Source organism: Sabethes cyaneus, chromosome 2 (assembly GCF_943734655.1).
Source record: "Sabethes cyaneus chromosome 2, idSabCyanKW18_F2, whole genome shotgun sequence".
NCBI classification, from domain to species: Eukaryota; Metazoa; Arthropoda; class Insecta; order Diptera; family Culicidae; genus Sabethes; species Sabethes cyaneus.
In genome coordinates this window covers 195923594-197059782 of record NC_071354.1, presented here as the reverse complement: position 1 = coordinate 197059782, position 1136189 = coordinate 195923594, and the positions used below count along the sequence as shown (strand labels likewise).

Genomic DNA, 1136189 nt, shown 5'->3' with positions numbered 1-1136189 from the left:
AAATCCTCATATTGCAGTTACATGACAATTAAACCAAACCATCTAAAGATAACCGCGTGATTTATTATAGTAATTTAGTATTTGAAAATTTACCAAATCAATTATTTTCCACTAAAAACACGCTACAAAAGTGATATTTTGTCGAGCCTCAAGTCAGAAAACCCTAATTTTAGTTTTGCGGTTGTTTCGCGGTTGTCTCCTGTGTGCGTTACCACCGTCACTGCTGGTGAATTTATTATAAGCTCCACAAGAAAGTTTAGAATAGAAGGAAATGATTCTTCAAGCTGTATCCCGGAAGCCCGGAGTTGTCATTTAATTAAACGGTATTTTCACGATAAGTAAATTAGTCACTCCCAATTTAAGCCTTTTTTCAGGTAAGATTTCCAGTGCAGTTTCATGCCCAATTTAAGTTTAATCGCTAGTTCAATTTAAAATAAAATTAAGCAAAGTAAATTGATCCAAGTAAGAGTCCTAGTTAATTTGAATATAAATTAAATTTAAGTTCAATTTCAAGTGAAATTTCAATTTAAGCTCAATTTTAAAGGTATATAACCGACTGAAATTTTTAACTTGAAATTCGAATAAAATTAGACTTGAAATTGTTGTCATATTAAACTTAAAACAGCATTTGAAAGCAGACTTGAAGTTATACCTGGACAAGAAATGAAACTCTAAATTGAAAGTGAAATTAAATTGGGCTGAGAATTGGCTTAAAACAGGATATAAAACTGGACTAAAACTGGACGCGTCTTAGCTTGTTTGTAGAAAATAATTATTTTATTTAGTAAACAGATTTATTACCTTGCTTCATATATGAAGCAATTTGTAATTTCTGTTTTAAATGAAGAAAATAAATTATTTAAAAAATTTTGTCCTTCCCAGCCCGTGTGTTTTATACGCAGCTGTCACTTTTACCTGCCCAACAGATCTCCAAAACATATGCACTCTGCAAACACCCTATTGCCACGCTCGCACACATCTTTTCCCACCAATACTTGTACACTCAACTTAAACTTTTGTCATTTGTATGTCCGCGAGGAAGAGATGCCAGTCTTCTCGATGGAATGTTATTGCTTTCTTGGTTCGGAGCGCTCACACACAGCCAAGCGTGTTGGCCGAACATGAATTCACCAACATGTTCGTACGTATATGGGTGCCTTAAGTCTGGGCATTCCAGTGATCTTTTGTAAATTAATAGTTGAATATTTTTGGTATTATTTAATGAATGCATATAAAAATTATCATTCATTTTTATCAAAACACATCCCGTTATAAACTAAATTAGTTAAAGCGTGAGTTAAAGCCATTTTGAGCCAGTTGATTAGAGGTTTCACATTAAAATTTACTTCGATTAAACGTCTTCTATTACAGTGGACTCCCGTTTGTTTGCACGATTCCTCATGCAAACTAACGGGGTTAGTATTTGATTTGAACAACTGGTAACCCTAAATATGCTGGAACTTGTGTGAACTGGCTGCTCTGCTCTTTGTTATTGTTTTGGTGGTTTGATTCAGTTGGCAGTTGCAAGCAGCGAATATTCATTTTCCGATCGGATTTCTACCATAATCGTTGGAAAAACGCAATGTGAAACAAATTAAACACGCTAGATCAGCACAAGCAAATCATGTTTATGTGCATTGTATGCATAAGCAAATGATGTCATATTGAGTATGACGTTTGAACCATTTTTAATTTGCACGTCGTGCAAACCAACGGGGTTCAAATTAAAAAGTGTTCAGACTAAAAACGGTCAAACGAACGGGGGTCCACGGTAGTAACGGGTGACAAAATTTTGAAATCTTTTCGAGGCCCCTATGCACAACTAGAAATAAAAACCTCTTTCCAGCTCCTAAACATCTAAATCTGCTGATTTTAACAAGCTATCAGACTCGTTAATGGCTGCAGCATGCTTTGGAAGCTGAAATGAAACGAAGACCTTATAACAAGTTAATAATGGGGTGTTCGAATGAAACTTAATAGAGGCTTTTCCGCGCTTTTAAATAGCTAATTTGCGTAATGCTGTCAATTCTATTTTTCAAACGAGAAACGAGTTTTGCTATGCTTTTCCAGTCGCTTAACCAACGTCTCATCAAAAATCTATTTTTAAATATAAACAAATGGAACGCGTCATTTTTATTTTGCCGTGCACATTGTCGAACGCGATATTTTTAATTTTGAATAACTTTAATTCGTATAAGTAAGCTAATTAAAAATGTAAGGTACGGGAGGGTATACATTACCTTTTTTTGCTGCGCTTTCCTAAATAAAAACTTTGCCGCTATATAACAATACTGAAACGAATGTAGCACTCATAAGCTTTAATGTGTTATAACTATTTTCATAAAAATGTAAGTAATTTGCTAAATTTTATTCAATACACATCAAAACCACTTTTTCCACTGGCACGTAATCAGGCTAAAAAAACCAGCAGCAATCGCTTACGCGTATCCGCTCTTGATGATAGTTTGGAAAACACACAATTATGATCATGTTTACTTATTCTGAAATTCGCTGTTCGGTTTAATCAAACGCCTTAGTAGAGATCTGAATGACCCGTATACTATCATTACTCTATACAATTCCTTAGTACGCAGTGGTATTGAATATGCGAGCATAATTTGGCAACCATGCTATGAAGTGCATAAGAAACGAGTCGAACGAATTCAGAAAAAGATTATACGCTGTGCCCTTCGGAATTTAGCATGGTCTGGAGAGATGCCCGATTACAGGTCGTTATGCATGTTGATTGGAACGGAAAGCTTAGAGAGCAGACGACGTACCACAGATGCTCTTTTCTTAAAGGATCTACTCAGCGGCAGGTATAACTCACCGTATCTGTTGAGTCAGATAACCGTGTACGATGGATGTTCTTCGTTGAGGCGGGTTAGGCCTTTCCAATTGACAAATAGAGTCCAAAACTATGCTAGAAACGAACCAGTATACAGAGTGATGTCCATATTTAATAATTATCGAGATATTGTTAATGTTCAAATGACAAAGCAGCAAATTAAGTGTATTTTTAGATTGTTTTATGTAAATTTTATGTCATAATTAATTGGTTTTAGTGATGATAACGGGCGAAGCCTATCAATCAGTTAATTCTAGCAACTAAACAGCTGTGAATATGGTGTCACAGAACAATTCTACTTCTTTTCATCCCGGAAGAACACAAAAATTCCCCCCTGATTTGAAAATATAAATCAATTTTCATTCACTGGGAATTTGCAGCATTTTGCTTTTAATTTCAGCATATGGTGCTTTATTTACACTACTATCAAGATGTCATGCAGTTGCGCTTGACACTGTTCTATCGTGTTGACATAGCTAGTATTTGAGTGACAACCACTTGCTTCTGGTGCTAATGTATATGTACGATTCAATGATACACTAGTGCCAGCAGCAAGCTGTTGTCACTGCAAAACTAGTTATCTTCAATCAGCCGGTATTTAGGCAATTTAGGCCGGTATTTAGGCAATTTAGGCCGACACGTTATCTATCGGTCTCTCCTTTGATCTGTTTTTGAAAAGCATCTAATCCCTGTGCAGGCTATTTCGGCCAGTCGGATTTAAAAAAACACAGACACCACTATAGAAAATGGGTCCAATTTAGCCGCAGCGACTTCATCATTGGTCGCGACTGTAACTCAAATTCAGTAGCGTTTCATTAAGACCAAAATACACGCCGATAATCAGTAAATAGTATTCTATCAACTGGTATAAAAATCTTGTCTCGAATAAAACGTAATTCCTGAATATTGTTCAGGCTACCGCTTAATGGGCTGAAAATACCCTCCCGTACCCTATATGCTGCAAGAGTTTGTTCGGAACTGCTGTCTTGCTCGGAAACAGGGCTGAAGGGATATTTGTGCATTTGACGCGACACAGCAATTCTCAAAGCGAGGAAAATCAGCGACTCTCTTATCCGAGAATAGTTTTGAACGTTTCATTTGCTGCTTCACGTCAGTTAGTTGCCTGCAATTCTTTACATAGCTTCAATAGTCAAGCATTATATTTAGATTAATTTCGTTCAAAAATGATAGGCAAGACAAAGCAGGAGAGATCTGCAGTTATGACAATGTTTGTTTGAGCGTCAACTCAGTATAAGGTAGTGAGGTACAAGACATTTTCCAAACAACTTTAACATACTTATATAGTAGCTTTCAATCATGAAAATGAGTAAAACTATTTATGAAAAATTATCGACCTGCAAAACATTATCGATTTGCAAAAATTTGAATTTTTCAACCTGTAGCTCAGTCAAGCCATTTTAACATAACAATTTTTTGATGTGTGTGTGTATATATTCTATCTATCTCCCACTGTCCGTCAGTGATATTATGAAAAAAAGGTAACTGCAGTGATGGTTAGTCCATGCAATTATCTTAGTTTCGGGTTATAGATGGTGTTAGCTCTACTGACTATCCAAAGAGCCATGAAGAATGACTAAGTACTTGCAGCACATTCCGGAATCAATTTCTAGTCAGCAAGCCCCGCCAGAAGGTAATACTAGAATCATATAGATTTTACTATTACATTCGGACTTTCAACTCGCTTGGTATGATATTACACTCAAAAAAATCAGCACGTCAAGTTGACGTGAAAACATAGGTAATTCTCATCCATCACACTTTTCATGTAACATTCACGTGATTTGTTGGTAACTCGCACTCATACTAACCAGTTTACGTGCGATCCCGGTAAGTTTTATCAATTTTCCCATTAACCAGTACATGAAGTTCACGTAAGTTGCTGTACAGAAGTTTACATGATTTTTCACGTGGATGCGACGTGCCGATTTTTTTGAGTGTACCAAAACAGTCGACCCGTATATGGTAACATGTGAAAAAATTCGACTTGAAACGATCTTACCAAATTGCTGATTGAGTCAATACTCCCAAAACTCGGGGAGAATATTTTGTTGTTTTTAAGCAATAATCTATTACTTTTTTCGTCTTATGACCGTACATTAGACGAAAAGAGTAACAACCTAAAAGTAACAAGAAAAATGACTGCTGCATCTATGTATGCGTTTTTGCAATGAACCACACATTCGCAAATTGTACTATATGTGTTAGTTAGAGATTAGTTTTTGTAGCTGTATTGATGTGATATTCGCTCATTACTCTATTCTTCACTAACTAAATTTAGCGCTAGCGTATGTGTACACTAGCGCCGAAATCAAGCAGTTGTGATTTTAGAAACCTATTCCCAGTTTTCAAACCACTCTTCATGGATCCATTCGCAGATCGACGTCACTTTTGTCCATTTGCATCTTATAGGGTATAATAACCAGAAGAAGACATTTTTGTACTTGAGTTAATTTCTCTTATGAGAGAAAAGTTGATTGTTGGTAGTTAATTGATTACCCGAAATGCCCAAAAAGTTATGTTTACATCTTTAACAATATTGTCATGTCATATTGTTGAGCTGTATTTTTCACATTAATCTTACAAACAGAATCTGTTACAAGAATTCTAACGTATTTACATGGAGAAGATTTGCAAAATGTGACATCTTTTGCATTGTAAATCGTTTAATAGATTTTGCTAAAAATACAATGATAAGTCGCTTAGAACACTATGCACCATATTCGTGCCAATTTTGTTTAAATTGTAGCTTATTGTGCCGGCAAGGTACAGATCAGTTCAAACTTGTGCTCGTTTGTTCCGTATGACAATGTTAAAAATTGGCAAAGCTGCTAAATTCCAAGATTTTAAAGTTTAGGTGTCAAAAAGGTGTCACTTGAGTGCACAATGTGCAACAAATTGTGCAATGAATGTACCGCAATTGTGATTAATGAGCTGAATTATGTAAGACATCGTTCCCTGGAAGGTGCCTAGCACAATGTTCTCAGCGACTTTCCCCTTCTAAAAATATTCGTTTGGTGAAAATATTGACATTTATACATTGATTATCGAACTCGGAAAATAAATAAACTATTAATAAATAAATTTATAAATCAAAGTGTATTTGATGTTAACTTTATCCTGTTTCCAGCCGAATATATACAAAACTAATTAGGCCATTACAAATATTTTATAAAGTTTTTGTCCTTCCGGTGTTCGGCCACTGAAGGGGGGGGGGGGCGAAAAAAAAACAAAGTGAATTTTTTAATCGAGCAAAAAAAACATGGATTTGAAGAATTTTTATTTAAGGTTTAAACGTGAAAACCGAATCTATTCTTGCTTATAATATATACGTTATTATTTTCTATGCAAAAATATACGAAAAAAGTCAAAAACGAAGGAAATTTTTTTTGGACGATTTTCGGAAATTCCATTGTTCGAATTTCCATTTCTGTTTCGTGCTAGAAGCGTTAATTCAACTCGGAGACTCATTTTTCGAGTTTTTCAGACTATAGAGCCCACAGACAATTGATTTTATAAAAAGAAATTTGACTCATATCCTACAAATTATTTTTTTGCCCCCCGATTTTTCAAGCCAATTTTCAAGGGGGGGTGACAAAAACTTTTAATATGATTTGCAATGGCCTTATAAGCTAGAAAAAAATATATGCCTGGGTTCATAATATGAAAAGGGTCCATAACTGGTAGATGAACCCTATAATTGAAACCGATTACATGTTTGTCATGACCAGAGCTGCTAGTTTGTTTAACTTTTGGAAATTAGTATTCATTTGCATATCAATTCATTTTTTTTTCAAAGCGGATGGTTGAAAATAAGCTCTATAGTTTATGTTTTCTAAGCAGAACTATATTCTAGAATTCAATGGCCGGTAAAAATAAAATAGTTTGCTTTGCCTCTTCCGTAAGGCTTACACAATAAAAGCAATGCAAACTGTTTTATTCATATGACTCAATAGAACAATTTCTCGTTTACTCGTTTAACGTTGTACTTTAGCTGGAAAAATATACTGCAATTCAGTAAACAATCATGGTTTTCAAAATATCCGATAATGGATAATTAATTGCTTTTTGCCCAGAAATTCTGGCAGTTTTACTCTTTCGTATTGGAATACGCAAACAAAACTTACCAATACGCCCACACTTTACAGATGCAAACCAGGGAGCTAGCAGGCAGCCATATTTTGTAGCTAACATTGAACATATTGCTAGTCGGCAACAACTTTTCAAAGGACCAATCTGCAAAATGTAAACAAACCGAGTAAGGGTTATTCTCTGCTGGGCTAGCATAGGAAAAAAAACCCAACTCGGTTTATTTACATTTTTCAAATTGGCCCTTTTGAAAAGCTGGTGAAAAAGTGTTTTCAAATGTCGGTCACGTTGCTCTCTGTTATGTCCCATCTGATGCTCCTATCAGTACGAGTAGCACATGGTTGCTTAGATGTTTTGATGATTGCACAAATGGTAATGCTATCATCATCTTTACAATAAAAAAAACAACAGACAGTTCCGGATGATAGTTTTCAGCCGAATAATTTTCGTTCGAATACGGCCCGCGGTTGCTGTAATTTGTTATAGGAAGGAATAGGGCTGCTAGTCCCCCGATGCAAACGGTAACGGTTAGCAAATTCAACTTACAACGCTCATTCACGTTCAGCGTTTTTGTATTGAGTGCTATCCAACAGTCATGCTATGAATGTAAATCAAAGCGCAGGCGCAAACAGCAAACAGTTGGGCTGTATAATGTATACAATGTGCATTAGTATATGTTATTATTCAACCGGCGACGATCGCTATTACTCTTTAAGTAACAAAGTTGTTACTAAAAGAAGAATTTTTCGTTATTCCTTTTAAAGTAATAGTTTCAAGTTTTGGGTGTATAACATTTTCTTACTTATCGCGTCATTTGAGTTTCCATCAGTGCATCTAATAGCCAATAAATAATTAAATTTTCCTTCTTTCCATGTGCATTATTTAAACTTAGTACGGCCAAACTTTTACTGTATAGGTGCTTATTGAACTAAAACGAAACAAATAATTGAATTAAAATAACATATTAAGCTTACCCGATAACAAGTCCGTGTGGCTCAACCGTCTGCCTAAAATCTCAGTTTGGAGATTAGGCAGCTGTGAGCAACGCAGCATCGCACCTCCTAGCTTAGCTACTCAATAGAGTATTACCGGGTATGGTCGCGTGGAGGCGCTAGGTGGGAGCTTGGGCTGTCAAAAGCTATGTTGGACGCTTTCTTGTTTGCCTACCTCCATTTCATACCCGTTTAACATAAGATTTTTTTGTTTTGATGTCATCAAAATACATATATATGTTTGATATACATATATATGCTTGATATAGTGTTTGATGTTGAAGTAAGATTTGAGACACTCTTAACATTCATTTAAAAATAATCGAATTTTCTCAAACTGCAGTTAGTCTCTACAAATGCTGCATGTAGCATGTATACATGAAGAATTGTATTCTTACTTGCATGGATTTTTTTTTTTTTTGTATGCCAGAAGGGCATTGGGTTAAAAGGCCACTGCGACAGTCTTAATGATCGTCTTTTGTGGCAGGCCCCGATTGCTGTACACAGTTTACGGATCGCTCATACCCATTGATGGAGTTGAGCGGAATAGTTGTAATCCTGTGCCCCAATTCGGTACTACATGGTTTATAAAGCCAATGACCGTTTTGGGATTTAGGCTCCATACCTGATATGGAGTAAGAAGGAAACTTCCTAAGAAGTTGTGCCTTGATAATGCAAGAGCTCCGCAATAGCAGAGCAGATGCGCTGAACTTTCAGGTTCAGAGTTACAAAAGCGGCAGGTGTCAGATGATACCTTGCCGATATTCTTTAAATGATAAAGAGCGGGGCTGTGTCCTGTTAGGAGTCCCGTGATCGTGCGTAGTTCACTACGAGTTAAATGGAGTAGTTTTTTAGCTACTGCAGGGTTTGGGTAGATAAACTGTTTAGCTTGTCTACAACCCTGTGTTTGATTCCAACGGGATGCTATTTCTAGCATTTCCCATGTCATCAGTTCGCCTTTCACGGCGGATGTGGAGGTGCCCAGAAACGGTTCAGGACCAATAAATTGCTGAGCTGATCCTTGTCTTGCTAGGTTGTCAGCAAATTCATTGCCCTCGATTCCGCAGTGACCGGGCACCCAAAGTAATAAAACTTTGTTTTGGCGGGAGAGTTCCCTCAATGCTGTGCTGCACTCCCAAACTAATTTGGACACGCATTTGGCGGACTTGAGAGCCAGTAGTGCTGCTTGGCTGTCCGTGAAGATACCGATTTTCGCATGCCTGTACTTTCGTTTCAAGCATATTGTCGCACAGATGTATATGGCATATACTTCTGCTTGAAAAACGGTGGGCCACTTTCCTAATGAGATAGTTTCCCTGATGCCGGGTCCGTAGACTCCGGAGCCTGTGCAGGCCCCCATTTTTGAACCATCTGTAAAAAAACAGATAGTTCCAGATGGAAGATCTGGCCCTCCATTATTCCACATTGAGCGATCTGTTTCAATCACCTCATATGGAACGTCCATATTGAGCCTGGCTTCCATGCAGTCAGAGACTGAAGTTACTAAGGGTGTCAGATTGAATTCCCGAAGTATGCGAAGATGACCGATTTGGTCACCTTCGAGTATGGTTTTACTCCTTTGCAACCGTAGTGCGCCGAGCTCTGCTTCCTTCTTCACATGAAGATGCAAAGGCAGTAAGCATAGCATTGCCTCCATGGCTGCAGTAGGTGTTGTACGCATGGCACTGGTAACTGTAAGACAGGCCAGGCGCTGAACTTTGTTTAGTTTGGCTTGGGTTGTCACCTCATTCACCTTTGGCCACCATACGACTGCAGCATAGGTTATCCTAGGCCGTGCAATAGTAGTATATGACCAGAAGGCTAGTTGAGGTTTCAATCCCCAGGTTTTGCCAAACAGTGACCTGCATGCCCAGATAGCCGAAGTTGCTTTCTTAACAGCATAATCTAGGTGGGCAGCCCAGTTCAGTTTTTTATCGAGAATTATTCCGAGGTGTTTGACTTCATTACTGAAGCCCAGTCTGACACCATTCAGTATAGGCGGAGTAATGGTATGTTTCCTTCGCCTAGTGAATGGTATAACGACTGTTTTGGTGGGATTTACATTAAGTCCCTCTTGTGAGCACCATAACATGGTGGTGTTTAGAGCTCCTTGCAAGCGACTTGACAGTACTGCGTCAAACTTTCCTCTGACGATAAGTACAACGTCGTCGGCGTAAGCAATGGTCTCATAACCAAGCTGTGACAGCTTGTGAAGGAGTGCGTCGGCCACCAGTGACCAGAGCAGGGGGGAGAGAACTCCTCCCTGTGGACATCCTTTGATCACCGAAATCGTGACCGACGTATCTCCCAATGATGCTGTAATTTGTCTGCTCGAGAGCATTGCTTGAATCCAGCTCATTGTAGTGTGGCCGATTCTCTTTTGACAGAGAGCCGTATTAATTGACGCAAAGGACGTGTTATCGAAAGCGCCTTCAATATCAAGAAAAGCACAAAGTGCCGTCTCTTGATATTTGAGCGATTTCTCAATTAACGTCACTAAGCAGTGCAGTGCGGTTTCCGTAGATTTACCGTGTTGGTATGCATGTTGATTTACATGTAACGGAGAGTTTTTTAAAAACTCATTGCGGATATAGTTATCCGTGATTTTCTCCATCAGCTTAAGAAGCGTTGAAGTCAGACTTATCGGTCTGAAAGCCTTAGGCATGGTTTTGTCTTTTTTGCCAGCCTTAGGTATGAACACAACCCTTACTTTCCGCCAATTCTCTGGGATATACCCCAAAGTGAAACTGGCTCGAAAGAGGTTGATGAGCTCGGACATTATAACACCGTCCGTTTTTTTGTAAGAAAATGGGTAGAATACCATCCGGACCTGGACATTTCATTGGTTCAAAAGAGCTGAGTGCCCAATTGATCGAGGCCTCCGTAAACAATCGGCGTGCAAGTAGAACCGAATCATTTGGCACATTGTGTAATGACCCATTCCACTGTTGCCCGCCTATGTTTTGCCCAGATTGCATGGATACATGCTACTATCACTACAAAGAGACTTACGTAGTCAGCGTCACCTATGCTGTCGTGTCTTGTACACAACCCCTCTGATTTTTTCATTCATTTCTAGACTTACTAAAAAATTACGTTATTTCGAAGCACTTTTACTTCCTTATATCGAGGTATTACTGTAATTGAAATTTTAATAATAAAAATAATTTGACTTTTAAATAAAAATTTTCAACTAATTTTCCAATGGTTAGGTACTGAAAACCTCAAGCTGATTTCTTTAGCGACATTGTTGGTAAACACATGCAGCGAAAAACATTATTGCTTGGCAAATGACCGAACAAAAAACTAACAACACTATTACAGCATACATAAATTTAGGCCGGGAGCCCACCTTCTAATTAAATTCAGCTCCAGCAGTGTGACATGTTTCTTCCATTAGCACGGCATTGTCGATGCATGCCGATGCAGACTGTCCATAGAACGGGTCTGACAGTTAAATTCAATTTCGGAGTAGGTCGTTTCAAGAAACAGAAAAAATGATAGTTATTTCATCTCATCCATTGCTTTGCTGCTGCTCATCCGTATCTAACGACGAACATACGATCAACGATCAAAGGCTTGATTGAGACTTCCTCGCCGGGTGCCCAGTCGGGAAACGACCCAATAAAAGTTGTATAAAAACTCCCCGAATAGCCGGCCCCGACTGGAGATGTGATGATGGCAATTTTGCGCCAAATAGCCTCCGGATATGTGCCCAAGAACGCCGGACCCAGAAAATTGAGATTCCTCCTTCCAATTACTTTTGTTTAGTTTTTATTAAGTTTATTTGCAAAATTCCTTAAAATTTAATATGAAACAGTCTACGCCTCCTGTGCACAGGAGGCTTCCATCCCGTCGTGGTAGAATAATGGCGACCCGGTCTTATCAGCAGGGGTTCCGAAATCGTCTGCACACCTATCGGTACGAAGCGTGGCCGATAAGATCAGTGGCCGCACCAGCCAACATGCTCTGGTGATGGGGAACTGTTCGCCATTTCATCGTAATTTGTAGTTGGTTGATGATGATGCAAATGACCTCATGTTGTATGTTATGGTGGCAAGTTTGTTCGAACTGCCAGGCAGCATGAACAAAAAGCAGCAACATTTGCATTTGATTTTACTGTGGCAGCAAATACTCTCTTTTTGGCGATGGGAACATGATCACACCCGAATGTGTTGACTAAGGGGCGATGGACCGTTCGGTACAGTGGGATCATTTCAAGGATAAATTAATTTTACGCGCTGCGTGGAGATTCGTAAAAAATCACTTTGACCCAAAAAGTTGGAATTTTTATCGTAGGTTGTTATCAAACGAGAAAAAGTCGAAGTTTAATTACCGTAAGAAAAATTTTTTAGCGCCAAGTTACCACTGTTACCCAGAACATAACGACCAACGCAACGCATTCGGTTATCTACCGCGCGCGACAAAGCGGCAGCGCTCCGGGTGTAAAGTTGCGAAGACCACTGTCAATCAGACACCCGATCGAGATACCGCGAGGAAGAATCTCGCTCACAGCGTGTTGCCACATCGTTCGCGCCAGCATCCGGCCGACCGACCGACCGACCGACCGGTAGGCGAGTGCGCCGAAAAGCGAAAAGTGCAATGCCGCCAATCAAAACTGCGAGATAAAAATTTGCTTTTGCGCGGCAATGTGCGCGAGAATCGATAATGGCACCGCGCTGTTTAATGATCGCTGCTCGATAAATAACCGCGGGCCGTCAATTTTCGGGAAGCTGCAAAACGTTTGCTTATCACGGCCAACCGGTTCACCGGAATTTATTTGGAAGCCATCCGATCCCGGCGAACTTGCACTTTTTTCACCTGTACCTGGTCCTGTGGAGCGATTTTATTACACGTACGTTCTTGATTTTAACATGCAGTTACGAGTACGGCGATAAGTTTGTTTATGAAGCTCCAAAACTGATAAGTTTATCTATCGAGTAAGTGCAAACAAGTTTCTGTGTCTTGCAGTTATATTTTTACTCTAATTTACATACAGAGTTTATTATTGTTGGTTGGTAATTAAAAATAAATGGCTATATACCTTGTGGAAGCTTTCGATTAGATTTGAGATACACAGAAGAGTTGATATTATCCGGTTTTTATCTTTATCGAACAGCCAGCAAGCAAAATATAAGCCAAACTGCTACCCAAACTTTAGAAACATAAGGATGTTGCCACCCAGGGCAGTCGAGATAATTTCCCACCCGAAAAAAGTTTCAGAAATTTCCCAATCTTCCTGAACAATCTGACGAGTACAACTCGAGGGTCGAAAAAGTTTTTTAAACAATTATAATTTTTATTCATCGGTATTGTATAAACCTTGAACTATAGATGTCTGGTAAAAGGCAATTTCTATAACCTCCGTATAGACATGCGACGTATTTCAGGCTCTGCTCTCGCTGGCGTTGTTGAGTTAGTTTTAGACAAAAAAAAATTAAGAAAATTGCTGTGAAAGACTTTTCAACCTTCCCCTTCATGTCGAGTGGAGGTCAATGGCAGAACAAAAACATTAAACTATTACCCTTCCGGGCGCCCCGTCAAGCTCCGTCACATTGCTAATAACCGATCATTATCCAAACTCGGTGGAAATCTGTGATTCGTAACGCCTTGCTTGCGACCGAGCTAACAACCGCAGGTCAGCTGCTTCCTGACCGGCCCAAATCCAAAAAAAACCCTGCCGCCATCCCAGGACACACCAATTTGCTTTGATGATCGCATATCTCATCGCATCGGTCGATCCGGCTATGTCGTTGCGTTGCGGAGGATGTTTCATTGCCGAAAGCACACGTGTTTCGCTTTCGTGAGAAAATCTTCGAGCAAGGTTCGCTGTCCGCTTTGTTTAAGTTGCATCTTCTGGCTGAATGAAAGTGTTTTTATCCTGCCAGAAGATGGACACGTTTCACTATCAAACGAAAGTAAATTATACCATCAACGGGTGCGCAACCAGATATCACTGGAGGTCATCATGAATGTGCTGCAATTTGAGCATCAGTTCAACAACCCACGGGCAGCAGGGAATTATAAAATGAAGAATCTCCTATCGGTGCAAGCAAAGCTTTCACGTGCTTCTGTATGTAGCATACCGCAAGTGACTCGTGAGCCTTTCTCATTCGGAAAACCGAAAAATAAACACCATCTGCTTATCCCATCATCTGAGCAGAACATTGCCCGGATCTAGAGTCTTTAAATTAATTTTCCTTTCCCCTTTCGCGCTAATGTTGCACCGAAATCATTTTTCCCTGGCCAGCAAGAAGACAGATTTTATCTGCCATGCGTAATCACGATTTTGACATCGGCTACATATATGGCGTCCAAAAAACCAAAAGGCGAATAATGTGGCAGGCGCACTGTCCTGCGAAAAAAGCCGCATGCAACATGATCCTGCATTCCGCAGCCGGCCGGCCGGTTGCTATGCTACTCTGCGTTTTGTAAATGCACTACTTGAGGCACTTTCTCCAATTGTAAGTGAAGTTTTTTTCCTTTCCTCTGAACTTAATATGCGAAGCACGGCTTAGGGCCAAATTAGGATTATTAAGTAAATTCTTCTGATCTTCGGTAATTGTTCAATATATTGCCTAGAACGAAATATTTGATTTTGGATTTTTCATGCTTGTAGTTTTAGCAGGGGACCATAATTTCACTGCAATTACCAGTCAGCTCGACAGCAAGTGATTTCGAGCCGACCCCGGGTTGTAGTGTTTTTTAAGGATCGTTCACATGCTCTTGAATTGCCTCTGAACTACCTCTTTCTAACATACTCCGACAGTTTGACGACTTGACGACGATATTAACAGCCCCTTTCCAGCATACATAGCATAGCATACAGCATACAACCGATGAAATATTAACTACATTCTAGCACTTTCCATAGAATTCTCAAAGGCTACGTTACGCATAGAATACGAACGTCTAACTCTGCTTTTGCTAGCTTTTTAAATCGCAGAATGGCTTACAGCATATCTGACGAAGCGCACCGCATATATCATTATAGTGCGAAGCGCATATATCATTATAGTAAATTATAGTCCGTTTATTTTAAAACATTTTTTACTCCGTCCGGCGTACCCCAAGGTAGTATACTCGTCCCATGCCTCTGCAGTGTTTTTGTTTATTTGTAAATTTGTATAAAAATATCAACAGGTCTTATGACCCTGCTGATACAATTAACTTACAATGTACGTGCTAGTGTCAAGAATCGAGTTTAGAGTCAAGAATCTGAGCATTACCCATGACCTCGCGGCTAACGTTGAATTCGAAGCTGGATTTGAAGTAATTAAAATGGCATTGCAGACTTGTTGCAGACTGGTAACCGTACTAGAACTGCTTTAATGGGTTCGCAGATGCGGTATGCGCAGAAAAGGATCATTACGTACACTCTTAAATGATTCTACCTGTAAATTGGTCGGATTTAGTTAAAGTTAGGTTGAAACTACTCAAAATGCACTTAAAGTGTACAAACTCAGATTTTGAGTAGTTTTTCAACCAAAAAATTGGTAGTAGGAACTTAAAATTGCGTTATTTGTCATAGAGAAATTTTTACCCAAAGTTTGAGTTTGTACACTTTAAGGGCATTTTGAGTAGGTTCAACCTAGCTTTAACTAAATCCGACCTATTTACAGGTAGAATTATTTAAGAGTGTAGAGTACTTAAGATTGGAGTGCACTAATGTAGAGTAGAGAACTTTGAGGCAATTCGCGTTGACGGTATTAAACGATCTCTTGCACATTCATAGAAATGCCCGTATGTACGTGTGGGTGAAAATGTGCCAAAATGTTTCGATCTCTTGCGCTCTTTAAGAAATTCCTATTCCGCTTTACCCCTACAGTAAACTTTTGGAGGTGGCAACAGCTTACGTTCGTCAACGCGAATAGATGTAGTAGAAGATCTTTCTGAAGCAGACCTTGTTGACAATAAATGCTATGTGTTGTTTGAAATCGAGCTTAGAGTCGCGCACTCAAAGTCTTTAGCACAGTTTTCACTGCGTAAAGGTACGTCTGATATCGAGCAGTCCACGACCGATAGTAACAGAAATTCAAGAACGTATGTGGAAGTGAATCGGCCACACCTTGAGGAGAGGAGCGAAAAGATCTGCAAAGACTCGACTGAAATCGGCAAGGACAACGAAGAACAGGTAGACCCAGATGGTCAAGGCGAAGCACAATGGAAAAAATGGAGTTGAAATTTTTCATGAATTCATTATTCTTATATGGATGTAGACTGGGAGAATTCTTTACATCTTAGGTTTGTGTGACAACACATTTTTCATTCAACGGTAGTTTCAAAAAAATGTTTTCAATCGCATTCTGTTCGATATTTGCATACACAGAAAACGTGATTTGGTAATAAAATAGCTATGAATTAGTATCAAATTTTCCAGATTGAGGAAAATCAAGTACACTCTAAACTTTATTTACTTCAAATCTCAAAATAAAGCCTGGTTAAAATAAATTTGGACACCCCTCGTGCGTCACCGGCACGCTCCTTGTTGTAGAAACTGAAGCCATTTGACATAACTTTGTTTACATGTTTATGAAGGACAACTGGTGCAACTGAAGTTTTTGACTGAAGTTTTTGGAGCGTCTTAGTAGAATACGAAACCTAAAAATAAAAAATAAGAAAACTTATCCAATTTAATTCTACTATGTGTATTTTATTCAATGACAGATACGTATTTCGCCTACGACTTGCAGGCTTCCTCAGTGTCTGTTTTCGGTGCAAGTTTCGTCGAAATATTGCACCACAGTACAGAAGCAGTACAGAATGGAACTCAAACGCCGTAAAAAAATCTTGCACAAACACATGAAAAATCCAGAGTGGTCTGGATTAAAGTTGGCGAAAGTGCTAAAAATGCCAAAATCAACAGTGTGTAATGTTCTAAAAGGTTATAAGAAGAACCTAGTGTGGAATGGCGGCAAAGAACTTGTAATAAAACCGGACCAAAATCTGGGGGGAAAGATATTGAAGTGCGTTAAGCTCAATCCGGGCATTTCCATCTGGGCTATTGCTGGAAAGTAAGATGCCAGCTATCAACAAACCACGCGGAATATCCTCGCTCGAGAAGAGTATAGGTCTTACAGTGCCAGTAAACATCCGAATCGGCACTTAAAGCAGAATTTTTTAACGAAGAAGCGCGCTGTGGGTGTTTGTACGAGCAAGTTTCGATGAAATTCAACGAATGTATTTTAATGGACCACGAAACCTACGTAAGAATGGATTTCAAGAAACTTCCCGGTCAAAACATTTCCATTGCAACTGGGCGTGGCGATGTGCCAGGCAAGTATAAGTTTGTGTTCACTGATAAATTCGCAAAGAAGGCCATGATGTGGCAAGGAAATGTAGCTCTACCATTTTCCGGAGTTTCGATAATTGAACAATTGAAAAAGACCCAAGTCCAAAATGTAAACATGTCGAGTGAGAGTTATTTCTTGCTGGACGATCATAAGAAAATGGACCGTCACTCGGTTTGTTTACATTTAAGACTTTGGCCCTTTTCAATAGTTGGTCTTCAATTGTCAAACAACGACTTCGATGTAGCGGGGGGACAGTCAGTAGCACTATTGGAGAAATGCGTTCAAAGTGGAAGAAACCAGCTGATTCAGTCGCATCTTTAACTGATCAGGGTGTGATGATTCTATTAAGAAAAAAGTTCGAGATTTTATCAGAACCCGAGAAATGCAATGGTGTAACATAGAAATACTCAGAGGTGAGAGATACGCGGAAGCAGCCATCTTTGGAGCCAATCGAGCAGCGAGAAGTGTCTAAAGGGAGCCAATCGAACACGCACACTGTTTGCTTAAATGTTTGATTAACAAGTATTGAAATAGTTATGAAATCTACTTAAGCTATTGTCACGCACCTTGAATATTATACTCGGACACAGTGTGTATAAAGCTTTGCAATGCATTTTACACTGGTTAAGTTGAAAGATATATCGCTCTAATTGTGCAAAATTGATGTAAACAAAACAGAAGCGGATCATGTTGAAAAAAATCAAGTCACACTGCATTTGTCGCACAGCATTTTGCTCCGCAGCAAGTGCTGGCAGTTTTTGTACACTGATGCCAAATCGTTGGCTTTAGTCTCCGCGTATCTCTTACTGTGAGTATTTCTAGTGTAACACTGTGAAACCACAGAGAACAGACATTTATGTTCATATAAAATATTATTCAAAAGGTGTGTAAGCTTTTGAATAAAACACTAGCGACATCTCTCTCAGGGTACACCAGTTACTCTACGTCTATGTTGCCAAATTCAATTTATAATCTTACTACGCTCTACATATTCGAATTAATGGCAACTCTAATATCAGCTACTGTAGCAACGGTCTAGGCAACGCCTTGTTGTTTGTTGAATATAAATATTTATTGAACCTGAAGAGCAATGGTAAGAAAAACATTTGAAGATTTATTTATTCCAAGGAGCTTACGGTACGAACATACAGTAAGAAAGGTTCGAAAATATAAATCTAAAGAATATGTAAACCAGAAAACGCAAACTTTATACCTACAGGCAGTTGTGATTAATAAACTACTGGAAGTAAATAAATGCATCTGCAATTTCGGTAGCTGACCCCACCGCGACTGCACCGGTACCGGTAGCTTTAAGAGCTTTCCGGGAAACCTCCTGTTAGGATGAAAAAGTCTTGAATTAGGTCGTTCCTCGCCCGATTTTACTCTTCGATATTAATCCCGTGTTTCAGATTCTTCAGCGATTACAGTTTGCGATAAATTTATTTTGTTTTCCTTCGTTTTAGATTGTTTGATTAGGTAAACAATCTTTTAGTTACCTTAGCAACTTTATACTGCTTTAGTTGAAATGTAATATGTGCTTTGGCAACCAAAGCTCGCCACGTAACGGGAGCATTACCACATACATTCAAAATGGCGGTAGAGCTTTTACACATCCCGCGTAATTAAGATGAATGTCTGTTCTCTGTGGTAAAACTGAATAAAAATACTGCATTCCAGTCATTTCTGGCTTTAGTTTTCAGAAGGTCGCTTAATCAACCCTTTTACATGCATTATGCGACATTTTGAAAACTTAAGCCAGATTTATGGGGTTTTCTGCGACACTCCAGTCCCGAGTTATAGATTGTTCTATGCCTCCCTTATATTTGAGAGTGGCGTGCCGCAAGCGGTTGTTAGTTGTTTTCTAATATTTTAGTAAAAGACGGCAGCTCACCCGAATTCAGGGAAATACTGCTGGCAGGTTTAATTTGCTTTTTTTACTTCATTCTTGCTCTTTTGACCAAAAGTTGAGAGACACTAGCACACTAGCAGCTATCATATCGCCATCCGGGGTGAGATTGTGCCACGGGGGTGAGATTGTGCCAAAAACCAAAAATGTTTATTTGTGAAAATTTATTATATCTATAGAAACTTGTGACCTAAATTTAAAAAGATATTGAACATAACATATTTATTCATAACTTAGAATGGAACACAGATAATACTAGCAAACTATGTAGCCTAAACAGGGTTTCAAAGTTCGCGATCAAAAATACGCGGAAATAACGCTTGTAAAAAATGTCCGGCATAAACCAACTCAAACAAGAAATCGCATCAATTTGCTATCTTGAAGGTATATAAACTAATCATTTGCAATGTATTGAAAGGTTTTTATGCGTTGGATAAGTTTTGATTACGAAAATAATATTTTTCGAAACTTTGTACTTTTCGAGCTTCACGGGGGTGAGATTTTGCCAAGCCATAATGATCGATCTAATTTGTCGATTTCACATACACAACAAAAATACGTCAGTATACACCAGCACACTCACATTCTTTACTATTGATTTATACAATTGATACAATATTTTGACAGATTAGATTGCATTATCCATTTTGGAGCAAACAGCATCATAGGTCTGCTAAATAATTTAAACTAATTTGTACTTTTTCTCTGGAAATTTCAGATACTTTGAATAAACACTCTAATATAAGACGAGTATATTACACCGTGTATAAACTGCCAGTTTTAAGGAGGGGGAAGGGGGGTGGGATAGGCCACATGTTCTGCGGCCGCGGGTTCTCGAACGCAGTAATAGTCACTTTTGTTAAATGATCAAATAGGTATGCCCCTTTAGGATACACCCCTTCATATATCTCCCCCTTGTTAACCATAGAAACGCTACTGCCTATATAAAGGCTGTCCATTGACTACGAACTTATTTTTAGTTATTTCAGACCTCTCCGGGTTATTTTCGTTCATAATTTTTTATGATGCGTTGTTTTTGGCCGACCCCCTGCCCCTAGTAGTCCACTTAGTTCATAGACGGCCCCATGTGAACTACTTTATACTGATATTAATGTGTATTGTTTATAAACATGCTAATGTTCACAGTATAGGTTTTTAGCCTAACTTTATGTTTTTGGCACAATGTCACCCCCTAGAAGGGATCATGCACTTCCAGTAAAATTAGGTTTCATTGTAACTAAACCAGCTCTACGGTAGTTGTTAATTGAACAAGTTAGTACCTATACATTGACAGGTTTGAAATCAACTTAGTTCCTAAATTGTGTGTATACTGAGCTAAAGAACAAAAATACATCCTCTTTTGGCACAATCTCGCCCCGGATGACGGTACCTGCCGAGTTAAAGTTGAACTAATACAAACTGGTGTATGTGTATAATAAAATAAAAATGCACACAAACACGTACGCAATGCATTGCCATACTCGCACACATCTTCAACTTTTGTCAAGAGGGATGCGCTGTTCAGGGGGTGGTGTGGCTGTCAATACATTGACCAATGTGCCACTCATTGGTTTTGGTACCTTTGGCACTAGGACCTACTTAAAGGTTGATTCGTTTAAAAAAAAACATATAATAATTAGAAAGCAGATAAAAACACAGCCTTTCAGTTATAATTTAACTATTATGAGCTGTTATTTTCGATATGCTGGCTGGTTACAAATTGTTGCCATCCATGGTTGTTTAGTCCGCCAAATTTTGACAATTTCACACCCCTGGCGCTGTTGCTTATCTTATACTTGTCATTGGTATGAAGTATTCCACCCCGCACGCTATGTCCGAAGGTATTTATTATTTAACTTACATGCACCTCAGATTTCTCTTCACAGGATGTTAGTATTAATCAAAACAATTAATTTAGAGAAGGTCTTGGGTTTTTAGAAAAATTCAATTTTCAAGGTTATTTCGGGGTCATCCCGTCTCAAGAGATCATATCCGTTGTAATCGACCACCTCCGATTTTAACCCCACATTTGATTTCTCAAAGTTTTGTATGGATTGAACAATCCCCCTTGCAGTGACATACAGTGAAAAATGAGTATTTTCGAAAATCTGAGAAAAATAGAGAAGCGTCACTGTAAGGGGGATTGATCAATCCGTACAAAAGTTTGGGAAAATGAATGTGGGGTCGGAATGAGCAATTATACCAAATTTGGTTGAAATCGGATGTGGTCGAATACAACGAATATGATCACTTGAGAGGGGATGACCCCTAAATAACCTTGAAAATTGCATTTTTCAAAAAACCTAAGATAGAATATTTTAAGACCTTCTCTAAATTAATTGTTTTGATTAATACTAACATCCTGTGAAGAGAAATCTGAGGTGCATGAAAGTTGAATAATCCCAAGTAACAATTTGGGGTTTATTACACTCTTATGATGGCTTTTAAGACCAAAATTGGACCACCATAAGAGTACAATAAAACTCGCATTGTTGCTTGGGATAAGTGCATTCGGACATAGCGTGCCCCGCACACATATAAAGATGTTTTGACACTACCTATGGCTTTCGCTGAGGCTGTTTGCAGTAGGAATAATATCAAGAACATCAAATTCCAAACTCCCGGATCCTCTCTTCCACTCTTTGCTCCCCTCTCACTCCTACATAATCGAGCCTCAGCTAATGTCATTCTTGCAAGTGACGAAACCGCAAATTACTTCATGGGCTCGAAAAAGAGATGCCAGTCTTCTTGATGGAATGTTTTTGGCCTTAGCCATTATCTACATTATTGTTAAAGTGACTATTTTTTGTATTTGTGGCGCTATAGTGCTACAATGTCATTAATGGGGTGACAATCTTATAGCGTCAAAAACATAAGAGATAAAATTGTACTTTCTTCAAAAATATTGTAGATAATAATTAAATCTACAATTGCCCTATACACTACTATTTCAAATTCCGTTAGGCTGAGGCGCTGTAGTCAAAAGAGCAGAGCGAGCCTGATCTCTGGAGTCCGTTGAACTTGACTCAATCTTTTTTCGTCAATATTTTTTTTACGAAGGACTACGTTTTACCGTAGGGTGTCATTCCATAATTTAGAATCTAGTTACCGTCACGAAAATATGAAAGATTTTGAACGCTAATAGCTCTGACAATTATGAATGGATTTTGATGGTTAAGATATCGATCGATTCATAATAGATGTAGTAGTTAAATGGTTTTTATTAAAATTTCCTTTCTCGATCACTTATTTACTTTACTTTATTGGTTACGGTCCGTCTTTGGTCTTGCGCCGAACGAAATGTGGTCCCCCAGTACTGTCGTTTCTGGGCTGCCGTTCTCTAATCTCCTCGAACAGCGACAGCATGTACCAGCATGCTCGACAGCACACATCCATTAGGTACGGGGCCTGCCTAGAATTTTGGCTACTCTTTCGCCGGGCATTCTAGCTACGTGCCCAGCCCACCGCAGCCTGCAACATTGCACTACCTTCATTATCAGCAAATTTGTTTATTTTATACAGCTCGGGGTTCATGCGACTGCACCAAACTCCGTTTTCCATTTTGCCACCAAGTATTGATCGCACAATTTTACGTTCAAAAACCCCAAGCACTCGTCGGTCAGCTTCCTTTAACGTCCATGATTCATGTCCTTACGGGGTCTCCGGGAGGATTTGCATTTTGTAGAGCGCCACTTTTGTGCGAATTTGCAAACTACGGGAATTCAGCTTACTACGCAATCCGTAGAAAACTCGATTCGCGGCTGCAATGCTTCGTTTCACTTCACCCATCAAGTGTCGCATGAATCAGCGGAAAACCATGTTTTAGCATTGTCTGCCACAGCACATTTCGTCTGACTGAATCATACGCCGTCTTAAAGTCCACAAACAGAGTTGTACTCCCGAAACTTGTCTAGTAACTGACGCAGGGTAAACACCTGATCCATCGTGGAGCGACTCTCACGAAAACTAGCCAGGTACTCGCCGGTGGAGGACTTCGCTAACGGTCTCAGTCTCCAGAAAAGGATACGGGAAAGCACCTTACAGGCAGCATTGAGCAATGTAATGCTTCGATAGTTTTACACTCGCGTCTATGCCCTTTTTTGAAAATAGGGCAATAAGGCCACTTCTCCGGCACTTGTTCTTCATCCCAGATCCTGGCAATGATCCGATGGATTGCTTTGTACAGCCGCTCGCTCCCCGTTTTTAAAAGTTTAGCCGGGATACCGTTGTTCGAAGAAATAATTATAATAAACAAGCTCCCAACATATTTAAAAACCAACTTTGCGTGGTCCTATGTTAACATAGGTGGTAGTATCTCAGATGCAGCCTTCAACTTTTTTTTTAAATCAGTGTTTTTTGCATGAACGATGAAATTAACACAAGTGTCTCGTCTGCTTGTCTGTGCTAAATCTGAAACGATTCAAAGTTAAGTTATTATCAATTTCCCACCCTTTCGTATGCGATTATTTATAACCGTCGCGGACGAAACCGTCACCAGGATCGTTGCGGGGGCAAATATCGTTTATTTTGTCAAGTAAATCAATAGCTTACGTGCTTGACAAGCATATATATACTTATAACTTACATACAATGCAGATTCTTTCTGCAACGATTTCAAGCTAACAAAAAAGGGAGCAGCGCGTTTTGTTACCAAAGAAACGGGCAATAATTTCAAATTGTCAAACAAGTCAATAACAACAGAACAACTGAATAAAAACTAACACAAAGCCAATCCCAACTTAGTTGAAAAGATAGTAAAACACAAGTAAATATATTTTTGTGCCATTTTCCCTTTATTTTTGTGTAGATTTACTGTCATTGTTTGCCATTTTGGTGTCCATTTGGTACAGTATCCCCCCGCTAATCCGATACCCAATAATCCGACGACTCAATAATCCGGATCTCGCTAATCCGGAAAATTCCGAATTAAAAAGTATTGTACTTTACTTCTTTCAATCGAACACTATCTTCGTTTGGCGTCTCCGTTAGAGTCAGGATGGTACTTTTCCTAACTAAATGGAAATGGTGCTCCTTCTAACTACGTTTAATTTTGCCATGGCTTCAATATTTTCATCGCTATTCTCAATAGACTGACGTGTTTGCGCTTATTTCGATACTGACTAAGAATTTAAAAATATTTTGTAGATAAAATTGAGCATTACTGGGTATAAAACAAACTTACTGCGTATTTACGACAAATATTTTCAAAAATTTCCGGAGTTGATTACGTATGGACGTAAACAAGACCACATTTCAAACCCACACAGACGTCAGTTTGACTGTCGGATTATCGAGTCGAAATTCGTTCATCCGGCTATAAATTTGTCGGCTTAGCGGGATGATACTGTATTATTTTTGCAGAGGAATGTCGTCGTCGTTGAGCCACCTGTTAGCATTCGCCATTTCAAATAGAATTCTAAATACATCGCTGCAAAGGTCAAAGAATAAGGTATATTTCTGGAAAATCTTGAACTTATTGTTTGAAAAATAATAAAGTTATAGGCATTTACGTGAAGACAAAAAAATGTTGTCAAAGTCGGGTTATGTTGTAAAGGTTGGACCACCGTCGAAAATTCAAGAAATACATATTGAAATTCTATATCGAAACAAGAAAAGAATTAATTCCGTGGAAAACGTCCCATATAAGGGTCATTCCACGCCAAGTGATCGAGAAAAAGTGCAAACTAGTAATCGACCTTCTCGGATTTTTACCAAATTCGGACAAATTTGGAATTTTTGCTTTTTGACCCAAAACGAACAATCTGTCTGAATTTCGTAAAAATCCGAAAAGGTCGATTACAGGGGTCCCAGACACTTGGCGTGAAATGACCCGTAAGTAAAAATATCCTATTTTTAATTACATTTTCGCGAATTTTTGGCGGTCTTGTAAAATCAATATTATTACAATCGTCTTTTCCGTAGTGTACTACTACATTGAAGAAACAACAACAATCTAGGTTTTTATCGTATCAATTTTGCTTTATTTCATCATATTTCACATGACTGATGTTCTCTAGCGAATATTGCGCTGCTGTGCTTATAATTATGGTGGCCCAACCATGGCTACACAAGTTGCCCGAACTTTACAACAAGCGCTTTTGTAGTATTTCGCCTTACCCTACCGAAGAACCTTACAGGACAGGATTTTCAATATTTATATCGATACTTGCATTTCACGAAGAAAAGTTCATTGTGTCTGTAAAGCTTTTTTTTGTAAGATTTAGTCACTGAATTCAGTACACGTGTTTTGAATAGACGATTGAAACTCACAGTATTGTGAAAAGATGGCTGTCACAATAAGAAGTTTTTTAATGCTTGTACATAGATTTCACAATTTACTAAAACTGTAAAATTGTGAAGGCCCTACCATCCATAACAGTGACCCGACGCTAACGACATTACCCTTTCTCTTTGTAATATGGATTATTCCATCTCAAGTCTCTAAAAAAGGAAATTGCAATCGCTACAGCGATTTCTTCAAAAATTATTCATTCCGTCCTCATAGCAAATTTATGCCAAATTTACAACAGTTTTATGCTGATTGATCAATCCTCCTAGTAGGGTATGAAATGGGGAAGGCAACTAGGAAGAAGCGCCCAACATAGCTCTAGCCATCCCAAGCCCCTACCTAGCGCCTCCACGTGGCCATACCTGGAAATACTTCAATTTGTATAATTGAGTAGCCAAGCTAGGAGGTGCGGGGTCGTGCGGTTTTCAGTTCCTAACCTTACAAATGTAGTTTTAGGCAACCATTAAACCACACGACTTTAATTTCAAGTATTATATGATTTATACTAATTTTTTGGTAAACTAATCTATTTTCAGAGAGCGAAATAAGGCGCTATATCCTTGGCCAATTGCAGCCTGGCTTCTGGTCTAAATGCCATTAGTTCATCCCTGAGGGTCCGGAGTATCACTTAACCCTTATTAGCAAAGATACTCCCAACGACTGTAAATAAATCATTATCTATGTATATGGGAAGCGGATGGTACGGGAGGTCCACGCATTCTTCCTTCCCTTGATTTCAAGGAGTTTGATGGAATTAGGTATTTTTTCTAGTTCCACTTGATTCCTTGGAATTCTCTCTGCGGTACATGCTGCGCAGTTGGCCTGGCCGTTGACAAGAAAAATGATTGATTCAAGTAATCGTCATTTTCCAGGATGCCTTCCAGAATTGGCTGCGTTAGTGTGAGATTAGATTAGATTAGATTAGATTGATCAATCCTCCTAGTAGTGACGCCACCGCCTTTTTTTTAATTTTCCAGTTTTTTTCGCGTTTAAATATCTCTTAAATAGTTGGATATGAAGACATGCCAATATACTTTTTCTATGGGTTTTTTGGCGGCGTAATTGAATCTATTTGGTGACGGACTTTTGGGTGACTTTGATTTTTTTTAAATATTATGTTCATTTATAAGACTTTAACTGTGCCCATGTGCAAAGTTTCCCAAAATTAACACCACTTTTATTTTTTATGTGCTGAATTTTCGTATATACATCAATAGAAAGATATCAATCATATAACCAATATGCATTAAAAAATAATTAATTTCAAAGCCAACATGTTAAAATGTTGCTCTGGCAAATATTTACATAATACAACGAAACATCAGCAATGGCAATATTTTTTGCACAAATTTCATTTGCATCAAAGATGAAACTCTTGCAAACGCCGCCAAACTTAGTATAAGGCCAATAAACTTTCTGGCGAAAGAAAAAAAAACGACCAATCCCTGCAGCAATTATGCACTGCCTCACGTAGCATCATTTCGGAAGGCACTTAAATAAGCGCGAATTTCGTCAACTTTTACGACGCGTCCCAGTGGCAGTCGGGTCAACATCTTTGGTCAAACCCTCGTCATGTCGATGTCGGGAATCGGCGTGCTATAATTTGCCCCCACAAAATTGCCACAGCATGCAAAAAAAAATAATAACAAATAAAGCCAGGCTGGTTATACCTACCTATATAGTAATATGTTGATGCGAGAAAAAAAGTGAACGCAATACAAATTATTTATGCACACAAACGCCCAACTATCGTTGCGCGTGGTCCTGCAAAAACCAACATCGCGGTGCAGCATCAGCTGAAATTGCATATAGCGACCGCTGATAATAATCACCCCCTCTTCCTGCCGCCAGCACTGGGGGTTGGGGGCTGTAATTTGACGGAATTCGCGGCACTTGAAGACGCTTCTTGCCCGGGCAACGATGGCTACCCTCTAGGCTGCTCGTTAGACCTTTATTTGTTTTAGCAAACGATATTAGGACTGATGAAAGTCCTCCCAGAGTCGAACAGGTTGACGGCAGAACCGCATGTATTATTACCGGTTCGTAAAAAGTAAATACACGAACGGAACGAAATTGGCACTTGAAGCCCAACAAAATTTGCATTGCAAAGTGTGGTTTGAATCTGGCGCGCACGGTGATTATTGTAATTAGAATTAGTAGAGTAATGGGTTGCGAATTTTTGCCGTCCGACATAGTTATACACTCCTTGCTCGGACAGGACACCGAAAGTGTTTCCCCGTACGAGGTTCACGCATGCTCGCATGCTTTGACATTGAGGTCTTGTTTGACGAGCAAAATTACCACCGTAGATTCAATTACATACAATGGGAGCAAAGAGTTAATGGAAAAGTGTTACACGCAACAAGAACACTTGCGGTGGGTCAGAGTGACGCCGCCGCCGCCGAAGCCGGTTTTTTTGTGTCCTGCTGCATTGTCTTATGTCTTATCTGATGATATTTTTCGACGTATCCCGGCCGTATTATTAAATTAATTTTTACCCTAGACGTCTTAACTGAAAAGAGCTTTGAAATTAACTCAACACGAAAAAAATCATGAACATGAGAGATCCTTCCAAATAGGGTAGATGCTCCAGTAGTTGTGGTAGTACCAGTAGTGGTGGAAACTCGAAATATATCATAATTCTGGCGGATTTCGAGATAATTTCCGTTTTCTATTGTTAAATATATATTTGTTAACAGTTTTATCTAAGATACACAGTTAAAATTCAAGATGTTTGTGCAAAAATTACAAATTCCTTTTCAGCAGTCCAATAGAGTGCAATTGCTAAGAAATTCGTAACAATCCATAGCATTTTAACAAGCCAACGTTGTTATCCACCTGCTGCCATGCTCATTACAAGCGTTGCTAAGGCGGTAAACAACATTCCACTATTATAGGCAAATTTTCCACTATTATAGGAACATTACCACTACTTTAGGAGCACATACTAATGTCAGGAAAAGCAATATTTTAGATATATCAACCAGCAGAATGGTATAATTTTGGTATGTATTTAAAGCCAACACTATGGTGCATCATATTATCAGGTAGTTCAATTGGAAACTGTTAAATTAAGCGTTCAAATTGTCTTTACACACTATCCCCCGACATAATCCCTCCATTACTGGAGCACCTACCCTAATAATATTTAGTTGCATTCGAAATTTCGAAACACATGCTGGTTTAAAACGTTGTGACATGGTGACATGGTGTTTAAAATATAAACTTCTACTCTGTTATCTGTTGTTATTGGGAATGGTTTACTTTATTTATTGTCTTAAGTTTTGTATTTTTTTTAAATAACTTATGTGATTGTTTATTTCACATTAAATTGCATCAATTTAATATTGTCTATGTATTACTTTGAGGAAACTCGTTTGATTACCATTCAAAACCGACCAATAAAAACGTTAATATGTAAAACCGCCCAAAACCGGGCTCTCGACTAACGAGATAATCATTCTTTTTGGCAGGTTAGTCGAACTCATTTGCTTCCTTATCATTTTCCCTCCCAAAATTGCACAAACACGGGAAATTATCCCTTCGACGGGTCGTACACAATAATTTATACTCTCCGGACTAAAATTTAAAAATGCGGAAAATGCGTTTGGACTGATCGTAGTTTAACGGCGCCTTTTAGCCAGCTGCAACAGAGAAACAGGCGCTGACCTCTTGAAATTAGTTTCTTGTGAACAGAACATTAAGGCTTAACCGATTCTTTCACCATTATCAGGTTAAGTACGAGAGCTACCGTTTGGAGGCAACGCTAATTGAACATCTTAACTCTTCAGTCCTTCAAATGGGAAACATCAATTTTCTGGTCCCACAGAGTGGTAGATGGAAAAATAATTAATGATTCAACGATTACGGGATACACCAACGATGAGATGAGATGCAACTTCGCGATGGATGGATGGATGGATGATTCGGCTGATGATGAGGACCGATTCCAGTTCGTGATTGGTACATTATAATCTGATTACATAACCAGCAGCGCGCATCGGCCATTCGTCCTAGCGGCAAGCCGTCCTTGCATGTGAACGCGATATCCTCATTAGCCGCTGCTGCCCAAGCGGATCGCGGATGAGTCCATGGGGGCCGTCCTGTTAAAAAGTGTATAATTTTTGGTTTACCTCTCGTTGAATGCGCATATGCGAACGCGAAATGAGCGCATCATCCGACCGCTGAGCCGCTCGAATAAGGATGCCAACATATAATGCACTGCGCTGCCGCCTGGATTTGGTGCTTTTGTTCCCGTCGACCCGGGAAAGAGATCCATTTAATTTGCAAACAAACTCGGACCGATAATTGAAGGTTTTATTTTAATTTTCCGAACACAGAAACGAAAATTAGTTTTTCGACTCGAAAGAAAGTCAAGTTCGTGAGACGTTCTCCGTTTCGATGGGCTTTTTATATGTTGCACATCTGCAGCACTCCATCGAACAAAAAGTGTTCCTTCGTGGGTTGAATTGTTATTTTCGGCTAAAGTGACCATGTGGCAAACGTGAACATCACGATCTGGAATCTGATCGTGAACCATTGACTACTGTTGTTGTTGTGACTGCTGATGCTGCTGCTGCTGCTGCAGCTCCTGGCTGCTGGCGGCTTATGGTAAACAGCATATAATTATGGCGCAACTCGTGGAAACTGACGTTGGACAATTACACGGTAGCCGATGTGTTCAGAATCAATTGAAATCCAGCGATAGGTCTTTGTTCGTTTGGTTTTGTTCCGATTGCTCAAGTACCAACAAGCTGTTTGGCCAGGTTACAATCGGATGAGATTTGGCACTTATAAATACATCTAGTGCGCCTGAAATTATTTGCAAAATTTAGGAGAGTAGCACAGGGTGCCATAAAGCCCGCCTGATACGTCTTTACTCATCTATTCCATGTCCTTACTCTACTAGCACAGTTGTTATAAACTAGTTGTGGTAACCGATTAATGACTGATTTCAGTCATAAATAGGTTGCAGCAACCGGAAGTGACAAAAGTGTGCTAAGTGTGGCTTTGTCCATGCCAAATGTTCCTAGTCGAATTTTCCCGATTGTTCGTAGTAACTTTGTTTCGGTAGGTTACACTACCGAGTCTCGTGATAGGTTTGACATCTTAGCTTTAGTACCAAGACACCATGTTTCTTAATTTAGCTACCCATTCCGCATCAGACGCTATCGTGAACCGCTCCTAACTTGGAGTACAGGTGCTCACTAAGTTGAGGAAGCGTCAAGCTATCAAAAACCGTTCCTGATATGGGGGATAGTCCTCATTTTGTCACTCAGTATTCACATGACTGCCTGTTTATGACCTTAGTTTCCTGGTACATTGCATTATTCCGCCACTAACCAACTATAATTTTATCAACATTGAAAATAATTCGAACCTACCATTGCCAAATTTGGCTTCTTCTGAATACAGGTTGTTCCGACGGATGCAGATGCAGTGATGACAAAAAGTAAATGGAAGCGGTGAACAATTCATTAAACTGTATTTTGATATTTAGATCCTATCGAAGCCAGCACTAACGTTCACGCGGTCCACTACATAGCGATAGTTAAGATGCGCCCAAAACTTTCCGTTATGAACAACATTCGGTACCGGTCGGCAAAAGCCACAGAAATGAAGCAGCCAAACGTCACCGCAAACTACGCGCACTCACTCGAAGCTGTGCTGGCGGAAGAGGACGAGCTGGATGAAGCCACTCTCGAAGATTGTTGAAACACCACCAAAACAGCCATCAGCAGTGTAGTGGAGAGCTCCATCGGACGTATGGCACGGGATCAGTGGAACGATTTGTTTGACGATGAATGTAGGAGGGTGATGGATTAGGAGAACGCTGCGCGGGAGGTCAAGATGCGCAGTGCACACGTCAGAATGTGGAAAGACACAAACAAAACAAGATGCAGGAAAACCAAACGTTCTCAGGAAACGCGAAAGTTCTTCCAGAAACTGAATGAATCCCGCAAAGCCTTTGTGCCGCGAGCCAAAATGTGTCGGGATAAGAATGGCAGTATTTTGATGGACGATCGTGTGGTGACCGAAAGGCGGAAGCAGCACTTCGGTGAACACCTGAATGGCGTCCTTGTGGAGAACCATGCCGGCGGAGTAACCGATTTCGACGGTGAAACAAATGGGGAAGAGATGACAGCCCCAACGACAGGTGAAGTTAAGAAGACCATCATGTAGTAAACAAATCAAACAATAAATCAGCTAGGAAATATGCCATCGGAGCGGAGCCTATTGAAATGGGACCATGGGGTTATCTGCCGGATCTACAAAAAGGCCGACAAGTTGAACTGTAACAACTATCGAACGATCACCGTTCTCCCAAATAATTTTCCGCCGACTATCACCAATTGCGAACAGATTTGTGAGAACTTATCAAGTCGGCTTCGTCGAAGGACGGCCTACAACGGATCAAATATTTACACAGAGCAGATCCTCCAAAAGGGCCTTGAATATAGAGTTCCCACGCACCATTTGTCCGTTGACCTCAAAGTCGCTTGTGATACCATCGACCGGAAAGAGCTATGAAAATCATAGACGAAAACAGCCTTTCCAGGAAGCTCTTCAAACAGATTTTATCTGCGATGGATGGTACTCAGTCCTGTTTTCGGATGTCGGGTAGACTGTCAAGTTCAATCGAATCACACAGAGGGCTCAGACTAAGTCCCCGTACAAAGTATACCTTGCACAAGACGCTCTTTAGACCGGTTGTCCTCTACGGGCATGAAATCTGAATAATTCTCGAAGAGGATCTGCAAGTGCTTGGAATTTTCAAAAGACGAGTGCTAAAAATGATCTTCAGCGGGGTACAGGAGAACGCAGTATGGAGGCGAAGAACTATGAACTCACACAGCTCTATGATGAACCCAGTATCCAAAAGGTGACTAAAGCTGGACGGATACGACAGGCAAGGCATGTTGCAAGAATCCCGGACAATTATTCTGCAAAGATGATGTTTGCCTCAAATCCGGTAGAAACAAGATGATCAGGAACGCAGCGAGTAACATGGTTAGACCAGGTAGAGCGAGATCTGGCGGAAAGTACACGGTGTTAGAGGAATTGGAGAGCGGTAGAAACCTTGTTCAACAGGCTTTGTCTTAGGACGGCAAGTCACGTAAATAAGTAAGTAAGATCCGCCGGAGTGGTTTTCGTCTAAACATTTTATTATAGTTTGTAAGAATTTGTAAGATAACTATGAGTTCTTGATCTAGTAAACACAGACTTCGAAAAGAATAAAGCATTATTACAACTGTGACCATCGTGAAGTGCAGAAGCTATTGTGAGTTTCATTGAAAATTATCCACCGCGCAACTCAAAAATGAAATGCTCTTTCATAGTTGCCTGGTCGATTTTGATATTATTGGAAGAAATTACACAGAAATCATAAAGTTTTAGTTACTTTTGACGACCCAGTTAGGTGAACAACATGCCTCTTTACAGCATTCTGGCAACAGTTCTAGCGCGGTGTTTGCTTCAAGCGCGGTGTTTCCTTTAGACCGCGTTCAACTTTGGGCAAAGCACCCAATATTTAAGTGTTCTTCTACAGTACACCTCGATTTCTTAATTCATCGTCGGCCCCATACGAGCTAAGTAGTTCATACTGTTAAAGGGTGTCCCACATTGATTTGCATTACGGAAAAAACGCTGTAGAAAATTACCCATTGGGTATTTTCTCTTGAAATTTTTATAGAAGAAGTTTAGAGTGTCTGCTGCGAAGAATAATTAATTGAATGAACTAGAAAACTTCGACATAGACCAAAAATATATCGGGTAATTTAGAGTGGATTGTTTATACTGAATTTTTATCGCTTTCAGTTTTTCGAAAATTGGAAAAAACTGCGTTACCCGAAAAGCAACGTCGCGAATTGATTTTGTGCAAGCACCTGGAAAATCTTCAACTCTCTTACGTCGGAAAACAACTCCGAATCGTGCAATCAACGATGAGTCGTGTGATTAAACGTTATTACGAAACTCTGAGCATCGAACGGAACGAGAAATGTGGTCAGAATGGAAGTTCTATTTGTGATCAGGATCACTAGCGTGTCGTGAAAGCGTTTAAGCGGAATCCCAAGGCTTCGGTCAGGGATGTGGCCAAAAAGTTGACTTTATCCAAGTCTTTTGTTCAGAGAGCCAAGGACCAGGAGAAACTTTACTTACTTACTTATGTGTCCATGTCCGCCGGTCCGGCAGAACAAAGGGATGAAATCAGAGATCTCCACTGCTGACGGTTACCCGCCATGGCTTTTACCTGTCGCCAGGACAGGTTCTCGTCTACAGCCCGGATGTCGTTGGCTAAGCTCCGTCGCCACGAGCCTCTGGGTCTGCCTCTTCTACGCTGTCCTTGTGGATTCCAGTCGAGTGCTGCTCTGCAAACCTCGTTCGCTCCTTTCCTCAAGGTGTGTCCGATCCACTTCCACCTACGTTCACGAATTTCTGTGGCTATCGGCCGTTGATGACACCGACGATGGAGTTCCTCATTGGATATCCAATTATCAGGCCACCAGGCACGAATAATGTATCGCAGGCACCGGTTAATGAATACCTGCAGTTTTTGCGTTGTCTCCGCTGAGACGCACCACGTTTCGCAGGCATACAGCAGTACGGATTTAACGTTTGAATTAAAGATTCGGGTTTTCGTACGTAGAGTGATCTGGTTTAAGCGCCAAATGTTTCGCAGACCTGCAAAGGTACCCTTGGCCTTCCTGATCCGTGTGGCTATATCAGTCTTGGTACCACCATCGGGCGTTGTTTGGCTACCAAGCTATTCAAAGGCGGCTACCTGCTCAACTTGTTGTCCCGCTACTGTGAAGTTGGTGGCATTGTCAGTGTTCACTACCATAGACTTAGTTTTCGCTACATTGACTGTGAGACCTGCTGCTTGGGAGCTCTCGGAGAGGTCAGCTAACTTGCTCTGCATGTCGTTTCGGCGTTGTGCGAGCAAGACAATGTCATCGGCTAGGTCGAGGTCATTTAGCTGCTCCATCGTTAGAGGATTCCAAGGCAATCCTCAATTTGGTCTACTGTCAATTGCTCCAACTAATACCTCATCCATAACGATGAGAAACAGAAGCGGTGATAAAATGCAGCCCTGTCTCGCGCCAGCAGTAACCCTTATGGGGTCGGACAAGACGCCGTCGTGCAAAACCTTGCACGAGAACGCCTCGTACTGAGCCTCGATGAGATGGACTAGCTTATCTGGAACTCCTCTACGCCTAAGTGCGCCCCAGATGTTTTCGTGATTGAGTCGGTCGAACGCCTTTTCGAAGTCAGGGAGAAACTGCATACGTATAAACTGCAGAAGGATCTAAATCGTTACGAACGCCAAAATACGAAAACTGCTCACCCAGATGCTGACGAAGCCTCATTGTCTCATCAGGGATGATTAAGACTTACGTCAAGGCGGACTTCCGGCAGCCTTCGGGGCACAAGTTGAATGTTCCGGAGGAAATAAGGAAGCGGAAAATTTCAAAGTTTGCCAAGAAATACATGATTTGGCAAGCGATCTGCTCATGTGGCAAACGAAGTGCGCCGTTCGTGACTACCGGGATTGTAAACGGGCAGATCTATCTCAAGGAGTGTTTCCGCTGCTAATGTTTTCTCTGACGGTAGATTCTCTTTCGCACTCTGGTTTATTGTATGAAATGCCAGCTGTGGAAGAACTCAGCAAAATGCTGACTGCTGAATTTGGTTCACATCGCATAGCAACAGAGGCATCGCGTATGATAGCGTGTGAAATTCATTATATCTCGGGTACTTTTATATTTCGACGTATCTGACAATGAGAGATTCTCTTCATTTCCCCTCTCATTCGCTTTTTACGGCGTTACTAATGCATTTTAACACATCACCTTTGCACGAATCGGTTGCCGGAGTCAGTAGCTAGCTAAATGTTTTGAAAATTTTATTTTCAATGCTTTAGTTTCGCCGTAAAATGCGGAAGAGAGGAGACACGAAGAGAATCTCTCATTATCAGATCAGTCGAAATCAAAAAGTACCCGAAATATGTGACTTTGACGATAGTCATCAAGGTTGAAATTTCATGTGCTTGAATTCTCATTGAGTTTTTTGCAGCTATTAATTTCTCGACACTGCTACGGAAGCATCCAAAGAAGTTCAAATCTGAGGAAGACATGAAGAAAATGTAGGTTTCCGTACAGAAAAAGTTGCAACCAGATGTTGTACAGTACCTTATGGAGCGAGCATTCGGTTATTGTATTGAAGTTGAATGAAATAAATATGCCAAAAGCTTACTAATGAGTTATATTTTATTATCTGAAAGTTTGAAAAGGATCGGTCATTCAGATAATTTTCTGCAGCGTTTCTTCCTTGGCGCAATTTGATGTGCGACACCCTTTAGCATTAGATAACAACCTTACTAAAATGGTGGATATTTTCGCTTTCTGCATTAAGAATCAAACAAACAACGATGGCGACGACTGTGTTTGTTACTTTACGACCAAGTAATAGAATAATTCTAGAGCAACATGTGAAAAGGGCTTATGTGTAAATGCGAGATTCCGAGGGGCTCCGTAGCCGCTAGGTTACCTGAGTCTGCTTTGAAAAGCGAGTGGTCGTGGGTTCGAATCTTAATAGAATCAGACCATTCGATGTCAAGTGACTTTAGCATGAACTTATTCTCAGGCCCCTTCATTTACCTTTCCTTTATGCTGAATTCTATTTTACCCACTGAAGCCTCTTGACAGTGCAAAAGTTCCTCCTATAGTTAAGTGTACTGGTCAGAGGAAGGAACGAATTCTCACCAGGGACGGCTATAACATGGGATAGTACTGGCAACGAGGAACTAGTAGGTAAAGTAGAGCTAGCTTTGAAGGAAGAATAAACCCCAGCCCAGTACACACAAGCACGTATAAAATTTAATAAGCATATCACTCACTCAATAGCGATTAAGCGTTGTAAGTAAGGGGTTCACTTGCGGCTAGATTAGAGCATTGCAGACTTACCAGGGGACTGCCTAACTGATCGAATATAAGCGGAGCAACTTTATATCAACCCGGACGCTTGGCGGCTCCTGGTGGCTCGGACTGGGGTCGACGACGGGAGGGTGGTTTTTTTCCAGCACTTCACAGGATACTGGTGAAAACCGCGTATTCGAGTGCGATTTTCTGGCATATTAATCTCCCACTTGCACGGACGGGTATTGTGGCACGAATTGGCGGAATTATATTCTATCGGGTTTGAACACGGTCACACGATTTTCTGGGCACTTCTAGGATAATTATGTGGGGGGGAATTTTTCCCGGGCCATGCACACACTTCTCGATCCACCGACGATGGGAACTATAACCACTTTCCACCACCAGGAAACCGCATGTAAAATTCCAAACCGACTCAAGGAGCGGACTTTACGGCACGTTCGATCGCCTTGCTTGCCCGAATACAAAAGCCCCGATCCAGTTGCTGTCCGCTGGCAACTCCCTCTTGCGGGCTTCAGCCGAACTCCCATGCGTTACGCGATCTCTCTGCTCCCGTTCGGTCGGTATAATGGAGCCATTGGTAACCGCGGCGTCTCGAGAGGGAATTTTATTTTAAAAATTAACAGTTCTTTCCTACCTTCTAACATGCAAATACAAAATACAATTTTTACAACTATTTACATTTACTATGGGACGTGGTCACATGTTACAGCGTGTAGGGCGCTATAGCTCTGCATATTAGCGTTGATAGGAGGAAATGCTTATTAACTTAGGGACTATATTGGCTCGTTTCACTGTACCTGATTTTTAATTTCAGGTATAATAAAGACAAATTCGTCATCAAGTTTTCGAGCCACCGTAAATCATGCATGTGCCAAGGGGTCGGTCACTCGGCACAGCTGTTTTTATGTTAGGCAACTTGAAACGAGCCGAACTGTGCCGATGCTGTACCGAAAGTGTCGAACTGCAAGATTTGTTAAATGCGTTATAATCTGATAGATCTGGCAACCGTGTAAGATGATTTTGACAACTGGCAGTGCTCCCATTTTATATGTAAAATTGAACCGGATGTGTGCCACAAGACATCTCTGAAGTGCCGCGGCACAATGTGCTGAGTGTCCGACCCCTTGGCATGTGCATAATATTTTTCGATCTAAATTATGGTGTATTATGTAGTACCATTACCATCATATGCATTTTATAAAATAGGTGTATTTTTGATCTTAATTTTCATAACTAACTGGCTTTACAAGGAAATTTACGACTATCCACGTTAGTTTCACACAACCGGTGCTTACATACTGAGTATCGTTTCGTATGGTAATTTAGCATCGCTTGCTTTCGTGTCTCGCTCGTTGCATTTTTCCGACAGCGGTTGTTTTTGTAGGTTATTTTGAATTCATTTGAGCACACATGGCGCGTTTACAAACCCGAACTTTTAATGAAGCCTGCATTCGAGTCGTGAAATCAGTTACCTAGCAATATCGCGCGTAATTTCTATCATTCGATTATCGAATATCAATAACTTAATAGCTTTTATTCAGCTCGCTAATAAAGTAGTCAGAGTTTTTAAGCAAGTTTTATGATCGTAGGATGCCAAAAGGTATCTTGCATAGTCATGGTTTTTAATATAATTGATAAAGAGATGTTTGTTTCAAGACAGCTTTCGTGAATAGCAACAAATGCCTATCGGTATTTAATAACTAACCGCGCGCGATTTCGAACGAATCGAGTATTTTGATAGCACATAATTTTCGGTGCGCTGAACTAATTTCTCAGGTTTTTTTTTCTTATATCGGTTTTACGGATTTCCACTACTTGTTTCGTAATGACCACGTAACTAAACACGTCCTCAAATCGTACTCGAACTCGAATAACAGTGATTGCACCAGCTGCATCGGTAGATCCAGATCATATCCTTTTCACTAACAAAAACTCCTTCCTGTAATACTTGGGGATGGTGCAGAGAATTCCTCGGTCTCTAGTAGCAGCAAGTGTTAGACTAACATTCCTTTCCCTATCAAATTGACCTGTGGGCGTGGCCAGCTTTGTTATTGGTCATCACAAAGAGTTAGACCACCAGAAAATGTACACTGAGAATCACTTATCTGGTTCTCTCAAGCATCATTCTGATGGTTCTTTGTGCAATTTCAGCTAATCTAAATCAATCGCGGGCAACTCACGAGCGGTAAAACTAAGCTAAGCTACCATATCGATAAAAAAATGAGAGACTTTCTTCGTGTTTCACGGCGATGCAAAATGCACTTGAACGAATTAATTTGCATTTGCATTGCATGTCGTCGTGATAAGCGTAAGAGAGGAGATAAAACAAATTAATTGGCGAACTTCCCTTCAAAATAAATGTAACAAATTTGTAAAATAAGGGAGAATTTATATATCACAACCAGCCAGATCCCAAATAAGTAATTCTCAATGATTTGACTCCAAATTATCAAATATCAACTAGAAGAGGAAAAAAGAGCCATCCTGTGTCGATAAATTGTGTGATCTTAATCGCCAAAGGTGCTGTTTCTAATTATCTTCGTCTGCGGACCGGAGATTGATATTGGCAACGCCCGCGGGCCAGTAGTGGTGGGCCATAAAAACGGCCAGCAAGTCTGAACTTGAAATGGAAAGTCGTGAGAAATCGATAGCTATTATATCTAATTGGTACCGATAACTCTTGCGGACACTGCCATGCCATGCCGTTGCCGGTTGCCACACATTCCAGGAGGAACTGAAACGTATCACCGAATGCAAAATTGTCGTCATCGCGTTCCCTGTGATTTAGATAGCAGTAAGATTTTATTGGAATACCATCGCCGAAAGAGAAAAGGATGCGATGCTGGCCTGGTCGATCGATTTGCACCTGCTTCCGTCAGAGGACAAACGTATTGGTTGTTTGTCTGTTCTGCCATCAGCGCGAAATGCGCGAAACGCTTCCAATTTCCAAACGAACTGCATGCAATAATGTCTATACGTTCTGGAGACGCGTTTGTCGCCTTCAGCGATGACCGTATCTAACTATATAGACACATTAAATTTTATCCAGCTTGATTGGTTTCTTGACCGAAAGTGGCGGTTTCACACTCGAACACTTTTACTTATCACGCTAGCGTGAGATTCTTTCCGAAGGATATAGAGCACTTTTGTTTTCGAAATTATATACCAGTTAGACAAGAGTTACAAACAATTTTGTTTCACTTTTAATTTTTTTATTGATTTTTTCTGTTTCTTGATTGTAGAAACTTCAAGAATTTAGTTTTTCTACTTGATAAGAGCCTTTTATTTTACAAATTTCATAAAAATATGACACGATCAGTGTAATTGACCGCATTGTTCGACTTCAGCATAACCAACGCCATTCGGAAGGGCGTTCGTATGAAGGTAGGCATAATTTTGTCAATCCGACACCATATTTTTCGAGCACCGACCGGTTCCAAAAACCGATAGACGAGTCATTGCCACCGTATCATACTTAATGATTATCAAAATGACAAGCTATTACGACGGCTGCTGAAGTGTCGAAAATGCCCGCCGGATGCGAGAGCGTGAATTTCAGTTTTGTTCCATCGGACAAACCCACAAAATATGGGTAGGTATGGGAATGCAGCATTTTCTGCGATCGCCTTTCGGCACCGAACCCACACTTCACAATCACCTCGGAACCGCTCGTTTCAAATGTCCGTAATCAAACCACTCTAGACGTGAGAAGATTCGCACTTTTGCTTTTTAATCAAATTATTGTTCTGCTGAGCCGTCCTTCGTGTGGCCCGGTTGGTCGGTCGTGTGGCTTTCGGTTCGGCACAAAAAAAAACGTGGGCTAATAATCTTGGAAGCACTGTAGGGCTTCGAACTGGTCCTTAATTATCGGCACATCTTCTCACCTGTTGGTGCATTTATCAGGTGCAAACTTCATAAAGACGTCAATAATCATCCCAAGCTAGTCACTCTTGTTCGAATTTTTGAACACTTAAAAATCTTCTGAGGTTTACTGCAAAACCCAATAATTTCCGTAATGATTTGAATAAACAATGATATGCTACGCACTCGAAGGCGCGGACTTCTAAAGTGTTTTTTTTTTTTACAGTTGTCTGATGAACGGAAGTCTTGGATAAGGAGCACATCATCGAGTAGCAACGTTTTTAAGCAACGTTTCAAATGAAGAAAAAAATATTTACATTTCTGGTTGGTTCCGAAAAGAAGCATTTTACTATATATCTTAACACTTGGCGGTTTATTTTATTTTTGTTTTTTCAATTGGGCTTTGTTGTGCGGTTCTCCAGCAGCTGTGATTATCTCGAACATGTCTGGCAATAACCGAACGCAACGTTGGGAAATCATCTTTATATTCACAGATTGTTCATCTCTAAACTTTACAAGGTGTAAGGCTGGGGATGGGCTGCCGAGATAATAACACGGTCTGGACAGGTTTTGTCTGAGCTGCGAGGATCACGCCAAATTGGCGGAGGTTTGCCGGTGGTGCAAACGACCCTAACGCTGAGCCAACACTGTTAATTAGATAACACGTTAACTATGCTCGGAACAATTTTCGCAAATTTCTGCGGCGAGTCCGCGGTGAAGCTTTATAATGCAATAAACGAACTTAACGAGTATTGAAAATTGGTAAAATGTAAGTATTATGATTAAAGTCGGTGCTAACCACGTACTTGAAAATAATACGTAACAATTTTGTGCGGCCCCAAGATGCGAAGTTTCAAAATTGAAAATAATTGAATTTTAAAGTGAAGCATTTGTACAAAATGTAAAATTAATCTTTATTTCTAAAACAAAATTTTAAACTTTTTTGATCTACCAACTTTTTGAACTTTTGACCTTCGAACTTTTCGACTGGCTACCTTTTGACCTTTTGACTTATGGTTTATCGAGTTTTCAACTTTTCGACTTCACAACATTTTCGGTTTTTCGAGCTTCCAATTCATCGGCTCTTCAACATTCCAACTTATCGACTTTCTAACCTTTCAATTTTACGACTTTTCTAGCTTTCAACTTTTCGACCTTTCGGTTAATCGACTTTTCGACCTTCCAATTTTTTTTAAATTTCCGATTTCAGCATTGCATCTTTACGACTTCTCGATAATTCAACCATTTGATTGACCGACGTTTCAACCTGTTTACTTTCAGACTTAATGACTTTGCGAATTTTCAGTGTAGCGACTTGAGTCTTCCAACTTTTCTTTTTTCCGACTTTACTATGTTTAAACTTTTTGATTTTGCGTCTCTTCGACTCTACAACTTTGCGACTTTTGGGCTTATAGACTTTTAAAATTGTCCACTTTTCGACTTTGGACCTTACGATTTTTCGACCTTCGGATTCATTAACTTTTAGATCTTCCAGCTCTTTGACTTCCCAACTTTTCGGCTTTTCGACCATTCGATTTTTCAACTTTTTATGTCTTCTCGAATTTTCGACCTTTTGACTTATCACCGTTTCAACTTGTCCACTTATCGACTTTTCCACTTTTCGATTTTTCGAATTTTCTATTTTTCGAAATATTTTGACTTTACTAAAGTTTTTGGAGCGTCTTAGTACAATACGAAACCTGTAAATTAAATAAAAAAAACTTATCCAATTTAATTCTACTGTGTATATACATAGTATATACTGTGTATATACATAGTAGAATTAAATTGGATAAGTTTTCTTTTTATTTAATTTCCAGCTTTCGACTTTACTTTTCAACTTTCCGGCTTTACGACTTTTTGACCTATCAGCTTTCGACTGCAACTTTTCGACCTTTCGGCTTTTAGTCTTATCAACTTTTCAATTTTTCCGTTATCGACTTTTGAACCTTTCGACTTTTCGTCTTTGAACTTTCAATTTTTCGAGCTTTCATCCTTTTGACTTTCTTTCATGTCGACTTCAAATTTTTATGGATTTTCGACCTTTCGACTTTGCAACTTTTAGATTTTTTGTATTTCCGATTTCTCGACTTTTCGGCCTTTTGAATTATCGACATTTCAGCTTGTGCGCTTTTCAACTTTGCGACTTTTCGATCTCTCCACTTGTCGTAGTCCGCCCAGTTAGCTCCGGGGAACGATGCTGACCTAATAAGCCAGTCATCGTAGGTTCGAATCTCGACAGGGTGGTGCCGCTATTGAGTCAATAGGATCTTTACACTAGCCCCGTAGTTTTCCTGTACTCTAATAACCGACGGCGATGTCTGTCGATAAAGAAGGGTCAAGTTCTTAAGGACGTTTATACCCTAGCTTGCTTTGCTTTTAATGTCGTCTTTGTTTCTTTTCGACTTCTCTACTTTTCGACCTCTTGACTTGTCCACTTGTCGATTTTAAAGCTTATCTACTAGTCAACTTTTGCACTTGTCGATATTTCTACTTCCCAACATCTTTCGACTTTTCGGCTTTATCGACTATTCAACGTTCAACTTTTCGACTCTCCGGCATTTCGGTTTACCGACCTCATCCTTTGAACTTCTCGTATTTCCGACTTTTCGGTTTTGCAAGCTTTCGATTAATCGACTCTTCGACCTTCCAACTTTTCGACGTTCTTACCTTTCATCTTTTCTACCTTATCAACTTCAGATTATCGACTGTTAGACTTTCCAACGTTTTGAATTTCCCATTTTTCAACTTTGCATCTTTTGGACTCCTCGACATTTCAACCTTTTGACTCTTAAATGCCTTGGACACTTTCATTCTAGTCATTCTAGTTCTTACGTTAGCACGACTACGTAATTGAAGTCAACCTTTTGACTTACCGACTTGTTCACTTTTAGACTTTACGATTTTGATTGCGTCTATTAAACTTCTCGAAATTTGACCCGACACCTTTGGTTTACCAACGTTTCAATGTTTCAACTTGTCCACTTTTTGACTTAACGACTTTTCGACCTTTCAACTTTTAGGCTTATTGACTTTTTAAAATTTTTCGCTTTCATTTGCTTTTCGACTTTTCTACATTAAATCTTTCCAAATAATGGCTTTACTTTTCAGATTTTTGCCTTTGTTATACTACAACAAAGGTTTAAAAATTGGTCGAAAAACACAAAATTGATTCGAGGCCCGGAGGGCCAAGTCACATATACCAATCGATAGGGTTCGACGATTTGAGCAATGTCTGTGTGTGTGCGTGTGTGTGTGTGTGTGTGTGTGTGTGTGTGTGTGTGTGTGTGTGTGTGTGTGTGTGTGTGTGTGTGTGTGTGTGTGTGTGTGTGTGTGTGTGTGTGTGTGTGTGTGTGTGTGTGTGCGTGTGTGTGCGTGTGTGTGTGTGTGTGTGTGTGTGTGTGTGTGTGTGCGTGTGTGTGTGTGTGTGCGTGTGTGTGCGTGTGTGTGTGTGTGTGTGTGTGTGTGTGTGTGTGTGTGTGTGTGTGTGTGCGTGTGCGTGTGTGTGTGTGTGTGTGTGTGTGTGTGTAATGATTTTGCTTGATGATCGACCGACCACCACCATTTGACTTTTAGACATTTAGGCTTTGAGATGTTTTGATGTCCTAATTTTTGGATTTTCGGCCTTTCAAATTTTCGGTTTTCCAACCTGTCGAATTTTCAATTATTCGATTTGTGTGATTTGTGTTTTCGACTTCTTCGACTTATCGACTTTTCAACTTGTACAGTTTTAAATTTTGCGACTTTTCGAGTTTTTGATATCGACTTTTCGGCCTTCCGACTTTTCGAGTTTCTGCCTTTTCGACTTTTTATATTTTAGACTTTGTTTCTTTTCGACTTGTCAGCGCTTTGACATTTGACTTGTCCGCTTTTCGACCTTCAACTTCTCGACTTGGCGACTTTTCCACTTCTCGACTTTAAAGCTAGTTGGCTTTTCGAGTATTTGATCTTTCTACTTTTCGACATCTTTCGACTTTCGACCTTCCAAATTGTCAACATTGTGACTTTTCGAGCTTTCATTTTTTTGACTTTTCGACCTAACGAATTATCGACTTTTTAACCTTTCAACTTTTCAAATTTTTGAATTTACAACCTTTCGCTTTATCAACTTTGTCACTTTATACCTTGTCGACTTGTCAATTTTTCGATTTTTCGATCTTTCTGTTTTTCGACATCTTTCGACTAGTCAATTTGACTTTTCGGCATTCCACCTTTTCGATTTTTTCAGCCTTTCAACTTTTCGACTGCGACTTTTCGACCTTTCCACTTTCAAGCTTGTTTGCTCGATTTTATTGACGTTTTTCGGCGAACTTTGATACTCTTCGGCTTATTGACTTTTTAATTTTTTTTCTTTTCGGCTTTTCAACCCATCAACTTTTCGACTTCGAACCTTTTTAACGTTTCGACCTTGCGAATTATCGACTTTTCGATATTTCATCTTTTCAACATTGCAACTTTTCGTCCTTTTGATTTATCGATTTTTCAACCTTCCAGCATTTCGGATTTCAACCTTTCTACTTTTCGACCTTTCTACTTATCGACCTTTCGAAATCAATCGAAGTCAATGGGTCGACTTTTCCAGTTTACGTCTTTTCAACTTCTCGACCTATCTACATTTTGATTTCTCAATGTTTCAACGTGTCAACCTTTCGACCTTATCTCTTTCAATTTTTCGATCTTTTGATGTATCGGCTTTTCGACTTCCCGACTTTTTGGCTTTTTGGCCTTTCGAATTTTCGAAATTCAGTTTTTCGGGTTTTTGACCGTTCAACTTCTCGATCTTCCGATTCATTACGTTTCAACTTTGTCACTTTTCAACTTTTGTACTTTGCGTCTTTTCGAGCTTTCCATTTTTCGACTTTTCGTCCGTTCTATTTTTCCGCTTGTCGATCTTTCGATTTTACGGCTTTTCGGCTTTTTAACTTTTCGAACTTTTAAGTTTTAGACTTTCCGATGTTTTGATTATTCAAATGTTGGACCGTTAGACTTAACAATCTATCAACTTAAATCGTTATACTACGCGTACTTCAGAAAATAATAAACAAATTAATAAAAATCATTTTGTACTCAGAATATCTACCAGCCGTATCCTAGGGTTTCCGTCACTAGTATTTCCCAACTCCTATGATATTTATGAGGACACGTAAAGTACTTCGCGAGGCTCTGTAGCTGCAAGGTTACCGAGTCTGCTTTGACAAACGAGTGGGCGTGGGTTCGAATCTTAGTAGAATCAAGCCAATCGATGTCAAAGTGACTTTAGCATGGGTTTATTCTCAGGTCCCTCATAACTTTTCCTTCATGCTGTACTCTATATTATCCCGATAAGGCCTATTGACATTGCCAAAATGGAGAGCCTTATAGTTAAATGCACTGGTTAGCTGTGCCAGGGATGGCTATAATTGGGGACAGCGCTAGCATGTGGAACGAGGTGGGTAAAGTAGAGAAAGCATTGAAGGAAGGGTAAAACCCAATTATACACAAGCACGCATAAAATTAATAAGCATTTCGCTCACTCAATAGCAAACACCCGGTCGATATCACAATAGATCAACGATACTGGTCGCAGTGATGAGTCCATACAAGAAAAAAAAGTATTTTCCGGTCTCTTAAGTAAATAGTGAACTGCTGGTAACAAATACAAGTTACTTGTTTTTTTGAACAAAGCATTATTGGAAGAGCCATCTACGAATTTGGCACCTGTTTATGCTATGCAATGCCATCCGATTTCAATAACAAAAATTTAAATTTCGATTAACAGAACAAAATGAAAACTAGCATTATTGTAGAGAAAAATGTTTTGATTCGATGTACTTCACTTTTTTTTCTAGTTTGCTGTTGTTCCGAGACCTAATTTTTCCTTTGCATTTATTTAGTTTGCATAAAAGGTTTTTAAATTCAATTTTCTCCATTACCTCAATATTGTATTATTAAATTTTCCTTTAGTTTTAACCATATTTTATCTTAATTTAATTTTGACTAGCTGTAATTTCTACTTAGTATTGCAATATTGTTATTGTTATTTTTTCAATTTCAATTAAGTTTTCAATTTTCATTCTAGAATGATTTTGTACATTTTATTTTAATGTGTGTACTCTATTCCATTTTGTTACCGTTTGCACATTTTACCCCATATACCACACAGGAATAGCAACGCGAGAGAACGGGTATACTGCTATTCAGCATGATTTGCGTCAATTTAATGTTGCTATAATTAGTCTAAAGTCCCGTCATAGTTGTCATTGGTAGGTTTTTGAATAATTTGTAATAAATGTTATTTGTATATTAGGAGATAGGGTTAAATTAGGCACTAAAATTAATAATCTACGGACTAAGGCTAGGATTAGAATAAGGAATAAAATTGTTAACACACTAAACACAAAATATTGCTGGATCTGGGAAAGCGGAAACACCTGGATGGAATGAGCACTGGAAGGAGGGATGTCAGGGGTGCAAAAGGAGGTTGGAAAAGGGAGGAAGGGGCAGTTAGGTTAGAAACGATAGAAGCCTAAAAAGTAATACCATTCGTTGCTAAACCACTAAAGACTACAGAGAGGAGAAATTCTATAAGTAGTTATTGAAAAAGGAAAGATAGTGTATCGAAGGCAAAAAAGAGATACGAGTGAAGAAAGTTAAAGGAAAAACCGGAAGATAAAAGTTAAGGACGAGTAAAAGTTAAGAGAATCAGGTATTACTGGCTTAAGTGAAGGAAAATTAAAGGCAGAAAATTATAGTTCCGTTTTGTTCCTCCCTCCCCAACCTCCAGGACCCATTATTGCTAATTTGCTCAAAGTCAACCGCGTGGCTGCTAAGCCGCGGTCTATGTCCTCCGAGCGGAACGTACGGCAGCGGTAATAACGCGTAGCTGTAGTTACTAGGCCTGTAAATTGGCCCTCGGACATTGTCAACCGTACTGCAGATCCACCAGACATCATCACCACCCGATTCGACACCGCCAGGCCCAGCACCGTACACGTACACTACACATCCAGTAAGTTAAAATAAAAAGTTTGTTAAAAAGACCGTGTTTGGACTTCACATTGTCCCACAGCCGACCTTGAGCCTCCGGACCTCACGCTCGAGCTAGCCATAAAAAGAGGCCTTCGGAGCCCAGCCCCGGATAGTCCCCAGTGGTTCGACCAGGGACTGGGGTCGATTGTCGTGGTGCTTCCGACACGCGAAGTAACAATTTTCTTTGCTTAGGAAATTAAGGGTATAGAGCATTCGACAATTTGGATTCAGTCAAACGGAAACTTATTGTTAGCTGAATATTTTTTCTGAATTTTACGTCAACAGATCAATCAACATCAATAAGAATAATAATTCGTTTTTGTTATAAACTTTTTTACCAGTTTAAATCCCAATTCTAACTCGACACTTATGTGTATATTGCAAAGTCAAACACAGCTGTTAGATTGCACACTGATTCTGATTTATCCACGGTGTAAATTCGGTAGCATTCATTTCAAATGTAGACTCATGAACATGTCAGCGGAGCTTCTTCGATCCTATATCTAATAACAGTCTTTCAGCGGCGAAGGAAAGACCCAAAACCGGGTCGTGTCCGGACGTCTCGGAATTGCATCCGGTAATTGTCCGGTTCGAACCACTAACCACAAACTTCGCCCAATGCTTAAACGCTGTTGTAGCAATTGATGCGGCAAAGCCACATCTCAAAGGCGAAGAAAATATCACCAAAACGAATGGCAATAGTTTTCTTCGCTTCGCTACTATATTATTATGCAAATACAAACCTGCAACCACTCGTCTTTGGAGTTTGAGTTTTTCTTCTCGCGTAGCTCCGCAACAGGATCAAAAACAGCTACCCTCGATGCCGCTGTAAATTGAGTGAATAAGTTCTTAGTGGTTTTGATATTTTTCAAGTTTGAAACAAGAAAGGAAAAATATCAAAATTGGCTCGATAAATCAAACATTGAAATTTGCTGGACGGTAATCTCTGTATTGTACTTCAAGTTCAAATACAATTCCGTGCGGATGATGCAGAGGAACGACCAATTATCCGATCCTACATATAGCTTTTCATTATAACATTTTCGCTAAATTGACCAGTCGTGTGTGCATAGTTATTTGTTTTAGGCGTTGTTCGTTGTTTCCCCTCCGGGCAGGAAAACAGCAAGACCATTTCAGTAAGCGAAAGAAGTGAAATCCGTCTGTCGGTACGTACGACGGGAGCACGCCGCTCAGTTTATGACCGAAAATGTTATACCCCTATATCTTCGATTTGTGGTAGCCACATAATGCGGCACAGCACGGACACAACTAATTTGCAAGTAAGGAGTAAAGCTTTTTTTGTAAATCCTTGCGATGATGTGGTTTAAATGAAAATACCGGGTTCGTCGTTTGCCCGTTGATGTTCTATGAGGCTCACTTTACTCAGGAAATTTTAATAGAAATTTGTTGGCTTCTTCGATTAACGTACATACATTCAATTTTCACTTATGTTTTGGTAGACCTTTCCTGCCTTCCTCGCTTCGTTCAACGATCATTGCCTCGCGATCATTGCGTTATTATCCGTAATCTTACATGCTCACATTCCCGAGAGTGTTTGTTTTGCCATGAGCAAAAGGCGACGCGCTTACCAAAAACCAAACGAAGTCCAGCAAGTAGGTAGCCCGAGTATGATAAAGTACGAAGTGTGCAAATCTGCTATTTGAATTAATAGGAAGGAAAAATATGTGCAAAAGTATGCAATTAAAATATAAAAAAAAATAATTGAAAGAGAAAATTGTGTTAAAATATTTAAAACGACACTGTTGTATCGCACGAAAGTGTACCAAAATTATGACAAAATACAACAACTTTTTTAGTGAACTGTATTATCCGAACCGAATCATCCCAATGATGCCATACGACTTCACTTGACACATTTTATACTCTTCGCTATAAAATAAAAACAAATTGATATTTTCAACATTTAGTAACATGTTTTTGAAGACAATTGGATACAGTTTAATAAAAAATATCATATTAAGTATTTGAGTGTTGTACTTTCATGCAATAGCATCTCAAAGTTGAAAATTGGACTGATTTTGTAGGGTAATTCTGAGCAGATTCGGGTTAAAAAGCAATACTTCACTATTTTTGAGAGGTTCTGTAGTCGCAAGGTTACCAAGTCTGCTTTGACAAGCGACATGGTTCGAGTCTTATTAGAAGTAGAAGGCCATTCGATGTCAAAGTGACTTTAGCATCGGGTTTATTCGCAGGCTTCTCCTTTCATGCAGAGTTCTAGATTACCCCGATGAAGTCTCCTTGACAGTGCAAAAGTCACTCTTGTGCTTAGTGTACTGGACATAAGAACGTAATGAGGACTCGCCAGAGATGACTGTAATTGAAAATAACAATTGCGTTATGAAGTGGGTAAAGTAAACCAAACTTCCAATACACACAAGCACTCACTGTCTCACGCACTCAGCGCTAACTCAATAACGATTAAGGTAAAACGAAATGCAGTGCAAGATACTAAAACATTCAAACAAACATTCATTCACAAAACAAACACAGCCAACACCTGAGCGATATCATAATAGATCAACTGTGTGCTGGTCGCAGTGATGAGTCCACATTAAGAAAAAAAAACCTTATGTTTCTGAATTCACTGTTAATTACTTGATAAAAACTAAAGAAACTTTTCTTCACTAAACTTTTTATCGACAGGTAGTCATTGATGTTTCTCTTGGGTTTGCAGTTATACTATGTACCTAGCAGAAAAACAGTGGCTTTTCTCTTCTTCGTTCGAATAATTCGAAAAATTGAAAGATTAGAAACTCTCTTAGCAAACGAAAATCTAATGTTTTGTAGAGCATTGTCGGTTCAATGCCGCTTTGTATGCTCTGCTCTCCGTCGTGCACCATGACGAAATCCTTTCCGATCGTTGAGTCGGAAGTCGAGGCCAATCCATCCACTTGGAATCACTCCAGACACTAACGAACCGGCATGACCCCAAGTAACAATTTGGGTTTTATTACACTCTTATGATGGAATTTAAGACCAAAATTGATCTTGAAGACCGCCATAAGAGTACAATAAAACTCACATTGTTGCTTGGGGACGTCATTTTGCTTAGGAAGCTTGAGTCCAAGCTGATTTGCAAGACGAAAATAGTCTAGCAACTTTACGCTCGGTATTTTGTTCGTTCTTTCGTTTTGTTCCAGCTCCACCCCTGAGCGAGAAAGTTGGACATTCGTATTCGTATCCGCCAGAAATAGTCGATGCGGCATTTAAAACTTCCCTCTCTAATCTGGAGAAAGACGAGAGCTTTGAATGGTTCCGACTCCGAGGATATTTTCGGGCGAACCTCAAACGGAGCATATACTCCATCAATTTCGTGGCCAAACTGAGAAGCAGCTGATAGCTACGGGCAAGAAAAAGCTGAAGAACATGCAGACATCCATCTTTTCATCGGCCATAGCTAAAGTTCCGGTTAATTGTCGTATGATCGCCCGGTAGGACGGGGAAGCAATCTGATCGTAGACAGCGTTAAAAGCACAAATACAAGCACTGAATGGGTTACTGTACACATAGTTTGTCACATTGAGTGACAACAAAAGGCCCAGCTAGCATTTTTCTATGTATAAAAAAGCCAAAAATCAGCATTACGTACATATATACATGCTAATAAACCGTATTTGATGCGGCAAAACTGACATATTCGTACTATTTTGGAGGCGTTATAGGAGATGAGGAATAAATATACGCGTTTCAGCTATATAAGTAATTATATACGATAATATCCGATTAAGCCCGGCTCGCTCCGTGCTGCTATACGATTCTGTGCTGAATATCGTATGTGTGTCAGTTACTGTCATTATATACGACAGAAAATCAACTTGGGCGCACTTTATTAAGTACTAACTGACCCGACAAACTTCGTATTGCCACAAATTAACCTGTGTTGTACATAAATCATGAATCTCGGATGATCTTTGTTACAATCTCGAGTTTCATTTTGGCAGTTACGTAACTATGAAAGCATCCCAGGTAACCAATAAGCATCACCAATGCTATTCAAATATAGGCCAATAAGCATTTAAGTCGCCTTAAATGCTACTTAAATGCTATTTTGGCAAATATACAGCTACTTTACTGATAACTGATTCTTATAGTCCTGACAATGCTAATTTACTGCTAATTACCGACACGAAGAATTTGAATACAATTTTGGCTGCCAATTTACAACACCTATGCAGTCAAAAAGATAATATACAACAACGTGCAGTATAAAATGCCAGATATGCTGATTTGCTGCTTATGTTAATGCTTATTAGTAACCAGGAATGAGTAGTTTAGTATACAAATTTGCAATTTTTCCTCACAGTAAAGTAGAAAACAACTCCCCTGTCCCCTCATTGCATAGCCAGAAAGCGGATAGTAATATTCGCCATGATTTTACAACATTACGCCGAATATCATTTTGCGAAAAACCTTAAGCGGAATGTATCATTTCACGGAAAACTTTTTTGTGGAAAGTACCATTTCGCGATCCTCTCCTTACTCGCTGTCGCTCGTTCCAGGAAACCCAGGTAGACCTAGAAAAATAAATAAACCTAGACAGTAGTGATTTCTGCGGGGAGTTGCCTCCCCATAGTGGGCGGCGCTTCCGACGGCGGGCAACACTCGCGGCCATCTCGTCCTGAATGATCTATCTATATCTATCATTTATTTCTCAATACGTTTGGAAGAGGCCCGACATTCGTCACGTATTTTGTAAATGGTCCGTAAATTGCACCGTTCTTGAGTAAGCAAAAAAAAACAAACCGTGTAAAAAAAAAGACTCGAGTGTATAGATAGTTTTTGTGGTCTTGTTATTGATTAATGTTTTATGGAAGAGTCTTGAATTTCTCGAGTTTGATTAGTTTTTTGAGTTTCGCAAAAATTTCTGTTTTATTTGTATGAGAGTCCATATCCCCCTACCACAGGGGTGAGAGGTCTCTAACTATCATAAAATAAATTCAAGACTCAAAAATCTCCTACATGCTAAATTTGGTTCCATTGGCTTGATTAGTACTCAAATTATAAGGAAATTTGTATTTCATTTGTATGGGAGCCCCCCCTCTTAAAAGGGGAAGGGGTCGTAATTCACCATAGAAAAAATTTCTGCCATCTAAAACTCTCACATGCAAAATTTGGTTCCATTTGCTAGATTAGTTCTCGAGATAAGAGGAAATTTGCATTTAATTTGTATGGAAGCCCATCCTCTTAAAGGGGAGATGGGTCATAACTCGCTTTCTAAAGAGGAGAGGAGTCTCAATTCACCATAGAAAAAAACTTGCCTCCAAAACCACTTACATGTCAAATTTGGTTCCATTTGCTTGTTTAGTTCTCGAGTTATGAGGAAATTTGTTTTTCATTTGTATAGGAGCCCCCCTCCTAAAGTGGGGAGGGGTCCTAATTCACCATAGAAAATATTCTTGCCTACAAAAACACCCACATGCTAAATTTGGTTCCATTTGCTTGATTAGTTCTAGAGTTATGAGGAAATTTGTATTTCGTTTGTATGGGAGCCCCCCCCCCCCTAAAAAGGTACGAAGTCCTAATTCATCATGGAAAAAATGTTTGCCTCCAAAAACACTCACATGCTAAATATGATTCCATTTGCTTGATTAGTTCTCGAATTATGATGAAATTTGTATTTCATTTGTGTAGAAGCCCCCCTCCCCTTAAAGTGGGGAGGGGTCCTAATTCACCATAGAAAACATTTTTGCCTCCAAAAACCTCCACATGTCAAATTTGGTTCTATTTGCTTGATTAGTTCTCGAGTTATGAGGAAATTTGTATTTCATTTGTATGGGAGCCCCCTTTCTAAAGTGGGGAGGGGTCCCAATTCATCATAGAAAAAATTTTGGTCTCCAAAAACACACACATGCCAAATTTGGTTCCATTTGCTTGATTAGTTCTCGAGTTATGAGGAAATTTGTATTTCATTTGTACAGGAACCCCCCTCTTAAAGTGGGGGAGGGGTCCTAATTCACCATAGAAAATTTTCTTGCCCTCGAAAACCTTCACATGCCAGATTTGGTTCCATTTGCTTGATTAGTTCTCGAGTTATGAGGAAATTTGGATGGAAGCCCCCCTCTTAAAGGGGAGAGGAGTTATAATTCCCCTTATAAAGAGGGGAGGGGTCTCAATTTACCATAGAATAAATTCTTGACACCGAAAACACCCTCATGCTAAATTTTGTTCTATTTGCTTGATTAGTTCTCGAGTTATGAGGAAATTTGAATTTCATTTGTACAATAGCCCCCCCTCTTAAAGTGGGGAGGGGTCCTAATTCACCATAGAAAATTTTCTTGCCCTTGGAAACCTTCACATGCCAAATTTGGTTACATTTGCTTGATTAGTTCTCGAGTTATGAGGAAATTTGTATGGAAGCCCCCCCTCTTAAAGGGGAGAGGAGTTACAATTCCCCTTCTAAAGAGGGGAGGGATCTCAATTTACCATAGAATAAATTCTTGTCACCGAAAACACCCACATGCCAAATTTTGTTCTATTTGCTTGATTAGTTCTCGAGTTATGCAGAAATTTGTGTTTCATTTGTATGGGAGCCCCCCTTCTTAGTGGGGGGAAGGGTCTCTAACCATCACTAAAACCTTTCCTGGCCCCATGCAAATTTTCACGCCGATTGGTTCAGTAGTTTTCGATTCTATAAGGAACATACGGACAGACAGACAGAAATCCTTTTTTATAGGTATAGATCAGTGATTAAAATTTTCACTCACCTGCAGGATAAACGTTTTTCGCTCACCCATTATTCTCATATGACAACTAGATTCTGTGGTTATCTGTTTACAAAAAGCGAAAGAAAAACATTTTTCCGCTACAGAATGAGAGTTGATAATATCTCATTGCATTTTTCCCTGAAAAACATTTATCCGCTCGTAGTGAACCATGAAAAATATAAATCGCAGGTGGAATTGGCGCGAAACTCTAATGCAATACTAGGTATATAATGAAACCCATGGTAATACCCAAATACATAAGTTGGGTTGTTTTATATGTCTCTCTCTTGTTGGCTGGTTGCTTGGTAAATTCAATAGTAACCTGTTTATTTTCGTCTCTGAAAAACGGCTGATACTGCTTTATCCTCTCACAACAAAGAGAGGATAAACTCGTGTTACAAAAAATTAAAAATAAACAAATCATGATCGCGTGTTTCTAGGGATAAAGAAAAATATGGATAGCCTGCGCTCACGAGCGACAATACATATGTATAAAACATTTTCGTTTCTCTTTTGCAAGGTTATAAGTCGTAGTAGGCAAAATTCATTGAAAATCGCGCATTTGAAACGATAAATTGAATGCCTGGTATAGATTAATATTTTTTGAAACGATGGTTCTGCAATTGATGAAGGGACGGTAGGGGAAAGAAATGAATTTTTTTTTTGGTGAAGGAGGGGAAGAGCGGAAAGGAAGGGGGGGTATTGGTAGCTATGCTTGACAAGTAGTAATTTGGCTCCTACCTTTTGTCCAATGCTGAAAGGTGCCCGCCTTCCTATCCGCTTTTCCCCTCCTTCACCAAAAAATTTTCATTTCTTTCCCCTACCGTCCCTTCATCAATTGTAGAACCATCGTTTCAAAAAATATTAATATATATGTATGACCGCATTTCAAGGTCAAGACTAAAAACTTGAGATTAGTCTAGGTATAGATTAGTAACGATTCCGAGTTTATTAAGAGATATATACGATAATTTTTGTACTTTGATATACGAGTTGGTGTTGGCTGGGGGGCATCATGAGTTCGAAGATTGCGAGCTGGAGTGTTCATATTGATATTTGCAAGTAATGCTGTATAGTCGCTGCGGTTTGTGAAAACGTCGAAGATAGAAACTTAATTTTAGGCATCTGGCGGACAGCGTTTTCAGACCAACAAGCAAACAGTGGGAAGTAAACGGAGGTAACTCTGTGGGATTAGCCCAGGGGAGCTGACGAAGGGCGAATTGTATTAAATGATTTTGGACTCGCACTAGTTTGATGGCGTGCGTGATAAGGTAAGGGGCCCACACTGGTGCTGCATACTCAAGTATACTTCATACTAAGAAGCAATACAGTGACATAAGAGAATAGACATCGGTAATGAATCCTGTATGGCAATGAACGATATCCAAAACAGAAAAAGCCTTGGCACACCTAAGTCACGTATGAAAGTTACCCGCTCAAGTACGACTGAACCAATCTTGTTTGAGAACTCAGTAGTATTCAGGCAACTAGTAAAAGCTATCACCATACATTTCTTGACGTTTACATCCATTCCATTTTCATCACGCCGCATCAAGAGTTGATCAAAGTCGTTTTTCACGGTGGCGCAATCTAGGCAGACGAAATTACCCGGAAGATTTTGAGGTACATGATTAAAATATGCGGGCCCAGTATGCTTCCTTGAGAAATTCCTGAAGTGACGTTGAATTTTGCTGAGGTTTCATGATCAACCTCAATAGAAACTTGTTGAAACTTGAATGTTTACGTTGTACTATGGTATCAGACGAAATTTCTCCGGAATGGACGAGGGCGAATTGGTGCGGAATACGCTTTTGAAGAAGTCAGCAAACAGATTAGCAGCTTCTTTGGCTGAACTCAAAACATATCTTTTGTACTTCACATTACTCTATGTGCGGGTGACCTCTGGGCCCTTATGAAAACCCCAAACTTCAGGTTTGTGGTTTGATTGCAACCTGTCCACGTACGCTGCATAGGACACTGTAAGTAGAGCGTTGTAGTCACTTTCGATGATTCTTAGACGATTACTGGGCTCTCCTTTACGATAAATGCCAACGATATAGTTTGAACGGTGTCTTAGTTCGATACGAAAGATAGCTTGTACTAGCTGCTTGCAATCGTCCATAGAAACCGCACTGCAATGATGATCATCTTTAATGGCCATTAGCACTCCGCCACCTCTCGATAGTTCTCTTGTAGAGTGGCTTCGATCACACATGAAGATACAGTAATCTGAAAATATTTCATTATTTACGATGTCCGCGTGAAGCCAGGTTTCCGCCAGTACCAGATTGTCATAGTATCACGTTATGACTAAACTGCTTGGACCCGGATTGACATTCAGTTGATTTTTGTTCTGCGCTATCAAAGGTCGTTTGGCGGCTCGAGGCCATTCCCCAAACGCCGGCCATCGATTGAGTTTTAAGGCCAGAATCGACGGAACGGGCGTCGTTGTTATTTCGCAGTTCGCAGACTTTCAATTGCATCCGTCAGAGCTGCCATAGGCGAGTTTTCATCAACTTGCCTTGATAAGAATCGAAAATGGCAATTTCTTAATTCTACGCATTTTTCACACATCCAATAGAGGTTGTTCGGTGTGAGATGAAGTAACCCGTCAAAGCCCAGGGCACGTGTAACACTAGAACGCTCCAAGCAACAATGTGAGGTTTATTGTACTTTTATAGCAGTTTTCATGACCAATTTTGGTCTTAAATGCCATTATAAGAGTGTAATAAAACCCAAATGGTTATTTTTAATGCATACGTTATTTTAGACCAGATTCTAGACCTGAACCAGATGTAGGACCTCCATCAGATTGTGAGCCAGATTAGGGACGTCATTTTCATCATCTTTCTTAAACCTTTCTTAACACCAGCTTAAAGATAATATTTTGGACCACATTTTCATTCAGATTTTACATTAGACGGGGGACACATTTTAAACCACATACTGGATAAAGACCAAATTTGAGCCTGAACCAGATTCTGAAGCGCATTTTTATTTGGATCAAATTTTGGACCACATTCTCAAACTGATTTTTGATCAGATTTTTAACCAGTAACCAAATTTTGGATCAGATTTTGAAGCAAATTATGAACCTGGACCATATTTTTAACATGGAACACATTTTTTATCAAACATTAGGCCGCATGAATAAAACATTTTACTTTGCTTTTCCCGTTTAAATCATATGGGAGGATTTGTTCTAACCCTTTTATTCATACGGCCTATTGTTCCAGATCTTGGAACAGTTTTAGAGTAGATTGTGGAACATTTTCCGGACCACATTTTTTCTCAGGTTTTGGATCAGATTCTAGAGCTGGTTCCACAGCATCATAGCATGACATTGTGGCGGCCTTGGCGAAAACCAGATTTGAAGTAACTCAGCTGTATACTTGAATGTAAAAAAAATTGACTATTATCCTACAAAGTAGAATTTCAGCAATTTCATAGTTAATTTTCATCCGATGCCTGTCACATTCAACCGATCGGGACTGTCGTTTTCGCATGCGACCTGCGCTCGTCCTACTGATAAATCTAAACTTTTCATCGTTCTTTTTTGGCTTACGTTATATATTTACTTTATAAATTTTGTCATCACCGTCACCCGTGTCGGTTTGCATCCTTCCGGCGCTGAAAGTTTGCTTGGTCGTGTGCTTTTTTCTGGCGATTCGCACCATCCCGTCTGCATGCGATGATGCCAGCAAACTCATTTATAACCAAATTGAGCAAATTCGATCTTGGCGGGACATCGCTCGGGACCCAATCTATTTGCGCGGCTGATGCAGCAACGCCTTTGTCATGTTCTGGTGCATTCCATTTGGAGGACAAGTTTGGCTACCGCTACTAATGGAAAATGCGTAGCAAATTGGTAAATGTCGTAAAATTTGCCTTACACGCTTGGAAGCCTATAATTTAAAAATGAAATGAAAAATTACTTAGAATTAATCATTCTCCATAATTTATCCGAGCGACTGCAGGTTCGTGGCTTGTTCAAGCAATAAACTTCTTTATTACTAAGATACACACACGATATGTACCTGTAATCACGAGGCTCGACCGAGCAGTGCAATCCTTGGAAGTTTGTTTTTGAGCCAGCTCTACCCTCTAATTAAAGCCAGCACGAATTTTTGCACTTTGAGGGCTATTTTTCGTATGTTGACCATTGGCGTTCGTCAGATTTCGCATGTCAGAATCAATAACGCGCCACACGAACGCCGAACGCTCAGGATCGGATGGCGGCAGGCTGCCAGCGGCAGGGCAAAGAAGAATGACCATGTACTTTTTTTATTGGAGGCTGCTGGCTGCCCGGTGGAAAGATCCTGCCAGCTTCGCAGCAGGAGATTTCGTGTTAAATTCGATACCTGGATGTGCTAAAAGTAACACAGACGCCAGGTCGAGCGGCGCTCGGCCTAAAAATCACAAACAGATTGCATCGCTAGATATGTTGCATGTTTCTCCTTATTGTTGGTTGCATTATTCTCGCAAAATCCCAATGGATGGTTGTCGGCGGCTTCCTTTCCGACGAACAACTCCCCTCAGCTATTCATCACCCGTATCCTGCCATTATCCAGCCGTGGTTGTGCCCGAAATTGTTTGTAAGTTCTTATAATAATCAGCACGATGAGTTCAGCAAACAACGTGCCGGTTTTGTATGTTTTAGGATAAAATTTTGTAAATTGGTTCGCGTGATTGGTTGCATGTTGCGTACGTTTGCTAGTGGTCATTTTGTTTCTTTGAAGTTAGCTGAGTTCAACGAAAAGTTAATGAATCATTCACAAAAAGAAATTCTAATAAATTTATGTTGGATTTTACAGAATGATTAACATTGTGTGAACTTCTCACGTATCACTGCATAGCAAATCATAAATCAACATCATTAGGAGCACCCACTAGCAGGTGGTAAAATCTCTACGGTCTGAGGAAAGAGGCTTTGCTTTTCTCATTTGTAGCATCCCACACTCTGCGAGCTTATGGCACACCGGCTGCCCCCTCTAATGTGCTGCTGAAACATATAATTTAACACGTATTTAAGTGTTTGATTTCTCCGATTTTCATTAGCCCAAGGAGCCCAATTTCGGTCGGTCGGTCGGTCGGTCGGTATTCAATTGTGCACCATGCCCGTTCGCTCGTCAGTGCGTCCGCCTGCGGCTGACCCGAAGCTCTGACCGGACCGGATCCCAGCGAGGCGACCGGTCGGTCAACGGAAACAGTGCTAATTATTTGCCCAAATAATGCTTTGTCTGTTCTGCCAAGTGGCTCTGCCGCCCTGCCTGCTCGGAGTCTGCGCGAGGAGATGAAAAATGAAAACCGAAATGAAACCGAAACAACAGAAAGACTGGGAGGGATATTGCCGAACGGCCGGTCGGTGCACCGTCGGGACCGGTCAGCAGAGGTACTGCACTGGCCGAGGGCATTAATCATAATCCGGCGGCATTAATTTCGATGTCGGCGAGTGTAATTTCTACAAACAAAACATTAATTTCGTCTTTTGTGAAAAATGAAGTGTGGATCTCGTAAACACCTTATATCTACGTAGGTAGTTGGGCTGCCAGAGTTTTGCAGGTGCAATGCCGTCGACTGTCGGGGGCACGTCGAGTCATATTTTCAATCAATATGGCTCGGTAATGCGAACTGGATGTGCGTGGAAGGATCTTCAAAATTGCACCGGATAAGGGGCATGTCTCTAGAATACTCTCTTGCTGCGTACAATGAGGTGATTTTTAATGATTTCAGGTTTTGATAAGACGTTTTCGTTTTTCATTTCGTGGTTGAAATGAGATTATACATTTGCACTGTAAACCAGGCTTGGCACACTCTTTTCGCTTCGATTTGACTCTTTTGATTACTGCACCTCAGCCAAGGAGGATTATAAAAAGTGACGTATGAGGCATTTGTAGAATTAGTTATTGACTACAATATTGCTGAAGTGAGCATTGCTGAGCCTTTCATATTTATGGCGCTATAAGGCTGCTACACCGTTGGTTCTTTTTACTACCAACGGCATCGCAGCCCTACAGCGGCATAAATATTAAAGATAAAATTCACCTTCTTCGGCAATATTGTAGATAATTACTAGCTACATGAATACCCCATACACCACTTTTTGGCATTCTGCTTAGCTGAGGTGCAGTATTTTTACCTTTTTATTGGCACCGTACTGCACAGTTCCGAAAACGAGGCAATTTGCGCCTCGATAACACTAACCAGCTGACTTTTGTCAGGTGGAATATACACACTACCAATTAACAATTTTGTACCACGCACAGTGGCACGAACGCACACTTGCGCTACGGAACGACCGTTTGTTGTTTCGACAATAGAGTTGCAATGATCATTTGCGACAGCAATCAAAACTCCCCCAAAGTTGGTCTTATCGATCGATCGATCCGATTCCGATCACAACGAAATACCCCAAGTAGCACACGTTGTCACAATTTAGTCGCAGAGACTGATATGCGACAAATTTCAATGTAAAATTTGGGTTACAGTAACTGAAAATATAACAGTTGTGTAACCTAAATAGCGCAACTTGTGTAACTAAATATGGTTACATTAACAGTTACTCAATAACCAATATGTAACTATTGTAGTTACACATAAACTAGAAACTGTTTTCAATTGGTGGCAAATTAGTCATTTTGAAACTTTTATTGCCTGGTGAAAATAATGCTGCAGGTTACAATATTGCTTGAATGCAAGAAGATTTATTTCAACCTATGGCTATCAACGTCAAGAAGTAAATGAATATTGAAGAATATGTATTAATTTCGCTTGTTAGCTCAACACAAATTTTAATGCAGTTTCAAATTTATGGTGAAACCTATGATTCTAGCTTTGAAAAATTCACGCGCTCTAATTTAATGTAGCTTTTTATTACTTACTTCTTTAATCAATCCATTTTTTGTAGAACAAATATGTACAATAAAAAAATTTTAATTTCTATTTTCTGATTTTTTAATTTATTCTTAGTCAGCAATCGTTCAAAAATGAATTGAAATTGATCAAAAGTAAGTTTTAAAAGTTTTCGCTATCGCAAAGAAAAATTCATAGCCATTTTCCCTTTAGTTGATCATAAAGGTTACATTTCAGTTACATTCTAATTGCACGTAACCTAAATTTTCTGTCTGGTTACGCTGGTGGTTACGGTAACCAATATTAAAGCTGTTGTAGTCACCTGGTAACTAAAATATTTTTTACATCATCATTTTTAGGTTACATACTAACTTATTTTCATTGCCGGTTTCGTTTCGTTGTAACTTGATCGTTTTGACGTTTGAGAGTAAACAAAATTGATTACTTAATAACAGTTTCTGCGAAGAATTCCCCGGAGAATATTCCGAGTATCAGTTGAATAAGCAAAAGCATTTTATGTGCATTTTGCATCCCGTGTACCAAATGTTTATCTTGAGCAGTAGTAAAATTCTTGAGATGTATTTTTTGCTCGATCCGTCATGTTTACATGGTACAGTTGACAAGTTGCTGCGAAAATGTTACTAGCTAACTTTCGATGACTTCGTAACTGCTCGCTACGCAAAATTAACTGTTTTGCGACAGCCAAGATGATGACAGTTTGATAAAAGGTTTCATTTGTGTCATTTGGTAAATACTTTTTGAACTTTTTGTCACCACAAAACTAAAACGACTGTTTAATTTTATGTGGCCTAACCCCTTACAAGCATCCTAAATGAATTGCTCAACATTTTTTTTTGTTTATAGAATTAATCACAAGATTAATTCTATAAACAAAATACAGATTATGGTTTGCTCAATCCATCGTGTTTACAAGGTAGAGTAAACGAGTTGTTGTGGAAATATTACTAGCTAACTGTTTTGCTTATGTAACGGCTCGTAACTGAAAATTGACTGTTTTGCGACAACCAAGTTTATGACAGTTCGAAAAACCCGATTTAATCCACCTAGTGGTGAAAGGAACCTTTGTTATACGGTCTTATTTGCTATTTGAGACAGATATCGACACGGCTTTGGAGCATAATTCATCTATTGGTTATCGTTACGTAGTGCGTTGGTTTACATAAAAATTTTGAAAATTGAATAAGTTTACAAAATTTGAACAAAGGAATAGGAACACTTTTAAATTTTGATAGATTCTTTTTTCATGAAATTGCTGAGTAAGGAGTAAGTTTCATTAATCTGAGTAAGTGCAAATAAAAGTAAGTTGTAAGAGGAAATCTTATTCTTTAACATATACATTGTCTAGTTAAGGTCTATAAACAGCCTATAAACAGGTTTTTGAACTATGCATTGTTTCCTGTAATGCTATTCTATTTGAATCACATCAGTAGAGTTTTCTTGAATAATTTTCATCAATTTTTATTAACCTTCGGTTACTCACGCTGTTGTATTTTATACAACACGTGTAAGTTTTTCAACGCCATATTGTTGTAAAGTTACAAATCATTGTTTAACTAACGTATATTATTCAACAAACTTATTGTGAGCAAAACGTCATAATTATTCAATGCATTAATAATTTAAATTGTTGGGAAAATGTATGCAGCAAAACTATCAGCAAATGTAAAATGTTTAAAATGTATCCGTCTGCTGGTAGTCGAGTAATTCGAAGTCAATATTAGGGTATTCTTTATAATCAAAGTTCTACAGCTCCTAAACAAGCAAACATACAGGTATACTGTTTTCAGCAAAGTTGTGTATTTTTATTATTTATACAATGTTGTAGTACATAAAAAAGTTATACAACAATTACAAAAAGAGCAAAAATAGAAAAACTGATTTTACAAATTCATATACAATAAATGAGATTTTTCTATCTTCGCTGCAGAGATAGAAGGTTACTGTCTTTAGCAAAATTTCTTGTAATAATATGCTCTATAACTTTGCAGAACACATCAATGTGTTATATTGACACTGAAGAAAAATAATTTTTTTATTTCACTTTTAGGGGGATTAATCAAAATTTAAATTATACCAGACGATAGAGCTTTTAATTTCAAGAAACTATTCTAAAGGTTCGATAAACCTAAAACGAAGTTTTCCCAGTCAAAAGTCTAGTACGCACGTTTTCTTTGGTTTGAGGCTATTGTGCGCGCGAGTAACTGTGTTATAAAAGTTGGCGCGAGTGTACCAGGGTTAATATCTTTTGACCGCTACAACCAATTCTCATGAAATTTTGCATATATATTCGTAGTGTCAAAACCTCTCGTTTGATATTAAAATAATTGAAATTAGGTAAACTATCTTGGTTAAAATCATTATAAATTATTGTTAATTTTGGTGTGGTGTATACGGTTGCTCATAACTTTCAAATTAAACGTCCAATCAAAAAATCATTCAATAGTGATCTATTAGGATATATTATCTTTCAAATGAGACTAATAGCTCATAAATCGGTTTGGCCATCTCTAAGAAACAGGCGATAATTATTACCTTGTCAAAACAGGTTTTTTAAAGCTAACTTTTAAACTACTTGTTTGTTTTCAATAAAAAATTCCTGAACAATTTAGTTTTAATAAGGGCTTTCATTTGATACTAAGATCGTTGAAATCGGTCATGTAGTTCCGGAGAAACCCGTGTCACGTATTTTTCACATTTTTGCTTATAACTTTTAAACGAAACGTCGTATCACGAAACAACTCAATAGTGATCTACTAGACAATAACACCTTTCAAACAAAAGTAATAGCGAACGATTCGGTTCAGCCATCTCTGAGAAACAGGCGATAGAAAAAATCATTACATACATACACACACACACACACACACAGACATTGCTCAAATCGTCGAACCCTATCGATTGGTATATGTGACTTGGCCCTCCGGGCCTCGGATCAATTTCGTGTTTTTCGACCAATTTTTAAACCTTTGTTATAGTATAACAAAGGTAAAAAGGTTTCAATTTGGTCATTTGGTAACTATTTGGTAACTTTTTGAGATTTTTGTCACCACAAAACTAAAATGTAACTATTTTTAATTTTATGTAACCTAGCTCGTTACAAGTGTCCTAAATGTAACTATTGTGTAACCTTTTTTATTTTTTTATTTTTATAATAAGTTACAAGTGCTACTTGGGACATTGCATGATGATCCAAAAATTAGCTGTGAGTTGAGGCGAGCATCCAAACCGGTTTCAGTCAGTACGATAATGACATAGCTGCATTTAAACGTTGTCAAGAATATATCCTCAATTTTCAAAATTATTGTTATACTTGCCTACCATTCCAGCCCAATACCAACTTTACACTAAAATATCAGAAAGGTTATGTACCAGACATGACCGCATAGGCGACGTAGGACTACGAAAGTCTCTTTATGGCGATGGTAGCATGTATCCATGCATGTAATAATACGATTCCTCATGTATACATGCAGCATATATCCTGAAAGTGAACCGTTATAGAAAAGTGAGCGCAGGCTTCCCCAGTGTCTGTTTTCGAACTTTTGGAGTTCGAAAACAGACACTGAGGAAGCCTGCAAGTCGTAGGCGAAATACGTATCTGTCGTGAATAAAATACACATAGTAGAATTAAATTGGATAAGTTTTCTTATTTTTTATTTTTAGGTTCCGTATTCTACTAAGACGCTCCAAAAACTTCACTCAAAATCTGGTTTATCATCTGGCCCAGTTTGAGAATCTGGTCCAAATTTACTTTACTTCACTTTAGTGACAACGGTCTGTTACCGATCCTGCGCCGAACGAATTATGGTCCTCCAGTACCGTCGGTCCTGGGCTGCCGTTCTCCAATCCCCACGAACACCAGCTGAACGTACATCGTCTCCAACAGCACACACCCACCGGAAGCGGGGTCTGCCTCGAAGTCTACGGCCTCTTCCTGGTTCTCTGCTGAAAATAGTTTTGGCTACTCTTTCGCCACGTGTCCAGTCCACCGCAGCCTACCACATTGCACTACCTTCACTATATCAGCTTATTTGTATACTTTGTACAGCTCGTGATTCATGCGCCACACTCCATTTCCCATTTTGCCACCAAGTATAGATAGCAGAATTTTACGCTCAAAAACCCCAAGCACTCGCCGATCAGCTTCCTTTGGCGTCCATGATTCGTATCCGTAAAGGGCCACCAGGAGAATTGATGTTCTGCAGAGCGCCAGTTTTGTGCGAATTTGCAAACTACGGGACTTCAGCTGGCTACGCATTTACGTAACCCGTAGAAAGCCCGAATCGCGGCTGCAACTCGTCGTTTCACTTCACGACATCGTTGTCACATGTCACGAGTGTACCAAGGTATATAAATTCCTCCACTACTTCATATCGTTCCCTATCTAACTCCACCTCGGCACCAACACCACTTGAGCTCCCACGTTCCCTACCAGCAGCCATGTACTTCGTACTTGGCGGTATTAATGGTAAGTCCCAATCTCGCCGCTTCCCTTTTAAAAGGCCTGAAGGCCTCTTCCACTGCTCTACGGTTGATTCCGATGATATCGACGTCATCCACAAAACCAAGAATCATGTGAGATTTTGTGATGATAGTTCCATTCCTTTCCTCGTCTGCCCTTCGTAATGCACCTTCCAAGGCAATGTTGAATAGCCGGTAAGAGAGTGCTTCCCTTTCCCCTTTTAACGCATGATTTGGATCCGTCCAGCGTCGCACGAATCAGCGTAACTAGTTTCGTCGGGAAACCATGTTCTAGCATTATCTGCCACAGCTCATTTCGTTTAACTGAATCGTACGCCGCTTTAAAGTCCACAAACAGATGGACGCAGGGTAAACATCTGATCCGTCGTGGAGCGACCCTTACGAAAACCAGCTTGGTACTCGCCGACGAAGGACTCCGCTAACGGTCTCAGTCTGCAGAATAGGATACGGGAAAGCACCTTGTAGGCAAAATTGAGCAATGTAATTCCTCGATAGTTTTTAGACTCCAGTCAATATCCCTTTTTGAAAATTGGGCAAATGAGGCCATCCAACCAGTCCTCCGGCATTTGTTCTTCCTCCCAGATGCTAACAATGATCCGGTGGATTGGTTCGTACAGCCGCTCGCTCTCCGCTTTTAGAAGTTCAGCCGGGATACCATCCTTTCCAGCAGCCTTACCATTTTTCAGTTCACTTATTGCCTTTTTAACCTCCTCCTGTGTTGGTGGCTCCATAGCTTAACCATCGCTTACAATTCCTATCCTGTCCCTGCTGATCTCCACATTTACCTCTCCATTTAACAGGGTCTGGAAGTGCTCCTTCCACCTGGCTGCTATCGCCATTTTGTCGATGAGCAGGTTGCCAGCACTATCATTGCACATCACAGGCATGGCAAAATTCCTGCATCTCACCGTTTTCTAGAAACTCCGTGTGTTGTTGCTGGCGTATCGCTTCTCTGCGTTGGCGAGCACGTGCTCCTCGTACTCGCGTTTCTTTAGACGATGGATTCTTTTTTCCGCAGCTCTAGTCTCTCTGTATCTCTTTCTGTTTTGACGCTTTGCCGCAGTGAGCATGCGACTCCTGGCCTGGTTCTTTCCATCTGTCTCTCTCTGGTATTCGGCATCAAACCAGCTGTTACGCTGTCTTCCACGCGTCGTGCCTACCACCTCTCTGGCAGCTGTTTTGATGACACCACGGATGTTTCTCCACAGACCATTTATATGTTCTCCTTCTACCTGCTGTTCTGCGATTCGTTGGTCAAGCTTCCTGCTCCACTGCTACACCGTCTGCCGTTAACCGTTCGATGTTGAAACGCAGCGTCCTCTCAGTGCGAGCTTTCGCCGTGTTTGACAGCCTTGCGCGAATCTTACTCACTACGAGATAGTGGTCAGAGTCGATATTTGGTCCCCGAAAAAACCGTACATCGATAACATCCGAAAAGTGCCGACCGTCAATCAAGACATGATCGATCTGACAGCTAGAGTGTCTATTTGGATGCCTCCAGGTGTGTTTCCGAATATTCAAACTTGAAAAGTAGGTGCTACAGATGACCATTCCTCTGGCCGCGGCAAAATTTATGCCTCAGACCGTTATCATCGGTCGACAGATGCAGGCTATGTCTTCCAATAACTGGACGGAAGAATTCCTTCCTTCCGATCTGCGCGTTTGCATCTCCGATGATAATTTTCACGTCGTGTTTTGGGCACTCTCCATAGGTCCTCTCAAGCCTGTCGTAAAACTCGTCAGCATCATCGGATTTATCATTTGTCGGTGCGTATAAGTTGATTAGGCTATAGTTGAAGAATTTGCCCTTAATCCTCAACACCCATATACGGTCGTCTTGGGGCCTCCACCGGATAACTCGTTGCTTTTGTTTTTCCAACACTTCGAAATCGACTCCATGTTCTGCTTTTTTGCCGCCAATGTAGTAGATGTGGTACTTGAAAAAAGTGCCTGCAATAGGGTCTACAGCACGGAACTCCCTTTCTCAGGAATTTGGCCACCGAACCACCGAAAAGCAGCGATCTCCACTCCGAGCTGATGCAGCTCTCGAGCAAGCAAGCCAGCCCGTGCCGGTTCATGGAGAGTTCGGACATTTCAGGTCCCAAGTTTCCAATCGTTATCCCTTAATCGTTTCCTTGTCCTTTGCCGTATCCTATACCGATGGTTCAGTCCTGAATTTCTTTCTTCGTTGTTCGTGGTAATTGAGTTTTCGGTATACTACCTCACCGGGGTCGCGATACCTACATCCCGCTGATAGGTCTGCCATCTTAGGTATAGCCTGCGGGATACAGCATTTCATATTCAGCCGCCCGTTTCGAGACAGACGCTGTGTGAGCCGCCCCTCACCTGGAGAACGGGCGCTCTAGTTCGCACCTCCTAGCTTAGCTGCTCCAGTAAGTACATGAAGCATTTCCGGGTAAGGCCATCGACCGTCATCATTTGACTTAGATCTGCGTGGAGGCGCTAGGTGGGAGCTAGGAGAGAGCCACAGCTATATTCGACGCTCCTTCCAGGTAACTCTCTCCATTTCATGCCCAGTTCATATCTGGTCCAAAATTTGATCCAAAATCTGATTAAAAATGTGCTCCAGAATTTGGTCCAGACTAAAAATCTGATTTTGGTTCAAAATCTGGTTTCACATCTGATCAAAAATGTGGTCCAAATTTAATAAAAATGTGGTCCAAAATCTGGTCCAGAATCTGGTAAAGGTTCAACATGTGGTTCAGATCCAGAATCTGTTTTCTAAATATGGCCAAAATCTAATTGAAAATGTAGTTCCAAATCTGGTTCCGAATCTAGTTGAAATCTGTTCCAAAATTTGTTTCAAAATTTGTTGCAAAATCCGGAACCAAATTTGATATAAAATGTGGTCCGGTCCGGTCCAAGATACGGTCCAGATCGAGGATCTGGTCCAAAACTTGATCAGAAATGAGGTCCAAAGTGTAGCCAAAAATGTGGTCTGGTGGTCAAAATCTGATCCAAGTCTGACAAAAAATAGGATTTAGCCCACAATCTGATGAAGGTCCAGAATGTGGTCCAGACCAGATCCAGAATCTGGGTCCAAATTCTAATCTAACATCTGATTCAAAACCTGGTCGAAAATCTGATCAAAAATGTGGTTTAAAATTTGGTCTAGATCTAGAATCTAGTTCCAATCTGTTCTAAAATCTGAAACAAAGAATGATTAAAAATGCATTTCGCCATCTAGCCCAGGTCCATAAAATAATTCAGGTCCGGAGTCTAGTTCAAAATCGAATCGAAAACCTGGTTGGTGGTTTAAACCTGATCAAAAAACTGTGGCCCAACATCTGCTTCAGGTTCAAAATCGGATGTACAATGTATGTAAAATGTATGTAAAATGTATATATGTATATCTTAGCAGAACAACCGTTTATAGCAACGGGCCTAACTTGACAAGAGGAATTGTACAAACATAACCATTGGTCACGTTTACCAGCTTCTGTATGAAGTAGTAGGGTAGTATTAGTAGTAGGGAAAAGCCACCAACACTTCAAGGACTTGCCAGTGTATATTCTACCTACAGTAGATCCAAATTTGATTATCAAATGAATTTCACACTAATGCTGTTACAGAAGGGCCAAAAAGGAATGGGCGGACCCACACGCAGAAGCACTTGTGCGCATTCCGGGGTTATAAGAGTCGCCTTCCAGCACTAGGATCCTTCCATGTAATAATCAATTTCGCTGTACCAACTTTAACCAACGTGATGATTTATTTGTGAGAATTGCAAACTGCCATATTTGCTTCAGACCTTAAGGATTCAGGCTGGCAATCCACTCCATCATCCAACCATCCACATATATGATATCAATAATAATACTATTAATAATATGATATTAAGATGAAATGTTGTAGGTATATATAGGCAAAAATAGAACAATCTCACGAGCAGTCCTTCGAATGGAATAGTGTTGCGTCCTTTGAGTTCATAAGTGCTTCCAATAATTAGTTTGATTTTTTCTTCTGGTATCCATGTGCAGTATTAAAACTCGTTTTGGCCAAAGTTTTCACTATATAACAGGAGGTGCTTCATAACCTGGAAAATTAAATAAAAAGAAAACTTATCCAATTTCTTCTTCTACTTTTTATTTAATTTTCCAGGTTTCGTATTCTACTAAGATGGTGCTTCATAAGCTAAAACGAAAAAAAATAATCAAAATAACTTATATATTAGACTTACCTATTAGCAAGGCCGTGTGGCTCCGCCGTCTGCTCAAAACCGCTTTGAGATCCGGCAGCCGGGAACTACCCGGCATCGCACCTCCTAGCTCGGCTACTCAATAGAGTATTACCGGGTATGGCCACGTCGAGGCGCTAGGTAGGGGCTTGGGATGGCCAGAGCTATGTTGGACGCTCATCATTTGCCTTTCTCCATTTCATACCCACCCACGTTTACTAGCTTCTGTATGAAGGGCCAAAAAGGAATCGATCGGCAAACAACATTACTTACCAGGAGCATTTAAGAATCTCTTTCCATAAACTACACACGAGTCAATCGTTAAGTAAATGAATGACCCCAATAGGTGGGGAAAAGGGCCGCTCATTATCCACAATGTGTTGTTAGCCGGGCCAAGGTTAGCCTTAGGAAATTGACCACTTCACTCTCCCTAAGCACACTGCTTCAAACAACTACCCTGATGGACCCTCCCATTCATTGATGCTATTGTTTTTGTGTAGCTTAAAGAATTGATTTTTTAAGTTATCTTCTTTAATTACTTCTGTCGTTGCACTTATTAATAGTCTTTGGATTTTAAGTCATAGTTGTCTCTTCTTTATGATATTGTTGTGTTATGATTGTGTATTATTACATCATCATTATGTATTAACCTTAAGATACTTTCTATTTTCATTTTTTTTTTTTGGTATTTGGAGTGGCTTCATTGTGCTTTTCACTTGTAGGAAATCCGAAATATGGATATAAGAAAAAAACTACGAGAAATCAGTTTACCAACACCGAAGGTTATGCCATCAACCTATCAACCTATTTGACCTGCCCGAAATCGCCCGCGAGCGGTTATTTGATACCGATAGACGTTTGTTACTATACGCGAAAGCCGTCCTGAGACAAACGGGTTTATTTTGGCAATTACATCAAAAACCGTAGCTGCGGTTCCTAGCTAACCAGTTTAACGATTTCAGTGCGCGAGATACTTCGTTTATAACGCTTCAATATAAGTCACGGTTTATAAACACGTCATTGTTAAGTGAGCCCAAGCTAATTCAAAATGACTTTTAGAAACAACCGCTGCCGGAAAAATGCAACGAGCGAGGCACAAAAACAAACGATGGGAAATTGCTATACGAAACGACACTCAGTATGTAAGCACCAGTTATGTGAGATTTCTTGTAAAGCCAATAACTACGAAAATAAGATATATAAGGCCCTATTCTCACAGTCACCTCACCTAAATTTTTAAGGTGAGGTGACAATTTGCGATTCTCACAGTCACCTGGATGACTCCGCTCACCTGGGTGACTATACAAATCAAATGGGGCCGGTAAGGTGAGATGAGGGTGACTGTAAGAATAGGGCGCGTGAGAGAACTGAGGTTAGGTGAGGTGACTGTGAGAATAAAGCCCATCTAATATATTTTTTTATAAATTTAATATAATGGTAATGGAACTCATAAGCCGCCATAATTTGTAAATTTACAGCGAAAAATACTATGCACACGAGAGATTTATAATGGCTCCAAAACCATGTGACAACTTAAATTTATTCTTCCTGAAAATAAACATCAGGCATAATGAAACGAGCTAATATATTCCCTAAATTGATATTTATTTCCTCTTGCCAACGCTAATATGCACAGATATAGCGCTCTACACGCTTCAAAATCGGATGTTAAATGTGGTCCAAAATCTCGTCCTTAATCTAGTTAAAATCTGTTCTAAAATTTGGAACAAAATCTGATAAAAATGTGGTCCAGAATTCAGTACAGGTTCAGTCTGGAAGGATTGGAGCGAACACGATCTTAAGAAACGGCGGAGTACTATGGCGGGTATTCGCCAAGAGCGCCATGTCAATGTCACAATGTCACGCTACGGCCACAGACAAACAGACATAACTCTTGGAAGAAAAATCAACAAAAATTATCGTACCTCACATTTAGCCTCAACACTAGCACCCTCTATGATCGACATTCCCAAATATCAAATAGCAACATGGGTATCCCTAGTATAATCAATATATATAGAATGCCAGTGTCGCTGGTGTTTCATGGATATTTTGGTGGCAAACATGTTGCTGGTTCGTGTCTTGGATACGGGAACTACATTGTCAAATTGCCCAATAGACGAAATGTCGACGAAATACCCCAAAACGACCAAATCGGGTGATTTATCCTACGTGATTTACGGAAAAGCAGAAGGATTTTTTATTGGGTTGCCTTTTTAGTTTGACAATCAGATTCCTGTTTCGAATCGATCACTCACACATATGCGCATACAGTGTAAATACGTAATTTTCAAATGTGTGATGTTTACCACGAGCACTGCAGCGACACTGGCATTCTATATATATATTGATTCAACTGTATCCCTTGAAGCAGCAAGTATTTTTATGAGGAATTCCCCTTCTTTCGTCAAAAAGCGCCACTTGGACCAAAACGGAGACATTCCCAACTAAGCCCAAATTTGAAATGACGGTTTAATCGGTTCGAATAATGGACAACGAGTGTTATGTCTGTTTGTCTGTGCTACGGCTCAGCACCAAGGTATTGTTTCTAATACAGATTTCCGTATGATTGGCAACAATAGTTAAGGGTATGTAACCCTACACTGAAACAAGAACCATGGTATCTCGAACCATTTTGCAGAAAACGCTTGCTTTTTGTAAGTACCACGAAAAAGCTATTCAAATTTACCATGATTCTTGTACAAGTAACATGTTCTCAGATAATTTGACCACCTTTCATGGTAATGTCTAATAATTTTGACTAAGATTCTGTTATTTTTGTTATGTATCGGAGTAACGCCGAACGTAACGCATAGTAATTTTGAGCAGAACACTGCTTAAGCTAAACAGAAATCTTTTCTGAAAAATTCACTGGTGTGTCCTCTTAATTTTATCCTCTAATATGGTAACAATTACCATGAACTTTGTTTCAGAGTAGACAAGATGGGTAAGAACTCACGTTTCATGGTAAGCTGAAAAACATTAGATAACACTACGATCAAATAACTAAAATATTTCACGATGCGTTTAAACTAGTAATTTTACAACCAGTGTTGCCAGTGACACTTTTTGTTTAAAAAACTGGCTGCATTAAGGCAGCCGGGTTAAAAATTTCAGAAATGATCTCATTTGGAATTTCAACAACTTCCCTAATGGTTCCGTACAAAGTCGAACTTTGCGCTAAAAGCTGTTAAAATTTTCGATTTCGACGCACTTTTCGCTCATTACTGTAGCCGGCGGGTCAAAAACATTCCAAAACAATGGCTCTTTTTACATTCACGCCATTAGTGAGCCTGGTTAGCCGCAAGGCAGCAGCATCGTCGTCAACGAAATGGCGAACTTCATTTAATAGGTAACGAAAATGGCTCGTCGTCGTTTATGAGTAGTCGCTGCGTTTAAAAATTAAAGAAGGAGATTATCTCCTGTTTGACGATGGAACCAATTTAAATTATCCAACAATAAAAAGGATTATTTTTTTTACTACCGACACTTTTCGCGCTGATCCAATTGTACGGCGCGCCGCGCCGATGTGCGGCCATATTTTCTGTGCCAAGAAAATTGATAAATTTGAACGGAAAAGGTGTGTGGTTTTGGTAATAACTTCGAGTTAATTATAAACTACTTTTGGGAGGGGAATCCAATTTTTCTTGCCAATGCAATGCCAGTGGCGGTACCCCCTTTAGGGGGTTAAAGATTTGGGTTACATTTATGAAAGTTACGCGGTTTGGCGCGGGGAAAATAAATTGGACACTAAAGCGGCTGGGTAAATACAGTGTGGATTTTTAGAAGTACAGCGAAAAAAATAATTCTTCATCACCGTGAAAAGTATTGTAATTTTAAGACCGAGAAATTGGATCATTAATTATATTTTATATTGCGCCAGCGCAGACGAATTCTGCACTTGCTGCAGAATAATGTTTCGGTACACCCATTTTCCGTACCGAAGGGTGGCGGTAATTTTAAACCAACAAACAGAAGTTGTTTGAACTCAGTACGCGGCAACCTCATGGCCTGCGGCCAGGTCATGCCGTTTCTTCGAAAGAAGCTGGCTAAAACTGGTGGTGCCGAGCCGACCTGCCTTCGCAAGGTACGATTATTGATTAATGATGCTGTAAGATAGTTTGTACAAACAAACCATCCGTCGGTCTTTCCTTTCGATCCTTTCGGTTCTTTCGGCTGACTGCTGCGAATTGTAAAGTCTAACGGGGCGCACACCATCTAGCAAGGAAGATACATCCCACATCCGGTGGCAGATACTGGATGGAAAGGTAACCGAGAAACTTGCGGCCCTAATTTTTTTCTTTGATATAGCGTGTTTTCAGGCCAGAAGGTAAAATGATTTTTAATTTTAACATTTTCACGTCTAAAATACGCAATTAAAATAATTTTTAATGAAGTCAGTACAAACATTTTTGAATGAAAATATGCGTACAATCTCTTAGAAATTTTTATAGCATTCTGAGCTTTAGGGCCAAAAGAAATTTAATTTTTTTTTTTATAAAAATAGCAAAACTTTGAGCGTTCTTCAAACAAAACCGGCAAAAGTTATTGAAAATGTCTTTCAAATTTGATCCTTGCGCTCTTTAGCCAGCAAGAAAATTGTATGCCATGCATACTGAATGTCCAGCGCACCGGATATTAAACCAATAATTGATTTACAACATGATCCGAAACCAAACGTCCAACCGGCTATTGTTAAACCATAGCAATTGAAAAATGAATAGCTTCCTTTCAATTTGTTAAGTAGATTCTAGAGGGTCCTCCCGAAGTGTCGCTTTCAACTTTACCAAGAGCACGCTTAGTGTGGATTATTATATTCTACCGTTCGTTACATCCTACTGCAATGCCAAAAAGTTCGACGGGACAAATAATTAAGCGTGAGTCCGCATTCTAGCATTTGTCCTGGACAATGGATCGGCCTCAGAAAAAGAGATCCAATTTTCACTTCCTCTCGCTTTCTTTCTTTGCGACAAATAATAGACGATTTTTTCTCTATTATCTGTTATTTAATGAACCGGACAGCATAAATAATTACCGCAAAACAGTATTAAGAAACACAAGGAAGTGGACACCGCATCTCAAGCGTTCTAGTTGACCGCTCTGTTGGAAAACTTACCATTAGAAGACCGTCCGTTGTATAGGAAGAAGCCCATAGGAATTAAAACGAAGACGGAGATAATAATTCCAACAATTTCCATCCAATAAAAACCCTCCGATCCGGTTAGCCGCCTGAACAATCCCACCTTTAAAAATCAAAATAAACTGCCAAAGTCAAATCTTCCACACTTATGCACCATAAATATTTATATTACTTTCATTTGTTATGGCCGTGGAATAAAACTTGCAACGAATTCCCCCCGTTTAAGATCGCGAAAAAGTACCTTTTTACACCGCAGTAAGGGCTCCACGTCCTCGTCCACGAACCGCGAAATGGGCGCGACGGAATTCGAGCTCAATTATCAGCGCCGAGGCCGTTTTGTTTGCCAAAAAGTTGCAAATGATCTTGCAAAGTTCGCACACGCAAGGTAAATTAGAGGCAAATATTTGAACAACATAAATTTCCTTCGAGCGATTTGTTGTCATCGTCATCGTCGGTCGTCAACGTTTCCATCATTTTTACAGCGAGGACGCAACCGGCGCGGCGCGCGGTTCTGTTTTTCTCACGGACGGAAAAATGCAACGATCAGTCCAAAAGTGACTGCGATCAAACGTAAGCCCGCAGGGTCTTGTTTTACGTGTGTCGATCGACTCATTGTTTCCCACTCATTGGTTCTAATTTGTTAAGTTTAAGGATGAATTTCATCACGAATAAACTAATTCAGAAAATCTAACTGGTAAATCAAAAAAATATGTATTTGGTACTTTCAAACATTTGCCAATCTAATTCCCTAATTATTCAATCCGTACTTTACAATTGTTTCAATTGTAATTGAATTTAGATAAATTTTAATCAAACTCAAATTTATTGTTGTATGAGAAAGACCAAACCGCAGGCTGCTGGGTAATTCGAAACAGGTGTGTTTTGGTTTTTAATATTCTCGATGAGACCTTTTAATTGCTTACTCCTGTCGAAAAATGCATGAAAATATTGAAATCTAAGTCACTGTTGGTCGGGACGTTTTATTACGCAGGTTGATTTAGCAGCATCGCCGCCGGCACTAATGGCCTCAATTTGGCGCATTATCAAACAATAGCCGCTGGCCAGCGAGCTCGCTCGATCCATCTAACAGTGCATTTGCATACCATCATCATCAACCGGAGTGAAAATGTGGTCCCCACCTACCTAATTTTTTTTTGTTACTAAATTCGATTTCAATGAGATACTAACGTTGATCCTCAATGAGAAGGACATGAACAAACTGCACGACACATGCATTTGACGATGAGCATCTCATTAAAATGCGATGTTAACCAGCCGAAACGAGAGCGCATTCTGGCCGGAAGGCTAATTAGACCCGTTTTGGTGATGTCTTTAACACGGCACTGCTGATGTTGGTTTTTGACCAACGCAACGTATTCTGCTAAATTGAGAAGTCAAAAAAATGCTGCACTAAAAAGGTTTATGTGTAGTAAAACGTTTTCAAGTAACAGGACGAGATATGTACCAGCTTTGGAATTCACTGGTTAATTTGATTATTTGAAATAGTAATATGGTAGACAACGACACCTATTCAAATTGAAGATTCAAAAATTGAATAAAACCTAAAGTCAGAAAATGATGTTCGAACGAAACATCGTCTCGTGATATAGTTCAATAAAATATTTATTATACCTCATGACATGGCAGAGATATGCAAAATATGTATTGGGATCATGATTGTAATAGTTAGTAAGAGACGAACTTTGAAAATTGTATATGGGTCATTCATTTGTCATTCCATGCCAAGTGACCGAGAAAAAGTTCAAACGTGTAATCGACCTTCACGGATTTGAACCAAATTTTGCCAGATTGTTCGTTTTCGATCAGAAAGTAAAAATTCAAAATTTGGTACGGATCGAACATTCCCTCGATTAATGGGAGCGCCTCCATTTTTAAGGAAAATACCCGATTTTGTGACAACCTTTTTTTTCTCTTTTGCTTATATCTCCGGAAGTATTAAGTTTAGAAACACATTATTTTCCCATTTTTAAAGGAAATCATCCAAGGAATTCGAAAAAGATATTATTTTTGAGCACCAGTGCTGCCAAATATTTTTAAACTCAATTAGAAACATAAATTTACATTTTTCTCTCAATGAAGACAATTCTATCTCAAAAATTTCAACTTCATCATGTTCCGCCGAATTTTTTACGTAAGAATCACTCATTGCCCCGAGGTATTCTTTGCCGATCCCGAGATACAGCGTTTTAAAGCAAGCAATTGCCCATTTTTAATGTAAAACTAAGAGCAAACAAACTTTTTTTTGAAGCAGTAATTCTCTACGCAATGTAAAAATACTTTGGCATATCGGAAAAGCATTTATACAGTAAATAAAAAGGTTTTTCTTAACAGTGTCGCCAACTTTTCAGTTTCTCCCATGATTAGTTACTTTAATTAAGGGAATATCAGTCTCCTAGCAGCAATAAACGCAATAAACAAGGAAGGTAAGAGCTCATGTCTATTAGCGAGATGAAAAACAGTTTACAAGGCTATGACCAAAATGCTACCGTATGTTTTACGCCTTGTTGCAGCAACATTTCCTCATCTAGTGCTATAAATCAAACGAAAAACTGAAAAGCTGGCAACACTGTTTAGATCAACTTTGCTATATATTGTATAAATGCTTTCCCGTAGTTTTACATTGCGTAGAGAGTCACTGCTTAAAAAAAGTTATTTTGCTTATAGTTTTACATCAAAAATGGGGTTTTGCTGCTACTTTAAAACGCTGTATATCTGGATCGGCAAAGAATACCTCGGGGCGATGAGTGATTCTTATGTAAAAATAACTGCGAAACACGATTAAGTTGAAATTCTTGAGTTAAAATTGTCTTCATTGAGAGAAAAATGTAAATTTAGTTTTCAAATTCAGTTTAAAAATATCTGGTGCTCAAAAATAATATCTTTTCAGAATTCCTTGGGTGACTTCCTTTGAAAATGTGAAAATAGTGTCTTTCTAAACTTAATATTGCCGGAGATATAAGCAAAAGAAAAAAATACATAAAAATGGGGAATTGCTTGCTTTAAAATGCTGTATGTAGTAATAATTCCTTGTTGATTCCGGAACAATCGGGTTATCGAGAAGGTCATTCTTGTGAAACCGCATTGAACTTGGTATTAGCTAGATGGAAAGACTACTTAGAGCGTAAAGACACAATAGTTGCTGTTTTCTTGGATCTGAAACGCGCTTTTGAGACAATTTCAAGGCCCTTATTGTTGAGAACAATCAAGCGCTTTGGAATTACTAGTACTGCATTCAAATGGTTTGAAAGCTATTTATCCAACAGAACTCAAAGGACTGCTTTTAATGATTTTGTATCTAGTCCAGTGGGTAACAATCTTGGTGTACCCCAGGGTAGTGTATTAGGGCCCCTTTTGTTTATTATGTACATTAATGACATGCGACGGGTTTTACGTTTCTGTGCTATCAATCTTTTTGCAGATGATACCGTGTTGTTCATTGCAGCCAAAGATTTAAATGAAGCCGTTTTACACTTGAATGAAGATTTACGTTATCTAAGTAGATGGTTGAAGTATAAGCAATTAAAATTGAATATAACTAAAACTAAATTTATGGTTATCTCACGAAATCGATTTGATGAAAATGTCCCAATTCAGATTGATGACGAGACAATTGAACGCGTTCGGGAGATTAAATACCTTGGAGTGATTATTGATGACAAACTAAAGTTCAATGCTCACATTGACAATGTCATCAAGAAAATTGCCAATGGAATCCCATGCCGATTGAAAAACGAATTAACTATTTGTAGTAAAATACAGCTATACAAATCAATCATCTCTCCTCACTTGGACTTTTGCTCATCCATTTTATTCCTGGCCAATGAAATACAAATACTGAGGCTTCAGCGCTTGCAGAATAAAATAATGCGCTTGATTTTAAAATGTGATAGATTTACTTCCTCGATTTTAATGCTGGACGCTTTGCAATGGTTATCAGTGAAGCAAAGAATTGTTTACTTAACTATGGTGTTTATTTTTAAAGTAGTCAACGGTTTGCTACCTCGATATTTGTGTGATCGAATTGAAAGAGGAAGAGACCTACATAGATACAATACTAGAAACGCGAATGAAGTAAGAACACCAAACTTTTTGACATGTGCTTCACAAAATTCATTGTTTTACAAAGAAATAAATGTCTTCAATTCGATGCCTTTAAATGTGTAACACTTGCGGAGTTTAAGAGATTGTGTATTTCACACGTTAAAACAGTTTTTTAAAACTATTTTTTATTAATTGACGAAAAATGTTATAAACGGACGAAGTTACGAAGAACGAACAAATTTATTTAAATTTGGATAATTGTTTTATATACTTAGTAGGTATTTTATTTATTTAGTTTACTCGAAGATTGTAACTGAAGAAGTTTTTTTTACAAAACGATCTCATTGTGTTCAAAATTTTTAATTGTATTTATATTTTTAATTTTATTTAAACATTAGGTATTTTCACATTAACTACTATGTTCGCCACGATGGTGATTTTTGAGGTCAAATTGAATCAAATGAAAATTTAGTTTCCAAATTGAGTTTAAAAATATTTGGCAGCACTGGTGCTTAAAATATTTTTTTTTATTTCCTTTAAAAATGTGAAAATAGTGTCTTTCTAAACCCAATACTTCCGGAGATATAGGCAAAAGAAAATACGAGGTTTTGAAAAAAAGGGTATTTTTCCTAAAAATGGCGGTGCTCCCATTAATCGAAAGATTGTCCGATCGGCACCAAATTTTCGATTTTTGCTTTCTGACCGAAAACGAACAATCTGGCGAAATTTCGTTCAAATTCGTGAAGGTCGATTACACGGGGCTCGGATACTTCGCGTGGAATGACTGTGGAATATGTCGTATCGTATCTTCGATTTAAGGGATTACGATCGAATCAATCACCTATATGATTATCCTATATTCACAAACCAGCAAACATAACACACAGAAACCTCGTGCCATCGTTAACAAAGACGATTATTCTAAATTTCCACTTGAGAGGTTTAAACACACGTAGGTAGTTGATTTTACGGATTTCAAAAGCAATTTTTATACCCAAAATAAAAGTGATTTTTACGAAAAATATTCATTGTATTTTGATGGTCGGGAAGAATGAACTGAGAACTATTTCACGAACAGATTTATTTTGGCCGTAGAAACTACTTTTGAAATCCACAAAATCAATTATGCGTATTTGAATCTTAAGCTAAGACTCAACACACAACAGCCGCTGTATGAAAATGCCGTTCGGCTTGGCTGTAGCGTTACAGCCTACAGGGCCTTATTCTGCGAGGCCAGTAACGGTTCTAGAACCAGGTCTAGAATTTGGGTCTAAAATCTGATAAAAAAATGTGGCCCAAAACATGGTCCACAATATAGTCCAAATCTGTTCTAAAATCTGGAACAAAATTTGATAAAATAATATGGTCTACGATATAGCCCAGGGGTGACATTGCGCATCTCGTTTCGAGTGATTTTCGTTCGAGACGCCCATTTGTTTAACGTGGTCGAAACGAACCAAAATCACTCGAAACGAGATGCGCAATGTCACCCCAGGTCCAAAATATAGCTCCAGATCCAAACAAACAACAATTTAGCAGCCGAGAGCCGGGGTGGATCTTGCCGTAGCAAGAATTCCTCTCCATTGTACTCGGTCCTGGGCTACTCGTCTCCAACCAGGCTTCAACCTGGTCGAGCCATCTAGCACGTTGGGCCCCTCTATTCCTGGTGCCGGTGGGGTTCTTGGGCATTCTTGCGACGTGGCCGGTCCACTATAGTCTCCCAACTTTCGCCAGGTGTACGATGGGAATCTCTCTATGCAGTGCCGGTAGCTCGTGGTTCATATGCATCTGCCACTCTCCGCTTTCCGTTTGTACTCCGTCACAAATAGTCCGCAACACCGTTCAAATCCGGCTACTGTGTTACCTGACTCATAACGAATATACGTTATATACGGGGGAGGGTCTCGTAACTCACAAACTTTGTGGTTTTTCATTAATTGATCATAAATTCGAATAGAGCATACAAATATCAATTGTATAACATAAGAAATTAAATGTTTACTCCAAAAATAAATGCATGAGAGATTTCAGAATTTCGGAAATAGGAGTGCGTTATGAGTCAGGTATACTGTGTGCACGTATGTCCTCCGTAAGCAAAGTTACTGTCTCAAGTCCGTATAGGACTACCGTGTCGTATCCGAATCCAAAACACATCCTTGGTTCTCGAAAATAGCACACAGAATGACTTCGCTCGTTATTCTCGCGTTCCTCGACCTTACGGGAAACGTTGTCCCACTCAATAGGATTATATACATGGCTGCCAGAAACAATATCGACTCAAAGTTTGGACAGTGCTAACATTTGAAAGTGACATTATTGTTTTATATTTAAGTTCATAACTAAGCTAGCTATGATTACTCTTGATTTGACCATAAACATTTGCTTACATTCAACCATGTCATTGCTATTCACTACATACCGGTCTGATTAGCGTTTTGTACATCGTCAGCTTTGTGCGGCGACGTCTTGCGGAGGGAAAAGAAGGCGCGATTTCCAGCTTGAATGCGTGGTTGGATCTCCTTACTCGTATTATTGCCGGCGGTGACCAGAGATCCCAAGTATACGAACTCATCAACCACTTCCAGTTCATCGCCGTCAATAGTCACTGTCCGTGGGAGGCAAACGTTGCTTATTTAGAAGCCTCTTCCTACCATATATTTGGTTTTCGACGCATTGATTTGTAACCCTATCCTCCTTGCCTCCGTTTTTAGTCCGGCGTAGATTGCCTCCGACGTCCCAAAGTCCAGATCCAGAATTATTTTTTTAAAATCTGCTCCAAAATTTGTTTGCTAGTTTAAAAAGTGATTAAAAATGTTGCCCAAAAACTGGTCAAAAATGTGGTCCAAAATATGGTTTATAGGCTGGCCCAGTTTGAGAATCTGGTCAAAAATTTAGTCCAAAATCTAGACCAAAATTTAATAAAAATTTGGTCCAGATTCTGCTCCAGGCACAAAATCTGGACCTAGTCCCGAACGTGGTTCACAATCTGGTCCCACATCTCACCCAAAGTATGATCAAAAATGTGGTCTAAAATGTTATCCAAAAACTAGTACAAATTTAACAAAAATGCGCACCAAAATCTTGTCCAGAATACGATGGTGGTTCAAAGTCTGCTTCGGGTCCAGAAACTGGTCCAAAATATGGCTAAAATCTAATCGAAAATGTATTCTAAAGCCTGATCTAGAATATAGTTCAAATCTATTCCAAATTTTTTTACAAAATCTGGAACAAACTTTGGTAAACAATATGGTCCGCAATCTAGTCTAGGCCCAAAACACGGACCAGGTCCAGAGTCTGGTTTAAATTCTGATAAAAAATATGGCCCGAAATCTGGTTTATATTCTGTAGGTATCTAGTTCCAGATTAAAAACCCGAATTTGATTCAAAATCTAATCCAAAATCTGGTAAAAAAATTAGGTCCTAAGTCGAGGCAAAGTCCACAATCTGGTCCAAATCTGATAAAAAATTAGTCTCATCAAAAATAAACCAAAGTCTGGTCCAGAATCTGACGCAGCTCCACGATATGTTTCAGGTCTAGAATGTGGTCCACATCCCGAATCTGATCCAAAACCTCATCAAAAATGAGGTCAAAAATGTGATCCAAAATATCCTAAATCTGGTCCAGAATCTGATGCAGGTCAACCCCAGGTCTAGAGCCTGGGTCCAAAATTTGGTCAAAAACCTGTTCGAAAATTGGTTCAAACTAACTGGTCCAAAATCTGTTGAAAAGTGTGGTTCGAATTCGGGGCAAAGTCCACAATTTGGTGCTGGTTCAGAATATGGTCCAAAATTTAATCAAAAATGTGGTCCAAAATGTTATCCAAAATTTGGTTCAAAATTTGGTCCAAAATGTGGTCTAAAATCTGGTCTTGAATCTAATGCAGCTCCAAGATCCTGTTCAGGTCTAGAATGTGATAGGGTAACCAACCTATTTTGGACCCCATCAGCAGCTGTACATAATTTGGACGCTTCCATTTGATTTTGCTGTAAGTGTCCAAATTATGTACAGCTGCTGATGGGGTCCAAAATACGTTGGTTACCCTACAGGTCTAGAATCTGATCAAAAATTAGGTTCAAAATGTGGTCCAAAGTTTGGTCTAAAATCTAAGCTGATCTGATGAAAATGTTGGTCAAAATTTGAATCTAGTAGAATCTAGTCCAAATCAGTTCGAAAATCTGGAACAAAAGTTGATAAAAATTGTGGTCCACGATGCAGTCCGGAATTTGGTTCAAAAGCTGATCCAAAATCTTGTTGGTGGCTTAAAAACTGATCAAAGATTGATCAATTTGGCCCAAAAAATTGGTCTAGTTTTTTAATCTGGTCCAAATTTTGATCCAAAACCTGGCCCGAAATCTAATAAAAAATGTGGTCCAGAAACTAGTGCATTTTCAGCATCTGGTAGGTGGTGCAAAATCTTATCAAAAATAAACAACTTATGAGGAATAACGATTTGATAAACGAGGGAGTCGTTGTCAGGTAACAATAGTTAATTGGAGCTAAATCTATACCTATGAAAATGGATTTCTGTCTGTCTGTATGTCGATATGTTCCTTATAGACTCGGAAACTACTGAACCAATCGGCGTGAAAATTCGCATGCAGGGGTTTTTGAGGCCAGGGAAGGTTCTTATGATAGTTAGAGACCCTTCCACCCGCTAAAAGGGGGGGACTCCCATAAGTTCGTAGTAGACTACCGGTCTGGTTACCGTTTTGTACATCATCAGCTTTGTGTAGCGGCGTATACTACTTAATCGAAGTGCCTTGCGGAAGGAAAGTAGGCCCGACTTCCAGCTTACATGCGTCGTTGAGGCTCCTTACTCGTCTTTTTGTTAGCGGTGACGAAAGATCCTAAGCATACGAACTCATCAACCATATCCAGATTATCATCGTCAATAGTCATTGTCCCTGGGAGGTGAACGCTGTTTTCTCTGGGACCCCCTCCTACCGTATATTTGATCTTTAACACAATGATTTGTACGCCTCTTCCTCCTATCCTCCATTTTTACCGTCTGTCTTACCAAAGTTTCTAGTAATGATGTCGCGGTCATCCGGAATGGCTAGGAGTTGGCTACTTTTGCCGAAGGTCATTCCCGCTTGCCGGGTCACACCTTCGATAACGATGTTTAATAAACTACAGGACCGTCCATTCCCTTGCTGCAGCTCTCGGCGCGATTCGAGAGTACCCCCGAAGCACGCACGTAGCACATCGTTCGCTCCAGGGTAACTTCGATCAGCCGCGTCAGTATATCCAGATCCCTAACTTGTCCCGCCTCAGCAATACCACAAAAACACCTTTGTTTCTTCACTACCGCTGTACCGCTTCTGCGGAATTGAAGGGATGATTAGTGTTTAACAAACACTGTTGAGAAGATTGTGAGAATAGGGTCCTTAATGGCGATATGTGACATTTCAGCAAATATGTTTTGCTCTTTGCAACAAGGTACCGTACCTTCGATGCACAATCGTTGGAACAATCAAGGCGTACTTCGGATTAACAAGCAGAGAATCAACACTGTTTGTTTGGTTCAAAAATAAATATTTTCCATTACTAGATTTGTTTTATTCCTTTTGTCTCGCAATAAAAACTCCACTACATAAAACTTGTTGGTATTTTCCTTAGGTTCTTTCTCGCTCTCGGATATTCTTTCTGTTTTTTCTGTTTTCTCGCGTACAATCCAGAATATAGATAACTTGATGTAGTTTAGGTAAGTATGCACTACTTAAGGGGAGCGCTGGCGTTTTTGATTTCGAACAGCGAAGAAGGATGTTCATATTTTTGTTTTAAACCATTACTGTTACTGTCTGCTGTTTGCTGGTTGCTGACTACAAAAATCGAGAGAAAAATATCCGTTTTTCTTCTACAGAGATCTGCTTGTTTTGGCGCACGGAATATCTATACACTAGAATCGCTATAGGTGCATCGCACTACTTCTTTGCAAACTTCTCCGCGAATAGCGTTAAGGAAATTGAACAGAAGAAAAATGTAGGTATTGTAATGTGTTTTGTTTTCTTTTGTGTTGTTTTTTTATTAAATATATAACAATGCCATTTTCATTCCCTTCACTTTATTTTCTAGCGATGACATGCTGCGTGTTTGATTGATCTACAATTAAACAACTTAACGTATTACTTCCTTTAAGGTCGCGTGGCAGGGTATCGTTCAAAGTGAGAGTTTTTTTTCTGTGTCTGGATACAACTCTTCTACAACTCAATGTTTTCTGCTTCCACCGAAACTGAAAGACTTGCTTTATATACGCGTAGTAAGCGGAAAATTTTGACGGGACATAAAATATGCACAAAAAATATATTTTTTTCTGATTTATGGGTTTCCTTTAACCATCAAAAGGTTGCATCTTTGATTTTTTTTATTATTTAACAAGTAAACTGACACATCTATGAGATATAAGATTAGTACAGGTGCGAACAGGTTTTACAATTTTGTGTACTCCTCGACTTTCGTGCTCAAATAAATAATAGTTTTTTTTTTGTTCATAAGTGGTGAGCAATAAGAGTTGCCACGATGTTTCATAAAAAAATAGTACACATGATGATTCCTAAGGGAACAAAATCACAATCACATTTCTGTTTCGTTTCGTTATTTTGCGGTTTATGGAATTTTCTAACAGTAATTTACTTTTCGCTTCGGATTTAAACAATTCGCAATATTCCGCAGGATCTAAACATGTTGTTTGGTTCGAAATTCTAGCATTTTCCATCCCGGAAGAGCCCTCGAGTTTGAGTCCAATTCTGCATTTGATAAATAGCATGCATCGTGGCACGGTTTCTCGGTTTTCAAACTATCACCGAAAGCAAAATCGTGATAAGAAGAAACTTTACCCGCTGTTTCACAGCCCGGATCGATTACAATATTTCCTATTTTGCTGTTTTATTACCACCCTCCCACAGTACGTTAGTAAAAACCCAAGAGCTCATTCTTTTCCTACATCCAATTAGATAATAGTCCGGTGATTATATTTCGTTTCATGCGAGTGCAATCATGTAAATGTATAAATAATAAAATTTCCTGAAATTTAGATGGACAAAAAACATTAAAAAAGGAAACGAATTACAACGAAAATACTACCACTTTCAAATACCCGCTTTTGTGGAAATAGTTTTTCCCTGCACTCACTACTAGTCTAACTCTCTGTCACTCTCTATCTATCACTCGTCAATTTCGTCCTTTTCTCCTTACTCAATTAATCCCCTGTGCCCACACTTACTTGTTGCTGCCTTGGTCTAGCTAGAATCAAAAGCTAAAACAAACAGAAAAAACTTTCAAAGTTTACTCCAATGGGACATATCAACATTTTACGTTTTTTTTGTATAATTTTTGAAAGTGTTAAATAGATATATAGATATTCGAAATAGATTTTTCTTTGTCTGTTTGCTAAGAATTTTTAGTTCCTTTCTTGTTTTGTGAAGCATAATAATTTCAAGAGCGTCGAAAATTGAAAAACTACCGGCTTTCGTCGTCGTCGATGATATGCGCAGACATATCCGACCCCTTCCGCAAACCCACCACATCGGACCAGCAAGCAATTCTTTCCTCACCGGGAGTAAAGATTGCCAACCTTTTTTTTTTTACAATTTCGTTAATTTTTAGCTTCGGGGTCGAGACGACGAATGTCCGCACATTGTTCCGCGCGATTCCGCTAAACTAAACAACATTCTAACAATTGCTGCTGTTACAACTATGACCACTAAAAATACAATGCTATTTACCACCCCAAACAACCCGCCGTCGTAATTTAGTTGATGGCCTGCTCGGTCATTTGCAAGCAGAGAAATTCCAGCCGAGTGTTGATGTCGCCGATACTGTTAGTCTGGCTTTTGCTAGCAACCAGATCTGCTGCCGCAGCAGCCTTCGGGCCCGACTTTTCTTTAATTCCAACTGATTCCGCCGCTTGACTGGATTTGACCTTCGTCGTGCCTATCGAACTTGAGTAAATCGAGGGTAGAATGAGTGATTGCTGCTGCGCTTGTTGTTGCTGTTGCACTTGCTGTTGCTGTTGCGCTTGGTTTTGAAGTTGCTGAAGAAACTGTTGATGTTGATGTTGGTGCCCTGAAATGTTATTTAACGAATGCCGATGATACATAAAGTTACCATGATTAACGTGTGTTTGCTGCGGAAGTTGCTGCACCTGCTGTGGATGTTGATGTTGCTGCTGCTGCTGCTGCTGCTGCTGTTGAGAACCCTGCACCGGGTGCGGCTGGGAATGATGTTGCTTAATGTTACCGCCGGAAGCGCCCGCAGCACCGGTGACACCACCTCCATTACCACTACCGGTCAAGTTGGAAGCGAAGTTGGGATAGGACGAACTTTTGTTGTAGTTGTTATTATGACCGGTACCGACGTTGGAGGATCCGTGACCTCCTCCGCCGCCACCATAGTACTGATGTGGAATTGCTTGAAGATGACTGTGAGACGAAGACGTGTTTGTCTGCTGTTGCTGCTGTTGAGGTGTTTGGGATTGCTGTTGTTGTTGTTGCTGCTGCTGCTGTTGTTGCTGTTGTTGTTGCTGCTGCTGCATCGGTGAACTGAAGTACTGCAACGAACTCTTGCGATGAGGTGTCTTCTGGTGTTGCGGCTCGTTCGGGTTGTTCGGTTTATGTTTGTTCACCACGCTCCACCTGTACGAAAAAAGATAGTTTAAAACAGTTAATAATTTTTAGTATGGTATAGCTATAGATAGTAAGTATGAGTAGAGTAGCTAGAAAAGATGCTTATTTTAGTACGTTCTACAAGTTTTGTGGAAAAAATATTTTCTTTTGACACATTTAAAAAAAACAAATGTTTGCATCACTCTAACAGGTGGATTCACGATCATACTAATAGTGTAGAAAGATGCGCTATATTTTATGAATAAACTTCTTCAAAGACGCCAACCTTTAAAAATTACGCATTTTTTACGCAAATGCTAATGTTCGCGTTTTTTCGATTCGGCACCACTGTGCATCGAGATTGCTGCGTTTAACAGACTTTTTACGCCAACTCTTTCATCGGACGATGTATGGACAAAACGAACCTGTTCTTGCAATGTGTGTTTGTTTTAACAATGTGTATCATCTGTTTGATTTTAGCTGTGGTATTTAAGTATGGTTTGCGTAATTTGATGTAATGTGAATTTTATCATGTAGAGCAAGTAGTCAGGTGATGTTAATAAATAAATAATAATAAAAACAAAATTTCCTATTTGGCGATACAGTCAACTTTCGTTCGTTGGGCTATCTTTAACTGGGCTACGTTTTAATCGGGCTCCCGTTAATTGGGCTATAGCCCATCTAAAACGAAGTCAAACGTCATTTCTGACAGCGTATTTTTTCTTCCGAGGGGCTCTTGAATATAGTTCATTCAAGTGTTGAAAATAATTTATATAGAAAATATTAAAATTAATTGAATGGAACACAATTGCATCATATCGTTTTCCGATCCCTTATGAACTTGAGCCTCCTATTTTTAGCATCACGGTGAAACAGTTAAAAAAGCCAATATATATTAACATTGTAGCATGAAATTCAGCTATTTACTTGTTAAACAATCTAGAACTAAATTTCAACAATGAAAAGATTAGGTTCCACTTTGATTCTGTATTAATTATAAGCGTATATTTTTATAAACCTTTCTGCGACGATTTCGACAAAAACAATCGACATATCCCTCGGTTTTGACATCTCAGCCCAATTAACGAAAGTCTTTCACTAAACGGGCTAAGAGCTTAGTGCAATTAGCGAAAGTTGACTGTATTCTCTACATCCGCCCCTTATATTACGTGTCGCACTCAACTACTGTGTGAGAGCCGTGGTACGGACTGAGCCGTTATCATCGCGTGAGTCACCTGTAACAGAACCTCATTGGATGTTAAAAAATCGGAAATACCCAACATAAAGATTTATGTCGTACACTGCTGGACAATATATAAATAAGTCACCGAACAGCAGTCTCCCCGGTGCCCCGGTCTTGCGTATAAGATGTGGTAGTGCGACAACTCCTATAGCATATTCTTCCGATGACGTAGTCCCCGTGTCCAGCTTTGTCTAGGCTGGTCCTCAACTGAACTCTCCGCTACTAATTTACTATCAAGACGTGCTATCGGATTTAGACATACCCGTTTAAAGAAAACCTAGCCGGGAGTGAAAATTCCCTCAGATTAGCTATTTGGAAGGGCTACTATCCTTTTTTAAACTTGATCGTAATTACCTGAACAGCAGAAAATCCCACTGAGGGAAGCAAGGGTTAACGCTGCTGCAGATCTTCTAAAAAATCAATGAAAATAGACTCTCCACGTACAATTATTTCAGCGATTTCAAAGCTGCGTATGATACCATGGAACGTGGAAAATCGTGACCGATAACGGCTTCTCCGGAAAGCTGATCAAACCGATTAAGGCTACGCTAAATGGCGCACGCCAACGTCAACGTGATGGTCTCTTCTGCCTGCTGTTCACCATAGCGCTACAGAGTATTATGAGCAATACGCCGGATACGAGCGGATAGCAATACGCCGGCACAATCTTCAGCAAATGTAGTCAATACACCTGCTTTGGTGACATAGATGACATGGATATTGTCGATAGAACAACATCTGTAGCGGTGACTGAACAAACTAAAGCGCGAAGCAGAGAAAATTGTGTTAAAGAAAAAACATCCAAACTCGAAAACGAAAGTACATGCTAACTGGCGGAACCGAGGCCGACCGACGCCGCTTCGATAGTAGTGTAACGATCGACGGCTATGAATTTGAGGTAGAAGACGAATTTGTCTACCTTGGAGATTGGGAAGCAAATATCACAGCCTGCGTTGGAGATTACCGGTGGAAGTCGTGCTTATTATGGGCTTCAGAAGACGCTTATTATATTGGTTGTTCTCCGGAGTAACATGGTTGGACTAGGTGGAGCGAGATCTGGCGGCGAAAAAACTTTGGACACAATTGCTACTCTATTACTGAAGAAATTTATACAAAATTTATGCAATTTTCTAATAGTTTTTTAAAGAGGAATAAATACTAACAGCGAAATTAAACACTTTTAGTCAGACTTGTTATAAGCACTGTTCGGAGTGACACTGTTGCCATCGACTTATACGGGGTATTAGGCAGCTCGTCGCAAATATTTTATGGGATGATAGAGGCCTACCTCCCAGCTGGCTTCGAGGTATAATGCTGACCTAATAAGCCTAATAGACCTATGTTTGTCGGCTGGGAGAGGCTGTTAACGTCAATAGGATCGTAGCAACTGACCCTTCAATTGTCCTGTATTCTAACAGCTGGCTGCGAAGTCTGTCATATAAAACACAGAAGGTCAAGTTTCGATAACGGAATGTTGCACCTAGGCTTTGCTTTGCTTTGATAGAGGACCACATTTGACGAAAAAATCCTTCTACACATATTATAGCCAAATCTGAACCGTTATAGTTACAGTGTGCTATGCGTGATGTATGAATTCGTGCAGTTTTCAAATACTAATTCAACACGATACGTTTAAAATAGAATTGCTACGAGACATAAATAGATAGCCGATTCATACCAAAGAACAAATTGGTAGATAAAAGCAATTCCATAATTTTATCACGTTTGTTTAAGAGATATTTGATAGGTGCCCAACAAACACATATAGCTCGATCCAAAGAAGTTTGCTTCCAGACGCGGTGTCATAATCGTTTAAGAAGCGTTTCGAGAAAAATGCTCCAAAATCCAGAGGGTGTTAGCTATGAGCGGAGCAGAACATTTTAATACGTCTCACATTGCGAAGGGTGCTTGCACAAGTTTGATTACAGCAAGTCGATTATAAAACTCGTTTTATAATTATGCTTCCAGTGGCGGAACGAATACTGATACTAAAGCGAATTGTTGCTTGCATGGTGAGGGTTACTTAGAACGGAGAATTAGAATTAGATTAGAATGGAGTTCAATGTAGTAATGTGTTCAAATCCTCTTATGAGCTTATAGGTGTCCTGATTCTGTGCGGCGCCTAATTCTGTGCACTTTTAGACGGCGGTTTTTTAGCGGACCATGCAGAATATTTTAGAAAAACATGTTTGAACTTATTATACTCTTCGAAGCATTCAAACATTGTTGGAGGAAATGTGCATGTTTTGTTAAGAGATTGTTTACCATTACCAGGTGCACGGAATTAAGAGCCAAAATTAGCCGCGCGGAATAAGGGCACCTAACGGTACTTGAAATAAATGTAAGTCAACCAGCCAACAAATACGAAAAACACCACTTAGAAGGTACTCTCCTAGATTCTGTTACGATGCTGGCTGTCACAGATAGCTCAAGGTTCAGCAGGGAATTATCAAGCGGGCTTCATGGGATCCCACGCCACTAGACTACGGACCAATTTTTCATCATCCGACTGATCTTGCAGAAATATTGGAGATACAACGGGTCCGTGAGTTCCCACGCACCATTTGTTCGTTGACTTCAAAGCCGCATATGATACCATCGACCGAAAAGAGCTATGAAAGTTTTCGTGATTGGAGTTTTCGAAAGACGAGTGCTAAGAACGATCTTCGGTAGTGTACAGGCAAACGGAGTATGGAGGCGGAGGATGAATCATGAACTCGCACAGTTTTATGCCGAACCCATCATTCAAAAGGTGGCTAAAGCTGGACGGATACGATGGGCAAGCATTTTGAAAGAATGCGTTGTCCAGCACAGATGGCGTTCGCTTCAAATTCGATAGGAACAAGCAAGATGGTTAGACCAGGTGAAGCGAGATATGGCGGAGAGTGCGCGATGTCCAAGGAATTGAAGATGCGGTAGCCTATAACCGAGTAAATTGGAGAAACGTTGTTCATCAGGCTTTGTCTTAGGACGGCAAGCACCCTGCATGCTTTTCAACATCACTTTTCAGGGGATGATCTCTAGAGCGGACATCGAAACGAGGGACACGATTTTGAGATTTTAAACGAACATGTAACGAAAAGTGGTTATAATTTGAAGTCATCGCTCAATAGATTCTAGATATTGGTATCAATCGATTGGAATTTTTTCTAAGAATCCATTACGATACAGTAGACTACAAGCTTTTCTAACAAACTTTTAAACAATTGAATGTTAAGTATTGTCTAACTAAAAATTCACGTTCTGTGATTGGTCGGAATAAGTACTACTGATTTGCCGTAGCTAAAGTGACACTCATTCAAATTTTTAACTTGCATTTACATTTTTCCTTTATTTTTATAAAAAAAAGTGACAAAGCCCCTTCGCCCCAACAGGTCGAAGATTCATAACGACGTTCAGACTTATATTATCAAATTAATCAAACTGTGCTTGGGAAGTACGCCAGAAAAGATGATAAAGTCCCATCGTCCTAACAAAATTTCTTAGGACCGCTATAAACCTAAACCAATTTAATGTCAGTGCTATAAACCTAGTCCAATTTGATGTCCCCCGCAGTGGCTGGCGGTTCCGGCAACACTCGCTCCCTGTGGCTGTCTCGCTCTGAATCATCTAGTGTTACTATAGGTAGTTTTTGGTGGTCTTGTTATTGACTAATGTTTTATGGAAGAGTCTACAATTTCTCGAGTTCGATTAGTTTTCGAGTTACGCAAAAATTTCTGTTTTATTTTATGAGCGTCCGATTTGGTTCCATTTGCTTTGTTAGTTCTCGAATTATGAGAAAATTTGTATTTCATTTGTAAGGGAGTCCCCCTCCTATGGAGGGGAGCGGTCCTAATTCATCATAGAAAAAATTCTTGCCTCCAAAAACCCCCACATGCCAAATTTGGTTCCATTTGCTTGATTATGTCTCGCGATATGAGGAAATTTGTATTTCATTTATATGAGAGCCAAATGAAATACAATCATACGCAAAGTGCTATGACAATGGACAAAATTTTCATTAGACCGGTAGTACTTATGGACTTGACGCTGTTCGCGGAGGACATATGTGCCCTTGTCATGTTCGAGCGGAAGGTGCAGTGGACCGTAATTGACGGACAGTACAAACTGAAACCGGAGAGTGACACGGGCGTATGAATCATCCCTGCTACAGGCACTGGTTAGAAAAATTTCCTCCATATATCTGACGAAAGTCGATAAGCTGCGGATGGCCGGGCACGTCGTAAGGATGCCGGAAGACAGTGTTTCGAAAATGGTTCTTTTCGACAACCCTTCTGGCACCAGAAACTGTGGGGTTCTGCGTCTTATGCGAAATGGCTCAACTGGATTGAAAACTTGCTGGCTCTGAGGAGCCTGTGAAATTGGACATCTGCTACTAACTTGCTGATCTCGGAAAACGAAACAACACAAGATCGGAACGAAATGGATGCTGAGCAAAACCTGAATGAGCATTGCTCAACGTTTACAAAACGTGGTAAATGGTGGTTATCTTGTTTGTAATTCGAAACGCGCACAGCAATCGAGCCAAAAAAAAAAAAGCTTTTAATACTACCATCCATACCAAGAAAAGCTAGTAAAATCCATAAAAAACTAACCTGCAGAAAAAATGCATTTTACGTTAGCAGAATCCCCAGTATAATGATTCTTTTTTTTTACTCCAAGTCAGTAGAGAACAAAATCATTAATTTACTTCACTCAAATTCGGGCTGAATAAAAGTGTATATAAATAAATGGTCTGTTTTATTCAGACGGTTTACAATATCATTTACATACAGCACCGAGACATCATTTACAATGATGTTGAAGAGCAATGGTCCGAGTGCGACACCTTCGGGAGCGCCGGAAGGGTAGAGAAATCGGCGAGAGTAAGCAAAGTTCACCTCACCATATGCGTTATGGTAAGTCATATATGACCTGAGTCGGCCTCATAAAACCGTGGTGAGTCTTAAAGATAAATCAAACAACTGCATTGTATTACGCTGTAAACTCCGAGACCAAACTGCGATATTTTTCACGTAGCGAACGGTTGAAACGCAGTCGGCTGGGCGAGATTAACCGAACAGTTTTTGGAAGTACTGAGGAGTGTCGCACAGAACAGAAATGGAAGTCGAACACAATTGATGAGTCTCTGCTAAATACGCTAACAAAGAACACCGCGAAAAGCTCTCCAGCACTTTTACTGGAGCAACGCTAAATAATGCTTCGATTATAATAGCACTTTCGTGGTCAGTTTACACTTCACATGGAATGGGATATCGTCGTCTATGCATATGCGGTATAGTATAGAAAGAGATTGAAGTAGGAGGGATTCATAGTCAAAATGTAGCACGCTCAACATTCATGTACTGTTGAATGACAAAGAAACTTACCTCGGTTTGTTGATGTTTCCGTTAATGTTGGCATTCTTTGCATAGTGAGCCTTCGGAGTGAACTGCATTTTGATTTTGTTGGCCTTATACTTGTACTCTTTAATCTGATTCGCGTGCGAAGCAAAAGCGTCATTATGCAAAGCCCGCTCCAGCACCCAGATAAAGATGTTCAAGTATTCTTCATCCTGAACTCCACAAACCGATCTCACCAGTAGGAAGGATGCAACTAAAAATACACATTTTGTTAAGCTCGAACTTCCACTACCGCAAACGAACGAGCTACTCACTCAAATCCATCAGCTTCATAAACTGCCCGGCAATATCTTCGCTCGGATCAAGCCCGGACGGTCTCATCGGAGTCAGCACGATATTAGTCAGCTCATCGAACACTGTACCCAGCTGACTCTTGGTTGCTCCGCTGGCCAGCAGTTCTTTCTCCATTCGCACCAGCGTTTCGTAACGTTCCTTTAACTTCTGAATGCAAATAACCAACTTGTGGCGGGCCCCCTTGGTGACACCCAGACTCGCCAAATACTCTTCGGTCATCTCCATCATCTGCTCGTAGGTTAAATTGGAAAACAGCCACACATACTTGTGCAGTCGTAAACTTTTCAGCCAATGAGCAATGCTGGACATACCGACGTTCGGCTGACCATACATCTTCACCATTTGATGCTGCTTAAAATCGTCCAGCCGGGTTTCCGAACCGCTTGAAGTCAGCGATGAGCGAGGACTTTCCATGGTCAACGAAAAGCTTCGTGGTTTATTCTGCAGAAGTTGCAAATTGGTCAAGTTTTCTGCCGATAGGCATTCATTGCTCTGTTTTTGCTGATGAAGCTCCCCAACCGAAAGCCCACAAACACTGCTAACCGTAGTAGTTAAACTGTTGGATCGACGGGTTTTCAACAGGCCATTTCCATCTATGTCAAAGTCGTTCACCGCAATCGGAGGAACCCTCAAATAATCATTAATATTAGCATCGAACGAGACACGATTTTTGCAGTTGCCACTGCCAGGAGCAGCCGCTCCTGGTGCAATCGCGGAACCAGCCGCATTTTGCGTTCCGGAAACAGGCCCTTTACTGGAAGCCGATACTGGCCCAGCGGTGGAAGCAGCCACCGCAGCCGCTGCCCGAGCTAAAAAGTTAAACTCTTCCTCATTGTCGTAATCACAATCGTAGTCGAAAATTTCCGTTCCATTTTTGCTGAAGCTTAAATGGTTATCATCACTAGAGTCCAGATCGGCCAGAACCACTGCGCCATGACTGAGGCTTCCGTTTACGTTCAGAGTTAGGGTGGCGCTGTTTCCGTTGAGAGTGTTGCCACTGACGACGCTGCTGCTGCCCAGAAAACCTCCCTGGGGCTGTTGTTGACTAGAAGAAGCGATCAAACTGTGTTGTTTGCTACTACTATTGCTGCCACTGTTGGTACTACTGATATTGTTAATGGTACTGCCCACTACCGGTTTGCTAGCACCGTTACCCGTTGACGCCGAGTGAAAGCCATATGTGACCTGCGAAGACAATATCAGATTAAGTGTGAATGTATTTTTAATTTGAATCAAAGATGTTCTTACCGGCACAAACTCTTTAATCGTGATAGTTTCCATACTTCCAGCAGAGTTAGCAGTACTCTGACTAGCTCCCCCGCCACCGTCCTCTGCTCCGGGAGTTTCCGGTGTCCATTCTAGGTTGACCAACATGTTGGTCGACTTCAGAAGCTGTGAAACAGTACTATCAAGACAGGAACTAGAACTGGAAGTACTGCTGCTGCTAGGCTGATTCAAACTCTGCTGGGACTTAGACAACAGCGACGAAGTAGAAATGCTAACCGACGAAAGTGTCGGCTGCTGCTGGCTGGACAGTTGCTTGCAACCACCAGTACCAGCGCTGGTTTGAAGATGTTGCTGTGACGGCTGAGGTGGCGCCGAATGGTGCCAGGTGCCGGCTGCGAGGAATTGTTGGCTACCGGTTTTGGCAGCCGGATTGTTGGATCCACCAACAAACTGCTGCTGCTGCTGCTGTTGATGTTGGCCATGCGGTGCCGTTGCACCGGCTGCAGCAGCCGAAGCAAGATTAAAGTAGTTACTATTGCTTGAAGCGTTGTTGATGCAACCCTTGTTGCCGCCACTGGTGGCCGTTGCTGCTACCGTTGATGAGGTAAGCGTTGTCGGGACGTATGAGGAAGAAATGTGTTCCTCCAGGTGGCGTAACCAGTAGCTTAGAGATCTGTGGAGTGAAGTAAAATGGTTTTAATAAAACAGACAATTCAATAGAAATTGGTGCAACAACGTTGTATCAGGATGGGTTTTTACCTTCGATCATCATTATTCACCGCAGGGTGAATTAATAAGTAGGACAGTATGTGCTGCACCAGCTCGGTCGGTACCGTCTGCTGGCAGGCATCCTCGACGGCGGCCGGTATGAGCGACATGTACACACCCTTCACGTCATCGTTGCCAGGTTTCAGCAGCGGCAGATAGACCAGCATATCATTCAAGATATTCTTCTTGGCTTCGGCCTGTTTGCTTCTGGGATGTGTCGCTGCTTTGTCCATGTTGTTGCTGTCCAGGGAAGTAGCCGTCGAAGATGGTGGCACTAGGATAGTTTTCGACGGCGCAGAACCACACGATGTGCCCGATGTGGACGAACAGGAGGACGAGGACGTGGACGTCAAATCATAGGCGGAGTTTTTCTTCTCTAAATCCGTGTATCCCGGATCTTTGGCGGTCAAATTATTGTTGGCAATGTTGCTGTTGTTATTGTTGTGATTACTGTTAACGATTGCACCCGTCTCACCGGTACCCGGCGCAGCCACACAGCAGGTGGCCTGGTATCGTTGGACGAGTTTGTTCAAAAAAATTGCATTGTTGGCATTGGTCTCCAGGTGCTGTAGCTTGCTCTGGGAGCTGTAGTTCTGGGCAAGATTGTAGTCGATCGACAACTGCAGGAACTTTAGGTTGGCAAATGGAACGCGCTTCAGCAGCGCGTACAGAACGACCGTCCGCTCGCAGTCGTTCCATTGTTCGAAGAAAGATGTCACCGTGCCTACCTGCTCGCAGAATAGCACTGGATTGTTACCGGAAAATTTCATTTTCGTGGTTCGTGGTTCGCGCGTGTTTGGCAATATATTAGGTCTACTGTTTCTATTTAGTTTATTTTCGTTTCTTATCTCCGGAAGGATTTACACACATACACGTTTTACGTTCACCTAATACTTGCACAGTCCGTTCTAAATGGATATCGATTATTGCAATCGGTTTGTCTTTGATTGAACGGCATTTGTGTGTCGTCGTGGCGTGCTCTAATATTGCATTACATGTTGTTTTTTGGTCAAGCAGCTGCAAAGACAAGAAAGAGAAAATTTATTTTTACAATCTTTTCTAATAATTTTTAAAACCAACGTCTGCAGACGAGTGAAAATACTAAACGACTTCGAAACCGATACGGCGTCAAATGGAAACGTTTCTGTGCAAATTGTGAGAAATGTGTAAATAAAGCATACTAATTTTCAGTTTTCACACCTGCCCGAACTAGCACCGATCAGGTTGAAGGCATTTTCTCGAGATAAGAACGCCACCATACAGTAGGTACTGCTGCATTCGCTTCGAAATATTTGTAGAACAACCAAAATGCTCTAGAGGAAAGCGGTTCAAAATTGCGAAAACAACTCATTAGCACGTAACTTCAACATGCATAACAAATAAACGAAGTTTTAGAAGACTCGTTACGTTTCCTGAATTCGGCGAAGTCGAACACACCGGCAAAATCCAAATCCACCTCAACCAACCAACAAGTAAATCTCTATCCCAGATGTGTAGGACGAATAAAACTGAATCGTCGATGATGATCGACGACGTGACCGATCTGTTATCAACGCCAACTGACCAGAGATCTCTCGCGAAACTGTTTTGATTCGGTGCGAAGGTGAGCGCGGCTGCTGATAATAATACCTACTGGTGATAAGTGCGCTCCCGGTATAGCCGGCGTATAACGCCAATAATTACAATATTAGCAAACCACAAGAGTGCCCCGAGTGGCGATTGAAACACGTGCACCTTCGTCGTGCAGACTAGATTAGACTCAAAGGTATCAGATTCGATTTCGAAATGGACGGTAGTATTTGATTATATTTTTGTAAGCTTGAAAAGCGCTCTAACAAAAGCAATATCTATGGATATATTCCAATATGAATGAGTTAGAACATAAACCAAAAAAAAAATAAAGACAATTCATCTTACCAGTCGAGTCGTACCGTTATAGCTCGGACACAATTATGCATTGACGCAAACGATTTGGAAGAATACTGAAGGAAAAGCGCACTAAACCAGCCTTCCATCCCACTCGATGATGGTATATTGTTGCGTTTTTTTCCACTCAAAGCAAAAACGTCTTTGCTTTTTTTTGGCGAAATTTGCAGCATCCACTTTTCTGTGACATATGGTTTTTCTTGATCTGTTTGGCTCCACTCGATAATGTGGAATTTGCACAAAGCGTTTTCAAAAGTAAGAAACATTTTATTTGTTCTGCAAGCTTACTCTCAAGAAGCTAATAGAAGTCTAACAAGTAAGACACCTTAGTGTAGAGACGTAATCGTTGAACCTAAATCTAGATTTAATGATAACGCCCAATGCTTCAGTGGCATGTGCTGGGAGTAAGCGGCTTTATAGCTATTACAGCGTATTCATTTCGTAAGAGCTCATGAAAGAGCCCAGATGGCTACCTTGGGGCACGCCGGATAGTACGACGGAATTAGGTAAATTAATAACATTAATGCTAGCTAAAACATGACATCAAGACGAAGATTTCTCGCGTAACTTTTCAAAAGGACCTAAGTAACATTGAGACTCTCTTTGGTGTCCTTTTGGTGTTTCAATGCTCATATCGGCCAGCAGAAGGAATACAAACCAGTCATTGAAGAGTTCAGCGTACACCCCCGCTGGCCAATGAAATGGACCTAAAATTTATAGACATTGCCACCTCTAAAACATGGCCGTGCGTAGTACCTTTTCCTAGCATAAACTCCTACACAAGTACACCTGGAGATCACCAAATCAGACCGAATCGCAGATCGACCACGTTTTGAGCGACTGTCGCCACTCCTCATACATAGTTGGTGTCAGTCCCTATCGAAGCGTTAGCTCGGATGACTACCTAGTGATGGTTAAAATGCGCTCAAAAAACCCCCGTGAACAACTTTTGGTACCGACGCCAGCCTCGGTTTAAAACCCCGTGACTGAAGGAACCAGACGCTGCACTGGTGGAAGACGACGAGCTGGACGAAGCCCCTCTCGAGGACTATTGGAACACCATCAAAACAGCCATTAACAGTGTAGCGAAGAGCTCCATCGGGCACGTACCACGGATCCGCGAAACCACAGTTTGAAGATGAATGTAGGAGGCTGTGCTAGCGACCAAGATGCGCAGTGCCACATGTCAGAACGTGAAAAGCCACAAACAGAAGAAGATGCAGCGAACCTAAAGCTTTCGGGAGAAAAAGTCCTGCCTGGAAGAGCAGGAGTATGCGGAGTTAGGGCGGCTGCATCGTTCTCAGAAAACGAGAAAGTTCTACCAGACACTGAACGGAACCAGCGAAGGCTTTGTATCACGAGCCGAAATGTGTCGGACGGACGATCGTGAGGTGACCGAAAGGTGGTGTCTGCACTTCGATGAACACCTGAAATGCGCCCAGGCGGAGAACTTAGCCGCGGGGAAAGCAATTTGAACAGTGTGACAAACGGAGAAGTGCCAGGCCCATAGATCCAGGCGGAAGAAAGCTAAAGAACAAATCGACTCGAAAAGGTGACATTGGAGCGGAGCTCATTTTTTCAGTACCTGGTGTACTGATGATGGTGTTTTGTAGACGAAAACTATAGGCGATTTGATTCGGTGGAACTTCATAACCTCGCATTTAGAGACGCTAATAGTCAAGTTATTCATTTTGCACCAATTTACAAACGTTTCCAAAAGAAGTTTAAGACGATGAAAATTTTCGACGAATCGTCAAGTAGATTTTAAAATCGTCAGTATATATCACTCTGCAGCCTCCTTCATGGGCGGACGTGGTGTCATTAAAGAATAAAATGAACAAAAATGGTCCCAAGTTACTGCCTTACCCTACGCCAGGTTTATTCGTGAACGAGAACGGCATCTTGGAGTCAAGTTTCACTCGCAAGACCCTGTCGCACAAATACGAGCAAAACCATGTGTCAAAGTGCGATGATTTTAAGTCTTGCTCCAGCAAGTCTTGCTTGCTTTTAACTCAGTATATCACGTCTACTTGCACCTTGGGCTTCTTTTCAGTAATGCAATTACTAGTGAAGTCAAGTATTCTTCAGCGCTGCAGATCTCTTGGGTTTTAAATGACGAAGTCATGAAGGGTGGTTTCCGCTTTGGTCTGGGTCGAAGACGAATTCGCGAAAGGATGCTAAAAGCAGTTGATTGAAATCGGATACAAGGGCCATATTCACATCGACCCCATTTAAAATCAGTGCAGTAGAAATCAAACACTCGTTCATCAAGAACCTCATTGTATCGAATGAGGGCTGAACAGCTCGAAGTAACAAGCACTAGAGAATGTAACAGATCAACTTTGATAATAGCTTCAGGTGGTCACACCGCATTGACATTAGCAAACACTAAACCCAAGGCCCGATCACGGGGTTATTCGTGAATGGATTTATCTACTGCATGTCGAATAATACAGAGCTGGTATGATCGATTTGAAGTTTTCCAGAATTCCAACACAGACTGCGTTAATTGTAATCACCAAACAGTAGGTGAAAGTATAATGATCCTAATTTCTCCGATATCGTGAGTGCTATAAGCCTCCACCGCTTAATTTGCTCGAGCCGATGGTGTCGCGGTCATTGCGGTAAACATTATATTCCGTTCCAAGCAAACGTAGTGAAAGGAACCGGTCATTGGGCCAGGTCTCGATGAGAATCAGTACGTCAATTTCAGCATCGCAAACTGAGATGAAGCAGTCGTCGACTGGTGCGAAGTCCTCTAACATTTTGATAGTATAGGCGAATACAGTTGGATATTGGACGAGGTGTCCTCAGTAGCAGTAGGAGCAACTGCAGATGGGGCCAACGTGTCACCGCCGCCATTCAGGCCAGCCACTGCACTAGAGCCATGAAACGATTCAGGAGAATGGGTGAAAAAGCGATGGAAAACCATGGGCCTCCATGGTACCAACATTATTGCTTCCCGGAAACAGGAAGTTAGGTTCTGGCTGATAATGGGTCGTCAGGTAACTGGAACTAGTGAACGGGTCACAAACTGACTTGGTCGTTGAATTATTAAAGCCAACTTTTGACAGGAATAAATTTTTGATTAATCCACCCTAAAGGAGATAAAAATATTATTTTTTTAATTATTCGAAAAAACAAAATATGTTCTTCAGCAAACTTGTAGAAAATAAAATTTAGAGAAATTTTGTCGAAGATACTTTGGCTCTATCTCTTTAAACAAACGGTCTACAGTATGTTTTGTATGATCAACACTTTAAAACTAAAAAAATACACTTTACTCTTTTTGATGATATTTTGAAGGCCCACTATGTTCTAGAAAGTTGCTTATATTTTAAAAACACACCATTTTGCTGAAAGTATCATAATAATATCTTGAAGTTTTATGCAGGTTTTATGACTTTTTTGATGAAAAATAGTGCTTTTTCATACCATAATATCTCAGAAAGTGGTCAATAGTGGTAAAAAAGATGATAAACATATGAAAGGATAACATTTTGCGCTCCACATCCTGGTAAATTCATTAGTATCCCTTAGTTTCTTCGGGGCAAAATCGTAAATTGTCATTTTCAACATCTTATCGATATTTTTTATCATGGCATTGCAAGACTGCTCGATGTATACACATACTATTTATAATAGCTCGTTTTTGAGTGAACTCTAGTGAGAGTAGATGAAAAGGAGAGCTAACAACAGTTCTAGGTCTCTTTTTCATAATGAATAATGAGGGGGGTAATAGGTAGCTGTGCTTAACAAGTTGCCGTTGTAACTCCTACCTTTTGTCCAATGCTGGAAGGTGAATGGGTCGAACCAAGCTACAATCAGAGATTATAACCGGATTTGAACTTACAACAACCGCCAGGGCGTGTGGCTCGCTGGTACCCGTGTACCTTTGAACCATAGAGGCGCTGGACAAAAGGAGACTGCGCAACCCCTCTTATTAATGAAGCGACGTATCTGGTTAGGGTTATTTTTAGACACAAATTGTGCCTCTCTTCCTCCTTGTACTGTAGAAACTACCGACCGAGAAGTTTTAATCTAACTTGTTTTTACTTTCAGGACGACGACACATGCAGGCCTTTACGACTTGCAAGGTACTGCCCGTGGCACTGTTCGTCCCTCAGCGTGTTAGCCGCGATTCTCAGCGTGGGTTTTCGAAGAAAGGCTTCGTTCCTATGAAATTGACCAAACTCGTGTTTTTAGTCTTTGACCTTGAAATTCGGTTTCAATATTTTATTGAAACGATGGTTCTACAATTGATGGAGGGACGCTAGGGGAAAGTAATGAATTTTTTTTTGGGAATGGAGGGGAAAGAGAAGCTACCTATTACCCCTCCCCCTTCCTTTCCACTCTGTCTCCATCAACGGTTCCACTTGGTTCGGGATCACAAACGAAAACAGACGAAAAGAACGCAATAAATAACTCACATGAATTGGATTCAGTGGACAACTCAGTTCCATGAAGTTAGATTTCTGAAGGAATCAAGGAGCGATTTCTTTTGAATTTTAGAACGGTTTAAAAAGGTTTTTTAAGGTTTCTACCCAAGTCCGTTTGAACACTCAAAACATATGACTTGTAAATACCGTCCAAGCGATATAACTCTGCGCCCGATAAACATAACAGTTTCATTTCTTTAGAAAAATTACTTATTTTTATATCCTTTCTGACTTTGCGAATCAGTCAGGTGTGCCGCAGGGTAGTAACCTGTGTCTTCTGCTATTCTCAGTATTGGTAAATGATGCAACGTTGATTCTTGATTGAGTCGGACGACAGATTTTTGCTGACTATTTGTCGTTATCCGGCAAATTGATGAACTGCAGAATTCCCTAAACCCTCCATTCAACTCGATCTTGGGTTACTCGTGCCCATTCCCCAGGCGCCTTTGAAGTCGTAGTTTTTTACTGAAAAAATAAAAACTGCCACCTTTTTTTTGAAGAGGATTTGGCTACTTTGTCCATTAATTTGAACTTTTGTATTATATCCCTGTTTACCGTACGTGCAATGCAAGCCAATTGCCATTTATAGGCAACTAGTCATTTGCTCCAGCACGCTCCCAGTCAAGTATAATATGGTTTATGAAACCGATAACCTTCCCGGGATTGGCAGACCAAATTTCACTAGGAGATAAGCATCTCTTGTCAAAAAATTTAGCTCTGCTCGTGTAAAGCGCACTACAACTGTAAACCAGGTGTTCCGAAGTTTCGCTTTCAAGATTGCAGAAGCGACAGACAGCATTTTCAACACCCATGTTCTTTAAATGATGTCTACTCGGACAGTGCCCTGTTACTAGGCCGGTGTATGTACACAGAGCTCTCTTGTTGAGCTCTACGAGCTTTTTAGTGGTTTTTACGTTTGGATTAATGAATCTTTTTGACTGGTTACAACCTCTGACAACCATCCAATTGGCCGTCATCTTTTGTTCTTCCCAGCGTTTAAGTTCCATTTTGATTGTGCATTTTGATATACCGCAAAAAGGCTCCAGACCGATGAATTCCGAATTGGAGCCCGCTTTTGCTAGCTCGTCTGCCATTTCATTGCCTTCAATGCCACAATGCCCTGGAACCCAGTATAGATGTACTGTATTCATTTGGCATAGCTGCCAAATGAAAGAATGTAATCCCTGACTATTTTCGATGTGCATTTGCAAGCGCTTATCGCTTTCAATGCTGCCTGACTGTCAGAGAAAATGCATATATTTGCATGCTTATATCTTCTTCTCAAGCAAATATTCACGCATTCAATTATTACAAAGATCTCCGCCTGAAACACAGTTGGCCATAGTCTCATAGCCACTGATATTTTTGTTCCAGGGCCATAGATTCCAGCACCAGTTTTTGAACCAATTTTTGAGCCATCCGTGAAAAATATCGACGAACCATAGGAACTCCTCTCTCCCAGTCGGAGCGTGAAGTTTCACACACCTTGTAGGGAGTATCATAGTTATCCTCCGGATTCGTCCAATTTCCGTTCATACTTAACACGGGCCCGATTTTGAAAAGTTTCAGAATATTCATGTGACCAGAAAGATCCGAAATATGCCTGAACCTATTAAGCCTTAGAGCACTTTTTTCCGCTTCTATTTGTACGAATTCATGCAAAGGCAGCAGATTGAGAATTGCATCTAGGGCTTTCGATGGAGTTTCGACTGCCGCCTTAGATCTGGACGACCGATATCGCACGTTGAGTCCCTCTGTGCCGGTGCCTATGGGGTTGTTGTATAGAACCGTTTTCTTTACGACGTGTCCGGTTCACCGTAGTTTACCGACTTTCGCCAAATGTACGTTGGTAATCTCCCCCAAGCAATATCTGTTGCCCTTGATTCATGTACCTTCGCTATTCTTCGCTTTCAGCTCGTACTCCGCCGTGGATTTCCTGTCAAATTTTCACAACGTGTTAAAATCCGTATACATTGAAGCTGGACCTAAAGGAGATCAGGTTTGCCTCTCGCCGATCAGGGTAAGTAGTTTTCGATTGACATTTGTGATGATAAGTCGTATGGAAGTTTCAAGCGAGATGATAAAAACGGAGCCTACCACAATATTTCAAAATAATGGCTGCAGTCGTTCGGTGTCCAAAGGAAGAGGATGATTGTTGAGGAGAAAATGACTTGAGCATTCGGATAAAAGCATGTTCTAACAAATCCTGCAGAGTAGAAATCTGGTTCATGGGATTGCCGAAACGGTCCAGACTCATGGATTTGATGGAGTTCTGAACTTCTGATGAAAAGGAAGTACGGATCAACGATATGGAAATAATCGGCAACATAAAACTTTCCTGGCACCGAATGTTGGGTGCCCTTGCCTTGTACCCACTTATACAACTGAGACGACTGATAATCGCTAGATTGAACGGCTCGACTGCGGCTCGACATGGAGGTCGGGAACCTCCATGATTCCAACTAGAGTAGGTTATGAGATGAAGCCATGGGACTCACATGCAAAACCGGAAACTGGACTGTTGTGCGCTGTTGGGAGGAACTCGACTGCGGTGGAGGGATTGAGGGTTACCATGACGCTTGTCTTGGAGCATCCTGGTATTGTTGGCGTTTCGAAATTTATACTTTGTCCGCGCTAGTCGATGGCATTCCTCAACGAACTGACATTTGGAAAGGGTTGCATTCGTTTTTTATTTTTTCAGAAACATATGCTTCGAAGGATAATGCGGAACACCGCGTACGTTGTGTTATTTTTATAAACTCAAACCATCATGAGTTGATATCTGATATCAACGTGCAATCAATAAATCTTCATTTTTGCAAAAGACACATTTTCACAAAATAGAAAAGTAGATCGTGAAAAGGCATGTATAATCATAACAATATAAATAACTCGTTATGACATTTATTCACTTTTTCTTTTCTTGTAGAGATGCATATGATATTTGAACAGATTTTTGGTGTTTTCTCGTACGGAATTTCTATTTTTAAGTTTAGAAGTGCTTGGCTGGGTTGCTAAATTAGAAACCAATGTTAGGTAAGTTCACGCGATGAATTTTCGAAAAAAAAAAATGTTTCAAAAAAAATATAACTTACTAAGCGTTTACCCGAAAAAGGCGCAACATTAGCAAAACGTGTCATTCGAGCGTATTGCATTCATCGATTCATGGCAACTGTTTCGGAACAAAATAATAAAACTTATGATATCGATAATTAAAGCCGAAAAATAAACACCACACACAACACACAGCCGGAGCTTTCACGAAAACAATTGCAGTCAGGAAGGACGACACTAGGCGGTGGCTGGCTGCTCCCCACCCAACGCGCTTCGTTACCGTTTCTAGGCTTTACCGTAGGTATTCGCGGAAAAGCAAGAAAAAAGGGCCAAGCGAACGAAGAAAAAGGAAAGGAAAAATCAGGTCAATTGGAAAAAGATACGGAAGCGAGCGGTGGCCGATGAAAACGAAAAGACGTGACACGCAGGCAGGTAAGCAGCTAGACACAGACCGAGCAGCAGAGCGCTCTGGCTGGAATCGCGGCTCGGTTCGGCCGGTGCCGTCGTAGGTTCAATACATATGATGGTGAACCGAAACGACGCGATGGGGAACGTGTTTCATAATTAATTTCCCGAAACGAAGTGCGGCTAAAACACTGCTGCACGTGGAGAACCGTTTGTTTTCGGTAAACCGGTAGTCCGCGAGTGAATGAACGATACACACGGCAAGTGAAAACATTGAAAAATAACAATAATGACGCGTACATGAGTGGCATTTCTGTCGTGTGTCCGGTCGCCGTCGTCCCTCGCTCGCCGTTTAGGAGCAGGAGCAGCAGAGCAGCTGAAAACAGTCGTCAGCAGCAGGACGGAACGAGACATTCGTGCCGACCGACGACGTCAATCGATGGCAGAAATAAAACAACAACGCGCCTCTAGCCAGGCGCGGAAAAGTTTGAAAATACAAAATAATTTTCCTACACAACAAAAGGGAACCTTAACTTGTTAGATCTATATAAATGTAAATAAAAGATAATCGCTTGCTGACTTGACGTCTGATACACAAATCTTGTGACGAATGTTGTGTAATACAAGTGTAAAATCGCAATACCGTCGCAGAAAAAAAACAGTATTACGTTAAAAAATTTGAAGTAGATCTGCTTGTGTAAAAAGAAACAAAAATAGATGCGATATATCAGGGAAGGGTACTAAAATAAAACGGAGTTGTTTATTTGAGTTACTGTAACCGTTATTTTCAGCACCATTTTCAGCAAAGGTGCGTTTTACAGCATAACCGAAAACCTAACAAAGCGGCGATAACAGGGTGGCAACTCAATCTGTGATTTCAAATTCCTGGTTTTTTTCCCGGTTTTTCTGGTCGATTTTTAAAAAATTCCTGGTTTTCGAATATAACTCAAAATTAGCATCAAGAATGGAAAAATACAAGTTTTTTGTGTTGAGTATTATGCTGGAAAATTTGTCGGGTTGTCTATTCCCTTTTAATCAATGAGAAAGAGCAAAGATAAAAATTTATATTTGCTACACTGACTAGGATTGAAACCGGCGGTGAGTCTTCTCTAGCAGATTTTTCTCATGAAAATACCTAAGTCGGCTACTTCAGCTGGCAAACATTATGAGAAAAATCTGCGACAAAAGCAAAATCGAGACAAAATCGGACAAGATACTTTTTCTCGTCCGGGTCTGTCTTTTACAGACCTGCGGTTCCAAGTTAGGATGGAAAGCGATCATCTTACGGCATCTTTGAAAGATACGCTTATCAGAGGCCTGCACAGGGCTTTGTATGCTATTCCCCCAAACTCATTCATGCCTACTTATAAGGGGCAAGGATTGAGATTTTGGGTGGTATAGCTTAACTCTTTCCAATTCCACATAACGAGTTAAACGCTTTGCTAAGTCATCCCCTCGGGGGTGCTAAGTTTCCCAACTTAGTTAAAAGCTTTATGCTCTTTTCGAAGACGACCAGTATCCCTTCGGAAGTAGAGATGCTTTACCGGTTTTACCGGTATTACCAGGCTCTTTTCCAATACCGAATTGCCGGTTTTTCCGCGATCAAAAACCGGTATTTTTTGCATGATTAAATAACATCTCAAGAAGCTTAAATCGCTGGTAAAACTTTGAAAGTAAGGTACCCCAGGGCAAGTGGGAATACGGGGTAAGAGGGAACGGACCTCATAACTCTCTTCAACCTCATTTTCTCCAACCAAACCTTTCTAGAAATGAAAGATACAACTCAAACGCATGTAATAAAATTATAGATTATTTATAACAGGCATTCCAAACACCAAAATTTGACTTTAAATTTGAGCGTTATTTTCAACTTGCGTTGTAAGTTTGACGCACCTCTCTATAAATGATATTTTGGCTTTAGGTAAAAGTACGTTTTTCTGACAGTAGGTAAACATAATGAGTGTATTAACAAATTACACCCGAAAGCTAGTTGTTTAATTTGACAAACGGCATTAAAAAAATGGCTCGCAATAAGGTCGGCACTTCAAAGCACCCGGGGCAAGTGGGACCTATTAAAAATAAAGTGTTTTAGCACAAAACTTTTAGTCTTAATATATTTTTTAGATGTACTACCGAACATTTTCAGTTCAATTACATAATATTTATATCAGTAAAGCTTTAGATAATTCTTTAGCCTAAACTGATGATGATAATAATTATCCTTCCAGTTATCCCTAACAGTCCGTTTATTCATGATAATTTTTTTGAGAACAATAAAACCAATTATTTGATGAAAATGTAAAAAAATAACCTTTAAGTTATTCATAAACGAAGAATTTTCAGTACATATCATTATACAATTTTATATTGGGGTCATGCCGTTAGAGTCGGGTCACTGTCAGAGGGTAGGGTCATGGCGATTTTTGCAGTATTTGCAGCCTGTGTCATCTATGTAAAACATTGTAAATCTTATTTCTGTGACACCTAACATTTCATAATACAGAGATACCTCGATATAAGACAATTCCTTGGGCATAAAAAGATAAAAAGTTAGAGTTAAACAATATAAAATAGTTTAAAACAAATAAGTACACAGTCGAGACGGGATCTGTTAAAAACCGAAATAAAACGAAGCGTTAGAACTGCAGAGGTCAAAAAAATTGTTCGATAGCGAATTCGTCGCAGTTGTGATAGGTCCGCACGGAAAATGACAGTTGAGCTGAATATCAACAAGGAATCTCTTCGTCGAATTTTGAAAATTGATCTGGATATGAAAGCATTCGAAAAACGTAAAATCCATGGATTAACGGAAGCAACAAAACAAAAGCGGCAGGAACGATGCAAACTGCTGCTCAGTCGACACGCTGATGGCTATAAGTGACCTTTTCTAATGAGAAGTTGTTTGTTCTTTAAACCCCGCATCATGCTCAAAAAATGATCGGTTGTGGCCGGTTTCGATCATGGACGTTCCAAAGCACAAACGGAATGTACCACGATACCAAAATTCATCAGCGGTCATGGTGTGGGGAGGCATTACAAAGAAAGGGAAACTTCCTCTTGTATTTATTGAAAAGGGTGTGAAAGTTAATGCAAAATACTATCTAGAAATGGTCTTAGAACAAAATTTGATACCCTACGTTCGGGGAATGTATGGTGAAGAATATTACTGCTTTCTTTCAATAGGATGAAGCTCCAGCCTACCCTGCAAATTTTGTAAAGACGTGGTGCAAAGCCAATCCGACGGATTTCATATCAAAAAAGTAGTGGCCTCCAGGTTCTTCTGATTTGAACCTGTTCTTCTGATTCAAATGGGGTATATGCAACAGAAGCTCAAAAATTATAAATGTCATAATTCGGATGCATTTCAGTTAGTTATTAACAAGATATGGGATGATATTCCGATGGAAGTAGTGCGTGTCGCATATAACGGCTTCAAAAAGCGTTTGAAGCGTGTTAGCCAGGCAAAAGGCGATTCAATAAAGTAATAATTGCTTGTGGCGTTCTGTATCTATGGGTAAAAAACTTCTGAAACTAAAATTCGAAATAAAGCCTTTATTTACAAAAATATGACTTTGTTTTGGTTCGAATACACACTGTATATGTTAATTAACACATTAAGTATCTTTCAACTCTACAGAGGAGCTAGCTTCACGTAGTTGCTAAGGAAAGATTAAAGATAAGGAACAAAAAACGACGAACTCTACGCGTAGACTTACGGCCGGGTCTTACGGCCGGGTGTCAATCCAAAACCTGCTTCCGAAATAGGGCTTTCCGACGAAAAGTTAATGACTGCAAAAAGCAAAACCTGGGTGCCAATTCTGTTATCGAAATTTGACCTTCTGTTTTTATACGACAGACTTCGCAACCAGCTGTTAGAATACAGGACAGTGCGGGGTCAGTGCTACGATCCTATTGATTCTAACAGCCTCTCCCAGCCGAGATTCGAACATACGACGACTGGCTTATTACACCAGCGTCTTACCTCGAGACCAACTGGGAGGGCCTGACTGCACATTTCCCTTTAACACCCAACTACTATTTACTGAGTAACTCTTCTGGGAAGAAGTTTATAGGAAGACCGACAGAACAGCTGGACGTCCGATCATTTCCCTTTAATATTTAAGGTTTCTTGGCAAAAATTACCCTAACGTAGTTCTACGCCAACTACGCGGTCATGTCTGAAACGCAACCTTTCTGTTTTTTTTTCATAGTGTTTAAATACAATAAGCATTATATTCTTCCAGCATTACTAGCTCGTAAGGAAAGCACAAACGATAACGTATTCTTGAATAGATTGAGTCTGTCGCGGGATCTCAAAGCAGGTCTGTCCATAAAAAAAACCTTGTATGGGCTACAACAATCTAAATGCCTTTCTTTGGTTAAAACGCGTGTCGTTAGCAAGCGCCACATCGTTGGAATGCCTTAAAAATATCTTTTCTTTGACATCAATAGATGAAATGTAGCCCAGCGGCATTTCCGGGTATAGAAATAAACGCTAGTATAGTGAATTGTCTTACTTTACAGTCTTACAGTAACGCGGTGAATCAAGTCAGTCATTGTAGTGGCAATCATCCACGAAGATTCTGCAACTCCGTCAAGCACAATGCACAGTGCTTGCGCTGCACAGCTAAAAAACGGAAAACATTATCAAAGGAGTGCTATTGTGCTATTAAGAGTTGTACGAATCTGGCTTATTGGAGATCCAGGTTCTAGCAGATGCACCATGGGACATGATATTCGTGGGCGGAGCTGCTGTATCGCGAAATGTAATGACGATCTACAGTTGCACTCTAAGTGCAAAGCAGAATACATGGCACCCTTTTGTACAATCCGACAAGCGCTTTGGTGGAGTTAGCTACAAACCCAGATTTCATTTCATCTAGGGAACTGGGTAAGCCCTCCAGGTGCTTCGGCCTAGACGGATTTGATTTAAAATTCCGTTCGATTCCGCTCAATTCCGCTTTACGAGACACATACTATATGTAAAAATAAATTATGCAATAATACATACTACACATATATCTAACTTAAACTATATTACATTCTACATGCGGAAATAAAACTTAGACGGATACCGAAGTGCTCGTCAAATCACCAACTCATGAGATGGCCAGGTGTATTTAAGGTAATCTAAACTTAAATTATTTTTCTAGATTGCTGCTGTTCTCGTAAGAAACAAGTTTTTTAGATAAAAGTAAATAAATTTCCACAATCGTTTTAGCGATTTTTTTAAATGTACTTTCTCTCTCTCGACCGCTCTTAATCTATGGTGTATAATCTATGTGCATTCTTTATATTTTCTTCGTGATTTCTATGCAACCGGCACACTTTTAGTAAGAATCAGGGTCCGACAACGCTTTCAATTGAAAGCCGTCAGAAATGGATAAAATAATTAAGCACTAAATTCAAATGAGAGAACTCATATATACTTCACAACTAAATTCCACCAACGTCGGTGAACTCGATGTTTTCAGCTAACTTTATTTGCAATATTCTGTAAAATATTTAGTAATAACTATCAGCCTTTAAACCTAATCAAAGGCAAAACATGCTTTAATTAGTAGAGTCAACAATGGAGAATCGTACCTGATTTCCAATGTAAGCTTCAGTTCGAAAAAAAGTCGGATCATGTTTGAACCGATTGTAAGACAAATGCAAAATTTGCATTGCAAATTGCATTGCATTGCAAATTCAATTTCATTCGAAAAGGAACATGGAAATTTTCCAGAGGGATAAACCTTCGCAGTAGCAAGGAAACTAGAAGGAGATGGAATAGGCCGAAAAATTACTGGAGCTCAGTAAGTCTTGATCCGCCATCGACATCCGTTTCCGCTTCATCCGTTATTGCTTGATATTTTAAGTTTCGTAAATCTGTAAACCTAGGAACGCGCGTGCTTTTCCATAAAACATGTAAACTCGAAACGAACATTTGCTTTCAAATTGAATTCCCTGTCATTCCTTGACTTTTCCAAGTTGAAACGATTTTCCCTGACATTTCCTGGTTTTGCAGGTCAACATCATATTTACTGACTGTTGTACTGAACGGAATTTCAGAAGTGAGCCACTACCTCGACTCAACCAACGATTGGTTTATTAGGACCAACGCGATTGATACATTAGTTGGGCCAACTGAGCATTCCGCAATGCTTAGCTGAGCATTTTGACGAACTAGAAATGTATTGTTACATGAATAGACTGATAAGAAAAGCCTTGAGTTATAAACGGCTTTAGAACTTGGCCCTTTTTTATCGACAGACTTTGCAACCAGTTATTAGAATATATGACAGCTACGGGGCTAGTGCATCGATCCCACAGACTCTAGCAGCACCGCCCAGCTAAAATTCCAATATACGACGATTGGCTTGTTAGACCCTTTTTAAGTTCAATCAAGTTCTATACCGACGGGTCAAAAATGGGAGTCAAAACGGGTGCTGGAGTGTACGGCCCCAGAACAAGAATATCTGTAGCTATGGGAGACTGGCCAACAGTCTTCCAGGCAGAGAACACAGCTATAATAGAATGTACAAACGTCTCTCTTAAAACGATTTTCTCTGCATTTTCTCTGACAGTACAGGGGAATGAACTTGCAGACAAACTAGCCAGATGTGGCTCTAACTCTTCATTCACAGGTCCAGGATTACCATATCCATTCTGTGGAATCTCTGACTGTGTGCTGAAGGGTGAGCTGAAATAGTGGAAGAGCCGACCAGTCATGGCCAATTGGATGGCCGTACAATCGCTCAAACAATAAAAAAAAATAACGCCAAGTATCAAGGTTACTCAAAAATTGCTGAGCCTCAATAGGAGAGATCTCAGCACTCTTGGCGGTCTTGTGACGGGACATTGTCCGACTAAATATCATCTTCGGAATCTCGGTTTTGTACAAGATGATATTTGTCGCCTATATGTAATGCCGAGACCGAAAGCTCGGAACACTTGCTCTGCAATTGTGGAGCACTAATAGGACGCAGACTGCAGTATCTCAAAAAGGATCTACTAAAGCCTAGAGATATTGTTCGAGTCGCCGATCAGGGTAACAAGGTTTATAAACCAAGTCATGCCTGACTGGCACCTGCCTCGCTCCAGTTTGCAGCCAATCACTTCCTCAATAAGTGATAGGTAAGCTTGAAGCGTACAGTAAAAGAAATAAACGGGGCATAACACAATGGTTTAAATAGATATAATGACATAAATCAGTAGAAAGGAAACTTTTCTTTGCAGTTTAGTCAAAGACAAAGCCGCAATTAGATTGGAATTTAGCTGACTATGGAACAAAATCATTCAAAACGATTAAACAAAAGTCGATTCTTTGGGAACAATGCTATATTAAGAGGGCAAAGTCGACGTGCAAGCTTTTTTATATTATTCTCTGCTAAACTAAAATCCAGCAACTAATCACTTAATTTCCAAATTTTTAATGTATGTTTTCAAAAATATAAAAAGCCAAAAGAGTAAGTCTAATACGTTAGAGGAAAGTCCGATTTCATTGTCGCTTTTAATTATTTGCTCTCGGCGGTAGCACATGATCTAATTGGGCGTGTCTTTTATTATTTGGAACATAAGATAATATTTTATTTTATAAAATATAATGGTCAATATTTAAATTTCTTTAGAAGCTGTGACTAATAAATGTATACATAGCCGCATCAATTAAAAAAACTTAAAAATGCTAGTCACTGACCAACAAATCAGAAAAGTGTCCGACATTTTAATCTGACAAAAAACGTACAATAGTAAATTGTTTCCTGATTTGAAAAGAAAACAAAAAACCTCGATTCTATGAAATCGAACCCCATTGTTTCGCACAAATCTCCGGAATCGAGTCGAGTCGCCTTCAGCAAGGCACATCGATACCAATGGCAACGCAAACGGGGCGAGCGAAATGCGAAAATACTCGCATAAACGAAATCTGTTGATCAGCCAGGGCAGGGCAGGGCAGCGCAGAGCAGGAAGCTATGGTATAGGAGGGAAAGAGGAACGACGGGCGCTGCTCCCTCGAATCTAGTATGCGTCAAGTATAGGCTAAATCTGCTGCTTTGTTTAAATCAAAAAAAAAAAAACAGTTTAGCACATTTCAGCGAATTTTGTCGTGCGTTAGCAGAACAAAAAAAAATAGAAGAAATATCTCGCAAATTGGTACTAAACATCCTTGAATTGGCTGCTGCCACTCGGGAGAGGTTAGCGGTGCAAAGAAATTTGATCGTCAGCTCCCTACTGTCTGACCGTTAATCGAGCATGGACGACGTCCGACGGACGGGAAATGGGCGGAAAAGCGGAGAAGGCAGGACGGACGCCAGGGGATGATAATTAAGACGGCTCGAAATTCGACTTTCGAGAAAATGGAGTCTCCATTCGCAAACATTCCAACGCACGCTAGGAAAGTGAGACTTTTCGCCCATAACCAAAAAGTTTCTACTTCCATTTCGCTAAATCTTGTTCGGTTAGATCTCAGAAAAGCCCTTCATTGTAGTGCTTGCGATTTCAGAAGTGTCTGGCATGGTATTGAACCCGAGAAGCAGACATTTAAAGCAAAAAAGAAAAGATCAAACGAATGTATGTCAGGGCATTCACATTTTCGGGGGGTTCCGTCCGAATTGCGGACCTTCTTCGCCATACGGTTCAATACGCGGCGGTGCGAGATAAAACAATTGAAGCAACGAAAAAAAAAGAAACTTACCTCGCACACGCAATACTTCCACCTTCGCACAGACGGCTCTCGGGCGAGGAATCCTATTACGCGTAGTTTATTTCAACTTCCGAAAATAGATGATTTTTTCAAGTTCGACCGCGTCCCGACGCCTGGCCGTGCCAACAAAAGCCAGCTAGTGAGCCTGTCCGAGAACTGCGCCGTTTGTTCGTTCGTTCGTTCCGCCGACTGAATCCGGAATAGCGGTCACCTTTGTTTCGTCTGCCGCACTGGAGTCTCCTCGCGAAACGAGACGGAAAAATTACAACGGGAAATGGTCGCAGCGGAACAAATCGAATTTAAATTACGGACATTTCCACCCGAAACCACAAACGCGAGTAGCAAAAATTCCTTTCTTCCGATGGTGGTGGCCTTTTCTTCTGCTCTTCTCTGCACACTACACAGCACACATTTTCTATTTTTTGTCAGCTTTTCTCTTCAGTTTGACAGTTCACACACGTACGCGCGCACAGCACCACCGCACACACCGATAAAAACGCACAGAAATAAAACGAAGAAAAGCTTTTTCAGTCACCTTCCGCCCGAACAAAGATGGTAGGGGAAACACAATACAGGCGCTTCCTATTGTTCCTTCGGGCTTGCGATGACGAACAATAGAATTCACAATGCCATCCACAGGACAATTACAAAAATTGCAAATAATAAAAACGTTTTCACTGCGTGCGTCGATAACTGCTGCGATGGAAGTATGCAGACAACAGCTCACGAATCGACGACGACGACGACGTTTCCTGTAATTTAGCTCTACTCCGACTGCGAAAGGAAAACGTAAAACGAACGGCGACGTTGATGGCAGCTGTCAACGAACAGATAACGGGAGAGAGCGCAGCGCGCACAAAATCTTATAAATCATTTTGCTGTCATTTGATGCAAATACACGCTTAAAAAAATTACTCACGAATGAATAAGATTAAATCACAATGAGCGAGTTTCAACTCTAAAAATTTAATGAGTAAAATCCGACTCACTTTCACGAAAAGTAGAACAGCCCAAAAATATGAGCAATTTGGCAACTTCTCAATTCTGAGTAGTTTAGGCCGATAACAGAGTTATATCGAGGTATTTACACGGGGTAAATTACTTCCTGCATAAATATTTCAATATGTGATAAATATACACTCAACCCCCGTTAATATGAAAAACACGACGTTCAGATCAGGCGAATTCATTTTTAATCTGAATATTTTTGATAACTATTCATTTTTACATACGCGCAAGGTGCGCACCCTATGAAATTGTTGTTTTGATTTGACGAAAACAAACGTTTTGAAAACATGTCGAATAACTCCGAAGTGATTCGCGATAAGGGCGCAACTAACAAAGTGTAAAGGTCCAAACACAATGCATACGGATTTTACTATATACGTTGCGGCAATTTGACAGTTTTTCTATGGGTTTGCTGTCAAATATTCGCAACGTAGTCAAATCCGTATGCATTGTGTCTGGGCCTTAAGCAATGAGGAATATCACTGCACTGAGAAAACTTTTCGTATACTTTCTGTGTCCCACACATAGATTTTTGCAATGTGCCCAGTTAATGAACTTTATATGCCAAACAATTATAATTTATGGGTACGCGAAACTTTTGCACATACTATTCATATGCGTATAATTTTTATGTGTATTTCTAGGCGGATTGTGCTTATATGTGGCACATGATAATCATCTGGATATTCACATGGAAATTTACCATTAGTTATGCGCAGAATATTTTGAGTGTGTGATAATTTGCCTAGTGATGTCCGATTACTTCTCGATTAATCGAACTAATCGATTATCTGTTAAAATAATCGATTAATTTTTAATCGATTGCTTTATGTTCCGATTAGTACACGGAGAAGAAAAATGTAGTTTCAACCATATTTATCGTTGTTTTACGCACAAACAAAAATTTCGTTTTGTTTCAAACTGAAATGTATGATTGAAATGAAAATATTTATTGTTATATCAATGTCAACTTCAAATTTGAAAATACTTTACTTTTAATTCAAAACTGTTATTTTCTTGATTCAAACAGAATCTCATTTCGAAACAACAATATTTTCAGGTTGTTATAAAAATATTTTATTGAGGCTTAAAGCAACAATCATTTTGTTTGAAACAAACTGGAGCTTTTTCGCTCCGTGTAGATAATCGATTGCCTGGTCGATCGATTATACCGGATTTTTGAAAATTTTATTATTTAGCAATTTCTAACAAATTTAATTTATTACAGTGGCTGGCGCTTAGCTACTAAATTAACCACACGCGATTAGCCAGTTAGTTGGTTTCGCTTAGTTGGTTTCGAGGTACGATGCTGATCTAACAAACTGGTCGTCGTATTCGTATGTTCAAATCTCGGCTAGGCGATGCTGCTAGATAGAATTAGTGGAGTTGTTACACTAGCTTCGTAACTGTCCTAATAGCCCTCTAATAATACTGATGTAAAGTCTGTCGATAAATAGGGGTCAAGTCTTAAGGTATCCAGCTGAAAAGAAAACAGTTCAAGAAAAAAACCTGCTATTTACCAACGGGGTGGCACGCTAGAATTTCAGCAAAACGAACATCTATTTTCATTCTGCTTTCACAAAACTGGATAAACTGTTGTCGTATTTTCACTCATTCAACAGAAAAATATAATGTGATGTATAATATATTACAAAACCGCAAGAATGTTCAGCAAATTGTACTAAACTAAATAATCTTTAACTGCCATCATTTGGTACAGCCAGCAACAAGTTTTGTTACACGATTTAACATTGCCTTAGGGTGAACAGGCCATTTTTCGGGTGCCAGTTCCAGCGATGTCGGTTACGCACCAAATATATGCGAAATGACAACCTTGCCATCCCGTTGCTATTTACCGACCAATCTGATGTAGTTCTTTTAACAATACTGTGTTACCTGACTCACTGCGAATATGCGTTGTATTCGCGGGATCGTATTGGTTCGAAAGGTTTCGAAAAATATCGCCCTTGTATCGAAAATATCGTTAATTTTGATCACTAAAAATAACGTACTTAAACGTTATATTTCATGTGCCAGTAGTACGCAATAATTGTATTGTGAAACTGAATTATTATTTATGCAACTTTTTACAAATTAAACGCAATAACAAAAGCACAACTTATAAAAAATCGTTTGTTATCGATATTAACTGCATATGCGTTATAAACGAATAAAACGTATGGTTACGTTTTATTTCAATAATACGCATATTCGCAGTGAGTCAGGTAAAACAGTAGTTGCATAGATATCAATTGAACAACAATGGAGATAGAGCCGAAAGTGTAACTGCAAGTATCCTTATTTTTGGTATCGGGACGTAAAGGTTATAACCAATCGATTATTTCGACTAATCGATTATATAGCGCCGATTAATCGATGTCGATTATTGGCCGCCCAAAAAGAAATCGATTATTAACTAATCGATTACCTGGAAAAATCGGACATCACTAGCGGTCACTTAATGTGGCAAGAGTCCGGAGTGATTCGCGATTGCCTTAAAAGGACTGATAATATCCTTGGCCAGAATCCTTTCTTATGTTTCAATCGTTAGAATTATTTAAAACAAGTTTTTAGTGATGGGCGATAGAAGTGTTTAATCAAAACAAAAGACAATTTGCAGTTTAGCCCCTTGCATTGTTATGAAGTGACAGGCTTATTTGCAAATCGTTTTGTAAACAGGCGATAGTAAAGAGCGAAACTGCGTTGTTTTCAAAACACAGGCGCATTGTAAACAGGCGAAACTAAATAAAAAAATCAAAACAAGGCGAAACAGGGCTGGGCGAGTCTCATTGTCAAAATGCTCATCCCAACAAACATTTTTGTTTAAGAGCAGCCTATTCAACTATTGTATCCAGCTTTCCACGAGCGATAATGGCGGTGATTGAGCACAAGTGGGCACAATCTTTTGACATTCATTGGAGGAGCGTCGAGTTCACCCTGACGGAGTTACTATGGAAACATCCATGATTGTTTCATTTACGCCCTATAGAATCCGACCGAAAATTGTTCAGCTTCAGCTGTTGCTGCTTCCCACGGATAAGGCAACGAAGACATGCAAATTCACCAAGCGAGATGTAGGAGCTGGAGCACTCGTTTCGCAGCCCTGATGGAATATCTGGCTGCTGAAGTTCTGGAATTGGCGGGAAATATGCTGCACGCGACAACAAAACGACCAGAAGCATCCCACGTCACTTGCAGCTGGTCTGTAGTTCCGGCTGGTCCGTTGCAACAAGCCGTGCCTGGTTAGCGGTTATCGGTACTCCAATTTACCGAACAGAGAATTTACGTTAAGTTCGTTAGTGCAAGTTTATTGCAAGCTGGAGTTATGATAATCAAACAATCGGTCCTTTTAAGGGCCACACAACGATTGAAGAGTCTATTATATTTTCTTGCCCAGTTAATACCATAATAACACAGGCAACGAGAAAAAAGTTGAATTTTTCGCCATTGCGGACGACCAACAAATGACGGAAATAAGTTTTCTGGTCACGAGCGACATTTTCTGCCACTTCTAAAACGTCTGAAGCTTGTTAATGTTTTATTATCAGCCGCAGAAAAGTTGCGCAAAATTGTGAACTTTTTGAAAACTCGCGTGTACCGTCTACCGATTAACTGAGGAAAAGCACTATTCAACGTAGAAACATATCACAAAAATTTATTTACTGTTTGGTTTAGTTACTGACTTGGTTTCGTTTTAATAAAATAGATTCAATCAATTGGGTCCTAAAATTTGTGATAAAAAGATGATTTTTTTAGAAGGAACGATAAAGCTTCCCATTATGACTACCAGAGTATAGTTTTTTCTTTTTTAAAAAGATGCAGAGCACTAAAAAATTAAAAAACAAAAATATTGTAATTTATTCTCCCTTGACATTAGAGATCTTCCTTGACATAACGAAAATAACACGTTTCTGGCAACAATGATAACTTTTTCTCACTGGCAACTCTGGTTTGACATTAGAGCAGCTGATCGTTTTGACAGTTACAGCTTCGCAGTTGTCTCTTGTGCTTGTCTGCGTTTTGCTGGTCGTGAGGAAGTGGAACATCAAATTTGTACTAGTTATCGGATAAAAGTTTTAATTCGGGCAATGTATTCCAATCCATCGATTCACGGTGCTAGACTTTGTCCAAATCTAGTTTGCGCTAAGAATGACTAAACGATGTCAAACTGATGGCCAACAGTATAATCTCGGTACAATCGACCCCGCAGAACAGTATGAAAAAAAAACGCCAACCGAAACTGGCACCGTATTCAATCAGATTGGTATGTTCTGCTACTCCGATGTGAATCAGCAGTAGGGCGAACGGCAGACCAAAAATTTCTGTGCGTTTCTAACCAAACACGGTCGCATCTCGATGGCGGGTGTTGCATCCGAAAACTGAAGCCATCCACGCTGTGACCAAGTGCAGTCACTACGCTTATTGCTGATTTTGACAAAGGCCTTAATTAAACTGAGATGACCGGAACCGGAAAATGAGCTGTAAACTCAGAAAATGTAGGTCGCGATTGCCAAGCCATTTCCTGACTGCAACTTTTGACTTTTTGACACACTATCACATGAGCGTGAAGGTAAACAAAAAGTTTTCCGTGACATTTCAAGACATACTATGGTTTCTTTTTATAATTCGTGTTGTCTAGACACCGCTTGACACAACCATGCACAACTATAGTTTGTCTATATAAGGTTGCCCAAATGTTTATTTTTTGTTAAAAATTTCACAAAATTAAAAATCATAGGGGTTGTGTACAAGACACGACCGCATATATAGGTGACGCAGGACTACGTAAGTCTCTTTGTAGTGATAGTAGCATGTATTCATGCTTGTATTGTAATCATTCGATTCTTCATGTATACATGCTATTTGCAACATATATACTTGTTACATGTGTTGTATGTAACATTCATCAAAGTAGTAACATTGCATACGTTCAATTCTCAAAAGATTGTGCATTTGAAAACAATTTAATAAAATCAAGAACACAAACTATTGCTTTCCTGCTACCTTACTGAAATTAAAGATTGTTTTTATTATTCATATTTCCCACGTTGAAGGGATTTTACCAATTCAATCCTATTTTATCAATAGCACATCTTTTCACTACACTTCTAATGAAACGGCAAGCATGCGTATTCATACAGAGTCGTATTATAACCGAACAGTACAGCTGTAGCACATTTTTCGAACACAGATATCAAGTTCGCCTAGGTTTAATCGTCTCGCAGTAAAGAATTTGCGAATAACGAACTTGTGTAATTTTTTCTGGCACACTTCCCTAACACAGACATCAAATTGGACTAGGTTTAATCGCGTACGCGTTCGTAAGAAATCTGTTGGCACGAGGGGGCTTTGTCACTCTCTCTGGCGTACTTCTCAAGCAAGGACATCAAAATGGTCTAGGTTGAACCGCGGTGTTAAGAAATCTTGTTGAAATGGGAAAACTTTGTCATTTGTTTTGGCTTACTTCCCAAGCACAGATATCAAATTGGTATAGGTTTAGATCATCGTAAAGAATCTTCCAACCAATCACGAAGCGAGAATTCTGGTAAAACATAGGTTCATTATTTTCAATTTTTCAATAGTTCAACATCAAGAATCCATACTTTTCTTTATTTGAGTCAATTCTTAGAAGATTTTCCGTTCGATTAGTGTAAGAATATTGAAAATCGATCGGAAAACCGCTGAGCTATTAGCGCGCAAAACCTTTCATTTTTCGTGACGCTCGCATTTTTCGATTTTTTGGAATGACACCCTATCTCAAAACTTGCCGTAAGACGTAGTCCTACGTCAAAAAAAAAGGTTTTTAACGGCAATAGCCTAAAAATATAAAATTAAATATTAAAATATGTGTTCCTAACCCTAACCTCATCGTTTCAAGCTAAAAACGACATAGGGCTTTAGGACCCAATTCATGGATATAACTCCAAAATCGGTTGAGGATTGAAGGTATACAATGTTTCTACTTTGATAAACGTTACGTATGTAGCTTGTATACATGAAGAATCGTATTATTACATACATGGATACATCCTACTATCGCTACAAAGAGACTTACGTGGTCCTACGTCACCTATGCGGTCGTGTCTTGTGCACAACCCCTCTGATTTTTAATTTGCACATCGTCCAAACCAGCAGGGTTCAAATTAAAAAGTGTTCAGGTTAAAAACGGTCAAACGAACGGGGATCCACGATATTTCATCATAAATTTACTGCCTTTTTTAATTATATTTTGTTTTTTCACCGAAAAAAAATACCATAAAAGAACGATAACTTTTACTGTAAAAAAAAATTTTTGTTCGCGAAAAACTAGATTTTTTTTTGTTAAGATATTTAACAACCCGTCATTTCGACGGTAGAATCTCTAAAAACCATGAAAGTTATGGTGGACACAATTTCATAGTTTGGTTATTTTTTCGGACGATAAATTTTATTGTTTTTACTGCATTTTGTATTCTACTGTTACCATAATTTTCATCTTCGTCATATCGTCATAAACTTTTACCGATTCTTCGCGGTCTAACAGAACTTGCTGCTTTCCCCAGCAACCGTCTGTTCGGTTGCTGACGTCACCGTGCATTTTTCGTCATAAATTATTACCAATTGCAAACGCGAAATGTAAGAAATTTGTAAACAGTTTGCAAATTGAGTTCCAGCAGCGAGTTGTCAAATATTTACATATGTCAACTGTTGCGAGTTGTCAATTGCAATAAATTGACATGGAAAATATCTCATGGTGATATTAATAGGGTAACCAACCTATTTTGGACCCCATCAGCAGCTGTACATAATTTGGACACTTGCATTTGATTTTGCTGTAAGTGTCCAAATTATGTACAGCTGCTGAGGGGGTCCAAAATACGTTGGTTACCCTACATAAATAAATATTGCTGATTGCAAGGAAAATTGTACCATCCAAAGTGCGATATCGCTCATAAAAGTGCTATTTTCCGTTTCGGTATCTTTGGTGCCGAAGAGACCAAAACGATTTAAGGGGAAACCGAAAGTGGCTCAAAGATGGCTACCATTCGAAGCATGTATTGTTTTGCACCTTAAAAATGCATCTGTATTGGCAGAGCACGCTTTCGCCACGTAATCAGTGCTTGCAGCGCTGTTATAATTTCCTAAAACTTGTAATTCAATTTATCGATCTGCTATGTATCAATAAACGCTCAGCAAAACATAATTGCTAATGAAAAATCAATTTAACTGAACATATCGATCATTACGTGTTCATAAAAGCGATCAATGTATAATTTGGAATTACGCACATATTTCGTTGAACTAGTGATTTCCGAAAAAGCAGCAACACAGTATCAAACTTTCGTCACATCAATGAGCTTTTAAAGAGCTTTCAACTTTCGCCGCATCGATGAGCTTAGAGTGAGGTAAACAAACAAAACGCAAACGCAGGAATCAAAAACGCAATCCGATGCAAGCGGATTAATTAAACATCCTAGTGATCCTACCAATTATTCAGTTGCTGCTGTTAATTTTGATTGAATCGGAATGCCTTGATAAAGAAAACAAACTCTTTTTCGGGATGTTTGTAGTCAGTGCGGTTGGCAGCGGATCAGCTGTTTATGTTTGCAAGCTCCGCTATTTGACATATATTACCAATACTAATGCAATATTCAAATAAACGTTTATGTTTTTAACGAACACATGAGATGTACAGTACAGTGTTTGTCGCAATAACACAATAACGTTAGCCACTTTCGGTTCCGCCTTAAGGAGACACCGAAAGTGGCTAACGTTATTGTGTTAGAGCGACACACACTGTACTGTACATCTCATGTGTTCGTTAAAAACCTAAACGTTTATTTGAATGTTGCATTAGTATTGGTACTATATGTCAAATGGCAGAGCTTGCGAACAAAAACACAGCTGATCCGCAGCCAACCGCACCGACTACTAAAATCCAGAAATATGGTTTATTTTCTTTATCAAGACATTCCGATTCATCTAAGATTTACTGCAGCAATCCTATTGATCCTATGCATTCAATAGGATGGCTAATTATTCCGTTTGCATTGAAGGCGAGTTCTTTGTTTACATTCTCTAAGCTTATCGATGCGGCAAAAGCAGAAATCTCTTTAAAAGCTCATTGATGTGGCGAAACTTTGAGATCGTGGTGCTGTTTTTTCGAAAAGCGCTAGTACAACGAAATATGTGCGCAACCAAATATCTATTAACCAATTCCAGATTATACGGTTTATGAACACGTAATGATCTATATGATCCGTTGAATTTATTTTCCATTAGCAACTATATTTTGCTGAGCGTTTGTTGATATATACCGGGTCGACAAATGGAATGACAAGATTTAGAAAATCTAACAGCACTGGGAGCACTGATTACGTGCTCTGCCAATACATATGCATTTTTAAGGCACAAAACAATACATGCATCGAACGGTAGCCATTTATCCAGCCATCTTTGAGCCATTTTCGGTTTCCTCTTAATGCAAAATAGCACTATGAGCGATATCGCACTTTGGATGGTACAATTTTCCTTGCAATTGACAATAAATATTACAATAAATATTTTTCCTAGTGCAACGAAATATTTCACTGTTTTCAGTTGCAGATCTTTCAAACTGTTCGTCAAATGACAGCCATCGGTGACGTTTGCGAAAACACAAAACAAAATAAGCGCAGAAGAGGAAAATCGGGAAAATCAGCAAAACAGAGTCAGTAAAAGCAAAAGTAGGCAAAAAGCAAAGCAAATTGTAAAAAAAATCGACTTTGGTAGGTTGGTTGGATACGGATTCGTGCGTGACTGCGATTTGATGGTCATCATCGTCGTCGTCGTCGTCGTTGCAAGTGTCAAAAGAAAAAATTTCTGCTGGAAGCAAAATAATTTTCGATTTCGTTGAACGACGTTTGGTTTGATGGTGTAAAAAACATTTTGTGACTTGTTAGTGCATAAGTGTTTTGCTTCCATCGAGCGATATCGAGATAATTGCGAGGCGATCATCCGAGGTTGACCAAAATTCGATTGCCTGTTAATGGAGAAACCTCTTGTGCGATTTGATAAGTGCTGATTATTTTCTTCGCGTACTGACGGACGTCGATGGTCGGTCGGTCGGGTGTGTTTTTGTTTTGCGACTAGTGTACGGTCGACTATCTGGTGTTATCAAGTGCGGTTTTGCGAAATTTTGTTTCAGAATAATAAGTAATTGGATCACGCATATCGCGTTTATCAGCGCCGTGTTTGCATATTATCGGTTTACCTGTGCAGAAGTTGCATACGCTGTGTTTGGAAAACGAAATCGATCGTCGACATCATAGTAACCGCTGCTGCTAGGAAGAGAAGGGACGCAATCGCAGGCGACAAATTAAATTTTGATTCCTGCTAGTTCTGTTCTCGCTAGCTGTTCTGTTCAAGTGCGTGCAGATAGGATAGACAATCTGAAGCTGTGAAATATCTACTGAATTTTTTCGCTACCATCGACCCATTGCTTTGCAAGTTGAAGGACTAGTATGGCAGACCCAGGAGTGGCCGCCGCTGCACCGCAGGAACCTGCCGGGCCTGCGGGACCAGTTCCGAATGGGAATAATGACGCCGGAGGCGGTGGCCAGGGTGCTGCTCCGCCTCCGCAGCCGCAGCCACAACCTCAACTGCAACCCCGAGTTAGGAATAATGCGCAGGTATGAGCTGCAATGTTGCAGTGTACACCTTGTGAAATTTTGTTTTCATTTGATGACTTGCTTCCTGTATATTTTTAGAATCCACTTATCAACGTGCGAGATCGATTGTTTCATGCTTTGTTCTTCAAAACGGCTATCGCCTATGCTCAGACGGTACCAAAGTAAGTAATACCTCCTGGACGGTTGCTATTGGGTGGAAAAGCCCGGTGAAAAGCCACGTAACAAAAAAAAGTTCGATTTTTTCGGCCTGTTTTATATGCTTTGGTATATAGGCACAACAATCTATCGTAGCACTGTGTTGACTAGGAAAAATCTAGCTTGAAGGGTCATTGACCTTAAATCCACTAATCACTGAACCGTAAAGGTCTCAAACTTTTGCTTACAATTTTCCGTTTCTGTATGAAACATAACTAAAATGATTGTTTGAAACATAACTATAATGAAGAGCGTCTATATTTGAATTTTTTCAATATAATCCTGATTTGAAATGAATTTGAATTGAATTTGACTTTAAAAATAACCTCTAAGTGATAAAGGGAAATACATTTTGAGTCAGGCTTTCGGAAGAACCATTCGTGCGAATCTATTATTGAAGTGGAAGCAATGCATAGAACAAGGCATGATATATCTATAGCCGTGGCAGTTTTTTTGTTAATCTTAAGATAAAATTAGTCGTCATCTGCAAATTTCAAAAGCAGTTTTTTTTGTTTGATACAAAAAATTTTGTTCATGAAAATATATTCGCTGTATTCAGAATGGCAAGAAGAATACAGTGAATACGTATCTTGAAACAGAATTCCGCTTTTGGGCCCAAAAATTGCTTCCGAATTTGGGCTCTCCGACGAAAAGTTAATGACTGCTATCATAGCTTCCCGTTAACCTTCTGTCTGTACAAAAAAATACTTACGTTGTCTGTACATTGGGGTCAATTTGACCCCAAAATTCAAACTGCTATATTTCAGCGAAAAATAGACGGATTTCCGGATTTTCAAATGTTTTAGAAAGGTAATTTAATGTACTAAATGATAAAATTATGAATGGCGACTTGGCGGGGAGGGGACGTTTTACAAGGAGGGGTTTAGTGGAAACAAATCGGAAAAATCGGATTTTTCCAGATTTGTGACGTTTATATCTTGAAATCCTTACCAGCTAGAACGATGCTTTCTTCTACAAAAATATACGCGAACACGAGATCTTCAAAGTTATGTGTGGCATTTTACTGGATTTGCTCGCTAGGTGGCGTTTATCCGGAAAAACCGATCTTTTCTGGTCTCAAATTTTTGGTTTCTGCTCGTTCTTGTTCTTGCTAAAGTTGATTATATAGACAAGATACGAAGTATACATAGTCCGGTGGTAGATAAGACCTTGGTGAACTGTTCAGAATTCATCCACCAGGTGGTGTACGTGTACCATTTTATAAATATTGGTCGCAGTCAAACAAGTAGATGACTTGCAAGTTTCCTGTCTACGGCAAGATTGGTCAGGTCATTCTATGATAGACAGTTTAGCATAGCATTTATCCACCAGGTGGCGCAAGTATGCCTTTTGTTTTAATTTATTTATTGTGTATGAACATATTGTTTCGATAAGAGATCGTCGTCTTCGACATTCATTAGCAAAAATAAACTAGTAACAATTATTCGCAATACTATATAGCCAATACATTACCGATTCAGCCAGGATGTATGTTAAAACGATCCGCAAAAATTGAACATACTACCGGAAGAAAATGAATACATCGTCAGCGTCACCTGGCGACCGAATTTTGTACCAAAATTTCCGGAATAGAGTGGTCTCGACTATTTGAACAATTATACCGTAGACAAAAAATCTTCTATCTAGTCAGTATTCTAAGCTGCGACAAAAACATAAAAACAAATGGAGCACCAGTGCCACCTAGCGATTAAATTCTGAATCACACTATTGGCCATAGATTTTATCTGTCACAAGACCATATTTACTGCAAATCTTGTCTATCTGTCCAATTTTTCCGCGAGCAAGAACTATTTACACGACTGGCATTCATAAATTTAAGACAAAAAAGTTTATTATTCTCGCCTTACCGCCACCTAGCGAGCAAATCCTGTAATATGCCACACGTAACTTTGAAGATCCCATGTACGCGTATATTTTTGTAAAAGGAACCATCGCTCTAGGTGGTAAGGATTTCGTGATATAAACGTCACAAATCTGAAAAAAATCGATTTTTCCGACTTTTCATTACTAAAACCCCTCCTGGTAAAAGGTCCCCCTCGCCAAGTCACCATTCATAATTTTACTATTTAGTTCATTAAATTACCTTTCTAAAACATCTGAAAATTCGGAAATCCGTCAATTTTTCGCTGAGATATACCAATTTGAATTTTGGGGTCAAATTGACCCCAATGTACAGACAACGTAAGTTTTTCAATAAAATTGTCGCAAAACGTAAGTTTTCGAAATTTTTTGATCAAATAACTTCTATTATAAAAGATCTCCGGTAGACACACCTATTCGCGAAAAAAGTAGATTAATTCATTGAAAAATAAAAAAGTTATAGCTTCTCAAAGTGGCCTGGGGTCAAATTGACCCCAGTGTACAGACAAAGGGTTAAACGTGCCTTCGAAACAATTGATCGTACAAAGCTAGTGAAAGTTCTGAAACGTTCTAGTGTTCGCGCACTGTACTGAAGTGGTTTCAAAACTGAACTGAAGTGGTTTCAAAACTGAACTGAAATGGAAAATTGCGTACAAGTAACAAGGAATGTGTGCCACCAGAAGCTTCAATAAACCTTGATGTTCCACAAGGTAGTGTGCTTGTACCGTTGTTGGTCATTTGAACGATGTGAAACGAACTTTGGAGAAGGCAGCAATTAACCTTTTTTTCGGACGATACAGTACTGTTTGTAATCGCTGACCGCTACGATGAGTGTTTCAATTTGATGAACAATGAATTGAGTAGCTTCTCTAAATGGTTGAAGTGGAAAAAACTAAAATTTGCTAAAACAAAATGTATGATCGTTACTACACGGCGGCTGCAGAGTGACGGAGTTAGAACAGTCTGAATTGACGGAGAAGTGGTTCAGCAAGTACTGGTTGTGAAGTATCTGCGAGTGATGATTGATGAAAAATTAAATTTCAATGAGCACATTAATTATACGATCCGTAAGGCTGCTTGATAGTTTGGTGTGCTGAGTAGAATCGATCGTTTCTTGACTACAAATGCAAAGATTCGGATTTATAAGTCATCACATCATCGCCCCCCTTCGAATATTGTGCCACAGTTCTGTTTCTTGTTTCAAATCAACAGATGAAACGAATGCAGATTCTCCAGAACAAAGTTATGCCTTTGTTTATTTATTTGTACATCAACAGGCTCTGTGGCCCAAATGATAATTTAACCTAAAAACTACGCGCTATTGAAAAAAAGCGATTTTTCAGCACGTTACGGATGACGTCAAATTCGAAGCTGGAGTAAAAGCGGTTAAAGTGGCGTTGGAGACCGGTAATCGTGCTGAAGCTGCTGTAGTTAGTCCGTCGATTCGGCACGTGTAAAAAGTGGCTATTGCGCAATGTACGACTACGAACGTGAATATCAAGGTTTTGCAATCCACCCGTGAGGTCAATAAATCGGAGACAATTGTTGCTCTATTTACATCGCGACGAACATGAAGCGTTGTTCGTACAGCGTTGTTCGTAGCTTGGCAGCTGGAAAGGGTTATTCCACGGAAGTCTCCGAAGAGCAAAACGAATGAATCTCCGCTGCACTGACTCGATTCGGCTAACTCCATTTTGATAGTATGGGCTCCAAACTGGAGCACAGTATTCAAGATTGGAGCAGACTAATGCACAATAAAGAGCTTTCAAGCAGTAAACATCGTTGAAGTTCTTGCCAATGCGCATAATGAAGCCAAGGTTTCTGGAGGCTTTGTCCACGATGAACGCGATGTGCTGTTTGAAGTTTAGAGTCGAGCAGTATCCCCAGATCCTTGACGCAGTTTTCACGACGTAATGGCGTATTTGACAGCTTGTAGTCAAAAGCGAACGGGCTCAGCTTTCTGGAAAATGTGATGACTTCACACTTGTTGGGGTTAAGCAGCATGCGGTTGTCGACACACCATTTGTCAAAGGTCGATAGTTCCTCCTGAAGGACAGCGGCGTCGGATAGATTTTCGACTTTTGAGTATAACTTGAGGTCGTCAGCAAACAAGAGTCGCGGACCTTTAAGCAGGTAGTTGACGTCATTGAAGTAGATAAGGAATATTAAAGGACCAAGATGGCTGCCTTGTGGTATTCCAGAATGAGCAGTGAACGATCCAGAGAGACTGCCCTCAATATTCACCTTTAAGTGGCGATCGGATAAGTATGAACGGAACCAACGCAGCAACGGACCACCTACCCAGCCAGCACCAACTCGTATATCAATGTATGAAAATTACCGTAAATATCTCTTAACAAACTCGGATTCGTAAATAAAGCCTAATAAAGTGCGCACAAGTTGATATTCTATCGTTTATAATGCTAGTAGCTGACAAACATACGATTTTCAGCACAAAGTCGTATAGCTGTATGAAGTTTATCGCGCTTAATCGGATCTTATCGTATTGAAATGCCTATATAAGTGTATCGCTCAAGATTATTCCTCAGTGCGTATATCGCCTCCAAAATGGTACGAATAAGCGGCTTTTGTGCGTCGAATACGATTTTTTTGGGTACATATCAGTACGTAACTCTTATTTGCAATCTAATTATACATATGAAAATGCTGACTGGGTATGCCAAGTTTATCCAGTTTAGCAATAGCGATTTGGTGGTTCAATTTGTCGAAAGCTGCGGAAAGTTCAGTGTAAATGACATCTGTTTGCGACCGGGCATCGAAACTATTTATCACGTAGGATGTGAGAGTCAAGAGATTGGTAGTCGTGGAGCGCTTGGGCATAAATCCATGTTGGTTATCAGAGATGTACGGTTTGAAAAATGCAAATACTGGTTCAAACAGGGCGCGCTCAAACAGTTTCGAAATTGAGTTTAGAGCAGAGATTCCTCGATAGTTATCTACCTTTTTCCTATTTCCCTTTTTATGCACAGGGAACATGTAGGCCAATTTCCATGCTGAGGGAAAGACACCTGAGTTAACGGATAAGCTGAAAAGATGGCTCATTGGAGCAGCGATAGCGTGGATGCATTTTTTCAGGAACACAGGTGGTATACACACACAGGTGGAACACACTTCGTCGATGGTGAGGTTGTTCAATGAATGACCCAGGAAAGGAACACACTCGGTCGCTGTGGATATCTCTACAATCGTCAAACTTTCATCAGTAAATACACTGGAGAATTTCATCGAGAACAGTTCAGAAATTTGCTGAGAGTTGCTCGCCGTTTTATCACCCAGGAACATAACCGAGGGTAGACCGTCATCTTTCCGTTGCTCGTTGACATATTTCCAAAAGGATTTAGGGTTACGCTTCAATCTTCGCTCGACATTAATCAGGTAGTTTAGAAAGCAGGAACGACTCAGGCGTTTATATCTTGTATTAATCGACAGATAGTGGTTGCGGAGGGGTAGGGTCCTGTACCTCATAAATTTCTTTAGAGCCGCTTTCCTTTCGGATTTGAGACGTCGCAACATAGTGTTTAGCCAGGGTATCTGGTACTGAGCGGGAGCAGTTATTTTGGGAACGTGACGATCGATAACGTAGTTCAAGATATTGGAGAAGGTTGTGGCAGCAGTGTTTATATCGTCATTATCTAAAACTGTGCTCCGGTTGATGCTGCTTAAAACATTTAGAATATCCCCAAAATCAGCATGGGCGTAGTCGTAGAAGACGGCCGGAGGCGCAATATTTACGTCACGGATAATTTGTTGGCTTGTAGTAATTAGCAGTCCTGGATGATGCAGAACATGCTTGACAAGCGGGGTAGGCGCCATCGTCACTTCCGGGGCCTGACTACGAACACTGGCAAAGCATAGATCGAGGAGGCGCCCATTTTTATTGGGTATATCGTTTACTTGTTGAACGGTTGCAGTACTATAGCAATCGAGCAATTCAATATTGATAGGCGATAGAGTTGACGAACCCATGTCAGCGTACAGGTACCCGTTGCAGCGTTCACGCCACTTAATGCTTGGTAGATTGAAATCGCCCAGAATAATAATGTCATCCGACGCAGATGCCATCGATGCTATTTGGTTAACTGAATTAATATGTGCATTCAGAATGACCGGGTCTCGGATGCGGTCAGGAGGTACATAGATAGCACACAAGAATAGTCTACGGTCTGAAAGTTTGATATTTACCTATACTTGCTCGACCGGTAACCACTCGACGTTTTCGATAACGAAGGTCTGCAACTGGCGGTGGATCGCAATTAAGACTCCGCCTCCCGTAGCTTTGCGGCTGTTGAGCACGCTTCGATCACAGCGAAAGACTTCGTAGTTCGGCCCAAATATCTGCCGAGAGCACGTACGGTTGTCAAGCCAGGTTTCGGTCAGCACAATTATCTCGTACGGACTGTCGGCGCATGCTAGTAGGTAGTCAGGAACACTCGTGTTCATACCACCAACGTTCTGGTAATAAACGTGAACGGGATGGAATTTTAAGAGGCTGGATGGTGATGAACTAGAAGTGGAGAGCGGATCAACAGTGGGGCTGGGATCAGCGATTTTAAACTTGCCTGGAAGGCGATTCTGGAAGCCCCGTTCCCTGCACCCTCCAGCAGGACCGGGACGGCTGCTGGTCGCTGGCTGGAAGGGCTCGACTGCGGCGTGGGGGTCGGGGCCGTCCATAATTCCATCTGCAGTGCGTCCCAGTATCACGTTGAGCGAGGAGACATGCGGATGTCTGAGGTCACGGTCGTTCTGGTGGAATGTCAGTTCAGCAGTTGGAGTGTCGTCATCAACGTGTCGTTCAGTAAGGACCGATGTCGGAACATACAAATGTGTAGTATTGCCGTGAAGAGAATTTTGGAAGCCCCTTTCCCCGCACTCACGCGTAGGACCGGAACGACTGATGAACGCTGGCGGCAATAGCGCGACTACGCTCGGGGGGTCGGGGGCAGCCATAATACTAACAACAGTGCGTCCCAGTGTCATGTTTGGTGAAATAATCGGTCGTTTTGGAGATGGCAGTAGCGTCGGGTTGACAGAAGTCGGTCAGTAGAAACTCGGTGCAGTCAAGTATCGTCGGTGTTACGGGAACTATGGTCCCACTACTGCAGGGGTCAACGATGGAGCTGCAGTCGAAGGAATTTCTAAAGGGACTGGAGTTAGCACCATTGGAGTTACAGATGATGAGCCAGCACCGGAGTTATCGTTGTGTCCAACTAAAGGAGTAGCAGGAGGGTCGAGAGCGGTGGGGGGTAGCCATACCGCTGAATTCGTTCGCGCATCGTCGAATTCCCTAAACACAATTCCCTGTGGTCAAGTATCTGGGTTCAAGGCCGCATTTTTGTACGCTAGGGGAATGCCAACTTTGAACGAAATGAAGTTGAGCGATTGAAGGTCGGCCCCCTTTTTCACCAGTGAAATTACACGAACGGGCTCCTGGTTTAGTAAACCATCTCGAACAAGCCGCTCGACAACCTCAGCGGTCACGGTAGGGTGGAAACGCGAGAGGTACACCCAAAATAGCTTGGGCGGGGTGCCGACCACAAGGTCTTCGGGGTTATCGAGGAGTCTGGTGCCAGTAATCGGTTTATTCGGGGTTTCCGAGTCACCGCGACGCTGTTTAGCAGGACGCTCGCGAGCAGGTATTCGCATCGGGGTTGCCGCATTGACCTTATCGGCGAGTTTGGCAACCTCATTGTTATTCCGCACGATTTCGTTTTTTAGCTCCGAGATTCCGCTCATTTGTCCTGCTACGACGGACGATATTACGTTTCCCAGGGACGAAACGGTACTTTTAAAACGTACGAATTTCATAAGCCTAACGCATTCATCACACATCCAAAACAAATTGTTGTTTGACCGGATGAATTTCATGAAAGGGGCGTTCAAGCCACTTGATCGCAAAAATCCATGCATCTTAAAAGGTCCTCCTTCTTTATCGTTTTCGTGCAACGATCGCAAGCGGTACAATCTGTCATTTTGACAAACAAAAACGAAAATCGTGTTAGGTGTGTACCAGTAGGTATGCCCTTAGTTGCGTGCGCGAGTATCGATATAGCGGGTAACGATACGGTATCGCCCAATTTATCGGCAGCTATGCACAATGTAAACAAACAAATCCAGCAAAACTATGTAGCAACAAATCACAAAAAATCACTCCGATTAAATTCCAGAAGCGTTGTTTCGACAATGAAACGCCGAATAAAGCCTTAAATTACACTTTGCATGAATTATGAACAATAAAACTAACGATAAACATGTATAAAATAGCAAACACTTTGCGAGAAATCAGACACAAAAACAACCGCCGTTTAGTACAGTATTGCCAAAAAGCGTTTGATTCTCTGTTGTGATCGACCAACGCCAAGGCTGTTATGTTTCAGCCAAAAAAGGTGAAGGAGCCTTCTTGATGTACGCAACAAACGCAGCGCTGACATTGCATCTGAACATCATATTGTTATCGCTGAGATAAGTTCGTGAGTCACACGTGTCCAGCGCAGGCTGGGTGCCGTTACGACGCCGCCGATTGCAGAGGTGGAGGTGAAAGGGCTTTTATCGAACAATTTGAATCTCGAGTTTCGGAGTTGCTACCTGGTAGAGCCGTCGAAGAGCAATGGACCGACATCAAGAACGCCTGCATCTCGACCAGTGACGAAACCCTCGACCAAGTGCGCAGCAGGCGGAGGGAGTTGACTTCGGATAAAACTTGGAGGAAGATCGACTAGCGGAAAGAGTCGAAAACCGGTGTTGAGCGAGCGCGGACCACATAGGCTAAGATAACTGCCCGTCTGCGATACACCATGTCGGAGACCAACAAAACCAATAGCGTATGACGTCTTACGCTCATAGTTCATAGTTCGTCGTATGAATCGCGTCAACTTTGAGGCGCCATCACCGGATGAAGTTGAAGCAGCCATCAAAAGTATGAAATCCAATAGAACACCAGGGATAGACTGTATTTCAGGCGAGATGCTTAAAACAGACCCATCTTTGTCATCACAGATGATGCATCAGCTTTTCAGCAATATGTGGGAAACCACAACTTTTCCGGTGAACTGAATGCAGAGCATAAAAAGGGCCAGGGAAACCAAACTGAATGTGGTATTGGGCCTGGTATCACTTTGCTCTGTATTGCATTGATGAAGGAGAAGATCGACGCTACTTTCCGGTGGCAGCAAGTATCATTCCATGCTGGCCGATCATGCTAGACCATAGACCATATTAAAACGCCCCGAAATATATTGAAGCAGATCAACGAATTCCAGGACTCTTTTGCTGGCGTTCGATGATTTCGACTCAGCCATGAAAACACGCAATTAGGCGTACAAGGCTCAGTACGAAGCTTTCTCACGCAAGGTGTCTTGTCCGACCCAATAAGGGTTACTAGTGATGGCTATATAATCAAGGAGGCGACGTAAAATAAGTAGTCTTAGTGACACAACGAAACACATATTATGGGCCTGCAGTTTTGGAAAATGGAGAGAACTGGAATCATCAAACTCTAATAAAAATTACGATTCCTGGAAGCTTGAAGTCGATTTTCTGCTAGTAACAGAAGGCCTGTGGAAGTTTACCTAGCCGAGAATGAACCTGAAGCGGCTTGCTGACGGATCGAATGCTGTGGCGTTCATTGCTGGGTGGAGATGTGGAAGATCAGAAGTACGCGTGCGACCATTGGGCTGTTGCTCAGTCGGAGTCAGCACGGTCTAGCCCCGAACACCAAGACTGCAAAGGACATTGGGGTCAACTTGAAACGGCAGCATGAGAAGAAATTTTTAATTTAACCTTTAATCCAAGGTACGCATTCTGAAGTGAATTTGCGACCTGCAATTCAAGGACGGGCATACGACATCGTAGAGCATCTGATTGAATATGAAGACCTTTTTGAGAAGTTGGCGAATGCTGGGACGAAATTAGATAACGATTTTCAAATGAGCCTGATTTTCAGAAGCCTTCCAAGTTCATTCGATGCATTATCTACCAATCTGAAAAATCGTTCGGAGAATGAACTGACGCTGGTGTTCGTCAAGGACAAGGTAATAAAGTCCAGAAGCGAAAAGAATTTTTTCCAAGAGATTCGTTAGTACCGAAAGCAAATGAAAAGATGAAAGGTACAACTGTGTGGCATCGTTGTCAAAAAGTTGGTCACAAGAAACGTGATTGCATGCTATGGATGTGCCCAAATAAGGAAACTGATTCTAAAAGCCAACAAAACCGGAGGGCTGAACCCAAAAGATCATTTAAAAATCCGGCGAAAGCAACAGTAGCTGCATCCGAAGAAGAGGCCATCGTTTTCAGTGCTCGAGATGGTCCAATTGAACACTGAATTGTGGATTCTGACGTTAGTTCGCATATGTACTCTAATTCGGATTTTTTCGTGTTGATTGAAGAGCCAACCGCTACTACCCCAAGTTTTGTGACGGCTGTAGATTGTAGAAAGGCTCTTATAGAAGGTGTTGGCAGTTGTCAAATCGTGTGCTATCGACAAGACGGTAATACGAAGGAATTCCCAATCAGGAATTTGGATACGAACCTCGTTTCGGTGGCTCAACTCGTATCAAAGGGAGCTAGCGTAATTTTCAACTATAATGCAGTGAATACATTTCTATAAACAGAACCTCGACTTTTGGGCCCGAAAGCTGCTTTCGAAATTGGGCTCTCCGACGAAAAGTTAATGACTGCTAGTTTCCCGTTAAACGTGCCTTCGAAACAATTGATCGTATAGAGCTAGTGCAAGCTCTGAAACGTTCTGGTGTTCGCGCAACTGTACTGAAGTGGTTTCAAAACTATTTGAATTTGGAAAATTGCGTACAAGTAACAAGATACAAGGGATGTGTGCCACAAGGAGCTTCAATAAACCTTGGTGTTCCACAAGGTAGTGTGCTTGTACCGCTGTTGGTCATTTTGTATATGAACGATGTGAAACGAACTTTGGAGAAGGAAGCAATTAACCTTTTTGCGGACGATACAGTACTGTTTGATAATCGCTGTTTCAATTCGATGAACAATGAATTGAACAACTTCTCTAAATGTTTGAAGTGGAAAAAACTAAAATTTGCTAAAACAAAATGTATGATCGTTACTACACGGTGCAGAACAGCCCCAATTAACGGAGAAGCGGTTCAGTAAGTACAGGTTGTGAAGTTGTGTATTGTTAAATGCGGAGACCGGAGTGCTGCGGTTGCTGTACGTAAAAGTGGATTGAATCATTAACGGTTGGCAGAATATTCAACGGCAATGAAAGTAGAGTGCTGCGAAAAAGAATGTGTACACGACTGGCATAGGAAGTTCGGACAGCATGACGTACATGCTGTGCAGTATTTCGTTCAAAGGTAGCTAGCGATTGGAATCAAGATACGTAATTGTGGCAGAAAGATCATATGCGAAACGTGTTTGGCTGGAAAATTTACGCGTTTACAGTTTCCACAGAAAGCAAAACAGAAGTCAAAGGCTGCAATGGGTTCAGTACACAGCGACTTGTGTGGACCGATGAAGCCGGTGTGACCTGGAGGTCGTCGATATTTTCTAACCGTTATTCATGACTACAGTAGATATAGAATGCTGTATTTATTGCGAGAGAAATCAGAAACCTGTGAAGCTATTGAAGATAACGTGCTGAAAATTAAAACAATGTTTGGAAAACCACCAACGAAGCTGAGGTCGGGTTCCTGAAGAGTGAAGGCATCCAGCAGGAGTTTACGGCGGGTTATTTACCTCAACAAAATGGTATCGCTGAACGCGAAAATCGTTCTTTGGTCGAGAAGGCACAATCGTTATCGGGGAGAAGCCATCAATACGGCAATTTTTCTACAGAATATGTTGCCAACCAAAGTGGCCGATTTAACACCGTTCGAGAGCTGGCATGGATATAAACCAGCCGTCGGAATACTGCAAGAACCGAAGTTTCGGAGGTATACGTTTACGTACTTGAGTCTAAATGTACGAAGCTAAACGCTTAGGTAGTAAAAATGTTCGTGGGATACTCTCTGCATCACAAGGCGTGGCAATTCATCGATTTTGAATCCATGTCAAACCAGCGAAGATATTTCAGAACAAGCTGAAGCCATCCAGTACTTCCAGTTGCCGTCAGTAAAAAATTGAGGATACCCAAATAGATCAGAAGAGGCTGAACAGTTAATATATCGCGAAAACATAGAAGAAGATGACGATTCTGAGGATAATCTGGACGAGTCATTATATGAAGATGCTGGCATCCTAGAAGAACGTGACTTCGTGGAGGAGCAACCGGGAATTCAGGAGAAGCATGAACTCGCTGATGTACATAGGAGATGATCTCCTATGCCGGCTGACTAAAGGAACCTCTCCCCATCGTTACAATGCGGCTGGAAATGCTGTTCAAAAAGAACTGAACGCGCCGTCCAGTTACAAAAAGTGATGTCAGGGTCGGAAAAGATAATGTGGAAGAAGTCATTGAAGATGGGATACCATCGCTGCAGTATGACACGCCGTTATCGTCACGGAATATGCGAACTGCCACTCTACCTGGAAAGACAACCAAGATTATTGCACCCATACGGACAGGAAACAATCCATCTGACAACACGAAGCAAGGTCGGGAGGAAATTTCTAGTCAGCTTTCGGGAGCAGCAAGTACCACGAAGTCTAGAAAGGAGAAGAGGCTGCAGTTGGATCCTTGATAAAGAAAGGAAGCTGCAGGAAGAAGAGCAAACCAAGAAGCGCGAGTATCTCCAGAAGAAATATAATCTTCTGCGAGAAATAGCTGACGAATCAACGACAGAAGATGAAGGTGAAGAGGAGGGAGGTGAACAGATGCTCAACCACAAAGAGAATCAGTGTGTGCAGGGGATCCATCCAGCCGGTCCAGCTCAGACTCAGCGTGGGGCTGAGCAACGCTTGTACATCGAGAATGTCCCGTCTCAGCCAGCGGTGCGTCGGGGTCAGCATCTTCGCCCACCGACGACACAGAATAAGTAGTGCACCCAGCCGATTCCAGAATTTGGTAAACTAAGGGTAGGCGAACGCACAAACCTTTCTTCGAAGATCGTCAGAACTAACACAGGTGGCTTTAATCCAGCGCAGCGCTCTACTCCTAGCCAAACAGCTCTAGTGGAAGATGAGGGGAACAACTTGTCACACAGTCAAGTAGCCGCTCGCCAAGCAGTATCGCGTGAAATCCCGTTGTTTAGCGCTACACCCGAAGAGTGGCCATTATTTTACTCGACTTTCGTCACGACCAACATGTTTGGCTACACATAGGAGGAAAATCTGAAGGAAGGAAGAAGAGCCTAAGGGGTAAAGCATACGAGGCGGTTAAATGCAGGTTGATGCTTCCGTCGAACGTGCCAGGAATCATCTCAACTTTGCATATGCTGAACGGTAACGCTAAAGTGATCGTGCACAACTTAATTGCGAAGATTAAGGCTACTCCACCACCGTAACTTGATAGATTGGATACGTTGGTCGATTTTGCCCTGGCTGTTCAAAACCTATGCGCCACAATAGAGGTTTGCCAGCTGGAGGAATACTCATATAATGCTGTGCTTCTACGCGAACTCGTTGACAAGCTACCTACTTCGATCAAGGTTGACTGGGCGAAACACTGACGAACTATTTCGTGTGTTAACCTCATCGCCTTCTCCGGATGGCTGTATGACCTAGCAGAAGCAATCTCCCCGCTTGCTGCACTATCGATTAGTGAACCCAAGACAGGCAAAAATAAGGTAGCATAGCTCAACGCGCACACGGTACAAGCGGATGATAACCAACGTAGTATGGAAAACCATGACGGCAAATTAGCTCCGCCAGATCTAAAGGTAAGATCTTGCCTGGTCTGTAAAAATAGCTGTACCAGAGTGGAACGATGTACGCGATTTGCTGAATTAGGATACAATTCCCGATGGGCGACCGTAAAAGAGCTCGGTCTATGCAAAAAGTGCTTGAAGAAGCACAAGACGTCCTGCAAATCCCAGCAAATGTGTGGGAAAAACGGGTGCAAGTTTAAATATCACCAATTCCTCCACAATTACCATCGCGACAACGGTTCGCTGTAAAATGTATTTAGTGTAAAGCATGCAGCTGTGTTGGATGCCATGGAAGGAGAATGCAATACACATCAGGACCACTAGCAAGACGCTATTCCGTGTCGCTCCCGTAATTCTTTACGGACCGGAGAAGAGTGTAAAAACCTATGCTTTCTTGGATGATGGGTCATCACTTACTTTGATGGACGCCGTTCTCGCAAAGGAGCTGAAGCTGGATGGCAAACAGCAAGAGTCGCCTAGAAAAGAATTCGCGAAAGCTGAGTGTCGAGTTTTCCGGTACAGGAGAGAGTCACAAGAAGTATCGTCTTAAAGAGGTGCAAACAGGCCCTAGTCTCGACCCCTTCTATCAGTCCATCGACATCCACGAATTGACAGCCAAGTATCCGTATTTACGAGGCATCCCGGCTGAATCATACCAGGACATTCAGCCACGCGTTTTAATTGGTATCGATAACGCCAATTAATCATTCCCGTTGAAAGGCCGAGAGGGAGAATTGTGTCAACCGATCACCACAAAAACCCATTTGGGTTGGGTAATTCACGGTGGCAGAGAGCTAAGCGAGGGGTTCCCGGGGTTCATTGGGCATCACAGTTTACCGAAAATAAAGGGTACATCGATCCTACAGAAGGAGAGCGACTGCAGGCCTGTTGAGATGTTCTCGGTTAGTTTTCCTAAAGAGATGACTCCGTCTTACTTGTTCCATCATCGAATTGCTCCACAATCCTCTACAACGAAAGTACTATCTAAGCAGAGCATAATCTGTACGAAGCATCCATGTAATAAGTAGAAGCTGCGTGTTGTATTCTGGAAAATGAGGCTGAATGGTCAACAATGTACATACTACATTGAGCTTCTCAAGATGGCGGTATGGCGAAAAAAGGAACGGTGGGGTGTACTGGTGACACGTTTGAAGATCCGGGTGAAATGGAAAACCGGCATTGTACGATCTACAGCGGTTAAGACGTCTATCGGAGGAGTGTGCAAACTTACAGTGCAGGAGGTACGGCACGAAGTGGAAGTAAGCCGAACTGGTGTACCTGGGGGGGAGTGTGACGACCCCCTGGTCGGCGCGCCTCACCTTTTGTAGTGGCTCAAAATATCTGGCAACTCAGGCGTAGCAAGTTTCATCATCGGCGAAAAAGTAAACAGTTGGCAGGCAAAACAGTGAAAAGTGATTTACACGCGGTGAGATAATTTTTAATTATAACTGCTTAAATCTACTTAGCGACTAAATTACATACTAGTGCTTAAATGCTAGGTTACGTATCCTACGCAATGATTGCAGTATGCAATTTGTACCGAATGCAAGATAGAGGAAGACGCGAGAGATAACCGAAGATTGTAGCTAAGAAAAGAGAGAAGTGATAAGAGGAAGGACCATAGGAAAGAAGAAGTAAATTGGAAACGTAAGTGAAGAAAACTAATCTAAAAATAACCCTATATAAACTATATAAATATTGTATTCGAATATAGGAAGTTTTTATCGTCGCCTTAATACATATACGGTTAAAAACTTGGAACCAGATTTTTCTTCGTTGATTGTACATCAGCAGTATCTTTAATTTCGGTAAATCAGATCTTCTTCATGTATCTTTGTCTTTTTTGACAGCTTGAGAAAAAAATTCCAAAATTTTAGTTGTCACCCGTTATTAAGCACTTCCCAGGGATTCAAGTCAATCAAACCCAAAGATTACGTTTCTCTGAATCAAATAACATATTTTCGGAGACCTTTGTTAAGATTTGGTTTGGAAGAATCGAAACCAAGTAAGATTTTTCTTGATTCTGGTCACACACTTTGCTTACAAGCAAAGTAGCTCGGAAGCTAAATATGTGGCAATAACTGAAAGCTGTAAGGAATTGATCTGCATACAACGGCTGTTTGAAGATTTGGGGATTACAATCAGTGTACCAATCATCTTCAATGAAGACAACCAAACTGCTATCAAGTTACTCTAAGCCAATTCAAGTGGACGTCGCACAAAACACGTTGACACAAGGTTTCATTTTGTTTGTACGTCACTTGAAGTAAGATGGCATAGTCGAACCACGATATCTATGCACCAATTAAATGATCGCTGATATGCTGACAAAACCGCTTCAACGGGTAAAGCGATTCCGAGAAGCTGCAGGAATTCTTCGTCGAGTCGGTATAGTAAAAGCCGAACAGAATGAAAGTTTGCCCCTTTTGTAGTAACAATTCTTACGACAATGGTTTACCGTGCAATTCTCACTCGCAACCGAACAACTTCATCGATGCTAAACACCCGTTTCATCGCCCGAGTTACCCTTGTTCATCTCCGGGACGCTCATCAGATTGCATTTTGGAAGCTCCTGGTTCCTCTAACCCAGTCCTGCCGCTTCCCGCCAATATTCAGCTAAGTCGTCCCGGAACTGTGGCTAGATGTGGATCAGAAGTCTTCCAACTTGCTTCCTCTGGCAAAAATACTCGAGAATCGTGATGTCAATCCAATTCACAGCACTGCGGGCAACGTTTATGTCAGCGTAGACAGCTCCGTCTCGGCCCGGCCTTCTACTGACGCGAGGATAACGCAGCCTAACGACGGCGGCGGGGGCTTCACCAGCTCCGCTAATGGACAGCATTCTTCCGGAATTTCGTCATTATCGAGGAACTTGGGTACTCCGACCCCAAGATGTCCTAGTCTTCTATCAAAACGCCGGTGGAATGAACTCCGATATTGAAGACTACCGACTAGTCGTATGAGATTGCTCCTATGATATCATTGTCATTTGCGAAACGTGGCTTAACTCTCAGACGATTTCCAGGCAAGTCTTTGGATTCGATTACGAAGTTTTCCATTGTGATCGGAACCCTAACAACAGCCGCAAATCCACTGGCGGTGGTGTTCTGATAGCTGTTCGACGTGGATACGAAGCAAGAGCAATTGAGAAGGACTCATGGAACTGCGTAGAACAGGTTTGCACGGCCGTCAAGCTGAGTGATCGCTTCCGCTTTTTGTGCGCCGTATACATCCCACCTGATCGTGTCCGGGACAACGATCTAATCGACGCTCACTGCCGGTCAGTTTACTCAGTTATGAGGGACGCTACGCCGCTCGATGAGATAGTTATTCTGGGCGACTTCAATTTGCCAGATATCTCGTGGAAACCTGCCCATAGCGGTTTCCTCTACCCTGATTTTGAAAACTCTACGATCCATGCCGGTGCAATTAATCTTCTTGACAACTATAGTGCTGCAATGCTTCATCAAGTTAATCATGTCGTCAACGAGAACAACCGTTCGTTAGACCTCTGCTTCGTGAGCTCACAGGACAAGGCCCCATTCGTCTCAGCGGCTCCATGTCTGTTAATCAAGAGAGTTTCGCACCATCCTCCTCTGATCGTCTGCATAGAAGATAAACTCCTTCAGGACCTTAATGAATGTTCAGCTACAACGGGGAAATTGCTGCCACTCCTCAGGATACATGCCGTTTCTTTTCCAAGAAGTTTGCAAGTGTTTTTACCAACGAGGTATTGAGCGCGGACCGTGTTGCCCTAGCAGCCAACAACGTTCCAATATATGGTCAAACGCTGGGTGTCATCGACATCAATGTCGAGATGACTTCGAAGGCTGCGACCATGCTCAAGTTTTCCTTCAATCCTGGACCCAATGGAGTACCTTCCGTATTTCTGAAGAGACACATAGACTGCTTGCTGACACCGTTGCTTCGTTTATTTCAAATGTCCATTTCCAGTGGGATTTTCCGTCATGTTGGAAATTTGCACATATGTTCCCTGTACGCAAAAAAGGAAGTAAACGAGATGTAGACAACTATCGAGGCATCACATCGTTGAGCGCAGTCTCGAAACTATTCGAGCTGGTTGTCAAGGAACCTCTGCTTTCCCACTGTAAGCAATATCTAAGTGTTGATCAATTTGGCTTCACGTTCCAACGTTCTACCACTACTAATCTGCTGTGTCTTACATCTCACATAACGGAGGGTATGGCACAACGAGCTCAAACAGATGTTTTGTATACTGACATCACAATTGCAAAACTACATAGACTGCGTGTTAACGGTAACCTTTTGCAATGGTTTCGCTCGTATCTCACCGATCGACAGCTGGTGGTTGCCGTTGGAGATTGTCGATTCGATAGCTATCCAGCCTCATCGGGTACACCTCAAGGAAGCCATCTAAGGCCTCTGATTTTTCTGCTTTATTTCAACGACGTTAATTTGGTCATTTACGGCCCACGACTCTCGTATGCAGATGATCTTAAAATGTACATCCGGATCCGCCCGACTGAGGCCCAAGGCCTTTGCCACTTGGTGCGACGTGAACTGTATGATAGTGAACCCGGAGAAGTGCTCAGCAATCACATTTTCCCGAAAGAGAGATCCGCTCCTGTTTCGTTATACGCTCGAGGGCACAGTAATTGAACGTGTTTCGCATATTAAAGACTTCTGCGTTATCTTAAATTCGCAGTTAACGTACAAATATCATATCTCGTATGTTGTCGCTAAAGCATCAAGATCCTTAGGCTTTATCTTTAGGATCGCAATTTTCTGACATATATTGCCTCAAATCGCTATACTGTTCGCTGGTGCGGTCAGTTCTGGAATACTGTTCGTCTGTTTCGAATCCTAACTACAACAACAGCGCTGAAAGAATCGAGTCCGTTCAGCGTCGATTTCTTAGATTCGCTTTGCGAAAATTGCCATGGAGAAACCCGTTCCGTCTTCCTAGCTATGAAGGCCGCTGTCAGCTGATCGATCTAGAACCTCTCCGTGTTCGTCGGGCTAGCTCCAGAGCACTGTTTATCGCGGATAGCTTACACGGGACAGATTAACATAAATGTTCAACCAGCGTTGCGGAACAATGCAATGTTGAGATTGCCACCTCGTCGCACTAACTACAGTATGAACGGCGCTATCGCCGGTCTGCAGCGGCATCAAGTATCGTCGTTATTCGACTTTCATCTGCCACGACGGATACTATAGTATACAGGGCAGATTCACTCGCTTTTTTCGGGAGAGGTAAACCTCGAAGAAGATACAGTTATTTTAAGATCTGTTTGTATACCTTTGATAGAATTTTACTCACTTAATTCGACTTGACTATTTTTATGTTAACCTGACAATCATTGGGGCCAAACCGAGCCCGTTGATTAATAATAATAATAATAAGAATGCTGCGTAAACGTATGATACTTTTCTGATTTCAAGTAAGACTCGGGGTAAAAATTTACAAAATGTGTTTGTTGCGTTGTTCAGAAAGTGCTTTTATTCGGTTTAAGAATAAGGCCAGTACGTGTACGGGAAGCTGTGATAGTTATTAGATGAATGTTTCTCAGGCTCATCCCTATTTATCACAGCTATCACAAATATCTCGGAAAAATGAGATTGTAAGCGGGATATCAGACCCACTTTGGATGCCGAAGGAACATTCTACAATGATTACGGGTAATGGTAGAGGTGCTAAGGTAGCAAATGCAAAAGTTAAGTCAATTCTCATACTATATTACATTTATTTCGCAGTAATATTTCTAGTGGTTGGTTTTTCGAGTTTAGCGACGGATTCCCGTTATAAATAAAGCGCACTAGCTCTTTGATTTTGAGGGTTGAGAGGCGGGTGCGACTCTATGGTTTAAAGCTTTTGTCGACTACCGCGAACACCCAGGTCGTGCTGCGCTCAATATACTTTGTAGACTTATCGTAGAAACAAATAATTAGGTAATGACTTGCCTTCAGAAATTACAAGACATAAAAATGGTTGCATATATTTTGGTACATCTTTGTAAATATTAAAAGCGCAAAAATAGCAAAAATGCTAAATACACTCTTTCTTTTTTTTTAGACCCGTCCGTCGCGCCATTGAACTCATATTGCTGCTTAAGGCTTTGGCAGCTTTTTTCATCCTTGTATACATCCACGTGCGTTTCTCACAAACTCCCACGACCTGTTTGGACCACGTTAAGAACGATTGGCCCCGGGATGGAATTTTACGGTACGCCGTGTGCAGTTTATTTTCACTCACATACTCACATAAATACTCACATTTTTTAAACAAATTTTCTCCACACAGTATCGAAATCCTGCGCCACAGTCCGCCGAAGGTTCCGGCGGCCGCGGCCGAGTTGAAAAATAAAAATGCCGACTTGGAAGACTCGGGCGAAGTCAGTATGCTACGAAATACCCACAAGAATGGGATGATCAGTATCGATCCGTCGACCACGTTGCCGCACGAACAGGAACAAAATCAGAACGCAGAGCTGTTGCTGCTGCAGAGTTACGCCAACAGCAGTCCGTGGTTGGCACAGCAGAAACAGCAGCCGCAGGAGCATATGACTTCGAAAGTGTACCAGTCGACTGCGAAAACGGAAACGGTTGCCGGTCCGGTTGATGACGGTGCCATGCGAAAGGTCGAAGTGAATATGCCAATCGAAAGTACTCAGTTTTTGGGAGAGCGCACCCGAATGGATGTGCACGAGCAGGAAGGCTCCGATGAACTGCTGCTGCAGAAGGATTACGGTGACAACGTCGTAATCTACACCAATGAAACTATCATGAAAAATTTGGAAAAAATGAAAGAAGATCCTTTACCGGAAACAGAGCTCAGAACGGAAGTGCCGGAGATGGAGAAGATAAAAAATGCCCGTGAGTTATCATGCTCATTATTTCATAGTAAATTATTTAACTCGTTTTTGTTTCAGTTTGGAGCGAAGAGCAGTACATTGTGGAATACTCGCTCGAGTATGGCTTTCTGCGGCTGTCAGCCGCAACCCGTCAGCGGCTTAACATTCCGGTGCATGTTGTTACTTTGAACCCACAGGAGAACAAGTGTTTCGGCGATTCGTTCAGCCGGTTTATCCTGAAGGAGTTCCTCGGTTACGATGACATTCTGATGGCCTCGGTTAAGGTCCTGGCCGAACAGGAAGACAACAAAGGCTACCTACGGAACGTGGTCACCGGTGAACACTATCGTTTCGTTTCGATGTGGTGGATGTCTCGCGGTTCCTATTTTGCGCCCTTTTTCATTATGATCTTGTTCGTACGTATTTGTGTTTGATACATTTCAGAATGACTGTACTAGCTGGTTTTTCTTTCGTTTTTTGTAGACCATTTCGATTTCAATGCTATTGCGGTACTCTCATCATCAGATCTTCGTTTTCATCGGTAAGTATTACGCGATAGCATCATTCAGAAGATGGAAGTGCATCAAAAACCAAACCGAAATGTGTCATATCGCCCGAAAGCTCAGACGACATACGATACATGGTGAACGAAAAAAACGTGAACATTGTGTCTTATTTCCCCAGCGAGCTTTCGCCGTGCGAAAGAGTGAAGGAAAAAAACTCAATTAACCTTCCTTACATGGTCGGTCATACGTACTTGATGCGGGGCTGCTGCTTGTTGTAGGCCTATGTGAATGGTGCCGTTTTCATAGAATCATTTCGGGATTATCCTGTAGATCATGCATGTCGGTAGTTTGCCCTCACTCTTGTACTGGCTGTTTTGATGCTGTATTTAAAATTTAAACGTCATAAGTTTTTAGGTTAAAGTGATGGGTTTGTTACTTGCTTTTAAATTAAGCTTTCTATAGTTTTTTTCAGATTAAAGACAAAACTGCAGTTGAATAGGATAGTTTCCATTTGGCATCTATATCGATTTGTATGGTTCAAGGGTTAAAACGTTGTGTCTTCATGACGCTACCAAACGGCCCAGTGCTCCCTGTGATTGATTAAGATTATTTGAAATTTAGACAAAAATGCTGAAGAACCATCAAAATGATGTTGAGCACTTTTTTGTTGCCTGTTGTTGTGAGATATTTGCAAAAAAGCCGAATGATCGATATGTAGATATTATTTACCTGCTGATTTCGTTGTTGAACTGTTGATTAAATTGTTGATTCAAGTACGGAGATTCAATATCGGAGATATTGGAATAAAATCCGACTTCGGTGGAATTGATACGCTGATTGAGAAACGGATAGGCGAAGCGTGACTTCGACTTGTATGCATATGTGTATAGCTCCGGGTAGCAGTTGAAGCAAAGCAGAATGCGATCAAGCGGGAAGAAATATGTGTGAGTTTTGTGCCTTATGCTGTGAAAACAGAAAAACCCACGCGTGAGTTTTTTCTGCATAGGATCAAGTTGACATGGTTCACAGTTGATTTTGATTTTTGATGAGTTTTGAGATTTTGAGTTTTTTTAACATCACTGGCCACACTGTTATTTTTCGAAAAACTGGATGTGAGGTGGTAAATCCCAATGGCAATGTAATTGCTACTGGACCTCGTTCGAACGAATTGTACAAGCTTGAACAGAAAAGTTTTATGGTACTTGCGTGTACACCGCGAGCAATGGCGAAGTTGTGTCATCAGCGGATGGGACATCTAAGTTATGCAAGCTTGGCTAAACTAAAAACCAAATTAGCTACCAATGTTAACTGCGAGGATGCGGACTACGGAAATTGTAAAATTTGTGCCATTGGGAAGCAAGCAAGATTACCGTTTACCCACGATGGATCAAGGGCTAATGAAGTGTTGGAGCTTGCTTGTTGGAGTTTTCATAGCAGGGTCGAGAGGCAAAGCGGCAAGAAGCTAAAAGTTCTCAGAACGGACAATGGTTCGGAGTATAAAATGTGCTTTTAAAATTTGAAAGTGAAGTGCAATTGAATTTGAAAGTGCATAGGATTTGAGAGTGAAGTGAAGGCTTGTTGAAAGTGTCAACCGGACGGTTGTGGAACGAGCGAGGTGCATGATGTACGAGGCGAATCTGCCAAACACGTTTTGGGCTGAAGCTGTAGCGGCAGCAGTGTATCTCATCAATGGATCGCCAGCCAAGGGTATCGAAACGACACCAGAAGAAGCGTGGACGAAACGCAAACCGAATCTTTCTTATATTTGAATTTTTGGCACGACTGTAATGGCGCATATACCGAAGCAAAAGCGTCGAAAATGGGATCAAAAGTCTGACGAATGTGTGCTAACTGGTTTCGATGAAAAAACGAAAGCGTACCTCTTGTATAATGTGCAGACTAGTACAGTTTTCAAAAGCCGAGATGTAACTTTTATTGATGAAGGCAGTAATATACGTCCAGTGGTAACAACAGTGAATTCTAAAAATCCAGAATGTAATTATGTTAGGTTAGATTTCACGATTATGGAAGTCGATGATAAAACCTATGATCATCAAGACGCAGCAGCAAATGAAGAAGCAACTTCAGGTGATGAGCATTTCGAGGATGCTGCTGACAACGTAACAGACTCTGCGCTCCCGCCGCGACCAGTTTCAAATCCACCCGAGTCACTGGAGTTGAGGCAAAGTGGCAGGTAGCAGTTGAAGCAAAGCAGAATGCGATCAAGTGGGAAGAAATATGTGTGAGTTTTGTGTTTTATGCTGTGAAAACAGAAAACCCCATGCGTGAATTTTTTCTGCATAGGATCAAGTTGACATGGTTCACAGTTGATTTTGATTTTTGATGAGTTTTGAGATTTTGAGTTTTTTTTAACATCACTGGCCACACTGTTATTTTTCGAAAAACTGGATGTGAGGTGGTAAATCCCAGTGGCAAAGAATTGCTACTGGACCTCGTTTGAACGAATTGTACAAGCTTGAGCAGAAAAGTTCTAGGGCACATGCGTGCACACCGCGTGCAACGGCGAAGTTGTGTCCTCAGCGGATGGGACATCTAAGTTATGCAAGCTTGGCTAAGCTAAAAATCAAATTAGCTACCAATGTTAACTACGAGGATGCGGACTACGGAAATTGTAAAATTTGTGCCATTGGGAAGCAAGCAAGATTACTCACGATGAATCAAAGGTTAATGAAGTGTTGGAGCTTGTCCATTTGGAAATTTGTGGGCCGATGGAAGAAATATCGCTAGGAGCAGCCCGTTATTATTTGTCATTTACCGATGATAAAACTCGTAGGATTTTCGTTTTTCTGCGTACCAAGTCACAGGACACAGGAGGAAGTATTGGAAAAGTTTAAAGTTTTTCATAGCATGGTCGAGAGGCAAAGCGGCAAGCAGCTAAAAGTTCTCAGAACGGACAATGGTTGGAGTATAGAAGGTGCTTTGAAATTTTTTTGAAACGATTGGGTGTTCGTCGTCAGACCTCAACAGAATACACTCCGGAGCAGAATGGGCTTGCTGAAAGTGTCAACCGGACGGTTGTGGAACGAGCGAGGTGCATGCTGTACGAGGTGAATCTGCTAAAAACGTTTTGAGCTGAAGCTGTAGCGGCAGCAGTGTATCTCATCAATAGATCGCCTACCAAGGGTTTCGAAACGACACCAGAAAAGCGTGGACGAAACGCAAACCGAATCTTTCTTACATTAGAATTTTTGGCACGACTGTAATGGCGCATATACCGAAGCAAAAGCGTCGAAAATGAGATCAAAAGTCTGTCGAATGTGTGCTAACTGGTTTCGATGAAGAAACGAAAGCGTACCTCTTGTATAATGTGAAGACTGGTACAGTTTTCAAAAGCCGAGATGTAACTTTTATTGATGAAGGCTGTAATGTACGTCAAGTGGTAACAGCAGTGAATTCTAAAAATCCAGAACGTAATTATGTTAGGTTAGATTTCACGATTATGGAAGTCGATGATAAAACCTATGATCATCAAGATGCAGCAGCAAATGAAGAAGCTACTTCAGGTGATGAGCATTTCGAGGATGCTGCTGACAACGTGACAGACTCTGTGCTCCCGCCGCGACCAGTTTCAAATCCACCCGAGTCACAGGTGTTGAGGCAAAGTGGTAGGGAGCGCTTTCTTGCAGGCAAGTACAAAGATTTTCATGTAGAAACAAAAGAATTGCTGTCTTTGAAATTTACAGATGATAGGAGCCGTCCAACGATTTAGTCTATACCAGTCCGTACCAGCGCACCCGTGTCCCCGTCGTCTTAAAATAAAAAAACCTACTAGCGACGACATGCAAGGAGGGTTGATGCTCTGCGACAGGGGCCGCCTGTCCCAAGGCGAGTGTTTATATAATGTTGGAAAATGGTCCATTTTCAACAGTCACTTCTGGATGATCCAACGACGCACCAAGATGCGGAACGCTAGAAACAGGCCATGAAGGAAAGGAGGAGTACGAAGCTCTTATCGTTAATCAAACTTGGACGCTAGCTGATTTACCAGAAGGACGAAAGGCAATCAAGTGCAAATGGGTATGCCGTACAAAGTTGGATGATACCGGCGACATCAACCGGTACAAAGCGAGGTTAGTCATAAAAGAATATTCGCAAAGGAAGGAGATAGACTATGAAGAAACTTACGCCCCAGTTGTCCGTCATAGTTCCTTGCGATATCTCTTTGCATTGGCAGTACGATGGAATCTGCAGATAGATCAAATTAGCATCCATAGCATCACAACATTTCTTCAGGGTAATCTGTCGGAAGAAATTTACATGGAGCAGCCCCCGTGCTTCATAGACAAGCGGAATGAAGGTAAAGTATGCTCTGTATGGCTTGAAGCAATCTAGCCGAGTCTGTAATACGATTGCACCGTCTAATTCGGACTCGATTGCACCGTATTAGACCCCTGTGTGTACTATAGAATCAACGAAGACAAAGTATTGTTCGTGGCGATGTACGTGAACGATGTCCTCAGTTTTACAAATTGCAAATCCTAGAAGAAGGAAATAAAAGGAAAATTTTGTAAGAAATTCAAGATGAAGGACGTGGGTTCGGCGACACATGCTTTAGGTATTCGGATTACGAAAACAAATGCAAGAATTAGGCTAGACCAGGAGGCGTATATAGAGGCAATGTTGAGCAGATTTAATATGGCTAACTGTAAGACAGTTAATACACCGATGAACGTGAGCGAGAAGTTGACAAAGGAAATGTGTCCATCAACTGATAAGGAGATCGAAGCTATGAAGAGCGTACCGTACCGTGAAGCTGTCGGATGTCTCATGTATTTGTCTGTAAATGTCTTGAGCCGTTTTAATGCAAATCCTGGTGAAAGACACTGGAACGCAGTGAAACATTTGTTACGTTATTTGAGAGTCACATCACAGTATCGTTTAAAGTATTATCGGAACGAAAACTCGACGATTCAAGGTTTTTCCGATGCTGACTGGGCGTCTGATCACGAGGACTGAAAGTCAACTTCTGCGAAAGTCAATTCACTACGCAAGGAGAAGCTATCTCGTGGAGCTGTAAACGGCAGCAAACCGTTACCCTTTCAACTTGTGAAGCCGAATATATGACAATGTCAGCTGCAGTTCAGGAAGCGCTCTGGTGGAAACGATTACATGGATTAATTGAAGGCGAGCAGCAGATTGTGATCCATTGTGACAATCCAAGTCCATAGCTGTAGCTAAGAACGGTGGTTACCATTCTAGAACTAAACACATTCATATTCGTCACCATTTCATTCGTGATGCTTTTGAAAGACATGACATCAGTATAAACTATGTAAATACTAATCAGCAGACAGCCGATGGTCCAACCTCTAACAAAACCATTGCCTATTGCTAAACTTATTCCATGCCGCGAAGCAATGGGAATTCAGAAATCAATGGGTTGAGGAGGACGACTAGAAAATACATCACTTCACTTGTATTTTGACTGTTCAACGAAACGCACTTCTTTTACTCTGCCCATTACATCCGCTTCGGGATTGGGCGGTATTTTACTGTCGTTGAGTGAAGAAAATTCGAACCATTCTAAATATTTGCTATAAACCTACTTACTATGAACTTACTTAAATAAACTCGTGAGAAAAAGGACAGCGGTAATCATACCCTGACATAATAAAGACGTAGTTTTAAGAATTACTGTATGTTATTTCGCTAAATTCTATCGTCTTTTGGGGAGATTTGGCTTACAAATATAAACCATCTCAAGATGAGTTTACCGACAACGCAGATTACGTACAGAATTTCTACTCGATTTGCTTGAAATGACGCGTGAAAAGTTACTCACCAAATACTGAAAAGAATACTGACATCACTGCCGCTATGCGTGACGTGCCCGCCAACATAGTTGGAAATCCAGTGCTGCAAAGCCCACACTCGTGTAGTCTAATTTTCTCACACACGCGTATTCATTCTAACGAACACGCCGGCTAAAGGTTCTCTTTCGGATACTGCAACGAGTTTTTGCGAGCGTGTGTTTAGCTAACAGCTATAGTCGTCGCTCTCATTTTTTGTTGCAGCCACATCTGCTGATACCGATTACTCGCGACGGTTCGCATTCCCACCCGTGAGTAAAATCGAGGGCGAAGATAAAGAAGAAAAGAAAAAGTAATGCAATATTTGTACAAAGTGTATCAAAGTGCACCACCAGCCTCACGGCCAATTGATTCCTCACGAGCTTTTTGACTCGCGAATAAGCTATGCAGGAAGACGATGTGTGGATGTGCGTGCACGAGTGTGTGGGTAGCAGAATGTCTAAGTCTGTCGCCGTTGCTTCCTTTGCGCCTGCGTGTGCGGTGTAAGCGTTGAATGCTATGTTTCTCATACTTTTTCGCGTGTAAGTAGGCATCTTTGACTTCTCGCTTGATTCGTAACATTGGAGATCTTCGCCAGAAATACTTATATTCCTAGTTATTTCCATGAGAACCATTACTCTAGTGATGGCCAAGGGATGATGCCTCTTGGATGTAGGAAAGTTCATTAATGAATGTGGTTATGAGTTCTTAAACGTTTTCCTCGGCAAGTCCTGTTTTCACCATTCGACCGCTGATACATTCCACAGCTCGAACTTTTCGTCAATCGACCATTCGCTGCTAGGTAATCTGTCAGTCATCCTCTGCCTGATGATGTAATGAAATTAAGATTATTCAATCGTGGCACTGGGGCATACTATTCCTTGACCAAACTCGTGTTTTTTAGTCTTTGACCTTGAAATGCGGTCAGGCATTAATATTAATATTGTTGTTGTTGTTGTTATTTTATTTGAGAGGTTTTACACTCGTGCATTCGCCTCTACTAATATTAATATTTTTTGAAACGATGGTTCTGCAATTGATGGAGGGACAGTAGGGGAAAGTAATGAAAATTTTTTGGGAATGGAGGAGAAAGAGTGCAGGACACGGGTATGTGAAGCTCGCAACGTTCCATTGTTTTTTGGATAAAAAGAGACAAACATGCGCTTTTTGGCCGCATCCCGAATCGAGAATTTTGACCGACGCTTTCTCAACATGGCCTTTACCAGGTTTCTTCTGGTTTATGCTGCTACTGAATCGTGTGTGGTTCCTTGAATGACATCACCACCAGGGACTCCATCAAATTATTGATTCCAAGTGTTTCCTGATCCATCTGTGAGACACTGTCGAATTTTCCACGAAGGCGCACATGATTTTTTAGTGGATCTGCCCTTGCCCCGATGCCGTCTCGTTAACCACTTAACAGATTGTGATAAAATTCTGTTAACTTGACCACATACACTCTTGCCAAAACAGGTTGTGTAGATGTAATATAAGGCCTAAACTAGTGCTGCTCAAGGTGCTGCACAAACGGGCGTCATTCCGATGAAGCAATCTAAACTGCATTGCCGCGTGTTTCACTGCTATTACGATGATCTTAATAACAACACAATTATCGAGCCTGGTTTCGATCAGTGCAGTAATGTAGTAGTTACATTTGGTGGTCGTCAGGAACAAGTCGTCAATCTTAGTTCGAAGTCCACGGACGTTTTGGTAGTATATTCCAAGTTCAGTAGTCGGGGTATCGTCAGCAAGGACATCGTTCAGCGGGGACTATAGAGTCACTGTAGGGACAGATCTTCTTGTTATGTAGTACTTGAAGCACAGTATAAATTAGGAATTCGTGTCAGAGAAATCGTACTTCCATAGTACTTGGAACGCTTGGTAAACGGCTGGATAATGTGTAAAATAAAGCCTATAGTGGTTCACAGCTTCTTATCCAGCAACTCCTATCCCTACTAAGGATGGAACTAGTGGAAACTAAGGTCGTATGCTGACAGGGAAGGGGGAATTATCGTCCTCGTATCAGTGGGGGACGCAAAAATGTACTGTTACAATGGTCCTCCGGCAGCACAGGGGGTTGGTGCAGGTCTTACAAGCCATCCGTAAAACATACCAGTACAGGAAGTAAATAATGTAAATAGGGACTGGAAAAATCGGCATAAATTATGGCAACGAAAAGGACTAACGATTGAAAGCTTGAAAGCTAAGTCCTCAATTTTCTGGCAAGTACCCGCATCCTTTCCAATTTATTGAAGGCCCGCAAGTTCGATATTATAGCGCTGCAGGAGGTATGCTGGAAGGGGTCTATGGTACATTTGTATAGAAATGGATACGCCATTTACCAGAGCTGCGGTAGTACTAACGACCTGAGTACAGCTTTTATCGTGAAGGGCGATATGCAAAAGCGCGTGATTGGGTGGTCGCCAATCGTCAGTCGTTGGGCAAGTTGAGAATTAGAGGCCGTTTCTTCAACATTAGCATTATCAATGTGCATAGCCAACACCCAGGAAGTGACGAGGCGGATAAGGATAACGCCCAAGACATGACGTCAAAATCGTCATCGGAGACCTTAAGGCTCAGGTTGGTCAGAAGGAGGAATTCAGATCGGTTACTGGATAGATCAGTGTATACTTGCTTACGAACGAAAACGGCCATCGACTGATTGACTTCGCCGCCTCCAAAAATGTAGCCATACGAAGTACCTACTTCCGGCACAGCCTCCCATATCGCTACACCTGGAGATCACCACAATACTGCCCATGGATGCATAGTTGACGTAAAACCCAAAATGACCGAAATGTACTTTTTCGGTCCTACGCACTCTTAACTATGTTGTTCACATGCCCAATACTCAAACAACATATGTTTGTTCGAAAATATTCGAGAAATTTAGGAAAATTGAGTTACTCTGCTATTGGTTTCACGTAATGCTAATGGTTGACGTAATTTCCCGTATAATCAATCAGCATAGTAACCTATTGGTTTTTGTAGCTTTTCGTCAAGTTATGGGAATTATCGTTCAAAAGAACAGTCTGTTTATTCGCATAAACTGGCGTTCGCATTTTTTAAACACAATAAATGAGGAATGAATCATAAAACCCCATCAGTCCTGTTTTGATTAATAAACTCTTCTAAATTGACAGATTTTATACACAAGTTTATAGCAAAGATTATATGGCTTTAAACGTTTTTCACGATAAAAATGCGTTTTCTTAACAATCATGGTGCTGGTCGTTACGGTGACTATGCATCCATGGACAGAATAGACAGACTCGCGAATCGATCATGTATTGATTGATGGAAGGCACTTTTCGGATATCATTGACGTTAGAGCCTGTTGTGGCGCAAACATCGATTCTAACCCTACCTTTTGATTGTTAAAGTGCGCCAAAGACTTTCCGTTGTTTCCGGAACGACTCAAGTTACCTGAGCGCCCTCAGGTACGCTGAGTACGCGCAATGCCTTCAGACTGCGCTGCCGGGTGAGGAAGAGTTAAACGAAGCTATCCTGCTGGTATAGTGTTACAAAGACTGTAGATTACAGATTTTGAATCAAAACGGAGAGTACCATCACAAATAAATGTAATTCTCCGTTTTGATACAAAATTTGGCGGTTTTTGAGTGCCTAGTCGCCTCTGCAATCTACAGTCTCTGTAGATAGCGTTGAAGCAGCTATCAACGGCGTAGCGGAAGGTGCCATTGGGTTCGCGGAGAAGAGTCGACGTAACGACTGGTTCAAAGAGGAATACCAGAAGATGTTAGAAGAAAAGAATGCAGCGCAGCTGCAGCAGGAAACCCGTCAAAACGTGGAACGATATAGACAGAAACGAAGACAGCAAACCTACTTTTTCCGGGATAAGAAGCGCCGCCAGGAAGAAATGGAGTGCAGAGACATGGAACAGCTGTATCGTTCTCAAGAAACGCGTAAATTCTACAAAAAACTGAACGTATCCCGCAAAGGTTTAGTGCCGCGAGCCGAAACACTGTCGAAATATAGACGGACGGATCTTGTCGTATCTTCACGTTCATACGACATGAACGAAAGGTGGAAGCAGTACTACAACGACCACCTGAATGGTGCGGAGCCGGAATACCAAGACAGCTGAGAGAATGACTACATCAATACGACGGATTATGGTTATGTGCCGACCCCCACAATAGGTGAAGTGGAGACGCCATCAAGCAGCTCAAGAATAACAAGAGCCATGATGGATTGTGTTCGGTGCTGTGTGAGGATTTTGGGTGCATTATCAGGCCCATTTGAAACACGTAGGGGACTTCGACCAAGTGAGAATATTTCCTGTCTTCTGTTCAACATCGTACTAGAAGGTGTTATGAAACGTACGAGTTTTAATATGCGGAGCACGATCTTCAATAAATCTAGCCAATTTATCTGTTTCGCTGACGACGTGGACATTGTCGGAAGGACGCTCCAGGCGGTTACTGAGCAGTATAGCAGTGCAGCTGGCGCAGCTCTTCGGCGAACCGAGTATCTAGAATCTTTACTAAATGCCGGACAACAACTTCAAATGGTTTATGGCCTCGAATCCGGTTGGTACCAGGCGCAGAGGTGCGCAGCGTGCTCGATGGGTAGACCAAATGGAGCATGACCTGGATATTGTGGGACAGTCGAGAAATTGGAATCAGACTGCCATGGGCCTAGTTAGTTGGCGGAACATTATAATGCAGTTCCAATTTTTCAATTCGGTTTAGTAATATTCAATAGAACTTTCGATCTGGAGGAGTTTCGGATGAACAGTATCCTAAGTTTCTGGGCTGAACAGATGAGACTATACATTGCAGCGTGCTCGAATCCGTTAGTTTTTGTAGAGGGGAAAGTCAGCTTTCGAACGAGCGGCCACTTATCCATCTACGATCAACCAGAGAGTAAGGATAAGAATTTTGTGAAGCTCGTGTTCGTTGTGTTATAATTCGCGAATAACTGGGAATTAAATTCCCAAACATGTCCAGATCTGACCAAACCTGACCCTAGACAGCAGCTTTGGCTTTCATTGATCTAGTTATTGAATTCTAGTGTGATTTAAGGTGCCGCATGATGAGTTTTTGTTCATAGACGAAACTGGCCACTTGTCTGGGTGTTCCCGGATGTCCCCGGAACGTGTCCAGATATAACCAACGGGGCGCTAGGTAGTTGATTTGACTTAAATTGATTTAGTTTTTAAATTCTGGCGTAATCTGAGGTGTCGCATGATAAGTCATTGTTCATGTTCGCTACCGGCCATTTCCCACAGCGATAACTTAATCCGGAACATTTTCAGTTGCCCCAATACAGCGTAAAACTCTTAAAATGGTCGCCAATGGGCATATGTTGCATGAAAAATCAATAACGGCTTTGATTAACGTTCGTTTTAGAAGTGTCATTGAAGATTTTTATTTACTTTATATGAGCAATCTGCCCTTTAAAACTTCAAAAGGGCGTCACTCGAGAATTCGTCGATCCATTTTTTTAAAAACTGGCTCAGAGGTGTAGGATGGCAATACAAACCAACTGGCATTGGCCGTTTAAATGGCCTATTTTATTTTTTAATAACGGTATTTTGAACACCGTGCAAGTATGATATAACTAGTATAACTAAACACACTAATACACTAATATTTTACACTTGGCGCAGACACGAATGCAACACCGATGTAAAGTGTCTAAAATTAATAATAAAAAAATTACTTTTAGCATAAGTAAGTGTAACAAATGATAAAACCGAATACAACAGATAAACAAACAATCACTGTTTCACTAGGATTTTTGCATGATGTTCATAACAAATTATTTAGCTTTTTTGACGCGTCTTATTCTCGGCTTGAAATAAGATGAAGCCTCGGAATATGGTACATTGATCGTCGTCACCAAAGCGACAAGACACGTCCTCATAGGCCGGTGGTACCATACGGAGACGCAGCGTTCCAGGCAGGACGAACGATAAGATGCCCAACGGGTCCTCCTCTTCCACACACGTACCTATGTGTTTACCTATATTTTATTCGCCACCGACCGTCCGGAAACCTACCGAAAACATCGACGGGTCCCTACGTGGAAAAGATACCGCCCGGAACTGGGCCGGAATGCTGTGTGAAGCACTTTTGATTTAATCACGGTGATTTTTCCGCTCAGCAGAGCACTTCCAAAGGAACGCATCCGTAACGTGTGGGCTGGCTGCAGTAACCAACCGTCAGGGAAGATTCGGACCGGCGGTAATATAGTTTCCTATCGATATGTCCTTTCTGCTACGGTAGCTGCGGGCTAAGGTAAACAAGATCGAACACACAGCCGTCCCGTGAAGGCAATTCATCACCACGTATAGTTTCTTGGGGCGCCAACAGGACACCCGGTAGGGTGTCACAAACGCGATTGTTTATTTTTGTTATTCGTTTTCCGATATACATACATAAGGATTCGCCTATTATTGCTCACCGGAATGAGTGGTTGGCATGGTGGCATTTAGCTAGTGCTGCTAGCTGCTAGCTAGAAGTACTAGGAAATGTTTATTTCCATGCTGATCTAATGTAAATTTATAAGAAGTCTGTGTAACGTTAAAATCCAAAAACGGATTTCGCAGTATCTTGGCAATAGGATTGGCAAGAATCCTATTAGAAGCCTATTTGTGGGCGTAAAGTCTTTGTTCATTACTCAATTTTACATACAAAAACTTATTTACGGTTTTTAGAAAAGAATTTTTTGTGTTATTTCTAGAAACATAATTTCAAAGTTCAAAAGTGTTCATAGCGAACTCGCTGGTTTTTCTCTCTGTGAACTTAAGCAGCCAGCTAAATCAATTTGTCAGTGATGTGGACAGTTCACAAAAAAGTCATTTCAAGGAACTCGCTCCGCTTTAAAAATAAAACACTAAAATTATCCTTTTCCGTTGCGAACACGAAGATTGAGTGGCTTTGCTTGGAATTTGTAATGATGAGGTTTTTGACTTAGTATGTTTTCCAATCAACAATTCCAACTAATCCAGGGCTGACGTGCCCTGCTCACACAGTTCGACATTTGCTCCAATTTTGTCGTTTGTCGTTTTAAATGTGACCGTCAAATCTGTGCGTACGGAATTCCAAAAATTTTTCACTTTGAAGAATTCCGAAAATTTTTCACTTTCGAAAAGCAAACAATTTTTCAATTTGCTACCCAGGCAACGCGGCGGGGAAGCTGTGCCATGATTTTCCCTCCGGTTGTATTCACCGGCTTCAATACGCAGACAATTTATTGCACTGCCGTTGTTTGTTGCCGTTGTCCTTTCTTCACCTTGTGTAACCTTACACCTATAAATATAACGTTACCGGCTGGAATATACGAAAACATCCCGCACATATCCGACGAGCGGCACGGCTCGGATTCTATCGTTGCTGGTTTGCCCGTACATTTCATCACCTTCACAGCCTGTCACCCCGCAGGATTCCGAGTTCTGACCCTGCCGGCTGCCGGCCGGAGCGTGTGGCATACCTTGTTGTCACGAGATGTATTGTTTGCTATAATAAGCGAAATGAAGAAGATATTTCGCCTGGCACATCGGTTCAGACAGCCGTCGTCATTCTGTCTGGTTCCTCAATGCAGTGTAAGCCAAGTGGCACGCGGCTCATTTCAAAGAAGCCGACAATGTGCGTCTGGACCCTGGCCGGGCGCCATCGTTTCATATGTCACACCAAAGGGCAAACGAAGAGCATTGCTTGCTGTCCGCCCTCAACTGCTCCGACCGTCACCGGCCTGGATAGTCGGCATTATAAACGATGGGGGATATATGTGTTATCATTTATTAGATATGTATTACGATAATAAGCGTAACAAGTGTCGTGTGCTAGAATTGATAAGGTGAACTAGAAACCCGGTGAGGATTATTCCCAATATGCCGTTCGGGTCCAGGCCATGGGGATGGGCTGGGCATCAGTGCGAGAGAGAGGTCTTATGGCAGTTGTCAATATGACACCCACTCGAACAAACTCATGCCGTCCGTCGTTATGGTTGTTGGGTATACTTTTTTTCAGTTCACCGATAATGATGTGAGCAGTGTGACCCTTCGTTGAGCCTGCCATTTCGGGATGAGGGTGTCGAAAAAGAAGCAAATTTTTTCGATGTCGCCCAAACGTCGTACTGTGGGTTTCGTACTAAGTGTACCGGAGCAGTCAGTCAGTGCTTGCATAAGCCCACGTCAAATTTGAACCCCTGTTCGGTTTACAACAGGGCTGTCAGTATTGGGCGCTTTTGGTGGAAACCGGTATTTCGGTATTGGCGTATTTTTACCGGTAAAACACCGGTATTGGCAGATTATTCGGAATCAATAGAAATGTTGAAATTTTTTAGTAAATGTCTTTGTTTTTAAACTTTTGCTTCAGTATTGTTGCTTTGCAAAGTAGTATTATGGCAGAAATAATACGCCTAACGATTTATTTTCTTTGGAAATAATTGAAAAAACTTCCGCTTTCGTCGAAGTATGAGGAACGGCTTCAAGCGCATCAGGAATTTTCCTTTCACTTCTTCAAATTTATAGTAGGGAAAGCCGCTTTTAACTATTTTCAATAATTCCGGTATTGCAGCTTGCAGCATAATGCATAATGCACTGGTCTCTTTCAGTGTGCCCTCTATCCCTGAACCGGAACCCTTTCATAGTGTGGCATCCTGTTATTTATGCTATATCGTAAGGTTTTGTCTGAAGTGTATAAAGGTATGTTTTACACGATACTTGAGAAATAAGCAGGAGCATGTAGCTGGTCGGTTATCAGAGTGTGGTCGACCCAAGGAACAATTTCAGGCTGATCAAACGCTTTTATAGCTGGTTTTATTCAACCTGTGGCTGAACCATGGCTTAGGTTTAGAAATAAAAACCTTTTTTCAGCTCTCATACATCTAAATCTGGTGATATTATCAAGCTTCGGGCTTGTTATTAGCTGCTTTCGAAGCTGCAATAAAGCTTATTAGATGCTTTTGCGCGCTTTTAAATAGCCAATTTGCGCAATGCTGTCAATTCTATTTTTAGAACGAGAAATAGTTTTGCAATGCTTTTCCAGTCGCCAAATCATCGTCTCATCAACCTTTATGCAGCCAAAAAAATCTATTTTTAAATTTAAAAAAATGGAACGCGTTATTTTTTTTTTGCTGTGAACATTTCTCGAAAGCGATATTTTTAATTTCGAATAACTTTATTCGTATAAGTAATAAACTAATTAAAAATGCATGTCTTTTTTCGGGAATTGAACCCGCCAGCTTCTGATCCATAAGCGCTCACCGTATGAGCCGCCCCATTTACATTTGCAGAACAGATAGTGGGAATATCTGTGCACCTGAAGCCTAGCCCGCCTAGCCTGAAGCAGTCGATAATGTCGATAACTGACAAACTTTTGCTATCAGTGAAATTGCGAAATTCTATATGATCTGACAGTATGTGTGCTGTGAACCGAATGAAAACTTGGTAGTGTAGTTTGTAAAGCCACTTTAATTCCCTTAAGCAGCGTTAAAGTACTTTAAAGGCTGTGAGGCTAATGAAAGCTCCCACTCTACACTTTAGCACCTTTAAGCAGCCGTAAACCGGTTTGATGTTTATGACTGTTTAGGAGCGAATTGTTTAGCAGAAAAATCTGCTATTAAGCTTGTTTTTCAGCTATGCGAAGAGAACTGCTTTGAGAATCTTAAAGTTGCTTAAACATCGCTTATTTAAACATCATTTAAGTGCTTACTTTATGCAGCTTTGATCGCCTTAAACCAACCCGTAAACAGTCATTGCTCTTGCAATTCAGCTACCGTTGTTACTTGGCGAGTGTGGCGAGGTCCAAATATGTAAAAGTGGCTACGATCTTCTTGCTTTAAGAGGCGAACCAGCCACAGGCTGAAAACCTCTCAAATATAGAAAAATAATAATAATAATAATATCTTGCATTTAGACCGTTACAAGTTTTACAAGTGGCTGGGAGATAAGATGAAGAGTGTGTGTAAAGATGAGAGGGTCACAACTACGGGAGTAGAACAATATAAGGAAGGCTTTGTTTCTCTTTCATTACTTTCGAGAGACGTACAAGTTGCTGTAGACAAAAGGGCCGCTGACCGAGGAGAGCTAATCAGGGGAAGCGGTAGATATGTCTAAATGAGGAAAAAAGCTTTGTTTTTTGTATTATGAGAATTTGCAAACTGAAACGTAGTGTTGTGAAGACCCCTTCGTGTGGTCCAATTTTCTCACAATTCTTCTAACGAACACACATGCATGAGCATTTCTTTCGGATTTCTTTTCTGATATTCTCATGCAATGCGAAAAGTTTTTGCCATAGTGTATTTAGTTATCACCTCTCAGTTGGCATCGAGGTATGATGCTGGCCCAATAAGCCAGTCGTCATATGTTCGAATCCCGACTGGGAGAGGCTGTTAGAGTCAATAAGATTGTAGCAACTGGCTCTGCAATTATCCTGCACTCTAACAGCTGGCTGCGCAGTCTGTCGTAAAAAAAACAGAAGGTCAAGTTTCGATAACGACATGTAGCACCTAGGCTTTGCTTTGCTTTGATATTTAGTTATCAGCCACGGTCGTTGCTTACGCCTCGTCAGTGCAACCCAGCAGTTGATACCTATCATCGCTCGTAATGGCCCGCACACTTACCCGCGTGTGTAAACGAGGGTGTAAAATGAAGAAGAAAAGAAGTAAAGTAAAATCCGTATCCATACATCCTAGTGTGCCGCTCAAGCTCACGATCTATGGACAGCTCGTGAGCTTTGGATTCGCGGGCGGGATGTGCAGAAAGTGACTATGAGGCTGTACACTCGCGAGTGTGTAGGTAGCAGAATGTATGCACACAGTACCAGCAGTTGTTTGTCGTAGGCTTGCGTCAGTGGAGTAAGCTTTGGATGCTATGCTTTTCACACTCGTTCGCCTGAAATTTTCAACCTTATCGAAAACAGATGTACAAGTGACTGAAAGACAGAAGGATGGTGGCCTCTGATGAACTTATGTCAAGAAACATGTACGCCAAGTTTGATTAAGAACAGTCAAGGCCTTCCGGAGTTATGGCGCAACTCGTTTACTTTTATATACTTAAATCTGTTTAAACCCCACATATTCAAAGTTGATTTATTTGAGATAGACAAAAATCCACTCTCCAATTTTTTGATACCATGCACAAAAAATCACGATCTTTCGAAGACAATCAACCGATTTTAATTCTGCTTGCATCTTTCTAAGATACTAACATTTGAAAACGGCCTATTTTTATCACAAAATTTAATATAAGTGTAGAAGTAAAGTAGATCGCCAGTTTTTTTTTCGCCAAAAGTTGCGTCTTATTGAGCCTCAAAAGTCATCTGATGAAATATTTTTGCGAAAAATGCAAAATAAAAAAGTTATGGAGAAAAATCCCCAAATAGCAGGGTCACCCTAACTTGACTCAGGAAAATCGCCCTAATATGGAAACGGATTAAGATAGAGGGATTCCGTCTTCTGCAGTATTACTCAAAATACTTCAGCCTATGAAATTGCTGAAGTGAATATCGCTCTATCTTGTTTCGTTTTGAAGATAATTTCTGGATCTTGGTTAATTTAAGGGTCACCCTAAAATAGCTCTTGCCAAAAAAGCGTCATCCTAAATCAAGATTTTGTTGCTAACTTGGCTTTCTGGACCATAGTGCAATGCTAGATCTACTTTACCCACCTTGCTCCTCAATGCCAGTACTGTCTCCAATTACAGCCATCCCTGGCGAGGGTGACCAGTACATTTAACTATAAGAGTGAATTTTTGCACTGTCAAGAGTGCCTTTAAGGGGCCATATAGAATTCAGCATGGAGGAAGGGTAATGAGGGGCCTAAGAATAAACCCATGCTAAAGTCACTTGACATCGATTGGCCTGATCCTACTAAGGTTTGAACCCACGACCATTCGCTTATCAAAGCACACTCGGTAACCTTGTGGCTACGGAGCCCCCCAATAACTGTCATACCAAACCCATTCAAATAGTGACGTACTGAAGGACTTCCCCCTACTAAGGCAATTCAAATGAAAACCAAAATAAAACAAAGTCACCTTAAATGCTACTTAATACCGCTGGAGCGATGCAACGAAACTTCACTGGACAATTTCCAGTATTTGGGAGGACGAGAAACTACCTGAGAAGTGATGGAACATCAAGAAACAAAGGGATTGGTTAGACTGCTGTAATTATCACGGTATTACGCTAATCATTGCCTACAAGGATGTTCTTTGAGGTCCATGCTAATTTTTTCACTACAACAAATTCTTCAGAAATGGCTAGATAAACGTATTCACGCATTATATTTCCTTGGATTCAAGGCAGCATATGGTACAGTCGACTGTACAGAGCTATAGAAGATAATGCACGAGAATGATTTTTCGGACTAACTGACGCGGCTAATCAAAGTACCCTGGAGCGAGTAAAGCGTTATGTGCGTGTTTCGGAGGCACTCTCGAGTGGTTTCAAATCGCACAGAGTTGCGGCAAAGGGTTGGACTGTCCTGTATATTATTAAACATAGTTATTAAAGGTGTGCTTCTGCGAATTGGCATGGAAACGCGAGGGACGGTCTTCAGCAAAAGTATCCAACTCCTAGCCTTGGTAGAAGATATATACTTTACTTTAATATTATAAAATTTGAGACAGCATAGGCAATCTACACCGGACTAAAAACGGAAGCTAGAAGAATTGGGCTTCAAATAGTAGGGCGGCTTCAGTTGGCTGGTTACGTCACAAAGATGCCAGACGACTGTGTAGCGAAATATGTTAGTTTCAAGAATCCCACTGGCACCAAGAACAGAGGGGTCCGTCGTGCTAAACAGCTCGTCCAGGGACTCAGTATAATGGAGACAGACTCTTAACCGTTATGTGTGCGACAAAAAAAACACCTTTAGCAGGGCGACAAGGGTACCCGGGTACCCACAATTGATATTGTTATAACATCAACAATTTTAAACCGATTTTGATGAAATAGGTGTCATTTGATTCGTTAATTTATCTAGTTTTGAATCATTCGGCCGTTTGGCCATTAAAAGACATACAGGGCCCGAAAATCCGGAATTCCGATAGAGTGTCCGCTGTGGGATAGAAAACTGATTGTATTGCAGGAAAATCAGTCATGCGAATTTAAAAACTCTAAAAATTCATACAATGAACTATTTCATGTAATGAGATGAATCAGGTTGGCCATTCCGGAGTAGGTTCCTGTGGGGTCATGGGTGGCCAGTCTAGGATTGGAAGTAAAACCTAGCAATATGGGTATCAAAGTTCTTGGAATTAGTTCGGTAGGTGATATTTTTTACATTTCGAAGTATTTTGATTGGTTATTTCGAAAATGGTTTCTACGGGGTCACAGATGATACCGCAGGATTCAAGATAATGCTTAGCATTATCAGATCAGTTCAAAACGTAGAACCATCCGTTATACATTTGGAATCAATTCCGAAATTATTAATAAGTACTAAACTGGCCATATCAGTTCAAAACATCTAAGAGATCCGCTAAACCAATTCTAGTATTGGGTTATGTACCCAACTGGCCATCTATAACCCTACAGGAACCCAATTCTGGAATGGCCAATGCGATCTAAAGTCACCAATTTATATAATAAGATGAAAAAAGGGTCCACAATGTCAAGTTCAAAGCTTATAGATTCGCTGAAAGCTGATATTCTTTCAAAACAAGCGGCTTCCTACGTTTTACCGGACGTTGCTCCGGAATTATCGATTCCCGGGAACTACATATCATTTGATGGCCAAATGCTTTATCTAATCAAAACTAGATAAATGTACGAATCAAATGCCACTGGTTTCATCCAAATCGGTTCAAGATAGCCAAAGTTATGAACATAGCAAATCATGGGTACCCGGGTACCCTTGTCGCCCTCCTACGTAATAAAAAAATTCAAGTGCCTCTCATTGCTAATCCCCTTTATGGATATGCACCAAAAAACCGCAATAACTTAAGATCAACGAGTTTTACAATGTCGCAAAATTTCAATGACGTATGTTTTAAATTGAATGAGTTATAACTATTTTAAAACTGAAAAGGTACCCGGGTACCCTGTTGCACACATAACGGTTAATACAGCATGAGCCACACCACCCAGGCTCTATGCCGGGAGAGAAGGAGGACAAGCAATAGGACACCACACGAACCGTTGCTCTTCAAGAGATGGCGTTTTTCTAGGGGTAGTAAAATCAAAATTTCTCACTTATCTATGTATACCTACCTAAAAAACAATCACTATCAAATTTTATTTGTGGTACAGTTACTCTGTTATGCTTAATTTGCATAACTTTTGCCTAATTTTGATGAAAAGCAAACTTTTCCTATACCTCTCTATAGCATCTTACTATTATTGTTCCGTGAGTCCGGAAAAGTGATTTGGGTACCGTACGATAGCCGGGAGCTGAATATGTTTGCGACATTTCAATTCGAGGAAATCAAATTTCGCAACATGAACGTGATAAATAAAAACAATATTTAACAACTATTTATTCGTTTCGGTGTCAAACGTTATATTGGGATTAGCGATAAACACAAATAAAACTGAGATGCATGAGAGAGAACTGTTGATGCACTGAGTAAATTTATTGTCGCGAAAAATTGGCTGTTTCCAATATGTACAAATGCGTTACAAAGTAACGACATCTGTTGTATTCAACAGGGAAACTCTCACGCGTGGCGCATGTTGAAACACTAGCGTCAACTTCTGTTCATTTTTATCAGAAACGAGAGGCGGAGTCCTATTGTTTTGAGGCGACCCATTGCCAAGCGAGTGGTTATTCTCCCTAACTTTAACAGTTTGTTCGCTGCATCGCTGTTGAGAGACATATCGGAGTCTACGTCGCAGTCTGCGTTCTTATGTCTTCCTCAACCGAATTTCCCTCGCCATCTTCTCAAGATGTTTTCTGTCCAGCTTCTATCCCAGGTCGTTTCCTGCATTCGATGGTGGTCTATTGAGAGAGGTGCTTACCTTCGTTTCGTCATCTAGGACCTTTTCTACCCCAGCTTCTTGATTTTTTTCCTCCTTGGATTTTATCACATGCTGTCTTTCAGTTTTGGAATTTCGTTCTTGCTTTGGAGGAAAGCAGTTTATGACGTTTGACCCTCGCTTCGCTTCAACGACGATTGCTTATAGCTTATTGCTTATTACCCACCGAGGATAGGCTTTTTCCCTTTTCTACTTCTTGATTTCATGGTGTTTCCTTGACTGTTATTAAAAAAGAAAATAAGCTATCAAAACGGTAAATTCCAGTTGGTTTGTACAATCAACACTCTACACCTCGGAGCTAAATTTAAAGAAATTGTTGGACAAATTTTTGAGCTACACCCTTTTTATGTTTTAAAGGGCGGATTACTCATAAAAGTTGCCCGCCCGGTTAGCTTCGTGATACGATGCTGGCCTAACAAGCCATATATAAATAAATAAATAAATAAATAAATCATAGCAGGTGGGATGGGGAGGCCATAACTCCTAAATGCCTGGAAGGTTCTTCACCAAACTTGGCATTCATGTACCTTGACATAAGGGAATCAGCACTGATGGGTTGACAAAAAGAGGGGGGGGGGGGATTCATAACAGGGGGGAGGCCATAACTTCGAAATGCCTGGACGGTTCTTCATCAAACTTGGCACACATGTCCCTTGACTAAAGAGAAGCACTGCGGGGTTAACAAAAAGCAGGGGGAGGTTCCCTAATAGGAAGGGGAGAGGGTCCATAATAGAAGGGGGAGCCATAATTCCGAAACGCCTTGACGGTTCTTTGTCAAACTTGGCACATCTTGGTTCCTTGATATCAGGGAATCAGCACCAGGGGTTGACAAAGAAGGGGGGCAAGTAAGGGGGGAGACCATAACTCCGATGCGCCTTGACCATTCTTTATCAAACTTTGCATACATGTTCCTTGACATAAGGGAATCAAAACTGAAGGAGGACAAAAGGGGGGGGGATTCATAACAGGGCGAGGCTCCGAAATGTTTGCACGGTTCTCCCACGGTGGGACAAAAGAGGGAGTAGATGACCGGATGTTGCTGACAGGAAGGGGGGAGCAATGCCCACATGACTGTAACAATTTATCCGTACAACAGAAAAATTCACAATACGAAACACTAAACTGCAATGCTCGCAGCTGTAGGTTTGTCAAGTGTAATTATGCACCGAATCAAAGTGACCCGTATAAAAAGTGTTCGATCATTAGTGCAAAGTGTTGTTGGCCGACTCTATTTGAGTTACAGGGGCAATCATTCAAACAGTGTGGAGTTGATCTGAGAACACCACGTTTTTCTCATAATCAGCTTTATATGGTACTAGCTGTTACCTGCGCGTCGCCTCACGTCTAATTGAGAGCAAATTGGAGATACGCTATGTAACGCTAAAGCTATGTAACTCTATGAGGTGGAACTATACGTTACTTTTGCTCGTCTTGAATGCAATCTGGTATGATTGATATCTTTGCTTAATGTGGGCGATTATTACCACGAAAATACATATCGCGCCCCACGTTTTGGCTACAGACCAGGCTCTTATATATATATATATATATATATATATATATATATATATATATATATATATATATATATATATATATATATATATATATATATATATATATATATATATATATATATATATATATATATATATATATATATATATATATATATATATATATATATATATATATATATATATATATATATAGATAGAAGATAGATGTTTCAGATTCCAGGATAAGATGCAATACTAAACTAATAAATAAATAAAGCTATGTACAAAAAAGTACAATAACAGAACTATTCATTTCCTATGGGTGGGGTGGCCGTTATTAAAAGCGGAAGTTGCAAATAGGAAAAATGTCTTTGTTTCTCTTTCTTTATAAGATTTCATAGGGATTTTCGTAAAAATAACAGATGTGCAAGTAGTCGGTTAGACAAAAGAGGGTAAGCTGACAAATGGGAAGGAACTTCCAAAAGAGGAACAATATTTTAATATTTTTGCATTATAAGCATTTCGATTACAATAACTGATGTACAAGTGGCTGTGAGACAAAGGCGCCCAGAGTAAGAATGGGCACTCAGCTAGTAAATAAATAAATTTTCTTGTACTCAAATAACCGGTTGCGAAGTCTGTCGATTAAGAAGGGTCAAGTTCTTAGCAGGACGTTTATACCCATGGCTTTGCTTGTTTTACTCATAAAAATTAAATAAAAATCTTCTAGGACCCTTCCTAAACCAACGTAAATCGTAGTGGGTATTAATTTCTCTGTAGCATATGATGACCATTTTATTGGGCGATGTGCGATATTTTATCGATACCGGAGGTATCGATATTTTCATTCGATATATCGAGTATCCGGCATCGATATTTTACCATTCGATATTATCGGATATCGATACCTTTTCATCCGATATTATAGGTATCGAAAGCTACAAAAAGGCCAGCTCTTCACGCATAACTTTTTGCCAAATTATCGAACTCTCGTTTTCCAGTTCTCAAGCTTCCAAACAGGCATGTTTAAAAGCTGAACCATACTGCATGCCGCATTTGAAAAATGCTACAAAGTTTATTTGAGTATGTACGCTACTGCCGTGAAATGAAACTACAAATGAATGAACTAACTAAATGAACTACACGCTCAAAAAAGCCACCGCAACCCGTTTCGATGTTGTCTTTCAGACGCCAGTTTTTAACACTTCGGTAACACTTGGGATTGCGTGTGCTAGTTTCGTGAAAGTTCCTCGGATATATGCTGGATGTGTATCTTTTTGCTAGCGTTAGGTTTTCGTATTCCCTTATCTATTTCATTTACTCACACGGCCAACTGAAATAAATATGAAGCGTCTCCATGTGCGTTTTTGAAAACTTGAGAATACTCTTCTACTGTGGATGCCGATATCAATGGACTGTTAGGCTAATTGTTTTTCACCGAACATTGTATCGCTGCAAGCGCACATTGATTTGCAAGAATTATTTATACTGTGAACTACGTATGATAGCTTGCTTTAAACCGATCCTGCTCCTGATCAATTATTTATTCTCTGCCTAAAAATGCGTTTCTCATAACCCAGCCATGCCTTGTGCCACTCAAAATATTTCAGAAAATCGAAAAACTGTTTTATTACTTAACATCAGTTTAGTAGATGTTTCCGGATAAATAGGGCTTTAGCAAAATTAGCTGAAAGAGGAGAGCTGTCAACTTGGACTCCAGGACCAAACATTTCGACTTCACTCAAATTGTATGCAGATGACAGTCTTGCCAGCGCGGTGGCCGGTATCAGTTCTCAAGTAGCACACGTTGTCACAATTGAGTCGCAGCGGCTGATATGCGACAAATTTAAATGTAAAACTTCGGTTACAGTAACCTAAAATATAACAGTTGTGTAACCGAAATAGCGCAACTTATGTAACTAAATATGGTTACATTAACAGTTACTCAATAACCAATATGTAACATGTATAGTTACAAAATGGTTACTATTGAAGTTACACATAAACTGTAAATTGACTTTCAATTGATGGCAAATTAGTTAACTTGAAACTTTTATTGCATAGAGAAAACAATGCAGCAGGTTTATTATTTCAATCTATGGCTGTCAACGTCAAGCAGTAAATTTAACTGTTGAATATAGAAGAGTGTATAAATTTCGCTTGTTATTTAAACACAAATTTTAATGCAATTTCAAATTTATGGTGAAATGCATGATTCTAGCTTTGAAAAAATTACGCGCTCTTATTTAATCTAGCTTTTCGTTACTTACTTCTTTGAAAAATTGATTTTTTGTAAAACAAATATGTACAAATATAAAAATTTTAATTTTAATTTTCTGATTTTTAAATTTATTTTTAGCAATAATGAATTAGTGGAGCATTCACCTAGAAATCATTAAAAACAAATTGTTTTCGCTATCACTTAGTAAAATTCATAGCCATTTTGCCTTTGGTTTTAACTACTACACCATCGTCCTTGAAGTTTTGTATCGTTTTCGGCATATTGCATGAAATGATTTTAAGCAGACACTGTTCATAGATATCGGGAAAAGGTGTTTTTAGTGATTCTTGTGAAAAGAAAGTGTTAAATTAATATCAAAGAATAGTTTCACTTTGAATAAAACAGTTTACCAGCAGTGTTAATCATAGAAGGTTACAATTCAGTTACATTCTAGTTGCACGTAATCTTAGCCTTCGACCTGGTTACGCTATCGGTTACGGTAACCAATATTAAATCTGTTGTGGTCACTTATTTCTTATGTCGTCATTTTTAAGTTACACTGTAACCTATTTTCATTGCCGATTTCGTTTCGATGTAACTTGATCGTTTTGACGTTTGAGAATAATCAAAATTTGTTCATTTAATATCAATGTCTGTGCGGAGAAGATTCCAAGTACCATCAATTAAGTAAATAAACGCATTTACAAGAGCATTTTACAACCCGTGTACCAATTGTTTATCTTTACCATAAGTAAAATTCTTGAGATCTAGTTTTTGCTTAATCCGTTGTGTTTACAAGGAACAGTGAACAAGTTGTTGCGAAAATGTTACTAGCCGACTATTTTTGACTTCGTAACTACTCGTAACGGAAAATTAACTGTTTTGTGACCAGCAAGTTGATGACAAACTTGGAAAAAGGTTTCATTTCTGTCACTTGATAACTAATTGGTAACTCGTAACTGAAATGTGACTGTTTTGCGACGACCAAGTTGTTGACAGTTCGAAAAAAAGGTTTCAATTTGGTCATTTGGTAACTACCTGGTAACTTTTTGAGATTTTTGTCACTAGAAAACTAAAAAGTAACTATTTTTAATTTTATGTAACCTAACTCGTTACAAGTATCCTAAATGTAACTGCTGTGGAACCTTTTTGTATTTTTTTATTTTTATGATTAGTTACAAGTGCTACTTGGGTTACTCGGAAATGTGGTAACCGGGTGCATTGAAAAGTGGTGCTAAAAGTATTACAAATTCTACACCACTGATAAATTGCTAGCCACACGTCGTGTTTGTTTGCATGTATGAAAAAGAGATGAATTTGGTTGCGTCGTTTTAGGAAATGGTAACGACCGTATAAGCTACGTTCGGTGTTTTGCCAATGTCTGATTCTAATTTTGAATTTTATTTTATTTCTTGAGATGTGGATTTTCTTTAACATGGACCCCCCCTTGAAAAACGCAATGTGAGAAGGTAATCTTATGTGAATCTAAATTACATCAAACACTTTTCTGATTATTCGCTATGACGGCACGGCGCGACGTCTTTTCCACTTACAGAACTACCCGTAGCTGAATGCGTGATAATTATTTCCGACATATACCTGTTTTTTGCACTCTTTAACAAATCGCTATTCTGCTTCACGCAAACTCGAAACTAATGTAGGTGTCTCCACTGCGGCGCCGTCATAGCGAATAGGTGTTAATGTAACCATTTATGCTGCTTCTGTTGAAATATAACAAACTATGCAGCAAATCACTGGGTTTTTTAAAACAAAATCTTGCCAGGATATTTCGTTGCATTTTGGACCAATCTATTGAAAAATTGTTTGAAACTGATCAGTTCTAGTCCTGGTGCTTCTAGTTAAAAAGCGTCCGCCTGACCAATGAATCTGCTGCGAAGATTGTCGAGTGTTCCACTCGACTGCGTTCCGCACACGGTATTTTGGAAGTGCGGAGATGCCGGCGACATAAACGAGGCAGGTGGTCGCATCGCAAGCCCGTGCCGTGACGGACCGTATCTGAAAACTTTCTGAATATTTCGGGTTTCGATATCGGTGAATATCGAAGTATCGATATTTTGGTTGCGATATACTCATTACTCAGTATCGGATCGGTCCGATATATTGCGATACCAGATATCGATATTTTGGCTTTCGATTCCCATCCCTTGGGACCCCGGCTTAGGTGACCCCAGGGGAAATGGCCACTCTGCGACCTGAACCAAAACACATTATTTGAAACCTCAAATCACACTGAAATTCACAAGCTTAGTTTAATCTCTCGGGTTACGTTAGTAGTATCAGGACATGTTGGAGGGATAACGCCCTAATTTGGCTTTTCGATGTTGTAGGAGTTTAGGTGGTAGGAGGTTAGGTCAGTGCGGTAGCGCACGCTTATATTGGTGATTTATTAATGAAGTGGATTCTTGACCGAAAGAAAACAATCCGTTAGAAGGTGCGTGTTTTGAACTTTATGCTGTAATATCATGGGTACCGCAAGGTTATCATTTGGGATCACTTATGTTCATCCTACTAATGAATGAACTACTCACTGCATTTAAATATTGTTAACTTGTTTATTGTGTTGTATTGGTACTTGTTTAAGAATGAACTTGACCGGAACGAACTTTTTCTTTTCAAAAGTAAATGAAATTGATGGCGATGATTTTTTTCCAACAAGTTGGTCCAACATGCCACAATGCGGCTGTTACAATGAAAAGTTCGGTGAGTCTATAACATCTCGGAGTGAACCTCTCAGTTGGCCGCCAAGATCATGCGATCTTCCACCGTTAAAGTGGTTTTTATGAAGGTATGTTCAATCTAAAGTTTGTTAAGCAAAAACCAGCTTCTATTTCTATTATGGATCCCTGAAGAATGCCAAAATGCTACAATGAGTCGATAAAAATTGGCCTGGTAGAATGCATCAGTGCAAAACTGCAGGGGCAAGAATGTGAGCGACATCTTATTTTGTTCTTTTAATTCGAATGGCATAAAATTTTCTATTTTTTTGAAACGATGATTCTACAATTGATGAAGAACGGTAAGGGAAAGTAATGAAGAAGGATTTTTTTTTCGGGAATGAAGGGGAAGGGTGGAAAGGAAGGGGGGGGGAGTTAATAGGTAGCTATGCTTAACAAGTTGTCGTTGTGACTGCTATCTTTTGTCCAATGCTGGAAGGTGCATAGGTCGAACCAAGCTGTAATCAGAGATTATAACCGGATTTGAACCCACAACACCTGCCAGGGCGTGTCGTTCACTGGTACACGTGTACCTTTGAACCACAGAGGCGCTGGACAAAAGAAGTCTGCACAACCCCCCTTATTAACCATAGCGACATGGGTTGGTCTATTTTTAGACACAAATTGTACCTCTTCCTCCACCTACTGTAGAAACCATCGACCGAGAAGTTTAAATCTATCGTGTTTTTACTTTCAGGACGACGACACTGTGCAGGCCCTTACGACTTGCAAGGTACTGCGTGTGACGCTGTTCGTCCGAAAGCGTGTTAGTCCGCGTTTCTCTCCGAAGAACCGCGCTGAGAAACGCGGACTAATACGCTTTCGGACGAACAGCGTCACACGCAGTACCTTGCAAGTCGTAAGGGCCTGCACAGTGTCGTCGTCCTGAAAGTAAAAACACGATAGATTTAAACTTCTCGGTCGATGGTTTCTACAGTAGGTGGAGGAAGAGGCACAATTTGTGTCTAAAAATAGACCAACCCATGTTGCTATGGTTAATAAGGGGGGTTGTGCAGACTTCTTTTGTCCAGCGCCTCTGTGGTTCAAAGTACCAGTGAGCGAAACGCCCTGGCAGGTGTTGTGGGTTCAAATCCGGTTATAATCTCTGATTACAGTTTGGTTCGACCCATGCACCTTCCAGCATTGGACAAAAGATAGGAGTCACAACGACAACTTGTTATTGTTAAGGATAGCTACCTATTACCTCCCCCCATTCCTTTCCACCCTTCCCCTTCATTCCCGAAAAAAAATCCTTCTTCATTACTTTCCCTTACAAAAAAATATTAATATTTGCCTGACCGCATTTCAAGGTCATGACTAAAGTCACGAGTTTGGTCAATAAAATTTTCTATCAAATAAATCCGTTGAGCACGAAAATTGGTCAAATTTTCTGTGTTTTACTTTCAGTTATTTTAGAATGCATCGTTCTTATTGGTAAACCCTTTACAACCTATAGTTTTCTATTAATTGTGCTTTTTACTCGACTCAATTAATTCTAGAAATCTAAATCCAAACTCTTTGAGGTTTGATTTAGTTTAGATTTATAGCGTTTATTGAATTAGCTAACTTTAGGGTGTAGTAAAGAATTTAAATTTAGTCAATTTTCTATTATCATTTATGTAACATTGGAGTTGAATATATGCCTCCCAAATGGAATAGCTTTGTTTTAATCAGCGATCTGAAGGTAGATAGACAAGTACAGGCGGCCGAACACGATTAATCTCTTAAAACCTAGAACTAGAACTAATAAAAAATTCACACTAGCCAGCACTGCATACGATAGAATAGCTCACCGACTTATAGAGCCGAATTTTTAGCAGTATCATCTACCGAGGGACAGTTTAGTTACGCCCTTTTCGAATACAGAAAAAAGGACAACATAAAACACACCTGGAACGGACGACGACGGGTTCTCACTGCACATACTTCTTTTGCAACTTCTGACAATCAACTTGTACCAACTTTTCAACACGTCAATTTAGCGCAGAAGAGCGTCCCGAAGCTCCCAAGGGAAACGGAAGATCTACAGACACGCCATCCTCCTCCCTGGGCCGGATTCCATTCCTTAGCGTTCTTACCATTCTTACCATCAAACCAGCCAACCTAATTACACACATTCATGCCACACGGCTATCATGTTTCACTTTCAATTCACTTTGGCCACATTTTCATGGTAACATATTGATACGAATCCTTTTATCTAGCTATTCCCGTTGCGCCGCTTTAGCTGAGGGACCAACATCCTGAAATGTGTCTAGAGCCTTGGCCTTCTTCCCCGCCCGTAGACGGAATGTAAACGATAGCCTGCTCTCATAGGTGTGTTCCGGTGAAGGAAAAAAAAACTTTTATTCTAACACAATCCATATACGCTTCCAACGATATATGCAGTATGTGCTACTCGGGCTGGACAGGCTAAAGAGAATGTCCTGTTGTATTGAGGAATAAAAAAACCTTTTGTGTGGCCAATACGTTCTTTCGTGCGACGAAGGAAAACAGATCATTGCCTATAGCAACATAACCTTTTCATCAAACTTTAGCCAGTTTTGGACGCATGGCGGTGTAAGTCCACCCTCCCTGTTGTCCCCCACTGTCCAATGTTGCGTTGGGTGTTGGCATTTCGGAAGAGGTGTTGTAATTGTGCCACACACAATATGGGCCACCACCACCGGCACCGGGATGATATAGAGGGAGATTTCCATTATGTGTGGACCAATTCTTTTGTGAGCCATGTCATTGTCGTGAATAGATACCATGGTAACACGATTGATTGAATATCCATTTCAGAGGTGCAGCCTGTTTTTGCCTTCCGAAAAATTTGGCTTGACATTGATTGGTCGCACGCCTGCGGGCTGTCAAGTTTTTTTCCCCATGGTAACGAATTCATCCAAAAGAATATAACATCATTTACTCTAATCTTTTATTCCGTATCAATTTGATGCTATTATTTTCCAACGATAAAATTTTCGATTGCAGCCATTACTCAGCATTAGTACTAGTCATTCGCCCTAATGTACAACGACAATTACAATAATTCCTAAATGTCTTCCTCATTACAGTGGAATTGCTTCAGATGTTGGAATTCAACATTCCGGTCCGTTTCCCAGCGGCGCCACTGCTGACCGTCATACTGGCGCTAGTCGGTAAGTACTCTAGTTCTATTACCGGGGCATGTGGGTATATTGTATGTAAACTTAATTTCCGTCGCCACAAGCCTCGTGAAGCCACACAAGGCAGCATAAAGTACCACTCTCCTCCATCACTGAACGGAAGAAGGAGAAGGGAGAGCACACGCGATTAGTGACAGAAACATTCGAGCAATGGGGGGAGAGAATGAGTGGCGGCTTTCACGCAAGCAGCATTTTATCACCTGAATTATGGGACTCGTTAATTCGCCGGACGATTTGTTAACTACATGCACATTGTCCTGTGCTGGCTGTTCAGACTTTCGTTTTTTGTTTGCTAGGCTGCTGGGAAAAAACGTTCTCCCCTGCCAGAGCGCAAGGTGAGTGACGATAATTAACTGGTTGGCGTGTGTCCTGCTTAATGTTGAAGCTCGACGTGTGTGTAAAGTTTATGACTATTCGATAATGGTAACATGCACTCGACATCACATTTACCGATATCGATATCTCTTCGAAGTGCTTTCTGATCTTTGTTTTGTTTTCGGTCGCTTAAGATTTAAGCAAACGTGTTTTCTGTATTACGATTCTTTATGAAAATGTGAAAGTTGAGTTTTCTGACAATTTCACGCAACCTATGCCAGTGTGTCTTATTTGACCTGCTCTTGGTCACGCTAGTTAATTAGTTTCCATTATAGTGAAGCCGATTTTCGCTGTATTTAGTTGATACAAATAACACAATACGACCGGCCCGTAAATGGGTGTGTTATAGAGATGTTATAAAAGCATCGCATTCGGCATGGTTTCTACTCCACCGAACGATGTTTTTCGGCTTGCACGTGTGATTTATTAGTGTAGATTTGTTTGTATGCGTGAGCCTCGCAGGATAATGGAGAATATTAATTGCGACGTTTATTGAGTGACATTAATGTTGATTATATGTTTGTTGATTTATTTGCTCGGCTGGCAGCGGGGCTATCTTGTTAATCGACGTGGATCATTGAGGTCATATTTCACCAGAAAAAATAGGCACTGAAAACGTTAGGTGAAATCTTTTATTATACAATATATGTTCAAGATGGCGGAAATAAACTGATACCTGACGGATTTATCACTGGTTAGAAAGAATCACCAGTTTCTTGTTTTACCACGGGTGAATCGAATAAGATTTCGGTCAAGCAACCTTGAATCCATAAAACATCATTGTTTGAAAAAAAACAGCTTCCGGGTATCATTAAATGCACACTCAAATTTATTTCCAAGCTTGGAAGGGCTCAAACTCGAGTGCTTTGCACGATAACTTGCTCGAAAAGTTTTGTCATGTTCTGTTAGTCTACATTATGTTTATTCGTGTCATTGGATAATTTAGGTATAAATGAACACTCAAAAATTATTGAATTATTAGTACATACAAGTATTAGTACATTGTCAAGTGTAAGAATTCGTTGACGGTAAATGCGTGATAGCTCATCTAAATTAAAAAGATCAGCAAAGCAGTTAAATTGTCTGGTCATGGAAGCGATGGAAGAGCTGGCAGCGTATTGCGTGCGTATATTTAATATTGCGAATAGGAGTCATTCTATAGCATCATATTCACCAGTTAGAAGCTTGCAAACAAATAAAAATTGCGAAATCTCTACATCGATTTAGCGTGCGTAAACCCAACAGACGACACAGTCTTCGTTCGGCGTTAAATATTGCCGAACTCTCCAGGGAAAATGACGAAACACATAGCGAACAAATTTTCGCTGAACGTCTTCTAGTATAGTGGACCAGATAGACTCGTACGGATTCTAACCGATGCAAACTCCAGTGTCGAACGTACAATAGAACAATAGGGAACTTTGAAGCAAAGTGGGCCATTGAATTCACCAGCGATCTTAAATATGAACCCAAAACTACGATTGGACTTGTCAATGATAGCAGAAATGTGGAACTTAATGGCGAGTTTCTCGTTAAATATTACTCCAAGAATCTTCAGACCTGTTCCACCCTATTCAGTTTTGCTCCGGAAATTTCGTAATCATACTCTATTGCGCTTCTAGTGCGATGAAAGTTGATGACACAACATTTCAACAAGTCCAGAAGCTTCTGTAATATTCTGCAGTCCCTGATTCGTCTGACTGCAAGATAGATTTTCAAATCGCTAGCGAAGAAAAACTTTCACCTTCAGTAACGCTGCATCGTTTTTGTAGATACAGAATAGCAGTGGTCCCAAATTGCTACCCTGTGGTACACCAGAACTATTTGAAACCGCGGCAGACCGGCAGTTACCAAGTTGTACGAATAGTTGCCTATCCGTGAGGTATGTTTCCAACCATCCATCTTGTGGTACACCCAAGTTTCTCCACATTGCTCAAAAGAATAGTATGATTAACGTTATAAACAGTATGAAACTGTATCAACTATGAATATTTTGTTCTGTCAAGACCTTTTAAACGAAAGTTCTTATGAACGCGAATCGCGAGTGTCAATGGTTGTAAGGATAGTAATTTTATCGGTAACTTGGTGGAGTTAAAGTAAAGAAATGCAACATTAAATGAACTGGAAAACTACTATTTATATAGTCTAAATCTAAAAGTTGATTGACTGGGCCGGTGGAACTTCAACCCACAATTGTCAGTCGAGTATGTTTCCAATTACATACAACATTCGTTTCTATATAACGACATTTACTGCTTTCAGCAAAAGAGAAAAGTTGGATAAACTTCAACTCTATACAATTCGAAATCAAAATTTAAAAGTGCTCTGATTCTAATTTTTTTACAGAATCTTTTTTGCCCATTTGTTTCGTTTGACACTTATGGTGCCCTTTTCTGAGTTTGGGCTACCGTAAACATCGTCATGAGGAGGCTCTGTTGCGGCAGGGTTATTGAGTCTCCTTTCACAAGCAACCAAGCAAGTGGTCGTAGGTTCGACACATCGTAAATTCTGGCCACTCGATGTCAAGTGAGTTTAGCATGGGTGTCTCCTCAGGGCCCTTATTACCCTTCCCTCGTGCTGAATTTTATATAATCCCGATGAAACCTGCTTAACAGTGCAAAAGTCACTCATATAGCTTATAGCTGTACTGGTCAGTCGCGTCCAGGACGGTTATGATTGAAGATAGTACTGGTATGAGGCATAAGCTGGGTAAGATACAGCAAAAGGGGGGCTCCGTAGCCGCAAGGTTACCGAGTCTGCTTTGACAAGCGAGTGATCGTCGGTTCGAATCTTAGTAGAATCAAGCCATTCGCTGTTAAGTGACTTTAGCATGGGTTTATTCTCAGGCCCCTCTCCTCATTTACCCTTCCTTCATGCTGAATTCTAAATTTACCCACTAAAGCCTCTTGACAGTGCAAAAGTCCCTCCTATAGTTAAGTGTACAGAGGAACGAAGGATTCCTCGCCAGGCACGGCTATAATATGGGATGGTGCTGGCAGCGAGAAATAAGTGGGTAAAGTAGATCAAGCTTTGAAGGAGGGATAAACCCTAATTCACAAAGGCACGCTTAAAATTTAATAAGCATATCGCTCATTTAATAGCAATTATAGCAAAAAGAAATGCAGTGCAGGTCATACAGCAAACACCCGGGCGATATCACAATAGATCAACCATACTGGTCGCAGAGGTGAGTCCACACAGAAAAAAAAGATACAGCAAAAGAAGAAAGGGCTAGAGAACGAGAGGGAGAAAGGGCGATACTGAGAGATATCGAGGGAGATATAGAGAAAGAAAGAGAGAGACAGAGACAGAGTAAGAAACAAAGGATGAGACAGCACACATCTTAGCAAACATTTTAGCACACATCTAGTGTGCAGTGCTTGTTCGTTCACTTTGACTCAATGTTGATTCATTTGACAGACTGAGAAATCGAGCAAAATTTGACAAAATGATATATGGGACATTTGTAGAACCAGTTATTATCTACAATTTTGCTGAATAAAGTTTTACTGTGTCTTTTGTATTTACGGTGCTACAATGCTGGTACCTTATTAGTGACTAAATGAATGCTCAGTTAGTTACTAATGACGTACTAGCAGTGTAGCAGCGTAACTACAACAGATATAGCAAGACTTCATTCGGCAAAATTGAAGATGATAACTAGTTATATAAATGTTCGATACACAACTTTGTCAAATTTTGCTCGGCTTAGACGGTACTGTCAAATGAATCAAAATTGAGTCAAAGTGAACGAACAAGCCTTGCTAGTGTGCTTCCTTCACGCATAGCACACTAGATCACCGCGTGCGAGGGACACGGTTAGATGCATATGGAAAACAATACCACAATTACGAAACTGACTTATCAGGTCTCTCTGGGATGTGTTTCTGAAAACGATCGCAGTACTAAAATTTATTCTCCGGAAGGACCCGCGGAAATTCACTTTTGTTATGGCTTCGTTAATTGTGTGGCAACGACAGACCAGCAGGTGTATCCTAGTAGATGATCTGATCGTCGGCTACCTAATGCAAGTAGGTGAACACAAATCCAGAAGTGTTCGTTCTGTTACACAATAATTTTAATTCAGGGACGTCTACGACAACGCACCGTCACTTTCGAGAAGGAACGTTGTTTTCAACGAGGCTTCGAGCGAAGCCTCCGCCTCATCAGCAAGTGGCGTCAGCGTTTGACCATAAAATTTTGTGGTTCATGGGAAATGATCTCAATACAAGCACAAGGCAAATTCCGGCAGAGCTCCATGTCGCCCATGGAGCGTGCTGAACCGGTTAAAAATGCATTCTTTCCACACTACAGGTTCAAGATCTGCTTCCTGCGGCTTGAGTTTTGCAACATGATGCAAGTAAAAATGAAGACGAACTCTTAATTTATGACAAACATTGTTGTTGCTGTTGTTGTTTTTCATACGTATCAGACTGTGTTCGTCGCATGCGGCAATCTAGTGTGCTATGTGTGATGTATGAATTCGTGCAGTTTTCAGATACTAATTCAACACCTAACACAATACGTTTAAAATTGAACTGCAACGAAACTGAAAAAGATGAGCGTTTTATGTTAAAGAACGAATTTCAGAACGGTACCAGAGCTTTAAATTGCTAGTAAAAGCAATCAGGTTTGTCAAACTTTTTTAGGAGAAATTCGATAAAAATGCCTTGAGATACCGTTCTGATTCAAACTTAGAACAGTCTCAAACTTCGAACACTTCATCGCTAATATGATAAAATATTATGCTTATTGTACACCACCGTGTTCGTTAGAATGTCCTCTATCCGGTGAGGTATGACATTGAACTGTAGGACTCCTTGTAAGAAATCAGTAGGCGCTGGAAAAAAGTGAGAACTCAGATTTTAACTTCGTTCGCATACTCTTAGCGTTTGCTGCAAAAGTATCTGTAAAAGTATTTTTTCGTTTGCATTATTTTACCAATTTTAGAACATTTACCTTCCCACTTCGCGATTATTAGGTAAGTGCAAGATATATACGTTCTAAAACATAGTTAAAATACAATATTTCATGCATTATTTCAAAGATATTAGATAAATAAAAAGTGTTCGAAGTTTGAATCACGTTTTGAGGTGTGATTCAAACTTCGAACACCCACGAATAATATCCGGTTTTTCTGGATTTTCCTTCGGGAAAATAAATTATCTGCATTGTAAAGCTGTACAAAGTTAACTTGCTTTAGATGTGGTACATAGAGTTTGAAAATATTAGCAATTGATTGCAGAAGTACGGATTGAAACTAATTATAGTGTGAAAAATTTAAATCATACTGTTAGGTGGATTTAAAAAGACAGTGTTTAGAAAAAGGATTAAATTTCACTTGTTTAAGTTGAATGACACTAAAAACATTAATACTTTTCAAAGTAATACAAGTGTTCGATGTCTGAGACTGAAATATTCGAGCTTTGAATGTCGACCATGAAAGTGTTCGAAGTTTGAATCAAAACCGAACAGCAGTGTTTTAGTGTTTTTCAATGTAAATTAACATTTTATCCTCATTTTTAAAATTTTAACACGAAAATAAATAAATTGTCATGCTATTAAACCACTTATGGGAGTAGAATAAAGATGTTTTCGAACATTTTTCTTTGAAGAAAGTTTCAGCATAGCTTAAGTGTTCGAAGTTTGAATCAGAACGGTATATTTATTGCAAAGCTTTTTACTTCTAAAAAGTTACTAAATATCATGAAGTAGGAGGTTCAAGACCAATTTTTAGTATAAAATTTTCTTAGCTTTCGAATGAAAGTAACAGAATTGAGATAGCTAGCATAGTTTTTGTACCAGAGCTAATTTGAGGCAAATAGAATGAAAAATAAAAGTGTTTAATAACTCTGTAAACATATGGTCAAATGCGTAAAAGCATTTTTTTCGCCAAATGTGGACCTCTATCACCCCCTGAAATATCTGCACTAAGCTACCTAACACTCTGTATATGGAAGATAATTAACTAGTATTTAGGGGTAAATTTATAAACAAACGAAAGGGACACCCATGGGAAATCTTCCTTCACTTTTCTATATGAACTATGTGTTAATATAGAAAACAAATTGAATGAAAGAGAGGCTTCGATATATGGACAATATTGCCGCATTTTTATTGAAGAAAATTGAGCAATTTTTAGAAATTAATGACTACATTCACAAAGACATTAGTATTACGTACGAAGTAGAAAAGAACGCTATACACTGACAGTTGGCTGCAAAGTCCGCCGAATAATAAATCAGAAGGTCAAATTAAAAAAAAACGTTATGTAAAGCTAGGATTTTTTTTCAGAGAGCAGAAAGGTAGATTCGTGCTATCTGACGCTGTTGTGCAAATAAAATTTCAAAATTAAAGTTTATAGGAAACCCACGAATACTAAACCAGCGGGGTAAGTCGTTGACAGTGCGACAGTAGAAACAGTCCACGGGAATAGTTTGGCCATAAAGAACCACAAACACCACAAACAAAAAAATGCTTAAATTCAATTAAAAATATCTCGATATGCACTAGTCGTCTCGCACTTCCTGCCCATTGGGCAACAGTGAGATAAAATGTCATCTTCAAGTTTGCGGTTGCAACTAATTTAGATTATTACTAGCATAGGTAAACTGCCCGTAGTTGCGCGCCGTGATTGGCCGAACCAGTAGGATCGCAAAAAGAATCAATTGAATGGTAACTAATTTAGATTAAAGGGTGTCCCACATGAAAGTAACGCTCAAAAAGTTTTGTACAACATCTGGCTGCAGCTTCTTCTGCACGAAAACCCACTTTTTCTTCATGTCTTTCTCAGATTTGACCTCCTTGGGATGCTTCCGTAGTGCCTGCTTTATAATAGGCCAGTATTTTCCATTGGGTCATAGTTCCGAAGCGTGGGGGTGGGAGTTTATGTCCTTGGATACGAAAGTAACTCCGTTGGCTTCGTACCACTTCAGGACATCCTTTGAATTGTGACACGAAGCTAGATCCGGCCAGAAGATCGTAGGGCCCGGGCCGAGGGCGCCCTCGTGTTGCTTCGACAGAGGAAGCAGACGCTTCTTCAGGCACTCCTTGAGCTAGATCTGTCCGTTTACAGTCCTGGTAGTCACGAACGGCGCACTCTGTTTGCCACATGGGCAGATCGCTTGCCAAATCATATATTTTCCTTCAGAACATCAAACTTGTGCTGGGTGGTGAAGAACAGTAGCCTTGGAAGTTGCCAGAAGTCCGCCTTGACGTAAGTCTTATCATCCATGATGAGATATTTTAGAATTTTCCAGGTGCTTGCGCAAAATAAATTCGCGACGTTGCTTTTCGGGTGACGCCATTTTGTCTAATTTGCGAAAAACTGATCGCGATAAAAATACAGTGTAAATAATACAGTTCAATACAGTACCCAGTTTAATTCATTTAACACAAACTTGTGCATCTAATGACAAATATTTTCTGTTTTAAGAAAGCATGTCAGTTAGCGTTCGTCAATCTCACCTTTCCGTAACATGTAGTCGTACGTCAGAAATATTGATTGTTTTTTATGGAAGTTTTTCTGTGGATTTTTTTTTTGTATTTTGCTTTATCGACATTCGCCAATAAATCAAGTTCCTCAAGGCAGCAATATGGGACCTTTGCTTTCTTTCTATACATTTTCCAACGATAGTGCTATGCTGCAGAGTGCCGTTAGATACGAGTTATGGACACTAAACTAACGTTCAATTTCTACGGTGAATTCATTATATAAACAATACATACCGACAGCTGGGCTTTATCTTTTGTAAGATAAACGAGCGAAACTTGAAGATTCTAAGTCGTTTTTTTAGTAACATTGATTGTTTTTCCAATAACTTTACCTGGAAACTGTGGACTATAAAAATTTTGTGCGTTGAACCAGGCAATGTCATTTCAACTTCTAGTTGTAGCTGTCAGGCAAGCTACCGGTGTTCACTGTGAAAGCAGCTTCGCTTCATGGTGGGACAACGGTGCAGGGATGATTCCTCCTCAGAATAAAAAAAAAAGAGAAGAGAAAAATTCACACTTTACTCAGTCGCGATTTATGTTGCTCCGTTTTGTTTGAACTTTTCTCTTTTTTTACTGATCGCGATTGCTCAGCAAGCTGCTCATTGTTCTTCTCATTGAGGAATAAACTGAGCAACAAAGTGTTAATACACTTTTTGGCTGCCCATGATATGGCACAAAAAAAACTGTTTAGACTTGTCGTAGCGGCAATAGTGCAAACAATTTTGCATATGACGAGGGTGGATAGATATGGCAACAATGTAATTCCCGCGCCGTTGCTTGCTGCAGTACGAGCGATTTCGAAAGTTTCTCATTTATAGCACAATGAGAATGTAAAGTTTTTTATATTTCTCTTTATTTTTGGTTTGTTTCTCATTGCGTGGGTGTATTTCTCATTTGTGGCAGCAGTTCTGCTCATTGTGTTGAATGTAAAAACTTGCACATTTTGCACAATGAGTGAGGAAATGGCAAGCCTGCAACGGTGAATGACAAATACAATTTTCGCAGCTTTTAATTGTAATTTTTCTCACGGTCTGTTCTATTGCAGTCAACCTGTTTTATATATGTATGCAATTGAGGTCCGTTCTTGTGAAGTGATGTGCATGATCGTATCGAAAATTTATGGAGAATTTGACAACTTTTTCAAATGCTTACAGTCTCCCTTTTTAGAAATTAGTGCGAATAAATTTTTTAAATGAGTTGAGCCAAGAATTTTATTCCTATGACTTGCTGCCGTAAGTTTTAATTACTGGTAAAAAATGGGAAACTAGGATGATAGTATTTTAATAACGAAAAATAAAATTCAATGTACTTTTTATAGGTTTGTTTATTTGGTAAACTTATTTTAAGGTTTGTTAGTATTTTTGTTTTTCATTGCTTCCCCTTATGCAATTAATTTTTCAGGTAGTTCTTAGTCGACTACTTCTTTGATCTACTAGTCCATACATCATATTCTACGATCCTGCTACTGAAAATAAGCAAACGGGCAAATCATGGGTTTGCAACATGAAATCGGTTTTAGTAGCACCTCACATAAATCTTATTTCCGATGTGATGCAAAACGGTGGGTGCGTCAATACGGCAACTACCGGCAATGATAGAATCCGCGTGTATGCGTGCGTCCAGGGTCGGTGCTGCGCTAGATGGTGGTGCGGTACAGTTCTAGTCCACTATTTGCCGGCACGTTCGACCGTCAGTCAAGCGTTGCACTGCGCTAAAACCTCCGAAATGAAGCGGAATGGATGTTCCTGCAACTTGTTTGTTTAGTGAAACTGCGAAAACCGAATTATGCTGCCCACTAGTGCTGCCGGGGATTCGCAGAAGGGCTCATCGGAACGTGCGTCAACAAACCGCAGGAAATGAAAGTGATATTTAATTCCTGGTAATTTTGGCCAGCATGTTCGTGCCACCATCGCTTCGTGGCCGTAACTCACTCGACGGTCTATTGAAAGAGCAGCTCCAGCTCCTGTCAGTATTGTTGAGTTAACAATCGGTTTTAAATTTCGTTGTTTTTGTAGCTGTAGCAAATCATTGTGGCTCAATAATAGTATCTTTTTCAGAAGTTAAAGTTTACTTCACTTCTATTATTGGCTTCACTAACTGTAGCGGCACCGCCCAGTCAAGATTCGAGCAAACGATGACTGGCTTGTTGAGCCAGTATCGTACCTCGGAGCAAACTGGGCGGGCGTTTTAATCACCGTTTTGATCACCTTGGACTGTATAATCGTTGGTCACCTGTTAATTGTAATCGATGGAGTCACTATTTTTAACCATAAGAGAACTGAACTACTGAGTAACAGATTCAGTCCACAAAATGAAAACTTGTTCGATAAGTTTAATTATTAAACTTACTACTTACAAATTTTTGGAATCACCTCTTTTCATCGCTTATCACTCATAAACAAGGCGCCTCCATCGGTTATAATAAAAAAGGTGACTCATGGTTGTTTTTAACTACCACAACTGGACAGTTCATAATTTCCAAGCAAAGCTGTGAGAAATTAAAATTCCGAATAAGCGTCAACATTTTAAAGAATCATAGTCATTAATTTTTCCTAAAATTTCTTGTAGCCTCATTGTCCAGTGCTTCCTACAGCATCGAAACTGTAATGCAAACTTCGAAACTATAATGCAAACTTCGGAACTATCTCTTGCTTTCGCCAAAATACGAATGGTAATTAAGCTACCATCTATTATTATTATTCGCTTCACCTTACTGACGGGTAGCACCCTCTCGCTCACCGACCCGAAACTGGTCGGTGACTAAATTAACGCGGTCAACTGCCGCTGGTCACATCGGTATGTTCTACAATGATGTGGAAAACAACAACAACAACAACAACGACGACGACGACGACAACGACGCTGGAACCGATATTGGACACCGGAACAGTGCCAACTGATTGGCCAACTAACCGCCTCGGTGTTCTCTCCAACCGACCGACCGACCGACCAACCGGGATCGGTGTCGCTCGCTGGTCCCTGTCCACCAGATGTAATTATCAGGGGAGCGAATCAAATTATAATTTCGCCCCTTGATTTCCAGGGAACCTCTGCGATTGGGATATTTCGGCACAGCAGCGCTGCTGTTTCGCTTCGCTCGCTTCGAGCAACGACAGACGACGTCTAGCTGGCTCTGTTTGGCGGTGGAAGAAAACTTGTTTGTGCGAGTGAATATTGAATTATTAGAAAACAGATTGGATTTCCCATCAAAAGATCTATCGGGTGGGGCTCTGGGTTGATGAGGGTGGTGGCTTCGAATGCTAATTAGTTTGCAGAAATTCGGAAATAGTTTCACAACCTAATTAGATTTACAGCTGGCACCACCGTAGTATCCAGAGTCCTTTCGAATTGACACTTTGTTGGGGCCGCCGCCGTTTTGCAGTAGAATAGAATAAAAAAATGGTGCTTGCAGAACGTGGAACGAACGATTGGGTCATGAAGCCACCCATGAAGCTTTTGTGCGATGGCACTTTTATACACGAGTTCTTCTCGGTTGACCGCAACAATCCTTGAATTCTCGATATCCATAGTCGCAAGTACGCTTCATCATGGAGTATTTAATCGTGCCGCACTTGGCTTAATGGTACTGTCACTGTGTTTCGCGAGCGCCGCTCTATTTACCAATAGGGATGTCCTGATGGTTTTGTGTTGTAATAGTTTTTTACATTTTAGTATTTTTACCCAGGTCATTTCGCACTAACCGTGTGCAAACCGACTACATGGTTCGCCTTCTCAGATTTGAACCAAATTTGGACCGAAATCGATTATTTGTTGGTTTCTTAGTGGCAGTGTTTACTGTTAAACATTTGTTTTCATTTCGTTTTCAAATTTTTATTTGGCTCCTAATGAGTAATATTTTATTTAAAAAATTGTAACACATACGTGTTTCTCAGACATTTTTACATAAAAATCACTTATCATTAGAAAGTTTTCTGCACCGATTAAGGCATGCAACGTTTCGAAAAAATTCTGTAAACTTACGTCTTTCGACGTGCACATAAATGGGCATTTTTTTAAATAATCATACAAAAATGGACAGACGAGTCCTAAATTTCACGTTTTGTCGTAATCCCAGTAGAGGAGAAAAGATATCAATCACTGGGAATTTACTTCTTCCAAACTCGCTGTTTACAGCCCAATAGTATCAGGCCAGCAGCCTCCTTTAGTTGATGTTTCTCGAAACATTTCTTATAAAGCTTACAGCATGCATTAGATTTCTAGATTTAAATCGCGCGCTTTCAAGCCTTAATGCATATAGATATTTAAATCAAACCATAGTTGCCCTGGCGAAAATGTGCATTTGCAAACAATTTAACAAAATTACTGCTGTTCTGTTATCTTAAGGGCCAAACAGCATGCTGTGTTAGTGCATCCGTCAGTGTAATTATGACAGTTTCCTCATGAATCAACCGTTGCAGACATTTTACCAATTCGATCCCATTTTATCAGTATCACATCGTTGCCACAATACAATACATTCTCTTTTCCCTGCTCTTCCAATGAAATGGTAATACCCGCATACATATAGAATCATATTACAACCAAACACTACAGTAGGGCACTTCTCTATCACAGATATCAAATTGGCTTAGGTTTAATCGTCGTACGAAAAACATTTTCTACCAGTTGGGAAGGGAGGGTTTCCTCATTTTTTCTAGCGCGTTAATCGTCGTCGTCGTAAAATCGCCTGTTGTTTGTCACTTTTTCTGGCGTACTTCCCAAGCAGAGACATCAAGTTGATCTAGGTTTAATCGTCGTATATAATCTTTGTCTTGTTGAAACGGGGAGAATTTGTTACTTTTTTTCTAAAAACACGTTAAAACTTTGATGACGTCCTTTTCAATCAATCTCGAAGCGAAGATGTCCAGTTGGATAATGCTTTATTATGTTCAATTTTTCAATAGTGTAACTTCAGGAATGAATATTTTCTTTTATTTGGATCGACGCGTTTTCCGATTTTCCGATCGATTGGTGCAAAAGTATTGAAAATCAATTAGGTTACAACTATGTTATCAGCGTTCAAAACCTGACAACTTTTCGAGATACATTTTTTGGAATACTAGAAACCTTCCAGAAATACGTGGTTCAAAGTCAAAAAAATTGAAAACTTTTCTAGAAGTAGCTTCGCAGTTGCTACGACTTTTCTGTGAAGTTTTCCTTCGCCCTGGAAAATTTTGGGCTGTCCTTTATCCAAATGCCGCCCAGTTAGCTTCGAGATACGATGCTGGTCTAACAAGCCAGTTGTCGTATGTTCGAATCAGTAGATAGAGTCAGTAGGATTTTTGCACTAGCCCCGTAATTGTCCTGTACTCTAACAGCCGGTCGTGAAGTCTGTCGATAAAGAAGGGTCAAGCCGTAGAAAGTTGCTTAAGCTCAAGGCTTTGCTTTTTATCCAAATAATTTTTTTCCTGGATTGCTGCGAAAATTTGCGATTTTTTCATAAAAAAACTTTGTCTTCCGCAGCTTGGTCCAAAAGTTATAAAAATTTTAAAATGAGCCTTGTTCGAGAAAATCGATAAATTGCCCTTGAATTTTTCTGGGAAAAGAGGCCAACTCGATTTTTTAAATAATGTTTTCATTCATAAATGCATTAACTATAACAATATTCACAGCTTCACGTATTTTTGGAACGCTTCGGTGTGAGAATTATCCGATTTCTAGAAAAAGTGTTCAAAGAGAGGTCCTTTTTAGTGATGTCCGGTAATCGCAAGATTAATCGATTAGAGCATGAAAAAATCGAATACTAATGGCACGAGTAATTCATTAACCGAATAGTTCAAAGGTGATACAATGAATGCGAATCCTCATTAATCGTTCATAATCGTCCGATTAACCGAATTATTAAACGAAATATTCGAATATTTATAATCGAATACTACTGCACGAATACTGAATTAATCGATTAGTGCATACAGCGCTAACCGATTAATCGGTAATCGAATAACTGAAAATTTCGGACATCACTAGTCCTTTTTATCCTTAAACCATGAAAACAGAAAAAAATATTCCTAATGTTTTGCAACAGGAATTCTTTAAAAAACATTGTTCTACCCATTTTACTTAAGGGGACATAAACGACTCAAAATTTTGAAAAAAACGTTATTTTTTTATTTCAGATTTTTGTTTTGCAGTCTTTTCCGCTTATTTTGATACTAAATTTGTAATAATCCGACCACGGGAAGTGACCGAAAAACGATCATACACATAAGCATTCCAGTGCGGTGTGGAACAACTTCGGCGCAATAAAACGCCGCTCCTGGAAAACCACGATTTTCAAACTTTATGTACCTTTTTCTCAGACTCTACACAACGTATTGGAACAAACTTTTTTTGTTTTGTTGGTAGGAGCTTGGCAAAGACTTTTATAACTTTTGAGGTTTGTAAACGAAACACAGCCAGAGAAAAAAGAAGACAAAATTTTATTTTTTCAGGCATCTATTTTTCTTCTTTCTCGTTTTTCTCAAGCTGTGTTTTGTTTACGAAACTCAAAAGTTAGAAAAGTCCCCTTAAACACTAACACCCTCTGTTATGCATCTGCGGAAGTAATTTATGTTTATTGGGTTTTATTCTGTGGGGTTTTTACATTTGTACAGTTTTATACGCAACACTCGAGCGCTGCAGCAGCTTTGTAGCGAAATATGCGTTTTTGAAAAGTTAGTAATTTTTGCAAAAACGATACAAATAACTCAAGTGTCTTGTCTGTTTGTCTGTGCGACAATTAAGAAGGGGATACCCGAAGTGCCAGATAACAGTTTTATTTTCTGAAAAAGACTAGTATTCAATATTTGAGAAACATGGGAGCACTTCGAAATTTTGAAAGCGCGTTTTTTTCATGGAATTGCTGTAGGGTAAGACGGGGTAAGACGCACCCCCGCTAAGTAAATAAATTGCTAGCATAAAACGTGTGCGAAAATTCACTTTTTCTTGTTCCACACATGAGTAATCATTCATTTATCTACCATTAAAAAATATATAAAGAAACAATTAGTCTATTTTTCCGTGATTTTTCATCAATTTTTGAAACGTCTAAAATTTACTCGTTCACAACCAGTCTGGGTACCCGAAAAAAAACAATAACACGAAGATAAAAATTATTGTGACAGTAGGATACAAAATAGGGGAGAGTAGTCAACAGTGAGACAACAGGAACAGTGAGTCAACGGGAATAGCTACGTCATAGAACATTCAAGATGCATGATATTTTCATGCAAAGTCAACTTTGTGAACCTACATTACATAATGTAGTTTGAGAAAAATTTGTTGATTTTTTAACATATTTTTCAACAAAAATTAGTTTTGGGGGGGTCAAAGTAAATTTTGTTGCGATCATTTTCAAGTGATTTTCAATAACAAAATACATATTAAATTAAAATTAAAATTACTGCTTGGCATCACATACTAATAAGAGTAAATATTTGAAAAAATATGACAATCGAATTGTTTGCTAACTCCGCTAGTTCACCATTTTTTTTATAAAACATTCCTATTGGCAACGGTGAGACACAGAGTCGTGGGTAACACTGAGAGCTTTTGCCATGCAAATTTTTTTGAATTTTTTTTGCGTTCACTTGCAAATCAATCCATAGGAATTGACTGTAAATGAATTCTGAAGTGTAAGTTAAAAGTCAGATGTCCAGGATTTGTCCTTTATATGAGCATAAATGTATGTGTGAAAATAATCGGAATTATCAATCATACCCATAATAATGTATGCTTTATAGACACAATAAACAACACGACACGATAAACATGTTCTTTAACACCCAAAAATATGGTTTAAATCGATTTCTAATTGGTGTCTCAGTATGCAATACTAGTTGTCTCACTCTTCCTACCTATTGGTTAACAGTGAGATAAAAATACATCTCCACGTTTGTGGTTGTAATTAATTTAGCTTATAACCAAAACGACTGAAACTTTTTTTCAGATAACTAGACGGATACACATTTCAAATAGATTGAAGCTATCATCAAAAAAAATTTAAAATTTTTGGAAAAAAGTGTCTCACTGTAGACGTCTCTCTCCTACAGTAAAAACAATAACATTTATTGTCAGAAAAGATAACCAAACTTTCATGGTTTTGAGAGATTCTACCATTAAAATGGCGGGTTGTTTAGTATCTTAACAAAAAAAATCTATTTTTTGCGAACAAAAATTTTCATTTACAATAAGAATTATCATCCCTTCATGTTAATTTTTTTAAGGCGAAAAAACAAAATATAATTAAGAAGGCTGTAAATTTGTGATGAAAAATAGCCAAATCTATTGCGTAAAATAAGAAACAAAAATATGAATAAAATTTGATTTTCAGACACTTTTACAATAAATTTACCATAAGTTTCATTTTCTACAATAAAAACTGTCGGAGATCCATTGTCTCTAATACAAAATTTAATGTAATTTTTTTCGGGTAAGAAGGACCATCAAGTGGGTAAGACGGATCATGACGAAGTAAGACGGATTGTGGCAGGTTTGAAGGTTTCTTTGAGTTATAAACATAATTCCAATAATATTATCTAAGTTAGAACAAGTTTTTAAAGGGTTTTCATACTTCTAAGAAAAGGGATAGTTTAATTTAGACACATGCTAAGAGAAGAAATAATTTTACCAATAGTTTAATTTTGAAAACAAGAGAAGACGTTATTTTGTTGCACTGTTTTTTACTCTTTTTTTATATTATTTTTGTTGATTTCTCAGCAGGACTATTGCTCTTTGTAATACCCTTCACTATAGGTAGCGGTTGAAAGCAGGAAGGTAACACATTAAATGAGATTTAGATCTCATTAGATCCCGATTTCCATCAATTGTGTTATTCGAATGACACTTGTTGGCTTCTTTTGACGTGGGAGGCTCTGAGTCAGACAGCAAGTCGTAGACGAAATGCGTATCTGTCAGAAAAAGAAAGTAACTAGTCGAATTTAACATGAAAAAAGTTGATCTTTTCAGTCATTATTTTTAGAATCTGGTTGGGCACTCAACAAAGGAACTTTCGGCAATTATGAACACTACGACATATGACACTTTTACTCCGCGAAAAATGGCCCGTCTTACACCTAGTTAACAATTTACATTATTTTTTCTTTTTTCTCACAAGCCGTGCTATTTTATATACCTTTTCTGGGACATGCAGAACAAGAATTGCCCAATTAAAGCCAGTGGTAAGGACAAATGACAAAATGCATAGGTTTTTTTTACTGAAAACCCTTAAATTTGTTGCTGCTGAAACTAGATCACATGAAGACACACCGAACGAAAAATTTGTTTCAATTCTAGTTTTAGCGTTGGTTACGAACGTGTGCCACAGGTAGTGTCGAAAGTAATAAGATAAATTAATAAACAAAACATACTGGCGCATTTGTAAAAGATTTAAGGATTTCTTGACGAAATCGATGTGGTCTCTTTTACTCCGCCGGGCCTTCTTACCCCTTGTTCCCCTATATATGCTAGAGCGAGTCAAATAGAGTCACTTAAAATGGCACATCCTTACATTTTCAGTTATATTGGCCTAAAACAGTTGAGTGTGAGTGGTTTTTCTCGAATGGGTGTGCATGCTACACCATCCCCCTTTGGAAGAATAATGCCACGAAGTGTAATTGTGAAATCCTTTGCTTTTACTTGTGTACCATTGTATGTCAGGAATACCAGAATAAAAAAATTTCCACGAAAACTTAAAAGTTAATTTTCTCGGTAATCCAGGAACAATGTTACCTGAAGAAAGTTTTTCACAGAATTTTCGACGGCGATAGCTAACTCCACAGAAAAGTGAAAAAACTGTTCTACTCAGAACGAAAAAATTAATCTTACATTCGACGTAAACTGAAATCCGGTTAATCTGGTTAATTTTTTCCATTAAATAAAACGTAAATAGCCTAAACTGTTTTTAAAGATATATTTTTACATCAAGCCAAACGTAATAATTTGAAAAACAGGTCGAACTCGATTATCTGGGTGCATTTTTTTTCAAATGGGTTTTTTGGAATGTGTTTACGTTGAAAACGTGTTTACGATTGAAAAAAACATTTCTGATTTTACCCGGATAATCGAGTCCGATCTGCAACGAGTAATTTTATATGATTTGCTATGTTATATTTATGTGCATGTCGGAAGACGTAAAATTACTATTGTTTTTCAAAGTGTTTCAAAGTCTCATGAAAAATTTTCAAAATATTTTTTTCTTGTACCCTGATTTTTAATCATGAAATGGTGAAAATTATATCCTTATCTGTGTTACAGTGAAATAAGTCATTTGAAGTTAGACCATATTGTTGTCGAATATACTATCCACTAAAGTCCTAGTTTTTATTGTGTCAATATTTGATACATTACAATTTAATTATTTTTCTGCCTGCATTAATTGGGCCCCAAATGTTCACCACCCTAATGTTGTACACCGACATAGTTCTGCACCTAAATGGAGCAACAGCAGCAGCAGCAGCAGTGCTTATGTTGCCGTTGACGATGATGAAGCTGGCTGGCTGATGGTTGATGGCCAACACTAGCCGAGCCAATTTGATGGCACCGGCCGCAGCAGGCAGTGCAGCAGCAGCGTTTCGACGTTTGGTCGGTTGCTTGTCAGGATTCTTCTCTTACCCGTCGTTTTGCGCCAATATTGACTGTGGATGCGGGAAACGTGTTTCGAACCCGGTTCTGGTTACAGTATCCATATAAATGACAATGAAAGTGTGTTTCCTCTTTTCAACCGTACCTCGTGCCTCCAGTGAAGCCTCGTGGATGAAGATAGACAGAGTGAGAGTATCGAATAGGATGGGAGCGTCATGTGACTGTGTCCTCCATAGATCGAAAAAATGATTCGGTGTACCGCGCTCAATAGGGTAAGTGAAACGGATAGTTTCACGGGTGCCGCCGTCGCATCATCGCCGTGGTCAATTGGAATATGCAGCAGCATCGATATGCGACGCGCAATCGACACGTTCTGATGTGACATATTGTGAATATGAACCCCATTCTGTGGTCATAACTGAATATTCGGTTCGGGTGCAGAAGTGCTAGCGCCCCGCAGAGCTGATGTAGAGGTAGACTAGAGTGACCTCACAAATATGTCATCATAGGTTCGAGTTTCACAACAGTCGGATTGGGCATGAAATTTGCGCCGACCACAGCAAAAGGTTAAGTTCGAATGGATGTCCTTTGGACCGAGGTGTCGGTTTATGCCTTGCAATGAGACAGACCAACGAAACGATGACTGCAGTCCGGCCCATTCCAGTACACGCAATGCACGGACCAGCTCGAGGTACGTGTATATCTGTGTACATTAATTACAACGCTCGATATTGATTGATAGATGAGTTTTATTCAAATTTATTATCCATCATCCATTTCGAATGAAATATATTTAATTTATATGCAGTCGATGTTCTGCTAGTCCGTTTTGGAGGGTTTGAGGATCAGCGGCATTGGATCAAACATGATTAAGTATGTTATGTATCAGCAAAGGCACAGGCCACCTGCCACTTGTTGATTACTGAAGGCTGCATTTTCACTATCGCAAACCGGTGAGTATGACAATTTTGTCACATCGTGAATTAACCATGCGTATTCAACTTCTGATTGGGAATGCAATCCAAATCAATGCCTTCTCTTTCAGCTTTCGTATTATTTGTGACTGGATCAAATGTTGGAAACTTAGTGAATAAATTATGGTTAAAGCAGGAGAACATTTGAGGAAAATTAAAAACAAAATGGATCCTTCTTCCATGAAAACCATAATGATAATCTGATTTCAGTCGAAAGCTACATTTGCCGAAAACACTAGCTGGTTCATTGCATTCATGACTCGTAGGGATCCTCCCGAAAAGCTAGTCGCATTAACAGCCTCACGCTCCTGTGGGCTTCTGGCCAATAATGCTGCATCGCAATGTTCGGGCTGCATGCAGGGAGAGGTTTAATGGGGAATTCGAAATCGGAGGCTTTTAATGTGTAGCATTTGGCCCCAGTGAATGTGGAACTGAATGCAGGCTGGCAGGAGAAGGTATTCGGTCTGGTGGCTTTAGGGGGCTCTGTGTTTCGCCCAACGTTGTTGTATTTCGTTCACTTCTATCAAACTGGTAATTCTGGTGCTCCATTTTCGGTCATAATGGGAATAATCTTTAAATCGGATTCCGATGTCAGCGAAAGAGGCTCATACATATGATGCGCAACGTCGTTCTTCATTCGAAAGACTTCAGCAGCAGCAGCAGCAGCGGCAGGATTGGCAATTACGGAATGATGGCACGCTTTCTGGCGTATAATTCATGTTCAGTTTATTGTTAATGCCATTCGTAATTGTGTAGGCTAAAGCTTACATTTCATTGTAAATGTATTAATTTGCAAATGTGAAAAAAACGGCTTTCGTTTCGATATGTACTGTAATCGCAACACTGATACTTTGGTCCTTGAAGTTTTGTGCAATATACAGGAAACTGGTACCGAGTTGTACAAACTAATTTTGAAACCAATACAACTTTTGCATCCTGGCTTGTGTGAAGTAAAAATGTCATCACTGTAACTTTTTGATTGCCATTTTTCCTTGATTGCATATTGACTTGACTTGCGGGCTGATGTGTGGGTAATGACAGCTGGGAAAGCATACAAAGAGTAAATTGTGCCAGCAACAGCAGCAAAGTTGTTATGAAAAATTTAATTTTTTTTTCTGATTCATATGATCAGAGTGGATTGGATTTTTATTTTTTTGCGTGACCTACCACAGTAAAGTGGAAATGGAAGTGATGTGGAACCTTCGATTCGAAAATTGCTTACTATGCAATGCATTTTGAACTGCCATCTAGTGGTGGAAGAAATAGGTTTTAGATAAAAGTTAATATAGAAATACTTTGATATAAATAAATGACGTGCATTTTTGTTAGCGAAAAAATATATTTTTTAAGATACTTAACAACCCGTCATTCTTATGGTAGAAACTCTTAAAACCATAAGAGTTATGGTTGGCTACAATAGGTTTGATGGTTTGGTTATCTTTTCTGAAGATAAATTTTTATGTTTCTACTGTATTTTGTGTCCTACACTGAAACGAAAACCATGGTGTCTTGTACCATTTTTCTGAAACTGCTTGGTTTTGAAAGTGTCAAAAGTGAAATCATTTCGGTCAAGATTTACTGGTGCGTCCTTTTATATTTACCCTCTAATATAGTATGCCCTACCATAAAATTTTTTTCTGTGTACTGTTACAATAATTGTTATCTTCGTGTGTTGGTTATTTTTTTCCAAGCATCGTTCTGGAACCAAAAACCGCAAGATTTTTAAACCATCGGTTTTTGTACTGAATTCGTTGGTTCTGATACTAAGTTACCTGGATTGCTAGATACTAAACCGGTTTTTTGTAACAGGAATTCTAGAATAATTGATTAAATAATTGAAGATTAAAAGTTTTTCAACAATTGCTTTATTAGCATATCGTTTTAGCATTTTTTTTTGTTAGGAGAGAGGGTGACTCAAACTACTTTGTCCATTGAATTGAACTTTTGTAGTATCGTTTCAGCATAGTTGTTAAAGAAAAGTCTTCACTAAAACCCCTTAATACATTTACGGCTTATAAATTTCCAGTCTGAATCATTTCCAATAATGCAGTTGTCGATCTTTACATCCCCTTTGTAAACGCTTTCTGCATTCGCGTTTGTTTGAAGTTGATATATCGTTTTTCAATGAAGTATTTTCTTTTATAGGAGGCACCCGACTCACAGGCTCTTCCTTAAATATTATCAATTTTTTGACGTTGACCTTTGGAGACTGTAGTCTCAGTCACGTTCTCAGTTGACCTCGTACGGTACTGGTTTAACAAACCAGTGGCCATATTTACAACTCTAGACAGGCTGAAAGTTTGTAAGAGTTAACAGGGTCGTTGCATCAACCCTGCAATTGTCCTGTACTCTGGCACCTAGCTACGATGCCTGTCGAAAAAAAACAGAAGGCCACATTCCGAATGTGGAATGTAGCACAAAGGTATTGCATTGTTTTGCTTTTTGTTTACGTCTAACCAGAAGTTAACAGGTATAAAGTCAAAATCATAAAGTGGAAAAGTATAGGTTTTGAACACTTTTAACAGGTGGAAGCAGTACTTCGATGGACGCCTCATTGGCGAAGTTGCAAAAGGAAGTAGAATAGAAGTAAACCTAGGATGATTACTATCTTTAAAAGTATTTTCCGAACTTTTACCAACAAAATAAAAAAAAGGTTTGTTCTAATACGTTGAATATTTTCCGAGAAAAAGGCTTAAGAATTTTAAAAAGCACGTTGTTATACGTAGAGGGAGAGTTTATCGACTGTAAATTATTATGCTTTGACGGTTTTTCGGCTGTCAGTCAAGTGGATGTAGCAAACGATTGTTTTGTATTTACTTATCCGACGTTTCGGTGATTTATTTCACCTTTTTCTAAGGATTAAAAGCTTAATCGTTTTTTGTCATATCTTTGTGTCGTATTCCTATTGTGCAACCTAATAACATGGCGTCTACTTTGTATCAAATTCAATAAAATACATACAAAGTAGACGCTATGTTATTAGGTTGCACAATAGGAATACGACACAAAGACATGACAAAAAACGATTAAGCTTTTAATCCTTAGAAAAAGGTGAAATAAATCACCGAAACGTTGGATAAGTAAAAGCAAAACAATCGTTTGCTACATCCACTTGACTGAAATCCGAAAAACCGTCAAAGCTTGTTATTATATTTTATTCCGTCGAGGTTGTTCCAGGCCGCAGTGGCGTGCATGATCGTTTTTCATGTACATACTTCACGTGGTAGGATCAGGATCATCGTGTCGGTAATCATCTGTATCGTTTGTATTCCGATCGCTTCGATATGAACGAATATAAGTGAAATATTCTGGTTCGTTCATTATGTAATTAAATATATGGTTCGGTACAACCATGGATTACTTGAACGATTCGGTACGATCATTTATAAGTAAAATGATTCGATACTATCATTGTCAAATCGTTATTAAATAGAGTATATGATTCAGTATGGCCATTTATAAGTGAAATGATTCGACACTATCATTGTTAAATGAACTGTATGGTTTGGTACGACTATTTTGACGTAGGACTACGTCTTACGGCAAGGTTTGGGATAGAGTGTCATTGCAAAAAAATCAAAAAATGCGAGCGTTTCGATTGTCGGGGTCCATTTATGCCATTTCAGTTTACTTTAATAGTCATTCTTTCCCACTCGTCAAGTTCCGTAGCACTTGACGAGACTCCACAAAATGGTTCTGGTCCTATAAATCTTGTCGCTGATCCTTTTCGTGCCAGTGAATCAGCTTTTTTATTTCCTTCAATTCCTTAGCGACCCGGAACCTAGTAAAGATTGACCTGGTTTTTATGAGTTAGCTGTCGCAGTAAAAGAATACATTCCGACACCAGTTTGTAGTTGCACATTGTGGCCTTTAGCGCCTTGAGTGCTGCCTGACTGTTAGAGAAAATGCAAATATCTGCGTGTTGGTAATTTCTCTTCAGACATTCGCAGACGCATTCTAATATGGCGTACACTTATTCTGGCTGAAAGACAGTCAATCAGTTTCCCATGGGAACATATTGATCTACTCCAGGAACGGTCTGGCATCACCATAGATTTGTTCATTTTTGAGCCATCAATGTAAAAGCGTATTGCACCATCCCGAACTTCGGGACCGTCTTGTTCCTGAGTCTTGCGTTTTGGTATCTGTTATTTCATATGGGATTTCGAAGTAAGTTCTTTTATCCATACGATCTTCGTTATTTATCATGAGTTCGTTAATGCAGAAAATCTCCAGTATTCTAGCATGTTTCACCATATTGTTTCGTTGCAGATTTCTACAATGATGTAGCCTTAGAGCACATTTTCTGCTTCCAATTGCACCATTAAAGAATGAAATATGTCGTTTGGTACTTCTTCTTCTTCTTCTTCTTCTTCAGCAGCATAGAGCCGGGGTGGCTCGTGCTGTTTCAAGCACTCGTCTCCATTCAACTCGGTCTTGGGCCACTCGTCGCCAATTTCCTAGTCGTCTCAGAAGTCGCAAATCGCTTTCAACCTGGTAGAGCCATCGTGCACGTTGGGCCCCCCTGTTCCTGGTGCCGGTGGGGTTGTTGAAGAGGACTATTTTCGTCGCACTGTCGTCCGCCATCCTTACCGTAGCCTGCTAACTTTCGCTAGATGTAAAATGGGAGTCTCCCCAAGCAGTGCCTGTAGCTCGTGATTCATATGCCTCCGCCACTCTCCGCTTTCAGTTTGTACTCCACCAAATATCGTCCGCAACCCTTTCCGCTCAAACACGGCAAGGGCGCGTATGTCCTCCGTAAGCAGCGTCACGGCTTCAAGTCCAAAAAGAACTACCGGTCTAATAATGGTTTTGTACATTGTTAGCTTCGTGCGGCGGCGTATGCTTCCTGATCGTAGCAAAGGGCGAACGAAGGGCAAAGTAGGACCGATTTCCCGCTTGGATGCGCCGCTGGATCTCCTTACTAGTGTTGTTGTCCGCGGTCACCAGCGATCCCAAATACACGAACTCCTCTACCACTTCTAGTTCGTCGCCGTCAACGGTTACCGTCCGTGGGAGGCGCGCGTGTTTCCTTTGAGCCTCTTCCTTTCATGTATTTGGTCTTCGACGCATTTATTTTTAGCCCAATTCTCCTAGACTCCGCTTTCAGTCTGGCGTAGATTGCCTCCGCCGTCGCAAAGTTCCTGGCAATGATATCGAAGTCATCTGCAAAGCCTAGAAGTTGGCTACTCTTGGTAAAAATCGTGCCTCTCGTTTCGATGCCCGCTCGTCGGATCACCCCCTCAAGAGCGATGTTGAACAGCATGCAGGATAGATCGTCACCTTGTCTCAACCCTCGTCGCGTCTCGAAGAGACTCGAGAGTGTCCCGGAGATGCGTACGAAACACATCCCTCGATCCAATGTAGCTCTGATCAGTCGCGTCAGTTTGTCTGGAAAACCGTATTCGTGCATTATCTGCCATAGCTTGTCTCGATCGACTGTATCGTATGCTGCTTTGAAATCAATAAAGATGTGATGCGTGGGCACGTTGTACTCCCGACATTTCTGCAAGATTTGTCGGATAGTAAAAATTTGGTCCGTAGTTGCGCAAGCCCCCATGAAACCCGCCTGATAATTCCCTACAAAACCTTGTGCTATCGGTGACAGCCGGCGTAACAGGATCTGGGAGAGTACCTTGTAGGCGGCGTTTACCAGCGTAGTACCACGATAGTTGCAGCAGTCTAGCCGATCACCCTTTTTGTAGATGGGACAAACCACTCCATCCATCCATTCCTCCGGTAGCTTTTCCTCCTCCCAAATCCTCGAAATAACCCAGTGTAGAGCCTTTGCTAGCGTTTCTCCGCCATGTTTATAAAGCTCTGCCGGTAGGCGGTCCTTCCCAGCGGCTTTATTGGTCTTCAGCAGCCTGCTTTCTCGTTTGACTTCTTGGAGATCAGGTGCTAGGACATTACTATCTTCCATGGGCGCTCCTAGGTTAATTTCCGTTCCGCCTCCTTCTGCGACTTCGCCATTGAGGTGTTCATCGAAGAACTGCTTCCACCTGTCGACCACCTCGCGCTCGTTTGTAATTAGATTCCCTCCCTCGTCCCTACACATGTCAGGTATCGGTGTGTAACCCTTCCGAGTTTGGTTTACCTTCTCATAAAACTTGCGCGTGTCATTAGCTCGGAATAGTTGCTCTAATTCTTCACGATCTCTGTCCTCCTTTTGGCGCTTTTTTCTCCTCAGGATCGTGGTCAACTGGTTCCTAGCTCGTCGGTACTTGGCCAGGTTCTCTCTAGTGGCAATACTTAGATAATTTTTCCAAGCATTTTTTTCTCCTCCACCACTTGTTGGCATTCCCCATCAAACCAATCGTTTTGTGTACTCCTAGGCTCAATACCTAGTGCCGCCGCCGTAGCGGCCTCTCCGATGGCCGAGCGCATTCTGCCCCAACCGTCTTCGAGGTTTGAAGCACCTAACTTCTCGGAAGAAGACAGTGCCTCATTCAGTACTCGCGCGTAGTTCTCGGCAGCTAATGGGTTATCTTCAGCCGATGTTCAGCCGAGGAGGGCGGCTTTGACGTGTCCGGTATACGGTGGACAGCTTTGAGCGCACATGTACTGCTACTAGGTAATGGTCAGAATCAATATCCGCACCCCGACGGGAGCGTACGTTCGTGATGTTAGAGAAAAACCGGCCCTCTATGAGAACGTGGTCAATTTGGTCGTTCGGTACTACCATACATAATTAAATCGGTTCGGTACGACCATTTATTTATTTATTTATTTATTTATTTATTTTATTTGATACATTCATCTGACAATGTCTTAATGAAGGTCACACAAACTCTTACAAAGCATCAATTCTTGACAATTTTTGAACAAAAATTCGAGTAGGCTCTCCAAATTCGTACAGTTCTTCAACCCGAGTGAATATCCGGATGCATGACGTCACTGGTTCGTGGTACCCAAACGTGATTCGGTGAAATTCCGTGTGCAATAAGGCCGTAGTTCGCAGAGATCTTTGAGATGCTCGGAAATTCACTTTTGAAAGCAGCGTCGGCGAATCAATGTCGTTGTTCAAAATTTTTGCTACGAACGTTGCCTGCTGAACTTTTCTGCGCCGTTCTAGTGTGTCCAAACCGAGCAGAAGACAACGTTCACGATAAGGAGGGAGATTCTCTGGGTCTCTCCAAGGCAACTCTCTGAGGGCAATACGGATAAATCGTCTTTGGATGCGTTCGATTCTTAGAATCCAGGTGAGCTGATGTGGTTGCCAAATCACGCAGGCGTTTTCAAGCAAAGGACGAACTAGTGCACAGTATAAAGATTTCAAGCAGTGAGGGTCCCTAAAATCTCTTCCGATTTTGGAGATAAATCCTAGCTGTCGGGAATTGTAAGTGAATTAATTCGGTGCGATCGTTATTGAATGAAGTGTAATTTTCGGTACGACCACAGTTAAACGAAAAAATAAGGATCGGTAAGACTATAGACGAATATAATCATGATCATTATTCAAGAGCTAATCAGAATATAATCTACAATTATAAAATTTAAAATTTGGTTCAGTATATATAAAACTACAATAAAGCGTAATGAATCCAACCAACTTCTTGAAAAATATAGCTCTTAAGTTGATAAGCATTTCCGAGTGAGAGTTATTTTTTGGTGCAAAAGTTGGTTGATTGGGTGAGAGTGAGTAGTAATAACTGTCAGTGCTTTATGAACCAATCATAGCAGTGTATACATATATTTAGAGTGTATTCAAATGTCAACACAGCTTGCGAATTTGCTTCGAATTTTCATTCGTTTAAAAGTCGTAATCATGGACGCAAAAAGGGAACTTTTAATAAATCTGTTATTGAAAAATTTTCGACCGTGCGATATATTAAAGAAGCTGTAGCCACTCGGAATAAACGAAAGATTCATGTTTCGTACCATTGAGCGATAGCAGTAAACCGGTTCTTTGAAAATACTCCCTAAAGCTGACCGTAAACGCACTGTAAGGACATCGGAAGCCATCAAACGAGTAAGAGAGCGAATTCGATGAAAATCAGATCAGTCAGGACGTAAGATGGTCAAGGAACTGGAAATTTCGCAGTCATCCATGAGGAATATTTTGAAAGATGATCTTCGATTGATTCTATACAAAACACAACGGATGCACGGTTTGACTGAAAAACAGAAGGTTGCAATAGTCGAAAGATGTCGGCAGCATTCTGTTTTTAGAGGAAAAATGTTCATGCTACAGGATCATCACAACCTACAAAATGTTCGGATATATGCAGCACATCTTTCTGATATTTCTTTGAATATTCCTCGGCTGTTCAAAGCTTCCAGAATGGTGACGATATGGAGATGTTTTTCCAAAAATTTTAAGGTTGCTCTGCTGTTAATTAAACCTGGTGTTAAAATCAGCACTAAATATTTCATCAAAAATGTTTTAAACAACCATTTTCTTTCCATCGGCAAATAGCACTACAAGAATGCACCATTCTGCTTTCAACAAGATTCTGCACCGTCTCACCAAACGAAAGCTAGAGAGTCTTGGTGTGAATACAATTTTTTGGATTTTATTTCTTTGAAAGAGTAACCTAACTTGTCGCCTAATTTGAAGTCTCTTGACTTCTTCACATGAGGTTTTCTGCTAGGCAAACTAGAGAGCACTAGAGGATTGCCTGTCGACACTATCAAGCAACGTTTGGAGAAGATTTGGAATGAAATGCCTCAGAATATCGTAACCGCCGGCTGTTACGCTTTTCTATTGCAGCTGGTTACTATTGCAGCTGGTAATTAAAGCAAAGGAAAAAAAGATTTGAATTGGACTAATTTAAAACAAATGTTATGAAATGGACCAACTTATGACAAATGTTATACTTTAAACGAAATGCCCTTAGAATCAAAATTTATGCAGGCGTCGTATTTTTGTGACCATTTATTTTACTGCCTATTCTACATACTTACTCTACTTTTACCATTTATTTTGCTGACTACTTATATTATTACTCACCCAAGCGCCTTCATTGAAACTCATTACTATGATTGATATTTTTACAACAAGTATGATTTAATTTAATTTTTAATTTGTTTATTAATATTTATCGTGAAAAAAAAAACATCTTACAGATATAAAACGTACATATGTAGCCAATGATGTTTATACAACTTTGCAAAAAATTTCAGGACAAATTTGCTACTGAGAACATGGAAATCGATTGAGTAGTTTCGAAGTACATCATTATTAGAAACTGTTCGATATGTTCAGTGCACTGTAGGATATGTTTTCAAGGTAACTTTCTGTCGAAAAAGATGGGATAATGAATATTGTTAAGCTCTAAGCCCTTTAACTGATAGTGATGCTTCTTGGTAAGCTCCAATACCTTCCAAATGACACCAGCAGGAAGATGGAAAAATTTTGCGTTTGCTCGGACGCATAGACACGTGCAGATGCACATAAGAAGAAACTCGAAGGATTTGAGCCCAGATTCGAGCAAGATTTATAATGAATATGCATCATTATAGCCACACCAAAGAAGAACGAAATTCAAAAGCATCAACCAGAACATACGAGATCAATTAGGAGAGATTAATAAACTAGGAACATTACGTAGAATAAGATTAGCAAGGAACACGATAATGAACCTCGCTCACAGATCCGTCCAATATAAATACTTCGAAACCACAGTCGGCAAGAAGTTGTGAGCTTGTGCTGACTTTAACAGCAGGCAAAGCTGGCCCAATTACAAGATAATGGGAAATCAAAGAGTCGGAAAATCGGCAATACTAGACACGTTCATCGTACGTACGTACATACATTTCCCAAAGTAGCAGAGGCAAAAGCATAAAGTTACACATCAAACTGTTTAAATGAGCATGAAAGTTGATGGCTGCTGATGCCATCAAGTTTATGGGGTACGTCCCAAATACCGGCAGGATTAGTGATGTCACGCTGCTCGGTGTAGTCCCCGAGGAGCGTACGTATACGTACGTACACTTTGAGTTAGATAGATTCATCTGGATGCTCTGAATAAGGGAATCTAAAGTACTCTCGCTTCTGGCTCTGCCCACCATGGCGGGTGGAAGAAATTTGCATCCTGTGTGCTGATGTGTTTCACTCACCATGGCAGCAGACAGTCGGCAACTAAATGCAGCTGTCAGAGTGTGTGTACCGAATATCGACCGAAGTGGCTCAGGAGACGAGCGCACAGGAATGGCCAACAGCAAGTCCTTGTACCCTAAATTCGATTGCTCTGACACGCAGACTAAAGTTCGCTTTATTCACGCCTTCTGTCGACAGTATCATGCGAGCGTTTTCAACTCTCGATGCTCGAGAAACGAATCGAAAATATAAAACCAATTAAAAGTTATAATAGTAATCCCTCTTATCGGGCAACTTTTACATGATGCACCTCTTTATACGTTCGACAAACATTGCGAAAGATAAAACATCCGGAAAACGAGGGCGTGGGACTGCCACCGTGGTGAATGGGATGCCTCTTCCGTGCAACAGTTGCGACCAACATTCGTGATCTTCCTAGCGGGGTAACGACGTGGGGATTCTACCGGGTTCCGGTAGGTGTATGTTACTGTTTGGTTATGTTGTGCGGTTTGTTTCGCAACAGGTAGTGCCGCGGCGCTCGATTGTACGATTCCGAGCACAACACAGCAGTGTGTCGTGGCGCGCGGGTGGGGTTGGTGGCCATAGAGCTGCACACTATGCTCAACTACTGCACTGTGTCTAGTGGCGGCGTATGTGCTACATTAACCTTTATTTGTAGAATTTATAATCCAATTAGTGTTGATTTCAAAAATATTCCAACCTTTCGGCGCACTCGAAAGCCCTGCCCGGGGAGATTCGGATCCAGGCATTCGGTCGGTATGCACATTCCAACAGCAACAGTGTGGGCAAATACACGACACAGCCGATGTATACCGGGGATGCTTTTTCCGCCGCCACAGCTAGAAGAACAGTGCACGTGTTTTTCGGTGAAATCGCTTCATCTAGGATTCGTCGACGGTGTTCGAGTTTCGGGTAGCTTTGAAGAAATCAGAAAAGTTGAGCAATAACACCAGAATTTGCTCTTGGCAACACGAAATTATCTCAGCAATATGATTCGGTTGACCTATTTCCAATTCCTTGTGTTCGAAAATTCACCACAAAATCCAGACTTCCGAATTCCGTGCCGCTATCTGCTGCAAAGCACGGATTTAACGCTACTAATGTGTACCGATCACCAAGTGGCACGATTGAGGTAGTTGTTGCTACTGTTATTATTACACGAATTGTGGTTTTGTTCTAAACGCGCAACGCTCAGTAGGAATTATCCAAAGTCCCCTTTCCGGAAACGTTCCGTGAGCTACGCACGCTTGCACGCACGCACGCACGCACGTACACAAGAAACCGCACACAGGCCTCCATTCACGTTGCTCACACAGTAAGAGCACCGCCCGGTAGGTAGCAAAGATTTAAGCTTTAGCAAATTTACAAGCTTCGGCTGATGGCTGACGTACCGATCTGGTTCACTCTCTCAGTTCACCTGTCAAACCGCCCCCTAAATCAATTCATTCTCCTGGCAACGACCGGATGCGGAAAACGTGTTGCATAACTTTCTATGGATTTTGGAGCCTGGATTTAATCGGCTAAACACCGAATAACAACAACAGCAACATGTTGGTAAATTGGCAAGCATAAGCTCGTACATACTAAGGTAGCCGGGGAATATGTAGTTTGTAAACAATTTATAACGATTTGTTCTATCGTATGGAGTGGGGGATCTATTTGAACAGCTTTTAAAGAGTTTGGAAATGCTCGAATGAGAAATTATTATCGGACATTTTACCTACCTAGTTGTTTTATCTTAATTAATTACAAGGGAATTGAAATAGACGACTGAACATTCAAAATACAGGAAAAAACACAAACAAATCAATATGTTGAGATTAAAACAGCTTTGTATGTGTACAAATGTTGTATGATGTTTCTCAGCGCTCTCCACCCTGCCTCACCAGTATCGGTGACAACATCGTCCAATAATTCTTTTTTACCGTCATTTGATCGATACCACGCTTTGCCGCCTCCACCGTCGTCGTCGTTGTTGTTGTTGTTGTTGTTGTTGTTGTTGTTTGCAACGAACAGTCGTCGATGAAGCAAATATCCCGGATGGACGACCATCTGGAAACGGAAATCCTTATTTGAAGCATTCTCCGGGACATACTGTTTGCGCGCGTGTGAGTGTGTGTGTGTTTGATGTGCCCGATTGCATACGCGCCCGCCACTGACTGACTGGTTGCGGCTGAATATGCAGGAAGCGTGTTCACAAATCTTTTGCACTGTTGTCCCGAAGCATTTTCAGGACAAAATAAAATACACTATCTTCGGTGAGTTCAAAGAGTACGCCCGTGAAACTGTACCGCTCAAAAAGTATCGTTTGTATGGGATGATGGAACACCCGGGGAAAAGGGGATATAAAATATCAGTATTTCATAAGTTGGAAAATACGGTGTTACCCCGGTTACCAAGCCTCGCCATCGAACGATCAATAATAAAATCGAGTTTATGCTATGGGTTGTGAATGCCACGGATAGAGAACGGCTTAGAAAAGCGGAAGAAATTTTTATTTCTTCAATTCATCATACAGCAAATTGCACTTCGGCGACAAATACATAACAATCTGTTTATATCTGAAAATCCTTCTGCAGAAAAGCTGTTTTGCTTGAAAAAATATCAGTGAAATCCTGGTCGGTTGGTGTTGCTTGCTTGCTTAGAAACGTCGCAATTATCTGATTTCCGGAATAAAAATCAAATTCTGCGATCTCAAATAAAAGCTATTTGAAAGAGATTTGAATTTCACTAAATACATGCCTTAGTATTTTGAAAGAATTTCATTTCTTGCAACTACAATGAATTTTTATACTTATGCTTATTTTATTGACTTACAACGGACCAGCAGCACCTTTGCAGGAAGACGGATGGTAAGATCAAGGCTAATATCACCCAAAATCCCAATATTTCAACATGTGATGTTGCCTAGAAGGTCGGCGTTTGAAATTTTCGTCACAAAAGGAGCCATTAATAGTAAATTTACCAGACAGAGTGCCTCCAAAAAGGTGCAATCCATTTCCTTCGCAAAGAGTTAAACTATACAATTAATTGAACGAATTTCCACTTTTAATTATTGTGGGGATCTCAAATGGCTTTATTTGATCTAAACAAAATGATTGATTTGAGCAATGTTGCGAATGAGAAGTTAACCATGCTTGCTCACACGCGAAATAGTATGGGAAAAATAGCATTCAACACTTACGCCGCACACCTAGTTGTAAAAGAAACAGCCGCCGGTACTGTGTGAGATATTTTGTTACCCACACACTCGCGCACGCTCATCCTCACATCGTCTTCCTGCAAGGCTTATTCCCGAGGCAAAAAAAAACCCATTCCCCACGAGTGCCCGTGAGGCTGGTGGCGCACTGGGATACAAATTTTGCATTACTTTTTCTTCTTCTTCATCTTTGCCCTCGATTCTACTCACGGGCGGGAGCACGAGTTCTCGCGTGTAATCGGCATCAGCAGATCGGGCTTCAACGACGAACGACGAGCGACAACTGTAGCTGTTAGCCAAACACGTACGCGCAAAAACTCGTTGCACTGCATGATGAAATAAAAGGGGTAGCTTTAAAGGATTTCTCATGCCGGCGTGTTCATTAGAATGAGTACGCGTGTGTGAGAAAATTAGACCACACGAGTGCGGGCTTCGCAACACTGGATTTGAGACAATTTTAAAATACCGAATTTTTTCACGCTTTTTGCAGTAACTCTGGTGTTCCCCAGGGAAGTAATTTAGGGTTGTTCTCATTTTCGCCTTTCGTCCCGCCGGTATTCACAGCTATTGACGCAAACTCACCATTTTTAGGATGAACAGAAAGCAGTCGTTTGTTGTTAAAATCCGTAATAAGCTTTCTGATCCGTAGAGAAACATTTTTTGTGGTGTTCCATAAAATGAATGGACACAACACCTATTGTTCAGTACCATGTCATACTTTGTTTCAACTTTTTGATGAAGTCAAACAGAATAATTTTTGTATAATGGCAATTTTTCAAATAGACAAAGGAAATGGTGGAAGAAAGTAATAAATCATAGGTGTTCAATAGTATTCCCAGGACAGAACAAGACGTGAAAGAGGAAACTGTGAACCGAAGATCACGTTCTAAATATGGAATGTAGCACCTAATGCTTCTATTTCTTAGAACCTTTCAGATCAATAGCTTGTGTTGGTTTTTGTATCAACAGGCGATGAAGATTTCTGCCAGAACAAGTTGTGATAGTGGTCAAAGCCAAAGCCAAAGCCTAGGTGCATTTCGTTATCGAAACTTGACCTTCTGTTTTTTTATACGACAGACTTCGCAGCCAGCTGTTAGAGTACAGGACAATTGCAGGGACAGTTGCAACGATCCTATTGACTCTAACAGTGGTACAGATTCGAAACATATGACAGCAAATTATATTTTTTTCCTTCTTTCTATCTCTAAGATCGAGATTGGTATAACAATCAGACACTCCTAGGGTAATATATCTTACAATCTTTTGATGAGTATTTTTCTATAGCCGTTGAAATACAAGAAGCGCGTCGAAAAGTGGGTGCATAGTACAATAGCTCCCGAATTGGAAATTTAAAAACTCACCAGAACTTATCAAAAGAGCGCACACATACACAATTAGCTTGATGAATTTACACTTTTTGGTTATTGCAGCCTTCAGCAACTGGTTCTCCCAGTTGGCTCCGTGGTATGACGCTGGCCTAATAAACCAGTCGTCGTATGTTCGAATCTCGACTGGGAGAGGCTGTTACAGTCAATAGTATCGTAGCAACTGGCCCTGCAATTGTCCTGCACTCTAACAGCTGGCTGCGAAGTCTGTCGTTTAAAAACAGAAGGTCAAGTTTCGATAACGGAATGTTGCACCAAGCCTTTGCTTGGTTATTGCAGCGGTCACAAGTGGCTTCATTTTTTAAAAATGAAAAAAGAATATGTGGTTTTTTGGTTTTGAGACATTTTTGAAATACCGATTTTTTTAATTTTTATTGCAATATATGTTGATGTAACCCCAGGGAAGTAACTTAGGGCCGTTTCTGTTTTCGCCTTTCTTTAACGAAACGATTTTTCTACCATTTGGCACTACATCTTCGATTTTTTCAGTTTTATGTTGTTTGATAGTAATCTTTGATTGGGGATTTTAATTTTCGAATCGGTTTGTACCAAGAACATTTAAGCAAAAATGTCTTTCATTCGGTAAAAACCACAGGAAACGGTGCATTGCGTGTCGTAATTATTTACCATACCATCGGATTTCACACAAAAATAACCTTCTTCCGAATGGAGAAGTTCGATTTATTCTACAGCTATCCGTAATTATTGATATTTACTTCTTTTTAAATCTAGAAAACTACGATAAAATGCCTTCAGTGTGATGAAAATACTAAAAACGGACGCGTGCTGTAAACAAACATCAGACCATCAAAATCCCGTGCTTTGGGATATAGATGTAGTTTGCTTTACACACGCAAATACATCATCTAGGGCAGCGTTTCCTGAATGGGGGCTCGCTGGAGAACCGCCAGGTGTTTGCCAAAAATTTATCTCATAGTAGAATGGTATAAGGAATTCTGCCAGGGGGTTCACGAATCAAAAAAGGTTGGAAACTATTGCGCTATGGGCAAAAACGAGAGAAAAAACGGACCCAATTAAGATACGGCCTGCAGGCTTATAAAATATAGGTGATCTTATGTAAAATTTTCCGGAAAATCGCGTGGTACCCACCCCTTTCCTGTTTGTCATCGGGAAGTGCCCCATTTTGCACTTTTTCCCCTATTTTTAACATTTTTCACCCTTTATTGGATGATTCCAAGCAAGGTTTTGACTAATCAAACCGCAAAAATCTACTAATGTTGTGTAAAAAAGTCTGCAGAATCGAATAGGGTTTAACTCATTTATTTTGGAGCACATTAATTTTTTAATTGAATTCCCGTTTGGTATGGTCGGTTTGATAACGGGAGCTCAGCAAAAAAAAAAATGTGCTTTAAACTAAATGAGAAATAAGCCCTATTCGATTCTGCGGACTTTTTTACACAAAATTATTAGGTTTTTAAGTTTTCTCAAAGCCTTGCTTGGAACAGTCCGATAAGGATAACATATTAAAAATAGGGGAAAATGAGCAAAATGGGGCATTTCCCGATGATAAACAGGAATGGGGTGGGCACCACGCGATTCTCCGGAAAATTTTACATAAGATCACCTACATTTTATAAGCCTGCAGGCCGTATCTTAATTGGGTCCGTTTTTTCTCTCATTTTTGCTCATAGTGCACTGATCTGGAGGATGAACAGGCAGCTCAGTTTTATCTTTGAAATCACCTAGAAGTTTTCTGACCTACAGAGAATTTTATTCCAAAATTGATGCAACGTACTGCTTTGCTTCTATCACATTGATCGAGTAGATAACAATTTATTTTCTCGGCGGTATAAACAATTAGCAGTCATACAAATAATATCGTCGCATGGGGAAGAATGTGATGCGCATACGGGAGTGATAGAATCGGAAGAATAAGGTATTAGACCACCTAATCTAGCGGGTGGCGGTAGTTTAGTTAGTAAAACACTCGGGTACTAACCGACAGAACGTGGGTGCGAACCCAACCTGCCATTACCCCGATATATTTTTGGACTATATCGAAATTTTTTAGTTCATGCAATTTATCATTTTTCGCATCAGATACTTTCTCCCTTTCCAAAATAAAGGAACATAATCAATTGCAATGATAGTACTCTTAGAGTAGAGCAAGGCTTGAATTATAAATCGCCTAATTTCGCGAATCTCTCATTCTGATAAAAGGTAACAAAATTGTAACTTTGTCCCTCGCTATCCATTTTTTTCTGCTTTTTCCTTGCTCTACTATGAATACCCTATTGATATTTACTTGCTGAGTACTCGATCTTACTCGGAACCCCTTGTCTCCCAACCCTTTCTCTTCATTTGATCATCCCGCTCATTTTGTCTTTTGTTTTCGGAAACCCCTAAAAAGAAAGAGAAACCAAACATTGGTTTTTTGAACATCCTCTCTTGTCATCGGTCACTTCCATATCATATTCAGACCTTCGTGTCTCTCAGCCACTTGTATATCTGTTGCCGATTCGCAAATTTACATAATGCAATACAAACTAAGCCCTTTTTCCTCTTTTGACCTCCCCCACTTGTAAGGCATTTTCCTTTTCCTTTTTGTCAATTTCCCTGTGGTGATTCCTTTACGTCAAGAAACATGTATGCCAAGTTCGATGAAGAACCGTCTAAGATTTCCGGTGTTATGGCGGTACATTCATACAAACATTTTTTTTTGTATGCCAGAAGAGCATTGGGTTAAAAGGCCACTGCGACAGCCTTAATGATCGTCTTTTGTGGCAGTTCATACAAACATACAGTCACTTTTATATATTCAGAATTTGTCATTCCCTCTTGCATGAGGCCAGCCCCCGCTCGTCTAGTGGTTTTCGAGATCAACTTCATAAAACCGATAGTAAAAATTTGATTTCTACCAGATCTTTCTGATAACCGCTATAAAACTGCATTCCGACCAGGTGGTCCAGTCTTCAGAAGGTTTTTATAACCTCTTCAAGAATCTGGTTATAAGCTCAAGTAGTCTTGTATATTCAGTTAGTCAACCGCAATTTCTAGCAAAATTATTTTAGTTGCTTCCTGAGACATAAAAAACAATTGATAATAATTTTCTTTATGGAACAGACTTTACTTTGTTAAATTTTTGTTTGCGAGCTTAAACAAAGGTAAACAAATCCTAGAATATGGCAAAAAAGCCTAGCATAATAAAATAATTTTGGCGTTGAACTCTAAAATTCTTCATATTCTATAATCTATATATATAAGAGCCTTGTTTGTAGCCAAAACGAGGGGCGCCATATATTTACGTGGTAACACTCGCCCACAAGCAAAGACTCAAATCACTCTTCAAGACGAGCATAAGTCGTATTTGCACCTCATTGAGTTACATAGAGTTAGCGTTACATAGTATACCTAGCGTTATCTAATTGCTAACAACTAGACGCGAGGCGACGCACGCGGCACGCGGGTTATAGCTACTTACTTACTTAATCAGCTCCAGGCCGTGGTTTCCTCTGCTGTACGAAGAAGTCGTCTCCATTCTACTCGGTCCATGGCCGCAATTCGCCAGCCACGTAGTCTACGTAGGGTCCGCAGATCGCCTTCCACTTGATCGATCCATCTTGCTCGCTGCGCGCCCCGTCGTCTCGTTCCAGTCGGATCGTTATTGAGAACTTTTTTAACCGGGCAATCGTCCGACATCCTCACGACATGCCCAGCCCACCGCAGGCGACCGATTTTTCCGGTGGCAGCGATGGGTGGTTCCCTAAGCAGCTAATGCAAATCATGGTTCATTCGCCTCCTCCACGTTCCGTCTTCCATCTGCACTCCGCCGTAGATGGTGCGCAACACCTTCCGTTCGAAAACACTAAGGGCGCGTTGGTCCTCCACGAGCATAGTCCATGTCTCATGGCCGTAAAGGACTACCGGTCTAATCAGCGTCTTGTAGATTGTTAACTTCGTGCGGTGGCGAATTTTGTTCGATCGTAGCGTCCTACGGAGTTCAAAGTAGGCACGATTTCCTGCCATAATGCGTCTTTGTATTTCTCTGCTGGTGTCGTTGTCTGCGGTAACCAGTGAGCCCAGATACACGAACTCTTCTACCACCTCGATTTCATCACCGTCTAAATGAATCCGGGGAGGGAGGTCTGCATTCACTTCTTTAGAACCTCTTCCTTTCATGTATTTTGTTTTCGATACATTAATGACAAGTCCTATCCGTTTGGCTTCAGCTTTCAGTCCGATGTACGTTTCCGCCATCCTCTCAAAGGTACGTGTAATGATGTCAACGTCGTCAGCGAAACCAAGAAGCTGGACGGACTTCGTGAATATCGTGCCACTCGTGTCTATACCCGCTCTTCTTATCACACCCTCCAAAGCGATGTTAAACAGCAAACATGAAAGCCCATCACCTTGCCGTAACCCTCTTCGAGATCCAAAGGGACTCGAGACTGCCCCTGATACTCGAACAACACACATTACTCGATCCATCGTCGCCTTGACCAATCGCGTTAATTTATCCGGAAATCCGTAGTAGTGCATAATCTGCCATAGCTGATCTCGATCGATCGTGTCGTACGCCGATTTGAAGTCGATGAATAAATGATGCGTGGGCACGTTGTATTCGCGACATTTCTGCAACACTTGCCGAAGCGCGAAAATCTGGTCCGTGGTGGCACGGGCACCCATGAATCCCGCTTGATATTGCCCCACGAACTCCTTTGCAAATGGTGATAGTCGACGACATAAAAGTTGGGAGAGTACCTTGTAGGCGGCGTTCAACAGTGTGATTGCGCGGTAATTGCAACAATCCAACTTGTCGCCCTTTTTGTAGATCGGACACACGATGCCTTCCGTCCACTCCTCCGGTAGTAGCTCATCCTCCCAAATCTTGACAATGACCCAGTGCAGCGCTCTAGCCAGTGCGTCACCACCGTATTTCAGCAGCTCGCCGGGTAGCTGATCAGCCCCAGCCGCTTTATTGTTCTTCAGCCGACCGATCTCTTCTGCTACCTCCTGGAGGTCAGGGGCTGGTATTCTGTCGTCTTCTGCACGTGCTCCAAGATCTATTGCCATATCGTCACCTCCATGTTCAGCTACATCGCTGTTAAGGTGCTCGTCATAATACTGCTTCCACCTCTCGGTCACCTCACGTTCATTCGTGAGAAGATTACCGTCTGAGTCTCGACACATATCGGCCTGCGGCACATGGCCTTTGCGCGAGCGGTTTAACTTCTCGTAGAACCTCTGTTTATCGTTTGCACGGTACAGTTCTTCCATCGCCTCGCGATCCCGATCTTCCTGTTGGCGCTTTTTCCTCCGGAAGACCGAGTTTTGCCTGTTCCGTGCTTGTTTATATCGATCCACATTCGCCCTCGTACGGTGTTGCAGCATCCTCGCACGTGCTGCATTCTTCTCCTGCACTAATTGCTCGCATTCGCCGTCGAACCAATCGTTTCTTCGGTTCGGATTCATTGTACCTAGTGCCGCTAGTGCAGTGCTACCGATGGCGGTCTTAATGCCTTTCCAACCATCTTCAAGAGTTGCTGCGCCAAGTTGCTCTTCCGTTGGTAGCGCTGCTTCCAGCTGTCGCGCGTATTCCTGGGCAACTCCGGTGACTCCGCGGGTTATAGCTAGTAGTAGCAATAAATCTGATTGGTCAGGGTGTTATTGTTTTAATAGTTCTATAAAACTAACAGGTTTGCTGCGGTTTGATCAGCAGTCATTATACGATCAATTTTGATTGGTGCGCCATATTGTATTGCTACGCCTACGTATGGTAAGTTTTCAAGAGATGTGACGCCATCTAGTTTTATAGTTTTACAATAAATTTGGTTTATTAACAGTTTTGTTGGGGTTTTATAGCTAGCTGTAAGTAGTTTTTGACTTGAGTCATCTTGGTATTGCGTAATACCATGATAAAGGCAGTGCTTATTACTAATACTAAATTTCAAATAAAATTAAACGGTTTTAGAACTGTTAGAACTTGGAAAATTACTGTTGTAATGCAAGTCGATGACAGCACCGAATATAAATCTTAAATTAATTTAAGTTCTCCTATTGGTGCAGCACCCGTAAGGCAGTTATGTGATTATGTTGAAAATCCAACACTATCTGTTTAATTCAGATGAACCATTATGTATTAAAATTTAACAAATTGTTATCCCTAGCTCAGTGAGACGGATAGAGCACTGAGAAACTATTGAAAGCACGAAATGTAGAACATTACCACCTGCCGAAAAGTAAAACTCATAAAATTAAACTAAAGAACGGCAGAGGATATTTTTTTTGAAAATTTACCGCATTTTCGCAAAGCATAGAAACTACTATCTCCTTTCTGACCTGAAAAATATTGGATTCCTATGAGACCTGCCATTATCCGCATCCGATATGATCCCCAGGAAGACACACAATTTTTTTTCTCGGAAAATCCGATTGAAGCAGTTTTCTTAGGCCGCAGCTTAGTGCGGTAAGACCGTGTAGGAGAACGATGTCGCCCGACCGAAGGGAAAACATTAAATCTTGCTCCCATATCTTTGGAAATATTTTCCCGAAACATACGGTTTGCGAAACAATTCCGTAATCGGTTTTGTCGATTTCACCTCTGCGTCCTTTATTGTATGCCGCCTCACTTCCCCCGTTGCCACATCCGTTGAGTCTTTTTTATTGTGTTGAATTGGTCAGCATAAATATAGGGATTGTGGAGGATTACACTCAAGTGACTACCACTGACTGACCAGATACGCCATCGATTGCAGGTTAGCATCGAAATATGGCAAAGTTGACTAGAATGAAGCAACTTGCTAGATTCACATCATCTCGCTTTAAAAGTTTGACACATTTAATTACAATTTCTAATGAAGCTTGACTTGTAAGCTCAATCCAACACCATCGACAGTTAAGAGGTTTCTTTTAATCACTTGAAACCAACAGTTATCACGATTCTGTCCCCTCCCCGGTATCAAAAATGGGTCACGCCTGACATTAACTTCCCTTCTAATCGTGTCTACGCAAGTGATTTCGATTATCAAGTTCTCGTATGCTGGACGGACGATTTTCCCTCGGAGAACCAACAAAAAAAACTGTCCCTAACGGAACAGTCATTAATGAGTTTCAATTTTCCGCCCCTTCAATTTTTATCTACATCGAAATGATGCCTGCTTCATCCCACCCCAAACGGGTATGTGTGCGAGTGTGTCTGTGTATGGTATGACTTTGAGCTTCATAATAATCGTCAAAGGCAACATCGAGCCGAGTTTCGGTGAGCACAGAAATCGTTACGGTTCGGAGAAAACTAAACCAAAATGAAATCGGATCAAGATTTATTAATCGCAATCAGCTGGCTGAACAAACAACACCCTCCTCACTGACGTCACTCCCCGACTTCCCGAATCCTTTAACGAACATGATTAGTTACTGCTGCTAGCCCGACACTACCCGTTTGCATTAGGGTGTCTGTACATGCTCATTTATTGCTCAATAGATGTGTGTTGATGATAATTGATAGATAAGTTTGCGGCAGATTTTTTGTTATCATCAAAAAATTAATTTTCATGACACAGCAATTACTTTTGCAGTAGTTTATTAAAGGAAACAATCAAACAACGAGTTCAAACTATACGGAAATACGGCAACAATATGATCCCTTGGGAGCAGGAGTGTGCCCCGTACCACCACTTTTTACGCTCTAGTCCCTGCCAAATCATCCGACAAACAACTTGGTTACACTGCGTGAAAAACAACATACTCATTCGGCTCTGCTGAAACAATATATGACACTTGTATGATGTCATTGAGGAACAATTTGATATAATAAATTACATTTGGAGTTTGATTTCTCATCCATTCCGCCGCAAGCTCGTCGTATGCTGTCGTGGTGAAATAGACGGTATGCGAAAATATCTGCCCCTCTACTTCTCCGTATCCCCGACTGTCCAGTCCGACAGCCATCTCTTGTTTCCCTCCATGCATCGGAGACACTCAAAACCAAACCGAACAGAGCAAGCAGAAGGTTCCCGTTCCACGGATTGAATTTTCCCGGCGTGAACTCACTGTCGTCTCCCATATCATGACTAAACACGTCCAATTTATCTTGCGGTACATGATGTGCGGCATCATCAGCGTTGCCGTTCATGCTTTTCCGACGAATATCCTGGATGGTGGATAGTAGGTACGTACGTACGTACAATGGAATACGACCGTCCAACAGGCCAACCATGCACCCACTATACGTAAGTGTCCAGCTGAAGAGATGCGGATCCGGTTTCAGGGAACAGGGTTTGTCAATCAATACGATTGTATTTCCGATGGCTTCATTGGCACCCGATTCGTGAGGGGAGATTTTACCCAAATATTTTTTCTGATGCTTCCCGAAGAACATAGCTAAGAATGTTTTCTAAGTAATATTTTTCCGTTCTATGCACTTTGAAATTTATGTAGTTGGTAATCCCTATGCCAGAGGAATGAATAGTCGAATGCCAATATTTGGATGCGGACATTATGGTCATATTGCGGACGGAAAGTTAGTCACACCAACCAGCGCAGCGGACAGAATGTATCGATTTGAGCAATTCAACATCCAGCGAGTCCTGCGGTGCGGACGCTCCCCACATATCGCACTTACATTCATTTTCGTTCAATTACACACTGTCAGTAAAACGAGCACTTTGCAGCCACTGCCGGGGACTGTCTTTACCGAGCTTACATAGATGATGATCGTAAATCTTTGGAAATTGTTGCCACGAAAGTGATCCACACGCACGTGATGGATGTGGGGTGTGCGTGTGGGTGTGTACAAGCATACATAGCATCCAATGGGCTCTTCTTTCCAGGCTCTTCCGAATGACGCTGACTAATTTTTGCCGTTCCGTACAAATTTGACACTCGAATCCAGCAGCAGATCCGTCGTAAAAAGGGAAAATCCGCACTGTCATGTCATCGTCGCGTGTTAGCATCGCCGACGAGCGAGACGTGTCACTAACTCAATCTCGGGCGATTATTGGCAGGATTTAGTGGAGCCGGATTTTTGGAGGAATTTAAACTGATGGAAAAGCGAGTGGAACATTCATCACTGTTTTAGCTGGTAGCAGTAGGGGGTGCCGAAATGAAAAAAAAATTGGTTTCTTGGCACGTATTGCAAGTCTGCGCCAGTCGTTAGTTTTCGGGACGTAAGTTAGAAGCGAAAAAAAAAACCTATCGTGAAATTTTTATCAATAAAAAAATCAGAATTAACAAACAAGAAAAAATATTTTTTGATTTCTTCGCATTTTTCATTCTTGTCGGACAAAGGCAAACACTATTCCAACTTTAGAAAGGTTATGTAAAAAAGTGTCAATTTTCTAGAAAAAAAGAAGCCTTCTTTGGCCAACCTAATGAAAATACGAAAAAGGCCAAAAATTTTGATATGTTTTCAATTTCACAAACAACATTGCCAGTATCATAGAAAATCGGTTCTGTCGTTCCAAAGTTATTAATTTTTAGAAAAAGGTTTGAAGGCAACTTCGGGCAGTCAATCTCACGCATCTCTGCGCAATAGAGTGCTTTGAAACGATACGGGTTATTAAGATCTCGTTCAATTTGGCGATAAATCCCAGTTGGCGCGAGTTGCTTTTCAAATTAGACACATTCCAGCGTTACGGGACATTATCCCTACTATGCGCATCGGTTCCTGTTTCATTAAATTCCTGGCATTCTATTGGAAAATAAAGTACTCTTATAACAACTATTTTACAAGGTATTTGCCAAAAATTTGGTGAAACAGGAGCCGATTCTCAGGGTAACAATGGGTGCTAATTGTGTCCCGTAACGCTGGAATGTGCCATTATCATTACACGATGCCAATCAAACGCCATTTGCGGGTCTAGTGTCACACCAAGATCATGAACGCAATCGACCCTTTTTAATATCTGACCATCATCGAATTGAGTTAAATACGATCGGCGATTCAATAAGGTGGAATGTCACATTTAAGAATACTGATAGACAAATAGTTCGATTTACACCAATTCACAAATGCGTCCAAAAGTGTCTGAAGACGACGACAATCCTCGATGCAACGAATCGTCAAGTAATTTTTTAGACCATGACCGGTCTGCAACCAATTTCCAGAGCAGAGGAAGCATCTTTGAACAATAAAATAAATAAAAGTGAATCCAAGTTACTGCCTTGAGGTTGAGGTACATCAGGTTTATTTGCAAACCACAAAGATAACTTAGACCCGAGCTTCACTTGTATGAAATGAAATTGGTTTTATATTATAGTAGTTGACCCGACAAACGTCGTATTGCCACAAATTAAACTGTGTTGTACATAAATCGTGAATTTCGGATGACCTTTGTCACAATCTCGAGTTTTGCAAGTTTCTGGGGAGTTCATGGGTGTTTTAATATACACATTTTTCTCACAGTAAAATAGAACGCAACTCCCTCCATTGCTTAGCCTGATAAAATAAAGCGGATAGCATTTACCATACCATTTTGCGGAACACCAATTTTCGGTTAACCATAACGCGGAATATAGAGTTTCGCAGAATGCCATTTCGCGAAAAACTACGCGGGATGTACCATTTCACGTAAAATCTTTTCGTAGAAAGTACCATTTCGCAGGGGTGACAGAACTGAAGGAAAGTAATAGAGGTCAGTAGATCTAGGAAAATAAATAAACCTAGATAGAGGTGTTCTCTACGGTGGGCTGCCCACCAAAATTCCTGCATCCGAAACCCCGCACATACCAAATTTGGTTCCATTTGCTTGATTAGTTCTGGAGTTATGAGGAAATTTGTATTGCATTTGTATGGGAGCCCCCCTCCTAAAAAGGTAAGGGGTCCTAATTCATCATAGAAAAAATTCTTGCTTCCAAAAACACCCACATGCCAAATATGATTCCATTTGATTGATTAGTTCTCGAGTTATGAGGAAATTTATATTTCATTTGTATGGAAGCCCCCCCCCTCTTAAAGGGGAGAGGAGTCATAATTCCCCTTCTAAAGAGGGAAGATGTCTCAATTTACCATAGAAAAAATTCTTGTCACCAAAAACACCCATATGCCAAATTTGGTTCCATTTGCCTGATTAGTTCTCGAGTTATGCAGAAATTTGTGTTTCATTTGTATGGGAGCCCCCCCCCTCTTAGGGGGGGGATGGGTCTCTAACCATCATAAGAACCTTCCCTGGCCCTAAAAATCTCTATATGCAAATTTTCACGCCGATTGGTTCAGTAGTAGTCGATTCTATAAGGAACATCCCGTCAGACAGACAGACAGACAGAAATCCATTTTTATATATAAGATAAAATAAATTGGATATGAATTGGACTTGAATTTAGACAAGGAATTACATTTTAAATTAGACTTGAAATTAGTCTTAAAATCAATGTTCAAATTTGACATTAAATTGAATCTAAAATTGTGATTAAACTAGACCTCGTTCGTTCGCCTGCAGGAATAGAACTCTATACTTTTTTTGTTCCTTTATGTGATGTCTGTACTTGAGATCTGCGTTTGAAAAAGTAAGTAAATCTCCTCGTCGCAACAGATCGAAAGATTTTTACGCACAACGATTAAACCTATACTAATTTGATGTCTGTGTTGGGGAAGCAAGCCAGAAAAAGTGACAAAATCCGATCGAAGATTCTTTACGACGATTAAACCTAGAACAATTTGATGTCTGTACTTGGGAACTACACCAGAAAAGTGAAAAAACATGCTTGTCCCAACAGGTCGAAGATTAGGCCTGCAATAGAACTTGACATTGGACATCAAATTAGACTTGAATCTGGACTAGTTTGAACTTGAAATTTTAGTTCAAGTCGGACATGGACATGAAATTAAACACACAGTTTTACTTGAAATTACAATTGATATGTTCTGTCTTATTCTCTCACACGTTTTATCTTTTTTCTGTTTTATTTTTCTTTCTTTTCTCCGGTACCGTCTTTCCATTTTTCATTCCCTGTTTTTTCCTTTTGTATACCCTTTTCTTGAGTTTTGCTCTCATTTTTCTTCCGTTTTCCTTCTGTCTCATTTCCTTTGTTTCTGTCCCGTGTTTCCTATTCAGTTTCATTGTTCAGTTTTTTCTTACGATTCTCATTTTTCTTATTTTCAATCCTGCTTTCTCGTTTTTTGTTGTGTTCTCTCCCATTTTTCGTCTTTTTCTCTTTATTCTCCTTTCCTTCTCGTTTTTCGTGTTCGTTTGTACAGTTTTTGATTTTTTGATACCCCATTTTTTCGTCGTTTCTGTTACATTTATTTTGTTTTTGGTTTCCTTTTTTCCATATCCTCTCCAATTTTTTCTTTTTTTTATACTCCGATTTTCGTCTTTCCCTTCCATTTTATTGTTTTCTTTAGTTCTTTTTTCCTTTTGTTTCTTTTCTTCCTTTTCTGTCCCATTTGCCCGTTTTCCTCGTTTCCTGTATCGGGTTTCTTTTGCTCTATTCTTTTTTTCCTTGAGGTTTCTCTTGTTTTCTTGTCTCGCTTTCTCTCTATTTCTCCTCGTTTTAATCTTTTCCATTTTTTTTTTCATTTTACTTCCCATTCTGTCACGTTTTTTTTCATGCCATTTTTACGCTGTCTCCTCTTTCTCTGTTCCTTTGTCACTATTCTTTTCCGTCCAGTTTTTTGCCCGTTTCCTGAGTTCTGGTCCGTTCTTTGTTTTTTTTTTCATTCGTTTTTCATCTCCAGTTCATTCCAGTCTCGTTTCTGTCTCTTTCTGTCCCAGTCTTTTTTTTTTCGATTGAGATTTTCGTTCGCTATTTGTTGATATTCTGAAAGTAAGACGTCATAGAAAAGTGAGAAGTCATCCTTTTATTTTGCCAGATTGCATTCATATTCTGCAGGAACTTGTTCGAAATTCTTGTCTTGCACGGAAACCAGTGTTGCGAGGCCCGCACGCTCGTGCGGTCTAATTTTCTTACCCACGCGTACTCATTCTAACGAATACGCCGGTATAAGTATCCCTTTAAAACTCGCGCCCTTTTTGTGAGTGTGTGTTTAGCTAACAGCTACAGTCATTGCTCGTCGTTGTAGCCCGATCTGCTGATACCGATTACTCACGACAGCTTAGATTCCCGCCCGTGAGTGGAATCGAGGGCGAAGATAAAGATGAAGAAGAAAAAGTAATGCAAAATTTGTATCCCAGTGCGCCACTAGCCTCACGGGCAACTGATTCCTCACGAGTTTTTTGACTCGGGAATAAGCTACGCAGAGAAACGATGTGAGGATATGCGTACGCGAGTGTGTGGGTAGCAGAATGTCTGCACACATCACCAGCGGCTGTTTCTTTTACAACTGCGTGTGCGGCGTAAACGTTGAATGCTATGTTTCTCATACTCTTTCGCGTGCAAGTAGGCATGGTTGACTTCTTGCTCGATTCGCAATACTGGCGGAACAGGGCTGAAAGGATATTTGTGCATGTGACGTGATGCAGCAATTTTCAAAGTGAGCAAAATCAGCGACTGTCTTATCCGAGAATAGGTTTTGAACGTTTTATTTGCTGCTTTGCGTCAGTTAGTTGCCTGCAATTCTCTACATAGTTTCAATTGTAATTCTGTCTAATTTGCAAATGACTGCAAAGTAGAGTGTCGAAAGGAACTAGTGAGATGCAGAGGACGTTAGCTAATTGGTATTTTAGCTTGCTGTCCACATGTTAGTTGCAAGATAATTATACTTCAAATCAAGTTGCAAGCAAGCTGTTTAAGTAAACTAACTTCGCCAATTGTTTACCAGTTTCAAGCCAGCTACTTAAAGTTAACTAGTGCTACAAGTCATGCATAAATTGTCAAAATGCGAAATCATCGCCAATCCTTAGGGAATGCATAATTGTGATCTGATGCTTTAACTTGAAAATGTACACAATGAGAATTACACTTTTAATACCTCGAAACAGCGGACCCCACGTTCGCCAAGGGGCCCGACAGTTTATAAAAATTTGGAATTTTTAGCTAAACTTGAGATCTATATTATGAGATAGTTTCTGAATTTGCAATGGAACAACTAACAATTGGCACAGTTATGTAAAGAAGAAGAACTGGGCTTTCAAATAGAGTACAAATTTCTGGATTTGGTCGCCATGTTGGATTTTATAAAAAAAAACGCGGCTTTCGCCATGAGCCTGCCAACCGATTTTCATTTTAAGACCAATACTATAAGAAACATGTAAGAAACAGTTAACTGTAGCAAGATTCAAAGTTTTCATATAATTATTGTGATATTGCCAAAATTGGCTATGAAGTAAACTACAAACGACATGATTTTCCCCATTTTCGCCATGATCCTCCAACCGATTTTCGTTTGTGACTAATTTGAGCAATCATAAAACTAGTATCGTTATTTTTGAAGTGACGATAAAGAGAACATTGGAGCATTACATAAATGTAGGAAAATTATATTATCAATTTGAGAATGCATTGAGATTGAACAGACAAATAATTTCAATCTGGTCCTCTGATTTGTGTTAATTCAACCCATAATCAATTTTTGGAACTGGCAATTATCGCCAAATCCCTTTCAGTTTGAGCTTTTTACATGTTTGGTAAATCAACTGACGTGGGTTTCTACAGAATTATTCTAATTCATGATCATAATCCGAATTACTGTTCTTATAATCTCCAATTATTAATTTCAAAAATAAGCAACTAATTTTGCATTGTAAGAGCACGTCAGTTCCAGTCTCAAAGTGCATAATGCAATCCCCTTCGAACGAAGTTCGCATGCACACTTAAAGACTTTTGCTGTGTATCGAGTCAAGCTTCCGCAATCCAACAGAAGAACATCGGTTAAACCGTTCAAAATGTCACCATAGAATCTTCGCCCCTCGCACCCGCTTCCCTCCCCGTCGAAACCAAACTGAACAAACCTGCCAACAAAGCTATGAATAATAAATTTCCCGAGCAGTTGTGTTCACTTTTCATCACATGGCATGAATTTCCAATCCCCGGGATTATGCACATCATCATATTCATTGAAAATCAATTCTTTCAAGCTCTTCTGTGTCTGGGTTTGTACGCTCCACCGCATGGCCGCCCCGCCCGCCAACAATGCGGCTCGCCCACACAACGCAACGCCCGAACGAGCAGTGATTGCCGCTTCGAATCCGTTCCGGAATCGGAAGTTTCCCGAAAGGGTACAACCTTATTCATAAACTGCTTCGAAAAGATCTCCCCCGTGGCCCCATTTCTTCGGCAAACTTCCTTCCGACAGCACACATGGACGTTTCGGAAGAACGAAGGAGGTTAAGCATAGTGTTTTTCCGGCCCTCGTCTCCGCATGTATCGAAAACGGGAAGATGGCACCAGAGCTGACGTCTGCCTTGGCTAAACCGGGCGCGCGAGAACTGGTAGCCTGGCTGGGAAGAGTGAAAAGCCGCATATAAAGACAGGTTTGATTCAATTGTTTTACACATGCTGGCTGCGAAAATTGATCAAACGAATTAAATTTGCATAATCTTCAAACGAAATTCCTTCGCGTCAACTTTCGGAACGTTTTACTGCCGGAAGGACTCGTTGGCTTCGTTTGGCACCAGCAGCCGCAGCACATATTAGGCGGAAGGGGTGGCAGGGAGTTGCAAGTATCATTTGTGGTTTTCAGTGGCCCTCAAGATTCGGCATATTACCTACCAAGGCGTTGTTGAGTGCGTGTGGTAAATGGAGTGCAGAGTCTTCCGCTCCGCGCTCCTTTTTGGGCGTCGTTTAGCTCGGTTCGTCGGTTGGATCGAAAGGAGCCTGTGGGTATGGGTAGAAAACAATCCAACTTGGTGGTGTTTATTGTCGCTCAAATTAGATCGGAGAGTTGAAACTTGTTCGACTTTTGTGATTTTGCTAGAGTTGTGGTAGATGATATTGATGCCAGAATATTTATTACTGGGTATATATCAAAGTATTTTCAAGAACGGATCAGGTGATGGTACTTCCTTATTCCTTCCAAATTCCTTAAAAACTGTAAATAGAGAAACATCATTGTTTATTGTTTAAAAACGTTTAAATATTCACCTACAACAATCTTTGTTTTAAGGCAGATCCACCGGAAAATGATTTTGATATAATTTTTTTTTCTTTTTGTAATCAACACTATTCTTCGAACTAACTGACATGCATAACAATTAATTATCAGTTTGAAATAACTTTTTATTTTCCACCTCGAGAGAAACTGCTGAATACGCTAGAATCAACACTGGTCTGGTCTTATTGTGAATATTTTTCTTCTCTCAGTCGGATCTTCGCTCGGTTGCTCTAAAGCAAAGCCTGCGGACCATATTCAGCAGCTCTTATTCAAATGTGGAAGGCAAAAAGCTGCAACTATTTGGCCCACTATGGTCCATTCTTTGCCGTTCAGAACATTCTTTCTGTTTCATTGCATTTCAAGAATTTTCAATATGGATGGTCTTCATTTTCAATGTGAACATCATCTAGCAGTCGAAACCGGGCGGACGTTCCGCTCCACGTTCGAATCGCGAATTCGGTCAACAATGATGGGCGGCGGCAGCAGGATTCTTTCGTACCGTACACTACCCTTTACGATTAAGTCACTATCATTACACCCAACAGAAGGGGCAGCCAACAGCGCAGTATGAAGAACAGATGGGGCCCTTGCTAGTCGTGCAACTTGTTAATACACTTTCCCGGGCTGGAAAGCAAACGTCGTATTACACATTTTCAGTCATATTTTGAATGTCGTGCATTCCTTGTGTGGTGGAGTCCTTTCAAAGCTAGAAGGGTTACCCGATCTGTACGGACGGTATGGTACGGTACGTAGAACGACGACGACGACGACCGTTTGGTTCAATGATGATGGCGATGATGGTGACGGAGCTGATGAATATATAGAAGGTTAGTGGAGTAAGGATGGGATAGGCCATGTGAGACCACTTCTTCTTCGGTGGGGATTCCCCGGACCGACAGGCGGCACTCACCGAAACAAGCATGGCCACGTGCACGGCGATTGCATGGTTGCTGCCTGCCCGACTTGCTTTCGGCCATGTCTGAAAGGATATTGATATAACGAAACATTCATCTTCTATCCTATTTCACATATTATAACGTCCGACGACTCGTTTTACATATAAATTATGACGGGGCGACCTGTATCGTATCGTCCGGCGCGACGACGACGACGACATCGACGACGACGGACGGTACGGCAAGCGGCAGTTGGCTGAAAAGTCAACGATGAAAATTTAGACATCCTTCGGTTGCTTACACAAGGGTGTGAACGTTGATACATTTATTCTGCTTTTCGGTTTTCGAAGATGGCACCGGTAGGTACCTACCTGCAGTTTCGAGTTGATTCTCGCTGCATGCTGATGCTGCTGGTGGGTTCTTTCCGATCTATTTTTTGCAGTGTTTCTTGGTTTTACTTCAGACATTGCATTGGGCGAAGTGTTGTTTCCGCTGTCGTTGTGGAATGCAGAGGAAAGTCGTAAAAAATCATCATTTTAAAGTAATGGATTTTGATCAACATATGATAGGACATGCTAGAGAGAAATTCCGTAAATAATATAGGGATAATATGTGTACAGCGCGTAAAGATTTATTACTTTTGAGAATGAAAAGTGGTACTATTGCGCGCTTTTAATAGTTGCTAGTAATCGACTGCTAATAATCACCATTAAAATCAGTGCTCGTTAGTTGATTGAAGCTCTGTTAATTGAATACATTCTTAAGGACAATTTTCAACTTCTGTTATTCATTCCTCAAACGCTACTGTCAGTTAAAAGTAATAAAATCGGATTGGGGCAAGATTTCTATACGACTGGCTGTGTGCAATCTGCCTTGGCGTAATCCTAATAATCTTCCTCCGTGTCCCGATCGCTGTTGTTTGCTGAGACTAGAAACTAGAGACATTGAAACGTCGGAGTAAAACACTAAACAGGCACTATTGGTGGCAAAACTGCTAAACGGCGAGGTTACCTCTCCGAAATCATTGTCGATATTGAATTTTTGTGCGTCGCGAAGAACTCTGCCTCTAGCTTTGCTGCTAACCCTTGCATCGTGTGTTAGGACATTTAGCCGCGTTGACTTATTGACAATACTTTGAGTTTGACGAACTTTCCATTTCCAATCATTTTAAGCAAATGGTGATAGGATTCAATTATTATAAAGTAAGTTCTTAAAAAAATCATGTTAACAATGGCACGAAAATGATGCAAAAATTATACAAACAATGATATGAATATAACCCAAAAAATATATAAAAATGAAACAAAAGATAAAAATGTGATGAAAAAGTAATATAAAAAGATACAATAATAATATAAAAGGCTCAAAATAATAAAAGTACTCTACAAAAAGGATTCAAAAATACTAACAAAAAAAAAATCATACGAAAATGACACAAAAAAGATATGAAAATGACACAAAAAGATATGAAAATGACACAGAAAAGATATGAAAATGACACAAAAAAGATATAAAAATGCTAAAAAAATACTATATAAGTAATATATTAGCATAATTAAAATATTAAAAAATAATGCATTAATAAAAATCTAATGGCACTGAAACGATGCAAGAAATATGCATTAAATAAGATGAAAATGACACAAAAAATATACAAAGATGACACAAAAATAATATGAAAAGACAAAAATATAATGATACAAAAGCAACGCAAAAAAGATCAACCTCATGTTTTGTTGTCTTGGTCTTTCCCAGCTAGCACCAACTCGTATACCTATCAATGTACGAAAACTATCGTAAATATCTCCCAACAAACTCGAAATCGTAACTAAAGCTGGATAAAGTGGGATCAAGTTGATTTTCTGTCGTATATAATGATAATGACTGACATACATACGATTTTCAGCACAAAATCGTTGAGTAGTACGGAGCTACTCGCGCTTAAGCGGATAGTATCGTATATAAATACTTATATAGTCGTAACGCTCAAAATTATTCGTAATCACGTATATCGCCTCCAAAATAGTACGGATATGCCAATTTTGCGCATGGAATACGATTTATTTAGCATGTATATCTGTACGTAATTCTGATTTTTACCTTTTTTATATTTATACATATGAAAATGCTAGCTGGGTTATAATGAGGTCAGGCATGGATTAATGCTGTATAGCGGTAGTCTTTCCAATAGACGAAGCAAACAATAGAAGTAAGTCATGAAACAAAGTTTTTGATAGTATCTCCAGGGTGAGACAAGACGTGAAGGAGACGTGATCTAATTTTCCGCTCTTTCCCCTTCACGTCTTGTCTCGCTTTGGAGTGGTATTATCAACAACTTTGTTTCATTACTTTCTACCATTTCTTTGATCTGTTGAAAAAACTACCATTATGAAAAAACGGATAGAGATACAAAAACATCAGCTGCAATATTCCAAAAAAGATTTAAACGATATGAAAAGGCCCAAAATGACAAAAAACTGGTGAAATTTGAACGGTATAGTACAAAAAATGATACTGAAATTATGCAGAAGTGATAGAAAAATTAAGCAAAAGAGTTATAAACATAAGCACATAGAAACAATGTACATAACTAACAGAAAAAAACTACAGGGTATACCCCTTTAAGCCTGAGCCCACACAATTGTGTAGGTGAGACATGACTACTTTTACATATATGGCACCAATCTCTTATGTAAACATCGTAACTCGTAGGAAAAATAGAAAATAGCTGAAAAGAAGTTTTCTTTTGTGCTTGGATTAATTATTGTATAGTCTTCAAAATGTTGTGCAAACAGCAAACAGTTTTATCTGTCGTATTTTTTTATTGGATCCGTTCGGCGTTATTGTATACCTACTTTTACCTTTACGTTCCCGCCGGGACTTCAAAAATTAATGTACTTGCCGTTACACTTTTGGCTTTATCTTTGCTATTTTTTGATCGATTTGTATACAACTTGTCTTCAAAGAACCACCTTAGATTGGCCTTCAATGAAAAAATATATTACCAATTTTTGGATCCATTTTACCGGAGATATTCCAGATCGCAGTGGGATTATTTTTTCACGTCATAAGTAACAGATGAAATAAAACGAAATCAGCTGCTGCCATCTCATTTTGGGTCAGTAAGAATGAATACATTATACTGTAGAGCACTTGTTCATGCTCCACACTACGAAACTTCCGTTTTGAGTACTACCGGAACCTAAAACTGGTCCTTTATAAATTGTAAAATGATAAAAAAGTGTGGTAAATGGTTTATTCAACTACGGGATTTTCTAAGATAAATTGTTGGATCAACGTTTGGATGTTTTTTGAGCCAATCTGGGCATTCCGGTATATCTGTTGTATTAAGGTTAGTAAAAACTTAACTTGCAGAAAGTTGCGTGTATTTCCATAGCTAGCATAGCTTCCACGTCCAAAAAGGGTAAAAAATGTTAAAAATAGGGGGAAATGAGCAAAATGGGGTATTTCCCGATAACAAACAGAAAAGCGGTGGGCACCATGCGATTCTCCGGAAAATTTTACATAAGATCACCTACATTTTATCAGTCTGCAGGCTATATCTTAAATGCGTCCGTTTTTTCGGCTCGTTTTTGCCCATAGTGCAATGGTATAAGATAAGGCCGAACCTACACAATTGTGTAGGTTGCTAAATTTAGCAAATATTTATTGCAATGTGTAGAATACATTGGTTTTGTCATCTCGAGAGATAAAAAAAATTTATGTTGATCCAAAAACTAAAAATATTGTAACTAAAGCCATCCGTGCTTAAAGGGATACAGCCCTAAAGTTAGTACGAAAGGGTGGCGTAGGACTATATCGCTCGTTTTAACCGGCTTCTGGCCTTTAAAAGGGCCATAATATTAGAGCTAAAGCACGCTAATCGCAAATATGACGTGCCATTCGAATGTCCTTCTCTTTTGACTTGAATGGCAACAGGCACGTAAGTTAGCGTCGTCGATTCACTGTGTCTTGCTCCGAGAAGATTTTACTAGTTTACTTCCACAGCTTACTGCTTGTTACATAGCAGAAAATATGGTACATACGCAAAATTTTTTGTTTTAGTTGTAAGAGAGTCCTGATCCTCCTACCACATGAGTGAGGGGTCTCAACCCATCATAAAATAAATTCATACCTCCAAAAACCCCCACATGCCAAATTTGGTTTGATTTGCTTGATTAGTTCTGGAGTTATGACGAAATTTGTATTTCATTTGCATGGAAGCCCCCCCCTCTTAGAAGACGAAGGGGTCTGAGTACTCCATAGAAAAAAATTGTGTCTTTTAAACCCCCCTCATGCCAAAAGTGGTTCCATTTGCTTGATTACTTCTAGTGTTATGAGGAAATTTGTATTTCGCTTGTATGGAAGCCCCCCCTCTTAGAAGGGGAAGGGGTCTCAGTACACCATAGAAAAACTCCAAAAATCCCCTTATGCCGAATTTGGTTCTTTTTGCTTGATTAGTGTTCTCGAGTTATGAGGAATTTCTATTTCATTTGTATGGGAACCCCCCATCTTAGAAGGGAAAGGGGTCTCAGTACACCATAGAAAAAAGATTATGCCTTCTGAAACCCTCACATGCCAAATTTGGTTCCATTTGCTTGATTAGTTATTGAGTTTTGAGGAAATTTGAGCTTCATTTGTTTAGGAGCACCCCCTCTTACGTCCTCCATAAAATTGCTCTCTTACCCCCTCCATGTCTATTTCTTTTTATCTATCCAACGTCATATAAATTGTTTAGGTTCGTTCAGTAGTTTAGTAGTTATTAGCATTTGAAATCTTTCATTCAAACGTTACACTTCTACTTTCGTTTTCACAAAGTGCTACCCAGTCCCAGTATAGTAAACAAAGACGTAGTCCTACGTCAAAAAATTAAGAAATTGAAAACATCAAACAAAAATAATGTAAAAAGACGCAAAAATGATAAAAACGATACCATAATTACACCAAAATGATACAAAGATGATCCGAAAATTATGTTAAATTATACAAATTATATGCGAAAAATAATACAAAAAAAACCGTACAAATAGGATGCAACTACGACACAAAAATTATGCAAAGTGTCAGTAAGTAATTCGATTTTTTGCCTGAAAACTTAATCTTTCAAATCAAAAGTGCGTTTCTTTAATTAATGATTTAAAAAATGATCCTAATTTTATGACAAATATGACACAGAAACGCTACCGCAATGATACAAGCGTGACAAATAATCAAGATAACGTAAACAATATCAGAAAAGTGTCACAAAAACAATAGAAAAATAATGCAAAAATGATTTCAGTGATGCAAAAAATGTTTCTACAAAAATACCGCGTTGTAAGACAATTTATCACGTACAAAAGTTGTCTTATATGGAAATAGTCTTATATCGATTTGTGATTTTTTCAAAAAAAAAATCGCAATAGCTATCGCCAATTTCGCCTTCTGTTATGTTTAGTGATGTCCGAAATTTTCAATTATTCGATTACCGATTAATCGGTAAGCGTAGTCTGCACTAATCGATTGATTCAACTACTCGTGCCAGTGGTGTTCGATTAAAACTATTGGAATATTTCTTTGATTAATTCGATTAATCGAACGATTAACGAGCATTATTCGGGGATTATTCGCACTCATTGAACTAGTCGATTAGTTCAACTGCTCGTGCTGGCAGTATTCGATTAAAATTATTCGAATATTTCTTGTGTTATTCGATTAGTTAAATTAATCGAACGATTAACGGACATCACTAGTTACGTTTACGTTTATAGATCTATTTATTATTGTGTGAGTCATTAGTTTTTTACAATTTTTAGGATTATCTTCAAATAATGAATATTTTTTGCCGCCGCTTTTGGAATCTGGTGTGGCAACTATACAAAAGAAATTTGTTTTGAATTGAGATAAAACCTGTCTGGTATCTTGTAAAACGATGCAAATGATAGAAAATGTTTCAATGACAATATATAAAACTGATATATAAAACAAACAAATATATACAAACCTATACCTATAAAAATGGATTTCTGTCTGTCTTTCTGTCTATCTTCCTGTCTGTCCGTATGTTCCTTATAGAATCGAAAACTACTGAACTGATCGGCGTGAAAATTTGCATGTAGGGGTTTTTGGTGCCGGAGAAGGTTCTTATGATGGTAAGAGACCCGTCGACCACTAAGAGGGGGGCTGCCATACAAATGAAACACAAATTTCTGCATAACTCGATAACTAATCAAGCAAATGGAACCAAATTTGGCATGTGGGGGATTTTAAAGGCATGAATTTATTTTATGATGGTTTGAGACTCCTCACCTCTGTGGTAGTGGGGGCGGACTCTCAGACAAATGAAACAGAAATTTTTGCGTAACTCGAAAACTAATCGAATTCGAGAAATTTTAGACTCTTTCATAAAACATTAGTCAATAACAAGACCACCAGAAACTACCCATAGTGTTGTCAGCGACCTGCCGTCGGAAGCGCTGGCCACTGCGCGGGGTAGCACCCAGGATTTATGCACAGCACAGTTTCATTTTTGGCAATATGAAGTTTGTCGGGTCAGCTAGTATACAATTATATAAAAAACCATATATAGCACAAAAAGGATACAAAAAGACACAAAAATCATGAAACTGATACAATAATTACGCAAACATGAAAAGAAGATGATACGAAAATATTGTGAAAATATACAAATATGATACAAAAATAAAACTGAAAGGCACAAGATGTTAAGTGAAATTAATGATAAAAAGAGTGCGATAATACAGATCATGTGTAATAAACTGCAATCAAACAGAATATATTGAGTAAAAAAGCAAATAGCCGAGAAGAGAAAACAATATAATGATAGAGTGTAGTGAAAATTACGAGATGAAATTCAGAATAGTAATTTTAAAAAATAGTCAAATATCTCAAGCAACAATTTGTTTTGCATTGCACTCTTATGACGACCAAAACTGGCAATAAAAACCATTATAAGTGTGTAATAAAACTTGCATTGTTACTTAGGATATAAAAGCAGCAGTAAATGGAGAGAGTAAGTAGCGAAAGAAATCACCGAGCAAAAATACTGAAAAAGGAAACAAAAATCACAAAGCAAACCAATATGACACTAGATGAGGCTACGGGAGTTTAAAATATAACTCCTTATTTGGAAGCAACTTCGTATCCGATACGAGTGGTGTAAAACCGATACGGTGTAAAGTGTCGTTAACAAAATAACAACAATTGTGCAAGTAGGATACTAAAACGACTCAAAAACGATACAAAAATTATGCAATAATGATAGCGAAATAAACAATCGTTAAAAAAAAAGTACAATACTTCAAATATTCCACTGCAATTATGAAAAATATCACAAAAATTAAATATAATAAAATAACGCAGATCTGATGCAAAAATAATACAAAAAGCGATAAAATGGACAAACAAATGATAAAAGTAAGATACAAACATAACAAAATAATACAATATGGCAAAAATCAGTTCACAGACTTCGCAGCTAATGGTTAAAGTACAGGACGATTGCGGTGCTATTGCTATTAACTCTAATAGTCTCTCTCAGTCGAGATTCGAACATACGACGACTGGCTTGTTACACCAGTGCGAAAAATAAGAGAGAATAAAAGAAATACAAAAAGATACAATTTCCCTATTCCCATCCCAAGTCAATCGAATAATGACACAAAAATAATATTAAACAGATACGAAAATGATGAAAAATGGATGTAGAAATAAGGCAAAATGACACAGAAACGAAAAAAACTACCCAAAAATAGCATTTCTGCGACCTTTAATACAAAAGGAATATAAAAATGTCATCAAAAGCACCACACACAATGACACAAATAACAAACATTATAAAATGGTTGCAAAAATGATTTTCAAATAATATAAAAATTACTCCAAAAGGGGAACAAAATAGCACAACTGAATATAAAAGAAATACCGAAAATTTCTAGTAGGCTCAACAGTACAAGCCTAATTTTACACATTTAGATTGGAATAAAACCGACAGTATACTCGAGTAAAACTGAGTATTTCTTAAGACAAACTAAGATAAACTTAAAATTGTAAACGAAGCAAACATAATTTGAATGAGATTGCGATAAAAACATTATTAAATAATAAGAAGATTATAATAAATATTAAGAAGAATTTGAAAAGTCAAGAAAATTTGAGCTACAATTCTAACATAGTAATCTTGCACTAAATACTCAACTGACCTAAGAAACCAAAATCAATTTCACTCTCCGAAATAAAAACCTGACGTTTTGATTGCTACGCGAAATTCTGCTATTACTTGCTGTGAGAGTTTTACGCCAAACTATGAGAATAAACATTCATTAAAAGGATTGTTTATTCGTTCAAACTGGCGCAAGTGTTTTTTTGCTAAAAAAAACTAAAATAATAATAATTACCAAACCTTTCCGGTCCATTTCTTGTCAAAAATCTTTCTTGAAATGACAGATTATTTAATTAAAAATGTTAACAGGTACGGTTATTTAGCTAAAATCAATTTAAACGCGTTTTTTCAACATCGGTGATGAGGGTTGTTACGTCAACTATGAGACCATGGGCAGTGCCTGCCACTTTTGGTGCTGATAGTCTTAAAAATTAAAAGGTGAATGTTCAAATTTCTATTTCTATTAGCGTAACGTACATCGCGTCTCCATCGTGCATAAGTAAATGTATACGCATGGTTATCGGTAATCAATTGGCATAAAAAAATCAATTGGCAAATCAAATTCAAATTCACGAATTGCAAGCAGACAGAAAGGATATTCGGCTTTCGTTTTCTGATCAGAAAAAAAAGGCAAACAAAAAGTGATATCACAATTTAAATCCTTTCCTTCTAGCTTGCTCGCTCTCTACCGAGTAGAATTGCTGAATTAAATAATTCAAACAAACATTGCTAAAAAATGACCAGTGGTCAACACTTCAATCGTATCACGCGCTCAGGTAGCACCCTGCTGAGCGTGTTAATATGATTATCATTTTCTCACCGACTGATTGATGATGACTGGGCGAATGAGGGCTCTTGCGTCGCTGCAAGCAGAAGGGGAGGAAACAGCGGATGGCACGGAACACTTTTTATTCCACCACCAGCGGAAACGAACCGTACATGCACGGATATTGAATTTAATTAAACAAATTAATCATATACACATATTGTTGACGTCTTTTTTTTTGCTGCGCAATATTGTTTATCACCAAGCGGTTTTTTTTCTGCTGGTGTTTTGATTCCTCCCATGCTGCTTCATTGCTGTGGAACTGGAAATGGGTATCATCGGCTTGCAGCTATTCTCTCGATGGATGGATGGATGGATGGACACCGCGGAAAAATTTAATTTCTATATTGATACTGATGACCATCGTGACGCTTGTCTAGCTATCGATGGTGGGTTGTACCTACCATGTTGGCGTGGATAAAAAAACGCGATAAATATACTGCTTCGCATTTGTTTTCCACGGTTCCTATAGTCGGGTTGGAGTTGGAGTCATAGTTTCTATCCAGATTTTAGGAATCTGACAGACAACTGATGACATCGAGTTATCAGCGAAACAATTCAATTAATTTGCTAGTTGTGTGATGCACATCGCTGTTAATTTTGATTATATCAATCTGAACTATGCATTTTTTGCTCCAGTGTGGCAATGTATTCAAATCAATTAAGAGCTTCTTTAACTGCCAAAACAGTTTCGATCCATTACTAGTATTGTTTGGCTGCAATCCTAAAATATTTTTTACTGTTTACATGTTCTTCAGAGTCTTAGCTAGAGTTATTGAGCGTTGGTGAGGGAACAAAAAAAAAGTTCGGGGTCATAACTTTTGAACATCTTTGCCATTGTTGCGAAACGACAAAATCTCGCACAATAAAATTATGATGCTGCTGCTCTTAGCAGAGGATACATTTCCGATGATAACGACAAGTGTTTCGAGTTCCAACGAACTCCCACCAGCACGAGTTTTTTTTTCGACTACGGTTTGCGGTTTAGTACAGCAGAAAAAAATTGTTCTCTAACATTACTCAAATTTCCAACCCACATGCCCCGACTAACGACAGCGAACCCTAAAAAGCACCCCAGTAAAGCTTCTAAAAATGTAAACGGATCGATCCGGTTCGCTTTGGGGCAACCGATCGGAAAAACTGTTCGGAGTAAAATGGAAATAAATTAATTCATTTAATAATCAAGCGAAGCAGAATAAACAAGAAATTAACCCCATACTGGGTTCGCATCGAAATGAGTAAACATATTCGGGTGGTAACCGTCGGCGGCGGCTGCGGCGATGCTGGCGGCCAGCAAAGTCGAGGTGTCGAGGTTTTTCTGCACCGAACCGGTGCGGTGATGCCGTTATTTGCACACTGGCAGGCAGAACGCAGTGCTGCGCTAGTGTCCTGGGTGGATGGCAGGGGCTTTGCTAGCTTAGGTTCGATAGCATGGGCAGAAGATGGACAGCAGCGTCGGCACAAGTGCTGTACAATCGATATGCCGCCCGGTTCAGCGACGACAACGACGACGACGACGAAATCCAGCTACTACGCCACGGCACAATGAATTGTCATCCGGGCTCCGGAGATAATCGCCAGCGCTTGTGTCATTGGTTCCGAGACAGTTCGAGTTTTGGATTAGAAACAGCTGAACGCCGCAGGTCGAACCCCGGTGTACGAGGGATAAATGACGAATGTGACGTTGAGGAATGATAACGATGATTGAAATAGATGCATCGGTAAGACATTTTGAAGCCTGCTGTGAATTAGTTGCAACGTAGCCGAAAAAGTGACAACTTTTGATCCTGATTGCAAAGAATTTGAGCCCCTCGTATGATGTTTATCATTACCAGGAATTGAAGTTATTGTCCTTGAGCTTCCATTTTTTAAAACTGTGGTTATCGTCGCCGTTGTCTGCAGCATAGAACCGGGTTGGTCAATTTCCCAGTCGTTTCAGAAGTCGTAAATCAATTTCGACCTGGTGCCGGTGCGGTTGTTGACGAGAACTATTTGCGTCACACTGTCGTCCTGCATCCTTAGGACGTGTCCGCACCACAGTAGCCTACTGACTTTCGCCAGACGCACGATGGGAATCTCTCTGAATCTCTGATTCAAGTGCCTCCGCCGCTCTCCGCTTTCAGTTTGTAATCCGCCAATTATCCACCGGTCGCAGCACCTTCCGCTCCAACACAGCAAGGGAACGTATGTCCTCGGTGGGCAGCATCACAGCTTCAATTCCATAAAAAACTACCGGCTTGATAAGAATTTTGTACATTGTCAGCTTCGTATGGCGATGTATGTTTCTTGGTCGTAGTGTTTTGCGAAGCGCAAAGTAGGCCTGATTTTCCATTTGAATGCTCCACTGGGTCTCCTTATTAGTGTTGTTGTCTGCAGGCACCAGCGATCCCAAATACACGAATTCACCTACCACTTCTAGTTCGTCGCCGTTAATGGTTACCGTCCGTGGAAGGCATGCGTTTGTTTCCTTTGAGTCTCTTCCGTATTTGGTCTTCGACGCATTTATTTTTAGCCCAATTCTCCTAGACTCCGCATTCAATCTGGCGATTGCTTCCGCCGTCACAAAGTTCCTGGCTATGACATCAAAGTCATCTGCAAAGTCTAGGAGTTGACTCTCCTCGTCGAAAATTGTGCCTCTCATTTCGATGCTCGCTTGTCGGATCACCCCTCAAGAGCAATGTTGAACAGCATGCAGGATATAAGCTGTCACCTTATCTCAACCGTCGCCATGTCAGAAAAGGGACTCGAGAGCGTCCCCTAAACACGCACGAAATACACCATTCAATCCAATGTAGCTCTGATCAGTCCGGTCAGTTTATCCGGAAAACCGTGTTCGTGCATTATCTGCCATAGCTGGTCTCGATCGACTGTATCGTATGCTGCTTTGAAATGATTAAATTTCCTACACAACCTTGTACTATCCATGACAGCCGGCAAACAGCATGTGGGAGAGTTCCTTGTAGGTGGCGTTGACCAGCGTTATGTCAACTACAGTCTACAAGTGATGATTTGTTTTAAAAAATCCACACGTTTCAAACTGATTTCATAATTTTGACAACATTATCTAAAAAAGCCTTGTCGCGGTCCCACAAGGAACACCGGAATAACTCCAGAACCATGTGCCATATGGCCACGAACTGTAGGGATTACGAAAATAGAAAAGATTTTCGCAAGGGTTCTCAAATTTGGTGACAAAATATTGAAAGTTATTAAAGTTACGACCATTTAAGGGATGATAAAGATCTTTTGCATGCAATGAGTTAAAAGGCCACTACGACAGTCTTAATGATCATCTTTTGTGACAGGTTCTGATTGCTGTACCCAGTTTACGGCTCATACCCATTGATGGAGTTGAGCCGGTTTGAACCAAACTATGATGGGAGCAAATTATAACCGGATTCGAACCAAAATTCTGTATTCACAAGGCTTGTATCCAAATTCAGATTTGGATTGAATTTGAATTAGACGTGGATTGGATTTGAATTGAATTGGTTTTGGATTAAGTTTTTATTGGACTTGGATTGAAGTTGGATTGGATTTTGATTAGATTTGGGTTGAAATTGGATTCGTTTCGGATTGGATTTGCATGCGGTTTAGATTTGGTTTCAAGGGTTTGGATTAGTTTGGTTCGAATTTTTATTGGTTATAATCGGCTTTGGGTTGGATTTGGATTGAAATTGGATTGGATTTCGGATGGATTAGACTAAATTTATATTGGATTCTGATTGATTTTGAATAAGATTGAAATCGGATTTTGATTGATTTTGGTTTGGTTTTGGATTTGTTTTGGATTAGATTCGTGTCGGATGTTCATTGATTTCGGATTGGATTTGGACGGGATTTAGATTTGTTTTCATGAATTTTTTTCGATTTTTTTGGATCAGATTATTTGGCTTTGGACTCGATTGTGGTTGGAGTTGGATTGGTTTTGAGTCGGATTTGGATTACATTTGAATTGGATCTGGATTGTAATTGGCTTGGAGTGCATTTAAATTGGATCTGTAAAAAAACGTCTTTTTACGACTAGACCCTTATTTATCGAAAGACTTTACAGTCGGCTATTAGAGTACAGGACAGGTACGGGGCTGGTGCACCAATCCTACTGACTACTTTTAGCTGCACCGCTTTGGATCCGGATTGGATTTGTATTTGTTTCGAATTGGTTTTGGATTAGTTTTGTATGCGGCTTAGATTTGATTTCAAGGATTTGGATTAGTTTAGGATCGAATTTCGATTGGATATAATCTGCTTTAGGTTGGATTGGGATCGAAATTGGATATGATTTGGGATGGATTAGACGAAATTTAGATTGTATTCTGATTGAGTTTGGATTGGATTGGATTGAAATCGGATTTTGATTGATTTTGGATTGGTTTTGGATTAAATTCAAATCCAATTTGGATTGATTTCGGATTGGATTTGGATGGGATATAGTTTTGTGTTACAGATTTTTTTTGAGTTGGAATTGAATCGGATCGGATTAATTGGCTTTGGACTCGATTGTGGTTGGATTTGGATTGGTTTTGAATCGGACTTGGATCTGGATCTGGATTGAATTTGGCTTGGAGTGGATTTAAGTTGGATCCGTATTTGTTTCGAATTGGTTCTGGATTAGATTTCTATGCGGCTTTGATTTGATTTTGATTCAAGGATTTAAATTAGTTTTGGATCAAATTTTGATTGAAATTGATGGGATTTGAGTTGGATTTCGGGTTGGATTTTGGGTTGGATTTGAATTGGATTTGGATTTGATTTGAATTTAATTTGGATTGAATTTGGATCGGATTTTAGTTGGATTTGGACTGGATTTCGATTTGTTCCGGAACGGATTCGGGTTGCATTTACAAGCAGTTTAATATTGATTTGATTGGATTTGGTTTGATTTGGTTGAACGGGTGACAACTAAAATTTTGAAATTTTTTCACGGCCCTTATGCTCAACAACAAACGAGCTCAGAGAGAAATGAGAGTAGATATATTTTTTGTTTTGTTTATGCTTGCCCAGTTTTGCTAAAAATGGCGCCGGAACAAGAAGCATTTTGGGAACGCATTGTACACTTCTACGAAGTGCAACAGAAGTCTCGGCAAAAAGTATACGGTACAACGTTTAAAAAGCAAAAGCGGCTTCAACTCTTTACCATTTCCTAAGATGCCTAACAACTATTCGTAAGCAAGGTAGTGGTAGACCAGCCAAAATTATGGACGCAGAAGGACATCGTTCTCTTTCTCGTTTCTTCAACAACAAGCTCTCTGGTTTGGCTATTAATTAAGATGCACCAAACGAATGTTTGAAGAAAATTTTGATCCCGTTTCTACAAAAATATCATGCAGATGGACAATACGTGTTATGGCCAGATAGAATATCAACGAATTACGCTAAATAAACACAATCGTTCCTGAATACCCATTCGATCCCATTTTTATCCAAAAACCACGACCCAAAAAATCTGTCTCAGTGCACCCAATTTGTATTATTTTGAATTGGTTTTGGATTGGATTTGCATGCTGTTTTGATTTGATTTCAAGGGTTGAGATTAGTTTTGGTTCGAATTTGGTTGGAATTGATCGGATTTGGGTTGGATTTGAATTGGATTTGGACAGAATTTGGATTGGATTTGAACTGGATATGAATTGGATTTGGATTAGATTTGAATCGGATTCGGATCAGATTTTAACTAGATTTAGACTGGATTTCGCTTGGATTTCGATTCGTCTCGAATTGGATTCGGGTTACATTTCCAAGTGGTTTAATGTTCATTTCAATTTAATTTTGATCGAATTTGGTTTGAACTGGATTGGATTTAAGCTGGATTTAGATTGGATGCGGATTGGGTTTGGATTAGATTTAAATTAGATTTGCATTGGATTTTAATTAGATTTTTGGTTTGAATTAGTTTGATTTGGTTTGGATCCGGACTAGAATTAAATTGGATTCGGATTAAGTTTGGTTTAGATAGTTATCGAGTTTTCATTGAATTTGGATTGGATTCACGTTGAATTTGTATTGGATTTGGCATGGGTTCAATTTGATTTTAACGATTTGAATTGGTTTTGGATGGGATTTGGAACGGAGTCTGATTTGGTTTTGGTTGGGATTGGATCAGATCGGGTTAAGTGGATTCGGACTCGGTTTTGACTTGATTTGGATTGAAGTCGATCGGATTTGTGTTGGATTTAGATTGGATTTGAATCGTATTTGGATTAGATTGATTTTGGACTGGATTTAATTTGGCTTGCATTTGGATCATATTTCGATTGGATTTGAATTGGTTTCAGACTGGATTATGCTTGGTTTTGGATTGGATTAGATTTCAATAGGATTTTGATTGAATTTTGATCGGTTTTGGATTAAAATTGGATTGGGTTTGAAATGGATTCGGACCGGATTTTGATTGGATTTGGACTGGATTTGGATTCGATTCAAATCAGATTCGGATTAGATTTCAATTGGATTTGGATTGAATTTTAATTGCGTTGGATTTAGATTGAATTTGAATTCTATTGGATTTGGATTGTTTTTAGATTGAATTTTATTCCAATTTTGATTAGATTCTAACTGGGTTTAGATTTGATTCCAGTTTTGAATTACATTTGCATGCGTTTTAGATTTAATTTCATGGATTTGCATTGGTTTCGATTGGATTTCGCTCAAATTTCGATTGAATTCAACTCAGATTGGACTTAGATTGGATTTGGTTTGGGTTTGGATTCTAATTGAATCGGACTTGGATTGGATGTGGACCGACTTTGTTTTTGGTTTGGATTGGATTATTATTTGATTTGGTTCGGACTCAGATTGGATATTAAATTGTATTCGGATTAAATTTGGAATAAGTTCGAATTGGTTTCGGACAGGATTTGCAAGCGCTTTGTTTGTTTGCAAGATTTTTTTCGAAGGATTGAATTTGATTTGATTTTAAGGATTTGGACCGAACTTGGATTGGTTCTATATCGGATTTTGATTAAATTTGTACTTTATTTGTACTTTAAATATGACACATTACAGAAAGCTAATTTTAGAGAACGAATCTTTACATCCATATACACTGTTTCGAGTAGTCTGATGCCGGGTTTGCCATAAAAGACGATGATTCCGGGTTCCTTATCAAGATTCATATAATCAAACGGTAAAATTCTAGTGCCATGATGAACTTATTAACAATTGGAACAATCGCCACTATTGCGATCGGCCCCCGTGCCGCACAAGCCGAAGACAGCAGATAGCTGATGTAAATAAATAGACGTTCAATTTAAGGATACAGTCGGCTCACGACGCCCCCTGACGGTAGAGCATAGGCGCAGCGGGGAGGCAATAGCGACGACGACGACGACGACCCGATACCAAGGACATAGATCCGCATCGCACTCGCACTGATGATGGTCGAACTAACAATCGATCCACCACCGCACCGCACCGGGAGTTGAGTGCGGGGAAGGGGAAGAAACGGCAGAGACACAATCCTCTTGGAAACAGAACGGACACGTTCACGCAGCACCGAGAGAGCACAGTGGGTAACAATTTTAAGCCGTAACTAAAACAGTGTGTCCTTTTCGTTTTCCCGCAAATTCATCCGACCTCCCGACCTGACAGGAGGAAATTGGCCCCTTCTAGCTTCCGAGCGAGCGTCGCTTGGTGCCAGCAGCGCGCGCCTCATGTCCAATGCGAGAAAAATCCCATTCGAAAAGGGTCTGGATTTGAAGGAACGGAATTTCGCTTCCTTTCGACAGCTTCGGCCGAAAGTATCATGTACCTCGGTTTGAGATAACGGAAGCGGCAAGCGGATGGGCACTGCACTGTGTATTTATGTATGTACGTCGTCAAGCGGTCGTCGGTGGCATCCTTATTGGCAACGGACGAACAACGGCGAAGGGGGCCGGCGACGCCGTGGCGCACAGGAGAACCTTCGTGGAAGAGCAAATATGTATGTCGGATATCCACTTTGACGAAAACATAAATTATTTCCCGCTGGGTGGCTGACATCGTCTCAAATTAGTCTGATGAATAAAAATGGACTGTTCGTGTACGTTGGAGATTATTTTTTTTATACGATTACGGTATTGGATGTCTTTGGTAAAAGTTTATCTAGGTCGCATCCATATGGTACGTGCGCTGGAGCTGATTTTTCAATGTTTGCCTTCTTAAAGCTTCTTTTAATGTGAATTTCATTACATTAAGTTATTTCTATAGCTCACTTACGGTCCAATTTTCGTGCAAGGCTTCCAACAGTTTGGGGTGTTCCATTTATTCGCTCTCAATCATTGCGAAAATAAATCTAAAAATTTGTTTTTTTTTTCTTCTCGTTTCAGGTATGGAAGCTATTATGTCAGAGTTCTTCAACGATACCACAACCGCCTTCTACATCATTCTGGTGGTGTGGTTCGCCGATCAATACGACGCCGTGTGCTGCCACACGTCTGTCACGAAACGTCACTGGTTAAGGTAAGTGGAAATGTTGTTTTTCTCCGGTGTCGCTCCGGTTTGCTGTTGTTGCCTCCGAGCGCGGGAGGTGGGGTGGGCACCTAATTCGTTTTAAAAGAGCTTTATTTTTCCGCTCCCTTATCTGCCCGGTCCCGTTTAACCGGGTCTATTTTTCATTCGAGCTTCCGAGAATTCAAAAGATCCGCGTTCGTTTTGATTGGAGGACTCGGTTGGTGGATGCGGGGGAAATATGTTTTTCCTACGCAGATGACCGACGACCTGCACAGGTGCTCTTTGGCTGCCTATTTTTCGCTGTCCGCATTCTTCGTCGTACGCGTTTTTTTCTTCTAGCAAGCAAACGTTCAATTCATATCTGTCATAATATTTTTCTCTGTTGCGTTTTTATCTTATCAAAACAGCTACGTTGTTCGCCGGCCAAACTGTACTTGGTGGAGTTAAAAGTCAAATCGAGAAGCTAGCAAAGTTCTCAACCGTTTCCGTCTTTCATTCTGATCTGGTTGGGTAACTGAAATCTTGAAACTCATCTTAATCAGATTTATCTGGCAATGGAAGTTAAATGGAGCACTTTATGTCAACAGGAAAAAATCTAAGGGTTTGATAGCGTTTTTTCGTAAAACCTTTTAAGCTTCAGCATATTGATGAATATGAGAAATTTACCATCGTAAATTTAAGATAAAACATTTGTCTGGCTTTATCTAGAGGGATCATGACACAATAGAAATTGGCTTTTCAAGTGGATTTTGACATCCTCACTAAGATGCCCAGTCACTTATACAGTTCAACGTTCCTTCCTGATTGAACGACTTGGCTGGGGAACTTTTTTTTAGTTTGTAGGCAAATATGCAATTTTGCAACACCAAAATATTTAATATTTTTCGTTCGTTGGTAACTGGACGGTTTCTGCTGAATTCATTTAAGCTGGCAGAGTTCATAATAGAAATATCTTCGAAAACTTATTTTAATAATTTCGCGTTCTACTGATCATAAGCGCTCTTGGATAAGGCTTTGAAAACTCTGTTCAGTAAGTAGATTGCTAGGTAATCCTAGAAATATGCAAGCTGGCATTCACAACAAATCGTCGTCCTATTGGCATATTAGCTTTTTGACAGTATAGCTGTTGACTTTGTTAACTGAATTGACTTTTAAAATTCTGTTTGTATTTTAGTCAGCAGCAAATCAGCATTGTCTGCACTTTGAGCGGTTTTAGGAAGTTAAGAATTTGAGACGAAAACAAGTCTAAAGAAAAATCCAAATAACACGTTAATAAACGACAATTTGACTGCATTATTACTGAAAACGATTTTGAAAATCAAGCTTGTTTTGACGCTGTCCAATCCTGTTCCGTTCCGTCCGAACGAGTTCTATCTTACCGGCAACCTTATTCCCCATTTGTGGAGTTAACGCTTCTAAAACGACACAGACACGGAAATTCGGACAATGGGAAAAAAGCCCTAGCCCTAGCCCTAGCCGTAGCCCTAGCCCTAGCCCTAGCCCTAGCCCTAGCCCTAGCCCTAGCCCTAGCCCTAGCCCTAGCCCTAGCCCTAGCCCTAGCCCTAGCCCTAGCCCTAGCCCTAGCCCTAGCCCTAGCCCTAGCCCTAGCCCTAGCCCTAGCCCTAGCCCTAGCCCTAGCCCTAGCCCTAGCCCTAGCCCTAGCCCTAGCCCTAGCCCTAGCCCTAGCCCTAGCCCTAGCCCTAGCCCTAGCCCTAGCCCTAGCCCTAGCCCTAGCCCTAGCCCTAGCCCTAGCCCTAGCCCTAGCCCTAGCCCTAGCCCTAGCCCTAGCCCTAGCCCTAGCCCTAGCCCTAGCCCTAGCCCTAGCCCTAGCCCTAGCCCTAGCCCTAGCCCTAGCCCTAGCCCTAGCCCTAGCCCTAGCCCTAGCCCTAGCCCTAGCCCTAGCCCTAGCCCTAGCCCTAGCCCTAGCCCTAGCCCTAGCCCTAGCCCTAGCCCTAGCCCTAGCCCTAGCCCTAGCCCTAGCCCTAGCCCTAGCCCTAGCCCTAGCCCTAGCCCTAGCCCTAGCCCTAGCCCTAGCCCTAGCCCTAGCCCTAGCCCTAGCCCTAGCCCTAGCCCTAGCCCTAGCCCTAGCCCTAGCCCTAGCCCTAGCCCTAGCCCTAGCCCTAGCCCTAGCCCTAGCCCTAGCCCTAGCCCTAGCCCTAGCCCTAGCCCTAGCCCTAGCCCTAGCCCTAGCACTAACCCTGACCCTAACCCTAACCTAGGGTTGGTCGCTTACATTTTAATAACTCTTTACTTTTAGGACATCAAATTGTGACTAGGTTTATCGCGGTCCTAAGAAATCTTGTTGGAATGAGAAGACTTTTCAGTTTTTCTCGTTTTCTTCCCAAGCACAGATATCAAATTAGTTTAAGTCTGAACGTCGTAAAGAATCTTCGACCTATTGGGACGAGGCGGTTTTGTCACTTTTTTTTCTAAAAATAAAACAATCGATAAACAGATGTTGTGTGTAACTGTCGTCCCTGCCTGTGAAGCAAGGCGATCACGAAGAAAATGTATAGGGATATTTGACTTTGAAATTTGTCGTTAATTTTCACTCATTGAAAGGAATATTATAGTAGAAACCACATAATTGCTACTAATAATCTGTTCTGTTAATCGGTATCCAAACCATAAAAATCCATTCATTATTGGCAAAGCTGTTACCGTTCAACATCTTTCATATTTTCGTGGTAGTAGCTGGAATCTAAATAATGGAATAACACCCTGTGGTAAGAAGTCAAAAATTTGTTGGAATTGGAATTTTCGTGATAAAATTTTGCTTATTGACAGAAAATCGCAAGTTTAGTTTTCAAATTTAATTAAAACTGTTTTTTTAGAATTCCTTTGAAAATGAAGAAAATAATTTGAAATATAAGAGGGGATAGTGGAAGATTTACCCGATCCGACCATGGAAGCAATCTCTTTGCGTGCCTATTCAACCTCCTATGGACGGCCCCGCTTCTTGATATCTACCCGAGCAGGAGCAAAGAGCAAAATAATATAAAAACAATATAAAACTGTGTTATAATGCTATATTTTGTTATTGAATAGATGTGGAGTTGTGGAGTACATTGATAACACATTTTGTTATTGTGTAGATATTTAGAATAGTGATTGTAAAATGAGTTTAATAACTGATTTTGTTATCATATCTTATTTTAACCTTAAAATGACATTCGAAATATTTCATAAATTTTTTTTAATGATTGAAGAAATTTTTGGATTATAAATATTTTAAAAAATGATTTTTTAATATCTCATATGCTACTACATTTGTTATTCAATGCCTTATTAATACTAAAATATGTTATTCTAAACTCTGAATACGGTCATGTTATTCCTTTGTTATTCAAAGTAGTAGAACACAAGTAGTTATTCTTTTGGCCTTGAAGGAGCAAATTTTTTTTGTTATTTTAACAACTATGTCAGCCAAAACGAGACCAAATTTTGATATGAATTATTCGATTTCCAATAACGCATTTTGATATTTGATTTTGCTTTTCGCTCCTGCTCGGGTACGCTATAAGGGCTCAAAACAACAGAAGCCGTATTAAGAATGGAACGATTCACACAGATTCCGCCTCTAATAAAATTTAAAATAAAAACACACACAGATTCTGGTTTGTTTTTGATATTATACTGAAATGGAAGTATTGGAAGATGAATTTAGAATCCGTTTCAACTGCAAAGTCTTGGCACACATTGGCACATATAACACGTTGAAAAAAGAGAGCCTTCGATTCTATATGAGCGGAGTTTTGCTTCTACGCGTGCTGGCAGAGCATTTGGAGACGCTTATAGAAGAATTGTTCGTACGACACCAATCAGCAAATCGCTTAACAAAATTTTGTAGCTGCTCTATGTGAGGACTGACATGGATCGAACAATAAGAAATATTTTCAAATCATCAGTTGGGACGCACGTTATTAAAATATATGAGGATAAGTAATGGTCCCAAATTGCTTCCCTGTGGAACACCAGGTTTAATACCAAACTAACTAATTAACACGAAAAATTGGTCATTCATTTTCTCATCCGTATTTTTTGTCAAGAACGATAAACAATTGATTTCATTCAATTAGTCACCAAGTGGTTCGAATTTGCCTCAAATTGAATTGATTGCATGGAAAGCAATCCGCACGAAATTAACCAGTCAAGTCAGATTTCATTGCATCGATTTTGAATTTCCCAGTTATCCCCCAGATGATACGCTTGAATAGATTTATTCAGCTCGACATTGATTGAACATTCTTTGCTCAAACAATCTTTTGTCAATAGTGATTCGATTATATTTTATATTTCCCACCCAAGCAGCATGTGGTCCAAAAACCAGGACGAGTTCCATTCGTGTAGGAAGCATTCGGTGATTGCTTTGCTTGAACTTTGAGTGTAAAGAGGCACATGTTTTCTGCTAACTAGGTCAGTTATATTGAGGAACATACTATTTTAATAATGTTATTTGCCAGTCGGTATCGAAGAAATTGAATAACGAGTAAGATTATACGGATATTTTATTTTAGGAAAAACAGTAGAAGTAATTAACAGAAGCATTTATCAATAGTAGCAGTAAAGCTGATTCAATAATTAAAATAAATAGATAGCAAGATGATACGACAAATTGAAAACAACGATGGAAATATCGTTTAGAGTAAGGATGTTTACAATAAATTTAACAGAACACTCGTTTTTCCAACGGAAAACTACTCGACTATCGTGCAAACGATGAAAAAATTCAAAAGTACCATTAAATATCATCATCATAATTTTTGTAAACATTTATCTAACTGGTAAGGCTTGCATTTCCTCTTTCCCCTTGAGTAGTATCATTTCCGCAAATATTGAATCATGCCGACCCACTTACAGACTTCCTCGTCGCAGTCGATACATTTTTACAACCCCCTCCCTTCGTATGGTTTGTACATTTTTTCCGCACCTTTGGGGATCGCCTAGCGTTTACGTAAGAAAATTGTTATTTTATTTCCATTATCATGCTTCTCAATTGCCAATTTTTGTAGTTGAAAATTTCGTTCTTTTCTCTCCCTCCTTCATTTGCGTTCATCATCAATGCACACTCCCTTAGGCACATCTTACACCACTGCTTACCCACAGCGGACTGTGTCGGTGGTGCGGCGAAGGTGACTGGATCAAACCGAATACAGCATGGAAAAGGAATTTTCCTAACTTACTTAGCCGGCAATAATAGCAAGGGTTCATAATTTATAAGGCTAGCTTTTTTTTCGACAGTTCTCCGTTCTTCGCAGTGACACTCCCGGAACGAGAGGACGACCGTGCCCAATATTTGCTCAGATCGATTCGTCGTCCGTCTCTCGAGCGCAGTTTTCGGTGTTCAACTAGGGTTAACAGCAGTAGGAGGCTTTCGTTTTATATGTTAGGCTGTTCGTACTTGCCAGTTCAAACCTCAATCATGTGGGTGAAACTAGCCGTGCCGAAATATGACGCGGATGCGTTTATGTGAAAATTTGGTTCATTGCGTTGGTAAACAATGATGGGTTTCGTATGATGTAACGTAACGCAATGATGTGTTACTCTTTTTTCTGTGTCACACAATGATGCCACCTGCATTAGGGTATGCCTTTGCGGATAATCATTTTTAACTAGGTTAATTAGCGACTTCTTTTTCACACCTGTTGAAGGAAAGCCACCTTGTAATTGAGCGAAGTCGTCACTGAATATTGATTTTATTCGACGAAGAAAATTTTCCATCACGTTTCCATCACAAAGAGGGAGTGAGCCAAAAGTGAATGTGCTAATGATGGAAGTTTGTAACCGAAAACAGCGGTCCAAGAACTTGTTCCTCGGAAAAACGATGCAAGAACTCGATGTTCAGGATTAACTTTCGCAGTTTATTCGCTCACACACTACATCTACTCGGATGTGATACTGCATGCGGAAGCATGTTCCCCGGCATGTGTAGCGGAAGGTTTTCAAGTTGAATGTTGGAAATTCGTAATAACGATTTCTCCCCCATAATGGACATTCTGGTGGGGAACATATTCTGCTTGTGCGGAGTCACTAGCGCGGATGGAAGAAGGCATACGAAACTCCAAATCCCATCTATCACTCATTGAAATTTGATTGCTTCTTCAAACAATCGATTTCTTGCACTCTCGCTACCGCCGCCGTTTTTCGCCAGTTAGGAATGCTATACCGTGGAAAACGGTTGAGTTCTATCTGTATCGGATTTAACTCTCAGCGATGTGCTTTCCTTTTTTTTTGGTCTTCGTTTTGCTGCTTGCACTCTATCTCTGTACTGTACTGTACTGTACTGTACCATACAAACAGATTAAATCTTTGAAATAACGCCGCTTCCTATGAAATCGATTGTTCTTCAGGTTGAAGAGTGCAATATATTCCCCCGGTAGAAGAGATTGAATAGCTCCAAGGGTCGGGCCGGGCCGGAAAAACGAACTGTATTACATCGTATATTGTGCAGAACTTGAACTTGACACAACTTACAGTCATAATTTTGCTTCTAATATACTTTATTAATTAACATATTGCCCTCCACTGGTGACATGCACGGTAATGTGTTAACAAAAAATGTTCAGGTTTGTGTATAATTGCGTCTATAGCATTTCTTTTTCTTTTTTCATTTTCAATTCTAATGCTAACCTTCTTTCATAGCAGCACAATGACGAATGCAGAGTATAAATCAGCTGCTAATCTCGCGTCCAATTAGACGTACATTTCGTCATTCATCAAAATGTATCTTTTCAGGACTTTTCCAGGAGAAGGTCTTTGATCTTTTCGTCGAGGAAATTTGCTGGGATGAAATCCTTTAGGTGCTCGTTGTTTCTTGTTGGTTCTGATGTTATGGCTTTTCTTGATATTTTGCACAGTTCCGATGCTTAAGTTTTGATTTCCTAAGTTTCTCCATACTTCTTAACGATTTTAAACTCTGCAGACGTTGATCTTTTTGCGATCTTCGCTAATTCGCGCAACGATAGCTTTTCGGAGCACCATTTGCTTAGAATTAATCTGTGTATCGACATTGTTATTCGAACCATGCTCTTGAAATTTACACTTGTTTTGACATATATCAGTTGTTTTACAAAAATCAGCATTTTATATACCTGGGAAAAATAACCCTAACACGAAGATGAAAAATATTGAAGCAGTAAGATACAAAAGATACAGTAAAAACATTAATATTTTTTGTCAGAAAAGATAACCATACCATCAAACTTATTATAGTCTACCATAACTTTCAAGGCTGTGAGAGGTTCTACCATAAAAATTGGGGGGTTGTTAAGTATCTTAACAATAAAAAAAATCTATTTTTTCGCGAACAAAAGTTTTTATTTACGGCAAATGTTATAGTCCTGTTATGGTAATTTTTTTAAACGAGAAAGCAAAACATAATTAGAAAAGACAGTAAATTGTGATGAAAAATAGCCAATTCTATTCCACAAAATAGGAAACAAAAATATGAATAAAATTTAAATTTAACACTACAATAAATATACCATAAATTTCAATATTAACAACAAAAACTGTTGTAAGCGCATAGTTTCTACTACAAAATTGAATGTAAATTTTTTTTCGGGTACACACTGAAATGGTTTTCATAGCTTTTCGTTTAAAATTAGCCTTGAACCATTGAAAAACTAGTGTCTACTTTATTAAATGAACGTTCTTTATACCGATTGGCAACTTATTCTCACGGCAACACAATGCCAAATGCAGAGTTATATTTTAAAGCTTCGTAGCACACGGTCCGGCTACTGATGTTCGTTGTGACTGTGAGTGAGTGTGTGAGTGTAAGTGACTGACGACTTGTTATTTCAATCTCTTTTTGCGTCAGTGAAATGTCAAAAGTGAAGTATAGCCTCTTGTTATATTACAATGGCACATAGGGTAACCAACTTATTTTGCACCTCATCTGTAGTAGTACATAATTTAGACACTTACAGCAAAATCGAATGGAAATGTCCAAATTATGACAGCTATTAAAGGGTTCTAAAATAGGTTGGTTGCTCTACAGAATATCGATAGCATTATAGCATTGATTGGAGTCCGTATCCCATTCGATCCCGCATTTTTTACCTCGTTCATCCGACCTCATGTTCATTCGGTTGGTCTCGTGTTTCTTTAGCCTAGCGTCTCGCTTCCATTCAGTCTCATGTCTATTTAATTTCCCATCTGTGCAGTTGACTTCATGTATTGGACGTGGTTACGTCGATTCAGCTTCGGATCTATTTTCCGAATCCATTGGGCCTTGCGGCCATTTGACGTTCAGTTCTTTGGGCTGTAAGACCTATCGTTAATTCTGTCCCACGTTCTTTCGACGTCACTTTCATTTCATCGAGCGTCCATTCGACCTAACGATCAATCGACCACATATCCATCTGGCCTCATGTCTATCGGGTCTCCCGCCCATAGGGATTCGCGTGCATTCAGTCTCGCATCAAAAACAATAAATAATCACAGAATGACGGATCTACTTTTACTTATCATAAAAATTCCGGTCGATTTCGTTGAAAACTCTGGATTTCCCGGGTGCAGTTTGACTTAAAATCAAGCAGTCTGTATACGCGCAACGATAGAATTGGAAGAATAAAACAAAATTAGGTATTAGACCACCTAATGGTACAGACGGCAGTAGTTTAGTGAGTAAAACATTCGGGTATCAACCAAGAGAGCGTGCTGCTACAACCCGATATATTTTTGGTCAATATGGAGATTTTCCAGTTTATCCAATTAATCATTTTTCGCATCAGACACTTCCTTCCTTTCCAAAAAAACTGAAGTCAAGGTTGAAATTGGACTTGAAATTAGACTTGGAAATGGATTTGAAGTTAGACGTAAACTTGACTTAAAATAAGAATTGAAATTGGATCAGAAATTGGGTAGAAATCGGATATAAACTGAATTTAAATTGAACTTGAAATCAGTGCTGAAATTAGACTTAAAATTTTATTAGAAATTGATCTTAAATTGGACTGAAAATCAGTGTTGAAATAGGACTAGTTATTGGGAAATTGTTAAATTGGACCTAAATTTTAACTTTTGATTGAACTTGAAATTAAATTTGAAGTTGGACTTTGAAACGGGCTTAAATTGGACTTGACGCTAAACTTGAAAATATATTTGAAACTGGACTTGAAGTCTTACTTGTAATTGGATGGAAACTGGAACTGGTTTTACATAATGGCTTGTAGCAAAAATAGCGGCCAGTTACATTAAAAACTGCGAGCTTACACACTAAAATTTTTTTACCGAACTCTGAGCAGCCGAACGTTCGGTAAAATTCAATGGTGCCAATCGACGTTTACGGATCATTAGTAATGTTTGGCATCATAAAAAAATTTTACCGAACGTTCTGCTGCTCAGAGTTCGGTAAAATTTACGATAATTTACCGAACTCGGTACTTTTTTTAAGTGTGTTCGAGTTACACGAGTTATTTTGTTGTACGTTAAATTTTACAGAGAAGATGGGACACGTACCCCAGTGGACTCCAAACTTGGCATGGGCCCCAGTGCCCACGTGTACTCGGCATCACGGCCATTCGACCTCGCTTCCATTCGACCTCACGTCCCTTCAGGCTCGCGTGTGTTTTGTTTCGCATCCATATTTCGTAATCTTTTTGTTCATTCAACTTCACGTCCATTTGGCCGTGCTTTGGCATGTCTATTTGATCTTGCTCTCATTTGTTTAGCCCCAATATCCATTTGGCCTCCCGTCTATTTGGTCTCACCTCTATTTGGCCTCACGGACATTTCCTCTCATGTCCACTTGGTTTCATTCGGCCTCCTTTCCATTTGGTCTAGCGTCCATTTAGCATCACGTCCTTTCGACCTCGCGTTCATTTGGCTTTGCGTCCATTGGGTCTTACGTCCTCTAGTTCTCACGCCATTGGGTCTTGCAGTCATTAGACCTCGCGTCCATTCGACCATTCGGCTCATTGCCGGTTTTATATCCGTCCAGTTCCAAGTCCATTTGCCCTCACGTATGTATATCCGGCATCGCATCAATATGACCTAGTCTTCATTCGACCTCATGTCCATTTTACATAACGTCCGTTTGACCTCGCGTCCATACAATGTCGAGCCTGATCGCCCATTCTTTTGACCTCATCCATTCGACTTCACATCAATTTGACCTCAAATCCATCTGGCTTCGTGTCCATTTAGCCGTGCGTCATTGAGCCTCGCGGCCATTCGAAGTCGCGTCGTTTAGGCCTCGTGTCTATTCAGCTCTGCGTTCATTCGCGGTCTCACCTCCATTAAGCCAAATGCTCATTTCACCTCGTGTCCATTCGGTCTCACGCGCATTCACCCTCATTTCCATTTGGTCTAGCGTCCATTCTACCTCACGGCCATTTAACCTTGCGGTTATTTGACTTCTCGTCCATTGTATCTGACATTCATTGGATTATATCCGTTCAATTCCAAGTCCATTCGGTCTAACGTCTGGCATTGTTTGGCATTGCGTCCATTCGACTTTACGTCCAGTCGACATCGCGTTCGTTTGGCTGGTTTCTATTCAGTTTATCGGATATTTGATTTCTCACCCATACTTCGTAATTGTCTTTCTGCCTTATCTTTGCATTCGACATAACGTCCATTCGGCCACGTATCTATTTTGCCTTGCGTCATTGGGCATCGTAGCCATTCGATGACGCGTCCCTTGGCCCTCATGTCTATTTAACGCTGCGTTCATTTGCGGTCTTACATTCACTCAACCCGATGTCCATTTGGCCTTGTGTCCAATTGACTTCCCGTCTATTTCGCCTTCCATCTATTTGGCTTTGGCGTCCATTTGACCTAGAAGCTCATTTGTGGTTTCACACCAATATCCATCTGACCCCTTGTTAACCCCTTGGCCTCTCCTTTATTTACCCTCCCGGGCATTTGGTCTCGTGTTCAACTGGTTTCATGTTCATTCGGCCTCACTTTCATTTGGTCTAGTGTTCATTGAACCTCACGTCCATTTGATCTCGCGTTCATTTGATTTCGCGACCAATGGGTGCGTCCGTCTCGTGATTGGGCCTTTCAGTAGTTAGACGTCGCGTTCATTCGGCCTTGTATTCATGGGCTGTTCCATATCCGTTTCAAGTCCATTTGGCTTCACGTATATCTGGCATCGCGTCCATATGGCCTACCTTCCATTCGAATTCATGTCCATTCGACATGACGTCCGTTTGACCTTTCGTTCATACAGTCTCGTGCCTTATCGTCCATTCTTTCGGCTTCATCCATGCAACCATTCGACTTCATCTATTTGACCTCAAGTCCATTCGACCCCACGTCCATTCGGCTTCGTGTCCCTCTGGCCGTAGGTCATTGGACGTCACGGTCATTCGAAGTCGCGTCCCTTCTGCTTCGTGTCCATCCAGCGCTGTAATCATTTGCGGTCTCACATACATTCAGCCCCATGCCTATTTCGCCTCGCGTCCATTCGGTCTCATGGCCATACACCGTTTATTCATGCCATTCGATATCCCTTGGGCCTCGTGTCCATTCAACGCTGCGTTCATTCGTGATCTTACATTCATTCCAAGCCATGTCCATTTGGTTTCGTGTCCAATTGGCTTCCTGTCCATTTGGCCTCCCATCTGTTTACAAGACGCTGATTAGACCGGTAGTCCTTTACGGCCATGAGACGTGAACTATGCTCGTGGAGGACCAACGCGCCCTTAGTGTTTTCGAACGGAAGGTGTTGCGCACCATCTACGGCGGAGTGCAGATGGAAGACGGAACGTGGAGGAGGCGAACGAACCATGAATTGCATCAGTTGCTTAGGGAACCACCCATCGCTCACACCGCAAAAATCGGTCGCCTGCGATGGGCTGGGCATGTCGTGAGGATGTCGGACGACAGCCCGGTTAAAAAGTTTTCATTAACGACTGGAACGAGACGGCGGGGCGCACAGCGAGCAAGATGGATCGATCAAGTGGAAGGCGACCTGCGGACCCTACGTAGACTACATGGCTGGCGTATTACAGCCATGGACCATGAAGACGACTTCTTCGCACAGCAGAGGAAACCACGGCCTGAAGCTGATTAAGTAAGTAAGTAAGTTATTCGGGATCACACCTTTGCCTTCACGTGTGCATTCAGTCACACTTCCATTTGGTATAGAGTCCATTCCACCTAGTGTCCATTGCACCTTACGTTCATTCGACTTGATGTTCATTCGACTTTGCATTCATTCGTCTTCGTGTTCATTGCATCGCGTGGTCAATCAACGACAGTCTCCTTGGGCCACTTTGTTTCGCATCTATTCGGCATAACATCTATGGTTTTACGTGCATTTAGTCCAACTTCCATTTGACCTAGCGTCCATTTGACCTCACGTCCATTTGGTTTCGTATCTATTCGGTCTGGTGTCTGTTCAGCTTCGCATCTATTTTGTTTCGCATCCGCACGGTTTCGCGTCTATTCCGTTCATTGGGCCTTATCCATTTGACCTTGAATCAAATGTCATAAGATTGACTTTGGTCACTTTACGAATTTACAATTTAATTCCAGAGTAATTGAAATTTTAGTAGACTTTCTCTGAGGTAATCAACCCTATTATATTTTGAAAAAATTAGAGATGTACAAGCGGTCCAGTTAATAGAGTATCAGTTCAACGATCATCTGACTGCATCTTGCAAGTTTGTTCTGCGACAACAATGAAATCGGAGGTTTGCAAATATTTGCAAACCGTTAACTGGTGCGACTAAATAAATGAAACGTCCAAAAGTCATTTTGAGATGAAAGCGGTAGCAGGCATCTTACTGTGTTGCATTGAACTATTCAGGTTAATGCGGCAATACACAAATTTGAATTTACTTCACCTATATTTTCGCACGAGATATCAATTTTGATTATGTTCTGACAGAATATCGATGCAAATTGTTGAACTTGAACATGAAGGATGATTGCACATTTCATCCTCAAGACATAAAATTCATTTAAGTTGACATGAGAGAAATAATTCGTGACCTATTCACCTGTTGTGGCAAGGAAACCTTATCCCAAATGAACATAAAAAGCACCATCATGGAGCAGCGATGGTAAATGTTGGCCAATGAAAGTATGAATTACGAAAATTATTCTATCATTAATTGATACGATTTCCACCAAAGCGAATCGCATATCTAAGGAATCAACTACTCAACAGCAGAAAACATTTTCATTATCAAAATTTTACTTTCTGCCGATTGGAAAACACGGAAATTCACCGAATAGCGGAGCTATGTTCTTTGTCGTAGGCAACAAAAGCAGTGATATTACCCTCCGATCGGTCGGCAGGCGAAATGGTTCCATTTTATATTTATCCGTTCCGGGGAACGGGAATTCCAGCAAACCTCCACCACCCTCTACCCCGACCCGGTCGGTCGTGAGTAGAAAAATATGTCAGGCATAAAAAATTCCTTTCATCGTTTTGGAGCATAATGTGATATTATAATCGAAACGGAATAATATGCAATAATTACAACAATAATAAACCGTGCCGTGTGTTGCCAGCTATATAAGAAGCTTTTTACAAGCTCATAAAAGTCCGATAGGGTAAAATAGATTTTTCTAGTTTTATCGTACTCGTTTCTGTTTCCAATAAAAATTCTGAACTACCATTATTGACAATGAGGCAATTTTCCGGCAGTCAACAAATGACGCTTTTACACTACTGAGGGTGGGGTTGTCACAGGACACATACAACTGGCAACGAGTCACCATTAACGACAAAATCCTTCCCGCTACTCGTGCAACAAGTGTCACGGTGACTCTTTGCCAGAAAGCGATCGTTTCATAATACGTGCTTGTTAGGAAAAGCATGATGACGGTTGGCCCATTGCGACTATTGTTCGGTGAAAACTCGCGTAGCAGATCCCTCATGCCATCCTTCTGCCCAACTCAGTTCTCATTGAGTCCTACTAGGAAAGCGTCAAGGGAATTCTACCAATATAGCTATTCAACCATAATGACTTTATTGAAAACGATTACTTATTCATCAAAATTGTTACCATTGCTCAATCAGAACAGGGAAACGGAACATGTCGATTGGCTTCCGTCGCACTCCGCCGCCCGCACGAACCTCCTGCTTGCTTTTCCTGTATTTCAGACATCGCCCGTGTGACTAGAGCAAGGCACATTCTCAAGGGGTTTCCCTTGGTAACGGGTCCGAAATTTCCGCTTTCAAACCAGAAGAAAACCGTTCGAAGCAATCATGCTTTTCGGTCGACCACCGAGTCGCCACTGCCGTACAGCAGCCATTGCTATGTCATCAAACGTTGATTGAAAAAGGTGATTCTGATATAATTTTACGACGGTAAGCAATCAATTAAGGGATGCCCAAAGGTATTCATTCTCGGAATTGGAATTTCAACGCTATTCCGGCCTGTGGCTGTGGCCTGACGGTACAACAGCATAGGTTACATGGTTGCGAACGTATATAATCGGCCTAGGTGTAATCCCTTAATCCATACTCATTAAACACAGGATACCACATTGATTGCATACCAATTTGTTGACTGTGGCTTGTACCCACCGGTGGTAGCGTTCGCAACTGAACTGAATCGGATTTTGCTGCTACGCCGCCCGTCCGTCCGTCCATCCGAAAAGGGAATCTTGGTTGAGGCACTCACCAGGAGGGCCAGCAGGCAAAGAAAACAATCTTTCAGTACACATCTCATTTAGTAACGTAATAAAAGTAAATAGCCATTCATTTGATCAGAACGTTGCAAGAGTTGGTCCACAATTTTGTTTACAAATGGAATGTTTCAAAAGGAATGTCATCTCATTGATCCCAACATCAATCCAATGGAGTAGAAAAAATACAGAATGTTTTGTCACCCGATTTACTTATGTGGAATATTTTCATTTGAGTCATTCAAAAAATTTATTCACTTCACAGAAAGTACTATAGAACGTAAGCTTTAAACAGAACGTATTGATTCAAAGATAATCCTCTGCTACCAAATTTATTGTTGTTTAATTAAATCCTTATAGTTTTTGTCAAGTGTCATAACAACAAAACAAGAATTTTTTTTGCATAATTTTTATACGTTTTCTACAAAATGATTTAGTGTATATTTTTCGACTACAAAGTTATTAATTCTTAATATTATAAAATAATACTGTTTTTCCACCACATAATACGAATGCAGTCGTATTGAACAAAAGTCTGAGAATATTCATCCCCAATTCGAACTATTAGCATCAGTACTACCTTTGCGTCTTGCGTTGCTCAAAAATTCACTTATTTTCTATAGCATGTATGTAATGTTTTAAAATTTTACGATTTCAACTATTTAGTGAAATATAAAGTTACTCTCTTTTATAGTTTTTTAAGCTACGAACTGATATCTACTCAGATTTAATCAGTACTAATTTTTTGGACATTCCAAGTTTAATAAAAATGACTCATTATGGTTTTTTTTATCATTTTTATTAGGAGAAGGAAAACCCCTAGGAGTGCAGCTGCTTAGCCTCTTCTCCCACAGGCACAAAACCTTCCTTTATTTTCAGTCATTTACAATGGATTGCACTTCCAGTGAGTGAGAACTCTTTTAAGGAAGTGCATAATTATCACATTTAACAAAAAAACAAAAAAACAATTGCTTAATAGCATAAGTACCAGGGGTCATCCTCTCAAGTGATCATATCCGTTGTAATCGACCACCTCCGATTTCAACCAAATTTAGTATAATTGCTCATTCCGACCCCACATTCAATGTCCCAAAGTTTTGCACGGGTTGATCAATCCCTCTTGCAGTGACATGCAGTGAAAAATGAGTTTTTCGAAAATTTGAAAAAAATGGAGAAGTGTCACTGCTAGGGGGATTAATCAATCCATACAAAACTTTGGGAAATTGAATTTGAGGTCTGAATGAGCAATTATACTAAATTTGGTTGAAATCGGAGGAGGTCGATTACAACGGATATGATCACTTGAGGAGGGATGACCCCTATATAACCTTGAAAATTGAGTTTCTTAAAAAACCCAAGATAGAATATTTTAAAACCTTCTTTAAACTAATTGTTTGACCAATACTAACATCCTGTGAAGAGAAATCTGAGGTATATGTAAGTTGAATAATAAGTACCTTCGAACATAGCGTGCCGTGCGGTCATCCTTTCTTTTGCCAGATTGTATTCATATAGGTACTGAAAGAATTTGTTCGGTTGTCTTGCACGGAAGGGATATCTGTGAACGTGACGTGACGCAGCAATTCTCAAATCAAGGAAAATCAGCGACTGTCTTATCCGAGAATTGTTTTGAACGTTTCATTTGTTGCTGTTAGCTGTTGCTTACAATTCTTAACATAGTTTCAATACTAATAGCCAAGTGTTACATTTAGATTAATTTCTTTCGAAAATGATGCACAAGACGAGCCAGGAGGGATCTGTAGTGATGCCAATGTTCATTTGACTGTCAATTCAGTATTAGGCAGTAAGGTAAAAACCCGAATTAATCCACCTAGCGGCGTGACCTAGCCTTTCTACTGCCACAATAATCATTATTTAATTTCTCAGGAACTTAATTGTAGATGTATAGATGTTATATTAGACTATATTTTAAAATATCCGTTCCGTATTCCTCAAAATCCTTATTTGCCAGTAAAATTCACAACGTATTGTGTAGAATAATTATATTTTCTTTCCTTGAGTGCGTAAATACATGTAAGCGTCATTTACGTTACTTGATGAACACCTTATTTAGTTTTATAATATTTATAGAAAAATAATGTAAACACAAAAGATAATTTTTACAGACTTGAATGAATATGTATAGAAAATTAGAAATTAACCCTCTAACGGGTCTACAGACGGCCTTAACATTCGGGCTTCTGAGCCACATACGAAACTTGTTTTGAATTGATAATATGAAGTATTTGTTCATAGCAGATTTTTTGATATTTTGATATTAATACCATGCATTCAAAAGTTAGCATCTTTGAAAAACAAGAGTTCAGAAAAATTATTATTATATTTCGCTTTTGAAGAAAAAGGATATCTACAACAAAATGATTGATCTCAAAATTTTACTATTGGTTTGCTTGGCTTCAATTTTGCAATATATCTGAATTAGAAAAAAATTACTGAATAGAGCATTAGATATGAAAACGAGAAATGGAACTATTTCTTAGCTAGCGCTCCTTCAGATAATTATTTTTGCATGAAAATCAAAACTTAAGCTTCTTTTGAATTTACTTTCATGAAAAGATAGTCATTAGCTTGATCGCATCGTTTTTACAATGTTAGAGGGTTAGGAAAACAAGATGAGGTCGAAAAATAGTGTCAAAGCTGCGCCATAAACATGCTTGAGAATGGGAAATACGATCGATATGATTCCCAGTGCTTGTCTTTTTTTGATTTATTTATTAAAACATGATACATGACATAAGACATCTGTCCTTTAAAATATCACTAACGAAAACAAATCTTACAAAATTTCTACCGTGCATCGTTTACTTCCTATTTTTCATATAACATTTCTAAGCTCTAGTATCTATTGATTGAAAAGAGCATCTATTGATGCGCAGAATTTGTTTGGAATTTGTACAAATTTATTTGGAAAAATCAATTCACTAGTATTTTTGATTCTATACACCACTATACCTACATGCTTAAATAAACTGCTTTTCTTCGCTTTTTGCTTTTCTTGTACAATTGTGAGTAACAGCAAGTGAAGAAAATGACAATTGAAATCTGAAATCAAAGAAAAGAAAAAACTTTTCGAATGAATCCCGCTATTTAATATTTATTTGCAACAGATACGTAGTTCACCTACGACGTGCAGGCTTCATCAGTGTCTTATTTCAAAGCGTATACGTATCTGTCGTGAATAAATATTAAATAGTGGAATTTAGTCGGTAAAAGTTTTTTCTTTTCTTTAATTTCAGAGTTCGTATTCCATTAAGAGGCTTCAAAAACTTCAGACAATTGACATATTTCTCACTTTTCTTGAATTTCATTGCAAATTTTAAAATTGCAAATTGTCATCACATACATACATACACACATACATACATACATACATACATACATACATACATACATACATACATACATACATACATACATACATACATACATACATACATACATACATACATACATACATACATACATACATACATACATACATACATACATACATACATACATACATACATACATACATACATACATACATACATACATACATACATACATACATACATACATACATACATACATACATACATACATACATACATACATACATACATACATACATACATACATACATACATACATACATACATACATACATACATACATACATACATACATACATACATACATACATACATACATACATACATACATACATACATACATACATACATACATACATACATACATACATACATACATACATACATACATACATACATACATACATACATACATACATACATACATACATACATACATACATACATACATACATACATACATACATACATACATACATACATACATACATACATACATACACACATACATCACACACATCTCATACATTGAATACAATCAACATTTGATTGATATGTTTTGATTTCACACGTTTTAACGGTTTAATATACGGGGCTTAAATGTTAAAGTTTGAATAACTTTTGAATGAAGCGTCCGATTTTAAATAACTCGGTTTCGTTTGATAGATCTCAGCAGTAATTTTCAAATAATCATAAAATGTGTGATGTTTTTCATTGAATTAATGCTTATATGTTACATAAATATGTTTTAAATACTATTTTTTCACATTTCTTTATGTAACTTTCAAACTACAAGTCCAATCGTCATGAAATTTGGAAGTTAAGGGTTTGCAAGGCTCCTCTTTCATATGCAATCAATTTTGTTCAAATCGGTTAAGAGACCTATGAGATAATGAAGTCCCATATTTTTCGTATTTTTATACATAACTTTTGAACTAAAAGTCCGATCAGTATGAAATTCAATAGCGACCAATGGGACACCTAGACCTTTCATTTGACACTAAGAACATTAAAATCGGTCCAGCCATCTCCGAGAAAAGTGAGTGAGATTAAAAGCGTCACATACACACACACACACACACATACACACACACACACACACACATACATACACACACACAGAAAATGCTCAGTTTTCGAAACTGAGTCGAATGGTATATAACATTCGGCCCGCAGGACCTTCTTTCCATTTCCGGTTTCCCAAGTGATTTCTATACCTTTATACTATATATTTATATAGTAGAAAGGCAAAATCATTAAACTTGAATTATCGAAACATGTCCCCTCAGATTTATATCATTTTTATTAAAGATAGCTTAAAACATGTTCTAAAATGTCTTTCGATTTTTTTTTTAAATCTGATAAATTTTTCAAAAATATCCAAATTTTCCTTTTTTTGTAAAACCAGAACAAAATCAAATGCTACGCATTATCATGTTATGTCATTTTAACTTTTTTTAGGCCCAGCCGTTCTCAAGTTTATTTATTTATTTATTTATTTATTTATTTATTTATTTATTTGGGATAATTCATCTGACCTTGAATCTGTCTACATGAATAAAACTTAAGTTAAATAAAATCCAAACTACGCAGCTTGTGCGCAAACAAGTGCGTTGGTTCACCGAAATTAAACAGTTCCTCCACCTTCGAAAAAGTTCTGATGCATTCAGTAATTGGCTCATTGTAACCGAATGCAGTTCGGTGAAACTGCGTTTGCAATAATCCCGTTGAGCGTAGTGGTCGTTGTGATGCCCGGAAATTGAGCATGGTCAATAGCGTTGGAGAGTCAACTTCGCCGTTGATAATTTTGGCTACAAATAATGCCTGTTGTATTTTGCGTCTACGTTCTAGTGTGTCAAGTTCCAGTAAACGGCATCTGTCTGCATAAGGGGGCAAGTTATCTGGGTGGTTCCATGGAAGATGTCGTAAAGCAAGTCGGATAAATCTCCTTTGCACGCGTTCAATCCGTATGTTCCAGGTTAGCTGTTTAGGGAACCACACCAAACTACAATTCTCCAACAACGGGCGAACTAGGGCGCAATACAGTGATTTTAGACAATGCGGATCCTCAAAATTTCGTCCAATCTTAAAAATGAATCCAAGCTGCCGAGATGCTTTAGAGATAATTAGTTCACGATGTAAGTTGAACGTCAATTTTGGGTCCAGTAAGACGCCAAGATCACTAACTTGGTCCACTTTGCGCAACTCAATACCATCAGTAGTGTAGCTGAAGCAAATCGGGTTTTTAATGCGGTAAAAACTCATCACCTCGCATTTAGCAGTGCTCACAATGAGCCAGTTCAGTTTGCACCATTCACCAAACACGTCGAGCAACTCTTGCAGGCGGTGGCAGTCGTCAATATTTTGTATTGGAGCAAACAATTTCAGGTCGTCAGTGTACATTAATTTGCAACCAGTACCAAGCGATAACGTGACGTCGTTAAAGAACAACAAGAAAGGCAAAGGTCCCATGTTGCTACCTTGGGGCACTCCAGACTTATTAGTAAACACCGATGAAATACTGGAGCCGAGTTTTACACGCAACACTCTACCGCTGAGATATGAGTACAGCCATTTGACCATTTGTTGAGAAGCTCCAAGCCGAGATAGTTTTCGTAGTAGTATTGTATGGTCAATTCGATCAAATGCCGCTTTTAAATCTGTATAAATAACATCAACTTGTTTCTTGTCTTCCATTTGCGAAATACACATTGATGTAAATTCTAACAGATTAGTACAGACAGACCGACCAGGCATGAAACCGTGCTGAGCCGTTGAGATATAGTTCTTAGTACAGGACAGTATCACACCACTTACAATTATTTCAAATAATTTAGATGCCGCCGAGAGACTGGTGATTCCACGGTAATTCCTCACATTATGACGATCGCCAGATTTAAATACCGGGAACATAAACGACTGTTTCCAAATATCAGGAAATACGCCTTGCTCGAATGACTTATTGAAAACTGAACATAACGGATAAGCCAACACTGCTATGCAACGACTCAAAACTACCGCTGGAATGCCATCAGGCCCCGCAGAATAGGAGCGCTTTAGTTTTTTGGCGGCTGCTATCACCATATCAGTAGTAATGGTAAACAAACTCAAATCTACCAAATCGGCCGGAACACGCGCAGCAGCAATTTCAGCGATACTATCCGAGGCAGTTTCATCAGCAAATACGGAAGCGAAAAATTCTGCGAACATCTCGCAAGAGTCAGCAATTGAGTTTACTTCAATACCGTCATAGCACACATTTTTAGGGATAGAAGAGCTTTTTCTCTTGGAGTTAACGAAATGCCAGAATCTTTTCGGTTGCTTTCGAAGATCGCATTGCACATGCAGTACATACGATTTGTACAACAAAGCGTTCAGATGGCGGTAGTTATCACTAGCACGCTTAAAATTGTGTCGAGTCAGATTAGTTCTCCAACGGCGATGTGCACGTTGAGCGCTGTTACGTTTCCGCTTTAGTTTTCGAAGACGAGGTGTGCACCATGCGGGGGTGGCTGGCCGCTTCACAAACGACAGATTTGAACTCAACCACTGAGAAGTTATGCCACTGTTTATATTTTATGAAGTTTTTGTCCTTCCGACGTGAGGCAACTGAAGGGGGAGGGGGGGCAATGTGATTTTTTTAATCAAGTAAAACAATTTTACGTACTATCGGCCAGGCTGCTATTACTCAAACTATTTTCCCGAAGAAAGTAATATTTTACCATGATATATAAAGTATACGAATATACGCTAGAGCCGACGGATGAGAAAATTCTGAGTTGAATTAACGCTTCTAGCACGAATTCGAACAATGGAATTTCCGAAAACCATTCAAAAAAAATTTCCCTCGTTTTTGTCTTTTTTCGTATACCGTGAACGTACCATATTCTGCGCAGTTAAGACATTTTTATGATTCTTCTGCTATTATAAGTATTCTAGACTTAAATTAATAACGTTGATAGCAGCAACGTGTAGTGCTACGGTCTATAGTATCTGGTAAAAAACATGGGAATCAAAAGTCGACCAACAATTGCGTATATTTTTTGTTTTGTAAACTTATCCACTGTGCCTAATTCTGCGCACTCTCTTGCCCATGTTCCTAATTCTGCGCATGTTTGTTCCTAATTCTGCGCACCTAAAAAGTAACTATAAACACTCATACCATGTCTTTATACGCTAAAAGCATGTCAAAAATCCGGTATTAGCCATTACCATAAATAAATCCATGATTTGGAGTTCTTGTGCTGTCCAGGTGGCACAGCAATATTGTTATCATTTTGATTGGCTTACTTTAAAAATTTTATTGTCGATAACATGAAGGGTGAGTTGATTCGGGTTTTCTGCATACTGAATATTACATTTTAGACAAATATGAAAAATTGTGTTTTCATGTAGAAACCACTTCGCCACTGCCTGACAGCTCCTTGAAGTTGGACATTCAAAAAAAAATCAGAAAGCATAGTTCCATAAATTGGCGCTCGTACGGACCCCGAGTCGCAACACAGGATTCCAATCAATGCAAGTTAAAGGTTCTACTTGAATTTTCATGCCTTTATACCTCAGCCATTTGGGTGAGGTATTCTTTCGCGATTTCTTCGAAGGATGCATTACTGCGCAGAATTTGGAACATGAATAAAAAACCTGTGCCTAAATCTGCGCACTACTGCGTCGCATTTTTCCAACGAAACCAAGGCATGCAATCACTCTTTTTGTCTAAAACATGACTAAAACTAATTATTCTTTCTAACTATGCTGGGTAATTTGATCATTGCAAGGAATTTCGATCATAAATTTGTTATTTTCTAGAATGACAGTTTTAGCGTTGGCGCTAACGACGTTATTTTCTGACGTATGAAATACTTTCAGTTTCAGTTTAATTTATTTCGCTGTCAAATATTATGGCCCTTTTGTGAATAATGGCGTGGTATTCAACAGGCATTTATAAAAAAATAACACAATGGTCATAGTTATGCACAATGTTGAAATATACATATATTAAGAAAAATGCGCAGAATTAGGAGCTGCGCAGAATTAGGAGCGGTTACGGTATTTTTGCATAGAAAATAATAACGTATATATTATAAGCAAGAATAGATTCGGTTTTCATGTTTAAACCTTAAATAAAAATTCTTAAAATCCATGTTTTTTTTTGCTCGATTAAAAAATTCGCCCCCCCCCCCCCCCCTTCAGTGGCCGAACACCGGAAGGACAAAAACTTTATAAAATATGTATTTGTAATAGCCTAATTCAAGAATGTGCTAGGTGCAATAGTGATATTTCTCTTCCTGGGGTGCGTAAACATTTCTTAGCGTCACCCAGTTAATTTATTTTATCAACACCTTTATTAATTTTAAATATATTCGTATGGTTAGGAAAATATATCACATAGATGATCATTTTTTCAGTCCTCTATGAATATATGTAAAATATCAGTAACTACGGAAACAATATGAAATTGAATGAGATAAATAATTGTTTGTCAAGTGCAAGTCTTTGTTGATTGCAAGAACGCAAAATTTGTTTGAAATTTGTATGGGAAAACTAGTTCTTGCTATTTTAATTCTACGAGTAACTATTTCTATAAACCAGCTACAGATCAAACCGATTTTGGCACGTTTCACGGATTATTTTTGACACGACCGTATTCGAAAATCAGTTTTATTCTTTTTTAAAAACAAAACTGACATCTCAGAATATTTCTTCGAGGCAATTCTGAAGGCTTAGCGGACAATTCCCGGTTCGGTTTGGTGAATTCTGCGCGAAGTTACAAGCACACGTACATACACCACAAATACACACATACTCATATACATACATGCAAGCACACATACATACATCAATACATAAAATCGACACTTGATAGATGTTTTGGTTATCCTCGTTTTGACGGTTTTATATACGTTCCTAAGTATTCAAGTTTAAATATAGTTTATTTTCGTTTGATAGGTTTAAACAGAACAGTTTTCAAATAACGTTTGCTTATATACTTATATAAAATTCAATAGTGATCTTTCATTTGTCACCAAGATCATCCAAATCTGTCTATCGACTCTGAGAAAAGTGAGTGCAAAACGTTCTTAAGTACACACATACGTACACTCGCGCATACGTACACTCACACATACATACATACACACTATTTTCCTAGGTTTCCAAAAATAAAATACGGAAACAGTTTGCTTTTACATTTTATCCGTTATCTGCAGCCAACTAAACTAAGCTATTAATCATCGCCTCGGTGAAAAATTTTTGTTCGCTTCTTCATGAAGATCGAAGCATTCGAAGAAGAGTGAAGAATATCATGTACGCTTCGCACCGCAAACGGACCGAAGGCGAAGAATAGAAAGCGCAAAGATAAAACACAAATGTTCGGCCTATGTATTATTCTCTCGCAAGTCACATCGCTGCAAGCTTTGTAGTGTTATTATTATCTTCATTCTGGAGCAGTGAGGCGTTATTGAATCTTCGAATGCGTTCCTGCTTGAAGACTAAAAATAGGCGTTATGAAGCGATTATCAGCAAGCCTGGCTAGCACTCCTTCAGATAATTATTTTTGCATTAAAATCAAAACTTAAGCTTCTTTTGAATGTACTTTCATGAAAAGATAGTCATTAGCTTGATCGCATCGTTTTTACAATGTTAGAGGGTTAGGAAAACAAGATGAGGTCGAAAAATAGTGCAAAAGCTGCGCCATAAACATGCTTGAGAATGGGAAATACGATCGATATGATTCCCAGTGCTTGTCTTTTTTTGATTTATTTATTAAAACATGATACATGACATAAGACATCTGTCCTTTAAAATATCACTAACGAAAACAAATCTTACAAAATTTCTACCGTGCAACGTTTACTTCCTATTTTTCATTTCAAGCTCTAGTATCTATTGATTGAAAAGAGCATCTATTGATGGGCAGAATTTGTTTGGAATTTGTACAAATTTATTTGGAAAAATCAACTCACTAGTATTTTTGATTCTATACACCACTATACCTACATGCTTAAATAAACTGCTTTTCTTCGCTTTTTGCTTTTCTTGTACAATTCTGAGTAACAGCAAGTGAAGAAAATGACAATTGAAATCTGAAATCAGAGAAAAGAAAAAACTTTTCGATTGAATCCCACTATTTAATATTTATTTGCAACAGATACGTAGTTCACCTACGACGTGCAGGCTTCATCAGTGTCTTATTTCAAAGCGTATACGTATCTGTCGCGAATAAATATTAAATAGTGGAATTTAGTCGGTAAAAGTTTTTTCTTTTCTTTAATTTCAGAGTTCGTATTCCACTAAGAGGCTTCAAAAACTTCAGACAATTGACATGTTTCTCACTTTTCTTGAATTTCATTGCAAATTTTAAAATTGCAAATTGTCATCACATACATACATACATACATACATACATACATACATACATACATACATACATACATACATACATACATACATACATACATACATACATACATACATACATACATACATACATTCATACATACATACACACATACATCACACACATCTCATACATTGAATACAATCAACATTTGATTGATATGTTTTGATTTCACACGTTTTAACGGTTTAATATACGGTGCTTAAGTGTTAAAGTTTGAATAACTTTTGAATGAAGCGTCCGACTTTAAATAACTCGGTTTCGTTTGATAGATCTCAGCAGTAATTTTCAAATAATCATAAAATGTGTGATGTTTTTCATTGAATTAATGCTTATATGTTACATAAATATGTTTTAAATACTATTTTTTCACATTTCTTTATGTAACTTTCAAACTACAAGTCCAATCGTCATGAAATTTGGAAGTTAAGGGTTTGCAAGGCTCCTCTTTCATATGCAATCAATTTTGTTCAAATCGGTTAAGAGACCTATGAGATAATGAAGTCCCATATTTTTCGTATTTTTATACATAACTTTTGAACTAAAAGTCCGATCAGTATGAAATTCAATAGCGACCAATGGGACACCTAGACCTTTCATTTGACACTAAGAACATTAAAATCGGTCCAGCCATCTCCGAGAAAAGTGAGTGAGATTAAAAGCGTCACATACACACACACACACATACACACACACACACACATACATACACACACACAGAAAATGCTCAGTTTTCGAAACTGAGTCGAATGGTATATAACATTCGGCCCGCAGGACCTTCTTTCCATTTCCGGTTTTCCAAGTGATTTCTATACCTGCTTTATACTATATATTTATATAGTAGAAAGGCAAAAACATTAACTTCTTTTAGATGTTTCAGGACTACTTTTGTACTTCTTTTAGACTTCTTTTTAGATGTCATTTAGTCAACTTTTATATTTCTGGTCGGTTTTAGGTTTCTATTGATCTTCGTGAAACTTTCTGTGGGCTTTTTTTGGTTTTCTTTTAAACTTCTTCTAGACTGCTTGACTTATTAGGCTGGTCTATTACCTATTAAAACTACTTAAAAAACTATTAAAACTATTTAAACTACTTCTAGATCTCATTTAATGTTTTAGATTTCTTTAGTCGTTTTTGGTTTAGTTTTGGATTTCTTTTAGACTTTTTTTTTAGTTACTTTTAGATTTCTTTTAATTTTTTTTCTGATTATTGCTAGGCTTCTTTCAAACTCCTGTCGACTCTTTTTGAAACTTCTTTTAGATCTAATTTAGTGTTTGAGGTTCAATTAGTCGTTTTTGGATTCCTTTCGGACTTCTTTCAGACTTCTTTCACATGTTTTCAAAGCTTAGCTTCTTTAGTGTTCTTTTAGACTTCTTTTAAACTTTGTTAGGGTTCTTTCAGATTTCTTGTAGACTTTATTGGACTTTGCAAGGCTTCTTTTAGACTTCTCTTAGCCTTCTTTTAAACTTCTCTTAATTTTCTTTTGGCCATACTTAGGCTTCTTTTATCGTATTTTAATTCTAATTTGATTATGTCATTTTTGGTTTTCTTTTGAACTTCTTTTAGGTTTTTTTGGCATCTTTTAGACTTCTTTTAGGTTTCTTTTAAACTTTTTTTAAAACAATTGCTAGGTTCCTCCCAGTTGACCTCGTGATATGATCAGCATCAGGTATCAGCATCTTTGGCTCGAGCAGCACGTTCCTCACAATCATGTCATGTGATATGATGCTGGCTTAATAAGCCAGTATGTTCGAATCAATCTCAGCTGGGAGAAGCTGTTAGAGTCAATAGGATCGTAGCAACTGGCGCTGCAATTGTCCTGTACTCTTACAGCTGGCTGCGTAGTCGGTCGCATAAAAACAGAATGTCAAGTTTCGATAACAGAATGTAGTACCTATGATTTGCTTTTTTTCCTACGCTCCTTTTAGATCTCCTATGGATTTCATTGGACTTGTTTAGGTTTCTTTTAGACTTCTTGTATCTTTCTTTTAGATCTTATTCAAAATGGTTATAGACTTCTTTTAATCGTTTTCGGATTTTTTTTACTTGTTTTAGATTTCTTTTAGGCTATTTTAGATTTCTTTTAATCTTTTTTTTGACTATTGTTAGGCTTCTTTTAGGTTTGCTGTACTTTACTGGATTATTGTTAGACATGACTTAGTGTCATTTCGTAGACTTCTATGCGTTTTTGGATTACTTTTGTACTTCTCTTAGACTTCCTTAGATTTCTTTTGGACTTCTTTTAGACTACTTTTAAACTTGTTTCAAACTTATTTTCTGAAATTTTTGAGACATGTTTTAGTCTTATTATTATTAGCCTTATTAGACTTTTCTTTGGTAGACTTTTTCTAGAATTCTTTCCAGCAGTCTTTTTTAGCTATTTGGTGGAATTCTTTCTACCTTGTCTAAACTTCTGTAGATTTCTTTGAAACTTCTCTTAGATTTCTTTCAAAATTTTTTGTAGCCATTCGACTTTCTACAGTTTATTATTTCAGAATTTTAATTTTTATTTTACTTTTGGGTGTTTCGTCTATGATTTTTGGTCATTTTTTTCATTTTTGCAATTCACGACCTTTCTAGTTTTTCGAATTGTTTGAATCTTTGTACGTTTTGATTGTCCAATTTTTACCTAGTTTCATAGTTTTGATTCTCGTCATTTTGGACTTTTAAATCTGTGTTCTCGAATCACACAACTATATTGACTAGCTGTTAGAAAATTGAAGCTTTTCAAGTCATCTTTTAAATTTATGTACTACTAGCTGATTGTCCGATCTCACTCGGGCCCCTTTGTGACTCAGTCACTTGTATAGCTGTTTCTGTAACGAACCTTTTTTTTCATTTAAATATGTCTACTCTCTCTGTCGGTTCCTCTCACGTTGTCCCCCAACCAGTTGTAAATCTGTCTTCTTCTCGATAATCCCTATAAATCGACACAGAGCCTTTTTTACGTTTTTGAACCTCCCTCTTTTCAATGGCCACCCTGTTCCCCCGTTCAGAAATAAAACAACTTGTACTACTGCTATCGTTCCAAATGCAAGAGAAACGCACCCCTTAACCCATTCGAACCTTTCTCTCCCTTTGTAAGAGACCGTCTCCCTCTTTTGTCAACCCCCCGGTGCTGATTCTTTTATGCCGAAAACATGTCTTTGACGAACGACGTTTGACGAAGAACAGTCCAGAAGTTCCAGAGTCAGTTTCACAACTGCAATCGGTTTAGATGCAAGAGAACCCCACCCCCTTTTACTTATTTATATAGTTCCCACCCTTATTAGTGATTCCCTTCTTTTGTCAAAATCCCAGTGTTGATTCCCTAATGTCCATGTGTATCAAGATTGATGAAGAATCGTCCAGGCATTTCCCAGATACGGCGTCCTCCCTGTTATGAACCCCCTCCTTTTGTCAACCCGCCAAGTCAAGTTCTGATTCTGAAGTGTTTCGGAGCTATGGCGCGCCCTCCCTGTTATGAATCCCCCCCCCTCTTGTTAAATAATATCTAACCCCTCCTAAAATAACAAATAATATCTAACCTAGCTAACTTATCTATACCTCTAAAAAAGGATTTCTGTCTGTCTGTCTGTCCGTATGTTCCTTATAGAATCGAAAACTACTGAACCGATCGGCGCACTATGGGGCAGAACCCGAAAAAGCTCGGACAAAACCTCAAAATTTTTATTTGAGATATTCTGTCAAACTTAATATTCTACGTATAGTAGACATATAATCTATAAGAAATATGCATAAATTGTTTTAATAAGTGTTTTTTCAATAGGCATTAAAGAAGGTGAAACACAGTGTAAAAAAAATTTGGAAAATGAAGAAATAAATATCGTTTAATCTTTCAGTATCTAGCTACCATGCTGCTTAAAATTCTATACTGTTAAAAGACAACTCACATTAAAGGAATTATAAACTTATAGTTTAGGTGATATTAAGACAGATTTTTTACTAGTAGGTTTTGTTCTGACGAACTGTTTTAGAACAAAAAATTTGTTATTTTTGTCAATTTTCAATAGTGTGTAGAAAAAGATTTCCACAGATTTCCGCTCTGAGACTACCATCAAATCAACATTCAAGGTGTTAACTAGTAATAAGCAAAAAATTAGCTGCTGCTAGTTGCGATGTTCGGAGATATTCAAGTTTTGCGAATGCATATTTTTCGACACTTTCGGCTACAAATTAGTAAATGCGCGCGCCAGTGAGAAGTTCATTCCTGCTGTACGTTGAATAGTCATGCTTGTGTATGTAAGACACAACATTATTATCGTTATGAGATACACTGAAGTCGCTTTTTACACGGTTTTTTTACGCGACTATTTTTACGCGGCTTTCGGAATTTACGCGGTTTTTTACGCGGTTTTTGGTATTTACGCGATTTTTTTTACACGGTTTTCGGAATTTACGCGGTTTTTAGAATTTACGCGGTTTTTGGAATTTACGCGGTTTCCGGAATTTACGCGGTTTTTTATGCGGTTTCGATTTACGCGGGACGTATCCTTCGCGTAAAAAGCGACTTGAGTGTACATTGGAGTCGATAAGGGGAATTTAGGACATTGTAAAGGCGATCACTTAGCTTTATTTCAAGTCAAATTGACAGTAGAATATGTTCGGATAGACTTTCAACTCGATTGAACAAGCGTCCATTTTGTTTATAGGACGTCGTGCGACTACCAATTTTGACTGCACACTGAAAAAAAGGTGTTTGGGTATTTAAAATATTTATAACTTGATTCCCGTAAGTCCTACAATTTTGGTATGTTCAGTAACTTTACGTAACTTTACAGGACAAACAACTTTTCTGAAGACACAGTATTTCTAAAGTCATTATTTAAAAAGTTAGACTTCAACGCCATCTATAGGAATAAAAATACAACTACTTAAAATTTACAAAAAAATGTGAAATTTTATAATAAACAATGTTGCTGAAGGCAATAAAGCTCTACGAAGCATATGAAAGAAGTTATGAGGTTTTATCCGAGCGCCGGCTCAATCTGCCCCACTGTGCGGCGTGAAAATTTGCATGTAGAGGTTTTTGGGGCTAGGGAAGGTTCTCTCGATGGTAAAAGACCCCTCCCCCCTAAGAGGAGGGCTTCCATACAAATCTATGCCTATAAGAATGGATTTCTGTTTGCTCTATGTTCCTTATAGAATCAAAAACTATTGAACCGATCGGAGTGAAAATTTGCATGTAGGGGTTTTTGATGCCAGGGAAGGTTCTTATGATGGTTAGAGAACCCTCCCCCCACCTAGAAGGGGGGCTCCCATACAAATCTATTCCCATTAAAAAGTGATTTCTGTCTGTCTGCCCGAATGTTCCTTATAGAATCGAAAACTACTGAATCGATCGGCGTAAAAATTTGCATATAGGGGTTTTTGGGGCCAGGGAAGGTTCTTATGATGATTAGAGACCCCTCCCCCCACTAAGAGGGGCAGCTCCCATACAAATGAAACATAAATTTCTGCATAACGCGAGAACTAATCAAGCAAATGGAACAAAATTTTACAGGTGGGTGTTTTTGGAGACAAGAATTTTTTCTATGGTGAATTAAGACCCCTCCCCACTTTAGGAGGGGGGGGGGGCTTCCATACAAATGAAATACAAATTTCCTCATAACTCCACAACTAATCAAGCAAATGGAACCAAATTTAGCATGTGGGTGTTTTTGTAGGCAATTTTTTTTCTATGGTGAATTGAGACCCCTCCTCTCTTTAGGAGGGGAATAATGACCTCTCTCCCTTTTAAGAGGGGGGGCTCCCATACAAATGAAATACAAATTTTCTCATAACTGGAAAACTAATCAAGCAAATGGAACCAAATTTGACATGTGGGTGTTTTTTGAGACAAGAATTTTTTCTATGGTGAATTGAAACCTCTCCCCACTTTAGGAGGGTGGGGGGTGCTCCAATACAAATGAAATACAAATTTCCTCATAACTCGAGAACCAATCAAACAAATGGAACAAAATTTGACATGTGGGGGGTTTTGGAGGCAGGAATTTTTTTAATGATGGTTTGAGACCCCGCACCCCTATGGTAGGGGGATAAGGCCTCTCATACAAATAAAACAGAATTTTTTGCGTAACTCAAAAACTAAAGGAAAATTTGTATATTAAAACACCCAAGAACTCCTCAGAAACTTGCAAAACTCGAGATTGTGACAAAGGTCATCCGAGATTTATGTATAACATAGTTTAATTTGTGGTAATACGAAGTTTGTCGGGTCAGTTAGTGATCTATAATGCGACCTAATCGTCGCAACAGAAGGTTGCAACGATTTTTGTTGGAAATTTGTAATAATTTTGTTCGACATAGATTCTAGGGTTTCCAGTAAGTCTGCGTAATTCTAATGTACTAAACCAAGGAGGATGCTTCAAAATCATTTTCAAAATTTTATTCTGAATCCTCTGAAGACTTTTCTTCCTTGTAATACAACAACTTGACCAAATCAAAACGGCATATAACATTGCCGGTCTAATAATTTGTTTGTAAATCAATAGTTTATTTGTCAGACAGAGTATAGAATTTTTGTTTATGAGAGGATGTAAACATCTCATATATTTTTGTTCTAAGACCATTTCTAGATAATATTTTGCATTAACTTTCACATCCTTGTCAATAAATACAAGAGGAAAGAGTTTCCCTTTCTTTGAAATGCCTCCTCATACCATGACTGCTGATGAGTTTTGGTATCGTGGCACATTCCGTTTGTGCTTTAGAACGTCGATGATCGAAACCGACCACAACCAATCATGTTTAGCATGATGCTGGGTTTAAAGAACAAATAACTTCTCATCAGAAAAGGTCACTTCGAAATCACCGTGCCGACGGAGCAGCAATTTGCCGTTTTTGTTTTGTTGCTTCCGATAATTCATGGTTTTTACATTTTTGGAATGCTTTCACATCCAGATCCATTTTCAAAATACGACAAAGAGATTTCCTGTTGATATTCAACTGAACTGCCATTTTCCGTGCGGACCGGTCGCAACTGCGACAAATTCGCTCTCGAGCAACCTCTGCATTTCTAACGCTTTGTTTTTTTCCGGATTTTTTTAAGGTTTTCAACAGATCGCGTCTCGACAAATCTTTTTACTATATAGTATGCAAAACCTTTTTTTACGCCGAGATAATTGAGGTCACGAAAAATAGTGCTGCATGCAGCACCGTTTCGGAACTTATTTATTATCAACGACCGTAACTTGAACATTGGTACGTGTACACCGAACGAGACACAATACGAAAATGAAACTGAAGTAAGATCTAAGTCATGATGACACACGCACATGATATTAGTTTGATTGTATTAATTGTATATGCCGTTGCAAGCATAAAATGATTTTTGTTCGAATATATACGTGTCACACTGTAGTTTAAGATGTAATCAATTTTGTGACATCATGACAACTTAGAAAACAGAATAAAAAATACAGAATATGTTTTAGTGCATTAAAATCAAATCCACTTAGCACGATTTAGCTAATTCCGTAATAACTCTAGCAATCTGTTCTATAGTCTGTCACTTCTGTGAATTGACTTCACAAAGCAATCTCAGGCTGTAAGCGCTGCTTCAAAACAAAAGTTATTTTATTTTATGTTCCTGGATCACAGAACACAAAAAATGAAACATTTTCCTCCTCTGTTTCCGTTTCCATACCATGGCACCATCACCACTACAACACATCACACAAAATCAACAGCCGCTGGAAACATGATAAAATGCACAAGAAGCGCGTAATTTAAGTTGTTCAAATGTTTCCCATCGCTTAGGTTTGTCTGCCTATCATCTTCATCGCCATCATCATCACCTGGTGTGCCAGCTTTGTCTCTTATCGCCCTTACCGCCCCGAAACGAAGGTGCCTTCCTAGTTACTTCTACCTACCTAGCTAGCAATCGTTTGTTTGAAGTTGTTTATGGAATTTTTCTTTTCGTTGAGCGCCGTGCCCCTGCCCTGCCCTGTCGTTTGCCCGTGCTATACAGATGGGATATTAAATTTCAAAATATTTGCCGAAGAGATTAGAAGTTAATTATAGTGTACAACATTACCGGGTATGATCCTCGGGATTTCGGTGAGGCTCATCCGCCCCATTCCCAGCAGCAGCAGCAGCAGCAGTGGGATGGCTGGAGGAAGGAGGATGGGAATTCGACAGGAATATTTGCTCGATATTTGGAAAAGCGTAACGATATTGCTCACTTCACGCTCTACGTGAGCGATGAAGCCACGTCATACTGTTTTAATAATATAGCAAATATTTCAGCTTCCGTTTTTTGCGCTTTGGGTAGGTTCCGGAGCTCTCGGTGTGAATTAAACCAACAAATGATAAAATTGAGAGCTTGTGATATAAAAACCAATGAATTTATTATTTCAGATCAGAGATAGATTTGTTATTACAAATTAAAATCTTATTCTGTAGTTTCTTTCTGTATGTGTAAAAGTACTCATGATTGACATCATTTTCTGTAGGCCCCAATACTGTACTGGCATTTATTCGGTCTTGGAATACATACATCACCGATCGATGGTCTGAACGCTCCCCTTCGGAATGCAAAGAAAACAGTTCCTAGAGACGCATTATTCACACATCAGTGTTCCCATAATAAAGTTCTTATTTCTATAACGACCGGCACCGAACGGAAAGGTCTCATCTATTTTTGATAAGACAACTTCTACACGTCCAGCTCGAGACAGACGTAGGAAAGCCGGCGCAAAGAAGGAAAACCAATTTAACCTACATCGTCCTTAACCTGTCAATACTCTCGCCCTAATGGCCAACCGAACCGCACACCGGTACGATGCGTGCAAGTCGCGAAACTCCCTCCTGTCGGAACTGGATATAAGCATATACTTACCTGTATGGGGCTAAGCGCTGAACCGATAAAAGGTTGGATCATCCGAAAATATGCGATAAAGTGTCGGTAAGTTGTGTTGCCGAACTCCACCAACCCGCCCGCCGTGCGTCGACAAGTGCGAATAAATAGGGTTGGCTTTGTCTGTGGCAGCAGCAGCGTAGGTTAGCATATTACAGAACCCCTTTCTTATGAGGTCAAAAATTTATTATTTTCACTTCTGACAGGTTTCAGACTTGATCCATCACGGCGGGATGTCCTCTTCACTGTCAAAATATGTATGTCAGTATGGAACTGTAAAATTTCTCATAGAATTTTTTATATACGAGCAAAGGGAACAAACTTTTTCAGTAATATTTTCAATAGACATTTTTCAAGTCTTCCACTCCTTACAAATTAACAATCGATTCTAGTTTGAAAAAAGAAACATATAGAAAAGCTGAAATTGTTACATGAATTGTTTGAATGCAATAAACTATCTGCTTCAAAAATTCCGTCAATAGAAACAACATTTTTTCTCCTTCCTGGTTAAACATTTTATGATACAATTTCAGTAGAAAAAGGATACTTGCATATGTAAATAAATTCAAATCTTAGAAACCAAGCCGAGCATTCCCGGGCTGACAGTTCCCGGGGTGGTGCATCAGCACGTCCCGATTACGTATTCCGGAAGAGATTTTAGATTTTCAACGCTGCATAATCTGATACCACGATACACAGTCATCGTCGTCGGTACTGTGTTCGGTTCGGTCGGAATGGTGCCACACGTCCGCTAGTGTAAAAAGATTTTCCCAGAAAAAGAACTGTATCCTCTCGCTGTCCGACGCTTCCAGCATCCGCAACCCGACAGAGAATGACGTGAACCAGTACTCATCTGCTTTAGAATATCAGTAGTAGTCAGGACTCCTTTGGCAAAGATGTTCAGTTGGTGAAATTTCCACTCAGGACGATTCACTCTGCCAGGAATACTTCCTGGACTAAGCATTAAAAACTTACGACTGCATAAGCTAATGCTCACCCGTCAAACGATAATGCTTTAAATCATATTGTACTGTCATACAGTAACAGTCATGAGTACAGATTTCCTCCGCATGGTGGTTCTACAGTGCAGCGCCGTAATTTCAATTCGAAAAGGACTCCGAAAACCAGTCGTGCTTCCCCACCATCGGGCTTACATGCATGCAACAGGTTTATAAATGTATGAATGTGAAGCTATTTGGCCTCAGCCGTTTCGGTGCTTTCCCGGTGGTCGGTCGGTAAGTGTGGGCGACGTACGGAAAGGTTTTCCGAAAGTGTCGTCCATCCGTTCGACGGTGGATGCTGCACCACAACCATACTGGAGAAACGGGCATCTTATTCACTCGTGCCACCAGCATTCGCTTGCTGTTTGCCATTCAGCTTCGGTATGCCATATTTTGAAAGATGAAATCTGCATGGCAATGTGTAGAATGAGATTTCGTCAGTGCACACTGGCCGTGTCCAAAAGCGGGACAGCTCTCGGCAACTTGTTGCTCGGTTGGATAACGTGCTAGTCTAGCCTGGCGAAATGTACTGTCATTGTTGCAGCAACGGAGAACACGATACTGCTTCAACCGTGGCGCAGTTCAGTTGAGGAAGCTAACTTCCACCCGCAGGAAAAGGGCACCTGAGTTCCAGCTGCTTTTTCCAGTGCAATGCGACAACCAGTTGACTTTAGGTGTTGTCTGACGCGGGTGCTGACATGGCTCCGGGCTGGCAGCAAAGAGTCAAATCACCCGAAGCGAAATCCGATGACAACGACGACAGTCAGCCCTTGTTAGAACGAGAAGTTGGTACATTTAGTGCGAGGGAATTGCTTGGATGAAGTTGGACGAAAGCGACGTTTTCTGCGGCAGACGACAGTGCGCCAGGAACGGGGATGCTAAATTTTATGGAGAGCTATTTGCGCTGTTCTTTGACCGTTTCGTGAGCTTTGATATGAAAAATTTATTATACATTTGCGAGATTTTTTTATGATGATAATTCAATAGTGTGACTTTTCGCTGCTGGCTGGCTGCTACGCAGAAGAATGCAACACGATACATGCACACTGTGCACATGTAATGGCATGGAAAATGCAATACACGAAGGATATGAAACTTTCTCGTCCGTGGAAATTTAAATGGGATTCGTTTCAACGGGAATGTTCCCGATACCATGATGCGGAATGCGGGTATCAAAACCATGTAAATAGAAAGTTCTGTTTTTTTGCTTTATGCAGAAGGAGAAAGAGTTTCCCCAAGGTGCTGTAATTTCAAACTCCCAAACCCAAACTTTATGGAACCCAATTGATGACTTCTTCATCTGTAGTCTTCAGTAGAACTTTGAGTAGGTGAAGAACGGTACTTGACTTTTCGAAAGACATCTTGTGTTCTGCTAAAATAAGCTACAACTGGAATTTTACTGATATTACACCCGCTTCCCATAGAACCCCAAAATGGGGACTTCATGGAACAGACTTCATTTATATATGTATACATTTTTTTACGACTCTGTACTTAGGTTGGTCTCCAACATGCTGCACAGCGCATTGAAACAACAAATGCAAATGCCAAGTAACCGCCATGTACAAATGATTTGCTCTTTCAATCCTTTCAACAACATGAAGTGTTTATCGTTCTTATCCAAACCCGTATATAATCATCACAAGGAATGTTTAAATTTTTTCTCACGAGAAGTCTGATTATAACTTTTATCATTTTAATATCGACTTATACAGGTCATTACTTCATATGAGGGAATGAATGTGTTTTTTGTAAAGAACGAACATTGAAAGAACTTATATGAAAAATTATATGTAAACTGTTACAAAAGTACGATGTTCTATGCCAGGGACCGAAACGGTTACATTTTTTCTGTACATTTGCCAGTATGCAGTGCCATGTCATAATCTCAGCCAATACCATCGCTTCGTTTTGTTTCTGTATCGAGAGAGCCTAACTCTTGATGTGTTGAAACTAGCTGGAATCCTGGAATACGTACATGATAATAAGCAAACATTCTTATTTCACTGTGACCAGTCGAAAAAAATGTCACAGTATAGAAGTCACAGGCATTCGCCGCTTTTTGTTTACAGTTCTAGCTGGCATAGTATGGACAAGCAATAGAGAATAAGGTGTAATTATTGATACGTTTTTCACCTGAAATTTATGTAATGAAAATTATTGAATTTTTGCACGGTTTTGTAGTTGATCACTACTTTAAAGATCTTGTAAGAATAGAGTTCGTTTTCAATTTTGGGAACGTTCTTCTTTGATTCCGCATTATTTGGGGAAATGCTGTAGGCATACGAAAGAAGCAGCAAACGAGAATACCAAAAACCACTACACCTTTTGTCATGCATGGTGCTAGAATGTTGAAGGGAGTCTCTGCCGCTCCGAAGTGTGTGTGACACGACGAGCAAGCGATGTTATCGTTATTCTGGTATTTCTCCTCGGTGCTTGTGTACTAGAAATCTGCCGCATGACTGGTCGCAAGAAATAATGTCAAATGTCTTCAGATTTTGATCACCAACCAGTACATTTTACGTCCCTGTTGTAGGCAATTATAAAAGCACTTAAAATACGTTTTGACGTAGGACTACGTCTTACGGCAAGGCATGGGATAGGGTGTCGTACCAAAAAATGCGAGCGTCACGAAAATATGAAAGATTTTGAACTCTAATAGCTCTGCCAATTATGAAAGGATTTTCATGGTTTACATACCGATCGACTCATAATAGATGTAGGCATTACGTGGTTTCTATTAAAACTTTCTTTTTCAATTACTAATTAGTGAAAATTAACGAAAAGTTTCAAGGTCAAATAACCCCATACATTTTCTTCGTGATCACCTTGCTTCACAGGCAGGGACGACAGTAAAATACACCATCTGTTTACTGTGATTTATATTACTTTATTTTTAGAAAAAAAGCTAGAGATGGGAAAACTATCATTAACTACTGATAGTTATCATCAAGAAAGAATATCACTAATTATCAGTATGGTTTCGCTGTTATTGATATTTACTGATACAGTTACGTCGTCCCGTTAGAAAAATCGGTTAGATTAAACTTATTGGTCGGTAGTTGTGCACAATAGATGAGGATGACACAATATATCGTCGTCATCGTCAGCAGCCTAGAGCCGAGACGGCTCGTACTGTTTCCCAGTCGTTCCCTGTTTCTGCCGGTGAGGTTGTTCAAGACAGCTGTTTTCGTCGCACTTGCCTCTCGCCGGGTGTACGATGGGAATCTCTTCAAACAATGCCTGTAGCTCGTGATTCCTATGTCTGCGCCACTCTCCGCTTTCAGATTGTACTCCGCATAATATCGTCGGCAGTATTTTCCGTTCGAACACGGTAAGGGCGCGTATATGCTCCGTGAGCAGCCTCACGACTTCAAGTCCATAAAGAACCAGTGGCCTAATAAGAGCTTTGTACATTATCAGCTTCATAGGCGGCGTATGCTTCTTGATCGTAGCGATTTACAAAGGGTAAAGCAAGCCCGATTTCCCGCTATTCAAGCATTCAGCGCCGCTGGATCTCCTTACTAGTGTTGTTATCCGCGCACACCAGCGGTTCCAAATACACGAACTTATCGTAGTCAACGGTTACCATTCGTGAGAGGCACGCCTTTGTTTCCTTTCATGTATTCTTTCTTTCATGTATGTGATCTTCGACGCATTTATTTTTAACACGATCCTCCTAGACTAAGAGTGGTGTAGATTGCCTCCGCCCTTGCATATCATAGTCATCTTGAACCGTGTTCGTGCATTATGTGTCATAGTTGGTCTTGATCGACTGTATCGTATGCTGCTTTGAAATCAAAATGTGATGCGTGGGCACGTTGTACTCCCATAATTTCTGCCGAGTGGCAAAAATCTGGTCTGTAGTTCCGCGAGCCACCCTGAAACCGTCTTGGTAAATTTCAAAGTAAACTTGCAATGAATAACGCAGTAATAATATTACAATAACCTTATTTTTTGCTTTAATGCCGCGATGGGTAAAATTACTGATATTTACTGATAGTTATCAGTAACGTACTGGAAACTACTGATAGCTATCAGTAACGATTTTTAATGATAGTTCCCATCCCTAAAAAAAACAACAAAACTCCCTCGTCCCTACAGGTCATAGATTTTTTACGACGTTCAGATATATATTAATTTGTTATCTGTGCTTGGGAATTACGCCAGAAAAGATGATAAAGTCCTCTTGTCCTAACAAGATTTTTTAGGACCGCGTCAAACATAGTCCAATTTGATGTCCTGAAAGTGAACAATCATAAGAAAGTAAGCGACCACCCTATCTTTCGCCCGATTGTATCCACATACTGCAAGAATTCATTCAAATGTCTTATATGAAAAGGGGTTGATGGAATATTCATGTATGTGACGTGATCCAGTAATTTTCAAAGTGAGGAAGAATTTTTGTTATTGTATTATCACTGAGTCGGCTAAGACCATCGCACAGTGGAACGGATTCAAAAAAATGCGGCTTTTGCGTAGAAACTACTAAGCTTGCTGCATTTGTGTCTTCACCAAAGTTTTATGGTTTTTGAAGTACTTTTCTGTTGTACCAAAAAAATTTACATTAAAGGGGTTGGTTAATAAATAATCAATTTAACTTTTTTTTAAATCGAAAATAAACAATGCCTCCGCTTTTGATATTTTTTGGCATTTGTACCAGCGTATTTCGATTTCAAGCCAAAAAATCATGCGAAATTGGGAATTTTATTTGCAATTTTCTCACTTGTTCCACCATGATCCACCGTGACATACATATGAAATGAAACATAATATAATACATAGATAGGTTGCGCATACCTGCGCCCTTTTAAGCACCTTAAAAATTGTTTGAAAACTAGACAAAAGCTGAAATAGCTCTAAAAGCCAAAAGGGTAGAGCTGCACTTCTTTCAGCAAAAAGATGTATTTTTATAGTATGTTAAAGCTTTGTGGAACATCAAAACTGCGTAGAAATGAAAATAACCAAAAAAAAAAATAGAAAAACTGGCATTAAGACTTAAGAGGACACATTAGTTTGTAGCACTATATCATCTTTCCCTTAAGAGATACAAGTTTTCTTTCTTCGACAAAAACTCCTTAAATAACATTTTGTACAACTTTTTCTGAGGCATTGTTTATTTTTGGCTTTAAATAAAAAAGTTAAATTGATTATTTATTGACTCACCCCTCTAATGCAAATGTTTTTAGTACAACAGAAAAATACTTCAAAAATCAAGAAACTTTGGTGAAGACACAAATACAGAAAATTTGGTAGTTTCTACGCAAAAGCTAATGTCCGCCTTTTTTTGAATCCGTCCCACTGGGCATTGTTGGTCCATCTTGCCAGAGGAAGAATTAGTAAACAATCTGTGCAACTAAATATTGAAGATAAATAAATAAAAAATTAACAACAATGAATGGTGCTATATATCAACTATTTTCAAGGAAATTGACGAATGTGAACTAGTGGTAAATAATAACTCAGATTAATTATTTATTTTTCCGTTCAACCGTAAGTTGTGCGTCCAATGACAAATATTTTACAATTCGAGCAAGGTTCTTAAGCCAGTGAACATTACCCAGTGAACAGTGAACATTACGTTAACAGAGTTTACTAATGCTACTTCGCACCAAAATTTACAAAATGCGAAACGGATAAAACTGATGTGCAGAGCACTGGCATTCAGGAAATTTAAACTGATCTTCTTGTATTCTTGTCAAAATGTATAGGAATGTTTCAGAACATTTATTATATACAATACAGCAAATTAAACATTTGAGTGATAAATATTTGCAAGGTCAAACTTTATCGAATTGCACATGCATTGGTAGTCCTACGTGAGCCCCTCGTTCGTGCCCCTAGGCACAGACCTTTTTGCAGCAGACCGCAAATCTTTAGGACCCTTGCATCCTAAGATATCGCATATTCAAGCTTTATTTTTTCATACCTTCACGGGACAATAGAGTAGAATGGGGCAAGTGGAGACATGAAATCAGTGCTTCTTCTCGAAGTTTATGCCAAGTACTATTAACATGTATAGCCCAAGTCACAATTTGGGATTTATTACACTCTTATGATGGCATTTAAGACCAAAATTGGTCTTGAAGACCACCATAAGAGTACAATAAAACTCACATTGTTACTTGGGAGGTGCCGTTTGTCTCCATCGACTCTAATTAGAGTACGGCAAGATAATGTGTTATGTGGGTCATTGGCTCATTACAAGTAAACTAACCACCTTTTTTGTTAGTAGATGAAGACATAGGGTACGGGATGATATTTCCAGCCCGTTAAGCGGTAGCCTAATGAATATTCAGGAATTACGTTGAAACTATATTTATTCGAGACAAGATTTTTATACTAGTTGATAGAATAATGTTTACTGAATATCGGCGTGTATTTTAGTCTTAAAAACGCTACTGAATTTGAGTTATAGTCGCGAAAAATGATGAAGTCGCTGCGGTTAAATTGAGCCCATTTTCTATAGTGGTGTCTGTGTTTTTTTTTAAATCCGACCGGCCGAAATAGCCAGCACAGGGATTAAATGCTTTTCAAAAACAGATTAAAAGAGAGACCGATGGATAACTTGTCGCTATTGCCTACATCGCTAATGGCTAGTGAATGAAAATTGATTTATATTCTCATATCAGAGGGGAATTTTTGTGTTCTTCCGTGATAAAAAGAAGTAGAATTGTTCTGTGATAGCATATTCACAGCTGTTTAGTTTCTAGAATAAGTAAACGTGATCATAATTGTGTGTTTTCCAAACCCTCATCAAGAGCGAATACGCGTAAGCGATTGCTTCTGGTTTTTCAGCCTGGTTACGTGCTAGTGGGAAAATAGTGGTTTTGATGTTTATTGAATAAAATTTAGCAAATTACTTACATTTTTATGAAAATCGTTATAGCACATTAAAGCCTCTGAGTGCTACATTCGTTTCAGCTTTCAGTATTGTTATATAGCGGCAAAGTTTTTATTTGGGAAAGTAGCCAAAACAGGTAATATATGCCGAAATTAGTAGCGTGATGGGAATATCCTCGCGTGCCCTAGTTTCTTTGGCAAAGCTGTAGAAAATACAAACGCAATCAACTTTGTTTAAGAAATGACACATCAATCTCTATCAGGTGTACAGCTATAGCGAATTATAGCTGAATTATAGTTAGCTGCATTTTATAAGGACACGTTCTAAGCAATTGAGGAAGCACTTAAAACACACGTTCTCGCATAGGACAGTAAGTCTCTAGAAGCTTTCCTCGCTTAGTTATCGCCTAGTTTTCTGCATGGAGTACGAAAAAAGACGAAATGTTTTCGTTTATGTTTCTAAGCACATTTTAACAGTTTTTAATATGATTTCTGTAGTGCGAATAAACTTCAAAATCCTTATTATATGTCCCTACATTATAGTCAAGCGAATAAGATTGTCCTTTATAGCCAAGTAGCTGGTTATACTGGAGTGATCGAAACTAGATGTGAGATTATCTAATATAGGGTGTCGTGTACTGATAGTTTAATTGTCGAAACACTTGGGCGCAAACCGAGAGAGTGTGGGTTAGAGACCCACTCAGTACTTGTACTATGCAATATATTTTTGGCCCCACATCGAAGTTTCGCAATATCATCCAGGCTACCATTCTTCCTCATTAAACGCTGCTCCACCTTTAGTAAAAGATCAAAAGTTGACAAAAATATGACAGAATAATGAATATAACATGTAAATACAGTAAAAGGCGATAAAAAAAACATCAAAACGGCAATGAAAACAAAAAACACGACAAAAAACGTTTTTAAAACGTAACAAAACAAACAAAAAGAAGAAGAATCTGTAGAAAAATGACAAAAGCATGACGAAAAGATAATAAACTGACAATATTTTTGTTGTATCGAAAAGCTTGCAAAAAGACACCAACCCAAACCGACGAAACTACGACAAAAAATGATGAAAAGACGAGAAAATAACAACGAAAAAACGCTAAAACGGCAAAAAGTAGCCGAGAAAAAGACACAAAACAGCGATATGCAAAATACAAATGAAAAGCTGACAAAAGAAACATTAAAAGACGATACAAATTCGACAGATGGCAAAAAGATAACGAAAAGGTGTCGCAAGGATAACCAGTAGATAAGAAAGGACCACAAAAGAACGACTGAAGACAGCAAATAAACAACAAAAAGACGGTGAAAAGGCGACGAAGCGGCAGCGAAAATATGATGGACAGATGACGAGAAAGTTGTGATCAAATACGATAAAAATACGAAGAAAAGATGCCGTAAAAATACCAACGAAGCGGCAAAAATGCCAAAAAGGCTTTAAAAGACACGAAAGTACATAATAGATAAAGAATAAGCGACGTAGACGTTAAAATGGCGATACAACAGCAGTAAGAAGTGCCGAAAAACACCTCAAATGTCGACCAAAAAACGCAATCAAGAATGACCAAAAACTAGAGATGGTCGGGTAACAGTTAATTTACCCGTACCTGTACCCGTACCCGACGGGTTTGGGTATCGAAAAATTTAAAACAGAAAGACGATAGCAATTAGTCATATATCGGTTGTCACGACTAGTTTGTAACAACTTTGCTAGCAGGAAAAGCTCAGACGATGCAACTGTACCCTGACTGATTTATTAGTGATAAATTACTTTCAAGATATGAATTTTATAGAAATATTTTGTTAGAATCCGTTTCGTTTATGCAATGGAACGTGATTGTGTGTCTAGCAAAAGTAATCCGTATTGGCCTCTACCAAAAATATGATAAAATAAAATTTGAATCACTCTAAAGGACATGAAAACTCATGATTTTATGATAAGCACGAATAATAGGTTCAATTGTTTAGGAAGTATAGAACATAACAGGAAATACTGATGCTGTTTTGTCACAAAAAGGTTACATAAAACAGATGAATGTGGATTACTCATGGATGCTCCTTTCGTTTGTTTGTTGATGTTGCTCCAAAGCGTAACATAGTTTTTATTGGTACAAAGTTGAGGTTACAAATATAACGTGATTTTCATGTGATGTAAAGCAAAGGAAAATTTTAAATCAATACTAAATAGAGTCAGTTTACCCGAAACATCTTAATAAAAGTACCTCTGAAGATTAAATGATGCAACAAAAATTTGCTTCAATCCACCTGGTATCATAACAATCTAATGCTAAAAATTCAAGAAATTTCCATTCGAATAGGCTGAAATTATATGAACCAACTATTGAGCGACATCTGGTTCAATCACGCACTTGTTCCGGCAAAAGTCTGCCCGTTGCGACAGGAGAAACAGTTGAAAATGCGCACCAGAAAATCCAGATTACTCTTCGCCATTTGTCCCGTCAACCATGGAAAGAAAACAGAACCAAGCTGACGTGATTGAAGACTGTTTACACTGTAGCTTGTTATTTTCCGAAGGGGCATGTATATTGTACATTCACAATCACACAAACACACATACACCTACACAGCGAGCGTGTGGCCATGACACGGAGATGACTGAACTGGGATTGTGCTTTTAGCTAAATAGCAACACACAGCATCATACGGCCTGTGCCTGCCTGCCTGCCTGCCCGGCTGCCTTTCTCTTCGGGGCATTATTGGTTTGGGAAATTGTTTCCACGAATAAACAGTGAAATGATGGACAAATCAAATTTCGCACCCAATCAAGTGCGAGTTCATTAACGACGCAACCGACCGAGGAAAGGGTGATCTTGAAGGGTTTCCCTATTATGTTGATGGGAAAAACATCGGCGACACACGTGTGCGGAATATTGCCTTTTAGATGGAAATATTTTGTTCCGAGCTTGCCAAAAACAACAAATAATTATCGTTACAGTGTATCACATAGAGAAGAAATAGAAGAAAAAATTCAGAAATAACAAGAAATCAAATACGAATCTTTATAAGGCACAAAAAATCTTCCATTCATTCAATTCATAATCGTAATCATACTCGGAAAAAATCGACCGTTTGTATACAGGACCAGATTCCAATTATCCAATGCACTCTCGGCAAACTTAAGCAAAAAAGCGTGTACACTCCATTTCGTGCCTTTTGAGAGTCCATCAGCACGATCCGGTTAGTTTTTGACCGAGGTAGGAATGCCATCTCAATAACGAAAAAAAAAAATACTCACATCGCCTCGCACAAAAATCATCACCAGAGCCTATACAGCCGGCAAATGTACAGCCAAAGTGACCCACTCCATTAACACCGTCCGGAAAGTTGATTGGGTCTCCTCCGGTTCGCGCCGGAGCATGCTTGCATGCTCAAGCATGCCTGCCAACACTAACAATAAAAATTCGTTTGTTTTCATCCGCTCGGTTCACCATACCATATATATGTATGTTTGCTAACAATAGCGAATCGGACCGAATGCCGACTGAATTGGAACAATGTTACTACCTACTATTCGCAACGCCGGACTCGGGTCGATTTCGTCCAGGCGAGTGTCCTGCAGGATTGCGTTGTTGATCCATTTCCCCACCCACGACTGGACTCAGTCTTTTCGACAGTTGCACACCGTTTAGGGTGATTCATTTTCAACTGGGATAAATTGTTTTGAGAAAATTAGCTGTCATGAAAATTGACTGAAATTTTAAGTTGTGACCCAAATATTCGTTTTTAACTGTTACAGAAACACTTGGGTAGGTACAAGTGGTTACAAGAACGGGTAAAAACGCCACAGCAAAAACTGTTGAAACTTATGTCTTACTTAGGCTTACTAGGTTGACACAGAATTGATGAATTGTCATGAATCATCCTACTGGTGTATTTCCTTCGGAGGAAAACAAAAAAAAAACACGAGATATAGTGATGGAGAGATGAGTATCCCCAATAGGAAGGATCAAATTGGAAGTTCATCTTCGTCTTTCCTGGGTCACCTATCAAAACGAAGCGTACGTAAACTACCATTGTTTACCGCTTATGTTGGTAAGTTCCGCATGCTTACAGACGAATGATGGTAATGCATACACATATTTTTGCCATTCTTGCGAAAGGCTTTTCGCATCTTCGCATTCACTTTACCAGATTCGCGCACTAGCTGGAACTGCAAACTTCGGAATTATCTTTGCCTTTTTTGTTTCGTGTCCGTTTGTAAATACGACGGGTAGGAAATGCTTATGAAAGAGCTCTTTGCTTTTTTTACGATGACAAAGATCTATCGAGAGGACGAACCGCGTGAGCCGCTTTTGGTCTTAGTTTTGACATATCCTTGTACTGGCCAATTGTACATATTGTACTGGCAATCTTCATCCTATAAAATGGCGAAGTTATTAAAGACAAGCTTATCACCACCAATTATACCAAGATTATTTCAGTTCCTTTCTTCATTTCCCTTCTTTCGGTTATTCACTTATTATTATTACCTTCGAAATACGTTAGAAATATTTTATTTTGCGTTATTTGACAAATGGGTTTATATGAGAACAGCAAACATTAAAATAAATTGCTATTACGTAAACGACTGTCGAATGTTTCACAGTTAACATTAAAATTAAACAATCCGCAATTGTGTACTTTAACAGCTAGTTGCAAAGTCTGTCGTATAAAAAAACAGAAGATCGATTTTCGATAACGGAATGTAGCACCTAAGCTTTGCTAAGCTTACAAAGTAAATTTACAGATCATCAGTGTACACGATTCTGCATTCTGAAGGAATTATCATGCAAACATCGCTCTAATACAATTAGAATAGAAAGGGTCCAACGTTGCTACCCTGAGAAGTGCCGGGGCACTCTGCATGTCGCAAGATTCAGTACTCTTCAGTTTAAAGAGCAGCGGAAGCACCAGCATCTAGAGGTTAATGTTTGGCTAGCAGTTTAGTGTGATCAACGCGATCGAACGCTGCTTTGATGTCGGTATGCACCGCGCTAACTTGTACTCCCCCTTTAATATATTGCAGTGAGCTCCACCAGAACTTACAAACGACCGCTATAAAACTGCCTTCCGACCATGTGGCCTATTCTTCAAAAGGTTTTTATAACCTCTTGAAGAGCCAGGTCATAAGCTCAAGTAATTTTATTTCACTCTGCTGAAAGTTGTAATAAAATCACCACCATCATCCAAAACTGGACACACCATCATCCAAACTTGGCACACATATTCCTTGAAATAAGGGAATCACCCATGAGGGGTTAACAAAAGGGGGGAGTCCCAAACAGGGAGGGATAGCTCATAATGCACCAAACTTGGCACTCATGTTCCTTGACATAAACCCCCTCCCCCACCCGTGCTGATTGACAAAAGGGGGTGGGGGGTCCTTAATAGGGGGAGACCATAACTCTGAAACGCTTGGACGGTTCTTCATCAATCATGACTTACGCGTTTCTTGGCAAAAGGGAATAAGCAGTGAAGGGTAGACAAAAGGTTGGGAGGTCCAAATAAGCAAAAGTGGTTGTGTTTCTCTTGCATGGAGACATAGAGATTTCTTTTAAAAATCACTTGTGTACATCATAAAGGTTAAAATAGTAATGAATGACGACCAGCCCCCAGATTATTGTATTAAATACCATTATGCTTAGTTTGACATGTTTCAATAATCTTACTTTAACTCGCTTGTGGCATTTAAAAGGGTCATTGATTACAAATAACATTAAAGCCAAAGCACGTTCATCGCAAATTTGACGTGCCAGGCGAATGTCCTTTTCTTTTGACATGAATGGCAACAGGCACGTAAGTTAGCGGCGTCGATTCACTGTCTTTTGCTCCGAGAAGGTTTTACTAGTTTACTTTTACAGCTTACCGCTTGTTACATATAGGAGAAAATATTGCACATACGCAAAAATTTCGGTTTTACTTGTATGAGAGTCCTTGTCCTCCTACCACAGGGGTGAGGGGTCTCGAACCATCATAAAATAATTTCATGCATCCAAAATCCCCCACATGACATGCCAAATTTGGTTCCCTTTGCTTGATTAGTTCTAGAGTTTTGAGGAAATATGTGTTTCATTTGTATAGGAGCCCCCCTCCGCTTACACCCTCCATAAAATTGCTCTCTTACCCCTTTAATAAAATTGCTGGTTATTTTGTCTATCTAACGACATATAAATTGTTCAGTTTCGTTCAGTAGTTTAGTAGTTAGGCTTATACAAATTTGAAAAAAAGTTTATGTCACCCCCCCCATCAAAAATTTTCGAAATGTGAAGGGGAAAAAAAATAAAGAGTTATATTATTATGTTGCATTCTTTATTGAAAAGCAGATTTTTTACAGTTCAACGAGTTTACATCTATAAATTATCCAATATGTGCAAAGTTAAAGCAATTATCCCGTTATTATTGATCAACTTTCTTTCACCAACTAACCTTTATGGTTCCTATTGCAAGTCACAGGCGACTATTTTGGCGTTCGTTTGCTCGTTCCATTTTAATTCAACGAATTAGATTGAGCCAAAAATCAATCAAACATATATATGAGTGAAATTCTGTACCGCTGTTGACGGAGAAATTCCGAATTGCAATTGGCGTCATAGGTACTAGATAAGATAGAAACACGACGAATTGAGGAGCTCCAAATTGGTCGTTTTATTCGGTAAAGTGTCCAAGTACGTACCCTAATTTTGCATGGTAGGACCGTAAAACACAGAGATACAGTTCTTTGCCATGAATTGGATGCATGCAGGAAGGATGTGACTGAAGTGTTCGAAACTTGAAATTTACGAAACAGTTTGCATCCTTAATAAGCAAAGGTGAACACGTTATTGTTGGAGAACAAGCATCAACAAAGGAATGAATGGCCTGATATTCATGACTAAAAGGTTGACCAAGAAATAAGCGGTTTCAAACGTGAATAGTTTCAGAGATTTGTTTTCTTAAAACATGTCGGTAGCACAGTATATGCGTTTCAAGTAAAAAAGTGGTAGGGACCTAAACTGCCATTTTCACCTCTGGTTCATCTCTACCAGGATCCTTACTTTATGTGCTTGGGTCGAAAAATATCGAAGTTTGGTTCGGTTTGAACTAAAATTTAAGTACTGTACAAAATATCTGTATTAAATTGTTAATAATATGGAAAAATATACGCTGGTTTCTTCTCTTTTGTTTAGTTATTGAAGGTTTGATGTTATTATTTTTTTCTTGCCCCCCCCTTGAACAATATTTTGAGACCAGGACATAAACTTTTTTTCAAATTTGCATAAGCCTTATTAGCATTTGAAATCATTCATTCAAACGTTACACTTCTATTTTCGTTTTCACAAAGTGCTACCCAGTCCTAGTATAGTAAACAAAGACATAGTCCTACGTCAAAAACCTTTGTTTCGTTTTTGTTATTGGGATTTCCATAGGGCAAACTGATGCATAATTAGCTGTGTGACAGAAGGAGGAGCAGGAAGGTTGACAAAAGGTCTCGCTTTATAGGGATTACCGAAAAGAAGATAGATTTACAAGTGGCTAGGGGACAACAGGAGGGAAGTTGACAAAAGAGTAGTCACATTCAAATGAAGGAAAAGAGTTTCAGGTTGTGTTTTTATCGACTGGATTTAATTTCAACTATTAATATTTGGCATGGCAGTCTTCAGAGAAATTTATCAAGACTGAGAATTGATGTTTTCTCGACGTTTCGACACTTTGTTGGTGTCTTTTTCAAGGGGTAATATCATTTACGTCTTTTGTTCTGTTTTGTGGAGTGTATATATAACGGTCGTTGAGGGTAGTATTTGGCACATGTCTTTGAATATTAAAAAAAATTAAAAAGTGTTTCCTGCTTTGTAACTGTACTGCGGACACTAAGCTTTACTATACACTATATCAAGTTTTATTTCTTGCATTATGAGAATTTTCCTTACAATAACAGCTTCAGGTGGTTGGATCACGTCGCACTGATCGACTGCATTACATTAGCAAACACTGTATCCAAGACCCAGTCACCCAGGTTATTCGTTAACGTGAATTTAATCGCTGCATATCAATGCAATGCACTCTATATGCCTCTAGCAGTGTATTTATGTAGAATCAATATAATGATCAACACACTTTGAGGTTGTAGAAAACACATAAAGAATGTTGATAAACCCAAGATAGATGTTCGATTATCTTTATTTATTTAAATCTAAGTTGTTCACAGTAATTAATGACTGCTGATTCGAAAGCATTGTATCAATAAGCGACGATTGTAAGTACACCTCTTCGTCCTTGCTTTGTGAGTATTGATGAGGTCACGGTCATTGAGGTAAGCATTATATATCATTCTAAAAAACTACGGTGAATGCGTGAATGGAATCGGTTATCCAGCCAGGTCTCGGTGAGAATCAGCGCGTCACTTTTCGCCAACTAAGATAATGATGATCTTGAATTTAGTATGAAGTCCTCTAACATTCTGGTGGTATAAACAAATACAATCAGTTTCTGATTCTACGCCGCACCGTCAATAACTGCTAAAGGAGCAAACAAGGCCGCCGTCGTGTTTCAGGACGCTATAACCATTGAACAAGTCTGGGAAAAAATGGTACCCGCCAGCATCGTATTTGCCTTGGATGAAGCGATTAAAAAGGTCGATAACACGCCTCAAAGTTTTCTGGATTTCGTTGCCACGAAATTGTTTGTAAAGAGTCTCCAGCTGGAAATTTAGGCTGGCTACGTAATCTGCAGAAAGCCCGATTCGCGGTCGCATCATTTTTCTCCGCAGCTTACATCGTTGTTACATGTCACGAGCGTACCAAGGTATAAGAATTCCTTCATATATTCACTATTTCATATCGTTCCACTCACACGACCGCTGCCGACAATCATCTATTCCGTTTTGCGAGTATCAATAATAAGCCACAATCTCGACGCTTTCGATTTGAAAAGCCTGAAGACCTTTTCCGTTACTCTGCGGTTTAATTTCAATGGTATTGACGTTATCCGCTATTTTGCTCTTCGTATTGCACCTACCAAGACAATGTTGAATAGCCACAAAAGCGGCTGAGGTTTCATCCACTATTCTGACCTGATACATGATGTTGACCCAACCAGCGTCACACGAGTTAGCTTCGTCGGAAAACCATATTTTAGCATTTTCTGGCGTAGCTCATTTCGTTTGACTGAATCGTACGCCGTCTTAAAGACAACAAACATATGATGACTCCCTAGAAACTGATGCAGGATTATCTTATCATCGATTTAGTTAGTCTACTTAACAGTTGGTTCCGAGGTATGACGCTGGCCTAATAAGCCAGTCGTCGTATGTTCGAATCTCGACTGGGAGAGGCTGTAAGAGTCAATAGGATCGTAGCAACTGGCCCTGCAATTGTTCTGCACTCTAACAGCTGCCTGCGAAGTCTGTTGTATAAAAACAGAAGGTCAAGTTTCGATAACGGAATGTAGCATCTAGGCTTTGCTTTGCTTTGCTACTTAATAGAATATTGGAGAGCACCTTGCAAGCAGAATCGAACAATATTATGCCTCGAGAATTATTACACTCGAGTCGATCTCCTTTCTTGAAAATAGGGTAAATGAGGCCATCCAACGACTAACCTCTTTGTTTGACAGTTTGGAATAAGCATTGATAATTAAATTTGCCTTACCGATAATGATGATTACTCAACACAAGCAGTGTGAGTACGGTTTTACAACTGTGAGTGTGCCCTTGTACTCATTCCAGTTTGGCCAGCCGATGGGTCAAGTGGTTCCCGATACCATTTTAATACGAAATTATCGGACGACGACGGGCAGACACAAGTAAAAGGTTCGCTTGTGTCGGAAGCCGTCTGACCGACAACTCTTTCCGGGATGGACATCTCCGCCTTCTTTGCCTACGCTCAAGACAAAGGCACGGTTTGGTTACCACGAAGATGTTTGGTTTGGATGAACGGGCTCAAGGACGCTTAATTGGGCCTGTTGCCGCCTCACATATCTAAAGGAGCTGACGACCAAATGATTTGTTCGGGAAGCCAAGTTAAAGCAAATTGTTGATGGAAACTCATAGTCACCATCATCAAAAGGCTCTTTCCAGAGCAACCAATTTTTTTCAAAAAAAGTTAGTAAGACATTTGTGCAACGTGATTGGACGTTTATTTCGAAAGTCATGAAAAATTTCTATAAACAAACAAAAGGACAACCAATGTGTAAACCCAATGTGTACGCTATTGAACTGTAAACTACGTTTCTCGCCATCGCATCATTTCATATAGTTTTGAATCAGACCAAAAAAATGAACTTAAAATTATTATTAATATCTGAATATTTTACTGTAATAACTTCATGATTGTAGGATACTTATACATATTGGACTATAACTGTAAGGGTAGCTGATTATTTAAAAGCTGTGTGTATTGGGCTATTCGTGAAAACAACACAAGAAGTTTTGAATCCATCCGTCCTCATTCATTGCTTGCGATAAGTGACTACCGGCAGCATTTATTATAATTTACGATGCCTACCGTTAAAATCTTGTTTCAATGTTTCTTTTCCTGTAACTGCTTCACATTGTACTGCTTTCTGTTGTAGACAACCCATGACCCATTAAATTTAGTACACCAATAATAAGAATGCTACTGCTAATAATGACACTAACTGTTTGTAGCTGGGACGGATCCAGCCTAGTTTTCACGCGCCCACACCACACCCCACGGCCAATGTTTATGGTCGAGCGCGCGTATTGGCAAACCCACTCCTACTTTTCTTGCTACACACCGCAAGGATCCATTGCTAAAGTGGAAAGTCATTTCGAAGACCGGAAAACAAACAGAGCACTATTAATTCGCCTACACTACTGGGTTGGGTGTGTCCTGTGAAACGGTGAAACTTTGTTGGTCCGCTTGTAACGGTCGAACTGCACTAGGAAATAAAGAAATTAAAATTGATCATATTTTACGCGAGCTGTTGAATTCATATGCCAGCGCTCGGTAACCATCCCTCCGTCGACGAGAGCGACCGAAGCGTGGCAGATAACACACAATAGTGTGTCTGTAAATAGCACCTGGAGGACGCCCATCGACACGGTGCCAGAGTCGCTCGGCTCAAAGAAAGGAGCCACACCGGTCGGTCGGTTCCTTTTGTTTCCCGTTCCGCGTCATTCGCACGGGTATACCTACGTGCTGCAAGCTATCCACTTAAATGCCAAAACTAAAGCCAGCAGATTAGAAGAACCATCACCAAACGGGTCCCGCCCAGACCACCTGTTGAACCGAACGGTGGCGCTGAACGAAACGAAACCGTTTCCATTTACGGAGCAGTATTTGCAGCCTCTATTAGAGCGAGCGCCACATTAAAACCTCACCCACAAACCAGCAATAATTGTGCTCCCGGGTTAGGCTCCGTACGCCAATAACGGCTCGAATCAGCACACAAATGTTAACGGTTAAGTCATATTTGCACTATGAGGCGTTTCCACTAAATTTCATCTGACGGAGACGCATGGTCATTGCTAACCTGATGATTGAGTTGTGAAAGTTTGTTATATGAAATATGGTCACCAATCACAGTATGTATATAACAAAGACGGGTACTACTTTAAATATGTTAAAAATGAACCATTTTAAACTTCTGAGTGTACTCACTGCCTGTTTTGGGTTTCATTTCACTTGACAGCACTACTATACATAATATTATTTTAAAGCTAATAAATTGTATTTAACGACGTATGTTTTTAGACGAATTGTCTCTTTTCTGAGCATAAAAATACAGAGGGAACATAGTAACCACGTTAACGTTCTAATTTTTTAGGTTATTTCTATACTTTTCGAACAGTGTTACCACCGTTGGAGTGTCAACTTTTATGGGCCAACTTTTATTAACCAACCATTTCGAGCTCCTACTCGAACTATGTACCTATTGAACCTCTAAATGACTCCCACATATTTTCATCCGTTGAGCATCATAGCAAAACTAAACGGAATCAGCTACAGCTATCGAACAATTCAATTAAAATTTAAATACGAAACGATAAAGGCTGGCAAAATTATATCCCATTTATATCGGTTTTACGGGCGAGTACAAAACTTAATTGCGGTGGTATCTGTTGATCGTATCCCTAGTCGGGTTCTTTTCTACACCTTCGGGAGAGCGGGAAATCAACTATGAAGTGCCACTATAATGGTAGGGTTTGCTTGCGCTAAATCTGATGTTCTGAACTGTCCCTGGAATGGCGTCGGTTAGGAGATAAATCGCTGAAGTGGTTTCTCACTTCGACAGGATGGCTTTATATTGATGGGTGAATCAGCAAAGAGTGAGCAATGAGGAAAAGTGTCCGTTGCTTTTGCAGATAAATGTCAAGTATCAAAAAATTGACCAATACAGCTCTTCTACTGTAGTGACGTGAACAAATTCTAAGAAGGGTTTTCCACTGTTGTGAACTTATTACAGCAGCTGTCACGCCATTAGCAACATTAACAATTTAAACACATTCTTAGAGTTTCTCTGTTATTCCTTCTTGCCCAGTGTTCCAGTAATTATGAGATCGGAATTTTTTATGCCTTCAGTTCTTTTTTTCTTTGTTTTCTACAACTTTACTTTTTCAAACAAAAAGTTTACTCAAAAGTTTTACCCACAATGTAGCAGGAAGTCAATGATAAAGCAAGCACGGTCTATACATAGCGGCAAACAAAAACTAACTTTAAATCGTTAAATACAGCTTACATTTTCGAACTGCTAAGTGAAAAGTAAACGCGAAACGGCCTTCCACCCGAAGCGGAGGAAGGCCCAACAACACCGAATTAAGATTTTTTTCATGTCGTCTTGTCTTCGCTGCTACTTGGTTTCCCTTCGTGCAAAGTTTAAGGAAAACGCATTGCCGGCAGGATCCATCCGGGCATAAATACAAACGTTATCTAAATCATTCTAGCCCAGAAACATCTAGGAAGAGTCCATTCATGCATGTACACAAGTCCTGGACGGGCAAGCGGTATCGAGCTATAAATTCAAATTTGTCTTATTTATTGGCGGCGAACGGCGAAGATATTGAACGACCATCACCACCGGACCGGTGTGGTTTTCCTTCGATCTTCGGGACATACAAATCCTGTCGATTTGAATCCATCCATTGTTACTGCTCCTGCTGCCGGTCACCGTGGCACAGCCACCGGAAAACGATAAATTCCAACGCAAGAGGTGATAAAGTGATATTGTGTTTTGTCCACACTGCGAAGTAATTGGTGCAATTTGTAGTCTCCGCTTGAGTTATGTATTTTACCCGCTACTCCGGCGGTATTATTTTCCCGCTTCTTAATTAAAATGATTAACGGTGGTTATTTTGTACGTCTCCGTTTTTTTGCAGATTTTTCTACCTGTACCACTTCTCGTTCTATGCCTATCACTATCGATTTAACGGACAGTACAGCAGCCTTTCGCTGTTCACATCGTGGTTATTTATACAGGTAAGTGTACAATTACTGTTGTTTCAATCAAAAAGTTGCAAGAACCAAAGTGTCTCAGAATTTAATGAAATACACCAATCGATTTTTAAAAGATGTATTTAATGTAATGTTACGCGATATCTCTTAAAAATTCATTTTTCAATTGCTCGGTTATACAAACTAACAAAAGGTTTCAAAGAAAAACTGCTCCATGCATTTACTGTGTATTCGCATTGCTCTCCAGAAAGAGACGGCAATTAGACATATTTCTTGATTTCTGTAATTTTAATTATTTACATCTAAGAAAATAATGTTACAGAAATTTCCCGTCCCAACAGCTCATTGCTGTTTTGGTTTCTTTTGAACTTAGACCAATATGAAGTCCTGTAAGTAAACTATCCGGGGAAAACGCGCAACGATCTAGTTACTTACTAAGTACTAGCTTCCCAATTAGCAAATTTTAGCTACTTAAAGGGTGTCCCACATCAAATTGCACCACGGAAGAAACGCTGTAGAATATTTCCCATTGGGTATTTTCTCTTGAAAATTTGGATACAAGTAGTTCAGAGTGTATTAGCGTCACCTAAAAAGTATCGTCGCGAATTTGTTTAGCGCAAACACCTGGAAAATTCTCAACTATCTCATCATAGATGGTGAGACTTACGTAAAGACGGACTTCCGGCAGCTTCCGAGGCAACTGTACTTCACCGCCCAACACAAATTTGATATTCCAGAGGAAGTAAGGATGCAGAAAGTTTCAAAGTTTGCCAAGAAATACATGATTTGGCAAGCGATCTATCTGGTCATGTGGCAAACGGAGCGCGCCGTTCGTGACTACCGGAACTGTAAACGGACAGATCTACTGAATAGTGGCACGAAGCTAGATCTGACCAGAATCGTAGATCCCTTGTATTGCTTCAACAGAGGAAGCAGATGCTTCTGTAGACACTCCTTGCAGTAGATCTGCCCGATTACAGTCCCGGTAGTCACGAACAGCGCACTCTGTTTGCCACATGAGCAGATCGCTTGCCAAATCAAGTATTTCTTGGCAAACTTTGAGAGTTTCTGCATCCTTACTTCCTCCGGAACATCAAACTTGTGCTGGGCGGTAAGGAACAGTAGCTCCTGTAGCTGCCAGAAGTCCGCCTTGATGTTAGTCTCATCATCCATGATGAGAGAGTTGAGGATTTTCCAGGTGCTTGCGCAAAATAAATTCGCACGTTGCTTTTCGTGTGACGCCATTCTTCCCAATTTTCGAAAAACTGACCGCGACAGAAATACAGTGTAAACAATACACTCTAAACTACTTCTACCCAAATTTACAAGAGAAAATACCCATTGTGGGTCTACAGCGTTTCTTCCGTGATGCAATTTTATGTGGGGCACCCTTTAGTGCATATGGAAAGTTAGTACGCTATCCAGGATGACAGCAAGATCATGAATATAATGGACGCGATGTTACCCATTTCCCGCTATCTTGTAGCTAAAAGCTATAGGCTTATTTTTGCGGGAAAAAGAGATTGCGAAGCTCTTTGAGATGCTGACGGTAATCATGCCCAGTACCAATCATCAAATTTGTCCACTAGACGTTGCAGTTCAATGCAGTCGGAATCCATTTTGATTACCTTAAAGATTTTTACATAGCCGGCATGAAATGACCTACAACCAGGTTGATAGCTCATTTATAAAAAAAGGAAAATGGCAATGGTCCAAGGTTGCTTCCCTGTGGTACGCCGGAGATGTTACAGCACGAGGCGGAAAACTCGGATCCGATCTTCACACTCAGTCTACGATGTGTAAGATACGATTGTAGTCATTCAATGTTAGAATTACTCACATCTGTTTTCTCCGAAAATTCTCATAATGAAGGAGAAACAATGCTTTATTTTGACCTTTCCCCTTTTTAACCTTTCATCACTCAGCTGCTTGTACAACTGCTTTTGCCAATCTTTCTTTGTTGATTTGCTTATATCAAGGAACCGTCCAAGTGTTCCGAAAATATGGCGGAACATACACACATACTCGGGTTAGCTTTTATATATTTAGATTGGAAATAAGATATAAGCTTGTGGGGCCACAAATTCTAATAAACTTATAAAACTGACAAAATACAGATGCGTAGTCCTACGTTACTCTCCCATACATCCCATGTAGGCGTATCTTTATAAGTTTTTTTTATTTATAGGGTATTGTCGTTATGGTCGGGCCACTGTTATGGTCGGGCCATCACGATTTTACAGTTTTAGTAACTCATGATATCTATGATACAATCATTGTAAAACTTCTGACTGTGATAGCTAACTTTCCACAATATTGTGAGGTTCTATCGTGTATTCAAAACACCCGTACTGAATTCAGTGACTAAATCTTCCAAAAAAAGTTTTCCACGAGCAATGAACTTTTCTTCAAGAAATGATTCATGAAATGCAATTATCGAGATAAATTTTGAAAATGTATGAAGTGTGTTGTGCTGCACATGAAGACTATAGAAAAATCCCCTCCAGTAAGGTGTTTGAGAAGGCTAAGGTGAAATACTAGAAAAACGCTATTTGTACAAGTCGGGCCACTTGGGTAGTCATGGTTGGGCCACCATAATTTTATGCGCAGAAGCGGAATAATCGCTAGCGAATGTCAGTCACGTAAAATGTGATGAAATAAAGCAAAATTAATACGATAAAAACCTAGATTTTTGTTGTTTTTTCATGGTAGTTGTACATTTCGGAAAAGGCGATCGTAGCAATATTGATTTTACAAGATCGCCAGAATTTCCCAAAAATGCAATTAAAAATAGGGTATTTGTACCTATATGAGCCGTTGTTCACGGAATTCATTTTTTTCATGTCTCTATATAGAATTTCAATACGTATGTCTTAGATTTTCTGCGGTGGCCCAAGCTGTACAGCATGGCCCGGCTGTGACAGCATTTTTTGTCTTCATGTAAATGCCTATAACTTTTTTATTTTTCAAGCAATCAGTTCAAAGCTTTCCAGAAATATACCTTATTCTTAGACCTTTGTAACGATGTATTTAGATTTCCAAAATTCCTTATTAAACGAAAGTTATGGGCGAATTCCAAAACGTGGCCCAACCACGACGTCACTCCCCTATTTAAAATGCTCAATTTTTCAACATAGCACAACCCTTTTTTTGTTTCCAAACGGCTGGGCTGAAATTTAACAAAAATTGTCCGCTGATAATATTCGGCAGGGCAGTCTTCAGATCAAATGATCAAGACGAAGATTTGTCGTGGTTCCGACGTTTCGACACCTTACTGGTGTCTTTTCCATGGGGTAATATCGGCAATAAAGCTTAGTATAAAAAAGGCTTTGTGTCTATTTCTTTTTATGGAACTTTCTCTTGTTTTATTTACTCTATAGGCTTACCCCTTTCTTGGTGTAGAATAAATGTTTGATGTGAAAATTTAAATTTGGGTAAACTGAAAATGTAACAAAAAATAAAAGTTAAATTAAACCCGACGACCTTAGAAATATATCATGTAAACTATAATAAATTTTGACAGGTCACAGTATTTTCTATTGCAACGTTTTCACAGCACTGTAATATCAGAGTAGAACTAAATTATTTTGTGCAAAAAAACGTAGGTATGTATGTATGGGGGTAGGGGGGGGGGAATGCTCCGTCAGTTCAAGGTCCTGCCAGTGTATGTGGGTAGACTTATAATAGATCCAAATTTGATAGTCAAATGAATTTCTCACTAAAGCAATTATAAAAGGACCAAAAGGGATTGGGCGGACCCACAAGCAGAGACACTTGTGCGCATTCCGGGATTATAGGAATTTCCTTCCAGCATTAGGATCCTTCCAAGTAACAATCAATTTCGCTGCACCAGCTTTAACCCACGTGATGGTTTGTTTGTTCGAAGAGTGCAACATAAATATTGTTTCAGACTTTTAGGCAGGAGTTTCCTCCTAGTGATTCCGGCTGACTCCTCACTCCATCCTCCAGTCTTATAATAATAATATCCAGTCATATAATGAATTTATCACATGATATATAATGAAATGAAATTAATATTGATAAAAATAGAACGAGTTCACCAGCAGTCCTTTGCATCAGATATAGTTGCATCATAATGATGCCATCATTTGAGTTTCCATCAGTCCTACATGTACAACAACCCAACAATATCCATGTACATTATTAGCAAGTTTTACGGTCAATGTTTCCATTGTATAGTAGGTTTTTGAAGAGCTAGAACGAACCAAACAATTAGAATATATGTTGGGGCTTACCTATCAACGGGGCCGGGTGGATCAGCCGTTTGGCCAAAACTACAATTTTGATATCAGGCAGCTGGGATTCACGCAGCATCGCACCTCCTAGCTTTGCTACTCAATCTTAAGGAAAGAGCATTACCGGGTATGACCACGTGGAGGTGCTAGATAGGAACTTGGGATGGTTAGAGCTATCTTGGACGCATCTTCACTGCCTTCCCCTTTTCATACCCATTTCGTACGAAAAAACGTAGGTGTGTATTTTTAATTTAACCTTCGGATCGGTAGTTTCGGACATGGTTTTTCTTTCTATGTAGAAGCATTTCATAGACAAAAATGTTATCTCAGAAATCTGTCCTGTCAGTTTGAACGTAATTTTCTCTTGCACAATCTTAGCTTAACTTCTTGTGCATAATGTAGCACTGAGAGTAGCTCAAGCATCCCAATTCCTGACTATAGAGGGGTTCAAACCTTTATCAGATCATGCTTCTTACCCGAGAAATACTATACACATGTTGTGTTTTCGTTCCCTGGATAATTCTCATGTTTGTTTAAAATTTTTGTTTCATTTGTATGAGAGCCCCCTCCGTTCAGACGGGCGAGGGGTCTCGAACCACCATAGAAACAACATGCCACGCCAAATATGATTTCATTTGCTTGATTAGATCTTGAGTTATGCAGAAATTTGTGTTTCATTCGTATGGGGGCTACCATAGGGGGGAGGGGGTTGAACCGTTATAAGAACCTTTGGGCTGGTACCGAATGGCCGAAACACAAATGGCCGAATCACGAATGGCCGAAATCCAAATGGCCTAATTTCAATAACAGTCACAGAAGGCCGAATCACGAATGGCCGAATCACGAAAGGCCGAATCACGAAAGGCCGAATCATGAATGGCCGAATCACGAAAGGCCGAAATTTTTCGGAATGCCTAAATAACTACTCAATAAAAAACCATGAATTGGTAAGTAGTTAACAAATAACTTTAATCAAACAAAAAACAAACTACTACTATTAAACAATCAAAACATGCTTTACGAACGCCTTTGTTTAGCGCTTAATAAAAGCGCAACTGCGTCAACAAAACGTGTTTTAGTCCGCGTATATTTTATTGTTTTATTATATTTTGTGGGAAATAAAAAAAAGCATAAGAAACATTCCGCTTCTGCTTGTTTTTATTGAATAGTATCCCATCAGTGGAAAGCATCGGTTTTCCTCTGCGACAACACAATTTTAACGACTGGTGCACTTTCTTCGTTGTTGAAACCAGCAACCAGGGCTTGAAAAGGGATCGCAAGTTGAATGTGACTGCCGTGAATGCGAACTTTCCGCATTCAAACTCTTCTTTTTGAACGCTCATTTGATTGTTTTTTGGATCCAGTCAATCTGCCGCTTGCGCTGCTGCCGTCTTACAATTCATGCGGCATCTCAGCAAAAGCAAACAGTCGATCTTCCGTTTTGCTTTGCGCTTTGAGAATATAAACTGCAAACTGACTGGAAGCATACGGTGACGTATTTTTTCGTTTCTCTTTTTGTCTCCAAATCGGCTGCTCACAGTAATAGTTTGTCACCCGGACGTCGGTCCGACGCAAGCAAAATATTCGTTTGTATTGGACGGAGTCCGACCGACTTCTTCCATGCACATGTAGTGGTTGTTTTTTTGTAGTATTGAATCATACGATTGTGCGGTTGCTTTTCGTTAGCGTGGTGATTGCCAGTCATTTGACTGTTTTGCAGCCATTCGCTGCTCCAAACGGTAAAGGCAACTTGATCGAAATGAAAATGTCAAAAAGCTTTAGAACGCGTTCGTACTGCTGCCTGCAATCAGCGTTTGACTGAGCAAACTGCCAGTTGTGTTATGCATAGCGTTCGTATTCCACCTCTAAACGGATGGTGTGAACTTGAATGCGCGTTGGTGTGACTGCGGTAGAAAAAAAGGATCAGTCGAAGCCCTGCCAGCAACATCGGATGAATCGCCAGATGCACTCATTTTTCACAGGACAACTACCAACTACCGTGCGGAAATCAAACCATGTTCAACAACAATGGACAAAGCTGTTGACTTTGCTATGTGCGGTCAACAAAGATGGAGACGGCGGGATATTGAATGAAATATTTCGGCCGATTTAGTAATAGGGTAATAAACTTGTAGTTTACTGCATTTACTTCTTTATAAAAATCCATGATAGTAAGAATAAGATTACAATTATAATATAAGCATATATCTACGAAAGAGAATTTTTATACTGGTTTTTACCTCATATTTCTTGATTATAAATACATCTTCACCTTATAAGGTGAGAGACGTATTTACCGTGTTAGTAGCAAATGTTTTCTAGATGATTCAGGGCGAGACGGCCGTAGGCCGCGAGTGTGCGCCGGTGACCCGCCGTCGGAAGCACCGGCCACTGCGGGGGGCAGCCCTAAACCACTACTATTTAGGTGCATGCATTTTCCTAGGTTTACTGTCTATTAGGGATTATCCCTTAGTTAAGTCCGAACGAGCGGCAGCGAGTAAGGACAGCATGTACCCAACATTTGCGCAGGTTGAAGGCTATGAATATTTTCGGTCGAATTCCAATTGACGAAGGGACGGTAGAAGAAAGTAATGAAATTTTAGAGTGAAGGAAAAGGAACGGAAAGATAAGAGAGTGATGGGGGGAGTGGAGGGGGGCTATGCTATGTAGCTATGTTTAACAAGTAGTCGTTGTGACTCCTACCGTTTGCCAATGCTGGAAGGTGCATGGGTCCAACCACTATAATCTGACATTATAACCGGATTCGTGGGTTCGAACACCCGCCAGGGCATGTGGTTCGCTGGTACTAATGTACCTTTGAACCCTAGAGGCGCTGGACAAAAGAGACTGCACAACCCCTTTATTTGGCGCGCGACGTATCTTCAAACTCCACCACCAGGTGGGTTTTGTTATTTATAGACACTCTTGTGATTTTTGTGAATAATTTGAATTGCCAGATCGATAACCGATATACAAATGGTTGAGAGACGAGAGGCGGATATAAAAAGTACGGGGATGGGGAGCCCATTGAAAAGGGGGAGGCTCGAATAAGCAAAAGAGACTTATTTACCTTTTATTTACTCTTTTACGCGGTCATCACGTAAACTATTTTGGAAAAGGAGAGTGTCTGATGCGAAGAATGATTGGAAGGATGAAGAATTGGATGAAAATATATTGGATTTTCAAGGGTAGGTGGGGCTGTTGAGCCATGCTGTTTCCGTTGGTACTTGAATGTTTTACACATTAAACTACTGCCGCTCGTTTTATTAGGAAGTTAAGCAATTTAGTGAGAAAACATTCGGAAACCAACCGAAAAAGCGTGGGTGTGAGCCCCACCTGCCATTATGAGAGAGCATGAGACTAAACAAATCGCAAAGCTAAGCTAAAATACATACTTCAATAACACGTTTATCTGATTCTTGTCGATTTTTTTTATTCCACATTCTAATATGAAGAAAAACAGCAAAGCCTTGGGCTTAAACGTCTTGACCCTTCTTTAACGACAGACTTCACAGCCGGCTATTAGAGTACAGGACGGTTACGGGGCTAGTGCAACAATCCTACTGACTCTATTTAGCAGCACCGCCTAGCCGAGATTCGAACTTACGACGACTGGATTGTTAGAGCAGCATCATACCTCGAAACCAACTAAGCGGTTGCACTCTGAAATGAAATTACGTAGGTTGAATTGAGCTGAAACTTGGTTAAAACTACTCAAAATGCCCTTAAAGTATACAAACTCAGATTCTGAGTAGTTTTTTTCAACCAAAAAATTGGTAGTAAAAACACAAAACTGCGTTATTTGTCATAGCGAATAACTCAACTATTGGTAGCAAGTAGCCAAAATTAATTAAATTTTCTACTCAAACGCAGTTTTAGCTTACTACTACTCTAAACTACTTACAGGTAAACTCATTTAAGAGTGTAGTTAAGAACATTTCAATCTCTGCAAAAAGGGAAATTCAAATCGTTTACTTAACATACCTCACAAACGTTATGTGTATGAAAATCTACTTTAAGGCATTACCATTTGAGCTGAAATCTTTATTTTAATTAAAAGATAAGTCTACGCAATTTATTTTTGATGTTATTATAGAAACTCACACCGAAAAAAAAGAAAAAAGGATTAGTTGTAAATTTTGAGCTAATCAGTTTTGTTACTATTTTCCAACAATTGTGTCGAATGGACTTGTGCGGTTTCTCAAAGAAACGATTCATTTACCATATCAGTTCATGTGAACAGGCGTCATTTTTCGCAGCCGAAGGTTTCTCTTTGATTTAGTTTGTTTTGATCTTTAAGGTTTTAATTTTACATTCTACATTTTTTTTCCTGTAACACGTAGTTCTACATCTTTGTCGCCGAAAAAAACTCCAATTCAAACAATTTCCGTTGGAAATTTGCAATCTTCGAGCGGTATTTTAGTACTTTATTCTTAAAAACTTACTACCAATAATATATACCAAGAGTTGGTTCGAAGAGTGCGTGAGTATTCGATGTTTACTGTTCCAGAGCTTGAGTAAAATAAAACCAATGAAGTTTAATTGAGAAATTCTTCTTTAATCATGTTTGATACGATAAAGCCGCTTCTTACGCCGACTGTTTATATTCACGTAGAATTTCGGATTTTTAGTGGTTTTTCTACGCGATTTTCGGAGTTTGGGCGACTAAGCACTACGCGTGTATTTTTTAGCAATGTTTTGGAATACACACGGTTTTTAAACGTGACGTTTGGAATTTACGCGTTTTTTCAACGCTTATTCACGCGCTTTTTTTCACGGGAATTTTGGCATTAAAGTGGTTTTACGTGGTTCTGGTTAGCGCGTAACGTATCCTTTAGTGGGACTTTAGTGAATTCTACTAAACGGACACAGAAATAATTTTTGAAATTAGAAATAAGCGTGAAGGAAACTTATTTTATGTTTTGTTTGAAAGCAATTTATATTAACAAACCATGAGAGTGCCCATGGAAAACTTCGTTTTTTTCTTTTGTTTGTGAACTATTCATAGCAACAAATCCATTACATCGCTGCAACTGTGGATGTTATTTGTATTTTAAATTAAAGGGTTGTCGGTATTTATTTTATATTATCTGAATTTCTATAGATGTCGCTATGTACAGATCCAGGTGGGCAGTAAAATGATAATGTTTCGTTTTGAATGAAACCCATATTGATACTTATGATGTGTATCTTTGGGACAGTAGTCTATTTATTGTTACCGGACTGTAAATTCCAACTTAATCATCTGTTGGTGATTATTTTTACCAGTTTGGTCATTTTGGGTATGTCAGCTAAACAAAAGTCATACCTATTTGACGAAAAAGAGAGTTTCCTTTATTCAAAATTTACAAATAACAAATTGCAACGTTACTTTGTGTCTCACCATGAATCAAAATCGGCACAAAACGTTCCTTCAAATCCTATGTCTCTTGCACCCATACAAAGAATGTTGTTCTCGGCAACCGTGTTAATTATTTAAAAGCCTATCCAAAGTCGGGTAGCTAACGGAAACAATTCAACGAATCGCTTAAACCCATTAAACCTCTCATTCCAACCGCCGCGCCGTTGTTGGTTGCCACTGGTAACTGACGAGGCGAGTTGGTCCGCCGAATGATGGTCCCTAATTAATCCGAGTGCTTCTTCGCCTGCGAGCGTTATTCTTGCGATGCGAAGCGAAAAAAAAAGTTAGTCCGAACTCTGGCCAAAAACCGAAAGCGATCAAAGTGCAATCAAATATTAAACTTGAAAAAGTTTCTACGCCTACCGGGAGCGGACTACGGTGATGGTGGTGGTGGTGCTAAACCTGCCGGTGATGTTCAAACCTACCACTTTTCCGTTTCTTTGGCACTTTGATCCAGTTCGGTTCAGAACTGATTTTCGGTTCTAGTTGGTGGGCTTTTCACACCCTCTATATCAGAAACTGAATGTAATTTGAAATTCCTACAAGTTTTCATGTCTAACTTTTAAAAGTCTTGCAATGCGGTCGACTTACGGGAAATATGAAAGCATTTCTCCAATGGTTTTTAAAATATTAATTTACACTTACCTCACACAATTCCCTTAATAATTCTTACAAATTTGCTATTCTGATACTTTTTACGTAGTCTTGCCTGGTGCGCCAAGGCGACCGCTTCCGAAGTTATTTTAAGCCTGGAAGTGACTGACAGCGTACATTCCCGGAGTCTTCAGTACCTCGCTTATGATGTCCATCAGTGGACAAGTGAAAAATTTCCTCTCTAATCCAATTAGCCTTTGAGAGAGAAAAAAAAAGTCTAGCACAGAAAGGATGAAAAACAATATCTTCCTCTTGGCACTCTTCGAAGAAGAACCATTCCCGCGCGCGAATCAGCGACCAGGTGAGACTCGGGCAGCGCAGCAGCAGCTGCGGGGCGCGGTTGCTGGGAATTCCAACGAGTTGAATGGATGAGTAAAGTTTCATCATTAATCAAACAATAAACGAATAAAATGGGAGTGGAAGTTCGTCAATATTCTTTCCGGGTGGCTCCGCCGCTGCTGTGCAGAATATTCCCAGCGGTAGGAAAAATATGCGGAATTATGGACCTTCTGCGCTTGTGGCAGTTTCAAGACGATGCAACGACTAGACGAACGCCAGTCGGTGGGTGTAATCGGTGTGGATAATACTATTTATAAATTATATAGCAACGCTTTCCAATTATAAAACAATACATCATCAGGTGCTAACAAGGTAAAAGTATGTGCCTGTTGATTCTAGGAGAAACACTTATAGCCGCGTGCAGACGGTTCTTACCTTTTTTGTAATATCATAACCGTGATCTACACAAAATGTTAAGCAGAACGCTCTTGAACATTTTCGGATTAAAAATATTGGAATTAAAAGGGATTGGACTAAAAAAAGTTAGGTACAACGAATGCTAGTCAGGGGGTAACCATCAATCATTCGCAGAGTCGAAGTTTTGAATTTCAAATTTTCAGACAAAAAAAAAGCAGGAAATCGAAAACACTGATTTGTATTCTTGCACGTAAGGACCTGACAAATAATACTTTAGAATTCAATGCGCACACAGCGGATTCGATTGGAATGTGACACTCTAGACTCTACTCATCTGGCATTCCACCTTATAATTTGTAAAATATTCAACGTGAACTTTTCTGCGACGGAAAAAAGTCATCTTCGATGAAAGTGTAGATTATGTATCAGGCAAAGCACGCAACTCGTCTCTGCCTACCATTACGTATGCACATCAGAACGCAAATTCATTATTTTCCCATTAACAAATTACCTCATATTTCCATCAGTCTTCTTTTCACGTTGCACCACACGAAATCACATCTCATTCGAGCGGCCTATAGCTCTGCTACAAGCCCAAAAGCGTATTGCAAAAAAAAAGAATATAACTCCGATGGCACAAGAAATCCGTCCGAAGAGAACACATTCCAATGCAAATGACAGCTCTTTGATGGGAAATATTTTACGTAACCAAAAAAAAAAGATCACTCCCCGGTGGGTTTCAGTTCCACTCGCCGCATAATAGGAAACCAGAGCACTCCATTCCTAGACTGCAGAAGTAAAGTTTTTCCTACCGCTCGCGCCGCGGCTCACACAGTTTGGCCTGTTGTGCGGAACTTCTGTATGGGATTTCTGTTCACGTAATCGTCACCGCCACCGCCCAATGTTCAATGGTGGCAAAGTTGTTGCGGTTCGCAATCCATCCATCCATCCATCCATCCATCCATCCATCCATCCATCCATCCATCCATCCTCCCCGCACCAAACGAAATCACTGCCAGAAGCCGGCAAATATAATGAGAAAACGAAACGGCTCCTTGAAACTATACGTACACATAATAATCAATGGGCGCATAGCGGTGGTTTCCGGTGCAAAACTGAAGGAAGGGTTGTAACCTCATGCACACCTTTCGGGGCGGGTGGCAATTTCGCCTTCCGGTGTACGTCACGTTGCTGAAACTCATCTGCCATAATACTCCCTTCGGTGGTGCATACAAACACAACCAGCTCTGCCACATCGATGATGCAATATACTGACGTAGCTATTTGAGGCTAATTTTAAATTGTATGGTACACTGCCATTTTGGGCCTAAGGGATGCATCATACCGTCAACAGAGGTTAGTTTGCGTAACGCAAAATTAAATGAAAATTCATGAAAATTTCGGAGTACCCGTTCGTGAGTATGCTGTAGTGTCTATTTATCCTAAATCTACGGAATGTGTGATCTGGTTAAACGATTTGGAGCACTTCCAACCATCGACAGGAAACCCGGAATTGATTGAAAAACAAAGCCAGCTTACCATAAAATTTATACGAAAGTGTTGTTTCGTTACAAATGGAGCCCAAACTTGTGATGCGCCGAAAGTGCCAGGAATTTCGCAATCCTATGACCGGAAAGCAAAGAAAAGAGCCGCACTATGGGAAGTCTCAGGGTACAAGTTGTACAGACCTCAACGCGGAGCAAAATCTGGAGGCTAATAAACGCTCAACGAAGCATTGCAACAATTTACTCACGAAATACGATTGCATCGTTTTGGACATTAAAATGATATATAAGGCCGTTTTCTGACAAATTCCTGGCCAAGAATTTACAGTCATTGTAAAATTATCAAGAGTGCCTTTCCAGAGCCGTGTGAGGTTGATTACTTTGTCTATTCAAACTATTCAGGTGGTACAACGACAATGGCGTTAATGTGGTTCCCAAGAAGTTGAATCCCGGAATACTCTACAGTTAGATCAATCAAGGAATGCTTGTCAATTGTGAAGGGCAAACTAAAGAAAATCGTTGGATCTGCAAGCAATGAGATGCGACAATATGGGACAAAGTTCGAGCGTTGGGCTTTGGTCCAACGGCATTAAGCATAAAATCTCGTGATATATTCCCGATGCTCCAATTAGTGGTGCACAGGACTCGGGTCAGATTTCTGTCCACTTCTTTTATTTACTTATTGATGCTGGATCACCACGAGTCTAATTTGTAATTTGAAAGCCCCTCACCTTAGACTATAGTCATCAGAGTCGGGTGCGCGATGTTCGGCATACGGACATTAGGCATAATGGACATTAGGCATATTGGATATAGGCGTAATGGACGGTAAGCATAATGGAAGATAAGCATAATTGACTTACCTACGTCACTTACCTATGAATACGTACTTGAGTCAATCATCGCGGGGTCACAATACAATGAGCACCGGGGTCGCCCTTTTAACATAAATTTATTTGGTTTGATCGTTAAATCATTAAAGGGTGTCCCACATCAAATTGCGCCACGGAAGAAACGCTGTAGAAAATTACCTAATTGATCGATCCATTTCAAACTTTCAGATCGTAAAATATAATCCATTAATAAGCTTTTTGCAAATTTATTTCATTCAATTTCAATATCATACCCGTATTCTCGCACTTTACGCTTAATTCCACGCATAAAGTTCTGTACAACATCTGTCTGCAGCTTCTTCTGCACGGAAACCCACTTTTTCTTCATGTCCTTCTTAGATTTGTCCTGCTTGGGATGTTTCAGTAGTGCCTGCTTCATAATAGCCCAGTATTTTTCGATGGTCCTTAGTTCCGGTGCGTTGGTGGATGGGGGCGGGGTGTTCATGTCTTTGCTGGGTACGAAAATAACCCTGTTGGCTTCGTACTACTCCAGGACCAGGGATGCCACATATAATTCTGTGTTTTTTGTTGGAAAAATCTGACAATCTGTATGGCGAGATAAAATATCTGTGCAAAAATCTGTCCAATGGAAAACAATGAGAGTGAAAGAGATAGAGAGTCATTTTGCTGACTATTTCCGTCTCTTTCACTCTCATGTAAAAGCTCAAAAATCTGTTTAATCTGTGTAATTTGGCGAAAATCTGTATTCTATCCATACAGATTCTGTACAGGCGATTTCTGTCAAATATCTGTTAAACACAGAATAATGTGTGTATGTGGCAACCCTGTCCAGGACATGCTTTGAATAGTGGCACGAAGCTAGATCCGGCCAGAAGATCGTAGGGCCCTTATTTCCTCTGGAACATCTAACTTGTGCTGGGCGGTGAATACCAGTAGCCCCGGAAGCTGCCGGAAGTCCGCCTTGACGTAAGTCTTGTTATCCATGAATGACACAATAAAGCTTCGTCAGCATAGTATAGTTTCTGGGTTCGTGACTTTCTCACCTTATTCTCCCGTTCGTCACGATTTGGAGCCTTCTGCACTTGGTAGTGATGCCATTTTCTCCAATTCTTGAAAAACTGACAGCGATAAAAATACAACGTAAACAATACACTGTAAACTACCTCTACCCAAATTTTCAAATGAAAATACCCAATGGGTAATATTCTACAGTGTTTCTTCCGTGGTGCAATTTGATTAGGGACACCCTTTCTGATTTGAGATTGAGAGTTAGACATGTCTGTTTTTCTGTCTCAAGCTGGCCGAAAGAATTTACTAGGGTGAAATACGTCACGCAGAAAAAACAGTTTTTATTTCAGCGAAGAGAATCAAAAACTCTCAATTTGACGCAATACTGCTTAGCATAACACCGTTTGCCATAATAAAATCGACATAAACATCCCTAGTAGCACTTATCATCTTATCATCATCTTATCAAGTTACTGTAACCCATTTATCACCAATTTTAGTCATAAATAAGTTGCAGAAACAAAATGTGACTGAAATGTGCTACTAGGGGACCATTTGGCTGATTTTTTTTAGCATAACGGCCTTTTGGTACATTTCCTTGAAAAATATTCTATTCTATGGTACATTTCCGTGAAAAATATTCATAGATGATTCAGAGCGAGACGAATGCCAAATGGCCGAATTTCAACAACTACCCTCAAAAGGCCGAAATTTTATTTGGTCGAATCACGAAAGGTCGAACCTATTTATGCCTAACATCCATTACGCCCAACGTCCGTATGCTTAATGGGGTACACTCATCAGAGTCGGTGTTTGGGCCCCGAAAAGACCGTACGTCGTTGTTATCCGAAAAGTGTCGACCGTCAATCAAGACGCAATCCATCTGACAGCTAGAGTCTCCATTTGGATGCCTTCAGGTGTATTTCCAAATATGCAGACGTGGAATTTAGGTGCTACAGATAGTCATTCATCTGGGCGCGGCAAAATTTGTGAGCCTTAGACTATTACCACTAGTCGACTAATAAAGGCTATGTCCTCCAATGGCCGGACAGAAGACTTCCTTCCTAACAATCTGCGTATTTCCATCTCCGAAGATGATTTTCACATCATATTTTGGACACTGTACATAGGCCCTCTCGAGCCTATTGTAGCATCATCGGATTTATCATTTGCTGGTGTGTATACGTTTATTAGGCTATTGTTAAAGACTCCTTAATTACCTTAATTCTCAACACATATATGCAGTCATCTACGTACGAACCTTCACTTGCTAAATAGCGGTAATCTCCATTCCAAATAAATATAACTCTCGAGCAAGTAAGCCACTTTATGGAGAGTTCGGATATTCCCGGTTTCAATCGTTATCCAGTAATCGTTTCTTCGTCCTTTGCCATATCCTATATCGATTGCTCTGTTCTGTATTTTAATTTTTATTGTTCGAGGTCTGTGAGAGTTTCGATATACCACTTTACCGGGATCGCGATACTTACATCTTGGTGCCTGTCATCTTAGGAATAGCTTGCGGGATACAGCATTTCATATTCAGCCGTTCACTCCGAGACAGACGCAGTTTGAACCGCCCTCACTTGGGAAACAGGCGCTCAAGTTCACAACCCCTAGCTCGGCTGCTCCAGTAGTTGTGTCCATGTGATAAATGCCTCACCATTGCACAGTGGTCCAAAAGGGCGAAAAGCGGAACTTTTGTCTTTTGCTTTCATTTTATCATTTATGGTTTTTAGCACTTTTGTTCATATGAATATCCTCCTTAATCTAAAACTGTCAAAAATTCATCATCGCTTACTGTAATGAAAATAAAAAAATAACTTTTTTATGTTAGGAAATATAGCCATAGTTTCTTCGGCAAAGTTGTAAATATTGTAAAAACAAGCAACTTTGCAGAAGAAATAAAATTTCTATCTTTATCGAGTGCTGAACTATAGGGCATATTCTTTAAAACTTCTTTAAAAATTGGTTTTTCATACTTAGCTTTTGTTAGTTCCATTTTACAAGTATACAATGTTCTAGGCAATTATCGAAGCTCTCAAAATACATGTTTTTGTAGAAGACCACAAATCTCTTCGACATTCATAAATCCGCTTGCTCCATTTTACCCCTGGGGCTCGTGAAGCTATGGAAATTTAAAGCTTGAGTATGCGATAATTCAGCAAGTAAATGTCCAAGAGATTTGCGGACTTCTGCAAAAACTTGTATTTTGAGAGCTTCGATAATTGGCTAGAACATTGTATTTTTGTAAAATGCAACTTACAAAAGCTAAGCATGAAAAACCAATTTTTAAAGAAGTTTTGAAGAATATGCCCTATAGTTCAGCACTCGATAAAGATAGAAATTTTATTTCTTCAGCAAAGTTGCTTGTTTTTATAATATTTATAGCTTTGCCGAAGAAACTATGTCTATATTTCCTAACACAAAAAAGTTATTTTTTTATTTTCATTATAGTAAGCGATGACTAACTTTAGACAGTTTTAGATTAAGGGGGATATTCATACCAGGGATACCAGACTTGCAGATATGTCTGCGAATTCCAGATTTTTGGAATCGTCTTTATAAATTTGCGGATATTTGCAGTTTTTATGACTTTCACAGACTTCCTAAAAAAGTGTGCAGATTTTCGCAGATTATTTTTAAACCAGAATATTCGAGCATTTTTTTTTAGAAAATATGGCATCTCTGATTCATACGAACAAAAGTGCTGAAGACCATAAATGATAAAATGAAAACAAGAGACACTAGGAAAAAAGTTCCACTTTTCGCCCTTTTGGACTACAGTGCATTGATGCCATCGATGGTCATAATTTGACTTATTTCTGTGATGAGTTGCTAGGTAAGGGTTTGAGAAAACCAGAGATACACTGAGAAAACTTTTCGTATAGCTTCTATGTGTTTCACACATAGATATTTGCCATGTGCCCAGTAAATGAACTTTATGTGCCAAACAGTTACCATTTATGTGTTTTTAAAATTTATCTTTAAAATTTGCCATACTATTCATATGCATATAATTTTCATGTGTACTTCTGGGCGGATTGCGTTTATATGTGGCACATAATAATCATAAGGATTTTCATATGGAAATTTTCCATTGGTTATGTGCGGATTATTTTGAGTGTATATTTGACGCTGTTTCCAGATGACTCTCCCTATATCATACCCATAGATTTCGCCACTACTGAAATAAAGAAAATTTTTCATTTTAAGTGCGCGCTTTTAAAAAATTGCTATATTATGTCATGCGATTTCCTTGCCGTTTTCGGTACATTTGCAAAGAAAATGGGGTGTTTTACTACCACCAACAACATTTTGATGATGATGATGAAGTTGGACATCGGCATCGTCCTGATGATAGGCTTAGAATGCCTGAAACCGGTCGACGCGTAGGTAAAAATAATTTTTTTAATATTGTTTTTATCCTTAAATGTTGTAAGAGTGATACGTGTTTGTGTCTTGTCCACCCATTTTATTATTATTTTGATTATTATCAGTATAGCTGTAGACTGATGAAAAATAAATTGGGTTTTTCCTCTCGTTTGTATAATTTAGTTGAAATTCTCTTTCTTATGATAATCTCCAAGATTTCACAACTTCCCGAATACTGACGACATGACTGTCGTCGATCTATCTGACTTTTGTGAAGCCATTTTTATGGTTTGATGGTTGCAACTCAGAAAATGGGATAAAACATGTTCGAATGTAACGGACGGTGGTGGTAATAGTCACTACACTTGCTGGTGCGACGTCGGCAACAAGACTGCCGGTTTCTACCGCACTGACCGAGTAGATAACAGTCTATCTTCTCGACGGCAGAAGCAACGAGCAATCTTTCAAAAAAAAATATCGTCGTCGAGGCAAGAAATGTGTAGTGCATGTGTTGAATGATAGAATTAGGAGAATAAAACAAAATTGGATATTAGTCTCCCTAATATAAGGCTGCGGCAGTAGTTTAGTTAGTAAAACATGCGGCCGGCAACGGAAAGAGTGTGGGTGCGAGTCCCACCTGCCATTTTCCAGTCCACCCAAATAATCGTTCTTCGCATCAGACACCTCGTCACTTTCATAAAAATAGTTTACGTCATGACCGCGTACAGAGCCATGTACAAGTAAAAAAGAAGTTTAGTTAGCTTTGATTGCTTAGGAAGAATACAACATTATTTTCATGTCATTTGTTTTTCCCATTTTTACGTTATACTGCCTGTACATCGGTCAAAATCGTGAAAAAATTTTTACTCATTCAAAGTTTTCATCCCAAAAGCTGCTTACGTCAACGTGTTTATAACACAACCCTTCTGTTTTTTTGTAGTAAATTGGCTTGTTTCAAATTTGAAATTTCGTTTCATCTTAGTGAAACAACAACGACAAGAACGTAGCGCATGATTTAAAGTATCCCTTATTTACGGCATCACATCATCATAATCATATTTCGCTACATATGATAGGACTGGCGAAAGAGTTGCGAGAAAGCTGAGTAAACACACAAGCTATTAATGACTATTGGAACGAAATCAACATATACATCTGGAAGCATGCTTATACATACCCGTTTGCGGAAGCATCGTCAGCCATTCAGACTCGAGCGCAGTCACGTGAACATTGGATAAAATTCCGTACACGTGGTAATATAATTGAACCACGTGACATTTTTCCCCGCTGCTCCGAAGGTGATGTTACATTGCCGAAGAATGTTTTTTTCTGGGGAGGGAGGGAGAACAGAGAGGAGATGTGGTGGCCCCCAGCATAATACAGCAACTTCCTCTGCTGATGACGACAGGTACCTATCCACAAAGCCAGCAGCAACAGAACACAGTGCGTGTGTAATATGTATCGACACTCAAAACAACTTGTAACAGCAGCAACAACAACAACAACAACAAGACAACGGTTTCATGTACAATTCTATGTACCACCTATTAGGGGGGTTGGGAAATTAGATGCCTCAAAGGGGATTAAAAAACCCGATTAATTTTAGCTGGAGGAAATGGCTACTAACTCTGTGATGTCTCATAAAAAGGAAACTGCGTTTGAAATCGATATGTGAAGAAATTTATTTTTCTGTTGATTGTGGCTGTGATTTAACGATTAACTTTAAAGGGGAAATGCTTTGTTAAAAATAAATCTCTACATTGGATTAACGATTTCTAGCTTATAAGAACGGTTGGTGTGATATATATATTTTTTGATAGTTTGTTTATCAATGCAACTATTACTAGTTGTCTTAGTGTAAAAAAATATACTTTTCTAGGTCATTATGGGCGGGCGTTATGATAATTCAAAAAATTGATAATGAAAGTTCCGAAAATCTCGGAAGTGGAAAAGAAATTCTACTTTTAACCCGTTCTATCTTTCCTCTTTTGTCTCTTTTTCCATTCCAAAGCACTCGATGATCTATTTCTTTCACCATTACGAGCTGCCGGTCATAATTCAGCAGGCTCAGCTGCAGCAAATTTTGCTGCAAACTCGCGACGGTCAAGTACCTCCAGCAAATCTACCCCAGGCGGCCAGACAGCAGCAGCAACAACAGGCGCAACGAGACCGCAATGGAGCTCAACCGCAACAACAACAGCAACAACAACAACAGCAGCAGCAACAACAGCAACAACAACAGCAAGCTCATCACCGCGCGGCAACGGTTCTGGATGGTTTCATCAATGCCATGCGATTCCAGCGCCGGCCTAACGACAATAACAACAACAATCGTAACATCCTGATCAGTATTCCGCGTTACTACGGATTGTTTACCATGAACGGGAATAACAATGAAAACAACAATGCAGCTCCCGCCTTCGGCGAAGGAGGCGTTAATGCGACGGTACGGAACATAGCTCACAGCTTGGTGCAAAGCTTGCGGAACAACGTAGCCGCCGGTATGGAGCTGTTGGGCAACATGAACATCAACAACAATATGATTTTCGCCCAAAGACCTTGGTTTGGATTTGGTGTACCAGTTCAGTTCCGTCGAAACCCGAACGGTCATGCGATCGGAATACGTGTAATCGGTAGATTCCAATTTGGTACCGGCCAGAATACGAATTCAGTCGCATCTGGGACGGACTCCGCAAACGTAGCTGGCAGATCTGGAACTCCCTCAATGACGGCCGAGAACATTGCAACGGACTCCGCGGTGGATCCGCGAACTAATTATCAACGTAACTATGAAGCGAATAATTTCATTTTCCCGGAAGCAGTACTTACTAACCATACGCAGCAACAGCAGCAGTCGTCGGAACAACTGCAGCCTCGACTGGAAATAACAACGGCCACCATACCGGCCGTTGTTGAGGGTGGTGATACCGAGAAGATCTACAGCATTGAAGCTCTGGCCCAGGAAAGCAGTGACTCTAGCAGGCCTGAGCGAAACCTCGCTCGCACTTCAGAACCCAGCACGAGCAGCGTTCCGGAGTCAGCGCAGCGCAGTAGTACGAATAGTATAACGGTGCCGTCCGGTACGGTCACCACGGAACGGGGCAACAGCAAACCCCCGACGGAAGCAAGAACAGCAGATTTCAACGGTGAAGAATCTTAAACGAATTTTATTCTGGTATTTTTTTTTTTCGCAAGTCACGATGTCTACACCCGCTTATCTGCGGACTTATTTTTACTGAACTACAACAAGATAGGATCTAGCAGTTTTTTCATGGAACTGGCGATGTGCTTTAGTGTAGAAGTCCGAGCAACAACATGTATTGTGTGAAGTGAAGTAGTAGGACGAAGCGTATTTCTCTGTAAATAGCTGAAAATCATGAAGTCAGTTTTGGCAGTTGTAAAATTTTAGGTTGATCGCCGGCGATTCCGTTCGGACTGTAGAGATGAAGAGCAAAACAAAAACATTAAAATTAAATTAATGATTATTAAAGTCAGTATCGTTGGTTCACTTGTTTTTTGAAAATGATAAAATGAAGAAATGTCGTTGATTTTTGTCCGAAACACTGCCAAAAGATGTCACTAGAGTGAACCGTAATTACGAATGATATTTGTTATGTTTTATGTGAACCTATTTTTAGCGTGAGGTAAATTTACTTACTTGTTTTGTTTCTTAAGCTCTTATTATCAGTTGTTTCAGTGCTATGGTTAGTCTAGTTTTATTTTACTTTATTTTTATATTTATGTTATTCAGATATAATACGACATCATATCTTATAAATTATTATTGACTGAAGTTTTTGGAGTAGAATACGAAATCTGGAATTGAATAAAAAGAAAACTTATCCAATTTAATTCTACTATGTATATTTATTTTTGACACATACGTCTTGCGTCGTCTACGGCGACTTGCAGGCTTCCTCAGTTCCTCCTCAGTTCGAAAACAGACACTGAGGAAGTCTACAAGTCGTAGGCGAAATACGTATCTGTCAAGAATAAATATACATAGTAGAATTAAATTGCATAAGTTTTCTATTTATTTAATTCCAGGTTATAAATCATGTTTACATTTTTATTGTACTGTGGATTTTAGATGCATTTTTCAGTCATTCTAAGCTTAGGTAATTAGTGATCCTTTTTCTTTGAAAACATTTGAAATCCATTTTTAGTCATTTTAGGCTTAATTTGGGGTTTTAGCAGCAGTGTTTTCAGACTATGGTACCTTGATATGACCCCGGCAATGAGTAATTACCGAGTACGAGTCTGACAAGAACTATCGAGATGTTGTGTTTGGAGAGCGTGCGTCGTATTTGATCAAAGTTGATGAATCGTTGCTCGAGTTATTAAACTGTTCGAAATATCACATTGGCGATTAGAAGAAACTGGAGCACAATTGGAACAGGTATGAATTCAGTTTTTAATTAAAACGATGATTTCGAGGAGAAAGAGTCATATTTACATTTACATCAAACACTTTAGGAATACGAGATACTGACGTTTGCCTCCCACGGACAGTGACTATTGACGGCGATGAACTGGAAGTGGTTGATGAGTTCGTATATTTGGGATCTCTGGTCACCGCCGACAATAATACGACGCATTCACGCTGGAAATCGAGCCTACTTTTCCCTTCACAAGACGTTTCGATCAAGGAGCATACGCCGCCGCACAACGGTAACGATGTACAAAACGCTAATCAGACCGGTAGTCCTCTACGGACTTGAGACAGTAACTTTACTTACGGAAGACATACGTGCACTTGCCGTTTTCGAACGAAAGGTGTTGCGGACTATTTTTGGCCGAGTACAGACGGAAAGCGGAGAATGGCGGAGACGTATGAATCACGAGCTACAGGCACTGCTTGGAGAGATTTCCATTGTACACCTGGCGAAAGTTGGGAGACTACGGTGGGCCGGCCACGTCACAAGGATGCCGGACGACTGTGTAGTGAAATCCGTTCTCTTCAAGAACCCCACCGGCACCAGGAATAGAGTTCAATTGAAGCGATTGAGTCGAGCACGGCGAAAATCAGCCATAATACGACCAGAGGCCCAAAAAAGCCATTCAACAGCATGACAATGCTCTGTCTCATGTTGTCAAACCCGTTAAAGCCTACTTGGAAAACACTCAAATGGGAAGTACTACCACGCCCTGCATAATTCTTAGCTTTTCCGTCGTCCGATTATTACTTGTTCCGTTCGATGGCATGGAAAATGGTCTGGCCGATCAGCAGTCCCGGTCCGGGATCACGAGAAAAAGTCGTAGTGATGGGTAATATTTTGAACAATAAAGTTGCATTTTGCACCTTCCTCCCTGGAACCGACGTGAAGGATGTCTCAAAAACAAGAATCGATTCATAGGCAGTCGCTAGTGCAGATTAACCAACGTTATCGATTAGGTTATTTTGTGCGATTGAATAGATTCAAAAGAATTTTGCAAAACGACAACGTGAACATTGACTTACCGTCAAATGGGGTAACATGCAACAATTCTCAACTATGATTGCAAGTAAAAACTTATCTGTAGTACATTTGAAGATATTTAATTAATATAAAGTTATTTGGTCTAGGATAGAACAATTTCACATATTGAGAAAGAATATGCGATCAATATTGGCTGTTGTAGAATTTAGTAACTAATTTGTTACTATTAACCCCTCAAACGGGGTAACTTGCAACAAGCAATATTTTTTGGGCATTGAACGAATTTAATGATTTGTATAAGTTTCTTTTGACTTGAATATGCAAATGATAATTCGACTTGCGATTTTGAATACTTTTGCTATGAATATACGCATAAATGTCCTATGTCACGTTGGTGAAAATAATTTATGAGCTCCGTAACAGAAATTACGAATGAAACTTTTCATATTATCATGCATGCATGCATCATGTCATGCAGTTGATATTCCTTGTCTGGATCCGATAGAGCTGTCTTCTTTAAAAACCATTCACATATTACGTAACGCACTTAGGGGAGCGGGAGTTGTGTAACAATGCATTCACGTCGTATATCCACTATGCAAAATCATGCCACGGATTGGAGCAGGGGAGTTAAAAATCATCACTATCTTGGTTACGTTATATATGAATGATCATTACATTACGACTGATCGTAATTAGACACTGTCATATTGCTGGTGAGTATATTTTCTTTTTGGGCTCTTCTATGGCCATTTTCAGTATATCCAGAGAAAAACTGGCATATTTCCGCCTTACCGAAAGTATCTTACACTCTTCAGGTGTGCTTTAGTATTGTTTGATGCAAAATTAAATGATAACTTGCCTCGTGAAGTTAACAGAATACAGCTTTTTATATCTACCAGCTGTTGCAAGTTACCCCGTTTCAGTACTTGTTTTACGAATAATGTGGTAACAAGCAGGATAAACAGAACTAGTCATCATAAATCAATTATTTTGTTTCTTTATTATTCATTTTACTAGAAAAAATGTATGTTAGGCTTCTTTTATTTGAAGTGCTTGTGGGCGACACAAACGTTTTACAGACGAAAAATTGACGATAAATTTGACACCATTTGGATTTTTTTAAAATCACCAAAACAGCAGAAAATCAACATAACAGTATTTAACAGCTTCTTTGAACTGTTAACAACAAGATTCAGTGACTGATATAGATTAAAAATTTAAGTAACAGATCAAAAAGTACAATAGATTGGATCGATATAGCGTTGTTGCATGTTACCCCGCTGTTGCAAGTTACCCCGTTTGACGGTAATCACGAAATTGGTAAATTTATTTGAATCGTTCAAGCATCTGCTGTTCCACTAGTGAACTTTCTGAGAATATCAGAATCATAGAGTGCTGCGTGATCCGAATATGACAGCATTTCCAAGAGGTCTTCTTCAAATTTGTCAATCCTGAAAGATTACAATTGCAATAAACAATCTCGAGAGTCTTGCCAATGTTTTGCAGGTTTCTTACGTAATGTTTTATGTGCAGTACCGATAGGCGCGCTTTAAAAACGGGTGGCATCACTGGCTGTCGTCTGTCGGTGAAAAGAAGATCTTGTTCGCTCTGATCTGATCTAACATTGTGGAATGGTCGTACGGTACACAATAGAGATCCTTCCGCTCGGGTCTTGTGCCTGTGATGAGCCATCGAGAGCTCAGAATTCGCGACCAACGGAACGCTTCGTAAACCAAGTGAAACACATGGGACCGATCCATCCGTAAGAACTCGGTGATGCCTGCTAGAGTACGCCTCATACCGTGGGAGCCACAAGTCCCTAGCGGAGACATCATGCATCATAAGAGGAACTGGCTTGTAAGATTGTGTAATGTACCTTTCCAATTGTAAAAGTGCTTTGATCTGTACATACATCTGTGGACCTAATGTCCAAACCCCCTTGGTGGAGTAATACATAAGTAAACAAATACATAAGCTGTTAGCTGTTGCATAGCTTTGCTAAACAGCTTAATATAATAAAGATTAACAGCCATTCGAGCATAGTAGATATAACGTTAACCAAAAACGATGCGTTTTATTTTACGGTTAAAACCCCGAAAGTTCGCTAAGTGGTAGTTAAGTTTTAGATTGAAGAACACAGCGGCTTTAATTATCGAACGACATCCTACTTGCGGATTCATGGAGGATAATGCAGACAAACCCAAAGGCAGAGCCTATAATTTTATTTGGTCAGCCCGAAGTGATTATCATCAACGTCAGTGCAGTGCCTTATAAGTGTACCTGATAGTATAATTTCGTCGTCCCGTAAGTAAAATGTGTTAGTTTAAGCTTCTTATTCGGTAGTTTGACTATAACAGATGGAGGAAAAAGCACAATTGACGAGCAACATTTTAAAAGCTCCAATGTGCAACTGAAAGTTTCTCTTGTCGTCTCCTCTCATACGCTTATCACGGCGGCATAAATACACTTGAAAGCGTCTATTTAGCATGATTCGGATGCTGGCATTATTGGCTAGCTAATCCTTAAGAAAAATTTGATTGAAATGCTTTTTCCGCCGTAATAAGTGCCATAAGAGAGGAGACGCAAAGAGAATCTCTCATTTGCACATTAGACCTTTTGAAATGTTGGTCGAGAATTATTAGCGTCTAAAAATGGTTTAACCCACCAGTGTTGGTGGAGTTTCAAATACGTCATGCGCTTACTAACGGGGTTGTGGAGTCTCCTATTTCCCCAATTCGCTGTAGTCCAAACGTTTACCAATATCTGCGATCCACAGGGCCTGAGAGAAGTAATTAAGTTCGAATCCGCTTATAATAGGCTCTCATTATACGTTGGTTCGATCAGTGGATCCCTCAACTTGGGTAAAAAGGAACGGTATACATTCTTAATAAACGTTGCTTCAATGATTTTTCCATACCAAATTTTCCACTCTTTTCCCTTCACGCCTTGTTTCACTCTGTTCGGATACTATTCGGCTATCGAAAAACGTTCCTCGAACACTTTTATTATACTTGTTATAAAGTTGTTGATTTAGTCACTTTTAACAATTTCGCAAACAAAACTTGACGTCTTATGACAAGGCCAGCGTAACGTAATTCCTCCATCTAATTCGGTCCATGGCAGCTGGTCTCCAGTTCCGCGGGCACCCACCGCTCGCCAGATCTCACTTCACCTGATCTTGCTATCTCGCTCACTGTGCCTTCCGGATCTGATGAGAAAACCATTTTTACAAGATAGTCATCCGACATTCTAGCAACATGTCCTATCCGCCCAGCTTTAGCTACTTCCTGAATACTGGGTGCGCCGCAGAGACGCGCAAGTTCGTGGCTCATTCTTCGCCTCCATACACCGTTCTCTTGCCCGTCGCCAAGGATGGTTCTTACCACCGTTCTTACCGCCGTTCGAAAATTCCGAGTGCTCGCAGGTCCTCTTCTAATAGTGTCCACGTTTCATGACCGTAGAGGACAACCGATCTGTTTAGTGTTTTGTATAATGTGCACTTTGGACGGAGGCTCAGATTGTTCGACCGCAAGTGTTTGTGGAGTCCGTAGTAGGCACGACTTCCGTTGATAATACGCTTCTTAACCCATTTCCTCCCAGCGTTGCGAAAACGCAACGCACTTTCATTCGTTTCTAGAGAAGGCCTGGTTTAAGATATCAACTTGGACCCTGAGAAACAAAGAAAGATTGGGAAAAAATCTAATCGACCTGTTTTTGCTCAAAGGTCAGATGTTACATGTGACATAATTACAGCTGTGACAAAACAACAGGTTTTGCTATTTTTCAGACAGTTAAGGAAAAATGCTCATAAAACTCGATTTTACCTCTATTAACGCCTGACCTATCAATCAGTGTTAGTAAGAATCGGTTGCTTGCCAAAAAAAAACTTTGTTTCATAAATTTGATTATTTTTGTAATTTTAAGATAGGTTTGAAGCTTTGCGTTGCGAAAACGCAACGCTAGGAAGTAACGATATTCAAAATTTGCAACGGGAACGTTTGTTTTCGTTTGTTCGCTGCGGTGTTTAATTTGATGTCGTTGCCTGTTAGTAAACAAATCAGTGTGAATCTTATCTTTCGCTTATTTAAAATATCCCGGAAACATTATAAAAGTTTACATAACATAGAGTTCGCAGCTTCAAACACTGATGGCAGATGGAGAAGCCGTTGTGATAAGAGCGTAATAAAATTGTTAAAGTACCTTTGCCTCCGGAATATCTGAAGGAATTGAGTGATGGCAACGACAGTTTCACGGACCTAAATTTTATGTTAAAACCTTTCCGGAACGTGTTGGTAGGCATTTAATCATCTGCGATGACATGCATTTAGCATTCAAACTGCATACTATGCGTCTAGTGTAAAGATGGTCTCCAACCCAAATGTTTCGATATCTATCATAAAACATCACATATAATACTCTAAGTCGTTCATTTAAGCTTTATTAATACTCAAAATCACAAACAAAAACCCAAATTTGATTTAACGGTAAAAAAGTATGAAGCATTTATATGCATAATAATGAAGGTATGCAAAAACGGTATACCCTTAACGCCCAGCGTTGCGTTTTCGCAACGTAGCGTTGCGGGACACAGGGTCAAAATTAAAAATACATGTCAGCAGCTTTTTCTTAGTTGACCTATAAGAGAATTTTCCTGAAAGTTTCAACTTTCTATCCCTACTGGGAAAAGTGTGGGGCTTAATGGGTTAATCTCACGGCTGGTATTGTTGCCCTCTGTTGCCAGTGAACCGAGGTATACTAACTCATCGACTATCTCAAACTCATCTCCGTCAATTACCACGGCACTACAATCCACCTAAGATTCTCACACAGTACTGGATCCCATCTATCGTAGCCATGATAAGTCTAGTAAGCTTACCCGGAAAGCAGTCTTTGCCTAAAATTTTCTACGGCTCTTGTCGGTTTACGCTATCATATGCGGCTTTGAAGTCAACGAACAGTTGATGCGTGGTGACTCGGAATTCGTGGTCCTTCTGGAGGATCTACCGCAGGGTGAAGATTTGGTCCGTTGTGGACTAACCCTTCGAGGAAGCGGGCCTCACGAATCTATTTGCTATTGGCGGCAGTCGATGGAAGATGACTTGTGAAAGCACTTTGTAGGCGGCATTTAGGATAGTGATCGCTCAGTAGCTCTCACAATCCAGCTTATCGGCTTTCTTGTAGATAGGGCAAATAACCCCGTCTTTCCAGTCCCCCGTAGTCGTTCCGTACCCTAAATAGACAATCAATTGATGTAAAGAGTTGGCTAACTTGTTCGGGCCCATTTTAATAAGTTCCACTCCAATGCCATTCTTTCGTACTGCTTTATTGTTCTTTAGCCGCTGGATGGCTTTTATTACCTTTGCAGGTGTTCATCGTAGTACTGTTTCCACCTTCCGATCACCGCACGGTTCTCAATCAAGATACTTTCAACTTTATCTCTGCATATTTCGGCCCGCGGCACAAAGCCTTTGTGCGATTAGTTGAGTCTCTGATAGAACTTCCGAGTCGTGAAAGCGGTGCAGCTGGTCGAGTTTTTCGCACTCGTTGTCCTTCTGGTGGCGCTTCTTCTGCTGGAACAGTCGGGTGGTTTACTGTCTCCGCTTCTGTTCGTATCGTTCCACATTCTGACGGATGACCCTAAGCCCTGTACCTGCGCTGTATTCCTCTCATCCAATATCTGATCCTCCAACCTGATCATTACCGTCCTTGGTGATGATTTTTACATCATGTTTCAGGCAGCGGTCGTATTCACGCTTCAACTAAGATGGTGTGACCATCCCTATACGTGCCTACGTATCATTGTTCCTTTCCAGCATATCTCCTGCTGCGCTACGTTGTCGAACTTACGGCTCTTCACTTCTTCAGAAAACACGTGTGTACTTTAGAGACCGACAGTTTTAGGTTCCTAATTGTCAATCGTTAGTCCGTTATAGACGACCGAATTACTGGATAAGAGGCTATGGACCACTGTAGGGTCTATTTTATGCCCTGTGGGCAAGGCACCGATGCCATTTACCAACCAACGCCTTTGTTATCAATAGTGTTGCAAGGGGGGAGTTGACTTTCATCTACGTCAAACGACAACGTTTATGACTGTACGAGTGCTGTCGGAACGCGTTTTCGATGTCAGCGACTATTCAAGGTCAAGAGACACGTTATCGTTTCACGAACATCGGTTTGTCTCAAACCATACAAGCCAAAATGACGATTCCTGGCCTTACTTTTAACTAATGCCATCGGTTTCTGTACTGTTACACCGTCCAAGTTGTTTGCCTTAGAACCCTAGTTTGCTTTAAAATGCTTCACGTTTTCAACTGTTTTTGGGGCCTATTCAATCTCTGCTTGACGATGGTTCAATATTTCTCGATTGTGCGAAGTTCTGGCGTGTTGGGAGAGTTCTCGCTACGTTGTTGGCAACCTACCTCTCCACTGACTTTGTTCCGGTTTGGCAGGATGTAAAATTCGACCAAAATAGCACGGTGTGGTATGGTGCTTGTTTCTCATCTCACGAGTGCTGACTGACGCTCCCATTTAACGCGGGAAGCTGTTAACTCACTCTGACCTTCTACACGCTACTGGCCCGTTCCACGCTACTGGCAGCTTAGCTACCTAAGTATTGTGTAAACAACCGGCAAATCCTTTAATATGGTATAAATACCAGGATGCTACATCCTCCCCTTAGTAAAATGAACAATTCAATATATATCATTTCAGGTCAATTATACATACTTTGTATTGCCTTTTTTTTAGCCTTTAGAAACGATTTCCAGTTCCATTGAATGAACAGCATCGGAGCAACACATAGAAGCCTTGGTTAACCCAAGAGTAGTGAGAACTCATCAAGTGTGCAGTTCAATCGAAAATTAAAATATGTAGGTTTGCACTCAACTTTAAGTTCTGCTGCGGTAGCAATCAGTTTTATTGTGGTAACAAAAACCCGCCAGTGAGCAATTAAAAATAATCACCATCGAATTTGCCACTTCAACTGTGTGTGAAGTGACGGAATTGTTTTTTTTTTTTTCAAATTAAAAAAATAGAGAAAACGTTTCAAAATACAAACTGATTGGTGGCGCGTCGCTTGGCTAAACGTGCTGCCATGTTCGATAATTGCAGTGAAAATTAATTCAAAAGCACCGATGTGTGGCAACAGTTTCACACGGATTTTCATGGATTATCTAGATCGTTACGTGTACAAGAATCTAATTATTTCGATTGCGATTTCCGACATTGTTTCCGATGAATATTGTGTGTGCCTTTTCAAATATTATGCAACTTTAAGTAAGTTGTTCTAGAGGTACAATTTTAATGGTATAATTAATTTTAATTCATCGTTCAACATGAATGAAACTGGTTCCTATTGTACTGTGATGACAATTGCACTGCATAAATGTATGAATGTTAAAAAATATAAAAATATAATTTTTAACACAATTATTTTTTTCTTTACAACAGAAAAAGCGTGAAAATCCTGCTTTAGAATTTCACATTTAGGTTAAGAAAAATACAACAAAAGGAGTGTTGGTTTGGAATAAAGGTGTTGCTGGTAACAAATAACACAGATAATTAGCTGTTCGAAATAATCTAAAACCTATCTGAAATGGCTATTTTCATCAATATTTGAAGCTTATCTCTGCACATGGATTAAGGATGCTAAGGACGGATGAGTGATGTCAAAGATTAGCCAAACAATAACGACGATGACGGACATGAAAGCTCCTAAAAATGTATTCCTTACGATGATACACAAATACCTGATACTCGAATGGCGAGTGGATCCGAAAATATGCAGAACAGGTGAAGTTCGAATTTTCCGATTTTCGATCCGTAGGAATAATCTGGAATAATGTTCACTCACTGTATTGCCAGGGCCAGTTTCTGCATCCTGCTGCTGCTGCTGCTGCTGAAAGTTTGGATAAGGGATCTGAATTTTCAAAAACGAATGTTGCAGCAGCAGCAGCGCACATCGACTTGTGTTAGAAAGTTAGGCGATGAAAGCATGTAAATGGTACAGCATTATCCTGTTCGGTGTAAGATTACCGTTAACGACGTCGTTCATAGGGAGTTTTGCTAAAAAAAATTAACCAGAGCTCTAAGCCGTCGAGTTAAGTCGTCATTGTTTAATCTCAAATATCCATAGTATATATCAGTTAATTCTAAACATCTTTCTAGTTTTTTTTATTTCATGGTAGAAACTGAAAGTTTCCTTAACCTTCCTTAATTAAAAATTCATCTTAAATGGTAAATAAATCAAAGTCGGTTGTTTCCTCTTGTGGTTAGTCAGCATGAATGACTTTCCACTCCACCAATCAGTCAGATGTCGTTCACGATGAAGGCTAAAATACATTACGTGTTTACAGTCTTGTACTTCTCAGCTTTCGCTCAGCGGTGGCCATCAACATTGGCCAAACTGGGCAAAAAATAAGCTGCAAGAAACTGCTGCTGCTGCTGCAACCCAAGCCGCAAGGGAAATTGATTTTCCAGCTGGAATTATAAATACTCCCTGGCATGGATGGTCACCGGATCAGTGTTCCATCGGCTTTTCCGTTGTGTTGAGTGCTGTTCCGGAATAATTCTCCCGTTAGAATCCGATTGTGTGCGACTTTGCAGTTTGCCAGCCGCCACCCCAGCAGAGGAGCAGAGGAAACCAGGTGGGGACAGTGTAGGGAACTGTTTCGTCCCCGGACCGGCAAGCAGAGGAGAAAGAAAGAGAGCGCGTGTGGTGCAGTAAGTGTGTGTGCCTCTCCGGGTCTCCTTCGGCTGGCTTAGTTTACTGTAAGGCTTTGACGGTAAGTGGCAGCACCGACAAGTGGACCTACGTGGGAATCGTGTTCTTTTTGATGCGGGTAAAAAGGTTCTTGCAAAATCTTCCTATGAGTGTTCGGATTTCGATGTTGCTTGTCTTACTCAGAAAGTGTTCAGTTTTACTCTGAAAATCTGCTTTGAAGATCTAAATTAAAAATAATCGGGCTCTGGCTGTGGTGGAATGCGATTACGTTGCATTTAAGGACACTGATTGCCTGCAAAGTTTCCGTGAACCGAATCTGACGACGAAAAGCGGGCTAGATTAATCCACATTAATCCTCGAACGTACGACCAAGAGAGTCGATGGAGCTTTCGAGACTGGGCTATTGTGGCGACATGATCAGGTCCCAAGCAGCAGTGTGAGTTTTATTGTACTCTTATGGTGGTCTTCAGGACTAGTTTTGGTCTTAAATGCCATCATAAGAGTGTAATAAAGCCCAAATTGTTACTTGGGGTAGAATTCCCTGATAACTACGGAATGGCCGTTCTCAGGCTGCAGTATTTTGAGAGACAACTGAAAGCGAACCCTGCTATTGAACAAAACGTCCGACGTCAAATTGTGGAGTATCAGTAGAAAGGCTACATCCACGAAGCGACACGAGAGGAGCTAAAATTAGCAGATCCACACCAAGTTTGGTATCTACCGTTGAGTGTAGTGCAAAATCCGAAGAAGCCGAAAAAGATTCGGCTTGTGTGAGATGCCGCAGTTAAGGTCGACGGGATTTCGCTGAATAGTATGCTGCTGAAGGGACCAGATCGTGTTTTACCGCTTCCGACAGTGCTGTGTGGATTTCGAGAACGAAGGATAGCTGTGGGTGGTGATCTGCAAGAAATGTTCCACCAGATGACGATACGATAAGCGGATCGTAACGCTCGGCGTTTTCTCATACGGGATAATCCGAACCAAAAGCCTCAGGTCTTTATCATGGACGTAGCAACGTTTGGTTCAACGTCCTCGCCATTGATTGACTGAAGTTTTTGGAGCGTCTTAGTACAATACGAAACCTAAAAATAAAAAATAAGAAAACTTATCCAATTTAATTCTACTATGTGTATTTTATTCAATGACAGATACGTATTTCGCCTACGACTTGCAGGCTTCCTCAGTGTCTGTTTTCGAACTGTCTGTCTGTCTGTCTGTTCGAAAACAGACACTGAGGAAGCCTGCAAGTCGTAGGCGAAATACGTATCTGTCATTGAATAAAATACACATAGTAGAATTAAATTGGATAAGTTTTCTTATTTTTTATTTTTAGGTCCTCGCCATGCTCAGCGCAATACATAAAAAATCTGAACGCGCATGATTTCATCGATCGCTACCCAAGAGCAGTTGAAGCAATCCAGCGACGACACTACGTCGATGACTATTTGGACAGCTTTGACAGTAAGGAAGATGCGTGTCGAGTGGCAGAAGATAGTGCACAAGAAAGGCGGTTTCATCATGCGTAATTGGTTGTCCAATTCTAACGAAGTTCTTGGACGGGTCGGGGCAACGGACGGTTGCCGTGAGAAAACTGTTGAAGCAGACAAGAGCGGACGAGCTGAAAGAACCCTAGGAATGCTATGGACATCCGAGTTAGACGTTTTTGTATACGCGAATGGACTGGATTTCGCAGGAATAGCTCCGACCAAGAGGGACATTCTCGATGCGTGATGAGTCAGTACGATCCACTTGGCTTACTCTCGCATTTCTTCATCCACGGTTGGGTGATAATACAAGATATCTGGCGGACAAAAACAGGTTGGGACGACTTCGTCGGCGGGAAGATTCTTGAACGCTGGCAAAAATGGACAAGCGTATTCGATATACTACATAACATGAGCGTTTCCCGCGCTTATTTCCCAAAAATAGCATCCGATGAAATTGAGGATTTGCTAGGCGTAGGCTACTTTCGCGCCAAGATCCGTGGCGAGTTCCGCACTGCACTGGTGGGAGCGAAGTCTAAGGTTTCACCATTAAAATCACTCACTATTTCTCGGCTAGAGCTCCAGGCTGCCGTCATCGGTTGCAGACTTATGAAAACGTTGATGTTGAGCCACAGTTTGTCGATCAGACGGAAAGTTTTCTGAACCGACTCGAAAACAGTTCTTGCATGGATCATGTCCGACCATCGACGCTAACGACAGTTCGTTGCTTGCCGAATTGAGGAGATCCTGTCCAAATCCAACGCTAAGGAGTGGAGTTGAGTATCCACTAAGGAAAATGTGGCAGACGAGGCCACGAAATGGGGCAAGGGGCCAACACTGCTCTCTGATAGCCGCTGGTTTACCGGCCCTATGTTTTTGCGAGAACCCGAAGCGTCGTGGCCACAACAATACGCAACCCAGGAAAGAAGAACTGAATCCATGTATGGTGCAGCACATCGTATCGCAGGACGAGTTGATCGAGTGGAGTCGTTTCTCTAAATTCGAGAGAGTCTGGCGTGCACTAGCACATGTGCATCGAATAATAGGAAACATGCGACGAAAGTGACAGAGAGAGCAACTGCAACGCGGCCATTTAACGTAGGACGAGCTGAAGAAAGCACAGGACACGGTTTGGAGCATCGTGCAAGAATATGCTTTTCCGAAAGAAGTTAAACTGCTGAAAGCAGTCGCTGGGAAGGTTTGCCTGCAAAGATCGAAAAATCGAGCTGAATCTACAAGTTATCCCCCCTTTATGGATGATCGTGGAGTGATTCGGATGGATTCTCGACTATGTGCTGCTAGTTTCTTGCCGTTTGAAGCAAAGTTCCCAATCATTCTGCCAAAAACATATCCTCTAACGATCCTACTGCTAGACTGGTATCACAGAGCGTATCTTTACGAAAATACAGAAACGGTGATCAACGAGATAAGGCAGCGGTTCCATGTACCGTCTCTGCACGCCCAGCTTCGTAAGGTGGTGAGATTGTGTATGTTTTGCAGGGTGAAGAAGGCGAAGCCAGGTATTCCGCGGATGGCACTACTTCCGGAAGCGAGATTAAGCTCCTTCGTCAGACCTTTTTCGTTCGACGGCCTTGATTACTTCAGTCCTATACAGGCCAAGGTGGGACGTTCACTCGTGAAGCGATGGGTCGTATTCATTGTTCACATGTCTCACCATACGAGCAGTGCACCTAGAAATAGTGTACTCACTGTCCACGGACTCCTGCAAGAAGGCTATTCGATACTTCCTGGCAAGAAGGGGATCCCCACTGGAAATCTGGAGCGACAACGGCACGAATTTCGTCGGCGCCAGCCGAGAACTCGAGGAACAGGTGAAAGTTTTCATTAACGCCAATACAAAATGGATTTTCAATCCACCCTCAGCACCACATATGGGCGGGTCATGGGAGCGGTTAGTCCGTTCAATAAAAACTGCTTTTGACAGCCTATCGATCACCAGAAACCCTGACGAGGAAACCCTGATGACGCTTTTGATTGAAACGGAAGGAATAGTCAACTCGCGACCACCATACCTGACTTTCAGTTTCGTCCCTCGAAACAGTCACCAACTTCAGCTGACGCTGGCTTGAAACATTCTGTTCAACAAATGAGACCAGTCTCTTCAAATATGATGCGAAAGCGAAGGTAAGAGAAATTCAGCGTCTTTTATTGGTTTCGACTATGCCGGGCCTTGGTTTAGAACACAAGAAAATCGTCGTCGTCAGCAGCTTGGAGCCGGGTGGTTCGTGCTGTTTTAAGCTTCATTCAACTCGATCTTGGGTTATTCGTCGCCCATTTCCCAGGCGTTTTTGAAGTTGTAGTCCACCGTCCACAAGGGCGCGTATAACCTCAGTGCGCATTGTCAAATCCCTAAAAACTATCAGTCCAGAAGGGGGTTTATACATTGTCAGCTTCGCACGGCGGCTTATGCCCCTTGACCGTGCCGTTTTACCATGTAGGCTTGATGTCCTGCTTGAATACGTTGCTGGATCTCCTCATTTGTGTTGCTGTCCGTGGCCACCAGCGATCCCACATATACGAGCTCATCTACCACTTCTGGTTCGTCGCTGCCAACAATTGCCGTCCGCGAAAAGCGCACGTTGCTCTCTACCATACATATATTTGGTCTTCGACGCATTTATTTTAAACCCAATCCTCCTAGCCTCCGCTTTCAGTCAAGCGCAAATGGCCTCCGCCGTGACAAAGTTTCTGGTTTTAATATCAAAACGCGTAGCCTGCGCAGTTTGCTACATTTACTGAAAATCAAACTTCTTTTTTCGATATCCGCTTGTCAAATTACCCCCTCAAGAGCGATCTTGAAAAACATGCAGGATAAATTGTTAGCTTGTTTCGACCCTGACCGCGTCTCGAAGAGGGTCGACCCTGACTTTTACAGCATCTCCCAGCCGAGATTCGAACACACAACATACCTCGATGCCAACTGAGAGGCAATATTTTAACATATGTCTGATTTTATTTCAATTCGTTTTTTTGTCAAATGAAGAACACTCAATTTCAACCTAAATAGCTTTGGACTGAAAATAATTTCCCATTTCTTGAATAGACTGCTTAAGATTAGGCCACAGACAAACAGACATAGCTCTTGGAAGAAAAATCAACAAAAATTAGCGTGCCTCACATTTAGCCTGAACACTAGCACCATCTATGATCGACATTCCCAAATATTAAAAAGTAACACGGGTATCCCTCGAAGTAGCAAGTATTTTTTATGGGGAATTCCCCTTCTTTCGTCAAAAAGTGCCACTTTGACCAAAACGGAGACATTCCCAACTAAGAACAAATTTGAAATGACGGTTTAATCGGTACGATGAATGGAAAACGAGTGTTATGTCTGCTTGTCTGTGATTAGGCTATATCCGATTTTTTTTTGTAAAACCCCCCCTAAGAAACTTTTCTGGCTACGCCCCTGGCTCTGTCCAATCGAATTTGCGACGTTACTAAAAAAGTGGTCCGAAAATTGTCCCCAACACGCATAATTAACCCAAAATGTCTACAAATCTTGTTCACGATAAACGCATAATGCTGTTTTAAAGTAAATTTAGAGTCGAGCGATATACCCAGATTCTTCACGCAGTTTTTGCCTCGTAATGGCATATTTGACAGCCTGTAGTCAAAGGTGAATGGGTTTAACGTGCTAGAAAATGTAATTACTTTATACTTGTTGGGACTTAGCAGCTTGCGGTTGTCGACATACCATTTCGCAAAGGTCGATAATTCCTCCTGAAGGACAGCGGCATAGGACAGACTTTCAACTTTTGAATACAACTTAAGGTCGTCTGCAGACAAGGGTCGTGGACCTTTCAGCAGCCAGTTGATGTCATTGGAGTAGATAAGGACCAAGATTGCTGCCTTGTGGGATTCCTGAATGACCAGTGAACGATCCTAAGAGACTGTCGTCAATATTCATCTTTAGATGGTGATCGGATAGGTATGAGCGGAACCAATGCAGCATCGAGTCACCTATGCCAAGCTTATCCAGTTTGGCAATGGCAATTTGATGGTTCAATAGTTTGATTACGGCTTTTCCAACCAATCACGAAGCGAGTATTTCCAGTTGGAAAATGCTTTATTAATTTCAAATTTTCAACAGTGCAAGCAATATTACCAACCAAGAATCAATAATTTTCGTCATTTGGGTCGACACGTAGAAGATTTTCCGATCGATTGGTGCAAAAATATTGCAAAACCAATAGGGGATCAGTTCGAGATAGATTTGTTGGAATGACCCCCTGTATCAGCTACCACCTACGCTAGTCCTAGGTCAAAAATTTTTTGTTCTACAATGCTTAATTCAAGAGTTATAAATTTTACAATATTATAATATAGTTATAATATTTTAAAATATTGTTTTCATTCACAAAATCATGAGGAATGTCTGAGGATAAAATTTCAAGAAATTCTGATAAAACTCCTTATTATGTTTTAGGCGTAGTCAATGACTGAAGGATAGTAAGTCCAAACGTCCGCTGAAAGCATCATAGTTTTTATTTTCACCGAAAAAATCAACAAAATTGATATATAAACTCCTTATGAGTTTAATATTAACAAATAGCTTGTAAACATTGCTATCAATCAATGGTTGGACTAATTTACGTTACAATCATGATGGTAAATTCGCTCAGTTTACGTACGCCTTTTAATTTATTATTTTTCCTCTCAAATCTAATCTCAATTCAATCTAATTGACGGATGGTTATAGTTTACAGTGTTTTTCTGTTTTTGGGTATAATTAAATTACGGATATCATCCACTGTGATATTGGACCATTATTGGCCTTAGTGCTTTCATTAAAGCATTCATAATTTAGCAAACTGAACTTTTTTTTTAAATATTATTCTTAGCGGATCAGATTTACGGCTTAGATTTACTGGTTGGGGGTTATAAGCTTAGCCAGGAAGATTGCACCCGCTAATAGCGAACATTGAAATTTTACACTCTCGCTCCAGATGAACACCGCCCTGCTAGTGTTGTTCAAGGTGTTGACCTGCATTGTTCTGCCGGGGGGATTGAACGCCCAGAAGGAGAGCAACGGTAAGTATAGGACAGGGAGGCTCTAGTTTCAATTCAACAATCGCAACATGCCGCCCGCCGTTCCGGTGCACACGCCCATTCCCGTTCGGATTGCCCGGTTGTTGATGTGGCAGGTTGGTTTTCCACCGTTTAGCACAAAAAGTTGGGATGATAACCGTAAAGCGCCCGGCTGAACCGAACTGCAGCCGGACAAAGTATTCCGGTGCCCTGGGTGCCCGGCTGTGTATGCTAATTTATTACCAAGCCATAAAAACTTATTTATTCCGCAGGTTTAATATAGGTTGGCTAGTTGGTTGGTTGTTCGGTTAACCAGAAAACCGTCGGCTGTCGACAGTTTTTACCCTTGGTAAATAGTTCATCATTCGAGGTAAATTAATATTGTACTGTCTCTTTCCAGTGTTCTCATTATCCGGTGCATTCGGTACTGAACCGAACTGGGCGACCGGGCTGATTTTGTGTGCTTGTTGCAAAACTCGCACCCACCGGAATAATTAAATTAGTCAATTTGCCGGTTCTGGTGCAGTAAACATCACTACGGTTGGGTGGTTGGATTGGGCGCATTCTTTTCCATTGTAATTATTTAATTCGAAATTCCCCGAAAAAAATCTTAACACCCACTTGGAATTGTTTAATAAACCACTTCAACCACCCTAAAGCAAAAGTTTAAAATATCATTCGCAGAAAAGAACCTACTTAGCATCCAAATCATCGTAATGAAAATTCCTATCTAATTTCTATAAAACTCCAGCCAGCAATTGTATCTGTCGTCTAAATTTATTGTTGTGGCACTGCACGTAGATTATTATTCACTGCATGTTTGCATGAGTTTTACGTGGAATCAGAGTTTCCCATTTAGTCTATCCCACTCATTGATATCATTTGTTTATTTACGCTATCTGCTTCGAACCGAAAAACTTTACCGGTCGGAGCTAGGTTTCCACCAAAGCCCCACTGGAGTGTATGTGCCGACCGTGCACCGGTATCGAGGATTCTAACGTCATTCCGCAGGAGTTGGCCGCATTCGCCGATGATGGAACACTGACCGGATATTTCCAGAAGGGACAATATAAGTCCAACGAGTAATCACTGCGGAGGGGAAATTAGACATTTGCTTCTCTTTAGTTTCATTTTTAGTTGATTGTTGATAGGAAACTGTTGGAGTAAGAGTGAATTGCTGTATATTTACTGATGCTGCGATAAATGTTTACAGTTGCGAATAAATGTCAAAGTGGTCTTTTAAAAACGAGCTAAAAAGAATTCACGCACTTGACATTCAACGGAAAGTAGCGCATATCAACAATTAATTTCAAAAACAACCCTCGAAAACGTTAGTCTCTAAGATGGAACTATTGATAATTTAAATCATTTAATCAGAGAAGCGGTAAGATAACAAGTAGTGTTGTAAGGATTGAACCAAAATGGACTTGCAACATTTAAAGCACTATAGCTCTGTAATCATTACATCCTTACAACCCTCGTTTGTTATGTTTACAAAGAAATCTGTTCAGAAATATTTTAACATAATATCGTTGTTACCAAAACTGTTGTAGAATAACTGATAATAATGAGTCTAGAAGAACGTCATTAAATTATCTTTACAAAATGACTTAAAAACCCAAAAGGTCCTCTTTTCATTTCCATTTTACCGCAAAAGGATGGCATTTGACGAGCGTTACTGCCGATGTCGTTTTGAGATGGAACTTCGAGGCCTTGTTAACAACAAGAAACCCTCGAAACACGTTTCTCTTGAATCTCATAGTGCTAGTCTGGAAAATAATTTATCTCGATTCTTCAGAACCATCCGTTTGTTCGTGAGAAATGTCTTTAAAAGTTTGGAACCAGCACAACCATGGTTCAAGGGGTCAAGAAAGAAGGGGTTTGAGTACGTATATAAGAATCAGAATGATGGAAAAATAACAGTGAAGCACAGTAATGTAATTGAAACCCGTGTGACTTTCTTGGAAAAATGACTTTCATCTTATGCTTGATGATGACTTTGTTATGCTGTCCGATCCGCATTATTAAACAAAGTTTTGTATAGAAACTCTTCTATAACTCCGTTAGCATTTGACGAAGTTCTGCTTTCATAATAAATGGTACAATCAGAGAAATTTTAAGCTTTTCTTCGGTATAGCAATGAGTTACGAGCAGATTGTTGACATAAAATTACATGAAAGTGTTCTGTTAACAAAGACATTGAATTTAAAAAAAAAGAAAACTTTTTTCCTGATTTCCGATCTGGTTATAAAACTACCAATAAACGTGTAAAAAAGCCTAAGACGGAACAATATCAATAATATAACTCAAACTTTGTTCTCATTCTATATGAAATAAAGTCAATTATTTAAAAATCATGGATATACAAGGTGTTAGGTAGCTTACTGCAAATATTTCAGGGGGTAATAGAGGATCACATTTGACGAAAAAAATCCTTCTGCGCATATGATCAAATCTCAAGCGTTGCTGAGTTATTAAACATTTTAGTTTTCGGTTCTGTTTACCTTAAGTTAGCTCTGGTACAAAAACTTTGCTAGCTAGCTCAATTCTGTTACACTCAAGTACTTTTTTTACACGGTTTGTTTTTTCGATTATTTAGAACGGGGAAACTTAGAAAAAAATATAGTACTGAAAATTGCTTTTAAACCTTCTACCTCATGAGATTTAGTAACATTTTAAAAACAAAAAGTTTTAAAATAAGTGTTTCTCAAGGCATTTTTATCGAATTTCGCCTAAAAATGTGTTAGAAAACTGATTGTTTTTAATTGCCAGTTTAAAGCTCTAGTATCGTTCTACAATTCGTTCTTTGGCGTAAAACTTTTATCTCTTTCAGTTTCGTCCTAATTTTATTTTAAACGTATGGTTTTGGGTGTTGAATTCGCAGAATCTGAAAACTGCTCGAACTCATGCATGACGCATAGCACACTAGATCAACGCGTGCGATGGATAAGATTAAACGCATATAGAAAACAGTTTCGAAACTCGGGTCTCTTTGGGACGTTTCTGAAAACGATTGCCGTATAAACGACAACCACCGTCGCTTCTGAGAAGGAACGTTATTTTCAGCCTCATTCGCTTCTCAGTCTCATCAGCAAGTGGCGTCAGCGATTGACCATTAAATTTTGTGGATCGTGGGAAATGATTTCAAGACAAGCACAAGACAAATTGCGGCACAGTCCCTTGTCACAATGCAGGTGTAGAACATGCTGAACCGAGTAAAAATGCATCTTTTCCACACTACAGGTTCAAGAGCTGCTACCAGCGAATAAACCTAAGCGGCTTGAGTTTTGAAAGATTATGCAAATGAAAGTCGAGGCGAACCTTAAATTTATGAAAAACAGTGTTGTTGGTTTTCATACGTGTCAGACTGTGTCTATCGCACGCGGTAATCTAGTGTGCTATGCGTAATGTATGAATTCTTGAAGTTTTAAAATACAATTCAAATGAAACTGCAACGAAACTGAAAGAGATAGGCTTTTTACGTCAAAGAACGAATTGGAGAACGGTACTAGAGCTTTAAATTGGTGAATAACTGCAATCAGTATTATCACACACTTTTAGGATAAATTTGATAAAAACGTCCTGAGGAAGACTTATTCCAAAGCTTTGTGCTTCTGCTTCTAAAAAGTTACTAAATTTCACGAAGTAGGAGATTTGGGTCCAATTTTCAGTTCCAAATTTACTCAGCTTTCAAATGAAAATAACCTGAGCTAGCTAGCATAGTTTTCGTATTAAAGCTAATTTAAGGCAAACAGAAAACTAATAATGTTCAGTAACTCTGTAACAATTGAGATTTAACCATATGCGTAGAAGGATTTTTTTCGTCAAATATGGTCCTCTATCACCCTTTGAAATATTTGCACTAAGCTACCTGACACCCTGTATATATGAATTTAAATACGGTATGAAAAGGGAAGAGTTACGTGGAGGGAGTGTCAAATATAGCTCTAGTTCTCTCAAGCCCGTACCTAGTGCCTCCTCGAAGATCTAAGTCAAACGATGACGATCGATGAGCATACCTGGAAATGCTTCATGTACATACTGGAACAGCTTAGCCAAGCGCCTGTTCAACAGACGACGGGCGGTTCAAACAGCGTCTGCCTCGGAGCAAGCGGCTGAATATGGAACGCTGTATCCCGCAAGCCACACCTAAGATAGCCCATCAGCGGGATGTAGGTATCGCGACTTCGGTAAAATAGTATACCGAAACTCTCATTTACCACGAAACAATCGGCAATCGGAAACTTGGTACTTGAAATGTTCGAACTCTCCATGAACCGACACGATCTGGCTAGCTTGCTCGAGAGCTACATCGACTTGAAGTAGAAATCTCTACTATTCAGGACGTTCGATGACCAAATTCCGGAGAAAGGAAGTTCCGCGCAGTAGACCCTGTTGCAGACACTTCTTTCAAGTACTACATCTACGAGAGTGGCGGTAAAAAAGCAGAACATGGAGTCGATTTCGTAGTGTTGGAAAAGCAAATGCATCGAATTATGCGGTGGAAGCTCATAGATGACCGCGCAGAGAGTCCCCAAAACATGACGTGAATATCATCATTGGAGATGCAAATGCACAGTACGGGATGGAAATTTTTCTGTCCTGTCATCGGAAAACATAGCCTCCATCTGTCGACCACTGATAACGGTCTAAAGCTCATAAATTTTGCCGCGCCCAAACCAATGGCCATCTGTAGCACCGCGTCTGAATATTCGGAAACACATCTGGAGGGATCCTAATGGGGACTCTAGCTCTCAGATCGATCATGTCTTGATTGATGGTCGACACTTTTCGGATGTCATCGATATACGCTCTTTCCGGGGACCAAATATTGACGCTGATTACTGTCTAGTCGTATGTAAGATTCGCGGAAGGTTGTCGAATGCGGCGAAAACTCGCATTGAGCGGACGCTTCAACATCCAGCGGTTGATGGCAGATGCCGTGGCAACGCAATACGCCAGAAAGTTCGATCAACGAATCACAGAACAACAGGAAAAAAGGGAAGACATTGGTGAGCTGTGGAGGAACCTCTCCCAAGCAACATTGTGAGTTTTATTGTACTCTTATGGCGGTCTTCAAGACTAATTTTGGTCTTGAATGCCATCATAAGAGTGCAATAAAACCCAAAATGTTACTTGGGCTGTGATGCCGTTGAACTAACCGAGAGAGAGAGAGGTGGTAGGCACGATAGGTGGAAGACAGGACAGGAACAACTGGTTTGATGCCGAATGCCAGAATTCCTTCTTCGTTACTCTTAAGTAAAGCTTGCCGGCCTAAGACATAGCATGATAAATAAAGTTTCTGCAATTTGCTCGGTTTTGGGCTACCGCTCTCCAAGTCCTTGGACACCATATACTCTCCGCCAGATCTTGCTCCACCTGGTCTAACCATTTTGCTCGCTGCACTCCTGGTCGTCTTGTTCCTACCATAGAGTGACAGAGAGATGCAACGATAGTGCTGGCAACCTGCTTACTGACAAAACGACGGTAGTAGCCAGGTGGAAGGAGCACTTCCAGACACTGTTGAATGGAGAGGTAAACGCGGAGATCAACAGGGACAGGAGTTTACAATAAGGATTGTAAGCGATGGCCAAGTTGTGGATCCACCAACACAGGAAGAGGGTAAGAAGGTAATCAGTGAGCTATAAGCAGTAAAGCTGCGGGGAAGGACGGTATCTCGACTGAACTTGGGAAGCGAGCGACTGTACGAAGCAATTCACCGGATCGTTGTCAGGATCTGGGAGGAAGAACAAATGCCGGAGGAGTAAATGAATGACCTTATTTGCTCTAATTTCAAAAAAGAACATCGATTCGAGATGCTTTCCCGTATCCTATTCTGTAGACTGCGACCGTTAGCAGAGTCCTTCGTCGGCGAGTAGCAAGCTAGTTTTCGTGAATGTCGCTCCAAGATGGATCGGATGTTTACCCCGTGTCAGTTACTAGACAACTTTCGGGAGTACAACTTCCAGACACATCATCTGTTTGAGTAACAGTCAAGATTTTCGGTGATGAAAAACCCCGAAAATCAATTATTCAATACTTCAACGATCACAAACACTTTCAAAACACTTTTCAGGCACATAAGAGCGAAATCTACATATTTGATATCTCGAACTTCCAGTTTTTACAAGCATTGATTGCAATGTATATTTGGATGATTAACTTAAGAAACTGATAAACTTCTTTGCATTCACGGTGTTTTCCGTAAATAAATTATTGAAGTGTTTTATTTTAATTTTATATTTCTTTTCTTCATTCTGAATTTTCTGGAGTGTTTCACAACAGGGGACACTTTTTTTTGGTTAAAAAGTGCTCTGTCTCTCAATTTCGCTATAATTTTGCTATAAATTTTCCATGCGAAAAATATATGCTATTTTTAGCTAAAAGATACGTAAGTCTTCAATCTTTTAAATGCTTTGAAAAGATTCGAAATTGAATAATCCGATCAAAAGCTATGACCAAAAACCAAAACCTGTTTCACAACCGTTGACATTTCCCTACTTTAAGGTGGCATACTATTCAGTCAAACGAAACGATCTATAGCCGATAATATTGTCGGGAGAATATGGTCTTCCCGTCGGTTTCTCCATTTCCAAATTTTGCATGCTGCTTCAAGAAAGATCATCGAATATTATAAAATAAAAAAAAAATTGAGAAAAAAAAGTTCCAACTTTGAAAACATTGCAATTGTTTATTAAAATGCACTATTTAACGATTGAAAACCAATCGAGAGGTGGTATGGTATATCAATTTTGAAAGCTTGTGGAATAGTGAACACATCTGGTAGAAAGTCATTTTTTGATATTACTAACTTTGTTTACAATCAGCATTTAAAAAATAGTGATTTTTTCGAATTGCAATACTTTAAAAAATCATATCTTGCGAATTCCAACAGTAACATCGAAATACAAAAATACGAGTCGATTTTTTTAACAAAGAACGTAAAAAAAATATTCCGAAGAGAAAAAAAAATTTAAGTGTAAATTTCCCGTGGAATGACCCATATGCATTAAACACTGGGCTGAGCGAATTTTCATACCACGCTACCAGTTGATTTGCAAGCAACAGCCATGACAAAAAGTTAACCAATTACGCTAGATGCTTTGTTCGTACTGCCAGCTTCACCCCGTAATGAAAAAGTTGGACATGGTGGAGCACTTCGTATCCGAATGAATAAATCCAATCTGGCAAAACATCATTCCCCACGAGATAGCCGAAAGCGTTGAATGGAAATCTGGTTCCGACCACCCGATAGTACTGCACGAGCGTAACGTGCATCAGAAGCTGAAGATCGAGAACAAGGTGGTCTCATAGTTCCGCGCCTTGGGCCGGGAGGTCGGAGCAACCGGTTAAACAGTGAAGTACTGGATCAAAATGGACATTTTTTTGCGAAAGCGTCAGTGAACTGGCAGAGGACCGAGTACTTTACGTCCAAGTCCAGTACGTTACACCAAGAAAATAAGCGATGACGTCAAGAAAATCTTTACAAAGAAGATCCTTCTGTGGCTGACGATCAGCGAGAAGAGAAGGTTCGAGCCGCTATTGTTTTTTCGGAGTTTACGGTGAACATTTAGATACGAAGATACAGTACGAAGCATCTACCGAATGTTGCCGTCTTCATCAATAAGTATCGCGCAAAGAGCGAGCAAGTCAGAGCGAGAGGCCGGCTCTGGTCTTGGTCCATCATGACAAGAGATCACTAGAGAAGATGAACCGGCTGAAGACAAACGTTGTGCCGACGATCACCAATTCTCCGAACGTTTCCCAACTGCTACCAATCAAAAATGGCGAAGCTCAAACGGAGCATTTACTCCCATAATTTGGTGACCAAAATCGAGAAGGAGCTGACCACCCAGGCCACGAAAGAGATGAATAATATACCGATGTCTATCTTTAGATTGGCCACCAAGAAGGTTCCAGTGAACCGCCGTAAAAGGGCGTCAAAGAATTTTTATAAAAGGCTTAATAAACGTAGGATTTATGGATAATTTGTTTCATTGCATTATCTCTTGTATTTCTTTCCCTTGGCAAAGGCTTGATTAGGCATCCCGCTTATATCCCATTTTTGTTTCTAGCATTCGTTTTATAATTTGGATTTTTTTTTATACAGTGATATTTTTGAGTTGTTTTGGGAGCTTTGCACTCTTATTTTATATTTTACAAGACAGTACCTGTGTGGCATATAAATATCCTTGGGTGACATGAGCTGAATTGTTTATATGTTACTAAGTAACACAACGAATATGTTGCAGCCATAGTAATCACGTTTGTTGATTTCACACGTGGTAAGCAAGACATGAGGAAAATCGTCCTCTTTCGTTATTGGACTCTCGACGAGGTAACTCATATTAGATCATCGATCTTAATTGGGTGGTCTAATTAGATACCGCCATCCGGGGTGACATTGTGCCAAAAACCAACAATGTTTGTTTATAAAAATAGATTAGATCTATCCAAACTGATGGCTCAAATTCAAGATGATTTGAAACATAACATATTTATTCATAACGTGGAATGAAACACTAATAATATTAGCGAATAGTTTGGCCTAAAAAGGGTTTCAAACTTTAGAGTTAAAAATACCGGGGAAAAAACGTTGACAATATTTATTTATTTACTACGTCTTCAGAATTAGTACTGGACAGACTGAAATCTATGATAATTGCCTTGTCACATATAAACAAACCCAAACAAGAAATCGCATCAAAGGGTATTATGCGTTGGACGGCTTTTGCTTATGAAAATATATTTTTTTCTAAATTTTGCACTTTCCGAGCTCCACGAAGTGAGATTGTGCCGAACTATAACGGTCGGTTCAGAGTGTGAAATTCACATACACAACAAAAATGCGTCAGTGTACATCAATACAGTTGCATTGTTTACTAGGGAACACAATATTTTGACAATTTATATTGCATTATCTTTTAAAGAGCAAACAGTATCGTAAGTCTGCTAAATAATTAAATTTTACTTTTACTTTTTCTCTAGAAATTTTAGATCCTTTGAATAAACTCTTTAATATGAGACAAGTATGCTTTACCTTACATATAAAGTCGGTTTTAAAGGTTAGACAGATTGGATGTCCTTTGGCCGCAGTATCTCGAATGAAGTAAATAATTAACTTTGTTGAATGATCAAATGGATAAGTCTTCTGAGATTTTACGCCCTTCAATTTCCCCTTTCTAAAGCTTGGAGATGCTACTACATATTTAGTAGCTGTCTATAAATCACGTACTTATGATTGGTTGTTCTAGACCCCATGAGTGGTTTTCGTGCATACATTTTATTATAATTTGTAAGGTGCGTTGTTTCTGATCGTCCCCCAAATTGTAATAGCCCACGTGTTCATGGTTGGCCCCATACATACTATTTCATATTGTTCTACATGTGTATTGTTCATAGATACGCTACTGTTTATTTATTAGGTATTTAGCTTAACTTTATGGTTTTGGTACAATGTCACCCCCTAGAAGGGTGAGAGTGCGCCAAAGTTCATGTAATTTTAATATTATCAACGTTCTAAACCATCTTTCTGGCAGTTGTTAACTAAACATTGAAGTATATATTGACAAGCTTTGAATCAACGTAATCGCTAAATTGTGTGTATAACAAGCAAAAGAACAAAAACCTATGCTTTTTGGCCCAATGTCACCCTGGCAGACGGTAGTAAAACTAAAGAATACACAGTACCCTGCTGCAGTTCATTTACCTTTTCGGGGCTCTAATAGCTAACGCCCTGAAAGGGGGCCAGTCTGGCATTCCGTAAATTGTATCATTTTCTGAGAATTTAGGCGTTACCTGGTGACAAATTTATGACACAGGCAGTTTAATTTTTTTTTTGTTTTATTTGGTCGGCCACCAGCACACCGAAGGGCTATTAGGCACAGACAGTTTTATATGACAGTAACTTTCTATATAATCCGGGTTCGGAGATATTGCGACATAAAGAGTCTTGTACAAAATAGGATATGTTGCTACATCGTCGTAATTGCCTATTTCCGTCCTATCCAACACAAATTATTTAAAATATCAGAATTTTTATGACACACAATGCAAAACTAGTTTTATTTCCTAATATTTTAGATTATTGTCTATCACATGCGATCAATCAAAGTGAGCTGGGATCTATTTAAATGCTTTTTATCATTAAAGAATTCCTGCCAGCCAAATATCCTACGTTTTTTCGTGCGACGAAGAAGACAAGGTCGACTAATCGTTTTAATTTCCGTCATTCATAAATGAAAATAACTCACGCAAGGCATTGTCGTTATTCTACAGCCAGGAAAACTTGTCTGACCTGCAGAAATTTTGTAGAATAACATTTGTCATGCCGTCCTACACAAATACATGCGCGACAAATACATCTTCGTAAACATTGTTGTGATTTTTACTTCGGACGATGAAAAATTTTGATGGACGGATTTTAAAACGGTACGACGAATTTTAGAAATAAAGTCAGTTGCGTAATTTGAACAATATGCTTCAATAGTCGCTTTTCAGTGATTTCAAAGTTCACGGATCGGAAGGTAAGTGTGTTTTAGTCAAATTAGCACAAGAACTATTGGAGTATTCATTAAATCCATCCAACAAATGATGAAAATTAGAACGGCTCTACTTATTACGACGGGAATTAGAAAAAAAACCTACAATGCGTGAGACTTTTGTTGCAATAATTAGCGTGATTATCGGAAAGTTGATGAGAATTTGAGCTAAAGCTGCTGATTTGTTTTAACAGTTTCATTTTCGAGCTTTTAACTGTGTACATTCCAGGTTTCAACTTTGTATATTCCTCCACTGAACGCTAATTCTGGCGAACAATCGATGGTTTCCAATAAGGAAATCTATATGAGTGAATAGTTAAACATCTAAAAATTAAATAATCCTAAAAAAACTAGAGGAAGCTTGAAAATCTAGTTTTTATTTACTTTGAATTGTATTACAGATGAACCTTTATATTAAAGCTAGAATTTCTGACGTTAATTGATAATTGACGTTTTTATTTTCGATACCTATCATCTAGGATGTCATTTCTGCACTTTTGATTTTCCAATTGATTTAAATGGTTACCGTCAAGTGGACGATCAAAGACCATCGCGTTAGGCTAGTTTCGTTTCCTGATTTTGCACGGAACTTAATTGGTTCCGCTCGTCCAGGTTCCAGGACTATTCACGCTTCGCTTCACATCGGGCTCACTTTGAACTTAACTTCATGACCCGTAAAATGGAATATCGGCACGGAAGAATGTACGGCACTGACGCCTAACGAAGCATCATTTATTAAAATTTCACTCTTTCGAATCGATTCACTATCACTACGCGGCACTGGGGCAGCACCGTTTAGCCTTCGCTTTCCATTTGCTGCTATCAGGAGTGCCGTCAGTGCCGTCCCGGTTTCGGTCCCGGTGGTGCGGTGGTGGCTTGACATTCAGCTGACTCAGTCACCCTCGAAACGTCATTGAGCATGGGATGAACTGTGCTTATCGTTTAGCATACCCATTCAAGCGTTTCGTAGAGCGAACCGAACATCAACGGGCTGCTGATGATGGTGTCTGTAAATTTTCCACTGAATCGCTGCTGCTCAATCCTCTGGCCCCGCCAGATCCGGAAGAGCACCGTACGTACAGGTGTTGCCTTTCCCAGGACACTCGATGGAAAATCACTCCCATCCGGTTCGCACCGTGCGGCGACGACGACGACGTGACGGGGGCGACGACTTACTCGGAACAGGCTTTTGATTTTCCAGCCTAGCGGTCGACTCCTAGGGATGTCGATTACGATATAAAGCCGAAAGAGTGACTCGAACAAGACAAAGTGAATTTGATGTTTCTAAATACGTATAATGAGGGGGCGTGAATTCGAGTGACGGTACATAAAACAAACATCCCTAACACTCCTTTTTCGCTTTTCATCGTTTGTAACTTTCATAACAATAATTGATCGCCAACAGATTGCCATGATAACGAGCGAACGCGGAGGAGGTGATGTTAATCAACGATTATCGTTATGGTAAATACGCCAGCCAGCTGCCGTTGTTGTTGTTGTTGTTGTTGCTGTTGTTCTTGTTGTTGTTCGTGTTGTTATTGTTGCCGTAGCATTGCCTGACGGCGTCGGCGGCGGTTGGGAAAGTCTAATTTTCACAGCTCTTTCGTCGTCGTAACCATGGTTGTTGTGCTTCATCAACCCCTCTACTAAACTGCTACTGCCGGGCCTGGGTTGGCCTGGCCTGGGCCTGACTGGGGGTGGGGTGACGTGGCGCAGCAGGATGAAATTCGTAAAACCGTTTGATGTCGGGAACTGATGTGGAACACTTGTCAACTACGTGTATTCTCAAGCAATAACAACGCAAACAAGTGTTAATAACCCAAGAATACGCGTGGCCAACCAAGTTTTAACGAAGACGGTTTCTTGCGGCGAAAGGTGTCCCTGCGGAGGAAGGCAGAAAGGTAAATGGGAATTTAGTTTGACGGAAGTTAACTGTAGGTAGGTACGCAATGGCTTTGAGTTTTGTGTGTTAATTAACAAGCTGTAGTTTTATTGTTTACTGTCGATCAACATCCGATAGTTTTCTTATGATTGGCACTCTTAAATATTAATTAAAGGAGCTTGTAAAGTGGTCACAGCTGAATGTTGTCCAATTTAAGTAAGTACACTAGTTTGCCCAGACATAAGCGAAATAAGGTGGGGCATCCGACCTTTCCGATGAATATTTTGGCCTGGAAAAACGAAGTAAGCGTAGGATAGCGAATCAATTGTTAGTTATCACGAAAATACCGGCCGATTAGGTTGAAAACTCCGGACTATCGGGTGCGACTGGATTTAAAATCAAAGTTGAAATTGGACATGAAATCGGACTTGACATGGAGCATTAAATTATAATGGAATTTTGGTTGATTTGGGCTTGAAGTTTTACTTCATACTGAACTGAAAATTAGATATAAAATGTGATTTGAAATGGGACTTAAATTTACAGTAATTTGGACTAGAAGTTTTACTTTGAATTAGACATGAAATCGGACTTAAAACAGAATTAGAAGTTTTATTTGAAATTGGATTTGAAATTGTATTGGAATTGAATTATACTTGGAATTGAATTTGAAATAAAAATTGAAATTTGACTTCGAAAATTTTCAATTTAAAATTTGAATTGAAAGTTGCCGAAATCGACCTTAAATTTGGTTTTAAAATTACTCTTTAGTTTGACTTGAAATTAAACTCAAAATTGGAATTTAAATTGCACTTGAAATCAGAGTTTAAATTTGACTGAAACTTGAATCTAAATTTCGAGGTTAAAATGGACATCGGACAATCGGACGCAATTGGACTTGACTGTGGGCATTAAATTAGACTTGGATTTGAATTAATTTAAACTTGAAGTGCTAGTTCGAACCTCACATGGACACGAAATTGAACACAAAGTTTTATTTGAAATTAGAATTTACATTTATTTACGTCTTATTCTTTCACTCGTTTTATCTCTTGTCTGTTTCATTTTTTCCCTCTTGTTCAGTCCCGTTTTTCCATTTTTTGTTCCGTTTTTCTACTTTAATGTACCGTTTTATTGCTTTTTGCTTTCACTTTCCTTCCGTTTTTCTTCTTTTTCTCTTGTTTTCCTCTTTATCTTTGTTTGGCCCGTGTTTCTTGTTTCGTTATTTCGTTTTTCTTCGGTTCATGTCCCATGTTTTGTTATTTTTAGTCCTCATGTTTTTCACTCGTTTTTTTGTTACTTTCTTCCCCGTTTTCCATCTTTTCTCTTTTTTTTCCTTTATTTCGTTTTCAGTCTCAGTATTTTTCTAGCTCTCTTTATATCTTTTCCTTCTCGTTTTTCGTCTACGTCTGTTCCGTTATTTCCTCTTTTTGATGTCCCGTTCTTTCTTTTTTTCTGTCACGTTTATTCTGTTTTTGGCTCCCTTTTTCCCCTTTCCTCCCTGGGTTTCCCCTTTTATCTCCCGGTTTACGTCTTTTTCTTTTCTGTATTAACTCTCTGTTAAGCTGTTTAGTTTTTCCTGTTTTTCTTTTCTTCTTTTTATGAACCATTTTCCCATCTCTCATCGCATGTTTTTATTTTATATCCCGTTTGATCCCTGTTTCCCGTTTTCCTTGTCCCTATGGGTTTTCTTTTTCTATCTCTCGTTACTCTTTTCTTTTTTGATTTCTCTTATTTCTGTTCCGTATTTCCTTTCTTGTCTCGTTATTTCTCTTTTTCTGTCCCGTTTTTTCTGACCATTGTTTCTGTGTTCCTTTCGCTCTTCTTTTCCCGTTTCTCACCCCTTTTCTGAGTCCTGACGTTGTTTTGTTATATTTTTCGTCTGTTTTCTTTCGTTTTCCATTGTTTTTAGGCCCGTTTTTCCTGTATTTTGTGATTTTCTGTACCATTTTAAGTTTTCTCGGTCTCGATTTTCATCTTTTTTTTGCTTTTGATGTCCTTTTTAATCCCGTTTTTATTCCGTGTTTCGTTCTTCCTCTCAATAGATCGTATGAATAAAACAGTTTGCATTGCTTTTCCCGTGTCAATCTTATGTGAGAATTTGCTCTAACACTTTTACGGCCTACGGCCTGTTATATCCTGCTTTAACTCCTTTTTCTATCACGTTTTGTCTCTTTTTTCCGCTTTATTATTTGTGTTCTTCGTTTTAATTTTTTTCTCCATTTTTCCTCAATTGTTTTGTCTTGTTTTTCCTCTTTTTATCTTCTCCATTTTTATCTTCTCCATTTTTATGTTCCCATATTTTCACCTTTTCTTTTCCTCCTTTTTTGTCCTGTTTTTCTTCTGTTCAAGTTATCCTTCTTTTCTCTCGTTTTTCTTCTTTTCGCGTCTGCTTTCCATCTTGTTCTGCAAAGTTTCTTAATTTTATGCCTCGTTTTCCCGCTTTCTCTCTCTCATTTTTTGTTTTCCACTTTTCTTTTTGTATTTACCCTCCACTTTGTCACGATTTTTTTCGTTTTTTTGTTTTTATTACAGTTTTTGATCTTTTCCGTCTTGCAGTTTTTTTCTTTTTCCATACCGTTTGTCTAGTTCCTGCTGTGTTTCTTTTGCGCTCTTTTTCGTTTTCTGTTCTTCTCTCTTTCTCATCTTTTTCCTTCCCTTTTTCCTCTCTTTTGGCATGTCTTGTTTTGACTTTTTTTCTGTCCCGATTTTCGTCTTTCTACCCCGTTTTTCGTTTTCGTCTGTTTCGTTCTTCCTCTTACTTTGTTCCGCTCCTGTGTCAATTTATTTTTCGTTTTGTCTTTTTAATCTTCAGTCTAAATTAATTCTCCATTTTTTCACCTACTTTTACTCCGTTTTTCCTCTTTTTCTGTTCTTGTTTCTCCATTTTATTTGTCCCGTATTTTTTATGTTCTTCTTTCCTTTTCTATTCCGTTTTTTTTCTGTTTATCCTTATTTTCTTTCTCGTTTTCTTCGTTTTCTTTATGGTTTTCCTTCACTTCTCACATTTTTCTTCTTTTCTTTTCCGTTCTACATATTTTTCTGTCTAGTGCCGTCGTTTTCTTCTTTTTCCTTCGCTTTTTTCTTGTCCATTTTTTTTCTATTGATGTCCCTATTTCCCGGTTTCAATTCTGTCACTTGTTTTCTTTTTTTCGTGCCAGTTTTTATTCAATTCTCGCGTTTTTGCTCTGTTTCTATCCCGTTTGTTTAGTTTTACTCTCAAGTTCTTTTTTGTTTATTCTCCTTCGGTCTCATTTTTGTTTTTTTTTCTGGAGAGCAACAGAAAACGGACTACCCTTAGATACATCGGCAATCTATTTAGGAATATGGTAAAAAAATTGACTAACATTTTCATTAGAAACCGTTTGCTCTACGTTGCTTAGTTCTTGGGATATGAATATTTGTATTAGGTACATATTCAGGAAAACCGAGTTCTCAGTTATAACTCAGGAACAACCAAAAAGGTTATCATGAAAACGTTATCATTAAGACATTAGAAATTGACAAACAAGAAAAACTAAATATTTTAAAAGAATTCCAGTAACAATTTAGGTTTTATTGAACGCTTCTAATAGGACTAATCGTAAGAACCATCATATACAGGGGATAGACAAAATGTTCGGGACAGGCAAAATTTTGATGAAATTGAAACGCCCATAACTTCCATAAAATTGGACATTTTTAGATGAAACCAATGGCATTCGACGGGGAAATATTTCTAGTTTTTTCAAACTATTTCAAGATTCGCAATAGTTAGCGGACAACGGAGATATTCCGGGTTATCTGGGGGTATGTCAAAAACTGATTTTTTTCGTATCTTGTATCTTTTTCTGTCATGGAAATTTATTCATTTTCCTATTTTATCCCAAAACTAGATTTCTTTTCCAGTCGATTGGTCTAAAAGGAACGGAAATCCAACGAAAAACAGCCAAGTTACGGCCATTTTCGTAAAATCGCCACTAGTAACATCTATTGCTCTGGCCAATTTAGGACATGACGAACCCCATGTCAATATGAGCATCAAAGGTTAAGATTTTATGAGCCATTGACACTGGAAGCATTTCCAGGTGCGCAGCGTGCCAAGGCAACCCTGTAGCAGGTTCTAGGTACCCCGGCGGAAGTGGTCGTTTCAGGGAATATTCGAAATCATGACAATATGGGTGTCAAACTTCAAGATTTTCAACCCTCGTAAATTTTTGAAGTTTGACATCCATATTGGAATTGTTTTGGTCATGTTTTAAAATGGTCATAAAGGTAAGCCATTACTGGCAACATTTTCAGACCTGATTTCACTAAAATAGCCATATCTCGGTTGTTTCTCGTCGGATCTCCGTTCTTTTTCGACTAATCGACTGGAAATGAAACCTCGTTTTGGGATAAAATATGAAAATTAATAAATTAGAAACAGAAAAAGATACAGGCGATTAAAAAAAACAGTTTTTGACATACACCCAGACAACCCGGAATATCTCCGGTGTCCGCTGACTATTGCAAATTTTGAAGTATTTTTGAAAAACTAGAAAAATTTCCCCGTCAAATGCATTCGTTCCATCTAAAAATGTTCAATTTTGTAAAAGTTATGGACGTTTGTATTTCATTAAAATTTTGCCTGTCCCGATCATTTTGTCTAACCCCTGTAGATAGAAAAAAATTTTTTTTAACCGAGACAAAAAAAATCTGTGTTTTTAGCATTTTTACTTAAAGTTTAAACGTGAAAACTAAATTTATTCTTGCTTTTCATATAGCTGTTATTATTTTCCATGCAAAAAAAAAATACGAAAAGAAAGACAAAATCCAATAAATTTTTTTTTGCCGATAATCGGAAATTCCGTTGTTCGAAATTCCCATTTCTGTTCCGTGTTAGAAGCGTTACTCATGTTACTGTTACTGATTTTTCGAGTTTGTTAGGCTGTAGAGCCCACAGACAATTGATTTTATAAAAATATTTTGGCTTATATCCGACAAATTATTTTTTGCCTTCGATTTTTCATGCCAATTTCAAAGGGGGGGTGACAAAAACTTTAAAAATAATTTGCAATGGCCTTAATTAAAGGGTGTCCCCGGTAAAATTGCAACACTCTAAAATTGCTATAACTTTTGAACCGTTGGGCAAAATTAACTGAAATTTTGCATGGCGAAAGTTCAAAGTTTTGTTATGGACGACGAGACCGACGTGACAGCGGACTACAACCAGACTCCGGGGAACCAGTATTTCACTGCAAAGGATAAGTTTGATGTTCCAGAGAACCTGTGGACAGTGGAGTACGAATTTCGTGACCACAGATACCATAAAACTGGGGTATTTGAAAAAGTGTTTGAAGAGGCAAAAGCAACTTTTGTCTCTTCTGAAGTCTCACTACTATCCTCCGACCTGCTGGTAGGAGTGGCATAAGGCAAGTACAGTCGATTTCGTGCCGAAAGATCATAACATCTCAAATACACCGATGCTGCGGCCAATCGAGAAATACTGGGCCATTATGAAGCAGAATCTGAAACATCCTAAAGTAGTCAAAACAGTCGAAGAAATGAAGAAAGTCTGGGTAAACATGCAAAACATGTCGATTTTGAGGTTGTGCAAAATATAATAGGTGGGATTTTGCCGAAAGTACGTTCATTCGGATTCGGAGGCGAAATTTAATAAAATAAAGACGTTAAAACTACGTGTAATTGTTTCATTTGATACCCTGAAAGATTGATAGCAATCGGATAAAAACTCAAATTTGCGAATTAATTTTGTGTGTTGCAAATTTACCGTGGACACCCTTTATACAAAAAAAAATTCTCAATCGCGTTGGCGGAGTTACGGTATTGTCACCTATAAAAGTGTACGATATGAGTGAAACTGGGATAGGAATTTGTTCAAGCCCAATTTAATATATCATTTGAAGTCCGATTTTCAATGTAATTTAATTCCCATTTCACCTACGATTTCTGGTTCAATTTGAAGTTCAATTTTAAGGGCAATTTAAAGTTCAATTGAGGCCCAATTTGTTGTCCCATTTTAACCCATTTCCTCCCAGCGTTGCGAAAACGCAACGCACTTTCATTCGTTTCTACAGAAGACCCGGTTGAAGATATCAACTTGGGCCCTGAGAAATAAAGAAAGATTGAAAAAAAATCTAATCGACCTGTTTTTGCTCAAAGGTCAGATGTTACATGTAACATAATTACAGCTGTGACAAAACAACAGGTTTTGCTATTTTTCAGACAGTTAAGGAAAAACTCGATTTTACCTCTATTAACGCCTGACCTATCAATCAGTGTTAGTAAGAATCGGTTGCTTGCCAAAAAAAACTTTGTTTCATAATTTTGATTATTTTTGTAATTTTCAGATAGGTTTGAAGCTTTGCGTTGCGAAAACGCAACGCTAGGAAGTAACGATATTCAAAATTTGCAACGGGAATGTTTGTTTTCGTTCGTTCGCTGCGGTGTTTCATTTAATGTCGTTGCTTTTTAGAAAACAAATGAATGTAAATCTTATCTTTCGCTTATTTAAAATATCCCGGAAACATTATAAAAGTTTACATAACATAGAATTCGCTGCTTCAAACACTGCTGGCAGATGGAGAAGCCGTTGTGATAAGAGCGTAATAAAATTGTTAAAGTACCTTTGCCTCCGGAATATCTGGAGGAATTGAGTGATGGCAACGACAGTTTCATGGACCCAAATTTAATGTTACAACCTTTCCGGAACGTGTTGGTAGGCATTTAATCATCTGCGATGACATGCATTTAGCATTCAAACTGCATACTATGCGTCTAGTGCAAAGATGGTCTCCAACCCAAATGTTTTGATATCTATCATAAAACATAACATGTAATACTCTAAGCCGTTCATTTAATCTTTATTAATACTCAAAATCACAAAAAAAAAATTCCAAATTTGATTTAACGGTAAAAAAGTATGAAGCATTTATATGCATAATAATGCAGGTATGCAAAAACGGTATACCCTTAATGCCCAGCGTTGCGTTTTCGCAACGTAGCGTTGCGGGACACAGGGTCAAAATTAAAAATACATGTCAGTAGTTTTTTCTTAGTTGACCTAAAAGAGAATTTTCCTGAAAGTTTCAACTTTCTATCCCTGCTGGGAAAAGTCTGGGGCTTAATGGGTTAAGTCCAATTACAAATCTAATTCCACGTTTAGTTCCAAGTGTACCTTCGATTTCAAGTCCCAGTGTCCCATTTTAAACCCAATTTAGAGTCTTACTTAATTTCAATTTCACCAGCGATTTCAAATCTCAATGAAGTCAAATTAGATGTCCAATTACCAGTCTAATTACAAATCAGATTTCAAGTTCAATTTCAAAGTCTAATTTTGGGGTCAGTCCATGGTTAGTGGTGCTAACCAGTGGTTAGCATTCACGCCTCTCACGCCGAGCTCGCGGGTTCATATCCCAACCCCGCAGAAGTCACGAATAACCTAAGCTGGTTAAAGTGACTATAATCTAACAAAACAAAAGTCCAATTTAGGTCCGATTTTATTTCTACCTAATGTCCCTCTTTAGGTATAATTTGTAGTCTAATTTAGTTCTAATTTTACCTTCAATTTTAGGTCCTATTTCTAGTGCAACTTGATGTCCGATTTTAAGACGTGTAGATTGAAGTGCAATGTCCCATTTTAAAGTAAATTTAAAGTTCTATTTGATTCCAATTTCGCATCTGATCACAAGTTCAATTCAATGTCCCATTTTAAATCACATTTTAAGTCTAATTTGGCACCAATTTTACTTCCGCTTTCAGGTCCAATTTAATGACCTGTTTTAAAGCCAAATTCAAGCTCAGTTTCAAGTGCAATTTAGAGTTTCATTGAAATTGAAGTCCATTTCCAATGTCCCATTTTAAATCCAGTTTCTAGCCTTATTGAATTCAATTTCACCACCAATTTCAAATCAAATTGAGGTTCAATTTCAAGCGTCATTTCAAAACTATTTTTAAATTTCAAGCCCAATTTTAGCACAATTTGAGCTCAACTGTGGTCCAATTTAATGTTCCATTTTAGAGCCAATTCCAAGTCGAATTTAGTTCTAATTTCAACTCTAATTTAAAGTCTAATTTCCGGTCCAATTTTATAACTTCCACTCGTACCGTCCCCGAACTTGCAGCAGAGACTGATGCGCCTGACTTTTTTGTAGCAAAAACAAAGTTTTTTTTGTGACTAATTGAGCTAGTGACACTAAATACCCCAAATGTGTATGTAAATTTTTGACCGCCCAGCTAGCTTTGAGGTACGATGCTGGTCTAACAAGCCAGTCGTCGCATGTTCGAATCTTGGCTAGGCGGTGCTTGCTACTGCTTTTCATGTCATGCATATACCATTCCTAAAAAACTAATTTTAAGTTTTGTCTTTGACAAACTTAGAAGTTCAAGTTTGGTTTTTGTAAAATAAACCAGATATGACAGCGGAACCGATTTCGGGATGAGAAATCTTAAAATTACATCGATATAACTCGGGCACTTCCCAGCTCGTTAGAACCTAACCGTTAGCAAGCATAATATCAATCGGATGGAGAATATCCCGGTCGATTCAGGCTACTGCAACAGCAGCAGTAGCTATAATTCAAACCATAATGTAACCGGATATGTGATGGAGCTGCCGGGCAAACGCGACCGTAGGTTGCTCCCTTGGGGGAAATGGTTCCCGGTGCCCACCACTCACTCACTCACTCACTCGCTGGGTACTGTAATGGTGTTGCAACGCCCTCTACTGGCGGCCGATGGAGGTATTCTATCCCGACGACAAACCACCGGGAATGCGTTGTTAGACGTGTAATTCAGGAAGCAGAAAGAAAGCAAATACTGCACGACACCGGATATCAGTTTAAATAAATTATAATTAACCTCGACGTCAGCATCGTCGTTCTCGTCGTCATCGTCGTCGTCGTCGTCGTTACTGGCAATGGACCATTTTGTCCTTTAACGATCGGACCAGGCCAGACCAGGCAGAGCAGGGGTGGTACCTATTTGGTGACGGTTTCGAATTGGCCATCTTCACTTGCACACGACCGGTGCGGCGCGGCGCGGTCGTCAGTCGCTTGAGCTTATTATTATTGGCTACACTGACTGGGAACTTCTCCATTTCCGCCTCCGATGGGAGCGAAGGGACCGGTCGCTTATCGTGAGACTAGCTGTCAGCGGGAAAATATCACTTTTTTCCTTGGAAGTATCAGATGATTCGAGAATGCGTCGAGCTAATAAACGAGAAAATATTAATCTCCGCTGAGTGCTTATATCCTGGGCCGCCTGCGGGTATATGTGTGTGTGTGTGCGAGTGTGTATTTGGGTGAACCTCGATGACGGGTTTGTGGTGATCCTTTATTACTAGACAGAAAGACTATCGAAGAGTGCTTTTTGAAATCTGTCCGTTCCGAGGAAGTGAACCAACCTTCGCTAAAAGGGTGATGGCATCTTTTTATGATAACAGGATATGACATACGGCGCAAAGATAAATGCAATGAGATTGCGGTTAAATTGTGAGGAAAAGTTTAATTTCTTTCTACCTCAATTACAAGTCCACCGCGAGCTGTAAGCTTGTAACCTAAAACCACAAATAATTTGGACAATGATTAAACTAATTTTCAAACCTGATTTAATACTTATTATTATTATTATTATAATGTATAATTGCTTATCGAGGAAAAAAGTCATTTTTGATTGCATTTTAATGACGCATTTTCTGGAAATTTGCTTTTTGGTTCTATAATTTTTACAAAAGTGTTTCGTTATTTTTCTTGTTAAATACTTGATTTGTTTCGCAACTTAACTAGAACTTTGACATGAAAGTATTTCATCTTGTAACCGGGGCCCGTTAAGAAGATAGTGAGAGTAATTAGAGATCGCGTTTCATTCGTAGTTTGCAAATAACGTATATATTATAAGCAAGAATAGATTCGGTTTTCACGTTTAAACTTTAAATAAAAATGCTTAAACCCAAGTTTTTTTTGCTCGAAATTCACTTTGTTTGTTTTCGCACCCCCGGTAGATGCCAGAATCACAGATTTTTACACACCCTTAAATTTGGGACCCACCAATTATGTCAGTTCCTGTGAGTTTTGGTTCTACCAATGTGTCTGATAATTAAAGTGTTTCATAAACTATCACCCCTATTCTGTATTTCGAACGGGTTTATGTTTCGTTCGAAACTGACATTTCGTTCGAAAAAACAGCGCCTCGAACGAAAGATCTTTATATGAAAAAACAACTCGAACGAAATATTTGCCAAGTCGATCGAAATATTTCAACTCGTTCGAAATACAGAATATGGACAAATTTATGCGTGTGAAAAAATCAGTGAAAATGGCATCTATGCCCTCCCTTCAGTGGCCGAACACCGGCAGGACAAAAACTTTATAAAATATTTGTAATGGCCTAAGGCGATTCGTCTGTTGGTTTGTAACAAATAAATCTTCTATATAAAAACGGATTTCTGTCTGTCTGCCTGTCTGTCTGTCGGGATGTTCTTTATAGAATCAAAAACTACTGAACCAATCGGCGTGAAAATTTGCATGTAGAGGTTTTTGGTGCCAGAAAAGGTTTTAGTGATGGTTAGAGACCCCTCCCCCCACTAAGAGGGGGGGCTCCCATACAAATGAAACACAAATTTCTGCATAACTCGAGAACTAATCAAGCAAATAGAACAAAATTTGGAATGTGGGTGTTTTTGGTGACAAGAATTTATTCTATGGTAAATCGGGACTCCTCACCTCTTTAGAAGTAGAATTATGACTCCTCTCCCCTTTAAGAGGGGGGGCTTCCATACAAATGAAATAAAAATTTCCTCATAACTCGAGAACTAATCAAGCAAATGGAACCAAATTTGGCATGTGGGTGTTTTTGGAGATAACATTTTTTTTATGATGAATTGGTACCCCTCCCCACTTTAGGAGGGGGGGCTCCTATACAAATGAAACACAAATTTCCTTATAACTCGAGAACTAATCAGGCAATTAGAACCAAATTTGGCATGTGGGTGTGTTTGGAGACAATTTTTTTTTCTATGATGAATTGAGACCTCTCCCCGCTTTAGGAGAGGGGCTCCTATACAAACGAAATACAAATTTCCTTATAACTCGAGAACTAATCAAGCACATAGAACCAAATTCGGCATGTGGGTGTTTTCGGAGACAAAAGTTTTTTCTATGATGAATTGGGACCCCTCCCCACTTTAGGAGGGGGGCTCCTGTACCAATGAAATACAAATTTCCTCATAACACGAGAACTAATCAAGCAAATGGAACCATGTTTGGCATGTGGGTGTTTTTGGAGGCATCCATTTTTTCTATGATGAATTAGGACCCTTTACCTTTTAGGATGGGGGGGGGCTCCCATACAAATAAAATTCAAATTTCCTTATAATTTGAGAACTAATCAAGCAAATGGAACCAAATTTGGCATGTGGGTGTTTTTGGAGATAACATTTTTTTATGATGAATTGGGACCCCTCCCCACTTTAGGAGGGGGGGCTCCTATACAAATGAAACACAAATTTCCTTATAACTCGAGAACTAATCAGGCAATTAGAACCAAATTTGGCATGTGGGTGTGTTTGGAGACAATTTTTTTTTCTATGATGAATTGAGACCTCTCCCCACTTTAGGAGAGGGGCTCCTATACAAACGAAATACAAATTTCCTTATAACTCGAGAACTAATCAAGCACATAGAACCAAATTCGGCATGTGGGTGTTTTCGGAGACAAAAGTTTTTTCTATGATGAATTGGGACCCCTCCCCACTTTAGGAGGGGGGCTCCTGTACCAATGAAATACAAATTTCCTCATAACACGAGAACTAATCAAGCAAATGGAACCATGTTTGGCATGTGGGTGTTTTTGGAGGCATCCATTTTTTCTATGATGAATTAGGACCCTTTACCTTTTAGGAGGGGGGGGGCTCCCATACAAATAAAATTCAAATTTCCTTATAATTTGAGAACTAATCAAGCAAATGGAACCAAATTTGGCATGTGGGAGATTTTTGAGTCTTGAATTTATTTTATGATAGTTAGAGACCTCTCACCCCTGTGGTAGGGGGATATGGATTCTCATACAAATAAAACAGAAATTTTTGCGAAACTCAAAAACTAATCGAACACGAGAAATTCGAGACTTCCATAAAACATTAGTCAATACAAGACCACAAAAACTATCTATAGTAACACTAGATCCTGGAACGGTTTCCTGGAACGGTTTCCTGGAACGAGCGACAGCGAGTAAGGAGAGGATCGCGAAATGGTACTTTCCACAAAAAAGTTTTCCGTGAAATGGTACATTCCGCTTAAGGTTTTTCGCAAAATGATATTCGGCGAAATGTTGTACAATCATGGCGAATATTACTATCCGCATTCCGGCTATGCAATAAGGGGACAGGGGAGTTGTTTTCTACTTTACTGTGAGGAAAAATTGCAGATTTGTATATTAATCTACCCATTCCTGGTAACTAATAAGCATTAACATAAGCAGCAAATCAGCGTATCTGGCATTTTATACTGCACGTTGTTGTATATTAGCTTTTTGACTGCATAGGTGTTGTAAATTGGCATCCAAAATTGTATTAAAATAATCCGTGTCGGTAATTAGCTATAAATTAGCATTGTCAGCACTATAAGAAGGTTATCAGTAAAGTAGCTGTCTATTTTGCCAAAATAGCATTTACGTAGCATTTAAGGCGACTTAAATGCTTATTGGCCTCCGTTTGAATAGCATTGGTGATGCTTATTGGTTACCTGGGATGCTTTAATAGTTACGTAACTACCAAAATGAATCATCTAAGGTTGAACTCCTCAGAAACTTGCAAAACTCGAGATTATGACAAAGATCATCCGAGATTCATGGTTTATGTACAACACAGGTTAATTTGTGGCAATACGAAGTTTGTCGGGTCAGCTAGTAAACAAATAAAGAAATAAACCGAGTCTCCTTCAATAATACAAATAGCTTAACCCAGAATTTTATGCTTACACATATGCATACTGTGCTTAGCCATAAAAAAGCGTTTAATTTCCCATTTCCATCTAAATGTGCAAAAAAGAAAAAGAGCAGTAAACGAAGCCTGTCTGTATTTACCTGAAAGGCAGGCCTGCTCTATTCCTCTGCCAACTTTTAGTAAGAAAATCTGACTTTTTGTTCCACACAAATGATTTGTGGCAGCCACGCATCCCAGCATACAACATCAACAAGTAAATTGCAAACTGCTCCACGAACAAGAAATAGGTCCTTAAGTTTCAGCTAGCAAAAAAAAAATCAATTGTTTACGTTACAAAGTCCGGTTTGTTTTCCGTTTTACCTCAGTAACTTCGCAGGCAACGAAGTTTTTTTCCTCTCTACGCTCTCTGTGATAACTTTCTATCTTCCGGCTTTTCAAACGAACATGACGAAAAAGACAACATCTCTTTCCGGTGGATTTTTTTTTTCTTGCGTCATGACAACGGCCCCCAATCTTTGGCCTGCAAGCAGAAGAATAACTGCACGACCAGCAACAAAAAGCACCAACGTGCGGCGGACGGACCGTTCCGTTCCGTTCAGTTCAGAGTCGATGCAAAAACAGGAATATAATGAGTCTGTAATTTATTTCGAATTTTGAATGCAGCGTTCGTAGCGCACGAAGCAGATAAAAGGCGAGAGTCATCATGGGCTCGGTTGGGATTTTTTAATTGTTGTGGGAAACTAGCGAGGAAACTTACCGGGTGGGGCAGACGTGGCGGTTTTTATTGTCCTAGCAGTTAGTGCGCTGCGCGCGCTTCGGAAAACCACTAAAACAGATGGCACAGCTGCAGCTGTGCAGGGTCCTGTTCCTGTTCTCTGACGTATAGTCTGTTTAGGTGTGCCATGGCAGCATGTGTGTCCCCATGCACACACTAAAGACTGACAAGTGGGGTAGGTGTGGGGGACGGAAACCTAGTTTTAATGAATGGATCATTAAAATGGAATTATTTTTATCCTCTTGTATAATTAGCCGTAAACCGAAAAGGTACATTGCATTCATTTGTGTGTGATTCTGTGCAAGAGTGAAGCCCTGTTTTAAATGAATTTTAACGCAACTGGTTTGTGAATCGGTACTGCCAATTAGAAACTTTTACCGAATGAATTTGTTTGTCTAGAAAGTCCTCGAGTCGGCTAAATACAATATAAACTACTGGCATTCAACTAGAATGGAGTAAATGAAATTTGGGGAAATAAATTAATTATTTGATTATTAACAGAGGTAATTTCGTTTGATTATCGAGGAAGTGTGAGGCAATGCTGCGGTGCCGAAAAAGTCGTTTAATTTGGGGAAAACTCTTAACACAATGCCCAAGTTCTACTTCAGTCAAACCCGCCGAAGAAACAGCACCGTAGTGCCTCACCCCGCCACGCTTAATTGCCACCATTAAATTAATTTAATAAGTTTTGTTTTCCGTCCCGTCCCGCCATCCGCTTGTCAGTGTGGACTGTGTGTTTTATCTTAATATTCTGACAGCGAAGCCGCCGTGCAACGATTTTTCTTCTGACAGCACGACCGGCTCCCCCACCGCTCATCACACATACACAAACACACACACACTTACGGTACAACTGTACAAAGAGCGCCGTCAGCTTTCCCGTTCTTATCCGCTTTAACCCCACCTTTTCAAACACACTGCGAACCAAAACGGCGAAAAACATTTCGGCTCCATTTCTTCATCAAAAGTGCCTTCCTGGCTTGTTGTGAATGGACGATAACGAAACACGTCCTTACTGGCTCCTTGGTGGAACGAAACGCGAGGGCGGACGAAAGTATATAGGTGAAGTGAAAATTAAGCTGTTCGGCTTTCCGGCACCTTTACGCTCAATTTTTGGCACCCGAGGCACCCGGCACCCGGTGGGGCCGCCAGACCAACGCAAAGGGGTGTTTTTATTGACAGGATATTGAAGTACTTCGGCTTAATTTGGCGTGAAAATGAGATTTTATTGTCCGCTCATTAGGGCTGAACGGGAGAGTCATTATATTTTATAGCGCGCTGGGGGAATGTCTCGGGAAATAGGAGCGTAAATATGAGACGGTTTGTTCGAAGGGAAAGACTTTGACTTTTCTTTATCCATTATTTGGGTTCTGTAAACGACATTTTTAATAGCTTATAAACAGGCTCATTCATCAGAGTTTTTGTTTTATAATTTCAAACAACACCAACTTTCGTCGACAATATTAAGCCCGATTTTGGTGTTGTCCTAAGTCTACTCTAATTACAACATCGGAACTTCAATGTATTGCCTCAACATTCATTACTAATCCTGTTTGTCTAATAATATGCTCGCTTGTCTCGGAGGAAGCAGCACGTACTTCCTTCCTTCGAGCCCCAATCTATTCCGCACGGATTGTTCGAACATTACGCTAAGTCGCGATTGCCGCCGTAAACGAAGACGACGAACAATTGTTTGCAGTTAACATAACCTCATTATCTGCTGTGATTTTGTGCAACACTCGCCCCGAGGAAATCAGTCATAAACCAGCATCATACGGTCGGTAAACAACGACCTTTTGCCGCCGACAATAAGCATGATAAATAGCGGACATCAATATCTCCCGGAGGAAAGCGCCCTGTGCCGCCTTTGAACCACAATCCCACAATTTGCTGCCAACCAACGCTCCGGCACGCACACACACACACACCCTCGCACAAATCCTTACAAACACTTGACACGAGTACAATACCTTCCCGGCAAAGCCGGCAGAACAATTTACTTCCGTACACACGTTTTTCATTTTCCTTTTTCACCAATGCCCTGCAAAAGACACATTATCCTCATTCATTCATAAAGCTGACACGCCTCTGTCCACCGACCGTGCCACCGCACCGCCGCGGCAATTGTAGATTGTACCCAGTTGAGTCGAGCCTGTTGAGGAATCCGCCACCGTTTTGAGCAGGCAGCAGTAGCAGCAGCAGCAGCAGCAGAGAGGAAAATGCCCCATCATAAAGTACGGTTTTCCTTTTTATTTTCCCCTGCCAGCCAACGCAACGCAACGTCCCACTTCCCATTTGACGGTTCACCGCAACGTAACAATACTCGTCCCTGGCGCTCCCCGCCAACCGTCCAGCCCTCGGGCGTATTGCCATCTTGTCTATTTTCTGTTCCACAAAATATCCCTACGAGGATGGGTATAATTGGGTGTGTAATTGTATGTGTGGGGTGTGTGTGTGTGAACCGGTGAGTTGTAAAGCATTCAAATTATGCTAATATGAATGCAAATTATAATTACATTTGTCTACGTCTGGGACTTCTACTGGAAGCTGTTGGAAAACAGGTTCAGATCAGAAGCGCGGTTGAAATAAAATCTTTTGAGGGTTTGCTTCGCGCGGGGTGAAAATTTTGATGATATGAAGCATAACGCCGTATCTGGCGGAAGATTGATGCTAGAGTGATATATTATATTTCCGAAGGAAACTTCTTCAAAGTTAAACCGTTGATAAACTGCAACGTTAAAGTTATCTACGAAGCTGGAGAAAATTGCTGTTCACCTGCCGTGCAATGTTTTCCAAGGTTTCGTCTAACTTATGTGCAACTTTAAAGTTCGAATAAAGTTACTCAATTTGAAATTTTCGTCATATTATTAGCGCATAAACAGTTGAAGTATCTAAAACTAATAGAAAAATTAACCAACCAAGTGTTTGAAACATTTTGACTAAAAAACAAGACCTTGAAATTTAAAATATTCTCACGTAACGTAACGCGAGTCACGATGAAGAATCTTGGATGGGAAAAAAGTTATTTTTGTAGTAATTTCTAAATACCTGCAACTAGAAAAAACCTCTTTAATCCACCTGGTGGAGAAGGGAATCTTTGTTATACCATCTTAATTGTTATTTGAAATAGCAAGTGACACGTCTCTCACACGTAATTCAACAGTTTGTTAACGCTTTATTAGATACTTGCTACCTAACAACTAGTGCTAGTAAATTAACATATATCCCGAATCATAAGATCTTTCATTCGGTATCAAAATCATGAAAAGAAGAAGTTTAGAAAATTTGAATTTAAATTGTTTAAAAATCGGTACTCTTTAAAGATCGATACATGCTTATCCAAGGAATCAAAAGATCGAATTTCACTTAAGGAACGAACTTGGAAGTTCATATTTCGTTCAAATTTAGTTCCGCAGAACTTTCTTGCTGAACAACAAGACACTTCATTTGTAAACCGAACTTCATTCTCAATAAAGTACCGTTAATATCTGTAGCAAATTGAAAGTTCAGCATGCAGCTTGAAAGTTCCACGTGCAACTTGAAAGTAACTAAAAGTTCGGATAATGGTGTCTAAAGAAGGTTAACAAGCTTTATGTCTATGGATCTATAGCTTGCTAAGCAGCTTTACCTGCAATTAACCGAACATCAAACGCTAAGCAGCTTCTAAAGAAACTTTGTCAAAAATTTGTAAAATAGACCTTAGAGTTATACTTTTCTATTTCCTACCTCCGCCTCATGCTAACTTCTGTAAAGTCGGTTCAAGCGATTAAGATAGACCATATAAAAAACTCTAACTAACACCTACCCCGCTGCAGGATTTGAACCCGAGCGTACCGCGTTGCAAGCCTATCCTGATGCATTGCGCCATTTCTGACGCCGCTGGTGACATGAATTTTGCCGATGAGTTGTTCTTGAGTGTAAGTTCGTTTCGGGGCTGTGGTCAAAGAGAAATTAGTACATCGGGTAAAATCGATGCAAATCGCATATTCCACAATGGAGCAGTGGTATGCACCTAAGTCACCGAAAGGGTGATTCCAGTTCAAATCCCCGAGGTTTGGTTGATGGTGTGTGGTAAGTTACAACAAATTAATATTTCGATTATTCTTCTGATGATTAAATTAAATTTAAAAAAATAATTTATATTGGTTATTATCACTATTAACTGAAATTAAATGCCTTAGTTTAAATGGGAAATGTCATAAATCGACAAAACAGGAAGAAGAAAATATCAAGAAACTCAGATTAGGAAGAAGCTTCTTTTTTATTGTTTAAGATTATTGGAGTTTCTTTTTGAGCTGAACAGTGTTCTATATAGCGACTTAAGTGGACTTTTTGAGAACTTTCTAGTTCTGTTAGAAGTTGCTTTGTGTTCCCTTCGAAGGTTAATCATCAAATATGAATTTGAAAGTACGGTTAATTACTTAAAAATTAAGCTGAATATAGTTCTGTTCATGATCATTTAGTTGGCTGTATAAGCCAAAAAATCTCCTTTTACCGGAACTTTTGGTTACTTTGGATATTTCATCAATACATTTCATTTCAGTAAGTACAAGTAATAGTAAGCTGCAAGTTAAATTATTAATCATTAACATATACGTAGTCTGTTAACGGTCTAGTATGTAGTATTTCTTGTTATGCCATTGTAAATTTTAATATGTTGAAAACTATTACGAAATCTAATAAACAAACAAACAAACAAACATAACTTTCAAATAATTTGTAATTGTAATTTATTCATTTTTATATATATAAATAAATCCTCAATCAAAGGAGCATTCAATACTGTATAATGAGGCTTAATTATCTTTCAAATAAGACTAATAGCGTATAAATCAGTTTTGCAGTCTCTGAGAAACATTCAACTAATTGAAACCTAATCAAAACACGATTTTAAATGGAACCTTTCAACTGCTTGTTGCCTTCAAATAAAACTTTGCATAAATCTTGACTGCAGGACCTTTCATTTGGTACTAAAATTATTGAAATTGGTTGGGCGGCTCCGGAGCAAATCGTGTTATGTGGTTTTCCCATTTTTACTTATTACTTTTGAACGGATCGTGGGATTGCCAAACAATTTTATGGTGATCTACTATGCAATAACACTTTTCAAACGAAAATAATAGCGCATGAGGCGCTTCTGCCTGGTCTCTCTGCTTTCGAAGACAACCATGAGACCACGGAAGGTGACTATCTAAAACGAGTAGAGATAGCGGCCCGGAGGAGGGGGTACCCTAGAGCATGGAGAATACAGAAATCATACAAAACCCAAGCGACGATGACTGGTGCAGGACGACGAACGAACGAGTGCGTTCGCTAGAAGTGGCAAGCTTGTGCGATCACCAGTTTCAGGCTCTGTGATCGAAGTAAGAATCAACGGTGTAGAATCTCTACCAGGGCAGCAAGGAGCTAAAGCAGGGCCCGATCCTAGAACAAGTCAGCTGGTTACTCCAAAGGCTAGCGGTAGTAAATCCCAAGATGGTCTGCAACTAGAGAGATCCGCTATAGTAGATGTTATACTCTATGAGTTCATTAGGGACAGAAGTAACTTCCAATTAGAAAATTAGGCATAGGTATTGTAACGGCCATCAAATCCGCGATAATTGCTGCCGAGCGACAGCAGAGCGAGTTAAGAAGGAGAGCTGACAATCTGACATTGCCGAGAAGACCTTGATTGAAGCTTCTGAAAAAGCAGGGACGACAAAAACGAAAAACGTGACGACAAAGACATCCCTGGATCCACGGCCTGGAGCCAGAAAAGGGAAACACCTGGTGAGAACGAGGAGGTCAAAAACACAAGGATGACCAGCGGGTCAACCTAGATTTGGAGGAGGTTGTAGAAAGTAGCGAGTGACGTACTGTCGGAAACCAAAATAGTAGAATGAAGAGTGTTAGCGCCGATATTAGTAATTAAATTCTTAATTTGTTCTAATTAACCCACTGCGTAATCATCAACGCAGTCATTTCGGATGCAAGAGCTTTAAACTCTATTTGCACTCTCTACTGACACTAATTATCAGTCTACATACGATGAGATTACAAACCGCCGTAGCCGAACATGATTTAGATATTAAGTTTATCAGCAGTATCAAATTCAATTTATATCAGTTCGTAATAAACCGTCCACTAGACCAGTCAAGTTTATACTTATAAACCGCTTGTACAATTTTGAGTCAAATTCAGGCCAAAATATAAGTTAAGTTAAGTTAAGTTAAGTTAAGTGTCCTGACGAGCGTGTTTCCTGACGAGAAAGTCCCAGCAACGCGGGATAGAACCTTTTCTTTCGTGTGATATCGAGCATTTGGTCGGTCCTTCGAACCGGATGGGAAGCCCGATTAAATGCTTTATCGCGGTATTTGTATTCCTCGTAGTAAAGGCCATTCATTTGGAAGTCGTCGCAGATTTAACCACTCAAGAATTTATCGCTGCATTAAAGAGATTTGTTTTCCGTCGGGGTCTCCCCGAAATCAGAATGTGTGACAATGCTACCAATTTCGTTGGTGCACGTCGTGAATTAGACGAGTTAAGGAGGCTGTTCAATAACCAGGACTTTGCTCGAGCCGTGTCACAAGAGGCAACGCTGGACAATATTCAGTTCAAATTTATACCCGCAAAATCTTCAAACTTTGGTGGCCTCTGGGAGGCTTCTGTGAAGGCCATGAAGAGTCATCTAAAGAGAAACCTGGGAAATGCAGTCTTCACCTACGACGAACTATTGACACTGGTAGCACAGAACGAGTCCTGCCTCAACTCTAGGCTTATAACTCCCCTATCAAACGACCCGAACGATCTGAAAATTTTGACACCGGGACATTTCCTCATTAACCGACCTCAATAAAAGTTCTCAAGTGTAAGTGTCCGCGTATTTTCTGACGAGAAAGTCCCAGCAACGTGGGATAGAATCTTTTCTATTGTGCAGAATCGAACAAGGAGAGAACAAACCAGCAGGACAGAACGAAAGAGATGCCCAAGAGTCGTTGATAGAAGTATAAGGGCGATACCCTGGTTGTCGAAGCTATGGACAAAACTAAATACGCCGAAGTTCTCCGGAAAGTGAGGAAAGACCTCAGACACCTGAGGAGACAGCTCAGGGAGTGGGGTTTAGGTATCCCGACCTCCTTAATGGGTCATGAGAATCCAGGCCCACTAAAACCCTACTCGAGTCTCCAGCCTCAATCCCCCCTGGCACCACCTTATCGGTATTACATCAGAGAGGGGCTATTGTGTTTAACGCACTCTTTTAGATAACTACTGGACTATGGTAGTTAGGCTGTTAATTCGCCGTTGATCGGCTTTCCAGCGGTTTTGTAGCTCAAGTACAATCTGGGTAGCAGCCGAATTGACCGCTCCCCAGACGTCCGAGCTGGAATACATCCTATGGACTAAGTTATTCGGAGTAGTGTTCTGTCCACTCACTGCCATCATGTTGCTTTTCGCGCCCGCGAAACGAAGGCATATGAAGAAAGCATGTTCTGCAGTTTCCTCTACTTTAACGCATTCGGGACACGCGGGGGACTTCGCATGCCCAAACTTGTGTAGATACTGTCTAAAACAATCGTGCCCTGACAGAATCTGTGATAACCTCCGTTTTATGATGCGCTAGCTGTAGTTTCCTGGAGCGCATCCAATCTTCAACAATGCTTATAGAGTGGGCAGCCGTCATTTCAACCTCTCTGAAAGATTCACCGTAGACTTCCAAGGTGAAGTCGTCCGCAAAACCGACAATCACCACCCCTAACGGGAACTTTAGCTTCACCACCTCGTCATACATGTCGTTCCACAACACAGGGCTCAGTATGGAACCTTGCGGAACCCCTGCGGTGATTGGAACGCACTTCTGACCCTCCTCCGTGTTTTAGAATAGCACACGATTCTGGAAATAATTTTCCAGAGTATTGTACAGCGACACCGGCACTTGGACGTTCCGAAGCGAGTTGGCTATGGAGTCCCAGCTAGCGCTATTAAACGCGTTTCTCACGTCGCGCGTGACAACTGCGCAATAGTGGATACCTGTCCTCTTGTGCTGGATTACCTCATCGGCTGTATTAGTGACAGACAAGATGGCATCCACCGTAGATTTGCCTTTTCGGAAGCCGAATTGGTTCCTTGACAGACCGGTTGTACCCTCAGTGTACTGTACGAGTTTGTTAGGGATAACCTTCTCCAGCACCTTGCCCGCAGTATCGAGCGGCCTATATGACGAGGGGACATCCGGAGGTTTTCCCGGCTTCGGCAATAGGACCAGGTTCTGTCGCTTCCATCTGTCCGCGAAGTGGCCAGCTTCCAGGCATCTACTCATTACTGCCCAGAATAAATCGGGAGCCTCCAGAATAGCCGCTTTAATGACCATATTCGGGATTCCGTCTGGCCCCGGTGCCTTCACCTTTAGGGATTTAGCGATCTCAATGAGTTCCTCGTTCGTAACCGTCGCTCCAACCTCAAAGCCGCCATCGTCCACGTTACTTTGGATGTTTGGCATGGAGGCCGACCATCCTACGCTATGGTCTGAGATACTGGAAGGTCGGCTGTGGGTCAACTCAGCGGCCTGAGGCCAGGGCCTTGGGAAGAAGCCCTCGATGATCCGCTCCAGCATCTCAAGGTTCCTCAAGATTCCATCCTTGAACCGATGCTCTGGAACGGAATGTATAATGGAGTGCTGACGCTGAAGCCATCCAAAGGGGCAATGATCGTTGGTTTTACGGACGACATAGTACTGTCGGTAGCAGGAGAGACGTTAGAAGAGGTTGGGATGCTGGCCACTGAGACGATCGGAATGATAGAAAATTGGATGCAGGGAATGAAGCTGCCGATAGCACACCACATCACGGAATTCTTGCTAATTAGAAACTGCAAAGCGATGCAGTGAGGGAAAATCACAATACGAGAGTATGCCATAACCTCAAAGCGAGCAGTGAAGCACCTAGGGCTGATGATCGACGATCGACTTAACTTTAACAGCCACGTGGACTACGCTTATGAGATAGCAGCGAAGGCAATCAACGCTGTGGCTAGACAGCTACGGACCTAGCAATAGTAAGCGTCGTCTTTTGGCTAATGTTTCCTCAGATCCTTAGATACGGAGGTCCGGCATGGATTCCAGCGTTGAAAAGCAAAAGCGAAGCTGAACAACACGTTCCGGCTTATGGCCATGCTAGTCGCGAGTGGATACAGAACGGTCTCATTCGAGACATTATGCGTCTTTACCGGGATGATTCCTATTAATATCATTCTTGGGGAGAATAGGGAGTACAACACGAGTAGGAGAACTAGAGGAGTCCAGTAGCTAGCTCGTGTGGAGTAAATGGCAAGAGGAATGGGATGCGTCGTTAAACGATAGATGGACGCACAGGCTCATACCGGTGCTGTCAATTTAGCTAAACAGGAAACACGGGGAAGTTAACTTTTATCTAACGCAGTTTCTGCCAGGGCACGGTTGCTTCAGGCAATAACTGCACACAGCCACACCTGTATGTCCAGAATGTGAAGAAGTAGAAACACCGGAGGATATTGTTTTCGAATGTCCAAAATTTGCCGCGGGGCGAATGCTAGATACCACCCCTGACTGTGGAGAACACAGTGGGTGAAATGTATCGGGAGGAGAGCATTTGGAATGCTGTCAGAAGCGTTTTGGCGCAGATTATGGTGCAGTTGCAACGAATGTGGAGGGACTGTCAACGAAGAAGCAACGCCAACTAGTCGTACTGGAAGCGGAAGTGGAGAGGTGCGCCCGACAGAGCAGTACTGAGCTTGATAAAAAAAACCCTGTGAGGATGACCGTGAGGGGATGAAAGTCAAGACGGTCGCCATCCCTGTATCGGTATACGTCTCGACAGCTATACGGAACAGTGTAAAGACACTGCCTTCCCCGAGGTGAGGCACCCGTAAGATTTTCAGTGGCTTAGAGTCCCACATCGTGCCACATGATGTAAACATACATTATTAGAGTGTCAGGCATTCAGTGTTTCCTCCCAAAAAGCACACTCACACACGCTCATAGCAGAGCACTATAAATATGACCACGAAGAGCTGGCAACGGCTCTACACTGAGCTATTTGCAAGATTTGGGAGAAGGAAGAGGAGGAGGAGGAGGAGAAGCTACCAAAGGAATTGATGGAGGGATGGGGTTGTTATTCTCATCTACAAAATGGGCGATCGGCTCGACTGCAACAATTATCGCGGCATAACACTGGAAAAAGCCGCTTACAAGGTACCTCCCTGCTCCTGTTATGTCAGCTGTCACCGATAGAGCGAGGTTTCGCAGGGAATTATCAGGCGGGCTTCATGAGAGCTCACACCACTACGGACCAAATTTTTATCGTCCGACTGGTCTTGTAGAAACGTCGGGAGTGCACCCAAGGAGCACATATTTGACACTTTTAGTTGCAGAAACTCATTTATGACAAAAATTAGTTACAAATCGGTTGCCACAACCGGTTTTAAACAACTATGCTACTAGGGCAACGTACCCACGCATTACATCGTTATTGACTTCAAAGCAGCATACGATACAGTCAATCGACGCCAGATATGGTAGATAATTTTGAGCATAACCGGGTTTTCCGGACAAACTAAGGCGATGGATCAGAGCTACATTGAATCAAGTGAAGTGCTTCGTGCGCAGCTCGGGGACATTTTCGAGGGTTGAGACATGGCGGCGGCTTATCCTGCATGCTTTATAAGATTGCTCTTCAGAGGGTGATCCAGAGAGCGACCATCGAAAACAGAAACACGATTTTTAGTAAAAGTAGCAGACTCATAGGCTTCGTAGATTACCTTGGTATTATCATCAGGAACTTTGTGACAGTGGTGGGATCCACGCCAGACTGAAAACGGAGTCTAGGATGATTGGGCAAAATATAAACGCGTCGAAGACCAAGTAAATTTGCATACTAAAGAATACTAGGAAATCTGAACTAGCAAATATGTCAAACTTTTTAATATTATTTAACAATTAGAATTCAAATAAAAACAGACCTGTACTTGGTTATTTACAATGCTCGCAAAGTTAGTTTTCAATTGAATTGATCATTAGTTTTGAAATTGTTTCGGGTTTTGATGGCATTCTTCCAACCTAAGTAGCATACTTTTGGTACTATTAGTTGCAGCAACTTATTTATGACTAAAATTATATGACTAATCGGTTTCCACAACTGTTTTGTAACAATTGTGCTAGTAGGGAAATATCTTGAATTGGTGTAAGTTATATGTATCGAAAAAGCTTTGTTTTATCCATTTGAAGCTATTTGTCCAATTATATCTTTAACTTTACAGTAGGTTCCTGTGATGTTATAACATAAGGCTAATTATAACTTGCCGGTGATTCAAATGATCGCACTGCACTCAAACCGGAGCTCATTAGTGAATCGATTTTGCGCTCGCGCTTGCATGAAATACACTTTTTAGGTTGCCTTTAATTCGCATCGGAAAATGCAAATACCTCGGCAGACTCGCTTTGGGAGAGATCATTCCCGAAATTCATACATGTATGCATCGGGACATGATTCATCCAATTATTCATACAATAGTTTGAAATTGCATCCCCCCCGTCCGTTTTCCCGAAATATTGTTACTGCAACCGCGAATTGTAACCTAGTGCAACAAAATGCGTGCCGGTCGCTTGCTCATTTGCTTCCAATTTATCGGTAAGCTCTGCATAATTACACTACTCACGGCATTCACTGATTCGAAACAATAAATTATTTGCATGCAAATATTAAAATATAAATATAAAGGATTTCCGAACCGCACCGAAATGTGCGTATGTGTGCCTTTCTATATAATTAAAGAAATATAATTTCAATAATTTAATTAGCAACCAAAATGTATGCAAGCTTGCTTGCCCGCCCGCCCCTCATATGAGGAGCCCGGGGGGTGGGGAGGAGGGGGTGGTAAATGCATGCAATAGTAGTACAATTAACAGAAACAACAACAGGCAACTTTGAATCCTGCTGCTGCTGCTGCCGCTGGAGTGGGATCACGAGCATATGTTTGCTGAATATTACTCTCGACCTCCATCACCCGGCTTCTGTGAAAGGAGTCGCAAATGAAGAGTCGATTGTTGATTCCGATAGATCTCTGAAGGGAATCAGTATGCAGTGCGCAGTGGTGGGCTAGTGGGTGGCGACAGGAGTGAGTGTGGGTAGTACTACTGTCGTGCCAATAATGATGATGCTAATGAATAGCAACAGGCTCTCGATTGTGTGTTGTACAACCATATACAGGCACACGTCGTCGGCTTCATGCGTACAGAACAGTAGGTCTTCCTTGCCGCCACAACTGGAAATTGATTGATTCAGACGCAGGACGACGACGATTTCGAGAGGCTGTGCCGGAGTGACAGTCAGTGTGTGAAGGACAGCTAGCAGAGCACTGGCAGCAGGGCCGAGTCTGGGTGGCAAATTTTCGTGCTTCGAGTTACCAAAGCAGAAAATCTGTTTCCCTTTAGACGATAGGGGATATTGGATTCAACTTTTTGGAGGGTTGTTAAGAAACTTTTTCTTTAATTATTGTTTGATAACCACTGAATAGCCAGTTAACAATTTGTTGGAAGTATTTATCGTTTAGAATTGATTTTTTTCACATTTAAAGAACATCTCGTTACATTGTCGGATGAACTAATTGGAACTGTAGGCTCCGCTATATTATACCGGAACAATTCCGGTTAAATAACCTGGCTAATAAAATGAATGCCCTGCACCCGAATGGAATCGAGCTGCTCATCGACGAGCTTCCGCATAAAATTACTGCCCCACACGGACATGACTCGTGACTGTGGAAAGCGAAAGCGGAGGCCGTACCCTCTCGGATTGGAAACAATAGAAGCTTTAATTTAATTCATTAAATTGTGAATGGAGCAGAACATATTCTTCTGTCCTCGAACGTTTGTTGCATATTTTATCCGAACATCGGATATTATTCGAGCGATAGAATCGAAAGTGTGAGGAAACGGGAAATGACATTTCGGGGAAGGACGTTACTCACATATGAGACGAGCCAGTGATGATGACTGTCGTTTGGGGAATCCATACAACACATACTAGTTGGTCACCTGCTAAATGCTAATGAATTCAAATAGACCGGCCGATAATAAACAGCACAACACTGTTGTTGTCATAGGGAAGAGGGAATTCGTTTCGAAGAAGACAGTTCGGTAAAGATTGCTCGGAATCAGTGTTTGATTTATATGAGAGGAAAGTCAATTTCAATTATGCGTTATAAAATTAAAAGGTGTGAACTTTGTTTTATTGAAGATGTCCTTACAATAAGCGATGTTTTCTAAGAAACAAGAAAGATACACTGAAATATGCCATGGAAAAGAATTTATTTTGTCACTTGTACAACTCCGATCTCATACTCTCCCATTTCTCAGCATGGCAGATGTAACCCATCCAACGACGATGGTACTGAACTCTTCGCACAGACAGTCAAAGTTTTCTTTTCCCCCCGAATCCCAGATTGCTCTCTCCTCCTCCCTTAGTGTCCCATTTTCGCAAACATTTCATGTCCCATCAACCGCTACTATCCGATTTCAATTGATTTCGTGACGCCCTTCGGCAAAATTTGTATTACAAACGATTCCATCCGATTTGTTTATTGTGCTGCTGCCTGCGCTGCGAGTGTTCTCACTTTCCCGGCCGAGTCTATCTGCCTGCCAGTGTCCCTTATACTCGGATTCCGCGGTCGACAGGAAGCAACCCGAGCTTCAGCCAAATTGATATTTATTGCAAAAGTTAGTCTTCGGCCTGCTCGAATCGGTCGGGGAAAGGAAAGGCAAACGGCCGAGTAGAGAGACGCACTTTCGGCACGTTTAAACTGACGCCGATAAAGTTTATTTTTTCTTCCGAAAAAAAAGTTTATTGAATCAAGCAGAACTACACCACGTAAGAATGGGGTTTTCTAATTCACTAACGATTATCGTAGGCAAACGAGCTTCCAATAAGAACCCGTCTAGTAGAGTGTCGCAACACCAATCACGGCATTCGCCCATCCCTTAAAACAGCAATTATTGTAATTGAATCACCTTTTCACGATTTGTCTTCGCTCCGGATCGGCGACACTATATCAAAAAAGTATCAACGAACCGAAAAAAACACCATCAATAAAAATTCAATTATCCTTAGCCTTAGCCCCGTGTATACCCGCATCTGCCGCGAGTGTGACGCGCCGGACCGGACCAAACCAGCAACCAGCCCATTCTTGGGACCAACAATCAACCGTGTAATCCTGTTTTTCTTTCGGTTCGATCCGGTGCCGTGTACCGTTCGTACGCTGGCTGGTGGTTCGCTGAAGAAGGATACAGCAAAAAAAAAGAAGCATCAGTCGAGTTGGCCCGGTACCATCAATCATTTGCCCGCAGGCACGTTCCGACTGTTGGTTCGCTGATATCGATGGATAACGGATGGAACGGATGGCATTTCAACACCACCGCCGCTGTTCTACTTGGTGGCATCATGGAATCATGGTGATTTGTTCTATACGTTGAAATCTGGTCATCCACCATTCACGGGGCGAAATCGATCAATAAATATTCACCACCACCTTCGAGGCCGGGGTGATGGCTCACAGTGGGTGCGAAAAATCGTAAACTTGTTTAGATATGCGAAAAAGCCGTTGTTGATTACCGTGCGTCTCCACGATGTATCCGCAGATATCGGTATAAGAACAAGCGATACGGAAATGCTCTGAATGATTTCTTTTTACATAAAAGTTAATAGAACAAAACATACTCTTTTTATCACGCACAAATAAAAGGAAACATGCGTAATATTCCTAGGTTTATTTTATTGAGTTTAAAGACATAACATTAGATTTAGACTTAATTCTTTTTATAGGTTGCCAAAACTTCAAAAATATTCGAGTTGGAACCAGAACCAAAAAACCCTAATTTTTCACATTTTGTTTAAAAACCTGAGATTTACTATGCTGTTTTTGGCTTTTTGGTCTATTACGAAAATTAGAACTGGTTATTTCAATTCACTCCGATGTTTCGACTATTTTTCTTTCAATAAGACTAATAGTTGAAACGTCGGATAGAATTGAAAAAACCGGTTCTAATTTTTGTAATAGACTGAAAAGGCTAGAAAAAGCATAGTGAAAGTTACGAATATAACCGTCGATAGGGTAAAAAGTATACACGTCAAAAACTCATGCATATTTTTTCAGTTTTTAAGATACAATTTTTTAAACAAAAGAATTGCGATAATGCAATGGACACCAGTATCTGGTATTTACTGAAAGGCAAAGATGACTGTGTAACGGATATTTCAGTTTCCTTTTTGCCTAAAAATAAACATTTTTGTGCAGGTTTTAATAGAACACCGTGCATCTCCATTGCAATATCGTCAATTTATTTATTCCCCAGATAACACAAGATCGTAACAGAAAGTTCACATTAAATCGTATGCTTGTCGAGTTTACATTAGAATTGTATAATGATTAGTAGTGCTAAGAATGATTAAAATGTTGGATACTCACCAAATAGCCATCCGAAATAAGACCAATTATAACGTCCCTCATAATATTCTGATTATCGTTTTAATCTGAAATTGAAAAGAGAAAGAAAACAATTAATTTTTTTCTTTATTTTTAATCATTAATGTTCATTTTAAGCAGCCAGGGCTTTAGCTAGAAAATATGTTGCGGGAAGGGGGGCTTGCCAAAAAAAATCTTACATTGCCTAAATTTAAAAAACTTTTAAAAAAATAGGGTATTACTGTCAGGCAAAAGCTTTTTCAGTCGAAATTACTAATAAACTAAAACTAAATATTCTAAAACTAAAAATTTGATAAAAAAAAATTGAATTGGCCAGAATCAGCACCAAGAGTATTTGTTAGACAAATTTGAGGAATCAAAACAACACTCCCGCTTGTTCTGAAGCAGACTTGAAGCAGACTTGAATTTGGAATTTGACTTAAACTTGAACTTGAACATGTATGGGTACCCGGACTGGGGCTAAGACTTAAACCTAGAAATAAATCTGAATTTGAAAGTCGACTTTAATTTGGCCTTGGAATTGGTCCTAGACTTGGACTTGAAGTTGGACTTAAAGTGAGACTTGGGCTTGAACTTGGACATGGATTTGGACTTGGGCTTGGACTTGGATTTGGACTGGGATTGGGACTTGGACTTGGATTTGAACTTGTGCTTAGGCTTGAACTTGGACATGGATTTGGATTTGGGCTTTGACTTGGATTTGGACTTGGACTTGGACTGGGATTGGGACTTGGACTTGGATTTGGACTTGCGCTTAGACTTGGACTTGGACCTGCGCTTGCACTTGGACTTGGACTTGGACTTGGACTTGGACTTGGACTTGGACTTGGACTTGGACTTGGACTTGGACTTGGACTTGGACTTGGACTTGGACTTGGACTTGGGTTTGGACTTGGACTTGCGCTTGCACTTGGTCTTGGACTTCTAAGTGGACATGGACTTGGACTTGGTTTTTTGCTTGTGTTTTGATTTAAACTTGGACTTGTACGAGCACGTCGACTTGAACCTGGGCTTGTATTTGAATTCGAACATGGCTTTAGACTGAACTTTCTTCGACGAATGCCCAATCCAGAATATTACCGTCATCCGGGGATACTTGCAACACTTTTGAACTTTGACTTGGTATAACTTTCGAAGTGTACCGTTTAAATCTAAGTGTAAGTAGTCAAAAATTGTGTAGTGGTCAGTACTTTTGATTTATCATTATGAGAAAAATTATCAACTAAATGAGCCTGTAGAATGAACCGAAAAGAGGGGTGTTGCAAGTTACCCAGTAAATGGGGTTACTTGCAACACTTTTATAATTTTGCGTTTCTTATGATTTTAAATTTGATTTCAAACCGCGAATGAGTATTTTAAGATATTTTGAGTATATTTTTAGTAAAACAAGTGATACTGGAGGCATGTTTTGTTTCCCAATTTTGTCTATTTTTTTAAAGATATTCGGTGAAAATTCAACATGTCGGCGAACTTCAAATTGCCGTTTCAAGGCACGTGGAATTTTTCACAATTTTAATTTATCTGGAGGTGGCAGTAGACAAAATAACATCGTACAGATGCAAACATACTGTTTACATACTGTCTATTACTCTAATTATCTATTTTACAAGTGCAGCAAGCCGCGCCATATTGGAAGTAACATCACGAATTCATCGTCACTTCCCCAAGTTCAAAATTAAATAAAGCTCAAAGTTGCTGTTTGTTAGCTTATATGATGTATTAATTGTGTACAGGAACCAAACGATAAAAAATAATTTCATGTCAATGAAATTACTGACGCAACTTTGCGCATCCATTTTTTCTACTCTGAAAATGAAATTACTTTCCAGTCGTATAAAAACAAGCAAATCAATGATATAATGGATTATACTTAACTAAACAATAGGTAAACGTCCCTTCTATAAAACCCCATTGACTACAAATGGTTATGTTAACCAACAAATGCGTTAGAGCAGTCAAAAGCGCGATGCGCAAAAGTGTTGCAAGTAACCCCGGTGTTGCAAGTATCCCCGGATGACGGTATGACATAACACTAACATATGACGCTTGCTATTTGAGTAAGTCTATACCAAAAACTTTGACCTTTTCAGGGCCGATTAAAATTTACGTTAGAGGAAATTTTAACACAAGAAATTTTAATTTCGAGACTCGAAGCCAGGCTTATACCGTACTCTGAAAATAATTTCAATTGTCAGTTTTACTGCAAAGCGCAGAGGAGAAGTTGATTTGATCTCTCTCTCTCTCTCTCTCTCTCTCTCTCTCTCTCTCTCTCTCTCTCTTTATCGAATTTCACCTTCTCCGAAAAGCACGGAGATGTGTTTTGTAATGCTTTGTTGCTTTGCTATGCCTCCAAATGAGCTTTAATTTTGTTTCGTCTTTCGTTTTGTGCCGGAACACTACAAAATGCATGCCTTCGAGGTAACGGAGCAAATCGTTTTAGTCCGTATAATTTCCTGTCCGCTATTTTGTTTGACGTACAGAGCAAATAGTCTTCAGTCTCTAGAATACGAACAAAGATTAGCTCTGCTTGCAGTTTTGGCGAAGTAGCAAATACTTGCAGTCCTACAATAAGAATTTACAATATTTATGAATTATGTTGCAACAGTCTTTATTCTACACAAGTTTTTCATACCAATTCGTTTACTAACATTTCCCAAGTAGCACGCATTAGGTCCATTTAGTTGAAACAACCGGATTACGACCAAAATTAGTCATATATCGGTCGCCACAACAGCTTTGTAATAACTGTGCTAGTAGGGTTACTAAATATCTGAGTGCATATTGGCATTAATTGCGCATTAACTGCACCAGTACGTGCTCCTAAAAGACAGGTGTCTTACTATTTTCTCCCGAAAGTTCCGCCAACACTTGCTGCTGCTCACCTGCTGAAAATCAGCTACATTCATTGAAATTGCGTTGAGCAAACAGCACCAACCAAGGCCCGAATTCGGCGGATTGCTGCACTTCAACAGCAGCAGTGCATAGGTATCTCATATTCAATTTATGTAATACGTCAGAATTGGTTCAATATACTGCTCATTGTTCGTTGTTTCTAGTATTTACAGATGAAATCAACTCAACATTGTCCACTTGAAACCAACGATTCGAGCGAATCACTTGCGTTCATGTTCGTGTTGTTCTCAACATTCATTCTTACTCGCCAATAGTGAATGAAAACAAATGTGAATCACTCATCACAACGACAAACGAAACTATAATAAACGTAAGCTTTGCTACGAAGTTTTGAATAATTTTCTTCAACTTTAAAATATGTCAAAAAGCAGGCACTAAAAAAAATTTGATATTCAAATTTCAGTCACAGTCAAATTGACTGACAGGTTAGACGAGCAATCACTCAGTGCTGCAATTCATGAATTGTATTGAAGGGTAGAAAACTAAGAAAGATAAGCACTGTCAGCAGTTCAGCAGTCATGTCCATGGACTGACAGATAAAAGAATACTACCAGTAAACTGTAAAACTGTATGCGCTGAATGCGTTTTACATTCGCCTTCATGCGGGGTTGTCAATTTTTTCGAGCACTGAACAGCAGACCAAAATGGTGTTCGCCTGTTTCATATGTGTATGTTTGTCAAGTGCTGCTAATATACCGGCAAAGTAATTAATTTGCTATGAATTTTTACTCAAAGAGTTTCAAACGTTCTTGGTGCTTCTGCCTTGTACATATATGCAGTAATGTAAATGTGCATATCAGTTTGTTTTCGACCATAACTTTCAGAACTTGAGTGAAATTATCATAAGTTCTGTGAAGTTTTCAGGGGTACTCTGAAGTACAGTGTATCATATAATAATACTGTGGATTGAGATTGGGATTGGGATTGGGATTGGGATTGGGATTGGGATTGGGATTGGGATTGGGATTGGGATTGGGATTGGGATTGGGATTGGGATTGGGATTGGGATTGGGATTGGGATTGGGATTGGGATTGGGATTGGGATTGGGATTGGGATTGGGATTGGGATTGGGATTGGGATTGGGATTGGGATTGGGATTGGGATTGGGATTGGGATTGGGATTGGGATTGGGATTGGGATTGGGATTGGGATTGGGATTGGGATTGGGATTGGGATTGGGATTGGGATTGGGATTGGGATTGGGATTGGGATTGGGATTGGGATTGGGATTGGGATTGGGATTGGGATTGGGATTGGGATTGGGATTGGGATTGGGATTGGGATTGGGATTGGGATTGGGATTGGGATTGGGATTGGGATTGGGATTGGGATTGGGATTGGGATTGGGATTGGGATTGGGATTGGGATTGGGATTGGCATTGGCATTGGCATTGGAATTGTATTTGGAACTGGTATTGATATTGGGATTGGGATTACCTATATGCAAACTGTTCAAAATATTTAATTGGAACTGGCTAGAAGTTCTTCAAGTTTGACAGCATAGAACTTTGCTTTCCAATGTCATAAGACAACGTCAGCTCCAGTCAGATTCAGAAATTCTGATAGCTGGTCCACAGTTTTTAGGTCGTTTTAATAAATACTTTAATTAATTAAAGAATCTACATCTTGATAGGGAGTTCTCTTTAAAGCATATTAACTACTGATTAATTATTCCAGGTAACCTCCCAAACGAAAAATCTCTTACAGTTAATTATAAATAAATTATTGACTACCAGATTGTTAAACAACATAACAACACATTTGACCCACTGTGCCTCTATTGGTGGACCATCCACCACGCGTCCTAGTGATGGACACAGATAGATACAGACGAAGATCGTTCGCTTTCCACCCGTCGAAGAATGCGATAATCGGATGGGTGGATACACAAACTTTCCCCATATTGGCGTATACATATCAGCCAGCACTTTCGTTCGGAACTTCGCAACAACAGCTGTATTTTATGATGATGAAAAAGGAGGACCGAGCACGGCGGAATGTGTGCCAGTTTTTCCGACCGGAGCGTCGCATCATGGGAAGGCCGTCTGCGGCTAAAGCAAATAATTCCTCCGATGTTAAAAATAGCACGAATTATTTATTCTTCGTGACATTTATTTCCCCTCGAATGCAGCGTTTCATCAAAACAAACAGTTGAACGCCGGTGCAGAATTAAAGACACATTTGTGGCTGCATAAAATGATAGATTGATGACTGAATTGTTGTTTAGATAGAAAAAAAAAACAAAACAGCCAATCAATCAATTTCGAATATTTTCGACACCATTCAGAACATACCTGCCGTTAATGAATTTGCAGTACTATTTCACTTGGACCATTGATATCGATTAGATGTCCCCCTCCAGCAGATTGTCTGCACATCGTTAGGCTCAACGTGTCAAATGAAACAACATCAAAAGAAACTCTCCGCTTCCTGATTCCATTCGACTGGATCAACGAGCAACTTTTTTTCCGATCGGTAAACGCAAATAGCGAAAGAAAGCCGCACTTGCACACCCATCAAAAAGTCAGAAAAGCATCACCGAAGAAACAGAATGGTCATGACAAGAACGAAAAAAACCCAACTCCAAACAATAACAAAGAAAAAGTAAGCGAAACATGTTTTCCTTTGTCTGCGCTTTCTACCAGGTCTTGCTTTCCAGCTGGGATTTCCAACTTTCACTGGCACCAGACCCTCAGAGCGATCAGCCCACCATCCCAGCATCTTTGCCGTTGTCGTCCTCCTCCTTCCCCATGCTCGCCATCGTCATTTTCAGACAATGCCGAATACTTAGAAGCTACTTATTTTATTTTTATTGCACTTAAATTTTCCCTCGTCTGCATCCTTAGGGTACAACTGTGGTCTTTTTCATCGTCGTCGTTGTCGTCCGCTCTTTCTTCTGCTGATTGCTGTGTTGGTTGGTAACATCATTGCAAGGCTCGTTGGCGAACAGGCGACAACGGAAAATTGGGCAGCTCAAACGCCACCCCGACTTGCCCTGCCCTTGCTCCCACACCGCACGCGCTCACGCTGTTTGCCAGTAGGTACGTATCGCAAACACACATTGTATCCTTTTCGGTGAGCCTAGCAGAGAAAGCAACAGGCTGCCAGAACGTCGCCGTCGTCGTCCTTCGGTTTTCGGCCAGGGCCAGCCAGTCAAGCAAGGCAGAAAACCTAATAAAAAGGGAAAACTTCCGCAACAAAATTCCTCACTTCCTGTTGCGTTGTTGTTTGACGACTGTGTGTAGCAATGTGTGTGTATGTGTGTTTGAGTTCGCGTTGGTTCGGCATAACGGAACTGACTGCTGTGGGGCGATGGTGGGAGCCTCCACATGGATTTCTCTGCTTCGGCTCGTGTGGCTGGAAAGTGTTTCGGGGAGGCACGCTGGCAGGCACTGCACTGGTTTGTTGGACTTACTTTGATCCACGAAGGCGTAGGTTGTCATTTTTTCTAGGGCTCGGGAAAGAAGCGAAATGTCGATACACTGTCCTGTGGGAATTTTGTTTTTTTTTTGTTTCTTTCTTGTTTGACGGACTTTTTAGTGGATTGTTACTCATCTTGCAACTTGCAGGTTTGTCGGATGAATGCCTCTGGTGCAAACTTTTTGTTTTGCGTTCTATTGATAGAGCTTCCGAATTATTTATTTATGTCGAGTTTCTACAAAATGTTAAAGGAAGCTACGAACAAGGTTTGACCTAACAGAAATGCGTGTAAATTAAATAAATTTTGAATTCACAGAATCAAATTATTTTTCTTTTTCAAGATTAATTAGTATAAAATGACAGCCGCCTTGTTCACTTTGTTCGCCTTTGTGCAAGCTGGTTTGCCTTGAACGTTCTTGTTCTTGGGCTTCACCTACACTTTGTTGGTGGTATACTCTCCGTGGCCTTTGTCCCGTAATGGCAGCATGATCTGTCCAGTCAAAACAGCACGGAACAACCACGTTTTTTCAGGAAAGACAACAGACGTTACAGACACTTGTTTACGTGTTACAATGTTACAATGAAAATGTCACTTTCCAAACCACAGGCACAGATAGTTTGCCTAACCAGACATTTCTTAGCGAATTTCGACAGTTTCATATGCTTGAACATCTCTGCCAGTTTTTAACTTTTGGTTACTGCATAAAACTCCGGAAATCATCATGATTATCAGCTCCTGCCTTCTTATAAGGCGACAGTCAAACTCACATCTCTGTCACACATCTGTCCTGCGACATCTTAAATGGAGAGATTAATTTCCTGCTCGTAAGTGCTGGCCATTCTTTTTGTCAGAGTCCTGGAAGAGATTGAATTTCAAGCCTAATTTAAGCTTTATATCCAGACCACCGCCCAGTTAGCTTCGGGGTACGATGCTGGCCTAAAAAGCCAGACGTCGTATAGTCGAATCTCGGCTGGGAGGTGTGGCTATAGAGTCAGTAGGATCGTCGCACCAGCCCCGTAATTATCCTGTACTCTAATAACCAGCTGCGAAGTCTGTCGATAAAGAAGGGTCAAGTTTTCAATTCAAATACCCATGGCTATGTATTTTTGCATCCAGACCAAATTCAATTCTAATACCATGCCCAATTTCAACAATGTTTAATCTTGGCGCCCGGCGAACAAGAACCGGAACTTCCCCTAGTTCCAATATTATTGTAACTTGCGATACCAACCACTATTCAAAACTGCTGGTTCGAACTGAAAACTGCGTAATTATCATGGGTTCGGAAAAACGTTGTTGTCAAAGTTTTTGCAACAAACGAGGCACGAAAGCAAGCGATGCTGATCCTTTACAATAAAATACTCAGAATCTGAGCGTATAGATAAGCATTTTCGAATGATTGGGGTTTTGGCCGTTCAGTCAATAAATTATAGTAGACGCCAGATTTTACTTTTTACGCCAACGTTTCGATCGCAGATTCGGATCTTCTTCTATAACGTGTATTTTTATTAGCTTTCTAAATAGTCTAAATTCTTTTAGCCTATTGTGTTGTCTGGTTTTAAATTTTGGTACAATTTGTTTTGCTACATAATGTTTACGTTAATCAGAATTTAGTTAGGATTTCTAGTTGGGTACATAGTATTGTTTTGACTTACTGGAATCTATCGTTTGTTTACATTGTTATATTTATTACTACTTTAACCTGGCGTGTATTTTTCTTCCTATTTTGGGCACGATTTGTGCTTTGTGGTTGTTTTTCTACTCAGGGCTTCAAAAGGGATCGCAAGTTAAATTTGACTGCGTGAATGTGTACGCTTTCCGCATTCAACCTGCGCTTTTTGAACGATCATTTGACTGTTTTTTAAATCCAGTCAATCTGCCGCTTGCGCTACTGTCGCCTTATAATTCATGCGGCCTCTCAAGAAAAGCCAACAGTCGTTCTCTCGCTTTGCGTCACATCGAAGAATTCTAAACTGCAAACTGACTGAAAGCATAAGAAGACGTATTTTTTCGTTTCTCTATTTGTCTCCAAATCGGCTGCTCACAGTGATGGTTTGTCACCCGGAGTTGGTTCGACGCAAGCAAAATGCTCGTTTGTATTGGACGGATTCCGACCGGCTTCTTCCATGCACATGTAGTGGTTTTTTCATCTCCATCTGTCATTCTGTCCCAGAGCGTTTTTTGATGTTGTTCGTGATCAGTATGTGACATACCTCCAATATCGGTAGACGTGTTGATTTGTTGCTGTGATGCAAAATTGTTGCATCTTCCGAGTTGATTCGGTGGTTTATGTTGTTGTAGTGAGTGATCATAGCTGTTTTTTCGTTTAACCTGTCTCAACCTGTGACAGGTTTGAATCCGATTTGTGTTCAGATAATCTTTGTTTTTAGTTTGTAGGTTGTTAGTCCAACTTACATAGCTTCAAATTCTGATTAACGTAAACATTATGTTGCAAAACAAATTTTACCAAAATCCAAAACCAGACAACACTGGTGTCTAAAAGAATTTAGACAAAGACGATCAACACTTTGTAATTAACAAAGAAATTATATCTCAGACAATAACAGCTAATAAAAACACACGTTATAGAAGCCCTGATGAAGATCCAAATCCGCGATCGAATCGTTGGCGTAAAAAGTAAAATCTAACTTTTACTATAATTTATTGACTGAACGGCCCAAACCCTAATCTTTCCATACTTATGTATCAGTCGAAAACTACCAGTTAATCGATAAGAATTTTCTCTTACCAATGCAAATAGGTAGAGATATAGCGCCTCACACGTTCAGGGTGGGAATACGGGACGTAAATAGAGATAAAGAGCAAAGGAAGAAAACGACAGGAAAAAGAGAAAACGAGGGAAATAGGCGAAACTGGTCATACATTCAGGGATAACGGAAGAGAAAAGCAGTTAAATGGGGAAAAAGAAGGAAAAATACTGAAGAAAATTAAAGTTAGGTCACATACTGGGCAGGAAAGGAGAAAAAACGCAACATAAATGAAAAACTACAAGGTATACAGCCCTGAGGGTTGTATGAAAGGGTGACGCAGGACTATGTCAGATCATTAGATCAAAGACAAATGCAAACTGCATTTCTGGCATATGTATGTTTATAAGAATCTGTGAGTGCCATTGTTTAAGTGAATGTTTAACAGAGAAGAGGAAATATTCAGATTCAATTCTTCATTGAATGCAATGGTGGCTTTGAAACGCCTACAACCTTTGAGACATAGAGATTTCTTTTAAAATCAATTGTGTGTATCATAAAGGTTGAAATAGTAATGAATGATCAACCCACCGCTTATTGTATTAAACACGATTATGCGTAGCTTGACATGTTTCAATAATCTTACTTTAACTCGCTTGTGGCCTTTGAAAGGGCCATTGGTTACAAATAACCAATTAGTGCCAAAGCACGTTCATCGCAAATATGACGTGCCATTCGAAAGTCCTTCTCTCTTGACATGAATGGCAACAGGAACGTAAGTTAGCGGCGTCAATTCACTGTTTTTTTCTCCGAGAAGGTTTTACTAGTTTACTTTCACAGCTTACCGCTTGTTACATACCAGAAAATATGACATACATACGTAAAAATTTCTGTTTTAATTATATGAGAGTCCTCATCCTCCTACCACAAGGGTGAGGGGTCTCAAACCAGCATAAAATAAATTCAGGCCTTCAAAAACGCCCACATGCTAAATTTGGTTCCATTTGCTTGATTAGTTCTCGAGTTATGAGGAAATTTGTATTTAATTTGCATGGGATCCCCCCTTCTTAAAGAAGGTAAAGGTCCTAATGTCAAATTTGGTTCCATTTGCTTAATTAGTGCTCGAGTTACGAAGAAATTTGTATTTCATTTATATGAGTAGTACGGGTCAAAATTCCCTTTCTAAAGAGGGGAGGGGTCTCAATTCACCATATACAAAAATCTTGCCTCCAAAAACACCCACTTGTCAAATTTGGTTTCAATTGCTTGATTACTTCTCTAGTAATGCAGAAATTTGTGTTTCATTTGTATAGGAGTCCCCCCTCTTAGAGGGAGGGGTCTCTAACTATCATAAGAACCTTCCTCGGCCCCAAAAAACCCTATATGCAAATTTTCACGCCGATCGGTTCAGTAGTTTTCGAGTCTATAACGAACATACCCACAGACAGACAGACAGAAATCCATTTTTATAGGTATAGATAACAAAGGTAAATATACGGGAATCGGAAAATTGAAAAATGAGAACGGAAAAAGAGGAAAATGGAGAGAAAAAATGAAATCAGGAGAAAACAAAAAGGAGGAAAAGCAGGACGTAACAAGAGAAAAAACGGAACAGACGAAAACAAAAAAAGGAAAAAGACAAAAATGGAACAGAAAAGAGAAAAACTATTGTAAGAGGTAAACCAGCCGCAGATTGAAAATCTCTATAATAAAGAATAAAACATTACTGAAAAGGGCAAAAAACTGTACAGGAAAAGAAGAGAAAGAGGAAAAAGCAAACAGAAAAAAGAAAAACGAGATAGAAAAGGAGGGAAGACGAGACAGAAATAGAAAAGAACAACGCAAAGAAAGGGAAGAAAAACGAAAGAAGACAGGAAGCGGAAAAAAGAAACGAGGAAAACGGAATTGAGAAGTCAAACGGGATATAAAAAGAGAGAGAAAGGACTGAGAGGGAAAAATGGGACAGACAAATGAGAAAAGAATACAGAAAAAATTTAAACACGAAGACGAAAAACGGAAGATAAAAAAGGAAACTGGATAGCATATGTGAAAAGCCAAAATTAGAAAAATTGTGACAGAAAATAAGTAAAATCGGGGCATCTAAAAGAGGACAAACATATTCATCTGTTCTGAATATGAAAAAGTTGAGGAGGGTTAGAAAAAGACAAAAATCGGAAAAGAAAAAAGGAAAATGAGAAGAGCACAACCGCAAATTACAAAAAAATATTGAAAAAGAAAAACAGAACAATGAAAAAACAAAAGAAAAAGTAAAAGAGGAAAAACAAAAGTCAAAAATGAGAGCAAAAACAAAAAACGGTACAGAAAAGAAGACGAAACGGTACAAAAGTAGGCTTCATTTTGCTCATCTTAAGCATACAGAGGTAGAGTAATCTGCTTCTCACAACGGTCAAGTGCTTTCGTTTTCTATCTAACCCTTTCCTCTTCTAAAATTAAAAAATAAGAAAATTTATCCAATTTAATTCCACTATGTGTACACATAGTACACATACACATAGTAGAATTAAATTGGATAAGTTTTCTTATTTTTTATTTTTAGGTTTCGTATTCTACTAAGACGCTCCAAAAACTTCAGTCTTTCCTCTTCTTCCGAACGATGCCTGAATACTGTTTTCTCTTACGACCACTCATCTTGCGCAGAAGCAGCACAACGACAAGCAGAGCTAATATTTTCTTCGCACACTGGAGACTCGAGACTATTCGCTCCATGTCCCAAAAAGAATATGCGATAGGCAATTATATGGACTGGAACGATTTGTTCTGTGACCTTGAGAGCATGCATTCGATAGCGATGCTCATTCGCCGGTACAGCAAACCAGCAAAGCCCTGCAAAAGCAAAACAAAGCTCGTCGCGTCGGAAAAGTTAACATCCGACTGAGAGAGCAGATCGATTCGTCTTCTGTGCTTCGCCAGTAAAACGCGGAGAATTGAGATTTTTTGAAGAGCACAGCAGAAGCCTGTACAAAAGTGGAAATACAGGACTGGAAGAGAGGGAAAAGAGAGAACAGAAAAGATATTATACGTTGTGAAAGGGTAAGACAAATATATATATATATATATATATATATATATATATATATATATATATATATATATATATATATATATATATATATATATATATATATATATATATATATATATATAACTGCATGGTATATTTTTATATTTCAATATAATTTTCAAGTCGCAATAACAACCTGAGCTTATACGCACTAAGCAAACGAAAGTTTATAACAGCAAAAGGGAACATGTGCTTTGCTAATAAAGATTGCTAATTTGTGGTTGTGTTAGTGATTAGTTTTTCCCTAGTTTTAAAAACTTTACAATAGCGCAGTAAGAAACCCACCAGCAACAAAAACTCGCATGTATGCAAGGGGTTTTCAGAAAGGCGTTCAAGTACATACTAATTAGAGATTACTTTTGTAATCATTTACATCTTAAATACGTAATTAACGGTAATCAATACAATATTCAATGGAAATCTTAAGTACCCTTAAATGGGGTAACTTGCAACAGCGGGGTAACATGTAACAACGCTATATCGATCCAATTTATTGTACTTTTGGATCTGTTACTTCAATTTTTAATCTGTATAAATCATTGAATCTTGTTGTTTATAGTTCAAAGAAGCTTTAGACACTGTTATGTTGAGTTTCTGCTGTTTTGGTGATTTTTAAAAAATCTCGCAAGATGGTGTCAAATTCATCGTCAATATTTCGTCTGTAAAACGTTTGTGTCGCCACAAGTTGAAGTGCTTGAAAGAAAAAATAAAAGAAGCCTTACATACATTTTTTGTAGTAAAATGAATAATAAGGAAACAAAATAATTGATTTATGTCGACTAGTTTTGCTGATTACCACATTATTCGTAAAACAAGTACATAAACGGGGTAACTTGCAACAGCTGGTAGATATAAAAAGCTGTATTCCGTTCTTCACGAGGCAAGTTATCATTTAATTTTGCATCAAGCAATACTAAAGCACATCTAAAGAGTGTAAGATACTTTCGGTAAGTCGGAAATATGAAAATTTTTCTCTGGGTATACTAAAAATGGCCATAGACGAGACCAAAAAGAAAATATTCTCACTGAGAGAAATCGACCAGCAATATGAATTATGATCACTCGTAATGTAATAAACATTCATATATTACGTAATTAAGATATCGATGATTTTAAACTCCCCCGCTCCACTTCATGACGCGATTTTGCATAGTGGGTTTAAGACGTGTAATGCGTGTAATGAGCTGCCGTTCCCCTAAGTGCGTTACGTAATATGTGAATGGTCCTTAAAGAAGGCAGCTCTACACTCAAAAAAATTGACACGTCGCATCCACGTGAAAAATCATGTAAACTTCTGTACAGCAACTTACATGAACTTCATGTACTAGTTAATGGGAAAGTTGATAAAATTTACCGGGATCGCACGTAAACTAGTTAGTATGAGTGCGAGTTACCAACAATTCACGTGAATGTTACATGAAAAGTGTGATGGATGAGAATTACCTGTGTTTTCACGTAAACTTGACGTGCCGATTTTTTTGAGTGTGTCGGATCCAGATACGGAATATCAACTGCATGAATAATATAAAAAGTTTAATTCGTAATTTCCGTTACGGCGCTTATAAATTATTTTCACCAACGTGACATAGGACATTTATGCGTAGATTCATAGCAAAAGCATTAAAAATTGCACAACTACATAACGTACTGGAACAAAATTTGTTTTGTTTGGTTGGTAGTAGCTTGACAAAGGCGTTTATAACGTTTGAGCACAACCAGAAAAAAAAAGAAAAAGAAGACATCATTTTATATTTTCAGCCATCTTTCTTTTCTTCTTTTACTTTTTTCTCAAGCAGTATTTCGTTTACAAAGCTCAAAAGTTATAAAAGTCTTTGCCAAGCTCCTACAAACAAAACAAAAAATACGTTTGTTCCTATACGTTGTATAGTTTCTGAGAAAAACCCAAGTAGCACACTTTTGTCTTTCCTGTTTGCTGCAACCTATTTATGACTGAAAATAGTCATTAATCGGTTACCACAACTAGTTTATAGCAACTGTGCTAGTAGGGAAAAGTACACAAAGTTTGAAAATTGTGGTTTTTCAGAAGCAGCGTTTTATTCCGTCGAGGTTGTTCTCCGTCGCGTTGCAACGCTTATGTGTATGATCGTTTTTCGGCAACTTCCCGTGGTTATTAAAACGGATGAATCTGTGAATGTATTAAAATAATAAACAATTATGTTTCTCGTACATCTATCAGGAGTTTTCTCTTGTCTTGTCATGTCTTGTCTTGATGGTAGAGTTCGTGTGATGTAAGTGCGCCTTAAAATTTAAAATTCTTGAAGTTAAGGACTATCAAACATAAACGTACAAGCTTCCTGTCGAAACTTTGAAAATCATTTAAACATAAATCAAATAACAGCTTTGTTAACTTGCTTCACAGCTTAGTTACTTGAAAATTAATTTAACGCTGACCCCGTCAGCGCAGCGGTACCCATCAAGGGCACATTTCTTGCTCCTATTTTTCCCGATCCCGAATTGGCAAATAAGTTCCTTTCGTTCGCGGCATTCAAATGACGCGGTAATACTTTACTTCGACCGCCAGTCACGAATTGCTTCTTATAGGCTCATGAGCCGTTCCCTTTCTCGCAAGGGTTACAGCAATCAAGAAAAATGGAAAACAAATCCTTCAACTCTTCTGCTCTGTCCCGGGTAAAAGTTCACAGCCTTACTTTCTCTAGCTCTATTCCCCGCCCCCTAGGAAAACCGGGTAGGTGGAAGCCGAAAATATATAAATTAATTCTCATCATGCAAATGGTTTCCCACATCAGAGCCGTGAGGTCAGATCCGAAGGCGGGGGTCGCTCCCCAAAAAATCCCAAAAACATGCCTTTTTAGTGTTTTTCCATCCGAGTCGGATTTCCTTAATCCGTGCGACCATCTTTTGGCATCTTCCCTGCTGCTGCTGCTTATAAGCCGCCCGGGGAAGCAAGAAGCAGAGCGCACTTTTTTCGCAGTCCATTATTTTCATTCTGTGGCCATTCGCTAAATTAAATTTTACAATTAACTTCATCTTAATCTAAATTTAAGAGAACGTTCAGGTCGTAGCCTCAACTGCGAACTGACGGGCTGGCAGCAAAATACGGTACGGAACGGTTTCAGCTTAAACCAAATGAGCCAAAGCGAACGATTCTGGTCGTAAAATTTAATCACCGGGAAAATTCTATGTTACCCGGGGCAGGGATTGCGTGTGGAGGAACCTGATGAAGAAAAACGGCACAATCAGCCGGCAAAGGTATACCTTTAGTGGACAAATTAGTGGCGGTGTGTATAACCACCACCACAACCTCCCCCACACCACCCATTGTGTAGTAAATCCGTCACCCACCTTTCCAAACTAAGACATTGGTTCGGAAGGAATATAAGACAGACCGCTCGGAAGAAGGCGACCAGGATAATGAAGATGGATGTTTCCGGTGTCCGGAACCTGTCTTCGGGTACCCAGCACGCTCGAGCCGTCCGCCTTCAGCAGTGCAGGCGACTGTCCATGTAGCGCAAGGAAACTTACAACAAAGCATCTTTCTTCCATTTGTTGTCCGGATTTCGCCCGAGATGCTTTCGGTTCCGTGTTCAAACGGACGGCGGGCCCACTTTCCCTTGTCGTTGAAGGGAGATACCTACAGAAGGAAACATTTCGTTTATTTCTTTCCGTAGCTTGGTTGAAACTGGTGCTAAAAAAAGAGTTCATTTTAATTAAATTCAAAGCCCTAATATAAGATTTTAAAAGGGGAAGTTTCCATCGCGACGTTGGCTTTGCACTGTTTGTGAGCGAAAGCACCCAGCTAATAGCTGGCCATTAAGCATTAAATTCGGATACTAATTGTGATAGAATGTAAATTATGTTTAAATACTTTGTGGTACACCCAGCTGTAGACGAACGGAGTTCAAATAGAATTAATGTTGCTGGTAAAATGATATTTGAAACCACGGAAAAATATTTTGGGGAGCCGCTGCGCGGCATTGTACGACTTATTATTCTACATCCAGTTGATTATTATTTATAATACCTAATTAACCACTGGGTAGAAAGCCACAAATTTTACAGTACACTGCTGTAATTTGAGTTTATTTGCATCCATTATTTTGGTTGTTTCTACCGAGAAATAGTGGTGCAAAAATAGTAACCGAACGCCATTCATCCTACAGAGAATCAGTAGATTTACCGCGATCCAAAAATTATAATGTAACTCAATGCCTCTTCACTAACGCTCTTCACTACATTTGATATCCATCACCGGTTAATCATTTGCACTCTCAGCTCTCTTCCTTCAATCAATCGAAGCCTACTATCAACAATCAATTAACGTGTGTAATTTTAATTATTACGGTAAGCTTTTTACAGTTTCCACCCACCACACAACAAAGAGTCAGAACGTTGATGCTTCGCATAAGTAGCAGTTGAGTGTATTTTAATAATTTTTAAATGCTCAAACCCAACCAGCTGATTTTAAATAGGGGAAACAAGCGTTGCTCAACAATAATAATACGTACAACAAACGAAATGAAACCTCAGCACAGCACACACACCAAACACAGCAGAGGTCCAACCACAGACAGGGAGGCTATAATAAATTTGCCAAAACCACGAAACTTGACCGCACATTTTACCACCGAGTTCATTTTTTGTTTTTGTGCTCGGCAACAACATGACCGCACCTGACGTAGGTAACGTAACCTGGTGGGATCGGAACTGTGCGAGTGTGCAGTTCGAGCTGCAACTCGATGGCTACTCGTTGGTTGGCCAAATTGACTGCCTCCCGGGGGGGTGTGGATTGGTTTACTGACTGGTCAGATTTCACAAAATGAAACAAAAAAAAAATACACACACAGCAAGGGCAAGGGTTTCCACATGATAAATGAGTTCTAGTGAAACCTATAAAAGGGGTGAAATAGGCGGTGTGCGCCCTAATGATGGAGGTGTAATGCCACTGCTGTTAGGTGTTGCATGATATTGCTTTAAATAGGTATTTTAAAATTGTGGTGTTTTAACACTAGATATACCAGCATTTTAAATATACCTATTTATACCAAGACCAGTCAAAATGACTGGTGGATACGAAAAAGTTGGTGAACGACTGAATAATGTGCAACACAGACCTCATAGTGGTCCTTAGCCTCTTATCCAGCAACTTCTATCTCCACCTCCTCGTGGTAGGGTAACCAACCTGTTTTGGACCTCATCTGCAGCTGTACATAATTTGGACACTTCCATTTGATTTTGCTGTAACTGTCCAAATTATGTACTGCTACAGATGGGGTCCAAAATAGGTTGATTACCCTACCAGCCGGAATGCGAGCAACCTTAGCGGAGGTCTGATAACCAACCCTGGTGGAAACTAAGGTCGTATACCGACAGGCAAGGAGGCACTGTCTTGTCTCGGCACTATACGATGGCAGCCCCATCATGAGACTCGGTAGCATAGTCCTAGTAAGGCAAGCTATTTTTATCTAAAATATTACGAAAAATCAAGAAAATTCAACTCGGAACATTTAGCATGGACAAAGGCGATGAAACAAGGATTTGGAATGGATGCTTCCTACCTAGAACTGTAAATCACTAAATTTCGTGGATGGCGACAGGATGTTGCTCGTTCAGTTAGAACCGCAAAAGTTCGGCATTGTGACACTACAGGAGAAGTGTCGCAAAGGCGGGAAGGTGTGTGGGATCCATGGCGGCAAGACCCAATTTTGCCAGAACGATGGAGCAACCAACGAGCTGGAAACGGGCTTCGTATTGATGGGCAGAATGCAGGATCACGAGAGGATGTGTGTGAAAGGACGCTACGTTTCTACATTTAGCAGTTGACGGCAGATAGCGTGATAGCGGAATGCGCCAGAAAGCTTTATCAACGAATCGTAGAACAGTAGGAAGAAACGGGAGAAGGTATAAGTTGTCTGCGAAAAAACCTCGATGGTGCCTTTAAAACAACTGCTAGAGAGGTGGTAGGCACGATGCGTGCAAAATAGCATAGCACCTGGCTAAGAGTCGCAGGCTCACTGCGGTTACACGTCAGAATAAAACAAGGTATAGAAAGGCTAGAGCTGCGGAAAAAAACCCGAGTACGAGCAGCACGTGCTCTCCGGCACAGAGGAGACCTTCGCCAGCAACGACACGGAGTTTATGCAAAACGGTGAGGTGCAGGAACTTTGCCATGCCTGTGATGGGCAACGATAGTGTTGGTGTACTGTAAGGCGGCGTTCGATTCAGTCAAATTTTATGAGCTGTGCAAGATAATGCTAGAACGTGGTTTGCCAACGAAACTAGTTACACTACGGATTTGTGCGACGCTAGATGGATCAAAATCATGCGTCTGAATAGCGTGTGAGACCTCAGCCGTTTTCGTGACGTTGGATGGACCGAAGCAAGGCCTGCTTTCCGATATCATCGGAATCAACTGTGCAAGAGGCCTTAGGCCTTTTAAATGCGAAGCAGCGAGATTGGGACTTACCATTAACACCGCAATAACGAAGTATATGTCCAAAATGACCAAAATGTCTAACGAAAGAATAGCCAAAACTAGTTGCAGCAGAAGTTTATAGTTTTTGGTTACAGTACAGTTTTTGGTTAAGCAGAAAAAAAATCTTTTTTTTTGTATGCCAGAAGCGCGTTGGGTTAAAAGGCCACTGCGACAGTCCCAATGATCGTCTTTTACGGCAGGCCCCGATTGCTGTACACAGTTTACGGTCCGCTTATACCCATTGATGGCGTTGAGCGGGCTAGCTGTAATCCTGTGCCCCAATTCGGTGGTTTATAAAGCCAATGACCGTTTTGGGATCTTTTAAAAGTCACTTGTGTGCATCATAAGGGTTGAAATAGTAATCAATGCCCGCCAGCCCGCAGATTATTCTATTAAATATGATAAAGTGTAGCTTGACATATTTCAATAATCTTACTTTAACTCGCTTGTGGCCTTTAAAAGGATCATTGGTTGCAAATGACATTAAAGGCAAAGTACGTTAATCGCAAATATGACGTGCTATTCCTTCTCTTTTGACATGAATGGCAACAGGCACATAAGTTAACGGCGTCGATTCACTGTCTTTTGCTCCGTGAAGGTTTTACTAGTTTACTTTCACAGCTTACCGCTTGTTACATAGCAGAAAATATGGCAAAAAATTTTGTTTTATTTGTACCGAAAGGACTCCTACCATAGGGGTGAAGGGTCTCAAACCATCATAAAATGAATTCATGCCTCCAAAAAACCCCACATGCGAAATTTGGTTCTATTTGCTTGATTAATTCTCGAGCTATGGGGATATTTGTGTTTCATTTATATAGGAACCCCCCCCCCCCTCCTCCCTGTTAAAAGACGGATGGGTCTCAGTACACAGGAGGAAAACATTTCTGCCTTCTAAAACCTCCACATTCCAAATTTGGTTCCATTTGCGTGATTAGTTATACAGTTATGAAGAAATTTGTATGTATATCATTTGTATGGGAGCCCCCCCTTTTTAGGGGGGAAGGGGTCTCAGTACACTATAGAGAAAATTCTTGCGTCCAAAAACCCCCAAATGCCAAATTTTGTTCCTTTTCCTTGATTGGTTCTTGAGTTTTGAGGAAATTTGTGTTTCATTTGTTTAGGAGCCCCCTGTCTTACACCCTCCTTAAAATTGCTCTCTTACCACCTTCATAAAATTGCTGGTCATTTTATCTATCCAATTGTTCAGTTTCGTTCAGTAGTTATTAGCATTTGAAATCTTTCATTCAAACGTAACACTTCTATCTTCGTTTTCACAAAGTGCTACCCAGTCCCAGTATAGTGAACAAAGACGTTGTCCTACGTCAAAAAAGTGACAATGTCTTGCTGTTTAACAAGAATAGAGTTCTTTGTTTCGATCGAAATAAGACCAAGTTGTTGTCCAGAAAGTAAACAATCGCCTCGACTCTGCATTCCAATCGGGCTCGTTCCGATCAGAAACGTTTCGATCGACGTGTGTTATAACATACGATGTATTCCGATCGAAGCGCAATTTTCGATCGGATCCGGCTCCGATCGGTATATAGAATAGGGGCGAATTTTGTGTAAGTTTTAAATTTACCCTTCTCTTCAATCAGTTTCATCATTTGAACGTTGAAGCTAGATCAAATTGACTCTGTCCTGAACGTGAAAAAAGCTTTAAAAAAGAGCAATCCTCTCTTCCTCACAATAGATTATATCAACAATTGTAAGAATATACCCGAAACTGAAGTCTTGTATGAAAACTAGGAATATTCATGCGTGTGATGTACTTGTAACTTCGTTAATTACAATTAGCGTAATTTTTAATTGACATTTCAAATGTTAGTTGATAAATATACATTAAATCAATCTGTCATAACGAAAGGTAGTTTTAGCCTAGGTATGAAATGGGGAAGGCAAATGTGGAGCGTCCAATATAGCTCTAGCCATCCCAAGCCCCCACCTAGCGCCTCCACGTGGCCATACCTGGTAATGCTCTATTGAGTAGCCAAGCTAGAAAGTGCGATGCTGGGTGGTACCCGGCTGCCTGGTCTCAAAACCGCGGTTTTGGGCAGAAGACGGAGCCGCACGGCCTAGCTAATAGGTAAGCCTAATAAGTTGTTTTAATTATTTTTTTCGTTTTAGCTTATGAAGCATCTCCTATATAGCAGGTAAAAACTTTGGCTAAAACGAGTCTTAATACTGCACACAGATACCAGAATGAAAAATTAAATTAACTATTAGAAGCACTTATGGAACCTCAAAGGACGCTACTCCATTCCATACGAAGGACTGCTGGTGAGATTGTTCTATTTTTACTATATATACCACATTTCATCTTAATATCATATTATTAGCAGTATTATTATTGATATCATAATGTGGATGGCTGGATGATGGATTGGATTGCCAACCTGAATCCTTAAGGTCTGAAGCAAATATGGCACTTCTCAATTCAAAACAAACATCACCATCATCACGCGGGTTAAAGTTGGTACAGCGAAATTGATTATTACATGGAAGGATCCTAACGCTGGAAGGCGTTCTTATAACCCCGGAATGCGCACAAGTGCCTCTGCATGTAGCTCCGTCCAATCCCTTTTGGCCCTTCTGTAACAGCATTAGTGTGAAATTCATTTGATAATCAAATTTGAAACTACTGTAATTCTACCCACATACATTGGCAAGTCCTTAAACTGATGGTGGCTTTCCCCTACTACTACTACTACTAGGACAGGACGTGTCATGTGATTTCTTATTCTTCTCCATTTTGTTTTGGTGATTCCCTTTCAAAAGTTACTACGGCAACGAACAGTGTTTTCAAAAATGCAACTGCAGCTTATGATAGCAGTCACTTGTTCTAGTTGATCACTAATTACACAAAAATCCATCCAATCCGATCGAATAACACTTACACTTCGATTATGTCAACACGCCACGATAAACAATCTCTTAAAAACCTAGTTACGTGAAAAACTTGATGGTTTCAGTGTTTGCCATGGTTTCCAGCAACACTTTTGCGCTTCCCTTGTGAATTTTTGTTTCTACAGTTACATGAAATCAGCCAATCAGAAAGCTGGCTCTTTTTTGACAGCAACTTGGTTGTTTTGCGATACAGCGTGTCACGTCCTGTCCTAGGTTTTAGCTATTTTCGAAGAATTTGACAACAATTGATACAAATGATATGCACAGTTGGTTGATACAAATAATATGCAAATTTGTTAACATTACAGTAGATTATAAATTTATTTATTTATTTATTTTATTATACTTGTAGATTAAGAACAATTAGTTAAACATACTATTGAACATTTCTGAAATGTCACGTATTGTCTAATTGTATCTACATTCGTAGTACTTCGTCAACTCATGTTCGTGTCCTTAGCACAGACTTTCATACTTTTGTTCATTGTTGACAGTGCCTGATATTCAGCATTATAATAATTAATTATATTCTTAATGTCACTCAATGCATATACCTTTTTGCGTGCGTAATGGCGTCTAGATGGTACAACCGTTCGAAAACATTAAAATGACTTGACAGATTTACAACAAAAATCAGGGGTGCATTTAACAACGTGACGTCATCAGAGTCGCCAAAAGCATGCTAATATTTTCGAAACGCTGTATCCACTGCCGTCATTGGCACGCGAAAAGGTGGATTGACAATTTTCTAATCAGTTTATGCAAATTCTCCAAAATCTGTTGAAAAACGGCTGAGCTAGAAGTGTGCAAAACATAACCATTTTTCGTTACGTATTCATTTCTCGTACTTTTAATGTGTCCCCACAATATAGAAAACATAAACGTAATTCTACGTTAAAATGGCAAAACTCAGACATGACTTAAACTTGGTCAACTTATCCATAGCATGCACTTGAAATTTGATAGAATTGTACTGCTTTATTGAAGGTGATGCATAGAAGGTTGTCCTATACTTTGGTGCAAAAATATTGAAAAGTGATCAGAAATTCGCTGAATTATTAACGATCGAAACCTAGTCCCTTGTTGGGAATTGGGATGTTGAATGACCCTCTGGGTGCATGAAACATAATAAAACAACAAAATACCTTACAAAATATAAATATTTCCGAGGTTTCGAAATATTGTCCTAAAATTTCCCTAAAATCTAGACCTGAGACCTCACACCATGAAATCAGGAATACACGAATATTTTCAACGGTTGGCTGTCATAAAAATACTTTAAATTAAGCTAGTACTTTTTCCATGAAATTGTTCTACAAGCTGGCTTCTCGGACAGGGACGACGATAGTTTCATACACCACTAGCCTAATTTTCTGAATTCGTTTGTTTTAATTCCAGTAAAAAGTGTTGTAAGCTCTTTGTCCTAACTGCAGCCAAATTCCGAAAACGAAATGTAAAAGAAATTTCTGATGCACTTATTATCAATTTCCTTTTCTTGATTTTATGGAGATCTTATCATTATGGAGATTGAATTCTGTGCCGTGTAGTTGCAACAGCATACTGCATGAGTATGTAAGAATTTACGCTTCATCCGGCCAATACCAATACGTCAGATTCAATACATCGCTAATTGCTAATTGCATTGTATGAGCCGCGCATCTAAACAGATGTACAGTAGCTTTAAATTCTTGAATAATGTTTGATAGGATGTTCCATTCGGCCGAATCTTCCTCGGTAACGTCAAAGTACTTAAGAGCTTTCATGTTAAATTCTTCATGAATTTGACGTATAGTCTTTACCGTATTAGCACCATTGTCTGCGATAACTGAAAAAATCTTTTTAACACCACAGGTTGGACGCGTTGCTTCAGAAAATCTACAACTATCGTCTTGAAATATTTTTCGATCAGTCTTTCGTTTAACTGGTTCATGACTGAACAATTTAATCATAATGTTATAGTAATGCAATAGGAGGATGTGAAATTGAGAAACTATAGACTTATTAAAATGTATTTTCCACTTACCAAAATGGTTACGATTTACTACCTCATCGTTTAAACAGTATGACACAAAGCAAAGCTTAGGTGCTACATGCTCGGTGTTAAGTCAGACCGAGCCAAGGCACAAAAATCTAATTTCGAGAAAAACGAAGTCAAAGTTTGCTACTCTGTGTTGTTTGAAGCTATCAACCGTTCGAAATGAGTTCATATCTCTAGCTATTTGTAACATTTATGTAATCTGATCAGAGTAAAATGTAGTTTAGAAAGTTCTTGATCGTTTGCTATCATTACCTAATTTTTTTTAAATTGTGCTACTTGGTCCGGTCTGACTTAACACAGACCACATCTACATCACGTTATCGAAACTTGACTTTCTGTTTTTATACGACAGATTTCGCAGCTAGCTGGTAAAGTACAGGACAATTGCACAGGACAGCGTGGAGATTATATCGACTCTGACAGCCTCTCCCAGCCGGGATTCGAACATACAACGACTGGCTTACCTGGCAACTCGAAGACCAAACAGTGTGACACATTGTTTTGTAAAACAGACAGAACTCTTATATGGATCAATTAATGCTTTCACTGCTTTCCAATTAATAACTTTAATGGGTAGACCATGATTGACAGACATGTAAAGTTCGAGAAATTTTGTTCTGACTACGACATTTCGTGGAATTTTGCCAAGAAAGAGTTCACACAAGAATCTAATAGATCACTACCGTATCGAAATTTTTATCCCATTTTTAGATGCAGGGATTCGAAATCTTCTGTTAAGGTTCCTGAGTCACAACGAGCTGTTAACATCCATCATTAAATGCTTTATCATCAACCAATGCGGACGACGAGAGAGCAAAACCGTTGATTTCGACATATGCTAATGTTTTGGAAATGAGAGGCATTGGTGCGATGGAAATTAAACTTCGACAACGGCTTTTGACGACAATTAATTCGCAAGACACAAAAAAAGTCGGGAATTTTGTTGATTTAATTATAATTTGAGGAGTGTGATCGTACAGCATTTCCGAATACTCATATATTGCTAAAGATTTTATATACGCTTCAAGTGTACAACGAAATCATTTTTTAGAACGGCAATCTTTTCAATAGACGAACCAACGGGAACGGTAAAAGGAAGTAATGGAACAAAAATATTGTTAGGATTTCTAGTGTGAGGACAAGACGAGGGTCATTGAAACAATTTGCCCAAGCTGCGTTTCCCCTGGATCCTGTGGAGCGCAGGGGTGGGTAAAAGAACTACGATCACACGAGTTCATGAAGTTTGTTTATTTATCGAACAAGGAGGCTTTTGGTATAATCTCTTGACCCACTGGGGTTCGGCGGGTAATCGGATTCTTCCCTTGGACCTAGATTGATTTGATGTCTTGCAAGTAAACCATGTTTGAATAGTGAACAACCTAATTCTTATGACCGATTGTATTGATAGGTTATTGACATATGTTAAAACTGCTATCAGTTAACCGCTAGTCATTAGAGAATATGATTTAACCCTCTAACGGGTAAGGCCGTCTGTAGACGGCCTTTGCTTTTGGAGCTCCAGAGCCGCATACGAAATTTGTTTTGAATTGACAATATGCAAAATGTGTTCAGAACAGATTTCTTGACATTTTGATATTAATATCACAACATTCTGACTATGCATTCGAAAGTTATCATTTTTCAAAATCAAAAATTCCGAAAAATTTCGAAATTAATTAATGCGCGAATATTTCCTTTTTTACTTTTGATGAAAATGCACATCTACAACAAAATGACTGACCTTAAAACTTTTCTATGAGTAAATTTCATGCATTATATCAATTTTGTAATGTATTTGAATTGAAAAAATATCTGGGTAGAGCGTTGGACATGAAAAACGAAATAGAGAAATTGGACTTTTTCTAACCTGGCGCTCCTCAAGATAATTATTTTTGCATGAAATTCAGAATTTAAGGTTCTTTTGAGTATACTTTCATGGTAAAACAGTCATTAACTTGATCGCATCGTTTTTACGATGTTGCCCGTTAGAGGGTTAACTCTTTTCGGAATTAGGTTATTAAAACACAATTATTATCGAATCCATATTGAATTTCATATTAAAACAGAGCTTGACAATGTAGGTCGTAAGCAACTGGTTCACTACTGCCTTACAGGTACGTGTCAAAAGTAATAAAAATCATTCGAGAAATCGACTGAACTACGTAACGAACATCAATAAAAGTATTTGACCTCGAAGCGACAGTAAAATACCACACGTTCAGCACATTCTACTCCTACGAGGAACAATTCTAGAGTGGTCTCGAATACTGCATTAAAGCAATATTTTGAGGTGAGCTGTGATTGGACAGTATTCATACCTTTGAGTCCGCTGGCTATACGATACTTAGAATTCAATTGCTGCTGATTCACAACCAGGTTTTCGATCAAATCACGCGTACGTCCACAATGGAACTAAAAGGAAGTACGCATCCACCCTAACCTGCTCTTCGGGCAAAAGCGTACGGTACTCTCGAACACAACGAATGAGGACGTGAGTGAGCTGAGAAGGAACCCTTATCAGTTTTTCTGCAAGACTGACTCCCATAACAAACAAAATATCATGGGTCTTCTTTCGCTCCATCACGCGGGATCTGATGGAATCACCTCTCTACGCCCGGGCTGCTGCTTCCAGCTCCGGCGATGCGGATAATGGGGAGTTTTCGGAGTAGAGTAGTGGCATGTGCGCAACCACCACCCGAAAAAAAAAACAAGATCTCTACGCTTCATTGAACTTGTTGTGTTATACGAGCACACGAAGCATACGAATATGCTGCCATGATGCCGTGTGCGGTAGGTACATATCGTCTAGGTGAAAGTCAGTCAGTTGTCAGTATGTATAGGAACTTTTGCCCGCACGAAAGAAAGGGTCCTCCACTCGGTAGTACATACATGTGTCGTTTTTGCGGTTCCAGCCCTGCACACTTGATGGATGTCAGTGATCTCAACTGGATCCGATGACAGGGCGGTGGCTGTGGCGTTGGCGGCTGCGATGACGGAGGTCAGCCCCACCGTTGATGCTTCCCCGAGAACGAGTGGTGTTCCGATGAAATGGAAATATCTGTCATACCGTGTAAGAGCTGTTTGAAAGTTCACTCAATCAATCATCGTTGAAAAATTCGTTTCAGGGGTTTATTAATTTTTCGCACATTTCCGATAGAGAGTTTCCGTGCTCTGACCGCAACGCAATTGCGGTTCACCGGAAACAGTTGGTGGTGTTTTCCGTTCGCTGAACTGGTTAGACTTATTGATGATTAGCCGTTTGGAATTTAGATTTTAGATTTTAGATTTTCATTAAAAAACCTCGTTTAAAATTTTGGGAGTATGGTTGATTCATATTAATTTCACAAATGTAATTTTGAACACTAATATACTGAGATATTTAATATAGTTCTGTGACTGGTTGCTTGTATCCAGTTCCGGTTGAGGCCAGAAGCAGGCCAACAACAGCTAGTTGCAGCACTCTCAGCCAGTCCCAAAACCAAAACCAGTCCCGAACTGGCTCATGGCAATCCGGAAGTTGCAATGTGGCCTATTTCCCCTTCGCTGTAAGAGGAACAGATTTAGTGATGCTGCAACTCGTGGGTGGATCGGAACGACAGGATTTTGAACCCAGCCGGATCAGGGCGGCAACGGCGGCGTACGGTACCCATAATTGGATTACATTTATCTCCGGCTCTATTTTGCCTCTTGCATAAACTTTCATGTCGCAGCTGACCGCCACAGCAGCAACTCTATCGAATGGTAGTGAGTGCTGGCTGGAATATTTACAACCTGAAATCACCCGTATCGTACCTCGAGCCGTATCGAGCGTTAAGTGGTCCTGTGAGTGTGTACAGGCAAGTGCATGTGTTAAGAGGAAACCGTTATTGGCAGGTAATTTAGGGAACGCTTTACATTAGATTGGCTAGGGGTCTGCTGTGTTGTGTGGCATGTGGCGGGTTAATTATGGAACTCGGTACCGATCGATGAACAGTTTTAGCCTCAATAATCCCGATAATAATTGGCTTAATTTTATCTATCGCACGGCGGTAAAAATGGTTTGATCTATCTAAGGATACTGTGCGTTGTGCATGTTGTACGTACCATACTAGAAGTCGCTGTTCTATTTCCAATTGATATGCAGTGTAGGGTTGTTTTCGTAGTGCTAAAACAGATTACTAAGAGCCTTAATTGAGGTTGAGTCTAATTCAAAGATTAATAAGTTTTAATAGGTTCCCATGAAGAAAGGATTTTCCAATTTTTAGGCAATCTTCTTCATCCTCTACTAGCACAGTTGATACAATTCAGTTGTGGCAACCGATTTACGACTAATTTTAGTCATAAATAAGTTTCTGCAACAATAAGTGCGAAAAATGTTCGCTAACAATTTTTCAAAACAAAAACGTCGGTGCAATACACCACCAAAGGTGGTTGTCAAATGCAACAGAGTCCTCGTGTCTTGTTACTTTTCAATTCGGCTGAGTATAGTACTGTTATCTTTATTAAACATATAAATCCTCTGCAGAACAGTCTCTTTCGAATATATTTATAGAAATGTCACAATGAAACAGTTCGTGGACTGCATAGCCTGCAATCTCGAAATGTCAATGAGATATCTTGGTAACCAGACAACACCCGATGGTAATTCCAAGACTGATATAGCCACACTGCTCAGGAAGGCCAAGGGTGCCTCTGCAGATTTACGAAACATTTGGCGCTCAAACAAGATCACTCTACATACGAAAACCCAAATTCTCAACTCAATCGTTAAATCCGTACTGTTGTATGCCTGTGGAACGTGTTCCGTCTCGGCGGAGATAACGCAAAAACTGCAGGTATTCATTAATCGGTTCCTGCGACATATCATTCGTTCCTCGTGACCTGACAACTGCAGAGCAGTACTCATTGGAATCCGCAAGAACAGCGTAGAAGAGGCAGACTTAGAGGCTCACGGCGACGTAATTTAGGCGATCCAGCTCGCCTAAAATTAATCCATTACATGCTGTTTGAAATGTTCGTCAGCAGATTCATCTTAAGATTCCACAGACTTCTTCGTAAATAGTGTGAACAGCAAAGGCCCTAAGTTACTTCTTTGTGGAACTCCCGATACATCACAAAAGGTTGAAGGAGTGGTGCGACTTCATCTATCTCACGAAGGCAGTAGAAATCTGAAGTCTTTCGATCCGCTTCAGTATTATTTCGTGGTCAATATGGTTCAAAAGAGGAGATTTCGAGCATATGTGTACCGCACCCACTATCGCTTCATCATCGAAGCAAGTAGTAAAACTAGGTAGAGTAAAGTAATCTCTACCTCTGTATCACTTTTGCTTAATTTTAAATCAAATACGGCGAATTGCAATGCAAAAATAATCTTCTGGACACATTGTTGGTGAGCCTGAGCAGCAATTTTATTCCACCATTTCTTCATCGCGGCAATATCTCGAGTCACATGATCTGGCACTGTTTTCAGTTTCAGCTTAATAATTTCCAAATACTTCTGTAACGGACGAAATAGGGCACAATTAGGTGGGTTGAGATCTTTTTCAATAAAATCCACTCCGCTCTCACGGTGCCGCTGAAGGGTCTCAGCTGTACATGCAGCTAGCTAAATGTGACCAAAACATCATCACATGGCCCTTGTCTGCTTTGATATACCAAAACCAACCATCGAAAGGGGCCTAAGTCCAAAATGTAATCAAACCGTATGAAAGTTATTCTTTGCTGAACTAGCATAGAGAAATGAACTCTGACTCAGTTTGTTTACGTTTTGAATATAGGTCCTTGCCAGTTATTGGTTTGGCAGATATTGGTATATAATTGGTTGACTATACTCATATTTTAACGGTAGAGTACTACGGGTGAAACTCGGACCCAGTACATCATCAGTATTTAGTAATAACCCTGGAGTTCCTCTAGGTAGCCACTTGGGGTGGTTGCGTTTCTCGTTATTCTTCAATGATGTTGCAATTCGGCTGGAACTCGGTTGCAAATTAGCTTACGCAGATGATTTGAAACTTTTTGTCACGATAGGCAAACGTAGTAAACGATCGCCGCCACGTGCAAGATTTGCTCAATCTACTTGCTGAATGGTGCACATGCTATCGACGGGATCACGTTAGCCACCTTGATATCTTGCCATAACTAATATTTGTGAATATTGCATTGAATGCAACACATTTGTTTTTTCGCGTGCTTTTAAAATCAGTTTTACTGTGTGATTTATTCAGCCAAGTTACGTAAAAATTGTATGTACTGACGTAGGAGATCACACTCTCGGTTGCAATACCGTCGTTTGATTCAAGAAATACAGTTTTCAAAATTGAATTCATTATACCGCGGGAAGCAGAAAGACAGCAAACGGAAACAATACCTTGTACGGTTCATTGTTATCCAGTGTGCGGCTGAATGCCGAGCGACATCAAGAATGCTGACGACATCAAACCGAGACGCAACGTAGAAAGCATTTTGGAAGCCTCCGATCACCTCAACCCAGTCGTGCCCACTGTAGCCAGCGCTCATCATAGTCGTCCCAGTCCTGTGGTTGTTGGTAAAGAGCAGGTCTTCCATCATGCTTGCAAGCATGACAGACAAGTATATTTATGTTGACCGTTTGTCTTTGTGTGACCCTTCATCCCGCACTCAGGTCACCGCTCGATTATCTATCACATCCCAATATCTCAGGTGGCCATGCTGCCCCAAGCTCGAGTACGAACACAGAAGCCCTCCTGACATGCCCGGTATTCCTCAACATTTACTACCAGAATGTTAGAGGATTACGAACGAAAATTGATGACTTTTTTGTTACGGTATTGGACAATAAGTATGACGTCATCATCTTGACTGAAACTTGGTTGAATAACGAGATTAAAAAATTAACTAAAAACTTTGTACAGCTTTTCGGTCACGGCTGACTGTATCAGGAAGGACCGCAATCCGGACGTAACTGGTAGAATACGTGGAGGCGGCGTTTTCATTGCTGTTAGGAATTCATTCCATTCCTTTTCCTGTCTGGCTTCGGTTGACAATGATCTAGAACATTTTGTGGATTATCATTAACTGTAACGGGCGGGTGGTTTGCTTAGGTGTAGTTTACATTCCTCCGGATATGTCGAGGAACCATGCTGTCGTCGAGAAGTTCAACAGTTATATTTCCTCTGTTGCGGAATCGCTGAACTGCTAAATGTTGTAGGTTTCGCCGAGTTAGAGCCCACGGATTCAACTTTTGCCAGCAATATTCTAGCAGTTGAATTTGAGGAGAAACTGTATGAACCGAATGGTTGATCCGTGTTTCGTTGATGAAGATGCTGTACCGATGTGCAACCTGGGCGAACCTCCTGAATCGCTTATTCCAATTGACTCTTTGCACCTCCCGTCCTTAACGCGTTTACTATGCTCCAATACGATTTAGCAAACCGTTTGATAACCAACTTTGACTTTGACTTTGAAAATCTAAAAGTGGCTCTCTCATCCTTTGATTGGACTCCAGTGTACCAAGCGTCGGACGTTAACGAAGCAGTGCAGTGCTTCAATGACACGCTCATGCAACTTTTCCCGAGATTCATCCCAATCCGACACCCACGACTGTCACCTCCATGGTCCAATAATCGTCTTCGCTGTCTGAAACAAAATCGTGCCAGGGCCCTAAGGCAATACTTCAATCACCGGAACTCATTCAATAAACAACTCTAGTTACAAATCGTATTACCGAACTCTATATGGTCGGTACCGTCAAACGGGGTAACTTGCAACAGCGGGGTGACATGCAACAATGCCATATCGATTCAATTTACTGTACTTTTTGATCTGTTACTTTAATTTTCACTCTATATCAGTCACTGAATCTTGTTGTTAACAGTTCAAAGAAGCCTTAGACAATGTTATGTTGATTTTCTGCTGTTTTGGTGATTTTTAAAAAATCCCACAAGATGATGTCAAATTCATCATCAATTTTTCGTCAGGAAAACGTTTGTGTCGCCCGCAGGCACTTCAAATAAAAGAAGCCTAACATACATTTTTTATAGTAAAATGAACAATAAGGGAACAAAATAATTGATTTATGATGACTAGTTTTGTTTATCTTGCTTGTTACCACGTTGTTCGTAAAACAATTACTTAAACGGGGTAACTTGCAACAGCTGGTAGATATAAAAAACTGTGTTCCGTTACCTTCAAGAGACACGTTATCATTTAATTTTGCATCAAACAATACTAAAGCACACCTGAAGAGTGTAAGATACTTACGGTAAGTCGGAAATATGCCAGTTGTTGTCTGGATATACTAAAAATGGCCATAGAAGAGGCCAAAACGAAAATAACCTCACTGAGAGAATCGACCAGCAATATGAGAGTGTCTAATTACGATCACTCGTAACGTAATGAACATCCATATATTACGTAATCGAGATATCGATGATTTTTAACTCTCCCGCTCCACTTCATGACGCGATTTTGCATAGTGGATTTACGACGTGTAATGCGCTGTTAAGCAACTCCCGCTTCCCTAAGTGCGTTACATAATATGTGAATGATCCTTAAAGAAGGCAGCTCTATCGGATCCAGACAAGGAATATCAATTGCATGAATAATATAAAAAGTTATTTCTGTAATTTCCGTTACGGGGCTCATAAATTTTTTTCACCAACATGAAATAGGACATTTATGCGTATATTCATAGCAAAAGCAAATCGCAAATCGGATTATCATTTGCATATTCAAGTCAAAAGAAACTCATTCAAATCTTTAAATTCGTTCAATTTCCAAAAAATATTGCTTGTTGCAAGTTACCCCGTTTAAGGGGTTACTAGTAACAAATTAGTTAAAAAATTCTACAACAGCCAATATTGATCGCATATTTTTTCTCAAATCGTGAAATTGTTCTATGGTAGACCTAATAACTTTGTATCAATTAAATGTCCTCAAATGTACTACAGATAAGTTTTCACTTGCACTCATAGTTGAGAACTGTTGCAAAGTTACCCCGTTTGACGGTATGTATTGCGAACACAAAATGAGCTAAAAACAAGCCCAAACGTTTTTGGTCGTTCGTCAACGGGAAGCGAAAAGAACGTGGTGTGCCATCTAGCATCCCAGTCAGTATTTTCGTATGTATAATTATATTGCAAATAAGAGTTACATACTGATATGTATCTAACAAAATCGCATTCGACGCCTGAAAGCCGCTTATCCGTACCATTTTGGAGACGATATACGCACTGAGGAATAATTTTGAGCGATACACTTATATAGGTATTTCAATACGATAAGATCCGATTAAATGCGACCAGCTTTACACAGCTATACAACTTTGTGCTGAAAATCGTATGTTTGTCAGCTACTTGCATTATAAACGATAGAACATCAACTTGTGCGCGCTTTATTAGGCAATATTTACGAATCCGAATTTGTTAAGAGACATTTACGATAATTTTCGTACATTCATATACGAGTTGATGCTGGCTGGAATGTTTTTGGGTGACGACAGTGCGAGCTCCACCCAAGGAATCTGCAATCTGTTCGCTAAACGATTTGGAAGTGTATTCGATGATGTAACGCCTGCCCAACAAGAGACTGAAGACGCGCTAAGAGATGTTCCCATTGGTATGATGTCAACGAGAACTGGTGTGTTTGATGATGCAGATATACTAGCAGGCATCAAGAAAATGAAACCTTCAAGTATGCCAGGACCAGATGGAATACCTTCGACTATACTAATAAAGTGCGCCGACAATCTCTGCGCTCCTCTAAGATCAATTCTAAATCTGTCATTATAAGGTGCAGTTTTTCCACAATGTTGGAAGAAATCGATCATGTTCCCGGTACGAAAAAAGGTGATAAATGCGACGTATCTAATTACCATGGAGTGACCTTACTATGTGCTGGTTCAAAACTTTTTGAGATACTAATAAACAACGAATTGTTTCGAGTCGCAAAACACTACATCTCACCAGAGCAGCACGGATTTTTCCCTGGCAGATCTACCGTCACCAACCTCGTACAGTTCTCATCACTGTGTCTTACATACATGGAACAGGAACTTCAAGTTGATGCAATTTATAGGGATCTAAAGGCAGTTTTAGATAAAATTAATCACCATAGCTTGCTAGCCAAACTTGACCATTTAGGGGTATCAACAAACCTTATCAACTGGTTCAAGTCGTACCTGACTGATCATCGACTGTGTGTAAAACTGGGATCAATAGAATCAAAAGAATTCCGCAATCGTTCAGGGGTCCCACAAGGAAGTAGTTTAGATCCATTACTGTTTATCATATTTTGCAACGACGTATGCCAATGCTTACCGGAAGGTTGCAAACTACTGTATGCCGACGACCCTAAAATTTTCTGGATAATCAAAACCTCCACTGACTGTCAGTTGTTACAAGGAGTCATCGACAAATTTAACAACTGGTGCAAACGCAACTTCTTGGTGATTAGCGTAGCGAAATACTCAGTAGTCACTTTTACAAAGAAAAAACACCCGATTCAATGGACGTACATGATAGGAAACGAACACGTAGATAGAATAAACGTAGTACGTGACCTTGAGGTTATGCTAGACTCTGAATCGAACTTCACATCCACGACGCGATCAGTACTACAGCGCGGAATGTGTTGGGTACTACTGCTGCAGCCACTTCCAGTTAGTGGTTTGACGCAGAGAGCCAGCGAGTGACTGACGGGAAGAATCGAGCCAGAAGTCACATATTGGCTTCAACTGTGACACACCAGAGCAGAGAGAGATACCGAGATGCAGGAGTTGCCGAAAAGAGACTTCACCGTCGTAAGAAACGTCAGCACTGGGATCGCGTTCTTGCGGAGGCGGAGAATTACTTCGAGAGGCACGATACGAGAAGCTTCTTTAATACGATCAACGAAATCAGGAACCGGAACGTGCCAACTCCTGTTATGTGCAACGACAAGGAGGGGAACTTGATTATTGAAAGATTGGAGGTGGCAAGGCGTTGGAAACAATATTTCGATGCATTGTTGAATGGTGAACAAGATGGAGCGGTCAACAGAAACAGGATAACGATTGAGGATGATGGACAAGCTGTGGATCCACCAACTTTGGACGAGGTTCGAAAAGCAACGAGATAGCTGAAAAACGCAAAGCAGCTGGAAAGGACGGCATTCCCGCCGAACTTTTAAAAAACGGGAGCGAGCGGCTGTATTGTGTAATCATCGGGTTATACTAAAGGTATGGATTGAGGGGGAATTACCTACTGACTCATTGGAAAGTCTCATATGCCCTATTTACAAAAACGGCCATCGACTCGAATGCAGCAATTATCAAGGCATTACTCTCCTCAACTCGGCATACAAAATTCTCTCTGTTTCTCGGACTGAGGCCATTGCAGGAAACCTTTATTGGCGAATACCAGAGGGACGCTCCATGACGGACCAAATGTTCGCCTTGCGACACGTCCTCGATAAATTCCAGGAATTCAACTTGCAGACTCATCATTTGTTTATAGACTTCAAGGCAGCGTACGATTCAGTAAAACGAAATGAAATCTCATTTGCTCCTAGGGTTCGCGGACGACATCGATACCATCGGTGTTAACCGCAGAGCTGTGGAAGAAGCGTACACGCATCTTAGGGAGAAAGATGCGAGGATAGAGCTTATCATAAATTCTACCAAAACAAAGTATATGGTGCCTGGTAGAGAGCGGGGTAGCCCTTCGGGTGTTGGAACAGCGATGGTGATAGATGGAGATAGTTGTGAAGTGGTCGACGAATTTGTTCACCTTGGTACGTTAGTGACATGTGACAACGATGTGAGCCGTGAAGTAAAAAGGCGGATAGCGGCTGCCAACAGAGCCTTTTACGGATTACGTAGCCAGCTCGCGCTTTATAAGACGCTAATTCTCCCGGTGATACTATACGGCCACGAAGCGGGCGTAGTAAATATATTGGAAAAGGCGAAAACAATTTAGTGTTTAGTATCAGAATGATTACATAACTACACGAACGAAATGTTTTGAATTTCCAACCAAAATTTGCGTACCTCGTGTCACACCGTGGTAGTGGCCATTTCGCAACGGTGTGTCCATCCAGCCGTGTCTATCAGGACCAACAGCACCCGACACCGACCGACCGACCGACAGACCGACAGGACCGACACACAGTAGTGGTTATAATTTACGATAACATCCGCTAGTAATTCGAATGAGTCGAACAGTGCCGACACTCCCACGTTAGCGATGATCGTAGTAGGGTGGTACGCGCGGATGGACCGCAACCGAACCGCACCTTATTGAATATTACGGTGTTTGTCCGGATAGTAGCCTAAATAGGCTGCCGGTTGGTTCGGGGTTAACCGAAGCTTTGCGGTAGCTTACTGTCTGTGTGCTTCTGGTTGGGATTATAGACTCCGACCCGAAGACAGCGCTGCGCTGATTCGAGGGTGGTTTATGTGTGGACTTGATGCTTTGCGAAATCCCACCGATTTCGTCGGTCACCCTAACGCTGAGCTTTGGGTACTCCCGGGTACGGTACCCAATATCACCAGAATATTAGGTCATATCGAATCGTTCTGAAGTGTGCGGATGTCCGCAGCGAAGCACAGATTCAGGCTACCCATAGCTGACAGGTTAGAGTTGGTTCGTTAGCATACAGCCACTCCTGCCCTGCACTACCAGGCCACCAACTACATGAGAGATACAGCAGCATACAGCTAATGGCAGGAAGTGCTGCGTTTGATTTTCCTGTAAATGGCTGGATGGGCGAGATGGTGTGCTTGGCTGTGTGTATGTGCTTCTGTGTCTATATGTAGAGTTGTTTTCCGATCTAATTATAATGCTTTGGTCAACGGTGGTAATTTGATGGTTTGTCTTTAAGCGATGCCTGTTCAGGATACAGAACCAGCCGCTCGGAAAGTTGTTCGACCGGGCTGCTGCACTCGAGAGCTGCTGTGGTTAAGTGTTTCGATTGAGCAATTTGGTTTGAAAATTGTGACTGAATTATGATGAAGTGTTACTCATCTTCTATTTTCAACGTTCTGCTGAACTTGAAAGATTACTCAGGTTTAGAGCATGGTAATATTTTTTAAACAATAAACTAACTTTATTCTGTCTCTTGCTGAAAACTTCAGCAGAGTCTACGCTGCATAAATTATGTTATAAACGTGAAAATATTTATGACATAATTCATGTGCATATTTTTCTCCAATAACCGCTATCTATACATCTTTATTTATTCTTCTCCCACTACGGTCTACACGCCAACGCACCTTAGTTACTGGATATAAATTCTACCAATGTTTACGATATCTTCTACAACTAAAAAGGTAAAGCGCATGTGAGCGCCGCCATGCAGAGGGCTATCACACCTTTCCGATGAGCGTGCAATGTCGCGAATGTAAAACTACTACGTAGTGGGGCTAAAGTTACAGCAGTTTGTTTTTTTTTTTCTTTTGAAAACTTTATTACCCGGTTTTTTATCACCTGCTCACTACGGTGGCGATGGTGCTTGCTCGGTATGACACACCTTATCAACCCACACTCGAAGCCTGCGCCCGCCGGCGTCGTGACGGGCACCGGTTGATACACATTTAGCCCCACCGGATGGAGAGGAAATTTGCCCCTTATTGGCATTTCCGCTGAATGCGGGAAAACAAAGTTGAACAGTCAGTCAGCCAGTCAGCGACAGTGCCATGTTGTTGAAAAAAAAAACGCGGCTCGTAATTGTGCCGTTGACATTTGTTAAGCATATCAGCGAATACTGTGCGAATAGTGTGGTGGCTTTGAATTGTTTAGGCTCCAAACATAGAATGAGTACTCCAGCAATGTAGACAAAGCGTTGGATTGATACCTGTAATGCTCTACATATTGGCAGCTATTTTAATGAAAAGCACAACTTAATATAGCAGTTGCACAAACTCGTAATTTTTGCCAACATCTTTTGACTATAAAAATAAATAAATAACAAGTATTAATTTTGTTGTAATTTTGTCGTAATTTTCATGTTGTGTTAAGGCCATTACAAATATTTTATAAAGTTTTTGTCCTTCCGGTGTTCGGCCACTGAAGGGGGGGGGGGGGGCGAAAAAAAAACAAAGTGAATTTTTTAATCGAGCAAAAAAAAAAGATTTTAAGAATTTTTATTTAAGGTTTAAACGTGAAAACCGAATCTATTCTTGCTTATAATATATACGTTATTATTTTCTATGAAAAAATATACGAAAAAAGACAAAAACGAAGGAAAATTTTTTTGGACGATTTTCGGAAATTCCATTGTTCGAATTTCCATTTCTGTTTCGTGCTAGAAGGGTTAATTCAACTCGGAGACGCATTTTTCGAGTTTTTTTTAGAGACTGTAGAGCCCACAGACAATTGATTTTATAAAAAGAAATTTGACTCATATCCTACAAATTATTTTTTTGCCCCCCCATTTTTCAAGCCAATTTCCAAGAGGGGGGGGGGGGGGGGGGGGGTGACAAAAACTTTAAATATGATTTGCAATGGCCTAATTTTATTCTGATTATGTCCGAATTTTATTCTAACTTTACTACAATTTTGTGTTCATTATGTACTAATTTGTCGTAATATTGTTCGAATTCCGAATTTTTTGAGTTTTTGTTTGGTTATAATTTAATAATAATTTCATCCTAATTTTGTTTCGTTTAGTCTTCATTTTATCGTTATATCATTTCGATTTTGTCCAAATTTTGTGTCAAATTGTTCATTTTGTTCCGTATGGTGACTAATTCTGTTCTATTCTTCAGTTCGGTCCTAGTTTCGTTTAAAGTTTGTACTAATTTTGTTTTGATTGTGCCTTTTGATTTTATTTTGAATCCCAACTTTGTCCTCATTATGTTCTAACTGTTTTAAAATTTTGTCCTCGTTTTAAACTGATTTGGTTTTAATTAAGTCTTAGTTTTGCTATAATTAGTTTTGTCCTTATTTCGAATTAATTTTGTTAGAATTTTGGCTCATTTTTGTTCTAATTTTTTATCGAATTCATTCCGATTTAGTCTCCATTACAAGCTAATTTGGTCCCGATTCTATCCTTATTTTGCATTAACTTTTGTGTTATTTCTTTTGCTTTAGTGCTAATTTTTAGTTGTTATAATTTTGGTCCAGTTTTTTCGTAAATTTCCATCATTTTTTGCACAAATTTTGTATAATTTTTTCCTAATTACATCATTTGTACCATTTGCTTAAAATTGTTACTGAAATTTGAGCTAATTTGAGTCTTATATTTCTCCAAACAGCAATTCCCCCAATAAGAACGCCTATAGGGACCGCTTAAATGGAAACCGCGTTAATGGCGACTACGTAGCATATGGGAATTGACTAAATTGATTCGTTGGAATAACTCGAGAACTCGACCGCATAGAACGTTGGTGACTTCGACAAAGTGGTTCAATAGATTAAGGATTTTTCGTTGGATTATAGTATTTTCGAATTGTCTCACTACCTGGCGCTAGTGTACATGTAACATTCTTGTTTTTTGTTCTGTATCTTGCGCTATTGATTACCTAAAAAGTTGCGATCGTTGGGAAGATTATTCAAATCAGTGTCACCCTCAAGTTGGTTTGGATAATAATTAGGAATTTTCTCAACGTACGGCGCTAGCGCATATGGGACTTATATGTATTTGCCATAACTCGTAATTTAACTATTATTTAACTGGTAGGGAAATTAGTTAAAATTGTACTCGTTATATAACGCGTGTTTACCAATTACCACGGTGTTTACCAATAAATCTGGAGTTCCTCAAAGAAGCAACATGGAACATCTGCTTTTCTTGTTATTCTTTAACGATGTTGCTTTACTGCTGGGTGTTCATGTTAGTTGCAAGTTAGTGTACGCTGTACGATAACCTGAAATTATTTGCTTCGATAGGAAATATAGACTACTACTACCGCACAATGGTCAAAAAAGAGCTCGTAATCACAATAATTAGAAGCCGCTGGTATGGAATCTTACAAATACCTGTTCGCTATTCCTATGTAAAAAATGCAAGGAATCGATTGGTGACAGTCCCATCTTACGCAGAGCTTGGGAAGGTGTCCATTTTGCCCTATTATCCCCAAAAACCATGGCAAAAGCTGATTAAACAGTATAAAAACTTATTTGTCGCCCGTGAAATGAACTCAAATAACTGCCAAATCATCAGAAGAATTAAATCCCATTTATTCCATATGGTGCGAAATGCAAGCATAGTCCATTTTTCCCGATTCACCCCTAAATACATAGTTAAACGTAATTAAAGCGATTATAACTAACTCAAAAGCCAAGAAATAAACTCGAATAGCACCAGTTTATTTGAAAAACATCATCAGAGTTGAATGTCATCGATTTCGTACCGTGAAGAATTCACAAACGGTTCATTTTGCCTGATCCTAAATCCTAAATCTGCAAAAACACGTTCATTTGCTATTGCATAAACAACGCGTAATTTTTCAACGACGGTGTCTTTAAAGAAATTTATTAATAAAACGGAGCGCATCTTTTTACACTATTGGGGTGACCATAAATTCATCAGTTAGAGTGATGCAAACATTTGTTTGTTTCATTACGTCCAAAAAAATTCCTCAAAGGTCTGCGCAAGATGGGACTAGTAATGGGCGATGTCGCTTCGATAAATCGAAATATCGATGTTCCAGCATCGATATTCCGATGTTTCGATTCGATGTAAGCTTAAAGAAAAATCGGCCACATCGATGTTATTTTTTCGATTCAAATCGATGTCCCGAAAAAATTAATCCGCTGAAATCTGGACAATTCTGTTTGGATCCAAAAGAATGAAAATTTAGGACAAGTAAGGGCATCTTCTACGGTGACCCAAATCCTTAGTTTGGTCCAAATTTTTAGACCAAGCAGAAAAACGTTTCCGCAATCTAATTTTATTTGGGGCGAACCAACCAACGATTGAAAGCTTCATCAAATAGTAAATAAATAAATCTAATTTTATACCAGAGCGATGTTGTAAATTTTTTACAACTCGTATAACTTTTGGTCTATTTCTGACTCGATTTGGAACAGCGCGAAGGTTGTTTTAAATCTTGCAGGTACAGGGGAGTGACATTCGACAGGAAAAAACAACAATAAAAGTTGTTAAGTTTATAAAGCCATTTCTTCAGCAGATTGATGGTGAAATACATTAATCAATTTATCTTGAACTAAAATTGCTTCGATTTTATCGCTTGGAGTTGAATATGCATCATTTCTCACATCTAGCATAAACAGACGAAAAGGCGAAATCGATCCATTCTTTGATTTATTTACAACATGCACCCTTTTGTCGATTCGCAACAGGAAATATTTACATCACCGCTGAATCTGAATTGAACCATTTCGCCAGTTCTATTTTCGTTCGTTGGTGCAAATGTTGCATAACTCTGATCTAAATATAGACCACCGTAGAAGATGCCCTAAGGATAATTCATAAAAACCAAATGTTTATGCAAGTAATATTTCCTTCTTCTCAAACTTCTCAGAGCTGCTTAAGAGTTTCATAGGACTTGCCGTTCTTGATTACAAATAGTCCAGAGTTAAGTGCTGGAGAGAAATGTGGCTCTTTTTACTTTTGTTTACAGGTAATTTTAGAAAGGCAATTTAATTTCTATAAAGTCAGAAAAATCAGGATTTTTCTCAATATCAGCAAAAAACAAAGGCTGATATGCAATATTAGTAGACGCGCAAAAAAGTCGGAATAATGCTGAATAACTAGGAGCATCTGCCGTTCGGTTTTCTTCATTTGCCAACATCGAACATCGATTCGATTAGCATCGATGTCTCACATTCGATTTAATCGATGTGCCGATGTTTTTGAGACTGTTGACATCGATTCAAAAACATCGATTATTTTTGTTTCGATGCCCAATACTAGATGGGACTATCATCAATCGATTCCTTGCATTTTTTACATAGGAATAGATATCTTGTAAGATTCTAAAGCAGCGGCTTCTACCCATTGGGATTATGAACCCATTGTGTGCCGCTTGCAAGATTTAGTTGTTTTATTTACTGACCGGTGTAAACGGTACTAGCTGTAAACATAGCCAAATGTGAAGTTTTGAGTTTTCTCCGTATTAAAACCCGATCATCTTTACTTACACCGTCGAGGATATTGAGTTACGCAATAAACTTCCCGTAGACAGCAACTTTCTAGATAGCCAGCGGCATCCTTTATCTACTGAACAACTTTGTCGAAATCACCAACGTTCTATACGGCCAGTTTCTCGAGATATTCCATGTTTGAACCAATTAAGTCAATTGCCATATGCTGCGTAGACTCCAATAAGGACGTTCGACCGCCTTAATGGAATCAGTCAAGACCGTACTTATTGGAAACGTTCTATTTCAATACCGCCTTATTCGGGGGACTGCTGTATTTCAATTTGCTCATAATATTCAATTTAGTCAAAATTTTCTATTGATTTTGTCTTAATTCTATGTCAATTTTGTTTAAATTTTGTGTTGCTTGAAACCAATTTTTATTAAATACAGTTGGATTTCGAATTTGGCATGGTTCGATTTTGGCATGCCTCGATTTTGGCAACAAAAGTATCCGTTTTTGGCAACACTAGATATTTCTCTTGCAAAAATATGCTTAAATATCAATCAGTTTTTGCATACATGCTTTAAATGACGAAAAAATGAGGCCCTGAGTATGTTTATGAAAAAAAAGTTATGTGGTTTCGAACAATAATATTTTTATTGCCGTAGGACTACGTCTTACCGCAGGGTGTCAATAACTTATTTGCACCGGACGGATAGCTCTTGTCGGACTTTTTAGACATAAAATGGTTGCAATCGGTGAATAATGATATTTAGTCAACTTCTAAAGCATTTACATTAAATTTTTTCATATCGAAAAAGGGTCTCGATTTTGGCACGGTTTCGATTTTGGCAACATAGGCGACACGCATTTGTTGCCAAATTAGAAATCCTACTATACCGCTTTTTTTGTTCTGATTTTACTGAAATATTGTTCCATTTTTGTTTCTTACAACTTTCTTCCAATTGTGTGCTTCTTCGCTAGATTGTTGTCCTAAGTTCGTCTCAATGTTTTGCAACTTTTATTTTAATTTTGTCCAAAATTTTTTAATATCGTTCTAAGGCCATTACAAATATTTTTTTCAAGTTTTTGTCCTTCTGATGTTGGACGAACAAAAAACAAAGTGATTTTTTATTACTTAAAGTATAATTGTGAAAACCGAATCTATTCTTGCTTTTCATATAAACGTTGTTATTTTCCTCCATGCGACAACCTTCGTAAATAGAGTCAAAATTAAAAAATTTTTTTTTTGTCGATTTTCAGAAATTGCATTGTATTAACATCCACTTTGGTTTCGAGTTAGAAGTGTTAACACTCCATACACTCGTTTTTGGAGTTCTTTGGGCTGTAACCCCCCCCCCCCCCTTTGAAATTGGTATGAAAAATTGGAGGGTAAAAAAATAATTTGTCGGACATATGTCAAAATATTTTTATAAAATCAATAATCTGTACTATTTCTACAGTCTAAAACACTCGAAAAATGAGTATTAACGCTTCTAACACGGAACAGAAATGGAAATTTCGAACAACGGAATTTCCGGATCTGGGAAAAAAATTTCATTCGCTTTTGTCTTTCTTTTCGTATTTTTTGCATGGAAATTAATAACGGATATATAAAAAGCAAGAATAGATTTAGTTTTCATGTTTAAAATTTAATGCTAAAAAATGCTAAAAATGCAGTTTTTTTTGCTCTAATAAAAAAATCTCATTGTTTTTTTCGCCCCCCCCCCTTTCATTTGGCCAACACCGGAAGGACAAAAACTTTTTTAAATATTTGTAATGGCCTAACATTGAACTTACCATGTAGTTGCATCTGCCAAAATGCATCTTTGTCTTTTGGTGAAATTCCTTTCATTTCTACTATATTTTATGCGACTTTCACAGATACGCGTATTTCGGTTAAGACTTGTAACCTTCATCAGTGTGGAAAATTAAGGCCTATAGTTTTTATCTGTAACTAGCTGACCCGACAAACTTCGTATTGCCACAAATTAACCTGTGTTGTACATAAATCATGAATCTCGGATGATCTTTGTCACAATCTCGAGTTTTGCAAGCCCCCCAGTGGGCGGCGCTTCCGACGGCGAGTCACCGGCAACACTCGCGACCGCCTCGTCCTGAATGATCTAGTGTTACTATAGATAGTTTTTGTGGTCTTGTATTGACTAATGTTTTATGGAAGAGTCTCGAATTTCTCGAGTTCGATTAGTTTTTGAATTTCGCAAAAATTTCTGTTTTATTTGTATGAGAGAGTATGATCCCCCTACCACAGGGGTGAGAGGTCTCTAACTATCGTAAAATAAATTCAAGACTCCAAAATCTCCCACATGCCAAATTTGGTTCCATTTGCTTGATTAGTACTCAAGTTATAAGGAAATTTGAATTTCATTTGTATGGGAGCTCCCCTCTTAAAAGGGGAAGGGGTCGTAATTCACCATAGAAAAAATTTCTGCCATCTAAAACTCCCACATGCCAAATTTGGTTCCATTTGATTGATTAGTTCTCGAGTTATGAGGAAATTTGTATTTCGTTTGTATAGGAGCCCCCCTCTTAAAGTTGGGAGGGGTCCTAATTCACCATAGAAAATATTCTTGCCCTCGAAAACTTTCACATGCCAAATTTGGTTTCATTTGCTTGATTATCTCTCGAGTTATGAGGAAATTTGTATTTCATTTGTATAGGAGCCCCCCCCTCCTAAAGTGAAGAGGGGTCCCAGTTCATCATAGAAAAAAATTTTTGTCTCCAAAACACCCACGTGTCAAATTTGGTTTCATTTGCTTGATTAGTTCTCGAGTTATGAGGAAATTTGTATTTCATTTGTATAGGAGCTCCCCCTCTTAAAGTGGGGAGGGGTTCTAATTCACCATAGAAAATATTCATGCCCTAGAAAACTTTCAAATGCCATATTTGGTTCCATTTGCTTGATTAATTTTCGAGATATGAGGAAATTTGTATTTCATTTGTATAGGAGCCCCTCCTTCCTAAAGTGAGTAGGGGTCCCAATTCATCATAGAAAAAAATTTTGTCTCCAAAAACACCCACGTGGCAAATTTTGTTCTACGTACTTGATTAGTTCTCGAGTTATGAGAAAATTTGTATTTCGTTTGTATAGGAGCCCCCCCTCTTAAAGTGGGGAGGGGTCCTTATTTACCATAGAAAATATTCTTGCCCTCGAAAACTTTCACATGCCTTATTTGGTTCCATTTGCTTGATTAGTTCTTTAGTTATGAGGAAATTTGTATTTCATGTGTATGGGATCCCCCCCTCCTAAAACGGGGAGGGGTCCCAATTTATCATAGAAAAAATTTTTGTCTCCAAAAACACCCACATGCCAAATTTGGTTCCATTTGCTTAATTACTTCTCGAGTTATGAGGAAAATTGTGTTTCTTTGGTACAGGAGCCCCCCCTCTTAAAGTGGGGAGGGGTCCTAATTTACTATAGAAAATATTCTTGCCCTCGAAAACCTTCACATGCCAAATTTGGTTGCATTTGCTTGATTAGTTCTCAAGTTATGAGGAAATTTGTATGGAAGCCCCCCTTTTAAAGAGGAGAGGAGTTATAATTCCCCTTATAAAGAGGGGAGGGGTCTCAATTTACCATAGAATAAATTCTTGTCACCGAAAACACCCACATGCAAAATTTTGTTCTATTTGCTTGATTAGTTGTCGAGTTATGCAGAAATTTGTGTTTCATTTGTATGGGAGCCCCCCCTCTTAGTGGGGGGAGGGGTTTCTAACCATCACTAAAACCTTTCCTGGCCCCAAAAAACCTCTACATGCATATTTTCATGCCGATTGGTTCAGTAGTTTTCGATTCTATAAGGAACATACGGACAGACAGACAGACAGACAGACAGAAATCCTTCTTTATAGGTATAGATAAGATCACCTTAGCCACCTAGAATTAATTGAAATTACTCCAATGGCAATGTCCAATGTCGCTCAAAAATAAATTTTAATTAGACCAACCTCATGTTTTAGTTTTGACCTTCAATGAGGTAGTAATATATAATTATTTAATTAAATTTTAACAGTAGTTTTTCGTTACACTTAACGTAGGGGACGGTGGAAGAAAGTAATTAAACTAAGATGTTGAAAAAAATGCCGTTAGAAATTTTCAATTATGATTATTCTGAGGATTAACGCATTTTACAACGTGGTGCCAAGCGTGGTCATGCTGTAGAATCACTCTCTTCTGTTTTGGCACGCATTCAAGGGGTTTCCAACCGCAATGATTACTACGCACCTTTGAAAAAGGTTACTTTTGATTACTTTACTGATTACCTCTGATTACCAGTAATCAATCTGTCGAGATTACTATAAATTAATCATGATTACCAATGGTTACTTAAAATTGTCATTGATTACCATTGATTACCTAAATTACCTAATTAATTCGTAATTGACTACAAAAGTAATCTCTGATTACTACGCACTTATACGCCTTACGCCTTTTGCGCATTAATTGAATTCTATACTCTTCTTCAATGATGGTTTCATTCGGTTTCAACCGCTCATAATAATTAAAACCGACCTAACATATGCATGATAAAATAGACTGATTTTAGCCATTTTTCTTGCAACTACTGTGCCCTCCCTGGTGGTGAACCTTCCTGTACATCTCCAACCGTATACGTTATGTATATCAGTCGATTTGCAGCAGCCATACCATAGTGAAAACGGTTGTATAACATTTCGCCGAAGACCATATCGCGGAGTACCGTTTCGCGGAATACCATTTCGCGGAAAACATTTTCGCGGAAAGTACTATTTCGCGGTATGTACCAAAACGCCGAAAACCCTTTCGCGGAAAGGACTATTCCGCGGAAAACCGTTTGGCGGAAAGAAACATTTCGCGGAAAACCATTTGGCGGAAAATATTGTTTCGCGGAAAACCATGTTAGTAGCAAACGTTTCCTAGATGATTCAGGGCGAGCCGGCCGCAGGCAACGGCGAGTGTTCGCCGGTGACCCGCCGTCGGAATCGCCGGCCACTGCGGGGGGGCAGCCCCCCCGCAGAGATCACATCTGTTTAGGTCTATTCGTTTTCCTAGGTCTACTGACCTCTAGTTAGTTTTCCCTAGTCCTCGCATCGATTTAACTTTCGTTGAATACAAAGCGGCGAAGCCGCTTTTTGCGGCTTCCAAACTGAATGGGCGGTGGTTCTCTGCCAAATAATACTTTCGGCGAAAATTTTTTCCGCGAAATAGTACTTTCCGCGAAAATGTTTTCCGCGAAATGGTACTTTCCGCGAAAATGTTTTCCGCGAAATGGTTTTCCGCGAAACAGTATATTCCGCGTTATGGTCATCCGCGAATTGGTTTTCCGCGAAATGGTATTCGGCGAAATGTTATACAATCAGTGAAAACAGTCAAGCCACTACGCTCGATACTTTGTTCGTAGTGTCAGCTCTATTCCGAAGCGCTTCTGGAGAAAGGCGAGAGTCTGGAACCCTGATTCCAGCCACCTGACCGTGCTGCGCGACCGTAAAGCACAGCAGAAACTGAAGACAAACACCGCAAGGTAAGTGGCCTCCTCGTTCCACGCCATGGGCCAAGAGGTTGGAGTAACCAGTAGAACGTTGAAGAAGTACTTGGCCAAAATGAACATTTCTAAATGGAAGCTTCAGCGAGGCCTGCCACGTCTGAGCAGCAGGCAGTATCCCAGGAGAAGCGAGTGGCGAAATGTGCTGGTGGAGTGGGGAAATGTGCTAAGTTCCCGAAAAACGTCTTTCTGTAGTTGACGATCAGCTTGATGGGAATGTCCACGCCGCTGTGTTTTCCTTCGTGGGTTGCGACGAACAGAGAAATATACAGCACAAAATGTCTGTCGCCTTCATCAAAAAGTATCAGGTCTTAGTTTCATCCAGTTTATCGTTTTCAATTGCACCAATTCGATTCGTGCCTGAGTATCGTATGTTGCGGAGTAATTTAAAATTTATGAAACTTATTTTTGTGCCCGGTTTTATTAGATACAAGCAAGACACTCCCGGATCTTTACAGTACAAAATCTAAGAATTGTGAATCTGTATTGTACAAATTCGTACCTTATTCAATACAACTCTCAAACTTCACCTGGGTCTTTGTAAAACCAATTATTCATACCCACTATGCAATCCTCCTCCCCTCGCTATTACAACAATTTGATAGAACAAATGCGAACGTTTACTAGTCAGCAACCGATGATATGGTGGTTCGCTTTGTTTAGAACCAGTAACACTTAATAAACACCTGTTTTCCGACAAAACACAAACGGTTACATGTCTTCGTGCGATTCTGTCACGGAATCACGCAGCCATACGGCACACTCGGAGCGGAGTATAGAAATGCTGGCGGCTCATTTGCATAATCGTGTGACACTTCTCGTTCCACCTCGTTGCCGCAGTTGAGTCTGCCGTCGGTTTTCCTCGCGTTACAGAGGAAAACTGATAAGAACTGAACATTTTCGACCGTGACTTGCGAGAAGCGATGACTTCTCCGATACGTTGAACGACCACCACAGCTAACCAGTAACCGGGCAAATTCGCGCTGCTCATCAGTAATTCCTAGCGGTCCTTAGCTTAACCCTCATGCCGTTTTATTGTTGTTTAACATAAAAATTCTTATCACGAATTGACTCAAAAAAAAGCGAACCCCCGGTTTGTTCAGAATGGATGATGAATCGAAAGCTGCAACCGGCGCGCGGAAGCAAAGCATTGTTTGAGTGGTGAAATAATTAAATGGTGTCGAGTCGAATAATTATCGCATTTCCACATAATTTATGAATAACTATGGTTGGTTGTCGTGTCGGTCCTCCGCTAAATGGAGCGGCATGCTCACTATTATTTAGTCGGACGAGTTTATTTAATGGGACGGAATGCAATCGGGTGTAGAAACGAGCAGTCGGGTGTTTGTTTGTTATGGAGTCGATTGTACACAGCTAAGGGTATGAACGTTCAAATTTGCAAATCTAGGATAATGTTAGCAGCTTAATTAACGATCAGTGTCGAATCAAGGCAGCTACGCAAAAATTACTACATCAATCATCTCCCATTCATTGATTAGTGTGAAAGTTTATTGTCGGTGTGAGGAAAAAAATCCGTAATTATCTGCCGGAAAATTACGTCATCCCGAAGCAGAACCTGCCTGCCTTCCATGGCCTCCATGGGTCTGGTTCGCATGTGTGTTTAGACAACCCACGTATCCGCGCTGCTGTGCTGCTGTAGGAGAAACGTAACGCCACGAACCAGCAGCTTCAGCAGGACGAAAGCTTCTCTGACGTGTACAGAAGTGTCAAGTGGTGGAAAGAAGGTGTGGAGCAGTCATAAAAATGAATGTTCCAGTAAAATGAAAGCAACAGGCTTCGCACGGCAATGGATGAATGACAATTGGGGATTAATTGGACGTGGATTTAGACGTACTTTTCAGCTTATTTTTTCCATTGAAGTAAGCCCCGACGAGATGACGACTCTCCGGGGGGAAACGGAAAACATTTATGTGAATGCTTTTTGATGCTTTTTTGTGTGATCAGTTTACGAATTATATCTGTCTATGGTTGCTGTATAAAACGAAAAGGTATAAATTACGTTTCGTTGTTCTTTAATATAAATAAATCATCCATAGGTTCAAACTAGAAACTTTTTGAAGCATCTGATGATGACTTGTTGTTAAAGTTATTCTTAAAAAGGTTTGCTTACTGCAGTTTGTGTCCAAATTTACAAACAAAGAGAGCAAGCATGGAAACGATGACAACGCAAGACAACACACTAACGTATACATATACACATATGCTCATAAATGTCCAGAATGTAGAAGCATGCGAGCTCATGAAAATGAACCGAGCACTTATGCTTACGACAGTTAATGTGAATGGAAAAATCCTTTGGAATGCTTCTTAGCACATCATGAAAATTGTGCACATTCACTTGAGTTTCCGCTCACGCAGTTCCACCCAGACCTGGCATTTGTCAGGCGTAATGATCAAAAGCATTTAAGGGCGGGGAAAAGTAGGCATAAGTTAACGTCTCAAAGTCGTTTGGGTTTTTTTATCAACTTAAATTTTCACATAGTTTAAAAAATGGATCGTTTAACCGATAAATTAAAGATAATCTTGTGTTTTAGGACAGTATTTTGCTGAAAATACTGTCTATGTATCCCCATTTGTATTGTGATTTGGTTTAAATTTTTCAGATTTTTATATACCCTGAGCTCGTTACACTTTAAGAAAAATACGCGATTACAATAAACATTATCTTGAGGTAGCAATATTTCTAAAATAAAACTTTATTTATAGTGTTTATCGAAAGTCTGGCATTGCAAGTTAAATAATAATTAACCACGCGTACCATTTTTTGCAGGAAAAAATGGGCATGCCTAGCTCATGGTCATAAATCTTTTCAAAAAGTGCCTAGCCATAAGAAATTTTTCACACAGCTAGTTGATAAATTAAAATCAAATTGATTTTTCGAATCCACGCGTTTCTTGCTTTTGCGTTGATTCAAAATGTGGTTTAATCGGTAAATTAAAAAATGAACTATTGAGGGAGCTTATTGTATTCCCCAACTAGGACACACACCAGGATTCCTGCTTGGGTTCTCATATAATAATCCTGGTTCTATCAGCAAGGCATTCTGTGCGAATCCTCTGCAGAATTCCTTGGCATGATTCCAATGTGAGGAATTCCAGAGACTCTGTGCAATTTTTTTTGGTTCGTCCGGGTTCTCGCAGTCATGATCCCAATATTATCCAGAATCAGTGCTTTCGCGGCTGTAACAATATTTAAATAAGTTTGCGTTAAGATCGAACATGCTGGATCTGCGAAAAGAAAACCGAATCAATCAGGCTCCTTGTTGATAAACTGGCCGGTGGTGTAATGGTATGGCATTCGACGTTAGATTGAGAGTTGTGAGTTCAAGTCCCACCTGGGCAGACAATTATTTTTCACAGTTTGCGTATCATTTTTTCCAGTTCTTCCAATGTTCGTTCTTCACAAAAACACATTTACTCCCTAGTAAGAAGTAGTTTACGTTTACTATCGAAAGTTTTAAATCTTTACTTTGATCTTTGTTTGACTTTTTAGAAAGTTACGTTAGTCAGAATTTTTTTAAAGTTATTTCCGTCGATTTGTATTAATTAATACATAGGGTATGTTACTGCTTCGTCGTAATTGCCTATTCCCGTCCTAACCAACACAAATTATTAAAAATATCAGCATTTTTATGACACACATTGCAAAACTCGTACTTCCCTAAAATTTTTGTTCATTGTCTATCATAAGCGATCAATCAAAGTGAGCTGAGATCTATTTAAATGCTTTTTATCATTAAAGAAGTCCTATCAGCCAAATTTCCTACGTTTTTTCGTGCGACGAAGAAGAAAATGTCGACTAATCGTTTTAATATCCGTCATTCATAAATGAAAATAACTTGCGCAAGCCATTGTCGTTACTCTACAACCAGGAAAACTTGCCTGACTTGTAGAAATTTTACATAATAACATTTGTCGTGCCGTCCTACACGTATACATGCGCGTCAGCTTCGTAAACATTGTTGTGATTTTTAGTTCGGACAATAAAAATTTTGATGGACTGGTTTTAAAACGGTTCGACGAATTTAAGAAATAAAGTCAGTTGCGTAATTTCAGTAATATGCTTTAATAATCGCTTTTCAGTGATTTCAAAGTTTACGGATCGGAAGGCAAATGTGTTTTAGTCATATCAGCACAAGAACTTTTGGAGTATTCATTAAATCCATCCAACAAATGATGAAAATTAGAATGGCTTTACTTACTACGACGGGAATTAGAAATAAACCCTAAATGATTAACTATAAGATTTACATTTTTTTTCAAATCCTGCTAACAAAACAGTAAAGATTGTTCCAATCACGTGGTTTCCGGAAAAAGGTACGTAAAGCTTGCTTCATTTAGAATTGGAACAAACTTTTGCTCACAGTGTGGCGCTTTTGGTGGACGGATTTGGAAGTTCTTGGTTCTTGGATTTTTGACATTCCGCAAAACGACTGTATTTTGTAAACAAACAACATGGCAGCCGAAAGAAGGGAAAAAATTGCGCACAGTTATTTGGAAAATCCATTGTGGTCTGCATTCAGGCTAGCTAAGTAGCTGAAATTGCTCAGAAATACCGTATGGTGCGATATCAAAAGGTATAAGAAAATATAGGCGACGATTCGGAAGCCTCAAGCTAATCATCGGAGTGGAGCTGTCGATCGGAAACTGTGTGGTATGATTTTGAAGACCATCAAGAGGAATTCCCATCTGTCGGACCGTGATTTGGCCAGATAATTCGGTGCTGCCCATAGTACCTGTGGCATCCTGTCATTTATACTATATCGTAAGGTTTCGCCTGAAGTGTGTAAATGTATGTTTGGCGCGATACTGGGGAAATATGAGGTAGCGTGTAACTGGTCGGTTGGCAGAGTGTGATGGAGCGTGCTGTGGATGCCCGTGAAAAGGCAGTTAACTGAGTGGCTAATAGTGGATGTTTGGTCAGATGTCACATTGGCGATTTTGCCACGACGGATTCTGGATAGAGTCGTGTTGGTACACGATATTACATGATTTTGCATGGTAGATGGAATTTAGATATTTATCCGTGAGGGAAGTTTTCAAGTAGCCGGAAGAACTTGCTTTGGAGCTGGTGCGGAGGTAGGGTGTGTCCGCACAGCAGTGATAGAGCTGCGTGAATTTCACTGAGAGCGGCACTTCTGTGAAGAGTGGTAAATTGTTAAAAATGACAAATCGCCAGAATAATATCGTATTGGGCGAAACTACCGAATTTTCGATATCTGCATATCGATTTCACATATTAAAATCGAAGTTTCAGTGCTGCCAAATAATCCAAATAAAAATTAGTTTGCGCAGAGTTTAGCTCGTAGCCAAACAAACAAATAATCCAAATGAGAAATAGTTTGCGCAGATTTTAGCTCATAGCCAAACAGAAAAAATAGGAACACGCTTACGAAGATTGCACCGAGAAGAGCCAAAGGTCAACGCTTATTAAGATCCCGTCGAGAAATGCCCAAAACCAACGCTTATTGAGGTACGGTCGGGAAGAGCCCAAGGTTAACGCTTAAGTAGGTTGATTCCGAATAATCCGAGAACCAACATGTCAAAAACGATTTACTGGAATTGGGTACTGAAATGACTACGCGTCACATAACAAATCGGGGAGGCGTATGAGTGTAAGCCAACTTCAATAAAACAAATAAGAATATACAAACTACTGCATCAATACATAAATAATAAAACCTTCATAGTTGACTTGAAAACTTTAACTTAAGCAATAATTGTTTATTTTGCGCCAGGGGGGGATGTGGCATCCTGTCATTTATACTATATCGTAAGGTTTCGCCTGAAGTGTGTAAAGGTTTATTTGGCACGATACTGGGGAAATATGGGGTAGCGTGTAACTGGTCGGTTGACAGAGTGTGGTCGACTGTGCTGTGGATGCCCGCGAAAAGGCAGTTAAGTGAGTGGCTGGTAGTGGATGTTTGGTCAGATGTCACAGTACCGTGAGGAGGATTCGACTCCGGGAAGAAATCAAGTCGTATCGAGCTAGCAAACAGCCAAACCGAACCATAAAACAGAATAGTGTGGCCAAAATCCGTGCTCGAAAGCTATACGACCAGGTGCTAACCAAGTTCGACGGGTGTCTTCCGATGGACGATGAAACCTATGTCAAGGCTGACTTCGGGAAAATGTCAGGTCAAAAATTTGACTTGGTAACGGCTAGTAAACGGCCAAGCAAATTTAAATTTGTTTTCACCGACATATTTGCACGAAAATTTATGATTTGGCAGGGCATTTGCAGCTGTGGCAGAAAAACGAAAGTTTTTACTATCACATAAGACAATGACGTCGGAGCTGTACCAAAAGGAGTGTCTCCTAAAATGAATTTTACCGTTTATTCGATCCCACCACCATTCCGTGATGTTTTGGCCAGATTTGGCAAGCTGTCATTACAGCAAAATTGTTCAAGAATGGTATGCAGAGAAAGGGGTCCAGTTTGTTCCGAAAGACCTTAACCCACTCAATTGCCCCCAGTTCCGCCCTGTTGAAAAATACTGGGCAATCATCAAGAGGAGACTCAAGACAAAGGGAAAAGTTGTCAAAGACATCAATCAGATGAAGACCTGGTGTAATAAGATAGCCAAAACGATGGACGAAGAAAGTGTGAGCCGCCTAACGAGCGTTGTTTGTTATTATTTATCTAAGTTATAACAACCGTTGTTAAAAAAGTTGGTAACAAACTAGTCTATTGATAACATAACTTGTTATAATTTTGTTACCTCCTGATCGGGTAACTGCCAAAATGAATCATCTAAGGTTGAACTCCTCAGAAACTTGCCAAACTCGAGATTGTGACAAAGATCATCCAAGTTTCACGATTTATGTACAACACAGTTTAATTTGTGGCAATACGAAGTTTGTCGGGTCAGCTAGTCTATACCTATAAAAATGGATTTCTGTCTGTCTGTCAGTCGGTATGTTCCTTATAGAATCGAAAATTACTAAACCGATCTTCGTGAAAACTTGCATGTAGGGGTTTTTGGGGCCGAGGAAGGTTCTTATGATAGTTAGAGACCCCTCTCTCCTAAGAGGGGGGGGGGGGGGGGTTCCATAGAAATGAAACACAAATTTCTGCATAACTAGAGAACTAATTGGAACCTAGAGCAATTGGAACCAAATTTGGCATGTTTGTTTTTCTGGAGGCAAGAATTTTTTATATGGTGAATTGAGACCCTTTCCCTCTTCAGGAAGGGAATTATGACCCCTCTCCCCTTTAAGAGGGGGGCTTCCTTGCAGATGAAATACAAATTTCCTCTTATCTCAAGAACTAATCAAGTAAATGGAACCAAATTTGGCATGTAGGGGTTTTAGGAGGCAAGATTTTGTTTATGAATTAGGACCCTACCCTGTTTAGGAGGTGGGGGGGGCTCCCATATAAATGAAATACTAATTTCCTCATAACTTCAGCACTAATCAAGCAAATGGAACCAAATTTGGCATGTGGGGATTTTCGGAGGCAAGATTTTTTCTATGATGAATTAGGACCCCTCCGCTGTTTAGGAGAAGGGGTTCCCATACAAATGAAATAAAAATTTCGTCGTAACTCGAGAACTAATCAATCAAATGGACCCAAATTAGGCATGTGGGGCTCTAGGCGGCAGGAATTTTTCAATAACAGATTATTACCCCTCTTCACTTTAATGGGCTATGGGCTCCCATACAAATGAAATACAAAGTTCCTCGTAACTCGAGAACTAATCAAGCATATGGAGAAAAATAACATTTGGGGGATTTTGGAGGCATGAATTCATTTTATGATGGTTTGAGACCCCTCACCCATGTGGTAGGGGGATAAAGACTCTAATACAAATAAAACAGAAATTTTTGCGTAACTCAAAAACTAATCGAGCTCGAGAAATTTTGGACTCTTCCATAAAAAATAACAGTCCATAACAAAACCACCAAAAACTATCTGCACATACGACGATCACATTCATCCCTCACAATCATGCAGGGAAATCAATAATTACAGTGTTGTGCCTAATTTTTTTTGATCCTTATTAATTATGCTTTGTATTAACTTGTAATTAGAATAAGATGGTATGCTTCCTTCAAAGAGATATTTTCTCACTTGAAGCATACAGTTTACTGTAATTTTTCTGGAAGAAGGGTAGGTTTTATGCGTTTGGGAGGAAGAATTCGCAAAGGAATACTACTCCCATCGGTTTTTCCCTACAAACAAATAAATAAATAAATAAAAAGAATGTGAGGATCACCCCGAGGATCGAAATGGTACTTTTCACGAAAAAGTTTTCCGTAAAATGGTACATTCTGCGTAAAGTTTTTCGCGAAATCGTATTTGGCGAAATGTTATACAATCACGGCGAATATTTAAGAGCTATCCGCTTTATTTTATATGGCTAAGTAACAGGGGGGTTGTTTTCTACTTTATTGTGAAAAAAATTTCGAAATTTGTATATAAGAAGTTTAATCCATGAAACAATTTTGTATCATTCGTGTGTGTATCGTTAAAAATTATCAAACAAATTAACATTACTTATTTGGTCTGCATGAAAAATTGGCGAACTTTGGAGTTTACCCTTGCCTTGAGGGTCAGTGCAGACTTGTTGGCAACCAATTTAGCTGCGTTAGTCCAACATTTTCGAAATTTATCCATAGTTGTTGTTTGTGCTGGGACAGCTCTCTCTTCACCAAAGTCCAATACCGCTCTATGGGGCGTAACTTTGGGCAGTGGATTCGCCTCCTTCGGTGCAATATGGACTCCATTAGCATGATACCATTCCAAAACATCTTTGGCGTAGTGACAGCCAAATCAGGCCAAAGCAGCGAGGGTACATCATGGCTGTGTAGGAACGGTAACAATCGTTTATGTAGGCATTCTTCACGGTATATTTCCTTGTTAACCGTTCCCGTAGTGATGTAACTTTTGCTTGCTCGACCACAGCTGCTTATGACTTGCCAATACTGCCATTTTTTGGGGAACTAGGCTTTCTTCTTTGTCCTAAAATGCACTGCAACGCCATTCCGTTTCATGGCAGTGTTAAAAGACATACCAGGAAGCTGTTTAAAGTCTTCTAGGATATACGTTTCATCGTCTATTATAACGCATGGAAACTTTGTTAAATATTCGCGATAAAGCTTACGAGCGCGTGTTTTGGTCGTCGTATTTTGCTTATCATTACGGTTTGGCACAGTCCTCACCTTGAAAGACTTCATGCCTTGTCGTTGCTTAGAAGTGTGCACGAATGTTGGCGACATTTTTGTTTTACGAGCAATGGTACGTACAGAAAGATCTGGTCTCCTCCGTAATATTTGTTTTACCTTCGCATTCTTGTGGTGGTTCCTCAGATCTGTTTTTGTTCCACTTCCCTTCTTCCTAGCTGTTGTCAAGCGAGTATCGAACGATTTTAAAACACTGCGAACAGTAGTCGGAGGAAATCCAAGCTTTTTGGCAAGTTTTCTTAACGAGAGATCCGGATTTCCATTGCGACCGCACACAATTGCTTTTCGCACCTGCTCTTCTTTCGACGCCATTTTACGCTGAGTGCTTGTAATAAAAAACAAGAGTTATATTTTCAGAAATAATAGACATACCACTCTGCAAAATATTTCACTCATTGTTAATGTATTTTCGAGGCTGTATGTGTTTAGGGGTGTCCAAATTTTGTTGCGAACAAGCCTTAAAATTAATTAACTGGTCTCAGAATTTCATGAAATTTTAAGCGCAAGCATAGTTAATCGACTTATGAACGAAAACAATATTTGAAAAATTTGAGGACTGTTAATCCGGCACAAAACTTCGATGAGAATTTTTCGATTTGGTCGGACTTCGCTTATTTAACAAATCCATAACACTTATTGCAAGCGTTGAGGAACAAAATGATTAAAAATCCTAAAAATGTAAGCAAATTTATTCAGCAACTCAGGAAAGAAACCTTGACTATTTTTCGTGGTAAAATATACTATTTCCGACATATTTGCCACCACTATAGAAAATTTATAAGAAAGTTTTCCAGATAAAATCGTAAGACATTTCACCTTATACATCAATAATACGCAAATGGCCTCGGGTAGGAGCGAGAGGGAAAGTATAGTCTTTTCTATATTCAAATGCCGGTGTAGTATTTTAAGGTTGAAACCGAATTTGAAATGAAATCTTGTGTACAATATTTATCAGGAATTGATTTTTATACACCTAATAAAGATGATCATTTCGTGTCATTGCTCTAGTCGTTTTATTTCATTTCTAAGATATGTTACTTATCGTCTCTTCAAACAGCATAAATTGTTGAGATATAACTGTAAAAATATTAATACAATATAGTGACTGTATAATTCCTATAATTTCCTTCGTCTAAGCATCTGTTATCCACCAGTTTCCAAAAGTATGGTATGCAAATCAAATTAAAGAAAAAATCGATTGCTAGGTACCATTAATCTTTACAGCACGCGAACGTGAGCGTGCTGGAATGGAATACGTAAAACAGTTCCCCAGTTGAACAGAGAAAAAAAAAATGCCAAAATTCAATTATTAACTTACAGTTGTTGTTCAGTCACCCTAACCCATCATAAACGTCATACTCCGGCGGTACTGCTTGAAGCTGACAGTGATGATGATGATGTTTACAATAAAGAACTCATATATCTGATGGTGCCTAACGGCTTGTTGCTACCCGCTAAATCCATTCTACTCGTATGTGGAAGGAAAATAACCTCTTACTGATCCGAGATTCACAACAGTTTTTTATTTCTACTAAAATATTACCCAGTTTTGACTTGAATGCAAATTTTTTCTTATTCGTTTGGCGTGATTTAGTTTAAAAATTCCAGAGCAAAAGTCAGTTTACACTACAATTTCGCTTCCATAATCTCTACACCGACACATCGGTGGAGTAAAATTAGCGTGTAAGCTTTTTCATACCGCAGCGTTTCCTTTCCCGCCCGCGGAAAAAAATGAATCCTGTTGAATGCGATATTTATTCACTGCTGCAGAATCCGCGATGTTCACTCGTGGCATATGTAATCATCCATGTATTCCGTGTATTCTGCCGCGCCTATCCGGACGGTTGAGGCACTCAGAAAAAAAAACTTTATTTGTTGATGAAAATTCAACCAATCAACCAACGAAGTGATTTTTGCATCATCCACCAACAAACCGTATTTATCACGGAAAATATTCTAAAACACTCGATTCCGGAAAAAAAAATCGTACAAATAGAGGAATGTTTTCTATCAGTGTGACGGACCTACGGATGTTTTTCACTTCAATTTGCGGATGGGAGGAAATTCCTCCCTTGCGCCCGGAACAAAGAGGCTGTGTGTATTCTGTGTGCCAGCGTGTAATGCCCAAGTGGAAAAGGAATAAATCATGGTCTTTATTGCTATCATTGCTGTTATTATGGGCTTTTGGCAGGCATTCACTTTATATGGGCTCACTGCGCGCGGGTAACCGATCTGGCTTTGGCTTTGGCTCTGGCTCTGGCTGGCTGCATAATGATGGATTCTGGTAACAACAGAATTCAACATATGTGTCCACCGATTGATGTCTGTATTGATGAAGTGGATTTGTGTGTAAATATTGTACTTCCGCCCACATAATTAGTCATTGTTTGAGGAATATTTTACGTCGAAAAATGCCGCGCGGTGCGGATCGGATGTCATCCGTCTCAATTTCAAATTTTTCGGCTAATTAGGCAGGTTTTCACTCACCTGTTTTGCGATGTGTTCGATTTTTGCAAAACTAACTAGTGATTATAGCACATCCGAATCAGCTATTACAAGGCCTGTCAAATGAGAATAGAAAAATTGATTTAATTAGTTTTATGTATTATGTTTCGACCTCACGTGTTTTTTTGGCCGATATGGTCGCAAGTTTTTATATATTATAATTTTAATTGAATAAACATAGTTGGAGAACAAAGAACGGTATTTAAAATGATAGGAGAGACGTACCGTCTTATAAAGCAACATGAGTTTACATACAATGCCGGCGAAAAATTGTGTCAAATTAATAGACTCCGATGTTGCACCAAAAAAATGTTTTTAGAGTTAGTTTACTTTCATCCCTGGTACATTTGTGGCACAAAAAAGTCCTAATAAATATGCAACAGTGGCTAAGCAAAATACAAGCTTTTCGCGAACGTGAAAAAATCAAAACCATTGTGCTTAGTTTTGGCACCAACTGCATTGCATTGCATTTTTCCTAGTATGTATTGGATTTGGTTGTTACGGGATAAAGGTTACCGCGAAAGCGATGTAAAAAATGATGTTGCGCTTTTAGTGCGATGCTATCTGCGATATGCGGAATTGTTGGAATAAATACTCACCCAAAAAAAACATCACATAGGACTAGCTAGATTGTTTACAACCAACGAATTTTGCTTCTAGTTGTACTACTGAATGTGCAGAGAATCAGAATCGAATAATACCCGTTTCACATGTACGTGTATCTGGATTGGATGCTTTCCAGCAATTTACTATTTATTGACACACAAATAGGCAAGTTGATGCATTTTGAAAGCAAACAAAAGGAAATTTGAATAGATATGGTTTGTTTTGCTGAACATTTTGTTATAAAGTGAGTTTTAGCTTTAAACATCTGTTTGAACTGCAACTGTTCTCATCATATATTTCTGTGATTGTTAGCAGTGAACTAATTTCTGGGAAAGTTTTATTACGTATAAGTGTATTAAGTAAAGTTTCTGCCACAAAAGACGATCATTAAGACTGTCGCAGTGGCCTTTTAACCCAATGCCCTTCTGGCATACAAAAAAAAAAAAAAAATTAAGTAAAGTTTGCAAAAATTTCATTTGAAATTTGTATTTAAAATACCATAAATACCGTTTGTTATCAGGGACGTAAAGGCACGGAGGTGGAAGGAATGGTGGAGAAAACCTCCACTCTAACACAAACGGTAATGGCCTGAAGCCTAGAAACCTCTCAGATCGACCACGAAGAAGCATACGTGCGGTCTTTTTATGAACTAAACATTTATTCGGATCCCTATTTCGTAGCTTATAAGCACAGACAAACAGATGAGACTCTCGCGTTAATTCCATCGCCCTTTCAAAAACCATTCATTTTTCAAAAAAGCGAGCTTCGCAACATGGCCACACCGTGGCGCTCGAGTGTTGCTTCGAGTTTTCAGTATAAAACCATACAAATGTAAAAACTCTGCCGTATAAAACCCTGCAAATGCAAGCTACTCCGCAACATACATAACAGAGGGTGCTAGTGTGCAAGTAAAATGTGTAGGACGATGGTTTTTAGGAAATTTCTTTTATGTGTCATGTCAGTTCGTCAGTGTTATAAGCTTCGCATCCGGTTGTCCAACATATTTAAATCGAAACCGATGAGGATGATGCACTCGAACATCCAAGGATTGTCAGTCGAGGAGGTTGCAACCACAAAAAGTAGGTGAGCGGATCAATGAACATGCAGAGACTTGGGCCTACAGATCGATGGGCGTTCTTTCGGACGATGGAATGACTCTCTCGCTTGATTGTCTAAATCGAACTATGTATATTATACTTGCTAATCATTACATGATGAAGAGTATACGTCGGTAGAAAGAGTTGGGAGCAATATCGAGAGGCTAGCACTGCCAAAAAGAGACTTCATCACCTCGAGAAGCTACAGAATCAGGATTAGCTTTTATGTGCAACAACGGGCAGGGAATTCTTGGCACATAGAGAGCGACACTGGCGTGTGGTTAGAAATAACACTTCGATTTGCAGTTGAACGGCGAAGAATACGAAGTCGGCGAATACGGCAAAGTGGAGTAAGCAGTAACTACCAATAAAGTGGTTGGAAAATTTAATATGTCCGATTTACAAGAAGGGTCATGAACTCAACAGTAGCAATTGTTAAGGCCCTTTTCAACGATACATACAGCATTCTCTCCTGGATCTTTACAGAGTGAGGTTGTTTCGGGAATCCTTTGTTGGCGAATTCTAATGTGGTTTTCTAGAGAAAACAAACTGAATTTCACTTGCACATTCCCATATGATCATAAACTTCAAAGCGGCCATACGATAGAATTAGGCGAATAAGTGGTTTTGAAGTGGTCGATGAATTTGTTTACCTCGGTACACTAGCGACATGTGATAATTCTATTTGACAAATTCTATTCGTCAGGGTTTCAGCACTCGTAAGTCTATGTAATTTAAAGGTTGGTTAATGGCTGGATAATGCGCACCATCGTGGTGGATACGTATAAAATAGGTATAAAATGTAAAGAGACCTGAGAATTAACCCATGCTAAAGTCATTTAGCTGACTGATAATCCTAACCACGCTTGCTGAATGGAGACGAACATCTCAGAGACTAATAATCTTTGACCTGTTGATGGAAATAATCGATTGTAATAATCTATTGGAAGAAATAAACTATTTCTATTGGAGGTATATTACTCGTCGTATTCTCCGAAATTGAGTGCTCCTCTGGACTCCGGCTCATCGAACTCAATATGGGCAGAATAATCCTTTGCATTTGTGTTGTCGACTGTTCAATGAAGTGAACCACGTGTTTGATTTTAACATTTGTCAAACTAGGTTTGAGAATGAAATTTTAAATTTAAGATAAGATATGTCTGTACTGCCTTGGCGGAAGACTTATAGCAAATCTATACCTATAAAAAAGGATTTCTGTCTGTCTGTCTGTCCCTATGTTCCTTTCAGATCGAATCGAAAACTACTAAACCGATCAGCGTGAAAATTTGCATGTAGGGGTTTTTGGGGTACGGAAGGTTCTCTCGATGGCAAAAGACCCCTCCCCCCACTAAGAGGGTGGGCTCCCAAACAAATCTATGCCTATAAAAATGGATTTCTGCCTGCTCTATGTTCCTTATAGAATTGAAAACTATTGAACCGATCGGAGTGAAAATTTGCATGTAGGGGTTTTTGGTGCCAGGGAAGGTTCTTATGATGGTTAGAGATCCCTCCCCCACTAAGAGGGGGGCTCCCATATAAATCTATACCTATAAAAATGGATTTCTGTCTGTCTGCCCGAATATTCGTTATAGAATCGAACACTACTGAACCGATCGGCGTGAAAATTTGCATATAGGGTTTCTAAGACCAGGGAAGGTTCTTATGATGGTTAGAGACCCCTCCTCCCACTAAGACGGGGAGCTCCCATACAAATGAAACACAAATTTCTGAGTAACTCGAGAATTAATCAAGCCAATCTAACAAAATTTTACAAGTGGGTGTTTTTGGAGACAAGAATTTTTTCTATGGCGAATTGAGACCCCTCCCCACTTTAGGAGTGGGGGGCTCCCATACAAATGAAGTACAAATTTCCTTATAACTCGAGAACTAATCAAGCAAATTGAACATGTAGGTGTTTTTGTAGGCAATTTTTTTTTCTATGGGGAATTGAGACCCCTCCCCTCTTTAGGAGGGGAATAATGACCCCTCTCTCTTTTAAGAGAGGGACTTCCATATACATGAAATACAAATTTCCTCATAACTCGAAATGCAATCAAGCAAATTGAACCAAATTTGGCATGTGGGGGGTTTTGGAGGCAGGATTTTTTTTAATGATGGTTTGAACCCACAGGGGTGACTGTGGTAGGGGGATAAGGACTATCATACAAATAAAACAGAAATTTTTGTGTAACTGTAAAACTAATCGAACTCGAGAAATTTTAGACTCTTTCATAAAACATTAATCAATAACAAGACCACCAAAAACTATCTATAGTAACATTAGATAATTCAGCGCGAGACGGCCACAGGCCGCGAGTGTTGCCGGCAACCTGCCGTCGGAATCGCCGGCCACTGCGGGGGGCAGCCCCTTGTAGAAATCACCTCTATCTAGGTTTATTTATTTTCCTAGATCTACTGACCTCTATTACTTTCCTTCAGTTGGGTCACCCCTGCGAAATGGTACTTTCAACGAAAAGATTTTCCGTGAAATGATACATCCCGCGTAAGGGTTTTCGCGAAATGGTATTCTGTGAAACTCTATATTCCGCGTTATGGTCAACCGAGAATTGGTGTTCCGCAAATGGTATTCGGCGAAATGGTTTGTAATGATGGCGAATATTTAAACGCTATCCGCTTTATTTTATCAGGCTAAGCAATGGAGGGAGTTGTTTTCTACTTTACTGTGAGAAAAATTTGTTTATTAAAACATCCATGAACTCTCCAGAAACTTGCAAAACTCAAGATTGTGACAAAGGTCATCCGAGATTCACGATTTATGTACAACACAGTTTAATTTGTGGCAATACGAAGGTTGTCGGGTCAGCTAGTAAATAAATAAATAAATAAACATCGAATTCCAAGGGGAGGGGGGACAAAAACTTTAAAAATAAGTTGCAATGGTCTAACTGAATATATTTATTTTGTTGTTGTGTGGCTTGTAGCTATGCAACATACCAATATGCTCGATGAAATGTAATGCGCATATGCTGCACAACTGCGGAGACTGCTGAAAACTTATTATTTATTCTATCGGGTATTTTATTACGGTCACTTTAAAACAAATCGAACAGGATGATCTGACAGTAGAATTTTAACTTTTTGGCTCACGGATGTATTTTCAAGTGTACAAAGCCGGCTGACTGATTTAGCCTCATTACTTTGTAGCGAAAAGCTTCATTAAAATATGTCAGTAGCTGTCAAGACTGCTTGAGCTTATAACCTGATTCTTGAAGAGGTTATAAATACCTTCTGAAGAGATGGCCACTTGGTTGGAAGGCAGTTTTATAGAGGTCATCAGAAAGTTCTGGTGTAGCTCACAGTTTTATTAACATTTTTATGAAAAGCACCAGAGCAACATATTAAAACTTAGTATTGTTACTTGAGATATTTATCGGGTTTTTCTTGTTTTTTAACTGCCTTTTTGTCATACTTTTGGCGTATGTCCATCATCTTTTTATATTCATTTTTTGGATGCTTTTTAACTTTTTTTGATATTTTTTGATCGTCTGCTTTTAGTCTTTGTTTTTGTTTTCTTTTCGTCCCTGTTTTGTGTCTTTTCATTATATTTTATAGGATTTCCTTCATCTTTCGCCACCGTCTGCCAACTTTTTAAAGTATTTTTGTCAATTTTTAATTACTTTTTCGTTACCTTCGTTACTGTCGCATTTCCATTTTTCGTCATCTATTCGCTGTATTTCCTCCGTGAAAAGATTATTAAACTTTTTATTGTGTTTTCTGAATACTCAAATGTTCGCCATAGTGAATCAAAAAAATAAAGCTACCTAATGCAAATGCGATAAGGATTTCAGAGCTAATTGAGTCTAATGTAGTACCTTGATCGCTAGCTTGACAGTAGCAAAAGATTTTAAAGTTCTAACGCACTACAGAAATCGTATTGGGAATTATCAAAATGTGCGAGAAAATAAAAATCAAAACATTTTGCTTTTTTTCGTACCAGAGAAATTCCAAGTAACAATTTGGGTTTTATTACACTCTTATGATGGCATTTAAGACCGAAAATTGGTCATGAAAACCGTCATAAAAGTACCATAAAACTCACATTGTTGCTTAGGATATCAGTATTACCCTATCAGATTTATCTCTCGTCAGACGCATTTAAATTAATATGATTACCATTCAACATTGGTCTTTCATCTGACATTTTTCGTCGTCTAATTTTATCAGCCTTTGTTTTCTGTTTATCTTTTTTTGTTTATCTATTAGTATTCTGTCGCTTTTTGCTTTTGTGATGTATAGTCTTTTTTTTAGTATTTTTTAGGTATTTCAAACTCAAACATTAGGGTATGACATTGAACTATTATCAGAATATTATTACTATATCATTACTATATATCATCCCAAGTAACAATTTGTGTTTTATTACACTTTTATGATGGCATTTAAGACCAAAATTGGTCTTGAAAACCGTCATAAGAGTACAATAAAACTCACATTATCGCTTGAGATATTATAAATATCATTGTTATGAACAGCATAATTGTGGAAGGCTGGATGATGGAGTGGAGTGCAGCGAAATTGATTATTACATGGAAGGATCCTAATGCTGGAAGGAAAATCTTAAAACCCTGGAATGCGCACAAGTGTCTCCTGCTTGTGGATCCGCCCAACCCCTTTTGGTCCTTCTATAACAGCATTAGTGTGATATTCATTTGATAATCAAATTTGGATCTACTGTAAGTCTACCCACATACACTGGCCAGTCCTTGAAATGATGATGGATTTCCCCCTTACTACTTTATAGTCTTTTTTAGTATTTCTTTTCGCAGTTTTGTCGTCTTTTTATCGTCTCTTCGTCGCTTTTTTTGCTTCTATTTATAATCTTTTCGTCGTTTTTAATTGTCTTTTATCACATTTTTTTTCGTTTATTTGGCGTTTTATCGGCGTCTTTTCATAATATTTTTATTTAACCTTCTTTTGTCATCCTTGTTGCTTTTCTCTTCGTATTCGTAGTCTTTTTGTCATCTCTCTCTCTCTCGTATATTTGCAATTATCACTTTTTCTCTATATATGGTCTTTTTGCTCTTTTTTCATTGTCTGATCATTATTTTTTGATTTCTGTTTTTAGCATGTTTAGTTGTTTTCTGGTTGTTTTTTTGTTATTTTTCTTCCTGCTGATCCGGCCTTTTCTCGTCGTAATTTTATTGTTTTTTTTTTCATTTTTTGTCATCTTTTCTTCGTCTTTTGTCATTGTTTCACCGTTATTTTGTCAAGACGACAAAAATGTAGTCTTTTTACTACCCTTTCGTCGTCTGTTTTGAATGGTTTGTCGTCTTTTTGACGTTTTTTGTCGCTATTCTTTTGATCGCTTTTTCATGTTATATCCGTCGTATTTTTGTGTTCTTTCGCATTAGCACCATGGTTTGATCAGTTTTCCTTCATCCTTTTATCGCATTTTCGTCATCTGTACACCATATTTTCACCGTTTCCTTGCTGTGTTTTCTGAAAGTTTAATCTATTCAACAGTTTTTTCTGTTTTGCTCAGGAAAATGTTAGTCTTACTATTAATGAAAACATACTACGACCAGAGAGCGGAAGCCTGAAAGTGCTGTCAACGCATGTGCTGGTGAAGCATTCTGTCTACGATCGAAGTGGAAAATGCAAGTTCGAATTGATTGGTAGCATCAATATGAACCCTTCCTTTTAAAATCACTATTCACCATAGCCTTTTTCATCGGTCCCTAAAGAATGAAGTTATGCTTTTCGGGATATTATTCACTGCATGCAGCGTACTCGTAATTTTTGCAGCTTTTTCCGCAAAGTTTATGAAAATCCATAGATACGAGCACTAGAATCAGTAGAACTACAGGTAAATCCGTAGATTTAGCATCACCGGAGCCAATATCAGTCTTGCGACTTGTCCCGGGAAGACTTTTCACTTTAAAACTCACTGCAAGGGAAGGGTGCGTGGAGGGTTCTAAGAATAAATCCATGCTAAAATCACTTCTACTAATAGTTCAAAATGTCAATAACCATTGTGTCTTAGTAGAGTTTCAAATATGAATGAAAGATTGTGTCTCTTTAAAACAGTTCCTAAAACAAATGATTCATTTGCACAAAAATATTTCTCGAATCTAGTCCTGCTACAAACGCTTGAACACAATAAGAACGATTTTTTTGCCCTGGCCTGGCTGACAGTATCATTATAAAGACGTTACCCATTCGCTACTTTCGGAAACTTTGAACGCATCCTACTGATTTCGGCAAAATGAAATCTTCTAAGCAAAATCCGAAATAACACTCCCGCTGTACTTAAGAAATTGCACAAACAACAACCCAGACGTAAAACTGCAAAAAGGAAACCCCAAAATCAACTGTATATTTCCAGTAGCAGCAGCAGTAGCATCCTGGCAGCTTCAGTAGTGTGTTAGAGCTAGCAGAAAACCGCCCACCTGGTTTTTGTATTTCCTGGTACACCACAGGATCTCCGTCCTGCACCGCCGATACCTCCGCCCCTTGATGATTGTTCGCACTACACACTAGGTGTATCAACATTAGTCTGCAAGCAAACCAAAACCGTACAGCAACGACGGCGGTGGCGTCGTCGGTAGCAGCGCCGAGCATCATTCATTCAGCAAAAACAGCAAACCAAAGCGAACACCATCATAAACCTTCCGCATTTCGTGACCCCACCAGAGGAGATTCATCCGCCTTTTACACACTCGAATGTTGTGCCCATACACATCCCTTTTGCGAAACTAACTACCGTAAGGCGGTTCAGGTTCGGTCCGGGTTTCTGTTTGTATTATACAAATGGATTATCATATTACGATTTGAAGCTTTTCCAGCTTTTTCCTCCGGCTTACAAGCCGGATGGGGGGCGGGCGGTGCGTGGTTAGGAAGGTGAGTAAGCATTTGGAAGACGAGTAAATGTTTCGAAGGATTTCTGCCTTCCGTTTGTCTTTGCCAGGACTTTCGATTCCCCGGCGACGACGGATGATAATCTGTGCGGCTAACCGATCGGGACTAGTAAGAGGGAAAGTGAAAGAGTAGAGCGGAAATTGTCTTGTTGAAATACCTGACAATCGGAGGATTTTCGATTTCGATTCCGGAGTGAATCGTTTCCCGATTGGGTATTCCGAGTACAACACCTAGCCGGATGGATTAAATGTTCTTCAGCTTGAATCTTTGCGTAAATTTAAAAAGAAATGAAGTTTCTCAATCCAGTGCAGGCCGGCAATCATAAGCCGTGAACTATTGTTTTAATAGTTCCTGAAATGGAATGTACATGATTGAAGCAATGTTTTGTCACATTGACAAAGCCAGCGAAAGGCACTTGTTTATGACACCGAACAAAGGCGGCTGCTGACAGGGAAACACGCTCCATTAAGAAACGACAATGACACTCACTGACTCATCGCTCGTTTCCTTCCTCGGCCGTGCCACAGTGCCACGGTTCCACTTTCGCTTCACTCGAACTCGTTTTTCACGCGCTTCCGGAAAGTGCCCCGAAGCGAATGAAAAGCGCGTCAACGATCTAATTTAATTAGGCAATTTTAAAGCATTTCCCCTTCCCCACTCCCGACATGGTTTCAGATTTTGCGGTTTTATATCTTCGCATACAACATGCGAACTGAACGGATCGTTGCGCTTCGTTGGGTTCCATCCGGTTGTCTACCAGGCTGCTGGTCGGGCCTGGGCGGTGGGGGCGGGGGGTCGAAGAAAGGGTTGACAGACCGCAGTTTATTTAGGCTTTAAAGCTGATATTTAGAACATTAGCTTTCCGCTCCGTGAGTCGGCATCGTCGGCGTCGGTGTCGGTGTCGGTGGCGACAGCCGGGTGAAATGATTAAATCATCTTTTCGAGGAGCCCGTCTTGGGGTTAGTTACAACTTTATCAGGTAAAGTACGATTTGGGTTCGTGGAGGGAGAGGTTGAAAAGGTTGCTGGAGTGTACCTGAGGTTCTGATGCCTACGGCATATGGATGTGTGCGGTTTAATCGCTGAGCAATGGCAGCGTAAAATGATGAGCTTTTAATTGTTGGATTGAATGTTGAGCGTCAAGACGGCCGGCGCAACCGTGCGTGGAAGGGATGTTCGATCCGCGAACACTTTTTCTTAAATTTAATATCGAGTTTACAAGAAATGGCAAAGCGTACGATGGTTCGCCAAAGTCAAACAACTCAATATAAAATAACACTAAAAACGGTCTTCAAATCACTGTGCGTATCATTCTTGCTATTCCTAGTGCTGAATTTCGGGAATTTACACTTTGCTAGTCACCGCAAACAAACCGCCGACAATGGCCCGGCCACGTTGTTGGGCTTTTATCGACTATATTTATGTTCCGGGTGGAATCCCAAAATCTGGGTCGATTTGCTATTTCGGAATGCCAGCCAGCCAGCAGCCAGCGTTCTGTGCGTTCTGCCTGGTTAGCAGCGTTGCCAGATTTTATCAAATGCCAGTCAGTACACAGTATATAGTAAAAATTATCTTAAGAGTGTTGCCAAATTCCAAAATTTGAACTGAAAAGCTGGCAACACCGTTAGAGAAAATTTTACTATATACTGTATACATGCTTTCACAATAGGGCAACAAATTTTTACATTGCACAGAGACTCACTGCTTCATGAAAAAGTAATTTTGCTCTTGGTTTTACATCAAAAATTGGGAGTTGCTTGCTTCAAAATGCCCTATCTCTGGATCAGCAAGGAATACCTCGTGACGATAAGTGATTCTTATGTAAAAAAAATTCGGGAAATACGATAGTGTTGACATTTTTGAGATCAAATTGTCTTCATTGAGAGAAAAATTGAAATTTATCTTTCAAATCGAATTAAAACTATTTGGCAATTTTCTTTCAAAATGTCAAAATAGTGTCTTTCTAGACTTAATATTTCCGGAGATATAAGTAAAAGGAAATAAGCGGATTTGACGAAAATAAGGTTTTAGCTTATTAAAGGGGGAGATCCCATAAAGGGAGAGTTAGTCCAATCGGCGCCCAACTTAGGATTTTTACTTTTTGACCCAAAACGAACAATCTGTCCGAATTTGGTAAAAATCCGAGAAGGTCGATTACACGGGTATCGGACACTTGGCGTGAAATGACCCATCAAATCAGTTCATGTTATATTTAGGATTTGACTTAAATTATTCAAGGAGATCTACTCTCGACTTTCGTTCCTGATATTTCGTCTTTCATCTTTCATTTTTCTTCGTTTGGTTTTTTTGTCTTTTGTCTTTAATTTACCATCTTTTATCTTATGATGTGTACTGTATCGCCTTTTAGTGTCATCTTCTTGCCGCATTTTTGTTGTCTTTTTAGTGTCTGTTAGTCGTATATCGTTCTTTTCCATGTCTGTCTCTTTATATTGTTTCTCTATCTCCTCTTTTGCATTTATTTCTAGTCTTTATTATTTTGTAACATGTTGGTGCTACTTTAGCGTTTTTTGACGTCTTTTCTTCAAATGTCTTTCGTCTTATTTTTTTCATCGTCTTACTGCCTACCGTGAACGTACTATATTCTGCCTAGTTGAGACATTTTTATGATTCTTCCGCTATTCTAAGTATTCTAGATTTAAATTAACAACGTGGATGTCAGCAACGTGTAGTGCTATGGTCGGTAATATCTGGTAGAAAATATGGGAATTATAAGTCGACCAACAATTGAGTATATTTTTCGTTTTGAAAACTTATCCACGGTGCCTAATTCTGCGCACTTTCTTGCTCATATTCCTAATTCTGCGCAAGTTTGCTCCTAACTCTAGCAAAGCAAAGCCTGGGTGCCAATTCCGTTATCGAAATTTGACCTTCTGTTTTTTATACAACAGACTTCGCAACCAGCTGTTAGAATACAGGACAGTGCGGGGTCAGTGCTACGATCCTATTGACTCTAACAGCCTCTCCCAGCCAAGATTCGAACATACGACGACTGGCTTATTAGACCAGCGTCTTACCTCGAGGCCAACTGGGAGGTAGACTGGGAGGTTTATACGCTGAAAGCACACCAAAAAATCCGGCATTAGCCATTACCATAATTAAATCTATGATCCGGCCTTCTTGTGGTGGCAAAGGAATATTGTTATCATTTTGATTGCCTCATTTTAAATATTTTATTCTCGTAACGTGAAGGGCGAATTGATTCAGGTTTTCTGCATACTGAGCATTACACTGTAAACTAATACTAAAAATTGTGTTTTCATGTAGAAACCACTGCATCACTCTCTGACAGCCCCATGAGGTTGGACATTAAAAAAATAGAAGACATGGTTTCGTGAATTGGCGCTCGTAGGTTCGGACCCCGAGACACAGCACAGGATTCCAATCAATGCAAGTTAAAGATTGTACTTAAATTTTGATGCCTCTATACCTCAGCCATTTGGGTGAGGCTGCGTGTTCTTTCGCGATTTCTTCGCTGGATACATTACTGCGCAGAATTTGGAACATGAATAAAAAATCTGTGCCTAAATCTGCGCATTATTGCATCGCATTTTTCTAAGGAAAGCAATGCATGCAATCACTCTTCTCTACGCAGAATTAGGAGCGGTCACGGTGCTTGTTATCACTTTTTCGTCTTCTCAAAATCGTCTTTTCACTGTCTTTCATTTGCCGTCTTTTCATTGTCTTATTGTTGTTTTTACGACGCCTTTTCACCGGCTTTTGTCATCTCGTTATTGTCTTTTCGCATTGACTGTCTCTCGTCATCGTTTTAGTCATCCTTTCATTGTCTTTTTACCATCTATACGTCATTTCCATCGTTTTTGACCTCTGTTGGCGGCATTTTTTGTCGGCTCTGTCGCCTTATTTGCTGGCTTTTTGACGTTCTTTCGTTGTAATTTTGTATCCTTTCTTCGATTTTTTTTCGTTGGCTTTTCATCACTTTCTAGGATTGTCCTTTTTGTTGTCCGAACAACAAAATTGTTGTCGTTTTACTGCCTTTTCATCGTTCTTTCAACGCCTTTCTGTCGTCTAATCGCCTTCTTTTCATTGATATTTTTGCATATTTTATTGTTCTTGTAAAAAAGTGTTACTTTAATGTCTTTTTCTGTCATTGTTGTTGTTGTTGCTTTTTATTAGCGACACTTTATACTTGATAATGCATTTGTGTCGGCTTTTTGTGTCGTATATTTTGTTCTATTAAGTTTTTCTTTGTAGCTGTTTTAGTGTCTTTCCGTCGTCTTTTCATCGTATATTTATATTATTTCCGTCGTATTTTTGTCAACTTTTTATCTTATCTTTTTTTCGCTATCTTTTCTTTTGCCGTCGTTTTCGTCGTCTTATTGTTGTCTTTACAACGCCTTTTCACCATCTTTTGTCATCTCTTTTTGTGTTTTCTTTGCATTCGTCGTCTTTCCTCGTATTTTAGTCATCTTTTCGTTATCTTTTTACCATATATTCGCAGCATTTTCTTTGTTTTTGACCTCCGTTTTTGACATTTTTTTGCTTTTTGCAGCACCTCTTTGTAACGTTTTTTTTTCGTTGGTGTTTTAGCGTACTTTCGCTGTTATTTTGTATCCTTTTCTTCTTTTTTTTCGTTGCCTTTTCGTCACTTTTGTGCTGTCTCTCTTGTTGTTAGAACAACAGAATTGTTGTCTTATTACTGCATTTTCATCGTTCTTTCATCGCCTTTCTGCGTATAATCGTTTTCTATTCATCGTCATTTTTGCATGTTATGTTATTCTTTTAAAGAAGTGTTAGTTTCATGCCTTTTTTGTTGTTATTCCTGTTTATTAGCGACACTTTACACTTGATAGTGCGTTGGTGTCATCTTTTTCTGTCGTATTTTCTGTTCTATTTTTTTTCTCTTCGTAGCTGTTGGTATCTTTCCGTCGTCTTTTCATCATGCTTTCATATATTTTCCGTCATATTTTTGTCATTTTCTGTCAGCTTTTTGTCTTATTTGCGCCATCTTTTCATCACCATCTTCTTTTCGCTGTCTTTACTTTGGACCTCATTTTCGTCATCTTATTGTTGTCTTTACGACGCCTTTTCACCATCTTTTGTCATATATTTGTTATCTTTTCTTTGTATTCGCGTCTTTCGTCATATTTTAGTCATCTTTTCGTTATCTTTTTACCATCTATTCATAGTATTTATTTTCTCCGCTTTTGACATCTGTATTTGGCATTTCTGTTTTGCTTTTTTGCACCGTTTCGTTGTAATGTCTTATATGTTGGGGTTTTGGCGTCCTTTCGCTGTCATTTTGTATGCTTTTCTGCGTTTTTCTCGTTGCTTTTAGGTCACTTTTTGCTGTCCTTTTTGTTGTGAGAACAACAAAACTGTTGTCTATTTACTGCCTTTTTATCATTCCATCATCGCCTTTCTGTCGTATAATCGTCTTCTTTTCATCGTCATGTTTGCACATTTTGTTGTTTTTTTAAAGTGCTAGTTTAATGTCACTTTCTTCCGTTGTCGTTGTTGTTACTTTTGTATTAGTGACACTTTACACTTGATAGTGTATTCGTGTCGGCATTTTATGTCGAATTTTTTGTTCTATTTCTTTTACTTTTGACGTAGGACTACGTCTTTGTTTACTATACTGGGACTGGGTAGCACTTTGTGAAAACGAAAATAGATGTGTAACGTTTGAATGAAAGATTTCAAATGCTAATAACTACTAAACTACTGAACGAAACTGTACAATTTATATTTCGTTGGATAAATAAAATGATCAGCAATTTTATGGAGCGGGCAAGAGAACAATTTTATGGAAGGCGTAAGAGGGGGGGCTCCTAATTTCCTCAAAACTCGAAAACTAATCAAGCAAATGGAACCAAATTTGGCTTTGGGGTTTTTTGAAGGTAGGATTTTTTCTATGGTGTACTGTAGAAATGGTCGGGTAGCGGAAAATTTGCCCGAAACCCGCACCCGTACCCGTACCCGCCGGGTTCGGGTATTGAAAAAAAAAAAAATAATTTGTGGGTTCGGGTCGGGTACTGGTTCTTAATTTTAGTTTTTGAAACCGGGTACGGGTCGGGTCGGGTATCTTTATTGACCACATTTAATACTAAAGATGGTCGGGTACCCGGGCCCGTCCCGTACCCGTCGGGTTGCGGTCGGGTTCGGGTATCAAAAATAATAAACTTGCGGGTTCGGGTCGGGTACGGGTTTTTAATTTTTTTCTGGATCGGGTACGGGTCAGGTTCGGGTATTCAAATTTTCATACCCGACCATCTCTAGTGTACTGAGACCCCTTCCACTTCTAAGAGAGGGGGCTCCCATACAAATGAAATACAAATTTCCTCATAAATCTCGAACTAATCAAGCAAATGGAATCAAATTTGGCATGTGGGGGTTTCGAAAGGCATAAAAGGCATTTTCTATGATGAACTGAGACGCCTCCCCTCTTTAGGAAGGAGGGCTCCCATACAAATAATATACAAATTTCCTCATAATTCGAAAACTAATCAATCAAAATGAACCAAATTTGGCATGTGAAGGTTTTCGAGGGCAAGAAAATTTCCTATGGTGAATTAGGACCCCTCCCCACTTTAAGAGGGAGCTCCTATACAAACGATATACAAATTTCCTCATAACTCGAGAACTAATCAAGCAAATGGAACCAAATTTGGCATGTGGGATGTGGGAGTTTTTGGAGGTAATAATTTTTTCTATGGTATACTGAGACCCCTTCCCCTTCTAAGAGGTGGGGGGGCTCCCATACAAATGAAATTCAAATTTCCTCATAACTCTAGAACTAATCAAGTAAATGGAAAATTGGCATATGGGGGTTTTAGAAGGCAGGAGTTTTTTTCTATAGTGTACTGAGGCCCCCATCCGTCTTTTAACAAGGGGGGGGGGGAGCTCCCATACAAATGAAATACAAATTTCCTCATAACTCGAGTACTAATCAAGCAAATGAAATCAAATTTGGCATGTGGGGGTTTTTGGAGGCAGGAATTTTTTTTATGATGGTTTGAGACCCCTTACTCCAGTGGTTAGAAAAAAGGACTCTATTACAAATAAAACAGAAATTTTTACATATGTGCCATATTTTCTGCTAGCGGTAAGCTGTGAAAGTAAACTAGTAAAACCTTCTCGTAGCAAAAAAACAGTGAAACGACGCCGCTAACTTACGTGCCTGTTGCCATTCATGTCAAAAGAGAAGCACATGTTTGCGATGAACGTGCTTTGGCTTCAATGTTATTTGTAACCAATGGCCCTTTTAAAGGCCACAAACGAGTTAAAGTAAGATTATTGAAACATGTCAAGCTACGCATTATCATATTTAATACAATAATCTGTGAGCTGGTCACTCATTAATGTTTCAACCTTTATGATGCACAAAAGTGATTTCTCAAAGAAATCTGTATGTCTCAAAGATTGCAGACGTTGTACTTATGAACCCCGTTCACGTATTTTCACAGCCACCATTGCATTCAATGAAGAATTGAATCTGAATATTTCGCTCTTCTCTTTTAAACATTCATTTAAACAATGGCACTCACAGATTCTTATAAACATACTTATGCCAGAAATGCAGTTAGTCTTTGATCTAATGATCTGAAATAGTCCTACGTCACCCTTCCGTGTATACCTTGTAGTTTTTTCTTTGTTTTGGTGTCTTTTCGTACTCCTTTCATCCTGCTTGGTCAACTTTTTATCTTACGTTCGCCATCTTTCCATTACAACTTTCTTTTCGCTGTCTTTTCTTTTCTTTTCTTTTTCGTCATCTTATTGTTGTCTTTACAACGCCTTTTCACCGTCTTTTGTCATTTTTTTGTTGTCTTTTCTTGGTATTCGTCATCTTTCGTCATATTTTAGTCATCTCTTCGTTATCTTTTTACCATCTATTCATAGTATTTATTTTTTCCCTTTGGACTTCTGTGTTTGGCTTTTTTCTGCGACTTTCTGTCATGTAATCGTCTTCCTTTCATTGTCAATTTTGCATATTTTGTTGTTCTTTTAAAAAAGTGTTAGTTTAATGTCTTTTTCAGTCGTTGTTGTTGTTGCTTTTTATTAGCGCCAAGTATAAAGGATAGGGCATTCGTATCGGCTTTTTCAATGGTAATTTTTGTTTTGTACTTTTTATTGTTTTGTATCTGTTCTTGTGTCTTGCGGACGTCTTTTCATCGTATATTCAGGTAATTTCCATTGTATTTTTGTCAACGTTTTATCTTATTTTCGTCAGCTTATCATCACTTTTTCATCACCATCTTCTTTTCGCTGTATTTTCTTCTGACGTCTTTTTTGTCATCTTATTGTTGTCTTTACGACTCCTTTTCACCAACTTTTGTCATCTCTTTAATGTCTTTTCTTTGTATTCGTCGTCTCTCGTCATACTTTAGTGATCTTTTCGATATCTTTTTACCATTTCTTCAACGTATTTTCTTCGTTTTTGCTTTTATCTGCTCCGTTTTGTTTTTTGCAACGTCTCATTCGTAGGGCGTTTTAGCGTCCTTTCGCTGTCGTTTTGTATACTTTTCTACATTTTTTTTCGCTGCCTTTTAGTCACTTTTTTACTTTCTTAAGATGTCAGAATAACAAAAATATTGTCATTTTACTGCCCATTAATCGTTCCTTCGTCGGGTTTCTGTCGTATATATGTCTTCTTTTTGCCCTATTTTAATGTCCTTTCTGCCGTATATTTTGCTTTTTGTTCTCTTTTTTCGTTTTGATATGTTATTTCCGTCGTATTTTGTTAACTTTTTATCCTATTTTCGCCATCTTTTCTTCACCTTTTTGTAACCTTTGCTTTGCCTTTACATCGTCTTTACGCCTCGTCGATTCGCCGTCTCTTCATTGTCTTTTATTCGTATTTAAATCATGTTTTCAACGACATCTTGTTAAGTTTTCTAAATGTTCAAATGTTCAACGGTTTTTAATTTTCGCGTAAAAAGAGTAAAATTAATTAATGCAAATGGAATTTTGGATTCCAACTACTTGGTTGTAAACCAAATCGATGTGACGAAAAGATGGCAAAAACACGATGAAAAGTTAACAAAATGATTTGTCGTAAAAGACGACTAAAATACGACGGAAATAATATGACAATATGACAAAAAGACACCAAACCAGCAATAACAAAACTAAAAGCACGCTAAAAGACGTTTAAAAAGCATCAAAAAGGTGACAACATGCAAATTAGAAGACGAAAAAATAGGAACAGACTACAGAAAGGCAGTAAAATACAATATTTTTGTTGTCTTGACAACAAACAGGACGATGAAAAAATAGCAAAAAGTGACGAAAAACAAAATAGGTGAAACGACAATAAAAGACGTAAAAATATGATTGAAAAATGATAAAAAAACGATAACACAAACAGAAACAAAAACGACGACAAGAATGCAGAGGTCAAACACCTCAAACAGACGATGAAAATGCAATAAAAAGATAGTAAAAAGGCAGAAAGATGAAGAAGAGACTACGAATCCGAAGAAAAGACAGCGAAAAGACAACAATAAAATGACGAAAAGCGACTTAGAGACAACAAAAAGACGATGAAAAGACGATGAAGAAGTAAAAAATTAACCAAAAAGTCAACACGAAGCAAAAAGGCAACAAAAATATAATGAAAATACGCCGAAAAAACTCCAACAAAGGGACAAAGGGACAAAAATTTCAAAGAGGCAATAAAAACTACGAGAACACTATAAATAGAAAGAAAAAAAATAGATTAGATGACGCTGAAGAGACAATAAAAACACAGCTAAACAGCGAATTGTATTTTCTTCGTATTTTAGCCATCTTTTGAACGCTATTTTGTTTGCCGAATGCTCAATTGTTCGACTTTTTTTTATTATTACGTAAAAAGTGTGAAATAATCTACAACAATTCGTTGAAAAAATACCAACTGTGATGAAATGATGGCAAAAATACGATTTAAAGTTAACAAAGGGATTCGATGAAAGATGATAAAAATACGCCAAAAAGACACCAAAACGGCGACGAAAACAACTAAAAACACAATAAAAAGGAAATTAAAAAGAATGATAGAGACGACAACATGCAAAAAGAAGATGAAAAGATAGACACAAACGACAAAAAGACAGTAAAATACAATAGTCTTGTTGTCTTGACAACAAACACGATAATGACAAAATACCAAAAAAAAAAAATAAAACAACAAAATGCCAAACGACGAAAAATTAAAAAAAAATACTACGAAAAGGATGAACACAAACAGTAACAAAAACGACGACAAAAATGGACAAAGCCGCCGAACAAAATGACGAAAGCGGAGGTAAAAATGATCACCAAACGAAAAGACAATAAAATTACTATGAAAATACGCCGCAAAAACGTCGAAGATGCGACAAAAATTTCAGATAAAAAAATAGATTGAATGTGGCTGAAGGGATGATGAAAACACAGCAAGACAGCGACAATAAATGTTGAAAAAATCCTATTGACAACAAAAATACCACATTAACAGTTTTTGAATTACTGTTATAATTACGCAAAAGACGATAGAAAATGAAAACAAATCGTTGAAAGAAACGAAAAACGATGTATAGTTGCCAGAAAGACATATGTTAAGAAGCACGAAAAACAACTAATAGATGTTAAAAAGACAACAAAAAATAATAAAAAGGCGACAGCAAAAACAGAGTATAAATAATACAAACGACTAAAAATTAAGTTATACTTTTCGGGATATAATTAGTGTAGCGTACTCGTAATTTGTGTTACTGAAACAAATCTTCAACCTTTTCCGCAAAGTTTATGAAAATCCGTAGATTGTAGCACTTGATCCGTAGGTCCGTCGAAAATAACTAAATCCATAGAACTTCGGATGAACCCGTAGATCTGGCATCACCACTGGTTAGCCCCTGCGTCGTATGTTCACATCACCCGGCAAGTGGAACGATGTGGGAAAATAAAAACTATCTCAGCTAAATCGCAGAGGGTTAAATTATTTAAGTGTTTACCCGCCGCTACACCGCCACCTCCATGCGTTCCATCTTTACTTTTCGGTGGGGTTGCTTGGTCCAAATCTCGGTTCGAACGGTCGGTCGGTCGGTCGGTTGGTACCAGCAGCATAGCTTGTTGAAGATAACCTGCAAGAACCTGCTGTAGGTTGGGTTGTGTGTACAGCCAGTTTCGTTCATAAATAAAACGTTTTACTGTTAACTGACCAAAATATATGGCCGTTGTCGGAGCAGATGGAGAAGGGGTTGCTGTCTAGAGTTCCTGCCCTGTGCGAATACGTTGGCGACGGGAGGAAAAACAGACAACAATAAAAGCGAGAAAACTGGTTCAATTAATTTGGTAGGGTTTTCGCAGACAGTCGAGGCAAATTGTGTTTGGATTCTTAAAGTTGGAAAGGTAATTTGATTAGGTTGATTTTTTTTTTGGAGAAATTTTGCAGGCGCCAGCTGCCGAAGAAAATTAACCACAAAAACATCGGATTAAATAAGATTTTAGTCACTGTAATAAATCATTGGGGGATTGTGTGCCGTCAGAAGAAAACTTCCTGGTACATAGTAAGGAAACGATTGCAACCGTCTCTCCTGGTTTTCTGCAAAGCGTTTAAAAGCAGGAGCCACCTGCCCTACCCGCATTTAAAAACTGACCGTCATCGAATTTCGCATTCCATAATCGCTATTGTCACATTCTCTAAATTGAATTCACCGAATATATGCGTTACAAAATAGCTTAAACGTTGTAAAACCGAACGATAAATTGAAAGCCCGATATTGCGACATAAAAGCCCGAGGCAATCAACTCTTCGGTTACTTCCTTCAGTCGACCCCACCTTTGGCGGCGGGTCCGCTCCTTTGCAGTGCGTCCCAAAAAATGATAAGTGATTGAGTGAGGTAATCGGGGTAATTGAATTGCTGCTGCCTGGGATATACAAGACAAACCTTGCCTTGCCCGTACGGTAGGACGACGGACGGTTTAATGCTGCTTTACGAAATACTGGACAGGCAGTAGGTTTTCTGACTGCTGCCGGACAAAAAACAGCGGCTGTGGTAAATCCTGAAAGGACCGGAAGTTATTGAAATTTTATTGATTCGCAGGGCAGAGTATGCGTCATTCCGTTTTGGTTAAATGAGCTGCTAACGTAACCTAAAAATAGAATAAATTTTCTAAATAATCTAAACTAAATTAAATTATTTTATTTTGCAGTATTCAATAACGTATTTTTTACCTAAACTTGTGTCCCCTTTTATGTCTTTAAAAGATGTTTAAACGGAATGTTTCAGTTACAAAGTAAAGTCATTGGCTTCCAACTGCTTCATGAATTGAATTCAAAGTTAAATACATACAATATGTACAAATCGTACAACAAATTCCTATCCCATTAGGCAAATTGAGACCATCAACTAGGTACAGCTGAGAGCCCTTCTTTGATCACACACACACATGGTCTGGTCAGCCACTATTGAACTTCATCCACTGCTGTCTGGCGCAAACTGGAAAACAGCCGCAAGCACTTTGACGCTCCGAACTTCGTACAAGGCGGGCAACGAGTCGAAAATGCGACTTCCAGAAAGATACTCAAGACACACCTCCGACCAACACAAAAAAAAAACAGAAAGAAAATTCGCTCATATTCTAGATTTCAGGCACCAACAAAAGGGTTCACATTTCCCGGCCAGATAGAGTCTGGAAACTATCCACAGTTAAATGCTTTTAACTTTGCCAGTTGACAAAGAAGTACGAGAGGAAAATGATTGCCGGTGGCTAAATCACTCGGCCATTTCCGGGTCTTTCCATCTCTTGTTTGGTCACCAGCCAGCCGGATCGCAGCGTCTACCTTCTGATCTCTCGATTTGAACTGTTGAATACAATTGGTGTATCCACGGTAGCGGCACATCCTGGCACGACACAGTGGGTCAGATTCATCAAAGCTGTTCGAAAAATAGTGCAAATTTACTAGTCAAGCATCCGATTACTAGAAAATACTCACACGAACCCACGGTAGAAGCGGTTGCGACATGAATTTTCCTCTCCCCAAGTAGGGTTATACAGACAAAATGTCAAACAAAAAACTCCATCGCTTTATCGAAGTGCATATAGAGTAAGTGAGAGCGGGCGTTGGAAAGCGAAATTCAAATAATAATGACGACTTTCAGCCGGACCCCACAGTAGCCACTATTATTGTCCGGATTTCCATAGTTCCGAGAGAGAGTTGCACAACCGCACAGTTTTTAATTAGATTTTTTATGTTACTCAAACACGCTCCTCTTTTTTTCCATGACATCATCCCCAACCCAAATCTGGACGACCAAAACTGAAAGGACGGTTGAGAACCGGTTCAGGTTGGCCTGGCGGTAGAGATGAGTGTGGAAAACCGACCGTATAGTGATGAGATCAAACATGTGAATATACTGCTTTGAAGTTAGCTTTCAAACTTTTATTTGAACGTGGTGCACATTTATATGTGTACCTACTAATAGTTTGTGTCGAATATGAATTATCAGCATCTCTGTTTTTGAGTTATCTATGTTGGCAGGTGGAAACATGGATTCAAGTATATGCAAACAGTTCCCTTTTCGTTTCATGAATGTTTGAAATGAATAGCCGATGTTAACAACTGCAGAAGTAATTCCATGCAAGCTCTGTTAAATACGATTAGTGTCAACTGCAAAACGATTCAGTTTAAGATGTTTGGTTGTCGTTTTGATATGTCGTGTTGTTTGGACATCGAATCGGCTGTTAAAATGAAGATATAATATCGAAAGATAACTAAGATTTTACCACAGTAGACCGACGAATTTAGCTCCCATGCACGTGGCTAGATAATCGAAGTAAGTCTAATGTGATATATGTGATTAGGACAAATCCGATATTTTTTACTGGATGAATACTGAATTCCTTAAAACGGTCAAATCCAGAATTCAGCAGGTTCTTAACAGTAAGACTCGAGTCACTGACCTTACTGTAATCGCCACTACGCGTGCAGAAACATATCCTTAGTCTCGTTTTCTTGCTTGCCGTTACGAAACAGTAACAAGCAAGCCTGTTGAGACACATTTTCAAGTTCTATGTTAAAACTGAAGTCCGTATGATACCGGAATCCCGATTCGGTGATCTACCTTACCTTTTCATTTCATCGAGACACCAAAGAGACATCCCAAGTAACAATTCTAAGGCAACCTGGGTTTACTTGAATTTTATAAAGGTTTTATTGCGGCATTAATCATTATCTCTGTTTTTTTTGGGTATTGTGCAACACCAAGGGGATACGAATCCAAACACTTTTATAGTTAGCTAGAAAACCATAATAAAACTGTTAAGAAAGCAAATTTCTTGTGATTGCTCATATCACCACGTTAAAATTTGTTGGCTGCACCACGTCTCTTATAAATTTACCATAAGTGTGACGTAGCAATACAAAATGCACCAATCAAAATTGAGCTTATCGCGGTTGCCTGTCAAACCGCGATAAACCTGTTAGCTTTATAGAGATATTAAAATGGTAACACCCTGACCAAACAGTTTTTTACTGGTATTATGAAGAATACTAAAGTTCAACACCGGAATAATTTTTTTATGCGAGGCTATATTGCCATACTTTAGTACTTTGTTTTAGCTCGCAAACTAAAATTCGTCATAACAAAGTGTTTTGTAGAAAGAAAGTTATTATCAAAGGTTCTCCAGTCAGAGGAAGAAAGTAAAATGATTTTGCTAAAAATTGAGATTGACTAACTGAATATATTTATTTTGTTGAAAAAACCAGTTTTCGAAAATTGCAAAATTTCAGTGGCGCGTTGCTTTTATTCACCTATGATGTCAATATGTACGATGAAATTAAATGCGCACATGCTGCAAACCAACGGAACGGGTATGAAATGGGGAAGGCAAATGAGGAGCGTCCAATATAGCTCTAGCCATCCCAAGCCCCTATCTAGCGCCTCCACGTGACCTGGCCATACCTGGTAATGCTCTATTGAGTAGCTAAGCTAGGAGGTGCGATGCTGTGTGATTCCCGGCTGCCTGATCTCAAAACCGCGGTTTTGAACAGACGGCGGAGCCACACGGCCTTGCTAATAGGTAAGCCTAATATAAGTTACTTTCGTTTTATCTTATGAAACATCTCCTGTTATATAGTAAACTTTGTCCAAAACGAGCTTTAATGCTGCACATTGATACCAGAATGAAAAACTTAAATTAATTATTAGAAGCACTTATGGAAACACAAAGGACGCTACTCTATTCCATACGAAGGACTGCTGGTGAGATTGTTCTATTTTTGCCCACATTTCATCTTAATATCATATTATTAACAGTATTATTATTGATATCATAAATGTGGAAGGCTGGATGATGGAGTGGATTGCCGAACTGAATCCTTAAGGTCTGAAGCAAATATGGCACTTCTCAATTCAAAACAAACAAATCATCACGTGGGCTAAAGTTGGTACATCGAAATTGATTATTATAGGGAAGGATCCTAATGCTGGAAGGCGACTCTTATAACCCCGGAATGCGCACAAGTGCCTCTGGTTGTGAGTCCGCCCAATCCCTTTTGGCCCTTCTGTAACAGCATTAGTGTGAAATTCATTTGAAAATCATATTTGGATCTACTGTAATTCTAGCTACATTCATTGGCAAGTCCTTGAAATGATGGTGGCTTTTCTCTACTACTACTACTACATACTGCAAACCAACGGAATTGCTTAAAATTTATATTTTATTATGGTCGCTATAAACCAAATCGATCAGAATAATCTGACAGTAAAGCTTTAATTTTGCTGCTCACGGATGTATTTTCAAGTTGATAAAGCTGGCGAACTTAATTAGCTTTTATCAGAGCGAAAAGCGAAAAGCTTTATTAAATTATGGCGATGGCTGTCAAGCAGCGAAAGCTTAGCTGGTTTTATTGCTGCTTTCAGCAGAGCATGATACGACTACTTGAGCTTATAACGTGATTCCTATAGAGGTTATGAGAGCACTCTGAGGAGTGGGACACTTGGTCAGAAAGCAATTTTATAGTGGTCATCAGAAAGTTCTGGTATAGCTCATAGTTTTATTAGTAGTTTTATGAAACGAACGTAATAAAACTTGGAATTGTTACTTGGGAAGGCTACTATCCTTCCGGTGATTTTCCATGGATGGGGCATTGCCAGCAGAAGCGAGAATGGTGTCCGCAAAATAATAGAATCAGTCTATAATGACTTCCTGCGAATAACTTCCGGACCAGTCCGGTGATAGCACTATTTGCTGAATCTGGAGAGCTTCCTTTTAAGCTGTTAGCAGGTCAGAAACTTGTCGTCAAATCATCCAAGCTGGAGAAGAAGAAAGCACTATCCAATTTCGATGAAGTATGGCAGATAGTCAGCCGCGCTGAGATAAGTTTTGTTAATCTTACCGACATGGACCACGGTGGAACCCTACTCAGTGCCAATCAGAAGAAACTCTGCAGTGTCGACAGCAGACTGGTCGATCACAGGTCAATTCAAAGTCGGTGAAGCACCAAATAAAGCGATTGGGTGCTCTTCACGGCTTAAGAACGAGAAAAATACAAGGATTTTACCCACTTGTTCACGTATGGCTCTCTGGGTGATGATGGTCAAGCTGGCTTTGTCATAGTCGATGGAATCAACAATCGATGTCGGGTATGAAGCTCGGAATGTGAAACCTAGAAAGATTAAACCATCCAGGGCGACATGCAAAGACAGGAGGTATCGGAGAGAGCAGACCTGACCAACCTAAACCAATCTTGTTGGGACGAGAGGGCTTTATTACTTTTTGGCGTACTCCCCAAACACAGATATCAAATTAGTATAAGTCTGAGCGTCGTAAACAAACTTCGACCTGTTGGGACGAGAGGGTATTGTTACTATTTTTTTTAAAGAAAGTAATCGAAATCACAGTATAAACAGACGACGTGTTTAACTGTCGTGAAGCAAGGCGATCACGAAGGAAATTTATTGGGAACTTTTTCGTTAATTTTCACTAATTCGTGATTGATAAAACAAACCATATAACTGCTACATCTATTATGTGTCGATCGGTATCTAAACCATGGAAATCCGTTCAATAATTGACAGAGATGTTATTTAAAAATCAAAATCTTTCATATTTTCATGACGCTAACTAGAATCTAAATTATGGAATGACACCCTGTGGTAAGACGTAGTCCTACGTCAAAGTACGAAGTCGTAATTGGCTAAACCGACCGTGTGCAACATTCTCGAACACTTCCGTGAGTGGCATGCATATTATCATTAGGCAGGATCATGGCAAGCGTCGTAGTAGAACTAAGGATCGAGAACTGTATTTGAAAGTGTTGAGAACGATTACGGTAAACCCAGGGATGTCGGATTTTTATATCGCCAAAGAATAGAATATTTAGAATCTAGTGATCAAAAATGACCATATCAGCTTGTGATCCGTTCATCAGTTGCAGCTACCTGACGACCCATAATCTGCCTGAACCTGAATTTCTGTTTCCGGGACGCAATAGTGTTGGTACCATGGAAGCCCCAAGTCGCCACAGTCGCACTCTTCCCGTTTCCGTTCAACAGTCGTCCTGGCCCTGTGTGTGGGTGTTGAAGAGGCGTCTTCCATCGCTTTACCAAAGGCAAGTACGATCAAGTCTCGAGCCATTCTTCTCCTGAATTGTCTCATGGTTCTAGCGCTGTGGATGACCTAAATGGCGGTGGCGACCCGTAGGCCCCAACGGCAGTTGCTGACGTTGCGGTGGAGAAATACTGCTACCCTCCTTCTGCTTCTGTGAACACCCTTCCATTCCATTCGACTGTATTCGCCCATACTATCAAAATGTTAGAGGACTCCGCACCAAAGTCGACGACTTCTTTATCTCAGTCAGCGATGCTGAATTTGACATGGTGATTCTCACCGCAACCTGGCTCAATGACCGGTTCCATTCATTGCAGTTGTTTGGAACGGAATATAATGTTTACCGCAATGACCGCGACTCCCTTGGCTCGGGCAAATCCAGAGGTGGAGGAGTGCTTTTAGCAGTTTCAAAACGATACAGTTTTTCTGAGTCAGCAATTGTTGATTATCGTGAAATGGAACAGCATTGAGCTACTGTGAATGGAGGCAACCGAACTATCTGTCTAGGCGTTGTTTATATTCCACCCGTTTTCTGTATTTCGCCGAAGTGCGTCGAGTGACATGTATATACTGCATTCACAATATCCGAGAAACTAGGATCATTAGACTTTCGCCTACTGTTTGGTGATTACAACCAACCTGGCCTTCGTTGGAATTGCCTAGCTTCTGCAAAAGCTCGAGTCGGTCAGACTCAGTATTCACTGCTGCAAACAGTGCACTGCAGTGCGCTCGTGAATGATATGGCATTACTCGACATGCAGCAGATAAATCCATTCACGAATAATCGTGACTGGGCCCTGGACTTGGTGTTTTCTAATGTCAATGCAGTCAATCCATGGGATGTAAATCAACCACCTGAAGCCATTATCAAAGTTGATCCATTGCATCCTCCAATACTTGTCACTCTAAGCTGTCCGCCTCTCATTCGATACGAAGAGGTAGGTACTTGACGAACGAAAGTTTGATTTCTATCGCACCAATTTTTCTGGCTTGAACGAAGCTTTGCATTCAACCGATTGGTCGTTCCTGGATGGGGCTGACCAACTGCTCTTATCATTCTTTCGCGACTTCGTCCCTCGACGCAGGCCTAAGCGGAAACCTGGACCCTGGCTTCGTCGTGTCTTGAAGCAGTTGAAATCATCGGCGTCTCCCGGGCCGGATGGAATTTTTTTTCCATGTGTGGACTCATTACTGCGACCAGTATAGTTGATCTATTGTAATATCGCTCGGGTGTTTGCTGTATGACCTGCACTGCATTTCTTTTTGCTATAATCGCTATTGAGTGAGCGATATGCTTATTAAATTTTATGCGTGCTTGCGTGTATTGGGGTTCACCCTTCCTTCAAAGCTTAATCTACTTTACCCACTTATTCCTCGCTGCCAGCACTATCCCATATTATAGCCGTCGCTGGCGAGGACTCATTCGTACCTCTGACCAGTACACTTAAGTATAGGAGGGACATTTGCACTGTCAAGAGGCTTCAGAGGGTAAATATAGAATTCAGCACGAGGGAAGGGTAAATGGAGGGGCCTGAGAATAAACCCATGCTAAAGTCACTTGACATCGAATGGCTTGATTCTACTAAGATTCGAACCCACGACCACTCGCTTGTCAAAGCAGACTCGGTAACCTTGCGGCTACGGAGCCCCCCGGATGGAATACTTTTGATTATACTGAAAAATTGCGCATCTACTCTTTCGAAACCTCTACAGCTTATTATTAACCAGTCACTTCTACAGAAACATTTCCAGTATGCTAGAAAAGATCCTATATCTTTAGGTTGTACAATTGATGTACGAGGGATGCATCCTCATGGACGATGAAACGTACGTGAAGCTCTTAAGGGCAGCTTCCTGGACAAAATTATTAGAAAAACTGGTCGAGGTGATATTCCTAGCAAGTTCTAATTCATTTTTGTCGATAAATTCGTGAGAAAACCTATGAACTGACAACGTTTTTGCAGCTGCGGATAAACACCCAGGTTTTCGTGACAAACAAGATTATGGATTCCCAAATGTACAAGACATTCGAGCCTGAAAAATACGTATTCTTTTAAATAGTACAAAATCCGCAAGCTGTCACTACAGAGGAGAAGTACTATTTAATTTTTATCGACTATTAGTCTTATTAAATCAGCACAGATTTTGTACTTTCTCCGACGTTTCGGCTACATTTTGCAGTCTTTATCAAGGATTTATACGATACATTGGGTATTAGATTTGTAACAAATTTTGTTAATTTTCGTTATACATACAATGCTGTCTGTCCTTTGTTTATTCTGGAGTGATTTAATAAAACTGACAGCCGATAGAAATAAAATAGTGATTTTCACAGTCGACAAAACATACCCAATTAGGCAGAGGAGAAGTACTACAGTGGTATCGAGACAACCAGCGTGCGTCGTACAGTCGTCCCGGTCTTGTACTCGAGCAGGGACAGGGGGTTTTCCAACCTGATATCGCAGGCAAGTACAGGCATGCAACATAGTAATCTCCACACAACTCTAGTACAGTATTCTTCCAGTCGCCAATCGCCCATCATTGAAGCAAAGGTTGCATCCGATAATCTATTCTCGATTTATTATCAAAATGTGGAGGGTTTGCAGACTAAAAACTGCTATTGAGTGGTTATGACAACGAAGACGTTAAGTCGAGAAATCACTTTTGTGTAGGCTTATTCGTTTTACTAGGTCCATTGACTACGAGTTATTTTTTCTTGGTCCTCGGTTATCAATTATGACTAAAAATGGTTATGCGAAATGACCGTTATGCCAAGTGGATTTATGCCAAATAGCTTTATGCCAAATGGTTTATGCCATATAGCGCAGCCCAGCTTATAGGTATATTTAGGTTTATAAGTCTAGTTTAGTATAGTAACTCGTGAGTTTTCTCTATTAAAACTATTAATCTATTAAAAACTGTGGTAGAAATTCCGTAGCTTATATAATTGTTTTTCTGTACTAAATGGTGAAATAAATGATTAGGAACAATTTTAATTACATTCTACGTCATCTTTTTTGAACAATTTTATGGCTTGTAATATTTTGTAATGAAAATAGGTCTTATTCGAACAGATTATTGAAAATAGTACTAAAACTGAAATGCATAAGAATCGCATTACATTGCACCGCACATTGCAATGCATCTATCATTTCACAAAAAGAAATCAACAAATTTGACAACACTTCCACAGTCCCATCCCAGTCAGCACCGACAGCGATGATGATGAAGAAGCAGCAGACGATGTTGAAATTAAAGCAACAGGCGGCCAATGCAACAGATGGATCCATCAGGGCCACCAGTTGCTAGTTCCTTCTACAGCCCGGCAATCTAGAACACCCCATCCTCTCTACCTATCTGTGTTCGCACAGTTCCGCTTGCTAACATTCATTAGTATGGGTGTGCGAGTGTCGAGTTTTCATAGTGCCGCTCTGTTCAGCCACCCACTACCAGCTTTTCACTTCGCGAGTTTTCACCTTTCTCTCCCTCTTTCGCATTCACACACAAAAGTCATAGCCGAAAAAGCAACCATACGTTTTCGTTTCCGCTCAATAAACGCGCGAAGCGGCACTTTTCGATGAATAGCTCGTTTGCAGGCGCCAGTCCTGGTGAGAGAACGGCAGACCCCTGCCGTCACGGAAAGCAAATCTTTACGATTTCAACTCTATCGTTGCAACGGGAACCGGAAGTTGGCAACGAGATGCGGAGGGCCGAAAACGTGTGTGGGTGGCCAAAAGTGATGTCGTATCGCATCGTGGTGGCACGATGTACGATGTCGGAAAGAAAGCAAGATTTTAAGTGGATTTTCCTCCCGAACCCGTTTCCGGCCGCCGACGATGACGATGACGACGACGTGAGGCGCTTTTCTCATTCGCTATTTCGTACACAACCGTGTCGTGCGGTACCGTACCGTGCTCTTTGCGCAACAGGTCAGATCAACCGGTCGGACAACGACCGACTTGGTACCTACAGTTGTGTCAGAGAAAAAGCGTTCCATTAAATGGTGAACTATCTGGAGATCAGAATGGAAGGAATTTAATATGGAGGGTCCAGTCACAGCCAGCGGATAATAGACAAAATATTTATTTAGGGGAGTAGCGGGAGGGATGAACTTTGGTTGGTTTTTATGCGGAGCTACAGACTCAAACTGAAGGTTTTGTTGAAAAACTAGAAGTAAATCTAAGTTTCTTCAAAAGTTTTTTTTATCAACGTAAGCAATTCTGCAATTCTATTCATAGAAATAGCCAAAGGAAACAAAGAAATACATCCATCAGAATAAGGCTTTTCCTAAAATACCTTAACTTATAGTAAAGACTACCATATCGGGATGAATGGCACTTTTCGTGATGATTGCTTATTACATTTTCCTTCATTTCGACATCGAGCGGAACGTAAAACTATAGTTTTCCCTGCGGAAGGCAACGATAGATCAACACTCGTCATCAAACGTAAATAACCTCATCATCCCCGGGTTAACCATCTGTCATTCAGCAAATTGTCTTCGTGACACCCGACGGAATGTGGCGAGTAGGCGTTATATACCAACCTACCAGAATGCGTAGGCAGAAAACGGCCGCCGCTTACTGTCGGAAATTCAATATGGTTCTACTCCTACAGGACAACATGTAAGGAGTAGGTTCCTATATTTAAACATCAAACAAACTTTTCTCGTGTTGCGAGCCATAGGAAACCTAATTGTTAGTCATTTAAGTGTTTGAGGCACGTCGAAACTTCAGGCCGAAGCAGCGCAAGCATTAAACAGCGTTGGTTCGGTCGAGAAAGATAGCATTTTGAAAATCTAAAATATTTGTTAAATAACGCTACAACATAGTTTTTTGAATATATCATTGTGTGTAAAACCCGTACCTGACATGGTATGTCACTACAGTTGAGTATTCAAAACCATCTAATAAAAGCGCACTCTCATTGAAAATTTTGCTTCGTCTTTTATCTCTCTCTAGTGCGCTGGCTTGGCCTTAAAATATCTCATTTACTCAATTCTACATGGTTAATAAAATCAATCACCTTTTAGGACTTGGATTCTATACTCAAGATGGAGGAAGAATGAAACTTTCGAAGAAATTATACCTAGATGAGGCAAGAGCCCTGCAATTGCAGTGCAGACGCGCTGAACTTTCAAGTTCAGAATTACAAAAGTGGCAGGTGTCTGTATCATCCGATATTCTTTAAATGATGAAGAGCGCAACTATGTCCAGAGTTAGGTTAGGGGTCCCCTGATTGCGCGCAGCCCACTGTTTAACTGTTTAGTCTACAGCCCTGTATTTTCAACGAGATGCTTTGTTATCAGCATAATCTAGGTGGGCTGCCAAGTTCAGGTTTTTATGCAGAATTATTCCGAGGAGTTTGATTTGGTTACTGAAGCTCAGTCTGACACCAATCAGTATAACGGGAGTAATAGTATGTGTCCTGCGCCTAGTGAATGGTCAACTGTTCTTGTGGTTTATATTAAGCCCCTCTAGTAAACATCACAACACGGTGTAGGTAATAGTCTCGTAACCAAGCTGTGATTTGACAGCTTATGAAGAAATGCGTCGTCCACCAGTGACCAATGCAAGGGCGAGAGAATTCCTTGTGGACTTGCTTTTATCACCGAAATCGTGATCGATGTATATCCCAACGAAGCTGTAATTTCTCTGCTTAAAAGCATGACTTGAACCGAGCTCGCAGTCGATTCTGTTTTGAAAAAGAACCGTAAAAATTGAAGCGAAGGAAGCGTTATCGAAAGCGCCTTCAATATCAAGGAAAACACAAAGTGTCATCTCTTGATACTTGAATGATTTTTCAATTAACGTCACAACGCAGTGCATTTCAGTTACCGTAGATTTACCGTATGTTTGTGAAATATTTCAAAGTGACGCCTATCCGTTGCATGGTATTCATACTACCAACAGAAAAGCTTAATCGCGCTGTTGACCATTTTTTTCTTATATTTCCCTGAAGTTATACATTTACAAGCAATATAATGTCAGACATTTTTCGCAGGATAAAATGGCTAAAATATATTTCGGTAATTCATCAATCACTCAAAGCAACATTGTAGCCTTTGCCATCCTACTTCCGAAAAATTGATGCGCTCAAGGTATACTTTCATAAGCAAAACTTGACTGTCGAAATAAATATCATTTTTGGACAATCACACAAAATATGCTAATCTCTTTGAAAACCTGTGGGATATTTCATATTAATTATGTTATATGTCTTTTTTAAACATAAAATCATTCTACGACACAAAAATAATGATTCTTATTCTAGGATCTATTTCATTATATTTTATCGCGGTCATCGGCCATGTTTATTCAAGATTGCGTACAAATGAGCACACCGATAGCCAAAAAAATTGAAACCGTTGAAAATCTTTACTGTATGAATTCTGTTTTGCGTTAGCTTACAACTGACTCACAGTTAATTTTTATTTGTAAAAGAACTTAAATAACGCTCAAAAGATACTTGGAAATTCATGAATTGAAGCATTTACGCTCAATAAAATATTGCAATGTCGCGAAAATATGTCAAAGTTATTGATCTGCGCTGTAGTCATCGTCGGCTACGCCTGGTATTCAATGCCGGCAATTCGTGACTACGAAGTTGCTGATATTTGTTTGATTTTTGTGTGATAAAAATAAAGAGAAGGAAGTATGTTTGCTTCTGTTTTTACGCAAGTTATGGCAATTCGGCATGGATTTTCGTGTGAGTGCGAACAGGCTTAAAAATTTCTTTTACATTCGTAGTCGCAACTTTAACCTGTCATTTTGGCTAAAAACATCGGCGTTAGAAATAAAATATTTTTATAACATCTTGTTTTCCTTGAAACTTATTTATAATTTCTGAATATTTTTCTAAAAGACATGTTGCAAGTGTTGGGTTGGTATGTATGCATGATTCCGTGCAACGGAGCTATTTTTTAAAAACTCATTGCGGATATAGTATCCGCGATTTGCTCCAACAACTTGAGAAGCGTTGATGTCAGACTTATTGGTCTGAAAGCTTTTTGCATTGTTTTCAGTTTTTAATATGCCGTAGGTATGCCTTTAGGTATCTGCCTACTTTCCGCCACTTCTCCGTGATATGTCATAAAGTGAAACTGGTTTGAAAAATGTTGTTAAGCTCGAATATTATATCGCTATTCATTTTCTGTAAGAAAACTAGTAGAATTCCATCCGGATCTGAAGATTTCATTTGTTAAAAATAGCTAAGTGCCTATTTGATCGAAGCTTTTGTGAACAATCGGCGTGCAAGCAAAGCCGGGTCGATTGGCACATTATGTAACGACACATTCCAACGCAACGAGGCCTAATTTCATCAATGTTTTCCTAACACTTTACACTCTACATTTAAATAAAACAGGAAAGAAACAATGAAAATCATGCAAATATTTTTTAACAGCCAATTGTGTTGTATACAGCCAGGGATTGTTCACTGGAATTTTTAATATTTTTTCTAGTCATCACCAAGAGCGAGCCCCCCCTGAAGCCCGAGGCTCTGTTCCACCATACGGGTTTGCCGACCTAAACGCCGGCTCTGGCGTAGATGAAGAAGAAGAAACAGTAATGCAAAATTTATTTCTCAGTGCGTTTGGACTCGGCTATGCAGAAAGACGATGTGAGTATGTACGTGCGCGAGTGTGTGGGTAGCAGAATGTCTGCACGCAGCACCGGCGGCTGTTTCTTTTATGACTGCGTATGCCGCGTAAGAGTTGAATGCTATGTTTTGCACACAGTACCAGCGGTTGTTTATCATATGATCGCGTCAGTGGAGTGTGCGTTCGATGCTATGCTTCTCACACTCGCTCGTGTACGGGTCGTTCACTTCTCGCATGATTTACAACATTGGTTTAAACCGGAGTTTTACCAACTTCGGTCATGCGGTGTCCAAATTCCTACTTTTGAAGTAAATGTTTACTACTTTTGAGGTAAATGTTTAATTATTTGTCTATTTTTAGATTCAGGTTTCACTCATTTCAATACAATTTAATGCTACAACAATGTAATATACATTACCTACACTGTATAATTGGAAATGACTTTGGCTCTCTTTCGTTTGATTTCAAGCATTTGTTAACTCAATATTGAAGTCAGGCATTTTAGTATCTTTTTTTACGGCAGCCTTGGTAGTTCCCATATGGTTCAAGGCTTATGCAATACGGAGAATAATTTGGGCCTAGATACAGTCGTTTGGTTTCGCATTCTGTAGTAATCGGGTCAGATTAAAAACCATCTCTTACCTGTGAAATTCTTAGTTTGGTAAAATGCAACAAACTACGAACCTAATAAAAATAATTGTGCTGGGTACCCAATAACTTTGCTATCTTTTAATTTTGCGCTCTTTCTTCTTCACTGTACTACCTTACGGGTACTATAAGTACCTTTGTAACACCACTTTCTTCTACAATTTCTTTCCTCTATTGTACAGACTACCATTATAAAAGCAAAATTATCTTCTGTCATAATATTCCTTCAGTTTCGAGTTGTTTCAGTTTTTACTTTTACTTTCGGCAAAGAGGAACCAGATGTATTCGTTTCTTTGCAGGTAAAATCAAAACATCTCCAACCTCATATTTTTTGCTTCTTAGAAAAATTCTACCTAAAAAGTATATATTATTCATTTCTGAATTTTTATAAGTTTGCAAAACAGTTTTAGCTCTCCAAAATGCTAAAAATATCCAAAACTTGTTGTCGAAATTCGAACATTCGACGCCTGGCTTGGTAGACCACCCAAGCAGCATTTTATGTTTTCTGATATGCCTTCATGAAGGACTTCATGACAAATTTCGTAAAACCCCTAATAAAACTATGATTTATTCGATCCGACCAAGCACCCACCCTTCAGAAGGTTTTTATAACCTCTTGAGAAGTCAGTTGACCATAATCTCAAGTAGCTTTATTATGCTCTGCTGAAAGCAGCAATAAAACCAATAAAGCAATCGCCATAATCTGATGAAGCTTTTTGCTTTAGTCGACAAACACACACTGAAAGCAAGAAGATCGCTTCAGAACAGAATTGACAGCTGACAGCTGAGTTCAATATACTGTGAGATCGCATTGTCGACATCTAATATGACAGGAGCAACGGGGTGGCACGCTGGGATTTCAGCGTAACAAACATCTATTTGGAAGGTGGAATAACCTTCACCAAAACTGGATAAATTGCTACCGTATTTTCACTCATTCAACAGAAAAATAGTATATAATGTATAATATATTACAAAACCGCAAGAATATTCAGTAAATTGTACTAAACTGCATAAATAATCTTAAACTGCCATCATTTGGTACAGCCAGGAACAAGTTTTGTTACCCGATTTAACATTGTTTTCGCCCTGAACAGGCCATTTTTCGGGTGCCAGTGCCAGTGATGTCGGGTACGCACCAAATATATGGGAGATGACAACCTTGCCATCCCGTTGCACAGGAGTAGTAGTAGTAGGGTTCCGGATAATGAATATAATTTTCAAAATGACAGTTAGTTTTGGGTAAAGGTAGCGCATAGTACGAAATTTCGAATTTTGAAAAGTTTTTTTAAATTGTGATATTTTTTATACAAGATTGTAATGCAAAAACGGTAAACCATACTATAGTACATGTTAGAATTATCTTGTTGTTGAATTGTGTCTTGTCGTTTTATTACAGAATGCTAGCACCGTTTAAAAAAGTGACCGTTAATGCTCAACTCAATAGAGCCACTAGACGAAAAACGATAATTTTCTGTAAGTGTAAATATTATATTAACCAAACAATTTTTGTAAATGCACTTTTTATAGAATCCTTGAGAAATATTTAATACAAATCGAAACGTTGGAAGTAGAAGAAAAACGTTCGTTTTTATCAGCAATTTGACTGCAAAGCCGAAAAACAAAACTTTAAATTGTTAGATATAACAACTAATTTTCAAAAATTGCATAAGTTCGATGGTGTTGATACCAATATGCATTATAAAATTTAATGCGCATAGACTGTACAACACGGAAACTGTAGAAAATTTATTATTTATTCTTTTAGATATTTTTTTTATGGCTGATTTAGATATTTTTTTAAATCGATCAGGAAGATCTAACAGTACAATTTCTACTTTTCTGCTTACGGATGTAAATTTTCAAAGCTGGTTGACTGATTTAGCTTTTTGCCAGAGCAAATTTTATGCTGGTAGAACAAAGCGAAAAGCTTTATTAAATTATGGCTATGAGCTGTCAAGCAGCGAAATGCATAAACGGTTTTATTGCCGCTTTCAGTAGAGAGCGTGATAAAATTGCTTGACCTTAAAACCCAATCGGTAAAGAGGTTATGAAAACCTCCTGAATAGGAGACCACTTGATAGAACGGCAGTTTGATAACGGTCATTAGAATGTTCTAGCCGAGCTCATAGTTTTAATGAAATTGGTCATGAAAACCACTAGAGGAATGTAATAAAATTTAAACTGCTGCTTGGGAAATGCTCTATTTTACACTCCAATCGATTTTTTCTCGCTATTAAAAATAAGTGGCGACTCGTCCGCACGTTCAACCCGTTCATAGGACAGGTAACACTAAAAATATTTTCGTCACATGTTCATGCTTTCGCTTGCACCGAGGCACACGCAATATGAATTTCAGGGCTCAGGGATTTCACTGAACAACTTACTACCAAATATTCCAATGGCCCACACGTCGTTTTTTAGTTACAGAAGCTCTGTAACAGAACTGAATTACTTACAGAATGAACGTTCAACACGACGAAAGCGTTGGTTCAGCGATCGCATTGAACAAGCATACCAACACATTGTTCCTCGTGCTAATTCAATACCAATGAAGAAGGTAAAAAGAAAGAGAATGTAAAACAACTTCTACTCGATATGAAAATAGAGCGCGATTGCCATATCTACATACATCGAAAATACATCGAAATTTTCTCATTTGCTAGTTCAGCGATACCGTTGAACAATTTACTACAGCGTATCGAGCGTGTACAAAAACATTTCATCAGACGTATCTGTCGTACACAGCCATGGAGAAATCCTGAGAGTTTGCCATCGTATGAAGACCTCTGCTTGCTAATTGGAATCAAACCCCTCGAACAGCGACGAAAGCATATCATGTCTCAAATGGCCCACAAAATTCTAACCGGTGGCTACGACTGTCCTAATATCCTCGCTATGTTACAAATGCATTGTCCTTTGCGCCTGCAACGTCATCAACATCTTCTACGCTTAAACGTTTATCGTACGAATTACGGCCAACATAACCCATCCATCGTCTGGCAGAGGCTTACAATCAAAGTGATATTAATTTTAACATTTAATATTTGTATACTGCTGCTTTTTGTTCATTTTAAATTATTGTAATTGTTATTCTTATCCATTTAAGTTATTGTAAAGTTGTGATTAGTTGATAAGTTTTATTACTTTATAACCTTCTGTGAAAAGATGCAGGGTTTTTGTGCCGGCTTGTAACTGTCATTTGTGCATTCCAAGGTGGCTTTTCCTTGCCATATTTCAATATTCATTAAGACAACCTATGTCGGATGAAATAATCAATAAATAACAAATAACAAATGTTGCATATTAATTTCTATTTTTCGCTTGTTGAACAGGTAAACTAGTTAAACAGGTAAACGACTCGCCACTGTGAAAAATACTAATAAATTTTTAAGTATGCATAATGATTTGGGACAAAATGAACGAAATTAGGTGAAAATCTAATAGTCTAATAAAATTCAGCTTGGGTTGAACAATTATTAAGATTGTAAGTTACCTTAGTTTTGATGAGATTAAGAGTTAAAACCGTTCACCTGAAAGAAAAAAGAGAAGAAGCGGAATTTAGAAATAGTTTTCGTTAAAACAGTTTCATCAAAATTGATTTGCATAATTATCATGTAATACAAATAACAAATTTGTATATAATTCAAATGATTTTTTAATTCTATCAATTGCCGCAATCTAACAAAAAAGCAAAGCCTTGGACTTAAACGTCTTTCTAAAACTTGACCCTTCTTTAACGACAGATTTCACAGCCGCCTATTAGAGTATAGAACAGTTACGGGGCTAGTGTAACAATCCTACTGTCTCTATATCTGGTTGCACCGCCTTGCTGAGATTCTAACATACAACGACTGGCTTGTTAGGCCATCATCGTACCTTGAAACCAACCGAGCGGTCGTATTCTAATAAGTAGATGTTATGTTTTACAAAATGTTAAAAATTCGGCACTTCATCAGCCCAACTGGCAACACTACCCTCATCGTTCGGACGACGACAATTTCGTTCGGGCTCCAGCGGAGAAGCACCAACAGGGAACCACACAGAGCCTTACTATTCAAGCTGCTGCATATCCCTCAGCCAACACCAACCGACCGACCAACTGTAGGATTTGCTCGCTCGAAATGCTTGAAACGCAGACTTTTTGTGGCCTTTTACTTTTCCTGCCACTTCTGGTTGGGTTGACTGGTTGAGCGGCTTTTTGTCGTTTCGTTTCGATTTCCTCCGCTTGCTCGTTCGGTTCCAGCTCAAGCTTCAACGCCCAAAGATCGCCAATTTGCAGCAGGGTGTGTCGCCCAGTATTCACCTATTCACTGTGCTGTGACGACGATGATGGCGATGATGATGGAGGCGGTTGGTTACATGCGGAGGGACATTTTTCATCAATTTTAACTGTGGCGTGGTAGTAGAGCGAACGTACCTACAAAAAATACCATCACACCGTAATGCTTCGAGCTTCAATTGTTGCGCCATAAAGAGCTTACCGTGGCAAGTGCCGCCGCCGCCCGTGTTCTGGGTTATATGAGACGTGCGATTAAAGGGCGCGCGACACAAAGAAGCTGACTGCCGCCGCCGCGTTGAAGGTTCGTCGCGGAGAACAATGGTCGGATTATTAAATAGTTTTATTCGTTTTGAGTGGTCTTTTAAGGTCTCAGTAGCAAAAACCTGTGATGTATTTCGTGGAAAAGCATTTGAAACTCGCCTATATTTCAGCATTTTAGTCGATTTTAACGTGAAAAATGACCCCAGTCCTTTTGAAGGAGACGCATGGTAAGATGTTTGCTCTGAAGAAATTTCAACCCCAGTGGATAAAAAACGATGTCCCTGGATCAACCGAGACCGAAGAATAAAGTCAAATATTATCCTCGTGTAAAGTGAAGTTCTTTTTTTTTGTTCGAAGGTGCGCCAACAGAATGAAGTAACAGTGCAGCAGGTTTCACGTCCAACTGAAGTGGCTTCCAGGCGGGCAACGGGCAAACGGGATGGATTCGCAAGCAGCACAATTTGAGGACATTTTCCCATCTAGAATGTTTGATGAACGGAAAAGTTGAAATTGAAAACTTTTCACTGCTGCTGCTCAGTTTACTTCATCTCCTGATTCATCCATGATCCTTTCTGAGGCAAAATTGAGACTACCCTCCGTGTCGATCTTTGAGTTGTAAACAATGTGTCCTATGATTCAATTGCTGCGAAAAAAAACTGGAAACTCATAACTTTCAAGTTTAGCTGTTCTCGGTGAGGGATCAATATAACTATCATGTTCGAAATTCACTTTTGAAAAGTCATTGATTCCGGCTCGGATTCGGAAGCGAACGATTCTGCTAATAAAGTACGCACGATAAACCGTTTCGCAGAAGCGATGGAGGTACGTTCAACATGATTATGATGATGATAAACGACGGCCACACGATAGCAGCTCAACTTTTACGCGCGGCTCTTCAGCGTGAACGAGACAGGACAGAGGGAAAGAAAGAGTGTGAAGCGGTATGAATATTTCATTGGATGCGTATAGATAGGTGGAAGCTGTGTAGGTACTTGAGGGAGGAAAACTCTTGAGTGTTACCGAAGTGGAAGGCTTATATTTGATTTATGTGCGCTTTATTTGCCAACGTGTGGCCCGGATAAAGTTCGGTCATGCAGTAGGAATTTGGAGGAAATTTTGGTTTAAATTATAGGGCAAATTCGGGTTGGTTGAAAGTTTATCAGTTGAAATGTGATATCGGAACATTAATTTGTTTTGGCTTTAGGGTTCGATTGGAATTTGTAACTGGTGGCGTTTGAGCTACTTTATAATGATTTCCCTTAATTTTCTAGCAGAAATGTGACGATGACTGGTTCCTGTCGGGAAGGAAAATATATTGCTTTCGACTAATAGATTTCTAGAATATGTAATGTGATAGTTGTATCCAGAAGAAACTCTATTAAAGGTTCGTTGCAAACTGATGACAGCACCGTAGTTAGAGGGGTTTAATAATTTTGCATCAATTTAATGTAACCAAAAATCATTATTTACACAGAAAAATGGTTTATCTGTTTAGAAGAATTTTCGCCGTTCAGAAAAAATGCTCGATCTTCGTGAATTTTTCCTAGTAAAATCTAGTGAACATCAGCACTCAAAGTTAGGAGCGGCTCACGACAGTGTCTGATCCGAAGTGGGCAACTGAATTGAGAAACGTCATTGCACTTAGTGTAGGATGGCAGCCCCACCTCGAGACAACTCGGTAGCGTGGCCATAGTAGGGCAAACTATCTAAAAAATGATTACTACCAACACTCAAGTAAATACGGATCGGATTATTCGGCATCGAACTAAGCGACGAAAAAAGGACGACGAATAGAAACAAACTCGGCATCGGAGCTTTACAGGAAATCTATTACAGAGAACGTTTGGAAGATCCGCAGAGGAGCAGTTTTACCAGTTAGACCAATGTACAATGAACCGGATTGATCGCGATCTCAGAGATTGTTGGAATTTCTCTAGAATTATCAACATTGAACCTCACCATCACATAGTAATACAGTATACGTGCGCCAAAACTGTCAAACGTATACCAGACACGTCAAAGCCGTTCACCTTGGTTTAACATTAGGCAGCTAGATATTCCGCAAACTGCCGAGAATTAAGTGAAAATACTGGATGAAGTACTACTTTCTTCCGAGGAGTTAGGTGCTTCAACCCTCGATGACGGTTGAATACACTCGGCCATCAGAGAGACCGCTACCGCGCTACTTGGTGATCAACAGGAAGCAGTTTTTCGATGCACAACTCAATGTTGCAGAAGGAGACCTAGGAAGTTAACCTAGCAATATCCATAGAAGGTAGTGGTGTCCCACCACCTAATCTCCAAGAGGTCAAACGAGAAATGGAGTTGCTGAAACCCAAGAAATCCACTATTAAGAACCGCCTACCAGCAGAGTTTTATAAAAACGACCAAGAAATGCTTGCAACGATACTACACTGAGTTATTTCCAAAATTTGGATGGAGGTGGAGTAGCTACCGGGGGAATGGATGGAAGAAGCTGCTTGTCCCGTCCACAAGAAGGGTGATCGCTCGTAAACGCCGCCTACAAGGTACTCTTCCACATCCTGTTACGTCAGCTGTCACCTAAAGCATATGGTTTCGTACATGGATAGAAATTTATTTTCCAAAATGAGCAAAATGACTCATGATTTCAGGTTTCCAGCTTATGTTTTATGAAAATACACCATGAATAATAATTATGATATCGCAAGTTTCTTACAGTACAATACACCGCAAAATCATGAACTATTATTCATGATTTTGCGCTGCCTGATAAAGCAGTTCAGTCATGATTTGACAGCAAATCAAGTTTCATGATTTCATGACTTTATTCATGGTATCGGAATCAGAATTCTTTCCGTGTACGAAACTATCAGGCGGGTTTTATGGGAGCTCGTGCCACTACGGACTAACTTTTTACTATTTCACAAATCGTGCAGAAATATCGGGATTACAACTTATCCGCGCATCACATCTTAATTGATTTCAAAGCAGCATACGATACAGTTGCTCGAGACCAGCTACGGGAGATAATACACGAACGCGGCTTTCCGGACCAGGGACGTTAAATGTACTGTTTGATGACAAAAATTTAAAGACACTTGACATTGTTTCTCTTAACTGCCCAGTTAGCTTCGAGGTACGATGCTGGTCTAACAAGCCAGTCGTATGTTCGTAAGTTCGAATCTCAGCTAGGCGGTGCTTGCTAGATAGAGTCAGTAGGATCGTTACACCGGCCCCGTAATTTTCCTGTACTCAAACAGCCGGATGCGAAGTCTATCGATAAAGATGGGTAATGTCTAATGACGGTTTAGGCTCACTGCTTTTGCTTTTTGACATTGTTTTTCGCGAACAGTCTTAAGGTAGATTTCTAGGACACACGCACCGAGAAGAAATGCCAGAATAACGATAGCATCTGTTTGCTCGTCGTGTCGTATACACTTCGTTCCGGCACAGACACGTCTTCACCATTGTAGCATCATGCATGACAATAGGTATAGCAGCTTCTGGTATTCTCGTTTGCAGCTGTATTTGTATACCTAAAGCTTTTCTCCAAAGAATGCGGTTTCAAATAAGAACATTCCCATTAAGGACGGTTTCGAATAATTCCATCAAGGTGGTTGAGTTTCCATTTCTGCTGGATAAACTGGTAAGACACCGATATGTGAAGGTACAGCAAATTTAAAATTGAAATCGAACTCTACTGCTTCCATTCTTAACAGATCCTAAAAGTAATGATCAATCGAAATATCATGTAAAAAAGAGAAAGGTTTCAATACATAAATACTAGGTGAAAACCGCGTCAATAATTGCAACCGTCGGAACTTTCGAAACTATCGCGGCATCAGTAGTAAGTAATTTTATTCTTGTTAATTTTATGTCCGATCCATCAGCAAGCAAAAACCTTCTGGATTTCACTTTTGACACATTCCAGCGTTACGGGACACAATTAGCCCTCATTGTTACCGTGTGAATCGCCTCCTTTTCACCAATTTCTTGACAAATGCCCTGTAAAATAATTGTTTAAAGAGCTCTTCATCTTCCACTAGAAAGCTAGGGATTTGATGAAACAGGAACCGATCTGCATAATAGGGATAGTGGCCCGTAACGCTGGAATGGGTCTTTTGCTTGTATATCCCACATGGAAGAAAAGGTACAAATTGACATGATTTACACGGACCTAAAGGCTGCGTTCGATCATAATCGTATAGACCATAAGATACTGCTGCAGAAAAATTCGCGACTTGGCGCATCTCGGAATTTTACGAAATAGCTCACGTGGTAGACCCACCGTGTTTGCCCCACATGGAAGGATCATGGGAGCGCATGGTACGTTCTGTGAAGTCGCTCATGTCAGCGATTACCGATCATCAGCATTGTCCAAAGCATTCATCAAGTTCAGACCGCTTATCGCGCTAGTGTTCGGAGCAGGAGTTATTAACTCCAAACCACTTCTTGATCTTCGGCACTGAAGGTGTCGCACAATCGGAAGTGGCGATGAATACTAGTTTGACCACCCTAATGGACAGTTGGCGCCTCGCACAGATCTTGGTGAACCACTTTTGGACTCGCTGGGTCCGCCTCACCTCCCTCTCGAATCTCGCCTCATTTCCAGTGATGCCAGATCTACGGATTTATCCGTAGTTCTACGAATTTAGGAATTTTCTACGGACCTACAGATCAAGTGCTCAAATCTACGGATTTTCATAAACGTTGTGGAAAAGATTGAAAGAATCATTCAATGACAAAAAGTACGTGTACATTCATGCAATGAATAATATCCCGAAAAGCATAGTTTTATTCTTTCTGAGAGAAAGAAGCGAATAGAATACTTTTCTTTACAGCAATCGGGGCCTGCCACAAAAGACGATCATTAAGACTGTCGCAGTGGCCTTTTAACCCAATGCCCTTCTGGCATACAAAAAAAATACTTTTCTTTAATAAGAAGTGTATCAGAAATGGAAGATTTGCTTTATTGCTGTTAATAAAAACTAGCGTTTTTCGCTTTGACGGCAGATATTTATAATAATACTGATATTACCTGGTTGAAGTGCGGCAAAATGGCTAAATATTTTATTTTTATTTTTTCCCGCGTTTCGGCAGCTCCGTAATTTGATTTCTGTAGTGCGAAGAACTTTAAAATCAAGCGAATAAGGTTGTTCTTTTTAATCAAGTAGATGGAATCCTTGTTCAATATACTCTTTTTACGCGACAAATAAAAACTCTTGGACTTTCAAAAAGCGATGAAAACCTAACTAAAATAAATAGAAAAGACAACGAAGAGCCAGCAAAAGACAGCGGAATGTGGACGGAAATGTGAATGGAAGTCAATGGAACTGTGATGAAAACATGGCAAAAATACGATAAAAAGACGACAAAAAACTGCAACAAAACACACGACAAAAAATGGGGAAGAGCTATTTGAAAACTGTCAAACAGTCAATAAAACATACAAAAAAGACTACAATAAGATGGTAAATATACGTCATCAAAAAGACGCCGAAAGAACAACGGAAAGACAAGAAAAATACAAAAATTTTGTTGTCTTGACAACAAGCAGGACGAGAGATGATAAAAAGATGACAATGAAAACGAAGAAAAGGCGGCAAAATGTCATAGAACAAAAATACGATGGAAAGATGGTAAAAAACCATGAAAAGACGATAAAAAAATAATAGAGAAATGACAATGAGATGACGAATACGGAAAAAAGGAAATAAGGAGATTACAAAAAGTCGGATAAATGGTTCCGAAAAAGCAACGACAATATGACGAACAGACAATGCAAGGTAGCGAAAAGACGATGAAAGAATCATGAAACGACAGAAAATAATCGACGAACAGGCAGTGAAATGCCTGCAAAAATATATAACGAAGAAGTGAAGACAAGTAGGTATGCGAAAAGTTGAAAGACGACAAAAACGTTACAAACAGTGACAAAATTGCTAGAAAAGCCTGTATAATGACGAAAAGACTGTAAATAGATGTAGCCTTTGGCTAAAGGTATTAGAGAAACAATTAAAAGTCAGCAAAACAGTGATAGGCTATGCCAAAAAAGTTACTATTGATGATTCCATCAAACCAAAAACGCCACAAAAAGAAATAAAAAATGACAAACAAATCACTGGAAAGAGGCGATGATAGAATACCAGATGTTAAAAATAACGAAAAACGACCAATAAACGATAAAAGGCAACAACAAAAAGGTCAACACGGTGCAGTGATTAGCATTCACATCTGTCACGTAGAGGACTCGAGTTCAAATTTCAGTCCCATAGAAACCACGAATGACCCAAGCTGTTAAAGTGTCTATAATCACAATAAAACAATCAAAAACGACAAGAAGATGACAATAACGGCGGAAAACGGCGGAGTACACTTAGCAAAAAAACGAAAAATTAAAGACAAAATACAAAATAGCCACGAATGACGACCACGAAAAATGAAAGAATTCGGAAAAATAAAGGCTAAAGCCGAATGACGAAAGTCAAGATTATGCGTTCTTGAATAACATAGAGGAAATTTGAAATGTATCATAAACTGATTCGATTCAAAAAAGTATTTGTTTCAAATGCAATCAAGAATACCTATGCGATAAAAAATGTCACTTTTTAACAAAACTGAGAAACACTTTATATGAAGAACAAATGTCGATCAAACTTCCATTTAAATCAAAAGTTTGATTTAAAATTTGATTAAGTTTTATAATTTATAACCCTTTCCTCTGTGATTAAAACACAGATGGTAAAACTACCTAATATAAGGGTGTGACTGTAGTTTAGTCAGTAAAACATGAAGAGTCAGTGTTAAGAAACATAACTCTCTTTGTATGAGATAAAGAAAATGAATGAAAAAAATAATTTTTAAGAATTGGATGATTGAAATTTTTCATTGAACACGAACAGTACAGAATACAACATCTTCGCAGAATAAACGCAAACATCAAGGAAGATACATCACGTCACATCATTTTACAAGAAAAAACCATTATCCAAGATTAGTAATGAAAATTTCTGTAAAGGTTTTTTCTTCTAATCTAGAAGGTAAAATTTCCCGGTACTCTTAAAGTGCCTAAATATCTCGCCACCGTAAAGCTGCTCGGTGCTCCTTTTTCAATCAAGAAGAAAAAATCAAGCCCACGTGAGCCTATAGAAAATTTATCCGCTTCATTTTGTACTCCGCCACGGGGGGGTTCCGGATGCAGTAGATTTTACCTATTGCTTTTGCCGAGCAAGAGATTTCCTATTCAATCGATGGTTCGAATCGAAGGCCGCAACGGCAGCTGGAAGGCGGTAGGCACCCGAGAAGCAGGATATATTCCATTATTGAAATTATATTCCATTATGAGCGCATGATTAGATTCAAATTTCAAACCCTCGGCTGAGCCTTTTTTGCCGTACAGCCTGCGGCCTGCGGGACTGCGGCTACCAGGCATCGAGAGCCGTGCTTCTCGGCATTGAATAAGGCAAACATTGCGAAAAAATTGTCATAATAAAGCTACTCCGTCGACGATAATACTAATAACGATGATAATAATAATGATCGGTTTTATATCTTCCTTTCCCGTGAATAGAAAATATGGCGGAACCGCAGACGAAAGAGCAAAAGTTGATTGCGAAATTGACCCGCTTGAGACACTTTGAATATTATTTGCCTAATTATAAAGCTAGGAGAGTTACGGACACGAGCAGTAGGATTGAGCTCATCCCATCATTCAACTGCAATATTCGAATCCGTAAAAGATTCATGACTCATCCTTCACCAACTAGCAGCAGCATTCTAGACTTACCATTCAGCTGATCTAATATTTGCAAAGTTATCGCAAATCATCAAACTTTACCCGAGGAGGGGCGAGCTGCGTCTTGTATTTGACCGTACTAAACGTTTCACGACCTGTTGTTGAACGAACGAACGAACGAACGAACGAACGGTCGACGTCGGTTGGGCCGAAATTTACTCACCCAATGATATACCTCGTTTAACTTGGGTAAACTGAACCTCGGAACTGAACGGTTACCCTGATACTACACAGCCAGCGAAAAATCCCTCACTTGTACCTTTTTTTCGGAGGCACCCAACTCAAACTACTCCTCCTCGGTCGGCGTCGTCGTCGTCGTCGTCATCGTCCTCACGCTCTATCGTCGGGACGGGTATCGTTTCACTTTATCAAAGCAAAAAAGTATCTCTTCTACTTCGTGATATTCTCGTCGGTAATCCATTTTACGGTGCGAACTCGAAGAGGAGACCTGTTGAATATTTCGAGCTTCGTTTTTTTTTTGTCTACTCCTTCCAGTCGGTTTCAAATATGTTTGTGTAGGTTGGTGAAAGCCTCACGGGTATGGAAAAAAATCGCAACATCCTCCTCTCTCTGTATTATAACTGCGTGTCCAAACTGTAGAAGGAGGTTTAACCGACAGGCTGTCAGGAGTAAAAACGATGAATTAGCCCGAAAACCTTATGCGGGAATATAAACAAACGCCGGTGATTTTGACGACCTAGTTAAGTAATAGAAAAAGTGGCTCTAGAATTACAAATCAGTCTACCTTCGGTAGAGTCTTTTAACCTCCCATTTTTGGGGGCGATAATATCGCTGAAAGATCCCAAAGACTAGAAAGGAACGGAACTTTTCGGTCAACGATTTGATTGAAATGAAACGGAGAGAACTGCAATTCATTAGCCTGAACCATATTCGGTGGAGGCGCTTTTCCGGGAAACGTTATCCCGATGTTAACATATTTGACCGAAATTTGCATGTTTCATTAGCCGCTCGGTCTAACGTAAACAACGAACCCGGAGGGGGCGGTTGTTTAAACGGGTAAGCGCAGCCGTTCCGGGTCGTTAGGTTGCTAAGCCTCCCGGTAACGCTCTTTGCTGATCCCGTTTGCCGAAAATGTGTTCGCTCGGAAGCTCGGATATCTCCTGCGGGAAAAAGCACCCCAGTTGGACAGCTGCATTGAGAGTTGTCGTTTTTTTTTGCGCTTCCAAGGCTAGTTTGTTTTCCCTAGAATCACGACTGTTTTGATGGAAACCGAAATTGAGTCGGACGGCTTTTGGTTGTCGTCGTGGTTGAAGGATTTAGGGATTGACACGGATTGGATTTTGAGTGCTGATTATGGTGAAGGTTACGCTGCTTGGTTATCCAAGTACAGAGTATCACTGTTTTTAAAATGGAGTATTTATCTCAATTATTTTCATTTACGTTCTGTTTCACATCGCTTGAAAGTGCGAACTTACCGAAACACCTTTGCAGTGAAAATGATATCTAAAATTCATAATTTCCTTTTGCCTGTTTCAGCAGATGTGTGCCAAGATTTGATTATTATTTGAGTAGGTATGTAAAAAGAACATGTCACAATTTTTTCGAAGTGCAATATATTTTGAACATTTAACCCAGTCGAATTTCTGAAAGTAACAACTCAAAGAAAACTGAGCGGTAATCCTTTTCTTTTGCCAGATTACATCCATAGACTACAAAAATTTGTTCGGAACTGTTGTCTTGTACGAAAACAAAGCTGATGGTATATGTGTGCATGTGACGTTACGCAGCAATTCTCAAAGCGATGAAAATCAGCGATTGTCTTATCCGAGAATAGTTGCTTGCAATTCCTTACATAGTTTCAAGTGTATTTCTGTCAAATATGCATATAGCTGTAAAGTAGAGAGTCGAAAGAAACTAGTAAGTTGCATAGGACGTTAATTAATTGATATTTTAATTGACTGTCCACATGTTAGTTGTAAGACAATTATGCTTCAAATCAATCTATCACAATGAATAATACTGTCAACAATTTCGTGAAAATTGACGAATGCGAATCAGTGTTGTAGATGATAACCCAGAATAGTAGTTTATTTTTTCGGTGTAACCGTAGTTGTAAGCAAGCAAATAAGCAAGCTAACTTCGTCAACTGCATACCAGTTTCAAGCCAGTTACTTAATGTTGACTATTGCTACAAGTCATGCAAAAATTGTCAAAATGCAAAATCATCACCAATCATTCAATTCAAGAAAATTCAATTTTATCTGCAGTTACTACTTGGTGGCCTTTAAAAAGGCCGATTGATGGATGATATTCAGTTTTGGACAGATAATTATGTGCTTTCTTGGACGGAATTTTGGCTAATACACTCAGCAGCAGGAAACAAACGAAGGCCTGAACTTCACACGCGGTATCCGTAGCCCACTTGCTTACTGTTCCCAGTAAACATTTTCGTATGCATATCGGAGCAATAAATAAGTTATATGTACCTATAGGGTATGTATATATACCGTGAAAAATCGTATCTGATGCACAAAACTAGCATATGCGTACTAATTTGGAGGCCATATACGTACTACAAAATATACGTTAACAATTCAACTTTGTAAGTCTTTGTATGCGATAAGATCCGATTCAAAGCGATTAGTGTTATTATGCTATATTGTCAATTGCAAGGAAAATTGTACCACCCACAGTGCGACTTCGCTCATAAAAGTGCTATTTTGCATTAAATCGTTTCGGTATCTTCGGCGCACTTTTTCGCACTTTCACTTATTGCTTGGAAGTTAACGAAAAAGTGCGCCGAAGATACCGAAACGATTTAAGCTAAAATAGCACTTTTATGAGCGATTGCGCACTTATTGATTGAAAAATTTTTCTTGCAATTGACAACACAATTCTGTACTGAAAATCGTAGGTCAATCACTTGCTATCGTCAAATACGATAGAATCTAAACTTATGTGCGTTTCATTAGACTATATTTACGATACTGAATTTATTAAAAGTCAATAACGATAATTTTCGTACATTGATATACGAGTTGGTGTTTGCTGGGTTGTAGTGAGCCTAGTGGCTGGCGGTGATGATCACATAAACATGCCAGAAATGCAGTTTGCATTAGTCTTTGATCTAATGATCTGGAATAAATCGAGTAAAACATGTTATCAATGTAACGCGTATTATACGGCATAGTGCTACGTCATCCTTTCGTACAACGCTTAGGGCTATATACCTTGTAGTATATATTATCAAGAATATATTCTTGATAACAACTTTGGAGAAGATAGGAAAGCCTGACTTTTAATACTTTTGTAAACATGTTAAATGTTAAAGCCTTAGCTTAGAATATGCATGAAAAAAGAGACAGTTCAAGAATTAAGAAAACCCGCCCAGTTAGCTTCGAGGTACGATGCTGGTCTAACAAGCCAGTCGTCGTATGTTCGAATCTCGGCTAGGTAGTGCTGCTAGATAGAGTCAGTAGGATTGTTGCTCTAGCTCCGTAACTGTCCTGTCCTCTAACAGCCGCCTGCGAAGTCTGTCGGGTAGAAGGGTAATGTCTAAAGACGGTTATGCCCAAGAAAAGAAAAAAATTGTTGTTAAAAATCTCTATTGATTTAAATTTTGGTGTTATGGGTTTTCCATTTACTTTGGAGCTAAAAAAGCAAAGCCATGGGTTTATACCGTCTTTAGACATTACCCTTCTTTATCGACAGACTTCGCAGCCGGCTGTTAGAGTACAGGAAAATTACGGGGCCAGTGCAATGATCCTATTGACTCTAACTAGCAAGCACCGCCTAGCCGAGATTCGAACATACGACGAGTAGCTTGTTAGACCAGCATCGTACCTCGAAGCTAACTGGGCGGCTACTTTGGAGTTACTTTGGAGCTACTTTTATAATTATTCAAACAGAACAAGTTAATGCAAAAATTCATACTCCTAATAATTTTATAGTAGAAAGTGTGCGCGGGTTGAATCAATAGTGGCCTATTATAACCGTATTCAAAACCAACTTTACTCATAGGCTAAGTGACAAGTTGGGTGCTAAATTAGGGTATTTAGGTGTCTTCGGAACTAAATGTTGTACCTGGAAATTAAATAAAAAGAAAACTTACCCAATTTAATTCTACTATGTATATTTTATTCTTGACAGATGTGTATTTCGCCTCCGACTTGCAGGCTTCCTCAGTGTCCTGTTCCTGTTCGAAAACAGACACTGAGGAAGCCTGCCACGCGTAGGCGTAGGGCCGTTAGTCCTAGGTATATAGTATGTTCGGAGTAATTTTGTTATTTTAACTTCCGCATTTTTTGGTGTATATGACATTAGGGTGACCATCATAGTAAGCGAGTGCAAAATATAAATTTTTTTTGGCTGAATAAAATGTTCAGCAAAGTTAAAGAACAATAAATTTTAAGTGACTTTGCCAAAAAAATTAAAGTTTTAGCTCTTATGGTTGATCGGCTGGAACTATTTAAAGTTTTTTGGTCGGGGTGGACCTAAAAATCCGTTTTTTCTTTATATCTTCTTCCGTGTTTATTTCTCACAAATAATGCCTTCTGAGCACTTTCACACGCATGGAAACCGCACATTTTTTTGAAGGAATCAAGTCGCTATCTCCTACGGTTCCGAAGCTACAAGCATTTTTCTAAAAAAATATGGTTTTTTCAAATGTCAATAACGTAAAAACTGCTCAAAAGCAGCAAATCAAATTTTGCATAAATGTTTAGTAATATATTGACCTCCGAAATTAATTGAGATCACATCGGTCCAGGTCGGCCCTTTTTTGCTAGACCGAATTGAATATTGAAGTAAAAATTATCGTTTTATTGACCAAAATCACAATTTTTACGTAAATAGAATGGATTATAAAAACTAAAATAAGTCTTAATGCTTGTTTTTATCTTAATTATTTGTATTCATCTTATGAAAGTGGCTCTGGTTTTTTTTCGAGCTGAAAACCTTTAATTTAAGGGATGTGAATGCTGTAACATCAATTAACTGTGGTCGCCGAAAATATAACAGTTATTCTCGTTGAAACCGGGCTACTACGTGGACACGTGATCTTCAAATATTGAAACTTTTGTACTTGATTGGTTGAAAATTGTCAAAAAATGAGCGTAAATACGTATCTGCAAAAATAAATATACGTAGCAGAATTAAATTGGATAAGTTTTCTTTTTATTTAATTTCCAGGTTTCGTATTCTACTAAGACGCTCCAGAAACTTCAGTCAAACTAAAACTAAAAAAATAGAGAAGAATATGTTTTCAGCACATATAATAGTTGGTCGGCCTTGGTTTGGCCTAGTTCCTTACTATTTTCTTCGCCTATTTCACGTCAGAGAACGAGTGTGCTTTAGGTTTCCTCAACACTATAGAATATCAAATACTATGAAAATAAATTTAATTGGTACTATGAAACAGTACTTACACCACCTTTCCGAGAAAAGCATACTGGTAATTTAATAGCCATAGGGTTTGTGTCCGGTCTCCCATAGGGCTGGTTTTATAAACTGTTTGGATGTACCGCACGGTTCTAGTCTAGGACCATCGGTCTTCTCAAGATTTGTAAACAACGCAGAGAAAATCCTTGATTGCGATGAAAGAAATTGGTTTGGAACGACTCCAAGTATGTTTCCGTATTCGACGAATCAAGGACTGTTCAGAATTGTGACAAATTTGTGGAATACTTTTGACGTAGGACTACGCCTTGCCGAAAGTTAGGGTGTCATTTCAAAAAATAAAAGATGCGAATGCCAAAAAAAAGTGGTTAGCTTTTAAGCTCTCGCTACTGACTTAGCGATATTCTGTTCATTATTTCATTGCCTCCCAGTTGGCCTGGAGGTAAGACGCTGGTCTAATAAGTCAGTCGTCGTATGTTCGAATCTCGGCTGGGAGAGGCTGTTAGAGTCAGTAGGATCGTAGCACTGACCCCTAACTGTCCTGTATTCTAACAGCTGGTTGCGAAGTCTGTCGTATAAAAACGGAAGGTAAAATTTCGATAACGGAACTAGCTCCCAGACTTTGCTTTTTTGTTCATCATTTCTGAAAATCCTTTACGCAATGACTCCAATAAAGGATCCAATGGATTTTTAAGAGTGCAATTGAAAAATTGTCAAATTTCATTCCGTGTATTATTTTTCCATTTTTAGTATATTTGCTTAGAAAACGCAATATTTTACTAGCACAGACATCAGTTTAGCTATTGTCAGTGCAGCGCCAAACAAGCGTACGCTTCAAGTAAGTTAGTTTTTTCGCTTTTTTTCGGAATTTCCCAACAACGGACAATATCCAATTTTAAGTCTAATTTCATGTCGGATTTCATGCTTCAGGGCAGGGATGGCATAATCACTTTGACTAAATTCACATACACTTGACAGTACCGTCTCAGTCAAGCAGAATTTGAAAAAGTTATATATGGGACGTTTGAAGAAATAGTTTTGCTGTATGTTTTGTAGTTACGTAGCTACAATGCTAGTACTTCATTGGTAACTAAATAAACGTTGATTTAGTTACTAATGAGGTACTAGCATTGCAGCTCCGTAACTACAAAAGATACAGCGAAACTTTATTCAGCAAAATTGTAGATAATAACTAGCTCTACAAATGTCTCATATAAAACTTAGTGAAATTTTGCTAGACTGAGACGGTACTGTCAAATGTGAATTGAGTCAAAGTGATCGTGCCATCCCTGCTTCAGGGTATAAAATGGGGAAGGCTAATAAGATAGCGATTAACATAGCTTTTGCCAGCCCAAGCTCCTACCTAGTGCCTCCATGTGGCCATACCCGGTAATACTCTATTGAGTAGCTAAGCTAGGAGGTGCGATGCCGCGTGGTTCCCAGATGCCTGATCTCAAAACTGATATTTTGGACGGACGGCTGAACCACAAGGACTTGGTAGCAGGTAAGCCTAATATGTTATTTTAATTATTTGTTTCGTTTTAGCTCATCAAGTACCTCCTACTGTACAATGAAAACTTTGGTCGTAACAAGTTTAAATAATGCACATGGATATCAGAACGAAAAATTAAATTATTGGATATTAGATGAACTTATATTTCACTCGATGGATTGTTGGTAAGATTATTCTATTTTTGCCCATTTATAATCATTATATACTATATTTACATGCTTTATTATTGAATCCCCATGATTCTTATTGTTTACCTTGCCCTACTAACACGATATCCTCTGTTTTCCTGTAACATCTATGAAAGTAGTGTGGGTTCCTTGCACTTTCAAAAGTAGATGCTATCACTAACATTCCTACCCACCTCCCCTGTGGTTATTCGGACGTAGCCAGGTATATAATGCGATTATATAGCCATCTACGATATGTGCAACCTCATATGCTAATGGTAATGGTAATGCTAATATCCCAAAGTAATTTTTCAAAAGGATCTAAGTCACAATGAAAGATTTTCTTCGTACATCTTTTCTTCCGCTTGGCTCGGTGATGCAAATGCACTTTAAAATATCAACTTTGCATGAACCAGTTGTCACTATTTTATTTAGCTGCAAGTTAAGGAAATTGTCATTAAAATGCATTTATGTCGTCGTAATAATCGGAAGAGAAGGACACCAAAGAGAGTCTCTCAATGTTACTTAGGATTTTGAAAAGTTACGCGAAAAATGTGCGGCTTCACGAAGAGTAGATTTTTCTCGTTTTTAAAGCTTTAACAGAAATCTTTGAAGTCAAATTCTTCACGATTTCCCAGTTTCCCAAGCACAGACGATACGGCTGTACACGGTCTGATTGCTTCATTATAATCTATAATATTTCATTTTTATTTTTTGAATTTTTTAGAAATTTAGATGCGATAGTAAACCGAGAGGGTGCAAGATTTCTTATTAGGCATTTTCCTCTTTTCCCTGCAGTAAAAGTATTCATTTCTGGTAAAATAAGTTTTTGGAGCGTCTTAGTAGAATACGAAACCTGGAAATTAAATAAAAAGAAAACTATTCCAATTTAATTCTACTATGTATACAGAGTAGAATTAAATAGGATAAGTTTTCTTTTCATTTAATTTCCAAAATAACGGTTGCCCTTCAAAAATATGATAAACCAGCAACTTTCCTTTTGTACATCCCTTTTAATACTTCATTCGAATTCGAGAAAGATATTTCTTAACAAGTTCGAATGTCAGATATGAACATAAACAAGAATAAAATTGTCAGTCACTTATAACTTCCTTTGAATCAAGTATTCAAGTATGGTTTCAATTTCTGTCATTCAAAAAATTGTCCGAAACTGGTTGTGAAAAATTAATTTACTGTTCGATAGCGTCAAATAAGAAAATTCTATCGAATCTGGGTGACCAACGAGTGCAAGCGTCAGCACCGTCCTGTGATGGTTGGTTAATAATAATTATTTACGAAATTCTCTGCAACAGAGAACAATTTCATATGAAACTATCAATTACTTCAGGCCGAAATTAATTATGAATGGTCAACCGGGTGGCCGCCCGGTGGAATTCTCGGCTCGGGGTACGCTCAAAGCTCGAATTTTTCCGTTTGATCTACATGCTGCACAGCCACGCCTCAGACCGCTCCCCTCCGTCCGCAGACTGCAGCCAAAATTTCAACCATGGAATTTGGTTTCGTCATTTTGTACAGCAGGCATAGTAGAGCCTGCCATGCCAGCTGCAGGCAAACTTCACGTGCGAAGCCTCGGTGAATCTGAATGCGACCGAGAAGCCACCGGGACGATTGTTAAATATGTCCGCAATTTTTAAAATAAATTAAATTACTCACTGAGAGCCACATCTATTGTTTGCAGTGCGGACCGAAAACTTATTTTCCTTCTGGTGTTGCTTTGTCCAGCCCAGCGGCTCTCCATTAGCCGGGACCGGAATGTTGGGGCTATGGTTGAAGAATCCTTTCCACCAGCATCAGCAGGGAGAGAAACAGCAAAAGTCAAACATTTTCTCTCGTTTGCAGCGCAGCCGGTCTTTGCAGATGCTATGTATAGGTGAAGAGGATTTTATGACGAAACCGGGAACTTTAATAATTGAAAACGGTCAACTTTAGGAGTGACTTATAGATACCATTTTTGGGGTGCGGCTGGTGGTTTGCGGTAGTCAAGTCTTTGGAATGTCCCTTTATCACTTACGTTCCGGGTTAGCTGAAGGTTGTTCATGGAGTGACTACCGGCGGCGGTAGGATGTAGTAACGGGAGGAACTGGGTCAGCGGAGAAAATAATCACCGGATCGATTTCTATTTGAAGAGGATCATTTTCCGAGCTAATCCAGTTGCTGGCTGTTGAACTGCTAGTGTCACAATGAAAAGTCCGGCCCTGAGTAAACCGAGCGGCGAGATGCTGTCATGACCTCCACCTCCGAAACTCCGACTGGGCGCTTCTGGTGTGACGGCTGGAAGCCGAAAAGAATTCCATTTATTTTCATTTCCTTTTCATCTATTCTGATTATGTCATTCCTCGTCACACCAATAATATAAAAGGAAGTATTCTTCGCCGGGATCGTTGGCTTCCTTCTATTCGGCTTTTAGTACCATTAAAGTGAGAAGTGCCAAAACGGACACCAAAGACGGCAGTCCGTCCGTCGGTTCGGATGAGCCGTGCAATCATTCTTCATCCTTGGTAAGACTCTTTTTTTCGACAGTGTGCGTAATTATTGATCCCGACCCTCGGTTCGGAAGCGACTGGATGGAAAATGAGTATCGTGAAGAGTTTGCTTTTTTTTGTGTTTGACTTCTGGTGAATTGACCTTTGGATACCGGATGAAGTTTGTTCGGTAATTTCTAATCAGGCGTACAGCGGTCCAGAAACAAACCAGCATGAACTAAACAATGCTTTTTAAAGCATAAGGAAAAAAATCAAAGCATACACTCTAATTGAAGGAAACTTGTTCCCGGTTTCATAATCAGAAGTTCCCGTACATTGCTGTTCGACCATAGTGCCTGTGCATCCCTAGTGCATCGTAATAACTCTTTATGTCCAACAGTGTCCCTTCAGTGCTGCGTCCCAACCGCAACCCGCCCGTCCGACGTAAGTAATAGCCACCACTGAATTTCCCTTTTCACTCTAATTACTATATTAAATTTTCCTCAGTTTGAAAGCATTCATCACCGCACGTCATATCTAGTCACTAGTGTATTCCGGCAGCAGACACTTGCTCCCCTGCACCGGTCCTCGAAACCCGCGGAAACATGCGGACAGTGTAAGCGGTTGTTCGTCCTTGTTCCGACGACGGCGCGCGGTCGCGTCACTTGTTGCTTGCTTTCGTCGTCGTGCCGGCCATGGTGGGTCGACTGTTCGAGTGTGGTGGCAGACGCTGACTGCGTGGTTAACACGCGAATTCCGCCGAAATAAAAAAACACGCCGTCGTCGTGAACGCTCCTTTACATCAGACCACCCCGAACGAACGAACGAACGAACAAACCAAGGGTAGTTGTAAATGATGGCTGACGGTGGAAACGGATGAAATTTAATTATGCTACTCTGTCTTCAGACGAGACTGCTGCTCTGATACGAACGGAACGACGGCATTTGTTTGCCACGAGGCGACTGCAACCGTCAGCTATCGCGTCCCCAGTCTGGCCAGCAGCCGTCCGGGGCTCTCTGCGGTCGACGTTCACGGGCAACAAAAGCGGGAGAACAAAAATGAGCATATTTTTTGAATATTCGATTATGTTTTTATTTTACTGTCATATGTTGAAGCCATGTTATAAGGCGAATCAGTGGAGCGAACCAGAATAGGTGTAGACAGAGTGTGGGTACTACTTATTCAAGTATGACTATCGTTTTAAATTCTAATTTAAATTGAGTGAAAACGTTGAAGGATCAGAAAAGTAGTGGGTTGGTAAGATAATGAGGATAAATTAGCTGTAGGAAACTATTTCACTTTCGACTGGCACGGAGCAGACGGATTACAATCTGCTTCAAGCTGATTTTTAACTGTGTTGGCATGCGATTGTTCAAATTTGAATTCGGGTATCAAACGTTTAATTACTCTTGGTTAATTCGTTTGCAAGAGAGTCAATTAGCTTGAATTGCGATTTCTCTGCCTTTTTAGCCGATGATTGGCCTAAAAATGTTCTCTATTTAACTTTTTGTCATTACTATTACTAAATGGTTTTAAACGTTTTGGAAATTGACTATTCTTTGTCAATACTGAGGTGCCGGTCAGTACATTTATTTACCATATTCATTCCAGAAGTAATACCGCTATTCAGAATTCGTAAGACTTCTTAAAAATTAAACTCTAGGTACCAATAAACTGACGTGATTCTATCAAAACGTGCGTGGAATTTAATAAAAAAAATCGATGGTTTCTACCTCTATAGCAGAGTCAAAATAAATATGATTGTATTACCCAAATAGTAAATACTAGTTCGTCTCCAACTTGCAGAGCACATCAGGGTATGTTTCGTGCTCGGAACATCGGAACTCGCGTGCTGTTAATATACAGGACAATAGCAGGGTTAGTACAACAATATTGGTGACCCTAACAGCCACTTTTAACCTAGTTTGAAACTTACTAAGACTGTTTTGTTTGACCAGTTACCACGGGATCAACTTGTTTTAGTGAAATTAGACGTTTTGTTTTGCGCAATTGAACTTTTCTCCGAACACCTCTAATCATCATAATTTGACAGCCGAATCCCAGTTTCGCATGAACTGCTGCATTTCTTCTTTAATTCTCCCTCCACAATTGACCCGCATTCCTCACTCGGCCTTAGCTCTGAGTTTTTGGCCAGATTCCACTGCTTAGGAATCAATGTGCCGCCATTGTCGTTGTACCACTGCACTGTTTGGTCGAATTTAAATAATGATAGTCTGGCCAGAAGTGGCAATCAACCTCATGCTGTTTCCAAAAAGGCAGCAACTTCCTTCTGTAGAAAATCCTTTTGATATATTTCCTGGTTCATGGTTTCAGATGAGTCGAAAGCGTCACTTTTCAGTCCGTAGCTGCAAATTGCTTGCTAAATGAGAAATTTTTTTCGAACACTTTGGCCTTTTATGTATTCTGCAGTATTCCGAGGAACTCTGTCGATCGAACAAACAAATTTCGTCGGCAAATGCTTCCAGACTTTGCAATGCGTTACAGTTCGGTACAACTTGAGCCTTAAAACTTTTTAAATCAGCTCTCTTTTTTCCTTTCTGGACATAAGAGTGTGAAACTTCTACCATTTTCGTCGCATCTCTCGGTGACTGCTTCGAGTTGCGTTTGAAAAAAGTGTAACCACTTTCGATCGGGTTTTAGCATCAGTTGCCTTTGCTTTTAGCCACTTTCGGGTTTTCTGGCAATGGTCAAGGGAGTCCTTTGGTCATATTTCCTTGAAAAGTATTTTCTCGCATATAAACTTTTATATTGGGCTTTTTAGCATCAGGCTGATGCCTTTCTTCAACACAGAAACTATCAATAAGGCCCGTCCAATCCAGTGTTGCGAAGCCCGCACTTGTGTAGTCTAATTTTCTCACACACGCGTACTCATACTAACGAACACGCCGGCATGGGAATTTCTTTAAAGCTCCCCCTTTTATTTCATCATGCAGTGCAACGAGTTTTTGCGCGTATATGTTTAGCTAACAGCTACAGTGGTAGCTCGTCGTTCGTCGTTGCAGCCCGATCTGCTGATGTCTATTACGCGCGAGGACTCGCGCTCCTGCCCGTGAGTAGAATCGAGGGCGAAGATGATGAAGAAGAAGAAGGAGAAGAAAAAGTAATGCAAAATTTGTATCCCAGTGCGCCACCAACCTCACGGGCATTCGTGGGAAATGAGTTTTTTTGTTGCCTCGGGAATAAGCCATGCAGGAAGATGATGTGAGGATCAGCGTGCGCGAGTGTGTGGGTAACAAAATATCTCACACAGCACCGGTGGCTGTTTCTTTTACGCCTTCTTGTGCGGCGTAAGTGTTGAATTTTCGCGTGTGAGCAGGCATGGTTGACTTCTCGCTCGATTCGCAACATTGGTCCGATCTCTCGATACACGAGTTGATACACAATCATCATACACACTCTTTTGTAGTTCAGGTGACCAGGGATATGGGTTCATTTTTACTGGGACTAAGGCTGTGCGAAATCTCGCAAACATTCGACTCTACCGAAATCGAACAAAATTGAGCAAAATTTACTATAGCGTTAACTGTAGTTTAATGGTGATCTACCCTAAAATCTAAGGTTTTTTTTTCAGCAAACAAGCACTTAAATAATTTCCCTTGCAGTAGAAACACCCTTTTTGGTTGGAGCTCGGTACTCAGCTAATCCCATTTCCAACGGGACAGTTTTCAATTTAATTAAATTTGTATGCAGACAGTCCACAATCACGGCTAACACACAATTGTGGGTCATTTTAGCTTTAGTTGCTAATTTACGTTTAAATATCACCTAATGATTGATCAAATTATTAGTGCTACCTATGAGTAACGATTTTATCAATGAATTAGTATAATATTCATGCATTAATCGGTAGATAAAGCTAAAATGACCTATAATTGTGTGTGACCCATGATTGTGGACTGATAGTACAATATATTATCTGCTTTCGAATTCAACCTTGCAGCGAATACGAGCAACCTGAGAACGAGTAACCAACCACGATGGAAAGTTCGTAGGCTGACCGGGAAAACCCCGCTAAGTTACGTGGAAAAACCTTGTTAACCCTGAACATAGATTCCTAAATGGCTCCTGACGGCTTGACGTTTCTTCAATTCATTGAGCGTCTACACTTTAGGTTAGGAGCGGCTAAGCCCCATCACAAGACCCGGTAACATGGCCCTAGTAAGGTAATCTAGCTTAACCAATATACTACGAAAAATCAAGTGGAAGTGCAGATCGCTAACTTTCATGTGTGGCATCAAGATTATCACTTAGTCTTAATATTTATGGAATGCCTCTTCGTTTTCGACGACAAGATGATACTGTGAAAAAGCCACTATTTTTCCTACCTAATTTGAATATGACGAAGAGAACCTACTGATCACTCGGATTAAACAGTGTTGAGCTGTGATTCAAACTATTTCCACTTTTTTGTGCGAGTTAGGCAGCTCTTGAACACGGCTCAAAGAGTACATGAATGGATTTTTGCAAATTGTTGCTGTCTGTCCATAATAGACGAAAGAAATCTTGCTTATGACGAAGTGCGGACGAGCTCCCTCTGGAGTATGAAAAATGCATTCACTGAGAATAGTAATTTCCAACATATTTTATTAGCGTTTATTTCTAATTCTCGTCGTAGTAAGTAAAGCCACTCTAATTTTCATCATTTATTGGATGGATTTAATAAATTCTCCAAAGTTCTTGTGCTGATTTGACTCAAACACACTTACCTTCCAATCCGCACTTTGAATTCACTAAAAAGCGCTTATCAAAGCATATTATTGAAATTACGCAACTGACTTTATTTCTTAAATTCGTCATATTGTTTTAAAATCCGTCCATCAAAGTTTTTCATTGTCCGAACTAAAAATTACAACAATGTTTGTGAAATTAGCGCGCACATATTTGTGTAGGACGACATGACAAACGTTATTCTGCAAAAATATCTGCTGATCATGCAAGTGTTCCCGGTTGCAGAAAAACGACAACGCGTTGCGTGAGTCATTTTCATTTTATGAATGACGGAAATCGAAACGATTAGTCGACATTTTCTTCTTCGTCGCATGAAAACACGTCTCGGGGTCCATCAGCCTATTTAAAAACCTCACGGAATTTGCGAGCGTGATGAAATATACTGCATGCTCAAAACAAAACAACCGCGACCATTTGCATTTTAGGTTCCGGTTTTTAACACTTCGGTAAACCTCGGTATCGCATACATTAGCTTCGTAACAGTACTTCGAAAATACGCTGGACGATCAGCGTGAAAACGTGTCTTTTTGCAAGCGTTAGAAAATTCTGGTCTTCGGAGAATGTAGACGTCAGTTAATACTCGATGTTGTATAAACTGAACATATTGAAAACAGTAGCTTGGGGCGAACCAACCACAGGTTGAAAGCCCCATCAAATAGTAAATAAATCATAAATATAAGAGGCTTATGTCTTTCGCCAAAACGAGGAGCGCGATATGTATTTTCGTGGTGATAATCGCCCACATTAAGCAAAGACTCAAACCAATCATAGCAGATTACATTCAAGACGAGCAAAAGTAACGTAGTTACTCTTCATAGAGTTACATAGCGTTAGCGTTACATAGCGTACCTCCAATTTGGTCTCAATTAGACGCGAGGCGACGCGCGGGGGTTACAGCTAGTAAATAAATAAAATAGTAGCTGAAAATAATACAAATTCAACGCCACTGGTGGAATACTTACTGCACTTCGTGTTTGTTAGCCTGTACGGGCATGCATGGAAGCTGGCCACTTCCCGGACAGATGAGAGCGACAGAACCTGATCCAATTGCCGAAGCCGGGAAAACCTCCGGTTGTCGCCTCGTCACTACGACAACCGAGGTGACGATCCAGCGCAAGAGGGCAGGTATCCGCTATTGCGCAGTTGTCACGCTTAACGTGAGAAATGCGTTTAATAGGGCTAGCTGGGACTCCACGGCCAACTCGCTTCGGCACGTCCAAGTGCATACAAGATCCTGGAAAATTATTTCCAGAATCGTGTGCTATGCTACAACACGGAGGAGGGTCAGAAGTGCGTTCCAATCACCGCAGGGGTTCCGCAAGGTTTCATACTGGGCCCGGTGTTGTGGAACGTACGAGGTGTTGAAGCTAAAGTTCCCGGTAGGGGTGGTGATTGTCGGCTTTGCGGACGACATCACCTTGGAAGTCTATGGTGAATCTATCAGAGAGGTTGAGTTAACGGCTGCTCACTCTATAAGCATTGTTGAAGATTGGATGCGCTCCAGGAAACTGGAGCTGGCGCATCATAAAACGGAGGTTATCGTGGTGAACAACCACAAGTCGGTGCAGCAAGCAAATATCAGCGTCGGGGACTGCATTATTTCTAACGAAACGCGGTCCTCAAAACTCCTGGGAGTCACGGTCGACGACAAGGTCAAGTTCGGGAGCCACGTCGACTATGCCTGCAAGAAGGCTTCCACAGCTATTTCGGCATTATCTCGTATGATGTCTAATAGCTCTGCGGTATATGGCAGCAAGCGAAGGCTATTAGCCAACGTGGTCCAGTCCATACTCAGGTATGGCGGGCCGGTGTGGTCATCGGCGTTAGGTACCAAAAGCTATCTAGCTAAGCTGAAAAGCATCTTTCGTCTCATGTGCTAGAGAGTGGCGAGTGCGTATCGCACAGTTTCAAATGACGCAATCTGCGTCTTAGCGTGTATGATGCCTATTGGAATCATCATTAGCGAGGACGTAGAGTGCTTCAACCAACGTGAAACTAGAAGCATACGGAGTACCACAAGGTCGACCTTGATGACCGCATGGCAGCGGGCATGGTCTGATTCCACAAACGGCCGATGGACACATCGACTTATCGGCATGGTTGTTTTAGACAGTGTCTGCATAAGTTTGGGCATGCGGAGTCCCCCGTGTGTCCCGAATGCGTGGATGTTGAGGAAACTGCAGAACATGCTTTCTTCATATGCCCTCGTTTCGCGGACGCGAGAAGCAACATGATGGCAGTGTGCGGACAGCACAGTACTCCGAATAACTTAATCCAAAGGATGTGCTGCAGCTCGAACGAAGCGGTCAATGCGGCTGCTACCCAGATTGTACTTGAGCTACAAAACCGCTGTAGAGTCGATCAATGGCGAATAAACAGCGTATCTACCATAGTCCAGTAGTTATCTAAGAGGATGCGTTAAGCACAATAGCCCCTCCCTGAAGTAATACCGATAAGTTGGTGCCAGAGGGATTGAGGCTGGAGACTCGAGTAGCATTTTAGTGGGTCTGGATCCTCAGGCCCCATTAGGAGGGTCGGGAAACCTAACCCTAACCCTACTCCCTGAGTTGTCTTCTCTGGTGTCTGATAGTACCGTATCTTCTAAGGTGCTCAGCCACAGCTCAGGTGCTCGATGTCAGTGACTTTAGCATGTGTTTATTCTCAGGCCCCTCACCACCCTTCCTTCATGCTGAATTCTATGTTATCCCAATATGGTCTATTGACAGTGCAAAAATAAGACCCGCGCCAGGGCTATAATTGGGGACAGCGCTGTAATGTGGAACGAGGTGGGTAAAGTAGGGAAAAGCATTGAAGGAAGGGAACTCAATTACACACAAGCACGCATAAAATTCAATAAGCATATCGCTCACTCAATAGCGATTATAGCAAAAATAAATGCAGTGCGGGTTATACAGCAAACACCCGGGCGATATCACAATAGATCAAACGATACTGGTCGTAGTGATGAGTCCATACAGGAAAAAAAGGTGCTCAGCAGATTTCTCTACTCGTAAAAAAAGCCTGTACGGCGCACAGTGCGTTGAACTGCGTATGGAACTGCGGGACAAAAATCAAAACTGCTAGTTTTAGACATTTTATCAAGCTAGTTTAATGAAAAAAGTAGTTTGTGATAATCGAAGCTAGTATTTGCTTAAATGTCTCAAAATATTTACATAATGGCAGAAAATGTCCCAAACGCCAAATTTTTACGCAAGCATTGCAAGTTTTTCATCATTATATGGGTTGCCGTCGGCTATATAACTGCCAAAGTTATTTGTGAAAGCAACATTTGTACTAGAAATACTTTGGTAAATTCAGCAATGCCATCTAGTGTTAGGTTAAACAGCACTCGAAGATCAACCTTGGCTGCAATTTTGGTAATTGAAAAGTTTTCCTTCAGTGCATGAAAGCTTGGAAAGCTATGTTTATGGAAGACGTTTAAACATTTCTAAGCAAAATATACTTTCGCACTCTATATCTGTGAACAGAGCTTGTGTTTAAGTAATACTTAAGCCTCTTTTATACCATTCTCAGCCGTAACGGAAAAGTAAACAATAATTTTCTGTGACAAAATTTGAGACAAAGTCTGCAGCTCGACGTTCTGTTTTTGTTAGGCAATTTTTGAAAACCTTTTAATTAGATCTACGAAACGAATTTCCAGCAGGAAAACCGTTATCATTGATTATTCGTCATTATTATCAACTCGAGAAACGGGAAAAAACGGCAGCCGGTATTAAGTTTATTAACTTTTTTAAAGAAATATTTACTCGCTATATGAAATAAAATCGCTTTGAGTTTAAGTTTGAACAGTAATAGCACAAATATTTATGAACAGTGGTTTTTTCTAACAGGGATAACATAATATAATAGAATCAACGGAAATCTGACAGTTTATCAGTGTTTGACGTTGATCTACAAATATTGAAATATCTTGCAGAGTTGCAGGTAGTTACAGCTAAAACCTGTTCGATCTTGTAGAGGACACTTTGAACAATTATTCTGTGTATATTTTAGCTTGGAAGTCGGTGGAAGATTTTTTAAATCAGTAATCAAAGTTGGAGTTCTGTTTTTTTGAAGGACAATATTTATGTCGTTTCTATGGGGCGATTTTTTAGGAGTGAGGTCAAAATGAATTCCTTCTGTAACCAAAATTTATTCTACTAACCTTGATTGCTATTCTCCATTTTAAAGATTTTGATTACACAAACTATGAAAGTTTTACGAGCGTGATGAATGACCTTCAAAAATGAAAGCAAAATTTATAAGTAAAATCCACTCTGCAACTTGACAGTTTGAACGCTTGTAATAGTAGTTGAGGCGCTTTCCCAAGCGAACAAATACTTGTTTATATAGCAGAAGGCATCTATAAACAATTCTAAATACTTAGTATATCCGATTTAAAAAAAGTGAAAAACGATTTTTGTCTATGGCTCAACGCATTGTGCGGCGTAGCATGTAAAATGAAATGTACGACATTGGTTTACAGGACAATAAGACACTTCCACAGCAACGTAGAGGACCCGGTAGACAAATTAGATAAAACTAATGTCGTTTACAAAATCCCCTGCAACAACTGTGATAGTTGGCGAAAAACAAGCTAAAAACTGGAATTTCTGGCCATCAGTCTAATGTAAACAAATTGGAAGTACACTAATGAGTCACACAAATACCAGTTCTGAAATCAGGTCAGGTCACTAGGAGAAAAGGCAGCCCTATTAGAATATTGCATCACACACAACCACAGATTCAATCTAAGCCAAACGTCCATAGTAGATCACAGTTACCGATCACACACAGTAGGGTAAAGTGATGCAGAACGCGCCGCTTAAGCAAAACATCATTTTGCAGAGCAACGATGTGTTTGTTCCACGTTTTCAACCTCTGGAAGACGTTGGGATCTTTTTTACACTTACTCCTGGTGAAATTTCCAAACAAAAAACGGTATTTTTTGTTATTTTTGACGATTTTTAGCAAGAGTCAAAATCATTATGTGAGGTAAAACGCCACAACCCGTGGGCAAAACGAACCAAGTTTGCCAAGCCAGTCGTTAAACGCAACCAGCAAATTTACATTTAACTACGTATTGTATAAACTAGCATTTGTCCATACGTTCGTTTGCTGGGATATAATGGGTTCATATCTCAACATAATTGACAATAATGATGAAATATCGTAAGTTAAACAAAGTATTGCTACATAATATTGCTACATTTTTAATAAATAATTTAAAACAAAAGATGTACCTACTGCAAATTAAAAATATTTTATAATTGTTCGATCCCACTGTGGTGCATACTTCCCCTGTTTTATATTTCGAAGTTTTTTGCAATTTATGTGAAAAACATGCCTAGTTAATGCCGTTTTTGTGATGAATCATTGAGTATGACAGTATATCAATTAGATAGACTGTATTTATTATGAAATTCGCATACCGACTAGTGGTAAAAGCTTAAGAGAAAACCGTGATTTCTTACATGTGGAATGAGATCGCGGATAATTGCTTTTTTTATTGGATGTGGCTATGTTTGATGCTTTTACATGCTACACAATTATGAATTAGCTTGTTTTACACCAAATTAAATGCGCATTCATAATTTTACCAAATAGTTTCCGCGTTTTTAAACAATTAATAGCATGGGCCATTCTACCCCTCCCCCCGCCCTCCGGTGCGTTCTGGACAGTCTTCCTCTACCATTTCTAGAAATGTGTCACATCACAAACACACCAAATACCGTAAACAAGCGTGTAGATGTAGAAGGTCTGAATACCACCTACGCAGCAATTTCACATTCACTAAAGAATAAGTACAGTAATAGAGAAAGGCCCAACAGCTAAACTGAAATATTTCAATCAATAGAAACCCTTTGTAAAGAAGCGCTTAGTATTCCGCAGTACAGCTACAAAGCAGGAAAAACTTTTTTAAATCTTTTAAATATTCAAAATAAGAAAAACTGGGCAATATCAAAAATACAGTGCACTATTAAAATTTGCCTCCGGTTCCAGCTCATGTACCAACTACTACCCTCCATGACCGTAATATGTACACTTCTAAAAACAGAACAAAAGACTAAATGATATGTAAGCAAATGGAAATCTATGTAAACATTTTAAGTTGTAAATTATATAGTATAAATGTATTTTACCACATTTTAAAAAGACGCCAACAAAGTGTCGAAACGTCGGGAAAACATCAAACTTCTGTCTTGATAAATTTCTCCAAAGACTGCCCTGCCAAATATTAATAGTTACAATTGAATCCAGTCGATAAAAAACACAATTGTCTGAAAGTTTGAAAAAGATCGGTCAACTAGGTAATTTTCTACAGCGTTTTTTTTCGTGATGCAATTTGATGTAGAACACCCTTTAAGTGCTTGCATTTAACAGTGCGGGAATTTCTTAGAGATTACTTTAAGAAAATGCCAGAATATTCACACTCATGTTTTAAATAATATTGACAGTAAATAGAAAAATTTTCGTATTAACCTAATGTGTAAAACTTAACTAAATATTTTTTCAGGCACTCTAAAAATATATTTTTTATCCGTTTGAGTGATTTCTGTTTCAAATAAAAGGTAATACCTATCATATTACATACCATATTTAGCTTTGGAAAAAGTTTAAACGCATACCTATGAATACCAAACTTTGATTTGCTCTTGTCTAAAAATTCTGCACGGCATATTCGAAAATGTATAATGATTATCATTATTCAGTATTATGTTTAATCTTTTGAAACATACGAGCATCGAGCACTCAACTCTCAATTGGCTGATAACGACCGGCAACACTATTGTATTCTATGTATACTTTTCTCATTTACTGAATGCAACTTGTGACTATATGATTGGACTTAAATTTCACAACTATTTATTGATTAAACAGATCAAACAGTAACTGTTCTTTTTAGAATGACAGATATTATATGCATTACTAATTATTTGACACACAGTGGTCCTACTGTCTGGTATATATATTTGATTCTGACGTTGCTCAAATACATATCGCATGAGCAGCTGGCAACACTGTTAAAAAGTAGGTGAAGATCAAGCTTAAACTTTTAAGTGACATACTGTTTCACCATTCTAGAAATATTTTCAGGTAACTAATAAGCATTAATATAAGCATTTTATCAGTGTTGGGCACCGCTAATTCGCTAATTCGCTAACCGACCAATCGAGAAATGCTAGTTATAGTTTATAATTTATACTCAGACTAGCCGAATTGTTGCTGGTCCATAATTCCAAATGAAGTGCCGCTGTTTATTTTAAAATTAATCAACTGTAGAGCATTTTATCCATTAAAAAAGGTTTTTATCTTAGTTAAATTAAGAAAAGTCGTGTAATATATACAAATTAGTAATAATTTGTACAGTAATAGATTACAATGCAAGTTGTTGCGATATGTTCAAAAATAAACAGTGACTGTTAATTTGTAGTTTGCGATTAGTGATTAGCGAAATTTCTACGATTATCGAGCAAATTGTATCGGTTAGCGAATTAGCGAATTAGCGGTGCCCAACACTGCATTTTATACTGCACGTTGCTGTATATCAGCCTTTTGACGGCATAGCTGTTATAAATTGGCATGCACAATTCTATTTAAATTCTTCTTGTCGGTAACCAGCTGCAAATTAGCATTGTCAACACTATAAGACAGTTAACAGTAAAGTATCCGCATTTAAGTAACATATAAGGTGACTTAAATGCCTATTCGCTTACATGTAAATTGCATTGATAATGCTTATTTGTCACCTGGGTTAGACTCAATGAGACAATCAAATTTTCAAGAAACTATGTAATGAAAAATTTTGCGGATCGTTATCTGTGACGGTTATAATAATCAAAAATCTGTTCTGTATTCTTGTGTTAGTATGCAGAGCAGTTAAATACTCTGCATACTAACACAAGAATAAAATGGCGCAATTCGTACCGAAAAATTTACTGGAATTAACATTGAACTGACAGCAGTAGATATAGTTAAAACTGTTTAAAACTAAACCTGACTAAATCAATTTTTCTGTAGTAGTCACATAGAATCATAAAGGAAAATCTTTTAAAACAGGCATCATATTTTCTCAGAATGAAAGTTGAATTTAGAAACTTTATCCGGAAAATTTGTTTACACAATCAAGACCCCATCAACTGCTTTATCGATTGCACCAATCTATACTTTGCGACACCTTTAATATTCGTTCCCGTTCGACGCTTGTACTTGTCCGTGGCAGCCGTTCGAGTTCATCTCTTCCACACACTAGACACTCGGTGAAGAGCCCCGAGATAAAATATATGAAAAAAAAGAAATCTACTCACCTTATGGGTCACGCCGATCGGCAGCTTTCACAGTCTGGCACTTTCCCCCCGCACAGACCGGTGGTACGGTGGCGGCACGGCACGGTACGGTACGGTACTTCACTACACACCCCATCGCTATCGCCATCGTCGTCGTCGTCGTCGTCGTCGCCGTCGTTTCGAGATCAAAGTTGGGTGCGGCGCGCACCACACCGGAGAGAGAAAGAGTGAAAAAATAGCTAACAGTCTGTGCGCCCCTGCCCCTGCTCCTGATTCTGTGTGTGCTTTCCCGAATTAAACCGGAAATGCACACTACACGGCACGACTAACTGCTGCTCGCCGGTGACGTGTGTCGGTACGGTACGGTCCGGATCCCGTCGATCCCGGGTGTTAGTGGCAAGGGTTCCGGGAGGGAAGCGGAAAGCGCGACGTACGGGACGGGATGTTGTGCTGTGGCGCGCGCGTTTGTCCGGAACAGAGGCACTCTTGTTAAACTTTCTGTTCTATACGACAGATTTTTTTTCCTACTTTTCCGCTGACTGTCGCTCGCATCATAGTTTATTAACTCAATTTAACTTTTGTTCGAGGATTTTGCTCTTGTTTTGCTTGTTTTCGGCCGCCGCCACTGGCCAACTTCAATCGAGAGTGGCTGACTCGACACGGTGCGGTGTACCGATCATATTGGCAAGATCTCCCTGACAGGATCAAACAGCTTACTTGATTGTGTGTCTCTATCTCTCTCTCGGCACTGGGCTGTTGTGTGCGTGTGTCGCAGGACCGATTTTCCGATTAATCACTTTGAAAACTTTGTCGATTGAATGGATTCGATGGATTGATCAACTGAGTTTCGCTAGCGGCTCAAAATGTTTGTGTTTAACGAATGCCCGATTTCAAAGAAAGTAATTATTTATAGTGAAATGAGAAAGAATAACTAGGCAAGGTACGCGGCAGGAATCGAATGGCGAAAAGAAGAGTTGCGAAAAAAAGTAATTAAATTTTGATCAAATAGCCATTATTCGCTGGACCAACAGAACAGACAGACGGAGGCCGGAGGCCCCTGCGGGAAAATAAGAAGCGGAAAATAAGTTCCAGTTTTCCTTGCGGGACTTTTTCGGAGAGGTGGAAAATTCCATGAAAGACAAATAAAAGCAGTGTGGAAAATACACGTAGAATAAGCAACAGATTGCGGCAATAGAAGTGTATGTAGAGACAAATTGCCGTTTTTTGCTCTTCGGAAGTTGAGGTACTGCAACTTTTTACTGTTTAAATAAGTGTCTGTTGTTTTTCGGGAAGTTTCAATCCCTTTAGTTGAGTAAATAAGATTTTCTGCTCACTCTTGCTGTTGCTTGCCGGCGTCGTGCAGTTCCGGGAAAAAGGGCACTTGCTGTACCGAATTGAACTATAGTACTTCCGGTGGTGTTTGCAAAACTGATACAAAATTTGTTTAATTCGGAAAGTAGGATTTTTATAGGTATGCTAATTTGATGTTTGACTAACCCAAAAAACTTAATCAGCTTAATATGGGAAGCGAGGCACACAAAAACTCACTCACGATGTTACTCGTACCGCTAGCGACTGACGACTGACACATTGGTTGGCCGCTGAACATAAGGTTCTAAAAAATTGGTCCTCGTTCTAGCCACCTAGGGTGCGGTACTCCCTACGTATACACACTTGTTGAAGCACTCGGCTAGGAGAACCGTATGGCTTCAGTGAAAACACACGACAACGACTACGATTGTAGGTTTAGCCGTTGATAACTGCTAGTCCTCCGTGGAGCCGAAGCACCCCGAGCCACACCGTAGCGGAAGGCGAGCACCCACACAATGGTGCCCACAGTCGCACGCACCACGGGAGGCCAACTTGATAACGTGGCCGTTCCGCTGCTCGAGCAACAGTTTGGAGACACAGACACCGACACAAGTTCGAGCAGGAACCGATAGTGATTATGCATACTGAAGTGCGCAAACTCACCGCAGCTCGCACAATCTACCGCCCGCATCGTCCTGTTGTCGATGGAAAATACTTCTCGCTCTTCGCCAGGTCGTTCCCCTCACTCGCTAGCCTCCGATTGCCGATCCCTTCGGTTTTCTCACAAACCATCCATCCACACGCGCCTGTTGCACATCATGAATACACAGCCAACGCAAAAGCCTACTACGCTACGTGATTGACAGCTCTAGCCTCTGCTCACGTCGTTCATATCTTCTCATATCACTCCACTTTCCCAATACTCCAATCGATAACTCTCCCCACCCAATTTCCTCCGGGAACACCCGACCCAAACCAATTTTTCCCGTACCACATCCAACGGTCGTGTCCTCATCCCACACAGTGGGGTGTGTTGCGGAGGGTGTATCTGGCGTAAAAACACATTCATTCAGCAAAATACATACAACAACAATACCCTTCGTTCCCCGCTGTGATCCCTGCAGCAGCAGCCTATAACCATGCACACAACTGCTTACTTCCAGCCAGCCAGCCAGCCAGTTTGTCAGGCAGTCAGTCAGTCAGTCAGTTAGTCAATCCCGATGATATGCGGCTGCTGCCGTGCTGCGTCCATCACCACCACCATTGCCACCCCGGGCGAAGCGATCCAGAGCATCCAGGTCCCGCAGCTTCATCGCAGTTCAGTTCAACGCCGGAGGCCGGAAATGTGACCAAGTCTTCGGAAGCATCTTTATGCCACTAGGGGGGGCAGCCCCTGTGCCCGAAAGGATTCAATCAAGCCGAAACAGATGGAATTCCGTTGCTAGCGGCCATCGGCAGCAGCTTTGTCGTATCGTCGTTGGCAAACAGGGTCGTCTGCTTACCATATGGAACGGATTTTTCCTTCCATATGGTGTGAAATTTTGCCAGTGATTTGGACACCCGGTGAATCCACCCAGTTCTGTTTGAGATGATTTTTCGAATTATGGTGTATAGGTACGCTTTTGGCAAACGTAACGTCAGTGGTGCGTGGGAATTGAAAACAGACAGCTTTTCCAGCTGAGACGGGGTGATTTTCATGAAAGCTTAGCTCGACATTATTTCGGGCGATTCAATGTAGTACTTTTTGAACTGTTAACCGCGTTTGATAGTTCAACCTCATCTATGAATCTAGTTGAAATTGTGAACGACGACGAAACATTATAATAAGTGGTTGAACAACTCTACAACAACTCTCCGGTTCTATTCATCTACTATTCGTTGCTAGATTACATCTCCTTTTGTCTAAAATAACTTCAGTAACTTTTCCTTGCTGCAACTGCAAAAAATTATTACATATTACTATTAAATTTTTTTGCACTTTGTTAATTAACAATTATTGGGATGAAGCCATCACCGGTTGAAAGCCACATTGAAAAAATAAATTTCTCTGTCTGTGCCTAGGGAAACATACGAGGAGCTCACGCAGAACTACGCATCCGGGTGCAATTCGACAATACTTCGTAATTTGAAAATATTCGACAGTTTGTTACGCTAATTTATAATTTAATGTATTGTAATAAGGCCATTACAAATATTTAATAAAGTTTTTGTCCTTCCGGCTCTTCGGTCACTGAAGGGGGGTGGCGAAAAAAAAACAAAGTGAATTTTTTAATCGAGCAAAAAAACATGGATTTTAAGAATTTTTATTTAATGTTTAAACATGAATACCGAATCTATTCTTGCTTATAATATATACGTTATTATTTTCTATGCAAAAATATACGAAAAAAGACAAAAACGAAAGAAAATTTTTTGGACGATTTTCGGAAATTCCATTGTTCGAATTTCCATTTCTGTTTCGTGCTAGAAGCGTTAATTCAACTCGGAGACTCATTTTTCGAGTTTTTCAGACTGTAGAGACCACAGACAATTGATTTTATAAAAAGAAATTTGACTCAAATCCTACAAATTATTTGTTGCCCCCCGATTTTTCAAGCGAATTTCCAAGGGGGGGTGGGATGACAAAAACTTTAAATATGATTTGCAATGGCCTAAACATTCATATGGGTCATTCCACGTCAAGTGACCGAGAAAAAGTACAAACTTGTAATCGACCTTCTCGGATTTGAACCAAATTTTATCGGATTGTTCGTTTCAAGTCAGCAAGAAAAAATCGTAAGTTTGGTGCCAATTGGACGTTCCCTCGATTAATGGGAGTACCTCCACTTTTAATAAAAAGACACGTTTTTGTTAAATCCTCTTATTTTCTTTTTCTTTTTCTCTGGAAATACTAGGTTTACAAAGACTATTTCCTGTCTTGTTTCCAAAGGAAATGGTCCAAGGAATCCAAAAAAAAAATATTAGTTTTTAGCGGCAGTGCTGCCAAATATTTTTAAATTCGATTTAAAAACTAAATTTGCATTTTTCTCTCAATGAGTACAATTTGATTTTAAAAATTCCAATTCCATCGTATTCCTCTGATTTTTTACAAAAGAATCGCTCAAAACCACGGTGTTCTTTGCTGACCTGAAACGAACAACCTGACAAAATTTGGTTCAAATCCGAGAAGGTCGATTACATGGCACTCGGACACTTGACGTGGAATGACCCTTATACATTTGATACATTCCGCCGTGGCGTTACAACGATTTGACTCTTTTTTGCACAGTATTTGTGGCCAAACTCGTATTTTTTTTTCAGAAAATAATAACAGTATTTGTGTTTCAGCTGGGAAAATCGTTAAGAAACCCCCAAATATTATTATATATTTGGAAAGAGCATAAAATTTCCTATTAAAAGTAAACAAATTAATAGCAGTTGCTTTATCTAGATTGTTTTGGAAAGCAAATATGTAGCGTGACGTTACAACGCACCAGCAATTCGTTTCTTGGTGCTTCTGTAAAAAACATGAAAATTCTGCTCTCTGTCAATTTTTTTCTACAGACTTTCTTCTATGATTTGGTAAGTGATGAATACTGAACAACTTCCCATATTCAGAATTCCGATAATTAGTGAAGTTAAGGTGAAATTAGCGATCATTAAGATATCATCATTTTATATTTGTATTGTTTTACAAATAGAATAGAAACTGTAAGCGACAAATAACCAAACGCATTGTGTGTGTACATGCAGTTTGACGAGCAATGTTATTAAAAAACGGGAGTATTGTATAACATATGATGAACATTTCAGCTAAAGTCACACGTGAGCTTAACACAAAATCCACTGGTAGTCTTTACCCAACGTAATGTTGCCATATCTTCCGTTAGATTTCTTTATTACATGACGAAAAAGCCGCAATCTTAGTATTTTGTATGGCACCACTGGCTTCGTACGAGCAAGAGATAAAAGAAAGAGTACGAGAATCCCCCTGCCGCATGAAATAGATGCACTCTGAAAAATCGATACGTTCATTTACCGGAATAATTTTGGAAACATCTGGTTCGCAGTCGGCATGCATTTCGTCTAATGTTTAAGAATAAAGTAAATAAAACTTGCCAGAATTTTAGATGGAATGGCTTGTATGAGTAAAAGTCGCTGAAACGCAAACTTTAAGTGAAAAGTTCGGTGGATGAAAACTGCGCAAGTTTTTACGCCAGTTGTACATACATATTTTTCATAGTGCATGCAGAGTGCCTTTTGCATGTGCAAATATAGATTAGGTGCTCGTGTGCTTTCATATTTTGTAAATTTCTGCCAACTGCGGAGATATATTGACGGAAAGTGAACCAGATATTGATGTGCTACAATTAAGGCCAAGCCAAACTTTCAATGAGAGTGCGCTTTTTATTAGATGGTTTTGAATACTCAACTGTAGAGACATATCATATGAGGTACAGGTTTTACACACAATGATGTATTCGAAAAACTGTGTTGAAGCGTTATTTAAGAAATATTTAATTGTGGATTTTCGGCTTTTCAGTCAGTTTTATATTGAAAACGGCTTTTTTTATACTCCCTGACGTTTCGGCTTTCGGTTTTGGCCTTTTTCAAAAAGGCCACTTTACTTTACTTACTTTACTTCAGTGGCAACGGTCCGTTACCGATCCTGCGTCGAACGAATTTGGGTCCTCCAGTTCGGTCCTGGGCTGCCGTTCTCAAATCCCTACGAACACCAGCTGAACGTGCATCGTTTTCGACAGCACACGCCCACCGGGTGCGGGGTCTGCTTCGGAGTCCACGGCCTCTTCCTGGTTCTCTGCTGAAAATAGTTTTGGCTACTCTTTCGTCGGGCATTCTGGTCACGTGTCCAGCCCAATGCAGCCTGCCACATTGCACTACCTTCACTATATCAGCATATTTCTATACTTGGTACAGCTCGTGATTCATGCGTCTGCGCTACACTCCATTTTCCATTTTGCCACCAAGTATAGATCGCAGAATTTTACGCTCAAAAACCCCAAGCACTCGCCGATCTGCTTCCTTTAGCGTCCATAATTCGTGTCCGTAAAGGGCCACGGGGAGGATTAGTGTTCTGTAGAGCGCCAGTTTTGTGCGAATTTTCATACTACGGAACTTCAGCTGGCTAGTGGCTACGTAATCCGTAGAAAGCCCGATTCGTGGCTGCAACTCGTCGTTTCACTTCGCGGCTTACATCGTTGTCACATGTCACGAGTGTACCAAGGTATATAAATTCCTCCACTACTTCATATCGTTCCCCATCTAACTCCACCTCGGCACCACCACCACCACTTGGGCTCCCACGTTCCCTACAAGCAACCATGTACTTCGTTTTGACGGTGTTAATGGTAAGTCATAATCTTGCCGCTTTCTTTTTAAAAGGCCTGAAGGCCTCTTCCACTGCTCTACGGTTGATTCCGATGGTATCGACGTCATCCGCAAAACCAAGAAGCATGTGAGATTTCGTAATGATAGTTCCAATTCTTTCCATGTTTGCTCTTCGTAATGCACCTTCCTAGGCAATGTTGAATAGCAGGTTAGAGAGTGCATCCCCTTGCATCAGTCCATCCAACGTCACGAAAGCAGCTGAGGTCTCACCCGCTATTCTAACGCATGATTTGGATCCGTCCAGCGTCGCACGAATCAGCGTAACTAGTTTCGTCGGAAATCCATGTTCTAGCATTATCTGCCACAGCTCATTTCGTTTAACTGAATCGTACGCCGCTTTAAAGTCCTCAAACCGATGGTGTGTCTGCAACGAAATTCAACGCATCGAAGCTATTCAGCGAAAGTTCATCCGCTTCGCATTACGTCATCTCAGATGGACGGATCCACGGAACTTACCCAACTATAAAAACCGTTGCCCAACCCAACTATAAAAAATGCTGATCGGCCTGGAATTACTAGAGGAAAGACGCAATGGGGCAAAAGTATGCTTTATTGGCGATCTCCTGCAAGGTAACGTTGATTGTTCAATACTCCTCAGCATGCTGTATATTAATATACGACGCCGCAATCTACGATATCACTCATTTCTCAGTATTCCTCCAGCTAGGACGAACTATGGTCTGCCTGAGCCAGTGCGCAGTATGTCTCGTCTATTCAATCAATGTTACCATGTATTTGACTTTAATGTGTCTCGAGAAACAAACAAGTGTAATTTTAGACGTGTTTAATGTTAATAATCTAAACAGACGAGAATTGTATATACGTTAGTTAGTTATTTCTGTCATTGGGGTGATATTTTACCTGTTGGCGTTAATAAAATAAACAAATAAATAATTTTTTTTTTTTCGTTTTAGCTTATGAAGCATCTCCTGCTATATAGTAAAAACTTTGGCCAAAATGAGTTTAATACTGCGCATGGGTACCAGAATGAAAAATTAAATTAACTATTAGAAACACTTATGGAACCTCAACGGACGCTACTGTATTCCATACGAAGGACTGCTGGTGAGATTGTTTTATTTTTACCATATATACAACGTTCATCTAAATATCATATTATTAATAGTATTATTATTATTGATATTATAAATGTGGAAGGCTGGATGATGGAGTGGATTGCCAACCGGAATCCTTAAGGTCTGAAGCAAATATGGCACTTCTCAATTCAAATTTGGATCTACTGTAATTCTACCCACATACATTGGCAAGTTCTTGAAATGATGGTGGCTTTCCCTCTACTACTACTACTACTACTACTACTACTACTACTACTACTACTACTACTACTACTACTACTACTACTACTACTACTACTACTACTACTACTACTACTACTACTACTACTACTACTACTACTACTACTACTACTACTACTACTACTACTACTACTACTACTACTACTACTACTACTACTACTACTACTACTACTACTACTACTACTACTACTACTACTACTACTACTACTACTACTACTACTACTACTACTACTACTACTACTACTACTACTACTACTACTACTACTACTACTACTACTACTACTACTACTACTACTACTACTACTACTACTACTACTACTACTACTACTACTACTACTACTACTACTACTACTACTACTACTACTACTACTACTACTACTACTACTACTACTACTACTACTACTACTACTACTACTACTACTACTACTACTACTACTACTACTACTACTACTACTACTACTACTACTACTACTACTACTACTACTACTACTACTACTACTACTACTACTACTACTACTACTACTACTACTACTACTACTACTACTACTACTACTACTACTACTACTACTACTACTACTACTACTACTACTACTACTACTACTACTACTACTACTACTACTACTACTACTACTACTACTACTACTACTACTACTACTACTACTACTACTACTACTACTACTACTACTACTACTACTACTACTACTACTACTACTACTACTACTACTACTACTACTACTACTACTACTACTACTACTACTACTACTACTACTACTACTACTACTACTACTACTACTACTACTACTACTACTACTACTACTACTACTACTACTACTACTACTACTACTACTACTACTACTACTACTACTACTACTACTACTACTACTACTACTACTACTACTACTACTACTACTACTACTACTACTACTACTACTACTACTACTACTACTACTACTACTACTACTACTACTACTACTACTACTACTACTACTACTACTACTACTACTACTACTACTACTACTACTACTACTGCTACACATGCTTGCGTTGCTTCACATCAAGACATCATTATGTGTAAAGCCTGTACCTGATATGATATGTCACTACAGTTAAGAATTCAGAACTTTCTAATAAAAGCGCACTCTCGTTGAAAATTTTGTTTCGTCTTTTTTCTCTCTCTAATGCGCTGCCTTGGCCTTAAATGCTTCTAACTATATATTCAGGTAAAATGCGATATGCGATGAGGTTAGTATTGTGTGTGTGTTTAATGCTTTGTATTTTATGCTGAGATGATTTTGAAGTGCATGTGCTCATAAGCAGTGTTCTCGTCAGAAAAACATTTTTATCGATGGAACTGAGTTGCATATTGAAGATTATCAATAAAATGAAAGACAAATAAACATTTATCCTAGCGAATCTACTGTACTACATTTAAAAAATTGGAACTAAAGAGCCATTAAGACCTATTTATTAACACACTCGAAGCTATCATGGTAGTTATGAATACATGATGTGGGCTAATTTCTTGTTAATTTTTAAACAGCTTTTGCTTTTCGTGACGTTACAACGCTCTGCTTTACACAGAGAGGGTCGTAGCTCCTTTCTAACTTCACGAAAAATCTGTTCAGTTAATATTCGTTAATTATCGCTGTTGCTGCCTTCTGCACATAAGGGATAATCCAAAAACGTGTTGTTAATTTGTCTTTCACTATTTTGTCTACGTAATTGTGGGGTTGTTCACAGCGGAGTCACTATTATGATGCCTTGCCACCACGAATCCTCCACAGCTTCTCGCCTTTGCGACAAATCTCCTGCAGTTCCTTAATGTCAAACTTCCGAGATTTTAGCTGTTTAGCTTCCGTGATTTGTTTAGCTGAATTAAATAGCCTTGAATATTTGTGGTTAGTTTGGTTTGAGTAGGTTGCCTTACTAGGGCCATGGTACCGAGTCTTGTGATGGGGCTGCCATCTTAGCTGTAAGTATAGTACTCAGAAGTCCGGCAAAACCAGTTTTAAAGAAATTGAATTCCCTAGTATTAGATTTGGAAGATGAAGAAGCTACCGGAAGAATGGATGAAAGGAGTTATTAGTCATATCTTCAAAAACACTAGTCGGTTTGACTGCTGCAAACTATCGCGGTAAAACGCTGGTAAACCACCCGATACTCTCCTAGATCCTGTTATGCCGGCAGTCACTGATCGCACATGATTTTGTCAAAAATTACCAAGCGGGCTAATGCGAACTCGCGCTACCTCGGATCAAATTTTTACCAACAGATTGCTCTTGCAGAAATGTCGCGAGTACAACATGCTCAGGCATCACATCTTTTTTGGTTACAAAGTAGCGTTAGATACTGTCGATCGAGACCAGCTATGGCAGATAATACACAGCGGGAACCAAGACAAAAGGCATGATGTAAAAGTAACCAACTGCTACACTTTCATATCCGGCACCGGTATCATAACAAGAAGAACCCAACAAGCATATGGGCTCGACCAGGTCGAACGCACCTTACGATTTCTGAAACACCTGGGAAATTGGCGACGAGTGACCCAGGCCCGAGTATAAAGGAGAAATTTTTGATAAAACATGAGTTATCCCGGCTCTATGCTGCCAGGAGTAAGAATTAAGACCCCAAGATTAACCTTTCAGCAGAATTATGTAGTTATAGTCCATTATTTATTCCACAATCAAACATTAATAACTTCGTCGACATTCACCAAAATTTGTCTATCATCTGGCAGCAACGTTAAAAATGTCATCAAAAATCCGCTCTCGTACGTCTGTTCACATGTCAAGTGGGAGTTTGCCAGCAGCGCTTCCCACTACGTTCGTTTAGTTTTTTTTATCTTCGGTGTAACAGGAATAATAACTAGAATTCAGCCAAGCGAGCTTGTAGGCGAGTATAGCTGGAACCATCTCAATCTTCAACGTTATAACCTTTTCCATCCAATCCAAGTACTGCCAACCCTCGAAACCATAATTCTAAAAAGAAGCAAATTTTCGATATGCACCTGAATTCTGCTCCCCTGCAAACCCCTTGGCTTGTAGGACGAATCGTTATCCTTGACTGCACTCAACCTTTAATTCTTCGATCTGATTATGTGATCTCAAAGTTACAACAGCAGCCCTTCCCCCCAGGGAGGAGAGGAACCTCTAGCCCATCAGAATGTGCACACGAACGATGCTGGTGTCTGCATCGCGTCTGGCTGAGGAAGCAAACTTCACAAGTGGATTTCGCAGCAAAACTGTGTGTGCATGTGCTTTTCTTCTAGCACCCTTCGGTCTACGGTTATCCCATATCTATATATAAAGATAGCAGTTATGCTGCAAATATGCACGAAAGATGCTTTTCTCACGCCAGCCAGCCGCCCAGGTAAGCCAGGCGACCGGACCGATTCGATGTTCGAGCTTGGTGCATGATGAATAAGGAGAAGAAGAGGACACAAAAAAGATTTTCTTGTATCATCTTCCCAATAAATATGCTTTCACTTCTTCCTTCGCATCGAAAATGAAGGGTGAAGGGTGTAGAAGGGTGTCAAAGTGGGACGGGGCAAGGGTGCTCCTTCTGGTCGCCTTCCTGCACCACCTCCAACCGCCGCCGGAGCGATAGGTGGGGTGGAAAACAAATTAAAATTTGAAAACTAACCTCTTCTCGCAGGAGTTCGATTCCTCCAGGATGCCAGGCCAGGTACTTCCCGGTGCGGTGCGAAATGAGATGTATAATTTTATCTTTACATTATTGGTTCTATTGCGTTTGGGCTTTACAGTTGGCTCCATAAGCGTAGCCAATTTTCGGTACTGTCGGGAATGCTAATTAGATGGTACGGTCCTTTCTACCTGTAACTGTGACGATATGTAGTTCATGTAGAACAGTAGCTTTTGAATTTGGTGTGATCGTTAAATTATAGAAAGAATCGTTTCTCTAATCAATGAAATAATTACTGTTCACATCTAAGTCAGGTCAACGAGAAATTCTTAAATTCTAATGCAAATGCATTCAAACCTTTTAAGTCAAGTAAGTGTACTGAGACTAATCGACATTTAGTCAAATCATATTTTAAGCTTATAAACTGTTTATTCGTTTTTAAGAAAAACACATCTTTTTGGTTAGAAGTGATTTGAATTGGTACAAAAATTATTGAATTCGGTTATGTGGTTCCGAAACAAGCATGGTGTCATATAATTTTCAAATTTTTACTTATAACTTATAACAACCCAATAATTGTAGTGATTCAATAGTTATAGGAGATTCAAGTAATTAGACACGAATCGATTCAGTTAGAAATAAGTGGGATAATAGTTTGGCTGCTCACGTCCCGGTAAAATCCGTTACCAAAATTGGATGAATATGCAGTATTAGGGTACGGGAGGATATTTTCGGCCTGTTCTCAAATTCAGCCTATTTTCCTTTTCTTTCGCTTTGCCGATACACAACTTTAACATTTTACAATTATTTTCTCAAAAATATGACTAAACTACTATTTTTTGTTGAAAGAACATCAAAATTAGCTGTTGTTCCACTAGAACTAGGCCTAAGCCGATGAAATAGAAGCATCCCATCAAGCGATGATGGGTTGAAAATAACCTCCCGTAGTATGGTCTCTCTGTTTGCAAAAACAACAACTTGATCGTTCTTGATCGGCGCTCATCGTAAAAATCCAAGGGGTCCTTGGATCGGCCATGATAAAATGGAAAATTTTTGCGTAGAAAACTGCAATAACTGGGAAGAAATTATTAGCGACCAAGGCCGGCAGCGAAAGGCGGCGTTTCAACTTCGTAGGAAATAAACGAGGTGAAAGACAATCCACAGAGGTACAATTCACGTCTTTCTACACACCGAAGAGGTCAAAATCTTCGCCAGAAAATGTAAGACTAGGGTACTATAAGAAACAGAAGGATGCTCCTGACACTGGAAAACATCCCACGAATGCAGAGGTCACCGAGGAAGACACTGGAACACCGAGGAATACGCAATCTCTATGAATCTTATTGATTTCGTCTTATTCTACCTGAGCAACATGAATGAAGTAATGCAAATTGATTCAATATACAAGGACCTGTAAGTAGCGTTTGATCAGCTGAATCACCGTTTTTTTTGTATGCCAGAAGGGCATTGGGTTAAAAGGCCACTGCGACAGTCTTGATGATCGTCTTTTGTGGCAGGCCCCGATTGCTGTACACAGTTTACGGATCGCTCATACCCATTGATGGAGTTGAGCGGAATAGCTGTAATCCTGTGCCCCAATTCGGTACTACATGGTTTATAAAGCCAATGACCGTTTTGGGATTTAGGCTCCATACCTGAATCACCGTACAATCGGGTCTGAGTTCTCTGCCTCGCTCTGCAACATCTCTGGCGTACCACAGGGAAGCAACCTTGGAATACTACTTTTTTCTTTGTTTGTAAATAAACTATCACTACCGGTCTCTTTATGCTGACGATATCGAAGAGGCCCTATCTACAATGGCACCTGCAAGTGTCGATCGAGCAGAAGGCACGTCTGGTTCGAATCCTGTTCCGATTATTGAAAAATCAGAGACACCAACACCGAAGCCATCCGATCCAGATGAAGTTATCCTGCGAAGTTCTACCCGTGAATCAAAACTCCCAAGATGGCTAACACTTTTAAGAGAGGGAGAGGTAGCAGGCCTTACTCGGCTAATGAATTTAATTTGTCCAATAAAGATTGTCATTCGTTAGTCTACCAGCAAGCAAAATTACCTGCCCAAGCAATAAAAAGTTCGAATTTCACTTAAGGAACAAACTTGGAAGTTCATATTTGGTTCAAATTTAGTTCCGCAGAACTTTCTTGCTGAACAACCAGACACTGCATTTGTAAACCGAACTTCATTCTCATAAAGTACCGTTAATATCTGTAGCAACTTGAAAGTTTCAGCATACAACTTGAAAGTAACTAAGAGTTCGGATAATGGTGTCTAAGGAAGGCTAACAAGCTTTATGTCTATGGATCTATAGCTTGTTAAGAAGCTGTACCTTTAATTAACCGAACTTCAGAGTTGCCGTGAGTTCGCTGCATAGAGCGCTAAGCAGCTTCTGAAGAAACTTTGACAAAAATTTATAAAATAGCGCTTTTAGTTTCATTTTTAAGACTTTTCTATTTTCTAGCTCCGCCTCCTTCTAACTTCTGTAAAGTCAGTTCATGCGATTTAGATAGCGTGTACAAGATGCTCAGTTGTAAGATTAGGCGGGTGATATATGAGAAGCAACAAATTCTACAACTCTTAAAAATGGTGTCAAATTTGCAAATGTTGACCGATTTGGCTGAAATTTTGACCAAAGTCTTAGGATTGAATATAAAACAAGTGATGTTGAGCTCAGGAATGTGGGTCATTTTTAAGGTCACGTTAAGGACCCCTAAAGTGAGAAAAATTTCATTTTTGTAGTTAAATTTCATATTTAATTGAAGAAATCTCGTCTAACTTTTGTAGAACCAAAGTGAATGTGTATATATTCTAAAAGCTTGTCCCCTAAGCTTTCCAAAAATGTATAAAACACTTAAAATTGCTTGAAAAATTTTTGAGTTATTCATGATAGTATGTGTACACCTAGCCAAAAAACGTTTTTTGCAATAACTTGAAATTTTGGGGGTGGTAGGAAGATTTCAAATGTGTTTTTATGATGTACTAGGTGTGACTAACAACGTACACTAGATCACTTGCAAAGTATATTGAAAATTTTTTTTTGTCAAACTGTGCTATTAACTGATTAAATGCCTTAGTTAATGGGAAATGTAATGAATCTACAAAACAGGAAGAAGTGGAAAAATATTTCCCCGATCTTTTTTATTTTTAAGATCATTGGAGTTTCTTTTTGGGTTGAACAGAGTTCTATATAGCGACTTAAGTTAACTTTTTACGAACTTTCTAGTTCTGTTAGGAGTTACTTTGTATTCCCTTCGAAGTTTAGTCATCAAATACGAACTTGAAAGTACGGTTAATTACTTAAAAATTAAGCAGAATAAAGTTACATTCATGATCATTTCGTTGGCTGATTAAGTCAAAAAATCCCCTTTTATCGGAACTTAACGGAATAGAACTTTTAACGGAATAATAGTTTAAATTCCAAACTCTCTAAACAGAAGAACGTGTGGCTAGGTCCCTGTATTCAATGCTGAGGCCCGTAATTTTACATTCATTTCGACTTTAAAAGAGATCAAATTTATTCGAAATTCCACACCGATTTACGAGACAGAGAAAAGAGCAAAACTATAATTACGGTTTCGCAAGGCTCCATGCTCGGTCCGAATTTCATAGCGTCGGATTTCATATGATGTACGAAATAATATTGGAGTTGCAGGTTCTCAAAGGCATGAAAATTGTTAGCTTTGCATACGATTAGGTACTACTAGTAAGCAGTGAATCATGAGAAAAGATGGAAGTCATAAATAGACTGTAGAATATTGGATGCGGGAAAATAAGTTAGCTGAAATAAAATACATATTAATGACAGTCCATTTCAAGCGTAATTTTAATTCCAACTTTGCCTTCAACTCTTTTTTTTTTCTTTTTTCTAACGACGTATAGCAGTCGGCTTAACTTTTCTGTTGGGGAAGAATAAATGCTTAATGCGAAAAATGTTGATTCAGGCAAACTGAAAATTCTTGATATTAGGCCAAAAATATAGACTTAACGAAGGTGAGAGTCGAATTCAAAGCTCCCAATCTCTAGTTGAGCGTGTTGTTTAACCAATTACACCACTAACCCGTCTACTTCAACTTTAAGATCAATTTTGTATTCTATGGCGATATAATTTCAAGCCTAGTTTAATGTCCCGTTTTATGGTAAATTTCAAGTCCATTTTAAATCCAATTTAACCTCAGATTGTAAGTTCAGTTTCATGTCTGACTTCAGATTCAATTTCAGGTTCGACTCAAAGTTCGTCTGTCTGTCTGTCTGTCTGTCTGTCTGTCTGTCTGTCTGTCTGTCTGTCTGTCTGTCTGTCTGTCTGTCTGTCTGTCTGTCTGTCTGTCTGTCTGTCTGTCTGTCTGTCTGTCTGTCTGTCTGTCTGTCTGTCTGTCTGTCTGTCTGTCTGTCTGTCTGTCTGTCTGTCTGTCTGTCTGTCTGTCTGTCTGTCTGTCTGTCTGTCTGTCTGTCTGTCTGTCTGTCTGTCTGTCTGTCTGTCTGTCTGTCTGTCTGTCTGTCTGTCTGTCTGTCTGTCTGTCTGTCTGTCTGTCTGTCTGTCTGTCTGTCTGTCTGTCTGTCTGTCTGTCTGTCTGTCTGTCTGTCTGTCTGTCTGTCTGTCTGTCTGTCTGTCTGTCTGTCTGTCTGTCTGTCTGTCTGTCTGTCTGTCTGTCTGTCTGTCTGTCTGTCTGTCTGTCTGTCTGTCTGTCTGTCTGTCTGTCTGTCTGTCTGTCTGTCTGTCTGTCTGTCTGTCTGTCTGTCTGTCTGTCTGTCTGTCTGTCTGTCTGTCTGTCTGTCTGTCTGTCTGTCTGTCTGTCTGTCTGTCTGTCTGTCTGTCTGTCTGTCTGTCTGTCTGTCTGTCTGTCTGTCTGTCTGTCTGTCTGTCTGTCTGTCTGTCTGTCTGTCTGTCTGTCTGTCTGTCTGTCTGTCTGTCTGTCTGTCTGTCTGTCTGTCTGTCTGTCTGTCTGTCTGTCTGTCTGTCTGTCTGTCTGTCTGTCTGTCTGTCTGTCTGTCTGTCTGTCTGTCTGTCTGTCTGTCTGTCTGTCTGTCTGTCTGTCTGTCTGTCTGTCTGTCTGTCTGTCTGTCTGTCTGTCTGTCTGTCTGTCTGTCTGTCTGTCTGTCTGTCTGTCTGTCTGTCTGTCTGTCTGTCTGTCTGTCTGTCTGTCTGTCTGTCTGTCTGTCTGTCTGTCTGTCTGTCTGTCTGTCTGTCTGTCTGTCTGTCTGTCTGTCTGTCTGTCTGTCTGTCTGTCTGTCTGTCTGTCTGTCTGTCTGTCTGTCTGTCTGTCTGTCTGTCTGTCTGTCTGTCTGTCTGTCTGTCTGTCTGTCTGTCTGTCTGTCTGTCTGTCTGTCTGTCTGTCTGTCTGTCTGTCTGTCTGTCTGTCTGTCTGTCTGTCTGTCTGTCTGTCTGTCTGTCTGTCTGTCTGTCTGTCTGTCTGTCTGTCTGTCTGTCTGTCTGTCTGTCTGTCTGTCTGTCTGTCTGTCTGTCTGTCTGTCTGTCTGTCTGTCTGTCTGTCTGTCTGTCTGTCTGTCTGTCTGTCTGTCTGTCTGTCTGTCTGTCTGTCTGTCTGTCTGTCTGTCTGTCTGTCTGTCTGTCTGTCTGTCTGTCTGTCTGTCTGTCTGTCTGTCTGTCTGTCTGTCTGTCTGTCTGTCTGTCTGTCTGTCTGTCTGTCTGTCTGTCTGTCTGTCTGTCTGTCTGTCTGTCTGTCTGTCTGTCTGTCTGTCTGTCTGTCTGTCTGTCTGTCTGTCTGTCTGTCTGTCTGTCTGTCTGTCTGTCTGTCTGTCTGTCTGTCTGTCTGTCTGTCTGTCTGTCTGTCTGTCTGTCTGTCTGTCTGTCTGTCTGTCTGTCTGTCTGTCTGTCTGTCTGTCTGTCTGTCTGTCTGTCTGTCTGTCTGTCTGTCTGTCTGTCTGTCTGTCTGTCTGTCTGTCTGTCTGTCTGTCTGTCTGTCTGTCTGTCTGTCTGTCTGTCTGTCTGTCTGTCTGTCTGTCTGTCTGTCTGTCTGTCTGTCTGTCTGTCTGTCTGTCTGTCTGTCTGTCTGTCTGTCTGTCTGTCTGTCTGTCTGTCTGTCTGTCTGTCTGTCTGTCTGTCTGTCTGTCTGTCTGTCTGTCTGTCTGTCTGTCTGTCTGTCTGTCTGTCTGTCTGTCTGTCTGTCTGTCTGTCTGTCTGTCTGTCTGTCTGTCTGTCTGTCTGTCTGTCTGTCTGTCTGTCTGTCTGTCTGTCTGTCTGTCTGTCTGTCTGTCTGTCTGTCTGTCTGTCTGTCTGTCTGTCTGTCTGTCTGTCTGTCTGTCTGTCTGTCTGTCTGTCTGTCTGTCTGTCTGTCTGTCTGTCTGTCTGTCTGTCTGTCTGTCTGTCTGTCTGTCTGTCTGTCTGTCTGTCTGTCTGTCTGTCTGTCTGTCTGTCTGTCTGTCTGTCTGTCTGTCTGTCTGTCTGTCTGTCTGTCTGTCTGTCTGTCTGTCTGTCTGTCTGTCTGTCTGTCTGTCTGTCTGTCTGTCTGTCTGTCTGTCTGTCTGTCTGTCTGTCTGTCTGTCTGTCTGTCTGTCTGTCTGTCTGTCTGTCTGTCTGTCTGTCTGTCTGTCTGTCTGTCTGTCTGTCTGTCTGTCTGTCTGTCTGTCTGTCTGTCTGTCTGTCTGTCTGTCTGTCTGTCTGTCTGTCTGTCTGTCTGTCTGTCTGTCTGTCTGTCTGTCTGTCTGTCTGTCTGTCTGTCTGTCTGTCTGTCTGTCTGTCTGTCTGTCTGTCTGTCTGTCTGTCTGTCTGTCTGTCTGTCTGTCTGTCTGTCTGTCTGTCTGTCTGTCTGTCTGTCTGTCTGTCTGTCTGTCTGTCTGTCTGTCTGTCTGTCTGTCTGTCTGTCTGTCTGTCTGTCTGTCTGTCTGTCTGTCTGTCTGTCTGTCTGTCTGTCTGTCTGTCTGTCTGTCTGTCTGTCTGTCTGTCTGTCCGATCGCCGTGAAAATTTGCATGTAGTGGTTTTTGGGGTCAGGGAAGGTTCTTGTGATGGTTAGAGACCCCTCATACCACTAAGAGGGGGGGCTCCCACACAAATCTCTTCCTATAAAAATGGATTTCTGTCTGTCTGCCCGTATGTTCCTTATAGAATCGAAAACTACTGAACCGATCGGCGTGAAAATTTGCACGTAGGGGCTTTTGGGGCCGTGGAAGATTCTTATGATGGTTAAAGACATCTCTCCCCACTAAGAGGCATCTCCCCCCATACAAATGAAATACAAATTTCTGTATAACTCGAGAACTAACTAAGCAAATGGGACCAAATTTGGCATGTGGATGTTTTAGGAGACAAGATTTTTTTCTATGGTGAATTGAGACCCCTCCTCTCTTTATGAGGCCAATTATGACTCCTCCCTCCTTCAAGAGAGGTGTCTCCCATACAAATGAAATACAAATTTCCTCATAACTCCAGAACTAATCAAGCAAATGGAACTAAAGTGGATGTTTTTGTGGGCAATTTTTTTCTATGGTGAATTGAGACCCCTCCCCAGTAAACCATTTAGTTTGTATATCTCGATTGCAACTGAGATATACGAAATCATATCTGAACGAAAAAGTTATATTTCACGCCATATAAGAACATATATGTACCAAAGTGGAGGCAATATACGTGCGAAAATTTTGACAACTATTTGTAATTCTATTTTTTGTAGTTTTTATAACACGCAACTAATTACTCCAGAATATATGATTAAGATATAATTAAATATTGCAATAGTCTATACTGCTTTATAATTCACAGACATGAATTGTATATGAAGACACGCACGACTGCAAAACAACTTATTGTTCACTTCGATTTGACATACTCTTATCATTATACAATTCCAATGTGAAATTGACATGAAAACGATTTAATGTAAACTTTCTATTACGATTTTGTGTTATCTGGGTCCCCTCCGTCGGAAGTGCTGTCGGAAGCGCCGGCTACTGCGTGGGTGCAGCCCCCCGTAGAGATCATCTCTATCTAGGTTTATTTATTTTCCTAGATCTACTGACCTCTATTACTTTCCTTCAGTTGGGTCATCACTGCGAAATGATACTTTCTATGAAAAGATTTTCCGTTAAATGGTACATCCCGCGTAAGGTTTTTCGCGAAATGGTATTCTGCGAAACTCTATATTCCGCATAATGGTCAACCGAGAATTGCTGTTACGCAAAATGGTATTCAGCGAAATGGTTTGTAATGATGGCGAATATTTATATGCTATCCGCTTTATTTTATCAGGCTAAGCAATGCGGGGAGTTGTTTTCTACTTTACTGTGAGGAAAATTTGTATGTTAAACCACCCATGAACTCCTCAGAAACTTGCAAAACTCGAGATTGTGACAAAGGTCATCCGAGTTTCACGAATACAGTTTAATTTCTGGCAATACGAAGTATGTCGAGTCAGCTAGTGAGAATATAAATTTGACATGAAACTAGATGCATTTTAACACAATTAATTCACTTATTGAAAAAGCATCAGGCAATTAATCAGAGCTCCGTACGTCTGGGCTACTCCCCAAAATTTTTTCTTTTTATATTAAGTTTTGCAGGAATCGGCGGGAATCTGACTCAAATTATTTGCTCTGTTGGACGCTGATGTCGATCCTGATCCTGAAACGGACTAAGAGCATAATGAGTTTCTAGTAATAAATCATGGGTTAGTAAAAAATCGTAAAAAGTCAGTAAAATATCATATCATAAAGTGTTACTAGCATGAAGCTCTATACCTCTATTAAAACATATACTTTACATATAAAATCTTTTGCATTGCCATGTTGGCCTTTCCAAGTTGGACTTGAGCATACGCTAATTAGCAAGTAGCACCAGTCAATTACCTCAAGTCCAAACAAAACATTTTTTTTAAATCTATTTTAACTAAGCTACCCAACCCCCGGACGACGCTCCGTCGAAAAACGAAAAGCATAAGCTTCGGTCCGATTTTCTTCTCTGGGTAGGGCATATGGATGCTACCGCTTTTGTAATTGTTTTTCTTGGCAAAGTATCTGCTTCCGATGGCTTTCCTTTGCTCAATTGCTCAAATTAGTATAAAGCCTCTTACGCCCCGTAGCCTTCAGGTGTAATCTTTCGGAAAATCAAGAAAACAATCGGTAAGTGGCTCGATAAGAGATGCAACTGATGTATCGATCGGCACGGATCAGAAAAGGCAATGAATGCTGCTGACGACGGTGGAGCTCTGGCAGCAGTCTTCAGCATCCAGTGAAGAAAGAACTGAATGAAGCAAAGCTGTAAGATATTTTAACAACTTAAAACAGTAACTTAATTGGTTACCTACTCAATTTGTCATCATCCATTTCGCTCATTTCTTTCCCCAACCTTGGCTATAAAATTCCCATTGAGAAGACGCGATATCAGATGAAAAGTTTCATCCGGCAAACGTCGGGAACGAGGAAAACTTTATCCTGTATAGTACTGAGCCGTTGGAAATACGTGTAGATATGAACCTTCCCCGTCGCCGCTCCGCGCCGTGCCGCACTGCCAAGATGGTTGACTAGGTAATGCGAGTGAAAAGTAGGAACGGGGGAACAGTAAAAGCTACCCATTTCAACTCCCCCAGCAGCGGAGCGCAGCAGCCAGTTCATCGACGAGGAAAATTTCAAGAATTTCTAATTCCACACTTTCTCCGCCGAGGGATGCGCGTAGCTGGCCGCTGTCGAAAAAAGCAAAAGTGTATGATGATTGACTTACGCTGGGGCTCCGGCTGGGCTGCTCTACCTACTTCACGTGGTTCATGATCCGCGCCCGAAAGTTAACTCGTTCGTTCCGTTTGGTTCCGATTCGAAAACAAAATGTGCTTAGAGATGATTGAAGTCGGTAGAATGTCTTACGGGCGGGTGGTGACGGTGCGATGGGAAGCAGTCTTAGATCAACCGTCTGCCTGCCCCGTAGAGTAGAAGAGAGTCGTCATTCCGTGATTTTCCGAATGCTTTTAACATTTCAAACATTGACATTCCGACGTAGGCAGCCTACGGGTCGTTTGCCGGATGAAGATGATGATTTTGATGTGATGGAAGGTGAATATGGGGAAAGGGGGCACTGCTGGATGGGGGCCGGGCGGCTGGATCTTATCATCGAATGAGCAGTCTGTCAGGCAGCAATTTATTCACCAAGACAGATGGAAAAAGGGATACGAGAAAGTGATTTTCTAGTTCTTGAAGTTGCAGCGTACGGAAAGACGGCTGTAATGATAGAGACTTACCGATGTAAGTAAACATGGTAAACATTAACCAAATGAAGCGGCGATGTTGCAAAGTTTTTCAAAACTTTGCTCTGAAAACGCACCAAAGTTTAAATCAAACTGTTCATTTTGACATACTGATTAAATTTCTTTTCATCGGTCGTTACACTAGTGTGCATTTTTTGACAGAGTTTGAAATAAAGTTGGTTCAATTTGTCAAAAACAATACGTCATATTGGCTCTTTTCATTGTAGCAAAATAAGATAGAACTTCGTAATATAAGTTATTTATTAATCTAGGAACCAAAAATTGCAGAGATATTGAATTAAAAGTAAACTTTCAGGTTAGCAATAACATAATATCGACCGGCTTCCCAACCTAGATTTACGTACTCACGATGCCATGTTCTATTTTTGCCAAATTCAATCATCCTCCGCAAGAGAGAAAGTAAAACAATTTCCTTTTATTACCTTTCAACTTCCCGCCCGTCCCATAACCCGTACCTTTCCTCCCCGCAGCTGTCAACCATATGTCGCTAAATCGACGCACCAAACCGTCAAACCCAACTTGTCTATCTAGGTCATCATTTTTGCCTTCGACACGGATCGAACAGTCCGATAACCGTCTCGTACGAGAGAACCGTACAGGATAGGGTACGCACACAAATGCACCCCGGCAGAACATACAACGGCGTTCGGTTGTTGCTGTTGTTATTGCTGCCATATAGGTTAAACTGATCTAATCAATCGGTGTCCCATCATGCAAGCGAATCGGGGATATATAGTATCGCCCGTTAACATACCTACTAGCTGTTCCCCTGTGCCAATTCACCGGCAGAAAATGGAAAATGCGTGAATTTCGAAGTAGCAAAGCGTAGCTGTTAATTGTGGCTGCAGTGTCGTCGCTTTCGATTATTATCGTTTTTCATTAATCTAACACCCCCTCAAGTAAAAACCTTTGAAAAAACGAAGGCTTTCAAAAAGATCCAATATTCATTAGAGCCATAGCAGGGGGGATTGGGCTTGCCTAGATCGGCGCAGCACACACTCACACCTTGCTGGCAACGAAGTTGCACCCACCCATAACCCATTTGCCAATCCTATTGTGAAGTCTGCCTGGAAACAGCAGGCTCCAAATTCGAAACACGGGCGAGTTGCTGCTGGTGAGCCTAATTTGTCTTGATGGAAATTCAACCGGTGTGGATGCGATTTTTCGGATCAACAGCACTGCTATCGGTCGGCGGTTTCTCATGTGTGAAAACCGATACGACAGGTGGCTGAGCGTAAAAAGTGGAAAATTATGTAAATCAACAATCGCGCATTTATGGTGCGGATTAACTGGCAATAGCATATGGTAAATGGTGGCTGCCGGTAGCACGGCGGTGCAGTTCTACGAGGACCTTTTTTCCTCCATAAATCGGCAAAATTGAAACATAATTTCAAGCTTCGCTGTTTTATGAAAAAAAAAAAAAAACTCGAGGACACCAGACGAACAGTTGCTTTTCAAGAGATGGCGCTTTTCTAGTGGTAATAAAATAAAAATTTCTCACTTATCTATGTTTACCTACCTAAAAAACAACCACTAATCATATTTTATTTGTAGTACAGTTACTCTGTTATGTTTAATTTTCATAACTTCTGCCTGATTTTGATAAAAAATCAACTTTTCCTATAACTCTCCATTGCATCTTACTACCATTCTTCTGTGAACCCGGTAAGGTGATTTTGATACCGTGCGAGAGCCGAGAGCTGAATATTTTTGCGACATTTCAATTCGAAGAAATTAAATTTCTTGATACGGACGCGATAAATAAATACGATATTTACCAACTATTTATCGGTTCAGGCCCGTCTAGCTAGCTCCGGGGTATGATGCTGGTCTAACAAGTCAGTCATTGTATGTTCGAATCTCGACTGGGCGGTGCCGCTACAGAGTTAATAGGATCTTTGCACTAGCCCCGTAATTTTCCTGTACTCTAATAACCGGCTGCAAAGTCTGTCGATAAAGAAGGGTCAAGTTCTGAAGGACGTTGATACCCATGGCTTTGCTTTTTTTTATCGGTTCAGGTGACAAACGTTATAGGGTAAAGAACTAGTTTTAAGCAGTCTAAGCGGGTCACTGATTGTTTTACCTTATTACAAGCGATGGGTTGACTAAGTGGGGGATATCAGCATACCAATCTTCTTGCTATCTTTAGTTCTTCAAGCTGTTACCATTGGGCCAAGACACTATTGTTGAGCTAAACTTTTGATTTTTCGCTTTAAAAGTTGGAGCGGCGGAACTAATTTTGAACAGACCGAATCCATTTTCACCCGCAAGGTGCTTTTTTAAGCAATCCTGAAATCTGAATTTTTTTACGTCCCCTTAAAAAATCCCTCGAACTTTTCCCCCTATTCAGTAACTTCGCGTTCCTATCCGCGACCTACTAATCGGCATCTGATGCGTAATCGGCATAGCGTATCGGCATAGATGCGTAAAATGCCATCTGTCTAAATTGTTTATCGGGGCATACACTCACCGCACCGTTCGGCAAACGGTATTCGTCGTCTCTTTTATTCTCTGGTGTTCTTATGGGAAACTGCGAGTTTGACGTCTCACCCCAAGTAGCACACGTTGTCACAATTGAGTCGCAGCGGCTGATATGCGACAAATTTAAATGTAAAACTTCGGTTACAGTAACCTAAAATATAACAGTTGTGTAACCGAAATAGCGCAACTTATGTAACTAAATATGGTTACATTAGCAGTTACTCAATAACCAATATGTAACATGTATAGTTACAAAATGGTTACTATTGAAGTTACACATAAACTGTAAATTGACTTTCAATTGGTGGCAAATTAGTTATCCTGAAACTTTTATTGCATAGCGAAAACAATGAAGCAGGTTTTTTATTCCAATCTATGGCTGTCAACGTCAAGCAGTAAATTTAACTGTTGAATATAGAAGATTGTATAAATTTCGCTTGTTATTTCAACACAAATTTTAATGCAGTTTCAAATTTATGGTGAAATGCATGATTCTAGCTTTGAAAAATTCACGCGCTCTTATTTAATCTAGCTTTTCGTTACTTACCTCTTTGAAAAATTGATTTTTTGTAAAACAAATATGTACAAATATAAAAATTTTCATTTTAATTTACTGATTTTTTAAATTTATTCTTAGCAATAATGAATTAGTAGAGCATTCACCTAGAAATCATTAAAAAATAAATTGTTTTCGCTATCACTTAGTAAAATTCATAGCCATTTTGCCTTAGGTTTTAACTACTACACCATCTTCCTTGAAGTTTTGTATCGTTTTCGGCATATTGCATGAAATGATTTTAAGCAGACATTGTTCATAGATATCGGGAAAAGATGTGTTGAGTGATTGTTGTAAAAAGAAAGTGTTAATTTAATATCAAAGAATAGTTTCAGTTTGAATAAAACAGTTTACCAGCAGTGTTAATCATAGAAGGTTACATTTCAGTTACATTCTAGTTGCACGTAACCTTAGCCTTCGACCTGGTTACGCTATTGGTTACGGTAACCAATATTAAATCTGTTGTGGTCACGAAGTAACTAAAATATTTCTTATGTCGTCATTTCTAAGTTACACTGTCACCTAGTTTCATTGCCGGTTTCGTTTCGATGTAACTTGATCGTTTTGACGTTTGAGAATAATCAAAATTTGTTTACTTAATACCAATGTCTGTGCGGAGAAGATTCCAAGTACCATCAATTAAGTAAATAAACGCATTTACAAGACGCATTTTACAACCCGTGTACCAATTTATCTTTACTATTAGTAAAATTCTTGAGATCTAGTTTTTGCTTAATCCGTTCCGTTGTGTTTACAAGGAACCGTGAACAAGTTGTGGCGAAAATGTTACTAGCCGACTTTTTTTTGACTTCGTAACTGCTCGTAACGGAAAATTAACTGTTTTGCGACCAGTAAGTTGATGACAGTTTGGAAAAAGGTTTCATTTGTGTCACTTGATAACTATTTGGTAACTCGTAACTGAGAGGTAACTGTTTTGCGACGACTAAGTTGTTGACAGTTCGAAAAAAAGGTTTCAATTTGGTCATTTGGTAACTACCTGGTAACTTTTTGAGATTTTTGTCACTAGAAAACTAAAAAGTAACTATTTTTAATTTTATGTAACCTAACTCGTTACAAGCAGAGGTGGCATAAACCGCAGCGCAAACCAAAAGTCACACATTCTTAAACAACACAACACTCGCCATGCGGTGTGTGTTCGCCCACAAATTCCCTTCAGTGTCTCTTTTGCTAAACACGCTCTTTCGTGTTTTACGCGCACCAGGAAAAGGCAGTCGCAAACGCAGAGTGATAAATTTGCTGCGTGCTTTACCACACCAAGAGCCGCACTCTGCGCGGCTGGATTGTACACCCTGCGCCGGGTCAGTTGTAGTGGTGTGATTGTAAAAAACATTTTTTCTGTTGCGTCGCCTGATCCGTACTAACTTTGCATAGACCATATTAGTGGTTCAGTGCAGCGTGTATTTTCACTTTTAAAAGGGCAGAAAATTTGTAAATACAAAACAATTTTTTGCGTTAATTCCGCACGGAGTGTGGCAAAGGGCAGCACCAAGTGCTGTTGATCACTCACTGGGCGATTTTCACCGAGTGCTGTCGATCGCTCCCACTCCGCTTTCGCTCGTACGCTGTGTGCATATTAGCTGTAGAGGTGTGTTGCCGAATCGCTCTGTGCGACAAGGCATAATATTAGAACATTGGGCGCATAGTGTGAGCGAATGACATCCCTGGTTACAAGTATCCTAAATGTAACTGCTGTGCAACCTTTTTGTATTTTTTTATTTTTATGATTAGTTACAAGTGCTACTTGGGACTCGCTGTTCATAAGGATGGTGGGAGAACAAAAAAGGTAAACATATAGCAGTACAAACGATCCGACTCAGAACAGTGTTGTCAAAGCAAATAACATTGAAACACATCGTTGCCTTATTAAATCACTGAGAAAATCTTCGAAAATTATTGAAAAAGCTGTCTTTTGTGTTGTTTTTAATAAAGAAAAATTAATTATGAACATACATTTCTCTTGAAAGTATTGAACCACGTTTTCACCATAGGAGGTTTCAGTTAATTTCAAACTTAAAATTCTTATTTCCAGAACCGAAACAGTGTCTTGGCAACACGATAGTTCATCAGTTGTGCTGCAGCTGCTGCTAGTGGTGAACAGGTTCCATCAATTCAGAATTTGTTTTCAGTTTTGTTAGAAAATAATAAAACTTTTGGCTAGTGACAAAGCCTTAGATGATAGAAAAAAAGAGAGTGAATAATATGGTATGTGACAATTGAGTGCTTGACTTTCAGAGTGGTTGTAATCAGTGCTGAAAATTTGATGAATTCGTTAGTAGCGAGGTGGCGATTGCTGAAGAGCAGCTGAAAAATGTACGTTTTTGGACAACAATTTTTAATTCATCATATTTCTTGTCGGAAACCCAGTAAATTGTGTTTGCGTGAATCAAATGTATGGTTAAGTGATTTGTGAAGATGATCCTATCAAAAGATTTTGAAAATATGAATAAAAAAGTGCATTTTCGGATCATTTATGTTCAACTGATTAAAATAGGTAACACTGCTTAACTCGTTCCTTACCCTTTTACCTTCAGCGATAAACACAAAAAAACTGAGATGCACGAGAGATTGCTGTTGCCACGCTGAGTAAATATATTGTCGCGCGAAATTGGGTAGTTTTCAATATGTACAATTTGCGTTACCAAGTAACGACATCTGTTGTAATCAACAGGGAAACATTAATGGTTTCAAGCATACCCTCAAGCATTGCGCATGATGAAACACTAGCGCCAACTTCTGTTTTATATTATCAATTTTTTTTTCATGTACCTAATGTTCTTGTATTGTTTTTTGAGGAGAAGATCTCAATTGTTCTATTTTTGTCACATTCTTTGTAGTATTATTTTTGACGTAGGATGTCTTTCGTCAAGTTTTGAGATAGGGTGTCATTACAAAAAATCGAAAAATGCGAGCGTCACGAAAAATGAAAGATTTTGAGCGCTATTAGCCCAGCGGTTTCCCGATCGATTTTAAATATTTTTGCACCAATCGATCGGAATGAAGAAAACTATTGATTTTTAAGTGCACACTATTGAAAAATTGGAAATGATGAAGCCTTGTCCATCTAGAAATCCTAGTTTCGTGATTGATTGTTGGAAATAACGTCATCAAAGTGGTAATGCGTTTTCACGCTTCGGCTTATAATGCAGTCAATTCACAACAGATTTCCAAGCTATTTACAACAATGGATCGGAAAATCGAATTGGAAAATATAGAAAACTATTGATTTGAGTGGGTCAGAAGGAAAGGGGTGTAAGTGACAAAAAGTAAATTTGGAGAAAATCTGATCCAAAGTTAACAGCTTCAAAAAAATTCGTCAGACTATATAATAGAAAACTAATGACGCACTATGGTTGTGTTAGCTTTACTTTATTGAATTCTATTGAAATCTTGGAAAACCACTTCGATTTTCGGGATTTATAAGATAGTTTTGAAAATGTTATTTGCACTTACACCTACACCCCTTTTCTACTCAGTTATGCACTTGTACAAGTGCAAGTGCAAATCTTGGAATCTTATTACAATCGTCTTCATTGAAAGGTAGGTAAGCGAGCAGGCAGCAGTAGTTCAGGATTTTCTCGCTACGTGGCGCTAGTGCAGATAAAATATTCATGTATAGGCTGTATCTTACGCTATTGGGTATTTAGAAAGTTGCAGTCTTCGGGAAGGTTGTTCAAATGACTGTCATCTCGGAAATGACACTGAAAATAGTTCAGAATATTCTCAACGTGCAGCGCTAGTGTATATGCGAACTCGTTTTATTGGCTATAGCTTATAATTCATGTAATCTAAGGTATTAATTTCTTAGGCAAAGTTGTTTGAGTAATAGCAGCCTTGCAGATGGTATAGAAAATAGAGCAGAATTGCCTCATTACGTGGCGCTACCGTATATGTAATATTACAGTATACGTTGTAACTTACGCTACTGATTACATAGAAAGTAGTGGTCTTCGAGAAGTTTATACAAGTGATTGTCACCTTCAAGATGGTATGAAAAATAGTTCAGAATTTTGTCATCGGCGGGGCTAGCGTATACGCGTATACGTTATATATCATGATATGAGTAACTAAAAATATTACTTTCTTCGGGAAAACGGTTTTAGTAATAGCAGCTCTGCTGATAGTAGAGAAAATAGTACAGAAGTGTCTCACTGCGTGGCGACAGCGTACATGTAATGTACTTGTGTGCGCTACTCATAGCTCATGATCTTTATAATCTAAAAAATCGCTTTTTTCGGAAATAGAAACATCGTTAGACATCGATTTTCCTCTAGAATTCTAATTGTATATAATACCTGATTTGCCTGAATAAAAATTCTCATTGTTTGTTTTTCGCGACCCCCCATTCCTTCGGTGGCCTGACATCTTAGAATCAAAATCTTCATAAAATATTTGTAATAGCCTAACTTCAGAACGGCTGAACCTAAGAAATAAGTTTATATCACGTAATTTGTTCAATTATTCTCGGCTATAGTGGTAGCCTGCTTAGAACACTCTAATTTGTTTAATTTGTTATGCGAAGAATTCAATGTTTTTTTTTTAATTTTACAAAAAAAAGTAATATTTGGAAATTTTTGAAAAATTGTCAGAATAAAACAAAAAATCCGATTGAGTGCCCATTGAGTGCGATTGAGTAGCTCTTCGCCAGATTTTGGAACATGTTTTAACTTATCATTAATAAAGATGAGACGAATCTGAGGGGACATGTTTTGAAATAATTCACGTTTTATGCTTTTTATTTTGATTTTGCAAAGTTTTTACTTTCAGAGTATTTTTTTTCGAAAATACACTTAATTTCCTTCAACTTTTCCGTTGACGTCATTTTTAACAAATAAAGTAGTTTTCAAGATATATTTTGAAAAAAAAATTATTTATAAATACGCCTTTTTGAAAAGTTACTCCAGGCGAAAATAATTATGTTTCATGGAAAATGAATCCTTGCGTAGCGTCCAACACATCAGCAAAATTTCATCCCAAAATATTCGAGACAAACCGTTTTGTTAGTTGAGCTGGCATTGCTCATATAGTGCACTTACACCCCTTTCCTTCCAAGTGAAAACCAACTTTTATTTTGCTGTTTTTTTCATGATTCTAAAAAAAGTCATTATACGGTAAAATTTTGACGTGAATTTTCTAGCATGCATAAAACCATGCTTAAAATATCGTTTCCTACCATTATCTCGATTTTTTCAATTTTGTCACTTACACCCCTTTCCTTCTCACCCCCTCATATAAGAATTTGCACATTCTTAAAAGAACGGTTTTCGGTAATTGATTAAACTTAGGAAATTTGGAACTTAGGGCTTTTCGCTAGGTTTTCATTAGCAACACAAATCTACCATCACCAATTCTACAGTATTTTTTCTTTGGCAGCAAAAGGTGAACGGCTTTGATCAGACTGAAATTGAAATGCTCCATTTTCTTCAACGTAGATGATGGAATGACGGATCACGAAAAATAGGCGGAACCGATTCTTGTCGCTTGCTATGGTACATAACACGGGGTAAGCCAGCGAACAGCATTATTCAAACGCTAGCTGAGCTACTGCCAACATCTTACTGGCATGTCTGGATGCGACAAAGGAGAAAGCATCAAGGGTAAGCGAAAGTTACGCTCGAGTCGTGCACGTCGGCAGTTCCCGATCAGTCATATTCATCGGCTGCTGAGAAAAGGAAAGTATGCTGAGCGTGTGTTGAAGCTTGAACACTCGTTTCGCTGCCGTGATGGAGTATCTGGCTGCTGAAGTTCTGGAATTGGCAGGAAATATTCTTCTCGCCACAACAAAACGACCAGAATTATCGTTACTTGGAGCTGGCCATCCGAAACGACGAAGAATTGAACAAATTGCTATCTGGTGTCATCACTGCTATGAGAAGTGTCTTTCCGAACTTCCAGCTGTTTTGTTACTGCCCAAGAAGACGGAAAAGAAAGCTTAAATTTCCAACATATCACGTCGAAAAACCGTTCTTTCAAGAACGAAACATATGTTCATGAAGATATAAGGAGTTTTAGCTCACTGATATTCAATTTAATTTGATTGTTTCTAATTGTTCGCTTCATATAAAATAATTTTTAACCGATCACTTCTCGCGCTTCTGTCCGCTTGTTGCTGCCGGTTGAGTTGGCCGTCTCGGAAGGTTCCAAACCAGTCAACATATATAAGCTCCAAGTAAATGTGTTCGGTCAAGCGTCAAAATGCATTGAAAACTATGGATTGAAATTGTTTTAGTAACATCTTTTGCAACTTCATATAAGAATTTGTTCATTCTTAAAAGAACGATTTTCGGTAATTGATGTAACTTAGGGAACTTGGAACTTAGGGCTTTTCACTAACATTCTTTAGCAACACAAATCTATCCATCACCAATGCTACAGTAATTTTTTTTTGTCAGCAAAAGGCGAACGGCTCACTGGTAACTTTGCTCTTTTGTTCAGACTGAAATTGAAATGCTCCATTTTCTTCAACGTAGATGATGGAATGACGGACCACGAAAAACAGGCGGAACCGATTCTTGTCGCTTGCTCTGGTACATAACACGAGGTAAGCCAGCGAACAGCATTATTTAAACGCTAGCTGAGCTACTGGCATGTCTGGACGCGACAAAGGAGAAAGCATCAAGGGCAAGCGAAAGTCACGCTCGAGTTGTGCACGGCTGCAGTTCCCGGTCAGTCGTATTCATCGGCTGCTGAGGAAAGGAAACTATTGAAGCTAGAGCTGGCTGCCGTGATGGAATAATTACCTGCGGAAGTGCTGCTCACGACAACAAAACGACCAGAATTATCTCACGTCGCTTGCAGCTAGCCACCTGGACTGGTATTTTATCGTGACTCATGACTATACACGAATGGCTTCGTCGAGCGCATAGCTACTGCGGCTTTCCGGTTGGTTCGTTGCAACAAGTCGTGCCTGGTTTGCGGTTATCGATACTCCAATTTACCGGAAAAAAATTAACGTTAAGTGCGTTAGTGCAAGTTTTTTGCAACCTGGAGTTACGATAATCAAACAATCGGTTCTTTTAAGGACCACTCAACAATTGAAGAGTTTATTATATTTTCTTGTCCAGTTAATACGGTAATAACACAGGCAACGAGGGAAAAGTTGAATTTTTTGCCGTTGCGGACGACCAAAAAATGGCGGGAATAAGTTTTCTGGTCATTTTCAGCTTTTTGAAAACTAGCGCGTACCGTGTACCGATTACCAGAGGAAAAGCACTATTCAACGTAGAAACAGATCATGAAAATTGATTTACTGTTTGGTTTAGTGTGACTGACTCGTTTTAATAAAATATATTCAATCAATTCATAGAAATAACTCCCAAACCTGTTCAGGATTGAACGTATACAATGTTCCTACTTTGGATAAACGTTACGTACAACGCATGTAGCATGTATACATGAAGAATTGTATTATTACTTACATCCTACTATCGCTACAAAGAGACTTACGTAGTCCTACGTCACCTACGCGGTCGTGTCTTGTGCACAACCCCTCTGAACCCCTTTTTCTAAATTAAGTCCTTTTCTTATTCCAAAATTCAATGCATTTTCTCTCATGTATTGAACATTCCGGCCGTCAAAACGGATTATTGATTGATTAAACTGGAGACATTTCATTGGGTTTGAAGACTGGCTGTCTGCTCCAGCTCTACGGCTAGTAGACAAAGTTTGTTATCCGCTTGTAACTCGTAACTCTTTGGCTTGTTTAGAATAGAAAGAAATTCAGAAATTCAAATTGCGTAAGAGGTAGGTTTGCTGTTGTTTATGACCAACGATAGCGATTTTGCAAGGTATGTATTCTCAAGTAGACTTTCTGCCAGTGCTTCTAAAACGGTTACTTTAGACACTGGGCACGCGGACAACGTGACTGACGATTTTCTGTCTGACTGACGGTTTATCGTGAAAAGACGAGTCGGGTAGAGCATTGAAAGGCCTTCCAATCAAGAAATGGTCAGCAATTAGCGGTTGCAAGTCCTGGGAACACTCAGATATCGCAATAATAGGCGATGAGTTTAGCGTTACCTCAACCTGGATGAGACCAGTTTCAGTCAGACTCGGTTTCAGTCAGTACCTCATTGCCAACAATTCACCGCAGATGAAACTTAATGGATTTTACTGCCGCTTCCCAGATGCCACCTAGCGACAGTGATTTGGGAGGAATGAAGTGAAATCTGAAATGTGTTGTTACCCGTAGTACATTCTTTGGTAACAAGACAAATCATCGATGATGACATAATCGGCACCAAACTTAGGACTTTTACTTTCTGACCTAAAACGAACAATCTGGCAAAATTTGGTTCAACTCCACAAAAGTCGATTACACAGGCCTCGTGTACTTGGCGAGGAATGACCCATATCTATTCAGTATTTCTGTTTTTCTGTGCCATTTCGTTTTCTTATTTTCCTTTCCTTATTTGCATCATTTGCCTTGTTTCCCTGTTCTTTTTTCTGTACATATTTTTCGTTTTTTAACAAAATATCTATAAACACTTCTATTTATGTTGCCTTCTAGCCACATAAAATTTTTCGTTTTACTATCATTTTACCAGTTGTTACGATTAATTCTAAAAACAATCGAATAAAAACGGCTAATTGAATTTATGAAGCAGGATGAAATGACGCAGAGTATCGTATATAAAAAAAACTCCCTCCCATTGGGCCACGAAAGCTGCATCGCATTGGCTTTCGTTGAAAAAAAAAACTCGCGTCAGAGGTAGGGAGTGGCATGATGTAAACCATCATCGTTAGCAACAATAGTTGCTCGCAAAGGTCTTGCGAAGAAAAACTGGATCAACTGGTGAGTGTTATTTTCTCATTTCCATTTTGATAATGTATCAATTCCAGCAGCCTGATTTCCTACAAGCTTTTCCAGCGACAACGACGACGGTGGGTGGTGCAAACTATGGCAATACGCGTCCAATTCACGCTCGCAACAGGCAAGCAGGCGGGTGGGCGGTCGGAAAATGAAGGAAGCCAAAGAAAGGCTATCTTTCGCGAAATATGTTTTTGTGTGCGTGCCCGTTGGTGCCGCACCCCTTCTTTCGAGGGAGCTTTAGTTTGGTTTCTTCGCTTCATTTCAGCTGCTCCGTCGAACGGTGGGTGGCAAAGTGGTGTTACACCAATACTAGCTGCAGAACGGGCACACAACCAACACGTTCTAACAAGCCTTCGGCTGAATTGGATTTTCACCCGAGTCAAGGTGGGGAAACCGTTCGGCTCGACTCGACTTTTCCACCACTTGCTACGGCATCCGACTGTGATGGTAATAGTGCCGGAATTCGGAGCGAAACGAGATGGAAAACCCTGTTGCTCTAGTAACAGAGACAGCGACTCTCTTGGCCAGGCGAAAAGCTTCCTGCATCGGAGCAGGATGCCAAACCCTGTTGAATATCCAGCGAACGAAATGACGAATCGATCCGTTCCAGTCCTCCTCTCCCACCTGCGCCCCTCCCCAAATCGCTTCCATTCGAAGCTTCGTTATTTGAAATTTGTGCTTCGGTCGGCTGCCGCCGCGCCGAAGGGGAAGAGGATGTGAATGTGGATATAATGCGACTGCCGGAGCCTGTTGCTTTTGACATTCAACAGGCGAAAAGCTTCAACAGGTGCCCCATTTTGTCGGCTGACCGGTTGACGGATGACGACGGCATGCTTTTTTCGAGAGATGCTTTTAACACGCACACTTTGATGAGCTTTTTCCGTTTTGGTGATGTTTTTTTTTGCAGCAACCTAGTTGTTTTTCGATTCACTGTTTTTTCTCTACTTATGAAGTAGTACGACTTCCACTTGCTGTCGTGATTTATGCGGATTGGTTCTCGAAAGTTTTGGTCTGTTAATGGTTAGTCACTGTTTTAAATGATTATTTTATTTGCTCATTATAGAAAATTTGTTTTTGTTCGGACAAAAACAACACTAAAAATAAGACACATTAATCCCTATTTCAGTACTGAACGATATATTTGGTGGATTCTTATACTTATAATTCTTATATACTTCATCATGTTTCATCATGCCTTTGAGGACATTCGTCCAAAAGCCGGGGCACACTGAGGTGCGTGACCCAATTTCTCTGTAAAATTTAATGTAAAACAAAATAATTTCTGTAACCCAGAGGTACGCAGTTATTTATGTAAATCTGCGATAAATAAAGTAATTGCATAAAAAAGTTCCAGCTTCAAGTCCAGTTATAAATTAAATTTCAAATTTAGTTTCAAGCCTAATTTAAGCTCAACTTCAAGTCCAAATTCAATCCTAATTTCATGCCTAATTTCAATACCGATCTCTAGTTCAATTTAAAGTATAGTTTCAAGTCTTGTTTAAAATATAATTTCCAGTGCAATTTCAACTTTTCAATTTGATAGTTTAGTAGACAAAAAAGTGTTTATACAAATCATACAACCAGTAAGAGACAGATAGTTACTATATTCATCAAAGTCGCTTATTTTAGAGTGTTCTGCAACTCTTTTGAAAAAAATTTTTTTTAAGCATATTTAAAAGAACAAAAGTTTGTATCACCCTAGAAGATGAATTCACGGTCACCCTAATAGTGTAGAAAGTTGCGCTATATTTTATTAATAAAATTTTCCACACTAATAAAATGACACCACCCTCCGCTTTTTTGAGCTTTTGGACCACTGTGACAGGGAAAAATGTGACAGAAATGGACGAACGGGATACAAATAGAGGAAACATGTGGTAAAGCGAATAATAACAAAAATTGGCATGAAGAAAAGAAATCCGGAAGGAGAAAACGTGACAAAATGGGAGAGAAAATGGGACCTAAGAAGAGAAAAAAAAATTGAAAAAAAGGAAACCCAAGATAAAAAATAGGAACACGAGGTAAAAAAGAGGAAATTGAACAGAAAAAAAGATGAGCCGAAGAAAAAAGAAGAAAAACGAAAGAACTGAAGCAAAAATAAAAATAATGAAAAAAAGTGGAACGGAATATAGAAAGGAAAAAATGGCGAAAATAATGGAAACGGAAATAATGGAAAAGGGATAAAACGGAATAATAAAGTATATAATAAGAGGGTTATAAAGACAAAATAACGGAAAAACAAAGAATAAAGCAAACAAAATTAACATAAAAGGTGGAAAAGCATGACAAAAGAGAAACAGAACGGAACAGATGAAAACGAAGAAAGGGAAAGAAAAGGAACAGAAACGGGACAGAAAATGACACAAAACGAAACAAAAATAGAGAAAAAAAGGGTCTGCAAACCAGGAAAAGTGGAAGAAAAAATATAGAAAACGGAGCAGAAAACAGAAAACCAAAGAGAAAAGGGTAAAAAACGGAACAGTAAGAGAAAAACGGAACAGAAAAGAGGAACGGGCAGAAAAACGGAAAAACGAAAGAGAAAAGGTGGGAATACTAGACAGATAGAAAGAACATGAGACAGAAAAGAAAAAAAACGAGTAGGTAGAGAAAGCGGTAGAGAAAGAGGAGAAAGCATGGCAAGAATAAAAGAAATCCGAAAAACGGTACATCAAATGAGAAAAAAAAGAAATGGAACAGAAAAAGGAAAACATGGAGAAAAAATGGAAACGGAAAACTAATGGGATAAAACAGGAGACAAAAGGAATAAAGGGAACGGAATATGACAAAAAAGGAGGAAAAGCACAACACAAGAGGAACATAACGGAACTGACGAAAATAAAGAAAGGGATAGAAAAGCAGTTATAAAGTGGAAAAAAACTAAAGAAAATGGCAGAAAATGACACAAAATTTAAAAAAAAGAAAAAATGTGTCTGAAAACCAGCAAACCTGAAAGACAAAATACTAAAAACGGAGCAGAAAAGAGAAAAACGTGAGGGCGAAAAACAGAGCAAAAAAGCAAAAGGGGTAGACAGAAAAAACGAAAAACGATAGAGAAAAGATGGGAAAGACGAGACAAATAGAGAGAAGAAGAGGTAGTAAAAGAAAAAAAAAACATAACAAAAAAGTAGAAAATTGAGACAGAAACTGGACCAACGGGTTAGAAAAGGGAAAACTTGCGAGACAGAAAAAGAAGAGAAAATAGCGTGAATAAAATAAAACCGAAAGAAAAAACCGAAAAGACAGAATGGAAAAGGAAACGGGACATAGAAAAAGGAAACAGCGGAAACAGAAAACGGCAGATAACAAGGTGGAATACGAGGCAAACAGAGGAGGCTGGACAGAAAAAAGGAAGAACCGAAGAGAAAAAAATGAAAAATAATGAAAAAATGAGGACAAACGGATAGACGAGAAGAAAAAATGAAAACGGAAGACAAAAAGAATAAAGAACGGAAAATTTGACAAAAAAGGCGGAGAAGCATGGCATAAAAGGACCATTAGGCCATTGCAAATCATATTTAAAGTTTTTGTCAGCCCCCCCCCCGCCTTGGAAATTGGTTTGAAAAATCGGGGGCCAAAAAAATAATTTGTAGGATATGAGTCAAATGGAAATGGAAATTTGAACAATGGAATTTCCAAAAATCGTCCAAAACAATTTTCCTTCGTTTTTGTCTTTTTTCGTATATTTTTGCATAGAAAATAATAACGTTTTATTATAAGCAAGAATAGATTCGGTTTTCACGTTTAAACCTTAAAAAAAAATTCTTAAAATCCATGTTTTTTTTCTCAATTAAAAAATTTACTTTGTTTTTTTTTCGCTCCCCCTTCAGTGGCCGAACACCGGAGGACAAAAACTTTATAAAATATTTAGATAAAATAATAAGATAAAAAAGAGGAAAAGAGGAAAAACGGTCCAGAAAATTTCAAGTCCAGTTGTAACTAAAAATACGAAAAACGGAGCAGAAAAGAAAAAAAAGTAAGTGCGAAAAACAGGATAGGAAAACAAGGGTAAAACAGACAAAAAGGGTCAGAAAAAAGGAAAAATGTGAAAGAAAAAGTAGAAAACCGAGGCAAATTAAGAGAAGACGGGCCAGAAAAAAGTTGACAAACAAGCTGAGAAAACGTGAGAAAAAAGAAAGAAAATGAGACAAGAAAGTGAAGACCGAACAGGTAACAAAAGAAACCAAAAGGAAAAAGAAGAATAGCAAGGAATAAAAAAAGATAGAGGAAAACAGGTATAAGAGATTAAAAAATAGAGATAAAAAATGAAAGATGGGACATGAAATGGAACCAAATGAAACAGATATAGAAAAAGGTAAAACAAAAAAATTGACCAAAGAAAAAGGTGAAACGGGAACGAAAATAAACGAAAAATAGAAAATAAAAGAGGACCGGAGAGCAAAAAGTAAGAGAGAATCAAATACAGATATGACCGAAATAAAGAGTAACGGAACAGATAAAGACGAAAAACGAGAAGGAAAAGAGCTTGAAAACAACAAGATCTGAAAACAAAAAATAAAAAAAAGGAAAGAGAATACAAAACGGAAAAATTATAAAAAACGAGTAGAAAACAGATGAAAAAACTGAAAATAAGATAATATGAAACAAGATACGAAGAAAAACAAAACTAAGAAACAGGAAACACGGGATAGAAAAAAAGAAAAACGATACAAAACATTAAAAACGAAGAAAACAGTTAGAAAAAAGTAAGAACGAAGACCAAGATAACGGCACAGAAAAGGAGAAAACTAGGAAAAAATAGTGAAAAACGGACCTGAAAAGAGAAAAACCGACACATAAAAGAGACAGGTTAAACTCTGCGTCCATGTCCGGTTTGAAGCAAAATTTCAAGTTCAAATTAATCCAAACTCAATGCCTAATCTCAAGTTCAATTTTTGGGTCCAATTTCATGACTGATTTGAAGTCAAATTGTATGTCTAATTTAATTTCTATTTCAATTTCGATTTCAATTTTAAGTCAAATTTAAACAGTTATTTCATTCTCAATTTCAAGTAGGGTATGTTGCTGCTTCGTCGTAATTGCCTATTCTCGTCCTATCCAACACAAATTATTAAAAATATCAGCATTTTTATGACATACAATGTAAAACTAGTTATTCCCTAATATTTTAGTTTGTTGTCTATCATACGCGATCAATCAAAGTAGGCTGAGATCTATTTAAATGCTTTTAATCATTAAAGAGGGTTTAAAAAAGGAGGACTACCAACCAAATTGCCTACGTTTTTTCGTGCGACGAAGAAGAAAATGTCGACTAATCGTTTTAATTTCCGTCATTCATAAATGAAAATAACTCACGCAAGGCATTGTCGTTATTATACAGCCAGGAAAACTTGCCTGACCTGCAAAAATTTTGCAGAATAACATTTGTCATGCCGTCCTACACAAATACATGCGCGTTAGCTTCGTAAACATTGTGGTGATTTTTAGTTCGGACGATGAAAAATTTTGATAGACGGATTTTAAAACGGTACACAGTGGTTCAATCAGCGAAATACGTGATCGTGTGATATTGCGCCAAAACGTGAAGTTTTTTGCATATAGTGTCTTTAGGAACATTTCTTGGTATAACAAGCCCCTTCTTGTGAGAGAAATCTTTAGGTGATTAATTCCCTTAAAAGTGAGATAAGAAATTTATTTTCTCGTACATTCGAGATACAGGCTTAGTACCTTCGGCAAATTTGTAGTAAATATCAATACAAACAACTTTGTCAAAGACACCATACTTGTATCTCTTTATGGAAATTGTCTATGAAGGGTTATTCATGGACAGACCCTTCAAAACAGATTTTAAACGCAGAGTTATTCTGGTCAACTTTTACGTGTTCATAGTGTTCTAGAAAGTTATTTATCTTGCTAAAATCAACGTTTTTGTAGAACATTATTATAAGTGATTTTCTGCAGTTTCGGAGATTTTGAGCATTTTTGATGAAAAATAGTACTACTTTGAGCTTAAATATTTCCCAAGGTGGCAAATAGTGGTAGACCAAACAACTCCTACTTAAAAGTACAACAAAAAACCTTTAAAATCAAGTGTCAATTGACTGTATCTGTTTGTATCCTCAAAAGTTATAGTTGTTTTAAAAATCCTTCACTGTCATGTTTATCGAACAATTAAAATGTACTTCGGATGCAATAAACGCCATTTTGTTTATGTTGACAATTTCTTTCTAACAAGTTGAGTTACCAGTAATTTTTTCGCCTATTTTCGAGTCGAAAATGAATGTAGACTGAAAATTATTTGACGCAATTAATTACAGAAAAGCTTCCAAATAACTAACTTAAGTCTATTTTGTTCAATACCTTCGATTGGTGTCTATTCAAAAGATCCCACTCATAATGGGCTGGTACCAAATGGCAGAAACACAAATGGTCGAATCACGAATGACCGAAATCCAAATGACCGAATTTCAACAACAGTCACAGAAGACCGAATTTTCTCGGAATGACTTTTTAGTCTATTTAATTAGAAAACACGAATTGACAAGCAGTTAACAATTAACTTTACTCGAACAAAAAATAAAATAAGCAACACATCTTTTTGTTGTACTTTTAAGTACGAGTTGTTTGATCTGCCACCATTTGCCACCTTGGGAAATATTTAAGCTCAAAGTAGTACTATTTTTCATCATAAATGCTCAATATCTCCGAAACTGCAGAAAATCACTTATAATAATGTTCTACAAAAATTGTTGATTTTAGCAAGATAAATAACTTTCTAGAACACTATGAACACGTAAAAGTTGACCAGAATAACTCTGCGTTTAAAATCTGTTTTGAATGGTCTGTCCATGAATAACCCTTCATAGACAATTTCCATGAAGAGATTCAAGTATGGTGTCTTTGACAAAGTTGTTTGTATTGATATTTACTACAACTTTGCCGAAGGTACTAAGCCTGTATCTCGAATATACGAGAAAATAAATTTCGTATCTAACTTTTAAGGGAATTAATCACCCAAAGATTTCTCTCGCAAGAAGGGGCTTGTTATACAAAGAAATGTTCCTAAACACACTATATGCGAAAAACTTCATGTTTCGGCGCTATATCAAACGATCTCGTATTTCGCTGTTTGGACCACTGTGCGGTACGACGAATTTGACAAATGAAGTCAGTTGCGTAATTTGAATAATATGCTTTAATAGTCGCTTTTCAGTGATTTCAAAGTTCACGGATCGCAATCTATCCAACAAATGATGAAAATTAGAATGGCTTTACTTACTACGACGGGAATTAGAAATAAACCACAGTCCAATTTATTCAATACAAATAAAACTCCAAGTCTAATCTCAAATCTAATTGAGGTTCAACTTATGTCCGATTACAAGTCCAAATTAAATTCGAATTTTAAGCTCAATTTCGAATTTCATTTCAAATATAACTTTAAGTCAAATTAAAACTTTAATTTAATTCCAATTTCAAGCAAATTTGCAAGTCCAATTTCAAATAAAAACTTCAAATTCTGTTTTAAGACCAAGACCAATTTCCTAATTCCAAATAAAACTACCAGTGTTCATTACTCCATGTTGAAGTATAATTTCAGATCCAATTTTAGTTCTATTTAAAGTCAGACTACAAGTCCAAATTAGTCGAAATTCAAGCCTAATTTAATGTCAGGTGCGAGTTCAAGTCCAATGCAAGTCTAATTTGTAGTCCAATTGTAACTTTGATTCTAAATCCACTTGCTCTCGGAAGTCCGGAATTTTCACTTTAATTGGTTGGTATTTCTGTGATTCGCCATCCTACCGTTATTTGATTTTTTCCAGACCAAAACATTCCTCTCAAAGGTCGGGTGCCCCACCTTTTGTTTATGTCGGAACACGCTAGTGCTTTTGAGTATCTAATCTTATCTAATTGAATCTCACACTAACGCAATTAATTCTTGGAAACAACTTGGAAAATGACGATTACTTGAATCAATCATTTTTCTAGTCAACGGTCAGGCCAACTGCGCAGCATGTACCGCAGAAAGATTTCCAAAGAACCAAATGGAACCAGAAATAATACTTAATTCCATTAAACTCCTTGATATCAAGAGGAAGGCAGAGAGCGTGGTCCTCCCGTACCAAACACTTCCCATATAGATAATGATATATTTTACTGGTTTCGACTGTGAATAGTGTTTGGTTTAGGTGGCGACTGCAAAAGCCGTATACCTAAACCAGATAATGATATATTCACAGTAGTTGAGAGTATCTTTGCTAATAAAGGGTAAGTGATATTCCGGACCCTCAAGGTTCAACTAATGGCGTTTAGACCAGAAGCCAGATTGCTATTGACCAAGGATGTAGCGTCCTAATACAGTCCAATAGTTGGCTAAAACTACTATTGTAAGATATGGGGCTGAAAACCACATGACCCCGCATCTCTTAGCTTGGCTACTTAATTATACAAATTGAAGTATTTCCAGATATGGCTATGTGGAGACGCTAGGCACCCTAGTATCAAAGTTGTTACAAAGTGGTTATGGCAATCGATATATGACTAATTCCAGTCATAAATTAGTTGCTGCAACTAAAAGACCCACTATTGTGCTGCTTGGGTAGGGGCTTGAGATAGCTAGAGCTATGCTGGACGCAGTTGCCTTCCCCATTTCATATCCTGAACACGTTAGTGCTTTTGCGTATGCATTTGACTATTAAAAACCTACTAAAATTTGTAGGAAAAAAACTTCATTAGGTTAATAAAATATTGTTCAAGAATATCCTTGTCTCTATAACTATAACTCGAAACGTTCGTTAGACCTAACAGATTTCGTAAGAAATAATTCCAAAGATAAGTTTGAAGGAAATATTTTTCACGAACTCGACTGATAACGACTGATGCAAAAGCCCCCACCCTGCGTTCTTTTCCTACTTTCACACCATCATTGTCGGTCTAAACGAAGGCTGATACTTTCGTTACGATCCACCAGTAACATTTCCACCCTACAGCTAACCCCGCAGGATGGACCGACAATATTGCTAGTTTTAGCCATCACGAAAAACTTTTTGTTGTAGAAAGCGGATATCATTTACACAGCCGGAAGACCTCCGAAAATTACTTCACTAAGGCATCGATTTCTCGGTCATCGATTGAGCAAATGAAAAAACAATTTCTGCTTTTTTGTGCGGTGACTACACTGGGTATATTTGTAATTAATTTTATACAGATTTGATTTCTTGATTGTACTTTTTGTACTGTTATTTCACGTCATTATCTGTCGCAATCAGTTGGTCACTAGATAAAACATCCAATTTGTGATGATACTTTAGAAATTCAAACCATATTATTTTACGTCCATCTATAGACTTATCTACACTTACAATGTCGTGACATACAATTGTCGTAAAGTGAATCAACATATGACAGTTCGATATGTCAGCCAACACAAAAAGTCATTTACAACACTGCTCTCCAGTAACATTACTCAGCGTGGACAGTTAAGTAAATATCACTTAATTTATAAGCCATACGATACGATAAAACTCTTCCGACAAATGATAGTGTAAAATAAACTTAACTCGAAATTGTTTCTTTCTGTTTCCTTTCTCCGCCGGGCAACTACCGGAACAGGACTGGACACATATTGACGGACGGAATAGTACCATTAACTTTTATAGGAGAATTTTTCCTAAATACCCTAATAAAGGCGAAGATTTCCCGAACGACACTTGTGCTACTGTGTTTGAGCCTGTGCTGCGCTGCTGTAGGTTGTGGAAAGCATCCTATAATCAGGTCTATTAAAAATCTTGAACGGGCAATCTTTTTACAATCAGTCGGTAGTAAATAAACACTTTCCGCGAGAGACTTGCTTGGGTGGTTGCCCGGGGCAATCTCGGGGCACTCTGGAAGATGACGGGCGGGCAGAAAAGTTGAGAATAACACATTCACCGGAGATGGTTCAATAAAATATTCTATAAACTACCTAACAGTTAGATACGAAGTATCGACCCGGACGTCGTCAACGCTGCGCCGCCCCGGTGTGGTGCACAGAGCAAACTTCAACTCTCACGTGTATCGGGAGGACCCGGCAGCCATAGCTACCGGTCGCCTGCCAAACGTGGTGTGTGTCGAGTGTAGTAATAAAATTTACAATTACATCGGAAATTGATTTCGGTGTCCGTCGATGGCGGCTCCCTGCCATTCCCAGTGGTGGCGAAACCAAAGCGTGGCGTCCTGTCGTCGTCCTTGACAGTGATTGGTTTCATCCGGTACGACGACGGCAGCAGCTGCAACTGGCGTTCGATCGATCGATCGGTTCGAGCATTGAGTAGATAACTTAAACTGCCGGATCCAATTTTGTCAACGGGTTCACGGCTTTACTCCCGGAAAAAAATCTGTTACATTCTCTTTTTTAACCTGTAACTCCGGTTCTACTTGAATTACTCGCATGTGCTTCTATCGGAGAGCACGCTGTATGCTTGGATTGTATGAAATTATTTCTGCGAAAAATCAAATTTCTGTTTATTCCACAGTAAGAAAATAGATGTTTTTTGTTAAAATGTGTGTCTTTAATTTTGCGGCGTGGGCTCGCCTACTAAATGCTTCCTATATCTATATATCTGCAGCCGTCGAGAGTATCTTTGCCCATAACAATAAAGTAATACTCTGGACCCTCAGGAGTGAGCTGATCCCACGGTTTCAGTCTATTTGATGAACCCAACAAGAAATGGTTAGGCGTTAATACGAGTGATTCATCGTTATTCATGTAAATCTCGAAATGTTCCCGATGTTGAAAAGTGAACCTTTTAAGATTTCGCAAGCTAAAAGTGTTCTCCATTTCAGCTTATCCAGATTAGATTTCCCGTTTCAAATCAGATGTTCCCAAGTGCCACCCATATGCGATGAAACCAACACTCTTTATCCAGTGTCATGAATAATTTGCAAAATTTTCTTCAGCTCTTTGCTACTACCCTGCAAGTTAATGCTTCTGCCGCTGCCTCCAAGTTTCATACCCGTAGCGTTTTGTACAATGTGCACTTTGTACGGAGGCTCAGATTGTTCGACTGCAAGTGTTTGTGGAGTCCGTAGTAGGCATAACTTCCGCTGTTAATATTCCGTTCAATCTTACGGTTGCTACTGTTGTTCTCTGTTGCCTGTCTGTCAAGGTATACGAATTGGTCGGCTATCTCAAACCCATCCCCGTCGGTTACCGGGCCCTGTCTCGCTCGATCCCGCCCGCCAGCATTTACTTCGTTTTAGTCGTATTCATCTTCATCCCTATCTTTTCTGCTTCGCGTTTTAGTCTGGTGTACTGATCTTCCACCGCCTCAAATGGTTTACCGACAGCATCCACGTTATCGAGAAAGCAGATAAATTGACTGGATTTATTGAGAATTATGCCCCGCATTTGGAATGCCGCTCTCCTTATAACACCTTCAAGCGCAATGTTCAATAGAAGGCAGGAAAGACCACCCAGTTAGCACCAACTCGTATATCAATGTACGAAAATTATCGTAAATATCTCCTAACAAATTTGATATCGTAACTGAATCTGGATAAAGGGGGACCAAGTTGATTTTCTATCGTATATAATGATAATAACTGACATTTTTTTTTTTTTTTAATGAGCTTATCACTTTGACCACAACATTATTGATCTATTGTAATGTTGCCCGGATGTATGCTGTATTCTGCACTGCATTTCTTTGCTTTATCGTTATTGAGTAAACGATAAGCTTATATTTTTTTTATGCGTGCTTATGTGTTGAGGGTTTTACCCATGCTTCGATGCATGTCCTACTATACCAAACCTGCTTCGCCTTGTTAGAATTAGCACTGGTGAGTCCTCCTGAGGTTCAAAACCATTACCTTATTAGGTCCTCATACCAGTATACTAACCATAAGAAGCGTCTTCGGGATAATGTAGAACTCAGCATGAAGGAAGGGTGATGAGGGGCCAGAGAATACACCCATGCTAAAGTCACTTTGACATCGAATGGCCTGATTCTACTAAGATTCGAACCCATGACCATTCGCTTGTCAAAGCAGACTCGGTAACCTTGCGGCTACAGAGCCCCCCAATAACTTACATACATACGATTTTCAGCACAAAATCGTATAGTAGTATGGAGCGACTCGCGCTTAATCGGATATTATCGTATATAAATACTTATATAGTCGTAACGCTCAAAATTATTCGCAATCACGTATATCGCCTCCCAAATAATACGGATATGCCAATTTTGTGCATCAAATACGATTTATTAGCATGTAGGGTAGAGGATCCTTATTTCGTCAGGAGCCATATTTATGTCCTCAATTTTACCAGTTCATCAAATAATTTCTTTTAAGCCTACCGAAAATATGCAAAAAGGCTTTGCATTCATCAACTGGCGAAATATGGATCCTCTACATCTACCCTATATCTGTACGTAATGCTGATTTTTATCTTTTTTATACATATTAAAATGCTAGCTGGGCATCTCCTTGGCGAAGTCCCCTGCGAGATTCGAATGGGTCCGACAGTCCACCCGATTTTGTCCAGGATTTTCCGTAGCTCTTGTCGGTTTACACTATCATATGCGGCTTTAAAATCAATGAACAGGTGATGCATGGGGACTCGGAATTTGCAGCACTTCTGGAACATCTGCCGCAGGGTGAAGATTTGGTCCGTTGTAGACAGATCCTCCATAAAGTCGGCCTGATAACTTCCCACGAATCTATTGGCGACACCGTCGATGGATGATTACTTGGGAAAGCACTTTACAGGTGGCATTCAGGATAGTGATCGCTTGGTAGTTCTCACAGTTCAGCTTATCGCCTTTCTGTAGATAGTTTAAATAATCCCGTCTTTCCACTGCTCTGGTAGTCGTTCAGATCCTAAATCTTGACAATCAATGCAACCGGCTGGTCAAATTATACGGGCCCTTTTTGATAAAATCCGCCACAATATCATCTTTTCCAGTTGCTTTGTTGTTCTTCACCTGGATAATACTTACCATCGGTGGCTTGCGCACTTTGTCCATTGCCTATTAGCCAGTAACTTTTATCCCTACCTCCTCCTGGTACCAACTGGGATACGAGCAACCTCGGTGGATATCGGGTAACCAACCCCGGTGAAAACCAAGGTCGTATGCTGACAGGGAAGGAGGGCTCGTTCGAGCTACGTTGGTCCTCCGGTGATACTGAGCGATTGGTCGCGGGCCTTGCAAGCCAGCACTACTAAAAAACCAAAATAATGAACGACGTAAGTAATAACTCGGATCGGAATAACCAATAAATGACGTCGCGAAAATTCGATTCTTCATTTTAAAATCCGAAATTAGACAAACAGCGCCAGCAAATCGCACATCGATAGTGCAACTTGGAGTTTCGGAACGAGGGATTGAGAGACACATAAGGCCGCACTCACCCAGTTTAGCCGACTGACAGAAGCGGAAAGCAAAGCCATGACTGTAAACGTCCTTAAGAACTTGAGCCTTCTTTATCGACAAACTTCCCAGCCGGTCGTTAGAGTGCAAGAAAATTACGGGGCTAGTGCAAAGATCCTATTGGCTATATAGAAGGGCACCGCCCAGTCGAGATTCGAACATACGACAACTGGCTTGTTAGACCAGCATCGTACCCCGGAGCTTACTGGGCGGGCGGGCCTACCGACCGACTGAAGCATGATTTTATCGAAAATGATAGGACTTTAGCCTGGACATTGCATTTGCGAATGGAAAACGATCGACGTTTGGATCGTCCTTTGACGATTTTGTATTCTTAAATTTCTTATTTCTTAAAATTCTTATTCTTAACCGTGAATATGGTGAACTTTATCAGCGCATCCTCTACTCTTGCCAATGTCATCGAGTCTACAAGAAGATCTTTCCAAGCTTCAAAAGACTAGCGATGAATCTCACCGTCGTCTATTGGTTTGCATTCTGGTATGTTAACGGAGGCGAGGGAGAGCTGGTTAATGGATGTGAAAAATTTTGACTCTTCGAAATTTGGGATAGCTGTCAATCTGCGTGCACTAGGAAATTGGGTTTCCCTTTCGACATCGGATCTATCAAATTCCCTTCCTTGTTTAGCTCGGAGTTCCTCGTTAATTCATTGGCTTTGTTCGAGCTCGTCCATGAGCTGTGCGTTTTTAGCCTTCTCTGCTGCCAATTGACGAGATACATCTTTGACTTTATACCTTTTCTTTTGTTTTCGCACCGAAGTATTTTCTACCGGGGTTTGTCGGGTCAAATCCTTCATGATGTAGCCTCACTTAGGCATTTGTTCCGCTGTAATTTATAAAGTAAAATCTTAGCTAAGATGCTAGAAATGCGGTTTTTTTGTTAGAGGACGCTTCGCTCGCCATTTTGTATTTGTTGAGATCGCTCCGCTCAACCTTTTTTTCGTATTACCGAGACCGCTTCGCTCATGCAATATTTGATTAAAATTGGGACCGCTTTGCCCAAAAATCAAAATATCCGTTTTGAAACAACGACAGTTGAATCTAACATATCAATTTTCACTCTACTTACTTACTGGCTGCGCCATGTCGTATCCAAATCGTAGAGTGCGCGTCCTTCCTTCTCGAAAATGGTACACAGTAGGATTGGGCGATACTATATCGATACCCGCGATATCGATACTCGAAGGCCGATATTTCGATATATTTCATCGATACTTACGGCGTCGATATTATGCTAAATCGATAATTTCATCCCGATACTATTTTAATAAAGCGGGATATGCAGCTGAAAAAATATAGGCTGAAACTAGGCCAGGAAATGCTCAAAAAAGCAACATTTTAAGGATTGTTTCTCGCGCTGTTCTCTTTTCAGGTATCTACTAAGCTTAATTCTCAAATTTACTTTATTGGAATTGACTCTTATGCAAAACCTTGAATAATGTCACTTACATGTTTAACGGTTATTGAAAAGTAAGTGCATGCGATACGCGATTTTCAGCAATTCAGAACTGACCAGAGAGCACAGAGAGTAGTATTGGGCGTTGACGACATTAACAAAGACTTTCCAGCTTTTTACGCGCCATAATAGTGGTGAAAGTGGCAAAGGTGGGAAGAGCTAGAACCGGAAAGGAGCAAATCCCGGCGGAACTCTGCAGGAATGGCCAAGAACCGCCAGTAACGACACATCACTGGATGATTTCAAAGGTTTGGGAGAGGGCTGCCGGGCGAGAGGATTGAGGGTGTAGTTTGTCCTATCTACAGAGAGGGCGATCGGATAGATTGCTGTAATTACCGCAGCATAACGCTGGTCAAAGCCATCAACAGGATGCTCTCCCAGATTTTGTTGCGTCGTTTGTCCCCAGTGGCAGGAAAGTTCGTAGGGCAATACCAGGTGGGCTTTATGGAGGCCCGTGCTACTACGGATCAAATTTTTACTCTTCGGCAGGTCATCCAGATGTGTCGGGAGTACAACCCACCATATTTTTGTGGATTCCGGGGCAGCATACGATTCAGTCTAACGCGAACAGCTCTGGCAGGTGGTGCGGTTTTTCGTGCACAGCGACGTGTCCGAAATAGAGCTGCACTGGAGCGAGTGATGTTGTGTTGCGTGTGTGTTTTGGGGGCACTCTCTTTGCTCTCTTTGCTGTTTTTTATTGATTAATTCTTATGAATCCCTGTTTTTTGTGTAGCATTTCTTAATCCCAGAATGCCGCTACAGAACAGAAGTGGAAGTCCGAATGATTCGGCGATCAAAACTGGTAACAGCGTCTTTTTTGTTTTTATTTTTCTTTGGGAAGGTTTTCGCATAGAAGCAAATAACAGCAATATAAGCAGAACGCTCACTGTCAATTGCATAGCAGCTTTCACATGCTTTCGTATGCATTCGTATGCGTTCGTATGTTTTCGTGGAAAAAAGTGACTCGCTACCGCCAGGTTCGCTAGTATCTGTAGAAAGTAGCATGTACGTGTTTGAATTTCTACTTCCACTTCTGTTCTGTGATGCCGCCTTAAATAGTATCGATAAATCTAATATCGATGCTTCACGAACGATATATCGACGGTATCGATAAAGCGGCGGATTTGATATTGATAATCAATTATCGATACTTTCGGGAATTTTGCCCAATCCTAGCTACACAGAATGGATTCTCGCTTTCTGCTTTCTCATGAAGTTACAAGACCTTACGGGAAACGTTGCATTGGCGCAAAAAATTTGCGGTAATTCTAGACCTAGTTGCCAAATGTAAAATCTAACTAAATTTGCGTTTAGCAGTCTAACATTCAGAAGTTACGTTAATTTTTTGGTTGATTTCTTTAATTCGATCACGCATGACTGAACAAGCCTTAAAGATCGTATGTATTCTCTGTATATTTTTTTCTTTAGTTGCGTTAGTTTAGTTACATCAATCATATTCACTATAGGAGGCTCGTTGAAGCAACGCTTAAGAAGTTGTGTATCGTGCTTCTTTACTCAAACTGGGAGCGCTACAGCTGTTACCATTAAAAGACGAAAATTTATTTATAGTAGCCGGTCGGTGCTGTGAGCATCTACCGTATATCTAGCGTCACTTACTTGTATAATCACTAGCAGGTAATGAGTACAACACCATTTCATGTGTACTCCGAATTAGCTTGACGTTTATAACGGGTGTATCGGATTCGATTTATAACGGGCGATTGGATTGTAGATAAATACGTCAAAAACGAAGTATGTGCTGGCGAGCGGGACCGAGCGTGACAGGGCCCGCTTGGGCAGTACCGTGGTAATCGACGTGGATGAGTTCGAGATAGTCGACGAGTTCATATACCTTGGCTCACTGGCAACAGAGGACAACAATACCAGCCGTGAGGTTAAAAGACGTATTATCAGCGAAAGTCGGGCCTACTACGGACTCCACAAACACTTGCGGTCGAACAATTTGAGCCCCCGTACAAAGTGCACACTGTACAAAACGCTAATTAGACCGGTTGTCCTCTACGGGCACGAAACGTGGACACTGCTAGAAGAGGACCTACGAGCATTCAGAGTTTTCGAACGGCCGGTGCTAAGAACCATCTTTGGCGGATTGCAAGAGAACGGTGTATGGAGGCGAAGAATGAACTACGAGCTCGCGCGTCTCTACGGCGTACCAAGTATTCAGAAAGTGGTTAAAACTGGACGGATACGTTGGGCAGGACACGTTGCTAGAATGCCGGACAACTATCCTGCACAAATGGTTTTCGCATCAAATCCGGTAGGAACAAGACGAAGAGGGACACAGCGAGCGAGGTGACAAGACCAGGTGGAGCGAGATCTGGCGTGCTCGCAGAACTGGAGACCACCTGCCATGGACCGAAATAGATGGAGGCGCAGGCCTTGTCGTAAGACGTTAGGCCAATAAAGTAAGTTATAGCGGGCCCCAGACCAGCTGCGAAGCTTACACGCATCGTTCTTGTCGGTGTGCAGGCCATGAGGCCGGTTTATTTGTCGGACCCACTCACCTCTCACCTGGACGTTCATCCCCGATAACGATCTTAATGTTCCTTGGCGAAGAGCTATCGAACGTTCCTTTCAGTTGCGCGTAGAATGCTTAATCTGGTCGACAGATCTACCATCGCTTTAGTAAAACGGGGCACTTTTGTCACGAATTTTCAGTCCCTTTTGTCCCTTACGACAGATTTCCCGATAATTTGCCGAACTTACCTCGAACTCGTACTGGGCGGTGAAGATCAGTAGCCCCGGAAGCTGTCGGAAGTCATCGGCGTGAGAGTACATCTGGAATGCCGCTATGAAAGAACTTAACCCAAACAACAAAAAGTTATTGACATTTGTTGGTGTTGATAAATTCTACAGTCAGTTTACTCCAAACATTATTTAATCTTGTCCAAGTATTGCTCACATTTCGTGTAAACACTGACTATGAAATACGTTTTGAAATACTGATTTGATGTTATATTACTGCTGAATGATAGATTTAAATAGACAATCTGCTTGATTTTTGCACTAAAAAAATATACAGAAACTTACAGAAGTGTGGTTAAACAGAAAAAAGAAGAGCAACTTAAAAGTTGCTAAAGCAATTCACTGTAGGAGTTAATGCATGTTGCTAAATGCGAACAATGTGTACAATCTATATCTATAAAAAAGGATTTCTGTCAGTCTGCCTGCCTGTCTGTCCCTATGTTCCTTATAGAATCGAAAACTACTGAACCTATCGGCGTGAAAATTTGCATGTAGGGGTTTTTGGGACTAATGAAGGTTCTCTCGATGGCAAAATACCCCTGCCCCCACTAAGAGGGGGGGCTCCCATACAAATCTATACCTATAAAAAGGGAATTCTGACTGTCTGCCCGAATGTTCCTTATAGAATCGAAAACTACTGAACCGATCGGCGTGAAAATTTGCATATAGGGGTTTTTAGGGCCAGGGAAGGTTCTTATGATGGTTAGAGACCCGTCCCCCCACTAAGAGGAGGGGCTCCCATACAAATGAAACACAAATTTCTGCATAACTCGAGAACTAATCAAGCAAATGGAACAAAATTTTACATGTGGGTGCTTTTGGAGACAAAAATTTTTTCTATGGTGAATTGAAACCTCTCCCCACTTTAGGAGGGGGGGCTCCTATACAAATGAAAAACAAATTTCCTCATAACTCGAGAATTAAATAATCAAATGGAACCATATTTGGCATGTGGGTGTTTTTGGAGGCATGATTTTTTTCTATGATGAACTAGGACCCCTTACGTTTTTAGGAGGGGGGGTCCCATACAAATGAAATACAAATTTCCTCACAACTCGAGAACTAATCAAGCAAATGGAACAAACTATGACGTGTGGGTGTTTTTGGAGACAAGGATGCTTTCTATGGTGAATTGAAACCTCTCCCCGCTTCAGGAGCGGGGCTCCTATATAAATGAATTACAAATTTCCTCATTACTCGAGAACTAATTAATCAAATGGAACCATATTTGGCATGTGGGTGTTTTTGAAGGCATGAATTTTTTCTATGATGAATTTTAGAAGGGGGGGGGGCTCCCATACAAACGAAATATAAATTTCCTCATAACTTGAGAAGTGATCAAGCAAATGAAACCAAATTTAGCACGTGGGTGGTTTTGGAGGCAGGAATTTTTTCAATGATGGTTTGAGACCCCTCACCCCTGTGGTAGGGAGATAAGGACTATCCCTAAGGATAAGGAGAAATTTTTGCGTAACTCAAAAACTAATCGAACTCGAGAAATTTTAGACTCTTTCGTAAAACATTAATCAATAACAAGACCACCAAAAACTGTCAATAGTAATCTTAGATAATTCAGCGCGAGACGGCCACAGGCCGCGAGTGTTGCCGGCGACCTGCCGTCGGAAGCGCCGGTCGCTGCGGGGGGCAGCCCCCCGTTGAGATCACCTCTAGCTAGGTTTATTTATTTTCCTAGATCTACTGACCTCTATTACTTTCCTTCAGTTGGGTCACCCCTGCGAAATGGTACTTTCTACGAAAAGATTTTCCGTGAAATGGTAAATACATCCCGCCTAAGGTTTTTCGTGAAATGGTATTCTGAGAAACTCTATATTCCGCGTTATGATCAACCGAGAATTGGTGTTTCGCAAAATGGTATTCGGCGAAATGGTTTGTAATGATGGCGAATATTTAAATGCTAGCCGCTATATTTTATCAGGCTAAGCAATGGAGGGAGTTGTTTTCTACTTTACTGTGAGGAAAATTTGTATATTAAGACACCCATGAACTCTCCAGAAACTTGCAAAACTCAAGATTGTGACAAAGGTCATCCAAGATTCACGATTTATGTACAACACGGTTTAGTTTGTGGCAATACAAAGTTTGTCGGGTCAGCTAGTATATAAATATTTTAATATTTTTACTGCAACAAAATAGACCAACCTCATGTTTTGTAGTCTTGACCTTTATGATGAGGTCGAACATTAAATAATTTTTTACAACTTATTTTATAAGGCCATTACTAATATTTTATAAAGTTTTTGTCCTTCCGGTGTTCGGCCACTGAAGGGGGGGGGCGAAAAAAAACAAAGTGAATTTTTTAATCGAGCAAAAAAAAACATGGATTTTAAGAATTTTTATTTAAGGTTTAAACGTGAAAACCGAATCTATTCTTGCTTAGTATATATACGTTATTATTTTCTATGCAAAAATATACGAAAAAAGACAAAAACGAAGGAAAATGCTTTTGGACGATTTTCGGAAATTCCATTGTTCGAATTTCCATTTCTGTTTCGTGCTAGAAGCGTTAATTCAACTCGGAGAATCATTTTTCGAGTTTTTCAGACTGTAGAGCCCACAGACAATTGATTTGATAAAAAGAAATTTGACTCATATCCTACAAATTATTTTTTTGCCCCCCGATTTTTCAAGCCAATTTCAAAGGGGGGGGGGGGGGGAAGGTTGACAAAAACTTTAAATATGATTTGCAATGGCCTAATTAATTTTTTTCTTGGTCTCCCAGAGCCTGTATTCTAAAGGTTTACTGTTACTGGGTATTTCTTTCTTTTATTTCGTTTTGTTATTCAGTGACATATCTTAGCAGATTTTACTCCTTTGTCCGTGAATTATTATTTTGCATATTAAAATTTTCAATTGAACTCGTCAATGGCAAGCTCAGGCTCATAAGCTTCAGTCCAACTGTATACGAAACGAAACTATTCCCTCATATCCATTGTTGCGAGCCTGGACGGACAAAGCGCACCTACCTACTTGTACATGTAACGCGTGAGTGGCACACCACGTGATGTGTTTATCAAGTTTCATATCTCTCGCTATTGTTGTTATTTTCCAAATGATGCAGCAGGCAAACAGGGACGACCTGTTTTCGTCGTCCCCGTCGTCGTCGTCGTCGTCAACGTCTTCATAGTGATCAACATCAGTGCCACCACCAACTGGCAGCAGTTGCGGAAAAATGATTTCACCTGGCCGAACTGTGAAGCTCCGCTGCTCGTCACTCTGTTCATGGCAATCATAATACATAACCCCGACCCGCGGCCATACATGCATGCGGGTTCGGCTGACGATTTACGTTCAGGAGGACATACTCAGAAGCGTGTGCCTCTTTCCGTGTGGGGTAAAACGGTAGCAATGTAACAAAAAGTATTTATTCTGATTAATATGTCATATGCGTATAACAATTCACCATAATTGTTAAAGAGCACACACCATATTGATCCTGATTTTACTCGGCACAGAACAAAGCAATCTCCAACCATCTGTCACATATTTGCCAAAGCCAGAAAAGATGTTATTGAAAGGAAGCAGTTTCCACGGTTCGCGCGGACGTCCTTTCTTGCTGGATTGGCGGTGGGAGGGTTGGTTGGTTGGTTGGTGTAAGACGATTGACGTAACTTAACAAGCAACAACGGACGGTAAACAGTAACGGGAAAACCAGGTGAAATAGTTTTCCGATTTTTCGTACAATGATTTCCGCAATACTCGTCGAAAAAAAAAACATCAAAGCGATTGACAATCGACAAAAAAACAAATTTAATAGCGATCTTGATATAACACAATCGCTGTTCGAGGAAATATCAACAAGTATAGTAGGAAACTGTAGGTTGGGAATAGTTTTCTTTTTGTCACTATCAAAGTCACTCCACTTGCAGTCCATTGTACCGCACTGAATCGGAAGAAATGCTATATCGGAACCGGATAAACAAACATGTTACCTATACGCGTTGGTAACAGACATATCTAACCGATCGAAAAAGGCAGCAGCAGCAGCAGCAACAGCAACAGACAGCTTATATCTGGAGTTGTCATTAAATTGATATCGATGCGAACCGGGTCGGTGTGCCTGTCCTGTTGCTTGCTTACCGGTAACCCGTTCGATTGTGCTCCTTTGTTGACATTTTGCTCGATGAATCGTATTGTTCCGGGCGGCCCCCGGGAAGCAAACACGTGTGGAAAGAAGAGAGTTATGTAAAACTGGAAAAGCGATTATGATTGCGTCACATACGGATTTGATGGACGGAATGTTACAACGAACAATTCGTCGGTTCAAGCACTTTGAGATGGATCTGGATTGTAATCGTTTGGCTTATTGGTGAATGCAGCAGGAATCCAGTGTTGATTTTTTGCCTTCGTTTGAACCTGCCAATATTCGTTACGCTTACGGACTGTAATGCTAGCGTTACTTACGGACTATTAGTTGGCCAAACATATAATGTATTGGGCGGGCAAACATTCTCAGAAGCAGACCATACACTTACTCGTTAAAGCAGACATAGGAGTTTTTTAGTTCTAAAAAATCGCTTTTTTTATTGATTAGCTATTTGTACCGCGCATGTTAGGAGCGATTACACAGCAAATGAAAACTATAAAGCCGTTTTTCTCGAATGCAGATTTTGAAAGTCGGTACCATGAATATCGCAAGACCGGCTCAAAGTAATTCAAGGATTCACTTGCTTCTTTTTTGTGTTTGTATGTTCGAATGTCGGTCATTTTGTTATGCATTCAACCTCAGCAGTCAGGTCTTTGAACGTGGCCGGAATCTAGACGATGCCGATGATTGCCGACACGCACCGAACTCTTCATACCGTTCAATGCGATGGTAGCACAACGTATCACTAGCACTGCTGAAATGGAGTACTGCATGATGCATGTTCAGATGCTGGGATATGTGATCTTCGTTCCAGGGGTATTCAACGCCCACAGAACACACATTTAAATAATTAATATAACGTAAAAGATACACAATTTAGTATGAATGTAATTAATGCATCAGTAAAAGAAATGTCCGAATTGCATTGTTCACATGTTTCCAAATATCTGGATCTGTAAAACCTCGACGTATTTGGTGTCTAGTAAACTTTTAGGGTAAAAATGTCGAAATAAGGGTTCATCACCCTATGCGTTTCTCGATAACGTGAAAGATGAATATTCGGGATTCCGTCTGGCCCCGGTGCCTTGCTCAGCTTTAGGGATTTAGCGATCTCAATGAGTTCCTCGTTCGTAACCGTCGCTTCCTCCCCAACCTCTAAGCCGCCGTGGTCCACGTTACTTTGGATGTACGGCATGGAGGCCGACCATCCTACGCTATGGTCTGAGATACTAGAACGTCGGCTGTAGGACGACTCAGCGCCCTGAGGCCAGGGCCTTGGCTCGTGGCGGGGAAAGAGGCCCTCGATTATCTGCCCCAGCATCTCTGGCGATCGCTCTGCGGGTGCCATCATGCCCTTGATCTTTGCCATTACGACCCTGTAGACATCACCCCACGGGTTCGCATTGGAACTAGCAGCTAACTTTTCAAAACAGGCTCGCTTGCTAGCTTTTATCCTACTCTTAAGCGCTGCGCGTGCAGCAACAAGTGCTACTCGACATTGTGCCCTGCCCTCGTCCGAACGAGTTTTTTGCATAATTCTCCTCGCACGAAAGCACGCTCCCGCGGAGTTTCGCAATTTCTTCTGTCCACCAGTAAGCCGGTGACCTACTATACCTAGGTCAGCCATTCCTAGGCATGGTAGCGTCACACCCTCGCGACGATACCTCAACCAAATGAGCTGCGTTCGCATCGGGCATACCGCGATCACCGTACTCTCTTCGGATCGCTTCCACAAATACTTCGTGATCGAAGTATGATGTCTTCCATCCATGGGTGGTTGGAGTGTCAACTCTACTCGCCGCCTGCCGCCTCGTTATCTGACCGACACCATAGCGGACCGCCAGATGGTCACTGTGGGTGTAGCCTTTGTCTACCCTCCAATCTCCTATTAGACCAGGACTGCCGAATGACACGTCGACGTTAGACTCTGCACCATTCCTACTGAAGGTACTTATGCTGCCGACGTTGGCCATATCTACGTTGAGCTTTGCCAGAGCCTCAAGCAGAATCCGACCCCTATGGTTCGTGCGACGACTTCCTCACTCTACCGCCAAGCGTTAAAGTAGCCCGCCACAACCACCGGCCTTAGACCAGTCAGCACAACTGATACTCGGTCTACATTCCGCGTAAACTGCTCGATAGACCAACTTGGCGTAACATAACAGCTACAGTAGAACACTCAACCCACGATGGCAACCGCAAATCCCCCGTCCGCAGTTGACACCACCTCTTGAACCGGAAACTTGCTTGTCGTCCATATAGCCGCCGTCCCGGACCTATCCGAGACCCAGTTGCCGTTTCCGGCAGGGACGCGATATGGGTCCGAGATGATGGCAATGTCCGTTGCCGACTCAGAAACTGCTTGGTGTAGCAGCTGTTGAGCCGTACTGTAGTGGTTCCGATTGAGTTGTGCCACTTGCACTATGAACGTGACTTGGCCGTCGGGACAACGGCCGAGTACTTGGACCTCCCGTTACGTGCTTTGCGTCGCGTTTACCGGTACAGAGCTTGGGAGGCTCCGCGCAGTCCCTTGCTTTATGGCCAGCACTGCCACATCTCCTGCACAATTGGCTCCTATCTGGCCCCTTGCAGTTCCAGGCCTTATGCCCGTGCTCGAAGCTCCGGAAGCAAGCCTCCTACTCCTTGAGCACACTTAGTGGGCATACCGACCACCCCATTTTTAGCCTAGCAGCTTTCAGGGCTTCATTTCCGTCCGCCAGCGGAAGTCGAATGGGAGCACTTGGGTCCCGATAGGACCCCTGCGCAGGCGAACCGCCTCGGTTGCCACCACCACTCCACTTTGCTCTTTGGGAACCTGTACAACCTCGGGCACACTTCGGTGATCGCATCCAGGTTCCCAGGTTCGCATCCCTCCCCGAGCACTCCTTCCGCTATCGACTTGTATGCGGAACTCTTCTTGGTGGCGTCTTTCCTTAACTCAAGGATCATATCGCCAGTGTGTGGGCGGCGGATGCTCTGCACGTCCGCGCCCAGATCCCTGAGTAGGGCATCTCCTCTCATGGCCTTCAGAACCTTCGAGTATTTCGACCCGTTGGTTTTCAGGAAAAGAGCATCGCCCTTCTTCGCTCGCCTCCCTGTCAGTTTTGGGGAAGCTTTCTTTTTAGTGGAGCTTTCTCTTCTTTTCCTCTTGGCCTTGACCTCGATCCACGGGCACCCCGTCTTGGTGCTTCCATTGGTCTTGGTGATTGCTTGGCTCCTCTAACCCGCTAGCCTGAGGGCTTTTACCGGTCAGACGTTTTTTTGGTCCACCAGGGGTGTCATCACCCGGGGACTGTCTCAGACGCTTGGCGGATGCCTTACCGCTGTTGGTAGCGCTCTCCGTGGCTTCCTGGGCCGCGTTGCGACACGCCGTCAACGGCCAGGCATCCGACTGTATTGACTTCGACGCCTTTACGGTCTTCACCTCTTCTGCACGCGCCACGTGGTCGTTGTGAATTTTGGTCGCTGCGCACAAGGTTCTCCGAAGCATGAGCAAGCTCTTCTTCAAGTCGTTGGAGAAATTGCCGAGCTGCTGTGACGCTGCAACCACTTTAGGTAGTACATCCCTATTCTTTTCCATCACCCTGATTAGCGATGGGCCGTTCATCGCTGTGTCTGCCGTAACCCTTGGTGGAGAACGCTGGGTTTTCCACCGTATCTGCACTTGCTGTAAATTTGTTTAAAAGACTCTGTTTGATTCCCCCTTCAAGCCGCTATCCAAACCCATTTGAAGTAGTCGCTTTAATAATCCCATGGCGATCTATGAAACAGGGAGAACCATGCAAGGGTTGGGGCAGCGCCTTTTGGACATCTGTACCTCAGAGCCAAATCGGCGTGAATCAGAAAAAAGCATCTGAACCTACTCCCGACCGGTGTCGCATGTCGCAGGTCGATGGTCGGTCGCAGGTCGATGGATTTGGAGCGAACTTGAAGGCCTGCCAGGTTTTACGGGACGGAGACACATACACCGTTTGCCACCTCGGCGTTTCAAATCGCTACCACGCGACTTTACTAAGGGAGCTCGTCGCAAATGCCAGCCCTACGCTGTATATCAAGTCCGAATCATGTCCAATAACATAACCGCCAGTTTACCGAAGTTAAAACCTTACTCAGACACCTGGTAGACCAGATATCTAAGGTCTAGGTGGCCCTCTCTCCCTGTCTGTTTACAACCACGGGTCCAACCAGAGGGGAGTTTCTATATTTTCCCGGGACTTGGTTGTATTACCAGCTGACACCACGAGGAGGTAGGGATAAGAGTTGCTGTAACTGAAAGTGAATCACATCTTTATTGTTTTCAAAGCAGCATACGATACAGTCGATCGAGATCACCAAGATGGCAGATAATGCAAGAACACGGTGTGTGTGTGTGTGTGTGTGTGTGTGTGTGTGTGTGTGTGTGTGTGTGTGTGTGTGTGTGTGTGTGTGTGTGTGTGTGTGTGTGTGTGTGTGTGTGTGTGTGTGTGTGTGTGTGTGTGTGTGTGTGTGTGTGTGTGTGTGTGTGTGTGTGTGTGTGTGTGTGTGTGTGTGTGTGTGTGTGTGTGTGTGTGTGTGTGTGTGTGTGTGTGTGTGTGTGTTTCGTGCGCATCTCGGAGACACTCTCGAGTCCCTTCGATACGCAGCGGGGGTTGAGGCAAGGTGACTGCTTATCCTGCATGCTGTTCAACATCGCAAGGGGGTGATCCGACGAGCGAGTTTCGAAACGAGAGACACAATTTTTACTAAGGATAGCCAACTCCTAAGGCGTGATACACTAATTACGTAACGCAAAAATTATTGTTTTTTGACCACCTCCCTTCCCTATGTAACAATAAGTAACGCTTGGCATAGCCTCCCTCCCCCCTTTGAATTACATAATGTTAACTAAACCTCCCCCCTATCATTGAATGAAAATCGCACAATCCGTTTAATTTTTTTTTAGTTTTGCAAACTCAAGAAACGCATCGATTCTACATTCCTATCAAAACTACTATGATCAGAATGTCAATTCTTAATTCTGACCAACCAGGTCTGAGTTCAGAACAAAAATTTTGATCAATATGGATTTGATCAAGTAGAATCGAGGCTAAAATTATAGAGTTACACAGCTGAAACAGCAATTAGGCATCACCCCATGTTGCATATTGGGCTAAACGGTTTTCAGCTGCTCAGATTTATTCAACAAAAAATAATTCCGTATTTTTTCAATTTGATAAATTTGTTACGTAACTCTTCTTAAGACTCCCCCTCCTCCTACGTAACAAAAAGTAACGCTAGCTTGACTTCCCCCTCTCCTCCGAGCGTTACGTAATTTGTGGACGAAGCCTAACCAGGAACTTTGCGACGCAAAACACAACGATCAACAAGTTACGATAGCCGCCGTACCAAGCTAACAATGTACAAAACCATTATTAGGACATGAGGACATACGCGCTATTGCCGTGTTCGAGTGAAAAGTGCTGCAGATATTTTCTTTTTCCTGTATGGACTCATCACTGCGATCAGTATCGTTGATTTTTTGTGATATCGCTCGGATGTTTGCTGCATACGTCGCGTTGACATTTATTTTTGCTAGAGTCGCTATTGAGTGAGCGATATGCTTGTTGAATTTTTTGGGCGATCAACTACATGGATTAACCTCCACCACAAACGGTGTCCCAGTTTCGGCAGGAAGAGCCATCTTCAGGATTTCGTTCACTTGAAAAAAACTAATAGAATGTATGACAAATATAATAAATGGCAAATTCATCAACAAAAATGGTTGTGAAGCATGTTGGTTAGACGCTTTGTATATTAAGTAGTTTATTTATCACATTTTATATTGTGAGAATTGAAATGGAGAGATGTGGGAGTTGAATAACCCTGGTACAGAATATCACTTATCACAGCATAAGAACATGCCACATGCATCGCGCTATTCTCCATCTCAGCAGTGGTACGTTGTGCTACCGTAGCAACGAATGGTATGAACAGCACTTGACTACCGAAAGGATTGGAACCCAACCAAACCCGGTCGAACTTTTTAGCTATATGACTTTCCGTCAGCTTTTCGATGTAATCGGATCATTCGGAATCCAAAATCTCCCTAATCGCTTCTACCAGTTCAGAGTCCCGTTGCATACGCTTCTTCAAGTAGACCAGTCCTCTTGTCGCCATCGGTTTGAACGAATAAGCTTGTTATACAAAAGATGCGTACCATCGCTGATGTTGGATATGTTGTACCCTTGTAATGTATAGATTGATGATAGGGTTTAATAACCTGGGTCTGCACAATGCCATTGCACAGTGGTCCAAAAGGGCGAAAAGCTGAATTTTTTTCCTAGTGTCTTTTGCTTTCATTTCATCATTTATGGTCCTCAGCACTTTTGTTCGAATGAATATCCCTCTTAATCTAAAACTGTCGTTCGTTATCGCTTACTATAATGAAAATAAAAATCAGGGAGGTTGTGTACAAGACACGACCGCATATATAGGTGACGCAGGACTACGTAAGTTTCTTTGTAGTGATAGTAGCATGTATCCATGCTTGTAATCCATGTATGTAATATTTATCAAAGTAGTAACATGCATACGTTCAATTCTCAAAAGATTGTGCATTTGAAAACAATTTAACAAAATCAAGAACACAAACTATTGCTTTCCTGCTACCTTACTGAAATTAAAGATTGCGTTTATTACCCATGGTTCCCCATGTTGAAGGGATTTTACCAATTCAATCCTATTTTATCAACAGCACATCTTTGCAATACACTTCTAATGAAACGGTAAGCATGCGTATTCACGGGAAACTAACAGTCATTGACTTTTCATCGGAAAGCCTAATTTCGGAAGCAGCTTTTCGGCACAAAAGTGGGATTGTGTTTATAAAAATGTATATACTGCATTCTTCTTGCCAATCTAAACACAGCGAATATATTTTCATAAACCGAATTTTTGTTTCAAACAAACAAATTGCTTTTGAAATTGGCAGAATCGATGATGACTAATTTCACCTTCATACAGAGTCGTATTATAACCGAACACTGCAGCTGTAGCACATTTTTCCAACACAGATATCAAATTCGTCGAGGTTTAATCGTCTCGCAGTAAAGAATTTGCGATCTGTTGGGACAACGTACTTGTGTCATTTTTTCTGGCACACTTCCCTAACACAGACATCAAATTGGACTAGGTTTAATCGCGTTCGTAAGAAATCTGTTGGCACAAGGGGGCTTTGTCACTCTTTCTGGCGTACTTCCCAAGCAAGGACATCAAAATGGTCTAGGTTTAACCGCGGTGTTAAGAAATCTTGTTGAGATGTGGAGACTTGGTCACTTGTTTTGGCTTACTTCCCAAGCACAGATATCAAATTGGTATAGGTATAGATCATCGCAAAGAATCTTCCAACCAATCACGAAGCGAGAATTCTGGTAAAACATAGGTTCATTATTTTCAATTTTTCAATAGTTCAACATCAAGAATCCATACTTTTCTTCATTTGGGTCAATTCTTAGAAGATTTTCCGATCGATTGGTGTAAGAATATTGAAAATCGATAGGAAAACCGCTGAGATATTAGCGCTCAAAACCTTTCATTTTTCGTGACGCTCGCATTTTTCGATTTTTTGGAATGACACCCTTTCTCAAAACTTGCCGTAAGACGTAGTCCTACGTCAAAAAATAACTTTTTTGTGTTAGAAAATTTAGACACAGTTTCTTCGGCAAAGTTGTAAATATTGTAAAAACAAGCAACTTTGCCTAAGAAATCAAATTTCTATCTTTATCGAATGCTGAACTATAGGCCATATTCTTTAAAACTTCTTTAAAACTTGGTTTTTCATCCTTAGCTTTTGTTAGTTTCATTCGACAAGAATACAATGTTCTAGGCAATTATCGCAGCTCTCAAAATACACGTTTTTGCAGAAGACCGCAAATCTCTTGGACCTTTACTTGCAGAGTTATCGCATATTCAAGATTTAATTTTCCATAGATTCACGAGCCCATGGGGTAAAATAGGGCAAGCGGATTTATGAAATCAGTACTTCATCTTAACGCTTAAGTCGATTACTATAAACTTGCAGGGGCTTCGCTTGTCTCCAACCACCCAAATGAGAGTACGGCAAGCATACGTTTTATGTGTTTTGCGTTCGCTAAAGGCTCGATACACGTCCATTTTTTTTGTGTTAGCAGATAGACACATGGTTTCTTCGGCAATGCTATGGAAAATATAAAGGTAAACAACTTTCCTAAAGAAATGACATTTCTATTCCTATCAAGTGCAGAGCTATAGAGCATTCTCCTTGGAAATTATTTAAAAATTAGTTTTTCATACCTAGCTTATGTTGATTGCATTTTACAGGAGTATATGGTTTTAGGTGATTCTTGAAGGACTCAAAATACACGTTTTTGTAGAAGTTCTAGGACTCTAGGACTTTCCTTACAAAGTTATCGCTTTTGGCTGGTGAAGTTAAGGAAAAATAAAGCTTAAATAAGCTCTATTTTTAAAGAATTTTCAAAGAAAATGCTCTACAGCTCTGCACTCGATAGAGATAGAAATGTCATTTCTCTAGCAAAATTGTTTATCTTTATATTCTCTATAACTTTGCCGAAGAAATCATGTGTCTATCTGCTAACACAAAAAAAATGGTCGTGTATCGAGCCTTTCGCGAACAAGTTTATAGTACTCGACGTAAGCTATAAGATGAAGTGCTGATTTCATAAATCCGCTTGCCACATTTTACCCCATGAGCTCGTGAAAGAATGGAAATTTAAAGCTTGAGTATGCGCTTACTCAGCAAGTAAAGGGCCAAGACATGTGCGGTCTTCTGCAAAAACGTGTATTTTGAGAGCTTCGATAATTGCCTAGAACATTGTATTCTTGTCAAATACAACTAACAAAAGCTAAGGAGGAAAAACCAATTTTTAAAGAAGTTTTAAATAATATGGCCTATAGTTCAGCACTCGATAAAGATAATTATTTTGTTTCTTCAGCAAAGTTGCCTGTTTTTACAATATTTACAACTTTGCCGAGGAAACTACGTCTAAATTTCCTAACACAAAAAAAGTTATTTTTTTATTTTCATTATAGTAAGCAATGACTAACCTTTGACAGTTTTAGATTAAGGGATGCGGATATTCATGCGAACAAAAGTGCTGAAAACCATAAATGATAAAATAAAAACAAGAGACACTAGGAAAAAAGTTCCACTTTTCGCCCTTTTGGACTACTGTGCATTGGTATGAACGATAACGGCCTACGATGTAAATTTCGCAGCGGTCCAAGGCGGTGATTAAAAGCTACTAAGCGAAAATTGGACTTCCCGAAGAGATTTCCTCCGAGCCAGTCAAGGTAACTGAAAATCATATTCAAATGAAAATGGGAAAGAAGTTGAAATTCCTATTCATTTCCATTAAAATAAATGAAGGACAATGTAAAAGACGACAAAATTATTTCTGGGATGACCCCTTCACATGCATCCGCATTTAGAGATAAAATCACAAATAATTGAAAAGTAAACATACTAAACAAATAATTAACACATGCGAACATTACGATCATCTCCATGTCCTCTGAAATAACTGGTGGAATTATCCAAAAATCGGTAGAATCGATACTTTCCGCACTTTGATAACATTTTTTTTGCCAACACTAAACTTCCCTTGTTTGTCTTGCCGTAGCCGGACCCAATGAACCCATGAGTTTCTTTCCTTCCCAGCCAACCAACAGCGCACCTACCACCACCCACCCAAGCACCGCTGCTCGATTGCTTCCAAGTAACCAACTATCTAGGGTTGGAGTTTATTATCGCCAACTCGTCGAAGCAATCTAACACATTCATTAAAATTAATTGAACTCGAGCACCACCTGATTGCATCCCGGAGTCATCTCCAATGAACCGAAGCCCGGCCGACTTCTGATCCTGCAACCGGCTAACGGAGAGCACCTCCGCAGCACCGTCATCATGCTGCCGGTTGGCTACGGTCGGTCGGTTGGTCGGTCGGTGGTAGTTGGGCATCGTCGCGTGGGACAATTGTCGCACTGTGTTTCTGCTCTTTTTATTTTTGCCCGAGCTCGGAGATCCGATACAGTCCGGTTCCAATCTACCGAGGGGTTGCCAGCTCCAGGCCAGGCTGCAACCTGTTGAGCAGTGTGTCCAGATCTTGGTTTTTTAAATTTTTTATTGGTTCCAACAAGATGTGTACTTAATTGATAAAATCTTTCAGATTTTGTTAGCTTTACATTTTTGATGGCATCACTTTCTCTAGTGTTTTCTAATCCAGCGCTAATGTTTTGGCCGCATTGCAATGTTCTACTTATTGTGTCGGTTTTCTTGCGATATGCCTCAAGCATCAAAAATCATCACTTGTTTGGTTTGGTTGTCCTAGTCGCCCTCCACCAGCCGGTTTTCTATACGGCATGATGCGAGAATCAAGTGAAGAAGTTTCCAATTTGTTCCGCTGTATCCTTACTCAACCATGCTTTGCTATTTATTTTTGCTTTTGTCCAAACAATAAATAAATATAAAAGTTCTCTTAATTAAATTATGTTGATACTTTGCTGGTGCTTTTTTTTCTATCTCCGATCCTTTTTCTCACCCGTGCCAATTGTCGCATCGCAAACGAAAGGACCGGAGATAGTCACACCACAGTCTCTAATACAAGACAAAGCATAACTTGCACTATGTGCAGCTGTTGCCTGTTGGATCCGGAGTCCATCCTGGATCAGGAGCGCTCGAGCAGTGTGGGAAACATGAGCGACAAACAACGCTTAACTGCGAACTTTCTGATGGCGTGTACACACAGACACACAGTCACACACACACACCCAGAACAACAGGCTCACGGTGTACTGCACTACCCTTACTGCTGGCTGTCAGGTGTCCGCGGGTCGGCCCGGTGGGTGGCATTAGATATCAGGACAAAAAGGAAAAGGCTACATAATGCACTAGAGAAGCGCGATGCTTCGGTAACCAACCAAATGCGCCCGAAGCGTGTTGCACAATTGAATCAAGTGAAAAATAAGCTCTCGCTGGAAAAGCGGAAAAAATGCTAGGGTGCTATGGGGCTTCATTCTACTAACTTAAGTTTTGGTAAAGTTTTTTAGTCAAATTTTTGTTAAATTTTTGATCTTTTTTTGGCATACTTCTTGTATGTCCTCAGTTTTACATTTCTGACTGGCATCGAAGTTCTTGGCCAAATACGTTTCTTGGTCGGATTTGTGCAATGTTGTGAAACTTACTCCTTCTTGGCACGCCAAATTTCTTAAGAACAAGTTTAATACAATAGATGATAATCGTGCGCCCTTCCACGAAGGTGTCTCTATTTCGAAAATACACCTTGAATAAAAAGCGGAAAGCGATTCACGATTGAAAGTGAGGATTGGATGTCCAAGCAATACCGAACTTCTTTACGATCGATCAGAACTAGTGCAACACAAGCTTGAACGTTCAAACGGCAGCGGCTGGCACCCGGCGGAGAAACCCCGAGCGCAGCTCGCCTCCACAGACGAACTATGCGGCGAAGTGCTAGAGCTAGAAAGCACGAGAGAAAAAATAATTGTTTGGAAAACTAATATGGTGGAAAATATTGTTTATCGATGGATTTATTGTTTCGGTTCGTGACGAGATTGAAATTGACAACGGCGAACAGTTCAACGCAACAACCAACGGTTCAGTCTGGGACGGGAGAACGCGAAAAAAAGAATAACATCGAGGCAAGAGCATCGCCGCCTGTCACCGCCGCGTACCTACCCAACCCGGCGACGACCCGCCCAGAAAAGAAGAAGCCGAACACGAACGGAGCAAATCCCTCGAATTTGAATTGAACGTAGTTTCATTATTTTCATTGGAGGAACTCCATCGTGCCATCGCATCGCCACGCCGTGGTGCTGGAGATTGCAAACACCAACCGGCCCGGAAACCCGTTGATGGAAGGTTGCACTTTTTCCGCACCGGTGAACAAATCAAAACAATTCTAGTTAACCGTAAAAGTTACTTTTCTGATTTGCCTGCCGAGCTGCCGAGGTGGTCACCGGGGGCATATTGTTAGATGGACAGAAATGAAATTTTAAAATTGCAAGCTTCAGAAAAAACTATCTAAAAATGTCTAATCACTTATCACGCTGTAGCTTTGGTTGTCATATCAAACTTAAAACTACGAGCTTTATTACATATCTAAACGGAAAACGATTGTGATGATAATCCCTAGCCTTTGCCAACGACCTCTTGAGACCTTAGGACAGCGGAGGCAATCCACGCCGGACTAAAAACGGAGACTAGGAGAACAATCAAAGAAATTCGACTTGAAACATTCGGTATGGGCATCAGTTCAGTTCAGATCAGTTAGAACCCCGAAAGTTCGGCATCGTGGCACTGTAGAAGATCTGTTGCAACGACGCGAAGATGTAGAGGATCCGTGGCGGCAAACCTCAATTTTACCAGAGTGGTGGAGCGACAAATGAGCTGGGAATGGGCTACAAGCGAAAAACAAGATGATATGCATGTTGAGGGTTAAAGAAAGGCCGTTTCTTCAACTACACCATCATAAACGTGCATTGTCCACACGAAGGTAGAGCCGACAACGAGAAGAAACGCTCTGTGTGCAGTTGGAGGCAACGTACGACAGCTGTTCGCCACGAGACATCAAGATCATCATCGGGGATAGGAACGTCCAGGTCGGCAGGGAAGCAGGTATAGACCGGTGAACAGGACCCATAGCCTGCGCATCGACACGAACGATAACAGCCTGCGATGCATCAATTTTGCAGCTTTCCGAGGCTTGGTGATCAAAAGCACTCTGTTTCCCCACAAAGATATCCACAAAGCCATCTGGAGACCACCTGACCAACGAACCTCGAACTAAATCGACCATATTCTCATCGAGAGCCAGTTTTTCTCGAACATCACCAATGTACACTCCCTACGAGGTGCGGATATTGGACTCGAACTATTACCTGGTAGCAGTACATGTGCGCTCGAAACTATCGACGGTTTAAACCTCGCGACAAAGCCGCCCTCCTCGGTTAAACATTTGGCAGCTAAACAATCCGCCAGCTACCGAAAACTACGCGCGCATACTGGATGAAGTTTTACCTCCCTCTATGGAGCTAGTTGCTTCGATCCTCGAAGGCGGATGGAGTAGGATACACTCGACCGTTAATGAGGCCGCAACCGCGGTGCTAGGTGAGGTAACCTCAAGCGCACGAAATGGTTGGTTTGTACCGGAGAATGCCAACAAGCGTTGGAGAAGAAAAAAAGAACTTGGAAAACCTAATTTAGCATTGCCACGAGGCAGAATTTGCTCAAGTAGCGACGAGCGCGGGATGAGTTGACCACGATCCTGAGGAGGAAAAACCGTCAGAAAGAGGACAGAGATCATGAGGAGCTGGAACAACTATCCCGGCTAATGGCGCGCGCAAGTTTAACGAGAAGCTGAACCAAACTCGTGAGGGCTCTACACCTAACCTGATATGTGCTGGGACGCGGGAGGGGATCAAATCACCAACGACCGGTGGTCGACAGGTGGAAGCAGTTCTTCGATGAGCATCTCAACGGCGATACAACGATAACAGCGTGCCTGCTCCGGAACTCAACGAGATCCGGCGAGAAATCTGTCAGTTAAAGAAAAATAGAGCCGCCGGAAAGGACCGACTCCCGGCAGAACTCTACAAGAATGGCCAAGAACCGCTAGCAACGGCACTTCATTGGATAATTTCAAGGATTTGGGAGAAGGAGAAACTACCGGAGGAATGGATGGAAGGTGTTGTCTGTACCATCTACACAAAAGGGCGATCGGCTAGGTTGCTATAATTACCGCAGGATTACGCTGGTCAACGCCGCCTACAAGGTGCTCTCCCAGATTTTGCTGCGTTGTCTATCCCCAATAGCAAGAGAATTCGTAGGTCAGTATCGGACGGGCTTTTAATCAAATTTTTACTCTCCGACAAATCCTCCAGAACTGTCGAGAGTACAACGTGCCCTGCCCACGCTTCATATGTTCGTAGATTTCAGAGCAGCATACGATACAGTTGAACGCGAACAGCTATGGCAGATAATGTACGAGAACGGTATTCCGGACAAACACACGCGGCTGATCAAAGCTACTCTGGAGCGAGTGATGTGCTACGTGCGCGTTTCGGGAACACTCTCGAGTTCTTTCGAATCACGCAGAGGGGTTGCGGCAAAGGAACGGACTGTCATGTATGTTATTCAACATCGCTGTTGAAGATGTGGTCCAGTGAGTGGGCTTCGAAACGAGAGGAACGATCTTCAGCAAGAGCAGCCATAGGCATTCGCAGATGACCTCGACATCATTTCTAGAAACCTTGGGACGCCGGAGGCAACTATACCAGACTGAAAACCGAGGCTTAGAGGATGGGTAGGGTTGCAAATTAATGCGTCACACCAAATATATGGTGGGAAGACGCTCCAGAGAAAATAACGTTCGCCTCCCACGGACAATAACTTTTTACTGACCGCGATAAACTGGAAGTGATGGAAGACTTCATATATTAAAGATCTCTGGACACCGTCGGCAATAACACGAGTAGGGAAATCAACAACACATTCAAGCTGGTAGTCGAGCTTACTTTTCGTTCTGTAACACATTTAGATCAAGGAGCATACCGCGCCGCTTAAAGCTGACGATGTGCAAAACGCTAATCAGAGCGGTAGTCCTCTACAGACTTGAAACTGTAACTTTGCTCACAGAAGACAAACGTGCACTTACCGTATTTAAATGAAAAGTATTACGAACTATTTTTGGCGAAGTACAAACGGATACCGCAGAGTGGTGTGGGTATATGAACCATGACTTGAAGACCCATCATTCACCTGGCGAAAGTGGGAGACTACGGTGGGACGACCACATCGCAAGGATGTCCGACGATTGTGCAGTGAAACCTGTTCTCTTCAAGAGCTCCGCCGGCACCAGGGATAGAGGGGCCTAACGTGCTATATGGGTTGACCAAGTTGAATTTGACATGTGCGTGTCGAGACATCACCATCGAATTGGTGATGAGTAGCCCAGGACGTAGTACAACGGATAGAAAATCATGATACTGCAACAGTAACTCCACCTCTATGGTGCTAAAAGGAGAATGGATGATAGATGGTATCATATGCTGCTTTGAAGTCAATGAATAAATGATGCGTGGAATCTCTATATTCACGGCGCTTTTGGAGAATCTACCGCAGTGTAAATATTTGGTCCGTCGTTGAACGTTCTTCAACGAAGACTGTTAGACGAACCTTGATAAATCCCTAAATCTATTCGCAATTTGTGATAGTCGGTGTAAGATAATGTGAGAAAGCACTTTATACTATAAAATTTATAGGCGTGTCGAAGGCCGTCTAGGCCATTTTTGTTTGTGAGCCGGTGTGCGCTGACCCTTCCAATAACCGGTTTAAATTCCTTCAGCTTGGCCAACTGGGACGCAGAGGTCTTCGGTGACGACTTTGGCGTCATGTTTTGGGCAGTTGTAGAGCTTTTGTTTCGATTGTATGGGAATTTATTTTAGTGACACGCAACCCTGATCACCCTGTTAATTCTGACGAACCGACATGACACAGCCGTTTCATTTTTTATCACACAAAAACTCACAAGTAGGCGTCAAACAAAAGAAATGGACAAAGGTGACCAAGAAATATTTATTCAGTGTTCAGTTTGTTTTGATGGTGAGATGTACTGCCACTACTCGTATAACAGTCCCATTTATGTGAAGGAAACTCCATAGAAAATGGGACTGTTATGTGTTACGCGGACTCTTTCCATTCCATTTCCATTTGATTTTACCGCAGCGGACCAAAATGAAGCCATCGTACCGCTATAAATACTACACCATTTTTAGGATTATAATAGTTTACGGTACAAACCTAATTCTGCGCACCCTAAATTACAGTCAAAACTTTCAAATTTCTATTAATATTTCTATTTATATTAATTATCTCATCCAGGAAAATATGTGTACATAGAGCTATTCATTTGAGATTGCTATGACTTTCAAGGAAAATATATGATGCGCAGACTGAGCTCTAGGATTTAAACAACGTATTAATTGTACGGAAACCATTGTATGTAAGTATGTATGGGGGTAGCCACCATCACCTCAAGAGTTTTCCAATGTATGCACGTAGAATTACTGCAGAATCGAATTTATCTACCCAGCAATTTTCATGCCAATGCTGTTCGTAAAGGACCAAAAGGGGTTGGATGGATCTATAAGCAATGTCGCTTTCATGATTCCACGGGAATATAAGACGCTCCTTCCAGCAGCAGACTTCCGGTTTCTAGATACATAATTTCGCCATGCAAACTTATCTTGCGTGATGATTTGTGCGCTAGAAGGTCGCGTCAAAATCCTCTCCGACCTTATATGACTTAGGCTGCTTACCACATCCCTCATCCAGTATTCAATTCATTCGATACCCTGATGCTCCTTCCCCTTTACGATAATGATGGTATGATGATGGCAATTAATAAAATATGTGAGTGGCTCAGAAGGAAAGGGGTGTAAGTGACAAAAAGTAAATTTCGAGAAAATCGGATCCAAAGTTAACATCATCTAGAAAATTCGTCAGGTTATATAATTCAAAACTAATGACGCACTATGGTTCTGTATTCTGTTAACTGCACTTCATTAATTTCTATTGAAATCTTGGAAAAGCATTTTGATTTTCGGGATTTATAAGACATTTTTGAAAATATTATTTGCACTTACACCCCTTTTTTTCTAAGTTATGAACTTGACTTATTACTTGGAGTAAAAAGGGTGCAAGTGCATATCTTGGAATCATATTACCATCATCTTCATTGAAAGGTAGGTTAGTGGACAGGCAGTTCAGAATTTTCTCGCTACGTGGCGCTAGTGCATATATTATATTCTTGTATAGTCTCAGTCTGTATCTTACACTACTGACTATTTAGAAAGTTGCAATCATCTCGAAGATGGCACTAAAAATAGTTCAGAATATTCTCAACGTGCGGCGCTAGTGTATATGCTGCCTCGCTTTATGTGCTATAGCTCATAATCCGTTCAACATAAGATATTATTTTCTCAGGGAAAGTTGTTTGAGTAATAGCAGCCTTGCAGATGGTATAGAAAATAGTGCAGAATTGTCACACAACGTGGCGTTACCATACAGGTGATACTACAGTATGGGCTGTTACTTACGCTACTGATTACTTAGAAAGTAGTGATCTTCGAGAAGTTTACCCAAGTGACTGTCACCTTCAAGATGGTATGGAAAATAGTTCAGAATTTTCTCATCGGTCGGCGCTAGCGTATATGCGTATATGTTATATATTATGTTGCAAGTAACCAGAATAGCAGCTTTGTAGATAGAATGGAAAATAGTACAGAATTGCCTCACTACGTGGCGCTAGCATGTAGAATATTTGTGTGTGCTGTATCTTGCGCTTCTGACTCTCTAGAATGTTGCGCTCTTCGAAAATATTGTTCAAGTGACTTGCATTTTTCACATGATTTAGAAAATAGTTCAGAATGTTTATATATCTCCCCTTCTTGTAGTTACCTTCCCAAGTAACAATTGGGATTTTATTACAATCTTATGATGGCATTTAAGACCAAAATTAGTCATTAAAACCGCCATAAGAGTATAATAAAAAGTACTCTCGACGAAAATAATTATGTTTCATGGAAAATGAATCCTTGCGTGGCATCCAACATATCAGCAAAATTTCATTCCAATAAAAAATATTCGAGACAAACCGTTTTGTTAATTGAGTTGGAATTGCTCATATAGTGCACTTACACCCCTTTCCTTCCAAGTGAAAACCAACTTTTATTTTTCTCTTTTTTTCATTTTGACATGGTAAAATTTTGACATGAATTTTCTAGCATACATAAAACCATGCTCAAAGTATCGTTTCCCATCATTATCTCGATTTTTTCAATTTTGTCACTTACACCCCTTTCCTTCTGAGCCACTCATGTGTTATATGAATATATGTACATCATATGAAGATATATGGACAAAAGTAGAACAATCTCACCAGCAGTCCTTCGAATGGAATAGAGTTGCATCATTTGACTTTCCATGAGTGCTTCCATTATTAATTTAGTTTTTCTTCTGGTATCCATGAACATTATTTAAACTTTTTTCGACCAGAATTTTCCCTATACACTGTTTGTCACTGTTAGTTTGAAGCACCTTTCATGAGCTAAAACGAAACAAATAATTAAAATAACTTATATTAAGCTTACCTATTAACAAGGTCGTGTGGCTTTGCCGTCTGTCCAAAACCGCGGTTTTAAGATCAGGCAACCGGGAACCACTTGCTAGCTTGGGAACTCAATAGAGCATTATCGGGTAAGGCCACGTGGAAGCGCTAGGCAGGGGCTTGGGATGGCTGGAGCTATGTTGGACGCTTCCTCATCTGCCTTCCCCATTTCATACCCGTATTTATTGTACGGAAACAATTATGCAAAAACTACAAATAAGCAACCTTTCGTTATTTTGTTTAGTATCCCAGAGAGCATTTTCTGCAAGGAGAATTTTAATGTGAGTTTTATTGCAGCTTTATTATGGTTTTATGATAAATTTTTCTATAAAAGCTACCATAAAAGCGTAATAAAACCTGTGATACAAAAAAGCGCATCTTTTGTTAATTTTTTTATAGAAGCCCCCATTTTCTTCCTGGATGTATCCGAATTAATATGCCGGCAACATTCTTTTATACTTTGTATAATGTTCTGATCCCTACTTTTTATCTCAACTTCGAAAATACCTGTCTGAAACTTCTAAAACTCATATTATTATGATGAAATTATCGTTTATCGTACAGCTTCACTTTATTAACATCCCAAGTAACAATTTGGGTTTTATTACACTGTAATGATGGCATTTAAGACCAAAATTAGCCTTGAAATCCCCCATAAGAGTACGATAAAACTCACATTGTTGCTTGGGATAACTTTATTATCATGCAATTCATTTTCGTAAAAAATGGTCCTAAAACCCTATTTGCCGCTGTTCGAAGTTGGAATCACACCTTCAAAATGTGATTCAGAGTCCGAACAGTTGAATTTTAGCTAATATGATAAAAATAAACTATAAATCATTGCATTTTAACTTGGGTTTAGCAAATATGTATCTTGTGCGAATCACTAAAAGCGAAAGTAAACATTCTAAATATCCATTATATCGAGATGAAAATTTTCTCATATCGAGGTATCCTTGTATGTCTAATCGTTCTGCCCAGTCAGTCAGCTCGGTGCCCTACTGTCTATCCTGTCTGCCTAGTTTGGCCAGTATGTCCAGTTTATCCTGTCTATTCCGTCTGTCCAACCAGTTCACTTTGTCCAGTCTTGTCGATCTGCTCATTTCGTATGTTTGACCAGTCTGTCGCTCCAGTTTACTGGTTCGTAAAGTCTGTAGATCTGTCCAGTGTATTAGTCCGTCCAGTTAGTCGATTCATCTAGACTTAAGACCAGTTGTTCGTCCAAACTGTCCGTCTGCCCAAAGGGGGTCCACGATAAAATTGCAACACACTCAAATTGCTCTAACTTTTGAAGCGTTGAGTAAAATTACTTGAAATTTTGCTATTATGAAGCAAAATCTTCTACAACGTTCCAAAGTAGTCGAAACCGCTTTTGGCCGCTTCTGGGATTATTTTGCTTTTATTTTTGTTGGCCGTTTTCGACATTTAAATGGGGTTTAGAACAAGGTTGCGAATCGAGTGAGAAGTCAACCATGCCTACTAACACCGGAAAGATTATGAGAAACATAGCATTCAACGCTTACGCCGCCGGTGCCGTGTGCGGACATTCTGCTACCCACACACTTGCGCACACATATTCTCACATTGTCTTCCTGCATTCTCCCGAGTCACATATACAAATTTTGCTTGACTTTTTCTTCTTCTTCCTTCCTTCTTCCATTCCTTAGTCGATCAGAACTTCTATTTTTGTCACAATTACATCGAACGTAATCAGAGATGGTCGAATCACTTTGACTCAATTTTGATTCATCTAATAGTATCGTCTCAGCCGAACAAAATTTGACAAAGTTATGTATAGGACATTTGTAGAACTAGTTATCTATACCTATAAAAATGGATTTCTGTCTGTCTGTCTGTTCGTTCCTCATAGAATTGAAAATTGCTGTTCCGATCGGCGTGAAAATTTGCTTGTAGGGGTTTTTGGGGCCGAGGAAGGTTCTTATGATGGTTAGAGACCCCTCTCCCCACTAAGAGGCATGCATTTATTTTATGATGGTTTGAGACCCTTCACCCCTGTGGTACTGAGGGCGGACTCTCATACATATGAAACAGAAATTTTTGCGTAACTTAAAAACTAATCGAATTCGAGAAATTTTAGACTCTTCCATAAAATATTAATCAATAACAAGACCACCAGAAACTACCTATACACTAGATGATTCAGCGTGAGACGGCCACAGGCCGCGAGTGTTGTCAGTGACCTGCCATCGGAAGCGCCGACCACTGCGCTACCCCCCGCTGGATTTATGTACGTCACTGTTTCATTTTTGGCAATACGAAGTTTGTCGGGTCAGCTAGTTATCCATAATTTTGTTGAATAAAGTTTTGGTGTATCTTTTGTAGTTACGGTGCTACAATGCCAGTACCCCATTAGCAACTAAGTGAACGATCGTTTAGTTACTAATGAGGTATTAGCATTTTAGCGCCGTAACTATAAAAGAAACAGTAAAATTTTATTCAGCAAAATTGTAGATGATAACTAGTTCTACAAATGTCCCATACATAGCTTTACAAATTTTGCTCGGCTGTCAAATATATCAAAATTGAGCCAAAGTGATCGGACCATCCCTGAACGTAATGTACCAAGCCCCCTTATTACCGACTTCATTGCCGTACAATAACAAAGTCATTATCTTTTCACTCATTATCATAATCCTGCATGCAACATGGTTGTTGCAATAATTTTATGCCACTTGTTTCACAAGTTTGCTCCCTTTCCGTCGTCATCGTCGTCGTCGTTGACATCGACCGATCACACTTCATTTAACATTTGTCAAATAACATTAACCGAACCGAGCAGTAACGGAGTGTTAAATTGTTCCGCTCATTCTCACTCACTCCTCGGATTTGCTTTCTTATTTGTGCCCGACAACAACAGAATTGCAGCAACAACAACAACCAAGGGGTGTTGGTGGTAGGTACCGATTTGCATAAACAAACATTCTCTCGTGAAGTCGTGACTCGCTCCTGCGCGGGCGGGTGGCTGATAACATATATAAAATGAATGAAATTTCTTCCTGCTCGGTTAACTGCTTTTTCGCTAAAGCTGCCGCTGTCGCATGTGATGTCATCGGAAGCTGAACGGGACCGGAAAATCGTGATGTTTATCATCTGGCACTAATAACGGTGAAATTCAGATGAATAATTAATAAAGGGTGTCCGTTTGTCTGTTCGTTCTTCGGAGGAAAATGCTTCGATGCATGGCGATGGGGACATTAAAGATAAAAGTACTATTTTGAAATTTACTGCAAAGTATCGGCTTTGAATCAGCTGCCATGCGGAAAAATTAAGACAGTTGCCGTTTAAAAGTAAGAAGTCGAAACATTCTTGATGTAAACAAAAGGTGGGGCACCCGACTTTTCAAAAGAATGTTTTGGTCCGGAAAAAAACAGAGTAATCGCAGAGCGGCGTATCTATTATTACTTATCACAATACTTCAGACTTTTGGGTGCAATTAGATTTATAATCAAAATTGAAAGTGTACTAAATATTAGAAATGAAACTGACTTAAAAATTAGAGTTGAAATTGAACTTGAAAACAGACTTAACATAAGACATTAAATCAAACTTGAATTGGAACTGATTTTCACTTGAAACTTTACTTTATATTGAACTGGAAATTGGATTTAAAATTGTTAGAAATGAGACTTAAATTTATAGTAATTCGTACATTAGACATGAAATTGGATTTAAAACAAAACTTGAAGTTTTTATTTGAGATTGGACTTGAAATTCTATTTGAAACTGGAATTGAAGTAAACTTCGAAATTGGACCCGAAAGCACAGTTAAAATTTGACCTAAAATTGTATTTGAAATTAAAGTTACACTTCACATTGCAACTTCAAATTGGAATTAAAATTGGACTTCAAATTGTACTTGAAATTGGACGTGTTTAAATTTGACATAAAATTGAACCTAAAATTAAAATCAAACAAGACTTGAAATTTGGCATGCAATTGAACTTGAAATTGAACCTGATATTGGACATTAAACTAGATTTTAACCAATTTGAACTAGAAGTTTTACTTCAAACGAATCTAAACACGAATTCTTACTTGAAATTCATAATGTTTCCTCACAAGTTTTACCTCTTTTTGACGTAGGACTACGTCTTACGGCAAGTTTTGAGATAGGGTGTCATTCCAAAAAATCGAAAAATGCGAGCGTCACGAAAAATGAAAGGTTTTGAGCGCTAATAGCTTAGCGGTTTTCCTATCGATTTTCAATATTCTTACACCAATCGATCGGAAAATTTTCTAAGAATTGACCCAAATAAAGAAAAGTATGGATTCTTGATGTTGAACTATTGAAAAATTGAAAATAATGAACCTATGTTTTACCAGAATTCGCGCTTCGTGATTGGTTGGAAGATTCTTTACGATGATCTAAACCTATACCAATTTGATATCTGTGCTTGGGAAGTAAGCCAAAACAAGTGACCAAGTTTCCTCATTTCAACAAGATTTCCTAACACCGCGGTTAACCCTAGACCATTTTGATGTCCCTGCTTGGGAAGTACGCCAGAGAGAGAAACAAAGCACCCTCGTGCCAACAGATTTCTTACGAACGCAATTAAACCTAGTCCAATTTGATGTCTGTGTTAGTGAAGCGTGCCAGAAAAAATGATACAAGTCCGTTGCCCCAACAGATCGCAAATTCTTTACTGTGAGACGATTAAACCTCGGTGAACTAGATATCTGTGTTGGAAAAATGTGCTACAGCTGTACTGTTCGGTTATAATACGACTCTGTATGAATACGAATGCTTGCCGTTTCATTAGAAGTGTAGTGAAAAGATGTGCTGTTGATAAAATAGAATTGAATTGGTAAAATCCCTTCAACGTGGGAAATCATGGATAATAAAAACAATCAGGAAAGCAATAGTTTGTGTTCTTGATTTTGTTAAATTGTTTTCAAATGCACAATCTTTTGAGAATTGAACGTATGCAATGTAAAGTTACAATTAAATTAGTAAATTGATAAAAGTTACATACAACGCATGTAGCATGTATATATGTTGCATATAGCATGTATATATGAAGAATCGAATGACTACAAGCATGAATACATGCCACTATCACTACAAAGAGACTTACGTAGTCCTGCGTCACCTATATATGCGGTCGTGTCTTGTACACAACCCCTCTGATTTTTTTCTCTTTTTCAGTCCCGTTTTTCCACTTTTTGTTCCGTTTTTTCTCCTATCCTGTACCGTTTTCTTGATTTTCGCTCTCACTTTGCTTCCGTTTTCCCTTATTTTCTCTCGTTGACCTTTTTTTCTGTACCGTGTTTTCGGTTTCATTGCTCGTTTTGTTTTCGTTTCTTTTTCTATGTTTTCTTATTTTCAGGCCTGGTTGTTCTCATGTTTTTCACTCACTTCTCTCGTTTCCGTATTTTCTCTTCGCTTTCCTCTATTTTCGTATTCAGTTTTCATCTTTTTTTAATTGTTTTTATTTCCTTTCCTTCTCGTTATTCGTGTTCATCTGTTTTTCCGTCTTTTCTGACATATTTCTTCTGTTTATGGCTCATTTTTTCCCTATCCGCATTAATTTCCCTTTTTATGTTTTTCGTCGTTTTCTTTTTCGTTTTACTTTTTTATTTAGTCTTTTTTTACTTGTTTTCTTTTCTCCTTTTTCTGTCTCACTTTCCCGTTTTCGTTCATCCACCAAGTAACAAGTTGGGTTTTATTACACTCTTATGATGGCATTTAAGACCAAAACTGGTCTTAAATACCGTCATAAGAGTATAATAAAACTCACATTATTGCTTGGGCCTTCTATATCCCATTTGACTTATTTTTCTTTTTTCTCTCTCGCTATTCAACTGTTTCGTTTTTGTTTCTCTTGTTTTCCGTTCCATATTCCCTTTCTTGTATCGTTTGCCTCTTTTTCTTGTTTTCCCTCGTTTCCTTGTTTTCCCTCGTTTCCTTCTTTTCATGTTACGTTCACCCACCCATTCTATCACGTGTGTGTGTTTCCTTATTTTTCGTACCAGTTTTTATTTAATTTTCTGTCCGTTGCCTTCTCTTTTTCTGTTCCTTTTCTCTTCTTTTCCTGTCCCGTTTTTCGACCTTTTTCGGAGTTCTGACTTTCCTTTGTTCCGTTCTTCGTCTTTTGTTTTTCCTCGTTTCTAAGCCTGCTTTTCCCCTTTTTCCTGTCTCGTTTTTGTCACTTTCTGTACCGGTTCTCGTCTTTTTTTGCCTTAAAACTGCTTTTCTATCCCGTATTTCGTTGTTGTCTGTTCCTTTCCACCCCTTATTATGCCCAACTTTTCTTCCTTCACTGCCACGTTCTGTTAATCTTTTGCTTTTTATCTGCGTCTTTCATTTATATTTTTATCACTTCATTTTTTTCTGTGCTGTTTTTTTCTATTTCTGTTCTCATTTCTCCATTTTCCTGCTCCCGTATTTTTTTTTTGTTTTTGTACCGTTGCTTCTGTCTTTTTCTGTCCAGTTTATTCTAATTTTCTATATTTTTTTTCTTTTCTCCCTTTTCACTCGTTTTCTTTCTCTTTTCAGTTCCTCCCTTTTTTGCCACGTTTTCCTCATTTTTCTTTTTCATTTTCTTCTGTGCTACTTTTTTTCTCTTTTTGTGTTCCGTTCTCTCTCATTCTGTCGTGTTTCCATTCTTTCTCGTGTTCTTTCTCGTTTTCTATCCGGTTTCTCCTGTTTTTGTCATTCATTTTATTTTTTATTTTTTTCCTGGCAAACTGGAATAAAACAACAGATAAATGCAATGGAAAAACGATATGAAAAAGGGACATAAGTAGAGAAAAAAGTGGAAGAAAAGAAAAAGGGGAAAAAGAGGGGTAGAAAAAGAGAAAAAGAAGTAAAGACTATAGAACGATAGAATCGAATACCAGGACAAAATGAACAGAAAAGGAGAAAACATTGTATAAAAAGGAAGTGAAAAAGATAAAAAGAAAATGTAGGAACAAGATAAACGAGAAAAGAAAAGGAAGAAAATGGGGAGAAAAAATGAAAACGGAACGGAACAAAACGTGACGATAGACTTCAAACCTCTAACGCCGAGGCCAAATTCCACAGAAGTCACGAAGGGCATAAGAGGAAGAATAAAAAAAAGAAGGGCATAAGAGGAAGAATGGAACAGACGAATATAGAAAAGGAGTAAAAAGGTAAAAAATATGAAACAGGATAGAAAATGAGAATAACAGAGACGGAAAAGACAAACCACGAGGTGAAAATTTAGATAGAAAGTAAAGGGAAATGAAATAGAGAGTGAGAGAGAGAGGAGTCCGGAAGGGGGGTGGGAGGGTTGGTGACCGCAAAAAAATGGCGAAGAAACAGAGGGAGAGAAAAAGCGGGAAAACGAGACGAGAAAAAGAAAACGGAACAGAAAACAAATGAAACCAAAAAAGCAAGGAATAGGAGAGAAAAAATAAAATTGATAGAAGAAACGAGAAAAATGGGAAAAAGAGGTCAAAAAATAGGAGAAATATGGGACAAAATCGGGAGAGGAATAGAAGAACAGGAAAAACGAACCAGAGAAAAGAATGAAACAGGACAGAAAAGGACGAAAAACGGGAGCTAAAAAAGAAAGACTGGAGAACAAAGGGAAAAGGGTGTAAATAACAGAATAAAAGTGACGGAAAAGAAGCAAAAACGGGGCTTGAATGGAAAATGAGAAAGAAATAGTACAGAAAGCTAGGCAAAACGGAGCAATGAAACAGAAAACATGGAATATCAAAAAGAAAAGCGGAAAAACGCGAAATTAAAAACAAAAAAAAGATACAAAAACGGAGAAAAATGTAACAAAATGTGAAGAAACGGAACTGTAAAGGAAAAATACGGAACAAAAAAGAGGTAAAACGTGTGAGAGGGAAAACCAATAAATGCCGATCCTGATTACAAGTAAAACTTTGTGTCTAATTGTGCGTCCCTATCCAATATCCAATCCCTATCCAATCCAGTCTAATTTATTTCCAATTTTAAGTCAAATGTTAATTCAAATTCAAAGTTTGGTTTCAAATCCAATTTCAAATACAAATTGTATTCCAATAATAGGTTGAATTTCGAGTTTAATTTCAAATTTAAATGAAATTTAAAATCCTATTGCAAATAAAAACTTCATTTTCTATTTTAAGTCCGATTACATGTCTAATTCAAACTAAAAGTGTCAGCCCATATTATTTTAAATTTAACCCCAGTTTAATAAGAATTCAAATTAGTCCAACTTCAAGTCTAATTTAATGCCTTAAATATGTGAAGTTTCAAGTTCAATTTCCTTTTTAATTTCTAGTCCAGTGTCACGTCTAATTTCTAGTCTAATTTCAACTTTGATTTTAAGTCCCCCTGAAGCGGCACAAGTTTTGCACTGTTTGTTGCATAAATTTTTTTTTTTGACCAGAAGTAGTCATATATCGATTAACACAACTACTTTGTAACAACCGTGTTAGTAAATAGGGTCGGAGTTTTCAACATAATCGGCTGGTTTTTTATAATAATAAAAATTAGGCAATCCTTCGATTATTCGATTTTCCAGGCCAAATTATTCTTCTGAAAGGTCGGGTTCCCCACCTTTTGATCATGTCTGGGCACGCTTGTGGTGATTATTGATTAAAGCAAACTAAAGTTGCTGCTGTCTAGTTGTAGCTTCAGATTTCGAATTAAACAACCGCAAACAGTTAGCAAACCTAATACCTGGAGATGTTTCAGCAAAAAGTACAATTCCTTCTAAATGTTCTCACTGCTTTCCCAACAAACTCGTCCGTGGTTAGTGATTCAGTCTAATCTCACCGTAATGGAAGGTCTGCAATGCCGCCGCTTCATCGTTGAAATGGAGTGATAAAAATTATACCCATAAAAAGCGTCTAATTTCCAACGAGTGTTGTGTACTCTTACAGTACAATCCACCGCTACCGGCTCGGAACATTTGACGATCCAACAACGACAGGAGGTGAATTCGAATCCGCCTTCCGCTTGCCACTCGCTCCGCGGTGGTATGTCGAACAAATTGCAAACAACTTTTTAGACGGCTTAAAGGTTAGCCGGGATCTTTCTGCTTCTTTGTCTAATAAAATTCGCAACCACCAACACCATTTGAACCGGTTGGTTGTGGGAACTGCAAAGCAGTTCAAAACAGCCAGCATCCTGAAATTCTGCTGAGTTAGGGGAACGGACAGAAGGAGAGCTTTGCTGTGAACCGGAAACGCACGGAACGAGCGACGACGGTGGCTGTCAGTTTTAAATACACACGACTTGCATGCACCGTTTGGCGCCAAACGGCACAGACATTTAATTTACATATATTTTCAAAATTGTTTATTAAAATTTCTCATTTATGCAAATATTATGAACTGTCGTCGGTCGGTCGATTGGTCGCTGAGGGGATTTCCCGGAAAAAGGCGACAGAAGTGAAGGAGAACCTCGGTGTGTAACAATGATGAGGACGATGATGGCGTCAACACAAAAATGCCGTGCAGCATCATAATAATGTGTAGTACTTCGTCGCCATTTGAACTTTCAGTGCCAGTGCCTTCCACCCTGGTTTGAAGGGGTGGTATAAGGTTGCGGTTCAGAAGACAAGATTTTGTTATAAAATGCTAAATTTAATAACAGATAGTAAAACTGTGACGATGAGTCGTACAGACAGGGTGCAAATTGAGCGTGAACTGTAGTGACTGTCGTCCTATGTTTGAGACCGATGCAGTGGTGGTGGGGGCTTGACGGATTATCGGGCATTCTTCAGGGTGGGGGTTTGACATTATTATCCGATGGCTCCAGCTTTGTTTAGCGACAATTTGTATTTATTTCGAATCACCTAGTCTAGAGTAAGTACATGCTGAGTTGGTCGAAAAAAAAAGCCAATTTACTGATCGAAATATAATCTATCTATATATAAGTTCTTTTAAAATCAGCTCAATAGAAAAAATTATTGTATTTAATACATTTCCGAATTTCTGCGAATATTTTTGCCCTCTGCTTACATAGCTTTGGAAAACTCAGGCTTTTCTCGGACACGTGCATGTGTCACTCAAGCTTTACAGTCGAGTTTTGTTGTCGCAACTTTGGCTACAGAGCGCAAAAGTGCAACCGAACAATGAAAATATCAACCAACCGTCATTGAAACGTAAGTAGGTGTAAAGCTTCCCGCCTAACTTTTGCAGCATATTTCACTTTTCAAACTGAAACTATCAACCACAATATCGTAAGAACAATTTTCTCCAATCATTTCTCGTTTCTTAGATCGGCCAGCCAGACCCAGAGCATGCCAGTTAAAGTTTTCCCAGTTGTTCTACTTTTCAACTTTTCTTTCTGCCCCCTCTGCACCCAATCTGGTGGAGAATGGATGCTAAGAACTTTACTAGGCTGCCACCTCAATCAGAGTCGGAGAGTTTCTTTTTTTGTTCACCCCGGCCGGGCCGGCCTGGCAATGGTACTCGAAACACCTGCCTTCCTACCAGCCACGGGAAATGGCGGAAAACGACCACCACCGGAAAGCAATCCGCAAGACATTATACGCCGGGATCGTACTTTGCAGTCTGTTGCCGGGTTCGGTTGGACCATCCAGGATGCGTGGCACTACACGGTGCAGGCTGCTGGATGGTGATGACGCAGACGACAAAGTTGGTAATTTCCTATTATGTTAGTTTCATAAACAATCATAATTAAAATTAATACCTGATGCCGCGGAGCAATAACGGGTTTCGAAGATGGCGACATCATCGTATCGGCGAGGTCGTCGACGGAAGTGGCAAATGGAAATTGCGCCAGAATGCGGAAACAAGAGGGAAATGGCTTCTTTTGTGGTCGCATCTTTGTACTCCCGGTTTGTTGTGGCATGCAACAGGTTACGATGGAAGATCTGCTATCGTTCTGCTCGTTGGAAGTTTAGTTTATTGGCTTTTTTCGGTCCCATTAGGTACCAGCTAGTAGTGCTTCCTGTCGCATCAAGAATAGGAGCTCTGGATGACTTGCTCTGTTTCACTCGTTTGTCCTATTGCAGTTGAATGATTTTAAGTGTTAAGAGACATTTCATAAAAAATTAAAATTATTGTTGATTCATTATTGGTCAAGAAGGACGGATGAAGGACTGACTGACTGACTGACTGACTGACTGACTGACTGACTGACTGACTGACTGACTGACTGACTGACTGACTGACTGACTGACTGACTGACTGACTGACTGACTGACTGACTGACTGACTGACTGACTGACTGACTGACTGACTGACTGACTGACTGACTGACTGACTGACTGACTGACTGACTGACTGACTGACTGACTGACTGACTGACTGACTGACTGACTGACTGACTGACTGACTGACTGACTGACTGACTGACTGACTGACTGACTGACTGACTGACTGACTGACTGACTGACTGACTGACTGACTGACTGACTGACTGACTGACTGACTGACTGACTGACTGACTGACTGACTGACTGACTGACTGACTGACTGACTGACTGACTGACTGACTGACTGACTGACTGACTGACTGACTGACTGACTGACTGACTGACTGACTGACTGACTGACTGACTGACTGACTGACTGACTGACTGACTGACTGACTGACTGACTGACTGACTGACTGACTGACTGACTGACTGACTGACTGACTGACTGACTGACTGACTGACTGACTGACTGACTGACTGACTGACTGACTGACTGACTGACTGACTGACTGACTGACTGACTGACTGACTGACTGACTGACTGACTGACTGACTGACTGACTGACTGACTGACTGACTGACTGACTGACTGACTGACTGACTGACTGACTGACTGACTGACTGACTGACTGACTGACTGACTGACTGACTGACTGACTGACTGACTGACTGACTGACTGACTGACTGACTGACTGACTGACTGACTGACTGACTGACTGACTGACTGACTGACTGACTGACTGACTGACTGACTGACTGACTGACTGACTGACTGACTGACTGACTGACTGACTGACTGACTGACTGACTGACTGACTGACTGACTGACTGACTGACTGACTGACTGACTGACTGACTGACTGACTGACTGACTGACTGACTGACTGACTGACTGACTGACTGACTGACTGACTGACTGACTGACTGACTGACTGACTGACTGACTGACTGACTGACTGACTGACTGACTGACTGACTGACTGACTGACTGACTGACTGACTGACTGACTGACTGACTGACTGACTGACTGACTGACTGACTGACTGACTGACTGACTGACTGACTGACTGACTGACTGACTGACTGACTGACTGACTGACTGACTGACTGACTGACTGACTGACTGACTGACTGACTGACTGACTGACTGACTGACTGACTGACTGACTGACTGACTGACTGACTGACTGACTGACTGACTGACTGACTGACTGACTGACTGACTGACTGACTGACTGACTGACTGACTGACTGACTGACTGACTGACTGACTGACTGACTGACTGACTGACTGACTGACTGACTGACTGACTGACTGACTGACTGACTGACTGACTGACTGACTGACTGACTGACTGACTGACTGACTGACTGACTGACTGACTGACTGACTGACTGACTGACTGACTGACTGACTGACTGACTGACTGACTGACTGACTGACTGACTGACTGACTGACTGACTGACTGACTGACTGACTGACTGACTGACTGACTGACTGACTGACTGACTGACTGACTGACTGACTGACTGACTGACTGACTGACTGACTGACTGACTGACTGACTGACTGACTGACTGACTGACTGACTGACTGACTGACTGACTGACTGACTGACTGACTGACTGACTGACTGACTGACTGACTGACTGACTGACTGACTGACTGACTGACTGACTGACTGACTGACTGACTGACTGACTGACTGACTGACTGACTGACTGACTGACTGACTGACTGACTGACTGACTGACTGACTGACTGACTGACTGACTGACTGACTGACTGACTGACTGACTGACTGACTGACTGACTGACTGACTGACTGACTGACTGACTGACTGACTGACTGACTGACTGACTGACTGACTGACTGACTGACTGACTGACTGACTGACTGACTGACTGACTGACTGACTGACTGACTGACTGACTGACTGACTGACTGACTGACTGACTGACTGACTGACTGACTGACTGACTGACTGACTGACTGACTGACTGACTGACTGACTGACTGACTGACTGACTGACTGACTGACTGACTGACTGACTGACTGACTGACTGACTGACTGACTGACTGACTGACTGACTGACTGACAGGAGGTTGGTGTCTTCTACAAAGTTGTTCAGTACATCAACGGGTTTTCAGTGGATTACATCATTGTGGAATTTTCTCACTACGTGGCGCTAGCGTATATGCAATACTCTTATACAGGTTGTATCTTGCGCTACTGACTATCTAGAAAGTTGCGGTCTTCTGGAAAGTTTCTCAAATGACTGCCACCTTCAAGGTTGTATAGAAAATAGCGCAGAACTAACTCACTACGTGGCGCGTATATGTAGTACACTCAAGTCGCTTTTTACGCGAAGAATACGTCCCGCGTAAATCAAAATCGCGTTAAAAAACCGCGTAAATTCCGAAATTCTCGTGAAAAAAAACCGCGTATATTCATTTTATCATTTATGGTCTTCAGCACTTTTGTTCGTATGAATATCCCCCTTTATATAAAACTGTCAAAAGTTCGTCATTGCTCACTACAATGAAAATAAAAAAATAACTTTTTTGTGTTAGGAAATATAGACATAGTATTTCAGCAAAGTTGTAAATATTGTAAAAACAAGCAACTTTACTGAAGAAATTAAATTTCTATCTTTATCGAGTGCTGAACTATACGGCATATTCCTTAAAACTTCTCTAAAAATTGGTTTTTCATACTTAGCTGTTGTTAGTTGCATTTTACAAGAATACAATGTTCTAGGCAATTATCGAATCTCTCAAAATACACGTTTTTGTAGAAGATTGCAAATATCTTGGACCTTTACTTGCTGAGTTCTCGTATATTCAAGCTATAAATTTCCACAGCCTCGCGAGCCCATGGGGTAAAAGCGGGCAAGCGGATTTATGAAAGCAGCTCTTCATCTTAAAGCTTAAGTCAAGTACTATAAACTTGTATGGGTTCCGTTTGTCCCCAACTACGCAAATGAGAGTACGGAAAACATACGTTTTATGTGTTTCGCGTTCGCTAAATGCTCGATACACGTCCATTTTTTATGTTACGAGATAGACACATGGTTTCTTTAGCAAAGTTATGGAAAATATAAAGATAAACAACTTTGCTAAAGAAATGACATTTCTATTCCTATCGAGTGCAGAGCTATAGAGCATTTTCCTTGGAAGTTCTTTAAAAATTAGTTTTTCATACTTAGCTTATGTTGGTTGGATTTTGCAGAGAAATTTTGTAAGCGAGCAGCATTGTGTTGAATAACGAGCAAAATATTAGCTAATTTCCCAACTACAGTAATGTTCTGATTTTGTCAGCTCCCGATTTTGTCTATCCCCGATTTTGTCTACCCCCGATTTTATGAGCTTTTTATCCCGATTTTGTCAGCCTATAAATTATGTTTAACTTTTGTGCTTTTATGACATGATCTATTAAACTTTTCAGTTTGCATGGAACTATTCTAATTCCCCGAGGAGAGTTTTGAATGAAATGATGCCATTTTTGCGCGTAGTTCAGAGTCAAAATTAGAGTATTTTTATGTTAAAAGTTCTACAATTCCCAAACAAGTACAGATAGAGGTATACTATATTCAGCAATGTTGCGTATTTTCACGATTTGTACAACTTTGTAAAACAAGAAAAAGTCATACAACAACTAGAAAAACAGCTAAAATAGAAAAACTGATTTTAATAATTTTTTATATATGTGAGATAGCATTTTTCCATCTTACAGTAACCTTCTATCTCTTCTGCAAAATTTCTTGTAATAATAGGCTATAAAACTTTGTAGAACACATCAATGTGTTATATTAAAACTGAAGCAAAATAAATTTTTATTGCACTTTTAGTCAAAAATCAAAATTAAATTCCGCTGGACGATAGAACTTTTAATTCTAAGAAACTCTTCCAAAGGTTTCATAAACCTAAAATCAAGTTTTCCCGCTCAAAACTGTAATGCGCTTCAGAAAAGGTTCTTGGATTGCGTTAATCTTTCGGTTGATCAATTGAGATTGCGTTAAGCTTTCGGTTGATCAGTTGAGGCTTAAAGTTTAATTTTTAGTAGAAGTCTTCGATATTGTAAGGTCTTAAGCCTTGAAATTTGAATTAATTACTGCAGTTAAATAATCACTGTCACAACATACCCGAAGAAAGCGACTTCTTGTATATTACCAAAATCATGAGTTATGGCAAATACAAAAAAAAAACCGCAAATAGCACCATCCATTGGGTCAATTCTGCACTAATTTCGATACAATCTTGAAGGTGGCAGTCATTTGAGTAACCTTCCCGAAGACCGCAACTTTCTAGATAGTCAGCAGTGCAAGATACAGCCTATACAAAAATATTACAGCCACGCACAGTGGGGCAGATTGACCCGGCACTCGGACAAAACCTCATAACTTCTTTCATATGCTTCGTAGAGCCTTATTATCTTCAGTAACATTGTTTGTTATAAAATTTCGCATCTTTCTGTAAATTTTAGGTAGTTGTATTTTTACTCCTTTACATGGCGTTGAGATCTAACTTTTTAAATAATGACTTTAGAAATATTGTGTCTTCAGAAAAGTTCTTTGTCCTGTAAAGTTACGTAAAGTTACTGAACATACCAAAATTGTAGGACTTACGGGAATCAAGTTATAAATATTTTAAATACTCAAACACATTTTTTTAAGTATGTAGTCTAAATTGGTAGTCTGACGACCTCCTATACAAATTATTACAATCTGTATATCAAGAGTAATTTAGTATTATTATTCTGGTATAGGGTAAATCAACCATTTGTGAACCTTTCTATACATTATTTTGAACTCGTTACGCTAAACACCCAACCAATGGCACTTACAATATTAGTAACTTTCGAATAAGCCTAAATATATCAATTTCTGCTGCAAATCTCTATATTTTACAGATTTTTAAAAACAAATTGGAATGTCCATTTTCCTTTTATGGACCCTTGTGGTTTACAATAGAATAACGACCGGGTCCGTTATAGGAATTTTGGTGTATTTTGCATGGAGAGAGTCCGGTAATGGCGAATTTTTTTGCATTGTATATAATGGACCCACTTGTTGAAAACGTCAATTTTAAAGCATTAATAATGAAATGCAGCTAAAATTTTATTAACTCAAATGTGCGTTATGTTTAGTACGTTCTATTTCATGTTATATATCCTCAGAAATAAGAAATATAAGCTAATAAATACCGAAATTTTATCCGAGGGTCCATTACAAGTAGAGGCTTTACTATATAGGTTCACTTACCCTACTATCTGCTTTAGTGCATTCATGCAATTTTGACGTAGGACTACGTCTTACGGCAAGTTTTGAGATAGGGTGTCATTCCAAAAAATCGAAAAATGCGAGCGTCACGAAAAATGAAAGGTTTTAAACGCTAATAGCTCAGCGGTTTTCGGATCGATTTTCAATATTCTTACACCAATCGATCGGTAAATCTTCTAAGAATTGACCCAAATGAAGAAAAGTATGGATTCTTGATGTTCAACTATTGAAAAGTTGAAAATAATGAACCTATGTTTTACCAGAATTCTCGCTCCGTGATTGGTTGGAAGATTCTTTGCGATGATTTAAACCTATACCAATTTGATATCTGTGCTTGGGAAGTACGCCAAAACAAGTGACAAAGTTTCCTCTTTTCAACAAGATTTCTTAACACCGCGGTTAAACCTAGACCATTTTGATGTCCTTGCTTGGGAAGTACGCCAGAAAAAGTGACAGAGCCCCCTCGTGCCAACAGATTTCTTACGAACGCGATTAAACCTAGTCCAATTTGATGTCTGTGTTAGGGAAGTGTGCCAGAAAAAATGACACAAGTTCGCTGTCCCAACAGATCGCAAATTATTTACTGCGAGACGATTAAACGTCGGCGAATTTGATATCTGTGTTGGAAAAATGTGCTACAGCTGTAGTGTTCGGTTATAATACGACTCTGTATGAATACGCATGCTTGCCGATGCCGTTTCATTAGAAGTGTAGTGAAAAGATGTGCTGTTGATGAAATAGGATTGAATTGGTAAAATCCCTTCAACGTGGGAAACCATGGATAATAAAAACAATCTTTAATTTCAGTAAGGTAGCAGGAAAGCAATAGTTTGTGTTCTTGATTTTGTTAAATTGTTTTCAAATGCACAATATTTTGAGAATCGAACGGATGCGATGTTACTACTTTGATAAATGTTACATACAACGCATGTAGCATGTATATATGTTGCATATAGCATGTATACATGAAGGATCGAATAATTACAAGCATGAATACATGCCACTATCACTACAAAGAGACTTACGTAGTCCTGCGTCACCTATATATGCGGTCGTGTCTTGTACACAACCCCTCTGATTTTTTTTATTCATTAGTTTGGCCATACGCAGCAAAAGGATACGATACGAGTGGCGAGATAGGCTGTCATCGGCTTCAGCCAAATCCTGGCAGAAGGCACAAAAAATAACGAGTAACTGACAGAGTATAGCAATCTGTTTATCCTGCAAACACGTATCAACATGTTCTACTCTAAATAAACAAAATGGAGGATAGTTCAATCGAGTTGAAAGTCCAACCGAACATATTCTACTGCCAATTTGACTTGAAACAGAGCTAATTGGGTAAAAGCTTTTAAGTGGTCGCCATTACAATGTCCTGAATTCCCATTATCGACGCCGATGTATCTCATAACAATAATAACGCTAGGTCTTACATACACAAGCATGACTATTTAACGTACAGCAAGAATGAACTTCGCACTGGCGCGCGCATTTACTAATTTGCAGCCTTAAATGCCGGAAAACATGCATTCGGAAAACTTGAATATCTCCGAACATCGCAACTAGTAACAGCTAATTTTTTGCTTATTACTAGTTAATACCCTGAATGTTGATTTTATGGTAGTGTCAGAGCGGAAATCTGTGGAAATCTTTTTCTACACACTATTGAAAATTGACAAAAATAACAAATATTTTGTTCTAAAACACTTCGTCAGAACAAAGCTTACTAGTAAAAAATCTGTCTTAATATCACCTAAACTTTCAGTTTATAATCCCTTTAATGTGAATTGTCCTTTAAAAGTATAGAGTTTTAGGCAGCATGTTAGCCAGATACTAAAAGATTAAATGATATTTATTTTTTCATTTTCCAAAATTTTTTTACACTGTGTTTCCCCTTCTCTAATGCCTATTGAAAAACTACTTATTACAACAATTTATGGATATTTCTTATAGATTATGTGTCTACTATACGTAGAATATTAAGTTTGATAGAATATCTCAAATAAAAATTTTGAGGTTTTGTCCGAACTTTTTCGGGTTCTGCCCCATAGTGCCACGCTAGCGCCACGTAGTGAGACAATTCCACAATACTATCACTGCGATCAGTATAGTTGATCTACTGTGATATTGCCCGGGTGTTTGCTGTATGACCCACACTGCATTTCTTTTTGCTTAATCTCTATTGAATGAGCGATCTACTTATTAAATTTTATGCTTACTTGTGTGTATTGGGGTTTACCCTTTCTTCAAAGCTTATCTACTTTACCCACTTATTCCTAGCTGCCAGTACTAGCCCATATTATAGCCGTCCCTGGCGAGGACTCATTTGTATCTCTGACCAGTACACTTAACTATAAGAGGGACATTTGCACTGTCAAGAGGCTTCTGAGGGTAAATATAGAATTCAGCATGAAGGAAGGGTAAATGGACGGGCCTGAGAATAAACCCATGCTAAAGTCACTTGACATCGAATGGCTTGATTCTTCTAAGATTCGAACCCACGACCACTCGTTTGTCAAAGCAGACTCGATAACCTTGCGGCTACGGAGCCCCCCACGAAAGGCCCTTGATCTGCTAAACAACTTTGTCGAAGACACCAACGTTCTATACGGTCAAGATTGCCAGTTATTCTATGTTGGAACCAATTAAGTTAATTCCCCTATGCTACGTGGGCTCCATTAGGACAGTTTCCATTAACGCGGTCCCTAGTAGCGTCTTCATTGGGGGGATTGCTGTAATAACTTAAGTAAATATAATCAGCAAAACAGGCTATAGCAATCAGGGCCCGGCATCGTCGAAACAAATAAATGAAACTGACTTTCTCTTACCTTCGCTTCATTTTTTGAACAGAACGTTTCAAGCAAGCTTCAGTTGAAGTTGGTGGCTGTTTTAATTGACGACGGCAGAAAGTCAGGCACGATTTGTCGACATTGACTACCCAAGCAAAACAGCTTGTTATCGAATAGTATAATATTACCTATATCAGAACTTCTCTACTACCTGAGGCGACATCCATTTAGTACGTCACGCAAATTTTGACCAAAATCTACCCCCCCCCTCCCCCCTTTGTCACATTTCGTCACACATTCGTGACCCCCCTGAGAAAGTACGTCACGTCACGGTTACCCCCCCCCCCTCCCCATTCACAACAACAAAATTAAATAATCGTTCCAACCTTTTTATTTAAAGCTATCAAATGAATTTCAGCAAATAGAAAAAGGAAAATTTTCGAGCTTATAAGTCGGATTTTGATCGCTGATGTGGCGTCGATTAATGTTTCGCGCACATCCACGCCCTTTACATCCATCCACTCTAATTCGTCTGACCTAGTTGAAAGAATCAGGACTTCCTGCTGACGTCTTGCAGCAACACGCCTTGGAAGAACCTTTCTGACGGATTTTGTCACTTTGTGTATTCATTCAATCGTGCAATCATTCAACACTACCTTAGATGCAAAATTTAATCCGCAAGTGGCATAAACTCTATCCCTCAGAGAGCTTTTGAATGAGAGGCAGTATAAATTATACCGAAAAACCTAAAAAGCAGCCGTGGAACTTCGGTATGAGTTTTTGTTCATCGACTGAGTTCAGCACGAATATCAAGGGAAAACATTGCCATGGGTCTCTGGTAGCATCCCGTAACCCTTCAGGAGTTTGTGTGACTGCTATTTGCGGTTGCAAAAATCTTTTAGGCAGGACGGTACTCAAGCAGCTCTTCAACGGTGTACTGCATATTCTGTAAAGCCTTAATGGAAAGTTCATACTACATAGAATAAATGAGTCCTGTTCACACATATATTTAAAAAAAAGTTTTCATTCAAAAAATTTAACTATTTGTTTTAAAATCCATCAGTACGTTGATTTTATAGAAGCCTTCAATAGTTGTATCTTGAAATGAAGGCTAAATATAATTTCCCGAATAAATTTTCCATTTGATTTTGTTTCATGTGACGTCACATAACTTCATACCCCCCCTCCCCCCTTCGTCACAAATCATCACGATTAGGTCAACCCCCCCTCCCCCTATAAGCGTGACGTACCTTATGGATGCCCCCTGAAAAGCGCAAAAAATTTAAGTCTAATGAAACAAGAATTGAAAGAAGTATGTATCAGGTTATTTCATACCAATTTAAAACGTTATTATAGCATAAGCTACAACTTGTTCTTCCAGTAGTTTAGTAATGGTGACGTAATAAAAACTTCGTGTTGACATGTTGACAAAACAAACATTATACATTTGATATGAGCTGTCAAATAAATTCATGTTATCCCAAAACATCTCAAAACCTTAATAATAACGACATATGTTTTCAAAGTACGTTTATAGTACGCTTAAGCGACTAATTTCCACGAATATTATTTTCTAACTTGTTTTGTGTGTTACTTGGGTAGGTTAACTTTAATATGTGTTGCATTTTCTACAATGTTACTTAAATTCAATTCATTTGCATTCAAAGTTGCTAGACTTCTTCTGGATGGATTCTTTGATAGAAAAGTACAAATGAAAAGTTCAAAACCGATAGTCACGATCGCTGACTGAAGCAAGTTTGAAACCGAAGCGGTGCTGCTTCAGTTGAAACCGAAGTTTCGCTGCTTCATTGTTGAGTGAGGCTATGCAATTGAAAGTGACGTTTTCGGGCCCTGATAGCAATACTCAAGTAGTGTACCGATTCGCCCAGGGTGTATGTTCAAACGATCCGCCAAAATTTCGTTCGGTTAATTTCACTCGGTTAATGCTGTATTGCGAATTATTGTGACTAGTTCAAACCTTCAACAGAAACCACCGGACAAAATACGATACGTGGTTCTAACCCCTTGAAAATGATGTCAAATACATCGAAACGTCAGGCATAGAAAAGATAAAGTGTCGTTTTGCTTTGCCGATTGACTGTCCTACCGAAAAAACAAAATTCGTCTTTTCTCATTTGCAAAACTACTGAAAGCTAAAAAGCACAAAAAAAATAATTTCTAAGAAAGCTAATGCTTTCCAGTGACGGGCGATGTAGATTAGAATACTCCCACGTTAGGAAAATAAAAATTGGCAAGGTAAGCTATCAAATTTGACGCCTTTGGACATGGCGTATTGTTCGCAATATGTTCCGTTGACGAAGGTTCGTGGTTATTATTTATCTATACCATGTGTAGCCATCAATCACACTAATAACAACAAGCAATTTGCTACAAAATCAGATAGAAAAGCAAGTAAAATATAATCTCTTACTGCTGTAAGAAAAGGGGTTTCCATTACAACTAAAATAAGATGATGAAAATTACTATCCCTTTTTCTGTGGCTTCTATATGCATCATTAGAAAACAACAACCGGATTGTATGCGTCAAAAGTGGATCATCACGCTCCCGTCAGCAGCGGCATGGCCCGGCATGGTACTTGCCGATTGTCGATTGTCCCCGTCGTGGCTCGAAGGCAATGGAAGCGCTCTAGGATTTCCTCGTCGGATTAGTGACGACAAAAAAGCACAGATGAGCTCCTCGCGGAATGGCATGCGAACTTCGCACACGGACTCACGCTTGCAAAAATGTCACAGCACCCTGGAGTCAGTTCGGCGGGGCGTCAAATGTTATAGGGCGGGAAAATTTGTTTCCTAAACCAAAAAAAATATTTTTATCGATATAAAAAGGAACGTCAACTTTTCATTTCAAACCTCTCATCATCGTGGACTGACTAATGTGAAAAAAATAAAGTCATCCTCATTTTACCCCCCTAATCTCTGAGACTATAAAACTACGCAAGCCATGCGAAGCCGTATGAAACTTTTCGGAACCGAGCGTGTAGGTACGGGAGCAGGCTGCAGCAGCAGCAGCAGCAGCAGCGGGGACAACTCACTGTGTGTGACTTAATAATGATTATCATCCAGCCGTGCGGGGCTGATAACGATCCCTGCCCCCTTTCCTCGCCCACTCGGCACTACATGGCATGTCATTCTTCTGACGATCTTTGTTTGCTTGTGAACTCCTATCGACCGTCCATCACCCCACTGTTTTTTGTCAAAGACTATGTGGCATAGGACATTTTGATGTTTACTCCTATTTTCACCCCCAAACGATCCTAGTGTGTCGCTTCCGCTGTCCGCACACCCAGCTCCGGCCGAAATATTTTCGTCTATTCAGCGGATGGCGGTGCTGAGTTTTCGGTGGCGGCGACGGCGGCCGGCAAAGGTGGAACAACGCTCCGCTTGCCGAATGATGAATAGTCCACTAACGAGAACTAATTTCAGCTTCAAATTACAGCATGCTGCGACGGGAAATATCTTTTTCAATTTAATTAGATAAATAAACATTGGCTTCCGATGGGTGTGGATGTCGCCGTCGTCCCGATTGTTTGCCTCCTCCGGGGGGAAGCCAATCGGGTTGTTTTCGGTTTTGCAGTTCGGTTGTGTTTTACTTGTTGTTCGTTTGTTTGCTATTCATTTTAGATCGACTCTACCAAAATGTACAAAATTGTTTCGCATTACATAAATTTAGATTCAAATAGATGGAAATCTCAGTAATCTAAACATTTATTAAGTAATGAATGTTTAGCAATTCTAGAAACTAGAACCAATGTTTCCATGAATAATAATTAACTACTTTGATGAAGACAGTACTTTCGGAATTCGTAATTCGAATTTTTTAGAATTTCATCCAGTTTTTCTTGAGCGGGAATGGCAGACAGAAGTCAATTTTGACCTGCATGAAATGTCAAACGGACATTTGCTGACACTGTCCGCCATTTCCGTTCGTGGCAGGCTCATAAGACGTTTCCATCAATAATCTGTTAGTAGTTCCTCACAGGACCATACCCGCAGTATAACCTAATGGATCACATAATACTACAGTTCGGTCCCGACTTTCAAAAGTTTAGCAGGGATGCCGTTCGTTCCTGCTGCTTTACCACAGCTCAACCCCTCAATCTCTGCTCCTATTTTGGAGTCGTCATTACTCTGTGTTTTTCACCGTTCGAAATGTTGCTCTCAATGCCTTGCCACCTCCCGTCTCTCGGCAATCAGATTTTCTCGACTTCGTCGTTGTACATAACAGGAATTGGTACGGTCTGGTTCCTAATTCTGTTGATCATTTTATAGAAGCTTCTTCATGGCGATTCCAGTGCTGACGTTTCTCGCGGTGACTGAGTCTCTTTTCGTCAGTTCTTATCATTTCCTACTCTGACGCTTCACAGTATTGCACAGCGTTTGGGAACTAGTGGATACGGGGATGGATCGAACAAGTGCTTGCTGGTCAATACAGCAGAGTACGGTAGACGGTGGTTCAGAGATCTCCAGGGATCCTTCATAGACCAGTAGTTAAGATCGCTGTATTGGATGTCGAAAAAAAGGCAAACCTGGTTAAGGTGTGCCGAAAGTATTGTACTCTCAACAAGGTTTACGGGTGGAAATATCCCAATAGCACATTTTAGGCCCATTTAGTTGAAGTAACCGGATTACGACTGAAATTTGTCATATTTCGGTTACCACGACAACTTTGTAACAACCGTGCTAGTAGGGATGTCACGACGGAATCCCTCGGTGCGGCAATGTTTCTAACCACAGTGGAGTGTTAACTGTCAGTGAAATGACATCGAGGTTGAGGGACGCCAGGAACAATCGAAACAGCAAAACAGATAAAAAGGAATGAGATAAACAGTCGACTGACAGTTCAAACTGCGCTTTTAAAAATTTTCGCTAAATTTATTACTCTATGCATGCAATTTATTTCTAGAATAATTTATAGTACACTCAGTGTTGCGAAGCCCACACTCGTGTGGTCTAATTTTCTCACACACGCGTTCATTCTAACGAAAACGTCGGCATAAGCATCCCTTTATAAGTCCCGCACTTATTTCTTCATGCACTGCAACGAGTTTTTGCGACTGTGTGTTTAGCTAAGAGCTACAGTCGTCCCTCGTCGTTCGTCGTTACAGCCCTTTCTGCTGATACCGATTACTCATGACGGCTCGTACTCCCGCCCGTGAGTACAATCTAGGGCGAATATGAAGAAGAAGAAGAAGAAAACCCAGCCAGCACCAACTCATATATGCATGTACGAAATTATCGTAAATATCTCTTAACAAATTCCAATTCGTAAATAAAGCCTAGCCCGAATCTTACGATCCGGAAAATGTCTGTTCGGAATTCCCATTGGCCAGTATTTGCGAAGATGTTTAATCTTTGTATTAGTTCTTTGAGTTATTATATTGCATAATATAGCTCTAAGCCTCCCAGTTGGCCTCGAGGTATGACGCTGGCCTAATAAGCCAGTAGTCGTATGTTCGAATCTCGACTGGGAGAGGCTGTTAGAGTCAATAGGATCTTAGCAACTGGCCCTGCAATTGTCCTGCACTCTAGCAGCTGACTGTGAAGTCTGTCGTATAAAAACAGAACGTCAAGTTTCGATAACGGATAGTAGCATCTAGGCTTTACTTTGCTTTGCTAGCTCTAAGATGTTGTACATAAAAGAGTCATAGCCGGAAACTGAAACAAATAGTTTTTATGGTCGTATTGGATTTTATTTATCTGAATAAAAACTTCTGGCTGTTTGCAACATTTATGTAGTTTGATTAGAGTAAAATGTTGCAGAGAAAATTCTTGATCGTTTGCTATCATTAACTCATTTTTTAAAATTTTGCGACTGGGTCCGGTCTGATTTAACATCGACCATATGATATCGCGACAAGCAATCGAGTTGTGCAGGCGAGTCGAGCAGTTGAATCAAGCAATCGAGTCAAGCTGTTGGGTCGAGCAGTCAAGTCGAACAGTAAAGTCGAGCGGTTAAGTGAGTAGTCCAGTCGAGCAGTCGAATCGAATGGTTTAGTCAAGCAGGCGGGTCAAGCGGTTAAGTCGAACAGTAGAGTCGAGCAGTCAGTCGAATAGTCCAGTCGAGCAGTTAAGTTGAGCTGTCGAATCAAACAGTAAAGTCAAGCAGTTGAGTCGAGCAGTCGGGTTGAGTGGCTAAGTCGAGCAGTCGGGTCAAGTTGTAAGTCAAGCAAATGTGTCAAGCAGTCGAATCGAGTAGTTAAGTTGAGTAGTCCACTAGAGCAGTTAAATCGAGCTGTTTAGTCAAGCAGTCAAGTCGATCTGTCTAATCGAGCAGTAAAGTCGAGCAGTCGAATCGAACAGTTCAGTCGAGCATTTCAGTTAAGCAGTCCAGTCGAGCAATCAAATTGAGCAGTCTAATCGACCAGTCCAGTCGAACAGTCTAGTTAACCAGTTGAGCAATCGAGCAGGCCAGCCAGGTGACTGAGAATACAACCCATTGCTACGATAGCATGACGTCCTGTCAGGGACCTATTTTTAGTTACCGATAAGCCTCTTATGACGTCCTGTCGGAGACCTGGTTTTCGGTACAGACATAAGCCTCTTATAGAAATAGATAGATAATAATTGTCAGCTACTAGACAAACATACGATTTTCAGCTCATAGTTGTATAGCTGTATGTAGCTCTTCCCGCTTAATATTGAAATACCTATATAAGTGTATCGCTCAAAATTATTTCTTGGTGCGTATATCGTCTCCAGAATGGTACGGATAAGCGGCTTTCGCGCGTCAAATACGATTTTGTTGGATACATATATCAGTACGTAACTCTTATTTGCAATCTAATTATAAATATGAAAATGCTGGCTGGGAAAGTAATGCAAAATTTGTATCCTAATGTACCACCAGCCTCACGGGCAGCTAATTCCCCGAGAAGACGATGTGAGGATGTGCATGCGCGAATGTGTGGGTGGCAGCATGTCTGCACACAGAACCGGCGGCTGTTTCTTTTACGCCTGCCTGTGCGGCGGCGTAAGCATTGAATACTATGTTTCTCATACTCTTTCACTTGTGAGTAGGCATGATTGACTTCTAACCCCTAATCCAAGGTGTCATGCGACCCGTGCCGAGGGATGAATGGTGGGGGTGGGTTCTATAAATACTCAGCCGCAAACGGAGCCTGTGGAGTACCAGGGAGACCCCCACAGTAATCTGTCCTTACCGCATCATGAGGGGCTCTGATGCGGCTGACTCTTCTTTCCCCTCAACTCGTGGGACTTTATATGGATGAAAACATAATAAATTTAACTTCAGTGAGCGTGGACGGATTAGATAATCCGTTCGCGAGAGGCGGAATCCACAGATCTCCGCCGATGAATGCAAGTAGAAGCGCCAGCGTAAGCGGAAGAGGAAGCGGCACACCTGTCGCTCCAACTGCATCTACGCCGGACGCAGCGACGACCAGCCTGTCGCTAATAAAAGCAGCAAACCCGTTCGCGGGAGGAGGCATCCAGCGTTCTCCACCAAGGGTGGAGAAGGATGCACCTAGAAGCGCTAGTGTAGGTGGGAAAGACAGCAGTATGCCTACCACGCTGGACACAGCGATGAACGGCCCAGCGCTAATCAGGGCGATAGGAAAGAATAGGGACGCACTACCTAAAGTGGTAGCAGCGTCACAGCAGCTCGATATAATTATCGAATTCACGTCACGTCGCGGCAATTTCTCCAAGGACCTGAAGCAGAGCTTGCTCATGCTTCGGAGAACCTTGTCTGCAGCGACCAAAACACAAAGACCTTGTGGTGCGTGCTGGAGAGGTGAAGAAGGGGACCGTGAAGGCGTCTAAGTCAGTGCAGACGGATGCCTGCCCGTTGACAGGGTGTCGCAACGCGGCTGAGAAAGCTACGGAGAGCGCTACCAACAGCGGTAAGGCGTCCGCCAAGCGTATGAGACAGTCACCGGGGGATGGCACCCCTAGTGGACCAAAAAAACGTCTGATCGGTAAAAGCCCTCAAGCGAGCGGGTTGGCGGAGCCAATCGATCAACCAGTGCCGACAAGGAAGCGAGCGAAGAAGGGCGACGCTCTAATCCTGAAAACCGACGAGTGGAAATACTCGGAGGTGTTGAAGGCCATGAGAGGAGATGCACTACTCAGGGATCTGGGCGCGGACGTGCGGGCATCCGCCGCTCACGCACTGGCGAAATGATCCTCGAGTTAAAGAAGGACGCCACCAAGAAAAGTTCCGCATACAAGTCGGTTGCGGAAGGAGTGCTCGGGGAGGGAGTGCAGGTACGTGGTCTCACACCAGAAATGACTCTCCAGCGTAAAAACCTGGATGAGATCACCGATGTGTGTGAGGTCGTACAGGCTCTCAAAGAGCAAAGTGCAGTGGTGGTGGCAACCGAGGCGGTTCGCCTGCGTAGGGGTCCTGTCGGGACCCAGGTAGCCACCATACGACTCTCGCTGACGGACGGAAACAAAGCCCTGAAAGCTGCCAGGCTAAAAGTGGGGTGGTCGGTACGCCCACTGAGCGTGCTCAAGGAGTCGGAGGCTTGCTTCCGGTGCTTCGAGCACGGGAATAAGGCCTGGAACTGCAAGGGGCCAGATAGGAGCCAATTGTGCATGAGATGTGGCAGTGCTGGCCATAAATCAAGGGACTGCGCGGAGCCGCCCAAGTACTTGATCTGTACCGGTAAATGGGACGCAAAGCACGTAACGGTGGGTCCAAGGTGCCCGGCTGGTGTGCCGGCGACCAAGCCACGATCATAGTGCAAGTGACACAACCCAACCTGAACCACTGCAGCACGGCTCAGCAGCTGTTACACCAAGCAGTTTCCGAGTCGGCAACGGACATTGCCATCATCTCAACCCATATCGCGTCCCTGCCGGAAACGGCAACCGGGTCTCGGATGGGTCCGGGACGGCGGCTATATGAACGACAAGCAGGTTCCTGGTTCAAGAGGTTGTGTCAACTGCAGACGAGGGATTTGCGGTTGCCAAAGTGGATGGAGTGTTCTACTGCAGCTGTTATGCTCCGCCGAGTTGGCGACTTTAACGCTTGGGCGGTAGAGTGAGGAAGTCGTCGCACGAACCACAGGGGATGGATTCTGCTTGAGGCTCTGGCAAAGCTCAACGTAGATCTGGCCAATTTCGGCACCACAGGTACCTTCAGTAGGAACGGTGCAGTGTCTATCATCTACGTGGCTTTCGGTAGTCCTGGTCTGATAGGAGACTGGAGGGTAGACAATGGCTACACTCACAGTGACCATCAGGCGGTCCGCTATGGTGTCGGTCAGATAACGAGGCGGCAGGTGGCGAGTAGAGCCAACACTCCAACCACCCGTGGATGGAAGACATCATACTTCGACCCCGAAGTATTTGTGGAAGCGATCCGGCGAGAATGCGGTGATCGCGGTATGCCCGATCCGAACGCTGATCATTTGGTTGAGGTACTGTCGGGAGCGTGTGACGCTACCATGCCTAGGAAAGGTCGACCTGGCGGACAGATGAAATTACGGAACTCCGCGGAGCGTGCTTTCGTGCGAGGAGAATTATGCAAAGAGCTCGTTCGGACGAAGGCAGGGCTGCATGTCGAGTAGCACTTGTTGCTGCACGCGCAGCGCTTAAGAGTGGGATAAAAGCTAGTAAACGAGCCTGCTTTGAAAGGTTATGTGCTAGTGCCAATGCGAACCCGTGAGGTGATGCCTACAGGCATAATGGCAAAGACCAAGGGCGTGATGGCGCCCGCAGAGCAATCGCCAGAGATACTGGTGCGGATCATCGAGGGCCTCTTTCCGCGCCACGAGCCAAGGCCCTGGCCCCAGGCCGCTGAGTCGTCCTACGGCCGACGTTTCAGTATCTCAGACCATAGCGTAGGATGGTCGGCCTGCCAGCCGAACATCCAAATTAACGTGGGCGACGGCGGTTTGGAGGTCGGGGAGGAAGTGACGGTTTCGAACGATGAACTCATTGAGATCGCTAAATCCCTAAAGGTGAGCAAGGCACCGGGGCCAGACGGTATCCCGAATATGGCCATTAAAGCGGCTATTCTAGAGGCTCCCGAATTATTCGGGTCAGTAATGAGTAGATGCCTGGAAGATGGCCACTTCCCAGACAGATGGAAGCGACAGAACCTGGTCCTATTGCCGAAGCCGGGAAAACCTCCGGGTGTCCCCTCGTCATATATGCCTATCTGTCTGCTTGATACTGCCGGCAAGATACTGGAGAGAGCTATCCTTAACAGACTCGTACAGTACACGGAGGGTACAAACGGTCTGTCAAGGAACCAATTCGGCTTCCGAAAAGGCAAATCTACGGTGGATGCCATCTTGTCTGTCACTAAGACTGCCGAGGTGGCAATCCAGCCCAAGAGGACAGGTATCCGTTATTGCGCAGTTGTCACGCTCCATAGCCAACTCGCTTCGGAAAGTCCAAGTGTCGGTGTCGCTGTATAGGATTCTGGAAAATTATCTGCAGAATGGGCCCGGTGTTGTGGAACGTCATGTATGACGAGCAGTGGTTGGAGAATTCGCGAAAAAGTGATCATTTGAATCGATTAACATCCCTCATGAACATACACTATTCGCCTGCCTCGCCGATAATGCACGCATCAGCTTTGAATTTTATCACGAACAGAACCTCAATGTGAACATCAGAATTCGTTCAAAAATTGAATATTGAACATTGAGTGTGTTCGATTTTTCGGATATGCCCGGGAACGTCGGAAATTATTCAAAATAATATTACCACGAAAAGGGAATAGTTTAAAGTAGTGTTAGTGGCTTTACAAGCAGCAGAAAGCGTCGATTCGCACTTTTGCGTTGCTCACGATATTCGTATATTCAGCGATGCTACGAAGCGTGAGTGTATGTTGCTCATTGTTATAGGCGAATTGAACCACTCGCATAGCTGTTTTATCATGATAAAAACCGTTTGCCGATGCTCGGCGTATCTATTCATTTTGTGAGTTTTCCAACCTCTGATGACGAGGTGATTGTCGGCTTTGCGGATAATATCACCTTGGAAGTCTACGGTGAATCTATCAGAGAGGTTGAGTAGACGGCTGTCCACTCTATAAGCATTGTTGAAGATTGGATACGATCAAGGATACTGGACTTAGCGCATCATAACCGGAGGTTATCGTGGTGAACAACCGCAAGTCGGTCGGGGAATGCACTATTTCGTCAACGCGGTTTTTAAAACTCCTTGGAGTCATGGTCGACGGCAAGCTCAAGTTCGTGAGCCACGTCGACTATGCCTGCAAGTAGGCTTCCACAGTTATTTAGGCATTGTCTCCTATGATGTCTAATAGCTCTGCGGTATATGGCAGCAAGCGAAGGCTATAAGCCAACGTGGTCCAGTCCATACTCAGGTATGGCGGGCCGGTGTGGTCATCGGCGTTAGGTACCAAAAGCTATCTAGCCAAGCTGGAAAGCACCTATCGTCTCATGTGCTTAAGAGTGGCGAGTGCGTATCGCACAGTTTCACATGACGCAATCTGCGTCTTAGCGGGTATGATGCCTATTGGTATCATCATCAGCGCGGACGTAGAGTGCTTCAACCAACGTGGAACTAGAGGCATACGGAGTACCACAAGATCGGCCTCGATGATCACATGGCAGCGAGCATGGTCTAATTCCACAAAAGGCCGGTGGATACATCGACTTATCCCGGAACTATCCGGGTGGGTCAACAGGCGCCACGGCGAAGTCATCTTCCACCTGACACAAATCCTGTCAGGGCATGGTTGTTTTAGACAGTATCTGCACAAGTTTGGGCATGCGGAGTCCCCCGCGTGTCCCGAATGCGTGGACGTTGAGGAAACTGCAGAACATGCTTTCTTCATATGCCCTCGTTTCGCGGGCGTGAGAAGCAACATGATGGCAGTGAGCGGACAGGACACTACTCCGGATAACTTAGTCCAAAGGATGTGTTCTAGCACGAAAGTCTGGGGAGCGGTCAATGCGGCTGCTACCCAGATCGTACTTGAGCTACAAAACCGCTGGAAAGCCGATCAACGGCGAATAAACAGCCTAACTACCATAGTCCAGTAGTTATCTTAGAGCGTGCGTTAAGCACAATAGCCCCTCCCTGAAGTAATACCGATAAGGTGGTGCCAGGGCCAGGGCTGGAGACTCGAGTAGGGTTTTAGTGGGATCCTCACGCCCCAGTAGGGGGGTCGGGATACCAAAATCCACTCCCTGAGTTGTCTTCTCAGGTGTCTGATAGCAGATTTCCCTACTCGTTAAAATTAAAAAAAAAAAAGAAATGGTTGACTTCTCCCTCGATTCGCAACATCAGTGCTCTAACTTACCCTAAAACAAACACATTTTCACCGTAAAGCTTCACATATAAAATACACGAGAAGAGTTGATCGACTTAATTCAAAAACTTGCATTCGTTAGTTTTTCAAATTAGCTTCGCCTTTATCATTTTCATTAATCACGGTGCATTGAAAATAAAAAGAAGTTTCATATTGCATTTATGCCGTATTGATTCATACCGTTGTCAGTTATATTCATAGTTCTGATATTGCTCTAGCAAAAGTTTGAATACGATGGGTAGTTACATTGTGGAAGTCAAACTTAGGAATCAGAAAGTTGTAGTGGTCAACCCGAATGCTGATTACTTACCTGCTTCAATATTTAGTGCTTAGTTTTGTTTGAACTGTAATTTAAACAACACTTCTAGTAATATAACTGCTGAGACAAACAACTATCTCCATAGAAGTACATTTAGTTACATCCTTCGAACAGAAAAGTTCTCCCAGCCTTACGTTGTTTCCCGAATACATACCATTGTTTAGAATCAAACTCCAACAACGAGTGCCCATTCTACTCCGGTTCGTTGCAGAAGCTAATGAGTACTGCTAGCTATCACTTAGCATAATTAATTCTATAATGTCCAATAATTTCACCCACATTGCTGAGTGATGCGGATGCCCCGGTAACTGGAGTAAGAGATGATCAATTAGGATCGCAAAATGCTCCATCATCATTAGCGTTTTCTAGATACTAAGACTGCTGCTAACTGACATTGTTCAACTGACATAGGTCACCGATGGATGATGGCAGCAACCGGCAACTCCAACACCAGGACAGGACGTAGCAAGGCTTAAAACTTAGAGGACTAACAAAAGAGATCAATTTCAAAGCACAATTATTGTACACAGGTTGGACTGACGTGCCCCACCGAATCTTGACTGGACACAACCGCGCCCGTTCGGTGAGTTGCTGTTCCGGGGCACGCAGTTAATTAGATTCTCAAGAACTATCTGTAATTGGCTGTCCCGGAGGGTAATCTCTTCATCAGTGGCACAGGTGAAACTGGACAACGACCCACCGGATCGCATCGTTAGTCGCTGTCGTCGCCTCCACGCAATTGTTGGCCATTTGTTTTTATCATTTAAATTGATAGCGGCTGACGATAAAACACGTCGGATAATGGAACATGTGCATGCGGGACACTCCCGGTCGGTCCGCTTTCCCTGTCACGCATCTTCTTCGTTCGCTTGCTTCCAGCTTGGTCAGCCAGCAGTCATCCAGCAGTGTGTTGCCGCGGTGCGGAGTGAGAGAGTGGGTGGACGGGCGCCAGGATGTTGGCGAAAGTCACCCCCATTATCGTTTTCTGATGGAGCGCGCATGGTGTACCTACGCTACGTAGTGAGATAAACATCATCATCGGAATCACGTGAAGCATCGGTGGTGGTAGAAAAACGCGAACAATATGAGAATTCGCGGGATGTGCGAGGAGAGTGAGGAAAAAAAGAGCAACAGGTTTCGGTTCTCAACAACTTTCCTGTTTGTTTATACAATTTTAATGAGCTTGACTAACTCAACAATGTACCAGCGATAAAAACATTTGAGATGCAGCAATAATGGGGCTCTCGGTGCTTCTCGTAAGTCGACCGTCCCCCCGTTTGGGCCTCCCCGTTTCGGTGCTTGCTTGGGATGCAAAGGGACGCGGGGGTAGATTACTGCAGGCAAATTGGTTTAATGAGACGGAAGTGGGTTTTCGCGGGAATAAAAAAAATTACAGCCGGGGAAAAGCACAACCGCCCCAGTGGCAGTAAACAATTCTCGGTAGACTTAAAATTAAGTGCATGCTTTTGAGTAATTGTGTTATTTGGTTTCACATCCACAACATCGAAATTTAGTGTTATTACTGTTGAAGGTTTTATTTTAATAGTTTAAAATTTACAGTTTAAAAATTTTACAGGATTACAGTTTCAAGTATTAAGTTGTTTTCACATCTCACACCGTAGGAAAAATAAAACCGAACCATCATTGCGCTGTCAACGCGAAGCGAGTGGCTATTTTAAGAAAAAGGCGACTTTCGTGATGCACCTCGGGGGAAATCGATTTGAAATTCTAAGTATATTGAATTCTTCAAACCGGGTTAATCCAGCTGCGGCAGCGAGCGGTCAGCAGCAGCAGCGGTTCAGTGCTACGGCAGGGGAAATCAAATGATCATCTTGACACCTACTTGAATCGAATGGGAAACAGCTCCCCATGCATAATCGAGACATGGAGGTGGAGGTCGACACGCGAAGGGTTTTTTTTTTATATTGCACAGTTGTGTACAATTCGTTTGCTTCCATAAATTTGCATAGGAAAAGGGTCTGGCTCTACTTTCAGTATTAAATTTTTATCCATCGCAGATGAGGTCCAGAGCCGTGCGGTAGCAGTCAGTAAGTAAAAACTATGTACTCTCTTGGGAGCTTGGTATGGGCTGGTACCGAATGGCCGAAACACAAATGGCCGAATCTCGAATGGCCGAAATCCAAATGGCCGAATTTCAATAACAGTCACAGAAGGCCGAATCACGAAAGGCCGAATCACGAATGGCCGAATCACGAAAGGCCGAATCACGAATGGCCGAATCACGAAAGGCCGAAATTTTTCGAAATGCCTAAATACTCAATAAAAAACCATGAATTGGCAAGTAGTTATCAAATAACTTTAATCAAACAAAAAACAAACTACTACTATTAAACAAACAAAACATGCTTTACGAACGCCTTTGTTTAGCGCTTAATAAAAGCGCAACTGCGTCAACAAAATTTTTGCTGCTCATTTTGTGAGCATTAACACATTTCGAGTAGATTTTTTCGTCTATTTCTCGACGCGAATTCGGAACATCCCCCTGAAGAATTCTAAGCATGTTCCCCTCTATCGACTGTTGCTCCACCCGCAGCTCTGTGATGATCCTGGTCATTGACAGGTGATGGGAACCAACAATGGTTGTCCATCGTTGATGCCATGCTTCCAAGCTGTTTGTGGTCCGCGGTAGCTTGTCAATGACAGGCTTAAAATTTGACCACAGAGCAGGGTGAAACAATGGCCTGTTGTTCCGGTTCCTCCCACTTATGTAAGTATTCCGAAAATATGTGAGGAAATTCTCCAATTCTTCAGGCATCGTCCCTTCCATCGCGTCGTACGCCTCCTGTATCCGATTTTGCGGCAGAAAAGACAAAGCCTAGAATTTTTATTACATTAAAAACACCAAATAAAAGTACTTTATCAACAAACCTGCAGCCGTTTCACCGCCATGAATATGTCTGTGCTGGTCGAGGAATGTTGTTTTAGTCTCCCTACTAGCACAGTTTTTATAAACTAGTTGTGGTAACCGATTAACGAATAATTTCAGTCATAAATAAGTTGCTGTAACCAGAAATGAGGAAAGTGTGCTGCTTGGGCCGCGTATATTTGCTTTATTATATTTTATGTGAAATGAAAAAAGCATACGAAGCATTCCGCTTCTGCTTGTTTTTATTGAATAGTATCCTATCGGATTACCTACGAATGGCCGAAACACAAATGGCCGAATCACGAATGGCCGAAACACAAATGGCCGAAATAATGAATGGCATAATATACCAAATGGCCGAATCACGAATGGCCGAATCACAAAAGGCCGAATCACGAATGGCCGAATCACAAATGGCCGAAACACGAATGGCCGAATGTCATATTCGACCGAAAATATTCATAGCCTTCAACCTGCGCAAACGTTGGGTACATGCTGTCCTTCCTCGCTGCCGCTCGTTCGGACTTAACTAAGGGATAATCCCTAATAGACAGTAAACCTAGGAAAATGCATGCACCTAAATAGTAGTGGTTTCTGCGGGGGGGCTGCCCCCCCGCAGTGGCCGGCGCTTCCGACGGCGGGTCACCGGCGCACACTCGCGGCCTACGGCCGTCTCGCCCTGAATCATCTAGGAAACATTTGCTACTAACACGGTAAATACGTCTCGCACCTTATAATGAAGATGTGTTTATAATCAAGAAATATGAGGTAAAAACCAGTATAAAAATTATCTTTCGTAGATGTATGCTTATATTATAATATGCTTATATTATATTATATTATGCTTATAATTGTTATCTTATTCTTACTGTCATGGATTTTCATAAAGAAGTAAATGCAGTAAACTACAAGTTTATTACCCTATTACTAAATCGGCCGAAATATTTCATTCAATATCCCGCCGTGTCCATCTTTGTTGACCGCACATAGCAAAGCCAACAGTTGTGTCCATTGTTGTTGAACACGGTTTGCTTTCCGCACGGTGGTTGGTAGTTGTCCTGTGAAAAATGAGTGCATCCGGCGATTGCTGGTTTCAGCGATGTTGCTGGTCTTCGTTGCTGAGAAAGTGCACCTGTCGTTAAAATTGTGTTGTCGCAGAGAGTAAAACCGAAATGCTTTCCATTGATGGGATACTATTCAATAAAAACAAGCAGAAACGGAATGCTTCTTATGCTTTTTTCATTTCACACAAAATATGATAAAACAATTAAATATACGCGGACTAAAACAACATTACTCGACCAACACAGACATATTCATGGTGGTAAAACGGCTGCAGGTTTGTTGATAAAGTACTTTTATTTGATGTTTTTATAATGTAATAAAAATTCTAGGCTTTGTCTTTTGTGCCGCAAAATCTGATACAGGAGGCGTACGACGCGATGGAAGGAACGATGCCTGCAGAATTGAATAATTTCCTTACATATTTTCGAAATACTTACATAAGTGGGAGGAACCGGAACAATAGACCAATGTTTCACCCCACTCTGTGGTCAAATTTTAAGCCTGTCATTGACAAGCTATCGCGGACCACAAACAGCTTGGAAGCATAGCACCAACGATGGACAACAATTGTTGGTTCCCATCACCTGTCAATGACCAGGATCATCACAAAGCTGCGGGTGGAGCAAGGCGATAGAGGGGAACATCCTTAGAATTCTTCAGGGGGATGTTCCGAATTCGCGCCGAGAAATAGACGAAAAAATCTAGTCGAAATGTGTTAATGCTCACAAAATGAGCAGCAAAAATTTTGTTAACGCAGTTGCACTTTTATTAAGCGCTAAACAAAGGCGTTCGTAAAGCATGTTTTGTTTGTTTAATAGTAGTAGTTTGTTTTTTGTTTGATTAAAGTTATTTATTAACTACTTGCCAATTCATGGTTTTTTATTGAGTAGTTATTTAGGCACTCCGAAAAATTTCGGCCTTTCGTGATTCGGCCATTCGTGATTCGGCCATTCGTGATTCGGCCATTCGTGATTCAGCCATTTGTGATTCGGCTTTTCGTGATTCGGCCTTCTGTGACTGTTATTGAAATTCGGCCATTTGGATTTCGGCCATTCGTGATTCGGCCATTTGTGTTTCGGCCATTCGGTACCAGCCCATCCTATCAATGGAAAGCATCGGTTTTCCTCTCTGCGACAACACAATTTTAACAACAGGTGCACTTTCTTCATCGTTGAAACCAGCAACATCGGATGAATCGCCGAATGCACTCATTTTTCACAGGACAAGTACCAACTACCGTGCGGAAAGCAAACCGTGTTCAACAACAATGGACACAACTGTTGGCTTTGCTATGTGCGGTCAACAAAGATGGACACGGCGGGATATTTAATGAAATATTTCGGCCGCTTTAGTAATTTGGTAATAGACTTGTAGTTTACTGCATTTACTTCTTTAGGAAAATCCATGACAGTAAGAATAAGATTACAATTATAATATAAGCATATATCTACGAAAGATAATTTTTCTACTGGTTTTCACCTCATATTTCTTAATTATAAATACACCTACATTATAAGGTGCAAGTCGTATTTACCGTGTTAGTAGCAAATGTTTCCTAGATGATTCAGGGCGAGACGGCCGTAGGCCGCGAGTGTGCGCCGGCGACCCGCCGTCGGAAGCGCCGGCCACTGCGGGGGGGCAGCCCCCCCGCAGAAACCACTACTATTTAGGTGCATGCATTTTCCTAGGTTTACTGTCTATTAGGGATTATCCCTTAGTTAAGTCCGAACGAGCGGCAGCGAGTAAGGACAGCATGTACCCAACGTTTGCGCATGTTGAAGGCTATGAATATTTTCGGTCGAATATGACATTCGGCCATTCGTGTTTCGGCCATTTGTGATTCGGCCATTCGTGATTCGGCCTTTTGTGATTCGGCCATTCGTGATTCGGCCATTTGATATATTATGCCATTCGTTATTTCGGCCATTTGTGTTTCGGCCATTCGTGATTCGGCCATTTGTGTTTCGGCCATTCGTAGGTAATCCCTTGGTATGTTTCGTCGGACTTTGCTGGGCTGACGATCGGTTCATCTGACGGATTGAGTTCCCTTTAAAACTATACCGCTTTTAGTGCCATTTTATCCTCCTCGCTCAAGTCAGTAAATTTAATCTGCAAATTGCTTCAGATTTCAAAATGGGAATACTCATTCACCAGGGATTTCTACACACACGTTGCATGAATTTTACCAACATTTCAAATAAGATTCGCAAAAGATTCAAACCTTATTCAAGTCAGAGAGAGTCGTGTCTTCACTTATTTAATAACCATTTTTGAAACTGTTGTCCACTAACCACCGCAGGCCACCGTCGCAAATCACAACTAAACATTTGCTGTTTGCCTCCCACCACCATACCAGGCGGGCAACTGAAAACAACATGCCATTTTACCGCAGAATCAGCTTTTTCCATTCAAGTGTTATTGTCGATGGCTGCTGCCGGATGGTTTCCATGGTGGCCCTCTAATGCGATGATAATTGCATACTTAAGGATCGCAATACCCAGTGTGCAAGGTGCAGCTAATTGCCGGAAGGAGATTACTGCTGAACGGTGTGGCAACTTGGCTGTATGCGCGATAGTACTTGACAGCTCCCAAGTTATAGCCAAGCTATCATCATCACAAAGTGGCGGAAAACAATATTATTTTTACTGACTCGACTTTGAAATTTTATTGCTTGCAGCTGGAAAGGAAAAGACTGATTAATCTGTTGGTAGCTTAATTTGAGAGTTCAAACTATGAACAATGCTTAATGTCCCCTAAATAGTATTAGGTATTGGACTAAACACGTTTAAGAATCATTTGGTAACAAATGCAAGCCATCATCAGTCGATCAAGTAAGCTAGTGTCATCCACACCTGTGTCGACAGTCAATGGTTGAATGTTGTTTACCACTTTCTCGCCTTCAATAACTACACCGTAACGGATAGAACAATAAACTTTACCTGCTCCGTTCGCTAACGAAATGATGGATTAGGTATAATCTAGTTCTAGGAAGAAATGTAAGCATGTTGTAATGTTTGCTTTGTAAGTTACGATAGATTACGAAGAAGCTTGCTTGAATTTCCCACTTCCAAAACACATTTTAGCAATAAACCGAGAAAAACATTTCATATTTAACGTTATATTCAGGTTTTTCAAAATTTTATGACAAAATAGTCGTACAAAACACTCGATAACCTGGAATATTCGTTTGGACATACTTATTGTTCCGGTGGGTACGGAGAATTAAGTAGTCCACTGAATTCTTTTAGCAACTTTTAGATACAGTTACAATAAATTGGCAAGTGACTTACAATTTTCAGCGAATCGATTAATAAGCCACAGTAATTTTAGGCTATAATCGTGTGTTTTCCTAGTCTATTAGATTGCATGAATTCACGTTAGATTAAGTATAATTTTATATAATTTTTAATACTCACGACACAAGTGAATTAGGATTTCAAATATAGATAAGCAAATAGAATAACAAATTTAATTTATCTGTTTAGTAGAATAACAAATTCAATCGCACGTTAGCTCTCTTAGCAAACTTTTATCTGCATGAACAATACTCTGCCATATCCGATCTAGCTTGTCACTTTGACGGATCACTGATCGTAACGTCAACGCGGCGCGTCTGGGTCTGCTGCGTAGGGTGCCCAGCCGTAACACCCCCCCCCCCATAACACTAGCCATCGGATCTAGTTTTACTACCTGTCTCGACCTCCAACACAGCAATCTTAGATACTGGCCTACGTAACATCGCCCTCGCAGTTTGAACTATAGCCTGACGAATTCTGCCATCCTTTCCTTTAATGACCTCTTGTACTCGACCACGAATCCAACCGTTTCGTCGAGTTTTATTTACGATGAGTAATAAGTCTCCTTCAGCTACAGGTTTTACTTTGTCGAACCATTTCGTTCGCTTCATCAGTACTGGTAAGTACTCCCGCATCCAACGCCTCCAGAAAACATACAATTGAATTTGAGTTTGAACCCAAACGTTTCTCGCAGCCGATAGAGGATCGATGAGCATTGAAGCTGGCTGTTTTACGGCACTGGAGCTTCCTAAAAAAAAGTGGTTTGGAGTGAGGACGTCTGCCTCTTCAGATTCTAGGGGAAGATATATAAGCTATATATATAGGGTAAGGGGCCTAGCATTGACGATTCCCTCGGCTTCAACTACCAGTGTCTGCAACTCTTCATCATCCAGTTTTCCATTGTTATTGTATGCGGTTTGCATTGTCGACTTTATCGACCGCACCATCGTTTCCCAGGCGCCCCCCATGTGAGGGGCTGCCGGTGGTGTAAAAACCCATTTTGTATGTAAATTAGTAAAGGTGGCCGCTAACTCTTCATGTATAATTGCAATCTGCTCTTGTAATAAGCGCTCAGCGCCTTGAAAGTTGGTGCCATTGTCTGTATAAATCTCCGCCGGGGGACCGCGACGGCAGACTAAACGTCGCATCGACTGCACACATGACGGCGTAGAGAGACTATGGACCACCTCTATATGAACGGCACGGGTAGTCAGCAAGTGAATAAACAAACCCAACGTTTTACAGCACTTCTTTTTACTTTCACCAGCAACGGACCGAACAGGTCTATGCCGGTGTATGTGAAAGGTCGTGTAAATGACAAAAAGCGAGCTACTGGCAAGAGTGCCATTCGCGGAACTTTCGGTGTGGTTTTTTTCACCTTGCACCATTGACACGCAGCGGCTACTTGCTTCACCGCCGTCCTCAACCTAGAAATATGATAGTATTGTCGAGTCTCATTCACCACTGTCTCTGAGTTACCGTGACGATAGTCTTGGTGGAGTTCTTCCAATATCAATTTAGTTACAATATGTTTTCTTGGAAGGATTACCGGGTACTTTGCGTCAAATGTTGCATGAGGGGAGGCTCCAATTCTTCCGTCAACGCGCATCACCCCGTGCTCATCAACAGTTGGTGACAATTGGTATAAACTGCTTGACTTTTCTGGTTGAATTTGATGCCTTGTTAGCCTAACCATTTCTTCAGGGTACACCTGCCACTGTACCATCTGCATTACAGTATTCTTTGCTGTCAGTAGCTCATCTTGGGTTAAATGGGCCATTTCTGGCTCATCGCCCCTACATCTACGTCTAACATTATCAACGAATCGGTGCACATACGCAGTTGCCCTCAATAGTCGTCGCCATTTGGAGAAACGGGTGAAATCTATTAAAGTCTGTGGGATCGACGGCTCTTGAATCACGTAGCAGAGTCGCAGTTTCTCTTCTGGATGAATATGATGATCTGCTTGCTTCGGCCAGTTTTCCTCAGGGTGACGAAGACACTCCGGTCCTGTGAACCAGGCGTCGGTCATTTCAGGGCATATATTTCTTCCCCATTTCGTTGCAGCATCTATGGGATTTAATTTGCTAGAAACCCATCGCCATTCACTTACGTCAGTTGTCGACAGCAGCTCTCCGATCCTGTACGCCACATATTGCTTGTATCGCCGATGGTCTGCTTGCAGCCATGCAAGTACTGTTGCAGAATCGCTCCAGAGGTAACGTTGTTTCACTCTGACGGTATGACTTTCTATTACAAACGTCATTAGGCGGCTACCAAGCACTGCTGCCTGTAGTTCCAAGCGGGTGATTGAAAGCGGTTTCAATGGAGCAACCTTTGTTTTGGCGGCGGCTAGACAGCATTCAGCTCCACCATCCCACCTGGTCACTCGGAAGTAAGCTGCAGCGGAAAATGCGGATTCGCTCGCATCAACAAAAACGTAGAGTTATAATTCCCCATATGTGTCCGCTGTTGCATCTCGGAAGTAGCACCGAGGAATTCGCAGGTCACTTATTTTGGAAAATAGCCCCGTCCAGCTGATCCATGACTCAAAGATCTCGTCGGATACCTTTTCGTCCCATTGTAACCCTGCACGCCATACGTCCTGCAGAAGAACTTTCCCATGAACCAGAAACACGCTTAGAAGGCCCAGCGGATCAAATATACCCATCAAACACTTCAGGATCTGTCGTTTGGATGGACGTTCTCCGTTGTCTATCACTTGCTGAATTTCTTCCTTTAAGTTGATGGAAAAATGGAGTCTGTCGCCTACTATTAGCCACTGCATTGCCAGCACACGGTCACTGTTTTCCAAAGGGTTTAAAGAGAAACATTTGGCGTCCTGACGCTTTTCTTCGTTCAATCCGTTCAACACTGCCATACTGTTCGATAGCCAATTCCTAAGCTGGAAGCCTCCCTTTTGGTGGACAAATTGGATTTCGCTAGAAACGCGTACTGCTTCTTCTTCACTTTCGAAACTATCTAGAAAATCGTCCACGTAGTGGTTTTTCAAGATTGCATCGACTGCTCGTGGGAATCGATCGGCAAACTCTTCGGCGTTCTTGTTTTTAACGTGTTGTGCCGAAGCTGGCGAACATGTGGAACCAAATGTCGCAACATCCATCAAAAATGGCTCGAGAGTTTCCGTTGGATCATTTCTCCACACGAATCGCTGAGAATGGCGGTCCGGTTCTCGTATGGATATCTGGTGGAACATCTCTTTTATATCTGAAGAAACTCCCACTTTGTACTGTCGGAATCTAGATAACACGCCTGGTAATGACGCAAGTTGATCCGGTCCTTTAAGCAGCATGGTATTCACGGAAATTCCGTCTACCTTTGCTGCAGCGTCCCAAATTAGACGAACTTTGCCCGGCTTCCGTGGATTCGTCACGGCACCCAACGGTAAGTACCATGTTCGCTTTGGATTTCCCTTGTTTAGTTCATCTTCCGTCGCGTGATGAGCGTAACTTTTTAGCTCATACTCCACCATTTCTTTCCTCAGGTTAGCTGCTAACTCGGGGTTTCGCGATATTTTGCTCTCCAAACACTTGAAACGCTTTACCGCCATGCTATAGCTATCCGGGAACTCTATATTATCGAACTTCCAGAGTAAACCCGTTTCAAATCTTTCACCAACACGGATTGTCGTTCGCTCTAGCATCATTCTGGCACGCTTGTCTTATTCGGATTCCAGAAGTTGCAGCGGTTTTACACCTGCATCTTCTATCGCAAAATAATCCCTTACCACTTCGTGGAGTTTTTGATCATTTACACACTCGCACATATGATAACTGGGTCTATGCGTAGCACCTCTGTCACTACCACCGAAGATACACCACCCCAGCCTGGTTTGTACGGCTATAGGTTCATTCCTCTTGCCTTCCTTCACCTGCAACGGCACTGTGAGGTTTACATTGTTTACTCCAATCAGCAGACGAGGAATTGCCTTTTCATAACTACTAACATAACTACAGACTGGCAGGGTTGGTAAACGGCTAGATAATGCGGAATATAGACCCCATAGTGGTCGTTAGCCTCTTATCCAGCAACTCCGATCCCGACCTCCTCGTGGTACCAGCCGGAATACGAGCAACCTTAGCGGAGATCGGGTAACCAACCCCAGTGGAAACTAAGGTCGTATACTAACCGGGAAGGAGGTATAGTGCGTCTCGGCACTATGAGATGGCAGTCCCATCGCGAGACTCGGTAGTGTTGCCCCAGTACGGCTACACACCTAAACTAAACTTAACTAACAACATTCAAGCATATTCGGAGCGGAATATTCGGCATCGACCTAGGCGACGAAATAAGGACGACGAATGGAGACTCGGGACTTGGAACTGCAGATCGCTAAATTTCGCAGGTTGCGAGCGGGTGCTGATTGAACAGCTGGAACCCCGCAAACTCGGCATCGTAGCTCTGCAGGAAATCTGTCGCAAAGGAGAGAAGGTATGGAAGATCCGTGGCGGAAAGGCCCAGTTTTACCAGAGCGGTGGCGCTACCAACGAACTGGGAACGGGCTTTGTAGTGCTGAGCGGAATGCAGGATCGCGTGATAGATTGGAAGGCGATCAACGAGAGAATGTGTGTATTGAGGATAAAGGACCGTTTCTTCAATTATAGCATCATTAACGTGCACTGCCCGCACGAAGGTAGACCCGACGATGAGAAAGAAGCGTTCTACGCGAGGCTGGAGGCTACGTACGACAGCTGCTCGTCACGGGACAACAAGATCGTCATCGGAGATATGAACGCCCAGGTCGGTAGGGAAGAAATGTATAGACCGGTGGTAGGACCCCATAGCCTGCACACCGACACAAACGATAACGGCCAACGATGTTTAAACTTCGCAGCTTCCCGAGGCCTGGTGATCCGAAGTACCTATTTCCCGCGCAAGGATATCCACAAAGCCACCTGGAGATCACCTGACCAACGTACAATGAACCAAATTGACCACGTTCTCATAGAGGGCCGGTTCTTCTCTAACATCACGAACGTACGCTCCCGTCGGGGTGCGGATATTGATTCTGACCATTACCTAGTAGCAGTACATGTGCGCTCAAAGCTGTCCACCGTATACCGGACACGTCAAAGCCGCCCTCCTCGGCTGAACATCAGGCAGCTAGATAACCCACAAGCTGCCGAGAACTACGCGCGAGTACTGAATGAGGCACTGCCTTCTTCCGAGGAGTTAGGTGCTTCAAACCTCGAAGACGGTTGGGGCAGAATACGCTCGGCCATCGAAGAGGCCGCTACCGCGGCACTAGGTATTGAGCCTCGGAGTACACAAAATGATTGGTTTGATGGGGAATGCCAACAAGCGGTGGAGGAGAAAAAAACGCTTAGAAAAATTATCTAAGTATTGCCACTAGAGAGAACCTGGCCAAGTACCGACGAGCTAGGAACCAGTTGACCACGATCCTGAGGAGAAAAAAGCGCCAAAAGGAGGACAGAGATCGTGAAGAATTAGAACAACTATTCCGAGCTAATGACACGCGCAAGTTTTATGAGAAGGTGAACCAAACTCGGAAGGGCTACACACCGAAACCTGACATGTGTAGGGACGAGGGAGGGAATCTAATTACAAACGAGCGCGAGGTGGTCGACAGGTGGAAGCAGTTCTTCGATGAACACCTCAATGGCGAAGTCGCAGAAGGAGGCGGAACGGAAATTAACCTAGGAGCGCCCATGGAAGATAGTGATGTCCTAGCACCTGATCTCCAAGAAGTCAAACGAGAAATCAGGTTGCTGAAGACCAATAAAGCCGCTGGGAAGGACCGCCTACCGGCAGAGAATGGCGGGGAAACGCTAGCAAAGGCTCTACACTGGGTTATTTCGAGGATTTGGGAGGAGGAAAAGCTACCGGGAGAATGGATGGAAGGAGTGGTTTGTCCCATCTACAAAAATGGTGATCGGCTAGACTGCTGCAACTATCGTGGTATTACGCTGGTAAACGCCGCCTACAAGGTACTCTCCCAGATCCTGTTACGCCGGCTGTCACCGATAGCACAAGGTTTCGTAGGGAATTATCAGGCGGGTTTCATGGGGGCTCGCGCAACTACGGACCAAATGTTTACTATCCGACAGATCTTGCAGAAATGTCGGGAGTACAACGTGCCCACGCGTCACATCTTTATTGATTTCAAAGCAGCATACGATACAGTCGATCGAGACAAGCTATGGCAGATAATGCACGAATACGGTTTTCCGGACAAACTGACGCGACTGATCAGAGCTACATTGGATCGAGTGATGTATTTCGTACGCATCTCTGGGACACTCTCGAGTCCCTTCGAGACGCGACGAGGGTTGAGACAAGGTGACGGTCTATCCTGCATGCTGTTCAACATCGCTCTTGAGGGGGTGATCCGACGAGCGGGCATTGAAACGAGAGGCACGATTTTTACCAAGAGTAGCCAACTTCTAGGCTTTGCAGATGACTTCGATATCATAGCCAGGAACTTTGCGACGGCGGAGGCAATCTACGCCAGACTGAAAGCGGAGTCTAGGAGAATTGGGCTAAAAATAAATGCGTCGAAGACCAAATACATGAAACGAAGAGGCTCAAAGGAAACAAATGCGCGCCTCCCACGGACGGTAACCGTTGACGGCGACGAACTAGAAGTGGTAGAAGAGTTCGTGTATTTGGGATCGCTGGTGACCGCGGACAACAACACTAGTAAGGAGATCCAGCGGCGCATCCAAGCGGGCAATCGGGCCTACTTTGCCCTTCGTAAAACGCTACGATCAGGAAGCATACGCCGCCGCACGAAGCTAACAATGTACAAAACCATTATTAGACCGGTAGTTCTTTATGGACTTGAAGCCGTGACGCTGCTTACGGAGGACATACGCGCCCTTGCCGTGTTTGAGCGGAAAGTGCTGCGGACGATATTTGGCGGAGTACAAACTGAAAGCGGAGAGTGGCGGAGGCGTATGAATCACGAGCTACAGGCACTGCTTGGGGAGACTCCCATCGTACATCTAGCGAAAGTTGGCAGGCTACGGTGGGCCGGACACGTCGTAAGGATGCCGGACGACAGTGCGACGAAAACGGTCCTCTTCAATAACCCCACCGGCACCAGGAACAGGGGGGCCCAACGTGCACGATGGCTCGACCAGGTCGAAAGCGATTTGCGAATTCTGAGACGACTAGGAAATTGGCGACGAGTGGCCCAAGACCGAGTTAAATGGAGACGAGTGCTTGAAACAGCACGAGCCACCCCGGCTCTATGCTGCTGAAGAAGAAGAAGAAGAACTGGCAGACCTTGGAGATGGCGGAAGCGTTGGGAGAGTTCTTCATAGCAGAGACTTTCTTCCAGTAGAGTAAGCTCCTTCACAGTGCGAACGTCGTTAAGCTTGAACTGTTTTCGATTATTCATCCCTCTGATTTTCATTTGTACTCGTTTTGATTCCGACTCCACTCTTGTAACGTTTCCGGTCCATTTCAGGCACAAAGGTTTCAGCCAACCATCGATGCCCAACTGCTCTACCAGATTGTCCTCTATTAACGAAACAGATGATCCAAAATCCAAAAAAGCGAACGTTTCCACAGTAACTCGAGGTCCGCAAATAGTAACCGGAATGATACGAAATAAAAGCGTCTACTCGTACTGTCGATGCGTATAATTCTCCGCTGCGGATCCATGTATTGATTGACCATTTGGACGATTAGAATGCAACATTGGATAGTGACGGTACTGACATCCTTCAATACCGCACTGTGTGGGATTCCTACAACTTCTTCTACCGTGCAAGTTTAGGCAACTTCGACAATATCCATTGTTTTGTACGAATTTCCAACGATTGTCCACGCTAAATGCTCCAAACGTCGTGCATTCAGGTAGTCGATGTCCGTATTTCTTGCAACAAATGCACATCCGTTCGTATTCTCGCATTGTCCCTGGTTCCATTTCACTGGCGTGGGCAAAAACTGCTCCCCTTTGTTTTTGTTGACTTTCATTGCTCCCACTGATGTGTGACGTGACTCTGCTTATCGTTGTAACCACTCCGAGCATAAAATTTCCGAAAGTTTGAAGGTTTCCGAAAGTTTGAAGGAAGGTTGAAGCTGAAGGTTTGAAGGTTGAGTACGCCAAGCATACGTTTTATGTGTTTCGCGTTCGCTAAAGGCTCGATGCACGTCCATTTTTTGTGTTAATTGATAGACACATGGTTTCTTCGGCACAGTTGTAGAAAATATAAAGATAAACAACTTTGTTGAAGAAATGACATTTCTATCTCTATCGAATGCAGAGCTGTAGAGCATTTTCTTTGGAAATTCATTAAAAATAAGTTTTTCATATTTAGCGTATGTTGGTTGCATTTTACAAGAGTATACGGTTCTAGGCGATTATTGAAGGACTCAAAACACATGGTTTTGCAAAAGATTGCAAATCTTCATGACCTTTCCTCACAAATGTAAACAAAATGAGTGAGAGTTATTTTTTGCTGGACCAGCATAGGAAAATCAACCCTCACTCAGTTTTTTTACGCTTGCAACATTCGCCCTTTTGTTAATTCTATCTTCATTTGGGAATGTCGAACATAGATGGTGCAAGTGCTCAAGCACATATGATAATTTTTGTTGATTTTTCTTCCAAGAGTTATGTCTGTTTGTCTATGTTTAGAGCATCTAATCGGCTTCTCATAGTGCTTCAACTAACTTTTAATTTTGCATTGTGAATGCTAATTTAAAGCTGCTATGCATTGATAATGCTGAATTATATCTGGCAGCGTGTAGCTTGCAAATATAAAGCAGTTTTCAAGCTTAATTCAGTGCTTAGCGGTTACTTGGATTCTAAGCGAATATATTATAAGCGATGGACTGACTAAATGTGGAGTGTCAGCCAACGAATCTTCTTGTTAACTTTCGTTTTTCCAGCTGTTACTAGTAAAAGTCTCTAAATATTAGGCAGAACTTCTGTTTTTTAACTTTAATTGAAGAGCTGGAACTAATTTTCGTTAGGCGGAACGTATTTTGGTCAACAATCTACTTTCTTGAGCAGTTCGGAATTTTATTGATGTATTCAAGCTTAATAAAGAAAAATTAATTATGAACATACAATTCTGTAAAAACTATTGAACCAGAACCATGTTATTGCCATTGGAGGTTTCAGTAATTTCCAACTTATAATTGTCATTTCTAGAAACGAAACAGTTGGACAATACAACTACACTCAAGTCTTTTATTACAAGGGTTTTTAATGATTTTTGAATTAACGCGGTTTTTTTAATGACGATGTTTGAATTCACGGTTTTTACATCAATTTTCGGTTTAACATGATTTTTTACATCATTTTACGATTTAACGCGTTATTTTTACATTATTTTTCGTTAATAACGCGGTTTTTTTACAACAGTTTTCGAATTACGCTGTTTTTTTTAAAACGGTTTATTTTTACGCGTTACGTATCCTCCGTGTAAAAAAGCGAAGGATATGTACCGCGTAAATCAAAATCAGGTAAAAAAATCGCGTAAATTTCGAAATTCGCGTGAAAACCGCGAGAATTCCTAAATTCGCGTAAAAAAACAAAAATTCGCGCAAAAACAACTTTGTGAATTTAACCACTGCGCGAAAAAATAGACTAGTTGAGCACATTCGCATAAATTCTGAAAATCGCGAAAAAAACGCGTAAATTTCGAAATTTGCGTAAAAACAACCGCGTAAATTCCGAAATTCGCATAAAAAACAAACCGCGTAAAAAAGTTGTGTAAAAAGCAACTTCAGTTTACTCCAAAACGTTTGAGTTGAGCCGCCAGTAACCGTTTCTGGTTGGCAGGACTAAAAAATGGAAGTTTAGAAAATTTAGTTAAGCTTTTGGTAAGCGAGCTTTGCTGTTATAAATTAAGCAGGTGTAGCTTTCGGATTACAGAATATGCTTTCTGTGGTGCTCTCTATTGAACTTTGTTCAAAACTTGTGACTTACCTAACGTGATAAAAACTTGCATGCAATTCAGTAGGTTTAAACCTTGACTAACTTGAGCACCCATCAAGTAAATTTCTTACACGTCATTTAGCATCAAGAAAAACTGCATGCAAGCTCGAAGCAAGAGAAGAATAATGATCGTTTTCCACTCCAATTAGAATTTTTTGCGATTTCTCTTTGTTTGCTGCTTCTATTTTGACATTTCCAGCGCACAGGCTGTGCTGTCTGTTATTGTTATTATTATTGCATCGACCGGAAAACGTTAAGTTTTTATTTTCTTGCCCTTGCGTACACTTGCGTTGCGGTTGTTTTGCTGCCATTTAGTTGCCACTTGAAGGGTGGCATTTTCCATCCAGCAACACAAAAAAAGTGTAAACACGTCGGTTTTCATTCGCGTTCTCGTTGTGGGGTGTGTTTTTCTTTTCGGGCCCGTTTGAACGCGAAGTCTGATCCGGTTGAAAATCGCCGATTCCAGCAACTTGTGCGGATGCAGCAAAAGCAATAGAGCCAGTGGTCGTCGAGGTCGGAGGTGTGCCCGTGCCGCGGTGGTTGTTGTTTCGTTGAGTGTGCGGAAATTTGATACTAATTCGGGGGTACCGAAGCCGGCTGGGTAGTGCGTGGTAGCTAAGATAGTAGTAGACACAGCAAAGCGGTGGGATTATTACTACACAGTTCCGTTCGTAGTCTATCATTTTATATTGTTGATTCAAGAAAAGCGGAAAGAAATCGATCGAAGATAGCCGAGATTTTCAGTGCTTTTCACAAGTGGCTGCGTGAAAGAGTCTTCGTGCGGATGAGTGAGAATTTTCTTCATAATTTAGAGGAGCGTTTAGACAAATATCGATCCGTCGAGAGATATTTGCTGCGTACAGGTAAGTTCGGCTGTGATTTTCTTCGCTGTTCGTTTGGTGGATAAATTCCTCGAAAGAAGTATTATTTTAACCTTGATGCATGGTTTTAACAGATTTTGTTTGCCACAAAAAAAAATTATTTGAAATGCCGACTTGCAGTTAAAATGATAATTTAAAATGTCAATAATTGAAACACTTTTGAAGGTGATGCTTAACTATTCAGACTGACTTTGATCAAACTCAGCTGGTGAACAGGTACCTTTCACTGAAACTCAACAAACCAACCAACAAATGCAAACATTATGAAAATTATCACAAGTTTTTTGCGACTGTTGTTTGGAGTTTTCTGCTACTGACTTTTTGGCTAAATGTTTTCCTGTTAATATTTTTTATGAAATGTTGATATATTTTTTGAAAATTCGGAAAAATTTTGTTCGCTAGTAATTGGTGAAGCGAAAAAAATACACTTAATACACAGTAGACCTCTCGTTCGCCAAGAAGCCCAACAGTTTAAAAAACGTGGAATTTTTAGCAAACCTTGAAATCTACATCATGTGATATTTTCTAAATTTGCTATAAAAAACTAATAAATGGCACGGTTCTATGAAGAAAACGAACTGGACATTCAAGTGGAGTGAAATTTTTTGGCGGCCATCTTGTATTTGGTCGCCATATTGGTTTTTATCAAAAAATCACCTTTTTCACCACGAGCCCCTCAACCGATTTTTATTTTAAGACCACTATTAGAAAGCTAAGAAAAAATACTGCAAGAAACATTCATTGAATTAGGTGAAAAAAGCATGGAAACGACAAAACAACAAAAAGACGTTTACAAAGCGTCAAAAAGGCGATAAAACATACAAAAAAGTACTACGAAAAGATGACAAACACACGTCAGAAGGTGCGACAAAAAGGTAATAAAAACAACATTTTTGTTATCTTGACATTCAACAGGACGACGGAAAATGACAAAAAAGTAACTAAAAACGACAACAACAAAACGATAGCATAAAAACAAGGAAACACGACAAAATGACGACGAAAAGACGCCAAAACATCAGCAAAAAATAAAATAAAAACGGTCAAAAGTCGCCAAAAAACGATAAAAAGATCTATAAAAAGTTAAAACACGAAAAATCCATGAAAAAACGACTAACCTACGATAGAGATGATAGAAGACAGCAATTGGGCGTCAAAAAGGTAATAAAATTGCCCAAAGAACGATGAAAAGACAGCATGGATGGCAAAATGACGAAAACTTGACAAACGGGAAAAGAGGATAAAAAATGAAAGATGACAAAAATGCTATGAAATTCAATCGCCAGTGATCTCAATAGAAAAAACAGAATACATTGCTTTGCTTAGCTTAGGTAGACTGCCCGTAGCTGCACTCCGTGATTGGCCGAACATACAATAGAGAACACAGAAGACATAAGACTCAAAATAATTGGAATAAGTATATTTTGGCCGGGAATAACTACTCTAGAGCAATTTGAGATGTGAAAAATAAATCTATTGAAGAGGAATTAAAGAAAAATATCATGACAAAAAATGTGGAAGACTATAAAAAGACTCACAAATCCTACTAGTCTACTGGTACAATAATATTCGATGGAATAAAGGAGCCAAACGAACAAACGGTTAAAAAGTTTAATGATTAATTCATTGATAATATATGCACAGACAAACGAACAGCACTTGGAAGAGTAATCAACAAAAATTATCGTTCCGCACATTTTGTCTAAACACTAGCACCATCTCTGATCGACATTCCCAAATGTTAGCTTACAATAGGAGTATCCCTCAAACATACAAGTATTTTTTATGGGGCATTCCCCTCCTTTCGTTAAAAAGCGCTGCTTTGACGAATACGGAGACATTCCCAACCAACAATAAATTTGAAATAACTTATAGCGTGCGAAGAATTAGAGAGTGTGAGTGTTGTGTCTGTTTATCTGTGGTGTACGGCAGATACGAAACGGTATTCCAACTCAAATATTAGAACAACTACATCACAGACAACGTGTAACCGGTGCATGTGGAGATTGGAATGTATTTCAATGACACAGTTATGTGACATTGTTAAAGAACTGAAACAAACGGTAGAAAAAACGGTAGACACAAGACTTTCCAATAAACAGCTTACGGCACATTCCTGCGTTACGGGACACTATGCCCACCACACAAATCTGTTCCTACTTAACCAAATCTCTGCCATACAACTGGAAAGTAAAGTACCCTTAAGTCACCAATTTTACGAGCTATTTACCAAAAACTTGGTGAAACAAGAACCAATTTACACAGTAAAAATAATTGCTAATTGTGTCCCGTAACGCTGGAATGTGTCTTATTCGACAATTGTATAGCAAAAATCCGTAGTCCAAGTGCTTAATAAGCTATTAAACAACAAAAATGTTTCCTGGGAAATTGAAAATTGGCGGGTTTGGATCCAAGATCGAGGAAAGAATCACGATTGTTAGAGCTTCAAGAAAAAACTTGAAATCGTTATGAAAGGACAGTTAACCTGTATAAACTTGCAAAATATACCTGAGTCATAAAATGTTGAAAAAATCTTTCCACGGAGACAGCTATAAACTTGACATTACAAATTGGAAGTTCAATATTGAAAAGGGTAAATATACCGTAGCATTTTTTCTTGATTTTAAAAGAGCATTCGAAACAATCGATAGATTTGCACAAAATAGGAATTCGAGAAACTGTAAGGAATTGGTTCAATAGTTACCTCTCTAATAGATGTCAAAGAACTAAATACGGTAACACTCTTTCCGATTCGCGCAGGAATGACTGAGGAGTACCACAGGGAAGTGTCTTAGGACCGCTAGTCTTTACTCTTTACATCAATGACTCGAATATGCTGATATTTGCTGATGATACCAAAATTTATCAGACAACTGACTGCTTAGAATCAACGATTCAAGAACCTGAAATGGACCGGAAATAGATCACGGGGTATCTGGAACTGAAAAAAACTGAGTTTAGATTTATCGAAAACTAAATGGATGATAATAGGAAATAGAAAATATGCTGATAATGTCCAACTCAGGATAGCTGGAGCCGTAATTAAGAGAGTGAATGTTACTATGTATCTTGAAGTACTTCTCAGTAAAAAGCTCAGTTTTTCAGAACACGTAGATTACGTAAAAAGATAGCTATAAAGCATGGAGTATTGTGTGGAATAAGTAGATCTCGAATGTTTTTGTCCAAACTGACAGATGTAAAATCAGGCATATTACGCCTTTTTGATTATTGCGTAACGGTGCTATTGTTGGTGTAAGATACAGGTTTTAAGGCAAAGGTTTTGAAGGTTACAAAATAAGATTATGAGAATGTTTAGATGTGAACGACTAACACTAACAACTCTGATGTTGGATATGCGCCAATGGTTATCAGTGAAACAACGGAAAATCAACTTCAATGTTCATACAAAAAATGAAACCAGCTATAGAGTAAGGAGGGGCAAAAGTGCGATGGGGGTAAAAGTGCGATTCAATGATTTATCGGTGCAGATTTCGAGTAAATTGACTACATTGGTATGGATGGGTGACTGCTTTGACAGCTTGAATCTAACGTAAACTTTGGTTGCTTGCGAAGCATAGTTGCTGAGTTATGTGCAAATGTTATTTTAGGGCGGTTTTGATGTAATTTTTCGTTATACGGCAAATACGATATGTATCAACAGGAGGATATTACTTGATGAAAATTTGTGGCAGCGTTTTACATCCTTCACATATCTGTTTTGAAAATACGGTGAAAAGGATTTACAAAATATATTCCGCTTTTCCATAATTTAATCAAATCCCGTCAAGCGCCTAGCGGGGTAAAAGTGCGATTCACGGACGGGGCAAAAGTGCAATTCACGGACGAGGCAAAAATGTATAGCTAATTATATACAGCTTTAGGCACTACATTACAGATACTAGAAACAGAAGATCTGCAGAAAACTGTGTGCTCTACAGATGTTGGCCGAAGGAAAATAATGTTTTTAGCTGATGAAACATAAAACAAACGTTTGGAAAACTTTCGATCTGACGGAGGCTGCAATACACCAGCGTAAAATAGGAAAGGTGCAAATTGAGAATATTCCTGAAGATTGAAGATTGAAGATAATATGGTTTTGTTAGCTGTGCTGTGCTAATTTCATGGATTCGAGCGTCGCACTTTTGCCCCGCGGTATTCGCATTTTTGCCCCGCTGGTGGGGTAAGTTCGAAGCGGCACTTGATCAGAAAAATGAAGAATTTATTTTGCATAACACTATTATTCCAGATGATTTATAGTTGAATGTGAAGACATTGAGTTACTGCATCACTATAAAATATATTTTGTTGCTGTCCTTTAAATCTCACGAAAACTGATGACAACTTCAAACATTGCACTTATGCCCCACCCTGCTATATTGCCTGAGTATCTTCAAAGCGTGACATTGTAACGCCATTGGCGTAGACCCGATTTAGCACTCCGTCGTTTCTTAAATCCGGGCTCCTACCGATTTAATTTTAAACCACCAACCAGATTCTGAACTTGCACAAAATTCTGGACCACATTTTTTATCTGATTTTATTCCAAATTTTGCCACGAATTTTGGAACACATTTGTACTAGATTCAGGGCCAGATTTTGGACCACACTTTTGATTATATCTTGGACCTGGATCAGATTTTCGGCCACAGTTTTTTTTTATCAGTTTTTAAACCACCAATCAGTTTTTGGATCAAGTTTTAAACCATATTCCGGATCTGGACAATATTTTGGACTTGGACTTCCGAAGCGAATTTTTCATTAACTTTTGTTTCAGATATTAGAAGAGATTTGGACTAGACTCTAGACCAAATTTTTAACCACATTTTTTATCAAATTTCGAAACCAGATTCCAGACCAGGTCTGAAGCACATTTAGGTTTTGAATCAAATTTTGGACCACATTTTTTATCCGATTTTGGATTAGATTGTGCACCTGAGCAAAATCTTGAAGTTGCATCAGATGTTGAACCAGATTTTGTATCATATTTGGATCCGCTTTTTGGAACTGAACCGGAATATAAACCAGTTTTTTGGATCATGGACCAGTTTTGGATCACATTTTTTATCGGATTTTTATCCACCAACCAGCAGCCGAATTCCGGACGTAAAAGAAAAGAAAGAAGAAGAGATTTTTAGAATTTTCTTATTTTGGAATTCCGGCAAAAAGCTTTAAGAGAATCTTTGACGTTTAAAAAAGGAAAAGAGATTTTTAATCTCTTCGAAATTTTTCGTGTAAGAGAATTAGAAACATTTTTTTACTTGCATTAAGTATGCTTTAAATCTATTGTAAAACAATAAAAATTTATACTTAGAGTAATGAAGACAGCGATTTTATCACATTTTAATCGAGATTTTAATTTTAAAAGAAGATATTACCGCAGACAAACAGACGAGACACTCGTGTTAATTTCATCGTCTATTCAAGAACTACTCATTTTTCAAAAGCATGTTTCGCGACATGGCCACACCGCGGCACTCGAGTTTTTAGTATGAAACCATACATATGTAAAAACCTTACGGTATAAAACCATACTAGTAAAAGTTACTCCGTAATATGCATAACAGAGGCAGTGTGCAGGCAAAAAGTGTAGGACGATAGTTTTTAAAGCATTTTCTTCTATGCCATGTCAGTTCGTCAGTGATAGTCAGTGATCTTTGGAGTAGTATATTAATCAAAAATAGTCTGTCTGTGGGCGTTATAGATATCCACCCTTTAGGGTGATAATAATCTAGTTTTTGTTACGCTGCAAGTAATAAGCAATCGTTTGTAGATAATGCATCAATCACTATTTTTCTGTAACGGGAAATCACGGTAAAAATGGATAGCAATAAGTGTCAATTTTTTCGTTTTTTTAAATAGTAGCAATTTAATATTTAACAACAATAAACTAAGGATATAAAATAATCTTATTACCAAAATGATAAGTTTTTCACATAGTCACAATATTTATAGTTAATGCTAAAGCGTTGCAGTATTATCGAATCAACATCGGAACGAAAATTGGTCCGGTTAAAAATCGGAACGAACTTTTTTAGTCCGACTTTATTCCGGTCCAATTTGGCTCTGTTCCGGTTCCGGACTGGAACCCGTACTTCAATTTACGTTCTGATGTCGAACACTATTATCGATGTAAAGCTATTATCGATAGCGTTGATAAATTGTGGCAATAACCTCGCTAGATAGTGGTAATGAATCACTGATTTTCAACATATATTACATAAAAAATAGACCATTTGAACGTTTGTACACAAAGTCTTCACAAAGTTGCAAAACATGCCAAAGTTATAAACTTTGTTGAATACAATACCCCTATAATTGATTGCGGTTGGTGTAATCTTATAAACTGTTTAAAAATACGAGCGATTGTTTATTGAAATGTGTGTTTTGTAATATGTTATAATTTGTCTAATATACATTTTAACGATAACAGGCTTTCTTATAAAATATATATTTCAGCATATTAAGAACGTTTGAAAGCCGAAAACGGATATTTAAAATATGTTCTACAACTTTGTGACGCCATACTAAAGTAAGCCACTTTGCATGCATTAAAAACAAAAACGAAACTTACATTACCCTAATAGGTGAATACACAACTAGCTTTCAGAAAGATAGACTATTTTTAACTGATAAACATCACCAAAGACACCTCCGAAAATTAGGTGTTTGTGTTTGCACGCTATGCACGGTTTAGATATCTAAACCGCTGTGTGATGATTATATCTCCTTTTTGCATCAAAATGACAATAAAAATATAATAAAATTGCTATCTCCATTACTCGGAGCATACATTTTTATTGCTTTATATAGATTTGATACATTTTCAATGTAATAAAAATTTTCTTCGGTTTCTCAGACCCGAAAAATCTTGAAGAGATTAAAAATCTCTTTTTCTTTTTTAAACGTCAACGAGTTTTCTTAAGGCATTTCACCGGAATTCCAAAATAAGAAAATTTAAAAAATCTCTTCGTAAGTTTTTTGTTCGAAATTTGGCGGCAGTACAATATGTTATGAAACATTTTGGTTATTATAAATGAATTCAAAAGCTGTAAAAAAGTAAGTTGGATGATTTTTTCAACACATATTGGGGAGAAGTTAAAAAAAGCTCTCGAAGCCATCTAGCGGAGAATAGAAAAAACTGCATTTTCTCTTTCCGCAGACATCATAATTTTCTTTCTCTTTAGATGCTCGGAATACGGTAAAAAGAAAAGAGAATTATTGGTAGAGAAAGAGATTCTAAGAATTTCTTTTCGTAAAGAGATTTTTCGGAAATTTTCTTGAAGCACCGGAATTCGGCTGCAGATAGGTAAAATTCTAATCATAATCAGATTGGATGAGGTTTCGAATCAGATTCTGGACCTGGACCATATTTTGGACCAGGGTTAGTTTGTGGACAACATTTTCATTAAATTCCATTCGAAGGACTGCTAGTGAGGTTGTTCTATTTTTGTCCATATATATGGGTCATTCCACGGGAAATTTACAGTCAAAATTTTTTTTCTCTTCGGAATATTTTTTTTACGTTCTTTCAAAAAAATCGACACGTATTTTTGAATTTCGATATTACTGTTGGAATTCGCAAGATATGATTTTTTAAAGTATTGTAATCCGAAAAAATCACTATTTTTTAAATACTGATTGTAAACATAGTTTGTAATATCAAAAAATGACTTTCTACCAGATGTGTTCACTATTCCACAAGCTTTCAAAATTGGTATACCATACCTCCTCTCGATTGTTTTTCAATAGTTAAATAGTGCATTTTTATAAACAATTGCAATTTTTTCAAAGATGGAACTTTTTTTTCTCGATTTTTTTTATTTTAAAATATTTGTTCATCTTTCTCGAAGAAGTATGCAAAATTTAGAAATGGAGAAATGAAAACTCTGGAAGTTATGAGTTTTTATGTCTCAGCGCGTGTGATAATGTGAAGCGAGCGGTGATGCTCAATCGATGTTCTAACCCACGGGCAGCTTCATAACGAGGCCGCCTTTGATGCTATTAAGTGTAACGTGTCGTTGAAGCACGCGCGTTCGTCCGCTCGTTTGCATTAACGTGCGCCCCATACATACATACAACATTTTCATTAAATTTTGTAACAAAGTTTGCAACAGATTTGAACTAGATTCTGGACCAGAATTTGAACACAATTTTAATTAGATTTTGACCATATATTGGACTAGATTGCGGACCTGAACCACATATTGGTCCTCCATCTGATCCTGGGCCAGACTTTGAAACATATTTTTATCTAATTTGGACTAGGCTTTGGATAATATTTTGGACCACACTTTTGAATCAGATGTGGGACCAGATTTTGAACCACATACTAGACCAAGACCAAATTTTAAGCCTGGATCAGATTCTGGAGCATATTTTTAATCAGATTTTCGATCCAATTTTCCAGAGATCCAATTTTGGACCAGTTTCTGAGACTAGGTCAGATCACAAACCAGACAAAATTTTTGATCAAAGTTTGAACCAGCAACCAAATGTTGGATCAGATTTTGAACCAGATTCTAGACCAGGACCATTTTTTGGCCTTGAATTATATCGTGGATCACATTTTTTATTAAATTTTGTTTCAGAATTTGGACTAGATTGTGGACTATGTTTTGGATCACATTTTTATCAAGTTTTGGATTAAATTGTAGACCTGATTCCAGAGCGTCGTAGCGGGACATTGTGGCGGCCTTGGCGAAGACTCGATTTGGCGTCGCCTCGTTTCGTAAATCTGTGTTCGCTATTATTTCTTAGAATTAGATTAATCATACATGATGGATATAACCGAGGGTGCCTTACTGAGGTTCAGGCCGTTTTTGGTGCACCCTAGAGTTAGCGCCCTTGGCGGGAGCCAGTCTGGCCAACTGCACGCCGCGGCGCTGACTATCTTACAAATGAAGTTACACAATACTAACGAAGCTCCTGATTTCAGGTCCACCAACCTCAATTATTAAAACATATACGGCTCAGAGATCTATGAAGATCTTCATATATACAACAGTTTACCGTTGGATGTGGAATGTGAAATCTACAAGAAATATAATGAAGTTTAAGCGAATGGCAATTGTGGTAGAAAAATTCAGTATTAAAATAAAGACGACACATGCATATAAATTGGTCGTGGCGATTAGATAGATAGGATTCGTGTAGTTTGAAGTCTATCAAAATAGAATTGCTTGGATAGGAAAGTTTATTATGTTGCTTGGAAAGGCAAGACACGCAAAATAGTACCGGCGGTCTTTAGCCAATTAGAAGTTGCTCAAAAGAAGTAATAGTACTGCGAACTACATACGCATGAGTGTGATGCAACAAGTCACACAGAATAGATAAACAAAAATATGGAAAATGTGCAGAAAACATCAGTTTCAATTATCCAAAAGGTAAACCATCCCTCCCACTCCAAATATGTGTATGGTATAGAGAGAAGGACAAGAAAGGTCAGGGGCCATGATAGAAAAAATACCCCGAAAAAAAAACAATCAGAAACAACGAGATGACTTTCAAACAGATGCAGAAAATGCAATGTAGAAACGATAAAAGGACGGTAAAACAGCGATAACAAATGCCAAAAATGTAAAACAGATGACAAAAACACACCATCAAGAGCAACGTAAAACAACTACAAAGGTGACAGAGTCACATAACCAAATTTAAAGAAAAATTAACTGACCGTTATATGACTAGTTTCAGTCATTAATAAGTTGATATAACTGAAGTTATCGTAAATGTGTTGCTTGGGTAGTTACTAGACTAGTTGCGGGAATACAAATTGCACATTCATTATCTGTTTGTTTATTTGAAGACTGCGTATGATTCAGTCAAACGAAATGAGCCGTGGCAGATAATGCTAGAACATGGTTTTCCATTAAAACTTGTTAAGTTGATTGGTGCAGAATGGGCCAAAATCATGCGTCACAACGGGTGAGCCCTCAGCCGCTTTCATGACGTTGGATGAACTATAGCAAGGGGATGCATTCTTTAACCTGCTATGCAAAATTGCTTTGAAAGATACAATATGAACAGTGAATGTGGAAAGGATCTATCATCAAGAGATCTTACAAGCTTAACGAGGGACGTCGATATCATCGGATTTAACTGCGGGGCAGGCTCCAAATTTGGTGGATGTTGCAGTGGTGGTGATGCTCGTTAAACTGGTGTTCGAGGGTATTGGAGAACGGCAGTCCAGGACCGACAGTACTAGAGTATCATTGTTCGTTCGATGCAGGATCGATAACCGACTGTCACCACTATGGTTTACTAAAGTTGCATTCAAAGTAGTTGCAAAATGCAGCACCATGCCATGCAAGTTATCCTTTCTGTTACGATTCAAGGAAGTATTCATGAAAACCACTGCAATTATCAATGCAGTGAAGTTGGCTAGAAATATAAGAAGAGTAAAAGCATAAAAACAACCCAGTGGTATCAAACAGAAACCCCAAAAATGTAGGACCGTACCATAGTATATGTAACATTGTTCCCCCATAAGTAAGTGAAACGTTGCTGTTAAATAACTATACGTAGTTCACGAGAATAATTATCAATTAAAACGCACTGTTCTAAAATTAATACAACTTTGTGAAAATTACAAGCTGCAAACCATGATCATTAGTAGCCATTAGTCGTGCACCAGCCAGCCCATCCAATGGATTCGGAGGTCTGAAACCAAGCTGAAAATTCTGAAACTCGTTGGTTACAACGTTGGAACGTGCCTGAGCGGAAAATGGTACCAGCATCCGCAGCAGCGTTGCATCCATGGCATGCAGCAGCTGCTACTGCTACTACTTGTACCCTCGGGCTTTGTGAATTTAGTCGACAGCACGGAATGTTGGTGGAAAACTGTTTGCATCGGCACGTCGTGTCAGATACACAAATCTGAGACACCCATCACCATCCTATCTCCTCCTCCTCCTCCTCCATCTACTCCCATTGTGGGTGGAAAACATGGCAACCATTGGCAACAGAGCGCAACGGTGTAAATATTTGGCATACATTTGACAGGATTGCGGTAGCATCCAGCCAAAATGGTTCGCCATTTTCGCCAAGAGAAAATGCTACCTACCAGTCGTAGTCCAGTCGTGTGGTCGTAAAGAACGGTCCGTTTTTTTTGCTTTGAAAATAAACAAACCAATGCATGCACAGCAAAACAACATCTTTTCACACATCCTTGATTCATGGGGGCCCTGGTAAAGATTAACACTCCGTTAAACCCGCTGATATAGGGGTTTCACGGCCGAAGATTGTGGTTTCCGACCAAGTGGATCGTGTGCGGCCTTTGTTTCGCTGCATGCATGCATGCAGGAAACACCGAAAAGGATGAAAATAATTTAACACCTTCGATAAATTGAAACCATCTGGTGCTCACCTTCTACGTCGTTTGTTTGCGGTCAGTTCGACTGCCGTTCCAACTGCGTCTTTCGGGCGACCGGGCGGTATATTGAGCCGTTTAGCGGCAAATTGCAAACCTGTTATAATGGTTACGCGTTGACCCTTTTCTACAAGCTGGCTTAGTTCGCCGGTGCGGTATATGTAGTTGATACCGTCGAGTCACCTTTCGGCAAATGGCCACTGTTTCAGGGTTTCAGTGTTGGGAGCAAATTGAAAATATTGACCCTTTATAATGTCGCTTGTTAAGTAAATTTAAGCGAAAAGCTGTCCGGTGTTTGTTTGCTACCGCTAACATATGTGACCCTAGAGAAATGTTATTGTCTTGTCAACAGACTTCACCACTGGAACAAAATTACGTACTGTTCCAAGTATGTGATTGCATTCATTGCCCGACACAGACTGCAACCGGCAACGGTTGCTCGAGTGCATCCCAGAGGTGTGGTCATGAATAATTAACATCCATTCAACCGACACGAGAAAGCCGGAACGGAAGAACATCACTGTTTTTGCTTTCCCTTTCCGCTTCCACCGCTTCGAAAGGAGGTGGAGAAGGGGGAGCTGGCGGGATTCGCACATGTGTGTCCAAGTGACTTCATTTAGACACGATTCGGTTTCGCAAGAGAGTGTCCGGAGGATGTTTTGCTAACGCTTCGGGCGGCGCCACCATGGTGATGCTGTGAGCTGTTGATGAGATAACGATTTCTTCGGGGAGTAACCGGTGGGTTTGGGTGGGTTCGTACCCAGAATTCGTTTTCTAAAAACCTCTGTTTTGCAGGAATGGCACGTTTGGTTTTGCGGAATCGGAAAAGTCCATCTGGAAAATAACACCGCACACAAAAACCTTATTTGCATGATGCTCTTAATAGTGTCTGCAGATCATTGCAGCTGGAATTTGTTTATAGGAGACTAGACCACTGCGACCAGCAGCTGGAATGATATGCGAATCGTTTTTCTATAAGGATAAGGATAAATTCTGGTTTTAAATTGACTATGATCAGCAATCGTTGATTGAATTTCAATATTTTGATCAATGCATTGGTAGACAAAAGGGTAAAACTAACTTGGCCAAGAGCCTAGAAGCTCTCTTAATTATTATTTTTTTGGTATGAGATTGAACCTCTTTTTATGTAACTGAATAGTTTACATGAAGCATGTGTTTTTTGGAAAACATTGTAAAAATGCCTTACGTCATTGCTTTTTACATAATGAGACAACCAGTTTGGCTGTTTTTCTCAAGCGTCAGCCGCAATATATTCAAGATGCCCACTCACCGGATCACTCCTTTAATGGCGTTATCAAAAAACATACAGGATAGTCCCTTGTCGTGACCCTCGTAGCACATACCTTTGATCCACCACGACTGTCTAGAAATCCATTCACGTGCATTATCTGTCATAGCTGTTCGCGCTCGACTATGTCATATCCTGCCTTGAAATCCTCGAAAACATGATGCGTGGTCACGTTCAGCTCCCGGTAGTTTTAAAGGATATGTCGGAGCTTGAGAATCTATGCCTATAAAGAAGGATTTCTGTCTGTCTGTCTGTCTGTATGTTCCTTATAGAATCGAAAACTACTGAACCAATCGGCATGAAAGTATGCATCTAGAGGTTTTTTGGGGCCAGGAAAGGTTTTAGTGATGGTTAGAAACCCCTCCCCCCACTAAGAGGGGGGGCTCCCATACAAATGAAACACAAATTTCTGTATAACTCAACAACTAATCAAGCAAATAGAACAAAATTTGGGATGTGGGTGTTTTCGGTGACAAGAATTTATTCTATGGTAAATTGAGACCCCTCTCCTCTTTATAAGGGGAATTATAATTCCTCTCCTCTTTAAAAGGGGGGGCTTCCATACAAATTTCCTCATAACTCGAGAACTAATCAAGCAAATGAAACCAAATTTGGCAGGTGAAAGTTTTCTAGGGCAAGAATATTTTCTATAGTACATTAGGACCCCTCCTCACTTTAAGAGGGGGGGCTCCTGTACCAAAGAAACACAATTTTCCTCATAACTCGAGAAGTAATTAACCAAATGGAACCAAATTTGGCATGTGGGTGTTTTTGGAGACAAAAATTTTTTCTATGATGAATTGGGACCCCTCCCCGTTTTAGGAGGGGGGATCCTATACAAATGAAATACAAATTTCCTCATAACTGAAGAACTAATCAAGCAAATGGAACAAAATTTGGCATGTGAAAGTTTTTGAGGGCAAGAATATTTTCTATGGTGAATAAGGACCCCTCCCCACTTTAAGAGGGGGGGCTCCTATACAAACGAAATACAAATTTCCTCATAACTCGAGAACTAATCAAGCAAATGCAACCAAATTTGGCATGTGAAAGTTTTCTAGGGCATGAATATTTTCTATGGTGAATTAGAACCCCTACCCACTTTAGGAGGGGGGGCTCCTATACAAATGAAAATCAAATTTCCTCATAACTCGAGAACTAATCAAGCAAATAGAACCAAATTTGGCATGTGGAGGTTACTGGAGGCAAAAATTTTTTCTATGTTGAATTGGGACCCCTCCCCGTTTTAGGAGGGGGGATCCTATACAAATGAAATACAAATTTCCTCATAACTGAAGAACTAATCAAGCAAATGGAACAAAATTTGGCATGTGAAAGTTTTTGAGGGCAAGAATATTTTCTATGGTGAATAAGGACCCCTCCCTACTTTAAGAGGGGGGGCTCTCATACAAACGAAATACAAATTTCCTCATAACTCTAGAACTAATCAAGCAAATGGAACCAAATTTACCATGTGGGTGTTTTTGTAGGCAAGAATATTTTCTATGGTATATTTTCTATGGATTTCCCCACTTTAAGAGGGGGGGGGGGCTCCTATACAAATGAAAAACAAATTTCCTCATAACTCGAGAACTAATCAAGCAAATGGAACCAAATTTGACATGTAAGTGGTTTTGGACGCAAGATTTTCTTCTATGGTGAATTGAGACCCCTCTCTTCTTTAGAAAGCGAGTTATGACTCATCTCCTCTTTAAGAGGGTGGGCTTCCATACAAATGAAATGCAAATTTCCTCTTATCTCGAGAACTAATCAATCAAATGGAACCAAATTTGGCATGTGGGAGATTTTGGAGTCTTGAATTTATTTTACGATAGTTAGAGACCTCTCACCCCTGTAGTAGGGGGATATGGACTCTCATACAAATAAAACAGAAATTTTTGCGAAACTCAAAAACTAATCGAACTCGAGAAATTCGAGACTCTTCCATAAAACATTAGTCAATACAAGACCACGAAAACTATCTATAGTAACACTAGATCATTCAGGACGAGACGGTCGCGACTCGCGAGTGTTGCCGGTGACCCGCCGTCGGAAGCGCCTTCCACTGGGGGGCTTGCAAAACTCGAGATTGTGACAAAGATCATCCGAGATTCATGATTTATGTACAACACAGGTTAATTTGTGGCAATACGAAGTTTGTCGGGTCAGCTAGTTTCATATATAATAATGCGAGGCTCCATAATTATCCTATGAACTCTCTTGCTATTAAGGATAGCTGCCATGAGACCTAGAAAAGTACCTTATAGACGGCGTTTCGCAACAATTACGGCAATCAAGTCGATTGTCCTTTTTGTCCTTTCCTCTTCCATCCATTCCTCTGGTAATTTACAGCAACTATAAGCAACACGAGGGTGGTCATGCTATGCTACGCTTATATTTACGCGCGTCATCAGCCCGGAATTGGTGGTCTTGTTCTTCACAATCTTGTTCTCTTCATCACTTGCTGACATTTTTCGTCAAACCAGTCAATTCATGCACTCGGGGTTTCTTCAGCTCGCACGCAAAAGCGGATCGAGTGTATCCCCATCCATTTTTGAGGATCGAAGCGTTTAGCTCCACAGAAATATTTTTTTAAATGGAGGAGAAAGAGTGGAAAGGAAGGGGGGGGGGTAATAGGTAGCTACGCTTAACAAGTTGTCTTTGTGACTCATGCCTTTTGTCCAATGCTGGAAGGTGCATGGGTCGAACCAAGCTATAATCTGAGATTATAACCGGATTTGAACCCACAACACCCGCTAGGGCATGTGGCTCGTTGGTACGCCTTCCTTTCCACTCTTTCTTCTCCATTCCCAAAAAATCCTTCTTCATTACTTTTCCTTACCGTCCCTTCATCAATTGTAGAACCATCGTTTCAAAAAATATTAATATATGCCTGACCGCATTTCAAGGTCAAAAGACTAAAAAACACGAGTTTGGTCAATTTCATAGGAACGGAACCTTTTTCCGAAGACCCGCGCTGGGAAACGCGGACTAACACGCTTACGGACGAACAACGTCACACGCAGTACCTTGCAAGCAGTGATGCCAGGTCTTCGGATTTAGGAATTTTCACCGGACCTACGGATCAAGTGCTCAAATCTACGGATTTTCATAAACTTTACAGAAAAAATTGAAAGCTTCATTTAGTGACAAAAAGCAAGAGTACGCTAGATGTAGTGAATACACTCAAGTCTTTTTTTACACGGTTTGTTTTTTTCAATAACTCAAGAACGGTGCAACTGAGGGACCATTTACAAACTACGTGACGAATGTCGGGCCTCTCCCAAATGTATTGAGAAATAAATGAATGGTCCTTAAGTTGCCCCGTTCTTAATAATCGAAAAAACAAACCGTGTAAGAAAAGTACTTGAGTGTATAATATCCCGAAATGCATAATTTTATTTTTCCTGAGAAGAAAGAAGCGAACAGAATAGTTTACTTTAATGTTTACGTTTTCTTGAAAAAGTCATGCTCGTTTTGCTCACCTTTTTGCAAGAGAGCCGAAAATCGGGCAAAAATCTGGCACATTGCCAAATGTCTGCAAGATTTTGAGTTTCGTCTGTCTGGCGCGCACTCAAAAATTTGGCAAAATCCAAATTTATCTGGCATACGGTAACTCGTGCTGTTTCAAGCACTCGTCTCCATTCAACTCGGTCTTGGGCCACTCGTCGCCAATTTCCTAGTCATCTCAGAAGTCGCAAATCGCTTTCGACCTGGTCGAGCCATCATGCACGTTGGGCCCCCTGTCCCTGGTGCCGGTGGGGTTGTTGAAGAGGACTATTTTCGTCGCACTGTCGTCTGGCATCCTTACGACGTGTCCGGCCCACCATAGCCTGCTAACTTTCGCTAGATGTACGATGGGAGTCTCCCCAAGCAGTGCCTGTAGCTCGTGATTCATAGCCTCCGCCACTCTCCGCTTTCAGTTTGTACTCCGCCAAATATCGTCCGCAGCACTTTCCGCTCGAACACGGCAAGGGCGCGTATGTCCTCCGTGAGCAGCGTCACGGCTTCCAGTCCACAAAGAACTGCTGGTCTAATAAGGGTTTTGTACATTGTTAGCTTCGTGCGGCGGCGTATGCTTCCTGATCGTAGCGTTTTACGAAGGGCAAAGTAGGCCCGATTTCCCGCTTGGATGCGCCGCCGGATCTCCTTACTAGTGTTGTTGTCGGGGGTCACCAGCGATCCCAAATACACGAACTCCTCTACCACTTCTAATTCGTCGCCGTCAACGGTTACCGTCCGTGAGAGGCGCGCGTTTGTTTCCTTTGAGCCTCTTCCTTTCATGTATTTGGTCTTCGACGCCTTTATTTTTAGCCCAATTCTCCTAGACTCCGCTTTCAGTCTGGCGTAGATTGCCTCCGCCGTCGCAAAGTTCCTGGCAATGATATCGAAGTCATCTGCAAACCCTAGAAGTTGGCAACTCTTGGTAAAAATCACCCCCTCAAGAGCGATGTTGAACAGCATGCAGGATAGACCGTCTCAACCCTCGTCGCGTCTCGAAACACATCATTCGATCCAATGTAGCTCTGATCAGTCGCGTCAGTTTGTCCGGAAAACCGTATTCGTGCATTATCTGCCATAGCTTGTCTCGATCGACTGTATCGTATGCTGCTTTGAAATCAGTAAAGATGTGATGCGTGGGCACGATGTACTCCCGACATTTTTGCAAGATCTGTCGGATAGTAAAAATTTGGTCCGTAGTTGCGCGAGCCCCCATGAAACCCGCCTGATAATTCCCTACGAAACCTTGTGCTATCGGTGACAGCCGGCGTAACAGGATCTGGAGAGTACCTTGTAGGCGGCGTTTACCAGCGTAATACCACGATAGTTGCAGCAGTCTAGCCGATCACTCTTTTTGTAGGTAGATGGGACAAACCACTCCTTCCATCCATTCCTCCGATAGCTTTTCCTCCTCCCAAATCCTCGAAATAACCCAGTGTAGAACATTTGCTAGCGTTTCTCCGCCATGTTTATAAAGCTCTGCCGGTAGGCGGTCCTTCCCAGCGGCTTTATTGGTCTTCAGCAGCCTGATTTCTCGTTTGACTTCTTGGAGATCAGGTGCTAGGACATTACTATCTTCCATGGGCGTTCCTAGGCTAATTTTCGTTGCGCCTCCTTCTGCGACTTCGCCATTGAGGTGTTCATCGAAGAACTGCTTCCATCTGTCGACCACCTCGTTTGTAATTAGGTTCCCTCCCTCGTCCCTACACATGTCAGGTTTCGGTGTGTAGCCCTTCCGATTTTGGTTCAGCTTCTCATAAAACTTGCGCGTGTCATTAGCTCGGAATAGTTGCTCTAATTCTTCACGATCTCTGTCCTCCTTTTGGCGCTTTTTTCTCCTCAGGATCGTGGTCAACTGGTTCCTAGCTCGTCGGTATTTGGCCAGGTTCTCTAGTGGCAATACTTAGATAATATTTCCAAGCATTTTTTTTCTCCTCCACCGCTTGTTGGCATTCCCCATCAAACCAATCATTTTGTATACTCCGAGGCTCAATACCTAGTGCTGCGGTAGCGGTAGCACTCTCCGATAGCCGAGCGTATTCTGCGCCAACTGTCTTCGAGGTTTGAAGCACCTAACTCCTCGGAAGAAGGCAGTGCCTCATTCAGTACTCGCGCGTTGTTCTCGGCAGCTTGCGGGTTATTTAGCTGCCTGATGTTCAGCCGAGGAGGGCGGCTTTGACGTGTCCGGTATACGGTGGACAGCTTTGAGCGCACATGTACTGCTACTAGGTAATGGTCAGAATCAATATCCGCACCTCGACGGGAGCGTACGTTCGAGATGTTAGAGAAAAACCGGCCCTCTATGAGAACGTGGTCAATTTGGTTCTATTCCGATTGTTCCAGTCCGAATTTCCTTGTTCTTCGTTCTGTGCTTGTTTTTTATGGTAGCCTACCCCCTCTTTCACCGGAGGCACACCGGAGGGCCAACGAAGCTCGAAAAAGTCCTCCATCCCTGTCGCATACGACCTCGGCTACCACCGGGTTTGGTTACCCGATCTCCACCAAGGTTGCTCGTATCTCGGCTGGTACCACAAGGAGGTAGGGGTAGGAGTTGCTGAATAAGAGGCTATGAACCACTGTAGAAACCTTTGTTAGTGAATACCAATGCGGTTTTAGTGAGGGACGTTCCACGACGGACCAAATTTTCATCTTGCGACCAAACCTCGATAAATTCCGGAAATTCAACTTAGTCTTTATCTATAGACTTCAAGGCGGCGTACGATTCCGTTAAATGCATTTCAGTTTTGTTAAATTACACATAAGAAAAAAATGTCCCCGTGGACAAACAGGGAGGGTGGTAGAGCTTGAGTAAATGTCCTCGCTTGTCCACGGTGGGGGACGGGGGTTGAAAATTGGTATTTTTCTGTCCACGTGGTATCTGGATGGCCCCTTAAGCACCGAATCAAAGTGACCAAAATGATCAAAAAAAGTGTTCGACTATTAGTGCAAAGTGTTGTTGGCCGACTCTATTTGAGTTACAGGGGCAACCATTCAAACAGTGTGGAGTTGATCTGACAACACTTTGTTTTTCTCATGGTCAGCTTTATATGTCATGTCTCAGATTTCAGGATAGGATGCAGTACTAAACTAATAAATAAATAAAAAGCTGTGTACAAAAAAGTACAATAACAAAACTATTCATTTACTACGGGCGGGGCGGCCGTTGTTAAAAACGGAAGGTGCAAATAGGAAAAATGTCTTTGTTTCTTTTTTTATAGGGTTTCATAGGGATTTCCGTAAAGAAAACAGATGTGCAAGGGGCCGGGTAGTCAAAAGAGGGGAAACTGACAAATGATGATGAACCTCCAAAAGAGGAACAATATGTTAATATTCTTGCATTATAAGCATTTCGATTATAATAACTGATGTACAAGTGGCTGTGAGACAAAGGTGCCCCGAGTAAGATCGGGCACTCAGCTAGGTTTGAATTAAACTCATTAGTAAAATCGACCAAACTGCTAAAGAACAGGACAAAAACTCCGGATTTTGTTGGAAAAAACGGAAACGAAAAACTTTTAGCTTCGGTTTCATTAAGATGGCGGAATGTTTCCGTTTCGAATTGACAAAGTTCCAAAATCCTTTAGAATTTCTATGGAGCTAAATTTATTTGGCTTTCAGGATTTGGGAGGATGAGAAACTACCAGAGAAATGGATGGCAGAAGTAGTTTATCTCAATTGTAGGGAGGTCGGCTGGATTGATGTAATTTTTGCTGCTTGTTGATTAAGCCGCTCTACACCATCTACAAGCTGCTCTCAAAGACTTTGTTGCTTCGTTTACCTTCAATAATAAGATATCTTTTCGGGCATCTTTTCAGAAGGGCTTTATGAAAGCCGGTACTACCACGGATCATATTTTCACAAGATGAGGAAGAGGGGGGGAGTAGTCCAAAAGTTTAATATCCAGTGACGCTGCAGGCCATTCTTAGGAGGAGACGAAACCTGGTAAATTTGCCTGACACTACTTCCTATTGAAAGTGTAATTCACTAGAAAGTAAAATACCATTCTAGCGTAGGGAAGTTAACAATCAAACCATTATTAGTGTGGAATTAAAAATTAACTTTAACACTTACTTTAGCAGCCGAGAGCCGGGGTGGCTCTTGCCGTATCAAGAATTGCTCTCCATTGTACTCGGTCCTGGGCTACTCGTCCCCAATTCGTTGCGCGTCAGACGCAAGTCGGCTTCAACTTGGTCGAGCCATCTAGCACGTAGGATCCCTTTATTCCTGGTGCCGGTGGGAACAGATTTCACTGCACAGTCGTCCGACATCCTTGCAACGTGGCCGGTCCACCGTAGTCTCTCAACTTTCGTCAGGTGTACGATGGGAATCTCTCTAAGCAGTGCCTGTAGCTCGTGATTCATACGTCTCCGCCACTCTTCACTTTCCGTTTGTGCTCCACCAAAAATAGTCCGCAACACCTTTCGTTCAAATACGGCAACTGCAGGTATGTCTTTCGTAAGCAAAGTTACTGCCTCAAGTCCGCAGAGGACTACTGGTCTGATTAGCGTTTTGTACATCGCCAGCTTTGTGCGGCGGAGTATGCTCCTTGATTAAAGCGTCTTGTGGACGGAAAAGTAGACTCGATACATTCAGCTTGAATGCGTCGTTGGATCTCCTTACTCGTATTATTGTCGGCGGTGACCAGAGATCCCTAATATACCAACTCTTGAGCCACTTCCAGTTCACCGCCGTCAATAGTCACTGTCCGTGGGAGGCAAACGTTGCTTTCTTGGAGCCCCTTCCTACCATATATTTGGTTTTCGACGCATTCATTTGTAACCCTATCCTCCTAGCCTCCGTTTTTAGTCTGGCGTAGATTGCCTCCGCCGTCCCAAGGTTTCTAATAATGATGTCGAGGTCGTCTGCAAAGGCTAGGAGTTGGCTACTCTTGCTGAAGATCGTTCCTCTCGTTTCGATGCCCGGTCGCCGGATTACACCTTCAATAGCGATATTGAATAACACACAGAACAGTCCATCTTCTTGCCGCAGCCCTCTGCGCGATTCGAATGGACTCGGGAGTGTCCCACAAACGCGTACGTGGCACTTCACTCGCTCCGGAGTAGCTTTGATCAGCCGCCTCAGTTTATCCGAAAAACCGTACTCGTGCATTATCTGCCATGGCTGTTCTCGTTCAACTGTATCGTATGCTGCCCTGAAATCCACGAAAATATTATGCGAGGGCACGTTGTACTCTCCACACTTCTGGAGGATTTGTCGGAGAGTATAAATTTGATCCATAGTAGCACGAGTTCCCATAAAGCCCGCCTGTACTGCCCTGCGAACTTTAACACAGTGTTATGTAAAAAGCAATGTAAATTTTCCCTTCCAGAAAAAAAACCAAATTTATTTTTTTTTTTGCTTGCCAAAGCAGACTCAGTCAGCTTGCGGCTATAAATTTCTAAATAGCAAGTTTTTCCCTTAAAATATCGTATAACTTTGCTGCATACGCGCGATCATTTTACGGATCTTGTGACAAATATCTAATTTTCATCTATTTTCATCGGAAAACAAAAATTTGCAACCCGCAATTGTGCATTTCATCTAATATTTTAATAACAAAACAATGATTACCAATTTGTTAAGGGGACATAAACGACTAAATTTTTTGAAAAAATCGTACATTTTTGTTTCAGATTTTGATTCTGCAGTCTTTTCCGCTTATTTTGATACTAATTTTGTAATGATCCGACCACGGGAAATGGCCGGAAAACGATCGAGCACATAAGCATTCCGATTTGCGATGAGGAACAACCTCGTCGGAATAAAACGCTGCTCCTGTAAAACCATGATTTTCAAACTTGATGTACCTTTTTCTCAGAAACTACTCAATGTATCGGAACAAACTTTTTTTTGTTTTGTTGGTAGAAGCTTGGCAAAGACTTTCATAACTTTTAGACTTTGTAAACGAAACACAGCCAGAGAAAAAGAAAACAAATTTTAATTTTTTCATCTTTTTTTCTTCTCTTTCTTTTTTTTTCAAGCTGTGTGTAGTTTACAAAGCTTAAAAGTTATAAAAGTTTTTGCCAAGCTTCTACCAACAAAACAAAAAAAAATTTGTTTCAATACGTTGTGTAGTTTCTGAGAAAAAGGTACATAAATTAGTATCAAAATAAGCGGAAAAGACTACAGAATCAAAATCTGAAATAAAAAATTTACGATTTTTTTAAAATATTTAGTCATTTATGTCCCCTTAACAGTTCAATACACCTTAAATGAAAAGTTCATGGATTTGCTCAAAATTGTGTTATCTGACTATAAACAGAAACAAAACACTGACAGTAGTGCTAACTTTTGTACCAGTTGAGCTCGGTCGGTGAACTGAGAGAATAAAATGAGTGTAAAATTCAGCTTAACTATCGAAGCAATGGATTAGAACAAGCAAATTCAACAGTATCTTGCTAGTAGAGTTCTGAATTGAGAGACTGGCCATGGCAACACAGTAGCTCGCGAGAACTTGTCGTCATTAAACCAGCGACACACGTTTCACATAATCAGTGAGTGTCGTTGGTTTAATGATGCGAGTTTTTGGGTGACATGGCCAGTCTCTCAATTCAGAACTCTACTTGCTAGCAGTAATTAAAAACTCATTTCACTGTAACAATTTATGGATTTTACAGATTTTTTTACACGATGGATTTTATGGATTTTACAGAATTTTTTACACGAACAACTCATTTTAAGCATTATAAAAATCGAAATTTAGCTAAACAAACAGGCCGCTTACACTGTCTGAATTATCATCTACAAAGTTGAACAGTTAAGTTTCAAGCAGTCGTTCTCGTGTTCAAATTTTACATAGACAAATAAAACTCAGATTGATGGCGCCCGGCCTGTTACTCCGGCAAACCAAACTATGCTCATTCCGTTTCAGGTAGCCATCAGTAAACGAAACTTGCATCCGTCAAACATAAAAGAAAAGATAGATAATTTAACCAAACCGTCAAATATTCCCGTGAAAAGGGAAAACAATCCTCCGCTTGTAACCGTCACGTCAGATAAACAGGATTAAAAGCCTTTTTCGATTCCTACTCTCTTTCTGAGGAACATTCTAGGAATCCCAGTTTTACGAGTGCTCTGCTATCTAACCAAAACAAAACGAAGAAAAGGACCCTCAACGGGACGGATCGTTGAAATTTAGAACGGTAATAATCTACTGTCAAACAGACAGCACTGCACGGCAGGCGATCAGTGGCAACGCACAGCTGGGTGTCTCTTTAAGGTGAAAACTATGCACGGCTATTTACTGGTTATGTTTCGATACCTTTTGATGATACGGCGATAGAAACGGTTATCACAGAACAAAAAAAAACTAAAATAATGGATCCATAAATCAGATGAGCAATCATCAAAGAATCAGCAGCACTAATTCGTGGGTCGAGAAGCTCGAAACAATGTAACCGTTCTGCCGGCGGAGGTTTAACTAAATGTCATGCCAGTTGTTTGTAGCGAAATTTCCAACTACAATTACATTCGTGACAGGCACGTGAGCGACACAATGAACTCATCAATCATCGCCACTGACTGCCCGTTGTTGTGTGTGAATTGGTATTTTTAAGACGTAGCTGAAAGCTACGCTACCAAAGGCAAAAATGACAGCTATTTTCACTTTCCAGGGAAACGCGGAAGTTTGCCTAAGCGTCGCGTCGGTGGCGTTGACTGTCGTCCATACAGTAGCTCTATTCATAGAACTTGCCATCATATCTACAAAGAGAGATCTCTACAGTTACTTTGCCCTATAAAGGATGGATGCATTTGCCAGCACCGCTCGTCGGCCTGGCCAGGCCTAGTCTGGCCTGGCATGGCAAACACAGATGATTTAGCTAGACAGATAGGTACATATAAACCTGCTGGGCCCCGGACCGCGTTTAGACTAAGCAGAGGCAGCGTAAAATAAAACATGTTCTAATTCTGGACGGATCGTCACTCCGAACTACCACCACTTGGAGCGGTGATCCACGCCGTAACGCGCCGACAAAGTGTGTATGTACAGAACCCTGTTCTGGTCTTTCCGCGCTGGCCTCTTGTGGCAGTTTTGCATACTCTTCAATCATCACACCAGCCAGCGTCCTAGATAGAGCATTAAGGGGAGGTGCCGTGGAGGGGGTGCCCTTAGCAAAGAAAACAGCAGCAGCATTATGCCGGGAAATGAACGAACCGAGTGTCAACGACATGCCGCCGAAGGTTTTCTTTTTTTTTTCGTAGAAACCAGCACCTAGAATAGGTTAGAGACATTAGAGACGAATAGTTTGCTACAAATTAGTTATTCTAGCGAAGAGTTTTCCTGGTAGAATAATAACGAAACGAGTTTGTTTAGGAATAAATCAGTTGTGTCACTTTGATAGCTGAATTTTCCATCCGTTCTAATGTTGCTCGTGTTAAAATTATGTGCTAGCATGACATGTTTAGTATGAAGTTTTTCACGACTCAAATCAGTCACAGTTTACAGTTTCATTGATGTGTTAGGGACTGTAATCTTCCTATGTTCTTTCTAGCATATATCATATTCGTAAGTAAAAGTTGAGGTTAGGAATTTTAAAAGCTAAACTACGATGACAAATCGATTTAAATATTGCTTATTATGAGTTTTTTTACAAATTAAGGTTTTTTTTATTAAATTATGCGTTTGTTACAACACCAAAACTTCACATTCTTTTTCCGAATGTAACTTGTAATAGTTCTTTATGGTTCGTGACATCTGTAGTCATCCATAACCAGCGCACCGCTATGGAAAATGCTGTTTTGTTCCTTTCTCGTTAAAGTACCCTTTAGCTACTTTAGCTAGGAGTAAAATTAAATTAGCAAATTAATAAGTCATTGGGTTCTTGTGCAACCCGCATTAGCGGGTTCGTCGGGAACATTTGGTTCATCGCCACACTATCTATCCAGCTAAAAAATTTCAAAGCTCCCAGATATCTGTGCTAATAAAAAAGTACTTTACTTGATAAACTGCACCACTCACCCGGCTGTGCTGGAGAGACCGCAGCCTGTAGCTGCATAAATTGTAATGCTCCCCCGCCCTCCCGAGAAGAAAATCTCAATTTATATTTTACGCAATGACGGGAACCGAATTGACCAACTCCATCTGATCCTCTGTTCGTGCCGCGTTTACACGAAAATTGCCAGTATTCTAAGCTACTGCGTGGTTTTGTACTGGCTGTAAAATTTCATCTCCCACCGGATAAAGTGATGCATCGTATTGGAATGTGCAACAAAATGAGGTCATTCTGTTCGAGATCCGTTTGCCAAATGTTGCAGCCGCTCGACACCACCTACGCAGTGGCAGCACATGGACTAGGATGGCTGGCACGGCACCGACGGCATCATCACAGCCAGCTGATCGGAAACGAACGGAAATAAAATACTATTGGTCGGTACTACCAACTTGGTAGTTCATTCATAAAATTTGCTCCGGTGTTGAAGTTTGCACGTAGAACTGCGAACGACATTTTACTACTGTGTCGGTCTGCTACGGTCGATCGATTTTTGGCACGTGAAATGTCATCTTGGCAGCAGTGTTAACGAAAGCGAATTATTAGTTTGAGTATTCTTTGTTTTTATTTCTCGTATAATAAGTTTCTTTATCGTTTTACATTTGATGTTCCATCCAAGTTTACGGGCCAAGTACACAGAGAGTTATGAAAGCAATTATTTGAAGCGTAAAAAGCTAAAAACAACTGTCGGAATTCGCAAAAAGGGTTTTTACAGGCCGCAGAACATGAAGCGTTATTTTTCGAATATAAAAAACTTCAAGGTACACGGTACACATCCACGTGGGATGTACGGATATAGTAGGATATAGTATTTAGTTTTCAGATTATTTCATCGGTTTACTAGCTGACCCGGCAAACTTCTTATGTATGTATATATGTATGGGAACTACCACCTATCTTAGCAGGACAACTGTTCATAGCAGTGGGCAAATCTTGACAAGGGGATTCGTACAAACATAACGATTGGTCACGTTTACCAGCTCCTGTATGAAGGGCCAACAGGGAATCGGTCGGCAAGCAACATCACTTGCACGTACCAAGAGTATTTAAGAATCTCCTTCCAGAAACTAGATCCGGCAAACTTCTTATTGCCACAAATTAAACTGTGCTGTACATAAATTGCAAATCTCAGAGGCCCTTTGTCGCGTTATATACCTGGCTACGTTCGAACAACTGCAGGAGAAGTGGGTAGGAATGTTAGTGTAGCATCTACGTTTGAAAGTGCAGGGAACCCATAATACCTTCATAGATGTGACAGGAAAACAGAGCATATCGTGTTAGTAGGGCAAGGCAAACAGTAAGGATCATGAGGAAGATTTATTCAATAATAAACTGTATATAGTATATATGGGCAGAAATAGAACAATCTCACCAGCAATCCGTCGCGTGAAATACAATTGCGTCGTTTGAATTTCCATCAGTGCATCTCATATCCAATAATTATTTCAATTTTTTCTTCTGATATCCATGTGTATTATTTAAACTTGTTACGGCCAAAGTTTTAATTATACAGTAGAAGGTGCTTGATGAGCTAAAACGAAACAAATAATTAAAATAACATATTAGGCTTACCTGCTACCAAGGCCGCGTTTCTCAGCCGTCTGCACAAAATCTCAGTTTTGAGCTCTGGCATCTGGGAACCACGCAGCATCGCATCCCCTAGCTTAGATACTCAATAGAGTATTACCGGGTATGCCCGCGTGCAGGCGCTAGGTAGGAGCTTCGACTGGCAAAAGCTATATTGGTCGCTTTCTCGTTTGCCTTCCTCATTTCATACCCTTAATATAAAGCCCAAGGAACTAATACAAAAATTAAACATCTTCGCAAACACTGGCAAATAGAACGAATCCGCTGTTTTCTTGACAGACATTTATATTTTCCGGATCATAAGATTCGGGCTCAACTATTTACTATGGAGCTAAGGTCGAATAAAGAATACTGGTCGATTCTAATGGCCACATGCTGCACTAATTTGTAACTATCGTTGAAAAGGTCGTGATCTAGAAGGTAATCGATTCGTCTTGTCCTACCATAGAAGAACAAAATCTGAGTAGATATAATCGGACAGAACTCATAGCTGACATATTGACAATTTCTTAACGCAGCCACTGCAATATTACTGCTTCTCGATCATGTAATCTCAAAAATATGCTATCTAGAAGCGTAAATAAATGAATAAACGCTTTTGAATATTGCTTAGCAGATTGCTTAATAAACAAATTATCAATTTTTTCTCATAGTAAAGTAGAAAAAACTCCCCTCATTGTTACGCCAGATAAAATAAAGCTAATAGTATTTAAATATTTGCCGTGATATTTAACATTTCGCTGAATACAATTGTAAGGAAAACGTTTTCACGCAAAGTACCATATCGCGCGTATGATTCCCTCCTTACACCCTGTCGCTCGTTCGAACCCAACTCCACGTGCCAAATTTGTTTCGATTTGCTTGATTAGTTTTCAATTTCCAGAGGAGGGAATTCCCCTGCGTCAAATCTGGGTTTGTGTCTCAAGATGATGTTTTCCCGGAAAAAATAACCATAACACGAAGATAAAAAATATGGTAACAGTAGGATACAAAATATAGTAAAAACAGTAAAATTTATCATCTAAAAAGATAACCAAACTATCAAACTTATTGTTGCCCATCATAACTTTCATGGTTTTCAGAGATTCTACCATAAAAATGACGGGTTGTTAAGTATCTTAACAATAAAAAAATCTAGTTTTTCGCGAACAAAAATTTTCATTTACAGTAAAAGTTATCAAGCGTGTAGGGCGCTATATCTCTGCATATTAGCGTTGGTAAGAGGAAATGCTTATCAACTTAGGGACTATATTGGCTCGTTTCATTATCCCTGATTTTCCTGATCGCGGATAAGTTCAAATTGTTACATGGTTTTTGAGCCGTAAATCTCGCATGTGCATAGTATTTTTCGATATAAATTAAATTATGGTTGTATATAAGCACCATTGGTATTGTATTAAATTTGTTAAAAAGGTATTTTTTATATCTTAATTTTCGTAGTTACTGACTTTACAAGAAAATTTTCGAATATCCAGGTTTGTCTCATATGACTGATGCTTACATATTTACATTATCCATCTAGCTCCGCCCATCTACTAACAACAATTCCTTTCCCGAAATACTTGTGAAGATGCAGAGGATTCCCTGGTCTTTAGTAGCAACAAGTATTGGACTAACATTCCTTTCCATCCCACTCGGACGTGGCCGGCGTCGGTATTGATCAGCATGCAGGGACCTGATAAGGTTGCACAATGAAAATAGCGTGCTGTCCCAAGTATGCTTTTTCCAGCCATCATTTTGCAATTTTCATCGGTCCTGGTCAATAACGGAGTAGCAGCACACGGGCGGTATCCTATGCTTATGCTTATGCTTATGCTTAACAAAAATTTTCATTTACAGTAAAAGTTATCATCCTTTTATGGTAATTTTTCAGCGAAAAAACAAAATATAATTAAAAAAGGCATTAAATTTATTATGAAATATGGCCAATTCTATAGCATAAAATAAGAAACAAAAAAATGATTAAAGTTTGAGGTACTTTTACAATAAATTTATTTAGTTTCCAACGCTTTGCATAGTCTAGGTTCAATTAATAACACAGAGCTGCATGTTAATTAACGAACAAGATTCGCGCTATTGGTTGAAAAAGTTGACAAAAAAATGTACTCAACTAATATTGTGATCCTAAAGCCTTGAAAAAATGTGTGAGTATTTACTAGATACTATTTAGGGCAAATAAACGTATTAACTTCTCCTTCTGTCTTTCAATGAAGCAAATAAAATAAATCATAAATCGGAGGAGAAAAGATATCAATCACTGGGTATTTTCGTCTTCCAAACTCGCTGTTTACAGCCCAGTAGCATCAGGCAAATAGCCTTTAATTGATATTTTTCGAATCATTGCTCATGAACACAATAGCATACCAGCACACCAATACAACGGTAGATTCAATTATCACAAGAAAACATCATAGTTGCCCTGGCGAAAGTATGCATTTGGAAACAGTTTAGCAAAATCTTGAGCAAAACTACTGCTGTCCTGTTACCTTATAGAAATCAAGAATTGATCCCATTTTATCAGCAGCACATCGTTGCCGCAACATAATACATTCTTTTTTCCCTACGCTTCCAATGAAATGGCAACATGCGCATATAGGGTAAAGAACCGGTTCTAAGCAGTCTCAGCGGGTTACTGATTGTTTTACCTTATTACAAGCGATGGGTTGACTAAGTGGGGGATATCAGCATACCAATCTTCTTGCTACTTTTAGTTCTTCAAGCTGTTACCACTGGAAGTCACTATCATTGAGCTAAACTTTTGATATTTTACTTTAAAAGTTGGAGCGATGGAACTAATTTTGATCATACCGAACATATTTTCACCCCGAAAGTACTGTTTTAAGCAGTCCTGAAAATCGAATTTTTAAACCTCCCCATCAAAAAATCCTTCAACTTTTCCCCCTATTCAGTAAGTTTGCGTAACTATCCACGACCTACTAATTGGCATCTGCAGTGATAGATTTGATATTTTTGGTCGCTAGATGCGTAAAATGCCATCTGTCTAAATTGTTTATCGGGGCATACACTCACCGCACCGTTCGACAAACGGTATTCGTCGTCTCTTTTATTCTCTAGTGTTCTTATGGGAAACTGCGAGTTTGACGTCTCACTCGCTGTTCATAAGGATGGTGGGAGAACAAAAGAGACAAACATAGCAGTGCGTACGGTCCGACTACAGAACAGTGTTGTCAAAGCAAATAACATTGAAACACATCGTTGCTTCTTTAAATCACTGAGAAAATCTTCGAAAACTATTGAAAAAGCTGTCTTTTCTGTTGTTTTTAATAAAGAAAAATTAATTATGAACATACATTTCTCTTGAAAGTATTGAACCTCGTTTTCACCATTAGAGGTTTCAGTTAATTTCAAACCTATAATTCTTATTTCCAGAACCGAAACAGTGTCTTCGCAACACGATAGTTCATCGGTTATGCTGCAGGTGCTGCTACTGGTTAACAGGTTCCGTCAATTCAGAATTTATTTTCAGTTTTGTTATAAAATAATACTGTCGTTTGTTGAATATGGACACATTGGAGAGAAGACGAAAAATTGAAAGGGTCGTATTCATTGGGAAGGTATTAGTCGGCGAATTGGATTGTCCCGCAATTTTGGCTAAAATCAACGTCAGTGCCATCCCACGCCCTCTTCGGATTAGAGAGTTTCTTCGACCGGACTTCAGACGCACCGAGTATGGCCAGAATGAGCCCATTCGTGTTGTGTTGTCTGTTTAATAGCGTATACAATTTCTTCGATTTCTCTGTTTCGTGTAGTAATTTTAAGCAACAACTACTGCTCTCTAGTGCTTTTAGATAAGTTATAAAGTAAGTGTTTTTTATTCATGTAGACAACAACGTCAGATGAATCTTAAGCGAATAAATAAATAAATAAATAAATAAAACTTTCGGCTAGTAACAAAGCCTTAGATAATAGAAAAAAAACAAAAATCTAAGGGGGCACAAAGCACGACCGCATAGGTGACGTAGGACTATGTAAGTCTCTTTGTAGCGATAGTAGGATGTATCCATGTATGTAATAATACGATTCTTCATGTATACAACCTACATACGCAACGTTTATCCTAGTAGTAACATTGTATACGTTCAATCTTCAACCGATTTCGGAGTTATTTCCATAAATTGTTTGAATCTATTTTATTAAAACGAATCGAAGTCACACTAAACCCAACAGTAAATAAATTTTCATGATCTGTTTCTACGTTGAATAGTGCTTTTCCTCTGGTAATCGGTAGCTGGCACGCGCGAGTTTTCAAAACGCTGAAAAATTTGCGCAAAACTAGTCTGCAGTTTACAAAAGAAGAACACTGATAATAAAGCATTTACAAGCTGCAGACGTTTTGGAAGTGGCAGAAAATGTCGCCCGTGACCAGAAAACTTATTCCCGCCATTTGTTGGTCGTCCGCAACGGCGAAAAGTTCAACTTTTGCCTCGTTGCCTGTGTTATTATGGTATTAACTGGGCAAGAAAATATAATAAACTCCTCAATCATTGTGTGATCCTTAAAAGGACCGATTGTTTGATTATCATAATTCTAGCTTGCAATAACCTTGCACTAACGCATCTAACGTAATTCTCTTTTCGGTAAATTGAAGTACCGATAGCCGCTAACCAGGCACGGCTTGTTGCAACGGACCAGCCGGAAAGCCTCAGCAGCTATGCGATCGACGAAGCCGTTCGTGTATGGTCATGAGTTACGATGAAATACCAGTCCAGGTGGCCAACTGCACTGACGTGGCATAATTCTGGTCGTCTTGTTGTCGCGAGCAGCATATTTCCTGCCAATTCCAGAACTTCAGCAGCCAGATATTCAATCTCGGCAGCGATACGAGTGCTCCAGCTCCAACACGCTCAGCATACTTTCCTATCCTCAGCAGTCGATGAACATGACCAACTGATGACGATGTGCACCGTAAGGCAGACAATGTTTCAAATACAACCTTTAAAATTATGCCACGGATGTGACTCGAAAGCTGCCTGACCGATGTGTCGCTAACGAAAGCCGCTGACCCACTGACGATGCGCAGTAAAAGGCATTGCAGCCAAAACCATAACGTTCACTGGCGGATGAGTCGATGGATTCTTCGGTTTGTTGGCGTCTCGCTTGGTGAATTTGGATGTCTTCGTTGCCTTATCCGGGAAAGCAGCTACAACTGATGCTCAACAATTTTCGATCGGATTCTATAGAGCGTAAATTAAATACAATCATAAGGAAGCTTAACCCATAGCTTATATCGTATACAGTGGCGACTCGTCCGCATGTTCAACCTGTTCATAGGACAGGCAACAAAATTCAACCCGACAAATTTTTTTTTCATCACTAGTTCATGATTTCGTTTGAACCGACGCATATGCAATACGAATAATTCGGTAAATTATTAGTTTAGTTTACGAAGCTGCTGAGCAAACCGTTCAACACGACGTTTGAACGTTGCTTTGATCTCAATGCACAAGCATATATACCAACACATTATTCCTGGTGTTGATTCTGGGTACGAAGGAGATAAAAAGAGAATGTGAAACAGCTTTTACTCGAAAGCGCGGGCGCATTATTGTCTCATTACTCGTTCATCTTCAGCATTGAACAACTTACTACCACATATCCCTATGGCCTGCGCTTTGATTCCATTTTATCTAGTCACAAAGCTAATGAGCAAAACGTTCAATACGACGCTTGAACGTTGCTGTAGAGATTAGCACCAGGAACAATGTATTGGTACGAAGGGGATGGCATGCATTATTCGCCAAATTTTCTCATTAACTCGTTCATCTTTAGCATTGAACAACTTACGCATATTGCTTGTGGTGCGTGTGGTGGTTATTCTTGAATTTGGTTCAATAGGTAAATTGAACGGAAAGTCTTAGGTTCGTAGTTAAAATTCAGAGACGAGTTTGCTGGTAAAGTAAACCGCCGTATTCCGTTGTTATTTAAATAATAGGGGTATTCACGTAGCGCTTGTTATGTTGCGTATACGGAGTATTGCGTATTTATACTGCCGCTACTCTACCGCTTCCATAGAAACCGGAACTGCTATGCGAATTGCGGCAGCATATACACGAAATACACCGTTTACGCAACATAGCAAGCGCTACGTGAATACCCCTAATGTTTGTTTTATGAATAAAATATAGAATTTCGATAATAAAAAAGCTGCGTATTAATTTGTATTTTTCGCTGGTTGAACAGGTAAGCTAAACCACCACGAGTCGCCACTGATCGTATATATTTCTGTCATCCGTGCTAGGGAAGCACTGACGTGGGAAGGCAAAATAAATGAAGATAATTCAATTTTCCACTGACGCGCAAAATCAATAGTTTTCTATATTTTCAATATTTTCCAAATCGATTTTCCGATCAATTGGTGTAAATATCTTGGAAGTCTATTGAAAATTGACTGAATTATAAGCCGAAGTGTGAAAACGCATTTCCACTTTGATGACGTCATTTCCAACAACCAATCACGAAGCGAGAATTCTGGTAAACCATAGGTTCATTCATTATTTTCAATTTTTCAATTTTCATTTTTAGTTCAACATCAAGAATCCATACTTTGGGCCAATTCTTAGAGGATTTTCCAATCGATTGGTGTAAGAATATTGAGAATCGATCGGAAAACCGCTGAGTTATTAGCGCTCAAAACCTATCATTTTTCGTGACGCTCGCATTTTTCGATTTTTTGGAATGCCACGCTATCTCAAAACTTGCCGTAAGTTGTAGTCCTACGTCAAAAAGGGGCTGAGGAGGTCCAAGCTAAATATATAAATACATATAGTACAGTTTGGGCACTTCTGGTTGCAACAACTTTGTTATGACTGAAACTAATCTCATACCGGTTGTCACAACTGGTTTGTAACAACTATGCCAGCAAGAAAATTTCATAAAAGTAGATAAATATTTGAATGTAACTTTTGATGGTGTCTAGTAATTTGTTACTACATCACAGTTTTAATAAACACCAATGATTGACATTGATCCGCAATCTTTGCAAAATTTATTGACCGGCAACATAAATCTATACCTATAAAAAAGGATTTCTGTCTGTCTGTCTGTCTGTCCGTATGTTCCTTATAGAATCGAAAACTAGTGAACCGATGGGCGTAAAAATATGCATATAGGGGTTTTTCCTCCTCCAAATTTCCTCATAACTCCAGAACTAATCAAGCAAATGGAACCATATTTAGCATGTGGGTGTTTTTGTAGGCAAGTTTTTTTCTATGGTGAATTGAGATCCCTCCCCTCTATAGGAGGGGAATAATGACCCCTCTCCCTTTTAAGAGGAGGGCCTCCACACAAATGAAATACAAATATCCTCATAACTCGAGAACTAATCAAGCAAATGGAACCAAATTTGACACGTGGGTGTTTTTGGAGACAAGAATTTTTTCTACGGTGAATTGAAACCTCTCTTTACTTTTGGAGGGGGGGGCTCCTATACAAATGAAATACAAATTTCCTCATAACTCGAGAACTAATTAATCAAATGGAACCATACTTGGCATGTGGGTGTTTTTGGAGGCATGAATTTTTTCTACGATAAATTAGGACCCCTTACCTTTTTAGGAGGGGGGGGGGCTCCCATACAAATGAAATACAAATTTCCTCATAACTCGAGAACTAATCAAGCAAATGGAACAAAATTTTACATGTGGGTGTTTTTGGAGACAACAATATTTTCTATGGTGAATTGAAACCTCTCTCTGCTTTAGGAGGGGGGAGGCTCCTATACAAATGAAATACAAATTTCATCATAACTCTAGAAGTAATCAAGCAAATGGAACCAAATTTGGCATGTGGAGGGTTTTGGAGGCAAGAATTTTTTAATGATGGTTTGAGACCCCTCACCCCTGTGGTAGGGGGATAAGGACTCTCATACAAATAAAACAGAAATTTTTGCGTGACTCAAAAACTAATCAAACTCGAGAAATTTTAGACTCTTAAAACATTAATCAATAACAAGACCACCAAAAACTATAAATAGTAACATTAGATAATTCAGCGAGAGTCGGCCATAGGCCGCGAGTGTTGCCGGCGACCTGCTGTCGGAAGCGCCGGCCACTGCGGGGGGCAGCCCGCCGTAGAAATCACCTCTATCTAGGTTTATTTATTTTCCTAGATCTGCTGACCTCTATTATTTTCCTTCAGTTGGGTCACCCCTGCAAAATGGTACTTTCTACGAAAAGATTTTCCGTGAAATGGTACATCCCGCGTAAGGTTTTTCGCGAAATGGTATTCTGCGAAACTCTATATTCCGCGTTATGGGTAACCGAGAATTGGTGTTCCGCCAAATGGTACTCGGCGAAATGGTTTGTAATAACGGCGAATATTTAAATGCTATCCGCTTTATTTTATCAGGCTGAGCAATGGGGGGAGTTGTTTTCTACTTTACTGTGAGGAAAATTTGTATATTAAAACTCCCATGAACTCCTCAGAAACTTCGAGATTGTGACAAAGGTCATCTGAGATTCGCGATTTATGTACAACATAGTTTAATTTGTGGCAATACGAAGTTTGTCTGGTCAGCTAGTTCCTGAATAAATTGCTGTTAGGTATGGGTTTCCAAAATGTAAAACTTGAAGCATTCCACTATGCAGCCAACTGCTAGTAAAATCGCCGCATGTTCTTATCACAGAAATATTTCACAGCGTCACTGAAGCGCCACTAATTATCTGCAAAAAGAAATAAGAAACACAATATTTTAAGACAGAGTTACAAATGAGAAGCAATCAGTGAACACAGTTTGAAGAGAAATAACAATTGCTACGTGATTTTTATTCTAATTGAATCTAAAATAAAATAATGCTAACGTCATGATAACAACACAGGTCTGATGATAACTCCTTTTGTTTTATTTACTTTTTTCTTTAGTATTTTTTTAACACAAACAAAACAGTTTTTAAATACGCCAACAACAGAAACATCAATTTATGCACTTCTGAACGGGCTTCCCGCTGTCTGCATATTGCATCCTAAAGCATGTCGATTGTCGCTAATTTGGCGGAAAAACGATTCTGTTGAACAAATTTCCTACAAATCTATTTATATTTTCAATTTTTCCCGTCCCTCCAAGCCGCGGAAGATTTTATCCCGAATTTCTTCAGAACTCATGCTGCAGAATTTTCCACCTCATTTAACGCTAACGAAAAGCGACGTGTACCGCCAAAGTAAATCTCGTTTGGAAAATCACAGAAATGGAAAGCAACTGATTTTCGGATTTTCTTCTTCCGACACCCGTCCACCTCCCGCCGTCCACCAATTCTCACCCGCTGATGGATGGATGCGGTTTGTTCTTTTACTTGGAAGTTTTTCCAACGTTAGGAGTATTTTCCCGTGCAGATTGTAGACAGTTACAGGGAAATAAAGTGCTTCAGTTGCTGAATATCGGGGATCGTGAGAATCTGTCCGACAACAGCAATAAAATCCTTTTCAATTTAGAGCACTTGAGTTGAACGGAGACACGCATTGCTGCCGCTGCCGCTGTTGCTGCGAGTAGTCATCGTCGCCGTGTTGGTCTTGGCTTGGTAGCAACCCGGTGCCGGTCTGGCTTGGCTCGTTACGGTCCTTTAATTACAAAACCGACCAACGAGGTTTCCATTATCCTCGTTCGCTATCAGCACATAAATCATGCCTCACTTCATTGCACTGTGCTGTGCACTGCCGCGCTGGTTTTGCCGCAAAGTTTGATGATTTTTATGCTTCATTTTCCTCTCGTTCGAAGCAGCACCAGCTGTGCACTACCGGGAATTTCCACACTGTTTGTGGGGATGCGCGAGTCGGTAAGATTTTTCTGCTGAGATACCGGACAATCCAATCCGTGGCAGCTGTTGGTCTGTAATGAAAGTAGGAAAGCAAATTAAGTGATCAATAAATGACTGAAAGAAGAAGAATTCAATCGCCAGAGCGTTGACCATCCCTACTGCATACCGTCTCGATACAATAATATTTAACTATAGATTACTATCACTGTAAATATGCAGCCGTTCGACGTTTGCAGCGAAAGGGCCGATCGTTGAAGTCGTTGAATATTAATTCATCAACCACATGACCCTTCCCGGCTACTGGCAGGCTGCGCCCGGCTGAGCTGCTGGTTGCATTCCATTTCACTCCACGTTTTGGGCAGGGTGGAATCGACGAATTCCACATTTCAACATACCCGCATATGCATCTAAAATATGTATGCAACTTACTCACGCCCGTCATTGATTCCCATAGCACGAAAAAAAAATCAACTTTTCAGCCATTCCACTGACTCATGGCCGCAACGCCGTGGAAGGCAGGAAGAAGCAAATCTTCTGTTCTTACCACGGCTATCGAAGGGAAACATAGATTGTTGAATTATTCCTGCCGGGACTAGCTGTGGATGGAAATCCATCGAAGTGTTTCGAAATCGATTTCCTGAAGATGCAGCACTGGCCAAACTCTGCTACACATCCGTGAATGCATCTTGGGCACGAAATCGAAGAAATCTGTTCGACGACTCGATTTTTATTTATGTTCCATCCGATCAGTTATTCATGACATTCCGTGAAACCGAGAACTGTGTTCTCTCGTATAGTTTGACCGAGCAAAGTTTGTTTTGGTTCACCACTACTGAGTGTGTGTCGTTTTGTTGATTTATACGAAATACGTGCCACACTTGGCCGTGTTTGAGATTGCGATGAAACTAACCAATTTCCGATCCGATTCCGATATGCTGAGAATTACTGTCGGAAATCGACTCTACAAATAAACTACCAATCTATTCCATCTGTCTCGGTAGCTACCGCTCGAAAATATCCACAAATCATTCATAAAGCAACCGCCTTTCGAATTGAGAATTTTTCCCGGTGTTAATTTGCCACTCTACCAATGCAATCGGGGTCGTAAATCTCGGACTGGTTACCAGAGTTGCAACTTATTTTCCCGCCCATTCTTTTTTTTTCGACGTTTAAAATCAAGGCCATCAATTATGACGATCGCCAAACTCGAAAAGCGATACCTTCACGTTTCACGAATGGAGTGCGAAGTACGGGAAATGTTAGAATGTTGAAAAAAACAACAACCTAGAATCAACCAATTTACGATTCCATTGTGCAGCGCAGTTGGAGTGCACCGACAACGACGACGGAGAAATGCACTGCAACCGGGTGAAAGTAATTTGATATATTTATGGTTATTTTATAACCTATTGTGGTTCGATTTTTCACGGCCTCGGTAACGGTAACGGCTCGCAGTCGGACAATCCGTGCTAGCTAGGTAGGTCACGAAGTGCCAACCTGGTGTGAACCGAAGCAGCAGGAAAAAATCATCGACATCGATTGGACGCATTCCGGTGTTCAGCTTATTACACACAAACTAGTTCAGGCTGTGATTCGCCAATTGGGCACCGATATATGGCTGCAGTTAGTGCGATGCATCGTTATCAGATAAGCATTAATAAACATAATTATTCTGTCATTGATAAATAATCTGAAACACATTGAGAGTGAACCTTAAACCATTTTAAAACGTGTTGAATACGAGTTGCTTTTTTGATAATATTTTAATTTTAATTTTGACACTTTGTTTCTTCATTTACCATTGCGTAGTCCTACGTCATCAATACGATCGTGTTTTGGGTACTACCTCATAACTATAATTTTTAACTCAACTTCGTTGAGTACCAAAATCCGAATGATAAATTTTCAATATTTCTCTGAACCGACAAGCATGTAATAAAGCAGTAAGCGTCTCAAATTTTCTCTGTATAATCCTTGTCTTTTCTTCGAATTATAATGTATTGCATTACCGACCATTCTACACATGTTCTCTACCTCACTTAGGTTTTACCCACTGCTCAAACTATGCCATGATTGATGCAACAAAACTGTCATCCTCAATCCTCTCTTTCTTCTCCGAAAGCGAAAACTTTCTCCATATTCTCGGTATGTGTATGACGACGACGGCTCTTATCACTCATTCAGCCGAAACAAACTGACAGATGGGAATAAATTGAATCATAACGTGACGTTATTAAAGATCCATTTCAGCTCAACTGTATCTGATATGGGTCAGATGGGATGCGGTAAAACTAACACGACGATCCATTTCGTAATACGCCATTGATCTGTCGAACTTTGAAGCGTAAATATAAAGCAGTAACGCTACCGATAATCACACCAATTCAACCCGTTCGTTGCTAATGTCCGCTGCTGATCACAGCATCAGTTTCGACCGACGGACGGACGCGATGGAGTCACCTCGTCGTTGTGTCTTCGTATGTGCGTAACCACAGCGCCGGCAATGGCGCAGAGGGCTATCAATATGGGAAAATTGATCCCACCATGTCACCCGTTGACCTCTCAACGCTGATTGTGCTCGATAGAATGCCTGCCTACCGTGGAGTGTATTTCTAAGCTATGCCGTTTGTGCCGGCGACTTAGAGTTTTGTTTTGTTTTGTTTGTAGCGGCCACAAAGTGCTACTGACTGAACGTGTAGTCACCACTGCGCGATGTGCTACTTTTCACGCCCGGTGGATGGGTGCCGGAAGACTTCAAAGAAGCGTTCTAATTGAAAAGTGGGGATTTGGGTTTTGTTTTTTCTCAGTGTAACATGAGACGTGACATAAGGAGAAAACTAGGCTGGAGAATCTTTTACGAATTCACGTTAAATTCCTTTAATACAGCTCAATCAATCAATATAGCTAAACTACAAGTCCGCGAGCGTTGTTAGTGGCCGCTTCGGAATTCTCTGATTTTATTTGAAATCATAAATACATATAGTCAAGATATACATATTGAATATAGATTCGAAGAAATTTGGTTTCCTAGTTGTCCCTTTAAATGAGGAACTATAACTTAAATAGCGTAATACCATTGGGGGAACTATCGATCATTGCTAGGGGGGGGGGGCTATAACCCCGACTATTTTATTGGGTTGGCCAGGTCCATTTTTCTAGGAGGGGCTAAATCTCTCCTAGGGGGGCTTAGTCCCCTAGTCCACCCCTAGTTCCGCCAATGCGTAATACTACAAAAAAATTGTTCTACGAGACTTGGCTCAAAAATTACGAATTTTGGAAATAAACGGTAGAGTAAGGAGGGGTAAAAGTGCGATGCGGGTAAACGTGCAATTCAATGATTCATCGGTGCAGATTCCGAGTAAATTGACTATATTGGCATGGCTAGGTGAATACTTTGACAGCTTGAATCTAACGTAAACTTTGGTAGTTAACGAAGCATAGTTGCTGAGTTATGTGCAAATGTTATATTCGTTATACGGCAAATACGATCAACAGCATCAACAGGAGGATATTACTTGTTGAAAATTTGTAGAAGCGTTTTACATCACTCACATATCTGTTTTGATAATAGGGTGAAAATAATTTGCAAAATATATTTCGCTTTTCCGTAATTTAATCTAACCCCGTCAAGCGCCTAGCGGGGTAAAAGTGCGACTCACGGACGAGGCAAAAATGTATAGCTAATTATATACAGCCTTAGGCACTGTATTACAGCTACTAGAAATGGAAGATCTGAAGAAAATGGTGTGCTCTACAGATGTTGACCTAAGAAAAACAATGTTTTTCCGCTGATGAAACAAAAAACCCGATTTAATCCACCTATTGGTGAAAGGAACCTTTGTTACACCATATCATTTGTCATTTGAGATAGAATTCGACGCGCCTTCGGAATATAATTAAACTTTTTGATAACACTCACTATGGTAGTTATCATCAATACATATGCAATACAATTACATACACATAACATACTGATACATTTGCATAATGTTTGAAAGCAATCAAGAAATGTCTTCCTATTATTTGTAATTTGTTATTTTGAGATAATAGCGGGGTCGCATTCTGGGGTTTGGTTTAAGTTAGAAACTGGCCGTTGTTCTTGCACATTTTATACGACTACCAATGGTCTAGTTGTGCAATTTCGAGTACTTGGAAGCGTCGCATGACGGGTTTGTTATGATTCAAGGTGCTTCTATGTTCAAGTTTCATATATTCCGGAACTTGTTCCGGACATATCTTCGGAACCGTACATCCGTTCCAAATTCTGTTCAATAGAATTCTTCTAAGCCACAAAACTTTGCGTTTGGTAGTTATTCAGTCAAATCGGTCCAGGCATTTCTTAAAAGCAGCTGTTTATTGTTATATTTTCACTACTGAGACTGTTATGCCGTTTTTTGTAACTTGTGACTGACATAGTTTGATATTTTTGGGACTGTTATGCGTTTATGGGCAGTAATGGTAGTTATCATCAACACATATGCAAGTGTATGTAATATACTGATAAATTTGTAGAATGTTTTTTTCTTGGGCAGGATTGATATTTCAGGGGGAGCCTTTTATCTTCAGAAATGTTGAGCCCAGAGTATTTTTCGGTACGTGGTCTCGTTGAGATTTACAGTAAAACTGTGGGATCGCTTGAAGGCAAGTGCAATGCTGTACCTACAATAGTTTAAACGCGCTCTTCTCGAAACCATGTTTTCAGCGACGGTGCGTGTATCTCAGTATCTAGAGGACGGATTTGGCTGATTTTTGTTTTGACGTGTAAAAATTAATTATCTAAATTGTGACGTAGCCGCTTTTCGATATCTCAATTTTTCAATTTTCGCTGCATTTTTAAAAAAATCGTTACTCTTCGCAACCAGTAACTGGTAGAAAGTTACTATGTACAGCAAAATTGCTTATTTTATTGTGTTCTACAACTTTTTAGGAGACACTGTACTTTTTTGGACGCGTTTAAAAAAACAAAAATTTGAAACACCCTAATAGGTAGATTTACGGTCACCCTAATAGTGTAAAAAGTTGCGCCAGATTTTTTAAATAAACTTTTCCAAAGACACACCACCTGTAAAATTAAGCATTTTTACGCTAGAGCACATGATCGCGTTTTTTTCTGTTTGGTTCATATCAGTAAAGTTTTCTTAAATAATTTCATCAATGTTTTTCAAATAACTTTTGACTGGTAAGGCCAATTCTAATAATATTTAGCAGATATGTTCACAGCATTAAGGCCTCCTGTTTGATACTAAAATAATTGAAATCTGATTAATTATCTGGTTAAATACGTTATAAATAATTGTAACTTTTATTATGCTGTACACGACTGCTCATAACTTTCAAATTAAACATCCAATCAAAAAACAAATCAATAGTGATCTATGAGGCTATATTACCTACCAAATGAGACTAATAGCGCATAAATCGGTTTGGCCATCTCTGAGAAACGTTCGACTAATTGACACCTTGAAAAAGCACATTTTTAAGTATAACTTTTGAACCGTTTGATTGTTTGCGATAAAACTCTCCACAAAAAATTTGCAGTAGCAAGAGCCTTCATTTGATACTAAAATTGTTGAAATCGGTTGAGCGGTTGAGGTTGAGACATTGCTCAATTCGTCGAACCTTATCGATTGGTATATGTGGCTCGACCCTCCGGGCCTCGGATCAACTTCGTGTTTTTCGACCAATTTTTAAACCTTTGTTATAGTATAACAAAGGTAAAACAAACGTTTGAAAAAGTTTCGATCTAACGGAGGCTGCAATACACCAGCGCAAAATAGGAAAGGTGCTAATTGAGAATATTCCTTACCGAAACATAACGCAGGTTGAAGATAGTATGGTTTTGTTAGCTGCTGTTGTGCTAATTTCATGGATTCGAGCTTCGAACTTTTGCCCCGCGGCATTCGCACTTTTGCTCCGCTGGTGGGGTAAAAGTGCGAATCTGCTCTTGATCCGAAGAAAGAAGAATTTATTTTGCAAAACACTATTACCGCAGATAATTTATGGTTGAATGTGAAGACATTGAGTTACTGCATCACTATAAAATATATTATGTTGTTGTACTTCTTTATATCTCACGAAAATTGATGACAACTTCAAACATCGCACTTATGCCCCGCCCTACTCTAACCAAGAAAATCAGAAAATTTCTATTGAAGTTTTTTGAGAAAATAGATATTATGGCACGGATACATCTGCCACTATAACTCATTGTTAACTCAACGTCGATACAGCCATAGAGTAATTCTCGTTGAAACGGGGCCACTACTGACACGAGGTCTTCAAATATTGGAACTTTTGCACTTACAGGTATACCTCGATATAAGACAGCCTCGTTATAAAACAACCTCGATATAAGACAATTCGATATAAGACAATTTTGTCTTATATCGAAACAAATCCCTTTGACATAGCTGATATCGATACCAGAGCTGATTTTCCATTCTGAAATCGGGGCCAAGAAGATGTTCATTATTTCAAAATAACCCCAAAAATAGTAAAAAACTAATAGTTTAAACAATAATAAATAGTTCAAAAACCGTAAACACATAACACAGAGCAAAACTGGCGACCGCTAATGCAATTTTTTTTTTGAAAAAACCATGTTTCGATATAAGACAATTTCGATATAAGACAACTTTTAGAAATTATAAATTGTCATATATCGAGGTATACCTGTAATTGGTTGAAAATGGTTAAAAAATGAGAATTACGCTTTTAATACCTCGAAACAGTGGACACTTCGTTCGCCAAGGGGCCTAACAGTGTCAAAAAACTACAAGGTATACAGCCCTAAGAGTTGTACGAAAGGGTGACGTAGGCCTACAAAGCATTATCGTTGTATTGATAACATATTGGACGCTCAAATAAACATTAGTTAATATTTTACTCGTTGAAGTATTCCTTTATGTCGCATCATAAGAGCAAGGACTAATGCAGACTGTATTTCTGGCATGTGTATGTTTACGAGGATCTACTACCTCCCGCTTGGCTCACTAAACAGTGAGCGGGTGGTCTACGGAAACCGGTTGTGAGGTTCAGACCTTCGTTCGTTTCTTGTTGCTTGGTTAATTTGCCAAAATGCAGTTCCAGAAGGCACATAATTATCAAGACATTCGAGCTCTTAGTAAATGTTACAGGCTAAACGTGAATATCATCGATCAATCGGCCTTGGGGCCTTTAAGATCAAGTAATAATTGAAGATAAAATTGAATGTTGTTTCGGCTGAAAATATCACTTCGATGTATCAGCAACAATAAAAATTGTTTTAGGGAATTGCGCAGTGTTGTACCATAGTAGTTTAAGGGGAACGTCACAAAAATGGTATATATTTGGTGATGTACGACAAACTAAAATTTTTAACAAGAGAGGTAATTTACAATTATAAATGCGAAATGTAGATTACGAAAAATTTCATTTAATTCGTTCGGATGTCTTTTCCTTTTGGCATGGATGGCAACCAGAAGGGTGGTGTGGGTGTCAAACTACATACATTGTCCATGTTCCACTCATTGGTTTTGGTACTTTTGGTTCTGGTACCTACTTACTGGTTGATTCATCTAAAAACAACTGAAACTAATCAGAAAGCAGTTAAACACAGTCTATGAACTATAATTTAACTGTCATTAGCTGTTATTTTCGATATGTAGGCTACATCAGCATTGTCGCCATCCATGGAGCATTACCAATACTATTTACATGCAAGCCAATAAGCATTTAAGTCACCTTAATTGCTACTTAAATGCTACTTTGGCAAAATATACAGCTACTTTACTGCTAACCCTCTTATAATGCTGACAATGCTTGTCACCAGCTGATTACCGAGAAAATTTAGAATTTTGCATGCTAATTTACAACAGCTACGTATTCAAAAAGCTAATATACAGCAGCGTGCTGTATAAAACGCCAGATATGCTAATAAGCGATTGATTTACTGCTTATGGTAATGCTTATTGGTTACCTGGGCAGTCTGCCAAATTTTGACAGTTTCACACCTCTGATGGCAAAAGGCATGCAGGTTATCGGCATCGATTCACTGTATCCTGCACCTAAATGCTTTTACTAGCAGCTATCACTGCAGTCTGCCCGCTTGCCTTCGCGTTAACGAAATTTCACCTCGAAACTTTACATACATTTTCACTGTTAAGCGTATAAAAAGTTATTATAAGTAAGTTACTGTAAAATTGCCGGACATTTTATCTATCCAACGACATATTAATAGTTATGCTTCGTTCAGTAGTTTAGAAGTTATAAGCATTTGAAATCTTTCATTTAAACGTTACACTTCTATATTCGTTTTCACAAAGTGCTGCCTAACCCAGTATAGTAAACAAAGACGTAGTCCTACGTCAAAAATTGAATTTGAATTTTTAACAAACCTTGAGGTCTATATCATGTGATGTTTCATAAATTTGCAAAGAAACAACTAACAAATTGCCCGGTTCTGTAAGAAAAAGTACAGGGCTTTTAAATGGAGTGAAATTTTTTTTTGGCGGCCATCTTGAATTTGGTCGCCATGCTGGATTTTATCAATAAATCGCCGTTTTCGCCATGAGCCCCCAACCGATTTTTGTTTTAAGACCACCAATGGAAAGCTGAGAAAAAATGCGACAAGAAACATTCATAAAATCAGGTGTGCGTGCAATGGCATTAATCGAATAAAACAACCGGTTATCTGTAGCAAGGTTCATAATTTTCATGTGATTATTGTGGTATTTCCTAAATTTGCTATGAAACTACAAACGACACGGTTTTGTAAAGAGGAGAGATAGTGCTTATAAACGAAGTGAAAAACTACAAGGTATACAGTCCTAAGGGTTGTACGAAAGGGTGATGTAGGACTATATCAGATCATTAGATCAAAGACTAATGTAAACTGCATTTCTGGCATATGTATGTTTATAAGAATCATTGTTTAAGTGTATGTTTGAAAAAGAAGAGCGAAATATTCGGATTCAATTTTTCATTGAATGCAATAGAGGCTTTAAAAATACATGGAGGGGGGTCCATAAGTACAACGCCTGCAACCATTGAGAGATAGAGATTTCTTTTAAGAATCACTTATGTGCATCATAAAGGTTGAAATAGTAATAAATGACCAGTCCACAGATTATTGTATTAAATATGATTAAGCGTAGTTTGCCATGTTTCAATAATCTTACTTTAACTCGCTTGTGGTCTTTAAAAGGGCCATTGATTACAAATAACATTAAAGCCAAAGTACATTCATCGCAAATATGACGTGCCATTCGAATGTCCTTCTCTTTTGACGTGAATGGCAACAGGCACCCCTCTTAGAAGGGGAAGGTGTCTCAGTACACCATAGAAAAAATTCTAACCTCTTAAAACCCCCACATGCCAAATTGGGTTCCTTTTGCTTGATTAGTTCTAGAGTTATGAGGCAATTTGTATTTCATTTGTATGGAAGCCCCCCCCCCGTCTTAAAAGGGGAAGGGGTCTCAGTACACGATACAAAAAATTCATTTCTTCTAAAACCCCACATGCCAAATTTGATTCCATTTGCTTGATTAGTTCTCCAGTTTTGAGCAAATTTGTGTTTCATTTGTATAGGAGCCCCCCTCCTACGCCCTCAATAAAATTGCTCTCTTACCTTCTCCGTAGAATTGCTGGTCATTTTATCTATCTAAAGATACATAAATTGTTCAGTTTCGTTCAGTAGTTTAGTAGTTATTACCATTTGAAATCTTTCATTTAAACGTTACACTTCTATTTTCGTTTTCACAAAGTGCTACCCAGTCCCAGTATAGTAAACTGAGACGTAGTCCAACGTCAAAAAAAGTGACAAAATCTTCCCGTCCGCAGGTGGAAAATGCTTTATGACGGTCTAAACCTATACCAGCCAATTGATCTGTGCTTGGCATCTGTACAGAGCAAACATCAAAATCTCCTCGTCTCAGCAAGATTTCTTAACACCGCGATTAAATCTAGACTATTCTGATGTCCTGACTTGGGAAATACGTCAGAAAGAGTGACAAAATTTCTTGTCCCAACAGATCGCACGATACGTTAAGAATCGTATTATTACATGCATATATTCGAACTGTTCGTTCGAAAACAGACTCTGATGAAACCTGCAAGTCGTAGGCCAAATACGTATCTGCCGCGAATAAATATCATAGTAGAATTTAATTGGAAAGTTTTCTTTTTTATTTAATTTCACATGTTTAAGCATAACTTTTAAACTAGTTCATTGTTTTTAATTAATAAAACTTTTCCAACGCTTGCCTCCCAGTTGGCCTCATTCAGCCATCTCCGAGAAACAGACGACTAAAGTTAAGCGTTACACAATGATACACACGTACATGCACAGACATTGCTCGGTTCGTCAAACCCTATCGATTGGTATATGTGACTGGGCCACTAGTATTTTTTTTATTTCAGATTTTGATTCTACAGTCTTTTCCTCTAATTTTGTACTGATCCGACCACGAAAGTGGCCTTAAAATGATCATACACATAAGCATACTAGTGCGGCGTGGATCAAACTCGAAAGAATAAAACACCGCTCGTGTAAAAACACGATTTTAAAACTTTATGTACCTTTTTCTCAGAAACTACACAACGTATTTGAACAAACTTTTCTTTGCTTTTTTGACAGATGATTGGCAAAGACTTTTATAACTTTTGAGCTTTGTAAACAAAACACAACCAGAAAAAAAAAGAAAATGAAGACAAAATTTTATTTTTATGGCGATCTTTTTTCTTGTTTTGTATTTTCCTATTTCAATGAAAAAGTTCAAAGCAGCAACCCGACTTTATATATACCTGTAGGATGATGCAGTTCAAGTAAGCGAAATTCCAGACGAGAATAATGATTCCAAACGTTTTCGTTTGCATTTGGCATGGAATTGCTCATTAAAGCAAACAGGATAACGTTCCATCCATTAGCGGTGGAAGATTCGTTTTCCACATGCGAAATGCCACCACAACAAACGATTTCAATTCAATTAAACTCAAAACAAACCTGAACATTGAGTTTAGCTTTGTTTTGAAGTGGATGTCATTATGCCCATCCTCGCCCGACCGACACAATTGGATGTTATTTTACCTGTCGGACCGACGACCGTTGCGTCGTCTACCTCTTGCTCTGCTCTATTTTGAGTCTGGACAGCACAGGAAAATGATGGATCTGCTTCCGGCTGGATGGCTCGCTAGCCAGCATATTTTCAGTCGTAGCAAACTGTGGAGCACATACCAGACGGGACATTTTACAGCAGCCAACGAGCGCAGCGCAGCGGTATCGCATTTCGCTCGTTAAACGAAACGGCCTTGTTTCTGTTGTGGAAATTTTCACATTTATGCGATTGTGGTTGACGGACAGACGAACAACTGGCAGTCGTTCTGGAAAATGTCTAATGAATGCTGGTTGATATGGGAAAGCTGTTTGAACGAAACATTATGTGTTCAGGATGTTCCGTTTCGGAGTGGTTAAGCAAATTTTGAACCCAGATTTTCGATCGACTGTTTTAAATTAGCTGTAAACATTGACATAATCTTTTAACTGGACCACTATAGGTTCCTGTACTTTAAATGCATAAATTTTGGATGATTTCATGTCGCACGGATTTGGTTCGTTCGAGACTCATTCGAGATAAGGCCACGAGTGTAATTTACTCTGCTACTGTTCAAACAAATAACACAAACACAAACTGCGAATGCCGGGAAAATTGACGACCCTCGGCAGCTTTTACCGATCATCTAACAACGCCTCTTTTTGTACATGCATATGGTCCGCTTGGAGTCGGAATTGCGAAAACAAAATTATGACTACATGCTAGTCAGGACGACGACGTGCTTGCAACGCCTGCCAAATTTGACCGGACCCATTTTCGGAGGGTAATATCCACCCTCGCAAATCTACATAATGAAAGGGATTACTGGGCCGGCAGCAGCGAAAAAAATCCATCCTTATTGATGGTTGGCCTTCCATCCGTATATTCACGCTTCGGCTGTCTCCAGTTCGTTGCACACTCTTCGAACTTCGATGTGTTGATGAATGCAAACATCAGACTTCATTCAAGTGAAGTTTGGGGATAAAGGGATTTTTCTAACTATATGGTCCAACGTATTTAACTCTTTTATAGAGTTTTACATGAGATTTGCGATGAACAGTTTTAAAGTTTAGCAGTTTGTAAAATGGATTACTCTAAGACTAAAATTTCAATAAGAGTCTTTCAATGTAATTGAATTAAATGTAACAAGAGTCACATTTTTCCTCAGTTTCTGTTACTGGCAAACCTTATTTCCAATAATCAATGTATCCATGGCAACAGCACTCCATCTCCACTTACCGAAACGGGATCCCTGCTGCATCCCTATTGCGGCGTAAAACTCTATGTTTGTGCACAAGGAAACCCTACCGGCAGACGGTTTTGCGCCGGGGAATTGTCGCTTTTGGCTGAATAACGCATGCAGACGAGAGCAAGGTTGTCGAGGGATTAATAATTCACACAGGACAGAGGGTCGTCGTTTTCAAGGTCGACCTAATTGAATAGGCTGCTGCTGGATGGCGAATCGATTTTCACTGTCTCATACCCAATTCGGGAAATTTTTCCGGTGTGAACGCGATCTTGTTGCTTACCTGAAACGACAAGAAATGAAAAGAAAACAACTTTATTAATTACTTCAATGAATTTCCATTTTACGTCCCGACTAAAAAGCCGCAAGCAACATGCGCTGCCCTAATGTTGCCCCTCATCAATCTCTACAGCAGCATTGTAAATAGTTTCCGATCATTTTACCGGGTGTTTATCCTTCATTATGAACCTTCATCTCATCTATGATAGTTGGTCGGTGCCTGAGGCAGCAAATTGGCCCATAAGTTGAGTGGAACGAAACAACGTGCCGCATCGAAGACGATCGGTCCAACATCTTTTATTACACGCACATCAAATTTATGGCAATCGATTCAGCAGTGTTGCTCGTGGTGCTGCAAAGCAGCCTGGTAGAAAATAATCCAGTTAATTTCACATTTCCCAAACCCCACGAGACAAACCCATTCGAAGCCGAACCGGAAGGGGTTATATTGACGGGCAATAAAAGACACGCACACATAAATCCAGTCCGGTTGATCCTGACAGTTCAGTACAGTCGAAGAAATTGCAAATTTATGTGAATCGAATAAAATCTGGCCAGTTTGTAGGTCTATAAAAGTAATTGGAACTACGTTTAAAATAAATGTTTAGCTTCTAGAAATTAACTATGATGCACCTAAGTCCTACGGTGCAAGGTCGACGTCCTGTTCTGTTTACCCATACTCTATTCTTAATATTGCACCTACAGCATCGCCCCCAACTTCGTTTCAAATCTGTCGACAACAACAACTGTAGCAACCGTACAGCAACATAAACAAAGCCAACGAAAATCCGTTTGCCAAACGGTTTGACGAATCGAGACGCTGCCTTCCGGTGCAAATGGCTCCGCGGTTGATTGTGCTTTTTCCGATTTGGTTTCATTCAAAAAGTACCAATTTCAGCGCTCGAACCGGAAACGGACGTCCCCGAGTACCGGTACCTACCTACATGAAACAAAGCGCGAATGATGTGTGCGCCGACTGTTGCTGACGGATGACTGCCAAAGAATTGCAGCAGCTCTCCGCTTCAACAGGATGGTTGTGAATGAAGTCTCGTTCAATCATCATGGTTGGTTGGGAAGCAAGAGGGTGTGGGTGGCGTTCTGCACGTATTCAGAAAATTCAATGGCAGTAACACACATGGAAACGATGACGTTTCGTTGCCTGTCAGGCTGTCCGTCTGTCGGTAGGTTCAATTTGTGTCGCTGCCGATTTTCAATATCATTCATCGAAGATTCTTTATCGCATTGATTTCAATTTCACTTTCGTTTTACGTTACCTACCATATAGGTACAGTGTGATACCTAAGAATAATAAACTTGATTTCCACATCGGTCGTTAGCGGATGTTGCCTCAGGTTCTTCCCAAGCTAAACCGTTCCCCTATTAGAGAGACCGGTAAGTGGATGAACTTGAAAATTGAAGAGTGTGAAAAAATCGATATACTTCACCGCTTGTTTGAGAAGGGATTTTTTGGCCTGTTTGAGAGCAGGGGATTTGTTTTTATTTAAACTGGAGATGGAAATATTAAGCAAAGCTACCCCTCTGCTGGCCGTTTCCAGCTTTTTTGTAAAGCATATTGAATATTTGCCAGAATAATTTAAATAGCTCAAGATTTTTGAATGAACGGAAGAGTAACAATTGTTCTATAAAACAATAATGGCACTGGGATTTCTCAACAAGCCAGTGTTTGTTATTTGGAAAAAAACGAACTATTTTTTAAAAACCAATATTAATCTTTCAAAGTAAAAACCAAACTATTTTGGATTTAAAAATCAATTATTAATCAACAGGTTAATGGATTAGTTATCTATACCTATAAAAAAGGATTTCTGTCTGTCTGTCTGTCTGTCTGTCCCTATGTTCCTTTTAGAATCGAAAACTACTGAACCGATCGGAGTGAAAATTTGCATGTAGGGGTTTTTGGTGCCAGGGAAGGTTCTTATGATGGTTAGAGATCCCTCCCCCACTAAAAGGGGGCCTCCCATACAAATCTATACCTTTAAAAATTTGTTGTGGTTGTTGTTTTTTATTTACGACACTTTACACTCGTTAGTGCATTCGTGTCGGGACCTATAAAAATGGATTTCTGTCTGACTGCCCGAATGTTCCTTATAGAATCGAAAACTACTGAACCGATCGGCGTAAAAATTTGCATATAGGGGTCCCACTAAGAGGGGGGCTCCCATACAAATGAAACACAAATTTCCTCATAACTCGAAAACTAATCAAGCAAACGGAACCAAATTTAGCATGTGGGTGTTTTTGTAGGCAACTATCATACAAATAAAACAGAAATTTTTTCGTAACTCAAAAACTAATCGAACTCGAGAAATTTTAGATTCTTTTATAAAACACTAGCTGACCCGACAAACTTCGTATTGCCACAAATTAACCTGTGTTGTACATAAATCATGAATCTCGGATGATCTTTGTCACAATCTCGAGTTTTGCAAGCCCCCCAGTGGGCGGCGCTTCCAACGACGGGTCACCGGCAACACTCGCGACCGTCTCGTCCTGAATGATCTAGTGTTACTATAGATAGTTTTTGTAGTCTTGTATTGACTAATGTTTTATGGAAGAGTCTCGAATTTCTCGAGTTCGATTAGTTTTTGAGTTTCGCAAAAATTTCTGTTTTATTTGTATGAGAGTCCATATCCCCCTACCACAGGGGTGAGAGGTCTCTAACTATCGTAAAATAAATTCAAGACTCCAAAATCTCCCACATGCCAAATTTGGTTCCATTTACTTGATTAGTTCTCAAGTTATAAGGAAATTTGAATTTCATTTGTATGGGAGCTCCCCTCTTAAAAGGGGAAGAGGTCGTAATTCACCATAGAAAAAAATTCTGCCATCTAAAACTCCCACATGCCAAATTTGGTTCCATTTGATTGATTAGTTCTCGAGTTATGAGGAAATTTGAATTTCATTTGTATAGGAGCCCCCCCTCCTAAAGTGGGTAGGGATTCCAATTCATCATAGAAAAAATTTTTGTCTCCAAAAACACCCACGTGCCAAATTTGGTTCCATTTGCTTGATTAGTTTTCGAGTTATGAGGAAATTTGTATTTCGTTTGTATAGGAGCCCCCCCTCTTAAAGTGGGGAGGGGTTCTAATTCACCATAGAAAATATTCATGCCCTAGAAAACTTTCACATGCCAAATTTGGTTCCATTTGCTTGATTAATTCTCGAGTTATGAGGAAATTTGCATTTTATTTGTATAGGAGTCCCCCCTCCTAAAACGGGGAGGGGTCCCAATTCATCATAGAAAAAAATTTTGTCTCCAAAAACACCCACATGCCAAATTTGGTTCCATTTGCTTAATTACTTCTAGAGTTATGAGGAAAATTGTGTTTCTTTGGTACAGGAGCCCTCCCTCTTAAAGTGGGGAGGGGTCCTAATTTACTATAGAAAATATTCTTGCCCTCGAAAACCTTCACATGCCAAATTTGGTTCCATTTGCTTGATTAGTTCTCGAGTTATGAGGAAATTTGTATGGAAACCCCCCCTTTTAAAGAGGAGAGGAGTTATAATTCCCCTTATAAAGAGGGGAGGGGTCTCAATTTACCATAGAATAAATTCTTGCCACCGAAAACACCCACATGCCAAATTTTGTTCTATTTGCTTGATTAGTTGTCGAGTTATGCAGAAATTTGTGTTTCATTTGTATGGGAGCCCCCCCTCTTAGTGGGGGGAGGGGTTTCTAACCATCACTAAAACCTTTCCTGGCCCCAAAAAACCTCTACATGCATATTTTCATGCCGATTGGTTCAGTAATTTTCGATTCTATAAGGAACATACGGACAGACAGACAGACAGACAGAAATCTTTCTTTATAGGTATAGATTGATCAATAACAAGACCACCAAAAACTATCAATAATAACATTAGATAATTCAGCGCGAGACGGCCACAGGCCGCGATTGTTACCGGCGACCTGCCGTCGAAAGCGCCGGCCACTGCGGGGGCAGCCCCCGTAGAGATCACCTCTATCTAGGTTTATTTATTTTTCTAGATCTACTGACCTCTATTACTTTCCTTTACTTGGGTCACCCCTGCGAAATGGTACTTTCTACGAAAGTATTTTCCTTGAAATGGTACATTCCGCGTAAGGTTTTTCGCGAAATGGTATTCTGCGAAACTCTATACAGGGTGTCGATTTCCTGGAAAAACCTGGAAAATCAGGGAATATCAGGGAATTCATTTTTGGATCAGGGAAATCAGGGAATATCAGGGAATTTCGAAATTCAATCAGGGAAATTTTGTTTACCCGGCAATATTGTTGATCAACTTTGGAATCAAATCAATTTTCGTGTAAAATATACGCAGATTGATCGGTTGAATTAAAACTTGTTACATGTCTAGTGGCGATTCGATTATCTTTCAGTTTGCCGTAAATTTCCTATTTGTTTTGCGACGTACAATTGTCAGACTTCATTCGCTGTAGTGCTCGAAATCGGCAATGGCAGAGGCCCCAAGCACTTCACGGTGCAGACATCAAGAGCACAAACCGGGATACAGACTGTTATTTACACGCGATCCACAGCGTTTTCACCAATTGCAGAATTTTACACTCAGAAGCCCCAAGCATTGATCATCTTCCTTCAGTGTCCATGGTTCATGTCCGTTAAGGGTTACCGGAAGCATTAACGTTCTGTAGAATTTGCGTTTATGCGAGTTGGCAACCTTCGGGACTGGTTCAGCTGGTTACGTACTACGCAGAAAGCTTACATGTTTCTCTGTTCTGACGTGATCCGCAGTCAGCATGCGACTCTTGGCCTGGTTCTTCTCATCTGTCATTTTCTGGCATTCGACATCAAACAAGCTGTTACACTGTCTTCCACACGTTGTGCCTATCACTTCCCTCGTAGTTGTTGGCACCATGGAAGATCCTCCACAGCCTACTTACGTCTTATTCCCTTTCGTCATGCTGTTCTGCGATTCGTTGATCAAGCTTTCTGATGTACTCCACTGCAACGTGGAGTGGATCTGCGTGGATCTTACGACGAGATAGTGGTCAAAGTCGCTAAGAAAAGACTGTATATTGTGACTTCTAAAAAGTATTGACCGTTAAACAGGATCGATCTGGGAGCTAGAGTCTTGAATTTTCAAGTCGTGCGCACCCCATAAATCCTTTCGAACCTGTCATAGAACTCGTCCCTAGCAAAGCAAAGCAAAGTCTTGAGCATTAACCGTCACTAGACATTATCCTTCTTTATCGACAGACTTCGCAGCCGGCTGTTAGAGTACAGGAAAATTACGGGGTCAGTGCAACCATCCTACTGATTCTATCTAACAAAAACCGGCTAGCCGAGATTCGAACACAACTGGCTTGTTAGATCAGCATCGTACCTCGAAGCTAACTGGGCGATTCAATTCGTTCCTAGTATCATCGAATTTATGATTGTGACTATACGTTGATTAAGCTGTAGTTGAAGAATTTACCTTAATTCTCAACACCCATATACAGTCATCGGATCGAACGGCCGGCCACCGAACTACCTTCGAGTCATTGTTGCTCTCAAGTCTCGATAGTTGCAATCCGAAATCATGACACACAGCTTTAGTCTTATAGTCTTAACTTCGCATACTGTCCACCATTGAGGGTTAAAATATTTGCCATTTGGACATTTTCTAACAATATTATCTAGCTAAAGTTTTGCCGTACCTCGAAGCCAGCAAAACGCACATTTTTGTACCAAAAATCTTTGAGGAACCATCTCCTTAACCCCATACTTTTTGCAGCAAAGATAACAAGTTGAAACTTCCAGGAAAGTTTTGTTTTAGTTTAACTGAAAACCCGCAGACATGTGTCCACCTTCCAGCGGCAAAGTTACTAGTTTGAGCTGACTGAAAATTAGCAAGATTTGTTATGTTTACACGGCTGTAATTTTGTTGTATGTAACATCTAAGCTTTGTGCAAAAACAGGTCGATTAGATTATTTCTCCATCTTTGTTTCTTTTGATTCAAGTTGATACCTCAAACATAACTGTCCCTAGACTCGATAGAAAAGGGCGTTTTCGAAACGCTGGTAAGAAATAGGTTAAGAATCTTTGATATGTGTTCTTAAATCATGAAGAAATCTAGCTTTAGTTTTCAGCAGCTCGCATAAGCCATGCTAAAGGGTTAAAAACTTAAGCCAGAAATCGCCCAAATAAGCTTGACATTCGAGTTTTGAGGGTCAGGGAAAAATATTTGAAGCATCAGGGAAAATCAGGGAAAGTCAGGGAATTTTATTTTTGGATTTGAGTCGACACCCTGTCTATATCCCGCGTTATGGTCAACCGAGAATTAGTGTTCCGCAAAATGGTATTCGGCGAAATGGTTTGTAATGATGGCGAATATTTAAATGCTATCTGCTTTATTTTATCAAGCTCTAAGCAATGGGGGAGTTGTTTTTTACTTTACTGAGTGGAAAATTTGTGTATTAAAACACCCATGAACTCCTCAGAAACTTGCAAAACTCGAGATTGTGACAAAGGTCATCCGAGATTTACGATTTATGTACAACACAGTTTAATTTGTGGCAATACGAAGTTTGTCAGGTCAGCTAGTAGATTAATAAAAAAACATGGGACCATCTACAAAATACGTGACGAATGTCGGGCCGGTCCCAAATGTATTGAGAAATAAATGAATGGTCCCTAAGTTGTCTCGTTCTTAATCATCGAAAAAACAAACCACGTAAAAAAAGTACTTGAGTGTATTCAATTTTTGATACTTTCCTCGAAAGTGTAGGGCATTTTACATGGCTCTAAGTATATGGCGCCTACGTCTGGAGAAGATGGCTAACAGGTTGAATCTTTACAGCTGCTATTATCGTAATAGCTTTTGATTTGTAAAGCAGTATGCGACCGAGCATTGTCATAATGGAATATTACAAACTCGTGCCTAGTTAGGATACCGGAGAGCATTTCCAGTACGCTACTAAATTCGGCATACATTCCCTTTTTTTCCGTGCTTTCCCAAATAAAAACTTTGCCGCTATATAACAATACTGAAACGAATGTAGCACTCATATTTAGGCTTCAATGTATTATAATTATTTTCATAAAAATGTAAGTAATTTGCTAATTTTTACTCAATAAACATCAAAACCACTGTTTTTCCACAAGCACGTAATTGGGCCGAAAAAATAGAAGCAATCGCTTACGCGTATCCACTCTTGATGATGGTTTAGAAAACACACAATTAAATGATCACGTTTACTAATTCTAGAAACTAAACAGCTGTGAATACGGTATCACAGAAACAATTCTATTTCTTTTTGTCACGGAGGAATACAAGAATTCCCCTCTGATATGAAAATACAAATCAATTTTAATTTTCATTCGCTAGAAATTTACAGCATTTTATATTTATTTTCAGCCTATGGTGCTCTATTTACGCTACTATAAATATGCGAGACAGATGCGCCTGAAACTCTTCCATCGTGTTGACATATCAAGTTTTTGAGTGACAACCACTTGCTTTTGATGCTACTGTATAGGAACGATTTAATGTACATTAGGGCCAGCAGCAAACTGATGTCACTGCAAAACTAGTTATCTTCTATGAACCAGTGTGCAGGCAATACGGACACGTTATCCGTTATCCGTTGTCACGTTATCCATCTGTCTCTCTTTTGATCTATTTTTGAAAGACAGTAATCCATCAAATAGGCCTTTGAATGGTGCTATTTTCTCATTGTAATTTCTCAGGCTTCTTCAAATAGGGTAAAGAACCGGTTTTAAGCAGTCTAAGCGGGTTACTGATTGTTTTACCTTATTACAAGCGATGGGTTGACTAAGTGGGGGACTATCAGCATATCAATCTTCTTGCTACCTTTAATTCTTCAAGCTGTTACCATTGAAAGACACTATTGTTGAGCTAAACTTTTGATTTTTCGCTTTAAAAGTTGGAGCGATGGAACTAATTTTGATCAGACCGAACATATTTTCACCCTCAAGGTGCTTTTTAAGCAGTCCTGAAATCCTAATTTTTATACACCCCCATAAAAAATCCATCGGACTTTTCCCCTTGAATAGGGGTTCGTGTTCGCGTTCCTATCCGTGACCGACTAATCGGCATCTGCATTAACAGACTTGATATTTTTGGTCGGTAGATGCGTAAAATGTCATCTGTCTAAATTGCTTATCGGGGCATTCTTTCACCGCAGCGTTCGGCAAACGGTATTCGTCGTCTCTTTTATTCTCTAGTGTTCCTATGGGAAACTGCGAGTTTCACCTCTCACTCGCTGTTCATAAGGATGGTGGGAGAATATAAGAGGCAAACATAGCAATGCACACGGTCCGACTACAGAACAGTGTTGTCAAAGTAAATAACATTGAAACACATCGTTGCTTCATTAAATCACTGAGAAAATCTTCGAAAATTAATGAAAAAACTGTATTTTTTGTTGTTTTTAATAAACAAAAACTAATTATGAACATACATTTCTCTTGATTTGATTTGATTTGATGATTTGCTTATTGTCTTTTTTGTAAATCTTTGCGCCGCCCGCCTCTTCATCGTATTATTGTCATCTATTTGCTGCCTTATCGTCGTTCCCGTGTCGTCTTTTCATTATCTTGTTATTTTCTATTCATCGTCTTTTCGCCGTCTTTTGCCATCTCTGTTTGGTCTTTTCTTGTTTTTTGTCGTCCTCTTTGTTGACGTTTTGGCGTCTTTCCGTCGTCATTTTATCATCTTTTCTTCGTTTTTTTGCCATCATTTTATTATCTTTAGTCGTTTCATCACCTTTTTTGTTGTCTTTTCGTCACAGTTTTGCCATTTTTTGTCTCGCTTTTTGTCGTCAAGACAACGAAGATGTTGTCTTTTTACTGGACCAACCGGTTTTTGTCTTGAGCTTTGTAATGAAGAATGAGCTCAAGCAATTATTTAATGTTTTATGACGGTAGTTTTTTGGCAATCTACAGAGGGAATGGTAGAAGAAAATAATGAAACAAAGATGTTAATAATATCTTAGAGATGACAAGACTTATTGAAGTAACGCTTATTAATTTTGTATAACGTTCCTCTTTATCCAAACTGGGAGATCAGCGAATGGGAGCCGATTATAACCGGATTCGAACCCAACCTCTTTTTGATTTAATATTTTTTAAAACGTCAGTTCTTTTACAATTGATGAAGGGACGGTAGAAGAAAGTAATGAAATTTTTAGAATGATGGAGAAAGAGCGGAAAGGTGAGAGGGGGGGAGGTTATTAGTGGTTACGCTTAACAAGTAGTCGTTTTGACTCCTACCTTTTGTCCAATGCTGGAAGGTGCATGGGTCGAACTAAGCTATAATCTGAGATTATAGCCGGATGCGAACACACAACACCCGCCAGAGCACATGGGTCGCTGGTACTAATGTACCTTTGAACCATAGAGGCGCTGGACAAAAGGAGACTGCACAACCCCCTTAGCTTCTCTTTTACTGCCTTTGCATTGTCCTTTCGCCATCCTTTCTTCGTCTTTTTTGCGTGTTTTGTCTTCTGTTTGCATCGTTATTTCCATCGTATTTTTGTCGTCTCTTCCTCTACTTTTCATCGTTTTACGTCATCTATTTATTTTTTTCGTCATCTTGTCATCACATTTTCTTTTTTAGTAAAGTGGAAGGGCCTTTGGTGAGAAGAATGGTATACTGGATGAAACTGGGAAATTTCAATATGAGGCCAAAAAAATATTGGGTCGTTCAATGGTAGGTGGGCCAATTGTAGCAATAGGGGCCAGCTACAAAAGATAATCTTAGTGACTGTCGCAGCGGCATTTTTGAACGCAGTGCCCTTCTGGTGTCCAAAAAAAGGGTAGGTGGGACTCCAACCCACACTTTCTCGGTTGCTACCCGAGTGTTTTCGGCAATTCAACTACTATCAAAACCTTTATTTTAGGTAGTCTCACATCTAATTTTGTTCCTCCAATCTAACCATTCCATATACGCACACATACGCCCCCAGTAATTGTTCAGTTGCCTAAAACACTCGGGTACCAAGCGAGAAAGTGTGGGTTAGAGCAGGCTTCATATTCAGTTTTTTGCTCAATAGATGCTCATTTCACTGCAGCGCCTCAATGAAACAAAATTCGAAAAGGTATTGTATAAGGCAATTGTAGAGTTAATTATTATCTGCATTATTACTGAAGAAAGTATAGTTCTATCTTTTGTATTTACAGCGCTATGGGGCTGCTACCCCGTTGGTAGCAAAAAGAGCGCTCATTTGGCTACCAACGGGGTAGCAATCGCGTAGCGTCGTAAATACTAAAGATAAAACTATACTTTCTTCAGCAATAATGCAGTTAATAATTGGCTCTACAATTGCCCTTTACACTACTTTTTCGAATTCTGTTTATTTGAGGCGCTGCAGTCAAATGAGTATCTACTGTGCAAAAAACCGAGAATGAAGCCTGGGTTAGAGTCCCACCTACCATTGAACGACCCAATATATTTTTGGCCTCATATCGAAATTTTCCAGTTCCACCCAGTCTACAATTCTTCTTCTCACCAAACGTTCTTCCACATTACTGAAAAAGAGTTTACGTTGGACCGCGACAGAGTCAGAGATAAGTAAAACAGAAAAAAGATCGCATTTTCGTCATTTTTCAGTCGTCCTTTCGCCATCTTCGTATTTTAGGCATCTTTTCATCGCTTTTTTGTAATGTTTTCTGTACGCCCAGATGCTCAACAGAAATGTTCTTTAATTAAGCCTTTGCAAATTATTTTTAATTTTTTCCTTGATCGAAGCGTCTTGCGGAGCAAAAAGTAGGCTCGACTTCCAGGTTGAATGTGTCGTTCAATCATTACCCGTATTATAGTCGGCAGTGACCAGAGATCCCATATAAACTCATCAACTCCTTCCAGTTTATCGCCGTTCACAGTCACTGTTGGTGGTAGGCCAACACACCTTCAATAGCGATGTTGAATAACATACAGGACCGTCCATCCGAAACACGCACGTAGCATATCACTCGCTCCAGGGTAGCTTTGTCCAGCCGGATTAGTTTGTCCGGAAACATCGTCTCGTGCGATAGCTGTTCGCGCTCGACTATATCGTATGCTGCACTGAAATCCACTAAAATGTGATGCATGGGCATGTTGTACTCCCAATAATTCTAGAGGATTTGTCGGGCCCCGATAAAGCCCGCCTGGTCTACGAATTCTTTTGCTATTGAAGATAGACGAAATAACAAAATCTGGAAGAGCAACTTGTTTGCCTTACTAGGACCGCGTTACCGAGTCTCGTGATTAGGCTGCCATCTTAGGTGTAGTGCCGAGACAACTCATTTCTTAGTTCAGTAGACTGCAACGGATTAGACGCTGTCGTGAGCCGCTCCTAGTCTGAAGTGGAACCGCGCACTTGATTGAAAAATTGTCAGAGCCATCTCTGACAGACGCTCAATGCTGACAAGGCTATTTCTCGTTACTACACTCAGCGTTCACCTAGGTGCCTCCTTCCCTAGCGGTGTACGACCTTAGTTTCCACCGGGGTTGGTTAACCGATCTCCGCTAAGGTTGCCCGGTTTCCGGGTTGTACCACGAAGCGATAGGGATACGAGTTGCTGAACTACATGCTATGAACCACTATGAGGTCAATATTACGTATTATCTAGACGTTCACCAACCGTCGGTTTTCTAGGACTACCAAGGCCTAAGGACCGTTCTTTAGTTTTAAGTCTGAACGAGCAACTGCGAGGAAGGACAGCATATTCCCTGACGATCGAACTAGCCGCAGACCATGAGTATTTCTTTTTCACACCGTGCTTATGTGCCAGTGCTTTGTTCTCACCCCATCGTTATTAATTTTTTCACATCCCGCCAAACATTATAACTAATGTTCAGTCGTTATATTCTGTTGCCCTAACGTTATAATTAGCAGAAATGGCCTATTCAGCAAAAATTTGGCATAACAATAAAGGATTTCCAGAGCGTCGAACATATGACGACTGGCTTGTTAGACCAGTGTGCCTACTTAGAGGCCAACTGAGAGGCCAAACATCTTTCATTGCTCTATTGCAATTCATCGACACTTCAAGGCAAGTTAGGAGGAAGAAACTTTCGATGCCGATAGGCACTTTTCTCTTATTTACGTTATAGCCGTTCTTCTTGTTAACTATAAACGCGTTGTGTGATCATTTTTGTTCAAAACTTCCCGACGACTTGTTGAAATTTTCCCAAATCACACTCTTTAGCAGCCTCTTGAGGTTATTTTTTTACGTTTCCGTAGCATAAAAGCCTCCTCGGTTATCCTTTCACTTCGGAACCCGACAATGTCAATTGCACAGCCATAGGGAATAATGTCGAACATTCACTGCTAAACTAACAGCATTTCCCCCAGAGTGCTGCATGCATGCATATAGGAACATAATCGTACCGCAGCCACTTGCTTGCATACAGTATAGAGTACCATTCTCGGAGTAGAACCGTTGTCGTATACCGCAATTTACCTATCCTCAATCAACATCATCATCATCATCGTCGTCATCATCCTGACTGGGGAAGTTGCCATCAATTTCATCAAATAGCGGTTCGTTCCTAACCACCCGCCGCCCGTCCTTACTGTTTGTCGATAGTGATCCTGCTGGTGCATTTTACTGCATGCCGTGCCGTGTCGTCACTGAATGGCGAATATTGTTTCAGATTATCAGTCCATACACACGTATGTATGTGCCTGACGTTCGTGAATGCTATGAAAATGTTTTCTATTTTTTACCCTCTGAAACGAACGTGGAGCAATGGATTTGTGCGAAGAGTACGAGCTCGTTTAGATAGAAGGATGCAATCTCGCACCAGTCAGTGACGTAAGTATTCGATAAATGTTTTCCACTTTACTCGCGCCTATATGCGTCCTGTATGTTGTTTCTCTCGTGTGCAAATAACAAGCGGCTGTTGCCATGAAAATAATTGCATTTTACTCCTATTAAATCAATGCGGAGTTAATGCGAACTTTCAATTGCAGTGCATATGGGAAAATTGTGTAAATTGAAAATATGAATGAGCGCCAAATTGCTGTTTGAATGTAAAATCTGTTCTACATTTTTTGCTGCATTCTTCAAAACCTCAAAGCCGCTTGCATGATCGAAAAAATTGAGTTAATTGGTTTTCTTTTTTATTCCGCCAGCTTTTCCGTTGGTGGTTGAACGCTCGCGGGCAGCTTTTAATTTGTTTTTATGTGTTTTCCGCAGTATTATCTGTATCAAGGTAGCAACCACGGTCACCAGAATGAAGCAAAATGCCACGAGACATAGAATCACATCCACCAGATGGCGCTCCCAGAAGTTCAGCCTCAGCGCCCCTGTCCGCAGATTCAGGATTCCGCTGTTGTTTTTCAAAACATATTCAACGTAGTAAACGGCTTTATCCAGTGGCCTAATGGGATGCTCCCGAAAATGCGCCGAAGCCTTCAAAGCATTCTGTCGGAATCTAAAATCAAAAATATTGGTCAGACACCTATAATTCATGCATTAATAATGACTTACGAACTGTCCTCCAAGATTTTTTTGATCGAGCGCAGCACAATTGTTTCGGTTATATTGTTATAATCCAGCTTCAACCCGTATCCGCCTTCCACGGCCCGATCCACCAGGATTTCTTGCTCACCCGCCAGCGGAAGGCCTAGGATCGGCTTACCATAGTACACCGACTCCATCATTCCCAGCAATCCTCCGTGCGTGATGAGCAAGCGCACGTTTGGATGAGCCAGTAACTCCTGCTGAGGCATCCACGGTCCAATGATCACGTTGGAAGTTTGATTATCGAGCGTAGCATTCTCCCACTTCCATAGGATCAAGGTACCGGACAGCTGAGAGAACGCCGCGGTGAATGCTTTGCGTACATTGGCCGGCAGATCCGTTGACTTGGTGTTCGCTCCCAGACTGAACAGTACAACGCCCTTGTTCGCTGCTTCGACCCAATTCACCACGTCCTGAAAATAAAAGTCCCTGTTTTTTACCACGATATTCAAGATGGAGTTAATCCCAACAACCTCCGACAAACCAGTATCGTTGAACTTCCGCAGGTGAAGTCCTCCGACTTCGATCATACTGGGAACCATCGGACGCGGATGGTTGATCACCGGATGCGAGTTGACCATAACCAAGCTGACGTTGTGAATCACGTCCAAAAGCGGTGGGAGATTTTTTCTGCCAAAATACCGCTGATAAACTGCTTCCTGAGAGGGCAAGTAGAAGAACTTATAGTTGAACTGTTCCGAGAGAGAAACGACCGTGTTCCAAAACCGTTGAATGAAGGTCATTCGATCGGAGTACCCGAGGTCACTGATGGGGTTGTACGATGGATTGTGTGGATTCGCAACCATTTCGTTGGTGAATTTGTTCGCCGTCGTTGAGCTGCACACGATGGCCGGAATACCGTAGTGCACTGCCAAACTACAAAAAGCCGGTCAATGAACTTCAGCTAAGGGGGCGTTAACCTATTTGTTAAATCTCACCCCAGTAGACTGTCTGTCGGCACTTGATCCAATATTAGCAAATCAAACGTCTCATCCGATTTAATCAGCTCCTGAACCTTGGAGTGTCCCAGTGTGAAGTCCGCCATAGCCGCCGTTCCATAGATGAGGTTATTTTTCCCATACAAACTCGACCTATCCCATTTCGTGAAGATGTTTGCATTCATGCCATAATCTGTTGTTAGTGGCGACGGCGGCAGCACCAGCAGCAACAGTCAAAATACACACTTTATTAGTACTCAAAACAGCTGATAAGAAAATTACACCATTCGAAACGCTACACGTACCTTCGAGGTGAGCAAACATGCCGGTCAGTTTGATTTGTTTGATGTTTTCACTGTCGTACTGAATCTCGAATGGGCTTATCACCGTTATCTGTGAAAGTAGAAAGTAGAAAACGCGTAACTTGCATACGTTTTCCTAATTGCATTGCTCCAAGTTCCTCTACCTGATGACCACGCGACGCGAGCTCTTCAAACAGCACCTGTCCGAACAGATAGTTCGTCTTGCTGGTGCTCGGGAACACCGCCAATATCCTAGATCCATGGACACTTCTTTGCAAGCTACTAAATCCTACGCAAATCACCGTAAATAAAGTCACAGAAAAAGAGTAAGCTTTCATTTTCGGTTATGTTCTCCCGGCAGATTAATTTGGCTGACTGGCGGTGCCATTCAGTGCCAGAAGGTTGATAAGTACGGGGCAGCATGGCGAACAACAACAACATGGAAGATAAGAGCGCAGTGCACTGATAAATGCCTCTAGTCGGTTCGATAAAGCCACTAGCGATGTTATGATTTAGCGAATAGGGAAAAAACACGTACGCCCCTTGATAATGGGACTTGGTGGATTGATCAGTTTACGCGATACTGACCAAAGTAAGAGTATTCCAAGTTCAGTTTAAAAAAAATCAGTTTTAACGAAACTTTAAATGTTTAAAAAAGCGAAAGAAAATGCAACGTGCCATAAATTTCATTAGAAAGAGATTTAACTTTACTTTATTTCACCCTACTTTTCTGTTTCTTTTCATTTCTTTTCTTTTCCTATTCCTTTTTTTCATTTGTTCTGTCTACTTTACTTTAATTTACGGTATTTTGCAGGATTATCATAATTTAGTCAGATTTTATATCAGAGTTGCAGCTGACAATGAACAGGCCATGCCCATTTTTTCTGAGCCTACTCACCTACGGTTACGCCGCACACGTAGGCGTAAAAGAAACAGCCGCCGGTGCTGTGTGCAGACATTCTGCTAACCACACACCAGGGCCTTTAATTATCACCGAATTTCAAACAAAACGGAAAATCTTTTTTCTTAGCATACATTGTTTTTTATGCCTCTGAGTTTCGTATGTACAACTGCACAGTGATTTTCATCATAGTATACAAGTTCAATATATCGTGAAAATAGAACAGGAGAAAGTGATTTTCAAACCCAGAAGGTGATATTCACTTCAGGAAAAAAACAATTTTAAATGCAGTAAATGAAAAGAAAAATCTTATGGCCAACAGCTGAACGCAATAGATGCTAAATAACAACATAAATTTTTTTTGTTGATTTTCACTGCTCAAACGTGAATATCAGTTTGTTACAATATCACAGGGCGCTGATATTCTATATTCTCGTGCATGAAGTTCATGCTTGCTGTATATAGTTATTATGTACGTTTGATCAAAGCAAGCAGATTTTCAATGCAAGGCAGACTGATAATCCAGAAGTTTGAACGTTATGCTGATGAATATTAACAGCACTGCCACACACTCGCGCACGCACATCCTCACATCGTCTTCCTGCATAGCTTATTCCCGTATCAAAAAACTCGTGGGGCGCACTGGGACACTAATTTTGCATTACTTTTTCTTTTCTTCTTCATCTTCGCCCTCGATTCTACCATCGAGGGGAGTGCAAGCCGTCGCGAGTAATCGGTATCAATAGATCTGGCTGCAACGACGAACGACGAGCGAAGACTGTAGCTGTTAACTAAACACACAATCGCAAAAACTCGTTGCAGTGCATGAAGAAATAAGAGCGGAAGTTTTAAAGGGATAATTATGCCGGCGTGTTCGTAAGAATGCGTACGCGTGTGTGAGAAAATTAGACCACACGAGTATGGGCTTCGCAACACTGGCTGCAACCAGTGATATTAGATCTACGGATTTTTATGCATGCTTAAATTTGAGACCCTTCAATTTCTGTGAGTTTAGAATAGAGCAGCAGAATTCAAACAAAGAATTCTTCATATAATCTTCATATTATGTACATGGTTAGACTGGATAGATTCACTGATCTCGAGTAAAAGAGTGAGTCCCAAATTTAAGCATTAACAAGAATCCGTAGAGCTAACATCGCTGGCTGCAGCCGCTAAGGCACAAAATATGCTTCACAATAATCGGACCGCGTACAGTTAAGTTATGTCCATATTTGGGAAGTTGAGAAATCTCGGAAAAAATGACTTCAAAGAAGATATTAGCTAAACCTTCAAAATTACATTACTTTTCATCAAGCGCACGTTAGTCTGCAGCTGTACTGACTGTATTCGAACAGTGATGTCTGTGCTAATAAAACAATTCGTTTTCTGACTTAAATTTTAACAAAAGGACAAGGCATAACATTTGGAAATGTTTGAATAGCGCGCACTTAAAAATACACTCAAGTCGCTTTTTACACTAACGATACATTCCGCGAAAATCAAAACCGCATAAATTCCTAAATTCGTGTAAAAAAACTGGTAAATTTCGAAATTTACCTAAATAAATACCGCGTAAATTCTTAAAAACGCGTTAAGTCCGCAATTTGCATAAAATAGTCTAAAAAAACACGTAAAAGGCAACATGAGTGGAATGGTTCTCTTACAGGCTTCGATGCGGCGACAATGTTTTGATCGATTGACACAAAAATATTGAAAATCTATCAGGAAATCGCTGAGTTATTAACGTTCAAAACCACTTTTCGTGAGGTTCGCAACTTTACATTTTTTTGAAAAGACACCTTACTTTCGCGTAGGCTTAGTAGGCGTCATCGCTCCCACACAAGAGCACTTCCAGGCATTACTTACCAGCCATACAGCTAATACACGTTGAAGGATCGCCGCTGTTCTTTATCATTTATTTTACTGCATGAACACTAGCGGGTGTAGTAGCTCAATCAATAGTAGCTCAGTCAGGAGTGAGTAGGATTCGGGTCCATCATATCGGCGCGCGAGCGATAGGCTCAGTCTGCAATCAGTAGCCGAATAGAACGCAATAAATGCCAAAGTGTAAAAGTCACTCTCGTTCAATAAATTCACTAAAGTAAACGCCACAATTCTTTTGATTCCGCTACGTGAAGATACGCACGGCCGTGTCCTGCTGTAAACGCTCATCAGTGGCTCTACTCGTGATTTCGGATTCGGTGCAGCTACGACAAGTTCACGATCGGTCACAACACACGTATATCATCCGTGAGCAAAGATACAATCTCAAGTCCACAGAGGACTACCGGTTTGATTAGGATGTACAAACGTCTTTGTGCGGCTCTTGATCGAAGCGTCTTGCATAAGAAAATGTAGGCCCGACTTCCAGCTTGAATTCGTCATTGAATCTCCTTACCCGAATTATTGCTGGTGGTGACCAGTGATCCCACTTCAAGTTCATCGCCGTTAATAGTCATTGACCATGGGAGCTGAACATTGTTTTCTTTGGAACTTCTTCCTATCATGTATTTGGTCTAAGGTGCATTGATCATTGGACCAATCCTCCTAGCCTCTGGCGTAAATTGCCTCCATCGTCCCATTGTTTCTACTAATGACTGATGTCAAGGTCGTCTACAAGGCTGAAGATCGTTTCTCTTGTTTTGATGCCCGTTTACCTCTTTAATTGCGTTCTCCTGCATTATCTGCAATCGATCCTTGGGTTCGACTGTATCGTATGCTGCCCTGAAATCCGAGAAAATATAATACGTGGGTATGTTGTACTCCAAACATTTCTGGAGAATTTTTTCGGAGTATGACGATATGATCCATAATAGCACGGTCCCCCATAGAACCTGGCTGACGACATAACAAGATCTGGAAGAGCACCGTGTAGCGTGATGCCGCGTTAATGAAGACAATCAAGCCGATAGTTCCTCCTTCCTCCAAATCGTGGAAATTATCCAATGAAGTGACCTTGGTAACGGTTTGTACTATGTTTGAAGAGTTCTGTTGGACATCGGTCCATATCGCCGGTTTTATTATTCTTCAGCTGTCTGATTTCTTGCTGGATCTCTTCGACATCGGGAGCCGTTAACTCACTGGTCAACTTCTGTTCCGTCTCCTTTTGACTTCTATCGTCAGTGAAATGCTCATCGAAGAAATGTTTTCATACTGTCGACCACCTCGCGCTCGTTTGTGGCCAGATTTTCCTCCTCATCCCTATCACATATCAGGTTTCGGTATATATCTTTTTCGAGATTGGTTGACCTTGCAATAGCACTTGCATGTGTCATTAGCCCAGAATAAATGTTCTAGTTCTTCACGATCTCTGTACTCGTTCTGACGCTTTTTGCTCCTGAGAATCGTGATCAACTCATTCCACGCTCGTCGACACTCGGTCAAATTTTTTTTGTGGCAATGGACATGGTGTCCCGTAACGCTGGAATGTGTCTACAGTGGTTCACAGCCTCTTATTGAGCAACTCTCATCCCTACCTCCTCGTAGTATTAGCAAGAGCACGAGCAGCCTTGGTAGAACTCCGGTGGAACCCGGAATATTCGGACTGGAACAATAGGGACGACGAACCTGGACTATGGATTGGAAACTCGGGACATGTAACTGCCGATCTCTGAACTTCCAAGGGACCACTGGAGTGCTCTCCGACATATTAAAGAACCGCAAGTTTGACGTCGTAGCGGTGCAGGAGGTGTGCTGGAAGGGGTCGACGGTACGGAGGAATCCAAAAGCCGGTGATTGGAGGGTTCAGCGTACACCCACTGATCAACGAAAAGGACATAGGGCTTATCGATTTCACCGCCTCCAAGAACATGGCCGAACATAGTACCTTCCTTCAGCATAGAATCCTCACAAGTACACCCGGAGGTCACCAAATCAGACAGAATCGCACATCGACGACGTTTTGATCGACTGTTGACACTACTCAGACATCATTGACGACAGAGTGTATCGAAGCTCTTCTCGATTCACTACCTAGTTCGCTACCAATGCCTCGGTTAAATCTCGTACAGCCAGAAGTTACCGTAAACTACTCACACTCACTCGAAGCTGGAAGTAGTCAAGCTAGACGAAGCCCTCTCGAGGACTGTTGTCAGCAGAACGACTGGTATGACAACGAATGTAGGAGGGTGATGGATGAGGTGATCGTTACGCGGGCAGCAAAATGCTCAGTGCCAGAACGGTAGAACATGGAGAGTGAGACAATTCGCTTCAGGATTCGCTGATCCAATTCTTTCGAGAAAAAAAATGCTTAAAACAGCAGGAGCATGCGGAGCTGGAGCACCAGTTCTAACAGAAACTAAACGCATCCAGCAAAGATGTTGTGCCGCGAGTCGAAAAGTGTCGAGATAAGAATCGCAGTGTTTTGACGGACGATCGTGAGGTGACCGAAAGGTGGAAGCAGCACTTCGATGAACCCCTCAATGGCGCCCAGGCAAGGACCATAGCGGCGGGAAAAGCAATAATTTCGACAGTGCGACAAACGGGGAAGAGGTGCCAGCCTCAACGATAGGCGTTAAAGTAACGAGGCCGTCAGGCAGCTAAAGAACAATAAACAAGCTAGAAAAAACGACATTGGAGCGAAGCTGGTCACTCGTCTGCACCTACTAACTGTAAGAATTTGGGATACAGAACAGCTGCCGGAACGATGCAGTCATCTATCCGATCTACATGAAGGGTGACAAATTGGACTGTAAGAACTCTGCGATCACCGGTTTAAATGCCGCCTACAAAGTGCTGTCCCAAATCATTTTCCAGTGTCACCAATTGCGATCCGTTCGCAATTAAAGCTTGCTTCAGATAATATTGGTACAAATCAATTGCGTGTATTCAAGTTATTTATTATTGAATTCAAGATCTTTTCTTACACAAATGTGGCATTTTCTTCATACTTTTACGAAAAAATACGGATAAAATTGTTCGTCACGGTTCCGAAGCAATTCTCGAACTTTTCCTGGCTCATTAGGCGGAGCACACTTCCTTCGTCCATCGTTTTGGCTATCCCAAGTAGCAATTCTAAACCCACTTGGTTTTGCTTGAATTTAATAAAGGGTTTATTGCGGTATTTATCATTACCTCTGGTTTTATTGTGACATTTCGCAATACCAAGAGGATACGAGTCCATACACACCTATGGCTAGCTATAAAACCATAAAAAAACTGTTAATGAAGCCAATTTATTGTGATTGCTTATATTACCACGTTAAAACTTGTTGGCTGCACCACATCTCTTATAAACCATAGGTGTGGCGCAGCAATACAAAATGGCGCACCAAATAAAATTGAACTTATCGCGGTTGCTTGTCAAACCGCAATAAATCCGGTAGTTTTATGGAGCTATTAAAACGGTAACACCCTAACCAAACAGGTTTTTTTGCGGCTATTATGAAAAATACTAAAGTTCAACACCAAAATCATGTTTTTTGCGAAGCCATATTGCCATATTCTAGTATTTTGTTTTAGCTCGCAAACAAAAATTCCTCAAAGCAACGTGTTTTGTAGAAAGAATGTTATTATCAATCGGTTTTCCTGTCACAGGAAGAAACTAAAATGATTTTGCTAGAAATTGAGATTGACTAACTGAATATATTTATTTTGTTAAAACAACCAGTTTTCGAAAATTGCAAAATTTCAGTGGCGCGTTGATTTTATCCACGTATCATATCAATAAGCACGATAAAATGAAATGCGCACGTGCTGCAAACCAACGAAATTGGGAAATTTTATTATGGTCGCTATACCTAAACCAAATCGATCAGAATAAAACGACTGTAAAACTTTAACTTTGCTGCTCACGGATGTATTTTCAAGTTGACAAGGCTGGCGAACTTATTTATTAATAATGAAAAGCGAAAAGCTTTATTAAATTGTGGCGATGGCTGTCAAGCAGCGAAAGCTTAACCTGTTTTATTTCTGCGTTCAGCAGAGCGTGATACGAGTACTTGAGCTTATGACCTAATTCTTATAGAGGTTATGAAAACATTCTGAAGAGTGGGCCACTTGGTCAGAAAGCAGTTTTATAGCGGTTATCAGAAAGTTCTGGTGGAGCTCATAGTTTTATTTTCGGTTGTATGAAATTGGTCATGAAAACCACTATAGGAACGTAATAAAACTTAGATTTGTTACTTGGGATCTTATTCTACCAGGTCTTCATCTGATTGATGCCTTTGACAACACTTCCCTTTGCCTTGAGTCTCCTCTTCATGATTGCCCAGTATTTCTCGATAGGGCTGAACTGGGGTTGTGTGGGTTAAGGTCTTTCGGAACAAACTGGACACCTTTCTTTGCATACCATTCTTGAACGACTTTGCTGTAATGACAGCTTGCCGAATTTGGCCAAAACATCACGGGATGGTGGTGGGATCGAATGAATTCATTTTTGGAGACACTTCTTTTGGTACAGTTCCGACGTCATTGTCTTATTTGTAACGAAAATTTTCGTTTTTATTCCACAGCTGCAAATGCCCTGCCAAATCATAAATTTTCGAGCAAATTTGTCGGCAAAAACAAATTTAAATTTGCTTGGAACATCCCCCCGAGCCGTTGGCCAGCAAAATTTTTGACCTGGCATTTGCCCGAAGTCAACCTTGACATAGGATTCATTGTCCATCAGAGAACACCCGTCGAACTTGGTTAGCACCCGGTCGTATAGCTTTCGAGCACGTATTTTGGCAACACTATTCTGTTTTATGATTCGGTTTGGCTGTTTGCTAGGTCAATACGACTTGATTGCTTCCTGGAGTCGAATTCTCCTTACGGTCTATGGGCAGCACCGAATTTTCTGGCCAAATCACGGTCCGACAAATTGGGATTCCTCTTGATGGTCTTCAAAATCTTATCACGCAGTTTCCGATCAACAGTTCCACTCCGATGATTAGCTTGAGGCTTTCAAATCGTCGTCAATGTTTCTTTTTACCGTTTGTTAACGGTATTTCTGGGCAATTTCAGCTGTTTAGCTAGCCTAGATGCAGACCACAATGGATTTTCCAAATAACTGCACAATTTCTTCTTTTCTTTTGGCTTCCATGTCGTTTGTTTAAAAAATACGAATCTTAGTAGAATCAGACCATTCGATGTCAAGTGACTTTAGCATGGGTTTATTCTCAGGTCCCTCATTTACCCTTCTTTCATGCTGAATTCTATATTACCCGTTCAAGCCTCTTGACAGTGCAAAAGTCGCTCCTACAGGTAAGTGCACTGGTCAGAGGAACGAACGAGTCCTCGCCAGGGACGGCTATATGGGATAGTACTGGCAGCAAGGAACGAGTGGGTAAAGTAGAGCCAGCTTTGCAGGAAAGATAAATCCCGGTACCCACAAGCACGCATAAAATTTAATAACCATATCGCTCACTCAATAGCGATTATAGCAAAAAGAAATGCAGTGCGGGTCATACAGTAAACACCCGGGGGATATCACAATAGATCAATGATACTGGTCGCAGTGTTGGACCCACACATAAAAAAAAACAACGGATCAAATATTCACACTGCAGTGCATCCTCCAAAAAGACAGTGAATACGTAATTCCCACATACCATTTATTCGTTGATTTCGAAGCTGCATATGATACCATCGACCTAAAAGAGCTATGCAAAATTAGGGAAGAACGGCTTCCCCCGGAAGCTTATCAACTAATTTACGCAGTACTGCGTGCATATTTTGGATGGATTGTAGAGTTTGTTCGAATTACAGAGGAGCTTTGAACCGTTTTCGCCGCACTGTTGTCTTTACGACTTGTCAGGCCAACTGTAGTTACCGATACATACCGGATGTAGGATAGGAGTCCAAGTGCCTGTAGCTTGTATTGCATATGTCTCCGGCCCTCCACGATTCTTTGCTTTTAGGTTGTACTCCATCAAATTATTCAGAACGTGCTACGAGTTAGTGAACTTTTTTTATGTGTGCTGTGGAAGGATATTGTTTTTACGCCTGGCGTTTTCTTATTTTAGTAGCAGTAGTAGCACAGCACAGCCATATTTTAGTAGCACAGTTGTTACAAACCGGTTGTGGCAATCGATTTGTGACTAAATTTAATCATAAATAAGTTGCTGCAACTAAAAGTGCCAAGTATGTGCTACTTGGGTGGTACCCATGTACCTTTGAACCGCAGAGGCGCTGGACAAGAAGAGACTGCAAAACCCACTTAGTAAGATAGCGACGCGTCTGGTTGGGCTTTAGACACAAATTTTGCCTCTTCCTTCGTCTACTGTAGATAACCACCGACCAAGAAGTTTAAATCTAACTTGTTTTTACTGGCAGGACGACGACACTATACAGGTTCTTACGACTTGCAAGGTACTACACGTGACGTTGTTCGTCTGTCAGCGTGTTAGCCGCGATTCTCAGCGCGGGTTTTCGGGAAAAGGTCCTGTTCCTATGCAATAGACTAATCTCATGACCTTGAAATGCGGCCTTACATACATATTAATATTTTTTGAAACGGTGGTTCTACAATTGATGAAGGGACGGTAGGGGAAAGAAATGAAAATCTTTTTGGAGAAGGAGGGGAAAAAGCGCAACTTATTTACGCAATCGCAAAATTGCCATTAAACTAGGCCCTTCTCAATCGAGGTGGTTTCAGAATGGATCAGGAGTACCTCAAGGTAGCATTTTAGGACCACTATTATTTTCACAGTTCGTTAACGATGTCTCTCGACTATTGCCTCATGGAACAAGGTTGTGCTATACAGATGATGTAAAAATTTATATGCAAATTAATTAATCAATTAAAAATATTCGTGAAATGGTGCAGCTCCAATCGTATGCTAATCAGTATTCAGAAATGCACTGTCATCAGCTGTACCCGTAAAAAACACCCGATAGTTTTAGAATATAAATAATTTATGTTTTCTTCTCTTTATCGTTTCAGGTATTCTACAAAGGCGCTCAAGTAAACATTAGTTAATTTATACAATAGCGTTTGACAAGGGGAGCAAAAGGTATACTTTGTCAGATTCGTTTCGCATGATATTTGTTCAAACCTTATACAGAAGCCACCAGACAAAAGACGATACGTGGTTCTAACTCTTTGAGAAAGATGTTAAATACACCGAAACGTCGGGCATAGAATAAATAAGTGTCGTTTTGCTTTGCCGTTTGACTGTCCTGCCGAAAACATAAAGTTTGGAATCACCAACAGTCGATAGCTCCACATCGACGATTGTTGGATTTGCTTCAATTAACCACTTTGACATGAACCTTTGGGATTCATTATAAAGGATCATACGTCCCCGGCGTAGATCCGATTTAGCGGCCCAACAATTTTCTACATTTAGATTCCTTTTTACTGGGCGTTCGATTGGTAAAGTCCGACCCCCAAGAATTACTTCGCTCATACAATCATCAATCTGAACTGAACTTAACTCCTTTTACACATATTTCGTTGGAATTATTCATTCTGTTATTCACCAGCAAAACACAGCACTGAAAATGAAGCAAAACCCTCGATAATTCGGCGTAAAATCACTTCATGCTTGCTCCGGGCGTTGCGCTACTGCCGCCAGATAGATCAGCCCAGTTTCGAATCATGCACCAGGCAACGGCCAGTAGGGAAAAAGAATTCATTGTGCTGTTTTTCAATTTTCACACATTGGCACACGACGCTAGACAATGAGTCTACTGGAACCGAACGGCAGAATGGAACCGAGAAGAGGAATATGTTCATAACATTCGAGGCCGGGTCATGCCGGAACAAAGGCGTTTAACTTGTAGTTCCTCCATCCTGGCTAGCCTGATAGTGACTGGCAGATGTTTCGAAACTGGGCTCTGCCAGAGCAACGGCAATTATTCATTCATGTACGGAATCAAAACAAGCATCGGAACCATACGGACAGTAAAAGGGAATAATTCGGCAAACGTAAACTCTTCGAAGGCGGCCTTCAAGTGCAGTCATGCGACAACAAACGAACGACGAGGACGCTGAGCAACAGCTGATGTAAACAAACACCAATGGTCAATTACAACAACAGCATGTTTTTATTTTCTCGTCGTTCACTGAGAGGGTGGTGGTACGTAGTGGCGATGATCACTGAACGGTAACGAACGGACCAAGGAGCGGCGACAGACCGGGTGCATCGCACGCAGCACAGGCTGCATCTGGGTTAGAGCGATAGAATTACCTGCTGCGGTTGGCCAATAGCCCCGGTTTCCTGCCAGAGCGCAGCTTATTAACTGACGGGCAGAAATTACGAAGGCACACAGAGAAAGTGGTAATTAGAGCCACGAGTGTCGTTGCCCTGAGCTGCGGTATTGAACTTCAGCAGTTCTGCATCGAATCACTACGCACTGTTGAGCATGCGAAGAAAAGTGACATCGATCCTGATGGGCACGAGGTGTTTGCTGTGCACATCTTCTGGTAATTTTCAATGGAAAAGAGACGATTTTCTCTTCTCGAGACAAAACCAAGAAAGATGCGAAAGGAAAACCGAGAACTAATCTTGCATTCGTTTATGTTTTATGTGCGGTGAGTTGAATGCAGTGGCATTAATATGGTCGTGCGGTAAGGGTTTAAGTATAATTAAAAAGTTTGATAGCTTCCAAATGCAGTAGACTAAGATTTTTCACTTGACCCACGCAGTATTGCACAATTCAAACCGAAGATTCATGTTCTACAGACAAGGAATGATCTACTAACAATACTTTGTCGCCTCGTAACTGTCACCATAAATCTTGTACTTTCTCCAAAATCCACTTCTTCAGCTTCAGGTACGGGGGGGACGCACAGCTCACTTCTATTACTCAGCATGAAGCATGGAGTTCTATCCGATGTCGAGGTTAATACATGCGATGTAATGGAAATGTCCCACAAATAAAAGCCGAAAAAAGCCGTTACACTTCACATATGACGATGAAAATTAGATCCTCTTGTTTATCCAGAAGACGTGAAAATGAAGACAAATGTTTGTAGTTTATTTTCCTGCACGGCAGACCCCGACACCGCGGTGATTTATGGAAATTGTTAACCTATCATTCCCGTCCGCCGTATGTAATGAGTCGCGTGTTTACTTTTCCGGCCATCTAAAACAGCTTGTAATACAATGGTGCACCAGGATGTTATGCCCGTTGCCGGGTAAGGTAGGCCGAAAAAACAGATTTGACCACCCTGTTTCAACTCAACAAAACAAGCAATCCTAAATTGGCTATCGTATAGAACCTACAGCGAGCAAAAAGGTTGGTAATAAAACTATTAGAATGATGGAGCCATTTCTTCTCCGCACCGAAACCGCCTCGCCGAACATGGACTCGGGCTATTAATATTCGGTTCTAGGTATATTTTAGTACAAACACAGAATGTTGCTTTGCCCGGCGGCATACAACCACCTAAGCGCCGTGGTACAGCACACGTTCCGCTGCTGCACGGAATGCATTTCTTCTTTTACTCGCTTCGAAGCCGCGCTGCTAGTTGCCTACCTACCGTGGTGAATTATGAACAATTGTAATCTGGTAATATGTTACCATTACGAACTATGAAAGGTACAAGCATGCTTGCAGTTCAGTCGTCATGCTGCCTGTGGAATGACTTTGATGTATACCTACAGCCAGCTAGAGCAGGCTGCACGCTGCTGCACGACTACGACCGCTTTTCACGTCGAACCTACATAGAGGAAAGGAAGTATCCTGCCGAGAGTTGTTCCAGTTCTTTTGCCCAGCTTCCAACAGAATTATCTGCTTTGTGGTTAGTGCAGAGTGCAACCACTCTGCCGAGAGAGCTGTGATTAGGTGCGCACTGCTGGATGTTAGTTCAGATGTTGTATTCGGTAAAACTGAATGGAAAATGAAATTTTTAGTCAGCAAAAAAAACTAGCTATTTTCATATGAGAAGAGGAAAGCCACTTGCGCCGTGCGGTATGTGACTAATGTTTGGTTGAAAGTGAGGTTATTTACAGTTGTTGAGTACAAAACTTAATTCACTGCAATCGTTTAATACCTACTAGCGAGGTTGTAAAAAACTAAGACCGGTAGATCGTAGTTCTCTGCGCTTGCAGCTTCTAGAAAAACAGGAGCTATAAATTATCATTATCTTGCTGATTCGTCAAACTACGTGAAAATTTTATACGGACACGTTACATTCCCATGTCATGGAAATAGTTTTACTTCTCAAGAAGTGTCAGTAGAAGACTTATTGACTATGTCGTCATTTCCAGTTTTTTTTTGGGATCCTGTCCAGCGAGACAGTTCATCAAGCCAGAGTTAAAAGATCTCACATAAAAAAGGCGTCTCCTGAAACTCACCTGAAACGGCAATGGGACTTGATATATTTGGTTGCTTGACAAAATCGAATGGGGTTCGAAATGGTCTCCCGTTCATACACACGAAGACGTTCAAATTCAACCGACACTCATTTTCTGTGAAAATATTTGGCTCCTATCTGGTTCTCTGCTGATTTTTGCTTTTTGTGGTCGCTTATCCGGCATCCTTACTATGTGGCCACCGCCCTGTAGCCCGCCGTGTGTAAGTCGTCATCGTCGTCGACACTTTAGAGGCGGCTCTTGCTGTTCCAAGCAGTCATTCAACTCGATATTGGGCCACTCGTCGCCAATTTCCCAGCCATCTCAGAAGTTACAAATCACGTTCGACCTGGTTCTGCCATCTTGTGGGGATCGTTGAAGAGAACCGTTTTCGTCGCACTATTGTTCGGCATCCTTACGACGTGTCCGGCCCACCGTAGCCTACCGATGTATTCGCCAGATGTACTTACTAACTTACTTAGGTGACTTGCCGTCCTAAGACAAAACCTGTTGAACAAAGTTTCTCTATGTAACTCGGTTGAGGGCTTCCGCTCTCCAATTCCTCGGACACCGAGTACTCTCCGCCAGATCTCGCTCCACCTGGTCTAACCATCTTGCTCGCTGCGCTCCTGGTCGTCTTGTTCGTACCGGATTTGAGGGGAATACCAGCTTTGCAGGGTACTTGTCCGGCATTCTTGCAACATGCCCTGCCCATCGAATCCGTCCAGCTTTAGTAACCTTCTGGATTCTGGGTTTGCCATAGAGCTGTGCGAGTTCATGGTTCATCCTCCGCCTCCATACTCCGTTCTCCTGTACGCCGCCGAAGATCGTTCTTAGCACTCATCGTTCAAAAACTCCGAGCACTCGCAGGTCCTCCTCGAGCTTTGTCCATGTTTCATGCCCGTAGAGAACAACCAGTTTAATAAACGTCTTGTAAAGGGTGCACTTTGTACAGGGACTTAGTCTGCTCGACCGCAATTGCTTGCGAGGCCATAGTAAGCACGACTTCCGCTGATAATACGCCTCCGAATCTCACGGCTGATATCATTGTACGCCGTTACCAGCGAGCCAAGGTAGGCAAATTCGTCGACTACCTCAAACTCATCGCCGTCGATCAATATACTACTTCCCAAGCGGCGTCGTTCGGCCTTGGTTCCACTGGCCAGCATGTACTTTATTTTAGATGTATTTACCTTTAATCCATTCTGCTTCGCGCTTTAATTTGGGGTACTGTTCAGCCACCGCCACAGATGTTCTGCCGATAATATCCAAGTCATCGGCAAAGCAGACGAATTGACTAGATTTGTTGAATATCATACCCCGCGTGTTAATATCCGCTAGGTTCATAACACCTTGTCGCACTATGTTGAACAGCAGGCATGAAAGACCGTCACCTTGACGAAGCCCTCTGTGTGATTCGAATGAACTTGACAATCCACCCGGAATCCGAACACAGCATTGTGTACCATCCATTGTAGATTTAATCAGTTCGATGAGCTTCCTAACGAAGCTGTTCTCGTCCATTATTTCCCATAGCTTTTTCCTGCCGATGGTATCATATGCGGCTTTGAAGTCAACGAACAAACGGAACGTGGGAACTCTGTATTCATAGCCCTTTTGGAGGATCTGCCGCAGTGTAAATATTTGGTCCGTTGTAAACCGACCTTCGACGAAGCCGACTTGATAAGTTTCCACAAATCTGTTCGCAATTTGTGATAGTCAGCGAAAAATGATTTGGGACAGCACTTTATAGGAGAACGGTGATCGCTCGATAGTTCTCACAGTCCAACTTGTCATCCGTTTTATAGATCGGGCGTATAACCCCATTTTTTCACTCCTCCGGTAGCTGTTCCGTATCCCAAATTCTGTCAATTATCCAGTGCACACAAACGGTCAGCTTTTCTGATCTCATTTTAATAAGCTCCGCTCCGATGCTATTTTTCCCAGCTGACTTGTTGTTCTTTAGCTGCATGATGGCCTCGTTAAGTTCGCCTATCGTTTGGGCTGGCACCTCTTCCACATTTGTTGCACCGTCGAAATCGCTTTCCCCGTCGTCATGGTTCTCCGCCTGGGCGCCATTCAGGTGTTCGTCGAAGTGCTGCTTCCACCTATCGGTCACCTCACGATCGTCCGTCAGAATACTGCCAGTCTGATCCCGACACATTCCCTCGCCGCAACGGAGCCTGTGGAGTAGCAGGGCGCCCTCCACAGTAATCTGCCCTTGCTGCATCAAGCCTGTCCCTTATGCAGTGAACGATCTCCGCCTTCCTCTCGAACACGGCAAGGGCGCATAACCACGGCCAATGCTTAGAAATCTCATATTCAGTTTATGCAATACGCCTGAATTGATGCAGTATACTGCTCATTCTTAACATACTGCTCATACAAATGAAATGAACACCGCAGTGCCAACCTGACACCGAAAATTTGAGTGAAACACTTTCGTTCATGTTTGTGTTGTTCTTTTCATTCATTCATTCTCGATAATAGCGAATGAAAGCAAATGTGAATCATTCATTCATTCATTCATTCATGCTGACAACGGCAAACGAAATTACAATAAACGTAAACATTTCTCCGAGTTTTAATTAATTTCCTTCAACCAGGTTTTGGTTGATTTGAAAAAGCAGGCAGTTTAAAAAATTAACTTTAAGGTCTAAAATATCAGTCAAGAGTAAGATAATTGACTGACGGGTTAGTCGAGCAATCGTTCGGCACTGCAATTCATGAATGAATTGTTTTGAAAGGTAGAAAATTGAAAGAGATAAACACTGTCAGCGGCTCAGAAGTCAGGTCCATGGGCCGACAGATAAAATGAATACTATCAAGGGTAAAACTGTATCGCCTTCATGCAGGGCTGTCAATTTTTTCGAGAACTGGGCACGGCGTCAAGTCAATGAAGAACTACTGGGCTAATAGAAGGGTTTCCCGATCAAATGAAAATATCAAATTTTTAGCAGGATGAGTTCTAAATAACAAGTTTTTCAGAACAAAATCTCCTTTGTGTTTTGTTATAAAGTTAGTCTCGTTAGTAGTTAAAATAACAAAAATTGTAACAAAATCTGCTCTATGCATATCACAAATATGTCAAATTATGATATAATTTGATCTAGTCTATATCAAGTTGAATTATAAAAATGATCATCCTGTCATGCTGTATAACCAAATTGTAACAAAGCGTGTTATAAGTAACAGAACGAGATAGAATCTTGGTAGAACATTTTGTGTGTCGTAAGTTTTTCTATCACATTTATAGCAAAGTTTTTGTTAGAATCATCTGATCGTGTTTGCACATTGCGATGTATGTCAGTTTCGTACCGCGGCATATGCTTCTTGATCGTAACGTTTTGCGAAGGGCAAAATAGGCCCGATTTACTTGGGCATTTTACATTGACACGAAAGTCAGATTCACGGTGCATGTATCCACGATTATTGCTAAGGCATATGCAACGCTCGGTTTTTTAAAAAGAAACACTAACGACTTTCAAGAATGCGCTGAAATCGCTATACTGAACACTCGTTCGGAGCTTGCTTGAGTATAGGGTCGTTGTTTGGGCACCCTATTATGCGGTACATGCGAATAGAATTGAGTCCACCCAAAAGAACTTTATAAGCTTATTGACATCGATACGTTAGCAGCCAAAAGAAAACTACTTCAGCGAATGTTTATTTTCGGACTAATCAACGGGGATATTGACTGCAGCTGCAGCCCACTTCTTAGTCTGATTTGCTTACATGTCCCTCATAGGCAACTAGCCTATGAGGGACATGTATCCCAAATACACAAGCTCATCTACCACTTCTAGTTCGTCGCCGTCATTGGTTACTGGTTGTGGGAGACACGCGTGTCTTACCTTTGATCCTCTTACTTTCATGTATTTGGTCTTCGACGCATATATTTTTGGGCCAATCCTCCTAGAATCCACTGTCAGTGTGACGTAGATTACCTCCGCAGTCGCCAGGTTCCTGGCTATAATATCAAAGTCATCTGGAAAGCCTAGGAGTTGGCTACCCTTGGTGTAAATAGTGCCTCCCGTTTCGATGCCCGCTCGTCGGATCACCGTCAAGAGCGATGTTGAACAGGATGCAGGATAAGCCGCCACCTTGTCTCAACCCTCATTGCGTCTCAAAAGAACGTTAGAGTGTCCCCAAAATGCGCACGAAACACATCATTCGATCGAATGTAGCTCTGATCAGTCTCTCGCGTCAGTTTGTCCGGAAAACCGTATTCTTGCATAATCTGCCATAGCTAGTCTCGAACGACTGTATCGTATGCTGCTTTGAAATCAAAGCACGATGATGTGATGCGTGGGCACGTTGTATCCCCGATACTTCTGCAATATCTAGTCCCTATTGGTGCGTCTCCATAACGTCTGTCGGATAATTCCATGTGAATCCCCGTGTTATCGGTGACAGCCGGCGAAACAGGATCCGGGAGAATACCTTGTATTCTCAGCTTATACCGTCATTACGCCGCGATAGTTGCACCAAATCAGCAGGTCCTGATAATGTTACGAACCGCGTGATTGTCGACCTAATCCAAGAAATTGTGAAACCTTTGGACACTTAATTCAACTCTTTTCTTCGTACTGGCTATTTTCTATCTCTGTGGAAAGTTTCGCATTTAACCCCGATCTATAAGAAAGGTAATCGCTCAGACGTAGAAAATTATCGCTAGGTGGCTATTCAGTCGGCTATTCCCAAATTGTTTGGGGCGATCGTGTACGAAAGCCTATATGATAAAGTATATGAGCAAATATCATCGATTCAGCGTGGATTTCGGAAGGGTAAATCAGTTGTAACGAACATGTGTGAATTCCATACGACCGTCACAGATAACATAACTAGAGGATACCAGGTGGACTGTATTTACACTGACATGAGTAAAGCTTTTGATGCAGTAGGGATTGGAAGCGTACTGGATGCAGCTTATGATTTCGGCTTTAAAGGTTCGATGCTAAACTGGTTAAGCTCATATTTAACATGTGACAATTCATGACGAAGTTTCACAGCCATTCAATGTGAACTTAGGTGTGCCACAAGGAAGTCATCTAGACCCCTTACTTTTCGTACTAGTGATGAGCAATCTTCCCACCTTCATCGACAGAGCAAACATTCTGGTATAAGTCGATGATGTCAAACTTACCAGTAAAGGCCGTCAAAGAATGTTTTTTCCTGCAATAAGATTTAGTGAACTTCGGGAGATTCTGTGATGACTGTGGGTTGTCAGTAAATCCCGGGAAATGTTCTGTCTTGACGTTTACTAGGAGATCAGCACCAATTATATTCAAGTATAGCTACGAAGAAACAGATAACCCGCGAGTGACTGTAATACGAGACTTAGGAGTTGTGTTCGATGAAAAACTCTCGTTCAACTGCCCTGTCAATAATTTAGTGAAGAAATGTTTGCATATGTTTGCACTAGTGGTCGATTTGGCCGCGAAGTTAAGAATCCACATGCACTGCTCGCTATATTTACTGGCTTAGTTCCTTCCAAACTGGACTTTGCGAGTACCGTCTGGAGGCCGCAGTATACTTATCAAATCAATCGGTTGGAAGGCATTCAGAAAAAATTCGTAAGATTTACTTTGAGAAACTTGGTACGGAACAACGATGAACTCCCTCCATATGAGCAGCTTTGTATGCTTGTCGTTCTGTACACCTTGACTGCCAGACATAAAATAATGTGTGTTATCTTCTTTGTTAATGTATTATCTGGTCGAGTAAGAAGCCAAGTGTTGAGCGACAAATTGAGTCTGAACAGCCCAGCTGTCCTTCGTCGGCGCAGAACTTTTAAACCTCCTCTACGAAGCAGAAATTATTCGCAGCATGAAGCGATATGCAGGTTCATGAACGGGCTTCAAAATATTATAAAATTAGATATGACACCGAATATGTTACGACGAAGACTTAGCTTGCACTTCAGAGGTCCATTATGTAGTATTTAGTTTTTATGTAATAGAATTTAGTTAAGTCAATGTTTTTATAACTGTAGTCTAATTAGTGCTTAAGGACAAAAAGGCTTGCAAAAGCCAGAACAAATATGAATGAACTTGATATCCCGTGACGAACAGTTGTCATACGTTGCCTCCAGCCGCGCGTTTAACATTTTTCTCTCATCGTCTAGTCTACATTCCTGCCGGCAGCACACGTTGATGATGCGATGAAGAAGCGACCCGTTATCCTCATCCTCTCGTTTGTCGCCCAGTATTCTACCCAACATTGCAAAGCTCGTTGCCAGCTCATTGGAAGGGCCAGCACTCTGGTAAAACTGGGTCTTTCGTAGCGACTTTTCGTTGACGACAGAGCTGCAAAGTTACGATGTCGAGTTTGTCAAGGTTAAGCTGTTCGAGCAGCACCTGGTCGTCACGTACGTATCGATCTGCAGTTCTATGTATCCAATAGTTTCCATTCGTAGTCCTTGTTTCATTGCCTAGGTTGATGACGAGTACTTCAATCCGTGGTTGCATGAATGTTCCTATCAATCATTAATTAGGGAGGTTACTTTACTAGAGCCACGCTACCGAGTCTCGTGATGCGGCTTTAGTACCGAGACGTCAACTTTCTCATTTCAACCGCCCGCTCCGGATCAGACGCTATTGTGAGCTGCTCCTAACCTGGAGCGCAGGCGCTCACTAGGTTGAGAAATGAATAGCCACCTCTGACATCTGGGTAGACACTCCTGGCTGACAAGGCTATTCTTCGTACTGACACTAGTATTCGAATAAATACCTCCTTTCCAGTCCGTTTCTACCTTAGTTTCTACCGGTCTAGGTTAGCTGATCTCCGCTAAGGTTGCTCTTATTCCGGTTAATTAGCTGGATAAGAGGCTAAGTACCACCCCAATCCACGACCTATTTCATAAAACCGCTAATAAAACTATGAGCTCTACTCAGTGCCATAGCGTATGGTGTGCCAGACTGGCCTCCGCTAAGGACGCTAGCTCTTGGGGGCGCCAAAAAAGGCCTGCATTTCAGTAAAGTATTCGCAATGACATATGCATTAAAAACTGGACTGATTTTAGAGATTTTTCATGCCACGTTATCAGTTGATTTGTATGCAACAGCCATGGCCATGGCGAAAACAGTCAAACAACTACGCTCGATGTTTTGTTCGTACTGCCAGCTCCACTCCGTAGCAAACTAGTTGGACATGGTAAAGTAATTTGTATCCGCTGAATAGAGCTAATCTAGCATTTCCAACATCCTCTCCCGCAAGACAAGTGAGAGCGTTGAACGGAAGTTTGGCTCCGGCTTCGCGACAAGGTTGCCCGATAACCGATGAAGACCGAGAGCAAGGGGGTCTAATCGTTCCGCGCTTTGGGTCGGGATGTCGGAGTAATGGGTTAAAAGGCGAAGAAGTATTCAGAAACATCAGTCGAGGATGGCTGTGTCTGAGTAGCAGGCAACCTCCTAGAGAACGGCTGTTTCTCCGGTGAAATTGGTCGTGGTCATAATGGGTGACGACAACTTCTTGACGCTAGAAAACGTGAACAAGGTGAACAACGAGATATAAAGTTACAGTACGTAGTGCCTACCGGAAGTTGCAGTCTTCATCAAGTAGTATCGCGCAAAGCATGTGTTTGGCCGAAGCTGGCCTTAGCCCATCATGCCAAGAAATCACTAGAGAAGATGAACCGACTGAAGATAAACGTTGTACCGACGATCACCAAGTCTCTCAACGTCCCCCAACTGCGACCAATAGAAAATTTTTGGGCGAAACTCATTGCTGATCGCCAAGGCCACGTAAGAGTTGCGTAATATGCCGCATGCCTATCTTTTGATCGGCCATAGTGAAGGTTCCGGTAGCTAACTTGAAAATATATAGCCGTGTGCAAAAAACGTAAAGTTTCAGTGATTATAATACAAATCCGAAAGAATATTTTATAGATTTTTAGCAGTTTCCGTAGTTGTGCAGCATACGCGCATTAAATTTTGTGTATTGGAATGATAAGTGGCTAAAATTAACGCGCCATCAAAATTTTTGAAAACCAGTTGTTTCAACAAAATAAATATTTTCGATTAGTCACTCTTAGTTTTTAGTAAAATCATTCTAGTTGTATTCTAACTTGAAAATTGGGTAATAATTTCCTTTCTTGAACTGACAGTTTGTTTTGATGAATTGCTACATGGCGATGATTTCGATGTTGAGTTCTAATTTTTTCATAATTGTGATAAAACAGCTTAATTCGGGTGTTCCCATATAAATAGCACCATAAAACAAATAGTTTTATTGCGTTTTGACAAGCAAGTTACCTGGAATTCTATACTGTTATTGTAATGCCATGAAATTTCGAGAAAAAAAAACAAATCGTGTGTTCGTTTGTAATCTTATTCAACCTTCAGTGAAATATATTAATTGATAGAGCAGAAAATTTTCTTTTAGTAATAATTATGTCTTACATATATGTATACATATGCCATTTACGAGCGAACGAACGAGCGATGTTTGTAGCAAACACTGATGAAATCTGCAAGTTGAACACAAGATCCGCATAATAAACAAATAATAAAATTGTAGGAAAATATTCCGTCTCTCTTAAGCCAGATTCTGGTGCACATTCTTAAATAAGTTTACCTGTGAATAGTTTGGATTCAGCTAAAATTTGTTTGAAACTACTCAAAATACCTCTAAACACAAACTAAAATTTCGAGATAGTTTTCCAGCCAAAAAATTGACAGTAGGAATTTAATAGTGAGTGATTTCTCACAGAGAATAATTTGATTATTGGTAGCAAGTAGCAAAAATTGGTTAAATGTTCTTTAAGTTCTTTATTTATTCTTTAAACTTTATGGGTATTTTGGCTAGTTTTAACCAAGTTTTAGCTATATCCTAGCTGTTCACAGGTAGACTCATTTAAGCGTGCAATAATATTGTTAATCATTACTTTTATAAGTTGGATCTTGGATCCCAGTTGGCCTCGAGGTATGATGCTGGTCCAGTAAGCCAGTTGTCGTATGTTCGAATCTCGGGTGAGAGAGGCTGTTAGAGTCAATAGGATCGTGACACTGGTCCCGCAACAGTCCTGTACTCTGACAGTTAAAACAAATAAAACAAAAGGTTAAGTTTTGATAACTGAATGTAGCGCGTAGGCTTTGCTACTTTGCTTTGCTTTAGGTCGGTCCGTTCGCTTCGTCACGAATCAACAGTCTGACACGTGCGGCTGTCAATTAAGTCTTCAAAATTAAAATCTAGCCAAAGACATCCAATTATTAAAAGTTTCACTTTTAATCTTCTCTTTCGGACCGGCCCCGTTGCCATAATTCAACAGGCTCATTAGCGTTTAAGCATAATTACCCGCCAATAATCATAACGCCCTCCAATCCCGCGGGAATTTTCTCTCATTAAAAGTACCATCACTTTTCCACCATCATTCGTGATGGCTAGTAGCAGCCATGACGCGCGCGGACTTTGGCAGTCAGTTCTTGCTTGACGACGGCACACTCTCGCACATCCTGGCACAAGTTTCGCCTACCATCAGCTCCGTACCTACCGTAATCTACTTTCCCCGGGTAAGACCGGCCCACGCCATTAGTCTGAAAGCATTATTTTCGCCAAAATGGCTCGACAGCAGAGCGGCAACGAACCAGGAGCCCCAGGAAGCTTTCGTCGGTGCTTGGTCCTGTCTTTTTTCGTTTTGCGTTATGACCGCGCGCCCGGTGTGCCATCAGGGAAAGATCGCACGGATGGCCGATTTTCATTTCTTCGCGTACAGTTTTTCGTCGAGAGTGAAGGCATTGAACAGCCCCCGAAGATGATGATGATGATTACGTTAGTCTCTCGAGTTAATTTTTGCCATCCCCGCTTTTTAGGGGGCGCACGGGGTTCGTCGTAATAATCTAAAAGTACCCTTTTAGGCGTGTTCAGGGTGTTCGTTTTTTTCACTCGGAAAGCACTACAAGCACTTTGACTAGCTAGGGGGTAAAGCGTCGATTGTCGTTACATTAGTGAGAGGTGCGAAAACTCAACGGAGCAATCATTACGATTATTATTTGCAATTATGCAATGCAGAAAATTATGTTGAAAAATATTACTGGAGTTTTTTTGGCCCGTCACGAGAGCTGATTTTCAACTGAAATGTCAGAATAACAAGTGCTACTTATGTTCGCTTTCACCGGCTTTCGAAGGAATGAACGTTGTTCGTGGAATGGCTCAAGGATAAACGAAAACGCAATGCTTTGGAATGCCGGTTTGAAGAAATTTGGGTGGAAACCCGAGAATGATTATGCCAAATAGGTATAAGGATTGTTGATTTAACATTTCGGGTGGTGGATGATGCGAGATCTGAGGGTGAACTACGAAAAATGGAATGGTTGTTTTTTCCTTTGCTGATTGACAAGCTATTTGGAAGTGGAAGAATTGGTAAATTCTTTCGTGCTGTTCTGTCGACAGAGGTGATGCTTCGTCACGAAGGCTATTTTCACCGAAAATAATAATCTTAGCTTGAAGAGGGAAACCGGCTTGGCAGCAATCACAATATTCATTGTCTCCGGAGTGACGCAACAATCTATTTCCATAAAAGGATTTCAATTCATTAGTTTCTAAATATCCCATTCAGAGACAATGGCTCAACGTGGCTCGGGTGCCATTACGGGTGGTAGCCCACGATGGTACAATTGAGCTTTGCGGTTAAATTGGTTGCTCAGTCAGTAGTAGTGCAATCAGTGTTGTCTCGTAATGAAAACAAACGATTATCGCCTTCTCGTTTGCCAGTATCCTAGCGTCACCCGCCCTAGCGCAAACGGATGGGTGGAATCGTAATGCAAGCACTCTCTAAATGGTGCTCAATTTACTGTTAATTATGCTTAAAAATGGCTTCATGAATTGGTCCGTCTGACGTTTGCTCTCCTATTGGAGCATACGAGGATTAGGTTGACCGAATACCTTGCATTCTGAGTTATCAGCTGAGTTTGACAGCTTTACCTTATCCTGCACTTATTACAAAATTTGGAATCCATTTTTGTAACAGTTTGGTTATCTATTGATTGCAGTCACCCTAAAAAACAGTTGGCACCAAATTGGAAATCCAGCGATGTACGCAAATTAATCAGGGGTAGTAATAAATAATGATTAGGCGAACTTAATCCTAAAGAGGATCAACTGCGTCCTTAGTTGCGTTGGTACACAACCATATGGCGGGTAATTGGTTCAATACCTATATGAAATACTTACTCGCTGTCGTTGTCAAACTAATAGAGTTGTTCCGTGGCAATGGTAAATGGTAAAATTGATTAAATCTGTATCGTTGTTAAGTTATTAAAAACACTCACACAACACTAATCAAGACTTACCTTCACTAGCGTGCCTAAACAGCAACAAAAGGTGGACACCCGACCTTTCAGAAGAATATTTTAAATCGTAAGATGACAAATCTATTAATATTGCTTATCACAAAAATATCAGCCAATCAGGTTGAAAACTCCAGACTTTCGGGTTGTTCGGGGAAATAGAGCTGAAATTACCCTTATTTGGACTAATTTGGGCTTGAAACTTTAGTTCAAATTGAACTGGAAATTTGACTTAAAATTAGGTTTCAATTAGACTTCAATTTGGAGTAATTTGGACTGGAAGCTATACTTGGAATTAGACATGAAATTGTCCAACAAAAAACATAAATTTATTATTATAACGAAAATTGTCATAATGCAAGAAATAAAATCCTTTTTCTTCATTTCCTTGTATCTACCCTTTGTCAGCTCCTCCTACTGTTGTCTCCCAGCCATTGGTAAATATGTCTTCGTTTTGGCAATTCCTTTAAAGTGAAAAAAGCCTTTTTACGTTTTTAAGCCTCCCCCTTGTCAATGGCCACCCTATTCCCCCCTTTCAAAAATCTCCACTTATTGTTCAGCCACTTGTACAACTACTATCGTTCCAAATGCAAGAGAAACGCACCCCTTTGCTTAGTGGAAGCTTCCTCCTCACTTGTAACCGACCGCCACCCCCTTTTGTCACCCCCTGCGCTGATCGTTTTATGTGCCATGTGTTAATATTTTTTTGAAACGATGATTCTACAATTGATGAAGGGACGGTAAGGGAAAGTAATGAAGAAGGATTTTTTCGGGAATGAAGGGGAAGGGTGGAAAGGAAGGGGGGGGGGGTAATAGGTAGCTATGCTTAACAAGTTGTCGTTGTGACTCCTATCTTTTGTCCAATGCTGGAAGGTGCATGGGTCGAACCAAGCTCCAGCATTGGACAAAAGATAGGAGTCACAACGACAACTTGTTAAGCATAGCTACCTATTACCCCTCCCCTTCCTTTCCACCCTTCCCCTTCATTCCCGAAAAAATCCTTCTTCATTGCTTTCCCTTACCGTCCCTTCATCAATTGTAGAATCATCGTTTCAAAAAAATATTAATATATGCCTGACCGCATTTCAAGGTCATGACTAAAGTCACGAGTTTGGTCAAGTGCCATGTGTGCCAAGTTTGGTATACGACCGTCCAGGCATACCATTTTGCGGAACACCAATTCTCGGTTGACCATAACGCGGAATATAGAGTTTCGCAGAATACCATCGGAAAAACCTTACGCGGGATGTACCATTTCATGGAAAATATTTTCGTAGAAAGTACCATTTCGCAGGGGTGACCCAACTGAAGGAAGATAATAGAGGTCAGTAGATATAGTAACATAAATAAACCTAGATAAAAGTGATCTCTACGGGTGGCTGCCACCCCGCAATGGCCGGCGCTTCCGACGGCAGGTCGCTGGCAACACTCGCGGCCTGTGGCCGTCTCGCGCAAAATTATCTAATGTTACTATTGATAGTTTTTGGTGGTCTAGTTATTGACTAATATTTTATGAAAGAGTCTAAAATTTCTCGAGTTCGACTAATTTGAGTTACGCGAAAATTTCTGTTTTATTTATATGAGAGTCCCTACCGCAGGGGTGAGGGGTCTCAAACCATCATAAAAAAATTCCTGCCTCCAAAACCTCTCACATGCCAAATTTGGTACCCTTTGCTTGATTAGTTCTCTAGTTATGAGGATATTTGTATTTCATTTGTATAGGAGCCCCCCACTATTGAAGGGGGGAGGGGTCATAATTCCCCTACTAGAGAGGGGAGGGGTCAAAATTCACCATAGAAAAAAGAATTGCCTACAAAAATACCCACATGCTAAATTTGGTTCCATTTGCTTGATTAGTTCTCGAGTTATGAGGAAAGTTGTATTTCATTTGTATGGGAGCCTCCCTCCTAAAGTGGGGAAGGATCCTAATTCACTATTTGTATTGGAGTCCCCCCCTCTTAGTGGGGGGAGGGGTCTCTAACCATCATAAGAACCTTCCCTGGCCCCAAAAACCTCTACATGCAAATTTTCACGCCGATTGGTTCAGTAGTCGATTCTATAAGGAACATCCCGACAGACAGACAGACAGAAATCCATTTTTATAGGTATAGATAAATAGATTGAAATTAAACTGGACTTGGAATTGGATTTGAAATTAAGATCGGAATTCAACTTAAAATTGCAATTGAAGTTATACTTGAAATTGGACATGAATTGAATTTAAATTGGACTTGACTAGAGGTTTGTAATTACATTTAAAATTAGACCCAGAATTAAAATTAAAATTGAAATTGGACTTGCAATTAGAGATTAAATTTCGCTTAATATTGAACTTGAAATTGGAATTAAAAATGTTAATTACACTTAAAATTGGACAAGCAATTCAACTTGAAATTTAAATTTGGTTTGAATTATTTTCTTTTCTTTCTATTTCCATGTTTTTCTGTTTCAGGAAACATTCTATTTTGTTAACCCATTTTTCTTCGTTTCCTGTTCCATACTTTCTTATTGTCAGTCGTGTTTTTCCTTAGCTTTTCACTCGTTTTTTGTTATTTTTTCCGTTTTTAATCCTTTCTCTTCTTGTTTTCCTTTCTATTTCGTTTTCAGTTTTCATTTTTTTTTAACTTATTTTATCTTTGCTCGTTATCTTTTTTCGTTATCGTCTGTGCCCTTTTCTTCTTGTTGATGTCCCGTTTTTCCGTCTTTTGTGTTTGCATATTCTGTTTTGGCTCCATGTTCTTCCTTTCTTTTCCTGGTTTCCTTTTTATATCCGTGTTTTGTGTTTTCTCTTTCGTTTTACAATTTGCTTGAGCCCGTGTTTCTTTTTCTGCCCCTTTTTTCTTTTCTGTCGCATATTTCTGCTTTTGTATCCCTTTTGGGCTTCTTTTTCTCGTTTTTCCCGTTGCCTCTATCGATTTTCTTATTTCTATCTCATTATTCTTCTTTTCTCTTTTAATTTATCTTTTTTTTTGTTCCGTATTCACTTTCTTTTCTCCTTTTTTCTTTTTCTCTCTCTCTTCTTTTTCCGTCACCCTTTTTCGCCCTTTTTCTGAGTCCTAAATTTCCTCTATTCCGTTTTTATTCTTTCATTTTTTTCCGATTTTTCTTCGATTCCATGCTTGTTTCTCCCCTTTTTCTAGCTCGTTCTTTGTCATTTTCTATCCCGTTTCAAAATTTTTCTTTGTTTCGGTCCCGGCTTTCGTCTATTTTCGCCTTCTTTTCCATCCCGTTTTCCGTTCGTTCATCGTTCGTTTTTTTCGTTCGTCTGTTTCGTTCTTTATCAAATTATGTCCCGCTTTTCCTCGTTTTCTGTTACTCTTTCTTTTCTGTGTTATCCTTTTGTCTTCTGCATTTATTGTATTGAAAATGGAACATAAATTGAAGTTGCATTGAACTTGAGATTAGACTTGGAATTACATTTAAAGTTTCAAGGGTGACTTGAGATTGAGATTTAAATTGTACTTGCAATCAATATTTACATTTAACTTAAAATTAAACCTGAAATTGAAATTAAAAACAAAAAAAATTGAACAAAACTTGGACCTACAATTGAACTTGAAAATGAACGACAAATTGTATATTAAATTAGACTTGAATTTGAACAAAATAGTTCTTGAAGTGTTACTTCGAACCGAACATGGATAGGAAATTAGATGCGAAGCATTTCCTTGAAATTAAAATTGATATTTTTCGTTTCATTCTCTCTCATGTTTTACCTCTTTTCTGTTTCTTTTTTCCACTTTTTGTTTCATTTTTGTTTCATTTCTACTTTTCTTAGATTTCTTGGTTCTTGCTCTCTCTTTCCTTCCGTGTTTAATCTTTTTCTTTCGTTTTCCTTTTTTTCTTTCTTTCTCGGGAAAAACTTTGTTTCATTGTACCATTTATTCTTATTTTCAGTCCTGTTTTTCTCATGCTTTTCATTCCAATTTTGGTTATTTTCATTTCCTTTTTCAGTCTTTTCGCTGTTTTCATTTTCGTTTTTTTTCATTTTCGTATTTCGTATTTCGTAGTTCACTTTATTTCCTTTCGTTCTCTTTTTTTCGTCTTCGTCTGTGCCGTTTTCCTCTTCGCCCTGTTTCTATCTTTTTTATCTTTTATTCTATTTTTTGGCCCTCTGAATTCAGTTTTTTTTTAAATTTTATTTTATTTTATTTCATCCCATTTTATTTTGATTCTCACGGTCACGTATATTTTTCCGTTTCTTTTTCTCCTTTTCCATCCTTTCCTTCTTTTCTCTCCTGCTTGTCCCATTTTTTCTCTTTTTCTGTCCAGTTTGCCTTCATTTTCTCTCGAATTTTGAAATGTAACATCGTATTTGTTTTCCTAATGATTCATTCTTCTTGTCTCTTCCATTCGTCATCGTTTACCGTCCAGTCTCTTGGTTTTTCTTCCTCTGTTTTTCTCTCTCGCTTTCTACTTTTCCACTTTTTCCTCTCCTTTTATGTCCCCTTTTTCCTTTCATTTTTTCACTTCTTTTCTTTCGTTTTTTTTTCATGTTAGTGTTAGTTTCTTTCTATTCTCTCTTTGACCCCTTTGACCTATCTCCAGTTTTTGTCACTCGCGTCGTTTTTTCTTCTTTTGTCACTTTTCTCCACTTTCTGAAGAGAATTTAGGCCATTGCAAATAATTTCAAAAGTTTTTGCACCCCCCCCCCCCTGGAAATTGGCTTGAAAAATCGGGGGGCAAAAAAATAATTTGTAGGATATGAGTTAATTTTTTTTATAAAATCAATTGTCTGTGGGCTTTACAGCTTGAAAAACTCGATAAATGAGTGTACGAGTTGAGTTAACGCTTCTAGCGCGAAATAGAAATGGAAGTTCAAACAGTGGAATTTCCAAAACTCGGCCAAAAAAAATTTCTTTCTTTTTTTGTCTTTTTGTTCGTAGATTTTTGCATGAAAAATAACAACGTATTTATTAAATGCAAGAATAGATTTGGTTTTCACGTTTAAACTTGAAGTAAAAATGCCTAAAATCCATTTTTTTTGCTCGATTACAAAATTCTCTTTGTTTTTTTTTCGCCCCCCGCTCCCTTCAGTGGCCCAACACCGGAGGGACAAAAACTTTTTTAAATATTTGTAATGGCCTTATTTATTTATTTGTAGTTACTTAGATACGCGGTCATGACGTAAACTATTTTGGAAACGGACGAAGTGTCAGATGCGAGGAATGATTAATTGAATGAACTGCAAAATTTCGATATAGACCAGAAATGTATCAGGTTTCTGGGCAGGTGAGGTTTGTCCCATGTTCATTCAACTGGTACCCGTTTTACTAACGTTTTACTAATGTTTTACTAACTAATACCTCGTAATTTTATTTTGTTCCTAATTTTATTTTATACTCCCAATTCTATCACTCCCCGTAACCGAGTAGATAACAGTCTATCTACTCGGTGGTAGAAAAAAAGAGCAGTCATACAAAAATAATATTGTCGCATGGGAAAGTGTGTGTCGCGTATACGGGGAGTAACATAATTGGGAGAATAAAACAAAACTTCCCTACTAATACAACGGGCGGCGGCAGTTTAGTTAGTAAAACATTCGGGTACCAACAGAAAGAACGTGGGTGCAAACCCGACCTGCCGTGTGCCCGATATATTTGTGGTCTATATCGAAATTTTCCAGTTCATCCAATTAATCATTCTGCGAATCAAACAGCGTTCCTTCCTTTCCACAATAGATTAGAAATCGACAAATAAAAAAAATTAATTTCGAAAAAAATCAATGTGACAGTTTTCAATCGGATTTGGAATCAGACTTGAAATTATACTTTAAGTATTTTATACTTGGAGGACCTAAAATCGAAGTTTAAACTAGATTTTGACAGGAAATAAAATTAAGAATTTTTTAATCGAGCAAAAAAATGGATTTTAGGCATTTTTACTCAAAGTTTAAACGTGAAAACCAAATCTATTCTAGCTTTTAATAAATACGTTGTTATTTTTCATGCAAAAATCTACGAACAAAAAGACAAAAACGAAAGAAAACTTTTTTGGCCGAGTTTCGGAAATTCCACTGTTTGTACTTCCATTGCTATATCGTGCTAAAAGCGTTAACTCAACTCGAACACTCATTTTTCGAGTTTTTCAGGCTGTAGAGCCCACAGTCAATTGATTTTATAAAAAAGAATTAACTCATATCCTACAAATTATTTTTTTGCTCCCCGATTTTTCAAGCCAATTTCCAAGGGGGGGCACAAAAACTTTGAAAATGATTTGCAATGGCCTAAATTGAATTGAAATTGGATTTAAATTGCACTTGAAATTGTGTTTGGAATTAGACTTTAAACTTAACATGAAATTGTACTTGAAATCGGTGTTGAAATTGGGCATGAACTAAGAATTGAATCTGCGTTTCAAATTGACCTAAGAGTAGGCTTAAATGTAAACTCGAAATTTAATTTGTAACTGGAATTGAAATTGGACTTGCAACCGGAACTTTTTTTACGCAATAAACTTACTTATTGCAAAAATAGTGGCCGTTTAAATTACAAACTGTGGACTTCTAGGTTACAGAAATTATTTTGTTTTACATTAAAATATTATATTATATTATATTAGTTCTTACCTGTTAACATTCGCGCTAGTTTTTTTTTCATTCACATCACCTGTTTACTGTGACTAGACTAAACATTGTCGAGAAGTAAAGTGACAGCAGTAGACATTTTTTTGCTTTATCTACATTATCTGAGTGACAGTTGTTTCACTTCTTCCCAAGAGCTTACCAGTTGCAATGCTGACTTGTAGCCCTACTTTTACTGACTGAAGCTTTTGGAAACACGATGAAAACGGTCAGATTAAAAATCTATCTCAGACCGGACAGTGTGGTATTGAATAACTTAAAGATTTTTTCTTTCGTGTCACGATATCAACATCCAACAGATCTTGCCTTCATTTCAACAACAACTCAAAGTTGAGAAAACGAAAACGGGAACATTTTTCCCTCGGCTCGGTTTGTGTTGGGCATTTTTCCATCATTCACCGTCCCAGATCTGGAGCAGATTATGAGCGGATCAATTGAAATTGATTTCTAAGCACAGCACAGGGAAATTCAATACCGACCAGATGCTAAATAACCCACAACCGAGAACGGCCGCGTGAGGGATTGGTCACGGATTTTCACCTGGACCTTAGATGCGGTCACTCGTTTCGAAAAGATGTTCTGTAAGCTAAATATTCACCAGCTCAAGCTGGGTTTAGTCGTGTGCTGGATGGAACTAGTTTCGGATTAGGAATCTTATGTGTAGAGCTTGTAATACGAGGGTTTTTGTCAGACAATCAAACTCTATCAAAACGACAGGAAGGTCGGTATTAAATATGTCGTGGGAAACTCGAAAAGAAAAAAAAACCTTGTCATAAGTTTCATATAAGCCAATTGCTTTCTATTGAAAAAATTAAATTGCTTATCCCCAGCATGAATAAGTTCTAAACTCGTTCTTGCTCTTAATGATTCCTTTTTAATACTCATATACTAACGTGATGAAAGGCTTATGACGGTACAGGTTGCCCGTTATGTACTTCACGGCAGCCATTAGCGCAGGAAAAATCTGCATTTCAATCGTCACCGGTGCCGTATCCGTTAAAAGTTCAAGCTTCTTCGAGAAAATAATGCACGTAATGCAGTAGAGCGCATAGCGCACAGTTTATTATCACCTAGACGAACCCAGATCTGTTTTCCTTTTTCTCAACATCTGCCCCTTCTTTGGCAGCATGCCTGTTTTTTCCTGATGCAGACAGATCACAAGGAGGCATTGAATGGAATTAAAACAAGACTGCTTCTTCCATAAGCTGTCTTCTCGTTGTAGAAAGCTTATGGTAAGGGAGCAAAAGAAATTTCAGTCGAAATACCATCGAATTGAATTTCGGTAACTCATTCGAGCCAACGACGACGACGACAATCGGGTGCTGCCAAAATCCTACAGCTAAAACTGCAAATTTCCATAGTTTATTCCTCATCCTATCAGAAATATGCACAGTTCACAGTGAACGTCGCGACACATTTCCATATAATTTACTCTTTTGAGCAGTGCCGGTAAACCGTTTACAAAGAACCGACGACAGAAAAGGTCTAACTTTCGTTCTGTGTAGGTATTTGCAACGGTCTGCAAACTTTGTTTTTCATGCAATTCATTTTAATTAAAATGTTCGCTTTGGCAACCGGCTCACTAGGAAACACTGCACAGCACAACCATTGCGACGCTAATGTTGCTGAGAGCAGTGAATTCGCTACATTTGGTTGGGTTCTCAATGTATACCTAAAGCAATTGAAGCTTCTTTTAATTTGAATTCCGTCAGCTTTCCGCGGTATTTCCTCATTGACAGGGGGTTTTCAGGTTTGCACAAGGTACTTAGACATTCTAGTTTTCTAGCAGTATAGAGCCGGTGTGGCTCTTGCTCGTTCAGCATCTCGCACACGTAAGTTGGCTTGAACCTGGTCGGGTCATCTAGCACATTGCGCCCCTCTATTCCTGATGTCGGTGGGATTTATAAAGCCCAAGTAACACACAAAACAAGTTAGAAAATAATCTTCATGGAAAGTAGTCGTTTAAGAGTACTATAAACGTACTTTGAAAACATGTGTCGTTATTGTTAAGGTTTTGAGATGTTTTGTGATAACATGAAGTTATTTGACAGCTCATATCAAATGAATAATGTTTGTTTTTGTTAACTTGTCAACACGAAGTTTCTATTATGTCTCCATTACTAAATTTAAACTACTGGAAGAACAAGTTGTAGCTTATGCTATAATAACGTTTTAAAATGGTATGAAATAACCTGATACATACTTCTTTCGATTGTTGTTTCATTAGACTTCAATTTTTTGCGCTTTTCTTGTAATAGAGAAGTTCTGATGTATGTAATGCTATACTATTCTATAACAAGCTGTGTTGCTTGGGAGAGAACAGAGTTCACTGCATAGTCGTCCGGCATGCTTGTGACGCGACCGGCCCATCGTAGCCTCCGACTTTCACCAGCTGCACGATGAGAATCTCTCTAACTTGTGGTTTACACGCTTCCGCCACTCTCAGCTAACTGTTTGTACTCCTCCAAAAATGATTCGCAACATCTTTCGTTCAAATATGGCAAGTGCACGTATCTAGGACGACCCAAAACGATTCGCACATATTCTCTGGGATTCCTCGCATTGAAATAGTGTATAGGAATCCTGCATAAGATTCGTACAAAATGCCTTGCCTATACAAGGATTCTTGCATGAGAATCCAAAAGACGAATCCGCAGGATGCCAATAACTCGGTGAAGAAGTCCCCTTTACTATGAAATAGGAATCCTTCGGATTCTGAAACAAGAATCTAGTATGTGTTAGTAAGGGATGTCTTCTGTAAGCAAAATTACAGTTTCAAATCCGGAGAGGGCTCTCGTCGGATTAGCGTTTTGTATATCATCAACTTTGCGCCGGAGTGTATGCTCTTTGATCGAAGCGCTTTGCGGAGAGAAAAGTAGACCTAAATTCCAGCTAGATTCCGTTGTTGAACTCGTATTGTTGTTGGCGTGACTAAAGATCCCAAATATATGAACCTCTCAACCACATCCAGTTCCTCGCCACCAATAGTCACTGTCCGTGGGAGACAAACGTTGTTTTCTCTGGAACCTTCCAACCATATATTGGTTTCTGACGCATTGATTTATAACCCAATCCTCCTAGTCTCCGTTTTTATTCTGGCGTAGATTGCCTCTACCATCCTCACGGGTTTAGTAATGATGTGAAGATCGTATGCGAAGACTTGAAGCTGGCTACTGTTGTTAAAAATCGTCCTCTCGTTTCGATGCCTACTCGCCGTTCAATAGCGTTGTTAAATAACATTCAGGACAGTTCATCCTGTATGACAGTTGATCAGCTGCGTCAGCTTGTCTGGAAAACCGTACTCGTACATTATCTGCCATAGCTGTTCGCACTCGACTGTATCGCATGCTGTCCTTAAGCCCCCGTAAAGCCCACCTGATACTGCCCTACGAATTCTCTTTCTATTGGGGATAGACAACGAAACAAAATATCTGGGAGACCACCTTTTAGGCAGTGTTGATCAGCGCAATGCCACACCTATCATCCTTTCCTCCGGTACTTTCTCCTCCTCCCAAATCCTTGAAATTATTTAGTGTAGTACAAGTGGTTCTTTGCCATTTTTGTAGAGTTCTGCGTTTCTATCATTCTTCAGCCGACCGATCTCTTCAAGGTCAGGAGCCGACACGCTGTTGTCATTTGTCGCTGTTGACATTCCGTTCCGTTTCTTTCTTTTATACCACTATTGAGATCGAAGAACCCATCGAAGAACTGCTTTCACCTGTCGATTCTTTCGCGTTCATTTGCGACCAGGTTTCCCTCCTCGTCCCTGCACATCTCAGCCTTCGGTGTGTATCCTTTACGAGATTGGTTCACCTTCTCATAGAGCTTGTTTGTCGAATGACCCGGCATAGTTGTTCTAGTTCTTTACGATCTCTGTCCACTATCTAGTGCTTTTTACTTCTCAGGGTCGTTGTCAACTCACGCCGCACTCGTTGATTCATGGCCAAATTTTCCCCCGTGGCAATGCTCGGATAGTTTTTCCCAGCTCTTGTTTTGCTTGCTGGCATTCTCCGTCACTTCAATCATTTCGTCAGACAAACCGAGCGTATTCTGTTCTTCGAGATCGAGAGTCGAAACATCTAGCCTTACAGAGGAAGGTAGCGCGTCATCTAGTAGGCGCACGCAATTCTCGGCAATTCGTGGATTTTCTAATTGCAAAGTTTTATTCGCAGAGGGTGGCATTGTCGCGAGGTATATACCGTCAATGGTTCTGAGGTAATGATTAGGTAATGATCCAAATCGAAATCCGCACCCCGTAGTGAGCGTATGTTGGTGATGTTTGAGAAAAACCGGCTATCGATGAGAATAAGGTCGATTTAGTTCAATGTTCGTTGACCAGGTGATTGAAGAAACAACCTTTTATCTTCCCAATACACATCCTCTCGTTGATCGCCTTCAGGCCGCTTCACCACTCCGATAAAATTGGGCCTTACACCTACGGATCCTCCCTACCTTCTCACTTTTGCGACAGATCTCCAGCAGTTTCGCAACGCCGAACTTTCGGAATTTCAGATTTACCAGCAGCACCCTGTCCAGAAGTCGGCAGATCCAGGAACAAAGCGTACATTCCTCCTTATTTCGTCGCATTTCTCCATACCGAATGTTCCGAGTATAATTTCCAAAATTTTTAGCAGTTAGTTTGGTTTGAGTAGGTTCCCCTACTAGAGCCACACTACCGAGTCTCATGATGGGGATGCCATCTTAGCTTTGGTGCTGAGACACCACCACGTTTCTCAATTCAGCTGCCCGCTCCGGATCAGACGCTGCCGTGAGCTGCTCCCTAACCTGTAGTACAACCGCTCACATGATTTAAGAGTAGTCTAGCCATCAAAAGCTGCTCCTGACATGGGAGCAGACGCTTGTTTGACAACCCAAGTAGCATTGGAGGTTTTATGACGCTTTTATAGAGGGTTTCATGACTAAAATAGGCGTAAATACGATAATAAACGTGCAATAAAACTCAAATTGTTACTTGGTAGGGTTATTCCGGTCACCGCGTTCCTCCTTCCCTGTCGGTATGCGACCAGAGCTGCCATAAATACAGATATTTGTGCATGCATAAATTTGGGACCCTACCGTTTTCTTCGGAGTATTTTATTTCCTCGATCTTATCTTTTTAATAACATAAATAGTTTATTAAGTATTTTAAAGTTTAGGAACATCAGTAGAGCAAGAAATCACAGCAACTGAAATAATTGATGGGTCCCAAATTTATGCATAAACAAATGTCTGTATTTGTGGCAGCTCTGATGCGACCTTAGTTTCTATCGGGGTTGGTTACCCGATCTCTACTAAGGTTACTCGTGTTCCGGCCGGCACAACAAAAAGGTATAGATAAGAGTAGCTGGATAATAGACTAAGGACCACTATGGTGTCTAAATAATTTATACCAACAGGAACGCGAGGTACCGAAGTTACGTATTATCTAGCTGTTCACCAAGCACTAGCACATCCGAATATCACAATTCGATGAAAATAAACAATGCATAATCCCAAATTAACCGCAAAGCTAGAAACCAGAAAACGCCCCTAAAAAGCATAACGCAGAAAAAGCGAAACAGTCTCCAGCAAAAATATTCCTCTTTAATGTGCAAAATGTTGTCCACAACATCACATTGAGCTGTCTGTTGAAATAAACATGTTACAAGAAGAAATGTGATTTGAGGGGCCGTTTATAAACAAAGGTCTATTGCTGAAAATGGGTAAAAGGTAGAAGTTTGATATCTTCAGAAAAAATACTTGAAATTGGTTTATCTTTAATATTCTGAAACCAAAACGGTGAAAAAAAAATTACTCAAAAAGTTATTACTTAAATTGTTGTTAAAGTAACACGTAAATACTGGACGAACCCTTCAAAAGATGCATCATTTTTTCATTCCAAAAGTTGCCGAAGACAACATTGAGCTGAGACATGCCGTTTAACCGCAAATATATTTGTCCCGAAATTTCAATTTCTGGCCTATAGTGCCATGGAGCTACATTCCGCTTTCGGAACTTGACATTCTGTTTTTATCGGGCAGGTTTCGCTGCCAGCTGTTACTAGAGTACTAGTACGGGAATCGCATTGACTCTTACAGCCTCTCCCGGTCGGAATTCAAATCAACGATGAGAACGGTAGAAGAAAGTAATGAAACAAAGGTGTTGATAGTATCTCAGGGGAGACAAAGCGTGAATAGGAAAGAGCGAAGAATTTGGCAAGGGAGGGTTATTAAAGCAACGCTTATTAAGCTTGTATAACGTTCCTCTTCACCCGGGGCTACCCTATATACCATAAAGTCATTTGACAGAATGCTGTTTGGTATAACGCCATTTGGCATAACGACTTATTGGCATAATTGATAATTTACCCAGATTTTGTTGCTTGGTGCTTACGTACAAGAAGCAGCAATAGGACATCATACGAACCGTTGCTTTTCAAGAAATGGCGCTTTTCTAGTGGTAGTAAAAGCAAAATTTCTCACTTATCTATGTTAACCTTCGTGTAAAACAATCACTAATCATATTTTATGTGTGGTACAGTTACTCTGTTACACTTAATTTTCATTACTTCTGCCTAATTTTGATAAAAAACAAACATTTCCTATACCTCTCCACAGCATCTTACAACCAGTCATCCGAGAGCCCTGAAAAGTGATTTGATACCGTGCGAGAACCAGGAGCTGAATATGTACGCGACATTTCCATTCAAAAAAATTAAATTTCACAACATTAACGCAATATATAAAAACAATGTTTACCAACTATTTGTTGGTTCAGGTGTCAAACGTTATATTGCGATTAACGATAAACACAAAAGAAACTGAGATGCATGAGAGAGTAAGGTTGCTGTGTTAAGTACATTTATTGTCGCGCAAAATTCAGCTGTTTCCGAAATGTACAATATGCGTTACAAAGTAATGACATCTGTTGTATTCAACAGGGAAACATTGATAGATTCAAGTATACTCGCACGCATGGCACGTGATGAAACACTTGCGCCAACTTCTGTTATTTATTATCAGAAACTAAAGGCGGTGTCCTATTGACAATTGACAATTATTCAAGAAACGAAAAAATGCGAGGACGAAGGAAAAATAACTCGTTAGCCGGCAAATCTAGCACGAATGAGCCTAGACAAAAGTGATTTCTACGGAGGGTCGCATGGTCGTAGATGGTTTAGTTGGTGAATAGGTTTTATCAAACTTCATAAAAAAATCTCTTCACCAACTTGAGGGTACGGGAGGGTATTTTCGGCCTATTTCTAAATTCAGCCTATTTTCCCTTTCTTTCGCTAATAATTTTGCTAATTTGCCGGTATACAACTTTAATGTGTCATAACTATTTTCTCAAGAATGTAAGTAATCTACTGTTTTTAATAAAAAGAACGTCAAAACTACTTGTTTTTCCAATAACCGGTGGCAACTAAAATTTTGGAATTTTTTTCTCAAGCTGTCAAAAAAAAGACAAAGATACATGAAGAAGATCTGATTTACCTTAATTTCGGTACATACATTATCCATTGTTGACAAAAAATTAATATACATTTAAAAACGGTCCGTAATCGGCTGTTCGGCGAAGCTTCCGTTTGATGTCGGAACAGAAGCGTTGTTCGGCCGTCATGCCAACTTTGCGAATGCATCTCTTGATTCTACCAATCAACTGTTTGAAATTCGTGGCTCTCCAGTTATTTTTGTACACCAAGGAACTTAAAATCCGAAAGAAATTTTCGATTGGGCACACTGAGACAGATTTCTCGGGTCGTGGTTTTTTGCTACAAATGGGATCGAATGGGTATTCAGGAACGGTTGTGTTTTTTGACGTAATGCGATGATGCTCTATCCGCTCAAAACACGTATTGTCCATCTGCATGATGTTATTGTAGAAACGGGATCAAAATTTTCTTCAAACATTCATCTGTTGCGCATACTTAGCGGTAGCCAAACCAGAGGGCTTGTTCTTGAAGGCACGCGAAAGAGAACGATGTCCTTCTGCGTCCGTAATTTTGGCTGGTCTTCGATTACCTTGCTTGCGAATAAGGCTTGTTCGCGACAAAATCTGGACATCTCAATTTTGCAATAAAACAAATTTGCTAGAAGTTTAATCCATAAAACAATTTTACATCAATTATGTGTGTATCGTTAATAATTGTCAAACAAATCAACATTACTTATTTGGTCTGCATGAAAAATTGGCGAACTTTGGAGTTTACCCTTGCCATGAGGGTCAGTGCAGACTTGTTGGCAACCAATTTGGCAGCGTTTGTCCAAGATTTTCGCAATTTATCTATAGTTGTTGCTTGTTGTTTGTGCTGGGACAGCTCTCTCTTCACCAAAGCCCAATACCGCTCGATGGGGCGTAACTCTGGACAGTTAGGTGGATTCGCCTCCTTCGGTACAATATGGACTCCATTAGCATCATACCATTCCAAGACATCTTTGGCGTAGTGACAGGATGCCAAATAAGGCCAAAACAGCGAGGTACATCATGGCTTTGTAGGAACGGTAACCATCGTTTCTACAGGCATTCTTCACGGTACGGTATATTTCCTTGTTAACCGTCCCCGTAGTGATGTAACCTTTGCTTGCTCGACCACAGCTGCATATAGTCTGCCACACTAAGTATTTTTTGCGGAACTTGGCTTTCTACTTTGTCCTAAGATGCGCTGCAACGCCATTCCGTTTCATAGCAGTATAAAAAGACATACCAGGAAGCTGTTTAAAGTCTTCTAGGACATACGTTTCATCGTCCATTAAAACGCATGGAAACTTCGTTAAATATTCGCGATAAAGCTTACGAGCGCGTGTTTTGGCCGTCGTTTTTTGCTTATCATTACGGTTTGGCACAGTCCTCCCCTTGGAAGACTTCATGCCTTGTCGTTGCTTAGAAGTGCACGAATGATGGCGACATTTTTATTTTGCGAGGAATGGTACGTACAGAAAGATCTGGTCTCCTGCGTAATATTTGTTTTACCTTCGCATCCTTGTGGTGGTTCCTCAGATCCGTTTTTGTTCCACTTCCCTTCTTCCTAGCTGTTGCCAAGCGAGTATCGAACGATTTTAAAACACTGTGAACAGTGCTTGGAGGAAATCCAAGCTTTTTGGCAAGTTTTCTTAACGAGAGATCCGGATTTTCATTGCGACCGCACACAATTGCTTTTCGCACCTGCTCTTCCTTCGACGCCATTTTACGCTGAGCGCTTGTAATATAAACAAGTGTTATATTTTCAGAAAGAACAGACATACGTCTGCCATTCTGCAAAATATTTAACTCATTGTTAGGGGTGTCCAAATTTTGTCGCGAGCAAGCCTTAGTTGTTAGGCATCTTAGGATATGGTAAACAGTCGAAGCCGCAACCTATTCGCTTATTAAATGTTGTACCGTATACTTTTTGCCGAGATTTCTGTGGCAGTTCGTAGAAGTGTACAACGCGCTCCCGACATGCTTCTTGTCTCGACGCCATTTTAAGCAAAACTGGGTAAGCATAAACCAAACAAAAAATATTGACAAAAAGAGGAGAGAGAGAGAGAGCTAACACATGCATACTCTCATGTCTATCTGAGCTCGTTTGTAGTTGAGTGTTGGGGCCGCGAGAAAATTCCAAAATTTTAGTTGCCACCCCTTAAAACTAGGCCTAGGTCGAAAAAATGGAAGCAACAGCCTCCCGTACCCTATATCGGTCCGCAGTGGCAATAACCAAAATGCAAGCTATTGTCATTTTGAACCAAAAAAATCTATCCGGTCGGCGTTCTCATTTCTCATTCTCATTCGTGAACTACATTCGTCAAGGTACGAAAATTGATTCACAGTAGCCTGTTCGTGTATGTATGCGTCATCTGTATAGATCCCAGGAAACCTTCCGATTTTATAATAAGCAGTAGACCTACGACTACGATTTTGTTTTAGTCTTAAATTTTTATCAGTCAGCATAGTTCAAAAACTATCATTTCTGCTGAATGTACACTATTGTCACCGCGAACAAATTATTCATTGGACAGCTTTTCCGCGTTTTATTATTCTACCAATAGCAAACCGACCACGAAACCGTGCCTCAACCAGTTTTTCACAGATCGCTACGAGATATTAAACTTTGGCCGATGATTTCCGAAAGCAATAGAGATTGGAATAACGGTTTTACTCAGTGCACCTGCAATACAACGAAAGAGTACAATACAAAATTCATCAATATTTAAAACACAATTAACGGAAAATTGTTACTGCCAGCCACCGGATGATGGAGACAACCAAGCAATCACCGGGTTGATTGATGAATGTTTTCAATTGTTACCACTGCTGCCAGTGCAGTGTACTGATTCGAAACTGAGGCTGCTGCAAGTGGAAAATTGATCGAACCGAAAGCCGAACAAATCATTTGCATTATTTATTTTTGTTTGGAATTCAAGCTTGAGTTTCCACCTGTTACTTTTCCGCTGGTAAATCCATAAAAATTTCTCGAGCTAGGTTGGTGTTTGATATAGTTTTGAATTTCAGAATATTTAGTACGATTTTCGGGAAACATAATGTCGTTTCCAATTTGTTTTGCAGTTCGTCTAGTCAACAAACAGCACTGCTACTGTAAAGAAGGCACCTAAATTATTTATCTGTCAAAATTTTACAGCCTCTTAAAATAATTGGACTGAACGATGATGCATTTTCGGTTCGCATCGGCACATGTGAACATTTCATTTGCGTTTTGTGACTTGTCTAGTCTATTTTTTCTGATGATTTAACAGCACGGTTTCTCGCAAGCTAGCAACGCAACGATAAAACGATGGCAAGCATGTCAAATGCCGCTGGCAGAGTCAAATCAATCATCACGTATTTGAAATATGCAAGCGTTACCTTGGGTTTTTGGCAGCGTTGGTCTATAACACCTTTTGGCATCCGGCCAAACCGCTTCTCTGTGAAGAGAATCTAGTTATACAGTTTGAAACGCATTTTATAGTGCTTTTGTTTTTTTTTGATGCAGAGTTTCAAGTAATTAGCTGCTTGTGCCAATGAAATATAGCGTATCGAGTATAAATTCAGATAAGTGCGGTACGGATTTCGCGCCAACTCTGCATTTTTTCAAAACTCAAAGAAATTTATGACCAGTAAATTTTTGTCTAATTAAGTATCGTTAAAACTTTATTGTTAAAATTGTTTAGAAAAATATTGTTTGTGTATTCCAAAAACAATCTACGATGTTAACCTTTCCTCTTAACAATGACAAGGACGTCTAAAATATGTCCTATATTTAGGCCGTGAATGACAACTATAATTATCAACTTCTACTGTTTGCATCGCAAACAATGCCTAATAAACAAATGCTCTCTGTTTCAATATTAAACTTCACACTTCGTACGGTCGTTGCCTAGAGCAACCGCAATCGAAACACGTCCGCAAGTGACCATGACCTCCGGGCCATGCCGGGCGTACGAACTTATTATAAACTCAGTTTTCACCAGTCCTCTACTGATAGGGATCGTTATATTGAAACAAAAACAAAAAACAATATTAGCTGGAAATGCATCCGCCTGGATCCAGCATTCATTCATAAACGATGACTACACTGTGTGTACATACAAAGGTTTCGACTTGCATCCAAGATGAGGCGCTTCCGTTGATGAATCAAAAACCAGTGCTGCTGCTGCTGCTGCACACAACACAGTTCATCTATCTCGGAAGGCAGCCGGCACTACACAATCAACATATGTGTTTGTTTAATTTCCACTTTTCCCTCCGACGACGACGTGCCTTGCCGGCAGTAGATTGCATCCACTTCAAACGAATGCGGGGGTAAATCGACCGAGATGAGACTAATTTGTTCCTGGAATCAACCAAATCTGATTACCTATTACCGTCACAGACCGGGCCCGGGATCGGGCGTCTTGGTACTTAAAGGAGAGATTCATTGATGAAACTGCAGACCGGCCTGCTAGCCGAGGAAAATCGAAGGCAGGCAGATGAAATCTCAAACTGTTCACTTACGGTGTATGTACAACCGTAAGAACAGAAAACACTTTGTTCTTCAACTTTCCCAACAAAATCTGGCTTGAATCCAAACACTGCCACCATCACCACCGACTGAGGTCGATCTCAATTGAGATAAGCCAAGTGCTACTGCCTAAGCCCCTTGTATAGTGCATTGCCGGCTGCAATCCTGCAAGAAACTGTAAACAGAGCACAAGATTGTCGCTCTGCCACAAACGTGTGTGTGCTTCAATGCTGATGCATTTTGTTCGTAGAAAGGCAAATATTAGTATACTTGACGGTGTTATTGACCCAGAGGCAGGCTAACCTTTGCCGCCATAAAGTCTCAAAGGTTCGGTACCGACTACGTTTACAGATTTGCATTATAAGTTATTAGTCGTTTTCCTTTTGAAATTTCTGTCTAGCTTCTAATATGTATATCCATCTTGTGAGAGATACAGTATTTACGGTAATATGAGAGAATGAAGAGTATTATAATTTAAAATTTGGACTATAAAATTATCCAGTGGCAATGGAAACAATTCTCCAATTTATCACTTTTCAATATTGGTCTTCCATAGTCTGTCTAAACATGTATTTAAACGATATTAAAACTTTTTTCTTCAAGTACAAAAATAATAGTGGGTGCGTAGCTACATTCTCGCTGGTTCCGTCGCTTTAAAAATGAATTTAATGTTGACGACAGTCCGCCTGAAGGAATGCCAGAAACTGTGAAGGTTACGCTATGTATCTGGTGACACCAGGTCGGTGTTATTTGCTATGAACTGGTTAAGCCGAATGAAACCATCACTGAAGAACAATAACGACTGCAATTGATGCGATTGAGCTGAACATTGTACGATACACGGTCACAATACAAGTAGATCTAAAAAAGTGATTCTACAACATGACAGTGCTCGAGTTCACGTTACCAAACCCGTTAAAATCTACTTGGAAACACACAAATAGGAAGTTCTAACCTATAGAACCTATAGACTACAGAGAGACTACATGTAAATATAAATCCGATTCCACAATGCAATTGCATTTTCATAAAAACAGAGAATTTAGTTTTGCACCTAATAAAAGCCGTTCATACCAAAATCTGGACGTAAAGTTAAGCTTGTTACTTACTCACATTACAACAAAACTGAATAAAATTCTCCATGCTCATGACCAATATACAAACAAACATAAATCACATATATTGTATTGCGGATTTTCGGCTTTCTAGTCAGTTTTATATTGAAAACGACTTTTTTATACTGCCTGACGTTTCGGGCTTTGGTTTTGACCTTTTTCAAAGGTAATACGGTTACGTTTTCTTGTCTAATCGTTGATTGCCAACGGAAGGAAGTTCGAATTTAAACAGCTCCAATTGCATTGGTTTGGTGACAAAATAATGTACACACCTAAACCTTTTGACCATAGTGCACAACTCGATCTGCAGTCAATCTTAACAGCATAAATCACATATTAACATAAATGGTGTCCCACATCAAATTGTATCATGGAAAAAACGCCGTAGAAAATTACCCATTTGATATTGGATATCTCTTGAAAATTTGGGTAGAAGTAGTTTAGAGTGTATTCTTTGCACACTCTTCAATGATTCTACCTGTAAATAGGTCGGATTTAGTTAAAGCTAGGTTGAAACTACTCAAAATGCCCTTAAAGTGTACAAACTCAAACTTTGGGTAAAAATTTCAACCAATTTTGGCTACTTGCTACCGATAATTGAATTATTCTCCATGACAAATAACGCAATTTTAAGTTCCTACTACCAATTTTTGGTCGAAAAACTACTCAAAATCTGAGTTTGTACACTTTAAGGGCATTTTGAGTAGTTTCAACCTAACTTTAACTAAATCCGACCAATTTACAGGTAGAATAATTTAAGAGTGCACTGTATTTTTTATCGCGGTTAGGTTTTCGCAAATTGAACAAAATGGCGTCACCCAAAAAGCTTAAGAAGAAAACTTATCCAATTTAATTCTACTATGTATATTTTGTTCACGACAGATACGTATTTCGCCTACGAATTGCAGGCTTCGTCAGTGTCTGTTTTCGAACTAAATTAACCAAAGCAATTTTTTAGTTTTTATAGCAGCTTAAGGGTACATAATCTATGTTTGGATATACAAAAATTAGTGTAAGTAAACGGATGTAATGTTTGCTTAAGACCACCTGACAGACAGTTGGTGTAGATAAACTAATTCTATTGTAAACCTCTATTGTATTGACCTCGGCGACAGTTGGTGAACTAATTCTATTGCAAGAGTCTGGCTATTGAAACAGCATGATGACTACGCATGGAGAAAGGTGGGAGGATACTTGAAGCTGACACGTTTGTGTATGGAGGAGAACTACTTTACATTCAGAGACAATTATTACAAACAATTGAAAGGTGCACCGATGGGCAATCCATTATCACCGTGCCTGTGTGAGCTGTGCATGGCTAACATTAAAAGTAAGCTGGAACAAAACAAGGTGCTCCCAAAAAGATGATGGCGATACGTCGACGACGTTTTCAGCATAGTCAAAAAGGGAGAACTGGAAACCATTCTAGCAGCGATGAATGACACACACAGGAACATACGCTTCACGCACGAAATAGAAAAAGATGGAAAACTTCCTTTTTTGGATATCGTAGTAATCAGACAAATCGAAAGCACAGAAACAGAAATTGAACATGGAATTTAAAGGAAACCGACGAACACCAAACGAGTTATACCTACCTCATTTAACCACTCCCACCAACACAAAATGGCAGCTTTCCATCACATGATACATAGGATGGAAACATTACCGTTAACTGAGCTAGGGAAACGAAAAGAATTAACACACATTCTTGAATTGCAAAACTGAACGAATTTAAAGAAACGACAATCCAGAACATTATTTCCAAGAAAAGTAGAGACGCATACAAAAAATCACTCACAACACTTACACCAATAACACCATAACTTAAGAGAGATACATAGTAGAATTAAATTGGATAAATTTTCTTCTTTTTATTTAATTTGCTCCAAAAACTTCAGTCAACGGAGAAGTTGTAAATAGGAAGAAGTCGTTTTTTTAAATTCACTCCTTCCTATAGTCCTCGCCGTTAATCGTGCCCATTGTGAAATATGAAGCACTTTTCAATCCACGTAAGAAGAGTGCTTGCTATACCAAGTCCTTCTATTCAAACTTTTCTGTTCTGATATATCGTGCGTCATCAGGAACACTTGTCCCTTGTACAGCGTTAAACATTGTGGACATGGGGGTATACTTTTGTCCAATTTGACGTAAGGTTCGTCAAGTTTGGACTTCTGTTGGGGCTTGGGCTCGAACTCGGATTTCGAATTTAACTTGGACTTAAACTTGGACATGTACTTGGATTTGTACTTGAACTTGGACCTAGACTTGGAATTGAACTTGGACTTGACCTTGGACTTGGACTTGGACTTGGACATGACCTTGGACATGGACTTGGACTTAGATTTGGACTTCAACTGGAACTTGAACTTGAACTTGACCTTTGACTTGGCCGTGAACTTGGACTTGGACTTGGAATTGACCTTGGACTTGGACTTAATCTTGGTCTTGACCATGGACTTGGACTTGAACCTGGACTTGGACTTGGATTTGACCTTGAGTTGACCTTGGACATGGACTTGAACTTGGACATGGACTTGGATTTGGACTTCATTTTAAACTCGGACTTAACCTAGAAGTTAACCTTTGACTTGGCCACAGATTTGGTCTTGAACTTGGACTTGGACTTGGAGTTGACCTTGGAGTTAGAGTTGACCTTGGACTTGGAGTTGACCTTGGACTTGGAGTTAACCTTGGACTTTGACTTGGACTTAAACTTGGTGTTGACCTTGGATTTGGACTCGGACTTGGACTTGGACTTGAACTTGGACTTGACCTTAGACTTGGACTTCAACTTGAACTTGGACTTGACCTTGATTTTGACCTTAGACTTGGACCTGGACTAGGACTTGGATTCGGACTTGAACTTGGACATGGACTTGACCTTGGACTTACCCTTGGACTTCACCCTGGACTTGACCTTAGACTTGACCTTGGACTTGGAATTTGGCTTGGACTTGGAATTTGGCTTGGACTTTACCTTGGATTTGGACTTGGACTTTACCTTGGAATTGACCTTGGACTTGGACTTGGACTTGGATTCGGACTTCAACTTGAACTTGGTTTTGGACTTGATTTTGGACTTAATCTTGACTTTGGACTTGGATTCGAACTTGAACTTGAACTTGAACTTGGTTTTGGACTTGACCTTGGACTTGGACTTGACCTTGGACTTGGACTCGACCTTGGACTTGGATTGGACTTGGACTTGGATTCGGACTTGAACTTGGACATGGACTTGACCTTGGACTTGCCCTTGGACTTCACCCTGGACTTGACCTTAGACTTGACCTTGGACTTTGAATTAGTCTTGGACTTTACCTTGGATTTGGACTTGGACTTCACATTGGACTTGGGCTTGACCTTGGAATTGACCTTGAACATGGCCTTAAACTTGCTCTTGACCTTGGACTTGGACTTGGATTTGACCTTGGACTTGAAGTTGATCCTGGACTTGGACTTGTACTCGGACTTGGACTTGGACTCGGACTTGGACTTGGGTTTGGACTTCAACTTGAACTTGGACCTGCACTTGACCTTGGACTGACACCTAGACTTGGACTTGACCTTGGACTTGGAGTTGACCTTGGACTTGGAGTTGACCGTGGACTTAACCTTGGACTTGGACTTGGATCTAGACTTGGGTCTGGACATGACCTTGGACTTGACCTTGGACTTGGATTCGGACTTTAACTTGAAGTTGGTCTTGGACTTGTTCTTGGACTTGGACTTGGCCTTAGACTTGGAATTAGACTTCGGCTTGGACTTGGACTCGGACTCGGACTTGGACTCGGACTTGGACTTGGACTTGGACTTGGACTTGGATTTGGACTTGGACTTGGACTTGGACTTGGATTTGGACTTGTGTTTGGGCTCGAAATCGAACCCGGACATTGAATTTGACTGGACTTGGATGTGTACTTGGACTTGTCCTTGGATTCGGACTTGGACTTGTACCTGGGCTTGAACTCGGACTGGAACTTGGACTTGGGCTTGAACTCGGACTTGGACTTGAACTTGAACTTGGACTTGGACTTGGACTTGGACTTGGACTTGGATTTGACCTTGGACTTGAAGTTGATCCTGGACTTGGACTTGTACTCGGACTTGGACTTGGACTCGGACTTGGGTTTGGACTTCAACTTGAACTTGGACCTGCACTTGGACTGACACCTAGACTTGGACTTGACCTTGGACTTGGATTTGAACTTGGACTTGACCTTGGACTTGGAGTTGACCTTGGACTTAGAGTTGACCGTAGACTTAACCTTGGACTTGGACTTGGATCTAGACTTGGGTCTGGACATGACCTTGGACTTGACCTTGAACTTGACCTTGGACTTGGATTCGGACTTTAACTTGAAGTTGGTCTTGGACTTGTTCTTGGACTTGGACTTGACCTTAGACTTAGTATTAGACTTCGGCTTGGACTTGGACTCGGACTCGGACTCGGACTTGGACTCGGACTTGGACTTGGACGTGGACTTGGACTTGAACTTGAACTTGAACTTGGACTTGGACTTGGACTTGGACTTGGACTTGGACTTGGACTTGGACTTGGACTTGGACTTGGACTTGGACTTGAATTTGGACTTGGACTTGGACTTGGACTTAGACTTGGACTTGGACTTGGATTTGGACTTGGACTTGGACTTGGACTTGGACTTGGACTTGGACTTGGACTTGGATTTGGACTTGGACTTGGACTTGGACTTGGACTTGGACTTGGACTTGGACTTGGACTTGGACTTGGACTTGGACTTTGGCTTGGGCTTGGACTCAGACTCGTACTTGGGCTTGGACTCGGACTTGGACTTGGACTTTAACTTGTACTTGGATTTGGACTTGTGTTTGGGCTCGAAATCGAACCCGGACATTGAATTTGACTGGACTTGGATGTGTACTTGGACTTGTGCTTGGATTCGGACTTGGACTTGTACTTGGGCTTGGGCTTGAACTCGGACTTGAACTTGGACTTGAGCTTAAACTCGGACTTGGACTTGAACTTGGACTTGTACTTGGGCTTGGGCTTGAACTCGGACTTGAACTTGGACTTGAGCTTGAACTCGGACTTGGACTTGAACTTGGACTTGGACTTGGACTTGGACTTGGACTTGGACTTGGACTTGGACTTGGACTTGGACTTGGACTTGGACTTGGACTTGGGCTTGGACTTGGACTTGGACTTGGACTTGGACTTGGATTTGGACTTGGACTTGGACTTGGACTTGGACTTGGACTTGGACTTGGACTTGGACTTGGACTTGGACTTGGACTTGGACTTGGACTTGGACTTGGACTTGGACTTGGACTTGGACTTGGACTTGGACTTGGACTTGGACTTGGACTTGGACTTGGACTTGGACTTTGGCTTGGACTTGGACTTGGACTTGGACTTTGGCTTGGGCTTGGACTCAGACTCGTACTTGGGCTTGGACTCGGACTTGGACTTGGACTCGGACTTGGACTTGGACTCGGACTTGGACTTGGACTTTAACTTGTACTTGGATTTGGACTTGTGTTTGGGCTCGAAATCGAACCCGGACATTGAATTTGACTGGACTTGGATGTGTACTTGGACTTGTGCTTGGATTCGGACTTGGACTTGTACTTGGGCTTGGGCTTGAACTCGGACTTGAACTTGGACTTGAGCTTGAACTCGGACTTGGACTTGAACTTGGACTTGTACTTGGGCTTGGGCTTGAACTCGGACTTGAACTTGGACTTGAGCTTGAACTCGGACTTGGACTTGAACTTGGACTTGGACTTGGACTTGGACTTGGACTTGGACTTGGACTTGGACTTGGACTTGGACTTGGACTTGGGCTTGGACTTGGACTTGGACTTGGACTTGGACTTGGACTTGGATTTGGACTTGGACTTTGACTTGGACTTGGACTTGGACTTGGACTTGGACTTGGACTTGGACTTGGACTTGGACTTGGATTTGACCTTGGACTTGAAGTTGATCCTGGACTTGGACTTGTACTCGGACTTGGACTTGGACTCGGACTTGGGTTTGGACTTCAACTTGAACTTGGACCTGCACTTGGCCTTGGACTGACACCTAGACTTGGACTTGACCTTGGACTTGGATTTGAACTTGGACTTGACCTTGGACTTGGAGTTGACCTTGGACTTAGAGTTGACCGTAGACTTAACCTTGGACTTGGACTTGGATCTAGACTTGGGTCTGGACATGACCTTGGACTTGACCTTGAACTTGACCTTGGACTTGGATTCGGACTTTAACTTGAAGTTGGTCTTGGACTTGTTCTTGGACTTGGACTTGACCTTAGACTTAGTATTAGACTTCGGCTTGGACTTGGACTCGGACTCGGACTCGGACTTGGACTCGGACTTGGACTTGGACGTGGACTTGGACTTGAACTTGAACTTGAACTTGGACTTGGACTTGGACTTGGACTTGGACTTGGACTTGGACTTGGACTTGAATTTGGACTTGGACTTGGACTTGGACTTAGACTTGGACTTGGACTTGGATTTGGACTTGGACTTGGACTTGGACTTGGACTTGGACTTGGACTTGGACTTGGACTTGGACTTGGACTTGGACTTGGACTTGGACTTGGACTTGGACTTGGACTTGGACTTGGACTTGGACTTGGACTTGGACTTGGACTTGGACTTGGACTTGGACTTGGACTTGGACTTGGACTTGGACTTGGACTTGGACTTGGACTTGGACTTGGACTTGGACTTGGACTTGGACTTGGACTTGGACTTGGACTTGGACTTGGACTTGGACTTGGACTTGAACTTGGACTTGGACTTTGGCTTGGGCTTGGACTCAGACTCGTACTTGGGCTTGGACTCGGACTTGGACTTGGACTTTAACTTGTACTTGGATTTGGACTTGTGTTTGGGCTCGAAATCGAACCCGGACTTTGAATTTGACTGGACTTGGATGTGTACTTGGACTTGTGCTTGGATTCGGACTTGGACTTGTACTTGGGCTTGGGCTTGAACTCGGACTTGAACTTGGACTTGAGCTTAAACTCGGACTTGGACTTGAACTTGGACTTGTACTTGGGCTTGGGCTTGAACTCGGACTTGAACTTGGACTTGAGCTTGAACTCGGACTTGGACTTGAACTTGGACTTGGACTTGGACTTGGACTTGGACTTGGACTTGGACTTGGACTTGGACTTGGACTTGGACTTGGACTTGGACTTGGACTTGGGCTTGGACTTGGACTTGGACTTGGACTTGGACTTGGATTTGGACTTGGACTTGGACTTGGACTTGGACTTGGACTTGGACTTGGACTTGGACTTGGACTTGGACTTGGACTTGGACTTGGACTTGGACTTGGACTTGGACTTGGACTTGGACTTGGACTTGGACTTGGACTTGGACTTGGACTTGGACTTGGACTTGGACTTGGACTTGGACTTGGACTTGGACTTGGACTTGGACTTGGACTTGGACTTGGACTTGGACTTGGACTTGGACTTGGACTTGGACTTGGACTTGGACTTGGACTTGGACTTGGACTTGGACTTGGACTTGGACTTGGACTTGGACTTGGACTTGGACTTGGACTTGGACTTGGACTTTGGCTTGGACTTGGACTTGGACTTTGGCTTGGGCTTGGACTCAGACTCGTACTTGGGCTTGGACTCGGACTTGGACTTGGACTCGGACTTGGACTTGGACTTTAACTTGTACTTGGATTTGGACTTGTGTTTGGGCTCGAAATCGAACCCGGACATTGAATTTGACTGGACTTGGATGTGTACTTGGACTTGTGCTTGGATTCGGACTTGGACTTGTACTTGGGCTTGGGCTTGAACTCGGACTTGAACTTGGACTTGAGCTTGAACTCGGACTTGGACTTGAACTTGGACTTGTACTTGGGCTTGGGCTTGAACTCGGACTTGAACTTGGACTTGAGCTTGAACTCGGACTTGGACTTGAACTTGGACTTGGACTTGGACTTGGACTTGGACTTGGACTTGGACTTGGACTTGGACTTGGACTTGGACTTGGACTTGGGCTTGGACTTGGACTTGGACTTGGACTTGGACTTGGACTTGGACTTGGATTTGGACTTGGACTTGGACTTGGACTTGGACTTGGACTTGGACTTGGACTTGGACTTGGACTTGGACTTGGACTTGAATTTGGGCTTGGACTTGGGCTTGAACTCGAACTCGGACTTGATTATGTGATGTCTCGGCGTTAACTCCATTCTTCCAGGTGCATCTTGTGGTAGTAGCAAATGCGGATGTCTTTACGAATGCTTGTACGGATTTCTTTCAAGCTACGGAGCGGTATTTAAGCCAAATTACCACAGGTAAGATCCGACTTTGATCAAGGTGGAACAGTTAACAACGAGATGAATAATATTTTTGAAAACGGTGGTTGTACAATTGATGAAGGGACGGTAGGGGAAAGAAAAGAAAATTTTTTGGTGAAGGATGGGAAAGAGCGGAAAGGTATGGAGGGAAGGGGGGTACTGGTAGCTAAGCTTAACAAGTAGTCGTTTTGACTCCTACCTTTTGTCCAATGCTGGAAGGTGCATGGGTCGAACCAAGCTATAATCAGAGATTATAACCGGATTCGAACCCACAACACCCGCCAGGTCGTGTGGCTCGCTGGTGAACGAGATGATGCGATACCGTAGACCTTCTTCGATGACGGCCAAATCCTGATTGTTTCATTGCAGATTTTGAGATGCAATGTCTTAGTCACCATCATCGCAATAATCCACCAATCCAGGCTAGACGACATTGTGATTCTTCACAATCATTTTATCGTATATACGTATTAATATATTACCGTATAAACAAACATTTAACTGGTACGTTTGAAAATTAATCTAGGATCTAGGATACTCCGGAATCCCGGACATTTGACCAGTTTACCTTAAGAGGTACTTTCTCCATTGATTACTGCTAATCAAGAGCAAGGAATCAGATCGAATAGAACGCATCCGAAAGGAACGAATGTTAAAGCCTAATCGAACGACGACTTTTATTAGTGCCACAAATATTTTAGTTTGAAGATTCGAATTTTCTCCTAATTTTTTTTTTTGGTAGAACTCAGTTATCCAATGAACGAAACAAATGCAAAGAGATTGAGAATTCGATTGTAGCAATGACAAAGTGTTCGTTTTCGCCAACAAAATTTAGCGTCGTGAAAAAGTTTTTCCCAGTATTCAAGGTTTCAATGCAAAACCCTCTTCACGTCCTACGTCAACCATGCTGCCCTATTTGGAACACAACAACACAGCACTACTGATAGTTTCGAGCGATTTTTCGATTTTAAAACGTATTTTATAAGTATAAGTTTTATGAATTTATAAGTTTTTTTAAATTTTTTGAGAAAACTTGTCTATAATTTCATTATTTTTTCTACAAATAGGTTGTTCTACGATTTCGATTTATGACAGGTGAATGTGTCTAGAAAAATTCTCCAAACAATCCATCCACAATTGTACGAAAATAAAAAATCCCCATTCGGAAACAACTTCCTGCGGCGTTAATAATAATATCATGCATCTCAATCCGGTCGATTCCGATCGGATTGCGATAAATCCGTCTGGCATGGATTGGATGCAGCCAAAACAGCAAAAAAAAAATCAAAGCGAAATTGGTTGGTTTTGTGTGCATTGTCCTGCTTCTTCTGCCTGGCCTGGCCTGACCGGGTTGGTCCGGAATAGTGATCGATATGATGGCAGGTGTCTGCGTGCGTGCGTGCGTGTGTGTGGTTTCGATGGTCATACTCTGCTGGCCGGGATGAATTATACGAATTTGATGGACTTTTGTCGACAGAATATGATGGATGAATTTTAATTTGGAATGGAAATTGATTTGCTAGGGGAGGTTATTCGGAGTATTTCGCTTCGATTTTGGTGATAAATGTTATTGACTGGTTAACCACGTGATTTTTCAATGCTATTTTAAGTGATTGCGATTTGTGTGATTTCAATTATCAATGAAGCAATTTTACTATTAAACTACTTGGGACTTGGGATGGGAATTGATGTTTTTTCCACAAAGCAAATCTGGGAGACTGCTTTCAGTGCTGTCATCTAATCAACTGTTATTTTGTCTTTGTTTAACTTTGCTGCATGCGGGATCAAGTTTCAAAGAATTTTCTTACATTCCTTTGTTCAAACTTTCTTTCCTGTTCTTTGTCCGATCTGCTATATCCTGCAGAGTTGTTTCTTTTACGTCCAAGTTGAAAATGAAGCAGGTAAAACAAACTGAAGCTAGCTTCAAAGCACATCAATTGCTGTTAAGATTCTTTCAAGTTCTCATACCCTCGAAAGAAGCAACGTAATCTCTGTCTAACTACGCAACTACTGTAGTGGCAACTATGGTAAATTAAATTTTACTCTATTTGCTTATTTAGATCACCGTGACACTAATATTATTAGAACTTGTTGATTAATATTAAATTTTACTCGTTTTAACCAAAGTTTATGCATAAATTACCTGTATCTCGCCGGGCAGACGATTTTCTGTAAAACCGATCAATCTTCACGACGAAAAATGCAATAACATTTCTCGAGAACTGACACTCATTCAGGCCAGCCGCAGTTAAGTTTACGTTCGGTCAAGTATCAAGCAAAGTGGCTTCTAAACGCTAGGCGATTTACCGCCCGCTGTGCGTCCGCACTCCTGCCGTGCTTTAATCCCTTTTTAAAAAACGCAAACGGAAAACAATGCAACACGAGCCTTTTCCAGTACTTTCCTACCTACCGACAGGATGAACCGTGTAGCTTAGCGGATTATCGTCCGATTCTGGCTTGTATGGATGCGTTCGATTTGTGGTTTGCAATCGATTAGCAGCCTCACTGCGTTCATGTTTCATCCGGAATTTGTAAACCAATCAGCTTAAAAGGATTAACGTTCGCCACTCGGACGGAACAGTCGGTTGTCAATTGTGTTCGCAAATGATTGTTCAGTCCTGAGTGTCAGACGCCCACGTATGACGTGACGTGGCTGTCAATAATAGAAGGTTATTCTCTGGTGATCAAAATTATACTTTTAGTATCGCGGGTTGCAATGCAAAAGTTAATTCCTTCGAAATGACCATGACTATTAAAATTCATAAGAAGGTCTGTCCCAATGCGCAGAAACGTAATAACAATTTCTGTTCACATTTCATTGCAGATTCCACGATAGCAACGTATACATCGAGTTTCGTGCCACCATCAAGCAAAGCACAGCAGACGCAGTGCCCATCCAGCAGTGTTAAAAAGGATTATTAAAAAGGTTAGTTAACCATATGGTGGCGGTTTATCTCTGCCCAGAAATCGAACAATGCTATAAAGCGAAGCGAGCGCGCCACACGGTGGCTGGTAATGCATTATTATTTCATTCCGGTAAAAATATGCAGCAAACGTTCGAAATATTAGATTGTGTTCAAATTGCTAATGATAACTGGCGCCGAGTCCTTGAAATTGGTTAAATGCTTAATTGAAATGGTCTAACAAAAATGATGTTGATTCCTGCAACATGCAAATGAGAAAGAAGTACGGGATATCGAAAAATCACCTGGACGGATATCTCAACAGATCAAAATACTGGTCGTAGGGACAATGTTTACACAAAAAAAGGAAGCATTCATATTATCTCACCATCGCTTTAATCGATTCGTCTTGGAAAAATGTGATTGTGACCAGCTCCCCCGCAGTGACCTGGGCTTCCCACGCGGCCTATGGCCGTCTCGCCCTGAATCATCTAGGTCTAAGCTATCGTCGGTCATTCGAACGATGTACCCAATCCAGCGTAGCCGGCTGATTTTCACGGTAAAGATGACGGATGGTGTTTCTAGTACCTGGCGCAATTCACGGTTTGTTCCCTTTCGCCACATGCCGTCTTCGATCTGCTCTCCAGCTGGCATGCAACGCCTTCCGGTCCGTACACTCTAAGGTTAGACGAATTCTCTTCACAGCGCAGGCCATTAGGATCATTACCTAGCCTCATAGTGATTGGGCATAGGCCAAGACAGTAGATGATTGAAATCCCGACCCACATTCAACCCCTTAATTTACCCTTTTGTCAATTCCTGTGGGATGATAGTTTAACTTCAGTCCATAATTTCTCTTGGCGCATAAAATTTGCCAGTTACTGAGCAGTCTGTGACGGGAAATTCTGAAAAATTCATTGTATTGTAATTTATTTGCTCAAAAAATTCATCCATGGAAAGGCACAATGAGAAGGAACCCACTCCAAGGAAAAGAAGAATATTATAGTCGATTGGGTCCCTTCAGCGTCCATACCTTATGTTTGCGAAGGGCCATCAGGAGTATATTAATGTTCTGCTCAGCGTTAGTTTGGTGCTAGTTTGCGTTTTGCTGGTTCCGTAATCCACATATGGTACGGACGTCCCAAGACATACGAATCAGTGTTCAAAAAACTTGACAGCCTTGCATGAAGGCGACAATAAAACGCATTCCCTGATAGTATTCTTTTCTCTGTCAGCCCATAGACATGACTACTGAACTGCTGACAGTGTTTGTCTTTCCCAGTTTTCTACCATTCAAAACAATTCGTTCGTGAATTGCATAAATTGAAGATGAGATATCTAAGCACTGCTACGAATTTCTTGATTACTTCAAGCGATTCCGCATCGAACTCTAGCTCGCTACCAATGCCATTTGGATTTCCGCTCTCTATACTAACAACCGTGTAGTTTATATTGGCTGTGTTGATAATGAGTCCCAATCTCGATTTTCCAATTTTGAAGACCTGAAAACCTCTTCCACCGCTCTCTGTTTAATCTCGATGATACCGATGTCATCTACTAAGCCAAATAACACATGAGATCTTGGGAGGATGGTACCGTTCCTTTGCTCGTTTGCCCTTCGTACTGAACTTCTCAAGACTATGTTGAATAACAGGTTTGAGAGGGCGTCCCCGTGCTTCTGTCCATCGAATGTCATGAAAGCGGCTGCGGTCCCACCCGGCAGTTCTGACGCTAGAGTATGATCTATCTAACGACGTTTGAATCGGCTTTAGCCGTTTCGATGGAAAACCGTATTCTAGCATTATCCACCACAGTTGATGTGGTATGACTATATCGTACACCGCCTTAGAATCAACAAATAGATGAGTTCGCAAGTTGTACTCTGTATGTCTTTCCGAGCGAAACAGTTATCTTCACCGTTCAGTCATGCACCAATCTAACAAGCGAAAAAATAGTCAATATTTGGTCATCGAAGAAGGCTTAGATTGTTCACATCCATCCGAAAAGGGTCGACCATCAAACAGAACATGATCATTAGTTTCCCTGCAATACGAAACCGATTCCACGTTCTGTTTAATTACAGCCGCTATATACTAGCTGAAGCCCGCGTGCGTCACCTCGTGTCTAATTGATAGACCTAATTTTCAATAATTTCGGCAAAAATACTTTTTTAATGTGATTATCTAGATTCACTATAGCGGAGATAATCTGAATTTATGGTCAAAAAGTCTAAATACACCTCTAACGCTGTGTAACTCTACGAGACACAACTACGCTACTGATGACTATCCTTACCAGCGTTGCCAACCTTCCAGATTTGTCTGGATTTTCCAGACTTTTTGATGCCTAATCAGACAAAAAAAGACGTTTTCCAAACATTGTCTTTCATTAGACCAAATGATAGCCAGATTTTTCCAGACGTTTTTATTCTCGTTTTCCAGATTTTCGTAAAAACCGTTTCGCAACGTTGATCTTTAATGCAATCTGACATAACTTTGAGTCTTCGCTTACATTTGTATTGCCACTATTTAAAATGCCACTATTAACTGTGGCGCTGGGGTTTTAACCACGGTACTGACATCTGTACATTGTTGTGTTACGAATGTTGTTATATTTGTAACACTAATTTTGAACCCCGTTTTTTCGGGCCCACAACAAATCTTACCTCGGATAAGAGCGTGTTCGTGAGCTAACCTCCTCTAGTTTTGGTGCACATGTATTAGTTTCAACTTTGTGTAAAGCATCTATGGAGCGAGCTATGATTCTTGCCACGAAAACATGACGTCCTGTCAGGGGTCTAGTATTCCCTACAAATCGATTGAGGTTCTTATGTGTTAGACGTGGTACTTGAAGGAAATGGTAATTCAGCTTCAACTTTTGAGAACAAAGATTCTTGTGTAAAATCTTTGGTGTGATTGAGTAACACAAACCCAGTTCTCTGGTTCTTATGGCGGTTGTGGCAGAGGTACTCTCCTCTGTATTCACCTGCCTCTCAGTTGGCCTTGACCCTCGAGGTGCGATCATGGTCTAATAATAAAGTTCAATAAGTACAAAGTAGCATAAACATAGGATACCTCCCGTGTGCTGCTACTCCGTTATTGCTCTGGCTGTGGACTGCTGAAAATTGCAAAATGATGACTGGAAAAGGCATACTTGGGAAAACACACTACTGCTCATTGTGCAAGCTTATCAGGCTCTTGCATGCTGAGCCGGCCACGATCCGTCGCGTCGGTTGGAAGACAAGAGAATCCTTTGCATCTTCACAAGTATTTCGGGAAAGAAATTGTTGTTAGTAGGAGGGGGCGCTAGATAAAAATCTGTCGAAAGCTAGGAGTGTAGCGAAAGTTAACAAGCATTGTTTATTCAGCATCAGTATAAAGAACATTATAGTATACACTAAATTACACGTGCGAGACTGTGATATCGTCGTGAGTTTAATGCATCGACAACGAGAACTATCCGAGAACAAAAACGAATTCGAAGGCCGCCCGCCCGAAACAACATGACATCTCTCATAGAACGGAATGAATGGTGACAAAAGTAAAAACTATCCACGCAACTACCATGAACTATATATAAAAAAAGAAGGGCAAAGCCTAGGTGCTACATTCCGTTATCGAAACTTGTTTTTTTAAGACAGACTTCGCAACCAGCTGTTAGGCTGCAGGACAATTGCAGGGCCAGTTGCTACGATCCTATTGACACTAACAGCCTCTCCCAGTCGAGATTCTAACATCCGATGACTGACTTATTAGGCCAGTGTCATACCTCGAAGCCAAGTGGGAGGCTTCATGAACTCCATGAACCATGAACTATATCAACACACTTTAATATAGCATAACATAATACACAAATGAAAAATCAAAGGCTTATCTCATGCTCCTAATTCATCTCATGCTCCTAATGGTGTCAGATCAGCAATATTGCGAATCGAGCGAGAAGTTAACCATGCCTACTCACACGCGAAACAGTGTGAGAAAAATAGCATTCGACTCTTACACCACACACGCAGGCGTAAAAGAAACAGCCACCGGTGCTGTGTGAGACATTTTGCTACGCACACACCTGCGCACACTCATCCTCACATTGTCTTCCTGCAGAGCTTATTCCCGAGGCAAAAAACTCCTTAATGCCCGTGAGACTGGTGGCGCACTGGGATATAAATTTTACATTACTTTTTCTTCTTCTTCTTCATTTTCGCCCTCGATTCCACTCACGGGCAGGAGCGCCCTCCTGCCTATTTGTCCCTCTTTGAGATAATGTTGAAAAACTTCACTCAATTTTGTATACAACTTTTTATATAAATTTACATATATTTTATATGAAAAGGTGTATGCAGCGAGACAAATATGCGTCCATTTTTCCAGTGGGACAAATTGTCTTCAAAATTTTTCGAGTTTTTCTAGCATAATGTTTTCGATACATATTATAAAAATACATATATAATTATAACGTTTGACAGCAAAATGTTGAAAATGACCAAATGTAACATGGGACAGTTATGCTTCCACCGGCAATAGAGCGTTCTAATGTATCTGGACCAAGCGAGTGACAGCGCACAGTGGGACCATTCTGGAAAAAGGCGGTCAAAAGTCTTTTCGCGCTTTTCCTGACGTTTTCGACCTTAGATGTCTTAGGAGAAGTTTCATAAAAAAGTATTCTACATCTAATGACATTTTCATATAATTAGATATTAAGGGGATAACAAATATGAAGAAAATAATTTTTATAGGAACTAGATATCATGGTAATGTGTCCGGCAAATTTGTAGAACTTTGAATTACATTAAGCTTTGCCGAATATACTAAGTATCTGCATCATATGGTTTGCGAGATATAATTGACTTTCTGTCGTGACTCCCTTAAAATAAGTTTTTTAAACTTTTTGTACACAAAACCTCATCTAACTGGTTCGACATGTTCTACAAACTTTTGGATACTATCAAAATACGTAACTTTCTAGAAGGTGTAAATATCATATGGTGCTTTATTTGCTTTAAAAATTGATTTGAAGCATAAATTTTACCGTTTTTACGAGTAATTTTTTCCGTAAATAGGCACATACTGGCAGCTAAAGTTAGCATCGCTTAAACTGCCATAGCATATAGTATAAGTGTGCCAAAAATCTCGGCCGGGTCTGGTAGGGCATCTTAGTTATTTCAATTATGAATTACGTACATATATGCTGGTTTTAGTAAGTTATCAGAGTTTTATTATTCGTATATGTTCATAATAATTTCACAGGACTTCGTCCACGTCTGTTTCGCTATCTGTTGCAGAATTATTTTCGTTCTGATACTTTTGTAAAAGTTTGTATGCTGCTGGTAACAACCGCATCGATAGCTTTAGTTCCTATAAAAAATTAATTTTTTCAAATTTGTTATCCACTAAACATCTAATTATATGAAAATGTCATTAGAATACTTTTTTATGAAACTTCTCCTAAAACACCTTGTTATGTATAAGAAAAAGGCTCAGTAATAGCTAAGCCCATATCAGAGATGCAACAGCAGATTCAAATACTGCAACGAACACATGCAAATGAGTTTCAAATAAATACGGCTGAGCTGGCCTCAGAATCCGATGTTTAAGTTGATTGAACTTTAAGTACGGTCGTTAACCTGTTGATCCGAAATCTCCCTCAGTACAGGGTTCCGCGAGTGATAAGATATAAAAATTGGCGACGAGCGAGAAAAGTTTCCGGTACGCGTTTAAGTTCAAATGGTGCAAATAGTGAAATTTATGTAATGCAAAGGCATTTTGAAGATTTCGGTGATTTTTATAAATTGTACGGCAAAGGTCGGTATAAGTGCTTTTAGTAGTGGAAATTTGTTAGAAAACTGACGAAAATTTGTGTGCAAAGGTGCTAAATTTTCTGAGATTTATAGCGTCGCTGAGGGGGAAAATATCTGTGAAAGGCAAAGGTCTACTATTTGAAAAATTGGCGGAAATAGTGCGCGGCTTGTGAGAGGCAAAGGCTTCCCGTTAGGAATTTTGAATTATTGAATTGAGCGGAATACGGAAATACGGAAGTGAAGCAAAAAGTATATTTAAAGTGTTTTTTTTTTTTAAAGGCAATTTTTCGTTTAAAGAAAGTTTTATATTCGGTGCTCCAACGGAAGAATAGTTTTTTTTTTTGCTAATTCAACAATACATACATCGCCTATATTGCTTGAAGCGTATTGAGCTTAGCTTCGAATTGTGTGCAGCTGTAGATTTTTTTTGCTGAAGTTTGAAGTGGTGTGCAGCTTACCTACCAGTTTACCGCATCGACGCGTGAGAGGATTTGGTTTAGCAGCGTCCACTTATCGTGCGTTACTTATCGTTACGCATCCATAGCGTTCATCTGGTCATCAGCGGCAGAGAGCGCGTGAAGAGATTTTGTTCTGAGTGGTATAGTATACATCAGCTTCGGTAAGCGACTTCTACATTTGCTTTTATTAGGGTGACCGTATTTTTTCTTGTGCAGCATAATTTCATCTGACATGGCTTCTAACATTATCGGTTCTATTGAACCCTACGTCCCTGGTGCTTCATTTAGCAATTATGTTGAGCGTCTTGGATATGTCTTTCAATACAACCAGGTTCCCGAGAACTCGCAAAAAGCTCTGTTCATTACGTTGAGTGGGCCAGTAGTATTTGAGGAACTCAAGCTACTGTACCCAGCTAAAGACTTATCAACCATACCATATAATGAGATGATAAAAAAATTGAAAGAGCGGTTCGATAAAAGTGAATCGGACTTGATTCAGAGGTTTAAATTTTACAACCGTGTGCAAGGGGTTGATGAATCGGCGGAAAATTTTGTATTAGCCGTCAAGATGCAGGCTGAGTTTTGCGAATTCGGGGAGTTTAGGGATACAGCAATTAGAGACAAATTATTAATGGGTGTGTACGACAAAGATTTGCAGCAAAAGATGTTAGGCGAAGAGAATCTTACGCTAGCATCAGCTGAGCGCATGCTAGTGAATTGGGAGTTGGCCGGATCGCGAGCTAGGATGTTGGGTGGTAGAGCAGAGCAGGTAGCAACGGTTAAAGCTAGGCTGGGAAGACGGGATAATTTTTTGAATGATTCCAGGAATAGAGGCAGGAGCAGGAGCAGAAGTCGTTCGGGCTTTGGTTTGAGAAGCAGGAGTAGGAGTGGTAACAGGAATAGAAGTAAGAGCGGCTCTAGACATGACCATTATGGTTATAACAAACGTAATGTAACCTGTTACTACTGCGGCAAACCGGGCCACATTTTAAAGAAATGTTTTAAGTATCTTAACAGCCAACGGAAACCGACTGTTCGTTTTGCTGACGAACCGCATCCTGGTACTAGCAGCGGTTTGGAACAATTATTCAACAGATTAAAGCCAACAATGGATGACTCTTCGGATGAATCAGGTGATTTTACTTGTATGATGGTATCTAACAAAACTAGATTGAATGAACCATGTTTGACTGATGTGTTGATTGAGGGTCGTACTGTTAAAATGGAGGTTGATTGCGGCTCTTCAATTACTTTAATAGGAAAACAATTATATTGCAAATTTTTTGACATGCCTCTGCAAAAATGTTCAAGGAAATTGATTGTTGTTAATGGATCTGAACTTTCAATTTTGGGGAAGGTGTTGGTTGATGTTGTTATTAACGGAATTTATAAGCGTTTAGAGTTGATAGTTTTAGATAGTAAAAACGATTTTCTTCCTTTATTAGGACGTAGTTGGTTGGACGTTTTCTATCCAAGCTGGAGAAAAGTTTTTGCTAATTCTTCTTTTGCTAACAATATTCGTTCATATGACAGTAAAGATAAAATAATTTCGGACATTAAAACACGTTTTCCCAATGTTTTCCTCAAAAATTTTTCTTCTCCGATTATAGGGTATGAGGCTGACTTAGTGTTGAAGGATGATTCACCGATATTTAAGAGAGCCTACGATGTTCCGTACAGATTACGAGAAAAAGTTTTAGAACATTTAGACATGTTAGAAAGGGAAAAGGTTATTACACCAATTAAGACTAGCGAGTGGGCTTCCCCTGTAGTTGTAGTGATGAAAAAGAATCAGGAGATCAGAATGGTTATTGACTGTAAGGTTTCCATTAATAAATTAATCATTCCAAACACATATCCTCTTCCCGTTACGCAGGACTTGTTCGCTAAACTGTCTGGTTGCAAAGTATTTTGTTCGCTGGATTTAGAAGGTGCATACACCCAGTTAGCTTTATCAGAAAAATCTAAGAAAATAATGGTAATAAATACCATAAAGGGACTGTTTACATACAATCGTTTGCCTCAGGGAGCGTCTTCTAGTGCTGCTATTTTTCAGCAGGTTATGGAGCAGGTTCTGGCAGAGTTAGACAATGTTTCTGTTTACTTAGACGATGTTCTAGTTGCAGGAGTTGATATGGAGGATTGTCGTAAGAAGCTTTATACAGTACTGGAAAGACTAAGCAATGCAAATATCAAAGTTAATTGGAGGAAATGTTCGTTTTTCGTGTCGAGTTTGCCTTATTTAGGGCATATTATATCTGACAATGGGTTGCTTCCAAGCCCAGATAAAGTGACTACAATTAACCAAGCTTCTACACCTAAAAATGTAACTGAGTTGAAAGCTTATTTGGGTCTCCTTAACTATTATGGCAAGTTTGTTCCGCATCTGTCTTCAAAGCTGTTTTGTCTGTATCAATTACTCAAGAAAGATGTTAAATATGAATGGAGTAAAGAATGCGAACAGGCTTTTATTAATAGCAAAGCTGCTTTATTGGATGCAAATATTTTAGAATATTATGATCCAAAAAAGCCAATCGTAGTTGTTTCAGATGCTTCAGGTTATGGATTGGGTGGAGTAATCGCACATGTGGTTAACGGTGTAGAAAAGCCAATTTGTTTTACTTCGTTTTCCTTGAATAAAGCACAGCGTTCTTATCCGATTCTGCATTTAGAGGCTTTGGCACTAGTAAGTACAGTTAAGAAATTCCACAAATTCCTTTATGGACAAAGTTTCACGGTTTATACTGACCATAAGCCTCTAGTTGGAATTTTTGGAAAAACGGGTAAAAATGCTATTTATGTCACTAGGTTACAGCGGTATATTTTAGAGCTTTCTATCTATGACTTTACCATATGTTACAGACCATCAGCACAAATGGGCAACGCGGATTTCTGCTCTCGTTTTCCGCTTGAACAGGGTACTCCAGAAGAGTATGATAGGGAATTCGTAAAGAGCATAAATTTTACTCAGGAAGTTCCCATAGATTGCTCCAAGATAGCCAAGGAAACAAGTCGTGATGTGTTTTTACAAAGAATAATTGCTTATTACCAGAATGGTTGGCCTGAGAGAATAGACAAAGACTTGATGAATATTCACTCTAATAGACACGACCTGGAAGTGGTTGACGGGTGTCTAATTTTCCAGGATAGAGTTGTTATACCAAAATCGATGCAAGGAGATATTTTGAAATTGTTGCATGTAAATCATTCTGGTATGGTAAAGATGAAGCAAATGGCTCGTAGGTCTGTGTTCTGGTTTGGTATTAACGCTGCTATTGAAGCTTTCGTCCACGCCTGTGAACCGTGTAATAGAATGGCAGTTACACCCAAAGTTAGCACGCAAACTCACTGGCTTCCTTCGATTCGTCCGTTTAGTAGGATACACGCGGATTTTTTTTATTTTGGTCAAAAGGTATTTCTACTGATCGTTGACAGTTTTTCGAAATGGATCGAAGTAGAATGGATGAGGTTTGGAACAGACGCAAGCAAGGTTATTAAGAAATTCATTTCCTTTTTTGCCAGATTTGGTCTTCCGGATGTGGTGGTTACAGATGGCGGCCCACCATTTAATTCGGTTGCTTTTATTTCGTTTTTGGAAAGGCAAGGTATAGTTGTCATGAAAAGCCCTCCTTACAATCCTTCTTGTAACGGGCAAGCCGAAAGGTCTGTCAGGATTGTAAAGGAGGTGTTCAAAAAATTCCTTTTTGATTCAGAGGTAAAGCGGATGGAAACGGAAGATCAAATTAATCTATTTTTGATGAACTATCGGAATACTTGCTTGCCTAAAGATGGTAGTTTTCCATCGGAGAGGATTTTCAAATATACGCCAAAAATCCTATTGGATTTAATTAATCCAAAGAAAATAAATAAGCCTAAGAAAATTGACGATTTTATTGATTATAATAAATCAAAAATCTGTGATATTAGTAATAAGCAATCAGTTTCTGTGGACCCTATTGCTCGATTGAAATTGGGGGATATTATTTGGTACAAAAATCACAATATAAAAGACTGTTCAAGATGGGTTGAAGCTAAATTTGTAAAACAGTATTCTCCTACAATCTTCCAGATTTCTATTGGAAGCGTGGTGCTAAAGGCGCATCGAGAGCAATTGAGGGTCCCCAAAGTAACTAACTGTCGTCAGAATCTGACAGTTCCATGCAGAAGGACCTGCAAGCGTGAAAGGACCATGTCAGACGACGAACTCTTTCATTTCTCTGACACGATATCAAAGAATAAAGAAAAGAAAATCCGATACAATGATGGTTCAAGTAGCAAAGCGGGATCTTCGGTATTGCGACGATCTGACAGATTACGACAGCATAGAGACAACAGGAATTGAAAAGTGAAAAGTTTTTATTTGAGTTTTTTTTGGTGAGAGAAAAGATGTAATTTAAGAAAACGTGAAGAAGTTTTTATATAAAAAAAAGAAAAGGTTATATGTATGGTTATATAAAAACAAATGTGAAAGGTGTCAACGGGCACAATCTGAAAAACAAAAATTTTATTAAACGAAAATTATGTATAAAGTAAAAGGTGTCAACGGGCACAATCTGAAAAAGAATATTTTATTGAGCAAATTTGATATACAAACAAGATGGAAAGGTGTCAAAGGACACAATCGAAAGTGAAATATAAATATTACAAATATTACTTACAAAATACAAAACTGTCAATGAATAAATGACGTCAATGATTGTATATTAATTAGTTAAGTGAATAAAAATTTAGAATGTTAAGCGCAATCAAGTGGTTATACAAAACATGAAAATTATTAGCTATAAAATTGTAAATACTAAAAAAAAAAAAAATTTTGTATTCAAATTCTAAAAGAGGAAGAATTGTTATGTATAAGAAAAAGGCTCAGTAATAGCTAAGCCCATATCAGAGATGCAACAGCAGATTCAAATACTGCAACGAACACATGCAAATGAGTTTCAAATAAATACGGCTGAGCTGGCCTCAGAATCCGATGTTTAAGTTGATTGAACTTTAAGTACGGTCGTTAACCTGTTGATCCGAAATCTCCCTCAGTACAGGGTTCCGCGAGTGATAAGATATAAAACACCTAAGCTCGAAAACGTCAGGAAAAGCGAGAAAAGATTTTTGACTGCCTTTTTCCAGAATGGTCCCACTGTGCAGCGTTTTGAACCCGGTGCCCTTCTCTCATACAAAAAATGGCAAATTACAGAGGGCCGATAGCATGAACCTCCTCTGCACTCATTCAATTTAGTGGTTTCAATAGAATTAATGCGAAACAGTGCAGGTCTTTAAAATCCCGTCCAAACAAGCAAAGCCGTGGACTTAAACCGTCATTAGATATTACCAGGGATTAAAATTTTCACTCATATGTAGGATAAACGTATTTCGCTCACCTATTCTTCTCACATGACAACTAGATTTTGTAGTTATCGGTTCGTACAAAGCGGAAGAAAAACATTTTTCCGCTAAAGAAAGAGAGTTGATAATATTTCGTTTCATTTTTCGGTGAAAAACATTTATCCTCTCTCACTGAAGGCATGATAAATAAATATCGCAGGTAGACTTGGCGCGAAAATCTAATGCAATAATAGGTATATAACAGGAAACCATGGTTATACTCAAATACATAAGCTCGGTTGTTTTATTTCACTCTCTTGTTGGCTGGTTGTTTGGTAAATTCAATAGTAACCTGTGCATTTTCGTCTCTGAAAGACGGCTGATACAACTTTATCCTCTCACACAAAGAGAGGATAAATTCGTGTTACGAAAATTTAAAAATAAACAAATCATGATCGTGTATTCCTTGGGATAATTTAAAATCCAGGTAGCCCATGCTCACGAACGATAATAAATGGGTATAAAACATTCTCGTTTCACTTTTATTCAATTTTTATTCGTAGTAGGCAAAATTAATAGATTATCGCGCGTTTGAGAGGATAAATTGAATGCCTGGATATTACCTTTCTTTATCGACAGACTTGACAGCCGGCTGTTAGAGTACAGGAAAATTACGGGGCCAGTGTAACGATCCTACTGACTCTATCTAGCAAACACGGCCTAGCCGAGATTCGAACATACGACGACTGGCTTGTTAGACCAGCATCGTACCTCAAAGCTAGCTGGGCAGTTAAATCCCGTCCAATTTTTGCAATAAATCCCAACTGGCGAGTTGCTTTTAAGATTATCATTGTACGGTGATAATCGAAAGTCAGTTTTGGTTCGAGAATCATATGAAGGTCACATTCTCAAGCCTTTTCAGTACCTGGTTGTTAAATTTGTAGTCGAAAGCTATAAGCAATTTGATTCGGCAGATGACATTCCAGTCTCGCATTTAAAGACGCTGATAGTCAAGTTATTCACTTTGCACTAATTTACAAACGTATCCAAGAGAAATTGAATGCGATGACAATCTTAGATGCAACGAATCGTAGATTTTAAAATCGTCAGCATAAACCACCTGCACCGTCTTTCAAGGGCAGAGGCAGCCTTGTTTGAGAATAAAATGAACTAAAGTGATCCTAAGTTACTGCCTTGCGGCACACCAAATTACTTCGTAAACGGGGATAATGTCTTCGAGCCAAGTTGCACTTGTAAGACCTTGTCGCACAAATCCGAGCGTAACCATGTGACAAACTGTTGCGGAACACCCAGTCGTGATATTTTATCAAGTATGCGATGGTTGGTGCGATCGAAGTCAGAATATATATATATATATATATATATATATATATATATATATATATATATATATATATATATATATATATATATATATATATATATATATATATATATATATATATATATATATATATATCACATCTACTTGCACCTTACGTTCCATTTCAGCAATGCAATTAGAAGTAAAGTCAAGTAGGTTTGTCGTCAAGAAGTGGTACTTCTTCAAAACGAGACGCGTTCAAGTTTTTCAAATGCACGATTAACAGAAATACGTCAATCTTAAGTCGACAAATTTTGTTCGTAACTCCCTTTAGAATTCACTCACCAAAAATTGACGCCGGTGTCCTTCGGCATTAGCTCTTGAACGAGCTGTATACGATTTATACGGTTTTGGGCCAAGATGCTTGTGTCAAATCTCCTAGGTAGATTCGAGAAGTAACACAATCCCAATTGCTGAAAATTGTGCCATCGACAATGGCTACAATCGTCAATAATGGCGGGTATGGCAGCAACATTCTCCTTAATAGGAACACTGCGTACAACGGTCGGTGGTTTCATGTACAATAGAGTAAAATTTCCGCGAAATTCGTTAACTGCATGTTTTGCTTACTAGACCATAATCGGTCTAACTATAAAATTAATGGATTTCAATACTTTGTAAACATTGCTCAGGTGTGTAAATCTTTCCATGATAAAATGGCAACACGAACTGAGCATTTTTTTCAGTAACGTGCACTAGCTCAAAAGTATCATGAACAAACAAAACTCCAATTTACGTTTACACCTCATATAACTCTTAACCTATCAACCTATCCATCGCATCGGTGCTTGACATGTTTTTGACAGCAGGTTGCTTCCAGTTATACGCAGCGCGCACCTATGGCATTCCACTCGCTTGACCGCAGCTAGGGGTTGCAGAATGTTCCAAGATGAAGAAAAACAAAAGATAAACAAAACTCTTGTCGGTAGGTTGAGGCCACCGATAAGTGGTGGAGTCCTCTATTTGCCCAACCGACAACCAACTGCGACGACGACAACCGTCTAGCTCTTGGTGTGGTGATTAATTCAGCTCAAATGAAACGCAATCAGGTCCGGTTTCGGGTTCGCACACATTACTCACGGCGAACGAACGACCACTCGTCCACTCAGGTGGTGACCCCCAAGAAATAGAAGAAACAAGTTTGCGGATGTCCTTCTGCCCGGAGCCGTTGTCAGCATGGGCACTCTCCATTATTTAACGTGTAGCAAGCAGGCAAGCAAGCAAGCAACTGTGCGGTCCAGAAGGGAACACCAAGGATATCGTCTCGACGAGAAGTTAATCCTCCTGTTGTGCGATTATATGGTCGATTTTTGCAGGTATTGAACGGATTTTCGGATCCAACAGTTGGTGACCGGAAAAGTCCCAGGGTGCATTAATCGTTGACCGAACAGCTGGTCGGTTCCAAGGCGGAACTGCTCTGCCCGGTTAGGTCCTGATTGGATTGGAGCTTACAGTAAGAGAGATAGAGACTCACTCGAGGCCGACCACTTAGTGCCGGCGGCCACCACCAAGAAGAGAAGAAAAAGACAAGCTGATGGTAAATACTTGTCATCGTGCATTTTGCCAGCAGGCAAAACATTATTCTTTGACAATTTGCTTTACCATACATTAAGATTAAAATGCGCTCCACCTACCTACCTACACGTTCGGCAAGTGTTCGTTCTGAAAAAGTTTTTAATTATGTCGTCTTTCGGAACTTTTTTCCCGCAGCCTCTTTCAGGAAATTTATTCCGCACAAAATACGTGTAGATCAGTTTCATTAAATATACATGAGCAAGGGAAAAAGTTGGAGTACATAAATTTGACATCACTTCAGAACACGGTGGACCTAGAGTCGGGGGTTTTTCTGAGTAATATGTTTTTACTTATCATCTGAGAGCTAATTGAAACTGCTAAATTTTATCTTCAAACAAATTGCTTATTTTGCAACATTTTTTTTAAACAATTTTTAAAGAGCCACTGGACCCACTGGACAACATCCAAATCACTTGCCGATGTACATTTTTCGCATCGAGAGTAACTTTTAAATATGTTGACCTTTTTGTCGCAAGGCAACCAACCAAACCACTGACTGGCAGCATCGATTTAATGCAGATGCTGTATAAATACACACCAAGTAAGTGGTGTTTTTACTTGCACCTTTTTATTGGCTTTTCGGGGGTCCAGCCTGCCCGGTCCGGCAGGACCGAACGGCAATCGAAGCGAGAGGAGCTAGAGTTCTTACTGCAATCATTTTTTTGTTTTTTTCTGACATAGCATATATTTAGCGGCACCTTCGATCGTTATGGTGTGCAAATTGCAATGTTACGCTCACTCTTCGAACTATCTATCGACTTCGGGGCTCAAAGTCAGATGTCCATTCGAAGGCACACGAAGTGACACTAAGCTGTGCCCCCCAGTTGGAGTCTGCAAATCGCGGCACAGATGGACTAAAACTGCCGGCCGAAATCGGTCAGCAGGTTAAGGCTAACCACTTCAGCACAACAACAACTACAACTACACACGTCGGCTGTACGTTATAATCATATCACTTGAGCCAGGGTACTTTTTTATGGGCTTTTTGTTTTACGCTGACTTATGCTAATTGTTTTCTTATGCCGGCGTTCATGTCTGGTACATAAGCAGGTTTAACTGCTGGTGATGACGGTGCTGGCTGGTGTGAGTGTGAGTGAATGCAAAATCCGCCGGCAGGCAATTATGCAGATGAGTTATCTTTAGGTACACGTGAAATGATGGCGGCTCCGCTTGTTCCGTTTGTTTGAGAATGTGACGTATGTTGTATGTGATGGACGTCATTCGTAAATCACTTTCTACAGCAAACCGTAGATAAGTGATCTGCCAAAAAATATTGGACTGTTGAGCAATTTACCTTTGCCTTGCCTCGATGGGAAACTTTCACTCGCTGTTTTGTTTATTTCGTCCTCATTATGCGATGTGCAATGCGGCACAATTTACTTGCTTTACTGAGGTAATGAATTTTAAATTGTGTATCATGTCTTCTGGGATTCACATATGCATATTCGTATTTTTAGAACAGATTGGATTCTTAACGTGGATGTTATTTATCTGGCACCTATTCACCATCAATGAAATTGTCCTCACTGGTATTCCCAGTATAAAATGGGAAGAGTTACCTGGAAGAAGCGTCTAATATTGCTCTGGTTCTCTCAAACCCCTAAATAGCCTCTCCTCGAAGATCTGAGTCAAGCAATGAAAATCGATGGCCATTCTTGATAATGCTTCATGTACATACTAGAGTAGCTAAACTAGTAGCTGCCAACCTGTTCCCCAGGTGAGGGGCGGCTCAAACAGCGTCTGTCCCATCAGTAGGATATAGGTTTCGCGACCACCGTAAGGTAACTTACCGAAACGAAAAACAAAAATGGAAATACTGGACACGACAAAGAACTTGAAAACGATTGATGAATAACGATTGGAAGCTTGGTACCTGGAATGTCCAGCTCTCCCTGAACCGGCACGAGCTGGCTTGTATGCTCGAGAGCTACATCGACTTAGACGAAATTGCGATGGGTGCTATTCAGGAAGTTTGGTGGCCAATTTCTGGAGAAAAAGAGTTCCGTGTAGTGGATCCTGTTGCAGGCACTTCTTTCAAATACCACATCTACTACAGTGGCGGTATAAAGTCAGAACATGGAGTCGGTTTCGTAGTGTTGGGAAAGCAAAAGCAACGAGGTTGTCGAACGCGGCGAAGGCTTGCACTGAGATGACACTACGTTCCAACATCAAACTGTTGACGGCAGATGGCGTGGCAGCCGAATACGCCGGAGAGCTCGATCAACGAATCGCAGAACAGCAGGAAAAAGGGAGGAAGATATAAGTGTGCCATTGTGCCATTGAAACAACTGCGAGTGAGGTGGTAAGCACGACGCGTGGAAGGCAGCGTAACAGCTGGTTCGATGCCGAATACCAGAGAGTGACAGATTAGAAAAACCAGCCCAGGAGTCGCATTCTTACTGCGGCTACACGTCAGAACAGAGAAAGGCATAGAAAAACTAGAGCTGCGATAAAAAGAACCCACCGTCTCACCGTATGAGGCCAGCGCAGAGGAGAAATTCGCTAGCAACGCCATGCGCAGTTTCTGCAAAATGGTGAAATACAGGAATTTTGCCTGTGATGTACAATGATAGTGCTGGCAACCTGGTTACTGACAAACCAGTGGTAGCAGCCAAATGGAAGGAGCACTTTCAGAAGTTGTTGAATGGAGTGGTAGACACGAAGATCATCAAGAACAGAATAAGAAATGTGAGCGATGGCCAAACTGTGAAGCCACCAATACAGAAAGAGATTAAGAGGACAATCAGTGAGCTGAAAAACGGTAAAGCTGCTGGAAAGAATAGAATCCTGGATGAACTAGTGAGTAGGGAGTAGGGAGTGAGCGGCTGTACAAAACTATATAGCAGATCACTGTCAGGATCTGGGAGGAAGAATAAATGCCGGATGAGTTCAGAAGCATCCCAAGTAACAACGGTAGCTGAATTGCAAGAGCAATGGCTGTTTACGGGTTGGTTTTGGGCGATCAAAGCTGCATAAAGTTTACTCTCAAATGATATTTAAATAAACGATGTTTAAGCTACTTTAAGTTTTTCAAACCAGTTCTCTCCCAAAAGCTGATAAACAAGCTTAATAGCGGATTTTTCTGCTAAACAATCTGCTTCTAAACAGCCATAAACATCAAACCGTTTTACGGCTGCTTAAAGGTGTTAAAGTGTAGAGTGGAAGCTTTCATTAGACTCACAGCTTTCAAATTACTTTAAGGCTGCTTAAGGGTGTCAAAGTGGCTTTACAAACTTCTACCAAGTTTTCTTTCGACTCACAGCACACATAGTGTCAGATCATAGAATTTCGCAATTCGGCTGACAGCAAAAGTTTGTCAGTTATCGACATTATCGACTGCTTCACGCTAGGCGGGTTAGGCTTCAGATGTAAAGATATTCTCACTGTCTGTTCTGCAGATGCAAATGGGGCGGATCATACGGTGAGTGCTTATGGATCAAAAGATAGCGGGTTCAATTCCCGGAAAAAAGACATGCATTTTTATATTAGCTGGCTTTACTTATACGAATTAAAGTTATTTGAAATTAGAAAATATCGTGCTCGACAACAATGTTCACGGCAAAATAAAAATGACGCGTTCCATTTTTTTAAATTTAAAAATAGATTTTTTTTGGCTGCATAAAGGTTGATGAGTCGTTGATTAAGCGGCTGGTAGAGCATATTGCAAAACTATTCCTCGTTCTAAAAATAGAATTCACAGCATTGCGCAAATTGGCTATTTAAAAGCGCGCAAAAAACCTCTATTAAGCTTCATCGTAGCTTCGAAAGCAGCTTTTAACAAGTCTGAAGCTTGATAAAATCACCAGATTTAGATGTTTAAGAGCTGAAAAAAGGTTTTCATTTCTAAACCTAAACCATAGTTCAGCCACAGGTTGAATAAAGTCAGCTATAAAAGCGTTTGATCAGCCTGAAATTGTTACTTGGGATGTGATCAGATGTTCCGCCTGCGTCAGTTACTGGACCAGTTCCAGGTGTACAATTCGTCGACCCATCATCTGTTTGAGGACGACTTCAAAGCGGCGTATGATTCAATCAAACAAAATGAGCTGTGGCAGATAATGCTCGATTCAAATTAATAAAATTAAAATTAAGATTAAAATACTTTTTCGATTCCGTAAATACAGAAAAAATTGCGGAATTTTCATAAAGAAAAGTGCCCGAATTCGAATTATCTACGAATTCCTTAAAAAAGCTCAGGAAAGAATCATTAGGCAAAAGGCCATGGAAGATCCTTTAGACGAAAATATCATAACACTGTTCCAAAAAATACACACATAAAAAAATAATACGAAATTGATATATAAATGACGCAATAATGAAATAAGAAGTGACACCTACCTAAGCTACAAAAATAACAGAAAAATGACTCAAAAAATATATAAATGATACAAAAATGACTTGACATGTTAACAAAAAATACAGTCAGTCCACAATCATGGGCCACACACAATTATGGGTCATTTTAGCTTTATCTACCGATTTATGCGTGATTATTATACTAATTGATTGGTAAACTTGTTAGTCATAAGTAGCACTAATAATTTGATCAATCATTGGGTGGTATTTAAACGGAAATTAGCAGCTAAAGCTAAATGGCCTACAATTGCGTGTAACCCATGATTGTGGACTGATTGTAATACAAAAATAACGCAATAAAAAGTGCGCATGCGAAAACCAATAATGACGCATTAATTACAAAAATGAATGAAAAAATGGTTTTAAATGATACACATAACGGGTGACAATTAAAATTTTGGAATTTTTTTCTCAAACTGTCAAAAAAAGACAAAGATACATGAAGAAGATCTAATTTACCGAAATTAAAGATACATTATCCATTGTTGAAAAAAAATTAGAGAACATTTGAAAACGGTCCGTAATCGGCTGTTCGACGAAGCTTTCGTTTGATGTCGTAACAGGAGCGTCTTACGGTCTTCATGTCAACTTTACGAATGCATCTCTTGATTCTACCAATCAACTGTTTGCAATTCGTGGCTCTCCAGCTATTTTTGTACACCAATGAAATCAAAATCCCGAAGAAATCTTCGATTGGGCGCACTGAGCCAGATTTTACGGGTCGTGGTTTTTGGGTAAAAATGGGATCGAAGTCCAGGTATCCAGGAACGATTGTGTTTTTTGGCGTAATGCGATGATGCTCTATCCGACCAAAACACGTATTGTCCATCTGCATGATGTTTTTGTAGAAACGGGATAAAAATTTTGTTCAAACATTCATCTTAATTGATAGCCAAACCAGAGGGCTTGTTGTTGAAGAAACGAGAAAGAGAACGATGTCCTTCTGCGTCCATAATTTTGGCTGGTCTTCCACTACCTTGCTTGCGAATAGTTGTTGGACATCTTAGGATATGATAAACAGTCGAAGCCGCAACATATTCGCTTTTTAAATGTTGTACCGTAAACTTTTTCCCGAGATTTCTGTGGAAATTCGTAGAAGTGCACAACGCACTCGCGGAATGCTTCTACTTTTGGCGCAGTTTTAAGCAAAACTTGGCAAGCATAAACAAAACAAAAAATACTGACAGAAAGAGGATAGAAAGAGCTAACACATACACACTCTCATTTCTCCATGAACTCGTTTGTTGTTGAGTATAGGGGCCTCGAAAAAAATTCAAAATTTTAGTTGTCACCCGTTAATAGAACAGTGTCCAAATATGATACAGAAATGGCAGAAAATATTACAAGAAATAATACAAAAATATAGCAACATAATGAACCAGCAAAAAAATAAAAATAAATAGAAAGGCGTAAAAGAGTACAGCCAAAATTGATAACTCCTTACAAAGTAGTACAGAAATGATACAAAAATGGCCCAGAAACATTAAAAAATAACAGAAAAATTTATTAAAACTGGTACAAAATTATACAAAACATGAAACAAAAATTCCTCAAGATGAAAAAAAAATAACGAAGAAAATACAGACTCAAAGACGAAATAAATGAAACAGAATTGATACAAAAATGGTCCCAAAACAACAAAACAAAAGAAGTGCAAAAGCATGAAAAGGATCGCGAATAAAAATGACACAGAAATGAAAAATGATACAAAAATAAAGATATAAATAAAAATAGAGATGATTTAAAGATAATACAAAATAATACTAGAAGTACTACCAAAATGACACAAGAACACTAACAGAAGCTTAAAATTGAAAAACAAATTACCGTAATTGGCACAGAAATGAAAAATGATATAGAGGGGATACAAAGATGTACAAAAATAATAAAAAATATATTTACAAAACCCAAGCAGCAGTGCTACGTACCATTTTTGAAACTTGAACTTCAGTTTTTTTAGATGAAAGACTTTGTAGCCAGCTGTTGGAGTACAGGTTAGTTGCGTCAGTTGATTCTTACAATCAGAAGCGAATATGCGACGACTGGCTTGTTAGAGCAGTCTAGCCAGCCAGCTGGGGGAGTGTACAATTGTGTGTGTCACAGTTGTATATATTTTGAAGCCTTTTTGAGCGTTATTGGTTGCTCTTGATGGCGTCTCTTTATTGGCATTTGTAGTCTTTTTTGCATTTTTTATCACCTGTTTTTTGACGTTTTCTCATAACTTTTTCTGCAGCTGTGTACAGTTTGTGGTTTTTTGTTGCTTCCTTTTTTATTTCTAGACATGTTTGATATTTTTTCATTGTATTTTTGTCATCTTTCGAATCTTTTCGATTACTTGTCATCATTTTTTTCTGATGGTTTTTTTTTTTTCGTCTTCCAGTCGCATTTTCGTCATTTCAGTTGAGCTCTAAACAACTTTACAAAGATACTCAATCGAAAGCTATAAAAATAATTAACATACAAAGACAAAGAACGACAAAGAAAAAAAATGAGAGAAAAGAAGAAAACACCATAAAGAAAACGAAAAAAGTCAAAAGAAAAAAATAGGAGAAAAACAGGATAGAAAAGCCGAAAATAGACGTAAGAAATGCAAGAGCAGGAAAATCGAGAAACGGGAAAAAACGGGAAACAATCTGAAAAATCTGACAGGAAAAAAAAGAAAAGAAGCAAGAAAGAGGAAACAGTGAGCAGAATAATAAAACCAAAAGGGAAACAAAGAACACAGAGAGAGAGAGAGATATATATATATATAGAGAGAGAGAGAATCGATAGAGGTGACGTGGAAAAAGAGGTCAAGAGGGATAAAGAACGGGAAAATGAGACAAAAAACCAAAGAGAAAAAGACGAAAAATGGGAGATAAAAAAGGAAAACGGAAAAGAACAAAGAAAAGGAATAAAAGTGACATAAAAAACGAAGAAACAGAGCAGGCGAAAACCAAGAAAGAAAGGAGATAGAGTTAGAAAAAGAAGAAACTGGAAACGAAAAAAAGAAAAAGAGAAGAGACGGAAAACGCGAAAGAAAATAACAAAAAACGAATGAAAAACGTGAGGCGCAATACCACTGAATACAACAAAGAATGAGACAGCAAACGAAGGAAAACGGAATGATGAAACAGTAAACACGGGACGGAAAAAAGGAAAGCGATAAAAAAAGGAAAAACGGAAGAAAACCATGATACAGAAAAGGAATAAAAAACTAACAAAGTGTGAAAACCCGGAACTGGGAAAGAGAAAATACGGAACAGAGAAAAGATAAAACGTGTGAGAGAATAAGATAAAAAAATGTCAATTCTAATTTCAAGTAAAATTTCGTATCTAATTTTGTATCCATGTCCAATTCTAAATCTAATTCAATTCCAATTTCAATTGAAATTTCAAGACAAATTTTCAAGTAAAAAAATGCTGTTTTAAGTCCGATTTCATGTCAAATTCCAAGTAAAACTTGCAGTTAAAATCACTCTAAATTAGGGTCCAATTTCAAATCCAATTTCAATTCCAATTGCCAGTTTAATATGAAGTAAAACTTCAAGCCCAAATTCAAGTCTAACTTGATCGGTGTTAAATCAGACCGAATCAAGTGACAAAAATGTGATATCAAGAAAACAGAAGTCAAACTTTGCTACTCTGTGTCATTTACAGCTATCGATCTTTCAAAATCATTTCATTTCTCTTGCTGTTTGTAACATTTATATAAGCTGATTAGAGTCAAATGTGGTTCAGAAAATTCTTGATCGTTTGCTATCATTGACTCATATTTTTAAAATTTGTGACTTGGTCCGATCTGTTTTAACATCGACCATTTAATGTCGTATGTCAAGTCCGATTTCAAAACGAACTCTAATTTTTAGTCCAGTTCCTAGTCTATGTAATTTCTAGGCCAATTTCAACTTTGATTTTAAATCCAATTATTGTTCCCGACTGTCCGGAGTTTTCGATCTAATCGATACCAGTCGATTTTGTGATAAGTAATAACAGATTCAGCATTCACTCCGTTTTTCCAGGCCAAAATATTCTTCTGATAGGTCTGGTGCCTCACCTTTTGTTTATGTCTGTGCTTGTCCTTATTTCGCACAATGCTATAACAATACTTTCCGGGCTTTCTCTGCGGAAGCTTTATCGTTCTCGACAATTATCCGGCTCCACCATTTACAATGCAGCGACATATCCAATCGATTTTCCTTTACGAGGTGCTATTAAATCTAGTCTGCTTCAATCATTCCGTAAATGCAACCGTTTTGTCGAAGAAATTACCTTCCGCCACAGTACTTAATCTCAAAGTCAGACTATGGTACATGCCGCTAATAACGATAGCGCGACAAACGCGAATAGGCTTATCCATAAAATGATCCAAGACCCCCCGCTCGCTCGCAAGTCAGCTGAAAACGTCCTATCTGTACGCAGTCGATTAATAGGAAACGCGTAGCCGTTTATGTGCAATCCAAAACATTAGACACTAAAAAATTTTATTGTTCCGTTTAATATAAAAAACGGCTGATTACATCTAAACTCGAATGTTACTGAGCGGAAGAAGGAAGTCAGCTAGCAAAAAAAAATGAGCTTCATTTCGGCTAGAATAAATGGGGCATCAAGGATTGCCTACCAGCACAGCAATGCCATCGCACGGGTTCAACAATTCCAGACACGTTCCGTCGGTTGTTCCGTGATCCCAGTGTGCATCTGCTGTTGCTGAGCTTCTTTTTGAGCCGGCCGGCATAAGAACTAAGCGCTTTCCCAGCTGAACGGCTGTTGAGCTGTGGGGCTCGTTGTCATGTTGTTGTGGAATTTATATTGCCCGCAACATACTGATTTTAAGTTTTTATGCAGTTCCAATTTTTATCCATCGGGTACTAGCTTTGCTTCGAGTTTCGTACATTCAATCGTACGTGACCGGAGGTGTCGCTGTTCGCTTGGTGCTCAATTCATGCAGCGAAACGACCAATAACATTTTAAAAGGCATTTACAACCTATATTAAGCAAGCAAACAACAATCGGATGCAAGCGTCGAATAATTTTATCGTATTTTCCCTGAATAAGAATCGAAAAAAAGTGATGTAATTAAATGTTCGATCATTATTGCCGAGTATAAAATTATGCTCACACGATCGAAAGTCTTGCAAAATGAGGACATAAAAATGTTTTTTTTTGCGATGAACGTAATTTTTTTTTCCTGCATAATAGGCCTTACATTAAAGAAGACGCATGAAATGTTCAATGGAATTATCATTGAATGCGAATATTCAGTCGTAAATATAAAATATCGATTACAGTAGAGATTTCTATAACGCGGATTTGTAGAACGCGGATTTCTATAGCGCGGGTACCATGATATTTCTATAACGCGGTTTTCCGCGTATAACAAATACACGTAGCATATGGATATTGAGTTAATTGGGGCTAAACTCGAATTTTGAGCGTTTTTGAACAGATATGACCATGGTGTCTTTTAAGAAGTTGTAGGGCATATAACAGTTGACTCTCTAAGTGATATACGGAAACCACAAAGTTACGGGTTGGCCTGCTGGAGATTCCGGAATATCCGTTGAAATTATCTTATTGGTAAAGTTGGTTAAAATTGGTAAAATATTTTTGAAGTAACTAAAGTCGGGTAATTGATACGAATTAAAAACAAAGTAATAAATAAGCGACCTTAGAAAGCCATAAGGTGGTCCTCCGAAAAATTCAGAACATATCGTGAATATTTCGAGTGTAATTTGACTACACTAGAAGTATATTTCGACTATTTGTGACTCAATTTGGCCATTGGATGGTTTACCGGGAAAAAATTCAAAGCTTACCTGAAATTGGTCACTGGAAATGCAAATTTTTTTAATTTGTAACAGATCAAAATGAAATGGAATATCAGCAATCCTCAACTAAATAGGCCGCTCACGACACGACTCGACATAGCCGCCAAAACGTTCACTGGAAAATTAGGATTTGCCGTCAAAGTGAACAATAAGTGAAAATTCATGTTGAAGTCCGCGCTACAATTTGAAAAAGGTTTGTTATAAAATGTTCGCTGACAAATAAACGAAGTTATTTCGCCAGTTTGTTGAAATTTCCAATTTTGCTAGTGTAATTTGATAGATGTGGTATAGTAAACTGAACTTCCGGTAACATTTACTATACTTACAAATCTAATAGCAAATATATCAACTTTTGTATAAACTCTTCACCAAGTATTGTGCATTTCTGGGAAAATTTTAACAGAAATCTAACCATCGTAGTTAGCCATGGCCATTCCGAAATCCGCGTTGACGGTATCTAATATTTTTATGGATTTTGCCTGAGAAAAAGTGAGAGAGAAGTGTTATTGCTTTTGTTTTCACCTTTTCCTGGACAATTCAGAATGGGGCTTCTTGTAAGAGCGAACAGGCTACGAAAACTTTGTTGCTTTCGTCAACGCGATGAATTTATATTCCCATTTCATATTGTTCAATTCGAGGTTGGATAAACATAATTCCGAACTCAAAGAACAATTTCGCTCGTTCACCACTTTTACGGATGTTCCGTATTTGTCGGAGAATCGCATGTTGGCTTTGGAATAGCACGTATTGTTTACTTTACTTATATTACGCCAAATAATAAGCCATAGGAACTTTAAAAAGAATTTTGAAGCTATGAGAAGACTTCACAGAAATGAAAATTTACCGGATGTTCCGGAAGCTCTGGAAGACCAAGAGGCGATTTTTTCTGTCTCACCAAGCATCTGTAAGATGGAAAAATATATACTTGACATCTTTCCCAAAGGAACCATGGTCGTGTTGATTCGAAATTTTGTAAAATTCAGGTATAGCCCCAATTAACTCAATTTCCATATGCTACGTGTACTTGTATAACGCGCTTCTTATAACGCGGTCCCAATTACCCGCGTTATACAAATATCGACTGTATGTTTACAGTGCTGTATATTATTCTTCTAAATTATGTAATCAAATCTGAAACGTGCGTTACGGTGAAGTCGCAAACTGAAAAAAAATTAATGATTGACGGTGCTTAAATTTCTTAGCGCTACTTTTACCTGTTTAGTAACATTGTATAATTTATATTCGTTTCCATCAAACCGGCATAATCTGAATTTACTGTATATTTGATTGCTATATAAACAAATAGATAAAGCGCAAAATCTTTCAGATATTCTGGGTTCTGATATATTTTATAATTTTCTTCTTCCAAAAACTTAGATTTAGACTAACAAATTACATCTGCAATGATTTTTTTAGAACGGCAAAGCAACTAGCTAAAATAAAAATTAATTTTCTACCTCTCACGCTTAGACATCATCAAAGAGAAACGATTTTTGAAACATAGGTAATACCTAATAAAAAAATACGCTCTTTTTAGGGTGGTTCTTAAGCCTAAATGATGCCAATTTTGTGGAAGGTGCATATTTTCTCTTATAAAAAACGTAGGTGACGTTTAGAATGAACAATTCAAGTTTTGTCATCTACCTCTTTCACATAAAGCTGCGTCCATAAGTCATACGTTCATACTTTCTTCGGCGAAGTTGTTCGTCATAAAATTTCCCATCTATACAGTATAGCTACGTTGCTCTGAGACACTTTTCGATACCCTGTTTTGACGTTTATTTAAATGAAATTTCGAAAATTTCAAAATTTTGCTGAATTCAATAAATTTCTGTAACCAAATATAACTCCAAACATGCCACCACAACATTTATATGAATGTATCAGATCTCAATGAATGTGAAAAAAATAGTTAAGTAAGTTGTTTCACCTACTTTAACATTTCTAAAAATATTTTTTTGAATTTACTTCTGAAAAATGCCATTTTTTCATAAAACTCAAATGTGCGACCCCTAAATCGCGTCAACCAATGTTGACGCCATATAAAAGTTTTGTTGTGACACCCTAAGCTATAAGCTAAGGGTTTTCTGACATAGTGCTATTTTGGGACACTCTAATATCAACTCCCTTTATCAGCCCGCCCCTGCTCTGATTCTTATATGTCAAAGAACATGTCTACAAAGTTTGATGAAGAATCGTCCAGACGTTTCGGTGTTATGGCGGAACATACATTCATACTCACGTTCCTCGTTAGCTCCCTCTCCGTCAGCTTCCCCTTCTGTCACATAGCCAATTATGCATCCGTTTGCTCTCTGAAAATCTCTATACCGGAGAGAGAAACAAAGCCTAATATCCCTAGGGCAGGACGAAACGTGAAACAAGGGCAAAAAATTAGATAAAGTTAGAGCCATTCAAGCAGCAGGCTAGGATATCCATGAGTTAAACGTTATAGGTTATAAAGGGAGCCGATTATAACCGGATTTGAACCCAAATTTTCTTCTCTCCCATGATGGTCCACCGATATTGGGTAACTTTTGAACCACCCTGTATAAATGTGCGATACTTATTTAGTCTCCGCTATTAGGGTAAGGAACGAGTTAAGCAGTGTCACCTATTTTAATCAGTTGAAAATAAATGAGCCGAAAATGCACTTTTTTATTCATATTTTCAAAATCTTTTGAATCATCTTCACAAATCACTTAACCATACATTTGATTCACACAAACACAATTTACTGGGTTTCCGACAAGAAATTTGATGAATTAAAAATTGTTGTCCAAAAACGTACATTTTTCAGCTACTGAAGGCAATAACCACCTCGCTACTAACGAATCCATCACATTTTTCAGCACTGATTACAACCACTCTAAAAGCACTCAATTGCCATATGCCATATTATTCACTCTCTTTTTTTCTATTATCTAAGGCTTTGTCGCTAGCCGAAAGTTTTATTATTTTATAACAAAACTGAAAACAAATTCTGAATTGACGGAACCTGTTCACCAGTAGCAGCAGCTGCAGCAAACTGATAATCTATCGTGTTGCCAGGACACTGTTTCGGTTCTGGAAATAAGAATTATAGGTTTGAAATTAACTGAAACCTCCAATGGTGAAAACGTGGTTCAATACTTTCAAGAGAAATGTATGTTCATAATTAATTTTTCTTTATTAAAAACAACAGAAAAGGCAGCTTTTTCAATAATTTTCGAAGATTTTCTCAGTGATTTAATGAAGTAACGATGTGTTTCAATGTTATATGCTTTGACAACACTGTTCTGAGTCGGACCAGGCGTACTGCTATGTTTACCTCTTTTGTTCTCCCACCATCCTTATGAACAGCGAGTGAGACGTCAAACTCGCAGTTTCCCATAAGAACACTAGAGAATAAAAGAGACGACGAATACCGTTTGCCGAACGGTGCGGTGAGTGTATGCCCCGATAAACAATTTAGGCAGATGGCATTTCACGCATTAATGCCGATACGCTATGCCGATTACGCATCATATGCCGATTAGGGTAACCAACGTATTTTGAACCCCGTCAGCAGCTGTAGATAATTTGGACAATTACAGCAAAATCAAATGGAAGTGTCCAAATTATGTACAGCTGCTGAAGGGGTCCAAAATAGGTTGGTTACCCTAGTAGGTCGCGGATAGGAACGAGAACTTATTGAATAGAGGGAAAAGTTCGAGGGATTTTTTACGGGGACGTAAAAAATTCAGATTTCAGGATTGCTTAAAAAAGCACCTTGAGGGTGAAAATATGTTCGGTCTGATCAAAATTAGTTCCACCGCTCCATTTTTTAAAGCGGAAAATCAAAAGTTTAGCACAACAATAGTGTCTTCCAATGGTAACAGCTTGAAGAACTAAAGATAGCAAGAAGATTGGTATGCTGATATCCCCCACTTAGTCCACCCATCGCTTGTAATAAGGTAAAACAATCAGTGACCCGCTTAGACTGCTTAAAACTGGTTCTTTACCCTACTGGCTTATTATTTTCACATTCACATGTTATTTTCATGTAGTTTTCGTGTTTGGCGCCATTTTTACGTTATTTTTATAATATTTATGTAAAATACATACAATACTGCCATACTTTGAGGTCTTTTGTGTTGCACTTTCAAGCTTTTTCGTGTTATTTATGAGTCGTTTTCGTATTTTTGTTATTTTTGAGTCACTGTTACGTCATTTTTTATATTTTTTGTCATTTTCGTCTTACTTTGTCTCATTGTTATCTCATTTTAATGAAATGTTACTTTTATGTCATTTTCGTCACTCTTTGTGCCGTTTTTCTGTTATTTTAGTGTAATTTTATGTCATTTATATTATTTTCATTTTCAGTGTTAATTTAATTTTCTATTATATTATATCACAATGTCATTTTTTGCAGATTTGTATTTCTTTTTCACATCAATTTTCGTTATTTTTTCGTCATTTGTGTACCACTTCAAGTCATATTTCTAACATTTTGCGTCATTTATGTATATTTTCATGTTGTATTAATATTGTTTTGTATTATTTTAATGCAATTTTGAAGTTATTTTTGTGAAATTTGTCTATCATTTCTGAAATAGGTTTGTGTCACCTTTGGGTCATTTTTCAAGTTTATGTCATTTCGTGTCAGTTTTTATACCATTTTTGTGTCATTCTTTTGTTAATATTGAGTCGCTATTGTCATTTTTTATATTTTTTTGTCATTATCGTTTCACTTTGCATCATTTTTGTACTATTTTTATTGTTAACTTTGTATCATTTTATGTCATTTTGGTGTAATTTTATGTTATTTTTGAGTAAATTTTTTTTGTTGCTTTTGTGTCATGTTTTTTGCTATTTTTGAGTCATTTTGTGTCATATTTTCTGATTTTAGTGTCAATATTTTCCTATTTTGGGTCATTGTGTCATTTTGGCGTATGAAATAGGGAAGGCAAACGAGAAAGTGACCAGCATAGCTTTTGCCAGGCCAAGCTCCTACCTAGCACCTCCACGCGGTCATACCCGGTAATACTCTATTGAATAGCTAAGCTAAGAGGTGCGATGCTGTGTGGTTCCCAGATTCCTGGTCTCAAAAGTGAGATTTAGGGCAGATGGCTGAGTCACAGGGCCTTGGTAGCAGGTAAGCCTAATATGTTATTTTAATTGTTTGTTTTGTTTTAGCTCATCAAGCACCTCCTACTAAACAATGAAAACGTTAGCCGTAACAAGCTTAAATAATGCACATGGATATAAGAAGAAAAAGAAATTAAATTAATTGGATATTAGATGCACTGAAGTAAACCCAAATGACGCAGTTATATTTCACTCGAAGGATTGCTGGCGAGATTGTTCTATTTTTGCTCATATATAGAGTAGGGCGGGGCATAAGTGCGATGTTTTAAGTTGTCATCAATTTTCGTGAGAAATAAAGAAGGACAACAACACAATATATTTTATGGCGATGCAGTAACTCAATGTTTTTACATTCAACTATAAATCATCTGCGGTAATAGTGTTTTGCAAAAAAAAATTCTTCTTTCATCTGATCAAGTGCTGATTCGCACTTTTACCCCACTAGCGGGGTATAAGTGCGAATACCGCGGGGCAAAAGTTCGAAGCTAGAATCTATGAAATTAGCCCAGCAGTAGCTAACAAAACCATATTATCTTCAATTTGCGTTATGTTTCGGTAAGGAATATTCTCAATTTGCACCTTTCCTATTTTGCGCTGGTGTATTGCAGCCTTCGTTAGATCGAAACTTTTCCAAACGTTTGTGTTTTGTTTCATCAGTGAAAAACATTGTTTTCCTTCGGCCACCATCTGTACAGCACACAGTTTTCTGCAGATCTTTCATTTCTAGTATCTGTAATATAGTGCCTAAAGCTGTATATAATTAGCAATACATTTTTACCTCGTCCATGAATTATACTTTTGCCCCGTCCGTGAATCGAACTTTTACCCCACTAGGCGCTTGACGGCGTTAGATTAAATTACGGAAAAGCGAAATATATTTTGTAAATTATTTTTACCGTATTTTCAAAACAGATATGTGAGTGATGTAAAATGCTGCTACAAATTTTCAACAAGTAATATCCTTCTATTGATATCGTATTTGCTGTATAACAAAAAATTACATCAAAACCGCCCTAAAATAACATTTGCACATAACTCAGCAAATATGCTTCGTAAGTAACCAAAGTTTACGTTAGATTCAAGCTGTCAAAGTAGTCACCCATCCATGCCAATGTAGAGAATTTACTCGGAATCTGCACCGATAAATCACTGAGTCGCACTTTTACCCGCATCGCACTTTTGCCCCTCCTTACTCTACTATATTTTCATATTTACTTTATTATTGAATCCTCATGATCTTTATTGTTTGCCTTGCTCTACCAACACGATATCCTCTGTTTTCCTGTAACATCTATGAAAGTATTATGGGTTCCCTGCACTTTTAAAAGTAGATGCTGCACTAACATTCCTACCCGTTTCCCCTGCGGTTGGTCGGACGTAGCCAGGTATATAATGTGATTATGTAGCCATCTGCGATGTGTACAACCTCATATGCTAATGCTAATACCAATGCTGATTGTGTCATTTTGCCGTCACTTTGTGTTTTTTCCTGTCATTAATTTTTGTGACATTGTTGTCTTATTTTGTATATCATTTTTGTATCAGTATTTTATTATATACCACTCATTGCTTTTCAAATCATATTCGTGTTACTTTCTTGTCTCTTTGTTTATTTTTAATGTTATTTTTCACTTTTTTGCACCCTTTAACGTTTTGAACTGCTTGTGTGTAATTTTTGTGCGATTTTTTTCTTTAATTAATTAATTCAAGAGTAACATATAAAAAGGGCCTATGTGCAAATGAGAGATTCCGCTTATCATGGCGATACAAATTCACTTGAACGGATTAATTCTGCATAAAATGGGTGCTGGCGTTATTTGCTAGCTATTGGTAAAGAAAAATTACATTGGAATACATTCATGTCGCCGTGGTAAACGCAAGAGAGGAGACACGCAGAGAATCCCTCATTTACACACAGGGCCTTTTCACATGATGCTCTTGAATTATCACTCTGTATGGCCCTTATAGACTCGGAAACTACTGAACCGATCGGCATTAAAATTTACATGCAGGGGTTTTTGAGGTCGGGGAAGGTTCTTACGACGGTTAGAGACCCCTTCCTCTTCTATAAGGGAGGGCTTCCATACAAATGAAATACAAATTTTTGCATAACTCGAGAACTAATCAAGTGAATTACTGGAAATATGCAGGAAATTGAAAAATCACCATATTTCCAAGCGTTATTTGGCTCAGCTAACCGCGTTATCAAAGTATAAACTTCTCAAAAAGTGCAAAGGTTACTTCAAACCGACAGTCAGAATGACCGCCAATAATAATAAGGCCGTACGACTATCTTCTATCTTCTTTCGATGAAACTAAAGAGCATCAAATCAATAGCAGTTCCAGATCCATCCCATTTGTATAGATGATCCGCAATTCATAAATTATCAAACTGCTAACACCAATTCAGACTACTACTTAACGATGGTTAGGATTACGATGCACTTTGAACAATTTATTTTGAACGAAATTCGGAAGGATGAAGTTTGAATTGTGAACAAGCAGAAACGTAGGCATAAAACTCAACTCTTCTGGGAAGAGAAAAGGGCTTTTATCAAACTTTAATCCTTAACAGATCACGCGTGATTGGTGACTTGTGGGCTTTCTTCAAAATTAGCGTACAAAATGGGCTGTTAAATTGCATGAAATTTTGTACGCAGGCATAATTGAATAAAAACAATACACTCAAGTCTCTTTTTACAGGGTTTATTTTTGTGATTTTTGAATTAAAGCGGTTTTTATGACGATTTTTGAATTAACACGTTTTTTCTTCATCATTTTTTTAAGTAACACGATTGTTTACATAATTTTTCAAATTACGCGTTTTTTAACGATTTTTTACAAGCCACGAGTCCCCCGTGTAAAAAAAAAATTGAGTGTACATAAAAAATTGGAGATCCGAAAAACTTCAAGAAAATCTTTTAGATTTTCTTGGACACTGCTTATTTAGAAAATCAATAATTCTTGAACCAGTGACGGCCGAAAAACCAAATTTTCTCAGCAATTCAAAAATAAATTTCTCTGGTAAAAAGTTATTTTCATTTTTTTACTATTTTTTTCATGGCGATAGATTTCAAGGAACTCTAAGAAAAGTTAGAAAAACTATTCTACTCCCCGTAAGGTTTTTGATTTTCTTGTTTATCAATTTGTATTCTTTTACTGACCATAATTTCTTGATAGGGCGATTTATTATATAGAGTCCAGTTGAATGACGCCATTTGAAACATCCTCGCAACTGACAGACTCCGGACAGTGCTCAATCATGCAACATCTGTGCGAATCATAAACCACTGCCTGATTGTTCCCTAGTAGGGGATCAATTGGAACATTCGATGCGTGATTAAGCCCTCCCGCCCAGCGGCCAATAGACTGCCGTTCGCCCTCTCCTGCATGGCCTTCTTACTAATTGTAGCATGACCCGGCCGCGACCGAGTATGCTGGTGCAGTTAGTGCTCATGCCAACTCGATGTGGTTGAACAAATTAGTCGCTTAATACAATTTAACGCATGACCGACCTCAACCTAACCTCTGGGTCTGTCAGCTGGCCTAGCATTACCGATCAAAAATCGGTTCGTTCGCAGTGCCAGTTAGGTTAGGGTGTACATAAACAAATATGAATATGCATTCAGTTAAATTTCCGGCTTATGTCATCCGCTGAATCAACCGGGCACAACTCGAACCACTGTTTGCACTGCTACTTAACACCAGACGAAAGGAAGCAGAACGACACGTATTGTTTTCTCATCCACAACCGCTCGTCGTCATAATCCTGCCGTTTTGCGCGACCGACCGGCTTGATTGTGAGGATACTTTCCAGCGCGACACCTGGGAATAGTAGAAAGAATAAGAACCAAAGCGAGAAGGTGCCAAGTCAACCTGGCCGCCGTAGATGGTTCCCCGTGGATGAACCAGCAAACAAATAAGAAACGTGACAATTTTGCTTGATGGAATTAGCACTAGTTAGTATTCATCGTCATTCCGACCAAGACTGTGACTTCTTCGTCGGCTCGACAACCATTCCGAACGCCACGCCGTAGGACAACACTATACATACTTTTCGCGCAAATCTGCCACTGCCATCCACTAGACTGGTCACCCGGTGCATGACGGGTTTTTACAATTCGGGATTTGGAATGATATACCGAACGAACACCTTTTTTGCATCACTCCTGTAATTTTTTTCTCGTGCTGATTGTAATTAGCGGCAATTTATGTTTGTTATGAATAGCGTTGATTTATTGTCGGTCTAATTTGTATACATTGTAAAAGGAATTAGCTCACCGATGTATAGAGTGTGAAGGCCGATGTTATGGATTTCAATGCAGGCATTGTGTACAATTTACTTTACAAGTCAGAGTCTTCGATTCTGACTTCTTTTGCCTACTTCTACTTTATCTGGTTATTTAAATTTAAATAAAACTAATTTGCAAATTCAAGATCAAGGTATGAAAAAATTACGTTCTATTTTGAAGATTTTTCGTAATCCTAATTTGTAGTACTAAGAATTATAACTACAATGCTTCCCGACTGACAATGACTTGCAGCATATATTGGTTCGAAAAAAAACCATCTGCTCTTTACTTAATTATAGCGACCGCCTTGTTCAACACTACCATTATCAAATTGCCATCCATCTAATCGCTAGATAACATCACTTTCGCCACCTCTAAGCCGACTTCGGGATACTGCATCATAATTTCCCTCATCGAGCTTGCTGTGGCCATTAGTCACCTTCAATAGACAGTTCGGCGTCCGTCTTTTGTCCAGGAAACGTCACTGCCCCTGCTGGGGGAGAAAATTTATTACCATATCTAGCGTGCGCCGCGAGCTCACCGACGACGACGACGACGACGACAACAACGGACCGAGCGCTGGAGCTAAGTAAGCGTGACTATCCGAGCCTTATCAGCGTGACATCATTAATCTTGCTCACTCAATTTCCGCGCCGCCACTAGCAGCAGCAGCAGCAACCAATATGCAACAACATCAGCTGCTGCTGCTACTAGCATGAGGTTGACGATGACTTTTTCACTGGCGGCAGCAGCAGTGGAGGCACGCTACCAAACCACTATAAACGTAGACACTCCTATGGCGTAACCTCACTTCTGCTCAGCTGAATGATGAATCTTATCTTATCATATCGCTGACAATCAGTTGTGCTACCTCTGTCTCACGTGGCATCTCTTCGTAGGTAGGATAAATGTATGGAAATGTACGAATTGATTTTTAATTCATTGACAGATTTCGTACTTTCTAAATATACACTTTTATTTTTTGAATCGAATGTCGTATTTTGAATGGAAATATTAACAGGTTTAGAATCATTTGCATTAAGTTGAATTTCGTTAATTGCTTTTTTTATGCAGAACTTATTTGATGCAACTGAATAGTTTTGCGAAAAAGATAGATGTCATTTGCTTTTGAAAAGCATTATCATGCAAAATTTCTGTAAAAAGCAACTCCAGGCAATCGTTTATCCTTTTGATCTTCCGAAAACCAAATTGGACATAAACTAATTGGTAATAAACGTTTCGATTCGACCCAATAGTCTAGACTCTAAACTAAAATGTATCATTTAATTCAACACAGTGCATACATGGTAGCATCCCAATCGCTCTATCAGGTTGTGATCGGAAGCTGGTTTCCCCGGTTTTTTATTTGATTAAAGAAAAGCACCTCTTAGCGAAACTAGACAGAGTTTTCAATAAGTAGAATTGGCTTCTGTCCAGCCAAGTTTTGCCGTCGAAAATAGTGATTGGATAGTGTCGTGTCCCGAATGCACGCCACAATTATTTTTTTGTCTATTTACAAACTATGGACATACTTTTCTAGCAAAATCCAAAATTCACCAACATAGAAACTCTACGCTTTCGTTGACCATATTACGATTATGCAGTTTCCCAGCCGTGTTCCATTTCAATGATCCTCGTTTAAAACCCTCCGCCAATTAATCGCGTTTTTTCACTTGATCACAAGCACTGTTTTCCGTGCAAATTCCTCACGTTGTCCGTTCTTTCCAATGGCTCTAAACGCTTCTGTCGTTTTAGACATCGGAACACTCTTTGTTCCACAACAGAGTGGAAGACATTCTGTTGAATGACGTGTCGAAGTTTTGTTTCGTTTTAGACGCGAACGTCTCATATTTCTCAATCGATAGAGCAATTCTGTCGGCGGCCATTTCTGACTTCATCAACGTTCAACACTCGTTCAACCATTATAGACTGGTAATTAAGACCGTTATTGGGTCTGTAAGGAAAACCAGAACGCTGATGGGACCATTTAGGATATTTTCGTGGTAAAATCGCAGCTCTAAATGTTTCACACAAAACTGAAACTAATTTTGCATCTAAACTAAATCTGGTGCGAGCACCTCTCGAACACTCCTTTTCCCGGGGCAGAATTTGCTGTGGGCCCTAAAAAGAAAGGATTCAAAATTGGTGTTACAAACATAATAATATTCGTGATACAACGCTGTACAGTGTGACACATATATATTCGAACAAAAATCATTTTATGCTTGCAACGGCATATCCAATTAATACAATTAAACTGATACCATGTGTGTTTCATGATTTGCGTAGTTTCATTTTCGTATTGCGTCTCGTTCGGTGCGCACGTACCATGTTTGTTTGAGTTACGGTCGTTGATAATAAATAAATAAATTCCAAAACGGTGCAGTTAGCTGCACTATTTTTCGTGACCTTAAACTTCTCAGTATAAAAAGCGAATTTGTATACTATACAGCAAAAAGATTTATCGAGACGTGATCTGTTAAAAATCGTAAAAACTAACGGAAGAAAACGAAGCGTTAGAACTGCAGAGGTCAAGGTCAAAGGTTGTTCGGGATGGATCGGGATATGAAAGCATACAAAAAACGTAAAATCTATGGATTAACGGAAACAACAAAACAAACTTGACAGGAAAGATGCAAACTGCTGCTCCGTTGGCACGGTGATTCCGAAGTGATTTTTTCTGATAAGAAGTTGTTTGTTCTTCTAGCCCCGCATCAGGTTCGAAATGATTGGTTGTGGTCGGTTTCGATCATGAACGTTCTAAAGCACAAATTCAATGTATCACGATACCAACCAAAATTCATCAAATTCGTTCATAGTATGGGGAGGCATTTCAAAGAAAGGGAAACTTCTTCTTGTAACGGGTGCCAACTAAAATTTTGGAATTTTTTCGCGGCCCTTATACTCAACAAATAACGAGCTCAGAGAGAAATGAGAGTATGTATGTGTTAGCTCTCTCTCTCCTCTTTTTGTTAATATTTTTTGTTTTGTTCATGCTTGCCCAGTTTTGCTAAAAATGGCGTCGAAACAAGAAACATTCCGGGATCGCGTTGTACACTTCAACGAACTGCAACAGTAATCTCGGCAAAAAGTATACGGTACAACATTTAAAAAGCAAATATGGTGCGGCTTCGACTGTTTACCATATCCTAAGATGCCCAACAACTATTCGCCAGCAAGCTAGTGAAAGACCAGCCAAAATTATGGACGCAGAAGAACATCGTTCTCTTTCTCGTTTCTTCAACAACAAGCCCTCTGGTTTGGCTATCAATTAAGATGCACCAGACGAATGTTTGGAGAAAATTTTGATCCCGTTTCTTCGTTTCGTTCCTGATTACCCATTCGATCCCATTTTTACCCAAAAGCCACGACCCGAAAAATCTGTCTCAGTGCGCCCAATCGAAAATTTCTTCGGGATTTTGAGTTCCTTGGTGTACAAAAATAATTGGAGAGCCACGAATTGCAAACAGTTGATTGGTAGAATCAAGAGATGCATTCGTAAAGTTGACATGAAGGCCGTACAACGCTCCTGTTTCGACGTCAAACGAAAGCTTCGCCGAACAGCCGATTACGGATTATTTTCAATTGTACACTATTTTTTTTTCAACAATGGATAATATATCTTTAATTTAGGTAAATCAGATCTTCTTCATGTATCTTTGTCTTTTTTTGACAGCTTGAGAAAAAAATTCTAATATTTTAGTTGCCACCCGTTATTTATTAACAAGGGTGTGAAGAAAGTTAATGCAAAATACTATCTAGAAATGATCTTAGAACAAAATTTGATTTCTCACGTTCGGGGAATGTATGGTGAAGAATATTACTGCTTTCAACAGGATGAACCTCCAGCCCACACTGCAAAACTTGTGCAGGCGTGGTGCAAAGCCAATCTGACGGATTTCATATCGAAAAAGGAATGGCTTCCAAGTTCTTCTGATTTGAACCCACTGGATTTTTCGTATATGGGTGTACACCTTACTAGCGCAGTTGTTATAAACTAGTTGTGGTAACCGATTAACGACTAATTTCCGTCATAAATAAGTTGCTGCAACCAGAAATGAGGGAAGTGTGCTGCTTAGGCATGCAGCAGAACTCCAAGGATTATAAATATCATAATTTGGATGAATTTAAGATAGTTATTAACAAGATATGGGATGATATTCCGATGGACTTCAAAAAGCGTTTGAAGCGTGTTATCCAGGCAAAAGGCGATTCAATAGAGCAATGATTGATTGTAGCGTTCTATATCTATGGGCAAACAACTTCTAAAATTAAGCTTACTAAGTTTGTACAGCGTTCCTCTTTACCCAAGCTGCGTGATCTTCGGACTGAACCAAGCTGTAATGGGAACCAATTGTAACCGGATCTTCCCAGGTCCTGTGGATCGCAAATATTGTTGAACCTTTGAACTACAGCGGACTGGAAAAAATATCCCAAAGTTTAGAATCTGGTTGAATATTTTTCGATGAAAATGAAGGAATGTTGGGGTTTCTTTGTGTTCTTGTAAGTGCTGTTAACTTCTCAGGTGAATTCAAATTAGCAAGAAAAGAGGAGTTCGCTTCAAATTCTGAGCAATACTCCCAAGTTCTTTAGTATTGGCCTTTTCACTTGGTGATATTTTCAGCCCATTTTTGGCAAGTCTAAAAAAAGATTTTGATGTAGAACTACGTCTTATGGCAAGGTTTGAGATAGGGTTTCATTCCAAAAAATCAAAAAATGCGAGCGTCACGAAAAAATGAAAGATTTTTAGCGCTGATTAGCGGTTTTCTGACCGATTTTCAATATTTTAGCGCTAATCGATCAGAAAATCTTCTACGCATTCACATCAATAAAGAAAACTATTGATTTTCAAGTGCGCGTTTTTGAAAAATTGGACATAATGAAGCATTGTCCACCTGGAAAGCCTCACTTCGTGATTGGTTGAAAGATTCTGTGCGACGATTGAACCTAAAACAATTTTATATCTGTGCTTTTTCCTCTTCATAGACTCTCCAGCAATGACAAAAGAATAGCCAGATTCATTAGATAGCCAAACATTAGCCGTTAGGGGGAATGAGAACATTAGGTGCCGCCTTAATAACCATTTCTGTGAAAGCGCTCTGTCTAAAACCGTTGGATTTTATCTTCTTGCATTTTGAACGCGAGAGCATGTCGTGAACTCATGTGGAGTCTCCCAAAATAAAAGCACTTTTTAGCGTTCCTTATTACAAAAATACCTGATCCACCTACCGACGATTAAGGCATGTTTAAAACCCGCGTTTCAAAGAGGCATAAAGGCAGACGACTCTTACCCATGTACCGTAGTAACTTACTTGAAGCAAATTCGATGGAGTATCCAGTTCAGAACCTTTCTTGGTAAACATTGCAATCCTTGAAATGGCGCATCCCAAAATCCAGAAGGTCCGCAAAGGGCAGACTGGAATCATTGGCTAATGGCTACACATTCCATATCCATCCGGACAGCATTGAATTTCGCGTAAAAATCTCAGAAACATTAATCTCGTCTGCTTGCTTGAGAAAGAAACAAATACTTGTTGGAAGTTTAGGGTCTTGATAACTAAGCTGAATAATGTTCCGTTCGACTTAGTCGACTTGAGGTTATTTGACATTACTACAAACATGGTGATAGATGCAGCAAAAAAATTAAAGCGTTCTTTTTCCACGGGACCAGATAATATTCCAGCTGTGGCCTTGAATCGCTGTACCGAGCTATTGGCAATTCCTTTGCGCACAATTTTTATAAGTCGTGCGAATAAGGTAAATTCACTAATATTTGGAAGCAGTCGTTTATGTTCCCAGTATACAAAACTGTCGCTCGTCAAAACGTAAGGAACTTTTGCGGAACTACGCGTCTCTCTGCTGCGTCAAAACTGTTTGAAATGATAATGACTGGAGTGATTTTATCCTGCTAAGAACTATATATCTATAGCGCAACATGGTTTCATGCCTGGTCGGTCCGTTTGCACGAACTTAATGGAATTTGCTTCATTTTGCATTTCGTAAATGGTGAACAAGAAGTTAGTCACTGTAATTTATACGGACTTCAAAGCTGCTTTTCATAGAATTGATCATGCTATATTATTGCGTAAACTTTTTTAGCTAGGGACATCTCAACAGATGATTCAATGGCTAAACTTGTACGTGCGTGGAAGAAGTACTTGTTGGTTTCTTGGTTTCTGTATTTCTCCGCAGTGTTCGAACATATCTGGAGTTCCGCAAGGTAGCAGTATGGGTTCGCTGCTCTTCTCGCTGTTTTTCAACCATGTCACATTCCTGTTGGGTGCTGGTTGCAGACTTTTGTATGCTGATGACCTGAAACTGTTTTTGATAGTTGAAAAAATTAATGATTATCGCCGCTTTGCTTTGTTCCATGTATTTATCATGTGGTGTAAACGAAACTGGCTGACAATAAGTGTTGCGAAATGCGAGTTGATGAGTTTTCACCAATTTGTTTAATTATCAAATTGGCTGAATTGAATGGCGCAAAGTCGACCCACATGACCTTGGGATTTTATGACTTTACGACAACTACCGTGGCGTAATCCAGAGAAGCGCCCACCGTACTTGGATTATTGCCGTCTACTTGACTTAGATTCACTTGAACACCGACGTATAATGCAGCAGATAGTATTTGTGGCCAAAGTCAATAAAGGGTGAAATCACGTCAACTTAATCCTGTGCAGAAAAACTTACGAGCAAGTTTTTCTGTTTTCATAGCAAGAAGCACAAAACTCACATATATTTTTCCCGCTTGATCACGTTCTGCTTTGTTTCAACTGCTACCCGGAGCTATGCACATATACATTTAAATTCGTTGGCATTCTTTCGTGCGATACGTAGCTGTACGTGAGCGTGAGTGAACGAATCACTATAAATAAATCGCAAACTTAAACTCAAACACATATTTTCATATTTACATATTGCTTGAAATGCCATCTGTGGAAGAATTAAGCCAAATGCTCACAGATGAATTTGGTTCACATCGCATAGCAACAGAGACATTGCGTATAATAGCGAGAAATGTTCAAATGTGAGTTTGGCGCTTGTGATCAAGGTTGAAATTTCATATGCTTGAAATCTCATTAGTTTTTTGCTGCTTTGAATATCTCAACACTGGTACAATGACTACGTAATAAGATCTTTAATTTTGCATTTAGTACTCATGTAGGCATTGTCAGATGAATTAACAGGATAAATAACTAACCCTTCGTGCAGCCGATCCTCCTGAGTAGAGCTTAACTCGAGGGAGTGATTCCTGTGACATGGGTTTATTTTTCCTTGGCACTTTCTAATTCCATTTAGGATTAGGGGAAAAATAAGTTACGAGTTATCAGACTGAAAAGATCCATTTGGTTCAGATTGAATGCGCCACACAAGCGCAAAGACTTACCAGTACAAGTGCGAAATAACAAAAGCGAAAAAAACAATTTAACTGAAGCATTCACTGGGAAGTGCGCTGTGTGCCTCTCTAACGGGAGCGACACCGGATTGAACCAATTGTAGGGTAAGTTAACCTATAGTGGGCCCTTTAACTTTAATGGGCTTCCGGTACAGTGTCGGTGTTTATTAACTTGTACTTCTTATTTCCGAGGATATACAGTGGGATTTCCAATTTAGCATGGCTCGACTTTGGCATGCCTAGATTTTAGCGACAAAAGTATCCGTTTTTGGCAACATAATATACAGGTATACCTCGATAGTACGTACCCTCGTTAGTACGTACCCTCGATAGTACGTACCCTCCATAATACGTACATTTTGCCTCGATAGTACGTACATTTTGCCTCGATAGTACGTACACTTTCCAGCAACACTTTATTTGTTTCATTCCAAGTTTCACAAAGGGCAAAATCATTGATTTAAAAAAGTTAAAAAATACCCGATATATTAAATCAATACCACTAAAATACATATTTATTCAATAGTGCATGCAAATTTGCAAATTTCATGCAATATTAAGCATAATACAACATTGTTTCAAAGCCTAAGATTGTGATTCGATAGTACGTACATTGCGGTAATACGTACGCTAAACGAAGCGAAGGTGTACGTACTATCGAGGTATACCTGTATTTCACTTCCAAAAGTATGCTTAAACTGTTAATATTCGGCAGGGCAGTCTTCGGAGAAATTTATCAAGACTGAAGTTTGATGTTTTCCCGACTGAATCCAGTCGATAAAAAACACAACCTAACTCAAAAAGTATGCTTAAATATCAGTCAGTTTCCGCATACATGCTTTAAATGACGAAAAAATAATGCCCTCAGTGTGTTTATGAAAAAAAAAATTTGCGGTTATACAAGGTTTCGAACAAAAATATATGTATTGCCGTGCCTTACCGCAGCTTGCCATAATCTTATTTGCAGCGGACGGATAGCTCTTGATGGACGTTTTAAACATGAAATAATTGCAACAGTTAATTAATAATATTTAGTCGATTTCTAACGCATTTACAGTTAATTTTTTCATATCAAATAGGTGTCGGGATTTTGGCACGGTTTCGATTTTGGCAACATAGGCGACATGCATTTGTTGCCAAATTCGAAATCCTACTGTATGACATGAAACAGAAATTACTAAACATACCACACATTTTCGTTCATAAAAGGAAAATGGACATTGCAATCTGTTTTCAAAAATATGTCAAATATAGAAATATATATATTTTTATTTCAGGGTTAAACGGAGGTTACTCATATTGTAAGTGCCATCGGTTGGGTGTTTAGCGTACCAGTACAAAATAATTTATGGATGAAAATCTCTCAAGCACTAAAGGGTCCACTAATGGTTAATTTACCCTATATGTTGCGAAGATCCAGTCATGATAAAAGCGAATCCCCCACTGTAAAATTATGAAAACTAATGAATTTGATATTTTTATAAGCAGAGGTCGACTCCATTTTAAGCACATTGTATAGTTTATTGTATAGTGGGATTTCGAATTTGGCATGGTTCGATTTTTTCATGCCCCGATTTTTGCAACAAAACGATCCGGCGGTTATAAAATGTTTCGAACAATAATATTTTATTGCCGTAGAAGTACGTCTTACCGCTGGTTGCCAAACACTTACTTGCACTAGACGGATAGCTCTTGGTGAACTTTTTAAGCATAAAATGGTTACAATCGTTGATTAATAATACAATAATGTTCTGGTTTTGTCAGCTCCCGATTTTGTCTACCCCCGATTTTTATCCCGATTTTGTCAGCTTATAAATTTTGTTTAACTTTTGTGCTTTAAAACCTGCTGTATAAATCTTTTCAAACGGTTTGAAACTATTCTGGTTCTCTGAGTAGAGTTTTTGAATAAAATGATGCCTTGTGAGTAAGGCGCCCAAATTAGGATATCTTTCTAGTGAAAGTTCTATGGTTCCTAAACAAGCAAAGATAGAGGTATATGTACTATGTTTAGCAATGTTGTGTATTTTTACTATTTGTACAACTTTGTAAAATAAGGAAAAGTCATACAACAACTACAAAAACAGCTAAAATAGAAAAACTGATTTTAACGATTTATCATTTATGAGAAATATGATTTTTCTATCTTTGGTGAAGAGATAGAAGGTTACTGTCTTGAGCAAAATTTCTTATAATAATATGGTGTAAAACTTTGCAGAACACTTCAATTAATTTTAAGAAAGTCTTGCAAAGGTTCCTAAAGCCTAAAACCAAGTTATCCCGCTCAAAGCTAATGCGCACCAAAAAAGGTTCTGGACCAGTGTGCTGTGCACGGTTCATTTTGCTTTCGGTTGACCAATTGAGGGTTAAAATTTAATTTTTAGTTGAAGTCTTCGATATTGCAAGTCTTGAATTTTGAAAAAAAAATTCGAAAAAAAAAATTTCCCGATTTTGTCAGTTTCACCATTTTGTCAGCCCAAAATTCAACATGGGGCTGACAAAAACGGAACATTACTGTATTTAATCAATTTCTAACACATTTACATTCAATTTCTTCATATCAGAAAAGAGTCTCGATTTTGGCACGGTTTCGATTTTGGTAACATAGACGGCACGCATATGTTGCCAAAATCGAAAACCTACTGTATTACAATACATAAAGCCTGAGCTCCCCTTGTGTACTTATTCATTGCTTCTTGCTGAGTATTCTCATAGTGTTAACAGTATCATTCAAAAACAACTAAACAATCAATCCACATAAAAATCGTCATACAAACATGCCATAAACGAAGTAATCAAAACGTATGTTTGCAATAAAAAAACGCCCATTTCCGCTATTTCACTACATTAATCGCTCAACAGAACCGTAAACCTTGCCCTCTATAAAGATTGCCTTCCAATCATGTCCTACGGATTGCCGTGCATCCACCGTCCAAAAATAACCCGATCTCTCAGTAAGAGCAAAGCCGCCAGCCAGCCAGCGCAGCAGCGGCGGAATTCTTCGACATTCATTTCGCGCGACTGATAACAACCGGCTGGCAAGCTGCCTTCCCGCCGGCCTGTTTGCCTGATGATTGTGCCATCCCCTGCTTCAACTTATCTTTCGCGTTGTTCACTATTATACAGGGGCTTGCGATGGGTGCCATGTTTTTGTTGCCAACATCTCAGCACATCTCGACAAAGGTTGGCAGCAAATCTACCTGTCAGACGGGCGCTATTTCTTGCATTTTTTGAAATAGCGCCCTTCGTTAAGTGGACTGTCAAACACCGTTCGTTAAGATACGGATAGCACCCCGCTGCTATTATAGGACATATAGGTACCTACACACATTCGGGGAAAATGAACAAGCGGTAGGGTATGTTGCTGCTTCGTCGTAATTGCCTATTCCCGTCCTTACCAACACAAATTATTAAAAATATCAGCGATTTTTATGACACGCAATGCAAAATTAGTTATTCCCTAATATTTTAGTTTGTTGCCTCTCACACGCGATCAATCAAAGTGAGCTGAGATCTATTTAAATGCTTTTTTTCATTAGAGAATTCCTACCAGCCAAATTTCCAACGTTTTTTCGTGCGACGAAGAAGAAAATGTCGACTAATCGTTTCAATTTCCGTCATTCATAAAATGAAAATAACTCACGCAACGCATTGTTGTTATTCTGCAGCCGGGAAAACTTGCATAACCTACAGAAATTTTGCAGAATAACATTTGTCCTACACAAATACATGCGCGCTAGCTTCGTAAACATTATTGTGATTTTTAGTTCGGACGATGAAAAATTTTGATGGACGGATTTTAAAACGGTACGACGAATTTAAGATATAAAGTCAGTTACGTAATTTCAATCACATGCTTTATTAATCGCTTTTTAGTGAATTCGAAGGGCACAGATCGGAAGGTGAGTGTGTTTGAGTCAAATCAGTAGCAGAGCTTTTGGAGTATTTATTAAATCCACATGAGAAATGATGAAAATTAGAGTGGCTTTCCTCACTACGACGGAAATTAGAAATATACCCTATGTTGTTTTTGTTTTCGTCCGCCAGCCCCAGCTCGAGCTCGAGTTTGAAGCAACAACCTTCTTGCAAAATGCCGACCGATTTCAGAACACAAACAACGGAAAGGAACGAAACGAATCCGCTTTCCGGTTGGTCGGTAATGTGACTCAATACACACGTAAAATTTTCCGAAATAAGTCACACGTAATCAACAACATTTCAGCGAAATTATTGAGTCGGCGTGTGGCTGTCTGACTGACAGCATTGAAAGCATCATTGCTCGTTCGATTGACATTGAAAAACGTACCCCGAGTCTGACGGATGTGATTGGAGCACTTCACTTTTTACAGCTGACTTGTCATTGTCGTTATCACTTCTGTTTCGCGGAAAGTTGTACAAGTAAGAGACATTTCATATTACAAAGAAACGTAAATGATACATAGGTAGATGTTTCATAAAAATGTTTAACAACTTATTGAGCAACTGATTTGTTAAATGCCGGCATTCTTCTTTACTATGATCGAACATTGTACTTTGCAGAATTAAAGTTATCGCCTGACCCACATCGTTACTCTGGCAAAGTATCGTCCCAGTTTGAATTGCCTTCTTTGATCATACGTTTCGGGCTCATATATCTGAATTATAAGCTCCCGGTTTGACTTCTTACTTTAAACGAGCAGTTGGACGGCAATTAAAACCGACCACACAGAGCAAACCCGCCGAACATAATCCCGATGACGATGATGCTATGTACCTACCGATGATGACGATAAAAACCCAACGCATATAGTCACCCAGCCGTCGTCGTTGTCTGGCGGCGGCGGCGACGACGACATCGACGGCCGGTTTTATTTAACTTTTTTTTTTCATTACACTTTGATCTCGTTCGCATTACTCTCGCAATATCAAAAGGGAATCGCACATACACATATCGCATTAACGGAGCTCCCGCGGTCGGTCGATATGATCTGTTATTTTTCCCTCGATGTTGTTGTTTTCATTGTATGCTTATGCTTCATTCCGTTCCGATCCGACGTCGGCCGGAGCCGGAGCAGTCGTTGCGAAAGGGCATAAACAGAGAGATTGGGAGAGCGCGGACCCGAGCGTTCTATTATTTTTCTTTCATATGCACGCGCACTCTATTTTGTAAAGCAGATTGCTCTCTTCTTCCGATTCGCTCACGTGGAAGGTTTCTATGCAACACTGATTTAATTTTATGCTGGTCTCACAAACTGAATCGAGGACCGTATTCAGCTGCAATTATTTGTTTAGCTAATGTTGTTGGATAGGTAGTAAATTTACCAAATGTAACATAGTTATTAAGCATCAAATTATATTTTTACACAATTGTGAAAATTTACCAAAAACATTACTGAATAACCCGAATATCCGGACGAAACCATCCATAACCTTGCTTGTGACCAGTGCTTGGTCAATTTGTTCTCACTGTGCGGAGCACAAATTTCACGAAGCGCACTCAAAACGAGAGACAGGAGAGTAAACCCGAAGAGCGAAACGACACTCGCTCCGTTCGGCCGTTCGGTTCGGCTGCCGAAGGTGACGTTGACGGCGTTTTCTCGTCGCCTGCCTGGCCTGGCTCAGTCGGTTAGTTTAGCTATCGCCAGCAGCAGTAGCGGTTCGGTTTGTGCGGTTTTAGCCTTCTGCGGGTGTGTATTCTAGCACTAGAATATAGTAGTGTCTCCTCGCCTATATGTATGAGTAGACCGGTTTTTTCCTCTGTGCAGCAGCAGCAGGCCTGTGTGATTCCGTTTTTTGCGCAACCTGAGATTCCTAACGGGAGTGCGTTTTCGGGATAGCCCTCGCATAATCGTCTCTGTAGGCAAGCAGTTCTATCCAGTTTTATTGTGCTTCAAGTCGGTTTTGCATTCGGACCGGTTTCACGGGCGTTCATTGCTGGGGAGGTGTGTTCCGTGTCAGTGTATTGGAAAAGGTGTGGGTGTGCGTACATACAGTTTGCTCCGAAGGGAGCGCAGATTCGCGGAAACAGGATTCTTCTCATCCTGTCTGTTTGTGATTGCCCCAGCAGCCGATGGATTCTTTTCAACCGGAGTGTGCACACAGGGAAGTGTTCCGGTGAGAAAGCAAAGGTGGATTCGGAATGAGTCAGAACCCCAAGGTGTGATGCTAACGAAGAATCTTGCAAATTGTTTTCATATGAGCATGTGAATTACAGAAACAGCTGAAGTGAATGTGTCGAAGTTAGTTGTAATTCAACTTTTACAATCGAAAGCAACGAAAACACGTGCTGACGTAATAATTACTCAGTTTGTTTTGAGACCTCGTGAGTGAAACGAATATTTATCACAGTTTGTGATATTGTACCACACTAGCCGACGAAGACAGCTGCCTGCATTTTGGATTAATTTCCGACGTACGCTTCTGATTCCAGCCGCGGAATTATTATTTACGAAGAGTTGTGAATCGAACGAGTCCATCCAAAGCTGCCAAACGACAGGAGGTATATATCCGTGCAAAAGCAACAGAGAAGCAGAAACAGAGAATAAAAGGTACAGAAAGAATCACTATACCTAATTGAATAGGGTGAATGAATTGAACAGTATTTAGACCCTTCTTCAGAGAGAGAGCGAGGGTCCAGTTTGACTTTGCTTTTTCCGAATCTTACCAATAAGCCAGAATGAATGTAAGCAAGTGTATGAAAGGGTGTGAATGATTTGCCATAACATTTAGTAATACATACGTACATATATGTATGTCGATAATGAACAATTTGAAAATACATATTAAAATCGGATTTAATCCATCTGGTGATGAAAGGAACCTTTGTTATACCATCTTACTTGTTATATGAGATAGAAATCGACACGTTTTCGGAACATAATTCAACTGTCAGTTAACGCTGTACTAGTTGATTCATACTAACTTTTTCCAACTTTTAGAGAAATCTTGTATATTTTGATGTAGGACCACGTCTTACGGCAAGGTTTGGAGATAGTGTCATTCCAAAAAATTCAAAAAAATGTGAGCGTCACGAAAAAATGACAGATTTTGAACGCTAATCATGAATGGATTTTGATAGTTTGAGTACCAATCGATTCATAATATAGTAATGTTCCGATTTTGTCAGCCTCATGTTGAATTTTGGGTCGCCAAAATGGGGAAACTGACAAAATCGGAAAAAAAATTTGCGGAATTTTTTTCAAAATTCAAGACTCAAGACCTTGCAATATCAAAGACTTCTACCAAATATTAAATTTTAACCCTCAATTGGTCAACCGAAAGCTCAATGAACCGGGCACAGAACACTGGTCCAGTACCTTTTTTGGTGCGCATTAGCTTTGAGCGGGAAAACTTGTTTTTATGTTTATGGAACCTTTGGAAGAGTTTCTTAAAATTAAAAGTTCTATCGTCCAGCGGTATTCAAATTTTGATTAATCCCCCTAAAAGAGCAATAACTAATTTATTTTTCTTTAGTTTCAGTATAACGCATTGATATGTTCTGCAAAGTTTTACAGCATATTGTTACAAGAAATTTTGCTGAAGACGGTAATCTTCTATCTCTTCAGCAAAGATAAAAAAAACCTATTGAAAATCATTAAAGCAGTTTTTCTCTTTTAACTGTTTTTGTAGTTGTTGTATGACTTTTTCCTGTTTCACAAAGTTGTACAAATAGCAAAAATACACAAAATTGCAGAACATAGTCTACCTCTACCTTTGCTTGTTTATGTACTATAGAACTTTTACTGTAAAAATACCTTAATTTTGGCCCCGAATTACTCGCAAGAAGGCATCATTTTATTCAAAAACTCTCCGCAGAGAATCAGAATAGTTTCAAGCAGGCTGAAAAGTTTTATAAATCATGTTTAAAAGCACAAAAGTTAAACAAAATTTATAGGCTGACAAAATCGGGATAAAAATCTGATCAAATAGGGGGTAGACAAAATCGGGAGCTAAAAAATCGGAACATTACTGGTAGATGTAGCAATTATGTGGTATTTATTACAATTTTCGTTTTCAATCACTAAACAGTTTCAAGGTCAAATTTTCTCATACATTTTTTTCGTGGTTTGCTTCACAGGCAGGGACGACAGTTAAACACAGCATCGGTTTAGTGTGGTTTCTTTTTACAAAAAAAAGTAACAAAACTCCCCCGTCCCAACAAGTCGAAGATTCTTAACGACGTTTTAACCTATACTAATTTGAAATCTGTGGTTGGGAAGTACGGACCAAAAACCACTCCTTTTCTTCAATCGATTTTATCGTTTATACATTAAAACCTATTCTAATTTGATGCCCTGAAAATAAACAGTTTTGTTGAAGTGTAAAATCCCCCCTTTTCTCCGACCAATTTTATCTTTAAACATAGAATTTAGTTAAATTTGATGCCCTGAAAGAGCGAAACGTCATAGAAAAGTGAGCGGTCATCCTTTATTTTGCCAAATTGCATCCATATACTGCAAGAACTTCGTCGGAAATGTTGCCTTGCTCGGAAACAGGACTGAAGTGATAATTGTGCATGTGACGTGACGCAGCATTTGCTGTTTTGCCTTAGTTGGTGTTTTGTAATTCATTACATAGTTTCAATTGGTTTTCTGTCAAGTATGCAAATAGCTGTAAAGTACAATGTCAAAAGGAATTAGGAAAGATGCAGAGGACGTTAGCTAATTGATATTTTAACTGGCTGTCCACAGGTTAGTTGTAGGACAATTATACTTCAAATCAATCTTATCACAATGAATGGTGCTATCAGCAATTTGAGAGAAACTGACGAATGCGAATCAGTATTGTAAATGATAACCCAGAATATTTATTTATTTTTTCGTCAACTGAATACCAGTTTCAAACCAGTTACTCAAACTTAACTAGTGCTACAAGTTATGGAAAATTTGTTAAAATACAAAATCTTCGCCAACAACCATTACAAGTTGTGTAATTGTAATTCCATTCCGAAGTATGGACGAAGTCGGTTTCTGCGTCTTTTGATTTGCAGCTTTCTGTCATGCGAATGGTGCGAAATCCAGCACACAACGGTCGAATTTCATTTGCTGCAAAAATGGGTTATTTGAGCAAAATTACTAATGTGCAACATAATTTCAAAACTGAGAGCTCCGTAAGGGAACAACCTTGAACTACTGCTGTTATTGTTATTCTTCATTGGTGTGGACGCAGTGTTTTCATATATAGAAATGATGTAGACAGTGATTCCACATTTCTAATTATATACTTTACATATTTTCCGCCCGCCCAGTTAGCTCCGGGGTACGATGCTGGTCTGACAAGCCAGTCGTCGTATGTTCGAATCTCGACTGGCCGGTGCCGCTCTATAGAGTCAATAGGTGCGCTAGCCCCGTGATTTCCTGTACACTAATAATAGGACACCACCTCTAGTTTCTGATAATAAATAACAGAAGTTGGCGCAAGTGTTTCATCATGCGCCATGCGTGAGAGTATGCTTGAAACCATCAATGTTTCCCTGTTGAATACAACAGATGTCGTTACTTTGTAACGCATATTGTACATTTCGGAAACAGCTCAATTTTTCGCAATAAATTTACTCAAAGCAACAACATTGTTCTCTCATGCATCTCAGTTTATTTTGTGTTTATCGCTAATCGCAATATAACGTTTGACACCTGAACCAATAACTAGTTGGTAAACATAGTTTTTATTTATTGCGTTCATGTTGCGAAATTTGATTTTTTTCGAATTGAAATGTCGCAAACATATTCAGCTCCTGGCTCTCATACGGTATCAAATCACTTTTCCGGGCTCTCGCATGATTAGTAGTAAGATGCTATGAAGAGGTATAGGAAAAGTTTGTTTTTTATCAAAATTAGGCAGAAGTCATGAAAATTAAGTATAACAGAGTAACTGTACCACAAATTAAATTAGTGATTGTTTTTCAGGAAGCTAAACATAGATAAGTAAGAAATTTTGATTTTACTACCACTAGAAAAGCGCCATCTCTTGAAAAGCAACGGTTCGTATGGTGTCCTATTGGCTGCGAAGTTTATCGATGTAGAAGGGTCAAGTTCTGAAGGACGTTTATACCCATAACTTTGCTTTTACGTATTTTCCAAAGATGATAGAAATCTATACAAATTTTCACTGCTGCACTATTTTTATTTAAAGAAGCGTTTCAGTGATTACAAAAACCTCAAAAGTTGTTTCGCTGATGGAAAAACGACCCTTATGATAAAATTTTGCAAGTAAAACTTGAATCGGATTTATCACTTACATATACAGACTAATCAGGTGTGCCGCAGGATAATACTCTTGGCCCTTTACTTTTCATCTTTTTTTTTCAATGAAGCAGCAAACGCCATAGGAATAAAAGGTGTCCACGGTAAAATTGCAACACACAAAATTGATTCGAAAAATTCGAGTTTTTATCCGATTGTCTTCAAACTTTCAGGGCATCAAATGAAACAAATAAACTTAGTACCAGTACTTTGGCCTTAACCCCATCCAAGAGATCTTGAACAACCTCAAAATCGACATGGTTTGCATATTTACCCACATTTTCTTTATTTCTTCAACTGTGTTGGCTACTTTAGGATGTTTCAGAAAATTCTGCTTCATAATAGCTTAGTATTTCTCCATTGTCCGCAGCACCGGTGTAGTTGAGGAGCTATGATCTTTCGGCACGACATTATTTGCCTTATGCCACTCCAGCACGCCCTTTGCACAATGGCATGAAATCAAATCCTACCAGAAGATCGTAGGACAGTTGTGAGACTTCAGAAGAGGAAGAAATCGCTTTTGGAGATACTCTTTCAAACACACCTGTCTATGTTTATGGTACCTTGGGTCGCAAAAGGTGTACTTCGCTTTCCACATGAACAAATGGCTTGCCAAATCAAGAATTTCTTGGCAAAGTTCGACATTTGATGTTTTCGGAGGTAGATTTGATGTTTGCAGTAGGTAGAATTTGGGATTCCCAACTTTTTACCGATGGCACGATGTGACGGATTGTGATTTTCGATGTACTTGTGCAGAACTTTTTCGCAAACGACGGTATTTTCATATCTTTGCGCACCTGATAAAAAAGACTCACACAGTATAAACAATGCACTTTGAACTTTCTACATGTATTTCATTTATACATTTGACAGTACAGGAATGTACAAAAGATACAGCAAAACAGTGTTCAGCAAAATTGTAGATAATAACTAGTTCTATAAATGTCCCATAAACAACTTTGTCAAATTTTGCTCGGTTGAGACGGTACTGTCGAATGAATCAAAATTGAGTCAAAATGATCGAACCATCGCTGGTCCTTGAGCATGTGTTTGAATTTAGCGAACCTTCTCACATGTTGTAGCGTAAAATCACTAGAAGTAATTCATTTTGATTCTTGTGTTAATTCACTAGGATAAATTTTCATTAAACGATAAAAGGAAATTTAATAAAATAAAATAAAATTACGTATTGAACTCTTATGAGTTTAGTTTCGCAGTATTCAGTACTGATATTGTTGTCTAAAAACTTCTCTTAAACTGGTAAATATGGAAATAATAATAGGAAAAACAAAAAATTGTTTAACATTTCTAACTATACATACCTACATATGTGTAGACAAATTAAAGGGACATCCATGGGGAACCTCCTTTCACGTATATAAGCTTTTAATGTCAAAACAAAAATAAACGAACAAGTAAAAATTTCCAACCAAATCGATGGTGACGAGACCAATCACTGATCGTGTGTGCTCTATCTGTATCACAGTCATTGACTGACCCTTTTGTGCACGGTCACGAACAAATGACAACAAACAAAACTTCAATAACAATGAACTCAACTTCGTGTTTTCGTCTTGACGCGCAATGAAGTCAGGTACATATGTACTAGAATAATATTTTATAACGGTATTCTCCAAATCTCCGTGGATCAAGGGTTACGCAATACCTAAATGAAAAGTTGATTTCGAACCCCGTTATGACTGGCTCTTATTATAACCTGGTTCAATCCACCGATATACCAGTATGGTAAAAAGTAACAAACTACCTTAGTATGTGCTGCTTTAATGAACCTCCCTTTGACTAATTTTGCACTCCTTCCCCTTGTCTTGTCCCGCCCCAGGGATACACCTTAGTTTCATTTACTTTCTTCTACCACTTCCTTCGTCTACTGACTAAAGACTTCCTTTAAATAAAAAAGCCATGACTTCAAATTTTAAGGAAGCTCACCAGCAGCGGTTGGAGAGTGAAAGAAATCTTCACCCAAAAATAAGAAATGTTCACCCAAAAATACGATATAAAAGATTACTTTTTGGGGAATTTTGTGCATCATTTCCTGTTTCATTTCCGACGTAATTCGCGTCATATATGTCAAAGTAAAAAGTGTTCAATTTATATTCCCATTTTATCATGGAAAGACTTGCAACTGTGCATGCAACACAGACAAATCATTGAATTCTATCGTCTAAATTCGTTTGCCGCGAATGCGTTTCGCAAACATAGTACATTTTATGATCGTCACAATCGGTCTAGTGAGCAAAACCTTTCAAGGCACAGTGGACGATGTTTATTTTAATGGATTTTAAATCATCGCGTCATGCACGCGGAGTACGAACAATGAAGAGAATTACTGCCCTAGTCTTGTCGCCTGCGCAGTGTTATTGAGGATCGTGAATTGTCAATCCGGTGCCGTTTTCAACAATTGGAATTATATTAGTCAACTACCACAGGAAAGATACTACGCAATAGTGTTGGTCTAAAAAATCACCCTTTAATATCGTGTTATTCGTCTAAAACCTCACTGTATTGTGAAAAAAAAATTGTACGAGCGCTGTTTCAGTTCTTTGTTAGGTTCTTTGTAGATTGTAAAGCGCATATTGTTGAATTGAAATTGTTGAACCAGTACGCTGTGGTCCAAAAGTGCGTGTTTTACCTTCACCTATATAATGTCTTTGAAACATTTGTCCCCCGTAATCTGAATGTATCAAAAGTTAGTCATGACTTGCTATGATAAAAAGAAAACAAATAACTTTTTTGTGTTATAGAAATATGGTTTCTTCTTCAAAGTTGTGAAAAATATAAAAACAAGCAGCTTTTCTAAAGAAATAAAACTTCTATCTTCATCGGCTGCAAAGTAACAGGGCATTTTCTTTGCAAGTTGCTTCAAAATTCGTTATTCATGCTTAACTTTTGTTAGTTGCATTTTATAAGCATACATTGTTCTAGACAATTACTGAAGCAATCAAAACACGCGCTTTCGGACCTTTCCTTGCATAGTTTGGTTCCATTTTTTTAATTGTACATTACCACAAGCAAAATAAAATATTAATGGTAATAATCAAAGCCGTGGTTTGATAGGGCTTTCCCACAATTCATCAAACTCTGCATGAAGCGTACATTCCGTTTGGTTTGAACGTGTTCCACCCTGTTTGCTTCCTTATTCCCGGCCTGCACCCGTTAAGGCACGAAAATTGAGTCACAACAAGAAGCCGCGGTGTAGGCATGTGTCATCTGTGTTTGAGAAGTAGAGAAATCTTGTAGAAAATAACTCCGAAGGAAATCTGAAAAAATAAGTTGTAGGCGTAAGTTTGACCAGATTGTTTTGTTTTTTGAGTTTTTTACACGTTCACGTAGTTATAATCAAAAAATTGACCTAACCAATGATTCAAACTTTATAAACAGAACAACTGAGGTAACATCTCACAAGCGTACAAATAAACCACCGATTTGTGTTGTTTACCACTGATTGTTCGTTTCAGTTCTGCTGAAATTGTCAGACGAACATCAGGCTTGAAAGGAAGTAAACATCGCAAGACATCGACCGATTCACTCGCGTCGAACGAAGTACAGCACACGCTTCATTATTAGACGACTGACACGACCCGTTCGTGATTGGCTTCGATTGATTGCTTTCATTGATCTCAATTATCTGTTGGTAGGTTTTTTTCACGTTCACGTGCAGGACCGACAACTCTGGTGTGGATTGGTCGCTTTCTCCATCAATTATTATGGTTTCCTTTGTTCTGTTTACCTGTAATTAAATGTTTCGCTTATTGTGCGCCGAACTACGGGGACAGCGGGGATTAAGTCTGACCGATCTAATTGGAAAATATAAAAAAATGTAACAAGGCAGAATAATAATAATCATAAAATAATATTACATCTGTTACTGTCATGTTAGGTTACAAATTCAATATGCTTTTTCCAATGGAATAAAACTAAGTTGTTACAAACTAAAAACTAAAAGCAAATAAAAACCATTTGTCGGCAAATTCACAATTCAGGCATAAAATTTCGTCTGCCCCGCAAAAGACGCCAATCAAGCACCATTACAATCGACAAACCACTCCGGCAGCAAAACAAGCCAGACAGACAATTTTGTCCGATCCGAGTGTGGTTTTATGAGTTGTTTTTCAGACCGGCAGCCAGCGTCCCATCAGACAGAGTTTACAGACTTCAGAGCTGCAGACCCATGCGGAATGACTTGAATTGCACACAAGCTCACAAGCTAAACACTGAAACTAAGTTAGTATCCCCGCAACCACTACTTCTTAGCTGAGTTGCGAGCTGTCAATTGAGTCGAGTCGAGAGTCCCGTCATCGGTCCACGAACCATTGTTAGTTCTTTGCTGATTCGATTTCGAGACAGTTTAATTGAAACGTTACTGTTTCTTGTTCCGGCCAGCAAATCTGTACCCGCACTTCAGCGCTTAACTATAATCAATCTTAATTCAAACGCTTCCTCGACATTCTGTACACACGACAAAAAAATCAATGCGAACAATTTGACACGTTTCCTTCCTCCTGGCGCACTCAACTTAACTTACCACACAACACACCGGACAGTTGTCGCCGTCGTTGGCTGCTGTTTTGAGTGGTTTCAGTGCCCTTCAGAATATTTGTTGTAAAACACGACGTTATTCGATCCACGACCGGTCGCGGTCAGTGCCGTGTACCGTACAACAAACTAGACGTTCAATATGCCCTCGGAAATGCACCGACGATTCGATTCGGATTCGAATTTCACTGTTTGGACAAATTGTAGGGGCCAATAAATGGACTGGACGTTGGTTGCGAAAGTGCACAATAAGCACTGATTCCCAATGGGGAGGTGCGGGACCTAAAAAAGCTCTATCGTTTCGCAAATTGACGGGTTTATTTTACTACCTTTAGATAGGTGCGATATGGCAATATTTGACAGAGTGTCGTAATCGTTAGACAGAGTTGTGAATAACAATTGTGTAGACGGAAATTTGGCACGAAAAACGTGATAGTATTTATTATCCTAGTGAAAGAAATATGTGTTGTGAATCATGAAAACCTGCTAAAACATCACCACGGGACATGTCGTGGAATTTAAACTTTTTGCTTAGGTTACAGTTGAACTAAAAATGACAGTTCGATATGATGACATCTTTATAGTCCTATTGAAAGTAAAACTACGTTTTTAAGGGTTTCACGATGAATGGCGAAATATGCGAATAGCACACTGATTTTTTGCAACAATGCTGCTTTTTATTTTTGGATTAACTTATTCCCAATAAACCAATCGAGTGCGTAGAGCTTTGTTTCTGTTTCTGAGCACCGTTTATTATGAATCTTTTAGTTAATTGGGCTGAAGTTTCAAATACATCACATAGTATATAAACAAGGATGTTTATAGTACCTCAGGAGGGAAGATCATTAAAGCAACGCTTAGAAAGTTGTGTAGGTACTGTTCCTCTTTACTCATCCTTGCTACTTTTAAGCAAATATATTATATTAACAATATAGTTCATTCTTCTGTAATGCTGCATACACGACTACTAGCGCCATTTTGGCATAAAAGGTTACCAATGTACACCGTAAATTCGACACGTCTATCGGAAACAACTTAACTTTCTATATAGAGTTTAGCCAATTCTAGACAGAATTAACAACACGGCGAATATCGTAAATTAAATAAAACGGGTGAGTTATTTTTTGCCGGACCAGCATAAGAAATTAGCTCTTGCTCGGTTCGTTCGCGCTTGCGACATTCGCGGTTTTGTTGGTTATACAAGAATACGAAACTCCATCATCCCTTTAAACTCATGCAATTGCTTATATGAAGACAGAATCAACAAAAGGGCGAATGTCACAAGCGTAAACAAACCGGGTGAGAGTTGGTTTTCCTATGCTGGTCCAGCAATAAATAACTCTCACCAACTTACCTTCGTAATCGCGAATTAGGTGAAAATTTACTTAGACGGTTTGAAAAAAGAACATTGCTACGATTTAACCATTCGATTGGATCGCTAAAACCAAAACTTCTGTCCAATTGTCTTACAACAAAGTAATCCGGTTAACTTTACTATTGATCAAGAGCTAAATTGGTGAAATGGATCGGATATAGTGTACAGTTTCTGGATGTTCCAGTTCAAAAGAAGGTCCCTCGAGTGTTTACTTTTTTCGAATTTATTCTATCACAACGTAAACTATTTTTGAAATATTTCGATTTTCAGCTTTGCAATACACCTAATCATAATACCGTCAATTGACAGATTCTAGCGCCCTTGTTTACATTTTGGACAATTTTCCTTTTCGTTTATATCGAATGTACGTGTGTGCTTAACATTTTACAGGCATAATGGCTTTTTCAATTTAGTCATATTGCTGTTTAAACAACAAACTTGCCGTTTAAACAGCTGAAACTTTGTTGGATTCTGCGGTCTGTTATGTAAACAAGGTCACCAGTATCTGCCAAATGACGTCACCTTGATTTGGTCAATTGTAATAGAAGGTTTTTTTGATTTTTCTTGCTGTTTCTACTATCCACAATTAATTTTTATACCTAACGTCACAATCTAGAAGAATGACGTCATAGCGATAGAGATAACACATTTTATCTACCGCACCTTTTACTTATCATTGGTTGCACGCTTAAAAATTTTTGGTAGAAAAAGCCTTTAGTAGCCTTTTTGTCCGCAAGAGGGTGTTACTTTTGCGTCTTTTCGGATATATATGAGATTTTGCAAAGTGAAGTATATTGTTAATATAGTATATTTGTTTTGAGGCACCGTACGGGACGTTGTTCATGTGTCAGCGTGTTCGTCATCCCGTCAGGGAGACGACTTAGATTGAAACTGCTCATTAGGTGCTTTGACTACATTACACGGAAGAACAGGCAAAATTTGTCTAACTCAACTCGCCAGTGTTAGTAGACTTTAAAATACGTCACACTTAATAAGGTAGTTGTGGAGTCTCCTTTTCATCCATTTCGCTGTGGTTCAAAGGTTCTCCAATACGATACGATCCACAGAGCCTGCGAGGAGAAGTGCGTTCGAATCCGATTAGAATTGGCTCCGATTGTAGCTTAGTTCGACCCGTGGATGCTCCAGCTTGGGCAAAGAGGAATCGATCACAGCCCAAGCAGCACACTTTTGGTACTTTTAGTTGAAGAAACTTATTTACGACTGAAATTAGTTGTAAATCAGTTGCCACAACTGCTTTATAACAACTCTGCAAGTAGGGAGCTTTCTAAGCGTTGCTTCAATTACCCTCCCTTACCTCATTTCTCTGCTTATTCCCCTTCACGTAATGCGTATTTGTAGGAAAGCGAAGTTTTTTAATTAATGTCCACTATGCCCACCGTCCATTATCTTATCATCCATTTTTCCCATCGTCCATTATTCCTAACGTCTATTTTGCCTAATGTTTGTATAGCTATCGTCCGTATGTCTAACGTCGCGCACCCTACATATATGGCTATATTTATCCTTAAGGTGCAATTAGCAGTCATCGATTCTGCCAATTTCAAAAGCAGTTTTTTTGTTTAAAACAAAAATTCTGTTCCTGAAAATATATTCGCTGTGTTCAGATTGACAAGAAGAAAGCAGTATTTACATTTTTACAAACAGAACCCCGCGGTTGGGCCCAAAAACTGCTTCCGAAATTGGGCTTTTCGACGAAAAGTTAATGACTGTTTCCCGTTAAACAAAAGTGAATAAAACTACTTAACTGATAGCACTCCCTGGAAAATGTTATGTGTATAGCTCACACACTTAATACACAAAACTTGTACTGCTACGAGCACAACAATACGGGAGACCGGATAACGGTATTTTACGTATGTCGCAGCAAATAGCACAACGGCACTAAACGCTATAGACACAATGTAGCGACCTTGCGGGCGGACTAACTTACTTACTTACGTGTGTGTCCATGTCCACCGGTCCGGCAGAACGCAGAACAAACGGATGAAGTCAGAGATCTTCACTGCCGGTTCTCGTCCACAGCCCGAATGTCGTTGGCTAAGCTACGTCTCTAGGCATGAGCCTCTAGGGTTGCGTCTTCTACACCGTGAAAACTCGAGTTTTCGTATGTAGAGTGATCTGGTTTGAAGGCCAAATGTTTCGCAGACCTAGCCTTCCTGATCCGTGTGCCTATATCAGTCTTGCTACCACCATCGGGCGTTGTCTGGCTACCAAGGCGTTCACCTGCTCTGTGCTGTCCTTTGTCCACTTGTTTTCCCGGTGCTGTGAAGTTGGTGGGATTGTCAGTGTTTATTACCATCGTCGGCTAGGTCGAGGTCATTTAACTGCCCCATCGTTAGAGGATTCCAAGGCAGTCCTTGATTTGGTCTTCTGCCAGTAGCTCCAACAGGCATCATTCTCGGTTTTTTGCTCAGTAGATGCTCAATTGACTACAGCGCCTCAACTAAACAAATGAGTGCTCTTTTTGCTACCAACGGGGTAGCAGCCCTATAGCGCCGTAAATACAAAAGATAGAACTATACTTTTTTCAACAATAATGTAGATAATAATTAGCTCTGCGATCGCCCTTTACACTACTTTTTCGAATTCTGTTTAGTTGAGACGCTCTAGTCAATTGAGCATCTACTGAGCAAAAAACCGAGAATGAAGCCTGGCTCCAACCATTATTTCATTCATAACGATGAGAAACAGAAGTGTTGATAATATGCAGCCCTGTCTCACACCAGCAGTAACCCTTGTAACTCAGTAAACCTAGCACGAGAACGCCTCGTACTAAGTCTCGATGAGATGGACTAGCTTATCTGGAACTTCTCTACGCCAAAGTGCACCGCAGATGTTTTCGTGGTTCGAACCATGGTCGGCCGGTGAAGGCCCTAACTCCGCGAGGTAGTAGGCCGGTCAAAGTCAGATTGACTTCGTACCAACCGAGATAGCTATAATAACAGGAACGGTAACTTTTATCCCTACCTTCACGTGGTACCGGCTAGGATGCAACCGTTTCTGGTGTCAACCAAATACCAGTCTTTGGTTGTACGCTCGGTTGTGTGCTAACAGGGAAAGGAGGACACGTATAGTACCTGCGGGTGGACTAGTGCAATGGTATAAAGAGGCGAGCGTAGCTTAAGTCCCTTAAGCCAGGTACAAGTTCCAGGAAGATCCCAATTATGGCATAATGGAATAGCGGGATTCGATCGAATAAGACGCTATAGGACTGACGGCTGTACTATTCCACCACCTAAGGAAGGGCGACACCTTCCCGAAACGGCGAGTAGGCTAATGGCATGGTTGCCTTCCGTCCCACTAAAACTGTGGCTGGTCTTTAGGTACGTTTGAATCCTGTTACTCACGTCAAACTCGGTGATTGCACGCTCAGATGATACATTCCTGACTAGCGCTGAACCCTATCTCCGTGAAAACCTTCTTACTTACTTACTTTAGCAGCCGAAAGCCGAGGTGGTTCTTGCCGTATCAAGAATTCCTCTCCATTGTACTCGGTCCTGAGCTACTCGCCGCCAATTCGCCAACTCGACACACGCAAGTCGGCTTCAACCTGGTCGAGCCATTTAGCACGTTGGGCCCCTCTATTCCTCGTGCCGGTGGGGTTCTTGAAGAGAACGGATTTCACTGCATAGTCGTGTGGCATTCTTCCGACGTGGCCGGCCCACCGTAGTCTCCCAACTTTCGCCATGTGTACGATGGGAATCTCTCCAAGCAGTGCCTGTAGCTCGTGATTCATACGCCTCCGCCACTCTCCGCTTTCCGTTTGTACTCCGCCAAAAATAGTCCGCAAAACCTTTCGTTCGTTCAAATACGGCTAGTGCACGTATGTCCGCCGTAAGCAAAGTTACTGTCTCAAGTCCGCAGAGGACTACCGGTCTGATTAGCGTTTTGTAAAGCGTCAGATTTGTGCTACGGCGTATGCTCTCAGATCGAAGCATCTTGCGGAGGGAAAAGTAGGCTCGATTTCCAACTTGAATGGATCTCCTTACTCGTATTATTGTCGGCGATGACCAGAGATCCCAAATATACGAACTCATTAACCACTTCCAGTTCATCACCATCAATAGTCACTGTCCATGGGAGGCAAATGTTGCTTTTTCTGGAGCCTCTTCCTACCATATATATTTGGTTTTAGATGCATTGATTTGTAATCATATCCTCCTAGCCTCCGTTTTTAGTCTGGCGTAAATTGCCTTCGCCGTTCCAAGGTTTCTAGTAATAATGTCGTTAGGAGTTGGCTACTCTTGCTGAAGATCGTTCCTCTCGATTCGATGCCCGCTCGCCGGATCACACCTTTTATAGCGATATTGAATAACATACAGGAGAGTCCATCCCCTTGCCGCAACCCTCTGCGCGATTCAAAAGAACTCGAGAGTGTCCCCGAAACGCGCACGTAGCACATCACTCGCTCCAGAGTAGCTTTGATCAGCCGCGTCAGTTTGTCCGGAAAACCGTACTCGTGCATTATCTGCCACAGCTGTTCTCGTTCAACTGTATCGTATGCTGCCTTGAAATCCACGAGAATATGATGCGTTGGCACGTTGTACTCACGACATTTCTGGAAGATTTGTCGGAGAGTAAAAATTTGATCCGTAGTAGCACGAGCCCCTCCAAAACCCGCCCTATGAATTCTCTTGCTGTTGGAGATAGACGACTCAACAAGCACCTTGTAGGAGGCGTTGACCAACGTGATGCCGCGGTAATTACAGCAATCTAGCCGGTCGCCCTTTTTGTAGATCGGACAGACTACACCTTCCATCCACTCCTACGGTAGTTTCTCCTCCTCCCAAATCCTAGAAATTATCCAATGAATTGTCGCTGCTAACGTTTCTTGGCCATTTTTGTGGAGTTCTGCCGAGAGTCGGTCCTTCCCGGCGACTCTATTATTCTTCAGCTGACGGATTTCTCGCCGGATCTCTTCGAAATCGGGACCCGGCATGTAAAACTTCTGAAGAGTGGGTATTTTGGTCGAACGGAAGTATTATAGCGGTCATCAGAAGGTTCTAGTGGAGCTCATAGTTGTATTAGCGGTTTTTAAAAATTGGTCAAAACCACTAGAGGAACTAACTTTTCCGATACCAAAACTAAACCACAACAACTGGTTGCCTTGGATGGAATAGTAGCAGTTAGTTCGTATCTTCTTTTGATGTCTGTGTCTGGGAAATAAAGAAAGTAAATAACTCGGATTTAAGCTATGCTTGCATTGTTTTGTTTGTACCTTGCTATATGTCTTGGAAATCTGTAGTTTGATATGAAGTTTTGAAACATAAAGCTTTTAATTTTGTCTAATGTTAATAATACTCAATTATTGCGATTTTCGATAGGGGCTTTCAAAATGTAGCATTTACAAAGCTCAAAATCCCGCAGCACTGTTCAGGGGAGACGTGTATTCCAATCATCCTAAAATTCAACGTTTTAATCAAGAAAAACCATCAACGGATATTGGATGGCGGTATTCTAAAAAGTACTCCACCTTTTTTGTTCAGTTCAGTATTTCTGCCCGCTTGCATGAGCACTCACTCCGGGCTGCAGTTCGAATGCTGTCTATTGTTCACGGGCAATTCATTTCGAACTTCATCAGTTTCGTTGCAGCAGCAGCTTTTGTTCGATAGTTTAGTTACCCATACATAAGGTTGCATTTGCAATCGTCCTCGGTCTCGTCACCACTCTTCTTCTAGTCAACAACTGGTCAACAATCAATCGCCCTACGAAAAAGCACCGAATGGCGATGATGGCATTTGCATACAACTGCGCTCGAGAGCCCATTCTATGCTATCTGGCTATCGTTGTAAAACACTATTCATTTCCGTTCAATTAATCCCAAACGAATCGAACGAATGCATGCGCCATCAACCGTTGTCGTCGTTGTAGTCGTCGTCGTTCCGGAGATGATTTTTGTCCGAAAAACCGTTTGTGCACTTGTTTGATACAGTTGATGTAATTTCGATAGAAGTGCATCATCTACTGGCAATTGGTGTGACTTTGATTCTTTCTTTATCTTACTTAACTTAAACGTTCACAAATATATTTCAAGCATAAATTAGAACTACTTTATGTAGACTGACCCTATGAATAGATGTCCTTAGAGAGGGTCCCCGTACCGGGAGCGCGGAAAAGCGGAAATTGATTTAATTTACCGTCTGATCGATGTCCGTCGTCAAACCCCAAACACCGCATCCTCGGTGCGGTCGGTTGGTTTCGTCCGGTTTCGTTGGGATGGGTCGCCATCATGGGGGTGTTGGGTGGTGCTGGTGGATCCCCAAAGTTGCTGTTGCTGATGAGTTTCAACTTCGTTGAAGTTCGTTCGGAGTTTGTTTGTTCGTGTTCGACCGTTTTATTTCGTGTTCCAGCAGAAACCGAATCGATATTCATTAAAATATTAATTAAGCAAACTATGAGGGGGGAGATGTTTCGCTTTCCGCATTCAGTACCAGTCTGAGCCGAAGCATGCGGTTTTCGACGGTCTTGTCTGTGTCTCCATCGCATCGGGTACGACAAACTGACGAGCTGCCTGCAGCTGAGCAGCCAAAGTTCAGAGTTTGCTTTTGCTGACAGCTCTCAGTCGACAGAATGTTTTTCATTAATTACTCAAACTCCTTTTGCTGCAGCGGGTTTCCTTCTTGCCGTTCACACAACTGCGGCGCGCTGTGCGGATTCTGCTCATTCGAAGGCATCACATTCTTCTCCGTGTGTACCATCTGATTTATGAAAAGCAAAGAGAATAATTTACTTTCCCGTCGATTCCGTCGCATCGTCGTCGTCCTCGTCGTCGAAACGATATCATACCGCACCTTGGTGGCAGAGACTTTGCGCAACCCGACAGGATCTGGTAGGCGGACGAGAGGGTGAAATACTGTCTGCTTCAAGCGGCCCAAACGCCAAACGCCAAATGCTGCTACCACGTGAGCAAAACACGGTGAATCTTCGGCGGTGCGGCCGGCGCTCCAATAATCAACGCCGCCGCCAACTTGTAGTGATGGAAAAGTTATTAAAATGATTTATTAGGTGGCTGCTGGCATGGCGTGGCGTGAACGAAGCAGCAACAGCAGCGGAACGCTTCGACTCTAGGGTAATGCGGATTGATTGTGTGTCTGTTTTTCGACTTGATCGTTGCGTTCTGCTCTGGTAATAATAATGTAGATTTAATGAGTTTTAAATGTCTAATAACACAACAAAGTAAAGAATTGTAGAGACAGTCTTGCCGTCGAAAGGTACACAACAAATTGAATATTATAATTAATTAGAATTCTAGAGCTATTAAAAATTAATAGCCCTGATGGGAGTTTTGGGTTGAGCAGGGTTTAAATTAAAATGCAATTAATAAAATTATCTTACGGCCTGTAAATTATATTTCTAATTTTGTTTAACGTAACAGAACAACTGAAGGAACATAACCTAACTACAGTTAGATAACCGTTTTTGTGCACTCACAGCGTTGGTGTATAATTTATACTTGCTTATGAGAATAGTCAAATTCACGTGCAGTAAATCATATTGATAAAATATTGAGTAGGAATTTCTAAACTACGTTCCATTTTAGTTGCGGTCTCTTGATTCATGCTCTTCATTTCCCTTTTAAGGCTTGCTAGACCCCTTAAACATTCCAACGAATGTGTATGAGTAATTTTTATCAGTCATTTTCATGCATATAAATACGTCTACACAGTGGAAGACAGTCGTGCAGAAGATGGGTTCATCACTATCAGTTTTATCACATGAAACCAACCAACCCCACCGAAGTAGTGCACCGCGAGTTCCACTTGATCTGCGCTGCGACGACGAGTGTGCCACATAAACTCATATTGATAAGGCAAAAGTGATTAATGGATAGACGGTTCGGTTTGCTTTCAGCCGAAACTGTCAAGTGTTTGGTTGCTGTTTTTTTTCTTTCTTGCTCAGCCATTTGAAAATAAACGGCTCATGGTTCTGAACTTGGTGAAGAGTGAAGAGGAGATAAGTAAAGTGGATAGTACAAATTTGATGATATACATTCCATAATAGCAAAACAAGACTTGAAGTATCAAGTTTAAATTTTCTCCATACATTTCCAATGATACCGCCTTACTTCTCAAGCACAAACGACAATTAGATGTAACATCCCATATACGGGGGTTTCGAATATTTCCCTTTACGTAAAAAAGTGACAGAGTTTCCACTTTCCAACAGGACAGAGATTAATTTTATCGCTTGTGCTTAGAAGAATATGATGTCCTGAAAGTAAACCGGTTTGGGAAAGTGCGTCTCACTTTGAACGATTGTCTTGTAAGAAAAGATTATGAAAATGATGTAAATCTTGTGTTTTGTCTTCGCGTTTTCTGATTTACAGTATGTTTTGATATGACCCAGAATTAAAAATGAAATGAAATGAACAAAGGTTTATTAAAGGGCAATGCTCAGTATGATATTTGACGAACAATAAACCGTATAAATAAAGCGGTTTGTTTTGCTTTTCCCGTATAAGTTATACGGCAGAAGTAAAGCAAACTCTGTTATTCATACGACCGTGAATCCGAGAATCTATCAAACAGCTTAGTATAGCTTTGATGTACAAAGTGTGTGAATTCACACGTAACACTTTCCAACGAGTGCTACCAGTTAAGTACTTTTTCACATTTGTTGGTGGTAATATATAGTAATACATATATGTGTTATCTACGATTTTCTTGCGTTTCCAATACGGATATGGATCTTTCCGATCTGCAAAAAAAATTTGATGGTATCACACAGCAGCCAAACTGTTAAGTGAAGGGCTCTGTAGGCACAAGGCTACCAAGTCTGCCTTGACAAGCGAGTGATCATGGGTTCGAATCTTAGTAGAATCAGTTCGTTCCATGTTAAGTGACTTTATCATGGACATACACTTCCCAGTGATGTTAAAAACTCAAAATCTCAAAACTCATCGAAAATCAAAATCAACTGTGAATCATGTCAACTTGATCCTATGCAGAAAAAACTCACGCGTGAGTTTTTCTGCTTTCATAGCAAGAAGCACAAAACTCACACATATTTCTTCCCGCTTGATCATATTCTGCTTTGCTTGAACTGCTACCCAAGTGGTGAACGACTCTTTGGGTTAAAACCACTCTAAAAAAACTGCTACCCGGAGCTATACACTTATACATACAAATTCGTTGTTGAACAGCACAGGCCATTCTCTCGTGCGATACGTAACTGTGAGTGAGCGTGAGAGAATGAATCTCTAAATAAATTGTAAAGTTAAACTAAAACACACATTTACACTACATGTTTATCTAATTCTTATAAGGCTTTTTACTTTCTAGTTAAGAAAATGTCGATTCCCGCGAAGGAAAAATGTAAATTCCGCCAATATGTTTGCCATATTAATTCATGAATGTGTGGTAGCTTTTTTCGCTGCTGATGTTTTCTCTGGTGGTTAATTCTTTTTCGCTCTCTGGTTAGTTGTAAGAAATGCCAGCTGTGGAAGAATTTGGTTCACATCGCATAGCAACAGAGACATCGCGTATAATAGCGAGAGAAATTCATATGTGAGTTCGGCGATCAAGGTTGAAATTTCATGGTGCTTGAAATCTCATTGAGTTTTTCGCTGCTATGAATTTTTCAACACTGATCCTTCCTTCATACCACTAAATTCAGCATTAACAAACAAAGAATCTTTTGCCATGGCATGTTGCCAGTAGGATCACACGTCTGCGACATCAGAAAAGTGCCGGCCATCAACCAGAACGTGGACGACATGAGAGCAGGCATATCTATTAAGGTGTTTCCGAATGTTCCATCGTGCAAAATGGTACTCCAAATGAGCGAAGTCTCGAACTATTGTCGTTTATATTCCAGACACGTCTGTGCCGATACCATGATCATATCGGATTTCCTCTTGGCGGCTTAACTCTGATCGCGACGATGTATTGTTTGATGAACTCTGTAATAGAACAGCAGTTAATGTGTTCATCGACTAAAACAGCAACTCTCGAAGTATCATGCTTGTCATCACAGAATAACTTACATGTGCTTGTATGGATACCTTGTAGTTCCTTTTTTAGTTGAATAGGGAGATCCACAGTGTTTCTGATAAACCTCCTGGAGAGCCCGATAGTTCTTTCACATGATGGTTTATCTGTAACATCCTAGTATTCTACATTTTTATGGATTTTCCGCTCACTGCAGGCCTTTGGGAGAATGGAATCCTCGGAGGCTTAGCACATTCGAACAGTGTTGCAAAGCCCGCACTCGTGTGGCCTAATTTTCTCACACACGCATACTCATTCTAACGAACACGCCGGCATGAGCATCCCTTTAAAACTCTCGCTTTTATTTCATCATGCAGTGCAACGAGTTTTTTCGCGTATGTGTTTAGCTAACAGCTACAGTTGTTGCACGTCGTTAATCGTTGCAGCCCGATCTGCTGATACCGATTACACGCGAGGGTTCGTGCTCCCGCCCCACGGGAGCACCGTCCCGTAGGACGGTTTCAAAACTAGTGAGACATAAGTAATAGCATCGAAACCTTAACACATAACATAATAGTTGCATCAGAAAAGTTTCTTCATTCAAAAGGCACTTTCTAGTGGTGTAAAAATATTTGGACATGATGGTGTCCCCAAGAAGATACAAAAAATATGTTCCCTACTTTAAGTCAGATTGCTACCTACAGCAAATTTGTAGCTACGCTATTTTTAAGAAACTTTGTTGAATACTGCAGATATCTATCTCTTACATGAAAGAAGTTATAGAGCCAAATTCTTAGGGACACCCTTAAAAACAGTTTTTTTATCTTGCTCTTTATGAACACTTCGTACGCTTTTCAAATGTTCTAAGAAATTGTTGATCATATTAAATTGCACATTTTTGTCCAAGATAGTAGAGCTCTATCTTTTTCCGTTCAGAAGCTATCACTGTTTTTTTTTAATTTTTACATGTAATCTTTAAGGGTGTATATCTCGGGGAGAGCAGCTATGAGCAGCTAATCTCACTTTGTTTTTTTTGTGAATCAATTTATGCTGTATCCCACCATAAACAACTCAGGGCTGTGGACCATCTGAGAAAAGTTACCATAGAGGAAACCATTTTTAAAGTCTGAAAATGTGTATCCTAGTGCGCCACCAGCCTCACGGGCATTTGATTCCTCACAACTTTTTTACCTCTGGAGTAAGCCTTGCAGGAAGACGATGTCGGGATAAGCGTGCGCGAGTGTGTGAGTAACAAAATATCTAGCACAGCACCGGCGGCGGCTGTTTCTTTTACGCCTGCGTGTGCGACGTAAGTGTTGAATGCTATTTTTCTCATACTCTTTCGCGTGTGAATAGGCATGGTTGACTTGTCGCTCGATTTCGCAATATTGCATTCGAATTCACATTGGTCTAGCGGGAGCTGGCTTCGTGTGGGCTCGTCATTCCCCCGGATACCGCTATATTAGTACCACTCGTTAATGGCACCGTCAGATTGTCCAGATCCATGGGCATGGGATATTCAATTCGAAAATTCTTACAGTTTTATCAGAATCTCTCATAGGATCACTTTGACCATCTTATGGAGCCACTTGTACAGGGTTCACTTTGTACGGGGACTTAGTCTGCTTGACCGCAATTGCTTGTGAAGTCCATTGTAAGCACGACTTCCCCTGATAATACACCTCCGAATCTCACGGCTGCAGCCGGTATCATTGTCCGCCGCTACCAGTGAGCCAAGGTAGACGAATTCGTCGACTACCTCAAACTCATCGCCGTCGATCAATATACTCCTGCCCAAGCGGCGTCGTTCGGCCTCGGATCCGCTGGCCAGCATGTACTTTGTTTTAGACGTATTTACATTTAACCCAATCTTTTATGCTTCGCGCTTTAGTCTGGTGTACTGTTCAGCCACCGCCACAGATGTTCTGCCAATAATATCCATGTCGTCGGCAAAGCAGACGATTGACTAGATTTGTTGAATATCGTGCCCCGCGTGTTGATATCTGCTCGGTTCATAACACCTTGTAGCGTAGCGCTATGTTGAACAGCAGGCATAGAGGACCATCACCTTGACGAAGCCCTCTGTGTGATTCGAATGAACTTGACAATCCACCCGATATCCGAACACAGCACTGTGTACCATCCATCGTAGATTTAATCAGTTTGATGAGCTTCCTGGGGAAGCTGTTCTCGTCCATGACTTTCCATAGCTATTTCCGGTCGATGGTATCATATGCGGCTTTAAAGTCAACGAACAAATGATGCGTGTGAACCCTGTATTCACGGCCCTTTTGGAGGATTTGCCGCAGGGTAAATATGTAATCCATTGTAGACCGACCTTCGACGAAGCCGGCTTGATAAGTTCCCACAAATCTGTTCGCAATTGGTGATAGTCGGCGGAAAAAGATTTGGGACAGCACTTTATAGGCGGAATTGAGAACGGTAATCGCTCGATAGGTCTCACAGTCCAACTTGTCAGTCCTCGAGGGGGGCTTCATCCAGCTCGTCCTCTTCCGGCAGCGCAGCTTCGAGTGAATGTGCGTAGTTTTCGGCGACGTCTGGCTGCTTCACCCGCGCGAGATCTAAGCGAGGCTGGCGTCGGTAGCGAATGTTGTTTACAACGGAGAGTCTTGGGCGCATCTTAACCATCACTAGGTAGTGGTCCGAGTCAACGTTAGCGCTTCGATAGGATCTGACGTCGATAATGTCTGAGAAGTGCTGACTGTCGATCAAAACGTGGTCGATCTGTGATTCTGTCTGATTTGGTGACCTCCAGGTGTACTTATGATGGATTCTGTGCTGGAAAAAGGTACTACGTACGGTCATGTTCTTGGAGGCGGCAAAGTCGATAAGTCTTAGGCCCATTTCGTTTGTCCGCTGGTGTGCGCTGAACCTTCCAATCACCGGTTTGTATTCCTCTTCCTGGCCGATCTGAGCATTGAAACCCCCGATGATGATCTTGGTATGATGTTTTTGGCAGCGCCAGCGGTTGTATTCACTCTCTAACTGCGCGTAGAATTCATCCTTGTTGTCATCGGTACTTCTGAGGTGAGAGCTGTGCACGTTGATGATGGTTATATTGAAGAATCGGCCCTTGATTCTCAACCTGCACATTCGAGGATTGATTGGCCACCAGCCAGTCACCCGTTTCCGCATCTCGTCCATCACTATGAAAGCTGTACCCAGTTCGTGTGTGTTGCCGCAGCTCTGGTAGATGGTATGTCCATCTCTGAACGTACGTACCGTTGAGCTCTTCCAGCACACTACCTGCAGCGCTTCGAGGTATAACGATAACAAAATATTGGGACAAATGAATGTCCCTTTACGCCAGCAAGCAGGACAACTTTCGGTGAGAATATATTTTGATACACACTCGCTCTCACAAGCGCTTGTTGTTGGTGATGCATGTATACAATAAAATATGTATTTGTCGCCAGTCGGCTGGTTAAAGACAATACTTTATCAGCAACTTGAACAAAAGGGACAAACAGCAAACGCCTTAAGAAAAAGACCAGCTTGCTTTAATCTAAAGTCTGGCTTACAAAATTTACCAGCGTTACCTTGGTAACTACCAAACACTGCCGCTGCCGACACAGTGTGACATGATTAGGATCCCAAGTAACGATTTGGGTTTCGTTGCACTCTAATGAAGGCATTTAAGACCAAAATTCGCCTTGAAAGCCGCCACAAGAGTACAAAAAAAACTCACATTGTTTCTTAGGATTACTTTTGTTGGTACAGTACGTATTGCAGACAGCAGTGTGTCTTTTTCGCAGGGGACAACGTGGTTGTCATGAAACATCTGTATCCACGATAAACAGTTACAATAGCTTGTCTTTGTCCTAACTTCCATGCAATAGTGACAAAATTTCATCATACATTGTCGCAACATTTTAAAGTACGGACAATATATTTGTCTCTTCGTTCGTTCGTGATTTTTGATTACTTTCTTTACCGACTTGTACTCACTTATATAATGGGTCATTCCACGCGAAATGCTGAATTGCTGCATCACGTCGCACGCACGGATATTCTTCCTTTTTTCGAGCCGGTCATCAGTTTAGAATAAATTCTTGCAGTATATGGATACAAAAAGGAGGGAATGGTTGCTCGGTTTTTTATAACGGTTTATTTTCAGGACATCAAATTTGTCTAAGTTTAATGTTCAATCAATTGAAGAAATGAAGAAATTGTTGAAGAAATGGGGGGGATTGTTTTTACACTTTAACAAAATTGTTTAATTTTTCTTTTTTTGAAACGATGGTTTTTTTGAATTGATGGAGGGACGGTAGTAGAAAGGAATGAAAATTTTTTTGGAGTGGAGAAGAAAGAGTGGAATGGGGGGGGTAATAGGTAGCTCAACAAGTTTTTGTTATGACTCCTACCTTTTGTCCAATGCTGGAAGGTGCATGTGCCGAACCAAGCTATAATCAGATATTATAACCAGATATGAACACACAACACCCGTCAGGGCGTTTGGCTCGCTGGTACCCATTTCCATTTGAACCATAGAGGCGCTGGGCAAAAGGATACTGCACAACCCCCCTTATTAATGTAGCGACGTATCTGTTTGGGTTAGTTTTAGACACAAATTGTTCCTCTTCCTCCGTCTACTTTGAACACCTTCGACCGAGAGGTTTTAATCTAACTTTCTTTTACTTTCAGGACGACGACACTATGCAGGCCCTTACGACTTGTAAGATACTGCGTGTGATGTTGTTCGTCCATCAGCGTGTTAGCCGCGATTCTCAGCGCGGGCTTTCGGAGAAAGGTTCCGTTCCTATGAAATTAACCAAACTCGTGTTTTAGTCTTTGACCTTGAAATGCGGTCAGGCATTAATATTAATTTTTTTTTTTTTTTTGAAACGACGGTTCAAATGTAGCTTATACATGTTGGTTGCTACGTATGTTTGTTTTATAGGCAGTGAATAACTGGTTTATCCCTCTTCGTTTTTGTCGGTTATTTTAGCGTATGAACAATGATGTTTTGATTCCCTGCCTTCAGATGATACATTGTTTTCGAAAATCTTTGCCTCCACCTAGTTACATCGGATCAATCCGCATTCACTATTCTTGAACCTAATCCAGGCCGAGATCAGACAAACCGTATGAGATGGAGTGTTGTCATGAAGAAAAATGATTGAAATGCAAATGAAACGCAGGGCTCGGTACAACCAGATACAGAACAGCCTATTTCTACCACCACTATTTGAACTTGCCGTCGTTATGGCCTGGTTTAAATAGGTTCTGCATTCCACTTGACCTACCGTTTCTATACGACGTATTTGGTAGCCAGCTGTAAGAGTGCAGGGCAGGACAATTGCGTAGCTAGTCCTACGACCCTCCTACTATATATCAATTATTTATTACTGAATGTTCAGCATTATCTTAATAAACCAATGCATTTCCATATTCATAAAATAATCGTGAATCGTCAGTGTACATTTAAGTTTAGTTTTGCTGTTGTGCATTCCCTTTGCTTACAAACCATTTCTTCCCTGCGTCTTCGCTCCGTACTCTTCTCAACCAACTTCTGCTTCATTTTCATTCATCGGTAAACGAAAAGTAAATTCTCTCACCCGATCGTTGCGGAATGATCAGCAACAGGGCCACAGCAGGTCATCAGCCAACGGCGATTCGATTCAGTTAACTATACATATAAAAAATAACTAACGTCTGTCCTGCTGCAGCAGGAGCAGCACAACAGAGTGCACATGCTGTATCGCGATACAGCACATACCGAGCGAGCAATCGAGTGAGGTATGTGCCAAGCCGGGCCGCGGCCGACTTCGGGGGTTATCGAACCTTGACTCGGTTGATCAGTCGGGAAGTAGTGGTGGCGACGGACGACGGCGATGGGGTAATTTAGAACGAAAAATTATTAATAACGCACAGCTCACACAGCCCTGCTCCGGGATCCGAAGGAAATTGATTTCATCATTAGTGTATATCAATCGAGAGGCGACGACACATCAACCAGCCGACCGACCGGCCGGCCGGCGACGAGGAACATCAACATACGCGCGCGAAAAACCATAACAGCACACACTGATCGATTCCGGGAATCGCAGCGGAATATTTAAATCACGCAAATGAATAAATAAAACATCGAATCGGTTGGTGAAGCTTCAACAGACTGCCACGAAGCCACGTCTGCACTTTATCAACATCAGTGTACTTATTTTACATACCCTCGCAGCTAGTCGATGAACGTGTCCCATTTAACGCAGTTGAGGAACGCATCGAACGTGTCTCTTTATTTCGTGTGTTTGTTCTCTGGAAACTTTATTTATGATAAAGTTCATAATCTCGTCCTAACCGGTCGGTCGGTTCGTTTGGAAAAAAGTATTGATACTGGCCAAGGTTTCACTTCTTGCCATCTAAACCGTTTGCATCGAGGGGCGAGGTAAATGGTAAACGCCCAGAAGTCGCACATTTCTCCTCGGCTGCACCGTACCGGCGCGGCAGCGGGAACATGCGCAGGGTAATAATGTTTAGCGGGCTGGTCATTTCGCGGTTCAAAAAGAAACGTCGTCGTGCTTCATGCGACGCTTCGATGACAACCGTTTCTCCGCAGCCACACTCACTACCGACTGACCTGGCACTGCACTGGTAGGTACCTACCTAATTGCCAAGTATGTGCGGGCTGTGCACGCACACATGGTGCTGCTATAGTAGCTAGCAGCTATTACATGCGGCTTCCGCGGATGGGTAACTGCTCTGTACGTCTCTGGTTGCGGTTTTTGAATCTGCGAGTTATTTCCAAAAAAAGAAAATAGTAGAATTTTGTTTCTCTTTTGATGAATTTAAATAATCACTATCATGATGAGTGATATCATTAGTTAAGTCCTTCTGAATAATTACATAATTATTCTGAGGATCACTGATCACTGATGAGGAAGCCTGAAAGGTGTAGAGACAAGAAGGTCGCCATAGTTTATCCTATTCAGGGACCGAAACGGTTACACTTTTTCTATACATTTACCAGCATGCAATGCCATGTCAGACTTTTAACCAATACTGTACTGTTTCTGTATCGACAGAGCCTATCTCTTGTAAGTGTAAGACTAGCCCGAACACATACGTGATAATAAGCAAACATTTTCGTACGTGAGCTGACCATTCATCAAAATGTCGTGTAGAAATGACACGGATTTGCCGCTTTTTGCTTACATTTATAATTGGAATAGTATGAAGAAGTGATAAAGAATGAGGTGTATGGGGAACCTTCTTATTTCAAACCGTGTTCTTTGGGGGAAAGATGTATATTTGGCTTACGTCCGCAACAGCAAAAGAGAATGCGAAAAGGTGTCTCCAAGACTAGTGACATTTTCTCCCCTGTACCGAAAAGTGTACGACACATAAAACAAAAGATGTTTTCGTTGTTCTTGCATTTCTTTTCGTTGCTTGTGTACCAGTAATATGTCGCAAGACTGGTAGTAAGAAAAAATGGTAAATGTCTTCAAATTTTTGTCACTAACTAGTACCGATCTGATTCAAACTTAGAACAGTCTCAAACTTCGAACACTTCAGAATAAAATGCTCTTAGAATCGCTAATATGCTAAAATTTTATGCTTATTGTATACCACCGTATTCGTTAGAATGTCCTCTGTCCGGTGGTGTACAACAAGCATAATATTTCATCATATTAGCGATACTAAGAGCATTTTATTCTAAAGTGTTCGAAGTTTGAGACTGTTTTAAGTTTGAAACAAAACGATATATTTAACGTCCCTGATCCTACTTATGCAGATTTCTACGTGCAACTTGACTCTTGTTTCTTTTCCCGGTTTACTACTCGGGTGTTCCTCAAGGCAGTAACAAGGAACCTCTCTTGTTTGTGCTATTTTTGTCCGATATTGCGATATTGCTTTGGAGTTGACCGCAAGCTGATGTATATTGATGACTAGAAATGATATTGGCCAGTTCGTTTTACAGATGATGCGACTTCTGAGGCTTTTGGATATGTTTGCTGATTGTTGCAGGAAAAATTGGCTTGTTATCAGGATCCTTAAATATCTACTGTGTTACCTGACTCACTGCGAATATGCGTTGTGTTCGCGGGATCGTGTTGGTTCGAAAGGTTTCGAAAAATATCGCCCTTGTATCGAAAATATCGTTAATTTTGATCATTAAAAATAACGTACTTAAACGTTATATTTCAAGCGCCAGTAGTACGCAATTTTCGTAGTTACTGACTTTACAAGAAAATTTTCGAATATCCAGCTTAGTCTCATATGACTGATGCTTACATACTTACATTATCCATCTAGCTCCGCCCATCTACTAACAACAATTCCTTTCCCGAAATACTCGTGAAGATGCAGAGGATTGCCTGGTCTTTAGTAGCAACAAGTATTGGACTAACATTCCTTTCCATCCCACCAGGACCCGCATTCGGACGTGGCCGGCGTCGGTATTGATCAGCATGCAGGGACCTGATAAGGTTGCACAATGAAAAATAGCGTGCTGTCCCAAGTATTCTTTTTCCAGCCATCATTTTGCAATTTTCATCGGTCTTGGTCAATAACGGAGTAGCAGCACACGGGCGGTATCCTATGCTTATGCTAATAATACGCATATTCGCAGTGAGTCAGGTAAAACAGTAGTAATGACTAACCACCACATCGCTAACCCGATCGTGTTGAACTACCAAATAAATGAATATGTAATTTCGAGCGTCGAACAAGTCAATGAACTCAGAGTACTGCTTGATGCCCAACTAATCTCCAACTTACGTCACACGGCAATAGCGAAAGCTTCCCGACAGCTTGGCTTCATCTCTAGGATTGCTCGTGATTTCAGTGATCCTCACTGTTTGAAGGCGCTATATTGTTCCTCTGTACGTCCAATGGTCGAAAATGCTTACCTAGTTTGGATCCTTATCGGGTGCAAAAACATTTTGTCCGCCTTGCGCTACAAGACTTACCTTGGCGTGATCCAGCAAACCTATCACCTTATCCCGATCGTTGTCGCCTTCTGAGTTTTCAAACACTCGAGCGCCATAAGAATGTCCAGCAAAGTCTTAAAGTCTTAAATGGCGAGATCGATTCGCTGACAATTCTTTTTGTTTTTGAATGAATCAGACTACTGCAGTATGAAAACTTTTAGATGCAATGAAGAGACGGAGCCTTCCTTAACCCATGATGGCCTATAAAAGACAACAGTGTCCCGGCTCCCAATTCCGAAGAGATCCGACAAAGAAATCGGTCAGGGGGGGCCTGTAGCCGCAAGGTTACCGAGTCTGCCTTGACAAGCGAGTGGTCGTGGGTTCGAATCTTAGTAGAATCAGGCCATTCGATGTTAAGTGACTTTAGCATGGGTTTATTCTCAGACCCCTCCACATCCTTCCTACTGCATTCTGCATTTACTAACAATGAAAGCCTCTTGCCAGGACAAGTTATAAGAGTGGTACTTGTTTGAGGTGCGAATGAAGCCTCTTGTTTAAGGGCAAATTATAGCTTGTTCCGCTTCCTAGTTCTAGGAACGAGAATAGTAATGCATAAGTGGAAAGGAACACATACATACACACAGACACACCCTCACTCTGTGCTGAACTCTGCTTTACCGACCAAGAGCCTTTAGCCGGGGCTGGTTATAAGAATCCCAGCTAGCATTTTCATATGTATAAAAAAGGTAAAAATCAGCATTACGTACAGATATACATGCTAAATAAATCGTATTTCATGCGCAAAATTGGCATATCCGTACTATTTTGGAGGCGATATACGTGATTACGAATAATTTTGAGCGTTACGACTATATAAGTATTTATATACGATAATATCCGATTAAGCGCGAGTCGCTCCGTACTACTCTACGCTTTTGTGTTGAAAATCGTATGTATGTCAGTCATTATCATTATATACGACAGAAAATCAACTTGATCCCACTTTATCCAGCTTTAGTTACGATTTTGAGTTTGTTAGGAGATATTTACGATAGTTTTCGTACATTGATATACGAGTTGGTGCTAGCTGGGATGATACTTGCTCGAGGTGCGAATGAAGCCTCTTGTCCAAGGACAAATTATAACTAGTGTCCGTATTTCCTGGCTCTAGAGCTAGATTGGTTGAAAAGTAGTAAGAACCGTAGAGGAAAAAAGGGGTGAAAACACATCGATACTTTAAGCACGGATAATAAGCAGTTCGCTCACTCTACCTATAGCGATACTCCAATAACAACGAAGTGCGGAACAACACCTGGATAAGGTCACAATAGATCAAAATGCTGGCAGTGATAATATCCACAAAAAAAATAAAAGAAATCGGTCAACTGAAAAATAATATAGCCGCCGGAAAGAAACAGCTCCCGGCAGAACTCTACAAAAACAGCAAATATCTACTAGCAACGGCATTTCAATAGATAATTACACGGATTTGGGTAGAGGAAAAACTAACGGAGGAATGGATGGGACGTGTTAAAGTCCTACGAAAAGGGCGATCGGCTCGATTGCTGTAATCACCGTGGCATTATGCTGATCAACGCCAACGCTTCCAAAGTACTCTCCTAGATTTTGTTACCTCGTCTATCACCAATGGCAAGAGATTTCGTAGGACAGTATCAGGTGGGTTTTACTGGGGCCCGCGCTACTACGGATCAAATTTTCACTTTCCGACATATCCTCCAAACATGTCGGGAGAAAAACGTCCCTCCCCACGCATAATTTTTTCGTGGATTTCAGGGCAGCATACGATACAGTCAAGCGCGAACAGCTGTGACAAATAATGTAAGCGAACGGTTTTCCGCACAAACTGACGCGGGTTATCCAAGCTATCCTGGAGTGAGTGCTACGTGCGTGTTTTGTGGGCGCTCACGAGTCCTTGATAAATAGCGCAGAGGGTTGCGGCGAGTATGGCCTGACCTGAGCGTTAGTTAACATCGCAATTGAAGGTGCGATCCACTGAACGGACATTAAAACCACAAGAACAATCTTCGGCAACCAACTCCTAGTTTCCACAGACAACCTTGATATCATTACTAGAAATCTTGGGAAACCGGAGGCAATCTACGCCACACTAGAAACGAAAGCTAGATAGATTGGATTACAATTCAATGCGTTAAAAACCAAAATATATGGAAGGAAACGACCCCAGAGAAAACTCCCAAGTTCGCCTCCCAAGGACGGTGACTGTTGACGGCGATGAACGGAAAGTGGTTGATGAGTTCGTATATTTCGGATATCTGGTTACCGCCGACAATAATATAAGTGAAGAGATTCAACGACGCATTCAAGGTGGAAGTCGGGTCTACTTTTCCTTCCACAACAGGCTTCGTTCAAGGAGCAAACACCGCCTCACAAGGCTAACGATATACAAAACGCTTATCAGACCGGTACTCCTCTACGTACTTGAGACTGTACCTTTACTTAAACGGAAAATATACATCACTTGCTGTACTTGAACGAAAGATGGATTATTTTTGGTGGAGCACAAACGGAAAGCGGAGAGTGGCGCAGGCGTATGAACCAAGCATGCACTGCTTGGAGAGATTCCCATCGTACGTTTGGCGAAAGCTGGAAGACTAGGGTAGCCCGCTGACTTCGCTAGGATGCCGGACGACTGTACACATAGACGACGAATTGGTGACGAGTAACCCAGGACCGAGTACAGTTGAGACAAGTTCTTGATACAGCACGAGCCATCCCGGCTCTGTAGCAGTAACGAGTAAGATTTCAATATTCCGAGCACGTTTGCTGGTGTGACATTATTCCAACAAGATGATATCTGCTGCTTCTGTTACCGAGTCTGCTTTGGCAAGCAAATGGTCGCGGGTCCGTTCAGGTCCCTGTACATCCTACTGAGTTCTGCATTAACAACAATGAAGCATCTCGCGTGGACAAGTTATAAAGCTCGGGGAGTATAATAAAACCTTTTGACAAATAATAATTAGTTATCGCACTGCCTGACTCTAGAAGCGAGATTGGTATTGAAAACAAGAAAAAACATGAAAGAATAAGGGTGCAAACAGCAATCTTGGCAGCGAGTTCTCTGGAATCCTACGCAATCTGGACGATCAATTGGCAAGGTTTGAATATGTCTCAATCGTTCAGGATTATCATGAGATATGATTTGAAGCTATTAGTTTACAGGAAGTAGCGGGTTCGCGGATTAACTTAGAAGCTGAAGCAGATTAAAGTTGTTTGAGAAAGGGCTGTGCTGACCAGGGCTTCGACCGATCCTTTTTTCCTACCGCAGTCACACCAACGCGCATTCAAGTTCACACCGTCCGTTTAGAGGTGGAATACGAACGCTATGCATAACACAACTGGCAGTTTGCTCAGTCAAACGCCGATCGCACGCAGCAGAACGCCCACGCTCTAAAATTTGTTGACATTTTTGTTTCGATCAAGTTGCCTTTACCGTTTGGAGCAGCGAATGACTGCAAAACAGTCAAATGATTGGCAATCACCACGCTAACGAAAAGCAACCGCACAATCGTATGATTCAATACTACAAAAAAACAACCACTACATGTGCATGGAAGAAGTCGGTCGGACTCCGTCCAACACAAACGAATATTTTGCTTGCGTCGGACCGACGTCCGGGTGACAAACTATTACTGTGAGCAGCCGATTTGGAGACAAAAAGAGAAACGAAAAAATACGTCACCATATGCTTCCAGTCAGTTTGCAGTTTATATTCTCAAAGCGCAAAGCAAAACGGGAGATCGACTGGTTGCTTTTGCTGCGATGCCGCATGAATTGTAAGACGGTAGCAGCGCAAGCGGGAGATTGACTGGAACACAAAAAACAGTCAAATGATCGTTCAAAAAGCGGAGTTTGAATGCGGAAAGTTCGCATTCACGGCAGTCACATTCAACTTGCGATCCCTTTTCAAGCCCTGGTGCTGACGACGACTTGTGAAATACACTGAAGTCGCTTTTTACGCGGTTTTTTCGCGACTATTTTTACGCGAATTTCGGAATTTACGCGGTTTTTTTACGCGAATTTCGGAATTTACGCGATTTTCGAAATTTACGCGGTTTTTTAAAGCGATTTTCGGAATTTACGCGGAGGTGCTCAAAACGTCTATTTTTTCGCGTAGTGTTGAAATCCACAAAGTTTTTTTTACGCGAAATTTTGTTTTTTTTTGCGAATTCTGGAATTTACGCGGTTTTTTTACGCGAATTTCGGAATTTACGCGGTATTTTTTTACGCGATTTTCGGAATTTACGCGGTATTTTTAGGCGGTATTCGGAATTTACGCGGGTTTTTACGCGATTTTCGGAATTTACGCGGTTTTTTACGCGAATTTCGGAATTTACGCGGTTTTGATTTACGCGGGACGTATCCTTCGCGTAAAAAGCGACTTGAGAATACTTTTTTTTATTGCAGGATGTTCACAACCAGCAAAATGATCATATGTATGAAACTTACTGACATTTATAAACACAAGTTGCTGTCCAGCGGTTTTTAAAGTATGCCAAAAGAGATGGTTTGAGATGGAATTTCACGGAACGTCAAACTTTCATCACTTTTTATCGAACCTGGGGTAACAATTAATACCATAGAAGCATAGAACATACTTGGAAGATTCATTTACTAGTGGCTATTAAATTATTTCCAAATGAAAAATACTGAACTACAGCATTCTACTCTTTATTGTCATTCAAAAGCAACACAAAAGTGGTGTCGTCAGAATTTACCCTGTGTCATATTATCACTAGAATTTTAATTTTATATCATCATTATGAATCGAAATTAGCTGATCATATTTTCAATAAATAATCCTACCTTTGAAACACCGCGTCGCTTCTCAACCTACGTGTAAGCATTAATTGAACGCGAGTCATTAATTTCCTGCGCATTTTACCGTGCACAGACCTAAACAAATACGCACCCAGAGAAAACGCACTCTAGTTTGCTCATCAGCCAAGGTTCGTACCGACCGAGGCCGCTCGTCACCGAGTGAGTGAGTGAAAAAGTGAAAACAGCAAACAACTAGCGACTAAGAAACAGTCCACACAGTTCGTGTCCATGCCATGCCGCCCGGCCAGGGCCAGGCCAGAACAGTCGAAACTGCCGTGCCTGTGTGTATGTGTATTTGTGTGTGGTGTGTGATGTTTGGTGCGCCGGCTTAGCTCTCCGGTTTGCATTTAATTCCACGCATGGTTCAGCCAGTCGGTCCGACCGTCTTCGATTTTGACATGTTGTTATTTTTAGCTACCAAAGCAAATACTGCGCCAAAATAGTTGCCTGCAGGCGCACTTGCTCACGCGAATCGAATAACCGTGCATAATGAAGTAGAATTAGCTTTAGGTGGTATTTCCTCTGGCTGCGCTGAACAAACAGAGCTGCGCCCGACGGTAATCAAGGTGGTAGTTATATGGCGTTCCGCTACTCATACACTACCGTAAATCGCCTTTTTGAAATGTTGCGCCAGACGCGGTGAGTCACGTCGCGTTGCGTTACTCATCAGTCAGTGCAAATCGTTTAGGTGGCCCAAAGGAAGCGGTTATGATGGTTATTTTTCTACACATTTGGAACAAGAACACATATGGCCTTTCGGTGACGCAGTTGGCGACAGCGATGACAACGGGCCGCCGTGTAGGCCCAGCCAGCATGTATGAATTAGACAGACACACAGTTCTCAGTCCAATGAACTGGCGCGATGCACGGTTGGCAGCATATTTGGAATTTCGGCCATAAATCACAATCATTTTGTCGTTCACTTTGGCTGATTCGTCGTCAAGAATTAGAACTAATTTGGATCAAGTACAATGAAGTCTGCCAAATTTTTGAAAATTCATTCTAATATCAGAACACAACATGTTTGTAAAAAAAACTAACAAATGTTTTTTTTTCCTATTTCAGGTAACTAACTTACACACACATTTGGCACAACCAAACTAGGTAAGCCGCTTTGCGCTTTGGTGTCAAGATTGTGTAGCACTCGCTTTATTCGTCCAAACAACAACAAAACCTTGTCACTATAGTAGAAGAAGGCCAGCTTCCACTTGTTCCTTGCAGTACGTACCTACGTATGCCTGCCAAGTGCCTATAGCCGAGCCGAGCCGACTGGTTTGTCGTCGTTGAAAGGTTCAAGTTCAAAAGCAACTGCACCGTCATCTCAAGAGGCGCCTTGTCGCCGCCATGATACCGATTAGTTCCACTCTAGGCCGGAAATCTACACGGCTAAAACGACACATATAGGAAGAGTGGGTCCTTTTCTCGTGCCGTGCGTCGTACCAATAAGGCACCGGCTGTTTTGTTGCCGGCACGGCAGGTCACCGAAGGACAAACAGATACACGTTCGTCGTTTGTTTCTTCACATTTCATTGTGTATTTGCCAGGTGTCAATTTTGTAGGCTCTGGCTTTCAGAATAGATTGACGTTCCTGAGATGCGACAGCATGTTTCAGAATGGCCTATTCTCCAGCACCGAACAAACACTTCAGCGTCGTCCTCGAAAAGTGAACAGAAACTCTTCCCGATGAGAAAGCACTTACTGGAAAGCAAAACATTCTTGCTGGCATTCATACAACAAAATTGCACGATCTGTCTATTCTTCCCACGCGCATAAGCGTTAGCCCACATGGAATGCACTTCTCTGCACGGCCGGGGAGAGTGCCCATACAGAGATATATGTGGATCAACCCTTGCCCTGCCGGACCGCTCCTATATTTAGGGTCGTCTGTTTATTCGATCTGCATTCTCGTTACTAAAATAAGTGGCCCGTCCCACTTGCACCAGACTACAGAGTGCATGATGATCGACATTTGAGGGCGTCATTGAAGTCCGAATAGAATGACGGGTACAGTTTTACAGTTGTAATAACAATAATAATGATTGCAATCGTACCACTTTTGGTAAGGACGGTTGAACGGTTCTTCGTGCTTACTTACTGTTAAAGGCCGAACAGAGAAAGTGTTCCGCTTGTTGGGGTGTGGTCATAAAAATTTGATGGGTCTATGACGATTATGGCAGCGAACATAGTAGTTTTTACTGCCAAAGACAGTTATACAGTTCGATTGAATTGACACGAGTGGACGCTTACCTCCTTTGCCGGAGTTGCAGTAATGTTTTTGGAGATGTTATTACATTCAATTCGACACCCGGCAATTTGTTCGTTTATTTGAAACGGCAATGAAGGAACCCTATAGTCGTAAAGTCGCCAGATGTCGGCCACCATCGATTGTTTGCCCTTTTGGGGTTAGAAAATGCTGTAATGTAATGATTGGTTCGTGAGTTCCACTTTTGTAACTGTGGCCTGAGAAAATCTGAATCAGGTATCAGAAAGTATAAGAAAATATTAAATATTATTAATTTTATTAATATTAAATATATATTAAGAAGAAATATTGAATAACTAGCTGAGTGCCTGGGCTTACTGGGGCCTCCTTTGCCTCTAAGCCACCTGCACATTCCTTATTGCATAACGAAAATTTTCATAAAGTATGATTAAATCCCTTTTTCATCATTTGGGCGTCTCTTCTCCGTTTATCAACTCCCCCTCCCCCTGTTGTCACACTGCTTCTTGTATATATGTCTTCTTTCTACAAATCACTGCAAACTAACAAAAACAAAGCCTTTCCTAATTTGAACCAGCCGACACTTTTAGGACTACCTTATTATTTCCAAGCCACTTGCACAACTGCTTTTAGTTCAAATGCAAGAGAAGCACAGAACCCCTTTTACTTATATAAACCTCCTCCTCTTGTTAGAGACCACCTCCCCTTTGTCAACCCCTGAATACTAACTCCCTTATATCAACCAATATGTATATCAAGTTTAGCAAAGACGGTACTGGCCTTCCGGAGTTATGGTGAAATGAACAAAATTCTTTTTTATTTTATTGAGGCTTTTACCAATGGGTCATTCACCAACATACATACATACGTTCACTTTTATATAGGGTTTATTTCTAATTCCCGTCGTAGTAAGTAAAGCCACTCTAATTTTCATCATTTATTGGATGGATTTAATGAAAACTCCACAAGTTCTTGTGCTGATTTGACTCAAACACTAAAAAGCGATTATAAAAGCATTTTATTGAAATTACGCAACTGACTTTATTTCTTCAATTCGTCACACCGTTTTAAAATCCGTCCATCAAAATTTTTCATCGTCTGAACTAAAAATCACAACAATGTTTACGAACTTAGCGCGCATGTATTTGTGTAGGATGGCATGACAAATGTTATTCTGCAAAAATTTCTGCTGGTCATGCAAGTTTTCTGAGTGAGTTACTTTCATGTATGAATGACGGACGGATGAATGAATGACGGAAACGATTAGTCGACATTTTCTTCTTCGTTGCACTAAAAAACGTAAGAAATTTGGCTGGTAGGAATTCTTTTATGAAAAAAAGCATTTAAATAGATTTCAGGTCACTTTGATTGATCGCGTATTATAGTCAACAAACTAAAATATTAGCGAATAACTAATTTTGCATTGTGTGTCATAAAACACGCTGATATTTTTAATAATTTGTGTTGGATAGGACGGGAATAGGCAATTACGACGAAGCAGCAACAAACTCTACGTAAATAGAAGAAGATAATTGAAGAACGATGAATTATAAAAAGCCTTGGGCTTGAACGTTTTTCTAAGACTTGACCCTTCTGTATCGACAAACTTTGCAGCCGGCTGTTATTAGAGAATATAGGACAATTACGGTATAGTGCAACTATCCTACTGACTTAACTAGCAGCACCGTCTAGCCGAGATTCGAACATACGACAACTGGCTTATTAGACCGGCATCGTATCTCGATCTCGAAGCTAACTGGGTGGTTAACGATGAATTATAATAATATTATAAACCATTAATAGAGGCAGAAATAGATCCTACATCAACTTTTCGTACATCTCATGTGGACCTTTAGGTTTTTTGCTTTTTGTGTAATTTTTCTATCGTTTTTGTATCATTTTGCATCATTTTCCTGCCATTTTTCTGTCATTTTGGTGTAATTTTTTCGCCATTCTTGATTGTTTTTATATTACGTTTTGGCCATATGGAATTATTTATATACAAGTTTTAATTTTTACTAGCTGATTACCCGATCTTACTCGGGGCCCCTTTGCCTCTCAGTCACCATGTCAGTTTCCCTCATGTTGACCCCGAGCCACTTGTAAATCTAACTTCTTCCCGGTAATCCCTATAAATCGACAAAAACCGTTTTTGAACCTTCTCTTTGTTAATGGTCACCCTATCCCCCCTTTCAGAAATCCAGCAACTTGTATAACTGCTATCGTTCCAATTGCAAGAGAAACGCACCCCTTTACCCATTTGAACCTTTCTTTCCCCTTGTAAGAGACTATCTCCCTTTTTTTTCAACCCCCCTGCGCTGATTCTTTTGTGCCAAAATACATCTGTTTGATAAACGACGTTTAATCAAAAGAACAGTCCAGAAGTCTCGGAGCTATGGCGAAACATACATTCATACTCACGTTCTTCGTCCTCCTACTTGTCGATTCTTTCCCGGCCAGCTCCCTCTTCTGTCACGTAGCTAATCAGGCATTGGTTTGCTCTATGAAAATCACTATAATGGAAACTAAACAAAGGTCTTTTTTACCTTACTCTTCGGTGGAACCCTCTCTTTACTCAAAGTTATTTGCACAACTGCAATCGGTTTAAATGCAAGAGAAACCCATCCCCTTTTATTCAGGCCCTTGTCAGGGCCCCCTCTTTTGGCAACCGCCCAGTGCTGATTCCCTTATGTCAAGTATGCCAAGTTTGATGAAAAACCATCCAGGCGTTTCGGAGTTAGGGCCTCCCCTACTATTATGAACCCCCCCCCTTTTGTCAACCCCTTCAATTCTGATTCCTTTATGTCGAAGAACATATGTGCCATGTTTGATGAAAAATCGTCCAGGCGTTTCGGAGTTTGGACCTCCCCCTTTTACGACCCCCGCCCATTACGACCCCCCCCCCTGTTATGAACCTCCGCGCCATGTTGTCAACCCCTTCAATTCTGATTCCTTTATGTCAAGGAACGTGCGTGCCAAGTTTGATGAAAACCCGTCCAGGCATTTCAGAGTTATGGCCTGCCCCCTGTTACGAACACCCCCTCTTATCAACCCCCCAGTGCTAATTCCCTTATATCAAGGAATATGTGTGCCAAGTTTGATGGAGGTCGGTCAAGGCGTTCTGAAGTTATGGTGGAACATATAAACAAACTCACGCCTACTTTTATATATATAGATAATAGATAATAGAGACAGAGATAGATTTTACATCAACTTTTCGTACATTTCATGTGGATCTTTGGATTTTTTGCTTTTTGTGTCATTTTTCTATCGTTTTTGTATCATTTTGCATCATTTTTTTGCCATTTTTCTGTCATTTTGGTGTAATTTTTTCGTCATTCTTGATTGTTTTTATATTACGTTTTGACCATATGGAATTATTTATACACAAGTTTTAATTAATATTTTTTAAAACGGCGGTTCTACAATTGATGAAGGGACGGTAGCGGTAGTAGGGGGGAAAGGTTATTGGTAGCTACGCTTAACAAGTAGGTCGTTGTAACTTCTACCTTTTGTCCAATGCTAAAAGGTGCATGGGTCGAACCAAGCTATAATCTGAGATTATAACCGGATTCGAACCCACAACACCCGCCAGGGCAGGTGGCTCGCTCCTCGCTCATATACCTTTGAACCACAGAGGTGCTGGACAAAAGGAGACTGCACAACCCCCTTATTCAGATAGCAACGTATCTGGTTGGGTTATTTACAGACACAAATTGTGCCTTTTCCTCCGTCTACTGTAGAAACCACCGACCAAGTAGTTTTAATCTAACTTGATTTTAATGGCAGGACGATGACACTATGCAGGCCCTTGCGACTTACAAGGTACTGCACATGACGCTGTTCGTCTGTCAGCTTGTTAGCCGCGATTCTCAGCGCGAGTTTTCTAGGAAAGGCTCCGTTCAAATGCGGCCAGGCATGTATATTAATATTTTTTGAAACGGTGGTTCTACAATTGATGAAGGGACGGTAGGGGAATTTTTTTTTGAATGCAGGGGAAGGAGCGGAGACCCCTCACCTCGAATGATCAGTGATCGCACCACCTGCCTCGGTGGATCCAGGTCAATTCCTTTCCACTAACAACAACTCCTTCCTGTGACACTGGTGGATGATGCAGAGGATTCCTCGGTCTCTAGTAGCAGCAAGTGTCGGACTAACATTCCTTTCCTTCCCAAATTGACCTGCATGGACGTGACCAGCATTGCTATTTGTAATCATTACAAGGAATTAGATCACCAGAAAATGCACACTGAGAATGATCTACTACTCCCTAGCATTATTCTGATGGTTCTTTGTGCAATTTCAGCTGATCTAGATCAATTGCGGGCAACTCACGGGTGGTTAAGCTATGCTATGCTATGCAAGGCCTCTGTATCTTTTTCGTATCATTGTTTTATTAATTTTCAACCTCTTGTTTTGTACATTGCCATTTTAATATTAGTATTATTTTGTTGAAATTTTTATGTCTTTTTTGAATAATTTTTGTCATGTTGTGTTATTTTTATGTTTGTTTCATGTTTAGAATGCAATGTTTTGTTAATTGTTGCATTCTAAAAACTTCGTATTGCCACAAATTAAACTGTGTTGTACATAAATCCTGAATCTCGGATGACCTTTGTCACAATCTCGAGTTTTGCAAGTTTCTGGGGAGTTCATGGATGGTTCAATATACAAATTTTCCTCACAGTAAAGTAGAAAACAACTCCCTGCATTGCTTAGCCTGATAAAATACAACGGATAGCATTAAAATATTCGCCATGATTATATAACATTTCGCCGAATACCATTTTGCGGAACATCACTTCTCGGTTGACCATAACGCTGACTATGGAGTTTCGCGGAATACCATTTCGCGAAAAACCTTCCGAAAAACCTTCAGTAGACCTAGGAAAACAAATAAACCTAGATAGAGGTGAAATCTGCAGGTTGGCTACCCCCTCACAGTGGCCGGCGCTTCCGACGGCAGATCGCCGGCAACAGTCACGACCTGTGGCTGTCTCACCCTGAATCATCTAGTGTTACTATTGCAGGGTGTCGATTACCTGGAAAATCAGGGAAAACCTGGAAATGTCAGGGAAATTCGTTTCAACCTGGAAAAGTCAGGGAATGTCAGGGAATTTCATTTGAAGTCAGGGATTTTTAACATGGGAAGAAAATATACCGGACTTCGCAAGAATAACATTTACTTCAAATATCTGGCACCTTTTCATTCAAGGTTCAATCAATTAGAATACGACACGTTATTTTTACTCACGTGCAACCATCTGCTGTGTATCAATTCCCGAGTTTCGAAATGCATGAATGTGCGACTGACCTGCTTTAAACCTCAACAACGGTTAAACCGATTTGATCGATTCAGGTTTCAAAGGAAAGTGCTCACAATCTAATCGATCATTACCAATATCTTTTGGATTCTTTACTATTAATTGGATATTTAGATCAAAAATTGTGGATAGAAAATTTGCTTATTTTGTACGGAAAGTGGCATAAAAAGGCCATACCAGCAAATTGTGCCTCTAGATAATTCCAGACTTCCGGACCGAGATTTGACTGTAACTGGAACGAGGACTAATCAAACTGAACCTAGATCAGCCTTTGAAAATTTACTACGATGTTCAACCTGAACGAGCCGGAACCCGGACTTTCATTTTTATTCTCATGTCGATCGTAAGCGTACGTAAGCGTATTCTAATTCTAATGAAAGACCCTCAGCTTCAAAATTCTGATTAAGTCTAACAATTCAGTCATATCTTCGAAATTCGACTTCGAGCAAAGGGTTGATAGAGTCGCAAACCCGAAGTTTTCCTGAATATCAAAAGCTGGCTACAAGTAGGTCGAATAAAAACAGGTCAGGTTCTAAATAATATAACGATGCTGCGATGCTTGTTGAGACATTTGGGCTCAAAAATTTTTATATTCCTGAGGAACAATTATTTCCTCAAATTTTGATAACAAAACGAAATAGCTGCTCAGACAAATCGGACTTTGTGTTCAAAAATATCTTCGGATTATGTTCTATACTAATGACCAACTTTTAAGTTTATTGTTTTGCATAGTTAAATGTTTGAAGCGGATTTATACCCATTCATTACATGTGATCTAACAGTCAAAACGGCTCATCCCACAACCCTTTGATAAACCAGCAGACTATTTCATTTTTTTCCGAAAGGACATCTTGCAATTTTTATTTAGCTTGATTCTTTAATTCCGATGTGCGTTAATTAAGTTCGAATTAATTTTAATTTTGCACTTAGAAATTTTGCATAAAAAGGAAAATTAAATTCATTAGGAAATGATAATTTAAGAGTAAACAACCAATTTAGCCAACACTTTGATAAGTGAAATTAAGGAGATATTTTGCGTCTGGAATTTTTAGAAATACACCTGGAAAACCTGGAAAAGTCAGGAAATTTTATTTTCGCTGGATAATCGACACCCTGTATTGATAGTTTTTGGTGTTGTTGTTATTGACTAATGTTTTATGGAAGAGTCTAAAATTTCTCGAGTTCGATTAGTTTTTGAGTTAGGCAAAAATTTCTGTTTTATTTGTATGAGAGTTCTTATCCCCCTACCACAGGAGTGAGGGGTCTCAAATTATCATAAAAAAATTGCTGCCGCCAAAACCCCCCACATGCCAAATTTGGTTCCATTTGCTTGGTTAGTTCGAGAGTTATGAGGAAATTTGTATTTCATTTGTATGGGAGCCCCCCCTCCTTCCTAAAAGGAAGAGGTGTCCTAATTCATCATAGAAAGAATTCTTACCTCCAAAAACATCCACATGCCAAATTTGGTCCTTTTGATTGATTAGTTCTCGAGTTATGAGGAAATTTGTATTTCAATTAGAGTATTAGAGCCTCCCCTTCTAAAGTGGGGAGGGGTACTAATTCACCATTGAAAAAATTCTTGCCTCCAAAACCCTTCACATCCCAAATTTGGTTCCATTTGCTTGATTAGTTCTCGAGTTATGAAAAGATTTGTATTTTTTATATGAGAGCCCCCCCCCCCCCCCCTTTAAAGGGGGGAGGGGTCTCAATTGACCATAGAAAATTTCTTGTCTCCAAAAACACCCACATGCAAAATTTTGTTCCATTTGCTTGATTAGGTCTAGAGTTATGAGGAAATTTGTATTTCATTTGTATGGGAGCCCCTCCTCTTAGGGATCTCTAACCATCATAAGAACCTTCCTCGGCCCCAAAAACCCCTACATGCAAATTTTCACGCCAATCGGTACAGTAGTTTTCGATTCTATACGTATCATACCGACAGACACACAGACAGAAATCCATTTTTATTGGTATAGATTTATCCAATTCCACCTTGTTTTTCTTTTTTTGTTATACTGTAATTTATCCTCTGCTTTCTTGACGAAATAAATGTAAATGAATTTCATTTTTTGGTCATGTTTTTATCAATTTTGTGCCGTTTTTATATTGTTTTTGCTAATTTCTTGTCATGTTTGTGTCATTTTTGTATTATTTATGTCCGTCACAACGTTTATGTCACTTTTTTATTCTTATTCTTGTGTAATTTTTCCGTCAATTCTGAATCATTTTTTTAACATTGCTTTGGTATTTTTGAATACGATTTTTGTCATGTTTTTTTTTAATTTCGTATTTCGCCATTTTTCGTATTATTTACTGTCATTTTTGATATGTTTTCTCGCCATTGGTCTAGCTAAGTCATACCATTTCAGCTTGTCGAATAATTTTCGTATTATTTTGTATCATATTTGTGCTATTTTGGTATAATTTTTATGTATTTTTTAAGTTCTTTATCTTTTGTTATGTAGATTATGTTACTTACTTTATGACATTTTTGTACCACTTTTGTGTTTTTTGGGTTGGTATTTCTAAATCATTTTCTTTCCTTTGTCGTGTCCTGTTTGCATTTGTGTTGGTATGTTTATGTTATTGTTGGGTCATGTTTATACTATTTCCGTATTTTTTGTGTCATATTGATATAGTTTTTTCGACTCTCTTTTGAGCCATTTTATTGACATTTTATATGTCGTAAGGTACGTTTGAGGTACTTTTTAAATTACTATTTTTGTGTAATTTATTTGTTATTTCCGGTTCATTTTTGTATTATCGTTTTGTTATTTTTATCACTTTTGTTTTGTTTTTACTCGTATTTGTGTCATTTTTCGTGTCTTAATTGTATTATTTTTCGTAATTTTGAGATACCAATGTTCCTGATTTTACAGGATTATCCAGAGATGCCAATGTTCCTGATTTTTCAGGATTATCCAAACTTTTTGAGGTATTTCCTGAATTTTTTTTTGTCGACTGTAGAATTTAATATTCTCGTTTTAATTGGCCGTCAGTCTATCGATAGTAGAACAGATTTTGTAATCTTTCCAACGTTTCAACTGTGTATTTCAGTCTTCTTCAGGGATTGAATACTGTCTGCTCTTTGTCAAGTATCTGTGTCTCGTAGAAATTACTTGTCGTTAAAATTGTTTTTGTCGCACATCTGTTATTTTGACTAATTCTGGACTGGACTTGAATTTGACTGGTTCATTGCACCTATTTTTCCTGTATGTACACTGACGGTCTTACGTCCACTAACTGTATTGTATATTTTATGTTTCATAAACACGTGTTTCTACGAGACACAGATACTTGACAAAGAGCAGACAGTATTCAATCCCTGAAGAAGACTGAAATATACAGTTGAAACGTTGGAAAGATTACAAAATCTGTTCTACTATCGATAGACTGACAGCCAATTAAAACGAGGGTATTTCCTGATATACTGATAAGTCGCTCTTTTATCCTGATTTTGGACAAAAAAATCCTGATTTTTCATGATTTTTATACATCGGAACTAAAAACCTGTTTAGCTCTAAAGGATGCCATTTTTCTATAACTCTTTACTTTGCGATTTTCAAAAATTAAATTACTTTCATTTAACCGCAAAACGGTTCAGTTTTGCGAAGATGAAACCAGAAACGTCATTGACGTCTTAACCCACGGTTACTAGCGCTGTTGTATTTTGTACAATGCCTGTGGAACGTTAACTTTATCTCGCTATATCTCGATGTTTAGGCAATATAGAAAACTACCGTTTAAGCAAGGTTGATCCGCAGACCAAGATCTTTCAGTCAGCGGTCAATGTCACCAAGTGGTGTTAGTATTCGAGTGAATCCTGTTCTGTTTTACCTTGCCTGTGAATCGGAGTTGGCACGAATAACGAAAGGTTAGAGAGCGTCCATTTTTAAGAATTTCGTGTATTATTGCGGCTGTGGCAGATAGTCAAAACATAAGAAGCAATGTGAGAGTATTTTGAGCATGAAAATTTATACATATTGCTTTCACAAAAATTTGGAAAAACATGTGTTTTTCTTGCTTTTAACCTTTTCGTGAACGGAAAAAACACTCAAAATAAAATAATCCTGAAAAATAACTTTTACGCGCGAATAAATATAGTCGAATCGTTTTCTAGTGTGCACATATGCAAATTTAAAACATTTATCTCCGAATTAATTAAAATGGTTTCCAAACAGAAAAACGAAACTCGACAAATTGCATCAGCTTTTCACTATGCACCCACGCCCAACACAGCTCATCGAGAAGCACCAGCAACAACACCCAACAACCAATTGAGCTAATGAAAAATCCTCCACCCACCCACCAGCCCATCGTGTGTTCAGCAGCCAGCCTCCCTCTAGCGCTTGTAAACCCTAATCGATCGCTAATGCACAAATGTTGTGTAAAATGAAAAACAAACCGACTGCTTTTTTCGCCGCCAGCCATAGTGCATGCATGCCGATCGCGCTGCGCTGCACCTCCACTCCAATTGCAGCACCATTCGAACGGTTTTCCTCTTTCATCGGTTCATTTTCGGTGGCCCCAAAATCGAGGTCAAATGAGCTGCCAAACGATACGTGCCCCTGTGTGTATGTTGTTGCACCGTCGTCGTTTGGTTTGGTTGATGAAATCTGCTGCTGCAACTGGCTGGGAGGGAAAAGTCCGCTTGTCTGTCTGTTGTTGGCTGCTGGATGCTGGGAGTTGATGACGAAATTTTGCGTTCAAAACCAACCGAGAACCGAGAAGCTGACGGATGATGGTGCTGACGGATTACACGCCGCGGGGTAGTGCGATCGGTTTCGATTGGTATGGGATACGGATGGTGCAGCGAAAGTGCGGTTTGTTTTTCTTCCGATAAGCGAAATATTCGTGTAGCCCTACGGGGAAACGTTGAAAGGGCGGTGTGATGCAATTTGCTTTTCAAAATGAGATGGATATATTTCAGTGCGCTTCGAACGATTAATCGGTGCAGTCAGTGGTTTGGAAACGGTTGTACAACCCCTGAAAATGTACCGCCGTTTCAATATCATTTTTTACCGCCTTCGGAAAGGAATATTCAAAATAGAAATATCCGTATAGGAACAAGTTGGTAAAATGTGGCACCATGCAAGTTTTACTCAAAAAATATTTCCGTTTTTATTTTTGTAGCAAAATAGATTACAAATTGAAATTCTATCATTCCTTCGTTTTTCGTTTTGAGTGTTTTGGTTTGGAATTGTTTCTTAATTTGATATGACATTGAAATCGAGCATCGTTACGTAGTCATTTTTTCAAATTAATTTTACTCTAGTCTACATCCGACGGGCCAATCAATTTATTTAAAAACCTCATTCACCGGATCAAGGTGGTTTGTCTATGTAACTCTCACATGCGTAATTGCCACTGATCGATTTTCCGGTTTGCCTTTTCCTTATGAAACGATTTTTTCAGTTAGCAATTTGTTTTACCTGATGTTAGCTTCCATTCCATGGATTGACCACGTCAGCATTTCGGTAGGCTCGAATAAAGTTTACTGAACCGTTCAACGAATACGACGAAGCTCGTTTCCTCTGATTATGGCTTGTTACGGATCGTCTAGCGTAAGCTCTCTGCTCTGCTTGCTACACGCATGTCCCTGTTTCTGTGAGGCCGCAATGTTCGCAGGGTTCGAGAGTCCACTTTGATGCTGTCGGACAAAGTTCGCAAATCCAATTTTGCGCTCTACTTCTAACGAACGCGTCCGCACAAAGGATAAATATGATAAAACTCAACAAAAACAAGAAATTTAATTTGTTTCAAGCTGCCTACCTGGGGGCTTGCAGGGAACGACGAGATCTAAAGCGTTAAAATAATTCAACGTAAAGTTTATGAATGAATTGGAAAATTGAATTTCCGTGCTGATGCTGCTGCTGCAGGCGGTTGTTGCAGTACTCCAAACAACGACCAACCGCTTACCTATCAACAGGCTCTAAATTACATTAAAATTTTATATTCTGCTCGCAAACCTCGTACGAAAAGTATGAAACTCAGTTGCAGCTTAATAAAATAACTATGAACTAGCACACAACCACCAAGGAACAGTTTTCTATCTCCCAAAACGACGAAAAAACGGAGATCATGTGCACCGGTCAGTCGACGTAAAGTGCACAAGGAAATCTGCTTACTGCAACTAGAAGCACGAGTAGTAGTGTAATTCAAACTATAAACAACAATAAACAGAAAACTCATTCGGCAGGGTGTACTCCTAGGAGTTGCGCTTAGTTAGGTTTTGATGTCTAACAAATTAGTCCTGAGTCCAGTGAACGGTTTAAATATTTTAATTAAAATCCTGTGCTTCAAATAATGAGGATACATTTGAAGTCTTTTAATTTTTTTAATCTCTTGGCTTGAGCTGAGATGAGATTTCAATTATTTACATTCAAGGAAAAAACGGACAGTTTCGCTATCCCATTCCTAGAAGGTCAAGATTTTTTTGCTTCGGCTAAACATAAACCTGTTTCCTAAGCTGCTAACTTCAAGGCACAAACAATTCATCACAGTAGTCAGACTGTACATAGTTTTGTCGTCCGAGCTTGGCAAATTGAGAAAATGATTCCAAAGAAGATTTAAACAAAATTTTCCAAAGTACGAAAAAACCAATTTACACTTCATTAAGGGCAAGTTTGTCTGCAGCTTCACTGGCTACGGTTAAACTGATGTCTGTGCTAGTGAAACTGCTGATTTTCTTAACAAGTGTACTGAAAAAATGATAAAAATAAAATGTGGCATAACGTTTGACTATTTTTACAACTACGCGCACTTAACAATCAATTCTTTTCTTTGCTGGAGTCAACCCATAGAAGATTTTCCGATCGTTCAGAGCACTCTGACCACGTGCCCAGCCTGCCGCATTATACTACCTTCACTGTACCGTGGTTTCCCGTTTGTTTGACCGTTTTGAATCTGAACACTTTTTATTTGAACCCCACTATTTTATAAAAAAAAACCCTGCTAAAGTATAGTTCAATTCGAAAAAAGGAACTTTTACGCCTGCAAAATAAACGGACTGGAGAGCAGCCACCGTTTAATCACCATCAGTCGATAAGCGCGAACTGTTTTTAATGATTTACAGTGGACCCCTGTTTGTTTGAACGATGCCTCATGCAAACTAATGGGGTTAGTTTTTAATTTGAACAACTGGCAACCCTAAATATGCTGAAACTTGTATGAACTGGTCGTCCTACTCTTTGTTATTGTTTTGATGGTTTGATTCAGTTCGTAGTTGCAAGCAGCGAATATTTCATTCTCCGATCGGATTTCTATCATAATCGTTGGGAAAACGCAATGTGAAACATTTTAAACATATAGACTAGTCCAATCAAATCGTGTTTATGTACATTGTCTGCATAAGCAAATGATGGCATGTTGAGAATGACATTTGAACAATTTTTAATTTGCACGTCGTGCAAACCAGCGAGGTTCAAATTAAAAAGTGTTCAGATTAAAAACGGTCAAACGAACGGGGGTCCACGGTACTTAGCGTATTAAATCTGTTCCTACACTCAAAAAAATCAGCACGTCAAGTTTAAGTGATAACATAGGTAATTCTCATCCATTACAGTTTTCATGTAACATTCACGTGAATTGTTGGTAACTCGCACTCATACTAACCAGTTTATGTGCGATCCCGGTAAATTTTATCAATTTTCCTGTTAACTAGTACATGAAGTTCACGTAAGTTGCTGTACAGAAGTTTACATGATTTTTCACGTGGATGCGACGTGTCGATTTTTTTGAGTGTATTCCATTTTCCCAACGATTCTGGTTACAGTTTGTTCGTGGAACGAAATGTCCGCCAACAGCTAACAGCTAACTAAATCAAAGAGCTGAAACAATCACAAAAACAGGGTGGCCAGCTTGTACAAGTTTTAGCGGCTAAGGTCTTGCCCACTATTCCGTTTCATGATTCCGTATAGCCGAATCGTACGTCGCTTTAAAGTCAACAAACAGATGATGACTCCGAAAGTTGTATTTTCGGACCTTGTCTAGTAACTGACGCAGTTTTAATGACACGCTGAATGTTTCTTCAAATCTCATTTCTATATTCTTACCTTTCTTGCTGCTGTTCTGCCATTCGTTGATCAAGCTGTGGTGGGTAAGTGCTTCCAAGTGAAGTTGCCATCGCTCTCCGGAGTAAAGTGGTGGAATAAGATGCGACCAAGCTTGCTTGACAAACTGCAGTGCTATTGCCAAGCGAAGGGAAAATCAAAACAGCTCTTTTTAGGGACATCACTAATTATAGTAACAAAATAGATGCATCGACCAATTGAATCTATTCAAAAATCTCGGACTGTTCTGTCAAGGAGCTAAATTGTACCTACAGTCGTAGTATTACGTGTAGCCCGTGTTCTACATTTTTACTGTTTAATTTTTCGTGACACCCACCCCAACAAGATGACCGCCCAGTTAGCTTCGAGGTAAGATGCTGATCTAACAAGTCAGTCGTCGCCTGTTCCAAACTCGGCTAGCCGGCACTAGCCCCATAACTCTCCTCTACTCTAATAGCCGGCTGTAAAATCTGTCTACAAAGAAGAGCAAGTTTTAGAAAGACGCTTAAGCCCAAAGCATTGCTCTTACCTTAACACATTAAATGACAAATTTGCACGCTAACGTAACACTTTGAATGATGATTTCGAAGCATTTGGTATAAGATTTTAATACGATACCTGTTCCTATTTGTAAAAGTTTTTTTTTCCCGTGTTGGGGACTTACCACCGCGACCATTATTTTGATCTATTGTGGTGTGTCCTCTTTTAATTTACGCCATGTCGTATCGGTGAGCTATCATTTGTAAAAGTTCGTACTGCTGCTGCTGAGGGACACAAAGGCAAGGCAAAATTAGCATTTCCGAAGATCTATATATATAACAGGCTTGTCTGTAGCCAAAACCAGGTCTCTGACAGGAGGTCATAAGAGGCTTATCGGTAACTAAAAACAGGCCCCTGACAGGACGTCATGCTTTCATGGGTTCTATTCTCAGTCACCTCACTGGTCGACTGCTGGACCGCTCGATTTAATTGCTAGACTGGACTGCTCAACTGAACTGATCGACTTGACTGCTTGACTGACCAGCTCGATTTAACTGCTTGACTGCACTACTCGACTCAACTGCTTGATTCTACTTCTCGACTCATTTGCGCGACTTACTACTCGACCCGACTGCTCATTTTATCTGCTCGACTCAATTGCTCCATTTACTACTCGACCCGACTGCTCGACTTGACTAGTTAACTCAACTGCTCGACTGGACTGCTTGACTGGACGGCTTGATTCAACTGTTTTATTTGACTGCTCGACTCGACTGCTCTACCCTACTGCTCGATTCAACTTTGACTACTTTGACTACTTGATTAAATTGCTCGACTAGTCTAGACACGATTAAACTGCTCGACTAAACTAATCCACTCAACTGCCCGATTCAACTGTTCGACTTAGCTACTCGATTTGACTGCTCGACTGGACTGTTCGGTTTGACTGCCGAACTTGACAGCTCAATTCAACGGCTTGATTGGACTACTCGACTGGACAGCTTGATTTAGCTGCTCGGCTAGACTGCTCCATTTCACTGCTCGACTGGACTGCTCGGTTCAACTAATCGATTCAGCTGCTCAACTAGACTACATGATTCAACTACTCGACTCAACTGCTCGATTAGACTATTCGAATCGGTTGCTCGACTCACTTCTCGACCCGACTGCTCGACTCAATTGCTCGAATCAACTACTTGATTCTACTATTCGAATCGGCTGCTCTACTTGACAGCTCAACTCAACTGCTCGACTGGACAGCTTGATTCAACTGCTCGACTCGACTGTTCGACTCGACTGCTCGACTAGACTGCTCGACTCGGTTGCTCGTCGCAATATCAACGTGCCGCTCATTTGAGTCGGGTTGAGGCAGAAAACAGACGGTTCAGAGCCACCTACACAAAAGAGCCAAACTGTCCACTCATAGAATCAGCACAGTGGAGATAATGTTTTTATTCAGTTAAATACAACCCAATGCGAACATAAAAACTATTTGTTTCAGTTTCAGGCTATGACTCTTTTATGTACAACATCTTAGAGCTATATTATTGTAATCGTAAGATGATTAATATAAAGCTCGAAGAACTGATACAAAGATTTAACATCTTCGCAAACACTGGCAAATGGAATGTGTCCGAAGTTTTCTTGATAGACATTTATATTTTCCGGATCATAAGATTCGGGCTCAACTAGTAAATATATATTTGTGTTAATCATATCAGATATCTGATAACACACTTTAGGTCCGTTTAGTTGAAGCAACCGGATTACGACTGAAATTAGTCATAATTCGGTTACCACAACTACTTTGTAACAACTGTGCTAGTAGGGATGGATGATCCAAGTATTTTTGGAAAATTTTTCATTAGATATAGAAATAGGTTTAAATTAAATTTTCATTAAATATTATGATGGCTCTGAAAAGGGCCATTTTGAATGTTTCTTGTAACCCTTAAAAGGACGGTTTTAGTTATGCTACAACTAGTTAAGTGATCGAAGCCATCAAGCAGCTCAAAAACAACAAGACATCTGGAAAAGATGGCATCGCAGCGGAGTTTATCAAGTTGGGCCCGGTTAGGTTGGCTACCTGTTTGCACTGGCTGATAGTCAGGATCTGGGCAACAGAGCAGCAACTGGACGAGTCGAAATGCTTTCTCGAGTAGAGTGCTTGCTCAGATCATCTTTCGCCGTCTAGCACCGCTAGCAAGTAAATTCGCAGGAAGTTTTTAAGCCGCTTTTGTGGACGGGCGATCGACAACGTGTAGCGACCCTGCCCGCTACTCTCCCGTATACTAATCCTGCCTGGATACGAAATCCTGGATCAAATCATATTATTATTAACTTCAACATTTTATTCGATTACCCGCGCCGGTCAGTGACTCGATCGAGCGACGGCGCCGGTAGGGCAAAATACTTCGATGAAAAATAACGCGTTCGGCACCATTCTAGGTTAATGAACGCGCAAGTTTCTTAACCTGCCGCAACGAACAGTTCCCAAAACAAATGCGGGGTTGCGCGAAGTTGCAGTTTTGCCGACTAAGGTAAACAACGAAGCGCGGAACTGTTCGAGTTGACAAAAAACAAAGTTCCCGCGCGAGGGGTAAAATGTATGCGCGAGAGGGAAGCTCAACGGACAGCGTGAGGTCTGCCGCTAGGCAGAATAGGACGGAACTACCTCGCGAAGGAGGAGTTTCCTTAGGGCGAAGAGTTTTTAGCAAGTAAGAATTAACTTTGTGTAAAAAGTTTAGGAAAATAAAGGGGAGTCCAATTTGGCACGCCGACCCGTGCGGTCGGTAGTGCGATTAAAAACCAGTATTTATCTAAACGGGAAAGAAAAAGTAGTCCGGGCAAATCCGGCTATACAAACGGATCAAATCTTTGTGCTGCAACAAATCTTCCAAAAGTGTCGTGAATACCAAGTCCTCATGCACCATCTATACATAGATTTCAAGGTTGCCTACGATACTAACGACCGTAAAATGTTATGGACAATTATGGACGACAACGGATTTCCTGGGAAGCTGACAAGGCCGGTTAAGATCACGATGAATGGTGGACAGTGCTGTGTGAGGATTCCGGACGCGTTATCAGGCCCGTTTGAAACATGCAGGGAACTTCGACAAAGCGATGGTATTTCGTGTCTTCTGTTTAATATCACGTTGGAAGGTGTTATGAAACGTGCGTGTTTTAACAAGCCAGACCCGATAAATCTAGCCAATTCATCTGTTTCGCTGACGGCGTGGATATTGTCGGAAGAACGTTCCAAGCAGTTGCTGAGCAGTGTACCAAACTGAAACGTGAAGCACTGAAGGTTGGATTAGTGGTGAATACGTCTATAACCGCCTCGCCTCCCAGTTGGCCTCGAGGTATGATGCCGGCCTAATGAGCCAGTCGTCGTATGTTCGAATTTCGGCTGGGAGAGGTTGTTGGAATCAATAGGATCGTAGCAACTGGCCCTGCGATTGGCCTGTATTCTAACAGCCGGCTGCGAAGTCTGTCGTATAAAAAACAGAAGGTCAAGTTTCGATAACGGAATGTAGCACCTAGGTTTTGCTTTGTTTTACGTCTATAACCAAGCACCTGATAGCAGGAGGAACCAAGCGCGATCGAGTTTGTATAGACTAAAGTGTGATAATCGACGGGGACAAATTCGAGGTGGTGGATGAAATTATATTCCTTGAGTCGTTGATGACGTCGAATGACAAATGCAGCAAAGAAATACATAGACGTGTTCTTGCCTGAAGTCGGGTTTACTATGGACTCCACAAGACCCTAATGCTTCACCCCGTACCAAATGTACCATGTACAAAACGCTAATATGACCGGTAGTCCTCTACGGGCGATGTATGTAAGAACGGGGTATGAAGAAAGAGGACGAACCACGAGCTGAGCTAGCGCAATGCTTCGACGAACCCAGTATATAGAAGGGCGTTAAAGCTGGAAGAATACAATGGGAGGGATATGTTGTAAGAAAGCCAAACAACAACGTCGCAAAAATGGAGCTCGCCTTGTATCCGGTTGGTACTAGACGCAGAAGTGCACATCGAGATAGGTAGTTAAACAAATTGGTGTAAGATCTAGGAAGTGTTGGAATTTCAAGGAATTGGAGAAGGACAACCATGCACCGAGTTTGTTGGCGGAACATTGTTATGTAGGTGAAATCCTAAAAGACACCGTACCAGTAAGTCGTATCTTAGCGGTAGTGTAGAGTAAAAAGCAAAGCCATGGGTATAAACATCCCTAAGAACTTGACCCTTCTTTATCAACAGATTTCGCAGCCAGTTATTAAAGTATCTGACAATTACGAAGCTAGTGCAACGATCTTACTGACTCTATAGCAGCACCGCCCTGTCGAGATTCGATTGGCTTGTCAGGCCAGCATCGTACACCGAATATAACTGGGTTAGTGGTAAAGTAATACGCGGAAAACTCGGATCCAGTATATCGTCAGTATTTAGCAATAAATCTAGAGTTCCTCAAGGGAGCAGTTTGTGGCCTTTGCTTTTTTCGCTGTTCTTTAACGATGTTGCGATTCTGCTGGAACTTTGCTGCTAGCGAGTTTACTCTAATGACCTGAAACTATTTGCTAAACTCCAACGGCGAAATAGATTCTCCAAAACTACTACCGATGCGTACTTTCCGGACATCATTCACAGCTGACATTACGTTCAGCAGGTTTGCTACAAACACAAGTTTCATCGGACCACGTTTCAAGCCATTGAACCTATCGCGGAATGCGGATCAGGATGTTCTCAAAAATCGAAGCACTGCACAGTGGGCAAAATCGACCGAAAAAACGGAACGTTTTGTTGCCGCTGAAAAGGGGGTAAAAAGAGACTTTTCTTATGTAAAACATCACGAGAAATCGATTGATGATGGTCTCACCGCGCGGAAATGACGGGAAGTAACCCACTTTGTCCCATTCACCTCTATCCTCATAGCTTTGTCGTCTAATTTCAATTCTGAAATTATAATGACAACAAAATTTAAAGAATTTGATGAAATTATATTCCTTGAGTCGTTGATGACGTCGAATGACAAATGCAGCAAAGAAATACATAGACGTGTTCTTGCCTGAAGTCGGGTTTACTATGGACTCCACAAGACCCTAATGCTTCACCCCGTACCAAATGTACCATGTACAAAACGCTAATATGACCGGTAGTCCTCTACGGGCGATGTATGTAAGAACGGGGTATGAAGAAAGAGGACGAACCACGAGCTGAGCTAGCGCAATGCTTCGACGAACCCAGTATATAGAAGGGCGTTAAAGCTGGAAGAATACAATGGGAGGGATATGTTGTAAGAAAGCCAAACAACAACGTCGCAAAAATGGAGCTCGCCTTGTATCCGGTTGGTACTAGACGCAGAAGTGCACATCGAGATAGGTAGTTAAACAAATTGGTGTAAGATCTAGGAAGTGTTGGAATTTCAAGGAATTGGAGAAGGACAACCATGCACCGAGTTTGTTGGCGGAACATTGTTATGTAGGTGAAATCCTAAAAGACACCGTACCAGTAAGTCGTATCTTAGCGGTAGTGTAGAGTAAAAAGCAAAGCCATGGGTATAAACATCCCTAAGAACTTGACCCTTCTTTATCAACAGATTTCGCAGCCAGTTATTAAAGTATCTGACAATTACGAAGCTAGTGCAACGATCTTACTGACTCTATAGCAGCACCGCCCTGTCGAGATTCGATTGGCTTGTCAGGCCAGCATCGTACACCGAATATAACTGGGTTAGTGGTAAAGTAATACGCGGAAAACTCGGATCCAGTATATCGTCAGTATTTAGCAATAAATCTAGAGTTCCTCAAGGGAGCAGTTTGTGGCCTTTGCTTTTTTCGCTGTTCTTTAACGATGTTGCGATTCTGCTGGAACTTTGCTGCTAGCGAGTTTACTCTAATGACCTGAAACTATTTGCTAAACTCCAACGGCGAAATAGATTCTCCAAAACTACTACCGATGCGTACTTTCCGGACATCATTCACAGCTGACATTACGTTCAGCAGGTTTGCTACAAACACAAGTTTCATCGGACCACGTTTCAAGCCATTGAACCTATCGCGGAATGCGGATCAGGATGTTCTCAAAAATCGAAGCACTGCACAGTGGGCAAAATCGACCGAAAAAACGGAACGTTTTGTTGCCGCTGAAAAGGGGGTAAAAAGAGACTTTTCTTATGTAAAACATCACGAGAAATCGATTGATGATGGTCTCACCGCGCGGAAATGACGGGAAGTAACCCACTTTGTCCCATTCACCTCTATCCTCATAGCTTTGTCGTCTAATTTCAATTCTGAAATTATAATGACAACAAAATTTAAAGAATTTGAGCATGTCTGGGTGAAATCACGTATAGCAGGTGAAACACATGTATTTGCCTCAGTGTATTTTCCTCCAGACCATGCTCATAAATCGTCTTACGAAGCATTTTTACAAATTACCGAACAAATCTTATCACAACTGCCTCCTGAGGTTAAAGTTCACATCTTTGGAGACTTCAATCAACGCCATGCAGACTTCATTCCGGACTCTGAAAATGAATGTATCTTACTTCCAATCGTTGGGGAAAATGAAACTTTGCAGTTCATTTTTGACAAAACTGCTAATTTGGGTCTGAACCAAATTAATAAAATTAAAAACCAACAAAATTGCTATCTAGACTTTTTGTTCACAAACATTTACGAAGACTTCTGTGTGACTGAATCATTAAACCCACTTTGGAAAAATGAGGCATTTCACACAGCAATTGAATATTCTTTATTTATACACCAATACCAAAGACCCAACGATTGCGAATATGAAGAAGTTTTTGAATACGATAAAGCTAACTATGAAAGTATTAGAGGTAGATTAAACTGTGTTAATTGGCAACATATTCTCAAGAATGAAGAAAATGTCGACACTGCTGTAGACATATTTTATAAAATTTTGTTAGAAGTAATGATACAGAACATACCGTCAAAGAAAAGAAGACGTCACAAAAATTCAAAAAGCCCAGTCTGGTATAACAGCCAAATTAAGAATCTAAAAAATCGCAAACAAAAAGCCCATAAAACTTATAAAAAACACGCCAATAGTGAAAATTTAGCAATATACTTGGACATATGCAACCAGCTTAATTTAGCAATCAGCAATGCATTTGAAGAGTACAACTCAAAAATTGAACTTGAAATAAAGTCCAGTCCTAAAAACTTCTTTAATTACGTGAAAACCAAACTAAAATCTGACAACTTTCCATCCATAATGCATCTTGATGAAAGTGTTGGGAATAACTCGGAAAAGATTTGTAATCTGTTTGCAAAATTTTTTCAAGAAATCTATACAACATTTTCTGAAGAAGATCGCGATCGCGACTATTTTGCATTTTATCCGGAATTTTCAGTGGACATAGGTGTCAACCAACTTCATGCCCAGGACATTTTGCAGGCCTTAAAAAATTTAGATGCCTCAAAAGGCCCTGGACCCGACGGAATCCCTCCAGTTTTCATAAAAAATCTTGCAATGGAGTTTACAGCTCCTTTGTTTTGGCTTTTTAACTTATCACTGGAATCCGGAATCTTTCCAAAAATATGGAAAAGCTCTTTTCTAGTACCTGTCTTCAAATCAGGTAGGAAATCTGGCGTACGTAATTATCGTGGTATTGCCATAATCTCTTGCATTCCAAAACTTTTCGAAGCAATGATTAATGAAAAATTATTCCTGCAAATTAAAAACAGAATTACAGAAATGCAACACGGTTTCTTCAAAGGACGCTCGACTACGACAAATTTACTGGAATTTATTGACTATTCATTGAATGCAATGGATAATGGAAACCATGTAGAAGCACTTTATACGGACTTTAGCAAAGCATTTGATCGCATTGACATACCAATGCTGCTTTTCAAATTGCAAAAAATTGGAATTCAACCAGGGCTCCTAAAATGGCTTGAATCGTATTTATCTAATCGCCAACAAATAATTAAATTTAACGGAAAGAACTCGAATCCAATTCAAGTCACTTCTGGGGTCCCTCAAGGCTCTCATTTGGGACCTCTTCTTTTCATTTTGTATGTAAACGACATTTCCTTCATTCTCAAGAAACTTAAAGTGCTAATATATGCCGATGACATGAAGCTCTTTTTGGAAGTAAAAAATGAAGAAGACATCAATGTATTCCAGAATGAAATACACATATTCTACACATGGTGTAAAAAAGCCTATTAGAACTCAATGTAAAAAAATGCAATCTAATAACATTAACCAGAAAAAGAACTACACCAGAACTCTCAATCAGATTAGGAAATCAAACAGTAGAAAAATGTGAAAAAGTCAGGGATTTAGGAATTATCTTAGACTCCAAGCTAAATTTTATCGACCATTATAACGCAATAATACACAAGGCTAGGTTTCATTAAACGTTTTAGCTACAATTTTTTGGATCCATACACAATCAAAACATTATACATTGCCTATGTAAGGTCAATACTGGAATACTGCAGCATTGTATGGTCACCGTTTTCCATCACGCATGAAGAGAGAATAGAATCAGTACAAAAACAATTTCTCTTATATGCCCTTCGTAAATTAGGTTGTACAACATATCCTCTTCCATCATACGAAGCACGCTGCATGCTTATAAATATACAATCATTAAAAGAGCGTCGTAAATATGCAATGGTAAACGATATCGTTTCGCAGCATATTGACTCAGCAACACTTTTATCAAAACTGAACTTTTATACACCTACTCGGCAACTTCGTAATCGAAATTTATTTGCCATAAGCCATTATCGCACAAATTATGCAAAATTCGGTCCATTAAATCGTATGATGGCCTCGTACAATCAATACTGCGAAACCATTGACTTTACAATGTCTCGGCATAGACTTAAACATCACTTTCAGTCAACACGTAATCGTAACGCGTAGCGAACGATACAAAAGAATAAGTACACTTTTTAATCTTCATTTAATTATAAGACTTTTATATGAGAAAATTGTATATATTTTACTAGTCTACATCGGTTGACGAAATAAATAAATAAATATTTTCTAACAGTTTTGAAAGAATCATACACAAACTTTCTCTAATTTGAGATTCTATGGTTAGAAAAGAAGAAAAAGGTTAGGAAAAAGGTATATGGACCATTTGGTTTCAATGCAACATAATCTACAAGTGTGTTTTGCCCCATTTTACTTAAGGTTTCTGTACTACATGTAAAACACCAATTCGATACTTTTACCAGAGGTTTTCAAATAGGCATACCTGTTGGGCAGGTTGAAAAAGTTAGAAGATCGAACGACAATCAAGGTTTTCACTAAAATGTCATGTAAAGGAATGTTTTACCTTGTTTTACCCTACAACTTTTACAGAAATCTGAGAATGTTTTGACAGGAAAAGGAACAAATGTGAAAGTACTCCGATTTCGTTCAAATTTGGTGTGTTTGTTCCTAGTTGAAAAATTTTAGACCAATGTTTTTTATTGGACGCTTAGGGTGCCGCTTTCTGAGTTAGGGTGGCTTCAACAGTAAGAACAGTCTATTTCCGTCAGAACATATATGTATAGTGTGAACTACAGCTGTGCCGCGATTGGAATAAATATATTTCAAGCTACGAAAGCTAGATGAAGAAATAGTTTTCGCTGCCCTCACAATATGTCAGCATCAATGAAGCTTACCTGTGAAATGTTTTACTCCTTCGCAACAGCCAAGCTTGCTTGCTAGCTTGCAATCTTCCTATAGACTGGCTGCTATAATACCGAATTAGCCTCCCGTGGTATGAAGTGTTTCTCAATGATAGTACGTCCTATAAAATGCTTTCCCGTGGTTTTCAATCGTGAACAAGCAGCACAGAATGATAATAGAATGTATATTATATATGCAGATTCAGAAGATGTCGTTCCTTCCTCAGAAGAAGGTTCACATTGAGCGCCGGATCGTAACAATGGCAACCCCATAAAATTCCGGGAGAAAGGTTAGCAAGAACCGGCCTTAGGGGAGGGGATTCGGGATGCGATGGATACGGACGCAGAGACGGACCGCACGCTGGTTTTATTGACTATTGGAAAACGAGAACTCCGGGGCTGAAGATGCAAGTAATGCCTCCAGCCACCAGCCAGCACCTCTCATGATGATGTTCGGATGAAAATTTACTGAAGTGGCCGACATCTCTTCTCGTCGTGCGATTGTTTCAGCGAAACAGAGTATCACGTTTTAGTTGTAGTTTTCCTGGGTTCTTGATTGAAACACCGATTTCGAGCAAAAGTCATAAGGTTTTGTCGGTAGCCAAACTAGCCAAGTGTTTGTTAATGAAAAAGTTTTTTCGTCAGAAGTTCAAACCTGTCAAATTACACGCTTATTGGGGCAATGTTGAAAATCAAGCAACACAATCCGTTTTCTGTCAGTGAAACAGCTGTAAATTTTCATCGCCATGGTGTTCATTATACCGGAGCTCAAAGAAAAGTATGACAGTTCTGACCCCAAAAAGTAGCACAAACCAGAAAAGTCTAATCTGTTGCGATGAAAAATGAAACCGATACAGTCAGTATCGCTCCACGATGATTGAGTCACACTACATGTTGAATCTTTCAAAATCGGACGAGATTTATGACTACAGCTCCTCGTCCTCCTCGTAGAGTTGAGTGGTGTTCGAGTCATTTTAATGTACCTATCACGATCGGAAATATGGGAACATGCCGGAATGGTGACACTGTTCGAAGGCACATTCCATACACTGAACACGTTCCGCGGGCAAAAACAAAAATGCGGGAGATTTTCATGCTGCTCTGCATGGCCGCCGCAGCAAATCGGAAAGTGCATCTTTTGCGGGAGAAAATTGTTATTTTTAGATTATTGTTTAGGTTTTCCTAGAGCATTCCTCGATTGCAAGATGTTTCTCGTTTCAGTTACGGTCAGAGTTTCCGCAATAAGCACAAAGCGCGGAATGTTCATGACCGAGAATGCTGCTGCTGTCTATTTGGAGTTTTTCTTTTCCTTGACGGGCTATCAAAAACACTTGCTTGGCACAGTGATGTTCTCTATTTGTTGCCCATTTTCTGAAATAAAACATGTCTCTTTGTTGTGTTATTTATCTCACGTGGTGGGTTAGCCCCGTTATCAAGATTTGAACGGAGATTTCCGTTCTCTACTGCTACAAGCAGCTAGCTTGCTGATTGGCCCTCTTCATTATGCTCAGTCTCGTTTGGGATATTTCCATTTCACGTCACGTACACGCCGCGTAGCACGTTGACAGCCGCGCTCGATTTTGGAGTAACACAACGTACTCGATTAAAAGAAGGTATTGAAAACGTGACAAAGAAGATAGATATTTAGCGTGTACGCAGAGTCAAACGTTGCCTAAAATATATTGTAATGTGTAGAATGTGTGATTTCGGTACCGTTATAGGATATTCCACTGTTCGGGTGAAGCTTATTCATCTTTCATGAGACGTCGAGTGATAGCACGACAGTTTGTCTGACTGATTATGAATGAACGGTAACTACCAGACATCAGGCAGTAAATAAAAATTTATGAACTTATCTGTGCTTATGTGGAAAATGGCAGTGACATACCATTTGAGTGTAATAACCTTTAATCAAATTCAAAGCGAAAGGAACATAGATCTTAAACTGGAAAGTTGTTAAGAATATGAAAGGATATTTAGACATATTTGTTTGTGTTTCCTTTAAGAAGCCTTCAGTTAACTTGAAAATGAGTATATCATTTACTTAGTTCTTAGAATGCAATTGTACTTGCCATTTCTACCAAGTTCGAGCCTCATCCATTCACACATCGCTTGCTGCTGCATCCCATTTGGAGAACTAAACCTCCAGTCAGAACAACGACAAAAGCACGACCACTTGGCGTTCGCGTGCGGCTTAAGTGGGCGTACAAAAGACTATCAATTCGCCTTTCGGACTACGGCACCAACCGGCCGACCGACCGACCAGTTGGCCGCATCCAGGAAAGTCTGTCCACAACAGACAACCACCGCACCTCCCGTCTGCTAACCCTTTCCTCCACACTTCTAGAGAGCGCGTGTAGGGCACGGGCTCTACAGAACACACGGCACACACCGTATCCCGAAACCAGGCACCAGCCGCCAGCCAACGTTGGTGGTCAGAGTCTGACAAAATGGAGCAGAACAACAAAGGCTCGCCTTTTCCTCCTTCTTGGTTTCCTCCGGTCGTCGGTTGGTTTCTTTAGTTCTCGTCCGCCGGCCGTCGTCCAGTCCACTGCATCATCGTTGTTGTGATGCGTTATTTTGAATAGTGTCGCGCAAAGGGGACAATCGAAGGTGACCAGGGCCAGGGCCCGACATTATCGTGCCCGATGCCGCCTCCGCATCATCATCGGAAGAAGGTAGATAATACACGAAGAAACGGGACACTATCTGGTTTTCTATTCATCACCGGTTGACCGGATCAGTCGGGCAGATAGACAGACAGACAGACAGTGTAGAGTGACAGAAATGGTTTTGATCCACAGTAATGGGAGTCTTTTTTGGGAGGGGGGACATTTTGACCGCAGATTTGTCTGCCTTTGTTTGGTCCGAGCGTTGTTGCTGGGTTGCGGGATTGTGCCCTATAGGAACAGATGCTGCCCGAGACGAGCTAAGCCTGGTCGTACAATAGGATTAGTGCTGTGAGTCTGTCGGTTGGCAGTTGGATTAGACGAGAATTATGGATTTCGAGGCGACAGTACTGATGTTTTGCGGCTTTGGGTGTGGATCATCCGCTTAAATTAAAGATTTTAGTTAGCGTGTCCGTTTTTTGTGTCGATTTACAAAGTTGCCTATCGTTGCAGTAATGAATGGGTGATTAAACGTCAGTTTTACTACAGGATATGCTGCTACAATAAACGATTTCATATACTTTGATTATTCTTTGATTGAAGATATTCCATTATATGAGTGTTATAAATCTTGCTACAGATAATAAATTGTTTCGTTTATTTAGTTGCATTAAATGTGCATAAAATTACATGTAATTTTATGAAGGTTCCTTATAGCATTTTTTCTCAGCTTTCCGATGGTGGTCTTGAAATTAAAATCGGTTGAGGGGGTCATGGCGAAAACGGCGATTTTTTGATAAAATCCAACATGGCGGCCAAATCCAAGATGGCCGTCGATTTATTTTCACATCGTTCATAAAACCTATCTCTCCTCTTTACAAAACCGTGTCGTTTGTAGTTTGTTTCATAGCAAATTTGGAAATATCACAATAATTATATGAAAATTGTGAACCTTGCTACAAATAACTGGTTGTTTTATTCAGTTAGTGCCACTGCACACCTAATTTTATGAAAGTTTCTTGTAGCATTTTTTCTCAGCTTTCCAATGGTGGTCTTAAAACGAAAATCGGTTGGGGGACTCATGTTGGAAATGGCGATTATTTGATCAAAATCAATATGGCGACCAAATCCAAGATGGCCGCAAAAAAAATTTACTCCATCTGAAAGCCCTGTTCTTCTTTACAGAACCGGGCTATTTGTTAGTTGTTTCATGGCAAATTTATGAAATGTCACATGATAAAGATCTCAAGGTTTGCTCAAAATTCAACTTTTTTTTAACCTGTTAGACCCCTTGGTGCTCGAGGGGTCCACTATTTCGAGGTACCAAAAGTGTAATTCTTATTTTTTAACCATTTTCAACCAATTAAGTGCAAAAGTTCCAATATTTGAAGACCTCGTGTCAGTAGTGGCCCCGTTTCAGCGAGAATTACTCAATTAAAAAATGAGGAGAAGCCCAATGGGGGTTTTTCCAGGGCCGCCACAATGTCACGCTACGACTCTGGAACCAGGTCTAGAATCTAGGTTCAAAATCTGATAAAAATGTGGTTCTAAAAATGGTCCACAAGCTAGTTCAACTGCGTTCTAAAACCTGGAACAAAATTTGATAAAAAATGTGGCCCACGATATAATCCAAGTCTAAAATATGGTCCAAGTCCAGAATCTGGTTCAAAATCTGATCCAAAATCTACTTGCTGGTTTGAAATCTGGTTAAAAATGTGACACAAAATCTGCTCCAGGTTCAAGATCTGATAAAAAATGTAGTTCAAAATATGGTTTTTAATCTGGGCCAAAATCTGATAAAAAAAGTGGTCCGGAGTCTAGTCCAGGCTCAAAATCTGGTTATGGTCCAGAATGTCGCTCAAAATCTGGTCCCATATATGATCAAAAATGTGGTCCAAAATACACAAAAGTTTGTCCAAAATCCGGCCCAGAATTTGATGGAGGTTCAACATTTGATCCAGGTCCAGAATCTGGTCTAAAATATAGCCGTAATTTAAACAAACATGTAATCCAAAATCTGGTCCAGAATCTAGTTCAAATTTTTTACAAAATCTGGAACAAAATTTCTTAAAAATATGGTTCCTAATCCAAGGTCCAAAATACGGTTCAGATTCAGAATCTGGTTCAAACCCTAATCCAAAAGTTGGTTAGTGGTTTAAAATCTGATCAAACTACTGGTTTATATTCTGGTCCAACTCCAGAAACTGGACACAAATTTGAATCAACATCAGGTCCAAAATCTGATATAAAATATAGTCTAGAATTGGGGAAAGGTTCATAATTTGGTCCAGGACCAGAATCTGGTCCAAAATTTATCAAAAATGTGATCCAAAATATTATCGAAAAACTGGTCAAATCTGATAAAATTGTGGTCCTAAAAATGGTCCAAAAGCTAGTTCAACTGCATTCCAAAATCAGGAACAAAATTTGATAAAAAAAAATGTGGTCCACGATATAATGCAAGTTCAAAATATGGTCCAAGTCCACAACCTGGTTTAAAATCTGATCCAAAATCTACTTACTGGTTTAAAATCTGGTTAAAAATGTGACACATAATCTGCCCCAGGTTCAAGATCTGATCAAAAATGTAGTCCAAAATATGGTTTTTAATCTGGACCGGGTCCGGAATCTAGTCCAGGCTCAAAATCTGATTATGGTCCAGAATGTCGTTCATAATCTGGTCCCACATCTGATCAAAAATGTGGTCCAAAATACACAAAAGTTGGTCCAAAATCCGACCCAGAATCTGATGCAGGTTCAACATCTGGTTCAGGTACAGAATCTGGTCTGACCAAAATACGGCCGATATTTAATCAAAAATGTAATCCAAAATCTGGTCCAGAATCTAGTTCAAATTTGTTACAAAATCTGGAACAAAATTTCTTAAAATATGGTTCGTAATCCAAGGTTCAAAATACGGTTCAAGCCCTGATCCAAAAGTTGGTTAGTGGTTTAAAATCTGATCAAATTTCTGGTTTATATTCTGGTCCAATTTCAGAAACTGGACCCAAATTTGATTCAGCATCTGGTCCAAAATCTGATACAAAATGTGGTTCAGAATTGGGGAAAGGTTCATAATTTGGCCCAGGACCAGAATCTGGCCCAAAATTTATTTAAACTGTTATCCAAAATATTATCGAAAAACTGGTAAAATCTGATAAAAATGTGGTCCTAAAAATGGTTCAGAAGCTAGTCCAACAGCGTTCCAAAATCAGGAACAAAATTTGATAAAAAATGTGGTCCACGATATAATCCAAGTCCAAAATATGGTCCAACTCCGCAATCTGGTTTAAAATCTGATCCAAAATCTACTTGCTGGTTTAAAATCTGGTTGAAAATGTGACACAAAATCTTCCCTAGGTTCAAGATCTGATCAAAAATGTAGTCAAAAATATGGTTTTTAATCTGGACCAAAATCTGATAAAAAAATGTGGTCCGGAATCTAGTCCGGGCTCAAAATCTGGTTATGGTTCAGAATGTCGTTCAAAATCTGGTCCCACATCTGATCAAAAATGTGGTCCAAAATACACAACAGTTGACCCAAAATCCGGCCCAGAATCTGCTCCAAAATATGGCCGAAATTCAATCAAAAATGTAATCCAAAATCTGGCCCAGAATCCAGTTTAAATTTGTTACAAAATCTGGAACAAAATTTCTTAAAAATATGGCTCGTAATCCAAGGTCCAAAATACGGTTCAGATTCAGAATCTGGTTCAAACCTTGATCCAAAAGATGGTTAGTGGTTTAAAATCTGATCAAAAATATGTTTTATTTTCTGGTCCAACTCCAGAAACTGGATTCAAGTTTTTTTTAGATTATAGTCACTTTAACAGCTTGGGTCATTCCTGACTTCTGCGGGGTTGGGATTCGAATCCGGGTCCTCGGCGTGAGAGGCGTGAATGCTAACCACTACACCGGGATTAACCCCGCGGATTCAAGTTTGATTCAACATCTGGTCCAAAATCTGATATAAAATATGGTCCAGAATTGTAGAAAGGTTCATAATTGGGTCCAAGACCAGAATCTGGTCCAAAATTTATCAAAAATGTGGACCAAAATATTATCGAAAAACTGGTCAAATCTGATAAAAATGATCCAAAATCTGATCTAGAATCTGATGCGGCACCAAGATCTGGTTCAGGTCCTCCAAGATGTGGTCCAGAATCGGGGCAAGGCCCTCAACCTGGCTCAGGTCGGAAATCTAAAAAAAGTGGTCTAATACATGGTCCGTAATCTAGTTCAAATCTGTTCCAAATTTTGGAACAGATTGGAATTTGATAAAAAAGATTGTGAACCAGAATCTAGTCCAGGTCCAGAATCTGATTCAAAATCTGATCCTAAATCTGCTGGCTGGCTTGAAATCTGATTAAAAATGTGGCTCAAAATCTGCTACAGGTTCCAGATCTGATCAAAAATGTAGTCCAAAATATGGTTTTAATCTGGACCAAAATCTGATAAAAAAAATCCGGTCCGGAATCTAGTCCAGGTTCAAAAGCTGGTCTTGGTCCAGAATATGGTTCAAAATCTGGTCCCACATCTGATCAAAAATGTCCAAAACCTGGTCTAAAATCCGACGCAAAATCTAATGCAGGTTCAACTTCGGTCCAGGTCCTAAATCTGGTCCAAAATATGGCCGAAATCTAATCAGAAATGTAATCCAAAATCTGTTCCAGAATCTAGTTCAAATCTGTTCCGTAAATTTGTTACGAAACCTGGAACAATTTTTTTTAAAAATGTATGGTTCGTAAACTAATCTAGGTCTAAAATACGGTCCAGGTCCAGAATCTGGTTGAAACCCTGATTCAAAATCTGGTTTATGGTTTAAGATCTGATCAAAAATGTGGCCCAGACTTTGGTCCAGTTCCAAATTCTGGACCCAAATTTTAAATTTTAAATTTAAACTTTAAAATTTAAGAAAGATCTGGTTCAAAACCTGCCAAAAAATAAGGTCCAAAATCGCGGCAAACTGGAACAAATTTTTTTAGAAAAGTATGGTTCGTAATCTAATCGAGGTCCAAAATACGGTCCAGGCCCAGAATCTGGTTGAAACCCTGATCCAAAATCCAAAATCCATAAGATGTGATCAAAAATGTGGCCTAAACTCTGAGTTATATTCTGGTCCAGTTCAAGAATATGGACCCAAATTTGATACAACATTTGGTCCAAAATCTGATATAAAATGTGATTTAGAATTAAGACAAGATCCACAATTGGATCCAGAGTCAGAATCTGGTCCAAGATTTGATTGAAAATATGATCCAAAATAATGTCGAAAATCTGGTCAAATCTGAAAAAAAATGTGGTTCAAAATCTGATCTAGAACCTGTTGCGGCGCCAAGATCTGGTTCAGGTCCTCCAAGGTTTGGTCCAGAATCGGGACCGGGCCCACAATTTGGCTCAGGTTCAAAATTTGATCAAAAATGTGGTCCAAAATCTTGTCCAAATCTGATAAAACTGTGATCCAGACTAGGTCTAGAATCTGAGTGCAAAATCTAATCAAAAATGGTCTTCATTAATAAAGTGGAAGAGCATCACATGTAGATTTCCAAACTTTCCGCCACATTTTTTCCACACTGAGCAGTTGTTTAAAACTTTTGCGTTGTTGATGGCTAGCGTATACAAAATGGTCTGTCAGACCCTTCTTGGTATCCCTAGATGCTTTCGCTACCTCTGCCAAGTGTTCTTTTGTACTTGTTTGAAATTTCACGGATTACTTCCTACTTATGCGGCAGCGTTCTACGTGTGCAGCTTGAGTCCTATATTTCTCTTCCCAGTTTACCAACTTCTTGGCTGTTCCTGGCAGCGATGTGGAGCCTCTCCTGTTTGTGTTGTCTTTTTTTATTCTACCTCAGTGCCTCTTGCCTTTGTTCATTGATTGGTGTAGGATAAACTGGCTTGTTATCAGCATCCCGTAATGTCATGTTATGACTTTTCACCGCATCAACAGTTCAGTTGTTTTCAACTATCAAATAAATGAATATGTATACTCACTAAAGTCGACCATTTTTACAAACTTGGGGTGCTGCTTAAGGCTAACCCAAGAAACAATTCTAAAACCGCTTGGTTTTATTTAAATTTTATAAAGATTTTATTGTGGTATTAATCATTACCTCTGGTTTTATCATTGTGTAGCGCAATACCAAGATGATAGAAGTCAAAAACTACTTATAGCTAGCTGTAAAACTATAATAAAACTGATGAAAGATCAAATTTATCGTGGTTGCTTATATTACCATGATAAAACTCTCAGCCGAGCAAAATTGGACAAAGTTGTGTATGGGACATTTCTAGAACTAGTTATTATCTACAATTTTCCTGAATAAAGTTTTGCTGTATCTTTTGTATTTACGGTGCTACAATGCTGCTTGCTCATTAGCAGCTCAGTAAGCGTTCTACAAATGTCCCAAATGTCAAATGAATCTAAATTGAGTTAAAGTGATCGAGCCATCCCTGCGGCACATCTCTTATAAACTTACTATAAGTGACGCGTATCTATACAATATGGCGCACCAATCAAAGTTAATCTTATTGAGGTTGCTTGTCAAACCGCGATAAAGTTTTATGTTATAGATATAGATATAGTGGTTTTTGGTCACCAAATAAAAACTCATCAAAGCAAACTGCGAGTTGCAGGAAGGAAGTTATTATTAATCAGTTTTCATGTCAGAATCCAACAACATAGAATATTATTGCTAGAAATTGAGATAGACTAATCGAATGTATTTATTTTGTTTAAACAACTGGTTTTGAACAATTGCAAAATTTTGATGGCACGTGAATGTTAGCTACTTATTATTCCAATATGCACGATAAAATTTTATACGCATATGCTGCACAACTCCGTAAACTGCTGAAAATTTATTATATATTCTTTCGTATATTTTATTATGATTGCTGTAAATCGAATTGATCAAGATAATCTGACAGAAAAAATTTACCTTTTCTGCTCACGGTGATATATACTTATTCAAGTTAATGAAGCTCTCTGGGTGATTTAACTTTTAACGCAGCAAACTTTACACTGTACAACTTTGTCCACTAGAGGAACGTAGTAAAGCTTTAATAGCTGCTTGGGAAACTCATCTTCAACTTACATCACACCATGAAACTATCGACAGATAAACATAAAAACGACGTATAGACAAATAAACGTAACATTAATTTTTGTTTTCTTTCTTATCTTTTCAGGTATTCTAGTAAGACGCTCAAATAAACAATAGTTTATTTATAATGTTTTGAAGATAGGCGTACTTCGATTACGTAACATAAACTTCATCTTCCTAAAACTAGGTAATTAAAAATGCAGTGTTTGTGCCAGTTTGTATCAATCGTCAACTCTAGTATATCTATCAATTACACAGTAAACCGTATCGTTACTAGGAAAATCAATCCTTAATCTGTCATGTAACTTATTCTACCAAATTATTACACTTATTCTCGTAGATGTACGCCTTCTCGGGTTCAGTTTGCTCCAACCATGGCCGTTCCCATACGGATATTTCGCATATTTGACAATCACCATTGGCCGCATAAGAAATGGTATAAACGTACTTGCTTCCGGAGACCAACTGTTCGGTACCACTGACAATTTTCGGATTACTGTAAAGCGAAGATAGAAAAGGTGTCAGTTTGAATGAGGCTAAACACAACTTCGCCAACTTACTTCGGTTTATCACCTCCCGAAGCGGCAAAGATAGCGTCAATTCGTTTGACGTGTTCTTCCTTCGTAAGGTCTTCTCGGCGGATCGTCGCGATTCCTCCGAAACCCCCTAGAGGAGGCCGGCTGACCGCTAATACCTGCGTAGTCTATTTTGTTAAGTGAAAAGTTTGTCATATTAAACCTTCGTTGAATGAAAAGCGGCAATAACTGATGAAATAGTCGAGCTGAAGTTCATCAACAAGAAGGTTGGGACGAAATCCTATTTAATTCTACTACAACTTGTTGTCCTAGCATTTTTGTTGATTCGTGAGTTCTACTAACTAGGTACTAAAACGCTCGTAAATAATTTTGTAATTTTTCTGAACTTTTCATTAAACAGAACAATAAATCACATTTGTCACAGACACACGATTTATTGTAATAAATTGACTAAATTGTTTCATTATTTTATGTCAAGTGATAAAATTTGAATCGAAAATAGCATTTTTGGCTATCCTTTTGAAAGGCAAGTAAAAACCTGTAATTTTCGCAATTTTGGAAAGTATGAACTAAAAAAGAATGCGCATATGTTGTCACTTAACTTTTCCTTTTCGCTTTAAGTAAAATCTTCTATAAAATCGCTAACTTCACGTCACTGATCTATTTTTAGGAAATTTACTAAAGCTTATAAAAGTTTCGAAATATTACTAGAAACTTACCGTAATATTCTCCGAAGATTCACTCGATGTATCATCTCCAAACACCCCGATTAGGCAAACTATCACGATCACTAGAATTTTACCTTTCCAGTACTTCATTTTGACTTGCTAAAAATATGTCCAAATGTCAAGTTTTTTTGTAAATCAAGCACCACACAGTTCTTACAAGTAATTCGGATGTCACTTACTAGAACAACGTTCTATCCTGTATACTATAGGAAATTGAGTGAAATAATTTACCAAACGAACACCGTTTCTGTCGATTGACAAAATTCAAATGATTGCTGACAATCGATGAAGTGCTCTTTAAATAGTTAGAACACATAGTTTCGCTTATCGCACCTGACTTTAGCATATTCTTTTTTGTAAGCAGTTATAATAATCCACTTATTAGTGAATTCTGACAGAGATTTATAATTTATGTGTGAATGTTGGCAATTGTGGATGTGGAGCAACATCAACCAAATCAATTATATTTTGAATGATTTGAAATTCATTGGATATTTTTAGCTGGTTCCGAGATACTATTGGGCTTGGAATTTCTTGCAAGGGATTATACTACGAGAATTCCATGACTTTGATTTGAAATCTTTTTGGTTCGTTTCTTCAAACGAAAGATACAATTCTAAATTCTACGAATTCTTCCCAAGTTTTCACAACCGACAGGCTTGAACACCATTCGTGTGCATTAACTGTTTATAAGCAAGTTCCAAGAAAATTTTAATCAGTCGATTTACTGATAAGCTGCAATGATTAAACGCCTGAGAACGAGAGTTTAACAACAATGTTGCACCATATTGTATTGAACTTGATTAAAATACTTTTCAGTGAAATAGTAAAATTTTGAATTTTTTATTAACTTTATTCAGTACTGTAGTTCATTACAAGTCTGTTGAGTTAATTGTTGATGTTGGCTCTGTCAAACTTTATACAATTTATTTGTTTGTCAAATTGATTTCGCTGATATTCGAATTTTGCTATCATGTCTGTTAATTTTCATCATTGTTTTTTCTGATTCGACAGAAATTTGATATTGAGCTACACGCTTTCGTGAGTAATTGGGATTGAGATTTTTGTCCTAGAAGAGGAAACTACAACTCGTATGCAAACCCCGTTTTAGTTCATCGAACCGAACTAAGTATAAGGCCGCAAGTTTGTCTACCATACTAGAGGTAATGAAATTATCGACTGATTACTGCCACCAGCCGAGATTGCAGCCAATCAGGAATAATGTGATTCATAAAACCAATTAACTTGATTGGCGATACAGACCTGCTCTCATTAGGCACTAGGAGTGGATATGCTTTTGTGTGTTACTAATAGAGCCGCACTTGTAGTGCTAGTTAGTTAATCCCTTAACAGGGAAGGCCGTCTGCAGACGGCCTTCGCTTTTAAAGCTTCACAGCCAATTGACAATATGAAAAATGTATTCAGAGCAGATTTCTTGACATTTTGATATTATTATTATTACAACATTCTGACCATGTGCCCATGTTCAAAGTTCAGAAAAATTGTGAAAAAAATTATTACGCAAAATTTCCCTTTTTTACTTTCGAAGAAAACGGACTCCTTGAACAAAATGATTGACCTCAAATTTATTCTATGTGTAATTTACACGCCTTATTTCAATTTTGTAATATATCTGAATTGAAAAAAATATCTGAGTAGAGCGTTAGACATGAATAACAGAAAAGAGAAATTAGACTGCTTCTTACCTGGCGCTCCACCAACTAATTATTTTTGCATGTAAATCAAAACTTGAGCGTTTCTTTTGAGCGTACTTCCATGAAAAAATGGTCATTAGTCATTGATCGCAGCGATCGATTTTTATGATGTTGCCCGCTAGAGGGTTAATATAGAAAAGACAGATGATGGTACTTTGCATAGGAAAGTGAAATTCCGATGCGGTGTCCTTTCACCAATCAACAGGGCAATAAATGTGCTGTCTTTTGTGCTTAGTTTTATAAAAAGTCACCTTTTTGATGGGGCTCATGATTCATATTATAACACATTCGATGAAATATACAAGAGTGATAATTATGTACATAATTATATTAATGTTCATCACGATCACCGTGAGCTCAATTAGTGGCAAACAATCCATGAAATACTGTAAAGAATAGAATTCGGAATGATCAAAGGTAGAAAATCGAAAGAAAGATTAGCGTAAACTAGCGACCGAAATTATGGAACGATTGAAAAGAATCACAGTAATATCAGCACACAATTATTAAGAAAAGTTCGCAGATTTCCATGACAAAAAGTAGTGTTGAAATTTAAAAGTGCTCCTATTTTGTTCAATATTATATACTCTTACCTTTTCTGAAAATTTGAGTCCACAACCTAAGTAACAAGTCTAAAGTCACTTGGTTGAGGGGCTCTGTAGCCGCAAGGTTACCGAGTCTGCTTTGGCAAGCGAATGGTCGTGGGTTCGAATCTTAGTAGAATCAAGCCATTCGATGTTCAAAGTGACTTTTAGCATGGGTTTATTCTCAGGCCCCTCATTTACCCTTCCTTAATGCTGCATTCTATGTTATCCCGATAAGGCCTATTGACAGTGCAAAATGAGACCCTTATAGTTAAATGCACTGGTGTGCAGTGCCAGGGATGGCTATAATTGGGGACAGCACTATCATGTGGAACAAGGTGGGTAAAGTAGAGAAAGCATTGAAAGAAGGGTAAAACCCAATTACACACAAGCACGCATGAAATCCAATAAGCATATATCGCTCACTCAATAGCGATTATGGCAAATAAATGCAGTGCAGGTCATACAGCAAACACCCGGGCGATATCACAATAGATCTAACTATACTGGTCGCAGTGATGAGTCCATACAAAAAAAAAGCCACTTGGTTTTACTTAATTGCATATAGGTTTTAATATTGCGGTATTATTTATTACCTCTGGTTTTATTATAGTATGGCGCAATTCCAAGAGGATATGAGTTAAAACACACTTGTAGTTAATTATAAAACCATAAAAAAACTGTTAATAATAAATAAATTTATTGTGGTTGCTTACAGCCGCGATAAAACTAGTTGGCTGCACCACGTCTCTCATAAACTTACCATATGTGTGGCATAGCAATACAATATGGCGCACCAATCTAAATTGATCTTATTACAGTTGTTTATCAAACCGCAATAAATCTGTTAGTTTTATAGAATTGAAACGGTAACACCCTGACCAAACAGATTTATTGCTACTATTATTAGAGTAGAATATTAGAGTTCAACACCAAAATTATTTTTTATGCGAGGCCATATTGTCATTTTCTAGTATTTCATTTTAGCTCGTAAACAGAAATTCATCTAAGCAAAGTGTTTTGCAGAAATAAAGTTATTATCAATTGGTTTTCCTGTCACAAAAAGCAACCAAAACGGATTTTGCTAGAAATGGAGATTGACTAACTGAATATATTTATTTTATTAAAACAACTAATTTGCGAAAATTTTAAAATTTCCACGGCGCATTGCTTTTGCCATACGAATATGCACGATAAAATTTAATGCGCATATGCTGCAAACCGACGGAGATTGCTCAAAATTTATTATATGTTCTATGAAATAATTGATTATGCTCGCTATAAACCAAATCGATCAGGATGATCTGACTGTAAAACTTTAACGTTTCTGTTCAGACATGTATTTTCAAGTTGACAAAGCTGGTGGACTGATTTAGCTTTTTACCAGAGGGAAAAGACAAAAGCTTTATTAAATTACGGTGGTGGCTGGCAAGCAGCGAAAGCTTAATCGGTTTTATTGCTGCTTTCAGCAGAGCGTGATACAACTATATGAGGTCATGTCCTGATTGGTTATAAAAACCTTCTGAAGAGTGAGCCACTTGGTCGGAAGGCAGTTTTATAGCGTTCATCAGCAAGTTCTGATGAAGCTCAGCGTTTTATTAGCGGTTTTATGAAATTCATTGGTCATGAAAACCTCCTCAAATGCAATAAAACTTCGAATTGTTTCTTGGGAATATATACATACAGACTATTTTAAATTCATAACTTCTGACGGCAAGTGACAAGTTGAAAAGTATTAATAATATAGCCACAAGAAAATGTTCAAATATTCAAGTTTGTCTCATAATAACCGGGTGAGCTGTTTTTGTATGGGGGTTCAGCATCGTTTGTTTTCGTGCCTCACCTCTTGCAAAAATCTTTCAAATATTGTTTTTGCATCGATTTGAATTTCGACATTTATGTTTGTGGTTTTAAAATAAGCTAATAATTTGCCAAACCGGCACTTTTCTACCGAATTATGCGCAAAAATCGGCTTCGGGCATCCATTGCTTGCTTGACGGTGTAGACTTATTATAGTATTTGATCACTTTCAATTTAAGTTTTTGTTCTGTAGAAAGCAAAGCCTGGATGCTAATTCCGTTATCGAAATTTGACCTTCTGTTTTTATGCGACAGACTTCGCAACCAGCGGTTGGGGTGCTCATGGTGAAAACGGCGATTTTTTGATAAAATCCAAAATGGCGACCAAATCCAAAATGGCCGCCAAAACATTTTTTACTCCATTTGAAAGCCCTGTTCTTCTTCTTTACAGAGCTGGGCTATTTGTTAGTTATTTCATGGCAAATCTATGAAATATCACATGATATAGATCTCAAGGTTTGCTCAAAATTCAACTTTTTTGAGCCTGTATTTTGAGGTATCAAAAGTGCAATTCTTATTTTTTAACCATTTTCAACCAATTAAGTGCAAAAGTTCCAATATTTGAAGACCTCGTCTCAGTAGTGGCCCCGTTTCCGCGAGAATTACTCAATGTAACTCTAGTAACTCTAGCTAGTAACTCATTATCATTTTTGTAGAATTCTATTTCTACTACTTTACACAGAACTCGTCCACCTGTGAGACAATGCTATGTTGAACAATAGTAGTGATGCCTTAAAATATCTAACATTAAAAATACGAGTATTACCGTGGAACCCTGTTCGCTTGACCGTTTTTAATCTGTACACTTTTTAATTTAAACTCCACTGGTTTGCACGACAGGCAAATTAAAAATGGTTAAATGGCATAATCAAAATTACATCATTTGTTTATGACAATACTGCAAATGAACTCGATTTGTTTGTACTGATCTAGATTCCGTTTTCCGAACAATACTGATAGAAATCCGATCTGAAAATGAAATATTCGCTGCTTGCAACTGTCAACTAAATCAAAATACCGAAACAATAACGATGAGTAGGGTGGCCGGTTCATATAAGTTTCAGCATATTTAGGGTTGCCAGTTGTTCAAATCAAAAACTAACCCCGTTACTTTGCATGGGAAATCGTTCAAATTAGTAGAGGTCCACGGTATATCTCACTCGCTATCCTGACGGCTGACGTAAAACAAACAAATGTGGCATAAATCAGCCTACACTAAAGTCTTTTTTTACACGGTTTGTTTTTTCGATTACTCAACAACGACGCAACTTAGGGACCATTTGCAAACTACGTGACGCATATCGGGCCAGTCCCAAATGTATTGAGTTATAAATGAATGGTCCGTAAGTTGTCCCGTTCTTAATAATTAAAAAAAAACGTGTAAAAAAGTACTTGTTTTTAATCAGTTTCATTGGAAAACCATATTCAATCATAACTCGCCGAAGCTCATTTCGCTATACTGAATCAAACGCCTCCTTGAAGTCTGCAAACAGATGGTTCGGATGTAAATTGAACTCTCGACATTTATTACTAGATTTATTATATATTATTAGAAATACCGGCCTTCCGTCCATCTGCTTTGCCGTTTGTTCCCGATGTCTGAATCAATACCTGGAAAAGATCGAAAAACACGTTTTTTCAAAACAAAAAAAAGGTAGCGGTACTTGAACATACGCCATAGCTTGCAAGTTTAGCGCTCTAAATAAGCCTAGAAATACCTTTTTCTCACATGTTTCAGAACATTACCTAATTGATCGTGTCGTTAGTAGTATCATTGGCCTTGAACAAGATTTTTCTCCATAGATTAAACGTAATTTTAAAACTATAAATAATTTTTATTTTGTTGGACTTTCTTTACCCCAATCATGGCATGGAAATACCTTTTTTTGTAATTTGTTTTTTTTTTTTTGTTGGGGAAGAATAAATGCTTGAAGCGAAAAATGTAGATTCAGGCAAACTGAAAAATTCTTGATTTTAGTCCAAAAATATAGAAAAGGCTCAATCAAATCAGTTGGAATAAACAGAAAGCGGCTTCGTTGGCAGTGGCCGACGCTTCCGACGACCGGCCTATGGTCGTCTCGTCCTGTATCATCTACATATGAAATGTCATAAAATGATTTTTAAAGAATTATATCAAATAGTCGTTATACCAAATGGTCGGACTTTTGGTGTTCTGTTTAAGTCAAAAGAAAGATATTTTTTATAAAAATTCTAATGTATGGAGTTTGCTCATGTCACTTTACCCTAGTTTTCTTGTTACAAAATTCCGCCGAGATAAAATCGATCTTTCTCCGCAATAAAAAACTATTTCCATGTGGAATTCATTGACAGGAAGTTTGTTTACGACTCGTGAATGTTTGCTAATGTTTTAATCAAATGAATAGCATTTTATCCTAATTTTTTCAATGTAATAGTGAATATATCTGGATTCCGTTGGATTCAATCTTTTTGTATCAGAAGAAAGTTATTTTTAGTCCAATTCCAACGATTTTGTATTTGCTTACGGCACCAATTGAGTAAAATAGCTTTGATTGTCACAATCAAGCACCAAGTTATCGGCTTCTATTTGGAAATGGTTTTTTAATGTTTAAAGAAAACTACATCGCGGGTTCTAGAGACTGTTAACGCTCTTGATAACGAAAACTACAATGAAATACCCTTTTATTGGCCCAAACTGCTAACAGCAGGTGCATGCCGTGGGCCATTCCCAAGCAACAATGAGAGTTTTATTGTACTTTTTTTGCTGTGTTCATGACCAATTTTGGCTATAATCCATCATAAGACTGTAATAAAACCCAAATTGTGACTTTGTTTGAAATTCTCAAAAAGATATCTTTTTTAGGACATGAAAAGATTGAGTCTAGCCTATTGGTGCTATTGGCATATTGGAAGTAATGAGATAAAAGTCTTTTTTTTTTCTAAAAAAAATTCCCACTGAGCATTGATCAGCAGTTTGTTCAGCGTTACAGTCATTAAAATTTCGAATCTGTTCTACTTTTGATACATTGAACAGAGATTTTGTCTCCAAAATCACTTTTTTTTTTTAATAGTATTTATGATATGATCTTAGGATAGAATAGCATCAAGTCCTCGATGCCGAAGTGACTTAAGCATGGACTTATTTTCAAGTCTTTCCACAACGTCTCCGATTGTTTCTTTCCTTCCTATACCTTCTTGCTTTGATTTTCTTGCTCTTTAGTTTAACAATGATACGTGCAAGTCATAAAATTCGAGCAAGCCAAAGATGCTGGTCTAAATATCGAGCAAATGTTATATTTAAACTTACTTAATAGCTTAATAACTTAATAACTTAACAACTTCAAGGTTCTGCTAAACAAATTAGCTGGAAACCGAAAGTCTATAAGCGTCCGCTCAAAGTATTATGTTATTATGTTTAAATTACGGAAATGTTTAAAATTAATTTTATAAATTTTATTTAATTGAGGCATTAAAAATTTAATTGAAATTCTACATGAGATTAGTTTTTTATTCTTTCGGTTTTATAATATCAGAATAGTCCGCATCAAGCAAGTTATATTCTAGATCGATTAGGTAATCTTTTGACGAGAAATCTCGAGAGAAAAAATCACGTTTCACTTTTATGCCTCTCAAAATAGCTGTCAGCAGCAGCGAAGCCTCGCCTTAATTGTTTGATTGTTTTATTACGCGTCTGCCCGCCACGATTTGGAAATTATGTTCTCTGCTGCCTGTCTGGATCTGTTTTGGTTGGAATCCCTCGGAAAAGTCGTCTCGCTAGAGTTCGAGAGCAACGAGTTGGCGGCAACCAGTTAGCGAAACTGCCCCCTGCTCCTCGGACTCATAACCCTTGTGAGCCGCGTCCTCCTCCTCACACAATCCACATCCTAAACGTGCTGAACGCGAACAGCAGAGGATTATTGTAGCGCGAATACTTTTTAATTAAAGTTTTATTGCCCGGTCGTTGTTGCTGTTGTCGCTCGTTGTTGTTGTTGTGAACTGCACGCGGAATGATGACCACAGTGGACGCGGGCTGGGTAGACACAGCAGTAAATACAACACTCTTAAAGGGTCCTCTCTTCTTGCAAGGAACAACGCACGATTTGAGAAAGCCCGCACTAGTCTGCAAGCTGCAGAATAATATTTATTCTTGACAGTTATAAATGTCGATCATCGTCGACTGGTTAGTGACTTCACGACTTCTGGAAGCTGCTCGCTGCTAACCCTTCCGTGGACGTTGCATATAGTTGCATGCGACTGTTCCTCCTGATTTAATCTGTTCTCAGCCTTTGAATGGGCCAGTTTACAAATTACTCGCCGATTAATATGTGCACGATTTATTATGCCGATTATGGGAACCGACTCTGGCTGGATCAGGTTCTGTGTTCGGAGTCCGTGTGCACGATGTAAAAGTTACAGCACAATCTGGCTCGGCCAATGACCGACGTTTCTGCCAACAATCTTTGCTTTGTTAAAATGTGCATTTAAACAGTCGAGAACAGTTCTACCCAGGGTATGAAACGATACCAGATCTCATCTCATTGCGCACCCGCATGACCCACAGAACTCGTCCATTCAACGTTCCACCAGAGCAGATGTTCATTCCCCGCTCGGTACATAGCGGCCTACAACTGCAAACGATCTTTATTGCCGCAATTTACAGCTTTTAATTATATGCTATTTATTCTAATTTTCTAATTTAATTCCCGCTCTGCTGCATCTCCTCATTCTTTCGCCCAAAGGAAAAAGATTCAATCGATAGATTTATTGAATTCAATCACGCCGCGCCGCGCCGCGTTGATATCCGAAACGAAACGAATCAAGTTTTAGTCAACGCGTTAGAACGCGCAGCCTTCAAACGGTCGGGATCCCTTCGTTGTTCGGTTGGACTGTTAAGGGCCGACCTGTCAGCGCGCGCTCGACAGCGGGATCAGGCCAGGTGAGGTCCGTACGGGCGCTCGATGGCACAGCCAATTTGTCATGATTAGAAACCTTCGGAGTGACGACCCGACCCTTTCGTCGTTGTACGGTTTCGGTGCCGTTGGTTCTGGCTGGCCACTTTTTTTTTCTCACCGGCATATATGTAAATTGCCGACATTTATTTAATGCATCACAACGCCTAATCACCATCGATACGCATTTATCATGTATTGTTTACATTGTTTTTTCTACGAATGAATGGTTCGTAACGACTGGAGGGTAATTATGATGGTGATTTCTCACGATGCTATGGGTGAATTAAAATTTAATACGGTCCAATCGTTTGAAGATTGGTGAAAAAACTATAAATATAAAATGTGAAAAAGTATCTTCTAAGACAGTTTTAGAGACTTCTCCTAGTTCGGAATAACGAAGTTTATAAAAATCAGTTCAAAGTTTTAAATTCGATTCAATCAATCTATGGTGAAAAGTACCTTTGATATAACCTCTTATTTCTGATTTAAGATAAAAATCGGCACGACTAAGAAACATTACATAGTTCAGTTGGATCTGATCGCTGTGTTAGTTAATTCATATCACTTCTGCTAAATTAATTGCAGGGATTTGTTTTTGAAGGGAGGAATGTCTGATGCGAAGAATGATTAATTGAATGCACTGGAAAATTTCAATATAGGCTAAAAATATACCGGATTTTACAATTCCAGGTGGAGTAAGCACCGACGATCTTTCGATTGGTACTCGACTGTTTTACTAACTAAACTACCGGCGCCCGTTATATCACGTAGTCTAATACCCCATTTTGTTACTATTCTCTCGATTCTATTGAAAAAAAAAAATTTATTCCATACCATACACGGAGAATGAAATTTGATCTCCAAAACGAGCAAAATGACTCATGATTCCAGGTTTCCAGCTTATGATTTATGAAAATATACCATGAATAATAATCATGATATCACGAGCTTCTTGCAGTACAACACAACGCAAAATCATGAACTATTATTCATGATTTTGTGCTGTCTGATATGGCAGTTCAGTCATGATATGACAGGAATTCACATTTCATGATTTCATGATTTCATTCATGGCATCGGAATCAAATTTCTTTCCGTGTAACCTAGTTCAGATATCATTCAAAAAGATTGTTCACTCATGGATACTTAAAGTATTTAAAATGAAAGGTTAATTTTTTAACAGAGATAATTTTGTGTAGACATTAGCATGTCAAGATATAAATAAAAGGTGGGCCACCCGACCTTTCCGAAGAATGTTTTGGCCTGGCAAAACAGAGTAATCGTAGGAGGGCGAATCTATTATTACCATTAATATTAATCTATTATCCATCGGTTGAAATCGGACTTAAATTTGGAGTAATTTGGACCAAGGCTGTGCGAGATTTAGCGAAATATCGTGTGTACCGGAATTTAACGAAATCGTGCGGAATCTACATTAGATTTTATGGTGAACCACCATTAAACTACAGTTAAGACTATGGTAAATTTCGCCCAGTTTAGTTCGATTTCGGTAAAAAGGAAATTTCGTGTTTCGAGTTGAAATTGGACTCCAAATTGGACATTAAATAAGCCTTAAATTTGGACTAATTAAAATTTGAAATTTTGCATACAACCCAAAATGTTTTACTTGATATTTTAGGTTCGACATTTTCTTCTTTTCTGTTTTCTAGTCCCGTTTCTCCACTTTTCGTTCCGTATTTTCTCCTTTTTTGTTCTCTAGGTTTTTGCTGTCATTTTCCCTCCGCTTCTCCTCTTCCTGCTTCTCTTTCGTTTTCTTTTGTTCTGTTTCATTTATTCTTATTTTCAGTCCTACTACTTATGTTTTTCTCTCATTTTTTTGTTATTTTCTTTCGTGTATTCCGACTTTTTTTTACTCTCTTTTTGCCTTTTTTCATCCTTTTTAACACCTTTTATCTTCTTTCATTTCCATTTTTCGTCTTCAACTGTTCCCTTTTTTGCTCTTTGTAGTGCCTCATTTTTCTTCTTTTCTGTCACGCTTAATCTGTTTTGGCGCTCTTTTTTCCTTTTCCTCTTCGGTTTTCCTGATTTATTTCCTGTTTTTCGTTGTTTTCTCTTCTTTTTTACCTTTTTCCTTTAATTTATTTTACCTATAACTTTTATCATTTTGATATCGACTTATACGGGTCAAGTTATTTTGTACTTTATATCTGTATCTGCAATCTTCCCATCGTACTAACTATGGCCACAATGAACCGTGGACTATGTGCTGCCGTGCTTTTGATGAAACGTCAAGCGTGTTCGACTTCATTATCAGTAAATGTACCTATAAACATAGAATTAAGGCCTTAAGTTAGTGAATAATCTGTGCAACTATATGTTGAAGAAATAAATAAATAAATGAAATCTGCTTAAAACACATTTACTCCCTCATTTGAAGTACAAATTATATGCAAACTATGAAAAATAATTGACTGTCCAGGTGGGACTTGAACCACTGGCCGGTGGTGTAATTGGATAACGCACTCGACACGAGATTGCGAATTATGAGTTCAAGTGCTACCTGGTCAGTCAACTATTTTTCACAGTTTACATATAATTTTTCCCAGCTCTTCCAATGTTTGTTCTTCACAAAAAAAACACGTTTACTCCATCTAAACTATTTTATCTTTGTTTTTCTGTCTCATTATCCCATTTTCTGTCCCAACCTTCTCTTTTTATATCCCGTTTAACCTTTTTCTGTCGTTTGCCTATCGGCTATCTTTTTTTTCTTTCACTCTTCTTCATTTTGGTTCCTCTTGTTTTCTGTTCAGTATTTTGTCTCGTTTCCCCGTCTCTCTCTCTCTCTCTCTCTCTCGTTTTATTTTACCGCTGTTTTCTCTTTCTCTGCTCCTTTTTTCTTCCTTTTCTGTCCCGTTTTTCGCCTAATTCCTGATTTTCCCTGTTATGTTTTTCTTCGTTTTCAGGCCCGTTTTCCCTTTTTTGTTAGACCGTAGGAATAAAACAGTTTGCTTTGCTTTTTCCTTGCCTTTCCCTCATGGGAAAGTAAAGAAAACTCTTTTATTCATGCGTTCCATTGTCTCATATTTTTCATTTTATGTGTTATTTCGGCTTTTTCCGAAGAGATTTCCGTCTTTTTTCACTTATTAACTCCTTTTCTATCTTGTTTTTCGTTTTCGTCTGCTCCGTTCTTCCTCCTTTTCACCATTTTAGACACGTTCTGTTCTACTTTTCCGTTTTATTATTCATTTCATTTCATTTTAGTCCCATTTTTCTATTCTCTTTTCTTCAATGTCTTGCTCCCTTGTTTTTTCTTTCTTTTTTTCTTTTCTATCTTGTTTTTCTTCTTTTTTGTCCCTTTTTTCTCCTTTTCTGTCCAGTTTACACTCATATTCTTTCTCGTTCCACATTTTATGTGTGCTTTTTGCTTCTTTTCTCTCCTTTTTTATCTTTTCACTTCCACTCTTACTTTTGCTGTAAGCTGTCTTTCCTAGGTAACCAATAAGCATCACCAATGCCTTTCAAGTGCAAGTCAATAGGTATTTAAGTCACCTGAAATGCTATTTAAATGCTATTTTGGCAAACTATACGGTTGCTTTACTGCTTCTTAACCATCTTATAGCGCTGACAGTGCTTATTTTCTTCTGATTACTGACACGACGAACTCGAATAGAATGTTGGATGTCAATTTACAACATTTGACTGCATATCAAAAAGCTGACAACAACGTGCAGTATAAAATGCCAGATATTCCAATAAGCGGTTCATTTGCTGCTTATGTCAATGTTTATCGATTACCTGGGTTGTTTTACCCCTTTTTCTCCGCTATTTTGTTCTCTTGCATTTTTTTTTTCTTTTTATGTCCCGTTTCCCTTCCTACGTTTCTTTTATGTTCATAATTGATTTTATGGTTTTTATCTCTCGCGTTTTTTCCTCTTTTTCTATCCCAATTGTCCAGTTTTTATCACGTTTTTCTTCGTGGTCTTTACTGTTTTTTCTCCATCTGTCTCATTTGTTCCTTTGTTTGCTTCTTTTTCTTGTTTTTTCTCTTTTTCTTGTTTTTTCTCTTTTTCTTGTTTTTTTCTCTTTTTATCTCTAGATCCATCCAGTAATTCAATTATAAATATGCTAAAAAAATTAACTAACATTTTCATAAGAAACTATTTGCTCTACGCTGTTTGGTTCATGAAATATGAAGTTTTAAATTAGAAAAACATTCAGGAAGACCGACTTTTTCAGCCATAGCTCAGTAATAAAAAACAAATTAACAAACAAGAAAAAAAAATATTCCAAAAAATCTCCATGTGCAAAGCAAAGCCATGGGTATACACTTAAACGTCTTTAAGAACATGACCCTTCTTTATCGACATACTTCGTAGCCGGTTATTAGAGTACCGGAAAATTACGGGGTTAGTTCAAAGATCCTATTGACTCTATAAGGCGCACCGCCCAGTCGAGAGTCAAACATACGGCGACTGGCTTGTTAGGCCAAAATCTCCATGTGACAGAACCTAATTTTTCGATTTTTGTTTGGGGGTTTTCACCATCACTTGACTCTAAATTTGTTCTAAAAATGGAAATGAATTGGTTTTAAATTATGCTTGAAAATAGACTTTAAATTACACGAACCTTACTTGCCATTGCTTAACCCAATATATTTTTGGTCTATATCTAAATTTTCCAGTTCATCCAATTAAATCATTCTTCGCATCAGGGCACTTTCTCTCTTTCCAGAAAAGAGTTTACGTCACGATCAAGTATAGAGTCATATACAAGTAAAAAATGAAAAACAAAAACACAACGTAGTTTAATCAGACCAAGACTTACCGGAGTGACTGTCGGCAACGCACTGCATGTTTCTGTCGCACCGGTCGAGTAGATAACAATCTACCTTCTCGGCGATAGAAACAAAGAGCAGTCATACAATAATAATATCGTCACAAGAGGTGTGCATGGTGTGAATGATAGAATTGAAGAATGAAACGAAATTAGGTATTAAACTACCTAATATAACGGGGCACCGGTAGTTTTGTTAGTAAAACATTTGGGCACCAACCGAGAGACCATGGTACAGTGGCTTAAAATGCGAAATACGAAAACATCAGCATTTCTAAAGAGAAAACGTAAAAAAGCTGCACTATTATTAGCAAAGTTGTTGAATGCCATTAATGTCGACTTTTGATTGGAATAAATTTTTGATTAATCTACCTTAAAGGGAGATCTTTTTTTTATTATTCGAAAAAACAAAATGTGTTCTTCGACACTTGTAGAAAATAAAATTTAGATAAACTTGGTCGAAGAAACTCTAGATCTATGTTATTGGTAATTGGTATTGATTTTATTAGAATGCGATTTTAAACGTAGGAGTTTATTCGCCACTCAATTAGCTCTATCTTTTTGAACAAACGAAATACAGTAACATCTAAAAACTACGAGAAAAATTCGCTTTACTCTTTATGGTAGCATTTTGAAGGCCCACTATGTTCTAGAAAGTTACTTATATTTTCAATGTGTAATAATAATATCTTGAAGTTTTATGCAGATTTTATGACTTTTTTATGAAAAATTGTGCTTTTTCATACCACAATATCTGGGAAAGTTGACAATAGTTGTACAAAACATGACATAAATTTGGAAGGTAGCGCAGCGTAAAGATCTATTGTTCAGTACTAAAATTATTGAACTTGGTAGCATATTTTCGTCGGTTGAAATCAAATTATTGTGACTTTTAGTACGATTTTACCTTACGCATTTAGCCCCTACGATAAAACTGAACCTTGACGTGGTGTAGGGCTTTTTAACTAATCAGTAAATGAACAGCGGTCACGTTAACTTCTGAATATGGCTATATATCAAAATACTTTTATGATTTCAACTGGGATTCGGAGTAAAAATTTACCAAATGTGAATGTTACGTTGTCAGAAACTGCTTTTATTCCGTTTAAGAATAAAGCCAGTGCGGGGATCTCTGATAATTATTAGATTAATGTTTGTGGGGCTCATCCCTATCTATCACAGCTGTCACAAATATCTCCGTAAATTGCCGGTTTGATTGTGTCGGCCAGGGGCTTAGGGTTAGTAAGCGGATGTAAGCGGGGTACCAGACCCGGTTTGGATGCCGAAGGAGCATTCTACAATGATTACGTGTAATAAAAGAGGTGCCAAGGTAGCAGATGTGAAAATTAAGTCAATTCATATGCTATTTTACATTTAATTGAAAATAATAATATATCAGGCGGTCGGTTTTTGGGGTTTGGTGACGGATTTCCGTTACAGATACTGCACACTAGGTCTCCAGGGTTAGAAGGCAGGTGCGACTGTAAATTTTAAAGCTTCTGTCGACTACCGCGAATGTTCAGGTCGTGCTGCGCTCAATTTACTTTGTAGACCTGTCTTGGGGCAGTGCTCAAATGCTGGGGGATGTAAGATGAAATTTGCCCTGCTAAGTTGACAGCTACTAACGGATCGAAATTTGTTTTCCTATTGCTTCGTTTGTGGTTGTTTGTGTTGAAAAATTGATAGTAGGCGCGCGGTTGAGGACCGGTGTGTGGTGGGGCTGACGAAACCTCCTCTTCTGTACTATACTACATTTTACAACTCAAGTAGTACAAAATGTCCAGGGCAAAGCACATTTACTAATTCGATTTATCATTTTTCTTATCATCATCATCATTATCATCATCATCATTATTATTATTATCATCATCATCATCACCATCATCATCATTTTATTTAAAATATGACATTCCGACCTCCGCCTGCGGGCATAGATGTGTCAGCTATGCTTGGGGCTCTACCTATGTTTAGTGGGTGACATTGCCTGTCTCGTCAGGTCAGGACTGATGTTTTAGGTCTCGCTGACACTTTGTTGACATCATAAAAGAGCCAGGCGCAAAGTTTTATACGTTATTAAGCGACCAGCTGGATAACCCGAAAAAAAATTAAAAAAAAGGAAAACAAGATTTACATTACGCATTTAACGTATTTTGCCCATTATTTTCAAATTAATCGTCCAATCTGAAAATAAATCGATATAGTTATATTGCTATATAATGTTTTAAAGAAAGCTAATAGTGCATAAATCGGTACGGCCATCTCTGAGAAACGTTCGACTAATTTACATAAAGTAAATAAACACATTTTTACGCATAACTTTGGAACTACTTGTGTTTTGTTTTCAACAAAACTTTCCCAAAAACTTCACAGTAGCAAGACCATCAATTTAATACTGAAATTGTTGAAATCGGCTGAGCGGTTTCAGAGAAAATCGTGTCACAAAATTTTAACTTTTTTCCTTATAACTTTTAAACGAAACGACGAACAGCAAAACAACTCCAAGCAAAACAAGTTCATGACATCCTCTACAAGGGTAATAATACCATTCCTTCGAACGCAACGGTGGTTCGTTTACCGGTTAAGCTGGCTTGACTAAAATCAAGTGTCGCACACGCATATAGATATTGCTCAATTCGTCGAACCCTATCGATTTGGTATATAACACTTGGCCCTCCGGGCCTTGGTTTTGGTTTGCGTTTTTCGTCCAGTTTCTAAACCTTTGTTATATAGTACAATAATAGTAGAAATTGCCGAATTCAAAGAGGTACCGTTTTTGACCCAATGTTAAGCAATCCTTCTTCATTCCTAACCATAACTAGCACGTTCAATGCTCTCGTTTCATTGCACATCCCTTCCAGCAAATTTACAAACTCTCCGGTCACTCTTACTAGCACGTTACAATCTAGTGATACAGTGGCTGCTGTTGCAACGGCTACAGCCCAGCTCCCGCTTTCAAAGTGCACATTTCCAAGGACCGCAGGGTCTAAATACATACCAACAAAACTGCTCATGAAATCCATTCAGCCTCCACGAATCCAGACTAAACTCTTTTTTCCCGAACACGCCAACACCCTGCCGAAATGTCGCTCTACTGCCGCTGCTGCTGCGGCAGTTGATGAGTAATCGCCTAAAGTTGCGCTGTACGCTGGCTGCCTGATGCTGATATCCATAAACATAAACATACACGAACCGTGTGAGCGAGCAAAAGTCAGCTTGCCAGCAACAACCCAGTCGAATTGATTCAAATGGTGGCGCCCGGTTATTTTACGACAGCACAGCGAGACGGGCGCCTCCGGTTGCAGTGCAATTCCATTGTCGTCGTACCCGCACCCGCACCCGGGTCAGGCCTAAATCGTGGACCGGTTAAGATAAAACATTGGATGTATAAACTGAAAGGGGGAAAACGAAACTTTCGTTCGGGATAAATTGTTTATTCAGGATTCCGGGGGCGTGTGGGAAGTTACTAGACAATGTGTCAGTAAAGCGCGGCTGGATGGATTCTTTTTTTGTTGTTGTTATCTAAACTATTTTTATAGAAGACTATGACTCAGCTCTGCTGTGTTATCACTCGATTTCAGGAAGATGGTTTCACTTAGAATCAAAAACTGTGTAGCACTTAGTTTTGAGGGTCCATAAATTTTAATTTAATTTAATTACAATTGACCTTGCACTCTCTGCATGAATTCAGTACTCAAGGCGATAATCGCCCTGGAGTGATAATAATTACTATGAAACGAGCAACTAGTTTGCATGAAACCATTTTCAACAAGGCCAGAATAATAGGCCCACTTCAACGAGAGGAAAAGTACTCAAGGGCTTGCTACTGCTGCTGCGGCTGTAAACCGTAAGTGTGCGCTGTAAGTAGTGCCACAGCGAGCAGTTCTCATCATGAAGGATGTGGATTTACAAGAAAACATTTCTTTTCGGGTCACATGAAGTATTTAAATTTGTTCACACGTGACATCCGGGAGTGACGAGCGAGCGGTGTATGTGTGTTGTGTTTTTTCAAGCTAGAACAAATTTTATATGCGAGATAAAATTCATATGCATAACGTTGATGTACTTCTTCTTGGTTTAACTAAAACTTTGTTTTGTATTATTCTTTGCAGGTAATGACTGGAACAACTTTCGTTTTTAGTGGAACGAACAGTAAGTAGGAAAGCGAGTGAAGAATTTCATACTTGTTGTTTTAATTCAAAAAACTGTTAGTGAAAGCTGAGAAGAGGGAGGTTGTAGTTTACAGCAGAATACTACTGGGAAATTAAAATTACATAGGATGTACCTTTACAGGTTGTACGACTGGGTGACGTAAAATGCACTGTTCAGCTCAGTTGCTTTTCAGCTGACAAGTTTCATTCCATATGAAGACAAAAAACTAAATTTTCGAATCTAAAGAATTGGGAATATAAAGCTTTTATTTATAAAATATTACTTTTCGAAAAAAAATAGCCCGGCGTTTCTCACTCCTCGCACAAGTGATCTATGATAAGCTATAATTTGTTTTCTGCAAGACTTCTAGTACAATTCATCGAGCCAGGACTCTTAAGATAACCTGTTATGACAAAATGACAACTAAAATACAATATTCAGTACAGAAGTTTACCTACGCTGAGGTCACTTGACACCAAATATCGAGTCCACAGTCAATCAATCAATCGTCAGATGGACACTGATAAACTTCTACTCAAAACTTCACTTTTTTGGTAATTTGAGGCTTGAGAACGGGAAAATAGTAGCCAAGAGGTTTGCAAAGTACAATTCGATGCGCCTGGTTCAAGTAGACTTACTTTGTGTTTTTATAGCACTCCAATTTAGTTTTTATCCATGCTTAGCGGGTCGGTTTCAAAGTTAGATTAAAGAGAACCAGCAGACGTAGTAGCACAATGCCGAATGCATTCAAGTGCACCTGGATCGTCGTTATTTGGTCTAGCTACTTCAACGTGGTTGGCTACAATTGGTTTATCTTTATCTGAAAAAAATTTCATATTGACGTCATCCTAGGACATCTGCCTCTCGAGATTTATTCGTTGATTTATTTTAAATATTTGAAACTTCTCGTTTGAAGCCTTTCCCCATGGAATTATAACTTGCATCTGAAAGATATGCTCAACACCCGATATTCGACCCCTTTTTCTCAATGCTCCTTTTAAACAGTGTGAACACTTCTTTTAGTTTACTTATTTAATTATTTTGTTTATTTTATTCATATGAAGTGCGATGAGCGTAACACTAAAAAAATGCCTTGGCTTTATTTCGCCTTGTTTCTGCTTCAAAGAGATTGGCACAATCTGGAATGACGTCTCGTTTACCAACTGAAGTCCCCATGGTTTTGCAAACCAGCGTGAATAATTTCCGAAACGATCGGTCTCCACCAATCTGTTTGATTTTGTTTTATTTTCCGCACGCCGAACATCAGATCGATCTCTTCAATAACCTCACCTGTGTAGCAGCAACCACTCCAGCGCTATGCTGGCGATAACGATGGATATCGTCGGTAACTCACATTGCGAAAAACTAGAATTCTTAACAACATTCACTAAATTTCAGTATTTTAATTGGCGTACCCCAAGGTAGCAAGCTGGGGTCGCTTCTGTTTTCGCTATTTTTAATAGCATAGTATGGTCTTGACTTATTGTTTGTAACTTGTTTGGGAAATGTAGTATGTAGTTAAATCAAAATCGTTACAAATTTTCAGTTACGTTCAGCAGAATATTATCGAACATTTTATGCTAATAATAATCGAAATGTCCTCCATGATCAGATCACGTTCTAACATTATTCTTTGAAATTCAATTATTACTAATAAGGTTATTGCAAATTATTTTTAAAGTTTTTGTCAGTCCCCCTTGGAAATTGGCTTGAAAAACCGGGGGAAAAAAATAATTTGTATGATGTGAGTTGATTTTTTTTATTTTAAAATCAATTGTCTGTGGGCTCTACAGCCTGAAAAACTCGAAAAATGAGTGTACGAGTTGAGTTAACGCTTCTAGCACGAAACAAAAATGGAAATTCAAACAATGGAATTTTCGAAAATCGGCCAAAAAAAATTTTCGTAGTTTTTGTCTGTTTTTCGTAGATTTTTGCATAGAGAAAAATAATATATATAGGGGAGAGACGTCTACAGTGAGACACTTTTTTTACAAAAATTTTAAAATTTTTTTGGTGATAGTTACCAACGAGGTCTTCAATCCATTTGAAAGGTATATCCTTCTAGTTGTCTGAAAAAAAGTTTCAGCCCTTTTGGTTAAAAGATAGTTACAAACGCAAATGTGAAGGTGTCTTTTTGGCTCACTGTTCCCCAGTAGGTGGTAAGAGTGAGACAACGAGTATTGAATACTGAGACACATCTACATTCAGGCTTGTTATTTCCTCACTCATTGTGCAAAAAGTGCAACTTTTTTTGCTCAACACAATGAGCAGAACTGCTTTCAGAAATGAGAAATAAATCCACTCAATGAGAAACAGACTAAACACAATGAGAAAAACTGACGCGCAGAAAAACTTCTTAATGCGCTCTTTAAATGAGCAACTTTCGGTTTTGCTCCCGGTCGTCTCGTTAGCTACAGCAGTAAACGTGAAAACAAAACAACCGGTGCGCGTACAGCAACTATAGACTCAGAGGCGTCAAGACAATCAAAAATCGTTAAATTTTGAATCTTAGCGGAGAATTAACTTTGTTCATAATGGGACTTTCCTGAATAACATTTTTCGCACTGTTGCCGTTGTGACATGCCTAACCATATGATGCAGTTGCGTTCACGGGCAGCCAAACTCAACTGAATATACTAAATGTAAGAATCATGATTCAACTGCATTAATGGATTAATATTTTTCTGATGGCAATGACCGCTACTGACAATTGTCGTTTTTTTTCTCAACGCACTACCCATGTTAAAACTACCCGTAGTTGTCATACGTCAGCGCATCGCATCAACGTATTCAAAGTGTATTAACTCATCATTGTACACGGGTAGAAATTTAATCTCCAAAACGAGCAAAATGACTCATGATTCCCGGTTTTTAGCTCATGATTTATGAAAATACACCATGAATAAAAATCATGATATCACGAGCTTCTTGCAGTACAACACAACGCAAAATCATGATTTTGTGCTGTCTGATATGGCAGTTCAGTCATGATTTAACATGAACTCACATTTCATGATTTTATGATTTCATTCATGGCATCGGAATCAAATTTCTTTCCGTGTATATTCTCCTCAATGAGTAGCACAGTGTGCGGTTGCTCATACAACTGCGTTCAGCAAGAAAGAGAAAAGTTAAAATGAAACGGAGCAGAATAAATCGCGTTGAAGACTGAGCACAGTTTGAATTTTTTTCTTCTCTTTTTTCTTCTGAGGAGGAACCATCCCTGTCTACATTTATATTCAAATAAAGGTCAAATCCTGGTTATCTGACCTTCAACCTACACTTCACAACTCATTTACAATCAATTTATATGGATTGATTTACAATTCAACACAAATTTTTTTTTTGAAAATTACCCGCATCTGTTTGTCTCACTGTTCCCAATAGGAATGTTTTATAAGAAATAGTGAAATAGTGGTGTTAGCAAACAATTCGATGGTTTTATATTTTTTATTTTTATCTCTCATTCCTATGAGATGCCATGTAGTAAATTTAATTTGGATTAGTTATGCGATTTGCCGTTAAAAATCACCTGAAAATGATCGCAATAAAATTTACTTTGACCCCCCCAAAAACGACTTTTGTTGAAAAATATACTAAAGAATTAACAAATTTTTCTCAAACTGTATTATGTGATATAGATTCACAGACTTTACTATACCTTTCAATGTGTTTTATGGCGAAGCTATTCCCGATGTCTCACTGTTCCTGTTGTCTCACTGTTGACTACTCTCCCCTATTGAAAGGAATTGGTTTTCACGTTTAAACTTTAAATAAAAACGCTTAAAACCCTTTTTTTGCACGATTGAAAAAATCTCTTTGTTTTTTAGTAACCCCCCCCCCCCTCCCCCTTCAGTAGCCCAACACCGGCAGGACAAAAACTTTATATAATTTTTATAATGGCCTGACTACCAGTTAGTAACCAATCTGAAGATTATTGTTCGAGTAATACACGTTCGAGTAATACGGAAAGCTTTCTAAAGTGCAACACAATATATTTTTAGAGAACAAAAACTTCAAAATAAAACACTCTTACATATAAATTTTTCATTAATTTCAGTTTAGGTGATCAGTTCACTAGTTTTGGAGCTGAACTGCGAAGAACTCACAACCAGATTCGTTTTTACATACAAAATTATATTGGTTTGTACGTAGAACTACGTCTTACAGGAATGGAAGGGCTTAAAAACAAAATTTAAAACTGGAATAGCAGTCAGGTTTTGAATGCCTGGAACTCTTTCTAAGGAGGAAACCTGTAGCCGCAAGGTTAGCGAATCTGCCTAGACAAGCGAGTGGTTGTGATTTCGATTCTTAGTAGAATCAGGCCATTCAATGCTGAGTGATGTTGGCATGAGTTTATTGTCAGGCTCTTCCACAAGCTTCCCTCCTACTGCTCTTCCTCCTACTGAATTCTGCAGTTTATCAACAATGACACCTCTTGCCAGGACCAGTTATTAAAAGGGAACTTTCTCGAGGTGCGAATCAAGCCTCTTGTCCAAAGGCAAATGAACACTGACTCTTAAACGCAGCATTTGATTGCATCGACCACGAAATTTCACTCGCTAAGCTTAATAAGTTGGGTGTCTCCGCTGGTTTAATAGCTTGGCTGGATTCCTATGTACGAGGCCGCAGAATGGCTATTAAATTGGATGCGTCACTATCATGTTGGTTCCAAAGTAATACTGTAAAACCTCAGGGTAGCACCTCAGGACCGTTATTGTTTTCTTCGCTTCTAAACAACATTTCCCGTCTATTACCACCGGGCGCGAGATTACTGTCCGCGGAAGATACCAAAATCTACGTGTTGGTTGCAGCAATGACGCTTGTCTGAGATTTCAAGAATTGCTCAACCGGTTGAAAGAGTAGCGTAATTGCACTGTATGACTGACTGTAACCCAAGTAACAATTCCAATTTTTATTATGATCGTATAGTGGTTTTCATGACCAATTTCATAAAACCGCTAATAAAACTATGAACTCCACCAGAACATTCTGATGACCGCTATAATGTTTGTTTTGATGTTTTCATAACCGCTACAAGAATCAGGTTATAAGCTCAAGTACACTCAAGTCTTTTTTTACACGGTTTGTTTTTTTCGATTACTCTAGAAGGGTGCAACTGAGGGACCATTTATAAACTACGTGACGAATGTTGGGCCTCTCACAAATGTAATGAGAAATCAATGAATGGTCCCTAAGTTGCCATGTTCTTAATAATCGAAAAAACAAACCGTGTAAAAAAGGACTTGAGTGTAGTCGTATCACGTTCTGCTGAAAGCAGCAATAAAACCGGTTAAGCTTTCGCTGCTTGACAGCCATCGCCAAAATTTAAAAAAGCTTTTCGCTTTTCGCTTTTCTGGCAAAAGCTAAATAAGTTGTCAACTTGAAAATATATACGTGATCAGAAAAGTTTAAATTTTATTGACGGATCATTCTGAAAGAATTGGTTTATAGCGACCAGAATAAAATATCCCATAGAATATTTATTAAATTTTAAGCAATTTCTTTGGTTTGCAGCATGTGCGCATTTAATTTCATCGTGCATATTGGTATAATAGGTCGATATAATCAGCGCGCCACTGAAATTTTGCAATTTTCGAAAACTGGTTGTTTTAACAAATTGAAAATATTCAGTTAGTCAATCTCAATTTCTAGTAAAATCATTTGAGTTGCTTCCTCTGACAGGAAAACAGATTGATAATAACTTCCTTTCTGCAAAACACTTTGCTTTGATGAACTGTTGTTTGCGAGCTAAAACAAAAGACTACACTATGGCAATATGGCAATATGGCTTCGCATACACACATGATTTTGGTGTTGAACTTAGGTATTCTCCATAATAGCAGCAAAAAAACTGTTTGGTTAGGGTGTTACCGTTTGAATAGCTCTATAAAACTAACAAATTTATTGCGATTTGACAAGTAACCGTGATAAGATCAATTTTGATTGATGCGCCATTTTGTATTGCCACACCACACTTATGGTAAGTTTATAAGAGACGTGGTGCAGCCAACAAGTTTTAACGTGGTAATATAAGCAACCACAATAAATTTGCTTTATTAACAGTTTTATTATGCTTTTCTAACAAGCTATAAGTGTGTTTAGACTCGTATCCTCTTGGTATTGCGCAATATCACAATAAACCCAGAGGTAATGATTAATACCACAATAAAATCTTCATAAAATTCAAGTAAAACCAAGTGGCTTTAGAATTGTTACTTGGGACTCGTGTAGTCTAATTTTCTTGCACACGTATTCTCGTTCTAACGAATATACTGGTATAAGCATCTATCTCGGACTCCCTTTCTTATTTTTTCCTTGCTCTGTGACGACTTTTTGCGAGTGTGAATTTAGCTATCAGCTACGGTCGTCGTTCTCCGCCGTCTTTGCAGCCCAAGCAGTTGAACCGAACGCTCACAAGGTCCCGCTCTCTAACCCGCGCCTGATGTGAGGGCGCAACATAAAGAAGAACAGAAAAAGTAAAGCAAAATCATTAGTCACACATCCTAATCACGCTCGCGGCCTGTTGATAGTTCACGCGTTGTCGATTTCGTGAGCGGGCTGAGCTGAAAGACGCTATGAGTCCGTGTACTCGCGGGTGTTTCGGTAGCAGAAATTATGCACACGTTACCAGCGCTTGTTCTGTTGTATGTTTGCGTCACTGGAATAAGCTGTAGATGCTGTGCTTCTCACACTCGCTCACGTACGGGTCTTTTAGGATGGAGGTAGCTATTAGAAATCCAAAATGGCGAACAATTATTAGTAAAATATTTTATTTTAGAACGGTGGTGGCTTTTTGGCTACCTTCCTCCTAAAAAATTCCGATTTTAGAGGATTTTATGCGAAATATACACCAACGCTCCACCAGCTTTAATTTCGAAATTGCGTCACCGTTCCTGCAAACTCCATATTATAGGATTTTCCTGCAAAAACTGAAAAATCCTTCGCCATTTTGGATTTCAAATAATATTCACTCCCTGTATAAAAAAACTCCGCCGCACCCTTCTGTTAGGTAGTCTAATACCTAGTTTTATTTCATACTTCCAAATCTACCATTCCACACAGTTCCTCGGCGATTATATTAATTTTCTATGACTGTTCTTTGTTACTGCCGCCGAGAAGATAAACTCGGTCTACTCGGTCAATGCAATAGAAACAGGCAGGCCGTTGCTGTCAGTCGCTCCGGCAAGCCTAGTGATTTACCAATACCGGGCGTATTTCTGTTTTCTTTGACTTGTGAAAGCAAAGCAAAGTTTAGGGCTTAAACGTTATAACGTTTATAACAAATTATGATAGAATATCAACTGAAGCTGAAACTCTGTAATATATTTATTAAAATCATCTGATCGGGATTTGCTGGTCCGTTAAATTTTGAAGATTGTGTTTTCTCCTCGCATTGCCATGTTTTTGTTTAGTGATTTTTATTTTTGCCCGTTCTTGTATTATACTTCAAATGTGTTAGTAAAATTGGATGGGACTGAAAGACTTGAACTTTTTCAAAACATGGCCAAAAGTGCTGTCCCACCTAAATTCATTCATAAGCTTAACTTTTATGTACAAACCCATCATCCGATTATGTTGCCACTAGATACTGTGGGTGGGTGCCATTAAATGTCTAGTGCTTAGCTCGTACGTTATCGTATGTCCACACATCGCCAGCCATTACTCTACATTCAGTAGCCTGTCATACGCTTAAAAGCATTTCTTGCGTGTGCTTCGCCCCCCCCCCCCCCCCTTGCTCGGTTTGTCAATTTAAATTAATAAAACTCGGTACGCCCGGCAGTCTCCGCTGCGGCACTATGTTTCTCGCTCGTTTTTCGTCATCATTTACCACATGAGCAATTGCTGTGACAAGTTATCATCGATGTGCGTACGGTGTCAGTTCTAATAGTGTCGAGCTAAATTGCTAAACATTCTGACTGACGAGTATTGCTGACTGGAAAGGATGGAGGCGAGCCCTTCGTTTCCTCTCGTTTACGGGAGGTGCTGTAATTCACAATTCACTTCATTTAAGAACAGTCCATATCATGAACCGTTATTGAATTTGCACTTCCTTATATTTTAGAATCGATTTTTTTCAACCGAAAAAAATAGGTTAAGATGTTGAACCGTCTGTAAAGTGTGAACAACCATTTTCTGCCCATCAAAGTCACTAAGATACTTGAAACGTACCATGCATGTGCGACACTTGAAGACAGTTATTGGAAAAGTTCTCAACTCGGGGAACGTGCTTCAGACGGGGGGTTTGGTAGACAATCCGTAATAGCCCACCAAGAGTGCCATCGTTACAGATCAACTCGTTGCGTTTCGTAACGATCCCGGAATCCCGGTCTGAACACAAAGCAAAGGCGACACACAGTAAAAAGTTGTGCAACGGCCGACCGTGGTGGTGGTGCACAAAGAGGCCAATTTTCCGGGGCATGCAGTGCCCCAGGAGGGACAAAAACACCGAGTCGATACACATAGTTTAGACAAAAGCGCGTAATTATCACTGTTACATCGATAAAGTTTTGTCGCTTTTTTTTTTGCTCGTTCGATTGTTTGTTTCTGGCAGAAGCTGGAATAGTCGATTGCATGCAACGGGAGGCCGGCGGGCGGAGGTAGTTACAATCATCGGCAAAAAGCGAATAAACGCGCGCTCATAACGAGAAAAGTTTTTCCTACTGCCCCCTGACGGTGGTGCATTGTTGCTGAAATGGTGATGAAATTTCCACTTTGTTAAACTAAGTTGAATACCAGCAGCAGTGCGGAGCGATTCCTCGGGAATGTGAGCAGGACTCGTATGAGCGAAAGAAATGTGCTTTTGCCGGCAGAGCGTGGCTCGATAACTATCGCTTATTGAAGTGGAAAAAGTGCTTTTGGATTCGGATTGGTTTTGTTTGCATTGATATTAGAGGGTTTTTGTTTGTACGAAAGGAAAAATAAATAATGGACACTTGCAATTGATGAAATTGGTTGGTCAGGAACAAAAACTATGTTTTTTAATTGAAACAATACAACTTAAATTTTTACCGCCAATCGTTTTTATAAAAAGTGTTCAGTTGTTTTCCTTTTCAGAGTGATGTCCTGTTATAGTTGTCCCTTCAATCAGCTTCGAGGTTGATCACGCACCTCACCTTGAAGATGACGAACCATACTGACAATATAATTTTCTCGTACGGCACGTTCGCATTTCTACATAAATCAACATCAACCGAACATTACAATAATGGGAAAGCGACCCAAACATCGGCCATTGTCACCCAAGTGCCCATTGTTTGGTTTATGGAAAATGAGCAATTTGAGTTCGACGGAATCAATAATTCTGAAAGGCTTAAGTTGTCTACCCGGTGTCACACCTGTTGCTCATGGGTGCCATTCGTAAACCCTTGCCACAGGTGAATAGAAAATTAAACAGACTATTATTATGAAAACAATTGACACATGATTGTATACATGTAAAAATTTCATATGCCGCAGGCTGTAATTCTGCTAGGAAAAATATTTCGCCCGAATATGATTTATTTCCATGATAATGAAACCCCCCGAGGGTGGTCGATCGGTGACCGTGCAAGGATGCATTGAGCTGAGCAATGAGCGTGCATCCCCCAGCAGAGACCACCCAGGGCGGAATTACCATGGCAGACCATCCCGGGCTGTTTGCACACCATCACGCATTGCAGCAGCAGTTGCATTGTAATTATTGCCTACTCTACTGCGGATGCTTACCGCGGCGCTAGATGGCGTGACCGTGGTGTTAAATGGTCACTAGCAGCTGTGTCACCAGCCATGTTTAACAAGTCTCACCACCACCAAAGTTAATTGTAAATCACATGTCAAGTGGAAATCACTTAACCGGGACAAATAGGCAATTATGAATTCATGATTGTTTCCGTCTGCTGTTGTCAAATACCCCCCTTGAGACGCGTCAAAATGCATTCCATTTTGCATACCCATTGAGGGCTATTCAATGTAGAACAATCATTATGGAGCATGCTTACGGTTGATTAGTTGATTTAGCTGCTATTACTAATATTTTAATTATTCGAAATAACAGCAAATTTTGATTACTTCCTCACAGATCCGACAGGAGAACTCAACCGTTTCTACCGCTCAACGCTCCTTCCTCCTTCGATTGATTCACCGGGCAACTGCCCTGAGAAGATCTTCAATTTCCTACCATTTTCCCTTTCCGTTACGCGGTCCTCCGGCAGCAGCAGAGTGGGGAAGGCCTCCTAGCAATGATTAGTCTGGTCTGGCCCGCGCGCGGCAAGAAAAGATGCTGACCTCCAGCAAGCAAGCAAGCAGTTCAAGATTCCGACTCAAGCTCTCATATCCACCTACAGCCTACACACTATGGATACATCATAGAGCCGAAGCAATAACAAAACATCGGATGATTGATGTCGGAATGTTACCTTTTCCCGGTACGCAGACAATGCCCCTCCCCCCCTTCTTCGTCCCGGTAACCAATATAAAACATCAATATGTTTACAATCGGACGAGAAACGATCCCATACTGAATTTCGTTCTACCGTCTGGTCTCTGGCCGGGGAAAAAAAGTAAATTGAATCGAGAAGATTTACGTGCGTTTATGTTTTGCTGTTTCTTCCTTTCGGCTTGTGTTTTTCGTTCTTCATCTTTGGGTTGTCTCATTAGTACCGTTCCGCTTTCCTCTCGCTGCAGCTCATTTCGGTCCGGCCGAAGACCGATCGAAAGAGCCCCGTCCATCCGAGCACTTGCGCTTTCCGATTTCCGACTGAGTCATCGTGATTTGATGGTCTAATTCAAGCAACCAACCAGAACTGATGGTTGCTAATCAAACTGGACACGGTTAGAAGGCATAGAGGAGGTGCGGCCTTGACTGCAATTAGTTAGGCCTGTGAATTAGAGAAACTCACACGTTCAGAAATTTCATTCAGCATTCTAATTTCTAAGCAAAATATGCACTGTAGCAAGAAGAAGGCAATATTATAATTTTTTAATATCCCTATTAAGGCGTATATGTTTTTTATTTGCTTTAAATATTTTTGTGGATATTTTAGAGATTTTAGATCGGATAGATTTAGTAATATCTCGAAAGTTTGGTCTAAAATTCAATCTCTGATTGCATATTGCTAGCATCTCCACACGGTAATAATTACAGTGCAAATACCATTGATTGTATTTTAAACTGAACTTTTTAAAAGCGCGCACTTGTTTGTGGAAATACGATCTTATTTTGTAATATCTTGGTGCCTGATCCACGCTTTTTCGTTATAAATCTCTCTCCTTTTTCTTTTTTTCTCTTTTCTCTTTTTCTTACTTCCTTTTTTTCCTTCTTTTGCTCTCTCTCACTCACTCACGCTCTCTCTCACTCTCACACTCTCTCTCTCTCAATATATCTATCTATCTCTGCTTTCTATTCTTATCTCTCCTTCTCTCTCTCCACTCTTTTCCTTCTTCCCTTTTCTTCTTCACAGAAGGTCAAGTTTCGGAAACGCAATATAACATCTTTTGCTTTTTTACCCCAAGGAAGCAACTTATGGCTTTTAGTTTTTATAGTCTTTTCCATTTTTCCATTTTTATTTGTAAAATCACCATAAACTAACGCAGAGAAATTATTACAAACTATTGGGTTGTGCAACCAAATTTCAGAAAAGGATTGGATATGATTCAAAAATAACAAAAATATAACAAAAAAATAATTCAGAAAAGACAGAAAAATCATACAAAATTTTATTAAAAAGCTCAAAAATAGAATAAAAATGATACGAAACGTAATCGTTATCGTGAGCTTTACTTACCGCAACACTTAGATTTTGGTTTTTTACCTCAAGGAAGCAACTTATGACTATCGTTTGTTACGGTATTTTTCGTTTATTTTTCATTTGTATTTGTAAAACAATCATAAGCTAAGTCATAGGGATTCGACCAAACCTCGTGATTTTAGTCTTGACCTTGAAATGCGGTCAGGCATATATATTAATATTTTTTTTTTGAAACGATGGTTCTACAACTGATGAAGGGACGGTAAGGGAAAGTAATGAAGAAGGATTTTTTGGAAATGGAGGGGAAAGAGTGGAAAGGAAGGGGGGGGGGGGGTAATAGGTAACTACGCCTAACAAGTTGTCGTTGTGACTTTCATAGAGATTATTATAAACTAGGGTAGACGCACCAGTAGTAGTGGTAGTACCAGTACTGGTGGAAACTTGAATTATTCCATTATTTTTGCAGATTTTGGTACAAATTTGATAAGTATCGAACTACCAGTAACAGTATAATTTAATAAGCATCAAACTTGTACCAAAATCTGCAAAAATAATGGAATAATTCGAGTTTCCAACACTACTGGTACTACCACCACTAATGGTGCGTCTACCCTACTGGATGCGCTACCAAATTTCAGAAAGTGACTTAAAATTACAAACAAAAACAAAAGTGACTTTGAAAATCATAAAACAATAAAACAACAACTATTTAGAAATGACAGAAAAATTATACAAAAATTCTAACAAAAGCGCGCAAAAATAATTCAATATAACAAAAAAATATGACAAAAGCGCCCAACAATGACGTAAAAATTGACAAAATGGCACCGCAGTCAATTAAAAATGACAGAAAATTACGCAACAATGATATAAAATGACACAATAATTTGTTTCAAAATCTAAACAGCAAGACTTAACTTAATAAATGGCAAAAAACTAAGACAAAAATGACAAAAAATGATACGAAAGAAACGAAAAATTACATAAAAATTAATAAAAATGACCAAACCAATACATTACACCAATACAATAATAATACATTGATACAAAAAGATTAAAAAATGACAGAAAAATTACACAAAAATATTAATAAAAAGGACTACAAACTGCCTTAAAAACAAACACAAGCAGATCCAGATAAATATGGCAAAAAATAATATAAAACATGCTCAATAATGACGAAAAATTACAACAAAATGTCAGAAATACTGCCCAAAACGAATACGAAAAACAAAACAAAAATGACACAAAAATGGTTCAAAAATAACATAAAAATGAAACAAAAATATTAATACAAACCCAAACAGAACATAACACAGAGACAAAATAATTCCAAAGTACACTAAAAAACAAACAAAAATCTATACCTATAAAAGAGGATTTCTGTCTGTCTGTCCGTATGTTCCTTTTAGAATCGAAAACTACTGGACCGATCTGCGTGAAAATTTGCATGTAGGGGTTTTTGGGGCTACGGAAGGTTCTCTCGATGGCAAAAGTCCCCTCCCCCACTAAGAGGGGGGCTCCCATACAAATCTATACCTATAAAAATGGATTTCTGTCTGTCTGCCCGTATGTTCCTTATAGAATCAAAAACTACTGTACCGATCGGCGTGAAAATTTACATGTAGAGGTTTTTGATGCTATGGAAGATTCTCTCGATGGAAAAAGACCCCTCCCCCCGCTAAGAGGGGGGGCTCCCATACAAATCTATGCCTGTAAAAATGGATTTCTGTCTGCTCAATGTTCCTTATAGAACCGAAAACTACTGAACCGAGCAGCGTGAAAATTTGCATACAGGGGTTTTTGGGGCCAGGGAAGATTCTTATGATGGTTAGAGACCCCTCCCTCCACGAAAAGGGCGGCTCCCATACAAATGAAACACAAATTTTTGCATAACGCGAGAACTAATCAAGCGAATGGAACAAAATTTTGCATGTGGGTGTTTTTGGAGACAAGATTTTTTTCTATGGTGAATTAGGACCCCTCCCCACTTTAGGAAAAGGGGGGGCTCCCATACAAATGAAATACAAATTTCCTCATAACTCCAGAACTAATTAATCAAATGGAACCATATTTGGCATGTGGGTGTTTTTGGAGGCATGAATTTTTTCTATGATGAATTAGGACCCCTTACCTTTTTAGGAGGGAGGGCTCCCATACAAATGAAATACAACTTTCCTCATAGCTCGAGAACTAATCAAGCAAATGGAACAAAATTTGACATGTCAAATGACATTTTGGAGACAAGAATGTTTTTTATGGTGAATTGAAATCTCTCCCTGCTTTAGAAGGGGGGCTCCTATACAAATGAAATACAAATTTTCTCATAACTCTAGAAGTTGGGGGAGTTGTTTTCTACTTTACTGTGAGGAAAATTTGTATATTAAAACACCCATGAACTCCTCAGAAACTTGCAAAACTCGAGATTGTGGCAAAGGTCGTCCGAGATTCACGATTTATGTACAACACAGTTTAATTTGTCGCAATACGAAGTTTGTCGGGTCAGCTAGTAATATATAAATTACGCAAAAATGTAGAAAAATGGTACAAAGTGTGACAAAAATGGCTTAAAAATGACACAAAAATCTATTTATATAAGAGGCTTATGTCTGTACCGAAAACCAGGTCTCTGACAGTACGTCATCGGAGGCTTATCGGTAACTAAAAACAGGTTCCTGCTTTCGTAGCAATGGGTTGTATTCTCAGTCACCTGACTGCTCGACTGGACTAGACTATGCTCAACATTGCTCAACAGGTTGACTAGACTGCTCGATTTGATTGCTGGACTGGACTGCTCAATTGACTGAACTTGACTGAATTTTTCGATTCGACTGCTCGACTCAACTACGTGATTGGACGTTTGACTGCTTGACTGAACAGCTCGAGTTAACCGGTCGAGTTGACTACTCGACTTAACTACTCGATTCGACTGCTTGACACATTTGCTTGACTTACTTCTCGACCCGACTGCTCGACTTAACTGCACGATTGAACTGCTCGGCTGGACAGTTCGATTCGACTACTCGACTGGACTGCTTGGCTGGACAGCATGATTCATCTGTTCGACTAGACTGCTCGACTCAACTGTTCGATTCGACGCTCGACTCAACTGCTTGATTCCACTGCTCGACTGGACTACTCAACTCAACTGCTCGACTCGACTGCTCGAATGAACTGCTTGACTCAACTACTCGATTGGACTATTGGAATCGGCTGCTCGACTCAACTGCTCAGCCGGATTGCTCGATTCAACTGCTCGACTAGACTACTCGATTTGATTGCTCGACTCAACTGACAGCTTTTTTTTGTGTGGATATTATCACTACGACCAGCATTTTGATCTATTGTGATCTTATCTAGGTGTTGTTCCGCACTTCGTTGTTATTGCAGTATCGCTATAGAGTGAGCGAACTGCTTATTATCCGTGCTTAAAGTGTCGGTGTGTTTTCACCCCTTTTTCCCTCTACGCTTCTTACTACTTTTTAACCAATCTAGCTCTAGAGCCAGGTAGTGCGGATACTAGTTATAATTTGTCCTTGGACAACAGGCTTCATTCGCACCTCGAGCAAGTATCATTCTTATAACCAGCCCCGGCTTAAGGCTTGATCATGGTCAGTAAAGCAGAGTTCAGCACAGAGTGAGGGTGTGTATGTGTGTATGTATGTGTTCCTTACTACTTATGCATTCTCAATGTCGTTCCTAGAACCAGGAAGTGGAACAAGCTATAATTTGCCCTTGAAGAAGAGGCTTCATTCGCACCTCAAGCAAGTACCACTCTTACAGCTTGCCCTGGCAAGAGGCTTTCATTGTTAGTAAATGCAGAATGCAGAAGGGAGGATGAGGAGGGGCCAGGGAATAACCCCATGCTAAATCACTCAACACCGAATGGCCTGATTCTACAAGATTCGAACCCACGACCACTCGCTTGTCAAGGCAGACTCGGTAACCTTGCGGCTACAGGGCCCCCCAACTGACAGCTTGATTCAACAGCTCGACTAGACTGATCGAATTAGCCACTCAACCCGACTGCTCGACTCAACTGCTTGACTTAATTGTTTGATTCGTCAGCTCGACTTAACTACTCGATGCAACTGCTCAAGTGGACTACTCGACTGAACTGCTCGACTCAACTATTCGACTTAACTGCTCGACAGAACCGCTTGACCCGACTGCTCGACTAGACTGCTCAACTCAACTGCTCGACTAGACTGCTCGATTCAACTGCGCAACTAGACTACTCGATTCAATTGTTCGACTGGACTACTCGACTTAACTGCTCGATTAAACTACTCGACAGGACTGCTCGATTAAACTGCTCGACTCGACTGCTCGGCTGAACTGGTTTTCTGAACAGCTTGAATTAACTGCTCGATTTGACTGCTCGACTTCTGTTTGATTCGACAGCTCGACTGGACTACTCGACTCGACTGCTCGACTCAGCTGCTCAACTGGACTACTCGACTCAACTGCTCGAATAAACTGTTCGGCTCGGCTGCTCGAATGAACTGCTCAACTCAACTGTTCGACTTAACCATTCGGTTCGACTGCTTGACTCAAGTGCTCGACAAGACTACTCGATTCAACTGCTCGATTGGACTACTCGACTTAACTGCTCGATTTAACTGCTCGACTCGACTGCTCAAATGAACTACTCGACTTGACCACTCGATACAACTGCTCGACAAGACTGCTCGACCGGACTGCTTGACTGAACAACTTGATTTAACTGCTCGACTAGACTGCTCGATTTGATTGTTCGACTCGAATGCTCGACCCAACTGCTTGACTCAATTGCTTGATTCGACTGCTCGACTCGCCTGCTCAACTCGATTGCTTGTCGCGATATCATATGGTCGATGTTAAATCAGACCGGACCAAGTCGCAAAATTTTAAAAAATGAGTTAGACCATTACAAATATTTTATAAAGTTTTTGTCCTTCCAGTGTTGGGCCACAGAAAGGGGGCGGGGCGAAAAAAAATCAAGGTGAATTTTTTAATCGAGCAAAACAAATATAGGTTCTAAGCATTTTTATCTAAACTTTAAACGTGAAAGCCAAATCAATTGTTGTTTTTAATGTACACGGTATTATTTTCCATGCAAAACTCTGAAAAAAGACAAAAATGTAAGAAAATTTTTTTGAACGATTTTCGGAAATTCTATTGTTCGAATTTCCATTTCTGTTTCGTGCTAGAAGTGTTAACTCAGCTCGTACACTCATTTTTCGAGTTTTTCAGGCTGTGGAGCCCACGGACAATTTATAAAACAAATTTAACTGATATCCTGCAAATTATTTTGTTTGTGGTTTTTGTCGATTTTTCAAGCCAGTTTTCAGGGGGGGGGGGTTGACAAAAACTTTACAAATAATTTGCAATGACCTGAATGGTAGCAAACGATCAAGAATTTTCATTTCAGAAAATTCATTTTACTCTAATCATACCACATAAATGCTGCAAACATTCAGTTTTTATTCAGCTATATAAAATCCAATACGACCATAAAAACTATTTGTTTCAGTTTCCGGCTATGACTCTTTTATGACATCTTAGAGCTATAAGTTATTAGAGCTATTAGCTATTAGAGCAACTAAGGAACTCAAAGAACTAATACAAAGATTAAACATCTTCGCAAATACTGACCAATGGAATGTATTAATATTTTTTGAAACGATGGTTTTACAATTAATGGAGGGACGGTAGGATAAATTAATGAAAAATGTTTGGTAAAGGAGGGGAAAGAGTGGAAAGGAAAGAGGAGGGGGAGGGGCAATAGGTAGCTACGCTTAACAAGTTGTCGTTGTGGACAACCCAAACCCAAACAAACTTACACAAAAAGGATACAAAAATGACACAAAAGTCATGAAAAATAATTAAAAGATTACTCAAAATAACAGAAAGTTTATACAAGGCACAAAAATGAAATAAAAATAATGAAAATGTGAAAAGTGCCTCAAAAAATGGCAGGAAAATTAAGTCGAAATGTCAAGAAAAACTGAAATATAACACCGAAATGTCACAAAATGGATACAAAAATAGCATGAACATGACACGAATTGAGTAAAGAATATAAAAATTGCAGAAATATCCAACAGAATTGAAATAAAACTGGGAATAAATTACTCAAAAGGGTAATTAAATGACTTAAAAACGGTAAAAACCAAGGCGCAAGAATCGCTTAAAAATAACATTAGTGATCAGGATTAGTGATACTATACCTCAGGTCATACTATACCATCACGCTTCGGTGCTTTTTTTTATGATTGTCTAGCCAGCGGAAAAAGGTACTTCCAGAGAGACAAGTACCTACTGTGCCAATTCTAGTTTACGTTCTTTGCTTCCACATCCTTGCTGTAACCTGTTATTCTTCCGACATTCTGACTATCGACCTGGCGGGTAATAAATATCTGGTCTAATGTCTACCTGCATTGATAAGTAGACACAAAAACGGGTTAAATGGTTGGATTCACTTTCTAGGCAATTGAATTCGCAAGCTAGGAACCACTGCTACCTTTTATGCTATGTTTTTCCTTTGGTATAAAATTTTCCATCACAATTTTCTACTCTTTCGCATGATGTGACGCTTGTCGAAATCCCAAATGTATATTTCCTCATACATTAGGAATTTAAAATCTAATTAAAGCGTCCTTTAGTTACAAACTTAAAACACTTCAATCCTAACAAATTCCCCGAAAAGTTTCCTCATTTGAATCATCCTCCGAATAAACGACTGTACATCAAACTATTCCGGGAAAGTTTCTGCCAAGTGTTTTGTGCACATGGTCTAGATTCTCAGTGCGGTCGATGCCTTCTTCTGTTTTGCTAAAGTGCTGTCAAACGAATGCCATGCGATTTCTCCTCCCGGCGAGTTTCTCGCAGAGCCACACACCCCACCCACAGCTGACCCAACCAATTTATCCAGCCGATCGGTCGAAGAAAGATATGCTGATGACTCATTGGTGGGCGACAGCTGCCAGATGCGTGTGCTTGCCTGGCAAAAAGTTCGATCGTTCGAGCAAGAACAAAGAAGCCCCATCATGAAGACGCGTCCTCCTCCTCCCTGGATGGACGCTTGCCAAAAGCTTGCGTAAAGCGAATAATTCGGCATTCGAGCAGCGGCTGTGGCGGATTGAATGGCGGCTGTGATTTCATTCAGCGGACACTGCAGTCTACGGCCGCCACTGCGACCACAGCCGGGTAGTGGGGAAATCGTTGCTTTCCATTTTGTTTTGGCTGACGCATAGCTCGGAGCGAATTTGCTTGGACACGTTCCGTGTTGGCACAATCAACATCCGCTTTCCGTGCGTGTTCTTACCGGCCGGTCTAAGGTCCTTCGCGAGTCTGAATCATCAGCAGTCGTCATCATCATCACCGTCATTTCGCTGCTGGCTGCTGTCGATGTCGTTTGTGATAGTCCCTCGCACTGAAGAAAAAACCACTCCAGGGGAGGTTGCAGCGGTTGATGGTGACCTGATGTCTATTTGAATGCTAATGCAGGTTGTTGCTCTTTGGAACGATTGCTTTTGCTGCATTAGCGATTAAAAGCGTCTCAAGGGTTTAGCTTGTGATTTGTGCAGTTATAGTACGGTGCGCGGTGTGCAAGTGGCAGACATGTTTCGAGTGCACTGAAAATCGATACAGGAAAACTGGAACGATTAAGTGTTTTACTGTCTAAATCCCCGTCGGAGCGAGATGTGAACCAGCCGGTAATGGCGTAGAATAATGTAATTGAGATTGCTGTACTAATTTTCTCTTTGGAATGTTTCCAGAAGAACTGGAAAATTAAATCCGCAATTCAACCAAACGAGTTAGTCGAAGCGCTTTGTTTGTTTCGTCGTTAAAGTGCGCTCCCAAAATGCATTACCGTAAACTGTTATGCGTTCCCCTTCCAGAATTCAGCAATAAATGATAATGGAATATGTAGAAAACATCAGTTCAACATCTAGCAACATATCTTAATCGTGTCCCGCTATTTGACTATTTCCTTCTACCCTAGCAGCCGTCCTCAGAATGACTGCATTTGTTCAACGATGATTTACAAATCCATAAATAAACAATGATTTTCCGTTGCTTGCATCAATCGCACCGTATTCATCCTCACTTCTGTGCACTGGACTAATTTTCCATTACCAATTCAACTCTCCCTACGGCTCTTTCGTACAAGTGCGGTAGGGAAAAAAACTTCTGCATCTCTCTGGCCCACACCATCCAATGGGCCAAAACCAATTGACGAACATGGAAGCAACAACTTCGTCATCGGCGTTGTGCATACGAGTCAGTACACTGTTCATCATTGTACTCCGCTGCCATCAAAGCGGGACCGCGATGCGATGCAATGGCGATGGGTGGTAGGGCAACAAGGAAAAACCTGCCCCCGCGACAACCGCACAGCAAACCGACATATTGGCGCTGGCATTCCGTCCGAAACGGAGACGAAGACAAATGTTGTTCGTAAACAAATGAAGTACATGCATGCGACCGGGGGTAATAAAAATAAAGATTACCAATAAATCTTACGCGCAGCCATTGTGACTCATCTGGTTTGGACCGCGCAGAATATGAACTACGACGAGGATAGGACGATAGGGCATAGCAATGCGTGGTCGGGTTGAGCGGATCGCCGGGAGGACAATTTTACCACCCGCCACACCAGTCAGTAGTAGTGCAGAAAAAGCTTAGTCAATCCTCCTCGGATCCGTTTCTGTCGGCAATCGCGACGTCATCTACCATGGCGGTTCAGTAGCAGAACGAATCGTTTGAGTACGAAGCGACCAACTGCAATCAACTGCAATGTTTCACAGCGAAGATGACAGGCGACGAAGCATTGAGTATCGAACCAGGGCGTGTAAACGGCATGGTTGACTGAATTTAATTGCTTGCTACAAAATTGCTACATTGAAGTGGCTCACATCTGCTCAAGGAAATGAATGAAATTCGAACGAGTATGGTGTGAAGCCATGTTCCACAAGGTAGCCATTCATGTCCATTTTTTTTTTGTCTTATTTTCACAAATTACGATTTCACTAAATCGAATCACTTCCCTTTAAGAAACTTTCAGCACGGAGGCTCTTGGGTTGTGCCCTTGAACTTTCCAATCGAATTTAACAGCGAGCCCCTTTTTTGCTGTTTGAACTTTTCCTCCGGGGCGATAAAACATGACGAGCGGAGCTAAACAAGCCACCGCCACCACCTTGCGTGATCGCCGGCAATTGGAGTGATGTGCGATGGCGTGCAGCTCTCTCGAAATCAGTACCTACTAGGACTAGTCAGTTCTATTACACCCACCGGAACCGCCCATCGTTTCTATGTTTCCATGTTCCTATACATAAATCATCACATCACCTCGAGGGATTTCCCATCACTTGTTTTATTTCCCAACAACAACAACAACAACAACAACACAGGCAGCCAAACTTCGATTCGTTTAACTTTGCTGTGTGGTTTGGCTGAACCTTGCTCCTCTAGTGTGGTTTATTGTTGCTTTCACCAGACCAAAGTTGAAGAGCTTAGCTGAAGGCTGCTTGGAATGTGTAATTCCAATGCATTCTTGGAAACGAGTAGTCATTACCTGGTGCTATTAGTTTTGAGTTTTTTGCTTGCGGTAGTGTGCTCCACATCCACTGCATTTTATTAAGTTGAGTGCTCAGTTACATTTCACTTACTTCTAGTAGCGATTGGTACTAGTTAATTAAAAGTAATTGTTGCAGAATTATAGTTGAAGTCTGGAGCACCTAAAAAAAATTTCACACCAGCAGTATAGAGGTGAACACATTAAACAATTTGAAGAGGAATTTTGCAAATGAAATTTGCCAGTGACATGAACAAATGTCGAAGGAGTGATTGGATGGCCTCGTTTGCCTTTTTTTTTTAAAAAAAAAGGATATTGACTCGAGTGTAAAAACTGTCGAGGCATTACATTGCTCAATTCTGTCTATAAGTTATCCTGTTCCATTAGCGGAATCCTTCATCGGCGAATACCAAGCAAGTTTTCGTGGAGGCTACAACGATACAGATGTTTACCCTGCGTCAGTTACTAGATAAGTTCCGAGAGTACAACTTGCAAAGTCATCTTCTGTTTGCGGACTTTGAGGCGGCGTACGATTCAGTCAAATAGTCAAAAGAGCTCGGGCAGATTATGCTAGAACATGGTTTTTCGACGAAGCTAGCTACGCTGATTCGTGCGACGCTGAATGGGTCAAAATCATGACCCAAGAATAGCGGGTGAGACCACAGCCTTAAGCAAGGGGATTCATTCACTCTCTAATCTGTTATTCAATATCATCCTGGAAGGTGCAATACCAGGAGCAAACGTGGAAAAAAACGGGACAATCATCACGAGATCCTGCGTGCTCTGCGAAGGACGTCGATATTATTGGAGTCAACGCTTGAGCCGTGGAAGAGGCTTTTAGATCTTTTAAATGGGAGATTGGGACTTACCATTACCACCACCAAACGAAGACAATTACGTAGCCAGTTGATGAAGCCCCGTAGTTTGCAAATTCGCACAAATCTGGCGCTCTACAAAATCGACGGACATAAATCATAGATGCTAAAGAAAGCTGATCGACGAATACTTGGGGGGGGGTTGGTACCGGATGGCCGAAACAAAAATGGCCGAGTCACGAATGGCCGAAATCCAAACGGCCGAATTCCAACAACAGTCACAGTAGGCCGAATCACGAAAGGCCGAATCGCAAAAGGCCGTATCACGAAAGGCCAAACCACGAATGGCCGAATCACGAAAGGCCGAATTTTCTCGGAATGCCCAAATCAACAAAAATTTTTATTGCTCATTTTGTTAGACCTTACACATTTTGAATAAATTTTTTCGTCTATTTCTCTCTATTTCGCGAATTTGAAACATCCCCTCGAAAAACCTTTAAAATTTTCCCCTCTATTACCTTTTGTTCCACTCGCAGCTCTGTGATGATCAGCGTCAATGATAGGTGAAAGAAAAATGCTTTTCGTAAAATTCTGTACCATAGTTTCAGAAAAACAAGACATACTCTGCATCTAATTTTTTATTTTGATAGATATAGAATAGTTGATTGATAGTTGTTGTTTCTTCCCCTAAGCGCGAATGATTTACGTTTATTATAGGGTGCGAGGCCTGTTGATCGTGTTAGTAGCAAATATTTTCTAGATGATTCAGGGTGAGACGGCCGCATGCCGCGAGTGTGCGCCAGTGACCCACCGTCGGAAGCGCTGGCCACTGCGGGGGGCAGTACCACCCCGCAGAAACCTCTACTGCTTAGGTGCATGCATTTTCCTAGGTTTACTGACTAGTAGGGATTATCCCTTAGTTAGGTCCGAACGAGCGGCAGCGAGTAAGGACAGCATGTACCCAACATTTGTGCATTCGACCGAATTTGACGTTCGGCCATTCGTGTTTCAGCCTTTTGTGATTTGGCCATTTGTGATTCGGCCGTTTGTGATTCGGCCGTTCGTGATTCGGCCATTAGATATATTATGCCATTTGTTATTTAGGCACTTTGTGTTTTGGCCATTCGTAATTCGGTCATTTGTATTTCGGTCATTCGTGATTCGGCCATTTGTATTTCGGTCATTCGTAGGTAATCCTACTTGGGGTATTTGAGCGTAAAATTCTGCGATCAATACTTACTGGCAAAATGGAAAATGGAGTGTATAGGGCCCTACCAGTTAACCTCGAGGTACGACACTGGTCTAAAAAGCCAATCGTCGTATAGACGAATCTTCCGCAATTGTGCTCTAGCTCTATACTAAGAGTTGATTGCGAAGTCTGTCGTATACAAAACAAAAGGTCAGGTACCGAACGCGAAATGGAACAGTAAGACTTAAATCTTAAATGGTAGTCTTGAAAAAGGTAGTTTTGCTTTTAGCCTGAGACCAGACAAGAGAGTATCAATTTTGTTTCAGCTTTCTTTTTCTGCCTGAGCAATACTGAATGAATGCTCTCAAGGTCACTGAGCAAATCATTTCGGTCTGTATAATTGCCAGGCGACATGCTCTTCTTTAGCACGCGGAGCAAATAATCTCTCTAGTCTCTAGAGTGTGCAGAAAAAATTAAATCTGCTTGTAGCTGTGCTCTTTTTGTGCACGCTGAGCCGATGTAAAATAAAACAGGATTTCGCATCATTCGGGGGTAGAGTAAACGATGGAATAGAAAACGAAAGCACTCGGTCTTTGTGAGAAGTAGATTTCCTTGTACCGCCATCCGGGGTGAAATTGTGTCAAAAAAGCATATGTTTTTGTTCTTTAGCTCAGTATACACACAATTTAGGAACTAAGTTGATTTCAAACCTGTCAATATATACTAAATAGTTCAATCAACAACTACCGTACAGATGGTTTAGTTACAATGAAACCTAATTTTACTGGAAGTGCATGAACTTTGGCACAATCTCACCCCTTCTAGGGGGAGACATTGTGCCAACAACATAAAGTTAGGCTAAAAACCTAAACAGTGAACATTAGCATGTTTATAAACAACACACATAAATATCAGAATAAAGTAGTTCATATGGGGCCGTCCATGAACTAAGTGGACTATTAGGGGCAGGGGGTCGGCCAAAAACAACGCATCATACAAAAAGTATGAACGAAAATAGCCCGGGGAGGTCTGAAATAACTAAAAATGAGTCAATGGACAGCGTTTATATAGCCAGTAGCGTTTCTAGGGTTAATAAGGGGGAGATGTATGAAGTGGTGTATCCTAAGGGGGCATACCTATTTGATCATTTAACAAAAGTAACCAGTACTTCGTTCGAGAACCCGCGGTCACAGAACATGTGGCCTATCCCACCCCCCTCCCCCTCCTTAAAACTGCCAGTTTATACACGGTATAATATATTTATCTTATTTTAGAGTGTTTATTCAAAGTATCTGAAATTTCTAGAGAAAAAGTAAAAATTAGTTATTTAGCAGACCTATGATGCTGTTTTCTCCAAAATGGATGATGCAATCTAATCTGTCAAAATAGTATGCTCAATAGTAAAGAATGTGAGTGTGCTGGTGTATATTGACGTATTTTTGTTGTGTATGTGAAATTCACAAACTGGCTCAATCATTATGGCTTGGCACAATCTCACCACCGTGAAGCTCAAAAAGTACAAAGTTTCAAAAAATATTATTTTCGTAATCAAAACTTATCCAACGCATAATAGCCTTTCAATACATTGTAAATGATTAGTTTATGTATCTTCAAAATAGCAAGTTGATGCGATTTCTTGTTTGGGTTGGTTTATGCGGGACATTTTTTACAAGCGTTATTTCCGAGTAGGTTTGATCGCGAACTTTGAAACCCTGTTTAGGCTAAAGAGTTTGCTAATATTATCTGTGTTCCATTCTAAGTTATGAATAAATATGTTATGTTCATCATCATTTTGAATTTGGGTCACAAGTTTCCATAGATATAATAAATTTACACAAATAAACATTTTTGGTTTTTGGCACAATCTCACCCCGGATGGCGGTATCTTTATCATTAAGATGAGCAAAATTAAATCTGCCAGAAAAAGTACAATCATTGAGCTTGTATGTGTCATTCTGTGAGCAAGACAAATCACCTCTTATTTTCACTTTTTTCCGCCGGGTGGTGATGGTTTGAATGATTGTTAGTAAACGCAGTAATTAGAAGCAGGTTTGCCATTTCCTCACTCATTGTGCAAAAAGTGCAACTTTTTTCATTCAACACAATGAGCAGAACTGCTGCCACAAATAAGAAATACGTCCACGCAATGAGAAACAGATCAACAATAAAGAGAAATATAAATAAACTTTAGATTCTCATTGTGCGAAAAATAAGAAACTTTCGAAATCGCTCGTACTGCAGCAAGCAACGGTACGGGAATTACATTGTTGCCATATCTATCATCCACCATCATCATATACAACATTTTTTGCACTGTTGCTGCTGCGAGAAGTCTAAACAGTTTTTTTCGTGCCATATCATGGGCAGCCAAAAAGTGTATTAACACTTTGTTGCTCAGTTTATTCCTCAATGAGAAAAACAATGAGCAGGCTGCTAAGCAATCGCGATCAGTAAAAAAGAGAAAAGTTCAAACAAAACGGAGCAACATAAATCGCGACTGAGTAAAGTGTCAATTTTTCTCTTCTCTTTTTTTATTCTGAGGAGGAATCATCCCTGCTTAGAAGTAGCTTTTAAGCAAATTTTTAAATTTTTGGAAGACTTGTTTCACACTCTTTTCAAAAATCAAACGCTTGTGTTCTGCGTCTCCAAGCAGGTGCTCAATTAATCCTTTCAAGATGACGATGATCGGCTAATTTTGCCCATAACGAATAACACCTAAACAAAAGGGAAACGAGGTTACTGTGTACGCATTGAATGTTACTCGTGAGCATAGGCTATCTAAACTTTTCTCTATTCCAAGAAAGATTACTTTATTTTTTAATTTTCGTGGTTGTGTGGATACGAATTTATAGCATCTCTGTATAAAAGGATAAACTTTTATCAGCCCTCTTTCAGAGACGCAAGTTGCCGAGCAACACCTATTATAGCATAAACCTATTTTTACATTATAGTTTCACGCCAATACTACCCGCGATTTATATTTATCATGATTCAGTGAGAGAGGAAGCTTTTATCGTCCTTATAACTAAACTGCTAATCAAAAGACCTTCCAAAGCACCCGCCGTATTCATCGAACGCTGTATTTTCTAATTTTGATGCACAGCCGACACATAATGGCCTGATGTTACTTAATTGACCAATTCTGGACCGCATTGGATTGGGTCGCGCAATGAGCAGTTTTTGCAAATCAACGTAAGACCGGTGACGGCTACAAGAAAAATGTAAAAAATAACTTTTTCAATATTGATTATAACACGGCACTGTCTTCCTCAAAAGTGCGGAATTAGACAGTTTAAAAGTCTTTGTCGAACATGCCAAATTTGTAAAAACGCCACAGAAAAAGTTAAAATTAAAAAGTTGATTTACGTAGAGATTACACAAAAAATGTTTCATATCTCTTTAACTACAAGCGCTAAAGAATTGCTTTCATCAACTAAAAATTTTGTTTGAGGTAAGACATAGTTTTTTTATTATTACTTTGGAGTTTTTCACCACTGCATGAAATTTTGTGAAAAACGTTATCCAAATATTTATCCAAATAATATTTTCTTGATTGCTAAGAAAGTTTGATTGCTGAGAAAATCGAGATCGAAATACGTACGTATCTTTTATTAGATAGCTAGCTGACCCGACAACATTCGTATTGCCACAAACTGTGTTGTACATAAATCGTAAATCTCGGATGATCTTTGGCACAATCTCGAGTGTTGCAAGTTTCTGAGGAGTTCATGGGTGTTTTAATATACAAATTTTCCTCACAGTAAAGTAGGAAACAACTTCCCCCATTGTTTTGCGTGATAAAATAAAGCGGATAGCATTTAAATATTCGCCATCATTACAAACCATTTCGCCGAATACCATTTTGCGGAACACTAATTTTCGGTTGACCATAACGCGGAATATAGACATTCGCAGAATACTATTTCGCGAAAAACCTTTCGCGGGATGTACCATTTCACGGAAAATCTTTTCGTAGAAAGTACCATTTCGCAAGGGTGACCCAACTGAAGGAAAGTAAAAGAGGTCAGTAGATCTAGGAAAACAAATAAACCTAGATAGAGGTGATCTCTACGGGGGGTTGCCACTCGCAGTGGTTGGCGTTTCCGATAGCAGGTCACCGGGAACACTCGTGGCCTTTGACCGTATCGCTCTGAATCATCTATTGCTACTATTGATAGTTTTTGGTGGTCTTGTTATTGGCTAACGTTTTATGAAAGAGTCTAAAATTTCTGGAGTACGATTAGTTTTTGAGTTACTCAAAAATTTCTGTTTTATTTGTATGAGGGTCCTTATCATCCTACCATAGGGGTGAGGGGTTTCAAACCATCATAAAAAAATCCTGCCTCCAAAACCATGCCAAATTTGGTTCCATTTGTTTGATTAGTTCTCTAGTTATGAGGATATTTGTATTTCATTTGTATAGGAGTCCCCGCTTCCCACTATTGAAGAGGAGAGGGGTCATAATTCCCCTCCTAAAGAGGGGAGGGGTCTCAATTCACCATAGAAAAAAAAATGCCTTCAAAAACACCTACATGCTAGATTTGGTTTCATTTGCTTGATTAGTTCTAAAGTTAAGAGGAAATTTGTATTTCATTTGTATAGCAGCCCCCCTCCCCCCCTCCTAAAGCGGGGAGGGGTCATAATTCATCATAGCAAAAATTCGTACCTCCAAAAACCTTCACATGCCAAATTTGGTTCCATTTGTTTGATTAGTTCTCGAGTAGTGAAGAAATTTACATTTTACCCTCTTAAAGGGGAGAGAGGTCATAATTCCCCTTCTAAACAGGGGAGGGGTCTCAATCCATCATAGAAAAAAATCTTGCCTCCAAAAACCTTCACATGCCAAATTTGATTCCATTTGCTTGATTCGTTCTCGAGGTATGATGAAATTTGTATTTCATTTGTATGGAAGCCCACCCTGTTAAAGAGGAGAGGAGTCATAATTTCCCTTCTAAAGAGGGGAGTGGTCTCAATCTACCATAGAAAAAATTCCTGTCACCAGAAACACCCACATGCCAAATTTTGTTCTATTTGCTTGATTAGTTCTCGAATTATGCAGAAATTTGTGTTTCATTTGTATGGGAGCCCCCCTCTTAGTGGGGGTAGAGGTCTCGAACTATCATAAGAACCTTCCCTGGCCTCAAAAACCTCTACATGCAAATTTTCACGCCGATTGGTTCAGCAGTTTTCGATTCTATAATGAACATCCCGACAGACAGACAGACAGAAATCCATTTTATATATAAGATAACATGGTAGTAGAATTGCAGGATATAACATTAATTTTCAATTTTCATTCTTATCTTTTCAGGTATTCTATTAAGACGCTAAAATAAACACTGGTTAATTTGAAAATATCAGCTGGAAAATCTGGTACCAGAAACATCCGTTTCCTTAGAGGTAGAGTGGAATACACTGCAGTGCAGACTGAGTGATACAAAGTTTTAATGAACATATCTCTGGTCATGTGTTTTTTGTGTTCTCCAATTATTTTCTTTTGCGTATCTTTTACTGCACACGCTCGTTTATGTTTTACGCGCTCTGCAGCCGCTGTGTGACAAACTTGCTCTATACTTCATCCACACTAAGAGCAGCTCGTTGTCCAGATTGATCATACACTTTGTGTTGGGGTAGTCGCCTCATTAGTAATTCTAAAGCTGGTTGGTTTTATTTGATTTTTATAAAGGTCTTATTGCAGTATGAACCTCTGGGTTCATCATGGGGTTGCGCAATACCAAGATGATACAAGTCAAAAACCACGCTAAACTGATTGGCTGTGATACACTTTATATTAAGTGGGGCGTAGCAGTGCAATATAGCGCACCATACAGATTTATTGATGCAATTATGAAGAATGGTAGAGTTCAACATCGAAATCATTTTTTTGTGCGAGGCACTATTGCCGTTTTCTAACATTTTTTATTGGTTGCCAAACGGCAATTCATCAAAGCAAAGGGTGAGTTGCAAAAAGGAAGTTATTATGGAATAATTTACAGTTACGTCACTTACGTAGTTACGTTTGGGTAGGAATGAGAGGGGAACAAAGAGTGGAGGAGAGGATCCGTGTGTTAGGAATTTGTTATTGTTAATATTATTCCTACTGCAAACGAATGCAACTAGAATGATTTTGCCAGAAACTAAGATTGACTAATTGAATATATTTATCTTGTATTAATATTACTATTAAACAACTGATGGCCAAAAAATGTTAAATTTTGATGGCGCGTTAATTTTAGCCAGCTATCAGTTTAATGTGCACGATAAAATTTAATGCGCATATGATGCACAACTTCGGAAACCGCAAAAAAAAAATTCTTATGTATTCTTTCGGATATTTTATTATGGGCGCTGTAAATCAAATCGATCAGGATGATCTGACGGTAAAACTTTGCTGCTCATTGCTGGTTCTGGATGATTTAACTATTTACGCAGCAAGTTTTATGTTTTATAACTTTGTCGAACAAAGCAAAAAGCTTCATTAGATTTTGGCGGTTGCCGCCGTCAAGCAACGCAGAGCATAATCAGTTTTATTGCTGCTTTCAGCAAAACGTAAAACAACTACTTGAGCTTATGGCCTGACTCTTCAAGAGGTTATAAAAAGAGTGGACCTCTTGGTCGGATGGCGTTTAGAGCGAGTTTTATAGCGATCATCAGAAGGTTCTAGTGGAGCTCACAGTTCTATCAGTTTTATAAAATTGGTCATGAAAACCACTAGAGAAATGCTTTAAAACTTGAATTGCTGCTTGGGTGAAATGGTGTTCTTCGAGAATCGTATACTTTAAAGCAACCAAACAAGAATAGTTGAAATAAACATTAGTAATAATAAAATTACAATGATTACTGATGCATTTTTCCATTGCATGATTTGATTTAAAACTTTGATTAGCGTCGATAATTTCTTTTAAAAAATAACATATTTTTACGAAATTATTGCAAACAAAATACTAAATTATTTTCTTGAATTTTACAATTCGTGGTAGAAGTTCACGAGTTCCTCTTAGATAATGTTATCAGATTTATTAAAGCAGTTGTGATTACCTAGTTGGTTAGCGAGAAGCTATAAATGGTAGGATCATAAACAAGATTGCTTTTTCTTTTTCATTACAATGATCGCACTGAACTCTCAAGCATTTACCTAGTGGTTAGTTAGTTACTTCATTTGGCTTGCTCGTATAATGGAAGACTGCTCGCGATTGGCACGTTGAACACCATTAATTTAGCTGATCCGCAATCCACCAAAGGAGGCGCACCGGACCACGGTGCCGTGGTCTGGGTCGGTCGAGCTAATAACTAACCTTTGGGTGACTAAAACCAACAAACATTTCGCGCTATTACTCCTGCTGTTCCGTTTGACTGGCTGACTGGCTGGCCAAGATTCGTGTGGCCATCGGTTGAACTAATTGAAATCAATTAACAACCGGGTGGAACGCGGTTATAATTTGCGCACTGCTCGCAACCGGCTCGGTACAGATCAACACGCGATGCTGCTTCGCAGATCGAACGGTCGTCGTCGGTAGCGAAGTCAGCGAAACAAACTATAAAGGGTTTGTGAAATGAGGATCCTGTCTGCTCACCACTTCTACCACCCCGCTTTTATCCGCTTTGAACTGAAAGTAGAGCTCACTCACTGACTGATACGTCTCCTCGTCTACCCAGGAGGTCTTGCTGCTGTCGCTCGCCCCAAGCCAAGACCAGACCAGATCAGACCAGACCCTCCCGAACGGAAAGGAATGCGTGCCAACTGTTTCGCGGTTTTGTTGAAGTGTGAAAAAATATGAAGGCAAAAATAAGCAAAATGTGCAACGCGCATAATTTGCAGCTGTGGCAGAATATTTATGTGCGATGCACCTCGTTGTTGTTGACACTATATAGCGACTGGTCCCAGGGTAACTGGGCCTGTTTCGAGCCCCCCCTTAGCATGATGATCGAATTCAAGAAAACGTGTAATATATTTTCGAAGCATAATTGTCAAAAGTTTGCAATGTTATTTTAAATTGGTTTGATTTATTATGACTTTCGAGACCAACAGTATTTTTACCCTCAACACTTGAAGAGTTTGCAAATACTAATTGTGCGCCAAAATGGAAACGAAAACAAATCCGCATGTATCACTTAAATCATGCCAGCATGACAGATCGAGGATGTCTCATTGTATTTCTGTGCCGTTTGAGGTCAGCAAATGGAGATGATTTTGTTTGCCAAGAATCTGTATGTTTCTATTGTACGTACCGCATTCATTCGGACAGTTTTTTTTGCTCGCCGCACAAGTTATTCAACATAGTTACGACGAATAAAGTGGAGAATGATATCACTGCTGCTGCTGCTGCAGAATTCGGAGAAATAATACCATTGCCGGCGTAGAACACATCTGCATCATCATCACACGCATGTGGTAAATGCATTTGCATGTCGCAGAAAAATTATTTTTTTTTCTTTGTTCTAAATGTGATTTTGCGTTTGTGTGAATATGGCTTAATAGTCTTTGCAGATAGTGATTGTTTTGGCTTGTCTCCAGTGCGGAATGTTAATGACGGAAAACGGTTTGATGCAAAAATGATGTTAATCTGAATCCCGACCAAAGTTTGTCACTGTTACGTTTGAACTACAATCACTACACGACCCTTGAATAGATACATCGTGGAAAACCAAGTCTACCACATGCAAAACTAATGTCACTTAAGTAAGGGTATCATGTTTCGTATCAATATAAAACGTATCTTCTACTGGTACCTACTTTCCCACAGATACAGAGTTGAAACGAAACGAAAGAGCAAACAAACTGCCAGCTATGCTGGGAGCCAGCATAGCGTGAGCACTTCCATTAAATTATGGCGCATACATTTATAATGAACTGGTTGATTCATGTACCGCGTCAACGTTCTCAACACTGCTAACAAATATTTATGTGTTAAATATAGAGGCACGAAATTTTCGTTTAATATTAAATGGCACTCACTTTCTCACTTCTGGTAGAAGTTTTTGACGTAAAGCTGCACTGCACGGGAAGACAGGAAGTCATTTTTAAGAAATCTAAAATAGTTGTTTAGGTTTTAAGCGCTGATAACTCAGCGATTTCCTGATTGATTTTCAAGAAAACTAATGATTTTTAAGTTTGCTGTGTCTTATTTTTGTCACGTTTAGTAAATTTGCTAAGCAAACGAGATGCTTTACTAGCACAGACATCAGTTTGATCATTGCTAGTGCAGCTGCAGGTAAACGAGTCCTAGATGAAGCGTAAATGTTAAAGCTCAGAACACCGTACAAAACATGTGCGAACGGAACGGAAACACATTGGAAAATTGGAAAGCGGATTGGTCAATGCACCTGCAAACACACGTGCGATTAATGAATAGTAAATTGATTTTCTCGCTTTTGAAAAGTTAGTTGTAATCTTTTAGTTTTTTTTGTCCACGATTTTTCAATTTTCTAGGCACCAGCGATCCGAATGGACTCGGTCTGACTACTTTATTTTACAAATAATTAACGGAGCTTTGCTGAAGAACCACCACGTGTGGCTCCCTAGAAGCAAGTGGTGATAAAATTGGATCGCAACCCGAGCTGTTTGTCACAAACCAGGACATAAAGAGGAGTATTGAGGTTTTTCTCACAGTGTGTACAGTTTCGAATGACTCCATTGATGGTGGATTGATTAGGAAACCAACAACCCCTAAAAGTTGGCGCTGAGCACCGAAGGTATAGTATCGGTACGGACGCTATTGGCAGATAGGTGAATGTGGAGATGTAGGAGGATTTCAACCTCGACAGCATGTCGTTGGAAGAAAGTCTATCGGTTTTATCAATCGGCAATCCACCACGGGTGATGCAAAATGAATTGTTCTGCCTATTTCCGATAACGAGAACCTATTAGAACTTGACTAGATGGCCCATACAAATGAGGGATCTGGTCAGCTAAGCAGGACGTTTGCTCAACAGAGCAGTAAGTCTCTCTACGACTTACGGTGGACGGCTGTTCAAAGCTTATTCGCCAACACAAGCCGTTACACGTATACCGACAGAGTATCACACAACGCGAAAATGGATCAGTCATCGCTACCAGCAAACGAACTGCGAATTTCAAAAGTTTTATTTGACACCGTAATTAACAAATTTCATGTTGATAAACCTCTTACAGTTCAGGAGCACTTAAAAGCATTAAATAATTTCAACGAAACTGCCGCCATTAAAAAGAAAACGCTAGAGGAATAAATTGTAATTAAAATTAACTGTTTATTGACGCTTCACATCATTTTAACTGTTAAATATTCAACGGCTAATAAATTTAATTAATTTTTTTAAAATCTGATCCTGAACTCACCTTCAGAAAATTAGGAGAATAATTCTCCATACAATTACTGTATGGATAAACTTCCCAATCAGACGAATTATATCGTTTGAACATTCAACCTTCACGAATTTGATGTCTTGAACGTAAAATGTGTTCGTAATAAAGGGCAACTGACCCTTCCTTTCTTAATTATGTCATATTTATCTAGCTGCCCGATAAACTTCGTATTGCCACAAATTAACCTGTGTTGTACATAAATCATGAATCTCGGATGATCTTTGTCACAATCTCGAGTTTTGCAAGTTTCTAAGGAGCTCAACCTTAGATGATTCATTTTGGCAGTTACGTAACTATGAAAGCATCCCAGGTGACCAATAAGCATCACCAATGCTATTCAAATGTAGGCCAATAAGCATTTAAGCCGCCTTAAATGCTACTTAAATGCTATTTTGACAAAATATACAGCTACTTTACTGATAACCTTCTTATAGTGCTGACAATGCTTTTTTTTATTGGGGCAAATATTCGATTACATAAAATACTTAAGAGTAACTATCCTATATCATATTGTGTGTTCAATCACAAGTGGTGACTTTTCAACACTATTAGAATTGCATTATATACTATTATTCTGATTTGTTACGACAATTAGGATTATTTAGCAGTTAGGATTACAACCTAAATGGTGCTGACAATGCTAATTTACAGCTGATTACCAACACGAAGAATTTGAATACAATTTTAGATGCCAATTTACAACACCTATGCAGTCAAAAAGCTAATATACAACAACGTGCAGTATAAAATGCCAGATACGCTGATTTGCTGCTCATTTTAATGCTTATTAGTTACCAGGAATGGGTAGTTTAATATACAAATTTGCAATTTTTCCTCACAGTAAAGTAGAAAACAACTCCCCTGTCCCCTCATTGCATAGCCAGAAAGCGGATAGTAATATTCGCCATGATTGTACAACATTTCGCCGAATATCATTGTGCGAAAAACCTTAAGCGGAATGTACTATTTCACGGAAAACTTTTTTGTGGAAAGTACCATTTCACGATCCTCTCCTTACTCGCTGTCGCTCGTTCCAGGAAACCCAGGTGGACCTAGGAAAACAAATAAACCTAGACACTAGTGATTTCTGCGGAGAGTTGCCTCCCCCCAGTGGGCGGCGCTTCCGACGGCGGGTCACCGGCAACACTCGCGGACTTCTCGTCCTGAATGCTCTAGTGTTACTATAGATAGTTTTTGTGGTCTTGTTATTGACTAATGTTTTATGGAAGAGTCTCGAATTTCTCGAGTTCGATTAGTTTTTGAGTTTCGCAAAAATTTCTGTTTTATTTGTATGAGAGTCCATATCTCCCTACCACAGGGGTGAGATGTCTCTAACTATCATAAATAAATTCAAGACTCCAAAATCTCCCACATGCCAAATTTGGTTCCATCTGCTTGATTAGTTCTCAAGTTATAAGGAAATTTGAATTTCATTTGTATGGGAGCCACCCCTCCTAAACAGGGGAGGGGTCTTAATTCATCATAGAAAAATTTCTGCCCCCTAAAAGCCCCACATGCCAAATTTGGTTCCATTTGCTTGATTAATTCTCGAGATAAGAGAAAATTTGTATTTCATTTGCCCACCCTCTTAAAGGGGAGATGGATCATAACTCGCTTTCTAAAGGGGAAAGGGGTCTCAATTCACCATAGAAAAAAACTTGCCTCCAAAACCACTTACATGTCAAATTTGGTTCCATTTGCTTGATTAGTTCTCGAGTTATGAGGAAATTTGTTTTGTAGAAGCCCCCCCCCCCCTCCTAAAGTAGGGAAGGGTCCTAATTTACCATAGAAAATATTTTTGCCCCCAAAAATCTCCACATGCCAAATTTGGTTCTATTTGCTTGATTAGTTCTCGAGTTCTGAGGAAAATTGTATTTCATTTGTTTAGGAGCCCTCCCCCCCCCTCCTAAAGTGGGGAGAGGTCCTAATTCATCATAGAAAAAATTCTTGCCTCCAAAAACACCTACACGCCAAATTTGGTTCCATTTGCTTGATTAGTTCTCGAGTTATGAGGAAATTTGTATTTCGTTTGTATAGGAGCCCCCCCTCCTAAAGTGGGGAGGGGATCCAATTCATCATAGAAAAGATTTTTGTCTCCAGAAACACCCACATGCCAAATTTGGTTCCATTTGCTTGATTAGTTCTCGAGTTATGCAGAAATTTGTGTTTCATTTGTATGGGAGCCCCCCCTCTTAGTGGGGGGAGGGGTTTCTAACCATCACTAAAACCTTTCCTGGCCCCAAAAACCTCTACATGCAAATTTTCACGCCGATTGGTTCAGTAGTTTTTGATTCTATAAGGAACATCCCGACAGACAGACAGACAGAAATCCATTTTTATATAGTAGACTAGCTGACCCGACAAACTTCGTATTGCCACAAATTAACCTGTGTTGTACATAAATCATGAATCTCGGATGATCTTTGTCACAATCTCGAGTTTTGCAAGCCCCCCAGTGGGCGGCGCTTCCGACGGCGGGTCACCGGCAACACTCGCGACCGTCTCGTCCTGAATGATCTAGTGTTACTATAGATAGTTTTTGTGGTCTTGTATTGACTAATGTTTTATGGAAGAGTCTCAAATTTCTCGAGTTCGATTAGTTTTTGAGTTTCGCAAAAATTTCTGTTTTATTTGTATGAGAGTTCATATCCCCCTACCACAGGGGTGAGAGGTCTCTAACTATCGTAAAATAAATTCAAGACTCCAAAATCTCCCACATGCCAAATTTGGTTCCATTTGTTTGATTAGTTCTCAAGTTATAAGGAAATTTGAATTTCATTTGTATGGGAGCTCCCCTCTTAAAAGGGGAAGGAGTCGTAGTTCACCATAGAAAAAATTTCTGCCATCTAAAACTCCCACATGCCAAATTTGGTTCCATTTGATTGATTACTTCTCGAGATAAGAGGAAATTTGCATTTCATTTGTATGGAAGCCCACCCTCTTAAAGGGGAGATGGGCCATAACTCGCTTTCTAAAGAAGAGAGGGGTCTCAATTCACCATAGAAAAAAATCTTGCGTCCAAAACCACTTACATGTCAAATTTGGTTCCATTTGCTTGATTAGTTCTCGAGTTATGAGGAAATTTGTTTTTCATTTGTATAGGAGCCCCCCCCCCCCCTCTTAAAGTGGGGAAATCCATAGAAAATATACCATAGAAAATATTCTTGCCTACAAAAACACCCACATGATAAATTTGGTTCCATTTGCTTGATTAGTTCTAGAGTTATGAGGAAATTTGTATTTCGTTTGTATGAGAGCCCCCCCTCTTAAAAAGGTAAGGGGTCCTAGTTCATCATAGAAAAAATGGTTGCCTTCAAAAACACCCACGTGCCAAATATGGTTCCATTTGCTTGAGTAGTTCTCGAATTATGAGGAAATTTGTATTTCATTTGTGTAGCAGCACCCCCTCTTAAAGTTGGGAGGGGTCCTAATTCACCATAGAAAATATTCTTGCCCTCGAAAACTTTCACATGCCAAATTTGGTTTCATTTGCTTGATTAGCTCTCGAGTTATGAGGAAATTTGCATTTCATTTGTATAGCAGCCCCCCCTCCTAAAGTGAGGAGAGGTCCCAGTTCAACATAGAAAAAAATCTTGTCTCCAAAAACACCCACGTGTCAAACTTGGTTCCATTTGCTTGATGAGTTGTCGAGTTATGAGGAAATCTGTATTTCGTTTTTATAGGAGCCCCCCCTCTTAAAGTGGGGAGGGGTTCTAATTCACCATAGAAAATATTCATGCCCTAGAAAACTTTCACATGCCAAATTTGGTTCAATTTGCTTGATTAATTCTCGAGTTATGAGGAAATTTGCATTTCATTTGTATAGGAGCCCCCCTTCCTAAAGTGGAGAGGGGTCCCAATTCATCATAGAAAAAAACTTTGTCTCCAAAAACACCCACGTGCTAAATTTGGTTCCATTTGCTTGATTAGTTCTCGAGTTATGAGGAAATTTGTATTTCGTTTGTATAGGAGCCCCCCTCTTAAAGTGGGGAGGGGTCCTTATTCACCATTGAAAATATTCTTGCCCTCGAAAACTTTTACATGCCAAATTTTGTTCCATTTGCTTGATTAGTTCTTCAGTTATGAGGAAATTTGTATTTCATGTGTATAGGATCCCCCCCTCCTAAAACGGGGAGGGGCCCCAATTCATCATAGAAAAAATTTTTGTCTCCAAAAACACCCACATGCCAAATTTGGTTCCATTTGCTTAATTACTTCTCAAGTTATGAGGAAGATTGTGTTTCTTTGGTACAGGAGCCCCCCCTCTTAAAGTGGGGAGGGGTCCTAATTTACTATAGAAAATATTCTTGCCCTCGAAAACCTTCACATGCCAAATTTGGTTCCATTTGCTTGATTAGTTCTCGAGTTATGAGGAAATTTATATGGAAGCCCCCCCTTTTAAAGAGGAGAGGAGTTATAATTCCCCTTATAAAGATGGGATGGGTCTCAATTTACCATAGAATAAATTCTTGTCATCGAAAACACCCACATGCCAAATTTTGTTCTATTTGCTTGATTAGTTGTCGAGTTGTGCAGAAATTTATGTTTCATTTGTACAGGAGCCCCCCCTCTTAGTGGGGGGAGGGGTTTCTAACCATCACTAAAACCTTTCCTGGCCCCAAAAAACCTCTACATGCATATTTTCATGTCGATTGGTACAGTAGTTTTCGATTCTATAAGGAACATACGGACAGACAGACAGACAGAAATCCTTCTTTATAGGTATAGAAGAAGAAGATTACACTTGTATGACAACTTTATGTGGCAAACTAGTCATATTTATATGCACGTGTACCTTTACAACCGATTATGTCGATATACTGACATAATTTATTCGAAGCTGAAATCTTGGATGATAACGAGATAGGTAGACAAAATATTCGTGCAAATGACGTAATGCAGAAATTCTCAGAGTGAAGTGAATCACACTCAAAAAATAGCGACGGTTTTGATCCAAAAATAGGTTACTGACGTTTGATTTGCTACTTTGCATTAGTTTTTGACGTAGGACTACGTCTTACGGCAAGGTTTCGGATAGGGTGTCATTCCAAAAAATCAAAAAATGCGAGCGTCACGAAAAAATGACAGATTTTGAACGCTAATAGCTCGGTCAATTGTGAATGGAATTGGATGCTTTGAATACCAATCGATTCATAATTGATGTAACACAATTGGTTTTTATTACAAATTTCATTTTTAATCACTAAATAGTGAAAATTAACGAAAACTTTCAAGGTCAAATTTCTCTATACATTTTCTTCGTGAGTACTTTGCTTCACAGACAGGGACGACAGGTATACACATCATCTGTTAAGTGTGGTTCCCTGTTCCCATTCAATCTCGCTTGCAGCATTTTTGATTCTAACGTTACATTGCATGTGTTTGTAAGAAGACTATCATGATTCTGTGTGTTCGTTTTTTTCATTAAGACATAATATTCTCAGATGAATTTTAAATCTTTATTATTTAAATGTGATAGCGCCTCCCCGTTCCAACAGGTCACGAATTATTTTCCTTGTGTCAACCTAAACGAATATGATGTGCTGAGCGTAAAATGTATTAGTTCCCTCGCGTTCGATAGTTTGGCGCTACATTCTAGTAGAACCTAATCAAAACTAAAGTCTCGTGGGAAAACGAAGGTGACGGAATTTAAAATTTGAGAGACCACATTACTATTGCGGAATCACACTGGAGGTCTACTAGACTTTTTATCCCAGAATTGATTATGGTCGTTTTATTTATTAAGTTGCACCAGTAAACTGTTGATAATTATTTGCAAAGCTTCGATAGCATTACTGTCCTTAACAATAGTTGGGACCGAACCAAACAAAACCATTGATGAGTGCTGATAATTGAAATGCTGTGAAGTGCTGAAATTGCAATCAAATGATTTGGCTCAGGATGGGTGATCGATGGAAGAAAAATTCCACTAAAAACACACCAACCGAAATTAAACAGTAATCGAAGAACTCTGTGTTCAATTCAATTGATAAAATAATAATAATAGTTAGTTCTACGTTACCTTCTTTTTCGTACATCCTAGGTGGATACACCTTTAATTTCTTTTAACATAGGATTTACTTATTACTATTCATACAAACGACATCGTGTAGTAAATAAAAACTGAATGCCTAAAGTTACAAACTTGCAATTTAAAAAAAAATTAAGTCGTTAAATTACTGCGAAACGTAATAAAAGCATAATAACCCTTTCCATTCGCTGTAGGGCTTCATGATGGGCTGCTGCTGTGTGGTATGTTACACCACTTCACTCTGTGCTAGCGAGAGCATGGACCATTAGTGAACTTTATGCAGTTTCCACGTTCGGAATTGCGACACTCACTGACTGACTGGAAGCAATGTCCCGACCGACCGACTGTCTGGCTTGATGTGTTCATATTATAGCAACCAACTATAAACGATAGTCAGCCTCGTATGTAGCCCAATCCGGCTACTATTTGTTCGGTGCATTAGTGGACGATTGTGATAGTTAAACATAAACGAATTATCACAACCTCTGATGTCAGCTGTTGCATAGCTCTGATAGTTAAACCCCGCGGTCCGACATGGATGGCCCTCTATATTTCATACATAATAATAATATTGGTGTTCAGTGCTATTTCAAAGTTTATCATTTCAATTCAATTGCATACGTTCGCTGTGTGTACCCCTAGAGCCATATGATTATGCTAATAGAGAACTTTCCATTAGGTCAATTTAGACGGTTTATTTTCATTGCCTGTAATTAAAACAGCCCAAAGTGGGGAAAACATTACGCGTGCGTTTGCTCTGAACTATTTATTCTAGCAAGCATAAATCCTCCCATAGCTATCTTATAACAACACCCTTTTCCACACATGCAGTGGCACAGTACTACAGAGGCCACTAAAAGGGAATGAATTATCACCCTCCCACCAGAAGAAAAAATTAATAAAGACATCACCAGCTCTCTAGCTGCTAGTGTTGTATTGTTTGCTCATGGTCTCTGAATGTGAAAAGTCAACAACAAGGGCAAAACAACAACAACGACAAAAAATCCGGAGGAAAAGAGCAGAAAGCCTTGCCCGAAAAAAGGGGCCGATTTTTCTATCGGCATCAGATATTGGAAGCAGAAGCAGCACGACGAGAATTGATGCACTCTCTAGGAAAGAAGTCGTCAGCGGAAAGGTCAAAGAACCATCCGGCGCGTGTGTGTGGCCGCGGGCCGACCGGAGTGGCTGCTGGACGATGGTCCGACCTCCCGAAATGATCCATAAGTTTACTGCATACTAGTTTTTTCTCATATTCTGGTGGGATGCCATCCGATATCTGCCACCGATGTTATTGATTTTTGAGTTTTAACAAGTCAAACAAGTTTGGAAAACATAATAGTGTTAGATTTTTTGAGGTTACTCATTGAAAAAAAAAGCAAATTTAGTTTTCAAATTGAAAAAAAAAGAGAATTTGACAGCACTGCATCAATAATAATACTTTTTTAAATATGCTTGCGGCTATTTCGTTTGAAAATGTAGGTCATTTGCTTCTAAAACTAATATTTCCGCAAAAATGGTTTTTTGATCGAGGGGCTTAAGATTTTTTCTTTTTGACCTAAAACGCGAATAGTCTGCCCGAATTTGCTTAAAATTTGGGAAGGCTGATTAGATATTTAAAATTTTAATCACTAAGTGGCCCATGAAAAACTATTCTTCTTCACGCATATCTGAGGTTATATGCAAAAGTTGTAAAACACAAAACAAAAGTTTTCAGAAAAATATAATTTTACTGTACGGATTTTTGCCTAATTATACACGTTGGACCATCTAATTTATAAACTGATGGCAGTCTATCATCTTCTCTCGGCTAGGCCGCGTCCAGTTTCATTATTTGTGTGTGTGTGTGTGCGTGTGACAAGCAATCATTTTAGCTGATGAAGTCTTCTCCAGTTACACGCGAACGCAGAGCAATAATTCAATGGGTTTGGGATCAAATGTCCCCATCACGTTCCAACTGGACGTGATAAACGAAGGATATCTCGTTGTTCTCCAAAAAATAAATAAAAACACTAGCAGTTAATTATTCAACCGTTAGCCGTTAGGTTTATAAAAATGTAATGAAAATTTATTGTCAGTGGTACGGTATGGTGTGTTGTACGTGTGTCATATTTGTCATAGGCGAAATTCATTTGTGAAATTCAATGCAAACTCCCGCAAAAAATTGCTTCAATACTGTGTGTGTCATATGCTTAGTTGGGCTGTAAAATAGCTGAACGAACAAAATTATAGAAAGGATGAAAAAACTGTAACAATAGGTCTCAAAAAACTGTATCCTGCAGATTCATTTACTTGTTAATAAACATAAATATATATCTATTATCACATCACGTCACGTCCAATAAGAAATTAATCACGTGCTTATGAAATTTTCTCGAACATTCCAAAGTTGTCATTCAAACCGACTCAACAACCAGTCCTGGTGGAGGTCACTTTCAACGCCACTACTGGATAAAAAAAAACCAGTGACCTTATCAGACATTCTGAAAAACGTGACTGAACACTACTAGGTGACGACGACGACGACGATGATGTTGATGATGGCGATAATGATAATGATGATGATACACAGTCAACCGTTAGTTAACCCAACCGTTAGTGTTTGGATAATGAACAATGACAGCCAGCCATGCTGTGCACAGCGAATAAACAAGACAATATTTACTTTTTGTTTCGTTTCATTTCCAACGGAACGGACTTTTAACTTTAGGAAATGACGTGACACAAACAGTGCGGCCGAGTGATGCACCGACGGCAATGACGACGATGACGACGACGTACCGACAAGGATCGGTTTCTCCGTTGGTTGATGAGCAAACTGTTTATCTATACTTACCGGGCTTACTGACTGACTAAGTGACTGTGGTTAGTAGGCTAATTCCTGGAAGTGGAAGATGATGAAATGATTTAAAAATATGTAGCTTGACTGCTGGTGGTGAATCGATAATGCTGGTTTTTTTTCTGATCGAGTACAAATTTATTGACTTTATGCCAATCATGGTTGGTCTAAATGGAAAAACCAGTTTTTTGTTTACAGTTCTGTGTGTTTTAATTGAATGAAGTCATGAAACTATTCGATGACTAGTCCATCGAGTCGAAAGATTGTTCTTTGTGAGAACATCCCCGAATCTATTAACTTTATTTTTATAAAGAAAATATAAGCCTATTTTTCTAATATAGGGTACAGACCGATACTTTCAGCCTGCTTCTAAATTCAGCCAGGCAGGCCTTTTCATCTTATTAAAATGTAAGTTATCTGCTTTTTTTTATTGCAAGAACATCAAAACCATCTGTTCTTCCACCAGAACTAGCCTTAGACCGAAGAAATAGAAGCAATCGCTTAATAGGCTGGAAATACCCTACCTTACCCTATAATAAATAGTATCGTGTCGGATTTATAAAACCATCATTATAGTAAGCTCGCTCAGACAGAATACGCAAAAGCGAATATCCCATGGGTACTCCTTTAGTTTGCTCACAGAAACTACCTTGAATTGCAAAATAATTTTCTGCACTTTTCGTGGATCGACGTGGAACTTTTGGGTATTTCTCCAAAGTATCGTAGAAGTTTGGACAGAAAGTTAACAAAACTCAATGAAATCTTACTCACGGACGCAGTTATTGCACTTATGTAAAATGTTAAAATATGTTTTAAAAATTCAAAATATACTCTTTTTTCAGTAAACGCCTAGGAAAATTTTCCGATTCTCTTGCACATTGCTTATTTTAAAAATCAATAACACTTGAACCAGTTCACAGAACAATTTTTTTTCATGAAAATATACGCGAAATTTTTCTACAATCTAGACAGCACATTGTTTGGAATGTTTTTTATAGAAAAATAATTTTTTAAAAAAGTTTTTTACAAAATTTTCAACGTGATGGAAAATCCCAAGAAAAATTGGGAAATGTTCATGTTCTGCCTCATGAAATTAAAAAAATATATTTTATCCTTTTTATCAAGTTTATATTATACTAGCTGACCCGACAAACTTCGTATTGCTACAAATTGGGTATGGGAGCCCCCCTCCTAAAAAGGGAGAGGGGTCCTAATTCATCATAGAAAAAATTCATGCCTCCAAAACACCCACATGCTAAATATGGTTTCATTTGATTAATTAGTTCCCGAGTTATGAGGAAATTTGTATTTCATTTGTATAGGAGCCCCCCCCCCTCCTCTCCTGAAGCGGGGAGAGGTTTCAATTCACCATAGAAAACGTTCTTGTCTCCGAAAACACCCACATGTCATATTTTGTTCCATTTGCTTGATTAGTTCTCGAGTTATGCAGAAATTTGTGTTTCATTTGTATGGAAGCCCCCCCTCTTAGTGGGGGGAGGGGTCTCTAACCATCATAAGAACCTTCCCTGGCTCCAAAACCCCCTACATGCAAATTTTCAGGCCGATCGGTTCAGTAGTTTTCGATTTTATAAGGAACATAGGACAGACAGAAATCCATTTTCATAGACATAGATTTGTATGGGAGCTCCCCTTCTTAGTGGGGGGAGGGATCTTTTGCCATCGAAAGAACCTTCCCTGGCCCCAACAACCCCTACATGCGAATTTTCACGCCGATCGGTTCAGTAATTTTCGATTCTATAAGGAACATAGGGACAGACAGACAGAAATCCATTTTTTAAGTGATGAAAATTTCACGCTATTTTTTGTACAGGTGTTATCGTGTTATGACTGAAAAATTAACGACTTACGATGGCATATGACCGATCGCAATAACACAAAAATAAAAAAAACGGGACAAAAAGAATCCCAAAAAATACAAAAAACAACTGATTTAATCCACCTAGTGATGAAAGGAACCTTTGTTATACGGTCTTACTTGCTATTTGAGATAGAAATCGACACGTCTTCGGAACATAATTCATCTATTAGTTAACGTTGCATTGTGCGTTGGTTTACATAAAAATTTTGGAAATTGAATAAGCTTACAAAATTTGAACAAAATAGAAGCACTTACAAATTTTGATAGTTCTTTTTCTCATGAAATTGCTGAGTAAGTTGTTACTAATGTGGGTAAGTGCAAGTAAAAATAAGTTGTAAGAAGAAATATAATTCTTTAACATATACATTGCGTAGTAAAGCTCTAGTTTATGGGTTTTTGAACTATGCATAATTTCCTGTAATGCCATTCTATTCGATTCACATCAATAAAGTTTTCTTGAAAGAATTTCATCAATTTTTATTAACCTTCGGTTACTCACGCTGTTGTATTCTGAACAACATGTGTAGGTTTTTAAATGCCATATTTACCAATCGTCGTTTCACTAACGTATATTCTTCAATAAACTTGTTATGAGCAAAATGTCTGAATTATTCAATGCAATAATACTTTAAATTTGTTAGGAAAATAGATCAGCATAAACCGACAGCACAGAAACGAAGCAAGCAGCATGTGAGGTGTATCGCTATTGGCCCCAACTGGAATTTTTTCACGTTACTTCTATACTACGTACTTCACGTACTATATGGAAAAATGCCGTCTGTATGTAGCAAAACTATCAGCAAATGTAAAATGTTTAAAATGTATCCGTCAGTTGGTAGTCGAGTAATTCGGGATTAAAATCAAGGTATTTTTATAATCAAAGTTCTACAGTTCCTAACCAAGCAAACATAGAGGTATACTATTTTCAGCAAAGTTGTGTATTTTTACTATTTGTATAACTTTGTAATACATGAAAAAGTCATACAACAATTACAAAAAGAGCTAAACTAGAAAAACTGAGTTTACAAATTCAGAAATAATAAATAAGATTTCTCTGTCTTCGCTGAAGAGATAGAAGGTTACAGTCTTCAGCAAAATTTCTTGTAATAATATGCTCTAAAACTTTTCAGAACACATCAATGCATTATATTGAAACTGAAGAAAAATAATTTTTTTATTCCACTTTTAGGGGGATTATTCAAAATTTAAATTCTACCAAATGATAAAGCATTCAATTTCAAGAAACTCTTTCAAAGGTTTGATAAACTTAAAACCAAGTTTTCCTAGTCAAAACGTTAGTGCGCACGTTTTCTTTGGTTTTGGGCTATTGTGCGCGCGAGTAACTGTGTTGCAAAAGTTGGCGCGAGCGTTCGAGGATTAATATCTTTTGACCGGTAAAACCAATTCTTATGAAATTTTGCATATATATTCGTAGTGTCAAAACCTCTCGTATGATATTAAAATAATTGAAATTAGGTAAATTATCTTGGTTAAAATCATTATAAATTATTGTTAATTTTGGTGTGGTGTGTATGATTGCTCATAACTTTCAAATTAAACGTCCAAACAAAAAACCATTCAATAGTGATCTATCCGGCTATATTACCTGCCAAATAAAACTAATAGCGCATAAATCGGTTTGGCCATCTCTGAGAAACAGGCGATCATTTGAACCCTATTAAAAGTGGTTTTTTAAGGTTAACTTTTAAACTGCTTGTCCGTTTTCAATAAAACTTGGTAAAAAGTTTAGTAATAGCAAGAGCTTTCGTTTGGTAGCAAGATCGTTAAAATTGGTTGCGTAGTTCCGGAGAAACGCGTGTCACGTAGTTTTCACATTATTACTTATAACTTTTAAACGAAACGTCGAACCGCAAACCAATTCAATAGTGATATACTAGGCAATAATACCTTTCAAACAAAAGTAATAGCGGTCAAATCGGTTCAGCCACCTTCGAGAAACAGGCGATAGAAAATGAGCTGCACACACACATACACACATACACACATACACACACACACACAGACATTGCTCAATTCGTCGAGCTCTATCGATTGGTATATGTGACTCGGCCTCGGATCAACTTCGTGTTTTTCGACCAATTACTAAACCTTTGTTATATAGTATAACAAAGGTAAAAAACCTGATTTAATCCACCTAGTGGTGAAAGGAACCTTTGTTATACTTGCTATTTGAGATATAAATCGACACGTCTTCGGAAAATAATTCATCTATTGGTTAACGTTGCATTGTGCGTTGGTTTACATAAAATTTTTGAAAATTGAATAAGTTTACAAAATTTGAACAAAATAGAAGTACTTATAAATTTTGATAGTTCCTTTTCTCGTGAAATTGCTGAGTAAGTTGTTACGAATGTGGATAAGTGCAAGTAAATGTAAGTTGTAAGAAGAAATATTATTCTTTCACATATACATTGCGTAGTAGAAGTCTAGCTTATAGGTTTTTGAACTATGCATAATTTCCTGTAATGCCATTCTATTCACATCAATAAAGTTTTCGTGAATAAATTTCATCAATTTTTATTGACCTTCGGTTACTCACGCTGTTGTATTTTGTACAACATGTGGAGGTTTTTGAATGCCATATTGTTATATAGTTACAAATCATTGTTTAACTAACGTATGTTCTTCAATAAACTTGTTATGAGCAAAACGTCAGAATTATTCGATGCATTAATACTTTAAATTGTTAGGGAAACATCAGCATAAACCGACAAAAAATCACAGGAACGAAGCAAACAGCATGTGAGGTATACCGCAATTGGCCTCAACTGGCATTTTCTCTCGTTTCTTCATATAGAAAAATGGTGTCTGTATGCAGCAAAACTATCAGCAAATGTAAAATGTTTAAAATGTATCCGTCTGTCGGTAGTCAAATAATTCGGAATCAAAATTAGGGTGTTTTTTAGATTCAAAGTTCTACAGATCCTAAACAAGCAGACATAGAGGTTTACTATATTCAGTGAAGTTGTGTATTTTTACTATTTGTACAACGTTGTAATACATGAAAACGTCATACAACAATTACAAAAAGAGCTGAAATAGAAAAACTGATTTTACAAATGCATTTTACAATAAATAAGATTTCTCTATCTTCGCTGAAGAGACAGAAGGTTACTGTCTTCAGCAAAATTTCTTGTAATAATATGCTCTAAAACATTGCAGAACACATCAATGTGTTAATAAATAAATTACAAATAACATCAATGTGTTATATTGAAACTGAAGAAAAATAATTTTTTTATTTTACTTTTAGGGGAATTAGTCAAAATTTAAATTCTACCAGACGATAGAACATTCAATTTCAAAAAACTCTTCCAAAGGTTTGATAAACTTAAAACCAAGTTTTCCTAGTCAAAACTCTAGTGCGCACGTTTTCTTTGATTTTGGGCTATTGTGCGCGCGAGTAACTGTGTTACAAAAGTTAGCGCGAGTGTTCGAGGGTTAATATCTTTTGACCGGAAAAACCAATTCTTATGAAATTTTGCATATATATTCGTAGTGCCAAAACCTCTCGTTTGACATTAAAATAATTGAAATTAGGCAAATTAACTTGGTTAAAATCTTTATAAATTATAGTTAATTTTGGTGTGGTGAATACGGTTGCTCATAACTTTCAAACTAAACATCCAATCAAAAAACAATTCAATAGTGATCTATCCGGCTATATTACCCTTCAAATGAAACTAATAACGCATAAATCGGTTTGGACATCTCTGAGAAACAGGCGATCATTTGGACCTTGTCAAAACTGGTTTTTTAAGCGTAACTTTTAAACTGCATATTTGTTTTTGATGAAACCTGGTAGAAAGTTTAGCGATAGTAATAGCTTTCATTTGGTACTAAGATCATTCAAATTGGTTGTGTAGTTCCGGAAAAAACCGTGTCACGTTGTTTTCACATTTTTGCCTATAACTTTTAAATGAAACATCGTACCATGAAACAACTGAATTGGTGATATACTAGGCATAAATACCGTTCAAACAAAAGTAATAGCGGATGAATCGGTTCAGCCATCTTCGAGAAACAGGCGATAGAAAATGAGCTGCACACACACACATACACACACACACACACATACAGACATTGCTCAATTCGTCGAACCCTATCGATTAGTATAAGACACTTGGCCCTCCGGGCCTTGGTTCTATTTCGCGTTTTTCGACCAATTTCTAAACCTTTGTTATATAGTATAACAAAGGTAAAACAACTTACAGAAATCAAAAACTGTACAGGAGTGATAGCAAACTGGCAGAAAATGATCAATTAGTGACATAAATACCAAAAATAATACAAAAATGACACATGTACATATAAAAATGTTACAAATAATGTCTAAAAATTGATACAAATAATCTATACCTACAAAAATGGATTTCTGTCTGTCTGTCTGTCTGTCTCTATGTTCCTCATAGAATCGAAAACTACTGAACCGATCGGCGTGAAAATTTGCATATAGGGGTTTTTGGGACCAGGGAAGTTTCACATGATGGTTAGAGACCCCTCCCCCCACTAAGAGGGGGGGCTCCCATACAAAAGAAACACAAATTTCTGCATAACTCGAGAACTAATCAAACAAATGGAACAAAATTTTTACATGTGGGTGTTTTTGGAGACACTAATTTTTTATATGGTGAATTGAGACCCCACCCCACTTTGAGAGGGGTCTCCCATACAAATGAAACACAAATTTCCTCGAAACTCGAAAACTAATTAAGCAAATGGAACCATATTTGGCATTTGAATATTTGTGGAGGCATGAACTTTTTCTATGATGAATTGAGACCCCTTACATTTTTAGGAGGGGGGGCTCCCATACAAATGAAATACAAATTTCCTCATAACTCCAGAACTAATCACGCAAATGGAACCAAATTTAGCATGTGGGTGTTTTTGGAGACAAGAATGTTTTCTATTGTAAATTGAAACCTCTCCCCGCTTCAGGAGGGGGGGCTCCTATACAAATCAAATACAAATTTCGTCATAACTCGAGAACTAATTAAATAAATGGAACCATATTTTGCATGTGGGTATTTTTGGAGGCATGAATTTTTTCTATGATGAATTAGGACCCCTTACCTTTTTAGGAGGGGGGCTCCCATACAAATGAAATACAAATTTCCTCATAACTCGAGAACTAATCAAGCAAATGGAACCAAATTTGGCATGTGGGGGTTTTAGAGGCAGGAATTTTTTTTAGTGATGGTTTGAGACCCCTCATCCCTGTGGTAGGGGGATAAGGACTCTCATACAAATAAAACAGAAGTTTTTGCGTAACTCAACAAAAACTATATTTGCTTATTTAGATCACCGTGACACTAATATTATTAGAACTTGTTGATTCTTTTCGGTGAAAATCAAAAACTATTGATTGGTGTGACATTTCTGCCTACTGTTTTCCTTCGGCCATCATCAGACGTCTACAAAACAATTATAAAATTTATTTACTATTACCTTTTACGTACAACATAAAATTTTCAGTCAATTTCTTAATTACAGTACATTTACTTGGTCTAATTTATCACTTACAATAACGCGTCAATTACATAATTGGTTGTGAGTGATGATGCAGAATTGACACCACAGGGGTGAGAGGTCTCTATCATAAAATAAATTCAATACTCAAAAATCTCCTACATGCTAAATTTGGTTCCATTGGCTTGATTAGTACTCAAATTATAAGGAAATTTGTATTTCATTTGTATGGGAGCCCCCACCCCCCTATTAAAAGGGGAAGGGGTCGTAATACACCACAGAAAAAACTTCTGCCATCTAAAACTCCCACATGCCAAATTTGGTTCCATTTGATTGATTAGTTCTCGAGATAAGAGGAAATTTGCATTTCATTTGTATGGAAGCCCACCCTCTTAAAGGGGAGATGGGTCATAACTCGCTTTCTAAAGAGGAGAGGGGTCTCAATTCACCATAGAAAAAAACTTGCCTCCAAAACCACTTACATGTGATTTGCTTGTTTAGTTCACGAGTTATGAGGAAATTTGTTTTCCATTTGTATAGGAGCCCACCCCCTCCTAAAGTGGGGAGAGGTCCTAATTCATCATAGAAAGAATTCTTGCCTCCAAAAACACCTACATGCCAAATTTGGTTCCATTTGCTTGATTAGTTCTCGAGTTATGAGGAAATTTGTATTGAAGCTCCCACTCTTAAAGGGGAAAGGAGTTACAATTCCCCTTATAAAGAGGGGAGGGGTCTCAATTTACCATAGAATAAATTCTTGTCACCAAAAACACCCACATGCTAAGTTTTGTTCTATTTGCTTGATTAGTTCTCGAGTTATGCAGAAATTTGTTTTTCATTTGTATGGAAGCCCCCACCTCTTAGTGGGGGAGGGATCTCTAACCATCACTAAAACCTTTCCTGGCCCCAAAAATCTCTACATGCAAATTTTTACGCTGATTGGTTCAGTAGTTTTCGATTCTATAAGGAACATACGGACAGACAGACAGAAATCCTTTTTTATAGGTATAGATTGATTTTATACACTTATAGTAAATAGATTTCTTCCACGTTCAGAACAATAGCTCCTGTGTGCTTTCTGCCGCAACGGTTTCAAATAATTCCAAAATGAAACAAACTATCACAGAAGTATGACACAAAAATGACATGACTGTGATCAAAATTTGATACGAAAAAGGTACCAACATGAGGCTAACATAATATAAATAATGACACCAAAAAGATGCAAAACAGATCCAAACGGTTGTGTGCAAGACACGACCGTATAAGTGACGTAGAAATACGTGAGTCGCTTTTTAGTGGTAGTAGTATTTATCCATGCATGTATTATACATGCCATATGCAGCATATATACATGCTAAAGAAACACGTAAAGAATCTTCGACCTGTCGGGACGGGGAGATTTTGTCTCTTTTTTTCTAAAAACACGTTAAAACTATGATGGCATCATTTCCAACCAATCACGAATCGAGGATTTCCAGTTGGACAATACTTCATTATTATCATTTTTTCAATATGTACTAACTTCTAAGTTATATTGAGTAGAACTGTGCCGGATTCATTAAAATGTCATTATAATAAATTTATCCAAATTAATAAACAAAAGGGAACTTTCCATCGGCACTCCTGTGGTTTGCTTACAGTGACTATCTCAAATTAAAAAAAAAATCCCTGTACTTTACATGGAACGAGTCAGTTCAAAGTGCCCATTAACTTTACTTTTCCAAGTGGATGTACTAAATGTCAACAATCGCATTTCTATTTGAATGATTATTACAGAAAATTCTGTTTATCTATTGAATGACCAATTTAATACCCAACCGTATCGATAGAATTCGATCACAGCCCTTTTGAGCTTTTTCCTTATTTATTGTGGTTGCTTTAACATGGCATAAGGGGCTACTTGGAGAATGTGCTAGCCGGATTTAGGCTGGTTGTTTTTGCACTTCATTCCTGCTTAAATAGTTTAAAAATGAAATAATTAAAGCTTTTTTACAAATAGCCATCCATTTTTTTTTGCGATCTTCGATACACTCTCATCAACTATTCTGTAGAACAATACACAGTACAGTAAATCGCTTCCAAGCTTAAAAACGACAAACGTGATTGCTGATAGTTTATCACAAGATATCGCTATCATCAGTTGACATTCCTATCTCTTGTGCTTGGTAGTGATTTTGATACTCCACTCGAGTGGTGATTTTCTTATCAACTTATTATTTACCCGCTACCATTAATAATAATGTAGGAATACGTTGACGTAGGAATACGTCTAACGGTAAGATTGGGTATGCGAGTATGCGAGCAACGCGCGAAATGTGGTAAGATTTTAAGTGCTACTAACTCAGCGATTCCCTGTCCCACTTCCATTATTTTTTCCCCAACTGATCGAAATATCGTTTTCGTCGCTTTTGAAACTTTAGTCGAAATATACCTTGGAATCATTTTCTTCACGATTTTTCATTTTCCCATCCACGGATGAGATAACTGCATGCACACCTGGGCACAGTTACCAAGATCAAAACACATTTATGGCTATTGTCTTTATAGTTTCAATTAACCTTTGCCGATCCTCTCTCTCTGTTATTATCCATCAACAACGTCTTGCCCTTGTAAGTTACATCACCATCCAATAAAGTAAGATTAGTCGGTCACAACGTTTAATATACTTACTTATTGCGTCCATCTGTGTGTAGTGCACAAGAGCGCCTAACGTTATTATGAGGCTACTATGTCGCTGCAGTGCGGTGATGACCTCCTCACATGTATCTTGCTGCCCTCTGGGGTAATAAAACCATTTAAGACCGAACTCTTCCTCCTACCAGATCTGCACCATGGCCTCAGGAAAAGATTGACGCATCTAAGAGAAATCACTTCTTTTCAATTCACTGACTTTAATGAAACTAACCTTGTTTTATCTTTGTTTTCCTGTTGTTTTTTTCCACAGAAATCATCACCATCACCATCATCATGACGGTCAGCTAAGAAACAACGAACGCGGTCCTCGACTCCCGGCAGGTTATCAACAATCAGTCAGAGTCCCGGTGACATGCAGCATCAAGTGATAACTTGACAGATTTCATTCCGCACCGAGCTGTAGCCTGTAGCCAACCAAAGAATCATTAAGTTTCACTGTTTCTTCTACCGCTGCGCTGTGAGCATATCTTGGACATATTATCTAATCAAAGTAGAGCAACCGTGTGCGTACGACAGGCACGGAATCCCTTCCGTCTTCAACGAGAAGCCACACCGAACAACACGTGTACTGTGTGTGGTGTGTAGTGCGTAGTACAACGAAAGCTTCCAGCAGTGAGTGAGAAAAAATGAAATCCTCTACCGTGCCGCAAATGTTACCGCGTCAGTAACAGCAGTGTAAAGTGAATTTTATAGATTGGCCGGGGGAAGCCAATCAAATTTTTTTGTAGTTCGAAGTGTGGGGTTAAGGTGTGATTTAGTTTTGCACCGTACGTGTGGAAATTTTAGCACCAATTAAGTTTGGTCGTTAACACGGGGGGAAATTCAATTCCAATTTTGTGAGCATATTTGTGATACCTACCTGGTTAGTAGGTGTAAACGACAACGTTCAACAACAACCAGCAACAATGAATTTACGACATCAGGAAACGTTTTGTATCGCACTTTTACTATGCGCCATCAGTATTACCTTAGGTCAGGACTTCCAGTTTGCCAACGAGAAGGAGGATGAAGTGCAGGTAAGAGCATTGTTTTGTCTTTAACAATATTGTTGAGACTTCCGACTTCGTTTTACTGCGCTATACCTATTGTGTTTAAATTCGAAATCTAGATTCACAAAAGCCATCCATCGACATGCCATTTCATTTCATAGCTCCATATTATCGTAACTACATAAGTACATTAGGTTCGTAAGCAACATACTTTAAAATAGTATTTAATAAATAGCGCAAGCAACAATATGAATTTTACTGCACTCTTATTGCAGTTTCCAAGACCAATCCCGGTCATAACAGCTATCTTACTTACTCACTTAATTGGCTTGCCATCCTAAGACAAAGCCTGATGAACAAAGTTTCTCCAATTTACTCGGTTGTGGACTACCGTTCTTCAATTGCTTGAACAACGCATACTCTCCACCAGATCTCGCTCCACCTGGTCTGACCATCTTACTCGCTGCGCCCCTGGTCGTCTTGTTCCTACCGGATTTGAAGCGAATACCATCTTTGCAGGGAAGTTGTTCGGCATCCTATTAACTCTAACCGCCTCTCCCAGTCGAGACTCGAACATATGACGACTGCTGTTGACCGACTTGAGAACTGTTCTATCCTGAATAATATCGAAGCACCGAAATTACACAACCATTTGTGGCATTTCGATTGCAGATGCCCTCCAGGTGCTAGCGATGGACGAACCGTGTTGGGTGGTACTAACCCGACCGAAGGTTGAGGACATGCTCACCGAGCGAGTAAATCGACCAATCTTGGACAATAATAGCATCTAGATCTACGACAAGTCAAAAAACCAAAAGTTGAAAAAGTTTGATGGCGCGTTGATTTTAGCCACCCATTATTCAAATATGCACGCCAAAATTGAATGCGCATGTGCTGCACAAGTACGGAAACTGCTGAAAATTTATTAATTATTCTTTCAGATGTTTTACTACAGTCGCTATAAACCAAATCGATCAGGATGATCTGACAGTAAAACTTTAACTTTTCTGCTAACGGATGTATTTTCAAGTTGACAAAGCTGGCGAACTGATTTAGTTTTTTTGTCAAACAAAGCAAAAAGCTTAATTACATTTTGGCAGTTGCCATCAAGCGGAGAAAAATATAATGGATGCTATTGCTGCTTTCAGCAGAGCGTAATAGGACTACTTACGCTTACGGTCTGACGCATACCGAGGTTATAAAAGCCTTCTGAAGAGTATGCCAATTAGTCGAAAGGCGGTTTTATAACGGTTATCGAAAGGTTCTAGAGGAACTTGTAGTTATATTAGCTATTTAAGAAATTGGTCATAAAAACCACTAGAGGAACGTCTATTTATATTGCTGTTAGTGATACTGCTTCATTTTGAATTGCCAATGACGGGCACAAGGACGAATGATTGAACCGATAGAGGTTCTAGTTAAGCTTTAGGAAAAACATTAATCCACGCTTGTCAGTAGTGCAAAGTCCGGAAATGTCAACCACAATCTCCGAAGGTGACTTCCTTGGTATTTAGAAAAGCGGTTTCAAATTTGAATATTTCCTTCCCGTTGCTGTCACGGCAGGCAGGTGCGTACAAAAGCGGTGGGTTACATTACTTACTCGCCCAAATGTGCTAAAGCTTTCCACCTAGAAGTATCGCACAATACACACAATAGTATACACACAATTTAGGAACTAAGTTGATTTCAAACCTGTCAGTATGTACTAAATTGTTCAATTAACAACTACCGTAGAGATGGTTTAGTTGCAATGAAACCTAATTTTACTGGAAGTGCATGAACTCTTATATTAGAGTGTTTATCTGAGCATCTGAAATTTCCAGAGAAAAAGTAAAAATTAATTTAATTTATTTAGCAGACCTATGCTCCAAAATGGATGCAATCTAACCTGTCAAAATATTGTGCTCCATAGTAAAGAATGTGAGTGTACTGGTGTATACTGACGTATTTTGGTTGTGTATGTGAAATCCACAAATTGGATCGATCATTATGGCTTGGCACAATCTCACCCCCGTGAATCTCGAAAAGTACAAAGTTTCGAAAAATATTATTTTCGTAATCAAAACTTATCCAACGCATAATAACCTTTCAATACATTGTAAATGATTAGTTTATATACCTTCAAAATAACAAGTTGATGCGATTTCTTGTTTGGGTTGGTTTATGGGGGACATTTTTTACAAGCGTTATTTCCGAGTATTTTTGATCGCGAACTTTGAAACCCTGTTTAGGCTAAATAGTTTGCTAATATTATCTGTGTCCCATTCTAAGTTATGAATAAATATGTTATTTTCATCATCATTTTGAAGTTAGGTCACCAGTTTCTATAGATATAAAAAATGTTCACAAATAAACATTTTTGGTTTTTGGCCCAATCTCACCCCCGTGACACAATCTCACTCCGGATGGCGGTACTTTAACCTTTACGTCCCCGACATCAAAAATGAAGGTACTTTCAGTTACACTTTTGGCTCTGTCTCCACTGATTTTCTATCGATTTTTATGCAACAAGCCTTAAAAGAACCACATTAGATTGGTCTAAAATGGAACAATATGCTGGTAAGTTATAGATCCATTTTCCCGGAGATATTCCAGCTCGCGGTGGGATTTTTTTTGACGTCATATGTAACAGATGAAATAAAATTAGAAATCTGCTTAATTGACAGTGCAAAAGTTATCCATTTTATTTGTAGTCACTAATAATGACTTTTACACTAGCCTGTATAGCGCCGGCTTACGCCTCACACTCCGGAACATCCGTTGTCGGTTCTACCGGAACTCAAAAGTGGCCATTTGGAATTCTCTTTAAAAACATGGCAAACGGGGTATCAAATGACAGGATTTTTCAACAAGAGCTCGTTAGTGCACATTTGGATGTATTTTGAGTCGAACTGGACATTCCGGAACATCCAGAATCGGTTTTGACGGAACTCAAAAGTGGTCATTTGGAATTCTCTACGAAAATATGGCAAATGGGTTATCAAATGACAGGATTTTTCAACACCAGCTCTTTAGTGCATATTTGGATGTATTTTGAATCGATCTGGACATTCCGGAATATCCAGCATCGGTTCCACCGGAACTCAAAGGTGGTCATTTGGAATTCTTTTCGAAAATATGGTAAATGGGGTATGAAAATGTCCAAATCGGCTCAAAATACATCCAAATGTCCACTAACGAGCTCGTGTTAAAAAATACTGTGATTTGATACCCCGTTTGCCATGTTTTTGAAGAGAATTCCAAATGGCCACTTTTCCAGTAGAACCGATGCCGGATTTTCCGGGATGCCTAGATCGACACAAAATACATCCAAATATGCACTAAAGAACTCGTGTTGGAAAATCCTGTTATTTGATACCCCATTTGCCATATTTTCGAAGAGAATACTAAATGACCACTTTTGAGTTCCGGTAGAACCGACAACGGATGTTCCGGAGTGTGAGGCGTAAGCCCGCGCTCTACAGGATAGTGTAAAAGTCATTATTAGTGACTACAAATAAAATGGATAACTTTTGCGCAGGCAATTAAGCATATTTCTAATTTTATTTCATCTGTTACTTATGGCGTCAAAAAAAATCCCACCGCGATCTGAAATATCTCCGGGAAAATGGAACCATAATTTACCAGCATATATTTCCATTAAAGGCCAAACTAATGTGGTTCTTTTAAGACTTGTTGCATAAAAATCGATAGAAAATCAGTGGAGATAAAGCCAAAAGTGTAACTGAAAGTACCTTCATTTTTGATGTCGGGGACGTAAAGGTTAACAGCTGGCTCCAGGAAATCTATCGAATAAAAACAGACTGTCAACTTCCGAATGCGGAATGTAGCAACAAAGCTTTGTTTTGCTTTGCTTTTAGTATTCTCGATTTTATTAACTGTCAATCTATTAAAACTAGAAAAGATTTTGTATTCTTTCCAACGTTTCGACCGTGTATTTTAGTCTTCTTCAGGGATTCAATACTGTCTGCTCAAGTATCTGTGTCTCGAATAAATTACTTGTTGAAATTGTTTTTGTCGCACATCTGTTCCAGTGGACGTAAGACTGTCAGTGTACATACAAGAAAAACCTTATATTTCAGACCTCCCTAGACTTTTTATCGATTGTTCCAAATATCACTAAAATTCATTGAAAAATGGCTGAGTTACAAGCGTGCAAATCATAACCACTTTTCGTTACATGCTCATTTTACCCCAATATAGAAAGCAAAAACGTAGTTCTACGTTAAAATAACACGTTTTTCAATCGATTTTTTCTGAGATTCCTTTGGAGATATCCTGACGGAAATGTTTTTTATAGACAAAATATAGTTGTCTATACTGAGCCGGAATTGACCGAAACATTTTTGTTTACGTTTTATTTTCCGATAGCTAATCAACATAGCTACAGATAAGTTTTCCTATTGCTAAGGTGTGCTTGAATGAGAAGTGTAACTGTATGTATATCATCAGGGTAAGGATATTGGAATATGCAGGGGTAATCAAGTTATATTATTTAACTGTTTTAATTCGAGTAATCTTCATTAGTACCTAAAGGTAACGGTTCTTTCGCCTTTTCTTGCAAGACATCAGTTTTGAATATATGTATTCTTGCATCATACCCATACAATCGAGAGAAGGGTATAAGGCTGTGCGAGATTTCGCGAAATTTCGTGTTTACCGAAATTCAACGAAATCGTACGAAATTTACCCTAGATTTTATGGTAGATCACCGTTAAACTACAGTTTACGCTATGGTAAATTTTGCTCAGTTTCGTCAGATTTCGGTAAAAACGAAATTTCGCGAGATCTCCCACAGCCTTAGAAGGGTATTGTTACACACTTTTGCAGTACAGTTTACTTTCAGAACATGATATTGCTATATGCTTGCAAGGAATAATAAAATAAAAACCAATTTGGAAGGAGACAATTTGGACGGAGAAACTTAGTCACTTTGTTCGTTAACAGAAATAATCGAAATCGCAAGAAATAAAAAATGTCTCAAATTATCGTCCCTGTCTGAGGAGCAAAGTAAGCACTTAGAAAATGTGTGGAGAAATTTGACCTTGAAACTTTTTATTAGTTTTCACAATTTAGTTACTGAAAATCAACGATTTTAAAATGTATTAACGATTAAAACCAATTTACTCTTTATCAAGCACGTTTGTCTGCAGCTGCTTTGAGAATGATCAAACTGATGTCTGTGCTGGTAAAACAGCTAATCTTTTATCAATTCTGAAAATGATAAACATGAGACATGGCATAACATTTGTCAGTTTTTAAACAGTGCGCACTGGAAACTTAACAGTTTTCTTTACAGGAGAAAATTTTGCGATCGATTGGGGCAAAAATGTCGAAAATTGATCGGTAATTTCTTCACCATACGTGCAAGAAGCAGCGCAGCCTGCAATTAAATAAAAAATACTTCCAATTTTATTCTACTATGTAGGGATTTTTCTAATTCCCGTCGTAATAAGTAAAGCAATTGTAATTTTCATCATTTGTTGGACACTTACCATCCGATCCGTGAACTTTGAAATCACTGAAAAGCGACTATTAAAGCATATTATTGAAATTACGCAACTGACTTTATTTCTAAAATTCGTCGTACCGTTTCAAAATCCGTCCATCAAAATTTTTCATCGTGCGAACTAAAAATCACAACAATGTTTACGAAGCTAACGCGCATGTGTTTGTGTAGAACGGCATGACAAATGTTATTCTACAAAATTTCTGCAGGTCAGGCAACTTTTCCTGGCTGTAGAATAACGACAATGCCTTGCGTGAGTTATTTTCATTTATGAATGACGGAAATTAAAACAATCAGTCGACATTGTCTTCTTCGTCGCACGAAAAAAACGTAGGAAATTTGGCTAGTAGGGCTTCTTTTATGATAAAAAGCATTTCAATAGATCTCAGCTCACTTTGATTGATCGCGTATGATAGACAACTATCTAAAATATTAGGGAATAACTAGTTTTGCATTGTGTGTCATAAAAATGCTGATATTTTTAATAATTTATGTTGGATAGGACCTGAATAGGCAATTACGACGATGCAGCAACATACCCTACCTAGATTTATTCTTGACAGATACGTATTTCGCCTACGACTTGCAGGCTTCCTCAGTGTCTGTTTTCGAACTCCAAAAACTTCAGTCAAGCAGCGCAAACCAAACTTACTAAATCAGCTTAATTGATTCGCAAATCACTCCAACCACCGCCCGCCGCCCCCGCAGCAGATGTGATTTATTTCTCATACCAAAGATATTTGTGCGTTCTCTATATTTTCTTTCCTGGCCGCGACGGGCAATGGAAATTCTGTCCGGTCAAAGCAGGAAATAACCGCGAAAGCAAACGTTCCGAAACAGGCAACAGAAATTGCATGCACATAAAACTCGCGTGAAGGATGCCGCCGCCGCTGCCACCGCGCACTGTCGTTTTAGTCTTTTTATTTTGTATTATTTATTTGGAGCAGTCGTCCTAGCACAACGGTGAAATCAAGAAGTTGGAGTAACATGGTGGATGGGTGGGGGCAAACTGCGGCGAATTTGATTGGCATCTTGATAATTGAGTTTATGGCCAATGCAATGGTAGCGTAGGTGAGGAAAGAAATGAATAAGTTGAAGTGGACGAGAAAGATGAGGAACAGGAGGAGGGAGTAAAAAGTTTGCCTCGTTCCTGAAATAACTTTCTGACCGGGTGTGGAATTTGATTTTGTAATATTCAATGCGAAATCGCGTGGTAAAATGAAGAACTGACTTGGAGAGACCGAGGTACGATGTTGGAAAATCGTGTTGCTTTTCTCATGTTTGAAAAGAAAATCAATTAGACTTTATTTTGAATATTATGTGACATGAATGGATGTACATTATGTTGAAGATGACAGAATAGTGAAAATTGAATCAGAACAAATCAGTTTTCCCGAACAATATTTGATCCCCCAATTGTAAATGATCAGTCACATCAGAATCATCAATGTTTTCTAGAATTCAGTGGAAACCGCTTTAAACTAATTGCCAACTTTTTACTTTTCTCTTGATCTCTACAGCCAATGCTAGCGGAACCACTGGACGTGGTTAGGAAAGCTCCACAACCAATCAAATCAATCTATTCGAAGGTAGGTTTCATTGTAACTGAGTTTGTCATTTATTGTATCTTTGAATTTATTTCTATCTAGAAGTTTTCTCTTGAATATTTTAACATATCAGTGAGAGTTTGTAAACAGGCTTTCACTTTTTTATCTCGAGAATGATTGATTGCCCGATGTTTTACCGTCGAATATCCTTTTTATGCTTGGCGTTTCCTTTATTTTTTATTTGGCTGTTATGATTTTTGTACATAACATTTTTGATTTAAACTGCCAACTTCAATAACTCGTAGTGTCTTATAAGTTTTGTAAAAACCAGTCAAATTCCTCACCAAGCATAAACTTCTAACTTTGCTTTCCTCTTCAATTTTTCACAGGAAAAGGCACAATGCTCAGCAACCCAGAGCAGAATCATCCTGTCGCTGGTACTACGGTCACACAGCTGGGATGAAGTGAATGAGAAAAAACGGCAGAAAGCAGTCAACAAACTGTCCAAGTTCTTCCTGATACCTAAAGTAAGTCGTTGAATTATTTCTGATGGTCGTCTGTTTCGTTTGTGGATCAATAATTCAGTATAATATCACTCTTCAAAGTACAATAGCGACGGCTGTTTTTTACCGACTGACAACATAATGATCGAAAAACCTCAAAATTATCTTAATTCCATCAACCCACAACAGACGGCGCGTGCGCTTTCATCAATTGGTCCATGCCTAAATGCCGTGACCACTCCAATGGATCACAGTAATCCAATTGGAAGTTAATTTCCATATTTCTCCCATAAATTTCTACTAAACATTGACACGCACGAAGCGATGAAAGGTTTGGTATATTTTTTTCCCAGGAACTGGTTTAAATTATAGTCTGGTTCTGTTAGATAGTAACTATAGCGGTTAAAGACTACGCACGAATCAGATAAATTAAACAAAAATTTCGATTTTTCCCGATTTTATATCATAATTAGGGACCACCGAAGATGAAGCCGGTAATAATTGATATGCTTTTCTCGAGCGAAGCACTTTTAGACAAACTTTTAAAACTAAAATGAAGGCCTAAGCCTTTCAGGTGGTAAAAATTCCAATTTAACTTTATGTTTGTGGATTGCCACATATCTATTTTAGGAAAACTTGTGTCATCAAGTTGATAAATCAACGTGAAAATAACTGCTTAAATAGATATTTATATTCACGTGTGCTTTCCAAACGTTGTGCGATTGTATCGAGTACTTATCAAATAGTAAACCAATTGAAATTGATGCAGAAATTTTATAAAATAATCAATTCAAGTGGGTGAACCATTCAGTAACCGGAAACACCTCAAGGAGAACACAACGCATGGCTTAAAATGACTGGTAGGTTTAAATTATTCACTAAACTTCTGAAAATTGAATAATAAAATGTCACTTTGACAGCTTTACAGGTCTTGCTATTTCTCCTCACACTTACAGTGCTAGTGTCTTTAGTGAACAGTGCTAATGAGTGTAACAACAATACATATACACGGGTGCAAATGCTTGCGCATTCCGAAAATTGTGAAAACTATGTTATATGTGTAGGCAGGTTACAAATTATTCGAAGCTGTCCGGGTGGTTCCCGGTGGGACGATAGTACGAAAATGTGCACCAGAGATGAAATCCACCGTTGCCAGAAAAGGCCAACACTGCAACTTATGGCTACATATGATGCTGTTGAGGCTTCCATTTCCTGTATAGAGAAACAGGCATCCTGTCCTGCTACATTCAACCCAAGCAGCTTGATATTACGGCCTCACGAAAATTGTGAAAAATACTACCTTTGCATATCGTTTTTACCAGTCACTCTTTCATGCCCGGCAAATCTCTACTTCAATTTGAAAACTTGTGAATGTGATTATCCTAACAATGTCGATTGTTATATGACAACAACGACTACTGAAGTAGTGACGTCGACTACGGAAGAAGAAACCCCAGCGTGTTTAACGTCAACCACTGCAGAGACGACAACTGTAGAAGGTACGACGCCATCAACAGAATCAACCACCGCAGAATCAACGTCAACCACTGCAGATTTGACAACTCTTGAAGATACGACGTCATCGACGGAATCAACCACCGCAGAATCAACGTCAACTACTGCAGAGTCGACAACTGTAGAAGATACGACGTCATCGACGGAATCAACCACCGCAGAATCAACGTCAACCACTGCAGAGTCGACAACTGTTGAAGATACGACGTCATCAACGGAATCAACCACCGCAGAATCAACGTCAACCACTGCAGAGTCGACAACTGTTGAAGATACGACGTCATCGACGGAATCAACCACCGCAGAATCAACGTCAACCACTGCAGAGTCGACAACTGTTGAAGATACGACGTCATCGACGGAATCAACCACCGCAGAATCAATGTCAACAACTGCAGAGTCGACAACTGTTGAAGATACGACGTCATCGACGGAATCAACCACCGCAGAATCAACGTCTACCACTGCAGAGTCGACAACTGTTGAAGATACGACGTCATCGACGGAATCAACCACCGCAGAATCAACGTCAACAACTGCAGAGTTGACAACTGTTGAAGATACGACGTCATCAACGGAATCAACCACCGCAGAATCAACGTCAACCACTGCAGAGTCGACAACTGTTGAAGATACGACGTCATCGACGGTATCAACCACCGCAGAATCAACGTCAACCACTGCAGAGTCGACAACTGTTGAAGATACGACGTCATCAACGGAATCAACCACCGCAGAATCAACGTCAACCACTGCAGAGTCGACAACTGTTGAAGATACGACGTCATCGACGGAATCAACCACCGCAGAATCAATGTCTGTTGATGCTGTTGAGGCTTCGATTTCCTGTATAGAAAAACAGGCATCCTGTCCTGCTACATTCAACCCAAAAAGCTTGATATTACGGCCTCACGAAAATTGTGAAAAATACTACCTTTGCATATCGTTTTTACCAGTCACTCTTTCATGCCCGGCAAATCTCTACTTCAATATGAAAACTTGTAAATGTGATTATCCTAACAATGTCGATTGTTATATGACAACAACGACTACTGAAGTAGTGAGGTCGACTACGGAAGAAGAAACCCCAGCGTGTTTAACGTCAACCACTGCAGAGTCGACAACTGTTGAAGATACGACGTCATCAACGGAATCAACCACCGCAGAATCAACGTCAACCACTGCAGAGTCGACAATTGTTGAAGATACGACGTCATCGACGGAATCAACCACCGCAGAATCAACGTCAACCACTGCAGAGTCGACAACTGTTGAAGATACGATGTCATCGACGGAATCAACCACCGCAGAATCAACGTCAACCACTGCAGACTCGACAACTGTTGAAGATACGACGTCATCGACGGAATCAACCACCGCAGAATCAACGTCAACCACTGCAGAGTCGACAATTGTTGAAGATACGACGTCATCGACGGAATCAACCACCGCAGAATCAACGTCAACCACTGCAGACTCGACAACTGTTGAAGATACGACGTCATCGACGGAATCAACCACCGCAGAATCAACGTCAACCACTGCAGACTCGACAACTGTTGAAGATACGACGTCATCGACGGAATCAACCACCGCAGAATCAACGTCAACCACTGCAGAGTCGACAACTGTTGAAGATACGACGTCATCGACGGAATCAACCACCGCAGAATCAACATCAACAACTGCAGAGTCGACAACTGTTGAAGATACGACGTCATCGACGGAATCAACCACCGCAGAATCCACGTCAACAACTGCAGAATCGACAACTGTTGAAGATACGACGTCATCGACGGAATCAACCACCGCAGAATCAACGTCAACAACTGCAGAGTCGACAACTGTTGAAGATACGACGTCATCAACAGAATCAACCACCGCAGAATCAACGTCAACCACTGCAGAGTCGACAACTGTAGAAGATACGATGTCATCGACGGAATCAACCACCGCAGAATCAACGTCAACCACTGCAGAGTCGACAACTGTTGAAGATACGACGTCATCAACGGAATCAACCACCGCAGAATCAACGTCAACCACTGCAGAGTCGACAACTGTTGAAGATACGACGTCATCGACGGAATCAACCACCGCAGAATCAACGTCAACCACTGCAGAATCGACAACTGTTGAAGATACGACGTCATCGACGGAATCAACCACCGCAGAATCAACGTCAACCACTGCAGAATCGACAACTGTTGAAGATACGACGTCATCGACGGAATCAACCACCGCAGAATCAACGTCAACAACTGCAGAGTCGACAACTGTTGAAGATACGACGTCATCGACGGAATCAACCACCGCAGAATCAACGTCAACCACTGCAGAATCGACAACTGTTGAAGATACGACGTCATCGACGGAATCAACCACCGCAGAATCAGCGTCAACCACTGCAGAGTCGACAACTGTTGAAGATACGACGTCATCGACGGAATCTACCACCGCAGAATCAACGTCAACCACTGCAGAGTCGACAACTGTTGAAGATACGACGTCATCAACGGAATCAACCACCGCAGAATCAACGTCAACCACTGCAGAGTCGACAACTGTTGAAGATACGACGTCATCGACGGAATCAACCACCGCAGAATCAACGTCAACCACTGCAGAATCGACAACTGTTGAAGATACGACGTCATCGACGGAATCAACCACCGCAGAATCAACGTCAACCACTGCAGAATCGACAACTGTTGAAGATACGACGTCATCGACGAAATCAACCACCGCAGAATCAGCGTCAACCACTGCAGACTCGACAACTGTTGAAGATACGACGTCATCGACGAAATCAACCACCGCAGAATCAACGTCAACCACTGCAGAGTCGACAACTGTTGAAGATACGACGTCATCAACGGAATCAACCACCGCAGAATCAACGTCAACCACTGCAGAGTCGACAACTGTTGAAGATACGACGTCATCGACGGAATCAACCACCGCAGAATCAACGTCAACCACTGCAGAATCGACAACTGTTGAAGATACGACGTCATCGACGGAATCAACCACCGCAGAATCAACATCAACAACTGCAGAGTCGACAACTGTTGAAGATACGACGTCATCGACGGAATCAACCACCGCAGAATCAACGTCAACAACTGCAGAGTCGACAACTGTTGAAGATACGACGTCATCAACAGAATCAACCACCGCAGAATCAACGTCAACCACTGCAGAGTCGACAACTGTAGAAGATACGACGTCATCGACGGAATCAACCACCGCAGAATCAACGTCAACCACTGCAGAGTCGACAACTGTAGAAGATACGACGTCATCGACGAAATCAACCACCGCAGAATCAACGTCAACCACTGCAGAGTCGACAACTGTAGAAGATACGACGTCATCGACGGAATCAACCACCGCAGAATCAACGTCAACCACTGCAGAGTCGACAACTGTAGAAGATACGACGTCATCAACAGAATCAACCACCGCAGAATCAATGTCAACCACTGCAGAGTCGACAACTGTAGAAGATACGACGTCATCGACGGAATCAACCACCGCAGAATCAACGTCAACCACTGCAGAGTCGACAACTGTTGAAGATACGACGTCATCGACGGAATCAACCACCGCAGAATCAACGTCAACCACTGCAGAGTCGACAACTGTTGAAGATACGACGTCATCGACGGAATCAACCACCGCAGAATCAACGTCAACCACTGCAGAATCGACAACTGTTGAAGATACGACGTCATCGACGGAATCAACCACCGCAGAATCAACGTCAACCACTGCAGAGTCGACAACTTTTGAAGATACGACGTCATCGACGGAATCTACCACCGCAGAATCAACGTCAACCACTGCAGAGTCGACAACTGTTGAAGATACGACGTCATCGACGGAATCAACCACCGCAGAATCAACGTCAACCACTGCAGAGTCGACAACTGTTGAAGATACGACGTCATCGACGGAATCAACCACCGCAGAATCAACGTCAACCACTGCAGAATCGACAACTGTTGAAGATACGACGTCATCGACGGAATCTACCACCGCAGAATCAACGTCAACCACTGCAGAATCGACAACTGTTGAAGATACGACGTCATCGACGGAATCAACCACCGCAGAATCAACGTCAACCACTGCAGAATCGACAACTGTTGAAGATACGACGTCATCGACGGAATCAACCACCGCAGAATCAACGTCAACAACTGCAGAGTCGACAACTGTTGAAGATACGACGTCATCGACGGAATCAACCACCGCAGAATCAACGTCAACCACTGCAGAATCGACAACTGTTGAAGATACGACGTCATCGACGGAATCAACCACCGCAGAATCAGCGTCAACCACTGCAGAGTCGACAACTGTTGAAGATACGACGTCATCGACGGAATCTACCACCGCAGAATCAACGTCAACCACTGCAGAGTCGACAACTGTTGAAGATACGACGTCATCAACGGAATCAACCACCGCAGAATCAACGTCAACCACTGCAGAGTCGACAACTGTTGAAGATACGACGTCATCGACGGAATCAACCACCGCAGAATCAACGTCAACCACTGCAGAATCGACAACTGTTGAAGATACGACGTCATCGACGGAATCAACCACCGCAGAATCAACGTCAACCACTGCAGAATCGACAACTGTTGAAGATACGACGTCATCGACGAAATCAACCACCGCAGAATCAGCGTCAACCACTGCAGAGTCGACAACTGTTGAAGATACGACGTCATCAACGGAATCAACCACCGCAGAATCAACGTCAACCACTGCAGAGTCGACAATTGTTGAAGATACGACGTCATCGACGGAATCAACCACCGCAGAATCAACGTCAACCACTGCAGAGTCGACAACTGTTGAAGATACGATGTCATCGACGGAATCAACCACCGCAGAATCAACGTCAACCACTGCAGACTCGACAACTGTTGAAGATACGACGTCATCGACGGAATCAACCACCGCAGAATCAACGTCAACCACTGCAGAGTCGACAATTGTTGAAGATACGACGTCATCGACGGAATCAACCACCGCAGAATCAACGTCAACCACTGCAGACTCGACAACTGTTGAAGATACGACGTCATCGACGGAATCAACCACCGCAGAATCAACGTCAACCACTGCAGACTCGACAACTGTTGAAGATACGACGTCATCGACGGAATCAACCACCGCAGAATCAACGTCAACCACTGCAGAGTCGACAACTGTTGAAGATACGACGTCATCGACGGAATCAACCACCGCAGAATCAACATCAACAACTGCAGAGTCGACAACTGTTGAAGATACGACGTCATCGACGGAATCAACCACCGCAGAATCCACGTCAACAACTGCAGAATCGACAACTGTTGAAGATACGACGTCATCGACGGAATCAACCACCGCAGAATCAACGTCAACAACTGCAGAGTCGACAACTGTTGAAGATACGACGTCATCAACAGAATCAACCACCGCAGAATCAACGTCAACCACTGCAGAGTCGACAACTGTAGAAGATACGATGTCATCGACGGAATCAACCACCGCAGAATCAACGTCAACCACTGCAGAGTCGACAACTGTTGAAGATACGACGTCATCAACGGAATCAACCACCGCAGAATCAACGTCAACCACTGCAGAGTCGACAACTGTTGAAGATACGACGTCATCGACGGAATCAACCACCGCAGAATCAACGTCAACCACTGCAGAATCGACAACTGTTGAAGATACGACGTCATCGACGGAATCAACCACCGCAGAATCAACGTCAACCACTGCAGAATCGACAACTGTTGAAGATACGACGTCATCGACGGAATCAACCACCGCAGAATCAACGTCAACAACTGCAGAGTCGACAACTGTTGAAGATACGACGTCATCGACGGAATCAACCACCGCAGAATCAACGTCAACCACTGCAGAATCGACAACTGTTGAAGATACGACGTCATCGACGGAATCAACCACCGCAGAATCAGCGTCAACCACTGCAGAGTCGACAACTGTTGAAGATACGACGTCATCGACGGAATCTACCACCGCAGAATCAACGTCAACCACTGCAGAGTCGACAACTGTTGAAGATACGACGTCATCAACGGAATCAACCACCGCAGAATCAACGTCAACCACTGCAGAGTCGACAACTGTTGAAGATACGACGTCATCGACGGAATCAACCACCGCAGAATCAACGTCAACCACTGCAGACTCGACAACTGTTGAAGATACGACGTCATCGACGGAATCAACCACCGCAGAATCAACGTCAACCACTGCAGAGTCGACAATTGTTGAAGATACGACGTCATCGACGGAATCAACCACCGCAGAATCAACGTCAACCACTGCAGACTCGACAACTGTTGAAGATACGACGTCATCGACGAAATCAACCACCGCAGAATCAACGTCAACCACTGCAGAGTCGACAACTGTTGAAGATACGACGTCATCAACGGAATCAACCACCGCAGAATCAACGTCAACCACTGCAGAGTCGACAACTGTTGAAGATACGACGTCATCGACGGAATCAACCACCGCAGAATCAACGTCAACCACTGCAGAATCGACAACTGTTGAAGATACGACGTCATCGACGGAATCAACCACCGCAGAATCAACATCAACAACTGCAGAGTCGACAACTGTTGAAGATACGACGTCATCGACGGAATCAACCACCGCAGAATCAACGTCAACAACTGCAGAGTCGACAACTGTTGAAGATACGACGTCATCAACAGAATCAACCACCGCAGAATCAACGTCAACCACTGCAGAGTCGACAACTGTAGAAGATACGACGTCATCGACGGAATCAACCACCGCAGAATCAACGTCAACCACTGCAGAGTCGACAACTGTAGAAGATACGACGTCATCGACGAAATCAACCACCGCAGAATCAACGTCAACCACTGCAGAGTCGACAACTGTAGAAGATACGACGTCATCGACGGAATCAACCACCGCAGAATCAACGTCAACCACTGCAGAGTCGACAACTGTAGAAGATACGACGTCATCAACAGAATCAACCACCGCAGAATCAATGTCAACCACTGCAGAGTCGACAACTGTAGAAGATACGACGTCATCGACGGAATCAACCACCGCAGAATCAACGTCAACCACTGCAGAGTCGACAACTGTTGAAGATACGACGTCATCGACGGAATCAACCACCGCAGAATCAACGTCAACCACTGCAGAGTCGACAACTGTTGAAGATACGACGTCATCGACGGAATCAACCACCGCAGAATCAACGTCAACCACTGCAGAATCGACAACTGTTGAAGATACGACGTCATCGACGGAATCAACCACCGCAGAATCAACGTCAACCACTGCAGAGTCGACAACTTTTGAAGATACGACGTCATCGACGGAATCTACCACCGCAGAATCAACGTCAACCACTGCAGAGTCGACAACTGTTGAAGATACGACGTCATCGACGGAATCAACCACCGCAGAATCAACGTCAACCACTGCAGAGTCGACAACTGTTGAAGATACGACGTCATCGACGGAATCAACCACCGCAGAATCAACGTCAACCACTGCAGAATCGACAACTGTTGAAGATACGACGTCATCGACGGAATCTACCACCGCAGAATCAACGTCAACCACTGCAGAATCGACAACTGTTGAAGATACGACGTCATCGACGGAATCAACCACCGCAGAATCAACGTCAACCACTGCAGAATCGACAACTGTTGAAGATACGACGTCATCGACGGAATCAACCACCGCAGAATCAACGTCAACAACTGCAGAGTCGACAACTGTTGAAGATACGACGTCATCGACGGAATCAACCACCGCAGAATCAACGTCAACCACTGCAGAATCGACAACTGTTGAAGATACGACGTCATCGACGGAATCAACCACCGCAGAATCAGCGTCAACCACTGCAGAGTCGACAACTGTTGAAGATACGACGTCATCGACGGAATCTACCACCGCAGAATCAACGTCAACCACTGCAGAGTCGACAACTGTTGAAGATACGACGTCATCAACGGAATCAACCACCGCAGAATCAACGTCAACCACTGCAGAGTCGACAACTGTTGAAGATACGACGTCATCGACGGAATCAACCACCGCAGAATCAACGTCAACCACTGCAGAATCGACAACTGTTGAAGATACGACGTCATCGACGGAATCAACCACCGCAGAATCAACGTCAACCACTGCAGAATCGACAACTGTTGAAGATACGACGTCATCGACGAAATCAACCACCGCAGAATCAGCGTCAACCACTGCAGAGTCGACAACTGTTGAAGATACGACGTCATCGACGGAATCTACCACCGCAGAATCAACGTCAACCACTGCAGAGTCGACAACTGTTGAAGATACGACGTCATCGACGGAATCAACCACCGCAGAATCAACGTCAACCACTGCAGAATCGACAACTGTTGAAGATACGACGTCATCGACGGAATCTACCACCGCAGAATCAACGTCAACCACTGCAGAGTCGACAACTGTTGAAGATACGACGTCATCGACGGAATCAACCACCGCAGAATCAACGTCTACCATTGCAGAGTCGACAACTGTTGAAGATACGACGTCATCAACGGAATCAACCACCGCAGAATCAACGTCAACCACTGCAGAGTCGACAACTGTTGAAAATACGACGTCATCGACGGAATCAACCACCGCAGAATCAACGTCAACCACTGCAGAATCGACAACTGTTGAAGATACGACGTCATCGACGGAATCAACCACCGCAGAATCAACGTCAACCACTGCAGAATCGACAACTGTTGAAGATACGACGTCATCGACGGAATCAACCACCGCAGAATCAGCGTCAACCACTGCAGAGTCGACAACTGTTGAAGATACGACGTCATCGACGGAATCTACCACCGCAGAATCAACGTCAACCACTGCAGAGTCGACAACTGTTGAAGATACGACGTCATCGACGGAATCAACCACCGCAGAATCAACGTCAACCACTGCAGAATCGACAACTGTTGAAGATACGACGTCATCGACGGAATCTACCACCGCAGAATCAACGTCAACCACTGCAGAGTCGACAACTGTTGAAGATACGACGTCATCGACGGAATCAACCACCACAGAATCAACGTCTACCACTGCAGAGTCGACAACTGTTGAAGATACGACGTCATCAACGGAATCAACCACCGCAGAATCAGCGTCTACCACTGCAGAGTCGACAACTGTTGAAGATACGACGTCATCAACGGAATCAACCACCGCAGAATCAACGTCAACCACTGCAGAGTCGACAACTGTTGAAGATACGACGTCATCGACGGAATCAACCACCGCAGAATCAACGTCAACCACTGCAGAATCGACAACTGTTGAAGATACGACGTCATCGACGGAATCAACCACCGCAGAATCAGCGTCAACCACTGCAGAGTCGACAACTGTTGAAGATACGACGTCATCGACGGAATCAACCACCGCAGAATCAACGTCAACCACTGCAGAATCGACAACTGTTGAAGATACGACGTCATCGACGGAATCAACCACCGCAGAATCAGCGTCAACCACTGCAGAGTCGACAACTGTTGAAGATACGACGTCATCGACGGAATCTACCACCGCAGAATCAACGTCAACCACTGCAGAGTCGACAACTGTTGAAGATACGACGTCATCGACGGAATCAACCACCGCAGAATCAACGTCAACCACTGCAGAGTCGACAACTGTTGAAGATACAACGTCATCGACGGAATCAACCACCGCAGAATCAACGTCAACCACTGCAGAGTCGACAATTGTTGAAGATACGACGTCATCGACGGAATCAACCACCGCAGAATCAACGTCAACCACTGCAGAATCGACAACTGTTGAAGATACGACGTCATCGACGGAATCAACCACCGCAGAATCAGCGTCAACCACTGCAGAGTCGACAACTGTTGAAGATACGACGTCATCGACGGAATCAACCACCGCAGAATCAACGTCAACCACTGCAGAATCGACAACTGTTGAAGATACGACGTCATCGACGGAATCAACCACCGCAGAATCAGCGTCAACCACTGCAGAGTCGACAACTGTTGAAGATACGACGTCATCGACGGAATCTACCACCGCAGAATCAACGTCAACCACTGCAGAGTCGACAACTGTTGAAGATACGACGTCATCGACGGAATCAACCACCGCAGAATCAACGTCAACCACTGCAGAATCGACAACTGTTGAAGATACGACGTCATCGACGGAATCAACCACCGCAGAATCAACGTCAACCACTGCAGAGTCGACAACTGTTGAAGATACGACGTCATCGACGGAATCAACCACCGCAGAATCAACGTCTACCACTGCAGAGTCGACAACTGTTGAAGATACGACGTCATCAACGGAATCAACCACCGCAGAATCAACGTCAACCACTGCAGAGTCGACAACTGTTGAAGATACGACGTCATCGACGGAATCAACCACCGCAGAATCAACGTCAACCACTGCAGAGTCGATAACTGTTGAAGATACGACGTCATCGACGGAATCAACCACCGCAGAATCAATGTCAACAACTGCAGAGTCGACAACTGTTGAAGATACGACGTCATCGACGGAATCAACCACCGCAGAATCAACGTCTACCACTGCAGAGTCGACAACTGTTGAAGATACGACGTCATCGACGGAATCAACCACCGCAGAATCAACGTCAACCACTGCAGAGTCGACAACTGTTGAAGATACGACGTCATCGACGGAATCTACCACCGCAGAATCAACGTCAACCACTGCAGAGTCGACAACTGTTGAAGATACGACGTCATCGACGGAATCAACCACCGCAGAATCAACGTCAACCACTGCAGAATCGACAACTGTTGAAGATACGACGTCATCGACGGAATCTACCACCGCAGAATCAACGTCAACCACTGCAGAGTCGACAACTGTTGAAGATACGACGTCATCGACGGAATCAACCACCGCAGAATCAACGTCTACCACTGCAGAGTCGACAACTGTTGAAGATACGACGTCATCAACGGAATCAACCACCGCAGAATCAACGTCAACCACTGCAGAGTCGACAACTGTTGAAGATACGACGTCATCGACGGAATCAACCACCGCAGAATCAACGTCAACCACTGCAGAGTCGACAACTGTTGAAGATACGACGTCATCGACGGAATCTACCACCGCAGAATCAACGTCAACCACTGCAGAGTCGACAACTGTTGAAGATACGACGTCATCGACGGAATCAACCACCGCAGAATCAACGTCAACAACTGCAGAGTCGACAACTGTTGAAGATACGACGTCATCAACGGAATCAACCACCGCAGAATCAACGTCAACCACTGCAGAGTCGACAACTGTTGAAGATACGACGTCATCGACGGAATCAACCACCGCAGAATCAACGTCAACCACTGCAGAGTCGACAACTGTTGAAGATACGACGTCATCAACGGAATCAACCACCGCAGAATCAACGTCAACCACTGCAGAGTCGACAACTGTTGAAGATACGACGTCATCGACGGAATCAACCACCGCGGAATCAACGTCAACAACTGCAGAGTCGACAACTGTTGAAGATACGACGTCATCGACGGAATCAACCACCACAGAATCAACGTCAACAACTGCAGAGTCGACAACTGTTGAAGATACGACGTCATCAACGGAATCAACCACCGCAGAATCAACGTCAACCACTGCAGAATCGACAACTGTTGAAGATACGACGTCATCGACGGAATCAACCACCGCAGAATCAACGTCAACCACTGCAGAGTCGACAACTGTTGAAGATACGACGTCATCGACGGAATCAACCACCGCAGAATCAACGTCTACCACTGCAGAGTCGACAACTGTTGAAGATACGACGTCATCGATGGAATCAACCACCGCAGAATCAACGTCAACAACTGCAGAGTCGACAACTGTTGAAGATACGACGTCATCAACGGAATCAACCACCGCAGAATCAACGTCAACCACTGCAGAGTCGACAACTGTAGAAGATACGACGTCATCGACGGAATCAACCACCGCAGAATCAACGTCAACCACTGCAGAGTCGACAACTGTTGAAGATACAACGTCATCGACGGAATCAACCACCGCAGAATCAACGTCAACCACTGCAGAGTCGACAATTGTTGAAGATACGACGTCATCGACGGAATCAACCACCGCAGAATCAACGTCAACCACTGCAGAGTCGACAACTGTTGAAGATACAACGTCATCGACGGAATCAACCACCGCGGAATCAACGTCAACAACTGCAGAGTCGACAACTGTTGAAGATACGACGTCATCGACGGAATCAACCACCGCAGAATCAACGTCAACCACTGCAGAGTCGACAACTGTTGAAGATACGACGTCATCGACGGAATCAACCACCGCAGAATCAACGTCAACCACTGCAGAGTCGACAACTGTAGAAGATACGACGTCATCGACGGAATCAACCACCGCAGAATCAACGCCAACCACTGCAGAGTCGACAACTGTTGAAGATACGACGTCATCGACGGAATCAACCACCGCAGAATCAACATTAACAACTGCTGAGTCGAAACCGAAACCTACAGAAAATAATATAATTAAAGAATTCATGGCAGATGTTGGCAAAGCTGTTGAGCTGGTCGGTTCGTTAAAACAGTTATTTATGGATTTTATTTGGAAAAAACAGTAGATTTTGACAACCCTCGAGAAGCACTACTACTTACCACCACTGAAATAAACTTTTATTTTTAAACTGAATCGTTTTGTTTGAATCTAACCATTCTAGTTTTGATCCACAACCGACAGGTTTATTTTATTTTGAAACCTTAAAATACCATTTCTTATTTTATATTTTATATTTATCACCAGGAAAACTTTATAATTGATGATGTCACCCGATCAGAGATCCATCAAATGACGAAAAATGCTATTCGACACGGTCAAATCCATGTCAATAATGGGAAGCGGAAGCTGGGCAGAATTGGATTTTTGGTAATTGTTCGACTTATTTCATTTGGTGCTGCTGCCAACAGAGTTTGCTTGTACTTCAGATTGGATGCGGAAAGACGATTTTCCCCAGCGAAAAACTCATCGCCAACACTATCGCGCAACAGATGAAGGAAAAGGCTTTGGATGATATTTCTGGGCTGGACTTTGGCTGGTGGTCAATCTGGGCAAAACATGCGGAAGAAAGCCACCAACGGCAAAAGCTGCACTTACGCAGATTAAAGCGTCAGACGAATGGTGACGATTACGAGAACGATGACGATGAGTATGATTACAACTATGAAGATGAGGATGAAGCGTGAGTATATCATCGGGCTGCATTGCATCGAATGAGCCGGTATCGATGTCACACTTTAATTTTGTTTTTTTTTTTCAGTGAGCCTACCGAAACCCCTCAGCATGCCCACCGGCATCATCACGGTGACGGTTCGGTGAGTTTTTTGTTTCACGTTTGCCTGTCGCTCTCTGCATCCAATCCACACATTATACACACACACAATCTGATAGTTCTCATCTAGAGTTATTCCCAGGATTGCAAACAAAACTACCATTTCTACTAGGATATTTCTCACTTCATGCATCTCATTCTCTAACCCTTAGCTAGTAGATCCACTTACTCGCACATACTCGAGTTCGTCTGTCAGAATTAGTAACCCTACCTACATCCTATTCCATTCCCTCTTTGTCTGGCTATGCGTCTTCCAATGTTCTGGTTTGAAGTATTGTACATCATTGACCTTCACTAACCCAAGTCCTTTTAAAAAAAATTTTTAGTTGATTTCGTTACTAATCTTAAACCATAGTTTTTCTCTCATTTAACTTTAAGTTCATCGGTTCATTTCATTCGAATTGTTACTACTTAGATTCGTAGAACATCTTTTAATATACTACTTGTAAAACTTTACTGTTTCTTAGTAGACTTATCGCCGCTGTAAAAACTATCCGCAAACGTACCCAAGGGATTTTTTTGGAAAAATTGAAGTAATTCAAATGTTGCATTCAGTAGCTTTTGAGTTGGAATGAGTAACAGTAAGAGTTACAGAAAATGGTTGGAAGTTTAAAACGTTTGCTGCTTCCGTTTGTTGGTCGTTCGTAATGTACACATACCTCAGAGTTTTCATGTTTTTGTTAATACTGCTTAGTTGTTAAGTTGTCTTCTAACAATAACTAACCTAACTAAGGAACGTTCAATCGGCTTTCCACGATTTGGAAATCATCGACCACGAAATGCCTCTGCCCCTTTGATGAAGTATCAAGCGATGAAATGACGCATATGTACGCAAGTATCCAAACTGATTTGCTGATAGCATTTTATTTCCGTTGCCGTAACTCCCAGTCCCAGCAGTTAGATTTCCTCCAGCGGTTCTTCTGACGCTGTCTCACCACAACTCATACGATTTTTTTCCACACTATTACTTAATGGGATAGGAAAAAACGAATGCGTAAATGATGCCTCCTTTCTTGTCTGAAACTCGGTTAAGGAAAGAGTGCTCGAGGTCATCCGGGAAAACTGGGCCGATGCTTTTCGCACCAAATGGAATCATTTATAGGTAGGGTGGAATATATTCCATGAGAAGATTATGGAGACTACCACCACTAGTGCGCGGGTTTCGTCGGAATGCTTACGGAATGGAGCGGAAATCCTGCTTCCTGCTTCCTGGTCACCTACTGCGGTAGTCAAGCAAACAGATTGTGTGCTCCCGCTGTGCTTGGTATAAATAGTTTGTATTTATAATAATAGAAATGTCGTTTGAAATGGTGTCAAGTTACGGCTGCCTCATGATGAAAATGATTTTGCTGAATTTTCTACGGGGATTGTTGTATAAAGTAAGCGCTCATTTTGGCTAATTTTAATGGATTCCAGTCGCGTCGTTTACAGACTTAAAAATTACTGAAGTTTACTATACAGTCTGTAAAAGCTGATATCTGTAGATAGGTGTTCGGTCGGAAGTGGAATTGTGACTAAAATGCGAAGCTTTGTCATTCAATAATCGATGAAAAATAGATTTAAAAACAATGCACATTAATCCGGCGAAAAAAGGGCGATGAATGGTAATCAATGTTTTATTTTAACTTCAAAGTTATCCTTGGGTTATTACAGTTTCTACAATTTGAAGATATTTTCCTCAGCCCTACATTGTAACCATATTTTCCCGGAAGATGTGCTCTGACACCTCATCTATTTTCTTTATATACAGCAATTCCGTGAAAAAAATATTATCAACATTTAAAAGTGATCCGAATTTATTTTGCGCATCAGTTCTTTTTCGGAAATTTTTAAATTCATATTTTTCATTCAGCGCTTGGGGGGCCGTTTCTGAAAATAATATATATTGCAAAACATTTATTCATGCATTAACCCATTATGCCCTAGCGTATGAAATTTCATACCACGGTTCCAAAACCTGTTTACTACTGAATTTGAATAGGGCGCACTATTAATATATCACTACAAGAGAGATAAGCCATCAATCTGATGTGTGTGTGAGATAATCTGTCAGTTTCTGTCATTTCAGCTGTATTTTCAACAGTGCAAAAGTGCAAAATTAAAAAATTTGTGTCTAAAATGCATGAAAATGACTGCATTTTGTCACGAAACAATACTTCAAGTGTAAAATAGTATAAATATGAAAAGCCTATCACAAAAGCCGATGAGAAATATGTAAACAACTTTGTAATTTGTTTGTTTGAGACTGAGCGTATGAAATATAAAACCTGCGAATTTTGACCTTGAAAGAAACCATTCTAAATGGCAATTCTGCGTTTCCCGACACATTCGAGCCACAATATGATGGATTACATAGTTGCACTTTGTCATCCAGTGATCAATCTATACCTATAAAGAAGGATTTCTGTCTGTCTGTCTGTCTGTCTGTCTGTCTGTCTGTCTGTCTGTCTGTCTGTCTGTCTGTCTGTCTGTCTGTCTGTCTGTCTGTCTGTCTGTCTGTCTGTCTGTCTGTCTGTCTGTCTGTCTGTCTGTCTGTCTGTCTGTCTGTCTGTCTGTCTGTCTGTCTGTCTGTCTGTCTGTCTGTCTGTCTGTCTGTCTGTCTGTCTGTCTGTCTGTCTGTCTGTCTGTCTGTCTGTCTGTCTGTCTGTCTGTCTGTCTGTCTGTCTGTCTGTCTGTCTGTCTGTCTGTCTGTCTGTCTGTCTGTCTGTCTGTCTGTCTGTCTGTCTGTCTGTCTGTCTGTCTGTCTGTCTGTCTGTCTGTCTGTCTGTCTGTCTGTCTGTCTGTCTGTCTGTCTGTCTGTCTGTCTGTCTGTCTGTCTGTCTGTCTGTCTGTCTGTCTGTCTGTCTGTCTGTCTGTCTGTCTGTCTGTCTGTCTGTCTGTCTGTCTGTCTGTCTGTCTGTCTGTCTGTCTGTCTGTCTGTCTGTCTGTCTGTCTGTCTGTCTGTCTGTCTGTCTGTCTGTCTGTCTGTCTGTCTGTCTGTCTGTCTGTCTGTCTGTCTGTCTGTCTGTCTGTCTGTCTGTCTGTCTGTCTGTCTGTCTGTCTGTCTGTCTGTCTGTCTGTCTGTCTGTCTGTCTGTCTGTCTGTCTGTCTGTCTGTCTGTCTGTCTGTCTGTCTGTCTGTCTGTCTGTCTGTCTGTCTGTCTGTCTGTCTGTCTGTCTGTCTGTCTGTCTGTCTGTCTGTCTGTCTGTCTGTCTGTCTGTCTGTCTGTCTGTCTGTCTGTCTGTCTGTCTGTCTGTCTGTCTGTCTGTCTGTCTGTCTGTCTGTCTGTCTGTCTGTCTGTCTGTCTGTCTGTCTGTCTGTCTGTCTGTCTGTCTGTCTGTCTGTCTGTCTGTCTGTCTGTCTGTCTGTCTGTCTGTCTGTCTGTCTGTCTGTCTGTCTGTCTGTCTGTCTGTCTGTCTGTCTGTCTGTCTGTCTGTCTGTCTGTCTGTCTGTCTGTCTGTCTGTCTGTCTGTCTGTCTGTCTGTCTGTCTGTCTGTCTGTCTGTCTGTCTGTCTGTCTGTCTGTCTGTCTGTCTGTCTGTCTGTCTGTCTGTCTGTCTGTCTGTCTGTCTGTCTGTCTGTCTGTCTGTCTGTCTGTCTGTCTGTCTGTCTGTCTGTCTGTCTGTCTGTCTGTCTGTCTGTCTGTCTGTCTGTCTGTCTGTCTGTCTGTCTGTCTGTCTGTCTGTCTGTCTGTCTGTCTGTCTGTCTGTCTGTCTGTCTGTCTGTCTGTCTGTCTGTCTGTCTGTCTGTCTGTCTGTCTGTCTGTCTGTCTGTCTGTCTGTCTGTCTGTCTGTCTGTCTGTCTGTCTGTCTGTCTGTCTGTCTGTCTGTCTGTCTGTCTGTCTGTCTGTCTGTCTGTCTGTCTGTCTGTCTGTCTGTCTGTCTGTCTGTCTGTCTGTCTGTCTGTCTGTCTGTCTGTCTGTCTGTCTGTCTGTCTGTCTGTCTGTCTGTCTGTCTGTCTGTCTGTCTGTCTGTCTGTCTGTCTGTCTGTCTGTCTGTCTGTCTGTCTGTCTGTCTGTCTGTCTGTCTGTCTGTCTGTCTGTCTGTCTGTCTGTCTGTCTGTCTGTCTGTCTGTCTGTCTGTCTGTCTGTCTGTCTGTCTGTCTGTCTGTCTGTCTGTCTGTCTGTCTGTCTGTCTGTCTGTCTGTCTGTCTGTCTGTCTGTCTGTCTGTCTGTCTGTCTGTCTGTCTGTCTGTCTGTCTGTCTGTCTGTCTGTCTGTCTGTCTGTCTGTCTGTCTGTCTGTCTGTCTGTCTGTCTGTCTGTCTGTCTGTCTGTCTGTCTGTCTGTCTGTCTGTCTGTCTGTCTGTCTGTCTGTCTGTCTGTCTGTCTGTCTGTCTGTCTGTCTGTCTGTCTGTCTGTCTGTCTGTCTGTCTGTCTGTCTGTCTGTCTGTCTGTCTGTCTGTCTGTCTGTCTGTCTGTCTGTCTGTCTGTCTGTCTGTCTGTCTGTCTGTCTGTCTGTCTGTCTGTCTGTCTGTCTGTCTGTCTGTCTGTCTGTCTGTCTGTCTGTCTGTCTGTCTGTCTGTCTGTCTGTCTGTCTGTCTGTCTGTCTGTCTGTCTGTCTGTCTGTCTGTCTGTCTGTCTGTCTGTCTGTCTGTCTGTCTGTCTGTCTGTCTGTCTGTCTGTCTGTCTGTCTGTCTGTCTGTCTGTCTGTCTGTCTGTCTGTCTGTCTGTCTGTCTGTCTGTCTGTCTGTCTGTCTGTCTGTCTGTCTGTCTGTCTGTCTGTCTGTCTGTCTGTCTGTCTGTCTGTCTGTCTGTCTGTCTGTCTGTCTGTCTGTCTGTCTGTCTGTCTGTCTGTCTGTCTGTCTGTCTGTCTGTCTGTCTGTCTGTCTGTCTGTCTGTCTGTCTGTCTGTCTGTCTGTCTGTCTGTCTGTCTGTCTGTCTGTCTGTCTGTCTGTCTGTCTGTCTGTCTGTCTGTCTGTCTGTCTGTCTGTCTGTCTGTCTGTCTGTCTGTCTGTCTGTCTGTCTGTCTGTCTGTCTGTCTGTCTGTCTGTCTGTCTGTCTGTCTGTCTGTCTGTCTGTCTGTCTGTCTGTCTGTCTGTCTGTCTGTCTGTCTGTCTGTCTGTCTGTCTGTCTGTCTGTCTGTCTGTCTGTCTGTCTGTCTGTCTGTCTGTCTGTCTGTCTGTCTGTCTGTCTGTCTGTCTGTCTGTCTGTCTGTCTGTCTGTCTGTCTGTCTGTCTGTCTGTCTGTCTGTCTGTCTGTCTGTCTGTCTGTCTGTCTGTCTGTCTGTCTGTCTGTCTGTCTGTCTGTCTGTCTGTCTGTCTGTCTGTCTGTCTGTCTGTCTGTCTGTCTGTCTGTCTGTCTGTCTGTCTGTCTGTCTGTCTGTCTGTCTGTCTGTCTGTCTGTCTGTCTGTCTGTCTGTCTGTCTGTCTGTCTGTCTGTCTGTCTGTCTGTCTGTCTGTCTGTCTGTCTGTCTGTCTGTCTGTCTGTCTGTCTGTCTGTCTGTCTGTCTGTCTGTCTGTCTGTCTGTCTGTCTGTCTGTCTGTCTGTCTGTCTGTCTGTCTGTCTGTCTGTCTGTCTGTCTGTCTGTCTGTCTGTCTGTCTGTCTGTCTGTCTGTCTGTCTGTCTGTCTGTCTGTCTGTCTGTCTGTCTGTCTGTCTGTCTGTCTGTCTGTCTGTCTGTCTGTCTGTCTGTCTGTCTGTCTGTCTGTCTGTCTGTCTGTCTGTCTGTCTGTCTGTCTGTCTGTCTGTCTGTCTGTCTGTCTGTCTGTCTGTCTGTCTGTCTGTCTGTCTGTCTGTCTGTCTGTCTGTCTGTCTGTCTGTCTGTCTGTCTGTCTGTCTGTCTGTCTGTCTGTCTGTCTGTCTGTCTGTCTGTCTGTCTGTCTGTCTGTCTGTCTGTCTGTCTGTCTGTCTGTCTGTCTGTCTGTCTGTCTGTCTGTCTGTCTGTCTGTCTGTCTGTCTGTCTGTCTGTCTGTCTGTCTGTCTGTCTGTCTGTCTGTCTGTCTGTCTGTCTGTCTGTCTGTCTGTCTGTCTGTCTGTCTGTCTGTCTGTCTGTCTGTCTGTCTGTCTGTCTGTCTGTCTGTCTGTCTGTCTGTCTGTCTGTCTGTCTGTCTGTCTGTCTGTCTGTCTGTCTGTCTGTCTGTCTGTCTGTCTGTCTGTCTGTCTGTCTGTCTGTCTGTCTGTCTGTCTGTCTGTCTGTCTGTCTGTCTGTCTGTCTGTCTGTCTGTCTGTCTGTCTGTCTGTCTGTCTGTCTGTCTGTCTGTCTGTCTGTCTGTCTGTCTGTCTGTCTGTCTGTCTGTCTGTCTGTCTGTCTGTCTGTCTGTCTGTCTGTCTGTCTGTCTGTCTGTCTGTCTGTCTGTCTGTCTGTCTGTCTGTCTGTCTGTCTGTCTGTCTGTCTGTCTGTCTGTCTGTCTGTCTGTCTGTCTGTCTGTCTGTCTGTCTGTCTGTCTGTCTGTCTGTCTGTCTGTCTGTCTGTCCTGTGTTCCTTATAGAATCAAAAACTACTGAACCAATCGGCGTGAAAATTTGCATGTAGAGGTTTTTGGGGCCAGGAAAGGTTTTAGTGATGGTTAGAGACCCCTCCCCCCACTAAGAGGGGGGGCTCCCATACAAATGAAACACAAATTTCTGCATAACTCGAGAACTAATCAAGCAAATAGAACCAAATTTGGCATGTGGGTGTTTTCGGTGACAAGAATTTATTCTAGGGTAATTTGAGACCCCTCCCCTCTTTATAAGGGGAATTATAACTCCTCTCCCCTTTAAGAGGGGGGGTTTCCATACAAATTTCCTCATAACTCGAGAACTAATCAAGCAAATGGAACCAAATTTGGCATGTGAAAGTTTTCGAGGGCAAGAAAATTTTCTATGTTGAATTAGGACCCCTCTCACTTTAAGAGGGGGGGCTCCTGTACAAATGAAATACCAATTTCCTCATAACTCGAGAACTAATCAAGCAAATGGAACCAAATTTGGCATGTGTGTGTTTTTGGAGACAAAATTTTTTTCTATGATGAATTGGGACCCCTCCCCACTTTAAGTGGGGGGGGGGGGCTCCTATACAAACGAAATACAAATTTCCTTATAACTCGAGAGCTAATCCAGCAAATGGAACCAAATTTGGCATGTAGGTGTTTTTGGAGGCAAGAATTTTTTCTATGATGAATAAGAACCTCTCCCCACTTTAGGAGGGGACGCTCCTATACAAATGAAATACAAATTTCCTCATAACTCGAGAACTAATCAAGAAAATAGAACCAAATTTGGCATGTGGGTGTTTTCGGTGACAAGAATTTATTCTATGGTAAATTGAGACCCCTCCCTCTTTATAAGGGGAATTGTAACTCCTCTCCCCTTTAAGAGGGGGGGCTTCCATACAAATTTCCTCATAACTCGAGAACTAATCAAGCAAATGGAACCAAATTTGGCATGTGAAGGTTTTCGAGGGCAGGAAAATTTTCTACGGTAAATTAGGACCCCTCCCCACTTTAAGAGGAGGGGCTCCTGTACAAATGAAATACAAATTTCCTCATAACTCGAGAACTAATCAAGCGAATTGAACCAAATTTGGCATATGTGTGTTTTTGGAGACAATTTTTTTTTCAATGATGAATTGGGACCCCTCCCCACTTTAGGAGGGGGGGGTCCTATACAAACGAAATACAAATTTCCTCATAACTCGAGAACTAATCCAGCAAATGGAACCAAATTTGGCGTGTAGGTGTTTTTGGAGGCAAGAATTTTTTCTGTGATGAATTAGGACCTCTTCCCACATTAGGAGGGGGGGCTCCAATACAAATGAAATACAAATTTCCCCATAACTCGAGAACTAATCAAGCAAATAGAACCAAATTCGGCATGTGGAGGTTTTTGGAGGCAAAAATATTTTCTACGGTGAATTAGGATCCTTCCACACTTCAAGAGGGGGGGCTTCTACACAAATGAAATACAAATTTCCTCATAATTCGAGAACTAATCAAGCAAATGGAACCATATTTGGCTTGTGGGTATTTTTGGAGGCAACCATTTTTCCCATTATGAATTAGGACTTCTTACCTTTTTAGGAGGGGGGGGGGCTCCCATTCAAACGAAATACAAATTTGCTCATAACTTTAGAGCTAATCAAGCAAATGGAACCAAATTTGGCATGTGAGAGTTTTAGATGGCAGAATTTTTTTTCTGTGGTGTATTACGACCCCTTTCCCTTTTAAGAGGGTGGGCTCCCATACAAATGAAATACAAATTTCCTTATAATTTGAGTACTAATCAAGCAAATGGAACCAAATTTAGCATGTAGGAGATTTTTGAGTCTTGAATTTATTTTATGATAGTTAGAGACCTCTCACCCCTGTGGTAGGGGGATATGGACTCTCATACAAATAAAACAGAAATTTTTGCGAAACTCAAAAACTAATCCAACTCGAAAAATTCGAGACTCTTCCATAAAACATTAATCAATAACAAGACCACAAAAACTATCTATAGTAACACTAGATCATTCAGGACGAGCCGGTCGCGAGTGTTGCCGGTGACCCGCCGTCGGAAGCGCCGCCCACTGGGGGGCTTGCAAAACTCGAGATAGTGACAAAGATCATCCGAGATTCATGATTTATGTACAACACAGGTTAATTTGTGGCAATACGAAGTTTGTCGGGTCAGCTAGTAGTTGATAAACAGTGTGAAAAGCAAACGGTCCAAGTTGCTTCCCTGAGCAACCTCCGAGAGATTGCAGAATAGGTCCAGATCTGACCGATTTTGAAACATAAATTGTGACCGGTAAGCGACGTGCAAGCGACAGAATTCCAAGTTTCTTCATCCAAATCAGAAAAATTTCGTTTTTAAAACGACCAAAGATTGCGCTTTCAAGTCTGTATATATATTGTATAAAACCAAATAATTTTGCGTGTGATTCTTCTGGAAAAATATCCATGTCGATCGATGGATTTCCAACGCCTTCCAGCAGGCAGAAAGTGATGTGGTACCACGATAATTTTCACACTTTTCGCTCACCTCCTGTTTAGTGGACGGGATTTTTCCTACCATTTGGAAATTACATTCTGCCGGAGAGAAGATTCAAACAGCGCTGTTGCTAGGCAGTGACGAGGGGCGAACAATAGCTGCGGTGCATTTTTTTTTCGGAACACATGAACGGATTTCGTCTGCATCGGCAGTAAGCTGGAATATTTCAGCTTGTTGATCGTGGGTTTAACGTTAGATCGATCAATTTGTAATATATTTTTCAGTAAGATCGATGATATTAAAACTTGATTGCGCCATCAGCAATCAAAAAAGTGCACTGATTTTGGTGTGCAAACCCACGTACATTTAGATAAAAAACTACAAGGTATACAGCCCTAAGGGTTGTACGAATGGGTGACGTAGGATTATATCAGATCATTGGATCAAAGACTATTGTAAACTGCATTTCTGGCATATGTATGTTTATAAGAATCTGTGAGTGCCATTGTTCAAGTGAATGTTTAAAAGAGAAGAGCGAAATATCCAGATTCATTTCTTCATTAAATGCAATGGTGGCTTTGAAAATACGTGGACGGGGGTTCATAAGTACAACGCTTGCAACCATTGAGTGAGACATAAAAGATTTCTTTTAAAAATCACTTGTGTGCACTATAAAGGTTGAAATAGTAATGTATGACCTCCAGATTATTGTATTAAATATGATTATGCGTAGCCTGACATGTTTCAATAATCTTACTTTTACTCGGTTGTGACCTTTAAAATAGCCATTAGTTACAAATAACATTAAAGCCAAAGCACGTTTATCGCAAATATGACGTGCCATTCGAATGTCCTCGATTAACGGCGTTAACAGATTAACGGCGTCGATTCACTGTCTTTTGCTCCGAGAAGGTTTTACTGTCACAGCTTACCGCTTGTTACATAGCAGAAAATATGGCACATACGCAAAAATTTCTGTTTTATGAGAGTTCTTATGCTCCTACCACAGGGGTGAGGGGTCTCAAACCATCATAAAATAAATTCATGCCTCCATAAAACCCTCCATGCCTCCATTTGCTCAATTAGTTCTCGAGTTATGAGAAAATTTGTATTTCATTTATATGGGAGCCCCCCCTCTTAGAAGGCTAAGGGGTCTTAGTACACCATAGAAAAAAATCCTACCTTTTAAAACCCCCACATGCTAAATTTGGTTCCTTTTGATTGATTAGTTCACGAGTTATGAGGAAATTTGTATATTATTTGTATGGGAGCCCCCCTCCCAAAGAGAGAGAAGGATCCCAATTCACAATAGAAAATATTTTTGCCTTCTGAGACCCACACATGCCAAATTTGGTTCCATTTGCTTGATAAGTTCTCGAGTTTTGAGGAAATTTGTGTTTCATTTGTATAGGAGCCCCCCCTCTTACGCCGTTCATAAAATTGCTCTCTCGCCCTCCATAAAATTGCTGGTCAGTTTATCTTTCCAACGACATATAAATTGTTCAGTTTCGTTCAGTAGTTTAGTAGTTATTAGCATTTGAAATCTTTTATTCCAACGTTACACTTTTGTTTTCGTTTTCACAGAGTGCTACCCAGTCCCAGATAGTAAACAAAGACGTAGTCTACGTCAAAACCAACATGCGCTCTTTCACCGTGATAAACCATTATACCGTGGACGTAAGCAATGGGATAGTCGACCGTATTTGGGAAAGTTGACTATATTTACCATGTAAAGAGGGCAAAAATACGACGAGAGATGACAAATAGATTACGAATGCAGAGAAAACACAACTGACACAAGATGACAAAAAACGGCGAAAAGGCGATGAAAAGACAATAATAAGATGACGATAAGAAGACAAAAGAACGACGGAAAGACAGCAAATAGACGACAAAAAGACGACGAAGATGCGGTGAAAAGTGCTTCCCAGTTGGCCTCGAGGTAAGACGCTGGTCTAATAAGCCGGTCGTCTTATGTTCGAATCTCGGCTGGGAGAGGCTGTTAGAATCAAAAGGATCGTAGCACTGACCCCGCACTGTCCTGTATTCTAACAGCTGGTTGCGAGTCTGTCGTATAAAAACAGAAGGTTAAATTTCGCTAACGGAATTAGCACCCAGACTTTAACTTTGTGTTGAAAAGAGAGTGGAAAATGACGAAAAAGTGATGAAAATATGGCAAAAAATACAACGGAAATTTGAAAAAGAAAAGATGATGGAAGACAACAAAAATACCACGGAAATAACATGAAAATACGATGGAAAGACGACGGAAAGATGCCAAAACAGCGGCAAAAGAAAGCAAGAAATACAACCAAAACGACGAAACACCTAGAAAGCTTCAAAAATACGGACATGTAAAAAAGGATTTTTTGAAATGACACCCTATCTAGGCCAACCTTACCGTGTGAAAAGACGACAAAAATACGACGAGAAGTGGCAATAAAGTGAAAAAATGACGAAAAAGTGAAAATTTATGAATGAAATATATTACAAATTTGAGGAAAAAACGATGGAGGGTAGCAAAAATACGACGGAAATAACATGAAAATACGATGGAGACGGCAAAAAGACGCCAAAACAGTGACAAAACAACAAGAAGCACAACCAAAACGGCGAAGAACGTTTAAAAAGCTCCAAAAAGACGAACATGCAAAATAGACGAAGCAAAATTAACGAATATACGACAGAATGACAACGATAGAACGATGAAAAAGCAGTAAAAAGACATCAGTTTTGTTGTCTTAAATGGACGACGAAGAGATGACAAAACAGTGTAGAAAAGACAACAAAAAAAAAGTGCAACAGTGACAAAAGACGACGAAAAAATGACAAAAAAAGAAGAAAGGATCATTAAATGACGACGAAAACACGTCAAAGTGGCAATAAAAAGCGACAAAAACGGAAACAAACCGCCGAAAAAAAGCGATGAAAACCAAAAAAAAGACAAATACGACAAAAATATGGAAAAAGACCATGAAAAGACGACAAAAATACGACGAGAAATGATAAATAGACTATGAATACAAAGAAAACACAACTAAGGGATGACAAACGACGGTGAAAATGCGTGGAAAAGACAATAATAAAATGATGAAAAGACGACAAAAAGGCGACGAAGATGCGGTGAAAAGAGAATGGAAAAATGACGAAAGACGAAAGTTGACTAAAAGACGATGGAAAATAGCAAAAAAAGACAGAAATAACACGAAAATACGGTGAAAAGACGTCGAAAAGACGCGGAAACGACGGCTACAAAAAACAAGAAGGGCAACATAAAACGTTCTAAACGTTGTAAAGACAACAAAACATACAAAAAAGATAACGAAAAAATAACAATTATACGACAGAGAGACGATAAAAACAGTAGAAAGACAATTTTTTTTTTGTCTAAAAAGGACGATGAAAAAATGTCAAAGAAAGTGTAGAAAAAATAGCAAAAAACAACGCAACGGTAACAAAAGATGATAAAAAAGACAAAAAAAGAAGAAAAGATGTCAAAACGGCAAAAACAAAAATGCCGACAAAAGCGACAAAGATCAAAAACAAAGGTTAAAAACCGACGTACAATAAAAATAGAAAAATACAAAAAGATGACAAAAAGACGAATAATATGAAGAAAAGACAACCAAGAGCTTACAAAAGACGGCACAAAGGCGCCGAAAAGATGACGAAAAAGTGAAGACAAGTAGACGGATGGAGAAAACAAGACGAGACGAGAAAACAAACAAGAGGACGATGAAAAGGCGTCGAAAAATAAGTGACAAAATAAGTCAAAGACAACAAAATACGATAAATAGTTGCAGAAATGGTAAAAAAACAGACGGAAAAACGACGATAAGAAATGCAAAAAAAGACTAAGACTATGATTTAATTAAATTTAGCTTCTTTCTTAAATTTGGATTTAGGAATTATGGGCTCTAATCTGCAAGTCACGTCGAGTGTCACAGTGCTCGACAAACCTACTTTTGGTACATAATACCAAATCAGATGGGACATGATTTTGTCGCGTAATTCGACCTAGTCGACCGCTAAAAAGTTAGTGACTCAACCGTTTTGTGGTGCCCTATAACTCTTGCTTCGGTGATAAAAACAAAGAAGCTTCAGATTTTTCTTCAGCAACATCTGGCAATGCTGCTTAGAACACATTTGTTGTGATTAGCATTTTACCATAACTTTGGTAGCCGAGCAAGTTTACATGACCAAAACCTTAGGTATAAAAGTCTTTAAGACTTGACCCTTCTTTATCGACAGATTTCGCAACTGGTTATTAAAAGAGTATGCACAGGACAATTACGGGGCTAATACAACGGATCTAGCACTTCCGTACATTCGATTCATACATATGACGACTGGCTTGTTAGATCGTACCACAAAGCTAAGTGGATGGTGACCAAATCCGGAAATGTCAAATTCGAAATCTCATTCTCGCTCTATCCGTTCCGTTCCATTGTATAAATGAGCTCTGCCTAGAAATTTCATAGAAGATTCAAATCTTGAAAACCGTGTACCAGGCATGTCTAAACACTGAACCATACTGCGTGCCGCACTTGAAAAACCCCACGAAATTTACCTGAGTCGGTACGCGGCGACCGTGCCTAATGCACGCTCTGAAAAAGCACCCGCGACCCGTTTCAGTGCAGTCGTTTAGACAACGGTGTTGTAACACATCGGAAACACTCGGGATTGCGTGCATTTACTTCGTAAAAGTTTCTCGGATATGCGTGTTTTTGGAAGGAAGAAAATGCTCACCTGTGGTGGATCCCGATTTCAGTTAGCACTCGGAAATGTGCTAACCGAGGGCATTGAAAACTGGAACTGAAAATATATCAAATTCAACACCACCGGTGTAATGCTTCCTACACTTCGTGTTTGTTTACCTGTATGCGAACGGCGTGCAACACGAAATTAAGTTTGTTGAGTTGTTTTAGGCAACGTTACCGACTGTGTAGCTCGGTTCGGTTTTGGCCCTTGCCTACCAGGTACCGTGTATAGTTTCACCGTCCGTGCTTGGGAAACTGCAGAGAAAATTATTTCAAATATCTGAACATGTTTTGTCCTGTTTTTTCTGAGCTGCAACCATCAAGGCATGGAATTAATACACACGGTAGTCAGACCGTGTACTGTACAGTTATGACATCCGTGTTTGGAAAGTTAAGAAATCGTGGAGAAAGTCACACCAAATACAATTCAACTGAATTTCAAAAGCGAGTAAAAACCAATTTCACCTGATTTTTGAATATGTTCTAACTGCAAATGAGAGATTCTCTTCATGTCTTCTCTCTCACGCTTTTCATGGCTGCATAAAAGCATTTCAATGCAGTTTATGAGGCCAACAACCAAAAAACAGCAAAGCCTTTGGCTTAAAAGTCTTTCTAAGACTTGACCCTTCTTTATCGACAGACTCCACAGCCGGCTGTTAGAGTACAGGACAATTAAGGAGCTAGTGAAGCAATCCTACTGACTATCTAGCCGCAAAAAATAAAATAGGTCATTTAAACGGCAAATACCAGTTGGTTTGTATTGCTATCCTACACATCTGAGCCATTTTTTAAAAAAATCGATCGACGAATTTTTGAGTTACGCCCTTTTGATTGAAGCTTCAATGGGGCAGAATGCTCATATAAAGTAAATAGAAATCTTCAATGACACTTCCAAAATGAACATAAATCACAGCCGGTATTGATTTTTATGCAACATATGCCGATTGGCGACCATTTTAGGAGTGTTACGATACATTGGGACTAACCGGAAATATTCCGGGTTAAGTTATCACTGTGGGAAATGGCCAGTATCGAACATGAACAAATACTTATCATGCGACAACTTAAATTACGTCAGAATTTAAAAACTAGATCAATCAAAGTCAGATCAACTACCCTAGCGTCACGTTAGTTATATCTGGACAAGTTCTGGGAACTTCCGGGAACACCCAGGCAAGCGGCCAGTTTCATCCATGAACAAAAACTTATCGTTCGACACCTTAAATCACACTAGAATTCTATAACTAGATCAATGGAAGCCAAATCTGCTATCTAGGGTCAAGTTTGGTCATATCTGGACATGCTTGGGGGACTCTGGAAACCCCTAGGAAATGACCAGTTTCTCATCTCATCATACGACACCTTAAAACACGCTAAAACCTTTAAAATAGATCCAAGTAAGGGAAATTGAGTATCTGGAACCGCAATGGCCAATTGCGAACATGTCTTTATTATCAAACAAGTACCACATTGTGTTATTGACTTCCCTAAGGGTTCCCGGAGTCCCCCAAACATGTGCAGATATGACCTAACCTAGCCCAAGATAGCAGATTTGGCTTGCATTGGTCTTGTTATTGAATTCTAGTGTGATTTAAGGTGTCGAACGATAAATTTTTGTTCAAGGACGAAACTGGCCACTTGTCTGGATTGTCCCGGAAGTCCCCGGAACTTATCCAGATATAACCAAAGTGGCGCTAGGTAGTTAGTCTGACTTTGATTGATCTAGTTTTTAAATTCTGGCGTAATTTGAGGTGTCGCATGATAAGTCATTGTTCATGTTCGATACTGACCATTTACCACAGCGATAACTTAATCCGGAACATTTCCGATTAGTCTCAATACAGCGTAAAACTCCTAAAATGATCGCCAATGGGCATATGTTGCATATAAAAATCAATACTGGCTGTAATTTACGTATATTTTGGAAGTGTCATTGTTGATTTTTATTTACTTTATATGAGCAACCTGCCCTTTAAAACTTCAAAAGGGCGTAACTCAAAAATTCGTCGATCGATTTTTTTTTAAATTGGCTCAGAGGTGTAGGATAGCAATACAAACCAACTGGTATTTGCCGTTTAAATGCCCTATTATATTTTTAATAACGGTATTTTGAACACCGTGAACGCATCTGTTGCATTTTTCTGATTTCTGGTGTCTGTCCCTCAGCCGCAGGAGATTAACAAATCTATCGAATGTTGACAATAAAAATCAACATTTTTGTTTACTGGAGTCGATGAAAGGAGGATTTTCCGAGTGATTGACATTGGAAAACGATCAGCAAGCCGCTGAGTTATCTGTAAAAACCTAACCACTTTTCGGGACGCTTACATTTTTAGATTTTTTTGAATAACACTCTACTTTCCCATAAGATGCAATCCTACGTCAAAATAATAATTTTGACCAATATCGGTCCAATACCAATAACAAAAACACAAAATTCGAACAAAACTGTGGTACTTGCAAAAAAAAATTCGACAGTACTTTTTGATGGAAACCTCTGTTCCGCTCGCATTTTTATCCGGCAAAGATTGTAAGTACGCACTTGCACTAATATTCTAAGTAAATATTTCAAGCAGTGAAGCAAATTCATGCACCATGCAAAGTATTTAGTTTTCTTCAGCTCAAGCCTTAATCTGAGTGCGAGTAAACGAAAAAAATAATCCGTTCAAAACGAAACATAAAACCTCAACAGCAATTCCTTTACCGCAAACCTAACCTATCGCCTTACAGTCATTCGTCGAGGTTCGGCTTTGCCATTCGTCTCACTAATCCCCGTACTATGTCCCCGAACTTGGCTTGAAATTGAAAAGGATATTTCAGTCTCTCGTTGCACCAACATATTTCCTGCAGTGAATTGCATGTCCGTAGAATTAAATTCCTTTCTCGCCTCCTCCTCCCAGGCAAACAAACAACCCGGCTGGCACAGGCAAATGTGCGATTCTAGAACAACGATAACTAGAAACCGACGCACAGCAGGTTCAATTGGTACGCCCAACTGCTTCGTTACTCAATCCACCTTTCGTTCTTCTCGTTCTGCAGATTTTACAGTGGTTGACAATTTCTCGACATTATCCTGCTGTAAGTAGCTTGTACGGTACGTTACGTGTGCTTGACGGTAAATTGTGCACAACAAAAATACGGACGAAGCTTGCTCCTTTATGATGATATTACCGGTGTGTATGTTCCGAAGCTCGGGGTACCTTTTCTTGGTAAAAGGATATCCAACATCAAACTTTTAATTTAGATTAATTCAGCCAAAGGGAAATCAAAATAATTTGACAAACATTGAAACACATAAATAATTTTGTGAGTGTTTAAACCATGAAATTCACACATTTCAACAATCAATGTATTCCACTTGACTCCGGTGTTACCGGCGGCTCATCGCACAAAATCCCTTTATGGCTTCATGGGATTACCAATAAAAACAACTACTGACCGTTCTGGCTGGTAATGGCTCTGTTTCACATTTTTGTTTTTGGTTTTGATTGCCAACTACAACCAATGGTAGTGTTTTGTGCACCACAACGCTATTACTCAATACAAGTTATAGTAAAAAAAAACTCGTGCTAATCGACTCGATTCATGATTCGTGTGTACTATTTTATCACCAAGTATATTTTTCAGCCATTATCCTGACATTTTTCTTGTTTGTTTTTTGTTCACTTTTTGTTACATCCTTTTTATACAACCACTTTTAAATCCGCCCTCCTCCCACCATAGTGTAGCAACCAGATTCAACGAAGCGTTCAGAAGTGTCCTTTCATCAATTATGCTGTAGGACCGTGCTTTCCCGGCACTTTGCTGACACGAAGCGAGAAAATTACTGTGTGTGTGTGTTGTTTGGAATCACGTTTTCTTTTTCTGTTTTTGTCCTTCGGTGTGTAAATATAACTCTATTGCTTCCTTTTTTTCTCCCTCTGGCCGTAAATTCCGTGCTTACAATCACGCCTCGTTCATCACACTTTACCGATCTACTACTACTGACCGAACTAACCGTGCGCCCCCATTCGCCGATTTTGGGTCGCTTTTTTCTCTCTTTCTCTATCTCTGTTTCTGTTCTCGTTCTCCTGCCGATGCTGCCGTATTCGCGTGTTTTTACGTTTCTGCTGAATGTTGTCTAACAGTCACAGCCAGCGGAGCATGCCATCTCTAGCAGCGACAAATATAGCAATAAACATCCTGCGAACGCTCACAAACCGGTGGAGGCTGCCGGCATACGGGTACCACAGGACACGGAAACAGACGAACATAATCTGATAGTGCCTTCCGGTGTGCTGGATCGAACGATGGCTGCCGGCGTTGGACATGGACACAAAAATAATTACGGCCGGAAGGTGGATGTGACTCAGACCGAATCAAATGATCAGTTCGATTTCACCCAGGCGGACATCCGGGAAAGTGTTTCCCAGCTGGAGTCAACCATAACGAAGACGATTGAAAACAACGAACAGCTCAAAAAGGAAGAGGAAAGCTTACTGGCGAAAAAGACCTCCAAGCACCACCCGATTGACATCGAGCGAATCGTAGAAACCGAACTAATGCTTCCAGACATTGAGCAACTGAAAGGGCGGGACGTATTCAAAGACGACTACGTGATTGAGGATGTGCCGACGCCTGAAACCCCTTCCGCCCACAAAATCCCAGCGCAGCACAAAAAATCCCACATCTCATCCAGTACGACCACTAACGATCCCATAGGGACATCTAAAAGCGACCAAAATTCGCTAACAAGCTCCAAAGTAATCCCAGCAACAACCACCACCACAACGGTGGTAACCACGACTAGAAAGTCTACCACCGCAACAACCGCCACCACCACCGGAACCACACCCGAACCGACCTCGCATAAACCCGCCGCCATTGATCCAACGAATGACGGCGGCAATTTATCTAATCAACAGTGGACAGGCACCGAACAGTTCTCGACCACCGTCCAACAAACGAACCATTATTCCACCACCGACGACGGCGGAATTGTTCCCACGGCAGTGGCACCAATCACAACTATCGGCATCAGGTCCACACCGGCAACGGCACCAACGGCGACAAAAAGCACAACGGCGGAAGCCACGAACACCCGTACTAGCCTGCGGCCTCCAGCGAGAATGACCACAACCGCTAATATCGACGTAATAACGACGACGATGACACCATCATCGACTCTAACCACCACCACCACCACCACCGGCGTCGGGTCGACTTCCGCCGACGGCAGAGAGGAAACTTTGGCATCTACTGTTGCTACTGTTACTAACATTCGCTCCACTAACAAGAACAAATCTAACTACGCTGTCGAAGCGGCCACTGCGTTCGATAATGCCAAGGTAAGCTGCCCCATGGTGGACCCCGGTTCACAGGTTCCGTTCTTTTTGCAAACATGCGTGTTTGTTGTGTGCGTGTGTGTGCGGGCGTGCGTGTGCCCATATTGAATTGCGTGCATTTATCCGATAAACACCCAGCGCCGCCATTCCTGCCAGCTAGTCTGACCAGCCAGCAGGTTGTTTCCGTTTTATTTAGTTTACATTATCCGGCTGCGTGTGATCCTTAGTTTAGATTTATCGAACACTCCTCTAACATCCCGCTCCGTGTTCCGTGTCCTCTGATGGATTTCCGTCTTTTGTTTATTTGCTTTACGGTTTTAAAGTTTGCTCCGTGGAGAAAGCTTTTTTATGTTTTTCTTTTTTGTAATCTGGACGCGGGTGCTCAGGCGAGTGATGCTGAAATGAAGCTCAAACAAAAGGAAGCAATAATCGAAAATTGTGGTATCGAAAATAGGTGTTCCATTTTTGATTGAAATTGGTGCGATTTTCAATAAAAAAAATTTAATTCAATTCTTATTTTTTCAACACGGTTAAGTAATCATTCAATCTACGGTTATCAATTAAATGAATAAAATATCTATTGGAATTGGATTCGAAATCGATTCATTATCGGTCTGCTGCAACAGAAGTGAGCTCACTCTCATGACAATAATGGTTGTCATAGTTATAAAAGATTTGTTACCAAGGTTCGGCTCAAGACTTATGGAGTTTTGTTACATAGTCTGTAATGAACTTAAAACAGTTTTCTGTGTCAAAAATACCATCCTAAGATTGAGATCTAAATGAAGATTTTTGTTGATAGAAAATTTTTTCGAAAATTCTGTCTATCCAGTTTATATCAGAGGCGAACTGACAAAAGGAAGCCTAGGTGCTACATTCCATTTTCGAAACTTGTCCTTCTTTTTATTTATTCAACAAACTTCGCAGCCAGCTGATAGAGTAATCAGGACAATGGATCATTAAAAAGCTGAAAAATCTCACAGATGGATCTAGTATAGACAAGTTCTGTCAAACATACTCGACAACCGTCAGAATTCGCGATAGCAGTGGCTACCCAAGCAACCAGAAGTTCGAATATTACTTGACACGCGAGCTCGAAAGCTCACAATTAGTTCAAATTTAGTTCCGTGGAACTTTCTTGTTGATTAGTAGTGTATATCAAGTATACGTGGAACTAATTGCTTTAAGAAGTGCTGTGAGTCCTTCATAGATACTTCAAAGCTATTAGGATGCTACATGAAGTTCTCAAGTAACTTTAGTTGCTAACAAATTCTGCGTGCTGCTTTTTGTTTACATTTATGGTGATCAAACCAGCAGAACCTAAAACCATTTGAGATTAATTATTTTTATTTCACTCGAATAAATCTAATCCTCGCACATTTCTAATTACAAATATAAATTAGAATGCAATGCTCTTCATTATTGTGTTGTGTTGTGTAGCATATACTGTCGGTATCTCACTACTAGTTAATTACCTGACTCCAAACTGTACGTTCTATAATTAACTCGCGCTGCATTATAAGCTGCTGCAAGTTCTAGAACGAACTTTTACTTAAGAACAACTCATTGGCAAAATTCACATCACTTGTATACGACAAAGGTGACGCAGTGCATAGGTTTACAACCCGGAACACCCGGGTTCAAACCCAACAGCAGGCAAATGCAACGAATATAGAAGTTTGGAAGAAGTATAAAAATGGAACATAGAAGTGCTGCTAAATTTTAGTTTTTCTTAGTTTTTGACAGTTTATTTCGAAGCTGCTTAGCGTTCTTTGCAGCGAACCCAAGGCAGCTTGAAAGTTCGGTTAATTACTTACTCCCTCGTTAGACACCATTATTCGAACTCTTGGTTACTTGGGTAGTGGTTACTTTTAACTGTCAAACTGCATTGCAATCAAAAATAGTCCACCCAAAAAGACGGCAGATTGATCACCAGTAACCGTCAACAGCAACGGAACGGAAAGAAATTATGACGTGTAATGTGTATTAGCTCTAAAGTTTACTTTAAATATGGCACGTGGTGCTTTAGTGTCCATCTAGCGGTAAGCATGAGCAAAAGCTACCTAAAATGATCCATAGCGGAACTAGTGCTAAAATCCTATTAACTCTGACAGCTGAGATTCGAACATTCGACGACTGGCTTGTAGGGTCAGCGGCGTATCTCGAGACCAACTGAGAGGCAAACTGATAAGAAATTTAAAATAATCAAATTTATATGTTGACTAATTTATGGGTCAATAAAAATACAATATTGTAAACTGCGGAGTAATGCCTTTAGAATTACAATATTGATTGTAACAAGCAAACATTCGAATGCACTGACCATTTCAATGCAACTGAATGATAAATTTAAAAAATCCTAATTGTTTAATTTTAACAATGTGTAAATGAGTAAATGAACCACAAGAAAAGAAGTACATTGGTTGTTAAACTGTCAACGAAACGCAAAAAGAAAAGAAAATATATTGGAAAACAATAAAAAGAAATTAAGAGACAAGAAACTGCAATAGAAATTTGAGAATAGGAATGTTTGTATCGAATAGAACGTTTAAATATGGAATTTAACATAAGCGTTAGGGTATTGTCGTTATCGTCGGGCCACTGTTATGGTCGGGCCATCACGATTTTATAATTTTAGTAACTCATAAAATCTATGATACAACTATTGTAAAACTTCTTACTGTGATAGCTAACTTTTCACAATATTGTGAGTTTCAATCGTGTATTCAAAACACCCGTACTGAATTCAGTGACTAAATCTTACAAAAAAAGTTTTCCATGCGCAATGAACTTTTCTTCAAGAAATGATTCATGAAATGCAATTATCGAGATTCATTTTGAAAATGTGTGAAGTAAGTTGTGCTGCACACGAAGACTATAGAAAAATCCCCCCCCCCCCAGTAAGGTGTTTGAAGACTAAGGTGAAATACTAGAAAAGCGCTATTTGTAAAGGTCGGGTCACTTGAGAAGTCATGGTTGGGCCACCATAATTTTAAGCACAAAAGCGCAATAATCGCTAGAGAATGTCAGTCACGGTAAAATGTCAAGCAGAATTAATACGATAAAAACCTGGATTTTTTTGGTTTTTTCATTGTAGTTGTACAATTCGGAAAAGGCGATTCTAACAATATTGATTTTACAAGATCGCCAAAATTTCCCAAAAATGCAACTAAAAATAGGGTATTTGTACCTATATGAGCCGTTGTTCACGGAGTTCATTCTTTTCATGTCTCTATATAGAATTTCAGTACCTATGTCTTAGATTTTCTGCGGTGGCCCAACCTGTACGACATGGCCCGACTATGACAACATTTTTTGTCTTCACGTAAATACCTATAACTTTTTTATTTTTTAAGCAATCAGTTCAAAACTTTCCGGAAATATACCTTATTCTTAGACCTTTGCAACGATGTATTTTGATTTCCAAAATTCTTATTGAAACGAAAGTTATGGGCGAATTCCAAAACGTGGCCCAACCACGACGACACTCCCCTACCTATTGCATTATGAAAAATAACAAAGAGAAAAAGATAGAAAATACAAGAAAACCTGAACGGCGAAAGATAAAGTAACAAAAAATTTTTGAAGCAAACCAATGATGGGAAATGATTCTATAGACTGAATGAACACTTTTGAATTAAACTGCCGATTTCTAGCAGCGCAGCTGTCAAATTTATAAGCAAAACAAAGAAAAAATGCGTAAATACGCTAATCGATGTAATTTTGTGTGTGAAGAAAATAGCTAGTAAATCGTTAAAAAGCAGTACTTTCGTGCTATATCGACGATATTACGTTAGTTTGACCCTTTACTGAATGTCTATTGGAAATCTGGAGAATTTTTGAATATTCAGTAAAAAGTTATTAAAGTTTGAAAAAATGGTATCCAAGTCGGAAAAGACGGACACCCGAAGGTAGGGAAAGACGGACACAAATATTTCGAATTCCTTTTGCCCAACAACGATTAAAATGGCATATACTTACATATGTAAAAGTATCCAGAAGTCATTTAACAGTTGGAATAGGTCAACTTTTAGAAACGATTAATTCATCATCATTTAAAATATTGAAGAATATAAAAGGGAACCATTTTATTTCCTCGCTCAAAGGGTGGATCCGGAAGGGGGGTTTCCCAAGCCAATTCTTTCCCAAATACATGATGAAATGTGTTAATCTTTCTCAATACAGTATCCGACCACTAATCCGACACCCAATAATCCGACGACTCAATAGTCCGGATCTCACTACTCCAGAAAATTCCGAATTAAAACATATTGTACTTGACTTCTTTCAATCGAACACTACCTTCGTTTGGCGTCTCCGTTAAAGCCAGAATGGCACTCTTTCTAACTAAATGGAAATGGTACATGGTGCTGCTTCTAACTACGTTCACTGTTGCCATGGCTATAATATTTTCATTGCTACTCTCAATAGACAATACGTTCACTTTTGCCATGGCTATAATATTTTCATTGCTATTCTCAATAGACTGATGTGCTTGCGCTTATTTCGACACTAACTAAGAATTTCAAAGTATTTTGTTGACGAAATTGAGCATTACCGAGTATAAAACATAGTTATTGCGTACTTACGACAAATATTTTCAAAAATTTCCGGAGTTGTTTACGTATGGATGTAAACAAAACCACATTTCAAACTCACACTGCCGTCAGTTTAACTGTCGGATTATCGAGTCAAAATTCGCTAATCCGGCTATAAATTTGTCGGATTAGCGGGGCGGTACTGTACTGCTAATTCGTCGACGCGTGACACCTTTTCGCGAGTGTCCGTCTTTCCCATATCAAGTGTCCGTCTTTCCCACCCATGTGCAGAAACTCTATTTTATTCATAATGTTTATAATATTAAAAAAAAGTACAAATTTTAGAAGAAATTTTCTAGCACACGTTGTAGCTATACGAGACGGAGACTTAAAGGTTCAGTTTGTATGAAAATTGCGATCAATACAGTTATATTTGAGTAGATATTGAGTCTTGACCTTAAGGTGTCCGTCTTTACCGCCCTTCCCCTATGTAAAACAATATGATAATAAAGAATATCGCAAGTAACAGTTTTGAAGTCGCTTGGTTTTATTTCAATTTTATAAAGGTTTCATTGTGGTATTAATCATTACCTCTTTATAGAAGAGTCTAAAATTTTTCGAATTCGATTAGTTTTCGAGTTACGCAAAAATTTCTGTTTTATTTGTATGAGAGTCCTTATCCCCCTACCACAGGGGTGATGGGTCTCAAATCATCATAAAATAAATTCATGCCTCCAAAATTCCCCACATGCCAAATTTGGTTCTATTTGCTTGATTAGCTCTCGAGATATGAGAAAATTTGTATTTCATTTGTATGGGAGCCCCTTTCCTAAAGAGGGGAGGGGTCCCAATTCACCATAGAAAACATTCTTGTATCCAAAAACACCCACAGGCCAAACTTGGCTCCATTTGCTTGATTAGTTCTTCAGTTATGCAGAAATTTGGGTTTCATTTGTATGGGAGCACCCTTCCCCTCTTAGGTGGAGAGGGATCTTTCCCGGCTCCAAAGCCCCCTGTATGCAAATTTTCACGGTGATCGACTCAGTAGTTTCCGAGTCTATAAGGAACATACGGACAGACAGACAGACAGAAGTTCATTTTTATAGGTATAGATTCCTTTCCCTTTGTTAAAAAGCACCATATTGACGTGTACGGAGGCATTCTCATCCAACAATAAATTTTAAATGACGGCGTGCGAAGAATGGAACAGTGAGTGTTATGTCTGTTTGTCTATGCTTATTAAGGCTGTGCGTAAAATTGTGTGTAAAATTTTATGTTTATCAAATACTAGCTGACCCGACAAACTTCGTATTGCCACAAATTAACCTGTGTTGTACATAAATCATGAATCTCGGATGATCTTTGTCACTTCTCGAGTTTTGCAAGCCCCCCAGTGGGCGGCGCTTCCGATGGCGCGTCACCGGCAACACTCGCGACCGGCTCGTCCTGAATGATCTAGTGTTACTATAGATAGTTTTTGTGGTCTTGTTATTGATTAATGTTTTATGGAAGAGTCTCGAATTTCTCGAGTTGGATTAGTTTTTGAGTTTCGCAAAAAATTCTGTTTTATTTGTATGAGAGTCCATATCCCCATATTGCTTGATAAGTACTCAAATTATAAGGAAATTTGTATTTCATTTGTATGGGAGCCCACCCTCTTAAAAGGGAAAGGGGTCGTAATACATCACAGAAAAAAAATTCTGCCATCTAAAACTCTCACATGCCAAATTTGGTTCCATTTGCTTGATTAGTTCTAAAGTTATGAGCAAATTTGTATTTCGTTTGAATGGGAGCCCCCCCCCTCCTAAAAAGGTAAGAAGTCCTAATTCATCATGGGAAAAATGGTTGCCTCCAAAAACACCCACATGCCAAATATGGTTCCATTTGCTTGATTAGTTCTCGAGTTATGAGGAAATTTGTATTTCATTTGTGTAGAAGCCCCCCCTCTTGAAGTGTGGAAGGATCCTAATTCACCGTAGAAAATATTTTTGCCTCCAAAAACCTCCACATGCCGAATTTGGTTCCATTTGCTGGATTAGTTCTCGAGTTATGAGGAAATTTGTATTTCGTTTGTATAGGACCCCCCCTCCTAAAGTGGGGAGGGGTCCCAATTCATCATTGAAAAAAAAATTGTCTCCAAAAACACACACATGCCAAATTTGGTTCAATTCGCTTGATTAGTTCTCGAGTTATGAGGAAATTTGTATTTCATTTGTACAGGAGCCCCTCCTCTTAAAGTGGGGAGGGGTCCTAATTCACCATAGAAAATTTTCTTGCTCTCGAAAACCTTCACATGCCAAATTTGGTTGCATTTGCTTGATTAGTTCTCGAGTTATGAGGAAGTTTGTATGGAAGTCCCCCCTCTTAAAGGGGAGAGGAGTTACAATTCCCCTTATAAAGAGGGAGGGGTCTCAATTTACCATAGAATAAATTCTTGTCACCGAAAACACCCACATGCCAAATTTGGTTCTATTTGCTTGATTAGTTCTCGAGTTATGCAGAAATTTGTGTTTCATTTGTATGGGAGCCCCCCCTCTTAGTGGGGGGAGGGGTCTCTAACCATCACTAAAACCTTTCCTGGCCCCAAAAACCTCTACATGCAAATTTTCACGCCGATTGGTTCAGTAGTTTTTGATTCTATAAGGAACACAGGACAGACAGACAGACAGACAGACAGACAGAAATCCTTCTTTATAGGTATAGATTCACGAAATTTACCATAGATTTTATGGCAGATCACCATTGAACTACAATAAACGCTATAGTAATTTTCGCACAATTTGTTCGATTTCGGTAAAAACGAAATTTCGCGAGATCTCGCACGACCTTAATACTTATAGATAGCTATAAAACCATAATAAAACTGTAAATAAAGCATTTTTTTTTTTGGTTTCTTATTATTATAACATAAAAAAGTTTTTTTTGTTTCTTGTTAATTTTTGTTTCTTACAATATAGGGTTTATTTCTAATTCCTGTCGTAGTAAGTAAAGCCATTCTAATTTTCATCATTTGTTGGATAGATTTAATGGAATACAGCAAAGGTTCTTGTGCAGATTTGACTAAAACACACTTACCTTTCGATCTGTGAACTTTGAAATCACTGAAAAGCGATTATTATTTAAAATCCGTTCATCAAAATTTTTCATCGTCCGAACTAGAAATAACAACAATGTTTACGAAGCTAACGCGCATGTATTTGTGTAGGACGGCATGACAAATGTTATTCTGCAAAATTTCTGCAGGTCAGGCAAGTTTTCCTGGCTGTAGAATAACCACAATGCCTTGCGTGAGTTATTTTCATTTATGAATGACGGAAATTAAAACGATTAGTCGACATTTTCGACAGCCGCACGAAAAACCTAGGAAATTTGGCTGGTAGGACTTCTTTAATGATAAAAAGCATTTGAATAGATCTCAGCTCACTTTGATTGATCGCGTATGATAGACAACAAACTGAAATATTAGGGAATAATTAGTTTTGCATTGTGTGTCATAAAAATGCTGATATTTTTTAATAAGTTGGGTTGGATAGGACGGGAATAGGCAATTACGACGAAGCAGCAACATACCCTATATACATTTTTAGTGCTTAGCATCAAAATATTGCTTCTCATCTTTGTTATACGATAAAACTAGTTGGCTGCGCTACTTGTCTTTCAAATTTACTGTAAGTAGGGCGTAGCAATACAAATTTGATCTTATTATGGTTGCTTGTCAAACCGCAATAAATCTGTTAGTTATTTAATAGTGCTATTAATTTGATAACACCCTGACTAAACATATTTATCGCAGCTATTATGAAGAAAATTAGAGTTCAACAACGAAAAAAAAATTTATGCCATATTCTCTACCAAATTCAGTTATTTTTTAACCCGCAAACAAATACTCATTCAAGCAAAGTATGAGTTGTAGAACCGATTTTATCAATCGGTTTCAGCGTTACAGGAAATAGATAAAACGATTTTGTAAGACGTTGACACTGACTAATTGAACATATTTATTTTGTTTTACCAATTGGTTTTTCAAAACTTGCGTAACTTCGATGGCGCATTGATTTTATTTTTTCACCTATTATACCAATCTGCACCAATACCAATAGACGGCTTAGTGATGTAATTGGTTAAACAACACGCTCAACTAGAGATTGAGAGCTGTGAGTTCGACTCTCACCTTCGTTAAGTTTATATTTTTGGCCTAATATCATGAACTTTTCAGTTTGCCTGAATCTACATTTTTCGCATTAAGGCGGAACCGAAAGTGGCTAACGTTATTGTGTTAGTGCGACAAACACTGTACTGTACATCTCATGTGTTCGTTAAAAACCTAAACGTTTATTTGAATGTTGCATTAGTATTGGTAATATATGTCAAATAGCGGAGCTTGCAAACATAAACAGCTGATCCGCAGCCAACCGCACTGACTACAAACATCTTGAAAAATGGTTTGTTTTCTTTATCAAGGCATTCCGATTCAATCAAAATTAACAGCAGCAACTGAATAATGCGTAGGATCACTAGGATGTTTAATTAATCCGCTTGCATCGGATTGCGTTTTTGATTCCTGCGTTTGCGTTTTGTTTGTTTACTTCACTCTAAGCTCATCGATGCGGCGAAAGTTGAAAGCTCTTTAAAAGCTCATTGATGTGACGAAAGTTTGATACTGTGTTGCTGCTTTTTCGGAAATCGCTAGTTCAACGAAATATGTGCGCAACCAAATATCTATTAACTAATTCCAAATTAAAACATTGATCGCTTTTATGACCACGTAATGATCGATATGACCAGTTAAATTTATTTTCCATTAGCAATTATGTTTTGCTGAGCATTTATTGATACATAGCAGATCGATAAATTGAATTACAAGTTTTAGGAAATTATAACAGCGCTGGAAGCACTGATTACGTGGCGAAAGCGTGCTCTGCCAATACAGATGCATTTTTAAGGCGCAAAACAATACATGCTTCGAATGGTAGCCATTTACCCAGCCATCTTTGAGCCACTTTCGGTTTCCCCTTAAGCATTTATTCTTCTCCAACAGAAAAAAATATGAACAACAAAATTTAATGCGCATATACTACACAACTACAGAAACAGCTGAAAATTTATTTTCTTTTATTTCGGATATTTTATTATGGCCGCTGTAAACCAAATCGATTCGGCTGATCTGACTGTAAAACTTTAACTTTTTTGCTCACGGATATATATTTTCAAGTTAAAGCTGGCAGGCTGATTTAGCTTTTTATCAAGCTTTATGCTTTAAAGTTAACTATGGCGGTGGCTGTCAAGTAGCGAAAAAAAGCATTATCGATTTTATTGCTCCTTTCAGCAGAGCTCAATAAGACTACTTGAGCTTATAATCTGACTCTTAACGACGTTATAAAAACCTTTTGAAGAGTGAGTCACTTGGTTGGAAGGCAGTTTTATAGCGGTCATCAGAAAGTTCCAGTGGAGCTCATAGTTTCATTAGAGGTTTTATGAAACTGGTCATGAAAACTACTGGAGGAATGTAATAAAACAAATTGTTGCTAGGGATATGGCATGAGATTCAACATGGAAAATAAATATTTCTGATATTTGTTGATTATTTTCGGTGAAATGATGACTACGTTAAAATCTTTTTTTATACGCGACGTTTCAGTCTACTATTCTTCAACTATCATCAGACAACTTCCAATTGATATCTTTTGAACCACTGAAATGATTAGAATGGTTTTGGTATTAACTAACGGGTATTTTACTGAGCACTTCAAGAAAAATATTGAATCGAGGCTTAAGTATTCTCAAAGTATTACAAACACATTAAAGCTTTTCGTTATTTCATATTTTCATGGTTTATCGAAGAGACTCCTATTCTTACAGTTTTTCTAGAAAGCTAATAATTTTCTGCATTAGTTACAATATTGTAATGGAAGGATGCGCAATGTGTTTTGTTCTTATTTGCAAAGTAACAATATATTTTTGACAAAGAGGAAACTGTAAGCAGAAAAATCCGGTTCCAGAAATATTCATGTTCGTGCAAACAGTAACAAAATACACTCCTTTGCGTTATTGCAATGTGTTTAGATCTTTCGCGATCATACGAATGGTTAGAATGGAATGATCGAAACTAGATGCGAAATTATCTAATATAGGATGTCGTGTGCTGATAGTTTAATTGTCAAAACACTTGGGCGCAAACCGAGAGAGTGTGGCTTAAAGTCCCACTCAGTAATTAAACTATGCAATATATTTTTGGCCGCACATCGAAGTTTCGCAGTATCATCCAGTCTACCATTCTGCCTCACCAGACGCTCCTCCACCTTTAATAATAAAAAAAAGATTTACGTTGGACCGCAACAGGGTCCAAGACAAGTAAAACAGTAAAAACACAATTTAAATGCCACGTTTTAAAACGAGGAAATCGAAAAAACACGGAAAATAAGAAATAGTTTACAAGGAATGAAAACTTGAAAACAAGAATTAGAAGATATGAAATTTGGGAGCATTTTTTCTTTGTTATGACAAAAAGCATAAAATGACTCAAGGAATACCGTGTAACATAATTGGGTTAATTCAAGTTATTATATTGTATGTGCCATATTAACGCCATCTTTATCTCAACGTTGTTAGTTTTTTGAGACAACAAAAATAAAGCAAAATTAATAATATACTTTCTAAAACTTCCGAATCTTCGTAAGCTTCACTTTCAGCATCATCGTCATCCCTGCTCCATAATCCTTCATGCCTCTGAAATCACGGCGGAAATTAACTACGCTAATCGAGTAAAATTTGAATATTTCGTTCGTGAAAACATGGGTTTGTTGATTTTTTATCTCTACCTCGAATCACTAATCCTACTGCCGCGCCGGCCCGGTTAAAAATGGCTCCAATTTTACCCATCATTCAAACTCAGTCGAACCGAACTTCCAACTTCCCGATTGGGTTCTTTTATTTAGTTAGCCGGAATTTCACTTACGTTGTTTGTGTGCAAGTTTATCACTCTTAGTTCACCCGTCTAACAACCGTGTTCGCTTTCTTTCGATTGTTTATTTTTCTACTGGGGTAAAGTAAACAAACGGTAATTAGTCATGATTAGAAAAACAGCAGGTTTGAAGCAGTACGCACCGCTTTAATTTTTTTTGTTTTGTATTATTTATATGATACTAAAAATTGATTGAACTTTCTCGAATCAATACACACCTATGAAGTTGTGCAACGCCGAAAATTTATCGCACCAGTATGAGTTAGAGAGCAGCAAGCTTATCAAGTGTCATTTGAAGCCGCATTTGTGTGTAATTTTTAATTTTTAACGATTTAAATTTTATTTCTGATCTTTGCAAGTCGGTAGATTTGTGGAATGGTAGCGTATTGATAAATCATATCACATCATCAGTATTCTAAAACACAACGAAAATCAAATTTATGGTAATATAAGTGAAGTATAAAGATCTTACCATAAAGTCCGAAACAACAATCTTTTTATGCTGGGATGATTCGATCATTTTGACTCAATTTTGGTTAATTCGACAGTATCGTCTCAGTAAAGCAAAATTTTAAAATGTTATGTATGGGACATTTGTGGCACTAGTTATTGTCTACAATATTACATAATAAAGTTTTGTTGTATCTTTTATACTTACGATGCTACAACGCTGCTATACCGCTGATAGCCAAGTGAACGTTCATTTGGTTATCAATGTGGTATCAGCCATATAGCATTATAAATACAAAAAATACAGACCAGCTTCATTCAGCTAAATTGTAGATAATAACTAGTTCTACACATTTCCTATAAATAACTTTTTCAAATTTTGCTTGGCTGATACGGTACTATCAAGTGAGTCAAGATCGGATAAAAATAATCGAACCATTCCTGTTTTTATGTAAACTTGATTCAGTTTATTATTTTCACTCAAATGTTTTTCGATTTTATTAAAAATCTTCCTATTATCTGTTAACACAGTGCAAATTCTATCAATGAATAAATATTTATTTCACATATTTGAGTGAGTCATTTGACAGAACAATTTTTTGCACTTTTTTGTGCAAACTTAAAATACTAATTTTATAGTTGATGCGGCAATTAGACTGAAACGAAAAAACACCGAAACGGAAAAAAAGGAACTGCGTCAAACATAAAAATCCTTACTAACAGCAGCAGTGTCTGTTGACGGCCGTTGCCGCCAATTTGCAGAAGATAAACTCCATTTCACACTCAATTCACCGAAACTGCTCCCCGGTCAAAATGAAACAGTTTTTAAAGACAAACAGAAACCAGGTCTATTGACGGAGGAGGAGGCTATACGTTTCCCCAAACAACCCCATTCAATTAAGGATCGTCATTTTGAACCGCTTTTGTATAATATTCATACCTACATAACATTTGCTGGATGTTATATCCTGTATCGTATTCACATGTTTCCCTCTTCAAACTTTTCGGTGTCCCAACGCTTGTTTGTTTTCCACCTAACTCTAGGTTAATGCTTTCTAATATCTATGCAATTCTTCATAGTCTATAACGAAAAAAAACTATTTTGTCTTAGTTCTGACTCATATATTATCTTGGTTCGGGCTCGTGAAAGAATAGAACATTTTGTTGGATAACGATCAGGCGACTCCATCAAATATTAAATCCAATGGAGACGCTTTGTGTTCTGTAACATTTTAGGAATGCTCAAGCGGGAAGCGTAGATTTACAATGCTTCGAAGAAATAACTTATCTGTTAGTACTAGAACATTTCGGACATCGAAGTGCAACTGTTTATTATTTTTAAAATCTTCGCTCACTAGAAATTGAATGAAATAACGACGTTTGATTAAAGATATAAACAGCTGCAAATGTTCAATCAAATAAACTAGGTTATAACTTAGTTACCTTCATCAATTAACCTTCCGAGCGGCATCAAGGTACGATACTGAACTAACTATCAGTGTTATCTACACAACTGTCCTGCAGGTGCTAAGTCTGTTTGTACGCTAAACAGGTGACGGCCATGTTCCGGAGGCATAATAAGTGCCAAGACTGTGCTGTTTTTTACATTACCCGCCATCGCACCAAGCCGGTTCCGGAGTAATAACAATAACAAAAAAAAATAATTACACAAATTATGCAACGCACCAGAAAAAAGGACGTTTAATCGGTTGTAGATCACAGAAACACGCACACCATGCGAAACTTGTCGCAAAAATACACCCCACCCAGCGGGCAATGAAATGGAAATTGAAATTACACGGCGAAGAGAAAACGTAATGCTTTTTTTTTGTTCGGCGTTTAAGCTTTTAAGCGCTTTACTGGCATTGTATGATGCGGTATATGAGCTATTGAATATTATTTCTGACTATCATTTAAAAAATGATAGCCAGTGAAGTCGTATTTCATATGCATTAAGTTAAAAAATATTGTTTTTGAGATAAAATTTTTTGAAGATACAACATTATGATTATGAAAATACGACAGGAACGTAAAGTGTTCTGGGTTTACCAGTAAAGAGAAACCAGAAATATTTGTTCCCTTATGTATTTCCTTGCCGGTGGAAAACAAACTGTCAATTGTCTCCATTGCATTTTCGTATCGTTTCTTTCTTTAAAACATTGTACCTCAAAAACAAAACATTAAGCAATTTAAATTTTGTGTTATGTAAAAAACTTTTTGCTTACTAGAAAAAAATTGGTTCTCAAACCATAGAAACCCAAGCACAAATGTTTTTAACGTTTTTGCCAACTAAAAAAATTGTCTGCATTTTCAAGCCAGTACTTTTCCTGAAAAGCTCATTTAAATACCTTTCATTTGATACTAAAATCATTAAATCGGTTCATTTTTTAAGCTTACTTAACATTATTTTAACTTATGAATATATAGTTTAAAACCTTAAAGGAGTTTCTTTCACCACAACCACCATTTTTATGTACCCTTTTGCTGAATTGCTCCAAATGACGGGAATAACGATCCGGCTTTCGTTTTTACGTTCTGAAGGAATAATAAACAGGGTCTAAATGCTGCAGCACGGCAAGTAAAGTGAAAAATTAATTTTGACGGACGAAGGACACACAAAGCGGCTAGCTAATGCTGCTGCTGCTGCCTACCAGCCTGCCTGCAATGACGACTCTAAGTCAGTCATCATGAACTTAGGAATGCCGGTATAGCTACCTCCTACCTGTATAAATGGCAGGCATGTTTTGTGTAGAATGAAGGGATATAAAAAGGCAGCCAAGAGATTTTACGGGCAACTGAAGGCTCCAAGGGTAATGATGATAAATATAGCAAATTTGCAGCCGGCTTAGTGAGGGAAATTTTCCGGGTCAGGGGACTGGGGAAAATTTGCGGAACAAAGACAAACACGGAAAGACGATGGTTGGTGCCATGCCAGCCAACCAGCTGACGATACAATCTGGCGATTGCAGTGGAAATTGCACTCAGAGTTAATTTAGTGGTCCAAAAACTGTAACTTCTCACAATCTCGTTGAGTGTTTATGTTCGCCGCTTGTTTTGCATGCATTAATTTAAAGATAGCTCCGCTGACAGCGCAATGCCAGTAACAAATTTTGCAGTACATGAAAGTAAGATTATTTACTTAATGCTTCACAAAGCGAAGTTAATGGCTTGAGAATGTGAAATTCTTGAATTAAAGTTGAAATCTCCCTGGAAAGTGATGTCATGCACATCGTAAAAATGTTATTTCATTGAAGTGTCATCCTTGTTTATCTGCGGTGACGTCAACACGGAAATATAAACTCTCTTCATTGAGGTTGAATTTGTACTCAAATGTCATCATTTACATTCCCCGATAAAAAGCGATTTTACAGTTGCCTGGGTTCATGACTTAACTTTCATTAATATTGCGCACACTAGCGTGCCTAGGTGGGGCACCCGACCTTTCAGATGAATGTTTTGGTCTGGAAGAATGAAGCAATCGTAGACTGGTGAATCTATTATTACTTATCACATAAATATCGGTCAATTTAGGGATACGGATTAGGTTTCAAACTCCTGGATTTAAAATCAAAGTTGAAATTCGACTAGAAATTAGAGTTGGAACTGAACTAGGAATTACATTTGAAATTTGGACCAGTTTGGGCTTTAAGCTTTACTTGAAATTGAACTGAAAATTGGATTTAAAATTAGACTTAAACTCGGAGTAATATGGAGTGGAAGTTTTATTTGGAATTAGACATAAAATCGGATTAACAACAAAATTTGAAACATTTATTTGAAAATAGTCTTGAAATTTTATTTAAAATTAAATGTTAAAAACGGAGGAAGAAATACGAAAAACAGAACAGAGGACTTTGGAGTCTGGAAAAGGGTGAAAAAAACGGGACAGAATAAGAGGTAAAAAGAAACAGAGAATGAGGAAACAGCGGGCAGACAAAACGAAAAAATTAATGATAAAAAGAGAGGAAATGAAACAAGAAAGGCAATAAGGAACAGAAAATAAGTATAGCGAGAAAAAAGAAAACCGATAGAGGAAACGAGAAAAATGGAAAAAAGAAGCCAAACGGAATAAAAATGCAGAAATATGCGATAAAAAAAGGGAAACAAGGGTAAAACAGAAAGGAAAAAGACGAAAATCGGGAAACAACAAATAAAAACCGGAGAGAAAAAGATAGAAAAGGGAGCCAGAAACAGAATAAAAACAAAAAAGACGGAAAATGGGGCATCAAAAAGAGGAAAACAGTTCAGTTAAGAGCGAAATTGAACGTAAAATTGGAATAGAAATAGACTTAAAATTGAGCTTAAAAGTGAACACGCAAATGAACTTCAAAGAGCTTGCCTGGTATTGGACATTAAATTAAACTTGAATTTGGACTAATTTGATCTTGAAATTTTTTTTCGTATCGGACATGGACATCAAATTAAACACGAAGCTTTACTTGAAATTAAAATTGACATTTTTCGTCTTATTGTCTCATACTTTTTACCTCGTTTCTGTTCCATTTTTTGTTCCCTTTTTTCTCCTCTCCTCTACCATTTTCTTGGTTTTTGCTTACCACCCGTTCTTCCTCTTTTTCCCTTATTTTTCTTTTTTTCTGTTCTGTGTTTCCTGTTTCATTGTTTCATTTTTCTTCATTTTCCATTATATTTTTTCTCATTTTCAGCTCTGTTTTTCCGCATACTTTTCGTTCTTTTGTTATATTTCCAGTTCATTCTTTATTCTTTTTACCTTTTTTCGCCTTCGTTTACGTTTTCCGTCTTCCTCTTTTTGACGCCCCGTTTCTTCGTTTTATCTCCCGTTTTTCGTCTTTTCTCTTCTGTTTTACCTTTCTCCCTTTTTTGTCCCATATTTCTCCATTTTTATTCCGTTTGATCTCTTTTTTCAATTTTTCTCGATTTCCACTATCGGTTTTCTTTTTTCTCCTTATACTTATTTCCTATTTCGTGTTCCTTTTCTTGTTACGTTTTTGTTTCTCTTTTTCTCTCTCGTTTTTCCTTTCTTCTGCCCGACGTTTCTTCATTCTTTGTTTTTTTTTCACTTCTTCCTGTCCCTCTAATCGCCTTTTTTTGAGTCCAAAGTTCCTGAAGTCCTCTGTTTTGTTTTTCGTCTCTTCTTCCGTGTTTCTCTATTTTCAGGCTCATTTCTCACTTTTTCCTTTCTTAATCTCTGTCATTTTTAATCCCGTTTCGTCTTTTTCTTCGATCCCGGTTTTCGTCCTTTTTCGCTTTTTAACGCCTTTACCATCCCGTTTTTAATTCGTTCGTCGTTGGTTTCTTTTCGTTCGTCCGTTCCGTCCTTTCGCTTATTATGTCCTGCTTTATCCCTTTTGTCATCTGTTTTCATTTTGTTCTCCTCGTTTTATTTTCTTTTCTGTTTCGTTTTTCTTCTTTTTCAGTTCTTGTTTCTCCATTCTCCTGCTTCCGTGTTTTCTCCTTTTCTGTTCCACTTTATCTACTACGTTTTCCTTCCTTTTGTTCCGTTTACTCTCTTTTTCCGTCTAGTTTATTCTCATTTTCATTTCCAATTTCTTCGTTTTCTTTAGGGTTCTTCCTTGTTTTCTCTCATTTTTTCTTCCGTTCTGTGCAGTCTCCTCGTTTTTGAAGTAAACGTGGATTAATATAGACTGTAAATTTTACTTGGAAATGGACAAGAAATCGGACTCGAAAGAGAATTTGAAATTTTATTTGAAATTGAACTTAAAAGCAAAGCAAAGCCTAAGTGCTACATTTCGTATGCTCACAATTGGTCTCGAGGTATGATGCTGGCCCAATAAGCCAGTCGTCGTATGTTCGAATCTCGGCTGGGAGAGGCTGTTAGAGTTGATAGGATCGTAGCAACTGGCCCTGCAATTGTCCTGCACTCTGGCTGCGAAGTCTGTCGTATAAAAAAACAGAAGGTCAAGTTTCGATAACGGAATTGGACTTATTGAACCTGAAATTTTGCTTCACAGCACACAAGGCCACGAAATTAGTTACGAAGTTTTTCTTGAAATTAAAATCGACATTTTTCGTCTTATTCTCTCATTTACTGCCTCTCTGTTTCGCTTTTCCTATTTTGTAGTCCCGTTTTACCACTTGTTGTTTCCTTTTTTCTCCTCTTCGTTATTGTTTCCTTGTGTTTGCTTACCATCCGTTCTGCATTTTTTCCGTGGTTTTTCTTTTATTCTGTTTCGGGTTTCCTATTTCGTTGTTTTTCTCTTCTTTTTTCTGTTTTTGGTAAAGTTTTTCTCATTTTCAGTTCAGTTCAGTTCAGTAAACTTTCCTCTTTTTCTCTTATTTTCGTCTGCATTTGTTCCGTTTTCCTCTTTTTGTGTCCCATTTTCCGTCTTTTTTGTTTTTAATCTGTTTCTGGCTCCCTTTTCTATCTTTTCCTATCCGGTTTTTATTTGTTGTCTCCCGATTTACGTCTTTCTCTTTTCTGTATAACCTTTGTTTCCATTTTTTATCCCATATTTTTGCATTTTTAATCCGTTTGACTTCTTTTTTCCATTTGTCCCGTTTCTCGTTTCCTCTATCGGTTTTTTTCTCGCTATACTTATTTTCTGTTCCTTATTCCCTTTCATGTCTCCCTTTTTCCCTCTTTTTATCTCTCATTTTTTCGTTTTGTCTGTCCGCTGTTTCCTCATTCTCTGTTTCTTTTTACTTCTTATCCTGTTCCGTTTTTTTTACCCTTTTCCTGACTCCAAAGTTCCTGTTCTGTTCTGTTTTTCGTATTTCGTCCTCCGATTTTTCCCTGTTTTCAGGCCCGTTCCTGCTCTTTTCCTGTCTTAATCTATGGCTTTGTTAATTCCGTTTCGTCTTTTTCCTTTTTTCGGCCCCAGTTTACGTCTTTTTTTGCTTTTTAACTCCTTTACCATCGCCTATTTCTTTCATTCGTCGTTGGTTTTTTCGTTCGTCCGTTCCTTCCTTCCTCTTATTATTTTCTGCTGTATACCTATGACATGAACTTAAACTTAAACTGGTCGCTTAATAGCGTATAAAACTCTATGCCGAGCTTTTTTGCGTTGTTATCATCGGAGCGAGCATCAGGGAGACCTCGAACGCCAGTTTTACCTGACGAGACAGGCAATGACGTCCACTAAAACACAGGTCGAGCCCCAAGCATAGCCCAGCATCTCTCTGCCAAAGCCCGGAATGTCATATTTTAAATATGATGATAGAAGGAAAAATTATAAATAGATCGAATTTGTAAATGTGCTCTGCCCCGAACATTCTAAACTACTTGAATTGTAAAAAGTAGTATAGTGAAGAACTGGAGATCGTCTCACCGGTTATACACCCACATATGAACGAATGAGAAGACAAATCTCGGACCAACAGTGGTTATCAATTGGTCAGGGCTCCACCCATGGGAAAAATTTCATCTTCAATCCCCCAACACGATTTGGGCGTTCGCGGTAGTCGACAGAAGCTTTAAAGCGTAAAGTCGCACCCACCTCCCAACCATCGAGACCAAACAGTTAGTTTGCAGTATTTTTGATGGGAATCCATTGCCAAACCCCAAAAACCGAGCGCTCCCAAGCGCCCCGCTTTCTCCGTAGCCTGCATGCATATATTTGCAATTGTGTAATACGGTCGAGTGACCAATCATGTCAGCGTTAAGCCGTCGAAACGTCTTTCTCTTCCTTCTGAATTTTTAAAATTAACTTAAATTTTTAATGTTTCGCTCCTACCATTCTTCAGCGGTTCACTTTAGCTGTTACCACTTTTCCACTTTACCACCTTACCTCTCTGGTTAGCTTTATCTGAATTTCCTTGCTTATCAAGATGACTTTATACATTCTAGAACACTTCGATCAAGATCTTTCTTGACCTACATGGGAACATCATTAGAATGAATTAGTTGTTATTCATTAATTGAATTGATTGTAAGATTTTTCTTCAAAATCCAACCGGATCTAGTGATTTTGCTCATTATCCCTAAGCAACGCCTTGGGCGTAACCATCTTTAGACATTACCCTTCTTTATCGACAGACTTCGCAGCCGGCTGTTAGAGTACAGGACAGTTACAGTTACGGGGCTAATCCTACTGACTCTATCTAGCAGCACCGCCTAGCCGAGATTCGAACATACGACGACTGGCATGTTAGACCAGCATTGTACCTCCGAATCCTACTTGAATTCACAAAAGTATTCTAATACATGCCTACATTCAGAATTAAACGTGACCGCTGTTCATTTACTGATTAGTCAAAATTCAGTTTTATGGTAGGGGACACGAAATTAAACTTAAAATCTAACTTAAAGTAGGAGTTGAAATTTGATATAGATAAGAATCAAATTGCGCTTAAAATTGTGTTTGAAATTGGATTTGAGACTAGACTTAAAATTGGACTTGAAAACGGTGGTGATTTTGAACTTGAAATTGAGCTTAGACTACACTTGGAATTAAACTTGAAATTCAATTTATAACTGGAATTGAAATTATACTTGAAACAGGAACTATTTTTGCGCAATCAATTTACCTATCGGCCTATCGCATAGATCAGTGATGGCCAAACCGCGGCCCGCGGACTGGTTTAAGGGATGGCGGACTTATGAATATGTTTTTGATTACACAGAGGTCACTCAGATCAGTTGTAATATCTCGTGCATATTGTAGATCTGATTGCTTTCCAGTTTAAATCTTGTGGTGATTCCTAAAAATCGGCTTTTGATGCCGCCTATGTAACATTTTGTTATTCGCAGAAATGACCAGAGGTCATTGCGGACCGCGGACTCATAGGGCGATCTAATTTGGCCCGCACCACGCCTATGCCTGAGCACCAAATTGTACAGAAAAGGTGAAGCAAGCGCCCCAGTGTGCCCCACCCTGAGCACGTCGCGTCAGTATCTGCACCTAACCTGTTTTAAAATTGTAACAAGATTTGTCAACCGAATAGACACTGCCAGAGAGATTCTGTGGAGTCGTTTCGAATAAGTACCTGCGTTGGGTATACCGAAAGCTACATCTTAGTTGTTTTCACATCTCTGGTGAAAACAAAACAAAACAACAAAATGATAGAACTGCGGTTTAAGAAGAAAAAAAAACTGTCGCGAAATCGTAGACAGGGAGCAAAACAAAATAACTTCTTTTCAGTCTAATATTATTCACAACAACAAAAAGCGCGCTGCACCGTCAAGTTGAACGAAGCTTGCGGAAAATTAGATTTCCGTTTTTCCCACAGGAGAAAACTGACTGCCGGTAAATAGATGAAGGAAGTGTTGCATTCATTCGAAACAGTTCAGGGTAATATGATATGATAGGTAAAATGTTAGTAAAATAAGAGAAACGTTTGACCTCCTAACAGGAAATGAATATTTCCAGATTTGTCTATAATATTATTGTTAATAATTTTTATGGCACCTTTAACTTTTTGATCATTTGAAGCTTTAGTAATGTGATTTTTACTATATGATTGAAGGGAAATTTCGAGCACGCATTTGGTTAAACCAATAACATTATGTAGGTATTCAATTTCAAATCGAATTCCAGCAAACGGAATTTTTCATGAAACCTCTTCCACTCATCCAACAACCTGCGGTAATGACATCAATTCCATTACAACACCCAAATTGTAAATTCAGTGTGGGCTTGTGTATATTGTAATTTCCGCAGCAGCATAAATAGCCGCAAGCGCCAGTCAGCTCTCCACAGATATCCACTTTCCTGCTTCCCCGTGGGTGTGCATTGGGGTGGTCCAAGTCTTACAGCCAAATCGGTTACGTCTAACTCGTGCCATTATGACATTTAGGTTTGCATGTGATTTATTGCTGAAAGTTTCTTCTCAATACAACCTTTTAACTTCTTTAATTTGATTGAATTCGCTGAAAATTTTGTGCTTAGTTTTTGGGCACAACTTACAGTCTTGTTTTGCTTTTGAACTACCCTATTGGGCAGTGGTCCTGCCAGACATCAGCGGTATTCTAATAGAGAGATCGCTCCATACGCAAATAATTGCGAAACTGGTCGGTTTCGTGTGCACACATTCAATCCATTTCATTATCGGTAGAGGAAAATACCAATTGCCATCACTCAGACCCGTGTCTATGTAAACCAGTAGGGCGGCTTGATTTTTGAGCCAAAAATTTATATTGGTTTATTAATTGCTAAATAACGCATAATCCAACTCAAATACTAACAATACTTTACCAAGTTCTTTTATTTGTATTTTATAAAATAAATTTTACCCACAAAACGGTTCACAACACATCTTACATTATCGGCATGCAAGGAGCTCTCACAGCATCATAATGTACCGCCATCAAATACAACAAGCATATTTGGCAGAAAAAAGGATATCATTCTGCCAAAACTGTCCAACCTAATTCGAGCCAAACACTCTACCGGGTTTTCGTCATCCGTCGTTGCAATGCATCGGTGCATGATCTGAAAATTGGAACGCAGATTGAGAGGACTGCACGCCTGCCTGCAACGCTTCTAATGGTTGCTAGACATGCTTGGCCCACCGCACCGCCGCGCCCGTCGGCATCACATTCCGGACAAGTGCAGTGCTGCAGTGACGACCGACCGACCGCCCGCTTTTGAGTGACTCAAATTCGGTTCCAAAGCTGCTGCCGCTGCGGCTGTACATGCCATACATCAAATTACTGTTATAAGTGCACTAAATATGGAGTGACAAATGACATGTGCGCCGGGTCCCGGCATGGATCCGGCAGTACTTGAATGAGCAGTACATATACGAGTTACAGTTTGATATTTATATCTTTTTGAGTATCTCTTCGAAAACATAATCGCTTTCAGCCGATTATTACTGACTCGGTCCGGCCCGTGGAACTGGTCGTGTCACGTTTGGTGACGACGTTCGATGGCTTGCTGTGCAAGTTAGTGCTGAATATGGGTAACATTTTGAATATAATTAACGTTTATTATATTCATGAATTCAAATTTAATATCATGTCTCTTCTCATAGTTACAGGATATGAATATGAATTCATTGAAATCATTCTGTTCACTAAAGACCATCGTTCTTTGCAAATTCACAAGGTCTATGATCGTGTGATGTAATAATACAGCAAAACCATGAAAAGCAATATTCAAATCGCTCTTCGGGTTAAAATGGATCAGAACACCAACATAAAGTGATTTTGTTGCATGATAATGCTCCATCGCACACTGCAAAACTAACTGGTCAAGGTTTACTTTCACATGCGGCTTACTCAGCAGATTTGACTCCTTCTGTCTGCCACCTATTTTCATCGATGAGACACGCATTTGATGAATGGCTTTAATCTAAAAAGAAATAATTCTTTTGAAGTGGCATCCACAAATTGCCAAACAAACTTGACTGTGTCAATTCACTTCGGCGTTTCGACTATTTATTTTAGTATTTTTCAAATATAACACCGAGATAATTCTATCCTCGAAGAAGACTAAAATAAAAGGTCGAAACGTTTGTTTTTAGTTCCTAAATCATGGTCTAAAACTTACGACTAACGAGGCCGCACTTCCAGTCGTACGCTCTTTGGTAATTGGTCAGGTACGATGTTCTAAAAATTGCCTTAACTAGTGTTTCTATACGACCCTCAAAACAAACAAATTTAAATTTTCTGAGCTCTACAAGATTCTAACTAAGTCACTTTAGAAATAAAGAAAACTCCAGATATTAAGTAATCTAAAAACGGGCAAGCCAAAAATTGAGCGTCTAGAAATAGATACATCCAGCTCTGATGGAATCCCGAAATGGAAAAATCATAAATGAAGAAATCCAGAACTGAAGAAATCCAGAAATAAAGGAATGCAAATGTGAAAAAAATCCAGAAATGAAGAAGTCCAGAAAAGAATGAAATCTAAAAATTAAAGAAATAAAAGAATCCAGAAATGGATGAGTCCAAAACTAAAGATATCCAGAAATTAAGAAAATCAAACATAAAAGTATCTAGCTTTGAAGGAATCCAAAAATGAAGAGATCCATAAATAAGGGAATCAATAAATAAAGGAAACTAGAAGTAAAGGAACCCATAAATTAGAGAATCTAGAAATGGACGAATCCAGTAATAAAAAAATACAAAACTGAAGAAATCCAAAAATTAAGAAATTGAAAGTTGAAGAAATCCTCATCTGCAGGAATCTAGAGATGGACAGGAAGCAATCCAGAAATAACAGAATCCAGAAATAAAGAAGTCCAAAAATAAAGAAATCTAGAAACGAATGAGTCCAGAACTGAAGAAATCCAGAAATCAGGGTCCAATCCACAAAAGATGATATCCAGAAATGAAATAATCCAGAAATTAAGGAATCAAGAATCGAAAGAATTCAGAAATTAAAGGTTTCATAATCTAATCTCGCACTAACGCTGCCAATTCTTGAAAGCATCCTGGAAAATGACGATTACTTGAATCAATCATTTTTCTTGTCAACGGCCAGGCCAACTGCGTAGCATGTACCGCAGAGAGAATTCCAAGGAATCAAGTGGAATCAGAAATAATACCTAATTCCATTAAACTCCTTGAAATCAAGAGGAAGGAAGAAAGCGTGGACCTCCCGTAGCAAACACTTCCCATATAGATAATGATTTATTTACAGTCGTTGGGAGTATCTTTGCTAATAAAGGTTAAGTGATACTCCGGACCCTCGGGGATAAAGTAATAGCATTCAGACCAGAAGCCAGGCTGCAATTGGCCAAGGCGCCTTATTTCGCTCTCAGAAAATTGTTTAGTCTACCAACAATATTAGTTTAAATAATATAATACTTGAAAATAAAGTCGTGTGGTTTAATGGTCGTGTGGTTGCCTCAAACTACAGTTGTAAGGTTGCGAACTGAAAACCGCACGACCCGTACCCCCTAGCTTGGTTACTCAATTATACAAATTGAAGTATTACCAGGTACGGCCGCGTGGAGGCGCTAGGTAGGAGCTTAGGATAGCTAGAGCTATGTTGGGCGCTCTTTCCTAGACGCCTTCCCTATTTTATACCCTCAGAAATGAAAGGTTTCATAAATGAAGAAATACATAAATAAAGGAATCCAGAAATCAAGGAATCTACAAATGATTAAACGACAGAATCCAGCAATGAAACCATCTAAAATGAAGAAGTCCAGAGATGGAGGAGTCCCGAAGTAAAGGAAACCAGCAATGAGGGAATCTAGAAATGTACGAATCCTGAAATGTAGACATCCAAAACTGCAGGAATCCAGGGATAAAGCAATCCATAGATGAGCAATCCAGAAATGAAGGGAACCAGAAAGGAAAGTATCTAGACATGAAGGACTCTAAAAATGAAGAAACACATAAATAAAGGAATCTATAAATGAAGGAATCCAGAAGTAAAGGAAACCAGAAATGAAGGAATCTTGAAACAGACGAATCCAAAAATAAGGGAACCCAGAGATAATCCATCCAGAAATGAGGAAAACCAAAATGAAACAATACAATAATGAAGAAATCGGCACCAACCTTTCAAAAGGGCAATCTGCAAAATGTAAATAAACCGAATGAGGGTTAGTTTTTGCTGGACTAGCATTGTGAAAGAAACCCTCACTCGGTTTGTTTACATTTTGCAGATTGGTCCTTTTGAAAAGTTTGTGCCGAAATCCAAAAATGAGGTAATTCAGAAATGAATTAATTTAGAAATGAAGCAATCCTGAAATAAGGAAATCCAAATATGATGGAATACAGAAATGAAAGAATCTAGACGTGAAGAAATCTAAGAATGTAGAAACCTAGAAATAAAGAACCGGAGTCAGTCCCGGCGTAGTGGTCAGCATTCACGCCTCTCACGCCGAGGACCCGGGTTCAAATCTCAACCCCGCAGAAGTCACGAATGACATAAGCTGTTAAAGTGACTATAATCTAACAAAAAAAAAGAAATAAAGAAATGGATAAATGAAGGAATCCAAAAGTTCAGAAATGAGGTATTCTAGAAATTGACGAATCCAGAAATGGGGGAATTTAAGAAATCCAGTACTAAAGGAATCCAGCGATGAACAAACCACCAATAAAAGAATACAGAAATGAAGCAATACAAAACTAAAGAAATCCAAAAATTAAGAAATTCAGAAATGAAAAAATCGTTAACTAAAGCAATCCAGAAATAGCTACGAAGCAATCCAGAAATAAAGAAATCTAGATATGGAAAAATTCAGAAATGCAGGACTTCAGAAATTAAGAAATCCAAAAGTTAAGAAATTCAAAAATTAAGAATCCAGAAATAAAAGAAGTGATGCAAAAATGAAAAAAATCCGGAAATAAAAAAATCCAAAAATGTAGAGATTCAGTAATCAAAAAATCCGGAAATTATAAAACCAAGAAATGAAGAGTTACAGAAATGAAGGACTTCGGAAATGAATGAATCCAGAAATCAAAGAATCCTGCAATAAGGAAGTCCAAAAATTAAGGAATGCGTCAATAAAAGAATCTAAACGTGAAATAAATGAGTCTATACATAAAGCAATCCAGAGGTGAAGAAATGCAGAAATTAGGAAATCTAGAAACAGACGAGCCCAGAACTGGAAAAAGGAAAAAATGAAGGAATTGAGAAATGAAGGAATTCAGAAATAGAGCAATCCAGAGATGAAACAATCCAAAAATGAAGAAGTTCAGTCATGAAGAAGTTCAGCTATAGAGGAATATCGAGACGAAAAAATCCAGTAACGAAGGAACCACGAAATGAAGAAATCCAGAATTGACGGTGGAATTACTGCTGAATCGAATTTATCTACCTAGCAACTTTCATGTCAATGCTGTTCGTGAAGGACCAACAGGGGTTGGGTGGCTTATATGGTTCCACGGGAACATAAGAGACTCCTTCCAGCATAGACTTCTGGTTTCTAGATACATAACTTCGCCGTGCAAACTTATCTTGCGTGATGATTTGAGTGCTAGAAGGGCGCGTTAAAATCCTCTACCACCTTATATGACTTGGGCTGGTTACCACATCCCTCATCCAGTCTTCGATTCATCCAATACCCTGATGCTCCTTCCCCTTTACGATAATGATGGTATATGGCAATGTAATAAGATATGTGTTATATGAATATACATTATATGAAGCTATATGGATAAAAATAGAACAATCTCACCAGCAGTCCTTCGAATGGAATAGAGTTGCATCATTTGAGTTCACATTAGTGCTTCCATTATTAATTTAAGTTTTTCTTCTGGTATCCATGAGCTTTTTTTAAACTTTCTTCGGCCCGCGTTTTCACTGTACAGTAGGAGGTGCTTGCTTCATGAGCTAAAACGAAACAAATGATTAAAATACTTTTTGTCAAGCTTAACTACTAATAAGGTCGTGTGGCTCAGCCGTCATCCAAACCCGCAGTTTTGAGATCAGGCAGCCGGGAACCACCCATCATCGCACCTCCTAGCTCCTAGCTACTCAATAGAACATTCTAACGTAGTCTTGAACACAACCTTTCTGATTTTTTTATGGAGAAATGTGTGCACATTTTGCTTCTTGAACATGCCACGACCGTACCGGAATTTCATCTTTCAGATAAGTGTCAGAAATTTAAAATAACACATTGCCCCAAATGGCAATCAAATAAGATCATCCGTTCAACACCAAAATTGTAAAATACAATCCTTTCATTTTACAAGCTCATCTAGTCTGAGAAGCCTGTGGCCTGTGGCGGTAGAATTTATTACTTCAAGTCTAAGAGTTTAAGAGTTCAATGGTTTGAGAGTCTAAGAGTCCAATAGTTCAAGAGTCAAAAAATCTAAGAGTCTCAGAGTCCAGGAGTCTAAAAATCGAGGAGTTTACCAGCCCATGACTTTACGAATCCGCGAGTTCAATAGCCCAAGAGTCCAAGAATACAAGAGTCAAAACTCGAAGAATCCAAGACTCCAAAACATCAAGAGTCCAAGAGACAAAGTGTCCATGTGTCCTCGAATTCATGTGTCGACGAGTTCACAAACCCGCCAATTCAAAAGCCCAGGTGTATAAAAGTCAAAGAACCCCAAAGTCTAAGAGTTCTAGACATCACAGTCCACAATGAATCCACAAATTCACGAATTCAAGAGTCCGGGTGGATTCCGGGATTTCAGATTCCATGGTCCAAAAGTTCAAGAATCCAAGAGTCCAATGTAGACAAAACCTAGAGCAAACGAATTCAAAAGCCCATTATTTCCCTAATCAAGGTTTCCCTAGAATCAATGAAACAAATACCTCAAAGGGCAGAGAAGTTCACATTTCCACGAGTTCACGAATCCATGTGTCCACTAGTTCAGTTCAAAAGTCCGTAAAGCCTAAGAGTGTAAAATTCCAATAGTTCAATAGTCCAGGAGTCCAAGAATCCAAGACTCCAAGCGACAAAAATCCATGGGTACTCTACTCCATGAGTCAACGATTTTACGAATTAACGAATCCAGGAGTCCAAAAGCCCAAGTGTCCAAAAGTCGAAGATTCTAAGAGTCAAGGTATCCATGAGTCTAAAAACTCCAGGATCTAAAAGTCTAGGTTTCCTAAATCTAGGGTAAACGAATTCAAAAATCCATTCTTCGTCTAATCACGGCTTCCAGAGAATCAATGAAACAAATAACTCGAAGGGCAGAGAAGTTCACATTTCCACGATTTCACAAAGTTTAAGAGTTCAAAATCCCAAAAGTTCAAAAGTTCATTAGTCCAAGAGTCCTGGAGCCGAAGGATCCAAGAATCCAACACACCAAGCGACAAACAATCCATGAGCCATCAAGTCCATGAGTCCGCGATTCGTCCATAAATCGAATAGCTCCAGTATCTAAGAGTCTCTAAGAGTCCACGAATCCACGAATCTCAATTAAAGAGTATGGGGTCCAAAAGTTCAAAAATCCAAAAATCTAATATAGAAAACACTGATAGCAAACGATTTTAATTATCTATTCTTCTTCAAATCAAGGCGGCCTGAGAATCCTTGAAACAAATAACTCCAAATGTATATCCATGATTCCAAGAGTTCAAAAATCCAAAAGTCCAAGAGCCCAATAGTTCGACAGCCCAAGAGTTTTAAGAGTCCAAGAATATAAGAGACAAAGAGCGTCCAAGATTCCAAGAGTCAAAAAACCCAAGTGTCCAAGCGTTGAAGAATTACCGGTTCTTTAAACGCAATAACCTATGAGTCGATGAATCCAATAGTCCAAGATTTTAAGCTTTCAAAAGTCTGCTAGTCTAGGAGTCTACAGTATCAAAAGTACCATAGCAACAAAAGTCTGAGTGGTAAAAAGTCCAATGTAGAAAAAATCCTGTGAAAAGCAATTCAACAAAATCCATAAAACAAACAACTTAAAGGTTGTTGTTGTTGTTTGTTTAGATTATAGTCACTTTGACCAGTTTTGGGTCATTCGTGACTTCTGCGGGATTGGGATTTGAACCCGGGTCCTCGGCCTGAATGCTAACCACTACGGCGGGACTGATCCCGTAACTTAAAGATGCGGCAGGCATAGAACACAGAAGTCTATGAGTCTACGAATCCAAGAACCCAGGAGTCCAAGAGTCCACTCTTGAGCCGGCAAGTGAATACAGTTGTATTCTTTTTCAAGATCATTTTATAATCATTTGAATAAGACAGTTGAATTTTTATCTATTTCGCCGTTTCATATCTATTTTGACCTAAAATATGCTTTCGAATAAAACCAGTGGCGACACAAATTGTATTTTAAATCATAACGCAATGAATTTGTGGAAAATTTCGTCTCTGCAATCAGTAACTTCAATACCCTCAAGTCAAAGTTGTAAATAAAAAAAATAGTGCTGTCGATTTCCCGTCGATTTCCCGGTTCGTCACGTCCTCTGCAGTGCGTTCGTCTGCAGTAATAAAACCCGTACTTTTACGTCTTTCGGTTGTTGCTCTTCATGGTTATGCACAGTTTTGTATAATAAATTGCAGTGCCCGGTCCAGCTAAGACCACATGAATCCAGATTCGAATCAATTTTTCACTTTCCTCAGTGTTTACACTTTCCCAGTTGGCATGCCCAGAGTTTATCTCCATCCAATGTTGGTGGTTATAATGAAATAAGTTCGCTCAATTCGGGCTCAACCGCTTCTGGTAACATGCATGCAAGTGTGCTTGGGTGTGAAATTGGATACAACAGCAGAAACGAAAATGTTTCGTTTCGTTGAAAAGGAAAATTGATTTTTTATGGCTTCCAAACTCCGTTGGAAAATTTGATTGGTCGGCGAGCAGCGAAAAATATCACTGTGAATCCCCTCTTTGATTACGATAATTAAAATATTTCGTGCGGGGTCCACTCTCCACGTCGTCCTTTTTTTTCGCTTTAGAGACTGATAAAATATTGCCTTGTTTTGATGCAATAGGCTTCAATGCTCAATGTACGTACGTCTTTTATTTTGGAAACTGCTCGTGCTCGATACGACCGTAAGCAAACAAGTGAGAACAGAGCTTGATGTAGAATCCAAAATTTAATTAAACTGTCTCAATAGTTGGTCATTTAATTAGTCAATTTCGGATTGAAGGGGAAAATATTGTTGGCTGAAGCTTTGCTCTGGAATATTTGAAAGATCTATTACACGAAGGAAAGTATTTTTCTAGCAGAACACGAAAGAAACTATTTTCCCCTTTTCGAATGCACTTCATTCGTACTATTAGCGAAAGCTTTCGTTAATTAAACCTTTAATATCTGTGCCCTTCGAAACCAGCATGCTTATACACTGATTGCAGCACGTTGCATGATGTATCCTAGTTTGTTACGATTTCCGTTCAATTCCTGCACGCAACTGCTTGGCCAGACACCGGAACGCACCTCGTATTTTCGACACTCGTCACTCCAAGTATTGAACTGTAGGTACTCACCCCTAGGAACTGCTTCCAAACCTAAAGTAATGTAAAGTGTCAACACCACTACCTCACTGACAGCATTGAATTGTGAATGAACAGCACCCTAAAACAGCAATATCAAAAACGCATAAGAATGATCAAATAATAAAACCCCTCGTTCACTTCTATCCACCCCCTCATCTCTGTATAACTCGTTAAACTACCCAACCAACAATCCCTGAAACGCGTGTAACAACGACTTCGAAACATTTACTACAACCCATAAATCCACCCACTCAAAACCACTCTCTAGAAGGATGATGAATCTCCGGAAGAACTACTGCCGACCTCGTTTGGAACTTCGCCGTCAAGCCCGAACGCGGCCACACCAACGATTTCCATCACCTCGGCGACGTTAGGCTCCGATGTGTCTTCCGATGTGCAAATTACTTCCGGTGGAAACGTGGCCACGACAACCGCCGCCAGTCACGATCCGGCATTCAGAGAGGAACATCACGGTGAAGAACCGGACGCCGAAGAGGACGAAGAAGATGAATATGAAGACACGGTCATTATAACCGAACTGCCCAATTCAGTGGCACCAATCCTGACGGTACCGACAAGCACCGTGACGTCTGCCGTTAGCACCACCAGGATCGCTAGTACCCAGGTGGTGACCGAAGCGGAGCCTTCCAGTACTACAGTTGAACCGATTGCTTCCAGTAGCACCACTCAGGAACAGCTTCTTTCTTCGTCATCATCACAACAACCACCATCTTTACCATCAACTACTACTACCACAACAACAGCAACAACAACATCAGAAACAGAAAGCACTACACCGCTTGAACTAGTAACAGTGCCACGTGTGGTTTTTGTTGAAACTACCACTAGTGCAGCGCCTACTACTACTACCACTACTACTTCTAGTACTACTACCATTAGCGCTACTACGTCTGTCATTAGCGACAGTGCTGCTACTACTGCTATTGAACCAAAGGTAGCGAGTTATTAGAGTCCAATTTGTTTGATTGTTCCGTTTTGTTTAAGAGCTAGCGCGCCAACGCGGCAATTTTAGCCAGAAAAAAAATATGCCAAAAAAACAAATTTTCGATAAGCTTCGCCGATTTATTAAATTTCGATGCACAAAATTAACCAATGAAAAAATAGTCTATAACTCACATGCACCACAAATTAAATGCTAAACTTTTCGTTGTTTTTTTTTTGTTTGGATTTCGTGGTACTGCGATTTTTAAATTGCATCTTTTGTATATTTTTTTCTTCCGTTTGAAACGAGTTACTTTTGTACAAAAAGCTATTATATCTAACAATGTATCATTTCGCAGTTGCAGTTTATTTTTCGTTTTATGTACATATGAAAACTTTCAACAATAATAATAGTTACTGCATTCATTTTTAACGCTTTCGGATCCCTTCTGTTAGTACAGTTATCATTTCACTTAGTTATCATTTCAATTTGCAGCAAAAACAGAGCTAAATTATCAAGCTTTACAACGCTTTTCGGTTCAATTGCGCAACAAATATGAGTTATTTGTTTCTTCATTTTTCAACCACTAGCAAGTTTCATGTTTTACTAATCTATGTTTTATTTTGTTTTTAAATCATATCAAAAAATATAATCCATGTAGGACACAACACCATCGACCGTGAGTAACGTTCCGTTAGCGGGCAGCGGTGAAAAGCGAGAACCCAAGGAGGATACGTACGAAGACAACTACGACGACGAGTACGACGATGAGCTGGAAGAGGAAACGACTACCAGCGCTGTTCCGACCGGAGGTCGACCGGCTATCAGCATCGATCCTGCGGTGGTTCCTGTCACGACTGAGGTAAGCAGCCCTCCAACACTCGGATCAAATCGAATGACCTTTTTTATAACTCTACAACTCATTACAGTCCACAACCCCGGAACCGACAACGACACCCCAACCGACAACCATTCCGTCCACCAGTTCAACGACAACGATCACCACAGAAGCCTCAACCGTTACGACGACGACAACGACGACAACTACGGTCGCACCAACGACGACGGCTAGCACTACCACGGTAGCCACCACAACCGAACTGGACGAACCTACCAATCTGCATCCAATCATCAAGAACCGCATCCCGAAGATGGCAATCATCGCCGGTAAGGTATTCAGCCTGCCGGTTCCGCTCGATACCTTCCAGGACAACGAAGACGGCAATAACCTCCGGCTGGATCTGTCCGACGCGCACGGTCACCCGTTGAAAAACAACTCCTGGATTCAGTTCAATGTGGAAACGCGCGAAATCTACGGTCTTCCACTGGAGAAGGATGTCTCCAAGTGGCACTACATCCTGCAAGCCACCGATTCCGGTGACCTATCGGTGAACGAAACTGTCGACATCTCCGTCCAGCAACACAAATCACATCGCAGCGTAAATCACGAGATCAGTCTAGCCTTGCGTCTGCAACGAAAGTTCCCCCGGAACGTTGACTGGCAAATCGAGGTTATTCGTGGTATCGCCAAAGTACTGGGAGACGTTTCGTTGACCAACATCGTCGTTCGTGAAGTAAGAAACAGCATTCAAGATCCGAATCTGGCAACGTTTGTCTACACAAACGACACACTGCCGAAAGATCGCTGCCCAGAGGAAAAACTAGACGAGCTGGTCGCCCAGCTAACGGAGAAAGCACTGAACGATGCTCTCAATCCGGACATTTTGGTGAAATCCGTTCAAGGCCAACAGATCGGTCAGTGTCTAAAGTCACTGATACCGAAGGTAAAGCCAACGCCAATCATTGCCACCAAAAACTTCGCTCCGGTAACCAGAAACCAGGTGGATCGAGTGAACGCCACTGTTGGGCATCTACTTGTCTACAAAGTTCCTGCTGTAAGTTTCTTTGGGTGCAAATGATAACTTTTTAAATTTACACTAATATCCCTTTTTATAGGATACTTTCTACGACCCCGAGGATGGCAATGATCTCAAGCTGAAATTGTTAACTACAGAACGCAATCCACTCGATCAGTACCACTGGCTACAGTTCGATTCTAAAAATCACGAGTTTTTCGGTATTCCCCGCAGTCACGATGTTGGACAGAAAGAGTATTTGCTGGTGGGTCTCGCAAATGTTATCAAATTCTAATCCATAGTTCCAATTACATGAGTAACTTTCTATTCCAGATGGCTGAAGATCGCGAAGGTCTAACGGCAACGGATGCTCTGGTTGTGGTCGTTCATCAGGCTCACTATAAGCGCGATTACAGCGTTCTGTTCGAGCTAACCCTGGACACAACGCACGAGCAGTTCAGCATTGCTCAAGCTCAGCGCCGTTTCATCGAACGACTCGCTCAGGTATTCGGTGACGCGAACACCAACTACATCCAGATACGAAACATTCGCACCATCCACCACACCGGCCAGGTTCAAGTGACCTTCTTCAATACCACCCTGTACCGACAGCATCAACGCTGTCCGGACGAGGAAATCGAAGCCTTGCGGAATATCCTACTTTACCCGGATGGAACCATCCGCGCGAAAGTGCGCGAAATTCTCGGCCAGGAGTTTAGCCTTCAGAATGTTAGTCTGATTCCGGTTGGTACCTGTCAGGGCTACGACACTCCCATACACGCAACGAATGAACCGGAGAAAGCCCTTCCACCTCCGATCGCTAAGGACGACTATCTGCTAACTTTCGTCCTCCCGGCTGTGATAATCCTAGCGATGCTGCTCATCGCGTCCATAATCGCCTGCGTTCTGTACCGGCGACGGCTCACCGGCAAGATGGAACTTGGTAAGTCGATCAATCGCTAACCTGCCAGCAAAATTGCACCCACCCCCTAACCCCGATTGGTGAAAGGCTAATACATTATCCAATAATCGAAGAATATATCAATTTCCAACCTATCGCATCCCAATCCCATCAAGGTACCGATGAGGAACGCAAGTCGTTCCGCTCCAAGGGCATTCCGGTGATCTTCCAGGACGAGCTGGACGAGAAGCCGGAGATCGGCAACAAGTCACCGGTGATACTGAAGGACGAAAAACCCCCGCTACTGCCGCCGTCCTACAGCAGTACCAATAACGATGGTAAGTGTTGAACATACCATTTATTTTGTGCGATACGTAGTTCATTACCAAGATCGAGTTTGTGAATAATGGAGACGCATGGTAATCCAACTTGACGAGATGGCGGCGCAAGATCGAAAGTCCTGAGACTAAAATACAGAGCTGGCAAGACACTCATTTTAGATCAAAACGGCATGGTTGCTTCAACCGAAATTCTGCTTTTACTTAGGCTCGACAGTAACGTTGTGTGCTTTAGAAGATCTCTGTTCTGCAGTCTCCATAGATCGAAAGATGCGATAAAGTCTCTATAGGTTGTTTTGAAATAGAATCAAGAATAATTTCGTTTTTTAAAACGAAGTCAATTCGCCTATTGTCGAATTACGAATTTAGGGGACATTTATTGCATATATGATATTTGTTGGGTATCTGATTGAATGAAACTATTTACTTTTGTGGTCCCTCGCCGTTACCAGCAGATTGCTACAAACAAATTCTGATGCGAAAAGGCGCTTTTCTTTCTCATCTAAGTTTATCAATTTTATATTTATAAAAGCAAAGTCGTGGGCTTAAACCGTCAATAGACATTACCCTTCTTTATCGACAGACTTCGCAGCCGGCTGTTTAGAGTACAAGAAAATTACGGGGCCAGTGTAACGATCCTACTGACTCTATCAAGCAAGCACCGCCTAGCCGAGATTCGAACATGCGACGACTGGCTTGTTAGACCAGTATCGTACCTCGAAGCTAAGTGTGTACCATATCAATATAGAATCTCATTAGAAATTGTACTTCAAGCTAATTAGATAGGATATTCTACAAGAATTTTTCAAAATTTAAATGGCTCTGCTAATGGTCCACCAGTCACTAAATTTAACAGTCCGATTTTGTTGAACCAGTGTAAATAAGGATTGTCTGATCCTCAATACTCTTTCATGATTCAAAGATGAAGCATGGTAAGTTAGACTTGCGACTCTGAGTTTCTGCTCACTTATTTCTTGCTGAAGAGCTGAAATCAATATTCTTCATTGCGGACGATCTCCGGCCAAAAAAGAAAGGTCCTCGTCAATAGTCAGTCTACGTTGTTCTTGTGAATTCATGACTTTGCAGATTTTAATTAAATCGATGAATCGTGATACTGGTATTAACGGGAAACTAGCAGTCATCAACTTTTCGTCTTTCAGCCCAATTTCGGAAGCAGTTTTTGGGCCCAAAAGTGGGGTTCTGTTTATAAAAATGTAAATACTGCATTCTTCTTGCCAATCTGAACACAGCGAATACATTTTCATGAACAGAATTTTTGTTTCAAACAAAAAAACTGCTTCGCTCACGAACTTCTTTCGTTTTCTGATTGTTCGGTTCTACGGTCGGAACTGGTGAAGGGGTTTTCCTACCTTTGTATTCAAACAATTCTAAAGCCACTTGGTTTTACTTGAATTTTATACGAGTTTTATTGCGTTTTATTACCTCTGGTTTTATATTGGTATTACGCAATACCAAGAGGATACGAGTCAAAATACACTTGTAGCTAGCTATAAAACCATAATAAAACTGTTAATAAAGCAAATTTATTGTTGTTGCTTATATTACCACGATAAAACTAATTGGCTGCACTACGTCTCTTTTAAGTTTAAAAGTTTGGCGTGTAGCGTAGCAATACAATATGGCGCACCAATCGGTTACTTGTGAAACCGCAATAAATCTGTTAGTTATTGTATAGAGCTACAAGCTGATTGCCCGATCTCACTCGGGACCCTTTAGTCACTCAGTCACTTGTACTTGTTTTATAACGAAAACTCTCATAATACAAGAAACAACACTCTTTTTTCATTTGAATATATCTACTCCCTTTATCAGTTCCTCTCACGTTGTTCCCCAACCACTTTTAAATCTGTCTTCTTCTCGGTAATCCTTATAAATCGACACAAAGCCTTTTTTACGTTTTTGAACCTCCCCCTTTTTAATGACCGTCCTATTCCCCCTTTCAGAAATAAAACAGCTTGTACAACTACTATCGTTACGCAAGAGAAATGTACCCCTTTACCCATTTGAACCTTTCTCTCCCCTTGCAAGAGACCGTCTCCCTTTTTGTCAACCAACCGGCAAAAAATAATCATGCAAAAAAAATGTGTTTGACAAACGACGTTTGATGAAAAACAGTCCACAAGTTCCGGAGCTATTGCGGAACATACATTCATACTCACTTTCTTCGTTCCCCTACATGTCAGTTCCTTACCAGTCAGCGCTCTCTACTGTCACATAGTTTAATATGCATCGGTTTGCTCAATGAAAATATAATGGAAACTATAATGGAAATAATATAAGGTACATCCGGGGCAAGTGGGACCTAAAAAATGCATAGTTTGGGTTTATTCCACTGTGTTTTCTATACCTATGATTATTTCAAAATTCTTTCAGCACAGAAACTCTTCAGTGGTATCACTTCGAAGGATTAATTACGAAAAAGGCCTATCAATTTTCATGAAATGAATCTGGAGGAGGATTTTCAAAATTATGGCGATAGGCCCCATTTGCCCCATTTACCGGGGCAAGTGGGACCTATATTCAAATTTGATTAAAAAGCATAAAATAATAGTAAATTGTGTAAGTTAATATACAGCAATGTTAAAGCATTGCACGAAGCAATTAAAAACAATATTTGTACGAGGGGTTCATCAAAAATAGCGTGACAAAATCAGATTACAACGGGCGACTTTATAATTTATATAAAACACAGATCGTGAGTAATTACGCCGTAAAGCATTATTGTAATGAAATGTAGTTTAATATGTCGTTGTATCCTATTCTTGCGAGACGTAATTTAGGATTAATCATTGTTTAATAGCTCGAAAATACGATTATGATCTGTTTGTTCTACCATGCCCAATTCGGTAGAGCTACTCATAAGAGATAGTTATGTTTTAATAACCACAACACTTTATTGTTTCAATTCCAGTTGCAGATTTGCTTAATTATATCAAATTTGACTTTCTAAATTCAATTAACATCGTTTAGGTGTAACCAAAATGTGACCAAACTGTTTGTTCCCTCACAAGCTGTACATGTGGGCTTGTTTTTTGGAGGCCCTTGGTTTAGTCTTTTTCGGTTTTATTTTAAAGTTTTACTGGTATAAATATTATGTAATTGATCTGAAAATGTTCGATAGTTCATCTAAAAAATGTATTAAGACAGGAAGTTTTGTGCTGAAACACTTCATTTTTAATAGGTCCCACTTGCCCCGGGTGCTTTGAAGTGCCGACCTTATTTCGACCCATTTATTAATGCCGTTTGTCAAATTAAACAACTAGTTTTCGGGTGTAATTTGTTAATACACTCATTATGTTTACCTACTGTCAGAAAAACATGTACTTTTACGTAAATCCTTTGACCAAAATATTATTTATAGAAAGGTGCGTCAAACTTACAATGCAAATTGAAAATAACGCTCAAATTTAAAGTCCAATTTTGATGTTTGGAATGCCTGTTATAAATAATTTATAATTTTAATACATGCGTTTAAGTTGTATCTTTCATTTCTAAAAAGGTTCGGTTGGAGAAAATGAGGTTGAAGGGAGTAATAAGCTCCGTTCCCACTTACCCCGTATTCCCACTTGCCCCGGGGTACCTTAATGGAAACGAAACAAGGGTTTATTTACCATATATTCCTCCTCGGTGGGAACCCCCTCTTTTCTCAAGGTGAATTGCACAACTGCAATCGGTTTAAATGCAAGAGAAACGCAAACCCTTTTACTTTTTTAGATCTCTCCCCACTTGTTAGGGACTCCCCCCTTTTGTCAACTTCCCAGTGCTGATTCCCTAATGTCATGGAACTTGTGTGTCAAGTTTGATGAAGAATTGTCCAGACATTTCGGAGTTGTGGCTTCCCCCCTGTTATGATACCCCCCCCCCCCCCCCCCCCGGCCCCTCTTTTGTCAACTCCCTGAGTTCTGATTCCCTTATGCCAAAGAACATGTTTGCCAAGTTTGATGAAGAACCGTCCAGATGTTTCGCAGTTATGGCCTCCCCCTGCTCTTCTTGTCAATCCTTCAGTGCTGATTCCCTTCCCTTATGTCAATCAACATGAATGCCAAGTTGGGTGAAGAACCGTCCAGGCATTTCGGAGTTATGGATCTCCCCCCTGTTACGACCCCCCTCAACTCTCTTGTCAAATTCCTAGTGGTGATTCCCTCATATTAAGGAATATGTGTGCCCAGCTAACATTTTCGTACGTATATCAAAGTGAAAAATGAGAAATATGTACCGATATATATCTTGAAAAATCGCACTGGATGCACGATATCAGCATATGCGTACTATTTTGGAGGCGATATACGTACTGCAGATTATTCGTAAAGAATTCACATTCATAAGTATTTGTATACGATGAGATCCGGCTCAACATGATTAGTTCCATAATCCTATACAATTCTGTGATGAAAATCGTATGTAATTCAGTCGTCATTGCTGTTAAAATTTATTAACCCTTAAATGCGCAATGTTGCTTTAAAACTTTCACTACGTTGTTTTCCCCAAAGTAAGTTATGTTTACCGCCTTTAGATAAGTAAGTTTTCTTTTTAAATGATTTTTTTCAGCGTGCGCATTTAAGAGTTAAGGAGACACCGAAAGTGGCTAACGTTATTGTGTTAGAGCGACACACATGAGATGTACAGTACATCTCATGTGTTCGTTAAAAACCTAAACGTTTATTTGAATGTTGCATTAGTATTGGTAATATATGTCAAATGGCAGAGCTTGCAAACATAAACACAGCTGATCCGCAGCCAACCGCACCGACTACGAACCTCCCGAAATATGGTTTATTTTCTTTATCAAGACATTCGAATTCATCTAAGATTTGCAACAGTAATCCTATTGATCCTATGCATTTAATAGGATGGCTAATTAATCCGTTTGCATTGAAGGCGAGTTTTTGATTGCTGGCCAGCTGCTAGTTTGTTTACATTCTCTAAGCTTATCGATGCGGCAAAAGCAGAAAGCTCTTTAAAAGCTCATTGATGTGGCGAAACTTTGAGACCGTGGTGCTGTTTTTTTCGAAAAGCGCTAGTGCAATGAAATATGTGCGCAACCAAATATCTATTAACCAATTGCACATTATATGTTTTATGAACACGTAATGATGTATACGATTTGTTGAATTTATTTTCCATTAGCAATTATGTTTTGCTGAGCGTTTGCTGATATATACCGGGTCGATAAATGGAATGACAAGATTTAGGAAATTCTAACAGCACTAGGAGCACTAATTACGTGCTCTGCCAATACAGACGTATTTTCAAGGCACAAAACAATACATGCATCGAGCATACATATTCTATGTCATATTTTATCATGGCCGCTGCAAGCCAAATCGATCAGGAAGATCTGACAGTAAAATTTCAACTTTTCTGCTCACGGATATATTTTCATGTTAACAAAGTTGGCAGACGGATTTAGCTTTTCATCAGAGCAAGCTGTATGCTTTATAGCTTTGTAGCGAAAAGCTTCATTAAATTATGGCGGTAGCTGTCAAGCAGCGAAAAGTACAATCGGTTTTATTGCTGCTTTCAGCTACTTCAGCTTATGACCTGATTCTCATAGGGGTTATGAAAACCTTCTGAAGAGTGGGCCACTTGGTCGGAAGGCAGTTTTGTAACGGTCATCAGAAAGATCTGGTGACGTGATACGAGCTGTCGTTCAGATCGGTCGCATATTTTACTAGCTCCTGGTTTTTACCCAGGGTTTAAAATTATTTCTTTTGCGGTGCCTGTTGGTTAGGTTACCTATAAATTCACCACGTGTGTAATCAGTCTTTCTAAAGGCTACCGAAAGGCTAAAGATTTTTAGTGTATCCATTTTTGAAAAACTATTTTATTTCTTCTAAATGTCAGGTCGAAGTAAGAAAGCTCGCCTCGGGAAGAGAAAGAGGGATATACCCTCTCTAAATTCTAGCGTTGCTAGTGAAAATCAATTTTCCGTTCTCTCCGAGCAAGAAGCCGGAGATACTAATATTATTAATGGAAAAAATATCGTTAACAAAAGGGGTAAAATTCCACCTATTGTGGTATATGTTACCGAATTTCAAAATTTTCGGAAGGAACTTTCTTTGCGAGTTCCTACCGCTAAGGTCAATTATCAAATCGGCCGTAGAGGCGAGTGTCGCGTGCTGGCCGAAACGGAAGACTCGTTTAATTTGCTTATTCAGTATTTAACTGAAAAGTTGTATAAGTTTTATACATTCGACAGCCGGAATGAAAGACCATTCAAGGCTGTTTTAAAAGGTCTCTCAACCGATCAATCCGTTGATGAGGTCAAATTTGAATTAACGGAATTACTTGGTGTTTCCCCTATCCAAGTAATTCAAATGAAGAAAAACCCGATTTAATCCACCTAGTGGTGAAAGGAACCTTTGTTATACGGTCTTACTTGCTATTTGAGGTAGAAATCGACACGTCTTCGGAACATAATTCATCTATTGGTTATCGTTGCGTAGTGCGTTGATTTACATAAAATTTTTGAAAATTGAATAAGTTTACAAAATTTGAACAAAATAGAAACACTTTTAAATTTTGATAGATCCTTTGTTCATGAAATTTCCGAGTAAGGATAAGTAAGTTGTTATTAACCTGAGTAAGTGCAAATAAAAGTAAGTTGTAAGTGGAAATCTTATCCTTTAGCATATACGTTGTCTAGTAAAGGTCTAGTTTATAGGTTTTTGAACTATGCATAGTTTCCTGTAACGCCATTCTATTTCACTCACATCAATAGAGTTTTCTTGAATAATTTTCATCAACTTTTATTAACTCACGCTGTCATATTTTATACAACACGTGTAGGTTTTTCAACGCCATATTGTTATAAAATTACAAATCGTTGTTTAACTAACGTATATTCTTCAACAAACTTATTGTGAGCAAAATATCATAATTATTCAATGCATTAATAATTTAAATGGTTGGGAAAATGTATGCAGCAAATCTATCAGCAAATGTAAAATGTTTAAAATGTATCCGTCTGCTGGTAGTCGAGTAATGCGGAGTCAAAATTAGGGTATTTTTTATAATTAAAGTTCCACAGATCCTAAACAAGCAAACATAGAGGTATAGTATTTTCAGCAAAGTTGTGTATTTTTACTATTTGTACAATTTTGTAGTACATGAAAAAGTCTTACAATAATTACAAAAAGAGCAAAAATAGAAAAACTGATTTTACAAATTCATATACAATAAATAAGATATTTCTATCTTCGCTGCAGAGATAGATGGTTACTACCTTTAGCAAAATATCTTGTAATAATATGTTCTATAACTTTGCAGAACACATCAATGTGTTATATTGACACTGAAGAAAAATAATTTTTTTATTTCACTTTTAGGGGGATTAATCAAAATTTAAAATCCACCAGACGATCGAGCTTTTAATTTCAAGAAACTCTTCCAAAGGTTCGATAAACCTAAAACCAAGTTTTCCCAGTCAAAACTCTAGTGCACACGTTTTCTTTGGTTTAGGGCTATTTTGCGCGCGAGTAACCGTGTTATAAAAGTTGGCGCGAGTGTTCGAGGATTAATATCTTTTAACCGGTAAAACCAATTCTTATGAAATTTTGCATATATATTCGTAGTGTCAAAACCTCTCGTTTGATATTAAAATAATTCAAATTAGGTAAATTATCTTGGTTAAAATCATTATAAATTATTGTTAATTTTGGTGTGGTGTATACGGTTGCTCATAACTTTCAAATTAAACGTCCAATCAAAAAACCATTCAATAGTGATCTATTAGGATATATTATCTTTCAAATGAGACTAATAGCGCATAAATCGGTTTGGCCATCTCTAAGAAACAGGCGATAATTATTACCTTGTCAAAACAGGTTTTCTAAGCATAACTTTTAAACTACTTGTTTGTTTTCAATTAAAAATTCCTGAACAATTTAGCTTTAATAAGGGCTTTCATTTGATACTAAGATCGTTGAAATCGGTCATGTAGTTCCGACGAAACCCGTGTCACGTATTTTTCACATTTTTGCTTATAACTTTTAAACGAAACGTCGTATCACGAAACAACTCAATAGTGATCTACTAGACAATAACACCTTTCAAACAAAAGTAATAGCGAACCATTCGGTTCAGCCATCTCTGAGAAACAGGCGATAGAAAAAATCATTACATACATACACACACACACACACACACACACACAGACATTGCTCAAATCGTCGAACCCTATCGATTGGTATATGTGACTTGGCCCTCCGGGCCTCGGATCAATTTCGTGTTTTTCGACCAATTTTTAAACCTTTGTTATAGTATAACAAAGGTAAAAACGTCAAATTCGGGAAACCGGGGGCATTTCACAGCAATTTTACCTGGTTCATTTTAACCGAAATCAGGTAAATAGTTTAAATATTTTAGAAAAGGCACGTGTTTTATTTCACGTGCGTGTAAAGTGGGAACTATACAAAAAGTTTGGAGGAAATATTCCTCATTTAACTCAGTGTCGCTCATGTCAAAAATATGGTCACGGCACAAAAAATTGTCACTTGGACTCCAAGTGCATGATTTGCAGCGGTCCTTCACACAAAAAGGACGATTGTCCAGTGAAGGAGCAAAACCAATTTAAATGCGCAAATTGTGGTAATAATCATAAAAGTAATTCTTTTGATTGCCCTGTTAGAATCGCTATTTTACAGCGAAGAAATCAGGGTAAACAAAATCCTAAGCGTGAGCAAATTCCACCGGTAGTTAGTGCAGAACCTGTGAATTACCTACCCGTACAAGCTAGGTCAGGTAAATCATATGCTTCGGTCTTAGCCGGAAACTTGGACATACCTGTTATTCCAGGCAGTTCCAAAAAAAACCATTAATCCTGGGCCACCTAGGGACGATGCCATTAACGACGACCTAGGTATGATTACCCAGGATAAACTTTTATTTTTGCAACAAGCAATGTCTACTCTAATGACTTCTTTGTTGCAAGCAAGTTCCATGACCGAAGCTATTCGAATTGGAACAAATTATACATATGAAATTGTAATGAAGTTGAAGTTCAGCAATGACTTTAAATAATTCTATAAAATTTCTAAATTGGAACGCTCGTTCATTAAAAGCGAACGAAAATGAGTTTTACAATTTTTTAACTGTCAATAGAGTGCACATTGCAGTTATTACCGAAACTTTTTTAAAGCCAAATATCAAACTAAAATATAACCCCAACTACGTGGTACATAGGTTCGATAGAATTCAAAGTTCTGGCGGTGGAGTTGCTATTGTTATCCACCGTCAAATTAAACATCGCACTCTTCCTCATCTTGAAACAAAAGTTATTGAAGCTTTGGGGATTGAAGTTCAAACGGAACTTGGAATATTATTCGTTGCGGCTGCGTATCTCCCTTACCAGTGTACAAACGAACAAATAAATTTTCTGAAAGGCGACTTGCAAAAACTTACAAGGAATCGCTCAAAATTTCTAATTATCGGTGACTTTAATGCTAAACACCGATCATGGAATAATGCTCAATGTAATTCTAACGGAAAAATTATTTTTAATGATTGCTCATCTGGATACTATTCCATTTTATGTCCAAATGGGCCTACATGTTTTTCTTCTACAAGAAATCCTTCTACAATTGATTTGGTTCTAACCGACCAAAGTCATGCGTGCAGCGAGTTAATTACTCATGCTGATTTTGATTCGGATCATCTCCCAATCACTTTTTGTTTATCACATGAGACAATTCTAAACCCTATTAAATCTGTGTTTAATTATCACAAGGCCAATTGGGAAAGATACAGGTCTCATATTGAGAATCATTTGAATCATGAAGTAAGTTTGCAAAGTAAAACCAATATTGATTCAGCTTTGGAAGCTTTGAGAAGTGCTATTATTGAAGCCAGGGACAATTCTGTTCCGAAGGTCCAAATGAAATTAGATACTCCAATTGTTGATGACAATCTTCAATTGCTTATTAGGCTGAAAAATGTACGTAGGCGTCAATATCAACGAACTCGAGACCCTGCTATGAAAATTATTTATAAAGAATTACAAAAAGAGATAAAACAAAAATTTACTGCTTTGAGGAATGAACAGTTTGCGAATAAGATTGAGCAGTTGAAGCCTTATTCAAAACCTTTCTGGAAATTGTCAAAAATTCTGAAGAAACCATCAAAAGCTATTCCAGCTATTAAAGATGGCGATCATATTCTATTAACAAATGAACAAAAGCCTCAAAGACTTGCTCAGCAGTTTGAAAATGTTCATAATTTAAATTTGAACGTGGTGAGCTCAGTTGAAAACGATGTCTCTCAAAAATATGATCAAATTTCTACTTATAACGTCTCACCTAATGAAGTATTTGAAACTGACTTGGATGAGGTTCGTTCAATTATCAAGAAATTCAAGAATATGAAAGCTCCTGGTGACGATGGGATATTTTACATTTTAATTAAAAAACTCCCTGAAATCGCTTATCAACTTTTGGTTAAAATATTTAATAACTGTTTTAAATTAGCATATTTTCCTAACTTATGGAAAACTGCTAAGATTACACCTATTTTGAAACCAGATAAAAATCCAGCGGAGGCTTCAAGCTATAGGCCAATTAGTTTACTTCCATCCATAAGTAAATTATTTGAGAGAATAATTCTTAACCGAATGATGTCACATATTACTGAACATTCCATTTTTGCAGATGAACAATTTGGTTTTCGACATGGGCATTCCACTACTCATCAATTGCTCAGAGTTACTAATATGATACGAGCTAATAAAGCCGACGGCTATTCTACTGGAGTTGCTCTTCTAGACATAGAAAAAGCATTCGACAGTGTGTGGCATAAAGGTTTAATCACGAAATTGCTCAATTTTAACTTTCCAATTTACATTGTAAAAATTTTACAAAATTATTTAACTGATCGATTTTTACAGGTTGTCTATCAGAATTCTAAATCTGATAAATTTCCTGTTAAAGCAGGTGTGCCTCAAGGCTCGATCTTGGGCCCAATCCTGTATAACATATACACATCTGATCTTCCTGAATTACCGGCTGGCTGCACAAAGTCGTTATTCTGCGACGATACAAGCATTTCCGTAAAAGGAAAAAGTCTTCGTGTCATATGTAGTCGACTGCAGAAAAGCTTGGATATTTTCTCCAAATACTTGCAAAAGTGGAAAATTTCTCCCAATGCTTTTAAAACTCAATTAATTATTTTTCCTCATAAGCCTAGAGCTTCTTCCCTTAAGCCAAATAGCAATCACATTATCAAGATGAATGGAGTTGCTTTGAGTTGGTCTGACCAAGTTAAATATTTGGGATTAATTTATGATAAAAAACTTACTTTTAAAGACCACATCGAAAGTATTCAAGCAAAATGTAATAAATATATGAAATGTTTATATCCTCTTATTAACAGAAATTCTAGACTTTGTCTGAAAAATAAACTATTGATTTACAAACAAATTTTTAGACCGGCGATGTTATATGCCGTTCCGATTTGGTCAAGTTGTTGTATTACAAGGAAGAAGAGTCTTCAGAGGATTCAAAATAAAATTTTGAAAATGATTTTGAAGCGTCCTCCTTGGTTTAGTACATTAGAATTACATAGACTTACTGGTGTTGAAACCCTAGAAACTATGTCAAACAAAATTATTTCAAATTTCCGTCAAAAATCGTTGCAATCCTCTATTGCTATGATTAGGTCTCTTTATAGATCATAAGTTAGCTAGGTTAGATATTAGGTTAAGATTTATATTTTTTTCCCTTACATTTAGGTTGTAATCCCTACTGCTAAATAATCTTAATTGTCGTAACAAATCATAAGAAATCAGAATAATAGTATATATTGCAATTCTAATAGTGTTGAAAAGTCACCACTTGTGATTGAACACACAATATGATATAGGATAGTTACTCTTAAGTATTTTATGTAATCGAATATTTGCCCCAATAAAAAAAAAAAGAAAGATCTGGTGGAGCTTATAGTTTTATTACCGGTTTTATGGAATTTGTCATGAAAACAACTAGTGGAACGTTGTTGAAGGTTGTGTTGGATGGAATAACTCAGAATTTTTACTGGTTTTATGAAGTGGATGAGATCTTACCTGGCTGGCCATAGTATGTGTTTTATTATTATTAGGGGGGACTTAGACTACTTTGTCCATTGAATTGAACTTTTGTAGCTAGTTTATGTGTTAAGATCGGCACAGAAGAATCAGAATTATGTTGCAAAACATCAGGAGTTTCGCAAGGAAGCAACATAGACCCTTTTGCTTCTTACATTGTTCATCTATGCGCTCAACACCATCGAATGTATCGAATTGTTTTTTGAACAAATAATAAATAGCAAACAAAATATGTTTTAGCGCAGCGGTTCCCAACCTTTTTCGGTTCGCGAACCCCCTGGCGGATTTCCCTATACTATTCTGCAGTGAACTGAAGTTTTGGCGAACCCCTGGGGGTTCGCGAACCCCCATTTGGGAAACGCTGTTTTAGCGGATTTGGACAGTTTTGTAGGTTTGAAAATATCGGCTACGATTTCCCTTTCGATTGCTATATATATATATATATAATTTTCTGCACAAAAAGCAGTTTAAAGTCTTCCCTGCGATCTGACTTCGTCAGTAACATCGTGTACAGCTTACGGAATCGTGTTTCGGCCATATTGTTTTGTTTATCATCGTGATTTTGATTCACTACCTTTTTATAAGTTGACAGTTTGGCTCATTTTTTAGCTCCAAGCACGGTTGTAGACGACAGTCCTTGTTAACACAAACTTGTTAACGGCCTCTCGGATGAAGAGATCGTGTTTCGGCATTGTCGTGGCTGTCCTGCCTGTTGAGTGTTGACACACGTTCCCCGAACATTTCTATTATATTGGTTATATTTGATTTGGTCACTTTCAACAGCTTTTGAAGAATTGCTGCACTTGCACCATTTGGATTATTGAAGAACAAATGTCAAAATCAATATATAAGCATCATTCTGCACTGAACCTGTTGAACATTACCAACAATGAATAATGGATCTTAGCCATTCGCCGATTAAGCAACGAGCAGGATACCAAAAGATGGAATACATTATTATTTTTCTCCACGACAACGCTCTATCACACACGACTAAAAATATTTTCCTATGGATGAGGCGAAGTGAGCTGCGAGGTTGTCGCTAGAAGCTTTTTACTTTACTTATTGTACGACCCAAATATATTTTTCCGCTCATGTAGAACTTTTGAAAACTTTAAATTCAATTCGTTAGCATGCCCAATTCGGTTTCATAGATCGATGCATTATTGCTTCGCTCAAATTTACTGGATAAAACTACGCGATATTTTACTAACTACACTACTAATTTTACTAATTTTACACGATCCTTTCTCATTGCAGGCGAGAACGAAGACCTCGACGAGTACGTGCCACCGCCGGCCGTCGTAGTTGGAGGCCGCGAATCACGTGGCAAATCGCCGGTGACCCCATCCTACCGGAGGCCACCACCGTACGTGTCGCCTTAGAAGAGAGCCCATCGTAGTGCCACCACCGCTGCCACCGCCGTCAACGCTGCTGGCATTAACCACAGCAACAGCAACGGCAACAGCAGCAGCAGCATCGTCGTCAACACCGACAACCGCAGCAACCACGTCGGCGGCAACCGCTGCCGATAGATTATTTCGAGCGTTGGCTGTTTGTAACTACGACGGCAGAGCACTACGACCGACTAATCGATTAATGTCTTAATCCGGAAGCAGCTAGAACGTTACTAATTAAAACATTATTGAACGCGAACGGAAACAGTAAGTGGCCCTCAGGAGCAGAAACAATTCTCGTACTTTTACCTCTGTGTCGGGGAACGAGAAACGTCTTTCGAAAAGGATGTGTGGTTTTTTGTAGTCAGCTTACGAGAAATTTGATATTTTTGTAAAAAGTAGAAAGCAGGGAGCAAGCCACCAGTTAATGTATCAAGGAGGAATGGAATCAATTTGTAGTCATCTAATGCTAAGTTATGAAAGGATAATTCACAGTCAGCCAGCTGCTGACAGACAGCTGACAAACATGAGTACATGAGTTAGGATAAGTTCTACAACTTTTGATTTTTTGGTTTCAAGCTTAAGAGATCGCAATAATTTCATTTTATTGGTAAATAGTCTTTTACTCTCGCGTTTTCCATTTCTACCAAAGTAGGAAATGTGACACGAGAGAAACGCACAATTTGAACACAAACGTATGAAAGTGAATTAATTTTTTCTTCTATAGAAGTTTCGAACCGCAAAGAGCTTAACGATTCTTTTGATCGATTGATCGGCACAATCGATACGATATTAAATCTATAGATCTTAATTGTGTATCCCTTCAGCGTAAAATATATCGTACTTTTCCCAATTAAATGTACACGCATTCAAGGACGCGTACGCTTTTATGTCCGCTCTCTGATCTGCGAGAAGAGCTGTAATTTTATAAATTACAGAATAAAGCAAACACGAATAATACAAACTATAATCTGACTTTGGAAAAAGTATTCTTTTGTAGCACACACAAAAAAAACGGAAAAAAGGGATGTGACAAACGCCAGCAAAAGGCTCGATTGTGTTTAGGCGTATCGTAAGCATTATGACTTTCCGAAACAATCAGGGTACAAGGAAAAAAATCTAGCTCGAATGTTGAATTTCGTTTAAATTAGTCACCTAAATGCTCATTCTTTCTCGAACAGCGTCACCCTCATGGCTTTTTTTACTTTGTTTTAGTTTTCAACAAAAAAAGGGTTTTGAGGTTTTTTTTCGTGTAAAAATTTCGAGCTGGCATACTAATTGTGAAACTTCGGAGTTTATTCGAGAAAAATAGTTATAAACTCATTTTTAGCACCCACGACTGCCGGTGATTTAGTATGATCTCACCTTCTTTCGTTACGAACAAAATGTTTCGAGACAAAAATCCGCTTCAAATGTCCTGTGCATGTACTTTAATAGTTTTGAGAAACTCGCAAACATGAATACAAACAAACTGCCATATTATCGAGATAGTAGAGAACAAAACACACACAAAATAGAGAGAGAGAGAGAAAGAGATGTAGTAAACAAGAACGACTTAATATATATTTTTGCAATGTTTGCATTTATTTCTCATAAACTCCCGCCAACCTCGCCAAGCCGGGAAGGTAACAAATTGTACATCCGTTGAACAAAAAACAAACCGCCGTAGAGCAATGAACTAGCGAAAGCAAAACTGTGTCCCTAGGACAAGGCCAAACTGACCAGAGTAGTGTAGCGTATGCAGGGTAGGATTGGTTTGCTCAAACGAAAAGCAAAAGAAAAAATGTGAAGTTTAACCGTCATCCAGAAATACAACGATTTTCCTGCTGACAATTCAAAGAAGAAAAAAAAAAGAACAAGTTAGGAAACAATTAAAGCAATTTGCCGACGTCATTTCGTGGACAAGCGCAAAACGAAGTCGGAATCCATTGAAAAAGATTTGCTCGAGTATATTATACTTTGCCGAAAAAAACTACTTTCCTTGTGTATATTTTATCCAGCTAGACATATATGTAGGATGGTAAAACTAATTTTATTGCAGCTATTTAAGTGTACTGCGTATCTATTCTTCTTTTTTTCTCTCTAGCTGTTAGTAAGTCACCTTTAGAGGCGCAAGGCATAACATAATCTGCATAATTATAAACTAATCGAATCGTATACCCACTGGGGAATTCTTTTCCCTGGAATTTTCTGTTTGGTTTGAAAAAAAAAGAAACGGAACGAGCTGTATAGTAATTGTTTTTCATTACCCGTTTATGCAACTAATCAGAGAACAAGAAAAAACTTAAGCAAAAATGAACGTACTTTAACGTATATATCGCGCGATAATCGTCGGAACAAGAAAAAAGCTGTTTTAGCTTCTTTACCCCACTTTGTACAACCTTTTCAACCCTGAAACAGAAATCCCCGATCAACCTTAGACCCGTACTACTGCGCTACGGAACTTACAAACCCGAAACTCCGTGGACTGAAAAACGCAAAACACTCATTCACACACTTACTACCGAAGCTGTAAAACGTTTGTCTAATCAACCGATATGTCTAAAAACGTAGTATGAAATAAATAAAACAAATAATTAGAAAGAAAAAAATACACACACACTAATAGATATACTCACGCACTGATAGAGCAAATTTACAAAGCAAAACGAAAATAAATAGAAAAGTGAAGTAAAAAAGGGCAGCCACACTACTACTAAAGTACTAAGTAGTAGCGGTAAAACTCTGGTAAGATTTTCCCCTCTAAAACGATGGGAGCAAAGCGTGTAAAAAGAAATGAAAAACACAACAAAGAAAAGAAAGGCAAAAAAAAAAACAAACGAGAGCGAACGAAACTGATGGGTGGTAGTTTGACTCCTCGGCGAGCGATGTCAAGAGATGCGGCGCTTTTTGCATGCGCGCCTGCAACCTATATAAGTTTACACACAGAGAATGATAACAGAAACACGATAACCAAATTGTACATTTTTTAATAAAAAAAAAAAGATAAGAGAAAAAAACCGCTGCGGGGGTTATTTTCAATAGCTCTGCTGCCCAATGTGGAGCTTTGTATCACATCATTCTTAGATTTGTTTTGTTGATATTTTTTGAAGAATTTCGAAATTTTTTTTTCGCAAAGCTGCTCAACAATTGTTGAACTTAGGATTTTAATTAACATTCTTTTAGACAAATTTTAACAAATTTCTGGTTTGTCTATTTAGTAGAAAACTACCACTCTTCCAATGAAATAGCAAAGGTGCGCATATATGAACCATATTATAACCAAATACTGCAGCTGTAGCGCACTTTTCCAACACAGATATCATATCAAATTCGTCTTTTCGTCGGTTTAATCGTCTCGCCGTAAAGAATTTGCGATCTGTTGTGACAAGAACGTTTGTCTGGCACACTTCCTTAACACCGACATCAAATAATTGATCTAGATTTAATGGCGGTCGTAAGCAGTGTTGCGACATGTACAGATTTATCTGGAGCAGTACAGATTTTTTCGAATTTTTTGGTACAGATTCTGTACGGTACAGATAACAGATTTTTGCCAAAAACTCAGATAGATACAGAATTTTCTGAGTGTCAAAAACTCATACTTTTTTCCTAGTCCTGTTTCTTGAAATCAGTACAGAAGCAATTCCTAGTATGAATGAAAACAAAACAAAACGTATTTATGTCTATGTTTAGCAGAGACATCATCAAACAAATAAATGATTTGAGACTCATGCATTTTTTAATGCTAACAGACCAAAATTTTCTATGCAATAAATATTTTTAATGTTGCAGAAAGAAAAAGTACAGATCAAAAAGATTTTTGCCCCTTCCAGTACAGGTGAATATGTGGCAACACTGCGTAAGAAATTTTCTGGCTTACTTTCCAAGCACGGATATCAAACTGGTCTAGGTTTAATCGTCGCAAAGAATCTGCGATCTATTGGGATGGGAAGATTTTGTCACTTTAAAAAAAACACGTTAAAACTATGATGGCGTCTTTTCCAGCCAATCACAAAGCGAGCTTTTCCAGTTGGATAATGCTTCATTATTTGTAATTTTTCAATTGTTCAATTAAAAATCAATAGTGTTCTCTATTTATGTGAATGCGTAGATTCTCCGAGAAATTGATCGGAAAACCGTTAAGCTATTAGCACTCAAAATCTTTCGTTTTTTCGTGACGCTCGCATTTTTCAATTTTTTGGAATGTGGCACCCTATCCCAAACCTTGACGTAAGACGTAGTCCTACGTCAAAATAATTTTAACCGAAAATCGCAATTTGCTGACATAGTGCAGTCGATCGAAAAGGGAAAGCTGTCGCGCGATTTCCTTTCAGGACATCAAATTTAAGTTTATTTGAAACCTTCTTGGTGAGATAGAAATAATCGCAATATATAATAGTTGTATGGCTGTGTTAGGCGATTAGAAAACAATATGTGCCTACCGCTAGCCGCTACTCTCGATAGTTAAAAGTTCGTTGAGTACTACTGAAATTGCGGAGCGAATCAAAATGGTTTCAATCCTAAACCCTAGCTAATTCGTATGCCGTGAGTCGCTAGAAATATCCGGCTTTTGTGGTGTCATAACGAACGTCTTAAGACTTAAAATTTTGCATATATTTTGTAATGTGAAGTAGCGTGGATTTTTTCTTGACTGACGATAGTGATGAAGAGTCGGCAAATGTTTCGGTAATGCGCCGAAACATTCGCGATACGTCGAATCCGCTCTCCTTGTTAGGTGATTGGTAAGTACCAGTTAGTCATTTTAAGTAATTTGCAGCTTAATTATCAAACTCTACGCAGTTGCGTAAAAATGTTTAGGTTAAACAAGGAGGCAATCTTATATCTGCTAAATTTAACTGAAGAGGATTTCAAGATGACGTACAGAAATACGACAAGAAATATTTTGCCAGTAAGGCGAATCTGTGCGTCTCTTCGATTTCTAGCCACGGGAAGCAACCAGCAATGCGTCGATAACGACTTAAACCTAGGATTAAGCCAACCCGTGGTTTCGAAGGTACTCGCAGAGTTTTTAAAAGTAATGGAACGGAAGGTCTGCCCACTTTGGATTAAGGCAGATATGACGTTGGACGAGAAAAGCGTGCTAGCAGGACATTTTACTCAAAAAGTGGCATCCCCGGTATCATCCAAGTGACTGATGGTACACATGTCAGAATAATTTCACCTGGTAAGGATGCTCGGCACATGTACTACAATAGAAAGGGGTATTATAGCATCAACGCATTGATTGGAAGTTTTACTAATATTTTAAAAAGAATTATTAGCCATTCTTATTTTTGACGTAGGACTACGTCTTACGGCAAGTTTTGAGATAGGGTGTCATTCCAAAAAATCGAAAAATGCGAGCGTCACGAAAAATGAAAGGTTTTGAGCGCTAATAGCTCAGCGGTTTTCCGATCGATTTTCAATTTTCTTACACCGATTGATTGGAAAATCTTCTAAGAATTGGCCCAAATGAAGAAAAGTATGGATTCTTGATGTTAAACTGTTGAAAAATTGAAAATGATGAACCTATGTTTTACCAAAATTCTCGCTTCGTGATTGGTTGGAAGATTCTTTACGATGATCTAAACCCATACCAATTTGATATATGTGCTTGGGAAGTAAGCCAAAACAAGTGACAGCTTCCTCATTTCAACAAGATTTCTTAACACCGCGGTTCAACCTAGACCATTTTGATGTCCTTGCTTGGGAAGTACGCCAGAAATAGTGATGTCCGAAATTTTCAATTATTCGATTACCGATTAATCGGTGAGCGTTGTCTGCACTAATCGATTAATTCAACTATTCGTGCCAGTGGTGTTCGATTAGAAATATTCGATTATTTCTTTGATTAATTCGATTAATCGAACGATTATGAACGATTAACGAGCATTATTCGGAGAATATTCGTGCTCATTGAACTATTCGATTAATTCAACTACTCGTGCTGGCAGTATTTGACTAAAAATTATTCGAATATTCCAAGTGTTATTCGATTAGTTGAATTAATCGAACGATTAATGGACATCACTAGCCAGAAAGAGTAACAAAGTCCCCTCGTGCCAACAGATTTCTTACGAACGCGATTAAACCTAGTCCAATTTGATGTCTGTGTTAGGGAAGTGTGCCAGAAAAAATGACACAAGTTCGTTGTCCCAACAGATCGCAAATGCTTTACTGCGAGACGATTAAACCTCGGCGAACTTGATATCTGTGTTGGAAAAATGTGCTACAACTGTAGTGTTCGGTTATAATACGACTCTGTATGAATACACATGCCTGCCGTTTCATTAGAAGTGTAGTGGAAAGATGTGCTGTTGATAAAATAGGATTGAATTGGTAAAATCCCTTCAACGTGGGAAACCATGGATAATAAAAACAATCTTTAATTTCAGTAAGGTAGCAGGAAAGCAATAGTTTGCGTTCTTGATTTTGTTAAATTGTTTTCAAATGCACAATCTTTTGAGAATTGAACGTATGCAATGTTACTACTTTGATAAATGTTACATACAACGCATGTAGCATGTATGTATGTTGCATATAGCATGTATACATGAAGAATCGAATGATTACAAGCATGAGTACATGCCAATATCACTACAAAGAGACTTACGTAGTCCTGCGTCACCTATATAAGCGGTCGTGTCTTGTACACAATCCCTCTGATTTTTCTTCAATATCTGGTAACAATACCCAATGTATTCCTGCGTTCTACTTTAGTCTTTCATGCCACTCTTGCTTCCAACACATTCTCCATTTTAGAGGAATGCAAAACAAGACATTGAAGATGTACATCCACATGGGATGTACGAGAAGTGAAGCTCTATTGTTATTCAATCAATTAAATAGAATTCATAGTTCTAGCGATCCAGCATATTGAATGTTTTCGCGTAGCTTTTAACGCTACATACAGCCAACATTTAATGACTAGCAGCAAAACTGCATAATATAGAATGCGATAATATCGAAATACTGAAGGTTGCCATCTATTGTGACAGAATGGGTTGAACAATAGTTTTTATTTCGTCGCCTAAGGTTTCGCACGAGACTTTAATTTTGATTAGGTTTTAATCGAATATCGATGCAAACTGTTAAACGTGAAGGGTAGTTGCACATTTTACAAACACATTTTACGTTCAGGACATCAAGTTCTGAACAATTCATTTCACAGTTTTGATCGGAATAATCAAGGCTGTAATTTTGTAGCACGGCAACCTGGAGAAGTACAAACGGAGAATGGTGTAGGCGCATGAACCATGAGCTGCAGGAGTGCCTCCAAGTAGTGACTTGGATGTCGATATACTAGCGAAAGTCAAGAGATTACAGTGGGCCGGCCAGGCCGCATAAATGCCGGATGACTGGACGGTGAAATCGGTTCTCTTCAACAGTCCCACCAGCACCAGGAATAGAATGTTCGCGTGTGTCGAGACGGTCAACGAATTGGCGGCGAGTAGCCCAGGACCGAGTCAGTGGAAAATAACTCTAGATACAGCACGAGCCATTCCGGCTCTATGCTATGTGTTATATTAATCACTTAAATAGCTTTGAGTATAACCATCTTTAGACATTACCATTCTTTATGAACAGACTTCAGAGCCGGTTATTAGAGTACAAGACAATTTCGGGGCTAGTGCAAGGATCCTACTGACTCTACCAGCAGCACCCATCCGAGATTTGATTATACGACGTTTGGTTTGTTAGGCCAGCATCGAGCCTTACATATTTAATACTCCAGTTTTTTAATGTAGCCGAAATTGCTGTTCGACAGCCTTGTGAATGCCGGACAAAAGCTAGAGAAAAATCTCATGATCGCGATGATCTTGAAGAGCCACAAGCAATAACTTTGTAAGGAAAGGTCCTAGAGATTTGCAATCTTGGAACCATATAAGGGTAAGCGGGGCAAGACCGCCCGCCTAAGCAAAACCACCTGTATAAAAAAAAGTTGTAGCACAATTTCTAATTTATCTGCTTTAAATGAACAATTGATCTATTACCTACATATAAAAAATAAAAACATGAATATCTGTAATGATTTTCTATTTTTTATTGCAATTTGGAAACACGTCCAAAAAATAGAGTATTTTTTCCATGCGGGGTGAAACACGCCCACTAACGGGGTAAAACCGCCATAGCGTATAACTTTAACAATATTCAACCGATTTGAATGAAACTGGTGGCATTGGATTCATGAATTTATCTAATTTAAACAAATTGAATCAGTTTGCTATCAAAAAATACATAGTTCCCCGAGATTCGCAAGTTCGAAAGAGTGTCCGGCAACCACTCGTATTGGAAGAATATCAGTAATATAGGTACCAACAGTCTTGAAATTGATACCGTGTAGTTTCCTTAGACAACAAGATGGATCGGCTTAGGCATCCTGGAGTCAATCTTTAAGGACTAGAGAGGATCTAAGATAAAATATAACAATATGGGTATTAAAGTTCCTGGAATTGATCCGGTAGGTCATTTTTTGACATTTCAAATTGTTCTGATTGATAAAGCAGATACATATTACTTTTCCATTGCTAAGATAATTTGCTATATTTTCATAAAAAATATGTTTATTCCATGTTATTTGTTCCAAGAGGGAGGAATTATTAAAAAAAGCTATATCCGAGAAAACAAGAAAATGTCCATAGCGCCCGCAGGGAAAATTGGCGATTTAGATTTTTCCAAACAGTCCACCAGCTATAAACTAAGCACATTTATATTGTTTTATGTAAATCTGAGATCCTTTGGTCCAAACTATGCAATTATTTTAAAAATCTCCTTATCGCACTAGCATTATACACGACGGTCTTGCGCCGTTCGTTGTGGGCGGTTTTACCCCCAAATGACCGATTTGCACATTTCACTATTTATTTCAACAAAACTGCATGAACAGTTATCTAATTTAGGTACTGTCGGATGAAGACAGGATCAGAGAAGCGATGTGGGTTGGATTTACTGAAAGTTTTAACGTTTTGAAGAAAATAAACCCTAAGTTCTGCGGGAACAAAGTTATAAAAAACGAAACGATTATAACGAAAAATCTATTTTTATTTATTTCTCCGATAGTTTATACGATATTGCTGTACAAGATATTGTAAAATATTGCGTACGCATTCAGTAATATGACTGTCATCAACATTTAACACCAATTTGAGCAAGGCCCTGTAAAACCATGGTGGGCGGTTTTACCCCGGCGGGCGTTGTTACCCCGTTTACCCTTACTCTGGTAAAATGCTACCAACATAGGCTAAGTATGACAAACTTATTTTTAAAGAATTTCCAAAAAAAAAGCTCCACAGCTCTGCACTCGATAGAGATAAAAATATCATTTCTTTAGCAAACTTGTTTATCTTATTTTCCATAATTTTGCCGAAGAAACCATGTGTCTATCTACGAACACAAAAAAAGGACGTGTATCGAGCCTTTCGCGAACGTGAAACACCTAAAACGTATGCTTGCCGTACTCTCATTTGGGCGGTTGGGGACAAGCGGACTCCGTACAAGTGTATAGTACCGTCAAACGGGGTAACTTGCAGCAGTTCTCAACTATGAGTGCAAGTGAAAACTTATCTGTAGATAAGTAGAACAATTTCACATATTGAGAAAAAATATGCGATCAATATTGGCTATTGTAGAATTTTTTAACTACTTTGTTACTAGTAACCCCTTAAACGGGGTAACTTGCAACAAGCAATATTTTTTTGGAAATTGAGCGAATTTAAAGATTTGTATGAGTTTCTTTTGACTTGAATATGCAAATGATAATCCGACTTGCAATTTTTATGCTGTTGCTATGAATATACGCATAAATGCTCTATGTCACGTTGGTGAAAAAAATTTATGAGCGGAAATTACAGAAATAACTTTTTATATTATTCATGCAGTTGATATTCCTTGCCTGAATCCGATAGAGCTACCTTTTTTAAGGACCATTCACATATTACGTAACGCATTTAGGGAAGCGGGAGTTGTGTAACAACGCATTACACGTCGAATATCCATTATGCAAAATCGCGTCATGAAGTGGAGTGGGAGAGTTAAAAATCATCGATATCTCGGTTACGTAATATATGAATGTTCATTACGTTACGAGTGATCGTAATTAGACACTGTCATATTGCTGGTCGATGGTCTCAGTGAGGTTATTTTCGTTTTGGCCATTTTCAGTATATCCAGAGAAAAAGTACAAGGGTCCATGCCTAGTGGCACGGGCGCAGGCTTGAAGTAGGACTGCGAATGCAGAGTAATTCGTCTCCTAATGCCAAAGCCGGTGATTTTTGTACGAATTTCATATAATAGATTCCCCAGTTGCGCAGTAACGGAAGGTTTACTCGCGCTGTTGTATTTTGTACAACGCCTGTGAACCGTTGACTTTATCTCGGTATCTCTCGGGAATCTAGCAATAAATAAAATTACTGTTTTCAGTAAAGTTGATCCGCAGACAAAGATCTTTCAAATGGTGGAAAAAGTTCCATAAGTTTTTCACCAAGTGGCATTAGTATTCGAGTGAATTCTGTTACGTTTTAGAATGCCTATAAATCGGAGTTGGCGCGAGTAACGGAAGGTAAAGGATTGTGTTCTTACATGTGAGAAATTTATAATTTCAACTCTTCAGCTAATTTAAATGGTGGACCTGAAAAGGTCCGTTTGTTAATCTCGAATTCTCAAATTTCTGACTCGTGGTGTCCATTGTCTACTTTCGTCCATCAGATAGGTTATTGGTGTGTGGATTAATGGTGGGAATACTGTTGACCGGACAAATGTTTATGATGTTATGAGTCGCAAGCTAGGTGCTTGCCGATGTGTCTCCAACGAAAGTCGGTGACCGACTGATGACGCGCACCGAGGCAAAGGCAAACAATGTTTCAAATACAACCTTTAAAACTATGCCACGGATGTGACTCGAAAACTGGCTGCCCGATGTGTCGCAAGCTAGCTGCTTGCCTATGTGTTTCCAACGAAAACCGGTGATCGAAGAAGGTAAGGAAGATTAACCCATAGCTGATAGCTCATCTCGTATATATTTCTGTCACCCGTGCTAGGGAAGCGATGGGAAAGCAAAAAAATGCAAATAATAAAATATTAAATATTCGACTCATATTTTCTCAATTATTAAACGTCTGTTAGGGAAACATGTAATCTACTGTGTTGTAATGGATTTTTTGAAAAATTTCCAATCGTTTGATACCAATACGTTTAGAATCTATTGACGGATGACTGAGTTATAAGCGTGCAAACTATAACCACTTTTCGTTACATGTTCCCTTTTCGTTTTTCTAAAGTGCACCCCAATATAGAAATCAAAGAAGTAGTCCTACTTCAAAACTGGCATTGTTCCGACTTACCGAAAGTATCTTACACTCTTCAGGTGTGCTTTAGTATTGTTTGATGCAAAATTAAATGATAACGTGCCTCTTGAAGATAACGGAATACAGCTTTTTATATCTACCAGCTGTTGCAAGTTACCCCGTTTAAGTGCTTATTTTACGAATAACGTGGTAACTAGTAAGATAAACAAAACTAGTAATAATAAATCAATTATTTTGTTTCCTTATTGTTGATTTTATTATAAAAAATGTATGTTAGGCTTCTTTTATGTGAAGTGCCTGTGGGTGACACAAACGTTTTGCTAACGAAAAATTGACTACCCAGTTAGCACCAACTCGTATATCAATGTACGAAAACTATCGTAAATATCTCCTAACAAACTCGAAATCGTAACTAAAGCTGGTTAAAGTGGGATCAAGTTGATTTTCTGTCGTATATAATGATAATGACTGACATACATACGATTTTCAGCATAAAATCGTAGAGTAGTACGGAGCGACTCGCGCTTAATCGGATATTATCTATACCTATAAAGAAGGATTTCTGTCTGTCTGTCTGTCTGTCCGTATGTTCCTTATAGAATCGAAAACTACTGAACCAATCGGCATGAAAATATGCATGTAGAGGTGTTTTGGGGCCAGGAAAGGTTTTAGTGATGGTTAGAAACCCCTCCCCCCACTAAGAGGGGGGCTCCCATACAAATGAAACACAAATTTCTGCATAACTCGACAACTAATCAAGCAAATAGAACAAAATTTGGCATGTGGGTGTTTTCGGTGACAAGAATTTATTCTATGGTAAATTGAGACCCCTTCCCTCTTTATAAGGGGAATTATAACTCCTCACCTCTTTAAAAGGGGGGGCTCCATACAAATTTCCTAATAACTCGAGAACTAATCAAGCAAATGGAACCAAATTTGGCATGTGAAGGTTTTCGAGGGCAAGAATATTTTCTATAGTAAATTAGGACCCCTCCCCACTTTAAGAGGGGGGGCTCCTGTACCAAAGAAACACAATTTTCCTCATAACTCGAGAAGTAATTAAGCAAATGGAACCAAATTTGGCATGTGGGTGTTTTTGGAGACAACAATTTTTTCTATGATGAATTAAGACCCCTCCCCGTTTTAGGAGGGGGGGATCTTATACACATGAAATACAAATTTCCTCATAACTGAAGAACTAATCAAGCAAATGGAACAAAATTTGGCATGCGAAGGTTTTCGAGGCAAGAATATTTTCTATGGTAAATAAGGACCCCTCCCCACTTTAAGAAGGGGGGCTCCTATACAAACGAAATACAAATTTCATCATAACTCGAGAACTAATCAAGCAAATAGAACAAAATTTGGCACGTGGGTGTTTTTGGAGACAAAATTTTTTTCTATGATGAATTGGGACCCCTCCCCACTTTAGGAAGGGGGGCTCCTATACAAATGATATGCAAATTTCCTCATAACTCGAGAATTAATCAAGCAAATGGAACCAAATTTGGCATGTGAAAGTTTTCTAGGGCATGAATATTTTCGATGGTGAATTAGAACCCCTCCCCACTTTAAGAGGGGGGGCTCCTATACAAACGAAATACAAATTTCCTCATAACTCGAGAAGTAATCAAGCAAATGGAACCAAATTTGACACGTGGGTGTTTTTGGAGACAAAATTTTTTTCTATGATGAACTGGGACTCTTACCCACTTTAGGAGGGGGGGCTTCTACACAAATGAAATACAAATTTCCTCATAATTCGAGAACTAATCAAGCAAATGGAACCATATTTGGCATGTGGGTGTTTTTGGAGGCAACCATTTTTTCTATGATGAACTAGGACCCCTTACCTTTTTAAGAGGGGGGGCTCTCATACAAACGAAATACAAATTTTCTCATAACTCTAGAACTAATCAAGCAAATGGAACCAAATTTATCATGTGGGTGTTTTTGTAGGCAAGAATATTTTCTATGGTATATTTTCTATGGATTTCCCCACTTTAAGAGGGAGGGGGGGCGCCTATACAAATGAAAAACAAATTTCCTCATAACTCGAGAACTAATCAAGCAAATGGAACCAAATTTGACATGTAAGTGGTTTTGGACGCATGATTTTTTTCTATGGTGAATTGAGACCCCTCTCTTCTTTAGAAAGCGAGTTATGGCCCATTTTCCCTTTAAGAGGGTGGGCTTCCATATAAATGAAATGCAAATTTCCTCTTATCTCGAGAACTAATCAATCAAATGGAACCAAATTTGGCATGTGGGAGTTTTAGATGGCAGAAATTTTTTCTACGGTGAATTACGACCCTTTCCCCTTTTAAGAGGGGAGCTCCCATACAAATGAAATTCAAATTTCCTTATAACTTGAGAACTAATCAAGCAAATGGAACCAAATTTGGCATGTGGGAGATTTTGGAGTCTTGAATTTATTTTACGATAGTTAGAGACCTCTCACCCCTGTGGTAGGGGGACTCTCATACAAATAAAACAGAAATTTTTGCGAAACTCAAAAACTAATCGAACTCGAGAAATTCGAGACTCTTCCATAAAACATTAGTCAATACAAGACCACAAAAACTATCTATAGTAACACTAGATCATTCAGGACGAGACGGTCGCAAGTGTTGCCGGTGACCCGCCGTCGGAAGCGCCGCCCACTGGGGGGCTTGCAAAACTCGAGATTGTGACAAAGATCATCCGAGATTCATGATTTATGTACAACACAGGTTAATTTGTGGCAATACGAAGTTTGTCGGGTCAGCTAGTCGTATATAAATACTTATATAGTCGTAACGCTCAAAATTATTCGTAATCACGTATATCGCCTCCAAAATAGCACGGTTAGGTCAATTTTGCGCATGAAATACGATTTCTTTAGCATGTATATCTGTACGTAATGCTGATTTTTTACTTTTTTATACATATGAAAATGCTAGCTGGGTATGAATTTGACACCATCTTGTGGGATTTTTTAAAAATCACCAAAACAGCAAAAAATCAACATAACAGTGTTTAAGGTTTCTTTAAATTGTTAACAACAAGATTGAGTGACTGATATAAATTGAAAATTAAAGTAATTGATCAAAAAGTACTGTAAATTGGATCGATATAGCGTTGTTGCATGTTACCCCGCTGTTGCAAGTTACCCCGATTGACGGTACTCGTTGGAGGTACTCTGCAAAAACGTGTATTTTGCGAGCTTTGATAATTGCCTAGAATATTGTTTTCTTGTAAAATGCAAATAACAAAAGCTAAGTATGAAAAACCAATTGTTAAAGAAATTTTAAAGAATATGCCCTATGGTTCAGCACTCGATAAAGATAGAAATTTTAGGCCCTAACATCCAAAATTAGGGTAAGTTCTTGGACACTACGGAATAAAACGACAAATTGGAGCCCCGAAAGCACTGAAAGCTCATATTCCGGAGTGTCTAATTTATTGTAACCTACGATAACAAAAAATAACCCAACTGCAATTCGGAATATCTCCGTCAAAAGCGGTACCAAATTTCACTAATATATTGTTTAGTTTGTTGATGCCTCAATCTAATTCGGTTCTTTTAAAACAAGTCGAATTAAAATGGAATAAAATTTAAAGTTAATGGAGCCAAAAGTCTGATTTCAAGCACCCCACTTTTCGGCGTCGGGATTTAAAGGTTAAGCACAATAGTCGCCTGTAACCTATAGCAGGAATCAGAAAGTTCAGGAGGGGGGGGGGGTCGACATAAACTTTTTTTCAAATTTGTATAAGCCTTATTCTGCCCATAAAAGCATAACTGTTCCATATGGATTTTTTTCGATTTTGAGAATATGATCCCAAGCAACAATGTGAGTTTTATTGTACTTTTATGGTGTTCTTCAAAACCATTTTTGGTCTTGAATACCATCATAAGGGTGTAATAAAACCCAAATTGTTACTTGGGATATTCTCATGAAATATGATAGTAATATTTGTTTAGAAGTCTATTTCAATATTCGACCACGATTTTTCCTTAATCGACAAAACTTTAACAGGCAGAATTTTCTTCGGCGGTGACAGGGAGAGTATTTAACAGAACAACTTTTTTCTCCGTTTTGATTGAACGATGCCCTTTATACTAATTTTCTATTTCGATTAAAAAGTTTTCAAAACAATAACTTGTGTAGTTTTCTCAACAGAAGCGCGTACTTGAAGTTCAAAGCTCGAACTTCATCAAGTTTGCTGTAGTATTTAACTGCGAGGCTGCTCTTTTTAAATATTATATCTCGAATATCTTCGAGATTTAGCCTTGGTCAGGATTTATAAAATGTGTATTACGAAGCCAGCATTACTGGTTCGAAAAACATTGACGACTCTATGCCCAAGACCGCGACGGCCTTCTATGATCACGATCTTAAAATCCTGGAATATTATAGAGACGTTCCTGTAGCACATACTTTGGCGTAGGATCTATCTTCCACTATGTATTAAAAAAAATTTGAAAAAATATGGGACATACATGCTTTTATTTAGCAACTTGCACTTGTAAATAAAAGCATAACTGTCCCATCTTCGAAATTTTGAAAAAAATATGTGTTTAATTTTACAACAAAATTTATGTGGATAGTTCCATTACTAGTGTAACGTGATGTTTTCTTTTGAATAAAGTAAAATAATTCTTGTATAATGACGCATGACATATACACTTTCAATCTCATTTTCCCACACTTCACGTTTTTCCATTTGGGACAGTTTTGCTTTTACGGGCAGTATTCACTTAACTCAAAAACGGTGAAAATCGATATGGAACCCAAATGCGAGTATGGGTAGTATTCAGACCAAAAATTGAAAATTTTATGACTAAATGCGCCACTGCTGGTACGTCTTTCCCACGCTGAAGAGAAATTTTTTATTCGCTAATCAGTAACAGTTCAAATCAGTTGAGATTATTTCCGTCCCACTACTGTGGAATCGAGAATTATCATTATAAAACTTTTCGCGATCAAATCAATACGCTCGTAGAGAATAGTAATGACGAGCAACGGCAAAAGGAATTTAAATTCCTTTTTCTATTCCTGATTTCAAAGCGTTTTAGTGGAAAATATAGGTCAGTAGAAAGTTTTTATACAAATAGCTTCTACCGGAATACTTAATGTAGTCGCTAATGGTCTATGTTAAACAGAGTAGCTGCATACTTACACCGCTATTCTATATTTCGAACGACTTGGTATTTCGAACGAAAGTTCTTTCGAACGAAATTTCCGCCAGCAAAATCAAATGGGCAAAACATCTCGTTCGAAGCAAGTCGAACGAAATAAAGACTTGTTCGAAATACAGAATAGGGCTGTTAGTCTTAAGTAGAAGGACGGCAATATTATTGGAACGTCGTCTTCATTAATCAACGGCTGTTTGACAGCTGTTTGCATAAACTCTAGAGCTTTTCAATGTAAAGACTTTTAAATTTTTTATTAGTATAAAATCTCCGACAATTGCAGCACTCAATCCGATCGTCATTTCTGTGGATGGGACGAGCAACTCTTTCAATCGTTCCTTACCGGCGAGATTACACGTCTTCTGTTCGACAACATTGAACCACATTAGGCAACTAATTAAAGTGCTGCGTTATTCTCTTGCAATTAAACCTTTACTGTATGTAATTCAGTATATCAGCACAATTCTCGAATATTTGTAGAATGCCACAGGGTAGTAGTTTAGCACCTTGCTTTTTTTCATCATCGCTACTACTTCCGGACCGACGCATGCCAAAAACTTTGTTAATCAACCTATTAAGTTATTGAATCACATTTGAAAAAACGCAAATTGCTTTCGAATTTTTGGTGCGACTGTCAGTGTAGCATTATTTTCTAAATTGACAGAGCTCAACTAACAAAAACCTTCATTAAAGAATTTCGAAGCAATATATACTATTGTAAGGACATATCTAAATTGTAATATTCTATATATTTTCGCACTCATTTAACAGAAAAAGATTCTTTTTTATATGAAATATCACCTGTAATAAATACATACAAATAGGAAAGCTTACACATGTCAACGCTCACATCCTTCACTGGTGCACCAACAAAAACTTGCTAACAATGTCGTCGAATGAGAGGTTAAACTCAGCCAACGTTGTGCACGTAGGGAACAATCCCCTGAACGCGGGGACTCTGTCGCAGAAGTATCGCATTCGGTAAACTACTGCTGCAGATGGCTAGCACTGTTACCTCTGCTAGCTGTTCCGGTGAAGCTAGCGATGGTAGGAGGAACACATTTTTATCCTTATCCACGGCGCGAACAATGCCTGCAAATATTTTCAAGCAAACAATAAGACACTGCTGCTATTCAAACGTTTGATACTACCTACCGAGTCCCAAGCACTCATACAAACTGCCCGTATCGGTTTTCCTACAGAGAAATACTAGCGATGCGTTCAATACCGCCGGCAGATATTGTTCGGGAAGACTTTGATCCTCCCTGGTAATCAGCACTTGTAATTGATCGAGTGGAGCGCATAGCGGGCGCACCTCGTTGAACCATCCACTGGGGCAATCGTCCATAATCCCAGCAAGGTGAACGAGTAGCATGAGCTTACGTCTATTTGGAGCCGCTAGAGTAAACCCTCTGCGCGATTTATCGACGTTCAATTGGCAGTGTCGGAAGGAGACCTTCTCCTGACAGAACTCCTCCACTTCAGTATGCAGAATTTTGAAATTGTACTGATTGATGACATCACTGGTGAAGGAATTTTGGAAATTTGGTGTCGAAGGATTTTTCGTGGTGAAAACCAGCTGCACAACGTCTGAGGGAGCTAATATCCGGAGAATAGCAGCCATCAGCTCGTCGCCCAATCCGCTAACGTATCCCATAGTGTTAACAATCCAAGGGACGTTGGCTAGCTCCGCTTGGTGCTCGTGACAGTACCGAATCAATTGGCGTACGTTTTGGATATAGATAATCGGCGAAGAAACGACATCTAGACTACCGAACAACCAACATTTTTTCGGTGCAATAGGATTGAAGCATGCAAGTCCGAGCAGAGGTTGATCGACGATTGTCACGCTTATTGTTTCCGGAATGTGCTGAATCGGTTGACCAATGTCTAAATCGATCAACACTGCTTTCTTAAATTTACCAATGGCCCGATTTACAAGATACTGACAGAGAGTAGATTTTCCCGCTCCTTTTCCGCCAATAACTACTATTCTACTGGACTGCTCCAGGGGGATTTGATTCCATTCCGGCCCACTTTCAAAGAGTGTGGTGCTTTTTGGCACGTATTCAGTCAGAAATTGCGCATTCAATAAATACTCACTGGTGAAAAAGACTCCTTTCTGCAAGGACCACGCTTTCGGGAACAAAACCAGCTCTGGCATATACTTATCGACTATCGCTGCGCGGCGATTGCTGCAGTCTGACTGAAGTAGAACGAGAACCGAATTCGACGGATCAAATGTTTCACTCACAACTTTCAAATCAGCCTCCATAAAATGCTTATCCAGACGTTGAAGTACATCGTGCAGGGATTTATTGCGACTACCGTCACCACTTGGAAGAGGGGTCAAATTGAGGGAATGGAATCCCCGCGCTGCGAACGCGTGCTTACATTCCCCTGGTTTTAACCGGTAGCCCATAATCTCCAAACTTCCAACTAGCGGTTGCACTATCAATTGTCCACTGAAGAAAAGCGTACTTTTAAGCACCAACAGCGACATTAGCATGTCAATTGAATCATAAAATTGATGATTGAGCAACTTTGATTCATCTAATTCTGAATCGGATTCCTGCTCTGACATTGAATCTGTCATCTCTGAGTTTTCATCGCCGTCTGCGGAAGAATCTCTGTCTTTATCGGGATCGAGCATGTCAGCATTCATTTCCACCTTCATAAAATCAGCTGCACTGCCTCCGGGCACCTAAAAACAAACAACAGTAATTTTACTTTCCACCATTATGGTGTTGTACACCCACCTTTTCGTTGCCGTCCTCTTTAAGTGTTTCAGCACTATCGATCAGTCTTCCTCGATTATCATAAATTGGCACCAATTCCGGACAAAGTTCCGAGTCTTCTTCTTTATCCGCTTCGGACTGGCTGTCGGTCGCTACAGAACGTTTCCGATCCCCATCACTTGGCAGCTCAACAATTTGCGCCGATTCAATATCGCTATTGAACGAAATATTGTTATCATCAATCTCGTATATCCTAGCCGTGCCCCGTCCGATGAACAGATCATCCTCGTCTTCAGACGGCAAATAGTCACCATCCTCCTCACTGTTGTACGAATCACTCCAATAAGACGAAAACTCATCGTCTTCGTCATCCTCCTCACTACTTTCCTCTTCCTCGAAATCATAATCCTCCGATCCCGAAAAGCTGCCATCCTCGAAGCTGGAGTATTCTGTACTAAAAGAATCCTCATTCGATTCGGAGTCTTCCTCCATTTCAAACGAAAGCTAAAAAAGTACAAGAACACGATTGAACTGAGCCGTCGTCCACTGGAAAATTAGGAACCTACCATTTCATCTTCACTGGTTAAATATTCCTCATCGTCCAGCGACTCACCAGGCACAAAATCATCATCATCTTCGGACGTTTCCAACAATGAATCTCCAACCGGCACCAGTGCCTTGCTGGAAGAAGCGTGCTCCTCATCCGAATCTCCGTACACCAAACCTACATCGTTATCTTCCTCAATCCATTGATTTGTGACAGTCGGATTGAACTTATTCTTCACTTTTTCAGTCTTCGCTGCTTTTACGGATTGTTTTCCAGTTGATTTTAAATTGCTCTTATTTGGTTTGGCTTGTTTATCTTGAAATTTCCCGTAGAAATTTAGTAGCTCTTCCAGAGACATTGCATTCCCTTGTTGGTCTTCGCTGGGTTCCGAATCAGTTTCGGTGGAAAGTTCATCTAAATCGGCTGAACTAGAGCCGGACTCCACCACCAAGTCGGGTTGTTCGCCGTCTGAAAGTTCATCAAAAAACTTATCAATGTAATTATCTGCGTCGCTGTCGGACTCTGACAACGGAAGATGCTCCTTTTTAAATTTTTTTGAAGTTTTGGTGCTGTGTTTGTTCTTCCTTTTTATGACTGACTTTTGAGCACCCGCACAGCTTGTTTTCTGTACTTCCGGATTTTGCTTCATTTTTTTGTCTTCATTTGAAACGGTACTAATTTTTTGTTCCGTATATTGCTGAGAAACATTAGATGGTTTCGTACATTTTTCAAACGTTTTTCCATTCACTTTGGCCGGTTTGCGTTCTTGCGGTAGTTTCTTCTCAGCCATGGGATATCCATTTGCAACGTGGTTGATAGTTTTTTCTTCGACCTTGTGGATTTTTTTTCGACTTTTTTCTTTAGACGATGAGCTATCATCGTGATGTAATGGTACAGTGGCCCGTTTTTTCTTACATCTTTTACTGTAATTTTTCTTGTCACCTTTTTTAGAATTTCTGTTCGAATTTTTGGCTCGCGAGAATTCCTGTTCTAACTTGTACATTTCGAGATGTCTGCAAAATAGCACCCGGTTAACACATCTCTGGAATAGGTTATGTTTCGTACCATGAATCAAAGTAATTTGCGACTCAATTATTAGAGCAAATTACAAATGAATTTTTACTTTGTTAGTTTTACAAAAAGATTTAGAAATGCGTACCTTTAAAATACTCCGTAAATTTCTTGGTTCAGCGCTAATTTAACACGTCTATGACGGTTCGCTATCCTGCGGTCTGGTATCTGGTCACAAGCTGAATCGAATAATAAAATAATCATAAAGTATAAACAAAGCATGACTGCAGGGATGCCACATATAATTCTGTGTTTTTTGTTGGAAAAATCTGACAATCTGTACGGCGAAGAAAAATATCTGTGCAAAAATCTGTCCAATGCAAAACAATGAGAGTGAAAGAGATAGAAAGTCATTTTGCTGACTATTTCCGTCTCTTACACTCTCATGTAAAAACTCAAAAATCTGTTTAATCTGTGTAATTTGGCGCAAATCTGTAATCTATGCATACAGATTCTGTACAGGCGATTTCTTTCAAATATCTGTTAAACACAGAATAACAAGGGAATGCTCCATTAACGAGAGCAGCGAGTACAACATCGAACAATGAAACTCGATGTTTTGCTTTTTTCGTTTTTTTTCGCTATATGTTACTGCATTGAAATTTGACACTTTTGGAAGCGTTGACAGTTTTGGAAGCGCGATGTTATCCTCTGTCAAATACCTAGCAAGGGATAGCATAGCGCATCCCCTCGCAGAATAATCTGTGCATGTGGCAACCCTGAGCATGAGCATGACATTCCTGCACGTGAAACAAAATACACACGCTTAAAGCAAACTACACACAATAGTTATTAAAACCTTCAAAACCACCATAAAAATCCACGGTCCTGCTTACAGAGAGTGTATAGATTACAGAGGCGCCGAGCCCGAGACACTCAAAAACCGCTATATTTTGAACGAAAGCGGAGAGTTACCTTTATTTATTGTGCTTTGCAGCTGTACCTGGATTAATCCATTCTAATGCCAATGAATATGACAAAAGAAAACAGCAACATTGTAGTTGTCACTCTTTCTCTTTCTCACTCACAGCATTCGCATTGTCGCACTTTTTGTGCCAGACGCACTTTTAGACTGCGGTGTCCGGTAAGGCACAGAGAACAGACAATTATGTTCATATAAAATATTTCGCAAATGGTGTGTAAGCTTTTAAGCAAGACACTAGCGACATCTCTCTTAGTGTGCGCCAGTTGCCCAATATCCGCATTGCCAAATTTATTGTATATTCTTGTCATAATCTACATATTGGAAATACTGGCAACTCTAATCTTAGTTACTGTAGCAACCTGGCAGCGGTTGTAGCAACGGATCGATTTTGTTTATGTTATTTGTTGAATACGGCTAAACATTGAAAACAGCGAATTGAACAGCGCAATTCAATATTTTCTGTTATTTTGGCCGTATTGTGAGTTTTTCAACATTACATCGTTCCATTTCATCGTTATATGCAGCATGACCCCGTCGCGGTGGTACTAAAGTGAACTTTTCATCTTTAAACACCGGAAGACCTGCACCACATCAACGATATCCGCCGATGCGCCGGTTTGGCTGCGATTCATTGCTCTCGAAGGTGGTGGCTGATAAAATCGCAGTTTATTCTCAGCCTGTTAGCCAAAATTGCCAATAGCTGGTGACCGATACAGAAACACAGTTTCTCCGAAGGATTAAACAGGAATTCTACAATAGTTACTATTGTTGCTAAATGTTTACCTTTATTTCAAGTTCGACAGCTTGGGTAAACAATACGTTAGTTGCTGTAGCAACTGTTAAATACAAGTTAAATGCTTTGGTGAAAATATGACGATAGCTTTGATGTGTATTGACACATATTAACAACCAAAGCTCTTTCTATTAGTGATGTGAGTGCCACGTAGCGGAGGCATTACCACATACATTCAAAATGGTGGCTGAGCTTTTACACACGTTGCGAGGCCAAGATGAATGTCTGTTCTCTGTGGGTAAGGTGCAAAATGCAGGATATATAGAGTGGCGACAATGTCAAAATTGGAATGATAATTATCTGTCAGTGTCATTCCAATCGAGCAGACGACCAATCCAACGCGTATGCAGGAAAGAGAAAGAAAAACCTTGGAAAAACCGCATTGCATACATTTGGGATGACTTGTCGCCACTATATAGTCACTCTAATATCAGGTATAGACCAAATCATCATACCGTCAATTGACAGATACTGGCGCCCTTGTTTACATTTTGGAAAAGTTTCCTTTCCGTTTATAGCGAATGTAGTGTGGTTTAACATTTTACAGGCATAATGGCTTTTAAATTTAGTCCTAATGCTGTTTAAACTCCCCAAGTAACCACAAGCATTAACGCATAACCCCATATTGGCTGTAGCTCGGCATCGCTAATACCAGACAGCGGTATATCAGCAATTCGCATGGTTAAAACTTTTGTATAAACATTGCTAATGCGTTTAAGCATTATCGTAAATTAGCATTATTAAAAACACTATTTGCGTATATAATGTTACAATATGTTGCTTACAAGCTTTAGGACAAATCTTTAAAACGTACCGTAAATGTTAATAAAATGCTTATACCTGACTTCGTTTTTGCTTATTTACGGCCACTGCTCATGCTCTGTTTCACCTAACTGCTGCTGTCTTTTTTCAACCAATTGAATTCTAAAACGAACTACGAACGACGATTTAAGTATGACTGATTACAACCCACTCATCTACAGTAGCTGTGGTTGAGATGTCAAAAGCGCCAGCAAATGAATGATGCAGGGATACACGCACCAAGGTTCGATTCTAATTAAAGGACACATTTGAAATGCGAAATAAAATGTGTTTCATTCATCGTAAATAATGGAACGCATAGCTTGACAAGCTGTATTAGAAACTGCGGATTTGAAAAATAAATATGAAAATATATTCATTTTTGTCTTTTGACATGCCGGGCAAAATGATGTTTTTATATTTTTTCACAAACAAGCTAAAAATAACGATATGTCGATAATGCAGGCTAAACGATGTTTAATACACGCCGTAATGGTGCTTTAGCAATTGCTGTTACAATGCAGCTTTTATTTGACAATAGTGGGGCCCTTTTCCACTTTATTACGGCATTAATTGTACATGTAAGAAAATTATACATTATATTATATGTTTTGTAGTGCACTATAAAGCATTACAATTGAATTGATATCCAGCTTTTTACGCGCTATAATGGTGGCCGCTATAAATTGTGTTCGTGATATGCGAACAATCTTTTTGACAACTCTGCATACATCAAATCTGGCACTCTTCTCTTGCAACATTACCGTGCTCTTTCTTTCGTTTACGCCAAAGAAGGAAAGCAAAAATGTGCGAAATGTAAACAAAACTGTTGCTCTCCTTCTTTTGCGTAAACGAAAGAAAGAGCAACACTGCCGTACAAGAGAAGAGTGCCCAGTTTTGATATCCAGCTTTCCACGAGCGATAATGGCGGATATTGAGCACAAGTGGGCACAATCTTTTGACATTCATTGGAGGAGCGTCGAGTTCGCCCTGACGGAGTTACTACACACAGAAAAATTTCATGGTAAATTCTACCATTTTAGGGGTAAGCTTGACCAGAAAAGTATGGTGGTTTTCAACCGACTGGGAAAACTGGTCTAGACAACATTTTCATGGTTATTTCGACTATAAGCTTGAACAATGGACGCATGGTACGGTTGACCACGCATAGTAGGCATAACTATAATCTGTATACCATAAAATTGTCATCATTACAATGTTTTAGTTATCTTAACCACTTTTTGTATAGTTTTACTGACAAGAAAATAGTCATCTTGGACAAAAAAATAAACGGAACTAGCTGGTTGCAGTGACAATTTTATGGTAAAAATGACCATGTATGGTTGGGACAACTATAATTTAAAACTATACAATTGTCATCATGACAATGGTTTTGTTATCATGACCAGGTTTTGTATGATATTGCTGACAAGAAAATAGTCATCTTAAACACGCAATGAACGGGACGAGTTGGTTGTCGTGACAATTTCGTGGTAAAAATGACGTTATTAACTATTGTTGAAATAACCATGAACGTAGTCATCTCAACTATAAATTTTATAGTTTTTATGATCATTCACGTTATACTTACTCCGAATGAATCAAACGAATCTTTTGCAATAAATGAATGTGGTGCACCTGCAGGTATACTTGCAGAGAAACTTTCAAGTATACTTGCAGATGCACCACATTCAATTATTGCAAAAGATTCATATGATTCTTTCGAAGTAAGCATAATGTGAACGGTAATATATAAATAAATTAGACGGATTTCTCATTATTTCACAATCCAAATAACAAACAATCGGTTATGTCTATACATATATATCGTAGATTACTATAATTTTAACAGGAATTTTACGTACGTTTTTGGTGTGGCTCTGCAGTGTAGGTTTGCTGACTGTGGTTACCTGCATTCCGAGTATAGATTCATCCGCGGCTAAAACCACAATTTGCGATGTTCAGCCTGCAGCAGAGCCGGTCAGATCTGGCATATTTAGCTGGAATATACTGAAGTGAAACCACTGGCTACCTATTAGTTTGAACTGCCTGAACATTAATCGAATGTGGCATAGACTTCACGTTATCCTATTTGGGATGAGAAGCGGTTTTAGACGTGTGCTAAACTAACACATACCAATATTTACCTCAAAGTTGTCGAGCCCGTGTAGCTACTACTCTAAAAATCCTTATCATGATGGCACATCCAATGACGCTCATCGGTTATTGGGACTTCGAATAAATTGGAAACATCTCCCGGGGGCATTATGCAGCAGAATCCTGTACGGATGGGAAAATCGATAATCCTGGAAATAGTTTTCTGGACATATGCCGTATTCTTGACTGCAGACAACACGTCTAACTTAAGCCTATCCATGATGCCAATTAACTTCAGGATAAGATTCTCCACCGTGCACCATGCATTGAAAATATTGTTATTTCAACTGTTATAAACGGCAAGCAAAGGTGATCTCCGTCAAGTGATTTACCAATTGGTTTCTGATCAATTTCATCAGAACAGGTTGGTACATTAGCATTTTATATATGTTCGGTTCTAAGGGAAAGTCTGTCATACGGCAATCTAATCATGCCGGCTGTCTTTCGTTGTCTAATGCAGATAAAGAGTGCAATAGGTCTGAAGCAGGCAACAGTAATTCAACTAGCGGAGCATCCATAAAATCAAACTGCAGGAAATCGTTAATTCCCAGCTGAAATATCATTGTGGTCAAATCGGTACGCTAAATTTTTGGAACCAGCATCGGAAGTGTTTTACGTTCCATTCTAGTTTTTGAGATGAAAACTTTTTGCTCAACAAATCCTGGATTAACCACATAATAAATACCATCGACTGTGAGCGATGTTTTCGTTATGTCCGTTCGTAGTGTGTCAGCAACTTGAATAACAGACGACTGAAATGAACAAAATTGAATAAACATTGAAATACGACAAAAATTAAATACTCACTTCGTTCGTTCGTTGGATATGCCGTAGTTTCGGGGTAGTTTAAAGGCCGGCCGAAATCTTCCGATCAAGTAGGACGTCATAACTGCTGGTAGAAGTAGATTTTACGATTGAAATATTTCAAAGTCTCGGAGTTGCTAATTGTGACTCTGATCGGTTTTAGAAGTCTATTGTGCTCCAGTGTCTGCTGACGGAAATAGTTTGACGATGGTCTAGCTCAGTGGTGGCCACGGTACAAGCATATTGCGGGCTAAATCAGATCTCCCCAATAGATCCGCGGCCCTAAATGACTTCTGACATTAATAAATTCAACCTATAGTGTCCGTCCGCCATCTATCAAACCAGTTCGCGGGCCGCAAAGGCCAAATTCAAGAGCCGCAGTTTGGCCATCACTGGTCTAGCTGGTGTTACATAGGATGTCATTTTGAATTATTCGACTGAAGGTACCGAAAGTGTAATCCTCAATTCCCGACACGAATCAGCCATCGTTGGCAGTTCCAGAACCTGCTTTTTGTTTGTACATGTGGCAGGATGTTCGAACTGGTTTGTCTGATCATCTGGATGCTACGCTTGTTCCGCACCTGCCACTCTACCGGTCAGGAAAAATATGTACTAACTTTTGATTCCTGTCGGTCTACTATATTGTCGCTTTCCTCTGTCGAAACGTATTTACTTCTGTTTTTTTTGCTGAAATATCCAGTAAAACACTGTACCTGGAAAACAACATATTAGCCTCAACCGTTTGAAACAGTCCTAATCGAGTTCATTGCTTGTCCTAAAAAGAGTTATTATGGTGTATTTGAAGATAATAAAAGATGATTTTTCTATTTCTTTACCTAAAGCACAAATGGTGCTTCCTGTAGTCCGTACGGTATGGAGTTATGATGACGGCGATTAAAACTTTGGATTGATTCTTTTTTTTTTACTGGCCTAATAAAATAAAAAGTTTCACTGGCCTGTGGATTCCGATATAAAACATCTGTTGGTGAGCAAACCGTGATCATTGTATTGTATTTACGACGAATCAAGAAGATCTATGACGTGGATCTTGGACCCGGCAACAATACCGTTCGCACAATAGAGGCTAAATGTTGTGATTGCTGGATGGTGTTGGCTCATTCCTAGTTTTTGTAAAGAGCTGCAATCCGGTTATGTTCGATATTTCGGAAGCAAGTAACAGATGCAAATTTTCTTAAAAATATGTTGCGGAAAATATAAAGAAAAAGAAAATATTGTACCCAACAAATATTTTTGTTATATAACAACTTATCAGGCGTTTGCTACTCGGTATTAGCTATACAATGGTTTTAATAAGGTATACTATTAAACAAAAATGTTTGTTGGGTATACAGAAAAATGAATTTTGTCTGTTCTGCATGTGCCTTATAGACTAGGAAACTACTAAACCGATCGGAGTGAAAATTTGTATGCGGTTTTTAGGGCCAGGGAAGGTTCTTATTCTACTAGCTAGTGCTGCTAATGAAAATACGTCTGTGCCGCCCAGTTGTAAAGTTTGTACTTCCCAGTATGTATATTAAATAGCATATCCAAGAATCTATGTTTACTAGATCAACGGATAATAGAGTTTATAAATATTTTACTATACTACACAGGGTGGCTCCCATACAAATAAAACCCAAATTTTACACTCAAAATATTCTGCACATAACTAATGGTAAATTTCCATATGAAATCCCAGATGATTATCATGTGCCGCATATAAGCACAATTCGCCTAGAAATACACATAAGAATTATACGGATATAAAAAGTATGTGCAATTATACACATAAAAAATATACGTATATGAATAGTATGTGCAAAAGTTTCGCGTACCCATAAATTATAACTGTTTGGCATATAAAGTTCATTGACTGGGCACATTGCAAAAATCTATGTGTGGGACACATAGAAACTATACGAAAAGTTTTCTCAGTGTACATATCTCGAGAACCAATCAAGCAAATTGAACCAAATTTTGGATGAGGTGGGGTTTTCCCTTCTCTGGAAGGGGTTGTACTCACACAAATAAAGCGGATATTTTTGCAAAACTCAAAAACTAATTGAACTCGAGAAAAATTCTTCCATAAACATTAGTCAATATCAAGATCACTAAAAACTGCTTATATACACTAGATGATTCAGGGCGAGACGGCCGCAGGTCGCGAGTACTGCCGGCGGAAGCGCTGACCACTACGAGGGGGGGCAGTCCCCAGAGAAAACATCTCTGTCTAGGTTTGTTTTCCTAGGTCTACTGCCCTCTATTACTTTCCTTCAGTTGGGTCCGAACGAGCGACGGCGGGTAAGTGAGGATCGCACCCGCGAAATAGTACTTTTCGCTAAAAGGGTTTTCGCGAAATGGTATTCCGCTAACACTATATTCCGCATTATGGTCAACTGAGAATTGGTTTTCCGCGAAAATTCGGCGAAATGTTATATAATCACGGTGAATATTTAAATACTATTAGCTTTATTTTATCTGCCGTAATAATAATGGTGGGAGCAGCCACGTAGCCAGGGGGGCCTGGCGGCCTTGGTCCATCCCCCAAAATATTTTGGCTCACATTTTTATCGCGGCACTGCAAGAGATCTGTCACAAAGGCGAGAAGGTGTGGAGGATCCGTGGCGGTAAAGCCAAATTTTTCCAGAGCGTTGGAGCGATCGACGAGCTGGGAACGGGCTTCGTAGTATTGGGAAAAATGCAGGATCACGTAATGGACTGGAAAGCGATCAACGAGAGGATGTGTGTGTTGAGGATAAAAGGCCGTTTCTTCAACTACACCATCATAAACGAGCATTGTCCATACGAAGGTAGACCCGACGACGAGGAGGAAGCGTTCTATGTGCAGCTGCAGGCAACGTACGACAGCTGCACACGACAGGACATCAAGATCGTCATCGGCGATATGAACGCCCAGGTCGGCAGGGAAGCAATGTATAGACCGGTGATCGGGTCCCATAGCCTGCACACCGATACGAACGACAACGGCCAGCGATGCATGATCACCAGCGATGGTGATCAGAAGCACTTTCTTTTCCCACAAAGATATCCAAAAAGCCACCTGGAGATCACCTGACCAATGAACTTCGAACCAAATCGACCATATTCACATCGAGGGCCGGTTTTTCTCGAATATCACCAACGTACACTCCCTACGGGGTACGGATACCGACTCGGACAATTACCTAATAGCAGTACACGTGCGCTTAAAGCTAGATGCTTCGACTCTCGAAAACGGGTGGAGTATGATACGCTCGGCCGTCAACGGAGTCGCAACCTCGGCGCTAGGAGTGGAAACCTCGAACGGAACCAAAAAAGTGGTCTCTAGGAAACTCCGGTAATATACGTGGGAAAGGCGAGACCACACGAAGCCAGCTCCCCCTCGATCCAAAGTGTGTTCGGCTACTGGTAGTAAGAAAACTACGGCCTCCATGAGGCCAAACCTCCGGTAATTCCGTCTCTCCTAAATGCCAGTGAGCGGAAAAATCACAAAAATACAGTGCAGATAAACCTTCCACTTGCGAAAGCTGTTTCGGGCGTAATTTTCAGGAGGTTTATCGAACACGGTGTGGACCTGGCCCTGGGGTGACATTGCGATTCTCGTTTCGAGTGATTTTGGTTCGTTTCGACCACGTTAAATGAATGGGCGAAACGAACTAAAATCACTCGAAACGAAAATCGCAATACCACCCCTGATTCGAGAGCCCTGGGTCTACAAAGGAAGAATACAAGGTATTCAAACAAGAACATGTAAGTTCTTCTATGATGACAAATATGATCCTCCGAGAGCTGCTGTCTTGGCCAACGCAAACATTAATTGTTTGCCCATTACAGAGTTCATCAAACGAGACATAGTGGCGATCAGAGTTGAGGTATCAATCGCCAAGGGAAATCCGATATTATCATAGCATCGCCCCATTTTCCTGGAGACGTTCCTAAGGTTGCAACTCAAGAGGTTGCGGCGTTCGTCAAATTCTGCATAGAAGTCAACAAAGACTGTATTATCGGCTGCGATGCCAACGCTATCGCATTTTGTGGGGAAGCACCGACCAGGGGTGTAAAGTTGTCAAAATTTTGCGGACTAAACATCCATGAATGGCGACAATTTGGAACCAGCCAGCGTATCGAAAATAACAGCTAATAATAGTTAAATTATAACTAAAAGGCTACGTTTAACTGCTTTCTAATTAATTTCAGTTGTTTTTAAACGAATCAACCTTTAAGTAGGTCCCAGCACCAAAGGTATTAAAACCAATGAGTGGGACATGGACAATGTATGTGATTTGACAGCCACACCACCTCGCTGGCACCGACATCAACAATCGAGATGAGTGCCTTTTAGAATTTCTCTCGTTAAACAATATCGACATTGCTAATAAAAACAATGAACCTACATTCATGAATGCTATGAGGCAGGAAGTCTTGGACCTGATCTTGTGAGAAGCTAAGAGGCAAAAGGTTTCGAATTTGTGGGTTTTGCTGATGATTTGGTCATCATGGTTCTTTGAAAATTCGACGACGTGATATCGGATAGAATGCAGAGGGCCTTGGTGTAGTAAAGAAGGCCTGGGCATCAATCCCTCTATAACAACAATTGTTTGTGTTGTTTCACTAGGAAGAAGAAACTGAAATTACAATCTCTACACCTTAAGGAAGAAATTAAATGTAGAGTCTCGTCTCAGGAGTAATCCTATACGCTAAACTATCTTGGCACGCACACTTAGATTTAATAATTAGCAAGGCAGACTGCCTTATGGGTATGTTCTAGACTGGTAGGAAAAAAATGGGTCCTCAAACCAAAAATGGTGATGTGGGTCTATACCGCCGTTGTGAGACCTAAGATAGCTTATGCCTCGTAGGTATGGTGGCCAAAAACTAATAAAAGCCACAGCTATTGAAAATTTGAACAAACTTCAACGATTATCATGCATGGCCGTAACTGGAGCAATGAAAAGCACACTTTCAAAGGTTCTAGAAGCTATCCTCCACTTACTACCCCTGAACCAACATGTTCAGTTAGAGGCTAAGAAAAGTGTCCTAACACTTAAACGATTGAAGACAATACTCGACGGAGATAAAACCGGTCACTTGAGTATCCTGAATCTTCTACCTGTTTGTCGGTCCAGCTGCGGAAATGAATAGTGATTGGATGGAAGCTAGAACCAACTATGTCATCCCATACACATTAAACGAACCCTCATGTTCGGTATGAATTGGGGAGGGACCTAGCCTCCACAGTGGTTCAATCAAGTTTTATACCGACAGGTCAAAAATGGAAGTCAAAATGGGTGCTGGAGTGTACGGTCCCAGAACAAGAATATCTGTAGCTATGGGAGACAAGCCCACAGTCGTCCAGGCAGCGATAACAGCTATAATAGATATAGGGTCAGGTGAAGCAAGACGGGTCACCTAAGGAAAGTACCCGATGCGTTTTTCTACGAATTCAATTTTAAGCAGCTTATCATTTATTTAGATAAATCACTAATAATATAAATCCAAAAATAACCAAAATAAATAAAACGAAACAAAATAAAAGTTATATCAGACAAAAAGTGAAATGTCGGAAAACTACCCTTTTGCCGCATTAACTGTTTTGTGGATAAAATATATGCCGGGCCAGCTAAAAACTTATTTAATAACAACAATAAATAAACTCAAAAATATAGATATATGGACAAACATAGAGTGCCACACAAGTCTTTTTCAGTCTAACCCATCTTGCCCCTATTGAGCTGGTAGAACAAAATACATGTTTATTTAAAACTTTGTAGTATATAACAAACTAGCTGACCCGACAAACTTCCCCCATTGCTTAGCCTGATAAAATAAAGCGGATAGCATTTAGATATTCGCCATCATTGCAAACCATTTAGCCGAATACCATTTTGCGGAACACCAATTCTCGGTTGACTATAACGCGGAATATAGAGTTTCGCAAAATACTATTTCGCGAAAAACCTTACGCGGGATGTACCATTTCACGGAAAATCTTTTCGTAGAAAGTACCATTTCGCAGGGGTGACCCAACTGAAGGAAAGTAATAGAGGTCAGTAGATCTAGGAAAATAAATAAACCTAGATAGAGGTAATCTCTACGGGGGGCTGCCCCTCACAGTGGCCGGCGCTTCCGACTGCAGGTCGCCGGCAACACTCGCGGCGTGTGGCCGTCGCACGCTGAATTATCTAATGTTACTATTGATAGTTTTTGGTGGTTAATCAATAACAAGATTAATGTTTTATGAAAGAATCTAAAATTGCTCGAATTCGATTAGTTTTTGAGTTACGCAAAAATTTCTGTTTTATTTGTATGAGAGTCCTTATCCCCCTACCACAGGGGTGAGGGGTCTCAAACCATCATTAAAAGAATGCTGGCTCCAAAACCCCCCCACATGCCAAATTTGGTTCCATTTGCTTGATTACTTCTCGAGTTATAAGGAAATTTGTATTTCATTTGCATGGGAGCCCCCCCCTCCTAAAAACCGAGAGGTGTCCAATTTCATCATAGAAAAAATTCATGCCTCCAAAAACACCCACATGCCAAATATGGTTCCATTTGATTAACTAGTTCTCGAGTTATAAGGAAATTTGTATTTCATTTGTATAGGAGCCCCCTCTCCTGAAGCGGGGAAAGGTTTCAATTCATCATAGAAAACATTCTTGTCTCCAAAAACACCCATATGTCATATTTTGTTCCACTTGCTTGATTAGTTCACGAGTTACGAGGAAATTTGTGTTTCATTGGTATGGGAGCGGCACTAAAAGCCTTTAAAGTTTTTAAGTGCTCCTCAAAAATTGTCTGGGATTGCAATTGCTTCTTACGGCAACTAAGCCAAGTGAACTCGGTAAAATTGTACTAGGTTCCTGGTCATTGCGCTATAGAGTGGAATGAACTTGCAGACGAACCAGCCAGATGTGGATCTAACCCTCCATTCACGGTTCCAAATCCATTTCGCTGCATCCCTGACTGTGTGCTGACACAACGGGAGAGCCGAACAGGCATGGCCAATTGGATGACCGTACAATCCCTCAAACAATCAAAAAAATTATAACGCCGTGTATTAGGGTTACTCAAAAGTTGACATCAAGAAATCTCAGCACGCTTACCGGTCTTGTGACAGGACATTGTGCGAGTAAATACCATCTTCGGAATCTCGGTTTCGTACAAGATAACATTTGTCGCTTGTGTAATGCCGAGCGTGATACCTCGGAACACTTGCTCTGCAATTGTGGAGCACTAATAGGACGTAGAGTGCAGTATCCCAAAAATGGTCTACCAGAGCCAAGGGAGATCTGCTTTGCGTCGCCGATCAAGGTAACAACGTTCAAAAACCAAGTCATCCCTGATTGGTACCTGTCTCGCTCCAGCTACGAGCCTATTACTTACTTAACAAGTGATAGGTAAGCTTGAAGCGTACAGTAAAAGAAATAAACGGGGCATAGCACAATAGTTCAAAATAATGGACGCAATGGTAAGAGTACTCAACAGAAGAGGGAGTTTCATAACGCAATTCTTGACAGTTATTCAAGATCAGTGTTATCGCTCAGAAGTACGAAAAATCGAGCAGATATAGTATAATAGGGACATGGCAATCGTTCGCATTATTCCAATTTTTCTCGGTGACGGTAATTGCGGCTTTTAAAAGTAGAGAGTGTTGGTTATTGGGTTATTAGGTTAGGTTACATGCTATACATGAAACTAAAACTGGCGGTTGCTGAAGGACTCAACAAACCACCTACTCATGGAAGAGAAATTAATGTATCTAAAGCAATTGCTCAGATTGAGTAATTTTTATAAAAGAGTATTTGAAATCAAAGCATATTAATAGCTAATACAATAAAAACATTAAATGCATACCTGTCTGCAAGATTCTTGTGTTTCGCAACTTTTGATGCAATTTGCAATCTATGTTCAGTAATGATTCTCTGCTCAATCGCTTGCGATAGTGCTTTTCCACTCGCGCCTCCACATATTGCGATCTCTCTAAGGCCTAACTCAAGAGCATGTTTGTCGCTTAAGGATTACTCGATCTGTATAAAACATTTCAATTAAATTATGACTGTTAAATTTTCAACCGTTAATCACCAGGTCATTGACTAATTCACAAGGGTATATTTTACGCTCAAGGATTGCAATTGGCAATCGTAAAGCCATAGCTTAGCCAGTACATTTCCTAAAAAAGTTATTTATCACAATTTGCTCCTAGTAGTTTGCGTCTCATGTGTAGTAATCCAAATATACCTGACGAATATTAAAGAAAAGATAATACCAATAATTCATACAATCAAAAAATATCGAATACTACCTATAGATGATGGTCTGCATGCAGATAGAATATATAAATTGCCTTTATTACAGTTCCAAATATACGTTTCCAACAGTCTATCCCGCAGCTCCCTCGCCGCAGTCAAGTTAAATGGAAATATTTGGACATCATTTCGCGTTTTATCCAAAAACACTTCACGGACACGTCTAAACCACCGATTGAACTGTTTAGAGCGGAAGTCCAGCACCATCCGCAATTAAAAAAATAAAACAGACAAGCTATAAATAACACCGATTACACCATAACAGTTTAGCAGTTTGTTTTTGTTAGTACACTACACAGTAAAATAATTCAACCTGTTTTCACGTACACAGAAAATAATTTAATACAATTTGTCACTTAAAGATTAGATTTTTTTTATTATTTGTTTTGCACTAACAAACTGTTCATAATATCAAAAAAATTTTAATAAAAACAAAAAAACTCACAACTAAGCACATCACTCGTGACTCAAATTTTTCGTAATGGCGGTGCGGTTTCAAATGACAGAAAGAAAAAGGGCAAAATAAACATAAAATTGTCATCAAGAAACGCGTTTCCATAGTCGGTTGAAAAGCACTAAACTTATACTGTTACGATAACCCATAAAAATGTTAAAACTACCATGATATTCTTACAGTTAGTAAGTTACCAATTTTATGGTCCTATTGACAATTCAATATTGTTATATCAAGCTGCAAAAATATTGTCATTAGAAGTATGAGAGAAAAGTCAATTTAACCACGGAAATAGTCAGCGATTTGCTTGTTGTCATAGTAGTTTTAACCACGAAACTTCTCAAGTTGACAATAATCATGGTAAGCGCTACAATATTGCAATATAGTTAAGATGACCATGCATACATGTTTCGCATTACCATGGTTTTTTTCTCAGTGTATGGATACATTCATGATTGTTTGTTGTTCGAATGTAAAAATGTAAACATTGTTCAATTTTGCAGATCAGCTAAAGAGGAACATGATTGAACGGACAACAAGTTTTATGGATTGTGGCTTTCCAGTTTTCGCAAATTTCAAGGAGAATGTCCAAATACGCAACGGAAAGTTTCTTATCAAGTTGAGACGCTGTTCGAGAGCAAACGTGACAACGGCTCGACCAACATGAAGTTAATGTTTGCGTTAATGTGTAATGTTTCGAATGTTTAATTCGCACGATTGCCTGCAGCAAATTATGGCCGCAAACCACTATAAAAGTTTGAATCCGTTTAGTTATGTTCCACTTGAGCTGATCTGCAAAATTAAACAATGTTTACATTTTTACACTCGAACAATAAACAATCATGAATGTATCCATAGTAACTCCGTCAGGGCGAACTCGACGCTTCTCCAATGAATGTCAAAAGATTGTGCCCACTTGTGCTCAATATCCGCCATTATCGCTCGTGGAAAGCTGGATATGCAGAGTTGTCAAAAAGATTGTACGCATATTACGAACCCAATTTATAGCGTCCTCCATTATAGTGCGTAAAAAGCTGGATAAAGCTTTATGGTTACTTGGGTCGTTTTAAACCACCCCATCGGCAGGCAACCATGTTTTCGCCGCCAACATCTCGTGTGTGCGAAAATGAGATAGCATGTCAGCACTGCGTTTCACTCAACTGCCAGCAGTCTGATTTGGGCCCGCTGTCAAATTTTGAGCCCCGGACATGCTGTCGCTGACGTTTACTGCAGCTCGATATAGAGATGTCAATGGGGTGTCTTAAACAACAAACTTGCCGTTTAAACAGCTGAAACTTTTTTGGACTCTGCGGTCTGTTTTTAAACAAGGGCGCCAGTATCTACCAGATGACGTCACCTTGATTTGGTCTATTCTTTTAAGATGTCGACTGCTTTTTCAAAAGGGCCTAACCAAAAACGGTGCTAATCCATTAAATATTTTATATTGGAAAAATGGTTTATTTGATCGAAATAGTGTCTTCAGCAAAGTTGTAGATAATAAAATTGCCTTTCTAAAAAAATATGTGCACTGCACAAAAATTTTTTTGTTCAAAAACAATGAAAATAAAACTAGAAAGTTAAATATCTAAACAAGTGCATTTTTTTTAATTTAATTTTTTACACGTTAAAGGTAGCAATATACACTACTTTTTCTGAAAGTTTCATTGCTGGCGAATGAAGGGCAAATAAGTTATAATATTTTGAAAATTTCATGTTTTTTTTATTTTTACCAAAAATAATTTTTTACAGTGTACCGTGGACCCTCGTTCGTTTGACCATTTTCCCCGTTCTTTCGCCAAGACCGAAAGTCTGAACACTTTTTAATTTGAACCCCGTTGGTTTGCACGACGTGCAAATTAAAAATGGTTCAAATGTCATTCTCAATATGATATCATTTGCTTATGCAGACAATGCATAAACACGATTTGTTTGTACTAATCTAGCAGGCTTAATCTGTTTCACTTTGCGTTTTCTCAACGATTATGATAGAAATCCGGTCGGATAATGAAATATTCGCTGCTTGCAACTGCCAATTGATTCAAACCACCAAAACAATAACAAAGAGTAGGGCAGCCAGTTCACACAAGCTCCAGTATATTTAGGGTTACCAGTTGTTCAAATTAAAAACTAACCCCGTTAGTTTGCATGAGGAATCGTTCAAACGAACGGGAGTCCACTGTATAACTTTTTCTAAAAGATGAGAATTATAGTACTTATTATGGTTATTTTAATATACATATTTTCCTCACAGTAAAATGTGGCAGCTGTGGCAGCAGCTGACGTTCGTCAACGCGAATAAATCTCGCGTAACTTTTCAAAAGGACCTAAGCAATAATGAGAGATTCTCTTTAGACCACTTCTCTTTCGATTGCCACGGCGATGCAAATGCACTTTAAAACATCAGCCGTGTATAAATCGGTTGCTAGTGTCAGTAGCCTAGCTAATCGCCAAGAAAGCTATTGTTGAAATGCATTTATGTCACCGTAGGAAGAGAGGGGAACCAAAGAGAGTCTCTTAATGTTACTTAGGTTCTTTTGAAAAGTTACGCGTGAAATAAACCTAGATAGAGGTGATCTCTACGGGGGGCTGCCCTCCCCCGCAGTGGGCGGCGCTTCCGACGGTAGGTCGCCGGCAACAATCGCGGCCTGTGTCCGTCTAGCCCTGAATCATCTAATGTTACTATTGACAGTTTCTGGTGGTCTTGTTATTGACTAATGTTTTATGAAAGAGTCTAAAATTTCTTGAGTTCGATTAGTTTTTGAGTTACGCAAAAATTGCTGTTTTATTTGTATGAGAGCCCTTATCCCCCTACCACAGGGGTGAGGGGTCTCAAATCATCATTAAAAAAATTCCTGCCTCCAAAACCCCCACATGTCAAATTTGGTTCCATTTGCTTGATTAGTTCTCGAGTTATGAGGAAATTTGTATTTCATTTGTATGGGAGCCCCCCCCCCCTCCTAAAAAGGGAGAGGGGACCTAATTCATCACAGAAAAAATTCATGCCTCCAAAAACACCCAATTTTGCTCCATTTGCTCGATTATAATCTACTATAACTACTATAACTACTATACTATACTATAACTATAGTTCTCGAGTTATGCAGAAATTTTGTGTTTCATTTGTATAGGATCCCCCCCTCTTAGTGCGGGGAGGGATCTCTTACCATCATAAGAACCTTTCCAGGGAATACAAACAATCTAATCTACTACCATACAAATCTATACCTATAAAAATGGATTTCTGTCTGCCCTATGTTCCACGTGTCTAATAGAACCGATTTTGAACCGATTCGGTTTATTTTGGGTTCTTATTGTTATTGAAACAATAGGAAATTGTCTTCTATAGTAATCACAACCTTTTTCGTTCAATAACTACTCAAGCTGTTCGTGTACGGTGTACGTGTTTGACCATTTATGAAGGTGACAAGAGCACACTATAGTTACTAATATATTGTAACTATACAGCACACAAAAGACAGCAGAGCGAAAAAAGCGAAAACGACAAAAAAAAATCAAGAAAAGCGAACCGGTTCGAAACGTCAAGTCTGTCAGTGCCATGGGTTCTGTTGATTCTGTTCGATTTCTGCCTGGAATCCGAAATTTTCGTAAACGGTATGGTCCTCGTTTCAGTGTACCATTTTTAATCAGAGAGAGATCCCGAATTTAATTTTCCGAACCAGGCAACACTGAACATTGCACTTTGATTGACAGCAAGAGTTAAGAGCATAAAAGAGAGATTTGACGGGCTTTTCACCCTTTTCACACTTATACAAAAATCAATTGGGAGTTGTCAAAATATAAAAGAAAATAAGAGTAAAAATTCTTCTCTCTCTTTTCCTCACACAAACCCTATAGCGAAAGAAAGATCTCCGTTCGCCGTGTGTAAAGAGCAAATCGAAAACTCTAAAAAAGCTAAAAATCAGTCTGCGGGTGGAGTTTGATATCGGTTGTTCGTGTAATTTTTCGTCGCTTTCGCGTATTGCGCCAACACTAAAGGTGACGTCGTCGTGCAAATTGCGACGACCCTTTTTCTGTAGGAACATTTAACTATTTTAGAGTTTCTGTTCAAGTGGAATTTATGGTGACTCATGAATAAAGTGTGTTTTTGATTGATTTTGAAGTCTACAACGTAGAGGAGAAAATATTTATAACTTTGATTGTTTGGAAGTTGGAGTGAGAGCGATGGAAGCTTAATCGGAAGAAACCTAGCCGAATATTTTGACTGAGTTTTTCTTAGTGATTCGATCGAAGAAGGCGTTGTCGCATTTATAAAATCGCTAACGTATGCAGTAGATTGCTGGTTAAGTAAGAGGCAATACCTACCGGATAGACGTTCGTATTCCGGATATAGTGGTAACTAACGCCATAGTGCAAAACCAGAAAGTGAATTCATAAGTGGAAAATTTATCTTATTTCTAAAACGGCTGAGGCAAACGTCCCTTAAAGTGGGATAGAGCTAATAGGTATCGTGCTTTTCTATCGTTCTCCGAAATTTGTAATACACAAACATTGACATTGACATTTTTGTTATCTTAAGCAGCCTATCCCGTTTCTTCTTCTAAGATTGTTTTGTTTTGTATCTCGCTCTCTCACTCTTCGTGTGTGTGTGCTCATTTTACCGAAAAAGCAGACAAACTATACAACGAAAATCATCTAAAAGTGTTTCGCTCTTGCATGTGTGGTGTACGGTTTTAAAGTAATGTGGTGTTTTTCATGCGTCTCTGCTCCAACTAATTCAGGTATAGTTTCTACTTTCCATCCCGCTTTGGCGTTGATAGTCTATTTATGCGTCTGTCATTGTTTATTTCTTGAGCTATAAACTTTTTACTACAGCACTTGTGCTTGGATTTGGACTATTTTCCCTAAATACTATCTTTTTTCATTAGTTCTACATACTAATCAATACATGCAATTTAGGTTACTAACCAAGTTTATAAAGTGATTTGTCCAAAATTATCACAGGTTGTGGGCCAACTAGTTACTGAATTTTGTTAAATTTTTCATAGGGGCTAAGTTTAAAGACTTACGAACAACCAAAATATTTGAAAAAGTTTTTCCGGAGAAACAAAAATTTTGCAGCAATACGCTTTTTTTTTGTATATTTCGGGTTGGCATACTGTGTGATCGCCTTACTTCCCAGGAACAGATGGCAGTTACTCAGTTAGATACACATTCTAGCTACTGGAATTTCGGTTATTTCTATTTATAAAAAAACCGATAATTTCCTCGTTCCAATAAGACGAAATTACTTTTTGTCGCTTGAACCTAGACTAATATGATGTCCTGAAAGTAAACAGATTTGGGGAAGTGCGCAACAATAGCTAGAGATGTCTGTTAATCGTTCGATTAATTTAACTAATCGAATGAACAATATTCAAATATTTCCAGCAAGAGTAGTTGAAATAATTAAATAGTTCAAGGGAAATAATATGAATTATTCAGTTATAAATCAAGATTCCCGTGAACCGCTCAATTATATTCGATTAATCGAAAAGAGACAAAAATATTCGAATATTTTTCAATCGAATACTGCTAGCACAAATAGTCGAATTAAGCGCCGTCTTTTTGCAACCACATATCGGTCGAATCCAGCAGTGCTTGTAGGCCGGCTCGTACTGCACCAAAAAGGGCATTTGCAGAGCCAGATCTCTGTAAAATTGTCTGTGATCGAGTAATAATCTCAAACATAATAGACCATTTTATATGACAAGCGACAAGGTAACGTGCTGCCCAGATAACACAAAATCGTATTAGAAAGTTCACATTAAATCGTTTTCATGTCCATTTCACATTGAAATTGTATAATGGTTAGAGTATGTCAAATCGAAGTGAACAATAAGTTGTTTTGCAGTCGTGCGTGTCTTCATATACAATTCTAGACTGTGAATTATAAAGCAGTATAAACGATTGCAATATTTGATTATATCTTAATCATATATTCAGGAGTATTTAGTTGCGTGTTATAAAAACTACGCAAAATAGAATTACAAATAATTGTCGAAATTTTCGCACGTATATTGCCTCCACTTTGGTACATATATGCTCTTATATGGCGTGAAATATAACTTTTTCGTTCAGATATGATTTCGTATATCTCAGTTGCAATCGAGATATTCAAACCAAATGGTTTACTGGGTGATATTGATATTGCGCTTTCCCGTGCTGGAATTTTGACAATCCGCAGATGACCCCACGGGAGAGAACAGCGACGAATCAATAATTCATGGTCCTCATCAACACTGGCGGTTACGACAGCAATATTCTTCGTACGCATCTTGCGAAGATGGGTATCGTCCGAATAGGGCGACAGAGAAATTGTTTAATCTTCCCCACTGCTGCATCTTCCCCTAACTTACTCTACGATTTATTTTAATGTTAGTGTTCTTCGTTTCATAAAACAACTAGGGAATTTCAACCTCGTTTGAATGCAAATTTTGAAACGGTTAAATAAAAGTGTTTTCATGCGAAATTTTTGCGTGAAATTTGATATGCAAATTCTTGATTCCGAAATCTATTTGCAGTAATCTGTAATAGTCATCAGAAGGTTATTAGAAATTGAAATTGAACATTTTAAAGTGGCTAAAATTTGTACTTCCTCCGAATTTACTTCGGAAAAGTGTTCAACCATCGAAGGTACTCTCCTCTGTTCCCACGCTTCGCCTTGCCCCCTCATCTGCTCTGCTAGGGACAAGACAGTTGTCCGAAAAAGGAAAACTGTTCCGAACGATGCCCTCTGTCAGTGAACATATCACATCACACAGTCAATCGGTAAAAGATGAAAGTTATCGCGAATTTGTTTATTCAATCCGGGTTGGAACTGGATGAATTTTTTGTGTCCATTTGCTCCTATCTGACAGATAAAATTCATCCAGTTCCAACCCGGATTGAATAAACAAATATAAGACTGGGAGGGCCGCCGGACCGGTTCAAGGTGTATTCTTTCCGTAATTAGGGCCTGAGCGAGAGCAGCAGAGGCATTGTGTGATACGGACCAGAAACCAGGTTTCTTCTTCACTCGGTTCGATTGGATCGTGGATGTGATGTTTAAAATCTACCTAATGAACAGGCCGTGGGCTGTTGTTTTGATGCTTCTCGCTTAAATGTCTGGGTTGTTTTGCATTTCTATTTCTCTTTGCTTCCTGCAGCAGCCCGGGGAAATAAGAGCGCATTTCCAAAGAGATGGTTGAGTAATTTTTGTGTATAATTGCCGCTCATTGGATGATTACTTTTTCACTTATTAAACTAGATGAGCTATCTGCACGATGGTAAAAACAGTACAGCAAAGAAGAAGAATCTATTACGCTATCAGCAAGGGTGTTATAGCGGGTTTCGTCGAAAACGTATGACCTAAGCTACTGCAGCGATAAGAGATTTTTTCCATCATTAGAGCTTATTTCGTATTTTTGATTACAGTATTATTTATGTTTTGTTGCTTGCACAGACTAAGACAATGTTCGCTTGTTACTAAAATTTACTGACGGCAAAAATGCAATTTCATTTAATTATTTTTACGTTGAAATTTGAAATTCTTATTGAATATTAGATAAACTTTGCAGGTGTCTAATAAAAACACCTATGCTTCTCCGGCAAGTAACCGGTAGTGTGCACAGGGTTGGGCGGCGGTTGGCAATTAGTTGTAGCTTCTGTTTGCTTTACGTATGTACATTCATTTGTGGAACAGCTCACTGCGCACTTCGGTGCCTCAATAAACGTTCAGTTTCCGAACAAGTTTGTATGCGCTTAATTTAGTTCACTCTGGAGTTACTTTTTCACTTCACCACAGTTTAATTGGTGGTCATATGTGCGATTGTTGGAGCGTATTAATTGGAAATTTGCTTTTAGAAGACTTTCCCATTGACTGTAAAATTAGTTCAAAATATCAAACTAAGCAAATTAGGGTAACCAACCTATTTTGGACCCCATCAGCAGCTGTACATAATTTGGACACTAGAGATGGTCGGGTTTCATATTTTCCCAGCCCGAACCCGACCCGGGCCCGAAAATTTTTTTGCTGTCAAACCCGGACCCGACCCGAACCCGAATTTTTATTTTCTGTCAAACCCGAGCCCGACCCGAACCCGAAATTTTATTTTCGGTCAAACCCGAACCCGACCCGAATCCGGATTTATTTTTTTCGCTAAGCCCGAACCCGACCCGAACCCGAATTTTTTTTCGGCCAAACCAAAACCCGATGCGAACCCGAATTTTTATGTTATGTTAAATTTGATCCCGCCTTGAACTTGAATTTCATATTTATTTTCATAAAACTCACACCTCGATTTAAATCTCGGCAGTTTTCTTTTCGTATTCTCTATAACGTTCGAGCTCTAAAAGCTCTAAAATTCATTTGAAATTTTAGGTTTTTTTCACCCTTCTATTTCTTTTGGAACCGAATTGAAAATTCTAAAAAACTAGAATGGTTTCTTTTACTTTTTACGGGAATATCTCTTAAGTTTTCTATGAAACCTGTAAAAAGCGAAAACAAAAATTTACATGAAAAATTATTTTGAAATGCTTGGATCTTGCTTCATTATGTAATACCGGTATCTAATAGCCGAAAGCTAGTTCTTAGTCTAAACCACTAGCACCCTGGTTTAAAGGTAGCAAACATAAAAGGGATTGATTTTAACACAAAACATACCGACTTCACTCTACGAATATTTTTCGCGAGAAGACCGGAAATCCCGCGATTATCAATAGATTAGCGTTAATATTTTTCTCGATAAAAAAGAAATAGTAGAGCACCAAACTTTGCATTATGTTTTAAATATATTTTCTAATAAAAGTAGCTAAACATAATTGTGTTATAACGCCGTGAAAATGAACCAAAAAAGCAATGGGTCAAATGACCCCTTCACGGCAGAGCTGCCATAAATACAGATATTTGTGCATGCATAAATTCAGGACCCTACCGTTTTCTCTGGAGTATTTTATTTTCTCAATCTAATCTTTTAAATAACATGAATAGTTTATGAAGTACTTTAAAATTCAGGACCATTAGTAGAGCCAGAAATCACAGCAACTGAAATAATTGATGGGTCCCAAATTTATGCATGCACAAATATCTGTATTTGTGGTAGCTCTGCTGCACGGTATGTTGTGTGTTAAAGACAGCTAAACTTACAACTATTCCAAGGCACGAAACTTTTTGGAAATCGGAATAGAATTTATGATAGCAGACAATTCTAGTCTTCTGTCAGTCCACCCAACTTATTTGGGCGCAGTTATGACATGATCCAACTAACGAATTCTGGCGAATTCTGGAATATATAACTTTTGGCCTAAATTCGATCTAAATCTGAAAACACTAAACCGTCTAAAAAGCTACCAGTTCAGTGTAGCTGATATCTGAGTCATACTAAATATCATTAAAGTATTGCTTATTTTATTATGTTAAAATAATACTTTTACAAGAACTGAATGTGGAGATGGTTCGGCTTCTTATTACCCAAACCCGAAACCCGGACTTAATTTTTTCGCTAAGCCCGAACCCGACCCGAACCCGAATATTTTTTTTTGGCCAAGCCCGGACCCGACCCGAACCCGACACCTGGTAAAAGTATCAAGCCCGAACCCGACCCGAACCCGTCGGGTTCGGGTTTTTTTCGGGTTTCGGGTCTGAAAACCCGAGACCCGACCATCTCTATTGGACACTTCCATTTGGTTTTGCTGTAAGTGTCCAAATTATGTACAGCTGCTGGAGGGGTCCAAAATACGTTGGTTACCCTATATGAATCTTAATGAGAGGCTTTAGCAGAAATTTGCACACTCGCTTATTTTTACATATGAAATTATACCTATTTGCTTTCGTAAACCGACAATTCTATTGGTTACCAGGAAAATCAGAGAAGATCTGAAAATATCAGGGCAATTCGTTTCAAGCTATCAGGACATTTCATTTGAAATCAGGGATTTTAAGCATTAGAAGTAAACATACCGGAAAAGCTATCCACCTTTTCACGTGCGTAATGGCGGCTGGTGGGTACAACTTTCGGAAAATATTACCATGCCTTTGGTAACTTTATTCACGTCAAGTTAACATTTCCATCCTTGATTGGTGTTGTAGAACTATCAACCGTTCGTGAGCGGAATTGCCAAAAGCAAATAAACATTTTCGAAAAGTATACCCACTAGCCGCCATTAAGCGCGCGAAAAGGTGGATACGATTCCGCAAGGATAACATCATAACATTTATTTTAAATATTTGGCATCTCGGCTTTTACTCGGCTGCAGCCCTTCTTACTTACTTTATGTGTCCATGTCGGATGGCTCTTCTACGCTGCCCTTGTGGATTCCAGTCGTGTGTTTCTCTGCAGATTTTGTTCGCTTCTTTCCTCAAGGTGTGTCCGATCCATTTCCATCTAGGTTCACGAATTTCTGTTGCTGTCGACCGTTAAAGGCATCAACGATGAAGTTCCTCATTGGATATCCCGTTGTCAGGCCACCAGGAAAGATTGATATATCGCAGGCACCGGTTAATAAATACCTACAGTTTTTGCGTTGTCTCCGCTGAGACGCAACTCGTCTCGCAAGTCTACTGCAACGCGGATTTAATGTTTGACCTAAAAATTCAAATTTTCGTATGTAGAGCATGTAGAGTGATCTGGTTTGAGCGCCAAATACTTCGCAGATATGCAAAGGCACTCCTGGCTTTCCTAATCCGTGTGGCTATATCAATCTTGATAATACCATCAGTCGTTATCTGGCTATCAAGATATTAAATGGCTTCCACCGGCTCAGCCAGTTGTCCGGCTACTGTGAAGTTGGTAGGATTGTCAGTGTTCACTACCATAGACTTAATCTTTGTTACACTAACTCTAAGACCTGACTGGGATCTCTTCAAGAAGTCATCTAGCATATCAGGTCGTCGTTGTGCCTTGTGCGAGCAAAATAATGTCGTCGGCTAGGTCGAGGTCATAGCTGCTCCATCATTAGAGGATCCCAACAACAGCAGCGGAGATAATATACAGCAGCGTCTCACATCAGCAGTAGCTTTTATAGGGACGAACCAAACGCCATTCCCAGGTAACCAATAAGCATTTCCAATGCAATTTAAAAGCAAGCCAATAAGCATTTAACTTGCCTTAAATGCTACTTAAATGCTATTTTGGCAAAATATGCGGCTACTTTACTGCTAGGCCTCTTATAGTGCTGACAATGCTTATTTGCAGCTAGTTACCAACGAGAAGAATTTAAATAGAATTGTGGATGCCAATTTACAACAGTTATGCAGTCATAAAGCTGATAAACAACAACCTGCAGTATCAAACGCCAGGGATGCTAATAAACGACTGATTTACTGCTTATTTTAATGCTTATTGGTTACCTGGGTTGTGCAACACTTTGCACGATAACGCTTCGTACTGAGCCTGTCTGGGACTCATCTTCAGGGAACGTGATGTCACGCCAGTTACCGCATTCAGTTAGGTCCTCAGTTTTAGAAATTATTGGTTAATATGCCCAGCATCCAGTCCACCGGAAAAGTTGCTATTGGCGTCATGCGGTCTTTGTTGAGGAATTCGTTACTGGTCGTGATGAAGGCGTTCTTGATGCCAGTCCGTTGCTCTTCGATGGTTTCTCCGAGGCTCCGAATTCAAGTTGTTCGACAAAGGCCCACCTTAGGATTCTCCAATCGGTGGACGTCATAACGGCACCTAACTTGCTCCCGTTGTTGGATACTTGCGATGCTCGATAACAACGTTATGGTCGGATGCAATATCGGCACTGCGTTTGTTGCATACATCAAGAAAACTCCTTCTCCATTATCGGCTGATACAGATGTGGTCAATTCGGTTTTCTGTTCGGCCATCGTGGAAAGCATATATGATTTTGTGTTGATCTGTGGATAAAGAGCAATCTACCAATGAGTAGGGTATTGTTGTTATCGTCGGGCCACTGTTATGGTCGGGTCATCATGATTTTACAGTTTTAGTAACTCATGGTATCTATAATACAACCATTGTAAAACTTCTTACTGTGATAGCTAACTTTTCACAATATTGTGAGTTTCAATCGTTTATTCAAAACACCCGTACTGAATTCATTGCCTACATCTTACAAAAAAAGTTTTCCAGGCGCAATGAACTTTTCTTCAAGAAATGATTCATGAAATACAATTATCGAGATAAATTTTGAAAATTTATGAAGTGTGTTGTGCTGCACACGAAGACTATAGAAAAAATCCCCTCCAGTAAGGTGTTTGGGAAAGCTAAGGTGAAATACTAGAAAAGCGCTATTTGTAAAGGTCGGGTCACTTGAGTAGTCATGGTTGGGCCACCATAATTTTAAGCGCAGAAGCACAATAATCGCTAGAGAATGTCAGTCACGTAAAATGTGATGAAATAACGCAAAATTAATACGATAATAACCTAGATTTTTGTTGTTTTTTCATTGTAGTTGTACACTTCGGAAAAGGCGATTGCAGCAATATTGATTTTACAAGATCGCCAAAATTTCGCAAAAAAGCAATTAAAAATAGGGTATTTGTACCTATATGAGCCGTTGTTCACGGAATTCATTCTTTTCATGTCTCTATATAGAATTTCTATACTTATGTCTCAGATTTTCTGCATTGGCCCAACCTGTACAACATGGACCGACTATGACAACATATTTTGTCTTCACGTAAATGCCTATAACTTTTTTATTTTTCAAGCAATCAGTTCAAAACATTCCGGAACTATACCTTATTCTTAGACCTTTGCAACGATGTATTTAGATTTCCAAAATTCCTTTTGAAAGGAAAGTTATGGGCGAATTCTAAAACGCGGCCCAACCACGACGACACTCCCCTATTTTCCCCTAATTTGTTCTTGTTTGTTATTAAAATATTTTTAATTCAACAAGAACAAATTCCCTTTAGTTCTACTGTATTTTCTTAACGTCACGTATATGCTTATTTCAGTTACGCTTGTAGCCTTCATCAGCGTGTGGCAAGTTTCTGCGACGAGCACAGTTATAAGGATAGCTTTTATTAATACTTCATTTGGATAAAGATTTTGTTCCATAGTTTAGGTACCCCCCAAGATGTTGGTCTCCTTACGATTTTTGACGTAGGACTACGTCTTTCAGGAAGCTGGTACAGGGGGTAATTCCAAAAAATCTTTATCGAAAAGTGGTCTGATTTCAAACGCTAATAGCTTAGTGGTTTCCCGAACGATTTTCAATATTCTTACACCAATCGATTTGAAAATCTTCTAAGAATTGGCCCAAATGAAGAAAAGTATGGATTCTTGATGTTGAATTATTGAAAATAATGAACCTATGTTTTACCAGAATTCTCGCTTCGTGATTGGTTGTAAGATTCTTACGATGATCTAAACCTATGTCAATTTGATATCTGGGCTTAGGAAGTAAGCCAAAATAAGTGACCAACAGGGTTACTACATGCACAGATTATTCTGTGTTTAACATATATTTGCAAGAAATCGCCTGTACAGAATCTGTATGCATAGAATACAGATTTTCACCAAATTACACAGATTAAACAGATTTTTGAGCTTTTACATGAGAGTGAAAGAGACGGAAATAGTCAGCAAAATGACTTTCTATCTCTTTCACTCTCATTGTTTTGCATTGGACAGATTTTTGCACAGATATTTTTCCTCGTCGTACAGATTGTCAGATTTTTCCAACAAAAAACACAGAATTATATGTGGCATCCCTGGTGACCAAGTTTCCTCATTTCAACAAGATTTCTTAACACCGCAAACGCGATTAAACCTAGACCATTTTGATGTCCTTGCTTGGGAAGTACGCCACAAAGAGTGACAAAACCCCTCGTGCCAACAGATTTCTTACGAACGCGATTAAACCTAGTCCAATTTGATGTCTGTGTTAGGGAAGTGTGTCAGAAAAAATGACACAAGTCCGTTGTCCCAACAGATCGCAAATTCTTTACTGCGAGACGATTAAACCTAGGCGAATTTGATATCTGTGTTGGTAAAATGTGCTACAGCTGTAGTGTTCGATTATAAATTAATATGACTCTGTATGAATACGCATGCTTGCCGTTTCATTAGAAGTGTTGTGAAAAGATGTACTGTTGATAAAATAGGAATGAATTGGTAAATCCCTTCAACGTGGGGAACCATGGGTAATAAAAATTGCTGTAAGGTAGCAGGAAAGCAATAGTTTGTGTTCTTGATTTTGTTAAATTGTTTTCAAATGCACATAGAAATAAAACTGAAATTTTTTTAATGTTACTACTTTGATAAATGTTACATACAACGCATGTAGCATGTATATATGTTGCATATAGCATGTATACATGAAAAATCGAATGATTACAAGCATGGATACATGCTACTATCAGTACAAAGAGACTTACGTAGTACTTACGTAGTATGCGGTCATGTCTTCCCAGGTAACCAATAAGCATTTCCAATGCAATTTAAAAGCAAGCCAATAAGCATTTAACTTGCCTTAAATGCTACTTAAATGCTATTTTGGCAAAATATGCGGCTACTTTACTGCTAGGCCTCTTATAGTGCTGACAATGCTTATTTGCAGCTAGTTACCAACAAGAAGAATTTAAATAGAATTGTGGATGCCAATTTACAACAGTTATGCAGTCATAAAGCTGATAAACAACAACCTGCAGTATAAAACGCCAAGGATGCTAATAAACGACTAATTTACTGCTTATTTTAATGCTTATTGGTTACCTGGGTTGTATACAATCCCTCTGATTTTTTATAAGTTTAAACAACCATGTGTAGTTCGAAAACAGACACTGAGGAAGCCTGCAAGTCGTAGGCGAAATACGTATCTGTCGTGAAGAAAATACACATAGTAGAATTAAATTGGATAAGTTTTCTTATTTTTTATTTTTAGACATGTGTTTGCTTTAAAAATTTGACCCAAAACCAGGATTTGGATCACCGTAGAAGATGCCCTTAGTCTTTGATCTAATGCCCAAGTAACCAAGAGTTCGAATAATGGTGTCTAACAAGGGTTAAACAGCTTTATGTATATCAATCTATAACTTGCTAAGCAGCATCACTTTTAAGTAATTAACCGAACTTTCAAGCTGTCTTGGGTTCACTGCATAGAACGCTAAGCAGCTTCGAAATAAACTGTCAAAAACTAAGAAAAAACAAATTTAGCAGCACTTCTATGTTCTATTTTTATACTTCTACCTAACTTCTATATTCGTTGCATTTGCCTGCTGTTGGGTTTGAACCCGGGTGCTCCGCGTTGTAAACCTATACCGATCCACTGCGTCACCTTTGTCGTATACAAGCGATGTGAATTTTGCCAATGAGTTGTTAAGTAAAAGTTTGATTTGGAACTTGCAGCAGCTTTATGCAGCGCGAGTTAATTATAGAACATAAAGTTTGGAACCAGGCAATTAACTGTAGTAGTGAGATACCGACAGCATATGCTACACAACACAATAATGAAGAGCATTACATTCTAATTTATATTTGTAATTAGAAATGTGCGAGGATTAAATTTATTCAAGTGAAATAAAAATTAATCTCCAATAGTTTCAGGTTCTGCTGGTTTGATCACCAGAAATATAAACAAAAAAGCAACACGCAGAACTTGTTAGCAACTAAAGTTACTTCAGAACTTCATGTAGCATCCTAATAGCTTTGAAGTATCTATGAAGTACTCGCAGCACTTCTTAAAGCATTTAGTTCCACATATACTTGATATACACTACTAATCAGCGTGAAAGTTCCACGGAACTGAATCTGAACTAATTATGAACTTTCGAGTTCGCGTGTCAAGTAATATTCGAACTTTTGGTTGCTTGGGTGATCTGATATAGTCCTACTTTACCCTTTCGTACAACCCTTAGGGCTGTATACCTTGAAGTTTTTGTATGAGAAAAAGAGGGAGAGAAATATTTTTGCTTTTGTTTTCACCCACACGTTGACAGTTCGGCATGGGATTTCATGTAAGTGCGAACAGGCTTAAAAATCTTTTTCAGCTCTGTCATAGCGACTTTCTGAATCTGAAAACTAAAGGCAGAAAAATATCTGCAATCTGGCAACGTTGCTCATTAACCGCATCAAGATGTTTTTCGTTTGACGTTTGAAACGCCAAATCGCTTGCTTCGTGTAGAGCTACCAACTGTGCGGATACAGAAAATATTTTAAACTCTTCTCCGAAACGCTTTGTGAGATTGTGAGACTGGAATATTTATCATCCTCTCGAACTCTCTCTTCTCGCTCACTAACGCTCATCTAACTTAAGGTAAATATTCTCCAAATTCTCCTAACGCCATTTTGGTTATTTCGTTATTTCCATTCGCCGCTACGACCAGGCTGGGCTGTTGTCATAAACGTATGCACTGTACAGGGTTGCCACATGTACAGATTATTCTGTGTTATACAGATATTTCAAATGAACAAAAAATGGTACAAAACCTGTACCAAGAATTTCCCAATTCACGTAGAAGTACGGGTAGCAATCAGAGATTACCATTAAATTTCAGTGCAATGATCAATAGTACCCCTGTAGTATTTATGCTTATCATTTAGCTCATTTTTTTCATCAAAGCGGATATTAATTTTGACAATGTATAATTTTATGTATATTACACAAATATGTATTACCCTATTTATCTAAGCCCCACTCTCTCCGTACTTATAAGCCATGCGAAAGGGTTGATTATGCTACTTTTTGAAAATTAAATCCATATACGATTAGCCTGTGATTAAGATCATGGATTGGCTTCTGATAATAGAAAATAATTTTGTTGGGTTTCCTGATAGCCAACCGCATATGTGGCAACCGGGCCGTGATAGTGACTGTTAAACTGAGAAGTGAGAGAGAATTTTCACCCTTCTCACCGTTTTTACTCACGAAACTTGACAAGCTCACTCAGTGTTGCCAATTTTTTTTTAAATCGGTGTACTGTAGTTTCAGAAAGTTTCCAGAAAATATCGGAAACGATTTCCCACGTTTCCCATCACACAAATTAGTAATTCGCTATGACGGCGTTGCTGATATTGTTCAGGGTTTTGGGTGAGAAAAAAAGGAGGGGAAGTATTTTTGCTTTCTTATCACGCACACGTTGACAGTTCGGCATGCGATTTTCTGTAGGTGCGAGCAGCCTACGAAATCTTTTTCAATGCCGTCATCGCGAATAGCGTTTTTGTTTTTTAACCTGGAATATTCCCAACCGGACCACTGAATAGAGCTTTCTGACAGCTCAAGCACCCACACTAGCGAACACGAAATAGGCGTGTATATACATGATGTTTACCTCATTTCAGCTGATGCTGGAGGAACAAACCGAAAAATAGCGATCACTAGTTGTGTTTCTCCGTTTGCCACACTGCAGAGCACATATTTCAGTCAAATTTTCCATCCTGTTCCAAATTCAAGCACATATTTTGAAAATTTGCTGCTATTTAAGCACGCGGAAGACGAAATTCATTCTGTACCTTGGTGACAGAGGAATGCATCTCTTTTGTTTACTGTTGTTGTTTGCCTCATTTTCAACCACCAATACACACATAACAAACATTAGTGCCCGTTTCTTTGACAACAAAACGCGCTGCTCACTTTTTTGATAGCTTGAAACCGTCGCAGAAAGAATCTGCTTGGCTGTATGCAAGTTATAAGTATCCCAAGTAACAATTTCAGGCTGGTCAAACGCTTTTATAGCTGATTTTATTCAACCTGTGGCTGATCTATGGTTTAGGCTTAGAAATAAAAACCTTTTTTCAGCTCTTAAACATCTAAATCTGGTGATTTTATCAAGCTTCAGGCTAATTGATGGCTGCTTTCGAAGCTGCAATGAAGCTTAATAGAAATTGTTTTGCGCTTTTAAATAGCCAATTTGCGCAATGCTGTCAATTCTATTTTTAGAACGAGAATAGTTTTGCAATCTGCTTTGCCAGTCGCTTAATCAACGCTTCGTCAACCTTTATGCAGCCAAAAAAAATCTATTTTTAAATTTAAAAAAATGGAACGCAGCCTTTTTTTTGCTGTAAACATGTTTCGAACGCGATATTTTTAATTTCGAATAACTTTAATTCGTATAATTAAGGAGCTAGCTAATTATAAAAATGCATGTCTTTTTCCGGGAATTGAACCCGCCGTCTTTTGATCCATAAGCACTCACCGTATGATCCGCCCCATTTGCATCTGCAGAACAGACAGTAAGAATAGCTTTACACCTGAAGCCTAGCCCGCCTAGCGTGAAGCAGTCGATAATGCCGATAACTGCCAAACTTTTGCTGTCAGCCGAATTGCGAAATTCTACGCTCTGACAGTATGTGTGCTGTGAGTCGAAAGAAAACTTAGAAGAAGTTTGTAAAGCCACTTTAACACCTTTAAGCAACCTTACAGTAGTTTGAAAGCTGTGAGCCTAATGAAAACTTCCACTCTACACTTTAACACCTTTAAGCAGCCGTAAAACGGTTTGATGTTTATGGCTGTTTAGTAGCAGATTTTTTAGTAGAAAAATCCGCTATTAAGCTTGTTTATCAACTTTTGGGAGAGAACTGGTTTGAAAAACTTAAAGTAGCTTAAACATCGCTTATTTAAACACCATTTAAGTGCTTACTTTATGCAGCTTTGATCGCCTTAAACCAACCCGTAAACAATTGCTCTTGCAATTCAGCTACCGTTGTTACTTGGGATATATTATGCTTGTCTAGCACGTAAGCTACTTGACCAAATAAACGATATTTGCCCCCGCAACGATTCTGGCGACGGTTTCGCCCGCGACGGTTATAATTCATCGCGTACGAAAGAGTGGGCAATTTACAATATCGGAAGGTTAAACAAACATTTTCGGGTTACCAGTGTATTGCCTATAGCCATTGGCGAAACTCGCGCGCATTTCTAGGGGGGGCTATAGCACCCGGATTTTTTAAAACTATATTATTTGGTCTGTCGGGTCCATTTTTCTAAGAAGGAGGGAGGCTAAATCTCTTCTAGGGGGGCTTTAACCCTTCTAGCCCTCCTTGTGCCTACAATGCTTATAGCGGTGTTGAAACTATGAAAAGCAAACCCGTCGTGTGTCAGCCGTGCCAAATTATGTACAGCTGCTGATGGGGTCAAAAATAAGTTGGTTCCACGGTTGGTTCCCTACATGTAATCCCATTTAGACAAACAAAATATTTCGGGACTTATTGCTGATTACAAGAAAAATTGTATCGTCAAAAGTGCGCAATCGCTCATAAAAGTGGTATTTTATATTAAAACGTTTCAGTACCGTGTACCCCCGTTGGTATGAGCTTCTTAAATCTGAACATTTTTAATCTGTACCCCGGTGGTTTGAATGCATTCACATTAAAAACCGATCAAGCGTCACACACAATTGACGTTAAAGTTGACCGGTAAATTAAAAAAAAGCAAAAAATCTTAATGCGTTTCCTCTTGCCAGGAGCTTAGGCAATATAGCTCATATGCAACTTACCTCTCTCCAGCACTCAAAACAGACCATTTTAGTCGAAACTGCCGAGCCAATTTCGTCTTATGCAAACCGAACCTTTAGAATTCGCGCATGTTTGAAATGTTTTCAAAAGGTTTGTTTTCGTCAAATCAAAACAACAAGTTCATAGGGTGCGCGTCTTGCGCGTGTGTGAAAATGAATAGAGTTACCAAATATTCAGATTAAAAATGAACTCGCCCAATCTGAACGAGCTGTTTTTCGTATTAGCGGGGGTTGAGTGTATTTATCTTCGGCGCCACGTTCGGCGCCCTTTTTCGTTATATCACAAACTATGGTTATATTCCAAGCAATAAGTGCGCCGGAGAGACCGAAACGATTTAAGCTAAAAAAGTACTATGTATCCACCTTTTCGCGTGCGTAATAGCAGTTAGTGGGTACAACCGTCGAAAAATATTAGCATGCCTTGGTAACTTTATTCGCGTCAAGTTGACATTTACACCCTTGTTTGTTGTTGTAGAACTATCAAGTGTACGGAAGCGGAGTTATCAAAAAGCAAATAAACATTATTAAAACGTGTACCAACTAGCCGTCATTAGGTGCGCGAAAAGGTGGATTATGAGCGATTGCGCAATTATTGATTGGACAAATTGTCTTGCAATCAGCAATCAAATTTTTGTTGCGTAGCATTTTCCTAAGCATTTTGCATAAGTCGTCTGGTAACACGAAATGAAGAATATTCCGTCGACCTGGCATCGCTGGCAGGCAAGTGGTGCTCACCGCGCTCACGTATTCGCTCGCTGCCGTGCTCAACTGCTCACGCAAAAGACAGGAAAAGCTAGCACCTAGGCGTTGTTCGTCATCTCCAGTTGCGCCGTCGTCATCGCAGCAGCCTTTTTCTCGTTCGATACCTACTTTCCCAGTAGTTTTATACAAATTTTTCATGTTGTTTTAAAGAAAAAACGTTTTAAGGTGGTTTCTTTAGTTTGTAAAGTGAAGTAAAGTTAGGCGGAAAGTTTTCCTAGCAAGGAGAAAAAGTTTGGTGCGTGAAGATTGGATTTTCTTTTCTTTCAGCTGTGTATGGCGAAAGCGATTACCATTAAAATAATACTATCGAAGATGTGATGAAAAATAGCCTTTTTTCTAATGAATTGTTTTTCTGTTCTTTTTCCGGACTGCCTCATCATGTGTGCGCTGAACCGCGCTTGTGTAATATTTCGTGAAATAATCTAAAATCGGCGTTAAAATCCGGATTGAAAATTGGAATATTTTACTAATCGTGTGTATTTGTGTGCCTCATCATCGTCGCCGCCACCACCGTCGTCACTTATACACTTGGAAATCATAAACGCTTCTATGGACTAACGAACGAACCGTTTTCATCGTATTTGTCCCACTCGTAACTCCTTTGCATTACTCTGCTGGGCAAATTGTGGAATTTATTCACACACGTATTCTTCGAAATCTTCGTCATCGTCGCCGTCGTCGTGCCGCATATTTGAAAACTTCGCTGGATCGCGGTTTGATCACGCGACTCGCTTCGATCATCCTACGTGTGATTTATACCTAACTATCGGTGAACAAAAATTTCTGTTAAAACAGAACCAATGGCAGCCATCCGCAAGAAACTTGTGATCGTCGGCGACGGTGCCTGCGGTAAGACCTGTCTGCTGATCGTGTTCAGCAAGGATCAATTCCCGGAGGTGTACGTACCGACCGTGTTCGAAAATTACGTTGCTGACATCGAGGTGGACGGAAAACAGGTGAGTTTTAGAACAGTTTTTTTTTTTGCTTTCGCGCATATCGTAAGTGATTATCTGTTGAATCTGAAGGGAAACTGCATCGGCAGCAGCTGCCGTTTTTCGCTGACCCAGACATTCAAAATCGAGAAAGGGTGTAAGAAACCGCTCGTGAATATAGCTAAACCGGGACAGCAGCATAAAGCATTAGTATCTACACTATATGTATATAGCATGAACGGTGTTAGCTGCAGAAAGCGGAGAGTACTACACACTCGATAAAGAAACGTACGGAAGAAAAAGAAGTTTCAAGGGAATTGGCTGTAGTCGCCAGTCATCGTTGTGTTTGCTCTTAGCTGCTGGCTAGCTAGTTCAAACGAGCTGAAACGTCTTTCTGCTACAGCGGCAGACGATGGTTTTGCCATTATCTGCCGGAGTTGTTCTGCTTTTCGTTCGTCTGCACTGCGAAGTCGTTCGTGCAAGTAAAGTTTTAGCGACCATAGCTGGGCTACGTGTAGAAAAGTATCTATCGAAAACGTTTGGTTGGCAAATCAGATAATATATGCAGGGTTTTTTTTTTGTCAGCGAATGGACGCTCCGATCGATTCAAAAACTAATAACAATTTTGCTTGTGACTAATGAAATTATTACACATAATTGAATGAAATCGATATGCAATCTAATACTTTCGTTATTTTTAAGTGAATTTGAACGCACGCAACCGTACACATAATCCTAAATGTAGTTTCGTGTGCAAATTCTTGTTGGAAATTCATGTTTTAATCAGAAAAACGACACACTGACTTATTTATTATGGAACGCAGAGCGCTTCACAAAATTCTCCTGATTGTCCTAGGTGCGTTACGTAATTTCCAAACCGTGCTAGCGTAGAAATGTGTAGCCAAAAACGCATTTTGACATGATAAAATACTTTACCTTTTTCCGAGGGGAAAACCATCTTAATCCTTATGCACACCGCTGAAAATATCTTTAAAACAAGCAAGTCTGGCCAAAAACTGCTTCGTTATACAGTGGAATCTCGAAAGAAATAATCGAAATGAGATGAGGTCGAATAACTTTTTCGAAATTTACTGAGTAGACCTCTATACGATAAATACAACGAAACAGTTTAGATCGATCAGAATGAAAAATGGTGCGGACGTGCGGGTAACAAAGCTCAGAAAAAAGAATCATTGGATCAAAACACCTTTAACACTTGATCCTTCTTTGACACAGATTTCGCAGCTGGTTATTACAGTACAGGACAATTATGGAACTAGTGCAACGATCCTACTGACTAACAGCACTGCCCAACCGAAGTTCAAGGGGAGGTTGGGTTGATTTTTCGCTATGAAAATTACGCTAGCTTTAAATAACGTGAAATTATGTATGTATTACATTTGTGTTTAATTTTTTTTGGACATAAACATATTTTATTTCACAACAAATTGAGTGCTCGATCTTACTAGGGGACTTTTTCTTTGCCAGTCACTTGTTTCTTCAGTTATTCCAATGTTAATTCATATAATGCTGGAAACAAACTCTTTTTCCCCATTTCTACGTCCCTCCTCCTTGTCAGTTTCCCCCGTTTATACCATTCTAATGAAAGAAAGAAGAACAAAACCTTTTCCCATTTTTAAAGCTTTTCTCTTTCCAAGGGCCGCTTCTTTTTGCACCCCTCTCTTATTTTCTAGCAACCTGTACGTTTCTGGAAGTCCCTTCAAGTCTCCAGGATTAGATGGAATTTATCCAGTGCTATTATAAAAAAGCAAGGATATCACGGTTCCTCTTCGGACAAAGATCTTTAGGGCAAGTTTGATACTAGAATACATTCCTAAGAAATGGCGAGAAGTCCGGGTTATCTTCGTTCCTAAAGCGGGAAAACGTGACAGGACAAATCCCAAAGCATACAGACCAATCAGTCTCACATCTGTGATTTTAAAAACGTTTGAAAAAAATAATGGATCTTCATATCAAATTATCATATCTGAAAAGAAGACCTTTGAGCAAATTCCAGTTTGCCTACCAAGCAGGAAAATCAACTGAAACAGCACTTCATACGTTGATTACAAAAACAGGAAAGTCTTTTGACAAAGAAATCTCACTTGCAGCTTTTCTTGATATTGAGGGAGTATTTGACAATGCCTCCCACAATTCAATAAAAAAAAAGCCATGGAGAAACGGGGTTTTGACAGGTGCACTTCCAGTTGGATACACTCTATGCTAACCAACCGCACAATAACTACAAAACTGGGAGGATCTACTTTAACGACAAAACCAACTAGAGATTGCCCTTAAGGGGGAGTCCTATCTCCTATGCTGTGGTCCCTAGTAGTCGATGATCTTCTAAATAAATTGGCTGAAAAAGGCTATGAAGTCATAGGATTCGCTGACGATATAAAAATTTTAGTAAGGGGAAAGTATGAACATACTAGTTCCAGTAGAATGTAATCTGCCCTGAACTACACACTTAAATGGTATGACTTGGAAGGACTAAGCATTAACCCTTCTAAAACAATCATAATACCATTTACAAGAAGAAGGAAATACAGTATTGCAGCTCTGCAGTTGAGGGGAGTCCAATTGCAGCTATCCAAACGTACAAAATACTTGGGTGTTATACTTGACCATAAGCTAAATTGGAACGATCATCTTGAGTACGCAATCTCAAAAGCAAACAATGCTCTTTGGGCTTGCAGCAATACATTTGGCAAAAAGTGGGGACTTAAACCGAGGATGATTCACTGGATCTATTCGGCAATTGTGAGACCCAGACTAACATATGCTTCGCTATTGTGGTGGCCTAAAACTTCACAAATAACAGCTCAAAAAATGCTTGGAAAACTACAACGTATGGCGTGCTCTTCAATAACTAGAGCAATGGCCAGCACACCTTCCAAAGCTCTAGATGCTCTTTTATATCTTTTACCGTTGCACCAATTCGTACAACTTGAAGCAGAAAAAGGTGCTCTTATGCTTAGGCGTGTTAAACATTTTCAAGATGGGGATCTTAATGGACACCTACGAATCCTCCGAGGGCAACTGAACACCCTGGTAATCATGAACGAAGACTGGATGGAAACTAGGACAAACTTCGATATACCCTTCAAAGTAATCGAAACCGATCGCAGATTATGGAAAGAAGGTGGTCCTAAGACTCGTCCGGGATCACTCCTGTTTTACTCCAATGGTTCTAAAATTGGCAAATCTACAGGAGCTGGGGTCTGGACCAGGAATCGACATATCAATTCCAATGGGACAGTGGCCTACAGTCTTCCAACAGAAATACATGCCATATCAACTTGTACAAACATTTGCTTGACTAGGAAATACAGACATGCCAATATCTGTATTTTCTCCGATAGTCAAGCAGCTCTAAATCCCTTAAAGGCATCCACATGCCAGTCAAAGCTGGTTTGGGAATGTATCCTCTCCATAAGACAGTTGGCTTTAACTAACAATGTTAATTTATACTGGGTACCAGGTCATGCCGGTATAGAAAAAAATGAAAAGGCCGGTCTCAGTGAGAATTGGTTCCTCAACTTCCTTGCTGCTTCCACTTATCGGTCACCTCACGATCGTCCGTCAGAATACTGTTATTGTTATTCCGACATATTTCGGCTCGCGGCACAAAGCCTTTGCGGGATCCGTTCAGTTTCTGGTAGAACTTTCGCGTTTCCTGAGAACGATGCAGCAGCTTTGAGTGAGTGCACGTGTTTGCGGTGACGTCTGGCTACTTCAGCCGCGCGAGGTCTAACCAAAGCTGGCGTCGGTACCAAATGTTGTTAACAACGGAGAGTTTTGGGCGCATCTTAACCATCACTAGGTAGTGGTTCGAGTCAACGTTAATGCTTCGATAGGATCTGACGTCGATAATGTCTGAGAAGTGTCGGCACGTGAACTGTGTGATCGAGCTGTGATTCTGTCTGATTTGGTGACCTCCAGGTGTACCTGTGTAGGAGTCTGTGCTGGAAGGAGCTACTGCGGACGGCATGTTTTAGAAGATGGCAACATCGATAAGTCTTAGACCCATTTCATTGGTCAGCTGGTGTGCGCTGAACCCTCCAATCACCGGTTTATGTTCCTCCTCCTGGCCGACCAAAGCCTTGAAATCCCTGATGGCGAGCTTGATGTCATGTTTTGGGCAGCAGTCGTATCCGCTCTCCAACTGTTATGCAAATCCTAATAAAGTAACCAACTCTATTAGACAATGTAAGTGTAATAGTCTTCTGTCTGCCACAAATACCTAGACAAAGGAAGAAGAATACCACAATAGATGGAAATAATGATCGCAGTGGTCATTTGTATCACTATATACGGAACAGATCTTGTTGCGGAGAATTATAACTCAATGGGATGACAAAATGTATACGACAGAAAGTCTACGAATTGGACAAGCTTGTTTACGGACATTCGAAGACTTAGAAGGTCATGTGCCTAGCTTGGAGTTATTCCCAGCATGTTTGGGCGCATGTCTGATGCAGGCTACCAAAGTGTGTCAGATTGTATAGTAGTAGTAGTAGTAGTAGGGGAAAGCCACCATCATTTCAAGGACTTGCCAATGTATGTGGGTAGAATTACAGTAGATCCAAATTTGATTATCAAATGAATTTCACACTAATGCTGTTACAGAAGGGCCAAAAGGGATTGGGCGGACCCACAAGCAGAGGCACTTGTGCGCATTCCGGGGTTATAAGAGTCGCCTTCCAGCATTAGGATCCTTCCATGTAATAATCAATTTCGCTATACCAACTTTAACCCACGTGATGATTTGTTTGTTTTGAATTGAGAAGTGCCATATTTGCTTCAGACCTTAAGGATTCAGGTTGGCAATCCACTCCGTCATCCAGCCTTCCACATTTATGATATCAATAATAATACTGTTAATATATGATATGATATTAAGATGAAATGTGGTATAAATGATAAAAATAGAACAATCTCACCAGCAGTCCTTCGTATGGAATAGAGTAGCGTCCTTTGGGTTCCATAAATGCTTCTTATTTAATTTTAATTTTTAAAAGTTAATTTAATTTTTCATTCTGGTATCCATGTGCAGTATTAAAACTCGTTTTGGCCAGTTTTTACTATATAGCAGGAGATGCTTCATAAGCTAAAACGAAAAAAATAATTAAAATAACTTATTAGGCTTACCTATTAGCTAGGCCGTGTGGCTCCGCCGTCTGCCCAAAACCGCGGTTTTGAGACCAGGCAGCCGGGAACCACCCAGCAACGCACCTCCTAGCTTGGCTACTCAATAGAGCATTACCAGGTATGGCCACGTGGAGGCGCTAGGTAGGGGCTTGGGATGGCTTGAGCTATATTGGACGCTCATTTGCCTTCCCCATTTCATACCCACCAAAGTGTGTCAGATTGTATACCTCACAAAAAGGGTGCTGTGGAGTGACTCGGCTATCATTTTTTTTGGGTTGCGATCTGAACATCGTAGATGACAGTTCGTGGGTTTTTGCAGTCTCGACGGAATTTTAGCGACTAATGCGACCATTTAGAGTGATCTGTTGTGCTATGTCAGATTACACATTCTCGAGGTCACGCAGGCTGTGTTGTATCAATACTTGGCATTCGCAGAGTATCTGTTTCGAGGTCTCACTCTGAAGATTACAGAAGCAGCAGGTCTCCTAATTGAACTTCTCAGTCTTCATTAGTGACCGTTCACTTAGCTGCTAATGACTTACTAATTTTGTAGCACCGTAACTACAAAAGATACAGCAAAATTTTATGCTACAAAATTGTAGATAATAACTAGTTCTACAAATGCCCCATATATTACTTTGTCAAATTTTGCTCGGCTGAGACGGCACTGTCAAATGTGTGTGTGCTATCTATCACCCACTGCAGTGATATTATGAAAAAAATGTAACTGCAGTGATGGGTAGTCCATGCAATTATCTTAGTTTCGGGTTATAGATGGTGTTAGCTCTACTGACTATCCAAAGACCCATAAAGAATGACTGAGTACTTGCAGCGCATTCCGAAACCATTTTCCAGCCAAGCCCCGCCAGAAGGTTATACTGAAATCATATGGATTTTACTATTACATTCGGACTTTCAGCTCGTTTGGTATGTATTACCAAAAGAGTCGACCCGTATATAGTAACATGTGAAAAAATTCGACTTGAAACGATCTTACCAAATTGCTGACTGAGTCAATATAACATTTTCATACTTATCGCGTCATTTGAGTTTCCATAACTCCAAAATCTCAGTTTTGAGATCGGGCAGCCGAGAACCACGCAGCATCGCACCTTCTAGCTTAGCTACTCAATAGAGTATTACCGAGTATTACCCCATTTCATACTCCGGTTGAGACGGTACTGTCAAATCTCTGGTACTGGCTCGACCTCTCGAGGTGCGTAATGAAGTCTCTTGTCCATGGGTAAATTGTTTTTAACTAGTCTTCGCACTTTCCGGTTCTAAAGAGCGAGATCGGTTGAAAAGCAGTAAATGCATAAAAGGAACAAAGGATGATAAAACACCAACACTTAAACACGGATAATAAACATTTCACTCATTCTATAGCGACATTGAAAACCCCCGAATTGCGGAATACAAGAAAAAATACCTGGATTAGGGTTGTCCTGCTTTTTGTGCTCCGATTTTGCTTATTTTTACTTGCTTATTTGGCCAAGCTGAATTTGAAAATGTTGGCACTTATAGAGCTTACTATTTTCTACAAAATTGTTGAATTCAGCATTGCTCTATCTTTTGTAGTCACAGGGCACTCCCAGTTTACGCTGAGTGTCACACAAAGATCACTCTTTGTACACCAACAGGTGCGAACCGGGAATGCGCCGTAAACACGTAAGATAGAGCAATACTTACTAGTAATTTTATGGATGATAATTGGCTCTATAAGTGCACCATACATAACTTTTTCGAATTTAGCTTGGTAGTATGGCAAAATACGTAAAAATTAGTAAAATCACAGCAGATGACTTGGCGCGGTTCCGGGGTACAGACCGTATTGAAGTAAAATAGTGATTTAGATCTGTAAATTACAAAGGGCATCCATGCTTGGTTGTCCCTTCTACGATTAAAATTTGTTGACTACATCGTAAAAACCACACGTGGTGTCGATAGATTTGGTAGTCAAAACGGTCAGATTTTATCCACGAACCTTTTTTTAGCGTTCACGACAGCACAATAATCGGTAGATGTCATCCATCAGTCTACATCTAACAGTTGAATCATCTGAGTAGTACAAAGCATTGGATGATGATGTCATGGCTTGTAAACAACCGTACCGGGTTCTGTGTATTGCGATTTACATTTTTTTGTTTTCGTTCTTTTAAAGTCTCTAGAAGTTTTCTCTTCAAATTACGCTTGAATGGCACCATACTTCAAACAATTTGATTAATCGAGCTTCATAAGTTGTAAATGTATAAATTGATAAAATCATAATAAATCTTTGTATTGCGCTTTTCCTCGTTTACAACATATGCACTTCTAATAAATCTGTGTGAAAAAAGCTGCACAATAGTCAGCGACATAATTACAACTATAATTTACATATAACTGGGTTACATGTATTGTATCAAACGGTTATGATTGAAGTACATATAGATAATTACGACGCACAGAATTTTAAGCCCTGAAACTAGCGAACTGTTTGACGAATCAAAGCTACAACCAAACTGCTGATATCCGTGTTTTTTGCGCTTTCCTTTCCCGGTACATTTTCTCGTCACCAACCGTCGTAAGTCTTCCTGAGACAGTGTTGTATAAGTTTCACGGATGAACGATGCATCTCACTAGCTTGCTGTGCGCTGCTGCTGCTGCTGCTGCTGCTGCTGGTGATTACCTACAACAGTCCGATGATGTCAGCCTCACAAACGAGAGACTAGTGTATATGCATGAAGTTTGCAAGTTTATGAGCGACAATGGCGAGCAGGAACCGGCTGGGGCCCCGCACAGGTCAAGTTAGATGCGATGGACGGTTGGACAGGTGGAGAAGATTCAGGTGCCGAACGTTGTACGGATTGATATTACTCATAGTGCATTGTTATAGTTGTTCCTATTATATGCAGCATCACTCGTCATAGTTACGCGGTGAGGTATAATTAATGAAGTTGTAATTTCATTATTTCTTGTATTTTAGCCTATGGTCACATTCCGCTGGCCCATTCAGCTCGGACTATTTGAGCTCTATTTTTAGAGCTACTTTGTTGTTAGACTATCATCCAACGAACCTTGACCTGATTCATGGCTTCTCTCAGCTCTTCTTCTGACGTATTCATTTTATCAGTATATACAGTAGAAAAGTAATCGCTTTCGAAAACACACCCATCAACTCTCAACGATAGCTAACCTGCACCGCTTTTCTATAGTCGCGGCTAAACTGTTTCGCACGATGATAATACACCACGACAAAACCAACCACCTTGTTTGTTTCGTTCGCTGTATCCCATCAAGAGATAACCCGAGGCTAATTTAACCCTTTAAGCGTTAATTTTCTGAGAAGCCACTTGCAGTTACGTCAAGCATGGCGGGAGTAACGATTTTATCAATTCCAATTCAGTGCTGCACATTCGTGAAAATTTGCTTTATGAGTGTGTTCCGCACTTTTGACGCTGCGTATCTATCATGAATGTAATGTCTACGTACATGACTGCAGCATGAGTTTATTTGAAGCCTTATCGGAACGTTACTGCATGCTATTGTTAAAGGGTGACTATTTCTGGCAGGCTGTATGTGTGGTGTTTTTAATGGCCGGCTAGAAGTGCTGCCGCTGGTCGTCCCTTAGAGCTCGTTCGAAAAATCGCTTTCACATTGCAATTCTAGGAAAATGAACAATGACGCATCCATAGTGCGATTGGCTTCTTCCGACGGGCCGACGAGGATTGCTGATAATTGAAACAATCACACACTACTGGCCACGTACTGCAATTATAAGTTGCAGACTGACTGATAAAGTATTTGAAATATTTATTTCCTACAGCGGCGGAACCGAAGAACGTTACGGAGATAGGCTACGTGTGTGTTCCTCTACCGCTATCATTATAACCGAAAAGGATAAACATTCGCGCGGGTAATTTTCATTCTCTTGTCTCATTCCCATCGATTGCTGTTATTGCATCCAGTTTAATCCGGTTCGGGCGGAGTTCTGATGATGCGGCGTATGTTATGTGCCCTCAATATTGGGTGGCACTAAAACAGCCGGCCGTGGAACGGTCATTGTGGACGAGTGTGTAATAAAATCTCCCACACTTGTGGATCGAAGAACAACAACAAAAAACCGTATTGTGTATGAATCAATTCTAATGGAATTCGAAATATGCTTTAATTGATGATGATGATGAATGTAAACACTTACACTTAAATTGGCTACGATTGATTATCTGATGTTGATTTTTGGCTAACATGCTTCAAACTATCATGAAATTTTATAACGTGGATTGCAAGTAACAGTTGCACTGCTAATCATCGGCAGCAGGTGAAGGTCAAAGAGTTACAAATTTATTTATAAAATATATATTTTCATGACGCGCATCGACACATTAATCGTAGGACAGCTTAAAATTGATCGACCACCAATGCTATTTGATCATCCAGCAAGTTCTAATTATAGTATTGATCAGGGGAAAAATACTTTTTAGCAATACATAGTTCCCTCGCACGTGGTTACATTTTTGCGACTTGCAAATGTATGTAATAGTTTTTCTTATGTTAGAAGTGGATGTGGCTAGGTATAAATGAATCAGTATTTTGTTTGTGTTGAATCTGGTATATCTGGTTTGTGTTAAAGTTTTATGTTCAAACCGATGTTCTGAACAAGCGCTGTTGCTGTATATACATGCCGTGTATAAATGCATGTTACGCTGTAATTCTTATTCTTTTATCTCAAAGAAGCCAGGATCGATTTTTACGGTTTTAACAGCAAATCTTTTTAGTATTGTTATTGCACCTCGGATACACGGTTAAACATAAATACGAACCTGCTTCAGAAATACAAATTGGTCGACGGAAAATGATAATCGACGGAAATGATCAAATCTGAGTTACAACCAGATTTGCTGCGATCAGTTACGCTCACTTACGCTCATTGAACTGTACTACCTCACAGAAGCAAGATCAGTAAAAGTCATGCATGTAACATTTGTACAGTTGAGTGTAATCTACAATCTATCTGAATAAAGTACTGTATTATTTTTTGTATTTACGCTGTAGTAGGGCTGCCATTTTTTCATTGGCAAACGAACGTTCATTTATTAATTATAAGTTTTACAAACCTCTAGCAGCAGAAATTGAAAAAAATAATGCTGATCGTTCATCTGGCTCTGGCATTCCCACTATTTAACCAGCCCATTGTTATCGAGTTGTCGTCCATGTTTTACTCGCTCGGCTACATCCACATTTTCATACACCTAGTTGTTGGCTTATTCATAAATTTCAGCCATTTTACGATTCATCAACATGTACAAGTACATCGCCAATTGAGCCGCCTGAAAATATTTTCTTGTGATTGTTTCGTTTATTATAACGATTTAAGATTATTTCATCTTACCGTGGTAAAAAATGACCGTTTGCAAGGCTTCAACAGGTGGGAGTCTCTCAACTACCCAAGTAACCATAAGCATTAATCTAAAGCCGTATATTGAAAATAATTCCGCATCCCTAGTGCCAAACTTTTGTATATTAGCAATCTTAATGCTTATAAAACCTATAATAACATTGTTGATGCATAGAAGCATTAACGTAAATCAGCATTAAAGAAAGCAATATATGCGCATATAACGTAACAATATAATGCATTTAGTCAATTGCATTAAAATGAGCCGTAAGTGTTGATAAACGGCTTGTACTTGACTTCTTATTTTGCTATTCTACGGCCACTATTCGTGTCCTCTTCCACCCAACGAAAGCCGTCTTTTTCTACCCTATTGGTAATGCAGGACAAGTAACTATGATATGATGATGACCAAGCTATGATGACCAAGATTTAAATACGACTAATTTCAACTCACTCAATCACATCCGCTATGGTTCAGATAGCAAAGATGCAAGGAAACGAATGAGGTTGCATGACTAACTCCCGGTTCGAGCCCTGTCTAGGTGGTAACATTATCCAGCATTTCAAAAAATGGTTCTATTTATCCTGCTCCTCTTGAGATGCAGCAAAAAAATGGCTTGCTTTTTTAGTTTTTTAAATCCCGACCGAATCTATTTTCCATATCAAGCAAACGATATGCCGTCGATACTTTTTCGATACGTCGATAATGTAGACAAAATGACATTTCGATTAAGCCTCAAACAAACACTGATAATGTTTATTTGATGCTTGTGGCGTAGCATTTTAATAACCCGCTATTTCGCCTTTTTAGCATTATGTGAGTTCTACAGAAGTATATAAAGAAAAATATGCTTTTAATCATAGTTCTGTATGCTTATATAATGTTGTCCAAGGACTAGTGTTAAGTGCTTACTGGTTACTTGGGTATATAACATAATTTCCGGTCCCGGAACTGTGTCTAGATGTGGATCAGGAGCAGGGCTTCGACCGATCCTTTTTTTCTACCGCAGTCACACCAACGCGCATTCAAGTTCACACCGTCCGTTTAGAGGTGGAATACGAACGCTATGCATAACACAACTGGCAGTTTGCTCAGTCAAACGCCGATTGCACGCAGCAGAATGAACGCGCTCTAAAATTTGTTGACATTTTTGTTTCGATCAAGTTGCCTTTACCGTTTGGAGCAGCGAATGACTGCAAAACAGTCAAATGATTGGCAATCACCACGCTAACGAAAAGCAACCGCACAATCGTATGATTCAATACTACAAAAAAACAACCACTACATGTGCATGGAAGAAGTCGGTCGGACTCCGTCCAATACAAACGAATATTTTGCTTGCGTCGGACCGACGTCCGGGTGACAAACTATTACTGTGAGCAGCCGATTTGGAGACAAAAAGAGAAACGAAAAAATACGTCACCGTATGCTTCCAGTCAGTTTGCAGTTTATATTCTCAAAGCGCAAAGCAAAACGGGAGATCGACTGGTTGCTTTTGCTGAGATGCCGCATGAATTGTAAGACGGCAGCAGCGCAAGCGGGAGATTGACTGGATTCAAAAAACAGTCAAATGATCGTTCAAAAAGCGGAGTTTGAATGCGGAAAGTTCGCATTCACGGCAGTCACATTCAACTTGCGATCCCTTTTCAAGCCCTGATCAGGAGTATTCCAACTTACCTCCTCAGGCAAGTATAGTCGAAAATTAGCTCATTCGCTACCTGATGTCGATTCAATTCGCAGCACTGCGAACAACGGGAATCTCAGGGAGGACAGTTCCGTCTAGGTCAGGCTTCCTACTGACGGCGGGGTCGCCTCCAGCCAGCTTTACTAATGGACAGCATTCATCCGATACATCCGTAATTATTGAGGAAAATGATCGTCCGACCCCACGTCACAAGTAAAATGTCGTAGTCTTCTATTAAAACGTCGGTGGAATGCATTCAGATGTTGAAGACTACCGACTGGTCGTATTGGATCGCTTCTATGATATCATTGTCCTTAGCGAAACGTGGCTCAACTCAGACGATTTCTAGTAAGTTTTTGTATCCGATTATCAAATTTTCCGTTGTGATTGGAACCCTAACAACAACCGCAAATCTACTGGCGGTGGTGTTCTGATAGATGTCTGACGTGAATTGAAAGCAAGAGCTATCGAGAAGGACTCATACAACTGCGTAGAATAGGTTTGGACAGCCGTCAAGCTGAGTGATCGCTTCCTTTTTCTATGTGCCTTATACTGCCTATAAAAGCATAACTGTCCCATATGGAAACTTGAAGCGTGGGAAAATGAGATTGAAAGTGGCGGACTGATTTATATGTTGTGCGTCATTATACAAGAATTATTTTACTTTATTCGACAAAAACAGCACGTTACACTAGTAATTGAACTATCCACATAAATTTGGTTGTAAAATTAAACATCAATGCAATGTTTTTTTCAAAATTTCGAAGATGGGACAGTTATGCTTTTATTTACAAGCGCAAGTTGCTAAATAAAAGCATGTCTGTCCCATATTTTTTTTCAATTTTTGCCAGCACATAGTGAAAGATAGTTTCTACGCCAAAGTATACGCTACAGAAACGCTCCTATAATATTTCAATATCTCAAGGTCGTGGTTAAAGAAGGCAAGAAAGCCGTCGCGGTGTTGGACATAAAGTCGTCGATCTTTTTGGAACTAGTGATGCTGGCTTCGTAATCACAAATTATAAATCCTAACCAAGGCTATACCTCGAAGATATTTGAGAAATAATATTCAAAAAGAGCAGCCTTGCTGTTAAAGATGACAGCAAATTTGATGAAGTTCGGGTTTCGAACTTCAAGTATGTGCTGCTGTTGAAGAAACAGCACTAGTTATTGTTTTGAAAACTTTTCAATCGAAATAAAACATCAGCATAAAGGATATCGTGGAATCAAAACGAATTCTATTAAATACTCTTTTCCCTGACACCACCGAAGAAAATTGTGCCAGTGAAAGCTTCGCCGATTAAGAAAAGATTGTGGTCGAACATTGAAATAAACTTAGAAACAAATATGAATTACTGTCATATTACTTTTTTTGTTAAGTTTTTATCCTATTCAGATGGAAATTAAAAGAATATTGTTTTATCAAAGCTATAATGCCATATGGTTGCCTCAGCTAGCAGAAAAAAATGTTTATAATGGACAATATTATTATGGGACAGTTATGCTTTTATTTTTCGTTTGGGACAGTTCAGGTTTGAAATTTTTTGGAATAATTTTCGAACAAAGTCCGTCTAAATTAAAGTTTTTTAGATAAATTAGGATATAAATAAGCTACTTTCGTGCTTTTCTCAAAATCGATAAAATTCCATATGGGACAGTTATGCTTTTATGGGCAGTATACATCCTACCTAATTGTGTTCGCGACAATGAGCTAATTGACGCTCAATGCCAGTCAGCTTACTCAGATATGAGGGACGCTTCGCCGCTTGATGAGAGTCATATTGGGCGACTTTAATTTGGCAGACATCTCGAGGAAACGATTCACGAAATTTCGCACGCTTTCATTAAAACTTCACTACGTGAGGATTAACGAGTCACTCGCCAATATTTTTCGAATGCTTTTCGCGGTATCAACGCAGTATTCAACAAAGATTGAAGCATCACCTGAAGTCTTTCTGGAACTACGTAAACAAGCAACGTCTGGGCTCCCTTAGTTACTTACCTAATTAGCTCCGGGTCGTAGTTTCCTCTGCTGTACGAAGAAGTCTCCATTCCACTCGGTCCAAGGCCGCAATTCGCCAGCCACGTAGTCTGCGTAGGGTCCGCAGGTCACTTTTCACTTGATCGATTCATCTTGCCCGCTGCGCGCCCGCCGTCTCGTTCCAGTCGGATCATTATTGAGAACTTTTAACCGGGCTGTCGTCCGACATCCTCACAACGTGCCCAGCCCATCGCAGACGACCGATTTTTGCGGTGTGAGCGATGGGTGGTTCCCTAAGCAGCTGATGCAATTCATGGTTCGTTCGCCTCCTCCACGTTCCGTCTTCCATCTGCGCTCCGCCGTAGATGATGCGCAACATCTTCCGTTCGAAAACACTAAGGGCGCGTTGGTCCTCCACGAGCATAGTCCATGCCTCATCGCCATAAAGGACTACCGTTCTAATCAGCGTCTTGTAGATTGTTAACTTCGTGCGGTGGCGAATTTTGTTCGATCGTAGCGTCCTACGGAGTCCAAAGTAGGCACGATTTCCTGCCATAATGCGTCCTTGATTTCTTAGCTGGTGTCGTTGTCTGCGGTAATCAGTGAGCCCAGCTACACGAACTCTTCTACCAACTTGATTTCATCACCGTCTAAATGAATCCGGGGAGGGAGGTCAGCATTCACTTCTCTAGAACTTCTTCCTTTCGTGTATTTTGTTTTCGATACATTAATGACAAGTGCAATCCGTTTGGCTTCAGCTTTCAGTCCGATGTACGTTTCCGACATCCTCTCAAAGGTACGTGTAATGATGTCAACGTCGTCAGCGAAACCAAGAAGCTGGACGGACTTCATTAATATCGTGCCACTCGTGTCTATCCCCGCTCTTCTTATCACACCCTCCAAAGCGATGTTGAACTGCAAACATGAAAGCCCATCACCTTGCCGTAACCCTCTTCGAGATTCAAAGGGACTCGAGACTGCCCCTGATACTCGAACAACACATATTACTCGATCCATCGTCGCCTTGACCAATCGCGTTAGTTTATCCGGAAATCCGTAGTGGTGCATAATCTGCCATAGCTGATCTCGATCGATCGTGTCATGCCGTGCCGATTTGAAGTCGAAGAATAAATGATACTAGTCGAAGCGCGAAAATCTGATCCATGGTGGCACGGGCACCCATGAATCCCGCCTGATATTGCCCTATGAACTCCTTTATAAATGGTGATAATCGACGACATAAGTTCGGAGAGTACCTTGTGCGGCGTTCAACAGACGACTCTGCAGTGGTTGACGGTGGTTGACGGTGGTTGCGCGGTAATTACAACAATCCAACTTGTCGCCCTTTTTGTAGATCGGACACACGATGCCTTCCGTCCACTCTTCCGGTCTAAATCTTGACAATGGCCCAGTGCAGCGCTCTAGCCAGTGCGTCACCACCGTATTTCAGCAGCTCGCCGAGTAGCTGATCAGCCCCAGTCGCTTTATTGTTCTTCAGCCGTTCGATCTCTTCTGCTACCTCCTGAATGAATATTTTCCTGGCGGTCGGGGGCTGGCATTCTGTCGTCTTCTGCACGTGCTCTAAGATCTATTGCCATATCGTCACCTTCATGTTCAGCTACATCGCTGTTAAGATGCTCGTCATAATACTGCTTCCACGTCTCGATCACCTTGCGTTCGTTCGTGAGAAGATTACCGTCTGAGTCCCGACACATATTGGCCTGCGGCACCATAGCCTTTGCGCGAACGGTTTAACTTTTCGTAGAACTTCCGTTTATCGTTAGCACGGTACAGTTCTTCCATCGCCTCGCGATCTCATTCTTCTTCGTCTGGGCTCCCTCCCGTTATCAATGGAATACAACGGGGAAGACTGATAGACTGACTTCGTGGATGAGCTAATCTATCTTTCAGATCACACTTTGCATGTCAAGGTAATCTACCTTGTTTCACATTCAAAACTACTACTGGTGTGCCACAAGGTAATAACCTGGGGCTTTTGTTTTTTGTCTTGTACTTTCCACATTGCTATTCTACTGGATTCCGAATGATGTCTTGTGTTCGCCAGTACCCAGTCGCGGTCTTGAAATTCGTCGAGCTTTGCTACCGATTGCAAGGGCAAAGCAAAGCCTTGGGCTTGAACGTTTTTCTAGGACTTGGCCCTTCTTTATCGACAGACTTTGCGGCCGGCTGTTAGAGTACAGGACAGTTACGGACCTAGTGCAAAAATCCTACTCACTCTATATCTAGCCGAGATTCGAATTGGGGCATTTTTCTAGGAATAAAATAAGTAGTCAATCGGAGCAGCACATAAGAAAATAACTCTAGTTGACACTGCCGTTTACATTTTTAACAAATAGGAACCATATTTGGATTTCAAAACGTAGTTTTCTAGAAGGTGAATATTTTCATCATAGTATAGATATTACTTGATGCTGAATGTATTTTTTACCACTGTTAATGTTATACAACTGGTAGTCATCTACTCTAATCGAAATGAAGGAAGGAAAGGTGCCATTCCCCATTCTGTTATCAGTCGCAGCTTACTGTGGCTATTGATACTGTACACTCGGGATCGTGTGGAGAGATTCCACACTACATATGATGATGATAGCCCAGCAACTGTAGAAACACCGCGAGCGCGATGTGTTAACTTTATCGGTGTTGTTTGTGCGCTGTGCGATTCGTTGGTTTGTCTGGGGTTTCTGTCTTCCCCCATTCCAAGTGATTTGTGACACGCGTATCTGAAAGTCCGAACTGTGGCACGTCAACCAAGTAACACTACTGCGCGGTGGTGCTGGTGATAGAAGACCATGTGATTCGATAACGGATCCTGTTGTGTACGTCAGTCAGTGGAGAGGATGGCTGCCTGCCCCTGATGATGCACAGCACGGTGTTGTATTGGTTGGTGTGCGCACCGTCGTTGTTGGTTTAAATTGATTGCTCTGAGTCAAGGTAGGGCAGATTGTGACTAATGCTGATTTTGGTCTTACAGTTCAAGCGAGTAATTAGATTGGATGGAAGGGAATTTCAAATATTTATTGTATCTAATGATTAGCGCAGAGTAATCGCGTTATCTTTTGTTTACCACAGTTAAGTGGGCATGCCATAATACGTACGTATGGCGGCGAGCTGGTTTATTACAATTCATTCCGTTCTCGCATGTTTTTCGATTCACAGATTGCGGCATACCACCACAACGTTATATTATACTAGTGGCAATTCTGTGAACTGAACAAGGCGACCAGATAGTGTATACATTTCCCTTTGGATTATAAATCGATAGTTTTTCAATAAAATTTAAGCATTAACAACTATTGGATATAACAATTTGTTCTGCTTTTTTAAAGGTCGAGCTAGCGCTATGGGATACCGCTGGACAGGAAGACTACGACCGGCTCAGGCCTCTGAGCTATCCAGACACCGACGTCATACTGATGTGCTTTTCCGTGGATTCGCCAGATTCGTTGGAAAATATTCCCGAAAAATGGACCCCTGAGGTAACTTAAGAGTTTCTAAATTTTCAGCGTGCATTTTATAACCATAGCTTTTTCTCTAGGTGAAACATTTTTGTCCAAACGTACCCATAATTTTAGTTGGTAACAAAAAAGATCTCAGAAATGACCCCCACACAATTAAGGTGAGTAAAACTTTTTGTTAGCTTAGTCTTTCCAGTTGGTGGCTATGTTGCTGATGTTTTTGATTGATTTTTCCTTCGTTCAGGAATTGGCCAAAATGAAACAGGAGCCAGTGAAGCCACAGGAAGGACGTGCAATGGCTGAGAAAATAAACGCATTCGCTTATTTGGAGTGCTCGGCCAAGTCGAAAGAAGGCGTGCGTGAGGTGTTCGAGACCGCCACCAGGGCTGCGTTACAGGTCAAAAAGAAGAAGAAGAGTAAATGTGTTTTGCTCTAAAAGAGCATCAGTACTGCTTACTGCAACAAACAACAACATACACACAACCACAACTACATACACAACAAGAAGGGTGAAGTAATCGAAAACAGTGTTAGGAAAACAAACGATAAAGAAGGTGGTCGCCGTCGATTAGTTGAAAGAAATTTTAGGAACGACCGAAAAGCAAAACGTTTTTTTAGCGGCAGGATTGATGGGCATCGTCTTACGTTTCTTGGAGAGGAATAGAAGTGTTAGGGATGGACGCAGGACAAACGCAATGCCGGAATCAAGAATCAACTACTAAACAAACAGATCTATCTCTACCGTATAGTAACTACAGCAAAGCAAACACACAACATACATATTTTCAGTTATGCGGGCGTTTGTGCGAGCGTAGAAGAAATGTACGGAATGTGCAAGAAGACGTATTTTACTCCAACTTCACTTATTAAGAACAAAAGAGTAAAAAGCGTTCCGTGAAAACAGAAATGTAAGCGTAATTATATTCGCAACAAACTTATTGGGTATACACACAGAATCAACACTACATAGCAAAAAACAGACCGGCAGACGCCAAGCATTTTACAGCAAGACACGAAAGAACGTGGCCGGGTTTTCTTTCCTCTCCCGTCTTTTTTATTACTTGTCGCGCGGGCATCTATTAGATGTGTTTTTATTACTAATTAATAATGGTAAAACTCCTATTATTATACTTTAGATTATATGAAGCAAAGATTATTTGGGAGGAAGAAAAGAAAAAAAAAAAAATGTTGGAGATAACAGTCTAAATAAAAGGCTAGATTTTTAAACAAATACACAAACAAACAAAAAACGAAAAAAAACGGTGGCGAAATAAAATACTAACACTTAATGAGAAATACGAGAAACCGAGGGAAAGTCGTCGTCCCAGGGAAAATGACGATTTTCTGTCTATGTGAAACCACCCACCATCCGGAATCATCCGTTTCGTCTTTCGTTTACCCCACCCGGTTGCCGTCGTCACCACTGCGCAGCAGGCGTAACAAGAGTTCGTTTTACATCGGAATAGTTGCGAGCAAGGAATTTACACCCGAGGTAAGTTGATCACAGCTTGAGCACTTTCGGTTTCGTTTGTTTGTTTTGCTTTTGGTGACCAGACTCTAGCTTCTCGCGCGTTGTTTGTTGGATTGCTGCATATGATATGCGAGTGGCTTGATAAATCCCAGTTTGTCAACGAACTAGGCACGTATGGTTTTATTTGGTATAGATGGAATAGTGGACGATTTTTTTCAAACTCCAAAAAACCGCAACATGAACACTACTTTTCTAAAGACTCTTCAAAAATTTAATACGAAAACTCTACAATGTTATCATCATTTGAAGTTGTCTAAAAAATATCCCGACGATTTGCCACGGTTTTTAACGAAGGCACAAATTACAGAAAAATGTGAAAACGAACATTGCGGAGTTAGTGCAACGATCCTATTTGACTCTACCGCTACCGGTGCTACTGCTCAGCCGAGATTCGAACATACGTCGACTGATTTGTTAGACCAGCATCGTACCTCGAAGCAAACTGGGCAAAGCAAATTTAGAATTTGAAATATATAATATAATAACTAATAGGAAAAGAGATACTGCAAATGTCAGAATTAAATGGATACCAGTAAAATAAAATCTGTAGGGTGAATTATGTACTTTGGACAGGTGTTACGCGTACTCTATTTTGGACTTTTACGGCAAAATCGAATAGAAATGTCCAAAATAGAGTACGCGAAACGCCTGTCCCCAATATGTATATATCACCATAGTAGAATCAGTCAGTTACTAGACAAGTTCCGGGAGAACAACTTGAGGGCTTGTCTGTTTGTGAACTTCCAGGCGGCGTACGATTCAGTCGAACGAAATGAGCTGCGATAGAAAATACTAGAACAAGCGTATCTTGGTACGTCCGTGATGTGTCGCGGTGGGCCGCGAAGTAAAACGACGAATTGCAACTCAAATCGGGCCTTCTACGGATTTACGTAGTCAGCTGAAGTCCCGTAGTTTGCACAATCGCACAAAACTGGCGCTCTAAGGAACACATCCTTCCGGTGATACTTTACGGACATGAATCATGGATGCTAAAGGAAGCAGATCGATGAATTTTGCGGTCAATACTTGGTGACAAAAAGAAAAATAGAGTGTGGCCCAGCCGCATGAACCATGAGCTGTATCAAGCTGTATCAATAAACGTGCTGTTGAGAACTTGACCCTTCTTTATCGACAGACTTCGCAGCCGGTTATTAGAGTACAGGACAATTACTGGGCTAATGCTACGATCCTATTGATTCTATAGCAGCACCTCCCAGGCGAGATTCGAACATAGGACGACTGGCTTGTTAGGCCAGCATCTTACCCCGAAACTAACTGGGCGGACCAAGCACACAAACAAGCATGATATAGTTTAGGTAGTACAGTGGGGCATGCGGTGGTGAGTTGGGCACGTGGCCAGAATGTGCGATGAGAGAGCAGCTAAAACTATTATCAACAGAGAACCAGGAAGAGGCCGTAGACTTCGGGACAAATCCTGCACTCCCTAGATGTGCGCTGGATGCGAGGATGGTGCACATTAATCTGGTTTTCGAAGAAATTGGAAAACGGCATCTCAGGGCCGACAGTACTGGAGGGCTACCATTCGTTCGGCGCAAGATCGATAACGAACCATCGCCAGTTAAGTAAGTAAGCAGTACAATACAATGTGCGCTTCGCCAAAATATGAAAAAAAAAATGGAATGAAACTCGTCTACACTAGTCGAAACAATCAATTTAAAAGCAGGTTAGGATCAACATAGGACCTAATGGAGGAATTGGGAAATAGAGGACCACCTGATAACTGACTCACTGACCCCGTGCAACTATACGCCGTACCCAGTATTCAAAAGGTGACTAACGCTGGAACGATGCGGTCGGCAGGACATGTTGCAAAAATGCCAGACAATTATCCTATGAAGATGTGTTTCGAAATTCAAAGTAATCTAGTAGAATTAAACAGAAAAAGTGTCATCTTTCTCCATGGATTATTTTAACCATTTTACGACACTGAATGTCGGGTTTTTGATTGCATTTAATCAAAACCAAGATATAAAAAATATTTAAAGAGGCCGCAGCGTTTTATTTATTTGAATGTACTGCCTTATCCAAGTAAAATTTGAAAAAAGTTATGTATTGCAAACTTGTAAGTTAAATATTATTCGTAATATTCTTGAATAAGGTGTTGCTCCTTTCGTTTGTATTTTCATTGCGCACCCTGTCCCCATATTTGGTGCACAAAGAGCGTCCTTTTCATAACTTTTTCAAATTAAGCTTGGTTGGAGCAGTACAACAGTCAAATAAGAAAAATCTGCATTGCACATGGCTAGATAAATTTTAGCTAAAGTAAATGAGAATATGCCAGACTTTAATCGAAACGCAGGTGTGAAGTTTAGAGTAATAATTGTTATTACTGCTTTATTTTCGGTTTTATATTATTTTTTCTTCAAGGTAAGCATTTTTAGAAATTAATGAAAGTCCTCTTAAACTTCCCTAACATGTTTTCCAAATTTGCACTAAAATTTTGCGTGTGTGTCTTTCTGAGCGATTACCAACAAACGTGCATTAGACCAGACCATTTTATTAGTTCATCCCAATATTTGTTAGGGAAGTTTTCTAACTGTGTTCTTCTTTTTTCTTGTGCCTTCTTCTATTTCAGAAAAGATGACTTGTATAATATGTGAACACTGATTCGATCAGCGAACAAATTTCCCGGTTGTAGTGACCAGAAAGATAAACACGCTAAAGCAACCAACCGGAGGGGAGTAAACTAGGCAATCATCATTTCACCTGTTCCGCACAGAGAGAAACAGACGTTTAGCTAGAAATGTAAAACTGCCGAATCGACTGGGTGTGTAACAAAACACTACTGATCGCCTTTTGGATACTTTCATAGACCACCTTACTTACTTAAAATCGCATCGATCGTTACACTAGTGTTGTAGAAAGTTTGTTTTTCCAGAGAGAAAGATCCCGGCTTGAACTGGAGTTGATACAAAATTTCAAGAAAGGACAATTCGTAATAGTACCTCACGGTGAATCAATTCACAGTTTGCCATTGTGTTAGGTGTATTCACTAACTAACGTCAAATACCAACCAGTTTCAAAGAAAACAATATACACAGTGCTTGTTTGGATTTGCATTTATTGAAGCTCTAGATTTGGTTTGTCACCCAACAACTGCATATTCGTCCAATTCAGTCAAACCTGCACATACGAATTTGGAGCAATTTCCTAGCTCAAAGAAAACCTTTAATCCACGCAGCCACACAACACATGAGAAGTAAGTAGAACCTGTGTCCTGTGTGTGTATGTGTGCGTAACAACACTAGGATAAAGAAAAACTAATTTCCTCAGCTTTAAACTGGGAAGAAAAAATACAGATATGTGAGATAAAGTGCTGAATATTAAAAAAAACTAGATTAAATTAACACCGCAGATCGCTGAATCTACTTCGGTTCAATCATATTTTGGTTTGTACAGCAATATTGTAGTTTAGTAATTTCTCTGAGCAAATGTTGCTGTTGCCATTAAATTTGTCGTGTGGTTAATCCGAAGTACCATTGTAACCAACGTTCGGAACAAAAAATTAATTTGAATTTCACCTTAGGTTGCATTACAATTGTCTCACAATAATACAAGCATAGTTTGTGCGTTGGGTTTGTTGCATCATTGTCCTATTGAGTTTTATTTATTGATGTTTATCAATTTTACTAATGGGTAGAACAAAAGCAGTATAATTAGAATAAAAAATTGTATTTTTGTAAGCAAGCAAATCAGTGCGATTTAATCAGACACTCTTACATGGTGCAAGTAGCAATGATAAAAAAAATACATGCTTTCAAAAGTAAACATAAAATTGTTGATCGTCATTGACCAACATTACAGAAATACGTGTCTGTAAAAATGGCATCAGAAAAAAAAATTTGCATGGCAGGTAAAAATTCTAGGCAAGACCAGAAATCAATTATCAAAATAAACGAATCGCAGAATGTATATTACACACACACAATTGGTTAACCTACCGCTAACTTCTTCAGCTATCATAAACATACACGTACATTTAGAGACTTCATATAGGTAAAACTAACTAATTGAATTTTGAATAAAAAAAATACATTTTTTCATTTTCAAAACGATCATTCATACGATAAATAAGCCCTAAATGTAACATTTACTGATTAGTTAAGTACACGCGAGCAGGAGGAAGAGAAAATGAAGAAATGTTTTTAAAACTTTTATTGATTATAAACGCAAGCAAACGCAATGTTTTCAGAAGACAGAGACCACTGACTTATTGTACTCCGAATACACAGAACTTGGGGGAAATACTATTCGGTCGCGTTTTTTTTCCTGTTGGTATCCGAAATATAGCTCTCTACTTAGGCCATCACAAATATTTTATAAAGTTTTTGTCCTTCCGGTGTTCGGCCACTGAAGGGGGGGGGGGGGCGAAAAAAAACAAAGTGAATTTTTTAATCGAGCAAAAAAAAAACTTGAGTATAAGCATTTTTATTTAAAGTTTAAACGTGAAAACCAAATCTATTCTTGCTTATAATATATACGTTATTATTTTCTATGCAAAAATCTACAAACAAAAAGACAAAAACGTAGGAAAACTTTTTTGGACGATTTTCGGAAATTACGTTGTTCGAATTTCCGTTTCTATTTCGTCAACTTGTACACTCATTTTTCGAGTTTTTCAGACTGTAGAGCCCACAGACAATTGATTTTATAAAAAAAATTTGACTCATATCCTACAAATTATTTTTTTGCCCTTCGATTTTTCAAGCCAATTTCCAAGGGGGGGGGGGATGACAAAAACTTTGAAATTGATTTGCAATGGCCTTATTTAAATCGAAATAACCACTGACAATGAAATGTGATGACAACTTTCGTATTTTTTGTATTGTTAAATGAAACTAATAACACTGGCTAATGACTCATATGTTTCTAGCAATCTTGCAATATCATTTGCATAAGCTTTTAAAATAATAAGTGGCTACAGCTATGCTCACAGTTGAGCTCAAGGAGAATTTTTTTTAGGGTCATGAATAGGGGAGTGTCGGATACAATTAAAATTACAATTAAAATACAAAAATGGCCCCAAAACCCGGGTACCGGATGTTCCGGGACCAATGCTGATGTAGCCATTTGCCTTCAAAATGTCTTTATTATACTTTCAATAGTCTTACGTTATCATCAAGCTGATGTAATTTGACGTGTCGCAAGATAAATCATCCTAAAATTCAAAAATGGACTCAAAAACCAGGTACCGGATGTTCCGTAACCGATGGGGAAGTGGCCATTCGGGTCCAAAATGTCCCCATTGTACTTCCACTAGTCTTATTTTATCAAGCCAATGTGATTTGATGTGCCGCAAAATGAATTATCTCAAAATATGAAAATGTTCCCCGGGACCTGGTAGTGGGTGTTCCGGAACCGACGCAGAAGTGGCCATCAGTCAACAAATATTCCCCAACATACCTTGGGTGCTAGTTTTTGGCCATAGCTTTCAAACGAGGTAAAGAAAACGAAATTCGGATTGAAAATGGATGAATGAGAGCAATTTCAAAACTTGGGTCGTTTTCGACCCTTAATGCATAATATGTAACTTTTTTTGCTGTGGCTCTCCTAGATGTCGCTGAAAGCTGAAACTCCCCCACAATGCTAATTTTTCAAAGTTAGGAAAAGTCAGAAAATTTCAAGTCTCTAGCTCGTACCGTTACTGAGTATCAAGCTTTGTAAGTATGCCGATGGGTCGAAAACGACCCCAATGCACTAGGAAGGTTAAATTGTCCATTAGCGCTAGAAGCAAGTAGTTGTTACTCTGTTCGCTATCTCCACAACTGACTGTTCATCCCATTTACACGGGAAACTGTCAACCGACTTCCGGCAACTACCCAAATAATATGTCATTAACGCACATTACACATTCCAGGCAAATCCTCTAAAAATAATGCTGCCACAACCCCCACCCCCCGCATTTTGAAGGCAGGACCGACCGGCCGGTTTTTGTAATTTTGAGACTTGGCAACCCTAATCAATTTGATAGAACATTCAATGCAGCAAAACGTTTGAAGATTTGACTTAAGGCCCAGACACAATACATACAGATTTTACTACGTTACGGCAATTTGACAGTTTTTCCATGCGTTTTGTGTCAAATTTCTGCAATGTAGTAAAATTCGTATGCATTATGTCTGGGCCTTTATGAATCATAATAATAATTAATAATTAATAATAATTAATTATTTATAACTTTTTTATTTATTCAGGGCATTCGATAGACCTAATCGCAAAAAGAATACCTTTGGTTAGGACTGTCCTAGTCGCGAGTTTTAATCTTTCCTTTTTCTTTCAGTTTGCTTAATTTGGAAAACCGATTCGTCTGAGCGATCGGAAATCTACGACGACCTAAATCAAAGAAGAATAACAATATCTATTTGACCACATAACAACACTACAACAATATCCGTTTCCGTTTCCAACAATATGGGACAAAAACCAAAATAAATTCATGCGATGTGACGAACTACCTGAAGTCAGGAAAAGTTAGCAAGGAAAAAGGTAAGAGAAGATAAAGTAAAACTTTTAGTAAATTTTATAAAAATTGTTTGTCGTCTCAATGAGTTGACCGTATTATAAAACTATAAACGTAGAATACAAACGTAGAGTATCCACCTTTTTACGAGCCATAATGAAGGACGTGATCAATCGCTTATTTCCCAGCGTCTGTCTCGCAGTTTTTTACTAAAAAAAATGTAGCTTTAGGTCTTTAGACCATCTCGCACGTTGAGTCCCCCTGTGCCGATTCAGGTAGGGTTGTTGTGTAGAACCGTTTTCCTTACGACATGTCCGGTTCACTGTAGTTTACCGACTTTCGACAAATGCACGGTGGTAATCTCCCCAAGCAGCGCCTGTACGATTGATTCATGCAGCTCCGCTTTCAGCTTGTACTTTGCAAAATATCGTCCGCAAAGACGCATAAGTCCTCCGTGAGCACGGTGTGTCGATCTAATTGGGGGTTTGTACATTGTCAGGTTCGCATGTTAATCGTAGCGTTTTGCGAAGGGTAAAGTTCTCGGACGAACCAAAAAGATTCGCACAGATTCTCTAGGATTTCTAGCGCTGGAATCGTGTGAAGCAATTGTGTAGAGGATTCGCACTGAATGCCTCGCTTGTAGAACCAGGATTCATATATGAAAGCCTTCATCCAATCCAAGAGTGGGATTCACGGGATACCTATGGTATAACTCGGTAAAGGAATCGCCTGCACTATGAAATTAGAATCCATTATATTCTAAAAGCAGGATTCCTGGAGTGTTAGCAAGGGTAGGCTCGATGCTCTGCTTGAATATGCTGCAGGATCTCCTGATTTGTGTTGTTGCCCGCGGCTGCCAGCGATCCCACATGCACGAACTCAACTACTACTTCTTGTTTGTTGCCGTCAAAGATTACCGTCCGCGAAAAAGGCACGTTCGTCTCATTAGAACCTGTATCATTCATGTATTTGGTCATCAACATGTTTATTTCAATCCCAATCCTTCAAGCCTCTGCTTTAAATCTAGCGCAGCTGGCCTCCACCGTGGCAAATTTTCTGTCTTTAATATCTAAGTCACCTGCGTAGCCAAGGAGGTTGCCACCTTTCCTGAAAATCAGGCCTCTCGTTTCGATATCTGTTCGTCGGATCACCTTAAGAGCGATGTTAAAAATCATGCAGGCTGTCTGTAGCACCCTCGTCGCATCTCGAAAAGACTCTGGACTCTAACAGCCTCTTCCAGCCGAGATTCGAACATGCAACGTACCTCAATGCCAACTGGGAGGCCAAAATTGTAACATTTGTCTTCTATTATTTCAAGTCATAAGTGTAATTGTAAACATAATTGTCCCGTGACGAGCAGCTGTCGTACGTTGCCTCCAGCCTCGCGTAGAACGCTTCTTTCTCATCGTCGAGTCTACCTTCGTGCGGGCAGTGCACGCTAATGATGCTATAATTGAAGAAACGACCCTTTATCCTCAATACAACAGACAATACACATCCTCTCGTTGATCGCCTTCCAATCTATCACGCGATCCTGCATTCCGCCCAACACTACAAAGCCCGTTCTCAGTTCATTGGTAGTGCCACCGCTCGGGTAAAACTGGGCCTTTCCACCACGGATCTTCCATACCTTCTCTCCTTTGCGACAGATTTCCTGCAGAACTACGATGCCAAGTTTGCGGGGTTCAAGCAGTTCAATCAGCACCCGCTCGCATCCTGTGTATTCCGCTCCGAATTTGCTTGAATTTTGTAAGTGTGATTTAATTTAGGTGTGTAGCCGTACTGGGGCAACACTGCCGAGTCTCGCGATGGGGCTGCCATCTTATAGTGCCGACACTCACTATACCTCCTTCCCGTTTAGTATACGACCTTAGTTTCCACCGGCGTTGGTTACCCGATCTCCGCTAAGGTTGCTCGTATTCCGCCTGGTACCACGAGGAGGTCGGGATCGGAGTTGCTGGATAAGAGGCTAACAACCACTATGGGATCTATATTCCGCATTATCCAGCCATTTACCAGGCATATTTCGGTACACGAGGTGGATGATGCGAGCCGAGGGCATGAAAGTGAATTCCAGTTGAGTTCAGGGGCTCAGTGAATGGGGGCCAATAAACGAAAGAATAGAACACGATAGTTAGAAATCTTATAGCAATGCACTGATATGCGCCAACAGATGCTGCCAACCTACAGGAGAGAGTTGCTACAGGTAGGTGAACAGTGTAATTGAGAAAAATAAAAAAAACTTTCGAATGACTGTATTTTATAAGTATCCTTTTTACACAATATACTTTCTGAGAATGAAACAAGGGTAATAGCACTGTATTTCGTAAAAATTCGAAACAAATCATTCGTCGTTATTTCGAAATTTTCTTGGCGCACACCGTCTGTTATGGTCATGTTCGCTTCCGCCAACTTCATCTAACCAATGTTTCTGGTGACTACTGTCTTCATTTCCAGCTTCGGTTTCATTATCGTCCAAGATATCTTCATTAGGCGGAATTAACTAAATTCGCGTCTTTTTGAGACAAACTGGAACTCATTGCCGTTGTGCTATTGGGGCACGCGTCCTTACTGTAATGGCAGCTGACTAGACCTGACCAAAACGTAATTGGATCATCATGGGACTTAATGGAGGATAAAATCCGTTTGTTGAGGCACTCCCTTTTGTATAGTTCCGCAATCATGGTCGAATCCATCACATAAACGTTAGTTTTCTTGCCACAGGAGGTCTTGTAGAATAGGACCCCCGGGATTTGGTTGAAATTGCCGGGTAAGATACAACCACAGACTAACAGACGTAACACTTCGAACAAATTTTTCATCAAAGCATCGTTTCAATGACACCCCTAAAACTTGGAAAAAACACTAGCATCACCTGGTGCAGTCTTCGCGCTACGCAGACTAGGTTGCTATAAATTTAGCAGTGCTATAAATTTACTTGTATATTATTTGATAACAGCACCAGCGCAGGCGAGCGGCGTTCTCGCGCAGCGACTGTTGTTTGAGTCTTGGCTTAAGCGAAAATTTGAAATGATCGTTTTTATTGACGATGAAATGAGGCTTCAGTGTTACGTCTGTTAGTCTGTGATACAACTATCAGGTTTCGTCAGCAGCTAGATAGGTTGCGAGCTTCGGTTGGGTTGTCTTCTTGCTCGGTATAGACGTGTTACCGCCTTAAGCCTTACGGTAGATAGTTTTGCCACACAGTACAGCGGTCAGCGACCTGGCAAAGGGTGAACATGTGCAAATCTATAACCTCTGTTCACCAACTTCTATCCCTACGTCCACGTGGTGCCGGCTGTGGTACGCAATCTTGGTTTTCGTACGTAAACAGGGAAGGGGGCACAGTGGCTCCCGCCCACACTGAGATGGTTGCCCCGTCAGCGGGATAGGAACCTTAGACTAACAACCTACTGTACCCGAAAAGAATAATCGTTGCCACATCCAAAACACGGGTTAGAAACCTTACAGCAATTCAGTACTATGCGTTAACACAAGCTGCCGACCTGCAGGGGAAAGAAAGTTTCTACAACCAGCTAAACAGCGTGGTTGAGAAAATCCTGAAGGGGGACATTCAAATCCACTTAGGCGATTTCAATGTGATAATTGGCTCAAACAACGCGGACCTTGAACGCGTCATGGGACACCATGGCCTAGGAGAGATGAGTGAAAACGGGGAGCTGTTTACAGAATTTTTTTGGTAATAACAACATGGTTATTGGTGGACTGCTCTTACCTCATAGACTAGCACATAACGTACGTGGGTTTCCCGCGACGGCCGAACAGAAACCCAAATCGATCACATCTGAATCAGCCGGAAATGGCGAAGGTGCCGATGTATGCAACAAACGCAGCGCTGAAAGTGCATCGGATCATCACCTTGTTATCGCTGAGACAGACTTGCGTGTAGCAAGTGTCTAACGACGGGAGGAGAAAGTTGAGTACCGTTACGACGTCCGCTGATTGGATATCCTAAGCTGAAAAGGGCCTTTGTCGAACAACTTGAATCCCGGAGCCTCGGAATTACTACCTGGTTGAACCGTCGAAGACCAATGGAGAAGAACGCTTTTATCATCACCAGTGACAAAACCCTCGGTAAAGCGCGCGGCGGGTGTGGGGAGTGGATCTCAGATGAAACTAGGAGGAAGATCGACGCGCGCATAGAGGCGAAAGTCGGCATTGACCGAGCGCGAACCAGATCGGCTAAGACAGCTGCTCGTCAACGAAACGCCGGATGTAACTGGAGAGGGCTGTTAAACGAGCTTGTAGGCGGGACGAGAGAACCTGGACTAATCCCTAACCGAACAAAGAGAAACCGCCGCGGCCAATGGTGATATCAGCATGTTGTACAATATTTCTCGCCGCCTTAGTGGTACCAGTATGAATACAAAGATGGTGCTAAAGGACAGAGCTGGTCAGCTACTAATTGACCCTACAAAAAAGCTTAAGCGATGGACTGAATATTTTGAACAACCTCTCCGAGTTTCAAATGTTTGAGACCAACAAAACCAGCAGCGTATGACGCCAACAGTTCGTCGAATTAATCGCGTTAACTCGGAGCCGCCATTACTGGATGAAATTGAAGCAGCTATCAAGAGTATGAAATCCTATAGAGCGCCAGGAATGAACTGTATTTCAGCCGCGATGCTTAAAGCTGACCCATCTTTGTCAGCCCAAATGAGGCATCAGCTTTTCAGCAATATTTGGGAAACCACAACTTTTCCGGTGGACTGGATGCAGGGCATATTGGTCAAAGTTCCTGAATAAGGAGACCTAACTGGTATGGCATCACGTTGCTCTGTATTAATCTCAAAGTACTCTGTTCTGTAAGGTAATCCTGAACCGTATCCAGGAGAAGCTCGACACTACTCTCCGGCGGTAGCAAGCTAGATTCCGTGGTGGCCGATCAAGTATAGACAACACTTTGACAACACTCACTCACTATATTAAAGCAGATCAAGGAATACCTCGACTCTTCTGCTGGTGTTCGTTGACTTTGAAAAAGCGTTTGACAGACTGAACCACGAACACGTCTGGGGTGCACTTGAGCGTAGAGAAGTTCCAGATAAGTTAGTCCACATCAAGAAGGTTCAGTTACAAGGTTTCTTCCTGCAAGGTGCTGCACAATCACAATGGCGTCTTGTCCGACCATATAAGGGTTACTGCTGGTATGCAACAGGATTGTGTATTGTCATCGCTGCTGTTTCTCATCGTTATGGTTGAGAGACTAGAGCTGTTGACAGTAGACCAAATCCAGGACTGCCTTGGAATCCTCTAACGATGGAGTAGCTAAATGACATCGACCTACCCGATGACATTGTGTTGCTTGCACAACGCCGAATCGGTGTGCAGAACAAGCTAGATGACCACTCCGAGAGCTCCCAGGCAACGATGCACCAAAAACGAAGTCTACGGAAGTGATCACTGATAATCCCGTCAACTTCACAGTAGCTGGACAATAGGTTGAGTAGGTGGAAGCCTTTCCATATCTTGGTCGCCAGACAACGCCCGATGGTGGTACCAAGACTGATATAGTCACACGAATCATAAAGGCCAGGGGTGCTTCTGCAGATTTGCTAAACAACTGGCGCTCAAACCAGTTCAATCTACATGCCCCCAAATCCGAATTTTCAACTCAAACATCAATTCCCTATCGCTGTTCAACAAAAAAACTGCAGGTATTTATTACTCGTAGCCTACGATATAACATTCGGGCCTGGTGACCTGACAACAGGAAGAACTCCATCATCGATGTTATCAACGGATGTCCGTACAAGAAATTTGGTAACGTAGGTGGAAGCGGATCGGACGTTTCTTGAGGAGAAGGGACAACAAGATCTACAGAGCAGCACTTGACTGAAAATCGCAAGGACAACGAAGAAATAACGAAGGAGAATGTTGACACTGTTAGAAAGGAGGGAGGCTTGCGACGACGAACATCGCTCGAGAACCCAGAAATAGCTATAGTTTGCTCTGTCTGTTAAATTTTACGAACGCGGGTACGATTTACTCAAACGTTATAGAGAATTCGCAGTCAGTTTTGCAGTCCCTTTGACAAGGCTCGCAGTGCAATAGTCGTTTCACTGAACTGCTACGATAAATCAGAAGCAAATGATAGAATGATTTATGTATTTTGGACAAGCGTTACGCGTACTCTATTTTGAACATTTGTATTTGATTTTGCTGTAAATGTCCAAAATAGAGTACGCGTAACGCTTATCCAAAATACATAAATCACCCTAGTGGACGTCGAAACTTTTTCCTCTAAAGACATACGGCTGCCATGTAATTAAGCACGTTCGCGTGCATTCAAAAAGGTGGTTCAATGTTGTTTCCTGTAAGACTGATGGCACGATGGCGCGTTGCCTCATTTTAGGAGCAACACAGCCAGCGACGCTTCTTCTTCCAAAATCTACCGTTTGGCTAATAAATATCTAACCAACTCCGCGCATGTGCATGAATAAGCAGACACATGCGATAGACTGGTTCAAGCTTGTATAAGAAAATATTCATGTTCTATACGGTGATTGCCCAATCCGTTTTTCATATGCGGCCTTATTCTGTATTCCGACGGATCGTTTTTTCGATCGAATGAGGATGGTATTTCTTATTCGACTAGCAAAATTAAATAGACAAACAACAGGATCAAAACAGTTTTGATCGAAATTGAGAACCATCAGCGGAATAAAAGAATCTGATCCTTAACTCTACCTTGAATAGTTACAAAATTGTAAAAATTTAATTTACGAAAGTCGTGATGACAAAACGATAGTTAAACTTTATTTCTGATTGTCTTGAAAAATCTTGGAAGGGTTACACACGGACAGATATGTTTACCAGAGATTTCGTTTGCTTGGATACAGATAGTAGGGGATAACAAAGAGATAACGAAGATAATCAGGATGAGTGGGTAACAAACTATTGAAGTAAAACAGCCTACTTTGCCTTTTCCCTAGAATTTAGCCTATTTCATATTTCTTACTGCCTCAAAATCAGACACAGAACTTTAGATTATAGCACAGAAAATAAATATGTAATGAATCAGACTACTAGAGAGCTAAGACAACCTTCGATGCTGGGCGATGACTCATAAAAGTGGGTTGTTTGGCTGGGCTGGGTGGTGGGCGGATAGTGACACGGCACTACCACACACCGGTCGGCTTCCGACGACGACGACGTCAAACCACGCTCGAACGAACAGAACTTATCGTTTACCGTTCTGTTTATGTTTTCGTCTGGCGATACAACCTTGCGCAGTCTGGGTCTGGGCGGTGTTGTATTTGCTGGTGCTGCTGCTGGGCGTGGATGTGTGGGTATGTTGCCGCTATGGTTTATGCTTTCTGGCAAGTAAAAAACGGTGACTGTAAATTGTACTGTACGCATATCATCAGAGGACTGAAAGAAAAACGCATCGCTTGCGTTGCAGTGCAGAAGTTTTGTGATTCGAACGATTGCCAGAAGCAGCAATATGTTGCTTTTGGTGCGGAAATCGCTTCTACTGAATTAGCGAGGAAAATGTTCTGAAATACGACGCCTAGTGGTATTCCCGTGTGTTCAAAATCGGTGCTTTGTTCTCCGGTGGAGTACGAGAAAAAGAAAGAAAAACCAACCGCAAGTGCAACTCCTTTGTTGGAGAACACAACCAGATTGAGAAGAGGTGCATCGGTTAGGTGAAGTGAAAAATCATCCAATTGAAGAGGCACATCATGGCAGGCGATTTTTCCGGTTGTACCGCCCGGAAAAAGAATCGTGCTCAATCGATCGAGTACAACCCGGCGAAGATCGACAACGGGGAAACGTCGAAACAGCAGCTAAATCCGCTGACCACTCGAAGCGGATTGCGGGTGTACAAAATTGTGATCCTAGGCGATGGCGGCGTAGGGAAATCGGGTAAGGACGCAGACATTTGCCTTTGTTTGAAAGTGGGTGGTGGAGTTGAAACTAGTTGGTTAGGGAGGTATTACGCAAAAGAAAACGGACGAAAAGTGACTCGAACTGCGAGCATTGTGTAGTCAAAGATCGATTCAAGGTTGAACGGGCGGAAAAGTGTGCGTGTGCGTACGCGGTTCGTCGAGGGGCGGGCGGGAATGGTTTAGTGATAACAGAACAAACACTGGGTGGGTGGCTAGGTGGATTTAGTTAGCTATCTATACTGCCGAAAAGGGAACAGCAGGCATCGGAACACCCACGCACAATGATGACGGAAAGCCAGTGCTGCCAAATGGGGTGTAAACATCGATTGTCGAGCTGAGGCAGCACTTGCGAAGCATTTGCAAGGGGGTTGGTTATTCAATTATTTACTGCCAAATTTGTTGTGACGGAGTTGAACTACCTTAGCTAAAAGAAAATTGCGTCGAAAATTGTAAATTAACAGCATGGCTCGGTAGCAACAAATAACTTTAGTCTTAGATTTGCTTTCGAATGAAATCGAAAATATATTCGAATGAAATCGAAACAATCGTATGAAATCGGAAATAGGCTAAGACCCCCCCCCATCCCTAGAAAAATGGACCTGGCGAAATGACCGCAAGACCGCTAGTTAGATAGTTCTACTTCTGCCAATGTTCCTGATGACTGCTCCTTTTATCTTTAGTTTTTATCTATGGTCACTCAATACTTCTCTATTGGACAGACTTGGGGATAATTTGGTGGCTTCAGCCCTTTGGCGATGAACTGGATTCCATTGTCGCTGTACCATTGTAGCATCACGTCCTTGTTGTAAAATTGCGCTATGGAACACGGTGAAGGGTAAAACCCGTTTGTTGGGACACTCTCTTTTGTATAGGTACTTCCGAATTCATAATCTTATCCGTCACAAAACACTGGTTTCCTTTCCACAGAACCAGATCCCTTACTAAATCATGACTTCATTCGCAAACTTCTCAAAGAAACTTACCGGAGACTCTATCCAAAGGAAATATAAATAACACGATTTGCGTTTTCCACAATTACAGCCGTCACGCTGCAGTTCGTGAGCCACAGCTTCCTGGACTACCATGATCCTACGATTGAGGATTCCTACCAGCAGCAGGCCGTTATCGACGGTGAGGCGGCACTGCTCGATATTCTCGATACGGCCGGCCAGGTCGAGTTTACCGCCATGCGGGACCAGTACATGCGCTGCGGGGAAGGTTTCATCATCTGCTACTCCGTTACGGATCGGCACAGTTTTCAGGAAGCGTCCGAATATCGAAAGCTCATCGCACGGGTACGCCTTACGGAGGATATTCCGCTGGTGCTGGTGGCCAACAAGCTGGATTTGCAGTCCCAGCGAAAGGTACTTTCTAAGGTTGAATTATATCTTAATTACTTTTAATGGTTGTCATTTGTAGGTCTCCACTGAGGAAGGAAAAAATCTAGCCAAACAGTTCGGCTGTCCATTCTACGAAACATCAGCTGCTCTTCGTCACTACATCGATGAGGCATTTTTCTCACTCGTTCGTGAAATTCGCAGAAAGGAAACTCAACGAGTAATTGATTACTAACTTGTTCGTGTGGAAGTTCTTATTACAGGTTTGACTGGTTCTTCTCTTCTTTTTTAGACCCTAAATGGAGGCTCGAGTTCCGAGAAAATTCATACCCGACGGCGTAGCCGGTGGTGGCGACTGCGCTCCATATTTGCTCTCGTATTCCGACGTCGTCGAAATCTGAACGGAAGTATCAACTAAGCAGGGGTGAGTTTATGAGCGTTCCGGTTGATCCACAGATAAATACCAAATCTTGACTTTTTGAAATTATTTTTAACAACATTATACATATATAATATGCTTTATCAATTGTGATTAGAGTTATGTTCTCAAATAGGATTCCAAGGATTTCGAAAGTATTTGTGTTGCTACCAAATGGGTTTCTGAAACTTGAAGTATTGCAGAAAACCACTTTCAAACACGTGTAAAATTGGTGTGACCAAACATATAGTGGGCTTGAACTACAAAATTCCATACAAGGTTAGGTTATGTTTATAAAATTGTTGTTAAATAGTCCATTAAGGCGTTTTGACGTTTACAAGCAGTTGAAAAATGTAATGTACGGAACTGCATTAGAATACAGTAGTAACATCCTGCACCGGGTTCTGTTTAGAGGTTTACCGAGTTCCACCAAATTCATAGTTCCAAAAAAAAGTTAGTCTTTCGGTGCATTATATGCAGATGTTAGAAGTAAAGTAAGAACAAACATAAATCAAACAGTTGACCTGCGTTTAGTATTAGACAAGATCTAATTCACAGTTATTAGAAGAAGAAAAGTAAGGTAAACGAAACTAGAGTGAGTATTCAATCGATTGGTGAAAAAGCTGGAAATTTAAAGGAGGGCCGGATGTAGTGCGTAGAAATAGTGAAAGGCTTTGCACTGACATTGAATCCAAATAGTATTTTTGAGTTGCCTTTAATATATATTTTTAAAATAGCAGAAAAGTTACGTTCGCAATCATTTCCTAGCACGAAACAGCGGACTTTGCGTGAGATACGGCCGGCCCTGGTTTGAAAATTCGCAACAGAGAGCAAAAACCTCTTCTAAGAGCTGCTTTCCTTTTCTTAGAATGGCACGCTTTTAATAAGAAACATGCATTTAAAATTAACTAACTGTGATTTCACACAACCTACCAATTCACATTGATTTTCAGTTTTATCTATTTTCGTATTGCTTCCGTGCGACTAAATAAATTCAAAACTTACCAGTATTGATAAACTATGAATATAACATTGACACAGGGTTCCAATAGTAATTAAAACAAAATGCATCACGGATAAATAAAAGCCACCGAATCGGTATGGCAAACTAATCAATAATGTCTCGCAGTTATAACCGATATTTCTTTATTTGTTCACCGAAGTTTCAAATCCTATTTTTGTTTTACCATCCCGTTATACATAGTGTTTTCTACGATACACCAAAATCGAATCAACCAAAACAACAATCAAAGAACAACGTAACATTTTACTAACTGTGACTAAAAAAGTTTCGCGAACACTAGCGAAACGAAACATTACATTACCCGCTGTACGTTTCACGTAGTTCTATCACCAACATCGCTATTGTAAATGTTAAAAACTAAGAGAAGTAGTACGTGTAAGTGATTATAATTCTATAATTTATAATCTGCTTCTATGCTCTATCCCCTACCAAACCAAAAGGTAGTAGATCTGCTCATTTAGAATTTATGCTAGAGCCAAACTGATTTCTTTTTCTACATCGCCGTATCCGGGACACGTAAAATAATAATTTGTGCAACTTGTTGTGAGATCCATGTGAACTGTTCCAGTTTATAAGTTTATGGTATATTTTATAATCATTTAAAATAGAGATTTATACAGAGTTTTTGAAAAACGTATATCTACAGTGGTAGTTATAACAGTTGTTAAGGTTATTTTAATAGAAAATGTACAGTCTAATGCTTCGATCGCGGATAAACCTTCTCATTTTCGACTTGCCGACAGCAGCTTTGATTGTCCCCGCGGGTGCAGAGCGAATAATCAGTTGGTTTCCCGAAGTCGTTCAATAGCTTCAGCATCCATTGAAGTTTTTGGCATACTTCGGCTAGTGCGATGAACTCTGCTTCTGTGGATCGGATGATAGAATCGCGCACGATTGCTTTCTTGAGACCTAACTCAGGACTATGCCACTGAAGAAAATGAGTATGCCAAGAGTAGACTTTTTGTCTCGTGTGTCCCCGGCCCAGTCTACGTCGCAGTAGACCTCCAATGCAGCGTTCGATGATTCAAGCTGTACCACAAAGTTTGTTGTATGAACAAGGTACCGCAGTACCATTTTGGCCTCGTTCCGGCCCAAGATTGAGTCACTAATGGAGACGTCCGGTCGTGAATACACCGCAATATACAGCAAACCTCTTATCAGGCTTTGATAAAAGTCTCTTCTTAGTAGTTCCATCGAGTTCCCCTCATTTCGCTGATATCCTGGATTCATTGGAATATCGGATCCCTTGGTACTCATGAAACCAAGCTGACTGGCACACGACCATTCTGGTCATCAACGTAACTAGTCCGAACTCCGAAGGTAGAGGCACGCATCTGCAGTTAAGTTGTGATCATGGATGGAAAATCATTGATTTTGATCTAATCTGTGAGTTATCGCCACACGCACAAATCACGATCCGTATAGTAGTATATGACAAATAGTGAATCTTTAGCATTGATCACAAGATTTTGTTCTCTAAACAGTCTCAGCAGTCGATCACAGTATTACATTTTACCTAGCTGCGAGAGAAAAGGATACTCATGTTATTTGTATTGCAATTCATACGCTGTATACAACCAATCGTCGGTATCTGTTATATTTCTCAACGCAATCATGCAATGAACATGATCTGACATGAGGTTTACCATAATCTGTACAGATCGCGGCAAAGTATTTGTCGCTTTCATGTAGTGATGCCAATGAATCTGAATCTGATCGCTCCTCTGATCTTGATCGCTAACTAGAAGCGATTTTTTCCATCCCTGGTAATGATCCAGCTTGCATAAGACTTCGTCAATGGTTCTGTTCCAAACTCGTGCCGCTTGCTTCAATCCATACAAACTGCGTTCAAGACGGCATACGTTCGCTTTTACACTTGCAACACGGCTAGTTTCATACCCTTGGGAATTCTTCATGTAAATTTCTTCAATAAATCTACTGTACAGGTACGTCGTTTTTACGTCCAAGTGCTTCACCAGAAAATTCTGTTCCGCAGTAATGATCAATAGCACTCGGAACATTACTTCACTGAATACAGGAATGAAGATTTCATCAAAATCGGTCCTGTACTTCGGTGAGAAGCATCGGATGACCAATTTTGCTTTGTACGGGTGAATATTTCCGGTGACATCCTCCTGCTTCTTATACACCCACTTACATCCAACAGGCTTACGGTTCTCGGGTACGTCTACTATCTCCCAAGTATGATTCTCAGTCAACGCACGAAACTCCCCGTCCATTGCTGCCATCCAGTACTCATGTACTGTGAGGCTCATGATCTGCGGATCCATTTGACTTCAGTTGCTTCTTCGTTATCGCATTCGGCCAACGTGACATCTTCAAGATCCCTTTCCGTATAGAACTCTGTTTCGATGGGAGAGCTACCTGAATCGTCATAGTCGGAGTCGTCTTATTTCTCAGCTTCTTCAGCTGGCTCAGTAGTAGAATTGATCAGCGTGCTTGTAATTTCCAGTTCGATCACCTCTCCGGATGGTACATTGTCTGTGGCGCACACTGGGTGCTTCTGGCAAAGTTAATTCCTCCCCAATGAAGTTGGCATTGTGACTGATGATCGAGAAAGATGATCATCGATTGATCCGTAAAACGATACGCCTTATGATCCAAAGAGTAGCCAACAAATATCAGCTTTTCCGAGGTTGGGTTTCTTCTTGCGTTTACTTTTTTCTTGGGAACATGGACGTTCGCCGTACTGCCGACAGCCTTTAAGTGCGCTACGTCCGACTTCATGGTACGCCAGAGCTCGAATGGTGATTTCGATGGCAACCGGTTCTGTAAATAGACAGCAGTACTTACGGTATCAGCCCAGTGGCACTCCGGAAGCGTTGAATAACATGCAGCGACTCATCTCGACCAGGTACCGATTTTTGCAGCTGCACTTTACTGCTTCACCACCCTGATCTTATCGGATAGCTTTCGACTTTCGTCCAAATTGCATTTCCACAAATGCCACGTACTCCTGGAGCTTAACAGGATTCTCTTCTTTTTTACGCAGGAAATAAAAGGAATAAAACGCCGAACCTGCTATAGTCATCAATGACACTCATGCAATAATGATAACCAGACATTGATGTAGGTATTTTCAATCTTGCATCACATTTCTTGTGTTTCAGTTTGGGAATATGCGCCATCGATTTCGACCCAAGGACTCGAACATGTGCCAGGTTAGGCTTCTTGCCGGACCACATTTCTTCTGATCTGATCTTAGATCCCTTTAGTTGTAGATCAATTAGCCAGGTACACGGCCGTTGTTGTTGTTTTGGCCCAGAACGTTTTTGGCAAATTCACATAAAATAGCATGCACCGTGCACGATCTTCGATGGTTCGATTTACTCGTTCAGCCAGTCAATTTTGTTTCTGTCGGTGTCTAGTCCACTGTTATCTGATGGCGGATTCCCAAACACCTCAAATGGTCTTCTAGCCTTTGATTCGTAAACTCTTTCCCAATATCAGGTCGGAGGACCTTCGTTTTCTTCTTGGTTTGTCGGTCGGCCATGGAACGAAACTCTTCAAATGTATTGAAACGTGTTCCGCTAACTTTTTCTTTAGGAAGCACACGAAGATTCGTCGGCATTTGTCATCCGTAAACGTCAAATAGTATCGGCTTCCATCTAGCGATTCTTCCAACGGTCTGCAAATATTCGAGTAAATGGCTTCCAAAAGATCTGATATGTGTGATTGGTACTTCCTGAAAGGTAAACGTGTTTGCTTGCCCATAGCACATATCTTGTATATTTCGCAACTCCTTTTGCAGAGTGTTGAGTTGACATGACCCAGTCTTTTATGCCACATCTTTGCACTCCCTTGGCAGGGCTTCTGATGACAGCCAGCTGATACAGCTTGAATATGTCACGCTTCTTACTTCCAGTAGGCATCATTTCACCATCCGGATTGATAACTTTAATGCCCTTCTTACTAAACGCAACCGTATGTCCTCGTTATATAATCTGATTTACTGAAGGCAAACTTGTCAAAAGCTCCGGAATCACCTGCATATCCTGCAATATGAAAGAATCATCTGGATAGCGCTTCAGCTTCGATTTAATACTTTCTTTGGCGATTGCCTTCATTGTGCTTTTGCTGGTACCAAAGGCTGTAACTGTACCAATGCTCCTCGAAGAGCACTCCAAGATTCGCTCCGACTTGGCATAATGATAAGAAGCACCTGAATCAAAGTACCAGTCGTTGCCATCGGCCTACATTTTGGCCAATTGCTGGACGACAGATTTAAATTGGCATTCGAAGAGTAGGTAATCCGATGCCTCACTCTCAAGATTACAGAAGTGGCAAATCTCGTCATTGAGCTCACCTATCTTCATGAGATGTTTTCTCGGGCAGTGACCGGTGATTAGTAGTCCTGTCATTGTGCTTAGGTCTTTTTTGTTGAGCCTAATCAATAATATGTTTTCCTGATACAAGGGTCTATAAACCTTTACTTTAATGGCCATTCTTTCCCGCTTGCCAATTTCTGTTTTTATAACACTTGGCGAGTCTCCACAAAATGGTTCCGGTTCTATGAATCTTCTCGATGATCCTTTTCGTGCCAGTAAATCGGCTTTATCATTTCCTTTAATTCCGCAGTGAACCTGGAACCCAGTAAAGATTGAACGGGTTCTTATGAATTAGCTGCCGCAGTGAAAGAATACATTTCCATCCGAGTTTGGAGTTGAACACTGCAGGCTATAGCGCCTTGAATGCTGCCTGACTGTCAGAGAAAATGCAGTGGTTTGCGTGTCGGTAATTTCTTCACTGGCAGACATGGATGGACGCATTCTAAGCTGGTGTACACTTCTGACACTCGACCAATTTCCCATGGGGACATAATGATCTATTCCAGGACCGATCCCTCTGTAGATTTATTTATTTATTTATGAGCCACCGGTGTAAAAGCGTATTGAATCATCCCGAACTTCGGGAACACCTTGTTCCCAAGTTTCGCGTTTGGTATTTATTATTTTATATGCAATGTCGACCCACTTCAGTGTCGATCGAAAAAATCCTGGGAAATGTTTTTCCATGATAATGCTATGCGTTTCTTGAGAGTCTATGGTAAAAGTTCCATTTTCCTTTCTCAGTCTACCACCTGACCCATTAGAGTGATCCTCAGCGAAGGTCTTTTGCAACCTGGATAAGGTATCTATGTACAAGTTTTCGACTCGTTCGCACATTGGCCTCCAGCTTCCGACGAAGGTACTAGGATTTCCTCTAGCAATCTGTCACTTGGAATAATTCTCGAGCTGCATTATCATTGGTCGGTATTCTTTAGGAAATCTGGCCAGTAGAAGCGTTCCGATGTTGGTCACTGATTGTAAAACCGATTTTTCGGAGCTTGTGTGCCGTTTCTATGATACCGTTGATGTTTTCATGGAGTCGCTGGAAAATAGGGAAGTTGGTATTAGTTTTCCCAACAGGCCAACTGTTCAGGTCAAACCGTTATCCTCCAATACTGATTTTCAAAATGATCTGTAGAAAACAACTTCGGTTCACCTTTTCAGATGATTCAACAATTTGCATAATTTATTATTAACTCTGTGATCTCGACGTTGCACTAAAATTTATGAAAAAGAGTGGACAGAATTACCAACTTATTTGGCTCAAGAATATATTATCTACTAGTCAACAAAGTTTTACCGCTAGACGCAAAACAAATAGTAACCAAAAATCCAACTGAAAATTACCTGAAAACTAAACTCATTCCAAGCAATAGTAAGATACCAAATAATCTGTTTTCAAACAATGCCAAACAAAGATCGAAGATTATTTAAACTAGTTCTACAGAATATTTAGCAACTATACCGTAACTAACTAACGTATTAATAAAAGAAAATTATTTTTACGCATAACTTTCCAAACAAACAAACAGAGATTCAGCAATATTTTGCACATACAAATCCTCATATGGATCAACATTATTTAGTTCCATGAAAAAAACAGATCAAATTCTAGTCCAATTCACGATAGATTCTCAAAAATAACGAAAAATGACAATAATTAATACCCGACATAGCGAAATCAAACGCGAGGCTTATCACAATGGTAATGCCGTTTCTTAACTGGAAGCTGAGCGGTGCATCGAATTTCAACCGCCGAATCTACAAATTATTCTACACGCTACTAGTAGCATAAGTTTGTGCATCAATGAGCAATTGGAATATTTTCAACGCATTTTTCAATGGGCCGCCTCTGGCCCTCATTGGGCAGGGTAGCCACTACTGCATGCTAGTTTAAGCTTATTTAAAACCATTTATATTGGCCTACCACAACTACGGCGTTGAATATCCACTAATAAATGTAGACGGTGGAGTTAAAAAAGGCGAATTTTGAAATGCTACCTACACAGGATTGTGCAAACAAAAAAATAAATCGAATATCTGATACAGAAAAGAAAAAGCACGAAACCCATTTCAAGCGGTCCAAAATGTGATTGCAACTGCACAAATTTGATCAAAACAAAAACAAGCGATAGGTTTTTAAATCAGAATGAAATCATGTTATCAAACTGTAGATGAACGAAGAAAATTAGTATGTATCAAGGTATTTGATTCAAAATCAAAATATCGGCAATGTAACAGAAGGGAAGTTAAAATAAAAGTACTTTATTGGAAATTAGTTGTCTTTTAGGGTATTAGTGAACTTATCAAACAAGTCTGTTAGTCGTCGCTTTTCCTCTTCGTTGGCAAATGTATATTGAATAGCTTTTACCTGCAGTTGAAGTATTTCTTGTGCACTCAATCCGTAGGTTTCAGAACAAATGCGTAATTCCTCAGATAAACTGGTATCAAAGACGCCAAAATCGTCCGTCTACAAGTGAAAACGTACAAACGACAGCTCACCACACATCACGATTAGCTACTTACGCAGATGCAAACTTCGTGGCCTGCTCCCCAGAGCTTCCCAAAATGATGATCTTTGTACGATGTTACCGTACTACATTTAACGTTACTGGTCAGGCAGCATTCGAAAGGAATACGGTTAGTTTTGACAAACTTCAGATTGTCACCCTCGATGAACGTTCCGTGTCCGATGCGATCCGTTCCAAACTGGAACATTTCCCGCACCTCGCCATCGTCGTTGAACTCTCCACAGTGCAGAGCCATTTTTAACCCGTACGCTTTGGCTGGTTTTAGAATCGGTTCGAAATCGGAAAATTTCGTTCCAAATGGAGCACCACTCAGGTCCATTCCTCGGATGATGTCCGAATAGAGCTTGCAGAGCTCCAGCACCAGTGAGACGTTCTCGGCCGCTTCATGCAGCCCCTTGGAACGATCGACCGAAGGGAGTAGCTTGACTGTGATGGTTGGATAAGATTTTTGTGCTCGTCTGTAATGATTTTGATAGAAAACGCATAGGGATTGATGATGATTCTAATAATTCACGTTTGAAGTTTCAGGACTGCAAACGGTAATGAAAACGGTTTGCCAATAATTTTAGTATTTAAATGGGGACCTAGATTCTTTGTTTTAGGTAAGTAGGTACAGTCAACCAAAAAAGTATTCGGACAGCAGCGCATAAAATTTTCTTTTAGTAATTTTGCACAGTATTTTTGCAAAGAATGGTAACACATATTTTTTAAAACAATGTTTAATTAAAGCATATTTATATGCACAACAAAAATTCGGGGAAAAGCTTTCCGTTTTGAAGATAGGGTGCATATAGTTTGAATTCCTCAAAAATGCAGCCAAAAAAGTATTCGGACAGTTAACTATTAGTTGAAACAAATGTCCTTTCTCGCTCATCTACTACCTCGTAGGACCATTTACATTCTTGATGACCTGTTTTAATCTGTTTGGGATAAAATTAACAATTTTTCAAATATCCCTCTGTGAATTGCTGACTATTTTTTTACAAGAGCTCGGTTTAAGTTATTGTGATAAGAAATCGAATGATTTCTCATTTAGAAATGAGATTATCTAAAAAGATGTTCAAAAGGGTTCAAATCTAGACTGAATGCTGATGTTTCGGTAGCTCTAGGACAATTATATGGTGCCTACCGCTTACAATTATCGACAGTATGTTTAGATTCAACATCCCGGTACAATATGTATGTACCACACAATTACAATTTTGCTTTAATTTCACCTAAAATTATTCAGATAGTTGAGTTTACATTTAGTTCTATCCAAAAATATATATCTTTGGTGTCTCGGAGCTTTCCAAGCATCCCAACAAGGTATGACACTAACCGCATTGCTTGTTTACTTGCTGACGAGTGATTTTTCGCTTGTAACCCTTCTCTTTTAGTTATTCTTGCATAAGGGTTGTTGATGTCGTACCTTGTTGGGGTGCTTGGAAAGCTCCGAGGCACCAAAGATATATATTTTTGGATAGAACTAAATGTAAACTCAACTATCTGAATAATTTTAGGTGAAATTAAAGCAAAATTGTAATTGTGTGGTACATACATATTGTACCGGGATGTTGAATCTAAACATACTGTCGATAATTGTAAGCGGTAGGCACCATATAATTGTCCTAGAGCTACCGAAACATCAGCATTCAGTCTAGATTTGAACCCTTTTGAACATTTTTTTAGATAATCTCATTTCTAAATGAGAAATCATTTGATTTCTTATCACAATAACTTAAACCGAGCTCTTGTAAAAAAATGGTCAGCAATTCACAGAGGGATATTTGAAAAATTGTTAATTTTATCCCAAACAGATTAAAACAGGTCATCAAGAATGTAAATGGGCCTACGAGGTAGTAGATGAGCGAGAAAGGACATTTGTTTCAACTAATAGTTAACTGTCCGAATACTTTTTTGGCTGCATTTTTGAGGAATTCAAACTATATGCACCCTATCTTCAAAATGGAAAGCTTTTCCCCGAATTTTTGTTGTGCATATAAATATGCTTTAGTTAAACATTGTTTTAAAAAATATGTGTTACCATTCTTTGCAAAAATACTGTGCAAAATTTCTAAAAGAAAATTTTATGCGCTGCTGTCCGAATACTTTTTTGGTTGACTGTACATATATCTGTGTTAAACTAGGTTAAATATAAAATTTTGATGTTGACGCGAAAATTTTAACGTTATTTACGCAATTTTTTACATCATTGACTATATATATAAATTATTAAAATAATTTTACCTGATTGCATCTAAAACTGTGGTGAGATACTGCTGTTTCGTCATAAAACCTGTAGCTTTCGGGGTTGTTCTCAGCTCCAAGTACACCACGTTGTCGGCCGCAAAGTCCCGAATAACAGCTTCAGTTGCATATGCCAGTGTTTCCGGTTGATCGGTGAGATCGTGTGCGTATTTGAATTTCTTGAAACATCTGTTAGAGCAATTATAAATTTATAGATTCAAATTTAAAAATTGTTATTGAAACTTTGTGTCCTATTTTAATTATTTCAATCAAGTAGTTGTACTGTTTGGCTACAGACTACACTTTGATCTTAGCCGTTAGGCCGAGAAGCGATGTTTGGCTACAGAAAGCAATCAAACAGTTAGACAATCAAATTTAATAAAATAAATTACAATCAAAACGAGGATAAAACCAACATGCAGTCAGCCGTTGATCTTGATGTAAACAAAAACAACTACTCATACTCACTCTTTCAAGGTTAGATTTCGTCCGGCTGTTATTTGGTAGAAATCCAAAAAATCGCTCTTCTCCGTTGCAGTGGTTTCTTTTCCATATTTGATTTCTTGCAATTCAGCTAGGGTGGAATTACTTAGCGATCCATTCAGGTGAGCGTGCAACTCCTAAAAATTTCTAATGTAAAACGCTTATAGAATGAAATTTTATACGTACAATTTTTGGTAATTTATGAAAGAAATCCATCGCTGACGGAATGCGCGTTTTCTGAAAATAAAGGATGCCAGGCGGTTTTTTTTGTCGAAATATCCGCACAGTTACTTTAGCATTTCCGCATTTTCCGAAGAAAAATCACCTGATACTTAGGATAGGGAATGTCGGTCGCTAATATCACAGCCGTTAATAGTAAAATCGCCGATTACATAATTTTTCTATCTAATAAAATTCACGTTATTTTTTTCTGAAAGTGAACATATCTTCACATCTGGCAGTTCTGCTAAACATCTAATCGAAAAAAGAGGGTACTCTCATTCATCGCTCTCGCTCTCTTCTCACGTTAATAATTTTTTCCATTATTCAATACATACACACAGTATTTAGAAATAAAGGTAAGGGACACCATTCTTGACTTAAAATTTAATTTATTTAATATTCTTGAAAAACTAATTATAAATTTTTTGTATCTTCTCTAAATACAGCAGCACGATAAAATTTGATACAAATTTTTGTTAAATTGTTGTATCCTTCTCTCCATTAACACATTTTTATTTTTATAATAGAATCTCAGAATACTGTAAAAATTATCGTGAACATGTAACCATAACTTCGATAGCAGACCCAACAAACATTTCTGCTGTATAATTGCTTATTAAGCGCTTGAATCCCGGACATTGGCTGTATAACAGTTAAATAATCTACTGTTCAAATAAAATGTTTGTTGGGGAGTTATCTTCTCAAACACTAAAAATTTCTGCAGCATTTTGTGTTGTACTGTAGAAGTTACCGAGATTTTATCAGCATCAGAGATCATGGCAATAATCTCGGTAAAACATCAAATTACCGAGATCTCGTAAATCCATCGACTGTCAAATTTAACCGAGAATCTCGGTTTTTCTTTTACCGAGATACACTCAAGTCGCTTGTTACGCGAAGGATACGTCCCGCGTAAATCAAAACCGCGTAATAAAAACCCCGTAAATTCCGAAATTCGCATATAAAAACCGCGTAAATTCCGAAATTCGCGTAAAAAAAACGCGTAAATTCCGAAATTCGCGTAAAAAAAACTGCGTAAATTCCAAAATTCGCGTAAAAAAAAAACCAAAATTTAGCGTAATAAAAACTGTGGATTTCAACACTACGCGAAAAAATAGACGTTTTGAGCACATCCGCGTAAATTCCGACACCTTTCAATAGCTTGGTAGCCAGACAACGCCTGATGGTGGTATCAAGACTGATATAGCCACATGGACCAGGAAGACCAGAGGAGCCTTTGTACATCTGCGAGTCATCTGGCGCACAAACCAGATAACTCTCATACGGAAACCTGAATGTTCAACTTAAACGTTGAAACCGTAAACGAAATGTGGTGCGTCTCAGTGGAGACACCGCAAAAACTGCAGCTATTTATTAATCGATGCCTACGATATATTCGTGTCTTGTGGCCTGACAACTGAATATCTGGATGAGGAACCCCATCGTCGATGTCATCAACGGCCGATAGCAACAGAAATTCGTAAATGTAGGAGGAAGTGGATCGGACACACCTTGAGGAAAGGAACGAAAGAGATCTGCAGGGAAGCACTCGACTGGAATCCTCAAGGACAGCGTAGAAGCCATGGCGGGTAACCGTCGGCAGTGGAGATCTCTGGTTCCATCCCTTTGTTCTGCCGGACCGGTGGACATGGACACACAAGTAAGTAAATGAGTTTGCCTCAATGTTTGTAGTAATCATTGCCGAGTACCGAGTCTCGTGAAAGGGTTGGATAAGAGCGAAGACTACAGAACTCAAGACTGGGCATTCTGTTAAATCTCGATGGACAGGGTGAGTACGCTCTCTACGGATGGCGGTGACAACTTTTAGCCTGTGCCATCACTCTAGCATCACAACAACATTTACATCATTGCATGACATCAACATCACACGCATACATTCTTTCAGAAGGTTGCGATCAGTAACACTTATAAGCAGTAGTAGCTCCCTTGAGATAAGAAATGGCGTTAGTAGTACCCAAGAAACATTTATGCGCTGAATAAACATTTTAGCAGCCATAATTATTCAGCCATAGCTGAATATGCATCGAATAAAATTTATGTAAACAACTGTACAATACCTATTCAGCCGAAATTGGAGAACTTATACAACCTATTTTATTCGAGGCTGAAAAGCACTTGTTAAGCAGTTATATCGCCTCTGTGCGCCTTGTTTCCAGCTTTGCGCAAATTGGTTATTCAAAAACGCGCAAAAGCCTCTATTAAGCTACATTACAGCTTCAAAGCAGCTATTAGCAAGCCCGAAGCTTGACTTAGATGTTTAAGAGCTGAAAAAAGGTTTTTATTTCTAATACTAAACCATAGTTCAGCCACAGGTTGAATAAATTCAGCTAAAAAACGTTTGATCAGCCTGGAATTGTTACTTGGGTAGCTGCTTTCAAAGCTGCAATGGAGCTTAATAGAGGCGTTTGCGTGTTTTTAAATAACCAATTTGCGCAATGCTGTCAATTCTATTTTTAGAACCAGAAATAGTTTTGCAATGCTTTTTCAGTCGCTTAATTAACGTCTTATCAATCTTTATGCAGCCAAAAAATGATCTATTTGTAAATTTAAAAAAGAATAGAACGCGTCATATTTATTTTGCTATGGCGTCGTATTTGTTTATAGCGTGCTATGAATTCGTATATGCAAGCTAATTAAAATTACATGTCATCTTTCGGGAATTGAACCGCCATCTTCTGATCCATAAGCACTCATCGTATGATCCGCCCCATCTGCATCTGCAGAACAGACAGTGAAAATATCCTTACACTTGAAGCAGTCGATAATGTCGATAACTGACATATTTTCGCTGCCAGTCGAATTGCGAAGCT

The 1136189-nt window shown here is 39.9% G+C and overlaps 9 protein-coding genes and 1 pseudogene across 18 annotated transcripts; 4 read left to right on the top strand and 6 right to left on the bottom strand.

The window, feature by feature from the left end:
- Positions 1 to 84254: 84254 nt before the first annotated feature.
- On the bottom strand, positions 84255 to 115524 carry LOC128734597 (protein Smaug-like). 3 transcript variants are annotated; one of them, XM_053828873.1, is made up of 7 exons: positions 114764 to 115524; positions 96254 to 97279; positions 95516 to 96167; positions 94228 to 95452; positions 93941 to 94166; positions 86869 to 87358; positions 86555 to 86789 (listed from the first exon to the last, which is right to left on the bottom strand). In XM_053828873.1, the coding sequence occupies exons 2-7, from the start codon at positions 97030 to 97032 to the stop codon at positions 86658 to 86660; spliced, it is 3504 nt and encodes a 1167-aa protein (XP_053684848.1). In that variant the 5' UTR covers positions 97033 to 97279; positions 114764 to 115524; the 3' UTR covers positions 86555 to 86657. The 3 variants fall into 3 exon arrangements, with proteins under 3 accessions (XP_053684846.1, XP_053684847.1, XP_053684848.1); XM_053828871.1 differs by having other exon boundaries at positions 84255 to 87358; XM_053828872.1 differs by lacking the exon at positions 114764 to 115524 and adding an exon at positions 97463 to 97612 and having other exon boundaries at positions 84255 to 87358.
- An 8969-nt stretch (positions 115525 to 124493) lies between these two features.
- Positions 124494 to 322109, top strand: LOC128734794 (uncharacterized). The gene is made up of 10 exons (XM_053829145.1): positions 124494 to 125430; positions 125509 to 125591; positions 145360 to 145509; positions 145588 to 146159; positions 146216 to 146553; positions 146621 to 146678; positions 176916 to 176999; positions 245215 to 245347; positions 300756 to 300855; positions 320592 to 322109. The coding sequence occupies exons 1-10, from the start codon at positions 125263 to 125265 to the stop codon at positions 321738 to 321740; spliced, it is 2835 nt and encodes a 944-aa protein (XP_053685120.1). The 5' UTR covers positions 124494 to 125262; the 3' UTR covers positions 321741 to 322109.
- Positions 322110 to 631916: 309807 nt separating this feature from the next.
- Positions 631917 to 1033993, top strand: LOC128738209 (uncharacterized). Of its 4 annotated transcripts, XM_053833172.1 has the most exons (15): positions 631917 to 632438; positions 706065 to 706134; positions 751509 to 751610; positions 940502 to 941267; positions 948270 to 948338; positions 948686 to 948823; positions 963254 to 963376; positions 963436 to 963689; positions 963768 to 963822; positions 1015087 to 1015287; positions 1015355 to 1016320; positions 1016382 to 1016546; positions 1016615 to 1017224; positions 1017359 to 1017520; positions 1030875 to 1033993. In XM_053833172.1, the coding sequence occupies exons 4-15, from the start codon at positions 941157 to 941159 to the stop codon at positions 1030997 to 1030999; spliced, it is 2979 nt and encodes a 992-aa protein (XP_053689147.1). In that variant the 5' UTR covers positions 631917 to 632438; positions 706065 to 706134; positions 751509 to 751610; positions 940502 to 941156; the 3' UTR covers positions 1031000 to 1033993. The 4 variants fall into 4 exon arrangements, with proteins under 4 accessions (XP_053689147.1, XP_053689146.1, XP_053689148.1 ...); XM_053833171.1 differs by lacking the exon at positions 706065 to 706134; XM_053833173.1 differs by lacking the exons at positions 706065 to 706134; positions 751509 to 751610.
- LOC128736522 (UDP-glycosyltransferase UGT5-like) lies at positions 694638 to 699657 on the bottom strand. Its single transcript, XM_053831004.1, has 7 exons — positions 699597 to 699657; positions 696462 to 696586; positions 696301 to 696388; positions 695996 to 696188; positions 695531 to 695933; positions 695025 to 695470; positions 694638 to 694968 (listed from the first exon to the last, which is right to left on the bottom strand). Exons 1-7 carry the CDS (start codon positions 699655 to 699657, stop codon positions 694638 to 694640), a joined length of 1647 nt encoding a protein of 548 aa, XP_053686979.1.
- Positions 742715 to 752324, bottom strand: LOC128736521 (putative protein TPRXL; annotated as a pseudogene).
- On the bottom strand, positions 868485 to 869907 carry LOC128738210 (uncharacterized). 2 transcript variants are annotated; one of them, XM_053833174.1, is made up of 4 exons: positions 869804 to 869907; positions 869638 to 869745; positions 868943 to 869085; positions 868485 to 868878 (listed from the first exon to the last, which is right to left on the bottom strand). In XM_053833174.1, exons 2-4 carry the CDS (start codon positions 869734 to 869736, stop codon positions 868689 to 868691), a joined length of 432 nt encoding a protein of 143 aa, XP_053689149.1. In that variant the 5' UTR covers positions 869737 to 869745; positions 869804 to 869907; the 3' UTR covers positions 868485 to 868688. The 2 variants fall into 2 exon arrangements, with proteins under 2 accessions (XP_053689149.1, XP_053689150.1); XM_053833175.1 differs by having other exon boundaries at positions 869826 to 869886.
- A 14240-nt stretch (positions 1033994 to 1048233) lies between the features above and the next one.
- On the bottom strand, positions 1048234 to 1052011 carry LOC128734287 (polynucleotide 5'-hydroxyl-kinase NOL9). 2 transcript variants are annotated; one of them, XM_053828391.1, is made up of 5 exons: positions 1051917 to 1052011; positions 1050777 to 1051770; positions 1050232 to 1050714; positions 1048628 to 1050176; positions 1048234 to 1048564 (listed from the first exon to the last, which is right to left on the bottom strand). In XM_053828391.1, exons 2-5 carry the CDS (start codon positions 1051758 to 1051760, stop codon positions 1048383 to 1048385), a joined length of 3198 nt encoding a protein of 1065 aa, XP_053684366.1. In that variant the 5' UTR covers positions 1051761 to 1051770; positions 1051917 to 1052011; the 3' UTR covers positions 1048234 to 1048382. The 2 variants fall into 2 exon arrangements, with proteins under 2 accessions (XP_053684366.1, XP_053684367.1); XM_053828392.1 differs by having other exon boundaries at positions 1050777 to 1051799; positions 1051917 to 1051998.
- A 17977-nt stretch (positions 1052012 to 1069988) lies between these two features.
- On the top strand, positions 1069989 to 1110636 carry LOC128738956 (ras-like GTP-binding protein Rho1). Of its 3 annotated transcripts, none has more exons than XM_053834458.1 (6): positions 1069989 to 1070531; positions 1087031 to 1087191; positions 1104712 to 1104861; positions 1104921 to 1105001; positions 1105085 to 1106332; positions 1108968 to 1110636. In XM_053834458.1, exons 2-5 carry the CDS (start codon positions 1087036 to 1087038, stop codon positions 1105274 to 1105276), a joined length of 579 nt encoding a protein of 192 aa, XP_053690433.1. In that variant the 5' UTR covers positions 1069989 to 1070531; positions 1087031 to 1087035; the 3' UTR covers positions 1105277 to 1106332; positions 1108968 to 1110636. The 3 variants fall into 3 exon arrangements, with proteins under 3 accessions (XP_053690433.1, XP_053690431.1, XP_053690432.1); XM_053834456.1 differs by lacking the exon at positions 1069989 to 1070531 and adding an exon at positions 1070550 to 1070807; XM_053834457.1 differs by lacking the exon at positions 1069989 to 1070531 and adding an exon at positions 1086284 to 1086470.
- Positions 1110637 to 1120343: 9707 nt separating this feature from the next.
- On the top strand, positions 1120344 to 1123031 carry LOC128737675 (GTP-binding protein Rit2). The gene is made up of 5 exons (XM_053832366.1): positions 1120344 to 1120742; positions 1121807 to 1122129; positions 1122185 to 1122322; positions 1122395 to 1122526; positions 1122657 to 1123031. Exons 1-4 carry the CDS (start codon positions 1120559 to 1120561, stop codon positions 1122518 to 1122520), a joined length of 771 nt encoding a protein of 256 aa, XP_053688341.1. The 5' UTR covers positions 1120344 to 1120558; the 3' UTR covers positions 1122521 to 1122526; positions 1122657 to 1123031.
- Positions 1123032 to 1130168: 7137 nt separating this feature from the next.
- Positions 1130169 to 1133352, bottom strand: LOC128736520 (adenosine deaminase-like protein). The gene is made up of 5 exons (XM_053831003.1): positions 1133323 to 1133352; positions 1133122 to 1133273; positions 1132654 to 1132842; positions 1130420 to 1130882; positions 1130169 to 1130363 (listed from the first exon to the last, which is right to left on the bottom strand). The coding sequence occupies exons 1-5, from the start codon at positions 1133350 to 1133352 to the stop codon at positions 1130169 to 1130171; spliced, it is 1029 nt and encodes a 342-aa protein (XP_053686978.1).
- Positions 1133353 to 1136189: the final 2837 nt, after the last annotated feature.

Coding starts and splice junctions, on each gene's coding strand:
- LOC128734597 (XM_053828871.1), bottom strand. CDS start 97,032: ATGAAATTTTCCGGTAACAATCCAGTGCTATTCTGCGAGCAGGTAGGC. Junction 96,168..96,253: donor GTGAATAATGATGATCGAAG/GTAAAAACCCAT, acceptor TTCACTCCACAG/ATCTCTAAGCTACTGGTTAC. Junction 94,167..94,227: donor TATGAAGCTGATGGATTTGA/GTGAGTAGCTCG, acceptor GTGTATTTTTAG/TTGCATCCTTCCTACTGGTG.
- LOC128737675 (XM_053832366.1), top strand. CDS start 1,120,559: ATGGCAGGCGATTTTTCCGGTTGTACCGCCCGGAAAAAGAATCGTGCT. Junction 1,120,743..1,121,806: donor TGGCGGCGTAGGGAAATCGG/GTAAGGACGCAG, acceptor CCACAATTACAG/CCGTCACGCTGCAGTTCGTG. Junction 1,122,130..1,122,184: donor ATTTGCAGTCCCAGCGAAAG/GTACTTTCTAAG, acceptor TGTCATTTGTAG/GTCTCCACTGAGGAAGGAAA.
- LOC128738210 (XM_053833174.1), bottom strand. CDS start 869,736: ATGAAGTACTGGAAAGGTAAAATTCTAGTGATCGTGATAGTTTGCCTA. Junction 869,086..869,637: donor AATCTTCGGAGAATATTACG/GTAAGTTTCTAG, acceptor TTAACAAAATAG/ACTACGCAGGTATTAGCGGT. Junction 868,879..868,942: donor TCGGGAGGTGATAAACCGAA/GTAAGTTGGCGA, acceptor TTCGCTTTACAG/TAATCCGAAAATTGTCAGTG.
- LOC128738956 (XM_053834456.1), top strand. CDS start 1,070,768: ATGTGGTGTTTTTCATGCGTCTCTGCTCCAACTAATTCAG. Junction 1,070,808..1,087,030: donor CTCTGCTCCAACTAATTCAG/GTATAGTTTCTA, acceptor CTGTTAAAACAG/AACCAATGGCAGCCATCCGC. Junction 1,105,002..1,105,084: donor ATGACCCCCACACAATTAAG/GTGAGTAAAACT, acceptor TCCTTCGTTCAG/GAATTGGCCAAAATGAAACA.
- LOC128734794 (XM_053829145.1), top strand. CDS start 125,263: ATGGCAGACCCAGGAGTGGCCGCCGCTGCACCGCAGGAACCTGCCGGG. Junction 177,000..245,214: donor CGTCATACTGGCGCTAGTCG/GTAAGTACTCTA, acceptor TTCTCGTTTCAG/GTATGGAAGCTATTATGTCA. Junction 300,856..320,591: donor CATCGTGGTTATTTATACAG/GTAAGTGTACAA, acceptor TCCATTCCAAAG/CACTCGATGATCTATTTCTT.
- LOC128736522 (XM_053831004.1), bottom strand. CDS start 699,657: ATGACTATTAACGGCGATGAACTTGAAGTGGGATCACTGGTCACCACC. Junction 696,189..696,300: donor CATGTTTGCTCACCTCGAAG/GTACGTGTAGCG, acceptor CACTAACAACAG/ATTATGGCATGAATGCAAAC. Junction 695,934..695,995: donor CCGACAGACAGTCTACTGGG/GTGAGATTTAAC, acceptor GGCTTTTTGTAG/TTTGGCAGTGCACTACGGTA.
- LOC128738209 (XM_053833173.1), top strand. CDS start 941,157: ATGAATTTACGACATCAGGAAACGTTTTGTATCGCACTTTTACTATGC. Junction 941,268..948,269: donor AGAAGGAGGATGAAGTGCAG/GTAAGAGCATTG, acceptor TGATCTCTACAG/CCAATGCTAGCGGAACCACT. Junction 1,017,225..1,017,358: donor CACCGGCAAGATGGAACTTG/GTAAGTCGATCA, acceptor AATCCCATCAAG/GTACCGATGAGGAACGCAAG.
- LOC128736520 (XM_053831003.1), bottom strand. CDS start 1,133,352: ATGGATTTCTTTCATAAATTACCAAAAATT. Junction 1,132,843..1,133,121: donor CGAAATCTAACCTTGAAAGA/GTGAGTATGAGT, acceptor TTGCTCTAACAG/ATGTTTCAAGAAATTCAAAT. Junction 1,130,883..1,132,653: donor ACAGTTTTAGATGCAATCAG/GTAAAATTATTT, acceptor AAATCATTACAG/ACGAGCACAAAAATCTTATC.
- LOC128734287 (XM_053828391.1), bottom strand. CDS start 1,051,760: ATGTACAAGTTAGAACAGGAATTCTCGCGAGCCAAAAATTCGAACAGA. Junction 1,050,177..1,050,231: donor AAGAGGACGGCAACGAAAAG/GTGGGTGTACAA, acceptor GTTTGTTTTTAG/GTGCCCGGAGGCAGTGCAGC. Junction 1,048,565..1,048,627: donor GTATGAGTGCTTGGGACTCG/GTAGGTAGTATC, acceptor AAATATTTGCAG/GCATTGTTCGCGCCGTGGAT.